Source organism: Ambystoma mexicanum, chromosome 14 (assembly GCF_040938575.1).
Source record: "Ambystoma mexicanum isolate Mex_15411 chromosome 14, UKY_AmexF1_1, whole genome shotgun sequence".
Lineage (NCBI taxonomy): Eukaryota > Metazoa > Chordata > Amphibia > Caudata > Ambystomatidae > Ambystoma > Ambystoma mexicanum.
In genome coordinates this window covers 102,565,366-103,718,798 of record NC_090940.1, presented here as the reverse complement: position 1 = coordinate 103,718,798, position 1,153,433 = coordinate 102,565,366, and the positions used below count along the sequence as shown (strand labels likewise).

The 1,153,433-nt window shown below is 47.7% G+C and overlaps 2 protein-coding genes across 10 annotated transcripts in view; one reads left to right on the top strand and one right to left on the bottom strand.

The window, feature by feature from the left end:
* The first annotated feature begins 186,558 nt into the window (after window positions 1-186,558).
* Window positions 186,559-959,801, top strand: DPF3 (double PHD fingers 3). 6 transcript variants are annotated; one of them, XM_069638611.1, is made up of 13 exons: window positions 186,559-186,674; window positions 390,054-390,214; window positions 521,891-521,998; window positions 734,387-734,511; window positions 812,854-812,946; window positions 834,251-834,332; window positions 835,627-835,668; window positions 851,813-851,959; window positions 864,597-864,659; window positions 911,722-911,850; window positions 953,290-953,402; window positions 956,198-956,279; window positions 959,010-959,801. In XM_069638611.1, the coding sequence occupies exons 1-13, from the start codon at window positions 186,643-186,645 to the stop codon at window positions 959,081-959,083; spliced, it is 1,251 nt and encodes a 416-aa protein (XP_069494712.1). In that variant the 5' UTR covers window positions 186,559-186,642; the 3' UTR covers window positions 959,084-959,801. The 6 variants fall into 6 exon arrangements, 4 of the variants coding, with proteins under 4 accessions (XP_069494712.1, XP_069494711.1, XP_069494714.1 ...); XM_069638610.1 differs by having other exon boundaries at window positions 390,054-390,220; XR_011283928.1 differs by lacking the exons at window positions 953,290-953,402; window positions 956,198-956,279; window positions 959,010-959,801 and adding exons at window positions 921,714-922,847; window positions 949,108-950,193 and having other exon boundaries at window positions 390,054-390,220.
* Window positions 959,802-1,113,517: 153,716 nt separating this feature from the next.
* The window catches only part of RGS6 (regulator of G protein signaling 6), a 1,543,034-nt gene continuing 1,503,118 nt past the window's right edge, over window positions 1,113,518-1,153,433 (bottom strand). For 3 of the 4 annotated variants that reach the window (XM_069638605.1, XM_069638607.1, XM_069638609.1), the window contains 2 exons: window positions 1,136,726-1,136,779; window positions 1,113,518-1,118,823 (listed from right to left, as the gene is read on the bottom strand). In XM_069638605.1, coding sequence (XP_069494706.1) covers window positions 1,118,773-1,118,823; window positions 1,136,726-1,136,779 — 105 coding nt within the window. In that variant the 3' untranslated portion in view covers window positions 1,113,518-1,118,772. The remainder of the gene's footprint in view (window positions 1,118,824-1,136,725; window positions 1,136,780-1,153,433) is intronic. The other variant, XM_069638608.1, reaches the window with a different exon arrangement.

Genomic DNA, 1,153,433 nt, shown 5'->3' with positions numbered 1-1,153,433 from the left:
CTCACCCGCACTCTGTCTTGGCCTTATTCCCATTTTGGGAGAGTCCTTCATTGTCTCTCATTGCGGGGAGGATCGTGCTGTTTGGGGACGCTTGCTTTCACTTTCCCAGAATTTGTCTTTGGGTAAGTATCAGGAGAATATACTATAGTCTTTTAGACCTTGATTAGTTCCTACGTTGGAGAGATCTCTCTTTCTAATATTTTCCCTTTTTATTACAGGTTCTCTGTATTCAGAAAGATTAATGGCTGTGGAATGACTGCGATGTTACTCAGAATGAATAAACGTTTCAAAAATGTAAGTTCGTCTATACGGAGTACCTGCAGCCTTCAGGGAAGCGCGCGGTAACAACTGTGCAGTGAAAACTTGAAGAACCTTCAGGTACGTAAACTTATTAAAACTTCTTCTGTTTTTATTTCTATTGAGTTCTTTCATTAATGAAAATACCTTGTTTGTCTGCAGGTTTTCGGAAAGCTGAGGAAAATAACTTCGGAAGATGCAGAGGCTGCGGAAGAAACTTCTGACTGAAGATACTGCGATTGCGAGCCAAAACTGCTGCTTGAAAATGCTGCGGCTGTAAGAGAACGTCTGACAGAAGATATTGCGGCTACGAACAAACACTGCTGATTGAAGAACCGCTTTGGAGAAAACTTCGGTTTGGTAAGTCTTTTCTATAACTTTGGAATTCTGTTACTTTTTCTGTAAAAACCAATGTCTCTATTTTCTCCTTTGACAGGTTCTGTGAGGAGAGACGCCGGTAGCATTACCCGCTCCAGTGGAGGCGGGGCTTAAGTAGTTCCCTCTGCAATATATATAGAGCGTACTGCCACTTACCAATGGATCTTGCGGCGGCCATGTTTAGTGTATGAGACAACTGCAAGCACTATGGGAGACTATGGAAGCATATGCTATGAACGGTGCAAATGGCATGTTTGCCAGTCTTGCACCCACTTTTGACCTGCTGACTGATGTATTGTCCCTTGCCTCTCCTGCATGCCTGAGTGGGAACTGTGCTAATTGACTGGGATCATCACAGCCACCGGTCAGAGACGACATACCGGAGGTCGAACGCTACCAGTCCTGGTTCAAAGCAGGACTGAACAGGCTGGGCCAACTGACACAAACAGGGAATTCATCAACATCTAGAAGTTGGAGGAGGCATTTGGCATAGGGAGTCTATCTGTACTGCTATACCCCAGGCTCAAGGGGGTATTCATCTCTGAAAAATTGAGGGAAAACATATTGAGGGAACTCACCCGGTAGAGAAGATATCTGATGGGCAGGCGAACATGAAAAGTCTCACCTCACGCCTCCCAGAGCATTATTAGAAAACAAGGGGGGAGCCAGCAGGGGTCTCCATGCACGACGGGAAAGGGACCTATCTGTGGAGATGGGGGACGACCTGTGGCAGACAATGTGCAGGCGGGCATTTAAGACCTCTATCTCATGTCAGTATAAGTAGCATGCAGTAAAACTGCTCCACCAATGGCAATATGACCCCGTACGCCTCTCCAAAATGTTCCCAACAGTGAACCTGCACTGCTGGCATGGGTGTGGATCCAGGGCTGACTTCTGGCACAAGTGGTAGGATTACCCACGGGTCAAGGTTTTTTGGTCAGAGGTCTTGGGCTGTATCAGGGAGGGGAACTTATGCCCTTGACCCCTTGTTTATACTATTTGGGTTGGAGAAGGACGAGGATACATGGAGTGTGCCACCGCCCCTGGTCCACTTTCTTTTGCTGGCGGCGAAGGCCTGCAGGGCCAGACACTGGAAAAGGGAATACCTCCCCACGCTAAGGGAATGGTGCGCCACTGCTAAGCACATTTATCTAATGGAAAAGATCTCTGCAGCAATTCATGGCAGCAGCATCATGGTGGAGACAGAATGGCTGCAGTTCAATAATACATTTCAATAGAGGGGAGAAAGGGACGAGAGACTTGGTGAGGAGAATCGACCTGGCCTGACCAAGAAATGAGCATGAAAGAAAAGCTCCGCGCCCCATTGGGTCAAAAACAGTGTCATTACAGTCCACTCGGCCAAAGACTTGCTCGTAGGACTACCGTTCAAACTCATAGACGCCTAACATGCTTCCCATCTGATGTCGAAGGGGGGGAAGTAGGTAAAGGGGGGAAGAGAGTTGCTCATGACAAATTGTCTGTTTGATTATTGGAAGGTTCTTCCCTCTTTCGCATTTACTTTTTTTTCTTATATAACAATGCAAAAATGTTATAAAAAGAAATTTACAAATCAAAATGAGGCAGCGTACCATGTGATCTCTTATTGGGATCAAGGTGTTCATAATCTCCACCAATCAATGTGGCATTGAAATCAACCCCAATGATGATCTGATAGTCTTGATTACGGATAAGGGCTTCTTGTAGCACTAAGTTTAAATTTGCCAGTATGGTTGCATGGGGAGTCGAGGTGGGATTCCAATAAAGTGAAATGATTAAAAAACATAGTTTTAATTCACAATTTGTGTGCACTTCGATGACCAAAAATTAATCAGAAGAATAGATGAGCTTTGAGGACACCCTCAAACTATTGTGAACCAATATTACTAGGCCGCCAAAGGGACGGCCAAGCTGCCCACGTTTAGCTCGGTTGCACAAAAGAAGTGAAACCATCTAAGTGAATATGTTTGAGACACATTGTTTCCTGTAATAAGGCAATCGCCAAGGAGTTAGAACAGTGATAAGAATTGATCCAAGAAAGGACATTTTTAAAGCCACAAAAATTACAGGATAATACGGAGAAAAGATATTTATTTATTTTTATTTTATTTATTTAAATTTATATAGCGCACAACGGCCCTGGGGCATCGTGGCGCTTGTTACAGAAAGTTTAGGATTACATCTTACACATGCAACCCTTGGTCAACATTCCCAAGGAGTAGGGCACAGGTGTACTTCCTTGGTTACAGTGGAACATTGGGTTTGAAATAGAATGATAGGTTATAATGGAGCAATGAGTTTGAAGCGCATGCAGACAAATACATTTGGAGCATGTTAATGAAACAGAGTGGTTTTCAACATTTTGTAGAAGATAGTATATGAGTTTTCATTTCTGAGAGCGGTGGGAAAGGCATTCCAGTTCTTAGGTGCTAGGTGTTGAAAACTAGCACCACCTGCTTTGGCTCTTTTGAATGAGGGAACGCAGATGTGGTTGGTGAGAGGGGTTCTCTTAGGTCTGGAGGAGGTGCACGTGGTGATCCTTTTGGATAGGTAGGGAGGGGCCTTGAGTGACAGGCATTTGTGTGTGATAGCCAGTGTTTTGAATAGAATACGCTGTTTGACAGGCAGCCAATGAGCGTCTTTCCTGGCTTGGGATATGTGCTCACGCTTAGGAATGCTCAATGCAGCTCTTAGGGCATTGTTTTGGGTCACTTGTAACTTGTGTACATTTTGTTGCAGAGGTGCCCAGAAAGAGGGCATTGCAGTAGTCCAGTTTAGGGCCGATTGTGGCTCTAGCAATGGATAAGCAGTTTTGTGTTGATAAGAACGGTTTGACTGCATTTAATGATTTTGGTGGTGAGTGCAGCGGAGGAGGCTATGGCATTGACCTGACGGGTCATGGAGAGGGCGGAGTCGATGTACACACCTAGTGTTTTTACTGCTGAGGAAACTTTGATGGTGGTGTTGTCTACGGTGAAGGTGCTGTATTGTGGGGGGAGTTTGTTGAGGGTTTCTTTTGTGACTACCACCAATATCTCTGTCTTGTCCCCTTTGAGACAAAGACCATTGGCTGCCATCCAGGTTTGAATGGCAGTGTAGATGTTGTTGAGGGTAGCCGCATCTTGTTCATAGATGCCAGTGAGGGAGATCAAGACTAGCATGTCGTCGGCATAGTTGGTGTAGGCTATGTCACGAAGATCAAGGTCATTAAACAGTGGAAGGGTGAATATGTTGTAGAGGTGGGGGCAGTGCAGGGGCCTTGGGGCACTCCACAGTGTATAGTGGTGGGAGGGGCACAGTCTGTGTCGGAGGAAACTCTCATAGGTTTTCTGCTATGGAAGGATGCAATCCAGGCCGCAGCTTGTGGAGAGAAATGAGCTGCATTTTTTAGTTGTTTGCCGAGGATATTGTGGTTGACGAGGTCAAAGGCAGCTGACAGATCTAGTAGGAGGAGGAGAGCAGGTTTGCCTTTTTCCATAATATCCCTAAAATGATTTTTTAAGTCGAGGAAGGCTGACTCTGTCCCGTGACCGGGGCAGAAGCCAGATTGTCTCTTACCAAGAATTTTATTCTCTTCTAGGAATTGCTGGATTTGGCTGTAGGCCACATTTTCCCAAATGTTCAACAAGAATGGTACTGTGGTAGTAGGCCTTTAGTTATTAGGCACTTTGCGATCAAGTGAAGGTTTCTTGAGTAGAGGGCGTACCCAGGCTTCTTTTAGGCTGTCAGGGACTGTGTTGGAGTTAAATGAGACATTGATAAAAGTTTTGAGGAAGGGGGCTAGTGTTTCTGCGCAGTCTTTGACTAGTTTGGCCGGACATGCGTCCCCTTTGCAGTTGGAGGGTTTTATTTTATTGACGATTTCAATTACTTCAGGAATGATAACTTCTCTAAAGGAGAAAGGTTTTATTGAGTGTGTGATGGGCATGGAGCCAGGGAGGGGGTGGAGATTGATATGTTTAGAGAGGTTTTTGTGGTGTTCACAGATCTTTTCCTGTAGGAGCTCGATTTTATTTATTAGAGCTGTTTGCACATCCGTGCACCAGGCTTTGTCTTTGATGATCTCTTGTGATTTGGTGGCTGGGGTGGACAGCTCTCTGAAGATGGCAAACAGCTCTTTTGATTCGGATGTGGCGTTAGTGATACGGTTGTTATAGGAGGAGGATTTGGCTGGGATTATAGCTTTTTTATAGTTAGCAGCAATGGATTTGTAGGCCGCTAGCGTGGCTTCATTTGGAGAGCTTAGCCATTTAGTCAGAGCTTTTCTTTTTTGTGAGCGGAGGACCTTGAGTTCCCCCGAGAACCAGGTGTTGTTATGTTTTATTTTTTTTGGCTTTTTTGTTCAGTAGTGGTGCGATGGAGTCTATGGTGTTAACCATTATGGAGTTATAGGTTTCCGCTAGTACTCAAGGGTCAGAAGAGTTACGGAGATGCAGTGTGGGTGTGTCGAGATAAGGGAGAACATTTTCCTTAGTAAGCTTCTTGGCACTTCTAGCTAGTGCCGGGGGGATGGGGTTAGGATGTTTGGGTGTAGTGGTGCCAGTTGGGATGAGGAAGTGAATGAGGTGATGGTCGGACCATGGAATAGGGATGTTGGAGCTGACATCTACTTCACAATTGTGATCTGCTACCCAATCAAGGGGGCGACCTTTGCTGTGTGTCGGAGTAAGGATTCTTTGCTGAAAGGCGAGCTCTTAAGAGCTTGGGCTAGAGCTTTGGCTGACCTGTCTTTGGGGCCATTGAGTCCTATATGGAAGTCATCTAGTAGCAGTGTTTTGGAAGACGTTTTGAGGTTTTCTCTGATGAGATGCAGGAGACTATCATGGAAATCGGCCATCGAGCCCAGGGGGTGATAAACTAGGTGGATGTTGAGTGTGGATTTAGGTGAGGTAGCGATCTTGACTGTGAGAGAGTCTGTGTTCTCACCGAGATTTGAGGCAGTTTGTCTCATTTCCAGGCAGTCTTTTACTATGAAGGCTACTCCTCCGCCTCTAGTTAGGACTCTATCTTGTCTGTAGATCGAGTGTCCTGGAGGGACAGCTAGTGAGAGTGTGGGTCCTGCAGCTTCGTGGAGCCAGGATTTGGTGATGGCCAGGATATATAGGTCGAGATTGGTGATGAGGTCGAAGATTTCAGTGGCATGTGCAGGGAGGGACCTAGCATTGATAAGTGCACATTGTAAGTGGGATGGGCCCTCTCGTTTAGGAATTTTGTTAAAAAGGGCGAGGTAGGCATGTTGCGCATGAGTACTGTAGCTTTTTTGGTGGTTGCGATGGGTTTAGAAGGCTGTTTGGATGGGCGTGTAGATAGGGCTGTAGGAGGTGATGTCATAGTTGTAGAGGTAGCAATGGGTGTGCTAGGCAGTATGAGTGTATTTGTATTTTGTATTTGTTTTATTTGTAACATGCACCATCAGGCCCGGAGGTATCAGGGCGGAACTTTAGGCATGGTTACATAAGCATACAATTACATATATTCAACACATTAACAGTACAAAGTATTCGAGGCAACAGCAATATACATATTTACAGACCGAAGATTAGGGCAGGCGTTTCCCGGGGTTGGTCCGGGCATCATGGCTGGTTGAAGAGCCAGGATTTGGTTTTAGATTTGAAGGCGCTAAAGCATTCTTCAGATCGGATGGTGAGGGGGAGGGCATTCCAAAGCTTGGTGGCTAGGACGGGGAAGCTAGATCCACCCGCCTTTTGTAGTTTGAACCTAGGAATGGTTAGGCACTGGGTCTGAGACGTTCTTTGCAGGCAGGTAGGTGCGTGACGAGATAGCTGGCTACAGAGGTATGGTGGGGCTTGGTTGGCTAGGCATTTGTGGGTGAGGCCTAAGACCTTCAGTGAAATTCTCTGTTTGACCGTTAGCCAGTGTAGGTTGGATCTTGATTCTGAGATGTGGTGGTTTCGTGGGATGTTTAGGGCTGCTCTGATAGCGTTATTTTGGGTAATTTGCAGTTTGTTCAAGTTCTCTTGGCTCGTTCCAATGTAGAGGGCGCCCCCATAGTCAATTTTGGCCATGATGAGAGTTCTGGCCAATGTGACCGTGTTGGGGGTAGTCAGAAATGGCCTGCAAGCTGTAATGAGTTTGCAGGTGTATGCTGAGGACGATCTGACTTCATTTGTTTGTCGGGATAGTGATAGAGTGGCGTCAAGATAGACGCCTAGGGTTTTGGTGTCTTTCGAAACTTGGATGGTGTTGCCATCGATGATAAATGATCGGTAGGATGGCTCAAGTTTACTAAGACGTTGCGTAGTGCCCAAGATGAGGAGCTCAGTCTTGTCATCGTTAAGGCATAACTGGTGTTGTGCCATCCAGGCTTGGATGACCAGGTAGACCTCATTCAGGGCCTTAGTGTCAGCCACGTAGTCACCAGTGATGGGAATGAGTATCTGGGTGTCGTCAGCGTAGTTTGTATAGGAGACACCCAGATAGTCAAGTACATCAAAGAGTGGTTTTGTAAAAATGTTATAGAGTGTTGGCGACACACAAGAGCCCTGGGGGACGCCGCAGTGAATCGGGGAAGGATCTGCAGCTGCAGATTGAGAGAAGAGCCGCATAGATCTATTACTCAAGAATGATTTCATCCAGGCCGTAGCTGATGGTGAGAAATGGGTGGCCGAGTGAAGATGCTTGCATAGGATTTCGTGATTGACCAAACCGAAGGACGCAGAGAGGTCAAGTAGAAGTAACAAGGCAAGTTTGCCGTTGTCCTTTAACACTTCGATCTGGGTTTTTAAGTCTAGTAGAGCTGTCTCTGTTCCGTGTCTGGGGCGGAAGCCAGATTGTCTAAGGCCTAGGAGATTATTGGCTTCCAAGTGCTCTTGGATTTGCAGGTATGCTGCACGGTCTAGAATTTTTAACAGGAACGGGACCGTAGTGATGGGTCGGTAGTTGGAAGGTATGCTAGGGTCGAGGGAAGGTTTTTTAAGCAAGGGGATCACCCAAGCATCCTTAAGGTTGTTGGGGACGGTTCCCGTTTTAAAGGATGCGTTGATGAAAGATGTGATAAACGGGGCCAGATCGTGGGCGGATTCCTTAATAATTGGGGCAGGGCAGGGGTCGCCCTGGCAGTTGGACGATTTGATCCTCAGAATAATGTTTTCTACCTCCGCAATGGTGAGCATTGAGAAGGCAAATCGTTTGCAGTTTGGGACGTCAGGGGAGAGGGCCCCTGCGGAGGTGGGAGGGCGATTGTCCAGTTTCAGGCTAATTTGTTTGGCTGTGATTTTAGATTGAAGCATGGTGATTTTATTCAGTAACGCTGCCTGAATATTGGCGCACCATTTGCTGTCTTTAATGCAGGTGTCATGGGGGGTAAGGGCGGTTTCGAGCTCTTTTAGAATCTTAAATAGTTCCTTGGAGTTGGAGTCAACATGCAGAATGTGATTATTAAGAGAAAGTTTTTTTGCCTCTATAATGGCTGCTTTGTAGGTGAGCGAGGCCAGGAAGACGCCATCTTTATGCGCGTCAGAAGGGTGGCTTTTCCGTCGGTTTTCGGCGCAGCGTTTGGTTTTACAGAGTACTCTTAGCTGTGGGGTGAACCAGGAGTTCAAGTGTGCACGTGGTTTGGCCTTCCTCAGTTTGATGGGGGCCATAGCTGTCAGCATGCTGCAGTTGTAGATGTCAGCTAAGGCAGTCAGGTTATTACAGGAATCAGTGGCCACTTTAAGTGTAGGGAGTAGTAGAGGGAGGAGTTTCTCTTAGGTTATGTCCTTTTTGTTTCTGGTCGGGAGCGCAGGCGCTATCGCGGTCGGGGTGCGGGGGGCGGCTTCAATATTGAAGATGATAATGTGGTGGTCTGACCAGAGGCAGGGGGTAATGGCCATGACATTGATATTGCAATTAGAGCTGGCTAGCCAGTCAAGGGTCCTGCCTTTAGAATGCGTGGGCTCTTGGATGTGCAAGGTGAAGCCGGAGTTGGAGAGGGAGTTTTCCAGATCAAGTGCCGTAGGATCTTTAGGGTCACTGAGTCCCAAGTTGAGGTCGCCAAGGATGATGATTTGTGAGTTAGTTTTGGCGTTATCAAGAAGGAGGGTGGATATGTTGCAGACAAAGGAGGGTGCAGGGCCTGGGGGCCAGTAGATTAGGTGGAGGGTGGCTGTTTGGTTGGGTGTTAGTGGGAGTTTGACTGATAATAGTTCAACTGACTCGAGTTTGGTATTGGTCATTACTCTTAGGTCCAAAGTGATTTTATGGATAATGGCAAGGCCACCACCTCTAGAGTGGGAGGCAGAGGTGCGGTCACATCGCATTATGCTAAAGCCAGGTGGTATAGCAAGGGACAGTGAAGGACCGGAAGCTGCATGTAGCCAAGTTTCAGCTATGGCAATGAAGTCAAGATCTGACAATGTTATAAGGTCTGCTATGTCTAGAACGTGAGCTGGGAGGGATCTAGCGTTGATAAGGGCGCCTTTCATGACAGGCAGTTTCGCCTCTGAAGAGGGGGGTTTGTTGGGTGCTGCTGGTAGGCACGTGAGTGTGTGCCGTGATTGCTTGGTAAGGTTGCAGCGCGTAGGGCGTATGCGGAATATGGTGCCTAATCTTTTATTTCTAAGAGAAGAAGGGCACGGTTAGTTCGGAGTAGGTTTGCTGGCAAAGTGTTCAAGCCAGAGGGCTGGGTCATTGAGGTAGGGATTGAGTTCGGTGATGAGGTGTTGGGTACCTAAGGTGGGTGTCAATACAGAGGTCGCCATGCGCAAAGTCTGTTGGGCAGGACTGAGGCGAGACATAGTGTCAGGTGGCTGAGGGTGAGTCGGCCGTTTCGGATGCGTGCGTGGCTGAGTGAGGGTTGTTATTTCAGATGGCAGGGAATGGAACAGTAAAAGGAGGAGCGCCCTAAGGAACATAGTAGATGCAAGTTCAATTTCAGCTAGGGCAATGCAAAATTAACAATAGGCAGGTTCGATTTTAGCTAAGGCAGTGCAAAATCAACAATAGGCAGGTTCGATTTCAGCTAGGGCAATGTAAAATCAACAATAGGCAGGTTCGATTTCAGCTAGGGCAATGCAAAATCAACAATAGGCAGGTTCGATTTTAGCTAAGGCATTGCAAAATCAGCAATAGGGAGGTTGCTTGTGGCTAAGGCAGTGCACAGACCAGGTGCAGGATGCCACCTACTACAGGATGGTCGGGACATGGAATACTGGTGGTTGGGGCAGTGCAAGTGCGATGGACATACCATGCATTAGGTGGGGTAGGATCGCATGCCACATGCGTCGGAGTTAGAGGGGGTAGTTCTGTTGTGGTGGCCGAGAGTACTTGGGAGCGCAGGTCGGCCGTGCTGAGTGCTAGTTGGGCCAAGGTAGGTATGCGTGCATGGCTGGCAAAGATGTGGGTGGCAGGGGAGGTTTAAATGTTACCTCGTGAGAGTGGTCAGGTCCGGTTCCCCTAAGAAGAAGGTGGAGTCATCTGTTGTGGTGCCTTCAGTGAATATGCATCAGGATGCATTGTAGACCAAAGGGTCCTGGGGGTCAGGCGCAAGTGTTCTTTCCACATGGCTCCTTGTTTTCGAGGCTGGGTTTATAGGGGCGTAGTAGGCGAAAGGGCAACGTCCCACGCCGTAGCGCAGTGGCGGACAGGGGCAGACAGGAGGGGCCTTAGGTTAGCGGGCCTTTGGTTGTTTAGGGCCGGCTTTCGCCTCCGGTCCTCGCGGGTGCGGGATATGCTAATGTGGTTGCTAGGCAACCAAGGAGAACGCTAGCAGCGCATTCGGTGCGACAGCCATCTTGTGGAAGTATGGCTCGTCAGGTTTCCTTCGTTGTGGGCCCGGAGTGCGGCCAGGGTGCAGGGGGCGAGCACAGGGTGCGGGCACAGGCGAGGTGGGGGTCAGTAGCCGCGAAGCGACGTGGCTCGTCGTGTGGTCAGCTGTGCAGACGGGCTGATCACGGTATGTCCATGGATGCTGCTCCAGTAGCTCGATGTGGCGCCGGTGCGCGGGGCAGCCGCAGGGAGGGTGCTGCAGGGCTCCTGCCCAGAGGAATAGTGGGCTGAAGGGGCAGACAGGAGGGGCCTTAGGTTAGCGGGCCTTTGGTTGTTTAGGGCCGGCTTCCGCCTCCGGTCCTCGCGGGTGCGAGATATGTTAAGGCGCTTCGCGGCTACTGACCCCAGTAGCACGGTTGCCAGGCAACCAAGAAGAACACTAGCAGCGCGTTCGGTGCGACGGCCATCTTGTGGAAGTATGGCTCGTCGGGTTTCCTTCGTTGTGGGCCCGGAGTGCGGCCAGGGCGCAGGGTGCGAGCACAGGGTGTGGGCACAGGCGAGGTGGGGGTCAGTAGCCGCAAAGCGCCGTGGCTCGTCGTGTGGTCAGCTGTGCAGACGGGCTGATCACGGTATGTCCATGGATGCTGCTCCAGTAGCTCGATGTGGCGCCGGTGCGCGGGGCAGCCGCAGGGAGGGTGCTGCAGGGCTCCTGCCCAGAGGAATAGTAGGTTGAGTGTAGGTTGAGTTTTGATGGTCTCTGGTAGTATGACTGATGCTGTAGGGGAGGTGGTGTGTTCAGGTGGGGCATTGTTGGTAGAGGGTGCTTTCGGTGTGCGAAGCCTGAGAAGTTTGTTTCTGGCGCTAAGAGGTCTCGGGCGTGTAGTGGCTGTGATGACCCTGGAGTGGTTGGCTGGCAAGTTATGTAGCTGATTGAGTGTGGATATGTGTTACATATTAGTCTGGCTTTTACCGTGGCTGATCAATGATTTCATATATGGCTCTATCCACACCAATCCCTTTATTGCATTTGTGAATGAAGCGAGTTGACCTAGCATTTCATCATTGAGAGCTTTTGGTAAAAGACCTTCCTCGCCTAAATTATCCTTGTCATTTTTTGTGAATGGAATACTTGAGCTTCGAGGCCAAGCAAGGCTAAGTCTGCTCGCTGATCCCATAACATTTTGGAGATGATTGGGGATTGAACTTTACATAGCATTCTATTGTTATTGTGGAGCGATAACTTTATCCAGTCCACCACGTCTGCTGAATTTAAATTATGCGAGCATTGATATTTTTGCGGGTAAGTCTTTTTTTTGTGCTTGGAGTTCAAGTCTTTTAGCTTTGTCGGTTGAGTAGCTTTGTCGGTTGAGACGCATCATGATCTGCCGAAACGTCTACATTTTCCGACACAGACATCATAGGGGTGGCCCGCTGCTCAAGAAGGTTAGTAAGAGGTGTCGTATTGTTTGGGGCTTCATAATTAGTCGTCTTATTCTGGACAACCGTCACGATCGAATTCTGTCGCAAAACAAATTCCACCTTTGGGAACTATATTTGCCTCGATTAACAGTTGCTCAATTTGCAAGATTTTGTCATGTTGCAATTTGGCAACTTGAACAAGGTCTATATGCTGATTGCCATCTAATTGCGTGTGGATATCATTGTTGCCCTCCATCACCTGGGCATCCGACCTGGCTTGGACATTTGGGGCGTCAAAAGTGGCATTGGTTTGAGTTGTCTTGTGGTTTACTGATCATGCCTTTAAAACACAGATATCACAATATCAACACTTCAGGAATACACTTACACGCGTCCTGGTTCCCTGTCAAAGTAGCACTATATTGACTGTACAGGAGCATAAATGACTGTCTGACTTTAACATGTGTTTTTTCTGTTCTTAATCTCTCCCTTTTTTTCTCTCTCAAAATGTTTTTACTTTATGTGGATTTAAAGTATCTTTTCCTTTTTGTACATATGCAATTGGTTCTAGGCTTTATGTATTGTTATAAAACATGCATCACAAAAAATCTTTTTGTTTTATTAAAAAGCTTTGATATATTTGGACACATTTTTACCTTTTTCTCCTTATGACTTTTTCAAGCATACAAGTTTATTCAGATGAATGTAAATGAATGATGACAACAAATTGTGTTGTTCTGAGTGTGGATTCACACCTTTTTCTTTAATACGTCTTGTGGTTTGTGGCAGTAAGTTCTACAACTGTGCTGTTCTATTAGTCACCGTCTGGAGGACAGGAGACTTTGAAACTAAGGTATTGTTGGCTATTCATGGTTTAAATAAGAGATAGTAGGATAGTCATGGGGTGGGACAAAAAAGGTTGAAAATGGTTCTTGTAATGTAAGTGGATACCTCATGCGTAAGAACTGGGATGAGGAACAGAAACGTGGAGATAATGCAGGCTCAAATTCCTCTTTCTCCTCCAACTTTTTTCTGATGGCAAGAGACGGTGTCGCGTGTGGCCAATTTGAATTACTTTTGCTGAATCAGGAGATGAGACATGGTTTTGGTCATTACTCAGACTCCACTGTCAAGGCTTGGTATGATTCATGTCTTTTCTCTTGCCAACAAGTGCTCCTTTGCTCGTCGATCTGTGCAACAAGAGAAGTCAAGGCATCCATAGTTGTAGGTGGAGGAACCCTCACTGATAGCGCGTCATCCCTCATGGCTTGATAAGGGTACACCAATGGTTAATTGCATATTACACTGATAAATAACAATAGTCATAAATGATTGAGTTTTGGCACGAATCCCTTGCAGGAATGTCATCCACTCTGCATGAGTTGATTAGGAGGCAGGATGCCTCAATACTGGTGGTCGGTCAAAATCTCAAAAATAAAATCTCGAATGACAATAAGGTCGAAAAAAAAATCTCGAAAAAAAAAGTCGAATTACTATTTTTTTAATTATATATTTATTTTGGGGTCCGGGATTAAAACAAATGGGTAAAAAAAAAACCCAAAAAACAAAACGGAGGTTGGGGGGAACCCCCCATTTCGAATAAAAAAACGGCATAAAAAAAATTTGACTTTTTTTTTCGACCTTTTTTTTTGAGATTTTTTTTTTTTTTTATTTTATCACTATCAACCCTCAATACTACCTGAACTGGGTCAAAAAGGAGTGGTGCTCAGATGACCATGGGCTGACCTCTAATATTAAAAGGATTACCATGTAACAACACATCCTTTGTTAAGTAAGAGAGCGTATGGGTGATTTTGTCCACAATATATGGAGGGGGAACCCCCTGCAGCCCCCCTCCTACATTTATTATTATCTAAACCCACCCCCCACATATATTTTCAGCAAAATCCCTTGGGAAAAAAACTCAATGAAATCTACTTCGATGAAAAATACTGCAGCTAAATCTCCCATTCCTATAGGCATGACTTTGGATGTGATTCTAGCCAATCCTTTTTGTTGGGGAAACAAAATATCAAGCGTGTTCACACTGAATGCAGGGAAGCCATCTGCCATGCCAACACCGGAAATCCCTTTCCCTAAGTGGGCTTGGGTGTGCAGGAAGGGAGGAGGCCGCGCCATGTTAAAGGGAAGGTTTCGGCGGAAACAAACAATGTGGATATGATGGAGGAAGGTAGGGGCGGGGCACAAAAGCAGTCAAGTGAATACACGTGAGCGGAAGCTCTCTTTCTCATGTGCTACAGATGGGACGTCTCAGGAAAGATGTTTCTTTTTGCAGCTTTCTGCCATTAACTTCATTGGAACCACAGCATTTCTGGGACCCATTTGGTCTCTGATTTAGTGCAGTATTTTAGCCTCAGTCGCCTGCTCCACTCCTATCAATCGGTGTGCACTGGGTAGTCCTTCAGGATTCCCAGTACATGGATGGCTTTTCCCATGTTCTTTTGTCCTTTGATTTAACATGGCAGCACAAGCCGCTTTAAAGGAATAGTGCGCTCGAAAATATTATTGTCCCAAAGGATGGGCAATAATGAAAAACATGCATTAAACATAATTTTAATGAAAGTTCATATGTAAACTTTTGAGCAAACGAGGCTCAAAGCGTTTACATGGGAGCATCCGTTTTGCCATTTCAGGCAGCCTCCTCAGCTCATGTTAAGTGCCCTGTCGGCACTAAACGAGCAGCAAAAGCTCCTTACTGGCAGCATATTTAAATACAACAACGTTGTATTTCTGACTGCGGCGGCTTTGGCTCTGCGTCTCCTGGGCTCTCCCAACCCGGAAGCCTTCATCCTCCTGGAGCTGGGCTTCCTCGTTACATGGACGCCTTCTCATCCTGGGACTGGGAACTTCATGGGCATCTTCACTGCACTGCAGTGGCCTCCTCGCTCTGCTGCCGTCATTCTCCATCACAGAGAAGCATGGCCGGGTGGGACTGAAGTCTGATCGCCTCTCTTCCTGTAGATCCTTTCAGGGGTTGGATATACTCTTGCTACCATATACTGCCCCTGAGAGGCCTTCCTGCCTCGTGCAATTCAACTCCTAGATGTCTTCTCCCCAACTGTCTGAAGGAGCCTTGAACGCGGGATGAGGAACCCAGCGGCATCCAATGGTCCTCTGCCCTATGGGAGTGTTGGTTTTATAATATGATATAAGTCATTTATAACTTGCTTGTACACAAGGGTTTCTAGGTGTGAGAAGAAGAGGAAAGGAGGACAAAACAACGATCTTACTAGGCCTTGTGTCATTCATATTGCACAAGTGCTCTTCAATGTCTCCTGACCCAATTGAAGAGCATTAGGAAGTGAAGTCTGCCTGCAGCTATCCTTGCCTTGCCTAAGGTGGTGGTGCTTGGGAATTCAGGTCCTCTCTGGGCCCCCCTTATGCCCAAGACTGGTAGTTTTCTTTACAGGATCCCGGACCTTTGAAGTACCTTATAATTAAGGCGCCTGGTTTTATGGGATTTATTTTTCAAACATTTCCGTCTGTATTTATCCATATTTATTATTTGCTCATTTTATCTGTACTTATATACATTTATTTTTTGCTGTGTAAAAATAAAAGGTACAATTAGTATTTTTCCAAATACTTTAAAATGAAAAAATAATGTACGTGGGTGCCTGTAATGGGACGCTTGCAGAGCTGGGTTCTTGTACATCAAGCCACAATCTAAAACACTGCTGCAGCCATTTAAACACCTGGAAATGAAAAGAAATTCCTTTTTAAAGCCTTTCTATTTCTTACTTCCCACCGATATTGGGCTGAAACGCATGATTAATAACCTGGAGACCTAAGCAAGAGAGCTTAATTTCTGCTTTTCTCTGTTTTTTTTACAAATAAATACAGAACGGAAACAGAGAGATTTCCCTCTGTAGTTATGCGTAAAAATCAGAAAAAAAGAAAACTGGGAGCCTTACCTATAATCAATATTGTGCTTTAGCAGTGCAGAATTTGGGTTACTGTTACCTGTAACACACCAGAACCCTGGATAAGAAAGGCTGCACTTCTTAAGTGATCTGGGAAGTGTTGTGTGTGCCTTATAAAGCCATGAGACCTATAATGTGTGTGATAACATATTTTACTCCACGTTGGATCCTCTAACAGGGTATATGCCTATTTAATTTTGTGAAAACTAAAATGGTGGGCAGTCCATTTTGGGCTACCAAACTGTGTTTGTATGTGTGAATATTTTGTATTCATTAGTTTGTAGCGTTTTTGACATTAATACGTCTGTGTTTTTAATAAATTGTATTTTTATAGATACATATGTCTAGAACTTCTAATATGTGTCAATCTCTAGCAATGTTAACTGTACCTCTACACCAAACCCCTGATTTCCCAGGTCTAAGCCTTACTGTTCACCCTCGTTACCAAATGACAGTTTGGTTAGGCCAAGTGTGATAAGCCCTTGCAGGTCCAGTAGGTTGCCTTCCCAGAACCCCATACCAGTATTGGTTCTGAGAATCCTGCTAACACCCACCTGCCCGCACTGTTTGGTCTTAAGTCTATGTTTATGAATGCATTTCACCCGTATCGTTCTCTTTAAAAAATGATGTTTTTAGGACGTTACAGTGGAGTTACATGGTTCTGTGCAAGGAGAAACGGGCTATCAGCACCAAAAGGGTCTAGTGGCCATAAGGCTAGCTAAGCAACAGCCCTCTGGGGCACAAGGCATTTGAAACGCCTGTGGTGTGCGGGGCAGAGAGGGGGGCCTTTGGAATCTTTTCCAGGCCCTGAAAAGAATGCCCCAAATCGGGAGCAGAAATTGAAAACTTGCCATAGTAAGGAAATACTGTTATGAAAAGTGTTAAACATATACTGGAATACAACTCCGACAACCCACCAAAAATGTGAGGATGACCTCCTTGATGCCATCGACAACATCTTAATAAGGGATCCAAATGCTCAGATCGTATTATGTGGGGATTTTAATATGAAACTGATCGAAGTAGAACAATCAAAGGCAGTGCCCAATCACAAGGAGAAGTGTAAAAGTGAAAGATGGCTTGAAGAAATGACAAACAGAAAACTAGTAATGCTGAATGGTACGATGCAGAATCCCTCCGATGCCTCAGATGCCGACCTGTGAAAGAGGCCCCCAAAAATCTACAATAGATTATATTTTTGTCACAGAAGCACTGTCTCAAGAAATCGGCACTCTTAGAATCACAAAGACCCAACATAGTGACCACAATGTTGTATCCATGGAATGGCGCACGAAAAAATTAGTACTTCATAAAAAATGGAATCAACAAATTGCGATTGAGCCTGGCCACAACAGACTACGACTCAGAAATGAGGATATCATAGCAGTAACAGAAATGATGAGACCGAAATGTGAGGGCTATCAAAATGGGGCCATAGAATACCATCATCTACTTGAAATTTACAAAAATAAAAAAGAAGAACGCCCAAAGTAGACCAGTCTATCAGGAGCATCAATATGATCTTGAGATCGCCCAAAAAAAAGAGATCTCAGGAAGACTTTGAGAGGAATTCTAGCCTCGAGAGTATTGGACTGTAAGAGTCGAATAAGGAAAGCGAAAAACAAATACAACAACTGGTGTAAAGCGCACAGAGCAATGATGGAACAGAGAGACGCCGAGACAATGGTGACTGCATCAAACCATAAAAATTCAAGAGGGTTCTGGACAATAATAAATGAGTCAATAAATCCAGAAAGGGCAGTCTTAACGAATATGGTGACCGAAAAAGAGTGGGAGAGTCATTTTACACATTTATTCAAAAAAGTGAAAAATTCACTCGCCCCGACCTTGCAAGTAATGAAACCGTGGGACCTACAGATCGACCGAGAGGACATCCGATCAATTATAAAAAAAAGTAGTGCTTCAAGAGCAGCGGGGCCGAATGGCCTTTCCAACGATGACCTGAAAGTGAATATTGATGAGTGGACTGAATTCTGTGATATCCTGTTTCAATCGATATCAAAGAAGGACGGATTCAATCGTCCTGGAAAACTGGTATAATTGTACCGATATTCAAGAAGGGAATCCGCACTGACTCTGCAAATTATTGGCCAATAGCCCTACTCGATGTGGTGGGGGAAGTTTTTGCAAGCCTGTTGCTTGATCAATTGACAACATGGATCAAACAACAGAAGATTTTTGATGAGTGCCAATCTGGCTTTACCAAAGGAGTGGGATGCAGCCTAAACCTCTTGATCCCAAACCTGCTAAAAGTTGATGCCATCAAAATAGGTCAAAAAGTCTACTTAGCGTTCATCGACATGGCTAATGCTTTCGATGGTGTAGATCGTGAAACGCTGTGGATAAAACTCAAGGAAAGAGGATGTAACATCAGCCTAATCCAAGCTATTAAAGAACTATATTCAGATACCCACATAAAAATGTGTCTGGATAGCTCAGGCTATTTAAAAAACCCCATACCAACAGAAAGGGGGGTGAAGGAGGGGTGCCCACTCGGAGCCACTCTTTTCAATTTTTACATATCAGAAGTCGCGTTGCAGCGCTAACAAGCGTGATGTCATTTCCACCAATGATGAATGGAATCCAGCTAAATCACATTCTCTATGCTGACGATATGGTCATTTTGGACCATACACCCATCGGCCTACAAAGAAAATGTTCAGCCTTAAAAGCCTTCATAGAAGAACTGGGGCTGGACATTAATGTTGCAAAATCGGAAATTCTAGTGCTTGAAGACAAACGAGGAAGGTTGTCCAGTAAGACCAAGGTAAGGTGGGTTCTTGGAATGAAGAACCTGAATAAAGTCACACACACAAGATGCTTAGGAACTGTAATCAACTCCAGCATAAATGACGAACCGATGAAAAAAAAATTGATAAGTACCTGTAGGCAATTAACAGCACAGGGAATCATAACGCAACAAAAATACGGAAAATTCTCTTACATTCCGGTAAGAACATTTTACCAAAGTAAAGTTACTCCGATACTAACATACGGAGCTGAAAACATGTTCGGATGTGACTCAAAAGTGTGGTCAAGGTGTGAAGGGTCTTTTTGGAAGAAAATTCTCCAGATTCCACAAAGTACTCCAACGGCATACGTTCTGTACGAAGTGGGGATCTCCACGTTAAACGCCAGAATAACATGGAATAAGCTAGCATTATTCAGAAAGACTAATGTCGATGCGAACTTGCCACCGTTCGAAATACTAATCGATAAGAATTTGCAAAGGAAATCTGCTATGCTAGAATGGAGAAAACATTGCAAAGATATCCTAAACCAGTTGGGCACTGATGAAACAACATTATGGAACAACCCAGATGCAGTCAAAAGGAAGTTGCTAGATCTCGACTGGATTGAAATCGGCGACCGAAGAGCAAGACATAAAGCCATGCAAAATTCACCAATAGAAGCTAAAAGCCGCAACACTCTTTCAAAATACCTGACCATCGCACCCTGTAAGCATATAAGAAGGCTCTATCTGAAATTCTGCTTTAATATTTTTGAAACAAAAGACATTTTGAGAAATCGACGGATGATCCGATTAGACAATGCAAACTGCAGATTTTGCTCAACCGAGGAAGAAAACGTAAAACATCTAGTGCCATTCTGCAATAAATTGAGTGTTGAATGTGAGAAATTCTTAAGGAGAGGACTGAATAAATATCTGACATACAGTGCAGAAGATTGGTGGAGACATAATAGCGAGAGCAAATCACTGACATTAGCAATAATTACATTTTTAGAACAACTGCAAAAGATGCTTGAGTCGGTGTCAACTATCAAGTAATGAAAGTGAATTTGTGCGGCAGCGAATGAGAACTGATTGAAACAGTGATGGGTCTCTGTGTTACTTTTGCCCTTACATTTATTTGTAAAACTTAGTTTTAGTTTAGCTCATATCGAGAGTATTTGTGTTTTAGTTTTATATTTCAAAAGTTTGTATAAACTATGTGGAATTAAATAAAAAAATAATAATAATAAGTGTTCTTATACCACGCTCTGGTGCCACCTGCATGGTTTCTTGGTGCTCTGGTGGATCTTTAAAGTAAGGGGGAGGGAGGGTAAGTTAGCAGGACTGAGCGGGAGAAAAGGGCAAGAGAGCTGTGATGTGCTGTTGGCAGCTTCAGTTCAGTTGACAACGTTCATTGAGCGCAGGTGTGTTTTTCAGTTGGTAGCCGCCATGTGCTGTTCTCCGAGGCTATGTGTGGTTTGTTTCATTGTTGTGGTGTAATGAAGTGTGTGCGGTTTGCTGTGCTGTAGAGCTATGGTTGTGTTTAGTTCAGACTTTGAGTAGTGTATGCAGAAGGGTGATCTTTTTGTGGCATTGGTTAGTGGCAGTACCCTTTCCTACCCCCGTTGTTATGACTAACTGTGTCCCATATCCCTTCCCCTGTCGTTCATTCTGGTGTGCAGCAATTACCACCCCCACGTTTTCCTCCTGGGGTGCTGTGTTCACTGTGCCCTGCGATCTGACCATGCGAGATATTGCTCCCTAACACAGATAAGCCAAGTGAAAGATATGGCTTGCCAACGCAAATGAGCTACACCCATCGAGATTATTGCTGGGGCAAGAAAACAAAAGAGAGAACAAAAATGGCTGGCACGAGAAACAAGAGAGAGAGGTCAAACAGAAGTAGGCAGCAGGGCCAAACACCAGAAACTCGGGTGCCACTGTGAAGGAACTCGGATTCCTTCCACTGGGGCGCAGTTCCGACACCAGCTCAGCATACGCCTTGAAACTGTGCAGTCAAAAACCTGTAAATTAACTCCTGCCAATTAAGCAAATGCGGCCTTCATACTCCCACTGATCTGATTGACCTTTATACTCCCACTGATCTGATTGGCCTTTATACTCCCACTGATCTGATTGGCCTTCATACTCTCACTGATCTGATTGGCCTTTATACTCCCACTGATCTGACTGGCCTTCATACTCCCGCTGATCTGATTGGCCTTTATACTCCCACTGATCTGACTGGCCTTCATACTCCCACTGATCTCATTGGCCTTTATACTCCCACTGATCTCATTGGCCTTTATACTCCCACTGATCTGACTGGACTTTCTTGGGGCACTATAGGAAGGGCGGTGGAGGGGTTCGGTCAAACAAAGGCGTCCTGGGTTGGGTTCTGGCTGGGAGGCATACAGTGCTGGCTGTCACCGCCATCCAACCAACGTTGTGCCAAAAAATGCAGACAGGTCCTGTGTGCCCTTTTCAGGGGAAGCCAAAGCGAGCGCTGAAAAGCCCCCAAGACCTTAATAGGTAATACTAAGTCCCTGTTTTGTATTTGTAGCATGTTGAGCACCTGAAGAAAAACGGTCCTGCTGGAAATGAGCCGAGCACCTCAATGTAAATAACACAGTGGTTTGAGACGTGGAATGCATTTAAAATCCCTACTTTGGCTGCCTGTAAACGACAAGGTGCAAAAGGCTATTGGTAAATATTATTTAAATATTTTAAAAATAATTAATGAAAAAAGTGAATATTGGTACATTGTCAATAGTTGGTGCTTTATCAAGATTTGAGCGACATTTAAGATTGTTCCATCCTAAATAAAATGTGTTTGTTGCCTTGAGGAGTTTTCTACAGTGCGCCCTTGGGAAATGTGATGTGGGCCTTGGCGGTAGGGAGCTGGGCCCGCTGGATGTGGAGGCGCAGCACCAGCCGCGCGGAACAAAGACACGGACACAACGGCTCTGGTGCTAGAGCGGGAACTGCCCTTGGCAGGCTTTCCCCGTACCTTTATTTCCTTGCCCACGTGACAAGGGTCATGTGGGCATCACATCCCTTTCCATCTTTGGATGAATGGAACAGACAGACAAACAAATGAAACAGTGGTCACTTCTGTCATTCTTGTTGTTCTTTCTCTTGGCCGTTCCTCTCCGACCAGTCCTGGACCTTCAACTTCTCGTACGGTGTAGATGCCGTTCAACATGTATCCTTGTAGCCTAGTCGAGGGTACTAGCCGTTTCCAGAGTGAATAATGTTATCCTCGCTCTCGCTATGGAGTATGTGAACTGGCCGCACTCTTCTCCACTTCACCCGGTGCCGGGCGATCTTGACACTGATCTTCTTCGCGTCCTTTTCCTGTTGGGGGCCTGTCCTCCTGTGTCGGGCAGGTTTCCCTGGGGCTAGTGTTCTCTTTCGACTCTTCCCTTAGAGCCGTAGGGGTCTATTGGAAGTGAGACACATTCCGGGTTACAGTCTCCCGCCCTCGTGTGGTGGTAGCGAGGTCATGTTTCCTGTGGGTTATAGTCTAGGGGACCGACTCGTAGGGGAGGGTCATCTTCCCTTTCTGTGCTCTGTTCTTCACAAGGGCTGTGTCCCCTACTTGGAGGGTGCTTGGTGCAGCCTTCCTGACCCTGTCTTCCCGGGCGTTGTGCTCTCGTCGTCGGCACTCTATTTATTCCAGGTCTACAGGTGGAGGTCTCCATGAGTGGTGCAAGGGTAAACTCCTTGGATGGGTACCCCGAACATCATGGCAGCAGGGCAGACTTGAGTTACCGAGTGTGGGATCAACCGATATGCTAGGAGGAACCTGTAGAGTTCCGGTAGCCATGGCCGTCCTTTGTCTTTTGCGATCCTTACTGACTTGGTGTCGCTGTTAGCTTGCGGCCAGTACGGGGTGATGTGGTGACGTCGGGTCCCCAGGCTTTCAACGAGATTTTGAATCCTCTGCTCGCCAAGGGTGGACTATTGTCGCTTTTAATCGAGGAGGGGATGCCATGAGTTGCGAACATCTTTTCTACCGCGGTGGTGACTGATGCTGTGTCTGTCGAGTTGAGTGGCTCCACTTCTGGGTACCGAGTGTGCTTGTCGATAGCCACGCAGAGGTTTGCCTCATTCACGATGGTGCAAAAGTCAATGCTGATGGTGTCCCAGCGGCGTTCAATCCTAGGGGGACACTCCATTGGTTCAGGCAGTCCTGGTCGGCGTGTGGCTAGACTCATGTGGTGCATGTTTCGACAAGTGTCATGACTTTTCGTTGCATTTGTGGTATCCATATGCGGGATTTGAGGAATGCCTGTGTCTTTACTATCCCTTGGTGGCCTTCGTGGGCCAGTTTGAGGGCTCTCCTGTGGAGTGTTGGGCAGCACGATTCGATGACCTTTGATGATGAGTCCCTCGAGTGATACTGATAGCTCATGGCGTATTCCAAAAATTCCCTATATCATCCCCTGCACTTGGGGCATCTTCTGGGCAACTGCTGTGAGGAATGTCTTCCATTCTCCTGTCAGGATTGCTTTCTTGGTTTGCTGGAGACAGGCGTCCTTGTCCATTTCTTCCTTGATTTCATGGATCTCCATGTTCTTGGGCCTGCCACACGCAAACCTGGCACACATGTTCCTCTGTCTCCTTGGCCGCTTTGCGTTCTGTGGCGGTGGCAGGTCGGGGGTGCCGAGACAGGAAGTCTGCTGGATTGTCGGCCCCTGCCTGATACTGGACTGTTGTAGTTGGAGTAGCCAGCGCTCAATCCTGGCTGGGGAGTGTGGTGCTGATCCTCTGAAAATGGGGACCAGCAGTTTGTGGTCTGTCAGCACTTTTACTGGGTGTCCTAGAATGTACACAAGGAAGTGTTTGCACCCCATATGATCGCTAATGCCTCTTTTTCAATGTGGGCGTAATTTTGGTCGGCGTGAGTGTCCTGCTTGCAAAAGCGATGGGGAAGACAGTCCCTTCTTTGTCAATTTGTGTGAGCATGGCCCTAGCCCTACCGGGCTGGTGTCCACTAGTAATTCTGTTGTGCATGTTATGTCGAAGAATGCCGTTTTGGCATCACTGGAGAGGGAGTCTTTGATTTTTCGAAATGCATGCTCTTGGGCCTCTCCCCATTACCAGGGTGTTTTTGTTTGTGTGAGTTCCCGCAAGGGGGTGGCGATGGTGGCTAAATCAGGGATGAAGTGTTCGCAGTATGTCGCCATGCCCAAGAAACTTCGCACTTTGGTTGCTGTGGTTGGGGCCTGCGTGTTCTTGATGTCTTCCACCTTTCCTGGATCAGGTGATACGCTCTTCTCGTTAAAGACATAGCCAAAAAAGCTCAGAGTGTGTTTCCCAAATTCACACTTTACCTTATGAAGTGTTAGACCTGATTCTTCCAACCGCTGTAGGGTGGCTGCTAGCCAGTCGTTGTGTTCTTCCTCTGACTTGCCGTATACGAAGATGTCATTGCTGACATTAGTGACTCCTGGCAGGTCTTGGAGGACTTTGCGTATGTCGTGCTGGAAGACTTCAGCAGCCGATGAAATGCCAAAATTATGGCGGCGGTATCGTCTGAGCCCCAGGTGTGAGGAAAATGTGATGATGTAACGCGATTCTTTCAACAAGCGAAGTTGATGGTAGCCTGATCATATGTCCAACTTGTTAAAGACGGTTGCGCTGGTCAGATCTACAATCAGCTTATCTATCGTGGGAGTAATGTGTCTCTCTCTCCCTATTGCCGCGTTAGGGAGGCGCATGTCGATACATATGTGCAATGCTTGCGGTTGTTTGGGTTTGGCTATAACCACCATTGGCGAAACCCAGGGGCTGGGGCTGGTGGTCGTTTTTGATGATCCGGAGGTCTTCCAATTTGCTCAGTTCAGCTTCCACGGCTGCCCTCATGTGGAAGGGCACTCTTCTGTGCAGTACTGCTCATGGTTTTATCATGGGGTCAATGTGGAGTTTCACTGACCTGCCCTTGAGACATCCGATTCCTGGGAATAGTTTCTTGTGTTTTGCGAACAGGTGCTAGATGTCCTTGGATTGGATGGCAAAGTTGTACTGTATAACTTCTAGTCATTGCACCGTTGGGCAAATGAGCAGGGTCTCTATCCCGCCGTCCACAACATAGATGCAGGTTTTGCAGCTGATCCCATGATGTGCGAGAACCGTCTTGAAGTACCCCACGACAGGAACAGGCTTTTTGCAGCCATAGGCATAGAGCAGTACAGATTGTCACCGAAGGACGTGCCTGGGGTTGAGTTTTTCGAACCTGGTGGTCGGCCTGACATTTACCATCGCCCCTGTGTCGATCATCATAATCACTGGGATGTTTCTCGCCGAGGATATTTTGGGGATTGTTCACTGCTGGATTGCTCCTCGTCACTGCCGTCGCTGTCGATGTCTTCTCTGTCTATGGCTCGTGCCCGTCCTTTCCTGCTTTCACGTGCTCTGCCTAGTTGGCTCTTCTGTCGGCGGTCGCGTTGCCTTGGATTGACTGGTGGGGTGCCACAGGGATTTGCATCGTTCCTCCAGTCTGGGGTGTTTCTCCGGAGTGAGTGGTCCCTGGTTTTCCGAGAGCTCAGACATACTGATGGATAATGGTTCACTTTTCTGCATTTGTGGCACGTTGTTCCGTATGCTGGGCAGGGTTCACCCCTGTGTTGTTGTCCGCCACACCACAGACAGTCTCTTGGACAGGCGGCTGCTGTCCTTACCTGGGGATTTTGCTGCTGCAAAGCATTGACTGTGGACATGTTGTTGTACAGTGTTTCGGTGTTTAGTGGCAGAAGGCTTATTATCTGCTCCATCTCCGTGACATGTTCGTCAGTCCTTTCTCGCAGTCACCCCATGGACAGGATGGTGTCTAGTGGTAGGCCGGTTTCTGATACGATGGCTCGCCGGAGCGTCTCCGAGGATAGTCCATGTATTATTTGTTGCCTCACTGAGAACTCTTCGTTCGGGAAGTCACAGCCAAGGGCCATTGCCCGTAGTCGGCCGTGGAAATCATCAGTGTTTTCCTGCGGGCGCTGCTGGCTTGGCTCATTTTGAACCTTTCAAAGTCAGGGCTGACTTTAGGTTTGAACTTCTTGATGAGGACATCTTTTGCCGTCATCTACCGTGCCTCGCTTTGGGAGTGCGTTGAACAGTCTCAGGGCCATGGTTCCTAGGTTGAGCATGAGCAAGGCTCTCTTCTTCTCTTTGCTTGTGATATTGTGTGTCAGCATGCTCAACTCAAACTGCTGGATTCAGAGTTCACAGCGGAGGCCAGTGCAGGGCCCAAAGGGCTGAAAAGGCTGCATGAAGGTTCCTTGTGTGGTGTCCAGCCATGTGCTGGTGTCGGGGTTTCGGCCTTGTGGCCTCTGTGGCGTTGCTGTGGGGTCGTCTGCCATGATCATGGCCATGCAGGGCAAGTATGCTGCGTGTCATCGCCTATGCTCTTGTGTGGTCTTCTCTCTTGCCTAGCTGTGATGTCTGGCGAAAACCCACCTGCGTGGTGCTGGCAGTGTGACACTGTCCTTGGTGGTGGAGATCTGTTTTTTGTAGCGTGAGCCTGATGTGTGATGGCTGCCTGTTGTGGTTGTGCCCACTGCCTTCCCTTTGCTATAGCTGCTCCTCCGGGGTTGTTGGTGTTGCTGGGTATCGGGAGGAGCGTTTTTTTTTCCTTTTCTTTTCCAATAAGTGGAGTACTGGGCTCAGCTCACAAGAAGTTCAGGCTGCGAGCGCCGCCGCCTGTGGGGCTTCTGTGGGCACGTGGTTAGGCACTGCGTGTAGGCTGGGCCTCTGCGTTGGGCCTGAGAGTCAAGAGACCACGTTGCCTGTCCCGGTTACCAAAACCTCTTTTTTTTCAAATACCCTGCGCGCAGCGCGGATGGCACACTTACTTCGATCGAGGGTTTTTTTTCTTCTTTTTCTTTGACTGGAAGGGCGTGAGAATGCTCAGCAGGCCATTGGGGGTGCCTGGGGCACGGGTGCAGCGTGAGGCGGTTGTGTTTGTGCCGGCCGCCGTGTGGCCGCTACCCAGGCACTGCGGGCGACAGGCATGACACGGCTCTGCAGGCCCTGGTGTGCGGGGGGGGGGGATCTAGCGTGACTCGTCGTTGCCGGGTGGTTGGGTCGGGTGGGAGGCAACCTCCACCTCATCGCCAGTGTGATGTGGGCCCTGGCGTTAGGGAGCCGGGCCCGCGGGATGGGGAACTGCAGCGCCAGCCGCGCGGAACAAAGAGACACAACAGACACAACTGCTCTGGTGCTAGAGCGGGAACTGCCCTTGGCGGGCTTTCCCCACACCTTCATTTCTTGCCATGTGACACGGGTCACGTGGACATCACAGGAAAGAGTTGCCTTTGACGTCACCTATAAAAGATGGAATTGAACAGATATTCCACCTCTAGAGCACTGAGGTGGGAGGGTGAGCTCTGTGCAGGGAGGATCTCATCTCCCCCAAACGTGTTAATGTCCCTGTGCTGTTCTGAAACAACTGGGTGGGCGATAAGGGCTAAACAGACTGGCAGGGTAATCAACCTGTGCCTGCAGCCTGAGTGCGCAGGCGCACAAGCCAGAGAGCTTTGAAGTGGCCTTTTTTCTTGGCGAGGAGCTACAAGTAGGAGTGATGTGGTTGTTTAGTCTCAGACCTGAGATGCTGTGGATGAGGCGGTTTCGCGCTCACTGCATCCCCTTTCAAGAATTTGGCCGAGTGCCACACATATCTCGTTGCAATGGACTTTTTCGGGGTGTCAGCATTTTGGCAGGGAGGATGGGGGTTGCCTTCACTGAGAGCAGTGAAGTGTGCTTGTTGTTCAAGGACACATTATTGCCGAAATGGGTGTTGGGAAAGGGCTTGAGGCCTGGAGCTGTGCCAGTCGCTCATACCCCACCTGCTCAGAAAAAGATACGGGACTGTTCAGTGGGGGCGTTTCCAGCATTGGGAATGCAGACTTGAAAGTAGAGAGAGCGTTTAGTTTCACTGCACATTTGAAACAGAGTACAGTTGCTCAACACAGCCGCTAGGTGTCAGATGATACCATGGAATATCCTTGGCACTTCAGAAAAAAAACACCCCAGCGCCGAAACATCCCGTCGCCGAACTGGCCGCGGCGAAACGGGGTGTACCGGATCTGCACTGGAAAAAAACACAAATGCATTGAATTTGGGTTTAGGTTAGAGGCAAGAAGACAAGACACCTGCAATGTTTTGGGTGGAACATGTTACACAGAAATAGACTGGTCCTAACAATACACATTAACACTCACCATAATTCAGTTTCTAGCTTCTGAAAAAAATCTACCAAGGGTTTAGTTATTTATGTGCAATTTTCTATGTATGGCTAGTGGGATTTAACAAGAAGACGGATATAGTTGTCTGACCCATGCCTCATTTGACAGAAAAGATGTGTCTTATTGCAACTTTCCTTCCATTGGCTTCAATGGAACACCGAGCTACTTGCTATGGCTTGAAACCTGTGCTGACCTTTGGAGAAAAGTGAAGTCTTTTTGCTCTACTTCCCTTGCTCGACTCACCTTTTTGGGGGGCTCTGGTCAGCCCCAATGGTCAGCAGTGCAGAGTGCGAGATTCCTGTATTGTTTTACTGTAGTACACATCTCCTTACAGTGAAGTGTTTGTGGATAACATGAATCCCATTTTCTTTTTCCTCTAGTGACATTTGTGTTCCCTTTTGATGTGTCCACTGTGGTTTGGTGGGAGCGAATTAAGCTCTGCCGTTTTTTTGCACGTTTATGTTCTAGAGCATGATGCTATTCAAGTACCATACACTAACAATGGTCGTGCCACGTGCTTAACGTCCTGTTCTTTGGCCAGCTCCCTGCCTTCTCAGGTAAAGAAATGCCATATATGGCATGCGTGGAGCCAGCTTTGATTGCCAGGCAAAGCGGGGGAGGGGGGTATGCAACCTGGCCGGGGTTGGAAAAGACTGGTCCCAATGCACATTCCAGCCAGGGAATTTCTGTTGCTGGGCAGATGCGGTATCCATTGTTTCCATCGAAAAGGTTTCCAACAAAACTTTTTCCATCGAAACCTATCCATCGAAAATATATGCATCAAATGCATTTATAAGAGGGAAGAGCTCAAATAAAAGAGCTTGCGTTCCTCTTCTAGGACTAACTGCTGGTAAAAGAGGCGAGCAGATGGAAAGCAAAGGTTTTACTTAAAAGAATAAAAAAATATTAGGTCAGTCAACTGTAGTGCACCAGAGATCCAACAGGTTGCTTGCAACGCAGACCTATTGTTGAATGAGGCACCTGTGTGATGGACACAACTCATAAAGTAGCAAGCACCGGAACAATACCAAGAATCTAGAAAGCTCGCTCACCTGGTCCAAGTTGCTGCTACCCTCAACTCTGCTAGGCGCAACAACTCACTTGCTGCTACCTTCAACTCTGCTATGCGCAACAACTCACTTGCTGCTACCCTCAACTCTGCTACGCGCAACAACTCACTTGCTGCTACCCTCAACTCTGCTACGTGCAACAACTCACTTGCTGCTACCCTCAACTCTGCTACGCGCAACAACTCACTTGCTGCTACCCTCAAGTCTGTTGCGCGCAACATCTCACCTGCTGCTACCCCTCACTCTGCTACGTGCAACAACTCAATTGCTGCTACCCCTCAACTCTGTTACGCACAACAACTCACTTGCTGCTACCTTCAACTCTGCTATGCGCAACAACTCACTTGCTGTTACCCTCAACTCTGCTACGCGCAACAACTCACTTGCTGCTATCCTCAACTCTGCTACGCGCAACAACTCACTTGCTGCTACCCTCAACTCTGCTACGCGCAACAACTCACTTGCTGCTACCCTCAAGTCTGTTGCGCGCAACATCTCACCTGCTGCTACCCCTCAACTCTGCTACGTGCAACAACTCAATTGCTGCTACCCCTCAACTCTGTTACGCACAACAACTCACTTGCTGCTACCTTCAACTCTGCTATGCGCAACAACTCACTTGCTGCTACCCTCAACTCTGCTACGTGCAACAACTCACTTGCTGCTATCCTCAACTCTGCTACGCGCAACAACTCACTTGCTGCTACCCTCAACTCTGCTACGCGCAACAACTCACTTGCTGCTACCCTCAAGTCTGTTGCGCGCAACATCTCACCTGCTGCTACCCCTCAACTCTGCTACGTGCAACAACTCAATTGCTGCTACCCCTCAACTCTGTTACGCACAACAACTCACTTGCTGCTACCTTCAACTCTGCTATGCGCAACAACTCACTTGCTGCTACCCTCAACTCTGCTACGCCCAACAACTCACTTGCTGCTATCCTCAACTCTGCTACGCGCAACAACTCACTTGCTGCTACCCTCAACTCTGCTACGCGCAACAACTCACTTGCTGCTACCCTCAAGTCTGTTGCGCGCAACATCTCACCTGCTGCTACCCCTCAACTCTGCCACGCACAACAACTCACTTGCTGCTACCCTCATCGCTGTTGCGCACAACAAAACATGGCATCTACACCAGTCAAGATCCGACTGCTCTCCTTCGACATCGCAGCCACGCCGGATATCACGGCGATCATTAGGGCGGTTTAAAAATAAAATAAAAGAACATCGGGTCACAAGGGCCTTAAAGCTTGCGTGTTCCTGAGCAAGCCCGTCTGAACTGTGAGGGGAAACTTAGACATATGGAGGAAAAAAGGTGCGGTGGAAGGAACATAGCCACCTTCAAAGACGCTTACTGCAAACTTTTAGTAGTGTCCTCGGAAAACCTAGAAAGAACAGGTTGGAAAAAAAACTATTGGTGGCAGAAGAAAGTTCTTAGGCATTAACTAAACATCTCCATTCCTTTAGACAGTGAGCAGTAAAGGCCCAGACCAATTGCGTCTGAAATAATTGGCGCCTTTCGCCTGATAGCAGTCGGGCCTCAAGGATCTTCTGTGCTCACAGCAATCTCCAGTCTTCAGAGCTTTAATTTCCTTCCCTTGAAAAAAAAAGCGTGATTCCAGGGGGCTGGGGCTAGAGCGATGTGGTGCTCAGATTAATGTCTCTCAACAAGCGACTGCAGGCACCCCCTTGAGCTGTCCATCAGTGGGCTATTTACACATTTAAAAAAACACCGAGGACAGTTCCAGAGACAACCTCTAGATGGCGAGATAACGTAAAGTATGTAAATCTAGAGCAGATCTGCACGGAGCAGGACATTTCGGCGCGGCTGGTTCGGCGTGGGACGATTTGGCGCGGCCGGTTCGGCGCAGTAGCCAGTTCGGTGCGGCAGCCCGCACCGAAATGGCCGCACATAAATGTCCTGGGAGTTCTTCATGCAGGCACCACAGCCACGCAGACTACACAGCCGGGCCGCGAAGGTGGGGCTGTGCTGCTCGGAGCAGTCTGCTCCGAGCAGCACAGCCCCCACCCTCGTGAGCCCGGCAGATCTAATCTGCCCTGTGCGCCGCACACCAGTGCACATCGCCTGCTGTTTAGGGAAACGTTCAGTGCAGTGCACTGAAAGTGTGAATTTCAACTTCATCCCACACTATTTTAAAATGAAACCGCTCTAGAACAGTTTCACTTTAAAATAGTGCGGGATGAAGTTGAAACTCGCACTTTCAGTGCACTGCACTGAACGTTTCCCTAAACAGCAGGCGATGTGCACTGGTGTGCGGCGCGCCAAAACATACCAGCGCCGAAACATCCCGGTCGCCGAACTGGCCGCGCCGAACTAGCCGCGGCGAATCGATATGGACAGGCCACTGGGTAGTAGTTCGGAGTCACGTTCTCTGCACATGTGCTAGTAGTTACTTGGTAGAGTTGCCATACATTTCAAGGGGGAGTACTAGCACTTCGTTATTTCATGAAAGTGCATCTACACCTGTCAGAAGATTGACAGTCATTAATCAGGGTTGCAATGCTTTTAACTGGACAGCACAGGCACTTAAGGGGGATGCAGTACTTTACTTTTGAGGGGGCTCCGCTAGTGCTTCTTGGAAGAAGTACCATGCTTGTATTGGGGAAGCATCAGTACTGCTTAGCAGGGCTGCTATGCATTAAATGAAGCAGTAACAACACTTGTCAGCAGTAAAGGGCATGGTCACAGTCCCTAAATTTGCATGGCTCGGACGGTGCCCAGTGCCATAACTGCAGGCCATAACCGGTGCCCACTCCGTGTGGCCTAGCAGAAGGCCATGCCTGCCCACTTCAGGTAAAATTTTGTTGCCCATGGAATGACCAAAGATAATGGTCTGAAGAAAGTATGCCCTGGGCAAAGGCCATCACCACTCTTTGTGGCTTGGGGATTAGCCATGGTCTGAGTAAATTGGGCTTGCCCAGGAGAACTTCGAGTGGCGGACTGCTCTGTTGGGCTAGTGTTAAGCGGGACATTCCTTGGACTCTGGGGATGCCCAGGGAAGGGCCTTGAAGGCCATGCCCTCGGTAAAGTGTCAATGGCGAATTGTCCCAGGCCATGTTTGGTAGCCACTTCAGGGGGCTAGGAGGACCCCGCGGCATGGCCTATGGCCACTGCTTGCACAAGCTGGCCCCTGGCAATAGTGATAGGCCATGATTAGTGCCCTCTCCTGTTGGCATTGATGACCATGTCCATTCAATGTGACTAGTTGCTAGTGTACGTTGCATGGTGGTGCCCTTGGCATGGAACAAAACCACAGGAAAGTAGGCACTGGCAGTGCCCATTTATATTTGCATACATGTAGTTTGTCAGCTTCATCTGCATAGGCTTAGAGAGCCAACATTTCAATTGAAATCTGGGGATATGAGATGTAGGGGCGATTAGAACAGCCAGATTAAATTCTAAGAAAGGTCTGACTGAAGCAAAAACTCGATGGAAATGCAGGGTATGGACTGAGTTTGAGGGTGCTGCCTGCAACAAGAATAGTATTTTGTTCTGGAAGATCGTAGCGCGGGGTCTGGATGGTATGCATAGTATTGTTCTTATTTCCCCGGATGATTGGGTGAACCATTTTTCTTCTCTGTACAATCCCCCGTCCTTGGTGACCCATTCACCGTCCTTGACAGCTTTGCCGGTCGCGACCGATCCGGCATCGACACACAATGATTCTATAAGGTTTACTTGTTCGGTAGTTCGACAAGCCTTTCTGTCTCTAGCCAATGGAGAAGGTTCTGGGGGTGACATGCTACCGCTGGACATCCTTAAATTGAATCTGCCAATTTGGATTCCGGTACTTAACCAGCTTTTTATTGCAATTAGTATAGATCACCTCTTTCCGCGGAGCTGCCGGCAGGCTATTATTGTACCATTTTTCAAGAAGGGGGATAGGGCAGATCCGTGCTGGTTTGGGAGATTATATTATATTAGATTGCATGACTGGGTGAAGCCCGCTGCCATTTGGGCCGTCTAGCGTTATAGCTTTCAAAACGCAGTTGGGACCGTCGAGCAGGTGCTGAATTTAAGGCGGATTTTAGCCACCAAATTTGCTCTCTGTCATGCAACTCTTTTATACCTGGGCTTTATGGACCTTTGCGCGGCATTTGACACTGTCAATCGCACGAAACTTTGAGAATTTCTGTTGAATGTTTATTTATTTATTTATTGTGCATTTGTAAGGCGCTTATACATCACAAAACCATGTTTCAAAGCGCCCACAGGGCAAAGGGGAGGGAACAAAGGCAAGTAAAACACTGATGAACAGGAAAGGGGCCGTCCTACTAGGCCTTGTGAGCATTCAGAACGTGAAAGTGCAGGGAGAGAGAGAAGGGACAGAGGGAAGTGCCAAGGAGTCAGTTGTGTGCAATAGTAAGTGCCTGGCAGAGATCGCTTGGTACACAGTGATCACCTGCCAATAATAAGTGCAGGCCTGTGAGAAGCCAGTGGGTGCCCGAAGGCAAGTGCTGTGATTGGGCGGAAAGGTCGGGAGCCAGTAGGGCACATAAGGGCCAAGGCCACCAATCTCACAGTCTCAGCGACTGTGGGGTATTAGCACAGGCGTGAGAGGGGGAAGGAGGAGGTGAAGACTGTTACTTTCCATTCTGGTGTCCTTACACAAAACACATAAAACAAATAGGGCCCAACGCGGACCGCCAGAGCTGAACCAAAGGCTCACAACGTTATCACGCAAGGAAGTTAAGATCTCTAAATCTCACTGAATACATCTCACTATTCTCACCCTCCAACATTCACTAACTATCCCTTCTGCTGTAACTGACCCTAGCATCCAGGTTATTAGCATAATTGACCTAAAACATTTGACATAAAACATTTCATCGATTTTTTTTTACCTTTTTTTCGGTCAGATTAGGTTGAGTGGAAGTGGGGGGTGTTACGGGGGGACTCCCGCTGCATTTTAGACCGAAAAAAGGTCAGATAAATTAGATCAAATGTGATTAGGTCAAATAGACCGAAACCATCACCCGGTGGTGCACCGCTTATCTAGGGTGAGGGGATAGAGAGATAGAGAGGGCACAGAGGTAGAACACTGACCCCAAAAGTCTCATAGGAGCCAAGATTAATCAGACTCTATTGAGCGCCACTCTCTCTATTCCCTCACCCTAGATAAGCGGCGCAGCACCGGATGCTAGGGTCAGTTGCAACTGTCCACACACAAAACCCTTGCTGCAAACGTACGCATAGCTCGCCCTGGCAAGATGTCCCCAGCTTTTTCAATCGACACGAGGGGTATGACAAAGTTGCATTTTGGCACCCCTGTTGTTTAATCTTTATGTTAATTCTCTATTGTCTGTGCTACGCTCTACCACTTCGGACACCACCCCAGGTTGAGCAGGTAGGAATGTCTGTGCCTTGGACTTTGTTCTGCTTGCTTACATGTCTAAAGCTTTACAACTTCTGGTCTTTGGCTTTTTAGATTTTATGGCAGCCCGTGATTTGTGTCTTAATTCTGCCAAATCGAAGGTGATGGGCGTGGGTCGCTGCAGGGGTAAACTACCAATGATCTTTGCAGCCTCCAAAAGACTTGAATGGGTGAGTGCATTTTCTTACCAGGGGATTACTTCCAAGAACAACTTGGATTGGCGCTTTGGTGTCTAATTACACCACCAAACGTGCACGAAGCAACGGTGCAGTACTGCAGTTCAGCAGGAACCTGGGTGGCTGTTCCCTGGAGACTATACGCCCCATCTACGCTGCCAAAGCTGTGCCAGCTACGGGGCCGAGGCCTGGGGCTATTCTCCTGTAGCGCCGATCCAACGGAAAGAGAATAATTTCCTGAGCTGTTTATTTGGAGTGTCGGGCAGTGCCCCCACCTACTTGCTGCACTTGTAAGCTGCTTGAGGCTTCATCTCAGACACTCTTAAGTTTTAAACCTCTGAATCTATGGGCGAGAATGTGGTGCAATAGGGTCTGTGACTAGCACCTAACGCACTGGCTAATGAAGGACCTGGTAGAGGAAGACGAGCGCAGTCCTTGGCAGCAATCAATGAAACATGCCATATCTTCACTGGGATTATGTACACCACTCATCAAGGCCCCTTGAGGAAGGCGCAGCTGACATGCTCCAGCTAAAGGTTGCATCTCTGCTGGCAATAGCACTGATTCGTTGAAGCTCTGAGTTAGTAAAGTCCATCGTTCAGCATTCTTTGTGCATTGCTCCCCAGTCTGTCTGGAGAACAATCAGGGACGTCAGGGGTCGCACCTGCGACCCCTGTGGTCTACCTTGCTACTTCTATTTTTTTTTTTTTTTTTTTTACATTGAAGCTCCTGGGCCAGTGCCTTGTGGCTCTTTGTTTCTGGGGTGGCTGGCATTTTTGTTGAGGCCTCTTAAAAAAAACAGGGGTTTTCACAAGTGTAACACTTTGACCGTAAATGAGAAAGAATAGGAATATCAAATAATGTGTCTTTCTGGAATTCTATACAATAATTGCTAGAGTCATAAAAGGGGTGAAAGGTTGGGTTCTATTGCTTCCCATGATGTCACTTTGGGGTGGGGTCAAATTACATCACTTCCTGTGATGTCATCAGAGGTCAAGGGTCATCTGATGTCACTTCCTCTAACCCTGGCATTTTGGTGAAATGACGTCCCTGAGAACCATACACACTGGTTGTCCAACCCACGCGAGAGGAGCATTTCATTTGACTTGAGAGCTCACCATTTACCGCTTGGTAGGGGCTAGATGGAACTCTAGCAAGACACAAGCTTCCACACTATTCTGTTTTTTGTGACGGGCGTATGCTTGACGATTTAACCCATTTTTTATTTTGTTTGCCCTATTTGGAACAATTTAAGAGGAAAGTTTCTCTTCCCTATTTTTAGGTTATCTATTGTATTGTATTTGGTTATATATATAGCGCTCTTTCCGCATTTGTATGGCCTCAATGCGCTTTAATGATCTAATTTAATGATCTCATATATGGTAAAATCATTAAATGAGGCTACGCTGCTTTTGTTTTCTCTCCCTGGCGCATTCTATTTACTGTTTTATTGAACATGCCCTGTACCTTAGAAAGCTCAATGTTTTTAATGTTGTATTTGAGCGTATATTTGTGTGTTCTATGTCCTGTTCTGCTTTTACCTTTATGAAATTCTATTTTGGAAATACAGTTTACTGATGTTGATGATGTCACTGCTGTAGGCCAGACTTCAAGCATGTGAGCGTGATAGTCATTTTGAGTCGGTAGACCTGGATCCTATTGAGAGCACTTCATTATGCAAAAACATATGGGGGACCATATACAGCCTCAGAGAGAGCCAGAGCTACGGAATATGCCTTAATGTGCAAACCAAATGGTCCAGAGGCAGAAGGAACTGCTCCGCAGGACCACCGGTTGGTACCTGCTAGTCCCTTTACAGTTAGGGTGACTTGAAGTGTCAGTTCCAGGGATCCATGGGCACCGTTTAAAGTCCACACATCCAACAGGAAGTGCTTTGCTGGGCCATGCTACTGAAGGGACTAACCACAAGGCATGGCCAAAGGCCCGCAGGCCGGGCTTTGTAGGTAGTGTAGTTGGATGTGTGCAGAGGGCATGACCTGTGGCTATGATCTGGATGTGATGCCCACAGGTATAGGGTTCCGAGGGCAAGGCCCAGTGACATGAACAGTGGCATGAACACTAGCCAACCCCTGTGGCTAGTGCATGTGGCAATGACGCGTGCCATACCCAAGCCACAGATGACCAGAGGCGTTGCTAGGGCCGGGCTGAGGGGGCTATAGCCCCGGGTCCTTTGGTTTTAGCCCCGGATAGAAGCTCAGGGGTTACAACCACAAAGGTTAGCTAGCCCCCAGTCCCAAAAGTCCGAAAGTTAGCACAGCCCCAGATTTTTTCCAGACCTAGCAACACCCCTGCAGATGACACAATCATCACTGCCCGCACATTAGGGGAAAACATAGCTCTTCTGAAAGAATGAATGTGTTTGAAGTAGTTGTACACATTTTTGATATGTCCCCATGTTATGTGGGGGCGAACCTAGCACTTGTGGCGACAAGTGTGAACATGGATGAGGGATGTCCACAGTGAATAGTTGTTTAAAAAGACATTGAGTCCTTTGAATGCTATGTTTTTGAGAGGAAGGCCGTAGTGAACCCAACTGAGGGAGGCCAACGTTGCAAGAAGGATTGGAGCCCGGTTGAGGGGGATCAAACGGTGAAGAGTAATCGCCCAACGCAAAGATTTATTGAAAGGCCATAGTAAACCCGACTGAGGGAGGCTAATACTAACTTTCGATCAGGAATGGCAACTTTTGAAAACAAGATTTTTGGAACCCCCTAACAATGGTTTCAGAAAATGTGATAATTACACCATGTGCAAATATGCTCATGACAAAACGGACTCATTCAAAGATTAATATAACAATGAGATCATGATACAACACACAATCAACTGCAAAACAAAACACGTGGTATACAGTATTATCTGTGTATGTAAATTGGTGTACATAGGTAGTACCATTAGAGAACTGAGGATTCGTATTCGAGAACACCTGGCTAAGATTGGAAGCCAAGACTTGAGATTACCTTTGGCCATTCATTGGCAGAAGAGACACCAAATGGCTAACAAAGCTGACATCAGATTTATAAGACTTCAGAAAATAACATTGGGCAAAAGAGGAGGAAATAGACAGAAAATACTACGGCAGGCGGAAGCCAGAATAATTTGCAAACTCAACACAACTGTGTTGGGCCTCAACTCAGATAATGAGATGGTGTCTTTCCTATGGAGAATCACCTACTTATGAACATAACTCATATTATGCTTACCTAACCAGGGTACACAATGATGTACAAGAGAATCTGCATGTATTGAATATCTGACCTATGTACTAATATTTCTCTAATTGTGTTGTTTTTAACTTATGAAGGATCAGAATAGCCCAATAACCAATTCAGTTTATAGTTATACTTTTAAATGACTAATTAATATAATGAGCTATATAGGACGAACTCAACAACTCTTCCGTGGGCTAATTAGGCTCCATTTAACTGCTATGGAACACAGTTGATATGACGTCTAACGTATACGCTTAACCAGCCCTGTCATAATATGTGGACTGATTAAGATATCAATTAAGTTTGACTCAATATTTGGTCAATCAGTGTACGTGCGCATACATTTCTCTCCCCATAGGAAGAGAATTACTTATCAACCCCACGTATCTACAAACATAAAAAAGTTTTGGAGCCCTCGGAAATATATAATTAATAATATGCTCACACAATCTAACACAGTTAATGTGTCATTCCAATTTTAGTAACACAGTTAGTACTAAGTTAGAATGAACTCATGAATACATTAGTGAATCAGATTGGGCAAACACAGGCACGTTGCTACGGGAAACACGTATTTCGTATCCCAAAAGATGGCGCATAACGAGATTGATGTGCAGCAGAAAGTAAAGACGAACTTTGGGAAGCCTGTTACCATGACAATGAAATAACATTCTTTACATTAGAGACGCCACTCGGCGCCTCGCGCATCAGCCGACACGTTACGAACTTGGACAAGCACAATACGGTAAGAGACAGTCTCAAAGTAGACAACGTCTATCTTTCTAATCTCGCATTGACTAGCACGCGTGCATTACTTGCAGAGTGTTTACACAGATGTTTCTTAACATCACGTGAGCATCAGAATAGAACGATTAGACTTGGCAAAATGCAGAAACAGTATTATTCTCAAGCTAGATGCACACGGAAATAAGTGCTTTATATTTGCATTCTGAAACTATGTTGTTAGACTCATCAAAGTGACACACAACTCTCCCAATTAGGCAATAGTTTTGACAATATAATATATTGTAAGTTACTACGTGACAACTAAACAGCTAATCAAACGTATTTATCATACAGGGATTAAAACCAGTTATTTGGCAACTTTCTACAATAAGTTCAACGGGGACATTAAATCGGAAGGTAAAGCAACTAACCAGTTACAAAATTATTAATGAATACATATTAATACAGCCGTTTGGATCAATTTACCTTCACTAACTATGTTTTGTTTTATCATTTCTCTACTCAAAACTCTCTTTTGAACCCTCTAATCCTCCCCTTCACCAACCCTATTCTCTCTGTGCCTTTATGTTATTTTATTTATTTGTTCATGTGCGTTTCCAAACATTGAAAGGTGACTTAACATTGAATATCTTAACTCACATTTTTTGTGCTATATGACTGAATTGAGTAATGTACATGAATTTGTCTTCGTATTATATTATTTTATACTTAGAAGAATAACCTGTACCATGTAATCAGCCCTGCTTTGAGAAAGGCTTATGAGTAAGCCGAAACACGTGTCATCACCAAGGGCAACCATGAATAAACGCAATGTGTGACAACATTGTTTTGGCGCAGTCTGTTAACTGAGCATTTTCTCAATACAATTCATTGGTGGTTTACTTGGCTTTTCTAACCACAACTCAGTAAAACGCGACAAGTTCTTTACATTGAGAAAGCGGAATACCTTAATATATCTCCCATTGATCAAGCATTTAGTGTCGCCTTGATAGATTGAACCCCTAATAAAGCCAAAAAAGGTTTTTTCTTTAATACTAAAAGAAGGATCGAAGCCCGACGGAGGAGGTCCAAAGGCGAAGAGTAATGACCCAACGTGAAGATTTGTTGAGGACACTTTTTGTTTGTTGTTTATGGTCCATCAGGCCTTCTAAGGCAAGAGACTTTGTAGGAAAAGAGACTTGGCCCCAAAAGGTCCTGGTATCGTTGAAAGGAACTGTAACCTTGTGCTGGCGGCCCAGGAATGTGCTGTGCTCAAGAGTCCTGTCGTGTCCCGAGCTAAAAACGTGGGAAGGGAGACCCCGGCCATACCAACCTGATTTCTCATTTGGTGAACACTTCTTTCTTTTCTGGTGAACATTATCCCACACTATTTTGTAACTTGGCAATACTGATAAGCCCTTTTTATTTTGACAAGACGCCACTAGGAGTGCCTTATTATTATTTGATGGTAGTAGCTTGCTCCCATCTTAGATTTAGGTTTAGATTAGGCGTTACAGGCACCTATACAACCAATGGTTTTTCAAGGCACCACAAGACTACAAAAGTCAGGGGACAAGGAAGACCGATAACAAAAACAGTCCTACTAGGCCTTGTGACACTCGGATCGTGCAAGTGCAGTAACAAGGAGTGCAAGGGAGAGGGGTAGGGGAAGGTGCCAGTCTGCACAAAATGCTAGGTGCTAGGGTGGGAAGGGAAGTGCAGGGTAAAAAGGTGAGAGGGCAAGAGAAAGGGGGGGTTGGAGGATGGGGCAAGAGGACAATAGCGGCTAGACAAGTGCTAAGGGGAGGCCAGGAGGGCAAGTGCCAGGGGTTGCATGGGGTGTAGGGGTGAAGGTCCACATGCTAAGTGTGAGGGGGTGGTGGACTGGGCGCGGGCTGGTGCCCTGTGGAACTCAGAGGGAACCAGGCCGCCAGTCACTGCGGCACACAGGGGAGTTAGCAGGGGAGGGAGAGAGGGAAGGAAGAAGAGAAAAGGAGGCTCTTGAGGAGCTTCCGGAAATTAAGGAGATCTGGCTTAAGCCTGAGAGGGCTGAAAGACCATTCCAAAGGGAGGCTCCTGCGAAGGGTAGAGATATACCCCCACTCTCTGCTTAGAGAAGCAACTGAGCTGCAAAGAGTTGGAACTAGAAGACTGAAGGGCTCTAGCAGGGAGTTATTTCCGGAGAGAGAGTTGGAGGTAGCGGGGTGCTAGGCCCCAGAAAGCCCTGTGGATGATGCAGAGGGTCTTGAACTTGATCCTAGCAGCCACTGGCAGCTAGTGGAGAGATTATAAGGCTGGATAGTCTAAGCCCCTGGGCTTGAGGCCAGGGATAAATCTTGCAGTCCTATTCTGGATTACTTGAAGGGGGCGAAATGAGGATAAAGGAAGATTGAGGAAGAGGCTGTTGCAGTAATCCAGCCTAGAGAGGACCAGAACTCTGGAGACATTGAGCTTCTGGGGGAAGGTGAGGAAACTGAGAATGCCTCTGAGGAGGTGCAGGAGATAGTCGGAAGGCAAAGATGACACCAAGTTTTTTGCCTCACAAGAGGGTGAGGGGACCCATAGAGGGTGGGCAGAGGGAAGGAGGGAGCAGGGGTCCCAATGAGAAGGAGCTCAGCCTTACTGTCATTAAGGCAGAGATCATTGGCAGCACACCATGCCTGAATAGCTGTCATAAAGTCAGGAGTGAGAGATGTAAGGAAGGCATGGTATCAAGAATAGACAGGCACAAGTGATCATAGTTCAAGGGTGTTTATTAAATTGTACAGGTAGGGTGGAAAAACACCTTATCTATACGTAAAGTTAAGATGGGAGCAAGCTACGACCATCAAATCAAAATAAATCCTAGTGGCGTTTTGTCATATAAAAGGGCCTACACTAAGAAAAACATATTGCCAATCCTTACGCTAAATACAAAAGAGTGTGGGATAGGGCTCACAGGGCTCAGAAGAAATAAAGTGTTCACAAATTATAAGGCAGGATGCGGTAGTCGTGGTCTCCTTCCCCATGTTTTGAGCACGGGACAAAGCAGGAGTCTGGAGAACAGCACACATTTCAGCTTTCCCAGCATGAGGCGACAGTTCCGTTCTCAGCTAACCGGAAAGTCGATGGCCAAGTCTCTTGTTCTGTAAACAGTCTCTTACTCTGGAGGACCCGATGTATTCAAAATAACAACAAAAGTTCCTTTCTACTTGTACTTTGGGTGATACATTTTCACCCCTGGATCCCCCTCTTCCGGGCGCAGATCCCTCTCCAATTTTAGCCTCCCTCGGTCAGGTTCACTACGGCTTTCAACACAATTCCCTGTATCACATTCATGAATCTTAATGTCTTTTTAAACAATTCAATGTGGACAACCCTCTGCTGGGTTCACTCTTGTCAACACACTGTTCTTTGGGACTTTAGGCTTTGCCCATTCCCATCGGCATCCCTCCGCCGGGTTCACTCTTGCTAAATCACACAATTCCTTCTACTTTCTTACGATGTGGGATTCACTTCCCTTATCTTCACGGTCATCTGTCTGTCAAAGATTTTCAACTATACAGAGGATTTTACTAGACCCATGTATGATCACTTTGACCCTCTTCTCGTCTTTCCCAAGGCTTTCTGGAACTAGTAGTTTCAACAATCGGGTAATCGCCCAGAGTTTCTCGAGTGAGCACCCACGTGGTGTCAGGCTCATCTGCAGCTGGCTTCCACATTAACAATCCTTTGTACCTTCTGCCATCAGCGGTTTGCTACTTTTGTTCAACACAGTTTGGTTTCTTTATCGGTTCTGCCCTCGACTCAACGGCTGTGATGAACCACTTGGCTTCCTTCATATCCGGAGTCGAGGCCGGTAACACAGTAGCAGGCATCTCACTCTGTCCTGCTTATCTGTATAGGCACGCTCCATGTATCATTGACATATGCTGCAACATACTTGGGCTATTGTTCGCGGTCTTACGATTCCTTCCACGGATGTTTCATGGGCCTTGGTCGGAAAGGGCAAGGTCGCTTCTCTCCTTGCCCCCCTCTCGGTTTGCGCCGTCTTTCTCCTCCTCTTGAACTGCTGTGCCTGGATAGCTGTCTCATCGTGTGGTCTGCCTTGTTCGTATGGTGCTTTCGTGCTCCACCCTTTATCCCTGTGGGAAAGGGAAAGGGCAGTCAGGTATGTGTTATTCTTGTCAATTGCCTGACTTTGCCGTATCCTGGTGTTGGGACATGTCAGATAAAGGACTTTGGTGTTGGTCCGTCGTATTCGTGGCTTGCGAAAATGTTTGTGTCAGAAAAGGAGAGTGAGGGTAGAATGTTTGAATATCCTACGGGGTAGGATGGGGAAAAGGTGTTATAAGAAGGGGGATACTGCGTTTCACCCGTTGGTGTCCCACTTCCACTCCCCAAGGACCCCCCATCCAGGTGATCCTCCCTCACTGGTCCACTCCCAGGAACTGGATCCAATAGCAATGGCCGTGTCCTGGCCACCTGGATGACAGATCCTGGGGACTAGTCAGGGAGACACCTTCAGGTTTCTCCGAGAGGAAGAGGAGGAGGCAGCAGAAGGTAGCTTGAAGGAGAACTGTGTGTCGTCTACATAAAACTGGAAGTGAGGAGAGAAGGAGGAGATCAGGTGAGCCAGAGGAGCATGGTAGATATTGAATAGCCACGGCGAGAGGATATAGACTTGCGGGACGTTGCAGGTGGCGAGTGTAATAGGGGAGAGAAAAGGGTCCAATTGAACCTGAGAAGGTCGGCTGGAGAGGAATGAGATAAGCCAATCCAGTGCCAGGCCTGTGATGCAGAGGGTGTCCCAGAGTCGATTTGTCAGGGTGGCATGATTGATCATGTTGAACGCAGAGGAAAGATCCAGAAGGAAGAGAACGGATGGAGAATTGGAATTGAGAATTGAGAGTAAGTCTTCACGGGTGTTCAGGAGAGCGGTTTCTTTGTTTCTGGCTGCTCTGAAGTCAGACTGGGGCTCGTGGAGACAACCAACAGATTCAGTGTGTTGGATCAGTCGGGAGATGAACTTCTCCAGGAGTTTGCCCAGGAAGGGGGTAATGGAGATTGGGCGGTAGTTAGCTGGGCAGGAGGAGTCGGAAGAGAGCTTTTTGAGGAGAGGATGCACGGGGGAGTGCTCGAGGGGAAGAGGGAAGGAGCCAGTGACCAAGGAGTGATTACAGAAATCGGCCAAGGATGGGTCAAGGGAGGCAATGTTGCCCCTGATAGTTCTGGAGAAGCAGTGGAGCACCTGGAGGAGACTTTCATGGAGAGGGCTAGTCTAGAGACTTCATCCGGTGCTATGAAAATGGAGAGTAGGAGGGAAGTGGTGAGGGGGGCCGAGGGAGGCTTGAGAGGTGGGTAGCTGGTAAGCTAAGTCAGTGGGTTAATGCGCTAGAAGCAGAGATGTGTAGCTCAGCACCTTAAGCACAAGCCCAGGTATGCGGGCATTCTACATTTTTCAATCCCAGCTGTACTGACTCAGTCTTTCATCCTTCTTTGAGCACCATTCAATGATGTGAAAATAACACCCAGCATTATGACACTTGGAGCAGCATAGCGCTATAAGCAACGGAGTGATATTATTAGAATACTTGACATCACAACTGATCGGTAATAAAAAAATTAAATCACAACTCCTCTGTGGTCAGTTATTACGCTACAGTGTTGTGACGTCACAACACCTGCTGCTTGCTCAGCACAGAATAGTATTTGTGCTGTCACTGCAGCTCTTCATTAAAGTCTTGACAAGCTTTTCAAATTCCCTGCTAGCAAAATAGTTTTCTGTGACACTTCTCAGCCATTAATGACATGGAATTGTCAATAATGCCTGTTAACCATAGAAGCTTAACAAATGTGAGCACACATTTGCATTATATTACTTATTTTAAAACGCAAAATTAAAGTGATTTTCAGGTGCATTTTTTTTAAACTGCGTGAACAATTTTTCTTCAACACATTAGAAGCTGCACATTCGCTTTCTTTTTTTAAACCTAACTGATTCGACATTGATTAGACGGATCAGCAAATGCAAGCTCTCTTACAGTAGATGAAACAAGAGGCCAGCTATTAAAGGGGTGACAGTGTGTGACCAGTATCCCAGACGTGAACCGGATGTTATTACACGTCACCTCAGAAAAGACGTATTTTTCTAGCAGCGGGTGCAACTCTGAATCTCCAGGGACGTTTCAGTTATGGTTCTCGGCTTCATAAACCACCTGACCAGAGCCGGTGCTTCCAGGCACGACAGGCCTTCCTGAGGCTGGAGGCGGGAGGCGGGGGAGGGAGAGGGAGAGAGAGTGGGGGGTGGCCGCGAGAGAGAGAGGGCTGACATACTTGTGATGGTTTCCGAGGCGCCCTGGGGGAGGTGGACGTAGATAAAGCCGAGATGGGGAGCGGGGGGAGCGATTGAAATTCCCAGCCAGGCAGCAGCAGCCCACGCCAGGACACCTGCGATTCATGGCCTTTGATGAAATGGCTGGTGTCCAATGTTTTACGCATGAATAAAGGGGGCTTGCTGCCCTTTCTGGGAATGAAAAAGGTGCAGGTGAGCCAGTGATGAATTGTGTTCGTCTTTAGCGCATGCTACAAAATGGACGGCATATAAACTCACGTGCAAAAATGCATGGTGTGTATTCAGTGGAAAGAAAACGCACAACCAGCGTGGCAATCTGATCGGTTTATAATGCTGCCCGTTAGTGGGCGTCATTCCCCAGAACTGAAACTGTCCCATGTCCAGTGTGAGCGGACCGCCCAGTCCTGGGGTTCAGTTGTCTTTGCATTCTGGGCCTTGCAGTTTTAATTTTCCATTACAAATAAACGAGTACAAGTCCCAGAATGCAAACCATTGTCCTGCAAATACTTTGGTTACATATTAAATAGTGGTCCAATTGCCGAATGCAGAAGGGCTGTGTTTTAATCCTAGCGTCTCAAGCGGATTCAAACGTGTGTGATCCTGCACACATCACTTAACCTTCATGTCCTCAGGTGCTATGTCTTCCAAAATGATAAAGTCTCTCTCTTTGTCTCTTGCACGCTCTCTCTATCTTCCCTCTCTCTCTATATCTCTATATATTTATTTATATTGTTCCAGAGCCTATCCCTGGGGACTGATAGTGGGGTGGGTTCAAGCGACTGTAGGCCACCGAGAGCTAGTGGACGATGGACCAGAGAAGGTTTAGGGGGATTCTATACCACCTCAAATGGGTCCTTGCTCGCACTAAGGCAGGTGGCAGTCACCCCGTAGAAAGGCTAGGACTCCAAGGGGACAGACACAGGGACATGCCAAACAACAAGCCCCCTACCCATTGGGTGGCAGGGACATGATAACCCCAAGCCTCCTACCCATTGGGGGACAGGCAAATGATAACCCCAAGCCTCCTACCCATTGGGGGACAGGGACATGATAACCCCAAGCCTCCTACCCATTGGGGGACAGGGACATGATACACCCCAAGCCTTCTACCCATTGGGGGACCCGACCATTATAAGCCCCAAGCCTCCTTCCCATTGGGGGCCAGGGACATGATAAACCCCAAGCCTCCTGCCCATTGGGGGACAGGGACATGATAAACCCCAAGCCTTCTACCCATTGGGGGACCGGACCATTATAAACCCCAAGCCTCCTACCCATTGGGGGTAAGGGACATGATAAACCCCAAGCCTCCTACCCATTGGGGGTAAGGGACATGATAAACCCCACGCCTCCTACCCATTGGGTGGCAGGGACATGATAAACCCCAAGCCTCCAACCCATTGAAGGACAGGGACATGATATACCCCAAGCCTCCTACCCATTGGGGGACAGGGACATGATAAACCCCAAGCCTTCTACCCATTGGGGGACCGGACCATTATAAACCCCAAGCCTCCTACCCATTGGGGGTAAGGGACATGATAAACCCCAAGCCTCCTACCCATTGGGGGTAAGGGACATGATAAACCCCACGCCTCCTACCCATTGGGTGGCAGGGACATGATAAACCCCAAGCCTCCAACCCATTGAAGGACAGGGACATGATATACCCCAAGCCTTATTCCCATTAGCGGGCAATAACATGATAAACCCCAAGCCTCCTACCCATTGGGGGCCAGGGACATGATAAACCCCAAGCCTTATTCCCATTGGGGGACAGGGACATGATACACCCCAAGCTTCCTACCCTTGTGGGACAGGAACATGATACATCCCAACCCTTCTACCCATTGGGGGACAGGAACACGATAAACCCCAAACCTTCTACTCATTGAAGGATAGGACCATTACAAACCCCAAGCCTCCTACCCATTGCGGGACAGGGACATGATAAACACAAAGCCTCCTACCCATTGTGGGACAGGACCATGATAAACCCCAGACCTTCTACCCATTGGCGTACAGGGACATGATAAACCCCAAGCCTCCTACCCATTGGGGAGCAGGAGCATGATAAACTCCAAGCCTCTTACCTATTGGGGGGGACAAGGACATGATACAACCCATGGAGGCCCTGATCCGTGTACTCAAACAACAATGGTTTGGGTATCCCACAAAAGCTGCACCCCAAAGACAAAGACCAGAGTTGTTGATTGGACAACCAAGCGTGACCAGATGGAGATCAGTACCTGAAACTTTGTAAGAGACATTTACTACATGGCGGTGCGGGAAAAAAATGTGGCACTAACTGAATTACGGCCACTTTTCCAACACCGCCATACTATGACTATGGCCCTGGAGTAGGGATGTACCTCCAGCATCATGCTGGAGGTAAATCCTCCTGCTTGCCGCTGAAAATAAGACAAATCTGTAATTCCGCTGGCAGTAATTCCACCAAATATGCCCCATAGGGTCCAATGGACTCTATAAAATGGGGGTTAACCCTGCTAGCGTACCAAGTGGTGGTAACAGTAATTCCGTTGGATGGTATTCCGTCAGATTTTCCACTGGAATACTGTCCAACTCGTAACAAGGCCAACACCTGTACAATCAAAACTATAGTTTTCCCGTTTTCTTTCAACATGCCCCTTGAAACCTTTCCCCAGGATGTCACGAACCAAGGGCTTTTGCAACTCGGGTGTGATGCGCAAACACCCGAGCGGGATCAGGAGGAGGGAATCCTCTGTAGCAAGCTGAATTTTAGTTTCCTTATTGATCACCTTCTCACTTTGAGTTACTCTTACACTTGCCCTGTCCACAACACGTCATTTCCTGGAAAAACCTTGAATACATTCTTGATTTCCACACCAATCTTGGCTTTGTGTTATTCCCTCGTCTCAGTGCTCGGGTAAAATAAGCCGTTTCCGCTAGATGCACGTGCCACAGCACCACGGAGTAGCCATCTCTGGATGTTCACCTCCAGTTCAGAGCCACAGGAGAAATACATTTGTTGGTTTGCAAATTAGCTCAGATACAACAAGCCTTTTCACCCAAGAAAATTATAAGCAGTGCAGTAAAGTCTGGCAACCCTGTGGTTAGATGGTTGGCGTATGCAGTTAGTTAAATTAGCTAAAAGGCATACCCACAACACGTTGCTCACGTGGCTCTGACTTGGAGGTGACTTTCCAGTGATGGCAGAACTGGGTGGCGTGTGTGACTTAGCCTATTTTATTTTCACATTTCTGGTGGAAGTTAGATTACCATAACTGGCAAATTTCTGAGGTTTTTCGGTTTTACTTGTAACCATAACGTCCCATTAACAACGTTTTGTTCATTGAATTTCACAGGTTTTTATTAGTGCAACTTAACCATAACGTCCCTTTAACACAGTTTTTTCAGTGAATTTCATGGGTTTTTACCAGTGCATGCTAATTTCTACAATTAACTGATAGCATACTTACCCCAATATAGCAACATTTTTGTCCAATTTACAAGGTTTCACCTTACAACTCTGCCATTTCCCACCTTGTAGCATAATTTGAGACACTTCTTCTTTTTTTTTTTTACACAAACCTTATTAGAAAATGAACCACAACTACATTTCAGGAACATACATTGTCACACGTGCAGTTTCTTATTTTCAGTTTCATTCCTTGCAATGACCAGCTTTGGTGCTCCCTTCCTTTACTAGTGCACTTTCGTTGTTCCTACTGGTCGGGGCCTCCGCTCCTGAGCCAAGTTTGTTGTCAGAGAATAGAGAAGTTACGAAGCAATGTTGGCTTAAAGTAAAACCGCTCCCTATCTGCCATAAACTCATGAAATGGAAGCCAAGCAGCCAGAAACCTTTGATGGGTGCCATTCGCCAGAGCCGTCACCTTCTCCATTGCCATCACTCCCCATAACCTCACCCGCCACATAGCTACCACCGGCCATTGCTCGTTCTTGCATGCATGTGCCAGAGTAATCCTGGCTGCACTCAGCATACGGGTGATGAGAGTGGCACTGCTTTCGGTGGCTGCATAGATTCCCTCCGTGTGGTTCCCGGCAGCACCACCACTCGATTGAGGGGCAATTGTACCTTATTTACATCCTTAATATGACTTAAAATGTCCTTCCAGTATACCTCCACTAAAGGACATGCCCACCACACGTGTATCAAGTCACCAATCTGTCCACAACTCCGCCAGCATGTAGAGGGATAGTCTGGGTTAAAAGAGTGCATGCATTGTGGCGTCATGAACCACCTAAAACACAGTTTACATGCTGATTACTTAATTGGCATACATTTGGACCTTTTCATTGCTCAGCGCCCAATCTGGCCCCACATATCCTCCGTAATAAGTTCTCCAAACTCTTGCTCCCATTTTGACATCTACGGTAGGGCATCTTCCGGGCTTGACCCGTATATCAGTCAATACAGCCTCAACACCCCTTTCTCAGTTGCCCCTTCTTTTATTGTGAGTTCCAACCCTAGTGGGGTTCTATTGGCCCACTCTTTTACTTTTTTATTTGAGATCCAGTGTCTTACCTGGTTGTAGTGAAAGCGTTTGCGTTCAGGTATCTGGGATTTGTTTTTACATTCTTCAAAAGTCAGTGAATTCCGGCTTCAGTAAAGGTCCCCCAATGTCAGAGGTTGCCCAGACCTGCACTGTGTCCAAAATTAGGCTGCATTCTGGGTGTGAAGTCTGGGTTATAAGCCATTGGCTTGAGTGGGCCTCCCCTCAATTTTACTTTCTTCCCCTGCATCACTTTGTCCCAGTACTAGAGGGTGGCCTTTGTGGTGTCTAGCAGCATACCCCTCCTCCCCAGTGGTTTGGTGTCAAGAAGCAAAAGTTCGCCATGGGTATGTTAGTCGCGTCTCTTTCTATATTTGACCTCCCATTCGAGTTCTCTCTTGGAGCCCATTGGAGCACCAGGGCCACCTGTGGAGCCATTAGGTAATGGCTAAAATCCGGGTCCCTCAGTCCCCTCAGTGCCTGGGGGCGGAATAGGACCTTTCTGGGAACCCTGGCCTTCTTTCCCTTCCAGATAAAGGACATAGGGCCTCATTACAAGTTTGGAGGTAGCCTTGCTGATAAAACCGGCAGGCTGCCGCCAAACTTGTGATTTTTTCTGGCGCCCGCAAATGGCCAATTACCGGGTCAACACGGCCCCGCCGGACTGGTAATTGCCCATTCGCGGGTGCCAGTAAAAAAGGCAATCCCAATTCCCATTTGAGTCCCATAGGGCTCAATGGGAATGGGGAGGTTGGATGCACCGGCACCATTCAGAATGGTGCCGGTGCATCCAACATGCTCTGCTCGCGGGTGCCGGTATGCCCGCCAGGTCAGACCTGGCCGGCGGGAAACGGCACACGCGAGCAGAACTCGTAGTTTGCCGGTCCGGGCACAACATTACCGGAAAGCTTACCGGTACTTTTGTTACCGGACAGGCAAACTTATAATGAGGCCCATAATCTCCCTCTGCAGATTTTTGATCGCTAAATTTGGGATCTGAATCGGGAGTGAGCCTGCTACGTACAGGAACCTTGGTAGTTGAAACATTTTTATGGCTGTTATTCGTGCAAACCAAGACAGCTCCTGCATGTCCCGCCTCTTGAGGTCCTCGATCAAGGCTTTTAATAATCCCAGAATGTTAGACCCATATAGCTTCTCATATGTAGGTTTAGGGTTCACCCCCAGGTATTCTATTGTTTTCTGTTCCCATTTTAATGGGTAGTATTTACCCCATTCCCCTACCTGCACTGGGTCTTCCGTGATGTTAAGCGCTTTAGATTTAGCATAATTAACATGAAACCCTGAGACCCTTGGAAAGCTATTTAGCAACGTGATGACCCTTGGGAGGGAATGTGTTGTGTCCTTTAGGAACAATAGGACATCGTCTGCATATAATGCTAGTTTTTGTGTGCCAGTTGCTACTGTGGAAATCCCTTGAATCCTTTTATCCACCTTGATTGCCTTTGTCAACGGCTCAATGGCCATGGCGAATATTAGCGGGGATAATGGGCACACCTGACGGGTCCCCTTGTGTATGGGAATGCGGTCTGTGAGCTGCCCATTAACCAGAAGTCTAGTAGTCGGGTTACCATAATTAGCTAAAACCATGCAGGAGAAAAATGGCCCAGACCCAAACTTTTCCAGTGTTAGCTGTAAGAAGTTCCAGTTTTCTGTTGAAAGCCCTAGTGGCGTCCAAGGCCAATACTGACATGCGTTGTCCTGTTTTTCGTCCCCATTCAATGACATTTATAGCTCTTCGGATATTGCCATATTCCAGTAACTTTGTGTACAGATTTGCATCTATGTTAACTAAGGAGATGGGGCGATAGCTTGCAAAGACTGTCGGGTCCTTACCAGGTTTTAACAATAATACTGTGGTGGTGGGACCCATATCATTAGCAATTAATCCTGTGTCCCTTATGTAGTTGAAAAGTTTGGTCAGGGGGCCCACCAGTCTGACTCGCAACGCCTTGTAGTAAGGGTTTCCAAACCTGTCTGGGCCCAGGGATTTATTATCTTTCATGGAACCTATGGCACGCCCCACCTCCTGTTATCGGGGCCTCAAGCTCTAACCTATCCAACTCTGATATCTGTAGCAGGTCTACCCTCCCCAGGAATTCCAGCTGCGCCTCCTTCTCTAAATTCTCTCCAGCTAGGCTTTGTGAAAAAAATGAGTGCATAATTCGGCTATTTCCGCTTCCCCTTTTTTCAATTCACCCCCCAAGTTTTTGAGTTGACTGATATAGTTTTTGGACTTCTGTTTTCATAGCTTGGCCACTAGGAACCGATTAGCCTTATCCCCTTTTTATATAGTATGTTTGTTTTGTTTGCAGAAGGAGTTGTGCAGATTTGTCTGCGAGATGTGCCTTTAGTTTTACCCTTGCTTTCATAAGATCTCAACAGGCCTTTTGTGATCCCTTTGCCGTATGTTGTGCCTCAGATTTCCCGACCTCCTCCAGCCTCTACCTTACAAATTCTTACTCCCTCAGGAAGTTTGCGGTTTGGGCAATGAATTCTCACTTCATTACTGCCTTACTGGCGTCACATATTGTACCCCAATCTAGTCCTGTTGTATTGTTTTCTTTAAAGTAGTTCCAAAAGGTTGTTTCCTTGTGTGACCTAAGGACTTGATCCCTTAAAATCTGCTCATTTAATCGCCATGGTTTCCGAGCACTTGGAGTGGCACCTTCGGGTCCACCCTAAGGGAAAACGGCGCGTGGTCTGACAGGTATATCACCCCTATTTCCAGCCCCATGACTTGTGGGACAAGTGTATCTGAGATCAAGATCATGTCTATCCGTGAAAAGCCCCTGTGTGAAGCCGAGAAGTGTGTGTATGATTTATCCTGTGGATAGTAAAACCGCCAGGTTTCTATAAAGTGCAACTCTCTAAGAAAACGAGCCTGCCTACATTTGTTGTCGTTGGGGGTGGCGGGGAGAGTCTTGTCCATTGTGGCGTCTATCACACAGTTGAAGTCCCCCGCAACTAGAACTGGTCCTACGTACCACCCTGCCCCCTTAGCTAGCAAAATCGTCAAGAAGTGATCCTGTTTTTGTTAGGCGCATATACCGCAATCAAGGTTACTTGTTGGGCCATCAGATTCCCTCCCAACACCAAGTAACGGCCATCGGGATCTCGAGATATACATTGTTTCTCAAACTGTACCCCCTTTGCAAACAGTATACCCACTCCCCTTCTCTTAGTAACACTTCAAGGCAGATACTGCATGGGGAAGGCTGTATGCTTTAGCCGATGTTTGTCTCCCGGGAGCAGATGCGTCTCCTGTACCCATACCACCGAGGCCTGCATCTCTGACAATCTCCTCACAAGCGACTTTCTTTTTATCAGTGAATTTAAACCCTATGCATTCAAAGTAATAAATGTCAGGTCAGCCATACTCTGGGTTTCTTACTATACAACCTATTGACGCTCTGACCTCTTCCACTCCCTTGTGCTGTAAGAATGCTAGGCCATAAAGACCGCATATGGAAACTAAGGCACAATAGCCATATACCCAAATGACATGTCAGTCGCGAGGTTCGTTTTCCAAACAAGTCTGGTTTTTCTCAGTCGGCCGACTGGGTCTCAACACCTCATGACGTGTGTTCCCATACCCTCTGAGATGCGAGAGAGCAAACAGCGCTCAAGCAGCAATATATATACATCATACATCATCCTTTGTTAAAGCAATTCGACCCGCCCTCATACATGTCCATGTCATAAAGGCTAGGGTTCAATGATTGATAATTATGACACGTTATGACAAGTCTTCATTCAGTCTAAACATAGTTATTCTGGCAAAGGCAGCAGAGACAGTTTTCTGTTATGAGGAACATGGAGCTCTGGCTCGGTAAGGATATCTTGTTCTTAAAGGAGAAACATTCCATACTACGTTATCTGTTTGTTACGGCTCATGAGCTAAGGTGTCAGATTTTTCTGAAGCAGAATATACCATCCTCCGTGAAGGAGCACCGCTAGGAGAATATAATTCATGGTTAACTGCCTTTTACAACAGTGCTTGCAAGACAAACCGGCACCTGGACTACTGATTAGGCGCGGCTTCTGCATGACTTCAAGGACTTAGTGAGAGGGAAAACAATGTATTTCTGCACAGTTCGACATTCCTGTCTGCATTAGCATTTCAGAGTTCAAGCTGTGTCCTCGTACCGTGTGCGGATCTAAAGCATAGAATATATTTGCTAAGCGTTACAAAAAGAAAATGGCCGGCATTTCACAAAATGGACTCCCTTTGGTTACATTCATGTTTCTCTAATTGAGATGTTTGTCACACGCTTCTGGCCAACATATTATACGTATCATTCGGCTATGGGATTACTTTTTTGGTCTAACAAACCCTCCTTTTGGCCTTAAGCCAAAAGCATCAGCCAAACATCGCGTCTTCATCGGACCACGTGTCCAATTCCGAACTACCCATGTCGCTATTATCATCATCAGAAATATTAATTGCCATAAATTCTTTAATTATTTTGTTTTCGTGTTTTATACCATCATTTATCATATGAGGAGGAGGCTTCGTACTGATTGCATGTACACACTAATTTGTAATTTGGGAGCAAATGACTGACAGGCATTGCATGCAACAACAGCAAAATATGAGGATCCCAAATATCATAACCAAGATTGCAATTAGCTTTCATCCCCAGGATCGTAGTAGTTCCCAGAACCATGAACTTGTATTTAGATTCCAACCACTTATGGGGACATGAATTTCAGAGTTTAGGACATGTAATTTCTTAATTGCTTCTAATATTGTAGGGGAGGAGTTACTTACAAATACATAGCACGCTGATCCCACTAATTTGCATACACCTCCACGATCAGCCAAAATAATATCAAGCACCATTCTATTTTGAAGTGCAACTAGTCTAATTTCTTTTTGTTCCAGTGTCATATTGTAAAGTATATCAGTTGTTCCATTTATCGTTTTCTCTAACACCCTGGACAGTTTTCTTATATTCCATGAGTTTATTGCCTGTCCCCAAAATGGTATAAATGATTTCGCTATATCCCCAGCAATCTGCCCAGCAGTATCATCTCGTTGTGGCCGAGATCTAGATATTTTTGCTATTTCAGAGGTTTTGGCAAGAAATTCACCAGGTAAAAGTATTCCTTCCCAGTTTCTAGGTAACCATGGATAAGCCTGATCTCCACACACAAAATAGACAGAACCTCCTATATATAATGGCTTCTCTTCTTGGTCAAGCACTGCAGTATTCATACATCTAGTAAATGTTCTCACTGGGTGGGAACCCTTTTTACGTAAGCAAAATGGGACAGAATGTGGACTATGATTAATAGTATAGGAGGGAGGCACAGCGTCTTTGTTTCCAACCTCAGACATTTAGAAAGTGATTAGAGACTGTTAAGGCATTGAGAGCCTATCTACTGGACTTGTTGTTACAGTTTTTATATTGCTTCTGCTTGCAAACACGGAACAACCCTACGGGTCCAGTGGCAATCTTTCAAATTCATTTATATTTGCTCCATCAAATTGTCCAGTGACACTATCATTCCATTTTCCGATAAATAGCGCTCTTAATGATGCATAACAGGCAGTATTAAGCGGCAAAGGATGTACATACCAACCCATTCCTCTTTGCCCGTGCTGGGGTAAATGGGCACAAACCCAACAATTGGACCTATTCAAGTTAGCATGGGTCATATTCATAATCAGCAATAAAGTGTTATTATCGTAACCTTTTCTATGTTTCACTTCTTGTGACGGAAGACTATAAGAGACCTCATGTGCTGGGGTACTCATAATAGGAGCATTGGTAGCTGACAATAGAGAGTTTAAGGGATGCATAGTCTTGAAGTACCAGAACATTGGGATCAGTCTAATCAAAATGCAAAGCTGTACCATAATCAAAAGCACGTTATTCTTTCGAAACAAAGTTTTTCTTGGGGCAGACTTAATGTCAATCTTTATATCATCAACAGCATCGGTGCAGGCGGGAGCAGGAGCAAATACAGGCATCGTCTATATTGTTTATTTCAGGAAAAGTTTTTCAGCGTCCATCGGAAAAGTTCTCCACAGCAACACACGTTAGCAACAGAATTCAGGGCAATTCAGGTTAGCCTGCTTAAGATGACAGCAAGCTGATGCTTAACTTCACAGAGCTCCAAAAAGGCAGGAGCAAGTATCAATTTTATAGTGTCGGTGCCATTTGCCCCTGCTTGTTCATGCCAGGTTGCAAAGGCCTTCACTTTCAATGGTAGCACTGGGAAACCGCGTGTCAGAGCTCTCAACTGATACAGCTCATATGCTCCTTTTCCCTAGGCCTCCGTTTCCAGCTCTATCCGTGAGTTAGAAACAAAGACGAAACAAAAGCTGATCACTTCCGATTTCGTGAACTTAGATTGTACCTTACAGCTCCAGGTACAGTATGATCGATGAACAATACACTTTCATCTCCAGATGCAGGATCAGTGCCAATTCGTGATGCAATAAGTGATGATGAGGCAGCAGTCGAACAATGTTGAGACAACACTGGTCTTCCGATTCTCCTTGCAATCTCCCCAGGCCCTTTCTCGGGCTCAGGAAGGACTTCTGACGAGGATTCGGCAGTGATATCTTTGAGATCAGGTACAGCTGTCTTGCTTTCGACGTCAGGATCATCAATCTCTTTCTCATGTGGCAAAGGAAATTGAACTCTTTTTGTGTGTGTTGCGTGGGTCCAATGCTTTCGGCCATTCACTCGGACTGCAGTCTGCGTAGCCAGTAGCACCTGGAAAGGTCCCGTCCAGCGCAGTGCAAGTGAAAATTTTCTTAGAAAATTCTTTACCAGCGTCCAATCGCCTGGCTGCAGGCAATGTCCTGGGCCTGTATATCTGACAGGAACAGCCTCCTGCACCTGCTGATGAATCAAACGCAAGTTTTGAGTCAACTGTTTACAGTAATCAATAAGCAATGGATGCTCAACATCCCTTAGTCGTTTTGGACGTGGCACATTCCATAACAATTTCATATGGGGAGAGGCCAGTCCTTGCCTGCACAGCTGTTCGCACGCACAGTAATGCTAGTGGCAATGCATCGGGCCATTTCAAAATGCTCCCTGCGCAAATCTTGCTCAATTTATTTTTCAAGATACCGTTTTGGCGTTCTACCAAACCGGCACTCATCGTGCGTCTGGCCGAATGGAATCGCTTATCAATTTGGAGACCTGCACACATTTGCAATATCACAGCCGCAATAAAATGTGGTCCATTATCTGACCATATGACACGGGGTAGCCCGAATTGGGGGAAATACTCTTTTAGCATGGATTTGGCTGTGGACATAGCTGTACAATCTTTCAGGGGATAGGCCTCCACCCATTTGCTAAATGCACAGACCACTACGAGGACATATTTATAGTTTTGGCACCTCTCCATTTCTATGAAATCAAAATGGATGACTTCAAATGGCATAGACGGTGGACCAAAACTACCTACTGGTGTCACTGTTCCCTTTCCAATGGTTTGTTGCAAACAAGTCATGCAATTCTGAACCAATCTTTCAGCAGTTTTTCTGATGTTTGTATTTTGCCATACAGAATCCAGGTGCTGAGTCATTTTTTTCGCACATATGTGTGTTGGACTGTAAGCCATACTAACCATTGCCATTACTGTTAGGAAAGATTTCGAGTCTCATTACGAATCAGGCGTTAAGGGGTTAACGGCGCCGTAAACGGCGCCGACCCTTAACACCTGATTACAAGGTCCCTTAGCGCCATGGTGATATTAACGCCTGCTTTTTGCAGGCGTTAAAATCCATGGCGCTAAGGGACCATGGTGCTAATTACGCCACCGTAATTTACGGTGGCGTAATTAGCGCCTTCCCCACTCCCATTATGCCCTATGCGGCAAAAATGGGAATGGGGAAGGCTAAAATGGGAAATGGGGATTTACCGCCCCACTCACCTTGGAATGGGGCGGTAAATCCGCCATCCACCATGGTGTAAACATAGTTTACACCATGGTGGTAAGGGTACGACCCAGGCGGTCACTTACCGCCTGGGTCGTAATGAGGCCCTTCATATTTGAATGTAATTTTCCCGCCATGTGTCAACCCCCAAACCTTTTGCTGCTGTTTTACACCCTGATCTAACCTTTGCCAGAGAAGCGCAGCCCTCCGCCCTACTCCTCTGGGCTTTCGCTCAATTCTTATGGGGAAACTGACATGCCCTTAAGACAGTCAGTACTGGGAGACTTTGTTTCCCTTAGTCCTTTCCTCATGTTGCAGCTTTTGTGCAACATGTAACAAAAGTGCAATGTAACTTACTTTACTGCACTCTTGTTTCTCCAGTCATTCCAAAGGCCCTACAAACTCTTGCTAGACTTATTATGAACTGTGCAGGTGTGTCACGGACAGGACTGGTGGCAGCTATCGTTTATCTTATGTTTTGAACCCTTTTTTTGCCATATTATCCACGCTTACCGCGTTTGGCACGAATAGGTGGCCTGGCTCCAAAAAAGCCATGCCACGCGGTTCTTTCTTCTGTCCTTTGGCCATCTTGCCCCTTCACCTTCCCCAGGTCGAGCCGACCCGGGTCAGTCCTTATTTGGTCATGCACTTTCCCGCGACACCCACAGCTTTTCGTGGGCTTCTGCCTGCCTTGTGTGTGCCTCTAGGATGTGGGCTGGGATGTCTGTTTCCAATACACATCCTGGGTGCCAGAGAGTCTGGAGTGTCCTGAATGCCTGGGACCACCGTGGTCTATGATTGGTCCACATATGGAGTGAGTGTTTGTGAGCAGATCTCCCATTGAGTCCTCTCCGTTTTGGCGCGATGGGAACTTTGGATAAGAGGAGGCCGAAAACACCACTACCATGTCGATCTCCTGAGTTCACACCGAACAAGGGATAAGGAGCCAAGTATCCTGCAACAAGAAGCCGAGTCGAGGAACCGCTGGTGACCCGCTGGAAGATTTGGCACCCTGAGCCCGCTGTCGTCCTGCGAGACCCCTCTGCATATGATCGTCCTAGAAGGTCTGCGAAGGCGCTTCGACCCATTGGAATAGTGGGACCAACTATTCTCGGCACCTTCATCAAACCCTGCAAGTAAGCCTCTTCGGAAGTGTCCCTGGGCCAACCAGTGGGCTGACCAGTTTACACGGGACATTTGCTCTGTCACCGCCGCCGTTTCGGGGAAGCCCTCAAAACTTGTCCTACTGCTAGTTCTGTGTCCCCGGCACCCTCACACCGAATTTCGTACACTTGGCATTCCCAGGTCGGAAGTGAGACGAGTCCGCCCGGACCAGAATAAACGCGGTTGCCGTGTTGCCCTGCTGTGGTAACGTACAGTGCACGTTCGCTGTATTTGTGACCCCCTCGACAATAAATCCTGCTACCGCGGAATCTACACGGTGTCGAGATGTCCTGATTGTCGCATCTGAACCTGCCAACAACGTGAACTGAACTGGCGAAGTCTGGGTCTGCCTGCGTCGGGGACCGGTGAGTAGTCCATACCCCAACCGGTGGCCCCTAGCGCAGGAACCCATTTCTTTTCTACCGCTGTTGCGAAATAGTGGATCCATCCCACACACTCACCCTGCCTCTGCCCGCAAGTGGAGATCTTGCTTGAGTAGTGTGGACTTGTTCTTCATTGCTTCATCCACCTTCCTGAACTGTCATAGACCCTTGAAGAGACCCTATTTTGTCCATTGGCACAAGCGCATGCATGTACTATTGAGCATAAGGCTCCTCTCTTCGTAGGGCTTGGACTGCCTCCTAGTTAGGTGTATTTCTGATGTCGAACTGGGTCTAACGATTACTTGCACTGCTTGTTTTCCTCCCCATCTAGGTGGTCTACATATTTTGTGCTTCTAACTCCTTAGACCCCTCAGTCTTGTATATATATTGTATTGATTGTAATGTGTTGGTTTACTTTAGTATCATTGTGATTCTTTGCTATGGTCGATGTTACAAAGGCCTTGTAATAAATGTGTCTATATTTTTAATATAACACCTGTCTGGAGTAATTTGTAAGTGTCCTTGCTTTGTGTGCTCATTGAGGTCTTTCAGTCACCCTCACCCCTCTTGAGACTTAGTCTTGACCGCCGCCATCGCTACCATGATTGGTCTGGCTTGTCCAGAGGTTACCCTGTTCCAAGAAACTAGGCTGGCCTTCTGAACCTCTGCCCCTCCAGGTCAGAGTTCAGAAATCCATCTTAACAAATTGGTGTACACCGGTGGGATAGGACTGAAGGTATCCAGTGTTGCATACTAGTGAAGGCATTTCGAGTTATTCCTACCAGGACACATAGTGAATTGTCGTAGTATAACTTTTTAAAGGCCATAGTCCTATCTAACAGTATAGAAACAAGTACCTTGTTAACTTTATATGCTTCTAAATCCGAAACATTGAAAAAGATGTGTGTTGAGAGAGGTGTCTCCTCTCAAGGCACAAAAATGGAAATGATCCAAAGAATCATGGCCTGTCAAGAAGCTCAGCTTAGTGCTATAGCTTCAGAGGACAGTGCAGAAGGAGGTGGGGCTGCTCTCACTGGTAGAACTGATAGTTCTTGCGTTGCACTGGTCCACAGTAACCATGAAGACATGGAGGATGTAATGTCTAACGTTTCCTCTGCCAGTGCTGATGGGGAGGCCATACTCGAATTCAAGAAGCAAGAGCTGCTTTTAGGCAGAAGGAGCTTGAGTTCAATATGGCCAAACTAAAGATAGAGCAGGCAGAAAAACAAAAAGACAGGGATCACCAGTTGGAACTGGCCACGCTTCAAGTTGCCAATGGGTCCAAGGGTCCTGGACATGGGTCTGGGGCCTCCTCTCATCCAAGGTTTCCAAAAGACCTGCTCAGTGTGTATGAGGAAAAGAATGACATTATGGACTGGCTGAATACATTTGAGTATGTATGTGAAGTTCAACAAGTTGACAATGCTGATAAAATTGCCTGGTTACTTAGCAGACTGCCCCATTCTGGCTGCAGTGCCATTATGGAAATGTCGAAAGCTGAGAGAGCAGATTTTGCAATGTTAAAGCAAACTCTCAGGAAAGACTCCTGCCCAATACTTAAAAAGATTCAGAGAGTATATGAAAAAAGAAGGTGGTCCTTCGGTATCTTATGTAACTGAATCCTTAAATAACTTGACTGGCTGGGTCGAAGGTTATAATGTTTCTACCTTTGAAGGTATGATAAGTCTTGTCATGCTGGAACATATTTTTGCATCTTCTTCCCTTGAGCTTAAGCAGCACTTGGCAGATTCAAAGGAGATAGATCCTAAGAAGTTTGCCATTGCAGCAGATTTGTGGTTGTCACATCAAGTGTCCCATAAGGACAAGACTCAACCTGGTAAGCAGGAGAAAGGGAAAAAGTCCAAAGTTAAGGAGGGTGGGGAAACTGATACATCTTCTTCCCAAAAAGGCCACAAAAATAAAAATAAGGGTAAGACACAAGAGAGCTCACAGGGTAGTGGAGGTCAGCCTCTGAAACAGAACTCTGGTTATAATAAGCCTCCCTATGTGAACAGACCCAGTGGATCATGTTTTGCTTGTGGAGCAACTGACCATGTGAAGGGAGATCCCAGATGTAAGGTCAAAACCTTGGGGGTCCACTCTGCTAATCAGGCCTTCTCCTCCTACGAGGAAGAAGAGATTACTGGAGCATCCGTCTCCTCAGATTCCTTCCCCAGTGGGATAGAAGCTGAGGTCGTTTTAGTTTCCCTGGGTTCCTGGGAGCCTAAAGTCTCAGAGGTTTATTCTACGATTCCAGATAACACCAAGCACTACTTTAAAGACAGTGTGCTGATCAATGGAGTAGATACTCCAGCTCTTAGGGATAGTGGGTGCAGTCGGACTGTAGTGGATTCGACCTTGGTAGACCCAGAGGAAGTTACCAGAGCTACTATGATGCCCACTAAGTTGGCTGACGGCCCACCTCTCATGTTCCCAGTAATACCTGTAAATCTTACTATCAATTGTACAGCTGTCAGGATTCCAGTAAGCATTCAGAGGAGTGTCCCAGGAAAGGTCTTGTTGGGCAATGATCTCAGAGCTTTAGGGCTTGTGGGAGATACTGCTGACGGACCCTGCATAAGGTCTAAACGAGGGCAGCACTGGCCAAGACCAATGCCCTGCCCCAGCCAAAGGGGAAACCCAAGGCTAAAGGAGTCAAAAAACCAAAAAGATGTGGAATCAGAAAAAATATTACGGCTGTTACACCAAGCAAAGGAAAATACACCGACACAGGCTTGTAAAGATTCCCAGAATCTTTATTACAAAACTGAACAGTATTCGACAAAGTACACAAATAGCTATTTGGCCGTCAATACATCACAGAGACCACCAGCAGGGTTCAATGTGGGCAGTGAACAGAATTTCCTAGCTGGACATCGACGCATTTATACAATTTATAAAATGATGTCCAGCTCTCTTACAGGTTAATTATACACTGGGCTAGGGTCGCACCAGGTTCACTTTCCTAATTAACATATCTCGTGCATGCGGTTTACTTTTGAATACATTTACTAACACACTCCATTATTCTTTAATTTAACATTTACATTCTTTACATACTGTTTTAATACAGACCAAACAAATGTTTCACATATTATATTCGTATAGCATTACTGTTCTTGTATACTTGTAGTTTAACATTGCTAATTCAAGTAATCCCCTGCGCCCGAGGTCAACAAAGGACAAGGTCTACATGACCCTAACATGTAGCCTGAAGGCAGGTTGGACATTAACTCTCCTACAGAGGTTGGAGAGGTTAAGGCAAGAACAAGGGCACACGAGACGGCCATTTTAGATTACAGGGTGACTTTGTACAAAAACCCCAATAATGGCGGTTCTAACCGAAAATGGAGGCTTGATTCAAGATGACGGCTTACATCAATTTCTAAGGTGAAGACCTTGCCGTAGAGAGTTATTCACGTACAATCTAAAGCAACTTGGCGTAGGCCAATATACATACAAAAATTGTTGTAATAGGAGGCATAATTTAATATCCAGTTCGACAAACCCTCCTTTTGGCCTATGCCAAGTGCTAACACTACTTCTGATCTGCTTGCAAGTAACTCCATATGTCATCGTCCATACACCCGAATCATTGTCGGACATATCTATTGCCATTAGATCTGACACCAGAGTTTCTTTCAACACATACTCTTTGGAAACCTTCTTTGGGGCGTATATTTTATGCCCTAATACACTTGTTGCTTGCGCGGAACATCCCCCTAACACTGAGCATATACCAGGGAGACACTGTATACAACAACAAAGAAACAGAAAACTTCCCAAGATAATCAGCAGGGCCAAAAACAACTTCCATCCCCATGAACGTAGGAGGTCCCAAAACAATGTGCCAAGTTCCCAGTTTCCCTCAGGAACATGTACTTCTGAACTAAGGACATGTAGATTTTGGATAGCCCTAAAGATCGTCGGAGAGGAGTCTGGTACGTAAACGCAGCAAGCGGACCCCACTAATTTACATACTCCTCCTCGCTCTGCCAGGATGACATCTAATGCCATCCGGTTCTGAAGAGCCACTAATCTTATCGCTCTCTGCTCTAACATCATATTATAGAGTATGTCAGTGGTCCGGTTGATGGTTCTCTCCAATACTCTCGCTAGTCCCCTAATATCTTCTGAATTCGTAATTTGCCCAAAAAATGGCACAGAGGATTTCATAATTTCTCCTAGAGTTTGCGCTGGAGTATCCCCTTTTACACCTCGTCGTGGACGAGTCTTCGAAATTTCTATAGTACTGGCAATAAATACCCCAGGTAATAGAATCCCTAAATAACAGGTTCCTTGCCAATCACTGGGCAACCATGGAAATGCCACATTACCGCAAACAAAATAGACAGGTTCGCCTACGTACAGAGGTCTGTTTTTACTAGTCAAATTCGCAACGTTGGCGCACTTTCTAAAATTACCCATTGACCGTGTTCCATTCCTCTGTATGCAGAAGGATACTGAATCGGGGCTATGATTAACAGAATAAGATGGAGGTGTGGCATCCTTATTGCCTATAGGAGCCATTTTGAAAGAGATTAAAGACTGAAAGGAACGAGACAATCTATCAGAGGGCCTAACAGAAGCAACGTTTGGCTTACTTCTATTTGCAAAAAGCGAGCATCCCAGGGGCATCAAAACATTCTTTTCAAAACTATTTAAATTTGTATCATCAAAGTTCCCTGAGATGCTGTCATTCCATCGACCAAAAAATAGTGCTCTAAGAGAAGCGTAACAGGCAGTTGTCAAAGGTGAGGGATAAATATACCAACCTAGCCCCTTATCCCCATGTTGCGGTAGATGTGTACAGATCCAGCAATTGGTCTTATTAAAAATTGCATGAGTGGCATTCATTATTAACAAAAGGGTATTATTCTGATAGTTCCGTCTATGCAAAGAATCCCTAGGCGACAAAGTATGCAATTGCACAGAAGGAGTGGGAATAACAGATACATTTTCAATAGGTAAAAAGTCCTCTAACGGTTATGCTTCCTCCGGATACCATAACCCAAACCCAACAGTTACTAAAAATCCAGTAATTATCACAAAAAGGCAACAATATACTTTGGGGGTCCCCTTACATGCTTGATCATTGTCTCTGCTAGTCAAATGTTTATCTAAAAGTTTGGTACGAGCGGTAGCGGGTGCAGGCATCGTCGTCTTCAACCAAAAAACACCAATTGTTCGATTGCTGGCGACTCCAGTCGCGCGTCTTCTTAATGTCTTTCCCACAACTCTTAGCCGACAGAATCTTCCCGCACAGTCGGGCGAAAAAGGCAAGCCCTCAAATGATTTTCCCAATCGCACAGTCAGACCAGGCTGTACGTTTACTTCCTTGGGCGCAAATTATATTTTGCAGTTTCTGGTGAGAACCAAGTGTTGTCACTTCCTCCTGGAAGTGGCGAATGGACGGAAATGGGATCCGAAAAGGATTGATCCAGAAATTCCACTGTTGGGGAGTGCAGAGACAAGATGGCCGTTTTGTCCGGCCTTGTGGGTTCTGAAGCGGTCTCCGATTCTCCCTTGTTGGTTATTGCTGTTTCAGGCACGCTAGTTACAGCAGTGGGAAGGGATTCTGTGTCTTCTGTATCGTATGGCACGGGCTGTGGGATCCGTTTGGTGTGCGTCGCATGGATCCAGTGTTAACGACCCGCTACCCGCACGGCAGTCTGGGTGACTAGCAGGACTTGGTAGGGACCCCTCCACCGTGGTGCAAGGCAAGATGACCTCTCAAAAACCTTTGTGAGGATCCAGTCCCCCATTCGTAGACTGTGACCAGGACCCCCGTAGTGCACAGGTAATGCCTCTTGCACCTGGGGATAAATTGAAAACAGATTTTTAGTCAACTGGTTACAGTAATCTGAAAGAAGCACATTTTCTATATCCCGTAATGAGCGACCTTTTGGCATACCCCAAATATTAGCAGGTCTCCCCATTACCACCTCAAAGGGAGAGAGCCCAGTCTTAGTTTGAGGGGTTGTTCTCATCAACAGTAACACGATCGGTAAGGCGTCCGGCCATTTTAGCTTGGTGGCAGCACACGTCTTAGCGAGTTTGTTCTTTATAATGCCGTTGTGCCTTTCCACTAATCCGGCACTTTGGGCATGTCTAGCTGAATGGAACCGCTTGTCAATCTGGAATCCTTTGCAAATTTGTAGGATTACAGTGGCAATAAAGTGTGGCTGTCATGATGCCCGCTCCCGGGGAGCCGGTTCAAGCCCGGCGTCCCCGAAAGCAGACATCCAGTCCCCAAGGAAGGACCCAGCAACCCCATATAGGGGCCCTTTGGACAGTGTCCTGGCGCCTATGGCGCCAGGCTCATAAAAGACATCAGTCCTGGCGCCATAGGCGCCAGGCTCATTATGGGAATGCTTGGGTGCACTTACCTGATGCAGACCATGCTGCAGGATCCCGGCCTCCTTGAGGCCTGAAAGGAACTACTTTACCTGTGGGACTAATTTACCATCCGGGCGTGGTCGGGGAAGGATACATACCTGATTGGAGGAAGGATACATACCTGGAACTTCTTCGAAGGCTATTTAAACCCCACCCGAACAGCGACACGTGCTTCGCGTTGTTCTGCATCTAGCAGCTGGACGCTCACCATGTCTGCTCCTTCATCCTGACTTCTGCCACGCCTGCCAGCATCCTGGATCACCTGCAAAGGAAGAGAAGAAGAGAACAGAAGAAGGAAAAGTCCTTACCTGCTAAATCCGCATCCCGGAGACATCTCGCCGACAATCCTGAAAAGGAAGACTTTAATTTAAAAGCTCATCGCGTCGATCGTTGCAGCGCCGCATTCCACTCACCTTTACAGGGCGCCTCCATGTTCAGCAGCGATCATCCGGATTCGCAGTCACGCCCCAGCGCCTAGGGAGAAAAAGACCAGAACAAAAGGTGAGAGAGAGAAGGGAATAAGGAAAGCTAAATCTCCATGTTAAGACTTACCTGTTGATTCATTTCCTCTTCATTTCGGGTCCGCGCCGCATCCTGGCATTTCCGGACCCCGGCCCCTAAGGGGAAAAAGAGACATCAGCGTTAATGAGCGAATGAAAAGACATTACCAAAAAACGCTCATTAAAGACTTACCTGATTTCTACAAGGATTTCACCTCTCATCTCGGGTCGGTGCCTGTTCCCGGGCATTCCGTACCCCAGCCCCTATGGGGAAAAAGACACTAGCATTAGTACATTAATGCATGGACACAAGGGGAACCTCTTATCAAAATAAACTTACCTGGAAGCCAAGCAAGTTTGGTTCTCACCAATCCGAAAATCCAGTGAAGTAACTGGATACCAACGCGCCCCTGCATCAGAAGCAGGATGGAGAGCTCGTCCTTCCAGACCCTAAGGTGAGACGCTACAAGAAATCACAGAAGGGTTTCAAGGAGGGTGAGAGGGGAAAGTGGGAGGCCGATTGCATTACCCCGCAGACAGTTAATCCCCTATTTTCGCCTACAGAAGGATACTTCTGCAAGCCAGACAAGCCAGATTTGGGGGCCCGGTCCAGTCCGTCTTCCGAACCCTGCGCATCACCTTAGAAGAGGTCACAGCAGCGCGAACCAGGCCAGCGCCTCCGTCGGAGTCAGGTGAGCGTAACAGAATGCGAAGCCTTCCTACAAATTCCCACCCAGGCGCTATGGAAAGTTCTGAGACTGATCAGTTGGCCCAATTACTGGGGGAATTACGGGCTGAAGTACATGCCGCTCGTCAAGAGACTAATGCCCTCAGGAGGGAATTAATAATATCAAAGGAAAGAACTGATGACCTGGCCAGACAGCTTTTGCAAGGCCAAGCTGGGCAAACTCCTCTACCCGGTTCCGGAGGGAACCCCGTTCCTGTGGTTTCCAGTAACCCTGTGCAGATTAATCTACCTGGAAACATGCTGCTGGCCCCACCCGAACGCTTTGCTGGGGACCGCAAACGATTTGCCGTATTCATGAATCAGTGTCGTTTGCACTTCCTATGCAGACCTGGGGCCTTCCCTAATGATCAGACCAAGGTAGCCTTTGTATTGTCATATCTCAGCGGCTGCGCTGCCGATTGGTCAGTTCCACTGGTTACTCAAGATGACCCGATTCTCCGTGATTTCCAAAGGATTCAAGCAAGCATGGAAAGGTTATTTGCTCGACACTCTCAGGGGCAGGCTCTGGATGACGAACTTCTATCCCTGCGACAGGGCAATCAGGACCTCCTATCCTATATTGCAACCTTTAATAGACTAATTGTGTAAACGGGATGGCCAGAGGATAAAAGAGTCACATTGTTTTATCGAGGCCTTCGCGGAGAACTTAAAGATGTCTTGGCCCAAGTTGTAAATCCGCCCCAAGAATGCACAGAGTATATAGACTTAGTGGTCCAATTGGATCACAGACTTCAAAACAGAAAAGCAGATCGGTCCAGGTTTGAGACCCGGGTGTTGGTCAAGACCCATGCTAATCCCAAGGGAGTTGATGTCTCTGAGCCTATGCAAATTGGAGGGGTTAATGGACCCTTAACTCAAAAGGAACGTGAAAGGAGGCGGCAGTTAAAATTATGTCTTTATTGTGGGAATTCTGGACACTTTCTACGAGATTGCCCGGCAAAACCGCCCCAAAAGGCGGTAGGAGCCGCTGATAAAAACCATGAAGACTCTGTTTCGGGAAACGACTCCGCCAGACAAGTGTAGGGGTCCGCTTGCCGAGCTTGAAAACTAACTCTCAGACCTCGCATTTCATTGTACCAATGGTTCTCGTAGATCCAGAACAGCCTAAGCGGTTGCATGCAATAAAGGCATACATCGATAGTGGGGCTATTGGAAACTATGTGGATCGTGAATTGGTCTCTAGGATTAACCTCCCTCTCCGTCCTAAAACCAGCAAAGATGTCATCACCACAGTCGATGGAACTGAAATTGCCTCTGGACCGGTAACACATTCCACTACTGAGGTGACTCTTATTGGTCCCGACGGCCGTCGGGAGGGTGTTGTGTTTGTTGTAATCAAGGCTCCACAGTTTCAGGTTATTCTTGGAATCCCTTGGTTAGAGACACATAATCCTCGAATTGATTGGCGAGCTAAGAGAATAACCTTCCCGGATTGTACACAAACCTGCTACCCAGAAAACCTGAAGATTAATCTAGCATCTTTAACCTCTGCCTCCATGCAACTACCTCCGGAATACCAAGACTTTCAGGATGTCTTCCAAAAGGAACAGGCCAACACGTTAACTCCTCACAGATCGTACGATTGCCAAATCGATCTGGTGCCCGGTGAACAACCCCCTTGTAGCAGGATTTATGCCCTCACCGAACCTGAGAATCTGCATTTGAGACAATATTTGGATCAATACCTAGCTAATGGTTTTATTCGCCCGTCAAAGTCCCCGGCATCCTCGGCTTTGTTCTTCGTGCCCAAAAAAGAAGGCGACCTTAGAACTTGTATCGATTACCGCGCATTGAACCAGATAACGGTTAAAAACCGTTATCCTCTGCCTCTGATCCCTGAACTCCTTGACCAGGTGAAGGACACTTGCATATACACCAAGTTAGATCTCCGGGGGGCTTATCATCTGGTACGAGTTAAAGAAGGCGACGAATGGAAAACTGCCTTCCGTACTAAATACGGATTATTCGAGTACCAGGTGATGCCTTTCGGATTGTGTAACGCGCCGGCTGCCTTCCAATACTTCATGAATGATGTCCTTCGGGAACTCATCGATGTTTGTGTTGTCGTATATATCGATGACATTCTGGTGTACTCCTCTTCGGAATCTGATCACAGAAAACACGTCAGGGCAGTACTTGAAAAACTGCGGCAACACAAACTATTTGCTAAATTGGAGAAATGTGTTTTCCATACCACAGAAGTCGAGTTTCTAGGTTTCATCCTGACACCCAAAGGAGTCTGAATGGACTCAAGAAAAGTGGATGCCATCCTCAAATGGCCATCACCTAGCTCTGTAAAAGGGGTTCAAAGCATGCTCGGCTTTGCCAATTTCTATCGCAGGTTTATCCCGGAATTTTCACGCGTGGTACAACCCATTCCTGCACTCTTGAGGAAAAATAAACGTTTTGAATGGTCTGAAGAAGCCGAGCAGGCCTTTCAGGATTTAAAAGCTAAGTTTACCTCTGCACCTATATTGAAACACCCGCATCCAGATCTCCCTTATGTCGTCGAGACTGACGCATCCAGCCTAGCCATGGGAGCTGTCCTGTCCCAAAGAGATCCCGAAACCAACCAACTGCATCCCGTAGCATTTTGGTCCAGAAAATTCTCGGCACCCGAGGTTAATTATGCAATCACGGACAAAGAACTGTTAGCCATTAAGTCCGCTTTTAAAGCCTGGCTGCATTATCTGCTTGGCGCTCGACATACCATCACAGTGATCACTGATCACCGGAATTTACAGTATTTGAAAACCGCCAAGGCTCAGTCATCACGGCAGCTCCGATGGGCTTTGTTTTTCGCTGAATTTGATTTCGTGATTACCTATCAATTTGGCTGTAAGAATGGCAAAGCAGACGCCTTATCCCGAATTGGAATGGGAGAATCTGATACAAACTCAGAACCAGTACCAATAATTCCCGAACAGAGGATTCTAGGCATGACTTTGTTACAGACGCTTGAAGACATTCAAGCCAGAGTGAAACAACTCCTGGACCCTACAACCTTACAGGAATGGATACAAAAGGGATCAGACTTTACCATAGATAATGGTTTACCTTATTTCCAAGGACGTTTATTCCTGCCACATAAGGAATTACACAAACTAGTTATTTCCGGTTATCATGATACATTAATAGAGGGACACCCCGGTATTGCCAAGACAGAGGAAAAGGTGAAACGACAATTTTGGTGGCCCTCTTGGCGAAAAGATGTTAAATCTTTTGTGATCTCCTGTGGTGTTTGCGCCCAAAATAAAAGTCAAAAGAAAAGACCAGCCGGTCTCCTTCAACCTCTAGACATACCACCAGCACCCTGGCACACCCTATCAATGGATTTTATTACAGACCTGCCTCCTTGTTTGGGGTACAATACTATTCTGGTAATTGTGGATTTGTTTTCCAAAATGGCCCACTTTATTCCTTTGAAAGGTTTACCTTCAGCTTCTGTCCTAGCCAAAGAATTCCTCGAAAATATTGTTCGGCTACATGGATTCCCATCTATACTAATCTCTGACCGGGGAAGCCAATTCATTTCCCACTTCTGGCGCAAATGTTGTCAAATGGCGCAGATCGACGTAAGATTATCGACCAGTCACCACCCTCAGACGGATGGGCAGACCGAGAGGACAAATCAGACCCTTGAACAGTACTTACGGTGTATGTTACAGCAATCTGAAAGCAACTGGAAAGACATTCTTTGGATAGCCGAATACGCATATAATAATTCGGTACACTCTGGAACTGGCCACAGTCCTTTTTATACTTTGTTTGGGCATCACCCTCGAACCTCGAACCTTAACTCACCTCAGAACCTCGGAATGCCTGCAGTAGAACATCTGCATTCTACAGTTACCCAAGCCTTCAAAGAGGCAACTACGCATTTACAACAAGCCAAGAGAAAATACAAGGAGAATGCTGATCTACATCGGAGTGAAGCACCTCCGTATCAGATTGGGGATCAAGTGTGGTTAGCTACCAGACATTTACCACTCAGAGGGCCTCGAACTTTTAACCCAAAATATCTGGGACCTTATTCTATTATGGCAATAATTAACCCAGTGGCTGTTAAACTTGATTTACCAGCTAGTATGCGAATTCACCCTGTTTTTCATGTGTCACTTCTGAAACCAGTGGTACCCGGAACCCGACTACTCAAACCTCCAGAACCTATTCTAATAGATGGGGAGCCCGAATTCGAAGTGAAGAACATTTTAGACTCAAAAATGTTTAGGTCAAAACTGTTCTACCTAATTGATTGGAAGGGGTACGGACCTCAGGAGAGGTCGTGGGAACCCAGCGACCAGGTGCATGCACCTCGATTAGTCAGGAAATTCCACCGACTCTTCCCAGACAAACCAAAACCCCCGGAGGAGCCTTGGGGGGGAGTGCTGTCATGATGCCCGCTCCCGGGGAGCCGGTTCAAGCCCGGCGTCCCCGAAAGCAGACATCCAGTCCCCAAGGAAGGACCCAGCAACCCCATATAGGGGCCCTTTGGACAGTGTCCTGGCGCCTATGGCGCCAGGCTCATAAAAGACATCAGTCCTGGCGCCATAGGCGCCAGGCTCATTATGGGAATGCTTGGGTGCACTTACCTGATGCAGACCATGCTGCAGGATCCCGGCCTCCTTGAGGCCTGAAAGGAACTACTTTACCTGTGGGACTAATTTACCATCCGGGCGTGGTCGGGGAAGGATACATACCTGATTGGAGGAAGGATACATACCTGGAACTTCTTCCAAGGCTATTTAAACCCCACCCGAACAGCCACACGTGCTTTGCGTTGTTCTGCATCTAGCAGCTGGACGCTCACCGTGTCTGCTCCTGCATCCTGACTTCTGCCACGCCTGCCAGCATCCTGGATCACCTGCAAAGGAAGAGAAGAAGAGAACAGAAGAAGGAAAAGTCCTTACCTGATAAATCCGCATCCCAGAGACATCTCGCCGACAATCCTGAAAAGGAAGACTTTTATTTAAAAGCTCATCCCGTCGATCGCTGCAGCGCCGCATTCCACTCACCTTTACAGGGCGCCTCCATGTTCAGCAGCGATCATCTGGATTCGCAGTCACGCCCCAGCGCCTAGGGAGAAAAAGACCAGAACAAAAGGTGAGAGAGAGAAGGGAATAAGGAAAGCTGAATCTCCATGTTAAGACTTACCTGTTGATTCATTCCCTCTTCATTTCGGGTCCGCGCCGCATCCTGGCATTTCCGGACCCTGGCCCCTAAGGGGAAAAAGAGACATCAGCGTTAATGAGCGAATGAAAAGACATTACCAAAAAACACTCATTAAAGACTTACCTGATTTCTACAAGGATTTCACCTCTCATCTCGGGTCGGTGCCTGTTCCCCGGCATTCCATACCCCAGCCCCTATGGGGAAAAAGACACTAGCATTAGTACATTAATGCATGGACACAAGGGGAACCTCTTATCAAAAAAAACTTACCTGGAAGCCAAGCAAGTTTGGTTCTCACCAATCCGAAAATCCAGTGAAGTAACTGGATACCAACGCGCCCCTGCATCAGAAGCAGGATGGAGAGCTTGTCCTTCCAGACCCTAAGGTGAGACGCTACGAGAAATCACAGAAGGGTTTCAAGGAGGGTGAGAGGGGAAAGTGGGAGGCCGATTGCATTACCCCGCAGACAGTTAATCCCCTATTTTCGCCTACAGAATGATACTTCTGCGAGCCAGACAAGCCAGATTTGGGGGCCCGGTCCAGTCCGTCTTCCGAACCCTGCGCATCACCTTAGAAGAGTTCACAGCAGCGCGAACCAGGCCAGCGCCTCCGTGGGAGTCAGGTGAGCGTAACAGTGGCCCATTATCTGACTAGATGACTCTCGGCAGCCCGAACCTAGGAAAAAACTCTTTCAACAGAGTTTTTGCCGTGGTTATGGCCGTTGCATCTCTAACCAGGAAGGCCTCAACCCACTTACTAAAGGCACAAATAACAACCGATACATATTTAAGATTGTTACACCGTTCCATTTCAATAAAATCGAAGTGAATAACCTCAAACGGGACAGAAGGTGGGGCGAAACTTCCTCTAGGAGTCGAGGTACCTTTTCCTACATTGTGCTGCAAGCAAACCATGCAGTTCTGGACAAAACGCTCTGCAGTTTTGAAAATCTTATCATTGGCCCATACACTGTGTAGCATTTGTGTCAATTTTCGCGCACAAACATGTGTCAGACCATGAGCCATAATAACCATCATTGTAATGTAGGCGTCAGGGAGTAACCATTTCCCTTCAATATTGTCTACCCAACACCCATCATCATCCAATCTCCCTGCACCCTCGATCCATCTCTTAGTTTCCTCTATGGTAGCATCTGCTTGAATATCTGTTACAGCATCGATACTTTCACCCAAAGTGCAAACATTTACAATTTCTTTTACAGCATACATTTCTGAACTGGAATCAGTGGCAGTCTGTTTAGCTATCTGATTGGTGAAAGCATTCCCTTTTCTTACATCATCTGTAACCTTTTGATGTGCTGAACATTTTATGATAGCTAACTGAACAGGGAGTGCAAGTGCTGAAAGTAATCGCACTATTAAAGTGCCATGCTGGATTTTCGTTCCGTGCGAGGTCAAGAAACCTCGTTCTTTCCAAAGTCTACAGAAATTGTGGGCCACCCCAAAGGCATACTGACTATCAGTATATATATTCACTGTAAGCCCTTCAGAAAGTTCACAAGCTCGAGTTAACGCTATAATTTCTGCTGCCTGCGCAGAGTTATGCATAATTCTTTTAGTTTCCACAACCGTGCTTAAAGTAGTAACAGCATAAGCAGCCGTGGATGTACCGTCTGGAAGTTTAAAACAAGAGCCATCACAAAATAGCTCTCCTTGTGGGCTATTCAAAGGCGTGTCTTTGAGATCGATTCTGCCTTTAGTCTCTTGTTCTGTCATATAAAGGCAATCGTGTGACGTATCGTCACCATCAACAGTATCTTGTGAGACAGGTAAAAGTTCAGCCGGATTCAATACACAGCACCTCTGAATTTGAATGTGGGGGGAAAACAAGATTAGTTCATATCTTGTCAATTGTGCAGAACTGAGGTGTTGCGTTTGAGTTCTATTCAATAGAATATCTACAGAGTGAAGCACCATTAGGGTTAACGCATGACCCAGGACCATTCCCTCACTCTGTTTTACAGATGCGGCAGCAGCAGCAACAGCGCGCAAATATCTTGGCAAAGCGCATGCTACAGGATCAAGGGCGGAGGAATAGTAGCCGCACGGCCTATTCTTCCCTCCATGTTCCTGCGTTAACACAGCCAAAGCATATCCATCATGTTCATGCACAAACAATACAAAGGCCTTGTCATAATTCGGAGTTCCTAAAACCGGCGCTGAACACAGCGCGGATTTGAGCAAATCAAATGCTGTCTGGTGTTCCAAAGTCCATGGCAATGGCAAAGAAATGCCCTTCTTTGTCAAAGCCAGCATTGGTTTAATCGTTAACGAAAAGTTAGGGATCCACAATCTACAATAAGAAGCCATACCTATCAAGGCTCTAACTTCCTTTTGCGTATTTGGAACAGACATGCCAAAAATGGTCTTTATTCGTCCAGGTGTCAACCGTCTTCCCTCCTTTGACTGGAGATAGCCTGAATAGGTGACCTCCTGGCAACAATATTGGAATTTTTTAAGTGAAGCTTTGTGGCCATGTTTTGGTAGATGACAAAGCAACAACATGGTGCCTTCTTTACAGGCGCTCTCAGAATCAGCAGCCATGAGGAGGTCATCTACGTACTGCAGTAACGTGCAAGTAGTAGGCAACTTGAGGGTATCAAGCTGCTCTTCCAATGCCCTACTATAAATACTTGGACTCTCAGTGTACCCTTGTGGTGCACGAGTGAATGTAAACGAGCGTCCACCTATGGTAAACGCAAACAAATAACTGCTATCCTTGTGTATGGGAATACTGAAAAACGCGTTTCTAAGATCAACAATGCTAAAATGAGTGGCAGAAGCCAGAATCATGGTTAGTATCATTGTAACATCAGGTACAATAGGAAATTGAGGAGCCACAATTTTGTTAATAGCACGTAAGTCAATTATAAAACGAAAGGGAATCGTATTATCACCTTTTTGTACACTGGCAAAATGTGGCTGTTACATATACTACCCGTAATCTCCTCTATTACTCCACGATGTACAAAATCAGAAACTATACATTTCAAAGCTTGTTCGCCTTCAACTGAGATCTTGTATTGCGGGATGCGAGGCAATTTTACTCCATGTTTCAAAATAATTTTAACAGGTTCAATTTGAAAAATGCCCACATCTTTATCATCAATTGCCCACAAGTATTCTGGAACATTACTAAATTCTGGCGGTAAAGGTCGAGTCAAAAACTGAGAGGCGAGTGATTGCTGAGGTGAAATTGTTAGCCGAATTCCGTCCGGAGAACAATGTATTACTGCATGCAATGCCTTCAACAAATTTAGCCCCAGCAAGTTCTCCCCACAGTTTGTGGTAAGTAGAAATGGACACTGTTCCGTGAAGGGACCCAGTGTTATCGGTACCGGCAAAGAGACCGGACAAACTACAGGTGTGCCTGAAAACCCTACGGAAACATTGGATTGCCCTGACAGGGGAATATTTGGAACCCGTGAATGATCAATAGAACATTTCTGTGCTCCCGTATCTACTAAAAATAGATGCTTCCTATTTCCCACCGCCATCTCAACGTAGGGGCCTTTCTGATGAACGGGAATAGGCGTAGGTTCCAAATCCTGCTTCGGGCAATCCTAGCGAATATTATCTTCAGAGAGGTACGCGGCAGAAGGGTGATCAAAAATGTTTCCATTATCCACATTCGAAACTTGCTTATCTTGTGAAGGAGGTTGCTGTGATTCTGGTGTAAACTGACCTCTGCCAGGGCCCCCTGCACCTGGGCGACCTCTGGATTGTCTACCCATGTTCCCAAATGACTTTTGCTGTAAGGTCGGACATTGAGCGCGCCAGTGGCCTTCCTGCCGGCAATAGGCACACTGTTTAATGGTTACCGGAGCCAAGGGCGCACTTCCCTGCGGAATGTACTGACCTCTAAATTGATTACCCCCTCTAGGGTTTCTAACAATCTGCTGTAATAAAACTTTAGTTTTCAGGTCACCCTTTTTTTCTCAAGTTTTTCCTTTTCAGTATTTACACGATTTTCATAGTACTGAGCCATATGCAGTACTTCTGATTGGGACTTCGCCTGCCAAGCGCTTTCAGAAGACATAATCTGTAACTGGATGTCAGGCAGCAATCCACGTACAAATTTGTCGACAAACAACCTTTTCCCTGACTCTGTGCCTAAGTCTTGTCCACTGAAATCTGAGAATACCTGCTCGAACCGATTGAAGAAATCGGTAGCACCCTCAGACTTTCCTTGGACACAGGCCGTAAGCTTGTCCCAAATGAATCTTTTTTCTGGAACCATAGTTTTCAATTTTACAATAATTCTATCAGGCAAGGTTAATATCACTTGTGGTGGTTGTTCGCCAGCTGGTCTTTCTCTGTCTAGCCTAACCATGTTATCCCATGTATCTCCCAACCCAGGTATGTCATCTATAGTCCTAATCTGTTTCCACAAATCAACTGGCAGGAGTACGGGAAATAATAGGTCAATATCACTTAAATTGAATGCCGACGACTGTAAGACCGACTCTATTTCTTTATAGAATCCGGTCGGATTCTTTCTTATATCGGGAATAGATTGCTTTATGGTGTTCACTTCCTGTCTTGAAAACGGGCCGTGAACAAACTGTGAAACGTAATGTGCAGGAATTTCTCCGGCGACTTTTCCTCGTCCAGCATCGGCCACAATCTTAACTTTCGGGACAAATGTCGGAGGTACCTCTCTCATAGGCAACTGAGAAGTAGGCAGCTCCGAACGCTTTCTAAGCAACAGAGCCAAATCAAGCGCTAAGGCAGTCGAAGAAGTATCAATCGAAAAAGCTCTCTTATAAACACTCAACAATTCTGCGGGACAACAAATCTTTCTTCTTACACACTCATTCTGCAGGTGCTCTACCATCACCTGTATCACTTTCTTTTGCATTTCTAACGTATACTGACTATATGTGTCATATACTTCATCTGGAGTTATCGACATATCCGAAATCCATCTTATCGCGTCCTTTATACAAATTCGTGCTTCCTCTCCTTTTAATTCTTGACGGGGAGAAAACCTTTTCTGTAAGTACATAATACCTAAACTACCACCATCTACTTCCTCATTCTGTAACTCTTCCAACTCCTTCCTATACTCAAAAATCCTCTCAACATGCTCATATACCTTCTTCGCAGTATCTCTGGACAGCGCTAAGGCGTTCAAATCCTGTAACCCTTGTGGGAAATCTACATCATTTAGTCTATTCCACATTATACTCAAATGAGTCCCTAATCCTTCGATAAAAACATTTTTCTCAGGAATATCTTTTAAATTTTCGAGTGTTGAAAAAACATCAGCCTGTTCACACTTCTCCATACAATGTTTAGCCCAAGCAGTCAATTCACTCTTTTTATCTAGGGACACAATATTACTAGTCACAACCCTTGGTCTTGCTCCCTGGTCTACTACAAGCGATGCAGAATCACTTGGAAGAGGAAGAGTAGGCACATTCTGAATAACAATAGGTGAAGGCAAGGGGCAGGCAAAGGGGCGACGGCTGGAAGAACAACAGGAAGAACAGCAGGCAGGACCGGAGGAACTATAGGAGGGGGAACTACAACAGGAAGGGGCAAAGCACCAGGAAGAGGGACGTATGGAGGTGGCGCGGAGGAATCGGGCCTTCGTTCATGCAAAAGTTTATTAATCAATTCATCTGACGTATGAAAATCTTTTGACGGGTAGATTTTCTGAATGCCTAATTGAAATGCCCTGTCCGTGTTCCTAACTGACTCCAATTGTTTATTTTGATCATATAACCGTGCCTTTTCGACACTTGTCATATGTCTACGCATGTGTTTCTCTCTACTCTTTTGTTGCTGCAAAGCTTCTGTTTTCCAACTGTGCAACGCGTCAAATGCTGCAGGTATAGCCTTTTTCTTTACTAATACAGACTCTAAATATTCTATACGAGGGATTGCAAAACTACTATTGGTTGGCCACCGGAGATTAGAATTATGTCTGGTTTGTCTGTGCCAAATGTCATTAAATGCTATACTACCAAAGCCTTTCTTACAGTACATAGTACATGCCGGCGACCCCTCCTGTGGTGCGGGACGGCTATCTTCCAAAGATTGTCTGTCGCTGCGGAATAATGCCCTAAAGCAGGCAGACAATTTCCCAGGCATATCAAAGTTCTGGTGTTACCTGGTTAAATAATTGTGCTCGCGAGTACAATGCTCCAAATTCAAATTGTCAGGGTTAGATTAAGAATCGGGGCACGATTCACCTGACCAAAGGACTGGGAGGCCCGATCGGGTTACTAAGGACAATGCTAAGGACCCACGTGTCTGGTGATTTTCGGCAAATTTAACCACCTCAAATATATGAACCCTCGTCAAGACGTCGTCTCGGGCTACAGCTCACCGTCCAGGGATCGGATCGTGCAGTTTCGTCGAGGAATTCGCTTCTCGTCTAGAGTGGCCGTTTCTGTTGGCACCGTCCAATCCCGGTCCGATAGCCGAGCCAACCTTCAACGAGACGAAGTCAATCTTGAGGGTCCCTATTCGGGCGCCATCTGTAGAATCAGAAAAAATACAATATTACGGCTGTTACACCAAGCAAAGGAAAATACACCGACACAGGCTTGTAAAGATTCCCAGAATCTTTATTACAAAACTGAACAGTATTCGACAAAGTACACAAATAGCTATTTGTCCGTCAATACATCACAGAGACCACCAGCAGGGTTCAATGTGGGCAGTGAACAGAATTTCCTAGCTGGACATCAACACATTTATACAATTTGTAAAATGATGCCCAGCCCGCTTACAGGTTAATTAAACACTGGGCTAGGGTCGCGCCAGGTTCACTTTCCTAATTTACATATCTCGTGCATGCGGTTTACTTTTGAATACATTTACTAACACACTCCATTATTCTTTAATTTAACATTTACATTCTTTACATACTGTTTTAATACAGACCAAACAAATGTTTCACATATTATATTCGGATAGCATTACTGTTCTTGTATACTTGTAGTTTAACATTACTATTTCAAGTAATCCCCTGCTCCCGAGGTCAACAAAGGACAAGGTCTACATGACCCTAACATGTAGCCTGAAGGCAGGTTGGACATTAACTCTCCTACAGAGGTTGGAGAGGTTAAGGCAAGAACAAGGACACACGAGACGGCCATTTTAGATTACAGGGTGACTTTGTACAAAAACCCCAAAAATGGTGATTCTAACCTAAAATGGAGGCTTGATTCAAGATGGCGGCTTACATCAATTTCTAAGGTCAAGACCTTGCCGTAGAGAGTTATTCGCGTACAATCTTAAGCAACTTGGCGTAGGCCAATATACATGCAAATCGTTATAATAGGAGGCATAATTTAATATCCAGTTTGACAAAAAGGGAAAGAGAATATTCCCCCTAACTCGCCTACCAGTGAAGTGGAGGTAGTTGGTCAGTCACCCGGACCTGACGAGGAGGTGGTGATGCCTGAAGTGTTTGACCCCAATGACCATCCTGAACTAAACGATTTGTTAGTAGAAGGTGGTCCTGACAGGGAAAAATTCAGTAAAGGCCAATGTGAGTGCCCATCACTGGAAGGCCTAAGGAAACAGGCCTGCTCCCAGCTTGAGGGTGAACCTCCTGGGAAGCATTGTATGTATTGGGAAGGTGGGCTCCTGTATAGTGAGCCTACAGAGTCTACAGAAGGAGACCATAGGAGGTTGGTGGTTCCCCTTGCTGTAAGACCCTTCCTCCTGCAGCTGGCGCATGAAGTGCCCCTTGCTGGTCACCTTGGTATTAAGAGGACCAAGCAAAGGTTATCCATGCACTTCTACTGGCCCAAGATGGGGTGCAAGTAGAAAGTCACTGCAGGAGTTGTGCCTCCTGCCATTTATATGGTAAGAGTGGTTCAACAATCCAAGCTCCATTGGTACCACTCCCAGTTGTGGGAGTACCATTTGAGAGGGTAGGGATCAACATTGTTGGTCCCCTTGACTCCCAAACATCCTCAGGCAATAGGTTTATCCTGGTGCTGGTCGACCACGCCACCAGGTATCCTGAGGCCATCCCATTGAAAACTGTGACTGCCAAGTCAGTTGCAAAAGCTTTACTTGGCATCTTTACTAGGGTTGGCTTCCCTAAAGAAGTTGTGTCTGACAGAGGCATCAACTTTATGTCTAAGTATATGCAGGCTATGTGGAAAGAATGTGGGGTCACCTATAAGATTTCTTCTGCATACCACCCCCAGGCCAATGGTCTGGTGGAACGGTTTAACAGGACCTTGAAAAGTATGATTGGGGCTCTGGAAGAACCTCAAAGAAGAAAATGGGATCTTCTTTTACCATGCTTACTATTTGCCTACAGAGAGGTACCACAAGAGGGTGTTGGCTTCAACCCCTTTGAACCTCTGTTTGGTCACCCTGTGCAGGGACCCTTAGCCATAGTCAAGGAGGGATGGGAGATGCCCACTCCCCCTATTACTACCAACGTAGTAGACTATGTGTTAGGGCTCAGAAAAAGGATGGTACTCGTGATGGGTCTGGCTAGTGACAAGTTGAAGGCAGGACAAGCTCTGGTGAAACATTGGTATGACCAGAAAGCTTCCCTCATCAACTTCACACCTCTTCGGCAAGTCCTGATCATTAATCCCATAAGACCTAGAGCTTTACAGGATAAGTGGTCAGGCCCTTCCCCTTCCACAGTGGTGGAGCACCTGGGTGAGGTCAACTATTTAGTGGACCTTGGAAGGCCTGGACAGGCTCCAAAAGTGTTCCATGTAAATAGGCTGAAGGCTTTCTTCCCAAGAGTTGAAATCGCTGCACTGCTATTGGCTTTGGATGTTGAGGAAGAGGAGTCTGAACCTCTCCCTGACCTTTTTCAAAGCAGCCCTTCAGATAGCTCCTTTAGGGTGTCCGAGTGGCCCCTCACCTGACTTCTGATCAGCAGGCTGAGGTGAAAAGTTTGCTTAGGCAATTTTCTCACCTGTTTTCACAGTCCCCTGGTTTGACACCTTGGTGCAAACATAACATAGACACAGGAGTAAGTGTACCTATCAAAATCAGGGGATACAGAATGTCAGACAAAGTACGGTTTTACATTAAAACAGAGGTCAACAAAATGTTGGATCTTAGGGTGATTGAACCCTCTAGTAGTCCTTGGTCCAACTCTGTGGTTCTGGTTCCAAAAGCAGGTACTTCTGAATTGAGGTTCTGTGTGGATTACAGGGCTCTGAATGCTGTCACCAAGTCAGATGCACACCCCTTGCCTCGAACAGATGAGCTGGTGGATACCTTGGGTGCCTCCAAGTACCTCAGCACGTTTGACCTCACTGCAGGCTATTGGCAAATAGCCCTTGCAGAACATGCCAAGGAGAAGACAGCGTTCTCAACTCCAGAGGGTCTTTACCAGTTCAGGGTAATGCCTTTTGGGTTGAAGAATGCACCTGCCACTTTCCAGAGGTGAATCATGTGTTGAATGGGTTGGATGAATTCTGTCTTGCATATCTGGATGATATAGCAGTTTTCAGTGCCACCTGGGAAGACCATGTGAAACACCTTGGGATTGTGTTACAGGCTCTTCAGAAGGCCCACTTGACCATAAAGGCCAGTAAATGCCAGATTGGACAAGGCTCAGTGGTTTTCCTTGGAAATGAAGTAGGTGGAGGGAGGATACAGCCTCTACCCAGTAAAGTACAAGCAGTACAAGACCGGCCTACCCCCACTACACAGACCCAAGTGAGAGCCTTCTTAGGACTCACTGGGTATTACAGACATTTCATGGCAGACTATGGCACCATAGCTGCCCCTCTGACTGCTCTCACCACTCCAAAGAAACCCAAGAAGGTAACTTGGACTGAAGAGTGTGAGAAGGCCTTCAATGGCTTAAAAGACTCCTTGTGCCAGGCCTCTGTTCTCAGGGCCCCTGATTACCAAAGACCTTTTATTGTGCACACAGATGCCTCTGACACTGGGATAGGAGCTGTACTATCACAGGTAGATGAGAAGGGTAAGGAACACCCTATTGGCTTCATTAGTCGCCAGCTTAAGGACAGAGAGCTCAGATGATCCACAGTAGAGAAAGAATGTTTCTCTGTTCTTTGGGCCCTACGGAAGCTGAGGCCCTACCTCTATGAGACCCACTTCACTATGCAAACTGACCATAAGCCCTTAAAGTGGCTAATGAACATGAAGGGAGAGAATCCAAAGTTGCTTAGGTGGTCCATAAGTCTGCAAGGCTTTGACTTCACTATTGAGCATAGGCCAGGTGTCCAACATAGCAATGCTGATGGATTGTCCAGAATGTTTAACCGACCTGAACAAGAAACTTATCCAGGGGTGGATTAGTTCCCCTGTCCTTAGTCTGGGAGGGGCGAGTGTTAGGAAAGATTTCATATTTGAATGTCATTTTCCCTCCATGTGTCAACCCCCAAACTTTTTGCTGCTGTTTTACACCCTGATCTAACCTTTGCCAGAAAAGCGCAGCCCTCCGCCGCACTCCTCTGGGATTTCGCTCAATTCTTATGGGGAAACTGACATGCCCTTAAGACAGTCAGTACTGGGAGACTTTGTTTCCCTTAGTCCTTTCCTCATGTTGTAGCTTTTGTGCAACATGTAACAAGAGTGCAATGTAACTTACTTTACCGCACTCTAGGGTGTCTAGTCATTCCAAAGGCCCTAGAAACTCTTGCTGGACTTATTATGAACTGTGCAGGTGTGTCACGGACAGGACTGATGGCAGCTATCGTTTATCTTATGTTTTGAACCCTTTTTTTGCCATATTAACCACGCTTACCGCGTTTGGCACAAATAGGTGGCCTGGTTCCAAAATGGCCATGCCACGCGGTTCTTTGTCCTGTCCTTTAGCCATCTTGCCCTTTTACCTTCCCCAGGTTGAGCCGACCCGGGTCAGTCCTTATTTGGTCATGCACTTTCCCGCAAAACCCACAGCTTTCGCGGGCTTCTGCATGCCTTGTGTGTGTGCCTCCAGGATGTTGGCTGGGATGTCTGTTTCCAATACACATCCTGGGTGCAGGAGAGTCTGGAGTGCCTGAATGCCTGGGACCACCGTGGTCCGTGATTGTCCCACGTATGGAGTGTGTGTTTGTGAGGAGATCTCCCATTGGGTCATCTCCGTTTTGGTGCGAAGGGAACTTTGGATAAGAGGAGGCGCGAAAACACCACTACCATGTCGGTCTCCTGAGTTCAAACCGAACAAGGGATAAGGAGCCAAGTATGCTGCAACAAGAAGCCGAGTCGAGGAACCACTGGTGACCCGTTGGAAGGTTTGGCAGCCTGAGCCCGATGTCGTCCTGCGAGACCCCTCTGCATTTGATCGTTCTAGAAGGTCTGCGAAGGCGCTTCGACCCATTGGAATAGTCGGACCAACTATTCTCGGCACCTTCATCAAACCCTGCAAGTAAGCTTCTTCGGAAGTGTCCCTGGGCCAACCAGTGGGCTGACCAGCTTACACGGGACGTTTGCTCTGTCACCGCCGCCGTTTCAGGGAAGCCCTCGAAACTTGTCCTACTGCTAGCTCTGTGTCCCCGGCACCCTCACACCGAATTTTGTACACTTGGCATTCCCAGGTCTGAAGTGAGATGGGTGCGCCCGGACCAGAGTAAACGTGGTTGCCGTGTTGCCCTGCTGTGGTAACGACCTGTCCACGTTCGCTGCATTTGTGACCCTCTCGACCCTGAATCCTGCTACCGCGTAATCTACACGGTGTCGAGATGTCCTGATTGTCGCATCTGAACCTGCCAACACTCTCACCCTGCCTCTGCCCGCAAGTGGAAATCTTGCTTGAGTAGTAGGGACTTGTTCTTCATCGCTTCATCCACCTTCCTAAACTGTCAGAGACCCTTGAAGAGACCTATTTTGTCAATTGGCATAAGCGCGTGCACATACTATTGAGCATAACGCTCCTCTCTTCGTAGGGCTTGGACTGCCTCCTAATTTGATGTATTTCTGATGTCGAACTGGGTCTAACGATTACTTGCACTGCCTGTTTTCCTCCCCATCTAGGTGGTCTACATATTTCGTGCTTCTAACTCCTTAGACCCCTCGGTCTTGTATATATATTGTATTGATTGTGATGTGTTGGTTTACTTTAGTATTATTGTGATTCTTTGCTATGGTCGATGTTACAAAGGCCTTGTAATAAATGTGTCTATATTTTTAATATAACACCTGTCTGGAGTAATTTGTAATTGTCCTTGCTTTGTGTGCTCATTGAAGTCTTTCAGTCACCCTCACCTGTCTTGAGACTTAGTCTTGACCGCCGCCATCGCTACCCTGATTGGTCTGGCTTGTCCAGAGGTTACCCTGTTCCAAGAAACTAAGCTGGCCTTCTGAACCTCTGCCCCTCCATGTCAGAGTTCAGATATCCATCTTAATAATTACATAGGCATTTGGTAACATCGATCGGATATTTTTTTTGTCCACCCAACAACCCTCCGAATCTAATTCTGCTGGACCCTCAGACCATTTTTTTATTTCATCTAGAGTAGCTTCTGCTTGTATCTCTTTAACTGTTTCAATTCCATTCTCTATCATGCAAGACACTCCTTCTGTTGTTTCGACATACATTTTTGTGTGCAAATCAGTGGGAGTTTGTTTCGCAATTCTGTCTGCAAATACCTTTCCCTTTCCTACATTACACATTATCTTTTTATGTGCTTCATATTTCATTATTGCTAATCGCTTGGGAAGCGCAAGTGCTGACAACAGTCTCACTATCAAAGTGCCATGTTGGATTTTGGTTCCAATTGACGTCAGGAAACCCCTTTCAGCCCATAATCGACCAAAATTGTGTACCACCCCAAAGGCATACTGACTACCTCTCCTCCCGCTCTTTTACTGTTTCCTGGGGTGGTCGGTCCTCTCCAACCCAGCCTCTGGAATACAGCGTACCCCAAGGTTTGGTGCTTGGCCCTTTCCTTTGCTCACTCTACACCTCCCTCCTTGCCCCTGTTATCTCCTTGTTCGGCATTTCCCACCATTTCTATGCTGACGATACTCAGCTCTTCCTTTGTTTCTCTTCCTTCTCTACCAACCTCCACCTGAAACTCTCTTCCTGTCTTACTGCCATCAAAAACTGGATGTCTTCCTGCTTTCTTTCCCTCAACACTGACAAGACTGAAGTCGTATTCTTCCCCTCCAACTCTCTTCCCCCTCCCTCTCCTCCACCTTTCATTCACTTTCCTCCTTCTAATCTCCCTATCTCTGTCCACGCTCGCAACTTAGGCATTCACTTTGACTCCTCTCTCTCTTTTTCCCACCATATCTCTCTCACCTCTCGTGCTTGTCGCTACCACCTCTTTAATATTTGCAAAGTCCGCCCCTCTCTACCTTTCCATGCTACTAAACTTTTAATCTCCTCCCTTTTCTTCTCTCGCCTCTTTTACTGCTCCTCCTTACTCTTTGGACTACCTACTTCTCATCTCGCCCCCCCTCAAATCTATCTACCATTCTGCTGCCCATACCCTCTATCTCCTTACCTCCCGTGACTCCATCTCTGCTTCCCTTTTCTCCCTTGGCTGGCTTCCCTTTCAGTCCCAACTTAAATTTCATTTTCTCTGCTTAGTCTTTAAATCTCTCCATGGTCTTGCTCCCCCTTATCTCTCCTCCTTCCTCTCTTTCTATACTCCCTCCCGCTCCCTTCGTTCTGCTGACCACTTCCTTCTCACTGTTCCTCCATCCCCTTGTGCCCCCTCCCATTTCCGTTCCTTCCAGCTCCTAGCCCTCCTGCACTGGAACTCCTTACCTCTCTCAATCCACTCTATTCCTACCTTCTCCTCATTCCGCACATCCCTTAAATATAGCCTTCTCCATTCCCCGCCATGAAACCCCTTCCCCGTTCTTGCTCCCCTCCTTCCTTTATCTTCTCCCCTTGATCATCTCCCTCCCCTCCCCTACCCCCCCACACTCACCCTTTTCCCCCTTCCGTTTCCCTCCTCCTTATCCTCCTCACCCCTCCCTCTCCATCTCAGTTCTACTGCACTACTCTCCCTCTTCCCTTCAGTTTAATTGCCCTAGTTACTTTTTTGTTGGACTGATTCATAATTTGTAATTTGCTTCTACTCTTATAATGTTATATGTATCAAGTCGTTAAAATGTTCAGCGTTTTGGAGTAAAGCACTATATAAACTAAATAAATACAATACAATATAATAAGTTTACATTGAGGTTTGCAGAAATTTCACATGCTCTGGTTAACGCTATTATTTCCGCAGCTTGTGCTGAGTTATATGGGATTTGTTTGCTCTCTATAATAGTTTTCAGTGTCGTGATGCCATAAGCAGCAGTTGATGTGCCATCCGGTAATTTAAAACAAGAACCGTCACAAAACATTTCTCCATCTGGCTCTTTCTGTGGAGTATCAGATAAATCAATTCTTCCTTTTGTCTCTTGTTCAGTAACCATTAAGCAATCGTGTGAGAATTGTTTTTCACCCCCTTTTTCACTGGGAGGAGGCATTAACTCGGCCGGATTTAAAGCGCAACATCTCTTAATTTGAATATGCGGTGCAAATAGGACAATTTCATACCTTGTTAGTCTGGCTGATGTGAAGTGTTGTGTCTGCGTTCTATTTAAAAGAACGTCTACTGAATGAGGTACCATTACGGTTAAAGAGTGACCTAAAAGCATTCCCTCTGTTTGTTTTACTGACGCGGCAGCTGCAGCAACAGCTCACAAGCAACACAGCAAAGCACATGCAACAGGATCCAATGTAGAAGAGAAGTAACCGCATGGTCTATTTCTACCCCCGTGCTCCTGAGTCAAAACAGCCAAAGCACATCCATTATTTTGATGCACAAATAACTTAAAACTCTTGTCGCAATCTGGCGTGCCCAAAACTGGAGCTGAACATAATGCATCTTTGAGCAGGTCAAATGCTTCTTGACATTCCATGTTCCATGGCAAAGGTAAGGTAACATCCTTCCTTGTCAATGCCACTATTGGTTTCACAATCATTGAAAAGTTAGCGATCCACTGCCTACAATATGAAGCCATGCCAATTAAAGCCCTGACTTCTTTCTGCGTGTTTGGAATAGGCATATCAGGGATGCTTTCTATTCTTTCTGGTGTCAATCTTCTTCCCTCCTTCTAAAGGAGGTAGCCCTAATAGGCCACCTCCATACGACAATACTGGAATTATTTTAACAAAGCCTTGTGACCATGTGCCACTAAATGTGTCAACAATGCAACAGTGCTTTCTTTACAAATGTCTTCTGAGTCTGCTGCTATAAGCAGGCCATCAATATATTGTAACAACACACACCCTGACGGTAATTCAAGCATGTCTAGTTGTTCTTTCAATGCTCTACTATAAATACTTGGACTTTCAGTGTAGCCTTGTGGAATACGTGTGAATGTAAATGAACGTCCTCCTAGTGTAAAAGCAAACAAATATCTACTATCTGGATGCACTGGAAAACTAAAAAATGTGTTGTTCAAATCAATTACACTAAAATATGATGCAGAGGCTGGAATCATAGTCAAAATTGTCATCACATCCGGGACTAATGGAAATTGCGGATCAACCACTTTATTCACTCAACGTAAATCAATTATAAAACAATAAGTTATATCATTGCCTCCTTTCTTGTAAACCTGAAGAATCGGACTGTTGCAAATACTACCAGAAGTTTCTTCAATTACATTTCTAGCAATCAGATCTGATACAATGCACTTCAAAGTTCTTTCTCCCTCAGCCGAAATTTTATATCGCGGAATACGCGGTAATGTAATTCCTTCTTTCAAAATAATTTTTACTGGTTCTACTTTCAAACAACCAACATCATTGTCATTCACTGTCCATATACAAGCCGGTACTTTACTCAATTCAGTCGGTAATGGCGTGGATACGGAGTCTTTTGTGGTGAGATTGTCAAATACACTCCATCAGGAGAACAATAAATGACTGCATTCAATTTTTTCAACAAATTTAACCCCAAGAAATTTTCACCGCAATGTTTCGTCAAAAGAAATGGGAAAGACTCTGTAAATGGACCTAGTGTGATTGAACCCTGAGAACCCTACTGAGACATTTCTATGCCCTGACAGTGGTATTTCTGGAACCTGCTGATGGTCAATCAAACATTTTTGTGCACCTGTGTCCACTAAAAAAATGTGCTTCCTATTCCCAACCTTCATTTCTAGGTAGGGCCTTTTCTGGTCAACGGGAATAGGTACTGGTTCCAACCCCTGTTTCGGGTTGTCCTAGTAGAACAGTACATCGTCAGATGTAAAATCGCGAGAGTAATATGCATTGGACTGATTATCAAAAACATTTCCACCATTCGTGTTGTTTAGTTGTTGATTCTGATTACCCTGATTATCCTGAAATGGTGCCTTTGTTTGATTTCTACTCTGCCCTAGTATTCCTGGACGACCTCTATTCTGTCTTCTCGGGATAGTCCCATTTCTATTCTATATATTGCGGGCACTGTGTTCGCCAATGGCCTTCTTGTCTACAATAGGCACATTGATTAATGCCTATTGGACCCCCTTGCATGTTGGACCTTAATGCAAATTGGACTCTAGGCGGTGTGTTCCCACCACCTCTATTATTGTTTGCTACTTGCTGTAAGAACACTCTTGTTTTCAAATCTCCTTTATCCCTTATTTCCTTATCATTTTCTGAATTTACTCTGTTCTCATAATATTGGGCCATATGTAATACTTCACTTTGTGATTTCGCTTGCCATGCACTTTCAGATGTCATTATTAAAGTCTGAATTTTCAGTAACAACCCTTGCACAAATTTATCAACAAACAATCTCTTTCCAGGTTCGGTACTTAGATCTTGACCACTAAAATCTGCAAATACCTCTTCAAACTGATTAAAATAATCTGTCGCTCCTTCCAATTTGCCTTGTAAGCAAGCAGTCAATTTATCCCAAGCTATTCTTTTTTCAGGCACTAAAGTTTTCAATTTCTCTACTATTCGCGATGGTAAAGCCAGCATTACCTGCAGTGGCTTTTCTCCAGCCTTTCTCTCACTATCAATTTTAATCAAATTCTCCCATGTATCGCCTAACATTGGCGCGTCATTTATATTTCTAACCTGCTTCCATATATCTACAGGAAGAATCACAGGAAACAACAAATCAATGTCACTCAGTGTAAAAGCAGATGAATTTAAAACAGATTCAAGTTCCTTAAAGAATCCTGCCGGATTTTTCCTAATGTCAGGGACCTTCTGCTTTATAGTATTTACTTCTTGCCTAGAAAAAGGGACATGTACAAACTGTGCGATATAATGAGCTTCTATCGTTCGTGCTGGAATCGCTCCATCGGCAGCAACCTCTACTTTCGGGACAAACGTGGGAGGCACCTCCCTCATGGGTAATTGCAAAGTAGGGGATTCTACATTATTTTATCTATTAAGCAACAAAGCTAGATCAAGAGAAAAAGCAGTTGTTCCAGTTTCAGGCGAAAATGCTTTTTTATAAATTGTCATTAAATCAGCAGGACAACACATCTTATTCTTCATGCATTCGTCCTGTAAATACTCCACCATAACTTGTAACACCTTTCTATGCATTTCTAGTGTATACTGACTAAACGTATCATGCACTTCAATCGGGGAAATGGCAGCATCCATAATCCATCTGAGCGCATCTCGCGTACAAATTTGCATCTCTTCACTAACAGGTTTCAACGGTGGTAAAAACCGTTTCTGAACGTACGACATATGCGGTTCATCTCTTTTCATTATTTCTTTTTTCATTCGATCAAGTTCTCGCTTAAACACAAATATTCGCCCTACGTGTTCTCATACTTTCGCCGCATTATCTTGCAAATTCGAAAGAACAACCAAATCACGCAACTCTTGCGATACCACTGTATCAGTCAAATCACTCCATATTTTAACAAGATAATCCCCCATACATTCGAACAATAACTGTTGTTCACCAAGGCCTCTATGATCACATATGGAACTTTGTACAGCCGCTTCATTGTCATCATCAATATACGTTTCGGCCCACTCTTTCAGTTCTTCTTTCCTTTTCTTGCTAATCATATTACGAGCCTGTCTAATACTTCCTCGATCAGGCCCCATGGCTGTTGAACTGCCTGCTAAAGCGGATAACTCATGCTCTGAAGGCGGTGGAGGAAATTATGTCACAGACACAGTGGGAGAGGAAATGCTTACTGCAGGTGCGGATGGAATCACGGGAATAGGAGGTACATAAGGAGGAGGTGCAACTGGGTCAGTACTTTGATGTTCACTTCTTCGCTCATTTAATATTTTGCTTATTAGTTCAACTGATGTATGCAAATCTTGTGAAGGATATATTTTCTGTCTATCTAATTGGAAGGCCCTATCCATGTTCCTAATGGCTTCTGTCTGCTGATGCTGACAATGCTGTAGTGCTTTCTCTGCATTTGTTTTATGCCTACGTGCGTGTTTCTCCCTACTTTTCAAACGGAGATTAGCTTCCTTCCACCAGTCTATTACAACGTCGAACGCTGCAGGTCTGGCCTTTTTTCATAGCAATACTGATTCTAAGTGTTCTATATGCGCTAATTCAAAGTTCCCATTATTAGGCCACTGAAGGTCTGATACATGTCTGGTCTGCCTATGCCAAACCGCATTGAAGACTATTGCCCCTTGTCCATATTTTATGTACATCTCATGTGCCGGCGACCCTTCGGGTGGCGCGACCTGGCCAGTTTCCAAAGATTGTCTACCGCAGTGAAAAAATTCTCACTAAACAGGAAGACAATTTCCCAGGTATGGTTAAATCATACCCTTTTCTTACCCTGGGTGTTTGAACTTGCAAGTGCGCCATATTTGCTAGGCCATAAAGGCCGCATATGGAAACTAAGGCACAATAACCATATACGCAAATGACACGTCAGTCGCAAGGTTCGTTTTCCAAACAAGTCTGGTTTCATTCAGTTTCTCAGTCGGCTGACTGGGTCTCAACGCCTCACGATGTGTGTTCCCAGACCCTGTGAGATGCGAGAGAGCGAACAGCGCTCAAGCAGCAATATATATATACATCCTACATCATCCTTTGTTAAAGCAATTCGACCCGCCCTCATACATGTCATACAGGCTAGGGTTCAGTGATTGACAATTATGACAATATGACAAGTCTTCATTCAGTCTAAACATATTCTAACAAAGGCAGCAGAGACAGCTTTCTGTTATGCGGAACATGGAGCTCTGGCTCAGTAAGGATATCTTGTTCTTAGCAGAGAAACATTCCATACTACGTTATCTGTTTGTTTTTATTTATTTTTTTTTTTTATTTATTTTTTTTTTATTGGTTTATTCAAACCTTTAAAAAGAAGAAGGAGATAAGGAGACACATCATCCATTTCCACCTTCGGAAACATACATGAAATCATATTTCAGGATACAATCATGAGAGGTCTGTCATCCACAACTAGGGCCAGAAAGGTCTTCGTATGTGACGTCGGATGAGCTGATAAGGATCCATACGGGCCTATACCATCAGCCTTCCTCTTCGATGTCCCTCAACTCTAGGCTTCGTTCAATTTCCTGCAGAAACACGGTTAGCAACCTTGTCAGCTGTGTGTTGGAGCCAGAGAACATCAACTGCCACCATTCTTCTGCATTCCTTATTGAGTGCTCAGATACTAGTTGTCCCAGGTGTTTAGTTCTTTGTAGTTTAAAGAATGGGCAGAATAAGACAAGGTGCTTAAGTGATTCATCGCAGGTTTTGCAGTATCTACAAACAGTGTTTGCGACGACGTTTCCTGTCCAGTTCTTTGTCCGATCTTTAGTTCTGAAAAGGTTTAGGCGAAATCTCATGTATGTTGCCCTTTTAACGTTATCCGGAAACAAAACTACGTAGTTTTGTAGTGTGTTGAATGCTCGTGCCTCAGCTGGAGCGTCCTTCATTGATTTGGTCATTCTTCTGTCTTCACTAGTTTGAATCCAGTCAGCTTCCCATATCTTTTTCTTCACCAAATCTGGGTTGTCCTGAAGAGTTTTAATATTCGTTCCATGAGTGGTTAGCAGGACTTGACATCTTTTGTACCACAACGCTAGGATACTGTCTGGGCTAGCATTACCAGGATTGCGTAGTATTTTGAATTGAGGTGCTGTTACAGACAACACAGTTTTCCTGAAAAGGGCCAAGGTGTTCCACATGATCCGAGCTTCAAGCGAGATCATGCCTAGCTCATAACGTATGCAGGATGTGGGGGTGCTGTTTGGTAGGTGTAAAATTTTTACCCAAAAAATATGCTCCAGGGTTGGCCAAAAGTCCGCCGGGCATCCAAAGGCATTCTCTGCACCGTATATCAAGGCTGGTACAGCCTTCTGCTGATAAAACGCTATCACAGGCTTGAGTGAGAACTTTCCATATTTTTTGTTTAAGATTGAGGCTTGGGAGGCTAAGTGTCGACATTTCATCTTTGTGAGCTCCATCCAGGGGCTATCGTTTATATTTGTATTAATTTGCATCCCAAGATATCTGGTGCTTTCCACCGTAATTAGTGTTTCCTTTCCCAGGTGCCATCTGAATTTGTTGTTTTTCTGGTGGCATCCAGTTTGCAAATTCTGTAGTGTTAGTATTTCACTTTTTGAGTTGTTAATGATCAAACCGTTGTTTTCCACGTAGCATTCGACTGCATTTATTTTACGCTGGAGGCCGATTGGGGTAGAATCCAACAAGATCAGATCGTCAGCATACAACATCCATCCTAATGCAGAACCGTGTATCATGGGAGAAAACGATCGTGGCTCGTTTATTGCGAAACCAATGTCTGAGAGAAAAAGGTTGAAGATGATTGCCGCCAGGGGGCAGCCTTGTTAGACACCACGAGAAGTGTTAATTTCTTCTGTAAGCAAACCTCCTTGGTCAAGGCGCACTCTAATGGTGGTAGCAGAGTGGATTTCTCTGATGGCAGCTAGCAGACTCTCGGGACACCCCCAGTTAGACATTTTCGTCCAAAGTAGCTCTCGATCAATGGTGTCGAAAGCGTGGGAAAAGTCTATCAAAGCGAGATAGACCTTTCTCCCAGCTCTAATCGCTTCAATTTTCAGCAAGTTTATCAACAGGAGGTTAAGGCCACAGCCGACCCCTCTTACAAAACCTGTTTGTCTTTCATCCAGGTGGCCACTTTCGACAATCCATTGTGAAAGTTTCTGTTGCAGCATTGTTGCATACACTTTGCCCAGTACGTCTAAAAGAGCAATAGGTCGATAGTTTTTTGGTTCAAGCCGGTTTCCTTTTTTAAAAATAGGCACAATTATTGCTTGCTTCCAAGACTTTGGAGATTCTTGTCTTCTGCAGATACGAATGAAGAGTTCCTCACAAAAGTCCGCCCATAGCTCCATATTTTGTTTTAAGGTTACATTGGTCAAACCATCAGGGCCAGGGGCCCTTGAGTCACTGGCGTTCTTGATTATCTGAAGAATGTCTTCTTTGCGGAATGTCAGGTCCCATTTAGTTAGAATTGGTGTTATAGGGGCCTGACAGGTCCCTTGTTTACTGTACAAATTTTTGAAATGTAATGTCCAACTCGCTGCTGGTACCATGTTTGACATCAGTGCAGATTGAGGGGCACCTTCATTGTTTAAAAGTCTCCAAAACTCTGCCGAGTTTTTGTTGTTCATTTTTTGCATCATTAGTTCGGCGTCGTTTTGGAACATGAGAGCTTTGTGAGATTTTATCCAATTTTTATATTTCTGTTTTGCAGCACGTTTTCCTCGCTCTGCGTCTGTAGGATCTCTGAGTCTCAGGAGTCTGATGGAGGCGCGTAGTTCTCTCTTTCTTCTCATGATCTCGACGTCAAACTTATGTTTGTTAGCAAAGCCAAGTTTTCTCAGGCCCTGCTTTTTTCCCACAAACAGGTGTAATAAGTGTGCGTATTCGACTCCACAATCTAATTTGATGAAGGATTCTGAAAATGTGGAGACTTCAGCCGGGAGCAGTGTTAGCCTAACTCTGTTTGGCTCAGCTAGTATCCGATGTCTCCATCTTTCTTGGAATGTTTGCTTTGCGGCTGACAAGGTGAGGATTACCATGTCATGGTCGCTTTGCATCATAGGTATTACCTCAAGTGTCTTGGTGGTTTGTTGGATCTTTTCTGAGGCGAAGAAGTAGTCTAAGGTAGATTTCTGGTCTGCTCGTCGCCATGTAGGTTTTGCTGGTATGTCGCCGACAGAATTTCCATTGAGCATTGCTAAATTTCTGGCTTCCATTTCCCCCATCCATTTTGAGGCCACGTTATTAGGTGCGTGCACGACTTCGTTGTTTTTCATTCTTGTTGCCAGGCAGTTGATGTTTAAGTCTCCACATATTATTATATTTATTGACTCGTTATCGAGAATGAGGTCGTCGATTTTCGATGAGACTGTATCAATGAAGGAACTTGACCCGGCTTGAGTGTGATTCCAATATATATTGAATATATGGAAAAGAGTCGAGTTGTCAGTTTGACACCCATCCAGGGCTATGGTTGACAATAGTATGAAAGGTGATAGAATTAAAGAGCTTGTAATACGGCAGCCTGAACTCTTTTTTATAATAGTCAACAAGCCTGCCATTGGTCTTCCTCTACTTTTTTTAAAGGCTGGGTTGAAAGCTATTTCGTAGGCATCCGCAGTTGGGCAACTCGTCATCCACGTCTCTTGAAGGCAGACCACATCTAGAGCGTCCGGCCAGGGTTCTTCTAGTAGGTGGGAGAAACCCCTGGTGTTCCAGGATCCGATCTTAAGGTCCCGTGGCTCCTCTACCATTTGGCGTTACCGCTTTGAAGGTCTGCCCAAAGCTTCAGCCAGCCAGGACCAATCCTTTTGTGTTCCACTTTGTTCTTGTGGACTTAGTGCATCAACAAGAGTCGGGTCAGTCAGTTCAGCTCCTTTAATAGTAATTTTGATGGAATCCTCTATGTGAAATTTCCCTGATATGGTTTCAGGGGGGCTCCTGTCCGTTGTCTTTTTCAGGCTTCCAGCGCTGGGATACAGATCACATTCTGCCAATGCTTCCACATTTCGGGGAGCCTCATTATCCATGATTTTGATTGCAATCGGCGGTTCTTGACAGAACGAGTCACGTTTGATTTTGTGAGTGTCGGCTCTGTGATCAGGTTTAGCTTGCTCTAACACTTCTAAGATGTCGAAGCCCATAGACATAAGAGCGGGTCCTGCAGCCAGAACAATATTCAAAACAATTCTGGATCTGAAATGGAGGATGATTTTATCATTTTGGTCCTCGTTTTTGAATTCCACCGTCTTGATGTCCTCAGAGCGTATCGTTCTGAGAGATGGCACGTGTTGAAAGAGACATAGAACATTTGTGCGATTTAGGATAAGATTCTCTCCATTTTCAATGCGTTCAAGCCTCAGCTTGTGAGATGTTTGACTATTGTCGCCAGCGCTGTTGGCATCCCTGTTCGCTCTGCGCCATTCATTTCTTTCACAGCCAGACCGTATGTCAAGGGTCTCGGTTCTGGCCAGTCCTGCTCTGTTTACGTTGTCTTTGTTGTAGGCAGAATCATCCGAAAGTGTGACTTTTGATTTATTACGAAGCCACGGACCCACTTCCAGGTCATTCTTCCTTTCTGGAAGTGGATTAGACAGCGTCTGAGATTGGGCAAGGACTTTTCGCCTTTCTTCCAAAGTTTTGAATATAGGGCTTGAAGTAGTTTTAAGAGGCACGTCTTGTTTAGGCTTCTTTTCGATAAGTGTACATATTCTTGCCGCACCCGCTAGAATTCGGATAGGCACTGCGTTGATTCCGTCGCTTGGAGCTTCCGGTTGTGCATCCACAAGTACCGCATCCTCATCACCCGTTTCAGGACCCTTATCCGCTGAATCTGCGTCTTCATACACAGACAAGTTGATTAAGTCTATAGAATCGACCTCCGTAGGTTCCAGGGGGAGGCCAGAGTCTATATGTTTTGCAGAAGTATTTGCGATGGGGAGGTCTTTTTTCTTTGTTGGAACTCTGTCTTGTGTCCGAGTGTTGTTAACAGTTGACAGTTTTTAGATTTCGAAGAAATTTTCTTGAGTTGTTGCCAATTCTTTGATTTTTACTTCTTTGATTTTTAGTTTTTTTTCAGCGGTCCTAGTGGGAGCGCCTTATGGTCAGGTTTCTGGGGTACAGACCCCTTGAATATGTCGAATATTTGAATTTTGGGCTCCGTGGTGTCCGGAATTAAGATCACCTCAGGTGTGCGAGAGACACACGTGTCAGTCAGAGAGACCGACGAGGAGGGTTTTTGCGGATCCAAGGTCGCCAAATTGTTAGAGGCCTTACTGCTTTGCAGGACGCTGGCAAAGCTCATTTGGGTAGATGCTTTGGTGTTTATGCTTCCAAGGCTAGGGCCCAAGCCCTCATTCGTAGATTTCTCAAGCTCAAGTTGTGAGCCTTGGATGCTCCGAGAATAGGGAACTAAAGGATCCGGCGAACTTTTTTCGCTTCTCAGAATGGTGGCCTCCCGACAGGTCTGCGTTATTGGGGCATTTTTCTCTTGTATTTCCGTGGTTTCTTCAGAGTTATTAGTTGTATCCGTGACGCCCATGTTGGGATGGAGCACCAGCGCGCCAGGGTCTATGTAGCGATTATTCATTATAATGTGAGCGGAATTTTCCGTGGACAAATGAACCTTAGTGATTTGTTGAGCAGCTAAGTGGTCCCTGCTAGGTTGTTGATTTGAGTCCTGTGTCATCGAGTGTCGATGCCTTAGCACGCTAAGGGCTTCTTTCGCGACCTCTGCTAGAAGCTTTTTATCCAATTTATTGCTTTCTTTCTGTTCTGTTAAGGTTTGCAGAGCGGAGGTCAAGTTTGTTTTTATTGCTCCATTGTCCTTTCTTTCGGTGCGCAAATCTTTCTCCATGTTGATTATTTTTGAATTCATGAGCGCCACTAATGTTGTTAGATCCTTCACATTGTCATTTAATTGCTCGTACAGTTTTAGAAATGGAGCAAGCGAAATTCCAGTTGCTGACATTAAGACCGACTGTAGGTCTTTTGTGATGTCCGCATCGAGCCTGACCTTTGAGTTGCAATCTTTTTTGAGTAAATGAGATTTAGATCTCCTGACTTTTGGAAAGTCACGTTCTATGATTGAGGAGGCAGTTGAACAGGACTCAGAGGAAGATGAGTTAGAGACATGAGTGTCACGTACACGAGTGTTGTATGCCAGATTTTGTTTGACACTTCTAGAATTAGTTGAATGTGTTATTGCAGTTCTCTGTCTTTGTGAAGCACGAGCCTGAGAGCATGCTAAACGGGGTGAATCCGGGCAGGCAGCATTTTCTTCATTTTGGAGAGCAATTTTCCAGTTATGCAGAGCATCGAGCTTTGTGGTAGACCAGACGTCTCCTGGCTGCGTCTCATGGCTATGTGCCAAGGGCGTCCGCTGAGTCTGCTGATCAATTAGACTCCGGTCTCCTCTCGGTGTGAAGATGCAGGCTTTGTTTGTTTGAGAGAAGTCTTGCGGAGTTTTGTTTGCGACTTCTATCGAGACTCTTCTATTTTTATAGGATGTTGGCGACCCGCATCCGTTGTCGGAGTCAGCTAAGTGCTTGTCGAGGGGGCAGAATACTTCATCTTCCAGCACGGTGTTCGTCTTCGCAGAGTCTAGTTCATCCGTTCCATATGAGGAGGGACCATGTGCTTTCTTAGTGGACGGGAGTGCTGAAGAGCATAGCTCTGACGGAAAGGCCTCTTTCCAGGTTATGGCCGAGCTGTCAACACCGCTACCGTTTTTTGGGCATCCTCTCTTATTGTGGACACGCCACGCCAAAACCATCAGTTTGGGTGGTTTGTTTGAGGGAGAATTTAGGAAGTGGGCATCAGTGGGAATTACAGCATTCAGAGAGCTTGGGCTCAGCCTTGCCGCAACCTCAGTCTCTGCAATCTCAGTATTGCGGATATCGGCCTCAGGTGAATCTACAGGCATGACGACAGGTGCATGCGAGGGAGCGGCCACAGGTGAGGGCACTCCGTGTCTGTGTTTTGCGTCGCTCTCAGTGTTCACGGAGCTCACGGAGCTGCCCGTGTGGTCGAGCACCGTCCAGCTGACTAGAGCGGCAGTCAGGGACTTGGGGGGAGAGGGGCTATCCCTAGAATAACCCGGAGCAGAAGCGACTCCGACACCACCCAGGGGTGACTCACCCTTTCTTAGGTGGGAGGGGATCCCCAATCTCACGCGGTCGTCCATGAGGCCGCTATGCCGATGGCCGCTAGGCGCTCGCTCACTCTCCTCTTGCTCGGCCCTCCCATCGCTCGCCATGCATTGTGACATCGCATTCAGTGTCTGCTTGCTCACATCAGAGGCCAGATTGTGTGACAAGTGCTCATTATATCTAGACAGTTTAGTACTTACACGTGGGCAAGTGCTCGCGTCAGTCAGGTTAGATGTGGAGGCAGAGACGGAGGCAGAATTCCAGCGTCGCAGTTGCAGTCTTGTGTGTGGAGGGGAGGGCAAGCGGTCTCCGCAGGTACCTATTTTCCCGCGTTTGTGCAAAGATCCATCCATTATGGCAGGCACACGGGCCCTCAGGCCCTCGCCCTCGCCCGAAACCAGAACACCAAAACACACTGCGCACACCGCGCGCTCCGCGTGTGCTGGGGATTATGTACTGCTTCCTCCTGGAAGTAGTAGTAGAGCTGGAGAACAGACTTCCCAAAGTCACAAAGGCAGTAGCAGCAGAAAAGAGCCTGGGCAGGCTCAGGCTCACCAAAACACACTGCGCACACCGCGCGCTCCGCGTGTGCTGGGGATTATGTACTGCTTCCTCCTGGAAGTAGTAGTAGAGCTGGAGAACAGACTTCCCAAAGTCACAAAGGCAGTAGCAGCAGAAAAGAGCCTGGGCAGGCTCAGGCTCACCAAAACACACTCTGTTTGTTACGGCTCATGAGCTAAGGATCAGATAGTTCTGAAGCAGAAAATACCATCCTCCGTGAAGGAGCACCGCTAGGAGAATATAATTCATGTTTAACTGCCTTTTACAACAGTGCTTGCAAGACAAACCGGCACCTGGACTACTGATTAGGCGCGGCTTGTGCACGACTTCAAGGACTTAGTGGGAGGGAAAACAATGTATTTCTGCATAGTTTGACATTCCTGTCTGCGTTAGCATTTCAGAGTTCAAGCTGTGGCCTTGTACCGTGTGTGGATCTAAAGCATAGAATATATTTGCAAAGCGTTACAAAAAGAAAATGGCTGGCATTTCATAAAATAGACTCCCTTTGGTTACATTCATGTTTCTCGGATTGAGATGTTTGTCACATGATGTGATTCGCTTCTGGCCAACATATTATACGTATCATTCGGCTATGGGATTACTTTTCTGGTCTAACACCTCAACCTTTTGATAGCATATCCCCACATCTCTCCCCCTTCCACAACTTTACACTCTCACATTAGAATAAAATTGTACTATTGCTGTACAACAGTATTCCACCGGGTCTTGGTTCCCACCCGGGCTATGTAGGGTCCGATTCCCACCCTCTCCAATCCTCCCTTCCCTCTGCCCTTTTCATCAACTTTGTTTAGACCAGGTTTTTCCATGTTAACCCCCTTGTTAAGAACGGGCCAGATTCTCAGCGCCCGTCCCCCTTACTATAGTTCTGTTCTCTACAGTTGGGTCAGTGTTTGTATTTGTGTTGGTTCAAAGCTTGCCTTTACCCTTTCCTCCACTCAGTCTGCTCAGGAGGGGTGTGAGTTTTTAGCCTTCTTGCTTCTTCCTTTTGGGCGGGGACGTCCCGGCCTTCATTTCTCCTTCCCTGGTTGTGCCACCTCTGACGGACTATCTTCCGGGTTCTCTTCCTGATCACTGGTTTCTGTAATTCCGTCTTCTCTCATTAGCTCTGTCATTTCTTCCTCCTTAGAGATCGTGTAGCGCTGACACTTCCATTTAAATCGGAGCCCACTTGGAAACATCCAGCGATATCTCACCTCTTTGGACCTAAGCCAGTCTGTGGCCACCCTTAGGCGCTTTATTTTCAGTAGGGTTGCTTGGGCTAGGTCTTGGTAAAGTGAGACAGATGCCACGTGGAAGCAGATAGGTTCTGATTTCTGGGCTGCCCGCATGATTTCTTCTTTCAATTGAAATAGATGGACCCTAGTCAGCACGCCTAGTGTCAGGTTTTTGCTTAACTGGTACGAGGAGTATACTCTGTGGGTGCGATCCAGAAGGATTTATTTGTCTCCTGCCAGGTCCAGGATATGGCGAAACAAGTCCACCACATATTGCTGTAGGCCTGCGTCTGGTAGGGATTTGGGGATCCCCTTGATGCGTATATTATTACGCCTTGACCTGTTTTCGGCTTTTCGTGTCTATACTGGACCAGGTCCATCTGCTGTTCCAGTGCTTGCATTCTCCTGGCGAGCTCATCCTGTTAGTGCCCATGTTCTGCCACTGTAGTTTCCACCTCATCCACTCTTCTTTCAATTGCCTGAACATTTCTATTGAGGTCTGTGATTGATTTGGCCAGTTCAGAAGCACTATCTTTAATGTCTTTTTTTAACTCCATCAACATCGCCGTCAGATCTGATCTCCTTATCAGCGGATCTCCCTCCTCCTGAGGGTGCTGGTGGGAGGGTGAGTGTATCCTCCTTGTTTTGCCGCTTATTTGGCAGTCGTCCTTTTCTTTTCCCGGGGGCCCTAGGTGTACCACTGTGTCTCAATTCTGCGATTATATCTCATGCGACCAAGTCTCCGGCCCAATAACAATTGTGGGGTCCAGGTGTCACAGAATATAGTCCTCCCCCACCGTCTCAGATGTGTTCCATGTGTTAATATCCCAGCAAAAATATCGCCATACAAGAATATCGCCATTTGTTTGCAGCGATATTAAGCCATGGAACTTGTATGGGACACCTCTGCAACCCCCATAATTTTTTTAATGGAGCGGGGAACACCCTCACTACCCCCGGTCCCAATAACACCATAACTTATCCTCACTAATAATATCGTCTATGGCCCTACCCCACAACCATATATATGGCGATATTATTGGTGGGGATAATATTACCTGATACCCTCAGACGGTGACTACCAACAGGCAGTGATGTTTTAGTTAACCCCCCAGGGGGTGGATGGCACTCCTAGCTTCCGTGCCCTTTATGAGCACTAAGTTGCTCTCCTACTTTGTTTTGAAGTTTGGTTCCCCAGGACCTCTGCTCCACTTGTCGCACTTATTGTCCCTCCTCTCACTCCAGGCCCCCTCCAAAGCTGGAGGCCAGAGCTCAGAAACAGTCTCCTGTGAGGCCCGGGGAGTGGATAGCTATAGGGGGTGTTTTAGGAGCTCCACGGTCTCCCAGCTTCTCCGTGCGCCAGCCATACACACCGCAGGAAGTGCTATGCTGTCCGCTCCTTTCTTTCCTTATTTCACACTTCCGGAGCGCGTGAGCTTCCCCCACTGCTCCGGCTTCAAGTCACTCCATTGACCCAGCCTCGCCGCACCTCCAACCAGCTCGCTCACTCCCCCTCCGCGCTTCCTACCTCGGGGAGTCTGCTCCACAACGGCGGTCCGCCCACCCTCCCGGGGCCTCTTCTCTCATAGACACCATGGCGCCTCTGTCCCTCATTTCAGGATTTGCATGTCGGGCGGCAGTGCAGCCGCACTATTCTCCACCGCGGGCTGCTAGGAGCTCTCCTCTCCTCCGCCATATCTTCAGCCGGCCGCGGGCTCCCCACACCATTACTGCTCCTCAGACCCTTGTCCCGGCTGCCATCTTGCTGCAGCGCCAGGCGGGCTCCGTCCCGATCGTTCTCCACTTTTTTTGGTAAATTCACTCCAGCTCCTCACTGGGGGTGGCCCTGGCTGTGCTGATGCAGTTGCCAAAATTACTGGCCCATATTTCTTTTTATTGTAGGGAGAGTTTAGGTGTTAGAACCGGGCAGAGTGTAGGAGCTCACTAAGGCTGCATCCATCTGCTTCCTTGGCTTGCCACACCCCTGTTTTTAACACTTCTGTACACTTTTTGCAGCTTTTCCCACTATTTTTGCATTTGTCGATGTCCGTGAAAAACTGACGTCATCGATGACTTTTCAGACAATGTCACGTGACCTGACACGTGCCCACAGCATGATGACGTGTTTGTGGGCCCGTCCGCACTTCTTAATCGGGCCGTGCTTCGTGGACAGTTCGGAACTGCACTTTCTGCTGATCTAGTCATTTTCAAGCTCAAAATGTTCCCCTTGCTCAGCTGCTACACCTATTCTTACTCATTGTCCATTAACAATCTAGTACAGAGCACATACTTGGAAGAATATTGATAAAACTGCTATTTATCTTAGACATGGCATCAGCTATTGCCATCCCTTCTCCCCAAGAGCCACCACCACCACCAGCTGGAGGACCTACACACCAAAATAAGCGCAGTACTTCCAAAGACAATGAAGAGGACCAAGAAGATGAGGTAGATGAAGTGCCTACCTCTAGCACCAAGAGAGAATCATGGGAGTGGCAGTGATTTACCACTGTTGGGAATGTAGCAAAGGCTAAAGCTACCAAAGTGAAATGCACTGAGTGCTTTGCACTCAGTCGCGGACACCTGGACAGTATTCCTACAGGACCACCTCCATGCACCGCCACAGCCAATCCAACCACCGTAATGCTGTTAGAAAGGCTGTTCCTTTCTTAGCAAGTAGTAGGCTGTCTTCCTCCACCTCATCTTCCTCAACCAATACTGTAACCACAAAGCCTACTTCTGTGGGACGCAAAATCCCACCAACTCCCTTGCAAGCAATAAAAGAGGATGTTGATCCATATCTTTCGAAGACAACAGTCCTTTGTATATACTGCACCACACCACTCTGCAGGGGGGAACAATTTCAAAGTGCTTTTGAAGTTGTAATCAAGGAGCATGAGAAACACTGCCTCCTACCTTAGATACGCAACATCTTCTCCTGTCCACCTGCCCCTCCATATTAGTGCTTGGTGCCTCTTCCCTCATTTCCCTCCCCACCTTACGTTCTAACCTCTCCTGCAACAAAAAAAAAAATATATCAAAAAACAACAAAAAAAAGTTCCTTTAGGAACCATCTTTCACAGTTAAAAAATAGAACAAAGAACAATCTTATAGACTCCATGTACTTTACATTTCTCAGTAAAGTACATAGACTCAATAAGATTTTCCAACATTTTCATTAGCATTTTGTGTTATCCTAATGGGAATAATGTGGCGTTCATCCCCGTTCTAGGAACTGGAACGGGGGATAACGGCCCGCCAACCAAGGTTATCGGACCAATCAAAGCGAGGGAAGATAACGAGGGCTCTGTGCCGTTATCCCCCGTTCCAGCCCTTGCATTATGGAATGTAGGCCATTGCCACCCCAGGTTGCCAAAGCGGTAACTGTCATATTCCATAGAAGAAGATGGTCATTGTGGCGCCGTTGGGCCCAATCACGGGTGGCGGCCATTTTTTCTCCCAAGATGGCGGCGCCGTCCGAGGGAGGTGTTCCAGTCTTGCAAGAGTTGCGGGCTGTGGAGGCTCCTCCTCCTCAGCAGAGATCCGGATATCTTACGGCAGGCACAACGCTCGAGTGCGTTGCTACTCTTCCCAGTCAGCGCTTCGTAAGTTCGTCCCTAGGCTTACCACTGTTTGTATTCTCATTTACTTCTTACTAAACCTTCTTCTATCTCTGTTTGTATAGAAACCTTCTTGTTGCACTTCAAAGACAGAGATTCCGCTTCCTAAACTCTATTTACGGGTTCCAGTGCTGATCAAAACAGATCCCTCTCCTTTCTCCAACAACCGCTTTCATTCACACCAGGTTGAACCATGTTCACACCTTGATTCGAGTCAGCTGGTTCACTCATCTACCAGCCGCATTGTTCATAAGGTTTTTGCTTTGACTCAAATCTGCTGCCAGGTACCCTTCTCTCCTTCTCTTCCTCGTTATTTAGAACTACCTGCCCACACTTCCTCCCTTCTAGTCTCCTCACGTTTCCTTTTATATATATATTAGGCTCCCGAAGTTACATCGCGTTATCCACGAGTCATCACTCTCAACGTTTCACAGATGAGATCCGAACGGATACAATCTTGAGGAAATATAGATCCCTATCCTCTTACACTGGTAACTATTAGGCTACTGACATCCGCTCCTACTCTTTGTTAAGCACTAACTTACCTTTCTCTAATCTGTGCCTTTCTTATTTTTCTTTATGGAACCTGTATCCAGTCAACTGGAAATGTGTTAAAGACTTGTCCTTACCTGCTCACAGAGAAGACTTCCAACTACTGAGGCGGACAGGGTTTTCTTCCCCAGAGGGTTTCCCTGGGGAGTTCACTCCTTCCTGGTGTTAACTATCACGGGATAGGAGGGGATTCCCCCGGGGGGGCTTCTCATATTCCACCCGTCCAGACTACAGGATCAGGTCAGTGGGTGCATGTTTATAGGGAAACATAATTATAACTGGAAACGAAAGAAACTGAACAGAATCATTACAGTTAGCAACGCCCAAAAAATATATATAGAGATTATCTTAGTCTCTTTTTTCATATTTACTTCCATTCAGTTTCCAGGCATAATTGTTCTTCCTCTTACGCTCACACTGAAATGGATCCGGCTCAACAACAGCAATTATTGGCGGCGGTCCAGTCACTAACGGCCGAGGTCCAGGCACTTAAACAAGAGAATGCTGTGTTACGGCAACACATGGGGAGGTCTCCTAGTTGTTCCGAGCTACCTCCTGGACCTTTACCAGGGGGACGCTTTGATGGAGACCCGCATAAACTGAGAGAGTTTTTAGAATCTTGTACAGTGCAGTTTACGTTTAAGACGGCATTCTTTCACACTGATAGGGATAAGGTGGGACACATGATTGCTCACCTTACCGGTCCCGCTCTAGCATGGGCTACCCCTTTAGTCACTTCAAATAATCCGATATTAGATTCGTATCCCGCCTTTGTGAATAGTCTTAAGACCATGTTCGGGAGGCAGGAGGTCACAGTATCAGCTCAAGAACAACTATTGGATTTCCGTCAGGGTTCTTTGGATCTCTTGGTGTATATTACCCGTTTCAAACAATTAGCGGCAGGCACAGCTTGGGCAGATGACGCCTTGATTACGCTTTTTAGACGGGGCTTGAATGAGGAACTAAAGGATGAGGTCTCTAGAGTTCCTCGCCCCCCTAATTTGGCCGAATTAATATCCATGGTTATGCAGATGGACTATAGAATTTTGGAAAGACGTCAGGAAAAAAGACGGCAAAAGCATTTTAGGTCTCAACCTGAAAGGTCAGTCAACTCCCCTCAGGGACACTTATCTGACGAACCTATGCAAATAGGAGCTGCTCGGGGTCCTTTGTCCACTGAGGAGCGGCTTCGACGTCGCACCTTAGGGCTATGTATGTACTGTGGTTCCAAGGAGCATTCTTTACAAAATTGTCCGATAATTCTCTCCCGGAAGCAGGGAAACGCTCGAACCCGACCGTCAGGGGAACCGCGGTTAGGGAATCAGTGAGCGGTTCCCCTTCTTCCTCCATTTCATCCAATGGTACTGACGTGCCTGACACCTCTATGTTGGTTCTTAAGATTACTTTTTCTTGTGATTCTTTGGGTTTGGTTGAGGTTCCCGCATTGGTGGACTGCGGGGCAGCAGGCAACTTTATTGATGACGTTTGGGCGACTCAATTTAGAATTCCCCGTTCTTCCAAATCTATGGCTATCCCCGTTGAATCAGTTGATGGGAGTCCGTTGGTCTCAGGTCCCATTAAGGAGCAGACAGTTCCTTTACAGATGTCTATAGGTAATCATAGGGAAACCATCACATTAGACATTATCCGAACTGCCCATTATCCGGTGATATTGGGTTTACCTTGGCTAAGAGTGCACAACCCCTACATCAATTGGTCAGCGGGAACATTTTTTCTGGGTTCTGTTCACTGTCAAGCTCATTGTTTTATTCGTGGTGCTGGTGAACTACTTTCTGCCTCGTCACGCGAAGGGGAAGGATTAAGAACCACTGTGCTAAATCAGATTCAGGGGATTCCTGAACCTTATCAATCTTTCCATAAAGTATTTTCTAATACTGAATATGCTGAACTGCCACCTCATCGCAGGGATGATTGTGCCATTGATCTACTTCCGGACCTCCCTATCCCATTTGGTCGCTTGTACGTACTATCTGCAAGAGAAAAGGAGGTTCTTAAGGAGTATCTTCGCAAGAACATGCACAATGGTCTCATTGCCGAATCCACCTCCCCTGCGGGGGCTTCCTTGTTTTTTATTCCCAAAAAAGACTCTGCTGAACTCCGACCTTGCATAGATTTTCGCGGATTGAACAGGATTACGGTTCCTGATCGTTATCCAATGCCCCTAATAACTGACATCCTTGAAGCCATAAAGGGAGCCAAAATTTTTACCAAGCTAGATCTGCGAGGAGCCTACCATCTCATCCGCATCAAATCAGGTGATGAATGGAAGACGGCTTTTCGGACGCCATTTGGTCATTATGAGTATCGCGTGATGCCTTTTGGATTGTCCAATGCTCCGGCAGTTTTTCAGCGCTTTATGGACCATTTATTCTCTGACATTCTCCTGCATTCAGTTATTGTGTATCTCGATGATATTTTGGTTTTTTCTAATACTCCCACTGAACACATTGGTCATGTTACGGATGTTCTCCAGCGCCTTCTAGACAATCATTTGTTCTGTAAGCTGGACAAGTGTGAGTTTCATCGAGACAGTGTGGCATATTTGGGCTTCATTCTATCCGCTCAGGGGGTTTCTATGGATCCCCGGAAAGTTTCTGCTATCCGAGACTGGGCTTCTCCAAATTGCGTGAAGGATATCCAACGTTTCCTGGGGTTTGCCAACTTCTATCGGCGATTTATTCCCAGATTCTCTGAGATCATCTTACCGTTAACGGCTCTCCTCAAGAAAGGGGTTCCATTCCATTGGTCCAAACAAGCAGAAGAAGCTTTCTCCTCCCTGAAGGACTGTTTCATGACCGGGCCTATTCTACTCTCTCCGGATCAGGGAAAACGATTTATTGTAGAATCGGATGCCTCCCACTTTGCCCTTGGAGCTATCCTTCTTCAAGAAGATGATCAGGGGGTGGAGTGTCCCGTGGCGTATATGTCCAAGACCCTTTCTCCTTCAGAACTGAACTATACGGTCCTTGAGAAGGAGTTACTTGCCATCAAACGGGCTTTTGAGGAATGGCGACATTTACTGCTAGGAGCCCAATTTCCGGTTGAAGTTCGGACTGACCACCACAATCTTCGAGCCCTTCAGAATGCACAAACTCGCAATAGCAGACAGGCCCGTTGGGCTCATTTTTTTTCTCCATATGAGATCGTGTTTACTTTCATTCCTGGCAAAAGTAATCTAAAGGCTGATGCCTTATCTAGGAAAGAATCTACTGAGTGGGCTCATTTCCGGCCCGAACCTTTATTTCCCAATGCTCGTTTTGTGCATGTGATATCCAATTTTCTTCAGTCCGTAGCAAGAGCTACAACCATTTTCCAACAGGCTAACCCTGACCTGTTTCGGGCTTTGGGACTCACGGTATTTCAAGACTGTGCTTACCGTCATCAGAAACTGTTTTTACCTTCAGCTGAACTCCAAAAATCTGTTCTTACAATGTGTCATGACTCACTCATAGCTGGTCATCGAGGAGTCAACAATACTACGGAACTGGTCCGCCGCAACTTTTGGTGGCCTAGTCTTGTGGAAGATGTTAAACAATATGTGGCTGCCTGTACCGTCTGTTTACAATCAAAGGCACCTAGAGGTTCCCCCTTAGGTCTACTCACGAGAATGCCCGTGCCGATTCGTCCATGGCAGATCATTTCCACGGACTTTGTAGTGGACCTTCCTAATTCAGCAGGATGTACGACCATTATGGTCACTATTGACTATTTCACTAAAATGGCCCACTTCGTGGCCTTGCCTCGAGTACCTACCGCAGCACAGATGGCAAGGATCTTTATTACACATATCTTTTCTGTTCATGGCTTGCCGGATACTATCGTTTCGGACAGAGGTCCCCAGTACACGTCTAGATATTGGCAGCAACTGTGCAAAATGCTTGGGATTACCCGCGCCTTGAGCTCGGGTTTCCATCCGCAAACCAATGGACAAACGGAACGATTGAATCAGACCCTTGAGGGCTACCTTAGATGCTATGTTTCAGCATCTCAAGACAATTGGACGGAGTTATTGTCGTTGGCCGAATTTGCTTATAATAATGCACATCACACATCCTTGGGATCCAGTCCTTTTCACTGTTCCTATGGATTCCATCCTACCTGCTTCCCTGTGGAGGTGTCGTCTGCATCTTCTTTTCCGGATGTAGTCTGTCTGCTGCAGGATATCCAGCAGGGTCATCAGAAGGCTCTAACTTCTCTTCAGAACGCTCAGGAACGAATCAAACGTTTTGCTGATCGCAGACGCTCTCCAGCTCGGGTTTTTGCACCCGGGGACAGGGTGTGGTTGGCCTCTCGTTTTCTTCCTCGACACCTGGTGCCTTCTAAACTTTCTCCTAAGTATTTTGGTCCGTTTCCTGTGCTTCAACGTCTGGGGGAGACAGCCTACCGTCTACGTCTTCCTCCTTCTTGGTCCAGGATTCACCCGGTATTTCATGTTTCTCAGCTTAAACAGGACGTGGCGGATCGCTTTTCCCGTCATCGGTTGGCTCATCCCCCTCCTGTTTCGACTCCTTCGGGGCCGGAGTTTGAAGTTGCCGGCATTTGCGATTCCCGTTACCACCGGGGTCGTCTTCAGTACTTGGTGGATTGGCGGGGGTATTCGCCGGCTGAACGGTCCTGGGAACCGGCTTCTGCCGTTCATGCTCCACAACTGGTTCGCCGCTTTCATCGTTCTCATCCAGGCAAACCGGGTACGTCAGCCCTTTGGAGGGGGCATACTGTCATATTTCTTAGAAGAAGATGGTCATTGTGGCGCCGTTGGGCCCAATCACGGGTGGCGGCCATTTTTTCTCCCAAGATGGCGGCGCCGTCCGAGGGAGGTGTTCCAGTCTTGCAAGAGTTGCGGGCTGTGGAGGCTCCTCCTCCTCAGCAGAGATCCGGATATCTTACGGCAGGCACAACGCTCGAGTGCGTTGCTACTCTTCCCAGTCAGCGCTTCGTAAGTTCGTCCCTAGGCTTACCACTGTTTGTATTCTCATTTACTTCTTACTAAACCTTCTTCTGTCTCTGTTTGTATAGAAACCTTCTTGTTGCACTTCAAAGACAGAGATTCCGCTTCCTAAACTCTATTTACGGGTTCCAGTGCTGATCAAAACAGATCCCTCTCCTTTCTCCAACAACCGCTTTCATTCACACCAGGTTGAACCGTGTTCACACCTTGATTCGAGTCAGCTGGTTCACTCATCTACCAGCCGCATTGTTCATAAGGTTTTTGCTTTGACTCAAATCTGCTGCCAGGTACCCTTCTCTCCTTCTCTTCCTCGTTATTTAGAACTACCTGCCCGCACTTCCTCCCTTCTAGTCTCCTCACGTTTCCTTTTATATATATATTAGGCTCCCGAAGTTACATCGCGTTATCCACGAGTCATCACTCTCAACGTTTCACAGATGAGATCCGAACGGATACAATCTTGAGGAAATATAGATCCCTATCCTCTTACACTGGTAACTATTAGGCTACTGACATCCGCTCCTACTCTTTGTTAAGCACTAACTTACCTTTCTCTAATCTGTGCCTTTCTTATTTTTCTTTATGGAACCTGTATCCAGTCAACTGGAAATGTGTTAAAGACTTGTCCTTACCTGCTCACAGAGAAGACTTCCAACTACTGAGGCGGACAGGGTTTTCTTCCCCAGAGGGTTTCCCTGGGGAGTTCACTCCTTCCTGGTGTTAACTATCACGGGATAGGAGGGGATTCCCCCGGGGGGGCTTCTCATATTCCACCCGTCCAGACTACAGGATCAGGTCAGTGGGTGCATGTTTATAGGGAAACATAATTATAACTGGAAACGAAAGAAACTGAACAGAATCATTACAGTAACTGAGCGATGCTAAGGAAAAAAGGGATTTTTCTTCCTTCACCCCCGGGGTGACGCTCACGGCGTCCTGCTGTAGGAAGGAAAATCCTTTTCCAAGTTGTCCACCATGCTCCAAATAGAGCCCCTCTTCCCTTTCCATGGTGGCCTGCAGAAAGCGAAGAGAGAACCCTATGACCATATTTCCACGAGCACATTTATTTTCTCTTTCAAATCTATCCCAATTTAAAAAAACTTTACCACACAGCCGGTCCCTGGTGGACATGGCCACTTGATCCCCATTGATAGTCCCTCGTGGTCATGGCCAGTAGCCAGATTGTCTGAGTCATGACCTCATGCCATATCCTAGACAATCTGGCCACTTCCCATGACCACAGACTATACCTCGGTCACCAAAGCTGCATCACTATTTTTTGTACCTTCATTATGACACTTGTCAAAAAATAAAACACAGGCACATTTGTAAAACCATGATTTCAGGTGCTTTCCAATGCACCTTACAGGAATTTGCTGGAAATCCAACCATATTAAATTTTTTCAAAAGTGCAAAATGTACGTGCATACAATAGTCATATAACTTAGCCCCCACTTGACAAAATCTAATCACTCTTTGCACAAACATTCAAGGTTGGGTCTATAATCCTTTTGAAAACATTTGTCTACATTCGTCAAACGGCAACAAAGTTATAAGCATCTAAAAATGTTGAGACCCCAATCTAATTTAGCCCCCTCTTGACAAAACTCCACCAAACTTTGCAAAAACATTTATATGTAGATCTAACATCTTTCTGCAAACTTTTGTGCAGATGTGTCAAATGGCACCACATTTATATACCGTTACAATATTTTGAGACCCCCTTCCAATTTTGCCCCCTCCTGACAGAATCCCATAAAACTTTGAAACTTTGCAAAAACATTTATATTTAGAACTCGTCTTTTTGCAAATGTTTGTGCACATTCGTCAAATGGCACCACATTTATAAGCCTTTACAATATTTTGGAACCCCCCTCTAATATTGGTCCCTCTAGACAAAACAGCACCACACGTTCCAAAAGCATTGAGAATCAGGTCTAGAATAAAATTATGGGATTTCATGCAGTTTCATTGAGTGGTGCCGAAGTTATAAGCCATCCAAAAACTGCTTTTACCAACCCTGTAATGCTCAAATAAGCATATATGCCCCCGGACATCACAGGACTATCCCGGACTGTTTGCAGACATCAGCGAAGAAACATGCCGGTTATGTGGCTTTTTATGGCCATATTCCATCCCATCCTCATCACCCTTCACCTCCCCAAATATTGTCTGATAAGTTTGACAAGTGCAATGTTGTGTTTTTCAATATGCTTTTACCGCGTGGATGTCCGTGAATACAACATGGTGAGCATTTTTGAAAGTCTGTCGCACTTCATGCTTTTAACCATCCAATCAGCTGGCGCGTCTGATGTCCGCGGACCTCACGTCGGGCCCTGGGCAAATCGGAGGCCCGAACCCAGCTATCACACATTTATTTTACCTACTTTTTGGTCGGATTTACACCAAATTTACAAAAGCACGCTTTGGGACCAAGCCGCTGCTCCTGCTGCAAATTTGGTGAAAATCCGTCCAGCGGTTTGGGCTGTAGGCGTGAGCAAAATTGTTTCCCATTGCATCTATGGGAAAAAAAAACACACATTTTGAAAGTCTGCAAGGCACATTTTAATATACACATACAATACATTCGAGTGGACTTCAGGTTCAACAACGACCAGTATTTTTTTTAAAACATATTTTTATTGTTTTCACATATAAACAGAATGCATTTTAGCATGGCAACGTCCCTCAACTTCCCCCCTCCATCACCCCCCGCCGGAAGAAATAGTCTGTGTTACTTTGTACTCAGGTAAGTCTATGAGCTGAATATGTCTGTGATTTTGATGTTATGCGGGCACCATTGTTCCATGTAGTCTGATTGTAAGTATTCCAGAACCCCCTCCTCCCCCATTCCTTCATGAAGGATTCTGGCGAGCCCTGTAGATGATGAGTTATCTTTTCCATGGTCATTTGTGACCAAACCTTCTGCAGCCAAGTGTATACAAGAGGTGGGTCTTGCTTTTTCCAGTTTTGGGCGATTGTCGCCCACGCCACGATGACTAGGCCCATAAAGCTCCTCCAATGTGCTTTTTTGATGCTCTTGACCTGTTGATCCTTCATTCCGCATAGCCACACTTTTCCCCCCATCTGTTCCACTTCTGCAAACATCCTTTTCATTTCCGTTTTCACGTCTGACCAAAATCCTTTGACCCCTTGACAGTTCCACCATATGTGTTTCCACGTACCTGCTTCTAAGCAACCCCTCCAACAGTGGTTGTTCTTTTACGGAAATATTATTCTAAGCCTCTCCGGTATGTAGTGTCATTGAGTAACTATTTTTAGCCACATTTCCCTAGTTTGCACTGCTCTGGTAAGTTTTGGGATGCCAGCCCACCGGTCCATCCACTGTTGTTTTGGAATCTCTTCCCCAAACGTTCTCTCCCATCTTTTCATGTATGCCCATTTAATTTCTTCATCCGGTGTGTTGATAAAGTTATAAAGAGAGGAGACTAATTTCTTGGCTCCAGAGTTGGTTAGTAGGCACTTTTCAAATGGGGTGAGGTCCCTTGTGGCTGCTTGAACGACCTCGGGTGTTGCCAACCAATGTCTGAGTTGCTCAAATCTATACCTGTCCACCTCTGTCAAGTTCCATAACATTTTACATTCTTTAAATGATGGTATTTCTTTGTCTTGGAACATTTCACCAATTTTTTTGCACCCTGCTGCTTCCCGGTTCTCAAGCCCTCGCGTTCCTGTCCCGGTGGGAATAGAGGGTTCTGACAGATGGGCGTGAAAGGGGCTATCACTGTAGACATGATGCACTTCCGTGTTTGTTCGTTTAAAGCATCCAGTGCGGTTTTTATGACCTCACTAATACAGAGATTTGGGTGTCTATGTTGCTTGAGTTTCCAAAGAACCTCCTCCAACGGAGTTCTAGCGACCGCCCTATCTTGAGTCACCCAGATCGTTTGTTGATCCTCCGCCAGCCACTCCTTCAACACCAACAGTTGCGCTGCTTGATAGTATTTTCTGAAGTGTGGGAGTGACAGTCCCCCCGCTCTGATGTGTGCAGTGAGGGTGGGTCTGGCGACCCTTGGGGGCTTCCTGTTCCAGATATAGGACGAGACTGCCCTTGACAGTGCCTTAAAGAAAGAGTTAGGGATTCTTATAGGGAGGGCATGGAAGTAATACAGCAACCGGGGGAGCAAGTTCATTTTCACCGCTTGAATTCTACCCCACCATGAGACCATTAGCGGGCACCAACGTTCCAAATGGCTTTTCAGTTTAGCGAGAAGCGAGGGATAGTTTCCCTGAAATAGCTTGTCTATCTTATGTGTGAGTGTTATACCTAGGTACTTGATACCCTCCTCAGCAATTTTTAGACCAAGCAAACCCGTCTCCCTTTCCAATGCCCCTCTCTCCCCAGCCAAATGCAGTATCTCTGACTTTTTCCTGTTGATTTTTAGACCAGAAATCTCCCTGAAAGCCTCCAGTTCTTTCAAGGTTTGCGGTAGGGACCTGCCCGGGTCTTCTAGGGCCAGCAGCATGTCATCTGCATAGGCTATGACTTTGTGTTGTGTGCCTGCCATCTCGATTCTGCACACTTGGGCTGATTCCCTGATTTTGATTAATAGTGGCTCCAACAAAATAGCATATAGGAGGGGGGAAAGCAGGCATCCCTGTTTGGTTCCCCTTGTTATCTGTACCCTTTCCGTGACCTCCCCGTTTATCGCTATTCTTATTGATAGGGAGTTGTAATTGGCTTTAACCATGTTAATGTAGTGTTCGCCAAATCCCATGTGTTTTAGAGTTTTAAAGAGTATGGACCACTCCACCCGGTCGAAAGCCTTTTCGGCGTCTAACGACAGCAGGATTGCTGGCGTGCGTGTGATACCATTTTTTTCTACCAGGTGTATCATCCTTCTCAGGTTATCATGTGTTTGTCTGCCCGGAATAAAGCCTGACTGGTCTGGGTTTATTAGAGAGGGGAGAAGCGGGGATAACCTAGCGGCCAGGATTTTGGTGTAAATCTTAGAGTCCAGATTTATCAGGGATATTGGACGATACGAGCCAGGGAGGGAGGGATCTTTACCTGATTTATGGAACACTAGTACCTTTGCCTCATTCATGGACAGGGTGATGTTTCTGCTTTCCCCAAAGGTGTTTAGCAGTCTTGTTATAACTGGGGTGAGAAAGTGTGCATATTTTTTGTAGAAGGAGGCCGTAAAGCCGTCTGGGCCTGGTGCCTTGTTGTTTGGAAGTCCTGCAATTGCCCTTCTCACTTCTTCCTCACTAATCTGGGCTTCCATTGCCAGTTTGTCTTCCTCAGATATTTTTGGAATGGGGAGAGATTGTAGGAACCTATCCTGGGTGTCCTCATCTGGGCGCTCCATCGCGTACAACTTTTGGTAGAATGCCTTGAAGGTCTCCCCTATGTCCTTGGTGCACGTTAGTGTCTCTCCTTGTGCGTTTTTGATGTTTAGGATGGACATTGATTTTTGCTTTGCGCAGAGTTGTCTTGCTAGATATCTGTCTGCCTTGTTGGCATTGATGTTGTATCTTTGCTTGAGGTAGAGGAGGGATTTCTCCGCTTTTATATTGCAAAGTGTTTCCAATTGCCCTTGCGCATGTATCAACGCTTTCTTGAGGCTTCTGATGGGGTGAAACATTAATTCCTCTCGGATGTCCGTTACTTTCTTTTCAAGTTCTTTTTCCCAGCCGTGCCTCTGCTTATCCTTGGTGGCTTTCAGAGCTATCATATGCCCCGGTATCACTGCCTTGAAAGCCTCCCAAATTGTTCCCAGTGGGACATCCCCTGTATCGTTTTGTTCAAAGTATTCTGTGAATTTGTCCCTTATCGCTTCTCCCGTCACCAGGTCATAGAGAAGATCCTGAGGTAGCCTCCGCCGCCAAAGACCTCCCCCCTTCCCCGGGGTCTGAACCTCCAACCATAGTGGGCATGATCCGACAGTTCTATGGGGCCTATTTCCACTCCTTGAATTTTGCCCATCAGTCCCACGAACACCCAAAAGTAATCAATTCTCGACATCGTGTTATGCACATGCGAGTAGTAAGTAAAGCCACTAGATTGTCCCTTTAGTTCCCTCCATACATCACACAGCGCCATCTGCTCCATCTTTAGGCTGAGGTGCTTGGACGGACCACCTTGACTGTGTGGTCCCCCCGCACTCCTGTCCAGACGTGGGTGCCAGGCCATATTCAGATCTCCCCCCAGTATTACCTCCCCTTTCGCAAACCCCTTTAGTTTCCCCATCATGTCCCGCAGAAAGCCGTCCTGACCCATATTGGGTGCGTATATCGCTGCCAGGGTGAGCCTGATACAGTCTAGCTGGACGTTGGCAAATGCGAACCTCCCTTCCCTGTCCGTCTGCTTGCCTATGAGTGTTACCTCAGCACCCCTTTTTATTGCTATCAGTACCCCCGCTCTTTTTTCCGTGGCATTTGATTGTACCCAAACCTTGTACCCTCTAAGATATACCTTCCTATTATCCTGGGCTCTTATGTGAGTTTTTTGTAGCAGCAGGATATCCGCCTTCTCCCTCCTAAGCATGGTCTCTACCTTTTTCCTCTTCACCGGGGAGTTCAGGCCACTCACATTACATGATAGAATTCTGAGTTTACCCATCTCGTCTAGCCCAGATTGGTGTCCAAATGATCCAGAGTGCCGTGTTCCCAAATTTCTTCCGGAGTACCCTCTCCCTCCCACCCCCCAACCTCCCTAACTCCCCCCCAACCTGTAATGTTGAACCAACTTTGGTCCCGAGGAGGGCCCGGGTACCTAAGGATGCTATGGCGTTGCGCCTATCGCTCCTTGCCCTCGGTAAGCTCGGGTTAAACTTTGTGGGGAGTCCTAAACCATGCATCTTCCTCAGACCTTACTGAGTGCCCATTCCTGACTTCCAGCCGGGCTGCTGGAAACTACGATCTCCGAGTGTCCTTCAGTGTTAACCTCTCCAGCCTCCTGTAGTTGGAAACTGCCCCCTACAATTCCTCTTGCAGGGGTTCCCCCACTACTCCCCTGTAGTCTACTTGGATTTTCCCCTTCCATTTAGTTTCTTTTTTTGCCCAGTCTCTTCCCAGCCTCTCGGCCTCTTATGCAGTTCCCCTTTTGCCTTGGTGCCTTTGCTTACTGCCTCCTCCACCTGTAGATCCATTATGTGGAGCCCTTCTTCACAGGTTGTCACCCTTCTTTGTTTGCCTTCCCACTCAAACAACAGACCGAATGGGTACGTCCATTTGTACCTTATTTCTCTCGCCATTAACTCTCTTACCAAGGGGGCCATCTCTCTCCTTTTTAGTAATGTCACTGATGCCAGGTCCTGGTATAACTGAATGTCCACCCCGTTCATCCTTATGTGATCTACCTGCCTCGCTCTCCTTAAAATATGTTCTTTTTGCGGATACGAGGAGAGGGCCACCAGTAAATCTCTTGGTCTTTCCCCGGGGGCGCCAGTTCTTTTCGGTCCCACTCTGTACACTCTGCCAATCCCAATGCTATCCGCTTCTTGCACCTCTATGATGTCTCTAAACACTTCCTGCACTGCGATCTTCAGATCCTTATCCAGAACCGACTCGGGCATATTCTTAATGCGGATATTAGATCTGCGGGATCTATTTTCTAGGTCCTCACATTGGATCTCCAAGTTGTGGGTTAACCGCACCAAGTGTTCCTGCGTTTCGCTGCTTTGTCGTGCTTCATCTTCTGCATTCTGTACTATTTTCTGTCCTTTCCTCCAATTTGGCCACATCTAGCTTCAAATCTTGGATCGCCTGCTTCATGTCGTTCCTCAATGTGGCAAATTGGTCCTGCACCGTTGAGATGAACTTGTCCTGCAACTCCATAAACCATGTATGCATGTCGTCCCTTGATGGAGGTAGATTGCCCGAGTTGGGAGGAATATCAATATCTGTGGGGTCTTCCAATGTCTTTCCCCTAGTGCTTACTGGGGTATCTGTCGACCACATATGAAGCAGGTTCGAGTCTTGTTTGGCAGAATGAGGGTTTGATTGGTGAGTGCCCCCTTTCCCCTTTGCCTTAGACATTGCCCCTGTGTCGTGAGGGTCCTGCGAAATATCTTGAGCACCTGTAGGGGACGTCAGTGCTGTGCGCTAAGGGTATTGCCTTTGCGCTTCCACCTATTGGGGTGGGGTGGATTTAAGGGGAGGCTGGCCTTGTGGCCTTGAGTCTCTGTGGAGTGGATGCAGTCTCTCCTGCCCCCCCTGTATCACCTGGCTAGAATTCCCGATTTGAAGATGTTGGCTCTGGGGAAGAAATCCTTCACTCCGGCCCCTCCACCCCCATCCATCCTGTCCCCCATCTGCGGTTTGTTTTGATGATAGGCTTGCTGGGGGGGAAGGGGGAAGTTTCACCCCCGGGATGGTTCGGGGCCTTAGTGTTTATTTGGTGGGGTGGGGGGGTCTCCCCCTGTTTTCTTTACAGGGGGGAGGAGGACCGGGGGGAGAGCGGCTCACCTTTTGTTTCCCCGGCGTCACATGCCGATGCTTCCCGGGATCCGATCGTGGTGTGTAGCCTCCTTGCCTCGCTGTCCTCCGTGGCCCTCCCGGGCCTGTCTGCTGCCGTCGGATCGGAGGCCGCACCACCGTAGCCCCGGAGTGATGTGTGCTGCGCCTTGCCGGGTGCGAGCCCCTCTCTGTTGGGGGTCCCGCCCTTGCTTTCCCTTCTGCCCTCAGCCACTCTTGCTTGCCATGCCGCTCCGTGCTCTTCTTGGAGGGAGTTGGGCGCCGTTGCCCTGCTGTCCCTGTGGATTCACCCGCAGTGCCCTCACGGCCTCCCCCGCTCTCTCCGGTTGGCACAGTGGTGGAGTGGTGGCTGCAGGGGCCCGGCGGGCTTAATGGGGTGATTGCTGCTTCGCACGAGTGCCGATCCTCGCGCACAGTGCTGCTGGGGATTCCACCTCTGCCCCCCGTCACTTCGCTTTTTCGAGCTGCTCGGCTCCGGCGGCGGTCCTTGGAGGGGGAGGGGAGCCTGCACTTCGCCGCCACGGCGACGCCTCTGCTCAATTCCCGGGGATGAATTCCCCTTACGTCAGCGCTAGCGGGCTCTGCTTGTACTGGGCTGGATAATTAGGTGCATTCTCCCTCGGATAAACGGCTCAGTGAGGTGCTTTATTGCGGCCCGGCCGGAGCGAGACTCAGACGTGTCTCCCTGTGCCAGCGGCCATCTTGGAATCCTGACGACCAGTATTTTATGGAGAGTGGAGGAGTGAAGTACCTGAACGGTGCACTGTGTCACCTTTTATACAAACTGAGCCTGCATCAACATAGTTCATTTGTTATTCATTTGTAAAAGATAATAACACAAATATGTTTAAACCACACACATACAACAATTCATCCAACCTTCATCTAATCCCAAATGGGTAAAACAAACTGTCTATTCAGCAGATGTTCTTGCTATGCAAAGAGTCTTTACTTTGCTTATGGCTCAATCGTATACTTCGTCCACCAGTTCACGGTCGGTGAGTTATGTTTGAGGTCCTTTAAACATAAACCCGCCTGCCCTTCGTTCCAACAATGTTAATCCTATTTGAGCAACCTTTTATGCGTTTGATAAGAATGGAAAGGCTGAACACTATGATTCAGTGTGCGATAAACCTCTGCTTAGTGCGGTCAGGCTTTACATAGCATTTAGCCAAGAGAATGAAACCATCTTTGAAACAAGCTTCCTTCCTCTGCTGAATGGGAGAACCTGCCTTTAATCTTATTTAACCTAAGTTTATCAGTGAAGGCCAAGAGACATTCTACGCAGAACCAGTCTGTTCTTGTAATAACACATTCTTGCAATGACTGACAGAAAAGGCCACAAATACATTTCTATTTTGATTAGTTTGGTGAAATTAACAAATGCAACCTGTTTAAACATTGCAAGAAAACATGGTTATTGATCGCAAAAAGTGATTAGCTTAGGGCTAAGAAAATGCATATATTATTATTATATTCTAACAAACCCTCCTTTTAGCCTAAGCTAATTCATTTTTCTAATTAGCAATCTAAATCGGTTAGACTTTCAGTATCTATGTCCATTAAATCCTGATTTGGCATTCCTTTCATCATCATGACATAACTTTCATGGCTAGCCATGGGAAGGGGCTTCTTCTTTTACACTGCCCTAACACGGCTCTGAGACAAAAGGGAGCATCATACAGGAGTGCACTGGAGAAAACAACAGCAACCTATATTTAGACATAATATCACTAAGAATATAGACAGCAATGTCCATCCCCAATCCTTTAACAAGTCCCAGAACCATTGGGACCAGCTGTCCTCCTGTCCAAAATCATAACGTGCTGCTTCTCCAAAAACATGTAATCGATCAATAGCATCAAAGATATCTCTGGATCTAATAGGTGTATAGGTACCTTAGAAGGAGCCCACTATTTGACAGACCCCCCTTTTTTGCAGCTGTGAAAATGTCCAATATCATCCTGTCTTGAAGTGTCACCCATCTAATAGCATTCTGTTCAGTTGTTAAATTCACAAATATATTCACAGTCTCATTCTGCATACTTTCTATCACTCTACTGAGCCTACACATGCTTCTAGAGTTTAGGGCAACCCTTAACAATGGTATTATTCCTTTCCCAAAATCTGCTGCCACCTGAGCATCTGTATCATGCTGTTCCACTTCCCTTTTCCCTTGCTGTAATTTTACATGCTTATGTATATTATCTGTGGAGGCCACATACACTTCAGGGAATATATCAGCAAGGTAACATATGCCTGTCCAACCCTTCTTCAGCCACTTATATGCTTTCCCATCCTCACAAACATAATACCAATTTCCATAAGGAAGAATGTGATTAATATAATTGGTGTAGTCAGTGATCGTATTAAAGATTTGCATATTATAATATTTCCTTCCCATAGCAAAAGGGGGCTCTCCTATCCTATGGGTTACTTGAAAAAAGGATAGGTAACAATCATATAAGAGGTGTAGGGCCGCCATGGGAGTTTAGACACCCTACTCAAACTTGAAAGGTTACAATTAAGGGGGATATTACATATTTCAGGATTTCTAATAGTAGTGTTAACCACTATCCTTCCAGGCGGAGCACATGCTCTATCCTAATCATTTATCAAACTGCTGTGAGAAAAAAAGTACAGCACATAATATTGATCGGTTAACTGTGACTGCATAATAAGGTATTCCTATTCCATCTCCGATCTGTGCAACATGTGAACAAAGCCAACAATCAGGCTTATTAATAGATTTTTGAACTTTGTCCAAGATACACACATACATTATTCCGATAAACATATCTCTGAAATGTATGCAAGGGTGATGGGTATGGGTTAAAGCATGGGCGGTAAAAGGGAGATTAGTGATGACTTCATCATCAACGGGAAGAAGTGTCTTCAAAAGATGCACATAATTATGCTCTAGATACCAAAAGATTACAGAAAGTCCCATCACCAAGATCGTACATAATATTAGTATTACTGTTCGATCTTCTTTTGTCCATAGTTTCTGTGACCCCGAATGTAGGGTCACTCTATTGTCTTTTATTCAAACTTGATCACTGAGTGATGCAATCCCATGATGCAGGTTTCTTCAGTCCTTAGCTACCCCTTTACCTCCTGGTTTGCACAGGGATCAGGACAAATTGTTTTCATTTGGGTGCAGGGCTGACCTCAACATCAGACCTGCACTTGTAGGTTTCCAGTGGGTACAGAACTGACATCAGTACCAGATCTGCACTTGCAGGTTTCTGCTGGGCACAGAACTGACACCATTACCAGATCTGCACTTGTAGGTTTCTGGTGGGCACAGAACTGACATCAGTACCAGATCTGCACTTTCCTACCTTGAGAAGCCCAACCCTATTCTTTCCTGTGTATCTGGTCGCTCCTGGAATAGCATGATCTTCGAACAAGGTGGGTGTCTGTACTAAAGATTTTATATCGGGATTTGACAGACTCATAGGGTGCAAAACTCCTTAGTTTCAGACAGAGGAGGATCATTTCTGTCAGAGGGTGAGGGTAAGGGAACCAATTTGATGTGAGCAGCGTGAATCCAGTGCTTTTTCCCCTCTACTCGAACAGCAGTCTGGGTGGCCAACAGCACCTGGTATGGCCCTAACCAGCGTGGTTCTAGTGCGGTCTTTCTTTGAAAATTCTTAGTCATTACCAGATCACCAGGTTTCACTCGATGGCCCTCTTGCATGTTGTTGTCCAGTAAACTTTCCTTCACCTGCTGGTGAATAGAACACAATTGTTCAGTCAGTTGTTTACAATAATCAACAAGCAGTGGGCGCTCAATGTCCTTCAATGCTTGTGGTCTAGGAGCACCCCAAACATTAGCTCGTCTGGCCATAACTATTTCACAAGGGGAAACCCTGATTTGGATGCAACCGTAGTCGTCATAGAGAGCACGGCTAAAGATAGAGCATCTGGCCATTTAAGTCCTGTGTGTGCACAAACCTTTGCTTTTTTATTTTTCAGAATTCTATTGTGACACTCAATTAACCCTGCACTTTGTGGGTGATTAGCCATGTGAAATTTCTTCCTGATCTGCAGTCCATTACACAGGTTTTGTATTACTGTTACTCTCCACACCGGCCGGGGTGTTAAGTAAGGGTTGTTGAAGAACGGATGACAGTTGAATTCCCGTGGATTTGAAAAGCCGAGGTCCGTCCTAACCAGGGCCTCTTCAACTTGAGGGAACTCTTTACTATGATATGCCCCTCTGCTGGATAGGACCGACAAAGGAGCCGATCAAATTAAAGATCGGGGAAAACCATGCACCGCCAAACCACAATGCTGTAGGAAGAAAGAACTACAAATGAATGCAGGAGAAATGTCAGAAGCCAACTGCTGTTTCTAACTACGTATTCCCAGAGTCAAGGCAGTCAGTGGCGACAATGACAGGACAAAATAATAGATAGGGAGTTAGTATAGGAAAGTAGTCCCGAGTGGCACGAGGGTCGCACTAGGTCAGGGAGGATGCACTAGCCGCAGAGCGTCCAAGAGTGCAATGATGTGGAAGTTGAATATGAAGAGTAATTCCTGTGGGCTGATGAGGCAGGCATACATAATGGAAGGGGACCGCTGCCAGGTGTAACAATTACTTCTGCAATGAAGTGGGTGCATTATCAGACCAGATCACCCTGGGTAATCCAAATCTGGGGAAATATGCTTTGAACATGACTTTCGCAGTGGAGATGGCTGTGATGTCTTTCAATGGAAAGACCTCTGCACATTTGCTAAAGGCACAGATCACTATAAGCACATATTTCAGATTATTACATCTTTCTAATTCAATAAAGTCAAAATGCAAAACTTCATATGGGAAGGTAGGAGGCTCAGAATTTCCTGCGCAGACCGCAATCCCTCGGGCTGCATTACACTCCAGACAAATCATACAATTTTTAACCACATTCTCAGCTGTTGTAGTAATCAAAGAATACACCAAACATTCTCCAATTGTTTGCAAATAGCTTTAGCATGTATGGGGGTGGGTCCATGGGTCATAAGCACAACCAAAGATACATAGGCACTAGGTAACATCCATTGTTCTTTAGACCCTGTAACCCAACATCCCTCTTCATCCTGTCTAGCAAGGCTATCTACCAACCTCCTTATTTCCTCATCATGGTCATTACTTGTATCTCTTTGACGCTGACAGAGGTTTCCTCCATACATCTGAATCCTGGGCCCATCTAATATTCTCAACATTATACATCCCTGAGGTACAATCTAACGCGGTTTGTTTGGCTATGGAGTGAGCAAAATCATTTCCTTTATGCATTTCAGTCACTATCTTCTGATGGGCAGCACATTTAACTATGGCTAGTTCCTTTGGTAGCGTTAGAGATGACAACAGCCGCAATATTAAGGATTTATGCTATATCTCGGTTCCATGTGAAGTCGAAAATCCCCTTTCCGACCATAGTTTTCCAAAATGATGTGCTACTCCGAAAGCATACTGACTGTTAGTGAAAATATTTACAGAAAGGTTTTCTGATAATTCACAAGCAGGGGTCAAAGGTATGGTTTCTGTTGCTTGTGCTGAATTAAAGGGTATTCATTTGGTCTCAACTGGTTCTAGGTCAAATGTTCGAATGCAAAGGATCGAATGACCAAAGGGTCGAATCAAAAGGACCGAAAACCAAAGGGTCGAAAGTTTTTTTTTTTTGTTGGGGGTGTCCCCCCCAAAACCCCTGTTTTTGGTGCAAAAACCACTTTTTTTTACTATACGAAAAACAAAAAACAAATATATTTTTTAAAATAAATTCGACCCTTTAGTTTTCGGTCCTATTACCTTGACCCTTTGGTCATTCGATCCTTTTGGTGTCGAACCTTTGACTGGACACCGTCTCAACTATAGTTTTTAAAGTAGTTACCGCATAAGCTGCGGTTGTAGTTCCATCGGGCATTTTAAAACATGACCTGTCACAATATAATTGTCCTTCCGCTTCTGAAAGGGGATATCACGCAAATCAATTCGGCCCTTGGTGTCTTCTTCAGTTGCGAAGAGACAATCATGGTTGGCTGACTCATTTTCCCCGATACCTTGATTTGGTAATGGTAGTTGCTCAGCAGGGTTAAGTGTGTTGCAGCGCTTAATTTTAATGTGTGGTGGGAACAAATTAAATTCATAACTGGTAAGTCGAGCCGTAGTCATATATTGGGTGTGAGTCCTATTTAAAAGGACATCGACAGTGTGGTGCCATCACGGTTAAAGAGTGACCTGAAAACATACCTTTACATTGCTTTACTGACAAAGCTGCAGCTGCAACTGCGCACAAACATTTAGGCAAAGCTCATGTAACAGGGTATAACATGCAGGAAAAATAGCTGCACAGTCTATTGTTTCCTCCATGTTCCTGTGTCAATACAGCCAAAGTACATCCATTAACTTCATGCACAAATAAAACAAATTCCTTATTGTAATCCAAGCAGAACAAAGCGCTGTGCGCACCAAAATAAATGCCTCTTGATGTTCATCAGTCCATGGCACTGGATCCTGTACATGCTTAGTCGTGAGTTGTATCAGTATCAAGGGTTTGACAATAAGCGAAAAATTGGGTATTCATTGTCTACAATAGGAGGCAGCGCCTATCAGCGCTCTAACTTGTTTTTGTGTTTTCGGCTGTGGCATTGTAGAAATCACTTGTATTCTGTCAGGTGCTAATTTCCTACCCTCCTTAATCAGGAGGTACCCTAGATATGCCACCTCCTGTCTACAATGCTGACATTTCTTTAGAGATGCTTTATGGCCATGGCAAGCTAGATGTGACAATAACAACAAAGTTGCATGTTTGCAGAGTTCCTCCGTTGTAGCTGCAATAAGCAAATCATCAATATATTGAATCAATTTAACAGATGGGGGCAATTTCAAGTAATCCAACTGTTCCTTAAGTGCCCTACTGTATATGTGTGGGCTTTCTGTATAACCTTGTGGTATTCTAGTGAAAGTATTCGCTGTTCCACCAAGGGAGAAAGCAAATAAAAATCTGCTCTCTGGATGTAATGGTAAAAAATGAATTTTTCAAGTCGATCACTGAAAAATATTCTGCAAATGGCGGTATCATGGTAAGAATGGTGGTAATGTCTGGAACTATTGGAAATTGAGGTACTACAATCTTGTGGATTGCTCTTAAATCAATGACCAAACGATATGGTAGGTTTGTGTCCCATTTTTTAAAAACAGGTCAAATGGTGCTATTACATACACTCCCTGTTACTTGATAATTGTGTCAAGTGCTGAATAACTTTCAGGGGATACTTTGTACTGAGAAATACACAGCCATAAGGTCACAATCATTATCTGATACTGCCCGTAAAGCATCAGGGATGTTATGAAACTCAGTTGGCAGAGGTTTTGCTAAAAACTGATTTATTTTCGAAGGGCATACTGTAATGTGTACTTTTATTTATTTCTTTTTTTAACATTTTATTAGCTCTTTGGTTTACACGAAGAAAACCTTTGGCTATTTTTACAAAAGAAAAAGCAAAAAGCAACATGAAACAACAAAGCAACAAAGAAATCTCCACTACATAGAACAAAACCGACAATTAATTCAATCATTAATCAAACACTTAAATAATGTTTTGAAAGACAAAACTAACTGACTGAAAAAGAAATGAAAAAGCAAAATAAAAATATAAAAAACAATAAAATTTCGTAGAAAACCACAAGAGTAACATTTTAGAAACTACAATTCTTAAAGTAAGCTAAAATATTAATAGAACTTTGTATAAGTGCCAGCCTTATTTCTTTCCCTTTCTGTTCTTTTGCGTTGCTTAATGCTTGAATTGGAAAAATCTGCTAGCTTTCAGATGCTTATCGCTGTTCCAAGATTTATATGTTCTCCCTCGATTTTCTCAAAGATAAGCAAGATACATTTTATGACCGCAAGGTTATTTGAGATTGTATCTCCTTCCAGCAAGTATGACCACCAGAGATCAATATCCTTGAATCTGTATTCCTGCCAGATGTGGCCTAAATAGATCTGTCGTTCACCTCTCACAGTTGGGCATTCCAGCATCAAATGTTTCAGTGATTCCACTGTCATTACGTTTTTGCACAATCTACAATCCTTTAGGTCTTCTCTCTCTCTTTCTGTGATGATTTGTTCTACTTGGCCAGAGGTTCAGGCGTAGCTTTAAGAAACTCTGTCTCAAGAACCAATTAGGAAAAAGAGTTAGGTATTTTGGTAGCATATTCAGTTTTCGCGGAACTGCCCAGAATTCTTTGTAGCCTTGATATTTATTAAGCTCTTCCAGTGTATCAATCCAGTCTCTGGTATACACTTTTCTTTTCACTTGGTCTGGGTTGTTTAATAGGGACTCTTCGATCGCATTCAAGTTAAAAAGGATTATCTGGCATGTTTTGGCCCATTCAGCCAGTAGCGTTTCCGATCTCTGTGCCATTGCTTTTTTTATGGCAGCAAAAACCCCCTTTGTTGCTGGTTCCAGGCATTTTCTGAAGAAAGACATTATCTTCCACTCTACGATGACTTTCAGAGAAGATAGTGCCAACTCTCTACGAATTAGTTGAATTGGGAAGGATTTTGGCAGTCCCAAAATAGTTCTCCAGAATTTGCCTTCTAGACATGACCATAATTTGATGTCCAAGAGAAACGAGGTTTGTGATCCATAGGTAAGGATTGCCACTACCTTTGCTCGATAGAAATCTATCATAGGCTTCATGGAAAATCGACAGAATCGCGCCAATAGGATCTTAGCTTGTCCTATTAGGTTTTTAAGTTTATTTCTTAGATCTTGACATCTCAGGGCTTCGTTTCTGTCGGTGTTAACACAGACTCCCAGATACGTAATGGCTGTCACTTACATTATCTTTTTGTTGGTTAAGTACCATTGAGGCATTTTTGTCTTTTTTTCCTTTTTGTTGTTGGCGAAAGTCAAAATCCTGGATTTTTCCGGATTGATGGTCATTTTGTTTTTGACTACATATGCCTCTAAAGCTTTTAGTTGATGTTGAAGACCTATTGGGGTCTGATCGATTAAAACTATGTCATCCGCGTAGATTAGTCTTCCAATTGCTATGTTAGCAAGTTTTGCAGGAAAAGTTCTTACATCTGCAAAGGCTTCTTCCATATCAGAGGAGGATATATTGTGTAGTTCCGGAGCCAAGGGGCAGCCTTGCTTGAGTCCAATTGTCGTGGGAATTGTATCAGATAGGAGGCCAACTTTATTTAGTTTCACTTTGATCAAAGTGTTGCAGTGTAATTCCTTAATGTTATAAAGTAGGATTTCCGGACAATTACATTTTTTAAATTTCCTCCACATCCTATCTCTATCAACTGCGTCAAAAGCCTTGGATAGGTCAACGAAAGCTATGTAGAATTTCACCTCTTTGTTAATCAGGGTTCGCGCTTTTAATAGATTTAGAATGAAGATGTTTAATGGGGTACCTTGTCCCTTTACAAACCCTGATTGCCATTCGTCCTTATGGCCTGTTTGCGTTGCCCATTTGGTCAAAGATTTTAATAGGATAGAGGCAAAGATTTTTCCTGCCACGTCCAGAAGGGCAACGGGCCTATCATTTTCTGGGTCTGTTCTTAAACCCTTTTTGAAAATTGGCACCACAATGCTCGTTTTCCATGAATTAGGTAGTTTCCCTGATGACAAAATGTATTTACACAGTTGGTGTAAGATTTTAGCCCATTCCGCTGGATCTTTTTTCAAACCTTCATTCGTCAGACCGTCTGGTCCCGGTGCTTTTGAATTCTTTCGTTGTTTAATCATATCTTCTAGTGTCTCATTGTCTATATTCAGCAAACCTTCGTCCATTTTTACTGGGATCCGTTGGTTTGTGGGGGGTTTTGAAATCGGGTGTCTTTGTTTGTAATATGCTTGCCATTGTTTCTCTGCAACTGGATTTGTTGCTAGGGCGTCTTGAAGCGTCTCCTTATTATTTATCAGAGCCCACGTCTCTGCGGTGTTTCTCTTGCATATAGCTCTTAACATGGCCTGGGAGTCATGGTTTACCATTGATTCTTTATGCATCTTTATCCAATTACTGAAAGTTTGTTTTATTTCTCGTATTTTATCAGTTTTGTTTGCCTCCCTCGAATGTTTCAGTTGTTTAAGATGTTTCCTCATGATTTTTTTCTTGTCCACCACGGCGTGATCGTATATATGTCGGTGTGATATTATTGGTTTTGTAATTCCAGACTTAATAGTAGTATGGAAGATTTTTAGCAGTGGAACGTAATCAATGACTTGCAAGGGTAGCTGCGAATGTAGTTCATTTATCATAGTTGTTCAGTTACCATTCAGCGTAGGTCATTTCGCTAAATTCATTTTCATTCGGGTTCTCCCTAAGTTGATATCTAGCTTGAATGGATATATTTCCTTTTCCTTTTTTGGGAGAAAGCTTAAGCATGTAAGTTTGATTGCGTTGTGATCACTTGCCTTAGTGGTTTTCACCTCAAGTTTTTGAATGAACGCTGGCATGTTAGATGAAATTGTCACATTATCTAGAATGGCTTTTGATTTCTGGCCTCGCCACGTCGGTTTCCCCGGAATATCCCCTGGCGTGACTCCGTTTAAGATTGTGCAGTCTCTGGATTGAAGAGTGGACCTCCAGTTGACGCCTCTTTTATGTTTTGTTGTGGCCCTTTTGGGAAACATCTTCAGGTGTATTGTTATTTTCATCAAGACAGGTACCGTTGAGATCACCCACCAGAATAATCCAAGGGTCGTGCCATTTAGCTTTCAGATCGTCAATAGCAGCTGCTATGTCCCTTGGGAGTGATTTATTTGCTTTTACAGCTGGGACCCAATATATATTCATCAGCACTACGTGCTGAGAGTTTTGGTCATCTAGAAGCGCCGGTGTTTCCAGGACTAGGACTTGAATGTATGGAGACAAGTTCAAAGAATGGATCACGTTCCAATTCAGGTCCTTTTTTATCGCTATCAACAAACCCGCCATTGGTGTTCCTTTTTCGCCTTTCTTTGCTGGGTTTATGTTTACTGAATAGCCTTCAATCAGGGGGATTTCTCTCAACCACGTTTCCTGCAGGCATAGTACGTCTGGCATGTCTTTTTCAAATTCATTTTTTGTTAGAAGGTGGTTGAATCCCCTTGTATTCCAAGTAATAAGGGTCCAAGTTTCCTTTTGTATTTCTTTCCGGCACTATAGGGTCTTCATTTTTCCAGCTGCTAAGTTAGCCAACCATACCCATCTCTCCTGTTCTCCATCTTGATGTTGGGTTACCATGATTGTTTCATGGCTTTTTTATGCGTGTCATACGCCTCTTGAAATCGGGCTTTCTTTGATATAGTTTCTTGATCAAGTACGTCCGGTTCCTCTTCTTTATTGTTTTTTTTCAGTTATCTTGAATCACATTTTCCATATGGTCCTCTCTTCAGATAGTAGTAGCTGACGAATCACCTGAGAGCAAGTTGAAACCCGTATTCTATCCATATGCGTTTTATACAGAAATTCGATCAGGGTGATATCGCTGGAGCTGATTAATCTCAATGTTGGAATATGGTGGATCAACCTTAGGATGTTAGTCCGATTTAGAATAAGATCATCATTTGTGTGTACTAGTCTTTCCAAAAGGAGACCTCTACCCTTTTTTTCCGGGTTTAGCCTACGTTTGGGTAATCTCAAGGGGCTAATCATGAAATGTTCATTTCTCGTACTATACTCATTTTCTTCTGTGGTGCATTCCTTGATCTCCAAGATGAGCTGTTTTTATTTTGAGTTTCCAGGTTCATTGTTGGAATTTTAACTGGGGTATTTGAGTCTCCAGTCATCGTTGTTTTTAATTTTTTTTATGCCCACCTTCTGTGTTGTTGTGTGCAAGCTTATTTGCAGTTTCGGGCTTGATTGTGTTACTTTCCTTTTTTGTTGTTTCTGGTTTATTTGAATTTTCCCCAATCGTCCCATTTTCGTCCTTCGATGTTTTTAATTTAATTTGTATTTATCGTTCCGTCTGTGCTTGTTTCTCATTTACTTGTTCGAATTCCTCTTCTTCTGAGTCACTAGAGATTGAGTAATTTTCGTCCGAGATGGAATATGTGGACATATACATTAGCTCCTGTTCAGAATCGTCCGTTTCTTCTACTTCTTTGTTCTTATGACTCATATTTATCTGCATATTCACCTCTTTCTGGCTACAAATGTTTTGATTGACTACAGTTGCTGCTTCTTTTGGTATGGTCAAGCATTTAAAAAATTATTTACTTTTGTTTGATTTACATGACCTCTGCGGAGGTTGATTTTTTGTTTTTTTGGGTATTTGTAATGATTGAGTACTTCTCACTTTCTGTTCATTCATGGTGGATTGCTCCTTTGATCGTATCACAATGTTACCACCCTTCTGCTTCGCGTTCCTTTTTTTAAAGATTTCACACAATTGTTGGTTCTGTATGGCAATTTTTGTTCCTTCAATGCCCTTTGCAAGCTGCAAGATGTCCGATGTTATTTGAGGTGTTTGTAGTCCTGTTTTTGTGTTTTGTTTTATTTTCTGATCATTGTTTAATGTGACTCCTTTTTGAACTTCGATAACAATAGCATTTTTAGAGGTGTTTGGCGTTGATTCTCTGTTTTCCTTATTTTGTTCGCCTCCTGTTACGATCTTTTTCATGTCTTCATGTATTCCTGCTTTCTCCGGAGTTGTCATTGGGGATTCGATCTGATTTTTTGGTTCTTCTGGAGTCCCTTCTTCAGTGAGTTTTGGGTATGCTCTTTCAATCGCTCTTCCTTAGAGCTTTCCTCTGTTTGTAGTTGTAATTTCGGTAGTTCTTTCGATTGGAGTAAGGAAAAATCCAGACCACCTAGTGAATCTCTCCTAGGATTTTTCCATCGATTTTCCTTCTCTTTCATAATTGGTTCCAGGATAGTATGTAGCATGTCAGAGATTCTTTGCTCAACATTTTGCATGTTCTTTTGAATGGCCGTTATAAATCCTTCGATGAAAATTGTCTTTGAATGAACCATTGCTAACAAAGTAGTATGGTCTTTCAAAGTATACATAGCATCCTCATATAATTTCATGTAGGGGGGCAATATTGCTGCCATTGTTGTAATCATCAGGAAATCGTCCTTTTCCCCCTTTTCTCCCACTGTCTCAGGCTTAAAGCTCGTGTCCCCCTGTCTCGGGGGTGATCCTGTTGTTGATGGCAGCATAATCAAATCTGAATCCTGAGCAATGTCTGTTTGATTTGACTGATCTTTAGTTTCCTCATGGTTTGTGCGGCTGTCTCTATGGTCTGGGGCTCTTTGTCAATTAGAATTGAGTTTTCCAACATCACTGCATCAGGGATTTCGTTTAGCGTGATGTTTTTATAGGTAGATTTCCTTTTGGGTATATTAGCAGTAATGCCTGTCCCCCAATTTAGTAGGGATTGTTTCCCAAAGAAATGATTGTTTATATCTTGGGCGTCACCTGAGGATAAGGTCTGAGGTTTCCATGTTTTTTTTCCAGATCTGTATATCTTATAAAGTCCATTCTGATTGGTTTTGGGGTTATTGTTTTGCCTTTTGTTCCACTATGGGTTCCTTTCGCTTTCTTGTCTAGGTCTTCAACCATAGTGTTGAGTTTGAACCTTGGGATTTCCTCAGATAGTTGAATTAAATTGTTTACCTTAGGAATATTTTCTTCTGATATATTTGGTCTTGTCTCTAATTCAAGTAATGGATTCTCTAGCACGTCTTCCTTTGCGTAATCGTTTTTCCTTGTTGGTTCTATCTCCTGTTTGTCTTTGTCGGTTATTTCGTTTGGCTTGGGGGCGGAAACGTCCTTACTCTCCTTTGCGTCAGGGATAATTTCCTGAGGCTGAGGTAATTGGTCCGTCTTGTTCTCATTCTCTATTTGATGGGGTATGTGATTGTCCATGTTCGAATTTGCCCCATCGCTCTCTGGGTTTAGATATATGTCTTTCTGTGGCGGACTCCACCCAGATTGCCGATCTTTACCTCTATCACAAAAGGCTGCGGTACTCCCCCCTGATTAGAATCTTTCATTCCTGGACTCAGGTTCATACTTTTCTTAACTTGAGCCGTCTCGATGTCGTTGTCATTGTCATAGGGTAGTATTGTGTCTTCTATTTGATCTTTTTTTCGTGGGTGGTCCTCCTGTCTAGTCGCCGGCATTGACTCTGCCATTGGGTATTGGGAGGTCATGTGTTCGTTTGACTTTGCACAAAAAATTTGGTGTTTCGCTGGGCGGGATCAAAGGGGTCAAGCCCCAACAGTCTCCCTGCCCCAGCGTTTTAAAAAAAAAATAATTGCGAGTAAAGTCGACTTATTTGTCAGGACTGGGCGTGTAGACTTGTAAACCTTTGGTCATGTGTCTTTATCTTGTTTAGTTTGGGAAATGACTGCAGACCTTTAAAATAATTTACAAAAAATCTGACCCACCTGTTGTAGAGTGTTCGAGTTGGTTACACGTTGCACCGACGAAGCGGTTTCCAAAGATTATCCCGTCCAGCCATCCAGTCAACCAGCCAAACAGCTCCAAACAGCAGCGCCCTTATCCACGCAGCGGGCTTTTCGCCGCAAGGGCTGCTACTGACCAATTTATGCACTTCGTGTGCAGGGGGGCGGAGTCAATCCTCACGGCAACGCGCGTCACAGCAAAAGCACTTTCCACGTTCTTTACAGCTCCAAACAGCAGCGCCTTCATCCACGCAGCAGGCTTTTTGCCGCAAGGGCTACTACTGACCAATTTATGCACCTCGTGTGCAGGGGGCGGAGCCAATCCTCACGGCAACACGCGGCACAGCAAAAGCACTTTACACGTTCTTTACAGCTCCAAACAGCAGCACCCTTATCCACGCAGCAGGCTTTTTCATCCGGCGTACAATAAATAGTAGCACACAATTTCTTCAACAAATTCAAACACCATAAATGGTCTCCACACTGTGTAGTCAATAAGAATGATATCTCACTAGCTGCTTGTCCTAAGTGAACGGGCACCTCGGCCGATATTTTACTAGCTATGGGTGTTCCAGCTAACCCTACTGAAATATTGGTATGCTCACTCAAAGGAATATCTGGAACCTTAGCATGATCTATAGAGCTTTTTGCACCCCTGTGTCTACTAAAAAGTGATGCTCCCGTCTCCCAACTCTCATGTGAACGTAATGTCCTGCTTGATCCACAGGGATGGGGATCGGTTTCATTTTCATTTGAGGGCTGTCCTATTCTGAGAAATCCCAAGAGAAATCCTCAATATTGTATTGACTAGTGACAAAGGGATTGCTTGGATTATTGAAAACAATGGAGTTAATAGAGACTGTAGTAGTTGGCGCAGGGCCAATCGGTGGCCCAGGTGTTACCCATCTGCCTCTACTTCCTACCTGTCCTCCCTGACATCCTCTTCCCCTTCTTTGATACATTCCACTGCCCCTATTCAACCAGACTGGGCACTGTGCCCTCCAGTGGCCCTCCTGTTTGCAATATGCACACTGATTAGGCCCTGGCAGTGAAAATGGTACAAACACACCAACACCTCTTCCTCTAGGGCCAATAAATGGCCGTCCCCTAATTCTCTGTTGTACTTGCTGTATTAACACTCTTGTCTTAAGATCCGCTCTCTTCTTCTCTGCTTTTTCTTTCTCCACATTGACTCTACTTTCGAATATAGAGCCATATGCAGAATATCTGACAGTGTTTTAGTCTGCACTCTCTGATTGCATTATAAGAACGCTAATTACTGCTAACAATTGCTGGACGATTTTATCTACAAATAACTGTTTCCCGACATAGTCATTTTTTGCCCTGAGAAAATCAGTAAATACTTGCTCAAACTTATTAAAATACTCTGATACCCCTTCAGTTTTATTTAGGACACATGCAGCAAGCTTTCCCAATTAATTTTTTTCTCGGATACCACTCTTTTAAGTTGTGCAACTATCATGGTGTGAAGGTTGAGCACTGCGGGAGCGGGCCTTTCTCCAGCTGTCCTATTAGCGTCAAGTGGAAAAAGCGTATTCCATGCCCTCCCCAAAGTTGCAGCGTCAGTGATATTTCTGATTGCCGTCCAAATGTCTGATGGCAAGATCACCGAAAATAGGGTTTCCAGATCTCTTCTAGTAAATATGGAGGTGTTCAAAACAGCCTGTAATTATTTTATAAAATCTAGTAGGGTTTTTTCTAATGTCAGGGATTGTCTGTTTTATTGCATTTAATTCTTGCCTGGAAATGGTACAGCAAAGTTGCGCAGTGTCTCACCACAGTGGAAGCTCCCAGTTATATATTCCAATTTGTATTCTGTGTGGTGATGAGTACCAAAAGCTGAGCACTTTGCTGTACTATTGTATCCCCAGAGCTCCCATTGATATATTTCAGCTTCTTACCAATCCACTCTGAACCTACTCTATGATCCATATGGTCATTTCCATACACCCTCATTGCCTTGACAAAGACCCAGTGTTGAAACACGTGATGGCTGAACCACGCCACTCATTGAATACCAATAAATCAAGCCTTTTTTTGAACATTATATATGATCACTAGAATCGTATTTATTACAAGGGTTAGCATGGACAACAGGAACCAACATGCTAGTATTGCTTCCTCCCAGATACACAGGATGCAGAGGTCATGGGGAAACCGTCTGGGGAAAAAAAACTATTGCCAGGTACAGCAATGCTTAAGCAGAATGGTAGCCTTTTCTTTCTCTCTCTGAATGCCGAAGTCAGTTCTGTGCCTTCCTATATGTGTAGTGAGAGCCCCGGTACCACAGTGGAGCGTGGAAGTGCTAACTAGAGAGAGAGAGGTACGTTTACGGCTGACGAATAATGGGCTGTTCAGGCAGTGTGTGTGCGCAAGGGAAATGGGTTGTTCTGAAGCAGTCCGTTCCTGACGCTAAAGAGAAAAGCAAGGTAAGAGCGAGGAGTGAGCTAGAAATCCATGAGATCTGTTAGTAGAAACGATAGAAGAGAGCAAACTTGCGAAGCATCTTGAAAAGGAGTAGGGACGCACCAAGGACATCCCACCAAAAGCATATAACTTGTTCTGACACAGGAAGAATTGTGAGAAACCTGAAGGTGTCTCACCCGCTGGTCCCTGGCCATCTCTGGGGGTGGACCAGTGGGGGAAGATCACCTGGATGAGGGGTCTTTGGGGAGTGAGATACTGGATCATGAGATGCAGTATCCCTTTCCCTGTAACACCTTTTTCCCATCCTACCAGGTAGGATATTTAGGGACTCAACCCGACAGACCCTCTTTCCCGACACAAACACTTTCTCACGGACAGCTCACTGTGAGAGTAAACAGTTTAACACCTGAGCCGTATACCTGACATGTCCCAACACAATGGTCAGACAGAGTCAGGCAATTACTGATCATTACACACACCTGACTACCATCAAACTTCCCCACATGGATAAAAGGCGGAGCATGAAAGCACACAGGGAGCAAGGCAAAGCACACAAGGAAGCACTTGACCTTTTCAGAGGAAAAACATGACTTTCACAAGCCTTCAAGAATAAGAAATATAAAACCTGGAATAAGCTCTGAAGAATCCTGCATTGAGTGTCGGAGGTACCGGGGCTCTCCCGCATAGATAGCTAAGGCGGGCAGGAGCGTTTTCAGCTGTGGTACTGTCCTTGGCTCCTACAACAAAGCAGCGCCAGTAAAGTCAGAACAGCCAGTGAGTCTGGGAGACTGATAGCAGACCGGTCTGTATTAGAACCAAGGTTGCAAGCAGCAACATTTTATGAAGAAATCTGAAAAGAACCGTGTGTGAAGCGTATGTGATAAGCGACGCAAATATAATTGAACATTAAAGGAGTGACTGAACTTTTGAAGCCAAGATAGATACTGTATACAGAGTGGTCCGGCACCACATGGGTGCTCATTCAAAGGTCTCTATTAGGTATACAACCAAGAGGTGGCAAATGTGAAAATGAATTGTGAAATAAAAGTGGTCCTGCAACGGGTCAAGTTAAACCCCTTGTACCGAAAGTCTTCGATAGTTAATGCAAACTGAAATTGGTCCGAGTCTGGCTGAGGGAGACTAATTGGGTAAGAGGAAGGATATGAGCCTGGCTGAAGAGGATCCGGGGGGGGTGAACCGTGAGTTACCAGAGAAAGAATATTCTCTGAACATTGGAGAAGGGGATCTGAGCCCAGAAGATGGTGGTCCAAAGTAACGATTGTATAAAAGGGATCTGAACCCGGCTGAGGGGGATCCAGGGTGAAGAGTGAATCACCTGAATTAAGTACTTGTAAGAGGAAAGGAACTTTGTGTTTGTTTTGGTACATCAGGCCCACTGAATCAAAAGACTTTGATAAGTAAAGAGACTTGGGCGCAGAAGGCCCTGATGCTGGTTATGGAACCAGCATCGTGCTGAAGAAGCCAGAGAGTGTGCTATGCTCAACTGAACCGCCTTGTCCCATGCTGAAAACATGGGGAAGGGAAGCCAACGGCCTGAACATCCTGACATAATTTTTGTGAACACTTCTTTCTTTTTCATAAACACTACGCCACAATATTTGTATTTAGAGGTAAGGATTGGCAATTGTTTTTTTTAGTATAGGCCCTTTTATTTTGACGAGATTCCACTAGGACTGCATTATTATTATTTGATGGTCATATCTTGCTCCCATCCGTAGATTTAGGATTAGATAGGTGTTTATCACACCCTTGTTGAGGTTTAATAAACACCCTTGAACTGTGGTCACTTGTGCCTGTTTTACTGTTGATACCATGCCTTCCTCTCCAGAATGCGGAAGCCGGAAGGAGGCAGCATCGCTATCAGAAGCTAGACCGGCACACGGCACAGCAGGCGCCATCTTGGAAAGGGGACCGAATAGGCCACTAATCCTTTTCCATCTATGTCAAGCAGAGTGCTGGCGAAGTCAAGGTATGACAGTATGCCTCCTCCCATGAGGAGAACGACCAGGCTTGCCGGGATGAAACCTGTGAAACCGGCGAACCAGCCGTGGGGCGTGAATCGATGAGGCTAGTTCCCAGCTCCTGTCAGAAGAAGATTAGCCCTTCCAGTCCACCAGGTACTGGAGGCGACCACAGTGGTAGCGTGAATCACAGATGCCAGATACCTCAAACTCAGGACCCGAAACAGTGTTCACAGGAGGAGGACGAGGAATGGAGTGGCGAAGAAACCGGTCAGGTACACCAGGTTTAAGTTGGCACACATGAAAAACAGGGTGAATCCTGGACCAGGAGGGAGGTATCTGAAGTATGAAGGTGGCTGGTCCTTTGGTGACCAAAACCTGAAAGGGACCAAAGTATTTGGGTGACAGCTTAGAAGGAATCAAATGTCGTGGCAAGAACCGCAAAGCAAGCCATACACAGTCACCTACATCGATGACCGCGGCTGGCGAGTGATGTCGATCAGCAAATCGTTTGACCCATTCCTGTGTATCCGTCAAGGGAACCCCAGGCTACTTGTGACCCTGTTGGGTGTCTGAAACCAAGGCATCCACATCCGGAAAATTAGTAGCAGAGGGAGTGATGGTCGGAAAACAAGAATGATGGAATCCGTAGGTACACATGAATGGACTAGATCGTAGAGCTGAATGTCTTGCATTGTTATACGTGAACGCCGGCAATGGCAACAGTCCCACCCAATTATCCTGGGCGGCAGAGACAAAACAGCACAGCTATCCCTCTAGAATCTGGTTTAAGCGTTCCGTCTGGTCATTGGTTTGAGGATGGAAACTGGAACTCAATGCCCTCTTAATGTGCAGAATAGAACAGAGCTGTTGCCAGTAGCGAGAGGTGTACTGCGGGCCACAATCGGTTTCAGGTAAACCGTGCCACGAAAAGATGGTGTCAGTGAATACCCTTGCCATCTGAGGAGCTGAGGAAACCTTTGGTAAGGCATAAAAGTGAGAGAGCTTGGTGAAGTAGTCAATGGTAACGATTACCGCAGTAGCTCCTTCTCAAGGTGGCAGATCCACCACGAAGTCTGTGGAAATAACTTGCCTGGGATTTTTTAGGTATAGGCATCCTTACCATCTGACCCATATGAGCCTTACTAGGTATCTTGGATTGCCAACAAATCGAACATGCCGATATATAGTCATGAACGTTGTGAGCTATGCTGGGCCACCAGAAATGTTTCTGTATTAAGTCAAGTGTGTTAGCAACCCCCCGATGACCTCCTGCCTTGGAGTTATGACACATGCGCAAGGCTTCCCATTGAAGAGCCATAGTCAGAACATATACCTGGTCACCATGAAAGTAGTAACCTCCTTCGAGAACCAGATCGTACTTGCCAGCAACAGTGTGACATAATGCAGCATTGTTAAATATCTCCTTGTTTACGGAGTGGTGAAAGGTAGAGACAGCATAGAGAAACAATGCCTTACGAAATAGTCTTTCAGATTGAAAGCGGGCCGAAAATTGTATATCCTTCCTAGACAGAGCGTCAGCAAGGAGATTAGCCCTGCCTGGGATAAAGGTGAATGTAACGTTATATGTTGAGAAGAAATGAGCCAACCTGGCCCCCTTTTTCAATAAGGCCGCCAAAGGAAATATAAGAAACGAATAGTGGGTAATAAACTTCCTATAAAAGGTGGCAAAACCCAAAAACCTGTGCAGTTCTTTTACTGTGGAGGGAGAGGACCATTCCATGCCGGCAGCAACTTTCCTTGTATCCATGGCGGTTCCCTTAGCTGACAGAACATAACCCAGGTAAGTAACTTCAGACTGGTGGAATTCACATTTCTCCAGCTTCCAGTATAGATGTTGTTCTCTCAGTCTGGTTAACATAGTTGGAACATGAAGAGAATGTTCAGCTGGATCACATGAAAACACCAGAATGTCATTGAGATTGACGATGACTGAATGTAATAAGATGTCAGAGAAAACGTGGTCCATGAACCGTTGAAAGATGGCTGGGGCATTGGACAGACCAAAGCGCATGACTCTATATTCGAAGTGTCCGAAATTGGTATGAAAAGCCGTTCAAGATCTAACTTGGTATAAATGGAAGCCTTGACTGCCTCTAGGATGACTGAGATAAGGGGCATAGGGTGCCGATCTGGTACGGTAATCTTGTTCAGTCCCTTAAAGCGGATATGTGGATGTAGTTTGTCTGTGTTCTTCTTGGAGAAAAAAAACAGTGAGGCCCCTGCTGGAGAGGTAGACTCGTTGATCAACCCATTCTGTAGATTTCTGTGCAGATATTCCTTCAACACTGCCTTTTCTTTCTCCAAAAGGTTGTACATCCTTCCGAAGGGGATTGGGTGGTCAGGTAACAAGTTGATGAGACAGTCGTCTCTTCGATGAGGAGGCAACACTGAAACTTTCTGATCGTCAAATGTCTCCTGGAATTCTCTGCATGGCTCAAATAAGACTGCAATGTTGTCTATCATAGTATTGGTTGAAGAGATCATTGCAGGAGGAAGAGAGGAGAGTAAACCTACAGATCCATTGCAGGGCAATGCGAGATGTAATACTCTGAACCCAGAAACAAGGATCCTGCTGCCCAGTTTATGTAAGGGTTATGGAGCCTAAGCCAAGGCAATCCTAAAATCACAGGATAGTGTGCGGCCTTGATTATGTCGAAAGACACCAGTTCTTTGTGTGACGAGATGTGCATGTGAACTGAAGTGGTGTGTTCTATTATTGGGGCAGATACTAATGGTGAACCATCAACTCCTTCCACTGGGATGGAGACTTCCTTAGATGTTCGAGGTATGTTATTCTTGCTGGCCCATTGATCGAATATGAAGGCGCCAGCTGCACCGCAATCGACTAATGCAGGTATGTTGTGTATCCCGCGGTTAGGGAAGACAAGCCTTATGTTGAAAATAACCATGCGGTCTTGATGAGAACCGGAAAGGTCAGAAGAGTCATGAGACGGGGAACCAACATCATTTTCCCGGATCATAGTTCCCCTACGATCGCAAAAAAGCTTTTCCCAACCATCTAGGAGGAGCTATGGGACAGTCCCGGACCAAATGATCCTTAGACCCACAATACATGCACAAACCTAAAGATCGCCCGTGGCTTCTTTCATCAGCGAAAAAGCGACCCCTGGTTATCCCACACTGCATGGGCTCCTCGGGGTCTGTGAGGACTTTTTAATTTTCGAGTGTTATCGCAGTAATTAGCACAAGATTACAGTGGTAATTATCGGGGGATTATCAGGGTAATGGAAACTGAGGCAAACAAAAAAAGGGGGGACATCTATTGTGATCAAATCTATTAAGCAGGGGGAAATGGGTTTTTGTGCCACTGGCCCTGATCAGTGGACCTCAAAGAAATCTATTGGTGCAACACGTGCAGCAGGTACTGGCGAAGGCCGAGGCCATGGCTGAAGGCCATGACGTGTGAGCTTGAAAGAAATCTAGTGTATTAAAACATACAAAGGCCATGCTCGCTGGCCAGGGCCAAAAGCCATGGCTAGTGGCCCCCAAGGAAACCTATAGGTGGAACATATACAGTGGCCACGGCCAAAGGCCATGGCTAGTAGCCCTTGAATAAACTATGGTATGACAAAACCCTTGAAATTAATTGAAAAAGCTTTAGTTAAGGGACAGTTAAGATGATCAGATTTAAAGCAACAAAACCCGTGGAATTCAGCGGATGTGGGAAGTGATGATCATCTTAACTTGGCATGCCCCCCCGTTGCAAAGCCCATGAGCACATACATAACAGAAGGGATTCACAATGTCAAGAAAAATTGGAGGCCGTCAAGATAGCTCAGTGGGTTCAGTGCTTACTGCTGTGATCTGTGTGTGATCTGCAGGTTGCAGGTTCGAATCCTGGCAAGGCCAGCTCAGCCTGTCATCCTTCTGAGGTCAATAAATGAGTACCAACTCCGGTTGGGTGATATTGTATGTATATGTGTTCTATGTAAAGCGCTTAGGCATAAGCGCTATATAAATAACATTTCATTAGATCCTAGAGGTCATCAACAGGGGGACGCTGAGTAAAGATGATCATCACTTCCCGCATCTGCTGAATTTGAAGGGTTTTGTTGCGTTAAATCTGATCACCTTAACTAAGGTTTTTTCAATTATATATATATGCAGGCTTTGCACTGAGTTCTGTTTACATATGACGGCTCTGTGTTATTAGTATCCTTTTGCATTTGCACTTTATGCTTCATGAGCTCCTAGCTGCTTTTTGCATTGATTGTGCATTACGTTGCTTTTTTGCACTTTACCCCTCAATGTTGCCTTTATGCATTAGCAATTTACTATGCAGGTTTTTGTACTCTGGCCGTGCCAGTTTGGTTCTATGTTATTTCGCCGCGGTATTTTTCATCGCGTGTTTTTTCATCGCCGTTTTTTTTTCTAAAAACTCATCTTTTTTTTTTTGGGAGGTTGCCTTACCCCCCCACCCCCCAAAGCCCACATTTGTTATTTTTTTTTCGAAATAAAAACGGCGATGAAAAAACATGCGATGAAAAATACCGCGGTGAAATGCGTGTATACCGCCAGTTTTGCATGTTTGAGTATATTTTTAGGCCCTGGCACCCTTGGATGACCACTATTATGACTACCTGGTATTCTGTCCCTTTTTCTTTTTTTTTTTTTTTTACAGCAAACAGACATTGACTTCTTGCATTAGGTTTTGATTGTCAGCTAACCAATATATATTTGAAACCTGATGCCTATTGTAACCCACTTTGGGTTCCATCGTGTGCCTTTATTTATATATTTTGGTTATTTTTGCATTATATGAATTCGGTATTCTCACTAGGCTTGTATTGTTTGACTGCGGTATTTTATGCTGAAACACTCCAAGATGTCTGCCATTGGTGTCAAATATTCTATGTTCAGCTTTGTAACCAGTAGACATAAAGAAAGGACTACCTTTATTTACTTAAGCTCTCTGTGAGTCCTGTCCCCTGTTCGTGAACAAGCGCTATGTAAAGCGCAAAACACGCCGTAACAGGTCTTGCCCCATGGTGTCCTGCCTCTGGTGTTTGTTGTTGCTTTAACCTTTTGAATAAACTTGTGGTCATTTGACTTCCGAGTCATTCTTTTTGGTTTTGGAACTCCCTATTTTTTCCCTTGCTCGGAGTGCGGGTTACCTCCTCCTTCTTTGTGTGCATATATAATACGAGTCTGCAGGTGGGTGCCTTACCGCCCGCTGGGGACAGACCTGACGGGCGAAACGGCACCCGCCCGCAGAGTTTCATATAAGCACCGGCACCGTTATTAACGGTGCCAGTGCTTCTGTGGTCCCCATTCCCATTGAATCCTATGGGACTCAAATGGGGATGGGGATTTACAATTACCGGCGGCTAACTTCCGGAACGCCGGGGTTGTAATGCCCTGCTGTTTCCAGCAAGCCAGATGCCGGTAATATTTACAAGTCCGGCGGCAACCTGCCGTTTTTAACGGCACGGTTACCGCCAGACTTGTAATGAGGCCCATAGTCTCTTTATCTTGACTGGGACGAGTATGAGCATTCAAATAATTGTTCTCCGTCCCGCTCTCTGGTCTCCAATTTTCCCTTTTACCTCTTGCTGTTATTGGATAACGTCACTGGGTTTCCTATTCATTCGAGGTTGTCTCTTCGTTTCTTCAGGTTGTCCTCTTGTGTTTGTTCAATCTCTGTCCATTTCCTGCCGTAGTATAGGATGTTTCATCAGTACTTCAGATCCCAACTCGTTCCACTTTGGCTGTAGTATTGGTGGTGTTTTTGGGACACCGGATCCAACACAAGTTTATTGTGGTCATGCCACCACTCTGTCTTTCTCTCTGTCTGCAGGTGTTGGGACGCCACATCCAGCTTTGCTTCTATCCCTCTCTGTGTTACCAGACACAGCACGCCTATGTCAGCGTCTCGCTTCAGCAGGCCGCCGCGCTTCCAGCCTCTCCTCTGTGTCAGCGTGCAAGCCAATTCGTAAATCGTGGGCTTCTCTCTCTCGTCTCCAGTCTCCTCCCCTTTCAAATATTACATAGCCGTGGAACTCTCCCAGCATAGTGCCATGTTTCTTTTTCTCTGTCTCCAACAGCTTCTCTTCTCCTCTGCATGTCATCCTCCTAGTCTCAGTTACGGAGGAGTTTTCATTTTTATGAGATAGGTTTGCAGAGGTATTATTGGAATGTTCTCTAGGGAGTTCCTCACAGGAGCGGAAGTCCTTGTCCCCAAAGGGGGAGTCTCTCCTGGTGAAGTCCTACTTGCCTTCGCCCCTAGGCAGGGTGTTGCGGAGTGGGCTCACCTGCCTAGACTCAAGGGGGGGGCTCCCCTTTGGGGAGAAGGTCACATTCCTGCCATTTGTCACACTTCCCACAAATACCGAATTTCATGGGTTTTGTTGCAACGCATTGGATCCTCTTAAATCTGTGTTGACTGTGATTTTTTCATTTATTTGCAAGGGTTTTGTTATGCTAGATGTGCTCCAGGGTCCATGGCCACTCTGCATCAGTTAGGTTTAAAGACTCTGGCCCAGTTTAAATACTCTGGCCCACTGCCTACAGCTTACTCCCTTGCTAGTAAATAACCAGATCCTGCCAGCCATGGTCTTTGGCCATTGCCTGTTGTGATGAATCCTGTGGAGTCCTTACAAAGACCCTTCCTAAAGTCTCCTCCGAGCTGGCCAGGGAAAGGCAGCCGCATCCTGATCCCGACCCTGGGAGCGGTGTAAGCCGGGAGGATCACCTGGGAGGAGAAGGGCTCCACAAGAGCAGGAGGACTCCGTTGGGTGAGACGCAGTATTTGTTTTCCTCAAAGAAGGAAATATCAGTGACACCAGAATATTTAATGGCTTGCTGGCGGAGAGAGCATTATTTCCCAAATCTTAATGTTGGTGAAAATAATCAGAACCAGTCATGTATTGGGAGTAAGAAACCCCCTTTCATAGAGGTGTAAGATCTTATGACCCCCCCAGGGGAATATGAAAGGTGAATCTTTTAATATTAACAAATTAGATTCTGAAAACCTTAATTACCCTGTAAAGCCAAACCCTTAATTGAATCCTTATAATACTCCTTAAGGGAATATTATTAAGGAGAGACATGAATTTGGTAATGATATTTCCATTAGAAAAGATGCTTTAAACATTGGGGACATTCAGTCCCACATTGCCCAAAGTACTGGGACGAACAAAAGGGCTGCCAAGTGTAAGGAACTCATGGTGGCAACAGTAAAGACAGACACAAGTGATCACAGTTCAAGAGTGTTTATTAAACTGCAAAGGTAGGTTGAAAAACGCTTAATCTAAACCTAAATCTAAGATGGAAGCAAGCTACGACTATCAAATCATAATAAGGCTGTCCTAGTATCTTGTCAAATTAAAGGGCCTATACTAAAAACAAACTATTGCCAATCCTTACAACTAAATACAAAAAGAGTGTGGGATAATGTTCACAAGAAAGAAGTGTTCATAAATGATAAGTCAGGATGTTGTAGCCAGGGGTCTCCCATCCCCAAGTTTTGAGCACGGGACAAGGCGGGACTCCTGAGCACAGCACACTCTCGAGCTTTCACAGCACAAGACTACAGTTCTGTTCTCAAGGATCAGGAGCTTTGCTAGTTAAGTCTCTTTTCTACAAAAAAGTCTCTTGCCTCTGAGGATCTTATGGGGTTCAAAATAACAAAACAAAAAGTTCCTTTCTGTACGGTGGTGATGGCTTTTCACCCCGGGACCCCCCTCTTACGAGCTCAGATCGCTCTCGAATAGCAGCCTCCCTCTGTCTGGTTCACTATAGCTTTTATTCACAAGATTTCTACTTTTCCGTTCACAAATCTTAATGTCTTTTTGAACAATCCACTGTGGACATCCCTCCGTCGGGTTCACTCTTGTCAACACAATGTTCATTGGGGCATCATGCTTCGCCCCTTTCTTTCGGCAGCCCTGCAGCGGGGTCGCTGTTGCCAACCACACAGTTCCTTCGCCTTTCTTACTATGCAGGATTCGTCTCCCTTAGCTTTCCAATTACGTGCTGGTCAAAGACTTTCGACTTTACAGGGGGTTTTGCTAGACCCCTGTATGACCACTTTAATTTTTTCCTCATGGCTCTCATAGGGCCTTCTGGTATCAGCAGTTTTTACAATAGGGGAATCCACCAGGCTCTATCGAGTGAGCATCCACGTGGTGCTGGATCCCTCTGCAGCTGGTTTTCCCCATAATTTGCCATTTGCAACTTTCGTTCAACACAATTCAGTTTCTTATCGGTTCTCCCTTCGACTCACCCGCTTCACTTTTCTTGTCTCTGAAGTCAAGGACGGTACCACGGTAGCAAGCGGCTCTCCCTTCCCTGATTATCAGTTTTGGAGGGCTCAGTTTATCGTTGATATCTGCTGCAACAAACGCTGGCTATTGTTTGCGATGTTATGATTCCTTTCACGGAGGATTCGTGGGTCTGGGTCAAAAAAGGGCAAGGTCCCTTCTCTCCTCACTGCCCCTTCGATTCTCGCCACCTTTCTCCTCTTGAGCTGCTGCCCTGGGATAGCCATCTCATCGTGCAATTTGCCTTGCTCGTAGTGTGCTCTCATGCTTCACCTTTTATCCCTGTGGGGAAGGGAAAGGGCCATCAGATGTGCATGGTTCTGGTCAGTTGCCTGACTTTGCCTGACCCTTGTGCTGGGACATGTCAGGTAAATGGCTCTGGTGTTCGTCTGTTGTCTTTCGTGGTGTGTGAAAGTATTTGTGTCGGAAAAGGGAGGGGGTCGAGTTTCTGAGTATCCTTTGTGGTAGGCTGGGGAAAAGGTGTTATGAGAAGGGGGATACCGTGTCTCACCTGTCGGTCTCCCCTTTCCACTCCCCGAAAAAACCCCATCCAGGTGATCCTCCCGCACTGGTCTACCCCCAGGAACTGGATCCAATAGCGATAGCCGTGTCCTGGCCACCTGGATGACATATCCCCAGGGACTAGTCAGGGAGACACCTTCAGGTTTCTCATACAAGGCACAAGATACAAGACTGCAAGTTACAGCCTAATAGTGTTACTGACCCACACCTGAGGGAGACTGGGGGACATAAAGAGGTACCAGGTAATATTATCCCCATAAATAATGTCACCATACATATAGTCACTGGGAAGTGGCAAAGGCGACATTATATAGGGGGATAATATTTGGGGTAAATGGGAGCAGGGGTCACAGGGGTGTCCCCGGCTCAATTAAAAAAAATGTGGGGTTTGCAGGGGTGTCCCCTGCAGGTTCCATGTGGTAATATTGCTGCAAAGAAATGGCGCCATTCTTGTCTTGAGACATTTTCACAGGGATATTATCACATGGAACCCATAAAAAGCCCCCTCAGGTGCAGGCCAAAGAGAAGGAGAGCAGTAGTAGGAGGTGGAGTAGTCATGGCACCTCTACGTTGTAGTGGAAGCAGAAGCTGGAGAGCAGAGACGCTGAGACCACAGTCGTGTGTCGAATGGATGCCGGTTCTGAGAGTGTCTCTTATTTCCGAGACCTTGATTGCAGAGGTTGCACAGCGGGAAACTTTGGGTTTGACGCTTTCCCCCTGGACACTGTAGCTGCAGTGGTCATGCAGCGGGAAGCGGGAAGTTTAAATGCTTCCACCTTGTAAGTGGGGCTCCGGAGAGCCTTTGGAGCGAGGAGAGCTCAGTTTTCCGGCCCACGCAGAGCAGCAGAAGCATAAGACATTGTGAAGAATCCTCCGGACCCCTCACTGAAACCCTGACTAAAGTCTCCTTCCAGGTGGCCAGGGGAAGGCAGACGCTTCCTGATCCGGACCCTGGGGATGGTGTACTGTGGGAGAATCACCTGGGATGAGACACAGTATTTTTCCTCTGACAGGAAGACTCTTACCACTGTACCTAAAGAGGTTATGGCTTATTGTCATTTTAATATCTCTCAACCTCATATTACATCTAAGGTTATAAATCCCAAGGTTATAAAATCAGAACAAACCATACCAAAAAAGAGATCCTTTTTGGTATCCCAAACTAAATACCTTCCTAAATCCCAAAGGTACTATGTAAAGGATTATGGAAATGTTGTGTTCACTAAATCATCTTCCTCTATGATAGCTAATTATCATAGCCACTCTGTTAAAAGCCTTAAGGGAAACAAATCTACCCTTAAGAATAATGCAGAGGTAGGAAAACCTAATTTTATTGGAAGAAACTACAAGTCCCAGAAACCTAGAAGTACTGAGACGAGGAAGAGGGCTCAAGATGCATGTAGATGTGGTAGTCAGGCAATTAAGCCTAGTAGCCATTGCAGTAGTCAGGCAATGAAGGCTAATAGCCCACACCTGAAGTCAATTGTTGAACCTATGAGGCATAAAAGGCCCCATCAGGAAAGGAGAAGCAGAAGGAGCTGGAACGAGAGCTGGAAGGCTGGCTGTAGCAGTAGCAGCAGAGAAGCACGAGGCTGGCAAATTACAAGGAAATGGAAGAACAGAAGGGATGCCGGAATGTAGATATAGCAGATTTCACCTGCAGGTTCTGAGAGAGTGCTGTTCTCCCAAACCCTGAAGTGCAGAGGCTGTGCAAAGGTAGAGGTGCAGGAGGCTCAGTTTTTCACCTGTGAGCCTGATTGCTGTGATTGCAGAGCCATGAACGTGCCGGAGACTAGGGTCAGAAGCAGAAGGCAAGCCAAGGGTCTCTGGAGGAAAAGGAACTCCCAAATCAAGTGGCCGGACTGGAGACACCTGTGCTGTCAAAGGGTGTGGGTCCCCAGCGAGCCGGAAGCAGGAAAAGTGGTCGAAGAAGTCAGGGAAGCAATGCAACCTGCAAAGGCAGTATCCCTGAAGCCGGTCAGTGAAGCACAGCGTTCAGATACACTGCGCGAGCCTTACCGGTAACGGTATCTAGCTCCTAAGTGTCTTGTGTATTGTCTAACGTGAGTAAAAGCTGTTCGTTATACCTGAAGTATTATTCACAATGGAATTGTAGCACCTATGTATCTTGTAAAAGACCTGATAATTGCGCTAAAGCCATTAAAACTCCATTGTTGAACTCTTTAAAACTGTTGCTGATGTACGGAGTGGTTGCGTGTCCTCAATTTAATAATATACGAGATATAGTTAACAAAGAGTGAAAACTACATCAAAGGAAAGTCGTGTGTGCCCAATTGTGTTTCCCAAAGGAAGTCAGAGATTCATCCTTTACCGTTCCATGGAAATAAACTCCTTTCTTCAACTTTCAACTTGAAATTCTACTTTCAAGAGAGGTTGTGTGGGCCTAATTGTGTTTTCGCTTGAAAGACTGAACTCAATACTGTATCCAGAAGTGACATTCTTTCCATTTCAAATAAGTAGAGAGAGTAAAGTATTGAAGGGAAGAACAAGCATTACACAAGCCATAAGGCAGACCCTTTTTACAGTGAAACCAGTCTTGCCAAGAGTTAACGAGCTATATAACTACACTGTGAAGTTGTTAACAGTCAAGTGGCCTAGGAAACAAGTACACCATTGTTACCTGAAGCTGGGTGAGTGGCACATAAACTTCTGGGTAATTACTTGGGCTGATAACTGGCAGATAGGAAAAAGTAAAGCTGGGGAAGTGGAAACACGTCTTGTGAAGAATGCTCTGAAGTAAAACGCAGCCTGTGGTGTTAAAGACTGCTGAAGCTAGAAAGCAGTGAGTCTTGTGGGTAGAAGCAAGTTGTTCTTGTGGCAGTCAGACAGACGGAAGAGATAAAGAGGCTGCCCCTTTTTTATAAAGTCATTAAAAGAAAGAGTGATTTTCCTACTTGAAGAGGTTGAAGTGTCTTATCAAGCAGTACAGTACTGTGGGGCAAAGGTGGCTGTTCTCATAGGTACCAACAGTAGTATTTGTGGTTATTGAAAATAGAAGCAGCAGCAGAGAGAAAGCATCCTGACAAATATACCAATTTTTTTTTTATTAAATGATTTAGTTTGATAACAAACTTTTCATTATTTGTTATTTACATATTGCACTCTTTGTCATTTGGAGAATAAAAGGAAAAAAGAAAGGAAAAAAAGAAGGAACAAAACTAAAAAAATAAGCAATAGCACATCAAATTCACAATAAAAAAAAGTCAACTAATACTTTTTACATTTCAGAGAAATCCAGGAGGTAGACCTACGTCTGTATATAGAATCTTTGAAGTCATTTGTTTATAGTTCCGGCCATTTGTGCTGCAATATTCAGTTTCATGATAGTTTCCCAATATTGTACAACTCTGATAGTGATAATCTTATTTGTCCCTAATAAAATATATGTCCATCATTCTTTAACTTCCATTTCTCTTTCTTCTTGTGGTAACATATTTGCAAATGTATCTCGTATTTCTTTCAATGCTTCACATTCCATAATTAAATGCCTAAGAGTTTCTTTTGTCTCTTGATGTTTACAGTATCGGCATCCATCATCTTCTGGTCCTATTTGTTTAGTATGTAGGAGATATTCTCTAATGGGCCAGACATTTAATCGCAGCCTTTAGAACATGTCTCTGCTGTATCGATCTGGGAATAGGGCTAGATGTAAGTGAAGTTCATTTATAGCCCTTGTTTCTGTCTCAGGGTGTATGTTCAATTGATATTTTGTGATATCACTTGATGTTCGTGTCCAATAATTTTGTTGGAGTTTCAATTTAGCCTTGGTTGGTCGATTGACTAATAGTTCTGTAGTTATTTCTGTGTTCTTCATTAATTGATTACATGCTTTTGCCCATATAGTTGTTGTAGTATAATTTAAGAAGAACGTTTTTCGCGCAGGATGTCAATTGCTGGTATTTTGTCCATTAGTAAGGTTTTTCTATATGTATCTAGCCTTTTTCCAAGTAACTGTTGTTTCCAATGATATTAACACTAACTCATATCCTATTCGCTGCATAGGATATGTCGCTGGTAAGGATAAGTTTTTCGCCAGAAAATAGCTTCTAATTGGATCCAGATTTTTGAAGAAATGTTCAGTATTGTCTCACTTCCATATGTCAAGATTGGAACAACATTTTGTCTATAAATGGTAATCAGTGGTCTAATTGAAAATGTTCCATATTTTCAGTGAATTATTTTTTTTAAAAAAAATTATTTTCTTTTTATTTAAAATGTTTTCACATTTTTTTTACAAAAAGAATCTTACATCCTTCATGAGCATGTCTGTACTTGTATGTCCCAAGGATCCCAATGAAGACAGAGAGAGGGTAGTGGATGAAGTTGAAAAGGAACTAACAGACATACTGACAATCACGTCTATGCCTTTGTTAGGTCAATGTTCTGCAAAAATTGGGTCACCGCGATGGTCTCGTGTCTTCTCTCTCCCTCCATTAAACGGTTCCACCAGAACTCTTTGTTATATTCAGATATACCCTCGAATAGGTGTAACATGTGGATTGTTCTTTCTTTTTCAAATCCTAAACATTCCAGGGGCAGGTGTCTGATGGTTTCCTTTGTTTCATTCTTGTTGCTTAACCGGCATTCACTAGAAGTAGAGATCCCTCTGATAGCTCTAATTTTGTTTGTCAGAATGATGTTTAGCCGTGCTCTCATAAATGTTTGACATGATTGTCGGTTAGGAAATGCCCTCAAATAAGGTCTTGTATCATTCAGTTTCCTACTAGTCAAAAGAAGATGTGAGACTGATTTATATGTTAGGGCTGAGTCCTGTGTTTTTATCCAGTCCCGTTTCAAATTTAAAAAGTACCTTTGTGGGGTTTTTTATCAAGTCGTTTTCTGTTGATCCTAAATCTTGCAGGATATCTCTTGCTCTTTGGGCCCATGGTTTCAGTGGACTTGAGTTTGAATCGTGGAGCTCGTTATGGATAATGTCAACCAATTACAGGCGTGAGGAGATGATCAATTTTCTGAAGAGGCTCAAATAGTTTCTATCGTGAATTGAAGACAATGATGAGATACAGAGTTCTCTTCGAATGAGGACCATTGGAGTTGATGGAGGCAAATTCAACACGGTCCTCCAAAAATAGCTTTCGAGCTTCTGTCAAAGATCTCCCGGGAGTGACAAGAAGGCCGCTGTTCCATATAGGATCACTGGCACAGCTTTTGTTCTGTAAAACACCAAAGATTGGTTGCAGTGTGAATTTGCAGAATTTTTTTTTGATCGTTTTTCCTGGACTGTTAAATGTTTTGTCTTCTCCTATAGTTTCGATTGCATGTTTTTATCAGTAGCACTGTTGCTTAAGGTGACCCCCAGGTATTTGAATTCCTCCACCATTTGAATTTTTACACCCTCCAAGTGCCATGAAAAATTAGCCTTTGATTTTGCCGATTTTTGAAATGTCAGTATCTGTGTTTTCGAGGTGTTGATTTCCAAATTATTTATTCGTATATACTCACTCAGAGAGTCCAACTGTCTTTGGAGACCTATTGGGGTTTGGTCCAGGACGATTAAATCGTCTGCATATAACAGTTGTGAGATAAATGAACCACCCAATTTTGGTGGAAATGATCTAACCTGGTGCTCTGAGTCCTTAAGATCCCATAGGAATGCACAAAACAAAGTTGGGGCTACGGGGCAGCCCTGCTTCACTCCTCTTGCAGTAGAGATTGGTTTGGAAATCATTCCAAATTGATTTAATCTTACCGATATTGATGTATCCATGTGAAGCGCTTGAATCTGTTCCAAGATTGGGGCTGGGCATTTGTTTCTTTCTAGCTTTTCCCAATTAAGCTCCCTGTTGACCTGGTCAAAAGCCTGGACAAGGTCGACAAATGCCACATAAATAGGTGACCCTCCAGCCTTGGTTTTCTCCTTTAGGGTGTTAATTATGAGAATGTTTACCAGTGTTCCCAGATTTCTTGTGAAGCCTGCTTGGAAAGGATCAGAGACATTGGCTTCTTTTGCCCAAGATTGAAAAGCATCAAGTAACGTAGACCCGTAAAGCTTGCCAATAACATCTAGCAAAGCAATCGGTCTATAGTTCTTCGGGTTATCTCTGGGGCCCGCCTTATAGATTGGGACTATAGTAGCTTTTTTCCAGGACTGTGGCACTGATTTTGTTTGTGCGATTCTGTCAAAAACAGCTTTGACGAAAACTGCCCATTGTTCCGGAGCTTGTTTCAGATGTGCATTCGTTAAGGCCCAGGAGCTCTTGAGTTTTTCAGTTTCCGAATTTTCATTTCAATTGATGTTAAATCGGTGGATAACAACCACTCTGTCTCCAAGTTACAGGAGGGTTGTTGAGCCTCTATGTTTGGGTTTTTAAAGAGATCTGTGAAATGGGACACCCATTTCTGTTCTCCAACACAGTTACTTAATGTGTTTGCAGTGTTGTTTGTTGATGATTTTATTTTTTTCCAAAATTCTCTTGGATTTCGGCCATCTAGCAGGCGAAAGAGTGCTTTTGCATCAGCTTGATACATTGCCGCTTTGTGGGCTTTTAGCCAATTTTTATATGTTTTCTTTGCTAAAGCTGCAGCCTGTAGATCTTTAAGATAGTTTGGTTTTTTTGCCAATCGAAGGATTTTCCTTAGTTTTCTCCTTTCTTCAACCAGGTCCTTATCATATGTATGAATATGATTAGCCGAGCTGGGATTATAGTTCTTGTCCGTTTGTTTATATATATTTAGATGTTGAATAAAGTCTGGGGCAGTGTATGCATTGGGATATCCTGCCTTGTTGTATGAATCTATCAGGTTTCCCACGTCCGTTACTTTAACTTTTAATCTGATTCTTCCCCCCGACTCTTCAATTGCTGACTGCATTCATGTTCGTGTCTCTTTATGGGATGTCCACGTGAATTCTAGCAAATTATGGTCGCTGTTTTTGGTTAGTAAAACTTGAAAATTATTGATGTGGGGGAGGAAATCACTGTTGACAAAAATATGGTCCAAAGTTGCGCTAGATGCGCCTTTTTCCCATGTTGGTATCACGAGGGCTTCCTCCGCTCTCAGGGAGTGGAGGTTCAGCATGTCATACACCTTCATTATTTTGGTCCACTTTCTGCCTCTCTTTCTTGCCGCAGTGTTGAGGCTGCCTGTTGTTTCTGCCTCTGTATCATATGGGAACGATGCATTTAAGTCCCCACATATTGTCAGATGTGCCGGATCATATTCTCCAACAATTTTTTGCAAAATTAGATTCACTTTGTTAAGGAATTGTTCGTCACTTTGGGCCAACGGATTCCAGTAGGAGTTGATAATTATAATTTCCACTGTAGAGGGTCTAGCCGGATGGGGAAGACTCCCTTTCCACTTTATTTCCAATACTTGAAAAAATAAGGATGATTCAATCACCTTTGTCACTTGTAGCTCATTGCTTGACCTTCCCAGTGTCAAAAGACCCGAAGAGGGACGACCAAAAAGTCCCTTTACAGCCGGTGCTAAAAATGCCTCAAATGTGTCCATATATGGTTGGTCTCTGAGCCATGTTTCCTGGAGGCATAATATGTCATAGTCGCCCAGAAGGACGTCAGACTGTCTCAATAGATGATCCTCTTGTATTCCACGAGCATTCTGTGAATTATGCAACCCTGACGTGCTAATGATATTGCTTTTATTTTGAGGTATTCTACATCATTGTTTCTGTTTCCGATTATTTGATCCATATCCCCAAATATTTTACTGTGTTTACAGAGATGATTTTTTCTCCTTTTATGTTTACCGCAAAAAAAAAAATTCTTTTTGGAGGATGACTGATAGGTTAATGACATTACTTCTGTTTTTTTATTTCTTTCTGTGTATGATACAAACGCTGAAACTCTTTTCTGTAAGCCAATTTTCGTTTTGTCTAATAGAACGATATCATCTGCAAATATCATATATGGAATTTGTGTAAGATTCAGTCTTGGTGGGTCACCTATCGTAGCAACATCTGACGTTTTCAAATCTGATATATATAGTAAAAATAGTGTGGCTTCAAGTGGGCAACCTTGTTTTAAACCATTGTATGTTTTTATTTCCATTGACGTAGCTCCCTGTTTTGATAAGCGCTCTTTTACAGATGCCTGAGAATATAGCGCTATTATGAGATTTAGGATATCTTTTGGGCACTGCCATTGTTTCAGTTTAGTCCATAGTTTCTGTCGGTTAACGTAATCAAAGGCTTGTTGGAGATCCACAAATATTGCGAAAGCCCAAGTTCATAGTCTGTATGCTTCATGTTTTAACATATTCAGCAATTATCTTGTAAATCCTGTTTGTCGATAGTCAAATAGATTTGTCGCAGATGCCCATCTGGTCAAGTGCTTTTTTAGTGTTCCTGCAAATAATTTGCCCATCGGGTCCAACAACGCGATGGCTCGGTAATTAGCAGGAACAGTTCTATTTCCTTGTTGTTTTCCAAGTCTTAGGGACTTTTGCATACTTACTTGCTATTTTAAATAGAGTCACACAAATGTCAGTCCAGTCCACTGTTCTGGGTTTCTTTTAAGTTTTGCGTTGCTTAGTCCATCAGGACCCGGAGCCCTTGAGCCATTTAGATGGTTAATTTGTTCCAATATGTCATTCTATTCCCAATGTAAGTCCCAGGGATCCATTGATATTCTTTCGATATTTTCTGTTAACTGGTCTGATTTAGAATACAAATTTGAAAAATGCTCAATCCATGTGTGTTCCGTTACTCCGATTATGGATTATGATATTGGTTTCAAAGTCTTCATTTCGATTAAGTAATATCCACAAATCTCTGGTGTTCCTTTGATTTAATGCCATAAGCATTTTCTCAGCATCCTTTTGTATAGTTTGAGCTCGATTGTTTCTTACCCAATTTCTATAGTATTGTTTTAGTTGTCTTATTTTCTTGAATCGTTGTTCTGATTTCAAATTATTCGCAATTTTAATGTTCTTTCTTAATTCTTTTTTCTTCTCTATAATTCGTGGATTATATGCATGGAAATGTTGCTTTTTTCCTTCTTGTATGTTTTTTTTCTTATTTCTGTATAGTATCAGTAGTGTCACGACGCGTCCGTCCTGGAAACTGTGGAATCGATGGAGGAAACACTAACGGAACTATACACTACGGTCTAGTGTCCGGACTGCCGTGCCACGCCCCCTGAGGTTCAACGTTATCTACGCACCGAACAGCTACGCCGATGCGTTGCAACCCTCAGTCTCCGCTTCGGGTTAACACGCTGAAGTTCCTTCCTTCGCGCTCCGTGTGAGTATTTCTCTGCCCTCCAGCTGTTTCCCCCGCTGGGGCTCTGTCTCCCGCATTTCTCCGCCTTACCTTGCTTGCTTACCTTGTTTGCCTTCCGTCCCCACTCTATGCTTCTCTTCTCTGGTCCAGCTCTCGTTTCTCGCTTTCCTTCGTGTACGAATCCTGCTTCCACTCAGCTGCATTCACTCACCTTCCGCCTTGTTGTGCCTGGATTTTGCTTCGCTTCGCTTTGTTTGGTTCTTGAATGAGTCTATTGGGAATCACGTTCTACGCTCTCCTGCATTCCATCCCGCAGCAGTTTACCATCACGCCAGGGTTTTTTCCGGCATACGCCTTTTTCCCTGGGATTGGGGGCGGACTCCCTGAGGGTCCCACTGCCGAGCAAATCTGCGAACTGGCAAGGTGGCCTCCAGACGAGTTCGTCCCAAAACCTACAAAGAGAGAGAAGAGGGAGCTTGGAGAAACAGAAGGACGATACCTACTGAGAGCTCATCTGAGGAACAAGAATCAGGTGAGAAGGAAGAGAAGGAGGATCCTGGTATTAACCTTAACAAAGAACCCCCTAAATTTGAGAGATTGCAACGCCCAAGGATGGCCAGTTTGGAGCAATATCAGGAACTAGTCAATGCTATTCAGGGGATTACAGCCGAACTGCAGGCAGTAAGGGCCGATAATAATGCATTAAAAGCGGATAATGCTGCTCTACGCCTACAAGTTACACAAAGGGAGGAGGTACGAGATGACCTTCCTCCTATGCCCTTGCCCTGTGGCAAGTACGAAGGAAATCCCAATGGAATGAAAGAATTTCTTGATGCCTGTCGAGTTTACTTTACCTTTCGCCCTCGGATGTTTGTATCTGACAGAGCCAAGGTCGGTTTTCTTATCTCCAATCTAGGAGGCAATGCCCTTGCTTGGGCAATTCCGTTGGTGACTAACGTCGACCCAATTCTAGCTGATTATGGAGCCTTTGTTCAACAGTTCCACACAAGATTCGAAAGACCTGAAGTACTATTCTCCTCATATGAGAACCTAGTGGATATAAAACAGGGGTCTCAAGACGTACAGACGTACTTGTCAACCTTTCAAAGAATCGCAGCGGAAACAGGATGGCCAGATTCTGCCAAACAGACCCTCTTCAGACGGGGTTTACTAGATGAACTTAAAGATGAACTCTCGAGGGTCGCTAGACCAGAGACCTTCCAGGAACTGGTTACTCTGGCTCTTCAGATAGAGTACCGCATGGCCGAGAGACGCACGGAGAGACGAAGATACAGTCTGGAATTAACACCCTCTTCTTCCTTCTCCTTTGTTCCTACAATACCTGAAAGGACCGCGCGACAAACAGAAGAACCCATGCAGGTCGGAACTGCACGAGGGCCTCTAACTGTAATAGAAAAAAAAAGACGTAAAGACTTGAACTTATGTATGTATTGTGGTTCTGAGAAACACCTACTGCGAGATTGTCCGCATGTACCTCCCAGGAGATCGGGAAACGAAAGACCCCGACCCTGAACAGGGACAAGGAAGGGGTTCAAACAGCAGATCCCTGTATTACTAATACACCCCAAGTACCAAATGCCTCACATCAGTTGATGGTTTTACCTGTGGTTCTAGATTGGAAAGGAGGACACTCTGTAGAATGTCTGGCCATGTTGGATTGTGGAGCGGCCGGGAACTTCATGGACGATCAATGGGCTCTAGATCATGCTATCCCCAGAAGAACGAAACCTATCCCAATCCCTGTAGAAGGGGTGGATGGTACCCCTTTGTCCTCGGGCCTTATCAGGCAGGAGACTCAAGAACTGGGAGTAAAGATGAAATTTCATCAGGAAAGGATGATGTTCGATCTCATAAGAGCAGCGCACTTTCCTATAATCCTAGGCATCCCATGGTTAAGAAGGCATAATCCTGGCATTGACTGGACAGCCAATGTAGTAGAATTCCGCTCTGAACAATGTCTTCGATCCTGCCTATCCAATAAGGAACAATTATGTCCTCAAGTGTCTACTCTCTCTGTAAGAAGTATCAACACCATTCCAAGACACTATCTAGAGTATGCTGATGTGTTTGCAGACGTTCAACCCAGACCTTTACCACCAAGTCGCAATGAGGATTGTAAGATCGATCTGGTACCGGATGCTGTAGTTCCTTTCGGACGTATGTTTCCATTGTCTCTGCCTGAAAGGGAAGCTCTAAGAGATTATTTGGACACCAATATTCAAAATGGTCTTATACAAGAATCCACTTCGTCAGCCGGAGCATCTTTATTTTTTATCCCCAAGAAAGGCACCAAGGAGCTCCGACCTTGTATTGACTATAGGGGTCTTAATAGCTTGACCATTCGGGATCGGTACCCATGCCCTTGATCAAAGATATAATGGAAGCAGTGCAAGGAGCCAAGTGGTTCACCAAGTTAGACCTAAGAGGAGCATATCATCTCTTGAGGGTACGAAAAGGAGACGAATGGAAGACCGCTTTCCGGACTCCCTTGGGTCATTACGAGTACAAAGTAATGCCTTTTGGGTTGGTGAATGCTCCAGCTCAATTGCAGAGATTTATGGATAAGGTTTTCTGTGATCTATTGTTCACTTCAGTAGTGGTCTATCTGGATGACATATTGGTATTTTCATCAACCCTTACACAACATCGTCAGCAGGTATCAGAGGTACTTCGAAGGCTCAGTATTCATCATCTGCTAGTCAAACCAGAAAAATGTTTGTTTGAGGCTGTTACAGTCCCTTATCTGGGATTTATCCTGTCAGAAGGAAGGGTAGAAATGGATCCCAACAAGACCTCAGCCATCCAATACTGGCCCACTCCAAACTCTGTAAAAGATATACAGAGGTTCCTAGGACTGACAAATTTTTACCGTAAATTTATCCTGGGTTTTTCCAACATTGTCCTACCCATCACAGCCTTACTAAAGAAAGGCACACGATTTTCCTGGAACACAGAGGCTGATATGGCTTTCAAACATCTCAAGGAGGCTTTCATTTCCGCACCCATCCTCAGGCAACCTGATCAAACCTTACCTTTTATTGTAGAGACAGATGCCTCACAAGGAGCGATTGGAGCTGCTCTCCTCCAAAAGAAGGAAGATAAACTGGAGCATCCTGTTGCTTATTATTCTAGGACACTCTCCCCGAGTGAAAAGAATTACTCTGTAGTAGAAAAGGAACTGTTGGCCATCAGACAGGCATGTGAAGAATGGAGACACCTTTTACAAGGAGCGAACTTCCCGTTCCAAGTACGAACTGATCACCGAAATCTTAGTGTACTCAAGAGTATGGAATGTCGAAATTCCCGCCATGCCAGGTGGGCATACTTCTTCGCTCAATATGATTTCGAACTAACCTACTTACCAGGAAAGGAGAATCACCTAGCGGATGCCCTCTCCCGAAGTTTTGGGGAAGAATCGGGTTCATACTCCGATCACGAACAGTTACTTCAAGGGAAGAAATTCATAGGAACAGTCAACACCTTTTTACAACAAGTGTTTGAGGCACAAACAAGATCCATAGTCACACGTTTTCCATCCTTAACCAAGAAGGGTGAATACTTGTTTAAAGACGACCAGCTGTTCTTACCAAATACCGGTCTACAGTCTCAAGCACTAGCCTGGTGTCACGATCTACCCACGGCAGGACATAAGGGCCGAGCAGCCACATTACACCTACTAAAGAGAAACTTCTGGTGGCCGACAATGGTCAAGGATGTCTATGCCTATGTATCTTCTTGTCCCACGTGTGCTCAAGGTAAATACAGCACGGCCAAACCACTGGGCCTTCTCCAACAGGATACATTACCTGCGGGTCCCTGGCAGCATATATCCATGGATTTTATCGTGGACTTACCTCCTTCAGAAGGATTCACAGCCATCATGGTTGTAGTAGACTCATTTAGTAAACTAGCTCATTTTTCCTCCCTCCAGGGTACTCCATCTGCTTCTAAGACTGCAGAAGTATTTCTGAAAGACGTAGTCAAACTACATGGTCTACCACATACAATAGTCTCGGATCGAGGGACTCAGTTTACCTCGAAATTTTGGTCCTCATTATGTAAACAATTACAGATCCAAAGGGCATTGTCTTCCGGATTCCATCCCGAGAGCAATGGACAAACCGAACGACTAAACGCTACCCTGGAACAATACCTCAGATGTTACTGCAACCAGACACAGGATAACTGGAGCCAACTTCTATCCATAGCCGGGTTCTCCTATAATAATACAGCACATTCAGCGATTGGTATGAGCCCTTTCAAATGTACTTATGGATACGAACCTCGACATATCCCACAGTCAGTGATTCCAACCACTAACATACCTACTGTAGACCAATTGTTAAATACTCTCAAACAAACCCACTCGAGAGCTCAGGAAACATTAACAGCTAGCCGTCAATCCTATAAGAAATGGGCCGACAGAAAGCGACGAGCAAATCCGATCTGGAAGCCTGGAGATAAGGTTTGGTTATCCACAAAATACTTACCAAGGCGTATACGTCCAGGAAAATTCACTCCAAGGTATATTGGCCCATACATCATTGAACAGCAGATCAATCCAGTAGCTTTTCGACTTAAGCTACCCCCTTTCTTACGAAGGATCCATCCAGTGTTTCACGTGTCCCTTCTCAAGGCTTACAAAAAAGATCCATATCTAAGACCGATCAAGAAATGCATCCCAAACTTAGAAGAAAACCCCGAATATGAAGTTTCCCAAATCTTGGACTCTCGTTACAGACACGGGGTTCTCCAGTATCTCATACTTTGGAAGGGATACCCTTGGACCGAAAGGTCCTGGGAACCTGCAAGAAACCTCAGTGCACCCCGACTACTACGTCTCTTCCATAGAAACCATCCGGGGAAACCCGGAGGAGTCCAGAGGAGAAGAGGTTATACTGTCACGACGCGTCCGTCCTGGAAACTGTGGAATCGATGGAGGAAACACTAACGGAACTATACACTACGGTCTAGTGTCCGGACTGCCGTGCCACGTCCCCTGAGGTTCAACGTTATCTACGCACCGAACAGCTACGCCGATGCGTTGCAACCCTCAGTCTCCGCTTCGGGTTAACACACTGAAGTTCCTTCCTTCGCGCTCCGTGTGAGTATTTCTCTGCCCTCCAGCTGTTTCCCCCGCTGGGGCTCTGTCTCCCGCATTTCTCCGCCTTACCTTACTTGCTTACCTTGTTTGCCTTCCGTCCCCACTTTATGCTTCTCTTCTCTGGTCCAGCTCTCGTTTCTCGCTTTCCTTCGTGTACGAATCCTGCTTCCACTCAGCTGCATTCACTCACCTTCCGCCTTGTTGTGCCTGGATTTTGCTTCGCTTCGCTTTGTTTGGTTCTTGAACGAGTCTATTGGGAATCACGTTCTACGCTCTCCTGCATTCCATCCCGCAGCAGTTTACCATCACGCCAGGGTTTTTTCCGGCATACGCCTTTTTCCCTGGGATTGGGGGCGGACTCCCTGAGGGTCCCACTGCCGAGCAAATCTGCGAACTGGCAAGGTGGCCTCCAGACGAGTTCGTCCCAAAACCTACAAAGAGAGAGAAGAGGGAGCTTGGAGAAACAGAAGGACGATACCTACTGAGAGCTCATCTGAGGAACAAGAATCAGGTGAGAAGGAAGAGAGGGAGGATCCTGGTATTAACCTTAACAAAGAACCCCCTAAATCTGAGAAGTAGCCATGGATACTCTAGTTTTTCTTTATTAGTTATGTTTGTGTCAAGAAATGTTGACTTTAGCTCTTCGATTTGGGAATCCAAGATTCAAAGTGTATGAGAGGCATTCACCAGGCTAATGCTTGCAATTGTTGTATTTGTGTTTGTTTATGCGTCAACTTCCATTGCATGGTCACTTTATAATGATCACTTTGTATTGTTGGTATTACATCTATTTTTTCAATTTTTGACATCTTTGACTCTGGGATATATATGTAATCAAGGAGAGCTGTTTTCCCATTTCCAATCCATGTTGATTTAATGTCCTTATTGTGTGTGTATGGGATGTTTGCCACTGTCATTTTCCAATTTATCATTTCTTGATTCCAAATTCTCACTTTCAGAGTGAGTTTTTCATCTTCAATTTTCCGACCGTCTTCCGTATATAGATGAATGTTAACATCCCCACAAATAATGATGTGAGTGATCTGTAATTCGTCTATCCGTGTTAATAGTGTGTCAATTAAAGTTGTTTCATGTATTGCTTTAGAACTCCATCGGATGTTTATAATGGCTATTTTTCCTCTGTTTGGTCACATGCAGTTTTTTGGATTATTTTATTTGTTCTTATCTGACATACAGTGATTTGAATAAAGGGAGTCAAATTGGAAGAGTCAATGATTTTAATATTTGCTTCGGCTTTGATGAGGGTTAAAAGGCCTGCTGATGGTCGTCCCTTCACATTTGCAATTGCAGGATTGAATAACGTTTTATATCCTTCACAAGTTGGAGGAAGAGTTATCCATGTTTCTTGCAAGCATATTAAATCAAATGACTGTAGATCATAGTTGTTGTTTCCAAAAAGATGGGAGGATCCCCTCGTATTCCAAGAACATAGTGGGATCGAGTGTCTTGTTAAAGTTTCTGATTGTTAATATTGGTATTTCCTTTGTTTAATATCTCTGTCATTTGGAGTCTTTCCTTCTGAATTTCGGTCAGTTTCTTCGTATATACCAAATGTAAAGTTGCAACTGAAGAAGTCCTAAAGAACTGTTTATTATTGACATTGGGAAATATTACACCTTCTTTTGAACTGTGGCAAACTATCTGGAAGGAGAGACAATTTTCCATCATAACCAGGATTACCATTGGTGCTATTTCTTTTTTGGAAATTGGAAGGGGAACTGTTCATCTTGGAACAAAAGAATTGTTACCAGTGGATTTCTGTTTGATGAACTTTGTTTTGACTTTGAACTTTCAAGAGCTGGTTCAAAACCTTTCTTTTCTGTTGTAGAACAGCATGGATTTAACTTTGAATACTGGGGAAGGGGAATTACATAGGACCGGAAAAGGCCAGTCAGACATTGTGTTAATATTGTTTGTTATATTGTGTTGCTAGATCATTTCCTTTGTATGTTTGTTGTTTAGTGTGAGGGCCAGTTTTCCCATGCTAGAGAATGTTCCCTTAGCCCCTAGACTAAGTAGGGAATCCCTTTGTAGAGTGAGGCAAGAAAGGTATTTTCTTTATGTCATTTCTTTGATAAATTGATAAATTGACATATTTTGAGAAATCTACAAGCAGTTATTCGCCTCACATTACTGACCACTCACAACCTGGAGACAGCGGAGCAAACGGAAGCGCAAGCCACACCCAGTGAATTCACTAGTATATTCTGACATCGGAGCTGTCTGTGATCGCCTGCTGGCCAATTCTGGGTACATTAAGTACAGAATTCCTATAAAGAGCGTGAAGTGGCAAAACAACCCTTATTTTGAATACTGACTGATATAAAGAATAGTAATCCACTTGAGAACCAAGCTGACTCAAAGAGGAGAAGGCGGCAGAATAAGAACTTGACAAGCCGACCAGAAAGGTGTGATATTATTTATGTGGATCAGAATACTTTCCAGCCACAAGAAAGGGCAATGTTCCGAGAAACCAATACAAACAACTATTGTCAAGGCCAAAATAGAATGATATCAAGGCAAGTTAAAAAGAACCAACATTGCCAAAGCCAAGAGAGTGCAATTAAGAATCCAAGTGTTTGTAAATCTTATTGCCAGTGTGTAAAAGAAGCCATAAAAGGAACTGTCTTAAACCTGCTTTGCCAAAGTCAAAGAAACGTGGGAGTGAGAGAAAACCATTGTCAGCATTTGGTTCATGCGGAAGTGGGGAACCAACAGTGGCAGCCAGGCTGCCATTCTGACAGAATGTATTGAGGAGGAGTGGAGCATACCATGCATTGTGCAGTCACAAGTGTTCTTGCCTTCCCAAAAGAAGTAGTCAAATTTGATTTTGTGAAGCAAAAGACATTTCTAAATTCTTTGAAGTTGACCGTTACCACATAAGTACTTATATAGTCCTGGCAGGAGTGTACACCAGGGCAGCGAACCTTGTAGTGGTAGACCTGGCAGGTGAGTAGACAGGTTGGGGTTGCAAGCCCGCGGCTGAAATGTTCGAGGGAGAAAAGACCAAAAGTTATTTTTCCAAAAATATCTTTCGGTATTCTCTCCCCTGAGAATTTCAGCCGCTGCGTCTGTGATCAGGAACCAGCGCCACAGTGCCCTCTCCTTTTTTTTAAATGTATTTCTTTTTTACTTTTTTCGGGACCGGCTGTGGGGGACACCCCTCAAAGCCCCACTCACAATATAGTGAGCAAAGGTGCGGGGGACACCCAAGGAGCCTCCAAAGTCCTTGCCATCAAATGGGGGATTTGGTCGAACATTTCGGCGGTTCAGAATGTTTGAATGGCCGAAGTTCAGCCACATCTCCCATTCCGTCTTTTTTCTCTGGCTTTTTCGATGTTACCGAGTAGACCAGGTGGAATTCATTTAAGTACTGTGGTGTGGTATAAAGTATTGAAGAAGAAGTTTTAGAACCACTCTTGTGTTTTGTGAACTACTGCAGAATCATCCTGACAAAAACATTTGTGTTGATCCTATAGAACTGTGGAAATATGCTTGTTTTATGAGAAGAAGTTGTATTGAACTCTTTATCACAAGTGAAAAGAGAAAAATGTGTTGTACTGTTGGTGGAGTTCAAGTTGAAACAAAAGTAACTTTATTGGAACTTTGTCACAAGATGTGATTTTTGTATCCTTTTGGAACTTTTGAAAAAGATCCTGTTTGAATCTGGAGAAGTGAAACTCACCCAGGTTCTAAGGAGGAACAGTTGCCAGGTTGTGATCATAACTGTTATTTCTGTTATATTGGAATTGCCATATGTTTCCTTGTTAAGTTTGTTATATGTATATAAGTGTGAGGAATATAAACCTTTTGTTGGAGTGGGAAAGAAAATCCATACTGGATTAAAAAAAAACATGATTACAATTATGTGAGTGTAAGTGTGATAGTATGTTTTGTTTGAAATATGTTGTGATTCAGGGAATGCTTAAAATAGTTAGATACCTGTTGGCGTATTCTAACTTCATTAGAGTTTAGAAGATATTTTGTTGTATAAGAATTGTGATGGCGTATTTGAAGTGTTTTGCAATGGAGCATATTTTTTAAGTAGTTAGATATTGGTTGGCGTATTTTAAATATATATTGACTTTTAAAAGTACCATTGTAGTATTATGGGTGTAGTCAGATACCTCTTGTCGTATTCTAACTGTTAATTGTGGTACAGTTTAGTGACTACATTTGGGTTGAAGGAATATTAAGTATGCATTTGTTAGATTTGCTGGTACCCTATGTTTTGGAGTAACCACTTCTTTTTTTGACATATACAGTATAGTGTCCTGAAGTGGTTGTGGCACCAGGGTGGTGTACTATACCTACTGTTGTGAAGGTTTTCTTTCGAAGAGATACTTGGCCGCCTGTGAAGCCTGTAAGTTTACAGTTATTTTTGGTACCATCTGCATTGTACCCTAAAAGCATTAGTATGACATTTTGGCTATGTGAGTTCATTTAATGATTGTCTGAATTGCAAAAAGGGAGTAATATGCCATAGTTTGCATTCTGCAGAAGCTGGGGAAATGGAATAGATTCAAAATTTGGTATGGATACATACACAAATCGTCATTAGGGATGTGCTCTTGTGAAACATGGTTGCAGAGAGTGCATGTATATTTTCACGTGTATGAAATCTGGAGGATTTCATTTATAAGGATATTTTTGGTTTCCAGTACTTTTAAGAAAATGTTGTGAACAATTGGTAGCAATTGAAAAAGAAGATTGATTGTTACATTAGCATAACAATGTACTCCAGTTGTGTTGCTGAATTTAAATGGACCAGAGAGTTCTGTTTGTGAATCATTTGATGGGTCTGCAGATTTTTATATAGAAGAGACATTTGTTTCATTGTTCTGTGATGGATGTGCAGTTGACTTTGTACTAGACGGATTTGTGGTTTTATTGTTTGATGCAGAAGGAGTTAGTCTTTGTTTCTTTAGCGGTATTGTTGGCAGATTTGTTATAGAGTCTGTTTGTATTTGTTCTCTTTTTAAAGGTTTCCTTTTTTGAGGTACAGGGTGCACATCTAGATGGGGGGTGTATAGTACATGTAGCCTGTCGTATTCCAGGATGTAAGCAATGTCAGCGTTGACTTTGTTTGCATCAAAGTTCACTAGGAATAGACCATTAAGTGTACGCAGACGTGAAAGTGCTATGTAACTCATACCTTCTTTAAAGACTGTGCTACTAATGTCAAACAATGCTTGATCTAGGGCAGAGGTCTTCAAACTGTGGGGCGCGCCCGCTCAGGGGGTGCGGCTGCATTCCAGGGGTGGGAGGGGTGCTAGCCCACAACCTGAAATGTTAAACACATTTCTTTTGTTTTTTATTAAATGGAGGAAATGGCCAGGGGCTGTTCACAGGGTCAGACTGGAGCATAAAACGGTCCTGGGCAACAATGAAAACGTTTCAAATGGTAATTCATGCCTTTAGTGACAGACTGTTTGAATAGTACTCAAAGGGGTGTTTTTTGTTAAAATGTAAGCAAATTGTGATATTTAAAGAATATTTATTCAGCAAATATGGTCAAAACTACTAGCTTCATAGTGAAGTAACTCATCAAACTGGCCCACATTAGCTAAAAAAGTGGCTCATTTTGACAAAAAAAAATAGCCTTCACTAGCATTTTGAATTTTTGGTTTGGGCATTGCCCTATTGCACTATAGGCCAGTCCGAGCCTGGTGGCTCAACCATAATGGGCGAGGGGACGTCGACTCAGTGGCCCCCTCACCCATTATGGAGGAGCTGAGGAGCCATCCCAGTGAAACACTGAGCACTCCCTCAGATGCTTTTTACAGCTGAGGGAGCGCACCTGGACTGGCTGAACTGTCAAAGGGAAATTGCTTCCCGATTCCTGTTCATGATGCAGGAGCTTGAGCGCTGGGGAGGAAACTTCAGGACTGGGGCAGAAGGTGCGTTTATGTTAATTTATTTTTATTTAAATATGTGTATAGATGAATGTATGCTTGTGTTATGTGTGAGTGTATGGTGATGGGTGCCCGTGTGAATGATAGAGTGATTGCTGTGTGAATGTGTGTGTGTGTTTGTTTTGGTCCGTTGTACTGATTTTGGCGAGTGTGGGTTCTGCGGGGGAGGAGGGTTGTCCAACAGAGGCATTTTAAAAAAAAGGCCTTTGTTGCATAATCCCCCTACCCATATGCCAAAATTAGCTCTCCATCTGAGGCGCTATGGCGCCCAGGGGACACGGATGGTATTTCTTTATTGACATCTATCATAGATGTCCTGTCAAAAATACCATGTTTTCCCCCTGGTCCCCCCAGCGCCTTGCATACACACATAATCATGTTGATTGTGTTAGGCACTGTGGGGCCCAGGGGACAGGGATGGTATCTTTTTACTAGACATCTATCATAGATGTCCAGTAAAAAATATCATGCCTGCCCCCTGGGCACCCCAGAGCCAATTGCAAACTATTTGTAATTTTACCCAATGTTTTGTCTAAGTATGATCTAAAATGCAACATTTGAACCTATTATTTAAAAGAATTCCTGGGGGAAAACCCCCCTGAACCTCTCTTGATTGGTTCGCGCTCCCTTGCTATGCTCAGTCGTGTAAGGAACACATGCTGGCAATAGTAAGACCACGGTTCGAGGGTATTTATTGAACTTTTGCAGGGGTGTGATAAACGCCTATGTAAACCTAAATCTAAAGATGAGAGCAAGCCACGACCATCAAATAATAAAGAAGGCAGTCCTAGTGGAGTTGTGTCAACATAAAAAGAGCCTATGCTAAAAATCCTATTGCCAATCCTTACTACGAGTTACAAATAGTGTGGGATGCAATTCATGAAAAAGAAAGATGTATTTACAAAATGATAAGTCAGGATGATTGGGCAGTTGGCCTCCCTTCCCCATGTTTTCTGCAAGGGGCAAGGCAGATTACTCGAGCAAAGCGCACACTCTGGCTTCTGCGGCATGAGGATTCCATTCAAGTTTCACAGTTCAAAAAACTCAAGACCTTCTGTGTTCAAGTCTCTTTACTTCTCACCAGTCTCTTGACGCAGAGGGTCTGCTGTAACAGAAACGACACGCAAATGTTCTCTTTAGATTTCACAGTATTAACTTAGGGTTTTCACCCTGGATCCCCCTCAGCTGGGCTCAGATCCTTTTCACGACCATAAAGTTCAACGTTGGATCCCCCTCTTCTGGGCTCAGATCCGTTCAACCTTGGATTCCCCTTTTCCGGGCTCAGATTCCTTCACAAAACAAGGTTAAATTAGTCTCCCTCATCCGGGCTTGGACCAATTGGATTTACTTTATTTTGTCAAAGGCTTTTGATTGTGCACAGGGTTTAGCAAGACCCGTTGCATGACCACTTCGATCTCAATATTTCCTTCACACGCAGCATTAGTTGGATACTAAACAGAGACTTTCAAATGATCACCCGTGTGGTGCCGGACCACTCTGTGTATGGTTTCTTTTCTTGATTCCCCCAGAGTTCAGTTATGAAGTTCAAGCAATTCTTTCTGGCTGTCAATTACAGTTGCATCGTTCATTCCAAATGCTTTGTGCAATGTTCCCATACAATGTTGCCTCTTGCAACCTTGGTTTAGAACACAAGCTAATTTGGTAACAGTCTCTCCGACTCAACGGCTGTGTTGCTTTTTCGGACGCTGCTTTGTTGTAGGAGCATAGGACAGTACCATGGTAGCAATCGCTCCTCCCCGCTTTGTTTATCAATGCAGGAGAGCTCCGGGTACCTCAGCCTTAGTTCCTGATCTTCAGTTTCTTACTTTCCAAAAAAGTAAAAAGTTCATGAAAGTAATGGTTTTTATAGGTCATGGGTGCTTCCCTTCTTGCAATCCTCTCCTGTCTCACCGTCTACCTCCTTGTATTAACCTGCCATCTTGGAACTGCTGTTTCCTCATGTGTTTTGCCTCGCTCGTGTGGTGAAGTGTGATGGAAGTCAGATGTGTGTAATGATCCATAATTGCCTGACCTTACCTGACATGTCAGGTATACGGCTTTTGTGTTGGTGTCTGTTGTTGTTTACGGTGAACTGCTTGTGAGAAAGTGTTTGTGTCAGGAAAGGGGAGCAGGGGTTGTGTTCCTAGGTATCCTACCGGATATGATGGGGAAAAGGTGTTACAGGCAAGGGGATACCGTGTCTCGCCATCCGGTATCCCAACTCCACTCCCCGAAGACCCCTCATCCAGCTGATCCTCCCGCACTAGTCCACCCCCAGGAACTGGATCCAAAAGGGATGGCTGTGTCCTGGCCACCTGGATGACAGATCCCCGGGGACTAGCGGGTGAGACATCTTCAGGTTTCTCACAGTCGCTATAGCATATCTGGGGGAAATTTTATGCCCCACCGCCTAAGAAATTCACCAGCTGCCACTGACCATGGGACTGTGCTGAGAACTGGGTGGGGGAGCCCACAGACTGTGGTGGGAGCAGGATGGGCGGGAGCCATGGGATAGTGGTGGGAGCAGGGTGGGGAGAGCCCAGGGTCTGTGGTGGGGTGGGAAGATCCCACGGACTGGGTAGGAGTGGGATGAAGGAGCCCAGAGACTGTGATTGGAGGAGGTGAAGGAGCCCAGGAACTATACTGGGAGTAGGGTGCAGTGACAGCACACAATAGTTCATAGCCATTTGGACTTACTGTCCATTTGGCATTTTTGGGGGGGGGCAGCCTGCCCCATTTTGCTTGGGGGTGGGGGCAGGCCTAAAATGTTTGAAGACCACTGATCTAGGGTTAGACCTTGTGATTTGTGAATAATGACAGCATATGCAAGAGACAGAAAATTGTTCTCTGCGTACGCACATGTCTTTGTAAAGAAGTAAACGTGCTATTGTGCGGCCAATTATTTTTACTTCTGCAAGTTTGTCAAAGTGGATGTTGACAAATTGAATGTTGTTGTCACGTGGATATGTTTGCAAGCCAACAACTGTACCAATTGCTCCATCGACTAAACACTGTTCTACATCAAGGTTACGTTTTAGAATGACTCTGCAATTTAGACCCAAACTCAATATTTTCTCCAATCCTGCATTTTTCTAAGCTATTTAGTTGTGATGTTGCTTGTTGACACATAGGAAGTGTCACACCGTGCACTTCTAGTTTGTCTGTGGAGCTGATATGGAATATGGGTTGCATTTCTTTTTTCAACATTGTCTCGTTCAATTGACTACAGCTTGCAAGGGTTGGCATAAAGGACATGCATTTTAGATTTTGTTGAGTTATTTGTTCCATGACATCAGGAGCAGATGTATTTCATCCATATAGCTCATGTATTAGTCTACTATTTAAAATGGATTTGCATCTTTAGAATGCAGACCAGTTGTAATGATTTTTAAAATGTTATCATATGTGAGGTCTGCAGGCTGATGCATGTTTTGAGTTAGTTCTTTGCAGTGAAAATGTTGCCAGAGATTTACATTCTCAATGCTGTCGAGCATGTTGCAGCATTGTTTGTGTCCTAATGTTTGGAAAATAGGTTGACCTTTTACTGGTGTTAGCTGTAGGAGGTCTCCGAAAACAATAACATGTTTTCCTCCAAACAGTTCTTCGTAGTTAGACTTTAGGACTTCTTGCATTCTGAGATTAATTAAAGCCAACATGAGGTTGGAACATGAGGTTGGAAACCATGCTTACTTCATCTATCAGGAGCACATTCATTTGTTTCAGAATTCTGTGTACTTCAGTAGAAGCCTCTGCTGATAATTTGTAGTATTCTCATTTGTTTTGGTGTTCTACAAGGAGCAGTAGTTGATTTAAAGTTACACCTCCTGTGCTGTAGGCAGTTTAACCTGTGGGAGCTGTTACTACATACGGAAGGTTGTTGTTGGTTAGGTTTTGCAGAAATGTGCTGATTGTTTTAATTAAGAATGTTTTACCAGAACCAGCTTCACCACTTACATACAGGAGAACAGGTTAATATTTTTTTGCAGCTACAAGTGTTAGTTTGATGTTTACAACCATGTTCAATTTCTTGAGTGACTTATAGATAAATGGTAAGTTGTGCATCATTTAGCTGTGATTCGAGCACTGACAAGTATTCCTCAGATTGTTTATATTGATACATGGTATTTGCTACCTCATTCATGGCTATTTCTGCTTTATTTAGAATGAGTGGTTCTCCAGGTGGTTCTTGGCTTCCTGTAAGGGAAGGTTGACTGCCCTCATGAGTGTCTTTGTCTAGCTTCAATTGTTTCCTCTTGTTGGCGTTCATTGTCAAACATTTCTTTGTATTGTTTGAAAGTGTCATTTGTTATGCTGCTTTTATTTGCTTTGAATGCAGCTTCAAATGAGTCATAGACACCTAATAATTCTTTTTCTTTTCTCCAAAGTTTAAAAAGTTGTAGTAGGGCTATGTAACAGTTCTTTATGTTGTGGAGATTCAAATGGTAACTTTACATGATTAATTAGACTGGGTTTGGTGAGTTTTACTAGTCTTCCTTCACAAGTAGAGACTGAATATTTGCCAGTTGTCTTATTTGGTGTGACATTGTTTTTGTAGGTGTAGTTTTGGGCAATGTCACACAGACACGTGTTTTCCAAAGCAATACTTCTGTTTGGGTAGCATGTGTCTATTAAATTGTTTTTTCACATGTCCTGGCTGTTGCGATCATTTGTGGCTATGGTGGCTATGGTTTCTATCTCTTGGTAGGATTTTAGTACTCTTTCGGGATGAAGCTGGACCAAGGATCAGCCAGACAATGTGTTCAGATCTGCCATATAAGGCTGTACCTGTAAAACGGTCTGCTGCTCTCCATCCTCTTCCCTTATCATCTGTCCCATGGACAACCACCCTTTACTCTCTTACCATTGCTACCTCTAACTCTAAAGGGATAACCTGCCCTTCTTCATCATCCATAGGTATTTCTGGCCTAAACAAAAATTCTAAAGGTATTCTCAACACCTTACCTACCAGCCTAGGAAGCGATGTCAACAAAATATTTACTCCAAATAAAATTACCTCTGGGTCTAAAGGAATTCCTCCTAATGCTTTTTAGCCTGCAAATGCTAATATAAACTCTCTTACATTTTGTCAGGTTCAGGGTTGGACTGGCACATAGAACTTTCAGAAGAATGAGATTTTAGTCTCACCTGGGTCTTGCTTTCCGTTTTAGCCTTAACAGTCTTGTTCTGGTGTTTTTTTTGGGTGGTCCGGGAGCCGTGTAGAAATGGGTGACTGTCTCTGGACGCCACCCTGCCCGATCAATGAACCACCAGACAGGGAAACACCCAGAGCCAACCACCAATCAGGAAAAACCAATGGGTAAAATAAACCTGATGTGGAATTAGTATAAGGTCTTGAGGTTTAGGATGTCCGTTTAGGATGTCCAGTAACAAGAGAATAGGTTCCAATAATACCCAGTTAATTAGGATGTACATGAATAATTCCTAGGCAGTTAGGAAGAACACTCACCGGATTTGACCCCACAAAGAGTAGAGGAGAGCACATGGGCTTTGAAATGCAAGCAGGAAACAGCACAAGTAGAGGATGACCCGGGAGGCAAAATCCAGGAAAGCAAGCAAACACAGAAAGGAACGAGCAAGAGAAAGGTCCAGGAAGTGGGGAGGAACGGAGCAAAGGGGGAAGCAAGGAATGCTAGGGAAGGAGGATTCAGCGAGAATACACAATGAAATTCACAGAGAAGGGAAACAAGGAGCGCTGAGCTAAGCAATACCTTAGCGTTGAGATGCTCCGAGCCGGGTCTGATTGAGGCTGATAACTGTTGTGACAACGCAGTCACGCATGGCGTTGTCAGCAGAGCACCATGTTGGATTCATAGAGGTCTCATGAAGTATGGAGAATGAGGGCCCCATCTTGGAGTGGAGTGCATTTACATAGCATCTATAGGGGATCCTCCACTTTGACCACAGGGACCAGCGCTTGAGTTTTCTATTCATGACAGCATGCCCCCTCTGATGGCTCACTCCTCCAGGCTTCCCAGGGTGTAACATATGGAAACGCTGTACTAGAAGGGGGGGCATGTATATTGTTGCTAGGTTCCCATGAGCATTCGCTGGGTGGCGGGGGATTCCCTTCTAATCAACCAGATATTGAAGTCTCCTACGTCAGTAGTGGGAATAAGTGACTTGTACAGCTGTTTCTCTACAGGTCTCTTGCAAGCCTTCTGTAAAAGTCCAATGCTGGCTGTGGGGAGCAGTGTCTCACATTTTCAGGAAGTGGGGAGTGGGCACAAGAAATGTGAGTGACCTGAGAGATTCCAAGATGGTGGGACTTTTCTCTGAACTGTGCCTCCTCTTCTGGCTATTCATACTGTGGCCCTGTTCCTGTCTGCCATACATCAAAGAGTCTCTGTAATTATCTCCCTGGTGTGAACTTTATATTATCCTGGCAGGGCGAACCTTTGAAGCATGGGTACCCTTTTCAGACGTGGGGTATTTCCTGTCCTCTAGGGAAGGTGACAATCCTTTTCTAGAGAGTACAAAAGGGACTTTTAGACTTTTAGTCTCGGGAGGATGGCTAAGGGGCAACGTGCTTGCCTTGGAAGCAAGACGATGCGGAGAAACACAGGTTCGATCCCCGGGTCCGCTCTTAGAAACCTCTGGGTATTAAGCGCGTTATAAATAACCGATCATATCATAATCATATCAGCCCAAATGGTTTGTTTTGGGTGAAACCCAGTCCCAGGTGGCTAGTACATAACAGCCCTGTCAGTGGAATGCGCCACTGGAAATCAAGCTGATAATAAAATGAGAACAAACAATTTAGCCAGTATAATTGTATATTCCCTGGAGCCACCATGACAAACCAGATAGGGCTTATATTGATTTATTCATCAAACTGACACCAATCCCTGTGGGTACACAATTACAGAGAATTTATTTAGAAAGGGGGTGCTGGACATGGGGTGCAAGGCGGTTTGCAGGAATGCACATATTACTCTGCAAACACCATGTCATCAAACTACATGAGCGTCAGTAGGCAGTCTCAACCGAGTTACATGTTTGCACTATGCTTATCAGCATGGAGCATTATGAAAGTGAGGTCTGATTAGCAGATCTAACTTTCAGAGATACAATTACCAGCATTATTTTATATTAAAAGTTTTTTAAAAACCTGAAACAAACATATATGTGCTAGCCTGCTGTTCTACATTAGGAAATATATACAGGCATTACCTCTGGAAATGTGTTCATGCATGGCAATGGATTAATAAGAGTCACTTCTGGGAAAGATGCCTCAGTGGAAGGTCTATTTCTCTAAACATTGCTCTGTTCAATGCTTAGCTGCTGGTTGAGCCTAAACTTGCTGAGCAGGCCAATGATCTGGTGACTTAACGATGGGCTAAGTGGTAAGCAGGACTCAGTGGGCCTCATTACGAGAATCCCGCTAAAACAGAGTCATTACCGCCATGGAGGAAGTAGCGGGTCCGTGCTCCTTTGACGCCGCTAATAGCGGCTAATTATGAGTGCGCAAGCACGCGCGAACCCCCATGCCGGTAATGGCCATACCGCCATGCCGCTAAAGGCCCTCCAACCCCCCGATAGCGGCATCACGGGACCCACCGATACCGCCTCCGCCAAGGAGCAACCCCTTAATACCGACCCGGTAATAACATCATGTAAATACCGGGCTCGTAATACCGGACCCGGAAGTAACATCATCACGTCGGAACGGGAAATGCGTTGCCGGCCATCTTCAAAAACAGAATCCATTGCAATCCTCCCAATCCACCAGTGCTGCAGAGGAGAGACCAGGGCCATTGTATACATCATGTCCAAGGCTACCCGTAAAACCAACCCCCACCTGCGCAAGAAGCGCTTCTCTGATGAGAAGTTAAATATGCTTGCAGATACTCTTGCTGCCCATGCCGATGAGGTTTTCACCCATAACCTCAAAAGGGAGGTGCAGCTGAGGAAGAAGGAAATATGGGAGGAGGTAGCACGCAAGGTGTCAGCGGTTGACACCACCCCACGCACAGTCAAAGACTGCAAAAAAAGATGGGACGACCTCCGTCTCAGGGTCCGGAACATCCTGGCCAGCAATCGTAGGGAGACAATGGCCACAGGTGGGGGTGCCCACTCCCCGGTGAAACTCACCCGCTGGGAGGAAACCTGCAGCACAACCATCCAGTTGGAGTCGATAGAGGGTTTCGGGGAAATGGAGACGGGGCTGCAACATTTGGAGATGGAGGTGAGTGACCCTGCAAACCCCAGTAGGCCAAACCATGACATAGCACAAGTGAGCCAAGCCAAGGCAATGCATGGCCCATCATACACACATTTACAGATCCATGTCCAGACGGAGGCCCAAACCCTGCCACACTGAAATGCATGTTGTGTGCTAATCCCATTACCAACAGACATCCAACACACAGGGACCATTTGCATGTCATACATCACACAAACCCCAATACAATGGCATACCACCTGGCATGCATCAGTGCTGAATGGAGAAGCCACGGCTAATGCCAATATGCCACCCCTTGAAACTACCCTGTGTGACACACCTATAAGATTGCAATGCATGAGAAACGAAATACTGTACAGCACCATCTCCTGCATCTTGCATGTAACACCATCACTGATGTCCTGCATCTCTTCTTCCTCCACAGGCACTGATGCAGAAGATGGGAGTCAGGACCCTTCCACAAGGCCATCCGCGTCCAGGGCCAGACCATATGGCACTGGCCAAACCACCTCCGGGGCAGCATCGCGGCCCACAGTGCAAGCCAGGGCAAGTGCACAGGCCATGCAGGCACATGAGGACCCCACAGCAGCGGATGAGACTGAGACCACAGAGCTGCCAACAACAGCTGAAGGGGAGGCTAGTGGCACCCATTCCGCTGCCACAAGTTCAGTGGGTGAGGCAGCAGCCACAGCCCCACTCAGTGACGTGGACATAGGAGCGGAGGAGTACGTAGGCCTAGAAGGAACAATCCATGTGGCATGTCCACACACCCCAAGCCCCCCCGTCCACCTCCCAACACGCCACTCAGGCCTCACTCTCCAGCCCCATGCTAGATTCTGCAGTCCTACTGCACAGTTCAGACATCACTACCACCCCAGAGGCCAGCCCTGCAATGGCCCACCCTGCCGCATCACCATCAACCTCAGCAGTCTACACTGACATAGAGGCACGCCTGTCGAGGGTGGAGGCAAGGCAGGACGCGATGATAGAGCTGGTGCGCCAATATGTGGCTGACGGTGTGGAAACACGCAGGGAGATCCGTCAGGCCAATGCTGCGACCATTGCGGCAATTAACACCAGTGCAGTTATGATCTGTGACAGTTTGGGGGCCGTCACGCAGGTCCTGACCAGCATGCTATAGCAAATGCAGCGCCAAGAACCAGCACCGGCAGTGGCACTACCATCTGCATCAACCCCCTCGTCACCCCCTCCAGCCCTGTGCGGATGACAAGGCGGAGTGCAAGGCAGACCGAAATGCTGCCTTCGGACACTACAAAAACCCGCAAATAGTGTGGGATGAAATTGGGTGAGGGGGGAGGTGGTGTAGGTGGTATAGAGGGGATTAAGGGGTTGTTTATTGGGGCTATGGGGTGTTCATTGGGGATTAAGGGGTTGTATATTGGGAGTATGGGGTGTTCATTGGGGATTAAGGGGTTGTTTATTGGGGGAATGGGGTGTTCATTGGGAATTTTGGGGGGAGTGGGGAGGGCGTGTGAGTGGTGGAGGGAGAAAGCACTGTTTTGTAAATTACCTTAATACACCTGTTGTGTTTGAAATCATTTAATGCCTGGACATTGTTCATTTCGTGTGTGTCCATTCAATTCCTGACAGCGCACAGTGCCCAACTCCCCACACACCCTGTGTTCATGTCGACACGGTCCCAGTGCTCATTGTAGCACTGACACATGACCATCAATGTCCCTGTGGTTCAGAAGTAATCGTAAACCAGTGATTGGCGTACAGCACGGCCATCTTGTGCATCACGTACTGGCAGAGGTGCTGCTTCTCCGCCATCATCATCCTCACCCGGTGCATGCATGTCAATGTCAGGTGGCAGTGGTACATTTCTCTGGATGCACATGTTGTGCAGCATGCCACAGACCATGGTGATCTTTGCCACCTTCTCAGGGCCATAAAGGAGTGCTCCACCAGACCTGCTTAGGCAGCGGAACCGTGCCTTCAACAGGCCAAAGGTCTGCTCAATCACGACACGGGTACGGGTATGAACCCGATTATACTCCTCTTTGTGCCTGTTCCGCGGGATCCGCACAGGGGGAAGTAGCCACGGCTTCAAGGGATATCCTCCATCACCTGCATGGGGGCACAAGGAGGATTGTGTGAGTCAATCTGAGCTGACACCCTTAGGAATCATGGCCATGGCCACAGCTATGTGGTGTTGACATGCACATGTCCCTGTATGTATGCACACAAATTGGTCTGATACATTGTGTACTGCAATATGGCCTGCTTGTGCGTCTTGCATGTTGTCAGTGATGCATGGCATTGGTGATATGTATGGCATTGATGTGTCATGTTCGGGTTGGGATGTTCAGGTCAACAGTGTTTAGCTCTGAGTGCATGGTCCACTCACCACCCAATCCCACCCAGGTGGCGTATGCACCCCCCCAATCCCACCCAGATGGAGTATGCATCCCCCCCAATCCCACCCAGGTGGAGTATGAATCCCCCCAAACCCACCCAGGTGGAGTATGAATCCCCCCATCCCACCCAGGTGAAGTATGCATCCCCCCCAATCCCACCCAGGTAGAGTATGCATCCCCCCACCTCACCACCCCGATGCACTGACATGGCCCAGTCATGCAACTTACCGAACAGCCAGGCACGTCGTCCAGCATGTCGCTCCATGTGACGGGGTAGCGTGGAGTTACGCAGCACCATGGCATCATGGGTAGATCCGAGATATCGGGCGCAATAATGTGCGATGATCTTGCAGGAGTCACATACCACATTGATGGAGTGGTATTGCTTGCGATTGCGGTACACTGCCTCTATTGCATGAGGGACAACCAATTCGACATGGGTGCATTTGAGGGCACCGACGCAATTGGGCATGCTTGCCAGTGCATGGAAGCCTACTTTAGTGTCGACAAGCTCCTGGTCAGTCCGTGGTAGGGATATGTGGGTGCTAGCGTGCTTCAGGAGGGCATCCAGCATTTGGGTCAGCATGCGTTAAAAGAGTGGTTGTGATATACCATGCAGCTGGCCCACTGTGTGCTGGTAGGTGCCTGTGGCCAGGAAGTGGAGCACAGACACCACCTTTAGTAGTGGGGGGAGGGCAGTGCCTATTTCTATGAGGCTGACGATGTCGTCGTGTATCATGTCCACTATGGTGGTGATGGTGTCCCGGTCCAACCGGTACAGGGTGTGGATCTGCTCAGGGGTTACATTGAATGGACTGGGTCTGATCCGAGGGATTGGTGGCTGCCTATGTGGTACCACTGGTTGCACTGGTGAAACTTGCTGGGCCTGACTCACCCTCCTTCTCCTCCTGCGTCTCCTCCGTGCTGCCTGTTGTCGTAGCTGTAGTTGTTGCTATTGTTGCTGTAGTTGTAGCAGTACAGGCATGTCCTCCAGCCCCATGATTGAAACAGCTAGTGGTATCATTTTGTTGTGGGAAGGGGTGTGGTGTGTGGGTGTAATCCTTTTGTACTGGGACAGGCTCCATTGACTCCACCTTTGGTGATTGTGTGCACCTGTGGCAGTTGCCTACACTGCAGGTTGCTATTTACGGGTGGTCCGCGATGCCTGTATTGCCGCCGTCGTGCAGGCCCTAATTACCGCCTTCAGGATGCCGGTAAGTGCATGCCCGCGTAACTTGTGATGTCCTCCTATTACCGGCATCCCAGTATTTCCGCCGCGAAGGGGCGTGTGTACGCGCGCATGCTGGTATGAAGGGGCACGGTACGGGCGGTGGCGGTATTGGCAGGTTGTCGGGTTGTAATGGCCCGTTAACGATGCCGCTAATACCATTCCGCCTTCCTATTTTCATTACGTCCATGCTCTTCATGAGGCCCAGTATGTCTTTATTTTCTCAGAAGGTGATATCTGGTATAAGGGGAATGTGTTTACAATTTGTATTATATGGATGAATTTGTTTAAATGTAGTGAATTTGTGAGATATGAATTTGTTTTATGAGATAGTGGATGCTTTAATTAGGGAAGCCATATGATATTAACTTGTTTTTATGGACAGTGATTATTAATGATATCAAGTATATGTGTTATGAATATTGTATAATGGATTTAATTAAGAATTGTTGACATAAAGGTTTTCTAAGTGAAAAGCTCAATATTTGAGCTAAACACTTTAAATAATAAACAAAAGGATACACATTAAAAAAGGTTTAGTGTACTATGCCCTCCAAGATGGCATTCTGAGAGGCTGAAAGGTAAAGTGTGCCCTTAATCAAAAACATAAAGTGAGTTAAACTTGTGTGAAACCTTAGTGTGGCCCCAAAATGAATATAATATTTGTCAAACGTTAATTGGTGAATTCCTTTTTTGCAAAGATTACACTGAATGCTGAGGTTCTTTATGGGAGGGCAAAAGGGGCATGTGTCCTGGGCCCCGACTTTGGGGCCGGCCCATACGTGGCGGCCTGTTCTAAAGAAGTCAGTTTCCATTGTTCACAAAACTTAAATAGCACGTGTCTGTGTGTCTGGCATCATGGCATGCTGATGAGGCTCTAACCCTACTGCTTGTTGACAGGGATCCGGTCATTTTTTCAAATGCATTTTTTCGAAATGCAAATATCTCGAAAACATTTAGTCGAAAAAAAATGTTCTAATGTATTCTTTTTATATTTAATACTTTTTTGGGGGTTTTGTAAGTTAAAAAAAAGTGTTAAAAAAACGGGTTTGGGGGGAACCCCCCGATTAAAAAAAATTATAAAATAAACATTCGAAAACACATTTTCGACAAACTGTTTTGGAGATAATGGCATTTCAAAAAATGGCATTCCAAAAAATCACTATAAACCTTGTTGACAAGTACATTCTGCTATTATCAGTTAATCCTGTAAGACCTTCTGTGGTAAATGGGGTATATATCATTTTTGCGTTCACTGTCACACAACTCCTGTATCATTCTCACCTTTCTGTGAGGATTATATTGACTATGTGCAATAGCCAAAGTTAAAATGCATATTTATAAATTTGAGTGCTGTGATGCTTAAGAAGATAGCTCAGTATGTTAAGCACCCATTACAGAGATTTATATTCATATGCAATGTTACAATACCAAATTCAAGCAAGGCAGACTCAGCCTTTTCTATATCTGAAGTTGTTAAACTTGTGTGTATTTTTACTGTTTTGTAGCACAATAAGTGCTATTATCAACAATGTATCGCCGCCAGTTCACGGTTGCCATAGAAACTAACATGGCATCAGCATGGTGAAGGTCTAAACATGGGTTCCTATAGATGGGGGTGTTGTAAAACCTAGGTAACCACCGCAAATGATCAGCATGAAGTGTTAGTCTGGAGAGGTGATTGGGAACCCTAATTCAAGACTGTGGAACTAAAGCGTTCATGCTCATATCCTGGCTTTCTCAGCAGACGATACAGTGATCCTGGCTAAATCAACTTATGTCACTGACATTACTGTGCTGTCTTCTGTGAGTGTGAGAAGGTGTGCCTTCTCAAATGCTAGTGTCATTGCTCAGCCCATTACCTGACATTTCTTGTTATGTAGGCCATTTGAGTGGAATGGCTGCCAGACAGAAGAGAGCGCAGACCAGATATCACAGTCCTCTGGCACGCATATTTTAAGGTCTGTTTATTTGACCAAAAACGCTTTGATCGTTCATACAATTCAAAGATCATAAACAGCAATCCACAAGCCTGTGTTTTGGGTGTTATAAGAGAGGCATGGTATCACAAGTGAAGACAGACACAAGAGATGCAATGTTCAAGGGTGTTTAGTGAACAAAAGGGTTGGATAAACTCCTATATGGCCCTAATTTTAAGGATGGGAGCATGCTCTACCATCAAATAATAAACAAAACCAGTCCTAGTAGTGTCTGTTAAAATACGATGGCCTATACTAAAGAAGCCTATTGCCTGCCCTGGTACTATTACAACAATTCTACAACATTACAACAATTGAGTGCACGGTAAAATACAAATGTATATGTAAATCACTGTAAAAACATAAAGAATCAAAGTGGCTGAGTCAGTTCTCCTCCCCACGTTGGACAGCACATAGTAAGGTGGTCCCTGTAGACAGGACGACCCACTCTGGCTCAGGTTCTCAAAACAAAGCAGTTCAAAATGTGGATCGGGGCCCACCTGGCCTTACACGTTAAAGTCACTTTTCCAGCATTCCAAAAGTTCTTTCCCAGTTAAACGAAAGGGTCCACATTTCAACCAAAGGTTCACAAAGGTCTCCCTCGATCGGGGTCGGACTTCTCAAAGTATAAACAAAAAATGTTCACATAGGTCTCCCTCTGTTGGGCTCAGACCTCTCAAGCACAGCATGTGTCGGGGTTCCCTTCCCCAAGCTTTATTTACATTCGTTTGGGGTTTCCCTAACTTATCACACTTCTGTTATCCCTCAGACGGCCTCAGACCTTTTCCTGATGTCAAAGACTTTTGAATGTGTAAGGCTTTTACTATAGACCTCCGCAGGACCACTTTGACTTTCCCTTCAACTCGCACTCTTGTGTTATTTGCTCCAGTGTTTCTTGGTTTATGTAGTTCAATATCATAAGCACAAGAGTTCAATATTAATTTTCCACTTCCCCTTTTGCCGGGATCAATCTTGATCATCACGCTTTTTAAAGTTAATTCACTTTGTGGCTTTATAACAAAAACATTTCACCTTTCGCAGAGACTTTCAAGTGGGCTACTTCCTTTTGCCTGACCACTCCGCTACTATGTATAATGGGCTTCACAGTTATCGGTAATTTTAAAGTTCACCACGGGTCTGCCTTTCTTCGCGTCTCATCCACCCGCGTGGAGCCTTCAAATGTAAGCTATATTGTTGCCACTGCAATCTTTCCTTAACACACACTAGTCTTTCATCTCACTTGCCGACTCACCAGCTGTGTGTATTCCTTTTCTTGTCTTCTGCCGTTTTAATTCACAAGTCAAGGTCAATACCACAGGCTTGGCCTCGCTTCCCCCAACTCTGTCGTTCACCTGCGAGGGTTGCCGGCACCTTTGAAACACAATGCAGTCTTCCTGTCAGGGATTTGGTCTTCTCCACGTATCTCTTACGGTTCTTTGGAGGCAACGACCTCCTATAGGAAACTCTTGGGTTCCTTTGACCTTGGTTCTCGTCCCTCGATCTGTCTGTCAGCCTGCTGCAGTAGGTTCGCCTTCCGGAAGTTCTGCAACTTCTCGTGTTCCCAGGTAATTATGTGAAAATTGGGTAAAATGTTGTCAGGTCGGGGAGGATAGAGGTATGGTTACGGATAAATGGGTCAAGGTTTCCCGTTTGGTATCCAAGATTCAGCTCTATCAGGCCTCTCAAGCATTGCGTTCATCCAGCCAAAATCTGTTAGCTTTCCCCATTTCTCATTGCGCCACCCGGGGTTATCGTTGTTTTTCCATCAAAGGTCCTCGCCTCTGGAACCCACTCCCAGCTGAATTACGGAATATTCCTTCCATTGCAGTCTTCCGTTCTAAGCTGAAAACTTTCCTGTTCAAATGAATTGGGAATCCAGTGATTAAAATTAAGCAAGCATAATAACATCTGCGCCTAGATGCAGGATCCCTGCTTGGTTCCGGAAGGGTTTGTGCATTACAAATGTTAAATCAATCAATCATAAGGCTCTTGCCTTCTTTCCTTTACAAGAAAGTGCTGGGATAGGATGGGACTTGGTTTAGAAAATCCCTTAAAGACTGAGGGGGTGTCGAGTAGGGGTGTGCCGGAAAGGGGGGATACCGCATCTCTCCAGAGGCTACTCCTCCTGCAGTCCCCAAGGACACCCTGCCCAGGTGATCTTCCCTCGCTAGTCCACATCCAGGGTTGGGATCCAAGCGCAATGGCCCTTCCCTGGCCACCTGAACAAAGGATCCCTGGGCCTATACGTGAGAACACCCTCAGGTTTCTCACAGTGTATTTAAAGCTTTAACATACTAAAGAGAAACCCAGATTAAATCTTTTAAAATCACATCAATTAGTATTATGCTACTTGCATCCTTCCCTTGATGATGGAGACATTGAAGCTAGAATAATTCCCATTTGACATAATATACTTCTGTAACATTTTGTTTTTAAAAATGGTCATGTTGCGTTATGTGATTTGTGTACTTTACAATCCAGTTCTTCAAAATGTGATTGTTTTTGTTCATCAAAGTCAATTATTACTAAGTAATTGCACCTTGCTTAAAGTAAGAACTGGGAAAAAATTGATAACGTGCAGAAATTGAAAACTGGGCACAAATCCCAGTTTAACCTCTTAGCCAATGTGGGATCCTGGGCATCTCATTTAATCTCGAATTGTCTAATCTGACAAAATTGCCAGTCCTTAAACCTTTCAAAAATGTCAGCCCTTCAGAGTCATTTTGTTCTCCGAGTATGATCTTCAAAACAAGCCCCACTCATGGTTTCCCTGACTATAGTTCTACTTCCTTTACAATAATAGTGAACATTGATATTTTGAACACTTGTTATTAGCACTGTAATGGCAACACCACTTGAAAACCATGACCCTCTTCTAATCTCAGCCTGACTGGAGACAGGCATCTTCCTGGTAGTTTCTAATCTGCATCCACTACCTATGCCATGTGCATCTTTCTCCTTGCTTCCAATTGGTCTCTATCCATGCTTGAGCACTTTTGCTGTCTTTGAGGCGGCTTGCTTGAGTCGTCCGTCTTTCTGGGTTATGTGCACCTTTTCATATGATCTGTGTCCAGCATTTATACTAAAGTTGGTGAACCTTCCTTATTTGCGTCTGCTATTGATAAAAAAAGTGCCCTGAACCTTTGCTGGAAGGCACATGCACTAATTGTGGACTGCTAATATTGCCCTTGAAATACTACTTGTGTAAGGGAGGCATGGTTTCACAAGTATGACACTGACAAATAGGTACAATTTGTAAAACCTTTATTGAATTTTTCTTTATTTGTTCACGTCTCATCCACACGCACGCAGCCTTCAATTGTGCGATATAATGTTGCAACTTGAGTCTTTCCTTAACACACACCGGTTTTTCATGTAGCTTGCAACTCACCGTCTGTGTGCGTTTCTTTCTTGTCTTTACAGTTTTTCAATTCACGAGTCAAGGTTAGTACCACAGGCTTGACCTCGCCTCCCCAACTCTGCCGTTCACCCGGAAGGGCCGCTGGCATCCTTGAAACACAATGCAGCCTTCTTGTTTGGGATTTGGCCTTCTCCATGTGTCTTTCGCAGCCTTTTGGAGGCAAGGGCTTCCTGCATGGAACTCTTGGATTTCTCCACCCGTGGCTCTCGTCCCTCGGTCCGTCGCTCTGCTCCAGTAGGTTCGCCTTCACCCCAGAAGTTCTGCTCTTGCTTGTGTTCCACCTCGCTCAGACTGTGTCTCTATGTTACGCCTTTTATCTGTGTGGGGAGAGCTAATTGGAATCTGATGTATGCACTTAGAGTCAAGTGTCTGGCTTTGCTTGACCCGATAAGCGGGATATATCTGATGGGATATGCAAGGGTTAGCCTTGTTGCTCTTAGTCGCCCTCTTCTCGGCCCAGTGTTTGTGTGGAAAGGGGGGAGTTGAAACGCTAGAGAATCCTAAAAAATAGGCTGGGTCATGCGTACGGGAAAGGGGGGAATACTGTATCTCACCATGGTTGCCTTACCCCTATTCACCAAAGACCCCTCCCTCAGGTGACCAGTGAGGTAGGATCACCTGGATGGGGGTCCTCGGGGAGTGGGAGTGGGACACCGACGGGTGAGACGTGGTATTCCCCTTCCTTTGACACCTTTTCCCTCTCCTCTCACGTAGGACATTCTAAACCACTGCACCCCCTTTCCCGACACGAACACAAAGGACAACGGACTAACACCAGATCCGTTTACCTGACATGTCCCAATACAAGGGTCAGGAAAAGGCAGGCAATTGATCCGAATCACACACACCTGATGGCCCTTTCCCTTCCCTACAGGGATAAAAGATGGAACCAGAGAGTACAGTACGAGCACTGCAGACAGCACGACGAGATGGCTAATCGAGCGCAGCAGTTCAAGAGAAGGAGAAAGGTGGCAGGAATCGAGTGGGTGGCGAGGAGAGAAGTGACCTTGCCCTTTTCGTCCCAGATCTATGGAACCTTCGTGGAAGAAAGCCTAAAACCGTGAACAATATCTCAAGTGTCTTGTAGCAGATGTCAATGGTACACAGGGCAAGCTTATGCCGATAAGCAGGACCGAGGGAAGCTCCCACGCCCGTCGTACCGGCCCTGACTGCGGGAAAACCGAAAGCCAAGCAGTTCTTTACAGCCATCAAGTTGAGGGGAGAATCGATAATAACCGGGCTGTGTTGAATGAGAAATGCAAAGTGGCAAGTTTGAACCAAGTTTAATGAACTGTGTAATGAACTGTAAAAGATGTTAAGGGGAGACCAGTTACAGAGGGAAAACCGGCACCTCGTGGGTGCTAATTCAAGAGACTCTGGTCGACCTCCATCGGAGCAAAACTACGGGTACCAGAAAGCAGCAGGAGAGTCAATGAAAGAGGTCAAAGTGGTCATACTTTGATCCGCAAGCTAATTGAAAGAAAGGGAAGTGAATCCTGCAGTGAGAAGAAACAAGGGAAGCAAATCCCAAGAGGGGCAAAGTCTAAAGTCCCAAGAAACAGTGGGTTTGGAACTGTTTAAAAAGACATTAAGATTTATGGAATACGATACAGGAAGGGTCAGCACCTAGAAGAGGGGGACCCAGGGGTGAATCCATCACCCTACGAGAAACTGTGAAAAACCATTGAAAAAGGTCAGCGCCCAGAAGAGGGAGACCAGGGATGATCCCATCACCCAGCAAACATTGGAAACAAACATTTCATTTGTTAAAGGAACTTTTGTTTTTGTTTTTTTAACACATCAGGCCCGAAGGCAAGAGACTTTCAAGGAAATGAGACTTGGCCATCGAGGGTCCTGAGAGCTGCCATAGGAACTGTAGTCTCGTGCTGGAGAAGCCCGAGAATGTACTGTGCTCCAAACTTCCATTTTACCCCGTTTCTAAAACTTGGGGAAGGGAGACCCCTGACATATTATTTGATAACACGTCTTTCTTTTCTTGAGAACTATACACACCCTTTTTGTATTAGTTGTGAGGTTTGGCAATAGGTTTCTTAATACAACCCCTTTTTATTTTGCCACAACGCCACTAGGACTGCCTTATTTTTAATTTGATGGTCGATGGTCGACGCTTGCTCCCATCTTAGATAAGGTTTAGATTGGGCATTTTTCCAACCTGCATACAGCATTCATTGTTCAAAAAACACCCTTGAACTGTGATCACTTGTGTCTGTCTTACTTGTCACCATGAGTTCCTCACAGTATGCACTTAGATTCAAGTGCCTGACTTTGCCTGACCCGATTAGCGGGACACGTCCGATGGGATATGCAAGGGTTAGCCGCGTTACTCTTCGGCGTCCTCTTCCTCTGCCCAGTGTTTGTGTGGAAAGGGGGGGGTTGGAATACTGAAGAATCCTAAAAAATAGGATTGGTCATGTGTACAGGAAAGGGGGTGATACCACGTCTCATCATTGGTTGCCTCACCCCTACTCCCCAAAGAACCCTCGCCCAGGTGATCCTCCCGCACTGGTACACCCTCAGGAACTCAATCCAAAAGTGATGGCCATGTCCTGGCCACCTGGATGACATGTGCCCGAGGACCAGCGAGTGAGACACCCATTGGTTTCTCACACTTGTTTATTATTCAAATTACATCAAGAATGAAAGGGGTAAGAGGACTGGAAGCGAGTGCCCTTGCTTATTTTGATCGCTGCAATGCATGATAGCGTGATTGCGATAAGGAGTATGTGACCAGGCATTCTGGACCCCTCCCTTTCTTTGGTTCAGTGGAGGGCAGTGGCGAACTGAGCGGGAGGGTGAGGGGTGGGCAGCTTGCACCCCCAGTGGCTCTTTTAAGAGCCAGACCGAGACATTTGACAGCAGGACACCTCTCTTGTTCGGCACCCTCTGACGATGTATAAAGTGTAAAGATAGTTTATTATGAAAGGCTAGTTTATTGTGTAATGGGCTTTGCTGCCAAGGCATTGCTATAAATAAAGTATTATTTAAGCAAATGAAATGCAAAGCAAAACCTTAACAAACATATATATCAACTAAATTTGGGATAATGTTTTCAGCTGCTTAAATTGTCCACATCCCAGTTTCACCATTTAAACAAAGTGTGTGACCCTGGGCAAATCCTTTAATGCACTGTGTCTTATCTGCAGCTCCGTAAGTGATTCACTTCATAGTTTATGTTAATATATCATGCTATTATGTATTAGTCTCGGGAGGATAGCTCAAGGGCAATGTGCTCGCCTTGGAAACAAGATGACATGGAGCAACACAGGTTTGATCCCCGGGTCACGCGTTATAAATAACCTATCATATCATATTCTTTTTTTTTTAAAGCATAATGACGATAGACTGGCTCATATATAATAGTGCAATTTAGGTATTTTGCACCACAAAGTTATTTGCCACTTGGCTACTTATGGCAACTTATTCTAAGGTCACTTCCATGGGGCCTCCAAGTATCAAAGACTGATGATGCGCCTTGCAATGTCCCTTTCTGTGAAGTCACTTCTGTTGGTGCAATGCATATGCAAGTTAGAAGGTTTGCATGTATTTTTCCCCAGAGCGCGTGGGCAAAGCCGTAATAGATGAGTTCCTGGATCTGTAATGGTCCTGCGGATTTATTTAATTTTTGTTATGTGTTAAAATGTCACCTGCCACTAATATTACCAAAAAAGTTGATTGTGGGGTACGAATGATACTGCATTGAATCGCGAGCACAGCATTTGGGTGACGGGGGGAAAGTAGCAGGACTTTATTCGTGGCTCACTCCGCCCCCCCCCCAACTCTTGCAATGCTGGATATCCCTCTGTTGGGAGGTGGGGGACCCGGGTAGGGGGACCCAAAGGTGTCCGTGCCATAGGCCCCAAACGTGCTTATGGACCTATGGAATGCCTTAAGAAGGCAACCAGGGTGCCTTTGAAGCGATCCGCCCACATCGTTACAGCATTTTCACTGGGCTAGTGGAATATATATGAATGCTTATTAGGTAAGTGGGGGGGGCGAGGGGGCTGGAATGGGACCACACCATGTCTGCCTTTGATGCGCTTTAATTAAGATTATCTCCACCTAAAGTGGGAATTTACCTCGAATTGATAGCTTGTTGGATCAAGTGAACAATAATGTTCAATAATTAGTAGAGCAAAGAATGTGGCGAGAAATAAAAGGCGCGATCCTTTTATTCAGTAATATAGATGTGAATGAACTGAAATGCTCTCAAGTACGGGAGTGTGTAAAACAGGGCGGAGTTGTGCCCGGGAATGCACTCTCCTTGTACTCAATGTTTTTGTGAGTGAGGTTGGACGGTACCTCATAATTCCCTCTCGGCTCCCACTCTTCTTGCACTCTCCCTTTAAGACCTGCTGCTTCTCTGCCCGACCTCTGGGGCTTTGACAGCTCCCTCATTGCCGACCGGTCCCAAGCCACGCCCCGGTATCTACCCTATTGGTCGGCGGACTGGCAGGCTGCGCGCTGATTGGTCAGCCGTCCGGAGCGGAGCAAAAAGCTTTGGGAACTCCGAGGCGGACACTGTTCTGTTACACTGTAGCAAAGATGGCGACTGTCATTCACAACCCGCTTAAGAGGTGAGTGCGGGGGACAGACGGGCGAGCATGAGAGGGGGCTGCGGCGCCCCCTGCAGGAGTGGGGGGGTGCTGTGCCCGGGGGGAGGTGGAGAGGTCCGCAGCAGCCCCGGCCTTGGAGCGGTCACTGTATCCGTGGCTGGGGGGGGGGGTCCCCGAGAGAGGAGATGTGTTTCTCTGTGCGTGCCCCTCTCTCGGAGATGCATGCCAAAGTCCACTCACGGCCTCCCTCCCCCCAAACAGCGCCCTCTCTCCTTCCCCGTGCAGAACCCCCTGTGCTGTTCCCACTCCCCTAACTTAATCTCCCGCTCCCCCAGTGCTGTGCATCTATCCCTTGCAGCTGTTGAGTTGCCCCCCACCTCCACTTCTGGGGGGAGGCGCAGCCCCCTGTTTACCCAGGTGGCCGGCGATACTGTCCACATACTCTGTTTGCTTCCCACAGATGGGGGGGTGGTTCGTTCCATGCCCCCCTCCTCCAGCCCTGCAGCGCAACTTCACTCCGGTGTTATCTCCTGGGGGTGAGGGGGAGTGTCAGCACCTCGGTGCCTGCCCTCCTGGTGCCAGAGACGGCGCCTTGGGAAGTTTGAATGTTTTTTTTCAGGTTGTTGGAATGTGTTGCTCGCTTTCGCGTGTGCTGTTTTGAGGTTTTTGCAGGTCACGGAGGTGACTGAGGTGTGGCGTTTGTGTTGCTTTTAGTTTTTCTACGATATTCGCGTTGTGCACTGCACTTTTGAGGGTGGGGGGAGCATGCTCCCTTTGTTTGCAGTAAGTGTTCACCGATCCTGATGTAGAGGGAGCGCTCCTTGTCACTGCATGTGCCATGTGTACAGCAAAGAAAATATGGGGACTTTTTAGGTGTGCACGGATTACTGCAGGGGGCGGGGGAGGGTATCGCCTCAGTGTGCTCACGCTGGCGTGGTAAATGTATAGACATGCTCGTGCTTCGTGCGGGAGGCGTGCAGGTGTCTGCACGCACCTAGGAGGTACGCACATTCCATCCTGGCATTGTCGGTCTGGGGACCCGCTTGCTTTGCGTGAAGGTGGTGTGTACTGGCTCTGGTAAGGGCAGGGACCCGCGAGAACTGCGTGCAGAAAGGAATGGCGTGGAAAACGCCCGAGCCCGGAAAGTCGCACTGTGCGTGCATTTAGGTACCTGATCGGTCTCCGTGCAGGAGGCGCGCCTGTGCAGGCATTTAGGTACCTGATCGGTCTCCGTGCAGAAGGCGCGCACTGTGCATGCATTTAGGTACCTGATCGTTCTCCGTGCAGGAGGCGCGCACTGTGCATGCATTTCGGAACCTGCTTGCTCTCAGCGCAGGAGATGCGTACTGTGCATTCATTTCGGGACCTACTGCTCGCTCTCCGTGCACGAGGTGCGGACTGTATGCATTTAGGTAACTGCTCGGTCTCCGTGCAGGAGGTGCGCACTGTGCATTCATTTCTGGACTTGCTGCTCGCTCTCCGTGCAGGAAGTGGGCACTGTGCATGCATTTCGTGACCTGCTGCTTGCTCTCCGTGCAGGAGGTGGGCACTGTCCATGCATTTCGTGACCTGCTGCTTGCTCTCCGTGGAGAAGGTGCGCACTGCATGCTTTTTGGGACCTGCTGCTTGCTCTCCGTGCAGGAGGTGGGCACTGTCCATGCATTTCGTGACCTGCTTCTTGCTCTCCGTGCAGGAGGTGGGCACTGTCCATGCATTTCGTGACCTGCTGCTTGCTCTCCGTACAGGAGGTCCGCACTGTGCATGCATTTCGTGATCGGATGCTCACTCTCTGTGTAGGAAGTGCGCACTGTGCGTGCATATGACACTGTTCACTATGCGCGCAGGCGGTGCGCACTGTGCATGAATTTCGGAACCTGCTTGCTCTCAGTGCAGGAGGTGCGTACTGTGCATTCATTTCGGGACGGCTTGATCTCCGTACACGAGGTGCGCACTGTATGCATTTAGGTAACTGCTCGGTCTCCGTGCAGGAGGTGCGCACTGTGCATTCATTTCTGGACCTGCTGCACGCTCTCCGTGCAGGAAGTGGGCACTGTCCGTGCATTTTGGGACCCGCTTGCTCTCCGTGCAGGAGGTGCGGACGGTGCATGCATTTCGTGACCTGCTGCTTGCTCTCCGTGCAGGAGGTGCGCACTGTGCATGAGTTTTAGGACCAGCTCGCTCTCCGTGCAGGAGGTGCGCACTGTGCGTGCATATATGACACTGTTCACTATGCGCGCAGGGGTGCGCACTGTGCGTGCATTTTAGGACCTGCTCCGTCTCAGTGCAGGAGGTGCGCACTGTGCGTGCATTTTAGGACCTGCTCAGTCGCAGTGCAGGAGGTGCGCACTGTGCGTGCATTTCGGGACCTGCACGCTCTCTGCGCAGGAGGTGCGCACTGTGCTTGCATTCGGCGATCAGATTTCGCCGGGCAGGGGGTGGGTCCTGTCTGTGCTTGGCGTGACTCTGCCCGCGCGGGGGGGGGGGGGGGGGGATATCGCGTGGGGGTCTCTGCTGACCGTGGCTGCTGAGCCCGCTCTCTGTCCCTCCGGACGACTTCCTCCAGAGATCGCTGATGTGATAGCCTGTGCTTTGACTCCCCTCCCCCCGCACTCTGCTGCCGCCCCGGGGTAGGTGGGGGTTACATTTCATACTGGCCACAGTGCCCCCCCCCCCTCCCGCGCTTACACTTGAGCGCACAGCGAGGACCCGCCCCCGAAGCAATGCCGCTACCACGTGCAGGACTGTTTATTTCCCAAAGCGCCATCCTGCCCCGATTCTCGGCGCCCTGGGCGTCGCTTCGAAGCCGCCCATCAGATGTAGACGCGGCTCTCTGTACACTAATGGGGGAGGGGCTCCCGAAGAGGGTCCGTGGGAAAATATCTGGGAATGCCACCAAATAAGCAAGTGCGTACATGTGTAGGGCTGATCTCTACGGAGTATGTCTAATACGTCTCCACTGGCAGTATGTCTCTTCACTTATGACGGGGGTACTTTATCTGATGGAATAAGAACGGGGTCTCCCCGCGTGAGGAATGTTCCTCAGAAAAAGGGGGGTGTTCTCGTCTTCTGCACATAGGGGTTGTTGACAAAGGGCAGATTTATAGCGGGGGGCGTGGGGGGGCTCTCGCTCGCTAGATGCGCAGAGGAGAGAGGGGCGGGTCGCAAGGAGAGATGTCGCGGGGGGAGACGGGGCACGGGAAGGGCTGTGGTTTCAGTTCACTGACAGCATGCCACCAGATTGTGGGGGCTGCTGCCAGACGCTTCACGGAGAGAGGGGGTGCGGGGCGGGGGGGAGGGAATCGGACTCCGATGTTGGGATGGTGTTTGTTTTTCCGGAGGGGCTTCAGGGGAGGGGGGAGGAAGGAAGTGAGTGACACATGGCATTTGGTGATTAACCAGAACCCTTATTCCCCTCCTGGCCCCGTGTAAACCCTCCAGTAGGAATTGTTTCTTGTGTTGGGGGAGGTTGAGGGGTGGGAGGAAGCCCCTCACGAAACAAAGCACGTTAAGGGCTGTCATGGGGTAGTTATGCAGGAGTAGCGGAGCCTATCGCGGTGGAGTGGAGCGCTCCGATCGGGGCCTACCGGCAGCGCGCCGAAGCTGCCGGCCCAGGATCACACCATGCGGTGCGCCATGTATCCTAGCCTGCCATAGCTTCGCCGCGCATAGTTTTGTGTTAGCATTTTTGTAATTGCTGCTCCGTCATTTAGCGCCCGGAAACGGGATACACCCCCAGGCCCCCGTGCTTATTAAAGCAATGCACTGTGCAGCAACACTAAACAAAGCCGTATAAGTGGCCGGACGAGGCGGCTATTGGATCGCGTTTCAGCTTTTCTCCAATAGCTTTTAAGTGTGGGTATGGGCATCCTTCACTCCGTGGCTGCGATTGACTCCTGAAAGGCACTGCCCTCGGTGCATGTGTGTAAATGGGGTAATGGTGCCTGGCACTTGCGGGCGGAGATGTCCGTGTAAAGCGCTGGCTGCGTTATTAGGCCGCCCGGACCCGCTTTACTCCCCCTATTTCATGCTTTGGTGCTCTCTCAATGGGCGCCCTTTGACGTTTCCACACTTTTCACTCTTAGCTTTTTTTTCGACTTTCGATTGTCATAAAAACCATTAACCGGCAAGTTTACCAATAAATGGGCTCTTTTATCGTTCCACGCGATAATCACCTATTGGGTAATGGTCGTCTTGTGCGTACTTTTCTGAACCCCCTGCAGGGGCGACGTCACGCCAACCGTCCTGAAATGTGGCCTCTTTTTAAGTTCCCGAGTGTCTCTTGCGCCTGGGATTTATGCCATGGGGGCGAGTATTATACATCCGGGAGTTGGAGTTGCTATTTACGAATTCATCAAAAGAAACAAAAAAATAAAATGAAAAAAGTATGATGCATAAATTATGCATCATACTTTTTTCATTTTTTGTTGTTGTTTCTTTTAATAAATTCGTAAATAGCAACTGCAACTCCCAGATGTGATGTCGCCGGCCGGTGCTGCCAGCGGTGGCGTGCAGAGCCGGGCATCTAGGCCTCTTGGTGCACGACGCGGAGGTAAGAAACACGCATCACTCCCTGAACTGCCGGCTTCCTTATTGCGCCTCACCGCACGTCAACGCGCATGCGGGACGTGAGGCGGATGTAACATTAATCCTTTATCCCAATTAACAAAACATATACTGTTCCCTGTGCTATCTAGTACTGTACAGGTACGTACACCCGAAAAAGAAACTCAACATAGCCCCGTGGGTTTTTCACCACTCGTAGTCTCTCGCAGGGCTGCCCTCAGGCTGTACCCACTGGACCAATGCTGAGGCGTTGTCTCAGATTCTCCTCCCCCTTCCGGCTCACCTTCAACTCTGGGGAGGCGCTGTATCACTTATGACAGTTTGCCGGGGTCACTGCCTTGTATAGCATCCTCCTCCGTCCCTTGTCTTGGTGGCATGCTGTGTATATTCACCTTCCTCTTGCGGCTTTCTCTCCCTGTCTGTCCACATTTCTTCTGGTACCTTTTTGAACCAAGAGGCCGTTCTGGCAATGGTCTCTTGGCTTCAGCTCGCTGTCGCCATAGTTCTGATTACCCTTCATGGTGTGTGGTCATAACTGGTTTCTAACTTCAATTTTGTAGCGTTCACTGTCGAGATCATCCACTCATGTTAGGGTGATGTGGTATGGATACATTTACCATTGTTCCATAGATAAGGTCTGCTGGGGGTATGCTTGTGGAGCTGTGGGGAGTCACTGTGTAGTTTCCTAGAAATCGGTACAGGTCGACTCGCTACAGGCTGTTCTGGGCTCTGGATATGCGTAGGACTTTGTTGAGCGTCCTCATGAATCTCTCCACGTCCCTGTTTGCTTGTGGCCACCTGGGCATGATGTGGTGGTACAGGATGTGTAGGTCGTCCATGTACTTCTTTAGCTCCATCCCTTGGAAGGGTGGTCCGTTGTCGCTTGGCAGTACGTGTGTGGCAACAATTTTTTCAAGTGCTGGGATCACTGTGTCTGCCGCCGTTGAGGATATTATTTCCACCTCCGGGTACCACAAGTAGTCATCAATAGCCACCAGCAGGTATGTCCCTTCCTGTACCGTGCAGAAGTCAATGCTAATGGCTTCCCTGGATTGGTTCTGGGTTTGGCAGTGCCCCCATTATTTGGCATGGGTGGCAGGATGTAATGGTTTCTTCCACTTTAGCATCTATTTGGGGGAACCACACTCTGTGTCGTATCCTGGCCTTTGTTCGGACCATTCCTTGATGTCCATCGTGAGCTAATGTGGCAATCCTGTCTTGTAGACCAATGGGGATTACTAAGCGTGCGCCCCTCAGAATTAGTCCCGCGCTGGTGACTGACGGTTCCTGTTGTATAACATCCCTGTGAGGAAGTCCTTTGCCCCTGGCTTGTGATTGTGCACGTGGCAGAGGAATGACTTCCATTCTCCCGCTATTATTGTGTTCTTTACAATGTCACAACACCGGTCGGCTTGTGTGGCCTCCACAATGCTGGTAATGCTGACTGCCTTAGGCTTCATTGTGTTGAGGATCAGGCAAATGTGTTCTTCCGATTCATTCACCGTGCAGAGTGTTGCGGCTCTCAGATGCCTGGCTAGGAAATACGCTGCATTGTCGGTTCATGTCTGGTATGCCAGTTCAAACTCATATTGTTGGAGGTGTAGTAGCCTTTTCCCAATTCTGGCTGGTGGGTGTGCTGATGACCCATTGAAAATTGGAATCGGGGGCTTGTGGTCGGTGTAGGCTTTGAATTTACACCCATAGAGCTAGATGTGAAAATCTCTACAGCCTCAAAGAACCGCTATGGCCTCTTTCTGTATATGTGAGTACCATTATTCGGTGGGCGTGAGAGCTCGGGAGGCATAGTCAGTGGGCCTGGTCTCGCCTGTTCGTGATTGTTGGACTGGGATTGCTCCAAGTCCGATGGGTTTCGCATCCACACAAAGCTCTGCTGGTAGGGTTGGATCATAGTATGCCATGGTTGTGTCCCAGGACAATGATGTTTTGATCCGTTCAAATGCCTCCTCACATTTGGGGCTCCAGGTCCCATTTGATGTTGGATCTGGTGCGTTCTCTGAGTGGTTCTGACATGGTTGCGAGGTTAGGGATAAACCTGCCACAGTATGTGGCCAAGCCCAGAAAACTGGGCATTTCTGTTGGTGTGGTTGGTAGGGGCTCCTTTTATGCCTGACACCTTGTGGGTGTCGGCAGATACTATCACTGTTGAAAACCTACCAGAATAATGCTGTTTCTTCTTTTAGGAACCCCCATTTGTCGCAGTCAATTGTGAGACCTGCTGTCGCCAGTCTGTTAATTACCATCTCTGGGCAGCGCATGTGTTCCCCCCCCACCCCCCTCCCCCCCCGTCGCTGCTGTGAATGAGAATGTTGTTGCTGACCTTTAGCACACCCAGAATTCCTTGCATTTCCTCTTGGATTGCTTGTTCGAACACCTCCGCCGCAGACGATATTCCGAAACTTAACCTCTTGTACCGCCTCGGGCCCAGGTGAGTCGAAAAGTTTGTGATGTTACTCGAATCATGGTGCAGCTTTCTTCAACTGATGGTAGCCAGCATTGAGGTCTAGTTTTGAGAAGACTTTGGACCCTGTGAGGTCTGTAATTATTTCTCTAGTGTGGGGGTGATGTGCCGTTGCCTTTTTATGGCTTTGTTGGGTAAGCGCACGTCTATACAGAGTCATACTTTTCCTAGTTGTTTGGGTTTCTTCGTGACAACCATTGGGGATACCCATGGTGTTGGGCCGGTCACTTGTTCAATGATGCCAGCCTTCTTCAGTCCCTGTAGTTCTTTTGTGACTAGGTCTTGCATGTCGAATAGAGTTCTCCTGTGGCGTACCGCTTGGGGCTGAACTGTAGAATCAATATGTAGCTTTATCAGTTTGCCTTTCAGGCATTCTATGCATTGGAAAATGCCTGGGTGTTTGGCGAGCAGGTAAGTGATGTCGCAATCGCAGATAAATGATGAATCCTAGTTCCTGAGCTGACTCCCAGCTGAGTAGGCATTCAATGCCTGCATTGACTACATAGATTTTTGATTGACTTGTTCTTTCGCCACTGCTCAGTACAGTTCTGAAACGCCCCACCACCGGAAGTGGCGTCTTGCTGCCGTAGGCAAACAGTAGGTTCTTCATGTGTTTAAGTTCTGGTTGTGGACATGACCGTCGGAACATGTCGGCCAGCATCACGTTAGCTGACGTCCCTGTGTCGATCGTCATCATTGTTTCCTGGCCTTGTATTTTGACGAGGCACATAGGTCTTCTTTTTTTTCTTTTTCGGTGTGATGCCTCTTTTTTCCAATGCCGAGATGAGGTTGATCTTGTCTCTTCTCCTTGTTAGTCCCGCTTTCACAGTTGTTGCCGCTTCTTCACGCTAACACCCTGATTCCTCTGTTGAAGAGTTGTCCCCGGTTACCGCCATACGTGTTGGCTAGCTTCTTCTTCGGGAGAGGTTTGCATGTGTTGGCACGGGTATAATGATCTGCAGACAAGTGTGTAGTGGTCTTTTCTGCCACATGCTCCGCATGTGGTGCCTTGTGCTGGGCAATTTCTTTTCCCATGTCGAGTTTGCTGCTTTCGTCCCTTGGTGATTGATGGTTTGCGATTTGTGCCATCCGTTGGTGCAAGTTGTAATTTTTGTAGGGTGGTACCCATTTGCCCTACTCTTGCGTGTGACCGCTCCCTCTGGCGTATTCCAGTATTCTCGCCAAGTGGATTCCTTTTTCACTTGGCACTATTCTTCGTAGCTTTTCCGAGCTCATCCCGTTGATTATTTGGCGCCTTATTTCCTTTTCAATGCCATCGAATTCGCAGGATGGTGCTAGTCGCCTGAGTCTTGTGTGGTATGCATCAAGTGTTTCCTCTTCTATTTGAACTGTGGTGCATAAGTTGAATGTTTCGTAATCAGGATTTAATTGTGGCATAAAATGTGCTGTTGGGGCGTCTTTTGCCAGTTGATATACATCTGCGCTATGCGCCATCGCCCACAGCCAAGGAGTTGAAGATGTGCAGCCTGTCGTTGCCAACCTTGAGCAGAAGGTGTGAGGGCGTGGATGAAAGGAAACAGCTGATCCAGATCCTGTATGGGGGGGACTGGGGACTTTGCTCTTCCTGGAGCAACACAACACATCATAGGGACATGGAATGAGGCAACTAAAAGTATTGGATAGTGTGACAAACCTACACTTGGACAACCATTGGTGCACAATGCAATATCACCTGAAATTGAAAAGATAGGCACATTTAGGGTATGGGCCTACTGCAATATCCTTGCTCTGAAAGTTGTGAGAAAGGAGGGGAATCTCATTTCCTTTCATGATCTGGAACACACATATGGACTGCCCAAGAATGAGCAATATCATTTCAGGGTTTCGAAATTGAGGGTTGCTGGGAGCTATTTAGCTCCTGCTTCTTGCACAGTAGAGCCTGGTTAGCTCGGAACCAATAACTACCCGGAGCTAATTGTTTTTGCTCCTAGGGCCAACTGGTGCTTTCCGAACTTGTAAATGTGACATTACCTTTGAGTATTTGAGAATGTTAATAAAAAAGAATTTCTAAATTCAAACACAAATTTAAACACAAAAACGAAAGCTCTGCATCCATGTTCGTAGGTTGAAAAAAGTGGGTGCTCATGTGTTTGTTTGCTGCTACTCTCTTGGCTTGTGTGCGTTCACTGTCGAGATCATCCACTCATGTTGGGGTGATGTGGTATGGATACATTTACCATTGTTCCATGTATACAGTCTGCTGGGGGTATGCTTGTGGAGCTGTGGGGAGTCACTCTGTAGTTTCGTAGAAATCGGTACAGGTCGACTCGCTACAGGCTTTTCTGGGCTCTGGATATGCATAGGACTTTGTTGAGCGTCCTCATAAATCTCTCCACGTCCATGTTCGCTTGTGGCCACCTGGGCATGATGTGGTGGTACAGGGTGTGTAGGTTGTCCATGTACTTCTTTAGCTCCATCCCTTGGAAGGGTGGTCCGTTGTCACTTCTGATGTACCTTGGCAGTCCGTGTGTGGCAACAATTTTTTTCAAGTGCTGGGATCACTGTGTCTGCCGCTGTTGAGGATATTATTTCCACCTCCGGGTACCACAAGTAGTCATCAATAGCCACCAGCAGGTATGTCCCTTCCTGTACCGTGCAGAAGTCAATGCTAATGTTTTCCCTGGATTGGTTCCGGGTTTGGCAGTGCCCCCGTTATTTGGCATGGGTGGCAGGATGTAATGGTTTCTTCGACTTTAGCATCTATTTGGGGAAACCACACTCTGTGTCGTATCCTGGCCTTTGTTCGGACCATTCCTTGATGTCCATCGTGAGCTAGTGTGACAATCCTGTCTTGTAGACCAATGTGGATTACTATGCGTGCGCTCCTAAGAATTAGTCCCTCGCTGGTGACTGACAGTTCCTGCTGTACAATATCCCTGTGAGGAAGTCCTTTGCCCCTGGCGTGCGATTGTGCACGTGGTGGAGGAATGACTTCCATTATTGTGTTCTTTACAATGTCACAACACAGGTTGGCTTGTGTGGCCTCCACAATGTTGATATTGCTGACTGCCTTAGGCTTCATTGTGTTGAGGATCTGGCAAATGTGTTCTTCCGATTCATTCACTGCGCAGAGTGTTTTGCTGCTCTCAGATGCCTGGATAGGAAATACGCTGCATTGTCGGTTCCTGCCTGGTATGCCAGTTCCATCTCATATTGTTGGAGGTGTAGTAGCCTTTTCCCAATTCTGGCTGGTGGGTGTGCTGATAACCCAGTGAAAATTGTTCGTAGGTTGAAAAAAGTGGGTAGAGCATCCATAGAAGTACAGAAGGCAATTTGTGAAATGAAAAACAAACGTACAAATTGGTTGAAGCATAGGAAACGCATGGGCCGGACCGCTAATTGGCAAAAGATGATCAGGGCACTCAATAACCAGAATACCGAAACAAATCTAGCGTATTCTAAACTTAGCTAGAGCCTCCACAGAGAAAGCCATTATCAACCCAATTCCTGAGAGTGTATGGGTAACATTCATTGAGGGAAACATGAAGAAGTGTGCTAATGCAGACAGATTTGACTCGTCCAAAAACAGCTGACCCATGACATTTGATATACTTGATCCGATTGCCCATCTAACTAAATAAAAAAAAACTCCAAAGCACCTGGGCCTAATGGCCTATTGGCAGCAGAACTTAAGGGTGATTATGAACTATGGGCTGCTATTCTCTGTGACATGTATTCGAAGGTGTGTTGAGAGAGACGCATCCCTAGCTCTTGGAAAAAAGCCATCTATGAACCAGTGTTTAAAACTGGGGATCGTCTGTCTCCAGAGAACTATCGTTTGCTATCACTTCTGGTCATCACAGGAAAGGGCTTTGCAGGGTTCGTCCTAGATCATCTATGGACATGGGTTAGTGAGTGTACCGTTTCACATGCATTACAGACGGGATTCCGAAACGGGTCCGGCACCGCTCATAACATTCGAGTGTTCGGTACAGGCCAAATCCAAAGATGGTCCATCTGTCTATATTACGTTCATGGACTTCCGTATAGCATTCAACCAAGTAAATCGAGAGTTGTGGAAAAATCTCTGTGTAATTGGTTGCACAGAATGGCTACTTCAGATCATAGTGGCCTTGCACACAGATACGGCGGGGTGATGATGGACTCCTCTCCAGGGACATCCGTATTGACAGAGGGGTAAAGCAGGGATGCATCCTTGCTGCCCTGCTCTTTAACTTCTACATCTCGGATCTCCCTTCCAGGATGTCACTCAGTGCCAAATGCCCTCCGAAGATTGGTCAGTGTACGGTTGCAGCCATGTTATATGCAGACGACGTTGTATTTTGTGACCACCTATTGTCAGGAATGAAATCAATGCTGAATGCCCTTTTTATGCAGAGGAACATGGTCTGACTATCAACCTAAGAAAAACAAAAAACATGTTAGTTAAATCACGTCACATAAGGAGGCAAACAATGAGCACAGACCTCGGCTGTATAGAATATACCCAGTGCTGTTTGTACCTAGGACTAGAAATGACTAGCAAAAAGGGATACTATTATTATAACATCCAAATCTCAGAGCCAAACAAATTTCGTTCATGGTATGACAATTTGCACTTGGTCATGCAGGGTTTTCGTTGGGTGGGATCCTTGTTTTGTATAAACAATGGTTCTGTCCAGTAATGTTTTATGGGTTGGAGGCACTGGAACGCCAGTACTTAGATTGGTTGCAAGTGCTTGAGGGAGGTTTTTGGGCGCTGTGTGTTCGGGCTACCTCCATCGACATCTGTTGAGTACATATGACTAGAATTGCATCTGTTGTTAAAATCGTTAGTACTCAAACGAGGAGGAGAATTTTTCTTAAAATCTAAAACCTCCTCGATTTGCCGTTTGCTAACAATGTTGAGTGCTAACTATTTTTGCAGGATTGACTGGAGACCAGATTTCAAGTGATGTGCGAATTTCCTGAAAATTAAACTGGGCCTTCTCAATTCGCCTGAAACAATGCGATTGGGCCAGCAATTAAGACCATTTACAGAAACTCATTGCCATTGGCAAGTTGCGCAGGTTACCCACAAGTACCTGACACCACAAGGTTACCTTTTATGCTGCCCTGACCCCGAAGTGCGACGATTTAGATTGTTAATGCGCAACAACAAGCTCCCTGTAAGAGCTATCCATGGAGCTCAATGGAAAATCCTGCGGGAAGGCACATTCTGTAGAATTTGTAAGATTCCCTCATTTGTGGAAACGGCAAGACATCTGCTCACTGAATGTCCTAGATTAGGCCATATTTATTGACTCTTCTAGACTATCTGACGCACGAGTGTGAGTCGATTAAAAACCCTTGAATTTTGGTCATACTGTTTATACACAGAAAATGGGTCTGTTTTATTTTTTTATTTTTATTCAGTTTTTACAAACCTTTAAAAAGAACAAAAACAACAAACAGTGTAAGAATCTACTTCTTTGTGCCCAGTTCGTCAGCTGGGCCACCTCTTTCCTCAAAAGAAGGTACCTAATTTCGCTACTACAGATTAGTGAACAGTCTTGGTGTCTAGGCTCTCCTTTAAGACACAGAGAAAAGTGACCAATGCGCATAAGACAGACCGATTTGAACCATCAAACAACGCTCTCCACCAATTCTCCATGGATAGAAACTGGAATTTGTTTGTTACTGGGCCAAAAATGTTTCTTTGTTGCTCTAGCCCAGAACACGACATTGTCAAATGTTTAAGAGTTTCATTATTGACTCCACAGAATCGACACAATAGGTCTGAGTCATTGGACTGGGACCAAAAGCTTGCGCGTTCCTTAGTAGGCAACGCATTGAGCCTAAACTGCATGTATAAGGTTCTTGTGCGTTGGTCCGGGAAGCAAGTTAAGTATTCCGGTAACTGGCCATGAGCTCTTGCCTCTCCGGGAGCTTCCTTCATCGTCCGTGAATCAGATCTCAGTTTACATGTGTTGATCCAATCGGTTCTCCACATCTTCAATTTCGCCGAGTCTGGGTTTTCAATCTGAGTTTGCACCGTGATGTCATATGTGTCTAACACCTCAAGACACAACGCATTTCATTGGTACAAAATTGTTTGTGTTTTTTCGGTCTCTGGGTTGTGGTGTATGTCAATTTGAGGTGCAGAATCATTTGCATTGTTTTCCTAAATAGACCTAGAAGGTTCCAAGCAACTCTTGCTTGGATTGAGATGTATCCAAGTTCATATCTTATACAGGCCGTTGCGATTCCACTTGGTAATTGTAGGACTCTTTACCAAAAAATATTTTCGAGCGAGTTCCATACGTCATACCCACAGCCAAAAGCGTTTTCACCACCATATATCAGAGCCGGCACCACTTTATGCTGGAAAAAGACCACCGCCGGTTTTAGGGAAAATTAGCCAAATTTCCTGTTAATCAAAGACGCCTGGCATGCCAACTGTCGGCATTTGCTCTTCGTTGACTCCACCCAGGGTGCGTCGTTTCTGCTGGCACTAATTCTCATCTCTATATAGGTGGTATTCTTCACAGTCCTAATCAGCTCTTTGTCGAGGTACCAGTTGAGTTTCTTCTTGTTTCCTTTATTGCCCAGCAGTTTTTCAAATACCAGAATTTCACATTTTTCCTTGTTGATAGTAAGGCCATTCACTGTTAAGTACTTTTCAGCGATGGTAAGTTTGCGTTGTAGACCTATAGGTGTTGAATCCAAAAGGATAAGGTCATCCGCATAAACAAGATGATCGATGTGAGTGCCATGTATTTTAGGTGGAAAATGGGAAAACACAGAAAATGGGTCAGTTCACATTGCTTTATATATATGATAGGTTATTTATAACGCGCTTAATACCCAGAGATTTCTAAGCGCAGCCCCGTGGATCAAACCTGGGATGCTCTGTGTCGTCTTGCTTCCAAGGCGAGCATGTTGCCCCTGAGCTATCCTCCCGAGTATGGTGGTGTGTGAAAATGCATCTTGATGGTCCCAATGGGTGACCTATTTGACAGAGTATGACAGAGCAGAAAGAGATCACGCAAGTGGTTTTATTATATCATTGAAAGTGACATTTTTAAACGAATGAACTAAAAAGTGTAATACGTAATCCGCTTCGTAAGATGGTCTGACTACTAATGAATAAGTATATGTATGGATTAAGTTGTTTTTATGTATGTTTGATAAATGTTGTAAAGTCTACTACGTAACCTGTTTTTAATTTTTGTGAACACGTATATTTAAAACAAAATGGGCAAAATGTTAAAGGAGCACCCCTGGGCGGCTCCTGGTTCCCCTGCAGTAGCTCCTGCTTACAGAATGATGCCAGACACCCAGGAGCTGGTTTTGGCTCCTGCTCATCGAATCTCAATTTGCCTTCTCTCATGGTAAAAATAGTGGATTGAATAACACACAGATGGGCACGCAGGCCAAACTTTTTTTTTAACTGTCTATAACAAAATGTAACAATTGTAACTTCTAGTAATTACTTTTGATTTCATCGCAGCACGTCTAAAATATAGATTCAGTCTTCCTCTATTTGATGCAAAACAGGGCTTGTGTAGTACACATTAGATGCGCCACATATGAAGCACAGAAGGATAAACTGAGTTGCCCAAGATCACACACTTTAAATAAAAGATGAAGCTTGGATCTCAGACCAGTCCACCACTTAGCTACTTGTCCTCCATATTTTACGTGCAAGATACAAACATTCAGCTCACTGAGCTAACAACACTGTGCATTGCACAGGTTCGATACCGGAATGGGGATCCAAGCTTTATTTCCCCATCCCCACTGAGATGGCTGTACACAGCAGACATTCGTAGGTATCCTCTCCCCAGAGAAAGTCTTGAAAACCCATAGTCTCCGGGCCAATCCCAGAGGTTGGGCAGTTTTATCAAGCTGTTCAGATTTGATCAAGATGACACTGAACATTCAATTTAAAATAAAAGTTATTAATTTTAAAATCCTTCATGGGAGCTTTATTTTAAGCCTTGACAGTCAGTTAGTTAATCCTTTAGAACAGCTCAATGGATTAGGAACCTGCAGCGGACATCTAGTTGCATGTTTGACATAAATCACTGCAGCAGGCACATTAACCCACCAAACAAACATTCCAAAAATGAATTAATGGGGAGTGATTGTTCTACCATTTTTCCTTTTCCAAAAACGCACACCAAAAGGAGAATGGTCTGTTGACATTTATTAGAAATATTGCCAATATTCCCCAACCAAATACATTTTGTAGGAGCAAGAACGTTGAAAAAGCTGGTTTAGGCACATCCAACATTAAGCAGACTCTTCCCAAATCCCACCAACAGTTTAGAGGCAGTGGCCAGTCATAAAATACTACCACATAATTTTCACCAGAATCGTATTCATTTTGTCAGATGAAGTAAGAGGCTGAGCTAGGTACACCGATCTACCCATTTCATCTCCGTTGTTACATTTGTTAAGCGTTTCATATAGCAATGTTATAGGCAACTTGCTCCCTTGCACAATAATGAAGCTCCATAGTTCGCAATGGAGGGGAGCTGGGGCTATTCTGCTCCTGCTTGTAGCCTAGAAGGGCCTGGTGTGCTACCAGGAGCTACTTTTGGTTCCCCAGGCCAACTGATGCCAACCAAACACATCTGTTTGAATTTAACTCTGCGTTTGGGACAATCTAAACCCCACCTATAAGACATTTAAAGAATAAGGGGTCAATTAAAAGCAAATGGGCAAAATCATGAGTTTGCATCTTAAATTAAATTGGATATTGGATATGCGAAGCGCAATGTACTAGCCCCTACTTCCCCAGTGGTTGCTCCGGGTCACTGGTTAATGCTGGATACCCAGGAGCTGCTTTTTGCTCCTGGCTATCCCATCTTAATTTTGATGCCTGAACTCACTTTTCCCAAAGGAAATGCAGATCTAAAAGTGACAGGCTTGAAGGTTGATGTGGGCCTGAAGGTCATGAATGGTGTAACTCTCACTTTACATCTTTTAGATAGATACAGAGAGGGGACTACACTGAAACAAAGTTTTAAGCATTGAGAAGTGGTCCCATAACATGTCTATCACCTCTCATCCAGCCCAGGCTTTTCATTCAACAGCGGTTTGCATTCTGCAACCTGTGGTTTAACTTTTCCCAAATGTGTGTACTGCAAATCAAATACAAATTGCCATTAGCTAAAAAGCAAACACTGACCACCAGTCCGCTGAGCCCGCTCTGCAAGACCCTCCCCTAGGGGTCGAGGCAAGTGGGACCTCACCGGGAGAGATTCCCCCTTTGCGGACAATCCCCTTCCTGTGAGGAACTCTGTAAGGCAATTTATAATGCATATATAAAGGGTATATTTGGAACTGTCTTCCGTGGAGAATACTATGGCTACTTCATGTTTGGCTGAAGGCATGATACTCAACCTTGCTGGCGAGTATGGGGATGTTAGAAACTTATTTTTCATTTACTGCAAACACAGTCTGCAGTAAATGGCAAATATAGGTTTCATTGTGCATGCTTGACAGCATTGCAGCAAATATGAAGTGCTCTTATGGCGACATGCACCATTTTACAAAAAAGCGCTGATAAATATTTTGTCACCTTGCGGCAAGTGCATTTCTCTTAGGTCAAGTATGTAAACTAAGGAACTCGCCCTGCAGGTCTAGTGGGATTTTTAAGAATGTGCAAGGCCTGCTTATTGGGGGTAACAATTTAAATGTACAAGCTATTAGCCAGGCATAAAAAGTCACTCGCCCAGTCAGTTGTTTGCATGCACACATCAGGCGATTGTTTGCTTGCCAAGAGTCCGCCACTTGCTAATGGGGAGTGCCTATTTTGATGACTGCCTCATAAATCCGTTTAGAAACGTGCCGTCCATACTGGGAAAAGAAAACAAACCTTTGGGGGAGTGGGTGGAGTAACCGACGATCTACCTAGAAGGGAGGGCCTAGGACACTGCTTTCATCTTAGCCCAGGTAGAAACAACCCTACGTAGATCCCACCCAGTGACGCTAGAGTTCCACTCTCTGGGATTAAGATGAACGATGGGCCTCTCCATAGAATGGAACCGGTTAGAGGGTTTCTCTTCAGGGTCATGATGTCTGTCTACATCAAGGAGAGGATCCATATTCACCAAGTCGTTATCGTCCACCCCCACTCAGCAAAGAGGGGAGGGCATCCTGTATTAGTATCTGGTCTTGACCTGGTATCCCGTTGTTCCCACTAAGTAAATTACTTCGTTGTAATTTACTTTGTGGGTATAACTTCGAAATACTTTGTATATTTATTTGTAAGGTAAAGGGTGCAAGGGGGTGGGGAGATGGGTTTTATGGTGTGGGTGGTAGTGAAGGGGAAGTGGGGACCCCGAACCCCCAAAAATCAAAATAATACCCACAAAGTAAATTACAAAGAAGTAATTTAATTAGTTGAAATGACATGGATCCTGTGAGTCACAGTCCCCTTGGCTTTCTTTGCCTTCTCGGTCTGCCCTCCAGGTTTGGAATCGAAAGAGCAGTTTTGGCACAGACAGACCCAGCACCCGCCGCTAGGCTTACCGGCATCGTCTGCATGCTGCAGGTGTTGTCTCTTAGCGGGAGCTTTCTTTCCGGGGGACTCCATTCCCACATCTCCCTGACTGCCCCCTATGAAGCAACTGCATTGCCGGGTCTTCCCTACACCAGTGCCTTAGACACTGTGGCGTTCCAAATATTGGGTAAAGACATTGCTTTGTCACCTAAAGTCAACATCATTGCTTTGTCACAAACAGAAGCCCTGGCATTTTATGAAAGACATGAAGGGCCCCCTTCCGAGCCTTGGTCCCTTGGCTTCCGTGGTGTGTTCCCCTGTCTGACTTGAGGCTAGATTCTTACCCCACCTCCTTATCTCCTTAGCTTTCATCATGCCAAGCGCGCCACCAGCAGGGAAAGAAACAATAATGCTATCTGCTGTGTTTGGAATGCAGGTAGTCTGATGATGGTAGCAAAGCACAGCTAGGTGCCCGAAACGAGCGTATTACGTGGCATGTACTGGGGACTTTCTTTTAATCTCCCCACCATGCCTGCAATCGGCACTCTCCCAGCCCTGCTTATCTCACACAATTCTCCTAAGGTACTCCCGCACAGTAAATGTCAACTGAAAAGAACAAATAAATGTTTTCGAAATAATTCCCAGAAACAGTTAGAGCACATACTGGTGGATGATTGGTTACATGCAGATCTAGACACTGGGGGATTCTGGGAGTTTTACTTTTTCTCTTTTCTCCAGCATGATGCATAATAGGAAGCCTCTGTGCCAAGCCACAGAATTCCCCATTTCTGCCTGGCTCCTTTCTCCATGTTTGTATCCACGATGGACTCTTCTTCAGCCCTTCTGGACTAGTAAACAGACTGTTGTTTTTTTTCCTTGTACCATCATGTGGATTGTTAATTGCCAGGTCCTTATGATGGGACCCCCGATCAAGAACTGTGGTCCTTTTCTGTTCCAAAAATGGCATCACACCATCTTTGCTGATTTCTGACCCTACCAGTTCCAAGATCTGGCATTGCTTATTTTGTTGGACGCTCTTTCTCTGTGGCTGGTCGGCGACTCTGGAATTCTCTGCCTTCTTCCTTTAGTGAAATCCAGAGTAAATCGTTAATATATGGGGTCTTCAATCTCTGCCTTGCCAGATGTTTTGTATTGCAACTCCGATGATTAGTCACTGTTGGCAATGGTGGCTAGGGCCGATGGGAGTTGTAGTCCAGAACACAGACCGTTCCAAATGTTGCAGAACTGTGCTGTTCAGAAAGATAGGGGAAAAAACAGGGTTGTTTCTTAGTAATCCTTCCGGTTTCAGCCTGGTCATAAAGCACCCGGATGCTCCATCTATACTCTTACTGTGTGCTGAGCTGTTCAGTTATGGATATCAGGATCCAAACAGATTGAATGGTACAGATTCACCAATCAAGTTATGTACTATGTTAGGGGTCAGAAATTCTGGGCGGACAGCTTGATGTTTTTGACAAGTAGCCATTTAATGACATAAGTGTGTGACACACATCTCGCTTTCCCTAACCAAACGATTTAAAGGAAAACACTGTAACATAAAAAGATATCTGTTCCTCACACATACATGCAACAAAATCGTACAGGTTTATCTGGCTGTTCCGACTCCACAAAAAAACAGATATACTTCTAACCAAGTATCCTTGTAACAAGGGTTGGATCCTCTTCCCCAGGATTAATGTCAGATTTTCCAAATAAAAGTTCGAATTAGTAAAGTTCCTTTCCATAGTCCAATTCTTCTTCAAGAACAGCCAAGTCCTGATTCCAACACAAAGTTCCTTCAGAGGGTTTCACTTGGCACTTGGATTGTTTTAGGGTTAAACCAGGTTCATCACTCTCCATGATAAAGATTCCACAAGCTCTTACTTATCAAACCAAAAGTTTTTATCTTTACAATTTCAATGAATATTTCAATAGGACTTCTTCTCTTTGGAAAAAGACAACCAGTTCACATAAGTGTTTTCATTTGGATGGTTTTTCCACAATTCATCAAACACATTAGTGGCCTTGCCACATTCTTTCCACCACAACCTTTCACCGCAATGCAGTACTTCATTATCTTCTTCCTGGTCCACTTCCCTGCCAGGACTACTACTAATAATCCCTTTCCGGGTATACTTGCCTGCCAGGATGAAACTCGTACCACTGCTACAAGTACTGTGTGGGGAGGCTTACTTCAAACTTCAGCAATGTCTTTGACTTTCAACAACATTGAGATTCACAACTTCTTCTATAAGGATACAACACCCATTGATGCTGTTTCTTCCATTGATTTGTTTGCCACATGCAATGCAGATTATTTTCCTCTCCCTCTTGACACTTTGCACAAGGAGGGCTTCTCTACTGCCACCTTTTGAGTTCCGACTATCACATCAGGGAACTGCTGATGATGTCTCTTATTCAAGTATCTCTTTTTAAGAAAGCTGTTTCCCCTTTTATTTGTAATGGTCCTTCGTGGCTTGGGCAATACTGGTTGTTATCTGATTTATATATTGTCTTCTCTTTACTTTGTTCATGTTGGTAATATTTAATCCAGATTATAGCCTTCTCTTTACGTTGGCAATGATGGTTAGATTCTGGGTTCAATATTACCCCCTCTTTATTTGGGCAATGATAGTTGGTCTTTCTTAAATATTGCACCCTATTTACTTGGGAAATTATAGTTGCAAATTTATTTCTCTAATTTCCTCTCAATTGTGCCAAAAATACTTTTTCATTATTTGGTATTCTAAATGTTTGCAAGTAGCCAGCGGTCTACTGCGGAGTGCCCCAGGGTCACTTATCAAAGGCCAACTCAACGGTCTCTTCCTGCGCATCCGTTGAATTCGCTGCTGCAACTTCTTCCTCGTCCGTTGCATCCTATCGACAGCTCAGCTCATGTTCTAGTGGTCCGTGCCTATCGTAACAGGGGCCTGCATTGCTCCTCGTGTTCTCCGATGCTCGACAGCCACCGCAATAGGGCACAGGATAAGGAGCTTCTCTCTCCCATGAGGCAGCCTGTGACAGCACCACTTCCCGCTGCTTGACTTCTACGCTTCAGGCTTCTAACTCCTACAACTCTCTCTGCACCATAATCCACTACAAACACAGCAACGGTGCCTTCGTCTTCGTTTCACTGCCTTTGCTGCGGATTACTTCTCCTTCTGCTTCTAATGGCCCGCACCTGAAAGGGCTTTAAATAATCAAAAGTCCTGCTCCAGGGTGGGCCATTAGAAACGCTACAGTACATATTTCAGTTCTGAGCCCCTATTCATGGTCACAGTACCTTGAGCATTATGGGACTTGCCCCAGGGTCAGGATCAGGAAGTGTCGGCCTTTCCCTAGCCACTTGAGAAGGGTCCCAGGCCAGGGTCTTTGGGAGGATCATCACCTCTGATTCATCACAGCTAGGAGTGCAGGCCAGATTAAAGCGTAGATTCCTCTTACCTGTGTATAGTGTTTTATCTGACTGAATTGTTGTGGAATCGGAGACCGCGCGACCAAGAGGCACCCTTAGCTTATGCCGTTTGCCGGCTACCCGGGCAAGGCTTCCACTAGTAGAACTGTAGAAATAGGACTGGGGGATTGCTCATGTGACTTCATAGGCCTATTGGATGCATGTATTACTTAAGGGATTTCCGGGGATGGGCTGGATAATGGCTCATTGCAAAGTGAACTCTGATGTTTCAAAGCATAAAAAACGTAGGGGAAAAAATACCAATTGATCTAAAAGCAAAGGGATTTTCTGAAGCCTTAAAAAAAGGGAGGGGAATATCGTGATTCCAGCTAAAAAATACCTCAAGCAGGACACGTAGACGGCTCATTCCAAACAGCAAAACTCCCCCATACAAAAAGGCAGTGCTCTGCTTGGTGGGCCTTAGCTGTCCAAACATCTGTATGTTCGCTTCTGTTACTAACTTAGTGTGTGGTTTGTGAGAGTACTATGGGTTTTCAAATTAATCGTAAACGGATTTGCTGAACCTATTGTATACAGTGTCACGTTGGTATTGTCCATGCAGGAGCAGCGAGGATCTGATTCACTGTTTACTGTGTTTACTAGTCCGTGGAGCTTATAGTTCTTTTCGGGTCACTCAGATATACCCACACCATTATTTCAGGACTTGGAAGCAAACACAGCAAAAGGTGCCTGGTTGTACATGTGAATTTAGAACTCTACAGTTTCTCTAGTCCACAGCCCCCCTCCCCCCCACACCCTCCACCACAAGCATGATCAGCTGGGAGAACCCGTGTGTCAACTGTTATGGAAATTAAGTGGGTGCAAAGGAAGATGGGACACCCCTATCTTGGTTGGGGCAGTACTTCCATGGATTAAAGGAGCTCAGCTGTTTTGCAGACCTTCTCAATACCTCTGGTACTTTGCGTGCTAGCTTCAAATCATGGCTTAAGCGTGTCACCTGCTTTAACCTACTAGCGCTATGTGGCCTGGTCACTCTAAAAGTAGACCAGAGTGCTGCTTGCCTGCGAGAAGAGGTGGCACTAGCTCCCATCCGTTTGGGGCATGGGATTTCGTGAACGGGTCATTGGGATGGATTCCACCACCGCTCTTCTGAAGCCTCTATCGTCGGTTTTTGAGGTGGGGGGGTCATGCAACCATGCCACATTTGCCACATTCGGTGTCATGCGAGTAATCGTGCCACTGCAACTTGGCATGGCCCTAGCTAAAAGCTACTAATGGCTCACATTATGTTCCTGCCTGCAACCACTGCCGACCGCTTTAGGCAAATTGGAGGGATAGCAATCTGAAGTCGGCTCTCCTCAAACTCAGTGTGCCTTGTACTATTGTTAGTTTATTGGCCTTTTACCATTGCTGGATTGCGTGGCCTTTTACCATTGCTGGTTTTAGTGGCCTTTTACCATTGCTGGTTTTAGTGGACTTTTACCATTGCTAGTTTTAGTGGACTTTTACCATTGCTAGTTTTAGTGGCCTTTTACCAGTGCTGGATTGCGTGGCCTTTTACCATTGCTGGATTGCGTGGCCTTTTACCATTGCTAGTTTTAGTGGCCTTTTACCATTGCTGGATTGCGTGGCCTTTTACCATTGCTGGTTTTAGTGGCCTTTTACCATTGCTGGTTTTAGTGGCCTTTTACCATTGCTGGTTTTAGTGGCCTTTTACCATTGCTAGTTTTAGTGGACTTTTACCATTGCTAGTTTTAGTGGCCTTTTACCATTGCTGGATTGCGTGACCTTTTACTGTTGCTAGTTATAGTGGCCTTTTACCATTGCTGGATTGCGTGACCTTTTACTATTGCTAGTTTTAGTGGACTTTTACCATTGCTGGATTGCGGGACCTTTTACTATTGCTAGTTTTAGTGGCCTTTTACCATTGCTGGATTACGTGACCTTTTACTGTTGCTAGTTATAGTGGCCTTTTACCATTGCTGGATTGCGTGACCTTTTACTATTGCTAGTTTTAGTTAACTTTTACCAGTGCTGGATTGCGTGGCCTTTTACCATTGCTGGATTGCATGGCCTTTTACCATTGCTGGTTTTAGTGGCCTTTTACCATTGCTGGTTTTAGTGGACTTTTACCATTGCTAGTTTTAGTGGACTTTTACCATTGTTAGTTTTAGTGGACTTTTAGCATTGCTAGTTTTAGTGGCCTTTTACCATTGCTGGATTGCGTGACCTTTTACTGTTGCTAGTTATAGTGGCCTTTTACCATTGCTGGATTGCGTGACCTTTTACTATTGCTAGTTTTAGTGGACTTTTACCATTGCTGGATTGCTTGACCTTTTACTATTGCTAGTTATAGTGGCCTTTTACCATTGCTGAATTGTGTGGCCTTTTACCATTGCTAGTTTCCCCAGCTTTTTGCTATTTCTATTTTTCGTGACTTTTACTATTGCTAGTTTTTCCTGGGTTCTCCTTTGTGCCTGGTCATCTCGGTTTCCCACCCAGCTGCAGCCTCAAGTTTTTCTTAAAGCTTGTCCTGGGTGAAGTGTGACCCTCCAGATGTTTTGGCTTAGAACTCCCTTCATCCAAGCCACCATAGTCCGTGGAGAGCTATCCTGCAAGAGCTAGGCTCAAAACTCTGGAGGGCCACAGGTTGCAAATGTGCAGGACTGTGTGATTGACATCTGCTAACCCAATGATTTGGGTGAAATGACCCCTGCGTTGGCCAGTATTTTATGGCAATATACTACAGACACTACCATTTAGGGGAAATGATAGTGTGCGTCGTCCCCTATGTATTCTGTCCCCCCATCCCCCCTCTAGCTCCTCTTTCGAAGTGTGCCCTGAATATAGCCTGTCCTTCTGATTGCATAAGAGGCATAGCCAGGATTGTCTAACAAGTTGGGCCTGAAGCTAATGTAGTTGGGCCCACTGCAGTGACATTAACACCTGTACATTCTCACACAGCACTGCAGAGGGGGCATTTACAGATTCTGGGTGGGCCTTGCCTGCTCAGGCCCTACCCTGTCTACGCCTCTGGCATATTCGCTTGTGTGTGCTCTTACTGTATCCCCTTATTGTACTGCACTTTCACAGCTAGCAGTGTGCTGTATAAAATGCAGCACCCATGTGCTGTGCTTTGGCTCCTGCTGTACTGCCAGGTGATTTTGCGATTTATCTGGCACATTAGCTGGGTCTTTTTAAATCCATCGCAGTACAGTGGGCATCTTCCCTGGCACAGTACATGGGAGCATTGCATTTCCAAGCACAGCATTTCTAATCGATCCAGCACAGTATTTGTGATGAATGCTATTATTTCGAAGGAAATTGTGCTCCCGTGTGACGGAAGTTACTTGAAGATTTTTAGAAGCTTCCCCTTAAGGACGAGCACTTTAAGCCCTAAACTGTTTACCCATTGTATATTTTTGCAAATAAGGTTTCCTTTGACTTCAAAATGGCATATTTAATAAAGACAAACCTATATAAAAAGGGGGAACGTTTTTTGTTTTTGTAAAATGCTAAATAATATATGTGGATTTTTAATAGTGAAGCTTAAATTGTGTTTTAGGATCTACATTATAACCTGTACTGTTCAGAAAACCTCCTGTATGTGCATTAAACAGATGTATACTAATTGACCTTTTCACAATTGATCGTGAAATGAAGGTCAATTATGACATATATGCAGAGGGAAACCCTCCCCCCGCAACCCCTCCCACTCAATCAAAAAAAAAAACACCCAATCCCATCATATTATTTGTTAGCTCAAACCCACCCCACACACACATATATATATATAGTTAAATAAAGGTCAATTTGGGTAATACCCATTAAACATCTGTAGATCCCGGCACAATCCATTGAAATCATCATTTCAGCTGTACTAAATATTCGCTTCTTGAGCACCACTAACTACACAATATTACACTCTCACAAATATGTGCACCACTACTCAGCCTCTTGCATTAAAACACTCTCTGGCTCAGTCCGCTGCCTGTAAACTGACCTGGAACTCTTTTGAACAAATTCAATAACGTGTTGGCTGATCATCGGTTTTAAGGTATGTCCTTTTCCCCTCAAATATAATTTTAGTTTTGTTTAATTGTTTATATATAGTGTTAATCTGGAGAGAGATATATGTACTGCCCTGAAGGTTGGCTACCTGAGTCTTTGGAAAACAAAACGTACCATCACTTGCTAGGACGTGTTGCCTATTTAATTTCTATTTTAGCAATTTGGTTAAAGGGGTGGAGAAAGTTGGAGTATACCCTCTAAAATCGGGCACACACATTTTAGTTTCTTTATTTTTCGCAGATGACTTAATCCTTTTGGATATTACAGCACCTAATAAATATGAGCCATTCTTATGTGGGGAATAAAAATGTAAAGATAGATCGGGCTAAAACAGCCATCTTGTCTCTTAAAAAACGGGGACGAGAAGTGTGGGGTATAATTGGCATATTGACCATAATAAATTAGCGACTTAATCGCCATATGACCTACTTGTGGTTCCCTATAGTCAACATCTTCAATAAAAGTGAGATTGCAAAAAACCTTCTTACAAAGCGTATTCCATTATTAGCTCAAATGAAAAAATCTATTATACGTTTTGCAAATTCACCCTCTTTCTATTGGTACATTTTTATAGGCAAAAAGTGTTACCCTCGTTACTCTATGGGACAGAGCTTGTAGATGCACTGAATAAAAAGGACCTCAATATTTTCAAAGGCCTAGTTTGTAAGGTTTTACTGGGCCTCCCCAAGTGTACCCCAATGGTGGTGATTAGCTTTCAACTGGGTTTGCAATCCTTATCGTCGCTCGTATGCGCTAGGAAAGTAATGTTGCTGAATAAAATACTAGACCCACCAAACGGTTCCCTTTATGTATCCCTGAAAGATATTCCCCAAAGAGAATCCTCTGGGGTACTGAATAGTTTTAGAACGAATGTAAAGAATACCTTGGAGAGGGGGTGGGATGAGGATCGTATGGAGAAAATCCCAGTCGGCGTTAAGCTGAAGCTACCTGAATCTGACAGGGTTAAACAGTGCGAGAAAATGTAAAACGTATACTTCCATGAAAAAGTACATAGGTACAGTAAGGAAATACAATACTGTGCTGGAATATTTAGTGTTTCCCGAAATCACAAGCATCGGTTGGTATTCATGAGAATTATAGTGCATCAATTGCATACAATGGAAGTTTGGGGCTGGGCGTCGCTTCTGTAATACCCAAGGCATCTTGGAAAAATGTGATAGCATATAAAAGAAACGTGGTTTAATATTTTTCTCAGGTTTTGTTTTAGAATATGTTTATGTCCTGGTGACTGAATGCATTTTTGAAGTCCGATGAATTTTGGAGACGGTTGGTAATGGGCAATTATCAAAAATTGATTTTTGCACTAGTGTACTTTATTAAACGAATTAATGAGGAATGGGGAGAACGGTGGCCTTTTGGCTAAAATGTATTTGTGAATATTGGAGCTGTTGGGGGAGTTCCAATGTGATGGTTACAAGATTTTAGTGTTGATATTTAACTACCATGCGTCTCCCCACCCCCCTGCCCCCGCACCCCCAGTGCCAATGCCTTGTTTGGTATTTCGCCATTCAATGCCTTCTAACATTTTCTGTTTCATATCTCGTCCTTGGCAACAGGGGGGTAATCCCAAGGACGAGATACCTCGCCCTTGGCACTTAATAATGTGCATAAGGTTTATTTCTTGTTCCTATGTGATTATATGTGATGTAAATGTTAAGGATTTGAAACGTAACATATTCATGTGTGTATTTTTGTATAAAGGTTTTTTATAAACATATATAAAATAACAAATATATGTTCAAAATACCTTTCTCAATAATCTAACTAAACTGTACAGAGGTTGATAAAAACAATGCTAAGGTACAAACGAGCACAGTGTACCACTACAAATTCAGCCATGGAACTCGCAGTATAGACACTTATGCCACATCACTGCAAATCAATCCTTTGAACTATGGTATTGATGTAAACTGTCTTGTACTTTGAGTTTGTGTTCAGGTTCGATTTGGAGTTCCTTTGATCTTGTTTTAAGCAGCATCATCCTTGGCCACCAACATGAGAACCTGTTGAGTTGAAGCATAAGATTGTTTTTTAAAATGCATTTATTGTAAACCTTTTTGCCTGGTGTCTTGATTTTTCCACCGCTGCACTTTGACACCCATGCACAGGCTTCATTGGCTGCTAAGCTACTATTCTTTTTCTGCAATGTTTGTATTCTTGCTTGGAAGGCCGCTCGTAGTTCTAGATGGAAATCAAAAAGTGATGGCTCGCTGTGTATAGTCTAAACCCTTCTGCATAGGCACTGATGGGCTAAAGAAAACTATGGTATGAAATGTGATCCAGAGCAGTGTTAAAGGTTATTTCTAATTCAAAACATTCCATGCATACTTTTTTGGGTTTTGTAGGTTCACGTACCGCCACAAATTGCGGTACCCGCCTCTTCTGGTGGGAACCATGTTACATGTCCTTCAGTCAGATGCCTTCTCTTTGCTATGCCCTGTTTGTTTGCCATTGATGAGCCACACATTACTGTCTCTTGAATAAAGATGAAAGTGCTGGCCAATGCCTTTTCATAGATCTGTGGTCACCAGTATATGTGCCCACCCGTGCCTCTGGGTTATTTGATGTCCCAAACCACTAACATTGCGGTCAATGCCAGAAGGGTCCTCTTTGTGGGGTGGGATTGGGGGTAGGGGGGCGGTGATCCATGTGAATGTATGATGCCACCTTTTGATTGTCACCTCTTCAGGGGAGGGGGGGTGCAGACCTGGCCAAAAGAAACTTGGAGGTACCACAAGTCAATTACTTACCGTCATTGTGGCAGCCGTTCCTTTACCAACCAGTAAGCTTGATTATTTCCCTTCTCTTCAACTACACTTGCAGAACATCCTCCTACCAAAACCTGAGCCACAACCTCTGCCTCGCTCACCTCCCTACAAAACATGAGCCAAGAACTCTGCCTCTTCTCTGTTGAAAACATTGTCCACACAGACACACCCGTGCTTAAACTGACACACGTATCACATTAAATCTCACTTGTGTGGAAATGGCATTCTCACGTGTCGACCCCTGAAAGCCTTCACCTGTGCTACACATGTCACTTGAGCTTATTGTGGGTTGTCTGTATTTTCTTTTCTTTTAATTTGACCAATTTTCCCAAATATATTTGCCATCTTGCACTTTGTGACAGCATATTTCCTTTCCCTGCCTATGAGTCTGTATTTGGTTACTGCACTAATGCTACACTGTACTTGGTTTCGACATTTCTTGCTCACTGTATTTTTGTACTTTACAGTATGACCCTATAGTTGCTTGTTTTCTGACATACTCGACATTGCCCACCTTTACCTTGTGGTCCTGTACTGTATTTATAGCAGACATTTGGCCTCATTACGAGTCAGCCGGCCCGGAAAGAACGGTGGTGGTAAATCCACCACCACTGTTCTTTCCGGACCGGTTGATTAAGAGTCCTGCAGGCGAGAGGTGTCACTCCCGCCAGGTCTGACATGGCGGGTTAAACACCACCCGCCTGCAGGCGGACATGGAAACACCGGCACCATTACAGTATGGTGCCGGTGTTTCCACTTCCCCATTCCCATGGGGTCCTATTGGACTCCATGGGAATGGGGATTAACAGAATTGCGCCTCCGGAATTACCGGGTCACCGGGGTTGTAATACCCCGGTGATGTTGGCAATCACGGAGGCGGAATGGTAATACGAGTCCGACGGTTACCTGCCGGAATTTCTGGCACGGTTACTGCTGGACTTGTAATGAGGCCCAATGTGTCCTTAGACTAGGTGTGTGTGATCTTGCCTTGCTCTGTGTCCCCTGCATGCTCCTTCCCCAGGACTCAACGCCCTCCAGGAACGGGTTCCACCTGTTGTTCAGCAGAAGCGTGGAACTGGCCCCTTTCAACCCTTCCTGAGAATGTGTGCCCACCACCTGCACTTTCCATCTCCCATTTGTCCTGTGCTCCCTGAGGTCTGCAAAACGAATTCCACTTGTTGTGTCCATCATGGGGATGGGTGGGCTCTGGAAGGACACTTGACCTACACCCTGTAATTACCTGAGAATGTGCGCCCACCTGCCCTGCCCTGTAAATTCCATTTCCCCTAGCCAGGGAACCACACAGAAACTAGTAGTCATGGGGGTGGGCAGTGGGGCTGGCTCTGGAGTGGGTGGGAGCAACAGCCTTATATAAGCATGTGGACAAAGGGCACTTCACGTTTTATTTTTTATTTTTGTTTGGTTGTGAATGGTGGGGAGGGGGCAGAAGAGCTCAGGAGGCACCTTCAGCAGGTACTCTGTCTTCCTTTCTCCATCTTTTCCCCTCTCTTTCCTCCCCCAACCTGCTCTACTTTTCCACTGGTATTGCTGATGCATTTTTGCAAGCCAACTATAGCTGTGTTTTATGTGTATGTTGTCTGCACTTTTTTGAACTAGTTAAAAGGGGTCGGGGGAGGAGGGGGTGATGTCTGGGTACCTTAGGGTAAATGTGACAATGCGACTCTGAACCTTGCCTATCCCACCATGAAAGGCAGAACCGTCAAATGTTGACCCCCCAACACCTAAACAATCCTCCTTGGCGCTCCATTCCTTATTGAGAAAATGTAAATATAATTTTATGTATTGGGTTTTGGATAGTGCAGATCTTGCTAGGAAGATGGAGTGTGCAGAGCAAAAGGGATATGGAGAGATGGGGGGGGGGCTGCACAGGCAGGGCATACTGGTTCGGGAAGGTGCACTCTGTTTTGGTGGGGTCTTGGGGTTCCGAGATTGTCCGTGAAGAGATGCATCTTCGGCCCTTTTCTGAAGTAAAGGGGCGGGAGGGCAAATATGCCATCTTTGTTCTTCACTTTCAGTCGATAAGACATCTTGGGCACAGAAATCCCATCTGCTCCCTCTGTTCATTTGGGAGCAGACGGCACCAGAAAAAGCATGACCGCTGCAAATGAAATGGCAAAATTCAGCATGCCCCCCCTCCCTCCCTCAAAGCACTGAGTTTCTTCCATACCCCTCACCCCATACCTTGATGCCAGTGTGGAAGCCCTGCCAGAGCCCTTTCCTTGCCAGTATCTACCCCCTCCCCTTCTCCGCCATGCATCTTAATATACCAGGACGAGTTGGCTTCTGCAAAAGGGTGGCTTTTAATTAACTCTCTTCATTTTGTCTAACCTTTGGCGACCAGTCCTTTTTATTGATGGTTTTAATACTTTCTCAAGAGTTGCGTGCATGTTGTGTTATACTTCCGGTATGTTGGTGGAGATTTCAGTTCTGAGCTCTAAAAGTGCTGTATTTTCGGATTTTCGGATTACACCTCTGTAGGTTTCACCTCTATTGGGCACCAGCGGAAATATTTGCTGTGATGTAAAGCTGCTACTTAATGTATAGGAGAAAAAGCCCAGAAAAAGCCCAATCGCAGTAAAGCGGTGTTCACAGGAATTTAAACAAAATATCTGTATTTAACATCGAGCACCCACGGGGCTGAGCTCTCGATTTTAAATTCCTGACTCTAACCTGTTGTTCGCATGTTCAAATCGCTTTGACTTTGTAAGCTTTTTATTGCTATGATGTCCATTTGTTTTAAATGAGTAATTTTCTTAGGGCAGTAGTCTACATTTTAAGTGCAAACTGACCATTCATGTTGTTTGTGCCATTATTATGTGGTATGCAATCTTGTAGAGTGCTTGGCAATTGCAGCTCTGAAACCCTAGACCTTTTTTGGTGGCACAATTGGTGAAAAGTATTGTGCAGAGGGGCTGGTTACGACAACCTAATGAAAAGGAGAATGTTCTCTGTGGTGCTGATGGTGTGTGGTAGCGTGTGCATACACTTAACAGTGACTCCAGTAACTGTAGAGGTGACTCAATATATTTTCCTACTCACTGGGAAACAATTGATACATTAAACATACAAATGAAAAAGATATTTGGAGAGAATGCATGTGACAAACGCATCACAAATTTGCAAGATATATTTTGCTCATTTTTATTTCCTAAATTCGTCAGTAACAAAATATATTTATGTACATCTGCCACTTTTAATCTTCAACAATTAAATTAAATACACTTTACAGTGTTAATTGCCACACCCAACACATCACCATACCAGAAATTGACATAAATCATCAAAACTGAACATATCAATACTTAGTTTGGACAAATACTGAATCTAAATTGATACATTAGATCAAACAAACCCTACATAAACAAAACCAAGGAGAATACAAACACATCACACAAAAATGTAAACTACATATACTCATGTGTCACTCTAATCAATATTTAATATGTGGACAAATCCTTAATCGAAATCGATTTGCAAACCAAACATGTTTCTTTCCTCCACACTACTATTGTTAGACCCTCTTCAGGAGTCCAAGAATTACTGGTCTCCTATTTAATCTAACCATGTAATAAGTGCATCCCACAAGGGTTGACAGTGAGTTTCTTCTGTTTGGATGAAAGACGAGACATGACAAAACTTTCAATGTGAGTTGTGACTTTTGTTAATTTTGGGATTTACCAAACACTAGTCATTATATTAATTATGTGACATCTAAGAACAAAAGTACCTGTGTTCTGTGGTAGGTGAGAAGGAGGAGATGGACTATCATGTGCCATGTTCAACTTGCTTTTATTTAAATAATAAAGAAAATGCCCAATTAACCCTGGTCTGTGGGATGTGCTACCTAACAAAACTAAACTAGGGTGCTCACCGTCAGATTTGAAGTCTAAATTTAATAGTCTGTGCTCTGTCAGGAACTAGCATAAGCTGACCCTACCACGATTAATACATAACAAAAGACTAGGAGAGTGGGCCTCATTACGAGTTATGCCGGTAAGGGAAAAATGATGCCGGTATATAAATACCGGCATCATTTAACGTTCCGTAGCGTTCTGACCCACAAACCCGGTATTAACGGCACTGTTATTTACGGTTCCGCTAATAGCGGTACAGGCGCGTACACGCGCCTCCTCAGGTAGTAAATACCGGCATGCCGGTAATAGGGGGCAATCACAACCCACGCAAACATGCAAATACCGGCATCGCGAACACGGTAATAACGGGCTGCATGATGCCGGAAAAACAGGCATCGCGGACCACCCGCAAACAGCAACCAAGATACAAGGCAGCTGCCACAGGTGCACACAATCCCCACAGGTGGAGTCAAAGGAGGCTGTGCCAGTATGAACTGAGCACACCCACACACCGCAACCCCCCCCCCCCCGGCGTAGCCAATGCAGAGTTGGCCATCACAAAAGGCGCACAATGAAACACCACACCCCTTCCCACACCAAAATGCCACCACTAGCACCATCAAACATGGTGCAGGAGGACCCGCCCATAGTGATACAACCACAGTAGCAACAACAGGCAGCACAGAGGAGACGAAGGAGGGCGAGACATGGCCAGCAATCACCACCAGCGCAGCCACCAGTGCCACGTAGGCAGCCACCAATCCCTTGCACCAGACCCAGCCCATGTAAACCAACCCCTGAGCAGACGCACACCCTGGACCGGTTGGACCGTGACACCATCACCACCATAGTGGACATGACACAGAATGACATTGCCAGCCACATCGAGATACGCACTGCCATCCCCCCACCAATAAAGGTGGTTACTGTGCAACACTTCCTGGCCACAGGCAACTACCAACACACAGTGGACCAGCTGCATGGCATTTCACAACCACTACTCTCACGCATGCTGGACCACGTGCCTGGCAGCCTGGTGAGTTGCACAACTGTCCCATGGCTGTGCTGTGGGGACCTGATCAGTGCAGATGCAGAAGGGGGGGGCTACTGCACCTGGGTGGCAAGGGGGGGGAATAGTGCACCTGGTTGGCAGTAGCCAGTGAGTGGAGAGTGCATGCCGAGCCAAACACTCCAGACCTGAACTAGCCAAACCGAACCCGACACATCACTGGGCCACAAATGCCAAACTATGCATATGGATGACGACAAGTAAGAGCCACAACCAGGCCACCATGGCAATGTCAAGCAATGCAGGACTGAACAGGATGGTAACCCTGGCAATGTGGCCAGTGTGAGCATGCATAATTGTGAGCATGCATAGAATACACATCATGAATTGGAGGCCAAACATTGCCGCACTAACACAGCACATCTGCCTCAGCATGCATGTTTACACCCTGCATCATCTATCAAACCACATCCAGTGTCCCACACCTCATTACAGTATCCATAGCATCTATGTGACTATTGCGTATACGTACAGGGACATGTGCATGCCCACAGCAAATAGCTGCCGCCATTACTGAGTGCCCTGAAAGTTGGCAAGTCAGAGTGACACACACCTATTCCAATCTGCCTGCAGGTGATGGAGGATATACCTTCAGGCCGTGGCTACTTACCCCAATGCGTAACCGCTGAACTGGCATGGATAGGAGTACAATCGCGTGCACACTCGTACCCGTGTTCTGCCTGAGCATACCTTTGGCCTGTCAAAGCGCGGTTACGATGCCAATGCAGTTCTGGTGGTGCACTCCCATATAGGCCTGAGGGGGTGGCAAATATCACCATGGCCTGTGTCATGCTGCACAACATGTGCGTCCGGAGGAATGTACCACTGCCAACTGACATAGACATGCATGGGCCGGGTGACCATGAAGGGGATAGAGACGGAGGCGAAGGAGCCCCCCTGCCAGTACATGATGCACAGGATGGCCATGCTGTATGCCAAGCACTAATCCACGTGTACATCTGAAACGCACGGACCATGAAAGGAATGTTCCAGTGACAGACTGGCTGCATGTGGGCATGCACACTTGCACATTTAGCAGTTCACAACCGTACGCTATCACACATTGAATGTACATGAACAAAATTAAGAATGTCCAGCCATTGAATTGCTTGCAAACAACGGGTGTATTATTCACATACAGTGATAATATTAACATTTCCCTCCAAACACCCCAGTGAACCGCCCCTCCCACCCCACAAACCCTCCAAACACCCCAGTGAAATCCCTCTCCCTCCACACAGATGCTAAGTGTCCCCATGTGTGCATCGGACAGTGCTCCCTTCCACAATGTGTCCTGCCACAATGTCATTGTCAGTGCATTCATTTCTTTTGCATCTTGGTGTTGGGTGGTGCCATGGCCGGCCGTCGTGCGCTCCTCCTCATGTGACGCACCGGACTGGATTGGGCCGAGGTGGCAGGGGTAGTTGTGGCGGAAGTGTCAATTCTCAATGGACTGCCTGTGTCAAGGTGTGGCCGCTGCATTGGAGCGTTACCTGCACGGATGGCCTCCGTGAGTGTCCCCATGAACTCCTGGAAGGCACGCGTGGATGCCTCCACTGCTGCAGTATTGGCTGCTATTGCCCTCACGATGGCACTCATGGCCTCTCTGCTTGCTTCTACCTGCTGCTGCATGATCTGGAGCATGGACTCCTGCCGGGCCTCGACCCTTGTCAGGCGGGTCTCGAATGATGTCACGTCCACAGGTCTGCAGGTTGCTGGCAGGGTGGAGGAGGGCAGAGTGGAGGAGGGCAGAGTGGAGGAGGGCAGAGTCGTGCCTTGCAGGGTGGTGGTAGGCGGCTGCGCGGAGCCATCCTCCGGGGCACTGTCCTCGAACAGCGCAGTGTCTGATTCACCGAGGTCTGAATCATGCAGGCACGGATTGTCGAGGCACTAGACTCTGCTAGAGGTTGGGGGCTGGCAATTGGGCTTGGGGTGGGTGTGCCAGGCATCATGTCTGATTCCTCTTCCACCTCTGTGGACACAACGTCCTTGGTGGCTTGCGGCAGGGCTACCACTGTTGTGGTTTTTGGTTGTTGGTCAGTGGGTGCAGGTGTTCCCTGCAGGGTTGGTGCCTTGCGTGGCACGCTTGCTTTGGCAGATGACTTCTCCTTGGACAGTTGTGTTGGGGTGTCCCTGGACCCCTTTTGTGCACTGGACGTGCTTGCACCCCTGTCCACTGGTCCACCTTCATCGTCAGTGCCTGGGGGATAGAAGAGATGCGGGTCATCAGTGATGTGGTCAATTGGCGTCTGTGATGTATTGTGGTGGGATGTGTCCATGCATTCAGCCATCATTTCATTTCTGGTTTGTTGCTTTGGGTGTACTGAGGTGGTATGTGGGGGATCAATGCATGGCTGGTGGTGTAGCATTAGTTTGGTCTCTGTGTGGTGGGTGCATGGGCATGGTTGGGTCATGTGGCACCTCTGTTGGGATTGGGGTCGTCACTCTGCGTCCATGTGGTGCGGGAAGTGACGATGATTGATCTATGGGTATGTTGATGTATCGCCTTGCCCACTCTAACTTCCCCATCAGTTGGGCCACATCATGTGTCGTGATACGTGGTTGTGATGGTACACTCACCTTCCTCTGTGGTGATTGCCGCCCCGACCTCCTGATCTCCGATCCCCTCAATGCTTTCGGTGTTGATGAAGCGACTTGCCGTCTCCTCCCATGGCATCAATTGAACTGGGGAGTGTGGCCCACCGCCTGTCGCCCTTGCGGCTCTCCGATTTTCAGACAGGGTCCTCCGGACACGGAGGCGGAGGTCGTCCCACCGCTTCCGGCAGTCGCGCACATTCCTTGGGGCGCACCCCACAGCTGTCACCCTCTGCGCTAACTGGAGCCAGACCTCTTTTTTACGGGTTTGGGCCGCATGCTTGAGGTCTGTGCAGCGTATTACGTCTGCATGCTCTTCCAGTGTGTTGGCGAGCATGGTGAGCTCAGCGTCCGAGAACCGCTGCTTCCTCTTCCTCTGGGTGGATTTCCTGCTGGCCTTGGACATGGTGATGCTCTCCTGACACACAACGACACGGGAGGAGTGTTGGTTGTGGAGGATTGCAATGGATTGTGTTTTTAAAGATGGCCGCTGGCCCATTTCCCGTTCCTGTGCGATGACGTAATTTCCGGGTCCATTTTTTGCGAACACGGTAATAACACGGCGGTATTACCGGGCCGGTATTTACGGGTTGGTGTGAGGCGGTAGCGCAATGGGCGGGCCCCGGGATGCCGGTATAGGGGGCTTGGAGGCCTTTCACCGGCATGGCGGAACGCGCGTGCTCGAGCACTCGTAGTCACCCGCTATTAGCGGGTTCATACGTGCACGGACCCGCTCATTCCGGCATGCCGGTAATGAACACGGTTTTACCGGCAAACTCGTAATGAGGCCCAGTGACTCCCTTTTCCTGGGGGAGGCTTCTCAGCACAAGTCTCTTCAATTTATCTTCAAATAGTCTCTTGCTATTCTTTGTAATAGTTCCTTCAGTTCTTTCAATGGGTCTTCCCAGGTCCATGTGTATTTGTTCCCCCCCCCCGTTTCTCCTAATACTTGCCTTCTTCTTGAGATGTGTAGACAAAGTCTCTGTCTGACTCTTATTCCTCTGTCTTGCCACTCCTAGGAGCATGTATTTTGTATTCCTAAGTAGTTTTTTTTTTTTTTTTTGAATCCCTGGGACAAGGATGCAGGGTTCCCAAGTGATCTTGACTCTTTATACCTCACTCCCTGGGTCTCCTGCTCTCCCCTGTACATGTATTGAAGGGGTTTCATATCACATTTTTGCCCTTTCTTTCTCTCCTCCTTGGATGATTCTGTGGTTTCTCCCTTGCCCTCATCTGACACGCTTGGCTCTTCTTTGGCGGTTTCTGCGATGCAAGGGGTTTTCTGCTGTCCCTTCTTCTCCCTATCTGCTTGTTGATGGTCAAGCCAACGTCTTCCTCGGTTTCCCAGCCTCCTCGATCGGGCTGGTTTGAAACTCCCTGGTCTCACTTCCTTGTTCTATTAACCCTCTTTTTATGACGCACTGCTGGGGCTTCTCCAGCTTCCAAGGAAAGTCCTTCCTTTGTGTTGGGGCCATATTCACTATGCCTTCTTTTGGCTTCTTCGTGTCAGTACTTGACAGCCAACCACTGTTCATTACGCTCATGTTCTTGCTCTTCACAGTATCAGGTTGATATTGTTCTTCTGATATTACATTACAATAATACATGTAAGAAGAGTTTAGTTGTTTGTCAGTTTATAAAGTTCTACTGGTTCTTGTGGGATAGTAAGGAGGGAGTTCCTTATGTGAAAGGGAGTCTTTATCCCCAAAAGGGCAGTTTCTCCCTGTGTGGCCCCAATTACTGCCACCCCTAAGGGGGTTGTTGTGTTGCAGGCTCACCTCACTAACCTCACAGAAAGCCCCCACCCCCGACCTCCTTGGGAGAAGTGACTGAATACCTTGATTTGTCACAGTTCTCATAACTCATGCAATCAATATGTTGCACTTTGTGCAAGATTCCAGATTCCATAGTTGGCTAAATTTGCAATATACCACACATGGTAGAAAAGGAGGTAAAAACATGCTCAATAAATCTGGCCGCCTTATTCCATTTACATATACCCAGCTACTATATTAATTGCCTCTAAAATAACAAGTTCATACCCGTTGTTTATTCAAAGATTATGCACAGGGCATCATAAGACTCTCAACCCTCAGTCTTGTATGAAACCAAAACATACATTTTGGGTACACTCCCTTGCTGTAGCACCAACCATGTCTGGTTTTATGTAGGGGACAGAGCCTGGAAATAAGGAAAGTGTATCGCAACACAAAAAGGAAATGAAAAGCAAACTCTCATTATGAAGTCCAGAACCGCAAAAGATCGTCACCGAAAGTTTACCGTATTGGCGCGGATCAGTATCCGCGTGCGTATTTACTTGTTGATTGTGTAATGTCACATAAGCTTGTAGTGTCATGTGATAGATGCATGTATAACGAACGTCATGATGTAAAAACACATAGAACTGTTAAACAATAGGTGTGTACACCTAAACTAAATCTATGATAAACTTGCTTTCCAGGCTGTCTCTTAAAAATTAAATAAATGAATAGCCATATTCGGCAGGTCAAAAAGCCAAAATCTAAAACAAGTGATTTATATTAAGCATCTTTTCACAATATCAAATATGCTATAATTTTCAAAACTGAAAAGCAGTACAAATTGTACTGCCACACTAACAAGGAGTTTAATCCAGGCCAGAAGTCTTATTATACAATGAGTCAGCAAACCAGCGTAAAGGTTGGGAAACCCCGAAGTGTGAGTAGGGTTCGAGCAATTGTAAACCAGTTTGTATCTTGCAAATACATATAAACCCTCTCGATCTCAAGAGTAGGCTGCTAACCTCCTGGTATACTGTGCACTACTCCAATGTTGAATTCAAACATTGTGCCATTCAATATTTTCATTGAGGCCCACAAGGTAGCTTTTTAAAAAATCAGATATGGTTTCCACCTAAATAATTTCTGATTGTTATCGTTTGATTGCTCCCCTTGATTCACATCAGAATCACCCATTGTAGTTCCTGAAAAGTGTGCCCCATGTTTGCATAACACTTAACCAAAGGAGCCTTCTCAATATTGTTTTTGATACAACTGTGAAATTCAATGATGTGCGTCTAACATTTCCCGTTAGTCTCACCTATATATCGGAGACCACAAGGACATGTGATCATATAAACTACATCTCTACGATTGCAGTTTGTAAAATCCTTAAGTGACCTTATATAGGCTAATCCAAATCAATGGTTTTAGTATTGTAAGTGAACTCACGAACCACACAAGGTCCACAACAATGATGCCCAACTATTGGAGCAAATCTCCATTCCTCAGTTATGCTATTCTGTTTGCCTACTTTCAGCCTGATGGCATACGCATGATGATATTATGATGCAAGTACTTTTTATAAAAGCGAATCCCGGCTCATCCAAGGTTGTATGGAAACACTGTCTCCAATTCTTCTTTATAATGGATTTGATTTTGTACGATGGGTTAGTAAAAGTATTCGCAGAGACCAATCTGTGTTTTTCTTTCCTAGTATTCTGCTCTAATAGGGCCTCCTGATTTTCGTTATAAGCTCTCTTAGAAGGTCTTTTAACTGAAATTATCAGGTAACCTCGCTAAGGAAGGTCGGTCATGCTACTATCACTATAGTTATGGTATACTTGATGCCCGAGCGCTTTTAACATTCAACAGATGCCTTTTGGCTCTATCTTGTCCCCAGGAATCATCCAGTGGCATAATTCGCTCAATTAACTTTGTGTATTGAAGAAAGGAAGTATAGGTGAGCAACATAGCCTTTTATCTCTTTTGATTTCACGTGGTGAATGGGTTTTATAATGGTGAAATTCCACGAACAGTGACTGATCTCGAGGAACCTGGGTAGATTGACAATTGAATTGTTTTTGAGCAACCTATTAGGGTCTCATCCAGCTGGCTCTGTATGCAGATATTTTGAAAATGCATAATGAGATAATACATGAGTGGCCAAGTACAGATATCTCCTCCAAATTGAATAACTCCTTGTTCGACAAGCTACTATTGAATGTACAGTAGTCTGATATGTCCTTTTATATGATATTTGTTTTTCAGTCTGCAAGGCTCAAGAAGAAGGGGTGTTTAACCTCGAAACGCCTCAGCCAGAAAAGAGGACTTGATCACTGCCTTCTCTTTTGTTTAAAAAATTGTGATTAAAATTCTACTTTTTGTTATGAAAACTGAAAGGAGGTTGCTTTGATGTACTATTCATTAGGACAAAAAGTAGATATAACTGTGCACATAATTTTGCATTGATATTTTGACTGTTTTATACAGCATTTGAAAGTGTGCAGGGGATGGGAGGATCCGATTCTTTGGTCTTCTTTTTCCTATGTATTGTGTAGTGGTTCTGTGCCAGGACCACAGATCCTCCGTCGTAAATGCAGTTTGGCTCATGGGACACTTTGTTTGCTGTCTTAACTTCACAGTGTTAGTCCAGTTTTAAAAGACCTCAGAAAAAGGTAGAGTATTGAGCCTTTTTATTGGACTAACTGAAAATATTATGCAAAGATGTAGTAAAAGGATGAGCTTTCGAACTCCCATGATCTTCATTAGAAGGTTAAAAAGCAAAGTGAGGCAAAATGACCATCAGTTTCACACCCTGACCTGACATGCAAGGAATGCAGTGATGGGATCATCTTCTAATACATGTCCTCCTGCAATATCCATATAAAAGCCTGGAAATAATGTTATTGGCTAGTTGTGACATTGCAGCTGACCAGTAATAGGAAAATGACATCATAACTGCTCTGTAATCAGTTATTACGCTTCGATTGGGACGTCACAATGCCTGCTGTTTGAGCCAGCACAGAGCAAAGCTCCGGCTGTCACTGCTGCACTCAAAAGCCGTGCCAAGTGTTTCAAATTCCGTGCTTGGAAAAATAGTGGCAGTAATTGACGAGGAACAGTATATTGCAGATTGTTTCATATGTGTGCTGCTGGAGTTTAACAGCTGTGAGCAAGAATCTGCATGTTTTCACTAATTTTGAAGTACAAAATGAAAAATGAAAATGTGTTTTCGATGCAGTTTATTAAACGCCTTAAGCTATTTTTCTGTAACACATTAGAAGCTGCTTGTTAGCTTTTTTCATTCCAAGCATGTTATATATTGATTAGATGGATCAGCAAATGGAAGATCTCTTACATTAGATTAAGCAAGGGGCAGTGTGTGGCCATGTATTATAAGGATACACCTACTGTATGTAAAAGTGATATTGCAAGTCCCCTCCTTGTTCTGTGACCTTCTAAAGGAACTTGGCCTTTGGCCCCTTTCCTGTAATTGGTCACGGCACTCTTCAGGTTACTTGGAATATCCTTTAGGGTAGGGGGTACTTTATCCTGTATATCTAACAGCCATAATGCATAAACCTGCATTATGTGTGATGACTCTGTGTGCCCCCTCTGGTCCCCTGTGATATTGTGGTGTGCCCCCCCGCCCCCTCTGGTCCCCCGTGATGTTGCTGTGTGCAACCAGCCCCTTCTAGTCCCCCGTAATGTTGCTGTGTGCCCCCCTTATGCCTTTCTTCCATTCCCCCTGTCCCATTCATTGCAGAAGTTGTCTTGATTCACGAAGGGTTCACCATCAATAACCTTTTGCCAACGCTTGGATTTGACTTTTGGGCACACTGACGCGTGGTGCTTCACCCCCTCTACTCTCATGCTGGACCTCCCCTGGAACCCGCACTCAGTATCGCCCTGAATCATGCTGTGCCCATTGTCAGTGTGAATCCTCGCCTACGTTTTCTGTTCCCTTACAACATTCTCTCTCTCTCTCTCTCTCTCTCTCTCTCTCTCTCTCTCTCTCTCTCTCTCTCTCTCTCTCTCTCTCTCTCTCTCTCTCTCTCTCTCTCACTTTCCCTCTCTCTCTCTCTCTTTCTCTCTCTTTCTCTCTCTCTCTTTCTCTCTCTCTTTCTCTCTCTCTTTCTCTCTCTCTTTCTCTCTCTCTTTCTCTCTCTCTCTCTCTCTCTCTCTCTCTCTCCACCCCCCCCAGAATTGGGCACTGCCTGAAGTGTTGTAGGGCCTAGTTCTTCAGAGATGTCGCCGGGCCTAGTGCAGTAATCGCCTGTCTGTTCCCATTTCCCTCCGGTCTCTGTCTTGGCTGCTGCACTGTCTGGGGTGTCGCTAGGCCGAGTGCGATGGTTAATCTTCGCATTCTTGTTGTTCATGGCCTGTGGGAATGTTTTTTGTGTTTTCCCTTGTTCCCTCCCTGTCATGGGGCGCTTTGAAACGCATTGTGTGTGGACGCTGTATAGATATCATATTGTATTGTATCACTTTGCTTACTCTCTGCTCTACACATCATACAATTAGAGTGCAGCTACACCCCTCGATCAATTCGGCCTGCCTGCTCACATATGAACCACACCTAATGCTAGGATGCAGCTACCATCAGGCAATTACATCAGCTGCACACATAACTGGTGCACCCAAGCACCCTTCGACACCCTATCCTCTCAACTGGCCTGGACTACGGTCCCATAGGGCGTTCAACCTACCAGCACTTTGAGGTCATACCAATGATATATAGAGCACTATCTAAATGCCAAGTAACATAACAGAAACACAGTAGTTGGAAATGTTGCACTGCTTTAAAGGAGGAAGGCTTAAGGTGCAACGTGTTTGTCTTGGAAGCAAGACAACACTGAGCAGCGTGTGTTTGATACTTGATCCCATGCGTAGAGCCTGGACTCGGGCACAATGTGTAATATAAAAGCCCTATTAATATTATTTTTTTAAATACATTTTAATGCCATTTTATAAGGTATAGATGAATCAAATCGCAATAGTCAATACAACCTCTTAAACAAGTTTCTCTGTGTCCCATACCCCCTCAGTCCCCGGCAGTACCCTTGCCCCTGTCCACCCCTCTTTACACCTTGTATGCGATATCCGTGGCAGGGAATGGCAACCATAGTTCATCTATATTTTTCTTAGACTTGTCCAATATCCCTCTAAGCTTTTCCATATCTTAGATGTCCCTTCCCTTTTTGAGGGGAGCTGCTGCCTTTTCCAGTACTGTGCCACACAACCCCTCACGGCCATAAGTAAAGTGTGTCTTGTGATTCATTGGGTTATCCTCTTCGTTTCCCTCCCCTATTCCAAAGAGAACAAACTGCGAGGACGTGTTCCTCGTAATACCATGTAAGTCCCTCACCCATGCTAGGACCTCCTTCCAGAACCTCTGGATGTGCCCACACCCCCACCACATGTGTCCATAATCACCCACCACCTGGCACCACCACCCCCAGCATCTTGGGGTCACTCTTGGGTACATCTTGGAGAGTTTGACTGGGTTGCAATGCTAAATGTGGAGGAGCTGAATAGCCTGGGATTTGTATTGGGTGGCTATAGAAGTCTTGTAAGCACATGCGTGCCTAAAGGTGATATCCTCCCCTAAATCCTTTCCCCATTGTGTGCATACTTGGATGGGTTCAACTGGCTCTGCCAATAGTAGTTCCCTATAAACTGATGAAAAGAGACCCCTTGACCCTCTTGATGTTGCGATTAGCTTTTCAAAAGATGTCCGTTCCCTCCAGAGATTATTACCCCACCTCGGGTCCATCAACGCCCCTTGAGCTGAAGGTAGAGGAACACTGGCTGGGTGCCTACGCGCAGAAATGTCTCCAATCTGTCATGTGCGATAAAGTCCCCCTCCCCCTATAGCTGCCCGCTTTCTCTTACCTGGCCTCATACCATGCCTGGAACCTGCCAAGTTCCTGGATTGGGTCTCTGATTGGGGGAGCCCAAATGCACCTTATCAGGGAAGGCCACGTTGTTAGCCATTGCATTCGCCCTTCTGCCCTCCAGAGCTTCCAAAACACTGCCAGAACTGGGTGATTCGTGATCCTCTTCGGGATCTTTCTCTGTGGGACACATAACCATTCTCCCACAGACATGGGGTCAAATAAATCATGTTCTATGTAGGCCCACTGTTTGGCATCATCTTTGTCAAGGTAATTCACCAGCACCCTCAGCTGTGTCGCTCTGTTGTACATAGTATGGTCTGGGAGTCCCCCCCCCCTTTCCTTAGGGCAGTGGTCTTCAAACTTTTTTGGCCGGTGCCCCCCTGAGCAAAATTTGGCCAGGTCGGGAACCCCCAGAAATGCCAAATGGACAGTATATATTGCGCGCTGTCACCTGCTCCCATCACAGTCGCTGGGCTCCCTCATCCCACTCCTACCCTGTCCCTGGTCTCTCCCCACCCCATCACACACCCTGGGCTCTCCCCACTCTGCTCCCACCACTATCCCATGGTTCCCGCCCATTGTGCTCCCACTATAGTCCCTGGGTCCCCCCCCCCCCCCATCCTGTTCCCAACACAGTCTGAGGGGCAGTGGCAGCTGGTGATTATTTTCTTTTAAGTGGAGAGGCATAACTATTTCCCCCAAAAATGCCATAGCGACCGAGCATAGTGAGGGAGCCCGAACCAATAAAGGGGGGTTCGGGCGGGTTTCCCCCTGTGAATTTTATATTAAATAATGGGTTAAAATGTTGCATTGTCGAGCATAATTTTAACAAAAAAATGGGTAAATAGCCAAACAGTTTGCAGTTGGTGATGTTGGGCCAGGGCAGGCATGACATTTTTTACTGGACATCTATGATAGATGTACAGTAAAAAGATCCCATCCCTGTCCCCTGGGCCCCACTGGGCCTAACACAATCAACATGATTATGTGTGTATGCAAGGCGCTGCACATTCATACAGCAATCACTCTATCATTCACACAAGCATCCATCAGCATATACTCACTCACTCATAACATAAGCATACACGCATCCATACACATGTTTAAATAAAAACAATGAACATAAACGTACCTTCTGCATTGGCCTGCGTGTGGGTGCTGAAACGTCCTGCTCCAGGCTGCTCTGTCCGTATGTGCGAGGAGGCGCAGGAGCTCCCCCTCAGACATACAGACATGCAGTGCCCCAGCCAGCATTTCCAATGAGCTATGCAATGCTGGCGAAGCAAAACTCCCCAGCACTTGTATGGCTCAGTGAGCATGTGCGGCTGGGGAACTAAACTGAACTGTCAAAGGGAAACAGAGTTTCCCTTTGACAGTTAAACCAGCCCAGGAGCACGCCATCAGCTGGAAAAAGAAGCTGAGGGAGTGCTCCCTGTTTCACTGGGCTGGCTCCTTAGCTCCTCCATAATGGGTGAAGGGCCACTGGGTGGGTGCCCCCTCGCCATTATGGATTAGCCGCCAGGCACGGACTGGCCTGTAGGGCAAATCCTGTACAAAAAATGTAAAATGCTAGTGTGGGCCAGTCAAAATGGGCCACCATTTTGGCCAATGTGGACCAGTTTGATGAGTTACTTAACTATGCAGTTACTAATTTTGACCATTGTTGCTGAATATATCAAAATTTACTTACATTTTAACACAAAGAACCCCCTTGGGTACTATTGAAACAGTGGGCCTCACTACTACCCTGGCGGTAGCTGTGCCGGTGAAACCGGCACGGCTGCCGCTGGAGTTGCATCTGGGTCTGGCACCTGCGAATGGGCAATTACCGGGTCATGCCGAGTTAGGTGGACCTGATAATTGCCCTTTCGCAGGTGCCGGTACCGGTAGATCCCCATTCCCATAGGGCTCGATGGGAATGGGGATCTCGGATGCACCGGCACCGTTAATAACCGTGCCGGTGCATCTGACGAGCACAACTCTTACTATGGCGGTACAGTAGCACCGTTGTTACCGTCATAGTTGTAATGAAGCCCAGTCTGTGACTAAAGGAATGAATATCCATTTACAACCGTGGGCCACTTTTTCATTGTTGCCTGAGACAGTTTCATGTGTCAGCCCGACCATGTGAGCCACCCCCGCCAATTTCTTCCAATCTAAAAAAAAAAAAAATACTTTTTTAAAAAAATATTTCATGCTGTGCTCTCTGGGCCCCCCAGGGATGCACCCGTGGACCCCTGGGGTGTCGTGCCCCACATTTTGAATACCGCTGCCTTAGGGAGACCTATTGTTTCATAAGCCATTCCCCTATTTTTATTTTGCCACAGGAATCCAGTAAGGGTCTTTTGTGCCTTTCAAAAGGAAGGCTTGGGGGAGCTCAGGGGCAACATCTGCAATAGGAATAGAAGGTTGGGTATGATCGTCATCTTGATCGTGTTTAACCTTGCCATCCATGAGTGTGAGTTTGCCCCATTTGCCAATATTCTGTTGAATCTGTTCTCATAAGGGAACGTAGTTCATCTCAAACAGCTCAGAAATATCCTCGGTAATTGTTAGGCACCGGCCTAAACCCAGTGGGGCCTTTTCAGTGTTCCCTTTCCTCTTCCACCAGATTTCCCACCGGAAAGACTATGGATTGGGCCAGGTTGACTTTGTATCCGGATAATTTTCCATATAACTTGAGCACCTCCATTATGTGTGGTTTGGAATCCTGTGGGGAGGTCAAATGTAGCAGCATGTCACTTGCAAATAAGCTAAACTTGAAGCTCCTCTCCATAATCTCCTCCCGTCTCACCAGTTTGTTTGCTCTAATGCTTGCTGCTAGCAGCTCCATTGTCTGGGTGTATGGGGGCAAAGGACAACCCTGCCGTGCCCCCCTCTCCCGAAGGACCGCAATCCATGCGCATTGACCTACACCTTCGCTGTCGAGTAGGAGTACAGGGCCCCAATCTTATCCCTCCAGGACCTTGCGAGTACCCTTTCCATACACTCGATCAAAAGCTTTTTCTGCATCCGATTTGGGCTGCAGGGATTCCATCAGGTCTAGTGTTCTCCGATTATCCAAACCCTATCCCGGATGCAGCCCACTTAGTCCTCGTGACTCAAGCCTGAGAGGGCCGTATCCAGACGAGAGGCTAGCACCCTGGTGAAGATTTTCGCATCAATGTTTAGGAACGATATCTGATATTAGGATGAGCATTTTGTCTGGTTTTTCCCATCTTTGGGCAGGACCACTATTAATGAATCCAAGAACATCCCCTCTCACCCTGGATCCCATTGAAAACTCTGACCAGGTGAGGGGCTAGTGCATTGGGATAACATTTATAGAAGGCCCCTGTGAACCCATCCAAGCCTGGCGATTTGCTACCTTCAGGCGCTTTATTGCCTCAACCACCTCCTCCTCCTCCTCCTATTAATGGGAGCCCCTAGCCATTCCCTGTTGCCTGAAGCTAATGTGGGGAGATCCAGGTTTGATAGGTAGTCTTCTATATCTGATTTGGTGGGCCTTGTCTCAGTTTCTGTATAGGTCTGTGTGGTAGTCTGCAAATTCTGCTGCAATATGCAATACCCTTCAGGTCCTTCTGGATGTTCCCACTCATCCCTTGCACCTCTGTCACTGCACGGTCCACCCTCTGGGTCGCCAGCCTGTGTGCCAGTAGCATTCCCGCCATGTCGTCCCCCCCCCACTCATCCCCCCCATAGTATATTTTCTTAGTCTGTTTCATTCTCTGATGGATTCGACCCACCAACAGCTTCTGTAGTTCTTATTTCTTCTCCCTTATCTCTAGTGCTATTTGCTGCCCCATGGATTCTGCCCCCTGTTGGCTCTCCTCCAGGACTGCCAGCTCTGCCTTCAGCTTGTTTTCTACCAGACCACATTCCCTCTTTTTTCCCTCACCCCTTCTGCTATGAGGAGCCCCTTGACTCTGGCTTTTGCTGCCTTCCACACATATTTCAACACCACTCCCCCACCCGTGTCATTGATCTCAAAGTATTGTGTAATTTGCTCATTTGGCTGGTCCATGAATAGTTTCTTTGCCAGCTGTGTATCATTGCAACACCACCGTGTGGAGCCCATATTTTGGAGCACCCACCCCAGGGTCATAAGCACCATATTGTGGTCCGACCACACAGGGCCCTCCGCCAAACCCTCCTGTATGCAATATGTGTGTCAACCAGTAAATCGTTGAATCTGGTCAGGGTTGAGTGTGGAGCCGAGTACAATGTGTAACCTCCTAATGTTGGATTCTGGTGTCTCTATGCATCACACAATAGTCCCTCTTCCAAACACTCCCCCAGTTCCAGACTGCTGTGGCTCGCGCCTCTGTTTTACTTTTCTGTCAAGGATTTCCAGTCAACCCCCGGGTCCCGTATGAAGTTCAAATCTTCCCCCAATATTGTGGACCCCGCGCCCACTCCTGTACCAGTTGCAGGCGACTTGGTCCACGTTTGGAGCGTATACAGAGGCCAATGTGATTTCCCCCACCCCCCCCCTCCCCTGTCCCTTAACATCAGTAGTTTCCTATCCAGTTCAGCTTTCATCTGGACTTGTTTCAGTATCAAGGCTTTGGCTACCACAATGCCTATCCCCTGCGACTCCCAACCCCCCTGCTTTGTCACCCTGTTTGAGGTTCAGTGTGCCACTCCTATGTGTCTCCCTGGAATATCTGCCTTTCCTTGCCCTTTTTGTATGGAGAGTTTAACCCCTTCACATTGAGCATACCAAGCCTAATATCACATCTAGGTGGCTTCATGGCACGGGTAGTCCATCTCTCGTTCTCTGGGTAGCCCCCCCAGTCCCCTTTTTTCCCCTGCCTGATTTGTGTTACTTTGGTTGGGTGCACTGCAAACAACACCCCCCAACCCCCTCCCATTCTCACCCCCGCCATTCCCCCCCAATAACCCAAAACCCCCTATCAGCAACGACAACAGTGATTGTCCCAGAGAGGCCCAGAATATACCAGGACCCATTTGGGTCTTCTAGACACCCCTCGGTCAGCTGTTACCATGTGCCTAACTCCCTCGTCCCCCATAGCTTCTCCTACTCCTCCCTCTTGCCACTGTCCCCCTTCCATTCCATCAACCCCCAGTCTCCTACACAAAATTTAAATACCCCTTCAAATGTTTCAAGTGTTCAACTGCGGGCTTTAGGCGATTGAGTGCCGATTTTGCAGAATTTTCTCGCACCAGCCACCTCATTCCGGGAGCTCGGCTGCGTGAAGGCCCTCCTAAAAATCTCTTTGGCAGTGTCATGGCCATGAAGTCAGGGGCATAGGCATGCACAGGATACCTGCGTGGACACTGTCCTGGTGCCTTTGGCGCCAGGCTCATGTACAAAAGTAAACAAGAACATCCATTTAACACCAAAAAGCTTTTATTATGGACATAGCACTTCAGATGCATTAACCTTGAACATTCCACCCATTAAGCAGGATGCATTAACCTTGAACATTCCATCTATTAAGCAGCCCCACAGTGTATTCTTGGGTGTGGCTGCTAATGGATTGCCTTCGCACATGCTCAATCAACTAGGAGTGGCAGGGTGTGGCTGGTAAACCGGCCCTAATGGGCGTGCCCACGATCTCAGCTATATAAACTCAAGCTCCTCAAGACAGACGCTTCGCGTTATTCTGCAATTGAAAGCAGCGTAACGCTCACTGTCGCCTGAGGTCAGACTTAACTTTGAAGATCCTGCTTCCTGGACATCCTGCTTCCTGCCAGCATACTTACCAACTGGGGGAAGCTGTTCTTACCTGTACATCTCTTCGGCGAACCAGTATTCATCTTTACACATTACGGAACTCTGAAATCTTCATCTCGGCACCGCAGCACGACACGCTCCATCGTTGACAGCAGCGCCTGCAAGGAAAAGTAGAAGACAAGGTTATACATCGAAAAACAGGTTGCGCTTCGCCATACTTTGCGCTTTTCCTTAAACCATCACTTACCTGCTGCCGAACATTGCGGTAGCATCCATCTTCCATCCGGCCGCGTCTCGCGTCTCACAGCTGCATTGAGGCCGCCTTTCCATCTAAGGGAAGAAAACAGAAGAGAGACATTATTGCGGGCATAAATAGGAGCAACATATAAAGACATTAAACAGAACGAACAGCATCACAAGAGATCAAGAAAGACTTACCAATCATAAGGAGAAGCGTAGTCGCAGCTGGACTGGACTAATCCTTATCAGGGATCAGTGAAGGAACTAGATCCTATTCGACGCGCCCCTGCCAGAAGAAGCAGGACGGAGAGCTCATCTTCCATAATGCACAGGTGAGCTTTATGGGCTGGCGTATATGCTCACAAACTGTACTTTGGGTTGAAGGGTTTGAGAGGTACAACAATCACAGATTGGTGCACTCACACACTCTTATCTCCACGCAGAAGCAGTATCACCACGTACCATCGCTCACAGCTTTTCTACTGAGGGAGAGGCCTGAAGGGGTGATTCAAGTTCAGGAAGGGCTGCAACCATGCCACAACGCCTCCGCAGAGACAAGGCAAGCATAACAGGCAGCTACTTGACCTTTGACTCTTGCACCGCTGTGCTGTTGCAGTTTCTGCAGCAGTGTCTGCAAGCTGATACATCTTGGAATATTTGCATCTTGGTGCGACTTCTAAGCGCTATAATTCAAACAAAGTAGAGTATCAAAATTACAAGGTAAGATTTATTTTGCGCATATCATACACTCAAGCGGACTTCAGGTTCTTCCACAACCAGTATTTCATGGAGAGTGGAAGTGAAGTGCCTGAATACTACATAGCTTCTCCTTTTTATACAAAAAATGAAGCCTGCATCAGCATAGGTCATTTGTTATTCATTTACAAGATTTAACAACACAAATATGTTCAGGCTACATACATAATAATGCCCTAATCCCCAGAAGGCAGTACAAATTGCATATTCAACAGATGTTATTGTTCTATTGTGAGTTTCCACTTTACTTATGGCTTTAATGACAAACTCTTTCTGCCAGTTCACGGACAGTGACTTATGTTTGAGGCCTTAAAAACAGAATCCACTTGCCCGCCATTCCAACAATGGTCACCATATTTGCACAACCTTGACAAGATACCTTTCATGCATTTAACAAAGTGGAACGGCTCTACACTTTAACTCTATGTGTAACTAACCTCTGCTTGGTGCAGTCAGTGTTTACATAGCATTTAGAGAAGAGAATGGGGCCATATTGGAACAGCCTAACCTACTTCGCAGAATAGGAAAACCTGTCCTTAATGTTATTTCACCTAGGATTATCAGTGAAGGCCAGGTGACTAATACATGCCCTCTCCACGGACACAGCCTTTTCTTGTAATGACTGATAGAGGAAGCCATGAACACATTTCTATTTTGTTGCTAATCAATGACTGACAATTGCAATCCCATTTTGAATATTACTGAATTAACAGGATTTTTATCGCAAAAAAGGTATTAGCTGAGGGCTAAGAAAGATGCATATTAGTGCGTTGATTTACATGTCCTTGTGTGGGAGCATATGTGTTGATCCCGGATTGCCTGGCTGTAGAAGATGGATCTTTTTGTGTGGCTCGGATGAAAACTTGTCCTGTGCAGAGGCACTTTTCCCCATCTGTGGGTTTCCGTTACACACCCGTTTCCATAATGGCTGTTCCTTCCCACAGAGATAGTGGTATCCAAAAAGTGTATGCTCATCTTGGACTAATCCATGGAGATCCCTCCTCGCACCCCCCTGCACCCCATTCAATCCATTGGCACTTGGCCTCATATTAGCAGTCGCCTAGTCCTTGTTACCCTCTTTCTCCCATCCCCTACGCTAACTTGCACTCCCTAACCTACATTTCCCTTCCCATCCTAGCATTTGTGCAGACTGGGCCCCCCCCCCACCCACTTCGCACTTCTTTACTGCACGTGCATGATCCGAATGCCACAAGGCCTAGTCGGACCATTATTGTTATCTTTCTCCCTTGATCCCCCTCGCCTGTTTTGTCTTGTGGTGTCTTGAAACCCGATTTGTTGTACTGACGCCTTACACATGTCCAATAGATACATGTGGTGGTGGAAGTTAATGACAGATGAATGTAATTATTTTAAGAGATCCTTTGCCTTCTGTCCCAATCATGGGAATGTTGTTGATGCATCGCAAGCATGTCCATGGTTTTGGAGATTTTCGTTTGAGATTTTTGTAGGACCTCTTGCTCCGAAATCGCCCCTACAACTTGCAACTAAAACAATAAGATTGCCTCTGGATCTCTGACCTCATTTTAAAGAACTTCCACCATTCCTCCCCGAATATTACAAATGGGGCCTGGCCTTCAAAATGTTAAAATTCTCAATTTATTGCTGTTGCTTGTCCTAAAGTCATGCCTGGTTTGTTAACCATGTTTCCAAGAGATGGTAACTTTCTGGTCTTCTGACCAATCAGAGTGTTAATTTCCCTAGGCAATCCCATTCGTTTGGATCACTGCTACTGCCCCATGTCATTCTGCGCCTGTTGATGTTATGAGATTTTATTGTCCTGCACAAATGTAACCAATTCAGTTTCCAATAGTTTGGTCATCCAGCACTGCAGTACTGGCTGTCAAAGTGCATTGAGACTTATATTGATTTACTTGCAGTCTGCCTCTCTCCTGGTAGAATGCCCGCCCGCCTCTCTGCCGGTAGAATGCCCCCCTGCCTCTCTCCTGGTAGAATGCCCGCCCGCCTCTCTGCCGGTAGAATGCCCCCCCGCCTCTCTGCCGGTAGAATGCCCCCCTGCCTCTCTGCCAGTAGAATGCCCCCCCGCGCCTCTGCCTGTAGAATGCCCCCCACCTCTCTGCCAGTAGAATGCCACCCCGCGCCTCTGCCTGTAGAATGCCCCCTGCCTCTCTGCCAGTAGAATGCCCCCCGCCTCTCTGCCAGTAGAATGCCCCATGCCTCTCTGCCTGTAGAATGCCCCCACCTCTCTGCCTGTAGAATGCCCCCCGCCTCTCTGCCAGTAGAATGCCCCATGCCTCTCTGCCTGTAGAATGCCCCCCGCCTCTCTGCCTGTAGAATGCCCCCCGCCTCTCTGCCAGTAGAATGCCCCCCGCCTCTCTGCCAGTAGAATGCCCCCCGCCTCTCTGCCTGTAGAATGCCCCCCGCCTCTCTGCCTGTAGAATGCCCCCCGCCTCTCTGCCAGTAGAATGCCACCCCGCGCCTCTGCCAGTAGAATGCCACCCCGCGCCTCTGCCTGTAGAATGCCCCCCGCCTCTCTGCCTGTAGAATGCCCCCCGCCTCTCTGCCTGTAGAATGCCCCACCTCTCTGCCTGTAGAATGCCCTCGCCTCTCTGCCAGTAGAATGCCCCATGCCTCTCTGCCTGTAGAATGCCCCATGCCTCTCTGCCTGTAGAATGCCCCCTGCCTCTCTGCCGGTAGAATGCCCCCTGCCTCTCTGCCGGTAGAATGCCCCCCTGCCTCTCTGCCGGTAGAATGCCCCCCGCCTCTCTGCCAGTAGAATGCCCCATGCCTCTCTGCCAGTAGAATGCCCCCCGCCTCTCTGCCAGTAGAATGCCCCCCGCCTCTCTGCCTGTAGAATGCCCCCCGCCTCTCTGCCTGTAGAATGCCCCCGCCTCTCTGCCGGTAGAATGCCCCCCTGCCTCTCTGCCAGTAGAATGCCCCCCGCCTCTCTGCCTGTAGAATGCCCCCCGCCTCTCTGCCTGTAGAATGCCCCCTGCCTCTCTGCCTGTAGAATGCCCCCCTGCCTCTCTGCCTGTAGAATGCCCCCCGCCTCTCTGCCTGTAGAATGCCCCCCGCCTCTCTGCCGGTAGAATGCCCCCCGCCTCTCTGCCGGTAGAATGCCCCCCTGCCTCTCTGCCGGTAGAATGCCCCTGCCTCTCTGCCGGTAGAATGCCCCCCGCCTCTCTGCCTGTAGAATGCCCCCTGCCTCTCTGCCGGTAGAATGCCCCCTGCCTCTCTGCCGGTAGAATGCCCCCCTGCCTCTCTGCCTGTAGAATGCCCCATGCCTCTCTGCCTGTAGAATGCCCCCCGCCTCTCTGCCTGTAGAATGCCCCCCCGCCTCTCTGCCTGTAGAATGCCCCCCCGCCTCTCTGCCGGTAGAATGCCCCCCCGCCTCTCTGCCTGTAGAATGCCCCCCCGCCTCTCTGCCGGTAGAATGCCCCCTGCCTCTCTGCCGGTAGAATGCCCCCCTGCCTCTCTGCCTGTAGAATGCCCCATGCCTCTCTGCCTGTAGAATGCCCCCTGCCTCTCTGCCTGTAGAATGCCCCCCGCCTCTCTGCCTGTAGAATGCCCCCCGCCTCTCTGCCTGTAGAATGCCCCCCTGCCTCTCTGCCTGTAGAATGCCCCCTGCCTCTCTGCCGGTAGAATGCCCCCTGCCTCTCTGCCTGTAGAATGCCCCCTGCCTCTCTGCCGGTAGAATGCCCCCTGCCTCTCTGCCTGTAGAATGCCCCCACCTCTCTGCCGGTAGAATGCCCTCTGCCTCTCTGCCTGTAGAATGCCCCATGCCTCTCTGCCTGTAGAATGCCCCATGCCTCTCTGCCTGTAGAATGCCCTGCCTCTCTCCTGTTAGATGCTCCCTGCTGGAAAAATGCCCCCCCCTCTCTCCCAGTGGAGCATCCCGCCTGTCCCTGGCCAGGTAGTATCACTGGCGAATGCCTACACACAAGTCAAAACGGCCTTGTTTGCTTGTTATTAAGCACCCATAACGCAGTGCTCAGGCCACGAAACTACTGAATCCCGCCGCTCACCCCTAAAACGCGTATCTGGTTCCACATCCTTATAGGGCTGGAGCAAGGCGTCAAATCACCTTGTGCAAAGTAGTAGTAGTCGTTATTGTCATTTGTATAGCGCCTTTCACCATTGGTATGGTCCCAACGCGCTGGAATCCAAGGTCCATGTATGGTAAATTCATCCGATGAGTTTAGACAGCGTGTGTGCACCTTAGCCAAAGCAAAGTTGGGTAGGCGCTGTATCAGTACCCACCTTCTCTTGCCAAAGGGGCATGCTTGCTATCTGCATGGGCCACCTAGTACCCCCTCAAAACCCAGTGCCGGCCTGTTCGTGGTGCAGAGGCAGGCCAGAACCGGACTTGCTTCTTAGAGGGGCATCTAAATACTGCAGAAAGTGGCTTTGCTGGGGACCCTTCTGCCGATGGATTCGAGGTTCTGTTACTGGGCATGGCTGGCACGCCAGGCGGGCACAGCGCGGACTGTACTATAAAGAGAGTGCCCCCCACTTGATTCACAGCTCGTGTACTGTTACCTCTGCTGACCTGCGCTGGTCGCTAGCAAGCGGCCCATCTGCCCCGTGGTCACGTGCTCTGGCAGGGCAGCTGCTTTGCTGGCTTGCCTGGTGTATGTTGCTTGCATGCATGCTGGCCCGTGTCCAGCTGCAGGTCGCCAGGTTTGCCAGCGCAGAGGGCGGGGAGGAGCAGCGAACACTGGCCTATTCTGTTCCTTTTCTGCAAACGACAGGGAGAATTCCTGGACACGGATGATAAGTCCACATTGAATGCGGTTGCTCATTTGCATGCTTTATCTTGATAGGATGATGGGTCGTCATTGACGCATAGTCGACTGTTAAAAGTAGCAATGGAAAGTATTTTTTAACGTACAGTTTTGTAATTTATTTTAAAGAATTGAATAAAAGTGTATAGCAACCTCTATGGCATCACTTGCTTGGTCTCTTCGTTCCTTGTTGCTACAGCGCCTATAGATATATATCCGCTCTAAAGCACATTTTGTTTTTTCAATGTAGACTTCTTTGCTCCTAGTAATTAATAAAATTAATTGATGGGTTTTTATTTTAACCTGAGAATTCCTCTTCACATCAGATGGTTTAAATAGTAGAGCTTCTTCTGGTGGCACCACTAACTAGGACCATTCATCTGGTCATAGCATCAGAGCTGTGCATGTGGTGGCAGGGCGCCATAGCCACAGAGCTGTGCATGTGGTGGCAGAGCGCCATAGCCGCAGAGCTGTGCATGTGGCAGCAGGGCGCCATAGCCACAGAGCTGTGCATGTGGCGGCAGGTCACCATAGTCGTGCATGTGGTGGCAGGGTGCCATAGCCGCAGAGCTGTGCATGTGGTGGCAGGGCGCCATAGCCGCAGAGCTGTGCATGTGGCAGCAGGGCGCCTAGCCACAGAGCTGTGCATGTGGTGGCAGGTTGCCATAGCTGTGCATGTGGTGGCAGGTCGCCATAGCCGAAGAGCTGTGCATGTGGTGGCAGGGCGCCACAGCCGCAGAGCTGTGCATGTGGTGGCAGGGCGCCATAGCCGCAGAGCTGTGCATGTGGTGGCACGGCACCATAGCCGCAGAGCTGTGAGCGTGGTGGCAGGGCGCCATAGCCGCAGAGCTGTGCGAGTGGTAGCAGGGCGCCATAGCCGCAGAGCTGTGCGAGTGGTAGCAGGGCTACATAGCCGCAGAGCTGTGCGTGTGGTGGCAGGGCACCATAGCCGCAGAGCTGTGCATGTGGTAGCATGGCTACATAGACGCAGAGCTGTGCGTGTGATTACAGGGTGCCATAGCCGCAGAGCTGTGCGCGTCGTAGCAGGCTGCCATAGCCGCAGAGCTCTGCGTGTGGTAGCAGGGCGCCATAGCCGCAGAGCTGTGCGTGTGGTAGCAGGGCACAGGTTCCTATCTGTCTGTAGGTGTCTATTCTTTTTTGGTTGGGCGTTAGTTCCGTCCCTATTTTTCTTTTTGGAAGTATTCCTGTTTGCAGGGAGCACGTGGCTGCTGTGCCACTTATCTGCAGGGCTGATTTGCTCATTAGTCGGTCCCACATGTCGTGCAAGAACACACTGCCCCCGGTTGGAGATGAAATGTGGCTGTGATTTTTGCATGGTGTAAAATATTGATTTTATCATTTAAAGAATGTCAAGCAAGCTACACAGTTTTCACGTTCTACTGGAAGTAGATGCAATCCGATTGTATCGCGGTATTGTGATGCAGTGGTGTAAAATAAACCTCTGCCCACCTCAGACTGCCCTCCCCCCCATGCATGCCTACCTCCTCCCGTACAGCGATGTTTATGGGTGTGTGTATGCAGTTAGTCAGATACCCCAATAAAGCACTAGTGTAGTTTTAAATTAAATGTGCGCTTTGTCTGGGTTCCAAGTGTCTTTCTGTGTAACGCCTGTATTAATAAGCCATGCATCACCCCTGGGTGTGTTTATGCTGTGGGGGTGCAGTTGGCACCACTGCAGAGTTGGGCTTGATGTGTTTGTGTTCAGAGTTACTGCTTCTGGATCAGGCCATTGCCAAAGACAAACGCAAGGTCTTTTGTTGCATTTCTTTTACCAGCAGCAACTCGTGCACATTTTTCAGAGGGCATTTTGTTGGCTTCACCTTGGGTTGTATATTTTATTTTGTTGGCCATGTCGCCTGCTGGCACTCTGGTGGGTATCATTTTCATTTGTTTGCACAGACCGCCTAATCCCGAGGTCTGAGGCAGTCCTTTCGATTGCTTGTCAGTGTGTAGTCATTGCAACTTCTTGCATTTGTATTGCTGCAAACTTCTATTGAAAGCAAAAAGGGGTTGGGGAAACTCATAGCTTGCCCTGAAGCTAAGGGGGGTTTCCCCACCTCAACCAAAACTACTAGTATCTTTGTCAAGATGTCCAAATCAAAACGTGTGCACCATCCAATGTCTAGACCCATTCCCGTCCCTTTCACTCGTAACCCGGGGTAATGTGAAAAAAGGGATTTCTCTGTAGAAAACAAAGTTCCAAAAACAAGGCGCCAAAAGAAGATACAAAACTAAAGTTCAGGAGTGCCTCCCTCCTCCTGACAGGTCTTAAAGTTCCAGTTTAAACCGGGCAGGACGCTTCCCTTGCCCTGGTTTGGTGCCACACAAGTTCTCAATGACAGTCTTACTCCCAGACTGTCGTTCCCGCCGAAAGGTCTTTTAATTCTCACGAATAATCACCGGTCAAGGGGATGCTCCTCTCCTCTTGGCTTATTTCCCAAAGGTTTCAACACGGGGGGGGGGGGGGGAGGGGAGGGTGTGACTCGCCTCCGCTGATCAGTATACTGCTGCTGATGGCACCTGGTGCATTACCCTGCCAGGGACTGCGACTATGAAGATTCAGCGTGATGCACTCTTCATGCCTTCTCTGAGTTTCACAAATGTCGTCTAAAAAATAAAAAAACGTTTTTTAAGCACCTCCATGGTGGAGGAGTGCTAGCATTTAAACGAGACAAAAATGCACCATAACCGACCAAATGTGCCGTGGAGTAACACTATGCAAACGCTCTCGTGCGCCTCCCTTTGCAAAAAAGCAAATCGATCTCTTATTGCTCAGGGATATGGAATAACTTCTCTTTTTCTTTTGAGCTGTCTATTATTGGTTGCATTGTCTTTTGTCCTCCTGCTTGTCTCTGGCTGCTGTTTCATTCCTTCTACAGCGTCGCCTCTCATTCAGCCTCAGGTGATGGGCTTTGCTGAATAGAGTAGAGTTCTTCTAGATGGTTTGGGAATCTGATCCGGCCGGTTAGTGGCACGTGTTGACGGCTGAGGTGGCATTACTGCCCTCGTGATTGTTACACAGCAGCGTGGTCAAGTGGTGTCTCGATCGGATTGCATTTGCTCACATGCTGTTATGGGGCGTGCCTTCATCCTGTCCAAGCGTCGGCCTTCGGTCTCCAGTCAAAGTTTCAGAACATTATAGTTCTGAATGTCAAAAGTTCTGACACAAAAGTGTTGAAAAAAAGTTTTGAATTTATTTATTTTATATTAAAGGGTTTATTTTAATTTAGTATAGGTAAATAAGTGTTTAAAAAAGAAAAAAACGGGGGTTTGGGAAACCCCCCGCCCCAAAAAAAAAATGCAAAACTTTTTTTTCCACACTTTTGTGTCGGAACTTTTGGAATTCGAAACTTTGACTGTCGAAACAGTCACTAGGAACCTCGGCCTTCATCTCCAAAATGCCATGGATCGATAATTGGTGGAGACCATCGTCTCCTATGGGACTCTGAGTGCTCCGTGCTGCTAGAGTAAGAGTCCTTGCAAATGCTCTTGGAAATCCCGCTTTTGTTGGGGCAAGAAGTCATCCTTAGATCTTCCCTGTAAAGAATCACCTGTTTTCAGCCAAAGCGTTGTTTGTACCCATCCCGGAATTATGTTTTTGATACTTTTAAAGTCTATTGAAGTATTAACCGGTAAAGATTAGATGCTGAATTGATTACTCTCGGTGTGTCCTGAAGGATATCCACGTTAAATGTGTACAAAGCCCTACAGCTGAACTTTACTGAATTTGATGTATGATCATGCTTACATCACGCTTATAGGCAATAAAATCTATGTGGTGTTTTGTCATTTCTACATGCCCTCCCTCCAGACCAGGGTGGGTGGGTTTATGTGAATGTCTATAATTCTTTTCAACCTGGGTGCATATTTTCAAATGTATGGTGATGGTTAAGAGTAGGGATTTAAGATTTTAAGTTAATTCGTTTTTATTTATTTCCAATTTTATTTGGTTCCCTTCGGTACGCCAATTACCTGTCGGACGGCCCGGTCACCCGTACTCCCTAACAAATTGACAAATGCTCCCAACAGGAAAAATGGGGAGTAAAAGGACTTCCAAAATAAATGGCAAACGAGGGGTGCATGGGAGCCTCCAGGCTTCCACGGATATGTTTAGATCTGTGGTCCCAGCAGAGCAGGGTCACGTGAAGGAGTTGGAATAGTACTGCCTGGTCGGAATACTTCTAATTTTCATAATTTATTTGGCAGAAGTTATGGATTACAAAATGTCCGTTTTTATTAACCAAAAAATACCTTGGCTGAGAGTTGCTGCTTTAGTCGCTAATAAAGCCTTGCCATATACAATTGATCAAATACTCCCACCTATTGGGTGGCATCGGTGCGCGGTATAAATCAACATAACAGAACTTAAATATCTAATGTGCAATCTTGCTTACGGTTGACTGGGATCTGTGAGTCTGTTTGTGTCGGCATAATAATGTAGTGGACGTCCAAGTGTTGTGATTTGAAGCATTTTTAGAAGTTTCAGTAGAAAACATGGATGCGGAAAAGCCTGGGAGAAAGGGAAGTGTTTAAAAATTAAAGCACTGAAGGAGCTTTCTGGTGGGAAAAGTTTCTAGATTTTAAAGAGAACTGAAAATGGCTACTTGACGTAGACCGTTTCAGTGGAATTGAAGAGATTTCTCCCCAAACCTGGAAAATCTCTTGTGATCTACACATGGAGTGTTTCCCCTCTCCCCCCCCCTTGAGGAACCCACTGGGTGGGCAATAGTGAATGTTCTCTGCATCAAAAGGAAACTCTTTGCCAAGTAAAGCCATCACTGCTGACCGGCTCTTGCACGCGGTCTCCAGCATGTATACTCGCTCCATAATGTGGTTTCCTTCAGATCCCCATCGTGAATGCATGCTGGCCTTCCTGTTGAACTAAGCTGTCCCCTGACTCCCCTCACCTCCTTCCCCAAATGCCACCCCCTCCCCCTAACTCCCTTCCATAGAATACGACCCAGCACTGAGCCTGCAGATCAGCAGCATGTAGTAGGCCATGAAATGAGAACCCCCCCCAACCCACCCCCTCCAGTGAGTCACCTATTGTGCTCCCACTTCCAGCTTAGGCCCCCTGGGCATTTCCTTCAGTAATACTCTGGGCAGCTGTTCACCCATACGCCAAGTATATTCTATTCTTTCTGCATGTAACTGGTCCCAAAAAGCACCTTGAGGCCCCAGGGTTTAGTGCGCTATACAAATGTAAAAATAAATAAATAAAATAGGCTGAAAAGCGGCACTACATTTGTCAGGTTTGGGATTTTCAGCTAAAGATATGTTTTTTGTTTTGTTTTTTATGATCATGAAGTTTTAGGATCATGAGTAGTTTTATTTCCCCATGCTTAATCCGGTGCTGATCGCCTCACAACCTCCATGGTACAACTTTAGACCACTGTGAAACACGCATGTTAATCTTTCAAGACGCTGCAAGTGAACCCAGGTGACGCAATCAATACATGACTAGGTTGCACCAAGTCTGAGCTATTACCACCTAGTAATGTGCGCAAACCCCTTGTCTTTAAGCAGCGTGGTTGGCTAGCAAGGAAAAGATGGGGAAAAAAACGAAGCTCCACCTAGTAGCCTGCGCCAAAACCACAAGTTTAATTTATTAACATATACAACTTTGCATTGCAGTAATGTATTCCCACATCAAATTAGTACTTGATACAGTGTAATTGTTTCCTTTTATTTAAATAAGTTACGCTTAATCTTAGCCTAAAAGCCTACAGCCGACACGTGTTGAGTCCCTTCAAATTGAAACCTAGATGGATGGTTATTACCCAATCAGAAAGCCTCCTAAACTAGGAGCAAGCGCAACACCATTCTAATGGAAGAAGGCACAGAAGCAAATATTGTTTGAAATATAGGACATTTTTGACGAGGCTAAGCTACACATTGAGGCGAAACTGAAAGGTTGACAGTCAATTCTATGCCAAGTAAACAAAGAAATTGACGAACGAAGCCCTGGGGAAAACCTGTGAAAGGTGAAACTCGTGTCGGCTGTAGGCTTTTATGCTGAGACTAAGAATAATTTACTCAAATAGAAGGAAACAATTACATTGTATCAAGCTCTGATTTGATGTGGGAATACATTATTGCTATGCAAATGTGTATATGTTATTACATTAAATATGTGGTTTTCGCGCAGGCTACTAGGTGGAGCTTAAATGAGACCATGTGATGCACGCGCCTGCTTTTTAGTCATTGGCGTACAGTTTCGTTGTATGCATGAAATTATCAGATGTGTAGTGCGATGACAATAAAATAAGACCTGTCTTGACAAAGTGACAAGCTGGTGTTTTGTAGCTCAAACAATTTTTACTTTGTTAGTATTACTTTTTGTTGTTTTGGTCGCAGGAACAAATTGATAAGTCAACTGGTGCCATTGTGAGGGTTTAAGTGCCATTGTGAGGGTTTAAGTCTGCGATTCACATGCACTCATCCCCAGTCCCTATCGCATGTGCTAACAGAGGCATGCCAAAAAGAAACTAAAACATTTTAAAAGTAGCAGCAGGGCCATCGTTGGGCTCAGCAGTGGCTGTACCCCTTGAATGTACCCATCACCCGTGACTACTGAGCCTGCCCCTGATCACAGAGTTGCACATATGGATAGTTCTGCCATTGTGAAGAGGTAGGAAACCTCAGACTCATTTTCTGAGCACTGTATGATGGTTTGATGCCATCCTTTCCACCGACAAGTCATTCCTTGTTTAGACACATGCTGAATACCCAGATCCATTTCTCATCACCCGCTTTGCACATGTGGTGCACATGTGGTGCACATGTGCATCAAATAAAGTTGTTCAACACTCAAGTATAGCAAGGCGGGCGTGAGGTCCAAGATTAGTGCCTGATTTAGGGGGGAATTGTCCTTGTTTTGAGTATCCTAGAATAAAGTGCACCTCATGAATGCCGGTGGTCACGCTCCATTCCTGTACCAGATCGTTAGCTATGTCGGAGGACTTGGGCCTCTCTGATGTAATGCCGTGCCCCCTGCCCACAGGCTTCCATAGGTTTCCGGAAAACTCATCACTGCGAAGCAGCCATCTTAACTGCCCTTGCTGAATTGACCGATACTTTCTTTAAATAACACTAGTATTTAAAGCCCAGATTATAGGAATTGTGAAAGCAAGCAGATGGCGTGAGTGATGGGACATGGGTAGGGCAGTGTTCCATGGGCAGTGTTCCATGGGCAGTGTTGCATATGGTTGCAGTGTTGCCGGGGGCGTGGCTTGAAGGCCATGTGAGGAGACGTGCTCTCGGAAGAGCTCCCGGAGATCCTTCATTCATCCTTGGAAAAAGTGCACTTGTGCTGACCTTCCGACGCCAGGAACACAGGCATCTGCTCATGAGGGCACGTGGAATAATTGCCAATAATATGAGACCCGAGCAACCCAGGGAACGGCAGATCTGAGTGTGCGAAGCCCCCGGAGCTGCGGACTGGCATAGACAAAATGGCGGCTGCGCCGAACAAAGGACCATAAGCTGGTGCAGGCGCTCTGTGTGCGGACGGCCGCGGGGCGGGCCGTGTGGGGCATCCGCGCACCTCTGGGGTGCATTGCCGTGTCTCCGGTAGCCTCCGTTGCCCGGTGCGGGCTCGGAGGACCGCCCGTGAAGGTGAGCGGCCGGCACTAGGGCCCAACCGTGCTGGCGGGTGAGGCGGACCTCACAACGAAACTAACGAAGTGCCCTGCATTTCTCGGGGCTGGCGAGGGCGGACGGCGTGCGCTGGGCCGGAGCGGGCACTGGAGACGGCGGACTGCAGCGCTGGAGCCGCTGCGTTGCATGTGAGTCCCTCAGCCCACAGAGGCGGGTGTTCGGAAGCAGCTCAGAGGCGAGATGTGAAGCTCCCGGGCTACGACACGATCCGAAAGTGAAATCAGGACTACACAAGTGGAAGGCTTTACAGTGTCTACATGAGCATCTACATTGTAACAATCCCCTCTGTAGATCACCCATGGAATAAACTGCACTGACCCTTGTGCTGAGACATTGCTAGCATCTAAACACTGCCCCTATGATAATAGAAGAAGGGAGAAAGTGGATTGGCAGGCTATTGCGGACTGCCTCTGACGGGTCAGGGAAGTGGCTGGATGGGGGAGCGTGGCTTGGAAGCCATGTAAGAGGACGCGCTCCTGGAAGAGCTCCTGGAGATCCTACATTTATCCTGCGCAAAAGTGCATAAGCACTAACTCCTGAAAGCCAGAAACGTGGGCATCCGTCCATGAATGTAAACTGCACAACTGCTGACGAGCTGGATCCTTCGCAAGCCCGATAACAGCAGTTATATGGGATCGAAGTCCCTGGAGTCGCGACCCTGACTGAGCGAAAGTGGCAGCCCATACCGGACTACGGAGGAGACACATATAGGATGGGGGGAGCACCCTCGAGGTGAACGGCGGTAGCGCGGGCTGTGTGGAAAGAGATACGCCTCTGGGAGAACATTGGCGCGTCTTTGTGGGCACCGATTATCTAGCACGGGCTCGGGAGACGGTCAGCGACGGTCAGCGGTCGGCACTGGGACCCGCCCGGGCTGACCGGTGGAACGGACCTCGCGGCTTGAGTACCGAAGTACCGCATGCATGTTACGCGGAAGTCCCGAGACAAAGGGCCCACATTTTGACGTTGCTGGCCTTCTTGGTGGCTGGCGGCCAACAGGAGACGCTTGGATTACGGCCAGTCCTACGACGGTGCTGCGTGGGACTTGGCGGTGATCCGAATCGGCTACTCTGCCGGTGAACTGCAGCGGGAGTTCAGGAGTCCTTTGGTGGGGGACCCGGATGAGTGGTGGAAGAGGCTGCTACAAAGGGACACTTGAGGCGTGAAGAAGAACACGCTCCATTGTGGGCGGAAAGTAGGCCTCTCTCCCCCTTGGTGGTGGTGAGGTGGGAGTGAACGGGCCCACGGCATACAGTGGCTGCGGGATGTCTAATAAGCCCATCAGATAGAGAGTGAAACAGCCCACGTTGGATGAGTTTACCAAGACACCGACGGGCCCGGAGAGTGCTCGGAGCAAGGAGAAGCCATCCGCATGTGGCATGGCCACCGCTAGTCCAAATCAGGATGTGTTAGTTGCGATCGCTGAACTGAAAGCGGATTTGAAAACCGCCTGGGAGGCCAAGCTTGAAATGGTGGTGGCGGACCTGAAAACAGTACTCGACCTCAAAGTGGGAGAAGTTCGGGAGGAGGTGAATCTACTTCGACAGGATGTGAAGACCCTATCGGAGCGCACGGAGAGCCTAGAAAAGGAGGGTAGCGCCAACACGGCGGATTGTGCCTCACACAAGGCCGACCTGCATGTCTTGGCGCAGAGAGTGCGCAACTTGGAGAACAGAGCCGAAGAAGCAGAAGGGCGCGCCCGGAGGAACAATATCCGTATGTGGGCATCCCGGAAGGATTGGAGGGTCATAACCCCACGGAGTTTATCGAGAATATGTTGCTCCAAGAGATCACCGGGGGTGCGCTGTCGCAGGGTTTTGCGGTGGAGCGAGCACATAGGGCATTGGCTAGGAGGCCTCCACCGGGCAGTCCGCCCAGGCCTATGATAGCCAAAATCCTTAACTACCGAGACCGAGAGAGGATTTTGGAGCATTTCCGTAAGGGGGGAACCATCAAGAGAGGGGAGGCAACTATAACGGCCTACCCAGACTACACCATGATGGTGCAGAGGAGTCGGATGAACTTTGGGGCGGTTAAAAGAAGACTGAGAGAGGTGGGAAAGAAATATATGCTCCTTTATCAGGCCAAATTGAAGGTGATTCACAACAACAGATCCTTGTTTTTCGAGTCGCCTGAGGAAGCCATGGGGTGGCTGGACATGCAGGGCAGCCCCCAGGAGCCGGATGTCCAGGCGGATAAAGGTAGAAATGAGAGATAAGTGATCGACGACGGGAGAGGGTGCAGCTGGAGACTATGGGACTTGACTATAGTTATTGCTATGGCCTGGGGAAGTCGGGCCTGGAACTGGATGGTTAGTGCACTGTCTGCACTGTAACTGTTGTCTTATAAGGGAGCCTTTCGGGGCTAGTCCATTCACCCCCGTTTAGTGTTTTTTAGTTAAGTGGCCGTTAGGGCGACTTTACCCTACTGGGCTCTGTGTGTAACAGCCGGAACTAGATGTGGGGGGGCCTGAGATCCAGGGATGGAGCTGGGCAACAGTTGGGGGGGTAGTTGGGGGGGGGGGGGGATGGGAGGGGGGAGTTGGGGGTGTGGGGACAGTTGGGGTGTATATAGTGTTGGGAAGTTTGAGTTTGATCGCGAGCCCTAAGGGAGTATTGTGGATGAGATATCTAGACGGCATGGATGAGCGGGGATGGTCGGAGGGGAGAGAGCAGGATACCAGTGAATTATGGGGGAGCTAAAATTGTTGACATGGAACGTCAGAGGCCTAAATAGTTATCTGAAACGAAACAAAGTCATGCTATACTTGAGAAGACAGAAGATAGACATCGCATTATTACAAGAAACGCATCTGACCCGAGATAAACTAGAGCTGGTGAAGAAAAAGTGGGGAGGAACGGTGGTGGGATCCACGTACTCTGCTTATGCTAGGGGTGTGCTGATCTGGGTGGCGCCGCATGTCCCGTTCCAACCGAGGCAGGAAATGTTGGATACTGAGGGGCGTCTGGTTATGGTAAGAGGGGTGGTTGAGAACAAAGAGATGTGTATAGTAAATACGTATGCCCCCAACCAGGGCACGGCAGAGTACTTCCGGACCATGAGTACCAACTTGAGCTGGTGTGTTGGGAGTGCGGTGATGTGGGGAGGGGATTTTAACTGTGTGTTGGACCCGGGGTTGGACAGATCCGACGACAAGGTGATTAGGCCCGCCCCGGCAGCCCGGGCGCTGCGGACGCTGCTGCGGGACTTCGAGCTCGAGGATGTGTGGAGGACCAGGCACCCCAACGTGAGACAGTACTCTCACTACTCGGCCCCACAGCAGTTGCACACTAGGCTTGACTACTTCTTTGCCACGTTGGATGTATTGGTAGAGGTGTCTAGTGCGGAATATAAAGCGAGGGTCCTATCAGACCACTCGCCTATGGTGGTGGGATGGCAATATGGCCGCCCCAGAGCGCGGATCCCGACGTGGCGTCTGCGCGCAGAGGCGCTTAAAGACCATTTTTTTAGAGAAGACATGCGGGAAGAAATAGTTAGCTATTTCGAGACAAACACTGGCAGCGTTGACTCGGCGGGAACTCTGTGGGAGGCTTTTAAGGTGGTGGTACGAGGGGTGGCGATTGCCAAATCGAAAGGCTTGCAGAATGGGGTCCTGGCTGATTTACAGAGAGCAGAAAGCGAGCTGGAACAGGCGTTGAAAAGCGAGCACATAGACAACGAGCTGGTGCTTAAACTACAACAGCAGTTTACGGAATATTGGGGGAGGCTCTGTAATCTAAATTACAAAAAGTATGTTGAGAGACAACACGCGGGAGGAGATAAAACGGGCCGTCTTCTGGCATGGTTGTATGAAAAAGAAACCCCGAGACCCCCGATTAGGACGATAACTAGAGAGGATGGAAAGCAGATAGATACCCAAGAGGGCGTAAATGAGGAATTTGTGAATTACTACAGGGAATTATACGGGGATCCAGGCGGTGGTGACCGGGAGGAAATGTTAGAGACCCTGCAGGATATAGGGCTGCCCAAGATAAGCACGGCAGAGAGAGAGGAACTAGATGCCCCGATAACACTGGGAGAGTTGGAGGCGGTCGTCCGGCAGTTACCCACTAGCAAGACCCCGGGAACGGACGGCCTGCCCAGCGAATTTTACAAAACCTTTGGGGCGGAGGTGCTCCCCCCGATGCTTGACATGCTTAATGAGGCGTTTGAGACGGGGAGGCAGCCGGAATCGCTCAGGGAGGCGGTCATCGTACCGCTCCCTAAACCCAATAAACCTGGGCATAATTGTGGGTCGTACAGGCCACTATCTATGCTGAATCAGGACAGCAAGATACTAACGGCTGTCCTGGCAAACAGACTGCGGAGGGTGATAGGCAAACTGGTACACCCGGACCAAACGGGGTATGTCCCGGATAGAAACATCACCCAAAATCACAGGCGACTCCATCGGGTGATCGAAATGGGATGCAATAATGAAGGGGAAATGGCGATAGTGTCGTTGGATGCTGTAAAAGCCTTTTATTCGGTTAATTGGGGGTGGCTGCTGGCGGCCTTAGTAGAATATGGACTGGGACCGGGATACATTAGATGGGCGGAAGTGCTGTACAGTGCTCCACTGGCCAGAGTCCGGACGGGTACAATCATATCCGAGAGATGGTAACTTAGCAGAGGCACTAGGCAGGGGTGTCCCTGGTCCCCGATGTTGTACATCTTGGCCCTGAACCTCTGGCACTGTACCTGCGGCAGCAGTATGATATTGTGGGTATTGAGGTTGGGGGGGGAAAGCATCTGATATCCCTGTATGCGGACGACTTGTTATTGTACCTGAGTCATCCGGAGGAGAATCTACAGTATATCCTGGACGTGATGGAGAGGTATGCGAGGTTGTCAGGCATAGCGGTCAACCCCCAGAAATCGAGCATCTTCCCGTTGGGTGACTATAGGGGTGTTCCCATAGAAAAGCTGCCGGTGTTGCAGGTGCCCTGGTCAGTCAACACATTTCGTTACCTGGGGATAGATGTCTGCCACACGGTTGAGAAAGAACATAAGTGTAACACTGAGATGGCTGTTGAGAAAATACGGGCATGCATGAGTTTTTGGAAAAAGTTGCCCTTAGCGATGATGGGGCGTGGAGCGATGATTAAAATGGTGGTTCTGCCTAGGCTGCTACATTACTTTAGCAACATCCCATACATGATCCCTAAGAGTTTCTTTGCTAAAATAAATGGGGTTTGCAGAGAGTTCTTGTGGCATGGTACTCGAAACAGAATAGCGCTTTGGAAGTTACAGAACTTTCATGAAAATGGGGGAGTCAGACTCCCAAACTTTGAGGCTTATTATATAGCGAGCCAATTACAGTTTGTGTCCAAATGGCTTTCCGACGAAGAGACCCCAGAACTTAGACTGTTCGGGCAAGATTGTGCCCCGTTTTATCTAAAGGAAGTCATCTGGTTGCCTGAGGCTGTCACGAGGAAGTATCCGGCGATGGTGAGGCTGGGGTGGAAGATGTGGAGACGAGCATGCAAAATGATGGGAGACCCACTCCCGCGTTCTCCGCAGGTGCCACTAGTTGCCCTGGCGGGGGTAGATGGACAGCTGAGAGGGATTATCAGGACCTACTGGGAATCGGTGGGGTTAGTGACATTGGGTGACGTGTGGTAGGAGGGCGCCATTAAGGGGTTTGTAGAATTTAGCGAGGAGGTTGGATTACATGGAGGCCAATATGTCACATATCACAGATTGGGGAAGAGAATTCGGGAACTGTGGCCTGAGACTACCTTGGCAGATGAATTGGATGTTACTATGGAAGGGATATATGATACAACGGAGGGGGGACATGAAATCTCTAGGTTATATGAGATGGTGATGTTGAAGGTTGGAAAGGAACTGACATACCTACGATCAGAATGGGAGAGCGAGGTGGGGACCCAGATGGGAGACGGGATGTGGGAGCGGGTTCTAGGATACCACAGGAGGGTGTCTCGGAATGCTAGGTTACAGCAAATACAGTTGTATGTCACCCACAGGGCGTATATGACCCCGTTGAGGATATCCAAATTCCGGAATGCAGGCAGACAGGCATGCCCTAAATGTGACGAAGAGAATGCGGACATGACGCACATGTTTTGGGCGTGCCCAGTGATTGAGGGGTTCTGGAGGGAGGTGGCGCGCAAGCTGAAAGAGAGAGGGGTCACGCTTGCTGTAGACACTGCCTGGGCATGTCTGCTGGGTGGGTTTTCCAGACCTCGGAAGCAGAAACATGTTAGCAAATTAAAAGACTTAGCGTATGTGCTAGCCAAACGAAGAATAGCCATGGGCTGGAAGAAATGTCACAAGCCACGGGTTGAGGTGTGGTGGAATGACCTGCAGAAATGGGCGGAGGCTGAGACAGCGGTGTGGCAGGAGGCGAGTTGTATGTCTTGGGAGGAGGAACTGGGCTCTCTGATGGCATGGAAGACATTGATATCCTGCATATTTGGGACAGGGGTGGATTCGGAAGAATCGGATGATAACGATGCCCGCTCATGTGCGCCAGATACAGAAAACGACATGAAAACCGGCTCGCGAGGGGGGAGGGATCAGGGAAGCAGTGCGCACTAATGGTTGAATGTTAAATGTAATATTGCTAATTGCACTGCGGTTTGGTTTGTATTGTTGGTTGTGTTGAAAAATCAATAAAACATTTTTTTTAAAAAAAAAATGGTTGCAGTGTTGCCTTGGATTGCCCAGAAAAGACCAATATGTGTGCATCGCTTAGAAGCAGTGTTCAGTCTTTTTACACATTTCCGCGTGGGCCAGATAATGGAGCCGAGACATAGACCGGTGCAGTAGTTTGCCAAGGAACACACGATGCTGGTCATTTTGAGCAGCCGGGACGAGCACTCCTCTATTTGTTGGTTACAAACTGCATCTTGGCTGCTTGATCAAACTGAATGGCTGCACTGGCGAAATGATTGCAGGCGTAGTGGTAGTGTTTAATTTTATAGCGCCTTTATCCCATTAGTGTGGCCTGAACGCACTTTGGGTGGAATGGTTGCGGGGGACTGAAGTTCAAGGCATGGGAAAAGTTGTCGGAGAATAGAATGCGTGGGTACATTTGGCCAAGATTGGTACTAGGGTGGGCTGGCCTAACCCTAGGGAAAAATAAGGGCATGAAACTCGCTTTTGTGTCTTCCAAACCAGCTACTGTATGTAATTTAAAGATGGAGGACATTTGTGTACAGTAAGTACGCTTGGACATCCTAAGGGCTGAAGAAATGTTTGTGGATGCTTGCGTTCTTCTTGGCGACTGAAATGTTATATTGCAGGAATTCAAAATATAGATTGGGTATATAGGTCAGGAAGTGCTCCTTCATTGTACACTGAGGTACAAGAATGTTAAAACCAGCCCTACATATAAGGGGTGTATTGACCTCTTTTACTCCCTAAATATAGCGCACCTAGAAACAATTGTGTATTGGCGCGTTATAAATACCAAATCAATCTATCAAATCAAATACTCCCTAAAAATATGGAGTCAAAATACTCCCATTTTAAAAAAAGAAATGGGAAACTGACCTGGGGCCCCTTGTGCCCCTGCCTTGACCCGCCGTGTGGCCCCAGTAGTGGGCGTAGGGCCACAGGAAGAAGCTATTCTTGCTGCATGATACACATTTCCGTGTTCCATATAAAACACTTTTACTTGCGTATACAAATGTTTAACTTTATTTTAAAATATGCCCTTTGAGAATGGCATTTAATTTTGTGCTCTCTAAAAAATTATTTTACTCCCAACTTTAAAAAAAACGGCAGTAAAAGACTCCGATTTTAAAATATTAAATAGGGCACTGCTCACAGCCGTATAAAGTATGTTGCACAAAGTTACTGTCCTCTTCTTTTTGTGTTTGCCATGACAAGAAACCCTTTCTTGGTCGAAAAATCTGGTGATGATCAGCTATTGTCCTCCACAGGCTATTTACTCTTCTGTCCTTTCAGTCAGTGGGAGTAGATACTCCTGTCAAAGCCCAAAAATACAAACCTACATTGTTCTCTTCAGTGCCCATTCTGGTTCGAGAGGGGGAGGGCGGGACTTCTACTACGCCCTATTGGGTCCTGGTTTTAAAGGAGGCTGCCCTATGGAAGGAAAGAGAGTGTCTTCCAGACTCATGATTGGATCGTGTAGCGGGCTACTCGTGAAATGAGATGGCAATGTTGAGCCATACCTCTCACAGTCTGGTTTATCATTTTTAATGAATTGAGAAAAGCTTAGTTTCTCGGGAGCCGCCTGTAGCAACGATTGACAATGTAATTGGTTATTTATAACGCACTTAATACCCAGAGGTTTCTAAGCGCGGGCCCGGGGATCGAACCTGTGGTGCTCTGTTTCGTCTTGCTTCTAAGGCGCGCACGTTGCCCTGAGCTATCCTCCAGAGAAGTGAGTTAGGTAGGTCTTCACGGCCATGATATGTTTGCAATTGCTAGTTGCCGTTTCTTCATCCTGCACTCCTAAGCATCCTTGTGGTTCCTATGCGCTTGTTGACCTTGCACACATGGTGACTTGTTGATGGAAAAGCATTCGATTCAGCGGGGAAGTTCAATGTAATTCTATGTCAGGCAACCTGCCCGATTGGGATCGTTTTGAGGCATTCTGGGTTTTTTGGGGACTTGGCAAAATAATTCCATGCCCCTTTTTGAGTATCTTCACAGCCTGGGAACATATAAGTGACTGAGTTATTAAACTGGATGTGTACAAAAACGTAGGTTTTGCTTGTTCTGTGTGTTAACCTTTTGAACTTTATTTGAAATCTAAGAAGCCCGGAGATGCTTGGCTTTCACCAATGAGGTGCTCGGTCTAGGTGTTTGAATGGGTGGGATGTGTTCCAGCTTCTGAGACCAGCAAGCCTACTTTTTGAGGGCAAACTACTTCCGTTTTGAGGCAAGGCTTTATTGAGCCTTGATCTTCTCAAGCTTATTGGTCGGTTGCAGATGGTATGGAAGTCCTTATTTAGGCCCAGCACTTTTGCCTTTGGCTTCTTGGAGGCTGTTACAGCGGAAACCAATAGGGACGGTTGGGACTCCTCAACAACTGATGCAGTTGCCTTGGGTTGGCTCCATTGTCCAAATGGGAGTGAATGAACTGGCAGTGGAATCCAGGGCAGGCCGTTCTTGCATGAACGGAGCTGGTGTGGGAAGGCTCACAGGTTTTGGACATAGGACTTTGTAAGGCAGGATTGGCGGAGCCACCCAGGAAAGGACTATGCGTTGGGCCAGGCATGCACAAGACCTGAGCGGGGGCTGGGGGCGCCCGATAGGATGACTCTACTAGTGCGACCAATCTGCTCCAATAAAATGTATTTTATGTTTCCAACTTTCAGAAAGTCTCTGGCTCTTATCATTGGGGGTAAGCAGAGCATGGGAATGTATGCATGTTATAGTTATTATGCAAAGGGGGTTAGCCCCGCTATGCCTTTGGGTTCTTGGAGGCTGTTACAGCGGAAATAGGCGCAGCCAATCCGATTCTATGAGTAGCTGCCTTGGTATTAGCCGTGGGTGAAGAGAAACGCCAGTGGGCAAAACGACGCCCTGTTCAAGAATACTTCTTGGGTCTAAGAACTAGGAGTGGGGTTTAACCGTACTTCTATCTTTGACTTTACTCCTATGGGTAGTTTTCTACCCTTCAAACCACTGTGCTGCTGCGCGATCTGAACTCCTCACTCCTGGGCACCATGCGGTCAAGGCAATGGCCTGTGCAGGCGGCTGCTTCTATTTCTGGAATGCGGCCGACTCTCAGGGGCTGCATTCGACTAATAGGCACCAATGCCGGTGCAGAAGAGGAGCGAATGGGGGCTGGGAGGGGGTCTCTGCAATCACACTCCTGCTGCCCCCATCTGCAACCAAAGGAGCCTGCCCTTCAGCGCTGCACATGCATACCCCGATGTAGGCTAGAAATCTAACCAGGGGCTACATCTTACATGTCCATATTTCAAACTGGCTAAGAAGTTCAACTTGCAAGCAGCTGCTTGTCCACCTTAAATTCGAACCTTGCTTCGTGGCATGCGTTGTTTTCTTACGGATTCATCACCGATGGCCCCCCGCCCCCACCCCATTCATCAAGCTCGTGGCAGGTTGCAGCGATTCCATTACTGCGCTGTCCACGTTCCCGGCAAGGGCATCGCAGTAGCCATGGTTAATTGGATGAGCCCGAATGCCCCCAAGACAAGGATGCTTATGGTCTCTGTAGAGTGAGCAATGACCCCCCCCACCTCCCTGCGGGGATTAACCCCACTATACCTTCCTGGCCAAACTAACCCATGGCCAAAAGGCGATCCTTGACTATTCTAGCCCCAGTGACGTGCAGTTATTTTAGTATTTTTTTTTTTTTTTAATGAGTAGGTTTAGAATCAATACACACTCTATATACTTCAGTAGGGTTTGTCAGCAGTAGTTTCATCCATCATTAAATCTGGAAATGGATATGTGTGCGTTCAAGAAGCCAACCGCTGCATTGCCCGAAATGTTGGGGTTCACAGGGAATGGGCACTGTAAGGGGCAGCGAGTCGCTCTGCTGGCGGGGAGGTAGGGTGACCACTGCCTCATTTCAGTTTTGATTTTCAGGGTTTGGGGGCTGGGGGTTGGACAGGACATGAAAACTATTGAGGAAGGTGAAGGAACGCCACTGCCAACGGGGGGAGAGAAGAACTGTAACATGCCTGGCAATGGAGGGCACTCAGTTTCTCTAGACTTAGTTAAGTCATGGCAATTGTTTGATTTGAAGCCCTTACTTAGCACATGCGCTGGGCGTTGTAGTTCGTCTGAGAGCAAGCAAGATCTCTCCAAAAATAGTCAATAGTTGAGTATGTGCAACCTATATTTATCTGTATAGCCGACACGAGTTTCGACCATCCAGGGTCATTTTCAAGGCAATAGTAAATGGAAGGTTGCTCAGTGAGTAAATGGTGTCTGTGATTGTATATCCCGATCCTTTTGAGTCATCATCCGGTGCCACAGGTGGTGGCAGGGGGAAGTGTTGGAAGGACAGTCCTTTGGATGTGTGTCGAGTAGGAGTGGCCTGAGGAGCCGTTTAAGACTCCGTCAGTCAGCCGGCCGTGCGGCTTGCGCGTGTCGGCTATACAAAGAAATACAAGTTGCACATACTCGACCATTAATTGTTTGACTATTATTGTAGTGATCGTGCTCTCAGACTAGCGCATATGCTAAGCGTTTCAAACCCCCAAAATTGCCAAAATCTAGCGAGGGACAGCAGGGCACCGTCCCATGCAAACCCTGTCACACGCAGCAGGACAATCGCATATTCACCTGATAAAGCGCAGTGCCCCACCTTTTCTAGTGCCCCTTTTACTGTGCTAGTTAAGTCCTACCTAATGCAAAGGATGGCATTTGTGACTCCAGAGTAACACATGGGTGGGTGGAGATTACAATGGCGTTGACACCTTATAGGTGCGATTCTACTCTATCCAGTCATTAGATCGAAAGTAAAGAATATTGTTGGGGAAACAATATATTTTTTTTCTCTACCACCCTCCAGTACTTTCTCCCCTGGAGAGTGTTTATATAATTATACCAGTCCTAGAACATGTAAACATACACGTCCATTATATGCAGGATGTGACCCCTATGATGCTGTAGAATTGGGATCAGTCATTCTATCAAAAGAAAAGAACATTGTTGTATGTATAGGTTTACGATCACGTGTCTCCGTCATGTGGAGCACGCGGACAGCATCTATGGTTTGTGTGGTCAGGTGGTACCCCTCCTGACCAGAAACCGATCCCAGATAGGGATTGCCATCTCTGCGTTTACTTGTATATTTTTTTCTCTAGTTGTGTTATAGCAGCATACACGATCGAGGAGGATTGAGGGTGGCCACTGCTTTATAGATCGGTAGTCGGTGGTCGTGATAATCATGCTTTAAAGTTGTCGGAGCACACCTTGAGACCTTGGCACAAGGTTATGAGATACTTAGGGACGAAATAACCAGAACCCAATCTAGTTCTAGGTGTGCTCACGCAAGTCTCTCCTTATGGAGCTACAGTCAAAGCAAGAAACTTTTATTTGAATTATATGGTGCTTCCAATTTTTAATTGCTAGAAGGCAAAAAGTGCATCCAAAGAATCGGTGCCACTGTGAGTAGTTGCCGATGCATTTTGGACCGAGACTGTCTTCAGGGCTGAGGCACTGACAGTGTGGCCATATGGCCACAGCTGTTCTATATGTCTGAGAGACAATGGTCGGTAGGCGCTGTCCGTGTTGTTAGCAGTCATACACTCCTGCAAGATGTGTTTATCCCGATGGAGCCTTCATGAACACATATATAGAAGACATATATAACAGCTGTGGCCATACGGCCACACTGTCAGTGCCCCAGCCCTGAAGACGGACTCGATCCGAAATGCATTGGCAGCTACTCACAGTGGCACTGGTTCTTTGGGTGCTCTTTTTGCCTTCTAGCAATAAAAAATTGGAAGCACCATATAATTAAAAGGAAAGTTTCTTGCTTTGACCTTAACGGCAAGTCAAATATGTAGATCAAAAGAACACTATTGTGAATTGCAGCTCCATAAGGAGAGTGTTGCGTGAGCACACATAGAACTAGATTGGGTTCTAGTTATTTTGTCCCTAAGCGTACATGATAGAACCACTTCCTGTAAACCAGAGCACATATTAACAAAGGAAGGGGAATATGCTGAAATCCTGGGTAAGGTTCATGGATACCTGGGTATGGGTACACCCAGCAGGGAATGCTACAGTTAATGCTTTTGCCTTCTAGATATCTAACCCATGAACATGATCCAGGCCATTTTTGATGCCCATTGAGGACAAGGAGGCATACAGATAACGCGGGATACTGAGGTCACTAGTAACCAGATTGCAGTTTTTAACACGTAGTCGGGGAAAGCTTTTTTTACATTTCCACAATTTTAGTGTTCATTTGAGGACCTTTTTTTTTCTTAATGGTTTGGGTAGGTTGTTCCAATCTTGGGTTACGATTACCTGGAAGGTCCTACCTCTGTGATGAATTTGTTCCGAACTTGGCTGGTGCCAGATTTTTCTCGTCTGCTGAACTGAGAGTTCTGTTTGGGTTTTGAGGGATGACTGGTATTTGGCCCCATTATTATTAAGGCTGTGGGGGATCCGGCCTATATAAGCAACCAACAATTTTACAAAATTGGTTAACGATTGTACCTCTAATTTTGCTAGCTGTCAATGACCATCTGATTTCTGGGTGTGAATAAGAGTAGGGGTGGTTGAAATTGCCACCGGTGAAACGATATTGGTGAAATTCGCCAACAATTCCATTCAGTTGGCTGGGCAGTTTTCTGCACTTTCCACCACACTTCTGGAGTTTTTCCTTTTTCCGCAGAAATGTAGTATTTTTATAGATTTCCGTTTTTTGGTGCAAAACGCACCAAAAAACGAAATTTCAGGAGAAAACGGGAAAACCACCCAATTTCCCACCCAAAATTTAGTTTTTGAAAAACGAAATTTTAAAAAAACGAAATTTTGGGTGGGAAAATGCTCCCAAGTGCTAATTCTGCTCCACAGATGAAATTGGCAGACTGGTCGAATTTTGCCCAGAATTTGCCAATTTTCTTGCGGAATGAAATTGAAAATGTTTGCCTACCCCTAGGCAAGAGGTGTTGCATTGAATCTCAGTAAGGTAAAAGCCCTGCTTTTTTCTCAACTGGTCACAGAGCTTGGATATTGGTGCAAACAAGACCTTGTTTTAAAATGAACAAAAATCACCATCATATTGCCAATCGTTCTGCATTTCGCTGGCTGTTTTCTATTAAGATCATTTTGTTCCATTTTTGTTTTTGCCTACGGATGATCTCTCTGTTCCTGGGACATTGCAAGGTTATTGCATTCCCAGTCTCAGCCATTTGCTTGCCTATACACCACCACCAGAATGTATATGGGGATCCCCGAATACCCAGACACTCGCTTTGGATCTAGAATGTAGTGTCAGTTTGTCAACTGCGAAACAACAAACCTGATCATTGCCCTTCTTCTGTGGACCTGTTGCACCTGCTTTCGGTTATAAAATAAATTAATTATAATAAAGAGCCTTTGAGTGAATATAGAGCTGAGGGCAGTGTTGAAACATTGGTGGAAAGCATTTCAAGGAAACTTCAAGAGCAGCTCCACTAGTAACTTATGGTCCTCTCGAGCTTGGTGCCAGAGTGCGCCTCATGTCAAGAAATGGCACTCGGGTTGATGGGCTAGCTGCCCCTTGAGGGCATTCTACTGCTCCATCTAAAGGGAAGCTAAGATCATGTGTCTTTCAGTAGGTTCATAACATCTTAACTTTACATACATATGACCATTTGGCTACCACTCACATACCACCTTGGTCCTGTTTTCTGCACTACAACAATCTCATTACCATAACAAAAGAAATGCCCAAGATAATCCCCACAGAGTGAACTGACCATGCCATATGCATGTAAAGTGCATATTCACTGTAGTTGATTCGTAGCTAGATACCCATCTGTACAATTGTGTAATCTCAGTAGCCACCATGCCCTACTAAACATGGCTTATATTTTGACATTGTCTGCCACCAAGCTGATGGTGTACACAATTATACTATTTGGAACCCGAGGTGCAGATGGTTAAAAGCCACCTCTTCCTGTTTCAGGAAGGCACCAGTGACAATTGTATCTCCCCTGCTGCCACTGCAGAGCAGCCACTGTGGTTGTCAGAAGACTGTCACAGGAAGGTCAATGTGTGCATTGTGCTTTTTGGCTTGGAGCATTATGAACATGGGATCTAATAAGCAGACCTTGCTTTAAGAAAGAAAAGTACCTTCATTTTATTATAAAAAAATCAAAGAAGCTCAGGCTATCACGCCCTCAACAGATAGTATTCCATCATAGTTAGTCATGCAGTGACTAGGAGACTGCTACTCCCATAGAGCCTCTTTGGGGTGGAGGGCACTATACTGCCACCTGAACCCAGGTACTGCATCGCAGTTGAAGCCAGCCAACAGGCAGCATGACATCACACCATATAGGATCGCGAATACATCAAGGCAATCGTACCTTGCTGCGGGAGACACTTACAAGAATAATAAAAGAAATATTGAAAATACAATTTTTAAAAAAGGTGAATGAAAAGCACAACCATTAATATCAACCAAGATCAAGAACACAGTAACGAGGAATCTCTCCTGAGGAACCACAGCTAAAGCTGTGGAGAAACGCATGTTGGGAGATTGTGCAACTAGTACGGAATTGTACATATGTGTAGATATCCAACACAAGGAAAATATATTCTGAAAAAATAAAAACTGAAAGTGGGAGATCATTCAACTAGTGACAACAAGGAGTTGTATATATGTGTATGAATCCAATACACACTGAAAGTACGAAATAAGGACAGTGCAATACCTGAATGTATAAATCAAATACATGAAGAAACTGGTAACACACAAAATAAACAAATTAAATCATATTGGAAAATTGATTGTATTTTTTCTGGGGATCGCACATTATAAGAATACCAACTATAATAATTACAAATTTGACATCACATCAGGTACTACTGAGCTGAGAGCTTGACCCCTTCAGTCCCAAATAGCCTTCTCAACCCTATGACTAGCAAAATAGAAAATAGCATTCTGAACCCATTCATATAATATTGAGGCTACTCTCTCTTCGTAAATACCTTCCTACTCGAGCTCTTCGCTCCTCCAGCTCCAACTCCGACAGGGTCAGTCGCTTCTCCAAACAACAAGTTGGTGGTAGAACTTTCTTCGGCTGGAGCCTCCCTCTGGAAAAGCCTCCCTGCCACTCTGAAACTTGAGGAGAACCATCTCTGGTTCCAGAAGCACCTCAAGACCTTCCTCTTTGCTTCTGCCTTCTCTCTACCTCTCCCCTGCTGATTTCCTGTCAGATACTGCACTGGTCACCTGGTTACCCTCTGATTTCGGGCCCAGGTCCCTGCCCGCCCAGTTGCACACCTGCACTGCCTCCCGGCAACCCCTGAACTTGGGTCTGTATCTGTAACCCCAGGGTCCCGCTACCTGCACTTTTGGACACCTGCTGTCTGCACTTAGCCTTGCATCTGCCACCTGCTTGCTGCACTTCTTGTTATTATTTTGATCCCATGTACAGCACTGCCCCTCCCTTTTCCCCTGGCACTTTCCCCACCCCCGCAGTTGCGTGATCTCAATGTCACTTGGCCTAGTAAGATTGTTGTCTCTGTCCAGCCCTTCCTTCCCTCATTGCGCCTAGAAAACACTTGTTTATAGGCGCGTTACAAATGGCATCTCATATCATATATCACATCATATCATACAGCATATTGCACCTTCTTGGTCCTGTCTCTGATCAGACTGAGAAGAACGAGGTCACATTGTCGGATTGTTGAGCGAGGTATTCTGAGGGTCTTCACATTCCAGTTACCGCATGCCTGGAGTAGTATTTGCTCACCCGTGGATGGCGTACTCGCCAGCTCTGCTGCCAATGTTGGTGCATGATCTGCTCAACCGTGCATGTTGGCCTTATAAATGCTCACCTCAATTCAGGAGCCCAGAGGACTGGGCCAAAATATAATCCTGTAGTACTGGGGATCTGTGTGGGGGCAGGGGTTGAGGGCTAGCCAGGGTGTGGTCTCTACCTCTCAAAAATGTGTGGGCGTGTGTGTACATATCTAGCAGTCTATCTTCCGGAAAAATTAGAGCACTTTTTTATGCTGTCCGCTTGCATACTGAGGACCAATCCTCATTGATCTGCCTCCAGTGCTAGACTTCTATTTGTTCCTCTGTTCCCAGTAACTGGGTGCCAATCATGAATGACCAATCCTGAGAGAGCATTTAGGGTAACGGCTCACCAACTCTTCTCTGTGAAAGGAGCATTTACTGGTTTGTTTGTACCTAAGCCTACAGCTTTTACACATATCTGCTTACTCTGCTCCTTTTGGGATATTCGTTGTTCCAGGCCACAGTAACTACTAAAACTCCTCTAAGAGGAGCGTCCCAGCTGAAGACGTGCTCTAAGGCAGAGTGTATTATTTACTCACACTGAAGGTTGAGAGAGGATGTTCAGTGAGGAGTTCCCCAGAGCAGTGTCCACCCTGAGATCCTAGAAGACTAGTGATTGTTAAGCTTCCCTTTTTTATAAGCAAAGTATGCTCTGACCCATCCTGCTGGGATAGCGGGTCAGGTCAGTCGACTCCACCCTGTGCTCATTCCTTGTCCGTTGGTGTGGAAGGGCCCTAGTCTGCATTTCCATCTCAGTAGGATTGCAATTACCTCCTCGCTCCTCCTGACCTCTTCTAGTCATCCTTACCGGTCTCTGTATTACCGCCGCATTTAAGGGTCCGTCCAGTCACGCATCTGGTAGCTTTTACCCCCAGCTCTAAGCAATGGACCCAATGTGGAAAGGGGAATACCCATTACCGCCTAACCCTTGATCAGGCGCTAATGGCGCTGGACCGGGGGGCGATAACGCTATTAGCCCAACGCCGGGATACTGCCCAACTTGTGATGAGGCCCTATGCATTTGAATGGGAATCTTCTAATGGGATACTGCGTTCTATGCAGAGGATGGCATACCCATAAGACCTAACCTTGCCCGATGTCTTATCCATAAGAACCAACCATGCCCGCAAGGCATGGAACTTGTTCATACACATAATCGGCGTTCCTCCTGAAAAACCCAGTGGTGTTGGGGCTTTTTAAGCCTGGATTGGGAGAACCCCACTGCCCTCCTCATCGTCCCACCCCCCACGACTCTCCTCCCCATCATCCCTTATGTTTGATTATTGGCCAGAGGATTACCGGAGCCCGGCTGCGCTACTAGATGAGGAAGGGGTGGGGTTTCCTCGACACATTTTTTATAGCTATGGATTCTACTATTAATTTTCAGTGATGTTCATGTCAGATAGTAGTCTCCATAGCAAGAAGATGAATTATGGGCCATTTATGCAATATCAGAAATTGACGATTGTTTAGAGATAACCTTTCGCAATAAGTCTCCCTCTACTGTGCATCTGTTTTCACAAACCCGTCCTGTTCTATGGAACGCGGAGACTTGGTAATTCACAGCGGTACCATTGGCTTTAAATATACATTAGCACAGTCCTGTGCAACACATAAATTACATTGCAGTCTTTTTTTAGCTCCCGTGCAGTCTTTTATAGCTGCTTTGCAATCTATTCTCTCACACAGAGAACCTGGCACAACTTTGTAGTTTTATGGCCACTATAATTCTATGAAAGAAACTATCAATTACTGTAAAATAAAATTACTAGCTGTAAAAACATCTGACGAAAAGGCGTTTCGTGCATGCTAAGTACTCTGCTATTGCCAGAAATACAATCTTGTATGTGTGTTTGGATGCCTTGCTGCCCTTTGTGGAACGTGAGGTTCCTGCCCGCCCAATTGCGCACCTGCACTGCCTCCCAGCAACCCTTGAACTTGGGTCTGTATCTGTAACGCTACAGTCCCGCTACCTGCACTTTTGGACACCTGCTGTCTGCACTTACCCTTGCACCTGCCACCTGTTTGCTGCACTTCTTGTTATTGTTTTGATCCCATGTACAGCACTGCCCCTCCCCTTTCCTCTGGCACTTTCCCCTCCCCTGCAGTTGTGCGATCTCAATGTCACTTGGCCTAGTAAGATCGTTGTCTCTGTCCTCCCTCTGTCCCCCCTTCCTTGCCTCATCACACTTGTGTATAAGCGCGTTAAAAATATCATCTCGTATATCACATCATATCATACAACATATTGCACCTTCTTGGTCCTGTCTCAGATCAGACTGAGAAGAACGAGGTCACATTGTCGGATTGTTGAGCAAAGTTTTCTGAGAGTCTTAATCTTCCAGTTACCGCGTGTCTGGCATAGTATTTTCTCACCCGTGGATGGCATACTCGCCAGCTCTGCTACCAATGTTGGTGTATGATACTAAATAACAGAGACCAGTCTTTAAGCACGGGACTGCGATTTCGAACCTGTTTTGTTGTGCTGCTTCCAAGACAGAAGTATAGCCCTGGAGCTATCCTCCTGGCAGTTCATAGGCCCATCATATGAATCTGCATATGTTTTAAGGTGCCTGTAAATGTTTACTGTCCTTTACCAAAAGGGAAGTTTACGTTTTTTTGTGAAGTGCTAAAATGTGTGTTGGCTGTCTTTATGTGGTCGGTAGTATTTGGGTTTGCCTGATATGTGACTGAACTTGCTTCAGTCACATGATGCCCTTTCCCCATTTGACTAGTTTTAGACGTGCTTTAGACATTGTGCTTTGTAGCAGGCCATAAGACGGACTCTGCCCAAAGGACAAGTTTGGCTGTAGTTTTTTTTTGTTTGTTTTTATTAAAAGATCTCTTCACTGATGTGGACTTGGGAGGCAAGTCAAAATTGGGACGGCCTTGTGGGAGACCCCATTTAGAGCCACAGTTTTGCCGTGTGGGAAACCCGAGGCAGAGCCACAGTTTTCGGCCCGGGATTAACGGACCTAGTGAGGGTGCGTCGTGTATGCAGGCGGACTGAGTCCCCACTCTGGCAATAATAGGCAGGCTACACTGAAGACTGCGAACACCAAATAACTGCACCAAAGTCTTTGTTCAGGTCAGAAATCGCAAACAGATTTATTATTGGCAGAGAAGCTAACTTATTGCCGGCAATAGTACGTTAGGCATAAGGCATACTGCTGTGGGCACGAGGTGGAGCATCAATGGCAGGCATACAGGCTAGGCACACCCACGTTCATTGGACCTGCGGTCTGTGGAGTCCCTTGGATGCAGGGTAGTGGGGGGGGAGAAGGGACACCAAGGGAAGAAGAGAAGGGTTGGAGAGGGAAAAGCCGAGTGCTGGGAAGGAGGAGAGAGGACTGGTGAGAGAGAGAAGGAATTGACAGCTGGGGAGCAATGAGAGTGGGGAGTGAGGAGGAGGTAGCGGGAGAGGGAAGAGAAGGGGCTGGTAGAAAGGGTGAGGGCTGAGAGAAGGGAGAGAGAAAGAAATGGGCAGAGAGAAGAGCAGTGGAGCGAGAGAAAAAAGCGAGAAAGAGTGAGGGGGAGAGCTAAAGGGCCTCCTCAGCATCTCTGCCCCCACCCACACGTTCAGCACACCATTGCAGGCAGCCCAGAAAATCCAGGTCCTCTCTCCACACGCTTATAAGGCTGTCTCCCTCCCCCCTCACGCCCCGCCTCCGGAGCCTGCCCACCCCCATAATGAACACAAGTGGAATTTGTTTCTGGCTGTTCCCAGGGCTCAAGGAGGCTTGGTGATCGGAAGGGGAAGGGAAACCTAGGCAGGTACAAAAAGGGTAGTTCCTCAAACCCAATCAAGGAAATGCCTGGGCACTCTTGTGGGAAAAATCTGTAGTAATATATTACTTTAATAACCTATTCAATTATAATCTTAGACACCAATTCAACAAAATATGCAAAAATACATTTTATGGCGATTCTCAAATTTAATTCAAGTACTCATATAGTACATAACGAGGATTGGTTTGTCCCCTCCTGTGTAAATTCACAGTCATGTACAGTTAATATCCAATTTCAAATTAATTTGTTAAATGCAAACGATGCCTTCATGAATGAGGGGAAAACGTTTTACAGAAATTGTCCACTTCTTTCAAAGTGATAGTGTGTTGTGAAATGGCATTCCTGTAGTCACTACGCATTTCGGGAATATGTGCCTCCCATCATCAGGGAAAAATGTCTTCCTACAACAAAATGATAACGTTTCAATCCTCTAAGTCAAAGATAAATAGGAGTCTTTTATATACACTTGAAAGTGTCACGTAATCTACTGACCTTTTTTTTTTTTTTTTTTTTTTGAGGATCTTTTACTTCTTAAGAAAATCTCAACTAATGCTGCTACTTAAGATGAACTGCCACTATGGAGGAACTGTTCAAAAGATCTAATCAAGAAAGGGGAGTTATCTAATAGATACTCATCGTTGTAAATGACACCTATAGGTATAAGACCTGTACATATAAATGATACTAGTGTTGGTGGAACTTAAATTGAGTACATGTCAGATGACACATCACTTACTGACTTGCCTTGATGGCTCTCTCAGGTTCGGTTTATAATGGGGTTGATAACAAATACCGGTCCTAAAAGAGACCGAAAACGTATATCAATGGTGAGTCCATTTGCACCCTTTAAATTACATGTTAGTGGTTCTCAGAAGAGTCATATTGCTGAGTCATTCTTACCTTGCTCATTGTAAACGAAGGTCAGGAACGGGGTGGAAAGCAGCTCGCAAGTGGCCTCTCGTCAGGAACCTGGCCTTCCTATTGTGGATCGGTTCAAGGGAGCCGCTGCGCTGTGGCTGTCACTTGATTAGGTCATGATCTGTGTTATTCCGATGTTCGTGACAATCTGTCGGACATCTTTGAATGCCAGTAATGTTCAATATCATTCATGAATCCTACCTGTCTCGGCAAGGCTTCCCTTGTAAACATCACAGTTTTTGTATTTATGTTGGCGATTATACTGTGATATGGTTTTAAATCGTGTGTCCATTGTGTATATATAATTTAATGTTTGATAGTTAAGACAGTTGATCACTTAATTGGAGTTGCGACTGGTGTAATGAAAAATGTCAACCAAGTCTGCCTTTCTGCCACTTGATTTATAAGCTCAACGCCTGTCCTTCACTGAATTCCTGTTTAAAAACAATCATTTGGCTGGTGTATAAGTCTTGGGCATTTGCTAGGCACTGCTATTAGATGCCCAGGTACTGTACCGTTTTGCACCTGCTACCCTTGTAATTGTAATGGGTTATTTATAACGCACTTAATACCCAGAAGTTTCTAAGCGCAGAACTTGGGGATCGAGCATGTGTAGCTCTGCGTCATCTTGCTTTCAAGACTAGCGTGTCGCCCCTGAGCTATCCTCCCGAGACCATTTATGACCAGTTAATACCTGTAATGCGAGGCCTCGAAAGTGCCTTCCTCATACCTATGCAAAAGCCCAAACTGATGGCATTGCTAGTGCTTGTTTGATCCCTGCTGGTCTAGGGGGCCTTCAGGAGGAGTTGTGCTGGCCGGTGTCATTTTTTTTGCTGCTTTGTGAAGTCTGTGGTGTTTTCACGCATGGGAGCGTGTTCACTCTCTCCACACGGTGGCTGCTTGCAGCGCGTCTGCCACGTAGTCGCCTTTCACTTCAGGTTGAATCTCTCGCTCTTTCGTTGTAGTCCTGCTCGGTTCTTGGGTCGTCTTGTTCAGATGTAATAGCTCTGCAAAGGATAAGAGAAGACGGGCCTGCAATTTGTCCGGGCTTGGCATGACTGTATAGTGGTGTGCTCCGAAAACCTTTGGGCACAAAGTGGTGTGGGGGCAGGAATTGGGACCCTCTTTTCTGCCACTGTCCACCTCTGTGGTAGGACTGGCTCTGGATTACTCTCTGGTAAGCCTCCCACCCCTGCAGAGAGGAGTTCCTGTCCCTGCTTGACTTGCCCAAATTAATGGCCTCGTCACACTCTGCTTGGCTTGCCACTACCTTGGAGGACGTGCACATATTGGCCTTGGTGCAGTGCTGCCATGTCGTATGTATGTATATCTGTGATTTATAAAATGAAAACCTAGCTGGGAAGCAACAGAGATTCACGGGGGCCAGGGGGGTGCACCTAAGGGTGGGGGAGGGGTGGCTGGGATTGAATGGGTAGCAGGCATAGGCAGGGGTCGCTCTGGATGTGGAGAAGTAGGTTTCAGTAGTGCGATTGGCGGGATGGTCTTCAGGTCCTTCTTGGATAGTAGGGAGAGGGGGCGGGAGGGAGGTATCCCTGGAAGTCACGCTCTTTAATGAGCAGCACTTTGCATTTTGCGGCTTGTAGGATCTTAAAATCCAAACCCGAACCCCCACTTTAAATTCTTTTTCAACATTTTTTATAAGAACTGTTATAAAATTTAATTAAACAGACGATATACAATAATTAAATCGAAATAAATTATAACATTGGAAAATGTGTAGTACAAAATGTAAGTTTGAAATGCAATAAAAATCGTTACCCCTCAAAAACATATTCTTTTTCCGTATGTTTAATACAAATTGGGGGTTGAAAAAGACTCCTGCCACGCCCCGCCCACATTTACTTTTCGGCCCACTATAGCCCTCATGTAAGGTACTTTCCGCCCTCTGTCAAAATTAGTTGTGCACCCCTGTTCTAAGGGGTGGCATATTGGAATGGGACACTTGACCCTTCAGGACCTCCTCTGTGACCACCCTCCGTAGTGGAATACGCCCTGTTGGAATGTATGCAGGTGATGGGGGGCCTTTTGCTACAAACAAATATTTTAGCACATAATTCTACATGAGAAAAACAATATGGCGCTGGACATCAAGCCAAACAGTGCAGTAATAACTAAGCATAGACCAATTACTTTTGTGTTGCAATTAAGGTTAGCTAAATTATTAAATGGTGGTTACGTGGCTACGTTGGTGATATAATTGTCATGTGAACGTTGCATTTTCTTTTTACTGTTTAAAACTGATTTTTGACCAAATAAAATGTAAACGTTCTTGCTGCGATTTTCACGGGGTCGCCAGGACATAGCCAGCCATGGTTTCTGATTGGCTGACCGCCGTCAACATATCAGCGTTTCTAGGGAAACGGTTCTTCCCTTAGGGAGGAGTCATACACGATGGCTGGTGAGCACCTACCTACCTCACGCTAGCTTTTATTATATAACCTGCAGATTTGTCTGCACAAATGCTTTGTAATAAATTTCTCATAAATATAGCTTGGCGAGTTTGCATTACTGAAAATATTATTTAAATGCGCCTTGCAGATAAATGCGAGGATGGGCGTAAACTTGAAGGCGCATTTTTTGTTTTTGTAATGATTCTGTAAGTAACTGGTGCCATTCCGGGGTTTTTTAAGAATAACTCTTAAACAGTCTCCAGTGAGGGCAAACCCTGGCAGCCAGACTCCCAACACTGGAGAGGTGGAAACATGCACTTCAAAACCCCTAGGTACCAGCATAAACTGCAGGGTCTTCGAATCGGTCACAAAGTTCTTCTAAATAAGCCTTCCAGGCCTCAACCAGAAACTCTAAAAAGGCGGTTGTCTGCTTCCTGGCAACCAACCCATGGAACTCATGGCCAGATGAGACGGCACGATGGAAGATCACATGACCTTCAGAAAGTCACCAAAAACCTGGCTGTTGTCACCAGACCACATTAGAATGGAAGTTCAGATAAGAGTGTCCCCACTCGCTCTGGTATCGTTCACTCCCCAGTATGGTCTAGGGACTGCAAGATGGGGTATGAACTCCCGACCCAGACTCTGTCTGCTCGCTCAGCCATCCATTTTCCACGACCTGCTGAGCGCAAGCTTGGCCACCATAACACAGAGACCGAGTTGAAAAGTCACTTTCTAACGCTCACCATGAGACTCAGGAATTTTACCCTCGAACATCACGGCTGCACTCATCAACCATGGCCAAATCTCTGTACGATCACGTGAATAAGGTGACCCGACGTCCCGGTTTTTTCCTGGGACAGTCCCGGGAGATCGCCCTCCGTCCTGGGAGTTTTTTTAATTGTATACACCCTGTTCAGGGATTGGAAGGGTGGGTGGCTAGGGTCCTGGTTTTTGCCAGGACCCAATTTCGAAATCCCAAAAACAGGCCCAGCTCGACTCTTCCTGCCTTGCCTGCGAATGGGGGTGTGAATGCTTTTCACGTCCCCATTTCCTCCCCCTTCCACTCCCCGGCTCGTTCAATGAGAGGAGTGTGCTTGAAGTAGGACTACAGTTGTATTTGTGTTTACTTTAATCCTGTGTCTATGGCCTGTCCTGTGTCTATGGCCTGTCCTGTGTTTTTTTTTTTTTAATTATTTTTACACACGCTCCCACGCACACACCAACACCCACTCCCCCCCCCCCCCCACCCGCTCAACCACGGGTTCAAGCCCCCTTTCCCCCCTCTCACTAAATTCGGGATGGGTTACACTAGTAAATACGTTTTATATATGGGCTGCATTTATCTGATCAAACCACAACCCGCTCTCTACGTTCACTTACAGTAATAAGAGTGTGGAGTGCGAAACGTACCCCAGACACTGGCTCTTACTTGGTCGACTACTGTGGCCTAACGCCCGCTGTGCTGCATGTATAACAGTAATAAGGAAGGGTATGTAAGGAGGGTCTGTATTGCTCGCCTGCCGGGTCTTGTCCCCCTTTTTGGCACTCTTATAACTGGTGCTATTACCCGATTTAATGGCACAGAATTTAGCAACCCCGGAAGGGTGAAGGAGTGAGTGGCCCAGCAGGGATTCAAACCTGCGGACTGCAGGTTGGGCACAGAAGGCAAGTACTTACCCCGGCCAACTATCCTAGTGATGCAACTCCCCTCAGCCCTTTTTTTTTGCCAGCATGTAAAATTGCCAATGTGCAAAGGACAAAGGATTGCATCAGTGTACAGTACTGCAGCGAAATGTGCACCGAACTCTGGACGACAACAAGGATCAGATGGCAGAAATGCTCTTTGACAAGGGGTGGCAAGTGCTTATTGTGTGTGGGTACAGCTCCAAAACGATCCATATTTCTGCTGCTATTTGCATAAAGTTGGGTGTTTAGGTGGATGCTTGCGGGGTCAGTAAAGTAGATGACTGTGTGTTTTGACCGTCTACTCCGACCCCCTCCCTGAAGGTGCTATGCAGGGGGTGTTGCTCTAACATATTGGGGCCGATGGGCAATGCCTTGTTGGTCTGTGGCAGCGCAGCACAAATGCTCCATAAAAGAAGTTACATGTGATTATAACTAACCAATAAATAACAAACATGTATAACGAGAAAACAAAAATTGTATTTGCCCCCCGAACTCCCCGTTTCGCTTCATTACTAATCCCACCCCAACCGTTTTAAACCCTTGCCCACCTCTCAAATATATATATTTTTTAATTCGAATTTTATTTTCATTATAAATGTTTAGATCAAATTGCTGTTGGTTATTTTCAATTTGTTATAACCACTGCATACTGTAGGGGAGGGGGAGAGGGAGAAGGAGAGCGAACGATCACAATACTAGACTGCACAAAATATACACCAGTCCACCAGAGAGGTCTAGCACCTCTGGTGCTCCATATGTTGTGGACTAAGACTCCCATGATCCCTATGTTGGTTGGGGTGGGAGTTGTAGCCCCGAACATCTGGACAGCCAGAGGATGCAGACCCTTTGGGCTACCATAATCGTTTTGGGTGTTGTGGAGATGCGCAGGTGTGCTTCCAGGGCATGGTGTTATTATTGTTATTTATTAAGCGCAACCAAATTGGCCCCGGGACATACGGGAGCAGATCGTGAGTAGTGCTCTTCCAAGAAAGAAGTGAGGGTAAGAGCCAAGTTATCTAAAGAGATGCGGCTTAACTTTATTTTTAAATTCCTTCATCGTCCCACAGTTTCTTAGTTAGAAAAGCAAATCTTGAATGGTTAATTTCTTTACCTGTTACTTCAAGATGGCACGTGGACTTTAATTGATGCCCACGCCATTCAGCTTCTCAAACTATTATGAAAACTCTTTTTTTTAAATAAAAAAAAAGAACTCCTGGTGTAAGGAGTGATTTGCACCCTTTCACACAGCACCACCCTAGAGTCCTAGCACAGCGTGGACCCTGGAATGTATTGTATATTTACTGCGGTTACCCATAGACCCAGAAGCATCTTAATACATTTGTGGAAGTGGTTCTTATTTGAGCTACCACACAGAGCTAAAATAGTTTTTACTTCATTTGTTTCCCTTTTTTTAACTGTTTTGAAACCGCAAATTGGATTCTGAGCATCCTCGAACTTCCCTTTGAATGTTTTGACCGGAGCTTGCTTCACGCGGCGCGCGCATCCACGAGGAGCTATTTCCCTGCAAGCTACTGACCCTTCTTTTCTTTGGAAAGTGACAGAGTGGGTCAGTGTGCGTATCACCCAAAAAAATGTGATGGATAAAGGTTTTGAATTAATCTTAGCCACAGCCAATGAATGCCCTTGGTAGCCTTAGACGCCACCGTTTTTTAGCCTGCCTGTTCCCATTGCATAGGGGGGACCTGCCCCATGCAAATCAGTTTGGTACTGCCATCAATGAGCGCAGTTCAGCCCAAACTGCTATGCCGTCTTCTCTACATGGAAGCAAAAGCAACCCCAGGCGTTTCTTCAGGAAGGTGCAGGTTGGATATTTATAACGCAGCAAGCAAGGGACCCACGTCTGGGCGTACCCTCTCTCATAGTGAGACAAACTATAACCAAACTCTCTCTGGCACTCTCTGCACTTACCCCAGTCTCAACCGACCAGGTGCACTTCATCCTCCCCCTCCCTGTGACCCTCTGTGCTCTTGCTCGATCCGTATGGAAGATTGTCTGTTCTTCCTTGTCTTCACCCCTTAATTGCACTGTTAAAAGTGCAGCATTGCAGTCAGGCCTATTTGCTGTCTCCTAAACTATTAAATGTACTTTATGCGCACTTACTCAGCCTGTGCAGACTATTATCCTCTCAGAATTTCAAGGGCTCTGAGCGACTGTTTGATTTTTCCCCATGTTCCCACCGTCCTTGAGCGCTTTGAAACACTTGCCTGTGTGTAGACGCTATATGTATAAACCATACCATACCAAACATGTGTCCAGTGTAATGGTTTCAATTATTCTTAGCCACGTGCCATGCTCTGACCACTCCACCAAACCACTGACTTTTTTTATGGCTGTCTGCACCTCTGCAGACTGGGGCCCGCCCTGTGTAAATTGGCGGGAGCATTTTAGATTCCAACCACATCCCTTCAGCCCCTCTGCATGGAAGCTCAAGCAGCCGCAGGCGTGTTTCGCCTTTGCTGGGCCTCATCAGCGAGGGGGCGGCTTGGTTCTGAAACGGCGGCGGCCTAGTTTCTCAAAGAGCGTCGCAGAGGGCCCCCGTTGGCTCCCCTGACGGAGGAGGGCGTAGGTATAGGGGAGAGAAGGTGATGGGGGAGGGGCAGGCCTGGCTGGGATCCCAAGGGATCACAGGCTGAACTCCCAGGCTGCCGAGCACTGTTTATTGTTCCTGCATCTGAACCCTCCCAGCAAAAGGATGCTTTGCTGAAGGGCCGTGGCTGGCCCCTTGGTATGCTGGTATGCGCCCCCTTGCCGAAAATACCTGCGAGGAGCCCGATGGCTATAAAAAGATCCCTGCTTACAATGCCATCATACGTGCCCACGTGCACCTTACCGCTGGCTGCCACTTGCCGCCCTCCTTGAGAACGGCAGAATCCCTTCTGTTTGGAATTGCACGGTCACTAGTGAGCATAGTGTAGATGGTGGCCAGGCGTCCTGGCTATGCGGGCAGTGCGCTTTAAAATAAATAAATATATATATATTACCAGTGATGGTGCCGAACCGCATATATCCCAGTTGCTTCCATGAAGAGGGTGTTTTTGTAAGTGCTAATTGCAGAGGTCGGACTCAGTCAGTTCCTATATAAGGTTGCTTGTTTTTTGCTCCATGCAAGGAAAGATCAAGGGGGTTGACATAAATGAAGGCATTGTCCGAACACTCAGCCTGGCGGATCCAGTAGTGGCTGGGTTCAGTCAGTTGGGAAAGGTAAGATTGCAGTGCCTTTGTGTTGCAGAGCAGATGTAGCCAGAGCGGTGTGTGCTTGTAAGCTGTGTGGGTATGAAGTGTAGGAGGCATCGAAGGCTTTGTGTCCTCGTGCCTGTAGTGACGTGCATGTGTGGGCAAGAGGCCGAGTATGTCTGCTGTAGTTGGAGGTGCAAGTCTGTCGGTGCCAAATGGAAACTAGAGCTGAATCGTGGGTCTGACGCAACTTGTGGGAAGTCCAGTAAGTTATTGGACTCAACATGCTCCAAAATGTGGTTGTTTGCACGGCTCTCTAGAATTTTTCACTGGTTATGTTTGAGCTACAACAAAAGTTTTGGGTGAGCCATTCATTAGTGGATCTGTTTTGAGATGTTTGGTGGCGGGGGTGAATCTGAGCGGTAGCTCAGCTTTGTGGCTAAGTCTGGCTGAATATTGGTGCAAAGCTGTTCATCAGTGGAGTTGTTGGCTGAATGTCATTGTATTGGTTTGAGTGTTTCTTCCAATTCCATTCCTTATTACTGTGTTGGTGGCTTTCTGTATGCTTTGCACTTTGCTTCTGAAGGTTTGTGATATCATCAGTTTCTGGGTAGTTGAAGATACTTCTACTCCTAATATTCCCACATATAGGTATTTGAAGTGGTCCATGAGCTCTGTAACAAACCAAGCGCAACTGGTATAATACCATCGCAATTGCTGGCTGAACAACTGGTCCATAAATTAACGCGCAAAATCGAGAAAATTAGGAATTACCTGCACTCTGCTAATTCTATTGATTCACAGAAAGGAGTACATTGGTTAATAACATCCTCAATTCCTTTATTAATATCGATCATCACAGTCGTCTAGACCATCCTTCCTCTGCTAAACTTTCCGGCTCCCCTCTTGATGTACTTACTCCTAGAATTGCTTGTGATCTTTGCCCACTCTTTATCATGAAACTGTACATCTTCAGCACATCGCTATCACCTCGTCTTTCCTGATGCCTGGAAATGTTCAGTGATCGGTTGTAGTAACCCATATCCAAAACTTTCTTTACAATTCGGAACTACTATATAATGCCCAGTTGGGCTTTAGACCACTACATCCTACTGACCTAATTCCTACCTCTGTTTTGGAGGGAAGACAGACAGAGATGCCAATGGGCTCACTGATTCTGCTCGACATTGGTCGGTCATCCAATCTTACTCGATAGGCTCCATAGTCTAGAAATCCAGAGCACTGCTCTTAAATGGATCTAGCCTTCTCTGGCAGTGCGATTACCAACAAATACATCTAGGCCCCTTCTTTTCTCAGCCTCTCCGCCAGAAGTTTGGGGTTCCAAAGGGATCGGCTTTGTTCCGCCTTTGCTCTTCAACCTGTAGCTCCGTCCACTAATGGAAGTCAAACATCAATCGAGAGTTGTCTTCTTTAATCGTTCCGATGACACTCAGATTTTGGTTGTCCTCAAGAAGGTAGACTATAATTAGGAGCCTTCTCTGCTTTCAATGAAATGCTGGATGGACTTGAATATTAATAATTGAGAAACCTAATATTTAGACATCACTAGTGCTGGCCAAATCTATTCGGCAATGCCCTAGACCGCAATCAGAAGTCAAGAACTTGGGTATCATCGTGTTTTAACAAGTTGACATTGAATTGCAAAATTGTGGCGGTTACAAAAACCTGTTTCTTCCTGAGCAGGAAAAAAAAACGTTTCCTTCCCTACTTATCTTTATCATAGCAGGTCATACGTAGCGATTACCTCTTTGGATTCCTCTCGTCTGGACTTAACAGTATTTACCTGGGAGTACCAAATCTCTTGATTTTACGGCTCCAGCGAGTAAAAAATGCAGCAGCAGAAATGTATTGAAATATATTAAATATCTGATCACATCACCCTGTCATTACACACTTTACACTGTCTTCCCGTAAAAAATAGAATCATTTTCAACATCATGTGCCTGGTTTTTAAAAGCCTTCAAAATGCCAACTCCAATGTCTTTCCACTAAACTAAGTGTGTACACATCTCGACCTTTAAGATTTAATCAGGATAGACAATTTGTTGTACCTAGACACCGGAAAGATAGGTGAGGGGACGATCTTTGCAGTTCAGGCGACTAGAATTTGGAACATTTTACTACAATCTCTTCGTAGGGTGTCCAATCTACTGTCCTTTCGCAAACTGCTTGAAACCTTTATATGTAATGTGGCCTAGCTCAACAATGCCTCTTATTCCCGCTGTTCATCCTCTCTGTATGCCAAGATACCTTTGGGGGACAGTCATTTATAAAACATTAAATAACATAATATACTGTGTTGCAGGAAGCAGGTTTCACATCTCATTAATGGTTTGGTAAAGTTCTTTCTTTGGTTGGGGTGCCTTACTGATTTGCTTGGCTGGTGATCTTGTCTTGTGGCTTGTGTTTCCTCCATGTTTTTTTAAAGTATTTGATTACTTTTTTTCCCAGTGCTTGGAGGTGGGGTGTGTACCATCTTGTTTTTTGATCTTCTTTTTTTTTTTTTCTTCTTTTCATTGGGAGGGTGATGCGTTTTAGTGGGTTGAGGGTGTCCAGTGCTTTGTTTTATCCAGTGTTTTAGTGTTAAAATCTCTTTGGCCAGTAATAGTTCTGGCTCTTTGGGGTTGGGCTTGGTCTGTTCCATAAATTATGCAAGCTCCTCCAGGTTTAGAGCTTCCCAGCTTCTCTTGGTGGTGGTTGTATGTTGTGTGCTGGGAACTACACACTGGCATTTTGATGGTAAAATTAATCCTTAGATAATATCGCTCCAGAGTACCTAAATGGGCGGGGAGGTGATCATTAGGCCTGCTTCACAAAATATTGTCAAGGGTATGGCCTGCAGGGTGCGTCTCTCCTTTGACCGTTTGATTTGAAAGCTGTCAATTTTCCTACATGCTCTGCAAGCTCCTAAACCTTTGGTTGCCGATTCTGTTTGATCCTCAAACTCCTCAAACCACATGTTGAAGTCTCCTAGGACCATTACATGTTTGTGTTGTATCACCAGGCTAGCAATTGCACATGCAAAGGTTTCTGCAATTAATGGGTTGTACGATGGTGATCTGTAAATAAGTAGGAAGGAAATGTTGGTTTGGTGGTTGAGTGTGAGGTAGAATAGGAGTTCTTCAGTCTGATAAGTTCATGTGGTGTGAAGTTACTATTTTGAGTTGTTCTTTGTGTGCCATGCCAATGCTGCCTCCTCCTTTGCCACGCCAGATAACTTTGATGAGTTTGAAGTTAGTGCAGCTGGATTTGTGTGCTATTAACTTGTAGTCATTTGACAACCAGGTTTCTCTTATAAAGAGCATGTCTGTTCCTCCTTTGCTGAGAATTTTGTGAATCCCCATTCTGCATTTAGAGATGGGTATTGATTAGGCTGCAGTGTATCATATCTCCTGCCTCTGCACGGCGTCGTATTGACATCGAATGCCCTGAATTGCTTCCATGTTCTGTGTGCCAGCAAGAATCCAAGTTGTCAGATGGTTGATTGGCTGTGCATTGACTCTGGTGTTTCGCTGTGAAATGCTTCCAGTAGATTATGGGTTGAGTTATTTATTGTGTCTTATTCTATGAAGAAAGTGGATGTTGGGTGGTCTGTGGTGACAAAAGGGGTGCATTGTTTGAGGTTTCTTGTTAAGGTCATGTGGTCTGTGGCATCTGTGCCATGACGAGTGGTTGGTATTCTAAAACTTTATTCTTGAGTTGGATGTGTGAAAGGCTGGCTTTGTGGTATTTACAGCGCTCTGGCTCTTGTCCACATGTATTTGTTTTCCAGAGTTCTTTCTTGTGGTATGTTATGCAAATAGTCCTTTGTGTGGTTGGAAACGTAGCATGAAACAAAGCGGTATTGAATGTGGATCTTGTGGTCACATTATGCAAGGCAGCTTAATACAGGCCTGTTTGAAACCATGACATTTGTGGTGTGGAGTCTATATGGCCGTGTGTGGTGAACAGCAAGCTGCCAGGGCGTGACGGCATGTGCAGGTGAGGTCCGCTATGCAATGTGTGGAGGGTTGTTGATGTAGAGTTTCACTGGTGTCAGTTGGTGGGCACTGGTGGGTTCGTTCTCCATGTCTTTTATTTCACATGAGAAGACTTAACCGACTTGGCGTAATCCTTCCAGTGATGTTTGATCCGGCATCTCCGTTACACTTCGAATAACAATTTGCGTGAAAGAAATATAGACAGCACACAATTTCTTACTCACCAAGAGTCAAGTATGACTACAGAACTTGCAAAATCGGCTAGCCCCCTCACATTCTCGAGGTGATTTTATGAAGAGCGAATATCATTTGAATGGTACTCTACCTTGCTGGTGAATATGGGCATGTTTGAAACTTTTATTTGCCATTTACTGCAAACACACTTTGGCATGATATAAAGCTACACAGTCATGTAGGCCGTATTGACTGGTTTCATTACATTATTCAATTATTTCTTATAAAAATAATCCTATAATTTCCCATTAACTGAGATGAAGTGGACTGGCAATATTCCCTGTTTGCAGACAACCTCTAACCAATGTCTTCCTTCTCTTGTACGTACAGCATGTCAGAGGCAGTAGCTTGGGTTCTGTAGGACATGGTTAACATTGCCACACATTGCAAAGTACTCCTGTGCTGTCAGTCTGTTCTGGCTTTTCGAAGCATGACTGGGTATGCATGCTTCTTGATGGACTCTTACAAAGTCTAACATGTAATGACTCAGTCTGTGTAGCGTATTCATAGAATTTGCCAGGCTACTTGCTAATGACTCAGTCTGTGTAGCGTATTCATAGAATTTGCCAGGCTACTTGCTAATGACTCAGTCTGTGTAGCGTATTCATAGAATTTGCCAGGCCACTTGCTTTATGCATTTCCCATCACCACCTCTCCCACCCCCCCGCTTGCATACAGAGTGAGTAACGCATTCTCCCAACTCTGAAGATAAAACCACGATCCACCTGTCTCCCTTTGGCTGACTTGGAGGTCCCATTGCCTGGCACCTCGGTAGGGCCCCTTCCGACTTTGGTGAATGGGCTGGTGCTCGTTGTACGTATGTTGCATAATTTGCCCGTTTGGTACTTGTCAGGTGTGCACATATCTATCTACCTGCAGCGGCCCCCGTATGTAGAGGGGGCTGATGGATCGGCTTTTCCTGGACTTGTACTGGCTCAAGGGAGTTGTCTTTGTTTGCTGTCCAGGAAGGGACTCTTTTTCTAAGGTGGGGTACTCTACTGCTACTTCCCAACAAGCTTAGCTGTGCAGGTGCCCTACTTTCTCCCACAACCCCTTCTCTTCCACCTAGATTGGTGCGCTCTTCCAGCCAGAAGCTTCTTTGTTGCCACCCATCCCTTCCGACTCCAGCCAATGAGTGGAAATGCCGTCCTTGTGTAAATAAGCTCCATCTGCCATTTGCTCCCCCACTGTGCCCAACAGACCACTGGTTACTGTTAAGATACTGACTAAAAACGTATATTTATTCATGCCAGCGCTTCTCAACCTATACATTCGGCTGCTCAGTGCCAAGAAGCCTCTGCAGTGCTGATTTCCCACGTTCCAAATAAAAAAACTGAAACAAACCTAACACTGAGGGCCTCCTTACGAATAGGGGTGTAGCCTTTAAATGCAGCGGTAATGGTATTACCGCCGCATTTAAGGGCTGGCCCTACCACGAGTTGAGCGCTAAATGGGCAGTTTTACCTCAAGCTTTTTTTCTGGAGTTGAAAATCCCATTCAGCCCGCAGCATTGGCGCTGAAAATGCCCCGTTGGATCCAATGGACCCAATGGGGAATGGGGATTTACCGTTAACGCCCAATGTATGATCTGGCGGTAATACTGCCGGACCGGTGGGTGCTAATGCTATTACAGTCGGGCAGTATTACAGACGGGATACCGCCCAACTCGTGATGAGGCCATGAGTCTTAAACAGTGGATCGCCTTAAAGCGTACCTTACCCCTCTGCACTAAACAATTTAAGTAAATTGGTTTGGTCAACATTTAATTTTCTCAGTTAAAACTGCTATTGGTCCTGCGATTTCTTTTTTTTTCCTTCTTCAAATGCTGTCTCAATTGCCTCAACTCCAGTGGACTCGAGAACTCACAAAGTATGCGCATCTTCAGTATGCGCATCTTCAGTATGCCCATCTTCAGTATGCCCATCTTCTTATTTATTTTTTAATGTTTTTATTTACTTGTGTATATCTAGATAAATAGATTTTACAAGGGTCTTGCTTTTATTTGCAAAGGGTCTTCAGTTTGTGGAGGTCAGTCTTCAGAGGCCAATCCTTGTTCAATTGAAAGTTTGTTGCATTCGGGAAGGGCGGCTTGAAGTATCTTGGCTGTTGCTATGGTCCAAGATGTTCTGCCTCCACCAATTAGATGCGGCCACCACTGCTCTTCTTCGGGGTCGGTGAACGGTCCCAGCACTTGTCGTAAGTATGCTAGCCGTATTTTGGTCATTGCCTGGCAGCTGGTAAGCAGATGTCTCACATTTTCCGTTTGGTCTGATCTTTTACACAATCTTGCAATTTTTGTTTTCTGATTGGCCTCTGATTTGAAGAATCTCATTGGTGGCTAGTAGATTCAGACGCGCTCTTAGGAAAAGTTGACGGAGAGGTCTACTCGGAAATCTTCTTAAGAATTGGGCTGTTTCGTTTAGTTTTAGTGTGAATGGTGGGAGCTGTGCCAAGAGTTTGTTCTCAGTCGCCTTTTCCAAGGTTGTTATCCAATCTAGATCGGCCAGTTTCTTTTTGATTTTCATTGGATTAGCGATTAGGTCTGCTTCTGTGCATGCTATTTGATCCAGTTGGTTCTTTATCTTTGCTGCCAATTTCCCAAGCATTTTGCACTTTCCTAGGCCGATTCCTTCGTTGATTAGTTTGTATAGCGGCAGGAGTTGCGGGATGATGGTTTTCCTGTAGAGCGCAATGCTGTTTGCTTCCACCGTTGCTTTAAGCAAAGTCAGTCCCAATTCCCTCCTTATTCCGGCCATTGCCGTCGATTTAGGTAGATTCAGGACTGTTTTCCAGAAGTAGCCCTCTATCCTTTGCCAGAAGGCTTCTGGTATTGCCGGCATTGCTTCGGTTCCATAAGTGAGTGCGGGGACTACTTTCCACTAGTAAAATTTGATGGTTGGAATCAACGAGAATCTTCCCAAAAATATTTCCAGAATTTTGGCTTGTGTTGATAGTGATCTCACTTTCGCCCAAAGATGGGTTTGCATGCTGATTTCTAGATGTGACAACTCCCAGGAATTTGAATTTCGAAATTGACGCAATCGGGACCTTTTCCATAACCCATCTGAAGGTGTTTTGTTTCTTTGTTGTTTTTCCAAGGGTTATGATTTTTGTTTTTTTCTTGTTGACCTCCAAATTTGTGCGCTTGATGTAGTCGGACAAGTTGTCTAATTGCCTCTGAAGCCCTATCTGCGTTAGGTCCATTAGTACAATGTTGTCTGCATATGTCAGACATGGCATTGGCACGTTCCCTATTTTTTGGGGAAAGGCTCTTACCGTGGCGCATGTATCTTTAAAATCTCCCATGAAGGCTACGAAAAGTGCGGGAGCCAGGGGGCAGCCCTGTTTGACACCGCTCCGCGTCGGAATTACTCCAGACAGAAGACCTTTTGTGTTCAATTTCACTCTCATGGTGGTGCTCATGTGTAGCGCTTTAATAGGTGCCAAGATGGTTTGCGGGCAATTCCAGGAGTTCAGTTTTGTCCATAGGAGTTCCCTATCAACGCGATCAAAGGCTTGAGTTAAATCTATAAAGGCCACAAAGAGTTTGGTTGAGGCCTCTAAAGCTTTGTTCTTGACTTTGCTGAGGAGCATGATGTTGATTGTCTTTGATGATTTTTTTTTTTAAGCCTGCTTGAAATGGATCGTTGCAGGGTGCCTCCATCGCCCAGGTCTGGAATCTCTTTAGAAGAAGCATACTGATATTTTTGCCAATTGTATCGAGAAGGGCGATTGGTCGATAATTACAGGGATCAGATTTCTCCCTTTTTGTATATTGGTACCACATTGGAGGATGTCCAAGATCTCGGGATTGATTGTGATGTTGCGCACTGCCTGAATACCAAGCTGATGAAGGGAGTCCATTGCTTTAGAAAGTTTTTGAGGTCAATGTTGGTGACTCCATCTGGGCCGGGTGCTCATGAATCTTTCAGTTTGCCGATTGTTTCACTGATGTCTTCTTGGTCAGATACATCCACCCAGGAACTGTCATGTTGGATTAGTTCTGGTCCTATTGCAGCCGTTGGTTTTCTGAATAAAGCTTCGAAGTGCGTTTTCCATTTTTCTTCGCTAACGCAGTTAGATAGTTCATTTGCCTTCTGTTCCGTTCTTACTTTTAGAAGCGACCTGAATTCTCTAGTGTTTTTACCTGCTCCGTTTTTTAATATCTCTTCTGAATCTTTTTGGTAGAGATTTATTCGGTGATGTTTGACCCAGGCCTTGTATTTTTTTTCCTCTAGTGCTACTGGGCTATTCATTTGGGTGAATTAGACTTTTTTGCTTTGCGTTTTAGTTGTCCAAGACTTGCGCGTTTTGCCACGATTATTTGTCGTATTGATGGAGCCCAGGTGCCCCCTTTACGGTCCTGGTGTGTGAGGCTACTTTGTAGGGACTCCGCAAAGGTCGAAAGTCAATGACTGTTTGATCGTGTTCACGGGCCTGGGATTTGATTTTGTAGTTCCTCATCAGATCTTCTACTCTTGCCGCGGTCAGTTTTAGACGGTTGCCCTGTGCATTGGACTCTATTTCAGAGGTCATTTTGGGGTTTGTTTCCACTATCTAATTCCATGATGCTCTTAGGAGGTTGTGGTCACTTGGTTCAGTGCGTATAACTTCGAATTCCGTTATTAGTTCTAGCATTGCATCAGAGACATAGATGTAGTCTATTGGGCCTTTTAGGGCGCCTCTCTCCCGTGTAGGGAGTCTGCCAGGAAGTGGCAGAGACTGATCTAAATTGTGGAAACCTCTTGATGACATCAGGTCGTTCCACAGCTCACCTCGTGTTTCTGCTGCAATTTTTGGTCAGTGGATCTTGTTTTGGGCTGAGTTGTTCTGTTTCAAGTTTAGGTCTCCACAGATGATAACATGGGGGACGTTCTTTTCGGCAAATATGCTGTCGATTTCTGTTTCCATTATGTTCAAGAACTTCTTGTCAGAGATTGCTAGCGGGTTCCAATATGTGTTTATGATTGCGATTTCTGTTGTTGTTTTTTTCCCGAATGTTTCTCGTGGTTTGTCCATGTCATTCTGATGGCTTGGTGGTTGCTCGAAAATGTGAGTGGCTCTGTGATGTTTATGCCGCTATCAACTCTAGTTTCCACCAGAAGTCCTGATGACGGGTACCCCAGCCTGTTCTTAATTGCTGGTGCGAAGACAATCTCAAAGCCCTCAAGGGCTGGTTTTTCTGTTAGCCAAAGGTCCTGTAGTGCTATTATATCAAAACGGCCCAAGTCGGGGCTGCCTCTTGTCATGAGGTGCTTGTACCCACACGTATTCCATGAAGCGATTTGTATTGATTTTTCTTTCAATGGTTGAGTCGTTGGAGATGTAGTTTCTAATGCCCCTTCTCCCAAGGCTGTTGGTTGCTATTTGTTCAAAGTTGAGATTAGTGATTTTGGCAACCAGGCCCAAAGTAGTTTTGAGGGGGCTATAGGCGTATTTTGGTCTTTAATCCTAATTGAGGCACTGTTGGATGGGGCTTCCTGTTCTGAGGGCCTTGCATCAGTTGAATTGATATTCTGAGGTCTTGTTGTTTGGGAAGGTGTGTTTGTTTCCTTTCTGTGTTCTTCCGTTTTGCTCTTTGTGGCTGCTTTTGGTAGAATTGACTTTTCTGTCTGCTTATCTTTTGGTCTCTCTAGGGCTTCTTTGTCATGATGGAGCCTGTTGTCCTTATAGAGTAATTCTGTCCTCGACACAAAGTGCGTGTTATTTTCCATGGTTGCTTGAAACATTTTGGGTGTAATCAAGTCCCTCTGGGGAGTAATATCTGTGAGCCTGAGGCCTCTCTCTGCTAGTAACTCGTGTGCCACTTTGAATTGGAATCTGTAGTGCTTGGATCTTATGTATAAGTAGCATTTTGCTTTGTTCCCCCGAGTGGTAAGGGTCAATTAGAGTTATATCCTCTGTTGACAGATGATGTATCGACCGCAGTTGTCTGAACATTTTCAGAACTGTTCTTCTATTCAGAAATATGTCCTCTTTGTTATTGTTTGTTTGTTCTAGTTTCAGGGTTATGGGCAAGTGTCCTATGTCAGACTGTGTCTTCCTTGGCTGAGCGTGGTCCACGCACTGTCTTAAGAAACTTCTCCCTTCTGAAGTTGCCTGGAAGTGGCGGGCCTATTTGAGATTGCTTTTGTCTTGCCCTGGGTGGTAATCTTGCTGATGGTTTTTCTTGGGGCGAAACGTGGATCGGTGCATTTGTCTGTCAGGGTACCTGTCCGCTCTTTGATCAGGGGCGGCTCTAGCGTGGTGTTGGTGTGGTCTTTCTTGCCCCTCTCGTTCGGGTTTCGGGCTTTTGTGCTGTTGTTTATTTGTTGAGCCTTTGCGGGTCGGCTCATGATGCTGTGTACGTGCCTGTATGTGGGCCTCCCTTGGTGTTTGTTGGCCTGTTGTTTTGGTTTTCTTTTAAAAAATCTCCTCTGGCTCTTCGTATACAGAGATGTTCATAATTTCTCTGTCAGTCAAAAATTCTTCTGCTGTAGTTGGAGACTTATTTGGTTGGATTGGTGGATGATTGATGGGGCCTGAATATTTTTGGCCTTTTCCCGCGTCTGATTTATTCGATAGTGCTCCGGTTGGCTGTTGGCCTTTGTAATTGAAGATTCCTCTCTTTTTTCTGGTGTTGCCTTTTTCTTTTTTTGCACGGCTGATGTTGTTGAGCCGGCCGCTTCTGTCAGTTTTGGTTTGAAGTTGAACACATTGTTCCGTGGCAAAGGAAAGGTGTGACCGTTTCCCGTGTTGGTATTGAAAATACTGAATGCCCCTTGTGTTTGGGTTTCGGCGTTTGTACTTTGTTTGGTCAGATCGATGGGACTTGTTAGGAACGAGGTCTATGTTCCCGCAGTTTTGCATGAGAGTTGTTAGCCCTCAATTTTCTTTGTTACCTGTCCCATTGCTTCTTGCGGGCAGAGCTTCTGCGTTTCCTTATTCTTCGCGTTGATGATTTTCTCTAAGTGTTTTTCCGTTGCCATCACGTAGCCTTCCAAATATGTCATTTTTGTGAGTGTCATTGCTGAAACTGATGTTTGGTCTTTCATCGAGTCGTTTAAAGCTTCATACAGTTTACAGAATGGAGTGAGGGCGATGGCAGACATTAGCGTGAGCATGTCCGGTTTTTTCGTTGGCGTCTCTTTTTGGACCGTGTTGGATCTTTCGTTTCTGGTTAAAAACCCCGACGGGGAGCTTAAGAACTGATCGTATGATTTCCGACGTGGAGGTGGTGAGGGAGTCTGTGGTTTCCTCTTTGCCGTGTGTTGTTATTTACTAGATAGTAGCTGTCCTCTACTGGGTTTGGACTTTCCACTCTATTTGTTCTTTCCTCCTGGGTTTACTTTTGGGGTCGTGGTGGAGTCTGCGGTCCCAGGTCTTTAATGGATGGCCCTTCAGGTAAAGACAGGTCTTGGGCGTCTCCTTTGAGGTCCAGCCTGACCGGGCTTAATGGTATCGGGAGAGGTCATGCAGGAACCTGCTGTGGCGCCCTTGATGGTGGTTGAGGAAGTGTTAAGCATCTCTGGTCCTGAGCTTCAGTGTTTGCCGAGGAGTTGGTTTCTTTGTCGCTATTGTCCTTGCTGGGCGTTCTGTTTGGAGTGCATGTTGAATTCTCCTCTGATACATAATCGTGTGGTGACTCCGGGGTCGCTGATTTTTTCTCTTCTTCGCCTGCTTGCTCTATGGTCAATGAAGCTTCCTCTTAGTTGGCGAAATGTGATGGTGTGTTCGCCTGACTTGGGGACTTTTCTCTTGAGGTTTCTTGATTTGTTGCGGTTTTGCGTGATTTAGGCAGTGGGGATGTTTCTTGGATTGCTTCCAAGATTTCCGCGTCCGATAATTCTAGGATGTCGTATTTTCGTTTACCCTGGCTTTTGAAGAAGTCCATCAGTGAGTTGATGTGTCCTTTTTTTAGGGGCGCCTTACTTGCGTGTGTCCTTTGCTTGTTATCCTTATTTGTCGTTCCTTTTTTGTTTTTTTCCTGTGTTTTTTTGATTTGCCCTCCTTTTGTTTTTAGGTCTTGAAGAGGAGAGATCGTGGTTGTTTCATCGTCTATCTCGATCCAGATGTCTTTTGAAGGTGATGTGTTCTTGTTTTGGTTGCCTATTGGCTGACTTCCTTCTTGTGTTAGGATTTGTTTTCCTTTTTTGTTTTTTTGATTTTTGGGGAGTGCTGCTGAAATATTCCCCCCTTCCACACTGGTTTTGTCTGTTGGAGTTGTTTGGGGTTTCCCTTCCATGGTTCTCAGAGATCCCATGCCATTAGGCGTTGTTTCCTCTTGCACTTTTTGTTTTTCTGGCTGTATGATTCAGAGGTCGTCTGTCAAGAGGGGGCATCGGTCGGCTGCGGCTAGCGCCATGTGCATTTGTGCTGTAGTGCAGCTTGAGCCCGCACGGGCCGCGTCCTCCATTCCTGATGCCGGTGTCGTAGTCATCTCGTGTCTCTTTAGCTGGTCCTGAGCACCAACTCCCCTCAGAGGAGGCGTTGCGAGCCCCCCCCGCTCCCGATGGAAGGAGAGGGGTCCGGAGCTGCCCCCTCCAAGGTAAGCAGGCTCTTTTTGTTATGTCCATGATCTGCCGTTGCTGTTGCCTCGTTTGTTTGCTGCGCTTTGGCCCCCTCCACCTCCACCTCGTCGCAGCCCGGCCTCGTCGGCCCTCCGGCCGGAGAAGGCCAAGTAGCGATCCCAGAGGTGGGCAGGGTGGAGGCCATAGGCCGCGTCGTGCTCTCTGCTGCGTTTGGCAATCCAGGACATGAGCCCTTCCCTGCGGGCGAGGTGTCCATCACTCCCGTGCTTGCACAGTCTTTATTTGAGGCTTTGTTTTGCGTTTTGGGAGGCAGTTGTTTTCGGCGCTTTCCCCTTCTCTTGATCGGGCGGGAGATTCTCATGGGTCTTTTCTCCCTGCTTCCCTCTGCAGGAGTACCTTGATCTTGATATGATGTCATGGGTATTTTTGCTTTTTTTTGCTGTTTACTTTCTGTCGGGGTTCGGCCCCTCTCGAGCCCCCGAGAACACCGCAGAACACTTCTCGTCCACTTTCCGCTCCGCGGACTACAGGGGCTTATGAAGTCAATGCAGGTTAGGCGAGGTTGTGGACACACTTCCAAAAGTGAAAAACACTGAAGAAACACTGTGGCAGACACCGCAGAACACTTCTCGTCCACTTTCTTATTTATCCAGGATGCCATAACTTTCTATTCTCACTGGAAATTCTTTTAAAATTGGCAGTCGAGTTTATAAGCTGTGAATCCTGATTTCGCTCAGCATTGGCTAGGATTCAGCCTAGTCTATCAAGGTTCTTTACAGGACACTGGTTTCAACTGGCCATTAAGTTTGATGAAATTTTAGGCAGACTGGGAGAGTAAATGAGCAGTAAACTATTTAAGCAGGAAAAGTAAATGTGTTTTCTGCTCTCTGGGAGCTGTGGCTTGATCTTGTATTAGTCACTGCAAGATGGCCTTCTGTCTACATTCTAAAGCGTTGCTCGATAGTGGTGTACGAATCCCTTAGAATAAATAGCAGATTCTGTTGATGTTATTCAGGTAACAAGAGACTTTATGGATCTCACTACCATGGTTGCTTTTCAGTACATTTTGTCCAGGAATGCGAAGATGAGCTGGGCTTACTTTTTAAAATCTCTGTAAATGCCACTCGTCCCCCCCTTTTGGCGCGATCCCAGGGCTGGTGATTTGGTTGTTTTTGAGCCACGTCAGTCTTTTGCAAGCCAGGCGGTCTAGCTGTGGAGTGTGCTACGGTCCGGACATTCCACCAGCCAGGCCTATGTGATTGGTGCCACCAGCAAAGGGCCCCACAGATTCCAGATTCAACCTCCGAACAGCACAGCCAGGTCCCACTGGCCGTATCCCTTTCTATACTCTTCCTGTGACTGGGAGACTGCGTCACAGGAAGCGACATTCCTAGGGTTAAGTCATCTGTCATCATTGATGGAAAAAGGAACTGAGGACCCTGTTTTGGATCTAGCGGGTTGGAGAAGATATCTTTGGGGACTTTGATCATGCCAATAAATTCCAGCAATGGCAATGCAAACAGCTTTGGCTTTTGTGTAGTCGTGGGCTAGGCATTTGCTTGGCACTGCTGTAATGGTATTACCTGGCCATAAGATGTCAGCAATTCGAAAATGGTGCTAATACCTCGGCATTTAATGTTGGTGCCTGGCAAATGATGATCTAATAGCTACACACCAGCCAAAACTGTTGGCATTGCCAGTGCTGGTTTTTAGAGTGAAGTACAGGGAACACCTGCGAGGACACACTGTGAGAAACCGGAGGACATTGCCACACCTATTCCCCTAGGATCCTCTACACAGGTGGCCAGGGAAAGATCATTGCTTTTGGATCCTGACCCTTGGGGTGGCAAAGTGAGGGAGTATCACCTGGGTGGAGCGTTTTTGGGGAATGGGAATGAAGTGTCCTCAGGTGAGACGCAGTATTTCCCCTTTCCATTTTGTGATAACTCCTTAGTCCCAGAAACGTTTGTGGGATGCTGTTACTCCATTTCCTTTGTTCAGGAGAAATGACAAGCCACAAAGACACAGAAGGAGGGTTAGAACGAGTAAGGGGCCTGCAGGCAAGACATGGGGACCCCCCTTTCGCCATTAATGACCAACCCAACCCTTCTCTGACCTTTATAGGTTGTTGTAAATCAGCTCCCCTTGTTTCCCCACATGTAACCCCTGAAATTACTTGGACGAAGAAAAGGCAGCTAAGCGCAATGAAGACTACTCTGGTACTGGGACGAGGAGGCAGGGCTAATTGGACATTCACACCTGCAGCCTGTCAGGCGTCTGCAGGTGTATAAAAGGAGACAAGCCCAGCAGGGAAGAGAGTGACAGGAGAAGCAGCAAGGAGGCCGGTGCAAGCAGCAGGGAACCTTATTGGAGCAGGACGCAGAGACGCTAAAGCTGTCCCGTTCCCTTATGCGCGAGTTGCTCGCCTGTTTTGAAGGATCAACAGTGTCTGAGGGGCAGGAGCTTGACCCTGACATCAAATAAAGAAGACTGTGTGATCAGTGCTGCAGCCAGAACTGTTAAAGCGACCAGTGAGCTTCTGATGAATGAGAAACCCAGTGCGTGAGTGTGTGAACTTTATTATTCAGGAATACTTTGTATCGGAGTGGACCGTGTCTCAAACGAGCACGCGTTCAGTGGTCTCCGGTCCTTTCATTGTCAATTACCGAACTGCTGGGGATACTTTGTATCCGAGTGGTCACGTGTGTCCAGAAACACATTTTCGAAGGTCTCCGAACGCCGGGCAGTTCAATTAAAGCAAAGCGAATCAATATTGAACAACAGATAAAGTGAAAATGAGCCACAAACAAAACCCATAATTATTGAATACCGAACTGAATCAAAACTTTGCCAACAAACAGAATGAAGACCTTTTGAATACAAAAAGGGAACGGAACCTCAGAAATAAGCGAACCACTAGTTTTGAAATGAATATAACGTTGAAGAATAAGCAAGTAAAATCACAGTATGTTGAGTTATATTATCATTTTTATTTTATAACCTGCTAAATACCCACTGGTTTCTAAGTGTGAACCCGGGATTCGAACCTGTGTTGCTATGCGCTGTTTTGCTTCCAAGACAAGCCTTGGCCCTGAGCTATCCTCCCGGCCTCTGAAGTGAATGCAACTTTAAAGAATAAGCAAAACAAAAGATACTGAAGCTTGATTTACAGTGGAACTTTAAAAATTAAACAAAGAAATATTGATACCAACTTGTGTGAAAGCTACAAACTACAGAAACAAATATTCGAAAGCAAAAATAATTGAGCTTTGGAAATTTAAAATTAAGAAGACAAGGATGTTTTCTTTTAAACTGTGCTGCTCAACAAAACTAAATTTTGGGGACGGTAACCCTTGATCTTAGAGACATTTGCTGAAGTGAGAACTGAGTCTCAAGGTTCACATGTGTTTGAACTGTTTTGCTTAGAATTTGTGGGAGTCCCAAGTCTTGATTAAGACTATATCACCTCGAATCCAAGGAACGTACAGTTGAGACTTTTTGTGGAACTGTTTTACACTTGGGGGAAGGCAGCTGAAAGGGAACTGGGAGCTGGAAGAGGCTCAGAACTTTATGTTGGACACTGTTTCTTTTGGTTGCTGATATCCCTACACATTGTACAGATTTAGTTGTGAGGGCAAGTATAGGTTTTGGACACAGGCAGAACCCTAAATTGAACTCTTTATCTCAGACTTTCCTTAGTATCATTTAGGTAGGGAAATCCTGCCTTTGCTTAGGGCAAGTTAGCCCTTTTTTCCAGCCTAACCTTTAAGTTAACCCCTTAAGTGCCAAGGGCGAGGTATCTCGTCCTTGGGATTACCTCTCTGTTGCCAAGGATGAGATGCCTCGTCCTTGGCACTTAAGGGGTTCATGAAACAGAAAACGTTAGAAGGCATTGAATGGCGAAATACCAAAATCACCAAAAAAGGCTTTGGCACTGGGGGGAAAACCCACGGCAGTTAAAAGGTTTAATAAAGTGTTTTATTTGTAATTCTGAATCTGTTGCCTGCGTCTTGCTTCATGATACCTTCATAACACACGCACGCGCCTATTATTTATTAATCAAGTGGTTCAAGGCAAACTTGCTTAGGACCTTTTTATTACTCTAGGAGCTCCTTGAAAACTGCAATTGAGCCATTCACTCCCGGAAAACAGCTCAAAATGGACACCTGCAGGCTCTATACAGCACAACTTTTGATTTTGCATGGTCAAGCTAGCTCCGTGGTTGCAGGTCTGTGGAGTGGGGAGGACTGGGCAGTGTGTGGGAATGTTGAGAGGCCTTACCATGGACATGGGTGGGTAAAATGCCAAACACTCACAATCTGTGCGACCCTCATCACAGCACATCGGTACTCTAGCAAAAAACATATGTGGCATTGGACTCTCCGTGTGAGAGGACAGCGAGTGCAAATCAGGAGAGTATGAGGAACTGAGTAAATGGAGAGCGTGTGCCGCCACAGAAGACAAGGGTAAGACTGGGGTTCCAGAGCAATGGAGAGGCCCTTCTAGATGGAAGGAGGCCACCGTGTGGCAAGACCCTAAGGAAGTCCTTGCCAATTGGAGATCCGATTGTACTTAAAGGGCCAAGAGGCAGTGCAGTGCTGTCCAAAGTAACATAATTTCATTACAAATGAAAACCTAGATAGTCCTTGCATCTAAAATGCAACTTAACACAATAAATCAAAGCGCAACATCAAGGCAATTTTCGATAAAGTAAATAAAACCATTATAGGTAAGCACAATAAAAAAACAAAGTGGTTAAAGCTTTGCGAAACTCTAGCGTGGTAGAGGTCAGTCGAATAGAAACGGCGAGCAAATTCTATACCTGAGGGGTGGCTGCAGAAAAAGGCCTTATTGGAATAACTAGTATTTCGAAAACAAGGGATATTAAAAGCCCGACTAGTTCCTGGCTTCCACTCTGGTGAAGTCTTCTCACAATCTGCAGTTAAGCTGACGGATAGGTAGGCTGGCCTAGATCTAGCGCATTAAATGTGACGCGGCAGGTCTTGAAAAGGGTGTGATCGTGGCTGGGGAGCGAATACAGAGAAATTATTATTGGTGTGATCTGCCCGCATCCTCGAGGGGGGAGATCAGAGCCGAAGAGTTTTACCAAACGAGTGCCCTGAAATAAGACTGATGGAGAAAGATGGGAGAGGAAGGGGGCTGTTCAAGTGTGCTTCACAGTACCGCGCCCCCCGCAAAATATCTACGACCTTACAGCCACTCAGTCACACCGGTTTCACACTAGACCTTTAGGGCAAGCTATCTGCAGTTCAGAGCAGGAGGGGAGGGCAGTGCTGCTGGATCACTGTGTCATCCAGGACAATATTCCCCAGTCCTGCACTTCAATTTCTCTCTGGGAGATTTCACCTTGGCTCAGTAAGAGGGACAGCAAGGTTCAGACCGGTATGGAATATGTTGAGCATTTAATGGATTAAACTGGAAACCTTGGGAGAAAGGCACCAGATCAAGGCTCATCGCTCACCCCCGAAATTCCTGGATTTCTAACCTCTGATGAACCGAGAAAAACACCCGAGGTTCATGACTGCAGAGGTGGTATAGTCAATTCAAGCGTTCAGATAAATGCAAGGTAGGGGCGAATGCTTGGCACAACACTTTCCTCTAGTGACAAAGGACAGGGGATTCACCCTCCTCTGCTAGACTTGGACTCCCAAGGTTAGTAGCGGGGAGCCGAAGCCAGACCTTCGTCCCCCGGCTGAAAGAACACTTTGAGAATCGGAAACTGATCCGTGCTGACTGTCGGTGATGCTAGCAGAGACTCTCAAAAGGACTGCCTCAGTTTTGGAGTGCCGCAATGCTCCCCTCTCTTGTGCTGGTCTTTGTTTAGATTGTCTGAGCATAGCGCTGCATATATGCAGTACACCACGTGGCTCAAGGTTGGGCTTCCAGAATTATATGTGAGCCAGCCATGCTCCCAATCCTTAATTAGGAGCTTCTGAGCTTCCTTGCTTTGGTGCACCGTAAAGGAAGTCGGTTTTACAGGAAGCTACGCTGCCGGGAAGTAGATGCCTTATGGCTCATACTGCTCACACCAAGCTCTTTCTGTGGTACGCCATACAGGAAGTCTATCTTATGGGAAGATACGTCGCCGGTAAGTGGATCACTTACGGCTCACTCCGAGCTCTTTCTGTGGTACGCCATACAGGAAGTCTCTTACAGGAAGTTGCGCCGCTGGCAAGTGGAAGCCTTGCGGCACACAGTCCTTGCTCGGAGCTCTCTTGCTGTGGTGCGGCGCACAGGAAAACCTCATAGTAAAAGTATGGTCCTGCTGATACTGAAGGTCTAGTCACTGTGCCCGCAAAACTTTTATAAAGGAATAGTCCAGGTTATGGGTTCAGCTTAAGTGTAAGACACGAGCACCCTTCAATAAAAGGCATGCCATGTGACAGTGTAGCACAATTCCATGCAGGAGAGGACTTTTTTTTTTTGGAGGTACTCCTTGTGGGCATTATCTGGCAGTGGACAAGTCAAGGAATGTTCTCCAGGGAAACATGTGGAGGTGCTGGCGGTGGGGGGGAGGAGATGACTGTGGAATCAAAGTGACCTATAAAAAAGCTTCCCGTGAAGGTAGTCGCCAGCCTGCACGTACCTGGAGGTTTGGGCAGCTGAGGAAGCCTCTGCGTGGACACCTACTGTGCATATACACATTGTGGATAGGGGGGAATGCCTGATAGAAATGAATACATCATAAAGCGTGTGTTTAAAACCCGCTTCAGAGAAGAGACCGGCTAGGGAAGTGGCCGTGGGATGCCTGAACCGTAAGCCATGGAGCCGGACTGAAGTGCGGGAGTGGGCGGAGCCTACAGTGATGCCTTCTGGGAATTCAGGACGCACATGCATGCACGCCCTTGGAAGAGCCCTCCTTCATCATACGGTGCACTCGAAGACACGTAGGCCGTATGCAGCCAAAGCACAACATCTAGGCCCTTTAACATCCTAGCCCTCCACCCGCACTTGCCAAGTGAATGCATTGCTGTGTAGATAATTCTATAGCCCCTGCACTGTAGCGCCGCGGGTCCGTGCATACCATGCGGCACGGACCCAGAAACCGAAGGACGTGTGTCCTGTGATTTCCCCTCCCTAAATCAGTGGACGAATTTAATAGGACCGAGGACATCGGAGAGGGGCCGATGTGACCTTTCACTCTTTTCCGAATAATGAACTTGAATATTTTAAGAGGGGCATTGTTGCAATACAAAAGGGGTGGCAATGACCTGGTAACACGAGAAAGGGAGGGCGATAGCTGGCATGAGCAGGTATAGTTATTGCGTGTTTTAATGCCTGCTTTGTGCAACAGATGCATGCCTGCTCTGTCTATCGCTAGCGTGTATTAAACCTTTAGCGATGAACCCAGAGGGAGAGACTTCTGCCAACCAAAAATATTTCCCCAGCACCAAATTGGGGACTTGATAGCACTACATGCACCGGCTCATGTGTGTGAAGCGTTTTGCTAAGCAGTGGGCAGGGGGTCGCTCACTTTCCTCTGCGGACTGTCTCCTTTGGAATAGCTTCCCCCTGCCCCTGCGCCTTGAGCGGGATCTTATCAAATTCCGAAGCTCCTTAAGACTTTACTCTTTTCCGCCTCATTCCCTACTTCCCTCCTCTGCTAATCTCACCTTTGCTGAATCGGTGTCCTTGGCCCTTATGCATCTTCGCGGCCTTGACCTCCCACACCAATTCTTCCCGGCTCCCTTCTACCCACAGCACTTTGCATCTACACAACCTACTCCAGGAGTGGACTGGGAACCAAAAGAGGCCCTGGAAATCCTTTTCCAAGTGGCCCCATATTACACATTTTCAGCAAACCCAAGCCTTTTCGTATGTGGAAATAACAGAGGTTACCACACAAAAGAAACCCAGGGTGTAGAGGCCTACCGGGAATTGTCCAGAGTTCCCTAAAGGCCAGTCCACTCCTGCCCTCCTCACTGAAGACTCTCACTTAGACCCGCGGCCCAGGCCATTTAGCACTCAACATTCTCGCACTTCGTCCGTGGCTCACCCATTGGCTCAGACTCCCCAGCACTTAATCCCTCTTCCCTCTTCCCTCTTCCTTTCTGCACTTGCACATTCTGAATACTCACAAGGCATAGTAGGTTTGTTCCCCTCCCTCTTCCCCCTCTGCTCTTAATTCCCCCTCTGCTCTCAAATATTGTGTTGTAATGTATTTCCATCCCTCCCTGCCCTGTGGGTGCTTTGAAACAGTATATTCTTATTGTATAGGTGCCTAACAAGCAAACAATAAATAAATACATTTTGACCGGTACCCTCGATCTGTTGATAAATATATCATTTCTAATGGACCATGCACAGCCTCTAGAGGTAACAGCAGCTCCTGGGTCCCCAGTGAGCAGGAGGTGCACCCGAGGAAGTAAGATATAGCGCATAGTGTGCATGAAATCTAACTTCCACATAAGATGCAAACTATAACTTTTTGTCCAATGTTAACACCTGTGCTAAACATCTCCTATGGCTCCTTTTTATGTACATTCATGCCACATAGTCATGTTTGCATGGCACCTGTTACACCTGGTGGCAGCTGGTATCAACTAGGGCTGTACCGAACTTCGGCTTCGAGTCCCTATTCTGCCGAAGTTCGGCTGAAATACAGCTATCCGGCTTCGGCAGAATAGTTTCTGTTTAGGGACTCGAAGCCGAAGTCCACTTTCTATGATTAGCTGCCCTCTCCCTGTTTGGGAGATGACAGCCAATCATAGAATGTTTGACAGTGTTCAGGCTGCAGAAGCCAAACAAGCTGTTTGCCTATTGGCTTCTGCAGTCTGACCACAGAGGAACCAGCCTAACGTGTTGAAATAGGAAGCGAGGGAAGGGAACAGTTCTTCCCGTCCCTCACTTCCTATGCCAGCACCCGGACCCAATCACCAGGTAAGTGACGCCCCCCCCCCCCCCATACCCCCTCATCACGGTGAGGCCGCGGGGCCTCAGGGAACCCCCGCGGCCTCACCGCAATAATGTTCTGTTTGTCGGGCCACCGGTGCAAAGCCGGTGGCCCGACGTTTATTTTGCATTGGGGGGCCGCTCCTACAGGAGCGGCCCCCCCAGACTCATGAGGCCGCCGGGGCACTTTGCCGACCCCGGCGGCCTCGGTGCCCCCCATCCCCCTCACCACGGTGAGGCCGCGGGGCTTCAGGGAACCCCCGCGGCCTCACCGCAATAATGTTTTGTTTGTCGGGCCACCGGTGCAAAGCCGGTGGCCCGACGTTTATTTTGCATTGGGGGGCCGCTCCTACAGGAGCGGCCCCCCCAGACTCATGAGGCCGCCGGGGCACTTTGCCGACCCCGGCGGCCTCGGTGCCCCCCATCCCCCTCACCACGGTGAGGCCGCGGGGCCTCAGGGAACCCCCGCGGCCTCACCGCAATAATGTTCTGTTTGTCGGGCCACCGGTGCAAAGCCGGTGGCCCGACGTTTATTTTGCATTGGGGGGCCGCTCCTACAAGAGCAGCCCCCCCAGACTCATGAGGCCGCCGGGGCACTTTGCCGACCCCGGCGGCCTCGGTGCCCCCCATCCCCCTCACCACGGTGAGGCCGCGGGGCCTCAGGGAACCCCCGCGGCCTCACCGCAATAATGTTTTGTTTGTCGGGCCACCGGTGCAAAGCCGGTGGCCCGATGTTTATTTTGCATTGGGGGGCCGCTCCTACAGGAGCGGCCCCCCCAGACTCATGAGGCCGCCGGGGCACTTTGCCGACCCCGGCGGCCTCGCTGTGAAATGTGCCTCACCCCTTGAGCACGGTGAGGCCGCGGGGCCACAGGGAACCCCCGCGGCCTCACCGCAATAATGTTTTGTTTGTCGGGCCACCGGTGCAAAGCCGGTGGCCCGACGTTTATTTTGCATTGGGGGGCCGCTCCTACAGGAGCGGCCCCCCCAGACTCATGATGCCGCCGGGGCACTTTGCCGACCCCGGCGGCCTCGGTGCCACCCATCCCCCTCACCACGGTGAGGCCGCGGGGCCTCAGGGAACCCCCGCGGCCTCACCGCAATAATGTTTTGTTTGTCGGGCCACCGGTGCAAAGCCGGTGGCCCGACGTTTATTTTGCATTGGGGGGCCGCTCCTACAGGAGCGGCCCCCCCAGACTCATGAGGCCGCCGGGGCACTTTGCCGACCCCGGCGGCCTCGGTGCCCCCCATCCCCCTCACCACGGTGAGGCCGCGGGGCCTCAGGGAACCCCCGCGGCCTCACCGCAATAATGTTCTGTTTGTCGGGCCACCGGTGCAAAGCCGGTGGCCCGACGTTTATTTTGCATTGGGGGGCCGCTCCTACAAGAGCGGCCCCCCCAGACTCATGAGGCCGCCGGGGCACTTTGCCGACCCCGGCGGCCTCGGTGTCCCCCATCCCCCTCACCACGGTGAGGCCGCGGGGCCTCAGGGAACCCCCGCGGCCTCACCGCAATAATGTTTTGTTTGTCGGGCCACCGGTGCAAAGCCGGTGGCCCGATGTTTATTTTGCATTGGGGGGCCGCTCCTACAGGAGCGGCCCCCCCAGACTCATGAGGCCGCCGGGGCACTTTGCCGACCCCGGCGGCCTCGCTGTGAAATGTGCCTCACCCCTTGAGCACGGTGAGGCCGCGGGGCCACAGGGAACCCCCGCGGCCTCACCGCAATAATGTTGTGTTTGTCGGGCCACCGGGCCAAAGCCGGTGGCCCGAGATTGTATTGCATAGGGGGGCCTAAAAAAAAAAAACTATTCGGCTCACTATTCGGCTCCGGCCGAATAGTTGACAAACTATTCGGTATCCGGCCGAATACTAAATATGCTATTCGGTACAGCCCTAGTATCAACATACACGCCAGCATTATCTTTTCCTTTCAGGCGACACTAAGTCAGTCTTGGTTTTAATTGTGCACTCTGGGTCTTTTCGTCCTGGATTTCCGTATTATAAATCCTGGACTAAAACTCCTGGAATGCAAGGTTACAAACTGGACTAGTGTCCCCCAAATGGATAATGTTGGCAGTATGTGTCGAGCTCTTCTAGGCTACAATCGCAAGTAGCTAAATAGCGCCCAGCAATTTGAAACCCTCCACATCTTGCAAAGGCCGTGTGCAAAAGCTCGGTATGGCCAGGTGAATGCACGCTGCACACTGCCTGCAAGCCATGCTCTTTTGCAGGCTCCAGAGGACCCAGCGCCCTTGTGTCTCAGGGCGATTATCTGATGATAATTGTAGGTTTGCATAATGGGCCTGTTTCTTCTCGCCAAAAAACTGCTATTGTGCAGATGGGCTCATTTCGTGGTGCAAATTCCTGTGCTCTGTCCTTTTAATTGGTGCTCTTCTTAGCCACGCTTCCTCCTAGCCTAACCAACACCCTATTTTAGTTTGGGCTATTAGGCGATGCTTGCATTACATCTAGGGCAAAACTATTGAAGCAGAGTATAGATAGGTAGAAATGGTATATGGGGATGGACACAAAGCGTGTAGGTGCTGTTTGGTTATTTGCCCACCCATTGACTGACAATGGCTATGCTTATCTCCAGGGCCATTCCCACCCAGTTCCTGCCCCTCCCCGCTCAAAACACCTTTCAGCTCGCTGTAATCAAACCTTACCCTCAAACCTTGTACTGAAACTGCTGCTAGTGTGTTTTGAAACATTCTTCTGAGAGTTAACGACTTAAGTTGAGTTTTAAACTTGCTACTGGTGTAATAAAAATGTCTTAACCTGGTCTGCCTTCAGTCACTCGATTTTAAAAGCACTATGCTTGTCCTTCACTGAAGTCCTGTTAAAAACAAGCATTGGTAAAGCCAACAGTTTTGGCTTGTGTAGAAGTATTTGGCATTTACCAGGAACTGCACCTGCTATCATCCATGTCCAGTTAATACTACTACGGCAGTGTCTGGTGCCTTTCCCATGCCTACACAAAAGCCCAAACTATTGGCATTGGCAATGCTTGCTTTTTATTGCTTAGTAAATGTTGCTCCTCTGGTTCGCAGGTGCCTTCGAAGGTGTGAAAATGACTGCACTGTGAGGCCCAGTTTATTTCAGTGCAGTGTGTTGCCGCATCCCTGCTACATTCCTTGTGTAAGGACAAAATAAAGCAATCGCGTGGTCATTGGCAATTAAGTGGCAACTGCTCAAGGCCGCGTTATAAGGTTTTATATAGTGCAAACCAGGCTGGGTGACCGCAGAGCCCTGTGCAGGGTAGGGTGGACAATACCCTCGAGAATTAGTGCAAAAAATGATGTTGGTGCCTTTTGCACTGCTTGGCGCTTTATAGGCTCAGGAGGCTCTGTAATTTATCTGGGAAAACCATTGTGTTTGGCAGAGATGCTTGAGCCAATGCCTCTTAACGCCTGGGAATGCCACACCCAATGTCGGGACTCAAGTCCTAAAAAAAAAAAAATATACATGCATTGGTAATGCCAACAGTTTAGGCTTTTGTGTAGGCATAGGAAATACTCTTGCCGGGCCCTGCCATAGAGGCATTTACTGGCCATTGATGGTAGCAGGTACCTGTGCATGTAAAGGACACACACACTGCTTATAAACGGAGTGGCCGAAGGCAGACCTGGGTAGACATTTTTATTACACCAGTAGTACGTTTACAGTGCCAATTAAGCGCAGACTGCTTGGAAAAAACACTGGCAGGCACTTTCAGTGCACAGTTTGTTGGTAAGGTTTGATTAAAGCGAGCTCAGAGAGTTCCCACGAATAGGGGTCTGGGACGGGGAGGGGCAGGCACTCGGTGGGAATGCCCATAGGGAATAGCATGGCCTTGGGTAGTCAGTGGGTGGGCAAATGGCGCCTACAAGCTGTGTGTCCCTCCTCGAATGCCATTTCTCCCTATCAGGGCCGGCCTTAAGGGCAGCAGCGCCCTAGGCGAATTGGGGCACCTCCCTTGCCCACCGGGCGCCCCTGGTTAACGGGGCGGGGCAGAAGGGGGCGGGACCAGGATGGGCCACTTTTTTAAAAAAATATATATTTTTTTTAAACCTCCTCGCTCCGGCGAGGAGGTTAATTAGGGCGCATTAGCACCCCATTGTCATTGAATGAGCCCGCCGCCGCGGGTTCAATGACAATGAGGCGCCTGCCACGTCTTCTGCCACTACACCAGCTCGGGGGGGGGGGGGGGGAGCCCTTGAAAGACTCCCCCGAGCTGGCATGGTGGGGGGCTAATGGTGCCTTTTCTTATGAAAAGTGCCCGCGGCTGAGGGGCGCATTTAAATGCACCCGCCGCCATGGGCACATTTTACAGTAAAAGGCCGCCTGCTGCGACTTGTCCCACAACGCCAGCTCGGGGGAGTCCTTGAAAGACTCCCCTGAGCTGGTGTTGCGGGGGCTAATGGCGCCCTGGGGTGCGTGGCGCCCCGGGCGGTCGCCTGGCTCGCCCCCATCTAAAGCCGGCTCTGCTCCCTATCTGCATTCTAATGCAATAGGTGGCGCTAAAGCCTAATTAGGTTGTCAGTGGTGCGGTGCACCTGGGGGACGCTTATGTCCAGATGCAACCAGCGATTAGCACCTATGTTTAAACGATGGCAAAATCACAGAATTTCCATAACGAGCAGATGAAAGCCAGTGGGATTATACATTAGGTGGGCTCCTTGGTATGAACATCTTGACCACCATTTTATCAGGACTGCCCTTCATTCCTGCGTGAAACGTCTTGACGGTGCTTGGACTGCGCATGGGCAGAGCCGGATTCTGGCCGCCTCACGAAGACCCGAATGTAACCTTGTAATCTCATTGCACGAGGACTTCCGGTGGGTGCAGAGAAGGTGGTGTCCTGTGAGGACAGCTATCTGCTTCTGGGCAGTGGAGATGTTTCCCGAGTTCTGGTAGCTTCCATCCTGCAGGACACATTTAGTACCTCACTCACCAGCCAGGAGACGGGGCCTCGATTCTTTCAGGATCAGAATAATGGGGTTGTGCGCCCGCCCGCAGGCCAAGTGTCATTTTTGCGAAAACCGCTCCCTTGTAATGAGACCAGATTGGCTCTTGTAACCAATCCCCCCCCCCCCCGCCTCCCTCCAGATGTGCCGAAGGCGAACTACTAAAGTTGCAGTAGAACATGCCACGGACCCTTCATCCTTGTTTTAAAATGCAATCTCCTGCTCCACTTCCGAATAATACAAGTACATTTTATTTGTATGGCACTTTCTGCCAATGACTGGGGCCTTGGCACAGTGCATGCAACTGGGTAGCATCTACAGAGACCGTTCAACTAGAGTGAGGACAGGTTTATGTTATTTTTATTTTTTTATTGTGCATTTGTAAGGCACTTATGCAGCAAGTAATTGTGTTTCAAAGCTATATCCACTACACCCATTAAAAAGCCTGTTCCACAAAGGGAATCTTCTTCCTGTGGTTTATACTAACCCTAAAACCAATGGTAAGATACTCCAGACTTGGTTACCCACAAAGCTGACAAAAAAACTGTTGTCTGCTATTGCCAAACTCCATGATACTTAATTTGCCTTCCTTGGAAGGATAGAAGCTGGGTGGACCTGGCAGGAGCCGAACCTGCTCTTTTCTGTTTATACACAGGTCCTAGTGATTGATTCATGCGTTGGTCCACTGTTCCATCTCTGTGGGCTGCTGTTCCATCTCCGTGGTCTGATGTGGTCTGCTGTTCCTGTCTCTGTGGTCTGCTGTTCCTGTCTCTGTGGTCTGCTGTTCCTGTCTCTGTGGTCTGCTGTTCCTGTCTCTGTGGTCCGCTGTTCCTGTCTCTGTGGTCCGCTGTTCCTGTCTCTGTGGTCTGCTGTTCCTGTCTCTGTGGTCTGCTGTTCCATCTCCGTGGACTGCTGTTCCAGGAGAAGTTGGGATATTTTTGTTCTACCAGTTTTTCAATGGAAGGACCGTGTGATGGAGCTCAAGGAGCTTCACTGTAGAAGTCCCTCTTGAGCCTGACTTAAATAATCTCCATTTAAATGGAGCACAGCAGCTGGCAGTACTTTCGTGTTTTGTGACAATTTACTAGGGTGAAAATGTGCATTTTCAGGCATCGCAATTAAGGTTGGATAATAGTTGTATGCATGTTGTATACGTTAAAGCACAGTTAGAAACCTTTGTAAGAACCAGTTGGAAACCTTAGTCCACTTCATCCTTGTAGCAAGTCCACCACCAGGAGTCCAGTTTGCGTGCTTGGTAAGTGATACTACAAATTAACTACAATTCAGTACTCGATGTATCCACCTGAAGGGTTTGGAGGGGTGACGGGCTGAGTGCTCCTGGCCTGGGAATCGGACCCATGACGCATGTCCCCCTTCTGCTCCCAAGGCAAGCGCGTTTCAGTTTGTATCCACCCAGCAGGGCCCTTCAGATTTCTTTAGGACCCAAGTCTCTGCACACCGATGCCCTGATGCATTTTTGCATTTGTACCCCAACCATACTTTTTGATGTCCCTCTATTAATGTGGTCTGCAACGTTTGGCTCTCCAAATGTTTTGGACTATATCTCCCAGCAGCCCTAGTCAGCAGTCAATTATGAGGGATCGCAGGGGTTGTAGTCCAAACCCTATGGAGAGTGGCCGGTTGCAGACCCCTGCTATTCCAAACCAGGCAAATGAGCCTCTAGCAGTGAGTATTAGTCTTGACATTCCAAATGTAGGACCCGGTTTTTTAGATCTGCCACTTCTAGGGTCACGCTCCCATGCCAGAGTTCTGGAGTACATTGTCACCGCTTTGTGAATGAAGGGGAGGGGGGGATGTTGGTATGGCTGGTCAGTGCTTGGCCATTCCCTGCCAATAGAGCGGTCTCTCCCAGGAGCATATTGTCGTCTCTATACTGCGAAGACTGCGTTGGGCTAACAAAAAAATAGAAAGCTACACACGCTTGGGTCTTGACTGTTATGGGGGCCCCCAGTTTACCCAGTGACCAGATCGGCCTCTGTTCCCTACTGCATGCTCTACCAGTGCCGAGAAGATCTCATGGTACATCAATGGCCAATTCGTATGACTCCCTAGGAAGTGCGTGTCAATGATCACAGCATTGTTGCCAGTCCACAGCCAGAGAATTGCATCTAGCTCCGAAAAATGGAAGACATGTTACAGAGCTGGATATCTAGCCGTGCACTCAAATGTGTAATTTCGATTCGTTGTTAGCATAGTGAAAGCTCGTGAATGGGACCAGAGTGAGGTCCCCGACCAGGTGCATGGCGTTCATTTAAGGGAGATAGTCTAAGGGGACTTGTTGCCTAGGCGGCGTCTGCAACTGAGTCTTGCCAGATGTCTGACCCAAGACTCCCATGGTCCCTCACCATTGTAGGCTGGCTAGAGCTGATGGGACTTGTAGTCAGAAACATCTGCATAGCCAAAGGTTCTAGACGCTGCTTTCAAAAGTCGTTGGCCTGGCTGTATAGGTGTTAGCAGGCTCCTTTCCCTGCAATGCCCCGAGAAAGCCGCGTCTGCAGAACACCTCTCGTCCCTTGCTGAACAGGTGAGTCGAGGAAGCAAGAGAATGAGTATTCCCATATGGTATTTGAACTGATGACAAGGGGAGGAAGTGGGCCAGGACAAGACGGAGCGAAGTTCTGGCAAAGGTTGTCTCGCCAGAGCACTGCTCTGGCCTGAGGGTCAGGGGCTAGCCCGGGAGACTCCCATGGGCCAGGGTCTAGCCCGGGAGACTCCCATGGGCCAGGGTCTAGCCTGGGAGACTCCCGCAGGCCAGGGTCTAGCCTGGGAGACTTCCGCGGTCCAGTAGCCCGGGAGACATCCGCGGTCCAGGGACTAGCCCGGGAGACATCCGCGGTCCAGGGGCTAGCCCGGGAGACATCCGCGGTCCAGGGGCTAGCCCGGGAGACATCCGCGGTCCAGGGGCTAGCCCGGGAGACATCCGCGGTCCAGGGGCTAGCCCGGGAGACATCCGCGGTCCAGGGGCTAGCCCGGGAGACATCCGCGGTCCAGGGGCTAGCCCGGGAGACATCCGCGGTCCAGGGGCTAGCCCGGGAGACATCCGCGGTCCAGGGGCTAGCCCGGGAGACATCCGCGGTCCAGGGGATAGCCCGGGAGACATCCGCGGTCCAGGGGCTAGCCCGGGAGACATCCGCGGTCCAGGGGCTAGCCCGCGAGACATCCGCGGTCCAGGGGCTAGCCCGGGAGACATCCGCGGTCCAGGGGCTAGCCCGCGAGACATCCGCGGTCCAGGGGCTAGCCCGGGAGACATCCGCGGTCCAGGGGCTAGCGCGGGAGACTTACGCGGTGCAGGGGCTAGCGCGGGAGACTTCTGCGGTGCAGGGGCTAGCCCGGGAGACTTCTGCGGTGCAGGGGCTAGCCCGGGAGACTTCCGTGGTCCAGGGGCTGGCCTGGGTGACTTCCGTGGTCCAGGGGCTGGCCTGGGTGACTTCCGCGGTCCAGGGGCTAGCCCGGGAGACTTCTCAGCGGGCCAGGGGCTAGCCTGGGAGACTTCTGCGGGCGATGGGCTAGACTCACACATCTGTTCCCAAGTTGAGCTCTCACCCTCAAGCAGCATGCCCGCCACACAAGACTGAATGGATGAAGAGCCAAATTCTCACATCCTGTTCACAAGCTGCTTAAATTGGTATGCAGGTCTTTCAATTTACCAACATTTCTTTTAAGATGAGTATTGTGACCCATGGGTGCCAACCCATTTTACAATTTTACAGCACGATTTTGGGGGAAAAGTCATAGATTTTCAGGCCGGTGTAAATATATAACATTTCTGCAACACTCGCCTAAGCTGCTGAGCTGTCTCCTCCGCATTCTGCAGTTGGATGCTGCGCCTATCAAACGGCTTTGGCCTGTCCACCCATCTCCTTCTTCCCAACGATTAAATCTCGGGTGGCTCCTTGATGCCGAGGCCTTCCTATTGTGAAGTGAGCAGCAAGCTGCATGCCAGCACTTCACTGCGCCTCAGTCCTGCAGAAGAGCCAGAAGCCCTGAGGCGCAGAACCATTTCAAAGTACACAGCACTCCATGTCTCTCACTTTTTTTCTTTTCATTTTTGGTCGCCCCCATCCAAATGCATGCAGAAGATCCACGGGGGAAAAATTACACTCCTGCTCCCGTGGTGCAAGGAATATGGGGGCAGGTTCTCCCTCTGCCCCCATGTACTCGGCTCTTTTCATTGGTCACAGCACAGGTGCCGAGCCCAATTTCCATTACTCGCTCAAAAGGGTTTCTTGCTGAATCCCCATCACAGACACGTTTTTACATTTAAAATTGTGGACATTCTTAAGTTCCCAGAATGCTATTTGTGTTTATACAAATCAGCAGGGTTGGGTTCCATGAAGAAATATTGTTGCGTGACCTGGCCTGGGGCCACGCCCCTCAGGGAGGGGAAGGTTCTCACGAGTATTTTTCTAACATTTCCAGTACTGATGACTTGTAGAATTCACAGCTATATTAACTGCAGGTGCATCAACCGACCGAGCCGACGAAGGTGGAACGCTGCCTCTTTTCAGCCCACTGCCCGCCACTGCCGCGAGGCGAGTGAGAGAGGAAAGATCACTTTTCATGCTCGGAGCCTCGTTTCCCGGACTATATGTGCGGCGACGTGATGTATGGGTACAATATCACCTGATACTGTTCAGCTGTATGCGCTCGTTAGTGGATGTCTCCAATAGTTCCAGCAGGCCCTGTAAGGGCAAGGGACATCATTCACGATTCTTCCCCTATCCCAGATGTGGAAATCATAATTTAAAGTGAATTAAATGCTCAGCGAGGTGGCAGCGCGCTGGAACCATCACGCCAGCCGCCCCGCGGCAGCTTCGGAATACGCGCATCCCTGTCTGCACATCGCTGCCGGCCACTTGCCCTCTAGACCGGGCTACAGAGCTGGAGGGCTCGGGCTGTCACTTGGTTTTAATGATTGTCTTTCATTAGGACTGCGTAATGATTGGGAACATGCTGCAGTAAATGGTATAATAACATGACATTTGTAATGTGCCGGCATCGCGCCGCGGTGCCTTCAAGGCGCGCTAAGGATGACTGGCTTTGAGGGGGCCGCGTGGGCCCAGTGCTCCACTTTGTTTGGGAGAGTTTGTGGACCTGTGCGTTTTATCTGGTACCTTGTGCATTCTATCTGGTACCTTGTGCAGTCTTTGCTTATGTCCGTTCGGGCGTAGCTGGAAGGGGGGTGGGTGTATGGGGTGTTGTACCCCATAATTCCCATACATGTACTCTGGTGTTGGGGGAAGGATCCTAATGTGTTTCTCAGGGAAGAACAACAAGCTGCATGAGTGTTTCAAAAAATGATACAAGCAGGTAACTATATCATACAACTCTGCCCTGTGACCTGTAGGAATAGCCTTGCCTTTGTCTACCCCAATGTCTGCTAGGGGTCCTGAATCGAATAGCCCCGTCCGCGTGAAAAGGGGGGTGGGTATTGGTTTTTGATGGCAAGTCCCTTGAAACCCAATGCACTTGATCATGTTTTGTAACTTGCTCCAGGGAAATGTACACAAGCCCAAGGGTTTTGCCTGTTCATGCCGGCATGTTTGTAGTTGCGGGTCCTAACACCGCCATCAGTTACAGTGGGTTTCAAAATAATGCGTGGAAATAAACCCCTTCTGCCTGAAATGTGGATGCAATGGGCCATTTCAGCTACCAAAAGCACGTGACACAGGGCACCCAGTAATCATCCCTGTAAGTTCACCTCCACTTATGAACCAGTGAGCAATGCATTTTGGGTATGCAAATTGTCTGGAGTACCTACTTTTTTGTTCATGTGAGACGTCTCTTTGTGTGTTGAAATGATTCTGCTCTAAACCTTTTATTGTGCAAAGACTAAGCCCGTTTGTAATGATCGAATAATAAATTGCTGAGTCGAGTCCACTTTTGACGTTGTTTCATTGGAATACTTGCTCACCGCCTGATCTCCTGGGCCTCATTATGTGTTTGAAGGGCAAATGGTGGTATTTTTACTGCACGCCAAACTGTAAATCGTGTACTATTTTTCAGATGAGTAAATGTGGCATGATTGCACGCTGGAACCCACACATTAGGTTTTCGCCAATTTTAAGGGGGAGGGTCTGATGAATCCCCTTCCAGGGCACCAGTGGTCCAGGGATGAATATCGGTTTCTAAACCATCAATCAGCCCCACATCTCTAGTACACCAGAAGGGATCCGAACAGATTGGAAAACCTCCTTGTCCAATTTTGGTAACGTGGAGGGAACGGCAGACTTATCTCTGCAAGGTCGTGGATCGTTGGTTAGTTGCAACACAGCGAAAATCCAATTATTACCCAGTGATAAAAGGGACTGCCCAGTCGATGTTGTATACAAATGGCTACTTTATTATCACACCAGACTATTCTAGCACACTACACAATACAACCCACCCTGTAAAGGAACACAAAGGACAGAGTTCCACGAAGGAAAGGCATGCACTCTGGATACCGACGGGCAGGTTGTTGTTAAAGCAATCAGTCTTAACTGTTCAAGGTTAATTGGTTTCAGCACCAAGGGAGCAAGGGGTCGTAAATGTCACTAGGGGCCTTCAGGGAAGGACTAGGGGACAGAACCACAATATACCTGGTGCTTGAGATGGTCTTGATGCTCGGCGGCACTGAGTCATTTCCAAGCCGCTTTGCAGCTCCTGTGACAGAGTTCAAGACGGAAGACTGCTGCTGGAATCAGGCGGCACGCAGTTCGGCAAGCGAGGCTGGACAGACGCTGCAGGCTGGCCTACACAGCGGCTTGGAGGTCAAGAATCGTGTCTGTGCTGGTTGGCGGGTCTGGAACTCTGGTTGAGGTGTCTCGGATGCCTTTAGTGGTGACTGCAGCCTGGCAAAATCGCAGTTCGAGGGCTCCAATGCCTTGGAAATGTCCTTAAAAGATGGGCGCTGGTTGATGCTTGTCGTAGCACTCCTCCAAGCTACTTTGCTGGGCTTGTGTCGTCCTTTACGGTGGGCGGCCCAAAGTGGAGGAGAGTATTTGCAGGCAACAGCCTTGACCTTTGTTCAGAGACTCTTTGGCACTTCCCACCTAGGAAGCTGGCTGGCAGAACCTAGCAGGGCACGCTGTGTGCGGGCTGGATACCGGTTCTGGAGCTGCTGGATGCGTTCCCCGAGTTCAGTATTTCCCTCTGTTCTCTGGGAGATGTTTAGGGGAGGGGTCTTGCTTCCCTCTTGGAAATCCTGATCTTCCTTCACTGGTTGAAGCTGTAAGGCAGACTGTACCTTCAGTCAGAGTCCAAATGAGCCCTCCTTACTCCTTTAAAAGTCATTAGATGATCCGAGTTGATGGAACATTTTCTTGAGGAGACCCAAGTATATTTTGAAGATAAGAGGTTTGGTCGCCTCAACTTTGAAAGGCATTGCAAGCAAATGTGGGCTTTATCTGAGGAGCAATGGGTTGATAGGATTCACTGCACCAACCTTTTAAAAGATGATGAATTCAATCACAGATCTTGCAAGCAGCAACACAGAGGTAGCAGTTACGACCTGCAAAAGGTACTCTGTTCATAGAGTGATATATAAATTTGGCATCAATCCAACATGCCAGCCATCAGTGCGAAGAAGCGTTAACTTGCATAACTCTTGAACAATGAATGCCATATTAAACAACTCAAAATATATAACGCCAGTTTATCAGGCGCCCACTACCCAACCTGACCCGTGCTATTCCTTCCAATGTCCCTTTTGGTCCTCAGATCATCCAGCACCACTCATCAGCTCTCACCTCTGCACCATCTTCAATCTATCCAGGGAAGCAGGACTCCTCTGCTGCTGTTTACTGTGAGAAACCTGAAGGTGTCTCCCTGTCTAGTCCCCGGGGATCGGTCATTCCGGTGGCCAGGACACGGCCATCGCTTTTGGATCCAGTTCCTCAGGGTGAACCAGTGCGGGAGGATCACCTGGATGGGGGGGGTCCTTGGAGTAGGAGAACAGAGGGGGGGGCGCAGTATCCTCCCCCTTCCTTAAACACCTTTTCCCTATCCTACCACGTAGGATATTCCAGAACACTGCCCCCCCGCCCTTTCCGACATGAACACTTTTGCACAACATGAAAGACAAAGGACTAACACTACAGCCGTTTCCCTGACATGTCCCATTACAAGGGTTAGGCAAAGTCAAGCAAACGACCAGAATCGTGCACACTCAACGGCCCTTTCCCTTCCCCACAGGGATAAAAGGTGGAGCACAAGAGCAGAGGACGAGCAAGGAAGACAGCACGACAAGAGAGCCATTTCTCTCGGGCAGTTCAAGAGAAGGCCAAAGACGGCACGAGTGCAGAGGAGACCAGGGGAAGAAGCAACCTTGCCCTTATCGACAGAGACCCGTAAAGGGCAGGAATCGGAAGGCTGTCAACGGTACTCAGGCACCTCCTCTGCTGACAGCCAAGCTGGGGAGAGATGTATGGCCCCATGGTACCAGCTTTGACTCTACATTCGAGAAAGCAACGCCGTTCATCACAATCGGTGAGTCGAGCGGGAGAACTGATAAAGAAATCAAATTGTGCTGAACAGAAGTAGCGAGAGGCTAATTGAACTTTGAATACAAAGAACTGTTAAGAGAACAGGGGAAAACCAGCAGAGCAAAGGCAGGCACCACGTGGGTGCATGCTCGTGGTGATTACCCTATTGTGGAACGGTATTGTCCCATTTGACCTATTCCCATTTGACCACATCTTTTTGACCTAATTCGGTAGGTCAAATTGTACACTTTAATTAAAAAATGGTTGTGGAGTGGGTTAAGGTATAATAGGCAGAGGTGTGGAGGAAGTCGGGGGTAGGTGTGGGGGTCTCCCCCCGCATTAGGGGAGGCTGTGGGGTCTCCCTCCGAAGTAGGTAAAAAATAATTAGGTCAAATGGGCAGTAGGTCAGGTTTTTTTAGGTCAAACAACCCATATCTTTGTGGAACTACACATATCAGAAAGCCTTGGGAGAAAGGCAAGCAGAGGGGTCAAAGTGGCCATACAGGGGTTATGCAAAATCCTCTGTACCGTTGAAAGCCTTTGACCAACAGATAATCCCGCTTGGTAAAGTGAATGCATGAACTGAGTATCGTAAAGGTGGCCAGAGTGAACCTGGAAGAGGAATGCAGACCAGCAGGATGAACCCTGGAGATTTGTTCAAAAGGACATTAGGATTCGTTAAATAAGACGTATTGCAAGACAAGGGGGGAGTGAACTGTCCCGCTTCTCATTTGGGATCCGAGCCTGATCGAGGGAGATCCAGGGGTGAGAAGCCGAAGTTCATTGAGAAAGGAACTGGAAAGTTGGTTTATTGAGAATATCGCGTGAGTGGTCTGCGCCCAGAAGAGGGGGACCCAGGGGTGAAGCTATCACCCAAAGCATTCATAGAACAGAACTGTCTGTTTTGACAAGAATATCAGGCCTCGAAGGCAAGAGACTTTTGTTGGGAAGAGACTTTAACCATCAGAGAACCTGATAGCTGGAGCGGAACTGTCGGCTCGTGCTGGGGAAAGCCCGAGTGTGTGCTGTGCTCAGGAGACCCACCTTGTCCCGTGCTGAAAATGTGGCGATCACATCCTGACTTATTATTTGAGAACGCTTCTTTCTTTATTGAACCCATATCCCACACTTCTTTTGTATTCAGTGTAAGGATTGGCAATATGTTTTTCTTAGTATTGGCCCTTTTATTTGACAAGACCCCACTAGGACTGCTTTATTTTCATTTGATGGTTGTCGACGCTTGCTCCCATCTTAGATTTAAGTTTAGTTTAGGCGTTTCTCCACCAGGCATTTGCAGTTTAATAAACAACCTTGAACTGTTATCACTTGTGTCTTGTCTTTACTGGTGCCACCATGAGTTCCTTATATTACATATCCTCAAGAAGACCACACTTGACCCAAGCAACCCTGCCAACTACTGACCTGATCATGTGGTCTTCAAATTGGATCACCACTTCTCTACAAATCAACATCCTCTCTGGCCCCATTGTATCTGGATTATGCGGCGCCACGCCATTGAAAGACATGAAAGCCTCTGGCTTCAAACATTCTCCCCACTGCTCACCTGTCTTCTCCCATCCCCTCGCCACCAGATCGGATCTAGGCAAACATGATAGTGCACTCCCTACTCCCTCCTACCCTACATTCTGACCCATAGCCACATCTTGCAAGTCCGATTCTTAGGAAAGCATCCAGTTCTCAGAGGGGGTCCTCCCTGCGCCAGAGTTTTGTGCCTCTTCTTTTTACCCTCTGCACATAGACTTTAAAGCTCATTTCCCCTTTTTCTGTTTTGGTATAGTTTTCCATCAGCCATCTGGCACTCAATGGCCTCATACTTACCACTTCTCGTCCCTTCTCTCGCTCTGCACATGCACGTTCCAAATGTTCACAAGGCCTAGTAGGAGCGCCTCTGTCTTTTGTTCATAATTGTTATTTTATTTGCCTGTGGGCACTTTGAAACACAATTTCTTGATGTATAAGCACCTTACAAATTTACAATAAAATACTATAAATGCAATACTGAATTCCACCAATACTGAAATCTCCAACCTAACCACAAATAATTGCCCCGCTCCTCACCACTGCCATTTCCCTTTCCCTGGATCTTCACACTGCATCCACCAAAGCTCTCGACACAAGGTAACCAGGTAATCTCTGGTAGTGATCTCAAAAGAATGAACTCTTTCTTCTAGGACTGGCAGACAACCTACACAAATCACACAAACCATACTCCCTGTCCCAATCAATTTAAAATTCCACACCTTGAAGCACAACTGCATGTGGTATTAAGTTTCCCACTGTATTGCTCTAGCCTCCCAGTGGGGACCCTCTTTAGCCCTTCACAACCCCTTAATCAAATTCTTAAGTTTCTAACCCGTGCCCTTAATAACTTTCCCAGCTTGATGACCTCATGCCGGCCGGCGGATCATACATTTCACTTCACTTAGGAAACTCCTCACCTTGCCCTACTCGGCTCAGCCCTCTTTTAAAGCCAAATGGGCCACAGCGATTGGTGCAGGCTAAGCCTACCTTAATGAACCAATCCTGGGTCCCCACCAACAATCTTCTGTCATGCGGTAGGTCATAACCAGAATGCTTTGCAGCAGGAAAAGTAAAGGTGTGACATGTGCTACTAAGTCCCACCCATCTTCCTGTCTGTTGTGGATCAAAGTGTCTCTCTGGTTAATTGAGCTCTCTGTGGCTCCTGATCAAAGCGCAGGTCTCCCTTGAAGTTGGTGGTTGAGAACAGACTTTCTGTCTCCATCAAATCACATACTACTTCCCTCTGAAAGGGGGTCCCTCCTGCAGGGGTTACCTACTATAAACTGTTGTCCCAGACATGACATTCACTGCCCTTCATACGAAGGGTTTGGGAGCTGACTTCAGTTGACACTGATGCCTATCAAAAAGGTGTTGGGTTTCCTGCCCTTTGTTAGTTATGTGACCAGGCCTGCTTTAATTAACACTTCAGTATGCACTGCCACCACACAGAACTGACAATGAAAATGGCGGATCTATGAGCCTTTCAGATTTTAATTAGGCTGGCCATGGCAGGGGGAAGGAGTTCCCTTCCCCCCCTTCCTGAGATGTTTTGATGTACCTGTGGCTGTCACATTCCAGCTGGACATGACAGGAGGACCGTGCCTGTAGGCTGTGTCTCCCCAGAGTACAATTGACTATGTGTTTTGTTGTGCGGCGAACATAGACAAATATGTGTGGATTAGCACTACACATTTTCCCAGAGGTTGAGCTCCCAACATTTCATTTCATTACAAAATTTCAAAAAAGCCCAGGCTAGCGCACACTTCCCATGCGGATGGTCGAATTCCTCACAGAGGGATAACAAATACTCCTTAATGTGAAGATCCTCCTGCGTACCCCTTCAAGTTAAGGGACACACTTTTCCAGGTGGGGGTTGGTGGGACACCTAAAGATGGGCAAATGAAAGTGCATGTGTACCCAACTTCCCCCGCCCTTTGCAGAGAATGGTGAATACTGATATTCCCAACACTGTGCATTGTACACTAGCAAGATTATTCTCAACTGTACACTATCCATTTCCAGCCTCTGAACATAGATGAAAACTGATTTTTAAAAAAAGTTAAATATTCACCATGAGGACTTTGTGAAATACTGCAAGCTGTTTTTTACATACTGTGTATCTGTTACCCGCCTACTCGCAATATTGCCATAATCTGGTTGTTTAACAACATTTATGTGCGCAGTAATTAGCCCTTATGGAAATTTCAGAAAAAAATCAGCCAAACTCATAATGAGCCCCTCTGTGTGCATACATTTTCTTCCTAAAGTAGCACTACAGATTGTTTGTTTGTGTCTTCGCAGAGAACGGTGTGGCTATGCTAATGAACTCAAATAAATTGTGCCTGTGTCCGAATTGAAATGATCATGGTTTCGTTTGTGCTTCGCTACACTGCTAATTCATCTGGGTGTGTGGGTGTCCTGCGGGGAGGACTACATACCGTGGTAGTAGAGCAGAATAGTCGATCTGGTGATCTCTTACTAGTACTTTTCCTTTTCATTGTCTGGTGCTTCACTTGAGTTGTGATTGGATGGATCACATGCGAGCCTTTAAGCAACATACCTAGATTCTAGATGTTTAATAAAGGTTTTGCCCATTTTCTTGTTAAAACCTAGTTTATTTGGATGGCTTTGTGTTATATCTTTCGTGGAATACCGACTGCTCTTTAAGGACCCCGGTGGACCTTAGGTGAAGCCTGTGCATGGGATGACGCTTCAGTTTATCCGGGATCCCAAGAAGAAAGCAAGGTTGCTGGGTGGCAGCTAGTAATTTCGAATGTAAACCCAAGACTGAGAATCGAGCTACTCCCCCCCCCCCCCCCTACGCCACCCCCCTCGTTCCCCTGCCCCCACCACAATCTAAAGTGGAATCATTCCTTACTAGTTCTCGAAACTTCCACTCTGCTCTTCCTAACTAACCATTGAGTGGTCTAAAAGGCCTTCCTGTGGATACCTTTCTACCTTGGCGGTGGACAAGCCATCCTAAAGCTGCTGCTACTTGCACGTGCCAAACTCACGTCGCACCATGTATTTATACTTCTATTTACTGGGTAACAAGAGAGACATTCAGACACTCTGTACAGTACAGACACTGAGTTGAAGCTGTCCCTTTTGTAGGGTGTTTAACCAGAAGTACAGTATTTCATTAAGCAAGTCATGATCCATCAGGCAAAGGGATACAAAATTATTGGCTTCAAAAATTGGGAACAGCAAAATCATCAACAATATTGGTTTTCACACATCACTTGGTAGAGCCATAATGTATATAAACATGTGCTGCACGTTAATTAAAGTAGGTGGGAGTTAGGGTTTTTGGGGAAATCGGGGGGGGTGGCAATCTGGCAAGCAGGGGCAGTGGACGTTTCAAGGGAACAGGGATGTGTTTCAGGCAGTCTCGATTGCTAGTACAGAGGTTAGGTTAGGGACGGAGGGAGGAAGTTCTAGTCTTGGAGGGCCAGTAATGAGAAGAAGCGGCAGACAGCAGAGGTGTTGGTGTGGAGAGATGGACTAGGGCACGGGAGCCAGGGGCAGAGAGGGCTGAATAATTGGGTTTGAGTGGCGGGGAGTGGATAGTCAATGAATGATTTGAAGGTGAAGAGTCTCCTAAATGAAGTGAAATGTATGATCCGCCGGCCGGCATGAGGTCATCAAGCTGGGAAAGTTGTTAAGGGCGCGGGTTACAAACTTAAGAATTTGGTTAGGGGTTGTGAAGGGCTACAAAGGGTTCCCACTGGGAGGCTAGAGCAATACAGTGGGCAACCTAGTACCACATGCAGTTGTGCTTCAAGGTGTGGTATTTTAAATTGGGGCAGGGAGTATGGTTGTGTGATTTGTGTAGGTTGTCTGCCAGTCCTAGAAGAAAGTGTTCATGCTTTTGAGATCACTACCAGAGATTACCAGATTACCTTGTGTCGAGAGTTTTGGGGGGTGCAGTGAGAAGATCCAGGGAAAGGGAAATGGCAGTGGTGAGGAGCGGGGCAAATATTTGTGGTTAGGTTGGAGATTTTAGTCTTGGTGGATTTCAGTATTGTATTTATTGTATTTTATTGTGAATTTGTAAGGTGCTTATACATCAAGAAATTGTGATTGAAAGTGCCCACAGGCAAATAAAATAACAATGATGAACAAAAGACAGAGGCGCTCCTACTAGGCCTTGTGAACATTCGGAACGTGCAAGTGCAGAGCGAGAGAAGGGACGAGAAGTGGTAAGTATGAGGCCATTGAGTGCCAGATGGCTGATGGAAAACTATACCAAAACAGAAAAAGGGGAAATGAGCTTTAAAGTCTATGTGCAGAGGGTAAAAAGAAGAGGCTCAAAACTCTGGCGCAGGGAGGACCCCCTCTGAGAACTGGGAGCTTTCTTAAGAATCGCACTTGCTAGACTTGGCTATGGGTCAGAATGTAGGGTAGGAGGGAGTAGGGAGTGCACTATCCTGTTTGCCTAGATCCGATCCGGTGGAGAGGAGATGGGAGAAGAGAGGTGAGCAGTGGGGAGAAAGTTTGAAGCCGGAGGCGTTCATGTCTTACAATGGCGTGGCGCCGGCAGAATCCAGATACAATGGGGCCAGGGAGGATGTTGATTTGTGGAGAAGTGGTGATCCAATTTGAAGACCACACGATCAGGTCAGTAGTTGGCAGGGTTGTTTGGGTCAAGTGTGGTCTTCTTGAGGATAGGTAATATAAGGAACTCATGGTGGCACCAGTAAAGACAGACACAAGTGATAACAGTTCAAGGGTGTTTATTAAACTGTAAATGGAGGGTGGAGAAACGCCTAAACTAAACCTAAATCGAAGATGGGAGCAAGCGTTGACCATCAAATGAAAATAAAGCAGTCCTAGTGGGGTCTTGCCAAATAAAAGGGCCAATACTAAGAAAAACCTATTGCCAATCCTTACGCTGAATCCAAAAGAAGTGTGGGATATGGGTTCAATAAAGAAAGAAGCGTTCTCAAATAATAAGTCAGGATGTGATCGCCACATTTTCAGCACGGGACAAGGTGGGTCTCCTGAGCACAGCACACACTCAAGCTTTCCCCAGCACGAGTAGGCCAGTTCCGCTCCAGCTATCAGGTTCTCTGATGGTTAAAGTCTCTTTCTAACAAAGGTCTCTTGCCTTTGATGCCTGATATTCTTGACAAACCAACAGACAGTTCTGTTCTATGAATGCTTTGGGTGATAGCTTCACCCCTGGGTCCCCCTCTTCTGGGCGCCGACCTCACACAGAATATTCTCAATAAACCAACTTTCCAGTTCCTTTCTCAATGAACTTCGGGTGATGGCTTCTCACCACTGGATCTCCCTCGATCAGGCTCGGATCCCAAATGAGAAGCGGGACAGTTCACTCCCCCTTGTCTTGCAATACTTCCTATTTCACAAATCCTAATGTCCTTTTGAACAAATCTCCAGGGTTCACCCTTGCTGGTCGGCCTCCCTCTTCCGGGTTCACTCTGGCCACCTTTACGATACTCAGTTCATGCATTCACTCTACCAAGAAGGATTCGCTTCACGAATATCTATTGGTCAAAGAATTTCGACGGTACAGAGGAATTTTCATGACCGCTGTATGACCACTTTGACCCTTCTGCTCGCCTTTCTCCCAGGGCTTTCTGGTACTTGTAGTTCCACAAGGATATGGGTTGTTAGACCTAAAAAGCTTGACCTGCTGCCCATTTGACCTATTTTTTTTTTTACCTCATTCTTTTTGACCTACTGTGGAGGGATACCCCCTGCAATCTCCCCTAATGCGGAAGAGGCGCCCAGGTACTGTTGACATCTGGTGCAAAACACGCAGGCTTTTGTTCCTGGCCAAGTCACTTCTCCCCCTGGTCTCCTCAGGACTTGTGCCATCTTTCGCCTCTTCTTGAACTGCCGGACAGAACTAGCTCTCTGAGGACCAAAAGTGACATTGCAGGGAATAGCACGGGTCAGGTTGGGTAGTAGGCACCTGATAAACTGTTTTTTATATATTTTGAGTTGTTTAATATGGCATTCATTGTTCAAGAGTTAACGCTTCTTCACACTGGTGGCTGGCATGTTGGATTGATGCCAAATTTTATATATATATATATATATATATATATATATATATATATATATATATATATATATATATATATATATATATATATATATAAATTAATCATCTTTTAAAAGGTTGGTGTAGTGACTCTCAGCAACCCATTGCTCCTCAGATAAAGCCCACTTTTGCTTGCAATGACTTTCAAAGTTGAGGCGACCAGACCTCTTATCTTCAAAATATACTTGGATCTCCTCAAGAAAATGTTCCATCAACAAGGATTATTCCAGAACAGCCCTTCAAGATTAATTCAAACCCTCAGTCAGTGCTCCTGTTACCTCAGCTACCCGTGAGACAGTGCTCCGCCACTGTGTTGGGGGTTACCTATCGATTTGAATTTTGGGGACTCCACAAGTATCTCGCACCCAAAAACCAAAATCCACCAGATTAATGAAACTCCAGCCAACAAAGTTTAAAAGACTATGCGGTCTCGGGAGGATAGCTCAGGGGCAACGTGGTCGCCTTGGAAGTAAGACGACACGGAGCACCACAGGTTCGATCCCCAGGTCCGCGCTTAGAAGCCTCTGGGTATTAGGCACATCATAAACAACTTATCTTATGCTACGGGGTTTAGCAACATAAGTGCTTGCCTTGACCTGAGGATGCACTCCACACGTTCGAAAACCTGGCCAGAGCCGATTCAGGCCTTCGTTAATCTCAGGTCGATAAACTGACTATTAAACTGGTTGACAGATTTGTATTACAGTGCTTGGAAGCAAGAGGGGTCTGGCGGGGAGGCAGTATTAATCTGATGTTACTTCTACCTGGAGTGTACCTTATAATAGCAATGTTTTATCCGCCTCTTTCACACCGTGTGTTACCCTTTCTGACCCTATGGCTCCTCCCTGGTTGCCCCTCTGCGGGGGTGGGTGGGCTTCCTGTAGCAGCCAGTCTGCACGGGCGCCTTGTAACTCACTTGTAAATAAATATTCCCTGAGCGTAGCGGGTGATTGTTAATCCATCGTGTTTGTTAATCTATCGCGGTCTATGGGAAAGCCGAGTATGCAGCTTGTTAATTAAGGAAGCTTAAGATTCTTCAGCGTCCTGTAACCAGGGTAACAGATGTAACGTCCGTTCATTTGAGGTGATTTCCGGGTCACTGGCTGTGTGACGTCAGATCAAGTCATCATGCCCCATTATGCCACTTGGAGATGAAGCACATTTTAGTGGGCACCCCCCACCCCACTGGTGAGAACCAAGACTGCGGGCTGTTACCTGGCCCTGCTGAAGGCGCGTTGCCTTGAGCTTTCATATGGAAACTACTCCTTCGTAAAAGGAATGTACGGCACAGCAAAGTGGAAACTCCATTTTGTCTATTTTGCCCTCGGCTGTAGAGTTTAAATATTAGTCAGTCGTGTTGGTGAAAAAGGTATTTTTCTAAAGTTAGTACATTTACACGGATGAAGACTGAGCTTTGCTTCAAAATGCACGGGGCAGGGTTTCCAAGTCGGTCTACGAGAGGAACAGCTACCGTGTTTCCACAGAATAGGTTTCCAAGACTCCCCTTAGTAACCCTTTTTTTTCTGAAAAATGTTAAAAATCTCTAGGGGCAAAATGAGTGGTCTGCTTGCACTCTGTTTCAAGATATTGCCTTGAACAAAGTCTACACCTGACTTGGCTACCCTTGGCTGATAGGCCGGGCAGTTCCTGAATTACTGTTCTGGAGTTCAAGGGGTCTTGTGAACACATCTCAAATCCAGCCACGCAACCCTACACTGCACTGTGTAATATTTTGTTTAACATGACCTCCAGTAAATTCTGCACTCCTCTTTGAAATTAAAAACTTTCTGCACAACTCTTTCATGTTCCAGGCACATTGGAGCATCACACGCCCAAACCTTCACTATCGTTAACCCTCTATATTTTCACCACTAGTCTCTGATTTTTATCGTTGCCCATTGTTAACCTTTTTCTTCACCTCTCCCACACCCTTTCCCTTTGCTCACAGACTACAGTTGGCAGGGGCTCAGGGCTAACTGCTCTGAGACCACTTAGCCCAGAGTAAACCAGTAACAAAACATTAAATGGGCAGTTTTCATTGCTGACATACAACCAATCCTGTTAGTAAAAAACATTTTTTAGTTGTACGGGTTGTGCAGATCACCAATCTGTGAGTCCGTTTTTGGAGCAAAGTGACTTGTTTCAAGCACATTCTGTCTCTCTCCACTCTGGATTGGAACACTTCAGGGTCTCTGAGCCGGAAGAATGCTCAGAGCTGTACAATGAGCAGGTTGTCCAGCAAACTGGGCTTTTTTGCACACACTACTGACATTCTAAGTAGGCAATTGCAGCTCAGGGAAGTGGTAGGAATAGGCTATTGTACGTGCAGATTATTCCTGGCGGAGCCCAGCTACTATCAGAGTAGTCCAGCCCCCCATAAGGCTCCAGGAATTCTCAAAGGTTTCCTAGCAGGGTCCGAAGACTGCTTGGACAGCATCAGAGTGCTAGCCTTGGCAGGGAACCTGAATACTGAATGCCACCCTAACCTGGCAGCGTCTTCTGGGGCCGACAGTTATCCCTACTATAGAACTGGCCATTCATGGGTTAAGAAACCCTCAGTTGCTGATCCTTGGGTGCTCTGATGTTTGTTGGCTTTCCCCATCAAACATTTCTTCCTTGTGCCTCAATCCTGTGAGTTGCTCTTCCTGTGGCCTACAGTGCTACACAAGCATGACAGAACCTCATGATAACCATCATGTTACAGAGAAGACTCATTTGTGTAGTGAAATGAAGTGAAATTATATTTTATTTATATTGCACTCGTACACAAGTGTTTCAGAGCGCGACCAGGCAAAAAGGGAGGGGAACAACGGAGATAAAACAGAAAAACAGCGATCTTACTAGGCCCAGTGATATTTAAGAAGGCGCAAGTGCATGGAAAAGGAAAACGGGGGGGGGTGCATGGAAGGGGGTGTGGAAAGTGGGAGGCAGAGGATAGAAAACATAAATAAATATTAAATAGAATAAAAAATAGATAAGGGCGATAAACCATGGTAGTGCAGCCAGCAAGTGGCAGGTGAAAGTTAGTCAGAAATGTATATCTGATAAGTGCAGAATAAAAGTGGTAGGGGGATTGTATGGGTACAGATACAGAACCCTAGTGCAGATGGTGGCCTGGAGGCAGTGCAGGAGGGTGGCAGGGTGAGCAGGTACCTAGGTCCAAGTGAACAGACGGTGGCCAAGTGCACAATGCCAAGAGAAGAAACAGATCAACAGGGGAGAAGGGGGGCAAAGGCAGAGGCAAAGAGGAAGGTCTTGAGATGCTTCCGGAACCAAAGATGTTTTTCCTCAAGTTTCAAGGTGGCCGGGAAGCTGTTCCAAAGGGAGGCACCAGCCGAAGACGGAGATCTACCCCCAGCTCGTTTCTTTGCAAAACGACTAACCCTGAGGGAGTTGGAAGTAGAGGAGCGAAGGGCTCGAGAGGGGAGGTATTTACGGAGGGATAGTTGAAGGTATTTTGGACCCAGGCCCCAGAAAGCCTTTTGGACAATGCAGAGGGTTTTTAATTTAATCCTTGCATCCACTGGGAGCCAGTGAAGGGATTTCCAGGCTGGAGAGATACGATACCAGGGCTTCAGGCTAAGGACAAGTCTTGCAGTCCTGTTCTGGATTAGTTGTAGAGGGCGGAGAGTGGAGGCAGGTAGTTTTAGAAAGAGGCTGTTCCAGTAATCCAGTCTGGAAAGAACCAGAGCTTGGGAGACGGTGAGCTTTTGAGGGAAGGAGAGGAAAGGCAGAGTACCTCTAAGGAGGTGACTGCGCTCTCCAATTTATCAGGATGTCAATCAATGCCCCTCTCCTTTCAGTGGCAGGCTTGCAACAGATTCTAGAATTTGTGCACAGAACAATGACCGCGTGTCCTACCCTTTTGCCCTCAAACTGCATTCAACTTTCACACAATGTATTCTTGACCAGGGTCACCTCTGGCCTCCCGGCTTGGTAATCCCCAATTTCTATTTGGGAGCAAGTCCTGTGGAAACATTTTAAAAGTGTATCCTAGGTCACAAAGCTATGACAGTTTACTAGGGCAGCTGGAGGTCCTCTAAAGCTGATCAATAACCATACACTGGATTATGAACTACCTATTGCCCCTCAAAACTGCTTCTCATAGACAACATGTCTGATGCTGTACTGGTTTAGAACCTTGCCAGTGGTTGCTGCATATGCTGTTTGGCTGGCATTCTTACCAATTTGGGAAGTGGGGCGCAGTTTGGGAGATGGCACGTAAAGTTGATGGGTGTAGCACGTTTAAATGTCCACAATAGTGTTATTCTGGATGTAACCGAGGCACTGGACCAGTATCTCACTAAAGTGCAATGTGTCTCATAACAGATACTTGTTTGGGCACTCATATTTTTTTAATTATATTTGCCATTATAATACTTAGGTTCAGATAATCCTCGTGTTTCCCTTTCTGCCCATGTGGAACCTGAGGCATGGCCCAAGGACGCTCTGACTGGCACCATTGCTGGTTTAATGCCATGGCAACGCCAGGTTATGGACACGCCCAGGCTTCCCAGAACCCCCCCCTCCACCCCTACCCCCACATAAAAACCCTCAATGGAGAACAGGCTGCATGGAGTCGGTGGCCGAGGCAGTAGAGTTGTAATCCGAGAGTGTAAACATTACATGAAGCTGCAATCCTGGGATGGCCACGTGTTCTGTTCTGCCCGCTTTTCCCTACCCAGTTAAGAAACGCATGTATATATGAAAACTGAACCCATCTATGTACTGGCTCAGTACCAACATGTGTACCGTGTCTGTGTTTCCTTGTTACCAATTGTCCTCTTTAGATGTACCCTTGCATTACCCCTCAAACACTTGGCCCCTTGTCATCTGTACAATCACTGTGTGCTTGTAAAGAATATGTATTCAGTAACACTGGTCAAAACTAATAGCCACAAAGGATGAAGTAACTTATGAAACTGGCCCACATGGGCCAAAAAAGATGCCCACTTTTACCCCAAAAACTGTTGCACACTTGCATTGTGTTTTTGGTTCGGGCATTGCCCTAGTGCCCTGTAGGCTGGTCCGAGCCTGGCTCGCTGTACTGTTATCCTGTGCCCAGCAATTTTGGGAGCAGAGTAGCCAACCTATGAAATAGGAAATTGCGGATAATATTTTATTTATTGTTCATTTGTAATGCGCCTATACACAAGTGTTTCGAGGTGTAGCAAGGCAGGGGGGGGGGCAGATTGAGGTGAAAGGTTGCTGTCCTAATAGGCCTTGCGACATTCAGATCGTACAAGTGCAGTAACGGAAAGTGCAAGTGCAGTAACGGAAAGTGCATGGGGAAGCGAGGTGGAGAAGTGCGGACACTCGGTAGAAGGACCCATGGGAAGTAAAGTGCAAGGGAGGCTAGGTGGGCAGGGCTGGGGGGAGGAAGAGGGTAAGAGGTGTCCACGACTAAGTGCAATAAGGGGCTGGTGAGGCTACAAGGGGTGCAAGCCCACCAGCTGAGTGTGGGTTGGGAGGCCAGTGAAGGCAAGTGCAGGATGAGGGACGGGAAGAATAGGTGCAGAGGAAGACTGGGTAGAGGGTGGCCTGGTGCCATGTGAGACCCTGACAGGAACCAGGCTACCAGTCACAGGTAGATGGGACATTTGCAAGGGAGGGGGAAGGAAGAAGAGAAAAGGAAGGTCTTGAGGAGCTTTCCGGTTCAAGTCTGAGAGGGGCAGGGTCTCTATCCCAGAGGGTTGCACCTGCGGAGGAGAGAGATCTACCCCCACTCTCTGCTTAGAAAAACATTTCATAATCAAACATCTGTACTTATAAATAGCCTATACATGATTGAAAAAAAAGACAACAAATATACATAGTCTCTCTCAACTTGCATGTCAAATGTTGATTACCCTTCACAGTTATCAAATTCGGGTTTCAGGAAATATTATATTTAAAAATTGCACAATTGCAATCTGTATAGTTATTCTCGGGTTAGAGAACAGAAGATTCCATATTTGAGCATGATCTAGATTACTCTGAACACACAATTTTTTTCCCAACACATTTAACTCTTGTATCATTTAATGCAGTGCACTCAATTACAAGATGTTGTAAAGTTTGTTTTCGGTCCCCGATTTGACAAAATCGGCAAAAATTCTGTTCCTTTGTTATTAGTTTCCTTCTAAACAAGATGTCATTTGTTTCATACTGATTTAGTCTAAATCTTAGATATTTCTGTCGGCATACATGTGATGGAAATTCCAATAGATAGTCAGATATAACTCCATATCTTTTGGTGCCAAATGCATCAGAATTAAAATCTTTAAGTCTTGTACAAAGTTCCATGTTACCAATCCAATCAACTTGATAGATTTTGCTTTTTGCGCAATCAGGGTTGGTCAAAAGGAGCTCAATCGATACAGAGGCATCAGATGCCGCATTTAAGATGTGATTTCTCCACTTTGTTGATGTACCATTTTGTGCTGTGAATACATTTTGGGCTAGCACATTCAGGAAGATAGGCTTCCCTAAACCATCCAGCATTTTTCGCAAAAGGGCACACTGCTGCCATACCAAATGAGCATACAAGGATACCAATCCCAATTCGAATCGCAATATCGCCAGCGGTGTTCCAGGCGAAAGTGATAGGACAGCCTTCCAGTATCTAGCTTCCAAACTGTCCCAAAACTTACGATCCTGTGTCACCAAGGCTTCAACTCCGTACAGAATAATCAGTATTACCTTGGTCTTATAAAAGGACACAATGTGTTTTAATGACAACGTCCCAAATTTTCTCAAAAGAATTTTTGATTGTGATATCATGGCACTCAACTTTACCTTAATTTCACTAGTCATAGTGCTTAAAGTTTTCTTGTGTACAATGTTGTTTATTTTTTAGAGGTATTATTATTGCAAATTAGTATTTGGGATTTAGCTGTATTGATGATCAAGTTATTTGCCACTGCGTAGGTGCCTAGTTGGTTCAACATGTTTTGTAAGCCAATGGGTGTGCGAGACAGCAGAACCAAATCGTCTGCGTATAGTAAGTAGGCAACCCTTTGGCAACCTATACGAGGCGCATCTACTACACAGTTCATTAAAGCAGGACCTAGATCAAGAATGAAAAAGTTAAACAAAAATGATGCAAGAGCACAACCCTGCTTCACCCCTCGATGTGTAAGGATAGCTGGAGATAATTTGCCTTCCATATTTAATTTCACTCGCATAGATGTGGTTGAATGTAATAGCATCACTAGATTTACTAGCGATATAGGGCACTGATGTTGCCTAAGTTTAGCTAGGAGCATAGATCTATCTATGGAATCAAAGGCAGATTTAAAATCAATGAACCCTAAGTATAATGGAAGTCCACCATCCACTTGTTCAGACTGAATCATTGTCAGGGCCAAGATGTTTGGGATCGCACCCATGCCCTTCACCAAACCAGACTGCAAAGGGTCCCTTAATCGATTTTCGTCCACCCACTCATTAAGCTCCTTTAATATGATTCTACAAAATATTTTAGCAGGAGCATCCAATAAAGAGATTGGGCGGTAACTCATCGGGAGTTGACGGTCACCTTTTTTGTAAATGGGTACTGTAATTGCTTCAGTCCACGACTTGGGCAATTTCTGATGATTATTTCTGGTAGAGAATATTTTGAAAAGAATGGAACTCCAAACTTCTGATGTTTTTTCATCACAAAGTTTGAGATCCCGTCAGGGCCCACAGCTCGGGAGTTGCTTGAGGTCATAATTAGTTGTCTTATTTCATTCTGATCGAAGCGGAGCCAAAAACACAACTTTCCTTGAGGTTCTGCCATGGGCATCATGTTTATAGGTAATGCATAGAGTTGTTCAAAGTGTTCCACCCACTGGTGCACCTCAACTGCTGTTGTTTGTAAATCTAATTGGTGGATGTTGGTCGCTTGATTTAATAAGGCCCACATTTTTTATATGTTTTTTCCAGCTAAAGTTGATAACATAATGGCTCCATCTCTTTGATAGAGTGAGGCTCGATGTCCTTTTAGCCAGTTATTATAAGCCAAGCGCACTTTCCTAGTGAGGACCATTCTGACAGAGAGGGGATGCCTTGATAAACTTCTCACTTCAGCACGATATGCTCTTTTCCTAATATATATAGATCTGTCGAAAGTATGAAGATGACTTTCTTTTTGCAAGTTAAATGCCTTTGGTTGACTAAACGTTTGCATGACATTGCCATATATCAGGCCTATGTCAGAAGTTTGCCAATTGTTCAGGTTGTTAGAATCATATAAAATTTGGTTAAAGTGCATCAAAGATTTGCAGAGAGTTGGAGCTAGCTGAGCAAAGGGCTCTAATGGGGAGATATATATATATATATATATATATCCTTGTGGGTGATGCGATCCTCGCAGCCACCGGGACCCAGTGGAGAGATTTAAGGGCTGGAGAGATGCAGTCCCTGGGCTTGAGGACAAGGATAAGTCTTGCAGCCCTATTCTGGTTTAGTTGAAGGGGGGGGGCAAGGGAAGAGTTGGGCAGATGTAGGAAAAGGCTGTTGGAGTAGTCCAGCCTTGAGACATTGAGCTTCTTGGGGGAGAAGGTCCATGATGTGAAGCGAGAAGGAAGTGGGAGGAGTCGAAGATGACTGAAAAGTTTTTTCCTTCACACGAGGGTGAAGAGAGGGGTGCTCAAGCAGGGGGGGCAGAGTGTGGGGGTGAAGAAAGGGGGAGGAGTCCCAATGAGAAGGAGCTCTGTTTTACTGGCATTAAGGCAGAGATCTTTAGTGGAGCACCAGGACTGAATGGCAGGCAATCAGGAATGAGAGAGGATGAAGAGGAGGTAGTGGAGGGAAGCTTGAAGGAAAGCTGCTTGTCATCGGCATAACACTGGAAATTAGGAGAGAAGGAGGAGATAAGACGGCCTGGGGGGTGCAAGTAAATCTTAAAAAGCCAGGGGGAGAGGATGGAGCACTGAGGGGCACCACATAATTCACACCAATAACGTGAGCATATAGATATTGTATGGATTGTGCGTGGTGTTTGTGGTAGCTTACACACTGCATATTTGGAATGTCTTGAGGTCATCTTAGATTTTGGAAGATGGGGGTAGGATTGTCAGTTGGGGCAGGGATATTGCTGTTGGCTGGGAGTCTGTGCTGCAGGGTCTTTGCAATAAAACGTACCATTGCTGCAAACGTCTTGCTGTGCTAGAGTACTTCAGTGTTATTGATATGTTCTTAGTGATTACATGTCCCTGATTCATTAGTGCTGTTGGAATTTGTGTTCTAGTGTGTGGGTGCATTGTTTGGGCTCGCCTGGAGCTCGTAGGGACTGTGCAATCACAGAGCACGGGGGCTCTAACAGGGCATGGCCACTAGGTGTCCACGGAACAGGGGAGTGTGCCGGAAGTTGCATGAACTTTAGCAAGGTGCTTTAAATACGTGTGCTTTGCGCGAGTTTAGCAGTGCTGCGAGAAGACCTTGGAAAGTAAGCATGTTTTACAAAGAGTCTCTTCCCTTTGGCTGGTGTGAGAGGAACACTTCCTGGACTAGGTGATATACCCTTGGACTATGGTGATATACCATGGGACTATGATGATCTGCCAAAATCTCTAGCTGGGGCTTCCCTAAGGGACTGGACAAGGGAGAGGGGGAGTCCGGTCCTCGGATAGCATATAATGCAGGCTTCTGATTGCCGGCTGAGGGGGTTGATGTGCAGTGCATAATAACCTGCAATTACCAGGGGTGTTCATTGGTTGGAGAGAGGTGACTGACAGCAGACTGAACGTGCAATGGCATGTGCACATACTTCACAACTTGCACCCCTGCAGTCGCTAGAAGTCACACACATGAACAGTACACTGGAGTGGGCCTTACCCCCAGCCCTACGGTGGTGCTGAGCTTTAAAAGTTTTGGCACATGGCGAAGTGATGTTACACTCCGGCGCGTGCCTTTATATAAAGGGGGTGTGCCGGCATCACGCAGTGCGACCGGGGAGCCCGAGCCTGCAACACGTCTGTGCCACTGGGGGGGGGTTGGGGGCTCCCGGAAGATTGCTGGGGCTATGGGACACCCCCATAACACCTACCACCTTACCTTTTTGTAGTAGTTAGTTTACTGCACAATTTATCTTCACCTTTTGTGCAGAGAATCTTAAGGAAAGGTTAACATTCAACCAAATCTACATTACAGCAGGTAGTCTAAACTGGCACATGCAGAGCACTACAGAAATAGTCCGGCACATATTCCACATTTTGGACAATTAAACAAAAGAAAAACAACTTGCAGGCTGAAGTGCTGTTCTTTACAGCCGCTAAAGAGTTAAGTCTGCGCCGGTGGGCTGGATGACTCTTCGGCTGTAGTCCAGCAACAAAAGGCCATATCGCCAGAGCATGTTTTATTAAAGCGGCTCGCGCGGGGCGTCACGTGACCCGCGCCTGGGGAATATGGCTGCCGCGTGACCTCTGGCCTGACACGGAAGAGAATTCACTTCCCACCTCCAGGCAGGCGCCGGCGAATTGCAAGCCCGGCTGCCCTGTTACCTTCCCCGGGAAGGCACACAGCTAGCATTAGCAGGCCCCTTTATTGCACAGATCTTTCTGGTGTGTAATGGAGATGCGTCCAGTTCCTTAATATGACCAGGTGTTGTCAGCCTCTGAAAAGCGGCTTTTTTTTTCCCCTGAGAGGGGACGGGTAAACTCAAAGGGAAGAGGGACTCGTGTGTTTTTCCTAATTCAAAGACTGAAGTACAATTTAGCAGGGGCGTTGCTAGGGGGGGGGGCTAAGGGGGCTATAGCCCCTGATCTTTTGGTTGTAGCCCCGGATAGAATCTCAGAAGCTACAGCCAAAAGACTAGCTAGCCCCCAGTCCCAACAGTACCGATATCAGCTTAGCCCCGGGTCTTTTCCAGACCTAGCAACTCCCCTGCAATTTAGTAATGAGATAGGAAATTGGCCTGCATTTTACTCCCTTCCCAGTTGGAACGTTGAACGTTTTTCAGCTGCCAAGTAGGTTTGGGTCTTGAGAGCAGCTATTTTTAGCATCAAACGTGTGCTGTAATCCTTTTAGTTTTGTAGGATAATCCTTCATAGTCCCTGAGGTCATTTTGTAGATTACGTTATACACGAAGAATATAGGGGGTTGCAATAAACTATTTAGCATTACTTAAAATTTCTCGGTGAACGTGAGAATGACGCATCATAGTATATCATTGTGAAAAGTCTTTAGGAACTGACACCTATACAGCATCCACAATTATGTCTCTATAAAATTAAGTTAACGGTTTATAAACTGGCTAGTTAGCTTGGTGGGTTAATGCGTTCGCAGAGTTATGTGCAGGTCCTTCGGGTCGCCAGTTCATGCAGAGGTGGGCTATCTCTACCGTTCCTCCTTACAAGGTCACCCAAATATGTTGTATACAATCAGACATGTCCCATACTATGTAAGAGATTCTAGCCCTATCCTGTTTTCTTTGCTGTCTGAGTTTTCTAGGATCTATAATGGTGAAATCCTGGACTAAAGCTTGCGCCACGTAAAGCTCTGCTGGAGCCGCTCCATCCATTGAGTGATATGAGAATCCATGGCTCCCCTTTTTCACCCCTTGCCCTTGGTCCTTTCCGTTATCTACCAGGATCAGTGGCAAACTACCGCAGGTATCCTTTCTGTCCCGCTGTAGCAAGATCCCTGCATGCCGCAACACCATCAAGTCTACTCAAGAATCCAACTCTCTCTGCTCTTATACTGTATTTATTAATTCCTAAATAGATGTACATGGAAATAGGATGAAAGGGCCCATCGCTGGCTTTCTGCAGCACACAGCGCTTATCTGCAGATCTTTCCTTCTATATTCGGGGTAGTCAGTGCTCTCCAGTTGTCCTTGGTGTGAGTAGGACATGCAGGCTTGGTTATTCTCTTTTCATACTTGTACTTCTGCTTTTGCCAATTAGAACACACACCCAGAAGTCCGAGAATGCAAAGAAAAGTCACGGCTGGACACCCTTCTCACACTCCTGCCCACTGCCTAATCGAGTTTCCCGCGCTGCTGCACATTTAACACTTTACTCTCCACCTCGGACTTCAACATAATACATTTGGAGATCCGAAAAATGTAACTTCACCCTACTCCTACATGTAGTGTAGACATGGACCTGGCGAACGACCAAGCTCTCACGTTTCCTAGTTCCAGCCATCCACCCATCCACCCCTGTTTTCTTTCTCGGAATTCTTGGTTTTGTAGTGCTACATTAAAATGCCAAAAAAAAAAAGAAAAAAATCCCAGAATTCCAGGGAAAAATGGGAATGGATGACGTTCTCATACTTGGAACTGGGAAACTTGAGCGCTCTGCAAACACTCACGAATAACTCGGCATCTATTACTAAACAGACACGTGCCCTGAAACTGTTAATGTTGAGATTTAGGTTTAGCTCAAGACCTTTCTCTTCAAGGACTCTTGTGATCTGCTCCTCACCATTTTCTCCCCTGGTTGCTTGTATATCCCTTGCTGCCAATTGCAGCTCCTTCCCTGTTCTTGGGTCCTCGTGTTTCTTTTCTTTGCTTCCCTCGCTGTGATTTTCCCTCGATGATTGTAAAGCGCTCTGTTGCTTCCCGAAGGTAGGTAGGTCTGTGCTCCATAAATACCACAATAATCTATTTCTTTTCTTGGATGGGCCGTTCTGAGTGTAATGCTGTTCTGGGAGCGAACTTTTTCTTCATCTTTGACATTGAAAATAATCACACATTTGCTAATCAAACAACCAAAAATATTTGTTTTATTAGCAATGGAACTCATGCCTTGCTGAATTTGGAAAGAAACAGAGCTGTATCTCCCAAATTGAATAATACATTTTTGGCAGGCACAAGGGAATTAAATACTAATTCAGTGTAAAGCCCACAACATTTGGCCAACAAACCAGATATGCAAGGGTGATAACTTGCTACTCCATCTTTGGAATATCACAAATTTGGTGTATCACAGAGGCTGTAAGCCCGCAGTGTGTTTTTCTAGACCACCACATTTGTTTGGATGCTGCGTGCACACGGGCAGAGCCGACCCAAGGCATGGACATTTTGCGCCGTTGCTCGGGCCCCAAGCTCTTGGGGTGGGGGGGCACATCTAAGTGCCGCCGTGAGTAAAAGCAGTAACGAGGGCTGGGATGCGTCCAGGCGCAGGCTTTTTCTTTGTGCCTGTTTTAGTGAGGCTATGTTATCGGCTCCCGAACACCCCATGACGCGCTTTTAGAGCCAAATACCTTTACAGACGCCTATCGCACCTATGGGGCCTCACAGTTAGGACTTCTCACGCTCTTTGTTTAGAGTAATGGTCCATTTAAGAACCTTAGTTTTGGACAAGGGGTTGAAAAGGGGCATTTTATCCTGAAAGCACATACAGAAAAACCTGTTGCTGCCCAAATCTTTGTTCTTGGAAGACAATTAAAATGTTGACACAAAAGAGTTTTGCACCATCTCAATAGTATTCATATGTCCGGATTTGGGGTGTGTTAAATAAAAAAAAAGTGGGTGGGGAGAATATCACATTTCACTCGCATCATATAAAGCATGCCTATCTCAAATGATGCAAAAAGTTACCATTTCACATTATCTTTTCCTATGATAAGACAGCCTACAAGTAATTTGCTTTATAATTTTGTGCAATTGCTTTCCGGTATTTGTAGTCTTCAGATGGGGTGAAAATAATGCATCATTTTGTACTCTTTGGTTTAACATATTTCTATAAGATTCCTATATTGCTTGAGTACTTTAATTATGGTGTGTGTACTTTTCAAGTCCGGTTTATAAAACAGAGTATTGTTGGAAGCCAAACCTCCTGGTGAGGAGGGGAAAGGATCAGAGGGCAAATTTGTTGTGGTGATTTACCAGGTCCATGTATGTGGGAAGAGGTTGCATGACTGAAGATGTTCTATCTGGCCCTGTGCTGATTTTCAGGGTACAGGGTTAAGATTACATGTGGATTAACGGCACCCCCGTCACTTTTTTATAGTGCCGACTCCACCCCACTTGTTTGCTTTTTGAAGCCAGCATGCAAAAAGGCTTGTTTGCTCAAGTTTTCGCCTACCAGGATTTGAACCCACTAACCCACAAAACCACATGAAAGTGTCTTCAAAGCACACGTCTTGTATTGGTATTTTGCTTCCCATAGAATATTTCAATAAAGATTTTTGGGTTAAAAGGATGCACACTTTTTATACTTTGCCATCAGCGTTCTAGGCATATCTTCTCTAGCAGTTTTATTTTTCCGGGTATTGATAATTCGTATGAGAGACAATGTACATTTCCATTTCTTCTATTAGGAAAGGCCAGTTGAACTAAATGTGCGTATTTCACTTAAGGATACGTTCAGTCCCTGTGCGTATGTTAATGATCCCCCACACTTTTTTCTAGACTCCAGCCCTATCGTCATTTGATGACCTGTGGAATTACTTCCTCTGACTGTCTCAGTACGTTTCCGGTAAATAGGCTTTGTTATGATTGTACTATCCAATCCCTGTGTTTACATCCTTGAAACATGCAGTCACTTTAGGTATGTTTGGATTACTTACCAGTGATATTAATTTCTCTTTGCCCTGCTCTTCATTGTCACAGTACTTTATTTTGAGGTACCCATCTCTATTTCAACTCACTAGGTCGGCTACTCCAAAATAATCCTCACTCCTGAGATTACTACAACTGTAATATTAACAGTCAAAATTCAGATGCTGAATGTCAGTTTATTGGATCCCCACAGATATTAATGACTCATTTTGTGATATAATTTTCTGCGATACAAATAGAGGTGCCCCACACATCTTTTGCTGCCCAGGGCCCTGCAAACCCCTACACGCGAGCCGCGAGTGCAGCGTGGTGGGTGTGCGGTAGTGGAGGGGATCGCCTGGATGAGCCTGGCCTGTTCTACCATCCGCGCCCATGGAAGCAGCACCCTGGACCAGCTTCCCTTCAGCTGCTAACAAGAAGCACGTGTGCACTGAATTACAGCAAACTATGGCAAGCGAAACCTAGAACCTTAACACCTTTTTTTTAAAAATAAATGTAAATTCTGTGAAAAAAGGCGAGCTATACAAAATAGCAGGCAGCTTAGTATGTTTGCTTTAGCAGAGGACAGTACCGGCGTCGGGGCACGGAGCCCAATTAAACCTCCCCCAGCCGCAAGAACTCAGTTTCCCCTCATCTGTTCAGTTTTCTCCTTATCCTCCATCCTTGGTCTTTGATGGCTGCCGAGCTCTCTGTGCCCTCAACCCCCCAGCCCCTGCACGACTTCACTTTGGCCACTGCAGTGCCTTGTTCTCTCCCTTCCGTTTCTGCCCACTCTCCCCACCTTTCACCGCTCTCCCTCTAGCCCCCGCGTGACATCGCAGCATCGATGTTGCAGGGTCCCCGATGGTGCCACACAGCCTTGGCCACCCTGACTGCTGCTTGTTCCCTTTGCCACAGCCCAAAACCTCGATGCCTCAGCCGTCGGTGGCAACCCATTGAGCTCTCAAGCTAAATGAAGATTTTAGGAAAACAAACCTCAGTTGCCTCATAGTCCTCGAAACGTATCCAATGTGCCTTCACTCAATGCCCTACATTCTAGAAAGAGGACCTCTGTACTTGTAGACAAAAAAAAGAAACGCAGCGATGCCACGCTGTTCTTAATTGGGCATTTGATTGCCACCTGAATGTTGAGCAGAGTACACAGTTTGCCACATTTTTTAGGACATGACTTTTTAGAGGACATTGTGTGAAAAATGGTATTTTAGCATCAACCCCCAATGAACGGCTCTCTCAAATCACGTTACTAATTGGGGCTGTCTGCCCCTCCACCCCACTATTCCTCTGGGCAGGAGCCCTGCAGCACCCTCCCTGTGGCTCCTCCCTCCCTGTGGCTGCACCGCGCACCAGCGCTGCATCGGGCTGTTGGAACAGCACATATGGATACATCTAGTTCAGCACGTCTGCCCAGCTGATCACACGAGCCACGGAGCATTGTGGCTGCTGTTACCCACCTCGCCAGTGCTGGCACCCTTGTGCCCGCACCCCTGCACCTTAGGCCTCACTTTCCGGGCCACAACGAAGGAATCCTGACGAGCAATACCCCCACAAGATGGCCGTCGCACCGAACGCACTGCTAGCGTTCTCTTTGGTTGCCTAGCAACCACGTCTGCATATTTTACACCTACGAGGACCGGAGGCGGAAGCCGGCCCTAAACAACCAAAGGCCCGCTAGCCTAAGGCCCTTCCTGTCTGCCCCTCCAGCCCACTATTCCTCTAGGCAGGAGCCCTGAAGCACCATCCCTGTGGCTGCGCCACGCACCGGCGCTGCATCGGGCTGTTGGAACAGCACATATGGATACATCGAGTTCAGCACGTCTGCCCAGCTGATCACACGAGCCACGGAGCATTGTGGCTGCTGTTACCCACCTCGCCAGTGCTGGCACCCTTGTGCCCGCACCCCTGCACCTTAGGCCTCATTTTCCGGGCCACAACGAAGGAATCCTGACGAGCCATACCCCCACAAGATGGCCGTCGCACCGAACGCACTGCTAGCGTTCTCTTTGGTTGCCTAGCAACCACGTTTGCATATTTTACACCTACGAGGACCGGAGGCGGATGCCGGCCCTAAACAACCAAAGGCCCGCTAGCCTAAGGCCCTTCCTGTCTGCCCCTGTCCACCACTGCGCTACGGCGCGGGATGCTGCCCTCTCTTACAGCGCCCCCATAATTCAGCTTTAAACAACGAATCTAGTGGAAAGAACACACGTGCCTGATCCCCAGGACCCTTCGGTCTACAATGCATCCGAATGCACCTCACTGAAGGCACCACAACAGATGACTCTACCTTCTTCCTTGGGGAACCGGACCTGACCACCCACACGAGGTAACATTCAAGCCCCCTGCCACCCACATCTTTGCCAGCCACGCACGCATACCCACCTTGGCCTAAATAGCATTCAGCACGGCTGACCTGCACTCTCAAACACTCGCAGAACTACATCTTCTAACTCCCACGCATGTGGCATGTGATCTTACCCCACCTAATGCATGGTACGGCCAGCGCACCTGCACTGCCCCAACCACCAGTAGTCCATGTCCTGACCATCCTGAAGTAGGTGGCATCCTGCACCTAGTCTGTGCACTGCCTTAGATGCTGCTTAGCTCACAAGCAACATACCTATTGCTGATTTTGCACTGCCTTAGCTAAAAATTGAACCTGCCTATTGTTGATTTTGTACTGCCTTAGCTAAAATCGAACTTGCCTATTGCTGATCTTGCATTGCCTTAGCTAAAAATGGAACCTACCTATTGTTGATTTAGCACTGCCGTAGCGAAAATCGAACTTGCCTATTGTCGATTTATTGTTGATGCATTGCCCTAGCTAAAAAATTGAACTGCATCTACCATGCTCCTTAGGGCGCTCCTCCTCTTATTGCTCCACTCCTTGTCATCTGGAATAACAATCCTCACTCAGCCACGCACACATCCGATACGGCCAAATCACCCTCAGCCACCCGACATTATGTCTCGCCTCAGTCTTGTCTCACAGACTTTGCGCATGGCGACCTCTGCATTGACACCCACCTTAGGTACCCAACACCTCATCACCGAACTCAATCCCTACCTCAATGACCCAGCCCCCTGGCTTGAACACTTTGCCAGCAAACCTACTCCGAATAAACCGTGCCCTTCTTCTCTTAGAAATAAAAGATTAGGCACCTACGCGCTGCAACCTTACCAAGCAATCACGGCACACACTCCCGTGCCTACCAGCAGCACCCAACAAACCCCCCTCTTCAGAGGCGAAACTGCCTGTCATCAAAGGCGCCCTTATCAACGCTAGATCCCTCCCTGCCCACGCCTTAGACATAGCAGACCTTATAACATCGTCAGATCTTGACTTCAATAGTGAGTCAGCTGAACTATTATCAGTCAAACTCACACTAACACCTAACCAAACAGCCACCCTCCACTTAATCTACCGTCCCCCAGGCCCCGCACCGACCTTTGTCTGCGACATATCCACCCTCCTCCTTGATAACGCCAAAACTAACTCACAAATCAACATCCTTGGCGACCTCAACTTGGGACTTGGTGACCCTAATGATCCTTCGGCTCTTGATTTGGAAACCGCTCTCGCCAACTCTGGCTTCACCTTGCACATCCAAGTGCCCACGCATTCCAAAGGCAGGACCCTTGACTGGCTAGCCAGTTCTAATTGCAACATCAATGTCCTAGCCATTACCCCCTGCCTTTGGTCAGACCACCACATTATCACCTTTAATATTAAAGCCACCCCCGCATCGCGACCGTGATAGCACCTGCGCTCCCGACCAGAAACAAAGGACATAACCAAAGAGAAACTCCTCCCTCTACTACTCCCTACACTTAATGCGGCCACTGACTCCTGTAACGACCCAGCTGCTTTAGCTGACATCTACAACTGCAGCATGCTGACAGCTATAGATACTATGGCCCCCATCAAACTGAGGAAGGCCAAACCGCGTGCACACTTGAATTCCTGGTTCACCCCACAGCTAAGAGTACTCCGTAAATCCAAACGCTGCGACGAAAACCGTTGGAAAAGTCACCCATCTGACGCGCATAAAGATGGTTTCTTCCTGGCCTCTCTTACATACAAAGCAGCCATTATAGAAGCGAAAAAAGAATCCCTAAATAATTGCATTCTGCATGCTGACTCCAACTCTAAGGAACTATTTAAGATCCTAAAAGAGCTCGAAACCCCCGTTACCCCCCCTGACACCTGCATTAAAGACAGCAAATGGCGTGCCAATATTCAGGCAGCATTACTGAATAAAAACACCATGCTTCAATCTAAAATCACAGCCAAACAAATTAGCCTGAAATTTGACAATCACCCTCCAACTTCCGCAGGGGCCTTCACCCCTGACGTCCCAAACTGCAAACGATTTGCCTTCTCATCGCCCACTACTGCGGAGGTAGAAAATATTATCCTGAGGATAAAACCGTCCAACTGCCAGGGCGACCCCTGCCCTGCCTCAATTATTAAGGAATCCGCTCACGATCTGGCCCCTTTTATCACATCCTTCATCAATGCATCCTTTAAAACGGGTACCGTCCCCGACAACCTAAAGGATACTTGGGTGATCCCCTTTCTTAAAAAACCCACCCTCGACCCCAGCATACCTACCAACTACCGACCCATCACCACTGTCCCGTTCCTGTTAAAAATCCTAGACCGTGCAGCATACCTGCAAATCCAAGAGCACTTGGAAGCCAACAATCTCCTAGGCCTCAGACAATCCGGCTTCCGGCCCAGACACAGAGCTGAGACAGCTCTACTAGACTTAAAAACCCAGATCGAAGTGTTAAAGGACAAGGGCAAACTTGCCTTGTTACTTCTACTTGACCTCTCTGCGGCCTTCGATCTGGTCAATCACCAAATCCTATGCAAGCATCTTCACTCAGCCGCCCATTTCTCACCATCAGCTACGGCCTGGATCAAATCATTCTTGAGTAATAGATCTATGCAGGTCTTTTCTTAATCTGCAGCTGCAGATCCTTCCCCGATTCACTGCAGCGTCCCCGAGGGCTCTTGTGTGTCGCCAACGCTCTATAAAATTTTTACAAAACCACTCTTTGATGTACTTGACTATCTAGGTGTCTCCTATACGAACTACGCGGACGACACCCAGATACTCATTCCTATCACGCGTGACTTCGTGGCTGACACTAAGGCCCTGAATGAGGTCTCCCTGGTCATCCAAGACTGGATGGCGCAACACCAGTTATGCCTTAACGATGACAAGACCGAGCTCCTCATCTTGGGCATTACGCAACGTCTCAGTAAACTTTAGCCATCCTACCGATCATTTATCATTGATGGCAACACCATCCATGTTTCGAAAGACACCAAAACTCTTGGCGTCTATCTTGACGCCACTCTATCACTAACCCAACAAACAAATGCAGTCATATCTTCCTCAGCCTACACCTGCAAACTCATTACAGCCTGCAGGCCATTTCTGACTACACCCAACACTGTCACTTTAGCCAGAACTCTCATCATGGCCAAAATTGACTATGGGAGTGCCCTCTACCTTGGGACGAGCCAAGAGAACTTGAACAAACTGCAAATTACCCAAAATAACGCTATCAGAGCAGCCCTAAACATCCCACGAAACCACCACATCTCGGAATCCAGATCCAACCTACACTGGCTACCGGTCAAACAGAGAATTTCACTGAAAGTCTTAGGCCTCACCCACAAATGCCTAGCCAACCAAGCCCCACCATACCTTTGCAGCCGGCTTTCCTGACACACGCCTACTCGCCCGCAAAGAACGGCTCAGACCCACTACCTAACCATTCCCAGGTTCAAACTTCAAAAGGCGGGTGGATCCAGCTTCCCCGTCCTAGCCTGCAAGCTTTGGAATGCCCTCCCTCTCACCGTCCGTTCTGAAGAAAGCTTTAGCGCCTTCAAATCTAAAACCAAATCCTGGCTTTTTAACCAGCCATGATGCCCAGACCCACTCCGGAAACGCTTGCCCCAAGCTACGTCTGTAAATATGTATTTATTGCTTGTATGCCCTGAATACTCTGTACTGTCAACATGTTGAATATATGTAACTGTTTGCTTATGTAACCATGTCTAAGTTGCGCCCTGATGCCTCCGGGCTTGATGGTGCGCATTACAAATAAAACAAATACAAATACAAAATAATGAGTGTAATACTCCTAATGGTCCCCAATGCCATTCATTGTCAGCCAATTGCTGCCATAGAGAAACATGTTCCCCTTCTGTGATGCTTGTTGAACTGCAAAGTATTCACTGTGCGACGCCATATTGGCGTGGTGCGTTTGTCTTCTCTGGGGCGTAGTGTCAATGCCCCTAGCTGCTCCCTGTGCCTAAGGAGAAACCCACAAGCACTCATACAGGTAGAAAACCCAAACACCATTGCAGAAAGATATTTCACGTGTCTGCAATGATATTTGGGTTTTGTAGCTGTATGACTGCTTGTGGGTTTCTCATTAGGTCTTAATGAGCCTTTGTGTTTCATATTTCCACCCTGTAGCGAAGGACTTAACCCTGCGCCTCTAAAGAAAGTGAATTTACTAAAATTGTTTTGAATTTTAGTAAATTGTTGTGCATTCCCACATTGGTATATATCCACCCTGTGTCTACCCATTGGCTGTGATGTGAACTTTGGGAGGTTTGGTCCTTTCCAACAGCAGGCCTCTGCGTCAGACCTGCCTAGTCTCCGGGTTTAGCCCAGAGTCTCCAGGTTTCCACACTCGTCTCCAGGTCTCTGTGGAAGAGCATGGAGTCTCCCGGATTTCCGTGCGTCCCAGTAGCTCTGCCTCTGTGATTGGCTACAAAATTACCATTAGTGGACAATTACATGGATGTGTGGGCCAAGACACTGCATCGTGTGGAAATCCCGCCCATACTTGGTACTACGTCATCACACTTAGTGTTTAGCTTTTTTATTTTTACACGGGTTGTCCGGCGTAGTCTTGCGTGGGGGTGGCGCTGGCGGCATAGATTTCCGTGTTTTTGCTTTCCAATGTAGGCAGGTCTGATGTTCAATCTGCCCGTGTCCGGGCATGTTTTAGATGAGTGCCCTGTGCGTCGAGACTTGTGGTACTCTGGCTGCAATTGGCATTTTTCGTTCTCTTCTGTAGACTAGATGTGGTCTTGCAGATGACGCCATGTTATTCCATTTATGGTTGGGACTGGACGGGTTTGCATGCGCTTGGATTCCGCCTGTGCTGATGGAAATGCTACAGTGGGCTGTTCCCAGCATTCCTGTTACATTTTAACTACTCCAGACTCTGCCCAAACGTGTCTGGGTTGCTTATGTCTTGTTCCGACGGGAGTTAAATATAAGTCAGTTAATTTTTGGGGCTCGAGGGTTGGACAGATTTGTGGAAGTCTGGTCACAGGCTGCAGTGGCACAGACGAGGTAGAATGTTATGGGCGTGCACCGTGGAGGTTTTCCCAGTGCTTGAAAAGCACCACTGCCACCCTCTGTCTATGCTGGTCTTCCTATAAACAAAGTGATGTATAGTTGCACTCCTGGTTGGAGAATAATTAATAAGAGTGCATATATATTAAAGGATAAGCTTGGGTGCGAGGGAGGTAGCACTGTCCTGACGCGGAGTAGTATACAAAGGTGTGCAGTCATAATATCGAGAAAAAAAATGTCGAATTACAATAATGTCGAAAAAATAATGTCGAAAACAAAAATGTCGAATTTTTATTTTTTTTATTTACATGTTTTTTTTGGGTTCCGGGGGTAAAATAAATGGGTAAAAAAAATGGGGATTGGGGGGAACCCCCCATTTCGAATAAGAAGCAACCAAAAAAAGAAATTCGACATTCTTTTTTAGACATTATGACTTTCGACATTTTTACATTCGATTTAATGACTATAAACCGTATACAAACATAGAGGAATACAAGATGGTGCCTGAAGAGACTTGGGCACTCCCGTTCCATTCACACCTGTGTGCTGAAAATCAGTCAATCAGTAGTAAAGCAATTCATAGCAATTCATAAAACAAATAAATGCATGCAATAATAATTCAATAGAGAGACTTCTGTGAGAATTTCTTAGTATTTTCAAATGAAAGGCAGAATGCGTTTCGGGATAAGTAGCTCCCTTCGTCAGGTGCAATAGATCGAGAATACATTTATATACAATTAATCCTTGTATACACCATAAAACCGGTTCTTCATATTTCACATCATATTGACCATCATATTGGACAAATATTAGTCATATTGGCGAGTAAATCAAAAAGAACACTTTCACTCGAACTCTAAGGCAACCCACTAATTCATGTGTATGTAAAAAATCACTGTTGGTCTTCCTACCCGGTGTCTCCGCCTCCCTTTTGACGTTTGTAAGGCGCTTCGAGAGCCACTGGGTACAGCCATCGCTGGACAACAATGCAAAGAATAGCTCCTGAATGTATCTCATCTTTCTGTCTTCTGTTCTGTGTTGGAGCTGCTAGCGTGAGGGTGGGCAGGGAAGAACATTGTGTAGGCCTGCAGGCGAAGGACTGCAAGGCCGGAAAGGATTTACAGTCGGAGAGCAAAGGCGCAATGTATGCTGGTCTAGGGAAGGGGAGTGGAAAGTGGCGCGCAGAAGTTGCTAAATGTATTTTTATTTAGTCTAGGCACATACCTTGCAAAGTGGCCGGTGGACGTGTCTGCACAAAGCAGCAAATCTGCTACAGGGCAGGGAGCAAAGGTCCAAGTTGTTTGCTGCTAGTGCAGAGAAGCCAAGGGCAGTGCATGACTCAAGCGATAATGTTCAGATGCAGCCCAGGCAACAGCTAGGACCCGATGCATATGGTAAGTGACGGTGGGGGGTCTGGATTGGAGCTTGCTTGCTCTAACTGTAGCAATGTTTCATCTGCAAGTTATGTATGAGGAGATAGGAGGAATCTGAAATTGAAGCCCAGATCTCCAACGTTGCACAAGTGAGATCCTTCCTGGGCCTAGCAGGCTACTGCACCCGCTATCTGCCAGACTTTGCCTCCACAAGCGCCCCTTTGCGTTCCCGAACAAAACCAGACCACCTTTTTGAGTGGGGGCCGGCACAACAGATGGCCTTTGAGAATATCCGGAGGGACATCACTGCGGCCGTCTGCATGTCCTACTTCGACCCTCACATGCACACCGAAGGGACAGTGGATGGGAGCCCCATGGGTCTCTTAGCCATTCCCGCCCAGCACTCGGGCAGTGACCATGTATAGAGAAGGATAGTTTTGTACGCCAGCAAGAGTTTCACAGAGGTAGAAAAGCAATACTCAAAGGCTGAGAAGGAAGCCCGAGCGGTAGTCTGGACTTGCGAACATTAACACTTGTTTCTGTACGGCAAACGCTTCACTTTCATCACGGACCACCAGGCACTAGTCACCAATTATGGGAAGCTGACTGCCCAGATGCCACCCAGGATAGCAAGATGGGGACTCCGCCTGCAGGAGTACAAATATCTTATCATTGACAAGCCTAGCAAAGATGAAAACCCTGCAGACTTCCTTTCCCGTCGGCCGCTTATCGGACCTATATAGCAATCGTGCGGATGGATAAATCCACTGTGTCATTCACCACACTGTGTCACAAGCCATCACAATGGCAGAATTTACAAGGTGCACCGGGGGAAGACGTGACCTTAGCACTCGCAACCTCATGCATCTTGGAACGGGCAACGGAGCTCGACGGAGGCCTCAATACAGAACAACCAGACACTAGATGGATCGCTGTTCAAAGCCCTCGCAAGATCTAAGGACGAACTGTCACCGTCTCCCTCCTCAAGCGGGACCGGATCGTGCTGCCAGCATCTCTCCACCAATGAGCGATTGACATTGCACATGACAACTACAGAGGCATTGTATCAACGAAGCGCATGCTCCGGAGGAAAGTGTGGTTCCCCGGCACGGACAAAACTATTGTAACAACGCTGAAGTCGTGCCATATATGCCTTAGCCTGCAACCTCAATCGTTCCCTGAACCATTACACATGACACCCTTCCCAGATGCAGTGTGGGAAGAGATTGCGATTGACTTTTACGGCCCACTAAGGTCTGGAGAATATGTACTGGTAATACTGTATGAACACTCAAGATATCCTGAAACTGAGATAGTGCCATCCACAGCTGCCACTGTCGTGATCCCTGCTTTGGACTGGATATTCTCTGCATACGGGGTCCCCAAGATGGTCTAGTCTGATAACTGATCCCCGTTCACCAGTAAAGACTTCCACAACTTTGTGAATTATATGGGATTCGGTCACAGGAAAATTACACTACTGTGACTCCAGGCGAACGGGACAGTCAAACGATTCATGGAAAATCTCAAGAGGGCCATCCAACATCACCCATATGCCCATCAAACAATCACTGTACCAGCTCCTGCGGGACTACCAGAGCATGTCCTTTGACTCCACAGGAGTATGTCCAACAGATCTGATGTTTGGCTGCCCTGTGTGCTCAATACTGCCCTACGAGACCCAGCATAAGGAAGGGAACTCATAAGAACTAGAGACTAGAAGCCGGGACGACCAGGCCAAGGACAAGATAAAGGAGTACCTAGACCACAGGAACTGAGCTTGGGAATTTAACTTAAGGGTCAGCGATTATGTCCTGGTGCGGCAGATTCCGTTCCACAAGGACACACCGCCATTCGACCCAGTGCCCTTGACCATTACCAGCATGAAGGGATCCATGTTCACGGCCGAGAGAGCCGGTTGGACAGTGACAAAGAATAGCTCATTCTTCAGGAAGGCACACTACGGCTTGCCCCAGATCGATCAATCTGGAAGCGAAGACGAAGCCTGTGCGAGGGAGACATCCAGATACTCTGGTGATGAAGAGGAGTCAGATACAGAGGGACAGGTCCCTCTCGAAGGAGGACAAATTGAGGAAGACGCGCAACCCTGAGCAGAAAACGGACCCTGCCGCACCATCTGTAAGCCAAGATGCTGGATCGAGAAAATTGGGTAGGATGATGTTATTTTGGGGTGCGGGAATATAGCTGTGCGCGTTGTCACCTGACTAGGTGACACGCAGCTGTGCACCAAGTCCGGTCACATGACCGGAGCTAATGTGGGCGCACGAAGCAGGCCAATAAAACATTTCCTGGTCTACTTGACGTCTGTGTGGCCATGTCATCATTTCATTGGTGCGCGTAGGCCTGCGCGCCCTCAGATCCCTGACTGGGGACCCGACATGCAGATTAACAAAATACGGACTAATTGTAAATAAACTAATGCCCCACATTTTATAGGATATGCCTCAAGACACCCACCACCCATATTTTTCCTCCCACTTAAAACACTGGCCACACATGTAAAACAATAAAAATAAAAATATATACACACACACACGAGTTATGGGATGTTTTGCTTAACATAAAGTACGCTGAAAATTGCAGGCACGTCTACATTTTTTTTTGCTCGTGCATCCTTCAAAGAACGTCTGTTGAAGTTTCAATCGAACATCAAAACGAACAACAAAAAACGTTTGGAAGGAGCTCTCCATACACTTACCCCCTCTTCCCCATGGACACGTTGTTGCCTGGAATGGTTGCATTCAGCCATAACTTAACCGCTCGCACCCTAACAGTTGCCTGGGCACTTTCTCTCTTACTGGTGAACACTTAGGAGCGCTACAGGAAGGATAGCAGAGGTGGCATCAACCAACACTTGAACAGGCAGAAATGGCAGCTTGAAGTCCCTAGCAGTGGCAGCCTTTTTGGCCTGGTATCCTAGTCCCGAACTGCTGGCTCACCTACCTACTCGATCCTGCGTTGTATACAGCGGCATGGCTGGTGCATGTCCAAGTCCTCTTCTAGGAGCTTATTAACCAGTTCAGGTTGCCCTGGTTGGCTAATACTGGCAAGCGCTTCCACTCTTACTTTGATGGCCTCGGTTTGCTTCTCCCCCACCACGGCATTCCTCAGTTGTGGTAGCACCTCAAGTGGACGCCCAATCCGAGGCTCGTCACCTCAGTTTGTACGCTGTTATGGATTATATAGGCATGATGCAAAATGTGCCCTCCTCACTAGCCATTGGCTAGTGATATTTGACTCTTGGCGAGTAAGAAATGTGTTGTGTATGCATAGAAAGGAGGTGGCAAGTGACTTTTTTTTTTTTTAATAGCTGGTAGTAGCGTGTAACTTTAATCCCCCTCCCCACATCCCGCTGTTATAGGAGTTTAGAGTGCTCTGCAGGGGTGTTGCTAGGTCTGGAAAATACGCGGGGCTACGCTATTGTTGGAACTGTCGGGACTGGGGGCTAGCTAGCCTTTTGGTTGTAGCTCCTGAGATTCTATCCGGGGCTACAACCAAAAGACCAGGGGCTATTGCCCCCTTAGCCCCCCCCTAGCAACGCCTCTGGTGCTCTGCGTGGTCAGTTACCACATAACTCTATTAAATAGCTAAGCACATACCTCTGTTTTCTTACAGGCCCATCTAAAGGTCTCGCCTCCCAGTGGGGAGTGCAAGTGACCGCATCCACTAGGGCACTGGAAGAGAAAGATGCGAGATATTGGAGGGGCGCTTAAATCTGCAATGCAAGATGGTTGGACTATCCAGAATGTGTATGCTTCGCACCCAGGGAATCCCAATGACTACTTAAGCCTCTCGTGTTGTCTGAGATTTAACAGAGAGACCTTGATGCAAAATCACCTATTATTGATGGGAGGTTTGCGTCCGCTTGCCATGCCTGCCTACATTTGCTAAAGAAAAATCGGAAGATGTCATAGGATGCCCCGCCCCTTGACCATGAGACTCCGCCCACCCACGTTAAAAAAATAATAATAATCAACGTCAAATGATGCCAATCTGAGCGAGATTTACGCTCATCTGCCCATACCTCGATGTGATTGGCTATTATTGCTATGTTTGTAGCCAATCGCATCGAGGTGTGGGAAGAATTACTGGAAAGGCCGGAAATCCCGGACACGCCGCGCTCTTCCCCAAAGACCCAGAGAAGAGCGTAAAAAAACAGTCTTCGGGGTAAACCCAGAGACTAAGTAGGTATGCGGCTTTCATGTTTCCTGTACAACAAAAGAAACTTCATATGAGCCCTTTAGGCAACCACACTCTACTGGAGGCCGCGCTGACCAGGCGAGAGGTTTTCGGCAGGCAGCGCCCTCAGTGGCGACACCCACCGCATGGAGCGACATTGGTTGTGACGCAGGGTAAGGTGTCAAGGGTTGGGGGAGGGCACTTGGGTGGATATGGGGGCAGGATCTTGGCCGCAGTCTTGCGGGCCTTGGGCGGGAATAGGCTCGAGCTTGGGTGGGAATAGGCTCGAGCTCTGGGCGACGGTAGATGGAAATATGGGCCAAGATCAGCCAACGTGGCAAGCGCAAGAGGGGGTTCCTGCCTTCCCGGCAGGGTTCTAGGTGCCTGACCCACCCAGCCTTCAGACTGCAAACTGTGGGAGAAGGAAAGGGGAGTAGACTATATAGGTCATTGCTAAGCCAGCCTTGTGCCTGCGCCGTGCACTTCCCTGTTCAACACGCCTGCAGCTCAGCCATCATTCAGAAGACTTGCCGAGAGGATGGAAGAACCTCCCCATTCCATCCAGAGTGCAATGCGCCAAAACACGCCAACAGCAAGCGCGACTCCACCGCAGAAAGCTGTCAGCCTGAGTTGTGATGGCAATTAAGAGGGACAGATGACGAATACCTGAGGGGGGATACGCCTCCGTGGGCGAGTGCCAAGGGAGGGGAGCGAGGACGTTCCGGAAAGGGCAGCAAGGAGACCCTGTGGAAGCTGTCATGGAGCATTGCACCCCGGGCCGAGCATAGACTTTGTGACGCACAGCAAGATTGATCTGGGGCGCAATGACCTTGCAGTTGGGTAGTGCATTAGATGTGCTACGCACTACAAACAGAGTACAGTTAATCACCCGTTGTCAGCGCACTGCGTCAAAGATAAACGCGGAAGGAGGAAATGGCCAGGAAAAGAAGCGGCCGGAAGCGCATGTGCAACAGGCCTCTGGCACTCTGCTTGCTGTCCTGGAAACTGAGAGCGAGGCTGTGGTCCAACTACGTTGTTCGGCCGCCTTAAGAGGGCAACCGAGAGCAGCATGGCCACCTGCCCTACTCAAAAAGGACCCCAGTCCCACAGAAAGCCCCTAGAAGCGTCTTGCCCGACACCTTGTCACCCCAGTTCACTTGTTACCCCAGTTCTATCTTAGTGGGGGTGTGCATATTGAAGCAGAAGAGAGCCTTGTTCAACCCGGAAGCTGTCACTAATATCATTTAGTTTAATCTTTTGAATCAACCTCCTGTTAAAAAAGAAAAATGTAACCAAACTTGGAAATTTTTTATATCCAGGCACAACTATAACAGCGTCCTGTTAGGATTGTGCAACCGCCCCTTTAGAAGATCTCTTGTTTTTAATGTACCATATGACTGAATATACAATGTTAAAGGGAGAAAACAGGAACAAACAGCTGAATATGACCAGGCCTCAACATGTTCACTCCTGGCCATTGGCAAGGAACAATCGACCTCGGTCGAGCAAGAAATGGTGTCACGTATGCATATTGTGAATTGAAAAGGGAAAGTGACTTTTTATGTCAGGCCAGCATTTCGCAATTGTATACCTTTACACTTTGGCTTGTTTTTTTTATGCAAGAGCTATTGTCTCTTAACATTTTTGATTAAGTAGTGATTCTGCCGCCCCTTTAAGTCAGTCTAGAGAGTGAGCATAAACTCCTTCAAGTGCAATGGAAAATTAGTTGTAAGGGAACTCTCACAAAGGAAGTGTCACATGACAGGAAGTCCTGGAAATCAACCTGTTTACAAAAAGGCAGTCTTTAAATTGGTTTTAACTTTTGCAGTCCATTTTATGTTTTGGTTATTTTATATAATTGTATAAAATAGTTTTGGGGTTCTGCTACCCTTTGTGTTGTTGCCCCCCCATAAAATTGAATAATATGATATTACATGTAGCCTCTTTCTTGTCTGTGTGTCTATGCTGAGCATGTTACACAAACAGCTGGATCTCCTTAAGTTCTGGAAGCTTCTCAAGACCCTCCTTTTCTCTTCTTCCTTCCCTCCCCCTGCTAATGTTCCCCTCTGCCGCATTTGACTGGCTGTCTGGTTACTTCTGATTGATACAGGGCACCAGGTCCTTCTTGCCCACTCTACCCCTGCATCTCTGTCTACCCTTATACCCCCCTCTCCCAATCTGCACTTGCCCTTCCGCCCCCCGCCCCCGAAACCCATCAAGCCCTGTCCTCGCACTTAGCATGTGGACCTTCATTCCCTGCACTCCATGCGTTCCCCTGGCACTTGTCCACCTGGCCTTCCCTTAGCACTCGCCTAGCCCAGGGCCCCCCTTCCATCCCGCCCCAACACTTCCACGCTCTCCACTCCAACCTGCACTTCCTTTCCCTCCTTAGCATTAGTGCGTTACACTCAGACCAGCACCCTTCCACCGCCCCACTTCCCTGCACTTGTTACTGCACTTGCATAATCCAAATGGCACAAGATTTAGTAAGACAGTTTTTTGTTATTCTTCATCCCTGCTCCCCCATCTTTCGTCTTGTTGCGCCTTGAAACACCTTTTGCTGTATAGATGCATTATAAATAAACGGTGCACAAGGTGTAATACTGGCAGCCAACCAGTAGATGACAGCCCATGCAAAGCATTTGATTCTAAGCAGATGCAAGCCACACAAAGACAATTACAATCACTGGGTAAGTAATGTCTGCTCTATGCATCAGTTAAGTCTCACATGCCCCAGTGCCACTGGATATCTATCACAGGAAGTTCACCTCCAGTTCAGATCCATACGAGCAATGCATTGTGTGTTTGCAAAGTAGCTCAAATGCAGAAAAACTCTACCACCTGAAACGAGGACGCACAAACAGTTTCAGAGAAGTTGCACATGCAGCAGCGTGGATGCCTCCACCACTCAAGTATTTCTGAACCCACTGCTAACCTTGCTGGTGTTTGTTAAACATATCCTAATGCTCCAACCACAATGGTGTCGAAAATACTACACTTATGATCCCTAATAAGGTTGAAACATATATAGTGGTCTGTAACCTTGACACACACACACACACACACACACACACACACACACACATACTCTCACTCTTACTTCCCCCCCCCTTCTCATGTCCTCAATTGCCCACATAAATCCTCTCCCAGCCAATGGCCTCTTGGTACAGGCTTTCCGGCTGGTGGGCAAACAACTGCGCGAGGGTTGACAGTATCTAGGAGTCGTCTTTGCGGCAGACTGTGGTGACCCATTTTTTTGATAACTATGCAGGTGAACGTTTTTGTGACCTATGCCAATTGGAAATGTCTTCCATTATGCTCCAGGGGGATTCCCGGAAGAATGTTGCAGAATGTTGTGCTGCTCTGGGTCTTTAGTTTAATTCTGGTGCTGTGTTTGGCCCTGAGGCAAGTGTTTGGGGATTCTGGTGTTCCTGGACCTTCTGGTGCAGAAGCATGGCTGGATTTTACCCTCTAAACCTAGGCAGCTTTCGTCCTACTTGACTACTGAATCCCTGGGGTTTCAGTCATGATTTGCCTGAACCCTTTCTTCTGGACCTCCTGACTGGAGCCAGATGATAAAGCAAATGAACATTTACTCCTACAGAACTGTTTTTTTTGCAGTTGGTGGGAACAACAAGAGATGCCCCTTTGTCATTGTTGGTTGCAAGGGTGATGGATTTTGGACTTTCATTGGTGAAGGACTTTCTGGCAGGTTTCTTGAGTAAAGGGATATGTGGCTGCATTATCCAACTTCATTTGGAAGCCTGAACAGACCTGTCTTTTAGTAAAGGTATCACTATAGGGGTCTCAAAAAGGTCTGTTCACCTGTTCTTCACCAGAATCGGACCTGCTGCATCAACGGGACCTGCATGTGCTTGGCACAGCTCATGGCTCCAGCTTTTGAGCCCACGCACAGCTGTAACATCAAGTTTTTGAATTTGAAAAACAGTCTTCAATCTTACGGACATCAGCCAGACTGAGTGTGTGAGTTACAGGCTGTAGGATGATGGGCTGGCCTTTCCAGAGTATATACAAAGCCGTCTTTGCTGCCTTGGGTAATTAGTGACTCTTACTAACCGGTTGATTCAACATTTCACCTTTTTCCTCTGCCCCTTCCTCCCAAGGCAGGGAGGCTGCCCCCTGAACCACTTACTGACTTTTAAAAGGAGACCCTGACATTGGCGTTATGATTTTTACTGACTTATGACTCGTCTTTACAAGAACAAATACATTTTTACAGATTTCTGAGAAAAATTAGGTTGCACATATTTTTTGCAACCACCGAATTACACTCGAAAACAGAGGAAGAGAACTTAGATTGTTTAGAATTGAAGCCAAAAAAGCTGCTTCCATCCATCTGTTTCTAATAAAGCAAAGGAGGTCTTTGAACAATCAGTTCTTAAAGATTTGAGGAGAATTAGCTACAAACATAGTAGTTGAGGTAACCTAGGTTTAAACCAAAGCAATGTTTTGAAACAGTTGGCAACCAACATTGATATACCATTCACACTAGCTGATAAAGGGGGTGCCCTAGTGATACTTAACACCAGTGACTACATCGGATCCAACTCCATCGGTACGGACACTAATCAAAGAAGTATTGGACAAAGCAGAGCAAGAGGAACTCCTTTCTAACAAAACAAAAAGGTTTCTGATTAATCGGTATCCATGGATGTCAATCTTCTATATCTTTCCTGAAATACATAAATCCCTTACTAATCCACCAGAGAGGCCCATAGTGGCAGTAACGGAAATCATAAGAACCACTGGCAATTTATATTGACAGGATTATTAAACCATTAATAATGGCTAAAATAACTCCTTATCTTTGAATGACCCTAATCTTCTACTATTCACATGCGATGTTACCAGTTTGCATACATCTATTCTGCATGATCAAGGTCTGAACGCTATGGAGTGGTTCTTGCTGCAACAAGCTGAGATTGCGGACAATAGTCTTTCTGCCGACACTGCTGAAACTAGTGTTGAAAAATGTTAGGTTCAGAGTCAGGTCCAGTATATATTACCAGGACATCAATGGGGGCCAGTATGGACCCATGCTACGCAAAAGTATTCATGTATCACTTTGAAAAACAAATGGCTTTGACAACTAAAGATGCATATACACATTTAGTTTTTTATAAGCGCTACATAGATGACATTTTTGGAGTGTGGCAAAGCCCACATTCTGGACTATTAAGATTTTTTGGAGAATCTTAATGTACTGCGTGTTCAAATTAAATTTACGTTTTGCACTGATCAGAATGCGATTCACTGTCTGGATACTCTGATCCATCTCATTAATGGGAGTTTTGAAACCAACTGACAAGACATTACCCTACATGTCATCCATCAAGCACAATTAAAGGGCTACCTTTTAGCCAATTGGTTAGATTACGAGAGATTATTTCCGACCCAGTAGAATATGAAAGACCATGCAACATCATGCTTCAAAGGTTTAGAGCAAGAGACCCATCTACCATAGACTCAGCTAAAAGTGTATCAGCCAGTCTGGAAAGGTGCCACCTGTTACAAGAACGAACTACAGTTGAGCAGAGATCTAGTCTATGTTTATACACTCGCGGCAAAGCAGTCGAGTTAAGCAAGCAATTCCTAAACAGTGGCAGATTCTACACCGCATGATATTACAGTAGACCTTTTTCCAACACCTCATATTTTTGCTTATAAGAATAAAGCATAATTAAGGAACAAGCTGGTACATGCCGAATGTGAGGGTAAAACAGAGTCGAGGATTACAAAATGTGTTGCTACGCAATGTCATGCATGCCAACATTGTCACAATATTATACAAGGACCTATGATTAAACCTCCATATTCAGGTAAAGAGATTTAAAGTAAATCATGCTGTATGTGCAATTTCATGAATGTTGTTTATGGGTTGATATGTCCCTGTGGAGTGTATTATGTTGGGCTCACCACACGAAAAGCGTAACAGAGGTGGACAGAAAATGCGTCGTAAATAAGAACGCAGAATCAAAAATCCCCTTTGGAGGTACATTTTATGGACAAGAAACACACTACTGCAATTTTGTCATCTTCGAGCGAGTCAAGAGTGGCAAGAGAGGTGTTGATACAGTAAAGCAGTTACATCAAAGTGAGATTTTTTGGAGCGACACCCTGGCCTCATTACACCCACGAGGAATGAATATGGAATCAGACTTGCATTGTTTTATTTAGTGAGATCTGATTTGGCTGTGGAGTAGGCATGGTTTTTGGAGAGACCCCTTTGTGTGAAATTGCACTTGTGTTTAATTTAGAGATGTTTCTCTTCAGCCAGACCTATTTCTATATATTTAATTTTGAATTTATATGCATTTTGTTTTAGTGCGGATTTACTTACCTGGACGTCTAGATTAGGTATGATGAAAAGCACCAATATGGCAATATGTTCTCTCTCATTAGTTCCTTTTAAGGGCATCCTCAGAGAGTATGTGGATGGGCATAGGTATGATCAAGACACTTTCATGTAGAACTCCGTACTGCAGAATGGGGAATGTAGACCATGCACCAGGATTAGTCCTGGTATAGCATTCATGGTAATACGCATTTTATTTTATGGAATACCACCTTACACACACCCACAATTATTTTTTTTGTTGTTTCTCCGATTATCATTCACTATAGTGGGTGCATTTGCGTAGACGGCCACTTTGTCACGCTGTATATATTTTTTTAACTGGTTTAACCTATCTGTAGGTAACGAGCAGCTTGCTACTTGGTGCTGTCCTAATGGGCGTGGTGACCTGCGGGTGCATCAGCTGCCTGGTATCACCTTCCTTAGGTGCTCCCGGGCACCTTGTATCGCCTTAGCGACACGGGAGAGCACAGAGCATTATTTTGAGAGTTTTCCACCACAAGATGGCGTGCTGTGCAATGCTCCAGCACCCCGTTGGCGGCACACGCGCGATGAGGTCACATAGTATAAGGAAGGTGTTTTCTCTTACGGGGCATGTTTGACAGTCACAGTGGTCTTAACGCAAGGTGCAAATTAACATTTATTTACAAACTAAGGTAAATCTTTGATATCTCTGACTCCTTGATACCGGGGGCATTTCATACTTCTGTATTTCGGCCAAGAGGCTTGGCTTTTATAGCAACTTATATTTTGTACAGGTTGTTTGCGCGAGATCAAGCCGAGGCTTCATTAACGCTAGATCCGTCATCCGGGTGGCCAGGACACGGCCATCGCTATTGTAACCAGTTCCTGGGGGTGGACCAGTGCAGGAGAATCACCTGGGGGGGGTCCTCGGGGAGTGGAAGTGGGATACCGACAGGTGACCTGCGTTATCCCCTTTCTTATAACCCCTTTACCCCAGCCTACCTCATAGGATACTCAGGTGTTCTAGACCCGCATGCTCCCTTTCCCGACACAAACACTTTCTTACACCATGAAAGACAACAGACTAACACCAGAGCTGTTTACCTGACCTGTCCCAACACAAGGGTCGGGTAAAGTCAGGCAATTGGTAATCACTGCACACACCTGACGGCCCTTTCCCTTCCCCACAGGGATAAAAGGTGGAGCACTAGAGCACACTACAAGCAAGGCAGACCGCATGGCGAGGCAGCTATTCCAGGGTGTCAGTTCAAGAGAAAGAGAAAAGCAGCGAGAACCGAAGGGGTGACAAGGAGAGAAGCAGCCTTGCCCTTTTTGAACCAGACCCGCAAAGCCTCCGTAGAAGGAATCATAAGACCGCGAACAATAGCCGACGTGTGCCTTTGCAGATGTCAACTATGCACGAAGCCTCCTCCACTGGTAAGCAAGGCATGGAGAGATGCTTGCTACGGTGGTACTGTTCTTGACTCCACAGACCAGAAAAGCCAAGCGGTTCATCACAGCCGGTGAGTGGGAGGGAGAACCGATAAGACACTGAAGTGTGAGCGAAAGTTGCAAATAGCAGATTAAGGGAAATCAATGAACTGTTGACGCAAGAGGTGAACCAGCTGCAAAGGGGTCCGGCGTCGCGTAGGTGCTCACTCGAAAGACTCTGGCTGATCTTCCTTATTGCTTAAACTACTGAAACCAGAAGAGCTTAGGAGAGCCGCAAGGAAAAGGTCAAAGTAGTCATATAGGGGTTGAGAAAAAAAAAACAGTACAGTCGTAAGTCTTTGACCGGCAAGTAATGAGTAAACCCGACGGAGGGATGTCCACAGTGGATTGTTTAATAAGACTTTGAGATTTGTGAATGCAACAGGTGAAATCTTTTGAGTACAAGCTGTAGTGAACCCGATGAAGGGAGGCTAACATTCGAGAGGGGTCTGAGCCCGGAAGAAGGGGACCATGGGTGAAATCCATCACCCAATGTTCGTACGTACGTATGGAAAAGGAACTTTTGTTTTCGTTATTTTGAACACATCAGGTCTTCGTAGGCAAGAGGCTTTTTGTAGAAAAGGGACTTAACCACTGAAGATCCTAATACCTGAGAACGGAACTGTTGCCTCGTGCTGGAAAAGCCTGAGAGTGTGCTGTGTTCAGGAGTCCCGCCTTGCCCGGTGCTAAAAATGTGAGGAAGGGAGACCCCAGTCATACCATCCTGACTTATCATTTTGAGAACACTTCTTTCTTTTTTGGGCACCCTATCCGACACATTATTTTTGAAATTAGTTGTAAGTATTGGCAATCTTTTGTTTTTTTTGTATAGGATCCTTTTCTTTGACAAGACGCCACTAGGACTGCCTTGGTCAACGCTTGCTCCCATCTTAGATTTAGGTTTAGATTGGGTGTTTTCCCAACCTGCACATGCCGTTTAATAAACACCCTTGAACTGTGATCACTTGTGTCAGTCTTTACTGTTGCCACCATGAGTTCCTTACTGAGTCCTCTAGGCCCACTGGCTTGATCGACGTAATAGGTCTTCTAGGCGTCATGAGCAAGCTATCTTAAAAACTTAATCCAAACACAAAAGCAGGTGTGCTTACCCAGGAGCTGCAGTGGCGGCTGGCAAATGAGACTCTGGAGACATCTTTGTTAAATAGGTTCTCGGTCTTTCTTTAACATGTATCTTTTTTTTTATTGGATGGACACCGTAGTTGTGATGGAGAATGTTTGTGTGATTTCTGCCCTACACGTGCTGTGTCTCAGATGTGATCACTGAAAGGCGTCAGAGACCATGGGGGAGGGGGATGAAGGCCAAGACGAGGAGGTGGGGGTGGGGGACGTTTGTATTCTTCTGGGCGTAGGATGTGCAAGGCGAGATCTGGTGAATGCTTTGATTAGGTCAGGACTTTTGGAGCAATGTGGGTGTGTGTGTTTGTGTGTGTGTGTGTGTAATTTGTGAGGGGTGTTTTCTTCTGTCGGTTTTCCCTCTCCCCGCCCCCACATCACACTAGCTTGATTCGGGTCTTCCATCTCCTGCACAGCAGGCGTGTTTTTTCCCCTCTGTTTTTTGGGTCTGGCTGTTCTTGCTTGTCCCCATCACTGGCTTGGTGTGAATTGCTTTCTCCAGACGTGTCTTCCATCCGAGGAGGCTCTGCACGCCCCCCCCCCCCCATCTCCGGTTCGTGCCTCTATGATCGAGGGAGGCAGGGCTTGTAATTTGCCGAGGTGTGAATTGAAAATCCTGATGGTTGCATTAAAGTGTTGAACCAAGCTCCCTCTGCGACGGATGTACTAAAGCTGTCTGCACAACTGTACTTTGGCCTGTAGCTTTGCAGAAAGTGTCATTCCACGACCACTCCGCTCTCTCCCGGACCCCACCACTCCCTTACCCGTCCCCCTCTGCTCCTAACCCCCCCACCCCCCTTCACTCCCAGCAACCCTCTAATTCGGGGATACACAACGGTTGTAGCTGGCGGACCGAATGTACCACACAAATCTCATACAGTGGGCCGGACTGTGTGGTGAGGGGAGGGGAGGGGGAGGCGTGGCGCGGCGGTAGTGTTACATGAGTGAATTCAATGAGTGAATTTTAGTTAAAAGAAATAAAAATATGGGGTTTGAGCCATACGTTTTATGTATTGCTCCATTTTATAACTATAAACTGTGTAATTTGATTTTTTGATATGCATTAAGGGGCTTGAAAGGGAGACCCGATGAGAAAGACTGAGATAACGATAGAGAAGTAGAGAGACACATATATAGAGAGCGAAATGGAGAGGACTGAGAAATGAGAGGGGAGGAGAAATGGAGAGAGGAATTGGGTAGGAGGAGAGCGAGAGGCACCAGCCAGCACTTTATTTGAGGGGCCGCATCTGGCCGCAACTGTATGTTGTGCATCACTGCTCTAGTTGTTCGAGGTAACTCATACCAGAATGAGGTCAACTTTGAGGCCAGCACTTCAGGTTCTGTCGCGGTTCTCAGATCACTGCTCCTACTGCCTGAAAGTTTGTCAGACCACGTGTTTTGGACTACAACTCCCATCATCCGTTGCCAGTCAATTTTGTCCATCGTATCGGGTTGCTCAGCCTCCACTTGCTTTCCTTCTTATTCTTTCTGGCGCACTTTCTCTGCTTTCACCCCACTTAAGCACTTTGTGGCTTGTGCTTTGGCTTTGTAGACCTGTAGCCTAATACAGCGACCCAAGCGTAAATATCTAAATGTAAACTTAGACGAACTTTATTTAGCACGATTAATCTAATTTACAGACTCCTAGATGCAAAATGGGGACATTAAAATCCAATCATTTTCCTCAAAAAGTCTGGTGCTCATTTAGTTAACCCTTTGCTTAGCGTGCAGGGACAGCGTTCCACAGCTAGTCGAGGTTTTGGTCGTTGGTCCCTGGATCTTGGGGTTTACACACAGAGCCCCAGACACACTTGCACACTGGATGGTTACTTGATATGAGAGGTTATTTATAACGCGCTTAATACCCAGAGGTTTCTAAGCGTGGATTCGGGGATCGAACCTGTGCTGCTCCGTGTCGTTTTGCTTCCAAGGCGAGCACATTGCCGCTGAGCTATCCTCCCGAGATATATCCTGAGCCAAAAGTAAAGAGCCAGTCCCTTTTGGGCCTACGATGCCCACGTCGGCTGCTGAGCACCAACTCTACCTGTAACCACCAGTGTCGGAGCCCTAAAGATGGGGTACATTGTTTGAAAAATAACTGACAAGGCAAATGACTAAAAGTTAACAAGACCAAGCTACAATTGACCATAATCTATAACCAACACCACCAACAAAGCAACATTTGTGACTGACAGAATTCCAGGACAAAATTGAGCACAATCGGAAAACCCTGCCAGTCAAACGAATCAAATCTGAACGTGGCAATAGAACATTCAAAATAATCTTAATTTTTTTTTTTTTGCAACATCAGTCTAATATGTCTCAGCGTAACACTGTGACATCAGACTTGTGATTAGGGCGGCACAGTCTGAGTTAATTGACCCACAGCCTTCAAATTGAGAGAGGCGATGAAATCAACTATCGCACAGCATAGTTTCACCGAATTGCCTGCCATTGCATGAGACCACCAATCTCGAGAATCTGGGCTCGCAGGACAAAAGTTCCCAAGATGTAGGATACGTTTTGCCGTAATTGACGTGCATTTAGTTATTAAGTGTTCAAGGGTTTCGGGCTCCTTCAAGCAAAATCGGCATGTGTCATCAGTTACTTCTTTGGAATGCCAAAGCCACAACATGGCTCTTGTGTCAATGGCGTTCAGCCGTATTCGCAGGAACTGCTCACGATGGTGTCTCGACGGGCAGTTCGTCAGATAGTTACATGGAACACCCTGCTTAAATTCACCTATTCCAGCATCTAATGTTGAGGCCATCTTTCTCCTTTGTTCGTTATTCTGAATCCACTTCACAGTCTCAAACTTTTTTTTTCGCAGATTGTGGTCTCATTATTAGTTCGTCGGTATTTAAATCGGCACCAGTTAATAACTGTGTCGAACGTTGTTTCCATTCTTCAAGTAAATTGGAGTGACCAGGTCCAGCACTCTTGGAAAAAATCTGATAAGCAGGCGACATGGGCGATGCAATCATTTTCCGGAATGCCATTAAAGATTTCCACAAGACAGTAGTGTGTAACGAGTTTAAAGAAAGCTCATGTCTTAGCTGAGTCATTGAAATGTATGTTGGTAGCTTCAGGACTCGCCGCCAAAAAGTGCCCTCGAGTTTCTGCCAAAAAGCCACGTCTATGCACCAGCCTGCTTCCGAGCCAAAAGTAATGGCCGGAACTACTTTTTGAGAATAAAATGTCAATATGGGTGTAAGAGTGAATTTCCCATGTAATTTGTTCAAGAGCTGTGCTTGTATGCTGAATTGAGTCATTCGAGCTATTAGGTCGGTTTTCCAGTGATGTTCACAAAGGGAATTATTAAAAGAGATTCCTAGGTATTTTATTGAGTCCACTACATCAAGCGGATTCTTATCGATGTACCAAGTGAAGGCCCTTTGTCTTTTAAGGTTTGGTCTACCAATGACAACGATCTTGGTCTTGTCAGTGTTTATCTCCAGATCGTTTTTGATGAAATATTCGTGTAAGTTTATCAATTGCCGTTGTAGGCCTATCTGGGTCTTGTCTAAAAAGGACCACGTCATCCGCGTAAATGAGACATCCAATTTCGGTGTTATTTAGAATTGGTGGAAAACATCTCACATTTGTACGATGGGCTGGGATGTCGGCAATGAAGAGTTTGAACAGCTCGGCAGCTAGTGGGCAGCCTTGTTTCACGCCCATGTTTGTAGGTATTTGATCAGATAAGGCACCTTGATTGTTTAAGCGTATGCTGATGGCTGTGTCAGAATGAAGCGCTTTTATTGGATCGATCAAGTTACTTGGACAGTTCCAGTTTTCCAATTTTTGCCATAGCTTAGAGCGATTGATACTATCAAAGGCGCCACGTAGATCGATAAAGGCGACATACAGATGTGTTTTAGCCCTTATACTTTCAAGTTTTAAGATGGTCATTAGCAGCAAGTTCACTTCAACGCCGACTCCTTTTGTGAATCCTGTTTGTCGCATGTCTGGGATTTGTTCCACGACTGACCATTGAGAAAGCTGCTGACGTAGAAAAGAGGCAAACATTTTTCCAATGGTGTCCGAGAGGGCAATCGGGCGATAGTTGGAAGGATCTGCCCGATTGCCCTTCTTATGGATGGGAACTATTATAGCATCCCGCCAAGAAACAGGTATTTTCTTCGTTGAAGATATTCTAGCAAATAGGGATTCTATGAAGATAGCCCATTCCGCCTCATTGTTTTTTAACATTACATTTGTTATGAGGTCCGGACCAGCAGCGTTAGAGTTCTTCAAAGACCGAATTGCGAGTTTTATGTCTTCGGCTGAAATACGCAAGTCCCATGAAGACGGATTTTGCTTAGAGCCGCTTGCGACTTCATGTTGTGGATTACTGAAAATGTTTGCGTAGTGACGCATCCATTGCGCTGAGTCAATTTCATTTGACGCCATGGGCTGATGTTTGGTATTCCCAGAATTGAGGATTGCCCATATTTCCCGTGAGTTTTTCTGGACTAGTTGTTTCATTAGTAGCTCAGCTTTGTCCTGCTCTATTATTATTTTCTGAGATTTTAACCAGTTACGATATATTTTACGTCGTCTATGGATTGCAGAGATGATGGAGCTCGTATCGTTGGTAATCTTGAGCAACTTCTTCAGCTTCCTCACGTCATGTCGCATCGTTTTTTTGGCTTGCGTCAGAATTGACGATGATATATGTTTGTGTTTATGCCCCATGGTAGAATTTGCCACTCGAACAGTTACGAAATCGGAGAGCAAGGGGAGATAATCGACCGCTGTTGCTTCTTCGTTGCTGAAGTTTTGGCTGATCTTTTGAATTTTTGCTTTGTCGATCCTTAGACGGTTGCCACCTGCATTCACTGAGATAGGAATGTCGTAGCGTCGATTTTTTGTTGGCCATTCCACCGGACAGGTGAGCCGCATAAGATTGTGGTCACTGTTGGTCATGGGTACGATTGTTAATGACAATTCTTTTTCAAACAGGTTTTGCGATACCCAGAAATAATCAATGATTGAATGAACCTTATTGTTTGACCACGTTTGCTGTGGAGGGCGGTCGCCTGTCACATGCCGGTTGACCATTTGGCAATTCCTCATGTGGAGTGCTTGACTCCATTGACGACCCCGAAACGCTATTTCTTTAGCAGGAGCTGGCTTGTAACTCTGGGTTCCTTCATCGTACTTTACCAATTATAGTTCAAGTCTCCTGCACAAATTATTGAGAGATTCTTATACTTCAATATGACGTTTTGTCATCGTTCAACCATGGCCTATGCTTGAACGATGACAAAACAGAGCTCATCATCCTGGGCACGGCAGCCCGTATCTCCAAACTTAACCAAAACTACTCCGCCTTCATCATCGATGGTAACACTATCAAGGTCGCCAGAGAAGTAAAAACCCTAGGTTTTTACCTTGATGCGACACTATCTTTCACCAAACAGGTGAACTCACTGTCATCATCCACTGCCTATACATGCAAGTTAATACGAGCTGGGAAACCATTCCTTTCAGAGGACAGCTGTCTTATTCTAGCTAGAGCCCTCATTTTATCGAAATTAGATTATTGCAACGCCCTCTACATAGGGACTACCAAACAAATCATCCACAGAATCCAAGTGCTCCAAAACAATGCACTTAGAGCGGCCCTAAGTATCCCCAGAAGTGCACACATTTCAGAAATAAGACGAAAACACAAATGGCTTTCCACCCAAGAAAAAATCAACCTTAAATCTGCGTCCCTTATCCACAAATGCCTAAACAACAAAGCTCCCCGATACCTCTCAGAACGCTTCAACAGGAAAAATCCAACGAGACTCACAAGGACAGCCAGCCCCAACTGCCTCCTAGTGCCCAGATTCAAACTAGCCTCCATTGGAGGTTACAGCTTCCCAGTTAAGGCAGCACAGTTATGGAACTCCCTACCCCTTGCACTCAGATCTGACCAAACCTTCAATAACTTCAGAAAGAACACCATAAAATGGCTTATTGAGAATGCGACATAGCGTATGTCACTTTATACGTAACGTCTTCTTATAATGTTTGTACTAACCTGCTTTTATTGTTTGATCGCCATAGATTTGACTGTTTAGCTACGCCTTATCTGCACTTGCACTTGCCCTACCCTGCAGATTCGAAATGTCCACTATGCCTGTAACCTGTAACGTTAACTAATCTGTAACCTGTAAACGTTAACTAAGCTGTAAACCTCCTTGTTCTCTTGCGCCCTGCTACCCTAGGGTCTGGTGCGCACAATAAATAAATAAACAAACAAACAAACAAACAAACGTCATCAAGTATGTAGATTATAGACTCGATGAAGGATTTCGTAGTGATTTTCCCCAGGTTCCAGTACCCATTTAAAATGAGCAAATGCTTCCTCGCCCCCATGTTTGGATGATTTGAATGTAGTAAGGCGCTTTGTACAAACGGATTGGGGATGTATACATCCTTGAGCTGCCACCATGTATTAATCCTAATCATCATTAGAAGGCCTGATGAAGGACGCCCTGTTTTGTTTTTGATTGCAGGATTTAATAAGATCATAAACCCGTCTCTTGTTGGAGGCACACTTAGCCATGTCTCTTGCAAACATATGACAAAAGCTTTTCCCACATCCACATCAAAATGATTAAATAAATGGGAGAACCCTCTGGTGTTCCAAGAGATGAAATCACGCGGACATTCGTTTCCGGGAATTAATGGCTAATGCCAGTCTGTTTTGCCATTTCTCGTATTGCTTTTAGTAGTCTGATCAGTATGCGATCTTTGGCAGTCGGTAATGTGGTCAATCTGCCGTGGGTCCGAACGTCTTTGGTCCTTTTTGATTGAGATTGGCCTCTTCTTGACTTAACTTTAGATTGGCATGACTGGTGCTTGTTGGTTCGAGAGAAATATCGAATCCATAGCTCAGTAATGCGTCTGCAGCGTTCATGATGGTGTTGCGGACTAAGGCAGTCGAGATATGCAAGAGAACTTGATCGCAGCTACGTTCAGTTGCATACTCCACGATTTTTATGTCGTCAGATGTAATTGTTCGTAGTGATGGAATACAGGTGAATAATTTCATCACATTACGCCGATTCAAGTTCAAGTCATCCTCATCTTGATGAAGATATTGCAATCGTAATTTGCAAATTGAAAAATTGGTTCGAGAACTCAATGATGTGGAAGCCTTTGAGATGTAACGCGCAGACTTGTTTCCTTGAGAGCTGGTGTATTTTGGATTCAGGCGAGATGACTTTTGTTCCTTGTTTTGCTCAGACATCTTTGACTTGTTATCAGGTTTCACGTTGCTGCTTGATGCTGACACTCTATTCGAAAAACGCCCCACTTGTGGAACTTCCAAAGCCACATTCAAAATAATCTTAATAAGTTGAAAAACTTCAAGCAAATCCGACCATTTGGAGAAAAAAACGCCAATAGCGGACACGAGAGTAACGGGACAGGAGCTGTGCACCTCATGGGCTTTCAAAGTCCCTCTTTAACAGCTGAACTTTACAGTTTCCCGCTTTTCCGGAGGCCATCCAGTCTTGGATTTTATTTGCAATTCTGGAACTTGTAGTTTTCCTAAGTTTCAAATAGAAACGTAAAAACTAAAAGTCCCAGAATCCAAGGGGAAGAAAATGGCACAGGAAAGTTGGGCGCTCTGTAACAGCTTGCCTACTGGGGCTTGCGCAAGATCTGCACAGCTTCCTCCCTGCTCCCGGTCAGACATATGGGGTGCAGGTTTCTCTTTGCTGTGCTTCAAAGAGTAAAAGAGTTTTTAGAGAATCGATATAACACTGCTGCCCAGATGCTGAATTCTTTATTCCACCGCTTCCCCATTTTGGGGCCTGTTATCCAAATCTTGCCCCCTCACTCAGTCCCTCGCTCTCACACTCTCCCTCGCTTGCGCTAAATGGTTGCCCCTTTACGTTTACTGATGTCTAAAGGAGTCTAAAAGTTGCCCTGTCCTCCTATATGCCACTGAAACTGAACTCCTTTTGAACAAACTGCCAAGTTAGTCTCTGGAGGATAGCTCAGGGGCAACACGCTTGTCTTCGATCCACAGGTCTGCGCTTAGAAACCTCTGGGTATTAAGCACGTAATAAATGATCCATTACAATTACAAGTGTCGCCCCTCCCCCACCCTCCACCCCAGAGATGTACATCTGTGCCATACTGCCTAGTCTCCGGGTTTTTACGCTTTTCTCTGGGTCTCTGGGGAAGAGCGTGGAGTCTCTGGGATTTCCCGCCCTTCCAGTAACTCGGCCCACACCTGGATGTGATTGGCGTCAAACAGACCGATGGTAGCCAATCCCACCGAGGTTTGGGCAGATGAGCGTAAATCTCTCTGATTGGCATTATTTGTTTACAGTTATTTTTGTTTTAAAAATAAAAGTGGGCGGCACGGGCGGGTGGAGTCTGGGGGGGAGGAGGCGGGGCATCCGGTGACGTCATCCTCTGGGTTATTCTTTAGCACATGTAATCGTAATCGGGTATGATCTGTGCCACGCTTGATTTATCGTGTACAGGCACCAGGCAGGTGTCCATTAACGACTTAATGGGCACAGTAAACATTTGCAAAGTTGCCCCGTTATTAGACTACAGCCACTCCTGACTTGGAAGCCAAAATACCAGTACATATAGGTTTGTGCTTATAGTAGATTAACTGATTCTAAAAATCACAGCAGGTGAAGTGCTGTAGCCAAAAAAAAAAAAAGCATTTGCAATGTCAATAGTTTGTCTTTTGTGTAGGCATTGGAAAGGCACTTGCAGGGCACTGCTGTGGTGATGTTAACTGGCCATTGATGGTGGAAGCTCTAAAATGGTGCGAGTACCTGGCAGATGCCTAATACTTATACAGAAGCCAAAACGGTTGGCTTTGCCAGTGCTTGTTTTTAACATGACTTTGGTGAAGGACAAGCACAGTGCGTATTCATCTAGTGGTTGAAGGCAGACCTGGTTTAGACATTTTTATTACACCAGCATAATGTTTACATCTCCAGTAACTCGCTTGATTAAATTGAGCTGAAAGATCCCAGTAGGAGGTGTTTTGGGCAGGAAATGGGTGGGGATGGCAATGGGGATTAGCATGTCTGTGGGCAGTCAGTGAGTGGGTGGGTAAATAACTAAACCACACTTTCAAGCTTTGTGTTCCTCCTCATTTGCCATTACCCCCTGTGTGCACACTAATGCAATAGTTTCGGCGTATACACTTGTGTATAGGCGCGTTATAAATGCCATATCATATCATATATCATAGGTGTCTCTGCCCCTTTTTAGTTCGGGCTATTAGGTGGCCGAGTGAATTAAACCTTGGTAAAAAGATGATGCATACTGTCTAATCTACTATGCACTAAATGTAAGGCTGGGATTATTAATTACCCTGTAAATATGTTAAAAAAAAACTGTAGCATCAGTCAGCTGCATGCAACGCTCCCACCCTTTAACATGAAAACCTTAGACCAGTGGTCTTCAAACTGTGGCTCTCTCCCCCATCCCCAATACGGGGGCTTGAAGGATGCCGCCGATGGTGCAGGTGTCCGGCTCTTTAAAAAAGATATTACGGTGACTGTGTTTATTAGGAAATATAAGCATTCAATAGAAAGTATAAGCAGTTATAGCTTCTGAGGGTGATTTAAACAATATTTCTTTTGCATAGGACGCGCATAGTGAATCCATTCGGAGTAGTGTGTTCAGGAAATCTGACTTGCAAAGCACTGAACTACACAGTAAATCCACCTGATCATATGTAACATCTCTATAGAAATATATTCTGCAAAAGAATAAAGAGTAACTGAATTGGCAAGAGCACTGCAGAGAACTCCAATTGGAATGCACCTAGCCCCTTTTCCACAGTGCATTGCATTGCATTGTGCAGTGCAAGGAAGGGAAATGGCGATCTATATGTTGAAGTCGGCGATTAGTGACTAAATGACCTACTCTCCCATAGCATTCACTGATTACTGTGGTGGGTGTTACAGTGCATATACTTGTACCTATCCATCATGCACACCTAGTTAGGTTGAGCGCCTGCTGCATAGAAGTGTCATCTCTTGAGTTTCAAAGTTAGTCTTCATAGGGCTGACCTAGTGTTTCAACCTACAGTGATTTGGCCTTTAACTTGGGCTGAGGGCCGTTACCACTTGGTAATGGCCCCAAGCACGGGGCGTGGATGCATTATGGTTAGAATTGTTAACCCAATGGGGGTGGAATGTTCTGTTTAAAACTACGAGATCTGGTATCCGTCAATCCTTCAGTACCTAAAATCTCTTAATACAGACCAAATCCTAAATGAGGGCAATGTTGAATAAATGCTTCCCTGGACATATGGATAAGGGTATCCAAATCCTCGATTTGTACTAAGATGAAGGAGAACACCTATATGTTAATATATCAATGGTATTTGGCTTCGGATAGAATTAATAAGATGCACCTAAAGGCCTCTCTGAATTGTGGCAGGGTCGGATCCATGGCGCATATATGGTGGCATTGCCACAGTATCAAACCATTTTGGGCGGATGTTAATAACATGATGTATAAAAAAAATAGTGGCCATCCACCTACCATTAGATCCCTTTTAGTACTTCTTCCGGGAGATGTAGACGAGAAAGAAATATTCACTTTACGGGCAACGTACAGAATCTGCCCTGCTCGATTTAAAAAATCTATTAGATGAGCTCAGGGACAAAGGCAAGTCGGCCCTACTCCTCTGCCTAGACTTATCAGTGGCTTTTGACCTGGTCAACCACCAAACCCTCTGCCAACAGTCAGCCACTGCCTGAAAAGCATCCTTCCTGAATGGAAGAGTCATGAGTGTTTTTTCTGAGAACACCAATGCCTCTCCCTCGCCCCCATCATTTGTGGGATACCACAAGGTTCCTGCATCACCCTTACGCTTTACTATATCTTCACCCGGCCCCTTTTCCACATCCTAGATTCTCTTGGCATAGCATACACCAACTATGCCGTTGACACTTAAATCTTGATCCCACTCTCGGGCAACTACTTGGGAGACTCCAACACCTTGAACTCAATCTACTGCACAATTCAGACTTGGATGGCGGCCAATCACCTCTGTCTCAACTGGATGGCTGCCAATCACCTCTGTCTCAACAGCGACAAAACAGAAAGCCTGATTGTTGGCCCACCAAGTGCCCTACAGAACCTCAGCAATCATTACTCTGCCTTTATGATCAACAACTGCTCAATTCCTGTATCTAACACTGTAAAGACCATAGGGGTCAACTTAGACGCATCACTCACCATGAACAGACAAGTTAATGCCATTGCCTCCTCGGTTGCCTACGCTACCATGGTCCTTAATGCAGCCAGACCCTTCCTTTCTAAAAATAACTGCCTAACAATTGCCCGCACTATCATTGGCTGTAAGTTAGACTATTGCAATGTCCTATTCAATGGCACATCTTCCAAAAACATCTCTAAACTTCAAGTCAAACAGATTAACGCCCTCAGAGCAGCCCTGAACATCCCGAAAAGAGAGCACATCTCAAGTGCTAGAAGAGCTGCACACTGGCTCCCCATTCAGAAACGGACCATTTTCAAAACACTATTACCCACAAGTGACTGTCCAACACTGCAAAACCATACCTCTCCCAAAAGGATTGCCAAAGCACGCTCTTCAAGACAGACTAGGACCTCCTACACCGACAAGCTTAGAGTTCCCAAAGTGAAAAGATGCAAAGCCGGCGGCTCCAGCTTCCTGTACCTTGCTGCTAAGCTCTGGAACGACCTCCCACCCCCCTTGCGGGCTGATCAATCCTACTGGATATTCTGCAAAGCATTACAAACTCAGCTTTTCCCCTAAACCTGAACTCCCCACTTCAGGCCAGTCAATCATGTTTCTATTGGTTTGTTTGATAACTACCATCATGTTGCACCTGTCCTACCTGTATCTGTATGTATGTAACTATGCCTTCTTAACGCTAGTCGAAGACTTTATGCTGTAAGAGTATCGCCAGTGGTCATGCTATATGTGTACATTATAACTGCCATCGGGCCATACCTACTATCCTTTGTATCTGTATGTGACTATGCCTGCTCCACACTAGCTTGTCTAGTACTTGGTGCCTGCAACAGTGCCTCAATGCATACGGGTTGTATGCGCGCTTTACAAATGAGATAAATCAAATAAATAAATAAATAAATGGTCTGTGCACGCATACAGAAGCTGTTGGTACATACATGTGTCTGGACAGTTGCCAGGAATTGGCTGCAGATATGTGCCTCTGCGAAACCGGTAACCTTGAAATGCAGTGTTTTGAACAATTTGCTGGGTATACCGATTTGTTCATGCCCATGTTTGCAGGCGTGTTTGTAGTTACTTGAAGAACATTGATGTCAATTTCCATCAGAAATGACATACAGTAATACATTTACAGATGGTGACGGCGTTAATGCAAAGGGTGCCTGTGCAATAGCACAAGGGTGAGAACAAGTGGTGAGCCACTTTAAAGGTGTAACACAGTGGAACATCTACCGGGGCCAAGACAAAAACATGTGACCGTAAAAAGGTAACATTAACGTGCTTGGAACATAAAAGGACTAAACAAAAGTACATTATTAAGCAACACTGAAGGCAGTGGTAAGGCGAGGTTGGTAGGATGTGGGAGAGGACAGGGGGGAGCTCCCTCTTTAGCAAGTAATAGAATTTTAAGCCGAGCTTTGAAGAGAGTCACAGTTTGGCTGGCTTTGATTGCTATTGGTAGTGGGCTCCAGTGGAGCGAGGCGAGTAGTGAGAGCGCATAAGCAAGAGGAGGCACAGAGAGGGTATATGACAATGAGGTCAAGTACAGAGGAGGATCGGAGGGAACAAGATGGTGAGTGAACTGAGATACAATCTGACAAGTACTGAGGAACCCATTGATGGCTTTGTAGACTAGGAACTAGAAAAGAGAGTGGTTGTCCATGGAGTGCCAACCAGCATGTTGTGGGTAAGTAGAAGTGTGTGAGGGTCTGGGTAGGTTGTAGAGTGTGGGTGGCATAGTTGAGGACTTTGTCTAAAGAGAAGGAGGAGTAGAGAAGGGCAAGGAGTAGGCTTCAGCAGTAGTCAAGTTTGCTGAGCATGAGAGTAGAGATTAGAGTTTTTTGAATTGGTGAGTAAAAAAAAGGATGAATTTTCCGAATGCCAAGGAGGTTAATCTGCGCAGCAGATGCAATTATTGTGCTAATTTGTTGAAGTCGGAGGTCGTTATCTCAGGGTACTCACGATTGGACACCTTGGGCGAGGGAGCAAGAAGTCAAACGGGAAGGAGATGGGAGAGGGGTGGGTAGTAATGGCATTGGAATCCGGGAGAAAGATGACTTTCTGGTGTTTGCCACGAGCAGCCAGGCCAAGCTCTTTATTTACGTGCTGCAGTGACAGCTGGAACGCTATCTGCTGGTTGGCATTGTGCTGTCACACCTGAAGCGTAATAACTGATTAGACAGCTGTTAAGTCATTTCCTTATTACATGTCAGTTGTGACATCATGACTACCCTGTAATTAGAACATTATTTCCAGGCTTTTATACAGATGTTGCAGACTGCCATGTATTATAAAGAACCTGGACAGTCTGAATAGAGACCTGTGCTCTGTTTTCTGGGTTGTATAATCAATAAGTCACCTGATTATTTTTATTTGATTGAAAAAGAGTATGTACAGTCTTTTGCATTGCATGAATAAAATGTGCAATTGTGCAAAAATGTATGAGAACTTGGAACGTTACACACAAGCATAATTGATGAACTCACAACCCATTTGCCGTTAATTGTTGCTTGCTGGGCACCCCTGTATCCAATAAAAGGGTTGTGAAAACCGGACAGAATCAAATTGTAAGTGAGGACACCGCATTAAGCTTTAATGAACCACAGGCATGCCAGCTCTGGGCCTGGTGTACATCTTCAGACTCAACGAGGCACTTTGCCCAGGGCTTTAAGTGAGCCAGGGCTCCGCAAACTGACTTTCCCAACCAGATATTTTCATTACACTAATGTAAATACAAAGCTGAGTGACAATACTGCTTTTCGCAAGTAGATGGCGCTATCAGTCATGTTTATATCTACAACGCCAGTTTAAGACATTTTGAAAGAGGTGGTTTTGAAACGGGTTTGATTATTGCAACACATTATGTTAAAGTATTGGCATAACAATGCTGTTAATTAGTACATTAGAATCACTGATTTCTTTCAAAGGATCTATGCAATTGCATGGCATAGTGACCTATTTTTATTTTAAGTTCTATTTTGAATATGTATATTTTTATTATGGCCAAAATTGTAAGCCCATTTTATTATTTTTAATTTATATTTCAAAGTAGAATTTACTCCCTTTCATTGCGTTTGAAAACTCGATAGGGTCTGTTATGTCAATTCTAATTACAAAGGGCCCCCCTCTTTTTAAGGCTTTTGGGCTTTTTAGGCCCAATCCCCAAAAATGTGCATCACAGCACGCTAGACCTCTTTGATTTCGTATCCCACTTAAAGCACTGACTTTACCGGACACCCCCCCCCCTTGAAGACGTGCCCTTTCCCCAGTCCCTCAATCCTAGCACATCCTGTTGGGCTGACTTGGGCCCCACAGGCACTTACAAACTGGCCGCTTTGCCCCATGTTGGGAGGTTATCTGCGCTAAGCAGCGGCATTCAAAGAAGTGCTTGTGATGGCACAAGTTCGGGATCGCAGCCTTGGATTGGTGGCAATGTGCCTGTGGGTAAAATGCTCCTTTCATAGACTAATGCTTTTAGTTGATGCAAAAGCCCCCATTGGCGTCTGCCCTCATCTGCGTTTTGCTCAGAGGCGTGGCCTGGGGTGGCACGTTTTACCAGGGTCGTCATTTCACCAAAATGCAAGGGGTAGCGGAAGTGACATCACACGACCCTTGACCCCCCTGATGACATCACAGGAAGTGATGTCATTTGACCCCAACCAAAAGTGATATCGCGGGAATCGATGGAACTCGACCTTTCACCCGTTGACAAAACAAGAAGTGGCATCACATAGCATTGTACAGTATGAAAAATATGGTTACGATATCAGTATAATGTGATGTACATTTCATACAAGAATGGATCGCCATATGTATCGTTAAGATCAGTGTGTATAGGCCCATATTACCAAATTACTGTGAATTGAAGCAGACTTCCATAACCAAATTATAATGATGTGTTATTATATAGCACTTACGCTTAAGCGCTTTATATAGAAAAAATATACACCCAATATCACCCAACCTCTGTTGGTACTCATTTATCGACCTCAGAAGGATGAAAGGCTGAGTTGAGGTGTTTAAGAACAGACTAAATCAGTGACTCACCCCCTGAAGTGTGCCTAAAATAAACCTTTAATGAGTCTAGCAATTATTGTATAGAATTCCAGAAAGACACATTATTTGGTTCCTATTCTTTCTTATTTAGGGTCACTGCTGAAAGTGTTAGACTTGTGGCACTCCTGTTCTTATGTTTCTTCTTTTTTTAAGGGGCCTGAACAAGAAAGGCAGCTACTCCAGAAGTAAAGAGACACTTGGTGCTGGCCCCAGCCCAGGAGCTTGCATTACAAAAAAAAATGTTTAGTTTTGTTACCCGTGGCTTCATTATCCTAAACACTAAGATGATTGTCTCACTGCGCTGGCAGTTCATGCCACCCCTGCATAAGTCAGTGCCCAACTTTGGCCATCCCAGTCAAGAGTCTGGACACGCCACTGGTTTTGCTGCCACCCCATTTTTCTTTGCCGGAAAATGATGCCCCGACAGCTGCAGTTACACGAGCAGGGTCTTCGTGCTCACAGCTTTTCGAGGGCATGGCTATGTGTAAGGTTTTCCGGCTGTGCAAGACGGTAAGCGCCTTTAGCCCCCCCACACGCGGGGGCTATATATCAGCCTTGCGCGAAGCTACATGAAGTTCCGTCGACCTCCCGGCTATCGACCTTCCTCGTTGAAAATCAATACACAATTTAGCGGGGTTTTCTCTCGGAAATAAATACCACGGATGTATTGTTAGAATAAAATGTGAAATGCCTAAACTGTTTGTTTACGACAGGAGCGTACTGGTGCGCGGTTTCCCAGTAACACAAGAAGACGTATCGCTGCTTAGCCCATTGCCACGGGGACTGTTTATAGGGTTGACATGACAATTGCCAAGGCTGCTTCAGAGCCCAGTGCCCTATCACATTGTGCCAGTGCTAGTCACACGTGTTCATGCTAAGACCCCCATTCCTTCATGGAATACAGAGCTGGGCCCCCTGCTTATTTTCTATTGAAAGCAGTCACCCCGTAAATAGACACCATTTGAGTGGCAATTTCCTCCCTGATGTAATCGCCCTCACTCAATGGGGGTGTGTGTGTGTGTGTGTGTGTCTCTGTGTGTGTGTCTCTGTGTGTGTGTGTCTTTGTGTGTCTGTCTCTGTGTGTATGTCTGTGTGTGTGTCTGTGTGGGTGTCTGTCTGTCTGTGTGTGTGTGTCTGTCTCTGAGTGGTTGGATGTGTGTGTGTGTGCGCGCGCAAGTGAGTGTCTCGGTGGGTGTGTGTGTGTGTGTGTGTGTGGGGGTGTCTGTGTCTCTGTGTGTGTGTCTTTGTGTGTCTGTCTCCGTGTGTATGTCTGAGTGTGTGTGTCAGTGTGTGTGGGTGTCTGTGTGTGTGTGTGTCTGTCTCTGGGTGGTTGGGTGTGTATGTGTGTGTGTGCACGCAAGTGAGTGTCTCGGTGTGTGTCTGTGTGTGGGTGTCTGTGTGTGGGTGTCTGTCTGTGGGTGTGTGGGTGTGGGTGTGTCAGAGGAAGCCCTGGAAAGGGTGAAAACGCGTTCTTGCAGGAGACATCTGTTTATAATCAACGATGTGAACCCGTTTTAATGCTGGATTATACTTGTATTTGTAATGTGCATTTTGGTTAAACACACCCTTTGCACATTAATACATTAATAAAAAAGCAAAAAAGAGATAATACAATATCAGCCCAAAAGTAGTAAAAGCGTCTTAATCAATATACTTAAAACAAAGAAAGCAAAAAGAGCAGATTTACAATTCCATTAAGTTAATATTATTCGATAAAAATATGCGAATAAAATTGATGATATCTGGTAATTGCATCTAATGCCATTCCATTGCATTTTTTCCATCTAAAAAATGTGCATCGAATGCATGATTTTTGGGGGTAAAGGGTTAATTTTTATTCAGGAGGATTTGAATGGGTAAAAAACAGGGGTTTAGGGGGTCACCCCCCAAAAAAGAAAAAAAAATACATTCGATGCAAATTCTTTAGATGGAAAAAATTTGATGCAAGGAATTCGATATAATGACCATAAACCAAATTGATATACAGTAGATGACGCTCAGCTGGAAAAGGACCAGCCAACGGAGGCATCATAATGCAAGAACTTACGCTGTACTGATCAAATGGAGGGCTCCCCTTCATCCATGGAATGCCGCAGCCGTGGTCACAATAGCCTCTGCCCCAATAAGTGTGCTCCAGAACTGGTCTCCCGTGATAAAGTCCGAATTTACGATCAAATAGGAGTACATTTTCATGTAATACAATTTTTAAAAACTCACACTGGGTAAGTAAGAGACAGATGATTCCACGTTCAACCTACATAGGTGGCATAGTCTCTCACGGTATCCCGTCATTTTCCAGAAAAAATATATGGTAGTGGCGGTAAGGGGTTAAAATGGGTGGGGATGGGGTTAAAAGGGTAGGAAAACAGGGGGTTTGGGTAATTTGGTAAAGATCATCAATCGTCATGTTCAGATGCGTCAGGTGCAAGAATACCGTTTTACGCAACTGATCTAAGAACTCGTTATTCCCCTCCTGGGAGTAATAATCAGCCAAAATCATCTCAAATAATAATCAGCCAAAAAAGAAAGCAGTGTATTAGTGGAATTTTGAGATCCATTTAGAGTAGTATACAGGATACAACATTGTGTGAGCCAAAGAGAGCGTATAGAGGAAGCTCGCAGCAAAGGACCTCCACTGACTAGGGAACCCCCAGTATGGCTCTCGATATCTTACCCTCCAATGTATCTGTCCAGGTCATCATATGTATAGGAAGAGTGGCCCATCCGTATAGGAACCCTGGGAGAATCCTTTTGTGATAAATGGCAGTTTGACCCTTGCTGTTATTCCCACCCATTTTAAAAATAAAATGTTTAAGAAGGAACCATTTTTTCAATACCTTGCAACCAACCAGGTTACCATAAAAATCACGTGGGGGAGAGACATGGATAGGAAATCCTAAGTATGTAACATTCAACAACTTCAAGAGGGGTTTTGTCCATAACTAAGTAAAAGTGGCATTTTTAATTTAGCCGCCAATGATTAAGACTTTATTTTTGTGGGCATTTATTTTTAAGTTGTTGGCCTGAGCATATATGAAAAGTGCCTCTAAGGAGTACTGCACCCAATTGGAGTACAGTGCATTAGGATGGTGTCGTCAGCGTAACCATGGGACAGGAGAAATGCCAATGAACTGGGAAAAGTTGGGGGCTGATTGCGTGGACCATGTCACTAACATACAAATTATAGATCATGGGAGCGAGAACACAGCCCTGTTTCACCCCGGAATTGGTAGGAATCTCTGAGGTGATTTCTCCAACTTGGTTCATGTGGACAACCACTGTATTTTCAGTATGCAGGATGATACAAAAAAGAAAGCTCAATGCCTCTCAATTGGTCCAATACAAGGGACGAGATACCGAATCAAAAGTCTTACTAAAATCAATGAAGCATAGATGGATCTTATCCTTGGGTGTACCCTTACATGACGAAATAAGAAATTGAAGGGCACAGAGGTTGTGGAGGGTGCTTTGGCCCTTGCTAAAACCTGTTTGGAAAGGTGATGGAATCCCTGTTTCCAAGACCCATTTTGTACGTTTTCTTTAGTACTGTAGTGGTAAAGATCTTTTGACTAGCGTCTAGCATAGCTAGTGATCGAAAATTAGTGGGGTTATGTCTGTTCTCCTTTTTATGTACTGGGATCGAAATGCATTTCCTCCAGCCAACTGGTATTGTTCCTTCTTTCAGTATTTTCTGATAGTTGTTCAAGGACAAATGCTCAAATGAGTGGATTACTGCATCTGCCAAGCTATCTGGCCCTGTTTCATGAAGACTTTTTGATGACATAATTAATGACAGAATAATCTGAGCAAAAAAGTATGGCTATATATACTAGTGTGAAAGCCTGTGCCCACGGGCCAAAGTGCGTGAGGGAGATGTTTTCAGAGTGTTAATATTACACCTGGCAATAAATAGTTATAAGGCAACAGTGCACTCTAGCGGTGACAGCAGGCAAAGCTGGTAGTCTCTACTGCGCAAGACTGCATCGAACAAACATACATCTGGCCTTTTATTGTATGATATATGGCAGTTCATACCACAATCACCAGCATGAGCCATGAAGGTCCTTGGTCTTTCACTTCTTATTGGAATAAACTAATAGCCCGTAGCCACATATACCATCATGCAACAGAAAATCTTTCTTCTCTGACAGTTCCCTTTTGGCTTGAGGCTGGCACCTTTGAATCAACAAGGACTGGCTTTGAATCGGGCTACATTTACTAGTGGGCAATTTGAATTTGCTTTAGGTACTTCGATTGAAGCTGACCCTTGAACACTACACATTCTAACGTGTGACAATTGCTGGTTTCACTTCTTAGGTTTGAGCTGGAATCTTGAATTACACCTTCTAGGATGCAACATAGCTGACCCGTGCCACTTCTCTTGTACTTCAGGTGTCACATTGCATCTTTACTTCCGTTCAGGATCTGGCTGGTCTACAGGGCAAAAATAAAATGTCCGAACTGGAGGCCCAACTTGCTACTGTGGGACTGTGTTTTTGGTCCAGTTACATAAGTTACTTCACTGCTCAGCTAGTAGCTTTGACCAGACATATTCAATAAAATGCACAATGTGCAACACATTATTTGAAGCCCCCCCTCCCCTGGTCACTACACTAGCAGTTTGTCACAAAAGGAATGAATCTCCTTTTGCAACTGGCGGCCACTTTCTCGTTGGCGTTCGAGACAATGTTCTGCCCCAGCCCAGCGCTTCTTCCATTGTGCAGCATGACTGGCTTGCTTTACTTGGACCACGGAAAACATCCTATAACACTTCATAGGTTTGAAGATACCTTGAGAATACCAGAATCAAGTAGTGTATTCGTCCTGAAGAAAGCGTCCACTCAAGAATCCTGCTGAAACCGGTTGACTGTTGTTAAGAGGACTGGTTGATAACCCAGACCCCAACACCCTTATAAATAAAGAAAAGGGCTTGTTAAAAGAAATTGTTTCAGTTATCATCACACATTTTCTCTCCATTACACCACAGTGGTGAGAAAATAGATTGTTTTTAAGAATACTTCTATTGACCGTCGGGTCACAGTCACTTTGTTGTTGTTTTAACGATAAGACACGCTGTGGGGGCGGAAAGATTAAAATACAAAATACCGACCTCCATGTTGTGTGCACTTGTAGACGCTAGGAAAGTGTTTTAGAGAGTTTAGGGTCAGGATCTCGACATCCCTTGTAGTCGGCTCAGCAGCACTCACTAGGGCCTTCAATCAATCGATACGAGATTTTTTACAGATGGGGTCATTTAACTTTGTGCTAGGGATTCAGCGTCAGGAATAACTTTGTAATTATTTAGCCTTCTGTTATTGGTGTGTTATAATACTGAGGTATAAACGGGAGGCAATCGCCTTTCAACTCCATTTGTAGTTACTTGCTTTACTTTGAGACTGGCGTGAGCGAGAAACACAAATTATTTCCCTGCCGCTTCCGCTGCCATCTTGAACCACGCTATCCACAAGTAACATAAAATCCCTGTCTTCGCATTCGTTAGACCGGAGTTTGGATGCAGCAAAAGTACCTTGACCTAATTTTCTTTAGACATGTCATTAACTGCAATTATCACTTACCTTGTGCTTGGGTAGGTGTTTTAACGACTTCTTCCAGAGCCCAATATGAGTGGCTCGTATTCCCTTTCTTAGGCTTGATTTTGGATGCCGCATAAATGACTCGTTTCACTTCTCTTGGGTTGCTTCCAGCGTGCTCTAGGAATAGCAATGTATCAATTCAATTCTCTTTTTGTAAGCTTGGCGGTTGGCCCACATCTACCAGCATGCATCTGAATGCTGCCCCATTGCCCTGCTTTGTGAAACATTTGAGTCGCAGGCTTTGGGCTGAACACACCGTTCAGGCTGTTTATCTCCTCAGCCCTCTCTTGGCGTCTGAATCCTCCGTCTTCCTCTCATAGCTCCATCTCATCTTTGGCTACTTTTCTTCTGCTTCTCCTGCCGTGTGCCTCTGAGGACCCACTCTATATCAGAGGCACTCTTGTGGATCAATCACCACCTTGGAACTTGTTGACTTGGTGTTGCTGGACCTCTTTGAGAATGACCAAGTCTCACCAATGTTAGCTAAACTACTGGTAGTGTGGTTGGGACTTCTACCAGCTCAATCCCTCTGGGCCTTGCTCAGTTCTGTCTTCCTTGGTAGCCATCCACTCACCCTGCACATTAGTAGGATTTGTTTTGGTGTCTCCATTTTACCTGGAAACTGACAACTCGGTGGCCTCCAACCTAGCTCAAGCAGGGTTTGGATTTCAGCCGTTGCCTGCTGGTCTCGATTGGTTTCCATCGACTTCAGAGTTTTCTTTCTTCCTCCTCTGTTTTCTTCCTCCTCTGTTGCTCCCCGTGGCCTCTAATGTTGTCTGGTCTCAGCTGTGGCTCACCCTGTCTCATGACAATCCAGTTTCTTGGCTCCCACGGAGCATTCGCAATACTTTGTGGATTTCTCAGCGCCACATTTTCCTGCATATCTTTTTGAACTACCCGCGGCTCAATAGACCCAGTCGTGTATTCATAGAAATGGAAGAAAGATTGTCATTTTCCTCGTCTGACATGATCTTGCGCACAGTAGACTGTTACATCCAGGTCGTTGACTCACATGCAACTTGCTCATTTGTGATATAAATAGGCAGCCACGGTGGCCTTCCAATTAAAACGTTTTTAGTCTTGTTTTGTAAACTCGTGACTACTTGACGAAAAGCTGCACTTGCAATTACCACTAGTTGTGACCTTTCTTGCCCGTCACAACAGAGGGGCCTGTGACTTCGGCATGTATATTTAAAGTGCAACAGGAGCAGAGTGGTAGTAGAAATCTTGTTTTGGCTGTCACCATGCAGTTTTTTTAAATCTCGGACTGCCTGTTGCTAAGTCAACTTCCTGTGAGGCAGTAATCACGGCTACATGCTTTGATCTTATTACGCCAGAATGAACTGCACAGAATCTACTACATTATCACAGGAAGTCCCACATCCGCACCAGGAAGTGGCACCTAAAAATCTGTCGCACCGCTACGGATGTCTCAGACGATCATACAAAGTATCATTTTAAAGTATTAATCGATTAAGTATTCGGTGATATTGATTTGTTGCTTAACAGTTAACAAAACATGAATGTTCCCACTCAGGATTGGTGAATAAGATTCACACTGGAGTGGGTGGATTTTGACCTAACGTTCCATTCTTTTTTTCGACACACTATCAATTCACTTGGATTCTTTTACAGAAAATGTGCTTCTAAATCTTTGAGAACAGGTTCAATAACATTTTTTTCAAGAGTTTTAAACGGATTCTTTATTTTCAATGTGTGAGGAGGAACAATTCCTACCCGGTCTCTCCCACAGGTTAATGTTAAAGGACATTTGTGCCGCGCACTATCACCACCGGAGTGGTCCCCTGGCGCTCACATGCATCCTAGGCTTTCCTATTTTTTGGAAACTTCATTGTATGAATTTATTGATATACTTTTTTTAATTCATTGTTATTGCTCTTTTTGTGGAATGTTTTTCTGAAAAAGATTATTTTTCTTTTTGGACTGTCAAACAGTAGTCGGTGTAAAACTTATACCCCAAGCCCCCACCCCACCCCCACCCCCACCCCCCACTGCCCGTGTATAGGGATCTGCAGCTTCATTGTCGAGTCTCGTGGTGAAATGACTGCATCTACACATTTTCTGTTTTTTTTGTAGATTTTTGTGGCGCATCAATTGGAACGTGCAAATGTGTGCGCGGGTTCAGCGTCCACCGTAAGGACTTATGCTGGACCCCTTATCCCGGACAGCGGAATTGAGGCACATCCACAGAAGGTGGAAGCCATGAACTCCTGGCCATGGCCTAGCAGCTAAGGCTACTTGCTTCACATCGACTCCAGCCTTGTGGGTCTAGGCGCCATCTTGAGTCCGAGAGGGCAGAGCTGCCGGGCAGGTCACCTATGCCAGCCAAAGTCTGCCTGCATGAGACGAGAACTATCCAGGGCACAGGCATGAATTCCTCCCATGGAAACCTGCGGTCACAGGGGATCGCCAGATTCTCTCCATGATGCAGGTTTTATGGTGAGATCAGATAGTACCAGTGAACCTTTGACCTGAGGTCACACATATTGGAGGTCCCAGGATGTCTAACTTCTTGCATAATCCTGGCGGAGAAAACTTTGCACAGACACTCCGTCCCAGCAACCTCATCATGTTAGTGGAAAATTGGACACCACAACCCCTCCTCTGTGTCCATATTGGAGATACTATTATCATGACAACAATTAGACACTTATAAGTCTCCTTTTGACATGCCATAGTTCACAAAATGTCAATCCAGAGTCCCAAGTGAGCTATCCCACTGGTCCTGAAGAAAGCAAGCATTGATGGAGCTGAAACATGAGGATATAAAGACCAAATATCGATCACTCGTGGGGATCAGAGAGGCTTCCATAGGATGAATGAACAGCACACGAGACGCGCTACTCTTGAGTGATTGAATGGGCTTTGCCTATTGAGTGAATGGGCTTTGCCTATTGAGTGATTGAGCTTTGCCTATTGAGTGAATGGGCTTTGACTATGGAGTGAATGGGCTTTGCCTATGGAGTGAATGGGCTTTGCCTATTGAGTGAATGGGCTTTGCCTATTGAGTGAATGGGCTTTGCCTATTGAGTGATTGAGCTTTGCCTATTGAGTGAATGGGCTTTGCCTATTGAGTGAATGGGCTTTGCCTATTGAGTGATTGAGCTTTGCCTATTGAGTGAATGGGCTTTGACTATGGAGTGAATGGGCCTTGCCTATTGAGTGAATGGGCTTTGCCTATTGAGTGATTGAGCTTTGCCTATTGAGTGAATGGGCTTTGCCTATTGAGTGAATGGGCTTTGCCTATTGAGTGATTGAGCTTTGCCTATTGAGTGAATGGGCTTTGACTATGGAGTGAATGGGCTTTGCCTATGGAGTGAATGGGCTTTGCCTATTGAGTGAATGGGCTTTTGACTATTGAGTGAATGGGCTTTGCCTATTGAGTGAATGGGCTTTGCCTATTGAGTGAATGGGCTTTGCCTATTGAGTGATTGAGCTTTGCCTATTGAGTGAATGGGCTTTGCCTATGGAGTGAATGGGCTTTGCCTATGGAGTGAATGGGCTTTGCCTATGGAGTGAATGGGCTTTGCCTATGGAGTGAATGGGCTTTGACTATTGAGTGAATGGGCTTTGACTATTGAGTGAATGGGCTTTGCCTATTGAGTGAATGGGCTTTGCCTATTGAGTGAATGGGCTTTGACTATTGAGTGAATGGGCTTTGCCTATTGAGTGATTGAGCTTTGCCTATTGAGTGAATGGGCTTTGACTATGGAGTGAATGGGCTTTGACTATGGAGTGAATGGGCTTTGACTATGGAGTGAATGGGCCTTGCCTATTGAGTGAATGGGCTTTGTTTTCCGCAGGAGTATAGTCTGCCCAGCGAGATCCGATTGTAATGTCAGGTTGCAACATGTATGCTCTTGCAAAGCTACATATGCACCCATTATGCCTTTTGGAACAGAGATCTGAAATGGTCTCTGTGTCCGAGGCGCTAGTCGGACAGAGCCTTTGAAACACGCTGATTTCCTCAATAGCCTGACTTGCATCCTTGGAAGTAGATGGGATCGTTTCCATGTAATAATGTCCCCGCAAACATGTCTCCTGACAAAAATGTCACCGTTTTTTGTGGAGACATTATTACATTAAACATGCGAGGGACACCCCTGCAAACCCCGATTTTATTTATTTACTTATTTATTTTTTTATTTTTAATTTTTTAATTTTTTTAATTTTGTTTTCACTACAAGGGGATTAAGGGACATCCCTGCAACCCGTCCCCTTACATAATGTCGCCAATGGCTTTTCCCGACGACATTATGTATGGGGACATTATTACCTGATACCAGGGGTGGGATGAGTGTCCACTGAAACAGAGATCACATACAAGAGTGCACAGATAAGAAGCCTCCCAGAGCAGGCAAAGGCTGTTGCGTTTGGAGGTGTGGGGCGGAGGATCCATTAACCCCTTTGAGTGTTAAGCAGACAAGCGTTGACATCTCCTCTTCCTTGACTCTATAGGTGTGAGCACCCACAACTTCAGCCCATGTATGCACTCCCATGCAGCGGCCATTAATTTAGCACTTTTAAAAAGGCTGAAAGGGAAAAGATGGACTGACACTCTGAGGCGCTCAGAAGCTGGAACAAGGGTAACTGATCTAACTTTGGCAAAGCCAAAAGATGTGTCTTCCGTGTAGGCATTTGCAAATCCATTACCGTAATGGTGCTACACAGCCATAGGATGGGGACAGCTGGAAAATGGTGCGAGTACCTGAGCCTATGACAACAGTGCCTTTGCAAATGATTATCGAATACACAAACCTGTTGGCTTTGCTAATGCTTGTTTTTACCAGGCCTTCGGTGCCAGGAACATCTGTGAGGACATGCATACTGCATATAAATTATGTGGCTGAGAAAAATGTGGTTAAGAAATGTTTATTACACCTGTAGTGCATTTACAGCTGCAATTAAGCCGTTAACATTCTGAAATCTCCTTTTAAACATTTTTTTTTTTAAAACACGGACATGCCCTTGTAGCACACATTTTGATGTTCGTGCTTGATAGAGCTATCTCAGGAGGATGGGTTTGGTAGAGGGAGGGGCAATTACTGGTGGAATTGGCCCTAGGGATTAGCATGACCATGGGCATTCAATGGGTGAGTAAAGACCAAACACCCACAATCCGTGTCCATCTTCACATGTCTTCTCCCTCCTAGCCATATTCCAGTTCAATGGTTTTCGCTGATATGCGGCTCCAAAGCACCGTAGAATTGTCAAAACTAAAGTAGGCTATTGACACAGGGCAGTGCAAAGCAAAGAGCACAGGAGCAAAACACCTGCTTCAGTAGGACGTTCTCATCCTGGAACTAATTCTACACTCTAGGAAACCATTATACTTGTTTTAGGACTCCAGCTGACTTAATAACCACCCCAGGAAAATGTATCCTGGGAAAGCACATGTGATGCAATGCTACTACACTATATTGGAAATAAGGTATTGGTGTGATGGGGGAAAGGTTGGGGCAACGTGCCAGAATGGATACAGCAATCCTTGGCTTGCAGATGAGCTTCAGAAACACTCCAAGGGAAAGCCTCTCCACCCTAATAAACTGACACTACAAAAGGCAAATGGCAAGGAGCTAGAAAAAGGCTGGTTTCAAATTGAAAAGGGCTAAAGTGGGACACGAGGTTTCGATAACGCGATGCTCGGAGGTGCTAAGAATGCAGACCCCGTCTAAAATGAATGTGCTCCTGGTCTGAGAGTAGGCAAGGCTGCCAGAAACCAAAATGCACCCACCAAAATGTTAATAGTAACCGCTGGTCCCCAGCGCCACCTAGTGATCCAGCCAGGGAAATGCCAACCCCAGTCAGCCTGGGCTAAGAGGTCATCCCAAATGGTCATTGGCATGATATCATATGAAAAAGTTAGGGGCTTGGAGGTTTTTTAATGCCTGGGTCCTGGGGGGAAAGACTGGCACTGATTGGTGCAAGATGTCGGGAGAGAACTGCAGCCAATTGTAAGGGGAGAAAGACACTGACCTACCAGTCCTGTCCTGCACTTTAAAAGGAGATAACCAGAGTAGCCGAGTGTGGGTTGTACCATTGAAGTCACAAAAGGTGCTGGACCAAGAGACCAGGCGAGGGTGGATGGAGGAGCGGTGTATTGGAGGCTTGGTGGCAGAGCTTGGGGGGGAAGCATGGTGGATGGGTGAGAGCTGAGAGCATGCAAGAAGAATGGTGTAGGAGGGCAGTACGGAGGGGTGAGAGTGGTAGTAGTGAATGTAGAGGAAGGCTGAGAAGGGAACTATATCCCTGTGTTTGGGGGAGATGACTGCAGTAATAATACAGAGGGAGTGGTAGGATGGGTGGAGGAATGAACATCAAAGAGTGGCGGTGAGGAGTGTTTAATTCAACAGAGGGAAGTGAGTAGCGGGGAGAGCAGTAGTAGTAGAGGGGAGGGGAGAGGAGAGTGATGGGAAGGAAGGTGGGTAGTAACATCGGCGAGAACGGAGAAGGATGTGGGGAGGAGCAAAGGTTGGTGTAGTTAGACAGAGGGGCAGAGTATCTAAGTGCTTGAAGGACAAATTGCACACATAAACCACCCACTAGTACTAGCCGTCACTAGTGTACGACCGGTTAGACAGTCGCTGAGGGAGTTAGAGAACCATCTGCAGAGGAGCAGATGAAGGACTCTGCAAGACATCCCGCCACCCTACTTCCGGTATGTTTGGAACCTGAGATCGTACCATGCCTGACACCAACAGTTGTGACCATACCGCTGAAAATATTTGAAAGAAGATACCCTCTGAGAAAGCCCTATCAGATGTATTGCCAAAGAGGTGATAATATGAGGGAGGAACTCCCTGAAGGAATATGAGAAAGAGCGAAAGTGGAGCTAGTGATGTTACAGGAGACGAGCGTGACGCACTAAAAAGACTGGCTGAAGGAAAATGCACGTGCCATATAGAAACTGATGATGAAGTTGAGAATTGAGTAAACTTTCATATGCGAATAGAAGATTGCATGTGTGTGACGCACTGCAGAAAAAGCAAGCTGTTCAATAATTGTACAGATGCAGCAACGCAGGTAGACTAAGGGACCCTACAATTTGGCTATACGTAGTGAATAGACTGTATGCGGAGCCACCATCCATTGTATAGAAGCTGGACATCGGTTTCATGAATTTAGTAAGTACGGACCCATGGAACTGAAGGACCGAGAACTGTGTCACAGCAAGAATTAGCTGAGATCACGCACTTGAATGGTGAAGCTGTCTGGCCGGTTATCAAAGTTGAAGCAAGCTAAGGCCTGTTATCTATTCTCAAGGCAGTGAACTTCAAAAGGTGAATCATCCCTTGTTAAGGTGTGAAGAAAGAACACCAAGCGTGCCAAGTTTATTCATTTAAGACATTTAATTGCTGCAAAATGGTCCAAATCGTGGTATCCTGTCATGTGAGCCAAGGATGGGAATAGAGTTGGGCATGAAATTTCAGAACTAAGAGTGTGTGCCCACACTCCTTTATATTCTCACAGACGAGAATTCACTGCAAGGCCAAGTTCAAAGACAATCTTCATGGCAGAAGGCATGGGCGATGAGCGGCGTGCTGCTAAACGAACCGAACGTTCCAGATATGGCACGAGGGTTCCAACCAATTGTAGAAGGCCATATAACGAAGGGCCTTCTAGTTTGAGAGCCAATTATATCCTGTGTACTTAAATAGTATTGAAGTTGACTTGCACTAGAGGTAGGCATAAATTGTCCACCTGACAGTAGATACCCCATCACAACCTCACCCCTTATAGAAAGTATACTTAGCTATTCCCCTTGAGTGTATAACAGTCCCTTGTAGGTTTTTCTTATTTGGCACAAAGCATGACGTCCCATATGATAAAATGTTACTATATAACTGTGATTTTTTTAATGAAAAGTACGAGAGACTTGAGCGAACGTCAGTTGATGTCCGTTGTAACTTCCTGTTTTAGACAATTGATAATAAAACAGAAATCTTTTGCCATCTTCCTGAGTTGGTTTGATTATTTGGTGTTGGAGTTAGTCTGCATCCCATCCATTGCATGCGTGTTATCTAAAGGGCTACGTCCACATCGTTTCAGGGAGACCTCTTCAGTTGAAGGCAGTGGTAGACAGTAGGTGGTTACCTGTCTGTAGTATTAACATGGGGTTATGGATGCCTGAGTTATGGTGGGAATCCCACGGGCGTCGAGAGAGAGGGATGGCCCTAGCACCACTTCTCTGACCCAGAGGCGTAGGCAGGATTGTCTAACAAATGGGGCCTGATGCTAATGTAGTAGGGCCCACTGCACTGACACAAATATCTGTAAATGTCCACACAGCGCTGCTGAGTGGGCATTTACAGATTTTGGGTGGGCCTTGCCCCTCAGGCCTTACCCTGCCCACGCTTCTGCTCTGACCCCTTTTCCAGCAGGTGCCTTTAGTAAAAAATCTGCCTGTTTACATTGCCTGATCTACACCCTGAATACAGTCGGTATAGAGTTGTTGTGACTTTCGATAAAACCCCTCAAAATGTATTAAATTAACCCCTCGAGTTATTAAGGTCATCTGTGACAACCAGTAGTTCCATTGAAACAGTGGAATAACTGTGGGGCATTATTGTGTCCGAATTCCACCCTTCTTGGGGTCTGAATAGCAGCTGTGAGGATCTCGGGCTGTAAGCATCCCTACTAATTCACTAAACATCCAAGTAGCATCCTATCGGGATGAGGCCTAACACACAAGTTGGCAATAGGGAAACCAACAAACGCCAGCCCTACACCGGGACTCCACCTGTCCCGTCACTAGCAGCCTTCCCCATAATCCTCTTAACTTCTGGGTTTGGATAAATCCTCTGCCAGGATAAACCCATTTCCTCCATTTTAAAGAAGGCATTCAGCAGAGCTGGGAAATCCTGTGGGTCTTTCAGCAATTCTGATGTTACTTCTTTACAGAGGCGTTGCTAGGGGGTTGGGGGGCTGAGGGAGCTATAGCCCTGGGTCTTTTGGTTGTAGCCCCGGATAGAATCTCAGGGTCTACAACCAAAAGGCTAGCTAGCCCCCAGTCCCGACATTAGAATAGCCCCGGATCTTTCCCAGACCTAGCAACACCCCTGCTTCTTGATGTGCACCTTGCTCCCCTTCAACATATGTCGCCAGCTGCACCACATCAGCACATTTTGGAGGGTGGGGGTGGGGTGGAGAGGAGCGACATTTCTAGAAGAGGCTCGCATTGGTGTAAGACTCTAAATGTAGAGGTTGCTGGGAACAGGCATGGGCACTGTACCTGCTGTGAAACCTGTGACCTCGGTGCCAGCCAGAAATTCTGCCCATCTATCTTTTCGGGCGCAAGGCCCAGCATAGACCCTGTGGTGTGCTGATGCTCAGCGAGTTCAGTGCGGCCAACTGGGACAGCTCCTGCTTCACTGACAGAAAAGTCTAACCATGCTCGAAAGGAGCAAGGAAGCAGCATGTTGGCTTTATGTACAACACCATAGCAAGCAAGTAACCATATAGGCGGTAAGATAGCTCAGCGGGTTGAGCGCTCGCTGCTGCGATGTGAGCGTGATCTGCAGGTCGCAGGTTCGAATCCCGGCAAGGCCAACTTAGCCTTTCATCCTTCCGAGGTCGATAAATGAGTACCAATTTCGGTTGGGTGATATTGTATGTAAATATGTGCTCTGTAGAGCGCTTTGGATTAAGGGGCTATATAAATAACACATTTAACACGTTAAATGAATTTCAAGGAGGGCGTACCGCTTGCGGCTGAGAAAAAAGACCCCCTACGCTGAGCATCATGGCCGCACTTCGGTGCTTGTAAATTGTCATCTGGCAACAAACTTATCTTGGCATAAAATATGAAATTAATGCAATACAGTTTTTGCATACTTTCTGGGCCTGTAGGAAAAACATTATTTTACAATCTGGATGGTTGGCGAGTCAGCCAGGCCTGTGTCCAGTTCAGGAAGGGTGGCCGCTTTTTCTTATTGTGCAAGTTATACTCCAGTATTGGCCAGCACAAACGATCGAACGTGCCCTCTAATACTTGCAGATTGCTATTAGCCTAACAAACGTACCAATCTCACGGTTAACAAAAGAAATGTGAACGTTCATTGGCAACAGTGGTTCATTTAGATTAGATGAAGACCCCTTTCCTAGCGTTTGACGACCTTACTCTAGTACAATACCTCGTGTTGTCCTTGAACTGGAGGTCCAGGCCGTGGCTTGCAACATGCCCCTGGTTAGTAATTGGGAGAGAGGGGGGGGGGTGTTGATGTGGGAAATGAGATCCTTTAATAGGCCAATTAGTGGGCAGGGTAGTGTTTCATCAGTGTTAGGCAGGTGTTTTTTTCAAGGTTCATAGTGGCCTTGAGGAAGGGATAGGTTAGGGTGAGGAATCCAGAAATGTACTGACTTGTCTCCTTTCCAGTGATATTTTCCCCGTTTGGTCTTACTCTTCCAGTTCTGGCGAATCGCCTTTATTGCCCCCGATCTCCAAATTTTCCACATTATAAGGCCTTTTCAATATGGCAGATGAAACCTCCTTGAAGGCAAGCTCTTGGGATCAGTGAGTTCCTGGGAATCTTAATCATGATTGGGTTGCGGGAGTGGCTGTCAAATCTGAAGTGTAATCAGTGGGCTCCCTGATTGAGTACAGCAGGCCTGCATCTCTGTGCATCTTGGGATGGGTACAGCAGGCCTGCATCTCTGTATCATGGGGTGGGTATAGCAGGCCTGCATCTCTGTATCATGGGGTGGGTATAGCAGGCCTGCATCTCTGTGTATCTTGGGGTGGGTACAGCAGGCCTGCATCTTTGTGTATCTTGGGGTGGGTATAGCAGGCCTGCATCTTTGTGTATCCCGGGGTGTGTATAGCAGGCCTGCATCTTTGTGCATCTTGGGGTGGGTACAGCAGGCCTGCATCTCTGTGCATCTTGGGATGGGTACAGCAGGCCTGCATCTTTGTGTATCCCGGGGTGGGTATAGCAGGCCTGCATCTTTGTGTATCCCGGGGTGTGTATAGCAGGCCTGCATCTCTGTGTATCTTGGGGTGGGTATAGCAGGCCTGCATCTTTGTGTATCTTGGGGTGGGTATATCAGGCCTGCATCTTTGTTTATCTTGGGGTGGGTACAGCAGGCCTGCACCTTTGTGTATCTTGGGGGTGGGTATAGCAGGCCTGCATCTTTGTATATCTTGGGGTGGGTATAGCAGGCCTGCATCTTTGTATATCTTGGGGTGGGGACACCAGGCCTGCATCTCTGTGTATCTTGGGGGAGGGGGCACAGCAGGCCTGCATCTCTGTGTATCCCGCAGTGGGTATAGCAGGCCTGCATCTTTGTGTATCTTGGGGTGGGTATAGCAGGCCTGCATCTTTGTGTATCTTGGGGTGGGTATAGCAGGCCTGCATCTCTGTGTATCCCGCAGTGGGTATAGAAGGCCTGCATCTCTGTGTATCTTGGGGTGGGTACAGCAGGCCTACATCTTTGTGTATCCCGGGGTGTGTATAGCAGGCCTGCATCTTTGTGTATCACGGGATGGGTATAGCAGGCCTGCATCTTTGTGTATCTTGGGGTGGGTATATCAGGCCTGCATCTTTGTTTATCTTGGGGTGGGTACAGCAGGCCTGCACCTTTGTGTATCTTGGGGTGGGTACAGCAGGCCTGCATCTTTGTGTATCTTGGGGTGGGTACAGCAGGCCTGCATCTTTGTGTATCTTGAGGTGGGTACAGCAGGCCTGCATCTTTGTGTATCTTGGGGTGGGTACAGCAGGCCTGCATCTCTGTGTATCTTGGGGTGGGTACAGCAGGCCTGCATCTCTGTGTATCTTGGGGTGGGTACAGCAGGCCTGCATCTTTGTGTATCTTGGGGTGGGTACAGCAGGCCTGCATCTTTGTATATCTTGGGGTGGGTATAGCAGGCCTGCATCTCTGTGTATCCCGCAGTGGGTATAGCAGGCCTGCATCTCTGTGTATCTTGGGGTGGGTACAGCAGGCCTACATCTTTGTGTATCCCGGGGTGGTTATAGCAGGTCTGCATCTTTGTGTATCTTGGGGAACATGTACTGCTCCTGACCCTTACTGATGGTTGCTGAAAAATGCCATTTGCTTTGGCTTCTGTCTAACTACCATTAGTATGAGGTTGGGGCATTATGGCCCTGTCCTGTTACTATTGGCGATACTCTGTTGGAGCTGGAGGTGTGTAAGGGCAGTTAATCGTATTCCCACTCCATCCCCTACTTTTCTTCCTCCGGCTCGTCAAGTCTGTATGAAATTCCACCCTCCACTCCAAGTCACTGCATCACTTCATCCTCCGGGTGGGTTCTCTTACCCTCCGAGCCCTTCCTTCCAATTCATTCCTCTTTCTCCATCAAGCTGGACTCGAGCTCACCCTGCCCTTGCTTCTCTTTCACCCTCATGCTCTTGGACCCCAATTCCATCCCCTTGAGCATGCCCAACTGTCTACCTTGCTTTAGACACAGTCCTCCCAACCCCCCGGATCCCCAGTGGCTTATTGCGGCTTTTCCTCCATTCCATCCTATCACCTTACTTCTCCCATGTTGTGTACTTTATTCCGTCCCCTGTTCTTCTTCCTACTGTTATCCCGGCCTTGACTTCCATTCCACTCCCCGTGCTCCTTCCCCATTTCTCAAGCCAGTTTCCATTCCCCCTCCTACGCTTTTTCGCTCTTGCTTTCCTCTGGAGCTGGAACCCTTTGCTCTTCCCTTCTTCCACTCAACCAAATGCCTTGGAAGCGCTCCCGAGAGGCCGGGATGTGACTTGTTAAATGTGGTACTACACGAAACACTGGAAATTAATGAATGTAGTTTTAAGTTGAAAGGTTGGTATTTTTGGCTGATGGCAGCACTTTGGTTTGTCTCGACAGCCTGGGGGACCAGTTCTATAAGGAAGCCATCGAGCATTGCCGCAGCTACAACGCCAGGCTGTGCGCCGAGCGCAGCGTCCGCCTCCCCTTCCTGGACTCCCAGACCGGCGTGGCCCAGAATAACTGCTACATCTGGATGGAGAAGAGGCACCGGGGACCAGGTACAGGTGATCATGCAACTGGGTAGGCGGGCATGCAGCAGCCCACAGGGGGTCTCATTACTGGAACATCTTCCCTCCCGGGGCCCAAGCTGGGCGTGCAGCCTCCCCCCAAATCCCAGCTGCTGCGCAAAATCCCTTGAGCAATGCTGGCATCTCCCAATTATATGCTCCTGTTGCCCAGGGATTCCACAGACTGGTCTAAAATTAACACGCCAGCATTGCTTTAGGCTTCGGAGTTCTTTATTATCCTGTGGTCCTGGGCCTCGATGCTGTCCCGAAAGTGTGTTGTTCCTTCGCTGGCCACGTGCCGAAAATGAATCTGCGCTGATTACCTGGCCACCCTCTGTTCTCGGGCCTAGCCCCCTCCCCCCGCCAGTCACTCCCACCTGCCTGCACTGCCTGCCTGGCAAACCCCGCACTTGGGGACTGTTTCTGTATCCCTACAGTTCCACTACCAGCACTTGACACCTGTTGTCTGCACATACCTTGCACTTGCCACCTGCTGGCCGTTACTTACTTATGTTATTATTCTATGCACTTGTACTGCACTGTGCCTCACCCTCCCCCCACACTTTCCCCATCCCCCTTCCCTTGCACTTACGCGATCTGAATGACACCTGGCCCAGTAGGATCGTTGTCTGGCCTCCTTTTGTTCACGCTCCTTTGCCTCGTCGCACCTTGAAACACTTGTGTATAGGCGCGTTATAAATACCATATCAAATCATATATCATATCATGCAGTCCGACATGGCAGACACTTGGCCATTAGATTTTGGATGTGGCTGTAGATTGGTGAGCGTGTGTGCACCAGCACCATTGACATCACTTGGCATACAGTGTGCACCATTGATTTTACATGTACACGTCTTCGGGTAGCACACAATGCCTATGAATTGTGGGTTGTTCGAAGTGCCTTAAGAGGAATTTGCAGGCAAATGTTCCCAAGTCAATGAAAGTCTTATCCCTGCTTGCCTACTAACCCGCTGACACTGGGTACAAACATGCCAGCAACGGGCTGCAGGCTCATTTCAGTCGTCTTCAGGGCTGAGCTTTTCTAGATCACGCGATGGCTCCTTTGGGGTGTACACCTAAATTGGGGTGGGACACAGGCTTAAACCCCAGCCCGTCTATTCTTCCTTTCCACCTACTAAGGTCAATAACGCGAGTATTGTTCTCCAGCATGGGGGTCTGGCATGGATTCACATGCTCATGAATATTCCCCGTCGTCAGGCTGGGAATCCTCGGTAAAGAAAAAATCAGTATCAGTATCAGTTTCGTTTCTGATCTGTCTTTCTTAGTAGTAACCAATCACTGGTCTCTGGGTCATACTGCCCCCAGCCAATGACTGCCCTCTCGCTAAGCCCCGCCCCTGGCAGCCATCCTCTGATTTTTACCGCACGTTCAAGTGTTCGGAATCCTTGTGCTGTAGCTCTCGAGCTTTTACCTCGTTTTGCGTTTTTTCAAGAGATTTATCTCATTTTTTTCGGTCATTCGAGCCTCAAGCTCCACCTTTTCTACTTCCGATCAATGGGGACCCGTTTCGGAATTTTCTATGCCCCTCAAGGGTGAGGTTTTCATTGAGTTACACTTCTTGGGGGATTCCAGAAGTTTCTGAGGCCTACCTCGTGAACATGGCACAGGAGAAAGGAAGCTCGACTCCCGGATCCAAGCTGTTTAGGAACTACCCTGGATGCGGATTACAGAATGTGTTCAAGGAGGACGAATATTCGAGATGCCTCTACTGCCGTCATGGAGACAAAACGCACGTGGAGAAGGACTGTGCGTTTTGCATGAACATGATGGATCGGACCATGAGGGATCGTCGGACCCGTCTCGCCAACTGGCTGGAGGGAAAGAACCCAGCAGGTGAGAAGAAGAAGAAGTCCGAGCGGTCTTTTAAGTCCTGTGAGGGTGCTCCGGCGATGGGGGCCCAACAGCAGGCAAAGCACTGCGAGACCTCTGGCACCGGGAGCGCCAAACGATCAGACTCCTAGGCTGCCAGGCAGGGCACACCTTCACCGGCGCCATCAACCACGGGCCAACGCTGTGGCTCGGGGAAGAGAAAGTCCGAGAACCCGGCTAAGCTTCTGGAGAGGCCCGGTTGAAGGCCTCAACCACGAAGGTGGTGAAGGCCTTGATTCGCCCGGCTAAGGCCTCTACCGAGGTAGTCGCAACGGCCCTGGCGAAGCCTGTGGAGGCTACCCCAGTGGTGGCGACCTCGGGGCCCAGAGTTTCCCTACCACCGCGGAGGGAATCCTCTTTTCAGCCCATCGAGAAGACCCCAGTGAAGACCCCGGTGGAAAAAGAGGGGGGGGGGCAGTGGACGTTACGGACATGGACACAGCCTCCGAGGAGGAACCTTATGCACGGAGATGAGGACGAGATTGCCCCTACCCCCAACGGATGACCTAGCAGAGCCGGGCCCGTCGGGAAGCCCTCCAAACAAGAGGAGGAGAGTTCATCCATCCCCGCCCTTCCAGCCCTCACGGCCTTCTCAGCCTTTGTCTCCCTCCCCTATCCCTGGGGATGACCCGGGAACAGATACGGCCACGACGGGGACGGATGACGACGGTGGTGACGACGGGACAGACCTCCCACCACCACCTCCTCGGGCCTCCCCGCCCGACGAAATTGGCTCCTTCCACGCCATGATTGCCAGGTGATCCAAGCTTTTCCAGCTCTGCCTCGAAGAACAGCAGAAGGAAGGTTTCCTCTACCAACGGCGCAAGGCCAATAGGAAGATGGTCCTCGCGGTGCCGTTGCTGGATGACATCTGGGACGAGGGACTTGTTCTTCTGAAGAACCCTTCCACGACACCTGCCAAGAGGGACCGGTACGAGAAGAAGTACCGGGTCCCCGAGGCCACCCCTTTGTGCCTTAGGGCACAACCGACCCTGGATATGGTCGTCTCCGCGGCAGCCAAGAAGAAAGCGGGGGGGCATCGGCCTCAACTTCGACTTCCCCACCGGACGGCGAGGGAAAGAAACTGGATGCCATGGGACGATGAGTCATCTCGTCGGCGGTGATGGTGATCAAGGCGGCCAATGCCCTAGCGATTGTGGCCCACTACGACAGGAAGTTGTGGTACAAGATCGCCCCCTTGTTGGACTTCCTGCTGGACGACAAGAGGGCGGAGGCGCTAGCGATCCTACAGGAAGGTGAGGTGGCGTCAGACCACACCATAACGGTAGCCACGGACATTGCCGACACCAGTTTCCGCCAGTTGGGCAACGGCGTTTACCTTCGACGGTGGGGGTGGCTCAAGGCGACGGATTTCTGCCAAGACGTGCAAGCCAAGGTTTTGGACATGCCCTTCGACGGGAACAATCTGTTTGGGAAGACAGTGGATGAGTCACTGCAGGCCATTAAGACCGAGACAGAGACGGCTCGGCCCTTGGAAGTTCTGCAGCAACGACGGCCGCCCGTTCGGCACTCCGGAGGCAAGCAAGGTACCTTCAAAGGATTCAGCGGCGGCTCCTCGACATACCGTCAGGCGGCCCGCTCCTCGTCACAAGAGGTCTACAGGGGACGAGGCAAGTCAGGTGGACCTCGCCGTCGTCGTCAGGGAGGCCAAGGCGGCAAGGCCGCTGCCAAGCAAAACTGAACCGGCGGTTGCGTCGGGCCCCCACCGGAGCACCCCAGTGGGAGGCCGGCTGACAAAGTTAGTCAGCGTGTGGGAGTCCATCCGCACCGACAGTTGGGTGCTGGATGCCCTGGCCCGCGGGCACACTCTCGAATTTCTAAAAAGGTGCCCCCACATTCCTCCCGTGGCCAGGAAGGAAAACCACATCCCTCAACTGTTGTTAGAGGTAAGGGCGATGCTCAAGAAAGGAGCCATCAAGCTCATCCCAAAGAGGCTACGGGGCTCCGGAGTATACTCAAGATACTTCCTTGTCAGAAAGAAGACGGGAGGATGGCGTCCCATCCTGGACCTGCGTCGACTAAACAAATGCATCAAGGCACAGAAGTTCCGGATGGTCACCCTCCAGCACATGCTGGGCCAGCTGGAGGAAGGCGACTTCCTATCGTCATTGGATTTGGATGATGCGTACTTTCATATCCCCATTCTAAAAGGACACCGAAAGTTTCTCAGGTTCGTAGTCCAAGGACAGCACTACCAATTCAAGGCCCTCCCATTCGGATTGAAGTCGGCACCCAGGGTATTCACCAAGTGCCTACCTGGACGATTGGCTCATCCGAGCAAGGACGAGGGAACTCGCTGTCGAACACACAGCGAAGACCGTCCAGCTGCTCACGGACCTGGGATTCTCCAGCAACTTCCCCAAATCCCACCTGGTTCCGTCAGAGGTCGCACTGTTTCTGGAGCCAAGCTTGACACAGTAGCGCGAGTGGCCTCGCTGGCGGAGGAAAGGACGAAGGCCATCCTGGGCAAGGCGCAAGCATCTGCTGGCCACGGATGTGTCCAGGGTGAGGTCCATCAAGTCCCTTCTCGGGATGATGTCCTCATGAATCTATCTGGTGCCCTGTGCAGGCTTCGGATGCGTCCTCTAAAGGAGTTCCTCGACGCCCATTGGATGCAAGCGGCGGGCAGTTTCGAGGACAAGATTTCGCTCAACGAGGTCTTCCGCCAAGCAATTCGGTGGTGGGGCACCCGCACGCATCTGGCGGTGGGCACGGACTTTCAGACCCCAGCACACCAGGTGACTGTGACGACAGATGCCTCCCTGGAGGCGTGGGGAGCGCACACCGGAGGTCATCACGTGAGAGGCCTTTGGCTTCCGGAGGAGAGGCCACTCCACATCCACATACTGGAGCTCCGAGTAGTATTCTGGGCCCTCAGGTCGTTCCTCCCGTCCTCAAGGGCAAGGTGGTGATGATCTTCACTGACAACACCACCACAATGTTCTACATCCGGAAGCAGGGAGGAACCAGATCCCCAGCCCTATCCAAGGAAGCCCATGATCTGTGGCATTGGGCCGTTGCCCAGGGGATGTTTCTGGTACCCTTTCATCTAGCAGGGATAAAAAACACCATTGCTGACTCACTCAGCAGGGAGTTGCGCTCGCGCCACGAGTGGGAACTACGCCAGGATCAAGTGGATCGACTCTTGCAGCGATGGGGCAAACCCCAGATCGACCTGTTCGCGACGGCGATGAACTCCAAGTGCCAGAGGTTCGCCAGCAGGTTTCCCCACCCGAGGAGCATGGGTGATGCTTTCTCGTTCCCCTGGGACGGCCTGTTCCTGTATGGGTTCCCTCCGTTGCTGCTCCGACTCATCAACCAACTCAAGAGGTCCTGGTGCAGGATGATCCTCGTCGCACCGGCGTGGCCGAGACCGATCTGGTTCCCAGACCTTCTGGACTTGTCAGCGTCCCAACCAGTCAAACTGTTGATGGACGCAGATCTTCTCTCCAGAGAGGGAGGCGCCATCCTTCATCATGACCCGGAGTCGCTGAACTTGCAGGCCTGGCTCCTGCAGCACTAGAGTTTGGAGGGTACGATATCCCGGGGGACTGCAAAGAGGTTTGTGCAAAGGCCAGGGCATCCTCAACTCTCAAGTGCTACGGACACAAGTGGAAGAGGTTATCTGTCTGGTGCCGTGCACAGAAGATTAACCCTCTACGGATTACGGCCCCTCAAGTGCTACCGTACCTACTATTGCTGGCCAAGGTGGGACTAGCGCATGCTTCGATCAAGATACACCTGGCAGAGATTTCCCGATACACCAGAACTACAGGACGGCTATCCCTGTGGTCTCATCGCCTGGTGAAGGAATTTATGAAAGGACTGTTCCATTCGTTCCCGCCGATGAAGGCTCCGGCCCCGGCGTGGGAGCTCAACGTGGTGCTGACCAGGCTCATGGGACCACCATTCGAGCCTCTTCATTCGGCACCGTTGAAGTTCCTGTCGTGGAAGACAGCATTTCTTGTGGCCATCACCTCCGCACGACGAGTGGGTGAGATCCAGGCCCTATCCTGAAAGCCTCCATACTTGACTTTTCACGAAACGAGGGTGGTACTGAGGACGCACCCCTCCTTCATGCCCCAGGTGCCATCGGACTTCCACCTCAATGAGCCCTTGGTGTTGCCAGTTTTCTTCCCGTCGCCTTCATCGCCGGCCGAGAGGACTTTGCACTCGCTGGATGTAGCTAGAGCGCTGAAGTTCTACGAGGACCGCACAGAGTCTTCGGAAGACATCGCAGCTTTTTGTGAACTTTGGACCTGTGAACCAAGGGAAGGCCCTCTCGACGGCTTCCATTTCCAGATGTCTCCCCGGCTGCATCATGCACTGTCACCGGTTGGCAAACCGACCGTTGCCCGGCCGTCGGAGTCCATTAGACCAGAGCGATCGCTGCTACCACGGCGTTCTTGTCTGGTGTGTCCCTGCTGGACATCTGCAGGGCTGCTATATGGAGGTCGACGCACACCTTCACAGGATTCTACTGCGTTGACCGGGATTCCAGGGAGGAGTCCAGAATCGGCCAAGCAGTGCTGCGCAACCTGTTCGCTTGAAGGTGAGGCTGGTGAGGAGGTAAGAGTTGCTTAATGTTGAGTTTATATGATGCTTAATATTGAGCCTTTGCCACCTCCCGTGGTTGTGCATGTGTGTACTGCTATGTATTCTTATATTCATGAGCATGTGAATCTGTGCCAGACCCCATGCTGGAGAAGGAACAAGTTACTTACCTGTAACTGTTGTTCTCCAGCATGGGTCTGGCATGGATTCACATGCAAACCCTCCCTCCTACCCCTCTGCGGCTCTTCCTTGGTCATACTGCCACTTTACGTGCTACCAAATCTGAGGATGGCTCCCAGTGGCGGGGCTTAGGGAGAGGGCAGTCATTGGCTGGGGGCAGTATGACCCAGAGACCAGTGATTGGTTACTACTAAGAAAGACAGATCAGAAACAAAACTGATACTGATTTTTTTATTTACCGAGGATTCCCAGCCTGACGGCGGGGAATATTCATGAGCATGTGAATCCATGCCAGACCCATGCTGGAGAACAACAGTTACAGGTAAGTAACTTGTTCCTTAAGTTGGGCGTTAGTAATGTCTGTGAATGGTGGTCTACGACTTTGTGGTGGAGGTGAGCGGTATCGAGCCTGGACTGGAGTTCTGCGTCTACAGGTAGGGATTTATATTAGTAGCGAGAACCTGGCTCTGTGGGATTTCTGGGCTATGTCACTCTTTGAGGAGAGGTAGGGGTTGATGTATGATAGGCAGTTACCATGTTTTAATCACAGCTATTTTAACTGTGTGTTTTTTCACAGTGGCCGTTTTTGGCACTAAAAAAATAAAATATCCCCCATTATGCCATTTTTTAATCCCATTGTAAATTCTTTCTCTTATATATGCTCTTGGGCTTTGCCCAGGAACGTGCAGAGTTAAGCCACTCCTGAGTTTCCCAACACGCTGATGTTGTGTTAAGTTTAGTCACCAGAACTGCATTTTAGCGAATGTTTTTTTTCCGTGAATTTCAAGAGTTTTGTTATACCCTCCTTTTTTTCAGCGCCACTCGCCTTTCGGCCCCACTGTTTATTTTTCAGCACCACTGGCGATGGCCACTTCATATTTTAAATCTGTAACTGGCCACTAGCCATGGCCAGTGGCCACGGCCTGTACATTTTACAAAACGACCAGACTTTCAGCCGTTTCAAATGCTACCAAGCCACTGGCCATGGCTGATTTTTCACCGCCAACCACAATGTACCTGTACAAACATTTTATTTTTAAAAATACCTTTTCGGCATAGCTGCAGCTATTTTTTTTAAAACAAATTTTATTGATTTTTACAACAAGCACATAACCATGACACCCAACATTTTTGGTAACAAGCTTCTTAGCATACATTTGCGTATTATTTGTTGCTGTTATCCCCCTTCCCCCGCTTTAACTCGAGCTTCCACCTCCGTTCTTCAGACTTCCCTTCTCTTAGGGCTCATCCCCTTCGCCGTTCTCGGACGTGTCATATTCACTGGAATTGGCATGGGAGGATCCCGACAATGTGGCTATCATTTGTCTCCATGCTATCAGAGGTCTCACTTCATTATCCTCCCATCTGCTGGCTGCCTCATAACATACTACTGTTTCAGCGTCTGTCCATTTCAGGAGATCGTTCCACCATACCTCTAATCTGGGTCTATGGCCTGCCTTCCAGCTCATGGCTTTTCTCCTTTTGGCCAGAATACAGGCCAGGTCCTTGAGTTTGCACACGTGTTTCAGGTTGCGTGGTCTGGTGAATCCCCCCATCATGCATGCCCCCACGGATTCTACATCTAGCTTGATTCCCTTTTCAGATAGTCGTAGCTTAATTTCCTCCCAGAATTTTCCCACCTACGGGCACGGCCAGAACATATGGATCATCCCAGCATCCACCTCCCCGCACTTGGGGCATTTTTGTACATCTGTACTCCTAAATCTGGCGATCTTTCGGGGGGTCATATACGCCCTATGGCTGACATATAACTGAATCTGCTGCAGCCTTCAATTCCTAGACACCTTTTTATGATATCTCTGAGCTCTTTCCCATTGCCCGTCTTGCATAGGTACTTCTGCTTCCTCCTCCCAGTCCCGTCTCAATTGGAGCAACTCCTTACCCACTCTAGACATCACCAGTTGTAAATCCGGGATATTTCGTGCCCTCCTTCCGAGATATCGTACATCGTTTCTATGGCAGTATCAGGGTGTTCTGCTAGTGCTATTTCGGTCCACGTTTCCGTCACCCGTTTAAATATTCTAGTATATGTGATATATTTCCCCGTATGTACCCCAGTTTCGTCCACTATCGTTTGGAAGTCCAGCACCTTCCCATCTTGCCATATATCTCCCAAGGTCGCTAGGCCTACTGTCTCCCAGTGTTTGCCTTTCCTCAGTTGCTCATCCACCCCACGTAGCGCCACAAGTAGCACCTGCGGGGAGCATGGGGTCGGGTTTCCCATAGCTCGACACGCTTTGTGCCTTGTCTTCCAGCTCAGTTCCAGCAATCTCGATCACCCATGCAACTCGGGCTTGGGTAGCCATATCAGTTCTTTTAGGAAATAAGGGTCGCATTCCCCCCTCAGCAATCTATATTCTGCTGTCTCGTCTTACGACAGCCACCTAACGACATATTGTAACTGCGCTGCCAAGTGGTATATCTCAAAGTTCGGCAGGTTTATACCCCCTCTGTCACACATTCTGTAATTTCCATAGGGCCACTCTGTTTCTGGAGTTGTGCCACAGGAAGCCTCTGCATAAACTCTGGAGTTTAATAAAAAAGCGTTTGGGTAACATGTGTGGGATATTTGCGAAAAAATGTAATGGCCTAGGCAGGACCACCATCTTAAGTAAGGCCACCCTCCCCACCATGGCTAGGGGGAGCTTTGCCCAGAACCCCATGCTGTTTTGATACCTTCTACTGCCCTCTCCATGTTATATTTGTGCTTGTCTACAACCGTGTGATATGTTAATTCCCAGGTATCGGAATGTTCTGGTCTGCCTGGGTATCTGCAAGATAGGTAAGTTCTCCTGTGGGTCTCCTCCTACAACTGCAGCTATAATGGCAATGTACTACATATAGCCACGATTATCGGTAGTTTTCATATAGCTGCGTTTATCTGGAAAAACTGTGATAAACAAACACGTTCCCCTGGACCTGCCCTCGCTCAACAAGTGCCATTCTGATCATGGGAAGGTCCCCCTACTCCCACCAACTCCCATTTGCCTCCCCAGCCCTCTGCCATACCACCTTAAACACTCTCTGTACACTGTGATGCATTTTTATTTCCAATCTCGTCTTTGCGGGTAGCCGAGGGTATCTGTCGGAATACCTGCGGCTACTGGAAAACGTTTGTGCTGCACCCTCGGTCCCTGCCCCACCTCCAACTCCCAGTTTTCACATGCCCCTCCACCCCCGCTTCTAGCCTGATGCCTTTTCACTGTTTTTCTGCTACCAAATGCCATTTTTGTGCTTTTCGTTTTCGTGTACCCTTAGCCGTGGACATCTCTCGCATTAGAAAAAGAAAAAAAGATGGCAGCTTTTTAGATTTTTGAAAAGCCTCATACTGCAATGCACCATGGGAGATAACAGCTATTTTGTGGGGGAAACAGGGGCACCTCCTTCTCAGTCAAATATTTTGAAAAGCACTCAACACAATAACCCCAAACCACAAAACGATTCCGAGTCAACGCATCATGCCCAAGTTGTTTCGGATCGGGTCCAATTCTATACAGCGGTTTTCGCTGTGCAGTCTGGCGCATATTGACCTTTTTTTGTCTGTGAGAAAATTAATGGGGACTTTTTTTTGTTAATAATTATTTTTATTTTTTACTGACTCTTTCCCAAAATGTCCAGTCGGCGTGGGGGTGAGTGTCATGCCCACGCCGCTGGCGCACGCATTGCCAACCATCATGGACTACTTGGTACTCATTTATCCTCCTAATACTCCGTGAACAACTCCTTTTCACGCCTTGGTCTTTTATTTCCATTTGCTCAACTTTGGTTCTTTCTTATTTTATTCAATTAACTACATCTACCATAATGCACCTGGCTACAGTCCTCAATTCCTGGCTATTCTCATTCATCGTTATTGGGACCACAATCCCCAGAAGCCCTATCGGCCAGTGCTGCTTCCACCTGCTCAGGACCAGAGAGGGAGGAGGCAGATTGTCTTCAGGTGTGCGGCTCCAGGTGCTGTCAATTAGCCTGCCTCAGAACAGGGCAGGGCTGTATATAAGCAGCTGCTTGCAGAAGCATAGTGTCTTGCATCTTGAGTTCTCCCCGCTCCGGTTTGCCTTGACCCATTACTTTGTATGCTGTTCCTGTTGCTGCATTATCCTGTTTTGTTCCAGTGCCCTTTCCGGGCTCCCTGCCTTGCAGCCGATCACGCTCCTCTGCCTTCTACCTACAGCCCTTGTCCTCTGGGCTTCCTGCCTTGCAGCCTATTACAGTCCTCTGCAGCCCTCTACAGTCAGGGGCCCTGCTCCTCTGGGCTCACTCCTTGCTGCCCTGCTCCTCTGGGCTCCTTGCCCTGCAGCCTGCCTCACTCCGGCTGCCTACAGTCCTTGTCCTCTGGGCTCCCTGCCCTGCAGCCTGCCTCACTCCGGCTGTCTACAGTCCTAGTCCTCTGTAGCCCGCCTTGCAGCCTGCCTCACTCCGGCTTCCTACAGTCCTTGTCCTCTGGGCTCCCTGCCCTGCAGCCTGCCTCACTCCGGCAGCCTACAATCCTTGTCCTCTGGGCTCCCTGCCCTGCAGCCTGCCTCACTCCGGCTGCCTACCGTCCTTGTCCTCTGGGCTCCCTGCCCTGCAGCCCGCCTCACTCTGGCTGCCTACAGCCCTTGTCCTCTGGGCTCCCTACCGTGCAGCTTGCAACCCTCTGCTGTCTCCAAGCCCTTGTTCCCTGGGCTCCCTACCTTGCAGCCTGCACCTCTTCGCTGCCTACAGCCCTTGTCCGCTGGGCTCCTTCCTTGCAGCCTGCTCCCTCTGCTGCCTTCAGCCCATGTCCTCTGGGCTCCTTCCTTGCAGCCTGTCCCCCTCCGCTGCCTACAGCCCTGCTCCTCTGGGCTCCTTACCTCTCGGCCCTATTCTTTTGGGCTCTCTGTCTGTCGCCTACTACTAATCTCTCTCTGTCCTGTTCTTCTGGACTCCCTGCCTTGCAGCCTACTACAGTCCTCCGCAGTCCAATACAGTTGGCCTGCACCTAGTGCCACTCTTGACTGCAGTCCTGCTTCCTACTTTGCAGCCCTTCTGTTTTCCTGACTGCTGCTCCCTTGTTCTCTTCCTTGAGTCCTCTGTACTCCACCTTAGGTTATCTATTTCAGTCTAACTGCCTTTCCTTCATTTCCTTCTGCTAGATTGCTCATTGACTTCCTTTTTGCTGGATATTTCTGTTCTTGTCTTCTCATGTGTCTTATGTAATCGCTTTGTACAGAGCTTGCCTGTTGGTTTCCGGCAGGCAACCTCTGCCCCCTCCTTTGTCGCGTTTTCAGTGTTACAGACACCCACTGCTGTTGTTCCCAGCCATGAGCATACAGCGTGGGCCTCTGTTATAGCAATCTGTGCAGAAGGCTGGAGTTTCCTAAGGTTCGTGGAACACTCTTTCCCATTTCAGCATACACCCCAAGAGGGAATCCAGTTTGTTTGTACCTTTGTATCTTTTGCCCCGTTTGGCTCACAGCTACTGTCTCCTACTCTTCTTTCTTGTTGAACTTCCTGCTGTGTGTGCTTATCTGCTACCTTACTTCAGCACAGCCATCCAAACCCTACCTGGGTACTCTGTGGCACTCTTGACAGAGTGCCATTCCTGACAGTGAGTGCAGTTTTGTCTGCAAAATTTCAGCCAAATTTGTCACATGAGTCAAAAGTTATTAGCGATATAATTTGTTTGATTTCCTATGGAACTCACTACACACCTTAACGCTAGTGTGGCAACCGCTGCACTATAATTATATATATATATATGCATGCCTTGTGTGTTTGGGTAGGTGATTCGGGGTGGGGATGGCAGTGTGAGGTGGTGGGGGTGGGTTAGATGGAAGGTTGGGGGGAAATCCTCATTAAAAAGAAATGGCCGTGATGAAAATAGCCGCGATTAAGACGTTCAACCATGCTAGCTATTGGTAGTGGTGGAGAGCTGGGGTATAAATGGGTATCTGTACAGTTCTGTTATTATGTTTATTCTGGTTTACAAGTGATTATTAACCTGTACCCTTTATTTCTCCCCTTTTCCCACTTCTCCATCCCACAATAGAATATGCTGATTAAGGAATACAGCACACCAAATAAATGTACGTTTTACTGATCTCGAACGTCATCCATGAATTCTTTGCCTCTTGTTTTATACAGACACTCAATTCTCGGGTGGCTGTTAAAATGCAGGCAGAGAGCAGTTGCAAGGCACTGACGGGCATAAAGAGTAATTTCCCCCCAGGGTTCTCAATATGCATACAGGACACCATTTCATACTTGCCACGAGTCTGTTATTTCTTGCCAATGGCTAGTGGCGAGTGAAAGTTTTGAGTTTGGGGGGGGGGGAGGGGGGTTGGGAGTACATTATTTTATATCCTGCCACGTTACTGAGGACTCCATTATTGATCTAGGCCATCAGCGACTTGAAGTCGGAAAGTATTTCAGAAATAGCTGTTTCATTTATTGAAATTACAGCTGTCTATTCATTAATGCATCTGAGCGCCTATTGTGCTGCCACGGTATTACCCAAATTGATCGTTTACAATTATTTGAATGAACAATTGACTGAATTTAAAGGGTCACAATTGACCTTTTCACAATTGACCGAAAATATATATATATATATATATATATATATATATATATATATATATATATATATATATATATATATATATATATATATATATATATATGGGTGTTGGGGGTTTGGCGTTGGGTGGGGGGTTGTGGGGGTTTCCCCCCACATATATGGTACAATTGACCTTCACAATTCGATCAATTGTGAAAAGGTCAATTGTCATTCGAACAGTTGTAAAACGAACAATTCGTATACAACCGCTGCCACAAGTATACGGATAATATCTATGAATCCACCAGCAAAACGCTATGGTGGAAAATCACTACTCCCTTTGGAAAAAATACCTCCTTATGTTAAAACATTAAATTCAAATATTCGTTTTAAAGTGACATTTATTTCATCCAGAAAATTATAATTTTACTACTTGTGTGATTAATTATTGTTCTTACATTTGAGTAACTTAACATCCTTTATCTAAATTTGAATCAACACATTAATTAATGTTCCCATTATTACAATTCAAATAAAAGGTTGCAATGTTTTTTTTGTGCATAATTCTGTTTCTCTTTGTTGATGGTATCATAATTATTTATAGCTTTACACGTTTTAAATTAGATCCTTCATTGGTAGTTGTCATTCATCAACTTCACATGTATGTGTACTACTATATCTGGTGTTACTTTTTATAATCTTTTGTGAAAAAAAACGTTTTCTGCCTTCCGTTGTCTTATGATCAGGTACAACTTAAGCAATAAGACCCAGGCCGGCGGGCTGGATCGGGTGGGAACAGCCCGGAGCCCAGGTTATAAGACCGAGTGAAGCGAGGGCCTTAACGATGGGCCTCAGCGTCATTACCACCCGATCTGGCCCGCCAACGAGGGTCTCATTGCTATGGGCACCAATTTTTTCAATCCGGAAACCCGGGGGACGGACAGAAATGTCATTTTGTTTGAATGAACAGGGGCGCACTCGCGGCGCCCCGTTCATTCAAAGAAAATACTTGTCGAAGATGGCTGCGATGGAGATTGAATGTGGGGCCCCATGTGTATCCCCGCTTCCATTTCCATAACAGCCACCATTGGACGGGCCGAGGTTTGTGCCGCCGGTGCCTAAGTAATCGGGCATGCGAGGGAGGGGAGGAAACGGTGACCGGAGGGTGTGGGGGTGCAGATGGCGGGGTGGGAGAGTAGCCTACAGGTTGCTTGGAACGCAGGCTGCGATCTGAGCAACCTGATTGACTGGCTCCCCCTGCCGGGGAGATCATTTATAATAGTGATCCTTTATATCCAATGATTATCTCCCTATGTGCATGGTAAGGCATCTCCATTATGTGAATTTGAAAGATGAGCTCAGCTTTTCTCCTTAGTTTTGGCTATTAGATGGTGCTTAAGGGCCACCTATACGCCAACACTGTTGCATTTGAGTACACCTATGAAGAAATGATATATGAGGAGGGGCACAAAGCTTGTAAGTGTTGTTTGGTTATTTACATGCCCATGGCCATCCTAATCCATATGGCGGTTCTTAATGCCTTCTTTCCCCTCCTCAACTAAAACCCATCCTCCTAGGATCTCTTTGAGCTAGCTACATTTTGGCTGTAAACGCACTACTGGTGTAATATAAATGTATGTCTAAACCAGGTCTGGCTTCAGCCCCTCTATTTATAAGCACTATGCTTTCCCTTCACTGACGCCCTGTAAAAAAACAAGCATTGGCTAAGCCAACAGCTTTGGCTTGTGTATAAGTATTAGGCACTGTTCTTATATGCCCAGGTACTCCTCATTTTCCAGCTGTTAACATCAATGGCCTGTTAATATCACTATGACAGTGCCTGGCAAGTGCCTTTCCCTTGCCTACACAAAATGCCAATGCCAATGCCAATGCTCGTATTTTCTGCTTTGTGTGAAAGTGGACGCCCTTCCTGTAGTAGTGGTTTTTTTAACATAAGTATAGTTTTCACATGGGGATTACAAAAAGTAACACCTGATGTTGGTGTACACATACATGTGAAGTTGACTGTCTGCTCATGATGGATTTAATTATATTGTATAGTGTCACTTGTTAGCGCCTTTCACCATTGGTAAGGTCACAACGCGTTGTAGGTTGAACGCCTTCAGGGGACCAAAGTCCAGGTATGGGAACATTCGAGAAGTCCTAGTTATGTGTGTGTGCATCAGGTCGAAGATATGAAGGGTTGGCCAAGTCCCTGCTCGCCATCCTTGTTGAGCTGTCATGTGGATGGCTGGTGAGAGGCAGTCTAGAGAGGGTATGCGAGAGCGGGATAGTCATTATGTGTGCAGCTATCTACCACATCTTTGGCGTGAACAGTAGCTGCATTCTTCTGCGGCCTTGTCTTTGGCTAATTTCCATAGGCATGGAGTGTGAAAGGTTCGATACATTACCTACATTCTAACGATTACCTAGATTAATGCAATGGCTACAATAAACGCCCACTCAGATTCAATACAATGGCTACATTTTACCTCCACCTATATACAAAAACCAGGCTACATTCTGCCTTCACTTGGATTACAATGTGACGGCTACATTCAACAATAAACCTAGATTCAATCAATACTATGATGTAAGTGTAATACGCGGCTACCCTCGAAGAATCGTCTGAGTGCTATCCTTGCAATTCCTTAAAGTACAATACAATGGCTACTCTTCCCAATTCTTCTAAGAGCACTCCATAGACTACCATCACAACTCTTCTAGGTGTAAAACATTTGCTAACCATCACAATTCTTCTAAGTGTAATGCATAGGCTAATCATAACAGATTCTTCTAAGTGCGATACATTGACTAACTTTCACAAATCTTCTAAGAGCAGTACAGTGGGTACCTTTGAGGCTCATTCTATGCACACATTGTCTAGCCATTGCAATTCTTCTGGTGCAGTACATTCGCTAACTATAAACTTCTTCTGCGAGTAATACATCTGCTGATCTTCACGATTTACCCTAGTGCAATACAATGGCTAACTCACAGCCTAGTGGAATTTAACACGACATTGAGAACAGGAGGTAGTAATTTAGAAGTGGCAGGGTTTTCCAGTGCACAGTGATGGCTGTGTTCCCAACCCTTACCACCGTACCTGGTTGTAGCATCTCCCGTCAGGTGTCCAGGGCAAACAGGGGATGGTAACTGCCCTTTGCCTCTGGGCCCTTGACCAGCCATCTGGGCAAGGCTGCCCTGGAAGTGTTAGTAAAGAGGGACTAATTCAGGTCCTGTTTTCTGACCAAAGGCCTATTCGCACAGGGCAGGGCGGGGAGTGGCAGTGCGGATGGGTGGGAAGGAAGGGGATATGCAAAATGAATTAAAATAAACATCTGAAGCTGGGGAAGCAACGGGGACCAAATAATAATCAGGCAAGGCTAACCCTCCACTGTTCCATACGCAAGTTGTAATTGGTAATTTAGAAACTGAATGATTGGGGGGGGCGTGGCCAGGCACGCTACGGTAGGGCAGCATAGAATGGAGCTCCCGCTCCAATATAACTATTAAACCCTGGAGGCCCATCAAAACTTACTTTTTTCCCCCTGCCGCCAATACCAACTTTCTTCAGGATTGATGGGGAGAAGGGCTCCAAGAGCTCCCACCCCCCCCCCGACACCTTTGCGTGAAGGTCGAGCGAACATCTGGAAGGCCTGGCGCAGCAGTGTCAAGTTAATCTTCTTGCTGCATTTCCTGTCAGAGACTTCGGATTGCGTTTGACGTTTGACGCGCATACGATATTCTCGGGTAAAGGCATTTGAGCACAATACCAGCAATCTTCCATAAAGCCTTTATACTATACAGTGTTCTCACACATGCAAAGTAAAAAGTAGGGTGGGATAAAACGGCAGCACCAATAATTGTCTAGCGTGTTACAAGTAAATTACTTCTGGGTGGCAGTCAGAGAGGAGATTCGGGGGCAGCCGCCAGAACATGGAAGTGTGTAGGGGAAGGATACAGAAACACATTTAGTCAGACGTCTGCTTTGTGTCTGGTTGAAGCTGCACACCACTTCAAAACCTAAAACTTTTACTTTTACTTTGCAACCTTCTGTTCGATTACATAATAGGTGGTCTGCCAGTGCTTGGTCCAGATGAGCCAAACCTATCCGTGCCACAGTTATCGCTGTAAGGCATATCAATACCAGCTGCAGGTCCAATTGCTGCACTGATATGTAAAAGGTGTGCATCAAGAGGTTGGCCTCCTGGCCCTAGTCCCATGCCAGGTCCACCCAGACCATCTGGGAGTCGAGGTGGCCTCTCTGGAGGGAACCTGTCACCTTTTGGCCTTGCTTTATTATCCATTTTCACAACCATAAGCAGCCGGCCATAAACATGGAGATGGCCTGCACAGCTGCAGTGCCTTGTTCACAGGGAACTGTGCCAATGCCACGACTTTCTCCTTCTGTGTCCTCTGAAATGCATAGTTATAAAGAATGATCTGATATCCTCAATGGAAAGAAACGGAGAAGGATACAGAAAATACATTTAATGTTTTATTTTAATTGAAAAATCAATGGGTTGATACAGATTAATGTGATTAGTGTTAAATTTAGTTTAGTTACTCAAATGTAAGAATACGAATTAATCAGAAAAGTAGAAAAATAATAATTTTCTGGATATAATAAATGTTACTGTTTAAAAAATGTATAACATTATTTTAACAAAAGAACAGATTTTTTCAAAGGTAGAGTGCAGTGCTATTGCACCATAGTTTTTTTGTTTGTTCTGGTGGAATCGGAGTTATTCTCTTTTGCAGAAGCCCGTGCAGGTGCACTAGCGCCCATACATTAAGAAAGAGGAAGAACATCCATAGCAACGTATGAACAATGTTATGTTGAGTTGCTATCTACCGCGCAGCGCTGCCATGTCTATGGTTCCCCGACGCTCACGTGGCTCTGTAAGGTGGGTTGGTTGGGGAGCGAGGGATAAGATAGAGGTTGTGCTCACCTGCTGATGCGTGCAGAACCAGGAGCAGCTGGCATCTGGGTGTGTTTGGTTCTGTGCACTGGGGCTTCTTGTATCCGGATGGGCAGCGTCCAGTGTATCTGTTTGGTGTTGGAGGTTATTGGGTTTGTAACTTGTTCGGAGGGTGAGGTGAGGTTTGCATGTTTTGGTAAGTTGTTTGCTAGCCCTCTGAGCATGTGTGGTAAGTTAGTGAGAGGTGTGAGATGTGGAAGAGAAGAGGGGAGATGGTTAGTGAGTTTTTTGGCAAAAAGGAAGTGCCGCTACCAGGTATTATAACTATACAGATTATCTGCCTCTTACTGTGCATTAGAAGAACATAAGTGGCAGAGGAGTGGTTTCAAATCCAATCCGCCTGGTGGATAAAGTAATATTGTACTATAATCAGTGTGATGTTGTATATGATCTTTTGTAGTATACTGTATGAATGCTATCATCCGCTTGTTATTGTATGATATCGGCAACCCCCCATCACCTTTATATATTTCGGTGAGGTTTTTTTTTTCGAAAGGAATTTCGGCATCAGAAATGACTTCGATTAATTGTTTCCAAATCAATGCAATGCCCAGAAACTTGTGCCCAGAATGCCCTGTGCATCTTGAGAATGCGCAAGCATAGCTCTCAACCATTTATGTTGCAAAGGCGGGTGAAAACACCCGATTTTATTTTTGGCGGGTGAGAGGCCCATTGAAATGAATGGGCGTGAAGGTGGCTTGGCGGGCGAGTCAGCTGTTTGCAAGGCGGGTGTCACCCGCCTAAAGCATGTGAGTTGAGAGCTATGCGCAAGTGCGTGGCCTGATTCTCATTAGGCCTGGGGTGCACAGTACACTGCAAAACCCCTCAAGATTGCCATTTATCATACAGAATCCTCGTCCTCCATTGGTATTCTTTGCATTCTGGCATCTGTAGTGCTGTCCCTGATGCTGACAAGCAATGCCAGGAGTAGAGTGAAGGAATAAATAAAACACGCATTGGATGGGGGCGGGGCTACTCGCAGCTTGTGAGCACCGGCTGACGTGGTTCATACAGCTCATACATGCAAGACTGTGTGCATAAGTGAAGGCATGTTGGGTTTGAAATTGAGATTCGATGAGCAGGAGCTAAAACCAGCTCCTGGGTATCGGGCATCAACCTGTAGGCAGGAGATACCTCAGTGGAACCAGGAGCTACCAGAGATGCTCCTTTAACGTTGTGTCCATTTTATATGAATTTAAATGTATTAGATGTGTCTAATTCTTTTTTTATCAACATTCTGAAATACTGATGTCATATTTACATGTTTGGAAAGCACCAGTTGGCCTTAGGAGCCAAAAGTAGTTCCTGGTCGATGTTGGTTTCAAGCTAACCAGGCTCTACTGTGCTAGAAGCAGGAGCTAAATAGCTCCTAACTACCCTCAATTTCGAACCCTGCATCATGTATGCCAGTCCTACCTAGTCTCCAAGTTTTTACGCTCTTCACCAGTTCACCGTGGAGTCTGTGTTTTCTGGCAATCTGAGAAATTCCACCCATGCTGCCATGTGATTGGTCGCTATAGTTCCTTCTGTAGCCAATCACATGGAGGTGTGAGCGGAGACTCTGTAGTCGGTATAAATCCCGCCCCCATATCTGACATCCTGAACAGTATAGCAACACTACAGGGTAGCCGTGTTTTTTTCCTTTTTAAAATATGTGAGTAGGGCCAGTGGGTGGAGCTTTGTGGAGACATGGGCATGGGTCAGGTGACGTAATTCTATTGGCCTTTGTTTACCTAATGTCGGCAGGTCTGATGCATGCATACCCTGGGAAATGTGGTTCATAACGCGGGACACTGTTGGGGTCCAGGTTAATCTGTGGTTTTCAAGTTTATCCTCCAAATAGCCTTAAAATGAAGAACGGTTGTGTTAGTGACGTCGCACATCTTGTGCCCCTCCAGTTAGTTAAAACTACAAGCTAAGGTGGCCAACTGTCCTCTATTGCGGGATTGTCCCGTAATTGGGCACTGTGTCCACCAGTTTGCTGAGTGTCTATGCGGGACGCAGGTTTTCCCGATTTGCTCTGTTTTAGCAGAATTAGACATGCTGGGGGTTGGGGCCGGCCGCTGCCTCACACCCTCGCTGCCACTTGCCAGGCACTGTTAATCCAATTTGCTGGGAAATGTATGTATATGACCCGCTCCTATAATGGGAGCGGGGTGTTATGTTCCGCCCTGCGTCCCGCTACGCGGTGACGCAGGGCTCGTCAATAAAAGCCCCGCGCCTGCGAGTGGGAGGCAGTTCCGGGGCAGACCGAGCAAGCGTGTGGGTGTGTGTTTCTTCTCCAGCTCCCGCTGGAGCTATGCCACGGGCCGCGCGGCCTACTTCATCCGCGCCAGCCCGCGCGCTTGCAGGCCGCGGGCTGGATCATAACAATGGCGACGAGGCGGAAGTGATACGAACATGGTGAATATGGCTTCCTCAAGGCACCCATATGGCCCGCAGCCATCGCGGCCGAATTTTTGGACACCCGGTGGAGGGGGGAACGAACATGTGACCCCCCCACCCCAAAAAAAAAAAAAAAAAAACATTTTTTTTTTAATCTCTCCATTTCCACCTGCTGCACTCCGGTAGCCCCATGTGCCGTGATGAACACTGGGGAACCCTCCGGCACCTGGCCTCCCCATGCCTGATCACAGCAGCAGCAGCTGATATCAATACCACGTGGGAACTATGGTTCTGGAACATTCCATCGCATAGTGCCTAGCCACCGCAGCCAGCCCAAGGAGGGCATCTTTCACAGCGCTGGAGGCCATCCCTGAAACACCTGTCCACATGGCGGCCGGATCATCCACCCCTGGGCCCACCACGCCGTCCAGGATGGCGGCAAACCTGTCGATGTCGTCACCACTACCTCGCGCACACAAGGAGGCTCGTCGACATTGATCCAGCCATTCGATCCATTCACGGACCCCTCGTCGAGTGGACCCAGGTGGCAGCTGTGGATCCAAAAATTTGAGATGGCCATGGAGTGCAAAGACATCACGACGGCCAGGAAAATGAAGGCACACCTGCTACTCAGCGTGGGTGACGAGGTCCTGCGCATTTTCAATTCATTGAACATTGATGATGGCCAAGATGTATACCAAAGCGCCAAAGATGCCCTCACAGCTCATTTCCTTCCTCAACTAAACCCAGACTACGAGACATTTATTTTCTGCACCACCATACAGGCAGCGGATGAGACCCTTGATGCTTACCACACTCGGTTGAGAAAACTAGCCATGTCTTGTGAGTTCACAAATGTTGAGAAGGAGATCAGGAGGCAAATAATTAACGGCATTCAATCAGAAAAACTAAGACGACTGATACTAAGTGAGAAAGGAATCCCCTTACAGCGCATCCTCGATCTTGGACGACAAAGAGAACTGGCCCATACCAGAGCGGCCAACATGGAGGCCACATTACATAAACTGCAACCGGCTCTCAACACAGCCATGGTAGCCCAGGTCGTTAACAGACAACCCTCGAGGGATGACAACAGTGGGGGCCATGCGCAAAACAGGCGGCAACCGCGAATTCCTGGCCCCACAGAGTGTGGCTGGTGTGGCGGACCACGTCATGGCCGCCTCAACTGTCCCGCCCAAGGCACGACATGTGGAGCATGTGGCAGAAAAGATCATTATGCAAAGGTATGCAGATCAACGGGCGCCTCCACGCAACCCACACAAAATCTTCCAGACAAGAACGCAACCAGAAAGAAAAAGCAAGCCAGAGCAAGGAGGGTCGTAGTCGCAAATTCGTCCACAGAAGAAGAAGGAGACGATGTTCCAGCAATGCAGCAAGAACCTGGCAGAGACAACGACAGGAAAGGGAGGAAGGTATACCTGGTGTCTGCACTAAGCCAAAGCCATGAACCACAGAGGAAATCACTTCGGAGACGCAGATGTATGGTCACTGTCCAAAACCAGCGCATCCTCATGACCATCGACACAGGTGCCTCGGTGAATGTCATGCCGACAAGCATATTCCAGACTCTGAGCCCTCAACCAGAGCTGAAAACCACAGACACGCTGTCATATGCATATGGCAGCCGGAAGCCCCTACCAGTCGTCGGCAGGTTCCGCACCACACTGGAACACGGTGAGCACAGATTACAGTCAAAAATATACGTGGTGAAGGCTGGAATCGAGAGCCTCCTGAGTGGGGACGCAGCGGAAGACCTCGGAGTAGTCAAGTTCATCTGCCACGTGGACGCAGCCGACGAGGTTGAAAAGTTACTGAGTCAATACCCCAAGCTGCAAGATGGCATAGGGTGTTTGAAGGGCAAAACCATCAAACTGCACATAGACGAAACGGTACAGCCCAAAGCCGTGAGGCATAGAAGAACGCCATTCCACATGAGAGAGCAAGTCGAGCAGGAACTCAAGGTTTTGGAAGAAGCGGGTATCATAGAGGAGGTCACAGGGCCCACACCATGGGTCTCCCCAATGGTAGTAACGCGCAAACCCAAACAGCCCGGTAAAGTCCGGATATGTATAGACATGCGCCTCCCCAACACTGCCATTAAAAGGGAACGTCATATCACCCCAACGATTGACGAAATCGTGGCCGACCTCACGGGGTCGTGTATATTCTCTAAAGTAGATCTCAAGGCAGGTTATCACCAGCTCAAACTCCACAGAGACTCTCGCTACATTACTACCTTCTCGACGCATCTCGGATTGAGGAGATACAAACGTCTGAGCTTCGGGATATCGTCAGCGGCTGAGGTATTCCAGCAAACCATCCAAGATGTTGTTAGAGACATCCCCGGCATTATAAATGTAAGTGATGACATCTTGATTCACGCTCCTGACAAGAAAGAACACATCAAGAGGCTCCAAACTCTATTGGGCAGGCTACATGAAGCTGGGCTCACCATACACAGGGAGAAGTGTGAATTCCTCAAATCCGAAATCACTTTCTTTGGCTACAGATTCGACAGCACAGGAATCTCCCCTGACCCCCAGAAGGTTGAGAACATTCAGGTGGCAAGCCCACCGATGAATCCCACGGAAGTACGCAGCTTCTTGGGCATGGCAACATACTGCGGGAGATTAATTCGAGACTTAGCCACCCTATCTGAACCGTTACGGGAGCTCACGAAAGCCAACACCAAGTGGGACTGGCGGCAGGAGTGCCAGGACTCGTTTGAAAGCATCAAAGAGTCCCTGTCCATCGACACCAAAATGGCATACTATAACACTGAACTGCCCACAGAACTGTTCGTGGATGCAAGCCCTGTGGGGCTCGGAGCCATCCTAATGCAAGTCACGAAGAAGGGGCAGAAAAGACCAATTGCATATGCCTCGAGAGCCCTCACAGACACTGAACAGAGGTATTCCCACATCGAAAAGGAAGCCATAGCCGTGTTGTGGGGGTGCAGGCATTTCCATATCTATCTGTATGGGTGTCGGTTCACGACAATCACCGACCACAAACCCCTACTACCCATTTTCTTGGGAACGTCGGCACACCCTCCGACACGGATCACCAAATGGCTACTACACTTGCAGCAGTACGACTTCGATCTTGTCTACAAACCAGGCTGCGGTAACCCTGCGGATTTCCTATCAAGACATTCACGAGCGGCAACGCAACAAGAGATCCAAGTGGCCGAAGAAACTGAGGAACACATATGTCAGGTGGTACGAGCGATGAGGCCAAAGGCTGTGAGCATCGAAGACATCGAGGCTGAAACCCACAGGGATCCATGTTGCAATTTAGTCAAAGATGCCATCCTATCAGGAGACTGGAAGATGTTCATGACACACACACAACAGGACCGTCGAAGCAAAAGGTTTCCTATCCGGCATGTTCACCGTCCGGCATGACTTGTCAATCACGGAAAGTGGAGTGATATTAAGAGGAAACCGCATCGTGATCCCTCTCCGCATGCAAAACAGGATAGTGGCACTAGCGCACGAAGGTCACCAAGGAATGGGAAGGACGAAAGCCCGCATAAGACATAGGGTATGGTTTCCCCAGATCGAGGAGCGGGTCGAGACTCATCAGCACATGCTTACCCTGCCAGATAACGGGGGCCCCGCCGGAGCTAGAGCCAATTCTGTCGGCACAACGCGGCCAATCTCGCTGGGAAGCCATCTGCATTGATTTTTGCAAGCTCCGAGAAGGCCTTTACCTCCTGGTGGCCATTGATGACCACTTCCGATATCCCGAAGTTGAAATAATTGAATCCACTGCAGCGGAAGTGGTCATTCCGGCCATAGAGAAGATGTTCGCAACTCACGGGTTGCCCATCTCCATCAAAAGTGACAATGGGCCACCGTTCACTGGAGAAGAGTTCAAAACCTATCTACAGGAACTCAACATTAAATACCATCACATCATGCCGAGATGGCCCCAGGCAAATGGAGACGTAGAACGTTTCATGAGAACGATAAACAAGGTACTAAGGGTGTCCAAGGCGAACGCCAGCCCATGGAAAGTTGACCTCTTCCGTTTCCTTCGAAACTACCGGGTCACTCCCCACAGCACAACAGGAGTACCGCCGGCCGACGTCATGTTTGGCACCATCATCCAATCCTCGATCCCGCATCATCCCAGCAGGGCCCCGGATGTGGTAAACGAAGAGCGCACGGAAAGGACGAGAAGGAATGCCAATGCCAACATGAGTGACAAGAGGAGAGCGAGGCTGTCCGATCATCGAGTAGGGGACCAAGTCATCATGCTACGCAACCCCACGAAATCTAAACTCGATACCAGATACGAGGCGGTCCCATGGACCGTCAGTGACCGGAGCGGAACCATGGTGACCGTGACACGAGGAAACCGGCGAGTGACGAGGAACTCGTCGTGGTTCAAGACGGTGCCACGAAACCTGTGGACTGACAGTGAATGCTATCGGGAAGACGAGGCTGATCACCCCAGTGAAGAAAGCCCCGAGTCCATCCCATATGAAGCAGGGGCGGAGGACGGAACCAGGGAACAGCTGGAGGCCCTCAGCCCCGAGAGTCCGAGCAGAGATCGTGACACGGAGCATGAGGCGGAGAGGTGCCGTCCTCGAGGAGGACGATACGGTCTAAGAACTACCACGAGACCGCCCGCCAAGCTAAGTGACTATGTGTGGTAGCGAGTTGTGTAGAAACGTTAGTAGAGTGTGTTAGTTCCAGGTTGATGGCATGTAGCACTGCATTTTGTTCGTTTCATAATAAAGGAGGAATGTTTTGTTCCGCCCTGCGTCCCGCTACGCGGTGACGCAGGGCGCGTCAATAAAAGCCCCGCCCCCGCGAGTGGGAGGCAGTTCCGGGGCAGACCGAGCAAGCGTGTGGGTGTGTGTTTCTTCTCCAGCTCCCGCTGGAGCTACGCCACGGGCCGCGCGGCCTACTTCATCCACGCCAGCCCGCGCGCATGCAGGCCGCGGGCTGGATCATAACACGGGGAGGGGGTCATATACATACATTTCCCGCGAATGGGAATAACAGTGGCTGGCAAGTGGCAGCTGATCTGTGAATAAGAGTACTATTGCATTGCAGCTGCTGACCTGTCACACCAGCAGCTGCAGGTGCAATGCATGGATTCTGCCCGGTGAATGACGCTGTGACGTCATCACCGCCTTGTGTCCCGCAAAAGGATCTCACAAAGTTGGCCACCCTACTACAAGCGTGGCTCGAGTCACATTGGGAAGCAACGAACTATGCACATGTCATCCAGGCTTGCCTTTCCTGATTTGAAAGAAAAATGTATATTTGCCCCTAGAACCGTTTTTCATATTGCTTTGCTGCCTAAGTATACAATGTACGCTCTTAAAAAATCTAAGAACCTGTCCTGCGATTTAAATTAAAAAAAAAACATGTCTGTTCTGTTGTGGTTACGTGTTTAGTTCGCGAGGCCAGGGTTCGATTCCCGGCTGCAGCCTATGTTCTTGTTTGTCTTAAACACACTGGGGCGACCGTGTCCTCCCTCTCAAAAAAGTGGGCAGACTTGGTCCCTGGACTCGTGCCCTGGTTACAAGTCTACAGGTACTTCTGTGAAGCGATTTGATGCTAAACTGTGCTTTCAAGGAAGCCATGAAGCTCAGAGGCCCAGTCCGAAATGGCCGAGTTCCGGGGCCGCAGGGAGCGCAGCGCTTTCGCGGGAATTGTTCGCCTGAGGGGCGGCGTTTCCCCGGGTCGAGAACGTGCGGGCTATTTTGTTAAAAGGAGGGGGCGCTGGTTCATTCTTCCGCCCTCTAGCCCCTTGGGAAGGCCGAGACCTCCTTGGCAAGTTGGCAAGCCCAGCCCTCCGAGCATCGTTTTGATCTCCGCTCAATACCCACTTGGTTGGTGCCACACGGGTGTAACCTGATGCAGCATGCGGGGGCATGCTGTCACCTTTGACCTACAGGCGCCACGCTGTCTGGAATAGTTTCAAGGGCGCGTCAGGAGTCGACGCGAAGATGTTGGCTGCATTTTACTGGTATTCAGCCCTCCGCATTCCTCCTAAGACTTGGGGTGTCGGGAGCCTGGGCGCAGGCAGTACGTGTGTAGGGTTTAAGCCCCCCCCCCCTGTCTCCCTCCCGCCTTCACCGCACCCCCTTATCCATTGGCCTGGGTCTTGCAGGGAATACTGTATCGATTTCACAGCTCCTGCGCCGATAATGAGCCCGGGTTGTGTATTTACGGGGGGGAGGGGGTGTTAGATTGATGTTACACGTTGAACAGTGTAGGCATGTCGGCAACGCAAGACACATTGTTTATTTTCGGAGGGAGGGGAGGTTAAGACGGGAACTACTGAAACCAGCGCTGCCTAAAATGGCTCCTCCTTGGCGCGCAGGCCACACAGAAGGTGCAGCGACACAGGAAGTGCAGTCACAGTGCACGACTCGAGGCAATGCCAGCTCCTTCCAATGAAGGGGTTGCACCTGGTCCCTTTTGAACAATGTACTTGATTAGCATTAGAACATATTTTCTCTTCCACCACCCACACAGTGGTAAATATGCATGGAAAGTGACAGCCAATGATCAGATGTGAATTCTGACAAACTATTACCAACTTCCTCACCCTTGTGGCACTCTTTCGTTCACGCTTCAATTTAAAATTATATACAGAGCCCACTTATGATGCTCTTCATCCTAGGTTTCCTCTCGCATCATTTTTTAGTTTGTGCTATTGGGTTTAGCGCCACCTATAAGCCAAAACTATTGCATTACGGTACAGAGGGGGAAAATGGCATACGAGGAAGGACACAAAGCTGTAGGTGTGGTTTGCTGTTTCCCACCCAGGGACTGCCCATGTCCATGCTAATCCCTGTGGCCATTCCCACCCAGTTCCTGCCCTCCCCGCCCAAAAGACCTTCCAAGGGGAACCCTTTGAGCTCACTGTAATCAAGCCTTACCATCAAACTTTGCACTCCAAGTGCCTGCCAGTGTTTTCTCAGAGCAGTCTTCTGAGAGTTAATGACTTAATTTGGAGGTGTAACCATGCTACTGGTGTAATAAAAATGACTTAACTAGGTCTCCCTTCAGCCACGCTAATGAGCACTATGCATGTCCTTCACTGAAGTCCTGTTAAAAACAAGCATTGGCAAAGCCAACCGTTTTGGCTTGTGTCTAAGTATTAGGCATTTGCCAGGCACTGCTATTAAATGCCCAGGTACTCCCTCAGTTTTCCGCCTGATGCCATCAATGGCCAGTTAATACCACTACGTCAGGGCTTGGCAAGTGCCGTTCCCATGCCTTTGAAAACACAGTCTTGCTGTATAAGTGCCTTTATAAATGACCTATAAAATAAATTAAACAAAAATGCCTCCACAAAATCCCAAACTGTTGGCATTGCTGATTCCTGCAATGTACGGATAGCATTGTAGACCCTTTGGAAATGTTTGAAAGCCAAAGGCTAAAAGAAGTGGGCAAACCTTGTTATTGTGTAGGGTGACCAGATTGTGAAAAAAAACAGGATGGGCTTTTATGGACAACTGATTGAGAAAAGGAACAATCTGTAGACATCATTATAGATCACGTGACGGGAAGCTATATAATATGGGACTGGTTGTATTGGCCTTGATAAAGACCTTCTGTCAAAACTCATGTTGGCACAAGGACACATGCCTCCAAAACATGAATAAAGTTGTGGCACATATTTAATGAAATTTTCTATATGTATGTTTACAATGTGAATACAGTAAGATCGAATATATACAGAATTAATAGATTTGACAACACTGTATTTGAAGGTATCACATCTACATGTTCAATGGGAACAAATTAAAAATAAGGATTACTCAAAACTAGGCTACTGATCTTTCATTTAGATGACAGCTTGCGGAGGTGCTCTAGCACATAGACTAATATGTTCCTGTACACACAGTGTGCACTGGGGTAGCTACTCGCACCTACAGTAACAGAGCGGATCGCATGCGCAGAATCCTCTAGGTACTGAAAGCCTTAATACACTAACAGCTATTACACAAGACTGGCAAGTAGCTGCCTCTGCTTGTTGAGTCCACGCAGGCGCAATACGTTCAATTTGCCTGATCCGCCTTCGTTTGATTCAAAGACTGCGACACCCCTCCCCAGTCAGACCCTCTGCAGGTTTCTGACCGCGCCCCTACCCGGGTTTCTAGCTCGGCAGCACACTGCCTTGACTCATGGTGGTGCTGCTTTCGTTTCTGGGTCCTGCCCACACCTCCACCCGATTGTCTACCGGCAGCAGTCTTTGGCAGCCAATCGGGTGGAGGATCTGACGGAACCCGCAAAGAACACCAAAATTCCTGAGATTCCAGGGTCTTCCCCGGAGACCCGGAGAAATGGTTAAAAATCCTGAGTCTCCGGGAAAAATCTGGAGGTTAGGAAGGTATGGCTTAAATATAGCACATTAAGCTCATGCGGCCTCCCCATGGCATCACACATTAAAATAAACATGTCAATCACTTCTCATAGAGAGAAACTGCAGGGTCGCAAAGTTAAACGTCACTATAGCGCTCTGAGGCGCTTAGTGTTACAGGCTTTGCTATGCTCCTTTCTGCACCAGTCCCGTTGGCGCAATCAGTAAATGCATATGGCTAGCAGCGAAAAGGTTGGAGCCCGAGGCTAACATGGGGTGTCCGACAAAGGTGCTGATAGGAAGCTGGGGAGGGAACTTTTAAACTGTTTTAATATGTAAACATTTCAGCTTGACTTATTGCATTTCTGCAGTGGAAGCTGGGCCTTGTATTTCAATTAAGATCGGTTTGCATTGTCCCCAAATGTATTTTTTTTGCCAGAAAGAGTAACTGAACTTGTACTTTTGATGTACACCTTCCTTTTTGATTTTAGGAAGGTTCTCTCCCTCCCCACACACCATTTTTGTACTTCCGCTCCCTACCGCACTGCATCTACACCTAACACTAGTGCTTTTTTCCTTTTTTAATTCAACCTTCCCAATTTCGAACTCGTAACAAAGTTTGAATGTTTTGCTTTAAAAGAGGTTTTGCTCCCTTTCCATTATCATTTTTAAAATTGCCTCTGAATTGCCTCTGAATTTCCTTTTTTGTAACCTGCCATTCGAGGGGAATGGGTTCTCTGACGTATTCCATATCTATGACATGTAATCACCACAGCTGTGCTGCTTCGGAAAATCTTTGGCGTCTGCGTCCTGCGTCGATACGCCGCCCTCGAGGACCTCCTCTGAGGGCCGACGTCACTGGATGTTATAAGTAGGACGCACGACGCCCGTAGCCTCAGTTCTGTTTTTTCCGCGAACGTGTTCGCTTCGGAGATCTCGGCGCGCCTCGACTCTTTGGAGTTTCTGTTCTTTCTCGGTTCTTCGAACCTGTTCGTATTGTGAAGAATATTCTTCGTGAAGATGTCTACCTCGTCTTCCACCCCGCATCCGGGCTTTGAGAAGTGCGGGGACTGTGGGTCCAAGATGTCGTTGACGGACTCGCACGACGCCTGCTTCTGGTGCCTCGGGGAGCCCCATGACACGGATGACTGTGTTGATTGTCAGTCGCTCACATCCAAAGCCTTGCGGGAGCGCAAGAAGAAGTTATCGGTAGGTAAGGTGTCCAAGCCATGGAAGTCAAGGTCTGCGGGGCTTTCGACGGACGATTCGCGGGGCGACTCTCTGCATCGTCGTCGGAAGTCCAGTGGGTCTCGGTCTCGGAGCGGTCCTGCCACTCCTCTGCCTCTTCGAGGCACTCCCGGAAGCGCCGTCATCGGTCGCCTTCCCCGTCCTCATCCGAGGACTCCACCAGTAGGCGGGTCGCTTATCCCACCAAGCATGTGACGCCGGAGGAATGGGCTTCCTTAAGGGAAGAAAATGTTAGCGATTCTCGAATCGCAGGGCACTGGTCCGTCCGCGCCTCTGAGTGGGGTCGGTCGTGATCGGTCGAGAGACACCGCTCGCACGCCTTCGGGCTCGGGTGGTCGGCACGATTTGCGGGAGAGGTCCCGCTCGGACAAGGGGAATCGTTCTCGTCATGCCCGTTCCAGATCCCGGTCCTCGATGCGCTCGAGACCGTGTGCACCTGTGGTGTCTTCGAGGAAGACGTCGACGCCGGTGGTGCCGACGTCGTCGACGGACTCTTTTGAGGCCCCGCCTCCAAAGAAGTCATCGAAGCCATCGGCGCCCAGGCTGTCGAGGGACACGCTCGGGGCTCCGGCCTCGAGGCCTGTGTCGATGCCGTCGATGCTGTCGGCGCCGCGTTCGGCGTCAATGCCGATTCACTCGATGCCCTCAACGCCTTTCGAGGCTGTTTCGACGGAGGAACCCCTAGAAAGGCTCTGGCCAAGGTCAAGCATGGCTTTGTTCCACATTCTGTGCCTTCTTACTGCCATCTTGAGTTTATTCCAGAGGTGGATGAGGGCTCTGATGATGGCATGGTTCCTGATACGGTGCCAGACGAGATTCTCTCGGGCCATAGCCAAATTGAGGTCCTGAGGCAGTCCCTGCACAATGCCAGTGGGCTGGACACCTCTCCGGAGGTGGAGTTTTGTAGGCCTGAGCCTGGCACTCATGCCGACTCCTCGTACCGGCGCCTTATGTCCAGGGTCACCAAGTGCTTGGGGTGGTCTGCCCCCCCAAGGGATTTTCTTCAGGATGACCTTACAGATATCCTTGATAAAGGTCCACCAACTGACCCGGTACTGCCATTCCATATGGCTCTACAGAGGAGGGTGGCGGCAACTTGGACTGCTCCGAAGAGTCTCCCGGCAGTGGGCACGTCTTTGCCACGAAAATACCGCCCAGCCAGTAGTGACCCCTGCTACTTGACCAAGCACCCCACTCCAGAGAGTTTGGTGGTGCAGGCGGCTAGGGCCCCGGCAAAGCAGGCGTCGTATCCTACCATCCCTCCTGATAGGGACGACAAGCGTTTTGACGGCTGGGCGAAGAAAGTGTTTTCTTCAGGGGGTATGGCGCTTCAGGCTGCCAACTCCGTATGTGCCTTGTCGCGTTTCACGCACACTCTGTGGAACTGTGTTTCCTTAGCGGCTGAACATATTCCCGAAGGGGACGAACGGGATGGTTTCCTTGCCATGGTTCAGAATGGCAAGGATGCCATGTGTGAGGCCGTTCAGTCGGGATTGGACATGGCAGATTGCGTCAGCCGGTCCATGGCGGCGAGCACCGTAATACGCAGGTTTGCGTGGTTGCGGAAGTCGGGGTTTGCTCCTGATGTGCAGGCCCGGCTCCTCAACATGCCCTTTGACGGGGAACATCTGATGAGAGCCTTGAGAGGTTGCAGACCTCAAAAGCTGCAGCGAAGTCGTTGGGCGCTGCAGTTCGCCAACCTCCGCCTTTTCGTCCTAGGGGACAGCAATGGAGGGGAGGTTCCTTTCGTTATTACTCATCCTTTGGTAAAGCGAGAGGAGCTGCCAGTCAAAGGGGCCACCGTAGGAGTGCCGGAGGTGGAAAACAAGGTACTCGAGGTGCCATAGCAACGCCGCAGCCGCTTCAGCTCAGTCATGAGGCCATGTCCCATGGTCCGCCGGTTGGGGGAAGGCTGGCGCAGCATCTTGTAGAGTGGCGCGCCATTACTTCAGATGTGTGTGTTCTGGAGATCATAACCCACGGCTACTGTCTTCCTTTCCGGCAGAGGCCTCAAGACAATCCACCAGGGAATCTCTCTTTGAAGAGTCCGGATCCGCTCCTTGCACAGGAAATTCAATCCCTGCTGGAGAAAGGCGCCATAGAACTGGTGCCTATAGCGGAGAGGAACAAGGGATGGTATTCCCCTTATTTTTTGATTTCCAAGAAAGACGGGGGATTGAGACCCATTATGGACTTGCGCGGTTTGAACAGACTCCTCAGGAAGGACAAGTTCAAGATGGTTACTCTCTCTCAATTCCTCCAGGCCCTTCAACTTCAGGACTGGTTGGTGTCTCTCGACCTCAAGGACGCTTATTTTCATGTGGCGATACATCCAAAGCACAAGAAGTACATGAGGTTCGCGGTTGGCGACTCGCACTTTCAGTTTCGGGTCCTGCCGTTCGGATTGACCTCCGCCCTGAGGGTCTTCACCAAGCTCATGGTGGTGGTGGCAGCGCACCTCAGGAAAGGGGGGATTCACGTCTACCCCTACCTGGATGATTGGTTGATCAGGGCGCGCTCTCCCGAGCAAGTCCTGGATCATCTGTCAGTCACCTGCCACTCCCTTCACAAGCTGGGCTTCTCCCTCAACTTAAAGAAGTCCCATTTGACACCAACTCGGAGGCTCCAGTACATCGGAGCAGTGCTCGACACGTCCCTGGGGCAGTGTTTTCCTCCCCAGGTGAGGGCTCATCACATTCAGCAGATGGTGCACAAGTTTCAGCTTGCCCAGAGTCTCCCAGCGTTCGAGTTCTTGAGATTGCTCGGCCTCATGGCATCCTGCATTCTTCTGGTGCCAGAGCCCAGGTTGCGGATGAGATCTTTGCAATGGACACTCAAGCTCCAGTGGTCTCAGTCCTCCGGCAGGATGTCGGACCCTGTTCAGGTGCCGTCCTCGGTCGCCCAGGACCTTCTGTGGTGGGCCGTCAAAGACAATCTGATGAAGGGGGCTCCATTTTGGCTACCCTGGCCGGAGGTGACGATCAGGACGGATGCATCCCTCGCGGGATGGGGAGCTCATGCCAACGAGTTGACAGTCAGCGGTCGTTAGCCTCCGTCGGAGTCCAGACTCCATATAAATCTGTTGGAGCTGAGGGCCGTCAGGCTAGCCCTGAAGGCTTTTCTGCCGACTGTGCGAGGGAAGAATGCCCTGATCCTGACAGACAACACGGTGGCCATGCACTACCTCAACAAAAAGGGGGGGGTGGCAGGGTCACTTCCTCTGTGCAGGGAGGCGATGCAGCTCTGGTTCTGGGCAATCCAGCAGGAAGTTTCGATCTCGGCAGTTCATCTGTCCGGAGACGAAAACGAGATGGCAGACGCTCTGAGCAGGAAGAGCGTGATCTCTCACGAGTGGGAGTTGGCTCAGGAGATTCTCCTGGAGATCTTCGCCCTTTGGGGGACCCCTCAAGTGGATCTCTTCGTCTCCAGTGTCAACCAGAAGTGCGAGAGGTTCTGCTCGCGGGAAGTTCCTCCAAAAGGAGCCTTAGGAGACGCGTTTGTGGTGGAGTGGTCATTCCCACTGCTGTACGCGTTTCCTCCAGTCCCCGTCATCCCGCAAGTACTGCGGAGGTTACGGAGGTTAGGTTCCCGGATGATCCTCATTGCTCCGGCGTGGGCCCGGAGGACGTGGTACCCGGACCTTCTCGACTTGTCCATCTGCCCTCCACGTCGTCTTCCCTACCGAGACGATCTGCTCTCACGGGAGGGGGGTCAGTTTCTCCATCCAGAGGTCAGATCCCTCAACCTTCATGCTTGGTTTCTGAAAGGTTTGAGGTATAAGCATTGGGACCTCCCTGAAGACGTGATGGAGGTCTTGCTCTCGGCCAGACAGCCCGCAACAAAGTCCCTGTACCGTTGCCGTTGGCGTAAGTTCTGCGACTGCTGCAGGGTTAAGAATGTGGATCCTTTTGCATGTGACATTCCCATGGTTCTGTCTTTTTTGCTTTCTTTGGCCCACAGGAGCTTGCAAGTGGGTACCGTTAAAGGTTACCTGGCGGCGCTGTCCATATTTAAGCACTCGTCTGAGGAGTGTTCCTATTTTAAAATTCCTTTACAGGCTTATTCATGGAATTAATGTGCGCCGATAATCTCCGCGCAAGCGTGCGAAAGCCACGCATTTCGATTCATGGAAGTCCGTGCGCGTGTAAATACTCGGATGTGTGCTAAAATCCTGCGTGGCGCACGCGGGCGCACACGTCATCAAACGGTGTGCGCTACGCGCACAGCGAAAGTGCACATAGCGCGGCGCACATAACAAAAGTAGGCGGAACACGGGGCCCAACACACGGAATGGTGAACAACGCGTGAAAATGTGGGCGTTACGGGGGAAGTACAGGAGGCAAATGCACAGAACGCCCACACGCGCGCCTACAACACGTATTCATGGAATCGAACAGGGGAAACGCGTGCGCCAAAAAAGACGCGCTAATCCGGAAACACGTACGCCAGCAGGAAGCAGGCATACGCGGACCTGCGTAGCATAAAAGTGCGCGCAAACAACAAACAAGCTCAGACGCTACGATGAATATACCGTTCCTCGCAGCAGTGGTCGTGGGACACCGCAGGAGGAGGATAGTCAGGGCCAGAATTTTTACACCCAGGACCATCCTTTTTGGGATGCCTGATGACCAGGTGTATGGGAGGTACAGGTTTCCAACTCACATTATACTCGACCTGGTGAGTGAGTGGGAGGATGACCTCACATCACCCACCCTGTGCTCCCAAGCACTGAGCCCCTTGGAAAAGGTGCTCAATGTACTGCACTGGTTCATTTCAGCGGACAAGTGCCATAGTGGGGGGGGTGTCACAGGCCATGCAGTCACGCTGCCTACACCAGGTGTTGGCCATCATGACTGCACACCCATCAGTCCGCAGGCACATATACCTGCACAGAACACTTGCAGAAAGGCAGGCTGCCGTCCAGGATTTTTACGGGGTGGCACACTTCCCCAAAGTGCTAGGTGCCATTGATTGCACCCATGTGGCTCTAAGTCCTCCCAGGGCAACTGAGCACATCTTTAGAAACCGAAAGCACTGGCATTCCATCAACGTGCAGGTAGTATGTGATGCTAAGGGAATCATCACCTCAGTATATGCCAACTATCCAGGGTCCACCCATGACAGTTTCATTTACAGAATGTCAACCCTAAACCGGGACCTAGAAGCTGGGCGGCAAGGCGATACATGGCTGCTTGGTGAGTATAAATGCCTCTGCACATGCATGCATGTCAGATACTGAGTAATGTCACAACCCCACTAATGATACCCATCATCACCTCCCCAGGGGACAGTGCCTACCCTCTGAGCACCCACATGATGATGCCAATTCGGAACCCCACCACACCACCCGAGGTAAGATACAACACAGCCCATATTGCAACCCGGAGCATAGTGGAGCGCACATTCGGAGTGCTCAAGTCACGCTTTCGCTCCCTTGACCGCTCTGGTGGGCAGCTGCTATACACGCCCCCAGTAGTGTGCAGGATCATAGTGGCAGCATGTGTCCTGCACACCGTTGCAACCCGCAGGGGCCTGCCGGTGGACATGGTGGTGCCCCCACATCCCCAACCACATGCACGCCCGCTGCGCATGGGAGGGGAAAGGGCACGTGGTGATGCAGCCCGTACAAAGCTGGTGGCTAATTACTTCACCAAAAATCACAACCCTGTGGAGTGCACACAGCCCTGGTACATAACAGCTGACAATCAATGATGATGACATAAGGGACAGTCAACTGTCACAACCATACCAGCCTGAGATTGGTCACCTGGAAGTGTTACATTGTCTGCATCCCTACCTACCCAAAGACAACCAATGCTGTGTCACAAAAAGACACACATTTATGTTGCATGAATGACTACCCCCTTGCAAAATATAACATGAAAACAGCGCCATGTCACCCAACCCCTCCCCATCTCCGCTACCCAACACACCATGGCATGTCATGCAATGTGAAAGCAAACAAAGGAATGCACAACACATGACACAAGTGTCACAAAGTGCTCTGTCCAAATGGAAACAGGCCACAATGTGCTCTCAGTAATCAATAACAAACAGCACACATGACCAAATACCTACACAATACAGCAACACAGGATGAAACATTGCCAAAATATGACCGTACCAAATGAAAGTAGTGCAAGTTTTACAACCTGAATAAGCCAGTACATACACCCCTTCCAACTGCAGAGTGTTGACGTCAGGCAAATGTGTCAATGTACTGCATACAATATGAACTGCATCCGCAAAGGAGACGACCTTGTGAAGACATGAAGAAGGTACTTGTGAATAAGGAGGAAGACATGGATGCACAAGCACATATCAATACACCATGCAGTGTTCAATACAACAACAATCCCCACTAGGGATGTACACACAGTTTTGACTTCAGACTGCCCACACAGCTCATGGGAGCCCAATATCACTGTGTAAGTCACTGGCACTTGGTCACACCCTTTGCAAGCCCATGGAAAGGGAAGCCGGAGGGGTGTGTGTGTCAGGAACCCAAGCATCTAACCCAAACACAGGACAAACCTGCATGTGCCTAGCTGGAATACACAGTGGATGCCCACGGGAGACACACAAGGCAACACACTGTAAAAAAAACAACAAAAGAAATCAAAAATGGCCATGTGGGGGCCGGGGGGGGGAGGCCACCCTGGAGGTTCGAGGACAGGGTTCACAACAACACCCACGTGCATGAATGTTGCGAAAAAAAAATACCTTCATGGGCTCATGGCCTGCACGGCTACGCTATTGTGGGAGAACTGCTGCTGTCGCTGTCTTCACCCTGTGCTTCTGCATCAGGAGGTGGTGGTGCTATGGGAGGCAGCCCACGCAAAGCCCTGGTATGGTGCTCCATGGCAGCAAGCATGCGGGTGTTGAAGGTCTGATTCTGGAGGATGATAGTGCGGAGATCCCCATGCAGCACCTCACGGGTTGCCTGCATTTCTGCACGCATGGCCTTGCGTGATGCCCGGATCTCCTCCCGAGTTGCCTGCAGCTCAGCTGAGAGTGAACGTGTGAGCTGCTCCAGCTGCTGTTCTGACCTTAAATTTCGGGAAGCCTCAAGTTCACTTAGTCTGCCTGAGGAACTAGAGTTCTAACCTCAGGGCTTCCCTGTGGCCCTGTGACACCACAGAAATGGCTTCCCGCAGAGTCTCCAGTGCCGCCCGTCGGTCCCTGTTGGACGCCAACATGCCTTCCCTGTGTGATTGGCAAATGGAGTCTGTTGCCTGCTGTTGTTGCTCCATCTGCCTTTCAGGGGGGAGAATGGAAGTGGCCACCCTCTCCATTGCCTGAGCCATCATTTCAACTGAAGCTCCCTGTTGTGCTGCAATACCGTAAATGGAGTTTTCCCATACAGTATTGCCTGGTGGCGCATGGCCACCACACCTGTTTGGGGCAAGGCGATCTGCACCTTGCTGTGCCGGAACTGCCTGAGGCTGCAGGACTGCATTCCCCCTCTGATCTGCTGGCCCAGCAACAGGATCAGATGTTGTGGAGTGTGACCCTGCATCCGTAACCGCCAAAGGCGGAGTTACCAACACTGACATCCCCGTAGAGGGTTCTACCCTGGTGCAGGTGGGTTGGACAGAACAGAATCCCTGCCAGAAACACTCACCTGCGACAGCACATTAGTCTCATCATCCGATTCAGCACCTGAATCATAGAGGTCTGGGGAGGTGCAACCAGAGACACCCCTGGACAGTATGGTCTGCAATAAGATTGGGTTTTCACCCACCACCACACCACGTCCTCCACTGGTGCCCAGTCGTGCCTGAGATTCCTCCTGGGTCTGCACCATCTCCTCCACCTCTACAGCATCAAGTGCGTCATCACCTGCAAAAACATGAAAGACAACAAATGGAAACAGGCATGAGCACCATAGCACACACAGAGGCCTTACAAGCCAGAGATCCAGTACATGATTTACACATGTCCCACATGACAATAGCCCTGGCATGCATGAACTGTCAATGAGTTGGAAGGGGAGGCAAAAAGCAGACACTGAGGACACCAAGATGGAAAAGAAACACATTTGCTGCATCTTGGGTAGCACTGGCATCACACATTAGCCTGTGAGTGGCATGTCCAATACACATACATGACACATGCCAGCACACAGATGGCATGTAGCCTAGCCATGGTACATTTGACAAGTACAGCCATATATCAGTGAATGAGTACTGTCACCCATCCATGTGAGATGGACATGAGATGAAAAATGCTAAATAGTGTGACAAAATACACATGTGCCACACACTGCAACACATCCAGTGTACAATAATACAGTGATATCAGGCAGATGTACACATCAATGGTTGGTCACTTCAACATGACAGGAAACAACTATAATGTTCCACATTCAAACATGCCCCAAAAATAAATTAATGTGAGCAGGCCAATACTCAATCAGCCTGAATGGTCTAATCATTCACATAACAAGATAACAAATGTGGGCCAATGTGGGGTGTAATCAATGACAGAAGCATGTCACATATGTGGCATTAGGGCTGAAAAATGTGTTGCAAAAATGGGAGAATTGAAACAATCAGCCTGAATGAACACTGAAAAATTCAGAGCAATGTTGTTGCAAGATGACAGTTCAAGGGCAACTGCAGTAATGTGGCACCAATTGGCTACTGTGGGCAGAAGGGATACTGTCATACCCAAATCCAAGGCCGCTGAATGTTTTGGAGGAAGCACATGGGTGACCCATACCACTCAGGAGTACACACCCTCACCTGGCACTCAATCAGAACCCGTCACCCAAACAACATACACTTGGATTACACACACATGCATGGGCACTCACCGGACAATGCGTCGTAATCTAGGTCTCCCACGCCTTGGATCTGTTCCTCTGTGACGAAGGTTCCAGCAACAGACTTATGTTGAGTGAGTTGGTTGTCCTCTGGTGGAGACCCACCGCCAGTCACCAGAGTAGAGGCATGATTTGAGGCCAGCTTGTTCTTTGCTCTGCGTTTCAGGTCATTCCACCGCTTGTAGCAATCAGCTGTGCGCCTCACAAATCCAAGGGCACTAATGTGGTCTGCGATGGTCTGACAGTGTGCCCTACGTTGACCAAGTGTGGTCTTGCAACCTACAGTCACCACCATTTCGCAGCTATGTGCCGACACATAGGCCACAAGTGCATCAAGTTCGGCATCATTAAAGCTAGGCTTCCTTGACGTGCCGGAGTGTGTAGCCGTGTCTGGGGTCTCAGCCTGTAGTGCCAGAGCACCCTTCTTCTTCTTTTTCAAAGGTGGTGCGGATCCTGAATGGCTTACGCCGCTCTGGTCAGTAGGGGCAGAAGCGCAGGTGGACTGGGTACTAGAAGTGTGCAAAGGCACAATGACCATAGGTCTTGGTGCAGGCATTGGCTGCAGAGTGATGTTTGCAGGGCCAACGTCGGTTTGATGGACCTGGACCGACACTGACCCGGCTGGGAGACTCAGAGCTGGGGTGGATAGAGCTGCAGCTGCCCCTGCAGCCTCCCCACCCTGCCTACTTGGGGCAGCAGATGACATTGCTGCCCCAGATCCACGTGGCTTGGTGACAGCAACTTGCACCGCCACACGTGGCTTAGACTTGCTGACCTGGAAGTCAGCCTGGGAGTCATTATGTGCCGGTTCAGGTGCCAAAATGGGCCGGTCCAACAAGGGCTGAGCTGGGATGGTGTCAGCTACGTTTCCCACAACCATGGGGGGGCATGGGTGTCCCTGACTGGTCCTCCACACACGGGGGTCTAGGGGCACCCTGCAAATCCTGGCCACGTCCCCTACCGCGCCCACCACGCCCACCTTTTTGGAGGTCAGCCACCTTTGCCTCCCTTACTGCTTGGTCGCCTCCCAACCATGGCACTGATGTTGTTGTGCATATGGGAGTTGCAGTAAACAATTGTCCTAGGCAATTGGGGTGAAAGGGGTAGGGTACTAGATGGAATTCGTACCCTTGTGCTCTGCCAAGGCTGTATGTGACCCCTGGGGGAAGATAACGGGTCACGCAAATGCACAGGCACCCCAAAAACAAAAGCACACGTGCACGCAACCCCTGGTGGACCACGTGCGTGGAAAAATAAACCTGCACTATGCTGTGGCACCCAGAAACACAAAAATAAGCGTACGCGTGTTACACGCAGCCTACAATGACCACTGAAGGGGTACGTGACACACTGGGACAACCACATTTGGGAAATACGTGCGCGACTCACCGTCTGCCTTGAAAAAGAACGTGAAAAAGATGTGCGTGTGCGCGTAGGCAACACCCCCACCAAAAGAAGAAAAGAACGCAGTCGGAGGAAACCGGGAGTACGAACTGGAAACGTTGTGAAGTAATCGCGTGTGAACCGACAAGAAGTACAAAATACACCTGCTCGCTCTCCACAAAAAGCACGTACAAAGAAATAGCGTGATACTCGTACCTTTTAAGCCAGCCCACACGTGAAACGTCACTTACGCGCTAAGGGCCTTTCCTCGGATTACACGCTGACGTGCAATTTTTTCACGTGCCAAATCACTCCGTATCAAACTGGCCACGCGAATACACACGGAAGACCACGCTCCTGCCCAAAAGGAAATTTTCCTGCCCCCAAGAGCCCTGAGCACGCTCCCACCAGCCATCTGCTGCTGTCTGCCTGCTGCCCATGTGCCCTGCTATTTGGTGCCTGCACGTCAGCCATCTGCAGGGGTCCAGTTGCTGTGTCCACCCGTGCTGGAACAGAAGACTCCCGACTGGGATAACATCGCTCCACAGCCTAGCCCCGGGACCCAGTTGCCCACCCATGCCTGCCTCGGGGGTCGCCATGTCGAAGCAAACACCATCTGAGACCACTGGCGACCCCCAGTCAGAGAGGCAGAGGGCCACCAGCTTCAGTGAGAAGGAAGTTGGTGTCCTGGTGGAGCATGTCCTGGGGCATTATGATGCCCTCTTCGGAATATAACCCGCCAACAAGGAAGGACGGTTGAGGATCTGGGAGGACGCAGTGGTTGCCATCAACTCGGAGGAGGTGGCAACCCGCGACATCAAGCACGTCAAGAAGCGCTGGGAGGACCCTGAGGTCCAGGACCCCTCTACAAGGCCCGGCGCCTCGCGGAGGGGGGCCGGGGCAGCATGAGTAACCTCCAGATGAGGGTCCTGGAACACGTAGCCCCAGCGCTCCACGCCCAGATCCTTCAGAGGCAGACCCGTCTGGAGTTGAGCGGTAAGTGGGAAATCATTGATGTGTGAGACAGGGCATGTTGGAGTGTGCTGGTAGTCTGATACTTTCCTGTATGTGTGACATAGGCCATGTATGAATGTGTGTGTGCAGGGACATCATGGTCATGCATGTCAGACCAGTAATGTGTGAACCACATGGATCATGCATGTGTTCCAATGCAACATGGGGAGCTGTATGCAGAATGCACACATGAATGCATGCCAGTCTCTGTTCTTGGACATGGAGGGGGGGTGAGGGATTGGTGCTGCTGTCATGTACATGTATGGTGCACATGTGTGTGTGTGTGTCTGAGAAGTGTGTGTGTGACTTTGAAACGCCATGGTGGCAGGTCACACGAGTTGGTGGCAGATCACTCTCTTTGCCAGGGGTCTCTCTCTGGAACAGCCTTCCTGCCTCCCTGAAACTCGAGGAGAACCACCTCCGGTTCCGGAAACACCTCAAAACCTTCTTCTTTGCTTCTGCTTTCTCTCCTCCCCTCCCTTGCTGAACTCCTGACTGAAATTGCACTTGTTACCTGGCCACACCTCTGATCTCTGGGCCAGGCCCTGTCAACTGCCCACCTGCACTGCCTCCCTGGCAACCCCTGCACTTGGGGACTGTTTCTATATCCCTTCAGTCCCCTTTCCAGCACTTGTCTGCACTTCCTGCACTTCCCTGTTTTATTTTATGTGTTTTATTTATCTTATTTTTTCCACTTCCCATGTACTGCACTTCCCCCTCTCCCTTTCCCCCCTTGCACTCTTCCTGTCCCCCCTTCCCATGCACTTGCACAACCTGAATGACACCTGGCCTAGTAAGATTGTTATCTGTCCTCCCTTTGTTCCCCCCTTGCCTCTTTGCGCCTTGAAACACTTGTGTATAGGCGTGTTATTGATGCCATATCATATCATGTCATATCATGACACATGTCCGTGATGGTGTAGATTCACTCATGCAGTGCGGTCACCGTTGTATCCACTGTGTCCATCCACTGTGTCTGTGGTGTACAAGCCATGATGCATGACCCTCCGGTGATGTGTGTGCATGGGACCAGTGTGAGCCATGATGCATGTGAGTTTGAAGTCAACATTTTGGTTAACAGAGGCCCTTGTACATGGATGCGGATGTTGATTGTAGGCGCCAGGACTGTTTCTGCATGTGTGTTGCGTGCATTCACCCATGTGTTGTGGAGGGACAGGATGGAAGTGACATTTGACAGTGCCACTCATGTGTTATTGCTTCCTGTCTAGGGGAATATTGTACTGTACCCTGATGCTTGTGTTCTATGTCTCCCTCTACGCAGCGTCAAGTGAAGAAGAGGGCGGTGACGGCGCTGTGGAGCCAAGCGGCGGGGATGCCTCCACCGGGCGGCGACGCAAGGCCCAGCCACCAGCCACCCTCCCAGGAATTGCCAACATCTGGGAGCGAGTGGGCTGGTGCTGCGTCTGCCACTACGGCTGTAGCGGAAGGGCCGGGTGAGCCCCCACAGGGGCTTGCAATGGCAGAAGACGGTGTGGAGACATCCAGTTTGGTGGTCTCCACAGAGGAGGAGGAGCCCGCTACTGAGCCGCACATGGGGCCTGGTGGGGGTAGTACCACTGGTGCAAGTGGTGCAGTCCAGGGCCAGGGTCAGGAGGCAGCACAGGTCACCGCGGAGGGGCCGGTGCATGTCGCTGTCCTTGACCCTGTGACTGCACCACCATGCACCAGCAGGGATGCCCCGCCCCAGGCCCGTCCGCAGGTAAGGGGAAGTGCCACATCTGCCTCTCCACTACCTGCAGACGAGGGGTCCCACGACCGTATGGGCTCCGTCCTGGTTGGTGTCGCATTGCGCACGTGTGACATTCGTGATGACGTGCATGCTTCCTGGGCGGAGCACGCACATCATCACGAACAGCAGTGTCGTGACGTGGCACTGTTGGGAGGGGCCCTGGTCGATGGGTTCCTACATGTGTCGCGCACTCTGGCGGACCTCTCTTCCTCTGTGGAGACTATGCGCCAGTCGTTCTCCCTGCCGTCTTCTGGCCCAGATTCCACCAGGGCCCCCTGTGAACCTGGCCTGACCAACACAGCCAGCTTAGTGGAGATCCCATCCCTGCCACAGTCGGGAGTCGGCGGTCCAGCAGGGGTGGACACCCCAACAACTGGAGTCCTGCAGATGGAGGATGTGCAGGCATCGGACAGGGCACATGGACAGCAGCAACAGCAGCAGGCTCTAGGTGGGAGCAATGATGGCTCGGGGCCATCGACATCAGAGGGGCAGGCATCGGCCAGAGGGCAGGAGAACCCTGGAATGGGTGTGTCTTCCGCGTGGCTGCGGTTGGGCCAGCGCATAGATGCGGAGCGGCGGCGGGCGGGAGAGGCGCGGCTCACCATGGTCAGGGTGGAGTTCTCCATGCGTCGAGCGTTGAGGGGGGCAGAGTGCCTCGAGGCAACTCGCAGGGAGTTGGAACAGGCCATGAGTGCATCCCTGCGAGACCTCGGGGCCAGGGCAGAGGCCCGCCTCCGGGACATCGACATGGAGTTCGATGATGCCCTGGCCCGGGACATCACAGAGTGAGCCGCAGGACTTGCCCGCCGCCATTGTATATAGTTAGAGTTAGGTTTCCTTTGTTCTTCTTTTAATTTGGAGTTAATGGGCATTGCTCCACTTCGTGTGTATATAGTTTTTTCTTCCTAGGACTTTTTTGTAGGTTTCCTTTTGTTTGTGGATCATGGACCATTTGGACTTACATTGTATATAGTTGCAGACTTGTACATACTTTCTTTTTCTATAGTCCCATAAATCAATGTTTTTTTAAAATTTGGATTATGTTTTTATTATGGACATTGGCAATGGACCACTTTTTTATTCTACGTGATTTTTCTTTTTTTTATAACTTCATTGGATTTACAATAATCTTTTTCTACTTCGGTCATTGTGCATTGATTTTCAGTTCACTATTCATCAAAGTCAGTTCTTTATGTTTTTAATACATTTCTTATTACTTCAGAATTGGTGTTGTGTTCTGTAATTGGTTTTGTGCATGTCTCATTGAACATTTCCTCAGTCATGTGTTGCCACTGTGTTGCTACGTTGTGCATTCCTGCATGGGCATGGTGGTTCATTTCATCTATCATGGCATGGGTAATTTGGGAGTGGGTTGTGTGGATGGTTGCATGCTTGGATTGGGGGGCAAGGGGGACTAGGGTTGGCTTTCGGGACATGGGTCTGTTTTGTTAGGACATGTGGTTTGTTGGGACATAAGTCTGGGCCTGAGGCTCACTGCTGGGGGGTGGGGGGGCTGGGAGACATGAGTCGGGGCCTGAGGCTCGCTGCTGGGGTTGGGGGTGCTGGGGGAAATGAGTCGGGCCTGCTGGCAGGTGCCCATCACTGCTGGGGGGTGGGGGTGCTGGGGGACATGAGTCGGGGCCTGCTGCAGGTGCCCATCACTGCTGGGGGGTGGTGGTGCTGGGGGACATGGGTTGGTGATCACTAGTGGAAGGTGAAATGTGGGCTGGCTGGGGGGCATGCCCATGGTGGATGGGCTGCGTGTGCGACATGACCAGGGGTGCAGGGTAGTCCCCTGTGGTGTGGGTTGCCTGCAAGGGCCGTGGAGGGGGTAGAGGGCACACCTGGGAGGCCAATTCACATGTGGGACTCCCTGCGCACCCCACTGGATACACGTACCCGCTCTGACAGCGAAATCGCGTGTGATACTTCCCGCGTACCCTGGAAATAGACGTACCCTGCTCGCACAGGGCCGATCGCGTGTGAAACTTCCCGCGCACCCCAGTAATACACGTACCCCACTCGCACAGGGCCAATCGCGTGTGAAACTGCACGCATCCCAGTAATACACGTACCCTGCTCGCACAGGGCCGATCGCGTGTGAAACTTCCCGTGCACCCCCCAAATTCACGTACACTGCTCGCACAGGGCCAATCGCGTGTGAAGCATCGCGCGCAGCGGGGTTCGTGTATTCGGAGGGGTGCGCGGGGAGTTTTACAGGCGTTTTCGTGGTTGGGGGCCTGTGCGCCATGTACGGGATTTGTGCGCTGTACATGGCGCACGGGGAGGGGTTGGGGGCGTAACTTGCGCTGCTGCAGGTTCGCTGTGCCACTCTGCGCCACGGCTGGTAATGGATGTTGAAATCCATGAATACGCTGTGTGCGGAAATGGATTTTGGCGCATGCGGCTGGTGCAGATTGTCGCACGCGCACACTGTGCGCCAGCCGCGTGCGCCACTTGTGCGCTGAATTCTATGAATTACCCCCTTAATTTCTCAGTTTCTGAAAGGGCTCACTAATGTGTTCCCTCCGTCACCTTTCCAGGTGCCCGGTTGGGATTTGAACCTTGTTCTCAAGTTACTGATGGGTGCTCCGTTTGAGCCTTTGCATTCATGCTCTTTGAGACTGTTAACTCTTAAAACTGTATATTTGGTTGCGGTCACTTCCGCTCGCAGAGTGAGTGAGTTACAGGCACTTTCAGTTAAGCCATCCTTCACTGTGTTTCATAAGGACATGGTTGTTCTTAGAGTTCGTCCTTCCTTTCTTCCGAAGGTGGTGTCGGAATTTAATTTAGGCCAGAAGGTTGTTCTTCCAGCGTTTTATCCTCCTGCACATCCTGATAAGGAAGAGGAGAGGCTCCATAGGCTTGATCCTAGGAGAGCGTTAAGCTTTTATATTTCACGCATGTCCCGGGCCAGAGTGGACGATCAACTCTTCAATGGTTACGCTGGAAAGCGTTAGGGACAAGCTATGATGAAACAGACTTTGTCTCGCTGGATTATTTTGTCTATCTCTGAGTGTTACCGCTTGGCGGGTAAGGACCCACCGGTCGGCTTGCGGGCCCATTCTACCAGGGGTATGGCTGCCTCTACTGCCCTACAGAGGGGTGTTCCTATTCGTAACATCTGTGATGCAGCCACCTGGGCTTCGTTACATACTTTTGTACGTCACTACTCCCTTGATTCCATCCATGGGCAGGATCTGGCCTTTGGCGGTCCTTCACTCCGCAATTTGATTGGGCATTCTAAATTCTTTTCCCACCCTTGCATTGGTACTGCTTTGGGAGGCTGTCATAGACATGGAATACGTCGGAGGACCCAATCCCCTCGAAGAACAAGTTACTCTCTTACCTGGTAACGTTCTTTCGATGGGATGGTCCGACGACGTATTCCATATCGCTCCCTCCCTGTCTTCCACGCTACAGAATTTCTTATGCGATTGCAGCTTACGTTTCCACAAGGCTTTGTGTGTCAGACTGGCAGAAGACTGGTGCCACACGTTCTGGGAAAAAACTACAACTGAGGCTACGGGCGTCGTGCATCCTACTTATAACATCCAGTGACGTTGGCCATCGGCGGAGGTCCTCGAGGGCGGCGTATAGACGTCATCGACGCAGGACGAAGACGCCGAAGATTTTCCGAAGCAGCACAGCTGTGGTGATTACATGTCATAGATATGGAATACGTCGTCGGACCATTCCATCGAAAGACCTTTACCAGGTAAGAGAGTAACTTGTTCGTTGTGTTGTACTAGCTGGCTCGGTTGTGTAATGTTGGGTTGTATTATGCCATCTTTACTTATGTCGTTTAACTTTAACATGAAATGTCAAGCACTTCTTTAGCAGCTATAAAATGACTGTTATCACTTCTCAAAAAACCCAAATAAATACGTGTCACTCAGTCCAGAAAAAGAACACCCAAAGTAGGCCTACAAATGTCAGCTGGTCATCAGACTTTAGGCCATTGTTGAACCTAAGCGACCCATTCTGCCCTCTATAAACAAACTTAACTCCCTGAAAACCCCAGCCCTAGCATAAAATAAAACCTCTTCCTGCCCCACTGTAATAATCTCCAGGAGGTCTCCAGCACTCTCAAGAAGCCTGCTCCTACGTGGCTTGTCTGGGGATTCCTCCCAGAGGAGCCACGGTAGATCACCCCCCGTTCAGAAGTACCCATAGTTCCCCTCTACCAGCTTTCCTGTCTATATAACCTTGTAGCTCATGGCTGAGGGGGCAAGTAGAGGGGTGTTATTTGCTGCCTTGTTCGCTTGCACGTAGTTTCAACACACCCAGGCTCACAATGATAACCTAGCGTTTTGGAAGGCTTAAACGTTTGACTGCCCCCAAGCCAAAGCTATGCTCCCCTCATTTCTCGCACAAGGGGTGCCAAACTCCAACTGCATACAGAAGGTCCGACAGCGGGCCCTTCTCCCCCTACCTAGCCGGTTTTCACATCTGCCTTTCACACAGTCTAATGAGTACAGCCTGCAGAGGGAGAGCAGTGTATATGTTCCCACTATAGAGCGGCAAGTACACTTTGATAGTCTTCTGCCAACTAAGACGCCCCGCACTCCATCAGATGATGCGGAACAAACTCTAAATAACATTTTTGATATCAGGGTGAAAGGTTTTTAATTTTATCATATTACTTTGACCACTCACCCCATTAACTTGGGTTACCATCCACATTCGCCACCTTTTATAATAGACCTTCTCTATTCTTGACTATGCCACTCCTGGCTCAAGCTTGCCAGTCCAAGAGTTAACTTTCTGTAGTTTGACCTGGGATTCAGCATATAGCGATGCCCGGGCAAGTAAGCCTCCAAACATCCAGGATTGGCAGAGTACGCTCTCGAGGCCCTCATGCATCAAACTTTAGATTGCGTACTAACTTGCAATTCTCTGTCTTGGAAACACAGATCAGTTACCGCAACGCTTAAGGCCTTCCATTTAATCTCTGGCTAATATCATGAACCTCTCTCCTAGGCATATACCAAACTTTACTCATAAGTTACCCCCACCCCCTCAACTTCCCTATTTGCCTTACTCATTGCAATCCAATTGCATGTTCACATATATTTCCCAATAGTGAATGCCAGTCTGCCATTCAGTTTCATGCATTTCTGTAATTGGAAGTTATGCCACGTTTTCAGGTCCTGACCCCCAATGTGATTCGTACATGTACCGGCATTTCTTATGTGGATGTTTTACTTTAGCTCCTTGCTTTCTTATTTGAATTGCTGAACTAGTATTCTATTTAAACATTTCAACCATTTCTTTTCCTTGTGACCTGCACATTGGGTGAGCCTAATTCATGACACCCAGTGTGTCTCGCTTCTTTCCAGATCCTACTTCTTGGGTCCATGACTGCACTTAACTTGATCCAGCAAAGCAGTATCTCAGAGGCAAGTGGCTTTTGGTCGCCTGGAGGGTGTGTTTTCTTCCTTTTTCCCTCCTGTCTTGAGGCCGTTTGTTTTTGGCTCAGGGTCTGAATACTTCTCTGTCTAACCTTCCCTACTGTTATCGCCTGGCGTATCTTGCTAATATTGGCCTCTCTTGATGTGACTGTAATCAATGACTCATTTTGGCTAGAACCTATGGATTCTTATCTGGAGAGAGCTTCTACACTTGTATCTGGTAGAAACGGCCTCCACTCCAGATTAAGCATCTTGAGCACATCTTAAGGCCATCACACAACCCTAATTCTTCTTTCTTAAGTAAACCCTCCACATTCCTAAAGCAGCATGAACCCCTAGAAAGAGAAGATTCCGTAAAGCTCAATTATCCAGATTGGCTCCTAGAGTATTATAATTTTTCTTTTATAACGCGAATAATACCATATATATATATTTTTTTGCGCATTATCGGGATACGAACCTGTGTTGCGCTGCGTTGTCTTGCTTCCAACACAAATGCATTGCCCCTTCTATTTCAACCAAACACCAGCAAATATATCATACATCCATGATTACGCTATCACTCTGCCGCCGTTGGTCTAGCCCTTAACTTGTCTAACCAAGTTTTGTCTTGTTGGTTCCCCTCTGGCTTTGCCCGCCTCTTTTGTCCGATTCATCATTTTCCTTACCTTCCACAGACCACGGTTTGGTTGTACATCCGGAACGTGCTCACATCTTGCTCACTCTGTGTTAGGCAGAACCCTGTGCAGTTCCCTTGGGGAACACTGCAAGAAGATTAAGACTACAGGAGTAAGCAGTAAACCCAATTGGTAGCAGTCTGTACCACCCAGATTTACCTGGTAGCTGTGGCTGAGCAGTCAGACTTCTCTGAAGAAGAGTAGGGCAGTATGCAGAGTATATACAATAGGGCCAAAACACAGTAGAGCAAGCAAACACTGACCAGAGCTTTGTATAAAAAGTATATAATTATTTATTTAAAATACACTTTATGGCATATACTAGCACTCTCAATCAAAAGGAAGTTAAAACACAGTCAGGTAAGGTATGCACACCTCCCTTAATAGTTATCAGACAAGTCAGGGTTAAAACACTACTATTTGTTAGAACAGATGTGAGCGCTTAACCAAGATGGCATTCTGATAATGTAGTTAAAGGAAGAGAAAAAGGCAGAGCATAAGAATAAAACAGTTCCCAACACTTTTAGGAATTCAGAGCAAGGGGAGAAAGGCAGGTTATACTGTAGAGCCAAAGTTCATAGGCCAGGCCCACTTTAAATGGAGCAAAGCGAAATGTGCCCAGGATCACACGGTTTAAAGTGCACTGAAAGTCTTTGCAGAGTGTTCAAAAGAGGTTGGGGAGATTCAAAAGATATAGTTAGAAGGCCTGGAGCCAACCCAGTTTAGAAGCCAAGGATTTAAGGGTCACCTTTAGCCATCTGTAGAAAGGGAGGCCAGGCAGGACACAGTACCTTAAAGAGAAAGGAAGCTCCAGCGGCGGCAGTTGTTCCTGGCAGTGGTTGAAGTTCGTGGTTCCGACGTGGAGTCGTTGCACTGCACAGGGATGAAACCAGCCGCAGAGTTCCCGATTAAAAGGTGCAGTACTTTTATTTGCGGTCAAAAGTGGTGAGCTTGGCTATCCGGCCGCCGGGGTGCTTGGCACGGGCGATTCAACCAAGAGACATCTTTGGAAGGCGAAATGGGCGAACTGGTTGATCCCACCAGCTCAGGGGAAGAAGACCCGTCCAGTAGAAGATCTTCTTCTCTTGTCGTCGGGAAAGTGGTGAGGTAGTTGCAGCAGGGCTTCACCGGTGGTGTTGTCGTTGCAGATGGCTCAGCTTCTTCCCTCTTCGGATTCTCAGGTCCTGTGGCGACTTCTGAAGTTCCAGTCCCAAAGGCCCTGCTTTTATGCAGAAAAATCCCCATTCATCAGCCTAGCTGTCAATCACACATGCTAAGTGGTGAACCGGGTGGCTCACCACTGGGCCAATCAGAGAAGAGTGCCACTGGGGTTGCTAAGGCAATGCAGTCCAGGGTGCCAATTCCCCCCTCCACCCTTCCTGTGGAACCCAGACAGAGTGGCACCATTTGGAGGGCTTCTGTGGAGAAGCCCGCCAAAATAGTGTAACAAAGGGCTCAACCTTGGTCAGAGTTACAGAGACGGACACATACGCCATTTTAGACTCGAGTTCTGGCAAAAAGACCCAACCGGTGATTTAATATTAAATAAATAAACCGGCGGTATCTTTAACATTGCACCAAAAAGTGGTGCGCTTAAAATCAATGGGAAAATCCCATAGAGAATATTCTGGTGGAATATTTTGTGTGGTAACCACTGCCACCAGCCAGAAACTCGACGAGGCGGGACAGGATAGTGCCCCCTCGAAAAACATACCCTGAGTCAATCAAATTACCCCTTACCAGTACTTCCACAATATGATGGTTTGTACTGGTTCTGTTCACAATTTTCGACTAGTAAAGCCAATGGTGACTTTACATGCCCTGGGAGACAGTAGTCAGTCCCAGGGTATGGAGTCTTTTTGGGGATCACTTTGATACCCCTGTGGTACTGCACTGAGGGTGCTGTGTACCACACGTACAGAAAAACAGATGATACCCTGTGGAGTAAAAAGAAACTCCATAGCCCATAAGCACATAACAAGTCAAAGACATACCTTAAAGCATGCCTAAGAGTGGGAGTAAAAGAGTCTCACTCTTAGCAGGAGAAAAAAACAAACCCCAAAAATCCAGCAAAGCTGCTGGGGGACTCACTAGGTTTGGGAAATTAGCCTTATAAGAGAATTCTCCCTAACACATCCGGCACATGCTCACATCTTGCTCACTCTCGAGCAGTGGCTCTGCGCAGTAAGAGTACGTCGGTGGTGTTTCGCGCACTACAGGAACCAAATAACATATCCATCCTTTTGTCCTACTATGGTCCGTGGACTGGACTGGCGTGGATTTCCTCCCTTGCATTCCCCTCCTTTTGGAGCGTCCCTTTCCCCTTTTCCATCCTCTTGACTTCCCCTCGCTCATTTCCTTTCCTCCAGAAGACTCCGGTCTGGATAGCTCTAGAGAGGGCTCAGTACATCACTCCACGGACAAGCCTAGATGCCCTGAACCTTTTATGGTGGTGATCTTTGTTAAGTGTAAAATCCTATTAACACTTTAAAAGTTCATAATCTTATTATAAATTTAAATGTTTGAGTGCAAGTGCCAGAATGCAAAGTGTGAGAAATTCCAGGTTTGGCTGAACGGCTAGCAGCATGAGACCAGGGACCAGCATGAGATTTCTGAAAATTCTCACCTGCTTGTAGTCATTCTTTTGACACAGCAGGCAATTTGCGGTTATCCATAAGGAGATTAAACCTGTATTTCAACAGAACACATGCGTTTTTTTTAACCAGCTGGAGAAGCATTCGTCATGGAAATGTAACGGGCATCATGGAAATGCTTATTAGTACTCATTGTGTGCTTTCTTCATGTCTGGTCAATATTGAGTAGCCAATTGTGGGCTTGTAACCAGCCCTGGGAACAGCAATGCTACTGCACTCTCCAGTGTGTGTGCTCACCAGTGGTGGTGCTACAGGCGCAGCGTGCTTCCCGTGCAGAACATGCTATGCTACTGCACTCTCCAGTGGGTGTGCTCACCAGTGGTGTTGCTACAGGCAGCAGTGGGTGTGCTCACTAGCGGTGTTGCTACAGGCAGCAGTGGGTGTGCTCACTAGTGGTGTTGCTACAGGTAGCAGCGTGCTTCTTGTGCAGAACATGCTATGCTACTGCACTCTCCAGTGGGCGTGCTCACCAGTGGTGTTGCTACAGGCAGCAGTGGGTGTGCTCACTAGTGGTGTTGAAACAGGCAGCAGCGTGCTTCTCGTGCAGAACATGCTATGCTACTGCACTCTCCAGTGGGTGTGCTCACCAGCGGTGTTGCTACAGGCAGCAGCGTGCTTCCTGTGCAAATCATGCTATGCTACTGCACTTTCCAGTGGGTGTGCTCACTAGTGGTGTTGCTACAGGCAGCAGCGTGCTTCTCGTGCAGAACATGCTATGCTACTGCACTCTCCAGTGGGTGTGCTCACCAGTGGTGTTGCTACAGGCAGCAGTGGGTGTGCTCACTAGTGGTGTTGCTACAGGCAGCAGCGTGCTTCTCGTGCAGAACATGCTATGCTACTGCACTCTCCAGTGGGTGTGCTCACCAGCGGTGTTGCTACAGGCAGCAGCATGCTTCTCGTGCAGAACATGCTATGCTACTGCACTCTCCAGTGGGTGTGCTCACCAGTGGTGCTGCTACAGGCAGCAGTGGGTGTGCTCACTAGTGGTGTTGCTACAGGCAGCAGCGTGCTTCTCGTGCAGAACATGCTATGCTACTGCACTCTCCAGTGGGTGTGCTCACCAGCGGTGTTGCTACAGGCAGCAGCGTGCTTCTCGTGCAGAACATGCTATGCTACTGCACTCTCCAGTGGGTGTGCTCACCAGTGGTGTTGCTACAGGCAGCAGTGGGTGTGCTCACTAGTGGTGTTGCTACAGGCAGCAGCGTGCTTCTCGTGCAGAACATGCTATGCTACTGCACTCTCCACTGGGTGTGCTCACCAGCGGTGTTGCTACAGACAGCAGCGTGCTTCTCGTGCAGAACATGCTATGCTACTGCACTCTCCAGTGGGTGTGCTCACCATTGGTGTTGCTACAGGCAGCAGCGTGCTTCTCGTGCAGAACATGCTATGCTACTGCACTCTCCAGTGGGTGTGCTCACCAGTGGTGTTGCTACAGGCAGCAGTGGGTGTGCTCACTAGTGGTGTTGCTACAGGCAGCAGCGTGCTTCTCGTGCAGAACATGCTATGCTACTGCACTCTCCAGTGGGTGTGCTCACCAGTGGTGTTGCTACAGGCAGCAGTGGGTGTGCTCACTAGTGGTGTTGCTACAGGCAGCAGCGTGCTTCTCGTGCAGAACATGCTATGCTACTGCACTCTCCAGTGGGTGTGCTCACCAGCGGTGTTGCTACAGGCAGCAGCGTGCTTCTCGTGCAGAACATGCTATGCTACTGCACTCTCCAGTGGGTGTGCTCACCAGCGGTGTTGCTAGAGGCAGCAGTGGGTGTGCTCACCAGTGGTGTTGCTACAGGCAGCAGTGGGTATGCTCACTAGTGGTGTTGCTACAGGCAGCAGCGTGCTTCTCGTGCAGAACATGCTATGCTACTGCACTCTCCAGTGGGTGTGCTCACCAGTGGTGTTGCTACAGGCAGCAGTGGGTGTGCTCACTAGTGGTGTTGCTACAGGCAGCAGCGTGCTTCTCATGCAGAACATGCTATGCTACTGCACTCTCCATTGGGTGTGCTCACCAGCGGTGTTGCTACAGGCAGCAGCGTGCTTCTCGTGCAGAACATGCTATGCTACTGCACTCTCCAGTGGGTGTGCTCACCAGCAGTGTTGCTACAGGCAGCAGCGTGCTTCTTGTGCAGAACATGCTATGCTACTGCACTCTCCAGTGGGTGTGCTCACCAGCGGTGTTGCTACAGGCAGCAGCGTGCTTCTCGTGCAGAACATGCTATGCTACTGCACTCTCCAGTGGGTGTGCTCACCAGTGGTGTTGCTACAGGCAGCAGCGTGCTTCTCGTGCAGAACATGCTATGCTACTGCACTCTCCAGTGGGTGTGCTCACCAGCGGTGTTGCTACAGGCAGCAGCGTGCTTCTCGTGCAGAACATGCTATGCTACTGCACTCTCCAGTGGGTGTGCTCACCAGCAGTGTTGCTACAGGCAGCAGCGTGCTTCTTGTGCAGAACATGCTATGCTACTGCACTCTCCAGTGGGTGTGCTCACCAGCGGTGTTGCTACAGGCAGCAGCGTGCTTCTCGTGCAGAACATGCTATGCTACTGCACTCTCCAGTGGGTGTGCTCACCAGTGGTGTTGCTACAGGCAGCAGCGTGCTTCTCGTGCAGAACATGCTATGCTACTGCACTCTCCAGTGGGTGTGCTCACCAGCGGTGTTGCTACAGGCAGCAGTGGGTGTGCTCACTAGTGGTGTTGCTACAGGCAGCAGCGTGCTTCTCGTGCAGAACATGCTATGCTACTGCACTCTCCAGTGGGTGTGCTCACCAGGGTGTTGCTACAGGCAGCAGTGGGTGTGCTCACCAGCGGTGTTGCTACAGGCAGCAGTGGGTGTGCTCACCAGCGGTGTTGCTACAGGCAGCAGCGTGCTTCCAGTGCAGAACATGCTATGCTACTGCACTCTCCAGTCGGTGTGCTCACCAGTGGTGTTGCCACAGGCAGCAGTTGGTGTGCTCACCAGCGGTGTTGCTACAGGCAGCAGCGTGCTTCCCGTGCAGAACATGCTACTGCACTCTTCAGTGGGAGTGCTCACCAGCGGTGTTGCTACATGCAGCAGCGTGCTTCTCGTGCAGAACATGCTATGCTACTGCACTCTCCAGCGGGTGTGCTCACCAGCGGTGTTGCTACAGGCAGCAGCGTACTTCTCGTGCAGAACATGCTATGCTACTGCACTCTCCAGTGGGTGTGCTCACCAGTGGTGTTGCTACAGGCAGCAGTGGGTGTGCTCACTAGTGGTGTTGCTACAGGCAGCAGCGTGCTTCTCGTGTACAACATGCTATGCTACTGCACTCTCCAGTGGGTGTGCTCACCAGTGGTGTTGCTACAGGCAGCAGTGGGTGTGCTCACTAGTGGTGTTGCTACAGGCAGCAGCGTGCTTCTCGTGTACAACATGCTATGCTACTGCACTCTCCAGTGGGTGTGCTCAGCAGCGGTGTTGCTACAGGCAGCAGCGTGCTTCTCGTGCAGAACATGCTATGCTACTGCACGCTCCAGTGGGTGTGCTCACCAGTGGTGTTGCTACAGGCAGCAGCGTGCTTCTCGTGCAGAACATGCTATGCTACTGCACTCTCCAGTGGGTGTGCTCACCAGTGGTGTACCTACAGGCAGCAGTAGGTGTGCTCACTAGTGGTGTCGCTACAGGCAGCAGCGTGCTTCTCGTGCAGATCATGCTATGCTACTGCACTCTCCAGTGGTTGTGCTCACCAGCGGTGTTGCTACAGGCAGCAGTGGGTGTGCTCACCAGCGGTGTTGCTACAGGCAGCAGTGTGCTTCTCGTGCAGATCATGCTATGCTACTGCACTCTCCAGTGGGTGTGCTCAACAGCGGTGTTGCTACAGGCAGCAGCGTGCTTCTCGTGCAGATCATGCTATGCTACTGCACTCTCCAGTGGGTGTGCTCACCAGCAGTGTTGCTACAGGCAGCAGCGTGCTTCTCGTGCAGATCATGCTATGCTACTGCACTCTCCAGTGGGTGTGCTCACCAGTGGTGTTGCTACAGGCAGCAATGGGTGTGCTCACCAACGGTGTTGCTACAGGCAGCAGCGTGCTTCTCGTGCAAAACATGCTATGCTACTGCACTCTCCAGTGGGTGTGCTCACCAGTGGTGTTGCTACAGGCAGCAGTGGGCGTGCTCACTAGTGGTGTTGCTACAGGCAGCAGCGTGCTTCTCGTGCAGAACATGCTATGCTACTGCACTCTCCAGTGGGTGTGCTCACCAGCGTTGTTGCTACAGGCAGCAGCGTGCTTCTCGTGCAGATCATGCTATGCTACTGCACTCTCCAGTGGGTGTGCTCACCAGCGGTGTTGCTACAGGCAGCAGTGGGTGTGCTCACTAGTGGTGTTGCTACAGGCAGCAGTGTGCTTCTCGTGCAGATCATGCTATGCTACTGCACTCTCCAGTGGGTGTGCTCACCAGTGGTGTTGCTACAGGCAGCAGTGGGTGTGCTCACCAGCGGTGTTGCTACAGGCAGCAGCGTGCTTCTCGTGCAAAACATGCTATGCTACTGCACTCTCCAGTGGGTGTGCTCACCAGTGGTGTTGCTACAGGCAGCAGTGGGCGTGCTCACTAGCGGTGTTGCTACAGGCAGCAGCGTGCTTCTCGTGCAGAACATGCTATGCTACTGCACTCTCCAGTGGGTGTGCTCACCAGCGTTGTTGCTACAGGCAGCAGCGTGCTTCTCGTGCAGATCATGCTATGCTACTGCACTCTCCAGTGGGTGTGCTTACCAGCGGTGTTGCTACAGGCAGCAGTGGGTGTGCTCACCAGCGGTGTTGCTACAGGCAGCAGCGTGCTTCACGTGCAGATCATGCTATGCTACTGCACTCTCCAGTGGGTGTGCTCACCAGTGGTGTTGCTACAGGCAGCAGTGGGTGTGCTCACCAGCGGTGTTGCTACAGGCAGCAGCGTGCTTCTCGTGCAAAACATGCTATGCTACTGCACTCTCCAGTGGGTGTGCTCACCAGTGGTGTTGCTACAGGCAGCAGTGGGCGTGCTCACTAGTGGTGTTGCTACAGGCAGCAGCGTGCTTCTCGTGCAGAACATGCTATGCTACTGCACTCTCCAGTGGGTGTGCTCACCAGCGTTGTTGCTACAGGCAGCAGCGTGCTTCTCGTGCAGATCATGCTATGCTACTGCACTCTCCAGTGGGTGTGCTCACCAGCGGTGTTGCTACAGGCAGCAGTGGGTGTGCTCACTAGTGGTGTTGCTACAGGCAGCAGCGTGCTTCTCGTGCAGAACATGCTATGCTACTGCACTCTCCAGTGGGTGTGCTCACCAGTGGTGTTGCTACAGGCAGCAGCGTGCTTCTCGTGCAGAACATGCTATGCTACTGCACTCTCCAGTGGGTGTGCTCACCAGTGGTGTTGCTACAGGCAGCAGTGGGTGTGCTCACCAGCGGTGTTGCTACAGGCAGCAGCGTGCTTCTCGTGCAGAACATGCTATGCTACTGCACTCTCCAGTGGGTGTGCTCACTAGTGGTGTTGCTACAGGCAGCAGCGTGCTTCTCGTGCAGAACATGCTATGCTACTGCACTCTCCAGTGGGTGTGCTCACCAGCGGTGTTGCTACAGGCAGCAGCGTGCTTCTCGTGCAGAACATGCTATGCTACTGCACTCTCCAGTGGGTGTGCTCACCAGCGGTGTTGCTACAGGCAGCAGCGTGCTTCTCGTGCAGAACATGCTATGCTACTGCACTCTCCAGTGGGTGTGCTCACCAGCGGTGTTGCTACAGGCAGCAGCGTGCTTCCCGTGCAAAACATGCTATGCTACTGCACTCTCCAGTGGGTGTGCTCACCAGCGGTGTTGCTACAGGCAGCAGCGTGCTTCTCGTGCAGAACATGCTATGCTACTGCACTCTCCAGTGGGTGTGCTCACCAGCGGTGTTGCTACAGGCAGCAGCGTGCTTCTCGTGCAGAACATGCTATGCTACTGCACTCTCCAGTGGGTGTGCTCACCAGCGGTGTTGCTACAGGCAGCAGCGTGCTTCTCGTGCAGAACATGCTATGCTACTGCACTCTCCAGTGGGTGTGCTCACCAGCGGTGTTGCTACAGGCAGCAGCGTGCTTCTCGTGCAGATCATGCTATGCTACTGCACTCTCCAGTGGGTGTGCTCACCAGTGGTGTTGCTACAGGCAGCAGTGGGCGTGCTCACTAGTGGTGTTGCTACAGGCAGCAGCGTGCTTCTCGTGCAGAACATGCTATGCTACTGCACTCTCCAGTGGGTGTGCTCACCAGCGTTGTTGCTACAGGCAGCAGCGTGCTTCTCGTGCAGATCATGCTATGCTACTGCACTCTCCAGTGGGTGTGCTCACCAGCGGTGTTGCTACAGGCAGCAGTGGGTGTGCTCACCAGCGGTGTTGCTACAGGCAGCAGCGTGCTTCTCGTGCAGATCATGCTATGCTACTGCACTCTCCAGTGGGTGTGCTCACCAGTGGTGTTGCTACAGGCAGCAGTGGGTGTGCTCACCAGCGGTGTTGCTACAGGCAGCAGCGTGCTTCTCGTGCAAAACATGCTATGCTACTGCACTCTCCAGTGGGTGTGCTCACCAGTGGTGTTGCTACAGGCAGCAGTGGGCGTGCTCACTAGTGGTGTTGCTACAGGCAGCAGCGTGCTTCTCGTGCAGAACATGCTATGCTACTGCACTCTCCAGTGGGTGTGCTCACCAGCTTTGTTGCTACAGGCAGCAGCGTGCTTCTCGTGCAGATCATGCTATGCTACTGCACTCTCCAGTGGGTGTGCTCACCAGCGGTGTTGCTACAGGCAGCAGTGGGTGTGCTCACTAGTGGTGTTGCTACAGGCAGCAGCGTGCTTCTCGTGCAGAACATGCTATGCTACTGCACTCTCCAGTGGGTGTGCTCACCAGTGGTGTTGCTACAGGCAGCAGCGTGCTTCTCGTGCAGAACTATGCTACTGCACTCTCCAGTGGGTGTGCTCACCAGTGGTGTTGCTACAGGCAGCAGTGGGTGTGCTCACCAGCGGTGTTGCTACAGGCAGCAGCGTGCTTCTCGTGCAGAACATGCTATGCTACTGCACTCTCCAGTGGGTGTGCTCACTAGTGGTGTTGCTACAGGCAGCAGCGTGCTTCTCGTGCAGAACATGCTATGCTACTGCACTCTCCAGTGGGTGTGCTCACCAGCGGTGTTGCTAGAGGCAGCAGCGTGCTTCTCGTGCAGAACATGCTATGCTACTGCACTCTCCAGTGGGTGTGCTCACCAGCGGTGTTGCTACAGGCAGCAGCGTGCTTCTCGTGCAGAACATGCTATGCTACTGCACTCTCCAGTGGGTGTGCTCACCAGCGGTGTTGCTACAGGCAGCAGCGTGCTTCCCGTGCAAAACATGCTATGCTACTGCACTCTCCAGTGGGTGTGCTCACCAGCGGTGTTGCTACAGGCAGCAGCGTGCTTCTCGTGCAGAACATGCTATGCTACTGCACTCTCCAGTGGGTGTGCTCACCAGCGGTGTTGCTACAGGCAGCAGTGTGCTTCTCGTGCAGAACATGCTATGCTACTGCACTCTCCAGTGGGTGTGCTCACCAGCGGTGTTGCTACAGGCAGCAGCGTGCTTCTCGTGCAGAACATGCTATGCTACTGCACTCTCCAGTGGGTGTGCTCACCAGCGGTGTTGCTACAGGCAGCAGCGTGCTTCTCGTGCAGATCATGCTATGCTACTGCACTCTCCAGTGGGTGTGCTCACCAGTGGTGTTGCTACAGGCAGCAATGGGTGTGCTCACCAACGGTGTTGCTACAGGCAGCAGCGTGCTTCTCGTGCAAAACATGCTATGCTACTGCACTCTCCAGTGGGTGTGCTCACCAGTGGTGTTGCTACAGGCAGCAGTGGGGGTGCTCACTAGTGGTGTTGCTACAGGCAGCAGCGTGCTTCTCGTGCAGAACATGCTATGCTACTGCACTCTCCAGTGGGTGTGCTCACCAGCGTTGTTGCTACAGGCAGCAGCGTGCTTCTCGTGCAGATCATGCTATGCTACTGCACTCTCCAGTGGGTGTGCTCACCAGCGGTGTTGCTACAGGCAGCAGTGGGTGTGCTCACTAGTGGTGTTGCTACAGGCAGCAGCGTGCTTCTCGCGCAGATCATGCTATGCTACTGCACTCTCCAGTGGGTGTGCTCACCAGTGGTGTTGCTACAGGCAGCAGTGGGTGTGCTCACCAGCGGTGTTGCTACAGGCAGCAGCGTGCTTCTCGTGCAAAACATGCTATGCTACTGCACTCTCCAGTGGGTGTGCTCACCAGTGGTGTTGCTACAGGCAGCAGTGGGCGTGCTCACTAGTGGTGTTGCTACAGGCAGCAGCGTGCTTCTCGTGCAGAACATGCTATGCTACTGCACTCTCCAGTGGGTGTGCTCACCAGCGTTGTTGCTACAGGCAGCAGCGTGCTTCTCGTGCAGATCATGCTATGCTACTGCACTCTCCAGTGGGTGTGCTCACCAGCGGTGTTGCTACAGGCAGCAGTGGGTGTGCTCACCAGCGGTGTTGCTACAGGCAGCAGCGTGCTTCTCGTGCAGATCATGCTATGCTACTGCACTCTCCAGTGGGTGTGCTCACCAGTGGTGTTGCTACAGGCAGCAGTGGGTGTGCTCACCAGCGGTGTTGCTACAGGCAGCAGCGTGCTTCTCGTGCAAAACATGCTATGCTACTGCACTCTCCAGTGGGTGTGCTCACCAGTGGTGTTGCTACAGGCAGCAGCGTGCTTCTCGTGCAGAACATGCTATGCTACTGCACTCTCCAGTGGGTGTGCTCACCAGCGTTGTTGCTACAGGCAGCAGCGTGCTTCTCGTGCAGATCATGCTATGCTACTGCACTCTCCAGTGGGTGTGCTCACCAGCGGTGTTGCTACAGGCAGCAGTGGGTGTGCTCACTAGTGGTGTTGCTACAGGCAGCAGCGTGCTTCTCGTGCAGAACATGCTATGCTACTGCACTCTCCAGTGGGTGTGCTCACCAGTGGTGTTGCTACAGGCAGCAGCGTGCTTCTCGTGCAGAACATGCTATGCTACTGCACTCTCCAGTGGGTGTGCTCACCAGTGGTGTTGCTACAGGCAGCAGTGGGTGTGCTCACCAGCGGTGTTGCTACAGGCAGCAGCGTGCTTCTCGTGCAGAACATGCTATGCTACTGCACTCTCCAGTGGGTGTGCTCACTAGTGGTGTTGCTACAGGCAGCAGCGTGCTTCTCGTGCAGAACATGCTATGCTACTGCACTCTCCAGTGGGTGTGCTCACCAGCGGTGTTGCTACAGGCAGCAGCGTGCTTCTCGTGCAGAACATGCTATGCTACTGCACTCTCCAGTGGGTGTGCTCACCAGCGGTGTTGCTACAGGCAGCAGCGTGCTTCTCGTGCAGAACATGCTATGCTACTGCACTCTCCAGTGGGTGTGCTCACCAGCGGTGTTGCTACAGGCAGCAGCGTGCTTCCCGTGCAGAACATGCTATGCTACTGCACTCTCCAGTGGGTGTGCTCACCAGCGGTGTTGCTACAGGCAGCAGCGTGCTTCTCGTGCAGAACATGCTATGCTACTGCACTCTCCAGTGGGTGTGCTCACCAGCGGTGTTGCTACAGGCAGCAGCGTGCTTCTCGTGCAGAACATGCTATGCTACTGCACTCTCCAGTGGGTGTGCTCACCAGCGGTGTTGCTACAGGCAGCAGCGTGCTTCCCGTGCAAAACATGCTATGCTACTGCACTCTCCAGTGGGTGTGCTCACCAGCGGTGTTGCTACAGGCAGCAGTGTGCTTCTCGTGCAGAACATGCTATGCTACTGCACTCTCCAGTGGGTGTGCTCACTAGTGGTGTTGCTACAGGCAGCAGTGGGTGTGCTCACTAGTGGTGTTGCTACAGGCAGCAGCGTGCTTCTCGTGCAGAACATGCTATGGTACTGCACTCTCCAGTGGGTGTGCTCACTAGTGGTGTTGCTACAGGCAGCAGTGGGTGTGCTCACTAGTGGTGTTGCTACAGGCAGCAGCGTGCTTCTCTTGCAGAACATGCTATGCTACTGCACTCTCCAGTGGGTGTGCTCACCAGCGGTGTTGCTACAGGCAGCAGCGTGCTTCTCGTGCAGAACATGCTATGCTACTGCACTCTCCAGTGGGTGTGCTCACCAGCGGTGTTGCTACAGGCAGCAGCGTGCTTCTCGTGCAGAACATGCTATGCTACTGCACTCTCCAGTGGGTGTGCTCACCAGCGGTGTTGCTACAGGCATCAGCGTGCTTCTCGTGGAGAACATGCTATGCTACTGCACTCTCCAGTGGGTGTCCTCACTAGCGGTGTTGCTACAGGCAGCAGCGTGCTTCCCGTGCAGAACATGCTATGCTACTGCACTCTCCAGTGGGTGTGCTCACCAGCGGTGTTGCTACAGGCAGCAGCGTGCTTCTCGTGCAGAACATGCTATGCTACTGCACTCTCCAGTCGGTGTGCTCACCAGCGGTGTTGCTACAGGCAGCAGCGTGCTTCTCATGCAGAACATGCTATGCTACTGCACTCTCCAGTGGGTGTGCTCACCAGCGGTGTTGCTACAGGCAGCAGCGTGCTTCCCGTGCAAAACATGCTATGCTACTGCACTCTCCAGTGGGTGTGCTCACCAGCGGTGTTGCTACAGGCAGCAGCGTGCTTCTCGTGTAGAACATGCTATGCTACTGCACTTTCCAGTGGGTGTGCTCACCAGCGGTGTTGCTATAGGCAGCAGTGTTTGTGCTCACCAGCGGTGTTGCTACAGGCAGCAGTGGGTGTGCTCACTAGTGGTGTTGCTACAGGCAGCAGCGTGCTTCCCGTGCAGAACATGCTATGCTACTGCACTCTCCAGTGGGTGTGCTCACCAGTGGTGTTGCTACAGGCAGCAGTGGGTGTGCTCACTAGTGGTGTTGCTACAGGCAGCAGTGGGTGTGCTCACTAGTGGTGTTGCTACAGGCAGCAGCGTGCTTCCCGTGCAGAACATGCTAGGAGTTGATAGCGTGTTCTCAGAATGAAATGCAGTGTACCGTCAAAGAGCGAGGCCATTGGAGCGCTTATATTTAGCGTGGCACAGAGCAGGGGGTTTGTTTTGCCACGTTGTCAGAGGGTTTTCAATGCAATTCTAGAGCCCCTCCCCTCCCCCGCCAGCTCATCCTATGAATGAAGTGACTCCTAAGTTCCTCCTGTGCAGAGGGGGTGCACTGGCCACCTGGTGTGGCTCGAATGCATACAACTAATAATCTGCATCATGTATGAGCAAACCTCTGGCACCAACCCACAGGTAGATCTACATCTAGGAAACCCCAGTACATGCACTCTAGCTGAACTCCTTCACGTGGGCATTGTCGAGCCCTCCCCACCCATGCAAGGAATGAAGGACCCTGAGCAGTCCCTGCACGCACTTCTCGCCTCACAGCCTCCTCCAGGGCCATTTATTTATTTATTTGTATTGGTTCACAAAAGAACCTTTACAAAATCATTAACTTAAAAACCTTTCTCATAAAACATATTACATCATGTCACATACATACATTCTCCATAAGTCCAAATACACGCTAATAAGATGCATACATACATAAATACCATGAATATACATAGATACCACGAACACATATCCCTAAAACATATATAATACATATAAACTCATTCATTAAATCCGACGAACCAAACAAATCATGACGTAATTTCATTTGATAGATTTCATAAAAACATAAAATAAAATCAGTATCATTTTTCATATTTATGTCGTACTTTTTCAATGTTATCAATGCTTTATCTTTTCAATCATCGTACTTCAATATATTGCAATGCTCAGTTATGGCTCCCCAGATGTTATACAGCGCTTTATATAGAGACTCTAGATCAGTATTTAAACAATGGCTCCAGAACTCGTCACTTTTTCTTTCCTCATAATGGCCCACAAACGTACCCAGAATGGTCACATAGGTTGGTCCCAGCATTGGACATGATGGCAATACGTGTCTTGGGGATTCTTTGTTCACTTGGGACTTCCAAATACGACCTATTCTCAGATAAAGTGGGATGTTGGTGTAAACACCTTGCAGTGCTGACACTGGCAGTTGGTTTACTCACACTTTTATTAACACAAAGCTACGGACAGCCGGGCAGGGGCATTTCAGCAGATATCGCTGGGTTATAAGATATTGATGGCCAATACCCAGGGCTTTAAGTGGGGTAAGAAATCGAGGGGGGGGGGGCTCATTTGGGGGCGTGGCTTGTGGGAGGGGCGTGGCCTAGAAGTATGCAAATCATAGGGTATGCACACACATATATATAAATGTTATATATTTGTTTGCTACCTTACTATGGTTTGTGTACTATGCAAGCCATCTTTTCTAAACAAAGAAATATGTAACATATTTCTACGTTTATAAAAGATGGCTTGCAAAGGACACAAACCATAGTAAGGTACGCACACAAATATATAACATTTATATATATGTGCAAACCCTACGGTTTGATAGTTTTCAGGCCATCTTTTTTAAACATTTCGGGTTTATAAAAGATGGCTTTGAAAGTACACAATTCAAGCCATCTTTTATAAAGCTTTGACTACGGACAAAATTGTCCGTCGGCAAAGCTTTATAAAAGAGGGCTTGAAATGTGTACTTTCAAAGCCATCTTTTATAAACCTTGAAATATGTCGAGGAATCCCCAGGTTCGCCGAGGGTTAAAGACGCCTCGGCGACCTGGGGAAACAAAGGGACAGTAACTGCCTCTGGTGACCTCTCGCGCGAGGGGTCACCAGAGGCAGTTACTGTGACTGACGGAAGTGGCAGCCAGTCACAGCGTCGCTGTGGCTGGCTGCCACTTCTGTCAGCTCGCCTGACTTCATTTATTTTTTTTATTTTTATTTATATATTTATAACGCGCCGCAGCTCGCGAGCATCAGGGCGCGACAAAAACACGAAAAGACAGAGGTCACAGGACTACGTAAAAAAAGAAAAAAAAAAAAAAAAAAAAAAAAAAAAAAAGGGAGGACTCAGAAGAGTCCAAGCTGAAAATTAACAAATTACCGGAAAAGTAACGTTTTCAGCTGCTTCCTGAATAAGTAGTGACTGCTTTCCAGTCTGAGGTTGTCTGGAAGCTCGTTCCAGAGTGTGATAGCTTTGGTGGGAAAAGCTCTCCCAAGTCCAGTAGCTTTGATTCTGGTGTGGCTAACTTTAAGTAGGTGCATCTCCCGTCGCGGCTGCGGCCGGGACGGGATAATGCATCCCGCGATTCCCGCCAATGTTGCTGTAGGACTGGGCCCCGGCAGGGCCCCGGCTCAGTCCCACTTTTTGGAGACTGCCGGGACCCAGCCCCGGCCAACTTTAAGCACTGCCAATACCCAATACATATTTAAAATTGTGCAGTGTCTGAAGATGTAAATAGTTATTTATCCAGTCGCACTGATCCAATTTGTTCTTAAATATGCCCTTCAGGACCTCTGACTTGAAACCACGTGCACAATCGGGGGACCAGTCCCTGTTAGAGAAACTCTCTTCAATTTTTCAAAATAATTGGATGATCTCGTCTCATGGATTGTGCCCAAGAATTGCAACAGTGGACGTCTCGGTTGGCTTTTGGATTTAATATAAAGTAAGCCCCTTCGTTTTAAGGGAAACTAGTCCCAATTCTATACGTAAGTAAGCCGTTGGCAACTGCAAAATCTTCCACCAAAAGGAACCTTGCACTATATTAAGCCACGCCAGATCTTTCATGGTGAATGCTTCAAGTCCGTAGAGAATTGCAGGTGTGAAACTCTGCTTATAAACCAGCATGGTTCGAAAATGTACTTATCAAGCAAGTCCGTTGCCTGGCCTTTCTTTTCTTACCCTCCACGATAGGCCCTATACGTGCCATCAGCCATCATCTCCACTCCCAGATAGAGAGAGCCATTCACATCATCAACATTTTGAGAGTCAATCTGCACATTAACCCTGGCTATCTGACTTCCGCTGTTGCATCTAGAACAAGGGCGCAGTGCTGTAAAGCCAGAACAGTGGCCTCTGTGTGCTATACAGTACCCCCTGGACGTTGAAGGACCACTAGGGGCTTGTGCTTCAGTGCCACCGCACGGTGATGAGTTGAGGACGCCGGTGGATAAAGAACTCCTGGGTCCTACCAGTCTCTAGAATCTAGGAGCGGAGCGTTTGTTTGGTAACCTGCAAGTGCACTAGTCTACGCAGCCTTCATTGTGCCAACATGACCTTTTGGGGTTCATACGATAACTCATAGGTGGCATAGGGTAGCTAGTTATAATGTCGAAAAAATATTTAGCATGTGTTTTTTTTTTTTTATTTGTATGGTATTTTTGGGTTTAACTAGTAAAAAAAAACAGGGGGCTGTGGGGGGAACCCCCCCCCATTAAAAAAGAAAATAAAAATAACCAGTCAAATATTTTTTTTTTCGATATTATTTTTTTCGACATTTTTAAATTCGACATATTCACTATAAACCCTTACACCTAAATCTTACACCTACGCACCGTCGAGACCCTTTACCGTCGAGACCCTTTAGGACCCAGCCAAAACTGGCTTGCTTGGATAGGCATGGATTGGTTTATTTGTGAAGCAACGAGGCAGATGTGAGGGACTCACCCCCCAGCCTGCCTGTCAGAGGAGCACTTGTCAGTAAAGAACGGTCCAAAAAACACAGCCCCCCAATGTTAGCTGAATTATGGAAGTTCACTTTTTAGTGTGTGGCCTACTGCAGCACTATCATTTAGGTATCGTTTTGGACCTTTCTGTTTTGACTTCCGCAGCTGCCATTTTGGGTCAGGAAAGACCTTCTTAGGTTGGCTTTTTCTGTCCTTCTCTGGCGCGTTTCCCAAGCTTCCTTGCGCGTGTGCATTGTGAGACGCACAGCCTTCCTGATGGCGAGGAGGAGGAGGAGGAGGAGGATCACCACCTTCTAGTCACTTCAAAGTACTTTGCAGTAGGTTGAAGGTGAATTGGAGAGGGTCATGAAAAAGTGCTGTCTGCAAGGGTTTTTGAGGGAACAGGTGAGTCTTCAGTGCTTGTCTGAACTTCTTATACCAAGAAGATCTTTTTCTTAATACAAACATTTTTAAGGAATTCTAACAAACTGTGATATAGTATTTTAGAATTCTGCATTCGATGTGTAGAAAGTTGTTATTCAACTGTATGCACTCCAATAAAGCAACAAAAAAAATACAAAAAATGTCTTGCCTGAAAAATGCTATTGAGGCCCGTGTTGCATTTGGGAGCGATTGGCATGCGCTGTTACACGCATAGAGCTGACAGTTCTCATTCATATTGCAGCTACTAGATCCCTTCATCTTTTCCATTCACACAGCTTCTGATCGCAGAAGTCTACTTTCAGCCCCGGGGGTATCCGCCAGTGGCGTGATCGCAGAAATCTACCTTCAGCCCTGGGGGTATCCGCCAGTGGCGTGTCCGCAGAAGTCTACCTTCAGCCCCGTGGGTATCCGCCAGTGGCGTGATCACAGAAGTCTACCTTCAGCCCCGGGGGTATCGGCCAGTGGCGTGTATTGCAGAAGTCTACTTTCAGCCCCGGGGGTATCTGCCAGTGGCGTGATCGCAGAAGTCTACTTTCAGCCTCGGGGGTATCCGCCAGTGGCGTGTCCGCAGAAGTCTACCTTCAGCCCCGTGGGTATCCGCCAGTGGCGTGATCACAGAAGTCTACCTTCAGCCCCGGGGGTATCGGCCAGTGGCGTGTATTGCAGAAGTCTACTTTCAGCCCCGGGGGTATCTGCCAGTGGCGTGATCGCAGAAGTCTACTTTCAGCCTCGGGGGTATCCGCCAGTGGCGTGTCCGCAGAAGTCTACCTTCAGCCCCGGGGGTATCCGCCAGTGGCGTGATCACAGAAGTCTACCTTCAGCCCCGGGTGTGTCGGCCAGTGGGGTTTGGTTCGTGCAGTTAATCACCCCGCATGTGACATATAGCTCCAGTTCCTTCCAGTGTGCAAATTCACTGTCCGGACAAAGGGGGCGCACCGTACTGAGCTGGCACCGGGGTACCTACTCCCGACTGCATCGCTTCACCTGTGCAGCGATGCCCTAAAAGCGTGTCTACCCTTGCAATTTCTAATTTCCCCTTGCCGGGGAAGCTCCTTTCACAATCTCCCTCCAACGAGACCAGCTTTCCCACCCTCCGTGGAAGCAAATCTGGGACCTCTGCCATTGAGGGGGACCTCTGCGTGCTGTCTGGTGAAGTTGCTGAAATCTGTGACCTCTGCCATTGAGGGGGACCTCTGCGTGCTGTCTGGTGAAGTTCGAGTTGGTGAAATCTGTGACCTCTGCCATCTGCATGCTGGCTGGTGAAGTTGGTGAAATCTGCTACCTCTGCCATTGAGGGGGACCTCTGCTTGTTGGCTGGTGAAGTTGGTGAAATCTGTGACTTCTGACATTGAGGAGTTTGCCATTGAGGGTGAACTCTGCGTGCTGTCTGGTGAAGTTGCTGAAATCTGTGACCTCTGCCATTGAGGGGGACCTCTGCATGCTGGCTGGTGAAGTTCGAGTTGGTGAAATCTGTGACCTCTGCCATCTGCATGCTGGCTGGTGAAGTTGGTTAAATCTGCTACCTCTGCCATTGAGGGGGACCTCTGCTTGTTGGCTGGTGAAGTTGGTGAAATCTGCTACCTCTGCCATTGAGGGGGACCTCTGCATGCTGGCTGGTGAAGTTGGAGTTGATGAAATATGTGACCTCTGCCATTGAGGGTGACCTCTGCATGCTGGCTGGTGAAGTTGGAGTTGATGAAATATGTGACCTCTGCCACTGAGGGTGACCTCTGCATGCTGGCTGGTGAAGTTGGAGTTGATGACATTTTACTCTTTGGCCTGTCAGTTGACCTCACGTGCTCCTGTCCGGACTCTGTTCTTGGGATCCTATGATCCTGCACTCCTTTATTTATTATTATATTTATTGAGCGTGGACCTGGCTTCAGAATCAACTGAGTGCTTTACAGAGGTAATAGAACAGATATACAGCAGGGCTAAGATACAGAGGGGCACGGCTGTACTGGGTGGCCGGGAGCAGAGGGGCGTGGGGGGTGGCGTCTAGCGAATCAGGTGATGGCCTGCATCCTATTGTTGCTGTGGGCCAGGCCCTGTGGCCACTTGACCCTGGCATTGAGCCTTGCTGTAGCGCTGCAGTTCATAGGATTGTGCTAATATTAACGTCATTACACGCCCAATGCAGGCACTGCGCGCCATCTTGTATGCAATGAGCTTTAGAAGGGGGAGCCTCTGCGGCTTTGAAGGCTAGGGAAGTTTTATTCATGGGGACGGGTGGGAGGGATGCTTTTCTCTGGAACAGCGGAAAGTGATTTGAATTCCGGCCGCTCAGAGCGAGGCTTGGTTCCGAGACAGAGAGCAGACCCCTCCACGCCGTGGGAGGCCGTGGCTGTCATCTCCCTGAAGGACACGCCGCCCTATCTCCTTGTTGGAGCGGGGCGGTGTTGGAGTAGCTTGAAGGGAAACCGGGGGAGGAGGAGGGGGCGTTTCAAGGTCGCAGGTGCAGAGGAAAGGCCGCCAGAAACATCTGTTCCCTGCGGAATGGCAACTTTGCCGAATGCCTTTTTTGCCTTATTTATACATTTTTTTTAACCACAAACCTGTGGATGTTAAGTTGGGATAAAGTATATAGTGGGTGGGGTAGGAGGTCGAAGGCGGAGTGCGGGGTCTCCTTTGCGGTTTGCAGTAAATAAAACGGCAGAAAGTTGCCATTTGGCAAAAGAAATGCAGCACAGATTCATGGAAGCGAAGGGCCTTCTCTTTCGGCGCACTATCGGTGCACTGCGCTCAGCACTGATATGCTGTCCTTTTGGATGCAGACGTCTGAACGGGGCAAACACAGGAGAGATGCAAGAGGGGTGCGTTTTGGGTAGCTTACGCCACCCCTAAACAACTGATGTAAACTACGACTTAAAACTCCTTCAAGCGTCTGTGTTCAACTTGTGTGACAAGGCCAGTACCCTGGCCGTGCCAAGAGGGGATGGGAACCCCTCTCAGCAGGGCGTGGGGGGCCCACCAAGGAGGAATCTAGAGCCAGTCCTACTGCAGAGGAGGATGGTGGCAGAGAGGGCCCCATTCCTGTCCCCCATTGTGCCAGTTTGTTGTCGACCAGAACGCCTATGCCTCACCCCTAGGCCTCCTAAGCAATAGGCTCGCCAGTAGTGCCTTTGTCTTTTTCCGGGTGACGGAGTAGCAGAATGAGGTAATGGCGAGAGGCATCCAAGGGAGAGCAGTCACCCGACTCCACATGCAGAAAGCGTCCACAGATCGGGACCCGACCATCAGCAAATAACCTTGCAGCGGTCCTTACTCCGCTGCTGACCAAGGAAAACCAGTGGTTAGAGAGAGAGGGACCTGGCAGCACCAACACTGGTTTAGTGGACCGAGAAGCTGCGCTATATGCTAAACAATAGCGCCAAACACTTGCACCTGCCACCCAGTACTCTAGACCACCAGGGAATAACAAGAGGGACAAAAAAAAACCTCACACCCATTGAACCTACTTGGGGGTTGGGCCTGGAACACAACACCCAATGGAAAAGGGGGATGTTCAACTTCCTGGCCCGCCATTGCCATTCCACGGCAGACCGGTGCAGAGAAAGTGGGCGGGGCCTAACCCGCTATTTGTAACCTTTGCTGCGTGCAACACTTCCTGGGCGAGGGAGACCAGGGCCAGATTGTTCAGGGTCAGTGATCCAGTGTTGTGGGGGGAGTATAACAGGAACAACAGGAAACCGGAAGTTGCGGGTTGTTCGTGTGAGGGCAGAGAACGTGAAGGTGGTGGACCAAAAATTCAGCAGGAGGAAGGAAGGAGCAACATAGTGTAGAGGGGATTTCTGGAGCTGGTGAAGTTCTGGTGAGTGTGCACGATAGTGTGGCAAGTGTGATTAGGTGAGATCCAGTAAGGCGAGAATGTGAAGTGTATGGAACTAAGTGAAAGGAGGGTGTTTGAGTAGGAGGGAAGTGGGAATGGTAGTGTTTAGGAGGGAGTAGCAATTGGGAGGAGCAAAATCAAAGTGTGGAAGCGAGGCTTAGAATGTATAAGAGATATCGGAGGGATGGAGGAAAACAGGTGAGAATGTAAAATTGAGCGGAGTTTGAGTAGGGAGGGCAGAGGAAGAGGGAAGCGGTACAGGAAAACGAGTGTGGCAGGAGTCTGACTCAAGCAGAGTATCTGAAAGGCACAATTCCCTATCCCTGTGGAACACTAACCACCAGCTAGAGTTGGGACACTTAGGAATTCCCTGAGGGAGTCTAGATAGATGAGGCTATTTGCCCTCGGGTTCTCATCACAGCTAGTTTAGCTTTCAGCATACTGAGGGAGAAACCAGCTGTGTCTACTGGGACTGGCCGAAAATAACAGAAAAAGAAATGATGAATGCGAGTTTTCTGCGCATTCAGCATAGTAGAAAAGGTCAAATCCCAAAAAGCCGAACAAGGGGAGCTGTGGTTGCAGGGGTGTCCCCCGCTCCTCTAGTTCATCATTATTGGCTTTGGGGGTGTCCCCGGCTTACATTAAATGCAAAGCGGGGGACAAATGTAAAAAAAAAGCATTTGAGATTTTCAAAATGCTAAGAAGTCAGCTTCCCAGTTTTGGTACTCGTGCTTTTGGGATGCGTTTTTTTCACGTAAATCTGTATTTACTAACCAGGGCCTAATGTAATGATATCTGGGTAAGGGAGTAGGTGCTTTCTGACAAGCGGGAGATTGCCTTAAAGCCCTTTGAAAGTTCAATAAAACTCCTTGAGCTGTCCTTGAGGGTGGAGTGTTTGTTGAGTGATCTGTGGAACTTGCTCCTGGTATACTGCATCTGGTTATGGAAGGATGCGCAGAAGTCGTGCTGACACATTTGGCTGAGCTTTAAACACTATGTGAAAACCACATAGACCGCCAGTCTTGGGGTTTCCCTTCTGCTGGCCTCTCTTCAAAGTTGTCCACCCGAATAACCCCAATCGGCTGATAAACGGGCAAAAATTGATGACAACAGTCTGATGCAATACTCTACCGTGGACATGTTCTATCACCTGCATCCTGCACAATAATAAAGGAGAAACCAGCGCTGTTATCTATACCCTTGGGAACTCTTTCTTTCAGCATAAAAGTTCATGCTTTCCAGGACGTCCACCAAGGCACTTATAGTAATGTTAGTTCCTAGGCAGCAACGCCACACTCTCCTCCACCTGCTAGTCTCTAAGCCTGGTTGCATTGTGTGTGCACAATAGAACTATTTGAGGAGCAATGAGTAAAGGGAGGGGGAGACACTAATATATATATTTTCTGAGGCTTGTGAATCTGCTTAGATCACATGCTCTACATAGTCCGACATTTAGTGGTAGTCGCAGAGCATTAACAAAATTGTCCAAAAACGGATGTCGACAGGGCGTGTTAGTAGTACTATCCCTAGTGTTACATGTACTGTACCCATGGTCTTTCACGCGTCGAGGTCCCTCAGATTGTTTCTTTCCGCCATTGTAGTCGGTCGCAAGTTGCAGAGTTCCTTTCCAGGCTGATGCCTTTGATTAAAGTTTATACTTAGACTTCTTCCTCTCTTTTCCTGTCCGCTTATTGCCGCAGCATCACCCGACTGCTCGATGGCCCTCGGCGAACAGCACCATCATCGACGACGCCTGACTGACTGAACGACCAGGCACAGCCTTTACGGACCTTGTCTCTTGCAGTAGGGAGAGTGGGGGGGATGTCTCATGTAACTTAGGGTGACCAGATTTCCAAAACAACAAACCGGGACGATCAACAATATAAAAGAGGGACTACCCGATTACAGCCCACCAATTACCACCCCTGCCCCCACAAGCTCCCACAACCCAATCATATTTCCACCACTTCTCCTTTCTATAAAGTGTATATGATCTCATTTGTGAAGTTTTGTCTGTGAATCTTGGCATGTCAATTCAAAACAAGCTTTTGCTCTCAGTGATATTATTTGGCTTGCTGTACAACTATTTCCTAGCCAGTCTCTGTGGCACAGTCAGTAAGTGTTGTGACTTGTACCTGAAAGGTTGGGGGTTCGAGCCAATCCTCCAACTTCGAATTATGAGAGTGTTGTGAAAAATAATTTTAATTTGAATTACCGTAGCCATCCAACCATGCAAACCCCGGACAGGGTTTCTAAAATGAAAAAAGTCCTGGGACCCCGGGACCCCGGGACACAGGGTGATTTCCCCGGACTGTCCTGGGAAAACCGGGACGTCTGGTCACCCTAATGTAGCTACTCCTTTTAGAGAATGCATATTATGCCAACCCTTTTTTTCTTTTGTTGTCAAACTGCCCTTTCCATTTATTATGGAAAAAAACACCTTTTACATTTTGCCTTACCTGCCATAGGAAGTTCCTGTGGAAGGACACACACTGAGGGTGCAATTACTGTCTCCCTAGGGACCAGCCAGAAAAAGCTTTGCAAGTCCTGCAAACTTTTCTGCCCAAAAACTCGTAAAGACCGCTAGACACAGCGCTGGCCATCCACGTCATGCCGGCCGAAGCCTCCATTGACGTGACGGGGGAATCCAGGGAGGGAGGTATTGGTGTCTCTAGTGACGCCAAAGGTGACCCAGATTCGTTGGAACCCTATGTGCAGGCCCCCGACTCCACTAAGCAGGCCCCGGCTCTGTGACGGAGATGACACCTGGCAGCCATAGCGCACACACTTCTAAACACAGCAAGCCCATGGCAGACCTTCGATGAAATCATCGACCTTCAAAGCCCTTGCGGTGTCTGCGGTAAAAGCCTCTAGTTCTTCCCTGTGCTCTGGGCCATCGCTTACGCCTTTGCTTCATGACCGGCCTCCGCGTATAAAAAAGACCTACTTTTGCGTGCCGAAAAACAGGCGGCGAAAGGCGCATCAGTGTCCCCAGACATACACCAAAAAATGCAGGAACGACTTAAAAAAACATGTCCCTGCTACCCTTTTAAGGACAAGATCACAGAAGAAAGCTAAATCCTCTACGCCTTTGTCTCTCCAGACCTCAGGCTCCCAGGATATGGGTTCCTCCTCCCCTGTAAATACTCTCACAGGGGCTATGCATCACAAAGAGCGGACACCCTCGCAAACCACCTCTACCCCTATGAGTGGACCCCTGAACAATTGAACAAGATTACGATAAGGATGTCATGCTCTGTTGACTTCATGGATAGGCACCCAGAAGAACTTGCGTCCCTTAGAGATGCCTCCCAGTCAGGGGCTGCAAAACATCAACCCCCTGCCAAAAAACCATGTCTTGACCCACAGCCAAGCACTTCCACCCTAGGCCCCCCAGCCTCCATTTATCAAGACCCCTTAAGGACATACATGCTATGGATCCCTTAGGGTTGCAAGACTCTGCTCTTAGGGAGACCAATAGAGTCAGGACCAGTACTACGATGACGACATATGCCATGCAGTTGCCTGACAACCAAGATCAGCCTGTATCAGATTCACCTGTAGATAATAAGCTGCAATAAAACCAACTGCGGCTGAAGGTTGCCCAACATTTCAATATTGACACCCAAGAGGCACAAGGAGACAAAAACTTTGTGGAGGACATTCTTGGTGACAAAAAATCTGCCTCTCAGTTTATTCCACTGTTAGTTCATACAAAGACGTATACAGCACTCCTTGCCTACGCCTAACCTCACAAGGGCGGTTAATGCTAGAATCGAAAAATTGTTCAGGCCAGCATGCACAGACCATCTGTACATTAGGGATCTGCTCAAACCTGACTCACTTGTCATCACAACTACTAGGAAAAGGGCTGGTACTCCTCTGGTGTCGGCTGAAGCCTCGCCAGACCAAAAAGGTAAACAGATCTACACTTTCGGAAGGAAGGTTGCATTCTCAGTGGCATATCAGGCTAGAATTGCAAATAATTCTAAACTCCTTACTAGTTATAGCTGTCATAAATGGGATGAGCTAGAACACCAGGCTGAAGTGGTTTCAGAACCCCCAAAAATCACAACTTCTAAGCACCATCCCAGAAGGCAAGCAGTTCTCTAATTGCATTCTTAAAAACAACCTTGATGCAGCAGACAATGCAGGCTGCATCATTGCAGAGGGCACACTTATCCAGCGCCATGCCCGACTGGGACAGTCTGGTTTTAAGTTAGAGACACAAGCCACTCAACACGCCGATGAAACCTAACGTCCTCTTTGGCAAGGTCATAGAAGATGCTCTCAAAATCGCGAAGGAGGAGTAAGTTACCCTCTAATCCTTTGGCGAACTAACCAATAAACCCTACGTCCAATGGGATTCCTCAAACTGCAGAAGGCTTCGAGGACAGAACACGCAACAGTCTTCTGGATTCAATCAGGGCAGCCAGTCTTCCACGTGCGGCCCCTCACAAGTACAATCTTCCTCTTTTAATTTTCAAAGAGGGCAAAAAAGATCCATAGGAAGAGGCAGAACCTCACCTGGGAGAGGCTTTACCCCTCCCAAGCAATGATGCACTGCTACAGGTCCCCTTCCATGCCACTCTCGTAGGAGGCCGCATCTCACACTTCACTTATACATGGGAGGGGATAACGTCAGACAAGTGGGTGTTGCCCACCGTAGCAGGCGGGTATTGCTTAAAACCTTTGCAAAAACCACATAACCTCCCGCCAAGACACAGAAAGATGACGCCAGAAGAGCGGCGCATTCTATTGGAGGAAGTAAAGACTCTGCTGGAAAAAAGACTCCATAGAGATAGTCCCAGCAAATCAGTTAAACAAGGGTATTTATTCAACATACTTCCTTGTGCCAAAAAAAGACCTGTCCTAGATCTGCGCCCTGCAAACCAATATGTCAAACCTCAAAAGTTTTGCATGACCATGCTTAAAGAGGTAATCCCCCTCTTAAAACGGGGTGGGGGGGAATTGCATGGCAACATTGGATATGAAAGCTGCATACTTTCATAGTTCAATGCTCCCAGGGCACACAGAAAATACACGCGATTCAAAATACCGGGAGTTCACTTTGAGTTCAAAGTACTCCTCTTCGACCACGCCTCAGCCCTAAGAGTATCAACGAAGGTGCTCACAGTAGTAGTAGCAGCACACCTCTGCAGAGAGTCAATCCCTGTGTACCCTTATCTGGACGACTGGCTAATCACTGGGGAGTCTACTCAAATTTGCAGACAAAACACCTGAATTACAATGAACCTTCTTTTCCATTTGGGTTTCTCCATAAATGTGAAAAATCAAGTCTAGTTTCCTGCCAAATAAAATAAAATTTTCTGGGAGCCATTTTAAAGATGAAGGAGGAGCTGGCTTTGCCGTCAAACCATAGACTACAAAACATGTCACAAGTACCCCACTACAAGGCTGGTTGCCAGATAACTGTACTCAAAGCAATACGCTTGCGCAGGATGATGGCCTCATGCATGCACTTGGTTCCACATGTGCGCCTGTGCCCAATGCAGAAGTGGTTAGCAAAACAATGGTCTCAGGCAAGCGGTCAGTCGGATGATCTAGTGCTTGTTTCGCTAACTCTAATACATGCTCTTCACTGGTGGTCCAAGGACAACCTCCTAAAGAGAAAACCCTGTCGCATTCCACCACTACAAGCGATCTTAACTACAGATGCCTCACTCGCCGGATGGGGGGCTTACTTCCTCCACCACACAGCCCACGGCCAGTGGACACGCACTACAGCCCAAAAACACATCAATTTCTTAGACCTTCTGGCAGTTCTCAAGGCTCTTCAAGCCTTTCAGCAGCATTTTTCAAAACAAACAGTGCAAGTCTTCACAGAGAGCACCACTGCCATGTTGTACATAAACAAACAGGAAGGCACACATTCTCTAAGTTTGTTCAGGCCATCCCGAAAAATAAGGAAGTGTGTACTCAAGCGGAACATGTTCCTAACCTCTCAACACGTTACAGGGGAACTTAATTATCTGGCAGACTCTCTAAGCAGATACTCTCAACCAGAAGAACACGAGTGGCAACTCAACAGAGATATTCTAGATGAAATCTTCTCCCAATGGGGTCATCCCACATTAGACTTGTCCGCTACAAGCCTAAACACGCAATGCCCAGACTTCGCATCCAGGTTTCCCAACCAGGGTCCAAGGGGAATGCCCTGTGGATGAACTGGTCAGGGAAATTTGCTTACGCTTTTCCTCCAACAACACTCCTCAGCAGGATAGTACGCAAGATGCACCAGGAACAAGCTACTCTGATCCTTGTTGCTCCTATGTGGGCGAGACAACCTTGGTTCCCACATCTTCTCAAACTGGCGATGTGCAACCCAATCAAGCTACTGTGCCCTAACAACATGCTAACCCAACACAAGGGAGAATCTCTCCACCCTCGTCCTCAGTCTATCAACTTGGCAGCCTAGCTCCTGAAATCATAGAGTTCGGCCACTTAAATCTTCCACAACATTGTATGGATATCCTAAAAGAAGCAAGAAAACCCAACGCCAGACACTGCTATTTCAACAAGTGGAAGAGTTTTGTGATATGGTGCAGGTCACAATCCATAAATCCAAAATGTTCCCCCACTAACATTCACATTACATGCTTTACCTAATAGATTCCGGCCTAGTATTCAACTCCATCAATGTACACCTGGCGGCTTTGTTAGCTTACACCACTCCACTGAACAAAGTGTCCCGGTGGAAAGTTCCTGTCATCAAAGCATTCATGGAAGGGGTAAAGAGGCTATACCCTCCCATCTCTAACCCTCCACTGGGTTGGGATCTTAATATTGTGTTCTCTAAACTCATGGGTCCGACCTTGGAGCCTATGCACAAGGCCAGCATAAAACATTTGATTTACACAACTGCATTCCTCGTAGCCATCACATCTATAAAACTAGTCTTGTTCGTACAAGAGCCTTTCTTTATAATCCACAAGGACAAAGTTGTCCTCAGAACACACCCTAGGTTTTCACCTAAGTTAATTTCAAAGTTCCATGTTAATCAATCCATAGAACTTCCTACCTTCTTTCAAGATCCATCTAACTCAGCTGAAAGAAGCCTCCATACATTTGATGTACGGAGGACAGGCTTGTACTATGCTAACAAAACTAAACCCCTAAGGAAAACAGACCAACTCTTTGATTCCTTAGCAACTAGGCGAGAAGGCGATCATATATAAAAAAACGCCATCTCCAGATGGATAGTCAAATACATACAGCTCTGCTATTCGCTATCCAAAATAGTTTTACCTTTCACTCCCAGGGCTCGCTCTACCAGAGGTATCGGAGCTACCTTAGCCTTCATTGCAAATGTCCCTCTAGATGCCATTTGCAAAGCTGCTACATGGAGTTGCATACATACTTTCACACAGCATTATTGCATTGACACTCACTCTAAAGCAGATTCACAGGTGGAACAAGCGGTTCTAAAACAGATTGCCGCTGTACCTTATCACATCCCACCTCCTTCTCCAGATACTTCTCGCTAATCTAAGCAGATCCACAAGCCTCAGACGGGAAACATTACTGACATTAATCGTATTTCTGATGCTTGTATCTGCTTAGATTCACATGTACCCACTCTTCCTCCCCTTCTGGAGTTGAAGGTGCATCGATGTTTTCTTGTATATAACTGTTTCTGCTTTATCACATGTGTACTCACGCTACACTTCATGCAACCTCATGTCAGAAACAAACATTCTGAGGGACCTCGATGCGTGAAGGACCATGGGTACAGTACACGTCACACAAAGGATATTATTACTAACACACCCCTTCGATGTCGGTTTTCGAGTTACGAAAACAAATTTTGTAATACTCTGCTACTACCACTAGATGTCGTACTATGCCGTGCATATGCAACTATGCAGATACAAGCATCAGAAATATGATTACAGTGAATAATGTAATATATATATTTCTGAGGCTTGTGGAATCGGCTTAGATCACATGCTGTGCACAGGCCGACATCTAGTGGAAGCTGCAGATTATTACAGTTTGTTTTTCAAAACTCGAAAAGGGGCGTCGAACTAGGGCATGCCAGTAATACTATCCCTAGTGTGACGTCCACTGTACCCATGATCCCTCACGCATGTAGGACCCTCAGATGGCTTTTTTCTGCCATACTTGTCGGAAGCATAATCGCGGAGTTCCCTGGCTTTAGCCATTTATCATATAATTAACAAAAAATCCCTGTTCTCCAACCCTACGTCGAAGAACGCCAAAGATCGACGGCGATACTCGAGACCGAGAAAGAACAGCCGACGGGACTACACGACAGACCTTGGGCCTTGGAAGGCCTCTGGCCTCTGCCCGTGCCTCGGAAAGGCCTCTGGCCTTGGCCCTGTGCAAGTAGGGAGAGTGGGGGGAGGATATTTCTCCAGCATGGGGTCTGGCATGGATTCACATGCTCATGAATATTCCCCGTCGTCAGGCTGGGAATCCTCGGTAAAGAAAAAACCAGTATCAGTTTCGTTTCTGATCTGTCTTTCGTAGTAATAACCAATCACTGGTCTCTGCGTCATACTGACCACAGCCAATGACTGCCCTCTACCTAAGCACCGCCTCTGGCAGCCATCTTCAGATTTTTACCGCACGTTCATGTGTTGGGATCCTCGTGCTATTGCTCTCGAGCGTTAGTGCTATTTTTCGCGCTTTTTCACAAAAACTTCAATTGAGGCTGCGCCAGTGGTGGCGACATCAGGGCCCAGAATCTCCCTGCCTCCTCGGAGGGAGTCTTCTTTTGTGCCCATCGATAGGACCCCCGTGAAACCCTCCGTGGGGAAGAAGAAGGGGGGGCAGGGCGTCGTCGTAGATTCGGCCTCAGAAGAGGAGCTGATCGAGGTCTTAAGCCACGGCCTAGGCGTGGAACAAGGCCAGCCCGTCGGAATGGACCCCGACGCGGGTGACGACGACGACATCGTCGAGGATACCGACGGGGCCCCTGCTCGCCCGTCGGATTCCCCTCTGCCAGCGCCGCGAGACAACTCGGCGGCCATTTTGTTGGCCATACAGTCCTTATGCACCGAGATAAGGACGAGGCTACCGTTACCGACGGAGGAACCTCTCCCGTCGGGGGATCCAGAACCGGGACCTTCTGGTGTTCCCCCTACCAAGAAAAGAAGGATCCATCCTCCACCTCCTTTTCAACCGTCGCGCCCCGTCCAGCCCTCCTCCCCGTCCACCCGAGGGGATGATACGGGGACTGACACGGCAGCGACGGGTACGGACGACGAGGCATACGACGAGGATTTTCCGTCGTCGCCCCCCACCAGGGCTTCTCCGCCCGACGAGATCGGATCTTTCCACTCCATGATCTCCAGGGCTTCCGAGCTTTTCCAACTCTGCCCTGAGGAGAAGAAAAAGGAAGGCTTCCTTTATCAGCGGCGCGAGGCCAAGAGGAAGACGGTCCTCGCAGTGCCTCTGTTGGACGACATTTGGGATGAGGGCCTTTCCCTCCTCAAGAACCCTTCCACTACGCCAGCTAGAAGAGACCGGTACGAGAAAAAGTACCGGGTCCCGGACACGGCCCCCCTATGCCTCCGGGCGCAGCCTACCCCGGACTCCGTCGTCTCCGCGGCAGCCAGGAAGAAAGCGGGGGGGGGGTGCGGCCTCCACATCGACTTCCCCGCCGGACGGCGAGGGAAAGAAATTGGATGCTATGGGACGTAGAGTCATCTCGTCGGCAGCGACGACGATTAAAGCGGCCAACGCCTTGGCTATCGTGGCCCGCTACGACAGGGAGCTCTGGTACAAGATAGCTCCCCTGCTGGATTTTCTGCCGGAAGACAAGAGGGCGGAGGCCCTTGAGATCCTCCAGGAAGGTGAAGTGGCTTCGGACCACGCCATCACCGTGGCGACGGACATCGCCGACACTGGGTTCCGCCAGCTGGGCAACGGCGTTTGCCTTCGACGTCGTGGATGGCTCAAAGCTACGGACTTTCGGCAGGACGTCCAGACCAGAGTCCTGGACATGCCCTTCGACGGGAACAACCTGTTTGGGAAGACAGTGGACGATTCCCTTCAGGCCATCAAGGCGGATACTGAGACGGCCCGGGCCCTTGGAGTCCTGCAGCAACGACGGACGCCCTTTCGGAGCGGCGGAGGCAAGGGTGCCTCCAAAGGTTCCGGCGGCGGTTTCGCTTCCTACCGTCAAGCGGCCCGCTCGTCGTCGCAAGAGGCCTACAGAGGACGAGGCAAGTCTAGCGGATCCCGCCGTCGTCGCCAAGGAGGTCAAGGCGGCAAGGCCGCGTCCAAGCAGGATTGAACCGGCCGTGGGGTCGGGCCCCCACCGAAGCACCCCGGTGGGAGGCCGGCTGGCGGGCTTCGTCAGCGTGTGGGAGTCCATCTCCACCGACCGTTGGGTGCTGGACGCCCTGGCCCGGGGCCACGCGCTTTAGTTTCAAAGAAGGTGCCCGCGCGTCCCCCCCGTGGCCAGGAAAGAACTTCACGTCCCTCAACTTCTCCTGGAGGTAAAGGCGATGCTCAGAAAGGGCGCCATCGAACTCGTCCCAAAGAGGCTTCGGGGCTCCGGAGTCTACTCGCGATACTTCCTCGTGAAGAAGAAGACGGGAGGATGGCGCCCCATCCTGGACCTGCGACGGCTGAACAAGTTCATCAAGGCGCAGAAGTTCCGGATGGTCACCCTCCAGCACGTCCTGGGTCAACTGGAGGAAGGAGACTTCCTATCGTCGTTGGATTTGGAGGATGCCTACTTCCACATTCCCATCCTAAAGGGGCACCGAAAATTCCTCAGGTTCGTGGTCCAAGGGCGTCATTACCAGTTCAAAGCCCTTCCCTTCGGACTACGGTCGGCACCCAGGGTATTCACCAAGTGCCTCGCACCGGTGGCGGCGCAGCTGCGCCGCGAGGGGATTCACGTTTACCCCTACCTGGACGACTGGCTCATCCGCGCCAAGACGAAGGAGCTCGCCGTGGTCCACACGGCAAGGACCGTCCAACTCCTCACGGACCTGGGATTCTCCGTGAACTACGCCAAATCCCACCTGGTGCCCGCGCAAGTCGCACTGTTTCTGGGAGCGAGGCTCGACACAGTGTCCCTTCTGGCCTCCCCGTCGGAGGAGAGGACCAGGACCATCTTGGGCAAGGTGCAACGGATGTTGGTGGCCGACGCGGCCAAAGTGAGATCCATCAAGTCCCTCCTCGGGATGATGTCTTCCTGCATCTACCTCATTCCCATGTGCAGGCTCCGGATGCGCCCGTTGCAAGAATTCCTGGATGCGCGCTGGATCCAGACGACGGGCAGCTTCGAGGAAAGGATCAAGCTCGACGAGAGTTTCCGACGAGCGATACGGTGGTGGGGCACCCGCGCGCATCTGACGGCGGGCATGGACTTCCAGACCCCAGCCCACCAGGAGACTGTGACCACGGATGCCTCCCTGGAAGGGTGGGGAGCGCACACCGAAAATCTGCACGCGAGGGGACTCTGGCTCCCGACGGAGAAGTCCCTGCATATCAACGTCCTGGAGCTCCGTGCAGTGTTTTGGCCCCTCAGGTCCTTCCTTCCGTCCCTCAAGGGCAAGGTGGTGAGGATCTTCACCGACAACACCACCACCATGTTTTACATCAGGAAACAGGGCGGAACCAGGTCCCGAGCGCTGTCCAAGGAGGCGCAGGACCTGTGGCATTGGGCCGTCGCCCAAGGGATTTTTCTGGTGCCGTTTCATCTGGCAGGGATAAAAAACACCATCGCCGACTCACTCAGCAGGGAGCTGCGCTCGTGCCACGAGTGGGAACTACGGCAGGATCTGGTGGATCGCCTCTTCCGACGGTGGGGCACACCCCAGATCGACCTGTTCGCGACGGCGACGAACGCCAAGTGCCGGAGGTTCGCCAGCAGGTTTCCCCAGACGAGGAGCATGGGCGATGCTTTCTCGTTCCCCTGGGAGGGCCTGTTCCTCTACGCGTTCCCTCCCTTGCCTCTGCTAATCCGGCTCGTCAACCAGCTCAAGAGGTCACGGTGCAGGATGATCCTCGTCGCACCTGCGTGGCCGAGGCAGATATGGTTCCCGGACCTTCTGGACTTGTCAGCGTCCCCGCCGATCAAGCTGCCGGCGGACGCGGATCTACTCTCCAGGGAAGGAGGCGCCATCCTCCACCACGACCCGAAGTCGCTGAACTTGCAGGCCTGGCTCCTGCAGCGCTAGAGTTTGGAGGATACGACATACCGGCCGATTGCAGAGAGGTTCTTGCAAAGGCCAGGGCGTCCTCGACTCTTAAATGCTACGGACACAAATGGAAGAGGTTCTCTGTCTGGTGCCACGCACAGAAGATTAACCCTCTACGGATTACGGCTCCCCAAGTACTGCCGTACCTGCTGACGCTGGCCAAAGCTGGTTTGGCACACGCGTCCATCAAGATTCATCTTGCTGCGATCTCCCGATACACCAGAACCACGGGGCGGACGTCCTTGTGGTCTCATCGTCTGGTGAAAGAGTTCATGAAGGGACTGTTCAGATCGTTCCCGCCGGTGAAGGCTCCGGCCCCGGCGTGGGAGCTCAACGTGGTGCTGACCAAGCTCATGGGACCTCCGTTCGAGCCTCTGCACTCGGCCCCGTTGAAGTTTCTATCGTGGAAAACAGCTTTTCTTGTGGCCATCACCTCCGCACGACGAGTGGGAGAGATCCAGGCCCTTTCCTGCAAGGCCCCGTACTTGACTTTCCACGACACGAGGGTAGTGCTCAGGACGCACCCCTCCTTCATGCCCAAGGTACCGTCGGACTTCCATCTCAACGAACCCTTGGTGTTACCTGTGTTCTTCCCGTCGCCTTCGTCGCCGGCTGAGAGGACTTTGCACTCGCTGGATGTAGCTAGAGCGCTGAAGTTCTACGTGGACCGCACGAAGGGGTTTCGGAAGACGTCACAACTCTTTGTGAACTTTGGACCTGTCAATCAGGGGAAGGCTCTCTCGAAGGCTTCCATCTCCAGATGGCTCTCCGGCTGTATCATGTACTGTCACCGGTTGGCAAACCGACCGCTGCCTGGCCGTCCGAGAGCCCATTCCACCAGAGCGATCGCAGCTACCACGGCGTTCCTATCTGGTGTGCCCCTGCTGGACATATGCAGGGCTGCTACGTGGAGGTCGACGCACACCTTCACGAAATTCTACTGCGTCGACCGGGATTCCAGGGAGGAGTCCAGGGTCGGCCAAGCAGTGCTGCGCAACCTGTTCGCCTGAGGTGAGCCTGGTGAGGAGGTAAGATGCTTAATGTTGAGTTGATGTGATGCTTAATGTTGAGCCTTTGCCACCTCCCGTGGTTGTGCATGTGTGTACTGCTATGTATTCTTTATTCATGAGCATGTGAATCCATGCCAGACCCCATGCTGGAGAAGGAACAAGTTACTTACCTGTAACTGTTGTTCTCCAGCATGGGTCTGGCATGGATTCACATGCGAACCCTCCCGCCTACCCCTCTGCGGCTCTTCACTTGGTCATACTGCCACTTCACGTGCTTCCAAATCTGAAGATGGCTGCCAGAGGCGGTGCTTAGGTAGAGGGCAGTCATTGGCTGTGGTCAGTATGACGCAGAGACCAGTGATTGGTTATTACTACGAAAGACAGATCAGAAACGAAACTGATACTGGTTTTTTCTTTACCGAGGATTCCCAGCCTGACGACGGGGAATATTCATGAGCATGTGAATCCATGCCAGACCCATGCTGGAGAACAACAGTTACAGGTAAGTAACTTGTTCCATACACACACACACTTGTTTCCTACATATACCCGCCCTCTGCCAAATATTGACATATGGCGAGTACTCCCTTAAAATTCTGCCTGAAGTGCAACCGTAAGTTTCCCTGGGTAGACAAACATAATACCTGTAACCTGTGTCTTCCAAGGGACCACCCCGAGGCAAATTGTAGAGCTTGTAAGCGGTTCAAAGCCAAGACACACAAGGACCGCTCAACCAAGTGTTGGGCCCACTATGCCAGGAAACTCGAGGCCATGGGCGCAGTGGGTTCCTTCTGCGATGGCAGCAATGCCGCCGTATCGGATGGCGAGGGCACAGGGATGTCGTCAGGCAACCACGCGCAAGCCCCCGACCTCTGAGGATTGATTGGCGGTTCAGTTATAGGGACAACACCTGGCGGCAAGAGTGCTACCCTCACCTCTTCCACCAAACACACTAACCCTGCCCGAGATTCGACACGTGTGTCGAGTGATCGGCATAAGAAGGCACAGAGAGAGTGGTCCGCCGATTCGGTGTCCTCTGGGCGTTCCAGGTCACGGTCGCCTCATGACACACAGCAACCGTGCACGATTGCTAAAAGTGCCACATTACCAAAAGTCACAGAGGTATTGTCGTCAGAAGACGAATCCGACCTCTAACCCCCAGGTAGCATGTTCGACAGCTACTCCTGTAGTTCGTTCTACGTCTGCTTCCGCGATCCAACGCCCCTCTTCCAAGACTCCTGAATCTCGTGATCCCACCTCCGATTCTCGACGCCAAGCGTCGAAAGATTCAGGAAACCCCAAAGGGTCAGTAAAGCATTCCTCTACACATGGGAAAGGGAAAAAACAACATAAGAAAGCCTCTGAACACCAGGTTCAGAAGGAGAAACACAGGGAAAGATCCAGGGGTCCTGACCCTGTCCCCAAGGGAAAGTCTGTCCCTCCCCCTACTCAGGGAACAGAGACAAGTAAGGAACCTCATCAGGAGAGGGTTATCCCCAGTTCAAGACAATGGGACTCGGAGGACATTGATAGAGTGATGAGGAGGATGTCCTTTTTGTAGATTTCTACGAAAAAAACCCACATTTCTTCCATAGCTATCAGAGTACTCCTGCTACCTCTGCCCCTTCGGGATCCAAAGACCCTCAACCTCCTACTAAGAGACTCCGTACTGAGACTCCAGTTCAGGGGTTGATTTCAGACCCTTTTAGTGTTGAACCTTACCAGCAGTATGGTGAGGATTCGGAAGTACAAATGCTGGACAACCACACTGGGGTTGATTACTATGGAGACGATGAGGACTAGGAAGAGGAGGAGGAAGACGAGGTGGAGGCCTATAGTCTTGACTTCCCTATTCCCAAGGACCCCCCTGTGAATGACTCACCGGTTGACAATCAGCCTTTACTTAATGAAGTTTTAGCCAAGGCTGCAGCCCATTTCCAAATTGACACTAAGGGTGCCCAAGAAGAGAGAGATTTTGCAGAGGAAATTCTAGGGGACAAAAAATCCATTGCCCAAACTATCCCCATTCTAAGATCTATTCAACGCAGAATCGATCCTTCTCTGGTGACCCCTAATCTTACTCGGGCAATTAACCCACAAGTAGAAAAACTATTCAGGGCCGCTCCCTCCGACCCACTGTAAATAAGGGGTCAGCTAAAACCCGACTCATTAGTGGTTACAACCACCAGAAAGAGAGCAGGAACACCACTGGCATCTTCGGAAGCATCCCCGGACAAGGAGAGCAAGAGAATATATTCTCTATTGAGGAAAGTGGCATCCACTTCGGCATACCAGGCACGCATTGCCAATACCACCACTCTCCTAGCAAGCTACAACTGCCACCAATGGGAACAGGTAGCTGCCCTCATTGCCTCCGCACCAGAACCTCTAAAGAGCCAGTTGGCCCAAATTGCGTCGGGCGGAAGATCATTGTCCGGATGCATTCTCAAGGCTAACTTCGATGCAGCAGACAATGCAGGAAGGCTGATAGCAGAAAGCACAGTGATTAAACGACATGCTTGGCTAAGGCAGTCAGGGTTTAAACCCGAGAGCCAAGCCACCCTCATAGACATGCCGTTAGAACCAAATTTCATGTTTGGGAAAGCAGTGGAGGAAGCGCTGAAGACGGCTAAGTACGAATATGACACCTTAAAGTCCCTTGGCCAACTAACAAATAAGCCCCCAAACCAGCAGGGAAATAATAATTTTTGTCGCTTTTGCGGCCCAAATTCCCAGAGAGGGCCCAATTACTATCAGAACCAAGGAACCTCGTGGGGTGGCAACCAACAGGCTACCCAAGGTTTCTCCGGAGGTCAAAAGAGGGGCTGCGGTAGGGGGAGAGGCAGCACAGGTAGAGGCGCTATGCCTCCCAATAAACAGCAGTGACGTTACGCTCCGGGTCCCTTCCCATGCATCCCCAGTAGGGGGGCGTATTTCCATCTTCACCCACGCATGGGAAGGGATCACTTCGGACAGATGGGTGCTGTCCACAGTGTCTGCGGATTACTGTATAGAACTACTGGAACGCCTCCGCAACCATCCTCCAAGACAGAAGATACACTCCTTGGAGCACCAAAGAATCCTCCTCGAAGAGATCGTCATTCTTCTTGCAAAGGACGTAATAGAACTCATCCCGGGCAACCAGGTAAACAAGGGTATTTATTCAACTTACTTCCTTGTGCCAAAAAAAGATCTAACGATGCGCCCAGTATTAGACTTGCGCCCTGCAAACAAGTATATCAAGCCACAAAAATTCTGCATGACTACACTCCAGGAAGTAACTAACTACTATAAAGAAGAGATTACATGGCAACATTGGATATGAAAGATGCTTATTTTCATATTTCCATGTTCCCAGCGCACAGATGATTCTTGCGTTTCAAGGTAGACAGCCAGTACTACCAGTTCACGATGCTGCCCTTCGGAATAGCCTTGGCTCCAAGGGTATTCACCAAGCTACTGGAGGTGGTGGCGGTGCACCTACGCAGGGAGGCAATCCCAGTGTACCCTTACCTGGACGACTGGCTCATCACAGGGGAAACCCCCGTAACTTGCAGATCCAACATTCAAAGAACAATCAACCTCCTCTTCCAATTGAGCTTCTCAATCAACGAGAAAAAATCAAGCCTGGTGCCAAGCACCTCCAAACAGTTCCTAGGAGCTATCTTAGACACCTAATAGGGGTTGGCCTTTCCATCAGAGGAAAGAATTCGGAATCTGTTGCTGCAAATTCCTCAATATCAGTCCAGTCGCCAGATAAGGGTGCGCAAAGCGATGTGTTTGCTAGGCATGATGGCATCATGCATTTACCTGGTTCCCCACGCGCGCCTGCGCATGCGACCCATGCAGGAATGGTTGGCGAAACAGTGGTCTCAGGCAAGTGGTCAGTGGGACGATCTAGTGGTCGTTTCGCCAACACTAGTACAGAGTCTTCGCTTGTGGACAAGAGAGAATCTTTCAAAGGGGAAACCCTTTTACGATCCAGAAATACAGGCCGTTGTCACAACAGACGCCTCCCTGGCAGGGTGGGGAGCTCACTACCTTCACCACACAGCTCAGGGTCTCTGGGCTCACACAGTGGCGCAGAATCACATCAATCTGCTAGAACTTCGTGCAGTCTTCAGAGCTCTTCGGGCATTCGAACCCCTCCTATCCAACCAGTCAGTGCAGATCCTAACAGACAGCACGACGGCGATGTTTTATTTAAACAAACAGGGGGTCACTCGTTCGCCAAATCTGTCCAAGCTTGCTCAGAAAATGTGGAAATGGGCACTCAGATGGAAGATTTACCTGTCATCCCAACATGTTCCAGGGGATCTCAATTCACTAGCAGACGCTTTGAGCAGAGATCCTATCCCACGGGAACACGAATGGCGACTACACAAAGATGTCGTAGAAGATCTCTTTTCTCAGTGGGGTTTCCCCATTATAGACCTATTCGCCACAGAAGAAAACAGTGCCCAGACTTCACATCCAGGTTCCCCCAGCCAGGCTCCAAGGGGAACGCTCTATGGATGAATTGGTCAGGGATGTTTGCCTACGCTTTTCCACCAACCCCTCTGATGAAGAAGGTGGTCAACAGGATACACAGGGAATCGATGACGCTCATCCTAGTTGCTCCTATGTGGGCGAGACAACCATAGTTTCCACACCTACGCAAACTGGCGGTGTGCGACCCCATCAGACTCCCGTGCTGGTACAACCTACTTTCCTAGCACGAAGGACAAACGGTACATCCTCAACCCAACTCGATGAACTTGGCAGCATGGCTCCTGAAGTCATAGAGTTCGGCCATCTCAATTTATCCAAGAGATGTATGGATATCTTAAAAGAATCAAGAAAACCTAACTCAAGGCACTGTTATTTTGATAAGTGGAAAAGATTTGTTATTTGGTGCCAGAATAAACAAATCAATCCAGTTGATTGCACTCCTTCCAATATTTTCACCTACATGCTCCACTTACTAGACGCAGGGTTGGTATTTAATTCACTCAAGGTACACGTGGCGGCGCTGTCAGCCTACACCACCTCCCATAACAAGGTGTCATGGTGGAAAGTGCCAGTTGTCAAAGCCTTTATGGAAGTGGTGAAGAGACTCCACCCTCCAATTTCTAACCCACAACCAGGGTGGGACCTTAATCTGGTCTTGCTAAACTCATGGGACCCCCGTTGAACCCATGCATAAAGCTAGTCTCAAACACCAGACTTATAAAACTGCCTTCTTAGTAGCCATTACATCCATAAGAAGGGTCAGTGAAATTCAAGCTCTGTCAGTGCAGGATCCTTTCTTTACTGTACATAAGGATAAACTGGTTTTACGCACTCACCCTAGGTTTTCACCTAATTTCATTTCCAAATTCCATGTTAACCAGTCCATTGAGCTACCGGCCTTCTTTCAAGAACCCAAAAGCTCTGCTGAGGTGAAACTCCACACACTAGATGTGAGGAGAGCGGTCCTCTACTACGTAGACAAGACCAGACCGCTAAGAAAGACAGGTCAACTGTTTGTCTCCATAGCTGCAGGCAGAGAAGGGGATCGCGTCTCTAAAGGTGCCATCTCTAGATGGATAGTCAGATGTATCCAATTGTGCTACTCCCTTTCAGACAAAACACTGCCTTTTACGGTGAGTTCCCACTCCACAAGAGGTACTGGGGCCACTCTTGCTTTCATTGCAAATGTACCCCTTGATACCATTTGCAAAGCAGCTACATGGAGCTCTATTCACACCTTTACTAAGCACTACTGCATTGACACTCATTCCAAGACAGATACTCAAGTGGGACAAGCGGTTCTAAGACATTTGTTCGTTCATGGCCCTTCTCACATCCCACCTCCTTCTTCTAACACTGCTCGCTAATCTATGCACAGCATGTGATCTAAGCAGATTCCACAAGCCTCAGATGGGATACATTACTCACCGTAATCGTATTTCTGATGCTTGTATTTGCTCAGATTCACATGCGCCCGCCCTTCCTCCCCTCTGAGAGAAGGCGCATGGATGCTTGTAGTCTTATCTATCTTATCTCCTTGGATACTCTGTACTCGCGCTACTCCTCATGCTACCTCATGTCAGAAAAAATACAATCTGAGGGCCCTACACGCGTGAGGGATCATGGGTATAGTGGACGTCACACTAGGGATAGTATTACTGGCACGCCCTAGTTCTACGCCCCTTTTCGAGTTTCAAAAAACAAACTGTAATACTCTGCAGCTTCCACTAGATGTCGGCCAATGCACAGCATGTGAATCTAAGCAGCTATAGGCATCAGAAATACGATTACAGTGAGTAATGTATGCCATATATACACACACACAACACCAAGAACATTGTGGGGAGCGGCCGCATCCCAGGGGGGGTGCGTGAGCCCAGCATGAAATGTAAACGAAAATGGTCAGAGGCATAATGGCGGAAATGGACAGGGGCGGCTCACATGGTCGGACTGGACCATAAAACTGTCTCCGGGACCAATGAAAAAGTGGCCCGCTGTGGCAAATGGATATTCATTCCTTTAGTCAGACGGTTTGAATAGTACCCAAGGGGATGTTTTCTGTTAAAATTGTAATATTTGAAGAATATTTATTCAGCAACAATGGTCAAAACGTCTAGGTCCATAGTGAAGTAGGAGAAGGGGGGGGTCGTTCCTGGCTATCTTGCTTGGTGGGTTTGAAAGAATAGTTCTTACACGTTTATTGACTGCGATGTAATTCGCTTTTATTTGTGCAAGTGGTTGGTTTATGTTGTCATATACATATAGTACATTGGGGGGTTCTTGGTCCCCTTGTTGTCAGCCGACACGTGTTTCGACCCGAGGGTCTTTATCAAGGCTATTGGTACTGGCTTGTCGCCCCCTGTGGGGTCCTGGTTGGGGTGTCTGGTGCTTGCGCTGCATTTGCAGTGGCTCCGGTTGGGCCTTGTGATGCCCGCGATGGGCGTCCTGTGCTGTCACAGTCAATAAACGTGTAAGAACTATTCTTTCAAACCCACCAAGCAAGATAGCCAGGAACGACCCCCCTTCTCCTACTCAACAAATGCAGTGTTTGGCTAAACCTCAAACAAGTTACCTGTGATCTTGCGACCTGCTTTTTCAACCAAGAATACAGAGCCCAGCGAGGTCATTTCCATATCTAGAGCCAACCACTCTTCTGCATAGTGAAGTAACTTGTCAAACTGGCCCACTTTGTCCAAAAAAGTGGCACATTTTGACTGACCTACCCAAGCATTTTGAATTTTTGGTACGGCATCGCCCTATTGCCCTATCGGCCAGTCCGAACCTGGCGGCTCATCCATAATGGGCGAGGGGGCGTCCACCAGTGGCCCCCTCACCCGCTATGGAGGAGCAGAGGAGCCAGCCCAGTGAAACACTGAGCAGTCCCTCAGCTGCTTTTTCCAGCTTAGGGAGTGCTCCTGGGCTAGCTGAACTGTCAAAGGGAAACCGTGTTTCCCTTTGACAGTTCAGTTCCCCAGCCACACATGCTCACTGAGCCATGCAACGCTGGGGGCGTTTTGCTTCGCCAGCCTTGCATAGCTCATTGGAAATGTGGGCTAGGGAACTGCATGTCTGTATAGGAGAGGGGCAGCTCCTGTGCCTCCTCGCACATACGGACAGCGCAACCTGGAGCAGGGTATTTCAGCACCTTTGTGCAGGCCCCTGCAGAAGGTACGTGTTGATATATTTTTTATTTAAATATGTGTATGGATGCATGCATGCTTGTGTTATGAGTGAGTGTATGGTGATGGGTGCTCGTATGAATGGTAGAGTGATTGCTGTGTGAATCTGTGTGTGTATGTGTGTGTGTTTGTTTTGGTCCGTTGAGCTGATTTTGGCGATTGGAGGGTAGAGGGTGGAAGGAGGATTTCACAAAAAAAGGCATTTTAATAATGCCTTTGTTGTACAATCCCCCGACCCACCTGCCGAAATCAGCTCTCCTTCTGAGGCGCTGTGGAGCCCAGGGGACAAGGATGGTATTTTTTTTTTTTTGTGGATATCTATCCTAGATGTCCAGTCAAAAATACCATGGTCTCCCCTTTGGCCCCCCAATGCCAATTGCAAACTGTTTGGCTTTTTACCCATTTTTTGTTTTAAAGTATGCTCTAAAATGCAACATTTGATCCCATTATATTAAAACATTCATAGACGGAAAACCCCCCACGAATCCCCATTGATTGGTTCAGGTTCCCTCGCTGCGTTCGGTGGTTATGGCATTTTTGTGGGAAATATTTTTCTGATGTTTGTTAATCTGCTTAGAATCACATGCTGTGCATAGGTCCGACATCCAGTGGTCACTGCGGAGTATTGCATTTTGTTTTTCGTAGTCGAAAAGGGGACGTCGACAAGGCGTGTCTGTAATGCTATCCCTATAGTGACGTGCGTTGTACCCACAATCCCTCACGCGTCGAGGTCCCTCAGATTGTTTTTTTCCGCCCAGTTACTGGTCGCCTTTATGTGGAGCTCCTCAAGAGACATTGCCAAATCATTCCTTCGACCTTTCGTCGTTTATTATTAATATTAATAACATAGATCCCTCCCTCGACGCAGAGCTGTTTCTCTGCCGAGCAAGATCTTCGACGGAAGGACGAGCGGAGGAGATCCTTCGGCGCTGCCGAACACGTGGCCATGCCTCGCCGGCCTTACACAGTAGGGAGAGTGGGGTTGTGTGGTCTTTCTTTTCTCTTTGAGAATGCCTTTCTCTTTCCCCTCCCTCTCTTCCAAAGTCGTAATCACACTTCTGGCCCTCAGCTATGGAGAGGACGCCCTTTAGGTTTTGCCTGCTTTGCAAGGGTAAATATACCTGGAAAGACCAGCGCAAACGGTGCAACCGTTGCTTGCCCCTCGATCACAAGGAGGACGGCTCTGCGGCCTGTAAGTTACTGAAGCCCAAAACGTTAAAGGACCGCAGGGTCAAAAGGTGGGCGGCCTACGCCATGTCTAGGTCTGATTCCTCGCCCGCTGCCGCCGCCGCCGAATGTGATGAGGACAGTCATTACACGGCCCCCATAACGGAGGTTGTACACCTCTCAAAGGAGCGTTCACGCTCCTCGTCGTCGGTCCCCGGCCCCGACAAGCCTGGCTCACGCCAGGACGTACACAAAAAAGCACAAAAACACATACCCCCCGGCACGCATTAGTCGAAGACGAAGGCAGCCATAGCGCCAACGGGGGTGTCGGGTCCACCGGCGTCTTCCGCCGACCGTAAGGGTCGTCTGCCCTCCCCGCCACCGCTTCCGCGACAGGCGTCCGGGCAGTCTAAAGATAAAGGCGCTAACACCAAATCCTCCGGCGACGCGCCTCGTAAGAGTGCTCACGTTGCCAGTAAAGACTCGACGTTACCTAGCGCGACGGCGACCGATCCCTCGGCAGAGAGAATGATTGCTGAAAGCCTCGCGCGTATATCCACTAAAGACGGCCAGAGACGGACGGAGAGCGATACGCCGAAAACCGTGCACAAGGCCAAAGAAACGCCGAAGGCGCAGGAAAACAGGTCAGGACAGCTCCCGCCGTCGACGGAAAGCCCAAGCCTGCGAGAAGGATTCTCAGAAGGCGAAGGTTCGCTTTCTTCGACGTTATGGGACAGAACCAGGCAACTACAGGGAGAAGAAAATCCTTTTTCATTCCCAGACCGCTCTGGCCTACCTCAGTGGACCTTAGAGAAGTTCCAGTCCTGTATGGATAAAATAGACAGGTTCATGGCCATCCCAGAAAATAGGGCACCTAAGAGACCAAGGGAGGCCCCCCAGGAGAGTCCAAGGGTTAAATACCCAAGGTTCTATAACCCCATACAGGAAGACATGGACTCTTACGACCTCACTGAGGAGGACACTCACTTCCAGCAGGAAGATGAGTTCATTAACGATGAAGACCAACAAGAAGAAGAAGGGTTTCATGAGGACACTAACATAGGTGAGGAGGGGTACGAGGAGGACAGAGGTGAGGGTGACCCAAATCCCTGGCAGTCACCAGCTAGGTCTACAGACACAGACAGTATAGTCATCAGGTGTACTGAAACTACACCAGTCAGGAACCCTTTGCCTGTTGATGATCAGCCCACCTTCAATGCGCTACTGAAGAAGGCAGCAGCACTTTCAAATGGGGAGGTCACCCCAGATACTGACTTCGTGGAAAGGATTATCAAGGAAAAACCTCCCACTAGCCAAACAATTCCCATCCTCGCCTCAGTTAAAAGACGTATTACCCCCTCACTGTCCACTCCGGCACTGGTGAGAGGGGTCAATCCGAGAATTGAGAAATTGTTCTCACCCTCTCAGTGAGACCCACTATATATTAGGGGTCATTCAATCCCGGACTCCTTAGTGGTGACCAACACTAGGAAGAGGGCTGGGGTCCCACTGTCTACCAGCGAGGCACCCCTAGATAAAGAGGGGAAGAAGCTTTATGCTCTGGCCAAGAGAATCACCACCTCTGCAGCTTTCTCAACTAGAATTGCCAATAATAATACATTATTGGCAAGCTACGCTGATGCTCAATGGGGAAAGCTTAAGCAGGACATCGAAGAGGCCCCATAACCCCTAAAAACTCGATTATTGGTTACAATTAATGAAGGCTCTCTGGTCAACCAAAGCATTGTTAAGAATACCCTTGATGCAGCAGAGACGGCTGGCCGTACTTTGGTACAGGGAATTTTGCTGAAGCGTCACGTCTGGCTTCACAATTCCGGGTTTAAGGCAGAAACGCAAGCATCCCTCATTTATAAGCCCATTGAGGAGTCTAACCTCTTTGGAAAGGCAGTTGACGACGCTCTGGAGAATGCGAAAAAATAATTTGACACCATAAAGACCTTGGATCAAATCTCAAAGCCCCCTAACAGGCGGGGATTTGGTAACAAGCGCTTTTTTCGTGGCCAACGCCAGCAACAAAATCAGCAACAACAGTATTCTGCCAACAACTACCAAGGTAATAGTGGCCAGTACAATTCGAGAGGTCAACGCCGTGGCAAGGGGAGAGGCCGGGGTTCCACCCCTAGAGGCTCCCAAGCCACCAACAACACCAAGTGATGCGAAGATTCAGGTCCCCTCCCATGCATCGCCGGTCGGGGGCCGGTTAACATCCTTTCTTCCAGCATGGGAGGGAATAACATCAGACCGCTGGGTACTATCTACCGTAGCCCGCGCTACTGTATAGAGTTCAACAGTTCCCCAACATACAGACCCCCGAGGGGACGGCGCATGACACCAGAACACCTCACCATCCTTCTCCAAGAAGTGGACCAGCTACTGGAAAAAGGAGCTGTAGAAGTCGTGCCTCTATCTCAGGTAACGCAAGCTATTTATTCAGTGTACTTCCTTGTACCCAAAAAGGATCTAACCATGCGCCCTGTATTAGATCTGCACCCAGCGAACAAGTTTGTCAAACCCCAAAAGTTTCGTAGGGTGACCTTACAGGAAGTGATCCCACTGCTATCACAGGGAGATTACATGACAACACTGGACATGAAAGATGCATACTTTCATATTTTAATGTTGCCAGCGCACAGAAAATACCTCAGGTTCATGATAGAGGGCAAACACTACCAGTTCAGAGTGCTACCCTTCGGCATAGCATCTGCACCAAGGGTATTCACGAAAGTACTGGCAGTGGCAGCGGCCCACCTGCGCAGGTTATCCATCCCAGTATACCCTTACCTCGACGACTGGCTCATAACAGGGGATTCTTACGAGACATGCTTCTCAAACACCCAAAAGACTGTAGACCTTTTGTTCCAACTGGGCTTCTCCATCAACAAGAAGAAGTCCAGCTTAGACCCCAGCCAAGTCAAACAATTCCTAGGGGCTCTAATTCAAACAAAGGACGGCCTCGTCTTCCCCTCCAACGAGAGGGTCCAAAACATGCTGTTTCAGATCCCCCAATATGTGGCAGGTCGAGAGGTGACGGTGCGCAAAGTGATGGGCTTACTAAGAATGATGGCGTTGTGTATTTATTTGGTACCTCACGCGCGCCTGCGCATGCGCTCAATGCAAGAGTGGCTCAACAGCCAGTGGTGTCAGGCCAGCGGACATTGGGACGATCTAGTGGTGGTCTCGCAGGCCTTGGTTCTCTCACTACGGTGGTGGACAAAGGAAAACCTGGTAATAGGGAAACCTTTTGCCACACCCGCAGTGGAAGCCACTCTAACCACAGACGCATCCCTCATGGGATGGGGGGCTCACCTATCCCATCAGACTGCTCACGGAGTGTGGACTCCGAGCGTAGCATCCAAGCACATAAATCTACTGGAGCTACTGGCGGTGTTCAAAGCACTAAAAGCCTTCCAAGAACACCTACAAGGGAAGACAGTGATGGTCCTTACGGACAGCACCACAGCCATGTACTACATCAACAAGCAGGGGGGCACCCACTCTCCAGGACTGTCAAAGCTGTCCCAGAATATATCGAAGTGGGCTCTCAGACATAACATGTTCATACTGTCACGACATGTACCAGGGGAACTCAATCTGCTAGCAGACGAACTCAGCAGAGACTTCCCTCTGCCCTCAGAGTACGAATGGCGGTTGCAAGAAGACATCGTTTTCGACGTCTTCACACAATGGGGATTCCCAGAAATAGACCTGTTCGCAACTCTGGAGAACTCACAATGCCAAAGGTACGCCTCCAGGTACCCCCAGAACCAGTCCAAGGGGAACGGTCTGTCGATTCCATGGTCGGGGAGATTTGTTTACGCTTTTCCCCCGACTCCACTTCTCAACAAGATTGTGCACAAGATGCACCAGGAACAAGTCACCATGATACTAGTGGCCCCTACGTGGGACCGGCAGCCATGGTTCGCTCACTTGATGGAGATGTCCCTATCTCCCCCAGTGAAACTTCCCTGCCCGTACAACATGCTGTCACAGGACAAGGGCAGGACACTGCATCCATGCCCTCAGACCATGAACTTAGCAGCCTGGCTCCTGAGATCATAGAATTTGGACATCTAGAACTCCCGCAGAGATGCATGGACATCCTCAGGGAGGCTAGAAAGCCTAACACTCGTCACTGCTATTCTAGTAAGTGGAAAAGATTTGTCATCTGATGTAGAGGGAAAAGCATCAACCCGGTTGACTGCTCACCCACACATATTGTTCTGTACCTGACCCACCTATTGGACTCAGGTCTGGTGTTCAATTCTATTAAAGTCCATCTAGCGGCACTTTCTGCATACACCACTTCCCAACTGTGGTGGAAAATCCCAGTCATCAAAGCCTTTATGGAGGGGGTAAAGAGAATACACCCTCCGATAGCTAACCCAGCTCCCGGATGGGACCTAAATGTGGTACTTACCAGACTCATGGGCTCGCCCTTTGAAGCCATGCACAAGGCAACTCTTAAGCACCTCACTCTTAAGACTGCTTTCCTATTAGCTATCACCTCCATTAGTGAACTACAGGCTCTTTCAGTTCTAGACCCCTTCGTAACAGTTCACAAAGACAAGGTGGTTCTACGCACACACCCAAGGTTTGCACTGAAATTCATCTCGAAATTCCACGTAAACCAGTCTATAGAACTGCCTACGTTCTTTCAAAACCCTTCCAACTTGGGAGAAAAAAGTCTGCATATACTCGATGTGCGCAGAGCTGTCATGTTTTACATGGAAAGAACCAGAACACTGAGAAAGACTAATCAGTTCTTTGTCTTGGTGGCAGCAGGAAGAGAAGGAGATTCAGTGTCAAAGTCCACTATATCTAGATGGATTGTTCAATGCATCACTCTCTGTTACACTCTTGCTAAGAAAGAACTACCCTTCAAGCCAAGAGCACATTCTACTCGAGGCACGGGGGCATCCATAGCTTTCATTGCAAATGTTCCCCTTGAGTCCATCTGCAAGGCGGCAACCTGGAGTTCGGTGCACACCTTTACAAAACACTACTGTTTAGACGCACACTCTAGATCTGACTCCCAGGTGGGACAGGCAGTATTAAGACATCTTTTCTCTACTGTTCCTTCTCATAACCCACCGCCAACTCCGGCTACTGCTCGCTAGTCTATGCACAGCATGTGATTCTAAGCAGATTAACAAACATCAGCAGACAATACATTACTTAACGTAAAAGCTTTTCTGATGGTTGTATCTGCTTAGATTCGCATGCGCCCACCCTTCCTCCCCGCTCGGATGGAAGGAACATAGACATCTTTCTACATCTCTCTCTTTTCTGTACTCCCTCACGTATAGAAGGCTCTTTCAGGGCAGAAAAAAAACAGAGGGACCTCGACACGTGAGGGATTGTGGGTACACCGCACGTCACTATAGGGATAGTGTTACAGACACGCCTTGTCAACGTCCCCTTTTCGACTACGAAAAACAAAATGCAATAGTGCGCAGTGACCACTGGATGTCGGACCTATGCACAGCATGTGAATCTAAGCAGATTAACAAACATCAGAAAAATATTTCCCACAAAAAGCAGATACAACCATCAGAAATGCTTTTATGGTAGGTAATGCATTGTCATGCCCCTCCACTTAAAAAATTCACCAGCTCCCACTGGCCCTCGGACTATGTTGGGAACCCGGTGGGGGGAGCCCAGGGACTGGTGGGAGTAGGATGGGCGGGAGCACTGGGTTAGTGGTGGGAGCAGGGTGGAGAGAGTCCAGGGTCTGTGATGGGGTGGGCAGAGCCCAGGTACTGGGTCGAAGTGGGATGAGGGAGCCCAGCGACTATGATGGGAGCAGGGAGGGGAGCCCAGGGACTATACTGGGAGTAGGGTGTGGTGACGGCGCACAATAGTTCATATCCATTTTTATACATACTGTCCATTTTGCATTTTTGGGTGGTCCCGGCCTTCCCAAAATTTGCTCATGGAGGGCCCAGGCCAAAAAAGTTTAAAGACCACTGTTCTAATGAGATCAGGCAGAGTCAGGCACGTAATTTGAATTACATACACCTGCCACTTGTTAACACTCTGTCAGGATAAAAGGTGTCGCACAAAGGCACACTCTAAGCTGGCTGGGTGCAAGAAGGAACTTCTCTTTTGGGGCTAATGGGAACCAGGCTATGCAAGTTGGAAGGGCAAGGGGCTGATCGGCTGCTGCTGAGAATAAGAGAGAGCCAGGTGAGAATCCCATCCTTTCGGGAAGCCGTAAGCGACCAAAAACGAGTGAACGGACAAGAGAACCATTTAAAATACTTCCAGGCAGCCCGCTACCCTCCCGGGTGAACGACTGGATTGGGTAGGAGCAGAGGAGGCATTGGTAATGGCCTTGACTATTATGGGAAAAACAAGATTGGTGAGTTATCGAAGGCAAACAAAAGCCGGGTTTGTGTAAGAGCAAGAAAAGCCCAGTAACACCAGTTGAAGGTTGCACGTGTGCCGTTAAAACGCGTAATGAAGAGAACAATGATTGAATGCTGAGAAAAGTATACTAAGTAGCAGAGTGGTCTTGCAAAGCGAAAACAAATATTTGTAAGTCTCTGTGAAATGTTCTGAAAGAGGGAAATGAAGGCAAGACAGTAACCGCTATCCCGAACGAGAGTTGATTGAGTGAAAAGCTATTTATATGAACTTGCCGAAGGGCAAATTAATTTTGAAAGATGCCAAGATGGCAAAAGTAAAACTACAAGTACCAAGAAGCATTGGTGTTGCTTGTGACCTTTGAAAGAGGCCAATATGGCAAAAGTAAAACTACAAGTACCAAGAAGCATTGGTGTTGCTTGTGACCTTTGAAAGAGGCCAAGAGGGCAGAAGTAAAACTACAAGTACCAAAGAGCATTGGTGTTGTGAAGATTGTTGATTGTCAAATTGTTTAAAAGGAGGTTAAAGTGGTCATGCAGAGGTCTATGTAAAATCCTTGCAGTTTCGAAAGTCTTCAACAGTAAAAGAGAAAGACAGGCTTGAGCCTGGCGCAGGGAAGCCTGTGCTAATCTGTGGTAGAGAGAAAGCCAAGAGAACAACTGTATTTGTGGGAAGGCAGATGACACCCAAATAATTGATTAGACTGTCAAAAGCTTGAAGTCCAAGCCTGAACTGTTGAATTGTAAGACTGACAGAACTGTGCCATCAACTTGTCCTTTTTAAGAATCTCAAGAGACCCTATGCTTCTGAACGTGGGCAAGGGAGTTGTTACCTAAGCCATTCCGACATTTCCTTTAAGACACTATTTTTCCTTTTTGTATTCCCTAGACATCCTTTTATTTAATTTAAGTGTCACATGGTTAATTATTACCTTCACCAGTATAAAACGTACAGTATTTACGTGCATATCATTACATTTTTACATATTTAGACATTTGTCATTTGAGATGGAGGGCAAGGTTGGGTTTTCTTAGTATGGGCCTTTTTGATTTTTGTCTAGACTGACTTAGACTTGTTCGTTGTTTTATTTTATGGTCGAGATTGCTCCCATTTTAGAGTATGGGCCAGTTAGGAATTTCAGCAACCCCAGTAAACAACAAAATAAAGATTTTATAAACTTGCATCTATTGTGTCCGTCTACTGTTGATACCATGCCTTCCTTACAGAAGCGAAGAAGTAGCAAGAACGTGATTTCCCACATAGGAGACTACAGTTGGGGAAGGCAACTAACATTGCTAAACGGCCAAGAGGCTGTGAGACAATTACAATAAACCAATACACGCAGAAATCCCCTTTCAGGGGTCACCCATTGGGGAAAGCGTATATACCACATTGCCAAGCACTTAAGAGACACTTTGAAAATGATTCCTCTATACTAAGTTATCAGTTTGGGGAAAACCTGAACACACATTACGAAGAGTTAAGAAATCCTAACAAAAAGCAGTTGTTGTTTACTTCCCCTTCCAAGAGAGACTGGTTTGGAGAATCATGGAACCAGTATTGCCATCAAAGTTGAATGTAGTTGTAGGCATTTTCTTCCTGGCATGCGAGTACACCAAAGGAAAGGGATTGTAGTAGTGAGTCCTGGCAGGTGAGTGGACCATGAAACAGCAAGATGGTTTGATGGAGTAAATATACGGTTAAAAGGTGTGTTGGAAAAACATTTTCTGAATCAAAGAACTTGTTAAACATTATCATTTATTTGAAAAACAGTGCTATCCTGTCAAAAGTAGTTAAGGAATGATGCTGAGTCCTTCTGGGCTTTGGTTTCTGGTAGAAAGAGGAGGCATGATAATGGGATTCACTGCTTTATCCCCGCTAAGGACTGGTTTGTCAGTTTCCACGGGCTATATGAAGATGCGGAGGGGAGACAACATTTGCAAACCAATGGTCTAATGCTGCAAGGACGTAACAGTCCTCCAATGACCATTACATTGCTAGACGTTAGCAGTGCAATTCTCAATTCTAAATGTCAGAAAGCTCAAGGCCCAGATAGGATACCTGTTGACCTGTTAAAGGGCAAGCCAGATGATTGGTCACTAGTCTTATCTAAACTCTTTCAATCTGTGTCTCAACTGAACAGTTTTCCTGACTCATGGAGCTGAAATAGTCACTGTATATAAAAAAAGGGGACAGGGAGAAGCCTGTTAATTACAGGCCAATCTCCCTGCTCGATGCTACTGGGAATATTTTTGCTAAAGCCACTTTGAAGCAATAGCAGGACAGTGTGACCTCGGGGAATCTCATTTCTCACCTTCAGGCAGGGTTCCAGAGCGGGGTCAGTACTATTGACCAATGTTTTAGTCTCTCTGATTCTACATAAATGCACAGTACTGAAGGGGATGAAAGTGTATGCGGTCTTTGTTGATCTTCAGACCCCTTTTGATTCTGTACCTAAAGCTCAATTGTGGTGGGTTATATCTGAGCAGGGTGGGGGGGGTCACCAGTGGATCTGGTAAGAATAATGGGGAGGGTTGTATTCAAGTAACTGCAGTGGTAAAATGGGGTCCTGGAGGCAAAACCACAAGCGAGTTCAGGGTGGACAGGTGCGTTTGGCAGGGCTGTGCCCTTGTCCTGCTCCTGTTCAACCTGTACATTAACGAGATAATCAAAAAGTTGCTGAAAAGATACCCAGTTGACAAGTTTGATTCCCTGAAGTTGGGCTTCGATGTATTTCCAGCTTTGTTTGCAGATGATGCTGTTTGGTTAGCCACATCTCCCACGGGGATCAGGCTCTGTTTGGAGTGTTTTGTTAATCGATGCACGGCACTGGGGCTGACTCTAAAGAAGAGTAAGACAAAGGCCCTGGTCTTTAGGCCAAGGAGATCTAGGTACTGGTTGGTGTCTATGAAGGTTGGTGGGTCATATCTTGAGCAGGTCTGCCATTATGATTACCTCATTGTCAGATTTACTGACACTGTATTATGGTCTGCCCAGCTAGACAAAGCACAGGTTATCCGGTGGAAGAATAGTGGTGGGTTTAGGATGCTCTTCTCAGGCCATGATGAGAGGGCAGTGTCCCCTGCGATCAGTATCTACAAAATGCAGTCTGCTTCTGCAGCTCTCTACAGTGATGATCTATGGGGGCACGTCAATTGTCAGAAATGGGGGCCTGTTGAAACCACATTTTTAAAATGGCTTTTGAGGCTCCTGCGAACCGGTGTTCTACTGAATCTTTCACTAATTTACAAAATGTCCCTGGAGGCCATTCATTCACCATGGCAAAATATGTAAGAGGACAGCTGGCAGCGTTCGGTTTCGTTAGCATGTGGCAGAGTCCTGAGAATGTATTGGCCAGTACCAAGCAGAAGGTAAAATCTGCTGTCAAACAGTTTTGGTACAAGACACTTATTATCAACTGTCTTAGGTTAACAAATGGGCCAGAGTTTCTGCACATTAAAATAGTTCAAGGAACAGAGGAGTATTGGACTTGATTTTGCCAGTTTATAAATGTTAAATGTTAAAGGTATTTGAACCGCGCACCGTCACCAACGGAATTGGTCCCCAGGCGCTCTGGCGGATCTGTAAATGATAAGGGGGGGATTGGTTAGTAGGGTGAAGAAGGGAGTAGGATAGTGAGAGGAGTGGTGTTCTGTTGGCAGCTTCAACTCGGTGTACACCGGGTGCTGAGCTTTTGTGCGGGTTTTTGATCAGTGTCAGTCCACGTGTGCTGTTGCTCCGGCTTATGTGTTGTTGCAGTGTTGTGAAGTGCGTGCGGCTTGTTTTGCGAGAGATGGTTGTGTGAGCTTTTTGAGTGAGATAAGTATGCATAGTTTGAGCTTATATTGGTTAGTGGGTTACATGACCTTTAGCATGCTAACATTCACAGTTTTGTCTAAGTGTGGCATTTGTTGGCCTTCACAATCCCATCTAGATGCGGCGCAGGCTAGTTTTTAGAAATCTGTCTAGGTGTGGGCATGCTAACATTCATAACTTAATCTCGATGCTACGCAGGCTGGTGTTCACAATTCTATGTGTGGCACATGCTAACATTCAAGTTTCATCTAGGCGCGGGCATGCTATCATTCAATCAATCCTATCTAGATGCGATGCAGGCCAATTGTCCACAATTCCAAGTGTGGCCTGTGCTAGTCTTACGCGCATCCTTTTTATGGAGTTCAGAACAGGCACGCTTATGATGGCTAAATTCACTTGTGGGTGGAAACCTGTTCATTCTGAATCATGTCTGTGTTGTACGAAGTGAGTGATTAATTTCCTGCTCTTCTGCAAAGCATATAAAGTTGTGAGGAGAATGTACCTACTGCCACTTCTAAATTTTAAAAAGCTGGTGTCTCTTGTTAAGGATGCTGTAGTCTTATGTAAATTAACTGTATCTGTTAATGGTGTAGATTTTGTGGCGAAATTCATCTATTGAGGAATTGTTTAATTAAGAAATTGCACACTGTTTGACTTGCTAGGCTTTATTCCTTTTAATCCTCACTTTAAAAGTGCTGGTCTTTTAAGATTTTATTATAATTGTATTTTTTTTGGGTTTAAAAAAACCTTTATAATTCCATATAAAAAGAAACAAAAGACATTAAAACCATTATACAGTTTCAATAAAAGGTGCAAAAGAAACATCAGATCTCAATACTTTACAGCACAGAATGTTAAAGTAATTTCACATTCAATTAATAGTCTTAGAATTTCCACTTAACTTCTCCATTTAGCTTAAAACCCCTCATCCTATCATATTTCAGGCAGATTGCGCCCTATTTAACTCTAAAGACTTGAAAAAGCCTGCAATTTCAAGTTCATCTTTTGTGCTATTGATACAGACGCATCAATGCCATACTTGATCAACCGGCAACGTCATCCATTTACTGCAAAATGTACTCCTATGTATCTTTCATACCTCTACCAGGGCCAGACAGTCCAAAACCATGTGTCTACATGTTTAAACCAGGCCTGCAAGTCCACAGAACCTGCATTCCCCCTCATTCTTCCCTGTCATTCCCCGCTTTAGAAGGACTTCCCTGGATTCTGGTATGTTCCACCTTAACCTAATAAGTTAATTGCGCATACATTTGTTTGGGAATCTGAACATAATATGTGAAAAACTTCCCCTTGGCATATGTTCAGTTGCGAGATGACTCAAGGAAGGATAAGCATGGAAACAGTCCAGTGTTTTACACCAGTCTTTGTCAAAGAGGGATTTTTTTACTTTTCCTGGATTATTTAATAACAGATCCATATCCAACCCAAACTCCTCCAAGACATTCACACGCTCCTTTTCCAAAACACATCGTCCTTCTTGCCTGATGACCTCATTATTACTAGATTTTATTTTAGTTCATAGAGCGTGTCTTCCATAGGGTCGATGATTTTTGCTAACAGTGACCGCTTTTTCCAACAGATTCTAGCCTTGAATGAGATCAGCCCCAATTCAAACCGTATTGCTGACATTGGTACTTCATTCTGTAGTTTTCGGCAAGGGCTCCAAATCAAGGCTTCCAGGGACTCCATGTCCAAGGCTTCCAGGGACTCCATGTCCAAGGCTTCCGCCTTTCCTTTCAACCTAGCCCAGATTTTTCCACTTGATGGTCGAACACAAATATCCAAACCCAAGCAGGTCATATGGTCAGAACAACCAAGTTTGCATTCCTCTAGGTAACATGAAATCTTCTTCCCTTTCTCTCCTCTAGAGAAGTGCAAAATCTTAGTGTTTGCAGGGTTGATCCTTAACCCATTTCTAGCAGCATACTCCATGAAACTTCAACAGTTGTGGGAGACCCTTTTTTGTTACATCAAATAGGAGAAAGTCATCCGCATATGAGACTCTCAGATTGCATATTTTTGGTGACAAGAAACCACACTTCTCCAGATGTTCCCAGGCGTCCGATACATACATATTAAAGATGCACAGAGCTAAAATGCACCCTTGACATATCCTCTTTTTTTTCTTTACTTCAAAATGCCCGGATAGATCCCCTTCTTTATTTAATCTTATTCTTATTGCGGAGTGACAGTGCCGTCTCATCAAGATCTTCAATAGGTCACCAGACAAACCCCATTCATGCAACTTAGACCAGAGCATCTTTCGATCCACCCTATCAAATGCATTCGATATGTCTATGGAAGCTACAAACAACGACCTCTCCTTTTCTGCCCACGCAGACTTCTGAAAGATTCTCAGTACTACTGCATTCTTAGATTTTGAGTGGCCCTTTCTAAAGCCTGTTTGAAGCATTGAGAGCCTCTTTGAGTCCCTGACCTATTTAGTTAATGGCCCAAAAGCACTGTCGAAAGCAGTTTACAATCTACATCAATCAGTGAAATGAGTCTATAATTCTTGGGATCGTTTCTAGGTCCCTGCTTGTAGGTAGGGACAACATTAGCCAGTTGCCATGAAGATGGGGAAAACCCCTGATCTCACAAGACCTCACAATCTGATCATCAAGATCTCACCCCAGATTCCTGGCTCGGCCTTGAATGGGGCATTGGACAGCCCATTTGGACCTGCTGCTCGCGAGTTGCTTCATGCCCTAATCAAGGCCGTGATCTCCTCAAACTCGATTGGCAGTTGTCCACCCATCCTCCGGCTTCTGTTTCCTGGGTCCCCCCTAGTGACTGCTCCGATACATTCTTCAAAGAAAGCCACCCATTGCTGCTCTGATACAGCATTTAGTTGTTTTAAAGAATGCCCAATATCTCCCAAATTTACCAACTGCCAGAAAGCACTAGCATCCTTCCTGATCAAGACGCCCAGCATAGATTCAGCGTCCCTCTGCAGCATAACTGCTCTCCTGTTCTTAGTCATTTCTGTATGTTTGTTTTATGCTCTTAGCACTTTTGGAATTTGCAACAGACTCGAGAGCCCCATTTCTTACCCTCTTAGCTCCTTTCTCATCCTCTAAATCCTCATCAAAAGCATGTTTGGGAGTACTCATTCCCTGACTGTTTCCCTTTTTATACCTTTATGTTCTGCCCCTTGTTGGAATTTATTTATTTATTTTATTTATTTGTACATTTGTAGAGTGCACAAATCACAAAGGCAACTAGGCGCTGGCACGTAAGAAGTTGGTTACAATTGATTCAGGCTACAAAAGAAAGAAATACATTGACATAAAGGTGAAGTCATCAGTTGCACCTTAACAACCAGTCAGTCAATAACTATTGTTGCGTTGGTGGAGTATGCATCGTCTTTGTCATAGTGGAAGTGGGGTCGTCAGTGTTGGCCCTAAGAGCTACATGCCACAGTGACTGCACAGAAAGGTCAGACCTAAATAATAAGGTTTTTTGTTTTTTTTCTGAAAGACCAGTAAGATTTGTCATTTCTGAGTTGAGTCAGGAGTGCGTTGCACATTTTAGGTAAATCACTGGAGCAGCACATCTTCTGTACGAAAGACTTTAATTTTCCACTGCAGATCCGTCTGTCCATATAGGGTCCGCAAATGGGTATTAAGACTTGTGTAGTTCTTTATCACTCCCAGTCTATTTCCCTTAGTATTCGAGATTAGCTCACTTGGACCCCCTGATCTATTTGCAGGCCTTCTTACAGCAAATTCTGCCTTCAATATGCAGTGGTCACTAAATTCATTCTCAATGGTTTTAAATCACTGCATTTCTCCAAAGAATCGCGATCTTGCAGATATAATCAATGGTGGAGGTTGAGGTCCCCCTATGCCAATTGTGCATTCCTCCCTTTCCAGCATCAAAGGAATCATTTAGCACTACCAGACCTACTGCTTTCAACATCCCCACCCATTTTCTCCAAACAATTTGTTTAGGGTCGTTTCTTGAACCCCCACCTGATCATTTGCATTTAGGCAGCTTGCATTCAGATCACTTGCGGGTATAACATTACCTCCCACCGGCCTCTCCTGCCACTGTATGATGCCGTCCACATTGTGGGTCAAGAATTCCTCTAAATTGGCTATTCCAGAACGCTGATATACATTTATCACAAGTAGGTTACTTTTTAGTGCTTCACTGTGCAAGGCATGTGCCATGACCCCCGAATGGGAGTGTCAGTAATTCGTCCTTCGTTAGGGCTAATGAAGACCGATCTGCATCTAGCAGACCCCCCCCAATGGCCGCCCTCCACAACTAGGCTTTCCGACTGGAAGGTTACCTCAAACCCATCCAACACAGGAACCTCCATTAACCAAGTTTCCTGTATGAGGATTACGTCCGCCTCAATCAATGTTGAAACCAAGTCAACGTTCGTTTGCAGTTGCCCATGCCCCTCGAGAGTTCCAAGATACAAGCTTCAGGGCTACCTGTTCTACACTTTTTTTAAGCTGTGGATTGTCCATTGGGGCTTTCTTAGCATCTTGCTTGCAATAGTAGTAATTATGCTGAGTTATTTTGCCCATAGGAAGGATGTGATTCCCCTCCCACCCCCCCTTCATTTCCTTCATATCATTCTCACTTACCACCCACTTGCAATGGCGCCCTTGGCAATCCAAGTTAATTTTTAATTTGTTTGTCTCACCAAGTTGCTTCCCTGTTGTTGCTGCATCTTCGATCTGCATTGTATCAAAGCCCATATTTTTACGTTTCGCACTTTCAGTTAGGACTGTCTAACACCAGTCTGGACCCAAAATATGGATTAAAACACTCCATCACTTCCCGATTAGGGAACTCCACTCTATCAATGTCGAAGGAGGACAATAGACTTAGTGCTGGAATCTCCGCAAATAATGTTAGAATATTGCTTCTAATGGGGCAGATGGCCAAATTGGCACCCCACAGGCTCTTCAGTTCAGCCATATGGGTCTTCTCTGCTCCACCCCTTATCTCCGATTTCCTACCCCCCAAACTCCCTTATGGAGATATCGGTTGTTCCACTCTGGTGCCTCTACGTCCCCCTCCCCATCAGTATTCCTCGCTCCCTTCAGGATGCTTTTTGTTTCCTACCTTGGCAAACCTTCCAGTTTCCTCCAGATAGGACCCTCTGAGACCTCTTCGAACTCCCTACCAAACGCCCTCATCTGTTGCAGCCCAGTTCGCCTCACACCCCTGCTCTCAGTATCCAGACAAAAATCTTTTGGCTAATAAGCCCTCCAGGTGTCTTTTCCAACCCAGATGCCGCGATCTCCCTGTGCGTGCTCCCGTACCCACCAAGATCTTTTACCTTCCTCCCATCTTATCCCTGTGGATTCCCCGTTCTCACTCTCCCTCTTCCCATTATCTTGCTTACCGTCCATCTCTCGCGCCACCTCTCCATTCATCATCCGATCTTTCCTAAACATACTGGATTGGTATGCTTATGTGTTTCTATTTTCGAGATTGCACTATCCCCCAAACCATTCTTCCCAAGCAGGTCAGTCTGTACAGCAATCGTTTTTGAAAACCGAGTCAACTGCTCCGGTTTGTCAGTTGGGAGCACAATGTCCTCCAAAATCCATGGTGGAGCTGTGTTGCCGCATCAACAGTTTGAGCCTTGTCATTTAACAGTGGGTCAATAATTCCGTTTTCCCCATTCTCTTTTTTCCCCCCTTACTGGTAGCCCTTCCTGCCTCTTCCCTTCCCCCACATGCGTCATTAAACGTGGGGTCTTCAATCACCAAACCCGTTTTCATACATCCCTCCTTCTGAGCCCTATCTGCCATCATTCCTCCACACGTCCCTTTGTGGAGTACTACTCGGATTCTGCATGTTGTCCCTTAACCTCATGGCATCCTCTCTTTCTTCAGTCGTAGCAGGGTTCACTCGCTTCCCCACAGGAAACATTTTGCACATTTTCCCTCTGCCCCACATATCTGCCATGTGCAGATTCCTTATGAAAGCTCTAGATGACATATTTCTTTTTTTCTGTGCTTTTTTGTTTTTAGTTTTCTTCTGCTGTTTGGGATGGTTAGATGGGTCTTTCAACCCCTCTCCTTACCCCATAACGACTTCAGACTCACGTCGACAACTTTCCCCCAGGTTAACTCTCAGTGGTTCAGCAAGTTGATTTACTTGTTCATCTTCCTGCAGCTGCAGCCTGACATTTATTGTTGGAGGGTTATTTCGGTAAGCTAGAGGACATTTTAGGACGTGAAAGGGCAGGGTGGACCCTTGCACTCCTGCCTCGCTTGATTGACTTCTCAGCCCCTGGCGGGACATGTCTGCGTCCCACTTTCTCAAGTCCTGGTGCGTGTCTGCAATCTCTGCACCAAAGACTATGGGCCTCATTACGAGGCTGGAGGTAGCTATGGAGCGATCAACTGTTGTTGTGTGGATGTTGGTGCGACCACAGTCATATGAGTCCACGCAAAGAGATCTTGAAAATCCAAAAGTGGATGGCGGCCTATTTTTCTGATTTTTACTGCGCACTTTTGGGTGATTTTTAGCAAGCAGCATGCTTTCCGGTGGCCATTCTGATGTTCCTGATGCAACCAATGGACAGGATAGTTGCAGGGCCTGGACTAGTGGGTTGAAACATCCCACACTGTGTCTTAGTGGGGGATAATTTGAGAACTGGCAATAGACTCCAAAAGCGATATCAAGGCTGCCTGAAAACGCCAGGGACTAGAGTCTCTTCCACAGTGAATCACAGAACAGTAGGTCAGCAAGTCCTAAACCTTAGCTCGTAGTCCTCTGAGTTTTAGCTGTGGGTAGCAGGCGGACTTGATGGGTGCTGCACACTCCTTACAGCAGTGAAGAGCTATTCTTCGGTAGAAGGAAGATGGGAGACGGAGCTGCTCTCTGCGTTATCCGCTACAGACCACTGGCTTGTTATAGCCACTTGGGGCAGACTTCAGACTGTAGAGCTGGAAAAATCACACAACGAACCAATGCACCAGACCGAAGGAAAAAAAACAGTACCTGAAAGGAGTCCAAGTGGAGGCTTTGAGGCTTTTGAGCCCTCAACATCCCTCGCCAACCCCACTTTCCACCACTTCGCTTCACAGGGGAGGGGGGGTTTATAAGCACAGGATGCTGGGAAAACTGGTTAAAGGCTCAGGATCCTCTTCCACAGAGTATGTTCACAGAACGGCACCGCCAACACCACTTTCCAACACATTTATTTATTATTATTATTATTTTCTTGTTTTTCTGTCCTTTCGGTGCTGATGGTATAATGCCAAATGAAGCAATATATGATGATGACGCTAGCCTGACAAAAGTGGTTCATTTAAAGAAGATGAAATCCGCTAATAATTGTTGAACATTCTTTAAAATAACTATTGCTTTAGATTTGACCTTGTGTTGTGGAAGAAAAACATTTACTTTCCAAAGAAGGATATTGTGGAAACCTTCAGTTGGCTTGAATTGCGAACAAACATTTGAGGAAAAGACATTTGCTGTGTCACCAAGAAAGACAAAGTGGTTGGAGGAGACTTTTTGTGTCACCTTGAACTGAACTTTGCTAAAACAGGAATGTGCTCAAAGTATCCTTGAATTGATCCAGGGGAAGGGAGTCCAACCTTGGTCACAAGGAGTGCTTTCAAGACCCTCTAAATTTGAGAAACAGTTTTGTTGAATTGCCATTCGCCATATCTTCCTTGTTTCATTTTGTTGTGTGTAACAGTGTGAGGGTCAAAGACTTTTTGGACACTAGGTCACTTTTCTTCAGTCTTAGTTTACTAGGCAGGGACCTCCTTATTAGATGGGCGTTTATCCAACCCTTTTGCTTTAATAAATGGCACATTTTAAGAAAACCTTAGCTTTGTGCCTGTCTCCGCATTTTTGACTCCTCATAGGACTCTCTCAGGGCCCCCCTAAAAAAGACCCAACACACGCTCAAAGTCAGACGCGGCCACAGACGCGCAATATTTTGGAATTTCAGACATCATGGCCTGTTTACAGACTGAAAGAAATGAGTTTAGAGGAAAACGATTTAGACTCATCATGGACGACAAGCCATGGTAGGGGTCAGAGTGAGGGGAGTGCATGAAAAAGGGCGTGTCTCTGGGGGGATAGGGAGTGTGACAGTAGGTTGGTGGGAACGCGAAGGTGGTGGTAGTAGTGGGTGGGTGTAAGAGTAGCGGGAGGAAGGTTGTAGGAGTGGGCAGGAGGAGAGTGTGGATAGGTCGGGACTCGGAGGAGACTGTGTGTTGAGACTAGGGAGCTGAGAAAGAGGCTCTCTTAGAAAATTCCCAGAGCGAGTTAATTATGGAAGGCCACAGCCTTTAACCAATCCTCATCAGTTGAGAAATTCACGCGACATTTGGGATTACCATTCATTAGTACCCTGGTCTAACGGGCTGGGGTACTAATGGCTATAAGACCCGAGGCGGTGGGCCACTACCGCCCATGGTAATGCCCCCGGGGCTTCGTTAAGGCCCTCGCGTACAGCCCCGGGGCATTACCTGGGGTGGTATTGGCCCGCCGCCTTGGGTTTTATTGCCACATTAGTGTACCATCGGGCACATTGCGGAGTTAGGGATGCCTGTATAGGGTGCAAGGGAGCCCGCGGGAGGGTCTATAGAACTGTTAGTCGGGCTGCCCCAAGCCCCCGGATATGCTTTTTGCTGAAATAAAAAAGCGCCTAGTTAGAGAAGGCTTGCTTTCTTCTCTTTTCCGCTTTGCAGTACATGTTTGAAGTGTGCCAGATCTATGCATAACTTCTTGGGCTGCACTGCTGCCCTCAGATGGTCATTATACATTGGAAGTCGCTGCCACCATTCTTGAAGGCTGTGTGTGGGCCTGGAAGCGCAGCCCGCCCGGGTCGCTCTGCACTGGTGTAATGTGGTCATAGAGTCCTAGTCGTGCGATTAGTCATGCAGCTGCCTTTTAGACACTTTATTGGTGCCAGGGCTGATTCCGGGAGGATGGCCAGGAGGGCGTGGCCTGCATTGAGGTGGCATGAGGTGGCAGAGAACCAGGCCTTGGACGGTTGTTCTGAAGTAGGGCGCTGTGCTTTCTTATTCTTCAGCAGGGGGGGAGTTGATAATATGCAGACTGGGGTTTCTCTGCAACACGCGCCTTCAAGGTCAGGATTCTATTGATAATGAAACCAAGCGTATCTGTAGGTGGTTAATGTTGTGGTGTGGAGTTGCCTAGCAGCGTCTGTGTGAGCTGTTCTTTGTGTTTTTAGCGATGCCGGTGGATTCTGTTGTGGTGGGTGTGAGGCAGCAGATCAGTGCCCACAGGCAAGGCATTCCTCGAGTCAAGGAGCAGCCTCGAGTGCATGGGGGTCTTTAGGCGCGGGTGGGCTTTGTTGCCACGTTGATGAATCTTCATCAGCGTGTCCCAGCAGAGTCTCCAGGGGCTCCATGTGGAGGATGAGGGCAGGGTGGCATATTGAGGGGCTCTTTCCTTCCCTGCGAGATGCTGGCACCAGGCTATGCACATCTCTTAAGATGGCCACTGTTAGAGACAGACGTATGAGGGGAAAGACCTGCGGAGTGGGGTCGTGGAATGCCATGTGTGTTGAGAGGGCAGTGTGTGTATCTTGGGTCAAGGCTGGTGTGTAGGGTCCGATGCTTCAAGGCGCTTGGACATTACACGTGTATGCAACAGAACCGAATGGAACATCAAATAATATAAAGCCGCATACAGTGACCTGGTAAATGAGCAAACATATGTGTTGTAAGGTTTCTTTTTTCACTCCGTCCAAACCCCACAACATCTTTTTTCTAGCGCCAAGATGCCTCGGCGAACGTGCGCTTTACAAATAAATATGACATAACATTGCAATGCAATGCGAGAGGATTCCATTGGAGTTGTGGCTGTGAAACATTGCAGCGCTCGAGGTGGTCTTCAGCCCATGCTGAGGCCCATGCACAGGCTGTCTGGCCCCTTAAACTCGGGCTGAGGCCTTCCTACAAAGTCACGTGCCAGTGCCAATGCGGCGCGGCAAAAGAGGACATATCGCATGAGCTGACCTGACGTCATAGAGTTCAGGTGCAATAATGATCCGAATTTTACTTTAAACGGGTAGAATGCGCGCTGTCAACTCCTTGGAGTTGCCCTGGACTGGTGAGCCAGGGGGCACTAGCAGGAAATCTGGGTCCGTTCCCCTCATCACCTGAACACAGAAGAGGACTACACCCCTACTCTCAAGAACACATCCACAGTTTGACCTGTCCAGAAAATGGCGACCTGTCCAGAAAATGGCGTCCTGTCTTTGTCCGATCTTTTTGTACTATTGCTTTTAATAAAATAGACTATAAAATGAGAGCACTCCCTTAAAGAAAAGATCACTCAGGGGGTGTAAATGGCTCATCACCCATGTGCAATAATACTTTGCACAGAAAACTCCTAAAACCACCCCTCCCCCCAAAAATCCACAGTTGTGGAAAACCTTGTTATGTTGCGAAATGAAGCGGGGTTCAGTGTCTCATGCATGCCTGCCCGCTTTGCCATGATCGCCTGCTGCTGGAGCCAGCCTGCCACAGACGGGGCCGCCACACCTGGGCTGAAATCACAGGGCAGTGGCAGTAAGCGTTCCCTGTGGGCAATCAATCCTGGGGTCCATCTGGGCAACTGGCGAGCAGCGGGCCGAGCGCAGCTGCTGCTCTTCACGGCTCCCTGGAAGCATTTAGACTCGCCTGGCAAGTGGGCACCTCATCCGTGCCCTTTTTTGGCTCAGCAATAGTTCCCTAACCTGTGAAGCTTCCAATGAAACTGCAGCCTTGTGCTCAGCGATAGCATTGCCCCCATCTAAAATTCCAGGCATGAAACTCAAAGACCAGCACTCGAATGCTATCCTGCTAATTGTCTGCAGTAATTAAAACAGTTTTTCAATCTTAAAAGGACTATTAATGAAAGATAGATTACTTTTGTATGTCTTACAGATGAACAAATAAACAGCAAATTAGTTTACTCCTCTATTCCGTAATAGACCATCAATATTTGGACTTCCTCCTTTATAATCCCTACTAGATAAACCAAATCCCTTTGAAATTAAGCAGGCTGTAAATTATGGTTGCCGCCTTGACCTCAAAATCTGCCATCACTTAAGTGTAGAAAATCTCGAGTTTATTGGAGAATGAGCAAAAATATACTACTATACGTTTCCTTCTTTCCATCTTGGATGCAAGGAAGAATTGAGTACAAAAGCACGTATTTTCCTTGATGTATCAGGATATGAGCAAACGGGAGAACTTGGAATAAACACTTAACTCATTTATGTCTTTGCACTGAAACAGCCCGCTAGCAAAAGTGCTGTACAGATTTACCAAAAATGCAAAAAGAACAAAAATCGAAATAAAAGACAAACCTGCTACATTCAAAAAACGTTAGCTAGGAGATAAGATTCTGATATTATTAGCGCAGACATAGCTTCGAGAGGCAATGGAGCGCTTTACAGAGGTATACAACAGAACGTATCCACAGGGGTGGTAGGATCCAGAGGGGCACCGAGGAGGGGGCACAGCTGTGCAGCGTGGCAGGGTGGACAGCGTCTATCGAGTCAGCTGGGCGCGGCGTGATGGCATAGGTGTTGAGGAGGAGATGCTCCTTGAAGAGGTGGTTTTTGAGTTCTTTTCTGAATTGTAGGAGCGTGGGGGCAAGTCTGATGCTGACGAGGAGGAGGATCTTTAGTCTTGGGGCGTAGGCAGAGAAGGCTTGTTTAATGGTTGTTTCTTTTTTACAGCCGCAGATTTCAGGTCTGCACATGTCCAGGCTTCTAGTGGTGCATTGTCTGTCAGATGCCGAGTTTTTCTGCAAGGTAGCTGGGTGACTGCCTTATAGATGATGCAGCAAGACCCGAAGGTGATTCATGCATGCAGTGAGAGCCAGTGAAGGTCGATGAGAGGACCGGGTTGATGTGGTGTTATCGGCGTAGACCCTTGATGAGGCGTGCGGCTGCGTGTAGGGCACTTCACAGGGGCACAAGGGAGGACAACGGGAGACCTTCGAGGAAGGCATTACCCCTTCCATGTGGGATAGGACTAGTGCTTGAACAGCGGATCTCAAGCAGTCCGGAAGGAGGAAGGGCTTGACATTCCGCAGGAGGGAGAGCTGATGCCAAGCTGTCTTGAGTTTTCTTAGCTATTCTTAACTATCTGTGTCTTGAAGGAAGCGTGTTTGTCGATGTGGATCCCAAGGTACTTGTCGCAGTAGGTTAGCTCGGGTGTGGAGCCCTCAGGGTTCATGGTTGATAGTCAGGTCTGTATGTCTGGGTGTTCGGTGTTGTTGGTGAGGAGTAAGTATTCGGTCTTGGAGCGGTTGAGCTTTAAGTGTGCACTGAACAGCCAAGACTGAATCAGCGGGAGGCAGGGTTTCAGCCTGTGGCTGATATCAATGGAAAACACTTAGAGTGATGGCAGAACGTGTAGAAGAACATTCCAAAGTTGAGTGTGTAGAAGGGATAATGAGTGGCAATGCGATTGAGCACAAGGATGAGAACTGCCATCATAAAATGAGGAACAAGGGGGCCAAATAAGAGAACAAGAGATGGCCTATTAAAAAGGGGTAGGACTATGAAGACAATCAAAGACAATACTAAGATAAACTAAAGACCGAGACGGAACGACAGCGAACAAAGACCTGTAAGAGAGGTAAAGATGAGAATACGAAGGGAATAAATATGGAAGAAAAATATCAGCGTTTAAAAATGAATGGTGCAGGGAGAGCAAAAATAGATCCGCAACAATAGTGACAACGGAAAAAGACAAGTGTAAGAAAGTTTAACTTGCATAAAAAGTTAGAAGAGGCTAACTTAATGGATATTGTGATGTTCAGGCAGCAAGAGAAAAATGTGTTTTATTAAAGAAAACTAAAAGAATACGCAGATCTTGAATAGGACTGAACTGAATAGGAGGGAGAAATGTGTGAGGGAAATGAGAGATTTTCAAATTTTAAGATTGTGCAAATGGGTGTGCATCCAAGACTTGATGGCTGACACATTCAGCGATAGAAGCATGAAGATGAACTGTGACCAAAGCAAAAGAAATTAAAAATTGGAAATCATCAGTGGAAGTGCAACATTTTAAACCAAGACTTGACAGTAGAGAGGCATGGTATAAAGACAGAATAGTTAAGGACCAAGAACTGACCCTTGCGGGTCCCCGAAACATACCCAAAGAACACAGAAACCATCTCCAGCCCGGGAAACCTAAGAGGAGCGATTGGAAAGATGGGAATAAAAGCAAGAGTGGAACTAGAATTACCAACAGAGAAGAGAGGAGCAGAGACTAGTTAACTAAAAGGGTGTTATTTAGGGTAGATTAGTCTCATTTGTGCAACAAAGAATGGGAGTAGACTGCAGACTAGTGAGGATCTTGTCGGAGACCCATGAAATCCTGAAATGTGCATCCACACAACTCCTGCTGCTGCTTCCTTCTATTAGAAGGGATATCTCTGCAGGAATTGTTTTCTGAGCATCTCCCCATTTACAATTAGTCATGCCTGGGTGCAGACAGATTCGTTTTTTTTTGCATATCGATAAAGGAAATCCGGTCTGATGGCACGTTTTCTAGATCAGTTAATGACTTATTAGAGACAGATCAGCAAGAAGCAGAGGGGGCAGCCATGTATTTCCTAAATCCCAACACATTTGGACAATCACCATAGAAACAGAGGTAGGGGTTTGGTCCTGCTCAAGAGGTTTAAACAACAAAAAAAAGATGTGACGAGGAGGAGGGGCAGGGCGCTGCTATGGTCTGTTTCTTGGACGGGAAGCTAGACACTACCACACAGGGACCCTCCAAAGGTTTAAGTCCGTTCCGATCAGAGGTACATGTGTGAGAATTCAATGGCTCTATCAGAATGCTCGGTGGACTTCCAGCACGCAGCACATGAAGTGGGCTCCAAGATAATTTCATTTTCCGCTACAGGTATTTCCCATTGTGTTGAAGAATGGGAAATGTTTTTAATGCCACTGTTTACCAATGACAATTAATCACTGGATGTGGCCACCACTGTTAATCCGTGGCTGCGATCCAGCCAAAGCTCTCAGTGGTGTGTATGAAGGTGACTGATGCCCAGAAAAATCCATCAAACGCAATTCACTTAAATTCTCTTGACTAACAAAGCTTCCTTGATGGCATATGCACCCTCTAGTACATCTCAGAAGGATGCACGTCTAGGAACTTGTTGTATTCTCAAGAAACAAGGACTTGGGATTGGAGAAGCATAATAATGACTTGAGGTTTTTCACCCAAACGCCTCCATGGTAACAGCCAGCGACATAGGGCCTCATTACGACCCAGGCGCTAATGGGTTAACAGCGCTGTAAAAGGCTGCGGCGCCGTTAACCTATTAGCGCCTAATTACGAGGTCCCTTTGCGGGACCCGACCTTAACGGCTGGTGTAGACCAGCCGTTAAAGTAGGGACCCGCAAAGGGACCTTGGTGCTAATTACGGTGCCGCAATTTGCGGCACCGTACTTAGCGCCTTCCCCATTCCCATGGAGCCCTATGGGGCAAAAATGGGAATGGGGAAGGGCCATGGAGGAAGGGGGAATTACCGCCCCGCCAACCTTGTAATGGGGTGGTAATTCCCCCTTCCTCCATGGCGGAGTCGGTAATTTACCGGCATGGACCATGGTGCTAATAGCACCATGGTCTTCCACCAGGGTCGTAATGAGGCCCATAGTTTTAAATACATCTATGGAATGGTAGACTAACCATAATAGAATATTATGTTCTGTATGAACTGCCTATAGTTCCTAATATAAAAATGTGTGTTGTGTATATAACCTAAATATTCCGTCCCTTTCCTCAAAACTGTTTGTTAATCACGTGTGAATACAAATGGTCAATTAGTATACATGCACTGAGTGTGCTAAAAACCTCAGTAGGAACCAGTCTTGTTTACCATCAGAAACGATCTACAGATGAGCCTCCTAATTTGTGCTCGGAAAATGGTTAAACGTATAAAGGGAGTTCTTATTCACCACACATACAGGTTCGCCCTTGCCACATGCTGTTACTGTATTCGCTATGCCACTTAAATCAGTTTTCGGCAACCACCACTCATATTTTCCCTAATTATTTACTTTTGCCACATGACAAGTACTCCTTGGCGGTGTATACAGTATGTGCGATTAGAAAACTGTAAAGTATTATTGTGAATTCAGTGTGTGTCTGAGAAAAAGATGGAAAATTCACCTACTCATCAGACTACTCCTCTGATTGAATTAATGTATAAGGTTTGGTAAAGAGCTATACTCCTGATGAAGGTTCTGTAAGAAATGATTAGGAACTGAAACACGTTGGGCATTTTCACAAAAAGGTATACCAAGAACACATTGTTCAAAAACATTTGTGGGCTCAAAAACAGGCACAGTACATGATGAGAACTATTAAAAATATAGATTACTGATGTGGCACTGACCTAGGTTTTAAATTGATTAGAGGAGTAACATAATGAGTTGTGTCTAGGAAGAACATGTGATTGTTCTCCACCATGGGGTCTTGCATGGATTCACATGCTATGAATATTTCCTGTCGTCAGGCTGGGAATCCTCCTGTAAAATAAAGTTTAGCTTCCAGCTAAAAACTGCAGTGTCGCTTGTATAGCCTATTGCTGTCACTTTGGGTCATACTGCCCCAACAGTGACAGTCGTCCTCTCCTGCGATTTTCTTTTTTTTTTTTACAGCATGTTTTCATGTTGGGGTCCTCAGGTTTCGCTCCTTGACTTTCTCAAGTATTTTGCCTATTTTTGATGGTTTTTCTTCCAACTTTCTTCAATCCGTCACTGTTCTGACTTGTCTGTAGCAGCGATTCATTTCTGGTCTCGATCCCACCGTCCATCAGATCATTATGTTGTGTGAGACCGCAGACTGAGTTTTGGGCCTAATTCACGCGCGCGTCTGAGGCTGAGAAGAAGAGCCTCTTCAAGGCCTGTTCCAGATGTGGTCAGAAGAACATCTTCATCGAGGACTACCACCACAAGGGCATTTACTGCCTGCACCCAGGCCACGATGTGGAGGGATACCCCATCTGCCAGTGTTTCTCTGCTTAGAGGAGGAAGGATCACCATCAAAGACTGGTCACATGGCTGGAGGAAGGTAAGGCCTCTGACTCGGCATCTGTGGCAGTCATGCCTCTGCCAGGGCTAGCAGGCCCAAAGAGCGTACTCACTCTGGCAAGAAGTCGAGATCTTTTGAGGACGCTTCCATGCGGAAGGTACCTTTAGAAGGCAAAGTCGTCACACGTTCATACTTCCTGGTCGACAAGCACTTCGTCGTCTGGAAAGGCGATGGGCACAAAGGGAACCCCGTCTTCGGAGGGCCGATTAAATTCCACTCCATCGCCGCCAACCGTGTGACTATACATTGTTAATTGTTGCCAATCTCGAAGACTTCCTTGACGGCGACACCGACCGCCAGGCCGGCAGGTTCTGTTTTTTTTCACATTGACATACTTGTCGACTACTGCATGCGCCAGCTCCAGGGTAGCACTGCCGCCAAGGCCTCCGTCAGTCCTGGCTGGGTCTGCTCTGCCCACGCTGCCTTCTTCAGGTGCTCCTGTGCTATGCATCTTTCTGGGAGATTTGATCAGAGAGAGGGAAGCACCCAAAGCCCACAATGGCCCCTCGACTGCCTGCCACCCCCCTGGGGGCCTCCCAGAGTCGTATCTCTAGCTCCTTTCTCCGCTCCTGCCATCCTGTTGGAGGATGAGGATGAGGAGGAGGAGGAGGAGGAGGAGGAGGAGGAGGAGGAGGAAGTCATTGAAGGCATCTGCTTACACCCTATGGAGGTTGGCATTGACCTGCTTCCAAATTGTCCCCGTGGCCTGCTCATCTGCTTCAGGCTGCTCACCCTATGAGCCTCTGGCCTCATGCACCATTCTTGACACCTCTGACTCTGAGAGATCCATTTCTCAGAGATGTCTCTTTGGCTATGGCTCCCGGAGGAGAAGGCGCTGCATATCAACATCCTGCAACTGCAGGCAGTTTTCTGGGCTCTCAAGTCTTTCAAGACTCCGCTCGTGTGAAAGGTGGTCAGGGACTGCACGGACAACACGACCACCATGTTACATCAAAAAGCAGGGAAGGGTCGAGGTCGCCCAGATCTCCTGCACCTTGCGGTAGCTCCAGCATTCAGACTGCCTTCTCTCCCAGACTTGTTCTCCAGAGAAGGAGGCTCCATCCTGCACCACGAACCAGCATCTCTGAGCCTGGCAACCTGGCTTCTAAAGTCTTAGTGTTTGGACCTTACTCATTGCCCGTGGACTGCAAGAACATTATGACCAAGGCCAGGGCTCCATCTACACTTGTCAGTTGCAAGCACAAGTGGACGTGTTTTACAGTATGGTGCCAGTCAAAGACGATCTCTCCATGGCACGTTATGGCGCCACAGCTTCTTCCTTACTTGCTCTCGCTTGCCTAGGCTGGCCTTGCACTTGCATCGATCAAGGTACACCTGGCCGCCATCTCGAGGTACACTCTGATGTGGTGAAGCTCTCCCTGTGGTTGCATGGAATTGTCACAGGGTTCCTCAGGCCTTTTCAGGACTTTTCCACCAGTGAAGGATCCTGTGTGGGAGCTTAATCTGGTACTCTCCAAGCTCATGGGGTCACAGTTTAAACCTATGCATCGGGCACCCTTGAAGTTTCTTTCTTGGAAAACCGCTTTCCTCAAGGCTATCACCCCGGCCAGGAGGGTTGGTTAGATACAAGCCCTCTCTTGCAAGTCTGTATATTTGCCATTCCACCCAGCGAAAGTAGTTCTAAGTACTCACCCTTCCTTAATGCCCAAGGTCCAGGAACGGTCAGAGGTAAGAAGCAATCCAGGTGAGAGCGGTGTCTTGCATTCCAAGGCTAGAGGGGGTAGTAAGGAAGGAGAGGTGATACACTGTGTAAAGTGTCAGATAGCCCTGCGAGAATGAAGATTCAGGAGAGTTGCCAAAAACTGATTGAAGTGTCCCTCGGAGATCGTTGACTTTCTAGGTAGTTGGGGGTTCCTATTGTAGACCACCCGCTCTATAATCTTTGATTAGTGTGGCTGGAGAGGGACAGGATGATAGTTAGCAGGGTAGTTTAGGGTTTGCAGGTGGATTTTTGTCGGGGAAGGTAATATGGTGGCTATCCTCAAGCATGCAGGAAAGGGTCCAGTAGAGGGAGAGGTTGACCAGGGATGAGATGGCAGCAGATTCTTGGTACAGAAGGGATGTGAATGTTAATTAACTCTTATAAAATGCAACTCCCCCGTAGGCCTCAGTGCGCAGCAAGTGAGATCAAACTCAGACAGAAAGAGACACTGAGAAAAACCAGGGGAGGCGCCAGGAACTAACAAGCTCTAATCGTTGGAGTTAAAGAGAAATGTTTTGAGAGATTTCTTAAAAGAAGAAAACTCCAAGCAGATTCATAGAGAAACAGGAAGAGAGTTCCAAAAGCGTGGAGCAACCGAATTTGAAACTTGTGCCACCGAATCGAGTAAGCTTGTATCGTGGCTGCACAAGTTGTTAGTTACTGGACCGTAAAGAGCGAGACAAGCATGGCGACTTAATCCTAGCTTTCAAATAGGATGGCACTCTATCAGTAAGGCACTTATAGGTAAGGGATAGCACCTTATAGGTAATGCAGTGCTTAACAGGGAGCTATTGTAAATAATTGCAAGAGTCAGTAATGTGGTTCCTTCTCGAGAAACCACATACAGCTTGAACAGCATTGTAAAGAGGCCGGGTTAGGCCGAGAGGTGCCAGCCAGTAGACTATTGCCATAGTCACGTTTGGAGTTGACCAGAGAAACAGGGAGGGCTGCAGTGTTAGAGTTGCAAAAATAAGGTCTAATTTGCCTGATAAGGCGTGTTGTGTAGACACAGAAGGCCTTCAGCTGGCAGACATGTTTATTCATATTTAGATTAGCGTCAAGATATACGCCAAAGGTCTTAACCAGCGACTGATCTCAATTGTAACTGCAGAGATATTGATAGCAGAGAATCTAGGTTCCAACTTGGCAAGTTCCAACAAGCATAATCTCAGTTTTATTGCCATTGAGAGCTAGGGAGTTCTTAATCATCCAATCTTCAATAGCAGCATAGATAGAAGTGATTTCTGCGAGATCCAACTAACTGCCAGTCAGTTTGATCACCACCTGAATCTCATGGGCGTAGTTAGTGTAACTCATGCCGATGCTATGAAGAAGGTTGAAAAGAAGGTGAATATATAAGTTCAAGAGTAGGAGAAAGACAAGCTTCTTGCGGGACACCATATCTCAGCAATTCAATAAATTTGTAGCCCCCAGAAGCAACACAGGCAGATCTGGGACCTAACAATGAAGATGGCCAGCACAAGGCATTATTGGAACAATTTGCTTCTAGTCTCTCCAACAGCAGTGAGTGATCGACAAGGTCAAAAGCCTCAGAGAGATCCAGGAGCATCAAAAGTGCAATCTGTCATGAATCAACAATGTGACGTAGATTGGCTTTTAAATCAACCAGGGCTGTCTCGGTACTGTGAAGAGCACGAACACTGAACTGTAATGGACCCAGAAGTTGCTTTCGATGTGTTGCTGTAATCGTGTATATGCAACTTTGTCCCAAATTGTGAAGAGGAAAGTGACATTAGACATTGGTGATGGGGCGATAGTGATCCACAGAGGCAGGATCAAGAGTGGGCTTTTTCAAAACAGGGGAGATGCAGACATTTTTCAGAGAAGCAGAAACAGTGGAATTACTGAAGGATGAGTTAATTAATCTGGTAACGAGAGGAGCCAAATGGCTGAAAACGTCCTTAATCTTAGCAGGGGGACAGGGCAGGGGGAAGGTTTGAGGTATTGGACAATGTCAGACGACTGAGCTTCAGATATCTATTTAAAATTAAACGTAGGAATTGAAATGTTTAGTAAACGACAAGCGGAGACATCATTAGATGTAATGCGATGAGAATTAGTTAATTTAGCTTTTAATGAAACAATTTTATTGTGATGGAGGTTAAATTTGGTTTTAACACCGAGTTTAATGTCCAGACACCACTGATTACTTTTGGTGATAGCAGGGCAAGAGGTGACCTTGTCTGCAAACTCCTTAAGAATAGCAAGAAGTTATTTTTGAGATGGCTTGCCATTACTAATATGATCATCATAGAAGTCATGTTTAGCAGCCAAGATGGCCGTTTTATAGTCGGCTTTACGATAGGAGGCAAGATTGGCCTCAGAGGAATTCTCGCGCCAAGCCTGCTCCTTTTTCCTTTTTGGTGATCTCGTGCCAAGGATTTCATCACAGAACCAACGTTTAAGTTTTGACAAGTTTAACAGAAGGTGGGGGTTGGGGGGCAAGGGTATCTGTGATCGTGGAAACAACTTCTTTGTATTGATCAAGTAAGGTAGCAGTACTGCCTGAAGGTAGAAGATTTTTCAACATGTGTTGGGCAAGTTCATTGAAGGCAGTAGGGGTAATCTTACGCATATGCCTAACAGTGTGTTCTACACAGGGATTAGAATTCAGCCTACCAACCTTAGTCGGAAGATCCAATAGAAAGGTCTTAAAGCAATGATCAGACCAAGGGCAAGTCATGACTTCAAGATTATTTAAGGATAGGCAATGGGACAATACCCAATCCAAAGTATGTGTATCTCTATGAGTAGAGGTCTTTATTGTTAATGCAGGCCATGGGCCTCCAGTGAGAGCATCAAACTGGTTGCTTCAGAGTCCTGCGCATTATATGCCCAGTAATTAAAGTCAGCAAGAATGATTACATAGGAGGAGGGTTTAATAAAATCACCAAGAAGCATAAACAGCTGTTCTTCAAACAGGGGCATATTTACAGGTGGACGATAAATGGTAAGGAGACAAATACTAGTATTGGAATCAATAGCAATTTTGATAAGTGTATTGACAGTCATTGAAAGAGTTACACATATGTGATGTCAGAGAATCTCTGATGACTGTAGTGCCACCACCCCGGCAAGATTGGCGATCAGTCTGGAAGATTTGATGGCCATTGGGATGGGCGGTGGCAGCAGCATGATTAGTTACAATCGGAGAGCCTGCTTTAAATTGGGGTTCTTGAATATTCGATCTCTAGTGAAACACGTTGAGGAGGTCTCTGATTTTTTAATCAGAGACCTCCTCAGCGTGTTTCACTAGAGATTGAATATTCAAGAGCCCCACTTTAAAGCGGGGAAAAAAAGAGAGGCTTAGTTCCTGCATGATTAGTACAGACAATGTTTGGCTCATGGGAGTTAGCAGCATCAGGTGAAGACGTACACTGCAAAGTCTCCAGGCAAACGTAATTAACATCAACATAAGAAGTGACAGACAAGTTACGGTCCAAGAGGAGAGAAAAATTGGAATGATTTGGGGAATTTGGGATTTCAGACCCCACACCACGGAAAGACCTGTGTTTTGGGAAGCTGGATGGTAAGAATTTGGATGATTTGAGAATTTAAGATTTTTAGCTCCCCCCGTCTCATTAGCCTGTGCTAGGGGAACGTTGGACAAAAAGATTGGACTGATTTAAGAACAAAGACACTCCTCTTCCTTACATAAATTGGGGTCAACAGGACAAAATGGATTACCCAACTAAATTTTAGGGTTTCTTTTTTCAGCACACACTGGGAAGTAAGCTTTGTTAATTTCAAATTATAACAACAATCACCCCGTAGTGTTCCACGAAATGGGGAATTAATTACATTAATCTTTTTAGTTAAGTAGGCTAAGGCTCTACACAGTTTTGCCCTCCGGCCCACTTTAAAGGGAAAGGATTTAAGGCAAGCAGACTCCCCCACCTTTTGGTTGCCCACGTCTCAGTTCTACTTGCATAGAAAGCCTCTGTTTAAAGTTCAGGAAAGCCAGCTGCGTTTCAGCACATTCTTGAAAGATAGGGCAGGAGTCTGGTCACTCTACTCTCCAGGATGGCCTCCCGCTCTCCTCCATAGGACCCAGTCAGCTTTTAGGCCTTCCTAGAAATAGACGGCTCCATCCAGATGCACTCTCAACACTCTACTCTTGTGTTTTCTTGCAGCTGTCAGATGGTAAATTTTAGTAGCTCTGTCCCTTCCTCCTAGTGCATTCCCTCTTTATATAGCAGCGATGACACCACCAATCTTACAATCTTGGGGAAAGTACCCTGCAAGAGTTCTTGCAACTAGGATTGGACTGTTACCCTGCTCCCTCCTCCCAAATCCATCCCACATCAACAGATTGGTTAAAGAGTCTTATGGCAGTTATATATTCCGTTTCAGTTAATCACAGGTAATTAAATAAAATTGACAGCCTGGTCCACACCATGTTGCATGGCCGTTTAGCAATTATCCACCATTTTCACAGAAAGCATAATAGTTATGAACATGTCATTTATTACTCATATTCCTAATTTTATGCTCCGCCGTTCACCAACACCCACATTTGGAACATTTTCAGATCAGCCAGAAACCCATTTTAGATGGCTGTTAGAGTTTCCTGAGCTGCCGGTGGATGAATTTTATATCCCTACAATCGCCTGGAAATTACATAAAAAAATGACACAAATAAAAGAAAGCTGATTTATGGTTGCTGGAAAAGGGCGTAAGTTATTTTTGTCCTTTTTATATTAATTGTAAATCTGTATGTTCAGCAAATGGGAGATCTGTTTCATCCAGCTATTTGTCTCTCTGGGCCAGCCTGTGAGTTTTTTTCTGAGTCTTTGTGTTGGATGCTTGCTCTTTGAAGTTGGAGATTCAGCCTCTCTTAATGGTAGCCCCTGTCTTCACACCTACTGTCTACATTTGGGTCAGCCATCAGCCAAGGGAAATAGTCCTGCAGAGAGACAGTCTAAAGGACACTTGGTTTTCCACACCTTCCAGAGCAAGCCACGTTTTATTGCAGGTGTAAACACTAGGATGCCAGCCTTCCAGTGTTGAAGTTCTTTGTGACATGTATCCCACAGCCAGGGAAAGGGTTTTCCTCTGGCTTGCAGAAGCTTTTCAATGGAAAACAAAGTAGTTTTTCAAATGTCTGCTGGTATTTTGTATGCTAAACAGAATATGCATTCATTTTTGTCAACACGCACCATGGTACTTTCCCTGACATTTTTCTGTTAACAGTGGTACATTTTCCACATTTAAACTGCAAACCCACATGCAAAGCCGTGTTTGTGTCAGTGTTTAAAAATCTGTTTTTCATATGAAGGGGACCATTTTGTGGATTAAAATGCTTCTTTTCCTTTGCTAGTGTCAGGTACGCCTTTTCTACATGATCCTTCAATTTTAACTTGAAAAACAGAAAAGCAAAGCCGTTATTATGTCGGTGTTGAATAATACTGCTTTTCATGTTAAAGGGACCTTCAGTTTGGGGTCTTTGAATGCACCCCACAGAAAAAAAACCTGGCAGGCACTTTGGGTACAAACTTTGATTTTAAGTCTTGGTAAAGTTAGCTCAAAGAGATCACAGGAGGGTGTGTTTGGGCAGGCACAGGCAGTAAGTTCCTGCCCATGGCCATAGGGATTAGCATGGCTATGGGCAGTCATGAAGTGGGTAAATAACCAAACAACACCTATAAGCACTGTGTCTCTCCTCGTATGCCTAGCTGTACTCCAATGCATTTGTTTCAGCTTATAGATGGCGCTAAAGCACCACCTTATAGCCAAAACTAAAAAGAAGAAACATAGCTACTAGTCAAGACCCTCCTGAATAACCTTCACAAAGCAGCTCCTAATGGATAATCCAGACTGTGCTCTTCTCCAGAGCATCTGTAATGTTAATGTTGGAGGTATTTGTACTGCGCACCGTCACTAATGGAATTGGTCCCCAGGCGCTCTGACGGATCTGCAAACAAAAAAGGAAGGGTGGGGGTTATTAGGGTGAAGTGGGAGTAGGAAAGTGAGAACGGTGGTGTCCTGTTGGCAGCTTCAGTTCGGTTTTCACTGTGCGCTGAGCTTGAGTATGTTTGGATCGATGTGGGTCATCATGTGCTGTTGGTGCGAGTTATGTGTTGTTTCTTGTTGTGGTGTGGTGAAGTACGTGAGGTTTGTTGTGTAGAGAAGTGGTGGTTCTGGATTAATGTGTGAGAGATGTATGCGGAAATCTGAGTTTTTGGGTTAGTGGGTTTTTTCCTCTTAGTCTTTGCATTTATTTGATTGTCCTATGGAGTTGGTATTGTAGTTTGTCAGTTTAGTTGTTAGGTGTAAAGGGGAGGCAATTTTTCATCTGAGCTATTTCGGTAGTTTGTGTGCCAGGTTGAGGCATGCATTGTCCCCCGCTCTGGTATTGGTGCTGTATATTTTACATTAATCGGCTCCCTTCCTACCCATTTCCCTGCCAGTGATCCATAGCTGCCTAAGCTTACTCTGTTGACTAATCGTGTGTTGAAATGTCATCCTTACCCTTCCCTCCTGATCTCTCCATAGTCATTCCTTAGAGTGATCTTAACTTATCTATGTTTCATTTTGGTATAGTGATATGCCGTAAATTGTTCTTCCCCCTCCCTTTGTTTAGGGGAGCTGGTTTAGGGGGATAGGGATGATCGGTTCCTTCTCCGAGTATTGTTTGAGCCAGGTTTTGAGTAGTTTTTTAAATATAAGGTGATCTCTCGCGTTACGTATGTTTTTTGGTTCTCATTCCAGGTTTTTGGTGCACAATGAGAGACGGAGGATCCTCCGAATTTTCTTTTGTTGGATGGTTTTGGTTCCAAACGAATGTCACTGCTAGATCTGAGTGGTCTTGTTGGGCGGTATACGTTTATTTTCTCTTAGGATCTCTGCTCCTTGGCCGTGGATTGCTACAGTGGATTGCTACTGTGGATAACCTACGTCCTCTGGGCCAAAGTTACTGTACAACTCAAATCGGCTTTTAGTCCAACCATTGGAGAAAGTCTGCACCAGCCTGAGCTCCACTCCATTCCCATGTACAGAGGAGTGATTTGGAGCGAGTAAATTAGACCATGTGCATGAAATGCTTTTTATGCATATTCTTCCCAAATCCTGCCTCCAACACTTTTGCTACTGGATTATGTTCTTCCTGGCAGAATTATTCTAGCAAAATAAATAATTAGGCTTGCTCGCCGAATTTGGTATTTAGCCAGATTTCTTTTTGAAGAAATGTAAACTCAATGCATGTGAGTTATTTTACAATAATATGTAATTTCTGCAAATAGCAAGCAACAAACAATCTTGCAAGAGGGTTACACTGAGGCAGGCGGGAATCAATGGTTACTCACTGATGTGGGACAAAACCTTCATCCTTTTTGTGAATGTTTGATTGGTCATTAGGCAGCTAGATGTAGACATTGAACTTGGTTCCCAAAACGCGCAAATTTCGCAGTTTCATGTCTGAAAAGCCAGCTAGTCCTGTGTTTTCCTCAGAATTCTGTGATTCCTAGCCTAGATTTTAACATGGAGAAGTCAAAACTACAATTCACAGAATCTCAAGGAAAGAATTGCACTAGATGGCCTTCACATGCATGAATTGGGGAAACCTCGAGTGCTCTGGGTTCTAGGTATATGAGGCTTGGAGAGTAGTAATTGTGGTTCTTTTCTAAATCCCATATGTGACGGTAAATCTCATTGTGGGGGTGATACGATTTCAGAATATTTGGGCATGGCAAGGCTAATTGAGTGTTTGTGTTGCTTGGGTGTTTTAGTCACATCACAGCTTCTTGTCGCTCATGACCTATGTGAGATGACAAGCTTGGATCTGGATTTTGTTTCACAGGGGCTTGTGGATGATACTGTATGTCTAGGACACACACGGTCCTGGCCTGCAGAGGCAGCGAGTGCAGGGGTGATGTCAATGCAATGAAATTATCATGATGTGTTTACAAGTCTGATGTCATGAAAGGCTGCTTTTAATTAAGTTCAGTGTTGAGTCAGTTCTGTAAATTGGGATTTTCTGCTGTCATTGGGAGTTAATTTTAGGGATTGGACAGTGAGGTTCAAGTGGCAGGAGTGCTGCCTGGTTTTTCTTTGGGGAGGGTTTGTTGCAATGTGGATTTTGAAATTCATGTCAGAGTCTATGTTGGAACTCAAGGGATTTGGCACGTGGTAACGGTTCCATGTGTTAAAATCGTGGCAAAAATGACCGTTTACACAAAAAATCGCAGCAAAAAAGCTGTGCTTTTGCCACCGCAATACATGTAAAGGGGGGCGGGGGACAGCCCCACTCCCCTTAAATGGTATAATGGGGTACACCTTTACTGGGTCAAACCACAGTATTTTTGCTGCAAATTTTTGTAAAGGCAACATTTTTGCTGCAATTTTATTACTGCATACCGTGGTAACATCATGGTTGGTCCAGGAACCTGCTATGTGTAAAAGGTTTCGAAATGGTGGGGAGCCGGGAGCTATTTACCTCCTGCTTGTAGCTAGAAGGGCTTGGTTAGCTCGGCACCAACAGCATCCAGGAGCTACTTTTGGCTCCCCAGGCCAACTGATGCCAAAGAAATACAACAATGTGAATTTAACTCTATGCACTTGGGACGATCTCTAAATAAACACTAGGACACATCTATATGACATTTAAAGCATAAGGGGTGATCAATAATGGACAAAATGATAGGTTTGCATCTTATGTGGAAGTTAGATTTGCGGAACGCTATGTACTAGCTCCTCGTTCCACACTAGTAAGTAGCTCCTAATCACTGGTTAATGCTGGAGACCTAGGAGCAGCGTTTAGCTCCTGCTGACCAATCTTTATTTTGAACCCCGGTGTATAGTGTTTAAGTCACACATTTGTGGTCATTATTTCCTTTTCAAAGGTCAAATTCTCTTTGTGAGGTTCATGTTTCTGGATATGCCTGAAAAAATGAACGGGTTTTTGGGTGACTAACAAAGGTGTTTGCGAGGTGTTCGTCTCCCTAGGTTCATGAAAATAATTTTTCGGAAGAAGCGTGATTGCATCTGCAGATTAGGGGAGGGGGGGCGGATGGACGAATGTTTCATTTATGAGCACCAAACAATGCTTTGCACCCTTTAACTCATTGCAACCTTTGACATACACCTAGAGGGAGACTCCACTCCAGTCTTTGAGAGTGGAAGTGTCTGGGGTTTGCCTTCTGTCTTTTAGGCTGGCTTTAAGGCTAGCGGATACTGGGTTTGAATTCAGAGTTTGACCCGATTGAGCGTAAAATGTAGTGCTTAGTTATGTCCCCATATATTGGATTGAAATATGTCCGCAATTCAGTAAATCCTGGTGATTAGCAGGCATGCCAATGAAGAGTAATTCACTCTGTTTTGAAAAGCAGGGGGTGAAATTATTTTTCCATAGAGTGTAAAACATAGTTTCAGGGATCATACTAAAGATTTGATGTACATAAGCTAAAGGCAACTTTTGTGGATTGAGTGGCACCCAGTAAGTAAGTTGGAGCTCCCTCTATGTAAAAAGCTACATAATGTGTGGCAAGCCTTACTTCTGCTGAGATGCAAATCATAAAATATTGTCAATTGTATTTGATCTATAATGTTATAAATCTCTTCTAGATAGTCTTTCGGCTCCTTTCTAGACTTTCAAACCGCACAGAATTAGTGTCTCATAGATTGGTATGTATAGTGCCAATTGGCCTGGGAAGTTCAAAGTATCTCCTGGGAATTGTTGATGTCCAGCTAACCAAGCTCTTCTAGTAGACCAACAGGGGGTAACTATCCTCCAGCCATTGGTATCCCTGTAGTTCCTATTTCCAACTGGCTTATTTTTTGTAATTTAAAAATCTATTTGAATTTATAAAATGTACATATTTTCTTGTAACCCACATTTTTATAGCTAACAATTCTCATAAATGAAAATAAGCAGATATTATCATGTAGGCTGCCTTGGCATTCTCTTTCTGGAAGGTGCTGGTCAAGCCACAGTCTTCGTCATGAAGTGTCCACCAGATGCTACCGACTAATCCCAATTTTTAGTTTTGGCTATTAGGGGATGCTAAAGCGCCACCTATAAACCAAACTATTCCACTGGAGTACAGCTGTGGAGAAATGGTGTAAAAGGGGGAGATACAAAGCTTGTAGGTGTTTGGTTATTACCCAACCTTTGACGGACAATGGCCATGCTAATCCCTATGGCATTTCCACCCACTTCCTACCCCTGTGCTCCCAAAACACATCCTCCTGGGATCTCTTTGAGCTGTGTTTATCAAGCCTTGCTATCAAACATTACACTCAAAGAGCCTGCTGCTGTTTTTTTCAAAGCAGTCTTCTGAGAGTTAATGGTTGAACTGGAGCTTTAAAGGTGCTGCTGGTGTAATAAAATGCCCTCACCAGGTCTGCCTTCAGTCACTCAATTTGTAAGCACTGTGCATGTCCATCACTGAAGTCCGTTTAAAACAAGCATTTGTAAAGTGAACAGTTTTGGCGTGTGTGCAAGTATTCAGCATTTGCCAGGCACTCCTGTTAGATGTCCAGGTACTCACACCATTTTGTACCTGCTACCATCAATGGCCAGCTAATACCACTACGGGAGGGCCTGGCAACTCCCTTTCCCTTGACTACACAAAAGCCAAAACTGTTCGCGTTGCCAATGCTTGTTTTTTTTTGGGAGTAAAATAGGCTGGCACGCCACTTGCCTGGGGCCGTAGTCCTCAGTGGTCTAGTGTACCCCAGAATGCAGCGGCATGTGCCTAGTACACGCGGCGTCAGCAGCTGTGGAGTCAGCTGTACTCTGTGTATGGGATGCTCTGCCTGTGCATGGAGAAGTAGGAGATTATAGATAACATTGGTGGCTGAACCGCAAAGCCTCCTGGATGGAAAGTGGCCAGCCTGGTGTTGCTCACTTGCTCTTATTCCTCTTTCAGGACTGGCACCCGGACAGCTGTACACCTACCCAGCCCGATGCTGGCGAAAGAAAAGGCGTTTACACCCCCCTGAGGATACCAGACTGATGATGCTGGAAATCAAATCCGGTAAACGTCTTGCAAAGTTACTTTTTTATACTTGATGCCATTGAGTTTGACCATTGAATTGTTACTAGTAATGTGGGTGAAATGTCTGCCTTTTACTCTTGCTCATACTTTTGAAACTCCTAAAACCATTCATTTCCTACCCTTTGGGTGCCCACTAATAATGTCTGTGTGCAGTGAGGCGCAGGTGCCTTTAGTTGGCTATGATAGTGGGTTCCATGTGTTAATATCCTCGCAAAAATATCGGCATACAAAAATATTGCCATATTTTTGCGGCGCTATTAAGGCATGGAACCTGCTGGGGACACCCCCGCAAGCCCTGCATTATTTTTAAAGGAGCGGGGTACACCCCCGAAAACCCTGCTCACAAAAAACCCAAAAATTATCCCCCCAAAAAGTATTGCCTATAGCCGTTCCAGACGACCATATATACAGCGATATTTTTGGTGGGGATAATATGTAGTGATACCGTTTAGTGGGGAGAAAGGTCCCCTGAGGTCAGATCTTGGTCGTGGGCCCCCAGTCCGCTGTCTCGAGAATTGTATTTCTGAAGAGTCCAGGGAAGTAGTTCTCTGAGGAATGCCATGTATGGACCCAAAAGACCTCTGTGCACTGTCCTTGTCACACATGACCTGCTTTTCTGTTATTTGTGCCAAAGCATATGGGTGGTTGTGCAGTGAAAACATTAAAATTACACTGGACTGTTGTGAAATATTGCACAGTAGCCCAGCGACCAAAAGTTGCCTACTGACGGCCGGATTTGATATCTTAAGTTGTCTTAGAAACTTCTGGAGTGGGCGGAGCCTATAATGATTACTTATGGGGATTCAGGATGAACATGGACGGCGCAAGTATCCCCCCCCCCCCCGGTTTGTCCATTGCTTCATGGCTGATAATTGTAGTCTTGGATTTTTTTTTTAGGAGAAAAGCACAAGTAAGAATCTAAATATGGAACGAGAAGATCAGCAAGCCTGCGCTGTTTCATCCTGGCACTCAGAAGCGCCTTGCTCTGGTCGTTGGTCAATCTTATTCTTAGGATGAGATTTTAGGTATAGGGGGTGAATGTTCAAAAAGAACTCCCCTACCTTCCAAGAATGCCAAATGCAAGGTACTTCCTAACATTCAATGTGGTATCCCCCTTTAATTTGTCACATACATTCACCTTACCATGCCTTTACTCTGCCATGCCTTTACTCTGCCATGCCTCTACTCTGCCATGCCTCTACTCTGCCATGCCTCTACTCTGCCATGCCTCTACTCTGCCATGCCTCTACTCTGCCATGCCTCTACTCTGCCATGCCTTTACTCTGCCATGCCTCTACTCTGCCATGCCTCTACTCTGCCATGCCTCTACTCTGCCATGCCTTTACAAAGTGCATGTCTAGCAAGGTAAATGTGACAAAGTGCGTGCTGGAGAACCGGATGCTGGCAAAGAAAAGACACACAACCCAACATGTACAAAGCTCCAGCCTGGGTGCACATACCTCAATGCTTCCGCCACACAGCACCTAGAAACAGACCCGCGTGCAGAACTCCGAGTACGCCTGGTCAGCACGCATAGGCTGCAAAGCTAACTTGCATTTTCCCACTCGCTCTGCGGACCTGCTCCTAACTCATCTCGTGCACCTCCACCAGTGCCCCCCCTGGACACACCCTACACATGGCAGCGGTGCAGGTTTCATATTCCAGTAACAGAACATACAGGCCACCAACCTCATAACACATCTCGGAACGTGTAATAGGATTAAGGGGTGCATGAGGTTGACTGTATTTTTTGTGTGGGGAAATAATTACTCTTTTTCGTTTTTAATGTAAAAATTGTGCCAAGAGCCTTATTTTCTGATGTTCTAGGCGGACGACAGCACTGCAAGTAATCTTGCTGCCCCTCGCGCGCTTCTCGAGACGGTGTCTTATTAGTCAGGTTGGCTATCGGGGCCATTTAATGAGTAATGCGTCGTGCGCGCTGCCTCCTGCAGCCTTTCCCGCCTTTGGCTCGCGCGCCCCCTACTTCATCATTGTCTGGCACGCGCTGTGGCGCAGCACGCTACATCTGCGCAGCCGAGGCCGCCCCTCCCTCCCTTTTCCCGTCCTGCAGGGGTTCGGCGCAGCTGTGCCATGCAGCGCTGGCACGGGCTGCTGCGTCGCCTGAACATCAACTAAATTTACTAAATTAAAGAGCCAGCCATCTCCCTGGGCTTCCAGGCCAAAGGCTGACTGGATTTCAGCAGGAAATTTACCAGCGCAACCCACGCGCTTAAGGAACCTTCAGCGCGGGCCCCCCGCGCGGAATGTGTGCAGTTTGAGGGCCTAATTGCTGAGGAAACAAACATTGCTGATTTCGTTGAAAATGAGCAATTTTCATTAAAGTGCAGAGATATCGCACACGATTGCGCGTTTGATGATTACAGCAAATGTAAAGGTGTGCTTTGGTTTTTGAGCTACTGAGGACAAGCTATGCTAACATTTTATCGTTGGAAACCTTCATTTCATTTTTTTTTTTATAAACATCGGAAAATGTGCTAAGGGAACTTGGACACTGCTTAACAATTGTGGATAAAGACACGTTTGAGTCCAAAACATTTGATTTTCACAGGGTTTGGTGAATTCGTAAATGGATGATTAATATCCCCAGTGGCATGTTATGTTATGTTATGTTAAAGGTACTTATAGCGCACCGTCACCAACAGAATTGGTCCCCAGGCGCTGTGGCATGAAGCATAATGGCTTTTAGGTGCACGCAGTGCGCCAATCATCGCATGCACACAACTCCTTCCTGCCCGCATGCTGTTCCCACAGCTGCTGCCCGGCGAGTCCTATTTCTGACACGGTTGCTGGGAGGAGGAAGGCCTGGGGCAGGTTCCTGCTATTTCACCGCCTGCAGGGTTTCTTCTCCTCGCCTGTCTCCTGCCACGCCGATAATGGCGATGCCAGTGGCCGGCAGAGCTGGCCGGGCACATCTGCCGGCAGTGTGCTGACCCAGTTAATACGGAGGGTTTCAGGTGGAAGGGAATGCATCATTTGGTGTCATGTGGTCCACAGATTTCAATGTAATCCTGTCTGGGTTTCGATAAGGAGTTACCTGCCTAGGTAGGAACAGTGGCGTCGCCAGGAATCAAATTTAGGAGGGGCACAGAGGGGGCCAAAGACAAAAGTAGAGGGGCACAGACAAAAGTAAAGGGAGAACATGGTCACTGCTCGTCTTAGGTAGGGGGGGCACAGGGTTTCACAGGAGGGGCCCTGGTCCCCCCCAGCCCACCCTAGCGACGCCACTGGGTAGGAACCGCCCAGTCTCCATTTGATACGACTGCCGGCTTGCAAAGTGCCCATGTCTGAGAGTCTTCTTTGGAACAAATGCCTTTGCGTTTTGACTGGTTTTAATGGAATCCCAGAAGCATGCTATCGTATATTTGGAATGAGCGAGACTCCTGATTTTTTTTTTTATTTTGTTTTTAAATATACATTTCTCTTTGCTTTGATAGGGGCTCCCCCTCCCACAACACACACTAACCTATTAGACCTCCACTTCTTCCATCCTTGGAGTTTTTATTTGAATTCTTCCTTCCAAATTTCGATTGTTGGTACCGAAGGCCATTTTTATGTTTCTAAGCGAGTTTTGCGAATTGCTTGTTTTTTCACCTTTGCTATTGGCTTATACCATAACCTTCCCACCTTCAATTTTTGTTGGGACATAACAGTGGTTTTGTTACGCGAGCATGTTCTGATGAATCATGTTATGTCATACTATGTCATGTTTGCAGTGTCATGCTGCATTGTCCAAGGCTGGAAAGATAGCACACGATCTGTTCGTGATCTGTAGGGCGCAGGTTCGAATCCAGGCAAGGCCAACTCCGCCTTTCATCCTTCCAAGGTCCATAAATGAGTTCGAACTTCGGTTGTGTGATAATTGTTTGTAAATATGTTCTATGTACAGCACTTTGGTGAAAACGCTATATAAGAACCCACTCCTTATTACAAGGGCTTTGAAGCGGGAAGGTGAAATGTAGCATTCCACCCACCTCCAAATAAATCACCAATAAATGTAAGGAAGGAATCTTTACGTAAAATGCGGTGTCAAGATTTGTGTCACAGACAAAATGTCTTAAGTAAGCAGATTACGATGGGAAATTAAATGAAGACAATACCTGAGGTTTGGACTTTTGCCAAGAAAGACATGGGTGGGGATGCCGAGACACGAAAGACCTTTGTAATCTGTCTATCAAACGAGACGGTAGGAACACATCAGTGCAGCAAGTTCCCCAGGGCTAGACCTCTTTGGGGAAAAGTAGATCTCTTGTTTTGTTCATAAAATTGATGCAATTAACAGTTAATGCTTCTGTAAAATGATTCCAAAAGCAACAAATAGCGTTAATTATTATTTTGTAAAAGGGCTTTTAGCATTGTAGAGGCGATTGAACACATGTGAATCGTTTATTGGATTATTTTTATAAATACTAAGGCAATATTTTTTGTTTTAACGTTGTGATAAACTGCACTATACAATTTGTTATTAGTAGAGTTGAGTTTTGTATTGAAATGAATTGTACTGTACTGTGTATGTTTGTGAAAGGTTTGTATTCCAAAGCATATCACAGTAAATAAATGAATATGCACAAAACCCGCGCTGGTGAGTGGGCCTTTGATTAAATGCATCGGAGCATCACACACATTCACTCTCTCAATCTCACATGCACCCACACAGCATACACTCTTTGAGTCACACGGGCACACAATAATTTATCCCACATGCAGCCATGCATATTTTTCTTTCTTACCTGCAGCCCAATCTGGAATCTTCTCCTCCAAGTCAAGCAACAGGTCTTTCGGCTCAGCACCACATGGGCACAAAACTGGTTCCGGCACATGCACCGAGGAGCCGCGGTGCCCCCTGGAGTACGCCCTGGCAGCTCTGAATGTGCACGGAGGCACAGGAGCACTCATTCGGGCAGCAGTAACCCAGCTTGCATCCCAAATGGACCTTGCAGGGGTGGGGAAGCAAAATGCCCCAGCCTTGCACTCATTGCACATGCACACATGGGTACGAACTGGTAAAGGGAAACAGAGTTGCAGCTGAGGGAGCACTAAGTGTTTTCACTCGGCTGTCTTGGCAGCTCGTCCAAAATAGGTGAGTCATTGCCCATTATAGACCAGCTGCACCGGAGTCTAGCGTCTGCACCTCTCAATATGGCCTTGCTCCTAAATGGGGCAGGGGCCACACTGGCCTGGTATTTGGGGATGAGTAACAATTACTATTAGGGGGCCACAATATGGCACAGTCCTGCAGACTTGTTTTATGGTAGAAGTGACGTGAATATCCCTGTGCACTAGCTCATATGCAGCATTCATGCAGGCTCCTTCCCCGGGCGCCCAGCGTCCTTGCATTTGTGTCAGATTTGCAAAGGCGTTGGATGATTGTCGTTTGCGAAGTCCCTGTTATGCTTCGTGAAGGAAGCCTAATGTATAGTCGCATTGAAACCCGAGGCTTGGTATGCTTCATGTGCAAGTACCACTTCTTAGTTGGTAGTTGCCAAACGTGCACACTTGTTACAGGAGTTTGACAGGTCTACCGTATTATCGGTAATAACGCGCACTCACAAAGTAATACAGTAATTGCATTTAGTCAGCATACATAAATAAGATGGTGATTTTTTGGGGGAGGAAAACAGTTGGTTACTGTTATCCTAGTAGAGCTTCAGGTTCCAGAGGCAGTTTCTATGCACCGCAAGTCTTTTAAAGTCCAAAACGCAACCCTGGCTACAAGGCAGTTCGGAGAGGCTTGAAGTCTTGAAAAGCAGCAGAAGTCAAATGTTCCTGTGGATACTTTCTAGTCTCTAGGAAAGAAGATACAAGAAGACTTAACCAACGTTGGAGACCAGCAGCAGCTTGAGTCTGAGGTAAGAGGGGTTACCCTGGACATCTCTAATTGCACTCCAACGCTCTGGAGTGACTTTCTGTAATAAGGTAAGCAATACCTTTGACCCCACAGTACCTCTTTAGGTTTGAAGAAAACATTTGTGCTGGATGCTCCACGATGTTGCAGCTCTGGACCCGACCGCTGGATTCCTTGGTCTGATGATGAAAGGCAGGACAATGGACGGGATCTTTCAGCAGCCGTCTCGAGGGAGGACTTCTGGCACAGCTTTCATCAACTTCTCTGGTCACTCTGTGGGTTTGGCACCTTTTCTGCAGCACCAACAAAGGACGTGATTTGCCCGGTCAATATTCTTGGGTTCCTGCAGTCCCACGGTCTGATGAGGGGACCTGGACGAGTTGGATTGTGTCTCTGGAGTGTCCTTGAGGGCTCAGCAAAGACCTGGACAAATGCGTCCTTTCCAAGACGAGGCACTTGAAATGGACAGCAGGTCTCCCAGTATTGGGGTTCCGCAGCTCTGGAAACTTGCAGGACCTCAGGTGATAGTTCAAATCAAAGTTGGTCTCGGTACTGGTTGTTCCCACCAGTCAAATGGAAGGAGTCGTCCTCTTCGGAGTTCCTCAGTCGCACAGAATACGGGTTCAGGACAGCAGTGGTTGCTTCACGGTGTTGCAAAGAGTCTGCATGCGTCTCTGGTCGTCTTCTTCCTCGGTTACTTCAGCTTCCAGTGCTCGACTTGCTTTTCACTCAAGGAGCCTCGCCTTTTATCCAGTTCCAGCACACACTCCTCTCCAATCTTCCTCACCAGTTTACAGAAAGGGGCGTTTGGCTGTCCAATCAGAAGTGGGAGCTGGTTCCCTTCAGGCACTCTGCCAGACAAAGGACACTTCCTGCCTGGCCAGACACTCTGGAGCCTAGGCGGGGACACCCAAGGGTTCCCGCCAAAGGCAAAACACACACACACGCCTCCCCCTCCTAGAATGCTAGAAGAAGGGCTAACAAAGAGCAACCACGCTAGTAATGGCAAAAAAGAAGGAAGGCCCCAAGTTAGTACTTGGATGACCCTATTGTGCACTGCCGAGGCTATGGGCAACTTGGTTGATTGGGCCCATGCCCCCATATTGCAAATTCTATCCTTGATATGCACCTATTCTTGTTCTCCAAACGTCGGCAGGACCCATCACTGGGAGACTGCATGACGGGTTCACTGGAATGGTGCCGCTAATGCAGCAGTAAAAGTAAAGGTTTAATGAACAGGAGCTAAAAGCAGTTAATTGGTATTTACCATCTCTCAGTAAGTAGGAGGCACCTCTGCTGAACCAAAGCTAGTACATTGCGTGCCAGAAATCTAACTTTCACTTAAGTGTCAAGAACATACTGCCCATTTTGTATATGGTCAATAATGCTTTAAATGGCTTTTAGATCGGTCCTCATGCTCCTTTAAAAACACCCCAAATCATACACTGTTAATGCCACATAGGTGCGTTTTAGATGGCATGAATGACCCTGGGTGTCAAAAGTACCTTGTGTTAGCAGTTGATATCAAGAAAAATCAGGCTCTACTAGTTTACATTCAGGAGCCAAGTGGTTCCCAGCAATTTCGAACCAGCTCATGAGCGCCTCTGTCGGCGAAACACCTGTGGTGTGATATACCCAAGAAACGTTTATAATGCAAGTAATGGGTCTTATTTCTGTGCTTGGGACTATCTGGACCATCTCATTCAGTGTGCATGAAATTCCAGATTGCCACCGGCTTTGGGCCTTTGCAATTGATACGATTGTGTACATTGCACAGGTGTCGCAGGCGCACTTGAAAAGCTGTACCTTAAAGTGGAGGACCATGGTTTGATGCAGGAGTTGGGCATCTCGTGAGGGGCGAGCGTTTTTTACAGATCAGAATGGCTGCATAGGTACGGGCGAGGTTTCAAACACTCGTCTGTCATCGCCATGAAGTGGCGTTGTTCCAGGTTAGAAGCCAGACTCCTCCTCCTTTGCAGTTGGTACTTATTTTTGGCCTTGCCTTGATGCCCAATGTGAGCCAATCTCATCTGAAGAGGCCTGTGAGTTGAGGGCCCAGAGAAACCCTAGAGGTGTACGAGAGTAAAGGAGAAACGTGCTGCATAGCCCCCGTTGTCAAAGGAGGGAGAAACCCAACGGATTGGCAAGCTTCTGCGAGTTGCTGCAAAACCCACGGCCACAGCGGGGGTAGTAAGCTGGGCGTTCCATTTTTTGGACTCCCAGAGACTCTAGGTGGGCCCCGAAGCGTGTTATGTGCTTTATCCCGAGACGGTGGGACACAAATCCGATAAGTAATTAAGATTCGTATCCCGGATGCCCAGTAGTCTATCCCTTTGCTACGCCATCAGTTTAGATTGTTCTGTGAAGAAAGTAGCATTGTTCTTTGTTAAGCAACACATAGGACCTATTGGAGTTGATCCCATTACCCATCCCGACAAGAGAAAAGTCTGTTTTAAACATGCATCCCTATTGCTGTTTTCTTTTAACCTCCCCACAGGCCAGAGGGCATCACAGCTAAATAGCTGCTCAATGCTCTTTCACATGTGCTTCACTTCATATTAAACTTTGAAAGCAAATAAAATATAAATACATTTTAAGAAATGGCTTCACCAATGTCCACTTGTCCCAGGGCCTCCCCCAAGCATTCTGCACAGGATTCAGCTAACCTGTGGGCTCCTCTTTTCTCCAGAACCATCTGAAGCAGTGATCCAGATAAGATTTAGAAGTGGGAGTATTTTACTCCCTATTTTCTTTTTTTTTTTTGGGGAGTAAATTGATAATGTAGTGAGTAAAAAGGTTAGTCCAATTCCCAATGGGAGTATTTTATAAGAGAGTAAAAATATGTTTTAACTATAAAACGGGAAGGTTTTTGGAACATTTATTCCTTTGTGCCCCGTTAATCATACACATTAAAAGATACACGTTTACTTCTTCTGATTAGGCATTAGTTATACTAGTTTCTTCCTGTTGTACTATGTGCACTGCTGGTCCAAACATATCCATGGATCTGTGTGGGTGAAAGAAAGGGCACAGGGTCTTGCGTGTTTGTTTCCTATTTTTTGATGGGAGTATTTTTACTCCCTGTTTCAATTTTTTGGGAGCATTTGCCTATTTGTATGGTGTAAAAGTGGCCGATACACCACTTATGTGTAGAGCTGCTCCGAAGCACTAAATCCAGTTCCCTCCGGATCTGGCCCCACTGGTGCATGGACTGGCACCCTTCTATCAGTTTGGTCCTGACTTATTCCTGTGAAAGGCACCCCCTGCAGCTAATATACCAGGGAATTTGGAGACGTCAGTTTTCTACTTCATGGTCACGTGAGCGGATGTGCAGCTGATTCCACAGAGTGAGAACTGGTAGAAGGGCTGGTATCTGAATTGCACAAGAGCTGTTGAATCATTGCAAGGAGCAGAAGCCCTGGATGATCTGTGCCAGAAACGCTAGACAATCGTGTATTCACAGCCAGAAGGAGAAACGCTTTGTGAGCTCCCCCAGGCCTGTCTGAGTGACTGACTCACTGCGAGAAGGAGGGATGCCTGCCAATGAACTGCCCTCAGAATGGGACGCATTGATGCTAGCACTGGTCAGACAGATGAGCACAAAGCAGCAGAAGAGCTTGTGAACATTGGTGTGACGAGCACCAGGAAGAGTAGAAACTGGGACTGTATCACAGGGGCGGCCTAGGACCTGAAGAGCCTGCGACGGGTAGGTAGAGTAGAGCAGGATATGCATAGAGCGAATCCATGGCAACGCCAACCCAGGAAAAGTGAGCAGAGTGAAGGAAGGAGTGAGCAGTGACGAGGAGGGGAACCAAGGGCCAAGCGAGGAAGAGCCCATGAAGTTGTCTGACACTAAGAATTCATTTGCAGTGCATGCTGGGAGCAGTAATCCCAAGAATGAGTGATATGTTGAGATACCTGAGCCATTGGCATTGCAGGCTGGTACACCGTAAACGTCTGAAAGTGCCATTTGAATAGCATGCGGTTAAAATAAACCACTAGTCTATAAAATAGACTGAGAAGTGCACTGAGCCAAGCCATCCAAGGGTTCAGCAACAGACTACACGGTCTGAGCAAGGACACCATTGTCTGGGAAAGGTGGTTCTAAAGATATGGGTAATTCGAAGAAAACACTGTAAAGCTTGGCCAACCACAGACTTGTATAGATCAACACCAGGGAGGCAGAAGGAGGCTAAGGAGTTGCTTGGATGTCTTCTAAAGGGAGAAAAAGAAGGTGAGCTGGATATCTTGGACTGTAGTAGAACAATAAGTGTACACTTTATAATTGGAAATAAAATAAACTTTTACTGAGAACCAGTGGCATGGATTGCTTCAGGTAGGAAATCACTGCAATGCCTTTTCTTTCGTATCAATGGATTGGCTGGGTCTTGCTGAACTTGAGACAGCTTAAATTGTTCCTGATCTGCGTTCACATGTGGGCAGAAAAATACACTGTTAGTGCTGCAGTTGCACGCGACACAACCCCAGTGGGCAGAGTCTTCAAGATTCGGTATACTTCTGCACTGACGAAGTACGACGTAACTTATTTGCCCCATCTTGTTCACACACTGTGACCAAAAACTTGCCCAAACCCTCTTGCCACATCATACGACCTTAGGCCTAAACCACATGGTGTTATATCGATGCCATATTGAAATCACATGCATGTCGTGGCTTACCCTCGGAATGTTCTCGGGGAAGGCGCTATACAGTGTGACCCCTGTCTGGATCCGCTGGAGAGATGACGCGGCAGCCTTACCCTTGCGAGACGTGCGAGCCATTCCTTCACTGTGCCACCACAATGCTAGGCCACCGTCAGAGGCTTTGGTAAGGGGGGGGGGCTAAGATGGCTATAGCCCCTGGTCTTTTGGTTGTAGCCCCGGATAGAATCTCAGGTGCTACAACCAAAAGGCTAGCTAGCCCCCAGTCCCTACATTAGCATAGCCCCGGGTCTTTTCCAGACCTAGCAACAACCCTGGCCACCGTCCTTGAGGGGGCCCGCGTGGGAACCTTCCCGGCACGGCACCTGCTGCGCGTGTTGAGTTCTGTGCCTTACCCCTACTCTTCTATGAAGAGAGCACCATGAACAAGGCAAGAGCAGGTACCAAGTAGAGCAGGGCAACGCTCCTTAGTCATTGCTCATGTTCCTCGGCTGTTAAAATGCTAGAAGTGCATGGCCAAGAGAATGCTCTAGAATGTCAGAAACTGGTCATTTTCAGCTCTGGTTGCCCCCTCTGCCACCTCCCCAGACGGTGCAGCAGTGGGCTTCTATTTTCACAGCGTGACCATGCAACAGGCATGCACAAACTAAACACGCTTACTCGTGACACATGCTAATAACCCAATTTGTGAAATGTGCAACAGAATGTTTTTGAGCGACATTAAGGGAAAGAGGTCATACGCTGATTAGCTGCCGGGTTAGTGGAGTGTACTCTTGATGGTTGTCGGCCTGGCGCTTGAAGTGCATTCAATGATCCAGAGTCTTTCTATGATTAGCGTGTGTTGTTAAGCCGGGCTAATGATGTTATAATGAACGGCGCGCCACTTCTCCACTGCTGTGCGAAGTCTACACATGGTTAGTCTTCTCATAGCTGGGTGCTGTTTGATTCTCTCTCGCCCACTCACTTCTGCTCTTGGGTCCCTGGGTAAATGTACCCATCAGTATACAGCAGTGGACTTCAAACTGGGGGGGCAAAAGGATATCATTGCCGCACCCCAGACTCTCTAAAATGGGATTAAGAGGACTATTTCAAATATAAAAAAGGATTAAGGTGACTGTTTTTAATAGAAAATATAAGCAGTAGAAAATCTGCTTATATTTTAAAGAGCCTGAGCAGCCGGTGGACATCCTTTGGGCACCCTATAAGGGCCATCCCCAAGTTGGAGTGGGGGGGGGGGAAGAAGCTAAATTGTTACTCTGGTGCGGGGAGAGGAGTGGGGGGGTCTCGGTATGAAAACGTTTGAATACCACTGCTATACAGGAAAGGCCCAGCGGCCTGCAGACACGGTCGATTTCTGCAGGTCTGGGAACTCTAGCCTATCCCTGCTTTTAACTCCTGTGGTGGGTCAGAAGGAGCAGCCAGACACACTTTGGACATTTTTATATTCCTTTAATTAAACCACAAAGAAAACAAACGTCTATCGCTATAGGGATTTCCCTACCTAACTACGGAAACTAAAGGTGCTCTTCTGTCATTAGGAAGTCCAAAGTAAATGTCCTCAGTCCAAACCTAACTCTAACCGACCCTACCACTGATATGAACTAAAGTAGGCAAAAAGAATGTCACTCGCCTTCTGGTTGGTTGCCTTTTTGCCTTCTCTCTTGCAGCTTAATCTCAGGGTTTGTATTGGTCCCGATATATCTTCTACATACAAATGTCTCTCTTGAGATGCATTTCTGATGCAGATCTCCTGACCATCTGTTGTGGTTTTATACAGGAGCTCTTGTAGCTCCTCCCAACTGTTCTTGACTTTTGGTTTCTTGACAAGGTTTATACTTATAACAGTTCTCCTTGAGACTATATGTTATGTCTCTCACGGTTTTGATGCTGCGGTTTGTTACGTCTGTATCTGAATTGGCCCCCGGCACCCCTCTCTCCTGCGGTTTCTCTACAGGATTCCTTTTTGGATTAATTGGTTCTCTTTGGAGTTTTAAATCACAAAACATTTATACTTTCGTAAGGGGTGTTCTCCCCATTATTCAACAATTATTCCTGTTGGCTTTTTCCCCTTTTCTCAGGGTATTCGTTTCCACTTTCTCTCAGTTTCATATTCAACTTTATTTGTCATATTCTTTATTCCTTCCTCATATGTCAAGTGAGGTGGCGTCACTGTTCAAATGTTACCCAATGGATTTCACAAGTTTCTCTGTTCATATTACATTGTCTCGGTGGCCTTCTGCTTCTCTTTTCGCCACGGTTCCATGTTCTTCAATGGTGACCTTTTGGGGCTCGGCACTCGCTCGGGTAAGTTGTTTCACTTTCTTGCTTCCAGCTCTTGGGCTTTTCATTCGTCCCGTCATCTCTGCAGTATGCTGCGGTTGGTGGACACTGGTCAGTGGGAGATTTCAGCACTCCTGGCTGCACTGGTCTTTGCGTCCTTACACTGGTGCCTTACCGACCATGGTACTGCCGAGATCACGCCACCTTGTTGGACGGTTCTTCTCTTCCCGTCCTCCCACCGGTTTCTCCGTTGTCTGACTTCCTGGCTTCCGGCGTCTCAGGCTGGCCTTCTCTGACCTTTGAATTGCTGTGGGCTCAGCGACTTCTTCAGTTCTTTCTCTCCAAGGCGTAAATTACATCAGGGGGCTTCCCCTGCACACCGTCTCTCTTCCTCTGTGACCCACTCATCCCACTTGCAAACAAATCTCTCCTTAAAGATATATTCCCTTTAATTGCAGGTGGCGTGTTTGACTCAACATTGCCTAGAGCCAAATAGGAGAGAACACAGTATTCATTATAGAAGGCAGTCCCATATATGCAGATAAGGTGATTGTTCTAGGGATTTCTTCATGGAAGAGTGCTTGTCCCCTAAGGGGGAGTCACTCCCAGTGAGGTTCCACTTGCCTAGAACCCTAGGGAGTGTCTGCCAGAGTGGGCTCACCTCCCTAGCCTCACCCTTGGGAAGAAGGGATGAAGAGCCTTGATTCGTCGCACTCCCTATTGGACCTTGTTTCTTATCACTGTTAGCGCCTTGCTTTTTCTAGCAGCCTCTCCTCCCACCTTCGTGCTCTCCTATGGCCTCTCGGCCTTCACTTTCTCCTCTTCCTTTTCAGGCCTTACAGCGGCCTTCTTGTGTTAAGCCCCATGTTAGAAACATGAAAACATCCAGAGTTTGTGACTTTGCATGGTGTTGGACCAACTTGTTTGCAAACATGCTTCATTGGCTGAATGACTGAAGTGGGTCTGGTTTTAATCCTTTGTTTGTCTGCTTGCTTTACAAGATGATGATGTTGAGGTGCCTGCTGTGATAAAGACCCTTCCACTACACGCTCATACGTAGAGTGGCCTAGATTTCTTTGTGCTGCGTGCAGCAATTCCCCTATTTGGTATTTCTGTAAAAGTCGCTTTCATCATGATATAACTCATTTTCACATTCATCTTTATTTGTGGTGCAATTAACTTTTGATTTGAACTACACAGACTTCCTGACTGCCCAAGTTATTGTTTGAGGTAGGGAAACCACCTCTATTTGGGGATAGATAGGTTTGTTTATTCTTTTAAAATAAAAATGTTTTTAACAACCACTATGCCATCGTTTGGTCAGACTCGTTCCATGCCGCCACACTGCTTATATCACAACATGAAACAATACATTGATGCATGTGAAAATGGGTTATATCCTGATGAAAGTGACTCAACCACACAGGGCAGTGATAACACAAGTGCGCTGGCTCCCAGCCGACTCCCAAGGTGCAGTCCAGGCGTCCTGCTGCTCCTTCAGCACTCTTCTTATTTGACTGTAACATGCTTTTCTTCGCCTCAGTCCGTTCAACCTTTAATATAGTAGAAGTCCGTCTTCCTTCACTGTTCTTCTTTCTAGTACTGTTAAAAGAAAGGCTAGAATGTGCTAACCAGTCTAGCTTCGGTTTCTTAACCACACCAGGAATAATGGACTCAGAAGAAAGGACATGACAGCAATATATATATTGGCACTTTCACTGCCCTGTGTGGTTGAGGATTAGAGAGGCATTTCCGCAGACTTACGTCCTTGACCCAAGGAGGGGAGTCCTTCCCTATAAGGTCCTCCCGCATTTGACCACCCCTACAGGGATTGTTGGTTAGCGCCCTCACCAACCCAGCCTGATCTGAAAGAACAACCCCCCCCCCGCACCTCCTGGAGAGAAGTGACGCCATCTGTAGGATTGTCGCAGAAGTCTCTGTACAAATAAAATGCTATTGCGATATATTAGGAAGATCGGGTGGCTACAGCAGTGCATTATGTCCTGGGTGTTCCTGCTAGACTTGTGTGGCTGTTCCACTGCAGGCTTTCCTAATATCATACCTTTTAGTTTATGGGAGCACCCCAGTCTTTGTTGATGACCTGATGTGAGATGAAAAGTCGCAACATGTTAGATTCACAGTGACCTCTCGTGATCGTGTTAAACAAAAAAGGAAGAAACAATTAAAGCTCTGGATGTTACCTTTAAGGAACAGAAAGTATACAAGGTCAGTGGTTTGGGCATCTGTTCCTTACACTCAGTACAGTCAGCAAGTGACGGTCCAATGGAATCCTCTGTGAATTGTTGTGGTCATCGGCAACTGAATGAAAACACCTAGTTGGTGCGAATGCTTGGTGCCAGGCTCAAATTAACTATAAAATCAGCTGCGTGGGTTGTGCATCATTGTAACACAGTTTTGAATGACTCCCGTCACTACCTGCATTATGAAACGGGAGAAGGACAAATCATACCCACTCAAGTGTTCTCTGAATAGCCTGGTTGCCACGTATGCACCAGCCTGGATATCAAGGAGTCATGTGGTATTTTCAGTGCTACATTACATAATCTTGTCCAATTGGTTGAACAAGGACACTTGGTGATCCATGGGATGTCCGGGCAGCTACTGTGTATACCCTGTATCTATATATTTTTTTGGGTTGTGAATCTGTTTAGATTCATATATAGACAAATTCCACTATCTAGTGGTTGACCCTGAGTATTAAAAGTGGTTTGCTTAAAAAAAATGAAAGTAGGCCTAGACAGGCACCTCCCTGTCATAGCATCCCTATCCCACGTGTTGTGACAAATCCTTGGGTGTCTTCCCTTCTCCCCTAGAGGGATCCCCTTCCCATGAGGCAAGGGAGATGAGGTTGCTACCCGATAGTTCCCCTGGGGGTGATACTCAGTGGGTGGATGTCATGGGGGAGGGATCCCCCCCCTGTGGGAATAGGGTCGACTATCCGGGGAGAACACGGTATATCCAAACTAAACCACAACCTACCTCGCCTTCCCACTCTATACAGGATGTCATCGTTCCCCACTCATCCATGTACTTGTGTAAGGTAGATCTTCCAACCTCCTTAAGAAGCACTGAGACGAGAAAGAATAGGGACTACCTATGTGAGCCATATGTAAAAACTGGGACGAAGAAGAATCCAAATAACCCAGTTGAGAATGATAGCATCAGTACCAAAATGGTGGAAGAGGCGCTGAGTAATGAAGAACGCTCCGCCAAACCAAACCTAGCATTCTAGTCAATATGGACAATATGTTAGCAATTGGAACATAAAAAGGGAAGGACTGAAGATGGTGGTTAGCCCTCACTTGAGAAACCGCAAGCAGGTTGGCGATGCAGCGAAGAGAAACCCAGGGAACCGAGACGCAAGGCGAGAAGGGGAAGCCTCCGAAAAGGGTTGGAAGAGGAAGGACCCTTCTTCCGACTGGAAGCTGGCTGCCGATACCGACGGAAGAGCCGGGACCATGCGGTCCACGTCGGAAAGGCAGGCCAGTGGGGAACAGCAGTTAAGAAGATGCTGGAGCTGCAGCAGACTATGCAAAGAGCGAGTCCTAGGACCGACCGGAGCCCAAACGGAAGCTCCCTGAAGGTAGGGACTTGCCAGGACTAGCTGACGGGGACAGAAGAAGGGCCTGGGGCCCTATAAAGAAGGGCGGAAGTACCCTAGAGATCTGGGTTGAGAAGAAAAGCCGGGTAAAGAGACTGTGAACGAATAATTGCACCTGAAGTAAGGGACTGAGCTCCTCCCCCCCCCCCCCCAAGTACAGAAAATAAAGTTTACTAGTAATATGGACAATGGCAGTACCTGGCAGAATAGTGAGCCAGGTCTGCTAAACGGAGAAACCTGATAATGAGCGGGGGAAGGGAGTCGTTCCCCCTGGTGTTGTGAGTAGCTGAAGAAAAGCCAGGGGATAGGGAGTACGTTTCTCTGGTATTGTGGTTGGTGCTGGAAAGACATCACATCAGGTGTTGCGTAATAGACACCACACAGAATAAAGTCTGAATACAGACCAAGGGAAGAGAGTCATGACACTCCTGGGATAGAAGCAGAACACCTGGAAAGGGGAGACTCTCCAGGGATCCAACAGTAAAAGCGGTAATCATGGTCCATAAGGAATGCTGATGTTTTGGAACTTTAAACTTTGAGTTGAACCAAGAAATTGTCGTTCTTTTTAAGACTTTTTACTTGGAACTTTGTTTTCACCTTGGAAAAGGATTGTGACCTGGGGGAAGGGAGTCATTCCATCAGGGAACAGTCCCTTGTTTTACTGGAACCAGAGTCTGCTCTCCAGAAGCAGGGAGCCAGTCATCTGCACTAAGGAGACTTGGCAATCCTCTTGTTTAGTTTTAAGTCTAAGGGAAGGAAATAGCTTTCTGACACAGGACGGTGAACCTTTAATATTTCCTGGATGCCCTGACAAGACTCCTTAGTGTTTTTGGTTGTGGCAGGGAAACCCCTCTTAGAAGGTAGGAAAAGTTAGGGTTTTCTCTTTATTTTCTTTAACCAATAAAAGCCTATAGCCAAAAGAATGCCACCTGTGTGTAAGTCTCCTCCTTCCACACCCTTACAGTCAACTCCAGCCCATCGACCTGGCTGCCATCATTCTTGCCTAAGAATGTAGGCATGAGCCTTGATAGGGAATTCACCCTCAATAAACAAGTGAGGACTGTTTCTAAATCCTGATTCTTTCTCATACGGAGCATCAAACACATGCTTCCCTATCTGACTTTTCCTCATCAAGTCATGGTGAGGAACGCACTTGTCTCATCGAGACTGGATTTTAATAATAGCATTTACCCGGGCCTTCAAGCCTTCGCCATGAATAGACTCCAGAGAATTCCAAATACTGCCGCCCAACCCCTGATGAAATCTACGCATTCAGATAATTTCGCCCCTGCCTTGCAAGCTTTACACTGGCTTCCGATTATTAAAAACCACCCTCTCGTTTTTAAAAGCCTTTAAAATTCCTCTTGCAATTCACCACTTTCATCTAGGTTCAAATGGTATATCCCACAGCGTTCCCTAAGATCAGCAGCTGAAAGACTTGTTCATTATCCCCCCCCACCCCCCTCCCCACAAGAAAACAAGCCGGGGAGGGTGCACCTTCTCGACACAGGCTGCCAGACATTTGGACACGTTAGCCATAACCTTCGGAAAGAAACATCTCCTGTAATTCAGAAAGAAGCTGTAAACTTTTTGTGTATATTACAAATGATGATTTAGGTATCTTTTGTTTCCTCTTCTCCTCTGTTTCTAGTCTTGTCTTTCTCTTCTGCATTTAATTTGTTGTTAAGTACATTTTGGCAAGTTCAGTTAGTTACTAAATCTATGATTCCATCTATGACCCAGTGCTGAATATTCGACTTTGATTGTCTTATAATTTTCGTTTTATTTATTATATAAAGTGTTAAATTTTACAATATCGATCAAGTACTCTCAGCTCACTCTGTTTAACCTTGGTGCTTCAGTTCTGTTGTCTTGTTCTATAGCGCCAAGATGCCTTCGGGTTTACGTTTGCGCTGTTTAAAACCAACAATAACCAGGGTGATTGGCCCTGGTTTGGGCAGGGGATTGGTAGCCATCTCCTCTGCCTGGAAGACGTAGAACTCACCTGCAGGACAGTCCTGAAAAGCTGGCGTTGCCTCTTCCTTTCTACCCTAAACCCAAATGATACCTCGTTTGTTTTCCAACCAGTAATATCGGCCTAGCTCCCAAAAAAGGCCTAAGATTAAATCATTCTAATTGGCATTTCCTTGCTGGTAAACGCCACCACACAGGTAGCGGCGCTCCCTAAAATTACAAAAGAAAGCCCCAACAGCCCCAATTATTCTGACGCTGCACGTGGTTATTTGTGTGTGATATGCGAACTCCCAATATCCATAGTGCGTATTCCAAGCTAAGGACATAACGTTTCAACTAGACACCGTCCTCCCATGGCCCACTTTTACGGTTTATCTCTCGTCATTCTTTATTTTAAGTAGTTTCCTTAACAAATTGCCTGAAGGCGTGAGGCTTGAAATGTTGTCAATATTTCAAGTAATTTGCACACTGCAGTGATGCTCGTATGTTAATTTAGTGCAGTTTGAAGAATGTTATTCACTGCATTGTGTTCATTATAGTGCCATTCATTTACCGCTATTTGTGCTTTGTTTTTACCCTGAGCCTGGCTCGCGGGTCAGTGGCAAGTACCCGCCTGAAACAGTGGAGTGCAATTCGTTCTTTGAATTTTGAGGTGCAACCTTCCTTTTCCCAGTCCTCCTCCTCTCGTGCTCCTCTGGTTCTCGAGCAGTCACTGCGAGGCTACAGGCCCCCGAGCAGTTAAACACCAGCAAATAAGCCACGGGTCCAGTCACTGCTACATTATTGCCTCCACTACACATGCATGTACTGGCTAAAGCGACATGCTACACAGCGACCCGGTCAATGGCACATGACGACCCATCCTGTGGGACGCCATCCTCCCTGACAACATAGTTATGTTATGTTGCATTTATATAGCGCCTTATATACCATTGGTATGGTCTGAAGGCACTGGTAGGTTGAACGCCCTTGGGAACCGAAGTTCAGGTCAGTAGAGAGGGTAGAGCGAGTCCAAAGGTGCGTGTGCGCACCAGGTATGTGTGCAGCTGGTGTGGAGTTCATGTGGTAGCTGCTTCTGAGCGGTAGGTGTGGTGGTTGAGAGATCAGGAGTATGTGTTTGCTCTGGCCGGAGTTATCCAGACCGAGTGTGGCTGCGTTAGGCCTGAGGAGAACGCCTGGCTGGGGGGTGTGAAACCAGCAATGTGATGGGGAGTGAGCGGCAGATGTTGATATGAGAACAGTTATACTGAATGGTGTCATAGTATCTCTGTGTTCTAGTTGAGTGGTGGTGTAAAGGAGAGAGTAAGCGTGGGGTGTGGTATGCTGTATGCTCTTTCAGATGTTCCCTGTGATTCAAAAGCATATTATGTACGTCACGCAATTCTGTGCGGTCAGGTCCGTTCTATGCATTTTTGTTCATTTCACGCGTTCAAGATTGCCCTACACACTCATGTCTGCTCGACACACTCACGCACTCTGGTTCACTTTGCGTGTTCTAGTCGATCCTTCAATCGCAAGTGTGCCCCACGCATGCTCTCAAGTGTTCCATACGCATGCACGCATGTCCTCTTCGCGCATGCACTCCAGTCTACCCCGCACATGTACTCTTGTCTACCTACGCACTCAACCGCTCTGTATACTCATCCGCTCTGTATACACATTCGTTCTGTACGCTCATCTGATCTACATACTCGTCCGGTCTACACACTCATCCGCTCAACATACTCATCCGCTCGTTGTACTATTCATCCGCCCTATGTACTATTCATTCGCTCTACGTACTCATCCGTTCAGCTTACTCATCCGTTCAGCATACTCATCCGTTCAGCATACTCATCTGCTCTACATACCCATCCGTTCCATACACTCATTCGTTCCATGCGTTCATCCGCTCCACACACTCGTCCGTACCTCATTCACTCCGCTCCATATACACTCATCCGCTCCATACACACTCATCAGTTCCACATACACTCATCCGCTCCACACACTCATCCGCTCCACATACACTCATCCGCTCCACATACACTCATCCGCTCCACATACACTCATCCGCTCCACATACACTCGTCCGCTCCACACTCTCGTCCGCTCCACACTCTCGTCCGCTCCACACTCTCGTCCGCTCCACACTCTCGTCCGCTCCGCACACTCGTCTAGTCCGCACACTCGTCTAGTCCGCACGCTCGTCTAGTCCGCACGCTCGTCTAGTCCGCACGCTCGTCCAGTCTGCACACTCGTCCGGTCCACAACACTCGTCCGGTCCACAACACTCGTCCGGTCCACAACACTCGTCCGGTCCACAACACTCGTCCGGTCCACAACACTCGTCCGGTCCACAACACTCGTCCGGTCCACAACACTCATCAGGTCCACAACACTCATCCGGTCCACAACACTCATCCGGTCCACAACACTCATCCGGCGAACCCACTCATCGGTACAACATACTACTCGTCCGCTTGACAATACTACTCATTTGCTCTATGTATCCATCCGTTCCACACACTCATCCGCTCTATGTATTTATCCGCTCCATACACTCATCTGTTTCACACAATCATCGGCTCCACCTACTCATCCTCTCCGCACATTCGTCCGCTCCACGAATTCGTCCGTTCTTCGTACTCGTCCGCTCTATGTACTCATCCGCTCTCCACATTCATCCGCTCTCCACATTCATCCGCTCTCCACACTCATCCGCTCTCCACACTCAGCCGCTCTCCACACTCATCCTCTCTCCACGCTCATCCGCTCTCCACGCTCATCCACGCTCATCCGCTCTCCACACTCATCCGCTCTCCACGCTCATCCGCTCCCCACGCTCATCCTCTCTACATGCTCGTTCGCTCTTACACGTTCGTCTGGCCAAACGTTCTTCCGGTCTATACGTTCGTCCGTTCAGTATAGTCATCAGTTCTACGCCCTCCTGTGTTCTGTTCGCTTCTCTGTATTTGCGTACTCGTCAACTCTACACGTACTCATCAACTCTACACGCTCGTCCGCTCTACACACCCAACCACTCTTCACACTCATTGGTTTTAGTATGTTCATTTATTTCATCCGATCTCCATACTCATTTGATCTTTCTAGTCGTCTGTTCTTCCACTCATGCACCCTTCCACTTAGTATATTCATCTGTTCTATACGCTTCATCCATTCTAACTATTTCATCTATGACATTCGCTACGTTCCCTCCTTATTCATTATGTCCATTTCATCGGTTCGGATCTCCTTACTTTCCTAATGATTTATTCCTATTATCCACTTCACTGTTTGATCTACATTACTCGTTTAGTTCTGTTTGTCTTTCTAGTTTACATTCGAGTTTATTTAGCTGTTTATTTTTTGGGTTCAGGTAGTTTGTTGGGTCGGTGTTATTGTGATGATGCTAGTTTGGAAACCGGTGGGTTTTAAGGGAAGAGCCAGGTTTTCAGTAGTTTGCGGAAGGCCGTTAAGTCCTCGGTTAGGCGGATGTGGGGTGGGAGCGAGTTCCACGGGGTTGGGGCCAGGGCTGAGAATGATGATCCGCCTAACCTGACTGAGGTTGTCTTAGGAATTACTAAGAGGCCGGCTGAGCTTGATCTTAGGGTGCGAGTAGGATGATCAGCTATTAGCTTGTCTTGAAGATATTGAGGTCCAGTTTTATGCAGTGCTCGATGGGAGAGGCATAAGGTTTTGAAAGCCACCCTACGGGCTACTGGAAGCCAGTGCAGTGTCTTAAGGGCTGGGGATAGGTGGTCTCTTGGACCGAGCGCATGTAGCATTTTGGCCGCCGGGTTTTGTGCTCTTTGGAGTTTATTCATTTGGTAGGCATGAATTCCGAGTTATAGGGGGTTTCCGTAGTCCAGTCTTGATATGACGATTGATTGGACCGCGGAGACTCTGTTGGGAAATGAGAGGTATGGAAAGATGCGCCTAAGGGTTTTAAGGTGGTAGTGGCAGGATTTTGAGACATTGTTGACTTGGCGCGAGAGTGTTAGGTCGGAGTCCAGGGTGCATCCAAGATTTTTCACTGTGTTGGAGGGTGTCGGTGAGTTGCCCATGGCGGGTGGCCAGGGTAGTGGGTGCGGAAGAAGATCGGAGTTGCCGCAAACCATGATTTCTGTTTTGGAGGGGTTTAACAAGAGGTGGCTTTGGGTCATCCAGAGTTCTATGTTGAGGAGGCAGGATGCCAGGTCAGGTCGGGAGTTGGGTTTCGAGTTCAGGAATTTTAGAATTAGTTGAGTGTCGTCGGCGTAGTTGTAGCACAGGATGTTGTGTGAACGAATTATTGGTGGGAGGGTGATCAGGTAGAGATTGAACAGGAGGGCGGATAGACATGCTCCTTGAGGGACTCCCGTGTCGACTGGTCGGGCTTGGGAGGTAAAGTTGGATACTTTTGTTATTTGGTGCCTGTCTTTGAGGAATTAAGCTATCCATTTAAGCGCGGTTCCATGAATTCCATATGGAGTGGAGGCGGTCTAGGAGGATTGAGTGATTGATCGTGTCAAAGGCGGCCGATAGGTCGAGAAGGATTAGTGCGGCGCATCCCGCGGAGTCTGCTGTCATTTTAAGGTCATCCCAGATCGAGGTTAGGGTGGTTTCAGTTCCGAAACGTGTTCTGAAACCTGATTGGGCGGGGTCTAGGAGATTGTTGGCTTCGACAAAGGCATTTAGTTGAGAGTAGGCGGTTCGGTCAATGAGTTTGGCAAGGAACCTGGTGCTTGAGATTGGGCGGTAGTTTTTGGGTCGAGCAAAGGTTTTTTAATTAGAGGTTTGACGTGCACCATTTTGAATGTGTCGGGAAAGATACCGGAAGAAAGGGAGGCATTTATGATAGATCTTGCGTGTTCTCCTGCGCAGGTGGAAGCAAACATTTCTTTAAGGGTTGTGGCTGGGCAAGGGTCCTGTGGTGATCCAGATGGTTTGCGAGCAGATAGAAGTTTGAGAAATTGTTCTGGTGATATTGGACTAAAGGATTCGAACGTTGGTTGCGCAGAGGTCGCAGCTGATAGGCTGGCCGGTACGGGCGGAGGATTGCCCGGTGGCTGTAATAGAGCCAGTTTGGTGTTTAGAGTTTTTGTCCTTTCGATAGCTGTGGTGTAAAAGTGGAGGGAGAGTGAGTCGCACAGTGATTATGACGGGGTCGGGACGGTTGTATTACAAGCCGGATTGGTGAATTCGGAGATGATTTTGTGGAGTTCTTTGCTTGGGTTTTTGCAGTTTAGGATTCGGGTGTTGTAGTGGGCTTTTTTTGCTTTCAGGATTTCGGCCTTGTACCGATACAGGTGTCGGGCCAAGGTGGTCCTGCTCTCGTGGGTTTTCTCTTTCTGCCATTTGCGTTCTAGGTATTTGTAATGTCGTTTAGTGGTCTTCAACTCTGGAGTGAACCATCTGGGGAAAGGGCCACGGCGGGTTGATGGTTTGCACGGGGGGGGTGAGTCGCGTCAGAGATGCGTTGAGCCATGAGTCAAAGGCCTCAGGGGTTAGTTAGTTGGTTGGTGGGACGGCAGGTGGGTGGTGGAGATTGGAGGAGTGCCTCGGCTAGGTCCGGGATGGTTATTAGTTTTTTTCCAGCATTTGCGTAGATTCGGAGGTTCGGATGCGAGTACGGGAAAGGGGTCGGGTGAGTGGATGGCGAACGAGAGAATGAAGTGATCGGACCAGATGATGGGGTGGGGGGCTTTAAATGAATCAGGGTGTTGGAGCTAAAGATGGCATCAAGAGTGTGTCCTTTATAGTGAGTCGGGCCGTTTATGTGCGGTTGGAGATTAATTGCATCTAAACCGTCAACCAGGGAGTGTGTCATAGGGTTGGTGGGGATGTCAAGCCATATGGTGAAGTCTCCAAGGAGGGTGTGGTTGGGATGGTTTAGTTGGAGGGTGGCGATAGAATCGCAAAGGTTGTTTGCGAATTGTCTATCGTAGCCAGGGGGGCTGTAGATTATTAGGAAGCTGTGTGAGAGCGACGGGGAGAGGGATAGTTTAACGAGGAGAGATTCGCAGGATGGAATGGAGGTCACCCCAGAGTCCCTTCAACCATGCAACTGGTGTGTGGTCTTATTTGAGGCACTGCTAGGACTGGCGAGGTCCTTCTGAATCATGCCAATGGCAGCTTTGCGCTGTAAAAGTCCCAGGAACATAAGATGGCGGATACCCGGTGAACTAGGAGGGTGTTTATTCAAACTGTTAACTTTTATTATCCAGCTTGCTCTGTGAGGGCCAAAGCATCACAACAGAGTGTCGGTGTTTCCGGACACATCTGTGCTTTTAAAAGGTTTCCATAGTGGCTGAATATCTGGGGGACATTGTGCTATGCAATGCTCTATCCGAAATGTTTATATAGTGACGCGTCGGGTGCTTTGGTGATGCAGTCCAGGCTTATGGACTGAGGCGGAGGCAAGAGTGGCAGGGAAGGAAAACTCCTACCTCTTAACTGACCCTCATTGGGAAGGTGTCTCTCAACCTCTGCACAAGGCCCATCTGCTGTGTGCCGAAGGTGACTTGAGTGAATGAAAATCTGTTTCATTCAATAAATGTGTTTTTATATTAAAAAAAAATACACTTTTAACTTGCCAGAACCTTTATACAATCTTCAAACTCACTGTTCTCGTGTGGGGTGCGTCAAAGGTTGACACAGTGAGAGGCCCTTGTGGTTTCTGCAGGTGCTCAGAAGGTATGTTAAATGGAGGGTGGGCTTATGGATTAGGCCAGCAGTGTACTCTTCCCTAATAGGAGAGAGGGTGGCATTGGTACCGGGGGAGGGGGTGACTTGGGAGTGTGCAGCAGAGGTTATGTAGCCCCCTAGCTCATGACTGAGCAGAGGACAGGGCAACAGCCAAACGGCAATGCAAGTGCCCTGAGGTGCGACAAGAAAGATGGCGCGGGTCCAGACAGTAGCTCCAGAGGGAAGCCCAGACCTGTCCCTGCACTCAGGGACACGGCCACTATGCAATGTATGACATCATCCATGCCATGGATGCCCTTGGACCTACTGCCAGTCCCACTGAGAGAGACCACAGTCACACGCGACGCTGCCTGCCTGCAGGTGAAGTCAGGACGAGTTCCACCGCATTATTAGAAAAAAGAATTGGGCAAATTCTCCATTCAAATTTTTAAATTCGATCATTTCATGGTAAACCGTTTGAGAAGCTGTGGGTTATCCCTCTATGGACTCTGGAGCAGTCTGATCATTTGGGAGGCCTAGATGCAGCCACACCAGAGGTCCCTGGGAGGTGAATGGAGCATAGTGATGTAGGAAATATGCTAAGGCCAGTGTCATATCTGCATTGGCAAGGCAGACTCCGAAATGAGGCATTTATGTTGCATTCTTCTCCTGTCTGGATTAAGATATTAGCTCTGTTGGTGTTGATGAGCTGTGTTTAATGTTGTGCCTTGTCCTGCAGGGGTTTGGAGGGGGGGATGCCCCGTCTGTGAGGGTTATCAGTATAGATGTTGGAGGGGCCACTGAACTGATCCAGGCATATCTTTATGATAGCGGGTTGTGTGGGGTGATGTGCAAGCTTGGGTGGCAAAAGACTCCTGTGTACCATGGTTGATGCCCAGTCAATATAAGCGGTACAGGTGACTACGGTTGTGCCAGCTGTATACAGGCTCGAAGCCCATTAGCAGTTTGCTGTCACTATCAGGATTACCTGAGAGACATTGGGCTAGCATGCTGTGACTTATTCACTGGCGCCTGTTTTATTGTGCAAGAGTGCGCTATGCTGCGGGCGAGGCAGAGGGGATGAGGAGTCCATCCTGCTTCCCAGATGTGTGAGCTTGGGGGGAGGAGAGGATACAGGGAGTCTGGTGGAGGTGAGAAGAAGGCTTACCTAATTTACACCCTCAAACAAAACCATGCGTCCCATAGTTCCATGGGACCCCCCACCAAAAACATCTGACTTCACGCCTTTGAGAGTCAACAGAGAGAGGGGTATAGAGAGATTGAGAAAGAGTAGGTTTGTAATGCTTTGTGAACAGTTTGGGACTGCATGGAGAAAGGGAGCCTGTTATGAATAAGGGACTGGGTATCAAGGTGGGAAGAGGCAGGCTACAATTCATGGCAGTAGGAAGCTGGATGAGAAGCTAGGGAGAGAGGCAAGTGGGCCTGAGATGATTGAAAGGACAGCAGTAGAAGGGGTACTGATTTCTATTTTGTTATGCGTTTGTGTACATTTTCAAACACCAAATGGAACCACAAGGGAACATTGAAGATCAGCACCGACTGGAGACTGAACCCCTCAAAGACAATCCCCCTCCATCTCACTTCAAGTATAGCCCAAATCCCTCTTCCTCATAAACAGCAGACTCTCCTTTCAGGACCCACAAACCAAAGGAAATCCAGACCGCCTGGCATCAGCTCGCTCTCCTTCAAAAAACAAGGCCTTCATCCTAGCCAGGCTTGAGAAGTATTCATGCCAACATTCTGAAGCCCCTGGGAGGAGCTCGCTCTTCTTCAAAAAACAAGGCATTCATCCTAGCCAGACTTGAGAAGTATTCATGCCAACATTCTGAAACACCTGGAAGGGAGTTTTGTCGAGGAAAGCAGGAGGAATACATTTTCCAATAGGCTTGCACTGGAGTTAGTTATTTTAGGTAGGACAAGGAGAAAAACCGCAATATTTTCAATTGAAAAAATGCGAGTCTCCCTCTCAAATTGGAGGGTTGGCATGTATGTTCAGAAGCAGCGTCCAAGCAGCGTCAGAAGCACATAAACTGGGCAGCTCCCTTCTCAAGTCCAGACCGCTTTCTTGGCCCCTAAGGAAAGCTGTCCATTGCATTGCAGCCTGCCTCAACACAGGACTGCAGAAATACAACCACATCACACCAACTTTCAGAGAAATATACGGGTTACCCCGGCAAGCCCATCTCACCTCCCAAATAGCCAGAATCACATGCACGGCAATGACGATGTTTCATCCTACCAGCCTGGAAAACTCACCATCTAAAGGGGACTCCAAAGTACCAGAAGCCCACAACATCACCAGACTAGAATTTAAGATGTGAGGAGAAAAGAACAAACAAAGGGGACTTCTCTTGCTATGCACCGCGACTGTGTAGTAACATAGTGAACGGCCCCATCTCCCTGGTGCTTCAAGGGAGACCGCTTTTGTGGACAGCTTTTAAGTACCTGTCCACCCTTACCGCTCTTCTCTCATCCCGCTCTCCCTGTCCCCCTCTGTATTCTTGGCCTTTTTGTACAGTGCTGTTCTTTGCTAGCTAGGTTCCCACCTTTCCAGTTTATACAATTTAATCGAACAGTACAATTTGAACCTTGGTGTACACATGGACGCCTCAGTATCAGCAATACGTATATTGTATTTTAAAATGTACATAGTTTGCACAATAGAAAGGAAACACGGTATCCAACTTGCGCATTGCTTGGAAACCTGGCCCATCTGGGTGATGGCAAGCCAGACATGTAAAAGCAAAGTGCCACATAAGTAATTAAGCGTGGGTGGGCCAACCCAAAGACACCCCCACCCCATTTCAGGCTAGACCGGGATGGGGTTTGGCTAAACCCCTGACCTAGTGGGTGAAATTGCATTTGCAACGCTGAAGGCCAAAAGCCGGAAATGGCAGTATCTTGCGGTTGACTGCGCTGCCACATCAAATAGTGTCAGTGGGAAACCAGTGCCCGGCCATGTAGTTCCCCTCGGAGGAGGTCACGCTATTCTAATTAACGAGGCATAATCGGTGGGAATATTGCAGCGTCGGGCCCGCGTGTTACCATTACATGGTCCTCTTGTTGGATTGGCAAATCTGTCATCGGTTTGTGCAGTGTTTAATGTTTACAGTGGATGTGCTAACTCAATTAAACGGAAGCCGGCGCGCGGCTGCGGCCCGTGTCACGGCTCTCGCAGTGACAGCTGTTGCTAGATATTGCCATTGGAATAAATGTCAGCTCCTTGGGGGCAATCGCTTGCCAGCCCCCGTTGCCATGGCAATGGAGTCTCCAGCATAAGTGACCTTGGGGAATGGCGGAGTAATCCATTCTTTCCCGTCCGCGGTCGCCTCTGCCTCTGGGAAGCCACGCTGGAAACTCGCGGCAGATAGGAAGCGAAGTCGGTCTCTCTAAAGCTTTCAGATGCCAGCGCCGCTTAAGAACCCCTTTCCTCTTTCAGAGGGATCCTTGTCACCCGCGCCGCAGGTGGTGCCACGCTCTGTCGGCGAAATAAATGTTATGCAAAAAGCACCGAGAAACAACTCAGTTTGTGGTGTGCGCTGTATAGCCAGTTAAAACAATATAGCCTTCTAGACAGAGGGGATGGTCATTATCGCTGGATAATGACGCCACCAAGTTATGCCCAAAGCTATACATTGGGAGAAGGATGACCCCTCCCAAGGTCTATAAGGCTATTGCCACGTGGGCAGGGACATCATTTCACCAAAATGCCAGGGGTAGCCGAAGTGACATCACACAACCCTTGACCTCTGATAACATCATCTGAAGTGATTTCACTTGACCCCACTCCAAAGTGACATAACGGGAAGCGATTGAACACAACCTTTCACATCTTAAGAAAACAGGAAGTGGCATCACATAGCATTGTTCCTAAGTACACTTCGAAAAATATGGTTACAATATCACTGTAATGTAATACAAATTTAATAAAAGAATGGATCACCATATGTATCGTTCATATTAGGATGTATAGGCCCATATTACCAAACTACTGTGAATGCAAGCAGACGTCCATGGCCAAATGATAATGATGTGTTATTATATGGCACTTACGCTTAAGTGCTTTATGTAGAACAAATATACACCCAGCCTGCATTGGTACTCATTTACCGACCTCAGAAGGATGAAAGGCTGAATTGAGGTGTTTAAGAACAGACTAAATCAGTGACTCGCCTCCTGAAGTGTGCCTGACATAAACCTTTAATGATTCTAGAATTCCAGAAAGTCAAATTTGATATTCCTATTCTTTCTTATTTAGGGTCACTGCTCAAAATGTTGCACTTGTGGAACCTGCATTTTTTAAAAACATTTTTTTAAGAGGACTGAACAAAAAAGCCACCCACTCTAGAAACAAAGATCCACATGGCACTGGCCACAGCCCAGGAGCTTACATTTAAATAAAACAATTTGGGTAGCAAGGGCATCCTCGGGGTCACAGTTGCGGCCCCTGGCACCCCCCAAATGACGTCCCTGCACATGGGGGTACTAGCAATACATGTTTTGGAGCTTTGGTGGTGAAGTAAAACATTTTACTTTAAGGGTGAGTACATTAAATGTGTTTTTATTTTGTAGTATTTAAATAACATAATTGTCTACATAAATCAAGCATTTTAATTATATTGAATTTAAAGAGGTTTAAAATGAGCATGCCTTGTGTCACGTAATAGTAAACTATTTCAAAATGTGAAAGCATTTTCCAAAGTTTAAACTTTCTCTTTTGCGTGAAATAGCATGTTGCAGCCAAAAAAGCCCCATCGGAGAGGACGTGTTGTGTTGAAAAAAATATGGTCTTAAAATTGCATTGTTGTTTCCCTGTCTGCTTCTGAAAACAGAATGTTCAGAATGCAGTTAATACCAGTAGTTATTGACTGCACTCTAAACATTGTGATTGGCTGAGAGGAGGTCAATAACTATCTCCATGTGCTAAACGTTGTTAATGAGTGCACTGTTTCTTAGCACTCCCAGTGTTTCACGTATAAGGAAAAATGTGTGCAACTGGGAGATAAACCCTTTTGGCAGGATTGTAGTGTTCCTAAGGGTCAACATTGAGATTGAAACTCTCCTGGTTTGTAGTTGACCATTTCACCGCCAATATTAGCTCTGTCCGTTTAGGCTTGAACTGTGCAGTGCTGAAGATGCCTATTGTTTTGAGATACTAAGTACCTCCGTTGATTAGGTGGTAGTAGCCGCAAGGCCCTTCCTGACAGCGGCTGCTTCCCCTGTACACATTTCCCTGCTCCTCCGACATACATGGCATGGGGCTAATGATGGGCGTGGGCCCCTGTCTTGCAATGTGGCCATTTCCTTTTTCAATAGTGACTTGGTGCCCCATTTCCCCTCTCCTGCCCTGCTGCCTTTCCTTCATGCCTTTGTGACTATCAAAAAAAGACATTCACCCTCATTACGAGTCTGGTGGTAGCCGTGCTGGTAAAACGGGCAGGCTGCCGCCGGACTTGTGAGGACTTAACAGCTCCGGACTTGCCGGAATGACTGGGGCATTACAGCCCGTAATTCCAGCGCCAGCATTCTGTTACTCCCCATTCCTGTGGAGTCCCATAGTAGGACTCTATGGGAATAGGGGCTGCGGAAACATCAGCACCATGCGGGTGTCTAGTCAAATGGTCGACAGACAAATGGTCGACACAATTTGGTCAACAGGACAAATGATCGCATTTTTTTTTTTTAGTTATATATATTTTTTTAGGTTTTCGTTTAGGGAAAAAAAGGGGTTTTTAGCAAAAAAAAGGGAGAGGGGGGACCCCCCCCCCCCCGCCAAAAAAAAAAGTGGGAAAAAAAAAATTCGATCATTTGACCTGTCGACCTTTTGGTGTCGACCATTTGACCTGTCGACTATTTAGATTCGACCAGTTGACCTACAACCCACCATGCGGTAATGGTGCCAGTGTTTCCGTCTTCGGCCGGTGGCGTTACGCCCGCCAGGTCAGACCTGGCGGGTGTAACACCACACTGCCACAGAACTCGTAGTTAGCCGGTCTGGAAAACGGTGCCGGTACAGTTTTACCGGCACCGTTCTATCCAGACCGGTTAACTTGTAATGAGGCCCATTGTTCCACTGCTGCACTGTTACTGTTCGTTACGACCGCCTGAATACGTTGTTTCATTTGACCTTGGACATTGAGTTGCTTTTTCAATCTGTAATCTGTTAGGTGGTCAGTGGTAACTAGTTTCCTTAAGTGAGACCCAGCTACTTGTATGGTTGTTGATGGCATAACCTTTCTCGATCAACATATTATCAATATTTAAAAGTTACACTTAGTATTCGTTTGCTTGCTAGTTTATGTTGAGGCCCTAGGTTTATACAGATGTATTTACTGCCTTGGCGCTATTGAAAAGAGCAAGGGCTTGCTGGGCTACGCTGATTTAATCCTCTACAGTAATTTGTCAACTCCAAGAAGCTTTATTTTGTTGCATCACTGATTCTACTGTGGTCTTTGCCACAGCCATTTATTGAACAGTAATCTGGATGAATAGGTTTTATAATTTTGTTATGCACTAAGTGGATAATGTTTTGCATGATGTGCACTACAGCGACTATTATACGTTTTGTGTGCTGGTAATTCCTTTTATAATCCTGACAAACTGCCCTTTTCAAGTGTAACAAAAGTATAATTGCTGAGATCATATGATGTGTACATGTGATGTGCAAGGGCGTGGACCCCTTAATCCCCTTAACCCAAGCGGGACCACCACCTGAGGAACGAGTGAACGTTTTGTATGTAAAGCAAGTTTATTGTACAATTGTCCGGGAAGCAGTTACGTGACGCAGTGGAGTCAAACTAGTCAAACTAACCCAAGTCTCACTGAACCTCATAAATTGACAAATTATATACAGTTTTGCCACAGTTAAAACACTCCCAGATATTGTATTAGAATCCGTCCCCCACATGTGATTGGACAAAACCTCTTCAAAGAAATCCCATCTTTCTCCAGCATGGGGTCTGGCATGGATTCACATGCTCATGAATATTCCCCGTCGTCAGGCTGGGAATCCTCAGTAAAGAAAAAATCAGTATCAGTTTCGTTTCTGATCTGTCTTTCGTAGTAGTAACCAATCACTGATCTCTGCGTCATACTGACCACAGCCAATGACTGCCATCTCCCTAAGCCCCGCCCCTGGCAGCCATCTTCAGATTTTTACCGCACGTTCAAGTGTTGGGAGTCCTCGTGCTTAGCTCTCGAGCTTTTGCTGCGTGTTTCGCGCTTTTTCAGGTGAATTTTCACATTTTTTCGGTAATCGAGCCTCAAGCTCCACCGTTTCTACTCCCGTTAATGGGTACCCGTTGAGGGATTTTTTTTTTTCTACGCCCCTCAAGGGTGAAGATTTCGTCGAATCAACCTCTTGGAGGATTCCAGAAGATTCACGGCCTACTTCGAGATGGGCCAGGACGCGAGTTCGTCACCCGGACCAAGCTGTTTAGCAGCTGCCCTGGATGCGGGCTGCAGAATGTGTTTAAGGAGGACGAACATTCGCGATGCCTCTACTGTCTTCATGGGGACAAGACTCATGTAGAGAAGGACTGCTAGTTCTGCAAGAACTTGTCGGAGCGGACCATGAGGGACCGTCGATCCCGTCTCGCCAGCTGGTTGGAGAAGGCTCAATGGGTGAGAAGAAGAAGAAAGGGTCCGAGCGCGCTTCTAAGTCCTGTGCGGGCGCCCCGGCGACGGGGGCCCAACACCAGGCCAAGCGCCGCGAGTCCGCTGGCTCCAGGAGCGCCGAAAGGTCGGGCTCTTCGGTCGCCAGGCAGGGCGCACCTTCCCCGGCACCGTCAACCACGAGCCAGCGCTCCGGTTCGGGGAAGAGGAAGTCCGAGACCCCGGGTAAGCTTCGGGAGAAGCCCCGTCCGATCTCGGGAGAGGGGGAGGGAGGCGTCGCCCCTCCCCCTAAGGTGAAGGCCCAGGACGCACCTAAGGTGGTGAAGGCCCCTACCCAGCAAGCAAAGGCCTCTATCGAGGCGATCGCGGCGACTCTGGCCAAGCCGGCAAAGACCCCGCCAGCGGAGTCTGCCTCCAGGACTAGAGTTTCCCTGCCGCCAAGGAGGGAATCCTCTTTTCAGCCCATCGTCATGGCCACCATGATGGAAGAAGCGAGGGGGGGCACGGTAGCCTCCTCGAGCTCGGAGTCAGCCTCGGAGGGGGAACTGACCGAGGCCGTGAGGAATCTCGAAGTCCAATTCGAGAAGGTTCGATCCCACAAGGAAGATCCTCGGGAGATAACCGAGAAAGACGACATAGCTCGGCGGCCATTTTGTTTGCGATCCAGTCCTTATGCTCTGAGATAAGGACGAGATTACCACGGCCCAGGCCGGAGGACCCGCAACCTGGCCCGTCGGGAAGTCCTCAGAACAAACGACGGAGGACCCAACCCTCTCCTCCGCAAGGCCTGCAGTTCCCTCCTCATCCTCCCACGAGTCGGGAGATGACGGTGCGGTGGGCTCGACGACGGGTTCTGAGGGCGGCGACGACGGTATGGGTCTCCCGTCGCACGGGCCTCTCCGCCCGGCGAGATTGGCTCATTCCACGCCATGATCACCAGGGCGTCCGAATTGTTCCAGCTCTGCCCGGAGGAGCAGAAAAAGGAAGGTTTCCTCTATCAGCGCCGGGAGGCCAAGAGGAAGACTGTCATTGCGGTGCCTCTAATCGATGACATCTGGGAGGAGGGCCTGTCGGTACTCAAGAACCCCTCCACGGCACCAGCCAAACGGGACCGGTACGAAAAGAAGTACCGGGTCCCCGAGACCGCTCCCCTGTGCCTCAGGGCCCAGCCAACGCCAGACTCAGTCGTCTCGGCGGCGGCGAAGAAGAAAGCGGCGGGGTCAGGAGCCTCAACGTCGAATTCCCCTCTGGACGGCGAGGGAAGGAAGTTGGACGCCATGGGGCGGCGGGTCATTTCGTCGGCAGCGGCGACGATCAAAGCGGCCAACGCCCTGGCGATCGTGGCCCGTTACGACAGGGAGCTCTGGTTTAAGCTGGCCCCCATATTGGACTTCCTACCGGACGACAAGAGGTCCGAGGCCCTGGAAATACTTCAAGAAGGCGAGGTGGCGTCGGACCACGCCATAACGGTGGCAACCGATATTGCCGATACCGGGTTCCGCCAGCTGGGCAAGTTTGCCTACGACGACGGGGTTGGCTCCGGGCGACCGACTTCCGTCAGGACGTCCAGACCAGGGTGTTGGACATGCCGTTTGACGGCAGCAACTTGTTCGGGAAGGCGGTGGACGAATCCCTCCAAGCCATAAAGACGGACACGGAGACGGCCCGCGCCCTAGGAGCCCTTCAGCAACGACGGCCCTTTCGGAGCTCCGGAGGCAAACAAGGGGCCTCCAAGGGATCCAGCGGTGGCTCGTCGTCCTACCGCCAGGCGGCACGCTCCTCGTCTCAGGAGGCCTACAGGGGTCGTGGCAAGCAGGGAGCGCCTCGCCGCCGTCGGCAAGGTGGCCAGGGCGGCAAGGCCACCACCTCCAAGCAGGAATGAACCGGCCGTGGCCTTGGGCCCCCACCGAAGCACCCCGGTGGGAGGCCGTCTGACGAATTTCGTCGGCGTGTGGAATTCCATCTCCACCGACTGTTGGGTGCTGGATACCCTGGCAAGAGGACACTCTATCGAATTCCTGAAGAAGTGCCCTCACGTTCCACCTGTGGCCAGGAAGGAAAATCACATCCCGCAACTGCTGTTGGAAGTACGGGCGATGCTCAGGAAAGGCGCCATCAAGCTCGTCTCGAAGAGGCTCCGGGGCTCCGGGGTGTACTCAAGGTACTTCCTCGTCAGGAAGAAGACGGGCGGCTGGCGCCCCATCCTGGACCTTCGTCGTTTGAACAAATACATCAGGTCACAAAAGTTCAGGATGGTCACCCTCCAGCACGTGCTGGGACAGCTGGAGGAAGGCGACTTTCTATCATCGTTGGACCTGGAGGATGCATACTTCCACTTTCCCATCCTCAAAAGTCACCGAAAGTTCCTCAGGTTGGTCGTCCAGGGACGCCACTACCAAATCAGAGCACTGCCGTTCGGATTGAAGTCGGCCCCCAGGGTCTTTACCAAGTGCCTGGCACCTGTGGCGGCGCGGCTGCGCCTGCAGGGGATTCACGTCTACCCCTACCTGGACGACTGGCTCATCCGCTCAAGGACGAGGGAACTCGCCTTCGAACACACTGCGAGGACCGTCCAGCTACTCACAGACCTGGGATTCGCAATAAATTACCCAAAGTCCCACCTGGTGCCGTCGCAGGTGGCCCTGTTTCTGGGAGCGAAGCTCGATACAGTGAGGCGCCTGGCGGCACCGTCGGAAGAACGGACGAAGACCATTCTGGGCAAAGTGCAGCACCTGCTAGCCACGGACGTGGCCAGGTTGAGGTCCATCAAGTCCCTCCTGGGGATGATGTCCTCTTGCATCTACCTGGTGCGCCTCTGCAGACTACGGATGCGCCCTCTTCAAGAATTTCTCGACGCTCATTGGATGCAGGCGACGGGCACCTCCGAAGACAGGGCCCCCCACAACGAGGTGTTCCAGCGGGCGATTCAGTGGTGGGGCGTTCGAGCGCACCTCACGGCGGGCAAGGACTTTCAGACGCCGGCGTACCAGGAGACGGTGACGACGGACGCTTCCCTGGTAGGTTGGGGCGCCCACACCGGAGATCTCCACGCAAGAGGCCTCTGGCTCCCGGAGGAGAAGCTCCTGCACATCAACATCCTGGAACTCCGAGCCATGTTCTGGGCTCTCAAATCGTTCCTCCCTTCGCTCAAGGGCAAGGTGGTGCGGATCTTCACGGACAACACCACGACAATGTTTTACATACGGAAGCAGGGAGGTACCAGATCCCCAGCCCTATCCAAGGAGGCACAGGATCTGTGGCACTGGGCGGTCGCCCAGGGGATGTTCCTGGTTCCCTTCCACCTGGCAGGAGAAAGAAACACCATTGCCGACTCGCTCAGCAGGGAGCTGCGCGCGTGTCACGAGTGGGAGCTGCGCCAGGATGAGGTAGATCAACTCTTCCGACGATGGGGCAAACCCCAAATCGACCTGTTCGCAACAGCGACGAACTTTAAGTGCCAGAGGTTCGCCAGCAGGTTTCCCCAGCCGAGAAGCATGGGCGATGCGTTCTCGTTCCCCTGGGACGACCTATACCTGTATGCGTTCCCTCCGTTGCCGTTGCTGCTTCGACTCATCAGCCATCTCAAGAGGTCCCGGTGCAGGATGATCCTCGTCGCACCGGCGTGGCTGAGGCAGATCTGGTTCCCGGACCTTCTGGACTTGTGAACGTCCCCATCCATCAAGCTGTCGGCGGACGCGGATCTTCTCTCCAGAGAAGGAGGTGCCATCTTCCACCACGACCCGGCGTCGCTGAACCTGCAGGCTTGGCTCCTGCAGCGCTAGAGTTTGGAGGGTACGATATACTGGCCGAATGCAGAGAGGTTCTTGCAAAGGCCAGGGCGTCCTCGACTCTCAAATGCTACGGTCACAAGTGGAAGAGGTTCTCTCTCTGGTGCCGAGCACAGAAGATCAACCCCCTACGGATTACGGCCCCTCAAGTGCTGCCGTACCTGCTATCGCTGGCGAAGGCTGGGCTAGCCCATGCCTCCATTAAGATTCATCTGGCGGCGATCTCCAGATATACCAGGACCACAGGACGGACGTCCCTGTGGTCCCATCGACTGGTGAAAGAGTTTATGAAAGGACTGTTCCGGTCGTTCCCGCCGGTGAAGGCCCCGGCCCCGGCTTGGGAACTTAACGTGGTGCTGACTAGGCTCATGGGGCCCCCATCCGAGCCGATGCACTCCGCACCGATGAAGTTTGTGTCGTGGAAGACTGCATTCCTGGTGGCCATTACCTCCGCACGACGAGTGGGAGAGATCCAGGCCCTATCCTGCAAAGCACCGTACTTGACTTTCCATGCCTCGAGGGTGGTGCTTAGGACGCACCCCTCCTTTATGCCCAAGGTGCCGTCGGACTTCCATCTTAACGAGCCCCTGGTGTTACCTGTTTTCTTCCCGTCTCCTTCGTCACCGGCCGAGAGGACTTTGCACTCGCTGGATGTGGCTAGAGCGCTGAAGTTCTATGTGGACTGCACGAAGAGTTTTCGGAGGACATCACAGCTGTTTGTGAACTTTGGACCTGTGAATCAAGGGAAGGCTCTCTCGAAGTCTTCTATTTCCAGATGGCTCTCCGGCTGCAACATGCACTGCCACCGGTTGGCTAACCGACCGCTGCCAGGCCGTCCGAGAGCCCATTCGACCAGAGCGATCGCTGCTACTACGGCGTTCCTATCTGGTGTGCCCCTGCTGGACATCTGCAGGGCTGCTACTTGGAGGTCGACGCACACCTTCACGAGATTCTACTGCATCGATCGGGATTCCAGGGAGGAGTCCAGGGTCGGCCAAGCAGTGCTGCGTAACCTGTTCGCTTAAGGTGAGCCTGGTGAGGAGGTAAGAGATGCTTAATGTTGAGTTGTTGTATTGCTTAATGTTGAGCCTTTGCCACCTCCCGTGGTTGTGCATGTGTGTACTGCTATGTATTCTTATATTCATGAGCATGTGAATCCATGCCAGACCCCATGCTGGAGAAGGAACAAGTTACTTACCTGTAACTGTTGTTCTCCAGCATGGGTCTGGCATGGATTCACATGCGAACCCTCCCGCCTACCCCTCTGCGGCTCTTCACTTGGTCATACTGCCACTTCACGTGCTACCAATTCTGAAGATGGCTGCCAGAGGCGGGGCTTAGGGAGATGGCAGTCATTGGCTGTGGTCAGTATGACGCAGAGATCAGTGATTGGTTACTACTACGAAAGACAGATCAGAAACGAAACTGATACTGATTTTTTCTTTACTGAGGATTCCCAGCCTGACGACAGGGAATATTCATGAGCATGTGAATCCATGCCAGACCCATGCTGGAGAACAACAGTTACAGGTAAGTAACTTGTTCCTTCTCCAATTCCCACATTTACATTATTAGCTGTAATCTTAGCTACCATCTTTAGCTCATGTGTAAAGCACACCTCCTTTTAGGAATTATCTGTGGTAGATCATGACATTATCAACCAGTTAAACGTTTGTGTGCAAACCTAATTCATTACTAGTAATAACTGGCCTGAGCCCTTTTAACCTTAACTCTTAATTGGACATGGTTCGCATAAACACTTTAAGTGATATGAAGAAGGCTGAGTACTCCTTGAATTAGTGATAACTATCTCACCCCCCCGGTTCCCATATCTCCGTTGGAATATTCCAATCTAAATAACTGCCATTTCATCGCACATGGAACATCTTGAGAATACAATTGAAACTCCTTGGTTTCGATTACTTTATCCTTGAGCATTGATTCACCCCACGTTTTATGCTGGTCAATAACAAATAGTGAAAACCCTTTGTCGAGCTCCCATGCATTCAAGAGATTACATCTGCTTTGTGCAATACTTATCGGACAATAAAAACCATGGCCAGCTCCTTCAGCTGAGTTGACCAATGCTAAGGTAATTGTTACTTATTTACCCATCCTCTGACCTCAAACTCTGCAGAGCCAGTTTCTCAGTTCAGTCAACCCTGACTGCCATGTTTTAATCTGTTTATAAAATGCCCACTACATGTAGATTCATAAATCCCCTTTATATGTTTTCTCAGTGTGCATGCATGTTTAATAAACACCATCTTTCTTTTATAGTGGATTCTTCAGGACAGGCGCCCCCTTTCCCGTATGCGCATTAGAGAAATTCCTTGTACCTGCTCCTGAGCACTCCAAAGCACATTATGTCTGAATCGCGTTTATATTTAATTTGGCAGCTTTATCATTTGTCTTTCTACGTGGGCGCAAAGCTAGTAGGTATCAATTTAACCAAAACGTAAGACTAAGTAATGTATCCTATTCATATTTAATTATACTAAATACATATGAAATTGCAACATCACACCCCGTTCGCCACACCCCCAGTCAGAAATACGGCACATGCAACATAAACCCCTCTTCATCGTGAGGACCTCTCCTGACCACGCCAACAGATGTACAAAGTGTATTTTAGATTTTCGTATATTTTGTGTATTTTACATATTTCATATTTCTGAGAAATAGCCCAAATAAATCTGTTTTGGTTCGATTTCAATCAGTGATTACCTACAGCTGTTGGGAAATACCGGATCGTAATTGCATCAGATTCCTTGTAAATGATCCTCAAATCACTTGGTTCTGGGCAATAAGGCTCCAATAATGTTTGCAGGTGCGGGCAGTAATAATTAGAACACTAGAACATTTGGAGAGACATTGGAGCATTTGAGAGCTCGGTACTGTTAACTTGGATTCTGGGCCATGAACATACTTGTAGGATTCGTTTTGCTTTTTTTTGCACCAGTGGTAATGCTGGTGGAATAGATAAGTGGAGGAGAATCATCAGCTTCACACGCCTGTGTGCTATCTTCAAGTTTATTATAAATCCCAGAGGATGGACGAACTCCGTCTTTTGTCCTTCTGAGGTCATGCTACCTCGTATTATTTATTGAGTTGGCCGAAACTACCGCCCCTTATTAACACTGCTGTAAAGACGCAAGTTTGTGGCATCAAAGAGCTATGTGTAAAGCAGTTTACGGTTGATGCTTCCACAAATACTCTTTTCCACAAGGAATTTTCCAAATTACCAGTAGAGGTTTGCATGAGGAGCATTTGTACTACTTTCTGATCCTGCCGGGAAGGTGAACCACTTCATCCCCAGACTCGCACTGGTACGTTGTCAACATCAAGCGATTTGTGTCTCTTATGAATGAACATTGATTATAATTTCTCTCGAGTCTTAGTTGGAAAGTGGACTGATGTGTTGGAGGTTAAACATTTAGGTATGAGGTGCGCAGGATAATCAAGGGGCTTACTAGACAATATATTACTCCGAAACACCAGAATGCACCCCTATTCCATGAACCCTGACGCAACATTCTACAATATGTGCAATATAAAGGTATGTTTTTGTTAACTTAAGATACAAATACTAAATGTAATGAGTAGATAACAATGTTGACCTTTTGGAAGAGCTGTAAACATTTCTCCCGCTTTTTAGGGAGCTGTTGCAAAAAAATAAATAAAAATAAGACATTTGTCAAATTCAGGCTTCTGTCATCATCCCCTGCCAAACATTGTTGGGGGTGCAGTGAAGTAAGTAGCGGGGCTTTGGCATCCGTGTTTTCTTGGTAAGGGCTTCAGCATGCTCATGCTCTTCATGACACTGTGGAAGAGTCAGTAGTCTGACCAACGAGGAAGCCAAGACATGCTTTGGGTCCAGAAGCATTAGCCTAGCACTTGGTCAAGTAGAATTAATACATAAATAAAGTAACACTTAAACAAAGAAACTCCATTTATGAAAGCCACCAGTTCTTCCAAAGCATGACCCATCACTCTCCCACCAAAAAGCACCCGAATGTTGCTCCCTTTGGGCAACAGAGGTGACTCCTCGTACCCAAAGGAGGAATGGCACTTCTTAATGAAAGGAATCAACTATGCCCCAGGGCAGAGTGAAGGAAGGTTTGAGGGGCGGAGCCTCTTGCTTTTGAAGACCCAGGACGTTGGCGTACAAAAGAGCAGCCATTTCATCGCTACGCCATGTCATCGCTACGCCATGTCATGTTTTAAGCTGTTGAAACATGTTTGTAATGACTTGCTCTGCTGGGATCCAAATGTTATTTTCCCCAAAGCTAAATGTACGTTAACTAGAATCTACCTGAGTGCTATTGTATGTACCCATTCACTACTTTTGGGAAGGGTGGGAGAATCTGATGTCAGTTTCCGTTTATACTAACTGGTTAGGTTATGTTATATTATGTTGAGGTTTCATTATAATGTTTTGCTTTTAAATGTCACATTTCTTAAGCGCTTTTGAAACAGCCATAAAACACCAGGTAGCAGCCATCTAAACACGCAAAAAAACAGAAGGTAGACCTGGAAATCTAACCTGTTTACTAGACCATACACCCCTATTTTTTTATCTACCATTGGCAGGAGTCCCCCTATTTAACTGTGCACAGTAACTGCAGCCCAGGGTGTGAAGGTTAGTCAAAGGCTGGATTAACTCCCATAAGTTCCCATTCTCTGCCTAGGAGGATTCCTGCCTCGCACACCGATATAACTATCACATGAAAGGCCCTAATGGACTTTGGAACCTCCAGGAAGGCCGGACTGGGCTTCTGTTCCCAAGAAAGCTATGGTGGAATTCCCACCCTCGGCTAATTCTGCCCCTATTTTCTATCCAGCTTTCCCATGTATAGAATCACGCTGTTTGGGGCCTAGTGGAGTAAGTAGAGGGGCTTTGCCCGCAAAGCTTTCTTGGACATGGTTTTCTACATGCCTTAGGGTTTTGGTAACCCTGACATAAATGAGGAAAACAAGAAATGTGCGTTTGTTTTGCTTGCTTTTCAGGGAGCATTTGCAAACTTGGTAAATTTGGATTTCTGACATATAACCCCTCCCAAATGTTTTTGGGCCTTAGGGAAGTAAGCGTAAGGGCTTTACCGCATGAGTTTCCTTAGGCATGGCTTCAACATACCCAGGCTTACCCTGAAGTGAGTAACTTCAGACATACTCCCCTTGCAGAGAGAACATTTTATTTATTGGACATGTGTATGGTATTGGACATGTGTATGGTGCCTATACACAGGTGTTTCCAGGTGCCACAAGACAAGATAGGGGGAAGGGGGAGGGGCATGGGAATCAAAAAGTAAAACAACAAAAATGGTTATGCTTGCATTGTGACAATCCTACTGTGCAAGTGCATGAATAAATGAAGTGTAGGAGTGGTGTGTCCCTAAGGGTGGGGTGCTGGGCGGGCCAAGGTTGCAAGTGCCAGGGGAGAGGGGGAAGGGGAGGAAGAGTGCGGTGGATAGGGAGGACCAGTTGGGCTAGTCCAGGAAAGGGGGCACGAGGGCAAGTGCCGAGATGGGATGCTGGGGGGACTGGTGGGGGGTGGTCTAGCCCCTGTATGACTCTGGAGGGACAAGGCCCCAGGCGCAGTGGCAGATGGAGGGTTAGCATGGGAGGGGGTGAGGGAAGGAAGAGGAGAAATGGAAAGTCTTGAGAACTTTCTGGAACTTAAGAAGACCTGGCTCAAGTCTGAGAGGGGGCGTCAGGGGAAGAGGCTGTTCCAGAGGGAGGAGCCAGCTGAGGAAAGGGATCCGTCTCCACTCTCTGCTTGGAGAATCGTTTAATCTGCAGAGAGTTGGAGCCAGAAGACCGAAGGACTCTGACCGGGAGGTATTTAGGGAGGGAAAGTTGGATGTAAAGAGGTCCCAGGCCTCAGACAGCCTTGTGGATGATGCAAAGGGTCTTGAATCTGATCCTTGCAGTCACTGGGAGCCAATGGATATGGATTCTAGGGCTGGGGAGATGTGGTCCCTGGGCATGAGGCCAAGGATAGGTTTTGCAGTCCTATACTGGATTGGTTAAAAGGAGGAAAGGCAGTTTGAGGACGAGGCTTTTGCAGTAGTCGAGTCTAGAGAGAACCAGGGCTCTGGAGATGTTGAGCTTCTGGGGGAAGGTGAGGAAAGGTAGAAGGCCCCTGAGGAGATGCAACTGCAAATTGGACTTCTTGGCAAGGTCCATGATGTGAGGAGAGAAAGCGAAAGAGGAGTCAAAGATGATCCCAAGGGCCAGAGAGAGGGTGGGGGCAAATAAGGAGCAGGCATCCCGATGAGAAAGATCTCCATCTTACTGGCATTCAGGCAGCAATCATTGGCAGAGCACCATGCCTTAATAGCAGTCAGGCAGTCAGGAAGTCGGGTATGAGGGAGGAGGAGGAAGAGGTGGGAAAGGCAGCTTGAAAGAGAGTTGTAGGGTTGTCTGCGTAACACTGGAAATGAGGGGAGAAAGTGGAGATTGATGCACCATGGCGATAGGATAGAGCCCAGAGGAATACCACAGCTATGGAGTGAGGTGGAGGGGAGAAAAGGACCCATTTGCACTTGGGAAGGTTTGTGAGAGGAAGGATGCGAGCCATGCCAGTGCCCTGTCTGTTATGCGTAGGGCATCGTGGAGATGGTTTGAGGATGGAGTGGTTGCCTGTGTCAAAAGTAGAAGTAAGAGAGAGGAGGATCAGGACAGAGAGAGTATTAGAATCCAGGTTGGAGAATAGGTCTTCATGGGTGTTCGGGAGAGCAGTTTCCGTGCCTCTAGCTACCTTGAAACCGGACTGGTGGTCATGGAGGCACCCGGCCATTTCGGTGTGGAGGTCAGTTGGTGGATGACCTGCTTCACCATGAGGTTGTCCAAAAAAGGTGTGATAGAGATAGGGTGATAGCTGGGCAAGAAGGGTCAGCAGACAGCTTTTTTAGGAGAGGGTGCACAAGAGAGTTCTTAAGGGGTTGAGGGAAGGCGCCCGTGGGGAATGAATGTTTGCAGAGGTCAGACAAGGCTGGAGTGAGAGAGACGATGTTGTCCCTAATGTTTCTGGAGGAGCAGGTGAGCACCTGTTTAGTGAGACTTTCATAGAACGTTACACTCTAGAAATCTCATCGGGTGCAATGGGTGAGAAAGTGGAGAGTATGGCAGAGGATAGGGGGGCCAGGGGAGGCAAGAGAAGCTGGGGGCTTAAGGGGGAGCACAAGACAGAGGATAGGATGTCCAGAGTTTTGGAGGAAAAGTTGGTAGCTAGTGAGGAGCAGAGGGTCTGGGAGGGAGGAGGAGAAGTGGAGACTGCAGTAAGATGGACAGGTAGGTTCCTTGCTGATTTTGAGTTCAGCCGTGTTATTTTTTGGCTCCAGAGATGCGGGCTTGGACATGAGCCCTTTTCTTGGAGCAGATGGGCAGACGGGATTGCCTTTAGGTTAGGTGTCAGGCCAGTTTGCTCATCTCCTCTCGAGCTTTCTCTCCTCTTGGCGCTGCGCCTCATAGAATACAGTTTAGCCCCATGATAAAGTCTGTCCTATTGTATACATGGCTCCCCTACCTTTTCCTTCTCATCCCTTCCTGTGCATTTTATCTATCCCTCGCCCTCATCCCAGCTATATTCCTGACTTTGCTCCTCCCTACCCCCTACCACTACAGAATGTTCAATCATACTCCTCCTTTGCCTCTCTGACAGGCAAAGCGCTTTGAGCTATAAACTATGACAGGAGGTGCTATACAAATGCAAAATAACATAAGTGTGCATGTGCAAGCAACCCCACCCCTTTCCCCCCTCTTGCTCATCGAACCAAGCAAGGTCTGTTTGGGGGCAGGGGCTGTCCACCTGTTAAAAGAAAACAAATAATGGATTAAAATGGTGTCTTTTTTTATTTTTTGGGTAAAAATCCATACAATCTTCACTATGTTCGTAGGGTAAAACATGAAAAATCCTATAGATGCCAGGTCACCAGCAGTACACGGAACATATCTAGATGCATTCCCATGATAGCTTTGCACACAATAAATGCATATATGCCAGAAATTCCCCCGTAAACCCAGAATGCCAGTAATACCACTGCAAAAACCTGTTCCTGCTGACTAAACCCAACATATGTCAGTATTCCCACGGAACGGCTCACGTTGGCCTTGCTCATGGAGCAACGAATGCCACTTTAAGAAAACCTGCCCATGCTGACCGTGCCAATGTATGCCAGCATTGCCCCTCGCTTCTGGCACGCTAATGACACTCCTTCCCATTTGCAGTCCTCACCCCACCCACCCCTACTATAACCACCAGTTCTCCACCCCCAACCCGCTCTTAAGATTTTCACATAAACCCAGCTATTCGCACACACCACCCTGCACACACATTCCCATTTGCACATGCCTCGGTTGCACAGTTACATGCCTACATAAATGCACGCTTGCTCCTCGCTGCTGCCTTGGTCAAGTGGCACCGGAGTAGAGAGCTTGCTTTGACATCCGTGCAGAGCCTGCTGACACAGGTTCGAATCCCGGCAGGGCCAAACTCAGCCTTTCATCCTTCCGAGGTCGATAAATGAGCACCACACACCGTGGGTAATAATAAGCAGCGCTCAGATACCTGAGGGTTCGTAGCGCTATATAAATGCCAAATTATTATTATTAATATTATTATTGGGTCTTGGTCCCTCCACATAGTGATGCTCCGGATGACCCGCCCCAGATATGCCAAACTCTGTAAGCACGAGGAGGTGTCAATCAGTCCTGGGTCTTGACGTGTCCAGAGCACCAGGAACTTGCAACTCCGCAGAACCCTCTGAGCACTGGGCTGGCTGGCAACAGCTCATCCTCTGCCCTCCAGTCACCAGCTTCCTGGACAGCTGGCCAACCCAGGACACAACGCTGTTTCTAGGACTTCCTTTCGCTGCCTACGTCATATATATGTGGTTTGACTTTTTTGTGGAGAGCCCTTAACACCGTCTTGTTGAAAATACTCCTGTTACGGCTTCAGTCGGCATGTAAACGTTTCGAATGATGAATGCCTCTGGTCTCCAAACTGAGCTGGACAGCATGAGGAAATGCTCCGCTAGTTCTATCGGACAGAAAGGAAACATCGGCGAAGGGTCGCGTGGGCTTGAAAAGCACCCTTTGCTTTGCTTGGAGTCGCAGGGCCGGAAGGTAGCTGCGTGTACGTAATGGACTCGGAGGAGAGCTCCATGAGTGGGCGGGGGTCCCCATGCTAACTTGGGGAGAGCAGTGACGCATGGGAGCAGCCGTGGATCGCAGTTGCAAGGGAATCTGGTATTGGGGGGCAGGGGGAATGACCTGGGGACTGCATAGTGCAAGGATTGGAAAAGCAGGGGAGTTGTGGGTGAGCGCAGCATGTCAGGAGGGGCGGGTGGGGAGGCACATGTTGGCTGTTTAGTTGTTTTGAAAAGCGTCTCATAATCCTTATTTTTGGCATACGTATACCCACAGTGACTACAATGGAAATTCGCGTTGACTGAGGCCAGTCACTTTTGTTACTGAGGTCTACGAACAACATTGCTGGCAGGTCACAGGACCACTCTGATCTCCCCATCTGCAGGCCCTTCTATAATTTAGCCCAATCCATTGGGCGAAGCAACTTCACTAGGGCTGCAGTCTAACGTGACCAACAAGCATCAGTCCTAAATTGGCGGTGAGATGGCCAGAGTGAGGACACTGCTTCTGAAGTGCCCTTTATTTTCAATGAATTTTCCTTATGTCTTTACTGGTATTTCATGAACAGGGATGTCCATTTTCGATCGGAAAGGACTTGCAATAAAACATGTAGAGATGCCAGAGTTGTTCCCAAGAAGGGCGCCTGTTCAATAGCACAAAGCTAATAAGTGGTGAGCCATGAGGGGGTGCACAAAGCGAGACATAGATGTGAAAAACCTGAGGGTGTTTCACTGCCTAGACCCCAGGGATCCCTTACTCGGTTGGCCAGGGCACGCCCATCGCCTTTGGATCCAGACCCTGGGGGTGGACAAGTACAGGAAGATCACCTGGCTTGAGGGGTCCTCGGGGAGTGGGGAGGCACGCCCGATGGTGAGGCATGGTATCCCCCCCTTTCAAAATACCCCTGTCCCATCCAATTTTATAGGATATTCCAACTTCCTAGACCCCCCCACCCCCACCCTTTGCTACACAAACACTGAGGAGGAGGGGGACTGAGGCTAAAAGGAGTACCACCCATGCATTGCATGTCCCACTAATAAGTTCAGGCAGGGCAGGCACTCAATCTCAATTACATACACCTGGTACCTATTAGCTCTCCCAATGTGGTTAAGACACACTTGGAGCAAGGCTATGCACGAAAAGGAGCAATTCTTCCTGAGCGACGGCGAACCAGAGCGACAGGCCGAGGGACGGAACCGAGGTATGGAGAAACCTTGGACACCGCAGCGAGAGATTGTTACCTCTGAGGGGCCTTGAAGGTTGCGCAAGGAAGCCCAGCCAGATAGCAGAAACAAACCTCTTTTGTGTTTCGAGGATACTGCAGTAGCAGTTGTGGTATCAGCCTTGACTTCAGGATCAAAGCCGCGAAAGACGAAAAAATAAAGGTTTTGAAACTTGCAGCTCTTGTGTCAGTGCCTACTTGTGATACCATGCCTCCCGCACATAGGCTAGGGATGAAACAAAACCAACAATAAAAACTATGAATTTTTCAGTACTTTAAAAATGTGTGATTTTGTAAACTTTGCATTGACTGTCCTCCACGTTTCACGTGCTAACCATTTCCTTGTATTGACTGTAGTTTTTGTTGATGTAGTTAACGCTTTACATTTTTTACAAAATGATTGTAAAAAATAGTGTACCGGGCAATAAGTGCTCGCATTGAAAAGCGTTGCCTTCGTTTGACTCGTTTTGACTACTATCGCACCCCAACAAACTAAATGCTTCTGTAGACTTTTTCCCCTATGCCCAAAATGGTTCCCAGTGCTTATCCTTCGGCTGGCTACATGATCTGTAGCAGAGTTAAATACGATAACAGTACCAAACATTGACAGCGTTATTTTGCTCCAAAATCTGCAGGTGAAATTGGACGTTTGTTTAAAAAAAAAAAAAATTCTGGCACAGGGGCATTGTTTCACATGCGCAGTTATGGGAGTGTCTTTATGTAGGGTTCGGTATTTTGTCTGATTATTCATATTTTAATAAAACGCGTTGTACATCCTCATAGCAAATTTCTACGACCCTCCCAAAAAATTCCATCAACATTCGTTTCCTAGAGATCGGCCTCTGTATTTTTGGAAACCCCTCCTTAGAGTTTGAGAGTATGGAGCGGTGGGTTATTCTGCAAATGTATTGACTTGGTAAACGGGCCCTGAGTTCACAAAGTGGGACGTGGGAGTATGATGCCATCTTGTAGGGTATTAGACCCAAGGTTCTGCTCGCCATATTTGTGTTTGTGTCAGGCTCGAGGTAGCTGATGAAATTACATCAGTATCTCAGTGATCAAAGCTTTAGTGTTTCACAATTGCTTGTGATTTTCAGCTTAGTCACTGGTGGTTTCAAGGTTGAGCTGTCATTAGATTCATTTGATCGAGATGTCCTCCATTATGACTCTCCATTATATCTCCAAAAACCATCATGCTTTCTCCCCCCCGCCCCACCGGCCCCCACATTCTTTAGGGGTCTGTACCAGTTTGGACTCCCTAATCTAGCTGGGACTCCCCTTTTGACCAATGTGGTTTCTTGTTTAGCCTAATAGCGCTTACTACAAGGCCCAGTATGCATTGTTCCTAAAAGGATTGTCATGACCTTTGCAGCTCGCTCTGGGAGCTAAGTCCCTGAAGCCAAGCATGAAGCGCTTTCATAACAAATCTTTTTCAAGATCTTATTTTCTTCCAATGTGCTTCAGGCCTCCTACTCCAAGTCCTGATGATCTTCAGTTTTACTTCCTGGATTATAGACCTGCTTTCTTGAATCTGACCAGAGTTGTGCTTTTTCTGCAAGCTCACCTTCTTGCCTGTTTGCACAGTTGTCAGCTGCTCTGCTCTCTCGCTTAGCTCCACATGTCAGAGTGTCTCTCTCTGGAAAACCTTTCTCTGCTACAGCGGTACATGTATCTCCTGTTCCACTCTTGATAGCACTGCATTTCCTTCCCATTGGGACAACGTTCTTTCTTCCTCATCCTTTTCGCCTGGGTCCGATATTGAACAGGTACCTTGGTGTCTGCATCGCTTCTCGGTTATGGAATCAGGACAGTGGGCCTCATTCCGAGTCGGGTGGTCTGGTAAAAATGCGCTTGTTTCAGTGGATACCAGCATTTTACCGGACCGCTCAACTACGGGTTTGCCTGTGGGGTACCTGGGTTACCCCCTGCTAAATGCTGGACGCAAGCCAGGCACCCTACCTGCCAAAAAAGCCCTTGTTACCACCAGCAGCATTGCCGGTGGCGGTAATGACGGATACTCCCCTCATGGAGCCCTATGGGACTCCATGAATGGGGATTTACACTGTACCGCTGGCACTCGTAATACCAGATGCCGGTAACCTGGTGGCTCTACCGCCAGGATACTGGCATACTCTGAATGAAGCCCGATGTCTTTTGATTTGCTTTGCCTTAAGTGGCACTGAAAAATTATCCGGGGCTCATCAAGGGGGCGTGGCCCAATGGCGGGGGTTCGCCTGTCGGCTCATTAGGCCACTCCCCCTTGACGAGCCCCGGCTCAATGGGCTACAGGCAGCCTTTTGTAGAGATCTGCACCTTCTCCCCCCTAGGGGAGAGTGTGCTGATCTCTGCATTTATTTGCTAAAGGCTTACCTGGCAGGGGACAGCGACTCACCTTTTCAGCCTTAAAGGTGGCGCTGCCCCTCGCCAGGCTGGGGAGAGGTATCGTCACCATTAAGGCTGAAAAAGTGAGGTTGCTGGAAGCCAAGGCCTTTTTTCCTAAAGACTGAAACTTCTAGCGGCCTCACCTTTCTTCCATAATGGTGGCACTGGCCCATGAGCATCTCTTGCTTTAAGGGATGCCTCGCAGGTGCGGCACCACCATTGTGGATAAAAAGCGTAGCAGCTGCCAGGGCAGATTAGTAAACCCTGGCAGGGCCCTGCATAAGAACGAGATTTCTGAGCCTGCAGGGGCTCAGCCCCGGCCTACTTAAAGCCCTGCGGATTGCCCTCCTTTTGCTCATGTGCACGTGCTGCAATGTGCATAGCTTCTACTCTGTCATTTCCTCTCTGCAGGTTTTCTTAACCAGCCTTGGTGGCGTGAGCTAGATGACCCGACTTCAGCCAGCGATGGCAAACCTTTGAGAATTATAATCTAAGCCATTTTAAGATAATTCTTAGTATATTTTATTTCCTTACTAGTTGGGATAGGGTGGTCCTTAAAATTTGAGAAATGGGAAGTCATTATTAGATGATCAGATTATCGCTTCTTATTTTTCTGCTAGGGCTGTGCCAAATTACATATTTCATATTTTGCCGTCTACTGAATACTTTGTCAAGTATGCAGTCGAAGCTGAATATGAATTCGATTAGTTGATCTTAAAAAAAAAATACACTATTTTAAATGTCCTTCCTTGTGTTTCTTTTTTTTTCTCTTGTTGTTAATGAACATATTCTTAATTAAAGCATACAAACCAGAACAACAGATTAACAAAAAAGCAAGGACTAAATGTATGGGAGGATGTTGTGTATGCAAAACTAATGCTAGTCAAGTGCTAGGTTGTAATGAACAAAATGGATATTGTAAATTGAAATTGCCATTGCGAATCACACACATTGCAATCTCTTGTGAGCTGCAAGGGAGGCTAGGTGGAAAGTGAGTTTCAAACTTCTAATGTATTCCCTCCTCCCACAGATTCCTCATCTATGATATCCTTATCCCACCTGTTCATCGCAAACTTTTCCGCCGCCACAGTGTGCAGCGTGCCTCCTCGTCGGATCCGCCCGAAGCCTCTATGCGCCCTGCACCAGACATGATGTCCGGCCAGTATATATTGGGGCACCATGTCCTGTGTTCCTTTTTGCCGCCCACTCTGTTCACTGATCGAAAACGTTCACGAAGACACATTTTCCTCTACGCCATACCGACTATGTCGAAGGCCCCTGGATTCAAACCAGGATTCGAACCATGTATGAGGGTCATGACACCCAGGATTGCAGGCATTGCCCTCTGGGAATGGACGGCAAAGCTCTTTACTTTCGTCCACAAGGCGAGAAGTGTGGATCTGCGGTCTCGTTCCATTCTAAAGATTGAATGGCTACGCGCAAAGAGGAGGAAAAGAAAGACAGCTCCCCGAGTGGTTCTTCCCACCATCATTCGTCTTCATCCTCTAAGAAGAGGAGCCACGGCTCCAGGGATTCCCAAGAACGGCCAGCAAAGGCTTCTTTTTCTGCCCAGTTCATCACTAGTGAGGAATGGGAATACATTCTCCTCAAGATGCTTGATATCTTTGCCACAGCGGCTTGGGCCATGGTGCTGTCCGCGTCTGCGAAAGTGCCTTTGGCTTTGACTGGGGCGCTGTCTGGTCCCACTGCATCTGTTGCAACCAGCTGGGCACCCGCTGGAGACAAATCCCATACGCCTTTGGGCTCAAGCCTGAATCCTATTGCAGCCAAGGTGTTTTGGCACTGGCCGACCACGCCTCTGGGCATTGCGGTCCCGGCACCGGGCCCAGTTTCAGCTTTGTCAGCGCTGATCGACGTTGAGGACATTGTAGCTCCTCGGGAATAAGCTAGTCTCCAAAGAGACGCCTTCATGTCAAAGATGTACTCAATCTATGATGAAGAAGGTGACCAGATTCCCTTTTGGTTTGGAACACATGGTTTTTAAAGAGGAGAGAGATTTCTCTGAAGAGTTCTACAGAGAGGGTGAAGATGTGATGGGGCTGGATGATGACCTATAGGTCACCAGTGCCCTTGACAAATCTCTGGAGCTGGACATCCTGCCAGCTCCCACTCTAGGAAAGCCCCAGGCCACTTTTCAAAGTGGCTGATACCTTGGTGCTTTCTGCCAACCAGAACCAAAGTCCAATACCAACTTTGTGATATTTGGATGATGCCTCTAAGAAGAAAACACTGCTGCCCTTCAACATGTCAGTGGCCGCACCTGTGCTGGAGGTGTGGGGAAAAACCTGCTTCTGCTACGGCAGTAACAGGCAACTGGCAAGGAATCACCTGCCTGCTCCATCAGATCCAGTGTTTTTGTCCTCCTATGCCTCTCCGTAAATCTTGGTGGCTCATGCTGCGATGGCCAACTTTCCCTTCCTTCCCTCCCTCCTGACAGGGAGAGCATGAGACTTGATGACTGGGGCAAGAAGATGTTCACGTCGAGAAGTCTTGCCCTATGTGCCGTGAATGCTTCTTGCACTCTGGCAAAGTTTTCCTTCGGCCTATGGTCTGCTGTGGTGCAGGCGGCCAAGCGCATCTGGGAGGGGGAGGTGCAGGCTGGATTTCAGGCCCTGGTTGCTGAGGGCAGGGAGGCCTCCCGCCAGATTTTGCAGTCTGGTTTGTGCACCGCAGATTGTGTGGGCAGGTAGTTTGTCCAGTTTTGCAAGACACAAGTTGAGGGTACATGTGAGGTGAATGGACTGCATTTCTATACTATTCCACCCCTCCCTGCAATAAGCCAAATGAGGAAGTGGATTCTGTCAGAGACGATGAGTGGGTTGGAAGAGGGTTAATCACAGATGGGAAAGCCTGACATGATATTGAATCTGCCCAAATGTACAAGTTCTACGAAGGCACCTGCTGGTTGGACAGTCACTCAATTCCACCAATTCTCAATTCATGTGCACCTACCCCAACTCCTTCACACCAAACTAGAGGATGCAAGGCTGTGTGGATCTTTCTAGGTCTCTCACTCTTCAAACCACTCCCCAACAATGGCAGCAGTGCTCTGTCAGCACCGAAAAAAGTGCTTTAATCTCACACCTTTCCCCTTTGGGCCAACTGGCCTGTAATGTTGCCTGAGAGATCTCCCAGTAAGCAGGTTCTCAATAGATGCCAGTATGAGTTGGGAAATGTAAGCAACATCTTGCACTGCTTGACAGGTAACCGACTCTGTCCAGCCTTATTGAGCTAAAAGAGGAAGCCCACCTGTTGGGAAGTCTTCTGAATTTAAACATAGGCTCACTGTTTATGACCCATGCAGAGAGGGTCCTCATACATCTGCCTTTTCTCCCTCTTGCAGGCTGGGAAACTGGAGCAATTTCCCAACATGACTCCTCTGATAAGCGACTTCCTCAGCCTTAATGGTCTCCACTGCCTGTGGTGAATTCTTAATGTTTCTCCATATTTATTTCCCATAGGAATAAACCATGGTCCCCTCTCACCCATCACTACTCCATCTCTCGCAAATACAAGCAAATGCCCCCTAGTCTGATTATTTAATAAGAAGAGCTGTTGGACAAAGTCGAATTCTAATATTTTTGGCAATCTGCACTCCACGTGTGCCTGTGAGATGTTAAATTGCATTTAAATGAAAAGACACAAAAGCAGGCCTTACACAAAAGTTTTGGTAACAAAACTAGAGTTTGGAGGTGTGGTATACATCCAGGAGTGGTTAATACCATACGTTTTACCACTACTGCCAAACTTCTAATCGGGCCCAAAGTATTTGGAGGAGCTGAGTAGTCCGATACTATTCGGCCAGAGCTGGAGATCCATTAACGTATTAAGTTGGCGTTCGGTACAACCATATTTTCTGCTAATACGTCTGAGTAGTGTACAGATGCTTCAAGCACTCAAATCAGGACGGTGTTGTACCCAAGCCATAAAGTAAAATAGTTAAAGGAAATTGAGGGCAGAGTCCTCCCTGCTCTGACCTATGCATTTGTCAATTTGCACCAGTCTGGCGGCATATGCAGCACCACGAGGGGCGTTCTGTTTGGCTTGTCTGGAGACGGCCACAGGGGTGGAGCATTGTACAACCTGTTGGTGTACATTACTAGCTGCGAGGATGCAGCAACAAACTCATTCTTTAGAAGTCATACATTCTGGTTGTTTAAACATGTGCTTCACTCTCTACTTTTAAAAGCAGGATCAAAGTGTGCTCCCTTTAAAAGCGCAGAAAGATTTAGTGGGGAATGAAAGGGCGTTGTACAAAAACGAATGGATCCCCTTGCTATTTCTGTGTGCATTTCCATTTCTGAGATGAAAGATGCTTTCAAACACTTGACATCAAGCTTGGTTGTATGGTGCCATTTGACGCCTGCTGTGCACCCATCTTACAGTGCCAGGGGACCTGCGCAGCACGTCCCGAAAGGAATGGTGGGTTCAGTGATAATTTAATCCGGGCATAACGTCCATTTAAGTTGATATTGCACTTCACCAAATAGGAGCTGTAAAGGATCAAGAGTAAGACTCAGACACAGTAGGATGTTGGTTATTTGTTAAAGACGTTCATGTATTAAAAGGAACAAGAGGGTTGGGAGAAATCCTACCTATCCCAACCTCTAAGAGGGGTTTACCTGCCTCATCAAAAGTAAGGAACGTGTAAGGAAGGCATTGGTATCAAACCGTGAAGACAGATGCACGTGATCACAGTTAAATGGTGTTTATTGAACTTCAAATGGGTTTGTTGAATGCCTACCTAAATCTAAGGATGGGAGCAAGCTACGACCATCAAATAATAATAATGCAGTCCTAGTCAAGTCTCTGACAAATAAAAGGGCCTATACTAATAAACCTATTGCCAATCCTTCTAAATACAAAATGGTATGGGACAATGTTATACGCAAAAAGAAAAGTGTTCAAGAAATAATGTCAGGACGGTTGAGCAGTTGGCTTCCCTTCCCCATGTATTCAGCACGAGGCAAGGGGGCACGTGCGAGCTTCGCACACACTCGGGCTTCTTGGCCACAAGGTAACAGTCCAAAACATAGGCATCAGGGCCTTCTGTCAAAGTCTCTCTCCCAATGACAGTCTCTTATTGCAGTGGGCCTGATGTAACAAACAAAACCCAAAAGTTCCTTTCCTTTGTCGGGGTTTTCACATTCACAAGTTCACAACTGGTCTCACTTGGTCGGGCGCGGACCACGGATCCCACTCGTTCGTGCTCAGACCCCTTTTCCACAATGTTCACAATTGGTCTCCCTCGTACAAGCTCAGACCATGTATCCCCCTCGTTCGAGCTCCGATCCTCTTGATATCAGAATCAGACTTTCGAATGTGTGATGGGTTTTGCTTAGACCGTCACAGGACCACTTCGATTCACTTCACAAAATTGTTCTCATCAATCTTCTACTTTCGCTTCTCTTTGCTGGATACCTCACAGAGACCTTCGAATGAGCACATTGACGGTGCCGGACCACTCTGTCAACGTCTTTCGTCACACACGTTTAACAATGTTTGTTCCAGCGCTCGTTATACAATGTTGTCGCTTGCAACCTGGACTTAAACATAGATCGATCGTGCATCGTTCTCCCCAACTCACCGACTGTGTTGATCTCTCTAGCACTTCTTTGTTCTTGGAGCCAAGGACGATGCCACGGCGGCTGCTGCTGCTCCTCCCCGCCTTGGTCAGTAACGCAGGAGAGCCTTCAATATCTCCAACACACAATGCAGGATTCTTCAGTCTGGTTTCCTGGCCTTACGCTTTCTGCCTTGAAGGTTTCTTGAAAGTACCAGCGTCTTGCCGAAAAGGTCAAGGGTGCGTCCCTTCTTACGAAATCCTCTTGGTTTGCCCTCTTTCTCCCCTCATTCAGCTGCTGACTCGAAACTGCTGTACCTTTTGTGTGCTTTGCCTCACTCTGCCTCGCTCAGAATGTGCTCTTGTTCTCCGCCTTTTATCTGTGTGGGGAAGTTTAATAGAAGTCAGGTGTGAGTGATTGTCAGCAATTGCCTGACCTCGCCTGACCATAGTAGTGGGACATGTCAGATACACTGCTCGGGTGTGAGTCTATTTTCTCCGAGAGCGGGCTGTCGTGTGAAAGTGTTGTAGAAGGGAAAGCAGGGGGGGATGTAGGTTCCTACGTATCCTACCTGGTAGGATGGGGTAGAGGTGTTGCAGGGGGAGGGATACCCTGTGAAGCCAACCAGTGTCCCACTCCTACTCCCGAGGACCCCTCACCCAGGTGATCTTCCTGCACTGGTCCACCTCCTGCTCCCTCTCTCTGCTCTGCTTTGCCAAGTGCTCCAGCCTCCATCCAGGTTGCAAGCCTATCTCCTTTCCGCAGCATGCCAAAGCTCCTGCTTCCCGACGGTCTCATCTAATACATGCTCACCTTATACTCATGCCAATTACTAAATGACCTCTGGTGTGGGTCATTTGGTCCAAGGGCCTGACCACAGTTAAGGAGAAATGCCTGATCTCTACAATACGTTACATACCTTGTCTCAGTACCAGAGTGGTGAAATAACCCACTAGTGTTCATCCCTCTTAGTCGCCTCTTCCTCATCCCAGTACTGTCATAGGTAAAGTGTGGAAAAATGAGGGGAGATGCTTGACAATAGGGCTTGGGAAGAGGCTTTTTCACGGTCACTGGAACAAGGGGGATACCAGGTCTCCTCTAAAGGCACTGTGCTCTCTCTCCCCAAGACTCCCCCGCCCCAGTGATCCTCCCTCTCATTGCCACCCCCAGGGTCGGGATCCAAAAGCAATGGCCCTTCCCTGGCCACCTGAGCAGAGTGTCCCGGGGAAAAAGAAGTGAGGACGCCTTCAGGTTCCTCACACTAAGCAATCTTTTCCATAAACAAGTAGGGGGAACCCACTCACTAATATAGTCCCAAATAGTGCAACCGATTTGGCATTGGTGCATAAAAAGGAAATGCATCCCTGCAGGCCGATATTTTCCAGGGGTACACAGTTGTCTAGCACACAGCCTCAGCTGCAAGTTCTACAAGAACACAAGTGGGTACTCCACACATGTACACTCAAACAAGTATTTTGCATGTGGAGGGATAACTAAGTATAATGTCAAAATGCTAACACCCTCCAGGTACTGTGATGATTCACTAGGTGTCGTTACTTCTCCCCAGGGGGGGAGCCCCTTCTCATGAGTCTAGAGAGGTGTGGCCGCCACCCAGAAGTCAAGCCTAGGGTTTTATTTATTTATTTATTTATTTACATTTTTGTAACGCGCCAACATGCCCGCAGGCCTCAGGGCGCACACAGAACAAGAAACAAGACATACTGACATGAACCTGCAGAAAGAGTTGAGATCAGAAGTTCTTAGTCAAGGTTGAAAAGGTGGGTTTTTAAAGCCTTTTTGAAAAGACAGTATTTCTGAATCCGGCGTATGGCTGCTGGTAGTAAGTTCCAAAGCATGGGGGCCTGACAGTCAAAACTAGTGCCGTCAAACCTGGTAAATTTGTATCTAGGCTGGTTAAGCACAGTAGCTAAAGTAGAGCAGAGATTTCTGTTCTTCGGCTTGATCTTAATGCGCTCTGATAGGTATGTGGGACTTGTGAGGGTCACGCATTTGTGCGCTGGTGTGAGCATTTTTTGCATTATTCTCTGTTTTACAGGAATCCAGTGTAGCTTTTTCCTCAAGGAGGAGATGTGGGTGCAACGCGATTGTTTGAAGATAGTGCGCACAACATTATTTTGTGTGACTTGAAGAGCTTGTATGTTTGCAGAAGTGGTGCCGGTCAACAGGCCGTTACAGTAGTCCAGTCTGGAGTTTATCAGTGCTGTGGACAGAAGAGCACAGTTATCAGTTGTGATAAAAGGTTGAATATATTGTATTCGTTTGTTGATGAGTCCACAACATGACCGGATATTTGAAACATGAGGCTTCATGGAGAGTTTGTCACCCAGAATAACACCCAGTGTTTTCACTCTCTTTAGGACAGTTATGACATTGTCTGCAATCAGGAAATTGGAGTAGTCTGAGGTAAGCTTGCTCTTAGTGTTCGTGGTAGTGACAATCATCAACTCGGTTTTATTATTGTTGAGAGCCAGGGAGTTACAGGCCATCCAATTCTGGATAGCTCTGTAGATGTTGTTAAGAGTATTGACATCATTCTTGTATTGGCCACTGAGCTGAATGACAACCTGAGTGTCATCTGCGTAGTTTGTATACTGGACACCCAGGCTGTTCAGAAGATCTAGTAGTGGTCGGATGTACGAGTTGAAGAGTAACGGTGACAGGCAAGAGCCTTGTGGAACGCTGCAAGTTTGAGAGATCGGAGTGGAGTGGTTGTTGCCCACACAGACCCTTACCGTGCATGGTCCCAAGAAGGAGGCAATCCATTTGGATGCCAGTGTGGAGCAGTTTGCGACCTCTCCGAGTCTTGTCACTAGCAAGGTGTGATCAACAAGATCAAAGGCTGCGGAGAGGTCTAGCAACATCAACAGAGCGGCTTGGTTTTTGTCTGCTATGCCAGCTAGAGTGGACTTCAGTTCAAGCATGGCAGTTTCAGTGCCATGGCAGGCCCTATAGCCCGATTGACGAGTGCCTAAGATATTATGCTTTTCGACATGATCTTGAAGTTGAATGTAGGGGGGGGACTCCCCTACTGGGGATAAGGACGACCACCTGGGTGATAGACGGCATAACACAGGACCCAAACCTAACTGGTGCTTATAGCACCCTTTCACCACCCCCCCTTTCTCCCTGACCAACGCAACCATATGCTATTGTAATATCAGCATGGGAGACAGTCTAGCCTGGGATAATCAAAGGTGCCGCGGAGAACGCTCTGGGAAAGCCGAAAGCAGTCATCCGCTGGAGACTAGAATCAGGTGGCGAGAATCCCTTGCACAGTGGTGTGGAGCTGGTCGGGAACGTGGCTGGAGGCTGAGAAGCGGTGGCACAACCTTGTGAGGTTGGACCGTGCATTCCTGCATCAGCGCCTACACTGCTGGCCCGGCGAGCGAGAACAAGGAATGTGGAGCAGGAGCTGTGGAGACTAGGAAGGCCCGCACAGCGCTTACAAATGAAGCAAGCCCCCTAGGAAGAACAAACAGAGCGTCCCAAAGCCAGCAAAGGTAATGGGTGTAACGCAGGAACCGGTAGGGGCATAAAGACTTGAGAGTGAATACAAGTTAATTGGAAATACTGACTGTGTGTTAATAGAACTTCATACGAGTAATTTTCCTTGTGGCAGTGCTTGACAGGAGAGTGAACCAAGTGGACCTAGCAAAAAGGGGAGGAAAGTAAGGGTGTGGAATCCAAGCAAGATTAGGGCCCGGGACCCGAAGCAAAGCCACTCGAATGCCAGAGGGAGCTGTCATCAAGACAGTGGCAGAGATAGGCCCACTGGGCTCGAGGGAACGGTCCGGGACACTGGCCACAATCGCAGTGCGGAAGAATTGCCTTTTGGCCACTAGGGGAAGGGCCTGGGACCCTGTCCATAGCAAAAAGTGGGGATGGAAGAGGACACCACAGGTTAATTAAGAATGGTCTGAGACCCCAACAAAGAGACATTAGAGCAGAGAGGAAATCTTCCTTATCGTAGTGGCGGAGATAAGTCCACTAGTCACAAGAGAAGGATCTGGTATCCTAAGAAGATTTGGGACATTGTTGTCAGCAAGTTACCAAGAAAAAGCGTGTATGATTCTGAAAGCACTGAATATTGAGTAATACCAGGTGAAGGGAGTCAATCTCTTGGTAACAAAGCGGAAGTAGAGAAACGTCATGGGAAGGGAGTCATTCCCCATGGTGTGTCAGTAGCAAACAAGAGAAGGCATGCATTCTCTTGGTCCATAGATAGAAGTCAAGTCGAGGGAAGGGAGTCATTCCCCCTGGCTTCGTTGTGTATTGTATGAAGACATACCAGGGAAAGGGAGTAATTCCCCCTGGTTCTATTGGAACTTGTACGGAATCACACCAGGCGAACAGAGCCGTTCTCCTGGAGAAAACATTGTATAAAGACTGTTTTGAAACCTGTAAATCAGGGCAAGGGAGTCATTCCCCCTGGTGTTATAATTTTAAGGAACAATTTGGTTAAGCAACAGTCTAGAAGCCAGGTGAAAGGAGCAACTCTCCTAAAAGAAGGAACTTTTTGTTAGTTTACTCTTTAGTTTTAGAGTGTGAGGGATAGAAGTAGGTTTTTGACACAGGACTGTGGTTTATACTTTGACATCTTGGCAGACTCTTAGTAGTGGTTTTCAGGCAGGGAAACTCCTTTTAGAAGTTAGGAATAGCGAGGACCTCGTTTCCATTTTCCTGAATAAGTCGATAACCAAAATCATGCCACTTTTGTGTCAGTCTCCTTCTTCGACACTCTTACAGTACCCAGAATCAGGGCCAGGGTGGAATGCTCCTTGGAGCACATGGTCAGTAATATTTGCTGACATATTTCCCCTGGCATACCTCATCCACAAAGTTGTACAAAATATGAGAGAGTGCAACACTGTTTCTTATCAGCCCTAAATGAGTGTGACAAATGTGGTTACCTCATCTTCTCTGAATGACAGTAAGTACCACCCCTACCCTTCAGGCTTCGAGCTGTACTAAAACTAAGGACACAACACTGCCACCAAATAGCACACCCAGCTCCAATTGCCTCAAAGGTGTATGAACAGTCTTAAAGAAGCATGCAAGTAAAACGCACAATCTTGATATTTTAATAAACTGAAGCAGTTCATAATCTGATTTAGGCACTTGACCCACATTTCATTTTTCTTTACTGGTAAGACAGTGGCCTAGTGTGCAAAGGGTCCAGCTGGATGCCTTAGCTGCACACACCACCTCATAAGGTAATGTGGTGGAAGGTTACAGTGGTTAAAGCTTTCATGGACGAGGTGACGAGAATATACCTGCTTGTCTAAGATTCTTCTTCATCCTGTGATCTTAACATGGTCTAAATTCCATGTCAGTCCGTCAGACTTGCTAGCATTTTTCGAAAGACCACAAAACATGCAGGAAAAAGCCTATGAACGCTCAATATGTGGTGAGTGGAGATATTGTACTTGAATCCAAGCCAAGACTTGAGTAAAATAAGCCAATTTCTCATAGCGTTCGTTATAGGGTGGGGTGGGCGGCGTCCAATTAGCAATTTAAGCATTTCATGGCTGGATATTATGCTGCACTCAAGAGTGATATGCCCTTGCACACTTACAGCTACCCGCTACACCATGGGTACATTCCAAATGTACCACAGGGGAGCAATCCTATTTGTAGATAATGTTCCCTTACACACAATATGTAAAGTGTTAACTTGGAGATCAATTGACACTTTCAGCAAACACTATTGTGAAGCTATGCAAGCTAGAGTAGACTCACACGTGTGCCAAATTGTTCTATGCCACCTATTTGCAATGGTCCCACTGCACTGCCCACAACCAAAGCCCACTACTGCTCACTAATCTATGCATATCATGTGAATCTTAGAGATTCAGAAGCCTCCAAAGACAAATGTTACCTACCATCAATAGTCTTTTTAGAGCTTGCATCTGCTTAGAATCACATGCGCCAACCCATTTCTCATCTGTGGAGTACAGGGAAAAGGAAACAAAATATGTGCGTGCCAAAAGGCTACATAACTTAATTTGAAGTGTGATTTTCTTTTGTTTTTCCTCCTTTCTGATTTGGTTATCTGGTACTGTAGTCCCATTGATCTCCCTCAATAGTGAGCACAAATAATCTCAAGACTACATACCATCTGGGGGTGTTGATTCATTGGAAAATTGTGGGTACCTATAATAGGGTAGTATGACGAACACCCTTGCTGACATCTATCTTTTACTTGGCATAAAGCAACTTTTAAAACTCCAGCCAACCACTGGATTGTAGACTATTCATTGCATATGATTCTAAACACATACAACCTCCAGAAAGTCTATTATTGGTAGGCAATATTTGTTATAGCAAGAGAGTGAGATGTGCAGGCTGAATGTACTGTAGGAGTGAAACAATTAGGCACAATGAGCTGAAGTGGAAAAGCTCAAAAATGGTTACTTACATGTCTATAAGTAAGTAGGACCTAGTTCAGTCTGTAGTGCCCAACGCAATGCCTGCAGGTCAGGGAAGCCAGGATGTCGGAGAAGGAAAATCTATCTCACACATTCTCTACCTTAGTCGTACATAGAAGGCTCAACCACATCGAGCAGGACTTCTCAGGGCTTCTTACGGATTTAAGCTCTGGGCTGACTGTGTCGAACTGGCTCAATTAGTATTTGAGCACTGGTGTGTGCATCTACAAATGGGTGACTCCGTGGTGTTTGATTACTGCAGTGATGTCTTTGAGGCTGCATGTTTCGGTGGTCGGCTCAATCCTAGGTGAAGTGCAAAGTTCGGTCCAGATGTAAGTGGTTCGGAAGAGCTCAATCAAAGCAGGTGTGTTTCTGAACTTGCATTGCTCAAAGGTCTCTCTCGGTTGGCTAATCAAGCATAGCTGTAGGTTGAAGCTCTAAAGTTGATCAGGCGCATGAATCAGTCTTTGATTGAATTGCTGTGTTTGATGTCTTGCAAAATGATGCAAGACTTTGTTTGGAATGCTGTGTGTCAAAGTGCCAAAGGTAATGCTTCTGAACTTTTAGGACGCAGGGACCTTATTCAAGAGAATGAAACTGAGCTGTAGCTCTCGTCCATACTGCACCCGCAGACTGAAGTTTGTTGGGATGCCTTCAGACATGCAGCCTCTATGTAGGCTTCCAACATTTCCTGGCCTTTACATCTTCAGTGAAAGCAAGCACCAGAGCTCTTCCAGTAGATGCCTTTTACGTCCCCCAAGTATTCTGGGGGAATGGTCCCTCACCCTCGTTGGATCAGATATCTTTGCCCATATGGCAGTGATTTCGAACTGCCAACAATGCCAACAAATTACCAACAGAGTGTGGGTTTCTCACCCATTTATATTGGCATTGGTGTCTTCCACAGCTCCTGCTAAAATACACCAGGGAACCCTTCTTGGCTTATCCGCCCTCTTTTGCAGCAATTTCCAGAGCGCGTTGCTTGTAGTGGAGGCACAACCGGGCAGAGCTACACATGTTGGGCACGATCTTTCCTCCGCCAGAGCTCCCTTGGGTCCCCCTATGCCCTAACCTCCCTGTGAATGTCGCTCCCATTGCCTAGATCACTCGCTGCTGAAACAGGCTATGAGTGTAGCCCAACCTTTAGAAGCATTCCTCCTGACATGCAGGTGAGGTGTAGAAGTGACCTGGGTTGGACCGAAGCAATACTGTATCTGTTCCGACAAGACTTTGCTTCCACAGCCAAATACTTTCCACTGGGGAGCCGATGAGTGCAGAGCAAGTTCAATAACTGTATTTCTATATTAACTGTCATCGCTATAGCTGCTCCTTGATGCATGTGTTTAAAGCTGCATGCAACTTTTATATCTAGAATGTGGCCATTTCACTTTCAACCCTTGGTGTGTCTTTGAATTGTACACAATGGAAGTATATGTGTTCACTATCTGGATGTCAGTGATTAAGTTAGGCACTCAGTTAGCATTAAGTCTGCTCTGGTGTTCCAACTGGCAGCCCAGTGCATGTGTAGAAAGTATGCCTGATGAGCAGAGCAACATTTCCTGCTGAACAACCCCCCTTCACCTTGTGTTAAAAGAATGAAGAATACAGCAGAATACATCTTCATGGATGGCATTAGGTCAGAGTAGCCCAGAGGACATTTAAAGTAGTTGCTTGTTATTGTCTTTTTATCGGGGCAGTAGCTTCACAACATAGACAGTTGCAGTAGAATTTGGCACGGTCACTGCACCATGCTTGATTGAACATTTGATGTCAATCATTGCACACTAATGTGCTTCAACTGTGACAGGAGTAACACATCTAGTTTTTATTTATGTCTGTAATGTGACTTTAAAATGTCTTGCTTGGTTCCAGTAACACCACTCAGTTACTTTAAAACCAGCGCCTTGGTGTTGGGCATTACCCAGTAGGCAGGAGCTACCACTGGGGAATCCGGAGTGGGTACACAGCGCACCACAAATCTAATTTCCACTGGAGAGGCAAACTTCAACTTTGTGCCCATTATGTGTCATCCATGATGTTAAAATGTGTTCTAGGTGTGACCTAATTCTTTATTATTGTTTTTTTCATCCGTATTTATAATTTTCTTAACAATTAAATGTATTATTCCAACCATTTGTCATCAAATCGCAATGTCATTACACTTTTCCAGATCACAATATCGTCCACAGAGGCAAGTTACCTATCCTCATCCCTCGGCTCCACGCCCCCTAATTTTAAAACCCCGGCCACCCTCTTAAATCCATTCCCCCCCATACCTCCATATTTCCATTTGATGGTGCTACCAGGACACCCTTATCTACACAGCACCCCACCACCCCACCCCACCTGATCTGTCCTAATTTTTCTTTAATAACATTTTCGAGTACTCAAAAGTTAATATCCCATATGTATGTTTGCCACCAGTTGGTCTGAAGAGCCAAAGGTGGCTCCTGATAGCTGTTGGTTTCAAGCTAGCCAGGCTCTCCTAAGATAAAAGCAGGAGCTACATAGCTCCCAGCAATTTCGAGCTCTGCATGTTCTATGTGCAAATGGTTCAATGCGTTAATATCCCCCCAAAAATATCGCCATACAATAATATCACCATATTTCTGCAGCAATATTAAGGCATGGAACCTGCGAGGGACACCCCTGCATTATTTTTAAAGGAGCAGGGGACACCCCCGCAACCACTGCTCTCAAAAACCTCAAAAATAAACCCCCCCAAAAAATAACGCCTATGGCCGTTCCAGACAACCATATATACAGCGATATTTTTGGTGGGGATAATATGTAGGGATACCATGCAAACACAATGAGCAATGATGCCCTGCCACCATGAGATGTCTACCTTGTCAAATGGCTACCACAGAGTTAAATGTTTGGGCGAGGCCCTCAATGGGTCTTTATTGAACCTTCATTAATTGGTTTTTGTGGCACTAAAAGCCAGCAAACGCCCTACGCCCCTGCAACAGGATCGCCTTTTAGAGTTGACTGGTTGGTGGCAAAGCCACAAATGTGCCTGCTTTCGTTATGCTCATGCCAGAGGGCTGGAGTCATTAATACGCAGTGCTTAGTACAGTCCAACATTCCATGCTGTCTGCAGCCTTCTTGCATGCAAAGTAGTGAAATTAAGTTGTATAGACAGCATGACAATGTGCGAGTGCATGCACCGTGAGCCAGGGGACCCTCCACTAGAGCAAGAGCGAGCATGGATGTCTGCTGGAAGCATCAGGAGAGAGGCACATCATCTCCATACAGGGTATCACACCTGTTGCCTGTGCACATTCAGAATCTTCTAAGTGGCTGTGGCTTGCAATGCCCAGGCATAGCCAGCGCTGAAGCCAAATCTGTTGGCTACATGACTGTTTTTTTGGTTGTTTTTGTATGCAATACAAACCACCAGTATGTAGAACCTGATGCTTTAAAGTCAGATTAAAATATCGAAGCAGTCTGAATTATTCTCCAGCATGGGGTCTGGCATGGATTCACATGCTCATGAATATTCCCCGTCGTCAGGCCGGGAATCCTCGGTAAAGAAAAATCAGTATCAGTTTCGTTTCTGACCTTTCTTTGTCAGTAGTAACCAATCACTGGTCTCTGGGTCATACTGCCCCCAGCCAATGACTGCCCTCTCCCTAAGCCCCGCCTCTGGCAGCCATCTTCAGATTTTTACTGCATGCTCAGCTCTCGAGCTTTTGCTGCGTTTTTGCGCTTTTTCAAAGAGAATTTCTCATGTTTTGGTTAAATAGAGCCTCAAGCTCTACCGTCTCTACATCCGATTAACGGGGCTCCATGTCGGATTTTTTTCTACGCCCCTCAAGGGTGAAGATTTTGTCCAGTTACGCTTCTTGGAGGATTCCAGAAGTTTCTGCGGCCTACCCGAACATGGCCCAGGAGAAAGGAAGCTCGACGGCCGGAAAGCTGTTCAGGGTCTGCCCTGGATGCCAGCTACAGAATGTGTTCAAGGAGGACGAGCATTCGAAATGTCTCTACTTCCTTCATGAGGACAAAACGCACGCGGAGAAGGACTGTGCGTTTTGCAGGAACATGTCGGAACGGACCATCAGGGACCAACACCTTCGTCTCTCCAACTGGCTGGAAGGAAGGAGTCCATCAGGTGAGAAGATGAAAAAGTCCGAGCGGTCTTCTAAGTCCTGTGAGGGCGCCCCGGCGACAGGGGCCCAACAGAAGGCAAAGCACCGCGAGTCTGCGGGCACTGGGAGCGCCAAACGGTCGGGCTCTTTGGCTGCCAGGCAGGGCGCCTCTTCCCCGGCACCATCAACCATGAGCCAACGCTCTGGTTCGGGGAAGAGGAAATCCGAGAACCCGGGTAAGCCTTTGGAGAGGCCCCGGTCAATCTCGAAGGATTCGGCCGAGGGGGAGCGAGGCAGTAACCCTCCCCCCCAAGGTGAAGGCCTCAAACGCGCCTAAGGATTCACCCGGCCAAGGCCTCTATCGAGGGAGTCGCGGCGGCCCTGGCGCAGCCTGTGGAAGCTACACCAGTGGAGGCGACCTCGGGGCCCAGAGTCTCCCTGCCTCCGCGGAGGGAAGCCTCTTTCAGACCTATCGAAAAGACCCCTGTGAAGACCCCGGCGGAAAAAGAGGTGGGGGCCGGTGGCCATTGTGAACACAGACACAACATCCGAGGAGGAGTTGGCAGAAGTCCTAGAGGGCCTCGACAAGGGCGTCGAGGAGGCCTGTCCCCACGGGAGGGATCCCGACGAGGGTGACGATGAAAGTGACGCGGCGCTGGCGAGGGTCCTGGTCAGCCGTCGCTTCCGGAGCTGCAGGATAACTCGGCGGCCATTTTGTTGGCGATACAATCCTTATGTTCAGAGATAAGGATGAGATTGCCCTTACCACCGACAGAGGACCCGGTACCAGGTCCGACGGAGGAACCAGAACCGGTCCCGGCGGGGAGCACCTCGAACAAGAGAAGACGGATCCACCCGTCCCTGGGGATGACACGGGAACAGACACGGCCACAACGGGTACCGACAACGACGGCGGTGACGATGGGACGGAGCTCCCCTCACCAGCCCGGGCCTCCCCGTCCGATGAGATCGGATCTTTCCACGCAATGATCGCCAGGGCATCCAAGCTTTTTCAGCTCTGCCCCGAGGAGAAGAAGGAAGGTTTCCTTTACCAACGGCGCGAGGCTAGGAGGAAGCCCGTCCTCGCCGTGCCTCTGCTGGATGACATCTGGGACGAGGGTCTCACCCTTCTCAAGAACCCTTCTACGACGCCTGCCAAGAAGGATCAGTATGAGAAGAAGTACCGGGTCCCCGACGCGGCCCCTCTATGCCTTAGGGCACAACCTACCCCGGACTCGGTCGTCTCAGCGGCGGCCAAGAAGAAAATGGGGGGGGGGGGGCCTCGGTCTCAACGTCAACTTCCCTGCCGGACGGCGAAGGGAAGAAGCTGGACGCAATGGGACAACGACTGCAACAACGATTAAGGTGGCCAACGCCCTCGCGATCGTGGCCCGCTACGACAGGGAGTTATGGTTCAAGATCGCCCCCCTGTTGGACTTCTTACTGGATGACAAGAGGGCCGTGGCCCTGTACATCTTGCAAGAAGGTGAAGTGGCATCGGACCACGCCATTATGGTGGCAACGGACATTGCCGACACCGGTTTCCGCCAGCTAGGCAACAGCGTTTGCCTTAGACGACGAGGTTGGCTCAAGGCGACGGATTTTCCGCCAGGATGTGCAAGCCAAGGTGCTGGACATGCCGTTCGACGGGAACAACCTGTTTGGGAAAACAGTGGATGAGTCCCTCCAAGCCATCAAGGCGGACACAGAGACTGCTAGGGCCCTAGGTGTCCTCCGGCAATGGAGGCAAGCAGAGTGGCTCCAATGGATATGGCGGTGGCTCCTCTACGTACCGCCAAGCGACCCGCTCCTCGTCGCAGGAAGCCTATAGAGGACGAGGCAAGTCGGGGGGACCCCGCCGTCGTCGCCAGGGAGGCCAAGGCGGCAAGGGGTCCGCCAAGCAAGATTGAACCGACAGCGGGGTCGGACCCCCACCGAAGCCCCCCGGTGGGAGGCCGGCTGGCGAAGTTCGTCAGCGTGTGGGAGTCCATCTCCACTGACCGTTGGGTGCTGGATGCCCTGGCCCAGGGGCACGCCCTCAAATTTCTAAAAAAGTGCCCCCGCATTCCAACCGTGGTCAGGAAGGAAAATCACGTCCCTCAACTGCTCTTGGAGGTGAGGGCGTTGCTCAGAAAAGGTGCCATCAAGCTCGTCCCGAAGAAGCTCTGGGGCTCCGGAGTATACTCAAGGTACTTCCTAGTAAAAAAGAAGACCGGAGGATGGCGCCCCATCCTGGACCTGCGACGGCTGAACAAATACCTCAAGGCACAGAAATTCCGGATGGTCACCCTCCAGCACTGGGACAGCTGGAGGAGGGCGACTTCCTGTCTTCGTTGGATTGGGAGGATGCATACTTTCACATCCCCATTCTGAAAGGTCACCGAATGTTCCTCAGGTTCGTGGTCCAAGGACGGCACTACCAGTTCAAGGCCCTCCCGTTGGGATTAAAGTCGGCAACCAGGGTGTTCACCAAGTGCCTCGCACCGGTGGCGGCGCGGCTGCGCCTGCAGGGGATCCACGTCTACCCCTACCTGGACGACTGGCTCATCCGAGCAGAGACAAGGGAGCTTGCCGTGGATCACACAGCAAAGACCGTCCAGCTGCTCTCGGACCTGGGATTCTCCATCAACTTTCCCAAATCCAACCTGGTCCCGTCGCAAGTCGCATGGTTTCTGGGAGCAAAGCTCGACACAGTGGCGCGCCTGGCCTCACCGTCGGAAGAAAGGACGAAGGCCATCCTGGGCAAGGTGCAGCGCCTGCTGGCCACGGATGTGGCCAGGGTGAGGTCCATCAAGTCCCTCCTCGGGAAGATGTCCTCCTGCATATATCTCATGCGCCTGTGCAGGCTTCGGATGCACCCTCTGCAAGAGTTCCCCGACTCCCGCTCGATCCAAGCGACGGGCAGCTTCGAGGACAGGAACCCGCTCAACGAGACCTTCCGACGAGCGATCCGGTGGTGGGGCACCCACGCTCATCTGACGGCGGGCACAGAATTTCAGACCCCATCCCACCAGGTAACGGTGACGACGGATGCCTCCCTGGAAGGGTGGGGAGCGCACACCGGAGGACTTCACGCGAGAGGCCTTTGGCTCCCGGAGACGAAGGCGCTCCACATCAATATCCTGGAGCTCCGTGCAGTGTTCTGGGCCCTCAGGTCCTTTCTCCCGTCCCTCAAGGGCAAGGTAATGAGAATCTTCACCGACAACACCACCACGATGTTCTACATCCGGAAGCAGGGAGGAACCAGATCCCCAGCCTCTCCAAGGAAGCCCAGGATCTGTGGCATTGTTCTGGTGCCCTTTCATCTGGCAGGGATAAAAAACACCATCCCCGACTCACTCAGCAGGGAGCTGCGCTCGTGCCACGAGTGGGGAACTACGTCAGGATCAAGTGGATTGACTCTTCCGATGATGGGGAAAACCCCCGACCTGTTCGCGACAGCGACGAACTCCAAGTGCCAGAAGTTCGCCAGCAGGTTCCCCCAGCCGAGGAGCATGAGCGATGCTTTCTCGTTCCCCTGGGAAGGCCTGTTCCTTTATGCGTTCCCTCCGTTGCCGTTGCTGCTCCGACTCGTCAACCAGCTCAAGAGGTCCCAGTGCAGGATAATCCTGGTTGCACCGGCGTGGCCGAAGCAGATCTGGTTCCTTGACCTTCTGGACTTGTCAGCGTCCCCACCAGTCAAGCTGCCGGCGGATGCGGATCTTCTCTCCAGAGAGGGAGGCGCCATACTTCATCACGACCCGGAGTCGCTGAACTTGCAGGCCTGGCTCCTGCAGCGCTAGAGTTTGGAGGGTACGATATCCCGGCTGACTGCAGAGAGGTTCTTGCAAAAGCCAGGGCGTCCTCAACTCTCAAGTGCTACAGACATAAGTGGAAGAGGTTCTCTGTCTGGTGCCGTGCACAGAAGATTAACCCTCTACGGATTACGGCACCTCAATTGCTGCCGTACCTACTGTCGCTGGCCACGGCTGTGTATACATTGGGTGGTCCTGTCCTCCCAAAATGTAATGCTGCAAGCGATTTAGAGCAGTAAATGATTTAACCTTCCTGGGTGTCCCATGTAAAGGTACAAAGATCCATATCATGAGGTGAGAAAACAACCATTAGCAATGTTTGATTTTTATGGTAGCCTTTTTTATTTCTTAAGTGGCTTTTTCTTATAGGTTTTGTTAAAACAAGCATTCAATTAGAATCAAATGTTTAGGTGAAGAGGAAAACATAGAAAACACAGTAGAGCACCATGAGTTTAACAATACATAATTGAGTCAAAAACTGGTCTAGAGCTGTGTATTTAAACACAAGAAGAGGTTAACAGTGTTCAGATTCAACTTTTCACATATCTGCATATACAATGTGCAGAAACTCCTGAAGTTTGTAAAGGATGAACTGGAGGTGTGTACAATATTACTTCATACCATATTGTATTTGAAATCTGATTCTTTTCATACAGTCATGTAGACAAATGATTGTCACTTCTGTGTTGAAGTGGTTGAAATAATAATGGCCAGCGGAGGCTGGTCCAAGACCGGGAGAGACTGGTCCGACGTCTGTTAGAAAATAGAGAGAGTTCAGTGTGTTCCTTGACTATGGTCTTGAAACAATTTGCCACGGGGAACACCGACGTTTCGATTGATAGTAATTCTCAATCTTCTTCTGGGGCCTTTATATGTTCAGGTCTCCCTATGGGGAAGAGAAGGAAAGGAGGGATCCACTTAGAGAAGGGTACCAAGTGTTTCTATAAGGGTCACAGTGTGTGGGGTGAAGGTTAAAATGGCACTGGAAAAGTGCTGGTAAAAGAAAATAGCGAAGGGCTGTGGGCCTTGACAGTCTAGCAACTGACCTTTCCCCAGAGGCTAACCACGGCTGGACTAGCTCACGCCTCCATCAAGATACATCTGGCTGCGATCTCGCGATACACCAGAACCACAGGACGGGCGTCCTTGTGGTCCCATCGCCTAGTGAAGGAATTTATGAAGGGACTGTTCCGATCGTTCCTGCCGGTGAAGGCCCCTGCGCCGGCGTGGGAACTCAACGTGGTGCTGACCAGGCTCATGGGGGCGCCTTTCGAGCCCCTGCATTCGGCGCCGCTGAAATTCATGTCGTGGAAGACTGCGTTTCTTGTGGCCATCACCTCCGCACGGCGAGTGGGAGAGATCCAGGCCCTATCCTGCAAGCCTCCATACTTGACTTTTCACGGAGGGTGGTGCTGAGGACGCACCCCTCGTTTATGCCCAAGGTGCCGTCGGACTTCCACCTCAACGAGCCCTTGGTGTTACCTGTTTTCTTCCCGTCGCCTTCGTCTCCGGCCGAGAGGACTTTGCACTCGCTGGATGTGGCTAGAGTGCTGAAGTTCTACGTGGACCGAACAAAGACTTTTCGTAAGACATCACAGCTGTTTGTGAACTTTGGACCTGTTAACCAAGGGAAGGCTCTCTCGAAGGCTTCCATTTCCAGATGTCTCTCTGGCTGCATCGTGCATTGTCACCGGTTGGCAAACCAACAGTTGCCCGGCCGTCCGAGAGCCTATTCGACCAGAGCGATCGCTGCTACCACGGCGTTCTTGTCTGGTGTGCCCCTGCTGGACATCTGCAGGGCAGCTACGTGGAGGTCGACGCACACCTTCACGAGATTCTACTGCGTCGACCGGGATTCCAGGGAGGAGTCCAGAGTCGGCCAGGCAGTGCTGCGCAACCTGTTTGCTTAAGGTGAGCCTGGTGGGAAGGTAAGAGATGCTTAATGTTGAGTTTTATGTAATGCTTAATGTTGAGCCTTGCCACCTCCCGTGGTTGTGCATATGTACTGCTATGTATTCTTATATTCATGAGCATGTGAATCCATGCCAGACCCCATGCTGGAGAAGGAACAAGTTACTTACCTGTAACTGTTGTTCTCCAGCATGGGTCTGGCATGGATTCACATGCAAACCCTCCCTCCTACCCCTCTACGGCTCTTCACTTGGTCATACTGCCACTTTACGTGCTACCAAATCTGAAGATGGCTGCCAGAGGAGGGGCTTAGGTAGAGGGCAGTCATTGGCTGGGGGGCAGTATGACCCAGAGACCAGTGATTGGTTACTACTGAGAAAGACAGATCAGAAACAAAACTGATACTGATTTTTTCTTTACCGAGGATTCCTGGCCTGACGACGGGGAATATTCATGAGCATGTGAATCCATGCCAGACCCATGCTGGAGAACAACATTTACAGGTAAGTAACTTGTTCCTTATAAAGTATTGTCAGTGTAGGTCCTATATATGCAGTGATGCATTTATGGTTCCATTCCTTCATTCATTCATTCATTCATTCATTCATTTATTTATTACATTTGTATAGCGCACAGCAGCCCTTGGGCATTGAGGCACTGTTACTTGAGGGGAGCTTAGTTACAGGGAGAGGGCACATGGGGAGAAGCAGTTGTACATTGAGCAAAAAGAGCAAGTATACATTAGGATACATATAATATACATATGAACATAGGTGAATAACATCTATGTGGGATCACATTTATGTGGTGAGCAGGTAGATTATGGCTGTAGATAGTGGCCCTCTGTAGTGGTACCACAGCATGGTTATTAAGTCTCTGCAATGTAGAGAACTAAATACTACAATTTAAAGAAAAGTCTTTGTGAAATGTGGATAACAATTTCACTGTATGTATGGATGTGCTGTTTACTCATTCAGAGGGTTGATAAATCAGTCACAAACGGCGGGGGGATGTTGGCTTTCTAAATCAGCATCACTTCCTAGTCCAGCATGGTCTTATTCAAGAAGCGCAGGTACCAAGCATGCATATTGAGCGTGTTCGACTGACTCCCCTTGCTCCAATATCATGCCGCAAGGGTGTACTGATACTTCACTTAAGAGTAGTGTGTGTGGAGCAGAGTCCTATTGTTTCTGGTTTTCTTTTTCCTAACCTAATGGAAACCAGCTCACAACCGGTTTAGTTAGACGGGCTTCTTTTACCAAATCACCAGATTCCTTTCCTTTTACAGTTCTGTGTTGCAATACCTAATAATCCCAGAGAGATGTAAATCTTGTGACGAGGATGGACCATCACAAAAAACCACGCTCAAGATTCGAAGAAATTCCAAGGGTGTTCATTTAAAATTACAAGTGGTGGGTCTAAGGGATTCACGGGTAGGTTTCGGGGCAAAAGGGTTCTTGGGGAATTTGGTTTGTGTTCTCTCTCTCTCTCTCTCTCTCTCTCTCTCTCTCTCTCTCTCTCTCTCTCTCTCTCTCTCTCTCTCTCTCTCTCTCTCTCTCTCTCTCTCTCTCTTCTCTCTTCCTTCTCTTCTCTCCCCTTCTCTCACTTTTCTCTCTCTCCTCTCTCTGTTCTCTTCCTTCTCTCTCTCTTATATCTCCCCTTCTCGCCGCCTTTTTCTCTCTCTCTCTCTCTCTCTCTCTCTCTCTCTCTCTCTCTCTCTCTCTCTCTCTCTCTCTCTCTCTCTCTCTCTCTCTCCCTCTCTCTCCTCTACCACCCCTCCATAATGGGAGGTTAGCAGCTTGCGCCAGGTGATCCCTACTGTCTCTTTTTCTTTGTAAAATGAAGTGTGGCTTCCCTAAGGCATTGGCTATCTGACTCATTAGGGGTCTTCTAACTCTCCTTCTCCTAGCGCCACTTAGTGGTGTTATGGGATGATGCCTCCCTCCACCCATGTTCACCTGCTCAACTTGCACACATGGCCTCACTAACCTTCCTTGCACGGTGTCCCAAGATACTCTCCTACTACTGTCCCTCCAGTCTCTCACACTGCCTTTCCACCTCCACCCTTTGATCTGACTTCTCCTCTAGTAGATGAACTTGCCACCTTCTATGAATAACCCCCCCCAAAAATCTTAAAATAGATATATATATATATCACCGAGAAAGTTATGGTGGGTTTAAAAAGGTTTGCATAACCACAATGCCTTGCTGTTGTGGCTCAGAACTGGATGTGCTAGCTGCTGGATGGCGTTGTTGAATGTGTGTCAAATTAAATGTCCCATTTTTATTTATATATCTTCACAACACTGAGAAAGTTATGGTGGGTTTAAAAAGGTTTGGAGAAAAAACCTTTCACCTAAAATGTGAAAGTAAGAAAGTCCATTTGAGCCAAGTCACACATTCCACAACACTACCTAGTAGCCATTGCCGGAAGTTCAACCCTAGTTCTAAGCCACAACAGCAAGGCATTGTGGGTATGCAAATAAGCTCAAATGCAAACCTTTTTCTCCAGGAAATTATCTTTGTCTAAGAGGGCAGTGCTACTTTATGTCTTGGGTTGATTAGGCTATGTATAATGCTGTTGTGGCTTAGAACTAGGGTTGAACTTCCGGCAATGGCTACTAGATCGAATTGTGGAATGTGTGACTTGGCTCAAATTGCCTTTCCTACATTATATATATATATATTCTTTTATTTCTGTGGCTTGTGAATCTTATTTAGAGACAAGAAGCTGTAACGGTGACAGAAGGATGGCTCCAACAGAGTAGGAACTGTGGGGGCGGGGGGGTCTTTACTTGAAGCTGAGAAATGTTGGGAAGCGGGGGCAATCGTCCCTTGCCCCCAAGAGGTTTCCAATGTGGCTGAGACCTAAGTGTGTTGTAGATGCTTGGGGGGGTTGTAGTGGGCAGGGGGCGTCAATAGAATCTGCATTATGGGTAGATTCTTATGCGACTGGGTGTAGATTGCACTAGAAAATGAAACGCCATCTTTGAAAACAGCAGGCATCTTCAAATTGAGACTTGGCAGTAGGCACAATAGATGGGCGAGTAGGGAAGGCCAAATCTGCTGGATTTCATTAACCTCTCAGTGTCTCATACTAAGGAATGCGCCCTACAAGGCCATTAGGGGTGATGAGCTCTCCCTGTGACCAGCAATCCCACGAGAAGGAGGACACAAGCCTCTGACCTCCCCCAGCCCAAATCCTAAGTTATAGTGCCCAGATGCCCCTGAACCCAAGACCACAACATTCCAGAGTGTGTGTCTGTCACAGACCACTGGCCATAAAGATGTTAGATCGCCAATTTATTAGAAAGATCACAGCAGAATATCCCAGGCCCCTGTGATTTGTGCTGCGATGTGGCAGGGAGGGAAAGTAACACATTTAATGCCTGGGGTGGGAAGAACTGGAACAGCGTTGACGCGTCTGGGATCGAGCTGGGGTTTGTAGGATAGTGTGACCTCGAAAGTAGCCTCTGCACCCATGTCTGCGGTTCCAGGTGCACATTAGGCCACAGAAAGGGCAGGCTGTGATTTGTACTTTAAGTGGCCAATTAAGAGCTGTGTTACATGCTCCACAGAACCCCACGCGGAAGAAGATGGACAGGAGAAGCTGGGACCAATGACGTGGCATCCCACATGGAGCAGGTCGTCTATGTAATAGGTCCCACCAACCAGCTACATAGATTTGTAACCTATGTAATGTACGTCCGCTGTGTTGCTTTTTTTCCTTCATAAGCTACCACCCATGTTGATTTTGTCAGAGCGCTCTGTGGCAGCAGAGTCCTTTGCTATCGCGGACTTGTTTTTTATGAGAATAAAACCTGGGTCTCCTCGCAAGAGGTGTGCTGGGCCTTTTTCCCTAGCGGGGTGTATTTTCTCTGCTCTGAGTGTTGAGGGGCTTCCCTGCAGAATCACTAGTCTCCCAAACATTTCCATTTTCTGGCTTTTCCGGCACTTGTCCAGATGGAGAACACAACTATTAAGTTCTGTTCCGAATGCAGCACCAAGTTTCCTTGGCAAGAAAAAGAGTGCAATCGCTGTCTGCCAAGGGACCACCCAAAGGTCAACCGCCAGGCAATGCAGAAGTTTTAAGCCAAAGTTTATTAACGATGAAGGGTCAACAGTGGGCAGCATATGTCAAGGAGGCTGAGTGCTTGGACCATGCTAAACCATGATCCACCAAAGACGTGGTGGATGCCATCAGGCCAGGTAAAGGTGATATATTATATCATGAAGAGTCAGTAGATTAGGGAACTTGAACCCCTACCTTACAGCTGGACCCCAACACAGTAGGGTCTACCAATTAAATGACTCCAGGAGATTCCCCATTGTGTCCTTGAGGCTGCTCTGCTAAAAATACACTAAGGGCCCAGCCAAACATGAAACACAATGCCAGTGGACAATACAAGGGAAGTGTTATTTGATGTGTGCATTGCATGGTCTAAAATATGGCGTTAGGGTCTGGCCCTATGAAGAGTGACTTCAATGGCTGTTCTGAATTTCCATTCCTGACTCCCTCCCCTTTCCCAGCTGCCCCCACCTATACTGAAAGTACTAATGGAAAAAACTCCTTTTAAGATTTGCCGAAAGTGCTATAGTAAATGTATGTAGTTCCACACCCATAAAGTGTTGTAACCCTTATCTTCCAAAGATCACCTGCACCTGCAAGAGACTTGCCACACGTGCAAGATGTTTCAAGCCCCAAACGCATAAGAGGCAATCAGTATCCTTATTGATGGGGACCGCCAAAGCGGGGATCTCCATAGCAGGTGTCAGGTATTGTTATACTACAATTTTTAGGGGATGGGGCAGATAAGGGGAAAGATATCAGACCCGGGAAGACAACCCAGACCTCCAAATTAAAGGGACCTCTCAAAGCCCCTGCCCAGCTTTACCTCATCTCGGAAGGTTTCCCTGAAAAGAACGCGCAAGAGCCACACATTGCGCTTTTAAGGCTTGGGCAGTGACTAAACCCATATTGCTGCTGTAAATAAAGCTGTCTAGTTCTGGGAGCCTCTCTACCAAGAACAAACATGGCCAAATAAGCTGTTTAATGGGTAGGTTCCCACTAGGGTTGCTGTTGGTACTCTTGTTCAGAGGAGAATTGCCTAGCATTTCGGTTCTGGACTGCCCGGGTGGGTGGGACCAGACTGATATGCAAACGTATATTTCTTCTATGTGAAAGGTACAGTGAGCTAAAACATAGTTATAGACCCCTCCCGAGTGGGAAAGTACCAATAGAACAGGCTATTTGGATGTGTTCGTTCTTGGTAGAGGGGCTCTCAGACTTTAGTTGAAATGTAAATAAACCTGGTTGGCATCCGGGCCACCCCAAAGAATGAGCGAGGAAGCCTCCCACACTAAGGCCTGCAAGTAAGGGGGGGGCTAACCACCTTACAAAAAGGTGTATTTTGGCTAAGCACACCAGACATGGTGCAATAAAACACAGCGCAGAGTTCGTCAGGTCCGACGATAACTCGTCCCAACTCTCAGGCATTACACATAGCAAAAAGGTTGGGTGTGTGAGAAACCTCAAGATGTCTACTTGGCTAAACCCCGGGATCTGTCATCCAGGTGCACAGGACACGACCATCGCTACTGGATCCAGTTCCTGAGGTGGACTAGTGAGGGAGGATCCCCTGGATGGGGGTCCTCGGGAAGTGAGAGTGTGACACCTGGTGAGACGTGTTATCCTCCTTCCTTCAATACCTCTACCCCATCCTACCACGTAGGACATTTGAAAACTCTGCCCCCCCCTTTCCCAACACGAACAGTTTCGCACAACGGACTAACACCAAAGCTGTTTACCTGACATGTTCCAATACTACCTGACATGTCCCAATACAAGGGTCAGGCAAAGTCGGGCAATTGACGAGAATCACGCAAACCTGACGGTCCTTTTCCTTCCTCATAGGGATAAAAGGTGGAGCAAGAGAGCACAGGACGAGCAAGGCAGACTGCACGACAAGACAGCTATCCAGACCCCACAGTTCAAGAGGAGGAGAAAGGTATGGAAACATCGAGAGGCCGACTGGGAGAGACGGAACCTTGTACTTTTCGTCAAAACCCTGCAAACCCCCTACTGAAGGAACTGTAAGACCGAGGACAATAGCCCAAGTGTGCTGCAGCAGATGTCAACGGTACATGGAGCATATCAATGCTGATAAATCAGAGCGAGGAAGACTCCTGCTTCCGTGGTAGCAGCTTTGACTCCAGTGAAGAGGAAAGCCAAGCGGTCCATCACAGCCGGTGAGTTGAGGGGAAAGCCGATAATAACCAGGCTGTGGTGAATGAAAATCGCATAGTGGCAAAGTGAGAGAATTTCAAAAGAACTGTAACATTGTAAAGGGGAGATCAGCTGCAAAAGGGGACCGGTACCACGTGGGTGCTGCTCTTAGAAACTCTGGTCAATCCCTGCCTGAGTGAAACTACAGATAACAGAAGGCCGTAGGAGAGCCGCCAAGATAGGTCAAAGTGGTAATACAGGAGGTCAAGCAAAATCCCTATACAGTCGAAAGCCTTTGACCTAAGAACTATAACGAAAGCAAGTGAAGTGAATCCCACCACGCAAGAAAGCAAGGGAAGTGAATCCCGTGAACATTGAAAGTAAATGTGAAGTTGGCAAGAGTGAACCCGGAAGAAGGATGCTGAAGAGAAGTGGGGCAAGTCTAAGGTTTCAAGAAACAGTGTGTTGACAAGAGCGATGTCCACTGGAACTGTTGAAAATGACATTAACAGTAGTGTACTCTGGAAAAGCCATAGTGAACCCGGTGGAGGGAGGCTGAAACCAAAGAGGGGTCTGTGCCCGGAAGAAGGGGACCCAGGGATGAATCAATCACCCGAGAAATACGTAGAACAGAACTTTGTGTTTGTCTGTTGTTTATTTTGTTGGTAAACATATCAGGCCCTCTGGACCAGGAAAGCACAACCCACGAAGGCCTTGATATCGATAGGAACTGTTTTAGGATGCAACTCATCCAATTGGCACCACGTCCCCTCTTATTGGTATCAGGAAAGGCCAAAGCATAAGATACCTCCAATAATTTAATTGGGAACTTGATGGCAAATTTGATCATAGAATGGTCATTGCGACTCCCCCTATCGATAGACAAATGCGAACAGTTGGCTAGCAAGTTGCCCGAAACAAACACATGTTCTGTCCAGGAAGCTGCCGGCCCCCTAGTATGCTTAGGTATAGAAACACTTGTGCCCACCTTAACTCCCTGTGGCATGGTACCAGAGGAAAGTACACTTTTTTTTGTGCGTGTGTGCCCATATATATGTATTTAGTCCAGTGGCATGTACATCTGTTTATTGCATGGAATGCAATTTAGTGGTAGGCCCAGTGTATTACAAGTGGTGACGACCAAAGTAACAGTGGGCATGAAGAGGTACCTGTAATGCTATCTCTACCTTAGATGTGCAGATACCAACGAGGCCCTTGTGGCCCACCTCCTTAGGTTTTTTTTCCCTGCCATTTTTATGATCTCGTGAGTTTGAATGGAAAAGGTGTCAAGCAACAAGGCCTGCAAACTTGAGGGAAGACTCGAAAATCCACAGTGATGCAGCGTGAAAGTGACATAGACTCATGACATGGAACGTCAAAGCGACGTAGACTCATGACATGGAACGTAGACTCATGACATGGAACGTCAAAGCGACGTAGACTCATGGCAGCGTGAAAGTGACCTGGAACGTCAAAGCGACGTAGACTCATGACATGGAACGTAGACTCATGACATGGAACGTCAAAGCGACATAGACTCATGGCAGCGTGAAAGTGACATAGACTCATGACATGGAACGTCAAAGCGACGTAGACTCATGACATGGAACGTAGACTCATGACATGGAACGTCAAAGCGACATAGACTCATGGCAGCGTGAAAGTGACATAGACTCATGACGTGGAACGTCAAAGCGACGTAGACTCATGGCAGCGTGAAAGTCACATAGACTCATGACATGGAACGTCAAAGCGACATAGACTCATGACATGGAACGTAGACTCATGACATGGAACGTTAAAGCGACATAGACTCATGACATGGAACGTAGGCACCATGATAGAATCAACTGATCCTGGGGTTGAGTCATGGCTCCGTCCCCTGCGCTCATAGGGACAGGACATATTGAGAATGTTTAATGCATCATGTTTTTGCATGTCCCTGATCCCGCACCCTTGGCGTCGCCAGTCCACCTGGAGACAACTCCATGTACATGTTGCCCACAGGGTAACTTCTGGTATCCTTCTGTCAAAGCCCACATGGTTTGTAACTGCTGATTGCCTAAAGAAAACGTCAAGTGCCCACGGCTTGTAAACCGTGTACTTTTCCCCCTGTTCTGTGTCCATGGCGGCTGCATTGCTGGACAGCCAGTGGGCGACAAGAAAGTGATGTTGGGGAGATGGGTGCTGGGGGGGGCTTCTGGGTGGCATTTTTGACAATCTTGGTACAGTGCTCGCCGCAGCATGCTGAAAGATATGACCGCTTTGGGATTGTGCTGGTGGCCAGCGTGGAATGAGGTCTTCTCCATATAATAAAGCCTGCATTCCAGGCCACCTTATTGGCTGGCGCCTCTTCCTGGGTGCTAATGGAAAACGAGGCAGGCTTGCAGGCGTAGGATCTGGCAGCTGTGGGGTGGTGAGGCTAGTTGGGCGCGGATGGCGGATGCGTTTGGAAGTGGCGGGTAGTTGGCGGAGCTGGGGACGGGGTGTGAGTTGGTGGGGGGCGTTTGCTTGCTGTAGGGTAGCTGTTGGTGTGGATTGGTGGGGTGTGGTTGTTTGCGGTTGGGTGGCTGGTGGTGTAGTATTGGGGGTGGTGGTTGTTCGTGGTTAGGTGGCTGGAGGTTCGTGTGGAAGTGTGGGTGTCGCTCGGGTTGGTCGCGGTGGGTGGGCGGCGGCGCGCGGTGCCTCGCCTGAAGCGCATGTGTAGGCGTACGGGCTGGGGTCTCGCGGGTCTCCGGAGCTCGCTGGGTGGTGTTTTGAGTGGTGGGCGGTGTGTGTTTGCGGTGGGGTGGCTGGTGGTGTTGGATTGGGGGGTGTGGTTGTTTGTGGTTGGGTAGCTGGTGGTTTGTGTGGAAGTGTGGCCTGTGTGTTGAATGGTGGGGTTGGTGCACATCATCCTTTTGGATGGGGAAGCGCCTGCGTGGGTCCGCCCGCGCATTCGATAATTAGAAGAAGAAGGAGGAGGCTTGCAGTCTCGCGTGATCTTTGCGCCGAGCAGAAGCGTCTTCGGAGCGCTTGTTCTGAGCTGGCTGGGTGTGTTCTCTTGCAAGCGATGTATACGATCTCACACATGCACGTCTCCCGGCAGTTCTATGGAGAACCTTTCGGGGCGCTTCCGGAGCAGGGGATGATGGAAACGCCACATATTGGTGTTGATTAATGAAAGTTGCATCTCGGTTCGAGTTGCGACGGTGCACACAGATGAGCGTGCCGTGGGGTGCTGCCAAGCGCACCTCCACAGAGTGGAGAAGGCTGCTGCAGGGGAGTGAAGGGTGCCCGTGTCCATCTGCTGGCGTGGCACATTTTCTCAATCTGCTCCAGTAGGGCTTGGAAGGGCATACACCTCTCCCAGCGGGAAGGGGCACAGGCTAACCACTCATCAGGGCGCGCCCATCAATCTCCGAGCCCATCACGCACCCTTCTCGGCGCGACTCGTGTCCATGGGATAAAGACGGCGCATAGGCGGCTCGAGTGCCCGCATAATGCGCGCCTCCTGCTTGCCTTGCGGTCTTTCCAGGCGGGCTTCATAGACTCGGGCGCCCAGCGGTGTCTGGGGGGGGGGGGGGGAAGTAAACGAGCCCCCACGTTAATGAGCATCGATCGCCCCACGTGGAGTCCACATCGCCAGTGAAAGTGGAAGAATTGATGGCATCGGGAAGGTGAGCAGATTGCCGCCAGCCGCGTGTAGCAATGAATTCGTCACCCGCAGCTTCTGTCGGGGTGCAATGAATTCTTAATACGTGGAAGCAAATGGCAGTCATTAAAAGATGCAATCGTAGACACTATTGCGTAAAGTTCGCGTTTTGGTGGCAGACTGCCCGCAATTCATTTTGCCCACGTCCGTCGTTCAACTGAAGGCGTCTCGTTGCTTCATTGTGACCGCTGTTTTTCGGATAGCCTCGCTAAGTTTGCGCTTGCCAAAATGAGTAGTAGTAGTAGTAGTGTGGCTGTTTCCGAGTAGAAAGTCTGCTGTGATTGCTGTCACGGTTTTATAACACGGCACACTCCAGCCAGGGACTCCGTCCCCTGACAATGAATGTGGCATACAATAAAAGCGCGTTTTATCTTTAATAAACCACAGGTTCTTTGTTTGAGTGGGCCCCAACCCGTCTCGCGCCCACCTTTTACAAACACCCCGTGTCACAATGGACTATATCCATTAGATATCTATTAATTTATTATTTAATGGGAAAAGGAAATTATTCAAAATACAATTTGACAACAGGCACCAAATGGTGGCAACTCAAATGCAATGCTGCCTGCAGAACAATTGGTTCAAAATCCCAACACAAATCACAGGGATCTTTAATGGTAAACAGGAAAAATAGTTTTAAAGCATGTGATTGCACTAAGGTTAAGCACTCCCCCTGCTACACTCACCCCCAAACATCAGCTAACTTAATTCCCTTCGGATGGAAGGCAGTGGCAAGGAGTAAGGATAAAGAAAGAAAAATCGGATTTACAATATTAACCCACCACCCCAAGATGGGAAGTCAGAAAAGAAAATGAAAACCCGATTTTTGAGCAAAACGGCAGAGTCGGATTTGCTTGATTACTCGCACAGCAACTCAAAACTGCGGTGGGGCAGCTAGAAAGACCATTCGTGATGCTACACTTGAGGAGATAAGGAAGCCTAAAGACTACTACTCAGCACACCAGGGCAATATGAAAACAAGCAGAAAAATCGATTTTGAGGAAGAAAGTAAATGCAAAAGAAAAACACACACAGCAATGGAATTCGTTTTTTACACAGGATTTGTGATGACCGGTAGCTGAGAAAAGGGATGTGCTGTCAAAATCAGAAATCGGTTTTAAGGACAAGAACAGAGGCACATAAAAGGTAGGATTCTAACAGAAAGGGATTGTTCTCAGTGGGACTACGGTTTATGTTTTTCAATGGGACAGATGCAAATTAGGAATTCGTAGGAATGCACCAAATACACAGATACATTGGTTTCCAGTGACAAGGAGACTAACTCTATTGAGGCTATACTTTAATGACTATAATTAGTAAAAACACTCATCAAAATTGTTTGTTTCGAATGGCAACAATATTGAATGTGAATTTCCAATGGGAAATTCATTGAATTATTTCAAAATGATACTAAGGACTTATACAGACAACTGGAAGATTTCTCAAAGGCATACACTAACACACACAGGCTAATACAGATTATTCTATGATAGGTGAATTAATTATACTGGCAATTTGGACTTTCAGTAGGATTTTCAATAGGATTTTCTATGGGATTTTGAATGGGATTGAGGTTACCAAAGAGAGGGGTATGCAATTTGGGACTGGGGTTATTTGCTACCTACAAAGTAAGCCTTGGTGTGGGATTCTGGAAAATCAGCGGGACCTCCGGACCCTCTGGACAGCTAGGCAAGGAGTCTGGTCGGTGTACTCTCTTGGATGGGATCAGCTGCCTGCTAGGCACGGGTCTGGTATCTGCACTCTCCTGGATGGGATCAGCTGCCTCCAACCTCTTTCTCCTTTCTCCCTGGATTCTTGTGTGTGTGTGTGTGTCTGATCCCGTGTCTAGTACAGTCCCCCCCTTATATAGCCCAAAATGACATAATTTATTTTACAATCTGGGGGAAGTACCCTAGAATTTCTCCTATCCTGGGATATGACAGCCTACCATCCCTTTCCCCGCCCCCTGGTGTCATTGGTTCAAGGGGAGGGATCCTCATCTGTCTATTTGACATTTATGACAGATCTTTGTTTTCTTGGCCAACTTTCTAGCAAAACAGAGTTATGTATCAAAACTTCCAATTCATATTAGACACTGCCATAAGAAATAGATAGGTGGTTTCAGGGGGTCATGGGGAATTAGACAAGCCGATTGCCGACCCCGTGCGAGGTAGCGTGGCCCCTTAGCACCTTTTGGTCATTTTCATAAAATGTACAATAGTTATCACTCTGCACATGATTAAGCATATTCATAATGAACATCTCCATCTTCCCATCAACTGGCAAATTTGTCGCATTTTAAAATCAGCCAGAAATGAGTCTCTGAAATCCGCCTGGAAATCACATGGAAAAATATCATAAAGCAACATTATTTCTTATTCCGAGTGCTGGGGAAAAATGCCTAAAATACATAAATGCTTTAATGTCAATTTGGAGGGTCTGCCACATATGGGAAGGCGGTGCTTCAACTCCCACAGCCAAATGGCTCCGCTTGCAACAAATGACTTTTATTGTGTGAAGTTCGTCAGTTTGTCCTGGGAAGTGGGTGCAAAAGGAACTCGCACTTCTTGGTCAAGCACTAGCCCCATTTGCTTTCTTTGTCTTTCTGCTGGTACTGCCTTTTAGCCTGGCAGAACCTGTAATTATCACGCCCTCAGCCCCCTTATATGTCATTGCAGAATAGTTCACTTATAAGTTTGACTTCCAGGGGGGGGCCAGGCTTCAAATTGAGCCCAGAACTGGTTTTACTGGTATTCTTGAACCTCTGCCAAGTTGATTGAAGCCTTGTGGGGGAAAACATAATATACATAGCTTTGTCAGCCCCACCCACACACTGACATTTGTGTGCAAGCAAAAGTTACTATTTCACATTGGCTTTTAAATGTCATTTTTTTCCCTTATGTTACATGTGTGCAAAGCCGTATTTCATTTACTGTTTGAAATGCGGTCCTGTAGGTCATTGACCTTTTTAATGGGTTTGCAATTACTGTTGTTCATGGACACAGAGGTCCGGTACCTTTTCTTTGATGTGACATGCAATGAAAAGTAAAAGCTAAACCATATTTCATTAGCGATGTTTTGAGCCCTGTGGTTTACATGCAAAGGAAAACAAAGCCGTGTCAAGTTGCATTTGGATGAAATCCTTGCCCCTCATGTGAACGAACAGTCAGATAATGATGCTTTCTGATGTATTGCCTAACTTTTTGGCATTCAGATGGAATAAAACAAACACAGGGCTGGTTTTCAAGCAGCGCATAACTTTGTGGTATTTCAGATGAGAGTAGAAAATAAATGCAGTGCCGTCTTGAATGCAGTGCACAACTTAGGTTTTCAGATGACAGAACCGCAAATGTAGAGCTGTTTCTCAGTGCAACGCATAACTTGGTGGTTCAGATTAAAGCAAAGCAAATGCAAAGCCATTCTTCAATACAGTGTTCAACTGTTTGCCACACATGTGCCAGGGAACAAAGCACAGCGATTTTGGGTGAAAGGTTCAAATGCTTGCCACACGTGTGCCAGGGAAGCAGAGCACAGGCGTTTTTCGTGGCAATGTTTAAATGCGGTTTTGAGGTGAAGGGGGTTTCTACTTGGGGCGTTAAATGCACCCACATTGTGCATCAAGGTAGCATAGCTCAGTCGTTAAATGTCTAGGTTTACAGAGCAGCACATGTTTTTTGTAACCCCGTGAATCAAACAGCCTTTATTCTTTATGAGGGTAAGTCCTTGAGTACCATTGATTTACCAGCACGCAGGACTAAAGTGTGATCAGTGGGAGGACCACCTTGTCTAGGGATAGCCACAGGAAGGGGCGGTGACCTGTCCCCACCTCCAGGTTGGTAAAGTGGAATCGCTGGCATTGTCAAGACCTACTTAATTGTGCAAGCACTGATACAGGAATCTGAACGGCTGGGAGCTATTTAGACGCCTGCTTGTGGCCTGAAAGGCGGCTGAACGGCAACATCTAAAAGGAGCTATTTTTGTCTCTTTCGGGGCAACTGGTACCATAGAAACCCACCTTTGTGTCATTAACGTTCTGTGATTGGGAATGTGCTTAAGTGAGCATTAAGATCAACATAGCAGACATTTAACGCATAATGGGTCATATTTAATAGACACAATTATAGTTTGTCTCGCAGGTTTGAGCTGGACTTGCAACACACTGTGTACTAGCTCCTCATTGCTAACGGGTAACCGGCTTACTGAGTGATGCCGGCTGCCCAGGGGAGGATTTTAGCTCCTCAGCCTTCAAGATGGTGAGTGGCTGGCTGAATGACTGCATTGCCGAGAGTCCCCCAGAGGTATGTGGTCATGTATAGAGTGTGTGCCAGCCATAAAACACAGAGCATGGAAAGCTTGTAATGAAATAGCTGCAGGCTAGGTATACTTTGGAGAAAGTCAACTTGTTTTTAAAGTGGAGCTTCTGAATGTTCCTCACTTGCTGTGCGGGAGGTCCTGCAGAGCCGAGGCTAGGAGATTGAAATATAGGTAAACCAAAGTCTGGAGGAGTGCTGCACATGCTGGAATGCCGGGTAATGCGCTGGAGCAGGAGTGGCGTGAAGAGGCCAGAACGGGACAAACTGTCGATAAAATAGTTGTGGACAAGAGAGAGGCTGAGGTCCACACAAAGGGTTAGATGTCTGGAAAGTGAGGCACCACTGAGCGATCGTTGGAGCGAGAGTATAAGGTGGAATGCCAGACCTAGAGCCTCCAAGATGTTAACGGAATAAGATATGTGCAAGCGTGCTTAATACCGACCAGTTTCTAAGCGTGAGCCCGGGATTCGAACCTGTGTTGCTATGCAGTGTCTTGCTTCCAAGACCCGCGCGTTGCCCCTGAGCTATCCTCCCGGTTCATGGGACCCCAACACCCCTCCTCCCCCAAAGTACCAGCCAAGGATGTGGGTGAGTGGGTGGTTGGTTGGTTGGTTGGTTGAGTGGGATGGGGATCGGTTTCTGGGAGGGGAAGGTAGGGAGGATAACACGCATCTGTCGGCACCAGGGTGTGGAGCGAAAAGGAGCAAAGCAGGTTAGTGCAGCTATGCTCTAGTAAGGTGCAGAAGCACTAATAATCAATGATGCTCCTGTGGGCAAACCGAGGAAGCGGGAAACCTAGCAATGTAGGTGCAGGCTCCTGCCTGTGCATTGAGGGACGGATCTCACACCTAACCTTATAAGTAATGATGTCCTCAGGAGCCATGACAATTGGTAGTGAAAACTGCAAAACCCAGTGCTCAGGGGGATCCTGACCACCTGCCCGCAGGAATATTTACAAAGGCCACAGGAGGGGACGGAAGGAGTCCATTAGAAAGAAGGTCCAGAGAGAACAAAACACAGCAAAGTGTAGTAAGCAGGCTGACCAGACTGGCCAGGGGCAAAGCATAAGTCCTGCAATAGGGGGGGGGGATGACTGCACACAGTGGGACACAATGGCAGGAAATGCCTGACAGTGTAAGAACCGAGGGACAAATGGTTGCCAATGCAGTAATTAAAAGTGGTCTTGATGTGGCAGAAATGGCTAGACATCAGGCAGCCCAGGTGTTTTTTTTCAAGTCTTGATCAGCATTTTGAGCCAGCATTTAAGAGTGACTTTGCAACACCATTATGAAGCTGTTTGAATTGCTAAATGAATATATGAATAGGACTTGCCTCGAGGAAGACCGTGAAAGGGTCGAAACACATGTTGGTTGTTTATGAACATTAAATATTAACTAATTGGATTTTTGATTTTTGGTAAATTAACTTTAGTTTTGTGAAGTTGAGAGGGAGTTTGGGCGCAGGTGGCTATGCTATGTTGCGATACATACTATTTTTTATGACCTTGGGCTGAGATCACAGGCTTATTGGACCCTGCTTGCACATTCCCAGCATTCTATTAGTGGTAATAATATTGGATTCTTTATGAAGGTTAGAGCACCTTGGTAGTTAGCTCAACTCGATATTAACCCTTGTTAGTTATCTAGGTAAAATACTGTGCTTGCTTCCTTGTCTCCAAAAAAGATGGGCGAGTGAGAGACTTTGACTCAACTTATCTCATGCAAACAAATGAATCCAACCACAACTGTTCAAGATGACATTAAAGGAGGCCATAGATTTGGACATGAGATGCATGCTTTCAGATTTCCACGTTCCAGAGTATTTGCAACTACTTTGCATTCCAGGTAAGCTAAAAACATGCACTATTTATTTATTTGTTCATTGGGATCGAAGATGGCAATCCAGAATCTAGCAGGGCCAACAACGAAACATAGGTTACGGTGCTACAACCGAGAGGCATCTAAGCACCTGGACCGATCAGACTATTGGGCCTACGGAGACTGAACAAAAATCGAAGGAGAAACGTTTTTAACTTTTTCCTGATAGTAGAACAGTCCATTTGAGCCAAATCAGACATTCCACAATGCCACCTAGTGGCCATCTCCGGAAGTTCACCTCTAGTTGTGAGCCACATCAGCAAGGAATGGTGGGTATGTACATTAGGCCAAATGCAAATCTTTTTCTCCAGGGAATTGTATTTGTCTATGCGGGCAGTGCTACTTTATACGTCGCTTAATCAACCCAAGGCGGCCATTTTGTAAGGCTGTCAGGATAACTACATACCTGGTTTCACCCTTATGAGGGATCATCACTGCAGTGTAATCCTGCCAGCCTTGTGGTTGGAGCATTGGGCCATGTTTAAAAATAAAACAGCAATATTATGGTGTGTTTAAAAAGGCTTGGAAAAAACCCTTTCACCAGAAATCTGAAAGTAGAATAGTCCATTTGAGCCAAGTCACACATTCCGCAACGCCACCTAGTGGCCATCGCTGGGAGTTCACCTCCAGTTCTGAGTCACATCAGCAAGGCATTGTGGAAATTACATTTTCCTGAAAGTCATCAGGTCACTCGTACGCCGAATATCAATAGGGAGCAGGTTCCAAAGCTAAGCACAAGTGATGGTAACGGAGCAACCAACCCTCTAGAAAGTCGGAAGCGGTCAACATTCATTGTGTAGCAAGAGACTGCTCTTGAAGGCCTAGAGGAAGAAAACCATCTGAGATGCTTCTTGATGCAGGGAGGAGCCAGCCATAGTGGGATTTATGTTCTATCATCAAGACCCTAAACTTGGTTTGTGATTTTACTGGGAGCGAATGGAGTTTTTCCAAGATGGGGTAATGTGGCCTCGCCTAAGAGGGCAGCCATATTATGTATTGGTTCAAAGTTCATCTTTTCGGCATGACATTGGCTCCTTGTGTATTGATTGACAAAGGTGTTGGTGGTAGCTGCTCCTCTGTGCAGGAGGGGCTTCCCTGTGTACCCCTTTCTAGACGATTGGTGTAAAACTGGAAACCACCCATTGCAATGCTACAGGGACAAGCAGGACATCTCATTTTTAATCTGTTGGGTTTATCCATGAACGTACCAAAATCAACCCTAATCCCATCTCATATCAAACAATTTTCTCGAAAGCTTTAAATACGGAAGAGACGCTACTCTATCCCCCGGAGAGACTCCAGGCATACCAAGCGCCTGGCCCCTTTAAAAAACAGGGCGTCTCTATTAGTAAGAGGAGTAATGAAACTGTTAGGCATGATGGCATCCTATATCTGGTATCCCAAGCAAAGCCTCACATGTGACCTTTTCAAGAGTGGTCCATTTCACCGCGCTCACTGACCACAAAGACAGATCCTGAAGTCTATGCAATGGTGGATACGCCAACACACGCTGAAAGCTCGACTGTTCGTAGATCCCCTGTGCAAGTGACCATTGCCACAGATGCTTCGCCCCTGGGATGTGGGGGCACATCTACATCACTATGAACATCGTAATTGCACACAAATGCCTTAGAACTAAAGACAGTACAGAAAGTATTAATTGGCTTCCATACAAACATTCAAAACCAGAACATCCTTCTAAAACCAGACAACACAACCTCAGTATTTTCCCTAAACAAACTGGAGGACACCTTCCCTAACACTATCCAAGATAATTGCACAGCAAACTTGGCAATGGGGCATCCCCAGGAACACAAATCTGCAAGCACAGCATGTTCTGAAGTGGACAATTGTCTGGAAGACAGCCTAAACAACAATTTGCAAATAGGAGATTAACAAAAAAGCATTCAAACCAATTTCACCAGAGGGGGTGCTCCCACGCTACTCAAGCAAGTGGAAAAGTTTGGTCATTTTCCTTTCGTGTGGAAAACACAAGGTCGGTCCTGTAAATTCTACACCTGAAGTTATTGGGGGAAGTGTTGGGGACCAGTTATTAAAGCATTCACGGAGGGAGTGAAATGCATACACTCACCCGTTGCACAGCTGGTTCCTAGCGGGTATTTAAGCAGTCTTGCATAGACTGATGATGCCGCTGTGTGAACCTATTCACAAGAAACATCTTGCATACAAGGTAGACACTTTAGTTGATGCCACTTCAGTTAACAGGAATTCATAGCAGAAGAACCATTCATACTGATACACAGGGACAGAAGTCATTTTTAGAACACACCCACAATCTTCACCCAAATGTACATTCAAATTTCATGTCAACCAACCTATTGAACTGCTGGCCTTCTTTCAAAATCTGGAATCGCACGTTGAAAAGTCTCTACAAACACTAGATGTGCAAAGTCATAAACTGCACTCCCCTCTCCCTCGCACTTCTTGTTACTGCACTTGCATATTCTGAATGTCACAAGGCCTAGTAGGACCGTTATTGTTATCTTTCTCTCTCCCCCCCACCCCCAACACCCCTTTTTGTCTTGTGGCTCCTTGAAACACCATTTGTTGTATAGGCGCCTTATAAATATCCAATAAATAAAATAAATAAATAAACCACCCAGGTTTTTGTTTGTTGCAACTGTTTTGGAAGACAATCTTCTCATTAAATGTAGCATTACAGGATGGATTGTAAGATGCAGTCTGGAGTATTACACAGTGGCTCAAAAAAACATTGAGTATCCCTAGAGTGCTGCCCACCAGGAGTGGAGGCGCCACACTAGCTTGACATCATTTGCATGGCAGCAGCTTGGAGCTTTGTGCAAACTTCTGAAGAACACTGTTACATGGGTTAATAAACAATGGCAGACTTGCAGGTGGGCCAAGCAGCACTCAAACTTTTTGTTGTGCTTGCTAGTCTATGCAAAGCTTTTGAATCTAAACCAATTGACAAGCCTCAGAATACAAATGTTACTCAACAAGTCATAAGCTTTCTAGTACTTGTATCGGTTGAGTCACATGCACCCACCCAATCTTCCTGTGAGTATCAATGCAAGCATAGCACAAAACACAATGTTCTTACATCATTACACTAAAAACAAAGAAGAGACTAGATCGGGCTAATTTATAGACCACTAGATTCAGCCCTTAGCTAGCATATGGACAATCAAAAACAAAAGAACCAAACAGTCTTCCCCCCTCTTCCTCTTCAATCCATAAACTACCCGACTAGGTCCATGTGCCAAATAGGTCCTGAGTCGTTAAATTTCTTTAAACCATGTATCATTTATTTAGTCACTGGGGACGCACATACAAATTCAACAAATAGATATATACAAATATAACACACATACCATTTTCCGAGGCACTAATCTACAATATTAGCATCTTGCATATTCTAAAATAAATCCTAAAACTAATAGCAAGTAAACAACATACATAAAAATATTCATAAAACCACACCCTTCCTATACAAAACTAAAACCAACAGTGCAGTGTTGACACCAATTCATTTCTCAGTGCAATAGTAAAGTGCAAATTCGCTAATAAAGTGCAACCCAATGTTGGTTGGGCAGCATCAGACACCTCATCTCATATGGGGATGCCTTACTGGAGGAATCCGTTCTTAAAAGTCGCCCTTAGTCTGCCTAAAGGGGACGTTAATTTCAAGCTAATAACAATTCTCCACACTGTTTATTTTTCAGTGTATACGACCCATTACATTATTACAGCCTGCTCTTGGTCCAATACAATTACAGGAAGCCATCCATCTGAGAGAGTAGGTCCCCAGGGACATTGTGGGAACGGGTAGACATAGTAGAAGGGGATAGTATGATGGGAACACCCTGTCAACATCTTTTCCTTTCAAAGAACACAACTCGTAATGCTCTTTGCCAGCAGCCAGAAGGCTGAATATGCAAAACGTGTTACTCTAAACAGATACAGGCATCAGAAAGACTATACTACACGATGAGTAACATTTTTCATACTCTACCAGAAAGGCAAGGAATAGGCAGAAACATGTTATCTTGGTTTATCTTAAGCTATGTATAATCCTAAGAAGCAGACACTGCAGAAATGATATAAGTCTCAGACCCTGTCGTGATGTACTAACAGAACACACAACAAATTATGCATTTCAAACAGACTTTATTCTTGTCAATATAGTTAATGGATAAACACCTATATGGTGGAGTGGGTTTTCCAAACTCACGGTTACGGGGAACGTCTGCTCAGGTAGAATCACAGAGCATTGAGCCGTGAGGAGGGGAGCGCTGCTGAGCATTTTCTCTGCCTGGTCGCGCTCGGATTGTCTTTGCATCGACATGTCACTACGTCCATAAAGGAAAGGCAATCACCCGAATTGACGTATGTCCAAGTGTTTGTGTAAGTCCGGGAGACAGATGACGCAAGGGAAGGACTGACTGGACTGGGTTCCAATTCTAAAGTGCGCCACAAGGGGCCCTGTGGGAGTTTAGAGATGGGTCAGGCAAATACATTTCTTTTTGAGAGAGAGGAGGAGCTGCAACACGGCAGGGGGGGAGTTGTCTGGTCCCAGGGGTTGGGGGCTGGTTGGTTGTGGCTTGGCTGCCTTAAGCTATGGCTCCCTCTGTGAGAAGCATCCATATCATTGACAGGTCTGCTGTGGGCAGAGTGGGAAAAGGCATGGCAGATGGAGGTCTGATAGCTGCTGGGAAGGGAGAGCCACTTAATGAAAAAGGGAAGCTCAGTACAGAGGACTGTAGTGGAGGGATGACGGACAAGGGGGGCACAAAAGGAAGGTGGTGGAAAGATTGGGAAAAGAGGAAATAAAGGGGAATGTGGCACAGGTGTTCATGTGGGAAGCGGTGTCAAGGGGAGAAGGGAAGGGGTGCAAGGGTCTGGTATCAATGAGCAGTCTCGCAGTAGGTCCCCTGCGGATAGGAAGGTTGAGGAATCTGGGAGGGCAGGTGAAAAAGCTGATAGCAGGTGTGGAACTGGGGAGGAGCTAATGGAGGGTGATTGGAGTGGCGAGTGGTCATTAAGTTGGCTAGGCCTGATAAAGATCTTGGTGGTGTCAGCCCTTTTTATTATTTCGGAATGGCTAAAGAAAGGGATTGGTGAGTGGCCGTGTATGCAGCTAAGTGGAGGGAGATTGCTGGTAAAAGGTGTAGGTGAGGAAACCCAGAACAATGCTCTAGACGTAGCTAGTCTGCGGTAACACTCTACAACTGTGATGGAACAGTATGGTGATACATGTAAAGGTGTGATATATAGAGTCTCTCTTAGTACACATGATAAGGATATAGTGAGATATGTTTTTTTTGGAAGTGTAGCCGTTGTGCAGACAAACCTTTAATGGAGGCGCTTGCTCTACGACTGTGGCACTGCGCCTTAAGGGGAGCGTAGTCCCAGAATGTGTGTATTTGGGGTATCGGCGCTTCAGGATCAAGCAGGATGTCCGGGCGCCTCTTCGTTGTTATACATGCCAAAAGTTTGGGCCATGTGGCCCGAACATGTAGGAAGGAAAAGCGCTGTAGTAAATACGGTGTGCCCCATGATATTAAGGAATGTGTGACCGAGGACAGTGTTGTACTTGTGGTGGTGAACATCTTGCTTCATATTGAGGTTGCCTTAAGCAAGTGGAGGCCTGGAAAGTAATGCAAACAAAAATGAGGCAAAACATCAGTTATGCTGCAGCGGTTCAGAAATTGGGAGAGGAGAGGAAGGAAGTGTTGCGAAGTCCTAAGGTACCTGAGGGACAGGCGTAGGAGTGGGAGTGGCGAGGTGCCTGGACAAGGGTTTAATGTCAGAATGGAGGACTTGTTATGTTTTGTCATTGCAACCATAAAGATGACAGCTGAGTGTCAGTCGAAATCTGACAAAATGCAAGAGACGCAAAGATGTATCTGAAGATGGGGAATCTCACTGACAGGGATGTCCACAAGAATGATGAGTGGAGGTGATACTACCTGCGGTAGTTCAGGGGTATGGAATTAGGGTAGTGGAATGCAAGGAGTTGATTGGCAAATGGACAAGAGCTGAAGAGACAGTTATTGAAAGAGGGTGATGTGGATATTGTGTGTTTACAGGAGACTTGGTTGAGAGGCCCTCTCCACTTTCACTTTCCTGGGTATTTGGTCTATTGGAAGGATAGAGCAGTAGGCAGAGGGGGGGGGGTTGGTATGGTATTCAGTGTTCAGTAGTTGAGTTTGATGGCGGCACTGAACTTATAGGTATTAAAATACCAGTGGGTAATGTAACTATAGTTGTGCTTAACTTCTATAACCCGTGCAAACCCCTTGATATAGGGGTGCTACAGCATGCCCTGGCCCAAGGGGGCAAGTTTATATTCTGGGGCAATTTCAATATCCATAATACCCTATGGAATAGTCCTGTGACAGATATGAATGGAGACTCAAGGTTCGGAGCGCGATACAAATAATAAACTAATAAACAAATAGACTTGAGGCGATGGCAGAAGAATGTGGGCTTTTATTGTTGAACTCTAAAGAATACACAAGGACGGATGTGACTACAAGCAAGGGGTCCTGCCTTGATTTGATGTGGGTTTTGGCGAGTTTGGTGCCTAGGTGCGTGTGAAAGGTGAGGACGGATGGGGAGCGATCATGGATCTATTGCACTGGAGGTAAACCTCAAGGGGGTAATATCGACTAGTTCTGCCCCCAAGAGTTGTAACATAAAAAAAATAAACTAGATGATGTTTCATGTGAGGTGCACTGATTTGATGGTTGATGGTGGAGAAGGTGGAGGGCAGAGGTCACACTTGCCCTCCTCAACAGAAGAGTTGAATCTAGCGATAGTGCATGTGTTTCAGGGTGTAGCAGAGGAATTGGATCTGGCTCGGAGAAAGCAGTTTAAGAAACCAGAGGTCCCGTGGTGGTCGTCAGAATGTTCAGCGGTTGTAAGGGATAGGAAAGGGAAACCGTGGAAGATCTTACGCTCCAAGTGTTTGGAGAATGTGGTGGCGTATGGAAAGGCTAGGGCTCTTGCCCAACGTGTGATCTGGTCACAAAAAAGATATTATTGGAGGGAATATTGCAGTACTCTTTCTGGGGGTACGAGTATGCCACAGGGATGGGTGAGATTTAAATGTGTATCGGTCAGGCGAGACGGTTTTATCAGATTCCACTCATCACTGTGATCGGGCGTGAATTGGTCCATGATTGTAGTAAAGCGAATGCTTTAGGGGCACATTTTGCAGGTGTGCACAGTACGTGTAATTATTCTCCGGCAGCTAGACAAGGGGTGACACATTTCATGATTGCAAATGTGAGTTGGAGAATGTGCAGGTGTGGGCCCCCTGTGTGGAAATGCCTTTCTCCAAGTGGGAGATAGGGAGAGACTTGAAAGGGGAGTAGGGACTCCAGTCCGGGAGTAGATGGTGTGCGATAGGCCTTCCTGCAGAAGTTACCAGATAACTGCTTGGAGGTAGTGTTGAGATGGCATAATGTGGTGTGGGCAGTGGGACGATGCCGCTTGGGTGGAAGAGGGCCACCATCCTCCCGTTTTTGAAACCAGATAAACCAGCTGATTCCTGCTGGTTGTATCGACCTATAGCCCTGACATCTGTCCTATGCAAAGTAATGGAGAAATTGGTATGTGAAAGATTGCTATACTTTCTGGAGTTGGAGGGTAAACTACGTTTTTTTCCAGCATGGATTTCGGAAACAAAGGTCAGTTATGGATGCTGTGATTGCTCTGACGTCGGACATTGAAGAGGCCTTGAGCTGCAGTGACCTGATGGGCGCCATCTTCATAGACATGGAGAAGTCATATGATATGGTGTGGAGACAAGGTCTGCTCTACGCTTTGCATGAGAAAGGTGTTCAAGGGAAATTATTGTCCTGATTCAATTAGAGATACAACCACACTGGCACAGTGTGGTTGTAGCTCTGTAATTGAATAGTGTTTCGTGGAACTTTAAGCAGGGGCTCCACAGCTGACACAACCGCCCGCAGCCATCGGCCACGCTAATCTAAATTCAGGCACACCCAATTCCAGTTACAAGCGCTGGGATTCCAGTTCTTTTCTGCTTCCAGTAGATTTCAAAATTATTTTCTTGGGTGAAGAATTTTTGAGAAAATCGAGTATTTTGTGTGAAAGTGAGAGATGCCAGGAATATCTGATGGAGAGTGGGACTCCTCACGGCAGCATTATTAGTCCTGACATCTTTAATATAGCGGTGGATGGTCTTCTATGAAAGGTCCAGGAATGTGGATGTAAAGTCGGGTTCTATGTGGATGATGGGTTGCTATGGGTGAGAAACCAGGGAGGTGGTAATATTCTGGAGAAGTTGCAAATGACATTGGATGTCATGGAAGGATGGTGAACGAAATGGGGCTTTATGATCTCTAGCTCCAAATCATTTTGTTTGCTGTTGCATAGACGTAGAACAAGAGTAAACCTGGACCTTGGACTGTGTGGGATTGTGCTGGAGCAGCTGATGGAATGTAGGTACCTGGGAGGGTCTCTGGATGAGCATTTTCATTGGAACACACAGGTGCACAGGACAGTAGCGAAATGTAAAGGATGCATAAATCTGCTAAGGGCAGTGTCGGGCCAGGAGTGGACATCCGTCAAAATAGCATGAGACTGCTGTACATTGGAATAGTTAGGAATGTGTTGGAACGCGGGGTTCAACTACAGCTTAGTTACAGCAAGACTCGGCTTGGTTTGTTGGATAGAGTTGTGAGAATTGTGACAGGCACAGTAAGTCACCTACTGAAGCTGTGCAGGTGCTGGCAGGGGTGTTGCCCTTGGACCTGAGGAGAGTGGAATTATGTGTTAAATATTGGTTGCAATGCCACTCCCACAGTGAGTGGCACTTAATAAAAAAGTGCCTGGAGGTTAACTGGATGCATGTATACAAAGATGAAAGCTGGGAGAGAAGCAGGGGGATCTTTGGGTTTCATGCTGACACGTTAGCGAAGCGACTGGGGGTGGAGGCACTACAGACTGTGGAGAATGTTGACAGAATGCTTTTTTCCACATGGATGTTACATGAACCAAACATCTGTTTAGATTTGATGAGGGTAGTGGTGAAAAAGAAGGGTGATGGAGGGGAATTGAAAAAATTGGCGCTTGGGTATATGGGGGGATAAATATATACTGATGGGTTCCGGGACCCTGACGGGCACAAAGTAGGTATGGCCTACTATGTTAAGGAGAAAGAGGAGCTTGAAAAGGGGAGGTTATCAGATAATTTTCCATATACATAGCAGAGTTGATGGCAGTGGATATGGCAGTGGTTAGAGCTATGGAGAAACAGCTGCCAGAAGTAGTGTTATTCGTGGATTCGTTGAGCACATTACAAGCTATTAAGGAATGGAACAGGGATAGAAAAGACATTGTGTTGTGTATTAGACAGCAGCTGTTGAAAGGCACAGTGGGTGGGATGGGGATTGAGTTGGCATGGGTCCCCAGCCATTGTGGGATTTTAGGGAAATTAGTTGGTGGACAGAGCTGTGTATGAGGACACGACTAGTGAATATAGAGATCCCCTTAAGTGTGTCTGAGGTCCAGGTGGTGGTGAAAGGCAGAGCTAAAGGAGAATTGCAGTGCAGATGGGATACGAGCAAGAAGGAGAGGCACTGGTACACAGTACAAAGGAAGGTTCAGTGTAGAAGATGTGAGGGGAATGCAGAGTTGGCAAGCAGAGAGGAAACTATTCTGAATCGCCTAAGAGTGAACCATGCAGGTTTGGAAGGATGGGAGATTAAGATGGGTAGAGTCACCTCTGCAAATTGTGAGGCGTGCAGAGGTCCAGAAATGGTGGATCACTACATGATGGGATGCAAAAGGTTCAGACTTCAGACGGAATTGCTGATGGCCAGGATGAGTAGCATCGGGGTGGCAGGGAAGAATATGTTTGACTTGCTTCACCTCAAAATGGGGCCTGAAGGTAAGCAGCTCAGGTTCCTCCTTCAATATGTTAGGAACACTGGGAAGTGGGAGGAGATTTAGTAGAGTGGCGTGGCTGACAAGGGTGACTAATGGCGAACATCATCTCTCCAGATGGAAATCGCTAGCACCGGCCCTTTAGGAGCCATCCCAAGAAGAAGGAAAGAGAATCGCCTGACCTTTTTCATGTATCTCCAGGGACGGGCATGGCGATGCCGTGCCAGTGGGGGGGCTATTTTAGGCAGGACAAGGATTTTCTGGTCACCTGAACTGTCGAGCTTGGCTGGTCAGTCCTGATTGGATGGCAAGCAACACTTTGAACGATGCACGCTTGACTTGGTGCGTAGGGATCCCCCCTGTGGTCAGTCCAAGCATACCTCTTCCGCTGCTGCTCTTTGGCTTTCTCGACTGCTTTCTTCAGACTGGGCATGGCCCCTGGGTTACTGATCCATTCTGTTGCTGGGCCTTGTCTGGACGGTCTTTGTGCATTGTACGCATTCCTTCTTCAAGACCCCTCGGACTGAGACCGTTTTTTCATAGGGGTTTCTTCTGCTCCTCCTTTGCAGCCTTCCGTCTCTGGGCCTCTGGTTGTTGAACCTGGTGTGGACCCTGTGACACTCCAGATCGGTGGTTGCTGCATCATGAGCTCTTGTGATGTGCAAGTAATACCCAACTACCATTTCACAATAAACACAAATTCATCTACAGATTGTCCCATTGAAGTCTATGGGAAAGCTCCTATGTGCCAAGAGTCTTTACTTACACTATACATTTTGCTTCGTGTATGTTTAGATCGGAGTCTGCCATTTTTTAGGTGCATTGTTTATATTTTTGTTTTGATACTGACTCCTTAACTACTGCTAATTGTTTGTTTAAAGTCTCTCTAAATTTCCTGGGCATTGTTCCATAATGTAAAGTGTGTGCTGGTGAGATTAACTAAGCTTGACCCTTTGTTTTTCTTACGATTTCTCCTTTTTAAAGTCCTCATCTTTTGGTCGATACATTTCCTTATTATAAAGAGTATTTATTTTAGTAAATATAATTTGTGGACTGTTTGTGGCTAGCCGCACCTTAGTACCGCCCTTCTCCTTTGCAAGAGTGGAGCAGCACTATCATTATGATTCCTGTCTAATTTGGTGAAAAGCCTCTGGTTTGTTTTGGCTATTAAATGGTGCTTAGGCTCCACCTATAAGCCAAACCTGTTGCATTGGAGTACAGATAAAGAGGGAGGTGGCTTGTGAGGGGGACACAAAGCTTTTGAGTGTTCATTTATCCGCCCATTTACTGCCCTGCAAATCCCTATCCCTATGCCCATTTCCACCCCCTAACGGCCGCACCTCAACCAAAACACATCCTCCTGGGATCATTTGTGAGCTAGCTCTATCAAGTAGTAACATCAAACATTGGCCTGTCCAGTGTTATTTGTGATCTGTCTTCAGCGTTAATGGCATAATTTGAGTTGTAAAGAAGGAACTACTGGTGTATTAAAAAATGTCTTAACCAAGTGTGTCTTCAGCAACTTGAATTATAGCTGTTCCTTGCAGCAACGTTCTGTTAAAAACTAGAATTTTACAAAGCCAACGATTTTGGCTTATGGATTGGCATTTACCAGCCACTGCTATCCTCAGCTCCGCTAAACGCACCATTTTCTAGGTGTTATTATATGGCCCACAGCATGATTCTGGCAGTGCATGGAAAATGGAAATCCCCTGCCTACACAACAAGCCAAAACGGTTGGATTTGCACAATGCATGATTTTTGTTGGGGTTAACTAGAGAACATTAGAAACATATCCATAGCAGAGAGCAATTTCGTTCCTGGAGAGAGGGCCCACAGCAGTGACTGATTTGTAGGTTTTGCTTACTGCGGCTGTTAAGGCAGAATACCAATTGTTGTGGAGGTGGGGGTTCTTTTGGTCAAACTTGAGGGTTCCTTCAATTTTGTTTTGATGAATTGTTTGATTTACGACTGCCTTTTCATCCTGGCCAGACTTAATCAAAAGCCTCTTTGGGAGGAGCGGGCGTGTATTTTTGTGTGCTCTGCCTCTAGAATCCTAGGGTAGGGGGCCCACAAAGGACGTATCCTCCCTGGTAGTTCTATAGCGAGGGTGGGGGCAGCTTTCCTTTGTGCAAAATGGCCACCATTTCGTGGAATCATATTGTGTAGCGGGCGTCCATTTTCACCTACTCCTTCAGGTACCTAAAATGGAGGAAGGCTTTGTTCACATAGCAGCCTTGAGGGGTCCTGAGACTATACTTAGTGTATGTGTGCGTTTGGGAAAAGTGACTATAGGTGACAAAGATGCCTGCCTCTGAGCTGGGAGCTGTAAGGGGGGCGGGGCTGCAGCAGCTTGAACGTGTTGTGACTGGTGTATGTAGATGCCTTTCTAGTAGGGTGACCAGATTTTCAAAACAAAAAACCTGGACGTCCAACAACATAAAAGAGGGTCTACCCCATCGCAGCCCACCAATTACCGCCCCTCCCCCAACACACCCCCACAACCACCCCAACCATATTTCCAGCACTTCTCCTTTCTATAAACTGTATATAATCTCATTTGTGCAGTTTTGTCTGTGAATCGTGGAATGTTAATTCAAAACGAGCGTGAGCTCTAATTGATATTACATGACTTGCCATACAATAATTTCCATGCCAGTCTCTGTGGCATAGTCAGTAAGTGTTCTGACTTGTACATGAGAGGTTGGGGGTTCAAGCCAAACCTCCAACTTCAAAATTCTGAAAGTGTTGTGAAAAATAATTACGGTTTAAATTATCGTAGGCCCCAAACATGCAAACCCCAGACGGGGTTTCAAAAATGAAAAATTCCCGGGAAAACCCGGACGTCTGGTCACCCTACTTTCTAGGGAGGTTGTGGATTTGATCCTTTGTGTGTGAAACTCTCCCGTGAGTGGTTGGAGATGCCCGAGTCAGTGGGCAGCCACTGCAGCTTGCTTTTGGATGCAAGACTGGGGTCACTTCAAGCCTCCCGTGTGTGGATAAAAGACTCCATACCCATTCAGCTTGCTGTGCTGCTGGAACTCAAACCTGGACAACTGGATTGCCTGCTGCCAGGGTCGGACTCGGGCAAGAAATTAGGCTCGGTCACCCAAAAAAAGTGGCCCACCCCTTGCTTAAAAAAAGTGGCCCACCCCTCGCCTCAAAAAAGTGGCCCACCCCTCTCCTCACGACCCTTGACCTCTGATGACATCATTAGAAGTGATGTCATTTGACCCCACCCCAAAGTGACATCCCGGGAAACGATGAAACACAACCTTTCACCCCTTGACAAAACAGGAAGTGGCATCAAATGGCATTGGACCCTTAGTACACTAAATTACTGTGAATCCAAGCAGACGTCCAAGGCCAAACGATAATGTTATTGTACCGCACTTACGCTTAAGCTCCTCTTTCTTTATAGACATTTATGCATACAATATCACCCAACCTTTGTTGGTACTCGTTTATCCACTAAGAAGGATTCAAGGCTTTTTAAAAAAATAAAAATATTGTTTTTCCATTCGTTTTTTCTTCCAAACCGGCCCAGGCATGGCCAGAAACCGGCCCCCACATCCCAGGGACGATTTCGACCCGGTCACGGGCTGAAAGGCTGAGGGGCCAACCTGACCCTGCCTGCTGCTGGAGGAAGGGGACGGAAACTCTGCCCCAGCATCTCAAGCAATCAGACATTAGATGGGGACGCCGTGCCTCCAGCGACCAATAAGGAACTGACTGCAGTGCCCCTTCCTCTGACCCATCGCATTTGTCCATGTGCTCCTGGCCGTCCCAGAAGCTGGTGCCCCCTTTATTACAGACACAGTGGTGCCCTGAGCCTGCTGGACTCGATGATCCTCGTTCGGGGGACACCTGCCCTGATAACAGTCCCACCCCCTGCATGGGAAGCTCAGTGGGCTTGTGCTGCGGCTTGTTGCCTGACTGCATCACCAAACTCGCAACCTGTAGACTCACTCCTCTGGCCTCTTGCCAGTGTGGTCCCCAGGACGAATCGCGTATAATCCTTTCCCCTGGACTTCTCGCGGCGCAAATCACTGCAAACCTATAGCTGCGCCGCTGACCCCGTAAACCCCGAACTCTTCCAGTGAGCGGCAAAAATGTGCACCTACTTTCTGCCATGCAGGCCAATGAAATGATTCTTTTTCAGGACATATTTTACATATTTAGTGTTGTAGACTGTTTTACAGTCAGCATATTTAATTTGCACGAGTTATTATCTGAGTACCTTTCACTACGGTGCAAACACATTGCATGCTCATTACAAGCCATTTTATTGCAAATTCTGTCCACCTCGTGCTCCAAAGTGAAATTACTTTTTTATCGCAAACTATTTCACTGAAAGTGTATAAAATGTAGTGACCGAAAGTATAAACTGATGAATTCAAGGAGATCGCCACCTCTCCCTAAGGGAGAGCCACCCCCTTTAGGTGTAACATCCCCCTAGGGGGACAGGGTAAGCGGGATACCTCTGCACTCGGGGTGTACCGAACTTCGGCTTCGAGTAAGTATTCGGCTGAATACCGGCTGAAAAATGGTTATTCGGCTCCGGCCGAACAGTTTCTTGATATTCGGCTCTTGCCGAATACTTTGTCTTCTCATTTGATTGCAATTCAACATCTGAGAGAGCCAGAAATATAGTGGAGATTCCAAAATAAAAATGGAATGAAGCAATGATGGTAATTTTTTATGTAATCCTGAAAGTACAAACGTGAGGCTTACTAGAAAGGTGTAAGCCATTTATACCACACATTTTCACTTTGGGGCTTTTTTTTTATTTGAAGGCACAGAATGGGCACAAAGCAGAAACAACATTTCTGCCGGGCTTTCCTGCTCGGCCTTCGTATACTATATGGTTTAAAACAAGCATGTATTTTCATGCTGGACTTTTACTAATTGATTTCTTTTAAATGTACATACATGCAGCCCCTGTCAAAAGCAGACTGATTCCATAGCAATCAATTCTGAATGCTTTCTGTAATTGGATTTTGTGGGCAGCATTTACAAGTTTAACCAGGAGAGAAAACATAAAGCGTGAAGGCGATTGTCTGTTATTACTCTTTCATTTAACATTCCATTTTGTTTGCATGTAAAACTGCATGCAAGCGACCCACTAGCGTGTAAGTGCTACTGTTGGCGGCTCGCTGCACCCAATTTACACTTTGTCCGACATCATCTCAATAAAATGCCATAGTAAAATGCATTATGTTGGTGTATTGGAGTGAACGAGAATCAAGTATTATCTGTTTTCTAATGGGAATGTCCATAGAGAAACTAAGAATGCACAACAGTTAGTGGATAACAGTAAGTCTCAGGTAGTCCGTTATGCCCGGCAGAGTGATGTGCCCAAGAGTCATCTCGGAGGAACTTCATGTTGGCAAATCTATCCAATTTCCCTGGTGGTCAGTTTGCGAGAGGGTGCATGGAGAGATGGGTGTGAGGACACACTATAGCACATAGTCGGAGAGCTATGATGTACTAGTAAAATTGATCTGGGAGACATGGGTATTTGGAAAATGGAAAGCGTCCCAAAAGATGGGCTGCCTCTTCTAGGTCAGAACAGCTGGGGGAAAGTCAGATACATATCCGGCAGTGCAAGATGTGACTGACATTTTCGAAGCCTCTTGGGCAAACTAGCTTCTTGGGAAATCTGTATACATGAAGCCTCACACTTTGTGCATCACAGGATTTGCATACACAACATTGTTCCATATATTTGATCCCTGTTATCTTGTAATCTGTTCTTTTCTGGCCAAGCTTGTATGCTTTAAATAAGGAAATCTTGGTTAAAATGAAGAGAAATAAATGTAAGATGGGAATATATCTAAAATAGTTCTTTGATGTTTGTTCTAAAGTGTTTTTTCTACGTTTGGAACATGATTTATTAAATAAAACAACTATTTGGCTTCATATTCAGCTTCGGCCGGATACTTCACAAACTATTCGGTATTCGGCCGAATACTAAATATACTATTCGGTACACCCCTACTCTGGAGGGGGTTGCCCCTTAGTGGACAGGAAAACCACAGAGAGGGGTACAAGTTACCATCCTTTCCCCCCAGATACTAATACCTTTATGAGTTATGTAGGGGCTAGTTTGTATGATAACCCTAAACCCTTTTAATAATGGCTAACATCACTTCTGACCAGTCCTATGCCCAGTCTCCAAGGAAGACTGCAGAGAAGTGACTAAACCAGCCCCCCAGAGGAGGGTCCGTAGAAGGAACCAATCTGGAGCGAGTCTCTGCAGGTCCCACAGAGTTAAACAGCACTGAAGGGCCCGCAGTGTGTGTGGTTCGTAAGAGAGTGCGAGAACGTCCGATGCTGCATGCCGGCCTGCAATGCACATTTGGAGAGTGGAGCGAGGCACAGTGGACGAGCAGGCGGAGCAGCTATGAGAGGCTTCAAAATTGAGGATGAAGTACCTCGGCGGGCTGAAGCAAAGCACAGACAAGAAGCTGCCTACTTGTCCCGGCACCAAGCGAGCGGGAGAGGACTATCAATGACGGCCAGTCATGCGAGGGCTGAGCAGATGCCACGCCACTCCTGACGAGCACCGCTCAAGACAATCAGTCATGCGGCGGCTTCACTGGCACAGGAAGTGGGCAGCAAAGCGGGAAAGAGAGAGACAGAGTGTGGCAAGACAAATAACTCCAGAGCAGGGAATAAGAAAGAAGCAGACCCGAGAGTGGGGAGCCAGGAGGATGGAAGCCCAAGAGGGGGCAATGAGACAGACGACAATGCTACAGATGGGAGAGATCCTAAAGTAGGGTACAAAAGAGAGTGAGAGGGAGATTGGGGACTGAGAAGGAGGAAAGCCCCGGAGTGGGTAAAGGCAAAGATAACCCCAGCATGGGGAAGAGACTGAAAGCACCCCAGAAGGGTAAACACAGAACACTAACCGCTCCCTGATGGCAGAAAGACTGAGAGATTCTCAGACTGCAAAGAGACACCGATGCCTGTGCTGGAGTCCTGGGACGGCTCTCCAAACCCGACACATAAACTATATAACTGGAACTGTAAATCTAGGCAAGGGCCGATGATGGAGGAATAAGGAAGGGTGTAAGAAAGCCAGCAGCCATCCCTTGAAGTGGGTAGTTCCCACAAGTATGTCTTGGTATTTTCTTTCGAGAGGTAGGGGAAAGAATTAGGTTGGAGTAGGATTCCCGACCTAAGATTTTCATTTATGTTTAGACATCCTGACAAGCGCCCTTTTTACTTGCTTCCCCTACAGAGTAGAGCGTGGATTTATAGGTTTAGGGAAAGAGTAGTCCTCTATTGTTACTTTGAAGGTAATACAAGTTCTAGAAATCATGCCTCCTTGTCAATCTCCTGATTCAGACCCGTGACAAAACGTGTCTTTTATGAATACATTGAAAGGACTAGAATGATCTAATGGACAGCATTCAATGTGCAGCTCCCCATTGAGAGGCTGTGCAAAACTGAGCCAGGCGCTGGTGGGAAACAACGTCAGAATTGTGGCCAGCTTTCTCCAGCCTTGTCCCGCTCTACACACTACCATGTACACTGACCAGTTTCTGGTGTATGTGGCTATCTGGCCAGGCGCTGGCGGGAAACAACGTCACAATTGTGGAAAGCCTTCTCCCGCTCTACACACTACTGTGTACACTGACCGGTTTCTGGTGTATGTGGCTATCTGGCCAGTCGCTGGCGGGAAACAACGTCAGAATTGTGGCAAGCCTTCTCCCGCTCTACACACTACCGTGTACACTGACCGGTTTCTGGTGTATGTGGCTGTCTGGCCAGGCAGTGGTGGGACACAATGTCAGAATTGTGGCAAGCATTTTCCAGCTTTGTCCCACTCTACACACTACCGTGTACACTGACCGGTTTCTGGTGTATGTGGCTATCTGACCAGGCGGTGGCGGTAGACAATGTCAGAATGTTGGCAAGCCTTCTCCAGCCTTGTCCCGCTCTACACACTACCGTGTACACGGACCAGCTTCTGGTGTATGTGGCTATCTGGCCAGGCGGTGGCGTAGACAGTGTCAGAACGGTGGCAAGCCTTCTCGAGCCTTGTCCCGCTCTACACACTACCGTTTACACTGACCGGTTTCTGGTGTATGTGGCTATCTGGCCAGGCGGTGGCAGTAGACAATGTCGGAATTGTGGCAAGCCTTCTCCAGCCTCGTTCAGATTGGAATTGCCATTGTATTTCGGTGCTGGACTGCCCCTGGGCAGGACAAAGACTGATATGCAAATGGATATTTCCCATCTGTGAAAGGCACAGTGAGTAAAAGCAGTGGCTGCGAACTCTCAAGTGGTTAATAACCACTGAACAGGTTATCATGTCTGTTCTTGCGAGAGAGGGGCGCCCGCTACCTTTGTAAAACTATTTGTTAAGGAACCTGGGATTGGTAACCCTAGGTCTCCTGGGGGCAACCAGACGTGGTCTCCCTCTCACTGTGCTTCGAGAGGCATCAGCTTCACCTCACTGATGATCCCCAACAAGGGTGAAACACGTGTATGGGGTTGCTGGTGGTACTCTCGTTCAGATTGGAATTGCCATTGTATTTCGGTGCTGGACTGCCCCTGGGCAGGACAAAGACTGATATGCAAATGGATATTTCCCATCTGTGAAAGGCACAGTGAGTAAAAGCAGTGGCTGCGAACTCTCAAGTGGTTAATAACCACTGAACAGGTTATCATGTCTGTTCTTGCGAGAGAGGGGCGCCCGCTACCTTTGTAAAACTATTTGTTAAGGAACCTGGGATTGGTAACCCTAGGTCTCCTGGGGGCAACCAGACGTGGTCTCCCTCTCACTGTGCTTAGAGAGGCATCAGCTTCACCTCACTGATGATCCCCAACAAGGGTGAAACACGTGTATGGGGTTGCTGGTGGTACTCTCGTTCAGATTGGAATTGCCATTGTATTTCGGTGCTGGACTGCCCCTGGGCAGGACAAAGACTGATATGCAAATGGATATTTCCCATCTGTGAAAGGCACAGTGAGTAAAAGCAGTGGCTGCGAACTCTCAAGTGGTTAATAACCACTGAACAGGTTATCATGTCTGTTCTTGCGAGAGAGGGGCGCCCGCTACCTTTGTAAAACTATTTGTTAAGGAACCTGGGATTGGTAACCCTAGGTCTCCTGGGGGCAACCAGACGTGGTCTCCCTCTCACTGTGCTTAGAGAGGCATCAGCTTCACCTCACTGATGATCCCCAACAAGGGTGAAACACGTGTATGGGGTTGCTGGTGGTACTCTCGTTCAGATTGGAATTGCCATTGTATTTCGGTGCTGGACTGCCCCTGGGCAGGACAAAGACTGATATGCAAATGGATATTTCCCATCTGTGAAAGGCACAGTGAGTAAAAGCAGTGGCTGCGAACTCTCAAGTGGTTAATAACCACTGAACAGGTTATCATGTCTGTTCTTGCGAGAGAGGGGCGCCCGCTACCTTTGTAAAACTATTTGTTAAGGAACCTGGGATTGGTAACCCTAGGTCTCCTGGGGGCAACCAGACGTGGTCTCCCTCTCACTGTGCTTAGAGAGGTATCAGCTTCACCTCACTGATGATCCCCAACAAGGGTGAAACACGTGTATGGGGTTGCTGGTGGTACTCTCGTTCAGATTGGAATTGCCATTGTATTTCGGTGCTGGACTGCCCCTGGGCAGGACAAAGACTGATATGCAAATGGATATTTCCCATCTGTGAAAGGCACAGTGAGTAAAAGCAGTGGCTGCGAACTCTCAAGTGGTTAATAACCACTGAACAGGTTATCATGTCTGTTCTTGCGAGAGAGGGGCGCCCGCTACCTTTGTAAAACTAAATGTCAGAATGGTGGCAAGCCTTCTCCAGCCTTGTCCCGCTCTACACACTACCGTGTACACTGACCGGTTTTTGGTGTATGTGGCGATCGGGTCAGGCAGTGGTGGGAAACAACGTCAGAATTGTGGCAAGCCTTCTCCAGCCTTGTCCCGCTCTACACACTACCGTGTACACTGACCGGTTTCTGGTGTATGTGGCTATCTGGCCAGGCGGTGGCGGTAGACAACATCAGAATTGTGGCTAGCCTTCTCCAGCCTTGTCCCGCTCTACACACTACCGTGTACACTGACCGGTTTCTGGTGTATGTGGCTATCTGGCCAGGCTGTGGCAGTAGACAACATCATAATTGTGGCAAGCCTTCTCCAGCCTTGTCCCGCTCTACACACTACTGTGTACACTGACCGGTTTTTGGTGTATGTGGCGATCGGGTCAGGCAGTGGTGGGAAACAACGTCAGAATTGTGGCAAGCCTTCTCCAGCCTTGTTCCGCTCTACACACTACCGTGTACGCGGACCGGTTTCTGGTGTATGTGGCTATCTGGCCACGCGGTGGCGGTAGCCAATGTCAGAATTGTGGCAAGCCTTCTCCAGCCTTGTCCCGCTCTACACACTACCGTGTACGCTGACCGGTTTTTGGTGTATGTTGCGATCGGGCCAGGCAGTGGCGGGAAACAACGTCAGAATTGTGGCAAGCCTTCTCCAGCCTTGTCCCGCTCTACACACTACCGTGTACGCGGACCGGTTTCTGGTGTATGTGGCTATCTGGCCAGGCGGTGGCAGTAGCCAATGTCAGAATTGTGGCAAGCCTTCTCCAGCCTTGTCCTGCTCTACACACTACCGTGTACGCTGACCGGTTTCTGGTGTATATGGCTATCTGGCCAGGCGGTGGCGGTAGGCAACGTCAGAATGGTGGCAAGCCTTCTCCAGCCTTGTCCCGCTCTACACACTACCGTGTACGCTGACTGGTTTCTGGTGTATATGGCTATCTGGCCAGGCGGTGGCGGTAGGCAACGTCAGAATGGTGGCAAGCCTTCTCCAGCCTTGTCCCACTCTACACACTACCGTGTACACTGACCGGTTTCTGGTGTATGTGGCTATCTGGCCAGGGGGTGGCAGTAGACAATGCCAGAATTGTGGCAAGCCTTCTCCAGCCTTGTCCCACTCTACACACTACCGTTTACACTGACCAGTTTCTGGTGTATGTGGCTATCTGGCCAGGGGGTGACAGTAGACAATGCCAGAATTGTGGCAAGCCTTCTCCAGCCTTGTCCCACTCTACACACTACCGTTTACACTGACCAGTTTCTGGTGTATGTGGCGATCGGGTGAGGCAGTGGTGGGAAACAACGTCAGAATGGTGGCAAGCCTTCTCCAGTCTAGTCTCGCTCTACACACTACTGTGTACGCTGACCGGTTTCTGGTGTATATGGCTATCTGGCCAGGCGGTGGCGGTAGGCAACGTCAGAATGGTGGCAAGCCTTCTCCAGTCTAGTCTCGCTGTACACACTACTTTGTACGCTGACCGGTTTCTGGTGTAAGGATGTTGGCACTATGTGGCTATCTGGTGTAATACAGGACCGCTATAATAATTGCACTGATGCATGCACCAGCTCTGACCAGTCGTGCCCTCCCCTCCCCGAATGTCTCTAGTGAAATCGCACCTCTGGCATTTCTCGTCGCCACCTAATAATTTCGAATGGCCCATTTCTCAATTCACTGCATTTGGCTAGTGTCCTCTTCCCACCTGCCAGCTGTGAGCTTGCACCTGCCCTGCTGCAGGCGAGAAGCACCGTTTGCATAATTTGGATGAACCGCCCCCTGCTGAAATACTTGGACAACACTCGGGACCCTGACTCTCCTCCTGCAGAGCTCTCATCAAGATTATCCCAGTGAGAAGTGTGCCGAGCACCGCTCCCCCAGCACCTTAAGAAGGGGCTTCCAAGCACTTTATCACTTTACTTTGTGCATTTAGCTGTGTTGGAATGTTTAGGGGATTGGGACAGTGTATCTGAAAGACCGCGTTCAGCCCAATTCACTTACCACAATTCTGCCTTCTTCCAAGACAATAAACGGTCCCAAAATAAAAGGAATTTATACATGTTACAGTTTAAATCCACATTATCTTTTAGTTTGGCACAAAATAAAAGGTATCTTTTTCTGTGAAGTTGCACTTTCATATCATGCAGAATACAGGTTAGGACGCACACTATAGGCAAGTGACTTTCTCCAGCATGGGGTCTGGCATGGATTCACATGCTCATGAATATTCCCCGTCGTCAGGCTGGGAATCCTCGGTAAAGAAAAAACCAGTATCAGTTTCGTTTCTGATCTGTCTTTCGTAGTAATAACCAATCACTGGTCTCTGCGTCATACTGACCACAGCCAATGACTGCCCTCTACCTAAGCACCGCCTCTGGCAGCCATCTTCAGATTTTTACCGCACGTTCATGTGTTGGGATCCTCGTGCTATTGCTCTCGAGCGTTAGTGCTATTTTTTCGCGCTTTTTACAAAAAACTTCGATTCTTTCGGTCAAAAGAGCCTCAAGCTCCACCGATCCTACATCCGATCAACGGGGACCCGTGTCGGATTCATCTGTGCCCCTCAAGGGTGAAGATTTCGTCGAGCTACACTTCGGAGGACTCCAGAAGCTTCTCAGGCCCTGTCTCGGAGATGGCCCAGGAGAAGGGAAGCTCGACGCCCGGAAAGCTGTTCAGGGTCTGCCCTGGATGCCAGCTGCAGAACGTCTTCAAGGAGGACGAACACTCTTTCTGCCTTTACTGCCTTCATGAGGACAAGACGCACGTGGAGAAGGACTGTGCGTTTTGCGGCAACATGTCGGAACGGTCCATGAAGGACCGCCATCAACGTCTCGCCAACTGGCTGGAGGGTAAGAGCCCGTCTGGCGAGAAGAAGAAATCTGAGCGGTCTTCTAAGACCTTTGAGGGCGCCCCGGCGACGGGGGCCCAACATAAGGCCAAGCACCGCGAGTCCGCTGGCACCGGGAGCGCCGAACGGTCGGGCTCTACGGGCGCCAGGCAGGGCGCACCCTCCCCGGCACCATCAACCACGAGCCAACGCTCTGGGTCGGGTAAGAGGAAGGCCGAGCACCCGGCGAAGCTCCTGGAGAGGCCCCGGTCGAGCTCTAAGGCAGAGGAGGAGCGTGGCAGTGCCCCCTCCCTCAAGGATAAGGCGGTGAGCGCACCTAAGGTGGTGAAGGCCTTGATCCATCCGACCAAGCCCTCTATCGAAACGGTCGCGGCGGCCCTGGCTCAGCCTGTGGTGGCTGCACCAGTGGTGGCGACCTCAGGGCCCAGAATCTCCCTGCCTCCTCGGAGGGAGTCTTCCTTTGTGCCCATCGATAGGACCCCCGTGAAACCCTCCGTGGGGAAGAAGAAGGGGGGGCAGGGCGTCGTCGTAGAGTCGGCCTCAACCTCAGAAGAGGAGCTGATCGAGGTCTTAAGCCACGGCCTAGGCGTGGAAGAAGGCCAGCCCGTCGGAATGGACCCCGACGCAGGTGACGACGACGATATCGTCGAGGATACCGACGGGGCCCCTGCTCGCCCGTCGGATTCCCCTCTGCCAGCGCCGCAAGACAACTCGGCGGCCATTTTGTTGGCCATACAGTCCTTATGCTCCGAGATAAGGACGAGGCTACCGTTACCGACGGAGGAACCTCTCCCGTCGGGGGATCCAGAACCGGGACCTTCTGGTGTTCCCCCTACCAAGAAAAGAAGGATCCATCCACCACCTCCTTTTCAACCGTCGCGCCCCTTCCAGCCCTCCTCCCCGTCCACCCGAGGGGATGATACGGGGACTGACACGGCAGCGACGGGTACGGACGACGAGGCATACGACGAGGATTTTCCGTCGTCGCCTCCCACCAGGGCCTCTCCGCCCGACGAGATCGGATCTTTCCACTCCATGATCTCCAGGGCTTCCGAGCTTTTCCAACTCTGCCCTGAGGAGAAGAAAAAGGAAGGCTTCCGTTATCAGCGGCGCGAGGCCAAGAGGAAGACGGTCCTCGCAGTGCCTCTGTTGGACGACATTTGGGATGAGGGCCTTTCCCTCCTCAAGAACCCTTCCACGACGCCAGCTAGAAGAGACCGGTACGAGAAAAAGTACCGGGTCCCGGACACGGCCCCCCTATGCCTCCGGGCGCAGCCTACCCCGGACTCCGTCGTCTCCGCGGCAGCCAGGAAGAAAGCGGGGGGGGGTGCGGCCTCCACATCGACTTCCCCGCCGGACGGCGAGGGAAAGAAATTGGATACTATGGGGCGTAGAGTCATCTCGTCGGCAGCGACGACGATTAAAGCGGCCAACGCCTTGGCTATCGTGGCCCGCTACGACAGGGAGCTCTGGTACAAGATGGCTCCCCTGCTGGATTTTCTGCCGGACGACAAGAGGGCGGAGGCCCTTGAGATCCTGCAGGAAGGTGAGGTGGCCTCGGACCACGCCATCACCGTGGCGACGGACATCGCCGACACTGGATTCCGCCAGCTGGGCAACGGTGTTTGCCTTCGACGTCGTGGATGGCTCAAAGCTACGGACTTCCGGCAGGACGTCCAGACCAGAGTCCTGGACATGCCCTTCGACGGGAACAACCTGTTTGGGAAGACAGTGGACGATTCCCTTCAGGCCATCAAGGCGGATACTGAGACGGCCCGGGCCCTTGGAGTCCTGCAACGACGGACGCCCTTTCGGAGCGGCGGAGGCAAGGGCGCCTCCAAAGGTTCCGGCGGCGGTTTCGCTTCCTACCGTCAAGCGGCCCGCTCGTCGTCGCAAGAGGCCTACAGAGGACGAGGCAAGTCTAGCGGACCCCGCCGTCGTCGCCAAGGAGGTCAAGGCGGCAAGGCCGCGTCCAAGCAGGATTGAACCGGCCGTGGGGTCGGGCCCCCACCGAAGCACCCCGGTGGGAGGCCGGCTGGCGGGCTTCGTCAGCGTGTGGGAGTCCATCTCCACCGACCGTTGGGTGCTGGACGCCCTGGCCCGGGGCCACGCGCTCGAGTTTCAAAGAAGGTGCCCGCGCGTCCCCCCCGTGGCCAGGAAAGAACTTCACGTCCCTCAACTTCTCCTGGAGGTAAAGGCGATGCTCAGAAAGGGCGCCATCGAACTCGTCCCAAAGAGGCTTCGGGGCTCCGGAGTCTACTCGAGATACTTCCTCGTGAAGAAGAAGACGGGAGGATGGCGCCCCATCCTGGACCTGCGACGTCTGAACAAGTTCATCAAGGCGCAGAAGTTCCGGATGGTCACCCTCCAGCACGTCCTGGGTCAGCTGGAGGAAGGAGACTTCCTATCGTCGTTGGATTTGGAGGATGCCTACTTCCACATTCCCATCCTAAAGGGGCACCGCAAATTCCTCAGATTCGTGGTCCAAGGGCGTCATTACCAGTTCAAAGCCCTTCCCTTCGGACTACGGTCGGCACCCAGGGTATTCACCAAGTGCCTTGCACCGGTGGCGGCGCAGCTGCGCCGCGAGGGGATCCACGTCTACCCCTACCTGGACGACTGGCTCATCCGCGCCAAGACGAGGGAGCTCGCCGTGGTCCACACGGCAAGGACCGTCCAACTCCTCACGGACCTGGGATTCTCCGTGAACTACGCCAAATCCCACCTGGTGCCCGCGCAAGCCGCACTGTTTCTGGGAGCGAGGCTCGACACAGTGTCCCTTCTGGCCTCCCCGTCGGAGGAGAGGACCAGGACCATCTTGGGCAAGGTGCAACGGATGTTGGTGGCCGACGCGGCCAAAGTGAGGTCCATCAAGTCCCTCCTCGGGATGATGTCTTCCTGCATCTACCTCATTCCCATGTGCAGGCTCCGGATGCGCCCGTTGCAAGAATTCCTGGATGCGCGCTGGATCCAGACGGGCAGCTTCGAGGAAAGGATCAAGCTCGACGAGAGTTTCCGACGAGCGATACGGTGGTGGGGCACCCGCGCGCATCTGACGGCGGGCATGGACTTCCAGACCCCAGCCCACCAGGAGACTGTGACCATGGATGCCTCCCTGGAAGGGTGGGGAGCGCACACCGAAAATCTGCACGCAAGGGGACTCTGGCTCCCGACGGAGAAGTCCCTACATATCAACGTCCTGGAGCTCCGTGCAGTGTTTTGGGCCCTCAGGTCCTTCCTTCCGTCCCTCAAGGGCAAGGTGGTGAGGATCTTCACCGACAACACCACCACCATGTTTTACATCAGGAAACAGGGCGGAACCAAGTCCCCAGCGCTGTCCAAGGAGGCGCAGGACCTGTGGCATTGGGCCGTCGCCCAAGGGATTTTTCTGGTGCCGTTTCATCTGGCAGGGATAAAAAACACCATCGCCGACTCACTCAGCAGGGAGCTGCGCTCGTGCCACGAGTGGGAACTACGGCAGGATCTGGTGGATCGCCTCTTCCGACGGTGGGGCACACCCCAGATCGACCTGTTCGCGACGGCGACGAACACCAAGTGCCGGAGGTTCGCCAGCAGGTTTCCCCAGACGAGGAGCATGGGCGATGCTTTCTCGTTCCCCTGGGAGGGCCTGTTCCTCTACGCGTTCCCTCCCTTGCCTCTGCTAATCCGGCTCGTCAACCAGCTCAAGAGGTCACGGTGCAGGATGATCCTCGTCGCACCTGCGTGGCCGAGGCAGATATGGTTCCCGGACCTTCTGGACTTGTCAGCGTCCCCGCCGATCAAGCTGCCGGCGGACGCGGATCTACTCTCCAGGGAAGGAGGCGCCATCCTCCACCACGACCCGAAGTCGCTGAACTTGCAGGCCTGGCTCCTGCAGCACTAGAGTTTGGAGGATACGACATACCGGCCGATTGCAGAGAGGTTCTTGCAAAGGCCAGGGCGTCCTCGACTCTTAAATGCTACGGACACAAATGGAAGAGGTTCTCTGTCTGGTGCCACGCACAGAAGATTAACCCTCTACGGATTACGGCTCCCCAAGTACTGCCGTACCTGCTGACGCTGGCCAAAGCTGGTCTGGCACATGCGTCCATCAAGATTCATCTTGCTGCGATCTCCCGATACACCAGAACCACGGGCCGGACGTCCTTGTGGTCTCATCGTCTGGTGAAAGAGTTCATGAAGGGACTGTTCAGATCGTTCCCGCCGGTGAAGGCTCCGGCCCCGGCGTGGGAGCTCAACGTGGTGCTGACCAAGCTCATGGGACCTCCGTTCGAGCCTCTGCACTCGGCCCCGTTGAAGTTTCTATCGTGGAAAACAGCTTTTCTTGTGGCCATCACCTCCGCACGACGAGTGGGAGAGATCCAGGCCCTTTCCTGCAAGGCCCCGTACTTGACTTTCCACGACACGAGGGTAGTGCTCAGGACGCACCCCTCCTTCATGCCCAAGGTACCGTCGGACTTCCATCTCAACGAACCCTTGGTGTTACCTGTGTTCTTCCCGTCGCCTTCGTCGCCGGCTGAGAGGACTTTGCACTCGCTGGATGTAGCTAGAGCGCTGAAGTTCTACGTGGACCGCACGAAGGGTTTTCGGAAGACGTCACAACTCTTTGTGAACTTTGGACCTGTCAATCAGGGGAAGGCTCTCTCGAAGGCTTCCATCTCCAGATGGCTCTCCGGCTGTATCATGTGCTGTCACCGGTTGGCAAACCGACCGCTGCCTGGCCGTCCGAGAGCCCATTCCACCAGAGCGATCGCAGCTACCACGGCGTTCCTATCTGGTGTGCCCCTGCTGGACATATGCAGGGCTGCTACGTGGAGGTCGACGCACACCTTCACGAAATTCTACTGCGTCGACCGGGATTCCAGGGAGGAGTCCAGGGTCGGCCAAGCAGTGCTGCGCAACCTGTTCGCCTGAGGTGAGCCTGGTGAGGAGGTAAGATGCTTAATGTTGAGTTGATGTGATGCTTAATGTTGAGCCTTTGCCACCTCCCGTGGTTGTGCATGTGTGTACTGCTATGTATTCTTTATTCATGAGCATGTGAATCCATGCCAGACCCATGCTGGAGAACAACAGTTACAGGTAAGTAACTTGTTCCTTATCGCAGTTCCTTTTATGGTGTGCAAGTACACTGGTGAAATGGAGATTGTTAAGTCTTATTACTTTGCACTGTGTTGCCCGAAGGCTGTTATTCAAGATGTGGAAAGGTAGCTACAGTTGATGTGGGTTTTCAAATCGTGGCTTAACCGCTTAGCCAAAGTGTGCGATCCTGGGCAAATGTCATCTCAATGTTCCTCATATGCAAAAATTAGCAGTCCCTACCCTAGATTCAGTTAACACTCTGCACACCATCTGAAAAAACCATGGACTCATGTCTTAATAGAATATAGTTTTGCTTCATATATAGTAACCATTGAATTGTACACCAATGTGGTCTCTTGGCTTGTTCACGCCGACACCACCTCACTACTAACTAAATGCCTTCCTCTGACTGTAAAGTGAAATAGAGGAGCAGCACACTCTGAAATGCTATCTTTGTTTTAAACTTAAGTATACTTACAAATGAACATACTTTTGGTGGTCTTCACCGTCCACCATTATTGATTAGTAACTCTTACCGCTTTCATCCTTCCCCCCGCTCTCCAACACACCCCACGAAAAATTGATAGATTCGAGGCAGGAAGTTGCTATTTATTGATGGCTGCACACAAGTGTACCATTTTCTGGACGGCCATCTATCCAAGGATGGTGGTTTGGAGGTTTAAGGGTACAAAGGAATTGTCCCCCTATCCTGATAGGATATGGATGGATGAAAGTTGGAGCAGAGAGCAGCAATGCGGTGGGCGAGAGTTACCAGCTATTGGTTGAACACCAAGGGAGAAAGATTATACCCCTTGGGAACACTGGGAGGGGGAGAGGGAGAGGGAGAGGGAGAGAGATTACTATGTTTGAGGGCCCACTTGCAATGCACTCCGGAACCCTTCCTGTGATGCCATGGTCAAAGGTCGAGTGCTGCCACTTCCATTATTGGGGCCTGGCTCTCCTCCTCCAAGTCGAATGTGCAGCTATGGCACGGGGTCCACCACGATCACTCCTCTCCTGTTCAACGTTCTGAACTGTGGCCTGTTGGGCATTGGACCCCGGGCTCCTGGATCTCTTGAGCCAGAGTCAACTGGGTGTTGGGGCAAGAGCCACTGGGGCGGTTGTGCTAATGACGGTCCTCTTTGTACCTAGTTCATTGGGGTATTTCAGCTGATATCGTTTTGGGAGATGTGTAACTGTGTAAGTGGATCATTTGAATTCTTTATTTGAGCTTCTCAGATGTACTTGCATTGGTGTAATGGTCACATCAATGCATAATTTGACTTGCATATCTTTTATGAAGTTCGGTATTCAGCGGTTTACATGTTCAGGTGTAGGTAGGTTGGCCATGGTCCTCCCTAGGCTGATGTTAAGTTATGTTGACTTAATACTGCAACCGCTAGCACCCAAGGGCAGTCTCCAGGCACTCACGTGGCTCTGCAAGAAAGAGGACAGGGTTGCTTAGTAAGGCAAGAGTGATAGGATAGGTCCAGAGCCAGGAGAAACTGGCTGGCGTTGGTGTGTGATGGCTTGTGGATAGTTGGTTGCATGTACTGGCTTATTGTATCCGTACGGGTAAGGTCCAATGCATGGGTTGTTTCTATGTGAATGTTTGTTATGTAGGCGTCTGTCTGTGTGTTTTATGTGTAGATTGGATGGTATTTCAGGTTGTGCGCCCTGGCTTATTGTATCCGTATGGGTAATGTCCAGTGTCTAGGTTTGTTGTAAGCTTGTTTGGATAATTTGGATTTTTTTTTTTACTCGCGCACCTCAGCACCTTTTATTTTATCACTGAGCCCGCTCCTGGGCCGGTTATCTAACTGCTTCTCCTGTGCCCACCCACCTGCATTATGATTGGGCCTTGCTGCCCCTCATAGGTCCTCCACCCAGGGCAGTCCCTCTGTCCGAGTAGCCCCCTCAGCGAAGGGCTATCAGGCAAAGGGCAGCTCCTTCAGTAGCAGCGCCACACTGTGTTTGCCTGTGGAGATGCAGTGCAGCTGTCAACCAGCAGCGACTGACAAGGTAAGAAAGGTGCGGGCAGGGGAACAGCCATCACTGCTCCCTATCAAACTTTCCAACCTCTCTTTTTACTCCTTTCACCTATGCTTTAGTCTGCTGTGTGCCACCCACTATTGTGTGTTGTCCTATGAGGCACTTAGGCCCTTCGAGGTAACTCTCATGTAGGTGTTTTTGATTTTCTGTTGTATGCTGAAACCTAGGCTCTCCCTTTATCCTGGACTCATGTTTCTAGATTGTTGCATTGCTGTTGTTTTGAAGTTGCTTTGTGCTTCCCCCTCTCCTGCTCATAGGCTTCCCTTGTCACCCCTCTCCCAACCCTCCTACTCCTCTTTCTCTCCCACTTCACCTGGTGAGGTCTCTGGACGGCACTGCTCTGTGAGAACTGTCACCCAACACCTGTTCCTCTCCTCCTCCTGAACCTTCAAGGACATCGCCTCCGTTGCTCCTGCCTTGTCAGACTCTGCAGTCACTCCTTCCATTGTGCTCCTTCCCTCCTCTCCTCGAGCACTCCCTTGTGCCCCCTCTCTATGCAGTGCAAGTGAATCTGTTCACCTGCACTTAATGTTCCCTTCTCCTTCCTCCCGCCTGAGCATTACCCTTCCTCCCCCTCTTGCACTTCTCCTCCCCCACACCTCATTTCTGTTACTGCACTTGCACACTCTAAATTGCCTCAGGGCCTATTAGGAATGTTGTTTGTCTTCTTCCCTGTTCACCTAAACCTACTTTTCCCCTCCTCCCCCCTATCACCTCCTTTCTATTACTGCACTTGCATGTTCCGAATGGTCTCATGACCTAGTAGGTATGTTATTGTTTGTCTTCTTCCCGGTTCTCCCCCTACTTTTCACCTTCCCTCCCCCTCATTCCTGTTACGGCACTTGCACGTTCTGAATGCCTCGACCTAGTAGGAACATTTGTTTCTCCTTGTACCTCCCCCTCTCTGGTCTGAGGCGCTTTGAAACACCATTGGCTGTATAGGCTCATTATACATACCCAATCAATAAATAACTAAAATAAGCTTGTGTTACTTGTGTTGGGTGTGTGTTAGTGTCTAGGTTGGCTAGTGGGCATGTATAGTGTTTGGTGGTGTGTTGGAGGAAGCAGGAGCGAGCTGGTTAGTACATTGGCTACTGTCGAAGTTCATCAATGTGGCTAATCTACACAATTCTATGTATGATAAAATATGGCATTTATAACACGCCTATACACAAGTGTTCCAAGACGCGACGAGGCAAGGGGGGGAAACAAAGGGAAGACAAAGACAACGATCTTGCTAGGTCTAGTAAAATTGAGATTGCGCAAGTGCAGGGGAGAGGGGAGGGGAAAAGTGCCATGAGAAGGGGAGGAAGGGCAAGTGCAGGACACAGGATCAAAACAAGTAGTGCGGCCAGCAGGTGGCAGTGAAGGGTTTAGTACAGACAAGTGTCTGATAAGTGTAGGTAAAGGGACTGGGAGGGTCGGTCCAACAGGAAAGCAGATAGCCAGGCCAGATCCTGATCAGTGATACCCAGGTTATCACGGAACCGGTTAAGCATGATGGCATGGTTGACTGTGTCAAAGGCAGTAGAGAGATCAAGTAAGATGAGGACAGAGGGGAGATTAGCATCAAGGATAGAGAGCAGGTCTTCACGGATGTTCAGGAGAGTAGTTTCCTTGCTTCTGGATGCTCTGAAGCCAGACTGATGGTCATGGAGACAACCAACAGATTCAGTGTGAAGATTAAGCTAGGAGATGGCCAGCTTTTCCAGGAGTTTGCCCAAGAGAGGAGTGGTAGAAATCGGGTGATAGTATGCCGTGCAGGAGGGGTCGGCTGAGGGTTACCTGAGAAGAGGGTGCGCAAGAGAGTGCTTAATGGGGGGGAAGGGAAGGTTCCAGTGGTGGAAGAGTGGTTGCAGAAGTCGGCCAAGGCTGTAGCGAGGGTGTCAATGTGGTCCTTGATGGTTTTAGAAATACAGGGAAGAACCTGTTTTGACGAGGCTTTCATAGATCGAACTTGTCTAGAAACCTTGTCAGGGGTGAAGAGAGAAAAGGCCGAGAAGGGGGGCTGGGGGTGGCCGCAGGGGGCTGGAGGAAGATGCGAGAGTGGAGGGAGAAGTAGGAGAGGACGAGAGGGTGAACAGGGTTTTAGAGATGAAATGAGAAGCCAGGGCCGTACAGCGGGCCTGGGAGGGGACAGGAGAGGTAGAGACTGCAGCAGGATTGGCTAGCTCCTTGCAGATTTTAAAGAGTACGGCCGAGTTGTTAGATGCCGCAGAGACGCAGGCTTGGATGTGAGCTCTCTTCTTAGTGAGGACAGAGTCGGTATTGCCTGAGCAGGCGGCAGGCCAGTTTGTCAGAGGGTGTACAAGATGCCAACCATATCCTCTCAGTCACCCAACACTTGCGTTTAAGGGTGACGAGGTCTGAGTCGTAACAGGAGTTGCACTTGGCTTTAGGCTTCATGCGGATCCTCATGACGGGGACAAGTACATAAAGAGTGTCAGAGATAGCAGAGTGGAGCATGGAGAGGGCTGTGTCAGGGTGTGAGTCAGACCAAGATGCAGGAGGTGGAGAGAAAGATGCAGCGAAAGCCTCAACTGAGACACGGTTCATGGATCGAATGACTGAGAAGGTGGGTGGCAGTGTGGGGGTCGGCCTGGCCTGAGAGGTAGGGACAGCGAGAGATGAGAGGAGAGGGGAAATCGGTCAATCCAGGAGAGAGGAGTGGCGAGAGGGTTGGAGAGGGGGAGGTTTGAGGAGATCGGAACATCAAGAGTGTGCCCTGCAGAGTAAGTCCGGCCACAGGGAAGAATAGAGAGGGACGGAGAGTCGCAAAGGTCGCGAAAGAGTCCCGTGGCGGGACAGGAAGCATCCAGGTGGATGTTGAAGTCTCCAAGGAGGAGGAGTTGAGTGGTCGTAGCCATGAGGGAGGAAGAGCGGTCCGCCCTCTCAAGAGAGGAAGGAGATGATCTGACCAGTTGGCCGGTAGATAGTAACCACTGTGAGAGAGTGGCCAGGAGAGAGAGAAAACCTGCAGACCAGGCATTCGAAGGAGGAGCAGGCCTGCATAGGTATGATAGAGGCAGGAATCCACTCCGGGAAGTTCAAGCCTACACCCCCTATGGAACGGTTGGATCTGGACACAGAGAGGATCTTGTAGCCGTCAGGGAGGAGTGTGTCAAAGCTTGTGACAGGGCTGGCCGTGAACCATGTCTCAGTGAGACCAAGGACATCAAGGTTGTGTTCTTCCAGGCAATTGCAGATGTCAGAGGAGTGTTTGACAGCACTACTTTGTGATATAGTGAGGTATCCAGTCTATCCATCGAAATTAGTTTCATCACATTACTATCCAACACATTTTATTCAATGAAAACCATTTCCATCGAAATGCCTTTTCATCGAATACATTTTGTTGGATTTTGATGGACTTTTGTTTTTAACACCAGGGTTAGGGTTAGAGTTACGGTTAGGGTGGGGTTAGGGTTAGGGGGGTGCCCTTGGGGTTTGGGGGATCAAAGGGGGGACCCCCCGAAATAAACAATAAACACTAAAACATTACATGAAGCTGGCCAGTGCCGAAATACTTTAAAGATTTCAGCACCGGACAGCTATGTGTAACGTTTTAACGTTAAGCATGTTTCATCGAATTTCATGCAAAAAATGTAAAGTGTTTATACAACGAAACCCTTTTCGATGGAAGGGTTTCGATGCATAAACACTTTGCATTGTATGTATGGTAATTCGATGGAACAGTTTTCGTTGAATACCTTTCAATGCATTCCATTTTCGATGGAATGCATTCAATGCAAAGACCATAAACCATATAGTGATAGGCATCGTAATTTCACAGTCTAAGTAAGTGTGTTGCATGGCTAATGCTCACAAATGTATCTAAAAGTGCTGCATGGCTAATCTTTAGAATTCTATCTAAATGTGCGCATGATGTGTACCAATAGGCCACTATATATATATATATATATATATATATATATATATATATATATATATATATATATATATATATATATATATATATATATATATATATTTCTGAGGCTTGTGGAATCTGCTTAGATCACATGCTGTGCATAGGCCGACATCTAGTGGAAGCTGCAGAGTATTACAGTTTGTTTTTCGAAACTCGAAAATGGGCGTCGACACAGGGCGTGCCAGTAATACTATCTCAAGTGTGACGTCCACTGTACCCAAGATCCCTCACGCGTCTAGGATCCTCAGATTGTTTTTTTCCGCCATACTGGTCGGAAGCATTTTGCGGAGTCCCCTGGCCTTAGCCATACTTTTGCTAGAAGCTACTCAAGATAAATCCCATAGACTTGCTGAGAGAGTCATTCCCAGTTCCAAAAAATGGTCCAGTGAAGACATAGATAGGGTCATGTCAAGAATGTCTTCTTTGGCTGATTTTTATGATAAAAATCCAGAACATTTCCTCTCATATGATCCACAAGGGCCCACACCCTCAGGCTCTACTGATTCTATCCCCCCACGTAAGAAGGCCCGGTTTGGAACTCCAATGAGGTCCAAACCCTTCGAGGTACAACCTTACGCTAGACCATACTCACGGTATGAAGGAGAGGCTTCCTTTTGTGAAGACCAAGAAATTGGGTTGATAGAAGAGCAAACCGGGACGGGCTACTATGGGGATGATGAGGACCAGGGGGAAGAAGAGGATGACCCGGAAACATACAGAGTAGATTCCCCGGTAGAGAACGAAGCCCCGGTTACCGACTCCCCGGTCGATAACCAACCCCTCCTAAATGAGGATCTCGCTCGCGCAGCAGAACATTTCCACATTGACACCCACGGTGTACAGGAGGAGAGGGACTTCGCAGAAGAGTTAGTGGGAGAAAGGAGGCCTGTTGCCCAGACCATCCCTATCCTTAAATCCATTCAGCGGAGAATAGATCCGTCCCTGGTGAACCCAAACCTCACCAGAGCAGTCAATCCCAGGGTTGAAAAACTTTTCAGGGCAACACAGTCTGACCCTCTCTATATAAGAGGACATCTGAAGCCAGACTCCCTAGTTGTCACCAACACTCGTAAGAGGGCTGGGACACCCTTGTCTTCGTCAGAAGCTCCTCCAGACAAGGAGAGCAAAAAACTATACGGTTTCGGCAGGAAGGTAGCCTCAACGTCCGCCTATCAAGCAAGGATTGCTAACTCCACCACCCTGTTGGCCAGCTACAACTGCCATCAGTGGGAAGAAGTCGCAGCTCTCATAGCCTCTGCTCCTGAACCGTTAAAAAGCCAATTAGCTCGGGTTTTCCACAGAGGGTAGAGCCGTGTCTGGTTGCATTTTGAAAGCAACCTTCGACGCCGCGGACAACGCAGGCAGATTGATAGCAGAAGGTACTGTTATCAAGCGACACGCGTGGTTACGGCAGTCTGGTTTTAAGGCAGAAACTCAGGCATCATTGTTAGACAAACCGGTGGAAGCCGATCTGTTGTTTGGTAAGGCGGTCGAGGACGCACTAAAAAATGCCAAGGACGAATACGAGACACTCAAATCCCTTGGCCAGTTAACCAATAAACCCCCTAACCAGAGAGGGAATAGTAATTTTCGTCGCCTACGCGGCCAAAATTCCCAGAGAGGATCTAACTATTCCCAGGGGCAGGGTACACAGTGGAACAACAACCAACAGGCTACCCAGGGTTACGGCAGAGGTAATAGGAGAGGTCGTGGTAAAGGCAGAGGCAGCCCCAGCAAGGGAGGCGGCACGCCTCCACCAAAGCAGTGACGCTCACTTCAGGGTCCCTTCTCACGCAACCCCAGTAGGGGGACGCATTTCCAACTTCACCCAGGCTTGGGAAGGGATCACATCAGACAGATGGGTGCTGTCAACAGTATCCACGGGATATTGTATAGAGCTACTGCAGCGTCCCCGGAACCATCCTCCACGACAAAGAGTACACTCCTTAGAACATCAGAAGATTCTCCTCGAGGAGATCGCCATTCTTCTACAAAAGGACGCGATAGAACTCGTCCCGGGACACCAGGTAAACAAGGGTATTTATTCAACTTACTTCCTTGTGCCAAAGAAAGACTTGACAATGCGCCCAGTATTGGATTTACGGCCTGCCAACAAGTATGTCAAGCCCCAAAAATTTCATATGACCACGCTACAAGAGGTAATCCCCCTCCTAAAAAAGGGGGATTACATGGCAACCTTGGATATGAAAGATGCTTATTTTCATATTTCCATGTTCCCAGCGCACAGAAAGTACTTGCGCTTCAAGGTGGACAGTCGCCACTACCAATTCAAGGAACTGCCCTTCGGGATAGCTTCAGCACCAAGGGTATTCACCAAGGTACTGGCGGTGGCGGCTGCACACCTACGCAGGGAGGCAATCCCAGTGTACCCTTATCTGGACGACTGGCTCATAACGGGGGAAACCCCAGGAATTTGCAGGAGAAACATTCAAAGGACTATCGACCTCCTCCACGAGTTAGGCTTCTCAATCAACGAGAAGAAGTCAAGCCTGGTGCCAAGCACCTCAAAACAATTCCTAGGAGCAATCCTGGATACCCAGGAGGCGTTGACCTTTCCTTCAGAAGAAAGAATTCGGAATATACTACTGCATATTCCGCATTATCAGTCAGGTCAACAAATAACGGTACGCAAAGCAATGCGTTTACTGGGCATGATGGCGTCATGCGTTTACCTGGTCCCCCACGCGCGCCTGCGCATGCGTCCCATGCAGGAATGGTTGGCGAAACAGTGGTCTCAGGCAAGTGGTCAGTGGGACGATCTAGTGGTCGTTTCGCCAACACTGGTACAAAGCCTTCACTGGTGGACAAGAGAAAATCTCGCACAGGGGAAACCCTTTTACGATCCCGAAGTACAGGCCGTAGTCACTACAGATGCATGTCTGACGGGGTGGGGAGCTCACCATCTCCACCACACAGCTCAGGGTCTCTGGTCTCACTCAGTGGCCAAGAACCACATCAACCTGCTAGAGCTTCTGGCAGCATTCAGAGCGCTTCAGGCGTTCGAGCCCCACCTACTAAACCTGTTAGTGCAAATCCGGACGGACAGCACTACAGCCATGTTCTACCTGAACAAGCAAGGAGGGACTCGCTCGCCAAATCTGTCCAAGCTTGCCCAGAAAATCTGGATATGGGCACTCAGACGCAACATCTTCCTGTCATCACAACATGTTCCAGGGGAGCTCAATTCCCTAGCGGATGCTCTGAGCAGAGACTCCCTCCCAGAGGAGCACAAATGGGTTCTTCACAGAGAGGTCGTAGAAGATCTCTTCTCTCAGTGGGGTTTCCCCACTATAGACTTATTCGCCACAAGCGAAAACAGACAATGCCCAGGATTTGCATCCAGGTTCCCCCAACCAGACTCCCAGGGGAACGCCCTGTGGATGAACTGGTCAGGGATGTTTGCGTACGCTTTTCCACCAACTCCTCTCATCAGGAAAGTGGTGAACAAGATGAACAGGGAGTCGATGACGCTCGTCCTAGTTGCTCCCATGTGGGCAAGACAACCGTGGTTCCCACACCTACGCAGGATGGCGGTGTGCGAGCCCATCAAACTTCCAGCCTGGTACAACCTACTGTCCCAGCACCAAGGTCAAACAGTGCACCAGCAACCCAACTCAATGAACCTGGCAGCATGGCTCCTGAGGTCATAGAGTTTGGACATCTCAATTTACCACAGAGGTGTATGGACATCCTAAAGGAATCTAGGAAACCAAACACAAGGCACTGTTACTTTGACAAGTGGAAAAGGTTCGTTATCTGGTGCCAGAGTAGACAAATCAACCCAGTTGATTGCACTCCTTCCACTATTGTTACATACATGCTCCACCTGCTAGATGCAGGATTGGTTTTTAACTCACTAAAAGTACACCTGGCAGCCCTCTCAGCTTACACCACTTCCCATAGCAAGGTTTCGTGGTGGAAAGTACCAGTAGTTAAAGCCTTCATGGAAGGAGTAAAGAGACTTCACCCTCCTATTTCAAACCCACCACCAGGGTGGGACCTTAATGTGGTGCTAGCCAAGCTCATGGGCCCCCCTTTCGAACCCATGCATAAAAGCAGTCTCAAACACCTGACTTATAAAACGGCCTTCTTAGTAGCTATTACTTCTATAAGAAGGGTCAGTGAAATTCAGGCTCTGTCAGTGCAGGATCCCTTCTTTACTGTCCATAAAGACAAACTGGTTTTACGCACACACCCTAGGTTCTCGCCTAAATTTATATCAAAATTCCATGTAAACCAGTCCATCGAGCTTTCGGCTTTCTTCCAGAACCCGCAATGCTCGGCTGAGGTGAAACTACACACCCTAGATGTGCGTAGGGCGGTCCTCTACTATGTAAATAAAACCAGACCGCTAAGGAAAACAGATCAACTGTTTGTCTCCGTAGCTACAGGCAGAGAGGGGGATCGCGTCTCTAAAGGTGCCATCTCGAAGTGGATTATTAACTGTATCCAGCTGTGTTACTCACTCTCTGAAAAGACTCTGCCTTTTACGCCAAGGGCCCACTCTACTAGAGGCATTGGGGCCACTCTGGCTTTCATTGCAAATGTACCCCTTGACACCATTTGCAAAGCAGCTACTTGGAGCTCTATTCACACTTTTACTCAGCATTACTGCATTGACACCCATTCCAAGGCAGATACACAAGTGGGACAAGCGGTTCTAAGACACTTATTTGCTCATGACCCTTCTCACATCCCACCTCCTTCTTCTGGTACTGCTCGCTAATCTATGCACAGCATGTGATCTAAGCAGATTCCACAAGCCTCAGAAGGGATACATTACTCACCGTAATCGTATTTCTGATGCTTGTATCTGCTTAGATTCACATGCGACCCACCCTTCCTCCCCTCCGAGAGAAGGCGCATGATTGCTTGTAGTCTTACCTTTCTGTCTATCTGCTTGGATTATCTGTACTCGCGCTACTCCTCATGCTACCTCATGTCAGAAAAAATACAATCTGAGGATCCTAGACGCGTGAGGGATCTTGGGTACAGTGGACGTCACACTAGGGATAGTATTACTGGCACGCCCTGTGTCGACGCCCATTTTCGAGTTTCGAAAAACAAACTGTAATACTCTGCAGCTTCCACTAGATGTCGGCCTATGCACAGCATGTGAATCTAAGCAGATACAAGCATCAGAAATACGATTACGGTGAGTAATGTATCCTATATATATATATATATATATATATATATATATATATATATATATATATATATACCAAAATACAATAGGTGTAACTTTAAGAACACTTACTTAGTTGATTGCACTGCTTCTAGTGCCAACGCGCAAACTGCAGACCACGCTCACCAGACACTCTTCCAATGCGCACGCACCAGTATATATACACCAATATGTATGCTGACCACGGGAGTAGCAACCGGTTGAACAAACACCAAAAGTAGTGCAGGTTGGCTGAACCACTTCCAGCCCCGCTTAAGCTCCATTGGTAGATTGTGCCGCAAAGATTGCGGCCAATACTCCTCCCATTGAGTAGAACTATTTTGCCTGGGCGTTTCTCCAAACCAGTCAGTACCTGTGTACACATATCGAATATATCCGCGTGGGTGTATTCAACTCATCCTGTGCTTCATGTGTGACGCGCAACTCCATATCTGCCCTTGTTAGCATGTCGCATTGCACTTGTCTCGTTGAGGGTTTATTGGCACACACTTTGTGATCAATAATATCCCTGTGCATTTATGAACATTGCATGTGAAATGCGGCATGTTAGGTAATAATAATCACAAAGTATGGGCTTTTATAAAATATTTACTTTGGGCTTTTTTTTAGATTTGGCTCAGGTGGCGTTTCAGTGCCACTGTTTGTTTTGTATCATAGGTGGCTCTGTAGCACCTCTGTCAGTTTCGGCTGGTGCGCCACTGTTGGTTTTAGACCAGGGGATTGACGATGGGATGTGGCATGCAGTAGAGGGTGCACACTGAAAGGCCTCGTGACTGCAGAGGTGGCTCGGAACTGCGGGGAGTGCACAGATGCTGCGCACCCCTCTCCTTGTGGCAGTGTGTCTTTGACCACGCAGACTGTAACCCTGGGTTTTCTGCCTGGGAACTTGGGAGGCCTGGATGGCCTACCAAGCATGTACGCCACCCTTTTGCACTCCACCTTTGCGCTCTGCTGTACAAAGGTGTAACATTCCGATGAGAGGATCTGGCTGTAATCTGAGGAGCTCGAAAATGAGCTGCTAAGTAATAGCCCTTTCATCAGACATATTTGTGAAATCTAAATATCTGTGGCCGTTCCTATGTGCCCAAAATGCACTTTGATATTATGCAAATCAGCCAGGAACAGTCATTAGTGCGCTTTGTCTCCCTGACCTTTCTCAGAGGTGTTTTAAAACAGTACACTAGGAGTGCACCAGGCTGTCTATATTGAAACCGTCCCCATTTGCTAAACAAAACTTCCCCAAAACAAAAATAACAGCCATCAGAAAATTATATATTTGGTTATTTCTAGTTTAATAATATGCTTAAAGTGTAATATTCTTAAGTATTTATTAGATATTGGTACTGTTTACATTTTTTCCTTTTTTAAATTGTCTTCTTTGCACAGAATAACCACCATTTTGTTTATCAAAATGATTTTTCTTCTTAGAAAAGAGTTCACAAGAGTGCCAGGCTGCACATTTATAAGCAAGCTAGCCCCGTTGGCTCTGCCAATGCTTGCTTTTTTTTTGCTTTACTGCATGAATGCTTCGCACTGACCACTTCAGTTACGTGCCATCTGGGCAGATTGTTTGCTTACACCAGTGCACTGCGGAGAATGATAAACCGGGCTCTGCCAGCGTGATGTGCCTACCCCAGATGGCATGCGAGCACCTGCACTGCCCTCTGGCTGCCTGTGGGGAGCGTCCTGCTGGCTTTCAGGGTGACCCTGTCTAGGCTTAGAATGCCTCCTAAGCACCCATTGGAAGAGTGCCGAGTGAGTGCTGTCTGCTTACCTGCTCTGCATTATTTCCACAAAGAACTGCTGCTTTAATCATCGTTTTTCAGCCCGCTTTAAATTGGTCTTACTTTGAACGCCAATACACTGTTCCTATTGGCTAACTGAACAGGACTCCTTCAATCTATTGGCTGTATCTCTGCTAGTCCCACCTCCAGACCAGGAGTCTATGTATACATTTGTTTCCCCTTTGACTGTCATATTGCATGTTCTTTTATTGCATGTTGTTGAAAATAAGATGTGATATATTTTGTTCACATTTTTGGCTGACATGGTGTTGTTCTTTAGGTAAGGGGATATTAATTTGATCTTTTTGAACATAGGTTGGACTAGGAAACTTGGTTTGAATGATTTAACCTAGTAACCAATCATTCACGTAGCAGTCCGCTTCTTTTGGATACCCTATTGGCTAACTGAACGGGACTCCTTCAATCTACTGGCTGTATCTCTGCTAGTCCCACCTCCAGACCAGGAAGCTCTATATCTCGGGCAACTGCGCGCATTGGTGCGCGCGCATTGGAAGAGTGCCTGGTGAGTGCGGTCTGCTGTTTGCGCATTGGCGCTAGAAGTGGTGCGATCACTAAGTAAGTGTTCTTAAAGTTACACCTATTGTTGATGTATCGAACGTTCCACCCCCTATTTCTGATGCTGACCTGCTAGCTGCCGTAAACCTTCCCCTCCCACGATCTCCAAAGGAGAGTCACATTTCGGTGTCGCTGGGTGCCCATCTGGACTCTGTGCCTAACCAGGATCAATGGGGGGAAAAGTATAAAAACAGGAAGATGGCTGCTATTTTACTACCCCCGTTGCGGCAACACTCACATTGAATGCGGAGGACCCTCTTGCGAGAGCTGATTCTAACTCTGAACTTTTCCCTTTGGACATTTGAGTTGGTGGTAGGGCTCTTCAGTGTTGAATGCCCCTTCTCCTATATCAACTGCGCGAGTGGGGTCCATAGACATACGTTCGGCAGATACTCCACCAGTTCGGCTAATACTCTACCGGATCCGAGTCTATTGTGAAATGTACCCAAGCAGAATGGGCGTTATTCTCCGGGATCAGATGCTTTTCATCCTCCTCGAACTTACCGCTTAGTCCTGCTGCTCCTAGAAGGTTATCTGTGGTATTGTAGAGAATGGATGATTGTGTCGGGGATGGCCAGCACGGCCCAATGGTTGAAATAAACCAAGTATTTTGCATATTGGTTTCCTTATATGAGGAATTCACACAATAGGGAGCCTGTTATCATAGTAGACACGCTAAGCCCGGACAGTAAAGTGTTATCACAAAAGAGGGCAGACACGCCTGATAGAAGTGCAGTGCCGCACACTCCACATTCATACAGAGTTGTAGAGAAGGTGATGTACATTCCTACTGTTATTACCCATGCCCGATCATTGCGAGCAGTGCTGGAGCAGAGAATAGGGTGATTGTCTTACTAATCCTGCCTATCGGTGGACTAATCCCAGGCTACGCTGGTGTGCTGCCTATCTTAAAGTGGATAGAATAAGAAACAGTAGGAGTACATCTCTTAGGTTTTTTTGTATCATTTCTGAGAGGCCACAAATGGGCTGTTCTCGAGGCCTGCTGGTCTCCGTTTTCTCATTCTCTCCTCTACAACCTCTATTCATACATAAAAGTAATTATGGAAGGTCCACCCGTCTATTTGTAGTAAAACCTTATTTATTAACCTGTAGTCAGTAGGGCTTTATTTTTTAAAATGTTTTAAAACTTTGTTTATTAAATGGTCATGTCAATAATCGCATTACATTGTAGTGAACATTTATAGTGTACAGCGTTTCTGGTAACAATCATTTCGAAAACTTGGCATCCGGGCATAGGTGTTGGGGGGTGGAGGGGGGAAGTGTCATTGTCCGATATCAGATTACATAAATAGCTTCTGAAGGGGCCCCATATATCCTTAGGGCGGCTCGTTACAGACAAGGACAGTACAAATTGTTCTTCACATTCGTTTACATACGTTAAATCTCGAAGAAGGTCATCTGTCTTGGGTGGGGAGGGCCTTCTTTCTAAAACATCGAAGTTAAAAATAAGTGCAAAGACACTGTCTGATCAAATTCCGGACACCAGTTATCTTGTTGGTCCAGAATCGATCAGGTGAAAACTGTATCAATGGGTAGGTTCCATACCACCCCCACTACAGTTTCTGCTGTCTACCGGTTTCAGTGGTAAGAATTCCTTGCAACCACTTTCTTCAGTCATTTGACGAAACATGTCCCAGCCGTTTAGCCTTGAGCCTACATCTTCCACCATGAGACAAATGCTCAGGGCCACGACTACAGTCTCCACTTGTATGTTGCACACGTGCATAGATAGAAGAGACTAGTGAGTAACCAGTAAAGAAAGCGAGTGGGCTAGAAGGCACAGATCTCTGCAGTAGGAGGAAAAAGTCCTCCTGAAATCAGTGCTTGAATTCTTCATGGATCTGCGGGAGACCTGGATCTGGAAAAGGTAGGGTTTGGCCCTCAGGGACTTGAATTGTGTAAGTAGAGGGAGGGGGGTTATTGATTTAGTTGAGTTTTACAACTTTTCAATAAACAAAGTAAAACATGACATTAATACAATTCAAAACGTAAAACAGCTGTAGATAAACATTCATAAAGGAAATGGAACCCAAACAAGATAAAACAGATAGCGTCACAATAATCAATAATCATTCGGCTTGAAGCCAGACCATTGATAGTGCACATTCGCGGTTCGATAACATGTATATAAGAGCAAAGGCTTAAGTTTTATTTACTTGATCTAATTTTAGAGATGCTAAAAAGTTGACAGTAGCTATTTGGATTCCCAAAGTATTCGATCCAAAAATGTCGTTCCAACAAACATTTGGTTCAAACGTGGCAAAATTGAAGCAGTATTTGTGAAAATCTAATTGTCGAAGCCAATTTAAATGGGTACATTGTGTAATTAAATGAGCCAAGGTTTCAGGGCAGTCGCGAGATTGACAAAACCGACAAAAGTTATGAATGCGAGGGATTAGTTTGCGCATGCATAGGAGATCTCTGGTTTCCCAGATGTGCAAGCGAAAGCGCAGAATTGAGGTTCTGTATTTCAATGAGGGCGCTTTCAAGAGATATTTTTGTGGAATACCTCTTTTATGAGGCGGAAAACGATGACTAGTAGCATGTTTGTATGACAAACATTTCTCGTGATTCATAATCCATGAAGACTGCAATAATTTTAGTTGGGGTTAAATTTAGAGGGGTTTCTAGGGGCCAGCAGGAAGTGAAAGACTGGATATTTGCTCTAGGTAAGTCTTGTACATAGCCAAGGTCTTTACAGATCAGGCCATCCGGTATCAGTAGAGGCCATGAGACTCCCAGAAAAGAAATCAGCCAAGCCTCTCTGATCTTCATCAGGTGACTAAGGTATGGTCGGGACTGGGAGTATTAGTTGGGTGCTGTCCAAGGGAAGGCGTCTAATCTCTTAATTTCTTTCTGCTGCTTCCAGGCAACCTTTAGAAAAAGTGCCATTAGCTTTTTTTGTCCCATTCCCCATCAGGGCCAACCTGGCCTTGAGGTCTTGCTAGGCACAGTGTCCTGGGGCGCCTGTGTGTGTGGGGAGGTGGGGGGGCAGCTCCTGTGGGTTCTCTTCTCAGCTCTGACAACTCGCCAAGCAAGTCCTCGTTTTCAATGGCCACACCAGCAGTAGAATTCTGTCCAGTAGGGCCCGCTTCTATTTACTCAAGCATAAACATAGCAAAATGTACAAGTTTGCTGGGCAACATTTCCTCCTTGCTGCAAAATATTCAAATCGATGCCCACATCCTTCGGATTCTCTGACACTCCAACCCCCCGAATCCCTCATCTTAACACAAACCAAAGCTTTTGGTATGCCGATTGGTATGATGACTTTGGCACACAGCCTTAGCGCACTGGATGGGGCGCGCAGCTTTCAGCCTGCTCTGAACCAGTCATTCTCAGATACCCCCCCACCCCGCCCCCATACTCATAAGAGGGTGAGCCCTGTTGCCGTTCCCTCAGGCCGCTTCTTCCACCGCATCAGCAGCACCCAAGGTCTTACCACATGGGTGACTGAAAAAGGACCAATGCTGCACTAACAGTGAGGAGTGCCTGTGTGTTCCTCCTGAAGTCCCATAAGGATACATTGTAGGCTCCGCCCACTCCCGCAGTGAATTCAATGTACCTTTAGCAGCTGTGATACCCTCCCCCCTTTTCCTGCAGTTCATTCTTCATGTTACGCCTCCATGTTGTTTTTTAAATTTCTTCTGTTTTTTTTTTTTATGCTTTGCACTGATGCCTTCGAATCTGGACGGGCAGGCATTATCCTGTCGGTAACGCCCTGCTGCCAAGCTCAGGTCCTGCGGGCAATGTAGGCGTCTGCTGTGCCATTAGCAAAAGGATTGGCACGCGCGGTCTCATGAGCACCCGCAATTCCAATATTATTTAAAAAAAAAAAAAAAGGAAGCCAATACTAGCACATCTGCATCCCTGTGTCCTCTGGGCAGTGGCTATTTACAAGTAATTAGGTGATTTCAAGAACATGGAAAACTGAATTATGAGGAATCGAGGATGTAACATAGATACAAAGGTAAACTTCAGGTTTCACTCATAAAGAAAAGAAATAAGCTTCTGCGTCTTCCTGTCGTGGGTGCTAGTGGGGTTGCTGGTGGGTGCAGGCGAGGCAGCGGGGCAATTGGGCAGCTCTTCAGCTGCTCTGAATGTGGATGGAGCATTTACTAATAACCCCTGTGTTCAGAGCAGCCTGGCTCACTGGGCACCCCTTCTGAGTGCCAATGAGTGAAAGGAGGTCCAATATCTTAATTTTGTGATGATACTTTTAGCAGAGTGCTACTGGCTAAAGCAGGGATCGAAATTGGGAATTATTGGCCAGGAGCAAAAAGCAGCTCCTGGGTATCGGGCATAACCAGTAAGGCAGGAGCTACCTCTTGGAAACCAGGAGCGAGGTACATGGTGCGCAGCAAATCTAACTTTGCGCAAAATGCAAAAACCTTTTATGTACGTTCCCAAACATACACAATTAATATCACATAGCTAGGTTTGTATGGCACCAATTGCCACAGGCGTCGAAAGCAGCTCCTGGTAGCTTTTGGTTTCAAGGTAACCAGGCTCCCCTTGGCTATGATATGATAGGTTATTTTATGATAGGTAATTTTATGATATGACAGCTTATTTATAACGTGCTTAATACCCAGAGGTTTCTAAGCGCGGACCCGGGAATCACACATATGGTGCTCCGTGTCATCTTGCTTCCAAGGCGAGCACGTTGCCCCTGAGCTATCCTCCCAGGAGCTAAATGGCTCCCAGCTCCTCGCAATTTCAAGTCCTGTAAGGTATGTTATTATAGTACCCTCTTCTAAACCATAACCATAAAATGTTATGGGTGTAAGATTTGCAATAATCCAAACCATTAGCTTTGCTCTGGGCAACTTTCAACTCCACCGTTTTTTATCCTGTCTACATCATTGCAGAAGAGGACCAGACAGATGCAAATCAGTATTGGGACTGCCACCAATGGGAGCAGACAGCCCAAACTGCTAGACAACGCCCCCTCTGCCTGGAACTCAAGCAACCGGACAGAGGTTCACGATGAATTCTAAACCTTCCAGCCATCGCCTCTTTTGTTTTCCTTTGTCACCCTCTTCTAAGCTAACCTGTCCAAGACAGTAGTCCAACCGCTGACGAAAAGAGCAGCTATTTGTTTTCCCTGCATCACGCCACTTACCTGCATGTGCCTTCTTTGCACATGGTTAAAGCATGGGGAACAGCCTTTCAGCATGCAGAAGAACTCGGAATTACCCGATTTGATCGTTTATATTTGTACATTAGGTCTTTTTGACCCAATTATTGGTGTAGGTTTTCACATTTTTACCTTTTGACCTACTTACCTGAACATAAGGTGCGGGGGTTGCGGTGGTGTCCCCAGCTCCTCATGTTCATGCAAGTAGGTCAAAAGAGGGTTGCGGGGGTGTCCTTAACAATGTAGGCGGGGGACAAATATTGCTCGGGCCCCTGTTTTCAATGAACAGTCAAAACTGGGGGAGTTTTAATGCGGGCAGTCTTCCAGCGAACAAAACGATTGCGGGCTGATCGTATACATCCAGAGAACTCTGCTGCTACCTAAATAAAAAGAATGAACTTGCCTCCTTCTTCTGAGCATTCCCCTTGCTTCCGATACTTGCACGGGTGATCCTCATTTTCCTGCTCAGTCTTAGCCATTAAGGTACTGTAACCCTGACGATCACTGGGGGGACATCTAGAGAAATGGCCTAGCACAGCACTGCATTGCCCCTGACTGTGCTTTACTGGAGAGCCTCTGGAGAAACGCCTGTGGCATCTAGTAAGAGAATAGTGTTGGCAAGGTGCCTCGCTAGAGAAAAAGCCTATCCTGTAGTTCGGTGCGAGGAACCAGGTGGGCACCCTACTGCTGCAGGTAAGTCTGTCCATCAAGACCCCTCTTCCTGAGAGAGGCTTACGAGGTGCAGGCCCCAAATCTACAGGTCTTGGGGCGCATTCTGTTGCCAAGCTCCCAGGACTTTTGACCCTGTACACCTGACAAAAGTACGCGCTCCGTTCTTTGAATCCCCCAATAGCTTGGCCTCCAGCAACCTTGGCCTTCTTGGAAATGTAAAATTATTCGGCTGAATTGACCACAGTCCATTTTGCCACAAATCGCTTTTTACTTTGACCAAACAAACCAAATGTTGCCCTACACCAACCCTCCTCCCCCTACTTACCGGTTTGCTCGCCGCCGCGGGAATGTGAGATATATTTTGATAAAATATGCACTTGATTTCTAATGCATCGTGTTGGGCCAGTGCACCACACTAGGCTGGGATGATGGTGTTAGGCTGCCTCAATTCAGGTACATTTTAGCATCTGCTGAAATTGACTTTGGGGGTGATTTTATGATTCTGCCTTAGGGGATAGCGCTGAGAAAGCCACAGCATTGCACTCAGTGTGCTGTGTATGGGAACCTTCTCCAACCTGGCCTCTGTGAGCCAGGAGAATTTACATTTACAAAAGAAGTAAAAAGAACTAAGCAGATGCGCCTTTTACTTGATTGACCTCGGGAGAATTTACCTAATTTGAAAGGTCAATTAGGACATATATGTGGGGGGAAACCCCTCACAACCCCCCACCCAATCCCCTTATATTATTTATAATCCAAAACCAACCCAATACATACATAAAATAACTAAAATAATATAAAGGTCAATTGTGCAGAAGGTCAATTGGGACCACTATAATTAGGTCAATTAGGAGAAAAGGTCAATTGTAAAGGTCAATTTGGGTAATACCTTTTACACGCTGGCCCTCTTTCAAGCCAATGGAATTATCTTGACACTGTTGGATCGCGTTCAAAGAGGAGAGAGCATCGATCTAGCGCACTAAACAGAGTGTATTCAACCTGTTCACGAGTGTAAACAGGGACTCTGTTGCATGAAATGGGAAACCTCCTGTGTATCGTATAATTTCCCCTTTTACTGAACTGAATTGATTTCATATCATGTCAGAAGGAGCAATCTCATTGCACCGGGGACTGCGCGCCGCCTGATGAAGATGGAGCGCTGCATAAGCGGCTGTGCTGCAATTCTCGACCGCGCCATCAACAATAAGCAAATGTTCTGTTGACATTAACATCTAGATTGATTGACGAGAGAAGTAAATATGTGTGGAGGCAAAAATCAATGGCTCCCTTAAGGAATAATGCGCATTCAGTGCGCTGACACGCGAGTCAATACAGTTACCTGCATTTCATGATGGCGGGGCGGATATGCTGCTTGCATAAGTCACTGCAAATATACTTAACTTCCTATGAAGTGAAGTATGCACACATTGCCTTCTGCAAATGTCTTTCAATCCCCAGAATATGTCTCCATTTACAAGGCTGATTCTCTCTTTGGTTACATATGTTCTGGTAGCTTCTTTTTTTCCTGATGTTTTAATCATTAGTCCTGATTATATTTTGTAGATTTATGTTATGTTTGTATCGTCTTTGTCTTTTTGTAAGCGCACTGAGGCCCACGGGCTTGTTGAGCTATATGAGAAATAAATCAAATCGAATGAAATAAACAGGCAATGCAGGGAAAAAAAAGTACTTGGAAAACGGAAAAGAGCCTCAGAAAACAGTATCAGCAGGACGGATACGTCCAATGTTAGCCACCTGCTTATTAAACACATCTCCAAGCTTTTGGCTAGCTTCATGAACAAAACCAGGATCTCAGCCGATGACCAGCCTACCCTTGCATCACCACTGAACCCCCTTCCTACTGGTTACTGGTGGTCAAGATCATGTTCTTTTTGATCCCAGCATTGACCGGCAGTACCACAGATGAAGGGGGCGGGGGGATGCTTGCAGGAGCACCTGTAGCATCCTGGGGTGCAGAATCCTAGACAGATCCAACAAATGCATCTTCGTTTCTTACATGCGATGAACTGCTCTACCAGAGTAAATGAACGTCAAAGCTGCGTATCATACTAGCAAATGACTCTTTGCCCTATCTTCCATCGCGCGCGATGGTGAACTGCATACCGTAGGGTTTGTAAATGTATGCATAAAAGCCCAAGAGATGCTGCTCTGGAGCTGGTAGTTTGTGTGCCTTGGTGGCAGAAGTTCAAGCTCCTTAGTAAGGTTGTGAAAAAAAGGCAAAACAGAAAGAACCACATCAAAGGATTCCATGCATTTAAATTCTGCATTGGCCAATGCAGCAACCAGAAAGGAAAGTTGTGCCTCCTGCCCATGGGAACGGGGAATGGTGCTCCCGTGCTGCCCCCGCCCCGTGCTTTGCTGCTTCCATCACTACCATGTTCTGCTCTTACTCTCTCCCTGATGCCTGGGCAGATTTTTCAAGATGCATTGAGCAAAGCCAGCGGGAAGAGGGCGGAACAGGGTAGCCTTTGAGCGCTATTGCCCAATCTGAGCGAGAAAAAACATCGATTGAATGGTACCTTTGACCGATTTCGGCCAGTCATCGATTGAATGGTACCTTTGACCGATTTCGGCCAGTACCGTTCAATCGATTTTTAGAAATACCAAATATGTGGAGCAGGGATTGCTGGGGTGTCCCCTGCTCCCATGTTTGCTATTTATGGGCTTAGGGAGTTGTAGGAGTGTCCCCTGCTAGAGATAAAGGCCTGTGCGGTGTCGGATTCCGAGCCACGTTAGAGGGATGGATCTGACACTGCAGGGGTGCAGGAGAAGCGGCGGCGATAAAACACATAAGTAGGGGAGGGGGGTTGGTGTTGGTGTAGGGCAACATTTGGTCTGTTTGGCTGAAGTAAAAAGCGATTTGCTGTGAAATTGACTACGGTCAATTCTGCTGCAAATAATTTTACTATGGTCAAACAACCCAAATCCACACCTTAGGCAGTCATTCTGACTGCCCGCCCCATGGTCAATGAGCATTTTCTAACTCTAGCAAAACAAGCTGCAATATCTAAATCCAACCACTAGGTGATAGGATGGTGCTCTCACCACGTGATGTCATGTTGCTAAACTACCAACACCGGAAATCCACTTTTTCTACATTGTACTACACGCCTGGATTCTTTGCCATATTACTCGCCCACTTTGCCAAACGGTTTTAGTTTTCACCTCACTAAGAAGCCAAACTACTAGTTTGATTTAGATGTTCCCATTATTTTGTGCCTTCATTTTACACTGTCATTTTGTTCCCTTTCCTATTTGTTCTCCGACACCTCCATGGAGAAAACCTCTGGGCTAAGGCGGTTGTTCAAATCTCGGGCTCGACTATAGCGAAGAAGGGATGAGTGTAATCATAACGTATACTTTGCTCGCTTTCTCCAGGCCAGGTGTTCTGTATGTCTCAACACATTTTAGTTCGATTTGGGTAGGTCTTAGTTTAATAGTTTCTCACACACGTCTTCCAATACAGTAGTGAGTCTAGGTGTTGCTGTTGGCTCCTGCATTCGGAGCTGTGCATGACATTGTGTGTATTTTAATTTTCCTAACTTTCTACCTTCAGTAGTTTGGCATTCAACATCCATGTTGTAGGGGAAGCAAATTAGCCTGAGACTATTCCGACTTTAAGTACCCGTTGGCTGTGTCCATGCCACAGTCCATCTTTTAGGCCTTTCATAATTGGGCAAGTAATGGGAATTGTGTGCCTTACACCCCATGTTAGCTAGAGAGGACTCCAAGTGAACGATATTAGTAGCACGAGAACAGGCTGGTGTCAGTTGTGCTGGCTGCCTAGCCCCATCAGGGCTACGGTGCACTCCTGAACTTTTGAGAGATTGAAACGCCTGGCAGGAGCCGTATTTACTCTGCTCCAGGTTCGCCTGGGTTGTAGTTCAGTAAACCGAAAGTTATAAACTTTTGCTTGGAATGGTCCATATGCATGTCATTGTTTGGCTCAGTGTGGCAGATACTTCACTAATCCAATGCTTGTAGATTTGACCAGAATACAAGGTGTGAGTGGTCACAGGAAGATGTCATTGCTGTGATTGATCAGTTTCAAATTCAGCCACACCATACTGCATCTAGAACTCACAAATTCAGCCACACCATACTACATCTAGAACGCTCAAATTCAGCCACACCATACTACATCTAGAACGCTCAAATTCAGCCACAACATACTACATCTAGAACGCTCAAATTCAGCCACACCATACTGCATCTAGAACTCTCAAATTCAGCCACACCATACTACATCTAGAACTTTAAAATTCAGCCACACCATACTACATCTAGAAATCTCAAATTCAGCCACATCATACTACATCTAGAACTCTCAAATTCAGCCACACCATACTACACAGAGAACTCTCAAATTCAGCCACACCATACTACATCTAGAACTCGCCCAGATCTCCCGTTACTGAACGTTTCTGCCTAGTTTGTGTCATCCTGTGTTTCAGAATGTTTTGCTTCGTTTTTCAGAAAAGGTTGAGGGTGATGGTAGAGCTCGTCCGCTGTTGACGTGTTGATGACGAGCCCCTCTTGACCGCATTGGCTGTTGTGATCATGAGACCACCACAGGCATCAAACTTTGGTACTTGGGCAATTCCCTCCCCCTCTCTCATGTATCTCCACCCTCTATTTCTTTTTTCTTAAATGTAAAGGTTCTTTGCGATTGGCAAGACGTAGAAAGCAGAGAAGAGATCAGTGCTGTTGACTATTCCCCCGTCTGCATGTGTGCCAAGGGGAGGCGGAAGGTTTGCTGTTTTTGGCCCCAAGTTATGGAATAGCGTCCGCAGAGAGATTAGGGCTCTGGAGTCGCTCTATCAGTTTTGCAGCGCTCTCAGGCCAAGGGACGATGGGCCTGTGGGGGGAGGGGGGCCTTCCTTCCATTAAACGGTTCAGGGCATGCACCCGGCTTCTTTGGCAATCCGTATTTGATACCAGCTTCGCCGCTATATGATTAAGTCCGTCATGAGCACGTTATAAATATCCAAAATCAAAGGAAGACACAAGCATATTCAATGCTTACATCTTTTTAGCCTCACTGAGGACCTCAGATTCAGCTTTCAATTAAGTGACACCCCCACCAGGTCCCAGCGTAAGCAATAATCAATAACTATACTGCATTAGTACATGCAAGCATGGCAGCCAAAATCGTGCCTCCGGTTTCCTCTGCCTGTACCCTTCCCATATGGTCTTCGGGCAATGCGCTATCGGCGTTGAACCAGTGAACGCTTCCTCGCGATCGTTATCAAACGTCAGGTCTCAAAATCACTCGGCCCATGTAGGACATTTACTCAATTTCCAGTATTTTATTATACTTTTTTTGCAGTCAGGCATAGCAGACCCTATTTATTGTTTCTAATTCGCCGTCATGTCCTCTAGTGTGGTGGGCAGCATTGACGCTACATTTCCTTTCGAGTCTTGTGTTGTCACCTTTCTTGGAAAGGCATTTTGGGTGCCCGTTTCAGTTTTGCCCTTCATAAGATTTCTCGTGGGGCAGACTGGTTCCGAATCCAACTTTTGGTGTCCAAGTTCCCACTGCTGTGATGCTGGCTCCAGCAAGACCATTTCAGTTGCCTAAACTGGCCCAATGACTGTCAGGGAGGGGGCATAGTTACCAGACGGCCAGAATTAATTAAGCAGTGAAGTTTGTTCCCAAACAAGGGCACCTTTCCTTGGTACAGACTTTCATGGCCTTGATATCCATGGCCCGGTTCACCACCACCCTCAGAGGGCTTTAGATGGTCTCATGGTTTTAAAGCTACCTTCACTTGGCACAGCCTGTGCTCCAACCCACAGGTGGTCAGGGAACGTGCGTATGAGTGTGGCAGGTTTTGGGGTAGGGAATATTGCCATACCTGACTCAACACTCCAGAGGGAGTTGGGTCTCTGCACTAAACAGCAAGAGGACCATTGTCCTCAGAGCATCTGACCGGTTTACTACTAGTTCACAAAAGTAACGTGGGCCTCTCCATCTGCCCCCCAGAACCCCTCATAACCAATTCTTATTGCTGCGTCTGTTCAAATCAGGCAATAATACACAGTCAGTAGTGTGCTCTGATGAAGTCCACGCACTGCACGAGTGTGGTAGATGGACAACCAGGAGCCATGGAAAGTGAACCACAATAAGAACCATGCTAAGTTCCAGATAAGGAAGCAAAAACCATGGGATTGGTCCCCTCGAAAGAGAGAAAATCAAGACTCGGGGCAGTAGGTTCCTTACATGATTGGATCTGCTGGGCTCCGCCTCTTGGTCCCCAGGGGTGAATAACTGTGCAGCTGCATCCATGACCTGGGGGAGGCTTATAATGTCTCTGATCAGATGTTTTCCCATTCTTGACACCAGAGCGTTGCACGACCTTCCCATCAGATGGCTTTCAGTTTAAATGCCCATGTCACCAATACCTGAAACAGCCTGTCTTGGTCCAGCTTGGCATGAGCGTCCAGCTTGGCATGAGCTTAGTGAATTTCAGACCTTAACGGTCTCTGTGTTTTTTACAAGTAATTCTTTCCTCAATGCGAGTGTTTGTTCTAAGTTTACCATACCCCACCCACTCTTCGCACCGTGCTCTGAATTTGACCCAACTCTGGTTGTAATCTTCCCTTTGCTGTCATTGGTTGTCCAGACCCCTTTCCCTCTGTGAGGCGGCGTTGGGCAATTTCTTTTCAGCTTCCGCCGGTCCTCTGCACGGCCTAGCCACATGAATTTTCTTATGATTGTTATAAGTTACTTGACATATCAGCGTGGGCTGAGAAGTGTCCGTTCTAGAATGACAGGCACTCGTAAGCAAATGTTTTAAAAAGTTAAATCCTCGCTTAGAAGTTTTATAGTTGAATTATTTCACATTCATGTAATTTGAATTGCCATTTTCATTTTAAGTTATTTATTTTTTAGGTAAACAAATATAGCATCTCAATACATTTCGATATAAAAATCCATTATCATGAGATATTACCATCATTAACAAGTACAAGCAATTTTGTAACTTAACTTTATTTTTTTCAAGCTGATTACTATGTCGGGTTTTCAGTCTCATGATGGAGCCAGAAGCAATTACCTGCTTCTTGGGTTCATTTCATCTTGGTGATCTGTGGTCCATTAAGCCACAAGGCTGTAAATCACTCTGTTTCTGAAGCTATCTAAGTGAAAATCCTATGGGAGTGGCTTTTGGTTCACATTTCCTGTGTAATGGCCCTGAATGTTTGTCTGACTTCCGCTTCAACATACATATTCCGAACAGGTCGAATAATGACAAATAAATACATACATCAAATTTGAAAATGGTTAAATCGACAAATTGTGCTCTGTAAAAGTTCTCATCAATAGCAAGACAAAAGAGGTGATGGCTGGAAGGTTTAGAATAAATCTTAACCTCTGGCATTGCTCTGAGCAACCCTCCAGACCATCGTTCTTCGCCTGCCAAGCCATTACGAAAGGGGAAAGACCATATGCAAATAAGGCTTGCCATCACGTCTTTGTTTTTGCTTTGTCACCCCGAGTGGGACAGGTATGCCAAGACGTGGGTCTTGTGCCTGCTGGGCCTAGAGACCCAAGCTACTCCTCACTGATGCAGAAAGGATGTGACCTAGCAGTTCGGACTGGACTTGCCCCTTTTAGGGTGTGGCCAAGCCAGATTAGCATATGGTCTTTCCCCGTCTGTAATGGCTTGGCAGGCGAAGAACGATAGTCTGGAGGGTTGCCCAGATCAATGCCAGTGATTAAGATTCATTCTAAACCTTCCAGCCAGCACTGGGTCCAAAATACCTTCAGCTATCCCTCCGCAAATACCTACCCTCTCGAGCTCTTCGCTCCTCTACCTCCAACTCCCTCAGGGTCAGTCGTTTTTCTAAGAAATGAGCTGGGGGTAGATCTGTCTTCGGCTGGGGCCACCCCACGGAACAGCCTCCCTGCCACTCTAAAACTTGAGGAGAACCATCTCCGGTACCGGAAGCACCTCAAGACCTTCCTCTTTTCTTCTCCCTTCGCTCCTCCTCTCCCTTGCTAATGTGTTCTCTCTTGGCACCGTGCACCTGGCCACCCTCTGTCCTCGGGCCCAGGTACCTGCTCACCCTGCCACCCTCCCGCACTGCCTCCGGCCACCCCTTGCACTGGGGTCTGTATCTGTACCCATACACCACCCCCTTTTTCTTCCTGCACTTCTCCAGCATGGGGTCTGGCATGGATTCACATGCTCATGAATATTCCCAGTCGTCAGGCCGGGAATCCTCTATATAGGAAAAAAATCAGTATCAGTTTTGTTTCTTATCTGTCTTTCTTAGTAGTAACCAATCACTGGTCTCAGGGTCATACTGCCCCAGCTAATTACTGCCCTCTCCCTAAGCCCCGCCTCCGGCAGCCATCCTCAGATTTTTACCGCACATTCAAGTGTTGGGAGTCCTTGTGCTGTAGCTCTCGAGCTTTTGCTGCGTTTTCACGCTTTTTCAGGAGATTTTTCTGATTTTTCGGTTAAATAGAGCCTCAAGCTCCACCGTTTCTACATCTGATCAACAGGGACCCGTTTCAGAGTTTTCTATGCCCCTCAAGGGTGAAGATTTCATTGAGTTACGCTTTTGGAGAGTTCCAGAAGTTTCCGAGGCCTACCCCGGACATGGCTCAGGAGAAAGGAAGCTCGACTCCCAGGAGATGCCAGCTTCAGAATGTTTTCAAGGAGATCGAGCATTCGTTATGCCTCTACTGTCTCCATGAGGACAAGACGCATAAGGAGAAGGACTGTGCGTTTTGTGGGAACATGTCGGAGCGGACCATGAAGGATCGCCACCTCTGTCTCGCCAACTGGCTGGAGGGAAGAGCCCGTCAGGCGAGAAGAAGAAAAAGAAGTCTGAGCGGCCTTCTAAGTCCTGTGAGGGTGCCCCGGCAATGGGGACCCAACAAAAGGCTAAGCACCGCGAGTCCGCGGTCACCGGGAGCGCCGAACGGTCGGGCTCCTTGGCTGCCAGGCAGGGCGCATCCTCCCCGGCGCCATCAACCACGAACCAACGCTCTGGCTCGGGTAAGAGGAAGTCCGAGAACCCGGCAAAGCTTCTGGAGAGGCCCCAGTTGATCTCGAAGATTCCGGCAGAGGGGAGCGAGGCTCGGACCCTCCCCCCAAGATGAAGGCCCCAGGCATCCAAAAGGTGGCGATGGCCTTAATTCACCCTGCTAAGACCTCGATTGAGGATGTCGCCGCGGCCCTGGCTCAGCCTGTGGAGGCTACACCAGTGGAGGTGCCCTCAGGACCCAGAGTCTCCCTGCCACCGCAGAGGGAGTTGTCTTTCAGGCCCATTGAGAAGACCCCCACGAAGTCCTCGTTGGAGAAGGTGGGGGAGGGACTGATGGCCATCGTGGATACGGAAACGACCTCTGAAGAAGAGCTCATCAAAGTCGTGGAAGAGGCCCAGCCCATCGGGAGGGATCCCGACGAGGGCGACGACGAGAGTGACGTTGTCGCCGACAAGGCTCTTCAAGAGCCCTCGCGCCCGTCGTTTCCGGCGCCGCAGGACACCTCGGCGGCCATTTTGTCAGCGATTCAGTCCTTATGCTCGGAGATAAGGACAAGGTTGCCCCTTCCCCCGACGAAGGTACCTGAGCCAGACCCGACGGGGGAACTGGAGCCAGGACCTTCGGAGAGTCCACCGCATAAGAGGAGGAGGACGCATCCTATGCCACCTCTCCCACCTCTGCAGCTTGCTCTGCCTTCCCCCCAGTCTACTACCCACGGGGATGATACAGGCACGGACACGGCTACGACAGGTACAGATGACGACGGAGGCGATGACGGGACGTGTCCCCCGTCGCTCCCTGCTCGGGCGTCCCCACCCGACGAGATTGGATCCTTTCATGCCATGATTTCCAGGGGATCCAAGCTTTTTCAGCTCTGCCCAGAAGAAAAGAAGAAAGAAGGGTTCCTTTACCAGCGGCGCAAGGCTAAGAGGAAGACAGTCCTCGCTGTACCGCTTCTTGATGACATCTGGGATTAGGGGTTCGCCCTCCTCAAGAACCCTGCCACGGCGCCGGCAAAGAGGGACCGGTACGACCTACCCCGGATTCGGTCGTCTCGGCGGCGGCAAAGAAGAAAGCTGGAAAGCTGGGGGGGCATCGGCCTCGACATCAACTTCCCCGCCGGACGGCGAGGGCAGGAAGTTGGACACGATGGGGCGACGGATAATCTCATCTGCAGCAATGACTATCAAGGCGGCCAACGCCTGGCTATCGTAGCCCGCTACGACAGGGAGTTGTGGTTCAAAATCGCCCTTCTGTTAGACTTCCTTCCGGACGCCAAAAGGGCTGAGGCCCTTGAAATCCTACATGAGGGGGAGATCGCTTCGGACCACGCCATCACGGTGGCAACAGACATCGCCGACACCGGTTTCCGTCAGTTGGGCAACAGCGTTTGCCTGAGACGACGAGGATGGCTCAAGGCCACGAATTTCCGCCAGGAGGTACAAACCAAGGTCTTGGACATGCCCTTCGACAGGAACAACCTGTTTGGGAAGGCGGTTGATGAGTCCCTTCAGGCCATCAAGACAGACACAGAGACTGCCCGGGCACTGGGAGTGCTCCAACAGCGACGGCCGTCCTTTCGGAGCTCCGGAGGCAGGCAAGGTGCCTCCAAGGGATCCTGCAGTGGCTCCTCCTCTTACCGCCAAGCGGCAAGATCTTCGTCCCAGGAAGCCTACAGGGGACGCGGCAAGTCAGGTGGTGCCCGTCGTCGTCGACAAGGAGGTCAAGGGGGCAAGACGGCCTCCAAACAAGATTGAACCGGCCGTGGGGTCGGGCCCCCGCCGAAGCACCCCGGTGGGAAGCTGGCTGGCGAGGTTCATCAGCGTGTGGGAGTCCATCTCCACCGACCGTTGGGTGCTGGACGCCCTGGCCCAAGGGCACGCCCTTGAGTTTCAGAAGAAGTGCCCTCGCGTTCCACCCGTGGCCAGGAAGAAAAATCACGTCCCTCAACTACTGTTGGAAGTAAGGGCGATGCTCAAGAAGGGTGTCATTGAGCTCGTCCCAAAGAGGCTTCGGGGCTCCGGAGTTTACTCAAGGTACTTCCTCGTAAAAAAGAAGACAGGAGGATGGCGCCCCATCCTGGACCTACGACGACTGAACAAGTACATCAAGGCACAGAAGTTCTGTATGGTCACCCTCCAGCATGTGCTGGGACAGCTGGAGGAGGGCAATTTCCTGTCGCCGTTGGACTTGGAGGATGCATACTTCCACATCCCCATTCTAAAAAGACACCGAAAGTTCCTCAGGTTCGTGGTCCAAGGGCGGCACTACCAGTTCAAGGCCCTCCTGTTCGGATTGAAGTCGGCACCCAGGGTGTTCACCAAGTGCCTTGCACCGGTGGCGGCGTGGCTGCGCCTACAGGGGATCCACGTCTACCCCTACCTGGACGACTGGCTCATCCGGGCAAGGTCAAGGGAGCTCGCCGTGGAGCACACTGCGAAGACCGTCCAGCTGCTCACGGACCTGGGATTCTCCATCAACTTTCCAAAATCCCACCTGGTTCTGTCGCAAGTCGCCCTGTTTCTGGGAGCCAAGCTCGACACAGTGGCGCGGCTGGCCTCGCCGTCGGAGGAAAGGACCAGGACCATTCTCGGCAAGGTGCAGCGTCTGCTGGCCACGGACATGGCCAGGGTAAGATCTATCAAGTCCCTCCTCGGGATGATGTCCTCCTGCATTTATCTGGTGCGCCTTTGCAGGCTTCGGATGAGACCCTTACAGGAGTTCCTCGATGCCCGCTGGATCCAGTCGACGGGCAGCTTCGGGGACAGGATCCCTCTCAACGAGACGTTCCGTCAGGCGATGCGGTGGTGGGGTTCCCGCTCTCATCTGTCGGCGGGCACGGACTTTCAGACCCCAGCTCACCAGGTGACGGTGACGACGGACGCCTCCCTGGAAGGTTGGGGAGCACACCCTGGAGATCTTCACGCGAGAGGCCTTTGGCTCCCGGAGGAGAAGTCTCTCCACATCAACATCTTGGAGCTCCGCGTGGTGTTCTGGGCCCTCAGGTCCTTTCTTCCGTCCCTCAAGGGCAAGGTGGTGAGGATCTTCACCGACAACACCACCACGATGTTCTACATCCGGAAGCAGGGCGGGACCAGGTCCCCGGCCCTATCCAAGGAAGCCCAAGATCTGTGGCATTGGGCCGTCGCCCAAGGGATGTTTCTGGTGCCTCTTCATCTGGCAGGAATAAAAAACACGATCGCCGACTCACTCAGCAGGGAGCTGCGCTCGTGCCACGAGTGGGAACTATGCCAGGATCAAGTGGATCGACTCTTCCGACGATGGGGCGAACCCCAAATCGATCTCTTCGCGACGGCGACAAATTCCAAGTGCCGGAGGTTCGCCAGCAGGTTCCCCCAGCCGAGGAGCATGGGTGATGCTTTCTCGTTCCCCTGGGACGGCCTATTTCTTTATGCGTTGTCTCCGCTGCCGTTGCTGCTCCGGCTCATCAACCAGCTCAAGAGATCCCGGTGCAGGATGATCCTCGTCGCACCGGCGTGGCCGAGACAGATCTGGTTCCCGGACCTTCTGGACTTGTCAACGTCCCCACCAGTCAAGCTGCCGACGGACGCAGACCTTCCCTCCAGAGAAGGAGGTGCCATTCTTCACCACAACCCGGAGTCGCTGAACTTGCAGGCCTGGCTCCTGCAGCACTAGAGTTTGGAGGGTACGACATCCCGGCCGACTGCAGAGAGGTTCTTGCAAAGGCCAGGGCGTCCTCAACTCTCAAGTGCTACGGACATAAATGGAAGAGGTTCTCTGTCTGGTGCCGTGCACAGAAGATTAACCCTCTGCGGATTACAGCCCCTCAAGTACTGCCGTACCTACTGTCGCTGGCCAAATCTGGACTGGCTCACGCCTCCATCAAAATACATCTGGCTGCAATCTCCCGATATACCAGGTCGACGGGTCGGGCGTCCTTGTGGTCTCATCGCCTGGTGAAAGAATTCATGAAGGGACTATTCTGATCATTCCCGCCGGTGAAGGCTCCTGCCCCGGCGTGGGAACTTAATGTGGTGCTGACCAAGCTCATGGGGGCCCCATTCGAACCTATGCATTCGGCGCCTTTGAAGTTCCTGTCATGGAAGACAGCTTTCCTCGTGGCCATCGCCTCCGCACGACGAGTGGGAGAGATCCAGGCCCTATCTTGCAGGCCTCCATACTTGACTTTTCATGACAGGAGGGTGGTGCTGAGGACGCACCCCTCCTTTATGCCCAAGGTGCCATCGGACTTCCACCTCAACGAGCCCTTGGTGTTGCCAGTTTTCTTCCCGTCGCCTTTGTCGCCGGCCGAGAGGACTTTGCACTCGCTGGATGTCGCTAGAGCGCTGAAGTTCCACGTGGACCGCACGAAGAGGTTTCGGAAGACGTCACAGCTGTTTGTGAACTTTGGGACTGTGAATCAAGGGAAGGCTCTCTCGTAGACTTCCATTTCCAGATGGCTCTCCGGCTGCATCATGCACTGTCACCGGTTGGCAAACCGACAGCTGCCCGGCCGTCTGAGATCCCATTCGACCAGAGCGATCGCTGCTACCACGGCGTTCCTGTCTGGTGTGCCCCTGCTGGACATCTGCAGGGCTGCGACATGGAGGTCGACGCACACCTTCACAAGATTCTACTGCGTCGATCGGGACTCCAGGGAGGAGTTCAGGGTCGGCCAAGCAGTGCTGCGCAACCTGTTCGCTTAAGGTGAGCCTGGTGAGGGTAAGAGATGCTTAATGTTGAGTTGTATTGCTTAATGTTGAGCCTGTTGCCACCTCCCGTGGTTGTGCATGTGTGTACTGCTATGTATTCTCTTATTCATGAGCATGTGAATCCATGCCAGACCCCATGCTGGAGAAGGAACAAGCTACTTACCTGTAGCTGTTGTTCTCCAGCATGGGTCTGGCATGGATTCACATGCGAACCCTCCCGCCTACCCCTCTGCGGCTCTTCACTTGGTCATACTGCCATTTTACGTGCTACCAAATCTGAGGATGGCTGCCGGAGGCGGGGCTTAGGGAGAGGGCAGTCATTGGTTGGGGGCAGTATGACCCAGAGACCAGTGATTGGTTACTACTAAGAAAGACAGATCAGAAACGAAACTGATACTGATTTTTTTCTATACCGAGGATTCCCGGCCTGACGACGGGGAATATTCATGAGCATGTGAATCCATACCAGACCCATGCTGGAGAACAACAGTTACAGGTAAGTAACTTGTTCCTTATCAGACCTACCCTGTCTGCTGCCTTAATCCTAGCACTTGCAAATTGCTGGCTGCACCACCACTGTTTGTTGCCTTTATTATTTATTTATCTGTTTCTCCTCTGCTTCGCACTTTCCACTTCTCCCCCTTCCATGCACTTTTCCCTTCCTCCTCTCCCATGCACTTGTGCGTTCCCAATGTCACTGGGCCTAGTAAGATCGCTGTTTGTTCTCCCTTGTTCCCCTCCCTTGCCTGGTCGCGCTCTGAAACACTTGTGTACGAGCGCGATAGAAATACAATATCAATATCATACCTCTTTGTTTTTACAAAGTTCTCATCAAGAAATGCTTATAAAATAATTTGACGATCAATAAGAACAAATGAATTCAAAATACAAAAAACTCGGTCTCAGATTTGCATCGATCTGAATGTAACCACAGATCCCTGCAAGTACAAAGCGACGTTGAATGAAACCAGATCCATTTCACGCCTCATTCATGTCCTGCAGGATGACTGACCCTCCTTGGTCATTTCAGAAACGCACTGTGACAAGAGGGGAGTGAAATGTCCACACCTGTAAGGGCTCTTAATGACTTCAAGTACTGGAAATGGCAATTGACTCTTCTTGCACCACCAGAGGTAGGGCCACAGCTACTCTGTCTTCTGGGATTGAGACCCCTCTTGGTCAGCAAATTTAATAAATCTGCCTACAGAAAATGCTTGCCAAGGGACCGAGGGACGAATGCGCGAGTTACTCTGGGAAACTTGCAGGCCAGACAGATTGTTTACTTTGGGGAAGATTTGGACCACATCTTAATTATTAGTGAGTTTCCAAAATGAACATATAATCTCGGCAAGAGGCAGCTGATTAAGTGCTATATCATTTCAGGGGTATTTAAGGTCATCATTAACAATGGGAGGCCCCTCACTCCCATTATACATAATGTAACTGTTAGTTGTATTCGGTGTGTGTACTTTACAAAGCGCTAGGTGAGGGTGCTATGAGGAATGAAGGTTTAGATAAATGGGGTTTATATTGCGGGGGAGGACTTGCTGAGGATTATTGATGAGTTAATTTGGAAAAAGATCCCAATTGGTCTACAATTAGCAACTGCATTTAAAGCTAAAGTGATTGAAGCTAAACGCTGTGTGCAGGGCATATTTGCCATTAATGAGAGTGGCCAATTTTCCTTGAATGTCAGATGTGTGTTTGAGTTTTAAAGTCTTCAGTGGGACTGTAGACTAGTTAGAAGCCCGAAGATAACTATTGCACTCTACTTCAGGGGCAGCTGCAGGCTTGGCTGGATGCAGTGTACGCAAGTGTGGCTCAGACTTCTAAAGTTGCCAAATAGCGAACCCTTTGAGTTTTTTAAGCCTGATGCGATGCGCGATTGGACTGAAAACATCTCGCAGCTTTAAAGCAAGAAAAGAGACACGCATTTGAATACTTTTCATCATAACGGATTTCTTTTTCTTTTTTTGTTGTTGGGGTGCCACTCTTTTTAAAGTTCGAGTAGAGCAACAATATTTTAAACATGGTAATATTTTGTAAAGAGGTCATTATACCTGTGGCGATGGTAGGCTAATTTATCTCTGTGAGGATGTTTCCCTCTCCCCGTTCCCCAGATTGCATCCCATAATTGTAGCAATAGAAGGAAATGTGTACTTTTAAGAGAGCGTCTGAATAGCAGTCATTAGACTATTGATGGAATAGTGCTTCTGTCCCGGGGAGCGGCTGCTCTGTGGTTCCGCCACTGTTCCTGGGGATGATTGCTGTACACCTGCCACTCTGCATCTCAAAATATAGTCCTCTTACAGCCAGATGACTGCATCAGTGATGCTCGAGCAAATGAAGGCGAATGGACCCGCAGAGGCATTCTAGTACATGTTCCCATCTCCAGCTGGCAAGTCTCATCACCGGACGTGTAGCATCTGTAGTCGGGGGCTTTTAGCATCTGTAGTCGGGGGGGCTTCTAGCATCCGTAGTCAGGGGCTTTTAGCAGCTGTAGTCGGGGGGCTTTTAGCATCTGTAGTCGGGGGGGCTTTTAGCATCTGTAGTCGGGGGCTTTTGTAGTCGGAGACTTTTAGCATCTGTAGTCGGGGGGGCTTTTAGCATCTGTAGTCGAGGGGGCTTTTACCATCTGTAGTCGGGGGCTTTTGTAGTCGGGGGCTTTTAGCCTCTGTAGTGGGGGGGCGAGGGGGCTTCTAGCATCTGTAGTCGGGGGGGCTTTTAGCATCTGTAGTCGGGGGGGCTTTTAGCATCTGTAGTCGAGGGGGCTTTTACCATCTGTAGTTGGGGGCTTTTGTAGTTGGGGGCTTTTAGCATCTGTAGTGGGGGGACGAGGGGGCTTCTAGCATCTGTAGTCGAGGGGGCTTTTACCATCTGTAGTCGGGGGCTTTTGTAGTCGGGGACTTTTAGCATCTGTAGTCGGGTGGGCTTTTGGCATCGGTAGTCGGGGGGAAGGCTTTTGGCATCTGTAGTCGGGGGGGGGCTTTTGGCATCTGTAGTCGGGGGGGCTTTTGGCATCTGTAGTCGGGGGCTTTTGGCATCTGTAGTCGGGGGGCTTTTGGCATCTGTAGTCGGGGCTTTTAGCATCTGTAGTCGCGGACTTGTAGTTTGGGGGTTTTGGCATCTGTAGTCGGGGGCTTTTGGCATCTGTAGGTGGGGACTTTTAGCATCTGTTTTCTTGGACTTTTAGCATCTGTTTTCTTGGACTTTTAGCATCTGCAGTCAGGGACATTTAGCATCTGTAGTCGGGGGGGGGTCTTTTGGCATCTGTAGTCAGGGACATTTAGCATCTGTAGTCAGGGGGGCTTTTGGCATCTGTAGGCATGGACTTTTTGCATCTGTATTCTGGGACTTTTTGCATCTGTAGTCTGGGGCTTTTAGCCTCTGTAGGTGGGGACTTTTAGCATCTGTTTTCTTGGACTTTTAGCATCTGTTTTCTTGGACTTTTAGCATCTGCAGTCAGGGACATTTAGCATCTGTAGTCGGGGGGGGGTCTTTTGGCATCTGTAGTCAGGGACATTTAGCATCTGTAGTCAGGGGGGCTTTTGGCATCTGTAGGCATGGACTTTTTGCATCTGTATTCTGGGACTTTTTGCATCTGTAGTCTGGGGCTTTTAGCCTCTGTAGGCGGGGGCTTTTAGCATCTGTAGTCGGGGGCTTTTAGCATCTGTAGTCGGAACTCTGCGTAAGCCAGTAGGGAACATCTGCAATTGTCAGTGGTTTTTTATTTCATTTTTTTGGCAGATCTTACAGAGAAGGCATGCTTCGGTTGCAGGGAATCACCTTTTTGAGAACATTCTTACTTGCTGTTTAGTTTTCTTTGCAGTGCCAGGCACGTTACGTTCACACTTGAAGGGGAAGTTCACTCAGAAATGGTATTGTTCAAAAAAATATTGCCCATAACTAAAAAATATGTTAACATATATATTCATTTTAATTTCATATGAAAAATAATCTGCAAATTGTGTCTTTGGGTCCAGGGTCGGACTGGGACAAGAAATAGGCCTGGGCACCCAAAAAAAGTGGCCCACCCCTCGCCTCACGACCCTTGACCTCTGACATCCCGGGAAGCGATGAAACACGACCTTTCACGCCTTTACAAAACAGGAAGTGGCATCAAATAGCATTGTTCCTAAATACACTAAATTACTGTGAATCCAAGCAGACGTCCAAGGCCAAATGATAATATGTTATTGTACAGCACTTACGCTTAAGCTATTTTTTATAGAACAAATATGCTTACAATATCACCCAACTGTGTTGGTACACATTTATCGACCTAAGAAGTATGAAGCGCTTTTTGAAAAAGAAAAAAAAAATTGATAACATATTTTTTTCAATTTTTTATTTCCAAACTGGCCCAGGCATGGTCAGAAACCGGCCCCCCACTCCCCAGGGACGAATTCGGCCCAGCCACAGGCCGAAAGGCCGAGGGGCCAATCCGACCCTGTCCGGGTCCTGTTAAATGACTGGGAGGCATCCATTTTCCACAGAGTTACATCTGTTTCTTTTAATTTTGTGCTCTCGCTGCAGGAATCAAGTAGGAGCCCCCTTCTGGGAGCCAACACTTGTTGCTGCCGGAGAGCAGAGAATGCAATAACACGTTCACGGGACAGGCAGTCCTATGAATGGCAATCCTAATAATACAGCAAAGAAACACTTTTAAAATCGAGAAATCATAAATCATTTGTTTTCTGTATTAGGATGGCATTCGTAGGACTGACTATCCTGTCCCATATTGCAAAAGAACAGGCAATTGAGAAGTCAATGAGCGCTATGAATAATGGGGACTCTTGCCGTGAAGGGTTACCCCTTCTACCACTGGACCCGAGTTTGAGTGCTAGCCTGTCTTTTTCTTTTTATGGTGCATCAAATTTATATTTTTTAAAGCAAAATGTGATGCACCATAAAAAGACCCGTTGGGATTCGAACTCTGGTCGAGTGGTTGAAAGCGCTAGCCCTTAACCACTAGACCGCAAGAGTCCGTTCATAAGCGCAAGGCAAAGACTCCCTGGTAAGTGAGCAGCACATGTTTGCCTTGTTCACACGTCCACAGGACAGGCATTCTTATGAATGCCATCCTAATAAAGTGAGCAAACGCTTTGCAGATTTTTTTAAAAAATGTTTGTTGTATAGGATTAGCGTTCATATGAATGCCTGCTCTGTGACCATTTTACATTCTCTGCTCTCCGGCAGTAACAAGCTCCAGCTCCCAGTAGGGGGCTCCTGCCTGATTACTGTCGCGCGAGCAGGGAATTCAAGCAACACTTAAAAGTATTTATGGGTGCCTCCAAGTTAGAACGTTTAGGCATATTTTGAAGATTATTTTTCATAGGAATTAAAAAAAATATACATGTTAACAACTATTTTTAACTGCGGGCAATCATTTTAATCAATAGCATTTTGTATATGTTGTTTCCTAGTCTTTCTTTGGGTGGGTTATGTTCTGAAGCATAAAAACAGGGATTCTCTGGCGTTAGTTGTCTAGGCAAAATGATCAGAGGGGCAAACTGATTCTATGGAATATTTAAAAAAACCTTTGCCCAACCCCCTCTCCTTTAACTGTGACTTCTCAACCCCCACTCTCGCCCCTCGTATTCACCCATGTGCTTGTGATGTGGCTTTGAACGTGGCGGTGTTCCTGAAGCTCTGCCTTTCTCTAGGGCTCTGCTCAGGACCGGTTCTTCTGTCTGGCCATTGGCCAAAGGTATCTGCAATCTGCTCTGTGTACTGGAGATCTTGGGACCCTCAGGTCTATCCTTGGGTCTGGCGCTGTTAGAAACACCCTGAGTCTACAAACTCCCAAACTTTCTTCTTTTCTTTTTGGGTGATGAAGAAAAATGTAACTTTCTTTTAATAATGACAATAGATATTCAGGTTTCTAATTTTAACTCTACTACAGTGCACATCTGGAAGGTATGCTGCAGCGTGCATTGGAGTCCTGTTGGAGCTGCATGGACTAGGACGGCTGGGAAGCCATGAAGGCAGACAGCCGGAGATGTGCCTGATGTTGGACAAAGACCTTGTCCTTGTGGGCAGTAGCGGCGAGCATGAGATGAGCACCTGACATCCAGTCTGGAGAACATTATGCCGCTGAGATCTCAAGCACTTGAGGTGGGTCAGGAATACCAGAAGCTGGGAAGACGCAAACTTACCAGAGTTACCTTTGTGAGTAAGGGGGACAAGAAGGATAGACTAAGACAAGTCAGTGAGCAGACCCGGGAAGGGAAAGTAGTTTACTGGCCAAGCCGCTATGGAAAAGGAGAATCGAGGAGGCGACGGAGGCAAAAACTGCTAGTACAAGTTGTACGCTCAGCCTCTCTTAGATTGAACTGAGAAACGTTGGATGCTGGAAATTGGAGGCAAAGTTCTGGCAAACCTTGAGAAAGAGTTTGAGCCGTGAAACACTGAATTCTGAAACCTGGAATCCAAGCACGCAAAGACCCTGAAAGAAGAACACCTACTGTGGCTTCCAGTGTTGGGAGTTTCCAGGACCCCCTGACCACCTTTCCAACTCTATTCACTACAATTACCACGTTAACGCTTTACAGAGGGGTGCCTGCTTGCTCTCTTAACCTTGTCATGGGAGACTGGCTTTCGTATGGTTTCCTATATGTGGACGTGTTTGAGACAGTGTCTTGGCCCAGTGTATTATGTAACCAGGGGAAACGGGCATTAACTATTGATAGATATCAAGCGGTACAGATGGGGACGGTGATTTCCTTTCTCCGCCTTCCCCCTTACCACTTTTTAAAATTTGGTATTGATCTGCCTTGATCTTGAGCTGTGAGCTTTGCGTTCTGCTTTCCCACCGCCCTCACCACTCGGACATTTGTGTCGAACTGAAATGTTAAGCAAAGTGGCAGCAACGTCCATTTACGAACATGTTATGCATTGTGCTTGGTCTGTTAAAGCTAGTCTGAACATGTTTTCTTTATTACACCCAGCCCTCCTTTTTTTCCCTTTTTGACAATGTATACATTGGGCCTCATTACGACCCTGCCGGTCCGGAAAGAATGGTGGTGATAAATCCGCCACCACTGTTCTTTCCGGACCGGCTGATTAAGAGTCCTGCAAGCGGGAGGTGTCACTCCCGCCAGGTCTGACCTGGCGGGTTTAACACCACCCGCCTGCAGGCGGATATGGAAACAACGGCTATGTCATAGACGGAGCCGGTGTTTCCATGGTCCCCATCCCCATGGAGTCCTATGGGACTCCATGGGAATGGGGATTTACCGATTTCCGCCTCCGGAATTACCGGGTCACTGGGGTTGTAATGCCCCGGTGATTCCGGCAATCACAGAGGCGGAACGGTAATACGAGTCCGGCGATAACCTGCCAGAATTTACGGCATGGTTACCGCCGGACTCGTAATGAGGCCCATTGTTTTTTATTAAGTGCAAACATGGCGGGGCGGCCGCCATTAAACTGTGCAGAAGCTGTCTGGAGAACAGAATGCTTCCTCATTGGTGGTGGGCGATGTGTTCTTTGAGGTGATGCATCTAAAATATAGTCCTGCAGTCCGTGCAGGGGAGAAGGGACCGGTCTAGCGTGAGATGGGATGTCTTTCCTGAGTCTGGGTCCGTAACTTCAAAAGACTGGTTTCCTCATGTTTACCATTTGGCACTTTGTGATTTAAAGTCTGGTGATGCAGTTTCTTTTGTTGTGTTGGTCTCCTGCAGTAAGGTATGTTGGTTGTGTTCGCCTTGAGGGTGATGGAGCTGGGTTTGAGGTTGGTTCAGGCTTAAAGGTGATGCTAAAGCATCACCCACATACTTGCCACCCCACACCTCCTAGGTCAGAGGTGATGCAGTTAATTGTTTTAGTACCCCTGTTTTTTAAAAAACGTTTTTACTTATTGCAGTATTTTTATTCAGTTATAAAGGAAAAACATCCAGCAGCAGTCAGATTTTTCCAACCTAAATAAAGCATTTTGCCAGGGGAGCAGTAAGGATGGAAATCTATCCTCTGTGTGTAACTTTTACTCAGCTTCTCTCATTGGTCGACATCAATCAAGTCCTTTTCAATAATTGTTCAGTGATGTGTAGGATAGTTATCAGTAGGGCCAAAGCAATGTATCAGGGGTCCTCCAATCCCACCATATATAAAATTGTCAAAAAGGAGCACGCACCGGGCAAGAAACAACGCTGTTTATTACAGCTGGGCAAGCACAAATCAAACGGAACAGTGGACTGGAACTGATTGATGAGAGCTGACATCTGGGCATGCAGCAAACATTAGTTGTATACTACCAATACAATGGTCAGGGCATTAGAAACTGTTGCAGTTCAAACTCTTAATGTTTTCCACGGTTCCCAAGTAACTCATTGGTTACTCTACGTCACTACATCATATCCTTGGAGCCAACATATGTTAGTAGAACGTGATTGGAGCTAACAGATCAACAGTATCCCAACTCATCGCCTCCTCATGTAGCACCACATCGCTTCTCACCCCTCCTGGGGACAGTTTGCAATTAGTAAAGTAACATTTGTGCTGACAGCCAGAACTTTATTATTCTGCCATTGGTCAGCACCATTGCGAAAGGAACACAACGCCCTGCTTCTGGTGGGAAGAGAGACGTTCACATGGCACCTGCTGGATAACGGCCTTTGCAAACCTTGTGGTGGATACTCTGCAGGCTGACCACCTCCCGGGGACATAGAAACGTACTGTTTGATTGGTCCTCCCAGGTATGCCATTCAGTTCAGCTTCCCATTCCTAAAACCACCTGCCGACAGGCACTCGTGGCTATGTGAACGGTTCGCTGGCTCAGGTCCACTTCCCTTGTACTCCCGAGTGCATGAAGGATTGGTTTTCCACCCTGTCATTCCATCACCCAGTGTTGTCTTGGCTACTTCGGTCTGCCTGTGAAGCGCAGCTTGGACTCTGTCTCCCTCCTCCTTGGCCTGTGGTGAGTTGATCATGTGTTCAGAGCAGGTTTCCCGCCCCTGCTAAATGTGTTTACCTGGGATTTATTCCCTATCTTGTAGTGATATACAAAGGTTCCCTGGGCCGATGCAACACACAGTGCAGCCCTACCCGCGCCTTTCCCTGTGAGGCCTTCTTTCATGGTGTGACTGCAGTTTGTTTGTGTACCTGTGCTTCCCCCCCCCCCCTAGGAGCTGTACCCCCGGATCCCCTGCTTACTCTCGAGAGTGGTAGGTGCACCCCCTTATCTGGCGCAGAATTAGCACCTTTTATACAGCAATATCTGAAAGCGTGTTTGGAGAAATTGCATACTGGGTGCTGATCTTGTTATTTCACTGGGATTTATATCATGCACTGCTCCCGGTTGCATGGTCCCCAGGTGCCCTGACGCATCTCAGTGAGTGGAGCAGCGTATTGGGTAATTGGGGAGAAAGGGTGATTGCAAGGTAGCTTTTCTTTTGTGTGGATGCCTGCAGACTGAGATCTGTGTGCAGGCCTGTTTCTAGGTCGAGCCTTTAGGGGCGTTTGTGTTGAGGGGCACCTTGTGTGCTCGTAGAGCCACGATTTATCAGCCGAGACTGTGATATGCAACTTGATTGTAGAGGTGTAGTATTCCGTTTCTGTTGGGAGTATGTTGCCCTGTGAGAGTGGCTTAGTTGGTATGTGAATAGTGTGGTTGAGCAAAGAGGTTGAGAAGGTTAGTGCAGGGACCTTAGTGGAGGGCCCGGTGGGCAACTTGAAGCATCCATCCTCTATGGCCATGGCAACGTCTCGGGCATGGGTGCTCCTGGGGCGACAACTGTGAACAACCTTTTAGGATCGATTTGTGTACGTTTCACACAGCACGGCTCTCTGCACACTGGCAACAAATGTCAGGTATCGATTGCCTTGTATTAGGTCCAACACATCAATGGATTATATTCATTTGCAATTACTTTTAAGTTATCAGGTTTCTATTCGAGCAAAGTGCAATTTTTCTCGAGAGGTGAACATTCTAACGATTAGTATTGCGTTGCAGAGCTCCTGTGCATTTAGTAGAATCCAGCGTTCTATCTTCTTGCAACATTGTGTGATGTTTTGCAAGGTAGACAAATATTATCCGAGACCAGCCTGCAGGCTGGAGGCCCTGGCGTTGATCAGCAGCTTGCATCCCGTCTACACAGCATGCAAAGTATCAGCGGAACACTCCAGGCCGCGAACCAGACCGTTTTCTTGTCCAAGCTTTCCATATTGCAATATGTCATGCAGCACCAAATGAACGCAAAGCATGAATCGAGACGAAACTGTACAAATAAATTCATCTATTTTGCAGATAACCACATGCAATATTTCCTGAATGCCGGATCTTTTTTTTTCTTCCTGATTTTTAAAGCCTCTCCACGCTGAGATGAGACTACAAGTAACCTTGGTAGGGGGAGATGCCTGTGGCTGGGGAAGGCTGCTTGTTGAAAATGGCCAGAGGCTTGCCTACACCCCCCCTTTCATTTAAAGAATGTAAAGACAGCAAGAGAAGATGGTGTCCCTCCAAAACATTTGCAGCCCATGTTAAGGAAAAAGGATGGAGCGGAGAATGGGATATCATGTTCAATTAGCAACAATAAAACCAATTTTAGAAAACCTTTTGCGTTGCCTCTCCAACTCACACATTCACATTCATTTGTATCCCAGCCACGGCTCGAGCCGTAAGATTTGCAGGCATAGAAGAGGCGACTTAGGGGAAGAGTCCGGTTATGACGTCATAAAGGTGGCAGAAAGGGCGTGTTCTGAAGGGTAGGGCTTCGGGCAGTGCGCTCACCAGGAAGTGTCGATGTTTGGACAAAGAATAGCCTTAAAATGGCCTCCAGTGTTTCTGGTGTCAGTGCAAGTTTTACCACCTAGTACCCCCGCTACCCCGTCCCAGCTCCTTGGCTTCTGAGGGAGCCAAATTAGAGAATAATGGGGGCCTGACTTTGAAGATCTTGGCTAACATATATGTAGCATAAACATGTCTGATGGATTGTGGGGCAGGCATGAAAGGAATTCAGTTTGTGAGCATGTGTTGAGGTGGTGCCGGTTTTGGACTTCCGGTTTCAGGCATCTGGTGTAATTCGGGGTCTGACTTGAGGGGCTTAGCGGGGTGAAACAGAATACGGAATGATTTTAAAGAACATGCTGGAGGCACCGAGAGTGCAGAAGATCAGGGATTTGGAGAGCGATTGGTGGCAACGATCCAGCTAAAGGTGGATGCTTTAAGCAGAAAAACCTTGTCTGGGAATGTCATTGGTGGCAAGCGCTGCAGGAGGGGGGGGGGCAAGGATGATCACATGATGAATTGTTAGAGCGGACGTGTTCTATTGTGGGGGGTGTCCGGTCACTTCATTAAGTTTAGAGGCGAGGGTGGGGTTCTGGGGCTCCATGGAAGCATGTTGTAAGGGAGCCGTTGATGGTTAAACTGTGAGCAAAGAGGCATGTGGCAAGGTTGAGAGGGATGTGCAGGCGCACATCCTAGTGCTGCGGTCGAAGGCGCCAAGGAGAAGAGGCGCGGAGGTGGGGAGAGGGTGTCCAGCACCAGGTCAATCTCTTCATTGAACATAGTGACTGAAATGGAGGAGGGCAATATTGAGACTGGTGTGGGCTGTGAATCCACTTGTTAGCAGTTTGATGTCATGCCCCATGCAATTTATTATAGGAAAGAACTATTTTTATTGATTATTTGTAATGCGCCTATACATCACATGGTGTTTCACGGCACATCAAGACAAAATGGGGGGGGGGTCTTGCAGGTGCTATCACACGAAAGCAGGGGAGAAGGGGGTGGCAGGGGAGTGCAGGAACAAGAAGATAAAGCAGGATTGGAATGCCTCACCTCATGGTGCAGGGGGCTACATCAATATGCAGGCACAAGTCGGACAAATGCAACACTGGAATGCCAATTGAAGGTAAAAGGTCCTTAGTAAAGCCAGACAGGCAAAGTGACAAAATAGGCATGAGAGACTGCAGCCTGGAAATGCCACGCCTCCTGCCATGAGGGGCTACATCAGGCATACAGACAAGCAATGACTAGTAAGAATCAGAGAATGCAGGCTGGAAATGCCACGGCTCATGGCATGATGGGCTACATCAGGCATGCAAACAAGCAATGTGACTAGTAAGAATGAGAGAATGCAGGCTGCAACAGCCACGGCTCATGGCATGATGGGCTACATCAGGCATGCAAACAAGCAATGTGACTAGTAAGAATGAGAGAATGCAGGCTGCAAAAGCCATGCCTCATGGCAGGAGGGGCTACATCAGGCATGCAGACGGCAGGTGCGACAAAAATGCAAGAATGGAAAACCATAACCTATGGGGTGTGGGGGCTACATCACAATGCAGTTAAAGTTGATAATATGCAGAAATGGAAGCCATGCACTGTGGCACAGGGTGCTTCAACACATATTCGGGTATATGGGCAGGCAGAGGCCGTAATGAGATAAGTGCCAGGCATCCAATGTAGCAGCCTATGATGCACAAGGATGGCAACAGGCTGCGTGTGTCTAACTGGCGAGGCAAAGTCAGTGGCAAAGAGTCAAATTCAGTCAGGCCCCCATGCGCTTAGCAGAACAGTGCGGGCTGATAGTCGAGATCGAAGCACATGCAGCGGGCCGGCGGGACTCCTTACAGTCAGGAAGGGGAGGAAGGCCAACTCGGAGGCTGGTGGGGATGAATCGACACAGCGGCAAAGACAGAAACATTGTGAGGGCAACGAATGTTAGAGTGGGCATATAGAAAAAGGCCCGATGCGCTGGAAGCGCCCGAACAGGCACAGACAGGTGGCGAAATGGCCCTTTGATTAGAAATGTGAAGGAAGACAGAAACCTGAGTTTTAATGATGATGATAACAAGCAAAGTTGATTACTTCTCGTGTCCCATTGTTGTATGCATTGAATGCCAACAAATATGCATTTTCAAATCCCAAAGCATAGTGTGGCAGGCAAAGGTAATTGATAACCAATGTTGTTCCTGTAGATTGAGATTCAGTACGCGGGTAGATAGCTCCGCAAGTTAGACGTTATGCTCTTGCAGTCACTTTTTTAGAATGCCCACAGGAAGACCTCTTCAGCTCATCATTTTGTCAAGCAAGTCCTGCAAATCCATAGTCAGCTATTTGGAAGTCATTGTTTTTTTTAACACCTTAATACTTCCTTCTATGTTTTAAATGTTCGGAGCAAATTAATTCTGTGATGCACAAAATATGGAAATCAATGGTTGTGTAAGGAGACGAGTAGACATCTCCCACCTTCTATGTTCTAGTCTTGTCGGACAAGGGAAAAAAAACAACTTAAGACCTAATAGAAATGAGATTTGTGAAAGTCCCCAACTGGCCAAAGGGAATGGAGGAAGGGTTTCTAGGAAATGATCAATGCAATATATAGGCATCCGCATGTTTAAGGAGACACCTGAGCCCCACAACTGGAAGCCCGGCTTTAACCACTTAAGCGCTGCAGCATTTGTTTGTGCAATGCATCAACCACTATTAGTCAGTGCTATGGGGACATGGACGAAGCAAAACGAGTTGATGGCTAGAAGGTTTATAATTAATTTTAATCTCTGGCATAGCTCTGGGTAACTCTCCAGACCATTGTTCTTCAGCCTGCCAAGCCCTTACAGAAAGGGGAATGACAATATGCCAATCAGGCGTGGTCCCACTCCAAGAGGGGTGTCCAGCCTGAACTGCTTGGCCACGTCCTTTCTCCACAAGACCAGCAGCCCCAGTCATGTTTTGGCCCTTATTGGTTGTCTCAGTGAGGTGTAGCTTGGATCTCTCTAGGCCCAGCAAGCTTGAGGTCCACGTCTGGGCATACTCGACCCAGTTCTCCCACTCGGGGTGGCTAAGCAAAACAAGAGATGATGGCTGGAAGGTTTAGGATGAATCTTAATCTCTGAAATAGCTCTGGGCATCTCTCCAGACCATGGCCACATCCTGCGCATTTAAGTGAGAAGCCCTGCAAACTATGCATTTGTGTGACTTCCTGGTTACTATATTTGTCCTTTGCCATCCTTGTTCTTTCAATACTTATTGTTTCAACCAGGTTGTGTGGGATCCTATCGAATCCTCTTGCTGCCGTACCTGTTGACTGACTTGCCCAAAAGAGCTCAATAAGGAGCATGGTTGCAGCTGCCATTTTGGATGCCTCAATTCTCAAACTGCATTCCGCAGCGTATAGCTATTGTTAACTATTGGACCACTTAAAATGATCATTCTGCTGCTACCGATAAAAGCAGCCCAACATGAGGTTATGATATGATATATATTTTATTTATATCACGCTCATACACAAGTGTTTCAGGGCGCGATGAGGCAAGGGAAGAGTACAAGGGAGGAAAACACTGCAATCTTACTAGGCCCAGTGACATTGAGAATGCGCAAGTGCAGAGGAGAGGGAAGGGGGAAAGTGCAAGGGCCAGGGGACGATAGGAATGTGCTGAAACATGTGGTCAAAACAAACAGGTAGTGCGGCCAACAGGTGGCAATTGCAAGATTAAGGCGCAGACAAAGGATGTCTAATAAGTGCAGGAAGGGGACTGTAGGGTTGCAGATACAGATCCAAATTGCAAGGGTTGCCAGAAGGCAGTGCGGGTATGCGGCTGGGTGGGCATAGATCTGGGCCCGAAATCAGAGGGTAGCTAGGTGCCCAGTGCTGAAACAGACAGAGATCAGCAGGGGAGAGGAAGAGAGAAGGCAGAAGCAAAGAGGAAGGTCTTGAGGTGCTTCCGGAACCGAAGACGGTTCTCTGCGTTAACCGCATTCAAGCGTTAGAAAATAGGACGTTCAGTTCAAACCGATTTACCTTGTTTATCATAGGGCTGCTGATGGAACTATAAGCATCCGTTTTTAAAATGTTGCATGTTTTGGTAGACGTTGATCCAGATGGCCTGTGCGTAATGAATTGGCTGGTGCGTCTTGTGTAGGGGGCTGGAATCGCTTGCCTGCATTATTGGCAGACTGTGGTGTTTTCGGAGGCAGTTGTGTGCTGGCACCAAATGTGGGCTGACAGATTGACTCATCTAGGAGCTGGGTTCCCCCCTCTCCCGTCAGCGTTTTGAAGAGCTACAGTCATGCTCCAGCATCGCCCTCGGGACTGTGATCGCGAACGCCATGTTGGTTATTTATCTCGCAGCTGCAGGGTGAAGGCTGATTAGGTTTTTTGGAAGACATTGAGGTGGCGAATGTTCCATCACTTACAAGTGCGCTTGTACAGAATGTGCCTTGGAAAACAATAAGGCTTTTTGTCCCCAGTGACTGCTCTTACCGTCTAAAGGAAAGCCAGTGAGACACGTGCTATTAAAGGTCGCAGCATGGTGTCCCGCATATTCTTGGTGGTCAAACCTATGTTGTCTTCATTCACTGCACCCCTGCCTTCCTTTTAGTTCTTCTACACTTTATTTTGTGCCATGCTTGCACATGCGCAAGCATGCTTGTGAAGCTTGCACAGCATGCACATTAAAGTTCAATGGTCTAGATATCAAATGGTGGTTCTGGAAATGTTCCCAACGGGCAGGGAGATGAGCTTGCGGGAGTAAAGCTCTGTACCTTTATGAAAAGAAATTTTGAAAGATTGGTTTTTAATTTTGTATTTTTTTAACCTTGTTGCATAAACCATACTGTGGGAGCCTTCCATTGTCCTTAAAGTTCCAGGAAATATATTCTATGGTGAGGCATCCTGAATTGTGAAACTCTGGAACCTTCGTTTTATCCACTGGTCCTGGTTGGCAGCTGCTGCTGCTTTTTACTTTCAAGTTATATCTTTTGTGCTAGACTCCTTTGTCTCCCATAACACTTCCTCCGTCCCCCTAATGTAATTGGAGATGAGTCGGAGAGGGGGTTATAACCCAACGTGACCTTTGGAGCACAAGTAACTCTTTGCCACTGTTCTAGCATACGCATTGCGGGACTAAACCTGTTGGTTCCACCATAGTCCTGGCCTGTGATGGAATTTTAGCCTGTTGTATGAGCCATCCGAGGTCAGCACCTTGTACTCACTTGGGGATGACTGCCAACAACCTAAATATCAACCCAGGAAAGACAGAAATCATGATCATATCCAAAGACCAAGAGAAGGAAACCACCATCCCGTGGCCAATGGAAATGGACCCGCACCATCACCATCTAAGGTAATAAGCAGCCAGACTACTCCTTAAACTATCAAGAAGAGAACATCACTCCTGCTGTAAAAACACTACACTGGCTCCCAGTAAAACATTGCATCACTTACAAAACAATGTGCATAACGCACCGGGAAATCGGCGGACAAGGAGCAGAATTCCTACAAAAGAAAATAACAATCTACAAGCCAACAAGACCCCTCAGGTCAAGCAACGTCATCCGCCTGGCACCAAAACCATACCTCAAGAAAAAACTTGGATGCACCCCATTCTACCACTCAGCCGCAAAAACCTGGAAAAACAACCCAAAAGAAATAAGAAACACCAAAGATCACCTAAAATGTAGGAAATTACTAAAAACCTGGCTCTTCAACACCACATACTCAAACTGAAAACCGAAACAGAAAGGGATAGGGATGACTAAACTAGAGTGGACACGGACAACTCCCAGACCCGACAGGGTAGCTCCCACGGCACCCGGATGAGTGACACCGAGTATAGCAGGGAACTCAGGCGACACCCATGGAGACGGAGTCAACAACCCCACCTAACACACGCACTCGCCCCTTAGTTCTCACCAGGTACCACAGTGTTGTGAAATTGTCGGGATATTATCAAACATCACAATAACTGAGCTATCGGCATTGACAAGTGCACTGGCTGCATGAGTGGGAAAGGAAGGCAGGTAGGGCTGCGAGGGAGACGAGGAGGAGGGGGCCACATTTGAAAGGGACATTCAAGGCGTGACGGACCCGGATCAGGACAGAGGCGCTGGGGTGCTCCCGAAGCCCATCTGGGGAGACTACAGAAGACGAAGCCGACCGCCTCAAGTGAGGATAGAAATGCCAACTAATCAATTTGCACTAACAATTTCCGCCCTCCGCATACATCTCTCAAACTCCAAACCAAACACAACCACAAACCTACAGGACAACAAACCGCACAAACTTCACTACATTGCAACAACAAAACAAAAATACACATAGACTCGCACAACAGTACACAACGACTACCGGCCGCAAACACCCCAGGTGCAGCCAACGGACCCACCGGGCTGAGGCTGCCAACAGCACATCACTGCTCTCTTGCACTTTTCCAGCTTCCTCCCACGATCTCCTCCCCTCCCTCTTTCAGAGCCGCCAGAGCGCCAGGGGACCACTCCGGTGGTGATAGTGCGCGGTACAAATGTCCTTTAACATTAACACAGGTACGGAGGACCTTCAGCAGATTCTGTAGTCTTTGGTGGCCTGCACTTCAAATGGACTGTGTCCTCCCACGTATTGCTCATCTTTTGATATTTCCTTTTCAGCTTCAACTACTTTGGCAAAAAATGTCCTTGACAGAGGGCGCTGTGCACTGGTCCTCTCGATTCCCCTCGAGGACCTCCGTCCAAAGTCATCACCAGTATATGTAGCACGTGCAGTGCACATTGGCTTCAGTTCCATTTTTCCGATGCAGCTTTCCCTTTGAGAGAATTACAGCGCACTCTAAATACAGCATCAGCAGATCCATGGCGACAAGTACTGTACTACGCAGATCTGCGTGGTTGAGTAAGTCAGGGTTTGTACTGTACGTGCAATCCAGGCTTCTCAATATGCCTTTTGACAACGCAGCTGTTTGGCAGCAAGGCTGACAAAAGCCTGGAGAAGCTGCAGACCTCTAAAGCTGCAGCAAAGTCTCTCAGTGCCGCAATCAGACAGCCTCAGCATTCTTACCCCAACACATCATCTTGGAGGGGTAGGTCCTTTTGCTTCTACTCCTAGAGCGAGAGGAGAGGTTAGTCATAGAGACCACAAGAGATTCCCTCTGGGTGGACGAGGCAGAGGAACGAAGTTCGCCCAAACAGCAGCTGCTTTACCTTCAGCCACTGTTCCAGCCACCTTTCAACCACTCTGAGGCCTTAACCCCCGCATATGGAAGAATGGCTTGGCATTGCTTCAGATGGATGGGCATTGGAAACTGTAGCCCAAGGTTACTGCCTTCCCTTTCTAAAAAGGCCTCAGGATCATCCAACAGGGAACAACTCATTCAAAATTCTAGATCCGCTCCTTGTCCAGGAAACTTTGATCCTGCTAGAGAAAGGTGCTATAGAACTGTTACCTGTAGTGGAGAGGAACAAGGGTTGGTACTCCCCTTATTTCCTAACCCCCAAGAAGGACAGAGACCCATCCTGCACTTAAGAAACCTGAACAAATTCCTCAAGAAGGATAAGCTCAAGATTGTTACCATTTCTCAGATCCTTCAGGCTCTCCAACCCGAAGACTGGATGGTGTCATTGGGCCTTCAGGATGCTTACTTTCATGTGCCACTCCATCACAATCACAGAAGGTACTTGAGGTTGGAGTTTGGTGGTTCTCAATATCAATTTAGAATTCTGCCATTTGGGCTGACCTCCACCCGAGGGTCTTCACCAAGTCAATGGTGGTGGTGGCAGCAGGTCTCAGGAGAGGGGGGATTTGCGTCTACCTGGATGATTGTCTGATCAGGTTACGTTCACCCGAACAGGTCCTGGAACATCTTGGCTTCACCTGCCACTCCCTCCGCAGACTGTGCTTTTCCCTCAATTTCAGAAAGTCACACATGATACCATCACAAAGACTCCAGTTTATCGGAGCAGTCCTGGATGCATCCTCGGGAAAAGCCTCGCCTCCCAAGGTGAGTGCTCAACCTATTTTGCAGATGGTCACCAAGTTCCAAAGTGCAGATCGTCTTCCGGTTTTTGACTTTTTGAGGTTGCTCGGCCTCATGGCATCCTGCATTTTTCTGGTGCCAGAGGCTCGCCTGAGAATGAGATCCTTCAATGGGCTCTCAAGACACAGTGGTCTCAATTCTCAGGCAAGATGTCAGACCTACTTCAGGGTCACACAGGATATCACCTGGTGGGCCTGCAAGGACAATATTCTGAAGGGAGAACCTTTTTGGCAACCATGCCGGAGATAATTGTTGTGACGGATGCCTCACTCACAAGGTGGGGGATCCAACGATCTGACAATCAGCGGTCGTTTGTCTCCATCGGAGTCCAAACTACACATCAACCTTTTGGAGCTGAGGGCAATCAGACTAGCGCTGAAGCCCATTTTGCCCTCTGTACGGGGAAAGAATGTCCTAAAAGTGACAGACAACACAGTGGCCATGTACTACCTCAACAAGAGAGGAGGTGTAGGGCCACTACCACTGTTCAGAGGGGCAATGCCGCTCTGGTTCTGGGCAATTCATGAAGGAATCTCCCCATCAGCGGTTCACCTAGCCGGAGAGGAGAACACGGTGGTGGACGCTCTGAGCAGGCAGAGCAGAATCTACCAGGAGTTGGAACTAGCTCAGGCAGTCCTTCAAGAAATCTTCACCCTTTGGCGAACCCCTCAAATAGACATATTTGCAACCAGTGTGAACCGGAATTGCGAACTGTTCTGCTCCAGGGAATTACCCCTGAGAGGAGCTTTAGGGGATGCGTTCGTAGTGGACTGGTGGGAATTTCCACTCCTGTACATGTTTCCTCCAGTCCCCGTCATTCCTAACATGATCAGGAGGTTGAGAGAGTTAGGGAAATCAATGATCTTAGTTGCTCTGGATTGGGCCAGGAGGACGTGGTGAAGGGATTCTGGACATGGCCCTTTTCCCTTCAATGCATCTTCCAAAAAGAAAGGACTATGTCGGGTGTGACTTTCCCTCACCATTATTAGTCCACTCCTCTGGGTGCCTTCGGTTCTCTCTTTGGCATTCACTCGCTCTTCGTCCCATTGTGAGCCTCTGCGAGCCCGTCCCGCCTTATCCGAACCTTCCTGCTGTACGCTGCAGCTCCCTGGGGTCATCGGTGACCCCAACTCCAGCGGGGGACACGCAACCTCGTAACTTGCAGAACTCTGAGCCTTCTCAATGCCTGGTTGGACTGTGGAGTTGCTCTGCTTGTCCTGCAATGCTCAGCGCCCTTTTCATCAAGCAGGCTCCTTTCCCCCCACAGGACACTTTCTTCTGCATGCTGGGCTCTCTCTCCCAGTTGTATTCTGGCAACCTAGGTTCCCTCACCCAGCTGGATTCTCTGTCCTTCTGATTTCTTTTATATACACCTGTGGCTTGGCAATTGGCTCCATGTGTAAGTCCTTTGCCTGACCCCAATTAGTGGGACTTGCCTGACTTGTATACTGATCTTTCACAGCCCTCTTCCTCGTCTATAAGTTCCAAAAGTTGGTTAGACATGGGGAAATGCTTTACTATAGCCTATAAAGGCTGGGGGGGGAAAGGGGGGTAGGGTTAGTTCTCCGATGTACAGGGGGGATACCATGTCTCACCTGTGGATATTCTCTTCCCCAAGGACCCTCTGCCCAGGTGATCCTCCCTCGCTTCTCCACCATCAGGGTCAGAATCCAAAAGTGATGGCCTTTCCTTGGCCACCAGAGAAACTACTGTTTGTTTACAATTATTTGAAAAACAAAAACTTTTCCTGGATAACAGTACCGCATAGGACCATCACCATTTTAAGAGTGGAGGAGATGACTATTGCACTCTGATAGCTCCCTTGAACTTTCTCCGAGCAAAGGAAAGAGGGTGGGGAGAGCTGTGAGTGCAAGCGTAGAATGCAGGGTGAGCTGCTTTTTCTTTGGACAGGGTAATTTAAATCAATGGCTCTGCTGCACACGTGTCAAAGTATTGAGCACACCTACAGAATTAAATAGCAAATTGCAGTGTGATATTGCCTATTTTATGCCATGCCTAGTGCACAACCTACACCTGTATGGACCTAATTCTGGGCATTTCGAGCCTGCACTAATGGTCTGCTAAGTCAATTTTGCTCCAGGACGAGAGGTTGTGCGAAAACACAATGCTTAAGCCCTTAATCTGCAAGGTACCCTTTGCGCACACACTGCCGACCTTATAGTCGACTGCAGCTCAATCGAACCACAGCTTGCAGCCCCGCATTGGCCTACTCCTCCAACTGCACCATACACCAAATACTGTAAATCATAAACCCTGCACCTAGACTCTTGACACCAGACTCACCTGCGGCGGTGAGCAGTGAAAGCTGTTACGAACAAGGATGCAGCAAGACATGCTGATGGCAGCTGTATGCCTCGCGCAACACCTTTGCAGCTGCCAAAGCTCTACACCAGTTATTTTCCTTTGTGAAGTGCACAGTGGATATCTGTGACCAAGTTGTGCAGAAAGCCAGTGGCTGTCTCGATGAATTCGAGGAGATTGTGTTAGATCAACCCTACCTTGGACATTTGATCACTGATTGTGGAATATAAGCTCAACAAATGATCTCTCGTTTATGTCCGCTAGAACCACGTCCCTTGTTCTCCGTACACTCAGATGCCAGCCATGACCATCCCCCACAGATTGCTGGTACCTGGATATATTTGCCTTGAAGCGAGTTGTCTTTGGAGGTGGAACCTAGATTCCAGAATTATCTTCCGTAAGCTCTGATGAATCAGCTCTTGCTTCGCTCATTTTAGATCTCTTAAAATCTGACTGGACAGAATGTGCGTATATATAGCAACCCTGCAGCTGTCACTCCTCTCTGCCAACCTTGACCCTAGGAGGAGGCTTGTGGGGGCCTTCATGTGACAAGGGCTACAGAAATTAATCAAAAGAAATGTCTTACGGCTGTGACAATTTGCTCTGAATCGATATTGCAATACGATAGCCATGTTGATGAATCGACAGATTATTTCACTTTCTGAAATTGGGTGGGACGTATGCAGTTGGACTGGTTGTAGAATTTGCTTTTATGGAGCTGACCGTGTCTTGGAGACTCTGCTCATCGTTCCATATGAGCATGTTGCAGGGGTCTGCAACCTGCGGCCAACATTGATGCTTTGGAATACGACTCTCATGATTCCTCTTCCTTGATTATGCTGGCTAGGGCTCCTGGGTGACTACAGCAAAACAAGAGGTGATGGCTGGAAGGTTTAGAATTAATCTTAACCTTTGGCATTGCTTTGGGCAGCCCTCCAGACCATCGTTCTTCGCCTGCCAAGCCATTACAAAAGGGGAAAGACCATATGCAAATCAGGCATGGTCCCACCCCAAAAGGGACAGTGCAGCACGAACTGTTTGGTCACGTCCCTTCTGCACGAGACCACATGGGTGTTGTAGTCCAAAACATTAACACAGGCAAAGTGTCCAGAACCATAATACATTGTAGATTTGTAGATTTTAGTATTTGCAGAGCAAACACTCTGAGAACACTACGGCAGATATTTGGCACAGTATACAATCCTAAATGCAAGCATTAGAAAGACTGTTATTGTGCAAGTAGCGTTTTGTCCAAACATGGACCTTAATGTTACCTGCAGGTCGATGAACAGCGCTATAGAGTTTGTGGCCAGGAGGAAAAGGATTGAAGAAAAGGGAGAAGATTGATTAGAAATCAAAGCAGTGAGGTGACAATGTGTTAGCACATCTCAAAAGATTTTGCCACCAGCAAATATTTGCATTAGGTGTTTGTTGCCAAATGTCTGCAGGATGTTGACATTCTGCAATGTTTTTTTTATAATCACTTGCTTTTTCACGTTTCTGCTCCTTAAAAAACGTTTGAAGGCAAAATATGAAGAAGCCAGTGATTTCACAAAATATGCAAAGCTCTTAAATTTACAGTAGGGTTCTGATCAATCGTGGAACATCTCCAAGATACATGTTTGTAGCAGAAGACAAATTCTGCAAACCTAGCGGAGTTGGAGCAAGATTAGACCATCTTTTAAAATATCGTTTATGGGATGTCGTGTTTATTGGCCATTGCATTGCTGTTTGCAATTAAGCCATTTTTATTATCAATAATTGCCACAAAACTTACAATGGGCAAAGTGAAGAAAGGCTGGACTTGTCAATTTCTGCCGCACCATCTCGGCGCCACGCGCCTCTCAGAAACTTTGCACTGTCAGTCAGTTCTGCTCTGCTTTGTGCTCACTGTTTGCCCTCGTCAGCGGTTTTCCAATTAATCTTTGGAATAGACGTTGTCAAGTAGACGGATCCACCGGCTATCACCCTGGGGGACGCAGTACGCCTGTTGCTTGGCAACTGTCCTGGAGGTCTAAGTCTCTGTAAAGCCAACATCAGGATTTCTGAAAAAGAGAGAGGGTGGATCCGAAAATGGAAGAAAGTAGACCAGCATTGACAAAGCCAATAGTCTTGCTTTTTGTATAGGAATGTGCCAGCTGAGCTGGCCAGTCTCTCAAGGTATTTGTTGACCAGAACAGACTAAAGGTCCATCTACAAGCCAGAGAAAGTATGTCTTTCACTTTCCCCACAAAGTTACTACCCTTTCCCCATACTATTTGCCCCGTCCAAACATGTTGTAACATTGTAGCAATGGTGGAAAAAAGCTATTTCAAGACCTTGATGCATGAAGGATAGGTGCACATAGGACAGAGATGGTGTGACCTGAATGCCCCTTTCCGCATCCTCTTTCATTCTTAAAAACAAACAAGATGTAATACCTTGAGCCAACCGCTAGAGGGGATTTATCTATGAGAGAACCTAATGTGAGTATTATTTAAAGATTGAAGCTTAATATATGCTATACATATGTACTCATAGGACTTCCTGCAAAACCATAGATAAGGGGATTAGCTTAGGGTGGGCATCTCTGTAAATGGATTGTAACTAATTACCACTCATGCCAACTACACATTGGCATACACTATTATCTTCTCTGCTTATTCACAATCTCACAATTGCCCATTATATATTAAACAAACCTTTGGCTACCTTCCATTATGCAGCAACCTTCCACTAACAAGTGCCTAACTAGCACCTCTTGTCAACATTTAACCTTAAATGCATCTGACACCAGTGAACACAATATGTTCCAACACTAGATTACACTAGATAAAGTAGCCTGGAGGCACTTTTAGATTTGTATCCTCGTTGTCACTGGCCTTTAGAGGGTACTAGCTACTGCATGCCTGTTTTCGGCAACAGTCCAAAATGGCAGCGGCACGTAGAATTGCAGCTATGTCATCGCGTTTGCACACTCGCACGCGATGACGTTGCATGCTTCCATTTACTTAGGCGACCATTTTAGAACACCGAATCCAACAGGATCGGGGTTCTAGGATCCAGAATGCGACTGATTTATCACATTGAGTCTAGCACAACATTTGGTGAGTAACACTTATCTGTTACCTCATTTTCTAAGGTCTTACTTTGCCTTCACATTTTATCCCTCAAGCGCTCATTCTGCATCTCCCACGTAGCCTAACATTTAAACTGTGAAATGATCCGACAACCCCATACAGAGGATTCCCACTTTACAACTACTTTTACACCAAGAGCTAGATAAGGTGAGTTGGCATCTCTTTGAACATAATAAAACATGGAACCTTTCTTCCATTGCAACCAACTTTAACCATCATTTACTTTTACTTATTATATTTTCCTTCTGATTTTATTTTAGGTACAACAATGATTTATGTATTGTGCAAAGTTATGAATATGTCTCTAAATTAGAAAGTCATTGATACATACCATTTGTTTCCAATCCCTCCCGATGAGCCACTTGATTACAATGGTGGAACACGTGTAGAGGAATCTTTTCTTATTTTCTTTGGAGCAATCTTCTCTTTTTTCTTTGTATCCAGTTCCAAAGAGGAAACTTTTTTCTTTGTATCGGGTTTGGACATTAACAATGTTATGAAACTGGACAAAATGCACCAGCCAATGTATAGATGATTTTGGGAATCGGACTGGATAAACAGAATCCATTAATGTATATATGATTTATGGCTAAATAGCCAATTAATCTTGTTTCAAATTAATAGCCTCAAAGGAACGCAGATCAATAAACTGGTAATTTACCAAACTACCTACCTAGAGGCTTTTTTTATCCAAGAAATATGCCACAAACCAAACAAGAAATTAAATCTAGAATTCATTCCTAGCTGGCGCCGTAGCCTTGCGCCAAAATCTGATTAATTAACTGTCAAAATTCATATCAACTTTTATAATTCCTCTGTTATTGCCTTTTGCTGTCTGTGATAGTCTATGGGATTTACAAGGTTCACATCAGATTGTATAATCCCTCTGTAAACATATCCCGAAGAGCAAAAGGGGATGGCAGTTTGTATCAAATTGTATAATTGCGGGAGATGACAAAGTTCGTATCAAATTGTATAATTCCTTTGTTATCCCTTTTTGCTCTTTGGGATGTATTTACGAGACTTTTTATTATAATCGGCTCCCTCTGTGCCCCAATCACCGGTCTGACCCTTTCCCTACCTTTGGGAAGTCGTGGGGCTGTCTCCAGTCCCTTCTGGAGGTGGAGCGGAGCTTCTGCGTTGCTGGCACGCTCAACATTGTTTCTCACAGCTCTGCTGCTCTAGACTCTCCCACATGTCTCGGGTTGCTCGCATCCATGTTCACGGTCTGTTTTTCGCTGGTCTGGCTTCTTTTCTCTCCGCCACTGGCCAGGTCTGCTTCGCTTGGACCTTTTGGAAAGTCACGTCTCTCTGCGTCTCGGCTTCCAGCCTTCAGGTTCCCCTGCCACGGAACAAGCGTCTTGCTCCCTGCTCCTCCAGAGCTGGCTTGACGCTTCTTTAAGTCATTCTTCCCTTTTTATGTTGAAGGCTGCCTCTTGAATACTGTAGTGTGTGTTTTAGTTCAACAGTAGTCTTTGGCCTCCTTGTTCCATCTTTTTTGTCTTAGTAGTACTTTGTGTTAAGCTTGGGTAAGTCTCACTCTTCCTCGTCCCAGTACTTTTAATGATACTGTGAGAAACCAGATGGTGTCTCACCCACTAGTCCCCAGGGATCTGTCATCCAGGTGGCCAGGACACGGCCATTGCTTTTGGATCTAGTTCCTGGGGGTGGACCAGTGCTGGAGGATCGCCTGGGTGAGGGGTCTTCGGGGAGTGGGAAACCGGATGGTGAGACGCGGTAACACCTTTACCCCATCCTACCAAGTAGGATATCTAAGATCTCTACCCCCTGTCCCCTTTACAACACAAACACTTTCTCACCGACAGCCCGCTATGAGAGAAAACAGACTAACACCTGAACAGTATACCTGACATGCCCCAATACAATGGTCAGGCGAGGTCATGCAAATACTGACCATCACACACACCTGACTTCCATTACACTTCCCCACACAGATAAAAGGCAGAGCACGAGAGCACACTGTGAGCGAGGCAAAGTGCATGAGGAAACAGCGGTTTCGAGACGGCAGCTCAACGAGAGGAAAGACTGCAAAACAGAAGGGGGATAGCAAGGAGGGAAATTCCCTTGACCTTTTCGACAAGGAACCGTGTCTTTCCAGAGACTTTGAGAATAGAAAGAATAAGACCAGGAAACCAGGCTGAAGAATCCTGCATTGTGTGTCAGAGATACGCGGGTCCCTCCCGTGTCAATAATCAAGGTGGTGAGAATCACCAGCTGCCGTGGGACCGACAGCTTGCATGAAATGAACACAGCCGGTGCGTTGGGGAGACCGGTACAAAACCGGTCTGTTTTTTAAGCCAAGGTTGCAAGCAGTGTTGTTGAAATGCGTGTGATAAAGAGACGAAAGTGAAGTTGACCTGATGATGAGTGATTGAACTTAAGAGGAAGCTTGACAGAGTGGTCTGGCACCCCGTGGGTGCCCAATCGAAGGTCTCTGTAAGGTATCCAGATGAGAAGTGACATGAGTAGATACATTTGGTCTGATTCCGGCGGAAGGGGACCCGGGTTGAACAGTAAATCACTCTATAAATTGTAGAAGTGAAAATCCTGAGAAGAAAGGAACTTTAATGGTTTGTCGTGTTGCATCAGGCCCTCTGAAATAGGAGACTTTGAATGGCAGAGAGACTTTGGCAAAGAAGGCTGTGATGTTGAAGTTTTGAACTGCGTCATCGTGCTAGAGAAACCAGAGAGTGTGCAAAGTTTGTGTGTGCCGCATTGTCCCGTGCAGAAAAACGTGGGGAAGGGAAGCCACCGGCTTGAATATCCTGACATCATTTCTTAAACACTTTTCTTTGCATAACATTTTTTCCCACACTATTTGTGTTTAGAAGTAAGGATTGTCAGTAGGTATATTAGTATAGGCCCTTTTATTTTGACAGACTCCACTAGGATTGCGTTATTATTTTTTGATGGTCGTAACTTGCTCCCATCTGTAGATTTAGGATTAGATGGATGTTTTTCCGAACACAATTGAAGTTCAACAAAGACCCTTGAACTGTGATCACTTGCGTCTGTCTTACTGTTTGATATCATGCCTTTCTTACAATACCCCTTACTCTACCATAACACATAGAGGTATGGGAGACCAGAGGGCCCTGAGTGGGGTTTAATAAAGTTGGGGACACCAAAGGTGTAAGTGAATACTGTGTTCTCCCCGGGTTATCGTCACCAGTCCCATTACAGGTTTCCCTCCCCATGAGATCCACCCGCTGAGTACCACCCCCAGGGGGACAGTCGGGTAGCAGCCTCATCTCCTTGGCCTCATGGAAAGGGGCCTCCCCCATGGAAGAATCTGGGATTCGTCACACTTTTACTTTAGATTAAACATAACACATATTAAAAACTGTGTATGTATACAAAATGCAATGGTCAGTGACCGAAATCCCCAATCCACACCTGATACTGAGTGTAAGCCCACTACCTTATGGTACGCTATAGATCTACTTAAGAAGTGGGAAGCAAAAGGAATCCTAAATAATAAAAACATATGTTAATAGTCCTAAACAGAACCCAAAAGTGCAAAACTGAAAACAGTCACAGTATTCTTCGTATCATCTAGCAGATAGCATTGTGAACATGACAAATGTACACTACAGTCAAACAGCTCCTAGAGGGAGAAAAATGTGTTAACACAAAAGACAACAAAACCCAGATGGCTTCCAAAATGTAGGATACCTTTGACCCTCTACTACCCAGACCCTCAAAGTCGTGTTACACTGAAAAAATACATGCATAGGTGTAACCAGTCGTGGTACACAATAACATAACACATCTTAATAGGCAGGAGAATATACAATAATTTAGAAATTCACAATAAACGAGGGGGAGCAGCTAATAATCCAAGTCATTGTAGAAAATTCCAGGGACCCAATGAGGAACCTTGAAAAATGTCAATCTTTTGATTAGTTCCTTTATAACGTCACCTTGGAGGGGTTTCCATTGTTGGTAAGAAGGGCCCCATAGGAATAAGCAGGGCAGAGTATGTAGGTCCTGATGCAGTTATGTGGGAAATGTGATTATGTGATTGTTATTTCTGCCCCAGAGGTGTGGAGAATGCTGCAGCCCACCCCAGGGGAGGCCAGGGCTGACCTTCACAAGGGGCTTCGGTCCCAGGTTCGAGATCCAGGAATCCCAGGAAGCCCAGCAGGATCTGTGCCCATGGAAGGTTATGGCAAAGCATGGTACTAGAGGATCTGCAGAAACCCATGACCCAAGGACCTTGGGGGCCCCTGAGCATAAGTATTGAGAATATCCCACCAGCACAGGGCCCAGTGTTAAGTGCTTCAGGCCGCAGTTCCTGAGCAAACAGCTCTGGAAGGGCAAAGCAGCCCGGTCAGTCTTCTTTTTTGGGTTTAGTTGCAGGATCCTGATACCCAGGGACTTGCACTCCAGACCAGCAACGACCCAAATGAAGAACCATCTGCCATCCAAGGAGTGGGACTTCCCATGGCGAGGGAGACCCAACGAAGACTGGACCTGACCAAGCAGATCCAGGCCCAAACAAGCAGCAGATCCAGTGACAACCAAAGGGAGGACCAGGACAGTAGCCAAAAACGTACATTAGAGCCCAGGGAAAGGGAAGGATACATGGCTCAGTCGGTATGGCCAGACCTGGTCCTACAATTGCAGCAGCACAGCTTCAATGTGAAAATGCTCAAGCAGGCAGGCAAGCAACCTGCAGAAATCCCAGCAGAATTGAGGAAGGGTAGGGGCTCCCCTTGCCATACCCATTCACACATTGGCTGGCTCAACCCAGCTCTGCAATCACACATGAGGGCACTCACACCAGGCCTTTAGCCGCTGGAGTCAAGCCGGCCCTATGAACTGCCAAACGCCCAGTTGTTGGTATCGAGGTAATTGACATATTGAAAAAGAGTTTGCTGATCTCCATCCCAAATGAGTAAAATGTCATTGATAGTTGATCAACTAAATTACAGCTCCCACCAGCCTACTCTTCAACCCCTCTAGAGCCAAAACAGGATGCCTAAAATGTACCAGTCCTATGGGCCATGTGGGTTACCCTAGGGCCATATACCAAAAAAGGGTTTTAGTGGCACAGGGGCTTTAGTAAAAGTCCCTCTCACTACAAAAAGAAGTCAGGTCCTAGAAATCAAAAGCAAAAGTTTAGGTGTTTCATAAAGAGGGACAGCAGAACCCCCGACAGTGGCATTCTACCCCAGCACTTAGCTTGCAATGTTCAGTGAGGGGCAACATGTTCCAGTTGCCAGGTACTAGCCAGGCTTGGCCATCACTCGACCAGTCAGTGCTCCACATGCACACAGTTTCATAGGGAAGAATGAAATACCACTCACTCACGCAAGTGCAAAGTTTGTGGCCCAGTTAAGTGCTGAGCACTTGCCCAATTCTCCGAGCTTTCAGGCTCACTTACCCAGTTTGTCGCAGTTCAGGCAGTGCGTGCTATAAGGTCCCTCTGGACTATTGGAGTCACTTTCCCACTATGCTGTGTCTAAGGCGATGAATGTGTTATCTTTTATTTTGGGGGATTGGAGGCTCACTTTCCCAGCATGCAGCGATTCAGACACTGAAGTATGTGCTATGAAACTCCTTTTCCCAATGTTTTGCTTTTCAGACTGTGAATTCTTCCTCATACTCTGGGCTAGCCCGGTTCGAAGGTCGCCTTGTTAAGGTGCCTTGGGTCTCGTACCAGCATCCCATAGTTAATCTTTGTCTTGACTGGTGATGACTTGCTCTCACTCTTGGCCCTGTTACTTTTTTGCCCTCTGTTAATTCTCACTGGGGTACGCCAGCTCCCTGCCCGGCCGCCCTGCACCACTCTGCTTTTGTCAGCTTGTTTTCTTTATCTCTCCATTATTCCGTCACATTCTTCAGCCAGTGGGAGTGACTTGCTTTCGGGTATTTGGACAGTCTAGCCTATCTGTTAGTGCTTTGGTCCTTTTAGTGTCCCTGCTCGTTCCAGGCAATGCTCTTCTTGGCCTCTTTAATACCTTGTTGTCAGACACCTGGGGAGACCTCCTATTTTCGGGGGTGTTTTGTTATGAGCCCTTCTGGCCAGGAAAGTTGACATTCCCCTGTAGGAACTGTGGTCCTACTCGCACCATACAGCCTTGTCACAGAAGGTGCAATTGGAAGACATTTCCCTCCCCACCCTCATAAGTGGTTGTAGAGCCGCCTGCTGCATCAGCTGGCAAGATACAGGGAAGCACTCCACCTGCAATCATCTCAGCCAGGCTTAGATGGAGATTGGTCAAACCCGGCAACAGTCAGAAAGTGATGCTTGGAGCTGGATCTGCATTAGGGGACATGGATAACACCACATACACCGAAACTGCATGAATACCAACAAATTGACGAAGGTAGCCAATGTGATGCCAAAGTAAACACCTGAGACCATGTTTAAATACTTGCTTGTCTCACTTGAAAAGAGACTGCAACAATGGATCACGTGATTCTCCAAAGGCATGGGAGAAGAAGGCATTTCATATTGTGGCGGTAGGAGAGTGAGAGGCAGACAGCTGGCACATGCTCCAACAGACACCAAGCTGTCCTCCAAGCATCATGCTGTCCTGTACCCTTGCAGTCGCTCTCCACCCCAAGGACTACCCGACACGCCTCCTTTAGTATTGTGCAGTTCCACTGCCCCCATCACCTTCATCCATGGACCCATGGGCATCCTATGTCTTAAACACTGGACTCCTCCGCGTGTATCCCGGAAAGCCTGTATATTCCACTGTGGCTGCAATATCCTGGCTGTCCCCCAGTCTTTCTCTTCCCAGAGCAAAAGACCGGTTCCCTCTGCCTGAGGCACCAGGCTCGCCTCCTGGCCTCACATCAGTGAGGCTCGTATAACTTTTCCCTCTGCTTCCAGGGGATTGCAGTGTGGATCCTACAAGGCGGTTGATTGAGCTGCGAGGGAAAGCCCATTGCTTATATACAAAATCCTTTACCCCACATATGCATATATATATGTATTCGTATTTCGTCGAATCGATCAAAAGTGGTTGACCAAAGTGCAGAGTTTCAAAAGGAAGTCTATAGAACAGCATACCCCTTTCAAAGCCTGAGGACAACTTTCTTTATCACTTCCCAGTAGAGATCCTTTTGCTCATTTATTTCTTATTTTGGTTTCACCTTAACCCTTCAAACTTTATAACTAATAAAACTATGTATGAAACGGTCGTTTAAAATGGTTCCGCCTACACACACTTTTCCGCAGTCTATTGTCCTTCCTTAAATTGCCCGCTGCCAGCTTTCCAGTCATAACATCAGTACTGTTCATTTTTTGCATTGCTCCGTGGCAGAATATCTTTGCGCTTACAATAGTGCGCTGAATGGAGGCGTTCTGCACAATGCAAAATGTTTGAACATTAGACAGCGGAACCAATCACTCCTGCCTGAACTACTCAGGTTCTATAAAAAGCCTCTGATCAGAACTTCCTGTTGCAGAATCTTCGAATTCCGAGAACTTGCCATCTTCATCCCAGGCCCCTTCAGATGCCACTGGGATGCTGGTTAAAACGTGGGGTTTTGTGTACAATTCAAGTGAAACTGTGGTAGAAGGGGTGACTAGTATCGCTGACAAGAAAAAACCCAAGTAAAGAGGACAAACTCTGGAGAGGTGGATAAAGAGACTCTGTAGAATCGCCAGGAAGGCATGGCACTGCTCTTCAAGAAAGGAAACAAAATGGATCCTTTGAAATCTAGGCCTGTTGCGCTATTAGACGCAACGTGAAGGTTTTCTTAGCTTTTGGTTCTGAAAGAACTGAATCAATGGGCGTAAAAAAAAGGGGCATCATAAAAATAAATCAACTGGGTTCCGTAGAGGAGCCGAACAAACCTACCTGGGCCAGTATTGGATCACATGGTTAGATCTTCATGGAATAAAGCGGTGCCGCATGTCTTTCTTGCGAGTATAAATGTATCACTCGCATCAAATATATTTAACAGAAATCGTCTCTTGTTCAAATTGAAATCATGTGCTATTTCAATTAATTTACATAATATTCTAATATATCGCCATACAGATACGAATTTAAAACTCAGGCTCAACCTCCAAGGCTATCTTACACGTAAAATTAACACATGCAGAGGACTAAGGCAAGGGCGTTTTCTGGCCCTGTTACTCTTCAATGTATATCTCTCCGACATGGGCGAAGAGTTAACGAAGTCTGCTTTTATTTCTCCAGAGATCTATGGTATTAAGCTGTTTTGGTTATCCTGTTCGGATGGTGTTATCTTGTTGGATTGTACCCAAATAGGACTACAGCGATCACTTGCTGGCTTCCAAAACGACACCTCGTTCAATGACTTAGTCATAAATATTAAGAAGACGAATATCATCCACATAACATAAAATTAGAAATGGTGAACGAATTGCAATAACTTGGTTTTACTACTACAGCGAGATCCAATACAAAATTGTAAATGGGCTATTTAAAAAAGAAAGCCATTTTTCTGATTAATCAAATGAAGCCTTTCCATAATCATTTTGGAAAATGTGCTATTCTTCCTGAAATAATATTTTAAGAAGGAAAAGGAATTCCGGCTCTTGGTCTCGAAATCCACCATCTACTATTTGGAAGGCTTAGTCTGGAAACATTTTCTTGTATTACCTAATGGGAGACCAATGGCAGTGATTATTTTTGAGCTAGCGCTTGTCTTGTTGAATATGAAGCTTCAATGGAAATGCCTCCTGGTGTGCAAGACATTTTCTGAACCTCAACCAAATTAATTATATGAAACATTCCACAGCACCATTAAAAAGGAAAACCATGTTTATGTAATGCAGCGTGGTGAAGAACGTATTCAACAAGGATTCTCTAATGGGGGATAGTATGGAAAACATGATCCAATCTAAAAAAATTTAATTAAAATAAAAAAATAGGCTTCCGTGTCATGACTGGTGTGAGACGTGCTGACGCATACAAAAATAGAAGCCTTTTGAAGCCTTAGCAGTATCCTTTAAAACATTAGATAGCCAGCTGCCTTATTTGATCTGTTTTCCTTTCCCTAGGCTGAGAACCACCAAAATGAGGTTTTGTTTTACCTCCTTAAAAAAAGACAGTACACGCGTCTGTGGGGATGTACGATGGTACATGGCATGGTTTGATTCGTCGATGTAGATTTTGCTTGAATGAAATAGAAAATCTAAAGCATCTGTTCCTGTGCCGTGGAGCACTGGGAAATCTAAGAATCCTGTGTTTTGGGTGTTTTATGAAGAAGTTTTATTTTGTGTTGAGTGAGACTTTTTGGGAAAGGAATTTTATTGGTAATTCAGTTGTACTGATATTTGCCCTTTTACAGTTTTTATACAGGCTACATTTCATGCATTTATAAATGAATGGATTTGAAAAGTTAAAGTATCATATGAGAATGTCACTGTCCTTAATTATCTGTAATAATATGTAAGAATGATTTGAAGTTTAACTCGTATGAAGTGTTAATTGTATTTTTGTGCTTGTATTTTTTCTTTTTTTCTTTTATATGAATGTTATATCAACCAATTTTTCGACTGAATGTTCTTGTTTTGTGTAAGGTTTCTTGGTAAACCATAAACACAAATATACATATATATTTTTTCTCCAGAAAGGCTGGCCAAAATCTGGCAAAAGATCAACATGTCAAGGCTAGTCCCAGAAAGCACAGGGGCATTCATGGGTAGGCCAAGGGAAGGGTCACTTATCACGGGATGAAACGGAAGTAGAAGAGATTACTTTTACTGGTTCCATGTGTTCATATCCCCGCAAAAATATCGCCATACAAAAATATCGCCATATTTTTGCGGCAATATTAAGGCATGGAACCTGCGGGGGACACCCCCGCAACCCTCGCATTATTTTTAAAGGAGCGGGGGACACCCCTGCAACCCCCGCTCCCAAAAAACCCCAAAATATTGCCTATTGCCTTTCCAGACGACCATATATACGGCGATATTTTTGTTGGGGATAATATGTAGTGATACACTTTTACTAGTCTGGAGAGACTTATCAGCCAAGCGTTTCTCAGTCCCTCTGACCAGCACCGTGGCTTTGTCAGGAAGCGACCTCAGACTTTCACCAGCATTGAGTCTAGGTCATGTGTCAGCCTAGCAGTGCTCCGACTTTCAGCACCTCTGGGCTTTGTCAAGCAAGGACGGCTTAGTGCAAGTACTTCCGCCAGAGCCACTGCCCTAGCGCCGCCTCGGTTTCCTGCTGACTGCTTCTGCTTCCCAACATTTAGTGTTTTTTGAGTGCAGTGGCATCCGTTTTATGTTTCATTTGTTGTCCTGCCATTGGTATGGATCTGCCTCTTTTCACTTGGTCCCAATTATTTTTAGGGCGTATAGTTTTGCAATTTTTCCTTTTATGTTTGGGCCTTTCCTTACCTTGTCAAAGGGAAAATAAAAGTTAGAAACGGTCTGGCGATCATTTTGAGTTTCACTATTTGAGCTTTTGGGGGTGTCGTGGGGCAAACATTCCTTCAAAACGATAGATTGCAAGGGATCTGAACGCCTCTCCTCCTCGCTCAAACGTAAGAACACAGACCCGAAAGTCTGAGCCTTTCATCCTTGCAAAGTTGGTCAACTGGGTGCAGCTACATTTGGTAATTCAACTAATCATTGCAGGGCTAGTTATAATTCAGTGTGAGACTTCTGTTTTCTATTTTTAGTAGAATGAATATTAATATTACTAATGGGAATGCTGATAGCCAGATCAGTCAGGTGCACAGTTTCAGGCATTTAGTCACTATAGTCAGTGTTTCAGGGTCCCCAGAGATGCTTGTGACCTCAAGCCAGTTGACTAGAGGGGCTGGTGGCGGTGAATATCCAGCACCTCCCTTTAAAAGGCTGCTTTATTGGCTAGATCTAAGGCGGGAGATGGTGTGTTGCTTTCTGCACAGGGTGTGATAACGAGGACATCGGGGGAGGTCTCAAGGTGACCAAGGGGCACTGAAAGATGACCTTGAATAGCCTACCCTTGTATCTGCAGGGGACCAGCCTAAACTAAACAACTGATATGATGTGATAGGTTATTTATAACGCGCGTAATACCCAGAGGTTTCTAAGCGCGGACCCGGGGATCGAACCTGTGTTGCTCCGTGTCGTCTTGCTTCCAAGGCGAACACATTGCCGCTGAGCTTTCCTCCCGAGACAATTGTAAAAAAAAAAAAAGCACACAGAAATAAAGCAAGACATATTGGTTTACGCGTGCTGTTCATATTTTATAGACCATACGCTGCGCAACTCGATCTCTGTATGTGATTCAGGGCGGTATACGCAGGAAGTGGCTTATTGACGCCCGCATGGGGTTTTGCACTTTAAATAAAAGGGCACCTTTCCCTAAGGTGGCAGTAGGTTTACTTTCAACAGGTTCATCACTCAATTATCCCTTTGTAACGATCGATTGGCATGAACCTCGGGAGGATAGCTCAGGGGCAACGTGCTCGCGTTGGAAGCAAGACGACACATGGAGCAACACAGGTTCAATCCCCGGGTCCGCGCTTCAAAACCTCTGGGGATTAAGCCCGTTATAAATGACCAATTACAATTACAACCATTTTCCGCCAGTCTACATTAATGTCCATATAATACAGCTGGTGGATCAGCAATACTGTCGGCCTTACATATGACATCCAATCAATACTTTGATTGGTTTTGTATTGGCAGGTGCATTTTAAATGCCTGCTGTGATATATGTCTTGCCTTTGTGGGGTTTACAGCTCCTAGAGCAGGCCTCGCCTGGCATTCCGCGTTTCAGGGCCAGCTGATGTTTCCTGCTTGTTTGTTGTACGAATCCACCCAGGGACGGGAAGCTGCCTGTTCGCTCTTTATATCTGGAACTGGCTAAAATACAAACCTCGGGGATGGAGAGTACTGCAGCCGTGCCCTGGGCATACATTGTGGCCTCTACTCAGTCCCTTTCCATGCTCACTCTGGCTCTGATTCCTGCTGCTCTGGGGACCTTGCTCTGGTTTAGGAATGCCAAATGCTTGCAGTGTTATTCGCCCCCCTTGCTTATGTTGCCTCCACCCCTCTCTTGCCATCGTCTAAAGTGGTCTTCTAAAGCATCCTTCTGCCATTGTGTTGGCCTCTGTCGACACACTGGGCGCTGTGAAGCTGCTCCAGGGCGGTGTAGGATTTGTTTGTGCATCACTTAGAGCATAATTGCTCCAAAGTAAGCCTAGGCTTGCTTTGGAGAAGAAAGTGGGGAGCTTTATGTTTATCAATGATCCAGAAACTTGAGAAATAGTCTTTGAACCAATGACATGAGTGGCTGTGTTCAAATGGGGCCCCTCACTATCGCTGCTGCTCTGACGCCAGCATATCATTGAGAGGTTCCTCCTACATATCTGACATCTTGGATTGTAGTCATGCAGTACGTCAGCTATCTAACCAGTTTCAAAACATTGTGCAGTGCCACAGCCGCTTTTAACTTTAATGCAGTCCTAATGTCAACATGCGGACGGTACCGGAACCTTTGGCAGCGAAGAATTGAGCTTCCCCTTTAAATTTAGTGTAGCGTGCTGGGGCGCGGCGTCGGGCGTGGGAACGCCCCACCGAGGCCCCGTCCTCCAGCACCTCACCTCAGACCCTTCTTCCGCACGGATAGTGTCAGACCTGGCAACCAGCACAGAGATTTTGTTTTAAGCTTTCCGCTTGCTCCCCGTTTTATTCAAACTTATTTAACTTCCCTTTGGTGCCTCACCTCCCCCGGCACATGTCGGCCGCAAGAGGATTCATGAGATGTGCCTCATGCGCCACCCATTCCTGGCCTCGGACCCACATGCACACTGTCGTAAGTGTTTGGGGCCCGACCACTGTTGGAATGTATGTTCCGCTTGCAACGCTCTCGGTCACAGGGCATTGAAGAATCGGTTGTCCCAGTGGAGGGAGATCTTCCACACTTCTCTGCCCCACCTTAAGGACTTTGTCTCCAGGACCTCTCATCAAGACAAGGTAGGCCCTCTGTTCAGCATGGTTCCACATCGTGGCGACTCCTTTAAGGCTACCGGCTCCCAAGGGCTCCCAAGCAGTGGGAACCGGGGACTCTTGCAGGAACTCAGGGGACAGACCTGAGGCCGTCCTGGCTACCGGCTCCCAAGCTGAGGAGTTCAGGGTCCCTATCTGGCTGTCCTCGAAAGGGATATCAAGTTCGTCCTCTTCCTCGACCGCAGGTGGTAAGGGATAGTCGAGTGCCACCCCCAAGAGTCTGTCCTCAGCACGATCCAGCACGGCTACCGGCACAGGTGCTGAGGGTGTCCAGACTACCGGAGTTCGCTCTGAGGTCATGAGCCGGGGTGTTACGACTACCAGAGTGATCTGAGGTGAACGCTTCTGCTTCGGGGTGCAAGACCCAAGTTGTATCCTCCCGTGTCTGAGGCCTCTCGTGGCTCACGGCCTCTGTGCCCTCCCGCCCAGGTTTGTGGCGCATGGCTTCAAAATGGCAGAGAGGCACATGGCAGATCTGACCAGGCCGGTGGCCATCTTGGATCCAGCTCAAGGCCTCCCTGTTCTTTTGGGTTTTGCAAAATGATCCCTGACCCCTTCCCTCTGGAAGCTGCAGCGGATTGTACGATACAGGCATCTGGTCTCCTCAGGGATACATCTACCCATCACAGCCTTACGGCTACTTGCCCTAGGCGCCTCAGCGCTTTGACCAGTAGCAGAGGCCCAGCGCATCGGAGGGCCGGGCCCCCAGGGACCCAATGACTTGCGAGGTCCGCTTCTTCGAGTGCTTCCTGTTCCTCATGCGTTCCCCTCAGATGAAGGGGCACCCGAAGGATGTAGTGAAGGTGGTCATCTCGCAGGTGGCAACGCCCGGCTCCCTCCTCTGGGTACTCCTCCTTTTCCTCCAGTGCCAACAGTTGCAGTGCCGGTCCCTCCCCCCTGTCCAGGCCCTACCGGTTGTTCAGACCCCTCCACGTCCTCCTGTACAACCAAACCTCCCCTTCATCACCCGTTGGACCCGTCTTTGGCGCCAGACTTGGGGAGGTGGGGGGGGGGGTGACCCGATTGGCACCTGTGTCCCAGGCCCCGGATTCCCCTTGGTCTGTGAAAAAAGGGAGGGGGACGATGACGATGAAGAACACTCTGCATCCATTAAGGCCTTTCATGACCGCCTTCAGGGTCTGGCGCAGTTCTTGGGGATCCGCCTGCCTTAGGAAGCCCCCCAGGAGTCGGGAGTGCTAGTAGAGGTCTTGGGCAAGCGCACCATGATCCGGCCTGGCATCCCCTTCCAGAAGGATGCCCTGCAGGTGGCACGAAAGGTCTGGGAGAAGCCCAGGGCCAATGCCCAGAAGTACAAGATACAGTTGGACAGCAGGTTCCGCTTGACGGACGGGCAGCCGATCCTCCTGGCCTCCCACCCGCAGCCTCATTCTTCAGTGGTGGCTTCGGCCTCTTTGTATTCTAAACCATTGTGTTCGCCGTCTTCCTCCCCGGGAGCCACCTCCAGTTGTCGTTCCAAGGAGGACCAAGTCCTCAAGTCTTTGGGAAAGTGCTGTTATTCCATCTCAGCACTGCATCTGCGGCAAGCCAACGCAGATGCCCTCTTGACTGCGGCTAACCAGATGTTGTGGCGGGAGCTCGGGGAATTTCAGACAAGCAAGCCTCCTTCAAGGCCGGTCTGGAACATGCTGATTACTATCTTATGGGCAAGTAGTACCATTATATCAGTGCCTAACACATTTCACATCCCACATATAACAAATGCCCGAACTGTGGGCTTTGCCAATGCTTAAGATGTTTGATAGTCGATTTTCTCTCATCTGTCTCTTATTTCGTCTCTTCCTTCTCTCGACTTCCCTTCCTCACTTATCTTAATCACAACTATATTTTCCTTTCCCTGTGGCCCTTTCTCCATCTCCCTTTTCCTCTTTTTGCGCTTATTCCGTTGCTTCCTTGTCCCACTTTGCAAAGTGTTGCTTGCCATCTCATCTTGCTTTTCCTTGCAGTCTTTCCTTTGCACTCTTTCCTTTCACTTTATTTTTATTTCTCTTTGATCACATCTAGTCAGCCTTTATCCTGCCATTCACTCAACCCCTCCCAACACCAGGCTTCGCCCAGACATACATGTGGTTTGCGGTGTATGCTTATGCGTGCACAATTTCCTGTTCGGCAGTCAGAGGGCTTCTGTGTTCCTCCTCAGCTGCCCGTTCTGGATTTCATGTGTGCTGTCTGTTTTTCTGTTTTGGTGCTTTTGTCACTCTATGTGGACTTTGTTGATGGGGAGAATTCTGTCCACGAGGAATTAATCGGTGGGGGTTGGGGGTATGAGCACAGAGTGCGTGGCTTCTTTACACGTTCTCCCACATGAAACAAAGCCCTTTCCCCCGAAGAAGGGCGCAAAATAGGAACCCCTATGAATGTTGCAGAAAAATGCCTGAATAACTTCCTTAAACATTATTTATATTGATTTAATGTCACGAGGAAATAGTCACCACTTCCCACTGTGAATTACAATCGAAGCACTGCATTGGACGACTCGTGCATCCACGTCACATCCCTTAAGCAGGATGTCTCTTCCCCCAAGTGGCAGTGAGCACATACACACCCTGGATGATAATGATAGGCTATCTATATAGCGCGTTTGCCAAAGTGCTGTTCATGGAACATATTTACATATATCATCACCCAGTCGAAGTTGGTACTCATTTATCAAACTCGGAAGGGTGAAAGGATGAGATGGCCTTGCCGGGATTCGATGCTGCGACCTGCAGATCAGAGACAGTTTGCAGCAGCGATCGCCAACCCGCTGAGCTATCTCACCGTCACGCAATTATGCAACTGTGAACCCAAGGGCCTTTCCATTGCTTGCTTTTGAAGGGTGTGCAGTCATTTTTTCGAAAACATAATGTCGAAAGACAATAATGTCGAAAAAAAAATATCGAAAAAAAAAGTTGAATTCTTTTTTTTTAAATTATATATTTATTTTGGGGTGCGGGAATAAAAAAAAGGGGTAAAATAAAAAATAGAAAAAAGGGGGGATCGGAGGGGGAACCCCCCATTTCGAAAAAAAAAACATATTGAAAAAGAAATTCGACTTTTTTTTCCGACATTTTTGTTTTCGAAAAAATGACTATGAACCCTTTCGAACTTCATTACCAAAGCTCAGAACGCATGTCTGAATAGCAGCGCCCCTGCAGACAGACAGACAGACCCAGGATAGAGACAGGCAGCCTTCAGCGGATTCAACAACCACGACACTCTCGAGGTGTCGGAAACACGCTTATGACACATCACGAACGTGTTCCTGTGCATAAACTACATGCATGAAAGATGTTTAAACGCCATCCGTTCTTTATAGAGCAATGTTGCTCTGCGGCAAGGCCGCGATCACTGTGTTCTTATGTAGTGTTGTGCAAATTGTCCCCTCTCTCTAAAGGGAGGCGGGGAGGTCACGGGTCAGTGAGGAGAAAGTCGTATTCTATGTGTGAGGGAGCAGTGCTGTCCATCGGGGATGCTGCGGCTGGAGGTGTGCGTGCACCCCCACACTCCTGGGCTTCTGTGCCCGGGCCCTGCGCTTGGTAAGGTACCCACCAAGCTCCCTGCACCCCTTCCTCGCCGGTCCCCCGAGGTACAGGGCTCTTTCTTTGCCGATATTAAAATAACTAATTCTGGGCAGACTACTCATGTTGTGGTAACCGCATCACATGGTTACTTCAGGGCTTTCAAAGTCGAGTCCTGGAGAACGAAATCCACTCCGGGTTTTCATAATAGCCTCACAATCATTTGAATACATGGTTAGCCATTGGGAGTTGTTTATGTCGTTGATGGTTATCCGGAAAGCCTGGCGTGTTTGAGGCTGTTGATGAAGAGAGTTGGAGACCCTTACATTCCAGTGTTTATAATGGCACATATAAAGTTTCCTGTTGGTGAGCCGCAGCCGCGTCCTATTTTTATTTCGACCGTATTATTTTATAGGCTGGCAGAAACTTTCAATTCCGTATTATTTTACAGGCTGGGGGAAACATTCAATTCCGTATTATTTTATAGGCTGGGGAAACTTTCAATTCCGTATTATTTTACAGGCTGGGGGAAACTTTGAATTCCGTATTATTTTATAGGCTGGGGGAAACATTCAATTCCGTATTATTTTATAGGCTGGGGAACCTTTCAATTCCGTATTATTTTACAGGCTGGGGGAAACTTTCAATTCCGTATTATTTTATAGGCTGGGGGAAACTTTCAATTCCGTATTATTTTACAGGCTGGGGGAAACTTTCAATTCCGTATTATTTTATAGGCTGGGGGAAACTTTCATTTCCGTATTATTTTACAGGCTGGGGGAAACATTCAATTCCATATTATTTTATAGGCTGGGGGAAACTTTCAATTTCGTATTATTTTATAGGCTGGCGGAAACTTTCAATTCCGTATTATTTTATAGGCTGGGGGAAACTTTCAATTCCGTATTATTTTACAGGCTGGGGGAAACATTCAATTCCGTATTATTTTATAGGCTGGGGAAACTTTCAATTCCGTATTATTTTACAGGCTGGGGGAAACTTTCAATTCCGTATTATTTTATAGGCTGGGGGAAACTTTCATTTCCGTATTATTTTACAGGCTGGGGGAAACATTCAATTCCATATTATTTTATAGGCTGGGGAAACTTTCAATTCCGTATTATTTTACAGGCTGGGGGAAACTTTGAATTCCGTATTATTTTATAGGCTGGGGGAAACATTCAATTCCGTATTATTTTATAGGCTGGGGAACCTTTCAATTCCGTATTATTTTACAGGCTGGGGGAAACTTTCAATTCCGTATTATTTTATAGGCTGGGGGAAACTTTCAATTCCGTATTATTTTACAGGCTGGGGGAAACTTTCAATTCCGTATTATTTTATAGGCTGGGGGAAACTTTCATTTCCGTATTATTTTACAGGCTGGGGGAAACATTCAATTCCGTATTATTTTATAGGCTGGGGGAAACTTTCAATTTCGTATTATTTTATAGGCTGGCGGAAACTTTCAATTCCGTATTATTTTATAGGCTGGGGGAAACTTTCAATTCCGTATTATTTTACAGGCTGGGGGAAACATTCAATTCCGTATTATTTTATAGGCTGGGGAAACTTTCAATTCCAAATTATTTTATAGGCTGGGGAAACTTTCAATTCCGTATTATTTTACAGGCTGGGGGAAACTTTCAATTCCGTATTATTTTATAAGCTGGGGGAAACTTTCCATTCAAGCTGTCAAAGCTTTCATCCTTTCAAGCCAAACAAATGAGATCCATTGAGTTGGTCCATAATGGCAGCTATTGTTTGTCCACCAAAACAAGGGCAGGTTGCTTATCTACTAGATACATCGGTCATTTCCCAAATATCTTAAAGCGGTTCGAGTCACGTGCGTCAGTCCTGTGGAGACTCTGAAGCCGGCCGTTGTAGCATCAACATTGCTACTGGGCAATGAAGGGCCATTTCATTTTTATTATTTTATTTTTATTAAAAAGGTATTATAACTTTACAGTACGCTTTTGACCTTTACAGCAAATGAAATTCCAAACAAACTTTCCGTCCATTAAATTACGAATTTGCTTTCCAAAGTCCTGTTTTCTGCTCTCTTCTGCTTCGTTAATGCATTTGGAAACTTCTTCCAAGTAGGTGGTTAAGGCGATGATTAACGTCATTCTTTTCCCCTGCCTACAAATCTGCCACCAAACACCGCCCTCTCCAAAGAATGCGCCTGGCATCCTAGCTCTCTGTGGAGAATTGCACACTAGCTCTCTGTGGAGAATTGCACACTAGCTCTCTGTGGAGAATTGCACACTAGATTTCTGTGGAGAATTGCACACTAGATCTCTGTGGAGAATCGCAAACCGATGAAAGAATGCGCCTGGCATCCCAGCTCTCTGTGGAGAATCGCAAACTGATGAAAGAATGCGCCTGGCTCCCTAGCTCTCTGTGGAGAATTGCACACTAGCTCTCTGTGGAGAATTGCACACTAGATCTCTGTGGAGAATTGCACACTAGATCTCTGTGGAGAATCGCAAACCGATGAAAGAATGCGCCTGGCATCCCAGCTCTCTGTGGAGAATCGCAAACTGATGAAAGAATGCGCCTGGCTCCCTAGCTCTCTGTGGAGAATTGCACACTAGCTCTCTGTGGAGAATTGCACACTAGCTCTCTGTGGAGAATTGCACACTAGCTCTCTGTGGAGAATTGCACACTAGATCTCTGTGGAGAATCGCAACCTGATGAAAGAATGCGCCTGGCTCCGTAGCTCTCTGTGGAGAATTGCACACTAGATCTCTGTGGAGAATCGCAAACCGATGAAAGAATGCGCCTGGCATCCTAGCTCTATGTGGAGAATCGCAAACCGATGAAAGAATGCACCTGGCATCCCAGCTCTCTGTGGTGAATCGCAAACTGATGAAAGAATGTGCCTGGCATCCCAGCTCTCTGTGGTGAATCGCAAACTGATGAAAGAATGCGCCTGGCTCCCTAGCTCTCTGTGGAGAATTGCACACTAGCTCTCTGTGGAGAATTGCACACTAGCTCTCTGTGGAGAATTGCACACTAGATCTCTGTGGAGAATCGCAAACTGATGAAAGAATGCGCCTGGCTCCCTAGCTCTCTGTGGAGAATTGCACACTAGCTCTCTGTGGAGAATTGCACACTAGCTCTCTGTGGAGAATTGCACACTAGATCTCTGTGGAGAATCGCAAACCGATGAAAGAATGCGCCTGGCATCCCAGCTCTCTGTGGTGAATCGCAAACTGATGAAAGAATGCGCCTGGCATGCTAGCTCTCTGTGGTGAATCGCAAACCGATGAAAGAATGCGCCTGGCATCCTAGCTCTCTGTGGAGAATCGCAAACTGATGAAAGAATGCGCCTGGCATGCTGATGTGGCTTACTAACTGGTGTACGTGAGTGATACCGCCTGCAAAGGCTCCAGGGTCAAAGATTTTATTTTTGTAGATTGATAAAAACCACCCGACTGAAAATGTGTTTCAGAAGTTCCCACGATAGCTTAAAATGACAAAAAACACACACTATACTTTCTCCATTGCCCTTAGTTCTCCGACAGTCCAATATTGCCCGCTGCACGCATGTAATTTCGGCCTCTGGCAGTAAGATCATGTGTGTCTTTGCAAGCATGCTTCTCTGACCAGGAGAACAGCTTCCACTGTAAAACTTGATAGTTAATAATTCTGAGCACATGCATGCATCCTTACTGCATGCATGTGGTGCCCACATTCTTTCTGCCCTTTGCACCAGCCCTCTTCCACTGCTATTAGTTAACGTGTAAGAAGCACAATGGCGCGCCAAGTCTTCTTGCAGCCTGTGATGGCAGCTAGTTCACCCATGTCTTCTGAGTCTCTGCTCCCCTTCCTCCAATCCGGTAGCTCATGTAGTGTGCTGGCAACTTCTTACTAGGACGCCCGAAGAGTGATTCTGGGGGATAGGAATGCAGCCTTCCAACATAATGTGTCAATCCAACATCGGTTTTTCAGTTCTGAGAATATTTATCGCATCTATTTTATTTTATCTGAGGTCGCATCTATTTTAGAGAGGGGGAGTTCAAATCTCTTCCTTGGCGATGCCACCGAGGTGACCACAGTGACTTGACTGTTACCAGTGCATTAATCCAGGGTAACTGTGGTAGAGCATTGTCCTCCCACAAACCTCCCGACTCAACCTTGTGCCTGGCTGCCATCTTTTCTCACCTCTGAAGCACAAGTGAGGGCAAGTAAGCATGATTATGGCTTGTAAACGGAGGAAGACCTTTTGCACAACCATAGCTGAAGTGTTGACGAGCCCCACCTTCAGGGGTATAATCTTCCTCCCAAGACCACCATTACCCTCACAAAACACTCTCTGCATCACTTTATCTGGCGTGCCTCTTCTGCCTCCCAAATGCCCCCTGTAGGGTAGTTCCCATTACCAGGACACATATCAATTCCCATTGCCATCAGGAAACCATGGAGGAGCCAGCTAAAGGTCCAAGCAGCAGTGGACAAATCCCCCCAGTGCCACCCCCCCCCCCGTGAGCTTTCAGTGACACACACAAACTCATCAATCCCACTGACCTCCAGAAACACCAATATCTGTCTTTCTCTCACCTGAAACCTACCCGACGCCAGCCCCCAACCTTCATAGCTTAGACACTCTTCATCACCCGGCTTTCTGCCCTATATTTAATCTCATTCTGAAATGTTAAGCTATCCTACACCAACCACACACATTGAAAGTGGTTTGTCTAGCCATCATCCACAAAACCTCTCTTGAACACTCTTTCATCCCTCGCTACACCTTCCTTTCATCCCATCTGCAGTGCTCTCGCTCAAACCCGGTCTACCAATCGCCAACCACAGCGTGCACTGCCTCTTGCCTTCAACAAGGGCTTCATGGAGAACTACACCGACATTTCTCCTTGGCAACCAATTCCTGCATGGGTAACGCATACCTCGGGAGTGATTTTCACCTGGACATGTCCTACTCGCGGCGACCAACCTTTAGGTCACTGTAGATCTCATTCTATTAGAAACACCCTTGCTAACCCCCCTGCCCAACAGCAGACTGAATACCTTGGTGTACCCCATCACATACAGAGAGTGTGAAAATGTCTTCACTGACAAAGCTGCAACAGGCTCGCATCTCAAACTGTCCCGTAACCCGCATCCCATAAGTGCCCTGGAGAATCTGAACTCCGAAACACCATTATCAACACCCATGCCCTTCTGCGTGGACCTTAACAGCGATGCATGCTTCATAAGCAACGTCGAAAAGACCTTGTACTCCAGAAACCCGAAGGACTAGCGGTCCTCAAAACTTCACACACTGTCTTCAAAATCAACATCTACAAAGCTCCATCGGACGAGAACACCCAGATCATCTTGAAAGCTTAAGACGAGAGCGAAGCCATCTCCCCAGAAACCAAACGCGGCATCAACGCCCTTCCACCATCAATCCTTACCATCATCCCACACTCTTGTGAAATCCACCAAAATCAATTGTTCTGAGCAATGCAATCATCACGTGCTGCAACAGCAACCTTTCTAAAGCCTGTGTCACACATCACTCCAACACTCACCTCTCGATTCCCCAGCGGGATCCTGGAGATGGGTGTGGTGATTCTATATCATGATAGGATTGAACCCCTGAATCCTTTCCTCGGCTCCCAGTCTAGTTTATTCCAGCGGTAGTACACAGACTGCACCAATTACAGCTGTTGATGCCCTACAAAGTACCTGGCCCCCACCCCCCACAGCCCCTGAGACTTTTCAGCTTAATTTGACAGATGGCAACCAGGCCCTACTCTCCCCTTGAAGGGACATGGTGCAAATTGCTCTCATCTGGCTTGCTGCTTTCCTCGCCAGCAGGCATCAGTGCCTGGAGATGCCTTCTTCTGGACTCTCTCTCCTCGGCAAAGGTTCAGATCATTCCCCGGTGATTGCCCACGAAGGCTGAGAACCTCTGGTGGGTCCAATTGCCTGAGGAACACGACTCCAAACCTGCATGCCGACGACACCCAACTGTGCCCTGAAGCTTTCAGTTTCAGGCCTTGAGCATGTAAGGACTGTGTCCAAACCTGGGGATCTACAGTAGATCTCAAATGGAATCCTACAAAAGCTGACTCTATCCTGAGACAAGGCGTGTAGGTGATTTGAGGTCTACCGCGCCAACATTGAAGCTTTAATAGGTGTCAATCTCCGCAGTTTCTCCAGAAGCAAGTCTCCTGTGGACCCAACTTCTCCATGGAAGATCACATAATACACATCCAAGACAGTGTATTAGCAAGCACGCATCCTCTGCAGGATCAAAACATTCCTGTGACACAGACCTGTTCTGCAGAAGCCACAGTGCTGTTGTCGTATGCTTATGGAGGCAGCGCTCTGCGCCTTGACCTCCTGAAGGGAAGTGTTCATGCAGCAGCATAACTCGCCTCCCGACACATGAAATGCTATCACCCTCACCCCCAAAATAACCCTCAAAGAAGCCCAGGTCACACACTCCATGCATCTGCGGAACGATCTTGGAATCAGCCTGAGGCCTACGCCTGGGAGCGAGGTGTACAGGAAGGAAATGAGGACCTCTTCCTCCGCTGTCGTGCTTTCCACTCAATTAGTACTCATCACGCAGGTACCAACCCACCCACCCCACTCATCACCTCGTGTGATTTCTGCAGGGATCGGCTTTAATATTGTACACCTGGGGCTTGCAGGCATCCTATTTACGCCGGATCAGCATTTCATGAATTACCCTAATACAATGATATCAAAACAATAATCAAATGCAGCTCTTAATGCTTGCAGCCAAGACATCGTCTGTAACCCCCCCTACCCCACACTTGTCTGCGATATCTTTCTTTAACGTGAGTTGTGCGCTTTCTAGTCGCTGGAAATATGGGGTCTTGTGGAGAGGAATACAGGTACTTGTTCTGCATTCTATGCAGACGGTGATCACCCAGCTGAGTGGCTGCAGGTAATTAAGACGAGAGGTAAGTGATATGTAGCACCTTGGCTTAAAGAGCATCTTCAATTTCTTGCAACCCTTTTTAAGCCACTTTGAAGGAGAGAGCGCTGGACCCGATTCTACACCCACGCAGTCGGTGCCCATGTGGCGTGGGTCCGCCAACATAGGCTGTGCCTGACCAGGGCACACACTGGCTTCCACAAGCCTCAGATGGCGCCGTGTCACGCCTGTCATTCCGCACACACCCCGCCTGGTATGATGTGCTGTTTGCAGTCGGGTGTTTGGGTTTGCTCGAACAGTTTAATCAGTCGAATCACGACTGCTCGCTTGCGCTCAGGCCTACCCGCAGGGGCGCAGCGGGGGGGCCTGCCTGTAATCAGGGAGCCTGGGGCTCCAAGACCGCCGCTCATTCCAAACCCCCTTTGGAATCTGTAAATACATCACCCCAGCAATCTCTCAAAAATAAATCCGCTCTGGGGTCTTTTTTTCGTTTCTTAAAGGAACAACACGTGCCTTGAGGCCCAGCACCATGTTCTAAGGTGTAGTCAGTTCTATGTTACCTGTTAAAGCTCATAGTTTACGGGAGAGTGATGGCTCGGTGGTGTGGGGTTTTGAGAGAGGGCAAAGGTTGAGCGCACCCAAAGTCACAGCAAGGAAAGAAGTCTTGTGTTATGATTTTTTCACGAAAAGTTGTCTTAACATTTGTGTGGGATGAAGGTTTAGGGGCAGTGACAGATGGCAGAATAAGTACAGGCGAGGGAATGCGGGGAGGCCGGAGGCCGTCTGCGGGGGCAGAGGAGTTCACTCAAGTGAGTGAGTGGGAAGGAAGGAAGGAAGGAAGGAAGGAAGGAAGGAAGGAAGGAAGGAAGGAAGGAAGGAAGGAAGGAAGGAAGGAAGGAAGGAAGGAAGGAAGGAAGGAAGGAAGGAAGGAAGGAAGGAAGGAAGGAAGGAAGGAAGGAAGGAAGGAAGGAAGGAAGGAAGGAAGGAAGGAAGGAAGGAAGGAAGGAAGGAAGGAAGGAAGGAAGGAAGGAAGGAAGGAAGGAAGGAAGGAAGGAAGGAAGGAAGGAAGGAAGGAAGGAAGGAAGGAAGGAAGGAAGGTTGGTTATTTTAGGGGCTGTTATAGCATTTGCATAAACAGAACAGAGCTGTTTAACAACTTTGGCATATCAGTGGAACCCAAACACACACACACACCGCCTCTGCCCTGCTCCCACCCACCCTTCCTCACACAGTCATAACTGTCTCTTATTTCTTACACAGCGCCACCTGCGAGCAGGCATCGCACCCTTCACTCCAGAGGACATCCAAGTGCATTTCAAAACAGAACCGTTTGTAAACTTTCCTGTTTGCTTGTTGGGGTGGGGGGATATGAGAGCCCCCAGTAGTGCTCTTTCGTAGCCAACATCTTCCACCTGTTACCTTACCCTGTCGGCAGCACACCCATGTTCAGACGCTGGGCTCTGCAACCATGCCCTGGCCGCATTGGGCAATGGCAGTGGTATACAATTTTTTTTATCTCGAGCCCCCTGAGAAAAAAGTTGTTGGTTAGGCCCCCCTCCCCGAATGCAAGAACTGCTGGTATTTTATATTAAAAGCAGTCAACTTTCTCTCTTTTTAAAAAGCCTCACCCTCAACGGTGCAATTAAATGATTTGCCCAGGAACAGACGTTTTGGTTGTACCAGCAGTGTTGCAGTATGCGCTTAGTTATGTAGACAAGACCACCCCTGTTCTTTTTACATGCTCTTCTTTAGGCCACGCCTTCAAGTTTTAGGCCACGCCCATCAGATGAGCCACACCCCAAATGAGGGCCCCCCTCAATTTCTTACCCCACTTAAAGCACTGGTTTTTTAGGGGCTTAATATTCCTGAAGAAGAGTGTGGAATATTTAGATGCATTAAGAGAGGGAACATTATGTTTTAAGAGTAAAAGGGGGGAAAAACAGCCCAACTGTAAAAATGACACTGTAATAGCAGGTCACCTTTTGGGACCCTACAATTCAATGAGAGGTTACCTTTTGTTTTTAAATGTACGAACCGAGTTTGTTCTCAGCACGTCTCTTCCTTGTTATGCCTAACAAAGTAATATTTTGCTGGCTGCCCCATGTTTGAAAATTATATAAAACAATTCCATAATTGAACGCAAGTGCAGGGTGGCAGAGAGGAAATGGTGTGTCTCATGTTCATCCTCTGACAAACTGGCCTGCCGCCTGCTCCAAAACCACTACGGCTCTCCGTTCTCTCCAAGAAGAAAGCCCTCATCCAAGCCTGCATCTCTGCGGCATCTAACAATTCGGCCGAACTCTTTAAAATCTGCAAGGAGCTGGGCAACCCAGCTGTAGTCTCTACCTCTCCTGTCCCCTCCCAGGCCCTCTGCACAGCACTGGCCTCTCACTTCATTTAAAAAACTCAGGACATCCTGTCCACACTCTCCTCCTATCACCTCCCCCCCTATATTCCCTGCTCTCCCTCTGGCCCTTCTGCAGCCACCCCTCCTCCCTCCTTCTCTGCCTTTCCCCTTTTTTTCTGCTGACAAGGTTTCGAGACAAGTCCGATATATGAAAGTCTCGTCAAAACAGGTCCACCCCTGCTCCTCCAAAACTATCAAGGACCACATCGACCTCTTGGCCCCTGCCCTTGCTGACTTCTGCAATCACTCTTTCGCCTCTGGATTCTTCCCATCCCCTCCCAAGCACTCCCTTGTGCACCCCCTTCTTAAGAAACCCTCTTCCGACCCCTCCTGCCCAGCTTACTACCGCCCAATCTCTATCACTCCCTTCCTGCTGGGCAAGCTCCTGGAGAAACTGGCCATCTCCCAGCTTAATCTCCATGCTGAATCTGTTGGCAGTCTTCATGACCATCAGTCTGGCTTCAGAGCTGCCAGAAGCACGGAAACTGCTCTCCTGAACATCCGTGAGGACCTGCTCTCAAACCTTGATTTCTAACATTCCTTGTGTTCTCATTTTGCTTGATCTCTCTTCTGCCTTTGATACTGTCAACCATACCATCCTGCTCAACCGTCTCCGTGATAACCTGGGTATCACTGGTCAGGCTCTGGCGTGGCTGACCTCTTTCCTCTCCAATCGACCCTCCCAGGTCCAACTGGGGTCTTTCCTTTCTGACATCTTTTTCTCTACCTGTGGTGTCCCCCAGGGTTCTAACCTCTCCCCCCGGCTCTTCAACCAGTATCTGGCACTTCTCGCCCACCGCATCGCTGCTCTCTGCCCCTACTTTCAGTGCTATGCAGATGATACCCAGCTCATTTTCAGGCTACCCTCAGCCTCCTCTTCTCCTTCCCTCATCTCTGACTGTCTTTCTGCTATCCAGGACTGGTGTGCCGCCAATGCCCTCTGCCTTAATGCCAGTAAAACTGAGATTCTACTCATCGGCACACCCACTCCCTCCTTCCCTGCAGCTCTCTGGCCGGCCTCTCTTGGCCCTCTTCCTGCTCCTACCTGCAAGGCAAAAAACCTTGGTCATCTTCGACTTCACACTCTCCTTCTCTCCTCACATATCTGACTTCTCTAAGAAGTCACAGTACCAGCTACACCTCCTCAGAGGTATCCTTCCTTTCCTCTCCTTCCCCCAGAAGCTCACTGTCTCTAGAGCCCTGGTTCTCTCGAAGCTGGACTACTGTAACAGCCTCCATCTAAATCTGCCTGCCTCTACTCTCCGCCCTTTGCAACACATCCAGACCAGGACTCCGAGACTTGTCCTTGGCCTCAAGCCCAGGGACAGTATCTCTCCAGGACTGAAATCACTACACTGGCTCCCAGTGACTGCGAGGATAAGGTTCAATACCCTCTGCATTGTCCACAAGGCCTTCTGGGGCCTTGGGCCAAAATACCTTCAACTCTCTCTTCCTAAATATCATCCTTCTCTTCGCTCATCCATCTCCAACTCCCTCAGGGTCAGCCGCTTCTCCAAACAACGAGATGGTGGCAGATCTCTCTCCGCTGCAGGGGCCTCCCTCTGGAACAGCCTTCCTGCCTTCCTGAAACTTGAGGAGAACCATCTCCGGTTCCGGAAGCACCTCAAAACCTTCCTCTTCGCCTCCGCTTTCTCTCCCCCTCTCCCCTGCTAAAGTTACTGAAACTGCACTGAATCTGCAACTGGGCCACTCGCCGTTCTTGGTCCTTGGCCCAGCTACTCTCCACTGCACTGCCTCCCTGGCACCCCCTGCACTACGGGACTGTGTCTGTATCCCACAGCCACCCCTTCCCAGCACTTATCTGCACTTACTCGCACTGCCACTAGTTGGCCCTTGTTATTTCCTGTATGCTATTGACCCTGTAATGCACTTTGCCCTCTCCCTTTCCCCCTTGCACTTCTCCCTTTCCCCTCTACCCTTGCACTTGCACGATCTGAATGACACCTGGCCTAGTAGGATCATTGTCTGTCTCCCTTTGTTTCCCCCACCTTGCCCCGCCGCGCCTTGAAACACTTGTGTATAGGCGCGCTACAAATGCCATATCATATCATATCATAAGATGAAAGGCATTGGGGTAAGCCAACTTTTCTGGCTTTACTGCAGGCATGGGATAGGCATTTACCCAGGTACTGTCATAATGGTGCTACTTGGCCATAACCTTGCTACATTGGCAATTGGTGACTGTCTGAACGAGCATGTGATGGCAGTGGTTGCCAAATGCTTGTTAAAGCGCAAAAACGGTTGGCTTTGCCAATGATATTGTTTTTAAAATGAATTCAGCGCAAGGAACAGATGTGAGAACGCTAATATTCCTTAAAAAATTAAGTGCTTAAAGGCACGCTTGGTGAAGACATGTTTAATATAGCAGGAGCTGATTTACAACTGCAATTGAGCCATAAACCTTCAGAATACTGCTTAGTGGAAACACCGGCAGCACTAAAATGGCACATAGTTTGATGTTACTTAGCGATAGCGCTAGTTCAAAAAGATCCAAGAGGGTGTTACTTTTTGTGGAGGGACACATAGTGGGTGAGAATGGCCATAGGGAGTAGCATGGCCATGCGCGGTCACAAAGCCAAATACCCACAGTCTCACTGTCCCTCGGTTCCTATTTATCAAAGTCTAATGTCTGATTATAACAGATACAAAAGGCAGAGTTATAGAAAAGTGAGTTAACAGGCCAAATAAAAGGCTTAAATTACCAGGGTTTAAGATGTGCTTCTTGTAGGCATAACATACTAAGTCTTCTAGGATGGCGCAGCTATTTTACAGTAAACTAGAATATGGTTGCAGGATGATTAATTAAGCATGTGGCTACTTAGAGAAGGACCTCGCTGATCTGCCGTAAAGGTCTGTGCCGTACAAAAGGTCTGTGCCGTACAAAGCGGTGAATCTTCCCATGCCCTAGGAAATCCAAATCAGTTCTTCTACACAGTTTTACTTTCTTTATACATGCTGAGTGGGTAGTGAATAAGGGGACAGAAGGGGGGGACAGGACTGTCCATTTTAAAATGGGACATATTAATCATTAGTACCCAGGGTGGGGGCAGCCAATCAGGTTGCTTGGATCGCGGGCTGAATCCCACGATGCAAGCCCACCTTCCTTACAACCTGACGGCTGCTTCCCCTGCCCTACAATCTTCCCCCCACCCTCCATTCCCCTTTGGGTTCGGTCCCTCCTTACCTATTGCCTTCAGTGGCAGCGTCCCAATGCTGCCGCTCCGTCTTCCTGAGGGTTGTCATGGAAATGGAAGAGGGACTCGGCTTGGAGCCCTGTCCACCAGCCCTGTGGCGGCCATCTTGTATACGTATTTTGTGTACTCCTCATTCATACAAAAGGCTTTCCTGTCAGCACACCGGATTACTGGATTGACAACCCGGAGTGCTAATAGCCATAACAGCCATAAGCACCCGTTCCACGGGCTGGAACGGGTGGTAATGGCACCAGTTCCCCCGTTAAAGGCTGTCGCTACCCTCCGTACCTCTGAGTTTTATGTGGTATTTCAACCCATGAACGTACCGTGTTTAACAAATTGAAAACAGGCGATATATAAAATGCCAGATGAATAATGATCCTCTCAACCATTTCCACATTTTTTGCAGAGTGCAATTTAAGGTTTGCTTGTGTAATGTTTCACAACAGAGAAAGCACATCTCTAGGGGAACAATTGCCCCAAGTTTTCTTTTGAATACCCAAACTATAATCTTGAGAAAGAAGATGTCAAACGGAGTAACTATCACTCGATCGCGCTGCTCGATTTGATCGGAAAGTTGTTCGCTTCATTCCTGCAAAAATATCTACTGAAATGGGCGGAAGATGCAAGTATTATCGATGTAAAACAAACCGGATTAACCAAAGAAATAGGCACTTAACTAAATCTTTTCCTCCTATTTATTTATTTATTTGCATTTATAAAGCGCACAGAACTGCCCTGGGGCATCGTGGCGCTGTTACAGCAGACTTAGTCATGAACACAAGCATAGGAATGTGTTTACAGATGTAAACCGAGTTACCGAGTACATTTCACATTGGTAATAAACATTGAGCTTAGAGGTTATGCTATGCTGTGGTTACAATGCAAGCATGAGAGTGCATGTGGAAGACTTTAGCGGAATAGGAGGGTTTTGAGGTTTTTACGGAAGGTATGGTATGATTTTTCGTTCCTTAGTGAGGTAGGTAAGGAGTTCCAGTTTTTAGGTGCGAGGTGTTGGAAGCTGGTTCCTCCCGCCCTGGATCTTTGAAACGTGGGGACATCAATCATGTTGGTGCGGTGAGCTCTGGTGGGTCTGATGGAGGCTTTCGGTGTGATTCTTTCTGCGAGATAGGGTGGGGCATCCAGGGATAGGCATCTATGTGTGATGGTCATGGCTTTGAAAAGTATGCGTTCCTTCACGGGTAGCCAGTGGGCATCTTTCCTTGCTTGCGAGATGTGTTCTCTTTTTGGAATGGACAGTGCTGCCCGGAGCGCATTGTTTTGCGTGATTTGGAGTTTTTTTAGGTTGTGGGCGGAGGTGCCTAGGAACAGGGCATTACAGTAGTCTAGTTTTGTACCTATAGTGGCTCTGGCGATGGACAGGCAATTTTTGGCGGAGAGAAAAGGCTTGACAGCATTTATCATCTTGGTGGTAAGTGCCGAGGAAGAGGCTATGGCGTTGACCTGGCGAGACATAGATAGTGAGGCATCTAGGTGAACGCCTAAGGTTTTAACAGTCTTGGAGACTGAGATGGTGGAGTTGTCGATGTTGAAGGATTTGTATTGGGGGGGGAGTTTGTTGAGAATTTCATTGGTCCCTACTATGAGGATTTCGGTTTTGTCCCCGTTTAGGCAGAGGCCGTTGGCCGCCATCCAGGTTTGGATGGCTGTGTAGATTTTGGTTAATGCTGTCGCATCTTCTTCGTAGGTCCCAGTTAGAGGGAGTAGTACCTGCGTATCGTCTGCGTAGTTGGTATACGCTATGTTACGACAGTCGAGGTCATTGAAGAGAGGAAGGGTGAATATATTGTAGAGAGTGGGGGCGGTGCAGGAGCCTTGTGGGACGCCGCAGTGGATGGTGGTAGGGGTTGCCGAGGCAGTGTCTGAGAAGACTTTCATGAGTCTGCCATTTAGGAATGAGGCCACCCATGCAATGGCTTCCGGGGAGAAGTGTGCTTCATTTTTTAGGTGCATGCCTAGGATATCGTGGTTGACAAGGTCAAAGGCGGCAGATAGATCCAGTAGGAGAAGGAGTGCCGGTTTGCCTTTATCCATAGTGTCAGCAAGCTGTATTTTCAGATCAAGTAGGGCTGACTCAGTTCCGTGACCTGGTCGGAAGCCTGACTGTCTTTTTCCTAGGATATGGTTGGTTTCGAGATAATCCTGGATTTGTGTGTAGGCCATTTTATCCAGTATCTTGAGCAGGAAAGGCACAGTGGTGATGGGCCTGTAGTTGGTAGCTACTTCAGGGTCGAGGGTGGTTTTTTTTAGAAGCGGGCGCACCCAGGCTTCTTTTAGACTGTCAGGGACAGTGTTGGTTTTGAAAGAGGCATTAATGAATGATTTAAGGAAAGGGGCGAGTGTTTCAGTGCAGTCTTTGATCAGGCTGGCGGGGCAGGGGTCTCCTTTACAATTGGATGGTTTGATCTTGTTCATTATCTCAATAACTTCGTGTTCTGTGACTTCCCTGAATTTGAACGGGGTAGTGGGGGCTTTGGTGGATGTGGTTCCCGAACTAGGGGTGGGCATGTGGCTCGTGGTGGTGGGAGATTTGAGGTGCAGTGATAGGTTTTTGTGGTGCTCCTTAATTTTTGTTTGTAGGAGTTCAATTTTATTTAACAAGGCAGATTGTATGGAGTTGCACCAGATTTGGTCTTTAACAATGTCTTGTGATTTGGTGGCCGGTGTGGTGAGTTCGTTGAAAATGGCGAAGAGTTCTTTGGATTCGGAGCTTGCATTAGCAATTCTATCATTATAAGAGACTGATTTAGCTGTGATTATGGCTTTTTTGTATTGGGCAGTGATTTTTTTGTAGGAGGATAGGGTGGCTGGGGAAGGCGATTTCTGCCAGGAGTTTAGAGCTTTTCTTTTCTGTGAGCGGAGTTCTTTGAGTTCAGTGGAGAACCAGGTATTTGAGTGTTTGATAGTTTTGGCTTTTTTGGTCTGCAAGGGGGCAATGGCGTCAATGGCGGTGCTTATGGTGCTCTTGTAGATATCTGCTAATTCTGACGGGTCAGATGACTTGAGGTCTGTGGAGAGGATGTGAAGGTGGGGTGTAATTTTATCTTTAGTGAGATTTTTTACACATCTTGCCAGTGCTGGGGGGATGGGGTTAGGTTTGTTTGTGTTAGATACAGCGGGAATAAAGAAGTGAATGAGGTGGTGATCTGACCAAGGAGTCGGGGTGATGGAGCTAATGTCGACGTGACAGTTGTGGTCAGCTATCCAGTCCAGGATACGGCCTTTGTTGTGTGTGGGTGAGGTTATTTTTTGGTCGAAGCCTAGTTCTTTTAAGGCTAGTGCAAGAGATTTAGCTAAATGTGCTGAAGCTTGAACCATTCAGAGCAAATGCCTTATATCTCTCTTTCATAGATCTTTGTCAAGCATTTGACAGTGTAAATTGATGGAAAATGTGGAAGAAACGTAGGTCATGGAAATGCTCCGAAGATCTTCTGCAAGCCATCGTTGCCTTACATACGGATGCAACAATAACAATACGATTGAATGCAGAGGACGAACTGACAGAAAATATAAGAGCAGAAAAAGGAGTGAAACCGGGTTGCCTTCTAGCCTCTGAAATTTGTAAGCTATACTTAGCTGACCTCCCAACGCGTGTATTTTTCCGCCAAGAGGAAATGGTCACATGATATCTTGGATCATCTACGCTTATGACTTGGTGCTAATAGATATGAATCAAATTGGCCTTCAACATCAATCAAATAAATCATCTACAGGCGTATCTAAATAAAAATAACCTTGTCATAAATGCAAAAAATCAAAAATCATGGCATTCTATGCAAACCAGGGGGGCAGGGGGATGGGAGACTAATGTATCGCTGGGCTCCAGAAAAAAAAAGCGAGTTGGAACTATAGAATCCATCCGATACTTGGGAGTCATCTTTATCAGATGGATTAGAGAATGGCCTGGATTCAACAGCTGAAAGTTAAGATGAAAACTTTAGCGTTGCAAGGAAAAATACTCCAGGCAAAGTACGGGAAATTAACCATGAAGCCAGTAATCCTATTCAGAAGGTTACATCATCGAAAACCTTTGGTAGTGAATCAGGGCTAAATCTACACTGGACCATATGGAATGTTCTTGAAGGACAATTTTGTAAGAAGGTGTTACGACTGCCAACCTGTGTGCCCAGTGCAGCAATTCTCTATGAGTTGGGGTTACAATCTCTCCAATCTATAGTGTAATGGAAGACATTGTCCCTCCTGCGAAAAGTACGAATGGAGTCATAAAAAAAGTACCATATACTACTGATCCATCCCTCAGGGAAATATCAAGGTCTGATAAATATTTGTTACACAAAGTGTTTAGAAGAACTGAAACACTTGGACATATCCATTGAAACTTTAAGAGACAATCCATGTGCAGGTAAACCAACTAATTACCAGGGACTGGATAGAGACCCACAATAAAATAATGAATTACAAATGATCATTAGATCTAGTGGGTGAATCCAGAGCAATGAAATCCACTATGGAATATCTGGAGAGATTCCCCAGTCGGCATCATAGAGACCAATTCTTGCATTTAAGATTGAATCTCTACTCGACTAAAAAAAATGCTGTTCTTGAGAAAAATGGGTCAACTCGTAGACCATCAGTGTCTGTTCTGTAATAATGCAGAGGAAACCATAAGACATTTGATAACTGAATGCCAGTCACTGACAAAAGAAAGAAGCCACCTTTTAGGGAAATTTGCACTCAATACTTTGGACATGATGGATTGTTGCTAGATGATCTTACTGGGTCATAATCAAATGCAGGTATGTGCTGTTATTGATTTAATTTAGATATAGTCCTTATTAATTCATGAAATACGGACACACAAGAAAAGGACCGCTAATAGTCCTAGGAATAACTGGTAACTCATTTGTAAATTTGAAAGATAAATTTGACTGTGATGAACTATAATAAAAAGTTTGTAATAAACTAAATTACATTTAAAAAAAAAAAGAAAAGAAATGCATATTGTTTTTGATTTCAGACTGAAATTTGGTAGCACGTGTACAGCAGACAGCTCAAAAACCAACTGCACACCAAGATTAAGGCGAGAAATATCAGAGTTGGCCCTTTCTGCCTTTTCATGGGCTGGAGGCGGACAGTCGGGGCACCAAGGAATGCGGCAGGAGGAGAGGCAGCAAGTGAGGGGTCCATGTTTGGGATGTGGGGGCCGAAGGGTGTCGGGAATTAAGGGGTGCAAAGAGGTGAATTTGGGGTTGGAGCAGGCTGAATTAAAGAATGGAAGAATGGAGGCACAGGAGACGAGCATGAAACAAGGTCTTATACTGCCAGATACAGCCCACGTTCCTGGCCTTCTGATTGGCTGGTACCTCTTACCCACCTTCTGTGATTACAGCAACATATAGTCAATTATTGTTGTATTTATTTCACTTGAAGGCATTCAAGACATTTCTGTGAACTCTTCATTTGTAGATAATTAGCTATGAGCTATAAACTCGTTTTCCCTGTCCAACACAGCAACACTTTGTTATAAATTGTGGGAATTGTGATAACAAAATATAACAGTTATTCAAGTGCAGCCTTAAGTGGTGAATTCTCCGTGGTAAAGTGGAAGCTAGGAGAGACAAATTCTAGATAACAAAGCCATGTCCTCTGTTAACCTACCCATTACCATCTAGAATGCTTTATCCAGGACAGTAGCATCTGATACCTTGCAAATTCCCCACCAGGAGGCTTCAATTACAAGGCCCAGTAAACTGATCAAAGTGCCGGATGACAAAGCCTTTGCTGTCTGAAGAAGAAAACCACTTGGGATAACATTGCTTTGCTCTTGTGGGCTCACCAGATCAGATGCTCTATGGCTGCTGATGCCTCTGGTTGGAATACATCAAGGCCAGCCAGCAGTCTCTGCTGCATCAACACATTCTTTACGGGCTGGTGTTTGCAGAGTGTGGTCTCTCCAGCAGTCTCTGCTGCATCAACACATTCTTCAACACATGCTTTATGGGGTGGTGTTTGCAGAGTGTGGTCTCTCAAGCAGTATCCACTGCATCAACACATTCTTTATGGGGTGGTATTTGCAGACTGTGGTCTCTACAGCAGTCTCCGCCGCATCAACACATTCTTTATGGGGTGGTGTTTGCAGAGTGTGATCTCTCCAGCAGTCTCCGCCGCATCAACACATTCTTCAACACATTCTTTATGGGGTGGTGTTTGCAGGGTGTGGTCTCTCAAGCAGTATCCACTGCATCAACACATTCTTTATGGGGTGGTATTTGCAGACTGTGGTCTCTACAGCAGTCTCCGCCGCATCAACACATTCTTTATGGGGTGGTGTTTGCAGAGTGTGGTCTCTCCAGCAGTCTTCGCCGCATCAACACATTCTTCAACACATTCTTTATGGGGTGGTGTTTGCAGGGTGTGGTCTCTCAAGCAGTATCCACTGCATCAACACATTCTTTATGGGGTGGTATTTGCAGACTGTGGTCTCTACAGCAGTCTCCGCCGCATCAACACATTCTTTATGGGGTGGTGTTTGCAGAGTGTGATCTCTCCAGCAGTCTCCGCCGCATCAAAACATTCTTCAACACATTCTTTATGGGGTGGTGTTTGCAGGGTGTGGTCTCTCAAGCAGTATCCACTGCATCAACACATTCTTTATGGGGTGGTATTTGCAGACTGTGGTCTCTACAGCAGTCTCAGCTGCATCAACACATTCTTTATGGGGTGGTGTTTGCAGAGTGTGGTCTCTCCAGCAGTCTCCGCCGCATCAACACATTCTTCAACACATTCTTTATGGGGTGGTGTTTGCAGGGTGTGGTCTCTCAAGCAGTATCCGCCGCATCAACGCATTCTTTATGGGGTGGCGTTTGCAGAGTGTGGTCTCTCAAGCAGTATCCACTGCATCATCACATTCTTTATGGGGTGGTGTTTGCAGAGTGTGGTCTCTCCAGCAGTCTCCGCCGCATCAACACATTCTTCAACACATTCTTTATGGGGTGGTGTTTGCAGGGTGTGGTCTCTCAAGCAGTATCCACTGCATCAACACATTCTTTATGGGGTGGTATTTGCAGACTGTGGTCTCTACAGCAGTCTCCGCCGCATCAACACATTCTTTATGGGGTGGTGTTTGCAGAGTGTGGTCTCTCCAGCAGTCTCCGCCGCATCAACACATTCTTCAACACATTCTTTATGGGGTGGTGTTTGCAGGGTGTGGTCTCTCAAGCAGTATCCACTGCATCAACACATTCTTTATGGGGTGGTATTTGTAGACTGTGGTCTCTACAGCAGTCTCCGCTGCATCAACACATTCTTTATGGGGTGGTGTTTGCAGAGTGTGGTCTCTCAGCAGTCTCCGCCGCATCAACACATTCTTCAACACATTCTTCCACACATTCTTTATGGGGTGGTGTTTGCAAAGTGTGGTCTCTCAAGCAGTATCCGCCGCATCAACACATTCTTTATGGGGTGGTGTTTGCAGAGTGTGGTCTCTCATGCAGTATCCACTGCATCAACACATTCTTTATGGGGTGGTATTTGCAGAGTGTGGTCTCTCCAGCAGTCTCCGCCGCATCAACACATTCTTTATGGGGTGGCGTTTGCAGAGTGTGGTCTCTCAAGCAGTATCCACTGCATCAACACATTCCTTATGGGGTGGTGTTTGCAGAGTGTGGTCTCTCCAGCAGTCTCCGCCGCATCAACACATTCTTCAACACATTCCTTATGGGGTGGTGTTTGCAGAGTGTGGTCTCTCCAGCAGTCTCCGCCTCATCAACACATTCTTCAACACATTCTTCAACACATTCTTTATGGGGTGGTGTTTGCAGATTCTGGCCTCTCCTGCACTATCTTTTCTACCCGTACTTTCAAGGCTTTGGTAAATCTTTAAGAAAGGCATTGAGATCACTCCACTCTGCTCTTTAAGGCAGTGGTGTTAGCAGTTTGCATGCTTTTATTTAGCTGAAGTTGCTTATTTCCGAGCAAAAGCATGTGTTTTTGCTCTCCCTTTCCGGGATGGTGCTCTGAAATGGAGAGCGGTGCTGCTCACTGATTTCTGATGGTCACACCCAGAGAATCTGGTGTAGTATCCCTGGATGTATTCAGGATTTGAGGGAGAACGTTTGTGCTTTTCCTTCTTTCTACATTTATGGACCTAATTCTAGCTGGATTTAACAGAGAAGGCGCAATCCATTTTTCCCCACATTGAGACTTAGCCTTGGCATGCTTCGCAGTCGAAGAGTCGACAGAAATCTCCCTAGGCCAGCTGAAAGTGGACTCCTTGGAACTGGGACCGACTGCAAGGGTTTCTCCCTAGAACCTTATTTCGATGGCTGATCGGGGGCGGTCTCGGACCCTTTCCACGACCTTTAGATTCTCTTTGGAGGTGGAGGCCATACCCTGCTCCAACTCTGCCTTTATTACGGAAGCCCCAGTGCACTTTGAATGTCTTTGGTTTAAATTGGCAGCACAGTGGGCATTTGTCGTTGGCTAACAATCTGTGTGTCCTTTCATAGAATCTTGGTTTGCACTTGTAGTAGAATTTGTAAACCAGAATAAAGGCAGACAGTAAGTGTGATGTATGTATCACAATGCATTAGCAACATCTCGGAGAAATAAACCCATTACGCCTGGAGCTTGGTATCGCCCCCGTGGCCTGAAATTCCATCGGTTGGCTCAAAGACTTGCTAAATGGCGGTTGAATGTTTGAACGTTGAGTCGATGATTAGTACACACAAGTTTGTTCATCTACTCGAGGCTGGCCAGCTGACTGGACAACTGATCGGCTGCCCGAAGTATGTGTGAAGTAGAGAAAGTTGTTCTCTGCTAATTTATATTCAACCAACTGATGGCAGAAAAAACAATCCAGGGACATGGATGCCTAAGGGCTTCTGGGTACTGTGGCAACAAGGAATAAAGAGACTGACCAAGTGGTGCTGTAGTGGTGGTTATAGACATTTATTAAATGAAACACAAAACTGCATATCCCTAACTCTAAGGGTATTTCCCCACCTAAACTAAAGACACTTGCGTGCTCGTCAGGAAGTGTGTGTGAGTTAAAACAAAAATGCACCATCCTAGTCACAAAATGCCCCTACTCTATCCCTATCACTACAACAAAACACCATGAAGTCCAGCTAGTGTTTTTAATCTAGGAAAAAGGATTATTTTCCTGGATGCAAAGCGTCAAAACGCCTGTCGATTTGTTTAAAGCTAAAGTTCCATAAAAGTTTGGGTTCTCCGCAAACCAACAGAAAAATCAAATTCTTGTGTGGCTAGGAGATTGACAACTTTCTCCTAGCTGGTTCCTGAATGTCTTTGACAGTTCTTAATAAGGTTTGTCGTTCCCTTATGGCAGTTTTCACAATCTGTGTTTTTCACAAATCTTGGTCCGCCCCCACTGGGACGATGAAGCCGTTCCTGAGTCCCTCTTGACTTTCCAGTATCACCCTTTTTTTGGATTTGGCCTGTGAACTGTATCACAACATGATTTACGTTTCTCTCCATTTCTTTATGGTTTACAGTCTCAAAGGATCCTCGATAATCATGTTTTTTTGCCAAGTGAAAAGAAAATGACAACAATGTTTCTTCCTTCCTCTCTTGCGGAAGGCAAAGTTAAGGTCATAAACTAAAAAGATGACTCTTGGCAGGATCTGGTGTTGACCAATCAGTGATGAATAACAGTCTGATGAGAGAGGATGATTGGGGTTTGGCTCGAGGGGCCAGCCCTAGATGATTCTGGGGTGTGGCCAGGAGTACCTTTACTTCTCTATCAACGTTTACCCCTTCTGAGAACTCTGTTCTCGTCAATAACGCTCTAGAAGGACCAATGACGGGTTTGGGTTTCTTCGAATTGTACTTGAGAAGGGAACCCCTTCAATACGTGGTTGTATGTCATTTAGTTTAGTTTAGTTTAGTTTAGTTTGTTTATTTGTAAAGCGCTATCGAACCCTCGGGTAACTGGGCGCTAATTCTTTAGGTACAACAGTGATTACAGATTGTTGCACATACGAGCATGTGAGTATGATACATTACAGTATGGTTCGAGTGACCTGGTTACAGAGTGGTCCAGGGGGGAGCATAGTAGATTATGGCAGTCCAGTTACAGTTTGGTTCGCTGCAAACATAACATACATTTGACTGAGGAAGCAGATAATGGATTAGGTTACAAATACATAAGTAAAGTAATGGACCCGTTGGGTATAGCTAAGTGCCTTGGCCTGATTATTGTTGGGTGCTAAGCAGTTCCTTGACTTTGGCTCTAAATGACCAGAATGAGGTGTCAGCTCTTATTGTCATAGGAAGTGCATTCCACTGTTTGGCTGCCTGTACAGAGAAGCTAACTCCCCAGCTGTTTTCAGGTTAAACTTTGGTATATTGAGTTGGTGAAGGTAAGGTCATCTGGTTGGTCTGATGGAGTTCTGTCTCGTAAATTTGGCTGAGAGGTAGCGTGGGGCAGTCAGGTACAGGCATTTGTGACTAATGACAAACGTCTGACGCTCTGATATAGTACAGTCCACCTTGATGTAACATCCAATCCATTGACTACAGCTGTAAAGTATTTTTCCTGGTCGCTTGTATCATTCTCAAATGCTTCTTCATCTTAGTACCTAAAATATCAGGATGGTTTGATGGTTCACAACAACACATCATTTTGGACATGAGTTTAGACCCATGAGGTTCAGGTACTATTCGTCAGCCTACCAGGTTGGGGTTTAAAGGGGCTGTGCCTAACAATCGCGTCCTTATTCCAAGGAAAGCAGTCTCTCTTCGTGAGATCCTCCCGCATGTTACCACCCGTAAGGGGACTATTGGTTAGCCACTTCACCTCCCTAGCCTCATGTAGAGGGGTTCTCGCCTGGGGAGAAGTGACACCGACTGGAGGATCTTCATAGTACCTTTGCATGATGGATTTGGATAGTGAGATAAGAACAACCCTATTGACACACTTTGAAAGTAAAGAACTCTTCTGATCAAGCAAAACATTGGTGCTCATGCAAATCATACAAGTCGAACCAGATACAAGCCACAGAGAATGTAATTACTGAATAAGTAATGTCTGCCAAACTACTACTAGCAGGCATTTGTAAAAGACTTTGTCATTCGCTTTGTGAATAAGCTTTCGTATTGTGCCAGTCACCACTGTCGTGGGTTTAGGGTACTGGAGCTCATTATTCATTATTCATGCTAATTCAGTGTTGTTGGTATTTAGTCTTATTATTTATGTTGTTTGCAGAAGCAGATCTTGCTCTAAAGAAGGATGGTGTGTTGTCAGAGGGAACCACGCTGGAGGCGTTGCTGCGCGGCGAAGGCCTGGAGAAGAAAGACTCTAGAGACGAGGAAAGCTTACTGGAAATTCAGGTAACCACACAACAAAACAATGCCTGTCTAAGGGCAACTAGTGCAATGGTCATTTACTTTCTAACCAGCTCCTCCCATTGAAGAATAGTCAACCCACAATTATTGGACAATGACTCTGGGGATATTTTAGAAATAATTGTCTCTCAAGATCACACATTCATGTACATTTTCCACCTCCAATTAAGTGATCTTATTCAACCAATTTGATTTCCTCATCTAAACACTTATTTGAAAATGTCCTTCAAACAGAAAGTTGAACCCTTCCCTACACCTGCTTGTTGTGAATCGCCACAGTAATTTATTTAATTTTAAGTCCTGCCTTTCCTGTGAACTATTTATTTGTTATTTCGGTGACTTAATTAAAGTGCTTTATTTAGGTAAATGAAAGACCTCTGTGCTGCTGGTGCCACCACCGCCTTCAGTTGTTTCCTAGCAAAGGGTCCATGTTTGTGGGGCAGGTTTATGGTGATGTGCCTATTGAAAGCTCATGTTGCTGCTATCTGGCGCATCGCACTGTCGTATGTAGCGATTGCCTCCTTCCACTGAGGGCTGAAGGTGAATTATTGGTCTTGAGATTTGAAATGCACTCCTCAGACTTTTCCAACATATCTCGCTGAATATAAGGTCCATATGCCAGTCCCTTGATTTGTGAACGTGCTATCGCGGAAGGTTGGGTTCTATCTCACAGCAGTCATTAAGAAGCGTTTGGTGCGTATAATGAATTCACGTCAGGCGTCATGTGGCGTCCTCAGCTGGCCTGTTTAAGGAATACCTTGATGGGCTTTGGAGCTCACCACTTATGTTGATTGACCTTGTTGGGGTCTGGAGCTTTGCCGGTTATTTTCAAAGATGTAATTACCAAACAGCTGACCAGGCCACGAGTAACCCTTCCCATTACTAGACTCTTTTGAACTTTCCATTTTCTGGCAAACGTTGACTGAAAATATGTAAGTAGTTGTATAGGCTTGGAGTACTGAAATCACTGTCTTGGTCATCATGCAGCACCTTCCTATGACAAGGGACAGACCAGGCAGGTGGCAGTGTTGCTAATTGTGTACTGATCGTGGTCTTTGGCACCATAATATTCTCTTTGATATGCCTGAAATGTGTTGGGACTAAGGGCCTCATTACACGGTAGGCGGGAAAAATCGCTAATTACCGGCATGGCGTAATTAGCGTGGCCGCCCTCGCAAGAGGCCGCAAATTGCATGCCATTACGAGATCGCGGGCACGAGCCTACCGCCATGCCGGTAATGACCCAACCGCCATGCCGCAAAAGTCCCCAAAAAGTCCCTTAACGGCATCCTCGAAAGCGCTGTTAGCACTTCCGGCCTGCCGCCACATGCAAATAGCGGTGACCGCCATTAGCGGTCACCGCTAATAGCGGTTACCGTAATATTGCGGAACCGGAAATAGCGTCATTGCACCGGAACGGGAAAGAGCACGGCGGCCATCTTTAAAAACACAATCCATTGCCATCCTCCTTATCCAGGACACCTTACCAGGAACCACGTTGGGAAATACACCAAGGACACCGTGAAGATGCCCAAGGCCGTTAAAAAATCATCTGAGCGGCAACGCAAGGAGAAATTTTGCAAGGAGGAGCTCCTTATGCTAACGCAGACACTAGCAGACAATGCTCATGTCGTTTTCAACAACGACATGCGTCGGGAGACCATTGTGAAGAAGGCCATCTGGGAAGAGGTAGCCCACAAGGTCAGCGCGGTAGGCACCACAACCCGCACAGTCAAAGACTGCCGAAAGAGGTGGGATGACCTCCGGCTCCGTGTGCGGAATATTCTATCCGTGAACCGCAACCTGGCTCCGGGCACAGGAGGAGGCAGTGAATCGCCAATCAAGCTCACTGAGCGGGAGGAGACATGTGCATCAACCATCGGGGTGGAATGCATTGAGGGAGTTGGACAAATGGAGCATGGCGTGGCCGTTTTGTCCGATGGAGGCGAGTGTATGCATCAAACAATGCACAGTGAAGTGTGATGTTCCCCCCAATCATGTGTCCATATGAATGCCGTGGCTCCAGCCACAAACAGACATGCATGCATCACCACATGCCCGTACAACACAGACCCATTCATGCATGACCCACCCAACATCCCCATTACCTGCATCCACACTAAAGAGCCCGGAATGCATAGAACGGCATGACATATTCATTTTGCTCAAGGCAGGTCGACCCATCACTGATGGTTGTCAACATTTCTCACCCTTGCAGGATCACACACTGACACTGAGGAGGCACGCACTTCCACACCTGCTCCCACATCCAGCAAAAAAGCAAGGAGGGATGCCACAGGGGACACCGCCACATCCACAAGGGCAGCCAGGACGAGTGTCCATGACCACAGGGACAAAAGCAGCCGGAACACCAGTTGCACGCATCCACAGGCCATGGCTGCTCCCGTCGTGGCACCCACGGAAGTGTGTCTCCCAGCAGGTGAGGGCAGCATCGAGGGAATGCACTCTGCTGCCACCAGCTCAACGGGTGAAGCAGCTGCCACGGCCCCACCTTCAGATGAGGAGGACACACCTGCCATTGATGCTGATAGCCAGAGCCCCAGACCAACAAGCCCCTTACTGGCAAGCCCGAGGTACTCCTCAGGTCCGGGTAGTCATGGAGATTCACCCACCCCTGAAGGGATATGGAGCCCCCAGATATCCTCTCCTGATGCAAGTGCAATGGGACCAGGTGCATCAGCCATCCTACCAGCACCCACCATGCGACATGACCTCTCGACCATCTACCAGAGGCAGACCGAGATGAGTGGCCTAGTAGGTCAACATGTGGCAGAGACAGCCCGCCTCAGGGAGGATATTGCTACACTTGCACAGCAGACAAGGGAGGGCATGGAGGAATGCACCAGCCGAATCTGCAGTGAAATGGCCCAACTGCGGCAGGCCATGAACCGCATAGCAGACGCTATTGAGCGTCGGTGCCCACTCACGGCCCAGGAAGAACCAGGCCCCTCCTCGTCTGGGAGTTCACGCCAGACTAGTCCCCTGCGCCGGTCTATGCGGAACCTGCGGCGCACGGCTTCACAACCACCAGATGACGATGCAGGCACTGGCAAATAGGGCCACCAGGATTTGTGTGCCACATGTGACAATGGACACATTCACGTCATGAGACTCACATGGGAGTGTTGAGGGGGGTAAGGGTGTATTTGGGTGTGTTGAGGGGAGAGGGGGTAAGGGTGTATTTGGGTGTGTTGAGAGGGGAGGGGGGTAAGGGTGTATTTTGGGAGTTTGGGTTATGCACTTTAGTACCACAATATGTTCAATATACACTGTTCAGAGTTTGAAACCCAAGCGTGGAGTCCATTATTGTGTATGTGTCATTCATTGTGGACAGGGTCCTTTGTGGGCCTCGAAACATGCACCAGGGCAACAATTCCCATCTACATCCATGCTATTTCACCTTGGTGCCTGATGAGATTCCAGAATCAGATGCTGATGCACATCGTGTGCCTCCTTGGCACTGCCTGTTTCATGTCCTGCTGGGGCATTCCACCCGCACTCATCCCCAGCCACATCATACTCTTCTGGTGGTTGCATGTCAATTTCAAGTGGCATAGGCACATTCCATCATATGCACATTTTGTGATGCTCTACACATGCCATGGTTGTCTTTGCCACTTTCACACGGCCGTACAGGAGTGCCACACCCAGGCCACTTAGGCAGCGGAGCACTGTCATTGGAAGGATGTACTATATTGTTGTCCTCTTCCTGATGGTTCTGTGGGTTCCGTACAGGGGTTAGGAGCCACCTCCTCAGTGGATGGCTGTCTTCGCCTGTATGGTGTGAGGAATGGGTGCCTGTTACGGCTCACCTCTGGTGCTGGCTGTTGTTGTAGGTGCTGCACTGCTATCATGTAGTCAAGGCTGTCATGTCATGCGGCTGCTATTGGGACCATCTTGGTGTGGGAAGGGGTGTGGCTAGGGGTGTGGTGTGCTCTTTTGTGCTGCCTGTCTCCATTGCATGCGCCTGTGCTGATTGTGTCCACCTGTAGTTGATGGGTACACTGCTCAGGTCTCTTAACAGGTGCTTTTGGATGCCGTTATTAGCGCCATGCCGGTAAGGGGTTTTTGGGTGTTTTACATGCCGCTAATACCATGTCCGCATGGCTTGTGATGGCCTGGTATTAGCGCCATGGCGCTAATTCCGGCATGTGGGTCGCGCGCCCGCGGCCTTGCCGCTATTAGTGGCACCGTAATTAACGGGTGCGCAGATAGCGGTGGGTCCGGGTCGTGATTTGCTTAGGGAATTAACGGTACCGGTAAATCATTACCGGTAACGGTATTCCATTACCGCACAGCGTGTAATGAGGCCCTAAGTGTGCTTAGGGAGCCGGACTCAAAAGTATTAAAATGAGAAATTGTTCAAATGAGAGGGTGGTGTCGTCCTGTGGTTTCAAAGGATTCATTCCTTCCCGATTGTTAATACTTAACCACAAACGTACCCAAACGTCTGCCACTGATAACTGGAGTGTGCTGGGTCTGCAAAAACCGATGTAATAGAAATAATGCGCTGTTAACTAGAGCTTAAAGTTGGACATAGCAAAGTGGACTGTGAATGTGTTGGAACATGCGTTGTGTTTCTAAGGAGGTCAGTTCCTTCGTTTGCACAGTTGTAGTTTTTATAGAGACCCACCCCCAACAGGGTCCCTCTTTATTAAACATATCCATATTAGACCCTAGGATTCCCCTGGCGGGAGCTCCATCTAAGCAGGGACCAGCTACATCAGCTCACCCTTCCTTGGAGGGGACCCAGGGACCCTAAGGATGAGCTTGTCACAACCAATCCCCCTTCCTAAACTTAGGTACCACCCGCTTGGAGAGTGAGACCAGAGGATGGCCTCTGTAGGTGGTCCCTTCTTGCAGGGCATCCTTGGACAGGCCACAAACCTATGCCACCACCTCACACAAGGGTGCCTCCCCTCTACCCCATATTTAAACTAATGGCCATCTGATCTATTCCTACTTAACAATTACCTTACTTAACATTCCCCAACTCCCTAACCTTCCCTACTTAACATTTACCCTACTTAACAATGCAGAATTATACACGTAACATACATACATATAGACATACTACACAAACACAAAACCCCATGTCACAATAGGGTGACTGCTGCAGACAGCCACCCCTTCACAGTACCTTTAGGTCTGTTCAATGTGCAGGGCTGAGCCTGATGACACTTTCTGATGAACTGGGCCTTGCCCCACAGATGACAGGTGAGGCCTGGCCGCCTCCTTTTCTTCCAGGGTGGCCCTGTTCACCACGTGGGGCCACTGCACCCTTTACCTTGTCCTGGGCGGTCGCTCTGTTCTTGATCGGCCTGGGCAGCCACCGCCACGCTGCGCAGGCCATAAATGTATCTGGGGCCGTCTGGTCTGTCCCCTGGCGGGCTGACAGGTGCCACAGCCCATGGGTGGCCGAGCTGCTCCTGGCATAGTAGCTTGGCCCCGCTGCACAAGCTCCCCGTTGCTCCTCCCAGCGCTTTCCAACAGATTAAGTCCCCATGGTGGGCTGGATGGTTTTTTCCAACACACACACACGCACACCTACACGCACACACCTACACGCACACACCTACACGCACACACACACACACACCTTTATTACCCCTGTGTCTTTCTTTTGTGCGTTCCCCCAGAGGGCCAGCATACAGCCCAACTAGCCTGGGGCCATGGGCTACACAGTATTTGTGCTTTTTTCTGCTGTCGTTTTCGTCAATTGTTTAGAAATATATATGTTGTGTTTGGGGGTAGGAGATTAGGGGGTGGTGTGGGGGACGGTTTAGCTAGAGGTTTGGAGGACCCACCAATTTAAAAATGTTGTTAAAAAAATAGCCGAAAATAACTGCGAGGGGCAAAATGCACGAGGAAAGCGACCTTGTTAAAAACACGTACAACCTGTTGGAATGTTAGCGGACTGGGAGTTCTTGATTTGAATAAAACCTCTGAAGAGTCGGTGCCGTTTAGCTTGCTTTTGGCTTTTGGCCCGCCTTTTGCTCTGGTGTCAAAGGTGTGCAAACTGTTTGCTTTTTGACAATCTTTCAGCGACCGAGTCGGTAAGGACATCTTTGCTGCAATGAAGACATATATCCAAAGCAGTGTAGGTGGTGGACAGTCCCAGCTCCTTACATATATCCAAAGCAGTGTAGGTGGTGGACAGTCCCAGCTCCTTACATATATCCAAAGCAGTGTAGGTGGTGGACAGTCCCAGCTGCTTACATATATCCAAAACGGTGTAGGTGGTGGATAGTCCCAGCTCCTTACATATATCCAAAGCAGTGTAGGTGGTGGATAGTCCCAGCTCCTTACATATATCGAAAACGGTGTAGGTGGTGGATAGTCCCAGCTCCTTACATATATCCAAATCAGTGTAGGTGGTGGATAGTCCCAGCTCCTTACATATATCCAAAACAGTGTAGGTGGTGGATAGTCCCAGCTCCTTACATATATCCAAAGCGGTGTAGGTGGTGGATAGTCCCAGCTCCTTACATATATCCAAAGCGGTGTAGGTGGTGGATAGTCCCAGCTCCTTACATATATCCAAAACGGTGTAGGTGGTGGATAGTCCCAGCTCCTTACATATATCCAAATCAGTGTAGGTGGTGGATAGTCCCAGCTCCTTACATATATCCAAAACAGTGTAGGTGGTGGATAGTCCCAGCTCCTTACATATATCCAAAGCAGTGTAGGTGGTGGATAGTCCCAGCTCCTTACACATATCCAAAGCAGTGTAGGTGGTGGATAGTCCCAGCTCCTTACATATATCCAAAACAGTGTAGGTGGTGGATAGTCCCAGCTCCTTACATATATCCAAAGCAGTGTAGGTGGTAGATAGTCCCAGCTCCTTACATATATCCAAAGCAGTGTAGGTTGTGGATAGTCCCAGCTCCTTACATATATCCAAAGCAGTGTAGGTGGTGGATAGTCCCAGCTCCTTACACATATCCAAAGCAGTGTAGGTGGTGGATCATCTCAGCTCATTTCTTGTAATGTGATATATTTAGTCCTTCCCATTGAAATCCTGAAAAATGAAGACTTGGTAAAGGAGCACTCTGGTTCCCTCAGGGATTGCCAGAAAGCGATCGGCATGCTGTCGGGGAATCTACTCCGATGTTGCACTGTGTGTAGAGTTTACATCTCAATACTTGCTATGGAAGTCTCTTTTGCGCCAGTCCTTGCTACATCGCTGCTTTGACCCAAAGAGTAGGGTTCTCTAAGAGCAGTGAGACCTGAATGGGATATGATCAATGACAACTCATATTTAAAAAAAAGCCAACTCTGTGCCTGGGAATTCTCTCCGTATGGACTCCGCTGATGGAATGCACTGCGGCTGCAGTGTCATCAATCGGGAATCTGATCAGATTTAAATCCGGGATAAAGCAGTGCGTGCTTTGATAGTCTCTAAAACCTTTTTATTTTTGATCTTCCCTTTTGTTATTGACTAGTGTTAAACTGTATAAAATCGTTTATTGACATTTTGGGCAATAGTTATACATGTGGCATCTGACAAACAAAAGTGTTGCAAAAACTTTTAATGAATTCTCGGCCGTTCTTGACACACAAAAAATCCAAGTTGTGGAAGCTGTTTAGGTATTACATACAGGGCAGTGTTTCAGAGCAATGTTAGACATTGTCTTGTGTTTACTGAAAGGTACAATTTCCGTTGCAATAGAATGAAAACTGTCTTTATAGGCACACCATGCATAACCTCACCTGAAGGTGAGCTGCAAATCTCTCCAGGATTATCATGGATTGCAGAGTGGCCTTTAGGAAGGGAGGCATGTGCTGCCTTGGGGAAAAGACGCCTGACTCATTGATCCACATGCAGGTGGAGTTTACATAAGCATGAAGTCCAAGAGCATCAGGCTCGAAATAGGAGATGAGCTAAACACAGCTTCTTGGGATCAGGCATAATACAGCAATTTGGGGCTAACTCGAGATCAAGGGTCTAGCACATTGCGAGCCACAAATATACTACTGCTTGAGTTGCGTACTATATCCTTATGTCTGTTATATATGTTACATTATGCTTTTAAATGTCTTCTACATATGTTCCAGTGCTCTGCGGTATACATTTCAAAATAGAATTAATGTCTCATAGGTATGTTTGAACGGTGCTAGCTGGCCCTGAGTGGAAGGTCGCTCCTGCTAGCTGTTGGTCTCAAGCTAACCAAGTCTCTCTTCCACGCCTCAATCATCGACAACCAAACTTCCATTCCTTCCTGCGACTCACTCCTCGTTAAACTATCCCTCTCCCCGTTGCTCTCACACAGCTTCCTAATAATCTACAGGCCTCCTGGCTACGATAGACAATTCGTAAATAACCTCTGCGACTCTATTGCCACCCTTCAACTAAACCATCCCAACTTCACCCTTCTTGGAGACTTCAACATATGGCTCGACATCCCCACTAACCCTATGACCCACTCTCTGGTTGACGGTTTAGACGCAATTAACCTCCAACCCCACATAAATGGCCTGACTCACTATAAAGGACACACTCTTGATGCCATCTTTAGCTCCAACTCCCGGATTCATGTAAACCCCCCCACCCCTATCATCTGGTCCGATCACTTAATTCTCTCTTTCCCCATTCGCTCACCCGACCCCTGTCCCGTACTCGAATCTGAACCACCGAACCTACGCAAATGCTGGAAAAAACTAATAATCATCCCGGACCTAGCTGACGCACTCCTCCAGTCTCCACCACCTACCTGCCAACTCAATAAACAACTAACCCCTGACACCTTTGACTCATGGCTCAACGCATCGCTAATGCGGCTCACACCCCCTTGCAAAACGTCAACCCGCCGTGGCCTCTTCCCCAGATGGTTCACTCCTGAGTTGAAGACCTCTAAACAACTATATAAACTAAACAACTATATAAATACCTAGAACGCAAATGGCAGAAAGACAAAACCAAGGAGAGCAGGGCCACCTTGGCCCGACACCTCTATCAGTACAAGGCCGAAATCCGGAAAGCAAAAAAAGCCCACTACATCTTCCGAATCCTAAACTGCAAAAACCCAAGCAAAGAACTCCACAAAATCATCTCTGAATTCACCAAACAGGCTTGCACCACGACCGTCCTGACCCCTCACAATCACTGTGCGACTCACTCTCCCTCCACTTTTAAACCAAGGCTCTCGAAGGAACAAATACTCTAGCCACCAAACTGGCTCTCGTACATCCACCAGGCAATACTCCCCCCATATCGGCCAGCCCACCAGCTACGACCACTAAGCAACCAACGTTCGAATCCTTTAGTCCAATATCACCAGAGCAATTTCTCAAACTCCTATCTGCCCGCAAACCATCTGGCTCTCCGCTGGACCCTTGCCCGGCCACAACCCTCAGAGAATTTCGCTTCCACCTGTGCAGGAGAACACGCAAGATCCATCATAAATGCCTCCCTTTCCTCTGGCATCTTTCCCGACACATTGAAAACGGTTCATGTCAAACCGCTAATTAAAAAACCTTCCCTCGACCCTCTCGAGCCCAAAAACTACTGCCCCATCTCAAACACCAGATTCCTTGCCAAACTCATTGACCAAACCACCTACTTCCAACTAAATTCCTTTGTCGAAGCCAACAATCTCCTAGACCCCGCACAATCAGGTTTCAGAGCCCGTCACGGATCTGAAACCACCCTAACCTCAATCTGGGATGACCTTAAAATGGCAGACTCCGCGGGATGCGCCGCACTAATCTTTCTTGACCTATCTGCCGCCTTTGACACAATCACTCAATCCTCCTCGACCGCCTCCACTCCCTAGGAATTTGTGATACCGCTCTTAAATGGATAGCTTCATTCCTCAAAGATAGGTACCAAATAACAATACTCTCCACCTATACCTCCCAAGCCCGACCAGTCGACACGGGAGTCCCACAAGGAGCATGCCTATCCGCCCTCCTGTTCAATCTCTACCTGATCACCCTCCCACCAATAATTCGTTCACACAACATCCTGTGTTACAACTACGCTGATGACACTCAACTAATTCTAAAACTAATGAACTCAAAACCCAACTCCCGACCTGACCTGGCCTCCTGCCTCCTCGACATAGAACTCTGGATGACCCAAAGCCACCTCCTGTTAAACCCCTCCAAAACGGAAATCATGGTATGTGGCAACTCCGAACTTCTTCTGCACCCACTACCCTGGCCACCCGCCATGGGCAACTCACCGACCCCCAGCAACTCAGTGAAAAGTCTTGGATGCACCCTTGACTCTGACCTAACACTCTCGCGCCAAGTCAACAACGTCTCAAAGTCCTGCCACTACCGCCTTAAAACCCTTAGGCGCATCTTTCCGTATCTCTCCTTTCCCAACAGACACTCTGCGGTCCAATCAATCGTTATATCAAGACTGGACTACACAAACCCCCTATACCTCGGAGTCCACGCGTACCAACTGAATAAACTCCAAAGGGCACAAAACGCGGCAGCCAAAATGCTACTTGCGCTCGGCCCAAGAGCCCACATCTCCCCAGTCCTTAAGATGCTTCACTGGCTTCCAGTTGCCCGAAGGGTGACTTTCAAAACCTTATGCATCTCCCATCGAGCACTGCATAAAACTGGACCTCAATATCTTCAAGACAAGCTAAAACCCTATCACCCCCCATGCACCCGAAGATCAAACTCAGCCGGCCTCCTAGTCATACCTAAGACAAACTATGTCAGGTTGGGCGGATCATCATTTGCAGCCTTGGCCCCCACTCTGTGGAACTCGCTCCCACCCACATCCGCCTAACTGAGGATTTAACGTCTTTCCGCAAATTGCTGAAAACCTGGCTCTTCCCCCCCTAAAACCAACCGGTACCAAACCAACCCAAACAGAATAACGGCATCTCAATGATACCAATCCAACAAACTACCTGATGTGTAAAATTGACAGCTAATAACCCTGAATATAAACTAGAAGGACAAACTGAATTAAACGAGTAATGTAGATCAAAACAGTGAAGTGGATAATAAGAATAAATCATGGGGAACAGTAAAGAGATTTAAACTGCTGAAATGGACATAATGCATGAGGAGCGAACGAAGTGAATGGTGTGGATGAAATAGTTAGAATGGATGAAGCGTGTGGAACAGATGAATGCGCTGAGTTGAAGAATGCATGAGTAGAAGAACAAATGAGGGGAGCGGATGAGTGAAGCGAGCGGATGAGTGAAGCGAGCGGATGAGTGAGGCGAGCGGACGAGTGCGAGGAGCAGATGAGTTGAATGCGTGGAAAAGCACGAGTGCATAGAGCGTATGAGTGCATAGAGCATATGAGTGCATGGAGCGTATGAGTGCATGGAGCGTATGAGTGCATGGAGCGTATGAGTGCATAGGGAGCGGATGAGCATAGGGAGCGGATGAGCATGGGGAGCGGACGAGTGTGGGGAGTGGATGAGCGCGGGGAGCGCACGAGTGCGAGGAGCGGATGAGTTGAATGCGTGGAAAAGCACAAGTGCATGGAGCGGACGGGTGCGGGGAGGGGACGGGTGCGGGGAGGGAACGGGTGCGGGGAGGGGGTGAGTGGCGGACAGGAGTACATGCATAATGCTGACATGAGTACATGCGTGTGGCAGACATGAGGGCATGCATGGGGCAGACAAGAGTGCAGGCGCGGGGCAGACAAGAGTGCAGGCGCAGGGCAGACAAGAGTGCATGCGTGGGGCGGACTGGAGTGCGCGGGGCGGACTGGAGTACATGAGTGCATTGTGCAGACCGGAGTGTGTGGAGCAGACTCGGGTGCATGGAATGAATAAGAGTGCATGGAACAGACTGTAGCGCATAGAATTGCGTGACGTACATAGTATGGCTTGGAATGCAGGGAACGTTTGAAGAGCATTTAACCCATCATATCACACCACCACGCTTACTCTCTTCTTTACACCACCACTCAATTAGAACACAGAGATACTATGACACCATTCGGTATAACTGTTCTCATACCAACATCTGCCGCTCACTCCCCATCATTCTAAGTAAACACTGCTGGTTACACCCCCCCCAGCCAGGCGTTCTCCTCAGGCCTAACGCAGCCACACTCCGTCTGGATAAATCCTGCCAGAACACACACATACTACTGATCTCTCAACCACCACACCTACTGCTAAAAAGCAGCTATTACATGAATACCGCACCAGCTGCACACACCTGGTGCTCACATGCACCTTTGACTCTCTCTACTCTCTCTACTGACCTGAACTTCGGTTCCGAAGGGCGTTCAACCTACCAGCGCCTTCAGACCATACCAATGGTATATAAGGCGCTATATAAGTGCAAAATAACATAACATAACATAACCAGACTCTTCTAGCCTACATACAGGAGCTAAATAGCTTGTGGGACCTGACTTATTTGAACCATTAATAGTAATTTATTTATTTAATTGCTTTTTTATAACACGCCTAATACCGTACCAGAGTTTGGTTTCTAAGCGCGGATCCGGGATTCGAACCTCTGTCGCTCTGAGTGGTCCTGCTGCCAAGACCAGCGCATTACACCTGCACTCTCCTGGGATTCCAACCCGGGATCTCCAAAGCTCCTCCCCAAATCCACCAGAACACAGTAGGAGTCCACCAGTTACTGCTGGTGTTCCAACCCGGCCTCCTGCACCTCTTCTGTGGGTCTGCTGTGTTTTCTGTTGGCCATTGCCACAGGGCTCTGTATTCTCACCCAAGCCACTTGTGCAGGTAGGTCATTATCAGCTGTATGCCCCTGAACCAGGGAATCAACGCACAATGATATGATATGGCATTAATGATATGATATGGCATTTATAACGCGCCTATACACAAGTGTTTCAAGGTGCGGAAATAATGGCCATTAAGGAGTGCGGTGGATGCACGTAAAACATGCAGGGAATCGCTTTCAGAATGGATTCTTTCACATCTGCTGGTTCTGATGGGTCAAGCTTTGGCACAGGGCGCACAAGGATACGCATCGCATGAGCAGTGGTAGAGCGTGCTGAAATGTGTGTGCCACCTCTACACTTGCACGGGTGGTGCCTGAGGTGTGGAGTGGCCAGGGGCAATCTGTTCACTTGCATGAGGCATAGAGGTTGAATTGATGGCCACCGTTGCAGATGTCCGCTGAGCTGGTGGAGATTGAACTGAAGTCGCTGCGTGCGTGCACTGAAGGGCCCCGTAAACTGCACATGTGCAGTGAGTCCCTGTTCTCTCACCCCACTAAGGGGACACATCGTAATGGGTGGAAAGAGCACATGTGGCGGCTGGGTTGATGTTTGGCTCAGGTGGTCCCCCACATCTAAACCCTGAACACAGGAGCTGGGCTGAAGTCTGCCTAATACCCCCTAACATAATTACCTGCAGCCCTCCTGGTGGAAGTTGTCAAGGTATTTATTCCTGAGCCGTGGTTCGAAGCGCTGCGTGGATGAACGCCCTTTGGAAGACCGTAGCCTGTGTTGAAAAGTAATGGATGGAATGGAAGATGCATGTATGCATTTATTTCCAGCTTGAATGGAGGTAGAGTGTGGCTAGGTCTCTAGGGTCCATATTTCAGAGGCGTGCTGTCTCAGAAGTGTCAGTGTCAAACTATGTGAACAGCTGGACCAAGCTTTGTGTGGGACTCAGCTGTGTTCTATGGGTCTTAGCGGTCGATGGTGATGTATGTTTAGGGATGGTGTTAGTCAAGTAGCGTACAACTGAGGTGTACGGCTATGTGAACAGCTGGCCTGGCTTTTTTGGTGGCTCTCTGTTTTATTCTGTGGGATGCAGCGCACAAGGGCCTGGTGAAGGACTGAGGCAAATTAGATTTAGACATCAGGTGCATATCGTATAAGCTTGGGGAGGCATGCTATGTTCAGCCTAGTGACTCTTCTTGTGTTCCCGATTTCCCTGCGAGGGTGGGAGGGAGGGAGGGAGGGAGGGTGAGTGGCGATTTAGCGCTCAGGCTGCATGTGAGATCCCGGCTAAGTGTGTGAGGGTGTAGAGGGGTAGAGCCAGGTTTTGACAGGGTATCTAGTCATTGCATTGAATGCAAGACCATTGAATGCCTTTGCATCGAAAAAAAAGCATTGAATGCATTTTCTTTAAAGGTAAAGGGTTTATTTTTATTATAATGGGGTTTAAAGGTTAAAAGGGTTCTGGGGGGACCCCCCAACCCACCCATAAAAAAAAAAGAAAAAAATGCATTCAGTGCTTTGGTAAGGCATTCGATGGGCTTGCATTCCATGCAATGACTATAAACCTTTGAGAGCCTTCTTGAAAGCGAGGTGGTCCTCTATACAGCGGATGATTAGTGGGAGGGAGTTCCAGATGGTGGGTGCTTGGACTGAGAAGTAGGAAGCCCCCCCCCCCCCCCGGTGGGTTGGCTTTGTCACTGGAATGATGAGCAGAAGTGCTGAGCCTGATCTGTGGTTTCTGTTCGGCCTGCAGCGTGTACATTTATGCTGCAGGTATTCCGGTCCTTTGTTGGGTGGTGCACATCGCCTCAAAAGAGGATCGCTGCCAGTGGAGGACACAGAGGGCGTGAGAGAAGTGTTCTTTTGGGCCTAAGGATAGTATTTTGTACTCTGTTTTCTTAGCTGCAATGCTGGGGACCCTAGGGCGTTAGCATAGTGTACGTGTGAAAGATGATGGTAACGATCGCAGAGACTCTGTGTGGGAAGGTCGGATAAAGAAAGAGGCAGCCGAGGATGCATATGTGTAGGTAACAGCATTTGACCACAGAGTTGATGCGATGTGACAGGATCAAGTCAGCCCCCATAATGCACCCGAGATTGTTTATTGTGTTGCAGGTGGAGAGAGGGGGCAGAGGGAGAGTGGCCAGGGGATGGGTTGTTGGAAGAGGGCCGTTTTGCCACATAGCATGATCTTGATTTTGCCTGGATTGAGTGGGAGGTGTTTGGCCGTTATCTAGCATTAGTTTTCTGAGAGGCAGATCGCAAGATCTGGAGAGGTAGAGGCTGTGCTATTTGGATTTTGAAGATTATTTGGGTGTCGTCTACGTAATTGTAGTACGATCGAATTGTAGTGGGATCGAATCAGAGTGGGTAGCCAGGTTAAAGAGAAGCTGGAGTGAGGGGCACCCTGTGGCACACTGTGGGTGACTGGGCAGGGAGCTGAGGAGAACAAAGACATGTGTACTATTTGAGATCTGTTAAGAAGTATATCCAATTCAAGCCTGATTCCCTGATGCCGAGGCTATGTAGACTCTTGGTGAGAATGGAATAGTCCATAGTTTTGAATGCTGCCAAGGGGTCGAGTAGGATTAGAGCGGCACAGTCTTCGGAGTCCGATAATCTCTTAAAATCGTCCCAGATGGAGAGTAGGCAGGATTCAGTTCCTTGTAAACGGTGGAAGCCAGATTGAGTGCAGTTTAGGATATTGTTTGATTCTGAGAAGAGGCATAGTTGTGAGTATGCCACTCGGCAAGTTAATTTGGCTATATAGCGATTGTTTGAGACGGGTCTGTAGTTGGTTGGAACAAATGGGTCGAGGGAGGTCTTTTTGAGGAGGGGCTTGATATAGGAGGTCTTAAGTTCTGCTGGGAAGGTACTGGAAGTGAGTGAAGAGTGGACAATTGATCTTGCAAAGTCGCTGGTACAGGTGGCTGGAAATATTTATTTTAGCAGTGAGGGGGGCAGAGGTCCCCAGGGGATCCTGAGGCCAGGCTGAGTGATAGTAACTTGAGGCATTCTAGGGGTGGTGGGAGGTTAGAAGGCAGAGGATGCCGGAGGATGGGTCTGATGTTATGGGCGAGATGGAGGGAATAGCAAGGAGATTTTAGAGAGGATGGATTTGTGTCCCTCTTGGGCTATGTTGGGGGTAGTGGTCTGAGAGAGAGTAACAGAGGGATTGGGTGTGTCTGGGAGCAGGCAGGGCTGTTGAATTGAGAGATGATCCTGAAGAGTTCCCTTGATGGATGCAGGGCTTTGGAGATTCTGTTCCAATAGTAGGATTATTTGCCTTTGCGTATTCTTTGAGCTGGGAGGCATAAGCCATTCTGCTGGATGACGAAGGGTCTGCATGCCATCTATGCCCCTGGATAGGGTTAAAGGTTTTTTGCTTCTTATTTTAGGGCGGAGGTAAACCATCTAGATGAATAGCCTTGTCTGTAAGAGAAAGATCTGATGGGGAGAGGGAGTTGAGTGCTTCTGAAAGCCAGTGTTCGAAGTTGGAGATGGTGATCCAACCCGAGTAGAGGGGCTGGAGGTCAGGGAGGTGAGTAGGGTCTCTTACAGGTCAGGAGTCAACTTTATTTTCTTCCAGAGGTAGGCTTGGGTTAGTGGCCCTGGAGCGGCCGGAGGGGCGGGTGGATCCACGGATGAGAGGGGGAAGAGGATGGTGGAGTGGTCAGACCAGTCAAGCAACCATGGTGGTAATGTGGTGAGGAGGTCTGGTGAACCAATTATTTAAAAGTAAAAGAACATGGTTTTCCCACACAAGAAAATGCACCACACAAATGTAGTTGTTTGGTATATTTTATCTCCAAAGTGCCAATTTGGCACACACATCAAAAAACCGTTGTTTGTTACGGTAATGCCCCTTGGAAAACACGTTTCGGCACAAAACGGTGCCTTTCTCAAATCAGGGCAAATCGGTATTACACCATGAAACAAATAGGTCTAAATTTCCTCGTTTTTTTTCCAAAACACGTGTTATCCAAGGGGCATTACCGTAACAAACAAGGGTTTTTTGATGTGTGTGTCAAATTGGCACTTCGAAGATAAAATATACCAAACAACTACATTTGTGGTGTGCATTTTCTTGTGTGGGAAAACCATGTTCTTTTACTTTTAAAAAAGAGATGGGGGTCTTTGCCTCTTTCTTTTCCCGCTATTTTGCGACACTGGAGTATTTGACCAAAGATTGGGCGCAGAACCGAAGAAGGTTGGCACTACCAAACCCCAATCATTATTTTTTTTTTTTAAACTTCTTTTTATTCATTTAGCGTGGCAGCAAAGAACAGGCGAACATCGCCAGGCAGGTACAATACAAGTACATTAAATACACAGTATAGGCAAACAGGAGTTACAGCGCATATGAACACAGCCATTGGGCACTTTTATAACATGCACAAAAAGTCAGAAAGCTATGGTGGGGGCGAGAGCCCGGGTCGGTGGGGAGAGGTAGCTAGAGGAGATGTGGCCGGTGTCGTGTTCAGGTCTGACATATAAGATCGGAATCTGAGCCAGATATTCCTGGGCCTAGAGTGGGTAGGTTGTAGGTGAGACCAGGCTTCCTCCGAGTCTGAGGCCCATGTGACCGCTCTTAGCCACTGGGCGTGCGTGGGAGGCAAGGGGCGAAGCCAGCACAGTAGGATGGATCGTACAGCGAGAAGCATGCAGAGGCCAGCTAGTTTTTTGGAGTTCCGGGGGAGGCCCGGGAGGTCATGGAAGAGGCATACCATCGGGGAGGGACTGATGGGATGGTCGAGCATAGCAGACACCGTCGAGCAGACTGCCTCCCAAAACTGTGAGAGGTGGGGACAGGATCAAATCATATGAATGTAATCGGCCGCATCCAGGCCGCACCTAGGACAGCTAGAGGGGTGATCACTGGACATGCGATGCAATCTGATCGGGGTGTAGTGGAACCTATGTAGGACTTTAAACTGTATCAGTTTTAAACGGGAGTTGAAGGACACCCGGTGTATGCGATCACACAAGTGTGCCCAGCGCTCATCAGACATTTCAACACTGAGGTCCACCTCCCATGGCTGCCTCAGTTTAGTGAATTCTGGAATGGATCTGGACTGCAGCAAAGTGTATAGTCTAGATATTTTACCTCTAGTGGGCGAGGGGGAGGTGAGTTCCTCGATGATAGGGTCGTCCGGTGGTAAGGCCGGGAACATCGGATAATTATGCTTAAGGGTCCTGCGAAGGGATGAATATTGGAGCCATACACTCTGGCCTCTCTTTAAGGGCAATGGGAGGTCAGGCCATTCAACAAATATACCCTGATCAAAACATCACGCAGCAACTCATATCCCGCCTCGGCCCAGCGTCGGACCATGGTCGGTGGCACCCGTGGGACCCCCGGTAGGAAGTTCCAGAGAGGGAGGTTACCATGGAAGGTGTGAGCTGTACCGGACAATTTCCATGTTTTCGCCAATGCCAGGGATGTGCAGGCGACCGGGCTCTGTGAGTCCAGCACCAGAGGGGTGGGTTGTATCACCAAGGAGCGAATGTCACGGTCGCAGACCGCAAGTTTCTCAAGTCTGACATGTGGGGGGGGGTCCGTTGCGTTAAACCAGTAGGATGTATATTGGATTTGGGATACCAGCCAGTATTTAAGGAAGTCAGGGGCACCAAAGCCCCCATAAGCCATAGGGGTAGATAAGGTATCCAATTTAAGGCGGACCGCACCCGAATGCCAAAGGAAGGAGTTGACCGTGCGGGTCAGTTCCCGGAAGAAACCCCCCCCGGCCACAGGGGGATATTAGCAAACTTGTAGAGTAACTGGGGCAACACCACCATTTTCAGCAGGCCTATCCTGCCTGCAAGGGATATCGGGAGTTTGTCCCAGATTAGCACTTTACATGACAAATGTGTGAGATACTTTTGATAGTTCTCGTTGAAAGTCAGCGCTCGATGGCGCGTTATCTCGATCCCCAGGTAGGTGAAAGTAGATTGGGCCCATGTAAACCCCTGGGTGTCAGGAGGGGGGGGGGGAGTGCATTCTGTAAGAGGGAAGAGTATAGATTTCGAGCAATTCACCTTAAGGCCAGAAATTCGGCCAAACTGTTTGACGTCTTCCAGTATTGGGGATAAGTTGACTGAGGGAGAGCGTATAAGCAACAGAGCATCATCGGCATATAGAGACACTATGTCCGCCTGGACCGCCGTGCGGAGTCCTCTATGTGCGTGGAATTGGCGGAGCATGTCGGCGAAGGGCTCTTGCTATGGCGAAGATCAAGGGAGAGAAGGGGCATCCCTGTCTCGTCCCCCTGGCGATCCCAAAGAGGGGGGAGCAGCGGTCGCCGGTGCGGACCCTAGCCACGGGGTCAGAGTAGAGCAATCTGACCCAGGAGAGAAAAGAGGGACCAAATTTACAGCTCTCGAGGACCCGCCACAAATACCTCCATGAAACCGAATCAAATGCTTTTTGCATGTCGAGCGTGGCCACTACCGCATGTGCCTCGGGGTTTATTCTGTTAATTATATAGAGACGCCTAAGGTTCAGAGAGGTAGAGCGACCGGGGATGAAGCCCCTGATCCGGATGGATGATAGATGGTAGGAGGGGGGCCAACCGGAGTGCTAGTGCCTTAGCGTATATTTTGACATCGCAATTTATAAGTGAGAGCGGGCGGTATGAACCGCATTGTGAGGGGGATTTACCAGATTTAAGTAGTACCGTAATTGTGGCTTCACGGAGTGAAGGGGGAAATACACCGGCTTCAACCGACTCCTCCCAGAGAGCCAACAGGTGAGGGAGCAATAGTTGTTTATAGCGCTTATAAAATTCAACTGGGATACCATCCGAGCCAGGGGCCCTCCCCGAGGATAAGGAGTCCACTGCATCAGAGAGCTCCTCAAGCGTAAGTGGGGAATCGAGGGAGCCCGCAGACTCCGGAGAGAGAGTCGACAAAGGAAGGGTATCGAGGAAGGAGTCGATCTCCGCCGCCGGCACCTCATCAGAGTTGGAATATAGGGTTTCATAGAACGTGAAAAATTCCGTATTGATGTCTTGTGAGGTGACAGCCATAGAGCCGTCCGGTCTCTCAATCCCAAGTATATGCGGGGACCCCATCTCGTGGTGGATAAGCCTTGCCAGAAATCGGCCAGGGCGCTCGCCCTCCCCGTATCTTCTCGCCATGCCAGGGTTATCCAAGAATTTTTGTTCGCGCTCCGCAAGGGATCGGAACGTATCTAGCTCCGCCCCGATGTCAGCCAGGGTACCCGGAGTGGAGTGAAGTGAACACTGAGCCTCAAGGGTCGATAATTTAGATTCGCTCTCTGCCAGGCTTCTGCGGATCGATTTAAAGACCCCATTCTCCTTTGACAGCGCCATCCCTCTAACATAAACCTTGAAGGACTCCCATAGAATGGCCTGCGATGTTACCGAACCTGTGTTTGTCTCAAAGAACTCCTCAATAGATAGCTCAAGTTCAGAACAAAACTCCGGGTCCAGCAGGGAAAGAGGCTTCAGCCTCCAACGTCGGGTACGACCGGGATCCGGCCCCCAATCTATGGCAATGGTCACAGGGGAGTGGTCAGACAGGGTCCTGGGGAGAATCTGTAGCTGTATGACATTCTTAACTAGTACGTTGGAGATCACCCATCTGTCAATACGGGAATAAGAATAGAATCGTGGACCGAAGAGTAGAAGGAATAAACGCGGGAATCCGGGTAAAAGAACCTCCATGCATCAATCATGGCGAGACGGGGTAGGGACGATAGTGCAGCGTAGGCTGCTCTAGACAGTTGACGAGGTTTGGACCCAGACCTGTCGAGGGCTACATCGAAAATTGTGTTAAAATCCCCACCCCAGAGGATGGGGACAAGGGGGAAGCCATTGAGGAGGGACGAGACCTGGACATAAAAATCTGGATCATCTATATTGGGACCATAAATGTTCAGCAGGACTATCTCCCTATTTTGAAGCGTAGCATGAAGCAGTACATATCTGCCCTGAGGGTCTATGTGTGAGGAGATGAGAGTGAACTTGAGACTCTTATGAATGAGGGTCATGACCCCACGGCTTTGGGAAGAGAAATCAGTGGAGAATCTGTGGGGGCCCCATGATTTGGCAAATCTCATGCACTGTTCCATGCGGGCATGTGTCTCCTGTAAGAAAAGAACCGTGGATCCATGACGCTCACCCTGCAGCCTGCAGCTGTAGCTGCCTCATCTTTTTGTAGTTACCCAACCCCCGAACATTCCAGCTCATAAAAGTCAGGTCGCACCCAGACATTGATACGGGGACGAATATATCAGAGAAAATACCAATAGCCAATGGGCCAGTGTAGCAGCCCTGCAATAACAGTCATTGAGTACCACCTCGCGGTCCGTGATTGCTGCCAACGCCAAGCTTTTTATAACATAACCCCCAACATGTCCCACCCCCACCCACATCCCTCCCCCAAACAGAGGGATGGCCGTCCCAAAACCCCTCAACAAAAACCAAACCAAAGGCATCAGCGCCTGGGGGCCTGTAGGCCGGATTGGCCGTGTCTCTCCGGGCAATGGCAGGTCAAAGTGAAATGAAAGGTGCCAATAGTGAGAACTTGCACGTAACTTGGGCGGAGATATTGCACATTTTGACGTGGCACATATTCGTAACAGTGAACATTTTAAACAAGTTACAGAATAGAAAACCAATGTGACTCCAGTATAGGGAGGTGGCCGGGTATGGACCCTCCTCGACTGGGCTGAAGGGTAGCAGTATGTCCTTGAGCAGAGAGGGGGTATCAGCCTGGGAAATGTTCGTCCAGGAACTTAGAGGCCTCTTCTGGAAGAGTGAAGAAGAACACCCGGTTGGCGTGTTCTATGCGGAGTTTGGCGGGGTAGAGCATGGTGTATTTAATTGAGAGATCGCGCAGCCTGCGCTTTACCGCCAGAAAAGTCTTGCGTTCACGCTGGACGGCCATCGAGAAGTCTGGGTAAAGGTGGATCCTCGCACCGCCCAGTAAGAGCTCACCCTTGAGCCTCGCGGCCCTGAGGAGGGCATCGCGGTCACGAAAATTCAGCACACGGGCTATGATGGGCCGAGGAGGAGCGCCAGGCCTGGGTTTAGCCGTTAGGGCTCGGTGTGCACGCTCTATGGAAAATTGCGGGGAAAGTTTGGGCGAATCGAGGAGCGTTAGTAATGTGTGTTCGACGAAATCTTCCATTGATTCATGAACCTCATTCTCGGGAACGCCGATAATACGAAGGTTATTGCGCCTTGATCGAGATTCCAAGTCCTCGTTCTTCTTTTCCACATCAAGGACTCGGTTGTAAAGGGCGATGACCTCAGAGCACAGGGCACCCAACGCATCCTCAGCGGAGCCCACCCTTGTCTCGACCTCCGCCACCCGGCTATCCGTCCTCTCAATATGGGCCTTGATAGAGGATATAGTGCCGTTCATGTCATCTAGTTTTGAGTGGAGTGCGGTGAAGCCCTCCCGAATAAAGTCCATCATGTTTTGAGACTCCGGAGCTATGGCGGATGATGACGCTGTGGGAGCCTGCTCGGTGGTTTCCTCTGGTGATCTCACCGGCGTCTTTGCGAACATATTGATGGAGCTCTGTTTCTTTGTGGCCCCCTTGGTCATCCTGGCGATGTTGGAGTTCCAATGGAGTAAGGGGGGGATCACAGCAGCTCAAAAGAGAGAGGTATGGGAGCCTCGTAGGGCGTGATGTAGAGGAGGTGATTTTCGGAGGGGGGGTCAGCGATGTGGACCCGTTAATGTGAAGGCTGTGGCGGCCTTTGGAGCTCGCGGAGGTGCAACCCGCCCCCGCGGGTGCGGGAGGCACAGTCCGGAAAGATCAGGTGTAGATGACACAGGGGCTAAGAGTGGTGGTGTGCAGTAACCGCTGTGAGAGCCGTGGTATGGTCGAGGTATGGTAGTCCAAGCGAGTCTGTAGGAGGGGTAGGGAAAAGCACCAACCGGCCCTGTGTCCAACCGATGAAGTGGGCAGGCTGAGGCTCAAGAGCAGTGATGTGGGATGCACTAAACCCTGAGAATCCTCAGGCCAGGAGGCCCCCCAGAGTAGGTGTGATGTGGGTGGCTGGCGTGGCCCAGAGCACCCCAAGTCAATTGCCGGATCACCAGCCAGTCTGCGGAGCAGAGGGACACCCGGGTGATGCAGCTCCAGGACAGAGCCAGTCGCGCTGGGTGAAAGCGCCAGCATTCGGCGTGAGCCCCAAGTTACAGAGGCGGGCACCACCAGCACTCGGGCCTCGGGGTGAGGCGGTACCCCCCCCCCTATGCACCACGTACCTTATTGGGCCCGGGGCCTTGCGGTTTATATCAGCGGGGGAGCGTGGCACCAGGCGTACAGGGGTGCGCCGCAGATCGACCCCTTCACCGAGGTATCCTTGACGGGGGGCCACTGGCTGTCGGCACCTCCGGTGAGTAGGATTGCGGTCTGGGAAGGGCCGAGCCACCACGGCACTGAGGACGCCCCCCGAGGCGGCGTCAGATTGAGTCGCGGACGCAGCCGTATGTGCCACCCCTCTGCGGGTGAAAGAGGGTCCGGGCTCCGGGGGAGGCCTCCTCAGTCAGCGAGCCCCGGCAGGAGTGGGTGGGGATCCTCACTGAAACAAGTGACCGCCCTGGCAGTCAAAAGGCCCGGCTCGTCCCGCAGCCGGAGAAGGACGTCGGCGCGAAGCCGCCTCGCTGGTGGGGGAGGGGCGGAGAGATGTCAGGATCTCAGGGTCCCCGGCAGCGTTTCGCGTCGGGGTTCGGGCCCGATGCTGCCTGGATAATCAGCAATCAAGTCGTGCCCTCTGAAGTCCGGTATGAGTGCAAGAAGGCGCCGCAAGAAGGATCCTGTGACTGCCTGCCGCGGAGAGTCACATTCAAGCGGCCATCTTGTTCGGCGCTCAACAGCGCCCCCCCCGCCCAAATCATTTTCTAAAGAACCAAATATTGCATCTAGGTGTGACCAGAAGAGTGGGTTGGCCCTGAGACTAGCCGTGCTAGATGCAAGGTTTCCAGGTTGTCAAGTACTGATCGTGTCATTGGGTTATGTGGAATGACCTGCTCTCAAGCCTTGATTCAAACTCTCCCTCTATGCTGATCCTTCTCAATCTTTCTTCTGCCTTTGACACAGTCAATCATGCCATCCTCATAAATCGTCTCTGCGATACCCTTGGCATCACAGACTGGGCACTGTCGTGGCTGATCTTCCTTTCAAACTGACCCTCCCAATTGCAATTGGGGCCTTACCTATCCTCCACCTCACTCTCTACTTGTGGCGCTCCTCAGGGCTCTATCCTATCGCCATGGCCCTTCAAAATCTACCTTTCCCCTCTGGCCCACTTGATCTTCACCTTTCCAGTGCTATGCTGACTACACACAACTGTCCTTTAAGCTCCCATCTACCTCCTCTCCTTCCTCTCTCATATCTGACTGCCTAACTGCTATTCAGGCACGGTGCTCCGCTAATGATGTCTGCCTCAATGCCAGTAAGACAGAGATCCTTCTCATTGGGACATCTGGTACGTGTTCCGCCCACACACTCGTGCCACCCTCCATGAGGGTCATCTTTGACTCCTCTCTTTTTCTTCCCGCACATCACGGACCTTGCCAAGAAGTCCAACTTCCAGCTTCGCCTCCTCAGAGGCATTGTCCCTTTCCTCACCTTTCCCCAGAAGCTCAATGTCTTCAAAGCTCTGGTCCTCTCCAGGCTGGACTTCCTCACTCTGCCTCTTTCCTCCCTTCACACTCCTCAACTAATCCAGATTAGGGCTACAAGACTTATCCTTGGCCTCAAACCCAGGGATCGCATCTCTCCAGCCCTAAAATCTCTCCACTGGCTGCCGGTGACCGCAAGGATAAAATACAAGACCCATTGCATCATCCACAAGGCTGTCTGGGGCCTGGGTCCTTTCTTCATTCAGCTTTCTCTCCCCAAATACCTCCCTGCTAGAGTTATTTTGTCCTCTAGCTCCAACTCTCTGTAGGTCAGACGCTTCTCCAAGCAGTGAGTGGGAGGTAGATCTCTTTCCTTGGCTGGAGCCTCCCTCTGGAATGGCCTCCCTGCCCCCCTCAGACTTGAGCCAGATCTTCTTAAGTTCCGGAAACTTCTCAAGACTTTCCTTTTCTCCTCCTCCTTCTCTCTCCCCCTTCCGTGCTAACCTCACTCTGCTGCTGAGACTGATGCCTGGTCCCTTGTGAGCCTTACAGGGGCCTGGCCCTACTTGACCAGTCTCCCCCGGCATCCCTACTAGCACTTGCCTTCGGGCACGCTTTCCCAGACTAGCCTGAATCTGGTCCACCCCGTCCACCGCACTTGTCCTCCCTCTCCCACTTTCCCATGGCACTTGCCCTTCGTGGCTCCCTTTAGCACTAGCTTTTCCCCCTGGTCCTCCATTTCTGCACTCCCCCGTCCCAGCCCTTCCCCCTACTTCCATCCTCCCCTGCACTTCTATGTCTTTGCACTTGCACGATACGAATGTCACAAGGCTTTAGTACTGCTGTTAATGGGGTTTTTCCCCCATGTCCCCCCCCACCTTTTTATGTCTTGTGGCGCCTGGAAACACTTGTTTATAGGTGCCATGCAAATGTTAAAAAAAATTATAAATAAAAGCTGTTGTACCAGATGTTGAACTCCCCGAACACTGTGAGCTGCTATGTAGTCACTTAGAGATTCCTCCAAAGCTTCTATTCTATCCCGTGAATCAATAGATGAGCAAGAAGCTGTGAGTATAAGCGGGGGAGAGCAGGAATTTTACCAAAAGGGGTTTGCAGTCTGTGTTGCGGGCCTTTTTGTCCGAGTGCGAGGTGGATAGGAAGACTTTATGCAAGATGGCAATGCCGCCTGCCCTGCTGTCCCTATTTTGCCCAATACGTTTGCAGCCCATAGGGAAGGCTTCATGTGCAATCGTCCGGAAGTCTTCTGAGAATCCTAGGTTTCGATGATGAAGAGAATGTCGGGGCATTCTGATGAGATCAGGTCGTATATAATGTGACAATTGTTTGCGATGGATCTGGCATTGATGAGAATACAATTCAGAAGACTGTTTAGTCGTTTATTTGAAGTAGGGGGGGTTAGATCCTGGGTGGGCGATGGGAGAGTTGGATGGATGACCAAAGAGGGAAGGGGTTGGCTTAATGCGGCAGAGGGTGATGGCTGATGCAGTAATGAAGGCTTTGAAGGTGAGGTAGGGCTGGAGGAAGAGGTTGGGCGGTTGGCTTGTGGTGTGGCAGAGGGTGAAGATGGGAATCGGTGCACGGTCTGAGATGTGTGGGGGGGTTACACAGGTGGGGGGGTTGGTTTGTGGTGCATGGTGAGGAGATAGACATGTGGTGAGTCCTGGGAAGGTGGACGAGTTCACGATGTAATGTGGTAATGTGGCTGCAAGGGATGGGACTGTGTACGGTGCAGGGTGTGGATTGGTGTGCCAGGTGCTGGGACGTCCTAGGTTAGTGGAGGTGGATTCTGTAGTGTTGGAGGGTGAGAAGGGGTGGAGGGTCTGTACGATAGGGTTGGGTTTCCAGTCATGAGGTGGGAGTCTGGTGACTGTCTCCTAGAGGTGCATGCCGCCTGGACGTTGGGTGCTATTTAACAGGTTAAGGAGTGATTTCACTTGACTTGGGGGAGGAGGCGAGGATGTAGGTGTGAGAGTTATTATGGTGTTAGGGCTGGAGGGAGGGCCCGTTTTGGTCGATAGTAATGGTGCATGAATCGAGGTGTCTATTCTTTAGGTATCTAGAGGGGGCGGGGGGAGTTGAGGGCTGGAGGGTCCGATGAGCGGGGGCTGGGGTGGAGGCATGGATTGCACATAAGGTTCTTGGAGATGCAAAGCGGGGATCTGAATGGGGTGGATGCGGTGTTGGGGGGCTGGTGCAACTACTAGGGGTGAAAGTGGGGTAGGCCTGGTGGGGGCTAGAGAGCTGGAAGGACAGCCTATGTGAGGGAAGGCGGATGATTGAAAGGGTGCTGAGGGGTAGGTTACCTCTGCGAAAGGTGGGGGTTGTAGTTGCTTCTCAGGAGTGCTAGGTTGAGTTGGCGGAAGCGATATATAGGGATGGTGTCTAACTGGGCGAATCAGGGCCTTTCTGGTGTGCCAATTGAAACATCTAATTTCAGAGCTGTTTGCCATGGTGGAAGGAAGTGAGTGTGAAGGTTCTAACTTAGTGGGAGGGTAATTATTCACGGCCTGGGGGTGGGAGCTGATAAATAAGGCTAAGGCATCTGTACCTGGTTCTTGATGGGTGCCGCAGGATGGACCCTGCAGTGCCTCCATGGGGCGAAATGAGTGTGACAAAATATCACAGAGGTGAGATCAAAGGTGACAGACTTGCATCAGTAAGATTTCGGGAGGCAAAATGTGAGTGTGGCAGAGTCTCGCAGTGGCAAGATTCAAAGTAGCGAAACTATATTGTGAATTCTTTGGGAGGTGGAATGAGGGCGCGACAAAGAATTGCAGTGAGATTCAAAGTAGCAAATCTATATTTGGAACCCCTTGGGAGGAAAGATGCGAATGTCAAAATACAAAGTGGCGAGATCCCAAGCAGCAAACCCAAACTGGGAGCACTCAGGAGGCAAAATGCAAGTGTGGTAAAATACAACAGTGGCGAGAATCAAAGGAGGCGCCCTTATCTGAAAGTAGCTGTTGATGGAGGGAGTGGTGTCTGGCAGGGCAAGGGTGGCACCCTAAGGAAGGCAACCTTAGCCTGTGCCCTTAGCCACCACCGTGAAAGAAGAGTTTTGTTCAGGGTCACGTGACCCCCAGCAGCACCAATCCGGGCCTATGGAGGGCGGGCAGTGGGAATTTTGAGGGGTGGGTGGGGAGTGTTATTTTGTTTTGATAAATGTTCCCTTAAGGGAGAGGGAGGGAGGAGTGGGGCTTAACTTACCTTCATCTGGGGGTGGGACTTCTCTTCGATGAGGCGGCGGGAAGCGTGTGGGTTTCCACCGTCTCGTTTCCTTGTTTTGCTAGGTGCTGCTGTTCTAGGACATGTGACAATCCATATATAATAGTTCATATAGAAAATGCAAGTTAAGTTTATTGAGGTGAAGGAACAAGTAAGAAGGATGTGAGAGGTACAGGCTCAGTTTTCATTTGGATTGTTTTTTTTTATAACTGCATATCTTAATGAGGATATTATCAAGTATGTTTTTTAATAACATGTATTATTTATGTGATTGATAATATCCTGATCCGAGTTGCTCTCCTTCGCCAAACCCTCTTCCTCATCAGTCCCTCCTCCTCTTCATCACAGACCCTCTACCTCTTGCTCATCACAGTAGCTCTTCCTCATCTCTGTGCCGCCTCCTCTTCCTCATCTCTGTGCCGCCTCCTCTTCCTCATCTCTGTGCCGCCTCCTCTTCCTCATCTCAGTGCCGCCTCCTCTACCTCATCTCAGTGCCGCCTCCTCTTCCTCATCTCAGTGCCGCCTCCTCTACCTCATCTCAGTGCCGCCTCCTCTACCTCATCTCAGTGCTGCCTCCTCTACCTCATCTCAGTGCTGCCTCCTCTACCTCATCTCAGTGCCGCCTCCTCTACCTCATCTCAGTGCCGCCTCCTCTTCCTCATCTCAGTGCCGCCTCCTCTATCTCATCTCAGTGCCGCCTCCTCTTCCTCATCTCAGTGCCGCCTCCTCTTCCTCATCTCAGTGCCGCCTCCTCTTCCTCATCTCAGTGCCGCCTCCTCTTCCTCACCTCAGTGCCGCCTCCTCCTCTCTCATCTCTGTGCCTCCTCTTCCTCATCTCCTCTTCTCTCATCTCTGTGCCTCCTCCTCCTCTCTCATCTTTGTGCCTCCTCCTCCTCTCTCATCTCTGCGCCTCCTCCTCCTCGTTCTCCTTTCTCATCTCTGTGCCTCCTGCTCCTCTCCCATCTTTGTGCCTCCTCCTCCTCTCTCATCTCTGCGCCTCCTCCTCCTCCTTCTCCTTTCTCATCTCTGTGTCTCCTCCTCCTCTCTCTCATCTGTGGCTCCTACACCTCTCTCATCTGTGTCTCCTCTTCTCTCATTTCCGTGCCTCCTCTTCTCTCATTTCCGTGCCTCCTCTTCTCTCATTTCCGTGCCTTTTCTTCTTGCATGTGTGTCTCATCTCCGTGCCTCCTCTTCTCTCATGGCTGTGCCTCCTCCTCTCTCATGGCTCTGCCTCCTCCTCTCTCATGGCTCTGCCTCCTGTCCCCAACTTCAGTTGTGTCTGAAGAAAAATAACTGCAGAATTCCATGTAGTTGCAGTTATAGCATAACAAAACCATTGAAGTTCAGTGAAAACTTTAGTTGAAGAGAAATTAAGTTGTGGATTTAATGCAACAAACTTCCTGAAATTGGCCATGTGCTGGAAACTACACCGCCTTTACTATGAGCCCCCTTATTGTGCAGCCCCTATGACTCAAATAATGGGGTTACAGAAGATCTCACCTAGAAGTAAGAGCTGCAACATTTAAAAAAGGTGTATGTATTTCTGCATCTAAAATAGTATGTATAGCCACAAGTGGAAAGCTTATGTGGTGTTTACATTTAAAATGACTGTTTATGTACAACTATGTACAACTATGGTATTCGTACCAGAGTATTTACGGTGAAGAGGCACTCTAGTATCTTTCACTTTATCCTTCAATTGGTACCCTTTGCAAAGTGGAGTTTCTTTCTGAGTAGTATAACAAAGATTGTGTAGCATTCCAGAAAAGTTAAGTACCATAAATGAGAAGTAACCCCTTTATTTGTCACATCAGAACAAACTAAGTATAACCATGAGAAAGGTAGGCCCTAACCACACCAAAAGGTAAAGGATACGGCAGGTGGCTTGCCAGGGGGTCTAACCTAGAATTTGATAGATGTTTTGGCATTATGACTCCCACGATCCCCTTATAAAACATCTGGAAATCCAAAGGTTGTAGACCCCTGTTCTAGTGCATTTGAAATTGTACATGGTCACACACATTGCCAACGTATTCTACCATTATTTACGTTGCTGGCCAAAGATATTTAAGTATACATGAAAACATGCCAGGGTATATTGCATCTGTGTTAGTATACCCTTTATGGCATCACTGCTAACTACCAGTCATGGTGTAAATCTTCGAGTTACACCATAACTGGTAGTTAGCAGTGGGGGGGGGGGGAGGGAGGGGAGAGAGAGGGAGAGGGAGAGGGAGAGAGAGAGAGAGAAACTGTGAGCAGTAAAGTGAAAAGGAAATACAATACAACCCTAAACCATATACCCTACCATATAAATCTAAGGCCCATGTAGTTTAAGCAAGCCTTCCCTACCAGGGTAAGTAGGCTTAGTGCCTCGAGAGAGTCAATGTTTCAGGCAAGGACCTGAGTAGGGAGCAGGAAGTCTTAAGCACCCCAGAACAAGCTTGGAGAACTACAAACTCGCAAAGTGCTTTTAAGTGAAAAGGATTTGGGGGTACTCTCCCAATCCCACACCATTAGGGATTACCATGGTGTGGGTCCTTGGCCATAACTCCACTAATCACAGCCAAGCAAGGGAGAATTAGGGAGTAGACATTACCCCCAATGCAACCTCTATGGTGGTGACCACACCTGGTGTGGAAGGCAGGCCAAAATGGGGAAGGCAGTGTGGGGGAGATCGCAGGCAGAGCCACAGTTTTGGGTCTGGAAATTAACAGACCCTGGTGAGGTGTGCGTTGTGTATGCGGACAGCCCCCCCCACACCCTCCCCACTCTCGCAATAACAGGGAGACTACCCAAGAAAGTGAGAACATAAAAGAAGGCACCGTCTTTTCAGAAATCCGGAAACACATTTATTACAGACAGGGAAGCAGGCTCATTGCCAGCAGAGTAGGTTAGGCACACTAGACATGGATGATGGTCTGCACGGGTCTGCGGGCACAATGAGGGGCGTTGATGAGTGGAATACTGGCTAGGTACACTCAGACGAAGAGTGAGGTCGAGGTAGGGGCACAGAGTGAGGGGCACAGACAGAGATAGACAGAGATGTAGGGGCAGGAAAGGGAGTAAGCCAGATTGGGAAAAGCGTACCTGCTTGGGTCTCTGAAGCTCCCCTGCACCCACCGATGCGACCAGCTCTGCAGTCAAGAGAGCCCCCAGCCCTTGTTCTCTGTCCACTTATAAGGCTGTTGCTCCACCCCTGCAGAGCCCGACACTGGGTCCAAGGAGGAAGGTGGTGGGATTATGACAGAGTGTAGGATGACACCTTCAGGCACAAGTCCCCCTCCACAGCTGTCACTTCTCCCCTCCATAGGGGAGTAGAAGAATTTCCCAGGAGGTCAACATATTTCACAGGGTCCAAGTGGCAGGAAAAAGGGTGGAGATTCAAAGGGGGGAGGGTAGGCTGACACATGTAGGCACCCCCCCTCCACGGCTGTCCCAGAAAGGGAGATGAAGGGACCAAGGAAAAAGGGGTAAGCAGGGACATGACATGTGGGCAAACATCATAGGACAACAGCAAGGAAAGAAAATGGAAGGGCTCCTCTTACTCTCTCCTGTGGTGACCACAGCTGTTCTCATGAGTCCAGGGAGGAAGGGGCGGGAATCGGGGAGCAGAAAAGTCCACGTGGCAGAAAGGGGAGGGGACGGTCACAGGATGGGGCAGCTGGGTACACATGTAGGGATTGGGGACGGGAAGAGTTCCTCAGGAAGAGGTGATTCACTGGCCGTGAAACTGGCAGCTGTTTGCTGTGCCTGGGGTGGGAAGCATTGAATACATTGAAATGCAGCAATTGAAATACATTTGTGGAAATGCAGTCATGTGATCTATTAAAATGCAGCACGTAACATATATTAAACAACATGGGCATCCACCCTCTGAGACTGCCATTTCCACATTGCAGCACTGGTGTACTCTGAATCACTGAGGCCACTTACCTCTGCTATTGGTCCCGCTGCAGGTGATGGCGCATGTGCAGTGGATGAAGTTTGCATTGCAGTAGGTTCTGGCTAGGCAGCATGAGGCCACTTACCTCTGCTATTGGTCCCGCTGCAGGTGATGGCGTAAGTGCAGTGGATGAAGTTTGCATTGCAGTAGGTTCTGGCTAGGCAGCATGAGGCCACTTACCTCTGCTATTGGTCCCGCTGCAGGTGATGGCGTATGTGCAGTGGATGGAGTTTGCATTGCAGTAGGTTCTGGCTAGGCAGCATTAGGCCACTTACCTCTGCTATTGGTCCCGCTGCAGGTGATGGCGTATGTGCAGTGGATGGAGTTTGAATTGCAGTAGGTTCTGGCTAGGCAGCATGAGGCCACTTACCTCTGCTATTGGTCCCGCTGCAGGTGATGGCGCATGTGCAGTGGATGGAGTTTGCATTGCAGTAGGTTCTGGCTAGGCAGCATGAGGCCACTTACCTCTGCTATTGGTCCCGCTGCAGGTGATGGCGCATGTGCAGTGGATGAAGTTTGCATTGCAGTAGGTTCTGGCTAGGCAGCATGAGGCCACTTACCTCTGCTATTGGTCCCGCTGCAGGTGATGGCGTAAGTGCAGTGGATGAAGTTTGCATTGCAGTAGGTTCTGGCTAGGCAGCATGAGGCCACTTACCTCTGCTATTGGTCCCGCTGCAGGTGATGGCGTATGTGCAGTGGATGGAGTTTGCATTGCAGTAGGTTCTGGCTAGGCAGCATGAGGCCACTTACCTCTGCTATTGGTCCCGCTGCAGGTGATGGCGTATGTGCAGTGGATGGAGTTTGCATTGCAGTAGGTTCTGGCTAGGCAGCATGAGGCCACTTACCTCTGCTATTGGTCCCGCTGCAGGTGATGGCGCATGTGCAGTGGATGGAGTTTGCATTGCAGTAGGTTCTGGCTAGGCAGCATGAGGCCACTTACCTCTGCTATTGGTCCCGCTGCAGGTGATGGCGCATGTGCAGTGGATGAAGTTTGCATTGCAGTAGGTTCTGGCTAGGCAGCATGAGGCCACTTACCTCTGCTATTGGTCCCGCTGCAGGTGATGGCGTAAGTGCAGTGGATGGAGTTTGCATTGCAGTAGGTTCTGGCTAGGCAGCATGAGGCCACTTACCTCTGCTATTGGTCCCGCTGCAGGTGATGGCGTATGTGCAGTGGATGGAGTTTGCATTGCAGTAGGTTCTGGCTAGGCAGCATGAGGCCACTTACCTCTGCTATTGGTCCCGCTGCAGGTGATGGCGTATGTGCAGTGGATGGAGTTTGCATTGCAGTAGGTTCTGGCTAGGCAGCATGAGGCCACTTACCTCTGCTATTGGTCCCGCTGCAGGTGATGGCGCATGTGCAGTGGATGAAGTTTGCATTGCAGTAGGTTCTGGCTAGGCAGCATGAGGCCACTTACCTCTGCTATTGGTCCCGCTGCAGGTGATGGCGCATGTGCAGTGGATGAAGTTTGCATTGCAGTAGGTTCTGGCTAGGCAGCATGAGGCCACTTACCTCTGCTATTGGTCCCGCTGCAGGTGATGGCGTAAGTTCAGTGGATGGAGTTTGCATTGCAGTAGGTTCTGGCTAGGCAGCATGAGGCCACTTACCTCTGCTATTGGTCCCGCTGCAGGTGATGGCGTAAGTGCAGTGGATGAAGTTTGCATTGCAGTAGGTTCTGGCTAGGCAGCATGAGGCCACTTACCTCTGCTATTGGTCCCGCTGCAGGTGATGGCGTATGTGCAGTGGATGTAGTTTGCATTGCAGTAGGTTCTGGCTAGGCAGCATGAGGCCACTTACCTCTGCTATTGGTCCCGCTGCAGGTGATGGCGTATGTGCAGTGGATGGAGTTTGCATTGCAGTAGGTTCTGGCTAGGCAGCATGAGGCCACTTACCTCTGCTATTGGTCCCGCTGCAGGTGATGGCGTAAGTGCAGTGGATGAAGTTTGCATTGCAGTAGGTTCTGGCTAGGCAGCATGAGGCCACTTACCTCTGTTTTTGGTCCCGCTGCAGGTGATGGCGTAAGTGCAGTGGATGGAGTTTGCATTGCAGTAGGTTCTGGCTAGGCAGCATTTCTGTTCCCCAGTGCGGCGCTTCCGAAGTTCATCAAGCAGGACGACCCAGGCAATTCAGCACAGCAGCTACAACATGCCCCACAGTGAGAGAAGTCTCCCAGGACATGGTGGGGACAGGCAGCAAGGAAGTGCACCCCAATCATGGGGGGGGGGGGCAGGTGAGAGACACTGTTAGCGAGGAAGACTCTGTTCCAGGGAAGCCTTTAATCCTGGAGAGCAGCAGCAGGTAGAAGGTCTTCAGCCAAGGGTCATCGGCGTGCAGTCTGGAACTTCAACTCATGGAGGTGACGGGTGTAGCGGAGAGGCCTTAATGGAGGCTGGGCACCCTCAGGATGTTCTCGGGGCACTTCTAATGGTGGGCTACTTGAACATGGGTCCTTGCTGGTTGGCTCCACCAGCTCATATTCGAAACACCAACAAGGGTCTTCGAGGGCTTTGCCTTGACTTGGCTTTGGCAGTGCTGGTTATCCTCTGCATTCTTTCGAGTCTTCAGTGAGGGCTCCTCTTCTTTGCCTTCTTGGATCAGGTAGTTGACCTGAGAAACTGTTGCAGAGCTCCACCCTATATCCTAAATTATGGTTGAGGGTTCCCCGGCCCACCAATAGCATAGATCCGCACCATTCAATCAAGTAAGGGCAGACCAATCAGACAGCCTGAAACCCTGCATCTGCCGGTTTACGGTCTTTCCAACGAAGGTTTTTTGCATCAAAACCTATCCATCGAAAAATATTTGCATCAAATGCATTTTTTTGTATTTGTTTTTTTCGGGGGGGTCCCCCTCAAGCCACCTTTTTTACCCTTAAAAACCCACCCCAACGAAAATTAACCTTTTCCCCTACTTATAAATGCATTTGATGCATATATTTTCGATGGATAGGTTTCGATGGAAAAAGTTTTGTTGGAAACCTTTTCGATGGAAACAATAGATACCTCATCTGCCCAGCAACAGACATTCCCTGGCTGGAATGTGCAATGGGACCAGTCTTTTCCAACCCCGGCCAGGTTGCATACCCCCCCCCCCCCTCCCCCGCTTTGCCTGGCAATCAAAGCTGGCTCCACGCATGCCATATATGGCATTTCTTTACCTGAGAAGGGCCAAAGAACAGGGCGAAAAGTACGTGGCACTACCATTTTTAGTGTATGGTACTTGAATAGCATCATGCTGTAGAACATAAACGTGCAAAAAAACGGCAGAGCTTAATTCGCTCCCATCAAACCGTAGTGGACACATCAAAAGGGAACACAAATGTCACTAGAGGAAAAAGAAAATGGGATTCATATTATCCACAAACACGTCACTGTAAGGAGATGTGTACTACAGTAAAACAATACAGGAATCTCGCACTCTGCACTGCTGACCATTGGGGCTGACCAGAGCCCCCAAAAAAGGTGAGTCGAGCAAGGGAAGTAGAGCAAAAAGACTTCACTTTTCTCCAAAGGTCAGCACAGGTTTCAAGCCATAGCAAGTAGCTCGGTGTTCCATTGAAGCCAATGGAAGGAAAGTTGCAATAAGAAAAATCTTTTCTGTCAAATGAGGCATGGGTCAGACAACTATATCCGTCTTCTTGTTAAATCCCACTAGCCATACATAGAACATTGCACATAAATAACTAAACCGGTGGTAGATTTTTTTCAGAAGCTTGAAACTGAATTGTGATGAGTGTTAATGTGTATTGTTAGGACCAGTCTATTTCTGTGTAAGATGTTCCACCCAAAACATTGCAGGTGTCTTGTCTTCTTGCCTCTAACCCCAACCCAAATTCAATGCATTTGTGTTTGTTTCAGTTCAGAACTGCTCTAGATTTACATGCTTTACGTTATCTCGCCATCTAGAGGTTGGCTCTGGAACTGTCCTCGGTGTTTTTTTTTAATTTTTTTAAATTTGTAAATAGCCCACTGATGGACAGCTCAAGGGGGTGCCTGCAGTCACGTGTGGAGTGACATTAATCTGAGCACCACATCGCTCTAGCCCCCGCCCCCAGCCCCCTGGAATCACGCTTTTTTTTACAAGGGAAGGAAATTAAAGCTCTGAAGACTGGAGATTGCTGTGAGCACAGAAGATCCTTGAGGCCCGACTGCTATCAGGCGAAATGCGCCAATTATTTAATAAGCGATTGGTCTAGGGCTTTATTGCTCACTGTCTAAAGGAATGGAGATTTGTAGTTACTGCATAAGAACTTTCTTCAGCCACCAATAGTTTTTTCCCCACCTGTTCTTTCTAGGTTTTCCGAGGACACTACTAAAAGTTTGCAGCAAGCGTCTTTGAAGGTGGCTATGTTCCTTGCACCGCCCCTTTTTTCCTCCATATGTCTAAGTTTCCCCTCACAGTTCAGACGGGCTCGCTCAGGAATACGCAAGCTTTAAGGCCCCTTGTGACCCGATGTTCTTTTATTTTATTTTTAAACCGCCCTAATGATTGCCGTGATATCCGGCGTGGCTGCGATGTCGAAGAAGAGCAGTCGGATCTTGACTGGTGTAGATGCAATGTTTTGTTGTGCGTTAGAGTTGAGGGTAGCAGCAAGTGAGTTGTTGCGCGTAACAGAGTTGAGGTCAGCAGCAAGTGAGTTGCTGTGCGTAACAGAGTTGAGGGGTAGCAGCAGGTGAGTTGTTGTGCGTCACAGAGTTGAGGGTAGCAGCAAGTGAGTTGTTGCGCGCAACAGCGATGAGGGTAGCAGCAAGTGAGTTGTTGTGCGTAGCAGAGTTGAGGGGTAGCAGCAAGTGAGTTGTTGTGCGTAGTAGAGTTGAGGGGTAGCAGCAGGTGAGTTGTTGTGCGTAGCAGAGTTGAGGTTAGCAGCAAGTGAGTTGTGCGTAGCAGAGTTGAGGTTAGCAGCAAGTGAGTTGTTGTGCGTAGCAGAGTTGAGGGGTAGCAGCAGGTGAGTTGTTGCACGTAACAGAGTTGAGGGGTAGCAGCAAGTGAGTTGTTGTGCGTAGCAGAGTTGAGGTTAGCAGCAAGTGAGTTGTGCGTAGCAGAGTTGAGGTTAGCAGCAAGTGAGTTGTTGTGTGTAACAGAGTTGAGGGGTAGCAGCAAGTGAGTTGTTGTGCGTAACAGAGTTGAGGGGTAGCAGCAGGTGAGTTGTTGCACGTAACAGAGTTGAGGGGTAGCAGCAGGTGAGTTGTTGCACGTAACAAAGTTGAGGGGTAGCAGCAAGTGAGTTGTTGTGCGTAGCAGAGTTGAGGTTAGCAGCAAGTGAGTTTTTGTGCGTAGCAGAGTTGAGGTTAGCAGCAAGTCAGTTGTTGTGCGTAGCAGAGTTGAGGTTAGCAGCAAGTGAGTTGTGCGTAGCAGAGTTGAGGTTAGCAGCACGTGAGTTGTTGTGCGTAGCAGAGTTGAGGTTAGCAGCAAGTGAGTTGTTGTGCGTAGCAGAGTTGAGGTTAGCAGCAAGTGAGTTGTTGTGCATAGCAGAGTTGAGGTTAGCAGCAAGTGAGTTTTTGTGCGTAGCAGAGTTGAGGGGTAGCAGCAAGTGAGATGTGTGTAGCAGAGTTGAGGGATAGCAGCAGGTGAGTTGTTGCACGTAGCAGAGTTGAGGGGTAGCAGCAGGTGAGATGTTGTGTGTAGCAGAGTTGAGGGGTAGCAGCAAGTGAGTTGTTGTGCGTAGCAGAGTTGAGGGGTAGAAGCAAGTGAGTTGTTGTGCGTAGCAGAGTTGAGGGGTAGCAGCAAGTGAGTTGTTGTGCGTAGCAGAGTTGAGGGGTAGAAGCAAGTGAGTTGTTGTGCGTAGCAGAGTTGAGGGGTAGCAGCAAGTGAGTTGTTGTGCGTAGCAGAGTTGAGGGGTAGAAGCAAGTGAGTTGTTGTGCATAGCAGAGTTGAGGGGTACCAGCAAGTGAGTTGTTGTGCGTAGCAGAGTTGAGGGGTAGCAGCAAGTGAGATGTGTGTAGCAGAGTTGAGGGATAGCAGCAGGTGAGTTGTTGTGCGTCACAGAGTTGAGGTTAGCAGCAAGTGAGTTGTTGTGCGTAGCAGAGTTGAGGTTAGCAGCAAGTGAGTTGTTGTGCGTCACAGAGTTGAGGTTAGCAGCAAGTGAGTTGTTGTGCGTAGCAGAGTTGAGGTTAGCAGCAAGTGAGTTGTTGTGCCTAACAGAGTTGAGGGGTAGCAGCAAGTGAGTTGTTGTGCGTAGCAGTGTTGAGGTTAGCAGCAAGTGAGTTGTGCGTAACAGAGTTGAGGGGTAGCAGCAAGTGAGATGTGTGTAGCAGAGTTGAGGTTAGCAGCAAGTGAGTTGTTGTGCGTCACAGAGTTGAGGTTAGCAGCAAGTGAGTTGTTGTGCGTAGCAGAGTTGAGGTTAGCAGCAAGTGAGTTGTTGTGCCTAACAGAGTTGAGGGGTAGCAGCAAGTGAGTTGTTGTGCGTAGCAGTGTTGAGGTTAGCAGCAAGTGAGTTGTGCGTAACAGAGTTGAGGGGTAGCAGCAAGTGAGATGTGTGTAGCAGAGTTGAGGGGTAGCAGCAAGTGAGTTGTTGTGCGCAGCAGAGTTGATGTTAGTAGCAAGTGAGTTGTTGTGCGTAACATAGTTGAGGGGTAGCAGCAGGTGAGTTGTTGCGCATAGCAGAGTTGAGGGTAGCGGCAAGTGAGTTGTGCGTTACAGATGTGAGGGTAGCAGCAAGTGAGTTGTTGCGCGTAGCAGAGTTGAGGTTAGCAGCAAGTTGGACCAGGTGAGCGAGCTTTCTAGATTCTTGGTATTGTTCTGGTGCTTGCTACTTTGTGAGTTGTGTCCATCACACAGGAGCCTCATTCAACGATAGGTCTGCGTTGCAAGCAACCTGTTGGATCTCTGGTGCACTACGGTTGACTGACCTAATCTTTTTTTATTCTTTTGTAAAACCTTTGCTTTCCATCTGCTCGCCTCGCCTCTTTTACCAGCAGTTAGTCCTAGAAGAGGAACGCAAGCTCTTTTATTTGAGCTCTTCCCATTTCTGACACCAACCATCTGGCATTGGTTTTCCTTCCCACCATTACGTTGGTTCATGGGAGTGTGTTTAATGGCCGCAGTAGTACCCAAAAGCTCTGCTATGAGTCCTCCTGGGCTCTAATAACAATGATCTCTGGGCGAACAGTCCATACTGGGTGTTGTTGGCCCTTTGCCTGTGTTACAGCACCTCGCTATGCAAAGGTGTGTGTAATAAGGCCACTCTGTGGGAGTTGTAGGTCCAACAGCTCAAATTGGAGGCAAGGAAGTCCTACCCCAAATCACACGGTAAAGGGGCAAATAGCTTCCAGGATGATCTGCAGAGAAACCCCTAGAGCAAGAGGGGTTTCTTCCGGGGCTTCTTGGTAGCTGTTCCGAGGCAGTCACTCGTCATACAATCCACGGCCAAGAGGCAGAACAAGGTTGTGCCTAATGTTGCAACTAAGCCAATCTTAAGACCAGCCATAGCCTGGACAGAAACATGAGCCATGACGAAAACGGCATCCTTTTGCAAGAAGTGTCCCGGGGCACCCTCAAATCCCTGGGACGAAGTGATTTGCAGTGCTTTCTCCTGGGTGAACATATGGGAGTTTGAAACTAGACTATGTCTTAGGCTCTGGGTCAGTAGTCCTTTAAACAAGGCCCTTTCACAAGACAGTTTTCTTAGTCTCCTGTAGGTTGCATGCGCCTCCTGTAGGTGATCCTGCAACCCAGTTCCGTACTGAATAAAGGTGTTGAAATGTATTGCGTCTGTGCTTTCTGAGCTTGCTACCCATGGCACATGTTTGGTTTGTGGACCCCTACTACCCTATACAGATGATGCTCTCTGGATAACCGCTTAAGAAGGGCCATGTTCTTCAGGAAGTCATTGGGCCTCATTCCGAGTCCGACGGTAACCCTGCCGGTGCTACCGGGGGGGGGGTTGCGGCCAGACTTGGAATGAATTACCAGCGCCTGACTTCCTGGTGCCACCGCGCTATTCCAAGTCTAGCGGCCAGGAAGTCAGGCGTCGGCAATTTTGTTAATCTCCTTTCCCATAGAGTCCTACTGGACTCTATGGGAATGGGGACACGGGAGTACCGGCACCGCTAACAACGGTGCCAGTAATCCTGTAAGTCTGCCTACCGTGGCCGCTGTGCCCGGCAGGGTCAAACCTGTCGGGCACATCGGCTCCGGCAGGCAGACTTCTAGTTTGCCGGTCCGGGAACAACAGTGCTGGTAGCGTTACCAGCACCATTATATCCGGACCGGTACATTTTATGAGTCCCATTTTCTTTTTTCTTCTTTTTTCTAAATTTGCATATGCTTTTCAAATAACCTTTACAAAATTTCAACCTCTTAAAATACACATTACACAAAAAAGAAAAAAAATATATAGAAGAGTAAAAGGAACATTTCCCAATAGATCTTGTAACGCCAACCTCTCGCATGCTTATTCCATAATCAATGTAACAATTTAACCGAAGTTACACTCTGGACATAGATGCTTTTGGAATATGAAGAAACAGTTTCTTATTAAAATAAAACAATTAAAAAAGACTAAATGTCATCCTTAGCTAATAAACCCACACTTTTCCAATAAATGAACTACAGCAATTGTTAAAGATGTTTCATAACCTGATATAATTCTATTCCAGAAAAAGAAAGAGATTAACCCCTCCTCTTTCCTTACATATTTGCCAATTATAGCCAATCTCTTATTCCATGTTCCTTCACAATCCATCAGCAGGTGTCTTAACGTTTGTTCTTTGGGTACCTCACAGACACTACAAAGTTTAAGTGTTCTTTCCTCTTGCTTCCGTATTGACAAAATCTCCTCGGTAGGCAACAGATTCAACATTATCCTCAAGAAATTACTTCTGACTCTCCTATCAGGGGATTTTACTAAATATTTTGAGAGGGACCCCAGCCTTTTCTCCATTAATTGAAAGGAGTTAGGGATCGATGCATTTCTTACTTTAGCAATTGTATTCATCCAATCGACTCGTTCCCCAGCTGTCTTTACTATCTGGGGGGTATTAACCAGTGTCTCAATATTCGAGTCTATGTTAACTAGAAGTTCTTTTACTTTCAAGTCTAGTTGTGTCAATAGTTTGAATCTTGAACGTACCAACTCCCTATTGATATCACCATACAGTGTGTTGTTGTCTGCAGTAATAATCTGCCTGTAAAGTGAGATCAGTTTCCAGTTTGCATGGAAACCCAGTGAGGTCAGTCCCAATTCAAATCTCAGGTTCCATGACGATGTGCTCGTTGGAGGTCCAGCTCACCGGCTGTGTTGATTTCACTGATGCTGCTTTGTTCTTGGAGCCAAGGTTGGTACCACAGAGGCTGCTGCTTCTCCCCGCCTTGATTCATGACGCGGGAGGGCCCTGGGTATCTCCGACACACAATGCAGGATTCTTCAGCCTGGTTTCCAGGTCTTACATTTTCTACTTTCGAGGAGTCTTGAATGTAACGGTTCCTTGTCGGAAAGGTCAATGGAATGTCCCTCCTTGCGATCCCCTCCGGTTTTGTCGGTTTCTCTCGGCCAGTTGTCTCGAAACTGCTGTTTCCTTGCGTGCTTTGCCTCACTCAGAGTCTGCTCTCGTGCCTTTTATCCGTGTGGGGAAGTTTCATGGAAGTCAGGTGTGAGTAGTTGTCAGTAATGACCTGACCTCACTCGACCAATACATTGGGGTATGTCGGGTACACAGCTCAGGTGTAGGTCTGTTTTCTCCCCTAGCAGGCTGTCGGTGTGAAAGTGTTTGTGTTGTAAGGGGTGGGGGTTAGCGTTTCTAAGTATCCTACCTGGTAAGATGGGGTAAAGGTGTTACAGGGAAGGGGATACTGCCTCTCACTATCTGGCGTCCCACTCCCCGAAGACCCCTCACCCAGGTGATCCTCTCGCACTGGTCCACCCCCAGGAACTGGATCCAAAAGCGATGGCCGTGTCCTGGTCACCTGGGTGACAAATCTTCAGGGACTAGTTGGTGAGACACCTTCTGGTATCTCACAACAGGAAACGGGAAAATTAAGCGTAGAAGGCCCTAAATCACAGGCTGGTAGTACTGGTGTCTGACGTAATGGGCTATCTGGAGTCACAGAAGGGGCTTGCCTTGGTAAATGTCGGGTGAATGGTTTACCCAATGGAACACTTCACCAATTTCTGCTGAACTGTGGAACAGGTCTCTCAGAAGACCCTGGAGGAAAGATGGATGGGTTCTGATTGGTTGTGTGCAAAATGGTCCTGATGCAGAGGGAGTTATTTTGGTGGGGGCATAAATATATTTTCAAAAATTGATTAGTAGACTTTGCTAATTAAAGTAATTTTGATGAGTAAACACACCCATTTGATTAGCAATTTTATTTATTTATTCATTTGTATTTTTAAAGTGCTCACACAGCCCGGGGGCATCGAGGCGCTGTTACTGAATTTTTGTTATGTTGTTGTCTTAGTTGCATATTTATAACGCGCTAAGTACCCAGTGGTTTCTAAGCGCGGACCCGGGGATCGAACCTGTGTTGCTTAATGTCGTCTTGCTTCCAGCGTCTTAGCAATGTTGTACTAATATTTGTAATGCCACCAGAGGTTATTTGGATTCAAAACATCAAATGAGCACCAATACAGCATTTCTGTGTACCGCTGAAGTAAGAGGTTAGCAAGACGAATCGAGCCTTGCAAATTCTTTAAAATTCCAGTAGACCTGCAGGTTAATTAATTTAGTTTACCTACTCGACCTAAAAGAAATGCACTCGACTCATAGCAACGGGTGACAAAAAATGTAAATGCGCTTTCTGTAAAATGGTGTACGTCAGCACAAACCCACTTTGTTTGGCACACTAACCAGCTATGCACAGTGAAACATGTTTCATGTTTGACATTACTGCAAAAAAATAAATGTTACATAAAAGTTTCAAGCATCCCCTGCAAATGGTACACACACTTCATAAAATCTGCTGGACTGTGCGAGTGGACTTTGCAAGCTCTGGCAGTGTGTCAAATGTAAAAGGTTAGGTACATGAAGGGACACAAAAATAAATCGATTCGATAAAAATTCTCTGAAAACAGTTTGGCCATCTCTCTCCCGCAGGTGCAAATGAATAATGCAATTGTAATCGTAGAGCGAACTGAGCTCCGGAAGCTAACTACAGTGTGTGGTATTGCAGTAGATGTGTCGATGTACAGTGTGGATGGAACAATTGATCATTCTTTTGCGTAAAGATCCAGTTAGCCATTGTGTATTGATTATGCAAGTGAAAAGAAATGAGCAGTGTAGTAGGGGTAGCAGGCAGAGAACTGGTGAAACTAGGTGGAATATTGCAGTTTGCTGCCATCTCACATTCAGGGTAACTGGTATAAAACCGCTCATGCGTTGAGCACCAGTTGCACAGATGAATGCAAGCAGCAGGTCAGGTCACAGAAGTACATTTGTCATTAAAAGCGGTTGGCTGTGTGATCATGTACATATTCACTCATCAATGTGATGCGTCTTCACCAGCAACAACAACAAAAATCAAGTTGACGCCATGAGATTTAGATACAGTGACCTAAACCTTACTGTAAAATTGTTAGGAATGGAATTGCTTGACTGTTAAACTTACTGGTATGTGCCAAAGAGAATCTATCTTTGGCAAAGAGGATATAGTTGGCTTAATAAAAGTATTATCCAGATTACTTCTGGTTTTCAATTATTTGAAAAAGAAAATAAATCCTGCCTAGCATTTCCACACAGGCGTTTGGCACTTAAGAGTGAAGGAGATGATTGTTATTACAGTCTCTCTCCATTCGCCCCTTTGAACTTCCAGTGAACAGAACGGACGGTGGCGAGAGCATTGGGAGCCAGAGAGGAATTCAAGGGTGAGCGGTGCTTTTATTGAACAGGGTAACTTAAATAGCTTACTTTGCTACACAAGTGCCAATTTAATTAGCAAACCTACTGCTTATTTTATGCTTTGGCGGGGGCTGGGGGGGGTGGGGGTAGGACTTAGCAATCAGACACTCTTAGATGCCTCTGAAAGAACGTTCAAGCGTTCACCTACCCTTCACTGAAAGGTCATTAGGGCGTCTTCAAAGGAACTGTCAAACACTCTGGTATTTTGTAGTAGAGATATTCTACTGTACCTGGCCAGATGGTTCACTTGGATTTGAGGCAGAGGCTACAAAACAGATGGTCTGAAGTTGCTGCAGGTGGATCATCTGGACAGAGGCCTCCTCTGACCCTCAGTGCGGACCTGTTTGGTTCTATGGTGGTACAGCTTTGGCAGTAGGGGTGTGCATGAGGACTCCATCAGAAGGTTCTTTAGGTAATGGGGCTCAACAAGGGTATCTGGACTTTCCATCTAAAGTGAATCAATCGAATTAATATCCATTGAAAATGCTTTACATCGAAATGCATTTCCATTGAAAAATCTTCAATGGATTTTCGAATTAGAGTTAGTGGTGGGGTTAGGGTTGGGGTTGGGGTTGGGGTTGGGGTTAGGGTTGGAGTTAGGGTTGGAGTTAGGGTTGGAGTTAGGGTTGGAGTTAGGGTTAGGGTGAAGGGGGTGTGTTTATGGGGGTTGGGGGGGATTTGAGGCGGGGAACCCCCTACCCCGCAATACACAATAAACACTAAAATGTTACAAGGAGCTTCCAGTGCTGAAATTTCAGCACTGGACAGCTCCATATAACGTTTTAACGTTTAAAATAAATGCGTCGAAATGCTGCCTTTAAAAGTACATAGCCATCGAAACGTGTCCATTCCTATATTCGATGGACAAGTTTCGATGGAAATGTACTTTTTAATGTAAAAATAGCACTTCGATGCATTTATTTTCAATGGATTTTTCACGATGGATTTTCTCATCGATTGATTTTTTTCGATGAAAAGACCATAAACCCTCGACAAGCAGGTAGTTTGGTCGAGGTTCGCAATGTATTTAGACAGCTCTTGGTCTTCATGCTCTGTCTGGCGCCTGGGGTTCTCGCTTTGGTGATTTAGGTCAAGGGAAAGGGTTTAAGGCTTTTATGAAGGCCGGTTCTGCTGACACAAGGTCGAGAGCCGCCTCCAAGCCTCACTCTGTTAGGGTTTTAAAAGGCCAGTAGATCAAACTGAGCACTAATTAGGGAGTAGCCGTATGATGTAGGATTGCAAAGTAGCACAACATTCTCTGCTTTTTGGCATCCAGGGTGTTTTGTATGCGACGGCCTGCAGCCTCCTTGCAAGCATTTGTTTTTGACCTTTTGAGCAAAATTCGGACTTCAGACTTACCTTGAAGGGAGGACATGCTCGCCCTTCTCCTTTGTGATGCCCAAAGCATTCATTTCTGCCAGCCGCTGAGCTTAGATTTTTAAGCAGGGCAGAAGGATAGACCCTACCCAATTTTGCTGATAAGTTGAACATGTCGCACATCGATAGGTCTCCCACATCCGCTTGGGTGGCACTGGTGTCCCAGAAAGCGAGCATCACAGATTCCATCCTTTTGCCAGTAGTAAAGCCTGACTAGAAGGGGAACAAAGTAGAAGAGCTTTCAAGATGTCTGTTTGTGTCTGACAGTTATTTGACAGTTAAGAATTTAAGGGCCATGGAAGGCCTGCTATCACTTGGAAATATGTTTAAATTGCAGGATCCACATGGAGGTGTGTGTGTGTTTTTTATTTATTTTGTATTTTTTAACAGGGGTCACAACGGCATGTGCGAAGGTGTCGGTACCATTCCATATGGCAATGTCTGGGACAGCACCTGCGGGGGTGAAGTTAGGGCAGAACAGTGTTAACAGTGTTTGGCTGTGTGACGAAGTGTCTTGCTTGAAGTTAAAGGATCCAGATGGGGGTGGCCCGGGGGTCTGGGCTACCGCTTTCTCAGGAACTCGGGCCACTGCGGAGTCATATATTGGAACTCCTAGGCGTCCCTGGCCTCTCTAAGCCTAGTTTAACCAACTCTGCTGTCCTTGACACACTCCTTGTTCTCTTCGATAGATGTTCCCCTGCGAGAATCTGAGAACGCGGGTGTGATCTGTGACCTCTGTGGAGTCACCACCACGGCCATCCTCAGACTCTCCAGTACAGGTGAGGGAGACTGCCTTATTATGACACCAAAGTGTGTGAGTACTGCTCAGACAGTAAATCATAAGACCCCACTTGTTTTCCCTTGTGGGATTATTGAATTGACTGAAAGGCAAGTCCTCAGATTGTTACAGCATAAGAGTTCTGTGGAATGAATCGAAGGTGGGGCACGCGGGTAAAATAACGTCAGCTAGCAGAACCTTTGGGTAGTTCGCTAGCCAATTGTGAGCACTTGGAAAACTTGCACACTCAAACAATTAGAAGTCCCGGCCCCCTTGCTTCTTGGGTTTAAAAGAGAAGTAAGACCAGAGGGGGAAGAGTGACAGTCATGAGTACGGATAGCGGGTGCATGGTTTGTATGTGGCAGCGTTACGGGGAGTAAATGATGACAACATGCTGAGGTTGGAAAGCATGAAGACATGGTTGTGGAAAAGGGAGTGAAGGAGGCATAGAAGGCGACAGAGCGTGGGGGCACAAGTGGCCACTAAGGGAAGGGGTTCAGAGAAGGAAAAAGGGAGAGAAGAGTGGAGGAGATGGGCGAAGGAGAGCAAGGTGGAAGGTGGAGGATGGGAGGCCTAGAGCCTAGAAGAGCGAAGAAGAGAGGAGGAGGAGTCTGGCTAAGAGCCATTACCCTCGGGTAAAGGTAGTATTAGACTGGGCAACGGGAGGGCTAAAGATTCCTTCAAGGTGAGGATGGGCCTGACAACCCCGGGGGTCCAACAATTTCCATAGTCTGATACCAGTCTCCTGTGCAGAATACCCAGGACACCAGGTGTGGTGGTGCCAGGTAATTCGGTAATTCCACAAGCCCAGGTCGACCAATGTTCTGTCCAGACGAGCCTGACATGAGCTGAAAACCACTCTAGAATAAGCCAATTAAGAAACGACTGACCCTTTATTTGCTTATAAGGGGGCCGGGGATGTCAAGGAGAGGATTGATAAATGCAGTCCTAAGGAAGCGAAGTGAAAAGCCAGATTCTGAGGAAGCCGCCGCTTTTTGTTTCGGTGTGGAAAGTTTCACACGGCTTTGGAGTATCTGTTGATGCACTGGCATGTGCCACCAGTAGTAGATCTTGGACTTGCTTTTAGAACTAGGACAGTGGTGGCGGAGGACAAGTCACTGAATTGCTCTCCGGCCACCTAGTCTTGGATATCCTCTATTTCTTTATAAAGCAAGGAATTCGAGGCCTCTAGGAATCCTTCCATTTTGTTGTGGAAGCTTAATTGCAGCATGCGTCTGCCCCGCCCACCAGCTCCTGCGTGCCTGAAAGGAAGGTTTACTGCAGTTTTGGATTCTGAACTCGCCCCCCACCCTTACTATCTATGAGGTGGTCAAAGGTACACATGTATTACAATTAGTCACATTCCCCAGACAGAGGTTAATTGGTGATGGCTCAGTTGGATGCATTGCCCGTGATCGCCTCTCAAAAAGCTCTGACAAATCAGAGTGAAAAATCAAGCCACAAGACAGGCCCCCAACATGAAAAAATGAGAGCATATCAAAACTGCTCTGAAATCTCTCCATTAGCTCCAGGTGACTAAGGGGCAAGTTTCAGATGCAGTGTACTATGCCCAAACATTTCCCAAAGAAGGATTCCTTCCAGCTGTGAAAACTGGCTTCACACTGTGCCCCGACTAGGCCAGCTCACCCTAACGGGTCCCAACATGCATCCAAACAGGACTGGGAAACAAATATCTTCCCGGTAAGAAGATGGTCTTCAAGAAACATTTTAGCGGAAGAAAAATGTGGTCTGTCATGAAAGAGTGAAGCTGTTTGGTAGTCTGATTGACTGTGCCTGGAGAATAACTATTGTCACTCTTATTCTTAATCTTAGCTTCATGTAACCTACTCCTGTGTTAGCTATGTCCCCCAACCACCTCTGCCTAGTGCTCTCCACCGAACACCCACGACCCAACTGCACCCACCTAATGACTGCCACTGCTGAAGGAGGCTGTATGGACAAAGCATTGGTTTACACCTCCGTGCCCGCCTCTCCATCTCACCCAGAAGGTAGTTGGTCCAACAATGCACTACATCTGTGTGGAACTCCTTACTGAAAAAATAAAGTCTCGGGAGGATAGCTCAGGAGCAAAGTGCTCGCCTTGGAAACAAGACCGCACGGAGCAACACAGGTTCGATCCCTGGGTCTGCGCTTAGAAACCTCTGGGTATTAAGCACGTTATAAATAACCTATCATATCATATCTGTGTGGAACTCCTTGCTGAAAGAATTGCACACACAAAATAAGTGAATTATTTGACAATTTAGCCATAAGGAAACACTACGTACTTGCTTATTAACATGTCAGAGATTGGCTAAGGAGAGTGAGTTCCACAGAGTTAGCCATCAATAGAAAAATGATTATCTGAGGTGCCCCACTGTATTCTTATGAAAGAGTTTAGGTGTTAGCAACAGGAGGAAAGTGGGCAGGAATGGAGCAGTCTGGCTTATATTGAAGTAGGGAGGATGAAACGGAAGTATAAAAAGCTTGGTGACCCAAGCAGAATGCCTTGTGCTTCACACTTTTACCAAGTGATTGGCAGGCATTGCAGCCAACAGTGCTGGGGAGATATGGTGCCTTAGGAGCACTTTGCTGAGCCATCAGGTGGCCTCATTCTGGAGGTCCTGGAATGTAGTAATGCATGTTTCTGGTACCCCCAAACATGCCATTAAGCACAGCCCACGCATGACTGGATTTGACCCAGTATGGCTTGTACACTCTGGCTAATGCCAGCTTAGGAAATAGCTTTTTGAAGGACTATTTATGGAAACACCCAGGTTTAAACAATGGCAGATATATGTGCTGCTAATTCATTTGTTTCAATGTAGGCCCAAGTAGTTGTTTTCTTTCTTTAATTTTTTTTTACAGTTTCGTTAGGGGAAGGACAGAGTCTAGTTGGCTTTGCCATAGATTGAAGATCAATACAGCAACCCGTTGAGCAACCAGAGATTTCCATGGAAGAAGGATTACATATGGATGAATGGTGGTCCAGTGAATCCAAGAAGAGCCGCAGCTTGAACAGCTTATTCATACAGTACATTATAAGAAGCCAATTCCAGTTTTCTTATTTGAAAATTATTCAATAAAATAAAAGATAATTGTAATACTGTCAGGGAAACTGTGGAGAATATTTGAACAATATCCCGTGCTGCTTCTGCTGAATCTGTGCAGGGTTTTATGTCTTCCACCCTTTCTGATGGCAAGTAAGTTGCAATCTTTTCCGCCAGACCAATAGTGGACCCCAAACCTACATTCCCCTCCTTTTATTTGGCTGCAAAAGATTTCCACAGTAATATAGGAATTGTGCCAATGGTTCTTTCCAATTACTTAAGCAATATGCCCCGAGACGGGGGGCCATTACTGAGTTAGATAATGCCCCGGGGCATTACCTGACTCTGTAATGGCCCAGCAGCTCGGGGCATATTGCTATTAGTACCCTGGCCTGCAAGACCGGGATACTAAAAGCAATAATTTTCTGTTGTTTTCGGAACAGAAAAAAAAATTCCCAAAAATGGCCGCCGGGAAAGGAAAAACGTTGTCCGCTTTCCCTTTCCATGGCGGCCGTCGGGAGCGGACGTGCTGGTGACTGTTCCCAGCGCGTCCGCTCTCGAAAAAACAAGGTAAGTGGGGTTGGGAGGGCGGGGAGGGGATTGTGGGGGGCGAAAACAATCACCTGAATCTCCGGCGGGGAGGATGGCATTCCCCAGCCCTGTGGAGGCACGGAGTGGGAATTACCCTGTTCCAAGCCTCCTCTTTGGCTGAGGGGCTGCCACACCCCCCTGCCGGGGACGTGAATGAAGCTAAAGCTTTGAGGGATTCTGAGCGAGGCATGAACCGGGCGAGGGCCAATCAGAATGTTTGTTACATTCTGGCTGACCCTCTCCGGGTACTAATTGATTTTATGAAAGCTGTGCTTGTGGTGTACTGGAAAATGTTCCTCTGCTTCGACCACTCTGGGAGCTTGACACAGTAATTGCTTTTTACTGACCCATTTAGGGTAGCCCTCCATCACATTTGAGGCCTGCATTTTGACATTGTAGGAAATCCTGCAGTAACTATTACTGCTCAGAGTAGTACCTTCCTCCAGTGTTTCCATCTACTAATGACTCCAGAAAAGTGTCAGCATGGCTTGTTCTTTGTACCAGCGCTGGTTCTGCTCTAAAGTCTGGGCTAAATGTAGTATAGAAGTCCCAAACCGCTGGGGCAAATGTACAAACATTATGTTTGGCTTCTGAGGCGCTTGAACCACCCCTCAGAGACCTGGCGGAAGGGTGGTTAATAATGCTTCACCTGTGCTGTCGTGTGATATCACGAAAATGATTAGGGGTTTCAAACGCAACATTACTTGAAGTTTAACCCCAACAAAGTATCATGACCCTCGCCCAAAACCCTCTCTGGCAAACCCATTGGCCAGGTGGAGTCAGGACTCGGGCCTTTAGAGCCTGGCATCCTCTTCAAAAGCCCTTATGGGGCCAGTCCTGACGCCTATGGCGCCAGGATCATACACCATGAAAAACAATGTGCTTGGGAACTGCTTTATTATATTGTCAGCCAACATGGAGGCATCCACATACCTTGGTTCTTGGAACCAAGCTATGCGGTCTAGTGTTTTGGGTGTGGTAGCCTAGGGACTACTTTACCTGGACTATTTTGTTGGGGCTATTTAAACCACACCCGAGCAAGACAACACGCTTCGCGTTACTTTGCAGCTTGCAACGTGACGCTCACCGTGTCCAGCTATTCCCTCGAACCTGGGAGAAGCAGAACCTGCAAGGAGACAAAAGGAACATCATTTAGCAGCAGCATCTTACCTGCAGTCTTCATCTTTAAACACTCGCAGCTACTGAGAACAGCTTCCTCGAATCTGCACGCCTCCCGGACAGAACGACCTGAAAGAGGAAGATAGAGGCAACATTAAAGAAAGCAGCAGAGACATTTGCAAATTACGAACTGCTCAAAATGCTTACCTGTCTGGTCGCCTCTCGGCTGGCACCATTCCGGACATTCCACTCGAGCTGAAGAACACCGCGACCTACAAGGAAGGAAAACACAAGTTAGCGAAGGCAAGACTTTGCAGCGCTGCGCATATCGCTTACTTACCGCATCATAGCGCTCTTAATGCGCCATCATTTACCAGCGGGACTCAACCAAGCCAGTTCGCCACGCTGAAGCTCTGCATACCTAAGGGAGAAAAAGAGACATTTGAAACAAAGAAAGGCATGCAGGATAGCAACAATACTAAAGAACAGCAATAAGACCTACCTGAACAATATCAAATGGGCAGGCGTCAGTGAAGTAACTGGACCGCACACACCCACGAAAGACAACGCGCCCCTGCAAAGAAGGCAGGACGGAGAGCACGCCTAACTCTACCACGAGGTGAGGAGAGGGCCCCAGAGGGGCTGAAATCATATGGGGGTGGAGGGAGGATACTTACCCCGGTCGGTCAGTCTTGAACACAGTCCTCCTGTATTTGCAGGCAGAACCTTCCCCGCAGACCACATCTGGGCAAAGCTGAGAAGTATACCAGCGAGTAACCCGGCTGGGTGACGTCCCTGTGGATACCAGGTGAGCGCAACACAAAGGCCTCACAGAATGTGGGATCACATAGCGTGCAACTTTGAGGACTTGCACCTGTCAAATTAACAGAAGACAAGGATTGGGCAGAAAACCTTTTTGTGCTGGTTATGTGCAACCGTGCATTCAGTCTTTCCAGAGGGAGGTGGTGGTTTGCATCTCATTTGGGGCACATGGGGTGAAAAAAGGGAGGCACAGGAAACGGATTCTGTCTGACCCTGACTGTACTCTTATTTTCCCTAGTGGGCACTGGTGCGGCGTCTATCTAAAAGTGGATAGGTAAAGAAAAATCTGACAGCAATGTGTATTAGCGGGATGCGGGGTGTTACCTTGTCACCCAATGTGCAGCACCACTTCACCTCATATCAGCCTCTCTCCCACATCACAAACTAAAAACTGCACTTGGGACCCAGAGGTCTATCTCTGGCAACACAACATTACTGGCCGATAGTCTGGGCTCGCAAGCTTTAAAAAGCCCAACAAATTAAAAACTTAAAGACCAGCTTAATCAACTCGGGAGATCTGTTTGACTTAGCCCCGAAGATGAAGCAAAATGTAGCTTGTGGCAATTAGTTACAGGCCATCTCTGCCCATGTCGACCGGTTTCAGTCGGGCGCATTCTCTTCCGTTCTAAGTGAAAAGATCTTTTCACCCAAAGATTGATTTCGAAAGACTCCTCCGTAATGGCACGGTGCGGTCTTTCTAAATGGAACCGCCACGCCCCTCCTGCACACCTGTGCGCCCAGGAGCTGACGGGCACATTGGAAACCAGAAGCGCAGGACGAGGAGAACAAGTAAGTGTGTGGGTGCGTGTGTGTTGGTGTGTGTGTGTTGTGTGTAAGTATGTGTTTTGGTTTGGATGGGGGAGGGGGATTGGGCTGAACTCCCATATAAGAGGTGGGAGGGCAGGTGGGGGGTGGGGCTAACGATGGCGGGCTGGGGGGTGAAACCCCCAATATTTAAAAAAACACATTTTAAAGTTCTCAAGAGAAAAAGACCTTTACAATGCTGCGACACTTTTTTGAAAGAGAGGCCAGGCCAACTTGGTGATCTATAACAAGACGCTGAGTGAGTCCAAACCAAAAAAAATTAACAAATCAGGGTCAAGATCCCAGGATTAAAGACCTTTTTGAAGCTGGGCTCCATAGATTTTGGAATCTTTGGATTTGAGTCCAGGAACAAACCATTGAGAGGAAAGAGTATAAATATACCTGTATTTCTCAATAGAGAAGAATTGCCATATGAAAAAAATAGAGGGAACTAGGTTTTTTGCCTGGTCAACATCAGACACTCCAATATTTGGAGATCACAGGTCTAGATAATAGAGGAAAGAAGGCAAGAATTCCGACAATCTTTTGGAATCTGCATAACTGAATCAGTCAAGACTATAAAAGACTCCCAAGATATTAACTTCCTGAGCCAGCAAGGGTACATCTCATATGTTAGACGATTTTTGTAATGAAATACAGACTCTTCGTGTAAAGAATCGACACAATATACCACACACCCCTGAAGAATGTCCTACATTGTTGTATCAAAGGGACAGAAACTTGTACAAGATGGGAATGTATAATGTACCGACAAGAACCAAGGAATAGCCAGAATAATTGAGACTTGGGGATCCTAGTGTGAATGAGTTACACGTGTGAACTCGAAAAGAGTTACATTAGTAGGACCTACTTATGCTGTTTCACTTGTGGTTTTTTAAGTTTTTTTGTATTTGTTTTATGCTATATGATCATTTTTATGATAATTTTTTAAGGAACACCATGTGTGATTAATAAAATGTTCTATATTTTGTGAATATGACACATAAATAAGTCAGTATCTTTGTGACTGTTTGAAAAGATACCCTATCCTTAGACACCTTTTTAGAAATTCTAAATTGGAAACTTCTTTTGGTTTATGATATACAATCTTCCGCAGAATGAGAAGTTTTGTCTTATCCCCAACTGTGGTTAAAGCCGTTTTTGAGAACTGTGTCAAAGGCCTTGCCCGCTCCCCCAGCCAAGTCACAAACCTTCTGTTTCGATCGTGTCGAATTTTGGAGGAGGACATGCAGTTGGAACCGTTGTCTCCATCGTGGTCCGGATGCAAGCACCAGACACATTTGTCATGCCGGTCCTCGACAAAGACGTTCTTCAGGTTGCACATGGAACAGGCCATGAAGAGACTTTTTGCTGGCGTCTGCCATGCCACGTGGTGAAGGCCCAAGTCCAAGGAGAAGGCCTTACATGAAGCAAAGAGATCCGACGATGGACTGGATCTTAACCGGCAATGGCTACCCGCCGCCAGCGGTTACCAATGTGACTGGAGATAAGAAAACTGATGGTGAAATTTCACAAAAATAGAACAAATTTCGAGATTTTCGAGAGGCAAAATACAAGAACTCCCAACACAAAAAAGTGCTGCAAAAAATCGGGAAATGGCCACTGGGGGTGGAGTGGAGTAGGACGAATGCCATTGGCTTGGGCAGTATGACCCAAAGTGACAGCAATAAGCTGTATAAGTAACAAGCAGTTTTTAGTTTTAAAGCAAAATTGCTTTTAATATTACTGAAGATTCCCAGCCTGACGACGGGGAATATTCAAGAGCATGTGAATCCATGTAAGATACCCATGCAGGAGAACAGGAGTTACAGGTAAGTAACTTGTTCCTTGTCTCTAGTCAGTGCAGGATAAAACCCCCGGGTCTGCTAGTTGTATATCATGCCTGCTCTCTATGCCACAATTCGTAGGTAGCAGGTAAACTTATTTTCCAAGCAGTGACGCAGCTAACTGGGTTATTCTCCAGCATGGGGTCTGGCATGGATTCACATGCTCATGAATATTCCCCGTCGTCAGGCTGGGAATCCTCGGTAAAGAAAAAAAAACAGTATCAGTTTCGTTTCTGATCTGTCTTTCGTAGTAATAACCAATCACTGGTCTCTGCGTCATACTGACCACAGCCAATGACTGCCCTCTACCTAAGCACCGCCTCTGGCAGCCATCTTCAGATTTTTACCGCACGTTCATGTGTTGGGATCCTCGTGCTATTGCTCTCGAGCGTTAGTGCTATTTTTTCACGTTTTTTCTCAAAAACTTCTTTTTTTTCGGTCAAAAGAGCCTCAAGCTCCACCGACTCTCCATCCGATCAACGGGGACCCGTGTCGGATTCGTCTGCGCCCCTCAAGGGTGAAGATTTCGTCGAGCTACGCTTTTGGAGGACTCCAGAAGTTTCTCAGGCCCGGACATGGCCCAGGAGAAGGGAAGCTCGACGCCCGGAAAGCTGTTCAGGGTCTGCCCTGGATGCCAGCTGCAGAACGTCTTTAAGGAGGACGAACACTCCTTTTGTCTCTACTGCTTACATGAGGACAAGACGCACGTGGAGAAGGACTGTGCGTTTTGCGGCAATATGACGGAGCGGACCATGAAGGACCGCCATCAACGTCTCGCCAACTGGCTGGAAGGGAAGAGCCCGTCAGGCGAGAAGAAGAGGAAGAAATCCGAGCGGTCTTGTAAGACCTTTGAGGACGCCCCGGCGATGGGGGTCCAACACAAGGCCAAGCACCGCGAGTCCGCTGGCACCGGGAGCGCCGAACGGTCGGGCTCTACGGGTGCCAGGCAGGGCGCACCCTCCCCGGCACCTTCAGCCACGAGCCAACGCTCTGGGTCGGGTAAGAGGAAGGGCGAGCACCCGGCGAAGCTCCTGGAGAGGCCCCGGTCGAGCTCGAAGGCCCCATCGGAGGGGGAGCGAGGCAGTGTCCCCCCCCCTCAAGGATAAGGCGGTGAGCGCACCTAAGGTGGTGAAGGCCTTAATCCATCCGGCCAAGCCCTCTATCGAAACTGTCGCGGCGGCCCTGGCTCAGCCTGTGGAGGCTACACCAGTGGTGGCGACCTCGGGGCTCAGAGTCTCCCTGCCACCTCGGAGGGAGTCCTCTTTTGTGCCCATCGATAGGACCCCCGTGAAATCCCCGGCGGGGAAGAAAAAGGGGGGGCAGGGCGTCGTCGTAGATTCGGCTTCAACCTCGGAGGAAGAGCTGATCGAGGTCTTAAGCCACGGCCTTGGCGTGGAAGAAGACCGGCCCGTCGGGATGGATCCCGACGCAGGTGACGACGACATCGTCGAGGGTGCCGACGGGGCCCCTGATCGCCCGTCGGATTCCCCTCTGCCAGCGCCGCAAGACTACTCGGCGGCCATTTTGTTGGCTATACAGTCCTTATGCTCAGAGATAAGGACGAGACTACCGTTGCCGACGGAGGAACCTCTCCCGTCGGGGGATCCTGAACCGGGACCTTCTGGTGTTCCCCCGCCCAAGAAAAGAAGGATTCACCCTCCACCTCCTTTTCAGCCGTCGTGCCCCGTCCAGCCCTCCTCCCCGTCCACCCGAGGGGATGATACGGGGACTGACACGGCAGCGACGGGTACGGACGACGAGGTATACGACGAGAATCTACCGTCGTCACCTCCCACCAGGGCTTCTCCGCCAGACGAGATTGGATCGTTCCACTCCATGATCGCCAGGGCATCCAAGCTTTTCCAACTCTGCCCTGAGGAGAAGAAAAAGGAAGGATTCCTTTATCAACGGCGCGAGGCCAAGAGGAAGACGGTCCTCGCGGTGCCTCTACTGGACGACATTTGGGATGAGGGCCTCGCCCTCCTCAAGAACCCTTCCACGACGCCAGCTAGAAGAGACCGGTACGAGAAGAAGTACCGGGTCCCGGACGCGGCCCCCCTGTGCCTCCGGGCGCAGCCTACCCCGGACTCCGTCGTCTCCGCGGCGGCCAGGAAGAAAGCGGGGGGTGGGGGTGCGGCCTCCACATCGACTTCCCCACCGGACGGCGAGGGAAAGAAATTGGACGCTATGGGACGCAGGGTCATCTCGTCTGCAGCGACGACGATTAAAGCGGCCAACGCCTTGGCTATCGTGGCCCGCTACGACAGGGAGCTATGGTACAAACTGGCTCCCCTGCTGGACTTCCTACCGGACGACAAGAGGGCGGATGCCCTGGAGATCCTACAGGAAGGTGAGGTGGCGTCGGACCACGCCATCACTATTGCGACGGACATCGCCGACACTGGGTTTCGCCAGTTGGGCAACGGCGTGTGCCTTAGGCGGCGTGGATGGCTCAAGGCTACGGACTTCCGTCAAGACGTACAGACCAGAGTCCTGGACATGCCGTTCGATGGGAACAACCTGTTTGGGAAAACAGTGGACGATTCCCTTCAGGCCATTAAAGCGGACACTGAGACGGCCCGGGCCCTTGGGGTTCTGCAGCAACGACGGACTTCCTTTCGGAGCAGCGGAGGCAAGGGCGCCTCCAAAGGTTCCGGCGGTGGTTTCTCCACCTACCGTCAAGCGGCCCGCTCGTCGTCTCAGGAGGCCTACAGAGGACGAGGCAAGTCTGGCGGACCCCGCCGTCGTCGCCAAGGAGGTCAAGGCGGCAAAGCCTCGTCGAAACAGGATTGAACCGGCCGTGGGGTCGGGCCCCCACCGAAGCACCCCGGTGGGAGGCCGGCTGGCGAGCTTCGTCAGCGTGTGGGAGTCCATCTCCACCGACCGTTGGGTGCTGGACGCCTTAGCCCGGGGCCACGCGCTCGAGTTTCAAAGAAGGTGCCCGCGCGTCCCCCCCGTGGCCAGGAAAGAGCTTCACGTCCCTCAGCTTCTCCTGGAGGTAAAGGCGATGCTCAGGAAGGGCGCCATCGAACTCGTCCCAAAGAGGCTTCGGGGCTCTGGAGTTTACTCGAGATACTTCCTCGTGAAGAAGAAGACGCGAGGATGGCGCCCCATCCTAGACCTGCAACGTCTGAACAAGTTCATCAAGGCGCAGAAGTTCCGGATGGTCACCCTCCAGCACGTCCTGGGTCAGCTGGAGGAAGGAGACTTCCTGTCGTCGTTGGATTTGGAGGATGCCTACTTCCATATTCCCATCCTAAAGGGGCACCGAAAATTCCTCAGGTTTGTGGTCCAAGGGCGTCACTACCAGTTCAAAGCCCTCCCCTTCGGACTACGGTCGGCACCCAGGGTATTCACCAAGTGCCTTGCACCGGTGGCGGCGCAGCTGCGCCGCGAGGGGATCCACGTCTACCCCTACCTGGACGACTGGCTCATCCGAGCCAAGACGAGGGAGCTCGCCGTGGAGCACACGGCAAGGACCGTCCAACTTCTCACGGACCTGGGATTCTCCGTGAACTACGCCAAGTCCCACCTGGTACCCGCGCAAAACGCACTGTTTCTGGGAGCGAAGCTCGACACAGTGTCCCTTCTGGCCTCCCCGTCGGAGGAAAGGACCAGGTCCATCCTGGGCAAGGTACAGCGGATGTTGGTTTCCGACGCGGCCAAGGTGAGGTCCATCAAGTCCCTCCTCGGAATGATGTCTTCTTGCATCTACCTCATTCCCATGTGCAGGCTCCGGATGCGCCCGTTGCAGGTGTTCCTGGACGCGCGCTGGATCCAAACGACGGGCGGCTTCGAGGAGAGGATCACACTCGACGAGAGTTTCCGCCGAGCGGTCCGGTGGTGGGGCACCCGCGCGCATCTGACGGCGGGAATGGACTTCCAGACCCCAGACCACCAGGAGACAGTGACCACGGATGCCTCCCTGGAAGGGTGGGGAGCGCACACCGAAAATCTGCACGCGAGAGGCCTTTGGCTCCCGACGGAGAAGTCCCTCCATATCAACGTCCTGGAGCTCCGTGCAGTGTTCTGGGCCCTCAGGTCCTTCCTTCCGTCCCTCAAGGGCAAGGTGGTGAGGATCTTCAACGACAACACCACCACCATGTTTTACATCAGGAAACAGGGCGGAACCAGGTCCCCAGCACTGTCCAAGGAGGCGCAGGACCTGTGGCATTGGGCCGTCGCCCAAAGGATGTTTCTGGTGCCGTTTCATCTGGCAGGGATAAAAAACACCATCGCCGACTCACTCAGCAGGGAGCTGCGCTCGTGCCACGAGTGGGAACTACGGAAGGATCTAGTGGATCGCCTCTTCCGACGGTGGGGCAGACCCCAGATCGACCTGTTCGCGACGGCGACGAACTCCAAGTGCCGGAGGTTCGCCAGCAGGTTTCCCCAGGCGAGGAGCATGGGCGATGCTTTCTCGTTCCCCTGGGAGGGCCTATTACTCTACGCGTTCCCTCCTTTGCCACTGCTAATCCGGCTCGTCAACCAGCTCAAGAGGTCACGGTGCAGGATGATCCTCGTCGCACCTGCGTGGCCGAGGCAGATATGGTTCCCGGACCTTCTGGACTTGTCAGCGTCCCCGCCAATCAAGCTGCCGGTGGACGCGGATCTACTCTCCAGGGAAGGAGGCGCCATCCTCCACCACGACCCGAAATCGCTGAACTTGCAGGCCTGGCTCCTGCAGCGCTAGAGTTTGGAGGATACGACATACCGGCCGACTGCAGAGAGGTTCTTGCAAAGGCCAGGGCGTCCTCGACTCTTAAATGCTACGGACACAAATGGAAGAGGTTCTCTGTCTGGTGCCACGCACAGAAGATTAACCCTCTACGGATTACGGCTCCCCAGGTACTGCCGTACCTGCTGACGCTGGCCAAAGCTGGACTGGCACACGCGTCCATCAAGATTCATCTTGCTGCGATCTCCCGATACACCAGAACCACGGGGCGGACGTCCTTGTGGTCTCATCGTCTGGTGAAAGAGTTCATGAAGGGACTGTTCAGATCGTTCCCGCCGGTGAAGGCTCCGGCCCCGGCGTGGGAGCTCAACGTGGTGCTGACCAAGCTCATGGGACCTCCGTTCGAGCCTCTGCACTTGGCCCCGTTGAAGTTTCTGTCGTGGAAAACAGCGTTTCTTGTGGCCATCACCTCCGCACGACGGGTGGGAGAGATCCAGGCCCTTTCCTGCAAGGCCCCGTACTTGACTTTTCACGACACGAGGGTAGTGCTCAGGACGCACCCCTCCTTCATGGCCAAGGTACCGTCGGACTTCCATCTCAGCGAACCCTTGGTGTTGCCTGTGTTCTTCCCGTCGCCTTCGTCGCTGGCTGAGAGGACTTTGCACTCGCTGGATGTGGCTAGAGCGCTGAAGTTCTACGTGGACCGCACGAAGTGTTTTCGGAAGACGTCACAACTCTTTGTGAACTCTGGACCTGTCAATCAGGGGAAGGCTCTCTCGAAGGCTTCCATTTCCAGATGGCTCTCCGGCTGTATCATGTACTGTCATCGGTTGGCAAACCGACCGCTGCCTGGCCGTCCGAGAGCCCATTCCACCAGAGCGATCGCAGCTACCACGGCGTTCCTTTCTGGTGTGCCCCTGCTGGACATATGTAGGGCTGCTACGTGGAGGTCGACGCACACCTTCACGAGATTCTACTGCGTCGATCGGGATTCCAGGGAGGAGTCCAGGGTCGGCCAAGCAGTGCTGCGCAACCTGTTCGCCTGAGGTGAGCCTGGTGAGGAGGTAAGATGCTTAATGTTGAGTTTGATGTAATGCTTAATGTTGAGCCTTTGCCACCTCCCGTGGTTGTGCATGTGTGTACTGCTATGTATTCTTTATTCATGAGCATGTGAATCCATGCCAGACCCCATGCTGGAGAAGGAACAAGTTACTTACCTGTAACTGTTGTTCTCCAGCATGGGTCTGGCATGGATTCACATGCGAACCCTCCCGCCTACCCCTCTGCGGCTCTTCACTTGGTCATACTGCCACTTCACGTGCTTCCAAATCTGAAGATGGCTGCCAGAGGCGGTGCTTAGGTAGAGGGCAGTCATTGGCTGTGGTCAGTATGACGCAGAGACCAGTGATTGGTTATTACTACGAAAGACAGATCAGAAACGAAACTGATACTGGTTTTTTTTCTTTACCGAGGATTCCCAGCCTGACGACGGGGAATATTCATGAGCATGTGAATCCATGCCAGACCCATGCTGGAGAACAACAGTTACAGGTAAGTAACTTGTTCCTTCTTCACCAACTTCCGCAGGTGGTTTATGGTGACTGTCACCTGCCTCTTGTAGGGTCCTGACTTTTCTCGTCAACCCTTCTCTACTCCTGTTCTGATCCTGTTCCTCGTTGATGCCACGCCATGTGTTCGTTCCTCAACCCACCTAGGGCTTCACCCCTTCAGATGGGGATCTTACCTATGCCTTCGGCCATGCAGGCACTTGTGTGCTTTCTTGGACATATTTGCTAGGATCTTTCCCATGTCCTCCTGATCTTTCCAACCTACCTCCTGCTCTCTAGAGCCCACCTTTCCGTCTGTTTCCCCCCCAACCTCCTGATGGTCTCTTCCTGCCATCTCTTGATGTTCCTTCTCCCTTTGAGTCTCCCACCTCCTCCAAACTTCCTTATTCTTTAACCTCCTCCAAACTTCTGTCTCCAGTTCCTACATTAAACACCTGCACTGCCTGACTGGGCTTTTGGGTTTATGTAGCCCTGGGGGCCCTCTATGAGCTAGTGGTTCCAAGGGGCTCTGTGCCTGTGAAGGCAGATGGAATTGGGGTTGTGATTGGCTCTTGCTGATAGTTTCACCTGGGCATAATGAGGGTCTCTGAGGATGGACCAAGCCTTTTGACTGGCTAGTCTGCCATCTTGGGTTTCACCTTCACCCATTGACTGTGTGGGTGTCTGTGTTTGCATTATAGGTTAGTGACGGTGAGATTAAAAGAAGCAATGTTGAATTTGCTGCCTTTATCATTTTCTGCGCGCTTACTAGGCGAGTGCTGTAGTAAGGTGCCAACTGGTCCAGTCGTCTGCACGGACTCGCTCTGGGAACTATTTAGAAAATTAATCTGCATGGGCTTGCTCAACGAGTCACCTAGACCATTCCAGGGCCCGCTTGATGCCAGAATAGGGCGTTGGTACCAGTGTCTGAGAAATATGAATTCTATGCTATGTGTCTCTGTGCTCCTCTCCCTTAAAGGGACAGTGTTATCAATTCCGTCAGCACGATGAATGGTGTTTGTTTGTTTTATTCACTTATAATGCGCACCAAACCCAAAGGTAGCCGTGCGCAGCAGTACAGAATATGCAAGTCTAAAGTTACAAGGTTACGGATTACATGCAAGGCAAAATGTATACAGGTGGAAATGCTTACGCTTGAAGGCAGGGGGGACATTGTACGACTGAAATCATTAATTTTCACCTGTTTTGTCCCGTTTTGACGTTTCTTAAGGGGACAGTGTATATGATTTCCTCACTTCTGTAACAAACAAAAAGGCTTCCCTTTGGGCAATGGGCGAGCAGTGCATCATGGCTACTCTGTCGCTCTCGCATTCCATGTGCAGGGACTCGCAAACTGAATGGGTTATGGTGTTTAAGGGGCCTGATGTGATTGTCCTCTGCCACAAGGTCATGGTTAAATGTTAGTGACCAGGTGGCCCTCCCCAACACACCCCTGTCTGCATCTTGCACTATCTCAGGGAGCCTTCAGTCACCTTGGTCACCCCGATGCCCCCAGAGCTAAGCAGAGGACTTCAACAAGTGTTGTTAACTATCTTAACCGTACCCTTTTTAGTGACCTTGGAAGGATGAAACCTTGTCATCACATGTGGACATTTGACATAGAGATCACATAGACCTACACCTCTGCAAAGTATGGGCAACTCATGATCAAGACTATGCTCCCTTCCCACCCCCAGCCACGGGACTGAATAACATTCCCTTCCAGTGTTTGACAACCAAGACCTTGAACAGATAACTTATCCACTGACATGCATGGCAAAAGGAATATAGCCCTTTCTAACTACAGCGGCCCCTCCTCGGCATTGCCAGGAGACCAAAACTCTGCATTTTGGCACTTGACAAATCCAAAAATATTGATGGCTTTCTTATTGGCTGAAAAGCAGTCACTTTCCTCTAAGAACCATGTATGGTAAGGTGAGCATAGCATTCTGCAAAGGTGAACTGGACTACTTCTGAACTGACCGTGACACATACTGCTGAAGTTCACCCGCTTACGTACGGCCTCCATTTGTAGTTTTTCTTTTATTCTCAGGTTTATAAAAATGATGGTGGACAACAACCCTATTGAAGTAAACCCATGTTTGCGATCGTTAAAATCCCTCTTTAAACTGTCAGCCGTGGGCCATGGGGCAGTGCCGACTTGGAAAGAAAATTGCCCACAGTATGTGGATTACAATCCTTTACCTTCTGTGTGTTGCCTGGGCTGCAAATGGCTTTCCAAGGGGACAGATGGCAAGTCTAATTGCCAGACCTGTGGTTTCCATAAATCGACTTCCTCCCTTCGCAGTGTGGAGAGTGACTGGCAGCAATTATGGCGCTGCTCTCCCGGAGCGAGCAGGGTCCCTGGATTGGCACAGTCGAGGCAACTGGCATTTAAGTAAAATGATTGGAGGATGCCTGTGGACATCAAGGCATTAGGAGACAATCGCTTGCGTCCTTTCGAACCGGAACAGGCTCTTGTTTTGTATTTTTGGCTTTTAGATCTTCCTAGCAGCAACTATTTTATTTCCCAAGGAAAAGAAGTAAGGGACTTATTTTACAGACAGGTTGATGCCCCCTGGCAAAGTCAGGACTACAGATACAGGGCTGAGTTGAGTGCCTGACAATTGGATGGTAAAATCTCTCTCGCTCGCCAGCTCTCTCGCTCACCATCTGCCTCTCTATCCCTTTCTCTCTTGCCAACAATCTATCCCTTTCTCTCTCAGCATCTCTCTCTCGCCCTCTATCCCACAAAAGCCACACTCCTCAGCTACAACACACGCCCATAGGACTAGTTTATGAACCCACCAAAACACACAAACTGCACATCACTCTAACCAAGCTACAAACCCAATCATCTTCCGGACACAAGCCCAGTGCACAAAACAAAGTGCATCCAAAAAGCGTGCACACCGACGCACACACACACACACACACACACACTCACAGACACAGACACACAGACACACAGACACACAGACACACACACACACACACACTCACAGACACAGACACACACACACACACACACACACAACACACACACACATACATACATACACACACAGACACATACACACACAAACAGACACATACACACACACACAGACAGACAGACACATACACACACACAGACAGACACATGCCCACAGACGCACACACACACAGACGCACACACACACACACAGACGCACACACACACAGACACACATACACAGACGCACACACGCACACACACACACACACACACACACATACAGACGCACACAGACACACACGCACACACACACCCACACACACACACACACACACACACACCTGTTGCTTCAAGTTCTGCACGCATCAACAGATGAGCAAATCTATCCTACCCCTCCCTCCCTCCCTCACCAACCCTACCCACTTTACCTTACAGAGCCACGTGAGCGACTGGAGACTATGAAAATGCCAGCGGTTACGGTATAAATCAACTTAATATAACATAACCATCTCCCCTTCTCCCTCTCCCTCCTCCCCTTCCTCTCCCCATTTCCTCTCCCTCTCCCCTTCTCCCTCTCCCCCAGTCCTTCACCCATTTTTTTTCGAAACTTTTGTCATTCGAAACTGTTTTCGAAACAATGCCTGGATACCGTTCCCCAACCTGGGAATCATGTATTGAACCAAACTGACAAATATGTTCAACAACAAACCCAGTCCTTTAAGATGGGTGTCTTTCAAGACCTTACGATTGTGCTATGTTGTCTGCCAATAATTGACACCAGATTCCCAATATCTCTTCGGCCTCTAAACCGATGCTTTCAGCGTAGGTTTAGAAGTGTCCTGCCACAGAACTGTGACTGAGAGGAGAAGCAGATGTTGTACCCCAGTTTGAAGCTCTTCCCACGTGGGACTCTTCATTGCACTATGGAGCAGTAGTGGCTGTCCATGAAGTGAGTGCTTCAGACTCTGTTTTTATTTAGTTGGACGACCTACAACCTTTGTGGCTGGTCACACCCCATTGGTCTGGTTATTCCAGAACAGACACAAAGTGTGTGTGTGTGTGTGTGAGTGTGCGAGAGAGAGAGAGAGAGAGAGAGAGAGAGAGAATGTCGAGTTCAACTCTTAGTAGCAGGAGTTCAAAATACTCTCTCACATTTAATACATCAAATAAGGGAATTTCTACTTGCCAATAAAGTGATACTTTATCTTATGTAAATATAAGTACAATGATGTGCATATTACAGGCTAGTAGACTTGTTTAGAAGGAGACTTTTTCAGATGTGTGGATCATCCCATTAAACATCTGTTAATAGTGTCAGGATACCCCACTTGGAGTGAAAGTGTGCTCTACAAATACATCAGTTATGTTATTTGGGTCATGGGTTACTCCACATCCACTCAAGAACAGCGCATAGCGAGGTGGCGGGAGATCTTTTCGAGGTCTCCTCTGGAACATCAGAAGAGATTTGCACACAGGAAAATGAAAGACAGGGTAAATGAACCTCTTTTGTATAAAGCACCTCAGAAAGGGGGAGTACTCTGATTCAGAGGAGTCGGAAACACTCCAGGTACCGGTACCAGGCCAGAGCCTCGTGTAGCTACCAGTATCTGCACAGAGGGGACTTCAGATCCTCCCTGGCCTAGTACCAAGGGGTGTGAAGGTTCTGTTACCAGAGACTCGTCTGAGAGGGCCAGTAGGCTCTAGCTCGGAGCCTTGGCCAGATGGAGCACCAGTGCGCATGACTGCCGGTTCTTTAGCCCACCAGAGAACCCGGTCAGACTACCGAGGGGACATGACGACCTACGCAGAAGGATGTCGCAATGGGCCCAAGGTGCCTGCGCACCGATAGCAAAGGGCGCACTACTGACAAAATGGCGGCAAGACAGGAAGATACTAACAGCCTAGAGAGGGAAGCACCATCTTCAGTGGACACATCACCTTCAGAACAAGTTGCAGAAGGGCCCAGAAGGCTACGCTCTGTGGAAAGACCTGTGGGATCACACCTGGTCTCCACTAATGAGCCAGTAGCAAAGATGGAATGGCCCAGTGGCGATGTTCCCTGGTACACCTCTTATCCCCTTCCACAGAATGTACTAAGCTACTCTGAATCCTATACACCCGGCCAGGCACCCAGGGCCATGACCACATCAACCTGGACTCGGTCAGCGGCACCCGCACCGTCTAGGGCACCTTCTGGGCCTACACCCATGCCATCTGGGCTGGGCCAGCGCCCAAGGGCTCAGGCCCCACTGCCCTGCCAAGACCGATTCTTTGAGAGGTTTCTCCCTTTGATGGAGTCGCCGCAATGTCTGGAAAACCTGAAGGATTTATAAAGAAGGTCCTCTCGCAGCAGTTTCAAATACCTCGGTGCCAACCTCCAGTGCCTCCCACAACGGCAGAGCCAGTCACTCAACCTACAGTTACTCAGCCGACCATGTCACCTCCTCCTCCACCACTCCCTCCTGTAACTCCTCCCCCCGCCGCAGCCCCTTGAGGCTCAGCAGCAGGATGACTTGGATGGAGATGCCGTCGTAGCTGAACGAAGCGTCCAGCACCAAGGGCACGCTGACTCACATTCTACAAACGAGGATCAAGACACAAATGAGGATGAAGACGAGTGGGACTTCCCTTCCCCCAGCCAAAGTCTTTCATGAAAGGCTGTAGGGGCTGGCAGAGTTCCTAGGAGTGCCAACCCCTCCGCAAAACCAACCAGAGCTTGTGGTTCTAGCAGAGGGTTTTGGCCCTCCCTATGCCCTCCAAATCTGACGTCCCCCCCCAGAAACGAGTTGAGGTAGCCAGCAAGTTGTGAGCAAAATCTCATTGCTGTCAGGCTGTCAATAAAAGGATTGATCCTCACTACAGGCATATTGAGGCAGAGGGGCCTTTGCTAGCATCTCACCCACAGCCCCATTCTTCTGTGGTGGCGGACGCTTTGCTTTATTCTAAGCCGGCAGGGTCGGGGTCAGCTAGTCAGAGCACCGTGGTCATTAGAATTAAAGAGGACAAGCTGCTTGGAGCGTTCTGCACAAAGGTCTATACTAACTCTGCCTTGCACCTGCGTTATTGGCAGCAGCCAATCTGAATCTGTGGAGGGAGATTGCGGAATTGGCTCAGGACCTCCCCTTGGATAGGCAAGCAGCCTTTAAGTCTGGTTTAATTGAGGCCAAACTGGTAGCTGAAGACCTTCTAGAGTTTCCATTAGCACACGTTGAAATGGCTCAGATCAGCATGGATGCACGCCACTTGGTTTACCGAAGAAGTGCAAGAACAAATTCTTGACCTCCTTTTTGAGGATAAGGAGCTTTTCCATTCATCGACTGATGAAGAGCTCACCAAGAGAAAGACCAGTACCCAGACTGCTAGGCCCCAGCCATCCTTACTAAGCCAGCATCCAAGGGGTTTTCTCAGGCTCAATCAAGATCAGAAGGCAGGCCTTGGTCATTTGGAGGTTTCCAAGAGTGAACGACTAGGCAACCTGATAGGTCGCCTAGTACGTATAGATGTAAGCGGGAAAGAGGCAGACCTACAGGGTTTCTATTCGCCCGCCTCCTCATCAGCTGCCCCAGAACCCAAAACACCATGAGATTTCTGTCTGGGTCCACAGGTCTCCTGTTGGAGGCAGTCTCCCTGCACAAGATACACTGGGGTCATCATTATACAGACCGCTGTCTTCTTTCAGAGGGGTTTTGGCTCCATGTTTCTCAACACTACCCTTCCTTCGCTCCCATTATTCAGATGGGTTCTGCAGCACTTCTCAGAGAAGTGGAGTTCTTGATAGTCATGCACAGTAGAGAAGGGGCCTGTCAGGGGGCAAGGGATTCTACGCCAGGATCTTCGCGATAGTCAGAAGGAATACCTCAACCTTTATCTACACCTAGAAAAATGCCAGATAGTGGCTCCAGCACAGATTACAGAGATTCTTTTGTCAGGGACACCGGCTGTGTGCTCTGGACCTGAAAGATGCTTTCTAGTAAAATGACCTGCCCTTCTGGCTCAATGCAGCTCCCAGGGTTTTCACAAGGATCATGACCTCCATAGCCAGTCTGTTCAGGCTCAGGGGTCATCATGTCTACCCCTACCTGGACGACTGGCTTATCAGAACGCGTTCGCCCCAAGAGGCGACCCACACATTGTGTGCAGTAATCGACCTGCTATTCGAGTTGGGATTCACTGTGAATATCAAGAAGTCGAAGTTCACCCCAAGCAGAGGATTTCCTTCATTAGATTCATGTGGGACATGATGCAGGCCAGAATATTTCCCACACAAGACCGGCGGTGGGATATTGCACTTTCTAGCGAGGGACCGTACAACTGTGTGGTGGTACCAGTGCATGTCGGGGCTTCAAGCAACCTCCATATGGTCAGTGCTGCTGGCGAGGCTGGAGATGAGAAGAATTCAGCTCCATTTGGTAGCCTCATGGGCCAAGACACTTGATCCTAATCAGACAAGATTCCTTTCCCGCCGACCCACATGGAAGACTTGTCAAGGTGGACGAAGGAGTCGTCTCTCAGCTCGGGAGCCCAGTTTCATCCTCTTCCCCATTCGCTGATTGTAACAACGTACTCGTCCTTAGAAGGCTGGGGTGCCACACTGCAGTCTCACTCCACTCACGTAGTGTGGGCCAGTGTGGACTTGGACAAGCAAGCATATCAACTATTTGGGGTTTAAGGCAATCTTCCTAGCTCTGAAGTCCCGTGCTCCTCTAGTGCAGTGCTCATTCTAACAGACAGCACTACCTTAATGGGCTATGTGAACAAATAGGGGGTGGCCAGGTCTCCTCCTCTGTGCACACTGGCCATTCACCTGTGGGAATGGGCCAATTGCTCGGGGGATGTGGCGATCAGCAACCCATGTCCCTGGACAGGAAAATACCGAGGTGGACAGGCTTAGCAGGCTCAACGACAGTTATTACGAATGGGAGATAGAAGATTCCATCATTCAAGAGCTCTTTCTCCGGTGGGGTCAGCCGGAGATGGACCTGTTTGCCACAATCAGCAATGCCAAATGCACAAGATTTGCCTTTTGGGAGTGCCAGAGCATGGGGTCCGAAGGGGATGCCTTCCACATAGAATGGTGGGGAGCACATGTTATGCATTCCCACCGACTACGCTGTGGCAGAGAGTGGTCAACAAGTTCAGCAGGTGCACAATGATTCTAGTGGCACTGCAGTGGCTCTCCAGAGCTTGGTACTCGGACCTCAAGCAACTGTCTGTTCGGGAACCAGTCCTACTACCAGTATCGCGTTGGATGCTATCGCAACAGTGGGACTCAGTACTACACCCCAATCCTCAGTCCATGGCTTCAGGAGCCTGGTACCTGAGAAACTGACATTAGCGCATCTTCATCTGTCAGAGGACAATAGGAGTATCATTTAGACAGCCTGAAAGGACTCGACTTGAGCCCAGTACAAGAGCAAATGAACAAGATTCTGTCATTGGTCACAAGAGAAGGGCGTTGATCCTCTGAAATGCACTCTAGACAATGTTTTGTCTTTTTCAGCATACTTGGCTCGGTCAGGAGTTCAGGTAGGCCTGTGCAGAAACTATTTAGCAGCGATTGGATCACATAGAAATTCAGAATAGGTCAGCTTTTCAGCTAGCAATCCTGTAGTAAGGAAGTTCCTAGAAGGATTAACAAGAGTGTGTCCTCCTCTCAGTAGGACGAGGCCTTCTTGGGACCTTAATGTAGTCTTAGCAACATTAGCGCATACACCCTTTGAACTCATGGCTTCAGTGGATATTCAGTTTGTAACCTTGAAAACTGTGCTACTAGTGGCCTTAACATCAGCCAGGAGAGTCAGCAAGATTCAGCCCCTAGTTGCGTCGGAACCATACACTACGTTTCACAGGGACAAGGTGGTATTGCAGACGCATGCCTAGTTCTTGACCAAAATAGTTACTGAGTTTCTCATTAATCAGGAGATAGTCAATAGACCACCAGGGTGCGACAAGCTCCATCAACCCCCGTCCCTCTTGGAGGACTGATGGGGGAAAAGAAATGCTCATCGCATGATCTTTTGTGCGTGAAAGCTGTTTGGGAGACTGGAGCGAACAGATGGAGGGTTGGTGAACGATTGAAGAGGGGGCTTCCGACCTTGTGCGAAGAACTGGCAATCCATGTCGCAGGCTCAGCCTCGGTGAGCTGGGTGAAGAACAGACGAGACGTGGCCCAGAACAGCAGGACAAGCCCATAGCGTAGCACGGTGAGGAGAAGGGCTGATGCCGTTCTGTGGGGACAGTGTTTCTCACCACCAACAGAGACACTGAGAGGGTGGCCAGAAACAAGACGACAGGTAGGCGGATCCCCCAGAGGTTGCTTTGGAAAGGAGGCCACGGCGGGCCATTGCAAGCTCTGGCCCTGGCCCACAGTGACAGTTTGATCTGGGCCCTCATTGTCAGTGCTCTGTGTCGGACCCTCTGTGTACGGTTAGAGCAAACAGAGTGCTGGGACCTGTGGAGTGTGGCAGTGGGGCTCACCAGATTCAGCTGGGTGCGTGGAGGGAGGCCCGCAGCCCAAGCCCCTTCTTGGAGGAGTGAGGAGGCAGTGTGTGGACGTTGGTGTGCAGGTGCCCTGTTGCTAGACGGCTGCTGCAGGGGGCCCTGATGTCTGGAAGAACTCGTCCTGGCCTTTCCACAAGATGTTGCTTTTTCTTCGGCCATATTGTAGTATGAAATCCCATAAAAGGTCTTTCACTTGCCCAGGAAAGCTGCTGCTTTCACAGGCTAGTGCTGGCTTTGTGTGTGTTTGGGTGGGTGTGGCCCCAGAAGTGGGTGGGATTGTCTAATACCATTTCACATCTATGGCGCCAGAGAGTCTAGGTGTGAGGCATGAGTGAAACCAATAGTTTTCCCTGATTGGGCAACTACTGGCTGTTTGAATGCTTCAGATCCTTACCATTGGTGGGCTTGGACTTGCTTCCAGGGTGGATTTTGGGTACGAAGAGGACTCCTGCAGCTATTTCATCAGATCATTGTTGGAACCAAGAATCCCTCATAGAACAGCAGACTGAAGATCCGAAGAAGAATCTTGAACAGTCCTGGCATCCCTTCCTGCATCTGGCCCGGTGAAGCCCTGTTGAACTACCTGATCTCCGAAGACCCAAAGCAGTGCTTCAGTCCTTGGACTAGTAGAACCAACTAGTCTTGACGCCTTCTCGAGGAACCAGCCATCCAGAGCCTTCAGAAGTGTCCTTGGACTCACCCGGTAGACTTCCCAGTTCTCTCATTGGCTACCTCGCCAGAAGCATCGCCGTTCTACGGTTGCACCTGGAATTTCGGTGGTCGCCAGCTTATGGAACAAGTCTCCTTTCCAGCGAATATCAGCATCCCGGCCTTAAGGGATCCTGTTTTACAGAAGCTTCTTCAACCGCGACTTGGAGGACACCTGCAGTCGCTCGAACTTGCCTTCCCCCATCCTGTGAAGTGTCCTGAAGAGGCCTAAATTGTTGAATCTGGCATTTCTCCATCACCAGGGATTGCATCTTGCACCTGAACCTGACCGGAAGAATCCATGCCCCTGCAGCGCCTGGGCACCTCTCACCAGAACCAACACAGAAAATCCAACCTCCAGCAAACCCCAGTCGACCCATCAAGTCATCTGGGGGAAAATATGAGTCGGGGGGTAAGGAAACGCGTCGCCCCTCCACTATCCCCGTCCTCCATGGATAACATTGGTTGGGAACCAGTGCTTTTGTTTGCTAATCTTCCATTCCACTGCCTTTTGGTTGTTGAACATGGGTATTATTTTCTGAAAGCTAAGAGCATAATTTACTTACCTAAGAATCTTGTTGAATATGTTCTTTTAACAATCACCAACACAAGTAAAATTAGAACTTGCCTACAGAAACTGCATTCTGGGGAGAAGCATTGTGGCTCATGTGACCTTTGGGCACAAGATCCCGTTCTTCTTAGGGGTTAGGCTGCTGAGGTTAGGAGAATTCACTGGTAACTTGGTTCCATCTTTACTGCATGAATGTACTTGCCTTCTGTGTTAAGTAATTTGAATGTATTTTAAGAACCCACGGTAAATGTATGTATGTTTATTATTGAGTATTGTGCGATAATATCGCCTGTTAGTTTAGTGTGTGTAAAGGCCTAGAATAAATAATGTTCTTGTCGAAATTGAATTATTGTGTATTATATTGTGTGGACTCATTGAGGACCCCTGAGCCCACCCATTCTCTCCATAGAATAGCCTTGACAGAGTGGTGATGGTATCCCGTCAGCTGCGGAAGGTGGCACATCTTGAAGTGATGGTAACTCTTGGGCTGTGGAAGGTAGTGCATCTTAAAGTGATGGTAACTCCTCGGCTGTGGAGGGTGGCACATCTTGAAGTGATGGTATCTCTTGGGCTGTGGAGGGTGGCACATGTTGAAGTGATGGTATCTCCTCGGCTGTGGAAGGTAGTGCATCTTGAAGTGATGGTAACTCTTGGGCTGTGGAGGGTGGCACATCTTGAAGTGATGGTATCTCTTGGGCTGTGGAGGGTGGCACATGTTGAAGTGATGGTAACTCTTGGGCTGTGGAGGGTGGCACATGTTGAAGTGATGGTAACTTTTGGGCTGTGGAGGGTGGCACATCTAGAAGTGATGGTATCTCTTGGGCTGTGGAGGGTGGCACATGTTGAAGTGATGGTAACTCTTGGGCTGTGGTGGGTGGCACATCTTGAAGTGATGGAATCTCCTCGGCTGTGGAGGGTGGCACATCTTGAAGTGATGGTAACTCTTGGGCTGTGGAGGGTGGCACATCTTGAAGTGATGGTATCTCTTGGGCTGTGGAGGGTGGCACATGTTGAAGTGATGGTAACTCTTGGGCTGTGGAGGGTGGCACATCTTGAAGTGATGGTATCTCCTCGGCTGTGGAGGGTGGCACATCTTGAAGTGATGGTAACTCTTGGGCTGTGGAGGGTGGCACATCTTGAAGTGATGGTATCTCTTGGGCTGTGGAGGGTGGCACATCTTGAAGTGATGGTAACTCTTGGGCTGTGGAGGGTGGCACATCTTGAAGTGATGGTATCTCTTGGGCTGTGGAGGGTGGCACATGTTGAAGAGATGGTAACTCTTGGGCTGTGGAGGGTGGCACATCTTGAAGTGATGGTAACTCTTTGGCTGTGGAAGGTAGTGCATCTTGAAGTGATGGTATCTCCTCGGCTGTGGAGGGTGGCACATCTTGAAGTGATGGTAACTCCTGGGCTGTGGAGGGTGGCACATCTTGAAGTGATGGTATCTCTTGGGCTGTGGAGGGTGGCACATGTTGAAGTGATGGTAACTCTTGGGCTGTGGAGGGTGGCACATCTTGAAGTGATGGTATCTCCTCGGCTGTGGAGGGTGGCACATCTTGAAGTGATGGTAACTCTTGGGCTGTGGAGGGTGGCACATGTTGAAGTGATGGTAACTCTTGGGCTGTGGAGGGTGGCACATCTTGAAGTGATGGTATCTCTTGGGCTGTGGAGGGTGGCACATGTTGAAGTGATGGTAACTCTTGGGCTGTGGAGGGTGGCACATCTTGAAGTGATGGTATCTCCTCGGCTGTGGAGGGTGGCACATCTTGAAGTGATGGTAACTCTTGGGCTGTGGAGGGTGGCACATCTTGAAGTGATGGTATCTCTTGGGCTGTGGAGGGTGGCACATGTTGAAGTGATGGTAACTCTTGGGCTGTGGAGGGTGGCACATCTTGAAGTGATGGTATATCCTCGGCTGTGGAGGGTGGCACATCTTGAAGTGATGGTATCTCTTGGGCTGTGGAGGGTGGCACATGTTGAAGTGATGGTAACTCCTGGGCTGTGGAGGGTGGCACATCTTAAAGTGATGGTAACTCCTGGGCTGTGGAGGGTGGCACATCTTGAAGTGATGGTATCTCCTCGGCTGTGGAGGGTGGCACATCTTGAAGTGATGGTATCTCTTGGGCTGTGGAGGGTGGCACATGTTGAAGTGATGGTAACTCCTGGGCTGTGGAGGGTGGCACATGTTGAAGTGATGGTAACTCCTGGGCTGTGGAGGGTGGCACATCTTGAAGTGATGGTATCTCCTCGGCTGTGGAGGGTGGCACATCTTGAAGTGATGGTAACTCTTGGGCTGTGGAGGGTGGCACATCTTGAAGTGATGGTATCTCGGCTGTGGAGGGTGGCACATCTTGAAGTGATGGTAACTCTTGGGCTGTGGAGGGTGGCACATCTTGAAGTGATGGTATCTCCTCGGCTGTGGAGGGTGGCACATCTTGAAGTGATGGTAACTCTTGGGCTGTGGAGGGTGGCACATCTTGAAGTGATGGTAACTCCTGGGCTGTGGAGGGTGGCACATCTTGAAGTGATGGTATCTCCTCGGCTGTGGAGGGTGGCACATCTTGAAGTGATGGTAACTCTTGGGCTGTGGAGGGTGGCACATCTTGAAGTGATGGTAACTCCTGGGCTGTGGAGGGTGGCACATCTTGAAGTGATGGTATCTCCTCGGCTGTGGAGGGTGGCACATCTTGAAGTGATGGTAACTCTTGGGCTGTGGAGGGTGGCACATCTTGAAGTGATGGTATCTCGGCTGTGGAGGGTGGCACATCTTGAAGTGATGGTAACTCTTGGGCTGTGGAGGGTGGCACATCTTGAAGTGATGGTATCTCCTCGGCTGTGGAGGGTGGCACATCTTGAAGTGATGGTAACTCTTGGGCTGTGGAGGGTGGCACATCTTGAAGTGATGGTAACTCTTGGGCTGTGGAGGGTGGCACATCTTGAAGTGATGGTAACTCTTGGGCTGTGGAGGGTGGCACATCTTGAAGTGATGGTATCTCTTGGGCTGTGGAGGGTGGCACATGTTGAAGTGATGGTAACTCTTGGGCTGTGGAGGGTGGCACATCTTGAAGTGATGGTATCTCCTCGGCTGTGGAGGGTGGCACATCTTGAAGTGATGGTAACTCTTGGGCTGTGGAGGGTGGCACATCTTGAAGTGATGGTATCTCTTGGGCCGTGGAGGGTGGCACATCTTGAAGTGATGGTAACTCTTGGGCTGTGGAGGGTGGCACATCTTGAAGTGATGGTATCTCTTGGGCTGTGGAGGGTGGCACATGTTGAAGTGATGGTAACTCTTGGGCTGTGGAGGGTGGCACATCTTGAAGTGATGGTAACTCTTTGGCTGTGGAAGGTAGTGCATCTTGAAGTGATGGTATCTCCTCGGCTGTGGAGGGTGGCACATGTTGAAGTGATGGTAACTCTTGGGCTGTGGAGGGTGGCACATCTTGAAGTGATGGTATCTCTTGGGCTGTGGAGGGTGGCACATGTTGAAGTGATGGTAACTCTTGGGCTGTGGAGGGTGGCACATCTTGAAGTGATATCTCCTCGGCTGTGGAGGGTGGCACATCTTGAAGTGATGGTAACTCTTGGGCTGTGGAGGGTGGCACATCTTGAAGTGATGGTATCTCTTGGGCTGTGGAGGGTGGCACATCTTGAAGTGATGGTAACTCTTGGGCTGTGGAGGGTGGCACATCTTGAAGTGATGGTATCTCTTGGGCTGTGGAGGGTGGCACATGTTGAAGTGATGGTAACTCTTGGGCTGTGGAGGGTGGCACATCTTGAAGTGATGGTATCTCCTCGGCTGTGGAGGGTGGCACATCTTGAAGTGATGGTAACTCTTGGGCTGTGGAGGGTGGCACATCTTGAAGTGATGGTATCTCTTGGGCTGTGGAGGGTGGCACATGTTGAAGTGATGGTAACTCTTGGGCTGTGGAGGGTGGCACATCTTGAAGTGATGGTATCTCCTCGGCTGTGGAGGGTGGCACATCTTGAAGTGATGGTATCTCTTGGGCTGTGGAGGGTGGCACATGTTGAAGTGATGGTAACTCCTGGGCTGTGGAGGGTGGCACATCTTGAAGTGATGGTATCTCCTCGGCTGTGGAGGGTGGCACATGTTGAAGTGATGGTAACTCTTGGGCTGTGGAGGGTGGCACATCTTGAAGTGATAGTATCTCTTGGGCTGTGGAGGGTGGCACATGTTGAAGTGATGGTAACTCTTGGGCTGTGGAGGGTGGCACATCTTGAAGTGATGGTATCTCCTCAGCTGTGGAGGGTGGCACATCTTGAAGTGATGGTAACTCTTGGGCTGTGGAGGGTGGCACATCTTGAAGTGATGGTATCTCTTGGGCTGTGGAGGGTGGCACATGTTGAAGTGATGGTAACTCTTGGGCTGTGGAGGGTGGCACATCTTGAAGTGATGGTATCTCCTCGGCTGTGGAGGGTGGCACATCTTGAAGTGATGGTAACTCTTGGGCTGTGGAGGGTGGCACATCTTGAAGTGATGGTATCTCTTGGGCTGTGGAGGGTGGCACATGTTGAAGTGATGGTAACTCTTGGGCTGTGGAGGGTGGCACATCTTGAAGTGATGGTATCTCCTCGGCTGTGGAGGGTGGCACATCTTGAAGTGATGGTATCTCTTGGGCTGTGGAGGGTGGCACATGTTGAAGTGATGGTAACTCCTGGGCTGTGGAGGGTGGCACATCTTGAAGTGATGGTATCTCCTCGGCTGTGGAGGGTGGCACATGTTGAAGTGAGGGTAACTCTTGGGCTGTGGAGGGTGGCACATCTTGAAGTGATGGTATCTCTTGGGCTGTGGAGGGTGGCACATGTTGAAGTGATGGTAACTCTTGGGCTGTGGAGGGTGGCACATCTTGAAGTGATGGTATCTCCTCGGCTGTGGAGGGTGGCACATCTTGAAGTGATGGTAACTCTTGGGCTGTGGAGGGTGGCACATCTTGAAGTGATGGTATCTCTTGGGCTGTACAAGGTGTTATCATTGTTTTGTTATCAAGTTTCTCTTGAGTGGTTGAACGTGTTAATGTTTGGTTCTCTGGTTTCCCTTGGGTTGGTAAAGGTGTTACCGTGATATCATTTTCAATTATTCTTAGGGTATTCACTGTGTTTTCAATTGTTGTGCTCTCTGGTTTTCTAAGCCAAGTATTTCCTTCTCTTTTCTTTACTTTTTGTGTATGAACAAAAAGCAGGTGCTTGACTTTTTACTGTATTTTGTTACAGATGTACTGCGTACGGACTCTGCGCGGTATAGCATACTTTTTTCTTGACTACAGTTACACATTCACCGTAGACTGCCACCAGCTAATGGAGAGCACCCTGCTAACTCTGAGATTACTTGCCCAACACCCTAACCCTGAGAGTCTTAGGGTCCCTTGGGGCATACCTCATGGATTGCCTGTGAGGCGCTAGATCAGGACTTCTCAAGGAAAATAATTGATAAACCTGTTTTTGGGGGAGGAGGTAAGCAAAATCGTTCAGGGGCATCTCACCACAGGTACACTTTAGGGCTGTTCACGCCACATTTTGTTTTTCGTTATGTTATAACCATGGATACCATAATGTTTGTGCGACTCACATACACACCTGTATGCATATATAAAATTCCCCAAACCAGCCGGACCAATCCTGGTGAAAAGAGTATGTGGGTAGATGTGTGTGTGTGTGTGTGTGTGTGTGTGTCATAGGCGGCACGGGTTAGTGCCTCTCCATATACAGAGCTGCATCTGCATATCGCATCTATGCCACAAATATGTTAAAAACCTCTGGTACAAACATTAACTGTATATGAATGTTTGTGTGTAGATCAGACATTGCTAACCCTCTACCACTCATAGACTGCCACAACCAAAATAGTGTTTGTGTCCTTTCACTCACGGTATTGGAACGACTTCTGCAATGCAACTGTGTGCCATTCTCACTGCTCCTCATGGTTTGGCTCAGTTGTTGTCAAGCACTGGTCTGGTTCGGTTCCTGCCTCTATGTCTTACATTTGTACCACAGCATTATCAGATTATGCTCGAGTTAGGGTTTCTGCGTGGATCTGGCGTGCCCAGGTTTTGACTCAACTATTGATATGCCAACCCTACCTCAAGTTGGGTTCATCTTAAAGATATTATCTTTGTAAAGCATGAGGCCACCCTGTTGTCATGATCCTGGATTCTGCTGGATTTAGTTGTAGGTGCAGCTCAGCACAAAGCTAAGAGGTGGTGGAAGCGATAGTTGGATGCGGTTTTCGGTAGTGGCAGGAAGGATGGTCTCCATCAGCCAATTTTAATTTTTGTATCTTGTGCCTCTTGTACTGTGACATATGCAGCAATTTCAACCAGCTCTTTATTATTGTGGTAAAATACAAGTTGAAGAAACTGGAAATCTCCAGATCCCTTAGCCCTCTCGATAATACAAATAAATCACCAGACTTTAGTGCCAGGGGCTTTCACAAGCTAATCATCAACCCCACCCTCACGTCACGTCTCAAAGCAAAATCTACAAATTCGATCTGTTGACTGTGAAACTTAGCACTGTGCTCCACCTTGAAGTGCTGCAATTTCCTCTTGCAAGTGCACTTGATTCGCAGGTAGAGCAGTAGAGTGCACTGCCTTTCTTGGTAGTGGCGTAATGCTGCGCTTAGAGCTGATGTTCTTGATTAATCTTGTATATCACGCTCTCGAAAGCCACTCCAGATTTTTCCTGCTTTTGACAATTGAATTTTCAAGGCTCACTGTAAGTAAAAATGTATAGGTAAACTGTTTTTTGGAGACGTACCAATTTGTGACATGCAGACTTGTTTCGATACACCTTGTGCTTTCTGGTTCTCTTGCGATGGTGATGCATAGAAGCAGATATGTCCTCATGACTTATGTTTCCCAGAGACCTAGCTAGGGATCGTTTTTTAATCCTCGTCACATTCTCCTGATGGTCATTACGGGCACATTGGCACATTTCCTCTGCTTCTTGCAATGTGTTTTTTTGTCTAGATGACCTTATTTGGGATGGATATCCAAAGGTTATCAGCTCTTCCTCTTACGGTGTGGATTCGTTCCTCAATGCCTCCACCCCTTTGCATGGTGGCCAGTCACACCTCTCATTTCATCTATTAATGTTAATCTTAGTGAACATTTGGGAAATAAATGGTTCTTTGCCTCCAATGAGATTTCACTTGCATGCTTCTCCTCTGTACTTGAGAGCAGCTCAACCTTCCAGCAAGCTCAGTGAGATGTATGGTCACTCTGTGCAGTTCTGCAATTGTTAAAATGGCTCCTAAGCAAAGAACGTTTGGTGCTAGTGTCATATTAGTGCAAGCAAGGATGGACCCCTCGTAATGTGCTATAATTATAGAAATGTTCAGGGAAATCTTCCAGCCAATGTGAAGTGAAATTTTGCAGCCGCCTTGTGACACGTTGGAGCATTTGCGAGATTGTTTGTTTTTTTTCTCTTGTGTCCTAAACACATGCTGTGAAAAAGTTTCCTGTTTTGTGAAAATGATTTGTTCTCGACTGATTTTATACATCGCTTAAATACATTCTTGAATTATCCCTACAGTAGGATGGATCTTTAAATCTCCAGTATTTATTTTCCAATAGAAGTAAGGTTTTTATTTAAAATTAAAATAAATTGACCAAGTGGGTTTTTTGTACTTTTTTTTGTACCCCCCTGCAGAGGGTTTTGGAAAATGACGAGAATGGAGATGAACTGCGTGATGAAGACGACGATATAGAAGATATGCCGAAGAGAAAACGGGGACGAGGACGGGTAAGTGCAAACTGGAAGGGAACAAACACAGACTGTGTTTAGCCACACACACAAAGAACAAGGCAGACATTTAACAACTGAGAGGCCACAGACCAGTGGAGTGTAAACAATTAATTTCATGCTACGCATTCTCTAATTGTAGGCTCTCTACACATAACCACACATCTGTATGATCTCTAATTTCATATTGCATTTGTGTATTGGCATACAATTTTTATTGTCATGGTAAATGATGGTAGTGGAGGGGGAAATCATCCATCACAAAGAGCAGTGCAAACGAAAAATCTTTTGATTATTTGAATAGCAATACATTTAATTTATGGCGTTCTAAAAGGCAAACAGAACTTGCAAATTCTTAAAAAACCCACTAGACCTGCAGTGCAAGTTTCTTAGTTTACATACTCAATCTAAGAGAAATTAACTCTCTCATAAGTGACAAAATATTTACTATCGCTTTCTGTAAAATTGTGCATGTCACCATAACTCACTTGATATTTAGTGCAGACCTACCACCAAAAACCCAGCCATGTACAGTAAGACTTTTATTTGGCATTTAGTTCAAATAAAGTTTGTTTGAAGTAAATGTCAAAGAAAAGTTTCAAACATCCCCATAAACTCCAGCAAGGTGGAGTACCATGCAAATGGACTTCACAGTTCAGAAAATAACCTTGCCAATGTAAGTGGGATAGTAGATTTTTCTAGCCCTGACTAATATTCTGAGTTCTTCTCAATAGAGGTCCCAAGTGTAAAATTGACGTTTAATGGCGAGCACTGAATTCCAAAATATGTACGTAGCATGTTGCTTAGGCCAGCAGATGAACAATCAACCACACCATTTGAAAAGGGTTTCAGTCTCATGGAATGCCTGTTTTATAACATATGGTGGACCCAATAGTATTTAGAGTGATCGTCCAGAGCCAAATCTGGTGTCCTTTGCTGGGCCCTCCTTGTCTACCAGCACAAGGTATTTTTCGCAGAGTCTTGTGTGCGCAATGACTCTACAATGTTGAATGGAAAACACTGACTCTAAGAATGTTGAACATTCATATTTTACATTGAAGATACTACACATTTGAACATTACAATTCTAATTGTATGAGCAATCAAAAATAAGCTGACATGCATGTGATTTTTAAACCACAAAACAGATCACATCACAACCATCCAGAAAACTTATACCATTTTCACACTTACAGGAAACCACCTTCTTCACAAAAGGAAGAAGGGTATGATACCCCTCTAAAGCCCCCCTTAACTTCAACTAACTACTCAACAACTAGTTTATTCCAAGCTGCCTCACAACCCTCTTCCTTACATTTAGTCTCCCTAAAACCCGCCTCTCACATAATTCCCCTTGATCAAAGCCTTTTTTCAAAAAAGTAAAGTTATGTTTTGCTTCAGATGAGAATGATATGGAGCAGAACATTATAAGGGATTCTGCAATGCGTGTGGCGAAGGTCAAGAAGGGAGGAGGACTGGAGCTGCTTAAGCTGTAACTGAATCTTATGTTCCCAATTAAATAAAACCGTGGAAACTGAAGATAACATCGGTCTAGATTTCATCATTTACACATAGCAGTGGAACACAGTAAGTGGCGACGAGCTTGACCTCGATTTCTGCTGCTACTACTTCCTGGTCATTAAAACCGCCCAACAGAGCTCTCCAGACGAACCTAGCAAAAACTTGTCAAGGTTAGTGCACAGGAAGCAGCTTTGCCACGATTTGAATACATTTTTCAAAACTTGAGATTATACCTGCCTCTCCGTACATTTATCTTAATATGAAAGCAACGTTCAGATGCTGACTGCATCGTTTGCTCCAGATTTACCTTCAAAGCGGTTACGATCGGGAATGGCTTAAAGGAAAGCACTTGTCAATGTATGAAAACATGACCTGTAAACAGACTCGTTGCTTGGTGACGCTTGGGAACTACTTCACACATTGCACTGTAGATATCTGAGAGACCTGCCTCTTAAATAAGATCTTTTATTTTCATCATCGCAGTTCCACTGCAACGAAATGAAGAATAGCGCTCCCATGATCTTCTTCGTCACAGTTACAACACGTATACAAAAAAGGTGGGTGGGGGGGAATAACTATTAGTACTGAATGCAAAGATAACACTGTGTAATGGCCATGTAGCATTTAGACCCACCACCAAAGGTTGTGCAGAATCTGGCAAGACTCCCCTCGTGCCTTGGTGATGATATCTGGAAGCCATAGATAACAGGCTGTGTGCACCTTGGAAAAAATCTAAATTAATGCACAATCTTGGTTCAGAGGGTCAAGATGTATGCATACATCTACCACCAGTATTTGAAGCACAGGAAGGTGATGGACTCAATGTATATGAAGAAGTTGTAGCCAGAATGGAAAAGCAATACAAGTAGAAAGAGAGTGTTGTGTTGGGGAGACACACTTTCTATACCAGGGACCAGTTGCCAGGTGAATCAATTGATGTGTTCCTAGCAGCTTTGAGGAGCATTGGCACACAATGCAATTTTTGTCTGTTTCTAAATATGGTGCTCAGAGACCAGATACTGGTATACACATCAAGCAATCTAATATGTGAACGCAAATGGGAAGAATCAGAACCTACCCTAGATGAAGTAATAAGAATTGCTAAGTGATACGAAAGATCCACCAAAGCTTGTAAGAAGTTGGCAAAGAAAAGAAATGCTGCGAATTCAGTGTGTGCAATGCACATCAAAACAGAAAAGGAACAGAAGTCAGAACAGGGAGATGGTTGTGGGGTGGAAGGGGGGAAGGGACGTTCCAATAAAAGATGCTACAGGTTTGGTTCTAGGGACCACATAGCCACTTCCAGAAAGGTGTGCGGAATATGTGGAAAGACTGGCCACATAGCGAAGGCGTGTAGCAACAAGTTTTACAATTTGAATGCTATGCGTGAGAGAAAGGAAGTGGCACTGATAGATGAAGAGGAACATACTCCAAGTGGAGAATCTAGAGACACCAAATGAACATATGCATAGGAGAGATGTGCTCATGTTGTGGGGTCTAGTTGAGGATTCCACTGGATTTGTGAGCATTGAAAGACCCACATGTCAAGTGAAAATTGCAGGGGGGTGAAGATACAGCTGGTGCCTGATTTGGGTTCATTACACACCATCATTTTGCATGAGTAGTACAAAGGACAACCGGAACAGTTTGTGAAGAAACACAATCCAGTTACTAAAGCATCCTGTGCATATGTGGAGCACCAGTTAGGGATGATTGGCTGGTTTGTGGAAAAACTCAAGTTCAAGGATAGTGAAATAATGGGAAATGTGAATGTAGTGGAAAAGGGACCACCCATCCTGAGTTGGAGACACCAAGCAGAATTTGGTATGGAGTTGAAGCCTGGAGCCATTGAACAGGTGCTGAACAAGTGCTAGCAATTGATAGTGATCTTAAGCAGCATGAATTGGTGGATAAGTTCCCTCAAGTATTTTAATGGAAGAGCAATACTCTCAAGGTGTACTCATATGAATTACGCCTTGTGGTCTATTGCAGTTTAATTGGATGCCTTTTGAATTGACATCGGCGGCCTGTGTTTCAGAAACTCAATGGAAAATTGTTTAAGGATTTAGGCAAGTAATGCCTCCAGTACATTTGCCATGTACTTTTAGGATGACAGTTCGATATACACCAAGATTAGACATGGCATAAGTTAATACTAGGGTGTGTGTTGGAAAGCTTGAAGAAGAGGGGGATGACAATAAAATTGTCAAAGTGTAAGTCGTATCAGGAGAAAGTGAGTATCTCAGACACGTGTTATCCTGAGAGGGGATAAGGCTCAAAAAGCCATTAGTTAAGAGCATCATTGCAGCACCTAAACCGGCAGACACAAAAGAGTTGCTATCCCTGCCTGGGTTTATGTGAATTCTACACAAAATTAATGAGGAATTTCGCCTCGATGGTAGAGCCTCTTAGAAAAGTAATGAGGAAAGGGGCAATTTATAACTGGACAGAGAGGCAACAGGAAGCTTTTGACAAAGCAAAAGAATGTATAATAAGGTCTGCAACCTTGAAGCCATTTGACAAAAGGAGGGACATCATTATCACTGTTGAAGCTAGCAATAAGGGTTTAGGAACTGTGCTCACACAGAGACTTCAAAGGGAATGAGGTAACTATATGTTTTGCATCCAGAACATTGTCTTCGGCTGAAGGAGGTTACTCAGTAATTGAGAAAGAGACACTGGCTTGCGTTTGAGGTGTGCAACATTTCAGGCAGTTTGCCTGGGGTGCTTCCTTTTTAGGGGCTGATCATAAGCCACTATTTAAGGTACTAAAAGGAGGGGGGGGGGAGAAAGTGTCTCCCAGATTGTTCAGGTTGGCATCAAGGTTAATTGAGTGCATTTATACCATTGAGTATAGGGAAGAGCTGCACATTAAGATTGCAGACTGTTTGTCGAGAATGCCAATAGATGATATAAAGGATCAGTGAGACCTGAGTGACACAATATCCATAGGTGAAGTTTGCGTGTTGACTGGAAATGTGATTACAAAGGTTGTGTGGATGGATGCACAAAGTAAGAATGAAGTACTGCAAGAAGTGAGCACGTATGTGGTTGAGGGATGGCCATTGAGTAAAAATCAGAAAATGAGCATTCAATCATTTGGTTATGATCTGTGAGGAATTGCTCATGGAGGGTGGAATTTTACACAGGGGAGAGAGAGCTTCCCCGTGAGGGGAATTGTTATTGAAAAGGCTCATATTGGTCATTCAGCCATAACCAACGCGAAAGCATTGGTGCGAGAAAATCTTTGGTGGCCAGGAGTAGACAGGGGTGTAGACAGATATGCCGGGGAATGCAACCAATTTAATGAACGCAACAAGATTCTAATTACAAGGACGCCACCATTAGTATCTCATAAGTTACAAACAGAACCATGGTCACGAGTGACTATAGCTATAATAGGGCCATCACATGGTCTAAGGTCTGATAAAAGGAATGCTTTGGTCTTGGTGGATTATCATAGCCCTTGGCCGGAGGTGAAGTTCATCAGGGAAGTTAATACAGAATTTGCCATAAGGTTTCTTCAGGACATCTTCCAAAGGGAAGGTATTCCCAAAGAGATTGTAACAGATGATGGGACACAACATGTGTCCAATAAAATGATGAATTTCATGTTTGAAAAGAAAGGGGATTAGACACATTAAAACGCTGATGTATCACCCACAAGCCATTGGCTTAGTGGAAAGATTCAATAGGTTGGTGAAAAGGATGATACAGCCGAGTAAAGGGTCGCGATTGGATCTTGATGATTAGATGGAGAATATGTTATGGGCATATAGGGTAAGGAAGCAACCTGTCCCAGATAAAACACTGTTTGATTTCATGAGAGCAAGGAGATGAAGGGACATCAGGTTCCCTGTGTGGATGGAAAAGTTGTTGAAGAAAAAGGTGAATACCCAAAATGTGGGAGTGAGTTTGATGAGGCTAGAGGAAAAAAGAGAACACATGAAGAAAAGTTATGATATCCATAAAAGGACTAGTTATACTCTAATCAAAGTTGGTTACTTGATAAAAAGTAAAAGAAGTGTGCAGAAATCACGTTATGTGTTCAACAAAGCCAATAATGTAGTTAGGGTCACCAGAACCAGTGTGTTGACTAACGATGGCCGTTGATGGAATCTGGGGTAGAGTGGCAATCATGAAAATGTGATGGAAGGGGGGATGTGTTATGTTCTGCTTCAAATGAGAATGTTATGGAGCAGAACATAATGGGGGATTCTGGAATGCTCGTGGAGGAGGAGGTTGAGAAGGGAGGTGGGGACTGTAGCTGCTTAAACTGTCACTGAATCTAATGTTCCCAATGAAATAAAACCGTGCAAGGTGAAGATCTTATCATTTACACATAGCAGTGGAACACCATAAGAGTATAACTTATTAAATCATAATTTAATTAGTGCATTTACTATATTTGGTTCTTTTTTCAAGCAACGTTGTTTAGTCAACATTTGAAAGATCTTAATTTCTATTTTTCATTCTCCAAATTGATGAGTAAACAAATCTATGAATGCTTGCAGACTATTGTTTGCTGAATTACATTTTCCTGACAATTTTTTTTATATACCTTTTTTACCGCTAAAAGCAGGGGCGACCCCATGCCATGCCTTTCCCAAACTTACCATCTCTAATTCTGGAGCAAAAAAAGTTTATAATTCAGCAAAATAAAATTCTGCAAACTGTCATTCGGCAAACGTGGGTAATACCGAATAAACAGTTTGCAATGTGCATTCGGACTAGCTATCATTTCTAGCACTGTGTGGTAAGGCTTGCTGTTGCAGAATTCCATTTCATTTTTGGAGGATCTGCTGACCCTTTTTAGTGTCCACTAAACTTTTTTCTTTTTCCTTTCTTTAATTTGTGGATTTCTGACATATGTTTGTAGTCAGGTGGACTTCAGTAGAGGTCCTTCCCCTTTGCCCCCTGCTGAGGGCTACACAACCATCTAATTGTAGACGAGTGTGCCACCAAAAGGAAAGACCAGACACTCCAATTGCAGCTGTAGCAGAGCAGTCAGGACACTCTAATGGCAGCTGTAGCGGAGCAGTCGGGACCCTCTAATGGCAGCTGTAGCAGAGCAGTCGGGACCCTCTAATGGCAGCTGTAGCAGAGCACCCGGGACCCTCTAATGACAGTTGGAGCAGAGCAGTCAGGACACTCTAATGGCAGCTGTAGCAGAGCAGTCGGGACACTCTAATGGCAGCTGTAGCAGAGCAGTCGGGACACCCTAATGGCAGCTGTAGCAGAGCAGCCGGGACCCTCTAATGGCCACTGTAGCAGAGCAGTCAGGCTTAACTTCAGGAGGGAGGCTAGCAGTGAGGTACAATTGACCCCAATAGTCACCACAAAAGAATACACCACACTGGTATGCTGAAAAATACACCCTTTATTTATAAGGTGTCGCACAATATTTGATAGGAAAAATAAGTACTTGGGTTAAACATAACACCTTTCAGAGCACAGTGTAGATAAAAACATTAAGTGAGCAGTTAAGCCTAACTCGCTTTTTACCATAAAATGTACTCCCTGTATGCAGTGAGAGAAGCAATGTATGTAGACAGATGTAAGTTAACAAGTAGACCCCTAGATAATTGCACACAGTGATTACCATCATGTTCAGAATCCGGGGAGGCCACGCTGAGCCCAATGACCGGTTCCCTGCTAATTTAAATGCAATTGAGACATAATAAATATGCACACAATACAATGATAGCACTTAGAAATTGTAAAGAGGGAAACAATGTCCGAAACGCCCAGGGCTGCTTCCAAAATCCAGAATTTGTTTTAATATGACAGTCCCTGGGCCCAGGAAGACTAATCACACTCCAAGGAGGGAATCCGTAGTAATACTCATTGGTGCAATGTATGTCCTGGGCAGGGGTCAAATTAATAGATTTGAATATCCCTAATAAATTCGCTGAGTCACTCAAATTCGAATGCTTCATGGAGAATTCCAGCTACCCTAAGGGGACCCTAAAAAAATGGCAGTCCATGTTAGTACCTTGCAGTGTCACCTGCGGGAGGTCTAGTGTTTCCTATGATGCTCTGCGGTTATGAGGAAAATCTAGGATAATCCCAATTCCTTCCCACAGGTACCCAGAAGAGAGCAATTAGCTACAGGGCACACCAGTGTAGACCCAAAAAGAAGCGATCCAGTGGAGGGTTCAAGACCCAGCAGCCCCAGAAGCAGACCAGCATAGCAGGGTTTAGACCTCCATTGTAAACCACTGGGGAACTTTGGTTGAAGAGGACTTGCAGAACCAGACTACCACAAACCTTCGGGACCCCCGAGGGTGAGTATCTTGAATAACCCAAGGGCCCAGTGGGGAGTTGTTGGTGGTGTTCATTAAAACAATGTTCCAGGAAAGCAGGACAGCCTGTTAAGTAAACCTTCTTTTACAAGATAATATGAATGATCTGGTCACTCAGGGACATGAATCACGGATGATCCCAATCACCCAAAAGAGCAATGAATGTTCTTCACAGAAGTGGGACCCAACATCCAAAGGTGGAATCAGCGACTGAGATGGCGCCAGACAGACTGAGATACCTGCACACGGCACACCCCGGCGGCTCAACAGACATACCTGGATGGTACACCTGGAAACACGCTCCCTGTAGCAGGACAACAGTGGTGGAGAACAAGGAAGGACAGCCCAGAGGAGCACATTTGGCTGGTGGTGGGTGTCCCAATATTGATCCAGGAGCTGGCAGCTTCATAAACCAAGGCGGTATACCCTAGCGGTGAATGAACCGAGTAAACTGACCCAGGATGGAAGTCCTGGCCCAAGCAGGTGAGGACTAGCAGCAAGACGATGAAGACCCAGAAAGAAAGCCTATTACTCTTAATGCACACCAAAGCACAAGCAAGAGACACCAGTCCCACCAGTACTGACATACCAGGTCTCAAAATCAGCTACAACTATTTTCGCCACAAAAGTCCTCAATACATAAAATGGCCATGGTGCACACATGGGCTCATTGATAGCCCATCCAGGCACCCTATGTAGTGTTTAAACCTGTTCTAGACCAGTTCCTTGCCATGGGCAGGCCACTACACCTCTTTTGGGGGCTGCCTATCTGTTGGAGAATTGTTAAGATGGAGTTCTAAAATCTGGCCTGGTGGACCGATTTCAGGAGGCCACCCTGGTAATAGTTAACAGGGGACTCTGGGAGTTTAGCCTAGCCCAATCAAGGCAAGCGTTGAGAGTGGTCAGGACTAACTGTCAGGATAGGTGAGTGGGGCCAAGGGTCCACAATGAGACCACACAGTGAAATGCACAATGATTCTACTTAAGACAATAAGTACAAAACACTCTATTATTGGCCAAAAATCACACTATAAAAATGAATCCAGGAGGTAATATTTTCACACAACACTCTAAATATGAAACATATATACAGTCACAGTTGGTTAATGCAATGCATACAGTTCACCATATACCTAGCAGGGAAAGGTAAGTAGTTAGGCAATTGTATTTAACAGTTATATAAATACAACCCTGACTCCAGGTCATCTATCCCAAGGCGGTCAACGGCGTCCATCGGCACCCCAGCAGCAAAGCGATCGTCTGCCACGACAACCACATCATCGACTAAACTGTCAACAACCACGACTGCTACGTCATCGAGAACCTCGTCGACGGCTGTGATACCCTCGTCGATGGCACAGTCGACGTCCACGGGAAAAAGTGCATCTTCCTTTAAGATTGTATCCACCGCCGTTGTAACTGGAGTCGCCGACACCCAGACCAGTACAGTGTCTGCATTGACGGCCCATCCATGGGCATCATTCCCCAACCTTGGGGTGGCCCTGCTACCGGGAGGTATTTTTGTATCGGAACCAATGCCTTCCCTTTCGGAAGAGGTAGCGGAAGCACATGAGTAGGCCGCACTGGCATCTCCAGCACACAGACATCGCCTCCCAGAAGGCAATCCAGCTCACCGCGGGGTGAGGCAAGCCTAATCGGACTACCACCTTTACCTCCCCTCCATTCATCTCTGGCACAGGACAGTTTGCCTTTGATGCAGCCAGCTCCATTGCTGCCTCCACAGGGAAACAAATCACTGGTGTAAGGAAGGCACAGTATCAACAGTAGACACAGACACAAGAGATGCAAGTTTCGAAAACCTTTATTTGGTAATTTGATAGGGTTGGAAGAGTTCCTAACTGGCCCCAACTCTATAATGGGAGTAGTCTTGACCATTAAAATAAATATCAAAGAAGTCCAAGTCAGTCTAGTCAAAATAGAAAGGCCTATACTAAAAAAACGAATCTTGCCCTCCTTCTCATATGACAAATGTGCAAAGGGAATATGAAAAAGGAAAAATAGTGCCTCATTACAGGTCCCGTGGTAACCCTGCCGGTGCTACCGGCGGGTTACCGCTGGACCCGTAAAAAATGTCAGAATGGCTTAGGTAACAACATCCTTCCCCGCGTTCAAAAGTACGGGGTCTCAAGAGTTTCTTAAAGGATAGGTGGATGGCACAGTTCCTTCAGTCTTGCACACTTTGGCTTACTCGTACAATTCAACAGTTCAGGCTTGGGCTTCCAGTTTGACAGTTCTTTCAGTTATTTGGGCTTCACTCGCCTTGCCACAAATACACTGTTCTACTCTTGTCCTTTACTTTGCCACTATTCAGTACAGGCTTCCCTCTGCCGGGTTCGAGCCTGTCTTTCTCTTTGTGGGGGTTCCCTTCCCCACGTTTTGTCCTTATTCAATTTTGTGGAAGACGTTCGAAACTGCACGGATTTTACTTGGACCTTTGCATGACCACTTCGATCTCTCTTTAAACAAACTGATAATCAACAATCTTTCTTATCTTGCGACACCAATTCTTCTTGGTTGTTGTAGTTTTAACAATCAACAATCTTCTTTATCTTTGCCCTCTTGGCATCTTTCAAAGTTCATATATTTTGCCCCCCCCCCTGGCGTATTCAGCATTCATATCATTTCTTTTTATTCATTCAACTTTTGCATCGTGGTTAGTTTCTTGCCTTCTCTTCCCACTTTATCTCACTTCAGAACCTTTCACATAGACTTTTGAATGTGCGCTGCCACCTCGCAGGACCACTCTGTTACTTTATATACCAAGTTCACAATTCAGCAATTGTTCTTTCCAGTATGCATTTTATCGGCACACGTACAACCTTCAACTCGGGTTACAGTCACTCTTTAGCTTTTAACACATACTGGGCTTTTGATGCTTTCGGTAACTCACTGGTTGTGTTAATTGGGTTTCTTTCTTCAACGTCTTTCATGTAACAGTGAAGGCCGTTACCAATGCCTCCTCTGCTCCTCCCTAACTCTGTCGTTCACCTGGGAGGGTTGCAGCCTACTTTGCAGTATCTTGAAGGTTTCTCCTCTCTGCTCACTCACGGAACGCTTCCGGAAAGTGTGGAATTCTCGCCTGGCTCACCTTGGAGGGTCGCAGCCTACTTTGCCGTATCTTGAAGGTTTCTCCTCTCTGCTCACTGAGTCTCAGTCTCGGAATGCTTCCCGAAAGTGTGGAATTCTAGCCTGGCTCTTTCGTTATTTGCAATTGCTGATCAGCCTCTTGTCCTTCCAACTCCATAGCCTGGTTTGCATCAACCCCGAAAGAGCTGCTCCTTCTCGTACCCAGCCCTGGTCACTGTGTGCCTGTGTGAGCCACCTTGGGGAGGAATTATGGAAGTTGTAGTTTCCCATAAAATAGGCAGGGATAGGGGTTAGTTGGGTTGTGGATAAAGGGTATACCATGTCTCACCATAAGGTGCTTCTCCCCCACTCTCCAAGGACCCCCTACCCAGGTGATCCTCCCTCACTGGTCCACCCCCAGGGTCGGGATCCAAAAGCAATGGCCTTCCCCTGGCCACCTGAGTACGGGATGCCCGGGGGGCTAGGTTGTAAAACACCCTCTGGTTTTTCACACCGGACATTTTATCCACATTATCTACTCTGGTTGCAACCTTGCAGCAACGGCTGCCTGCACCAGCCCCGGTGCCAGAGCCTCCTAGCTGACAGCATGCAAATGTGCCCGGGCCCTCCAGGGAGGTAGATGACATCCCTCTCCCTCCCAGAAGGGGCCACACCTGTCAGTAACGCGCAGGGTATCCGATACTGGAGCAGACACTGATCCCGACCAGTTAGATGACAGGGTTTCCACTTATACTTCCCACACTGACGAATTTGATGATTTCATCGCAGGTGATGGGGAACCAGATGACATTCCACTCAAGGACTCACCCCCTGACGAGGTACGGGCATCGGCGCGCTCATTTCTACGGTGGCCAAGATGTTCGGCCTTGTGCCAGAGGAGCAGCACAAGGAGAGTATGCTATACCAATGCAGAGAACAGTGCAGGAAATCTGTCCATCCCTCTGTTGGAAGATGTCTGTGAGGATGCACTGGTCACCTTGGTACACCCCGCAACTGCCCCCGCTAAGAAAGACTAGTTCGACCAAAAAGTACATATCCCCAGAAAGCACTGCTGCTTGCTTCTGCACCCAACCCACACCAGACTTTGTTGTCTCTGCTGCTGCCAAGAAAAGGTCTGCTAATCCATCGTCATCCTAATCTGTCCCTGCAGACAAGAAAGGTAAGCGCCTCAACTCCTTTGGTAAAAAGATCATTACCACTGCGGCTACAACTATCAAGGCGGCAAATGCAATGGCCATACTCGTACGCTATGATCGCGACCTGTGGTACAAGATGGATCCCCTGCTAGAGTTTCTGCTGGATGACAAGAAACTAGAGGCCATGGACATCTTTCATGAGGGCAAATTGACATCAGACCATGCTATCACAGTCTCTGTGGACATCGCCAATACTGGTTTTCGCCAGCTTGGAAATGGAGCGGTTCTATGCAGGCAGGGTTGGCTCAAGGCCACAGACTTTAGAGCTGATGTCCAGTCCAGGGTCGTTGATATGCCCTTTGATGGATCTGCACTTTAGGGCATTATAGCAGGACTTCATGGGATAACTGCTTCACGTACCAATTCTCATCCTCTTACAAGACCCCATACTCTTCAGGGGACCAGTACAGAAATATTCCCAGTCCTACAGGGATCGCAGTGGTGCCGTGGCTCCTCCCAATCTAGGGGCCAGTCCGGCAAACAGACATGACCAGCCTAGGACCAGGTCCTCCAGCTTCAGCACCCCGTTGGGAGGACGACTGTCAAGGTTTGTCGAAGAATGGGCAAACATCACAACCGACTAATGGGTGCTATCCCTCCTCCAGCAGGGCCACTGACTGGAGTTCATGGACTAGCCACCGGACATTCCTCCGGCACACAAACCAGAAATGTTGCGGCACCTCTTGCTATAGGAAGTACAAGCTCTGCAGCTAAAAGGAGCAGTGGAGAATGTTCCAAAGGAGGAACTGGGCAGAGGAGTCTACTCCTGCTACTTCCTGGTAAGGAAAAGATCACTGCACAACAAGTCAGGGGGTTGGTGGCCCATATTAGATCGAAGGGTGCTCAACAAGTTCCTAAATGCACAAATGTTACGCATGGTCGCACTGCAGCAGGTGTTGTCCCAGCTACAACAAAGACTTCTTGGCGTCCTTCGACCTTGAGGCTCACACCGGCACCACCTACGCTTCATGGTGGCAGGAGTACATTATCAGTTCAAGGCCCTTCCATTCGGTCGGCGGTTGTTTACAAAATGCGTTGCACCAGTGGTGGTGCGCCTGCAACGGATGGGAGTTCGCATCTACCCATATGTAGATGACTGGTTGGTGAGTGCCCCCTCCTATCCGCTCACAGAAACACCGCCACCATCCAGTGTCTACAGTGGCTGGGTTTCTCCATCAACTTCCCAAAGTCATGCCTGGTTCCATCGCAACAGGCACTCTATCTCTGAGCACGACTCGACACCCAGACTTGCACCGCCAGGTGCACTGTCTCAGCAGCGCTCAGTTAATGCCAGTCCGCAACTACAAATCCCTGCTGGGGATGTTGTCATCATGCATCCTGTTGATCACCAACTGGCCGTTACGCATGAGGCTGGTGCAGGAATTCCTGGATGCCCGCTTGATCTATGCCTCAGGGTGCTGGGACGACCACATTGTTCTGACACCGGTTTTCAGGCAGAGCCTTTGCTGGTGGTCAGTGAGTGAACATCTGGTGCAAGGCGCCCCCTTCAGGTTGCCAGAGCATCAGACCACCGTCCCAACGGACGCTTCACCGGAGGGCTGGGGTGGCCACTGTCAGGACCAACATACCAGAGGCCTTTGGTCAGAGGAGAAAAAAGTCCAGCACATCAACCTGCTTGAGCTACAGGTGATTTTTTTTGTGGCCCTCTAGTCTTTCCTCCCCCTCCTGAGGGGAAAGGTGGTACGGATTTACACCGACAACAGAACATTAGTGTTTTATGTCCGCAAGCAAGGAGGAACAAGGTCACCACAGCTTTCCAAGGAGGCCCAAGCCCTGTGGCATTGGGCTCTGCAGGACAACATGTTTCTCAATCCTCTTCATCTACCGGGGATTCAGAACACTCTGGCGGACTCCCTCAGCAGGGTGTTGTGCTCTTGTCACGAGTGGAAACTGCACAATGACCAGCTTCACCTGTTTCAGACGTGTGGCACTCCAGAGATCGACCTTTTTGCCACCTACGAGAACAGTCCCTGCAAGACCTTTGCCAGCCAATTCCTCCATCCGGAGAGCTTGGGGGAAGCCTTTACATTTCCTTGGGAAGGGAAGTTTCTGTATGCATTCCCCACAGTTCCTCTGCTGCCTCGAGTCCTACACACCTTCATACTGTATCAGTGCAAACTGATATTAGTGGCCCCTGTGTGGCCGACACAGTTTTGGAACTCTGACCTCCCTGCCCTCTCGTCAGCGGTGCCAATCAAGCTGCACCCGCACCAGTCGCTCCTGTCCAGGACCTGGGGGCGTTGCTGCACCACAACCCAGCCTCACTCAATCTGACGGCCTGGCTCCTGTGTTCTTAGAAGTCAGAGCTCTGTCCCTTCCGCAAAACTGCCAGGAGGTCCTGGGCCAGGCAAGAGCTTTGTCCACCTTGTAGTGCTACAAGAGCAAGTGGAAACCTTTTCAGCAACCTTGGACCATCCGGCCGGAGGATCTGTTGCCTTATCTGTTGTCCCTGGCTCAGTCTGGCTTTACGCATTCCTACATTACGGTGCACCTGGTGGTGATCTCCAGGTACAACCGCTCCGTAGGGGTCAGCGGCTGGTGAGGGATTTCTTGCATGGGCTGTTCTAATTTTTCCACCTGTCCATCGCCCAGCTCCAGTGTGGGAGCTAAATGTACTACTCGCAAGAATCATGAAGCCACCTTTCGAGCCCATGCACCAAGCATCCATTAAACATCTTTCCTGGAACACAGCGTTTTTGGTGGCAATAGCTACGACCAGGCGAGTGTGTGAAATCCAGAAGTTTTCCTTGAAACAGCCCTATTTGACATTTCACAAGGAAAAAGCTATTCTATGTACTATCTCTACCTTCATACCTAAGGTGCCATCCTCTTTCCATGTCAGTGCGTGGTTTTGGCTGTGTTCTTTGGCACACGCACGCTGGATGTAGTGCATGCCCATAAGTACTATGTGGTTCGTACTAAGCCATTCAGTACAACTTATCAACTGTTTCATTTGGACCTTTGGGGCCAGGAAAGGCTCTCTCAAAGTCCTGAATTTCAAGATGGATTGTAACCTGCATCTCATTCTGCCATCAACAGGTCGGTAGACTGCTTCACGGCAGGCCCCGTGCGCACTCCACCAGAGCAGTGGCAGCAACCACTGCTTTTCTCTCCGGGAATCCCGCTGCCTGCCACCTGCCGTGCAGCCACCTGGAGATCGGTGCATACATTCACCAGGTGCTACTTTGTTGACAGATTCCCCGAAAGAGTCTAGTGTTGGCCACTCGGTTCTGCAGACCCTTTTTGCGCGAGGTTACTAAGTCTCCAGTGATAAATTATGCTGGGAGCTTGCCTCCGCCCATATGTATTGTTTGAATACTGCTTTGTAATCTATTCACAGCATGTGAAGCTATGAACAATCCAATGCTGGAGAAAGAATTAGTTACTTCCCTGTAACTCCAGTTCTCCAACATTGGTATCTTTCATAGATTCACATGCAATCCTCCCACCTTCCCCACGTGGCTCATCTTTTGGCTCTTACTGCCACTAACATGCGCTTGCCAAATCTGAAGATGGCCGACAGGGGAGGAGTTAAGGGAGATGTTCCTAGTGGCTGTGGGCAGTATGACCCAAAATTACTGTAATAGAGTACAAAAGTGACTGGAAGTTTTCAGTTTAGGTTTAAACTGCTGTTACCGAGGATTCCCAGCCTGACGACAGGGAATATTCACAGCATGTGAATCTATGAAAGATACCAATGCTGGAGAAACAGAGTAACAGGTAAGTAACATATTCCTTGTTTATCGTTCACTTTAAAGTTAAAGCCCCTTACCTTCCCCCACCCATGGCCAGTAACAGCACCTATATAATTAGTCTGTTCACCAGAAACGTATCTCATTTAAGCAAGCTGTCTCCTCATTGGCTGCCTGTAATGAGGTTCTCTATGGTAGAGTGGTCATCGACCTTGGTTCCAGGTTGGGCAGTCAGATCTGCCACCACCACCGTCAATGTTTCTGTGGCTGCTCCTTTTCCACAGTTTTCCTTTCGTTTTACAAATTATCAAACCGGAAAGCAACTTCTTTACACCTATATTTCTCTTTAACAATAAAAACCGAAAACATGGAGCCATATTAATAACCTACAAATTCCAATACTACTAGCTGCTCACAGCGGCCTGGTATGGTTGAGATCTCATATCTGCCATGTCGGGTATTATTGGTGTGGCGGTCGGTTAGGCAGCAATGAAGATGGTAGGACACCACCACCAGCCGTGTGGATACGTTTTAAGTGATTGGGTCTTTATTCGGAATTCACAGTAACTCTTCCCTTACAGACAGGCTGATGAGGAAAGTAAAACAATGGCCAGTCTTCACTTCTCCCATAGGTCTTTAGCCGACTTTGCTGCACCCTTAGAAGTCGGTCTCTGCTCATGATGGTTTGTTAAGGAAGTCTCCTCCATGGTTGCTCTTCTGGGTAAGTCGTATAGCACTCTCGCCTGCTTACAGGGCTTCCTGGGCGTAAGCTGTCATTGGGGCAGCAGGGCTCGTTGGTTGCCTCGTTGGATTCCTCTGCTTACAAGTTGCTGGATGAAGAGTGGATCTAAATGTGATGCAACTTCACAAATCCCTTCTTCCCCCCGTTTATGCCTATGTCTCTTATACTAATATTCTATGCCAGGGGCAAGTTCACAAATCCCTTCTTCCCCCGTTTATGCCTATGTCTCTTATACTAATATTCTATGCCAAGGGCAAGTTCACAAATATCTTCTTCCCCCTTTTCCGCCTATGTCTCTTATACTAATATTCTATGCCAGGGGCAAGTTCACAAATCCCTTCTTCCCCCGTTTATGCCTATGTCTCTTATACTAATATTCTATGCCAGGGACAAGTTCACACAACCATTCTTCCCCCTTTTCCGCCTATGTCTCTTATACTAATATTCTATGCCAGGGGCAAGTTCACAAATCCCTTCTTCCCCCTTTTCCGCCTATGTCTCTTATACTAATATTCTATGCCAGGGGCAAGTTCACAAATCCCTTCTTCCCCCGTTTATGCCTATGTCTCTTATACTAATATTCTATGCCAGGGACAAGTTCACACATCCATTCTTCCCCCTTTTCCGCCTATGTCTCTTATACTAATATTCTATGCCAGGGGCAAGTTCACAAATCCCTTCTTCCCCCTTTTCCGCCTATGTCTCTTATACTAATATTCTATGCCAGGGACAAGTTCACACATCCCTTCTTCCCCCTTTTCCGCCTATGTCTCTTATACTAATATTCTATGCCAGGGGCAAGTTCACAAATCCCTTCTTCCCCCGTTTATGCCTATGTCTCTTATACTAATATTCTATGCCAGGGACAAGTTCACACAACCATTCTTCCCCCTTTTCCGCCTATGTCTCTTATACTAATATTCTATGCCAGGGGCAAGTTCACAAATCCCTTCTTCCCCCTTTTCCGCCTATGTCTCTTATACTAATATTCTATGCCAGGGGCAAGTTCACAAATCCCTTCTTCCCCCGTTTATGCCTATGTCTCTTATACTAATATTCTATGCCAGGGACAAGTTCACACATCCATTCTTCCCCCTTTTCCGCCTATGTCTCTTATACTAATATTCTATGCCAGGGGCAAGTTCACAAATCCCTTCTTCCCCCGTTTATGCCTATGTCTCTTATACTAATATTCTATGCCAGGGACAAGTTCACACATCCATTCTTCCCCCTTTTCCGCCTATGTCTCTTATACTAATATTCTATGCCAGGGGCAAGTTCACAAATCCCTTCTTCCCCCTTTTCCGCCTATGTCTCTTATACTAATATTCTATGCCAGGGACAAGTTCACAAATATCTTCTTCCCCCTTTTCCGCCTATGTCTCTTATACTAATATTCTATGCCAGGGGCAAGTTCACAAATCCCTTCTTCCCCCGTTTATGCCTATGTCTCTTATACTAATATTCTATGCCAGGGACAAGTTCACACAACCATTCTTCCCCCTTTTCCGCCTATGTCTCTTATACTAATATTCTATGCCAGGGGCAAGTTCACAAATCCCTTCTTCCCCCTTTTCCGCCTATGTCTCTTATACTAATATTCTATGCCAGGGGCAAGTTCACAAATCCCTTCTTCCCCCGTTTATGCCTATGTCTCTTATACTAATATTCTATGCCAGGGACAAGTTCACACATCCATTCTTCCCCCTTTTCCGCCTATGTCTCTTATACTAATATTCTATGCCAGGGGCAAGTTCACAAATCCCTTCTTCCCCCTTTTCCGCCTATGTCTCTTATACTAATATTCTATGCCAGGGACAAGTTCACACATCCCTTCTTCCCCCTTTTCCGCCTATGTCTCTTATACTAATATTCTATGCCAGGGACAAGTTCACACATCCCTTCTTCCCCCTTTTCTGCCTATGTGTCTTATACTAATATTCTATGCCAGGGGGAAGTTCACAAATCCCTTCTTCCCCCTTTTCCGCCTATGTCTCTTATACTAATATTCTATGCCAGGGGCAAGTTCACAAATACCTTCTTCCCCCTTTTCCGTCTATGTCTCTTATACTAATATTCTGTGCCAGGGGCAAGTTCACAAAACCCTTCTTCCCCCTTTTCCGCCTATGTCTCTTATAATAATATTCTGTGCCAGGGGCAAGTTCACACATCCATTCTTCCCCCTTTCCCGCCTATGTCTCTTGTACTAATATTCTATGCCAGGGGAAAGTTCACAAATCCCTTCTTCCCCCGTTTATGCCTATGTCTCTTATACTAATATTCTATGCCAGGCGCAAGTTCTCAAATCCCTTCTTCCTCCTTTTCCGCCTATGTCTCTTATACTAATATTCTGTGCCAGTGGAACTCCCTGGTGTCAGTCTTTGGACACAGAGCATTTCTGGTGGAGGAGTGGCCTCACCCTGTAGGCCACTGGTAGGGTGGGTCGCTGGGGTATCTTTTACACTCTTTCCAGAGCTTGAGGAGGGTTGTAAGCAGGCCTCATTGCCATCCCAAGATGAGGTAAGTCAGAAGGGCTTCTGAGTGCTGGGTGGAGTTTTGACTCACCACCCTCTCTAGGATCTGAACCTACTACCCAAGCCTGTCTGACTGATGCTCACTTTTGCCTGGCGTCCTGTCACTAGGCGTTGCCATTATTCCTTCCACCTTTTGCTTGTTTCCGCCCTCCCCCATGCCCAGGCAATGGATAGGCTTGTTTTCCCCCTCTTTCACTATCCCTGCATCTCAAAGAGACCACCCAACATCATCCTTCCTAGTGTCTTCTGCCCTTTCTCTCACGCCCTCTCTCGCTCTTTTGCCCCACTCTGTCGCTCTCTTGCACCTCTCTGTCTCTGTCACCCCTTCCCTCCCCCCGCATTGTTCTCTTGCCCCTTCCCTCCCCCTCGTCCTCTCGCCTTCATTTGCTTGCTAGTTCTCTCGTGCGTTGGTTGGCTTTGGCAATTTTTCTCTCGTTTGCTTGCTCTTGCTAGCTTGCCTGTTCTTGCTCTCTCTCTACACCTCCTGCCCTCTTCTGCTTGTTTTCATCCTCCCACCTGTACTGTTCACTCTCCTATTGCTTGATGTTCACCTCCACCTTCACGTCTCTGCACGCAGGCCCTACGCCATTTAATGATGGGCCCTGCCACCTGGTTTTAGTGTTTATTGCCATCCGTATGTGTCCCTGGCCATCTTTTCTTGTGTCAGCGTATTTGCTGGCATCTCTACTTGAGAGGGCTTGTCTACTGCCATCTCATTGTGGGGGCGGGGGAGTTGCCTTTGCTTGTTGTGGGGGGCGTGTCTGTCTAATTTTGTTGTGGTCGCGTGGGCACTGCCTTCTCTTGTTGTGGGGTCGAGGGCGCAGACATCCCTTGTTGATGTTGTGGGGGCTGCCATCCCTTGCGGGCACCACCTTTGATTGTGCGTCTGTGTGCACCTGCGCCACCCGCGTATGCGCCACCCTTTGTTGTTTGTGCGTCCTAATGTGCTTGCGTGTGCCAGTCGCCATTGTTGTTGCTCTGCTCGTGCTGCCATCTGTTTGTGTGCCGCCCTCGTATGGGGGTATGTGCGTGTGCATGCACCAGCAGCATTGTGGCATGGGTTTGTGCTGCGTGCATGCTGCGATCTGTTATTGTTCTCGTGTATGTGCCGTCATTGCTGTTTTTAGTGTGCATGGTGGGCGGGGCTGTGACTGTGTGTGAGGAGCACTGCTGTGCATGGGGTGGGAGCCTTCACAGACATCCTCAGCTGTTTACATGGATAGGGTTGCGTGACCTGGACAATTACCTGTACTACTGGATCGCCTAGTTGAATTCACCACATAATGAAAATCTGCGGATCTGCAGCACGATCCTTCCTGTCGCACACACACTTGCCAGAGGAATGTATTACTTGAAGTTTGTGCATCGGAGAGGGATGCCCGCATGGAAGATCCATTGTTCCTGGTGAGTAGCTTCCCCTTCCACTGGCCATGCTATTGGCTGAAGACTTGAAGTAAGTTATTCTGGGCAACTCTGAACTCCCTGAATTCCAGGTGGTTTAGATATTCACAGCACCACACAAACATCTGGGTGAGTTGGCCCCCAATGAGTTCACCCAGTTAGTCCAGTCCAGTCTCATCTGCATTAGAAACAGACAAAATACCATGCATTGTGAGGGTTGAGTGGGAGACTTTTAAAAAGGCAAAAAAACAAGCTTCACTGCTCTACATGGACATCTGTTTTTGTGAGTCAGTATGAAGGTAGACACATCAAATGTATGTTGAAGAAAGCTTGTATTTTTATTAATAACAACTATTATTGACCACTTGGGAAAATAGGTAGAACAATGCTCTCTTTTGTTGAGATTTATATTCCATAGTATTAGAAATGTGTTGGTCTATGTGGAAGAGAGTTTTCCTGCAGAAGGTGGTGGGAATTCAGAAAGAGTGCAATGCTAATAGGATGATTTGTTTGACAACAAAAAGCTGAATTGGGGGGAATGGCAAGTGTGAGCATGTTTGCCTGGCAGAGCACACCCACGTAATCCTTTGTGGATTTGCCTGGAGAAAAACATTGCCACTTATCTCTTTTCTGATGTGAGAAGGTAATCCGGGATTAGGGAGGTGGCCTGCGCCTCACCTTGCCTGCTTTGGCAGCGTGTGTCTGTCTGTGGGCAGGAATCTTTCATGTGCTAGTGACGGAGTAACCGCAGGCTTAGCGCTAATGCTCTTGTTTCTCCTTCCAGGCCCGCGGCTCAACAGGTGGCAGGAGACGGAATGATGCTGCCGCCGCGCAGGAAGACCACGATAAACCGTATGTCTGCGACAGTAAGTAGGCTCGGCACCTCCCTCTATCTGCCCACTTCCCTTGTGTCCTCACCCTTCACCCAGCTCGCTCAAGCCAGGACAAAGCCAAAAACTCCTGGTTTCTACAGCCGTTGCACTGCTTCTAGCGGCCAGGCATGCCTTGGTTCCTGCCGTGCGACATGCATGTATTAATGTTTTAGTTGTCCCCCATCCTCCCATTGTAAAGATTCCAGGCATCTGTATTTTATGCCTCCTCCCACCCCCTTTCTATTCCTCACCCTCTGCCCAATCAATCTTTGACCTTCTTCCCCTTCAACCTATCTCTGCAGTTTCTTCCATCCATGTTGCATTCTTTAGCTTTTTCTCGAATTTATTTTGTATCTCCATCTCCCTCTCTTGCTTCGCTTTCCCACTGTGTCCTCTTTAACCTCCTCTACTCCTCCCACAGTTCACATTTGCATTTCCAGAAAACCGGCTGTTTGATCATGTTACAGGTTAATTGTTAGCGTTGTGGTTACCTCGTGTCCCTCTTCTTCCTTGGCCTTATTTTCCCAAAGACCCCACTTCCTTCTGAACTAAGCAGTTTCATGTTCCCTCCTCTTCCAACGCATCCTTTTCTTTTTGGGTCATTTGCTCTACTAAATGTTTATCCCTGCACAGTCCTAGCATCCTCTGCTACCATTGTCCCATAGCTCACTTCCAGCCAGATGTCTAGCGCCAGACTCATCTCTGTACAGCCAGAAGACTGGCTTTCACTCCCACCTTTGATTTCAGGTGAGAGCTCAGAATCGCATGGTGTACCCGAGCACAGCGTGTGGGTTAAAACAAGACTCCACTATCTTAGGCTTGCTACAAAGATGCTTTGCCATGCTGCCATGTTTCCACATCCGACATTGAGTTGGGTGAGAGCCAATTTGGCAATCTCCAAAACTTGAAAAATTCAAGATCTCTTGAGATGATCGGAAATATCCCCCTCAATCTCTCGAAGTGAGTCCTGGCATCGTCAGGCATTGTTGTCCTCATCTAATCCCTGAAAACCCCCTCACACCACCTCCTGTTCCCATCCAGACATCTTAAAACCACACAAGCTTCAATAAGAGCATTGAATACCTCCCTTCAGCCCTTTCCCCGCCGCCTACCCCGCTGTAGCTTTAGTAGCCTGCCCCTCACCCTTCGTCCCCCTGTATCAGTCCATTTTCAATTACCCTGCCAGATACGCTTTCTCGCCCCCTTTTCTCCTCTGCTGGCTTTTCTGTTTTTTCTTAGTTTTCAGAAAGTTTCAACCTCTCTTGATCTTTCTCTCTCTCTGTTTCAGAAACTTACAAACAAAAGTTTAGCTCAAAAACATCCGACAAAGGTATTTTACCATTGTTGCCTCTTATTTAAAGATAAAATATATAACTTTCTTCAATTTGTTTTCCTTCATATCCTCTAGTCTCCTATTTCAAATAGTAGCAATAGTTAAAAGTCAGTAATACCTATGTTAAAACATGTGAATAGTGTCCTTGCTACAGGCGAGCTGTGTTGCATAAACAAAACTGCTACAGTTTAAAGGCCACCATGTCCAAGTGCCTGTGTGATAAGTTTGCCCGCAAATCCAACACAGATTGCTATAGTTTTCTTTACGGGCAGACTCTGGTTTGGTTGAAGGGCAGTATGCAAACAGTTTTGCAAAACAAAATGACACTCTAAATGTATAGAAATATTCCGGGACAACATTATTGTATCGTGGTCCCTATGCAAATCAGGCTGTTTGCATATATGTCGTTAAGGCGTAGCAAGTGGTCTGAGTCTCACCCCCTTCCTGAGGTACTTGGAATAACATGACTGTGTATTTTTGAGAATCTAGATCTTCTTTTTCACTTCATGATCTTTGTCATTTAATCAGACTTGGCATTATTCATGTTAAGTGACAGAACTGCATCTCCGCTTACCACTACCTTACGTTTATTCATGTCGTTTTGTACAGTACTATTTGTGGAAGGGAACGTCTTCAGGTCACCAGGGAGGAGGGTGCAGAATGTGGGGTGGACTGCCTGGATTGGAGGGTGGGAGGGATCAGGATACTGTGGCCTAAGGTCTTTAAGCAGGAGACAGAGAAAGGAGTGTACCATTCAAGGCAAACCCCATGGATTACAGTCTTTAATGTGTAACTGGTGCATAAGTGCTTTTTCCCCCCAGTTCCTTCTTTTGATTGATTCTAGCATCAACCCAGGGGATGCAGTGTCCTGGGCCAAGGATTAAGAGCAGTTTTGTCTTTGGGTTCCTCCAAGAAGTGTAGTGATTCCAGGTGAGGACTACAGTTGTGGGAGGAGTTCTGAGAATGGTGCCTCTGGTTGGGTGTGGGCAGCTTGGCTCACTCGGAGCAGTCCTTCAGGAAGTGCATGGTTTTCAGTTTTTCTAAAATGGATTCCCTCTGGAGTCGGAGGCTCGGGGGCAGTTTGTTCCATTCCTTGGGATGGGCCATGCCAAACCTGATAGCTCCTGAGTGCTTCTGCTTATGACTGGGCACGGAGGTGTGCCAACCCTGGAATACCAGGATTGACACCTGTCAGGTAACGCAAAGGTGTATCCCACTTTAGTACCTCTTAAGTTTTTTAAGTCCCCTGTGCCAGATTGTTCAGTGGACTGTACACAGGAATGTAAGCTCCACTCTTGGTGCAAGAGGTGGCGTGGAGATGTTTCAACAATGCAGACATCTGTTCCCTTCTTTTAAGGCCCAGGTCCAAACAGGCTTCCCTGTTCTGTGCATTCTGCAGTTATCCCATATTGCCTTTAGGGATTCCCACATAGAGTCCCTTGTAGTAGCCAATATGGACAAGCTAAAAGTATAGACTATACCTACTCTTCCTGCTGGAACTCCAGGAATGGAAGGATTCTGAGCCTGTAAAGTGGGCAGTCTGCAGTCCTGCCCAATGCATTCGTTTGGGGCCGGAAGGTGAGCGCTGCATCCAAGGTAATCCACAAGTTTCTGACTGTTTCCACTGCTGTATTGGAGTGCACAGTTGAGAAGGCAAGTCAAAAGGTAGGCTTATGATTTTGGATAGGCTGCAGAACAGAGTCTTCCTGTTGGGCCTAAAAGGTGCTCTACGTTTCTTACTCGGAAGGATTTGTACACTTGGCAATTATAAACTGGATTTGAAGGAGATGGTCTCCTCTAACCATAATGTACTTGGTTTGCATCTTCATTTGCACAACACACCATCAGCTAAGGTTTGGAGAGATAGTGGAATCTGTTTGTCTACAGTGGTTCAGTTTTAGTTGTAGGATAACGGATATAAGTAGATTTATAAGAAATGAAGGTCTGAGTTCTTAGACAGTAACCTGCCTGATTATTGGGACTTCTTGTGGAGTGACGATCTTGGCCCTTTAAACCACCTCAAAGGAGGGCACCCTGGTGCGAGAAGGGTCAACAACCCACCTCTTTCCAGCAGCCCTGATACCCCATTTGTATGAAATGCTGTCCTTGCAGCAGTGTTCCTTGAGGAAAGTAGGACATGAGTTTGCTTAGATGTCCCGCCCATCTTCCTTATCAAAATGAATAGCTCAAGCTTGGTCTTCGGAGCAACCACAATCGGAAGAAGAATGACTTCAGGCCCCTCACACTTGCTATCCTTTTCAAGCATGGCACTCTGTGGCGTATCATACCACAGCTCCTGCTTCCTACAGGCCACAACCATGACAGATGGGAAATCCATGATGGTGTAGCAGCCATGTAAAGACTTGGTGTGCCTCCCCAATCAGTCTAACTAAGGTGAACCTGTTGACCTCAACCAATCCCAGTACCTCACCAATTTGCATATTAAGGTGCAGACTCAACATTCCCCCAGCACACTAGGATGGACTGTAGGGATATATCCATGCTAACTCTCAGTCAGAGGTTGTAGGTGTTTGGATAAGATGCTACTGGTGAGAGCTTAGAGACGGTTGATGAGAAATGTGCCTGGAGAGTAGGAGGAGGAGGTTGGGACTGAAGTTCAGAAAGGAGTTTGCTAACTCAAAGGAGAGAAAAGTTATAAGAGGAATTGAGGAAGGCGATCAATATCGGAGGATGCTGAAGAATGAATTTAGCTTTCTGTACCCCAGAAGATGGTGGTCAAGAAAATTAAGGAGGAGTTTGGTGGGATTCATTGGGGGGAAGGAGAAAGGGGGGAAAGAGGTAAAGTCGAACGAGGGCTGTGAACGTAGGGAGGGGGTGGAAAGGAAAAATAAGGCGTGGTGGTGAACGGAAGGAGGAGGTAGCCGATGAAAGGAAGGAGCTGGGTGAAGATGAAGTTAGCGAACATCAAGAAGAGGTGGTAGGAGAAGAGGAGTTGGTGGTTGAACAGCAGGGGCAAGTGGCAACAGAAAAAAAGCAGGTCGCCAAAACTCAGGAGAAGGTGGTAGTAGAGGAACACCGGGATGATATTTTGGAAAAGCAAAACGAGCAAATTGACACCCATTATGGGAAAGCTAGAGTAGGTGATTTGGGCCCCTGGGAAGGGGCAAAGACCCTGATCCAAAGTCGTTGGACCCACAGTGGACGTGTGTACAAGAGCATGGTACAGCAGTGAGGAGGGCCAGGACCAGCATTGCCAGACATACAGAAGGGGACGACTTTCAGACTTCTTGTAATCAGGGGAACACCTTTTCGGTCACCAATAATAGTGAGCTTAGTCCAGGCTCCTCACCTCTTCTCAACACTCCTGGTAGAAGATCTCCCAGATCTCCCAGCGTATAAAAGAAACTCCTATATCTACAAGGTGGCTCTGTTTGCTTTCAGGTGGGATGTAGCTTCAGCAGAACAATGTCTTGCATCCAGTCATCAATCTCTTTTTGTTACTTTCTAAAAATTGCTGCAGAAGAAGAATCCTTTCTAAAATGGCTCTACATCGGAGTAAATATGAATGTTGATTTTGGGGGCTAATTTGTATATTTAAATGTGACCTAGAGCTATTTTTCTAGGTACCAGCCATGATGACTTCACTGTCCTATATCAAATATTATACCACTCATTTAGGTTTATTTTAATTTAATTGGGTTTGTATAAGGCGCCAATCATTTTTGATAATCTCAAGTTGGGTGAAACTATACTTCGAGGGGATTGGGTCCTCCGACGTATTCCATATCTATGACAGTAATCACCACAGTTGTGCTGCTTCGGAAAATCTTTTGCCATCTGCGTCCTGCGTCAATGACGTCGATATGCCGTCCTCGAGGGCCTCCGTCGAGCTGACGTCACCGGATGTTATAAGTAGGACGCACGACGCCCGTAGCCCCAGTTACTTTTTTTCCGCTAACGTGTTTGCTTCGGAGATCTTGCCGCGCCTCGATTCTACTGAATCCTGTTCTTTCGGTTCTTCTAACCTGTTTCTTCATTGAAGATTGTATGATGTCTTCGGCTTCTTCCACCCTGCGGTCCGGGTTTAAGAAGTGTCGGGTGTTTGGGTCCAAGATGTCGCTGACGGACACGCACAACGCTTGCCTCTGGTGCCTCGGGGAGGACATGATACGGATGACTGTGTCGACTGCCAATCGCTCACATTGAAGGCCTTGTGGGAGCGTAAGAAGAAGCTGTCGGTCGGTAAGGTGGCCAAGCCCCGGAAGTCACGTTCCACTGGTCTTTCGACGGATGATTCGAGGGGCGACTCTCCGCATCGTCGTCACGAGTCCGGGTATTCTCGGTCTGGGAGTCGGTCCCGCCATTCCTCTGCCTCTTCGAGGCACTCCAAGAAGCGCCGTCACAGGTTCTCGTCCGAGGTTGCCCGTCTGCGGGTTGCTTGTCCCAACAAGCATTCCACTCCTGAGGAATGGGATTCCTTCCGAAAGGAGATGTTTTTGATTTTTCAATCACAGGGCTCCGGTCTGTCCACGCCATCTGAGGACGCCGGCCGTGACCGTACTAGAGACACCGCTCGTCTGCCTTCGGGCTCGAGCAGTCGTCGCGACCACTGGGCGCCTTCGAGGTCCCGGTCGGACAAAGATGGTCGCTCTAGACATGCCCGTTCCAGGTCCCAGTCCTCGACCCCTTCGAGACTGCGAGAACCTGTCAAGTCTTTGAAGAAGACATCGACACCTGCGGCGCCGAGGTCGTTGACGGACTCTCTCGAGGTGTCAGGATTAGTCAGGCGAGTACAAAGGCAGCGAATATGGCAAGGGAAATGTGCACCCAGGAACTACGACTCAGGTATGCTAGAACCCAGGAGTGCAAATAGAGTGTGACATCAAAACCAATATACGAAAAGGGATGTGGGGTAAGCACCTGACCGCGAGGAAAGTCGGCAAGCGCCTTACCCCCAATTGCTGTTACAGGTACTGACAGCGCTAAACCCACGTGGAGGGCAAGCAATGACAGGATCTGTGTACTAACACTCTTGATGGTATTACATAAGGGAACTTAAGAACTGTACTCACGAGGACGAGATAAACCTCTTGAATGTCAGCTAGCCCACGAATCCTGTTGAAGAAACTGGGACCCCGAAAGGCTAGAACAGCAATGGAAGGAAAACTAAATACCTAAGTGGGAATAGTGTTTACAAAATAGTGAGGAAAACATAAGCATTCACACAGGAGCTAGCTACTACCGCACACCACACCTAATTCAAAGGGAAAATAAATGCAGAAGTGCAGTGGAAAACATGGAATGGATCCTCTAGAAAGTAAGGATCAGGAGCAGGGAAAAACGAAATAACCTATGCAAACTTCTCCCTACCCCTCCAAGGAAAGACAGGAAACTAAACTAAGAGGAAGGCTAAGGCAAACGGGTAACAGCAGCAAAGGACAGAGTCAAAGAAATATAGAACACCGACAAACTGGGCTGCATCTAAAAGGGGAAAGCACTGAGAAATGCTGCCTGCAAACAGAGGAAGACAAAAAGGGAAATCAAGGGAGCAGAAATCAATTAGCGCATGAATCTGAAATTCAGGGCGGAGGAAACAAGAAAACAGGAACAAGGAAGTAGGTACAAAGGCAAGGAACCAGGAACCAGGGACTAGTCAAAAACAGGAACACTGCAATCGATGACCAGCGCTGGACTGAAGTAAGACTGAGGCTTTTAAAGCTGCTTAACGAGCACACGCCTCGGGTGTGCTGATTGTTGCACCTGCCGCCACAGCTGTTACCTATCCTCCACCCAACCTTGTGTTGCAAGGGTGGAGGTGGAGCAGTGGGCCAGGCATTCTGGGAAGCATAGTCATTTGGTTAAAGAAGCATGCTGGCTGCCAAAAACCTGGAATGGATCCGGAAGGGAAGTAGCTGGAAAAATAGGGATTTAGCGCTCCCAAATCATCACAGCACTGGAGCATAAAGTTCGGAGGAAAAGTCCAGTAGGGAATAAACCCCAAATCATGTCCCCAAATGGTGGGAACGGGAGCGAAGGGAGCGAGTCGTGACACGAGGCTCCGTCTCCAAGGAAGTCGTTGACGCCCTCGGCGCCTAGGCTGTCGAGAGACACGCTAGGGGCTCCACCCTCGAGGCCTGTGTCGAAGCCGTCGATGCTGTCAGTCCTGCGCTCAACGCGTTTTGAGGCGGCATTGTCAGGGGTACCCCGTGGCACGGTGGAACCCCCCAGAAAGGCTCTGGCCAAGGCTAAACATGTCTTTGTGTCTTTTTCTGTACCCTCCTTCCAGCCTCTGGATTATATTTCTGAGGTGGATGAGGGGTCTGAGGAAGGTGAGGTTCCTGCAGAGGTTCCAGATGACATTGTTTCTGGTCACAATCAACTTGAGGACCTATGTCAGTCATTGCACAACGCCAGTGGTCTAGACACCTCTCCGGAGGTAGAGTTTGGTAGGCCAGAGCCTGGCACGCACGCAGACTCCTCATACCGGTGCCTCATGTCGAGGGTCACGGATTATCTGGGGTGGTCTGCCCCCCCCCCTGGGGATTTTCAGCAGGATGACCTGACTGATATCCTGTACAAAGGTCCACCAACTGACCCGGTGCTGCCATTCCATATGGCCTTGCAGAGAAGGGTGGCTGCGGCTTGGACTTCTCCGGAGAGTCTCCCGGCAGTGAGCAAGTCCTTGCTGAAGAAATATCGCCCAACCATTGGCGACCCCTGCTACTTGACCACGCACCCCACTCCTGAAAGTTTGGTGGTGCAGGCGGCTAAGGCCCCCGCAAAGCAGGCATCGTACCCTACCATCCCTCCTGATAGGGACAAAAAACGTTTTGACGGTTGGGCGAAGGTGTTTTCTTCTGGGGGTATGGTGCTTCAGGCTGCCAACTCTGTTTGTGCCTTGACTTGTTTCACGCACACTCTGTGGAACTGTATTTCCTTAGCGGCTGATCATATTCCGGAAGGGGAGCAACAGGATGGTTTCCTTGCTATCGTGCAGGATGGCAAGGATGCCATGTGTTAATCCGTTCAGTCGGGTCTGGACATGGTTGATTGCGTCAGCCGGTTTAGGGCGGCGAGCACCGTAATACGCAGGTTTGCATGTTTGCGGAAGTCGGGGTTTGCTCCTGATGTGCAGGCTCGGCTCCTCAACATGCCCTTTGATGGTGAACATCTTTTTGGCAGTAAGGCTGACAATAGTCTTGAGAGGTTGCAGACCTCCAAAGTTGCAGCAAAGTCGTTGGGCGCTGCAGTTCGCCAACCTCCGCCTTTTCTTCCTTTGGGACAGCAATGGAGGGGAGGTTCCTTTCGATATTACTCTTTAGTAAATCGAGAGGAGCTGCAAGTCAAAGGGGCAACCGTAGGAGTGCCAGAGGTGGAAAACGAGGTACTCGAGGTGCCAAGGCCGCTCGAGCAGTTGCCTCTTTGCCCTCAGGCACTGCCACAGCCGCTTCAGCTCAGTCATGAGGCCCATGCTTCTCCGGTTGGGGGAAGGCTGGCGCAGCATCTTGTAGAATGGCATGCCATTACTTCAAATGTGTGGGTTCTGGAGATCATAGCCCACGGCTACTGTCTTCCTTTCCGTCAGAGGCCTCACGACAATCCACCAGGGAATCTCTCTTTGAAGAGTCCGAATCAGCTCCTTGCGCTGGAAATTCAATCCCTGCTGGAGAAAGGCGCCATAGAACTGGTGCCTGTAGCGGAGAGGAACAAGGGATGGTATTCCCCTTATTTTTTGATTTCCAAGAAAGACGGGGGATTGACACCCATCATGGACTTGCGCGGTTTGAACAAGCTCCTCAGGAAGGACAAGTTCAAGATAGTTACTCTTTCTCAAGTCCTCCAGGCCCTTCAACTTCAGGACTGGTTGGTGTCTCTCGACCTCAAGGACGCTTATTTTCATGTGCCAATCCATCCCAAGCACAAGAAGTACCTGAGGTTCGCGGTTGGTGACTCGCACTTTCAGTTTCGGGACCTGCCGTTCGGATTGACCTCCGCCCGAGGGTCTTTACCAAGCTCATGGTGGTGGTGGCAGCATATCAGGAAAGGGGGGATTCACGTCTATCCCTACCTGGACGATTGGTTGATCAGAGCGCGCTCACCCGAGCAAGTCCTGGATCATCTTTCCGTCACCTGCTACTCCCTTCACCCTCAAGTCCCACTTGACGCCAACTCAGCAACTCCAGTACATCAGAGTAGTGCTCGACACGTTCCTGGGGCAGTGTTTTCCTCCCCAGGTGAGGGCTCACCACATTCAGCAGATGGTGCACAAGTTTCAACATGCCCAGAGTCTCCCAGTGTTCGAGTTCTTGAGGTTGCTCGGCCTCATGGCATCCTGCATTCTTCTGGTGCCAGAGGCCAGTTTGCAGGTGAGATCTCTGCAATGGGCTCTCAAGCTCCAGTGGTCTGAGTCCTCCGGCAGGATGTCGGACCCCGTCCAGGTGCCGCCCTCGGTCGCCCAGGACCTTCTGTGGTGGGCCGTGGAAGGCAATCTGATGAGGAGGGCTCCATTTTGGCTTCCCTGGCCGGAGGTGACGATCGTGACGGACGAATCCCTCATGGGATGGGGAGCTCATGCCAACGAGCTGACAGTCAGCGGTCGTTGGTCTCTGTTAGAGTCCAGACTCCATATCAATCTGTTGGAGCTCAGGGCCGTCGGGCTTGCCCTGAAGGCGTTTCTGCCAACTGTGCGTGGAAAGAATGTCCTGGTTCTGACGGACAACACAGTGGCCATACACTACCTCAACAAAAAGGGGGGGCAGGGTCACTTCCTCTGTGCAGGGAGGCGATGCAGCTCTGGTTCTCAGCCATCCAGCAGGAAATTTCGATCTCGGCAGTTCATCTGGCCGGAGACGAAAACGAGACAGCGGACGCTCTGAGCAGGCAGAGCGAGATCTCTCACGAGTGGGTGTTGGCTCAGGAGATTCTCCTGGAGATCTTCGCCCTTTGGGGGACCCCTCAAGTGGATCTCTTCGCCTCCAGTGTCAACCGGAAGTGCGAAAGGTTCTGCTCGTGGACATTTCCTCCAAGAGGAGCCTTAGGAGACGCGTTCATGGTGGAGTGGTCCTTCCCACTGCTGTACGCGTTTCCTCCAGTCCCCGTCATCCCGCAAGTGCTGCGGAGGTTATGGAGGTTCGGTTCCTGGATGATCCTCATTGCTCCGGCATGGGCCCGGAGGACGTGGTACCCGGACCTTCTCGACTTGTCCATCTGCCCTCCACGTCGTCTTCCCTACCGAGACGATCTGCTCTCACGGGAGGGGGTCAGGTTCTCCATCTAGAGGTCGGATCCCTCAACCTTCATGCTTGGCTTCTGAAAGGATGAGGTATAAGGATTGGGACCTCCCTGAAGACGTGATGGAGGTGTTGCTTTTGGCCAGACAGCCGGCAACAAAGTCCCTATACCGTTGCTGTTGGAGAAAGTTCTGCGACTGGTGCAGGGTTCAGAATGTGGATCCTTTTTCATGTGACATTCCTGTGGTTCTGTCTTTTTTGCTTTCTTTAGCCCACAGGGGCTTGCAAGTGGGTGCCATTAAAGGTTACCTGGCAGCGCTGTCTATATTTAAGCGCTCGTCTGAGGAGTGTTCTCATTTTAAAATTGCTTTAATTTCTCAGTTTCTGAAAGGGCTCACTAATGTGTTCCCTCTGTCACCTTTCCAGGTGCCCGGTTGGGATTTGAACCTTGTTCTCAAGTTTCTAATGGGTGCGCCATTTGAGCCTTTACATTCTTGTCCTTTGAGAATGTTAACCCTTAAAACTGTGTTCTTGGTGGCGGTCATTTCTGCTCGCAGAGTGAGTGAGTTGCAGGCACTTTCAGTTAAGCCACCCTTCACATTGTTTCATAAGGACAGGGTTGTCCTTAGAGTTTCTTTCCTTTCTTCCGAAGGTGGTGTCGGAATTTCGTTTACGCCAGAAGGTTGTTCTTCCGGGATTTTATCCTCCTCCACATCCTGGTAAGGAAGAGGGGAGGCTCCATAGGTTGGAACCTAGGAGAGCTTTAAGTTTCTACATTTCACGCATGTCCTGGGCCAGAATGGAGGATCAGCTCTTTATTGGTTACGCTGGAAGGCGTTTGGGACAAGCTGTGACTAAGCAGACTTTGTCTAGATGGATTATCTTGGCAATTTCTGAATGTTACCGCTTGGCGGGTAAGGACCCTCCGGTAGGCTTACGGGCCCATTCTACTAGGGGTATGGCTGCCTCTACTGCCATGTAGAGGGGTGTTCCTATTCGTAATATCTGTGAAGCAGCCACATGGGCTTCGGTCCATACTTTTGTACTTTTTGACACTACTCCCTAGATTCTATCCATGGGCAGGATCTGGCCTTTGGCAAGGCGGTTGTGTAAAGTAAGGGCAAGGAAACGCTCTTTTTTGATGGGGGCCTGACTCCGGAGGGTTAAGGCAAATCTATCGAAGGAAAGTGGAGTCAAAAGCTACCCTTGTCAGCTATGGTAGTTTGCTATTGTAGGCTGTGGAGCCTACGTCGTCGGACCATCCCATCGAAAGAACGTTACCAGGTAAGAGAGTAACTTGTTCATCTTTTAGTATATAATGCAAAGGCACCCCCTCCATCCTCTTGGTGACAGTGCTCTCTGCTAACACACCTGTTCTGTTATGCACCAAATTGCACATGCTAGAAACAATATATCTTGGAAGAATATTGACATGTCATACCACCATCCTAAAAGTAGACCACTCTAAAATAAGAATACACAGCAACTAGAGCTTTTTCATACCATTGTACTCGCCCCGTGAATAGCGTATTTCGATTGCATTTTCTCACTGTGTGGACCTAGTATTACATCGAATGTTGTGCAATCCTTCATTAAGTAAGTGTTTATATAACAATGTTGTGAGCCGAAGCTAGAAGCTGCTCCTAGGACTTTGAATTGTCCCAGTTAGGAGGAGCCACACTTGGAAAATGAGGAAATCCAAACAGCCAGTGAGATTGCAGCCGTTATATTTTGTTAATTATTTAGGATCCATTATTTTTATAAATGTCTTCTAGATGTGCCCTAATGCACCTTCATACACATTCCCAGACACACCGTAACTCTCACATTTGAATGGCACGAGTTGGCCTTAGAGGCTGTTGGTATCAAGGTACCTACGCTCTTCCATATCATGAGCAATTTGATCGCTTGATCACAAGGGGTTGCCTGCCTGTGTAACCAGCTCATGAAAGATATGGCAAACTGGCAAGCTTGTACCACCTAATGGATCCCGGGGGTGGCAGATCAATCAACTCCTCCATTTTTTGTAACGTATGCGTCCTCCCGCTGATGTCGGATCTTTAGGCTAAAGTAGTGGGTAGACCATTTGCAGTTGCCTTTGGAGTGTTGCCTAATCCATCGGTTTATCAATTGTGCGACAGAAGGGGGTGACTTAAGACCAACGTCGCTGTTCTTTGCAGGCAAAACCAGCCAAGAAAGCAATGGTGACTGTGACAATTGCAGTGGGCTGATGAACAACTAGGATACGTAGTTGTGATTACGTTGTACTTGCGGCTCATACCGGACATCTGAACGCCTTTTATTTGCTGACATTTCTCTTAACCGTTATTATTGCGGTGGAGAAAATACACAAATGGGATTAAGGAATTTGGCAGCTTTGAAAGAATGGCTGGCAGAGGGCTGCATTAGTCTGGGATTAGTGTGTTTACTTTGCTGGGTCAATGCCAAGTGGATAGTGCATGCATTTGTCGCGTTGAAGGCACCAAAGCCAACGCCTTCATACTGATGGCATTCGTACAAATTTCAAGTTGCGGATACTAACAAACCTGCCAGAAAACTTTGAGCCAACTTGAGGGAAGAATTACCTGAAGACAAGAGGGTACATTATGAAGAGACAGGGTAGGGTGGAAAAAGATCCATCGATTGATCTATCCGTCCTGTGTGGTGAACGCTGACCAAACGTCTACGTAATGATCTAGCGTTTACATGTCCATGACATCTTATTGATGCTGGATCTTGAGGTGAGATGACTCGTTTGTGCAGAAAAGAGGCTGATCCTTCCCTGTTATTAGCATAAAAAGACCACACTTTGATCCCTCAAGTGGGTGACTGCTGCTTTGCTGTGTGGATGGTCCTGAGCTGCAAGATGCCTACATTTTCCCTACTGCTTTCATATTTCAAGGCACCTCTTTTTGGAAGTTGTGATCTGAACTCCAGTTTGGTTTGCATTCGGAAAGATTTTCCTTTGTACAGATTTTCCAAATGTTAATGTGATCCCCAGCAAATCGTCTGATTGTGATCCTCACCTGATTCTGTGAGTCTGATCTTTTTAACACACTCCCTAGCTTGACTGATATTGTTTTGGGCAGACTAGTGAGTCCGTAGGCTGCATTGCTGCAGGGACATTGTGTGCCCCATTGAAGTCTATTGCATGGCACTACTCCCTGATGGAAAGGAACGTTACTCCTCCTTTTTTTTAAACTTCATTTTCATTTCTCCTTATTAAGTGTAGCTCACACCAGGTTAGTCATTTTTGCTAATGCACTGGTCCCTTACTTTTTATTGCTGGGTGCATTGCTGCAGTTTGTCCCCTGGTTGTGGTAGGAAATGTCCCTTTGTGGTCATCCTCTGGCCAGAGGCCAGGAACTAGCCTGTGTGTGCTTGGAACTGGGACTGGTTTGGGCTGGAGAAAGCCCCAATACAGATCCTAAAACCGAGTGTTGTCATGGCTGTGGCTGAGCTGCTTATCCATTGTTGGATAACTCTTAGTTTAAATGTTGCCAGTCCTCTGATAGGTGCGTTACGACCCCCCCCCCCATTAGTTTCTGTATCACAAAGGGATCTTGAGGCCAGCAATTAACTATGTAACCCATACACCAAAAGCCACAGAGGAACATCCGGGGGCTGCTGCAACAAGTGCTGCCAAAGCCAACTCACAGAAGGCAAAGCTCTGTGCTCTATTAGCCAAAAGAGGCCCTTAACCAAGGGAGGGCCCTCATGGGGTCTCCTTCGTTGAGTCACTGGTAACAACTGGTTCACTGTTCTGCACTGTGTTGAGCGTTTCCTTGAAGCTCCAGGAACCCATCTACTGGTAGCTTATTGGAATCCTCTGGAGTTGGACTCCTGTCTCCACACATTGTGTAGCTCTCTGTGCAGCACAACTTGCAAGGTCAACTCGCCAAGGGACTAACCTGATACTGTACTTAACTGTACTTTACACCAAGCCCCTGATATCCTTAACCTGAGCATTGCTGTCTAGTCACTGTACCGAGCCAGTTTGTTTAGACTTCATGTAAACTGTGGATGTCCACTAAGGTTGGCTTCCCAGAACATCACACAGAGTGGTCCTGAAAGATCCTCCTAGCAGCATGGCTGCCCAAGCGGTTACTTTGTCACGTATGTTCTGTTCTTTGCTAACTCAACACTTTACTCCCCTTTTTACTAGCAATGCCTGCTTTGTTGCATGCAATCAGGGAGAGCCACGTGTCTCCATCCAGGATCCAAATGCACCAAGTCCATAGAGTACATGTTTACTGATTTCCTTTTAATGGTTTCTGATAAGGGCTCTATTGCCTAAGCTGTAAACCACTACAGAAATCAAAAGGCGTGTTATTATAAATGTGAAGAGAAACTACATAGAAGGGGCACATCAGACTTTGACTCACGAGAGCAAAGGTTATGAAGAATAACCATTTGCTGAGTAACGGTTGGATGACCAGGAGATGGCTAGGACAGCTGGTGATACATTAGCCCAGGGTAAAGCATCTCCTATGGCAAAGGCTCATGTTCCAAAGGTATTTTAATGGACGAAAACTGCAATTTGCGTTTCAATAGTTTTCAGCAACTCGAGGGATTCTTTAGGGAATAGGGTGTTTTCCCAAACAGACCTTCTTGAAATTCTATGAAACATTACATTTGGTTCCATCTCAAATTAGGGGAAGGGCAGGAAAGTAGCTCTAGAATAGTGGAAAGGTTGAGCAATCTGTCCTTGTTTTCTTCAGACCAAAGCTTGGTCAGAAAGCAACCATCAACAGAATCAGAGTTTGCCATGACGGCACTCAGGTAGGTCTTCATAAAGACTGCGGTCTTACAATTGGTAGGTTGACGCAAAACACATTGACAACTAAATGGAGCTTGCTGATCAAATTTGACATTATTAACGGACATATTTGCTTTGAGGACATGCATGCATTACTTGCTGCAGTTCATCCAGTTGTCTGTTTTTCATCTCACTTCAGCCAAGAAGGTGAGATTGCTCCCATGTGTAAGTTGAAAAAACAAAACTGGCTGTTCATGCACTGAGTATAGGAGGCAGCCACTCCGTTGAAAAAGGACGAGAGGGACAGAACTGCACTTAGCAAAATAGGCTTACCGATCTGGAGCCTAGAGGGTGGAAGCGTATGCTGATCAGAAAGGACTCTGGCCACATCATGGATGTTCACCAAACTAGGATCGGAGATGAAAGTTCAGTGAGACGATGACTGTGGCCGAGAGTACAAAAGCAGGCGGTAGGTCCCACGGAATTAAGACCACAGAAGCTCTTTTGCCAGTAGTTGGCCAGAGGTCACTCCTCATATCTTGTCGGTGGATAGTGGCTGGGTTCATATATTGGGTGTATTTAGAGTAAAGATTAGATGCACATAAGAAGGTTGCTCGAATGAGAAAAGCTACTTGGCGAGAAGGCATTGTGGAAGCAGCCGAGTGCTTCGAGGACAAGTTCTAATAACTCTTGTTTGATTTGGATGCCATAGTTGGCACATAGATAACTGCAGCAATGAGTGAGTGTCACGGGGATTGGTGGGAATGTTAGTGTGGAAAGAGGGACATGCGGCTTCATTCACCTTTGTTGTTCCACTTTTTTCTTAGTTTGATTTTTGTAAGCTTGGCTTTGTGGACTTGTAGGATTGGAGTAGACCATGACTTTCGATCTTGTAGCAATGTGGTTGGTTTCGGAATATCACACGCTAGAAAATGTAAGACTTTGTCCCTACAGATGGTTTCTCTAAATTTAATTTAATAAAGTGTTTCACTGAGTGATAGTAGCCTAAGCAATATTTAATAAGGTTGCGAATTCAGGCACGGTTCATGAATGTAATTTAAGGTGGACATAGGTACTACATGGGTACTGCAACTAGTTATATGTAAACGCATTTCTCTGTAAATATTAGATGTGGGTATTGTGGTCCCCTCAAAGGCTATTGCAAGCAATTTGATTGATTTTTAGATAATTGCAGAGGGGCATTTGTTTAAAATAATCCCTGTAAAGCCATGAAAAATTGGTATTTTGTACTTTGTAGACCTTGCATTGTAGGACGTTTCTTTTCTAAATTAAAACACATTGGGCATTTGGTGGGTGAACGTGTCTCAACTCCATTATTATTTGTATGCTTCTAAATCTTTTATTATGAGTTGCTAATTTACTTTTGTGGCTCAGTAATGTCAAATGTGGTGTACAGCAGCTGCATCGATACATTGAATATACATGCAGTTGGTATAAAATGAATAATTTGTGTGCAGAACTGGCATGTAGAGCAGGAGTTGTTCAAGTGGACTGCACAAAACCAGCACTAACCTGTTAGCAAATATAAAGCTACTTGTCAATTTTTTTGTATTTCTGGGCAGGAACACACATCTAAAATCTGCTCGCTGCTATAGCACAGGGCAAGGGTCGCTGGGCAATTTCCTGATCTGCTGTGTTTGCCCTAAGTTGCAAAAACATGCAGAGAAATGGCCTAAAGAAAATGCAGTTTTAAAATATTTGGCGGCGATAAGAGAATATCAACTATAGGTGCAGAAGAAGGCCGAGAGTGGCCATATTGATAGAAGGACCATGATTATTAAACTTGCATAGGTACCACTGTTCCCTTAAAACAAGGGTCTTCAATCTGTGGCTTTCCAGATATGTTGGACTATGACTCCCATGATCCTTCGAGGTTTTCTGCTGCATGGCCTGACTGGAGCTGTAGTCCTGAACATCTGGCAATACAAATGTTGAAGACCCCTGCCTTAAAATGACAAGTGTAACTTTATCTGTGGATGTTTCTGGACTGTTTTAAGTTGTATCTTTATCTGCCATTTTGGGTGGCAGCAAGACCTTTCCGTACAGAACTCTTTGCATGCTGTCTAAAATTGGATCTTTCAAGCAGAGTCCAGTTCTTGGTCTCAGCAGTAGAAAGTGCCTTGTGCACCAGAAGGCTCACCTTTTCCCCTTCCTTTATTCTCCCCTGTAGTCTGTGGAAAGCGCTATAAAAATCGCCCAGGTCTCAGCTACCATTACGCCCACACACATCTAGCAGATGAAGAGGGGGACGACAGCAGAGATCAAGATTCACGGTCTCCACAGTCTTCGCCAGTCCACAGAACCGAAAACCACAAACGTAAGTCTCCTCTCCCTCTCCAAGACACAGTTTTCAATATCCATTTCCTTTCAAAACAAGTTTGTATTGCATTGGCTTTGCGGTTAACCCTCCCCATCACTGGTTAACATGCTTTGTTGTTAGCAATGGCCCATACAACGATTTGAAGTTATGGCAAGTAAGAACAAGGGGAAACAAGATCTAACTTTTTTTGTGCAGTAGAATATTCATATTACCCTGTGCCCGCTGTAGCTCTTCTAAGTTTCTCTCCAAAATACAGGCACCAGCAGACAGTGTTTATTCTACAATAGTGCCAAACAACACTCAGGGTAAAGTCTTGAGCTAAGGTAGTGTAATTTACAACCACTGTGTCAGCTGATGAAAACTCTTGCTCTTAAGAACCTTGTTGCAGCCCTGTCCTAATGTGTTGCTTGGAAAACATCTTGCGGTGGCTGTATGTGTATGTCTCAGGATGGGGTACCTTCACTGTGGAGGGTAAAGCTGAGGAGTATGCATTTCTTGCAGTAGTAAATCATGAATGCTGAGGCACCCGTTGTCTACCTTTCATGTAAGGGAACCCGCAAACTAGAATTAGGTGTCTCACTATAACGTACAACTGGGTATTGCCATATATTCCTTGCAGCATGTAGTCTGGCGCAGCAGTGGGTTTACCGTGCAGTGCCAGAGAGGAACCAGGAGTGGTCCCAAAATGTCACTATTCATGTTTTCACCTTTATCTCGCTTGCACGTGTGAGGGTCTATGAAGGAGGAGCAGTCGCACTAATTCTGACTTTATTAGGGGGATGTTGTTGAGATGTATTTCTAGCACCTCAGTTGTGAACAGGGAGCTCTGAGGGGTTAGCCAAGACCAAATCAAGGTAGGTGGATGAGAAGTCAAGGCTTAGTCTTGGGAGTGTGAGTGGGGTCAGGGGCCCTCAATGGGTCCACACAGAATAGCACACAGCAATTCAGTTTAGACTATTATAAAAATAGTTATTTATTTAAGCCCTTTAGAAGACATGGAAAAATGAAACGAGCAGGAAGCACTATCAAACATAATACAAATATATACAATCACCAGTATGTCCACCTATATACTTCATCAAATAACTCAACCAAATCATGCAGGTAAGTAATGCAGATGCAGTAAAGGATGGAAACAATCACAAGAATAGTATCCTTACTTTAGAAGTCCAAGACTAATGTGAGTGGGATCGTGTGCCCAAAAGTCACATTATTCAACACAGTATTTCTCACGAGTAAGCATTCTCTGTAGAAAAGAGTGCAATGGGCTTATTGTGGTGATTAGTCAAACTATTTAAAAGTTCTACAATTTACCCAAGGGTAGTTAAGTTCTCTCCTTTCTTTCCGACCCAAAGCTAACTCAGGGGTAGGATACCGACCCAGGTTCGTCAAACAAAGGTGAGAGGAGTGGAGTGGCATATGGAGATAGGAGACAAAGGGACTTGTTCCCAATGTTATCCTATGCAGGACAGAGGGACAGGCAGGGCAGGCCCACTGATGCTTACCTCTGAATTCGATTTTTCCTAGATGTCGATGCAGATAGTCTGAGGGTTTGATCTTTTGCCCTTTGTTCTGGTAAGAGGTGCCCAGGAGTTGTGGGTTCTAGGATTCATCCAGTTGGGTGCAGATGCAAGTTGCAACCCCTGTCGGTGAATAAATTCAGAATCTAAAGATTGAGGCCTCCTTGTGACACTGTTACATCTAGCAGCAAGCAGCAGTCCCCTGCCGAACGATATGTTAAACCCACCTGTATGGCATTATTATTCATCCTGTCAACACTTGGCTGCTCCTTTCTGGCAGAGTTGGCGCTTGCCATGGCAACGTGCTGTTGCAGTGCATCGCGCAGCGCTGAAACGAAAATCACATCATGTGATCACTCAGCTGACTATGTCCCGAGTCGGGATAGTGATGGACACGTCTCCTTAGTCTGTTTAAAGCTAGCGCTTTAGCGCAGGAAACTGCTTCTGTTCATAGCGTTCTCACTTTCAACCATTTCCTGATTCATCGATTGCCTGGTTACTGACTTCGGCTTTCTATCGGATTTCCTTCTGCCTAACGTATCAGACCCTTGGATTCCTGGTAAAACTGACCCGGACTTCATTCACGGACTGCCTCGCTTTTCGTCTGGTTGACTCTGACCTGCCCGTTGCCGACATCAGCCTGCCCCAGACTTCCGTGTAGTTTCCCTACTACGATGCTTGTCTACATGCTTGCATCTCCGCGCAAGGAGTGCACTCTGTATGTTAACACGCTGTAGTCTTCGACTTTCCTATCAAGTGCCTATACTGTCAGAGATATCACAGAGCTTCTACTTGAACACTGCAGGTAAGCCTTCTTCCTTTTGTTACAAGGGGGATTGTCAACTAACGGAAAAGACATACTTCCTCTTTGATCCTGCTACATATTTTCATTCTTCTGTTGGTTACTGCTTGCTGTGTTACTACCTAGCATTATCAGTTTACTGGGAATACTCTCAACTACAGTTACCAAGTCAGTGCACTCTGGGACGCTCTGCTGCGGTAGTGTACCATCCCGGATCTAGTGTGACCCTTGTGCCGCTTGGGGTTACTTACCTCTACTTACTCCCTGTTTTTTATTTTATCCTGCCGTTGTGCCCTAATCTTCTTGACTGTGTGGAATCCAGTTAATTGTGTTGTGGTAAGACTCTGAATATCCTTTGAAACTGTGTACAATACAGAGATTTCAATAGCTAGACATACAGTTCCTTTCTTTTCTTCTAGGGCAATCCTTCTGCAATTCTATCATTCTAACTCGTAAGCTATATTCAGTGTAGAATTTAGAAATAGCTATTGATCACAAGTTGTCACCCGTACTAATTTGTTATACTTTCCTCCTTCAGCCTGGTGAATTGGCAGTGTGTGGTTTCCCCCGCTCTTTAAATTGACCGGTCCCTCTGTCTGTTTCATACAGCAGAGGGTCATATCATAGTAAAGAGTTCCTCAAGTGGAGGAGGGCTGGTATAGGATGAACCTTGGCCTTTCATGTCCACAGGATTTTGACAGTCATCATCTCTTCACCAGTTTAGGGTTTTGTGCTCAGCACCCCGGCCTGTGTGGTGAGTAATAGACACCTCGCAAGATGGAGGAATGCGAGTTCCAGCGATGATCACCATTTGTGGGCGACTACAGATGTCCTTCCAATCACGGTCACAGCAGCTGCTCCAGGACAGATTCCCTTGAAAATAGGAAGATAGAATTTGGGGAGAAGTTGACTTGTGGCACAAGCTGGCAACCACCAAAGTTCCAGGTTAGAAAGTGGAATGGTGACGGTGCTGGTGAGGTAGACCCCAAGAGACCTGGTCAGTCCAGGGACACATCCTCAAAGGGGTCTACTAGTTCGTCCCACTAGTCCAAGGGCTGAAGCACTGCTCCAGGCCTTTGGAGATCAGGCAGAGGAGCAGGGCTTCACTGGTCCGGACACTGGAGGGGATGCTGGCTCACTTCAGGAGTCGTCTTCGTATCTTCAGCAATCTGCCTGTCTTCAAGGCATTCTTGGCTCAAACGTAGATCTGATCTGATGAATAACTGTAGAAGGCCTCCTTTGATCCAAAATCCAAGCTGGAATCCCACCAAAGGGAAGGATCTGAACCATTCAAACAGCCAGTAGTTGTCCAATCAGGGACAATTAGTGGTTTCATATCTGCTCTGGAAGCAGACTTTCTGGCACCAAGGATGTGGACTGGGACTAGACCGTCCCAGCCCCTTCCTGGGCCACACATACAAAGGCACACTAGCCCGCAAAAGCTGCAGCCTTCCCGAGCGAGTGTATGATTTCATATGGAGTTTCATGAACTGAGAGGGCAGAGACAAGGCCAAACTACAATATAGCTAATCTTGTGGCACAGCCATTTTAGGGCACTAGCTACATGTAATTATAATAATTATAATTGGTTATTTAGAACGTGCTTAATACCCAGTTGTTTCTAAGCACGGACCCAGGGATCGAACCTATGCTGCTTCGCATCGTCTTGCTTCCAAGAAGAGCGCCTTGCCCCCAAGTTATCCTCCCGAGACCAATATGCAGTAAATGAAAATGTACACACCACAAATAATGCAAAAAACAGTAAGAATGTAACTGCTGCCACCAGCTTGCCTTTAGGCACATATAAAAGTGACCATAAATTCCCTGTGTAAAAAGCTAGTGTGATGCAAAAGTATCCCCATTGCACTGCATTGTATGATGTGTGTGCAATAAACAAATCCAAGCATTGGCAATGCCAACAGTTTGGGCTTTTGTATAGGCCTGGGAAAGGCACTTGCCAGGCACTGCCGTAGCTGTATTTATTAGCTATCGATGATTGCAGCTGCAAAATGGGCCGAGTGCATGGGCATCCAAGCAAATGACTAATACTCATACACAAGCCAAAACTGTTGGCTTTGTCAATGCCTGTTTTTACCAGCACTTACATTGTGCTTATAAATATTGGGTGAGCCCAGACCTGGTTAAGAGGGTTTACTGTGATTTTATTGCTGAAATAACAGTGATGTACAATTACAAAGTGCAATAAATATTGCAAGAAAGAATATCGGCATGCCATTTACATTGCCCATTGTGAAAATACCTTTTTTCTTTGGGAGCCCCGCCAAACCCTCTGCCTTACCTCTCCTACTCATAAACTCTCCTTGTCTCCCTCCCCTTTATCCCAGTTTTAGCCTAAATCTTTTTTTTCTCTTTTCTTTACACCCAAAACTCACCCCTATCATTACACTTTCTTGCCTTTATTTCGATATTTTTTTCTGCTGGTCTGTATTTTTTGCCCACTCTGTTAATTCTAGCAATATTTTTTCATCTTTGTAAATTCAGTCGTTATTATTTCCTGCAATATTGTCACTGGATACCAGGTAAGACATTTTTATTATGCCAGTAGCGCGTTTACAACTCAAATTAAGTCATTAACTCTAAGAAGACTTCTTTGATGTTAACACTTGATTAAAACGAGCTCCAAGAATTCCCATGAGCAGGTGTTTTGGGCCGGGAGGGGTGGTAATGGCCATATGGATTAGCATGGCCATGGGCAGTCAAGGAATGGGAGGTTTGGTCACAGTAGAATTCGTCGATTTCAAATTTGTCTAATTTATTTGGCTGCAAATATGTGGGGTGGGGGTGGGTAATCATGATAATTAATATACAGGGTAGACTTGGGGGGTGTACAGGGGGGCTACTCCTGCATATATTTGTGACTAAATTGAATAAAAGAAAGAAAGAAATCTTCGAATTCGATGAAAACAACTCTACTAAATAACATAGAACTGGGCAGTCAATGGGTGGGCAAATAACCAAACAATACCTACAATCTGTTTGCCTCTCCTCATATGCCAATTATCCCTATCTGTACTTTAATTCATTAGTTTCAGCTTATATGTGGTGCTAAAGGGCCACCTAATAGCCAAAACTAACAGGAATTACAAAGGGAAACAAAGTGTCCAGTATTGATGGCCTGAAGGACTGATCAGTTGCTTCATAACATGTGAGCAAAAAGGCAAGTGAAGTGAAGCTAAAAGCTTTACTTCCCTTCAAAAGGTCAGGCAGGGTTAAAAGCAGAGCAAAAAGAAAGGGGTGCCGTAGGAAACTATGGACAGGAAGTTGCAACAAAAAAAATATTTCCTAGCACATGTCGGTGTGCCTTATTGCATGATTTCAAACTGCAACCCTAGCGGGTGCACTGTGCAAAGATCATGCAATCTGTTGCCTTAAAATCAGAGTACTGTCCAATCGAAATCGTCTTGCTTTAAAGAACATTTAGCACAGAGCTTTGTTAGCAATGTTCCACATTCCCCCTCAAAGGAGCAATACTGTCAAATTATCTTTTCATTGAGAGATCTGAAAACACATTTTCTTCTTAAATTGTAGCTTACTTTTTATTGTGTACTCATTGTTAATCACCTGCCCATTCTCTAACATGTGGTTCCTTAAAAAAAAGCAATGTTGAGGGTTCACATTAAATGACATTTTTTTGTTTAGTTGATTAGAACTTTTCACATAGAAAATTGATAAATCATCATTCCATCATTCATTCCATATCCTACATTTACATTATCTTACTTTACATCCTTGCAGTCAATAGGTTTTTAAATGCATTCCTCTAATAGTTTGTATATAATGAACAGACATCTTACCAGAGCCAAAATTAACCCAACTAAACAGAGTTAAAAAAAAATAGATAAAGTGTACAAAGTTTTTAAATAGGTTCCTTCTTTATGACTGTTGCATTACAGCTGATTAACAAGTGCTTTCGTGTTTCTCTATCAATCGGATTCCTACACAAATGACTGAATCTGTCTGATTTAGCTAATCCTCCATCGGGACCTCGCTATTGAGAGTCCTTAATATATTGAAGCAAAACCTCTGTGATGAATCCGATGATGTCATCACTCTTTTCCCAGAGTTAGCCTCTTCCCATGTGGGCACGGGACGACAGCCATTACCTGATCCTGGGTGGCGGCTGCATGAGGAAGGACCACATGGGGCGAAGTGACTGTCAGGGGGATGACCCGGCATCATCGGATGAAAACACATATTCCCCTTTCCTGGATATCCCCTCAATTCCTCATGCCTTTATAGAATACTAGGGTAGAGCCCTTCAACCATAAAACCTGCTAATAACATCTTTCAGTGTTCTGGGAATGAAATGCCAAAAACTGCCTACTATTCCCATTTGCATGGAAACACTGGGACGAGGAGGCTGAACGGAGTAATGAAATGGGGAAGCCGAGAAGCCCAGGACGTGCTCTAGTGGTTTCTAGCGCATGATAGGTGCTGGGACATTTAAAATTCAAAACAAGCATGAAGCAGAGAGATGCTGTCGGGAGGAGCCTCATCCTTTCGGTGCTGACCAAGTGACTGCTGCGCCGCACAGGGGACGGTGGAGCCCGAAGGCTCAGGAAGTCGGCAGAGGAAGGACTGCAGAAGCGGGTTTGCCCTGTTGGCACGGTAGCAGGAAGCGAAGAGAAGTCCTCCCGACAGGGGCTCAACAGCAAAACGGGGGCTGCCAAGGACGTGGAAGTCACAAGCTGAAACCGGTCAATGTTAGAAAGACCATGGAAGGGGAGTATACCAGGTGTCCTGCGAGGCTGGAGTCTGCTTCCAAGTTGTTTTGCTTTCATGTTGTTTTGTTGAATAAAGAATCCCAAGGAAGACTCATACCCTTAGAAGTGTGAATGTTTGAAAATACTTGGGGAAGGGAGACATTCTTCCTAGAAGTGGATTGCAACGCCAAGACAAAGGAGATATCCTCTTGGTCTATAACGAACTTTGATTATCTTTGATTAACTTTGATACTCTCAAATGATCTATTGCATTGGTGAATAGAAACCTGGGGAAGGGAGCCATTTTTCTGGAACTGTGAATACTATCCATTGAGAGTGGTTGTGTTGGAGTTGCACCTTTCTTTTGAACTTCAACATTTCTGCACTTCCAAGGCCAAATACATTACCCATAACACCTTGGAGTTGCTTTTAGAATGTGAGGGCTAGAATAGAATTTCGGACACAGGACATTTTTGCTTTGGACATCTTGACACAGGACAGACCCTTTGTGTTAGTTGGGGTAGGGAAATACCTCATAGAGGAAGGATAGTGAGGCATTTTTCAACCCCCTTTTACTTTGAATAAACATTTGTGACCAGTCATGAGTTCTCTGTGTTTGTCGCTCATTCCTGGATCCTCGCACCTCATATAAATATTTCTATAGTACATATCTGGAAATCTAGACAAGTACCTGGGGATGAAGTTGTACGGCACTGTGGTAGAGATTTAGAACTTACAATATGAGAAGCTTGACTACAATGCTTAAAGAAAATCATTTATTTTTCACCTTTATAGGGTTCTCGAGAAGTGTGACTATTGGAAGCAATTGTTAGCAATATAGTTTAACATTCTCCTACATACCCCACTGTCGACTTAGGTTACTGTGTACAGCCAAGTTTAAATCCTCAAAACTTGAGTCCTCAGGGCAGATCTAGAATTTGTATTAATATTTTTTGTTTGTTCCATTTAATGAATGACTTCCAAGAAGGAATACCCAGTTTGTGCCTAATTAGCACTAATGGCAATGAAGAAGGAAGATTCATATTTTTGTCCAAAAACATCCCTCCAAGATAGTAAGAATTTCCCTTTTTTGGAGAGGCCAATAGTTCCAACTCATTAATAAATGCAGGTAACTTTCCCTTTAAAACAAAGAATGGGATAAGTGAAAACCTGCAATATCATATAATGGGGACAATTTGGTTTTCAAACTTAATTTATGTCCAGATGGATTAAGTTTATCATAAATTTGGAAAGGTCTAAGTATTGCAGGTGTGATATTATTTTCAATTTTATTTTATATAAAGCCCATAACCTTTTCATTTCCTCCAATCGCTCTTGGTTATCAGAACTGCCGATTTAGTTGGATTTATTTTCAAATTATAAGATGACATAATTTTTGTTTTTCAGGCCTGACGAGGTATGTTGGAGACCCACTTAGATATAGTCGAACACAATTATTTTGTAAGCAAATAATAGGGCTGGAATATGTAAATAAACAATTTTAAGGGAAACTTAGTGGCATTTTAGTAATTCAGCAAGCAGATAGGCAAGGTATAAATTAAAAAGGTATTGAGCGAATACACGATCCGGTCTTAAACCAGTCATCGTGTATAAAGCTTTACTAAATCTCCACCACAAATCCAACCTTATCTGGATAGAAACAATTTTATGAAGCTCTAGAATCTGCTTGAAAAGGCCCTCTGGGTTTCCCCAGCACCCTAGCTTTGTTCCACATGGTAAATAGAGGGGTGGGTTACCTTTAAAGCCAAGTTTGTTGTTGCAATCCCTAAATAAATAACAGGTACCAGCTAAAAACCCAGTCTTTGATGTAAAGCTCCAGTGACCCCTACCCCACCAGGGAACCCGCAAAAAATGTCCAGGTTCAGGTAAGTGCTTACCTGAAGATCTTTCATCAAACACACTTTGTTCAAGTTCAGGTAAGCCCCACTCTCAGACAATTGGAATTACTTTAGAAGTTTTCTCCATAGGAATCTATATGACAAAGTCCATAGGCAAGCTGCGTTTATGGGATAAAGTTAGGTAAGTCACATTTGTACCCACATTTGGAGCTAAAGGGTCAACAGATCCATGGCAGACCCCTTCAAAAGCTCCAGGCTTGAGGCACATCCAGCCAAATATGGATAGAAGCAGAGCATCAAGAACACCAGTGCAAGTAAATGGTAATTAGCATTAAAGGGAACCTATGAAACCCTGCCGCTTCTGGTCACAGGGGACAAGGGGACTTTACCCCTCTGCACGTCTTGTCCTCTTTTACCACAACTGGTGGTTCTCTCCTTTTTGCCTCCTTGCCAAAACCTATCCCTTGTTCTTATTTTCCTTGACTTCCTGGCCTGCTGTGTGTGCCACCTTTTCCAAAGTCCTTCCTCCTATAAATCTTTAATGCCACTTCTCCACTATGGGTGTGCCTTCCCACCTCCTCTGCATTAGATGTTGCCTCTTCCACCTCACTGATGGATTTTCTTCGTCTTTACTTCCTCTTCCCTTCTGGTCTTCTCTCCCAGTTACTCCTCCTTTGTTGTTGTCAGGTAAGATTTTCATAGCAATGATACATTTTCCTGACCTGTGTCAACCCCAGAACCTTTTGCCTTTAATGGTGGATTATTTTTCCTTATACCTTTGTGAGTGGGAACCTTTTACCCACACTCACAGAATCTTTTACTCTTTTTACGGGTGTCATTTGTAAGACTTTCCATAGTGTATCCTCTTTGACAGCTTATTTGTTTTTTATTTATTTATTGATGCTGGGTTGCCGTAGGGGGCTCCCCATTTAACATTCTCTGGCTAACCTCAATCAACCTAATCTATATTCTAGGTGTGCCCCACCCCCTTTACCTAAACAGTTTTGTTGAAGCCTAGGCCTCTCTCCCACTATACAGGATTCTCAATTCTAGGTGTGTTCCCCATACCCAAATTGTTTTCTGAAACCTAGGCCACACCTGCACACTATACTGTGGAACCTGCTGCATTGTGAAACCTATGCCTCTCTCCCACTATACAGGATTCTCAATTCTAGGGGTGTTTCCCCCATACCTAAACTGTTTGTGAAACCTAGGCCTCGCTCCCACTATACAGGATTCTCAATTCAAGGTGTGTTCCCCATACCCAAATTGTTTTGTAAAACCTAGGCCACACCTGCACACTATACTGTGGAACCTGCTGCATTGTGAAACCTATGCCTCTCTCCAACTATACAGGACTCTCATTGTTAGATGTATTCCCCCGTATCCAAATTGTTTTGTGAAACCACCTCCTTCTGAACCCAGACGAAACTGAAATCTTGGCGTGAGGCAATACTGCCCTTCTCCTGCTACCACTCCCATGGCCCCCCTCCCTCTAAAATAGTCAAAAACCTTTGCTGCACTATGGACTCAGGCCTTACCCTCTCCCGTCAGATCAACAATGTATCAAAATCCTGCCACTACCACCTCATACTCCTTAAGACGCATTTTCCCTTACCTCACTTATCCCAACAGGCTTGCCGCTGCTATGTCTATTCTTATGTCAAGACTGGACTATGCCAACTCCTTATACCTGGGAGCACCTGCATACCAACTTAAACTCCAAAGAGCCCAAAATGCCTTCGCCAAACTCCTTTTCGCCCTGGGACACAGAGACCACCTCTCTCCCGTTCTCAGCACCCTCCACTGGCTCCCTGTCGGACAAAGAGCCTCCTTCAAAACCCTATGCATTACCCACCGAGTAGTTCACAAGACCAGCCCAACATACCTACAAGAGAAGATCAAACCCTACCTCCCATCACGCACCCTAGATCAAGCATTGCCATTTTACTAGTGATTCCAACCTCCAATTCAGCCAGGATGGGAGGATCCGCCTTCTCAATCTTGGCTTCAACACTGTGGAACTCACTCACCCCACACATTCGACATACTCAAGACTACATGGCCTTCACCAACGCTCTAAAAACCTGGCTCTTTCCATACCCTGTAACCTGCGGACTAATAGGTCCCGAAGACAGAATCAGGAACTGGTTACCCTAGATGACACCCATAGCGTCCTGCGAGCGCTAGACATGACTGCTGACTATCCGCTTCCTGAGTCTACTACACATGCCTAGCTGCCTCCTGTGCCATCTCCTCTGAGCGCAGATATCGCGAAACGCGTAAATGTAATCCGGAACAGTGGGCTCGGAAGTATAAAACATCCACTCCAGACACTCACCTCTCCTATCACTATGCTCACTCTCTACTCTACACCAACACACAATAGAGCGCAGCTACACCCCTCCATCAAGTTCAGCCTAGCTGCTCACAAAGAACAGTACTCCATAAACACCTCATCATCCTGCCAGAACGCAGCTATACCTATACACATAAGCGTCCTACACAAGCCTAACACTGCCAGAATCTAGTCTCGGAGACCAAGCTCCAGATTGTACACATTCAACTGATCTTTCAATACAACCACACCTAATGTTAGGATGCAGCTACCATCAGGCAATGGCATCAGCTGGTCACATATTGAGTGCACCCAAGCACCCTATGATTCCCTTTTCTCTCGACTGACCTGGACTACGGTCGCCAAGGGCATTCAACCCACAAGGGCTTTGAGGTCATACCAATGATACACACAGTGCTATATTAATGCCAAATAACATAACATATTAAACAAGAATTCTGTTTTGTCATGTTAAGAGTAATCCGTTGCTTACATGTTCATCTGGATTCAAGTGTATGCGGGGTATAGTGTTTATAGGTACATTTGATATATACATGTTGTTCTTATGGACATTTGTACTTTTTTACTTAAAAATTAATTTTAATTTAATCTCTTTGTGTTGACAATAGAGGCTTTTCCTGAGCCCTTACATTAAGCAAACAATCTAAGCTCTTGGTGCGTTTTAACAATGGACTGCTTTCTGACATTGCTATGGAAAGCTGTGGAAGTCCTTGCCATAGATATCCATGTATCCAGTGATGATGTCGCAGTGAAAATGGCGGCCGTGTGGTGACATTTCCCTAATAATGCACCCTCCAGACAATCAAACACTGTCAGCAAATATTCTAGGATTGGAGGTTGTAATATATAATCATATCCCTCCTAGAATATTTGGGGAACATATTTTTTAGGGGGCAGGAAAAAAAAGTTGCCTACCTGACGACTTTTTCACGGCAACATTATGTGTGTATGTGTGTTTATTGAATTTATATAGCGCTCACATGGAACCGATATCCATAGGATCAGCAAGCTCCTGACCTTTTGAAAAACCTAACCGTGCGACTGCTTTAATAATCCCAGAGTTTTTTTTTTTTAAACGTCCAGCATTTCATTATTGTTGCCAAGGCACCATGTTACTCGTGTGGTCTTTATCGCAATACAAATATCAATCCTATTGTACCTTGCTGTGTACAAGAATGGTCACAGATGGACTTTTGGTTACTGTAAATAGTAAATATTGCAAAGTAAGTGTCCTCGTTATAGTAATAAATGTCGACTGTTTACTTTCATTGACCTGTTCATGCGGTGGGGTTTCTGAAACTGAAATCAATGTTTTCACATATATGGGCCAACATTCATGTCATTGGTGTGTTTTTTTAATTTTTTCATAGGACCGGGCAGGCCATTGCAATCTCGAAATTCTGCTGAGGAAATTACAGAGCCTGAACTTACAGGTAAGAGGTCAGGGTTGTGCTTGACATTGGTCTATTATTGTACTCCATTGTTGCAAAAATGATTAAGTTTCCTAAAGTAACTGTCATGGGTCTGTGAGCTTATCCTTCAACTAGGCCATATCACTTTTGGAACATTTGTTTTTTTTAATTACTCTAATTCATGTCCAAATTTTGCTTCTGTTTTGCTTCTCTTTCGCTTACCACTGCCACACCACATAATTCATATTCTGGGTGGTCTGCAATTTATAATCGCTTTAATTGTAGCTGCTGGCCTGGCTTTTCCCGAATCACATGGGCAGAGCCATAATACCAGCATGATTTTGGTTACGGTCTAAATAGTGATAATGGAACCACTCAAAGTATTACTTGTCGGGCATAAATTAGTCATCCTTTTCTTATTTCTTTGACGGCTTAGACTCGTAGACATTATGGAACATTTAAGCATACATGTGTTGGCAAAATGATTGCAAAGAACTTAGTGTAACATATTACATGTTAATTTACAGTAATTAACGGCAATTTCAGACATACTAGATGTGGATTTGCAATGACCTTCAGTTTCGTTTAAAGTTAAGTATCTTTTGTTTTCACGGTTTGATTAATGCCAATACAAAGTCTTAAAGAACATGAGGCCAAGTCTTTTGCTAGTGTCTAAAAGCCACTTTCTGGTCCATTCCCAGAGGTGATGGGGTGGGTATGTTGCAGGTTGTACCTGTGCCAACGTCCCATACCTTGGGCTAGGCGATGGGACAACCCTGTATGCCGCATGCCACCACACACAAAATGATGTTTGCGCCACAGGGGTTATTACAGAGCCCAAGCTCCCGAGTCCATCATCGGCATAGATCCAAACTACTGTAACATGGATCCCACGGTCAGAACTCCACCTCCTCCTAAAACCTGAGATTTCTGGGGAGAAGGCAGCAGGCCAGCGAAGGGATAACTTTCCCCCTAAAATGCTAAGATGTCCCAGGCTCTGCGGGAGGGGGAAAAGGTCAAATTAGAGGTTCACTGCCACCTGTTCTAAAACTAAATGGGCAGTGTAATTTTGGCCCAGACCCTAGGTTTCCGATGCCTGAATTAGGAATGATATATCCAGGACCACATGTAGCCAGCTTACCTAGCGAGACTCTGGACCCTAATCGCCCACAATGGCCACGGCCTAGGAGGTGTAAATGGAAGGCTTCCAGGTGTAATATAGAGCCCCCAAATAGACTGGCTTCTGCACGACTGTAGCAGACTAGACTCAATTCAGGGTGCAGCTGGAGCTAGGGTCTCCGAGCTGGAACTTGAAAATAAGGGACTGGGTCATTTAAAGACATGGTCTGCATATGCAGCCACTAGCCCTTCTGATCCGTGAGCCGAGATAGTGGATGTATGCAAAGCCTTGCTCTTGTAGAAGCTTGGCTCTGCACAGCAGCATTGAGCAGCACAGGCATAGGACGGGGAGCACTGCCTAGGAGCAGTCGGTGAGAAAAAAGATGGCGACTGACCTCCGAAAAGGGCCGGACTGCAAGTTCTGAGATGAGACACCTGTCAAAAGTAGAATTCAAATAAAGCTCGGCCAATTGGAATAGTCAGCTGCTCCAGAAACTCTGGTGCAGGTGGTTATTCCTTTAGGGGAGACCAGTGCGGAAAGATTGTCCAAGGAACAAGAATCTTTGGTGGACATGGGAGTCTGTTGTGCAGGCGTCCAATATTGCATTAATGAACAGAAAGGTGACCAGAGTCAGGAGGGAAAAAGAACAGAGTATTGTGTGTGGGAGTGGGGAGGAGAGATAAGTACAAACGTGCGGTGGAAGAGGAAATCTTTAGGAGAGGGAGAGAGAGAGGTGGAAAGAAGTAGTAGGAAATGCTAACAGAGGCAGAGAAAAGGAGAACAGGAGGAGAGGCACAGAAACTGGGAGAAGGAACAGGAACCCTCCAGGGGAAGAGAGGAGGCAAAAAAGTAAAAGAACCAAAGCAGAAAAGACTAAGCTTGTAGCAATCCGGTAAACAGTCCCTACTGAGCAATATCAGGGTTGGAGGGAAAAACGCAAGCTAGGAAAGGAGAAAAGTGAAAACATCAGAGGGACAAGAGCAAGAAGGTGTGAAGAGAGGGAGTAAGTAGAAAAGGCAACAAGAGGGGTAGTGAAGAGAAAGAGGGCAACCAAGACCCTGTGGAAAGGAGGAAGAATAGAGAAGGAACACAGGGTTTCAGGAGAAGAGGCAGCACCACTGAAAACAGAGAAGGACAAGAGGAGTCACAAAGTGGTGGACAAGCGAACATCTTGGCTAAGGTCTCAGCCAAGGACGTACAGAGGCATTGAGGTTGCCAGAGAGATATAAAGGAAAATGGGAAATAGAATCTCATCAGAAAGGGACCAGTTAAGCCAATGAAGCCTCTTGCAGTGGATGGACCTGAAGGTCAGAGTTGAGCAGACCCTGTCTTTCTTCAAAGAGGATACACCAGAAAATCCCATGGCACCAAAAATGGCAGTATCTTTGTAAAACTTCTTATAGGGGTTATCTTCTGTTCCCCCCTTTTCATACACTGTTGGTGTTTGGTCTTCTCATACCCTCTGGAGACCCCCAACCATAGACACAGCCACACAAATTCCTTTAGGGTCTTGGCTGCAGCCCTCTGGTCGGCTACAGGCTTTCCCATATCCCTTTTCGGCATGCCGACTCTCTGGGGCTCTTCTCGGCTTTCCTCCATGGCTCATGACTCTGTTTGACATGTACCTCGCAGTTGGACCGCATGGTCCTGCAATGCTGCACAGCTGATGCTCTCCCCAGCCGGCCTTCTGGTTCTCTGGCTGTGTTTCTCGTCCTCTCACATCCTGGTCTCCCCTGCTGTTCTCTGTGGTGAGTGTCCTCTACACACTAAGTTCTTCCATGGAGCATCTGACACATAGGTGAGTCAGTTGTCAGTTTTTATGTCTGCATTCAGAACGGTCTGTGGTTTGAGACTAGACTGTTCATGTAAATTCCTCTTAGTGATCGTTGTGGATCTGCACTTCTTCCAAGTCAGTTATTTGGCTTGGATCTTCATGGCGGCTACCTCTAAACTTCCCTGTCTCAGTCCTTTTTACTTCCTGAGTTCTACAGAAGTATACTGGATAGGAGAGTAGGGGTGGAGATAGAGGGAGGGTGAAGGAGAGGTGTAGGTGTTGGGCGGATACCGCCTTCTCCCACCATAGTTGTCACTGGTACCATAGGGGGATTCCCCTCTCATGAGATTCACCCACGGAGCACCACCCCCAGAGGGACTATCACCTTCCTGGCCTCATGGGAAGGGGCTCCCCCCCCCAGAAGCAGTGACGACATCCTGGGATTCGTTGCACACCAGAACAGGTAAACATGGACATTTAGTCTCTTGTGAAGGCATCATGAAGCAAGATACGGACAACAGATTCAAAGTTCAAACAAAATGGTTTATTAGCTTAAATGTCAGGATGGTGGAAGACCTAACTTCTCCTATGCTTAGGTGGGATTTCCCTGCCTAAGGAAACTAAGGATGGCCTGAGTCTGTAAGTTCAACTTAAAAGTCTGTGTCCAAAACCTATACTTGCCCTCACAACTAAAGCTAAACTGTGTAGGGATGACAGCAATAAAAGAGATAGTGTTCCAAATAAAGTTCTGAGCTTCTTCCAGCTCCTGGCTTACTCTCCAGCCCCGCTTCCCTCAAGTTCAAAACAGTTCCACAAAGTGTCTGGGTTCCCTTCCCCAATAAGACAACACAGTTCCAAAAAGGGGTCTCGAGGTTCCCCTCCTCAAGACTACAACAAAGTTCAGAAAGTCTCAGGTTTCCCTTCCCCAAGCCTTCAGCTTGCCAACTTGTACTTAGTCTCAGTCTCTCAACATTCACAACCAGTTCCAGGTCAACTTAGCATTCCTTCTGGTTATTGGCAGTTCATGCAGATTGCTTTCTTCTGCTTCCCTTTAGCAATCTCTTTCATACCCTTGTTTCTTTGGATTTCACAGATAGGGTATCCCAGGTCTAGGCGCAGTTGTTGGACTACATGGTCCACCTATTTCAGGTCACGCAACTGGGAACCCTAGGCTGTCTTGCCCACACAGATTCTTTAGTAACTGCACCTGTGTTCAGGTTCACCTTTACTTGGCTTTCTCCTCGCCAGCATTTTGGCTTTGCCATACTGTGTTTTTCCTCTTTGCCAGTCTCTTGACTTTGTCAAAATGTGTTCTTTTCATACTGTTCACTTTGTGGTGCTCTCCGTCTTTCACCACATTGCTTTCTTGCTTTCACACTCTTCAGCAATATTCTGCACTTGCTCCTCACTGCATTTCATAGGATTCGTTCTTTGCTTTCAAAATATTATGCGTGTACTTCATACAAACTTGGCATCTGTTCATAGATTTGTCAAAAGCTTTCATTTAGTTTGGTATTCAATAGTTCAGAGCTTTTATTCTGCTGCTCACAGTTCATCTTATTCGTAATATTTATCACAACCCGTTGCTTTGGGTTTACGGTATCTTGCACATCCTCTTTCATTCATTTGGCATCTGCTTTGGTTCTCTTACTGCCCCCAGGAGTTCCCCAGTGCGAGTACTCCCTCCTGTGCACTCACTGGTCCCTGGCGTCTCCTCTGGGCAGCTGCTTTCGCTTTGCTTGCCCTGCAGACACGTGTTCTTTGGATTACGAGCCCTGCTCAAATCGGATTGCGAGCCCCGCTCGCCCTTTGATCTTCTATGGGTTGCCGGCAGCTGCGCTTGCTTCCCACGGATGCTGCTGATAGCTTGCAGCTATCAGTTATCTTCCGTGCCTCTCAGTTCCTACTACAGGCACCCGACCAGTGAGGCTCCCACATCCGTGGCCCTCTCGGGCCTGGGCTCCACTGCTCCTTTGGGATTCTTGCCAGCGTCCTGGCTTTCCAGCTGGACCCAACTCGGCCGCCTCCTTCTGCACATGATTCTCCCCTCAGGCCCTCAGCACTCGGCCCAGCTTCTCTCCTGCTGGTCTCTCTCCCTTTGTCGGCTCCACCTTTCGTACACCTGCAACCGTTTGATAGGTTGCAGTTGTGAGTCCTTAGGCCCAATTGCCTGACCATAATTAGGGAAGCACTCTGGACATGCCTGAGCTTTACAACAGTCTGCAGGCCTCTTCCTCGTCTCAGAACCAGAGTGGTGAAAGGACACATTAGTATTCACTACTCCTAGTCGCCTCTTCCTCGTCCCAGTACTATACCGATATGAATGAGGGGAAATGGTTTGCAACAGCCTATAAAGGCAGAGGGAGGGTGAAGTTGGTTCTCACAAGGGAAAGGGGTACACCCTGTCTCGCCTGTGGATATCATCTCCCCAATCCCCAAGGACCTTCCACCGAGGTAATCCTCCCTCACATCTCGACCCCCCAGGGTCAGGATCCAAAAGTGATGGCCCTTCCCTGGCCACATGAGCAGAGGCACCAAGGAGAGTAGGTGTGAGGATACCCTCGGATTTCTCACACTTCATACTTCCTATTTCCCAAAAAAGACTCAACAAAAAGGTCAGTTCCAGACCTAAGACCAGCAAACAAATATGCCAAACCCCAAACATTCAGGAGGACCACCCTACAGGAAGTCATCCCATTGTTAAAGAAGGGAGATTATGTGATCACATTGGGCCTCATTATGACCCAGGCGCTAAGTGTTTAACGGCGCTGTAAAAGGCTGAGGCGCCGGTAAACACCTAGCGCCTAATTACGAGGTCCCTTTGCGGGACCCGACTTTAACGGCTGGTTTTCCCAGCCTTTAAAGTAGGGACCCGCAAAGGGACCTTGGTGCTAATTACGGTACCGCAATTTGCGGTACCGTAATTAGCGCCTTCGCCATTCCCATTGAGCCCTATGGGGCAAAAATGGGAATGGGGAAGGGCCATGGCGGCATGGGGAATTACCGCCCCACCAACCTCGGAATGGGGTGGTAATTCCCCATTCCGCCATGGCGGACTCCGGCATGGACCATGGTGCTAATAGCACCATGGTTTAGCGCCGGAGTCCTAATGAGGCCCATTGTTGATGAAAGATGCATATTTTCATATTTAAATGTTTGCGGGTCATTGCAAGTATCTCTGTTTCAAAATGGATTGAATTCAATTCAAAGTGCTCCCTTTTGGAATTGCGCCAGGAGCTCATGTATTCACCAAGATGCTTGCACTCGCAGCACATCGCGCTGCAATACCATCCCAGTTTATCCTTATCTGGATGATTGGCTCATAACAGGCGACAGTGCAGGAAAGTGTCTACAGGAAACAGTCAATCTGCTCCACAGTCTAGGATTCTTATTCAGTGGTTCATCCAAAAGCAGTCAGAAGGGTAATGAAGCTACTAAGGATCGTGCATTTGCATCATACCACATGTCTATCTCAATATGCGCCCAACATAATAGTGGCTGGTGGACCAATTGCCTCTGAAAGCTGATGAGTGCCACAATCTATTGGTAGTCTCGCAAGAGGTAGCAAAAAGGCTACAGTGGTAGTCAGACAAGAATGTTAAAAGGAAAATTCTTTGTAACAGTGCCAGTACAAGCAATCATTATGCCAGGTGCATCACTGACAGGTTGGGGGGCACAATGTCAACCAACACCTCACTGCCCAAGGGAAGTGGGCCAGCCCACAAGTGAAATACCACATAAGCTGTTTGGAATTACTAGCAATCAAAATGGTGCTTTGAACTTTTGAAAACATCCTAACGGGAAAGTGTATCCTCACCAACATAGGCAATACTACTGCCATGTTTTACACCAACAAACAGAGCCGAACACACTCAAAAACACTTATCTGTGCTCACACAAAGAATTTGGCATTGGTGAATTCAGAGACACATTTACATTCAAGCACACGCATGTTTCAGGGAACACAATTGTCTCGCGGATAACTTGAGCAGGGTTCTGGTAAAGGAGCCTGGGTGGGAACTCAACACCAGTGCACTCAAACAGATTTTTGCAACATGAGTCGAACTGAAGTGGACCTATTGGCAACAGCAGAAAGCAAAACATTCCCAAACCTCTCAGCGAAGTACCCAGAACAGGATCCTTAGGCAGTGCGCTATGGATGCACTGGTCATGGATATATACTTATGCTACTCCCCCCTCCCTTGTCCCCTTCCCGACATGACTGCTCCGCAATCTGCTCACTCGACAACAGCAGCAGATAACATATCCTAACCTACAAGCCACCTACTTAGCAACCTGCCTCCAGAGGCCAAACAATTCAATATTTACAGTTATACACATATTGCCGTTAGGTAGAATTTCCATCTTGTGTGTAATTCTCCCCACTTGGTGAGTCCCCCAGCACTTTTGCTGGACATTTTGGGTTTCGATCTGACTCTCTTGAGGGAGTGGGAGCCTTTATCAAATGTATATATCTTTCAAATGGATTGTCATGCCACGTATTCATCATCTTTGATCTTCCTTTCCATCTTCAGCTGCTTCGGAATTGTTTTTTCCTCGACAGAGGGCACTGTGCACTGCTCCCGTAGACTCGATGTCCCCCGAGGCCCTCGGTTCAACCGTCACGCCCTCAACAGTATATGTAGCCCGCGCAGCTCCTGTTGACTTCAGTTCCGTTTTTCCAACACAGCTTTCGACTTTGAAGAATTACGGCGCGCTTCGGTTCTTCATCGAACTCCGGTCCAACAAATTTATATTTATTCAAAATGTCTCGATCATCGGCTCCATCGACGCCTAAGACATGTTTAAAAAAAATGTCAGGACTGTGGGGTAAAAATGCCGATGACCGTGTAGGTCTGTGGTGTCTCAGCACAGAACATCGCACAACGGAGTGTAATTCCTGTCGGGCAATGACTGACAAAGCTGTAAGGCAGTGTAAAGGTAAATTAGCGGTGGGTAGGATCTCTTTGAAGTCCCCTTTGAATATTTTGAAGAAATGAGAGTCGGACGAGTTGAGAGAGTCTCCTTGATGGAAGTGATCTAAGAAATCTAAGAAAAGATCTCGATCGAAGAGTTGATCATGTCACTCTTCGTCCAAGAAGGCAAAGAAATGACTTCACAGATCTCCTTCGACCAAGTGATTCCTCCCCTCAGAGAATAACCTGCCCGACCAAATCAGACTCCCCGGCCAAGTGGAATGCATTTCAGAGAGAAATTATTAAACTCTTCGAGAGGGCTTACCCGACCCACTCGAAAGAGAAGGAGAAAGATCCTGTGAACTCTCGAGTCCGGGATGCAAGTCTGATTCACATTGAGAGCCTTCAAAGCCTCGAACCGACGAGGAATCTTCGAGAACTTCGACAAGTCAAGAATCCAGCCCTTCGAGTGCCTCTTCCAAGAGAAAGAAGTTAACAACCTTGATGATAACTGGGTCAATTCCTTTGACGCCATCGGCATTGGAGCCATCGACACCTGTGTCAAAGTCATTGACGATACAGTCGAAAACAAGTACGTCGTTGACTTTATTGGAACAGTCAAAGCCTCCAACGACACAGGAAAAGATTTACAAGCCTTTGCCAAAAAAGGATTTCTTTTAGTCCTTAGCCTTCTGATGATAATACTCCACCTTTCGGTTTGCAATATGGTACTCCAAATGTACCAGATGCATTCATTTCAGGAGCCCAGGATTAAAGATTTGTATGAAAATCTTCAAACAGCAAGTGGTGTAGATACATCATCAGAATTAGAATTTGGAAAGCCAGACCCCTCTGACCGTTCTGATGCCTCATATAGGCAACTGATGAGCAAGGTAGTGGAATTCTTAGGGTGGAGTAGGTCTGCTCCTCCATTTGAGCAGGATGATTTGACTGACATACTGGACCAAGGTCCACAGAACGATCCAATTTTACCATTTCATGTTGCTCTCCAAAAAAGGGTTACTTCATATTGGGAATCTCCAAACACTGTTTCTGCAGTCAACAAAAACTTCTCTAGGAAGTACAGGCCATCCAGTAGTGAACCTGAATATTTGACTCAACGTCCAACACCAGAAGTTTTAGTGCTACAGGTGGCCACGTCCACCAAACAATCTGCATCCCCTGCTATTTCTATGGACAGGGATGACAAACGGGTGGATGCTTGGGCACGGAAAATCTTTACTGCTGGTTAGCATGCTTTGAAGTCGGCAAATGCCACTTGTGCCTTGTCAAAGTTTACGTTCACCTTGTGGGATTGCGTAGCAATGGCGGCTGACCACATTCTTGAAGGGGAACAAAGAGACTGCTTCCTGGCTATCATCAAGGTTGGTTAGGAGGCAATGTTTGAGTGCCTTTAGTCAGGTGTGGATACTGCAGATAGGATTAGCAGATCCATGGTGACTAGTACCGTGCTACGCACGTTTGCGTGGTTGAAGAAGTCAAGGTTTTCACCAGACATGCAATCCAGGCTCCTCAAAATGCCGTTTGACGGCTCATGACTGTTTGGCAGCAAGGCCTTATAAAGTCTGGAGAAGCTGCACACCTCTCAAGCGGCAGCAAAGTCTCTAAGTGCCGCAATCAAACATCCTCAACATTCTTACCCCAACACATCATCTTGGAGGGGTAAGTCCTTTCATTCTCTATTCCGCAGTTGGAAGAGCGAGAGGACAGGCTAGTCATAGAGGCCAGAAAAGATTCCCTCGTGGTGGACAAGGGAGAGGTACCAAGTCTGCCCAAGCAACGGCTTCTTTGCCTTCAGCCACCTCAAAACCTCTCTGAGGCCTTAGCCCACAAGACCCTGGTGGGAGGCAGACTCTCACAGCATCTGCAAGACTAGCGGGGCATTACTTCAGAAGCATGGGCACTGGAACGGTAGCCCAGGGTTACTGCCTTCCCTTTCGAAAAAGACCTCTGTATCATCCACCGGGGAACAGCTCTTTCAAGATTCCAGATCTGCTCCTTGTGCAGGAAATTTTGACCCTGCTAGAGAAAGGTGCTATAGAACTGGCACCTGTAGTGAAGAGGAACAAGGGTTGAGACCCATCTTGGACTTAAGATACCTGAACAAGTTCCTCAGGAAGGACAAGTTCAAGATGGTTACCCTTTCTCAGATCCTTCAGGCCCTCCAACTCCAAGACTGAATGGTGTCATTGGACCTTCAGGATGCTTGGTTTCATGTGCCTATCCACCACAAGCACAGAAGGTACCTAAGGTTCGCGGTTCTCAATATCAATTTCGAGTTCTGCCATTCGGGCTGACCTCAGCCTGAGGGCTTTCAGCAGGTTAATGGCAGTTGTGGCAGAGAGTCTAAGGAGAGGGGGGATTCAGGCCTATCCCTGCCTGGACGATTGGCTGATCAGGGCCGGTTCTCCCGAACAGGTCCTGGAACATCTCAGCATCACCTGCAACTCCCACCACAGACTGGGCTTCTCCCTCAATTTCAAAAAGCCACACATAATACCATCACAAAGGCTCTAGTTTATCGTAGCAGTCCTGGATGCATCCTCAGGGGTTGGGGGGATGGAGCCTCACTTCCCGAAGTGAGGGCTCAACACATTCTGCAGATGGTCACCAAGTTCAAAAGTGCCCAGTGTCTCCGGCCTTTGACTTTTTGAGGTTGCTCGGCCTCATGGCATCCTATATTTTTCTGGTGCGAGAGGCTCGCCTGAGAATGAGATCTCTTCAATGGGCCCTCAAGAGCACAATGGTCCCAATTCTCAGCCAGGATGTCAGACCTACTTCAGGTTCCAAACAGAGTAGCGCAGGATCTCCTATGGTGGTCTTGTGAGGACAACATTCTGATAGAAGAACCTTTTTGGCAACCATGGCCGGAGATAACAGCAGTTACGGATGCGTCCCTTACGGGGTGGGGAGCCCACGCCAACGATCTGACAGTCAGCAGTCGTTGGTCTCCATCAGAGTCCAAACTACACATCAACCTTTTCGAGCTGAGGGCAATCAGACTAGCGCTGAAGGCTTTTCTTCCCTCTGTACGGGGAAAGAATGTCCTGATAATGACGGACAACACAGTGGCCATGTACTACCTCAACAAGAAGAGAGGCGTAGGGTCACTACCACTGTGCAGAGAAGCAATGCAGCTCTCCTTCTGGGCAATTCAAGGAGTCTTCTTATTGGCACTTCACCTAGCCGTAGAGGGGAACACGGCGGTGGACGCTCTGAGCAGGCAGAGCACAGTCTCCCAAGAGTGGGAACTAGCTCAGGAATTCCTTCAGGAGATCTTTACCATTTGGGGAACCCTCAAGTGGATCTCTTCACGACCATTGCCAACCGGAAGTGCAAACTGTTCTGCTCCAGGAAATTTCCCCCAAGAGGAGCTCTAGGTGATGCATTTGCAGCGGACTGGGAATTTCCTCTCCTGTACGTGTTTCCTCCAGTCCCCGTCATTCCTCATGTGATCAGGAGGTTGAGAAAGTTCGATAAATCCATGATCCTAATTGCTGAGGTTTGGGCCAGGAGAAAGTGGTACCCTCACCTTCTGGACATGTCCATCTGCCCTCCAATATGTCTTCCACAACAAGAGGACCTTCTCTTGCGAGAGGAGGGTCGGGTTCTTCATCCAGAGGTCAAGACTCTCAGCCTTCATGCATAGCACCATGGTCCTCCGCCAAGGTTGTAATGAGGGCCTCTGACTTCCATTTGTCAGAAAAATAATTTTACTAACTTTTTACCCACCTTCTCATCCTGGAAAGGAGGAGAGGCTACATAAACTGGATCTGAAAAGGGCTCTCCGTTTCTATGGGCCTCATCAGGAGGTTGGCGGTATCCCGGCAGTAATGGTGCCAGGATACCGCCAATGCAAATAGCATTACTGCTGGGACTGTATGGGGATTGTCCGCGCTATTACCGCTGGTGGTAATAGTGCTGAGAACAGCCGAAAACAGACAGTAAGAGAGGTTTTTACCTCCAGCAAAAAGCTGGAGGTAAAACTCCCACCTACCGCCTGATACAAGATTGGGCCAACCCTTAAATGCAGCGGTAATAGCCCATTCAGAGAGGAACAAGGTGGTATAACCAGGTGGCCTGTAGATAGTGGCAATGGTCAGAGAGATGACAAGCTTGCAAACCAGGTTCTCGAAGGAAGAGTAAGACTGGGAGGGTATGAGGGAAGAAGGGACCTACTCAGGGAAGATCAGAGCAACCCCACCACCAGCACGGTTAGGGTGAAGCTTGGAGATGATCTTATAGCCATCAGGGAGAAGAGAGTCAAAAAGCAGTGACTGAGCTGGCATTGAACCACATCTCGGTAAGAGCGAGGATATCGAGGTCAAGGTCGTCAAGGAGGAGGCAGATGTCGGCAAAGTGTTTGATGGCAGAACGAGCATTAAGTGTGCCTAGATGGAAGAGGTCTCCACCTTTGAAGGTTTTCCAAGGAGGGGGGAGACAGAGAGTGGAAGAAGGAGTAGCAGGTATGGGAAGGAAGTTAATGAGGGACAGCAGTTTCTGGTCAAAGGGGAGGAGGAGGAGGAGGAGGTTGGGTTGAGGACCCTGAACCAAGATAGTGCCAGTGTGATAGACATTAATGATACACCTGGATGATGCGAAGCCTGCCAAGAAGACTTCCCATTTAGTGCCACCATTAATGGGTGAGGAAGTAAGTGGGGAGAGTGGAGACGAGATGTGGAATCCATAGATCTGGAGAGGGGACAGAAAAGAGGATATCAGTGAAGATTTGTCTGGAAAATGCGCTGACATAGGCGTCCGCGATAGGTAGGCCAGGGTTAGTGGTAAGGCTGTCTTTGTATTTTTTTTTAACTTTTTTTCCAGGCTTCGTCAGAGAGGGAGAATAGGTGATAGTGTAGCAGTTGGAGAAGATAGGCGAGATGGTGAGTGCCATAGGGGTGGTGGAGGCTATTTGGTAGAAAGAGGAGGGGCTGCACAGCACAGTCCGATCACAAACTCACCAGGCGGCCTGGTAGCCAAGGTAAACAAGAGAACAGATGCACTGGGAATACTTTAGTACCGCAGACGGGTGCATAGATGTTAAAAAAAAAACACACACCAGGCTTTGAATTTGCAAAAAGAGCCACAAAATGCAATGCAAAATGGGGTCCAGAGAAGTTAGAAAAACACACCAGGCTTCACATTGTCAAAAAGAGACACAAAAAGTGATGATAGAAGGAATAAGTGAGATTAAGTAGGGCCAGGAAGGCGGAATGTTGTAGGCACACCTTTGTTCAACTGTAAGGGTTAGTGGAAAGGCAATGACAATGTCCAGCCATCACTCACTGGTATTCTGCAGGGTGCATAGAGAGTGCTGAGGCCCAATTCGTGGGGTAGTAGGCTGCCTGCCTGGAGACAGTTTCATGGTTTGCTGCAGGGGTGCAGGAAGGAGGGGGCCCTCCGAGCCCTCCTAGGCCTGAGCCAGCACCGCCTGCCAGCTCCCGATTGGGTAGATGAAAGTGGAGATGCCCAATCAGAGTCTGAGGGTCATGCAGCATCGATGATTGCTTCCGATGCTGAAGGAGAGCACCATTTTGAAGGGTGTTTGGGCTCCGGTGATAAATCAGCCCCACAAGGCTTTAGACTGGCTGGCTCCCTGCGAGCAGATTTCACAGTGTGGGCAATGGGCCAAGGTAGTGGTAGATAGCAGCCCCACGGCAGCGTACTGTTGGAGAGTGCAACGTTGGAGAATTATTTTTTTAAATCGCAGTGCACGGAATGTGCAGAACGCCGAAACTGCTCCTCACCTTCTTCCCAGCAGTGGTGCTTTAGTCTTGTGGTGCACCCACCAGCAGGCTGGGAGGGGAACAGAACAAAAACACTTTTGTAGCTTTGTTTCATATAGTACACAACATCCTCTTGGCTTTGCCAATAATTGTACAAGGTTCTTTACCCTCCTTCAGATCGTTTGACTTCCGACTGCACGGGATACAAAGATTCAGTGTTTTCATCATGGAAAAGTTTATACGCGAGTTGCCAGTCTCGCGTCATGTACTTTAATGGCTTTAACAACGGCCTGTTACTTTGTGTCTGCATAGGTTTTCTAACCGCGGATCGGTTCAACAATGCCTTGCCTTATGTTTCAATTGATACAGTTTCACTGAGTTTTCGTGCACGCATGCCAAGCGGTCCGGCAATTCTCTTAGTACAGAAACTCACCGGCTTTACATTCTCGTCCCGCTTGCACAGCGAGCTCTCCAACTGCCAATCTCGTCTCAGAAGGAACAAATACTGAAACCGGAGAGGGAGTCAGGACCGATGAGGATCAATGGAGTAAAGGTGCAGCTGTTTCAGGACTTAGCACAAAGCACGCTGCAGAAAAGAAGAGCAATGGGCCCGGTAGTTCAATTCCTCGCCCAGAAGAATGTTAAATATAAATGTACATTTCCGTTCGGGCTCCTGTCGCATGGATGGGGCGCAGACATAGTATCACGACATGTGATGAGGGGTTGCAGATTTTGCAGCTACTGGAGAAAGGTGCAGAGTCTCAGGAACACTTCAGGAGTGCGACTCGACCTTGCAGGAAGCCGTGGAAATGGAGAACAGTGTCAAAGAAGGGTATAGGGAAGGAGATCGAGTGAGACAGGTGTTCTGGACAGACTCATAGTGTAACGCTGACGGAGACAAGGGCCGTAAGGTCCAATTACATGAAGCCAGGGTTAGGATAGCCTAGCAGTGGGCATGACATTTTGTAGGTGACTTGAGAGCGTGAGTGCATGTTAGGTAGGGAAGCAGCAAGGTGGGGACCACTGCGCGGTGGGCACCGGTTGGAATCCTGAGATGGGGGTTTTAGAATACCCTGCTCGAGGGTCTCTGGGAGAGTTTAGAGTCAAAGGGCCCCATTTTGACCCAGGCGTTAAACCATGGCCCTATTAGCGCATGGTTGATGCCGGATTCCGCCATGGTGAATGGTGGAATTACTGCCCCATTCCAAGGTTGGCGGGGCGGTAATTTCCCATTCACCATTGGCCCTTCCCCATTCCCATTTTTGCCCCATAGGGCTCAATGGGAATGGGGAAGGCGGTAATTACGGTACCGCAAATTGCGGTACCGTAATTACCTCCAAGGTCCCTTTGCGGGTCCAATCCTTAACGGCTGGTAAAACCAGCCGTTAAGGTGGGAACCCGCAAAGGGACCTCGTAATTAGGCGGTAAGAGGTTAACCGCGCCGCCACCTTTTATGACCTTGGTAGAGTGACAAAGCAGTCGGGCTTATCTTAAGAGGAAGATGTGAGCTGTAGGTAAGTACACTGAACCCAGTAAGTAATGCACATCAAAGAAACACTTACACATTATTTTTACACGAGTCACTGTTAAATACTTGGCTCAAAAAACCAACACAGATAGGTATACTTTTCAATACTTTCAAAGGGTCAATTCTTAGTTGATAGTTTTCTGAATGCATACAATTATTACAGGAGTTTGACAGTTCTATCGGTAATACTGCCACCCACAAAATAATACAGTAATTGTATTTAGTCTGCATACACATATAAGAGATTGATTTTTGGGAAGGAAAACAGTTGCTTAGTGTTATCCTAGCAGCGCTGCAGGTTCTAGAGGCAATTTTGCGATAGATCAAGTCTTTTAAACGCAACACTAGCTAAAAGGCAGTTAGAGGCTTAAAGTCTTGCAAAGCAGTAGAAACCAAAAGTTCCTGTGGATACTTTCTAGTCTCTAGGAAGGAAGATACAAAAAGGCTAAACCAACGTTGGTGATCCTGTTAAAGGACTTGTTAAAGGGACATAAGCAACGGCTTGAGTCGGGGGAGGGACACACACACCACACACACCACACACAAAGGAGGACCCTAAGGGTCCCCAGCAACACTGCCCATATGGAGCTGTGTGCTGCGATAGTAAAATACAGATTCCTTTAAGAGTTATGGAGAAGATAGACTCCATAATATAGGTAAAACTACAAAGAATAGAGTTCCAAAAGACAGAGCCAATAAGAGTGAATGAGTGGGAAAAGGACCCACTCATTCAGGATTAAAGAAAAAGGCCCAGAAGTCCAGCAAAAAGTGCTGGGGGGTCTCACTAGGAGAGGGGATGAAGCATAAAAATGATACATTTCCCTAAGAGATGGGAGTAAGCGGGTATCGCAGCAAGTTTTGGTGCTGTTGAAAGCACTGAAACAAAGGATTGCTATTTTGGCACTACAGGATGTGTGGAGGGAGGTTTGGGTTAAGGCGCGGGGGGTATACCTATTATTCCCATGTCCACTCCTTATCGAGAATAAACTGTGGGTCTCCACGAGGTTGCTGGGGAGGATACAAGAGGTAGAGCTGGGCCCCATCTGACTGTTGAGTCATGCTTCAGTATCTATAAAAATAGAGATGCTGCTGGGCTGGGAGGACTATGGAGGTGGGGTTTTCCGGGGGACCTTCTGCATGATCCTGTCAGCATAGACTCAAGGCGGTATTGGGAGAGGAGTTAATAGCGATGAAAGCCACGCAGTACAAGCAAAGGAGGCAATTGGAAAAAGAATTAGAGGAGCAAGTTAAGGAAATCATGGAGACATTGGCCGAGGGCTCGTCCAGATCCATACAAAGAGCGTTAAAACATATATGCAGCGGCAACTAGAACTGCTCTGCACGGAACAGCCGGTGAAAACCATGTTGTATGCACAGCAACAGTATTATGTGGGGGCGAATAAAGCCGGCAGGATGTTAGCTAGGCAATTGAAGAGCAGGACGTTGAGCAACACAGTGTTAAAGCTGTCGGCGTAAGGTGGGGGAATGGTCAGACACTGGCCCGATTACGGTATTTTTCGAGAAGTTCTACTCCACGTTATATGCTACAGACAGTTCATGCGGGGACCTCCAGGAAACTTATCTAAACAAGGTCCCACTACCTTAACTTTCCTGTGTGCAAAGGGAGGAACTGGAGAGTCCAATTAGTGAAAATGAGGTGGCGTAGGCAATTAAGGCACTGCCCTGAAGAAGGCCCTGTGTCCAGACTGCTACCCAGCAAGGCACCGTACCGCCAAACTACGAGTTCTGCTCAAGGGTGCTTGACAGCCTGAGTAGGACTTTCCTGGTTACTCGGGGCTTCTTGCCCCCCCCCCAAACACATTTTAGCATATTTGCTTGTAGTTTCTGGTTGGCTTGTTTGGGTATTGCTACCGGGAGGGCTTGGCAGTGATAGAGCAAGATAGGGACCAAGTTCATTTTGAGTGCTGCGATCCTTCCTAGCCAGGATATTTCCTGATCTTGCCAGCGGGCCATATCCGACTGTAGGTCCTTCAGCAGTGGCGGAAGTTTAGTTTGTAGGTGCATTCTGCTGGCTTCGGTAGGCGGACGCCTAGGTAATTTAAGTGGGATCTGACCCATTGGATTGGGAGGCGGGCTGTTAGGGAATCCAGCATTGCTTTCAGGATGTTGATGCCCAGTGCTGTGGACTTCGTGAGGTTGATCGAGAACCCTGATGCTGACTTGAAGCTGCTTAGCTCCTCCCATAGCACTTTGAGGGATGTGCTTGGCTGCGTAAGTGTTAGCAGCACATTGTCGGAATATAGGGCCGCTTTGTAGGTATCGTCCTTGAATTTGAGGCTCTGGATTGCCGGGTTATGCCGGATTCTGGAGGCGAACGGTTCCATTGACGGGGCGAAGACGAGAGGCGACAGGGGGCAGCCTTGGCGTGTGCCTCTAGTGATCTCGATTCTTGGGGATCTGGTGCCGTTGATCCTCAGGGTTGTGGTAGGGTGCTGATAGTTAGCCATCGTCCATTTCAGAATTTCGGGCCAACTCCGTAGTGGCACAGTGTCTCCCTCGTATAACCCCAGTCCAGCATGTCGAACGCCTTGTGTGTCGAGCGAGGCAACCACTAGTTCTCCTCCAGTCCTATTGGCTGTCTCAATGATATTTAAGGTGCGCCTAATGTTGTCCAAGGTATTGTGCCCGGGGATGAAACCCGTTTGGTCCGGGTGGATGAGGTCTGGGAGGAGCCCGGCAAGCCTGCGTGCCAGTAACTTAGAGAAGATTTTGGAGTCTACATTTGTTAGAGCAATTGGGCGCTATGACACGCAGAGTTCTGGGTTTGTTCCTGGTTTTGGGATCAAAACTGTGACTGATTCCTCCATAGAGGGGGTGATAGAGCCTGTTTCAAGGAAGGAGTTGAAAAGTGAGCCTAGGTGGGGGGCCAGGATGTGGTTATATTTCTTGTAGAATGGTGCGGGTAGCCCGTCTGGGCCAGGTGCCGTGTTTTTCATGGAGCGGATCACTTCCGATACCTCCTCCGAGGTTATCGGGACTTCCAGGGTGTCCATCTGTGGGTGGCGGGGTGGCCTTGGAATCGTTCTCAGGTAGGCGGCGTGTGCTACCGCTTCCCTGGGGTTCCCTGACATTACCTTCCTATGGTGCTCGGTCATGATGGTCATCTATTCACCGTCAGAGCAGCGTGGAGTCCCGTCTTGGTCCCGTAGGACTGCAATGTTGTTCCTGGTGTGTATTTTCTTGAGCTTACGTACGAGTAGGCGGTTGGCTTTGTTGCTGTTCAGGTAATAGTACTGCTTCGTGAATGTCAAAGCTCGGGCTGTTCGGTCTGCCAGGTGCATTTCCAGGGCTACTTTAGCTTTGCGTAGTTGGTTCCATGACCTTGTTGATTGGTATTGTTTGTGGTTTGCCTCTTTCTGCGCTACCTCCGTTTCCAGTTCCTCTGATTTTAGCTGGAGCCGGCGCCTGTGTGCTGCTGAACAGTTCATGGCGACCCCTCGAATCACTGGCTTTATGGCATCCCACACCATAGCCTCTGTGGGCCCTTTTCCCACGTTCTCTGTGAAGTAGTTAATGAGGGCTTCTGACAACTTCTGACTGTCTGCAGTGTCTGTGAGGAGATAGTCCTGCAGCTTCCAGGCCCTGTGTCGCGGTGTTGGTAGGCGTTCCTTCTGGAGCTGCGCTATGACTGGGGCGTGGACGGCGATCACTCTTAGGCCGATGTGGATGTCCACGATGCTGGGGAACAGCGAGCATGAGATGAGTAGAAGGTCTATTCTGGAGAGACCCCTTTGGACATGCGAATAGAAGGTGCAGTCCCGAGCTTTGTCGTTCACCAGCCTCCAGGCGTCGATCGTCTCCGTCTCTCTCAGAAATTCCACCAGCCCCAATGCCTTCGTGAAGTCTGTTCCGGTAGGCGGCAAGGTCTTGTCAATGGTTGGGTCTGGGGTGAGGTTGAAGTCCCCTCCGATCAGTAGTTTGCCTCCGGCAAAGGATGATATGACTGGAAGAATCCTATGCAGGAAGCGCTCCTGGGCTTCGTTTGGGCAGTAGATTGCTATGATTGTTATTGGGAGCTCAACCAGTAGGCCTTTAATCATTAGGAACCTGCCCTCGGGGTCTTGTTTGACCATGACCTTTGTCGGCGCCGCTGATTGACTGAGCAGGACTGCCACTCTTCCTCTCTTCTGGCCAGAGGTTACAAAGTATCTTTTAGGGAACCTTTGGTATCTGACTCTCTGTTCGTATGCAGCCAGGTGGTGGGTTTCTTGTAGAAAGACTACATCTGCCTCTAGCTGGGTCAGGCGGTGTTCCACAGACTTCCGTTTCCTGGGGGAGTTGAGGCCCTGGACATTCCAGGTGATCATGGTCAGGTTCTGAATGGATGACCCCATTTCGAGGTGAACAGTTTGCAGCTGGTGGGTACCGCCATGCTCCGCTTATCGCCAGCCTGTGCGAGCGGCTGTCGGGTGAGCTGGGACCTGTATTGGGTGTTTACCCACCCCTCGGACCCCCCCATTAAAACAAAGCTTGGTCAACTGGGCCAGCCTTTGACCAACGGGGGCTCCGGCTGGGCCAACGCGATCCTTTGAAGACGAGACCCTTAGGCCTCTATTTCGTGGCTGTGAAAGCTGTGTGTGAGCTTGAAGTGTTGTCTTACTTCAAGAGTTCGATGCATGGCCAGCGTTAGTGGCTGGCGTCTGGTTTTTGGCAATGCTCGTCGGTTCTGGGGGGAACCCGGGTGTCAGTGTCGCCCTCCTTAGCCATCGTTGCTTGGGCGCTTTAGATTGAAGAGTATTTTGCATGTGGAATAGGCCTTGGTATATTGTTAAAGTACCACGAATGTGGAGAAAAAAGAGAGCCCTTATCCAAGCCCGCATCTCTGCGGCATCCAACAACTCGGCTGAACTCTTTAAAATCTGCAAGGAGCTTGCCAACCCTGCTGCCGTCTCTACTGCTCCTGTCCCCTCCCAGGCCCTCTGCACGGCACTGGCCTCTCACTTCATTTAAAAAACTCAGGACATCCTGTCCTCACTCTCCTCCTATCACCTCCCACCCTCTATTCCCTGCTCTTCCTCTGGCCCTTCTGCAGCCACCCCTCCTCCCTCCTTCTCTGCCTTTCCCCTTTTTTCTGTTGATGAGGTTTCAAGACAAGTCCGATCTATGAAAGTCTCGTCAAAACAGGTCCACCCATGCTCCTCCAAAACCATCAAGGACCACATCGACTCCTTGGCTCCTGCCCTGGCTGACTTCTGCGATCACTCCTTCGCCTCTGGAGTCTTCCCATCCCCCCTCAAGCACTCCCTTGTGCACCCCCTTCTTAAGAAACCCTCCTCCGACCCTGCCTGCCCGGCTAACTATCGCCCAATCTCTATCACTCCCTTCCTGGGCAAGCTCCTGGAGAAACTGGCCATCTCCCAGCTTAATCTCCATGCTGAATCTGTTGGTAGTCTTCACGACCATCAGTCTGGCTTCAGAGCTGCCAGAAGCACGGAAACTGCTCTCCTGAACATCCGTGAGGACCTGCTCTCGAACCTTGACTCAAACACTCCTTGTGTTCTCATTTTGCTTGATCTCTCCTCTGCCTTTGATACTGTCAACCATACCATCCTGCTCAACCGTCTCCGTGATAACCTGGGTATCACTGGTCAGGCTCTGGTGCGGCTGTCCTCTTTCCTCTCCAGTCGACCCTCCCAGGGCCAACTGGGGTCCTTCCTCTCTGACATCTTTTTCTCTACCTGTGGTGTTCCCCAGGGATCTAACCTCTCTCCCTGGCTATTCAACCAGTACTTTCCACTTCTTGCCCACTGCATCGCCGCTCTCTGCCCCAATTTTCAGTGCTATGCGGATGATACCCTGCTCATTTTCAGGCTACCCTCGGCTTCGTCTTCTCCTTCCCTCATCTCTGACTTTCTTTCTGCTATCCAGGAATGGTGTGCCGCCAATGACCTCTGCCTTAATGCCAGTAAGACTGAGATTCTACTCATCGGCACACCCAATCCCTCCTTCCCTGCAGCTCTCTGGCCGGCCTCTCTTGGCCCTCTTCCTGCTCCTACCTGCAAGGCTAAAAACCTTGGGGTCATCTTTGACTCCATACTCTCCTTCTCTCCTCACATATCTGACGTCTCTAAGAAGTCACACTACCAGCTACACCTCCTCAGAGGTATCCTTCCTTTCCTGCACTGTCTCTAGAGCCCTGGTTCTCTCAAAGCTGGACTACTGTAACAGCCTCTATCTGAATCTGCCTGCCTCTACTCTCCGCCCTTTGCAACTCATCCAGAACAGGACGGCGAGACTTGGCCTTGGCCTCAAGCCCAGGGACTGTATCTCTCCAGGACTGAACTCGCTACACTGGCTGCCAGTGGCTGCGAGGATTAAGTTCAAAACCCTCTGCATTGTCCACAAGGCCTTCTGGGGCCTCGGGGCAAAATACCTTCAACTCTCTCTTCCTAAATATCTTCCTTCTCGAGCTCTTTGCTCATCCACCTCCAACTCGCTCAGGGTCAGCCGCTTCTCCAAGCAACGAGTTGGGGGTAGATCTCTCTCCGCTGCAGGGGCCTCCCTCTGGAACAGCCTTCCTGCCTCCCTGAAACTTGAAGAGAACCATCTCCGGTTCCGGAAGCACCTCAAAACCTTCCTCCTTGCCTCCGCTTTCTCTCCCCCTCTCCCCTGTTAATATTACTGAAACTGCACTGAATCTGCATCAGGGCCACTCACCTACCCCGGTCCGTGGCCCTGCCACTCTCCCCTGCACTGCCTACCTGGCAACCACTGCACTTGTCTGCACTTATCTTGCACTTGCCACCAGCTGGCCCTTATTATTTATCTTGTTCTACTAAACCTGTATTGCACTAGTCCTCTCCCTTTCCCCCTTGCACTTTTCCCTTCCCCCCCACCCTGCACTTGCGCGATCTGAATGACACCTGGCCTAGTAGGATCGTTGTCTGTCTCCCCTTGTTTCCCCTCCCCTGCCTCGTCGCGCCTTAAAACACTTGTGTATAGGCGCGTTATAAATGCCATATCATATCATATCATATCAAGGAAGTGTACTATGTTGTAAAATGTCTTCATAGGGCCTGCTTAAGAGCAAAACTGATATTGTAAGAATGTGGTGTTAATTCTATGATGGCCTGTTTTAATGATTTACCTGATATTAATATCTCATTTTATCCCTGTTTTATCTTTGAATTGATGGCATGTAATGATGACTGGTATTTTCTAAACATGAATTATCGTTTATGGCGTATTATAATATATGTACTGCTGCTTTTATGGTATTTGCTGCTGAATAAAACGTGTTCAAACACAGTAGTGTGATAGTGTTGGGTAAAGATTTGGGGTAGTACCCTTTGGGTGCACTACAACAACCTTAGCCTCCTGTTAGTAGGAACCCAACCTTTGGTATAAGTCTGTACTAGACAGGTTGGTAGTGTGGCTGAGCAGCCAGGCTTATCTCAAGAGGGGTCAATGTGAGCAGTAGGGGAGTTACACAGAGGTTCACAGTGACAAGTATCCAAACGCAGCCAGGCTTATCTCAAGAGGGGTCAATGTGAGCAGTAGGGGAGTTACACAGAGGTTCACAGTGACAAGTATCCAAACGCAGCCAGGCTTATCTCAAGAGGGGTCAATGTGAGCAGTAGGGGAGTTACACAGAGGTTCACAGTGACAAGTATCCAAACAAACACTTGCACCCAAGGTTTCTTGATTAAACAATTATTACTTTAAGTCAGTTTGCATAAGCCTTCTTCAGAAGGGAGCAATATAATAGGAACACCAACATACACTTCAGAATACACACTTAGTTTCTAAATCAGCAAATACCGATTGGGGATGGCACAAAGACACTTCCGACACCCTCAGGTGACTTAAATAGCTAGGACACTGTGGACATCAATCTATTACTTTTGGTATTTATAATAATACTGAGATGAGTGTCTGATAAAAGGTTATCAGAATAGAACAAGAGATCACACAAATATTCTGAAGCAGGTAAGTACTTTTCGAATTCAAGGGGTGAAAGTCGTCCTTGCAGGGCTTCTCCAGTCGAGGCGAATTAGGACCTTCAGCACAGCAGCAGGGCTTCACCGGGCAAACCAACGGTCCAGGAGTTGCAGCAGGCATCTCTTCCAAGTTCTTCTTCGGATTCCTTCGTCCAGTGGTCGACTCTGCCTTCCAAGCCAAAAAGCCTCACCTTTTAGGCAGTTTTCTCCCATTAATTCCAGCCCTACTACCCGTCAAAGAGCTTGCCGGACAGCTAGCCGGCCAATCACCTAGGAGTGTATTCCTGTCTCCTAGGAGACTAAGCACAGGGAGTTTCGGGCACCTCCCTCACTTCCTGGAGCCAGAGGCGGGCTTCACTCGTGAATCCTGCCAAAGACAAAACAAGCAAAGGGACCAAACCTGGTTTGGCGTGCAGAGTATATCTCAAGATGGACCTTTCCACAGAGAAATGGCGAAAAAAGAAGACTGGGCCATTTTGACAAAATGGGCACCCCTGGGTGCTTTACTGCAGTTGCGAATGCAGCCCGCGGTAAAGACACACCACAGTAGTAAAAAGTCAACCACTGCCACCAGCCATTAATGGTAGGAAGGGTAACATAAAAATGTTACATGAGAAGCTAGACAAAGGGGATACTAAGTAACCCCTCCAGCACTCTATTGTAAGATAGTGTGTGCAGGGTCTAGAAAGTTAGAAAATGTAAGTAAAGTCAATTTAACTTTACTGCTCTTGGAAACAGTAGTTTATCCAAGAGAATTTAAACCTTGGCGAAATCTGAAAGACTCCGTGCCACTGCACTGAAGGTGCTGTGTGTCACAATGTAAAAAGATGCCTATGGAGTTTGTCAGACTCCAAAAACCAAAAGAAACCGAGTTTAAATCACATAAAGTACATGAGAGAGTGGAAAAAGGGTCTCACTCTCTCCATGTAAAAGTGCTGGGGGTCTCTAAGGTAGAGAGAAATGTGCACATTTCTGAGAATTCTCCCTAACAGATAGGTATGCCCCCTTTTTCAAAATCGAAAAACTAGATGCAACACTCGGCACTAATCACTAGATGGTGGCCTATGCATAATATGTGATTCTAAGTACATACAACCCACAGAAAGACAATTACTGGCAAGGTAATATTTGTCTTATAATGTGGTCTAGTTTTGTCATTAGAAAACTATGTATTTGGGGTGTACGTTTCCTGATTTCCATTGGGAAACATTGTAGTTCTAGCATTCTGCCTCCTTCCCCTTCTGTAGCTCGGCAGCCAAATGGTTAAGGATGTTGTAGTTGGTCAGTGTGCCGCTGATGAGATTGCGAGCAATGTTGTTTGGCAAGAGCAATTTATTTTTGCAACCTGTGCTTTGTTTTTTACCTATTGGTGATTCTTAAGGTACTGTTACACTTGTAAACTGCTTCATAGCACAGAGGTGCTGGCCCTTGCTTCAACCATGTCTTGTTTGGAGGCTAAAATAGTATTAATGTGTGACAGCCTCGGATGGTTGACTGGTATAAGCCTATGGGTGTTGGTGAGGAATAGCAAGCTGTGGCAATAGTGGAAAGGGTAGGGGTGTTAGTGGTCTCTTCTAGGCAGGCGAGCAGGGTGTTGCAGTTTGGCGGTATAGGCTTGTGGGGGAAAGGATGTTAAATTTGCTAGCAGGGTCATCCGAGTGATGGCACATGCCTATTTATGATGTTGCAGGGGAGATTTTCATATAGGTTGAAATTGGGGGTTGTTATAGGATTAGGGGGGTGCAGCGGAATTCATATTTCTATCAAAACCATCCTGCATGAACATGTTATTTTGAGTGGGGTTGACCTTTGTCCTGAACACCTTGGCTTTGAGTTTTACTATGCATGGTCGTTTCCTCAGATTTCAAACATCCCCAGAGAGCTACATACCAGCACAAGGGCAGCACCCTTTGCCTGTCTCCATGACTACAATGATGTGTGTGGGGGTCAGTTCTAGGCATCCAATGTTCCAGGCAGACCCTGCTGTCATTTTTAGTAGCTAGGTATCCAGCCTAAAATTGACTTGACAGGTCGTTCGAGAGAGAGATTTGATAAAATGAGTAGTGTGCGGAAAACAGTGGTGCCCCGTAATGTTGTGAAGGTTGCCCCATTAGCTTTTTTTTTATTTCGGTCAGTAATTTCTGAGCGGCAGTCCGAATGGCATGCTCAGTGCTGCTTCCACTTGAGAGAGATAAGGAGGCCAGGTGGCAGGGCCACAGGCATCCAAGGTTCCGAATGGGGTTGCCATGACAACGCGCAAGACCTTATGAGGCTTGAAGGTCGTCATCTGTTGGGGGTGGCAAGGAAGATGAAGGGTTGATTGATCACGTAAGGGAGTACTCTCGTGTAGAAATTAAAGAATATGTGCATAAAATGTCTTAAATTACTAGATGGGGTGTGCCGAACCAGAAGTCATGTGCGTGAAAACGCGACTTGGATGAACAAACAGCATTCACTGATCTTGCCTTTTACTCACAAATGTTTTTTTTCTTTTTTTAGAGTACATTTCTTTTTCCTTGATTACACAGTTTATATCTTAGTGCAATGTGTTTTCCTTTCCCCTATTTGATTTCTGAATATTTTCAACGATGATGCGTAGAGAGATGATTTCTATATCCAATCTATCATGCCTTGCTTTTTGACGGATCAGGGCCATATTGAAGTCCATATTCAGCCTGGCATGGCCATGTGCGGCTTCAGATGGCAAGCTCGAGCACTCATTTGCCCAGGAACAGCTGTGATGACCCCAGTTCAGCTTACTACGGCAAATTATTTTCATGATTTATCATTTTTGTTTATTTAAAAGCAGGGACATCATTTTTAACTGAAATTATTTACAAAGTATCCATTACGGAAAGTGGAGGCTGTCCCTCGGGAGGGTGCCATGTTTTGTTGGTGCAATTGATGAAACACCAGATGATAAATGGATAGAATGGGAGCATAGACCGTGGACAGGCTTTAGTGGACATGACATAAGTAACATGAGATTCCAGCCTAGGAGATAGTATTTTGGTAGTTAAATGTACAATTGCGTATTCCCCCTAACACATCAGATCAGCTGTGTTTAGCAGTCAGTTGATATAGATACGTGGGGTGTTATGTGAAGTTCCACCAATGGAATGGGGTTGGTGTTCAAGAGGAGGCAATTCCATTGGGTTGAGGTGAGTAGAGTTACAAGGTGGATTCAGTGACAGGTTAATGAGAAGAGGAGAAGAGAATGCAAGGGGGCTAGAGCATGCATGGGTAAGTTTAAAGACCAGCAACTCGGAGGTAATGATTTTGCAATAAGCTCTGTCCAGTGGTGTTGATAGGAGGTAGAGGTGTGGGCAAAATCTGGGTAGATTTAAAAAGGTTTCTGTAGCAAGGAGAAGGACTTTAAAGGGAGCAGAGCAGTATAGTGGAAGAACGAGGAGCATCCCAAGTAGAACTCTAGTTGCTTAGCACTAGCGCAGTGATTAGAGTTTTAGCCGAGTGGTGTGTGAGGTGAAGACAAAAGGTTGCAAGCCATTTGAGAAGGGGTGAAGAAGAGGGGAAAGGAGATGAGAGAGTGGGATTTGCATTGAGGGTTAGGCGAAAGGTGACTTCTGTTTTGGGGGAGTGAAGCCTAGGCCATCGTAGGGCCATCCATTTGTGGATGGTGATGAGGCAGGTGATTATGCTTTCAGAGATGGTAGTTGTGAAGTAGATGATGATTTGGGTCTCATTAGCAAAGGAAAGATAGTTGAAGCCGAAGGAATGGATTTACCGAGGGCAGAGGTGCTAGCTGTAGCCTCAAATGCCCACTTTCTGACATTATGCCAGGTGCATCCTGCCTCATGGTGCTAGAACTGCCATTTCATATCAAGTGTGCTCAGCCTTTCCTTCCCACTAACAGCGTCAAAGGCCTGGGTGCTGCCATTCATCCTTGCATTTCTCCTGCTCTGCCTACAGCAAAGGTCTGAGGTCCAAGGCGCTGAAGAGTCGGGAGAGAGCACAGTGAAAACTCTCTTCCCCCGCACAGATCCCTCAGTCTTCAGTCCGTCCCACTGCGCTCGAGCAAATGGTACGAGAGTAGGATTGAAAAGGATCTTGCAGTGAGACTGCTCCTTAAGCAGGGCAGGTGCTGCATTTTCAGTCTTCCCATCTTTGGGGTGCAGTACAAGCTGTGCCATTTGGCCCATTTCATGTCAACGTTGATCACATGTGGTCATCTGTAGCTCCGGGAATGGGCTTTCTCTGCACTCTTGCCTACCTCAAACCCTATGGTGAAACAGTCAGTCTCTTTGAGCTGGCGCCCATGGAATGCACATCTTCAAAGCCTATGATGCTTTCGGTTTCTTGAAACCAGGGTTGAGTGTAGCTTGTCTTCTGGCTATCCTTGTTCACCTTGTTCTTTACACCGCTCCACTGTGCTAGTTCTTGGGGGTTCAATGTATTAGTAACCAATTTAGTGAGACCTATGAGAGGAATAGTGGATTGTGATTGCTGAGCATCCAATCGTCCCCTGACTTTTAAGAGAGCACATGCGTGGGGATGGGATTTTAATCGCCTTAACCAAAACCAGGTCCACCACTTACGAAGTGATTACACGGTTGTACATAAAGCAAGCTTATTTTATACAAAATGTGTGTAAAGGTGAATGTGGATGCAAAGAAAGTCAGTGTTCTAACATAAAGTCAGCTCTCCTCCCCACGTTGGACAGCACAGAGTAAGGCCGCCCATGTAACAGGATGACACACTCTGGCTCAGCTTATCAAAAAAAGGCAGCTCCAAATGTGGGTAGAGGCCCGCTTGGCCTTCCACGTTAAAGTCACTTATTCCACTTTTCAAAAAGTTCTTTCACAGTTCAACAAAAGTTTACATAGGTCTCCTGTCAGGCTCTTAACTTTCAACACAAAAAGTACCTGATTCAATGTCACATAGGTCTCCCTCAGTCGGGCTCGGACCTCACAATCACTGCACTTGCAGGGATACCTTTCCCCAAGCTTTATTCACACTCGTTAGGGGTTCCCTTCCCCTATCTTATTTCATATTCCAGGTCTTCCTCGGTCGGGCTCGGACCTTCCATTGATGTCGAAGACTTAAAAATGTGCAAGGCTTTTTCCATAGACCTATGCAGGACCACTACAACGTTCACTTGATCTCTCCCTTATGGTATTTGCTCCAGTGTCTCTTGGTCTTGGCAGTTCCAGAACACAAGCAACTAAGTTCAAAGAGATCTTTCTCTTAAAGCAATCCCCTTTTAACTTCGCCTTTTCACTGGATTATCTTGACCATTGCGCATTTCAGAGTACGGTCACTTGATGCTTTATGACATTTGTGATGTCATCTTTTATGTCCTGGGTGTTAGTCTTCGCAGTGCAGTAATCGCGCGAGTTATGGCTGCTAAGCTTACCATAACTGGCGAATTTCTAAGGTTTTTCATTTTTACTTGTAACCATAACGTCACTTTAACAAAATTTGTTCAGTGATTATATCTTTTTCAGGAGCTTGTGGATCTGCTTAGAGCACATGCTCTGCATAGTCCGACATCTACTGGAAGTAGTGGAGTATTACAAGATTTGTTTTCGAAACTAGAATGGACGTAGACGGGACATGTTGGTAATACTATCCCTAGTGTGACGTGTACTGTACTGTACCCATGGTCCTTCACGCGTCGAGGTTCCTCGGATTGTTTTTTTCCGCCATTGAAGAAGGTCGCAAATGCAGAGTTCTCTTCCAGGCTGATGCCTTTAATTAGTTTGAAAGTTTTCTTGTAGACTCTTTCTTTTCTTTATTGTTTGTTCTGCCTCACGGCTAACAGACTGCTCGACTGCTTTCGACAAACAACTTCATTGTCGACGACTGACTGATCGACAACCAGATGCAACCTACACGTGCCCCTTCGGGTTACAGTAGAGAGAGAGGGGGGAGGTTCTTCATACTGAGCTCGTTAAAGAATGCATATTCTGTCATCATCCCCTTTCCCTTTTCCTCGCCAGTCTGCCCTTGTAAAAGATAATGGACAAAACTCTCTTTAAATTTTGCCCAACTTGCCACCGAATGTTCCTGTGGAAGGACACGCACGGAGTGTGCAAATATTGTCTCCAGAGGGATCACCCCGACAAAGTTTGTAAATCCTGTCAACTTTTTCGACCGAAAACTTTAAAGGATCGGCGCACCAAACGCGGGGCCACTCACGCCATGCAGGCCGAGGTCTACATTGACGTGATGAAAGACTCCAGCGAAGGTAGTATCGGAGTCATGAGTGACACGGAATGCGAGTGGGGTTCGTCGGCACCCCATGTGCAGGCCCCCGACTCCAAGAAGCAGGCCGGCGGCACTGTGATGGAGAAGACACCCGGTGACCAGAGCACACACCAGGCACAAAGACACTAAGAGCATATCCCACGGCCAACTTTCGAAGGGAGCGTCGAAGCCAATGCAGTGTCCAAGGAGAAAGCCTCTGGGTTTTCACTGTCCTCTGGGCCATCTCGCACGCTTTTTCCTCATGACAGGCCTCTGAACCGAAACAGAAGGTCGATTCGGACACCACACGCAAAAAGGCCCTCCTTTCATGCGCCGAAGAACAGGCGGTGAAAGGCGTTTCAGCATCCCCCAAGAAAACGCTGAAAATGCAGGAGTTAATTAAGAAACACGTCAGTGCTTCCCTGCTTAAAGCGAGGTCACAGAAGAAATCCAGAATTTCGACGTTCTTGGCCCCAAAAAGCACACATGCAGCATTTTCATCCCCTGTAGACTCTCAGGGGCCGTGCACCATGAAGATCAAAACCCTCCCAGGCCACGCCTATCATGTCAGGCTTCCCACCTTATGTGACCATACACCTGAACAGTTCAATAAAATATTGAGGATGTTAAGTTTTGTGGAGTTTATGGACAGACACCTAGACCAACTGTGCACCCTTAAAGATGCCTCACAGCCAGGGGCCTCGGCACAGCAGCCCTCTGCCAAAAAGTCTTGTCTTGAGCCACAGCCTAGCACCTCTGCTTAAGGCACTCTGGCCTCGACCTACCAAAACCCCTCTCAGGACTTGTACTACGACGACCCCTCAGGGTCACACGACCCAGGGTCTCAAGGGGACATTTATAGTCAAGACCAGGACCAATTTTATGACGACATTTTCGTAATCCAGTCGCCAGACTACCAGGACCTACCAGTAGCAGATTTGCTGGTTGACAACTAACTACAGTACAATTAACTGCTACTAATGGCTGTTAACACTTTAATATCGACACTCAGGAAGCACATGTCGACAAAGACTTTGTGAAAGACATTCTGGGGGACAAAAGGTCCGCCACCCAGTTTATTTCCACTCCTGCAGTCTGTACAAAGACGCATCCAGTCATCCCCATTGGCGCCTAGTCTCACAAGGGCGGTCAACCCCAGAATAGAAAAACTATTCAAACCGGTGCCCACTGACCCCCCTGTACATTAGGGGCCATCTTAAACCAGATTCCTTAGTGGCCACTACCATCAGAAAGAGGGCAGTCAGTCCCCTGGTATCATAGCAGAGGGTACACTCCTCAAGCGCCATGCTTGACAATCCGGGTTTAAGTTAGAAACTCGGGCAACCCTCTTCAACATGCCGGGGGAGCCTAATGTGTTTTTCGGGAAGGCCATCAAAAACACCCTTAAGAGTGCTAAGGGGGAATATGACACTCTCAAATCCCTTGGCCAGTTGTCAAACAAGCCCTATGTTCAACGGGGCTCCTCAAACTCTAGAAGGTTTCGGGGTCAGGGTGCTCAACGTTCCTCAGGCTTCACTCAAGGCGGACAGTCCTTGTCTTGGGGCCAGTCACAAGACCAAGGCTCCTCTTCCAATTTTCAAAGAGGAAATAAAAGGGGCAGAGGAAGGGCCAGACCCTAACCTAGAAGAGGGTCCACCCCTCCCAAACAATGACGCACCGCTTCAGGTCCCCTCCAATGCCACTCCAGTAGGAGGCAGAATTTCACACTTTACCCACGCATGGGAGGGGATAACGTCGGACAAATGGGTGCTATCGGTATTGTACCAAATTGTTACTAAGACCACCCTACCGCCCGCCAAAGAACAGGAAAATGTCAACAGAAGAAAGACGCGTTCTTTTGGAAGAAGTAAAGGCGCTGCTGGAGAAGGGCGCCATAGAGATCGTCCCAGCAAACTAGGTAAACAAGGGTATTTATTCAATGTACTTCCTTGTGCCAATGAAAGACCTTTCCATGTGCCCAGTATTAGATCTGCGCCCTGTGAACAAATCTGTCAAACCCCAAAAGTTTTGCATGACCACGCTCCAAGAGGTAATCCCACTCCTAAAATGGGGGCTACATGGCAACATTGGGTATGAAAGATGCATACTTTCATATTTCTATGCTCTCTGTGCACAGAAAATATCTGCGTTTCCAGATAGCGGGAGTGTGTTAGGCAGAATTGCATGCAGTACCCTCTGGGACCACCACATACAATTAGGACCACAGGTGTAAGCAAAACCAAACTTTGGTATGTCTGTACTACACAATTTTGTGGTAGCGAGCTGAGCAGCCAGGCTTATCTCAAGAGGGAATGTGAGCAGTACAAGAGGTTACACAGAGGTCTTACAATCACAGTGGTTCAAGTAGACACTTACACTCAAGGTTTCTTGGTAAAACGCGTATTAATTTATTATACAATCATTTAGAAAACATTCACTAGAAGGAGGTAACTTAATATTATAAACAAACACACTTCAATACTAAACCAATAGGTTTCTGAACAAATTAGGCTCCCCTGAAATAGGAGCAAAATGGCATTTCAGTGACTTTCAATGGGAGCAAAAAGGCACAAGTTAGCAGAACAGATCACAAATACTTTCTTAGGCAGTGCAAATAGTTTTAGTTCATTAGAGGACTCGATTCAGTTCAATAGGCCTAGGCCAAAATCAATGGACTAGTGTCTTGGATAGGAAAGAACAGTTCTTGAAGTAAACGGTAAAGTCTTTGCCAAAGTTCTCAGAAGTAGTTTGTACGAAAAAGAATCATATGTTGGGTCACAAGCTGATTAGGCCTGCAAGTTGGGAAAGTACCACAAACTTTCACCGCGAGAGAGGCGTTCTGTCAATCGGTTTGACACAGTACCTTAATATGAAGCAAAAAGATACAGCTGAAGACTTTGGTTCCTGGCAGTTCCTGCAAGTCTCATCGTTCCTGAGCCTTAGTCGTGGGGACAAGAGGGAGGATGTCAGGTGACTCCTGCACTGAACAGGATTGTCGGAAAACGCTGACAAAATGGAGTCACTTCAGTTCCAGTAGCTGTAATTCAAGCACACAAGCAAGTGTCCTTCCCCCTGGTTAATCCTAACCAGCTCCGAGAATGGTATACAGGTGGCTTACGAGTTGATTGGTCCCACCAACTCAAAGGAAGAAGTCGTCCTTGAAGGGGCTTCTCTGTCAAGTTGAACTTGGCAATTCGGACCTGCAGCAGGGCTTCACCGGGCAAACCAACAGTCTATGATTTGCAGCAGTCGTCCTCTTCCAGCTCGTCTTTGGTTCTTTCGTTCCAGTGGTCGACTCTGGTTTCCAGTCCAGGAGACTCGCCTTTTAAACAGTTTGTTCCCATTAATTCCAGCCTAGCTGCCACTCACCCAGTAGGTTGGCTGTCCTTGCCGGACAGTAAGCCAGCCAATCACGCCAGAGTGCATTTGGTTCTCCTAGGAGACTAAGCATAGGGAGTTTCGGGCACCTCCCTCACTTCCTGCCCACCCCAGACACTCAGGCGCCAGAGGCGGTCTTCAGTCCTGAAGCCCACCAAAGGCATAGAAACAAAGGGACCAAACCTAGTTTGGCGTGCAGAGACAAACACTAGAAGGACCTTTCCAAAAAGAAATGGCGAAAAAAGAAGACCGGAACTTGTTTAAACAAAGTGGCTTAAGCGCCATGTTGAAAAACATGGCTCCCGCGATTTTTATCTACCGGTGTTCACTGTCGGGAAAAATCATGGTAGTTCGTTGTAAAACCACTGCCACCAGCCATTTCGATAGAAAAGGGTAGCATTTGACTTCTACATGAGTTTCTAGACATAGGGGATACTAGGTAAACCCTCCAGAACTCTATGGCAAGATAGTGTGTGCTGGGTCTAGGAATTTAAAAAGACTAATAAAGCCAATTTAACGTTACATTCTCTGGGAAACAGTAGTTTATCCCAGAGAAGGTATTTAAACGTTTTGGAAGTCTAAAAAGACATCCCTGTTTCACTGCACTGAGGGTGCTGTGTAACACACATGAAAAGATGATGCCTATGGAGTTATCTAAAACTCCATAATCAAAAAATAAATACAGAAAACAAACAGAATTAAAAAGTACAGAGTCCCAAAGTTCAGCAAAAGAGTTGGGGTTCTCTAAGGTAGAGAGGAATTAGAACATTTTGAGAATTCTCCCTAACAGAGTGTACCACCAGTTCAAGGTACTCGCCTTCGGCATCGCCTCAGCACCAAGTGTATTCACAATGGTGCTTGCAGTAGTGGCAGCACACCTGCGCAGAAGGTCTATCCCAGTATACCCTTATCTGGATGACTGGCTAATCACCAGGGAATCTCCTCAAATTTGCAAAAAAAATACGCAAAAGGCAATAAAACTTCTTTTCAATCTGGGCTTCTCCATCAACGAAAAGAAATCTAGTCCAGACCTCAGGCAAACAAAACTATTTCTAGGGGCTATCCTAAAGACAAAGGAGGAACTGGCTTTCCCCTCAACAGAGAGAGTACAAAGCATGCTGTTGCAAGTACCTCACTAGAAGGTTGGTTGCTAGATAATGGTACGCAAAGCAATGCGCTAGCTCGGGATGATGGCCTCATGCAGTCACTTGGTTCGACACACGTGCCTGCGCATGCGTCCAATGCAGGAATGGTTAGCAAAACAATGGTCTTGGGCAAGCGGTCAGTGGGACGATCTAGTGGTTGTTTCGCTAACCTTGGTGCTGGCTCTTTGCTGGTGGTCCAGGGCCAACCTACTAAAAGGGAAACCCTTTCACGTTCCACCAGCACAAGAAGTGATCCTGACTTACAGGCGCCTCGCTCGCTGGTTGAGGGGCTTACTTCCTCCACCACACAGCCCATGGCCAGTGGATACGGGCCACAACACAAAAACAGATCAACTTCCTGGAACTATTAGCAGTCCTGAAGGCCCTTCAAGCCTTTTCAACAACATCTCACAAGTCAAACAGTGCAAGTCCTCACAGACAGCACCACTGCAATGTTCTCCCTGAACAAGCAAGGAGGCACACACACTCTGAAAGTCTGTCCAAGCTATCCCAAAAAATATGGAAGTGGGCACTCAAGCGGAAAATGTTCCTAGCATCTCAACATGTTCCAGGGGAATTCAATTTTCTGACGGATACTCTAAACAGATACCCTCTACCAGAAGAACACGAGTGGCAATTCGACAGAGATAGCCTAGACAGAATATTCTCACAGTGGGGTCACCCCCAATTAGACTTGTTCGCTACAAGCCTAAACGCACAATGCCCAGACTTCTCATCCAGGTTTCCCCAACCAGGGTTCAAGGGGAACGCCCTGTGGATGAACTGGTCAGGGAGATTTGCTTACGCTCCCCCCCCCCACACCACCCCCAAAACCTCTCCTAAGCAAAATAGTGCACAGGATGCACCAGGAAGAAGTAACTCTAATCCTGGTTGCTCCTATGTGGGCGAGACAACCTTGGTTTCCACACCTGATCACACTGGCGATGTGCGACCCAATTAAGCTCCCGTGCCACATGCTTGTACAACACAAGGGAGCATCCCTCCATCCGTGCCCTCAGTCTATGAACTTGGCAGCTTGGCTCCTGAAGTCAGAGTTTGGCCACTTAAATCTCCCATGAAGGTGTATGGATATCCTAAAAGAGGCACGAAAACCCAACACCAGACACTTGCTATTTAAATAAGTGGAAGAGATTTTTGATATGGTGCACGTCTCAAACACTAAACCCAGCAGAATGTTCTCCAGCTAACATTCACATTACATGCTTTACCTACTAGACCCTGGCCTAGTATTTAATTCCATCAAAGTGCATCTGGCGGCCCTGTCAGCTTACACCACTTCACAGTACAAGGTGTCCTCGTGGAAAGTTCCTGGCATTAAGACATTCATGGAAGGGGTAAAGAGGCTATACCCCCCAATTTCCAACCCTCTCCTGGGTTGGGATCTCAATGTTGTTCTCTCCAAGCTCATGGGTCCCCCCCTTTGAGCCTATGCACCAGGCCAGCCTAAAACATCTGACTTACAAAACTGCATTCCTAGTAGCTCTCACCTCAATAAGACGAGTCAGTGAGCTACAGGCTTTGTCCGTACAAGACCCTTTTTTCATTATACACAAGGACAAAATTGTCCTCAGAAAGCATCCTAGGTTCTCACCTAAGTTCATTTCAAAGTTCCATGTAAATCAATCCGTAGAACTTCCTACCTTCTTTTCTTTCAAAATCCATCTAATTCAGCAGAAAGAAGCCTCCATACACTTGATGTACGGTGGGCGTTCTTGTACCATTTGAACCAAACTAAACCTCTAAGGAAAACAGACCAACTCTAGAGGTTTCTAGACAAGTCCGATCTATGAAAGTCTCGTCAAACCAGGTTCATCCCTGCTCCTCCAAAGCGATCAAGGACCACATCGACTCCCTGGCTCCTGCTCTGGCCGACTTCTGCAACCACTCCTTCGCCACTGGAGTCTTCCCATCCCCCCCTGAAGCACTCCCTTGTGCACCCTCTTCTTAAGAGACCCTCTGCAGACCCGTCCTACCCGGCTAACTATCGCCCAATCTCCCTCACTCCTTTCCTGGGCAAACTCCTGGAAAAGCTGGCCATCTCCCAGATCAGTCTCCACACTGAATCTGTTGGTTGTCTTCATGATCATCAGTCTGGCTTCAGAGCTGCCAGAAGCACGGCAACTGCTCTCCGGAACATCCGTGAAGACATGCTCTCCAGCCTTGATTCCAACACCCCCTGTGTCCTCATCTTGCTTGATCTCTCTTCTGCCTTTGACACAGTCAACCAACCATCCTGCTCAACCATGTCCGTGATAACCTGGGTATCACCGGTCAGGCCCTGGCGTGGCTGGCTTCTTTCCTCTCTGATCAACCCTCCGAGGTCCAACTTGGGTCCTTCCTCTCCTCTATCTCTATCTCTACGTGTGGTGTTCCCCAGGGATCTAACCTCTCTCCATGGCCGTTCAACCAATACCTGGCACTTCTTGCCCACTGCATTACCACTCTCTGCCCCAAATTCCAGTGCTATGCAGATGACACTCAGCTCATTTTCATGCTCTCTTCTCCTTCACTCATCTCTGACTGTCTGTCTGCTATTCAGGAGTGGTGTGCCACAATGATCTCTGCCTTAATGCCAGTAAGGCTAAGATTCTCCTCATCGGCACTCCTGCACCCTCCTTTCCTGCCACTCTCTAGCCGGCCTCTCTTGGCCCTCTTCCTGCTCCCACCTCTGAGGCTAAAAACCTTGGGGTCATCTTCGACTCCACACTCTCCTTCTCTCCTCACATCTGACATCTCTAAGAAGTCACACTACCAGCTGCACCTCCTCAAAGGTATTCTTCGTTTCCTCTCCTTCCCGAGAAGCTCACTGTCTCCAGAGCATTGGTTCTCTCTAGGCTGGACTATTGCAACAGCCTCATTCTAAATCTGCCTGCTTCTACTCTCCGCCCTCTGCAACTTAGCCAGAACAGGACTGCGCGACCTGTCCTCGGCCTCAAGCCCAGGGATCGTATCTCTCCAGGACTGAAATCTCTGTACTGGCTCCCAGTGGCTGCAACAATTAAGTTCAATACCCTCTGCATTGTCCACAAGGCCTTCTGGGGCCTGGGGTCTCAATACCTTCAACTCTCTTTTTCTAAATATCTTCCTTCTTGAGCTCTTCGTTCATCCGCCTCCAACTCCCTCAGGGTCAGTCACTTCTCCAAGCAACGAGTTGGTGTTAGATCTCTTTCCTTGGCTGGGGCCTCCCTCTGGAACAGCCTCCCTGCCTCCCTGAAACTTGAGGAGAACCATCTCCGGTTTCGGAAGCACCTTTAAAACCTTCCTCTTTGCTTCTGCTTTCTCCCCCCCTCTCCCCTGCTGAATTCCTGGCTGTAACTGAAACTGCACTGGTTACCTGGCCACCCTTCTGATCTCGGGCCCAGTTCCCGCCAGTTTCACGCCTGCACTCCCTCCCTGGCAACCCCCACACCTGGGGACTGTTTTTCTGTATCCTTACAGTCCCCTACCAGCACTTATGTCCGCATTTACCTTGCACTTGCCACCAGCTGGCCGTATTTTTTATTTATCTTATTTATTCTATTATCCCATGTACTGCACTTTCCCCTCCCCTTGCACTTTTACCCTTCGCCCTTCCCATGCACTTGCGCGATCTGAATGACACCTGGCCTAGTAGGATCGTTGTCTGTCGTCCCTCTGTTCCCCCTCCTTTACCTCGTCGCACCTTGAAACACTTGCGTATAGGCGACTTATAAATGCCATATCATATCATACCTGGAAGGGAAGGCGACCACATATCAAAGAACCCCATCTGCAGATGGATAGTCACGTGCATACAGCTCTGTTATTCCCTATCCAAGAAAGTCTTACCTTTCACTCCCAGGGCTGACTCTACCCGAGGTACAGGCGCTACCTTAGCTTTCATCGTAAACGTCCCTCTAGACGCCATTTGCAAAGCTGCTACATGGAGTTCCACCCATGCGTTCACACAACACTATTGCATTGACACACACTCTAAAGCAGATTCACAGGTGGGACAAGCGGTCCTAAAACATGTTTTTGCTTCTGTACCTTCTCACTTCACACCTCTTTCTCCAGACACTGCTTGCTAATCTATGCACATCTTGTGATCTAAGCAGATCCACAAGCTTCAGAAGGGATACATTACTCAACGTAATCGTATTTCTGGTGCTTGTATCTGCTTAGATTCACATGCGCCCACCCTTCCTCCCCTGCTGGAGTAGAAGGCGCATGGATGTTTTCTGGGTTTCTGCTTTAACTCACGCCACACTTCATGCAAACTCATGTCAGAAAAAAACAATCTGACGGACCTCAACGTGTGAAGGACCATGGGTACAGTACACGTAGCACTAGGAATAGTATTACTAACACGCCCTGTCGATGTCCGTTTTTGAGTTTAGAAAACAAATCTTGTAATACTCTGCAACTTCCACTAGATGTCGGACTATGCAGAGCATGTGAATCTAACCCGATACAAGCACCATAAATATGATTACGGTGAGTAATGTATCCCATAAATATACTTTACAAAGTCACGATTCCTTGACTTTGAAGTCCCTCTAGATGCAGTACTAAGAACCAGTGATCAGCCTTTCATCTTGACAATTGGTCGTTGGAACAGAGTCTTTCATAGAGAGCCTCTCGTCTTTATAGGCAAATGAAAGTGCTTTCCTTTTGGCCTTGTCATCCCATACACTATTCTCAGTGGCACCTGTGAAGGCATCAGGAAGTAGACAGAAAACTGAGGATCGTTTTGGTCACAAACCTTTATTTAAAATCACAAAAGGGTTGGCATAAGGCCTATCTCGCCCTATGCTACGGTGGGATTTCCCTTCCTAACTAAAACTAATGATGGTCTGTGTCAGGAAATCCTAAGTAAATATCCGTCTGTGTCCAAAACCTATACTTGCCCTCGCATCCATTTTTTCCAACTGTGTGGGATGTCAGCGTCAAATGAAAGTGTTCAAACCAGTGGAGTAACTTTGCAGAAAATGTTGGTGGGGACATGACTTCTGAAGAAAAGGTGCCCCAGCCAAATGAATGGGGATAAACTGGTGTGCCGTGAAAGTTGGGGGGGGACAAACACCCCTGACCCCCTAAAATTACACCCACGGTTCAAACAAGAGTTCAGAGCTTCTTCCAGCTCTTGGTTGCAAAGGGATTCTCCCTTCTCCAGGATTCCACGCAGTTCACTCTTAATCACGAGGGGTTCCCTTCCCCACGCTTTGAAGTCTCACTGGTTTCACAAGAACACAATTACTTCCCAGCTTTCAAGTTTTTGGCTCTTTCATCGTATCCTAAAGTTCAACTGTTTATGTTCACCAGCTTCTCTTTTATTTCAACCATAAACCTATAGATGATTCTAGGGGTTTCTCTTTAGTGTGGTGTACGCTTTCTAGGTGCAGTTGTCAGACCACACGGTCCACCCATTACGGGTCACGCAACCGACACACCTGATTTGCTTCTTATCCACATTCACTCAACCATTGCTTCGGCTCAACAGTGGTATTGAACCTGTATTATTCCAAGTCTTTTCAACACTTGTTTTGCCACCGTTCACTTGTTGGGTTGTCACAATTTTTCACAGGGTTGCCACAGTTTCAACTTTCAAATTGTCCAGTTCCTCTTTTCCTTCTGGCTCTTGCCAATGCTTGTCTTTCCTCGATTTGTACAATTTACAGTGATTTATATTCATTACAAATGCTTGCTTTCTTAAGTTTCTAAGATTAACAATGCCTTGGTATCCGGGAACGTTTTCTCTGCTTTCCACTTTTGTGGCATTCATGCATTATTACTTATCTTTGGTTCGTTATTCAAAATTGCAGTTCATTCATATCCAAAACAACGTTACTGCAAATTCCCAGTTCACTATCCTTTTGGGAATTTGCACCCTGCTCAGTCTTCTCATTCAGTGTCAAGTTTCCTTCTTTCTTGGCCCTTCGACTGCCTTTCCAATTTTACTACAGTTCGGTATTCACAAACCGCATCAAACTTCTGTGCTTTCCATTTTGGAACCGGCAATCACATTTCCCCGATGTTGCTCACTCACAATCGCGAGCGCCCACACCAAGCGGCTCACATCGCTGCGTCCCAGAGTCACTCATCCTCACTTGACTCACCGGGTACGCTGTCTTCCTATGTCCTTCTCTGCTCGGTTCTTCATGGTTGCTGCTGCTCCCGGCTCAGCAAGCCCCTCTTCCTGGGTCTCTGACAACTTGCGACATCGGAGAGGGAGTCCTCTTGACTCCAGGAGGTCTGCAGCCTGACCTTGCCACCGGAGACCTTCTGACAACGCCAGCCACACACTGCTACTGCTGCAGTGACTCTGCAGCAAGTCAGTGTTTCGGACACGCATCTCCCTGCCTTCACCTCCGGCCTCTCAGTCTGCAAGCACTCCACAGCCCAAGCCCGACAAGCTCATTAGCTTCACCTGACCGGGCCATTTATACCGCCCCTCTGACTTGGGGTGCAGGCCATTCACATTTTCACAACGTTCTTGGTACTCTGCATCCCTCTTCCTCATCCCAGTACCAGAGTGGTGTTTTTGTATGTCTGAGTCAGTAAAGTCTGAATGTGAGTTCCTACACGGTCTCGTCCTCGTCGCAGTACCACAGTGGTATACATTGGGGGATGGTTTTCTAATACAATAGGGAAGGGACTGAAAATATCCCATAAAAGCCTGGGGGATGTTTGGTTCCTGATGAAAGGGAAATGGGGGATACCATGTCTCACCTAAGGGTGCCTCATCCCCAGTCGCCCAGTCTCATCCTCCCAGATCATCCTCCATTGCAAGGATATTTTGAGGAAAGAAGTGAGGACGCCCTCGGATTCCTTGCACACCCTAGCCTGTCTTCTTGACACCCAAGGCTGCAGGGACCGTAGAAGTAGGGGAGAGGAAGGGCTGAGTAGGAGGAAGACGACCTGGAAAGGTGGAGGAAGAGGAGTCCGGGAAGGGAGGGCATCTGTAAACTGTGCTTAGAAAAGACGTATTGTGCCCATGTTTCAATTTTGTCCACAAACTTCCCTTTTTTGTGTTGCAAAAAAAAGGAACAACTGTTTCCCCAATAAACATTTACATTTCTAGTCCTTTGTCCGAAAGTCCAGTCACTATAATTCACACACTTCTATGGTGTCCACACCCAGGTTCTTCATTGGCCACAGGGTGGTATTGAGCTCCCAGCACGCTTCTTTTCTTGGCACTGGATGATGGTTCCAATGATGTACAACCGTTTGGCTTTCTAGCATTGTGATACCATCATACTGGGAGCAAGACTTTGTGCCATTCACTCCCCATCACTCCTAGGCCCAGGGGCTCTATGTAGTATTTTACAGAATTAATCACTTTTAGCATTTCCCCCTCTTGCCCTAGAAGTCTCTGGGTAGAATGTCTCCACTCCAGGCGTAATCTTTTTCAGAGCACAGTAATTCTAGCCCCCTAGCCAAGGCCAGCCCTCCTGGTCTTGGGCCCATTACAAGAACTGGTCCTGTTCACTGGGGCCAGGGTTTCTCTTAAGCTCAGGGTGCTTTGCAGGATACCCCATTATACCATTATATGATATAGTACCGCCCCTGCAAGCAGATTATTCTCTCTTGTTCTTTATTGTGCCCTGGCTCCTGACAGTCTTTGTGTGAAGGTTCCCAACAGGTCCTTTAGTCATCTTCTGCCATGTTGACCTTTCTGACAGGGGGGACTATTTGGCTTGGCCACCTCGCAGTTCTCAGCTCTTCTACTATGTGGCCTATTTCCTGTGCTCCCCCCAAGGTGTGGTCTATATGGCTTGGTCACCTCCTAATCTCAGCTCTTCTACTATGTGGCCTATTTCCTGAGCTCCCCCCAATTTGTGGTCTATTTGGCTTGGCCACCTCCTTAATCCCAGCTATTCTAATGTGTAGCCTAGTTTCTGAGCTCCCGCGCGGTGTGATCTATTTGGCTTGGCCACCTCCTTAATCTCAGCTCTTCTAATGTGTGGCCTAGTTTCTGAGCTCCCCCGCGGTGTGGTCTATTTGGCGTGGCCACCTCCTTAATCTCAGCTCTTCTAATGTGTAGCCTAGTTTCTGAGCTCCCCCGCGGTGTGGTCTATTTGGCGTGGCCACCTCCTTAATCCCAGCTATTCTAATGTGTAGCCTAGTTTCTGAGCTCCCCCGCGGTGTGGTCTATTTGGCGTGGCCACCTCCTTAATCTCAGCTCTTCTAATGTGTGGCCTAGTTTCTGAGCTCCGCCGAGGTGTGGTCTATTTGGCTTGGCCACCTCCTTAATCTCAGCTATTGTAATGTGCGGCCTAGTTCCTGAGCTCCCCTGGGGTGTGGGTTTATTTGGCTTGGTCACCTCCTAATCTCAGCTCTTGCTATATGTGGCTAGTTCCTGAGCTCCCCCGATTTGTGGTCTATTTGGCTTGGCCACCTCCTTAATATAAGCTATTGTAATGTGTTGCCTAGTTCCTGAGCTCCCCCCAAGATGTGGTCTGTTTGGGTTGGCCATCTCTTACTCTCAGCTCTTCCTATGTAGGGGCTAGTTCCTCAGCTCCCCGAGGTGTGCTCTATTTGGCTTGGTCACCTCTGGTTCTCTCCTATCCCTGACAGCACCAGTTCTCTCGTTCGTTTTTGCCTTTTTAAAGTTTGACATGGGTACTACTTGTTTCAATGAGAGCGTTTGGTTGAGGGGTCAGTTTCCCCCTTAATTTCGAGTTAGGTAATTGATGCATGCCTAATGGTTCAACCTCTTCCCCATGTGCATGCTCCCTGTTTTCGCTTTTCTTCAGGCATTGTGTGTTCTGATAATCAAAATCTTCCCTTTCCATAGCCCCTGCAGCCTTGGGTCTCAAATAGCTTGTGTGCATTCTCGAGCGACAGGGGCACAAACTAAATCTGCCCTTTCCATAGCCCCTGCAGCCGTAGGTCTCAAATATCCTGTGTGCATACTCGAGCGACAGGGTCACAATGTATATCTGCCCTTTCCATAGCCTCTGCAGCCTTGGGTCTCAAATAGCCTGTGTGCATACTCGAGCAACAGGGTCACAATGTATATCTGCCCTTTCTATAGCCGCTGCAGCCTTGGGTCTCAAATAGCCTGTGTGCATACTCGAGCGACAGGGTCACAATGTAAATCTGCCCTTTCCATAGCCCCTGCAGCCTTGGGTCTCAAATAGCCTGTGTGCATGTCAGGTTACTGACCTTGTTCTGTCATTGCAACACTCTTGTTGTAATGACTAAAAACCACAAATGCTGCATCAAAAGGCTTCTTGTGAGCAGCACGCTTTCCCGGGACCAAATAAAACCCTACACTACCATCTGCTGCTGGAGTGGCGGAAACGAAGCAACAAACCGTGTAAAGTGAATTGGGAGGATTTTGGCTTTGCTGATGTTTGCGTCAAGTTGCTGTAGTGTGCCGAACAGAAAGCTGGTATCTAAGAATTTAAACCCGTTTACCACTCTATCCCACATGATTTAGATCCTCTGTTTTACCCATAGCAGCCATCTCTGCTAGTGTCAGGAAGTGCTTTTCTTGTTAACCAGAAAAATATCTGGTGAACTGCTTTGCTAATGGAATCGAAACATTCTAAAAACGGTTTTGTTTAAGGCACCTTGTTTGCTAGGATATATGAGTAGGTGTTCTTTTTACACGCCTCGGAATCATGATCCAGAGGTTGGGGTCATGGCAGAAGCTGCTGCTCTTTGAAGTGTGCTTTCTGTGCATTTCATGTTTAAGGCACACTGTAGCCTGGCTGCGCTTCTTAGGAAAATGCCTTATTGTAAGTCCCAAGACAAACAACATGGAGCTTTTCTTTTTCCTCACCGCAAAACGTGTGATGCGTGTGGGCATGAATAGATGGTTGCTAATAGTAGCTATAGCTGCCTTTATCCTGTATTTAGTGCCGGAAACCACTGTGAACCGCTGCGTTGCCCCTGTTATTTAGTGCCTGCTAACCTTTTCAAAGTATATGCCTTCAATGTGAGCTGGAGGTTTTAGTGGTTTGTCACGATTTGTGGGTGTATATATTGGGGAAAGCAGAGATTTTGTTATGATCAAAAGCACTATAAAAAGGGAAACATTGCAACTAAACATAGCGATTCACGAAGCGTAGAATTAGGAGTGGAGGGTATTTGGGATGGTGGTGAGTCACCAAGTGAAACAAGAGGTGATAGCTTGAAGGTTTAGAAATAATCGTAACCTCTCGCCCTGCTCTGGACAACCCTACAGTCCATCGTTTTTCAGCCTGCCAAGCCATTACATAAGGGGAAAGACCACATGCAAATCAGGCTCGGTCCCACCCAGCCCAAACTGCTTAGTTACATCCCTAGCGTAAGGGACCACAAGCAGCCCCAGATATGTTTTGGGCTTGTTGGAAGTTATAAGTGAGGTGTAGCTTGGGTCTCTAGGACCTGCAGGATCGAGATCCATGTCTGAGCTTACCAGTCCCACTCAGGGTGACACTAGCAGAACAAGAGGTGATGGCTAGAGGGGTTTCCTCTGGTCTTGATACTGTTTTTCTTACTTTACTGTATTACAGTTGGCTAGTGTTCTTTCTTGAATCTAATTGAACTGTCTAAAAATTAAACTGTTGGTGTTCTTTAGCAAGAGCACCCCACAGTGAATATGTATACATTTGCATATTGTGAATTGAGTAAAATGGTTAATATTATGAGTTTTTTATTTTAAATACAAAAAAAATAAACAGTATAGTTAGAATTTGTATAATTAATAACACTATAAATAATATACATAGTGTAAGGAAGGCATGGTATCAAACAGTGAAGACAGACACAAGTGATCACAGGGTGTTTATTGAACTTCAATGGGTTGGTTGAACACCTATTTAAACCTAAATCTAAGGATGAGAGCAAGCTATGACCATCAAATATTAACGCAGTCCTAGTCGAGTCTGCCAAAATCAAAGGGCCTATACTAATAAACCTATTGCCAATCCTTACTTCTAAATACAAAATGGTGTGGGACAATGTATGCAAAGAAAAGTGTTCAAGAAATAATATGCCAGGGCGGTTGATCAGTTGGCTTCCCTTCCCCACGTTTTCATCACAGGGTAAAGCGGCACGTTCGAGCTTCGTACACACTCTGGCTTCTCGGCCACGAGGATACAGTTCACAGCATAGGTATCAAGGCCTTCTGCTAAAACCTCCTTTCCAATAACAGTCTCTTACTGCAGACGGCTATCATAACAGACAAGCACCAAAGTCCCTTTGTTATCAGGATTTTCACATGTACAAGATCTGACTTCCAGTATTCATCATTGGTCTCCCTCCTTCAGGCGTGGACCCCTTTTTACCACAATGTTCACAACTGGTCTCCCTTGCTCGGACCATGGATCTCCCTCATTCAGGCTGGGATCTCTTTGCTCAATATTCACTTTTGGTCTCCCTCGTTCGGGCTAGGACCATGTCATCTCACTTTCTACGTTTTTGCACTTGATATCAAAATCGAAGACTTTCGGATGTGCAATGGGTTTTGCTTAAACTGTCGCAGGACCACTTCCATTCACTTCACACATTGTCCTTACTTTCATTGCTGCCACTTCTTGGCTGGATACCTTTACAGAGACCTTCGATTGAGCACCCACGTGGCGCCGGACCACTCTGTCACTTATATTGCGTCTCTCTCCGGTAAATGTTCAAACATCCATCAGCAATTAAGGTTTCCTCGCGTCTTTCATCTTACGCGTTTCAATCTTCATTCTTGTACTCTTTACACAATGTTACCACTTGTAGCCTTAACTTCAACACAGACTGGTCTCCCCAACTCACCTGCTATGTTTATCTTTTAAGAGCTACTTTAATCTTGGGGCCAAAGATGGTACCACAGCGGCGACTGATCCTCTCCGACTCGGCCACCCGTGTAGGAGGGCCCCGGGCATCTCCGACACACAATATAGGATTCTTCCGTTTAGTTTCCGGGCCTTATGCTTTTGGGTTTGAAGGATTGTGGAAAGTAGCGGTTTCTCGACGAAAATGTCAAGGGTATTTCCCTCCTTGCGTACCCTTCTTGATATGCCAGCTTTCTTCCCTTGTTCAGCTGTCATCAGAAAAGTACTGTTCCTTCGTGTGCTTTGCCTCCCTCAGAGTTTGCTCTCGTGCTCCACCTTTTATCCTCGAGTGGAAGGTTAATGGAAGTCAGGTGTGAGTGATTACCAGTAATTGCCTGTCTTTGCCTGACCATAGTAGTGGGACATGTCTGGTACAATGCTTGGGTGTGAGTCTGTTTTCTCCCAGAACGGGCTGTCTGTGTGAAAGTGTTTGTGGAGGGAAAGCAGAGGGCTGGGGGGGCCGAGTTTTTAAATATTCTATCGGGAAGGATGGGGTAAAGGTGTTACATGGAGGGGGAGACCGCACTTCGCCATTGAGTGTCCCACTCCCCGACGACCACTCACCCAAGTGATCCTCCTTCACTGGTCCACCCCCAGAGTCTGGATCCAAAGGCAAGGCCTGTGCCATGGCCACCTGAGAGACACCCCGGGGCCTAGCGGGTGAGATACCTTCTGGTTTCTCACAATGGTCACAGGTTAGTTAAGCATTCCTATGTTTCTTCATTACAATTTTCCAAAATCTCTGGAAGGGTAAAATTACATTTGCACACATTGCTTCATCCGTCCTGCCCCCACCTTCAGAGCCCCTCCCAGTTGATCAAACCATTTAGATAAAATGTGTAATCTTTCAGTGAATATCTCAACCAGTTAGAAGTTAATGGTTCATGGTTTCCAATTCATGATTGCAAAGTCTGCAAAGAGGTTTACTTTGAGGTCCCCGTTAGCTTTCTGGGTGAAGTGCAACACCTGCAGTAACTGAATACGTCACGGCAGTCATCGCATGGGGCCTGTAAACCAGTAAGAACGGTGCACCTATGAGGCTGCTCTGCTGATTGCTCTAGGGCATTTCCCCCTGCCAATGCTGCATGGTTGTTGCAGGCCAAACTGCTGTGCATTCCTTGGCCGTGGCCGCTCCCCACATCTGGGAGACACTGGATGTAAACGTGGTTCACTTCAGACCTCATGAGGGAAGGCTTCTGGTGCCCAAATAGCAGGGCCTTGTTTTTACAGCCTGTGGGCTTCTGCAAATATCTGCAATGGTACCAACATTGTCTCCTAAACTATTATTCTACCACAGTTAGCCCACCTTTTTGCCTTATTCCCATAATTCAAATCCATTTTAAGCCTAATTATCAATTGGTATAATAGTCTATTTTTCAATTGTAGAATGTCTCAAAGGTATGTTCCTTAACTTTGCAATATATGAACGTCAACACGCGACGCGCTATATCATAAAGAAACAATAGGAATCTTAGAGTAACTTCTTTTGATGTTCTTTCAATCTCTTTTTAGCAAAAAAAGGAGCTGATGGTGCTATTCTTCCCAATGACTACTGTGACTTCTGCCTCGGAGACTCCAGCAATAACCGGAAGAGTGGGCAGCCCGAAGAACTGGTCTCCTGCTCCGACTGCGGGCGCTCTGGTAGGTCATGCCTGCAACTGACTACCCTGCACTCTTGTCTCCCTCTGGGGCCCTTTCTCAAGGTCACTGCTCTCATTCAGGCATTTGGTGTGTTATTTGTGGGTCACTGTACAAAGATTCAATTGATGCTATGCTGTGGGACAGTCTCTTGGTTTCTTGCCTTCTTCATTGACTCTCAAGGCAATGCCAGAAGTGATTGAAAAATACATGTGGCGGAGTGATGCAGATCATTAGAAACATACTGTTTTGTCATTAGGAAACATTTTTTTTTATAAAGATGTTCTTTTTCATAAGGATATATAACCTCGCAAGAATCCCAAATCCAAATTGCCTGATATAAAAACCACAATGGTGATAACAAACTGGGTTGCTTTCTTTCCATTCAAGAGAAATCTTGTTCTACACAATCAGATAATAATTCGATCAATGTTCTTTTCCCTTTCCCTTAGTTGTTGATATGCTCCCCTTCCCAACCTCTTGCTTTCTGGTTTATTCAGGGTTTTTCTTCTTTGTTTTATTGTGTCCACAGTTTACAAAAAACCTTACACAACATGAATCAGTATAAAAAGAAGAGAAAAATCATCTCATACAAACATAAAAAACATAAAATAAAACAGCTTCAATAGTTATCAAAAGTCATCTCATACAAACGTTTAAAACCTAAGATAAAACAACTTCAAGTAGTAGTCCTACAAACCGATTAAATTGAAATTCATTAGGAGCTAGGATTCTTTTTTTCCAATTCAATTGTAATCAACATAAGGAACTCACTGAGGGCCAAAGTCAAAGAAACACTCGTGCCTTACATACACCTGTTCCAAAATAAGTTTGCAGAAACCTCCATGTTTTTATCAAATTTGTCCTTAAGGGCGTTCAAACGCATAAGCATCAAAGTTGGGGCAGATGAGGGTTATATGTCTCAAGGCCTCGAGAGAGTCTTTATCCCCACAGAATATACAGTGGTAAAGAGAGGAATTACTGGCCGGCAAGTTAGGAGGAAACTTCCAGTGCTTAATCCTCTTAAGTGTGGGAATCTGGTTCAGCCTAAAGCACATGTAAATCTTACGTACGTTAGCACAAGGAAATCTTTAGATGTATAGGGGTATGCACTCCCTTGCATGCCCAAAGTTAGAATATTCCCTATAAGTGGAATACCTAGCTGGTTTATTCAGCTTTCCATAATCTGATTCCTTGATGCTGGCAGCAGTGGTTTTCATTTAGCCCGGTTCCTTTATCTTTTTCTGTTGTTCAAATTCCATTGAAATTACAATACATAATACAAAAAAGTACACAACATGGATATATACAATTTAGGTTTATAAAGCATCGGATGTGACATTCAGCATTCCTTTATTTTTTTGTGTGTTTTTATTTGATTGGTTCCATAATTTCACTAGTCTTTTTGCTGATTGTTTGCAACTTGGATTTTTTTTAAGACTCCCCTGCCTTTTGTTTTGTTATTAAAACATAATAAAACATATTTATTATAAAACAAAAGTATTTTAATTTTGAAGTTAAGCATGAAACCCCCTTTATCCGTTTGCTGAATTGTATAGGTTTCCTTTATCCTAAAAAAAAAGTGTATTAAACTTCAGCTCACAAGATTAAATTAAGAATTGCCCAAACTTGTGGACTCCTCAAGGAATTCACCCTTTTTGCATTTTAATGTTTTTGAAAGGGAGAGCATTGTAAGCAAAATGTTTACAGAATGCATATGTTTACATATATATATTTATCCAAGCCGATTCATATACCTATAAATATATATATATATATATATACACACACACACACACACACACACACACCCATTCTAAACCACAAAACCTAAAATCGAGTGGTTTGTAAATGTCATTGTATTTATCAGATAGAGTTGTATAGGCTAACATGTTACCCTTTTTGTATTATTTATGTAACCAAAGAAATTGATTTATTTTAGACTTCTCCAATGGATGCAGTGATAGAATTTGTAAATATCGCGTCATACCGATTAATAGCAGCTCATATTTCCGGGGTTATCTTGTAAAAACCTTGAGTTGTGTTATTTGAAAGTGGTTCTGTTTCCAAAATAGATTATAGCTTAGTCTGTAATAGTAACACATACACAATGTATAACTTTGTGTTATGGTTCTGTTATCGACGCAATAGGTGTCAGTGACACAATGAGATGGCCCAAAACCTAGAAAATAACATCTTTCATCTTTTTTTTTTAAAAAAAGCTTTAAGTGTGCATATTTTCCTTTTGCTCACCCCAAATGTTTTACTCCACTACCCTGGGGCTAAAATAACCTTTCTGCTGGTCTGTGGGCCATCTTCAACTGCTATCAACTGGTTATTACACACTGTCTCTTCAGGCTAAGAATAACTGTAGGGTATTTTATTTCAAATCGATTAGGGTGCACTATTTCTGTTTGTGCAATGGGCAGTCCCCCATCAAATTCTATTCATAGTAATAGTTTGTCTGATCCATGGCAGAGTGCATGTATCATGGGAGGCATTGATGGAAAACGTAACTTTCAATTTGCAGATCTTTAAAACATCCTCACTTGATTTGGCATTTGACTCATATTGGCTAAACCATATCTAAAAAGAGCACATGCCTTGGATTGGGACAACTGAGTTTTTTCAAAATCTATCAATAGCCTTGCTTCCCTTGGGCGATGGGCAAAGAGTTCTCCAGTTACACACTTTTAAATAATCCATCCCTCGAGAGTTCGGCTAATAACCCCCTCACCCTAAGACAAATTGTCACACAGGAATTTAACCATGTCTCCAACATGGTGACAACCACCAGGGAGACTTATTTTTTTTTCCCATGGGACGAGTTGTTTTTCTGGGGCTTTAAACCTCCAAGGAACAATTGGCAATTCCTGTGATAAGAAATAATTTCAGTTCTGTTCTTCACTTAAATGGATCAGAGGTTCTACCTTCATCACAAAAATAAAAATGAAGAGCCTTTAACATCATGTCTTTAATTCATCTGCTTGAGACCCTAACTCCGAGTAGATACTGGCCTGATGCACAACAGCCTTCATTCACAAAATCCACTTGCATTAAAGTGTACACGGTTTTCTTTTTAAATGCAATCCATCTGAACATTTTTTGAAAGAAGTAGAATACAAACCAAAGTTGTATCTTTGTATGATGGCCTCTGATTCCTTTTTCCTACACTGGGTAAAATTGAAAGAAGGGTCCTTTAGAGTACCAGGAGGCTGACGTTTGTTCTATTTGGGCCTTGCGATCTTACTGATGGAGAATTAAATCACTGGTGGCAAGTCAAAACAACAAATCCCAATTGCCATGGAGAAGTTGAGATTGTTAATGGCCGATTTAAACATGTCAATCTTAAATCCTTTCAGGATGGATGTATGATGCATGATTTGGGAATTTATCAACACGTTAATCAGCCCTGCATCTTTTAGTTCAATGTTTCCACAGGAAGGTCACCTCTGTTTTCATTGGGTCATTTTCGCGTGTTTTGTTTAAAAAATAAGGATGTTATGCCTAAGAAACGAGACTCCTCTATGGAAGACTATCTATGCCTGTGTTCTTCAACAGACTTTGAGTAGATGACTGGGTTCAATGTCTTTGCCTGAGCCACGCTCCAATCTAGATGAGTGTTTTCAGTTATTTTAATGCAAACTTGAACACATTGCAGAAATGTTGAATAGCTGAGAATTGTGAAGATTTGCAGAATTATGCTTTCTAATAGGTTGTGGATTAACTTAAACCAAAGAGCCTATGAACTCTAAATGCAAACCTAGAGCGAAGGTGATCGCGGTCAACATCTTAAGCGGACAATGCAGTTAATTTCTTAGAAGATGTAAAGGGGCCCGTTATAATGGCATGATTTGGCAGGTCTTCGGACGTTGCATTGCCTTCAATAACAATGTGTGCAGTTATTTGTTGACCCTACCTGTCAGCTTGAACTTCACAATCTTTTGACAATCTTTAACCAAAATTCATCCAAATATTTGGTTGTATTTGCAATAGACTCTCTCTGCTATTCTTATTTGCCTTGTTCTAGCTTTTCTGGAGAAATGCAAAGTTTTGAAAGTGTTTTAGGACGCCGTTAGGGGCTATTGATCAAGCTCTCAGGTCAAACATTCCTTGGCAACACTTCTACCACTAACAGTACTGAAGTCTCCCTTTTCATAGGGATACATTTCTGTTTTTCTTAAATAGATGCTACTGTCCCTATTGTTGAGAAATGCTTCCTAGTGTATGGTACAACGCTGTCCAAATATAGACCTATGCCCAACGTAACGTTGTTGTCCAAAATATGAGCATATTTTTTAATTTTAATTTCAAGAGTATGAGGAAGGTTGGCGTCCAGTTTGATGCCAGATTGGGATTGATAGGAACACATCTGAAAGAGTTATAGCCCACCAATCTTAGGGGGGCCTGGACCTATTATTGGACAAAGGCAAGTTGTTAGCCCTGCTCATTGGATTGTTTTTTAGGACACTTGCCAATCCTTTATGCCACCTACAGGTACATATGGAAGGAATCGACCAGTACCGTGGCTTGTAGATTGTGGAATTGCAGTTGCCTGCTGGTTACATAACCAAACTAAACAGGAGTGAACAGATGCAAAATCCTCATTATTTTATATACAAACTATCTAGGCGTCAGGGTGCACAACACAGTTCTGAGCTAATTTCAAAAGAACATTCAAATATGTAAATCAACTTTTCAGGTGCTGCGGCCTATCCCTTGCTACATGTTATGTTATGTTATCGGTACTTGTATAGCGCACCGTCACCAACGGAATTGGTCCCCAGGCGCTCTGGCGGATCCGTAAACAGGAAGGGTGGGGTAGGGTTAGTCGGGAGGAGGGGAGAAGGAGAGTGGGAGATGTGGTGTGCTGTTGGCAGCTTCAGCTCAGTATACACCGAGTGCTGGGCTTTGGTGCTGGTATCGGATCGGATGAAGGCCTCGAGTGCTGTGGGTGAAGTTTATGTGTTGATGCGGTGTGGTAAAGTGCGTGCGGATTGCTGGGAGAGAGATGGTTGTGTGGTTTTGTGTGGGTTTTAAGTATGCAGAAGATTGAGGGTTGGGTTAGTGGGGTCTGTGTCCAGGTTCAGGTACTTATGATTCCGTTAGTTGTATACCTGTGGGTTCGGATGTTGCTGGTTCTTGGTTGCCGACTCAATTTGGTAGTGTTGCGCTGATCCAACTGTATCCTATTGAGTATAGTTTGGATCGGTGGGTGCGTCTGAACCTAATCTTCAGGTGTGGTACTGGGTGGGTGATATCTATTCTTAGGTGATCTAGTGTGACCCTGGTCAGTTAAGGCTTTAAGTGGTTCAGGGTTGTGGTCATGTTGAAGTGTTGTCCTAGTGGATCCGTCTTGGTGAGCGTGTGTATTAGACGTTCGTATCGTGACTGATTCTTATATTTCCGTGGGGTGAACATCCTTGAGACTGTTGTTTAGTTGTAGTTTGTGTGGAGGGGCATTCTGCTTCCTGCTTTGTATTGGTGGACCGTGTGTAGTAACGGAACATTCTGTTTCTCACCCATAGAATTGGGCCCGTGATGCAGTGCTTCCTTTCCCTCTCTATGTTTGTTCTAAGGGCTGTTGGGGAAGGTCATAGTTGGGTCCTGGTCCTCTTGATGATTCGTTATAGTGTTTCTGTCTTAGTTTGCTATGTTTACTGCCTTTGATCGTATTGCAACTGTCTCCCATTTGGTCCTTTAGTATGCCGTGGGATATTTACCTCTGCTTTTCCCATTGATTGATCGGTGCATATCGTGGTCGCTCTATGTTCGTTGATGTTTTTTGGTATGTCGGTGCCCCTGTGACCAGTCTTTCTAGTTATGACGTGAAGAGCCAGGTTTTGAGTAATTTCCTGAATAATAGGTGGTTTCTTGTGTTACGTATGTAGTTTGGAAGGTCGTTCCAGGTTTTCGGGGCTTGGGGAGAGAAGGAGGATCCTCCAAGTTTTCTTTTGTTGTAGGACTTCGGTTCCAGGCGGATGTCCATGCTTGATCTGAGCGTTCTTGTTGGTGGATGTAGGCACAGTTTGACTCTTAGGAACTCAGCGCCTTCATTGTTGTAATGTACATGTCAACCCAATTAATCAGCGTCCCTGAAGAACGACCCGGTCACTCCTATCGAGGTACTACAATGTCCTGTTCCTTTTGTATCGAAAAATACATCTTTTATTCAGAATGACAAAACTAATCAGTTCAAGATGCTTAATACATCACTTAACATGAGAATTCACAAACCTCTCCAAGTTTGACATTAAAAAAATATATATAAATATATTTTGCTTCAATGCCCCACTGGGGTTTTTAATACTCTACTTTGTACACTTCACAGAAGAGTTTTTTAATGACCAAAACATGCATACTTCCCACAATCATACTTTGTATAGATTATGAAATAAATCACAGTTCTGTGTCAAAGTGCAGGCTGAACGACACCAGCAAAACCTCACTTTTCTTAGTACGCTGCTTGCACTAGATGCCACACTATGCGTTTCGGGGCCGGATGCCTCTTCTTCAGGTGCAACTGCTACAAATATTTGCGGTCTGTCAAAAAACAAGAAAAATCCCATCAATGCGACATTCTGTCTAATTAATGTCAACATTACACATGCTCTATATAAATTCACCAACCTGTCTGGTGTCTTAGTCTCAATTTCCTACTTTCACTTTTTCTGGATTGTTCTGGATCATCACCCTTTGTGGAGGCTGGAAGAGTTATGCAGTATCTCTTTCAGTAATCTATGCCACTTAAACTCTGTTATTCACAGGCCAAAAATATGATAAACACTATGTATTTCGTAATCAAAGACCTACTTCATTAGTGAGACGTCGTAAACAGGAGTCGACTCTCCAAGTCCTAATGTCCCAGTCATAACTTCTCCCCTCCGTTCTGCAATAAATTACAAATATTGTGTCTGAGTATTTTCCTTTCCTTCAATGTGCGCGTTACAATATCTACTTCTAATATCCGAAAATCTCGGCTCTCCGACCTCATAAACACTTACCTTCTTCAATGCTGTATCAAGCGCAATGCGGGAACAGCGACGTGGCTGCAAAAAATAGCCTCCCGTCCCAGATCGACTGCAGCTAATCCCTTCCGGGCCTAGTCATGTGATTCAGACTCAGTCACGTGACCGCTGGTACGTGCGTAACAACTTTACAGCTGCGGTTACGTCTATTCAACCTCTTTTTAATTATAACCGATGTCGGGTGTTCAGCTTTGCTCGATTCTGCCTCCTACTGTATATTATCTAATGTGTGAAGTCGTTATATTCTGCCTGTTCGGAGCTCACAGTCAAATTGTCTAGTGCTCCCGTTGAAAAAATCTGCCGGCCATCTTGAAGTACCTGATTTCCTATGTGGAACCTGGCTATCCGGCGCAATCCCTTCACAGGCATAAACACTATAAATTGCTAGATCTTAGTAAACACATTTTGTCTGGTGGATTGGACTCCACACGTGATAAATCCTAATATGTGTCCTCTTTATAACTCCCCAATAAACTCTGTTTTTGATAATGTGGTTACAGGTACACCAAGACATAATTAATTAAATCACAGACCCCTTCACAATAATGCAATCTTCTTCTCAATGTGTAGTGACATGAATTTATGCAAGACTTAAACAGAATTTCTCAAAAACAAGAGAATACTGGTATGCATTCATTCCGATTGGTAAACCACAATGATCTATAAAATTCCCAATTAGCTAGATTTCCTTCAGTTTGTGTCACTAGCCAACATCAACATATATCTTTAGCTGATCTTTCATGCGATTGTTGTGGGGTGTACCAGTTCTATTGATTAACACACTAATTCTCTGCTCCATACCAGAGCACAGGGAATTCTATCACTGTACCATGCTCTCAATGCCAGCATATTGCCAAACATGATATTAAGCATTTCAAATAAAGCAACCCAAATCAAACTCCATATTCATCCCCTTTGGGTTTAGACAGTGGTCTAAGTGTACGAAAAGAAGTAGTGGAACTATGTTCCCCGCTGGCCTGCCCCCGCTCCCCACAAACCCCATCGCAACACTCCCTCCAACACACAATCCAAACCCCCAAACAAACACACCTGCTCTTTATGGGAATGTGCAGTACAGTGCACTGAAGTGCAAGCTTCAACTTCTTCCTATACTTTTATTTTAAAACAAAACCATTCCAGAATGGTTTCTTTTAAAAATAAAAGTATAGGAACGGTGAAACTTAAAAATAAAAAGTATAGGAGCACCGCTCCTGCCCACTTCGACCTCTGGGTTTAGAGGACCCAATCTGTCAATCCAGTGGATTACCTTCTGTCGTTTTTTATGTCTCCCCCTCTTTTTGGACATTTCACTTGTGCTATTGAATGTTTGTGTAGTTTGAAATGTTGTGCTACCAGTGAGTGTAATGAGCCTGTACGAATATTTGACTTATGCTCTGTCCATCATAGTTTGACTTTCCTGGTTGTCAACCCCATGTAGAATAGACTACATGGGCATCTGATACCATAAATTACATTGGTTGAATCACAAGTACTAGTATGTCGCAGTTGGATTACTTTGCCTGTATATGGATGGTTAATGCTGCTCCCTTTGATAATGTTATTACAATGCTGGCAATTATTGCAAGGGAGAGTCCCTTTATGTATAGTATTTTCTTTCTTCACTTGCAAGTAATCAGCACGAATCAGATGGTCTTTAACAGCTTTACTATTCCTGTATGCAAAAGTTGGTACATCCTCAAAGAGTTGGACGAGTATTGGATCCATTTTCAACATTTCCCACTTCATTTTTAGGATTTTTTTCATCTTGTAACTCCGTTACTCTTGTACCTCCACTGGATTGACAGATTGGGTTCTCTAAACCCAAAGGGGATGAATATGGAGTTTGATTTGGGTTGCTTTATTTGAAATGCTTAATATCATGTTTGGCAATATGCTGGCATTGTGTTATTTGGGGCAGAGGCTGAGAGAGCATGGTACAGTGATAGAATTCCCAGTGCTCTGGCATGGAGCAGAGAATTAGCGTGTTAATCAAAATAACTGGTACACCCCAAAACAATCACATTAAAGATCAGCTAATGATATATGTCTATATTGTGATGTTTATAACAATGCTTTTCATGGTTTCTTTATCTGCCTCTGGCTGTGCATTTTGGTTGTAAAGCATTTTATTGACCAAAGACATACAAATATGGTTTGGTATTTTAATTCATGGTCATCAATAAGTCACTTGGATACAGCCTTTAGCTTAAGGTAGGCATGATATAGGTCACTCGCATAAAACGTATAATCATGTGCATTTCAAAGCTTGCTTGAATAGTTTGAAACATGTCATGGAACTCTTTCACTTTTACATGTGTAGCAAAAGTTTCTCCGTGGTGAACTATAAATAACAGATTTTGAAAATTCATTGCTTTAAAGCTTTACATTTTTTTTTATATGATTTTTAAAGTTCTTTTGTGGTTCATGAACTGGATATTTTTATTTCTACTTATACAACATGTAATGCTCTCGTTTTGAGGAAGGTAAAGAAACAAAGGGGGTTTTCACAGCAACTTAAAAGGTGTCGTGTTGCCAAACAGCAGTGTTTTTTATGAAACTGAAATGTGCAATTGTTGTGTGATGTTCGTTTGCTTGGAGACCATGAAATTGTTTAACCTATTTTACAATATCTGTAGGGTATGAAATTTGACTAATGCATTCAAAGAGAGGAAAATCAAAAATTAACCCTTTCGCTGCCTTTGCCATGTATGGGTCTCTGCCCGGTTTTGTTTATTGGGTGTGGCTTTGTTTTCTTTAATTGCTAATTTGTCAAAGTATTGTTAACTATTTGTGTCTGTTGCTTAACCCATGTGCTGATATATTCATCATACATGTCAGCTCAATTGGGAGGAGAAGGCAGAAAGGTGGAGAAAATCAACGCCGAGGACTTGTTTGGTGCAACATCAGAAAGTGACACGTCAACGTTTCAAGGTTTTGACGAGGATGACCTCGAAGAGCCCCTTTCCAGCCCTGGCAGCTGCTCCCCCACTGCAGACAAAATTGACAGCTGCTAGAGAACAATCTTTAGGGGGCACTGCCTTTGTAATTATGAGTGGTTCTATTTTTTTTTTAATCCTCTATTTGGGAGTGTGCGTGTTTCCCAAAAGCACAAACTTCTACAACTTCTTTGACATTTTTTAATTAGGTTGATTTTGTTTACTTTGGACAATCCGACTTGAGGATATTTTTTTTAAGAAATTTTATTTCGAATGGGCAGAGTTGATTTACTTTTCTCCACTGTTTATTATGAATGAAATAAACTATTGACTGAGAACGACTGAAAACTGTTCGACATATTTATATGTTTTATCTGATATAAGAACAAGAAATAGAAGACTACTTAATATTTTGATGTTTTTAGAAAAGCAAAGCTGGCGTGGCTTCTTCTTGTGACTGATTAACAAACGCTGTATGTGACTGATTCTGCAGCCTGAATTTTGCATTGGCCAGATGAAAAACAAAATGGCTGCTTTTGGTTGCGTTAACCTGGTCTGAGGAGGATCTTCATGCACACTATGAAACAATCTGCTGTCCCACAATTGTGATCTTCCTCATCCACTCCACGTCTTCCGTTCATGGAGTTTTCATCTTGGCCTCAACTGTTACGGATTGCTGTTTGTCATAAGGATTTTCAAGGATTGAACCACAAATGCAGCATTGACTGGACCCTTACAAACAAAACACTTGCGGAACAAACTTGAAGGGAAAATACCTCACCTGTTTTTTTTGTTTTTTTTGGTGTATATTTTTAATATATATATATATATATAGATCTATTTTCTTTTTTGGTGAGCCACGTGTTTTTCTACAGTCTCTCCCAGCCACCTTTTTTCATTTACTTTTTACTTACAAAGCACCTCTGAAAATAAACCAAAGCAATACCTGCTGAAGTCTAAAAGCCACTGGATTATATTTATATATCGCCGTCTGTCTACTGGCCCAGAGAAGATGCAGTCAGCTACTGTTAAAAAGGTATGTTTTTGTGGAGATCGTTGTTCAACAAAATGTAGTTGTAATTCAATGATCTTTTCTCTTGATTTTATTTTTTACTGTGCTTTACGTAGTATGTATGTTTTTATTTTACCTTGTTTTAGTTGCTTACATTACTGTCTATGTTAAAAACTGGAGATTTGTTAACTAAAAAGTGTTTTGCGTTTACATTGCCTCGACATTTACACCAAGCTCTATTAGTGGAATTGTGTATCCTGTATTATGACTCTTAATGTTAGGATGGTCCCATCGCATTAGTATTATGAAATACATATCTGTTAAAGGAGTTTTCCTAAAGTCTACCAACAGGTGAGGGACTCTATAAAACTATCCCTTGGCATACAGGCCCCAACTCTTCGTATAGGTCTGTAATACCCAAAGGTCTGGTAGAATGGCAGAGCAGTCGGGCTCATTTTAGGAGGGGGATGTGAACTGTAGGTAAGAACAATGAACTCAATACATAGGCCCAAAGAAACACTCACACACTTGTAGTTGTACTAAAATAGACATGTATTTTATATACACAAAGCAAAGTTATATTCAGGTTATTAAGTACTATTTAAACTAAACAACACAATAGAAAACACCAGCAATACTTTAGGTGAGTAAACCAATAGAAAATACACAGTCCATGAACGCAGTTCAATGGTAAGTAAAATCACTTGTTATAGTCACTCAGTAAATGTTCTGTAGGAGGATTGAAAAGGGTTATTCGGCACCAGTAATAGAAGTTCAATACTTTCAAAGACTCGTAAAGCTTTTCAATGGCCTCAAGACTTCAGTAGTCCACCCCTACCTATTAATGAGTTCATCGAAGTCAGATTGGCGGTGCAACAGGTGAGGCACAGCAGCAGAAAAGGCAAAGTTTTCAAAGGATTCCTTGATTACAAGTAAGGATGATGTTTCTAAGGGTCAAAACGGTTACAGGAACATTGGGAAAGGCTCCCTACAGTCGCACAAGCATTTTGCCTGGGCGAACGGTATGGGTGAACACCCAAACACCGGAATCAGTACAGGATCGACAAAATGGCTTGAGGTAAGTACTACCCCGAGTCCCACAGTACTTGAGGAGTGACAAAGATGCAGCTGGATACTTTCACGGTGCAGCAGCGTTGGCACCGATCTCCTGTTACTTGTTTGTGGTAACGAAAGGAGGGACACTGGAAGGGATGTTGCAGCAGCAGTCAAGAGAAAGGACTCTCAGAACAGAATTATTCATACTCCCATGTCAGTCTGCAGATTTGGTGCCTTTTTTACAGGCTTCAAGGATGAACAAACAAACATTTCCCGCCTGGTCAATCCGCCTCCATTCTTCGGTCCTGCACTCTGGTGAGAGGACTTTGAGGAGGAGGATCCTGTCTCTGAAAGTCCAACTGGAGCTCACCAAAGTTCTAGGAGAATTTGTTCACAGTAAGATGATGCACTGCGATTGGGTTGGAGGTCCCCTGGTATTTGCGGTTTGCACCCCAGGTAGGTCAAAGCACATCTGAGGATGGCTCGTTCTGCAGGACCTTTTATGGCTGGTTGGGCCCACCAGCCAAAGGGAAGGCGTCATCCTCTTTGGAGCTCCTCTGTTGATTTGAAAACTAGGCCAGGACAGCAGTGGTCTTTTCGCAGTTGCTGGAAAGGGGTGCAGGTGTCTCTGGTGGTCTTCTTCATATGGTATTGCATCCTTTTGCCAACACCCGTTTTTCCGACGGGTGTTTTGCTGCAGGAGTTTTGCGGAAAAACCCATCGACATTTTTGGGGGGTGGGAAAGGGTGAATAGAGGGTTGGGGGGGGTAAATAAAAAATAATTAAATTAAGGGGTATTTGGGGGTGGAATTACCCCTCCCCAAATAATTGAAAAGACATTTCAATTATTTTTTTCAGTAAAACTCATGCAGCAAAACTCTCGCGGCAAAACACCCTTCGGAAAAAGGGGGTCGGTGAAATGACATGGAACCCTTCAGATCTTCTGTTCCAGATGTCGACTTGCCTTGTGCCGCATTAACCTCACCTTTTATTAGGATTTCACACTCCTTCTCTGCAAGCTCTCCCTGCAGTTTACAGAAAGAGGCGGGTTGCTGTCCAATTACGACAGCTAGCCCCTCCAGTGGGAACTGGTTCCTTTCAGGTACACCAGAAGGCAAGGGATAGCAGAGTTTTGGGATCCTCCCGTGCTTCCTTTCCTCGCAGACACACTCAAGCCTCAGCGGGCTACACAAAGGTTTCCTGCTGAAGACAAAACTCAAATCGGGACCTCTCCTCCCAGAATGGTAGAAGGACCAAGGAAGAACAACCACAAAAGAAAGAAAGAACCATTGGTCATAATTCTGTATCCGATTCTTCTTAAATCAGGGATTTTACTTTCATTATTCCATTTACCATCATTGAATGTAAAAACACTCTCTGTACACAAAAGGAAAAATTAAATGTCTTTATTTTGTATTTATGATTATTATTTCTTCAGAAAAGTTAAATAGATACTCATGTCTTTTTTTACACCATGTGGAGAAGGTAAGACCATATTTTACAAAGAATCAACAAAAAATATATAAAAATACATTTGGAGGGGATTGGGTCCTCCGACGTATTCCATATCTATGACAGTAATCACCACAACTGTGCTGCTTCGGAACATTTTCGGCGTCTGCGTCCTGCGTCGATGACGTCTATGCGCCGTCCTCGAGGACCTCCTCCGACGGCCGACGTCATCGGATGTGATGAGTAGGACGCCCGTAGCCTCAGTTCTGTTTTTTCCTCAAACGTGTTCGCTTCGTGAATCTCGGTACGCCTCGACTCTTTGGAGTTTCTGTTGTTCATCTCGGTTCTTCAAACCTGTTCGTTTGTGAAGTTATTGTTCGTGCAGATGTCTACCTCGTCTTCCACACCGCGTCCGGGCTTTAAGAAGTGCGGGGACTGTGGGTCCAAGATGTCGGTCACAGACTTGCACGACGCCTGCCTCTGGTGCCTCGATGACTGTGTCGACTGCCAGTCGAAAGCCTTGCGGGAGCACAAGAAGAAGTTATCGGTAGGTAAGGTGTCCAAGCCCCGGAAGTCGAGGTCTGCAGGGCTTTCGACGGACAACTCGATGGGCGACTCACTGCGTCGTCGTCGGAAGTCCAGTGGGTCTCGGTCTCGCCACTCCTCTGCCTCTTCGAGGCACTCCCGGAAGCGCCATCATCGGACGCCTTCCCCGTCCTCATCCGAGGACACCGCCCGTCGGCGGGTCGCTTACCCCACCAAGCATGCGACACCAGAGGAATGGGCTTCCTTCGGGAAGAAAATGTTGGGGATTCTCGAATCGGAGGGCACTGGTCCGTCCGCGCCTCCGAGTGGGGTCGGTCGTGATCAGCCAAGAGACGCCGCTCGCTCGGGTGGTCGTCACGATTCATGGGAAAGATCCCGCTCGGACAAGGGGAATCGTTCTCGGCATGCCCAGTCCAGGTCCCGGTCCTCGACGCGCTCGAGACCGCGTGAACCTGTGAAGTCTTCGAGGAAGACATCGACACCTGTGCCGCTGAGGTCCTCGACGGACTCTCTTTTGAGGCTCCGCCTCCGAGGAAGTCGTTGTCGCCCAGGATGTCGAGGGACACGCTCGGGGCTCCTCCCTCGAGGCCTGTGTCGACGCTGTCGGCGCCGTGTCTCTCATCAACACAGATTCTCTCGACATCAGCGCCGATTCACTCGACACCCTCGACGCCTTTCGGGGCTGTGTCGACGGGGGTACCCCGTGGCTCGGGGGAACCACCCAGGAAGGCTCTGGCCAAGGTAAAGCATGACTTTGGTTCCAGTTTTGTGCCTTCTTACCGCCATCTGGAATTCATTTCAGAGGTGGATGAGGGCTCTGATGATGGCATGGTGCCTGACACGGTGCCTGACGAGATTCTCTCAGACCATAGCCAGTTTGAGGACCTGAGGCAGTCCCTGCTTGATGCTAGTGGACTGGACACCTCTCCGGAGGTGGAGTTTTGTAAGCCTGAGCCTGGCACTCATGCCGATTCTTCGTACCGGCGACTTATGTCACGGGTCACTGAGTACTTAGGTTGGACTGCTCCCCCAGGGGAGTTTGTTCAGGATGACCTTACGGATATCCTCGACATTGGTCCACCAACTGACCCGGTACTGCCATTCCATATGGCTCTGCAAAGAAGGGTGGTAGCGGCTTGGACTGCTCCGGAGAGTCTCCCGGCAGTGAGCAAGTCTTTGCTGTGAAAATGCCGGCCAGCCAGTAGTGACCCCTGCTACTTGTCCAAGCACCCTACTCCTGAGAGTTTGGTGGTGCAGGCGGCTACGGCCCCAGCAAAGCAGGCGTTGTACCCTACCATCCCTCCTGATAGGGACGACAAGCGCTTTGACGGCTAGGCGAAGAAAGTGTTTTCTGCAGGGGGTATGGCGCTTCAGGCGGTCAACTCCATTTGTGTCCTGTCTCGTTTCACGCACACTCTGTGGAACTGTGTTTCCTTGGCGGCTGAACATATTCCCGAAGGGGATGAACGGGATGGTTTCCTTGCCATGGTTCAGGATGGCAAGGATGCTATGTGTGAGGCCATTCAGTCGGGTTTGGACATGGCAGATTGCGTCAGCCAGTCCATGGCTGCGAGCACCGTGATACGCAGGTTTGCGTGGTTGCGGAAGTCGGGGTCTGCTCCTGATGTGCAGGCCCGGCTCCTCAACAGGGCCTTTGACGGGGAACATCTTTTTGGCAGCAAGGCTGACGAGAGCCTTCAGAGGTTGCAGACCTCCAAAGCTGCAGCGAAGTAGTTGGGCGCTGCAGTTCGACAACCTCCGCCTTTTCATCCTATGGGACAGCAATGGAGGGGAGGTTCCTTTCGTTATTACTCCTCCTTTGGTAAAGCGAGAGGCGCTGTCATTCAAAGGTGCCACCGTAGGAGTGCCAGAGGTGGAAAACAAGGTACTCGAGGTGCCAAGGCCAGTCGGGCTGTTGCCACTTTGCCCTCAGGCATCGCCGCAACCGCTTCAGCTCAGTCATGAGTCCATGTCCCATGGTTCGCCGGTTGGGGGAAGGCTGGCACAGAATCTTGCAGAGTGGCGCGCCATTACTTCAGATGTGTGGGTTCTGGAGATCATAACCCACGGCTACTGCCTTCCTTTCCGGCAGAGGCCTCAAGACAATCCACCGGGGAATCTCTCTTTGAAGAGTCCGGATCCGCTCCTTGCGCAGGAAATTCAATCCCTGCTGGAGAAAGGCGCCATAGAACTGGTGCCTGTAGCGGAGAGGCACAAGGGATGGTATACCCCTTATTTTTTGATTTCCAAGAAAGACGGGGGATTGAGACCCATCATGGACTTGTGCGGTTTGAACAAACTCCTCAGGAAGGACAAGTTCAAGATGGTTACTCTTTCTCAAGTCCTCCAGGCCCTTCAACTTCAGGACTGGTTGTTGTCTCTCGACCTCAAGGACGCTTATTTGCATGTGCCTATCCATCCAAAGCACAAGAAGTACCTGAGGTTTGTGGTTGGCGACTCGCACTTTCAGTTTCGGGTCCTGCCGTTCGGCTTGACCTCCGCCCCGAGGGTCTTCACCAAGCTCATGGTAGTGGGTGGCAGCGCACCTCAGGAAAGGGGGGATTCACGTCTACCCCTACCTGGACAATTGGTTGATCAGGGCCCGCTCTCCCGAGCAAGTCCTGGATCATCTGTCAGTCACCTGCCACTCCCCCCACGAGCTGGGCTTCTCCCTCAACTTAAAGAAGTCGTATTTGACACCAACTCGGAGGCTCCAGTACATCGGAGCAGTGCTCAACACGTCCCTGGGGCAGTGTTTTCCTCCCCAGGTGAGGGCTCATCACATTCAGCAGATGGTGCACAAGTTTCAACTTGCTCAGACTCTCCCAGCGTTCGAGTTCTTGAGACTACTCGGCCTCATGGCATTCTGCATTCTTCTGGTGCCAGAGGCCAGGTTGCGGATGAGATCTTTGCAATGGGTACTCAAGCTCCAGTGGTCTCAGTCCACCGGCAGGATGTCGGACCCTGTTCAGGTGCCGTCTTCGGTCGCCCAGGACCTTCTGTGGTGGGCCGACGAAGGCAATCTGATGAGGGGGGCTCCATTTTGGCTGTCCCCCTCATCCTGATCGTGACGGAGCATCCCTCACGGGATGGGGAGCTCATGCCAACGAGTTGACAGTCAGCGGTTGTTGGTCTCCGTCGGAGTCCAGACTCCATATCAATCTGTTGGAGCTGAGGGCCGTCAGGCTAGCCCTGAAGGCTTTTCTGCCGACTGTGCGAGGAAAGAATGTCCTGATCCTGACGGACAACACGGTGGCCATGCACTACCTCAACAAAAAGGGGGGGGCAGGGTCACTTCCTCTGTGCAGGGAGGCGATGCAGCTCTGGTTCTGGGCAATCCAGCAGGAAGTTTCGATCGCGGCAGTTCATCTGGCAGGAGACGAAAACCAGACGGCGGACGCTCTGAGCTGGCAGAGCGCGATCTCTCACGAGTGGGAGTTGGCTCAGGAGATTCTCCTGGAGATCTTCGCCCTTTGGGGGACCCCTCAAGTGGATCTCTTCGCCTCCAGTGTCAATCGGAAGTGCAAGAGGTTCTGCTCGCGGGAATTTCCTCCAAACAGAGCCTTAGGAGATGCGTTTGTGGTGGAGTGGTCCTTCCCACTGCTGTACGCGTTTCCTCCAGTCCCCGTCATCCCGCAAGTACTGCGGAGGTTCGGTTCCCGGATGATCCTCATTGCTCCGGCGTGGGCCCAGAGGACTTGGTACCCGGAGCTTCTCGACTTGTCCATCTGCCCTCCATGTCGTCTTCCCTACCGAGACGATCTGCTCTCACGGGAGGGGGATCAGGTTCTCCATCCAGAGATCAGGTCCCTCAACCTTCACGCTTGGTTTCTGAAACGTTGAGGTATAAGGATTGGGCCCTCCCTGAAGACGTGATGGAGGTGTTGCTTTCAGCCAGAAGGCCCGCAACAAAGTCCCTGTACCGTTGCCGTTGGAGGAAATTCTGCGATTGGTGCAGGGTTAGGAATGTGGATCCTTTTGCATGTGAAATTCCCATGGTTCTGTCTGTTTTGCTTTCTTTGGCCCACAGGGGCCTTCAAGTGGGTACCATTAAAGGTTACCTGGCGGCGCTGTCTATATTTAAGCGCTCGTCTGAAGAGTGTTCCTATTTTAAAATACATTTAATTTCTCAGTTTCTGAAAGGGCTCACTAATGTGTTCCCTCCGTCACCTTTCCAGGTGCCCGGTTGGGATTTGAACCTTGTTCTCAAGTTTCTGATGGGTGCTCCGTTTGAGCCTTTGCATTCATGCCCTGTGAGTGAGTTACAGGCACTTTGTTAAGCCACCCTTCACTGTGTTTCATAAGGAAAGGGTTGTCCTTAGAGTTTGTCCTTCTTTTCTTCCGAAGGTGGTGTCGGAATTTCATTTAGGCCAGAAGGTTGTTCTTCCGGCATTTTATCCTCCTCCACATCCTGGTAAGGAAGAGGAGAGGCTCCATAGGCTTGATCCTAGGAGAGCGTTAAGCTTTTATATTTTTATTGCATGTCCCGGGTCAGAGTGGACGATCAGCTCTTTATTGGTTACGCTGGAAAGCGTTTGGGACAGGCTGTGACGAAACAGACTTTGTCTCGCTGGATTATTTTGGCTATCTCTGAGTGTTACCGCTTGGCGGGTAAGGACCCACCGGTCGGCTTACGGGCCCATTCTACCAGGGGTATGGCTGCCTCTACTGCCCTGCAGAGGTGGGTTCCTATTCGCAACATCTGTGATGCAGCTACCTGGGCTTCGGTACATACTTTTGTACGTCACTATTCCCTCGATTCCATCTGTGGGCAGGATCTGGCCTTTGGCAAAGTGGTCCTTTACTCCGCAGTTTGATTGGGCATTCTAAATTTCTGTTTTCTAAATTCTTTTCCCACCTCCTTGCATTGGTACTGCTTTGGGAGTCTGTCAGAGATATGGAATACGTGGGAGGACCCAATCACCTCGAAGAACAAGTTACTCTCTTACCTGGTAACGTTCTTTCGATGGGATGGTCCGACGACGTATTCCATATCGCTCCCTCCCTACCTTCCCCGCTACAGAATTTCTTATGCGATTGCAGCTTACGTTTCCGCAAGGCTTTGTGTGTCAGACTGGCAGAAGACTGGTGGCACACGTTCTGAGAAAAAAATACAACTGAGGCTACGGGCGTTGTGCGTCCTACTTATCACATCGGATGATGTCGGCTGTCGGAGGAGGTCCTCGAAGACGGCGCATCGACATCATCGACGCAGGACGCAGAGGCTGAACTTTTCCAAAACAGCACAGCTGTGGTGATTACTGTCATAGATATGGAATACGTCGTCGGAACATCCCATTGAAAGAACGTTACCAGGTAAGAGAGTAACTTGTTCTTATCCATGTAACAATATTTTGAGAGACATGTGCAACAACTTTGAAGCAAGTCTCTAAAGGTTTGAAGAAAGTAGAGCAAGGAAAAGAGACAAGAAATTATATAATGAATGGGTGAGATCCGAATAAGAGGAAAAAAGGAAAGAAGATTGTATGGACAAAAATTGGCCTGTGGGTCAATAGTATTGTTCCAGACTGACATCTCTCTTGGGCAATGTAACAAGAAGGGCAATAATAGCAGTAACAATACAGGACATTGTTTGCGACCTCTGAAATCAATTGAGAAAGTAAGTTTCAATGGGAGTGAGGGGGCATTGGTGTAATTGTTTTCACTCCATTTTTACTCCAATTCATTGTCCTTTTTTACAGGGCGCAGAAGTGACATTTCATTTTATAACATCTTTCTGTTGTGGTTTATTTCATTTGAGCCACTAACCGACATTTCATCTAGTCAGTCTGCACCAGACTAGTTGTCTCTTAAAAAAAGGGAAGTGTGAAACATTTCTTAAGGGTATGCCAATGTGGAAACAAATGTTTAGCAGGCAGAAACTTGGGTGGGTCATCCGTGGACTTGGTTTCCCCAGGCTGGATCACGTTTCGGCAGCTTTCTGGTTAAAGGGCCATCTTCATCAGGGCATCAGTGAAGGACCCTGGAAAAACATATGTGTATGTTAAGATTGTTTTCATTTGATGCTGGTATGGAGAATTTTATGTGCCTCTTGTAGGAACCTGGGGATTACTTATCCTGCGCTCTTAACTCCATGGTGCGTGTCCCAAGATAGGGTCTCTGTGTGACCAGAACACGAAAAGGCAAGACAAAGGGGTAGGATTACTTAGTGACAGAGAATCTCCAAAGTACGCACTAGGTATAAGGAATGCCAGACAGGGAAAAGAGTTGGACTATGTGGGGTCCGAGCAAAAGTTACCTCCGGAGCTTAGTGTCCCTCGTAGTCGTAGGGTCATGGCAGGGTTAGCCGTGTTTAAAACCAGGAGTATCTATTTAACTTTTCTGAAGAAATAATAATCACAAATACAAAATAAAGACCTTTCATTTGTCCTTTTGTGTACAGAGGGTGTTTTCAGGTTCAATGATGGTAAATGGGATAATGAAAGTAAAATCCCTGATCTAAGAAGAATCGGATACAGAATTATGACCAATGGTTCTTTCCTTTGCCCCAGTGTTAGGCTCCCTATGACTTTGTGTTTAGAAGATTTTGCCCTTTCTGCCATTGGACGTCTAGGGCAACCCATCCATGTTTTTCATGAAAAAAGAAAGAAGCCACCATATTGGAACAAAGGTGACCCCTCTGTGCACAGCCGCATCTGTGCAGACAGCCTGCAAGCAAAAATAGTGCAAAGGTCAGTAGAACACGCCCACTGCCACCAGCCAGAACTATAGGATTGTTATTGTAACATGAATGTTACAGGAGCTGAGAGAAAAGGGGTACTCGGTAACTACTCAGCACTCTGCATAGTGTGGTGTGTGCTGATTTCTCAAAAGGAAAAGCTAAGAAGAAGAAAAAGTATCCTTCTAACTTTGAGAACAGTATTTCGTAAGGAAAATAAGGGATGCCAGCAACACTGCACAAAGGGTTCTGTGTGCTGCAAAAGTGAAACAGAAGCCTTAAACAAATATGGAGGAAAGGATGTGTCCATTAAATAAAGAAGAAATATAATGAACAGGGTTCCCATGGTCAGAGCAAAAAGAATGAATGAGGGGACAAAGACTCCCCTCATTCAGGAGAACAGGAAAAAGGCCCAGAAGTCCAGCAAAGAGTACTGGGGGGGTCTCACAAGGAGGGGGGTTAGGCATAAAACTGTTAAATCTCCCTAACAATATCACAACATTGTATTACATAGACCTTTGATAACAGTTCACCACTGCAATAGTAGAAATACTGTAAGCCTAGGATCTCATTATATGATCTGAATAGTAATTCCTTCCGTTTATTGGTTTGCTTTTCCAAATCCTTCGATTCTCTTCTTTACTTCATGTGGCTCGGCTTGGCATCTATAGGAATAATCCTGACACGATGGAAGAGCATTGACCCTTTTAAAAGAGCTCTGCATGTTTGTTACAACATTATAGCCAAGGTGTTCTGTGAAATGGCAAGGGTTGCCATGCAAGGCGCTAGAGCTAGTTGAGTTGGATCATCATGGTTTTCCGCTACTGACCCTGCTTGTGACCTATGATGGCCTCCCTTGGCTCAGCTGTTGAAAGCACTGGACGAGCAATGACTGCCAAGCTGTCAGCTTGGAGTGAGGTGGACGAGATTACAGGAAAAGATGCTAACACTTTCAGGAAGTAGAACACACATAGTTTCTTATCTTAAATGTAAATAAAAGTATGCACATGTACTAAAGGGCGTTGCAAAGGAACCGGTGTACAGTTCAAGGTTACAGGTTTGTTCGCTGCAAATCATTGAGAAAAAGGTCATCTTGCGGTGTAAGTCGAAATTTGTTCACTGGAGCTCAGCTCAGTCACGTGCCACTAGAGAGGCTTGACTGGAGAAATCGTTGCGCAACCCGTGTTTACTTGTCTCACAGGAAACACAAAAATAAAAAACAGTAGGTGTTGGGGCCGTTTCCTAAAATCCACTTGGAGGTAAGAATCTATAAAACTATTCCTTGGTGTACAGGCCCCCAACTCTTAAGGCTGTACGAAAGGCAGAGCAGCCATGCTCATCTTTGGAGGAGGATGTGAGCTGCGGGTAAGTACACTGAACCCAGTCAAAACAATAGTCCAAAGAAACTCTTACACATTGACAATTATATTAAAATATACATCTATTCTTATATGCATAAGGAGAGGTTGATAATACTTATTTAGACTAACCAACACACACAGGAATTATTAACAAAACTTTTCATAGGTGACTGCTTCAATAATAATTGCTTGCGCTTACAATTGTTACAGGAAATGACACTAATAACAGTTCTACCGTATTAATGGTAGCAACGCGCACCCTGATTTGTTAGAGAAATTACAGTTTCATTAATCTACTAAAGTCACTTCAGACATAGCCCGTAGGAAGAAAAGTAGGGTTATTCAACACTTTTGCAGTAATTTACTTTCTAGTAACACTTTTCAAGGTTTCTAATGCTTTGGCAGTCCAATCCCTAACTATTCAAGAGTTCATCAAAGGCAGTGTAGGAGGGAAGCAAATGTCTCATGCAGCACCAATAAAGGCAAAGTTCATTAGTCACTTAGATAATATGCTTTAGCAAGATAACACAATGTATAGGGACCCTGCAAAGAACTCGCAAGAAGAGCACAAGCTATTCAGCCTAGGCAAGAGGAGTAGGTGGACACCAAAACATCTGGTATTGTACTCCAGCCACACTGGAGCAACTATTCGGCTTAAGGTAAGTTCTCCCTTGAGCTCCACAGTACCTTAGGGTGGTTAATTCCTCAGTCTGGTGATGAAAGGAAGGATTCTGAGTGGGATGTCACAGCAGCAGTCGCGAGCAAGGATCCTCAGCAAGGATTTCTTTAGTTTTGCACGTCGCTCTGCAATTTTGGCAACATTTTATCAGTTCCAACAATGGATGGTTATCGCCCGGTCGATCTTCCTCGATTCTGCAGTCCTCGCCTTGGTAAGGAGACTTGGATCAGTGTGATCGTGCCTCTGGGGGTCCACCTGGCGCTCACCAAAGTTTTGGGCGGATTCATCTACGCAAAGACGTTGCTCTGAAAATGGGTCAGAGGGCCCCTGGTATTCGCTGTTTGCAGCCCTGGAAGGTCACAGCACCTCAGGGGATGGCACGATCTGCAGTTCGTCTTGTAGCTGGTTGGTCCCACCAGCCAAAGGGAAGGAGTCGTCCTCTTCAGGGCTCCTCTGTCGATAAGAAAACGGGATTAGGCCAGCAGTGGTCGCTTCACAATTACTGGAAGGGTCTGCAGACGTCTCTGGTCGTCTTCAGCTTCGGATCCTCTGTTCCAGTGGTCGACTTGCCTTCTGCCTCAGCAACCTCACCTTTTATCAGGATTTCCCCTTCATTCCTCTGCAAACTCTCCCTGCAGTTTACTGAAAGGGTGGGTGGCTGTCCAATCAGGACAGCCTGACAACAGTGGGAACTGGTTCCATTCAGGCACTCTTGCAAACAAAGGATAGGGGAGTGTCAAACTCCTCCCATCCTTCCTGTCCCTGCAGACACACTGGAGCCTAGGCGGGGACGCCCAAGTTTTCCACATGAGGCAAACTCACACAGAGACCTTCCCCTCGCTGAATAATAGAAGAAGGGCTCATAAAGGACAACTAGAAATGGTGAAAAAAGAAAGGAGCCACCATATAGGTGTTAGAACACGTCCACTGCCACCAGCCATAACTATAGGGTTGTCACTGTGACCAGAAAGTCGCAGGAGCAGAGAGAAGGGGGATACTAGGTATCCTCTTCTTTAGCACTCCATGTAGGATGGTGTGTGCTAATCTCTCCTAAGTTACTTTTAGGAAGGATACAAAGTATCCCGCTTTCCTTAAGAACAGTTGTCCCTAGGGAAAATGAAAGATTCTCAAAGGAGAACCCAAAGGGTTCCCAGCAACACTGCACAGGGGGTGCTGTGTGCTGCAAAAGTGTCAGACAGATGCCTTAAAGAGATATGGAGGAAAGCAGGACCTCATAGAACAAAGTAAAAGAGGGAGAACAGAGTTCCCAAAAGTCAGAGAAAATAAGAATTAATGAGGGGAAAAAGGCTCCGCTCATTCAGGAGAGAAAGAAAAAGATCCAGAATTGCAGCAACAAGTGCTGGGGGTCTAACTAGGAGAGGGGATTACGCATAAAACGTCTTAATCTCCCTAACAGTGGGTTTGTGATTAGTCACGCAGGATGGATTCTTGATGCTGCAAAGTTCAATTTCTTCTATTTTTCTCAAGAATACACTGGACAGAGAATTGCCTCGAAGGCTTCATAGCAATGAACAGGTTTTATAGAAATAGAAAACAAGAGAATAGAAAACCTAAGGGTGCCTGTGGATTAATGGATCCAATTTACGAGAGTGGAAAAAGAAAGGTCACGAAAATAACAAGTGCAGTCATCAAAAGCTAGGCTGAAAGAGTAGGACCAGTGGAAAGAACCACCCTATAGGGGCCTTCAAATGCTGCAGGTCTGCAACAGAGTCAAAGCCCAGGTTTCCACCAGGATTCAAATGGGTCCCAGATGTCCGGATCATTCCCACAGTCAAGGGCCCACAAAAGGACGATGTGCAATGCGGAAGGTCTGCAATTAATGGTGTGCAGCATTGGGGCACAGTAGCCCCCCACACCCTATGCGAGCAGGAGGAACCCACTCCAGAGACCATCAAACAAGGATGCCTAAGCCATCCTACCGCACCCGAAGGGCCGTAATGAAGAAAACATCAGCAAGCTGTGGTCTCTCAACACTGAGGCAATTTCAAAGGAAAGTCGCACAAGTGTACAAGACTCAGTTCATAAAACTCTCTCTTCCCTTGGTGTCAATGCCAGTAGTCCACATGCTCACAGCACAGTTTCTTTCTCACCAGAATTGATGAGGAGGTGCACGAGCAAACGCCACCTTAGCCAAGACCAGTCAATGCTCCTTCAAAGCACTCCTAGCTCCCCCTATTCCCAACAGATAAACAACAATTTGGCAACCTGCACGTCGGGAGTTGCCATGGTGAGCCTCACAGCTGCTTCTCATCTGCTACAACATCCATTATATCCCACAGGGTTTACGGACTCTTTTGGCAGCCCAATCAGACACGGAAACATGAACTTGCTATGCACACTTCCTGGCAAAAGTACCACCTCTTCCTTCAAGTGCAGGGTGGCAACAGTTATTGTAGAAGTTTGTACTGCCAATTGCTCAGTTTCCCTGTGCTCTAGAAGGTCATGTGGGCTTCTGTACAAGGATTGTCATAATTGCAGGCACCTTGCAGTCTGATCTCTGGCTGTTTCCAACTTTGAGATGTCAGTTGCTGTGCTACATTTAGGGACTGCGGCTGCCGGAGTGATGTCAGGTGAGTACCACAGTTCCTGGCATTGTGGAGCAACAGGTCTGATTTTGGATTTTAAGTACACCTTAAAGCCACAGGAGCAGAGGTACAGATTGTAGCGTACAGTGTAAATCGGGCTGGTCAGATGGAGGCATTGATGTGGTGATGGAGGGCTGCAGACTGCCTCCATCTGCGCTTTGGCTTAAATGCCCATCGTCTCACAATAAGAATGCATGGAAGACCCTTGAGAAAACCTACAAGGGTGTGATCACTGAGTCGAAAAATAACTTCTGCAATAAACAGATTTCGGAGGCAAATAATAAACCAAAGAAACTATTTGAACTACTAATGCTTCTTGAAAAACCCAAAGCCCAATTGACGGCATTCACACCCTCTAACGCAGACTGCACTAGAATACAATTAGCTTTTCAAGGAAAAATACTTAAGGCAAAGGACAAAATCCAAGAAAAGATCACCACACGTCTAAACTCACTGAGGTCGCCTTCTCAGACCATTTCTCCCCCTGCCCCCCAAACTTTGTCTTTAACAGAAGGTTGCATTGCCTTCAGCTTTACCCAAGTGACCAGCCTCAAAATGCTGACTACCATGAGCTCTATGCGCCCATCGGCTGGCCCAGATAATGTGATCCCCCGCGAAAATGATCCTAGAAAATAAGGTTATCTTCTCCCCATTTCTCGCAAGATTTGTCAATGCTGCCTTCCGCACGAACACAGTCACAGACTGCATCAAAAATGTCACTGTCACGCCCCTCCTATAAAAAAAAAACAGGACTGGATCACAACGATGTAGCAAACCTAAGGCCCATCACCAACTGCAATTTTTTCTTGAAGGCCTTCGATAAAGAAGCGACTCGCCAGATCCAGCCTTACATTGAATCCATCAATATATTACAACCGAGACAATCCAGTTTCCACCCTACTCATAGTACATAGATGGCCCTTATTGATCTCGAAACCCACATGCTGAGCATTATAGACCAGGGCAATTCCGGCCTTCTAGTCCTACTAGACTTATCGGCTGCTTTCGATTTACTGGACCCCGAGCAACTTTTACACACCTTAAAGGATACTTGCCACTGTTCTGAAATGACATGCAAGTGGATTCACTCCTTCCTTAGGCAGACAATCGAGAGTCTGTTGGGGGGAGGCCTCTGCGGACCCCACTCTTCCCACCTGTGGGGTGACACAAGGAGCGTATATGTCCCTGATTTTGTTCAACCTTTATATCGTATCCCTATGCAGCCTCCTAGAAGAATCTGGAGTATTTTGGACAAACTAGGCAGATGACACCCAGCTGGTCAATGTCGACAGGGCGTGCCAGTAATACTATTGTGACATCCGCTGTACCCATGATCCCTCACGCGTCGAGGTCCCTCAGATTGTTTTTTTCCGCCATCGTAAGCGGTCGCATATAAGCGCAGTGCCTTTTCGCTGTCGAACAGAGATCTCGACGGAACCACCTGGCCTCAGAAGGCCCACCGGGCCTATACCTTACAGTAGGGAGAGTGGGGGGTGGTCATAACAACATGTATTTTCCCACCCCTTCCCTGGTTCACCCAGCTGCCTACCCCTAATATGGAACGTACGCCATTTAAATTCTGCCTGTCCTGCAATAAAAAGTACACGTGGGTCAACAATCACAGGGTGTGTAACCTTTGCTTGAATCGGGACCACAACGAGGCTCATTTGGGCCCATCACGCCATGCACGCCGAGGCCACCATGGACGTCGAAGGAGCTTCCAGCGACGGTAGCGACGCCGTCCTCTCGGATGGCGAGGGTGACGGGGAACCTCCGTGTTCCCCAGTGCAAGCCCCCGACCCTAGCAGACAGGCCGGCAATCCTGTTGTGGGGAGGACACCTGATGGCAAAGGCACCACACTCCCCCACACCAAGCACATACCCCTCAGCAATGTGAGTGTCACACGCCGAGAGCCGACGTCTAAGGGAAAATCTTCAGATTCACGGTCCTCTGGGCACCCCGAGCGGCTGCCTCATGACAAGCCCGCTAAGTCAAAAGACGCCGGGCATAAAACTCCCTCTCCCGGGCCTTCCGACATCAAGGGATGCCATGCAAGCCGTTCCCGAAGTCGAAACGTGAACCACACCCAGAGAAAAGCCCAGAGAGTCGGGCCTGTCCCGTCCAGTGGTGAAACATGTCCCCAAGGCCCCTACTACGGTCTCTAGCTCTAAAAAGTCAGCTTCTAAGATCACAGATCATAGGAAGAAACATAAATCCAGGGATTCCTCTCACAAAGACAGGAACACAGACAGGCAAGATAAAAGGGACAAACCTAGGGAAGAGCCGGAACCTGATAGGATTCCTACACAGGACATCCCTGATCCTATAGAGGCGGATGAGCCTAATCCTATCATAGAGGAGGAGGAGTTATACACTAGCCTACCTTCCCCCCCACCCCTGCCTTTACCTACCCAGGGATTATCCCCAGTTCAGCAAACTGGTCTGCCTGTGATATAGATAGAGTTATGAAACATATGACCTTTCTTGCAAATTTTTTTCGAAGAACACTCCCAGGCTCTTCAAAGCCTAGCAAACATGTCTCCCACTACCCAGGCGTCAAGCTCTAAGGCTTCACCTGTGGCCTCTCAGTCCTGTTTGTCTACACACCCATCAGAAAAGAGATCTCGCCCCCGGAGGAACTGTATGAAGAACCAGTCCACAAGGCACCACGCTTCTCCACTGGCCTTTACGACCTAGATGTAGGAGCTGATGAGTACCCAGACGAAAATACCTATTATGATGATGACGTCGGGGTTGACAACGTCCGTGAAGGGGACAATCAGGCTGACACTGAGTAAGTAGTCTTTGCCATGGACTCTCCAATCCCGCAGGACCCTCCCTTACCCAATTCCCCAGTAGACAACTAGCTCTTGTTTAACGACATACTTCTCAGGGCTGCTGAACATTTTGGTATCGAGACACAGGAAATCCAGCAAGATAAGGATTTTGCTGAAAGCATTTTGGGGGACAAAAAACTGGCAACTCAATGTATCCCCTTATTCAAGTCGGTACAGAGAAGGATTCAACCTTCTCTAGAAATGCCTAATCAGACTAGGGCGGTAAACCCTAGAAGCTTTTCCGCCCAGCACCTTCTGACCCTTTGTACATAAAGGGCCAACTTAAACCAGACTCTCTAGTAATTACCACTACCTGGAAGAGAGCGTGTACCCCCTCGGCCTCCTCCGAAGCTCCTCCGAACAAGGAGAGTAAAAAACTGTATACAATGGGAAGAATAATAGCATCTTCGGCGGCTTATCAGGCTCGAATTGCTAATAACTCCACCTTGCTAACAAGCTATGACTGTACTAAGTGGGATGAAGTTACGGCCCTTGCAGAATCAGCGCTGGAACCACTCAAATCTAAGCTCTCCCTTGTGCCTGCTGAAGGCAGAGCAACGGCAAGCGTCCTACTCAAGAACAATTTCAATGCAGCAGATAACGCTGGACGCGTTATTGTTGAGGCCATCATCCTCAAACGCCATGCCTGGCTTAGGCAGTCTGGATTCAAATTAGAGACACAGGCTACCCTGCTCAACATGCCTGTTGAGCCTAATGTTTTATTTGGAAAGGCAGTTGAGGATGCAGTGAAGTCAGCCAAGGATGAATACGAAACACTCAAGTCCCTTGGCCAACTAGCTAACAAACAAACAAGCCAATGAGGAGGCAATCATTTTCAGCATTTTTGTGGACAAAACGCACAACGAGGCACCGGCTATAGTCAAAGCCAGGGTTCCTCATGGAGCAATAACCAACAGGCATCCCAGGGTTATCCAAGGGGACAGCGCTGAGGTCGCAGAAAGGGAAGAGTTTCCCCCACCAGAGGTGGAGGAACACCCTCCAAGCAATGATGCCCCGCTATTAGTCCCCTCCCATGCCTCCCCAGTCGGGGGACGAATTTCACACTTCACCCACGCATTGGGAGAGAATAACATCAGACAAGTGGGTGTTATCGACGGTAGCGGGAAGTTACTGCATAGAACTCCAGGGAATCCCATCAAACCTCCCCCGCGCCAGAAAAGACCGTCAAGAGAGGAACAACTCAACTTGGTGGTGGAAGTCGAAGCTTTACTCCTCAAGGACGCCATCGAAATCGTGCCGTACAATAAGGTAAACAAGGGTATTTATTCAACGTACTTCCTTGTTCCAAAGAAAGATCTGACCATGCGCCCAGTATTAGACCTGCGCCCTGCAAACAAATTTGTCAAGACACAAAAATTCTGCATGTCAACGCTATAAGAAGTAATCCCTCTGTTAAAACGGGGGGATTACATGGCAACATTGGACATGAAAGATGCATATTTTCATATTTCAATGTTCCCAGCGCACAGAAGATTCTTGCGATTCAAAGTAGCAGACCAGCACTACCAGTTCAGATAGCCTCGGCTCCAACGGTGTTCACCAAGGTACTGGCAGTGGTGGCGGCGCACCTTCACAGGGAGGCAATCCCAGTGTACCCCTACCTGGATGACTGGCTGATCACGGGAGAATCCTACCATCTTTGCTAGATAAACATGCAAAGAACCATAGACCTTCTCTTCCAATTGGGCTTCTCAATAAACGAGAAAAAGTCAAGTCTGGTACCAAACACATCAAAACAGTTCCTAGGAGCTGTGTTAAATACAAAGACAGGCTTAGCTTTCCCATCCATGGAAAGAATACAAAACATGCTTCGGCAAATACACCAGTATCAAGCCGGTCTCCAGATACGCGTACGCAAAGCTATGGATCTGCTAGGCATGATGGCATTGTGCATTTACCTGGTCCCCCACGCGCGCCTGTGCATGCGACCAAAGCAGGAATGGTTGGCGAAACAATGGTCTCAGGCAAGTGGTCAGTGGGACGATCTAGTGGTTGTTTCGCCGACACTGATTCAAAACCTACACTGGTGGTCAAGGGAAAATCTGCTCATGCGGAAACCCTTCTACGAACCGGAAGCACTAGTGGTCGTCACAACAGATGCGTCACCTTCCGGGTGGGGGGCCCACTACCTTCACCACACAGCACTCGGCCTGTGGTCACAAGTTACTGAACAGAACCACAACAACCTACTAGAATTATTGGCGAACTTCAAAGCACTGCAAGCTTTCCAGAACCACTTAACAAACCAGTGGGTACAAGTCCTGACAGATAGCACCACCGCAATGGTTTATGTCAACAAACAGGGAGGTACACACTCTCCAAATCTGTCCAAACTGGCTCCGAAAATATGGAGGTGGGCACTCAAATAAGGGATGTCCCTGTCCTCTCAACATGTTCCAGGGGTACTCTTTAGCGGACTCTCTCAGCAGAGATCCTCTGCCAGAAGAACACCAGTGGCAACTACACACAGATGTGGTAGACCACATCTTCTCTCAATTGGGCTACCCCTCTCTAGACGTGTTCGCTACAATAGAAAACAAGCAATGCCCAGACTTTGCATCCAGGTTCCCCCAACCAGACTCCAAGGGGAGCGCCCTATGGATGAGCTGGTCAGGGAAATTTGCTTATACTTTTCCCCCCGACTCCATTAATCAGCAGAATAGTGAACAAGAAACACAGAGATCAGATGACACTCTTCCTAGTTGCTCCTATACGGGCGAGACAACCGTGGTATACACATCTGCGCAAGCTGGGGATGTGCGATCCCATCAAGCTCCCGTACCAGGTCAACCTGTTGACTCAACACGGGGGGACAACGATACACCCACAACCTCACTCTTTGAACTTGGGAGCATGGCTCCTGAAGTCATAGATTTCGGACATCTCAATCTTCCACAACGGTGTATGGATATCCTAAAGGAAGCACGGAAACCAAACAACAGACACTGTTATTTCCTCAAGTGGAAGAGATTCATCATTTGGTGCCAATCTAAACAAATCAACCCAATAGAATGTCCTCCATCACACATTCTAACATACATTCTCCACTTGTTGGATTCAGGGTTGGTCTTTACTTCTTTAAAAGTCCACCTAGCAGCTTTATCAGCCTACACCACCTCTCAAAGCAAAGTCTCATGGTGGAAAGTGCCAGTCATTAAAGTGTTCATGGAGGGAGTAAAGAGACTACACCCTCCAATCTCTAATCCCCCACCAGGCTGGGATCTAAATGTAGTGCTAACAAAACTCATGCGCCCTCCCTTCGAGCCTTTGCATCAAGTTACTTTTAAACACATTACCTATAAAACTGCCTTCGTAGTGGCTATTACTTCCATAAGAAGCGTCAGCGAACTCCAAGCCTTGTCAGTGCAGGACCCTTTCTTTATCATCCATAAAGACAAATTGGTTTTACGGACTCACCCTAGGTTCTCCCCTAAATTAATTTCCAAGTTCCATGTAAACTAATCAATTGAGCTTCCAGCCTTCTTTCAGAAACCAGCTAGCTCAGCTGTGGTCAAACTCCACACACTAGACGTGAGGAGGGTGGTTCTCCACTACGTAGATAAAACCAAACAGTTTAGGAAGACTGATCAACTGTTTCTCTCTATGGCTACAGGTAGACAAGGAGAGCGCGTTTCCAAAAGAGCCATCTCCAGATGGATAGTCAAATGTATACAATTATGCTATTCATTATCAAACAAGGCACTGCCTTCTACACCAAGAGCTCACTCCACACGGGGCACTGGGGCTACTTTGGCCTTTATTGCAAACATCCCCTTAGACAGCATTTGCAAAGCAGCTACATGGAGCTCAGTTCACACCCTCACTCAGCACTTCTGCATTGACACACATTCCAAGACAGATACACAGGTGGGACAAGTGGTTCTAAAACATCTATTTGCCACTACTCCTTCTCACCATCCACCACCTTCTCATAACACTGCTCGCTAATCTATGCATAGCATGTGATCTAAGCAGATTACACAAGCAACAGAAGGAATACATTACTCACCGTAATCGTATTTCTGGTGCTTGTATCTGCTTAGATTCACATGTGCCCACCCTTCCCCCCTGAGAGAAGGTGCATAGATGTTATATGAGCTTCTACATATATCTGCTTGGATACAACTGTACTCACATCACACTCATGCTACCTCATGTCAGAAGAAAAACAATCTAAGGAACCTCAACGCGTGAGGGATCATGGGTACAGCGGACATCTCACTGGGGATAGTATTACTGGCACGCCCTGTCAATGTCCCTTTTTGAATTTCGAAAACAGCAACTTACTACTCTGCAGCTTCCACTAGATGTCGGCCTATGCGGAGCATGTGAATCTAAGCAGATACAAGCATCAGAAATACGATTACGGTGAGTGATGTATTCCTTAGTGGACGCCTCTATTGGACGCCTCTATGGCAGATAATTGGATGTGCCTGAACAAGGGCAAAACTGAGCCTCTCATCTTTGGATGCTCCCTAGCAAGAGCTAATCACACAAAGAAATTCAAAAGCTGTAAAAAAATAAATTAATAGACCGTACTCCTAATTTACATGGTATCCAAAAAGAGATATCCTAATTATTCTACCTTGAAGCAAACTAAGATAATCAAATAGAAATTTAATACCAACAAAAATTATTATTTTTTTTTATTTTTTTTTTTTTATTTCACAAAAAATAGAAAAGAGAAATTATGATGTTGAAGTAACATGAAATTTACAGTGAGAAATAAACATTCCAAACACATAAGCCTGGGTGTACATTAACAAATTTGCCATGGTTTAACATTCAAATAAAGACAAAAAATATATATAAAAGAGAAAAACATTCAATTCAATTTGTTTATGCAAAAGTGTAAATTCACTTGTACAGGTCTGCTAACGTAAACTTTTCACAATGTTTAAAAAGAGAGGGATTCAAAGAAATGATGCTTGGAACTAGGTTGATGTTCAAGCCGAAAAAATCCCACATTTACGTTTCGGCGAGCCACCTGTAAGGCCACTGATGTTAAAGAAACGCCTTCCTCGGGGCAGAGTCAGTAATAATAATAATAATAATCCCTGCAGGGAAGCAGACAAAACATATAAATTCAATATTAAAAAGAAAAAAAACAATATTCAAAAAAAGGGGTATAACTTTCTGTATACTTCTTAAATGAAAATCTCAGATTGCCAAGTTATCTAAACAATTATTACTAAATTATTATTTACTAAAGACTACTCAATAGTTCTGGCCTGAAGAGGAACCTTACCCAAAATAAATGTGGGGGGAAAATTCTTCAAGACAGAGTTTCTGGACGTCAAAGTCACCTCGGTGTCAAGCATGGGCAACAGTGTCTAGTGAGGGACCAAAGATACACACTCCAAGTCAGAAAAACTAATAAATCAAGTTATATAGATAGATATTTCTGCTTCCTAACAAGATGTATGGACATTAACAGGCCTGTATATACCTGATGGTGGACAAAGTCTTCCAGTCCGGAAGAAAATGAAGTCCTGAAGTTAAGGGTGCCAGGTCCATCCACAAGGGGGTAATATCTTCTGATAAAAAATCATCAGAAAAGAAAAGAAGAGAAGAAAGAAGAAGGATAAATAAAGGGATTTTTTTGTTAAAGTGGTGCGTTATTGAGGCAACCACAGGAAGGAACATGGAAAAGAATAAAAGAAATGCTTACTTTAGTCAAGCTTTTAAATTTTTCGCTGAAATGTAGAATGCCAGGAAACGCTTCCTTCAAGTGCAAATTGTAGGTGCCCCATCCGTAAACAATAATTAGTTCCAGTGGTGGGAGCGAAAACCTGCCGAAGTGGATAAAACATCCCTTTCACTACAAGCTTGAATACAATGAAATTCCGTTTCACGAGTGTAAACACGTCAGTTCTGAATCTGACTGAAGAACGTGAAAAAAGCCCTATTTCAATTAAGCTGAAACCAGTATTGCGAGTGCTCGTGAATGCACTGAAGTAAATATCTGTCTAACCAAAGTTAAAACCTATTCACTTACCCTCAGCAATGGAGGCGTTGACGCTGCGTATAGAACACTGCAGCCTCTCTGAAAGATTTCACGCGAAGGTCTGGCAGCACAAGTCTGTAGCTGTCGCTTCGTGTTAATATACTGAGGGAGGCGTGATGACACCCTCCTTGTGAGCGAATGCTCAGTGTTTGGAAACTGTTGCTATACGGCCCTATTGGGCAAAGCCCAACACACCCCTTGCGTAAATTGCTACCGGGACGTAGCCAACCCGAATACGATAGCCTAGACACACCCTTTTAGTCACGGAGTGTCTTTTATGCCCGAACAATGCGGGCTATATTCGAAGTACGGACGGAGAGCAAGAGCTAAACTTACTGACTGTTACCAATCTGTCTCCATCCAGGCTTATAATATCCAAGTAAAAAAAAATCAAAGCAATCGGTATGCAAGCCGATTGTGCCTTGAGCGCAGAATCCCATGTGAGCCTGGTCACAAAATACTGTGCATATCATCTCAAACTGCTCAGGACCATTCGCCAGTATCTTACTGAGGACAACTCGGCCACAATCACATGGGCAATGATTCTATCCAGAATAGATTACTGTAGTGCGCTATTAGTTGGTGCTGACAAAAAGAGTATCCAGAGACTACAAACCGTCCAGAATGTCAAAGAAGTCTTGAGAAAGTGACACATTTTGACCTACTGGCGGGACCTACATTGGCTCCCCATCACGGCTAGGTGTCTATTTAAAGCGGCTACTATACTACACAAGTGCCTTTATGGGAAATTCCCCAGCTACCTGAAATCAACCACCTCGTGGTATGAACCCTTACCATCTCTTAGATCAACAAACGCCAAGCTTGTTACTTGCCCCCCTTTCAAAAGATCAACGGACTTAGTCGATCCTTTGCAATCTGCTCAGCCAAAATGTTTAATGACCTCCCTGCTACTATGCATTCGGACACGAACATCAGAACTTTTAAGACAACACTGAAGACTCTCCTCTTCCAGTAACTTTGACCCCTCACCCATACCTGCTTCCTGTTGTCCCGTGACTGTTGTTTTATGTGAATAAGTGCACCCTGGTGCCCTCGGGCTACGGCTATAAATAAACAAATAAATTACAATAAAATAAATTGGAGAGACTCTACGAGTGATTCCTTGTTTCTTGACTGGTTGCTTTAGTCTAGGCATTGGTTGGGAGTTTAGGGCTATCTACAGGTCTCCAGGCTGCCAGATGCGTCTGTGCCAGTGACCTCACCTCTCTAAGGATGGGATCATGGCGTCCAGCAAGATTTCCAGAAAGCACAGCAGTTGAGGCTTGCAATCTTCTGAGAAACACGTATACTTTTAGTTTCTTTTGAGTTTGAGGCACACACGGTGGGTTTCTCCATTGAGAGTTTGCTGTGTGTCAAATTCAATCCGCAACCTTTGGATCTCCGGACCATTTGGACTACAACTTCCCTCAGCTCTAGCCAATATAGTCGGTGTTGCAGGATCGTGGAAGTCGGTCTCAAATGTTTGGTGAGCCAACGGATGCATACCCCTTCCCTGTGAGGTGTAGCCAATGTGGAATTGTGTTCAGCTGGATCTTCCATAGAATGTGAAGCTTATTGTTACGGAGATTTTTGCACGACCGTATGCTGAGGGCGTTGTAATCATGAAACCTAAAGGTGGAACAGTGTCTCTCCCAAAAGGGAAGACCAGACTCTCAATGGTAAGCGTAGGCACACCTAGAATAACAGAAAATCCCCTGAGTGTTAGTCTATGGTAAAAAGAAATAGTGTACCCCTTTGTACTCCATTGTCATATGCATTGTACAATGATTAAAAGTTACCAAAAGTGATAACTATGTAACAAGACTAAGGGAACTAATGTTTCCTACTACTGACAGCCTGGAGGACATGTCAGTTTCCTTATGACAGATGAGCAAAAGCCAATGTAGTGAAGGTGAAGGCTTCACTGCCCTATAAACATGTGGATTAACGCAGTGTGGGCTTTCACTATGAATCGAAATCCTTGTTTCCTTCCATGAAGTAGAAGTGCATTATACATGTTGCTTGCATGTTCACAGTAATGTCTTACACTTTTTGTTACTGTAGGCAGCATGAACAAGACACAAATATGAGGGTTGTTGAAATACCACATGGGCCATTCCATGGCTTGTTTGCATAACATGCACACAATAGTGGCCAACACACTTTCCAGAGTCCTCTTAATGTAAGATGAAAACAACCGCTATGAACCGAATGCCACCTCTTTCGTTGTGGTTCTGTTTATGGCAGCAAGGGTCTCAATTAAGGAGATTGCTTCCTTTAGTCCTCCCTATGCCAAGACCCCACCTGTGCAGAGGCACACAAATGTTATTCAGCCAGTGGATTACACTGCCCATTTTTATTGTAGATCCTAAAGGGATAGATGGTCCCTGTTTGGCATCATATGGGCAGAATACTTAATCGACCAGTGGTTTCAGTAGCTCAGTTTGGTAATGTGGAAGGGATGTAGAGGTGGGCTGGAGGCAGAGTGAAATGCTGGCACATCTGGTGGTAGCCCGTTCGACCAATTTGACAAACCTAGCAGAGTTGGCCAAAGGAGGCTTAAGCCTATTTTGCCAACCTCTAAATCATGCACGTGGCAGTCCATGCCCGCCAGGATCTATGTATAGCAGATTCTGTAGATTTTGGACCCATCTCTGATGTTACGCACCTTCTTGGTTAACAAAAATGCCCTCCATCAGCACCATCTCCAAGGAATTCTGAAAAGGACGCCAAGGTTATTTCTTAAAATCGCTTTGGGGGAATAGCCTTGGGGAGATTGTGTTTGCAAGTAGTCTTCCTGTGATTTAATTCCTCTGGACATCCTTATAAACTCTCAAACACCTTCCTACATGGGTCCTTTGGGTTTTGTTCCAATGCATCATTTTCAATGTCTTTTGCAGTCGATCAGTTCTGGCAATAGATAGGATTTTTGTTCAGAACTTAAATGTATTTACAGTTGCACGTTTGATTAAAGACGAGAAACAGATGGCATGAAATCAGTTTTTTAAACTTGTAGTAATTGTTGCATTTCTCTTCCAGTCATGGACTCCAGCGCTCCCCAGGAAAACCAATTCAGATGGGAATTCAAGTATCCTTTTTCCTTCTGTACAGCGCCTTTGCCCAGGCATATAATCCTGGATGCCCGTGAAATCCACTGACCCCTTGAGATGCCACGAGCATGTGCAATATGAAGAAAATGCCTGTGCCCGCTTCTTTTCACTTTTTTCATTCACTGGTTTTATTTGAGTTTTTCTTTTTGTGAAAAATCCAGAACAAACTGGAATTGAGCATTCAATTGAAAAGACTGAAACACGGAGGAGACTACAGAGAAAAACAAAGATGTGAAATATTATATTTATTTCAGTATTTAAAACCGAAAACGATCCCCCGTGCTAAGCTTGCACACTATTTTGTTTTATGCATTTTACTTTGAAAAGAAGACTGAATTTTGTGAAGCTTAAGTGATTTTTTTTAAAAAAAGGCACTTATGTAAAATAAAGACAGATATTTGTTACAGATGGTTTTTTATTCTAAAAATAAAGATCAGCTCTGCCCTTTGTCATTTTTAACAACCCAACTCTGTCGAAGGGTTTTCCCCATTTGGACCTGGTAAGTTCATATATTTAATGTTTGTTTCATTTCCCATTGTTAATCGTAACACCATTTTTTTTTTTACTGTTGAAGCAAAGTTGAAGGATTCGGCAACGGGCTTTGTTTGGGAAGTGTGCACCTGTGTTTTCACCCCTGGGGTACAGAGCATATGACTTGCTGTTTCCTGCTCTGTATTGATTAGACTGTAAAAGTATGAACACTGAAAATTGATCAATTGCAAACCTGGATGAATTGGCCTGCTGGATTTCATGTATGCTCCCAGGTTAGAGCGTGCTAGCGCGGAATGCAGATTGCAATGACCTAGATGGGCATTTGCTTGTGGCTTCCTGAGAAATAAGCCGCCGCCTGAGTAGTGGTGTAAGAGGTATTGATGTCTAGACACTGGGCCTTGTAAGATCACAACGAGGACACGTGCACATGGTCTCCTGAAGAAAACTTGGCTGCCCTTTCATGTGCGTGCCCTTCTATTTTGACAGATCTCAACTCTAATAAAAACGGGCTTCGGAAAATCTCCTCTGTGTTCCCTGTTTTCATTAAATTCTTTGGTTTGTCTTTTTTTTAATGTGCAGTGGGAAACGGCCCCAAATGTAATGCATGCTTGACACTGCAGTATGCTCAGTTTTTTATATTCTAGATCTGTAGACAAATTCTTACACGAATGTGCAGAAAGCACTGTGAAGTGTAGTTTTATAGCAGAGAACCCCTAAACTTTGAATGGATATCACTAAAGCCCTAAAAGCAAACGGCAGCGCAAGGCTGGTCGAGTAGTGGCACCTCGCCATGCACGCTTGTATCTGCTTAATGTGCTGGGGCTCTCAAGGTGGTTTCATAAACTTTGTCTCTTAGGGGGATTTCTTTGGGGTTCCCACAAAGGATTGCAGTGCAACCCATGTTTGTTTGATTTCACTTTGACAAGTCTACCTGTCCATGTGCTACCAATGACAGAGGATTTCACTGATAGCCGCCGGTTGCGCGCAGTTATTCGACAGTGAGTGGAGCGAAAGAAGGAGGTGTATACACTAAACTACTTCTGGTGCCCGAAGGAAGTCAGTGTAGTTATCTCAAAATAGGGGAGATAACTTTCTGGCACCCTGAAACTAAACTTGGCTGCCGCCTTCGAACATAGAGGTGGGGGAGCCAGAGATTTCATGGTGGGGCCGAGCCGGGGGTGGTGGGGTCAGGGGGCCAGGCCTGGCTCTACGTCCACACCACGGGCCGAGGCCGGGAAATGGCTGCGAACCTGCTCTTAGTAAATTGAGAAAAGTGCTGGCCGATGGCTAGGAGGAAGCCATTGTTATGAAACATTGGCTCTTCCTGTCCTGCCGCCTGACTTCCTGTCTTGCCCCAGCCAGTCAATGAGTGGCTGGGGAGGAACCGGCAGACCCAAGTTCATCTTTTTTTCTTTTTTTTTTATCGGAGTGGCGAGCACCCGGTGGGGCTAATGGCCAGCCCCGGCTTTGGGCAAGCACTGGCCGAAGAGGGGGCTCTGGCCAGAACCCTAGGTGCCCCCGCCGGGCTCACCCAGTTCCATTTGAACATCCTGCAGAGGAATAATGGTGGATTTGGGCAGACCATGGGTAACTGAATTCCCAGTCTCAAAATGAGAAAAACTAAAGGTTGAACAAACAAAAATGAGGAGCACAAATATGGGATTTATTTGATTTTAGGGTAAACAAAATTAAAAGTCAATTTAAGCAAATACTGTTATGAGGAGAGAGTTCCACCAAAAGTAATAGCCAAGGATTTAGCCGTAAAAGATGTTTATCAAGTGCCAACTAGTAGTAGTTAATGTATCCAATAAGTGATTGCTAAGGGGAGGGAGAAGAGTAGACAACATAAATTCAGTCTGAATGTTTTGAGCGTAACTTGACGTTTAGTTTTTTAAGATTTCTTCATCTATTATTGACTGGCAGGTTGTGTTGAGAATGATTTATTTGCTTTAGTAGAGTATTGAACATTTTCCAACCCTACGCTGCGATGGCCCATGTGCGACTCCATTTGAGTTCTTTGGGTTTGTCGTCTTGTATCCGGTTGTTTAACCTGGATATCTGGCTCGCTTTACGCTTCCATGGGTTGTCTTCAGTTGGGAACTGTGCATCCACTGTACCCTCTTCATATCCTCTCCACGCCACTAAACCCGTGCCTCCTTACCACGCAGGTACATATGGCGGGGTGAGGAGTGGAACGAAGGGGATTCAGAGAGGGACGGACAGCAGCTGCGTTACAACCATACGGTTGTAACCTCTTATGCTGTTCAGGTAGTCATTGCTTTCTCCAAAGCAGAGGTCCACAAAATGTCGTTCCTGAGATGTTTGAACTGCAACTCCCATGATCACTCACCATTGACTGCTGATGGGAGTTGTAGTCGAAAGCATTTGGAGAGCAAAAGGTTGCATGCCCTTGGTGATTTTATTCCCATTACAACACACTGCACCTTCAAGGGGAGGCTAGCCCCATTTAACCTCAAAATGTGTGTCTTAAAGGAAACTCCTATCTAGACAGATGACTTTTCAGACTTGAAGGGAGTAAAACAAAACAAATCTATAATTTATTCGCACAGCAATTTGGCTATGGAAAGGACGTAGAGTATTTCATGGGGCATGCAATAGGTCATGTGAATTCGTCACATTGTGGGGTAAGCGTGCTATGTGCAGACGCAGTGCAACAAAACACGTTGGTAAGAAACACCGCCTGGAAGAGGACACACGTGCGCATATATGATGTATGACCGTGAACGTTTTCTTTCCTTGTAACCTGAGTTTTGTCCAATGCAACTAATTCTATAGACTATACAGAGGTCTAATTTCAGAAGGGATGCTGGTAAGTGGCTTCATTAAGTGTTTAGAAATTGGCAAGTTTTTTGTATCGTATATCCTGTTTGTTTTGTGTGTTTTTTGTTTTTTTTGTTTATCTTTCAGAGCAAATCCCGACCTTTTTGTTTAAAGACTTTCCAATGATGGTTTCAGCCTTGGTACTTTTGTGCTTTGCAAATTTGGAGTAGGCGTGCAAGTAGGCAGGGAGAAATAATACATTGAGGCTTCTCTGCTCAAGTAGATGTGGCTGAGGCACAGCTTTCTCCGGTTTCTGTTTTTTTGGCTGCTTTAATTTGTCTGGGTCTTCAAAGGCTTTTTGTGTTATTTGGTTTATGTGCGCACCTTCAGAGACTCAGAGCTATTTAAAAAATTGTTCACCCTTTCAAAAACCCACAAAAAAAAGAATTGTTTAAATACATGAAACCAACTTTTTTTTATTTTGGGTTTTAAAAAAAATAAGGAAATATTTTGGGAACCTGAAATTTGATACTCGAGGCTACAGTGCCTCCTCATATGCTGCTGTGAACAAATTTAGCAACAGACCAGGATGTCAATTTCGTTCACAATTTCTCTGGGTTTTGTTGAGGAGCTCCGAATATGCCTGCTTTGCCTATTAAGTTGGTGGATGGGCAGGTGGATTGCTTCTACCCAGCAGCGAAAGGGTTAATGCCTGCTTTTCCTCTTTTGTATGACTTAGCTGTGTTTCCCTGTCGTTCATGTGTCCACATGTCCATGTGCTGCTGGTTTGCTGTGTCTTGGGCGAAGAACATCTCTATTTCTCTCTCCCCCCCCCCAGGCCACCCTACGTGCTTGCAGTTCACGGGGAACATGACCGAAGCAGTCAAGACCTACCAGTGGCAGTGTATAGAGTGCAAATCCTGCTCGCTCTGCGGGACGTCGGAGAATGATGTACGTATTACAACAGAAAGGATGTGCTAGGACACTTCTTTGAAGACATTGATTGCCCATGACCTAGACTGGTGGCATTAAAAAAAAATCCAGTGCTTTTTTCTCTGGTAACATTATTCACAACTGTGTTTATACTTTACCAGAAATCGCTTCACATACGGCATGCAGTATAAACAGGTAAGCTAGCGTAGCAAAGTGAACCCTGGCATTTAACTTTTTAATGGTTCCAAAATAGCTGCAAAAACTCCAAAGTAGGCTGAAGATGACCTTGCTGACATGCAAAGAAACTGTAATACTCCTAATTATGTGAGCTTGGTGTGATAATTATGTGACCATGGTGTGTGCGTGAGCGTGTCACATACTTTGATGTCCTTCTCAGTCTCTTGCAGTGTTTAACATTTCTGGGGGCTAGTTAGCTCCGGCTTGTATATTATGTTATGTTATTTTGCATTCATATAACTCCTTATGTATCATTGGTATGATCTCAAGGCGCTGGTAGGTTATATGCCCTCGGGAACCGTAGTTAAAGTCAGTAGAGAGAGAGAGAGAGAGAGAGAGAGAGAGAGAGAGAGAGAGAGTCATAAGGTGAATGGGTGCACCAGATATGTGTGCAGCTGGTGTGACAATTGCATGATAGCTGCTGGTGGGTTGATATCCAGACTGGTTTTTGGATGCGTTAGGCCTGAGGAGACGCTTAGGCTAGCAGTGCGTGCTCAGCTAGCTGTGTTTAATTAGGATGATGTGCAGTATGTGGCGGGTGTTAGTATGAGAACAGCTATACCGAATGTGTCATAGTATCGCTGTGTTCTAATTGAGTGGTGGTGAATAGGAGAGAGTAAGTGTGGTAGTGTGATATGGTGGTTTTTCAGTAGGCGCTTGAGATCGAGCACTCATCTGTACCATCTATTCTATTAGTTTTATTCACTCTGTCCGTTCACTCAGTTTTGTATGTTCGTACATTTCGTCTGGTTCATCATTTAGTTTCTAAGTCTTTCCATCATTCGATCCTTCATCTATATAAACTACTCCATCCAATCTGTTGATCCACTTCATCCTTCCCATCTGTTTAGTGAGTTCCATCTGTTTTATCCTTTTTATTCGTTCAAACTGTTCCATGTGTTTGACTCACTTCATCAGTTACATCCGCTCATCCGTTCTAACCACTCTATCGATTCCATCCACGGATCATAGAAACGTCTGCTTAGCTTTGACACGACCAGCTACCAGGAGCTGCTTTTGGCAACCCCCAGGCTGTCTGGTGCCATGTGACAACTGTATGCTTGAGAACATGTATGAGACACAACACGTAAAGGGATATTTAAATTATAACGGATCATATATAATGGACAAAAAGGAAGAACTTGCATCTTATGTCCGAATTATATTTGCAGTGCGCTATTTACTAGCTCCTGGTTCCCCAAAGGTAGCTCCTGCCCGCTGGTTAATGTGATAACCAGGTGCTAATAGGTGTTTAGTTAGGAACATCTTGACAACCTATACAAAAGCCATGGCCAACTAACATATGGAATCGAGAGTTCAAGTTAGGTGTGGGGGTGGGGTGGGGGTTAAGAGGTATATTAAAGGGGTTAGGGTGGAAAAAGGAACCTTTTGATAAAGGAGACTAAGTAGAGGAATGGGAGTGTCTGGGAATAGGAAGTTGACTTTCAGCAGTCTCTCAAAAAGCAGACCCACATTCTAAAGTGAATATTCTTTGTTGTGTAGGCAGGCTGTGCTGAACCACCTCTCCCTGTGCAGCACTCCTATTGGTTGCTGAGTGTTTTCTTGCACCCAATCAGGAACCGTCAGACTTTAGCCAGCCCTCTCGGCAAGGCCCACATCTAAGGCCCTGTCGGCTCCCTGTCTGCTTCCGGAACGCTAATTGGGGTCATTCCTGCACCTTAACCACAATGATGCTGCCACCTCACTCCTCTAAGAAATCCGGACTGCATTGACTTTGCCTCCTCCAGAACTATGGGTTAGTTCCCTCCTTATGGACTCACTCCTACCACCTTTGACTATCACTGTTCTTTCTGCTTGTTACTCCCATGTTGTCATCCTGATGCGCAGTGCTTCCTAAAACCCTTTGCTAACATCTGAATCCAAGATTGAAAAGTCAAATCTTGCTGTTTTTGCTTTGTGCTTAAAAGTCAAATCTTGCTGTTTTTGCTTTGTGCTAAAAAGTCAAATCTTGCTGCCTATTGCAAAATTCTCTGTATTTTGCTTGTATACTGATGCTTCTCTGTAACTTGCCAGCCCAGTGACCTCACCACTCTTTTGTCCCACACCTACCTGCCTTTTGTTCGTTCTGACCAATGTTTTTTTTGAGCTTTCTGTTCACATGGGAGATCCCAGATCCCCACTTTTTTATTGTTTTTCAATGCCGCGTCAAGGTGTCTGTGAAAAGGATCATGCACTAAAAATGACCCCGCACCACATGAACTGCCACATTTGCCGCGTCTGCTTCGAGTGCAGTGATTCGGGACAAGTGCGAGAGTGTCATGTGTAGAGCGTGACAGGAGGGCAGATCAAACCTCCTGGGCATACCGTATGTCCCAGATTAAGAAAGTCCCCCATGTGCTCCAGAAAGCTTCATGAGGAGCTGTAATATAACATGGCCACTACAGTATGGCCGTAGCAGCGGAACCGGCAGAGGCCATATCCCGGGTCCGTAGCCCAGTAATCCCTAGACCGTGTGCTCTCTATTTCGCTCTCAGGGTCTTTGGGGCATGGATGGACTGCCCTCAGTAGAATTCTGTATGTTCTGTGCGGGTGACTTACTCTGTTCCTTGTTTCAGGAGAAGCTTCTGTTTTGTGATGATTGTGACCGCGGCTACCACATGTATTGTCTGGACCCACCAATGTCCGAACCACCAGAAGGTAATATCTTGAACATATACTTGTACTTGTAGTTTGAAAATGTTTATATTCAGTGTACGGCTTTGTTTGTTGCATAGTTTTGAGTTGTGTCTCTTCATGCCCTCCTTGACAATCATGTCTGGTTTTGAGAGGCCCCAAACAGTTATTCGGGGGGCAGGTAGAATAAGGAGAAATGTTGCTTCAGTGTCCTTGGTATCTCATGGTAACTTCGTGTCATTTCAAATGTTCAGTGTTCACATTAACATAGTCACATCGTGAACAGTGTTCAGATAGTTGACTTTTTTCAATCAGCTGTGAAATTTCGATAGGTAAAGGATCATCAATAAATCTCACTCGTACCAAAATGTGTCCAAAACATTGTCTGCTATTTTTATAATCTGACAATGATGATTTTATCTCTTGAATTCAATATGCCATAACATATGACATTCAACTTGTTTGAACAGTGTAATTCCTATCCGTATGAAAGTCAATTAACATAACATATTTAGAACTTTGTAATCGACTACTGTAGTATCCAAAAAAATCGATGATTCTCACTCATTCCTCCATGAAATGGGCAGCAGAGGTGTGTGGGATGGAAGAAGTATTACAAAACTTTCCAGGTGACTCTGAGGAGGTTTGAGAAAAAAAGGACTCCAGCTTGACTCTCTACGTTGCCTTTGAGGAAGCACCCATATTATTTTCATGTGCTTGCCCCACCCCCCGAATCGCCATGAGTTGGCAGTGTCCCTGCCAGACCAGAATGGAGTTATTTGCCTGTGGTTAATTTAGTTTTGGTAAAAAATTCCTAAGCAGCAATAAACAATGTGTTGAAAATAGTGGGGCATAGTGTCACAACACATAACCAATCCTTAATGCAACACAACTTTGACAGAATATATCTTTGTAAGCTTTAAGATAAGTGGTTGGGACTATTGTCAGAGAATTTGGGTCAACATTGGCGTCACAGGCCTGGCTCTTGACTGGTTGACCTCATTGCTCTCTGACCGTCCTTCTCAGATTCAACTGGGAACTTTTCTCTCCCCATCACGCTCTCCACCTGTGGCATCCCTCAAGGCTCTATCCTCTCACTGTGGCTCTTCAACATCTCCCTTGCCCCTCTGGCCCACCTGCACTCCTCCTCTCCTCACTTCCAGTGTTATGCAGACGATCTGCAGCTCTCCTTCAAGATTCCCTCTGCTTCCTCCTCTCTCATCCCTGACTGTCTGACTGCTATTCAGGAATGGGGTGCTGCCAATGATCTCTGCCATAATGCCAGTAAGGACTGAGATCCTTCTCATTGGGACCCCTGCTCCCTTCTTCCCCCCTGCTCTCTGGCTTCCCTCTATGGGCCCCCTCCCCTCACACCAATTGTGAGGCAAAATATCTTGTCATCTTTGACTCCTCTCTCTCCTTCTCTCTGTGCATTGCAGACCTTGTCAAGAAGGCCTACTAGCAGCTGCACCTCCTCAGAGGCATTCTCCCTTTCCTTGCCTTCCCCCAGAAACTCAATGTCTCCAGAGCTCTGTTCCTCTCTAGGCTGGACTACTGCAACAGCCTCTTCCTCAATCTTCCTTTATCCTCCCTTCACATCTCCAACTCATCCAGAAACGGACTGCAAGACTTATCCTTGGCCTCAAGCCCAGGAACCACATCTCCCGAGCCCTAAAATCTCTCTACTGGCTCCTGGTTGCTTCTACGATCAAATTCAAGACCCTCTGTATCATCCACAGGGCTTTCTGGGGCCTGGGACCCCGCTACATCCAACTCTTTCTCCCCAAATACCTCCCTGCTAGAGCCCTTCGGTTTCCTAGCTCCAACTCTCTGCAGATCAGACACTTCTCTAAGCAGAGACTGGGGGGTAGATCTCTTTCCTCCGCAGGAACCTCCCTATGGAAGGGTCTCCTTGCCCCCTCAGACTTGAGCCGGATCTCCTTAAGTTCCGAAAACTCCTCAAGACTTTACTTTTCTCTTGTTCGTTTCCTCTCTCTTGCTAACACCCTCACACCTCCAACATCTGCTGCTGTGGCTGGCTGCCTGTTTCACTCGGACTTCTACAGGGTACCAGGCCTCCCCCTGCCCAGTCTTCCCCTCCCTCCTCGCACTTAGCATGTGGTCCCTCACCCCCCTGCACCCAATGCAATTCCCTGGCACTTGCCCTCCTGGCTTCCCCTTAGCACTGGCCTAGCTCCTGTTACTCCCTGCCCCTCCTCCATCCCCACCCCTTTTCACTTGTAGTCTCTCCTCTATACCCTGCATTAGCCTGCGCACCCTAGCACTATGCATTGGCGCAAGACACTAACCCCAAATCCCTCCTCTCCCTCGCAACTTCTTGTTACTGCACTTGTTTGCGCCCCCACTCCCATTTTTGTCTTGTGGCGCCTTAAAACACCATTTGTTGTATATGCCCCTTTCAAATAGCCAATAAAGAAATACACATAAGACTCAAAGCCAAGAAAGTGTTTTTACTTCAAACATAAAATAAGGGATTGGGTTTAACCGAGGGCACAGGCTGGAATTTTCCAACAACCCAACCAGAAACCGAGTCCGGCCTCAATGTGGACCATATTCCTCCGTACCTCCCTCTCTCCCCGGGACCTTCGCTCTAAATGTTTTCTGACAGTGGGCAAAGTGCTGCCAGGGCTTGACTTAAACACAAAAGTGAGGATACTGCTGAGCTATCAAAGGGGTGGAACTGGTGGGCTGTGCTAGCGCTGAGAATAATACCGTGGTCTTCTTGCTTTGCAGGAAGTTGGAGTTGTCATTTGTGCCTCGAGGAAGACCCAAGCGAGAAGGCCACTTCATTTGCGCAGACGCTTTGAGTCTTCCATTGGTTTTGATACCTGTTTCTACAGCAGACATTGTTGGTATTCTCTGATCACGTCTTAAAAACAAGGAACCGAGGAACAAGGATTCCAGTTATCAAGATGTCACTATGCGTTGGGGCGGGGGGAGAAGGGCATTTTGCTAGAAATGTTTTATTTTGATATCTACAATCAAATCTCAGCCTTCCATCCCTGCATTCGACAGTATTCATGGCCCGGCAAAAATAGTTGAGCTGTACCGGGTTTTGTGTTATGTATCATGGTTGGCAACATATCTCTCATCTGGAGGTCATTCTTTCTTAAAATGGTGCAGAAGCTCAAATACCCTCAGCAGCAGAAGGCAGCATCACCGAACAACAAATCCAGTCCTTCTTTCTCATGGTCCAGAGCATGAAAGGAAGGGGACATTCTGAATCTGAGACCATTGCATGCCAGAGAACGGATAACCTGATGCCCGGAAGTCTTCATCAGGTCACATCCGTTTGTCATGTTCATTCCGTTGTGTCAGTGGAAGAGGAAATTGAGTAGTCAGTATTCTTATGATGTTTTTGTCAATGAATGATAAATTGTCTGATCAGCACACATTTTGTATGTTTTGGCTGTCCAATAAATGTTTTGCATATTTTTTTTGTACATCTACAAATCTATACTAAAGGTCATTTAAACTGTAGGGGGCGGGCTCAATGTTATTGTAATAAAGGAATATTTCATCTTGCGGGTGCGTGGTGTCTGCCAGTTTCATCTGCAGTTATTAGAAGGGTTTGATGTAGTGCACTTGTTTATATTGGCATGCCCCTTACCTGTGGACGGGGGCTCTTTGCTGCAGCTGTGTGGAAGAATGCACAGCATAGCTTCTTACTGCTGGTGTGCTCTTTTTGTCTTTGAACTGCATGCCGCTATCCTCTAAGTTTTTTTTTTTTTTGCCTCAGTGACAATCTTGTATTCCCCTTTCTCTCATCTCCTACATGTTGATTGTTCATCGTCCGCATATTGTTTTTATTTGTCTCTCTTCTCCATGTGTCTGATATACTCTGCTTCATCTGTGGTTTATAGTGAAAGGGTGGAATACATTGTTTCGAAATGCAATAGTTTCGAAATAAAAGTACGGAAAAAAATATTCGAATGCACATTTGTATGCATAAATTGAATGCATATTCGAATGCAACAGTATTTCTTTCTGTACGAAAGCCAAAAAAAGACATTTGAATTTTTTTTTTTCGATCCTTTTGTTTCGAAACTATTGCGTTTCGAAATTATTGCATTTCGAAACAATGCATTCAAAACTTTGACTGGACACCTTCATCTGTGTCTCATGTTGTACCGCCTTCTCTGTTCCCCCGGTCTGGTGTCTTCCTGAGTGCCTCCATAATGTTGCTTACTTTCTCATGTCTCCACGCACTCTACCCTGCACCCTGCTTTTCATAGCTCCAGAAGTGCTTTCTTTGGTTCGATGTCATATCATCGACAGTCATTTTAACGACTTTTGGCGAAAAAAAAAGTAATCGAAATGTTTAATGTAAAATTTTTGGGGGTACCCCCGACAGATTTTTAACTGTTCTCGACCCCCAATCCCTTATCTACCCCCCAAATTTCGATGATTTTTTTCAGCAAAGTATTCGTTAAAAAACCAGTCGTAAAAATGACTGTCGATGAAACGTCGTACCCTTTCTTTTTCCTGATACATTCTGGATGTGGCAGCCCTTCTGACTCGTCAGAGGACATTGTTTTTCCCATACAAATGGCTCCTATATCACTGTGGTAGTACTTCTTTTCTCACTTGCTCGCCTACACCTCTGGAAGGCCGTCCTCACTCCCTCACTGTCATTATATGTCTGCCCCTTTTGATACTAAAAGTAATTGGGTGATTGGGGCAATAAGGGCTCTTATTCATGGGTCAATTCCCTCCTGTTTGCTGTGCTGGCATTGGCCCTCGGACGGCTGGTACCCTGTGTTTGGATAACATTCCTTGCCCTGCAGAGGTCCTCGATCCGCCTACCCCCCCTTATGCTCTGTGCAAGTGTCGTTGTCACAACTAAAATATGAAAATATGTACTTCCTCGTCCCCCCACGTTTCCTTCTATACTTCCCACTCCCATATTTCCAGATTGTCGGCTTCGTCCACCACCCCCCTCCACTTGGATTTGGATGGTTGCTAAGCGCTGAATGCATACTTTTAGAAACATGTATTAATACTGTGGGTATCCCCTTATTCATCCGTAATGTCCACAGATGGGTCTTGTCCATACAATCAAAGGCAGACGATGGGTCCATGAATGCCAAATATATAGGTATTCTTTGGCTCACTGATACCTTGCTGGTTAATAAGAATAGAGTTAGCGCGTGTTCACTCGTACCTACCCCTTCCAGCCCCGAAGCCATATTGTGTTTCAGCCATTGGGGAATATTCCTTTGTCCCATCTAGAAGTTACGTGCAGACTAATCTTCTGAATACCTCTGATACCCCTGGGTTTGGGCGTATAACAATATGCAATAAATAAATAAAATACTTGATCGACTGCATCTGATGAGGATATAGGCTGATAGCATGATGGATCTCCTGCCACTTCTTAAAGTTATATGCTCCAATATTGCCTGTTTCCAGGAGTTGATAACAACACTGGAGTTACCAATTGCATTAAACGGTATTATTGGTGCCCAGTAGCCTGGGCCCAGTTTACATAGATCGACTGGCCAGAAGTCGGGTTTAGAAACTTTTTTTAAATGTGCAGCTTTTTGAGCTCTTCTTTGACTTCCTCGTAACCCAATGTCATGAGTTCTCCACTAGTTGTTGCTAAATCAAACATTTCCTCATTTGCACCCGGTTTGTGTTTCATTGCCCATATCTATTCATAATGTTGGGAAGAGTTTTGCCCATGCTGCCTTAATCATGTTACTCTGAAACCCAACTTCTTCTTTTGTACCTTAGTTGTATCCATTGTTGCAACCCAGTATCTACGATGATTGCCTACTTGGGCCGCTTCGTTTAATGCCTCCCATAGGCTTTCCTTTCTGCTCTTTCTCCCTCCGGTTCATCGCCTTTACATACGCGCGCCTTTTGCCAATATTATCACCTTGTCTCGTATTTCCTTTTTTAGCTCCATAAAATGTTAGTTTTTTGCTCTTCTTCAAGCCTTGTTATGCCCTAAAGTTGCTTTCTGTTTCTTTCTCCTAGGTAAGACTATTCTTGTCACTACTGGAACCAGACTGGAGATCAAGTTTGAGAAAAGATCCGCAATCTCTGTGGGTTCCTTTATCAATGATAGTCTCTGCATTTATACAATTTGACCTGTTAAAGGACGTTTTAAACAAAGTGGTTGGCTGGCCATTTTAGTGCTCGTCTGTTCCTTACTAGTGTTCTTAAATTGAGTACAATAGTTTTGGAGCTGTGTTTTGCACTTTAGCCGATTCCTGGGATCGCACAACAATACGAAAAGGGTTGTGCTCACTTTCTGGGCTCTCTACTACCCTCATATATTCACCATATACCAATCCTCTATTCACATTAGAGAAATCTATAGTACTGCTTTTCCATGAGCCCCCGTTATATACGGGGCTCACTGGGACAGCCAGTGGTTTCTTCCCGTTTTGTGTTGAGCAATACTATGCATGGTATATTAAAATTAACATCCTCTTTCTCATCGAAAGGGTCCTGACCACTGTAACCGTATCTTTAGGTTAAATATCACCCCAATCATTATTCCTACATCCTCCCTGTTCTCCAGAAAATTGTCAATCAAAAATCTAAAACTATCATGTGATTTCTCAACATTTGGTCTCCTTTTAGAATTCTTAAAATGCACTATGATCCGCGCACGAGAACATTTAAATTTGATTCTTACCGCTAAAATGACATCAGTGTCTGAGTGTTGCTATTGAAAGAATGTCCAGCTTCACCAAAATCCAGATATTAGGATCGCCCTTATACCTTCCCCTTTATCATTCAAAGTTCTTATAAACGCTAAGAAGCCTTTGCCGGTCATTTTGAAAGAAGGACCGGCTATATTCCAACTTCCAATACAGACAACTGCTGGTCTATCTTTATTAACACTGTCCCACTTCTATATTCCACATTGTTGCGGCCCCAAGTCACTTAATTCCTCAAACCTATTTGCAGGTGGTAGCACTATAGAAAAGCCATTAACCAACTGCACAGTCTGAATATTTGTTTGCTGATTATCTTCTCGCTTGTTAGCCGTGTACCTTCTCTCTAGCTCATACAGCTGGGCTTCCAGACAGATCTAATACATCTTGGGCCTACTTGTGTATTCACACTTGTTTTTTGTAAAGGGCTTCCCTTGGACCAATTCCTACAGTATCCACCGGCCAAGAGCACCATGGTTTGTTGGATGTAGGTGTAACCTCCCAGACTCTCCAGGTTTTTTCACCTAGCCTTGTGGATATTTACCGAAAAAACGGAACTGCCTTATTCTTGGACATGTCTGTGCAGGTACCATTCATAATCTGTATGATTTCTGTGAATAAGGCTGACCTACGCGTCATAACTACACAGTTTCCCTCAAGTACCTTCTTCCTGTTACCCAGCCATGCCACTCTCCTGGCCATCAAGATATGTCGGCCTTGTTCCCACTTTGCACCTGTCATGGCATCTGATATGGTGAGTCACTTTGCCTATCAGCAAGGTAGTTACTTCTACCTGGTCTTCTCCAAGTAGTGGTACCCCTATGAGTACCACGAACAATTGGGTAGTTTGCTGTGGTTCATGTAAGCAAGCATCCTCATTGACCATCGGTAGTCTCCTAGGAGAAGGTGTCTGGTTTTCTTTATCGCTGTTGCAGCGGTTCCTTTATTCCCGTTTTCCACTATACACTTGTGTTGACCCATCATTCCTTCCTCTTCCATTCCGGGAGTAGCCATTTTATTTGGCTGACTTCCTTTATTGTAGGATTTGTCTGTGGATCTTCTTCCTGGATGGTAGTCTTGGGCTGGGACGATGGCATGTGCAAAGGCTGGGGAGCCCACAACGTTCCTTCCCTCAGTGAGGTCTAGCTTCTTTGGTTTCTAATTTCATCAGACTGTGGGAGTTTCACCTCTCAGCGTGTCTTATCTAAAATGCCAATCTCCTCCTTCATTATGGATAGCTGATTAGCACAAAGGCCCCAGCATTCTAAGCAGTTAACCTTGTTAGTTGGCATAGATATATTGTGCAAATCGTTTTTAGATGATACTGATATCGTGAGAACTATCGGCTCCTGAGCTTGGATTAATTTCTCAGCCCTCATCTTTCTTCTTGCCCCTACAATCACCCTGAAAACACTAGCCTTGACTCATAAATACCTGGACAACAAAGCCCCACCTTACCTCGCCTCTCGTCTCACACTCCACACCTCCACACGCCCTACTAGAACACCACAAATTCACAGCCTCATCTTGCCTAGATTTAAACTCCAAAAAGCTGGTGGTGTGAGCTTCCCTGTCCTAGCCTCAAAGCTCTGGAACTCCTTGCCCACTCCCATCAGAACTGAGCCTTCTTTCCTAACCTTCAAGAATAAAACAAAATCCTGGTTGCTCATGCATCACGCTTGAAGCACCACACTCAAAATCTGGCACCCACTTGTAATATACTGCAACTGTGTATATATACTGTGTACTGTACTGTAAATATTTATGTTGTATTTTATATACTGTACTGTAACTGTTCCTAAGACTATGCGCCCGGTTGCCCTCGGGCCTGTTTGCGCTTTACAAATAAAACAAACTTCAAACATATGGCATATTCCTGGGGTATTTCCGCAGGCCTCCCAGCCCTGCTTCTCTTTGGACCCGTCGGTGCGAGTACCACCTCTGTACCCAAGATCCTTTGCTTCTCAGGATCAGCAGTCACTCCTCCTATGCTTTGGGTTAATTCTTCTAGCTGCTTGAGTGACCTGTGGCTGATTCACCCCCTTTCCCCTGCCTCCCTCGGTGGCCAAACAAGAACATATTCAGGGCCACTTGTTTCTAAAATCCAGCTCAGTGAGTTCAGGTATTGTTTCATGTTGGCTACGTGCGTCGATGGCAACCAGCAAACTTTGTCCTCCCTGATAAATGACAGGCTCACGAGGACTGTGACTCCTGGTTTCATCCGGACAAAATATTCAACAATGTGACACTTCTTCATCAACCATTCAATACAATATCTGAAGGCACTGGGTATTTTCTAACTGAATAATTACTAATGGTCGAGAGAAAGAGGTCAACGTGGCTCCCCCTGAAAGGGGATTCAAGGTCGGCAGAATGACGAGGGTTGAATCGATTTGTATAGGGGTCCTGTCGGAGGAGGGTAAGGGGGGGCTGCTTTCCTCCATATGGCCTTAAATAGGTTGAAAAAACAAGGGTGTTTTATTTATTCAAAAAAGGCCAATTCTAGAAACAGTAGCATTGTTCTGCTCTGGTCTGAAGACCCGCCGCTATCCATGATAAAGACTGTCTATAGAATTCTCACCTAAAATAGTGCGTCTGATGCACAGAGCTGATTGTGAACGAAAAAGCTTTTTGCATGTACAAAAGCACACTTCATAAAAGTAAAAATGATTGTGTGCGGCAGCTCTGACTTCTTCTTTCTCTCTGCCAGAGATATTCTGGCACTGTATTTTTTGGATGCCAAAGCTTTCGCCTTATTACTCCGATGTAGCTGCTTGAACTTTTAAGTCGCGTTTAGGAATGCATCTTGGTCTGCGTTACATCGCTACGCATTGGGGCTGCAGTAGTTCACAAGTTCAATGCTGCACTTGGCCGTGGGTAGCGGTCAAATGGGTTTGTGGTGATACCAGTTAGATTCGTGAGCAGGGGGTTTTCTTTCCAATTCAAATATCCATAGAATTTTCTGTTCCGTTTGAGGAGATGTTTGTCTAGCATTTCCATACCCAGGTTGCGATGGAGATCTGCTGTCCTTGTCCAGGGGGGAGCACGTGCTGCAATTCATAGTGTCTTGTTTTTGGACCCTTTGGAGAATGCTGCGATGTCGCGAGTGGCAGCCACTCCAGACTGGAGAGGCGTAGGTCAAGGTGGGCCTGATTACAGCTTGGATGACTTTTATCTTGCTCTGTATTGGCACAGATCTACTCTTCAAAAGTGGGTATAGTGCCACAGTGTGCCCGTTGCTTTTTGCTGGATTTTTTCGATATGTTTTTCCAGTTTAGTTTTGCGTCGATTGTTACTCCAAGGAAGGTCGTGGGCGCATTCTGCTTATATATCTGCGTCGGAATGGGCTGGAGCAGTAGGCATCGCTTTTCACACCAAATTTGCATATACAAAATGGGTGTGGCTAAAGGTGAGACCAATTACAGGCTATTCAAAGGAGGGTTACGCCCACTGCAGCAGGTAGGGCTTGCTGTTTCACAAAAAAGAGCAAGCGCCTTCCCCCTTTGCCAACGTGTTCGTATTCAGATCTGTGACCGTTCACAAGTACTGCTTTAACATTACTCCCTCAAAGTGTTTCTCTTCTCCTCTTCTTTGACAACACTCTTAGAGAAGTGACATTTTTCGCCATCTGGCAGGCGTTTCCTTCCCATGGTTTCCTCCTTCACTAACCAGAATACGCTTGTGCACAGAATTGACTGGCAGTGCAAATTGCTTTGTTGCAGTGGTGCAACGACTATTGGGCAGGTTGGGATTTATGCCCCCTCCTCTGACTTCACCAGGCTGACCTACAGAGCTGTGGCAGGACAGGACAGGACAGAGTTAAACAGTGCTTGCGACTGCACCTTTGGCAAGGGCCCAGAAATTACACCTGCATTGGTATGCGTACATTTTTAGGCAATTAAAATCGTGATGGAGGGATCGTTGGTAGTCGCATCTCGGGGGAGCGATGGGAAGGATGGGGAGGGGGCAGGAGACTGTTCATTCTCACAGCAGTTCTTAAGTGTGTGGTTTCAGACGTGAAGGGGAGAGTTAACTGCTTGCCACCAGGGTCGGACTACGGCATAGCATTTTCTCGGGCACCAATGACAAAGTGGCCCACAGTTGAAAATGGCAATTGAGTCCTTTTGTGACAGACTGAATAGTACCCAAGGTGGGGTTTTTTGATAAAATGTGATGGAAATTGTGCAATTTAAATAATATTTATTCAGCAACAATGGTCAAAACTACTAACTGCATAGTGAAGTTACTCATCGAACTGGCCGACGTTGGAAAAAAGAAAAGTGTCCCACTTTGACCCAAAGAAACTGGCCCACACTAGACTCTTGCGTTTTTTGGTTCGGGGATTGCCCTATAGCCAGTCCGGGCCTGCTTGCACCATTGAAGCTACACCAGACTAGTCTCATTAGAATATGGGAAGATTGGAGATGCCTCCATGCAAGTAAGTTTGCCCCTCACCCCCACTCTCTGAAGTTAGCCCTATTACCAAAATTTGAAGTTAGCCACCCCCCCACCTAGAGCTGGGTCGAGCCCCACTTAGGCCTCTGGCCTGACCCCCCTCTCGGGTCAGTCCCTGCTCAGAGCAGCGGCCAGCCACAAGCCCCACCAGGTGCCCACCCAGTTTTATAAAATAAATAATTAAAAAAGAAGCACTCCTCGCACTGTGAGGAGCGCGTCTGCCTGTCTTCCGATCCTGGCCACCTGACTGCCAGTCCCTACCCAGCCACTCATTGAATGGCTGGGGCAGGACAGGAAGTCAAGCAGACACGCAACAGGAATGCAGCAGCACATTTGACAATGTAAGTGAGCTCCTTTGTTGACCACTATCTCCTTTTCTTGCCCATCCCAGTACCCATTATCCCCTTTTGTTGCCCCAACTCCTTCAGCTGCCCCAGACCAGTTTTGCCCCTTTTTTACCCCAGTGCCATTTAGCCACTTAACCCTTTTAGCTGCCCCCAGGCCCGTTTTGCCCCTTTCCTTGACCCCCAGTCCAATGTAGCCCCTTTAGTTGCCCAGACCTGTTTTGCCCCTTCTCTTGACCCCCGTCCCATGTAGCCTCTTCAGCTGCCCCAGACTTGTTTTACCCCTTTTGCTGCCCCCAGGCCATTTAGCTCATTTTGTTGACCCCCTCCCCCTCCAGTCCGTTAAGCCCCTCTTTTTGCCCCAGCGCCTTTTAACCATTTGTTCTTAAACCTTTAGACCTTTTTGTTGCCTCCTTAGCCCCTTTAGCTCATTTTCTTGCCCCACCCCCCTTTTCTTGACCCCCCAACTAGGCCCCTCCCATTTTTCGCGTGGCCATTTCCCAGGCTTGGCTCGTGCTTGGCTCTAAGAGCCAGGCCAAACCCCCAGACTCGGCCCTACTCATAAATTCCTTGCTCCCCGGGGTCTACCCCCACCTGACATTTTAGTCTAGTTGTACCCCTGCTCAGTGGCCTCATGGTTTTCTTTTGGATTCATCATCATGCGTATGGAAGTTGCATGCATGTGCAAAGTGTGGCACAAGCACGTTGTGCCTTCCAAAGGTGACCTTTGTGAATCGGCCCATCTATTGCTTCTATTTCTGGCGCAGGTGCCTCAGAGCTGAAAATATAATAAATACGATTTCTGGTGAGGGTGATGGATGCTAGATATAGAGCCAATAGTTGTCTAGATTGGATGGACTTGTGCAAGAAATAGTGTTTGTCTAGTGTAATCACAATAGAAATAGAAGAAATACGGCCTCTATTGTTTGTTTGTTTATTGATTTTGGGCACAACAGAGAACAGGAAAATATGAGTACTTAAAAGCTTAGTTACAGGGTAAGGCACAATAAAAATATAAAATATTACATGTCGGCAGGTCAGATTAAAGAATATACATATATACAGTAGGATTGAGTAGGATCTGTTGGTGTAATGGATATAAGGTTAATCTTGGGGGTCATTAGAGCGTAGCCATGTGGCAGTATTTCGTCTAAAGCTATAGTAGGATTGGTCTGTTCTAATGTTAAGTGGGAGGGCATTCCAGTATTGGGCTGCCTTGACTGGGAAGCTGGTGCCACCCGTTTTTTTTTTTTGTCTAAATTTAGGTATCTGTAGGCAGTAGGAGTTGACGTTCCTGGTAGGGCGGATTGAGGTTTTTCTTACTATTCTAGCTGCTAGGTACGGGGGGCTGCCTTGTTTAGGCATTTGAAGGTGAGTGATGCAGTTTTAAGCGAGATTCTGTCACAAATTTTGAGCCATTTGTGTTCTCTTCTTTTGTTGGAGATGTGTTCCTTGGATGGTAAGTTTAAGGCAGTTCTAAGGGCGTTGTTTTGCAGTGTTTGAAGTTTGTCGGTTATGTATTTATTGGCTCCCAAATAGAATGCATTTCAATAGTCAAGCCTGGAGAGTATTAGGGCGTTAGCGATGAGGATGCAGCTGGCTTGGGTGAGGAAGGCTCTGCTTGCCCTGATTCGCTTGCACGTGTAGGCGGTCGAGGATGCTAAAGACTTCACTTGTTTCTTTAGTGTCAAGGCTGAGTCAAGATGAAAGCCTAGTGTTTTTACTGTTTTGGCTACTGTAATGATGTTGCCATCAATATTGAATGCGGAGTAGTTGGGGTTTAGTTTTTTAGGTTGGCGTCGGAACCGAGGAGCAGGATTTCGGTTTTATCATCATTCAGGCATAGGCCATGCACGGCCATCCATGCCTGAATGATGAGGTATATTCTGTTTACCAAGGCGTTGCAGAGTCAAAATTGCCCGAAAGTGGTATGAGGATCTGAGTGTCATCAGCGTAGTTAGTATATATGACACCCAATCTGTCCAATTTGTCGAATAGGGGCTTGGTAAAGATATTGTACAGAGTTGGCGAGACACAGGGACCCTGGGGTACACCACATGTTATTTTAATGGGGTCTGCTGATGCCAATGTGGAGAAGACTCTCATAGTACGGTTATCCAGAAATGACTGGATCCAGGCTATGGCCTCATTTGAAAAGTGGGCAGCCGAAGCTAGGTGTTTGCACAAGACCGTGTGATCCACCAGGTCAAAGGCTGCCGACAGATCAAGGAGGAGTAGCATAGAAGCGTTTGCTTTGTCATTGAGCTCGTTGATCTGTGTTTTAAGATCAATTAAGGCTGTCTCTGTGCCGTGCTGCGGTCTGAATCCTGATTGGCGGGCACCTAGGAGTTGGTTAGTTTCAAGATATTGCTGATTTGTAGGTCTGCTACTCTGTCTATTATCTTTAGTAGGAACGGTACCGCGGTGATAGGCCTATAGTTGGTGGGAATAGCGGGGTCTAGGGTTTGCTTCTTGAGTAGAGGCAGAACCCAAGACTCTTTTAGATTGCTTGGGATGGTGTTGGACGAGAAGGATGCGTTAATTAATTTGGATATGAAGGGGGCTAAGTCCCTGGCAGCGTCCTTAATTAGCTGGGATGGGCAGCTATCGCCTTTACAGTTGGATGGTTTGAGGGATGCGATAATCCTTTCTGTTTCTAGAATGGAGACTTTGGTAAATTTGAAGGGATCCGGGCTGGTGGGTTAGTAGTCCTGGCATGGGTGCTAAGAGGTGACTCGTTGGTGGTTAGGGAGTCTTTTTTTAAGGAGATTTTGGTTTGGAGAGTTTTGATTTTGTTTGTTCGAGCGTTTTGGACGCTGGTGCGCCATTGTTTATCTTTGGCGATGTTATCCGGTGGTGGTATGGGGATTCCCGTTCCCTTAGGATAGCAAATAATTCCCTAGCGTTGTAGCTGGAATTGCAGATTCTTTCATTAAAGAGACTTTTTTTGTGAGTAGGATTTCTTTTTTGTAGTTATTGGTGAAGAGTTTAAGTTTCAATTTGTTCTCTTCAGTTGGGGTATTGCGCCATTGAGTTTCTAGTTCCCTTTTTTGCATTCTTAGTTCTTTTAAGTGAGGGGTGAACCCAGGCGTTTAGGTGTGCTTGTTTACTTTTTTGAAGTTTTAGAGGGGCAATAATGTCTAGTGCTTTCTTCATAGCGTTATTGTAGCTTTCTACCAAGCGCTCAGGATGCAGGTTATCAGGAAGAGCATTAATGGTTGGCATCAGTAATGGCAAGAGATTGTCAGGAGTTATATTCTTTTTTGCTCTAGTGGGCAGGGGTGGTGCCATCATTTTCTCTTTATTGATTTGTTTATTGAGAGATAGAGTGAAGTCGATAAGGTGATGGTCTGTCCAGTGTTGGGGAGTGGTTTTGGTGATGTCGATATCACAGTTCAAAGTGGCGACCCAGTCCAGAGTTCTTCCTTTGTTGTGGGTAGGGGTAAGAACTTTTTGGATTAGGCCATGTTCAGCTAGCATGGTGGCTATAGCTTGTACTGATTTGTCATCGGGGTCCTTAAGACCTGGATTCAAGTCGCCTAATAGTAGGATTTGAGAGATTTCTTTTATGTTATTGGCTAGGAGGCTAGATAAATCTTCCTCGAAGGTTCCAATGGGGCCAGGTGGGCTGTAAATTAGGGAGATGGTTAAAGTGTGGCAGTTGGAGATGGGCAATTTGGCTGTGAGGAGTTTGCATGATTTGAGAGGAGGTTGAGGTAGTAGTCTTAGAGCGAGGTTGGTTTTTGCTATAATGGCCAGACCACCTCCTCTACTATTGGGTCTGTCCATTCTGATGATTTGGTAGTTTTCAGGGATTGCAACAGAGAGTGCTGGACCTGCTGCTTCGTGCAGCCATGATTCGGAGACTGCCCGGAGGTCGAGGTTGTTAGAGGATGGGGTATCAGCTATTTCAGTGGTGTGGGGCACTAGGGACCTGGCATTGATCAAGGCCCCGGATAGTATAGTTAGATATGTTTTGGATTGTTATTGGGATAAGTTTAGGTTGAGTAGTATTGTTGCAAGGTATAGTTAAATTGGGACATATCTTAGGGTGCCGTGAGCTAAATTTCTTTTTGAGGTTTAGGGGTTTTATTGTTGTAGCATAGAGGCGGGCTAATCTGGCTCGAAGCCTATTGTTTCTGTCCACGGTGGGACAGGGTACATTTTTGTGGAGGACATGATTAAGGCAATAATAGGAATGGTAAGGCACAGTAGAGGTATGATAAGGCGCAGTAAGGTGGCCGCCTGAGTCTTAAGGCACATCGTAAAGAGTGGGTGAGGGAGGTGGGAGAAGCAGTCTGGCTCAGCATGGGCAGTGGGTAGGGTAGGCTTGTCCCATGTAGGCTGAATTATGAACGCAGCTAAATGGCTGGCGGTAGGTTGCTTCAAGGTGCATGCAATATTTGGCAGTAGCCTGTTGCAGCGGGTTGTTCCAAAATAGGCATACAGTATCTGGCAATAGGCTAGTTCAGCATGTCACACAAATAGTTTGGCAAGCCGGCTATTTCGGCTGGTTTACAGTAGCTGGCAGTGAGCAGTAGGAGATTTATTGTTAGCAAGCCAGCAATAGAAATAGTCTGCTTTTATTTATAAAGCAGGAATGATGCAATAGCCAGTCTTTTTCTCACGTAGGCTTGATCACACCAGAAACAGATTAAGTATTATTTATACTGCTGGCTGAAGAGGAAAATCATATCTTTACTATTTCTAGCACAGATCGGACGATGCACTGGTGTGCTTCTGTATTCCACCAGCAAGTTTGTGATTGTACTCCAGACCCTCAAGTTAGCCATAAGTAGCTGAGGTTCCTGCTGAATTATACAGGAGAGATTTCAGAGTGCCTTGGATTGAGCAAAAGACTATTGCTAGGGAGTTTAGATGTAGACACCAAACATTGCACTATGCATTAGACCAGTGGTCTTCAAAATGTGGGAGCCTGGAGGATGTCCGCGTTGGTGGAAGAAAGACTCTTTTAAAAAGGGAAGATGGTAACTGCTTCTGCTTTGAATACAAATTATAAACTGCTCTAGCAATTTGGGGAAGAAGTGTGGGGTCCTGCTTGCAATATTTTTACTCGAGATGGGCTCAGCATGAAAATGTTTGGACACCACTGCATTAGGCTTTGATGACCAACAAAATTAATTTTCTCATCATCATACAATATAATAAAAGGCCAAATGTATGTTTGTCCGATGCAGTCATGCGCAGTGGAGACTGCCCAATTCCCCTGTTGTCAACGCTAGAGGGAGCAGTTGCCTTAGGAAATAAACTGCTCCTTAGGAAATATATATAAGGCCAGATGTATGTTTGTCCGATGCAGTTCTCTCCTCACGCACTTTTGCCTGTGTACACAGGCTTTCACACTAGTTCCATATATTTCACTACACTATGTGCTCCCATTTATGGCCATTTGGTATGTAACACCGAGTGAGTGCACTTAACTTGCTCAGGGCCTCGAGGTGTGTAGCGCCACCAGTGGTCTGCCCCGGACATGGGTTACTGGATCATGCCCTCGCAAGTTCTTCAGTGGCCAAGGCCTTTTATATACCCACCCGCTAATGGGGTTTGTTGTTTAATTGGGCCCAGTATATGACTGACAATGACCCCACCGGTCACGTAGCACAGCGAGGACCTTCAACTAAAGCGCATTGTTTCCAGCCCTTCCCCTGACATAGTTATCAACCAGTTGCTATGACACGCCCTCAAGGAAGCTTGTATTCCAAATGCATGTTGAGTTTGATTGTCAACCATAAGTCTCGGCCTTAGAATTCACTTCACAAGGCAATTGTAGTCCTTCTCTTTAAGTTTCACGTCCTACAGTATTTTATTGAGCATTTGTAAGGCGCTTTATACAACAGAATTGTGTTTCGAAACGCCACAAGGCTAAATGGGAAGGGAACAGGGGAAATAATAACAAAGGCAAAACAGTCATACAACGTTATGGTCCTACTAGGCCTTGTGGAATTTGTCAGTGCATTGAAGAGAAGTGCAGGGGATGGGGATGGAGGGGGGGAGCAGAGGAGTGGACAAGTGCTGGATGAGGGCCCAGGAGGGAAGTGCTAAGAAGAGCCAAAGAGGAGAACCTCAGGCTCGGTGTTGGAACAGGTGACTCTCAAGGGTGAGATGTAGCGCCTGCAGAGCAGTGCAGTGAGAGCGGGGGGTGCTGGTATTGGGGGGGGGTCCTCCCCAATCCCCCACCCACACTTATTTTTTACTATTGCCCACCTGCCCAAACCCTTATTTGCCCTTTCCCACCCCCCCTAAAAAAACGATGAGCACATTCGATGGAATGTGCACGTTTAAAAGCCTGGCGATGTAAAAGCAGGCGATGAAAGACCGTCGTACTACTGAGACAGTAGCCGTGCCAATAAATACCAGCACGGCTGCCGCCGGAGTCATTTTTTACCAGCCCTGCCGGACCCGGTAATTGCCCATTGCCGGTATTTATTATTCCCCATTCCCATTTGAGCCCAATAGGGCTCAATGGGAATAGAGAGGCCGGTAGCGCCGTTCTGCCCGGCAGGTTGGACCTGCCATTCTGACGGGCACCTGTGGACAGACCTCGTAGTTTGCCGGTCCGGTAACAACAGTACCAGCAAGCTTGTAATGAGGTCCAAAGTTAACTTGGGTACAAAAGCAAACTACAAAACAAAAACATAAAATGGCCAGAAGAAACGATTGTGATAATGTTACTGTGCAGTTACATCTGCAGATAGCCCTAACCCAGAATTTGTTGCTGCTTTTTTCACAAAATCTGGGGGGAGACGCCCCATTCCAACCTTCCTACCTCTCCTCTTAAAGTTTTGCCTCATCCAAACAAACCATCTGCATTTTGCAGGAAAAATGTGGTAAAACCATCTGTGGTGAAACTTCCCCAAGACTTTATGCACCGACAAGTCCTCTGAATGTGTTTCTAGCAAGTCAGAGGAGTAAATATTGCAACATCAGGAAGAGATTGTGATTCGATGGCGAAAAACCTCATAACTAGTAGCCTGCCAAGGAATTTAAAAGACACTTGCATGATTGCAATAATGAAATGTGCAACAGTGCTCGTTATGCAATGCGCATATGTTGTGCTGCAGCAAAGTGCAAGCGATATAATTGGTTGCCACGCTTATGTAAGGCCCAAAAGGCCCGCTTTATTGAAAGTATCAAATTCTGATTTGAAACACGCATGCATTTACCCGTCAGCAATCTGATCTCTCCCACTGAGTTATTGGATAGCTAATTGCCAGGAATGTGGTCGTCCTCTCTTGCCTTTGTCGTCAACCTCCTCCAGGGAAAGCTAATCCCCTTTAAATTGCCATCTGCGCGCGCTTTAATCGTACATGAAGGAACAGCAGTATGCGGATTAAGATGGCTATTGTCAGCGGAATTGCTTCCAAATATACACACAGATGTAGGGCTTTCTACTGAGGCAAAGAGCGGGCATCAATTCACCAAAATGTAGGGGTAGCGGAAGTGACAACACATACCTCTCATTTGTCATCGCAAGACCCTCAATATCCCCCTTCCAGTGACGTCACAGGAAATCTGACCCTAATGATGTCACTGGAAGTGACGTGACGTCACCTTTGTTCCCCAAGAAGTGGTGTTACAGCGGGAAAATTCGACCTCTACCAAGCTGCCGCGTCAGAATCCGGCCCTTAGTCCGAAATTAAAGATCGAAGGGGGGTAGAAATGGTCCACCGTACCAGGGGAAGATCTGTAGGGTCACACGCTCAAACGAATATCTGATCATTATAAAAGAATGGGAACAACAGCCCGACATGCGCGCTGAGCGCAAAGTATAAATGATCTCCCCCGGGGGTCGTATTAATGAGTCTCGCAGATCTAAGATCACCCAGAACAGTAACAATGCTAATTACTTGAAGGCCGACCATTGACAAATCAAAGCCATGCCACCCCCCGGGGACTGTCTGCTGCTCGGTGTAAAGTAAACTGAAGACCCCTTTAAAGAGCAATTAAGTCTCACGCGCTGGCCGGAGGATGTGCTGGGGCAACAAGAAATGATGGGGAACCTAAAGGATAAATGTTTGGTCTCTAATTGACCACCAGCTAAAGAAAGAAGTATTGGCAGCTCAGAGAATGGTTCCATGCAGAACTAAGAGACCTGTTTCTAGGGGTTGCTGCATACAGTGTGTACAGCATAACTACACAATTAAGGTTTTAGACTCAACACAAGTAGTATGTGAATATCATCGGGATATACACATCTGAAAACATCAAACGATAACAATAGATGCTCCTAGTGTATTTATTACAAGTGATCTTTGCAGTTCTACGTAGTTACAACCAATGGCAGAGCGGGGGGGGAGGGGTGGAGCATATGCCCCCCCCCCCTAGTGCCCAGTGGGCCTCCCAGCCTCCCACTGGCGCCCTATTAATACACCCCCGGCACCAAAATCTGTCCCCGCTTCTGGGTACAACAACCTTTACTTGGTGGTTGTATTTTTGGTTGCCATGCTTTTTGTTGACTTTGATCGACATCCTCCTTTTTTTCAATGGGGGTATATCCCCATACTCCCCCCTCCCACCCGAACCTCTGCCCCACACATTAACCCATGCCAATCAAAAATATAACAACCAAGTAAAGATTGCTGTAACAACTACATGCCCTCTTCTGCGTTTTCCACACTAGTGTTGCAGTGGCTTTCGCTCCAATCCCGTTTTCTTCTTTGAAACTGCTTGTTTGTACTATGGAAATATATGGTACCTAACTAAAACCAAAAGAATTGACGCTGATCCAGTAACTCTAAACCTGAGGAGTTTTAACCTAGCGTCTAAATTGCACACGTGGAAGCCATGGGATTTGGCATCTAATTCTGCTTGACCAAACTGTGTGGTCCCAGGAAGATGGCTTTATAACCCATGCTTCACAAGAGCTTGCTGTTAAAATTGAGAGCTCTATGAAATGGTCGTGCCCAGTTGAAAACCTCCTAGAGTACAATGGTAGGAATTTATCCCTTACCCGACGCAAACACCAGATAGTCATGAGCCTTGCCCCTTCCAGGTGTCAGAAATTGTGGGGCAATTCCATCGGTCGTTCACTGCAGCAGAGACGTAGAACTAAGGGGCTGATGCACAACACATTGTGTTGGGCATGCGTGTCATTGTGCCTGCAAAGTGTTTGTAGGCAAATTGCAACTGATTCACAAACGGTGAAACGGGCAGTTTGTGAGTGGTCTTTTTGAAACAATGTATGCACACATTTCACTGCAATCGTGCAATTTGCTCTCTGTAACTAGTTGAGCGTGAACAGGGCATACCAGCATTGACAATCTTTGCGTTTGCAAAATGGGTGTGTCTGCGGTACTGGCAATGGCCAAATGCAGATGAAAACTCCCGATTCACAAAGAAAGAGTGAAGAGGGGGCTCTCTGGAATGGCCCTCACGTCCCCTATGCAAATGCCAACCCGCAGAATGAAGAACGAAAGATGTAACTTGCTGTTCGGCCAGCCAGCAGGCGCATCAATGTATCCTACCTAGGCAAAGAGATATTCTTTCAGACAACCTTTCAAACTGTATCCAATTGACAGCTTCGAAGGAGACGGGTACCTCATTGATGGATCAAGTTGACTGATGACAAAGTCCAGCCGTGCGGACGTCACTAGTGACAACCCGACATAGCAGTGTTAGTCATGAAGCAAATTTGCATTCCTGCATGAAGATACGCAGATGCACACAAGCATACAAGAAGCACATGCTTACACCTTCTATAGATAGAGTACGGATACATTTACATACTGCCAAAGATTTTCCTTTTCTTTAGCCAAATGTAGAAACGCAAGAAAGCCAAATATTCATGGAACAAGCTTGCAGCCGTTTTATTGCAACCAATCATAAGGAGCTACGGGAACATATAAGGTACCTATAGGGCTCTACTGCGACTAATCTCTAAGAAGATACTAGAACACATAGAGAAACCATAGAATAACTGTGAATACACACGAGACCACAGGCCTCAAGTACATGCAGCGAGAGATACAGACTCTGCAGCACAAAGCACAGGCGGCTGTCACGGCCCTCGCCCAAAACCTCCTCTGGCAAACCCATTGGCCAGGTGGAGTCAGGACTCGGGCCTCTAGAGCCTGGCATCCTCTTCAAAAGCCCTCATGGGGCCAGTCCTGGCGCCTATGGCTCATATACCATGAAAAACAATGTGCTTGGGAACTACTTTATTGTATTGTCAGCCAACATGGAGGCATCCACATAGCTTGGTTCCTAAGAAGCAAACTATGCGGTCTAGTGTTTTGAGTGCAGGATAGCAACAAAACTGAAGAACAGCAATAAGACCTACCTGAACAATATCAAACGGGCTGGCGTCAGTGAAGTAACTGGACCGCACTCGCCCATGAAAGACAACACGCCCCTGCAAAGAAGGCAGGACGGAGAGCACGCCTAATTCTACCACAAGGCAGAACCTACCCCGCAGACCACATCAGGGCAAAGCTGAGAAGCATACCAGCGAGTAACCCAGCTGGGTGGCATCCCTGTGGATACCAGGTGAGCGTAACAGAACGCAAAGCCTACCATAACAAATCCACCTGGAGACATCAGAAATGGACCAATTGGCCCAATTACTAGGAGAGCTTCGTGCTGAGGTTCGTTCTGCTCGACAAGAGACTAATGCCCTCCGGAGAGACCTAATAGTGACCAAAGAACGCACTGAAGAGAGTAGCAGGCAATACTTGCAATCACAGGCAGGACAGACGCCTCCACCTGGAAGCAATCCAATGATGCGAAACCCTGCCATACCACCCACTCCGGTACAGATCATGTTACTTGGAACAGTGCCCCTGGCACCACCAGAAAGGTTCTCAGGCGACCCACGGAAGTATATGGCATTCATCAATCAGTGCTGCCTTCATTTTCTTTGTAGGCCTGGAGCATTTCCAAACAACCAAGCTCGGGTAGCTTTTGTCTTATGCCTGAGTGGTAGTGCAGCAGATTGGTCGGTGCCGTTGGTAACCCATGACGATCCTCTATTACATGACTTTTGGGGGGTTCCAGAGAGAAATGGAAAAACATTTTGCTCGCCATAACCAGGAACAAGCAGTAGACAATGAACTCTTGTCCCTCCGACAGGGGAATCGGGACTTGTTAACGTACATTGCTACCTTCAACAGACTGGTTGCCGAAGCCTGGTGGCCAGAAAACAAAAAAACCACGTTATTCCATTGAGGCTTACGAGGCGAATTAAAGACGTCTTAGCCCAGGTGGTTGATCCACCCAGAGACTGTGCAGAATTCATAAATCTGGTCGTGCAGCTAGACCACCGGTTGCAGGACCGAAAGGCAGACCGGTCTAAGACGGACCCTCGAACCGTGTATGTTCGACCAAGGGAAAACACACCCCGTGTACCTGAAAATGCTTTAGAACCCATGCAGATTGGAGGGATACGGCCTCCATTAACAAAACAAGAGCGGGACAAAACAAGACAACAACAGCTTTGTTTGTATTGTGGGAAACCAGGACATTTCCTGAAGGACTGTCCAGTAAAACCCCAAGAAGAACAGTCGGGGCCACAGAGAAGGATGAATCTAAGGAATCGGAAAACTACCAAGCTCGACAAACGTAGAGGTCAGTTTGTCGAGTGAGAAGAAAGAGTTGCTGACCTCGCACTTTGCAATACCAGTGATCTTAATTAACCACCAACAGTCATCAAGAATGCATGCCGTTGAAGCATACATCGATAGCAGAGCAGTTGGAAATTATATTGATCAAGAACTGGCAGCAGAGATGGGGCTTCCTTTGTGTTCTAAGCCAACTATGGACAAGGTAACCACCGTGGATGGGACAGAAATCGCTTCCGGACCAGTAACCTAGTGCACAGCTAGGGTAACCTTGCTGTGCAAGGACGGACATCGGGTGTCTATTTCATTCGACCTCATCAAGGCACCTCCGTTCAGGCTAATACTAGGGATGACATGGTTGGTTGCTCACAACCCTTTGATAGACTGGCGGGCACGAAAATTAACCTTCCCCGGTGACTGCGCCCCTGCCTGCTATTACAAAGAGGAGAAACCCGGCGTCTGTATCCCCATGACTCCCGGAGCGACAGTATCAACCCTGGGAGCAACTAATACCTTGCCAAGTGAATACCATGATTTCCAGGATGTTTTCCGAAAGGACCAAGCCAATAGATTGCCGCCGCACAGGCACTATGACTGTCAGATCGACCTTGTTCCTGGTGTACAAATCCCTTGCGGCAGGATCTACGCTCTCACAGAACCAGAAAACCTTCATTTGAAATCCTATTTAGACCAGTACCTTGCAAACGGATTTATCCGTCCTTCGAAGTCTCCCGCAGCCAGTCCTTTGTTCTTCGTACTGAAAAAGGAAGGAGACTTGAGAACCTGTATTGACTACCGCGCATTGAACCAGATCACTGTGAAGAACCGCTACCCCTTGCCACTTATCCCTGAGATGCTAGACCAAGTTAAAGATGCCCAGATTTATACCAAATTGGACCTTCAAGGAGCGTACCACCTGGTCAGAGTCAGAAAAGGAGATAAATGGAAAACCGCCTTCCGTACTAAGTACGGCTTGTTTGAATATCAAGTCATGCTCTTCGGGTTATGCAACGCTCCTGCGGCATTCCAGTATTTCATGAATTACGTTTTAAGGGAGTTCATTGATGTGTGCGCCTTAGTGTACATAGACGACATCTTAGTATTCTCAGCCTCGGAACAAGATCATGTCAGGCATGTTCGTTCAGTCCTCACCAAGCTCCGTCAACATCGCTTGTTTGCAAAGCTTGAAAAATGTTTTTTTCACATCACCGAAGTAGAATTTCTTGGTTTTATCCTTACTCCAGGAGGCATCAGAATGGACATGCACAAGGTAGATGCCATTCTGAAATGGCCTTCACTGACGTCTCTGAAAGGGGTACAAAGCATGCTGGGCTTTGCGAACTTCTACCGCCGGTTCATCCCAGACTTCTCTTAGGTTGTGCACCCAATCACAGTACTATTACAAAAAAAACAATAAAAAGTTTGCTTGGAGCGAAGAAGCAGAAGAAGCCTTTCAGGAACTTAAACAAAGGTTTACCTCCGCTCCAATCCTGCGACATCCTCGTCCAGACCTCCCTTATGTCGTTGAAACTGATGCGTCCAGTCTCGCAATGGGGGCTGTCCTTTCACAGAGAGACCCGGAAACCGGCCAGCTACATCCTGTGGCCTTCTGGTCAAAAAAGTTCTCACCTCCAGGGATTAATTATGCCATCACAGACAAGGAACTCCTGGCTTTCAAATCCGCCTTTAAAGCCTGGAGGCACTACCTTCTGGGGGCTAGACACACCATTACAGTCATCATAGACCACCGAAACCTGCAATATCTCAAAACAGCCAAGGCCCAGTCCTCGCGCCAATTACGGTGGGCCCTTTTCTTCGCCGAATATGATTATGTAATCACATTTCGACCAGGAGTCAGAAACGGAAAGGCGGATGCCTTATCTCACATGAGCATAGATGAAATAGTATATACAACTCCAGACTCAGTACCTATTATACCTGAAGACAAACTCTTGGGTTTCACGACAGCCTTAACACAGGCAGAACTACGAAAAGAAATCCAACGGACAATGAATCCTGATGCCTACCTCGCATGGCAAACTCAAGGAGAACAATATACCATCAAGGACCATCTGCGCTTTTTTAGGGATCGCCTATATGTACCCAAGAAGGAATTACAACAGCATATTATTTCAAACTATCACGATTCACTGATCGAAGGCATCCTGGGATCGCCAAAACCCTAGCTAAGGTGAAAGAGAACTTTTGGTGGCCTACCTGGCGTAAGGACATCATTCAGTATATTCAGTCCTGCAGTGTCTGTGCACAAAATAAATCACAGAAACAAAAACCATCTGGTCTCCTACAACCATTGGACATTCCTCCAGTTCCATGGCACACTCTTTCCCTTGACTTCATCACTGATCTACATCCAAGCCAAGGGTTCAACACCATCCTTGTAGTTGTGGATTTATTCTGCAAGATGGCCCATTTTATTCCTCTCAAAGGCCTCCCAGACGCAGCCACTTTAGCAAAAGTGTTCCTGGAGGGCGTGGTTAAGCTACATGGCTTTCCTTCGGTTCTGGTCTCTGATCGAGGCAGCCAGTTTGTTTCAAACTTCTGGAAAAAATGTTGTGCAATGGTGCAGATCGATGTTCGGCTATCTACCAGTCACCATCCCCAAACGGAAGGCCAAACTGAGAGAACCAATCAGACACTCGAGCAATATTTACGGTGCATGCTGCACCATGAACAAAGGAATTGGAAAGACCTACTATGGATAGCCGAATATGCATAAAACAATTCCTTGCATTCAAGCATGGGACAAACGCCCTTCTATACCCTTTATGGCAGACATCCACGTACCTCTGAACTAGACCTTCCAGCCAGCTTGGAAAGGCCAGCGGTAAAGACTCTACACACAACCATTACTCAGGCTTTCAAAAAGGCAAAGGAACACCTTATTCATGCCAAAGAAAAACAAGAGATTTGCCGACCAACACCAGAAAAAGGCCCCTGATTATCAAGCAGGAGACAAAGTTTGGTTAGCGCTAAATTCGTACCCATCAAGGGAACCCCGGACCTTTCATCCCAGATTCTTAGGACCCTATACCACTAAGGTAATTATCAACCCAGCAGCCGTGAAACTGGATTTACCACCTAATCTACACATCCACCCGGTATTCCATGTGTCCCTCCTGAAACCAATGCAACCCGGCACACGGATTGGGACACCAACTAAGCCCATACTTGTAGACGGAGAACCAGAATTCGAAGTCAAAGATATCTTGGACTCTAAATACTCTAGGACCAAGCTATATTATCTCGTCGATTGGAAAGGATTTGTACCACAAGATAGATCCTGGGAGCCCAGTGAGAATATCCACACACCACGTCTAATCAGGAAATTCCATCGGAACTTCCCAACCAAACCTGGGCCAGACAGAAGGAACGCCATGGGAGGGGCCTTAGGGGAGAGGGCTGTCACAACCCTCACCCAAAACACCCTCTGGCAAACCCATTGGCCAGGTGGAGTCAGGACTCAGGCCTCTAGAGCCTGGCATCCTCTTCAAAAGCCCTCATGGGGCCAGTCCTGGCGCCTATGGCGCCAGGCTCATACACCATGGAAAACAATGTGCTTGGGAACTATTTTATTGTATTGTCAGCCAACATGGAGACATCCACATAGCTTGGCTCCTAAGAACCAAGCTATGCGGTCTAGTGTTTTGGGTGTGGTAGCCTAGGGACTACTTTACCTGGACTATTTTGTTGGGGCTATTTAGACCACACCCGAGCAAGACAACACGCTTCGCGTTACTTTGCAGCTTGCAACGTGACGCTCACCGTGTCCAGCTATTCCCTCAAACCTCGGAGAAGCAGAACCCTCAAGGAGACAAAAAGAACATCATTAGCAGTAGCATCTTACCTGCAGTCTTCATCTTTAAACACTCGCAGATACTGAGAACAGCTTCCTCGAATCTGCACGCCTCCCGGACAGAACGACGTGAAAGAGGAAGATAGAGGCAACATTAAAGAAAGCAGTAGAGACATTTACAAATTACGAACTGCTCAAAAGGCTTACCTGGCTGGTCGCCTCTCGGCTGGCACCACTCCGGACATTCCACTCGCGCAGAAGAACACCGCGACCTACAAGGAAAGAAAACACAGGTTAGCAAAGGCAAGACTTCGCAGAGCTGCGCATAGCGCTTACTTACCGCATCAAAGCGCTCTTAATGCGCCATCATTTACCAGCGGGGCTCAACCAAGCCAGTTCGCCGCGCTGAAGCTCCACATACCTAAGGGAGAAAAAAGAGACATTTTAAACAAAGAAGGGCATGCAGGATAGCAACAAAACTAAAGAACAGCAATAAGACCTACCTGAACAATATCAAACGGGCCGGCGTCAGTGAAGTAACTGGACCGCACTCGCCCATGAAAGACAACGCGCCCCTGCAAAGAAGGCAGGACGGAGAGCACGCCCAATTCTACCACAAGGCAAACCTACTCCGCAGACCACATCAGGGCAAAGCTGAGAAGCATACCAGCGAGTAACCCGGCTGGGTGGCGTCCCTGTGGATACCAGGTGAGCGTAACAGGGACAGTGGCGGGTGGAAAATTCCTGATTCCTGAGGCGGTGTGCCACCTGCAAGAATCCAGAATAAAATCCTCATAATTGCAGACAGAAAGACTTCTTTTTTCGGTCTTCGCACACATGAACCAGCAGAGCCGAACAATGGCTATTTACTCATGATGAGAAAGATACATGGATACATGCGTTGCCCACCAAAACTGAAACCTGCAAGCACTCTCTCATGCTAGGTGATCAGACCAATGGCAACAATGAGGAACACGGGTTATAGTGATATTTTCGAATGGCATATTTTCGAATGCCATTATGTCGACGCAATTTTGGCGAAAACTCTTTTTTTGAATTTTTTTATTTATTTTATGTTTAAAATGGGGGGTTCCCCCCCAAACTCCTGTTTTTTTAACTTACCAAACAAAAAAAACATAAAATAAAAAATATATATATTCGAGAAAATAAAACGGCAAAATGTTTTCAACATAATGGTGTTTCGAAAATATGTATTCGAAAATGTGACCGGATATCGAGGAACACATAGTGTACCTTTTCAAGGTAATAGGTAGAACTGGGATCTGTGAACAGAACAGGATCCCATGACTGGGAGGACCCACCTTAGTCCATCCAGATACTCAGATCATGGGGTTGTGTAGAATGTTGCACCGGCCAATGGTCCTCGTGCGACCCTGCAACAATGTAATAGATGGTTTTTGCAGAAGTCTCAGGTGAAGCCACCTGACATGTTAGACCAATGAGGACCCCTATGTATATGGGTTCTATCGGTAGTAGACCTGAGCTAACCAATTGGGTAACCCATAGGTTTCTGGGGGTTGTGTTGATGTTTGTGGCGTCACCAGGGTACAAAATCGGGGATGCAGGTTCAGAAGCTGTGATTACTGGAGATTCATGATTTCCTGTATTATCCCTGTCTATTGGAGAATAAAAGACAGAAACACTTTGCCCCATGGTTGAGTCTTTCGTTATTGCCAGGGGAGGCTCTGATGGGGCCTAGATACTCTGCTGGTTTGTGCTATTGTTTATGCGAGCCCCCCAGTCCTCTGGCATACTTCTGGTGGTAGCAGAGAATGGTTGGCTACATTCGATCGGCACAAAGCTGTCCCATCGCAATGCCTAGAGGGCTGTGAGGTGACCCACGGAGACCGAGAGATACATGGTACGTGCACACCCTGAAGAGGTCCTCAGGTACCGCCTTGGAGAAATTCCTGACAGCTCTACTTGGGATGCCCAGCAGAACAGAAGGGCAGAGTGGCAGGTTGGGGGAGAGCCAGTGGCTGAGCAACGTCAACTGATCATGGAGCGGAAGTATAGACTTAGCCATACAGCAAATAGGGGAAAGGGTGGACAGACATTGGATGTTGTGGGTGATAAGAAGTTGAGGTGGATGTTAATTGTTTGTGGTTAGGTAACATTCAATCTTGGGGTGATCAGTTCTGGTAGTTGGCCTAGACGATTGGCTCAAGGGTACGGATGACAGAAGTTATATACATATTGGATTTCCTGTGGGTTGCGTGTTGTAGCTCGGGTTATGGATATTGGTATTCTTGTGTGTAGGGCTTAACAGGTGAAGCTAGCTTGTATCGCGGAACGTGTTATTCTGGTTAAGTCTTGCAGAGGCATTTTATCTACAAGGCAATGCTGTAGGTACATATTGAACATGTGACATATTGGTATCCCCTGTTAGGAGGCAGGAAGATGGCAGCGTATATATTTTTTGTCTTTGTTGTGGGTGTTAACGTGGTTGGGAAATGTTGTGGTAAACTCATTGAAGAGGCAGGTAGCAGCGATTTTTCTTTTTCGCTTGTATTGTAGAGGTGACATCACCAATCCGTTTGTTGCATAGGACTTGGAATGCACAAGGGGTGCAGAACCTTTTGGGTGGTTGTAAAAAATGATCGAGGGTTGAAAAAGTTGTGCTTTCGGGGCTGGATATTCGAGTAAAATTATGGGGCATACACCCTTGAAGAACCTGTGTAAGTGTCTTCCACGCTATAAGGACAAGATTTGTAAATATAGCACAGAATGAACACGAAGTACAGAGGTTAAGCCATGGCCAAAAGAAGGGAGCTTCTCCAAATCTGTGCAGTAACCATTACATACACAAATACACAAGGCTTACAAGGGGAAGAAGTTGAGCAAGCAAATGGCTATATTTGAGCTGTGGAAAATGTTTCAGGACGATGGTGGGGACTACGCGTGGCATCGCTGGATGCTGAACCAACAAGAGGCCAGTGGCGAAAAGCCATGGGCCCCTTCTCCCCCTACTCCTCCTGAGTGCAAACATGAAAGCACAGCAGGGAGGCCCTAGGGATTATATCCAGCGAGGGAATTAAGAGCAGGGTATACCAAACCCATATTTGCACCTCCAGCAAATAGCAAAAGGGAGGGGCAAGACGAGACCGGACAAAGCGCAGGCAGTGAAAGCAAGGAACGCAGCGAGATTCAGGCACGATTGAAAGAGAATGACACAGGGAAAGGGGGAAGCATGGAGGGACAGGAGCACATAGTTCCGAACAAGTGGGTAGACTGCCAGATACTGCTTAAACTGGATCGGAAAGTAGCGGGAGAGATGGGAGATGCATACAAAGAAGCCACGGGTTGTAAGGACATAGATGAAGCGAGTGAATGGGCAGCGGTAATTGAAAAAGTAGAGAGATGAGATAAAGAGGAGTAGAAAGAGAAAGGAGGAGTCCTCAGATAGAAGCAGAAGGTAGATGCGTGAGAGCATGAGGAGAGGGAAGCACGGAGACAGAGAGAGATTGAGGACATGGCCAGGAGAAGGGCAGAAAAAGAGAGGGAAAGGCAAGTGCAAATAAAGAAGAGAAAGTTGGAGGTAGAACGGCTCCTTAGAGAGCGACAGCGCAGAGAAGAGGACAGGCGCTCTGTAAGGGAAGTGCAAGTAAAGATGAGTTTAGCACGTTTTAGTGATGATAAAGAGGGAGAGACACAAGGGTGGAGAGAGTGAGACCGAGGTGGGAAACACAGCAGGGCTACCCCACGGGTGGATAGAGACGAGATTGCTTCCTCCATGAGGGGGGAGTGCAGAAGCATGTGTCACTTAGAAGAGGGGTAGCAGGAAGGTGCAGTGTTGAGGAGGCTGAGTTTCCAAGAAAACTTAGACGGCACAGATCAGGACACGGGGTCCGATAATGACTTATTGGGGAGAGAGGACAAGGGGGAAGGGAGACCCTTCCACTGTTCCCAAGGGCAGAGCCTAGACAGAGACACAATGTGGGGATATGATAAAGGCATATACGGACTAAGGAAAGACAGAGGGGAAAGATTGCAGTGTTCTAGGGATGTATTGTGCATCGCAGACAGCGTTACCCCATACACACAAAGGCTCAGAGATCTTCCAGCACAGAGGAGGGGAGATTTGGCTAGGGCGTTTACCACCACCAAAGATACATGGAGACAAAGTGGAGGGGTAGGACTGACACAGTGCCCACTATTAGAGAAGGGAGGGGGGCAAACTCAATATATACCATGAGAACAGATCGACCAGGATAATTTAACGGGTAAGTTACTTTTTTTGACCGCGGGAGCTGGGAAGTGGATGTATGAGATAGAAAGGTTGACAGCAGGGATGACATTAGTGGTGGGTGACATAAAGAGCTTACTTTCAGCCTTTCTCTGGGAGGTTGCAGATGATGTGTGGAAAAGGAACGGCTACCCAGGAGTAACCGCACAGAACACGGCGCACAATGGTTCGCCATTCCTCCGTGTGGCGTTCTCTAAGGATACAATACCCAGACACTTTGGACATTAGCACGATTATGGCACACAGAATAGGGGAAGACGAAGACCCTCTTCAATATATTCAGCCTATTAAAGAGAAATGGAGACTTGAAACGCGGGAACTGTGGGATAAAACGGTGGGATTATTGTATCATATATTATATCAGGGGTTACCTGAGGAGGTGCAAAGACAGCTTAAGAGCTTAGTAGGGATGGAGGCCAAACCATGGTCTGAAATTCAACTTACTATAGTACATTATTGTATACTCATGCAAGAGAGCACGAGAAGGAAACGTGAGGAAAGAAAGCAAGAAGAGGCAAAGTTAGTGCAGAAGAAATTGTCCAAATATACCATGGAAGGGGCGATGTTAACGACCGCAGAAGGGACAGGTGCACTGCATGCACAGTACAAACTGTCACCCGTGGGAGGGGATTCATGGGGCAGGGCGACATGCACCACAGGTGCAGAGGGAGAGCAGGAGCACCAAGGGGAATACGGTATGGATATCCGATGCAACAGGGTCAAGAGGGGTTTTCTGGGAGCTATCAAAGACCAATGGGAGGTCCATATGAGTGTTGGGTGTGTGGACTGATAGGGCATATTTATCGAGTGTGTAGAAGTAGAGGGGGAATGCAGTACCAGCCCACATATCAGAGAGAGCAGACTGACCATTATGCCCAGGACAAAACACAGCGACCGGTACAGACTCCAGACAGGCACACACAGGCATTCCAGCCTATGGCGCAGACACCACAGGTGCAGGGACCCGCAGAACCATTTTCACTGGCACCACCTGCAATGCAAATGCAGGGTCACATGCAGTCACCCCAAGTGGCACAACAGAATGACGGGATACTGACACATGCAGATTCAACGGGAGTAGCTCCCATTTGGAAATTGGGAGGGGTGACTGTATTGGGGGGCAATCCATTCACAGGTACGGGATGACCTTATACCCACAATAGGACAGCGCACAGATGGACCTGATGTGTTCCATCCTATCGATCACACACAGCCAGGCAGAGGAACCATGTAAAGAGGTGACGAGAGGTGACAAGACTTTTTCTTTTCTCGTGGACACAGGGGCGACTAGATCCTGTATCAGGGAGGAAAATACCCAATGTCAGGCAATGCCATGAATGCGCAGGGATTCTCTGGGGCGACAGATTTGGTTCCTTTTACAGACAACCTTACACTTTCTATAGGACAGTACAACTTAGCTCTACCACTATTGTATTCCCGACAAACACCAGTAAACATAATGAGAAGAGACATCATGAGCAATCTTAACATGGCCATCTCATTTACCGACTAAGGGATAGTGTGTTCCACACCTCGGATTCACCTTCAGAACATAAGGGAGATTATTCAGGCCTATTGCAGGCACATGGTACAGAGGGGGGTGCCAGCAGATTAAGAGCTATTCCAATATGTGTTAGAATATAATAATAATATGCATTTATTTTAGCCCTAAGCTAATCCCTTCTTGTGATTAAAACCCAGTTCTTTTAGCAATGTTAAAATGGGGTTGGATTTGTCAGTTTCACCGAGTAAATCAAAATGGAAATGTATTTGTGTCTTTTTCTGTCAGTCATTATAAGAACGTGTTATGACAGAAGAAGACTGGGTCCATGTAGAGGGCATGTTTTAGCTGCCTGGCCTTCACTGATAAACATAGGTGGAATAAGATTAAAAGCAGGACCTCCCATTCAGCGAAGTGAGAAAAGATGATTGAATATGGTTTCATTCTCTTAGCTAAATTCTATGTAAAGATGGACCGCACTAAGCAAAGGTTAGTTACACACTGAATCATAATGATCAGCGCTTTCATTCTTGTTAAAAGCACAAAAGGTATCTTTAAAAGGTTAAGCAAATAGGGTGACCATTGTTGGAACCAAGGGCAGGCGGGTTCTGTGTTTAAGGACATCAAACATAAGTCACCGACTATGAACTGGGGGATAAAGTATGCGATTGAGCCATAAAGCAAAGTAAAGACTCTTGACATAGCAAGAACATCTGTCGAATATACAATTTGTCCTGCCCTCTTGGGATTTGGTGAATTATTGTGTATGTAGTGCAAAAATATTTCCGTTATTATCTTTTGCAAATGAATAACAAATGACCTATGTTGATGCAGGCTCAGTTTTGTATAAAAATCAACCTGGTGAACCATTCAAGGCACTGCATTTCTGCACTCGCCATAAATTAGCAGTGGTTTGAACTGAGTTCCTCTCCAGTGTTTTTTATTTGTATGTATTGAATATTAAATTTGACATGCAATCTTGAAACCCTGTCTCAGATGTTCTATTTTGTTGGAATTATAGTGCTTAGAAGTCTCATATGGATGGAAGTAATAATAGCATGGCTCCCAGGGATTCAGGGAAAACTATGGCGTCTTCCCAATGAGTACATATTCAGACCAGAACTACCATTAGATGAGCCAGATGGGAAAGTGATGCCACTCGAACTCAAGGCAGTGATAATGGGAGAAGACAGAATAACATTTCATGGGACAGTTGACACTGGATGAGCCTGGAGGACAGTGATTGCAGTGGGGGAGGGGTATAGGTTGATTAACATGACTGATGAGAAGCTGTTGCAGGACAATCGTTTCAATCACAAAATGGTGTTTGATATTAGCATCACATAATGGGTGCGAGTACACTACAGGGAAATGCCAGAGAGAATGCTGATGATGCTGCAAGCACTGCCACCATTTCTCGGGGGAGATTTAGCAAAAGTACCCAGTGTCTTACGCACCACGAGTCCCTATGAAGTGGAGCTCTTAAAAAGGGATAGGGGCAATAAAGATAAAGCTCAAACCAGGAGCAATTTTACCAAGGGCATGGCAATACCCCCTGTCGAGGGCGGCAGATGAGTTTATTTATGAGACAATTGTGACATTAATTAAACAGGGCATTCTGGTACTATCTGAATTGCAGTGTAATAACGCGGTGTACCCTATGAAAAAGGCAACAGGGGGACTGTGTTTTTGTATACAAGATTGGCCCCCTCTGAACCAGTTTGTAGAGGCAGAATTTCCTTTAGTTCCAAATCCTGTCACAATCTTGTGTAGCATTGCTAGGGAAACTACCCACTTCACGCTTATAGACTTGAACAATGCCTTCTTCTCTATACTACTTCATCCAGACTCACAAGATTTGACTTCATTTCTATATAGAAATAAAACGTGGAAGCACACTAGGCTCCCACAATGGTACTGTGAGTCCCCTTCCATATTCAATAGGGTCCTCCAAAAGGACTTAGGCAATCGGGGATCAAGTCGAGGGTACACGCAGGGGGACGCAGTCCACCCACTTTAGTCACAGGGTGGGCTCAGTCCCCCCCAGCTAAAATGAGAAACATTGAATGTCCTCTTTGAATTTACGGATTAAAGCCGACCAGGCTGGACACTTCACCACTGCACTATATAACCTGATGAAAAATAACAAACAACTAAAGTTGAAATGTCCCATTTCGGTACTGCAAGTCCCCAGGAAAACATTTGTATTGGTTCTTGGACTTTAAAACATGCACAAATTTTAACGTTTTCAAAAACACTAATATCCTGTCTTGGCTTTGTGTGTGTGTGTTGAAGCCTAATGCCATTCGTCCTGTGCAATTTGGGTGGTTATGTAAACCCAATTTAAAGAAATGTGCATATTTCACCTTGATATGCAAATTTCTGGCGACGTCACATCCCATTGCGTTTGGAGTCCTCTCACTTAAATTTATTGCAGAGGAAGGGTATTCAATTACAAAACCTATACAAGGCCTTTGTTAAGCGCAATGAAAGTAGCACAAAGAAGGGAGGGCACACTACAATGGACAGAAGAAATGACCGGTGCATTTGAGGATCTGAAGACAGCAATATGCACAGCTCCAGTGTTAGGGATCCCAGACTATCAAAATGAATTTGATTTGTTCTCGCACTCAAATGGAATAGTGATGACCGCAGTACTGACACAGAAGATGACGATGGATCACAGACCAATAGCTTAATACAGTGGGAAATTGGACCCAGTAATGAGAGGACACTACTCATGCAAACAGGCACTGGCTGCTGCCGCATTCGCCGTAGAGAAGTCAGCAAGCCTTACCATGGGATGTAGCAACACTCTTTGTGGAGCATACTCTCTTGCAATACTGGAGCGACCTAAGAGCACATTGACTACACAAAGAGATTCAGGGCATGAGATAATATTGTCTAATCCAGCTATAAAGGTAGTGAGATGCAGGATTATGAACCCAGTGACTTTTGTCACTGAGTCCATAGAGGAAGGATACTATGTACACGACTGCACCACAAACATAGAAAACTGTGACGACATTCTAAGAGTGAGAGAGAAGCCAATTGAGGGGAGAAGTACTTTATGTTGACTGTTCATCAACGATAGACCAGGCCACAGGAGAAAGACATACTGGGATGGCAGTGGTGAGGCTGAAAGCGGATGTGACAAGTGAAGTAGCAGTAAGCGCACGCTTACCGTCACATTTCTCAGCACAGGCTGCAGAGGTAGTAGCTCTTATATTGGCATTGGAGCAGAGAAAAACCAGGAAGTGACAGTGCCTTCGGATTCAGCCTTCGTGACTTGTACAGTCCACTCTGTGCTGTCACGATGGCTGAAGAGGGGCATCCGTTGTGCTGATGGCTCGCCAGTGCAACACATGCTCTTATTGGGTAGACTGATAGAAGCTCTCAGCTTCCCAATAGGCATAGCATTCATGAAGTGTGAGGCCCACACGAGAGGGTTAGAATCCCGTCTCCAGGGGCAACAGAGCAGTAGACTTGGAAGCAAAGCGTGCAGCATATTTCGAGGATATCCTAGACATTGATACCCCATCAAAAGCGTGTAATTATGCCTGGACTACGGTACTGAAGGAAGGGCACAATATGTTGGCAGTGACACAAATAATGGAGTTGCAAGGGAATGCACCAAGGGAAGAAAAGGAGTTATGGGTGAAGAGGGGGTGTTCCATATCCTCCTTGGATGCCCTGTTGTGACAAGAAAGTACAGGCTAATTAGTGATGCCATTGTCTTTATTACATACTGCACTGATGCAACTACACCATTCTACCCACATGGGGTGGGATGTGCGTGCTGCTTACATTGGAGAAGACTGGTTTTGTCCCAATTTGGCAGAACATGTGGCAGGATTCATGACCAATTGCATCATCTGTAAAAGTTTCACAGCAGGCCATACATTAATGGTAGTGAGAGAAGCCCTACCTCGTCCACTGGATCCATTTCAACATCTTCATGTCGACTAGGTTGACATGCTCCAAGTATGCAAGGGTTAAGGCTACATGTAGTGGTTGTGCGCCCATTTTCCCAATGGATCGAAGCTGGTCTCTGTTCCCATCCGGATGCCCTTAGAGCGGCGAAATTCCTGGTTAGAGAGATTTTCCTGAGGTGTGGCGTGTGTGAAGTCCTTCGCTCTGACAACAGCCCTCACTCTGCCAACGAACTGTTCCAACATATTGCAACCTTGTTAGGGATTCAACACAAGTTCTGTGCCTATCACCTGCAAGCGAACGGAATGTGTGAGCACCTCAAGGGGCTGCTTAAGGAGACCATCGCCAAAATAAAAGCAACCTTGAACAAAAGTTGACTCCACTGCCTGCATTTAGCTTTGTTCGCAATGCGCAATAAACCAGAGTCCGACCACGACTTAACCCCTCATGAGGTGGTAACCGTATGGTGCATGCAACTTCCCCTGGATCCTCCCACTAGAGCATTCACTGATGCGGAAAATGTGGCTAATGTATTGGGGAAGGGAATGTATGATTTCACTGCTGCCTTGATGGCTAGTGCGTCTTTTATTTCTCACCAACTGCAGGCATGACGGGAGAGGTCCAAGAAGAGTGAAGAAGATAACAGTGCAGAGTTCAGTGAAGATCATCTTAAGCCACCACATCTCTACACAGGAGACTCTGTTTTACCCAGAAATTTCATACGGACCTGGTACAAACCCAGGTTCATGGGGCCCCACACTGTAGAGGAAGTGAATGATAGGGCGGTCAAAATCTGTGGAAAGCTTGGAATTTCCTTGGGGATGTGAAACCCTGTCGAGCAGCAGCCTCTCTTAGCAGCAACGAGGAGGGGACTGCATCGTTCCAGAAGAAGAACAAAGCACTAAGCAAAGACGGACACAGCCCAGCAAAGGTCAACCAATGATCACACGCTCTAGAGCAAGAGAGATAGGGAAAGGACTTCCTACACATCCAGAGTAAAGGCACACTGTCCTTTTGTACACATAGTTATTCATCGTGAAAGTAGCGACTGTGATTTATTTTGTGTCCCAGGACTCTCATCCCATGACCTATCAGGGCCAATTTGTCCATTTTGTTAGAAGGTCCAAATGAGAAAGAAGACCATCTCCCAGTTTATTTTTTCATGCTTTTCTGATCCTCTTGGCCCAAACATACCCACGACTTCGCTGAGGAAGTCCCTCAGTAATTGAAATCCTCCTTGACCCTAGAATATGCATTGTGTGGGAACGATTATTTTTTTGCACTTGCGCGATACTGCAACCGCAGAGCTTGAGCTAATATGTACTAACAACATAATAATGCCTTTCTAGCAAATTCTGGGTGGTTCATCATTACATTTGGAGCTAAACAATGCGGAGTAAGTTATGGGTACCATTATTAAAAGTGCAAAAATTATGATTTGTGTTCTCTTTTCTCTATCCATCTTTACCATCATTCTTTGGTGAATGTTATTTGTTGTAGAAGAACAAGCTGTGGCCCTTACTAACGTGACCTCAGTTCCCGCAGGTATGGCTACCATGTCAGGCGGTAAGCACTGCCAAATCAGTAAAGAGAAGTAGCCGCAGTGCTGATTCACAGGCCGATTCATGGAATAATTAGCGCGGCGCATGTGGCCAAAAACGTGCGATTCGCAGTGGAATAGCGAAAATCGCAGTGCAAGTGCGAAAATCGCACGAAAAGCAGCGCACATCGATTCATGGAAGTCCGTGCGCGAGAAAACCAGGGGATGTGCGATAAAAAAGTGCGCGGCGCACGTTGGCGCACAGGCCATCTAACAGCGTGCGCCAGGTCACTGCGAAAATCGCACAGGCCACAGCGAAAATCGCACATAGCGCGGCGCACGCAACAAAAGTAGGCGGAACACGGGCGTAACACTCGGAATGGGGAACAACTTGCCAAAACGTGGGCGTCACGGGGGAAGTACAGGGCACAAGTGCGCGGAACGCCCACACGCTCGCCTACAACACGTATTCATGGAATAGAATAGGGCAAAAAAGCGCACGCTCAAACCAGCGCACAGGCACAAACACGACCGCCACAAGAAAGCAGGCGGTAGCGTCTCTGCGGCTGTAAGAAATATGCGCCAAAAGGTGCGCCAACAAATAGCACCTATATACTGCCATGAAGATTGTCCTATACTGTGGCCCTCCAGGACAAATGACGTGCAAAGGGGTACCCACAAAGACGGACACCCGCTGACAAAAAATACGTGTGCGTGTATACCGGGGTGCGCGGGAAGTCTCACACGCGATTTTGCCGGGTACGTGAATTTCAGGGGTGCGCGGGAAGTTCCACACGCGATTTCAGCAGGGTACGTGTATTTCAGGGGTGCGCGGGAAGTTCCACACGCGATTTCAGCAAGGTATGTGTATTTCAGGGGTGCGCGGGAAGTTCCACACGCGATTTCATTAGGGTACGTGTATTGCAGGGGTGCGCGGGAAGTTCCACACGCGATTGGCCCAGTGCGAGCAGGGTACGTATATTTCAGGGGTGCGCGGGAAGTTCCACACGCGATTTCAGCAAGGTATGTGTATTTCAGGGGTGCGCGGGAAGTTCCACACGCGATTTCATCAGGGTACGTGTATTTCAGGGGTGCGCGGGAAGTTCCACACGCGATTTCAGCAAGGTATGTGTATATCAGGGGTGCGCGGGAAGTTCCACACGCGATTTCATCAGGGTACGTGTATTGCAGGGGTGCGCGGGAAGTTCCACACGCGATTGGGCCAGTGCGAGCCGGGTACGTGTATTTCAGGGGTGCGCGGGAAGTTCCACACGTGATTTCAGCAAGGTATGTGTATTTCAGGGGTGCGCGGGAAGTTCCACACGCGATTTCATCAGGGTACGTGTATTTCAGGGGTGCGCGGGAAGTTCCACACGCGATTGGCCCAGTGCGAGCAGGGTACGTGTATTTCAGGGGTGCGCGGGAAGTTCCACACGCGATTTCAGCAGGCTATGTGTATTTCAGGGGTGCGCGGGAAGTTCCACACACGATTTCAGCAGGGAATGTGTATTTCAGGGGTTCTGGGGAGTACCACACGTGAATTGGCCGTGTGGGCCCTCCCAGGTGTACGCTCCACAACCTCCACGGACCCTACAGGCAGCCCACACCACGGGGGACTACCCTGCACCCCTGCTCATGTCCCGCAGGCAGCCCATCCACCATGGGCATGCCCCCAGCCAACCCACATGTCACCTTGCACTACTGATCAACAATGCATGTCTACCACCACCCCCACCCCCCTGCCACCATGGGCATCCTCCACCAGGCCCCCACTCATGTCTCCCACCACCCCCACCCCCCTGCCACCATGGGCAGCCCCCACCAGGCCCCCACCCATGTCTCCCACCACCCCCACCCCCCAGCAGTGCAGGGGCAGCCTCCAGCAGGCCCCCACTCATGTCTCCCACTACCCCCACCCCCCAGCAGTGCAGGGGCAGCCTCCACCAGGCCCCCACTCATGTCTCCCATCACCCCCACCCCCCTGCCACCATGGGCAACCCCCACCAGGCCCCCACTCATGTCTCCCACCCCCCCCACCCCCCTGCCACCATGGGCAGCCCCCACCAGGCCCCCACTCATGTCTCCCACCACCCCCACCCCCCAGCCACCAGGGGCATCCTCCAGCAGGCCCCCACTCATGTCCCCCTGCACCCCCACCCCCCAGCAGTGCAGGGGCAGCCTCCACCAGGCCCCAACTCATGTCTCCCACCACCCCCACCCCCCTGCCACCATGGCCACCCTCCACCAGGCCCCCACTCATGTCTCCCACCACCCCCACCCCCCAGCCAAGAGGGGCAGCCTCCAGCAGGCCCCCACTCATGTCCCCCTGCACCCCCACCCCCCAGCAGTGCAGGGGCAGCCTCCACCAGGCCCCCACTCATGTCTCCCACCACCCCCACCCCCCAGCCACCAGGGGCAGCCTCCACCAGGCCCCCACTCATGTCTCCCACCACCCCCACCCGCCAGCAGTGCAGGGGCAGCCTCCACCAGGCCCCCACTCATGTCTACCACCACCCCCACCCCCCAGCAGTGCAGGGGCAGCCTCCACCAGGCCCCAACTCATGTCTCCCACCACCCCCACCCCCCAGCAGTGCAGGGGCAGCCTCCAGCAGGCCCCCACTCAAGTCTCCCACCACCCCCACCCCCCAGCAGTGCAGGGGCAGCCTCCACCAGGCCCCAACTCATGTCCCCCTGCACCCCCACCCCCCAGCCACCAGGGGCAGCCCCCACCAGGCCCCCACTCATGTCTCCCACCACCCCCACCCCCAGCCACCAGGGGCAGCCTCCAGCAGGCCCCCACTCATGTCCCCCTGCACCCCCACCCCCCAGCAGTGCAGGGGCAGCCTCCACCAGGCCCCCACTCATGTCTCCCACCACCCCCACCCCCCAGCAGTGCAGGGGCAGCCTCCAGCAGGCCCCCACTCATGTCTCCCACCACCCCCACCCCCCAGCAGTGCAGGGGCAGCCTCCACCAGGCCCCCACTCATGTCCCCCTGCACCCCCACCCCCCAGCCACCAGGGACAGCCCCCACCAGGCCCCCACTCATGTCTCCCACCACCCCCACCCCCCAGCCACCAGGGGCAGCCTCCAGCAGGCCCCCACTCATGTCCCCCTGCACCCCCACCCCCCAGCAGTGCAGGGGCAGCCTCCACCAGGCCCCCACTCATGTCTCCCACCACCCCCACCCCCCAGCAGTGCAGGGGCAGCCTCCAGCAGGCCCCCACTCATGTCCCCCTGCACCCCCACCCCCCAGCAGTGCAGGGGCAGCCTCCACCAGGCCCCCACTCATGTCTCCCACCACCCCCACCCCCCAGCCACCAGGGGCAGCCTCCAGCAGGCCCCCACTCATGTCCCCCTGCACCCCCACCCCCCAGCAGTGCAGGGGCAGCCTCCACCAGGCCCCCACTCATGTCTCCCACCACCCCCAACCCCCAGCCACCAGGGGCAGCCTCCACCAGGCCCCCACTCATGTCTCCCACCACCCCCACCCCCCAGCAGTGCAGGGGCAGCCTCCACCAGGCCCCCACTCATGTCTACCACCACCCCCACCCCCCTGCCACCATGGCCACCCTCCACCAGGCCCCCACTCATGTCTCCCACCACCCCCACCCCCCTGCCACCATGGGCAGCTCCCACCAGGCCCCCACTCATGTCTCCCACCACCCTTAGCCACCAGGGGCAGCCTCCACCAGGCCCCCACTCATGTCTCCCATCGCCCCCACCCCCCTGCCACCATGGGCAGCCTCCACCAGGCCCCCACTCATGTCTCCCACCACCCCCACCCCCCAGCCACCAGGGGCAGCCTCCAGCAGGCCCCCACTCATGTCCCCCTGCACCCCCACCCCCCTGCCACCATGGGCAGCCCCCACCAGGCCCCCACTCATGTCTCCCACCACCCCCACCCCCCTGCCACCCTGGGCAGCCCCCACCAGGCCCCCACTCATGTCTCCCACCACCCCCACCCCCCTGCCACCATGGCCACCCTCCACCAGGCCCCCACTCATGTCTCCCACCACCCCCACCCCCCAGCCAAGAGGGGCAGCCTCCAGCAGGCCCCCACTCATGTCCCCCTGCACCCCCACCCCCCAGCCACCAGGGGCAGCCTCCACCAGGCCCCCACTCATGTCTCCCACCACCCCCACCCCCTAGCAGTGCAGGGGCAGCCTCCACCAGGCCCCCACTCATGTCTACCACCACCCCCACCCCCCAGCAGTGCAGGGGCAGCCTCCACCAGGCCCCAACTCATGTCTCCCACCACCCCCACCCCCCAGCCACCAGGGGCAGCCTCCACCAGGCCCCCACTCATGTCTCCCACCGCCCCCACCCCCCAGCAGTGCAGGGGCAGCCTCCACCAGGCCCCCACTCATGTCTACCACCACCCCCACCCCCCAGCAGTGCAGGGGCAGCCTCCACCAGGCCCCAACTCATGTCACCCACCACCCCCACCCCCCAGCAGTGCAGGGGCAGCCTCCAGCAGGCCCCCACTCATGTCTCCCACCACCCCCACCCGTCAGCAGTGCAGGGGCAGCCTCCACCAGGCCCCAACTCATGTCCCCCTGCACCCCCACCCCCCAGCCACCAGGGGCAGCCCCCACCAGGCCCCCACTCATGTCTCCCACCACCCTCACCCCCCAGCCACCAGGGGCAGCCTCCACCAGGCCCCCACTCATGTCCCCCTGCACCCCCACGCCCCAGCAGTGCAGGGGCAGCCTCCACCAGGCCCCCACTCATGTCTCCCACCACCCCCACCCCCCAGCAGTGCAGGGGCAGCCTCCAGCAGGCCCCCACTCATGTCTCCCACCACCCCCACCCCCCAGCAGTGCAGGGGCAGCCTCCACCAGGGCCCCACTCATGTCCCCCTGCACCCCCACCCCCCAGCCACCAGGGGCAGCCCCCACCAGGCCCCCACTCATGTCTCCCACCACCCCCACCCCCCAGCCACCAGGGGTAGCCTCCAGCAGGCCCCCACTCATGTCCCCCTGCACCCCCACCCCCCAGCAGTGCAGGGGCAGCCTCCACCAGGCCCCCACTCATGTCTCCCACCACCCCCACCCCCCAGCAGTGCAGGGGCAGCCTCCAGCAGACCCCACTCATGTCCCCCTGCACCCCCACCCCCCAGCAGTGCAGGGGCAGCCTCCACCAGGCCCCCACTCATGTCTCCCACCACCCCCAACCCCCAGCCACCAGGGGCAGCCTCCACCAGGCCCCCACTCATGTCTCCCACCACCCCCACCCCCCTGCCACCATGGGCAGCCCCCACCAGGTCCCCACTCATGTCTCCCACCACCCCCACCCCCCAGCCACCAGGGGCAGCCTCCACCAGGCCCCCACTCATGTCTCCCATCACCCCCACCCCCCTGCCACCATGGGCAGCCTCCACCAGGCCCCCACTCATGTCTCCCACCACCCCCCAGCCACCAGGGGCAGCCTCCAGCAGGCCCCCACTCATGTCCCCCTGCACCCCCACCCCCCTGCCACCATGGGCAGCCCCCACCAGGCCCCCACTCATGTCTCCCACCACCCCCACCCCCCTGCCACCATGGGCAGCCCCCACCAGGCCCCCACTCATGTCTCCCACCCCCCAGCCACCAGGGGCAGCCTCCACCAGGCCCCCACTCATGTCTCCCACCACCCCCACCCCCCAGCAGTGCAGGGGCAGCCTCCACCAGGCCCCCACTCATGTCTACCACCACCCCCACCCCCCAGCAGTGCAGGGGCAGCCTCCACCAGGCCCCAACTCATGTCACCCACCACCCCCACCCCCCAGCAGTGCAGGGGCAGCCTCCAGCAGGCCCCCACTCATGTCTCCCACCACCCCCACCCCCCAGCCACCAGGGGCAGCCTCCAGCAGGCCCCCACTCATGTCCCCCTGCACCCCCACGCCCCAGCAGTGCAGGGGCAGCCTCCACCAGGCCCCCACTCATGTCTCCCACCACCCCCATCCCCCAGCAGTGCAGGGGCAGCCTCCAGCAGGCCCCCACTCATGTCTCCCACCACCCCCACCCCCCAGCAGTGCAGGGGCAGCCTCCACCAGGCCCCCACTCATGTCTCCCACCACCCCCACCCCCCAGCCACCAGGGGCAGCCTCCAGCAGGCCCCCACTCATGTCCCCCTGCACCCCCACCCCCCAGCAGTGCAGGGGCAGCCCCCACCAGGCCCCCACTCATGTCTCCCACCACCCCCAACCCCCAGCCACCAGGGGCAGCCTCCACCAGGCCCCCACTCATGTCTCCCACCACCCCCACCCCCCAGCAGTGCAGGGGCAGCCTCCACCAGGCCCCCACTCATGTCTACCACCACCCCCAGCCCCCTGCCACCATGGCCACCCTCCACCAGGCCCCCACTCATGTCTCCCACCACCCCCACCCCCCTGCCACCATGGGCAGTCCCCACCAGGCCCCCACTCATGTCTCCCACCACCCCCACCCCCCAGCCACCAGGGGCAGCCTCCACCAGGCCCCCACTCATGTCTCCCACCACCCCCACCCCCCTGCCACCATGGGCAGCCTCCACCAGGCCCCCACTCATGTCCCCCTGCACCCCCACCCCCCTGCCACCATGGGCAGCCCCCACCAGGCCCCCACTCATGTCTCCCACCCCCCCCACCCCCCTGCCACCATGGGCAGCCCCCACCAGGCCCCCACTCATGTCTCCCACCACCCCCACCCCCCAGCCACCAGGGGCAGCCTCCACCAGGCCCCCACTCATGTCTCCCATCACCCCCACCCCCCTGCCACCATGGGCAGCCTCCACCAGGCCCCCATTCATGTCTCCAGCCACCAGGGGCAGCCTCCAGCAGGCCCCCACTCATGTCCCCCTGCACCCCCACCCCCCTGCCACCATGGGCAGCCCCCACCAGGCCCCCACTCATGTCTCCCATCACCCCCACCCCCCTGCCACCATGGCCACCCTCCACCAGGCCCCCACTCATGTCTCCCACCACCCCCACCCCCCAGCCACCAGGGGCAGCCCCCACCAGGTCCTCACAATCCCCAATCATGTGCGTAATGGTCAGCCTCCACAGCCAAAAAGCCCTACCAAGTAACCCATTCACCCACATGGAAATGGAAATCACATGTTACACCCCCAATGTTCATGAAGCTAATGAACCCATGTCCGTCACACACAATGGTTGCAATTGAATGGGAAAACACACAACATGACATGCATGAAACGAATGAGATGATACCACACAGTGAAGTATGGAAACAAAATTGTATTGAAAAAAATAAAGAATGCTAAAGAAAGAAAACAAACTACAATGTGAATGAGAAAAAAAAAGCTGCATGTCCGTATTAAAACACAAAACGGCAAATCAGAATCCAAAAAAAATTAGTCCAAAGTCAAATGTAAAAAAATCTCCATGCAATAAAGAACTATGTACTAAACTACCAAGGGTCCATGAGCCCAACTGAACAAAGGAAACCTACTAAAAAACGTACCTAAAAATCAACTATATACAAAAAGTGGAGCAGTGTCCGTCGACTTCAAATCATAATAAGAAAGAAAGGAAACCTAAAACTAAAGAACTATATACAAAGGCGGCGGGCAAGTCCAGCGGCTCACTCCGTGGTGTCCCGGGCCAGGGCATCATCGAACTCCTGTTCGATGTCCCGGAGGCGGTCCAGTTCCATGGCCCCGAGGGTCCGCAGGGACGACGCCGTGTCCTCCTCCAACCCCCTGCGGATTGCCTCGAGGCACTCGGCCCGCCTCAGGGCCCTCCGCATGGAGTTCTCCGCCCTGACCATTGTGAGCCGCGCCTCTTCCGCCCGCCGCCGCTCTGCACCTATGGCGTGGCCCAACCGCTGCCACACGGAAGACACTCTCTGTCCTGGGTCCCCCTGCCCTCCGGCCGATGCCTGCCCCTCCGATGTCGAAAGCCCCGAGCCTTCATGACTCCCACCATGTTGCTGCTGCTGCTGCTCTGCCTCGGCCCGTGCACTGCCTCCTGCTGCCTGCACATCCTCCGCCGGCTGGGGTGCAGTTGTTGATGTGGCCACCCCTGCTGGACCTCCGACTCCCGACTGTGGCAGGGACGCCTCCTCCACCAGCCTGGCCGCACCGTCAGAGGCAGCTCCACAGGGCACCCAGGTGACTGATGGGTGGGAAGATGGCACAGAGGACGACTGGCGCGTAGGGGGTCCAGTTGGGGAGGGGGTCGGAGCAAGCCCCATCAGACGGAGGAATCCGGCCTGGGTGACCTGTCCCAGCAGGCTGACGTGGTCAACGAGCCATTCGAGATGACGTGCAGTCTCTCCATGAAAAGACTGCAGGTCACCTCGCATGGCCCGTTGACGCAACGCCACACCAGCCAGGACAGGCTCAACCCGGACCTGGATGGCCACGTCCGCAGGCAGAGGAAGGCCAGTTGACGTCAGCTCATCCCCTGCCTGAAAACGGGTCTGGACGTAGGCATCCCTGCTGGTGCAAGATGATGCAGGGACAGGATCGGGGACAGGATTGCACACAGGCACCTCCGCGGCCGCCTGTGCTGCCTCCTGTCCCTGGTCCTGCACTGCACCACTAGCACCAGTGGGATCCCCACCTCCAGACCCCGTCTCTGGTGCTTGCACGGCCCCCTCCTCCACCAAACCCCCCACCAACCTGGATGACTCCGTGCCATCTTCCCCTGTTGGGCCCTGTGGGGTCCCAGCTGCCCCTTCTGCTGCCGAGGAGTCCAACTGCAACCTCCGCCTCTTGGACCTCCCCCCGGCAGCTGCGGCCTGGGACGCGGCACCGGACTCCTCACTCCCCGACGAGATGACAACACGGGAGGGGAGCCGGGCCTTGTGTCTCCGGCTGGCGGTCGGATCCCCGCCGCTGTGCTCCACAGCACCTTCTCCGCCCTCTTCATCAGTTGACGCTGCAGACAGGGAGAAACAAAACACAGGCATCAGGGCACTGTACAATGGACACATACACGCATGACAGTTGCACATGAGTGGCATTGGCAAACCTCAGACATGTCATCACAATCCCCAACACACATGTCATTGCAACTCGCACACATGAGCCATACCACAGCCATATCGCAACTGCCACCACCATCCCTACACATGCAACAGCATCATCAGCCAAAGGGGAGCCAGACATCACATGCAACACAGGAAGTGCACCACACATGTACACATACCACCACACTTGCATGCATGTCTACACCTCTGCCAAGTGTCGCACTGTTCAGACGGGCATCCATGTCACATCTGCCAATCGGGCTTCCACATACCGCTGTCACATGCATCCATGTTGCATCACTGTTGCACCCTTGACAAATACACACACATGCACATGTACACAGTGCTCATACATGCAGCCGAAAACAACATGCATGCCTGACATCACGGACATGTCTACTTACATACACATTCATCCAAACATGTGTGCACGCACAACTGCATTTGCCATGCAAGCCCACACACACAAGCACCATCCATGTCTCACACATTACAGCCCTCGCATGTGTCAGCCCCATGGCCCTGTACACCCCCACCCATACTCGACCCCATACAAACAGATGTGCAACCGGCACAATACCGAATAATCACCACACGCACTGCTCACAATCAGGATGCATGTACACTCACCGCTCGACTCCAGACGGGTCTGCTTCTCTAGGACCTGGACGTGGAACGCTGGGGATATGCGTTCCAGGACCCCCATCTGTTCTTCCGACAAGTGGCCCCGGCGCCCCTTGGCATCCGCTGCCTTCAAGAGGCGCCGGGCCTTGTTCAGGGTCCTGGACCTGAAGTCCTCCCAGCGCTTCCTGACATGTTGTAAGTCCCGGACTGCCACCCCCTCCGCGTTGATGGCAGTCATGATGTCAGTCCAGATCCGAGTCCGTCCTTCCTTGTCGGCGCGGGAACTTCCGAAGAGGGCATCATACTGCCCCAGGACTTGCTCCACCAGGACACCAACTTCGGTGGCACTGAAGCTGGTGCCCCTCTGCCTCTCTGGCCGGGGGTTGTCAGTGGTCACAGATGGTGTTTGCCCCGACATGACAACCCCAGAGGCAGGAGTGGGTGGGCAACTAGGTCCTGGGGCTGGGCTGTGGAGTGATGGAATTCCATTCGGGAGTCTTCGGTTCCAGCAGGGGTGGTCACAGCAACAGCACCCCTGGCTGATGTGCAGGCAGCAAATGGCAGTGCACGTGGGCAGCAGGCAGTCAGGCAGCAGCAGATGGCAGGTGGGAGCGTGCTCGGGGCTCTGGGGGGCAGTAGTTTGGCCTTCTGGGCAGGAGCGTGGTATCATATCATACATTTACATGCTGCCAAAGTGTTTTATTTTCTTTAGCCAAATGCAGAAGGGCAAGAGAGACAAATATACGTGGACCAAGCTTGCAGCAACCAATCATAAGGCGCTATGGGAACATATAAAGAACCTACGGGGCTCTATCGCAACTAATCTCTAAGAAGATACTAGAACACATAGGGAAACCAAAGAATAACTGTAGTGAATACACACGAGACCACAGGCCTCAAGTACATGTAGGGAGAGATACAGGCTCTGCAGCGCAAAGCACAAGAGACAGTGTTTGCAGCCAAGGACAAGGGCAGTTGGAAAATTCCTGATTCCTGAGGCAGTGAGCCACCTGCAAGAATTCAGAATTAAATCTCATAATTGCAGACAGAAAGCCTTTGTTTTGTGGTCTTCACCCACGTGCCGCAGCAGAGCTGAACAATAGCTATTTACTCATGGTGAGAAGAGATGCAGTTCCCAGTGAAGCAGAGAAGATGGATACATCCGTTGCCCACCAAAACTGCAACTTGCAGGCTCTCTCTCAGGCTAGGTGAACAGACCAGTGTCAACAATGGGAACTCATAGTTTTTCCCATTACCTTGAAAAGGTACACTGAGCTCTGTGACCAGAACACGGTCCCAGGCCTGAGAGGACCCGCCTTCGTCAATCCAGATGCACAGATTATGGGGTGGTGTAGAATGTTACACAGGCCAATGGTCCTTGTGCTACCCTGCAACAATGTAATAGTTTATGGGGAAGTCTAAGGTGAAGCCATCTGACATGTTAGACCAATGAGGACCCACATGTATATGGGTTCAATGGGTAGTAGACCCGAGCTAACCAATTGGGGTAACCTGTAGGTTTTTGGGGATGGTATTGATGCTTGTAACATCACCAGGGTACAAAACCGGCCGACAAAGGTTTAGAAGCTGTGAATGCTGGAGATTTGTGATTTCCTGTGTGATCCCTGTCTATTGGAGAATAAAAGACAGAAACACTTTGCCACGTGGTTGAGTCTTCCGTTATTGCCAGGGGAGGCTCTGATGGGCCCTAGACACTCTGCTGGTTTGTGATATTGTTAATGCGAGCCCCCCAGTCCTCTGGCATACTTCAATAGAAAATCACTTCTACCGCAAGATGTGTAACTCTATTCCAATCAGCAGAAACACATGTGACCTTTTTAAAAAGTATCTTTCCATGAAAATGATTCCTCTGTCCCAGAATTTGACACCACATTCTGGAAAAATAGTTATTTTTTGTATTTCGCTTTCCCATTCCCACCGTACCACATGCAGACACTGCTCCTGAATGGGCTAACTGGCTTGCTGGATCCCTCCACCACCATGATACTAGTGCCAGATCCCAAGATGGTGGACAGGCTATTTGAGACATTGCACCATGGAGACAAGGGATTAATTATTTCATCAGAACAAGTGGCAAAACTAGCCATACATTAAACACAATGGTATACACCGTGGTGGGGTGATGGGGCTTTCACGTAGGTACCAATCACAACTGGATAAACTAATGAGGGAATGGACCCACCAATCGTAACATTTATGGGAACGATTACTGCCAACCCCTAACGATTAAAAGGAGCAGGCGCCACCTAGCTGTGAGGGTGCTAGGACGGCGTTCCAAAGTGTGGCCGTGATAGCAGTGGGAGCAGAATGGGGCGAGAAAAAAACCTGTGGTGGCCCAGCCAAAGAGGCCACAGATTTAGAGAGCTAGAGAATAGTAGGTGGCTAGGCTAAATGAGCCAGACTGTAGAGGGGGCAAGGCCTGTAGGAAAGGCTAGAGTAGAATGCCTGATGGAGGCCATGACCCAAAGGCCAGCAGGAGCCAGGTCTTGGGGGGAAAAGGACTGAGAGGTGCATGCTGGGGGAACTAGTCTAGATGTTGGTGGTAGCATCAAGTGCCCCAAAACCAACTAAGGAAGTACATTTGAAGGTGACCCTTAGATGGACGGTATTGATTTGATTGGGGTCCCTATTTCACTGATCATATTTATGAAACTTATTTCCCTCTTACCTTCCCTGTAACCCCTTAACTGTTCAGGAGGGGGTGACTTGTCATCCCCCCCTCTCATTGCAATCAGGGTGAAAGGATCCTATTCTGCTGAAGCATTTCTGTGATAAGGAGACCCGCCCCTATAAATGAACACAGCCGGACACATACAAAGGTATAGGGGAAAGAACATCCAACGCGAAAGGCCCCTTGGACAAGAGGGTTCAGTAACAAAGGCTTTCCCTTTCAAAAGCACCCAAAATCCCATATTGCGAAATGAGGACAGCTGCAAGGTCTTGCATTGAGACCCGTGGGGTAAGATGGGTAAGGGGACAGGTCTTCCCCTGGTGTAAAGCATTGAGACCCATGGGGTGAGATGGGTAAGGGGACAGGTCTTGCCCTGGTGTAAAGCACTGAGACCCGTAGGGTGAGATGGGTAAGGGGACAGGTCTTGCCCTGGTGTAAAGCACTGAGACCCGTAGGGTGAGATGGGTAAGGGGACAGGTCTTGCCCTGGTGTAAAGCACTGAGACCCGTAGGGTGAGATGGGTAAGGGGACAGGTCTTGCCCTGGTGTAAAGCACTGAGACCCGTAGGGTGAGATGGGTAAGGGGACAGGTCTTGCCCTGGTGTAAAGCACTGAGACCCGTAGGGTAAGATGGGTAAGGGGACAGGTCTTGCCTTGTGTAAAGCACTGAGACCCGTGGGGTAAGATGGGTAAGGGGACAGGTCTTACCCTGGTGTAAAGCACTGAGACCGGTGGGGTAAGATGGGTAAGGGGACAGGTCTTGCCCTGGTGTAAAGCACTGAGACCCGTAGGGTAAGATGGGTAAGGGGACAGGTCTTGCCCTGGTAGGAGTTCATCACAGCTCCAGAATCAGGAAAAACTATTAGTCTTTGGGGTCCTCTGCGAAGGCCAAATTAAAATCAAGCCTCTGAGACTAAGAGGGATTTGATTTTGACTTTCTTGGCTGCAGTCGCCCCAGATCCTTTTGAAATGGAACAGGGAGTCGGCACCACACCCGGACAGTGGGCCCTGCAAGCAGACCCTACACTGAGGCCTCTTCAACCAACCCTCCTGCCACTGCTCTCTTAGAATCCCACCATGGTCCATATGTTTTGCCCCTGAATTTGTTTCCACTAATTTTTCTTTTTTAACCTATTGTTATCATTTTCTACTGATTCTGTGCTGCAAAATGCAGAGGGACACCTCTCACAGCTCCCCATTAACCCCCAGGGCACCCCACCGCTATAAACGTATTATCCCCTTTCACAAACCAAGCATCTGTCTTTTTTATGTTTTTAATATGTTTGGTGGGCTTCATTGCACGGAAAATTCTGTACTGAAACATGTGCAGAGAATGTCTTGGGAGGATAGCTCAGGGGCAATGTGCTCGCCTTGGAAGCAAGACGATATTGAGCACCACAGGTTCGATCCACGGGTCCGCGCTTAGAAACCTCCGTTTAAGCGCGTTATAAATAACCTATCATATATATCAATATTTACTTCGCTCAGGCTTCTAATTTATGCCCCGGGGCATTACCTGACCATATTGCCTCCGCTCAGGTTATATTGCTTAATTAGTAACCAGTGAGAGCAAAACCCCTGCTCTGAGCCTCCAGACCTGGATGTACGTTGAAAGATCGTATCCTGAAAAGCTCAAGTTACACAATAGCAGAGCCGACTTGCTCGCATTTTGTCACGTAAGCTTTATTTGTACTCCTCTGTACATCTAATGTATGGGGGGGAGGGGACAGAGGACACCCCCGCAACCCCTGTAGTCCATAACGCTGAACTAGGGGAACGTGAGACACCCTCGCAACAACCGCTATCCCTGCTCTGCATTATGGGCTACGATTATTTCTACCAAGCCAAATGCGGGATAAAAGCGCACACAGCTTTTTATCCATGAGCATTTTGCCCGAAACGTCCTTGAAGCTGGAGGCCGCCCTCTTCGCATCACTAGTGTTCCTGGCACCTGCAAGGGACCAGGCAGCGCCAGGTAAGTGGGACAGGGTTGGGGGATTGGAGATGTGGAAACAGGGGTGTTGCAAGGGGACACAGAGGAGTGCATTTACCAGATTCCCAGTGAGGGTAGATGGCGGGCTCCAGCTCTGAGGAGGCTCGCAGTGTGGGTTTTACCGTGTGGTAAAGCCCCCGTTCTGAACCTCCTGATTGACTGAGCGGCCGCCACACCCCCCTGGCCGGGGTACTAATCTGCGATAAAATCCTTAGACGCCCTCCCCATTTTACATGGTTCCTCCATTCAATAGGTAATCCTCCAACCCTTTCCCATTGAGAGTAAATATGGATGTTGAAGCATCCCTAGATGTTGTGTGTTCTGATGCATGCACCCTGTGCCAACATGCCAAGTGTGGTTGTACATGCAGCACATGAGATTGTTCTTATGCACATTGGGGCCGATTCACAAAGACATTACTCTGAATAATTCTGTAGTGAGCTATTCGATTCACAAAGAACACATTAAGCACAGTCCCCAGCATAGGACTGTTCGCGTCGCCCTGTCTTTCCTTGGTCCATGTGTGCCACCTTGCCTTTAGTCAAACAACCAGGCATATGTCTCGATTCGGGGCTTCACTTATCCCTAAGGTCAATTTGGTGACAAGTGCATACTTCTTTCATCTCTGAACCATCAAAAACATCCTTAGCCACTGATTAGCTCCTGGAGCAAGCACCGCAGCCAATGGGGTTGCGCGGATCGCGGGCTAACTCCCACAATCTATGCCCGTGTTCTGAGCAAATCTGGAGGTTGCTCGTTCCTGCCATCTTCCCTACCTCTCCTCTATTGTCTGTTCTTTCTCCTCCCCACCCCATTTTCCTGTTTCCCGTGGCGGCGGTGCCACTGCTACCCCCTCATGCCTGGCCACAATGGAAATAGAAGAGGGGCACCTTATGGAGCCATGCCTTCCATCTCTATGGCAGCCATCTTAAGTAACGAACCGGACGCCGCGAGCTCAGGCCTATAACTTGGGCCGGGCCTTTACATCTGGCCCGCCAGATCAGCTGTCATTGCTATGAAGTTAGCTCAAAGTGACAGTCGTATGTAGACTAGTTTACTGTAAAATCACTTACCTGGCCCTTTCATCTACAAGATCTGGGGAAATCAGTACACTTTTGCCTGCCTCCTCCTTGGCCTAAACAATCTCCTGCCCGTTCCCCTTCCATTGTTATCAGTCACCAAATGCATTCACTTTAAGACTCTCAGCATGGCTTCCTTTCACCAGAAATGCCAGTGCTACTTTTTGGCCAGTAGCTGCTACTCCTCCGTGCACAACCGTCTTTCCTCCACTTACTTCAAGAAGACACTCAATGACAACCATACCTTCACTGTTCCCGCCTCAGGACTGTGCAACTGCCTGCCTCTTTAATCATCACCGTTCTGCAAGGCCTTAAAAAACATGAATAACTTAATTGTGAAGCTGATCCTCTTGTTTTTTGGGCATTCCGCTAAGCGGTGTTTAGCACTGCACTCTATAAGTGCCTATAATTAAGTGTATATGGACCGATGGCGGGGTCATTAATGCAGTGTAATGACCCACTCCAAAGATATTTCCCTAGGTGAGCCGAAGGCTATGAGCTGGGGAAGGGTCATTATCCATTGCGATAGTGACCAGCGATAATAAGCCTATTATCACATGGAGTTATGAAACTAAAGATAATTTTTTATTGTGGTGAAAATAAATAGCACACATCAGTAATTTGTGATGTTATTTTAATGAGTCTGGCATAGTATCAATAGCTTTACACGTTTTGTGTTTCATTGCTGTTTGTTTATTTGGGGAACTGAGCAGCAAATGCTCCTTTCTGCCTTAATTCAGCTGAAGGCAATTGTTTCTGTGCTGCTTCTCGGGCTTCTAGTTCAATCAGAGTGTTTGGAAGGAGGTCTATACCTGAGATTAGAGACTGGATTACGATTGGCTGAGAGGAGATATATAATGGAATCCATGTGCTACTATTACACACATATATAAAGGATTAGGGATTGACCACTGCACGTATATATTTGTCAGCCTGAGATGGCATATGTGTTTTGTGCAATCACAGCTGTGTACTGTAGGAGTAATGTGTAGTAATCCAGGACAGACTGACAGTGTTGGCATGCCCCCACTCACACAGTGCCCTCGAATGTGTGTATTACTACTCAAATAAGGGAGAGGAACATGTTGCTCATTTTGTACCAGTAGGAATTGAGGGAGCAGGTCCAGGAAACGTTTTGCACACTAGCAATTCTTGGTCCACGGTCTCCACACGGATCGCCTACACACAACTATGGTGTGAATTCACTGGAAACTCGGATCTGCGCCCTTTTGCAATGCGAGCAGTTCTGACATTGCAACCCCAACCCAGAATGTCCTCTTGCCCAGATCACCTGTAATGGATTAAGCGATCTCTGATCATCTCAAAAGCTGATGTTGTGATTGTAACTAAATGTTCATTATCAAATGTTGATTTTATGATCGCAACTAAAGTGGAATTTGGTTTTGTAACTGTAAAACATTGGGGTTGTTCTTATCGAATGTCGATTTTGTAATTGTAACCAAATTAGGATTGTAATGATCAAATGAGGATTTTGTAATCGTTACTAAATTGGAATTATGGTGATCTGCGGTTGCTTTCCCAGTATATTATTCAATTTATTGCTTGACAAAATAATCGGTCCCAGTTTGCTGTTTTCCTTTTCATGCAATCTCGCGGTCCGGCGATGCGCCGCTGGGCTCAGACCGGAATATGCAGAGCAGACGGTGGACCTTCTGCTCTAGGCTCTGGGAGGAGTGCACAGCTGTCTCCTCAAGGGGAGGTTAATTCCACAATTTGCATTTCTAAGCTACAGCATCTCTGTCTGTCCTTGTGTGGCCCAGTGAAGGGCGAATATTGAGGGGCAAATTGAGGCCCATATTCTCTGACTGGTTGTGTTTTAGCAATACAGGCACTGGCTACTGAAATGACCAAAGAATTGCCACTTTTACCATCTAGGCAGGGTGTTGCTCGAATGATGTGGCAGAGCTAGATCCACTTACATTTATTTAAATTTATTTTATTGTTGGCTTTCCAAAAGCATGCACTTTGCACTGAAATGTGTAGGCGTGATGTACAAGTAACCCAATTAGTGAAACAAGAATTTATCACAATATTCACCTATTAGAGGAGGAGGACCGATGGTTGATCCAGCCAGTAAGAAGGATGCGCCAAGAAAGCGAAGAATCATTGTGCAAATGTCGAGACCATAGCAGCTCTTAAGCTGTCAATAAAACTATCAGAGATTTGGAGACTGATAAAGAAAATCTGGTGAGGCATTCCAACATGAAAGGAGTCTCCCAGTAGAAAACGCAGGGCATTCCCTGGAAAAAGAAACACAGATCTGGCACTTGATAAAGAAAGGGGCAATCCAACATGAAACTGCTTCCCCAGAAAAGGAATGCAGTCCTAGTGCCTGATGAAGGACATCCAGCATCCTGCTCCAACATGAAACTGCTGCTCCAGAAAAGGAATGCATTCCTAGTGCCTGATGAAGATCTGGCGTCCTACCCCAACATGAAACTGCTGCTCCAGAAAAGGAATGTAGTCCTAGTGCCTGATGAAGAAGATCCGACGCCATGCACCAACATGAAACTGCTGCTCCAGAAAAGGAATGTAGTCCTAGTGTCTGATGAAGAAGATCCGGCGCCCTGCTCCAACATGAAACTGCTGCTCCAGAAAAGGAATGCAGTCCTAGTTCCTGATGAAGATCTGGCGTCCTGCTCCAACATGAAACTGCTGCTCCAGAAAAGGAATGCAGTCCTAGTGCCTGATGAAGGACATCCAGCATCCTGCTCCAACATGAAACTGCTGCTCCAGAAAAGGAATGCAGTCCTAGTGCCTGATGAAGATCTGGCGTCCTACCCCAACATGAAACTGCTGCTCCAGAAAAGGAATGTAGTCCTAGTGCCTGATGAAGAAGATCCGGCGCCATGCACCAACATGAAACTGCTGCTCCAGAAAAGGAATGCAGTTCTAGTGCCTGATGAAGATCTGGCGTCCTGCTCCAACATGAAACTGCTGCTCCAGAAAAGGAATGCAGTCCTAGTGCCTGATGAAGGACATCCGGCATCCTGCTCCAACATGAAACTGCTGCTCCAGAAAAGGAATGCAGTCCTAGTGCCTGATGAAGGACATCCAGCATCCTGCTCCAACATGAAACTGCTGCTACAGAAAAGGAATGTAGTCCTAGTGCCTGATGAAGATCTGGCGTCCTACCCCAACATGAAACTGCTGCTCCAGAAAAGGAATGTAGTCCTAGTGCCTGATGAAGAAGATCCAGCGCCCTGCTCCAACATGAAACTGCTGCTCCAGAAAAGGAATGCAGTCCTAGTGCCTGATGAAGATCTGGCGTCCTGCTCCAACATGAAACTGCTGCTCCAGAAAAGGAATGCAGTCCTAGTGCCTGATGAAGGACATCCAGCATCCTGCTCCAACATGAAACTACTGCTCCAGAAAAGGAATGCAGTCCTAGTGCCTGATGAAGATCTGGCGTCCTACCCCAACATGAAACTGCTGCTCCAGAAAAGGAATGTAGTCCTAGTGCCTGATGAAGAAGATCCGGCGCCATGCACCAACATGAAACTGCTGCTCCAGAAAAGGAATGCAGTCCTAGTGCCTGATGAAGATCTGGCGTCCTGCTCCAACATGAAACTGCTGCTCCAGAAAAGGAATGCAGTCCTAGTGCCTGATGAAGGACATCCGGCATCCTGCTCCAACATGAAACTGCTGCTCCAGAAAAGGAATGCAGTCCTAGTGCCTGATGAAGAAGATCCGGCGCCCTGCTCCAACATGAAACTGCTGCTCCAGAAAAGGAATGCAGTCCTAGTGCCTGATGAAGATCTGGCGTCCTACCCCAACATGAAACTGCTGCTCCAGAAAAGGAATGTAGTCCTAGTGCCTGATGAAGAAGATCCGGCGCCATGCACCAACATGAAACTGCTGCTCCAGAAAAGGAATGCAGTCCTAGTGCCTGATGAAGATCTGGCGTCCTGCTCCAACATAAAACTGCTGCTCCAGAAAAGGAATGCAGTCCTAGTGCCTGATGAAGGACATCCAGCATCCTGCTCCAACATGAAACTGCTGCTCCAGAAAAGGAATGCAGTCCTAGTGCCTGATGAAGAAGATCCGGCGCCCTGCTCCAACATGAAACTGCTGCTCCAGAAAAGGAATGCAGTCCTTGTGCCTGATGAAGAAGATCAGGCGCCCTGCTCCAACATGAAACTGCTGTTCCAGAAAAGGAATGCCATCCTAGTGCCTGATGAAGAAGATCCGGCATACTGCTCCAACATGAAACTGCTGCCCCAGAAAAGGAATGCAGTCCTAGTGCCTGATGAAAAACATCCGGTATCCTGCTACAACATGAAACTGCTGCTCCAGAAAAGGAATGCCGTCCTAGTGCCTGATGAAGAAGATCCGGCGCCCTGCTCCAACATGAAACTGCTGCCCCAGAAAAAGGAATGCAGTCCTAGTGCCTGATGAAGGACATCCGGCATCCTGCTCCAACATGAAACTGCTGCTCCAGAAAAGGAATGCCGTCCTAGTGCCTGATGAAGAAGATCCGGCGCCCTGCTCCAACATGGAACTGCTGCTCCAGAAAAGGAATTCCGTCCTAGTGCCTGAAGAAGAAGATCCGGCATCCTGCTACAACATGAAACTGCTGCTCCAGAAAAGGAATGCAGGCCTACTGCCTGATGAAGATCTGGCGTCCTGCTCCAATATGAAACCCCCAGCCCCAGAAAAGGAATGCAGTCCTAGTGCCTGATGAAGATCTGGCATCCTGATCCTGAATTGGAAGTTTTAACCCCCTCACATATTTGTCAACAAATAACCTCTTTCCCGCTTCTGAGCCTACATCCTGCCCACTGAAGTCTGTGAATACTTCTTCAAATCTATTAAAATAATCTGTAGCCAACTCATCCTTGCCTTGTACACATGCAGTCAATTTGTCCCATTGAATTCTTTTCTCTAGGACAATTTCTTTTAACTTCTGCACTATACGTGCTGGTAATGCCACCAGCTCCTGGTGTCCCTCCAGCCGTTTTATTCCTGTCTTCTATTATCAAGTCCGCCCATGTGGCGCCAAAGGCCGTTGCATCATCTACCTTCCTTATTTGTTTCCATATGTCTGCTGGCAGAATCACTGGGAATATTAGGTTTATGTCACCCATGGTAAGCACGGATGATTGCAGGCAGGACTCTACTTCCTTGTAAAACCCTGCAGGATTCTTTCTTATATCAGGAATCGTCTGCTTTATGTTGTTCACCTCCTGTCTGGAAAAGGGGACATGCACATGTTGGGCGGTGTAATGGGCTGGTGTTACCTGCGCCGCTACATTGCCCACTGCGGGAACCTCCACTTTGGGCACAGAGGTAGGTGGGACCTCTCTCATAGGAAATGCCCCACTTACCGCCCCCCCCCCTTCTCTTAGATGTAACAATATTCCCAGATCCGACGATAGGGCTGTTTCTCCTGTCCCTCGCTCTAGTGCTCTTCTATATACTGCCATTATTTCGGGTGGGCTGGCCTTATCGTTTTTTATATCTTTGTCTAATAAATGTTCAGCCATCGACTGTAGTGCTTTCCTTTTCATGGGCATGGAATATTCATCAAATATCTCGTGTATCTCCATTGCGGGAATACTGGGATCCGACATCCATCTAAACGCTTCTTGTATGCATGCTTTTAATTTGTCGCCCCTTTGCACTGACGACATTGAATGTCGTTGTATATATGGCTGTACAGTTTCTTTCCTATTTCTCCCGATATCCCTACTCCTGTACCCAGGTGTAGCAAACATTTCGGCATAATCATTATCTAATTCATATTTAAGTTCAAAAAGTCCATATACATGTTCTCTCACTTCTTCATCCCTCTCCCTACAGCATGCTATTGCATTCAAATCTAACAATCGCTGCAGTGGTAATTTCCCAATTAACTGTTTCCATTTCTCCACCAAATATTCACCCATGCATTCCAACACTACCTGTCTTTCGTTGCTCCTTCGGAAGTCATACATCGAGGCCAATGCTGCAGTCCCATCATTCCCGTCTATATACATCTCTGCCTGTTGCTGCAATTCCACCTTCCTTTCTTTGCTGATCACACTGCGAGTTACCCTCGTGGATCCCCGTTGGTCAGTCCCGCCTCTCGCCCCCGTGGTTTCAATTTCAACCCCAGGAGGAACAGACGGTACCAAGTCTGTGTCTGAGGCGGGAGGTGCGGATGGGACAATGGGAACAGGGAGTGTCTGTTGCGGGCCTGGTTGGCTAATAGGAAGTGTTACATGCGTGGTCTGTGGCTGTGGGAGGGCTTGAGCTACCGGAGGGGGAGCTTGGGCTACGGGCGGGGTCTGGGCAATAGCTACGACGTGTCTGGTCTTACTTCTGATCTTCGGCCTTGTTTTGTATGGGTCAATATATTTTCTATTAATTCACCTGCTATGTGTAATTCCCGTTGTGGATATATCTTTTCTATATTCAACTGGTCTCGTCTACCTGCCCTTCTTAGACTTTCAGTCCACTCCTCCTCTTCTTTCTCTTCCGCTACTTCACCTTTCGATTTATGCCTGCGCGCATGCTTCGCTCTGCTTTTAAATCAGAGCATTGCTTCCTTTCTCCAGTCTTTAATAGTCTCAAATGCTGCAGGACGCGCTTTCTTTCTTATCAACACCCTTTCCAGGTTGTCTATCCACGCTATCTCAAAACTACCATTAATCGGCCACTGATGGTCTTGTTGCTCTCTGGTTTGCCTATGCCAAGTCTCACAGAATATTATTGCACCCACTCCATACTTCACATACATCTCATACGCCGGCATTCCCCCAGGTGGTACAATTTGGCCATCTTCCAAAGATTGTCTACCACAGCGGAAAAACCCTGCTAAGGTGGACAATACCCCAGGCATGTTTCAACCTTCCCCCTGGTTAATCAACCTTACCTAGGGCGTTTGATTTTGCAAAGTCAACTCTCAACCAATATCAGGATTACTTTGAATCGGGGAATGACTCACCTGATAAATCAAGTCGTCTGTATACTGACGCAGCAAAGGACGTTGTGTCTGCATTTCTTGGCTTCCGCCTCATTTCGGGACCCTCGCCTCCTTGTTCTCTGGCCAGGCACGTTGATCAGGGATCAGATGTGTGCAGATCTGCAAAGGAGTCTCATCACTTTTACAGGGCGCCCCGAGAACCTCTTGATCCCGGCTCGATCGTCCCGTCCTCGCCGTTCTCCGCCTTACTCAATTACAATGTTATGCGATGGAACAAGTGGGGGAGGGTCCCTATTCAGGCGCCATCTGGAAAGGGGCCCCTAGGGAACCCTGACTTCTATGGAAACAAGGCGAGTCACCACACACGATAGATACGCCAGACACGAGGTTGTATTCCCAAAGCTAGGGTTTATTGCAAAGCAAAAGTCTCAGTTGGCCAACTCGGTCTCACGCCCCGCGACGTGTATCTCTAGACCTCGAGGGACGCAAGAGAGTGAATTACGTACATCAGTTACATATATACAAAATGCATATCAAACAATCAGCTATGACATGTTTAACACCCCCCTTTCATTGGGTTTCTTTGAACTTGGTGTGATGATGGACATCTCCGACAACTATGAGACCTTCAAACATCTATTCTAGTAACAATTTGCAATTTGTGAGTGCGAAGGCATCTTTCAGTTGTTGAATAGAGCACAGCGCTTCTGTTCTTGGAAGCGAGCTACATACGGGGGGAAGAGTTGCATTCCGGACCTTGCTATCTATTAGGTGCTATTCGTGTCCTGGGAGCCGACACGCTCTAGCGGGCTCAGCAAAGGGGGGCCGTAAGAAGAGCATAATTCAAGCCTTTAGCTGTATTATTCTAACATATTCTACCATATAACGAGACTGGCTGGCAGCTGCAAAATGATTAAATGCCCTGCAGCTCTGCTTCAAGATTACATTCAGGAGGGAGCTGGGCATTCTTCCTGGCGCTGCCTACGTTTGTGTTTCAACAAACTCTTGTTATCCTCTCGGCCCTGCAGCCTTTTCCTTTTTACGTACAGACAACACTGTTTTACAGTCGAGCAGTGTAAGCGGAAAATATACTGTGAAGCAATATGAACAGAAAGCAATGAGCAATGGTTAGAAAACAAAATGGAGATTCTTGTTACATCAAAATGGCCATTCATTGGCAAACTCGAAAACCTCTATTCTGTCATATCGTGCATGAGACGGTTGGCCCACAGCCACCAAAATACGTTTGCGGTCACAAATTGGAGGTATCCATTTTTCTCGACTGGCACAGAAAAGGAATGCAGTTCTAGTGCCTGATGAAGATCTGGCGTCCTACCCCAACATGAAACTGCTGCTCCGGAAAAGGAATGCAGTCCTAGTGCCTGATGATGAAGATCTGGTGTCCTGCTCCAACATGAAACTGCGGCCCCAGAAAAGGAATGCAGTCCTAGTGCTGATGAAGAAGATCTGGCATCCTGCTCCAACATGAAACTGCTGCCCCAGAAAAGGAATGCAGTCCTAGTGCCTGATGAAGAACATCCGGTATCCTGCTCCAACATGGAACTGCTGCTCCAGAAAAGGAATGCAAGCCTACTGCCTGATGAAGATCTGGCGTCCTGCTCCAATAGGAACCTAGGAAGTGGAAAGGGGCCCCTAGGGGACCCTGACATCTATGGAAACAAGGCGAGTCACCACACATGATAGATACGCCAGACACGAGGTTGTATTCCCAAAGCTAGGGTTTATTGCAAAGCAAAAGTCTCAGTTGGCCAACTCGGTCTCACGCCCCGCCACGTGTATCTCTAGACCTCGAGGGACGCAAGAGAGTGAATTACGTACATCAGTTACATATATACAAAATGCATATCAAACAATCAGCTATGACATGTTTAACACCCCCCCTTCATTGGGTTTCTTTGAACTTGGTGTGATGATGGACATCTCCGACAACTATGACACCTTCAAACATCTATTGTAGTAACAATTTGCAATTTGTGAGTGTGAAGGCATCTTTCAGTTGTTGAATAGAACACAGCGCTTCTGTTCTTGGAAGCGAGCTACATAAGGGGGGAAGAGTTGCATTCCGGACCTTGCTATCTATTAGGTGCTATTTGTGTCCGGGGAGCCGACACGCTCTAGCGGGCTCAGCAAAGGGGGGCCGTAAGAAGAGCATAATTCGAGCCTTTAGCTGTATTATTCTAACATATTCTACCATATAACGAGATTGGCTGGCAGCTGCGAAATGATAAATGCCCTGCAGCTCTGCTTCAAGGCTACATTCGGGAGGGAGTCAGGCATTCTTCCTGGTGCTGCCTACGTTTGTGTTTCAACAAACACTTGTTATCCTCTCGACCCTGCACGCTTGTCCTTTTTACGTACAGACAACAATGTTTTACAGTCGAGCAGTGTAAGCGGAAAATATACTGCAAAGCAATAGGAACAGAAAGCAATGAGCACTGGTTAGAAAACAAAATGGCGATTCTTGTTACATCAAAATGGCTGTTCATTGGCAAACTCGAAAACCTATATTCTGTCATATCGTGCATGAGACGGTTGGCCCACAGCCACCAAAATACGTTTGCGGTCACAAATTGGAGGTATCCATTTTTCCAGACTGACAAACCCTCCTTTGGCCGTATGCCAAACGTCTCATCTATTTATTGAAACCTCCTCTAGTGTTGATGAATCTGAAGTACTTATGTCTGAATTTTGCATGCTATCGTAAACATCATCATCTTCATCAATATCTATTGCCATCAACTCTTTTACTGCTCTCATCTCATTTGGGTCTTGGTCAGTTCGACCATGAGGTTGTTTTTTCTTTGTCATCATATTCATACATCCTTCCGTACATCCCTCAGTTACCTCAGCGCAAACTATGGGTAGACAATGTATACAACAACAGCACGTTAGGAATATTCCAAACACCACTACTAATATTGAGATCAACTTCCATCCCCAGGAACGTAGTATTCCCCAAAACCAAGATCCTATTCCCCATCTTCCTTCTCCAGTAGGGAGTTCAGAGTTTAGGACGTGCATTTTCTTTATTGCTTCAAAGATCGTGGGGGAATAGTCATCGACATAAACGCAACACGCTGATCCCACTATTTTGCAAATCCCCCCACAATCAACCAGGATCACATCGAGAGCCATTCTATTTTGCAGCGTCATTAACCTGATTCCTCTTTCTTCCAACGTCATGTTAAATAGTATATCTGTTGTGTTTATTGTATTTTTTAGGATTCTGGACAGTTGCCCTATATTATAGGAGTTCACTATCTGCCCTAAGAATGGAATGATTGATTTTGCTACATCAGTTGCTATTAAAACACCCTTGTCAGTCCTTTTGACACTAGTTCTGGATAGTCTGGCCATGTCTGCTGTTTCTAAGAGGAATACTCCTGGGAACAGTAGACCTAAGTAGCATGTACCTCCCCAGTTTCTGGGCAACCAAGGACATGCTTTCTCTCCACATATAAAATGAACTGGATCACCTACATATACTGGTTCTATTTCCCATTTTAATACCACCGTATTCATGCATCCAGTATATGTTCCGACTGAAAAGAGCCTTTCTTTTTCAGACAAAAAGGGACAGTTCTTGGGCTATAATTCACCGTGTAAAATGGGGGGATTGCATCTTTGTCCCCTTCTGTTCTTACACGAAACGTCATTACAAATGTTTTTTCTGGTGGGGACAATCTATCTCGTCTATTTTGTCGTGTTATCTTTCGTGTACTTTTCCTCGTGAGCTCTGGAGCTATTACTTGTGCTTTATGGAAAATGGAACAACCCCCAGGCTTCATTATTATCTCCTCAAACTCATTCATGTTGGTTCTGTCTAATTGACCTGTACTGCTCTCATTCCATTTCCCATAGAACATTGCACCTAAAGATGCACTACATGCAGAACTTAATGGTAGTGGCTGTACATACCACCCTATTCCTTTCCCAGCATGCTGCGGTAAATGGGCACATACCCAGCAGTTTGTTTTCTTCAGGATTGCATGTGTCATGTTCATGATTGATAACAACGTATTATTCCCAAACCCTTCCCTGTGTCTTTCTTCCATTGGGGGAAGGGTATAAGTGATCACCTGAACCGGGCTTTCAGTAGTGGATATATTAGTTATTGGTAAAAACATTTCTAATGGGTGATTTGCTTCCTCATAAAATAATATTAGGGCTGCCGATATTGGTGCTACCACGCTCATAAAGCACATTATTATTGTCAGTACCAGCATACAATTTGTTTTACCATGCGTTTTTCTTAAGGTTACAGTCTTTATAATTGACTCATTCTCAGCGGTGGTGGTGCAGGAGGAGGCTGGAACTGGTCCCGGCATGTTTCTCGTCGTCCTTCTTTCTTATCACAGTTCGTTGTGGATATCTCTCTTCGTTGCGCTTGCTCTGATGTCAATAAGTTCAACGGAATTGTCACAGTTCAGTTCTGCCTGTCCTTTTTAGCCTGGATTTGTTTATTCGTTTTTAGGCAAGATCACTTGTCCTTTCTTATACTGCTCAGAGGACCTTTGATCAGTTATCTTATCGCCTTAGTATCATGTGCGCCCAGCTTGTCCGCTCTGGTTCCTGACACATGTACTTTTAATCAGTTATCTCATTTGCCATAGTACCATGTGTGCCCAGCTTGTCCGCTCTGGTTCCTGACACATGTACTTTTATGATCGCACCGAGGAGCCGCGAGTCTTGAATTGTCCGACTTGCACAATTATCACGCTTCTCTCCTCTACACCTCTAGTTCCTTCTCCGTCCATGAGCTGAACCAGAGATTGACATAAACATCTAAAAAGAACTGCAGATCACTTTGTCTTTCGAAGCCGCAAGTTGTATCGCCTTACTCCTGGTATCGTGTGATCCGTGAATAGTGCTGGTGCACTTCCAGATTCAAGTTCAAAGTCAGCCTGTGGCGCTACTGCAGGTGCTGGTGTGCGCCGCGCCAATGATGCAGATCCGTTCGTTGGCGTGCTGGCAAGTGCTGGTGGGAGCCAAAGGCGTACACGATTTGTTTCTGCTGGTATTTGCAAGGCAGATTTTGTGTCAGCCAGCAGTGATGTCGATTCTGCTGGGCAACGTAGGGGCACTCGTTGCCCTTCCCCCTCTTTGGCAATCGTCTCAGGCTTTGTTTCGAGTTTCACTTCTCGTTTTGGCAGATTAGGTGGCTGCTTACTGGCAGCAGTTTCTTTCGTTTCCGGGACCGCTGCCTCTTTCCGGTCATCAGTGTCAGGCAAGTCTTTCAGTGCAGTTGGAATCTTCTTGGCATGGATCCACGACTTCCTTCCATCCACCCTTATTGCCCTCTGCGTCGCCAAGAGTACTTGATAAGGCCCACGCCACCTGGGTGCTAATGATGACTTTCTTTCAAAATTTTTAAGCAGCACCCTGTCGCCTGGCTCCAGCGCGTGCCCCGGACCGGTGTATCTCACTGGTAATGCCTCCTCCACCTGCTGATGAATCAAACGCAATTTCTGCATTAAAAGGCCACAATAAGTACTAAGCACAGGATGTTCTACTTCACTAAGTCGTTTTGGCTGTGGTGCGCACCGTACATTTGCCGGCCTCCCCATCATGATCTCGTACGGGGAGAGCCCAGTTTTAGCCTGTACAGACGTATGCATGCATAATAGTGCTATTGGTAATGCATCCACCCAACTCAACTTGCTTCCCGCACAAATCTTGCTAATCTTTGATATAAGAATCCTGTTGTGCCTCTCCACAAGACCGGCAGAACTCGGATGCCTTAACTATGGAATCTCTTATTAATCTGAAGACCAGCACATATCTGTAATACCACTCCGCCCACAAAATGTGGTCCATTATCAGACCATAGGACACGAGGCAAGCCAAATCTGGAAAAGTACTCCTTCAACATTACTTTTGCCGTGCTTATTGCTGTGCAGTCCTTCAAGGGATATGCCTCCACCCACTTACTGAATGTACAGATCACCACCAAGATGTATTTTAAGTTTTGGCACCTCTCCATCTCTATGAAATCAAATGGATCACCTTAAATGGCATAGAGGGCGGGCCAAAACTGCCTGTTGGAGTCACTGTTCCTTTCCCTACATTGTGTTGCAAACACGTGATACAGTTCTGCACCAACCTCTCTGCATTCTTTTTTATGTTTACATTCTGCCAAACTGTAGAAAGGTGCTGTATTATCTTCTTCGCACAGATGTGTGTAGGGCTGTGGGCCATTGTGACCATTGCAGTCACGTACGAATTTGGCAACATCCAGTTTCTAGTTCCCTTGTCCACCCAACATCCCTCCAGATCCAACTCAGCAGATCCCTCTGCCCACCCCTGTATTTCATCGGCCGTAGCTTCGGCCTGCATTTCCTTGACAGTGACAACTCCATTTTCTATCATACAGGGTACTTCCTCAGTCTGAACCGTCATCATCTTGGTATTCAATCAGTGGCAGTTTGTTTCGCAATCCTGTCTGCAAACGCGTTTCCCTCTACTACTTTGCATGTTACCTTTTTGTGCGCCTCGCATTTCACTATTGCTAGGTGCTTTGGAAGCGTGAGTGCAGACAGTAATCGTACAATCAAAGGGTCATGTTGAATTCTGGCGCCATGTGATGTCAAAAACCCTCTCTCAGCCCAGAGTCGACCAAAGTTATGAACCACTACAAAAGCATACTGACTATCAGTATATATATTCACATTCAAATTTTCAGAAATCTCGCAGGCTCTGGTTAATGCTATTATCTCTGTGGCTTGTGCCTAATTGTAGGGAATTATTTTGCTTTCTACAACGCTCTCTAGGGTAGTTATAGCATATGCTGCAGTTGTCGTGCCATCTGGTAATTTAAAACATGAGAGGTCACAAAATAACTCTCCATCTGGCTCTTTCTGTGGGATATCACTTAAATCAACTCTCCCCTTGGTTTCTTCCTCAGTGACCATTAAGCAATCGTGGGGGGGTGATTCATCCTTCCCAATTTCTTTTATGGTTGGTGGCATTAATTCTGCAGGATTCAACGCGCTACACCTCATAATTTGGATATGGGGCGCGAACAAGATAATCCCATATCTTGTTAATCTAGCAGAGGTGAGGTGTTGCGTCTGTGTCCTATTTAATAGAACGTCTATGGCATGTGGCACCATCAAAATGAAAGTGTGTCCCAATACCATCCCTTCCGTTTGTTTCACTGACGCAGCAGCCGCCGCGACAGATCACAAACATTGTGGTAGTGCGCGCGCTACAGGGTCCAGCGCAGAAGAAAAACAGCCGCACGGCCTATTTCTTCCACCTTGTTCCTATGTCAAAACCGCCAACGCACATCCTTCACTTTCACACACAAATAGTCTAAAAATGTTCTCATAATTCTGTGTGCCCAAAACTGGAGCCAAGCATAATGCAATTTTCAATCCATCAAATGCTTTCTGACATTCCTCATCCCACTGCAAAGGCATAACCGCATCCTTTCTAGTCAAATTCACCAACGGCTTCACAATTAACGCAAAATTACCAATCCATTGTCGTCAATATGAAGCCATGCCTATTATGGCTCTGACTCCTTTTTGTGTCTTTGGAATAGGCATACAAGAAATACTTTCTATGCGTTCTGTCGTTAGTCTTCTCCCTCCTTTCGAAAGTAGGTAGCCCAAATAGGCCACCTCCTTTCGATTATATTGGAATTTCTTCAAACTAGCTTTATGGCCATGTGCCGCTAGGTGTGACAGTAGTAATACAGTGCTTTCTTTACAAATCTCCTCTGTGTCTGCAGCTAGCAATAGATCGTCTATGTATTGCAAGAGTACACAACCCATGGGTAATTCTAGCATGTCTAGCTGCTCTTTTAATGCTCTACTGTAAATACTTGGACTTTCCGTGTAACCTTGCAGAATCCGCGTAAATGTAAATGATCGTCCTCCTAATGTGAACGCGAACAAATATCTGCTGGTCTTGTCCACTGGAATACTGAAGAACGCATTTTTCAAATCTACTACACTAAAATATTCTGCTGAAACAGGTATCATTGTCAATATTGTAGTGACATCTGGCACTAGAGGAAATTGTGGATCTACTACCTTGTTCAATGCGCGAAAATCAATTATAAAACGGTATGGTACCTCATTGCCTCCTTTTTTTATAAACTGGAAGAATCGGGCTGTTGCATGTACTGCCTGTAATTTCCTCGATTACCTCTAATTTAACCAAATCTGTAACAATACTCTTCAATCCTTTCTCACCTTCAGCCGAAATTCTGTGTTGGGGTATTCGCGGTAGGGTAACACCTTCCTTCAAGATGATCTTTACTGGCTCTATCTTCAAACATCCTACATCATTGTCATGCATTGCCCATATACAGGTTGGTACGTTACTCAGTTCCCCTGGTAACGCTCCAGACATGAATTCTGACACAAGGGCATCGTGTGGCCAAATTGTTAGAAACACTCCGTCCGCCGTGCAATGTATAATGGAACCTAGTTTTTTCAACAAATTTAATCCCAACAAATTCTCCCCACAATTTTCTGTTAAAAGGAAAGGACAATATTCAGTAAATGGTCTTATTGTAACTGGGACTAGTTTGGACACTGGGTTTATGACTGGTGTACCTGCAAACCCTACGGAAACATTCTTTTGCCCTGACAGTGATATATCTGGAACCAAGTGGTGGTCTATTGAACACTTCTGCGCTCCTGTATCTACAAGAAAGCGGTGCTCCTCATTCCCGACTCTCATTTCTACGTAGGGTACTCTCTGATTCACGGGAATAGACACTGGTTCCGACCCCTGTCCTGGGCTGTCCTATTGGGGAAATAACACATCGTCCGATGTGTAATCATTACTATTACTGTAATACGTGTTTGGCTGTGTATCGAAAACGTTCCCACTCTTTCCTCTATTTCCCCCACTCTGGTTTCCATATTGTTGATTTTGCTGTCCCTGACTCTGGTTTGGGGCATTTTGGTTTTGGCCTTGGTTTTGATTACCTCCGTTATTGTGATGCTGCTGCATTCTATTCCTATTTGGTCCATTCGCTCCTAGGTGTCCTCTATGCTCTCTCCTCTGACCAGACCCATTTCTATTCTGTAGATGCGGACATTGCGCTCGCCAATGTCCTTCCTCCTTACAATACGCACACTGATTTGGTCCCACTGTTCCCCCATGCATATTCGAATTACTCCTTCCTTGTTGCGTTCCCTCTCCCTCTATTATGTCCTACTACTTGCTGCATTAATACCTATGTTTTCAGATTTACCTTATCCCTCTCCTTTTTCTTTCCCCGCAGTCACTCTGTGCTCATAATATTGGGCCATATGTAACACTTTGCGCAACGTTTTTGCTTGCCATGCACTCTCTGATCTCATTATTAGATCCTGAATTGGAAGTTTTAACCCCCTCACATATTTGTCAACAAATAACCTCTTTCCCGCTTCCGAGCCTACATCCTGCCCACTGAAGTCTGTGAATACTTCTTCAAATCTATTAAAATAATCTGTAGCCAACTCATCCTTGTCTTGTACGCATGCAGTCAATTTGTCCCATTGAATTCTTTTCTCTGGGACAATTTCTTTTAACTTCTGCACTATACGTGCTGGTAATGCCACCAGCTCCTGGTGTACCTCCAGCCGTTTTATTCCTGTCTTCTATTATCAAGTCCGCCCATGTGGCACCAAAGGCCGTTGCGTCATCTACCTTCCTTATTTGTGTCCATATGTCTGCTGCCAGAATCACCGGGAATATTAGGTCTATATCACCCATGGTAAGCACGGATGATTGTAGACAGGACTCTACTTCCTTGTAAAACCCTGCAGGATTCTTTCTTATATCAGGAATCGTCTGCTTTATGTTGTTCACCTCCTGTCTGGAAAAGGGGACATGCACATATTGGGCGGTGTAATGGGCTGGTGTTACCTGCGCCGCTACATTGCCCACTGCGGGAACCTCCACTTTGGGCACAAAGGTAGGTGGGACCTCTCTCATAGGAAATGCCCCACTTACCGCCCCCCCCTTCTCTTAGATGTAACAATATTCCCAGATCCAACGATAGGGCTGTTTCTCCTGTCCCTCGCTCTAGTGCTCTTCTATATACTGCCATTATTTCGGGTGTGCTGGCCTTATAAATATCATTGTCTAATAAATGTTCAGCCATCGACTGTAGTGCTTTCCTTTTCATGGGCATGGAATATTCATCAAATATCTCGTGTATCTCCATTGTGGGAATACTGGGATCCGACATCCATCTAAACGCTTCTTGTATACATACTGTTAATTTGTCGCCCCTTTGCACTGACGACATTGAATGTCGTCGTTATATATATGGATCTACAGTTTCCTTCCTATTTCTCCCGATATCCCTATTCCTGTACCCAGGTGTAGCAAACATTTCGGCATAATCATTATCTAATTCTTCTTTAAGTTCAAAAAGTCCATATACATGATCTCTCACTTCTTCATCCCTCTCCCTACAGCGTGCTAATGCATTAAAATCTAACAATCGCTGCGGTGGTAATTTCCCAATTAACTGTTTCCATTTCTCCACCAAATATTCACCCATGCATTCCAACACTACCTGTCTTTTGTTGCTCCTTCGGAAGTCATACATCGAGGCCAATGCTGCCGTCCCATCATTCCCGTCTATATACATCTATGCCTGTTGATGCAATCCCACCTTCCTTTCTTTGCCGATCGCACTGCGAGTTACCCTCGTGCATCCCCGTTGGTCAGTCCTGCCTCTCGCCCCCGTGGTTTCAATTTCAACCCGAGGAGGAACAGACGGTACCGAGTCTGTGTCTGAGGCGGGAGGTGCGGATGGGACAATGGGAACTGGGAGTGTCTGTTGTGGGCCTGGTTGGCTAATAGGAAGTGTTACGTGCGCGGTCTGTGGCTGTGGGAGGGCTTGAGCTACCGGAGGGGGAGCTTGGGCTGCGGGCGGGGTCTGGGCAATAGCTACTGACGTGTCTGGTCTTACTTCTGATCTTTGGCCTTGTTTTGTATGGGTCAATATATTTTCTATTAATTCATCTGCTATGTGTAATTCCCGTTGTGGATATATCTTTTCTATATTCAACTGGTCTCGCCTACCTGCCCTTCTTAGACTCTCAGTCCACTCCTCCTCTTCTTTCTCTTCCGCTACTTCACCTTTCGATTTATGCCTGCGCGCATGCTTCGCTCTGCTTTTAAATCGGAGCATTGCTTCCTTACTCCAGTCTTTAATAGTCTCAAATGCTGCAGGATGCGCTTTCTTTCTTGTCAACACCCTTTCCAGGTTGTCTATCCTCGCTATCTCAAAATACCATTAATCGGCCACTGATGGTCTTGTTGCTTTCTGGTTTGCCTATGCCAAGTCTCACAGAATATTATCGCACCCACTCCATACTTCACATACATCTCATACGCTGGCGTTCCCCCAGGTGGTAAAATTTGGCCATCTTCCAAAGATTGTCTACCACAGCGGAAAAACCCCGCTAAGCTGGACAATACCCCAGGCATGTTTCAACCTTCCCCCTGGTTAATCAACTTTACCTAGGGCATTTGATTTTGCAAAGTCAACTCTCAACCAATATCAGGATTACTTTGAATCGGGGAATGACTCACCTGATAAATCAAGTCGTCTGTATACTGACGCACCAAAGGACGTCGTGTCTACGTTTCTTGGCTTCCGCCTCGTTTCGGGACCCTCGCCTTCTTGCTCTCTAGCCAGGCACGTCGATCAGGGATCAGATGTGTCCAGATCTGCAAAGGAGTCTCATCACTTTTTACAGGGTGCCCCGAACACCTCTTGATCCTGGCTCGATCGTCCCGTCCTCGCCGTTCTCCGCCTTACTCAATTACAACGTTATGCGATGGAACAAGTGGGAGAGGGTCCCTATTCGGGCGCCATCTGGAAAGGGGCCCCTAGGGGACCCTGACGTCTATGGAAACAAGGCGAGTCACCACACACGATAGATACGCAAGACACAAGGTTGTATTCCCAAAGCTAGGGTTTATTGCAAAGCAAAAGTCTCAGTTGGCCAACTCGGTCTCACGCCCCGCGACGTGTATCTCTAGACCTCGAGGGACGCAAGAGAGTGAATTACGTACATCAGTTACATATATACAAAATGCATATCAAACAATCAGCTATGACATGTTTAACACCCCCCTTTCATTGGGTTTCTTTGAACTTGGCGTGATGATGGACATCTCCGACAACTATGACACCTTCAAACATCTATTCTAGTAACAATTTGCAATTTGTGAGTGAGAAGGCATCTTTCAGTTGTTGAATAGAACACAGCGCTTCTGTTCTTGGAAGCGAGCTACATACGGGGGGGAAGAGTTGCATTGCGGACCTTGCTATCTATTAGGTGCTATTCGTGTCCTGGGAGCCGACGCGCTCTAGTGGGCTCAGCAAAGGGGGGCCGTAAGAAGAGCATAATTCAAGCCTTTAGCTGTATTATTCTAACATATTCTACCATATAACGAGACTGGCTGGCAGCTGCGAAATGATTAAATGCCCTGCAGCTATGCTTCAAGGCTACATTCGGGAGGGAGCCGGGCCTTCTTCCTGGCGCTGCCTACGTTTGTGTTTCAACGAACTCTTGTTATCCTCTCGGCCCTGCGGCCTTTTCCTTTTTACGTACAAACAACGTTTTACAGTCGAGCAGTGTAAGCGCAAAATATACTGCGAAGCAATAGGAACAGAAAGCAATGAGCAATGGTTAGAAAACAAAATAGCGATTCTTGTTACATCAAAATGGCCGTTCATTGGCAAGCTCGAAAACCTCTATTCTGTCATATCGTGCATGAGACGGTTGGCCCACGGTCACCAAAATACGTTTGCGGTCACAAATTGGAGGTATCCATTTTTCTAGACTGACACAGAAACGGAATGCAGTCCTAGTGCCTGATGAAGATCTGGGTTCCTACCCCAACATGAAAATGCTGCTCCAGAAAAGGAATGCAGTCCTAGTGCCTGATGAAGATCTGGCGTCCTGCTCCAACATGAAACTGCGGCCCCAGAAAAGGAATGCAGTCCTAGTGCCGATGAAGAAGATCCAGCATCCTGCTCCAACATGAAACTGCTGCCCCAGAAAAGGAATGCAGTCCTAGTGCCTGATGAAGAACATCCGGTATCTTGCTCCAACATGAAACTGCTGCTCCAGAAAAGGAATGCAGGCCTACTGCCTGATGAAGATCTGGCGTCCTGTTCCAATATGAAACCCCTGCCCCAGAAAAGGAATGCAGTCCTAGTGCCTGATGAAGATCTGGCATCCTGCTCCAAATGGAACTGCGGCCCCAGAAAAGGAATGCAGTCCTAGTGCTGATGAAGAAGATCTGGCATCCTGCTCCAACATGAAACTGCTACCCCAGAAAAGGAATGCAGTTCTAGTGCCTGATGAAGATCTGGAATCCTGCTCCAACATGAAACTGCAGCCCCAGAAAAGGAATGCAGTCCTAGTGCCGATGAAGAGGATCTGGCAACCTGCTCCAACATGAAACTGCTGCCCCAGAAAAGGAATGCAGTCATAGTGCCTGAGGAAGACCATCCGGCATCAAGCTCCAACATGAAACCGCTGCCCCAGAAAAGGAATGCAGTCCTAGTGCCTGATGAAGAAAATCCGGCATCCTGCTCCAACATGAAACAGCTGCCTTGGAGAAGGAATGCAGTCCTAGTGCCCGATGAAGAAAATCCAGCATCCGACTTCAACATGAAACCCCTACCCCAGAAAAGGAATTCAGTCCTAGTGCCTGATGAAGAAGATCCGGCATCCTGCTCCAACATGAAACTGCTGCACCAGAAAAGGAATGCAGTCCTAGTGCCTGATGAAGAAAATCTGGCGTCCTGCTCCACCATGAAACTGCAGCCCCAGAAAAGGAATGCAGTCCTAGTGCCTGATGAAGAAGATCCGGCATACAGCTCCAACATGAAACAGCAGCCCCAGAAAAGGAATGCAGTCCTAATTCCTGATGAAGAAGATCCAACATCCAGATCCAGCATGGAACCGGTGCCCTGGAAAAGGAATGCCGTCCTAGTGCCTGATGACGAACATCCGGCATCCTGCTCCAACATGAAACTGCTGCCCCAGAAAAGGATTGCAGTCCTAGTGCCGGATGAAGAAAATCCGACATCCTGCTCCAACATGAAACCGTTGTACCAGAAAAGGAATGCAGATCTGGAGCCTGATCACGTCTCCTTAATGCCTAACATAACACATTTTCTTAAATGCCTATTCTCCTTGATTGTTCAGCTGCCTTTGATACTGTTGACAATCCTACCAGTCTTTCCTCCCTCTCCTCTCTTGGTTTCTCTGGCTCTGTCCTTAACTGATTCCATTCATAACGCTTGGACCACTCTGACTCTGTTCCTTGGGTGGGACATCTGTCACCTCCTCGCCCTCTTTTCTGCGGTCTTCCTCAAGGTTCTGTTCTTGGCTCCTTGCTTTTCCCTCTTTACACTATTTCTTTGTCTGATCTGCTCAAATCATTCAATATTTCTTGTCATGTGTATGCCGACGATTGCAGATCTTCCCCTTCCCTAATTCTCTGCACTCTACTGCATCTATGTGCCATATAGAAAACTCAAATGAGCGGACTGAATTAACATTGGTCCTCTTTTTTGATAGGGGCTCGTGGGGGAGGACTAAATATCAGGAAGGAGACCAGGAGGGGTCCCACCGAGCTACCTCAAGATGTAGGCACTGGAGGTGACAGAACTATGTAACAACTTCAATGTGCTTATAACCGCATCTTTATCAACAAATGTAAAAAGGTGGGGAGAAAAGTGGTTAAAAAAATATATTCTTATTTTATTTAATAGTTACTCTTACGTTAAAACAAGACCGACAGGTCACATTTGCAAATTTAGACAACATAAAACAAAATTAATAGGAAGACAATTCATTTAACACTTTTTTGTTCTAATGTTCACTCCTTGAATACATTAAATTTCAAAGTGATGTTAGTAACACATGGGTGACTTTGCAAGATGCAATTCGTATCCGACTATTTGCAGGGTCCCCATATACATTGTGTCGACATGAGTGAATCTGTTTCCAGCCTTCTTCGTAGACACACAAATAGACTGTTAGTTTTTCTTGAATATTTGAGCCGATTGGGCAAGGCTTTCTTCAGGACACATCAACCCCGTATTTTACGGAGTGTACCAGTGTTATTGCAAAATTATCTCCACATATCTATAAAAAACCAGAGACATACATATAAATATTCAACCACACCATTTTCTCTAACATTTATCTTAAGCCATGGGTGAAACAATTCTGTCAACCTCTCATTTTATTTTCGTGCACATCGTGTACATTCATTACTCAGACTGTACTGTGCTTCTTAACAGTCAGATCGATACATAATTAGTTGCAATCGATTAAATTAAATGCTATCTTTCAAAGCTCTTGTTAGTTTAGCCCCATTTGTGGACTTCTATTCATGCTGCGTTAGTGCCAGAGGAAACGAACCAGGGCAGGGAAGGTGACGGAGGGGGAGAGGAATGGAAAAAAGGGGGGAGGTTGGGGAAGGGACAGACATCAAGGGAGACATAGAAGTGACTTTTGTTTAACTCCATCAAACCATGTTGTAGAATGTGGAGTGAAAAGAGCCTGCCTATGTAGCTCTTTATAATTTAAAGAGGAATGACACGATCATTCGTAAAGTGAAATGCTTGTCGAAGACGGGCTGCTTATCGTGTTTGTACACAACTGTGGAGAAAGACCAGGGACAAGGGACTCAGTTACTTGTTTGTCAATAGTTACTAGTTGGCAACTCAAAAGAACGCATATGACTGAGCCTACCTTTCGCGGCTCCGCACAGTAATTTAGATGGGTTAGTCTCTAACATTCAGTGACAGAATATGTAGCGGTGGATCATTATGCGCGAACGCCTGCTGAGGGAAACGCATATGTCAGGCCAGATCGCACTCAAAACGATAGTTTACAAAAACAAAGAAGCATGTGTCTATTTACACATAGCTTGCTTTCTCTGGTGAGCTTGGCGACACTCAACATCTCACAGCGAGGACAGAATTCGGCACAGGCTACAGTGGTTTCTTTACTTTTTACACTTGCCAAGTCGTAGGTCGAGTTACAATGACTGGCTGGAATGTATCATACACATAATAAACGACATCGCAGAGTATTGGACACCATTAGTGTTATTCTCAGGTGCAAGACGAAACAGTGAAACGTGCCGGCAAGACACTTACTTTTAGGGGCCCAATGCCCAGATGAATACGGTGGAGCTGACGAACACGGGAGCCGATAGAATTCCGACCAAGAATCCGACCTGATTTTATTACGTGATCACGCTACGCGCTATATAGCTAGGTCACGTGATGCATCTATACACAGGGCTAGTCCATGACAGAAGAATGACCAAACTCTCTTGTCGTCCATGTTGGAAGTCAATTACATACGCATTATAGGCCATGATGCAGCCGGACAGCAGCCAGCTTGACTCTATTTCATTGACAAAGTGCGTGGCATCAACAGGTCGCAGTATCAGATCAGTGGTTAAATTAGATATAGTATTATAGGCAGGATAATCAAGTCATAAATTATTTGAGTATAAACAGACCCCACTCTATGTATAGATTTAGACCATGTTTTACTGAATCTAGTTTATAGATCCATTTTTGTTCTAATCTACGCAGTTTTTTGTCTGTGTCACCACCACGTGGGTGGTGCTCAATTTTTTGTATAACACACCAGAAAATTTCATCATAAGAATGTTTCGCCTTCTTGTAATGTTCAACTAATGGTTTATCGGGGGTCCCATTTTTTATACAGCGGCGATGTTCGCCAATTCTGGTGCGGACTGATCTTTTTGTTTTGCCAATGTATATAAATCCACAGGGACATTTAATACAGTAGACCACCCACTTGGTGGCACAATTGCTGAACGAGTTCAGATTCCAGTTTCTCCCTTTTAGCTCAATGGATTTTAAATTTTGTGTGAATTTGTACATGGTGCAATTGCCACATTTAAAATGCCCTGTGACCGGCGGTAGATGCCAAAGTGTCGATTGGGTCTGGTCATTCATCTTGGTGGTAGGATAGGTATGGACCAGTTTGTCTCTGAGATTGGTCAACCGTTTAAAGGCAAAACGAGGTGGAGGAATATGGAAATCCTCAGTGTTCATTATTTTCCAATTTTTTAGGATAACCTTTCTTAAGTCATTACTTATCGGGGTAAAAGACGAGACGCATGTTATTTTGTCTAGCATAGTTTTTGTTTTTTTCGAGAGGCACTCTGATCTTGCGATATTCGCTGCCCTTTTATAAGCTCCTCTCACAATGTGGGCGGGATATCCTCTTGCCTTCAGATTTTCTTTTAATGCCATGCTATGATGTTTGAAATCTCCTTTGTCAGTGCAGTTACGCCTGATCCGGAGAAACTGACCGAAGGGTAGATTCTCCCTTAATGATTGTGGATGATAACTTTGAAATTGGAGTAGCGTATTTTTTTGAGTTGGCTTTTTGAACAAGCTGGTTCCAATTTTGTTCTCAGGCATACGATAGATCAAGAGTGTTAGATTCGCACATGAAGCTTATTGAGGCTTCTCTTGCATTTAACCACGTGGTGAAGGAGGTTAAGTCTTGTTTTGTTCCTCGCCAGATTACAAACACGTCATCTATATAGCGGTACCAAGCGCGGATGTTTTCAGAGTATGGATTGGTGTGTGTATAGACATTGGTGGTTTCAAAATGATCCATGTGTAGATTTGCTAAGTCAGGGGCAAAAGTTGCCCCCATGCTGGTACCGTAGAGCTGTTGGAAGAACACATTGTTGTGTATGAAGAAATTTCTCGTTAGGGCTAGGTGAATGCATTCCGCAATAATTGTGGAAGGCGGGCCTTTGTCCTCTCGTGTTTCTAACAATTTTAGCATGACGTCTATACATTTAGTTTGTGGTATATTCGTGTACAGAGAGGTTACGTCAAGTGTGACAAAAAAGTCTTGGGATTCAATGGTTAGTGTATCAAGGATCTTTATCATAGAAGTTGAATCTTGTACAAAAGACTTCATGGTGCTCACAAAGGGCCTAAGGAAAACGTCTGCATACACTGACAATGCCAAAACGATGGGACAGCCAGGGGGTACATTCCGATCTTTATGAACTTTCGGGAGGCAATAAAAAGCTGGGGTGACGGGTTGTCTATTTATGAGGAAAATGTTTTCATCATCACTGATCCATCCCTGGTCTGAGGCATGTGGAGTTAGGCTTATTATTTCTTCCAGAATTTCTTTGTGGGATCTGTAGGAATTTGTTTGTAAACAGTTCTGTCCCCAAGCTGTTTTTCTACTTCCATCTTGTACAGGTGGGAGTCCCAAAGGACAATTCCACCGCCTTTATCGGCTGGTTTTATCACGAAAAGTGGATTGTCCTCGAGATTTTTTAAGGCAATACGTTCGGATTTTGAAAGATTATCTTTATATTGATTTTTATTTTCACATAGATATTTCATGTCTCTTCGGGTTTTGTTTTCAAAGGCCACAATTTCAGATGATACTATAGATTGTAGTGGTGTGAAAGTGGAAGGTAGCTTTTTTCCTGATCGATTATCATCCGCTTTTTTATTTTCAACTTTATCGTGCTCACCTTGCTAAGTAAAGGTTTATCTTTCGTTCCTGTCTGTAAGGCAGATGCGTTTCAAACTGAAATTGAAATGAGGAATTTCTTCGGAATAGTCAGACTAAAATATTTCTTTCTTGATAAAGTTGAGTGGATGGTGGCGACAGACAAAAAACTGCGTAGATTAGAACAAAAATGGATCTATAATCTAGATCAGTAAAACATGGTCTAAATCTATACATAGAGTGGGGTCTGTTTATACGCAAATAATTTATGACTTGATTATCCTGCCTATAATACTATATCTACTTTAACCACTGATCTGATACTGGGACCTGTTGAGGCCATGCACCCTGTCAATTAAATAGATTCAAGCCGGCTGTTGTCCGGCTGCATCATGGCCTATAATGCGTATGTAATTGACTTCCAACATGGCCGACAAGAGAGTATGGTCATTCTTCTGTCACCGACTAGCCCTGTGTTGAGATGCATCACGTGACCTAGCTATATAGCGCGTTGCGTGATCACGTGATAAAATCAGGTCGGATTCTTGGTCGGAATTCTATCTGCTCCTGTGTTCGTCCGCTCCACCGTATTCATCTGGGCACTGTGCCCCTAAATGTAAGTGTCTTGCCGGCACGTTTCACTGTTTCGGCTTGCACCTGAGAATAACACTAATGGTGTCCAATACTTTGCAATGTCGTTTATTAGGTGTATGATACATTCCAGCCAGTCATCGTAACTCGACCTACGACTTGGCGAGTGTAAAAAGTAAAGAAACCACCGTAGCCTGTGCCGAATTCTGTCCTCGCTGTGAGACATTGTGTTGCCAAGCTCACCAGAGAAAGCAAGCTATGTGTAAGTAGACACATGCTTCTTTTTTTTGTAAACTAGCGTTTTGAGTTCGATCTGGCCTGACATATGCGTTTCCCTCAGCAGGCGTTCGCGCATAATGATCCACCGCTACATATTCTGTCACTGAATGTTAGAGACTAACCCATCTAAATTACTGTGTGGAGCCGCAAAAGGTAGGCGCAGTCATATGCGTTCTTTTGAGTTGCCAACTAGTAACTATTGACAAACAAGTAACTGAGTCCCTTGTCCCTGGTCTTTCTCCACAGTTGTGTACAAACACGATAAGCAGCCCGTCTTCGACAAGCACTTCACTTTACGATTGATCGTGTCGTTCCTCGGTAAATGATAAAGAGCCACATAGGTAGGCTCTTTTCACTCCACATTCTACAACATGGTTTGATGGAGTTAAACAAAAGTCACTTCTATGTCTCCCTTGATGTCTGTCCCTTCCCCAACCCCCCCCCCCCCGTTTTTTCCATTCCTCTCCCCCTCCGTCACCTTCCCTGCCCTGGTTCGTTTCCTCTGGCACTAACGCAGCATGAATAGAAGTCCACAAATGGGACTAAACTAACAAGAGCTTTGAAAGATAGCATTTAATTTAATCGATTGCAACTAATTATGTATCGATCTGACTGTTAAGAAGCACAGTACAGTCTGAGTAATGAATGTACACGATGTGCACGAAAATAAAATGAGAGGTTGACAGCATTGTTTCACCCATGGTTTGAGATAAATGTTAGAGAAAATGGTGTGGTTGAATATTTATATGTATGTCTCTGGTTTTTTATAGATATGTGGAGATAATTTTGCAATAACACTTGTACACTCCGTAAGATACGGGGTTGATGTGTCCTGAAGAAAGCCTTGCCCAATCGGCTCAAATATTCAAGAACAACTAACAGTCTATTTGTGTGTCTACGAAGAAGGCTGGAAACAGATTCACTCATGTCGACACAATGTATATGGGGACCCTGCAAATAGTCGGATACGAATTGCATCTTGCAAAGTCACCCATGTGTTACTAACAACACTTTGAAATTTAATGTATTCAAGAAGTGAACATTAGGACAATAAAGTGTTAAATGAATTGTCTTCCTATTAATTTTGTTTTATGTTGTCTAAATTTGCAAATGTGACCTATCGGTCTTGTTTTAACGTATGAGTAACTATTAAATAAAATAAGAATATATTTTTTGAGCCACTTTTCTCCCCACCTTTTTACATTTGTTGATAAAGATGCGGTTATAAGCACATTGAAGTTGTTACATAGTTCTGTCACCTCCAGTGCCTACATCTTGAGGTAGCTCGGTGGGACCCCTCCTGGTCTGCATCCATGTGCCTCCTATTTAGTCTTGTCTGTCTTCTCATTTCCCCCACCTGAACCCTTCCAATCTAAAATTCTCTTAGTTCGCCTTCTCCTCATGCCCATCCCGACCCTCCTCCTTGTTGGCTGCATAGGAAGAAGATTTGGTTTACATGGTTTATTCATGATAGAGGTGGTAAGTCTAATTTTAGCATCAAGGTGGAAGCCAGTGCATTTCTCTAAGCAGGGTGTGATATGTTTGAATTTTCTTGCCCTCGCATCTGGCCTCGGTGTAGCGTGGAAACCAGCTCTTGGGGAGCTAGGGAGGATTTTGTTATACCAGAAAGAAGAGAATATTCAGTGTACAGTTGAGCATTGAGGAAATATTCACCCGAAAAGGGAAAGTCACAGACTCCGATTTTTATGTCTTCTTCCTTACTTTGTTTATTGACCTCATGCTGCCATTGTTCCCTCAGCATTTTGTCCTGCTGCTTCTTTCCCCACCTCCTTAATCTCTTCTTTTTCCCCCATTACTAACATGGAGACTCTTCTCGACTCGTTCCCACCCCACTGGTTCACCACCTGATCCTATTCCATCTTCTCTAATTCCCAAGGTCTATCCTTCTCCTGTCGCCTATCTTACCACTCTCCTTAACACCTCTCTTTTCACATTGATCTTTCTTGCTTACTTTAAGCATGATTTTTTTGTCCCCATTCTCAAGACGCCATAGCTCAACCCTTCTCTTCCTTCTAACTTTCACCCAATCTCACTTCTTCCCTATCTCTCGAAATTGCTTGAGAGTCTAGTCTATACTCAGGTTTCTACCTTTGTTAATGATAACTCTACTCTTCCCCCTCTGCAGTCTGGCTTCCGTCCCTCTCCGTTAAATGAAACTGCCCTTCTCTCTGTTTGCGATCATTCCTTACTCTCTGCTCGTTACACTAAGCATTCTTCTCTTCTCATGCTTTTAGATCTGCCGCAGCTATCGACACGGTTGATCGAACTCTCCTCTTGGCTTCTTTTGGGTTTGCTGACTCCGTTCTTGCTTGGTTTCATGGTATCACACGAAAATAATGTATATAAAACACCGAATGGTTGAAATTATCGGATTTCGGCTGTACCAAAATGATGTACAGCCGAAAATGCAGAACATTTTAACCATTCGGTTTTCATTATAGCAAACAAGGGAAGCGGAGGTTGCGGGGTGTCATTCGCACCCTTGCTCGCTATAATGGAATTGGGGGTGTCCCCCGCATCCAAAACAAGGTTTTGGAAAAAAAAGAAAATTAACCTGCAGCACCAGTTTCCATCCACGGAAGTGAAGGGAACTGGCGCTGCAGGGACTCATCGGCACACAGCGGAGTGCGCTGCCAAAAGGTAACAGGGTTTGGGGAGTGGGATGTAGAAAGGCCATGTAGTAGTGGGGTGCTCATTTCGAATACAAACATTTAGAATGCAAGATTTTCGTCTTCGTAATGTTTGTTTTCGAAATAATCACGTACATCAGGTTTCGTGCCTATCTGTCTAACCGTACATATTCTGCATCCTCTCAAACTTTCCCCCTTCTTCATGCGTTGGTTACAAGAGGGGAAGGTTGTAGGGGTCCACAATGTGTATGTTGGTGTTGCTTTCTTTTATTGTTCCTTGATGAACATTTTTTGGTCTTTATTTGGCATGTATTGAGCGCTTTACTCCAAAGCGCTATACATAAAAGGTTACAGTACAATAAAGTGAAGATTGATTGAGTTACAAAACATGTCCAGGTAAAGAATTAGGACTGAAGAAGATAGTTCCTTAGAGAAGTACGAAATGCAGGCTAAGAAGTAGTGGAACAGTGGGGGAAAGGAAGAGCGATCCAGTGAAAAGGAGCAAGAAGAGAGAATACCAACATATACACCTTGTGGTCCCCTAGAACCCTTTCCTCTTGTAACCAACCCAACCCACATCCCTCCCACCTTTGGGCCTGTACTCCTGGTGACATGGGGTTGTCCTTTGTTGGAGGACTTTGCACTCCGCATCACCCTATGACTTCATCCCACTTCCCCCATGTTTTCAGATATTTCCCCAGCAATCCTCTATTTGGGTATGTTCTTTCTTCCGTACTACGACAATGTTCCATCCGTTTTTTTCTCCAAATCTCTCTCGTGGGCATTTCTCTAGATCCCCACTTTACCGCTAAATCTCTTTTAACCACCATTGCGCTATTGAGATCAGTTTGCTTTCCCATCTGTTCCCATCAAATTCTCTATAGGTATGCAATAGCAGCATTTTGGGAGCTTTAGGGAGTACTCGGCCTAGTACTGTTGACAGTTTGTTGAGGACCTTGTCCCATAATTCAGAGACCAATCAGCGTTCCCAGCGCAGATGATAAAAGGTGCCCGCAGCTTCCTCGCACTTAAGGCACACTGATACATGTTTTAATGCAGCGTTAACACCTATTTTCACAGGCAGGCTTGGGAATTAACGGCCAGCCAGCCCGAGCCAAAGTCACGGAGGCTGAGGGCCTTTAATTGTATTTGTAATTGGTTATTTATAACGCGCTTAATACCCAGAGGTTTCTAAGCACGGACCCGGGATCGAACCTGTGTTGCCCTGCGTCGTCTTGCTTCCAAGGCAAGCTCCTCCGTAGACCTTAATGGCAATCCTGCGCTAGCAATGTGGGTGTTAAGGCCTCAGGACCCTGGGCATTCTTTGCTGGGGAGCTAAAAGCTTTCACATTTTACACTTGTTTGGAGAGAGAAACTAGCATCACGTGACTGATAGGCGCTTACTTCCCTTCAAAACAAATCAAAAATTAAAACGCTCACGGCCAGAAATAGTAATGGAAAGTTGGCCCTTTACAACCTTCCAGCCATCACCTCTTTTGTGTTGTCTAAGTCACCCCGAGTGGGACGGTTAAGCCTAGACGTGGCTCCCGAGCCTGCTGGGCCTAGAGACCCAAGCTACTCCTCACTGATGATGCCCAATGAGGCCAAAACATGTCTGGGGTTGCTTGTGCAGAAGGAATGCGACCTAGCAGTTCAGGCTGGACTGCCCCTTTTGGTGGTAGGACCACGCCTGATTTGCATACAGTCTTTCCCCTTTCTGTGGTGGCTTGGCAGGCGAAGAGCGATGGACTTGAGGGTTGCCCAGAGCAATTGCCGGAGGATTGAGATTCACTCTAAACCTCCCGTCCATCTCCTCTTTGTGCTGTCTAGGTTACAGAGCTTTGTCATCCTGCATCATTGTTAGTCGTTTTCCGGCTCATGCGGTATACACAAAACGCGTCCCAGATATCTCTTGGCCAGGCTTGCACTGATAGGAGCTTGCAGTAGTCTCTTCAAGCTCATAAATATGGATGTTATCCTTTAACTAGTCAGTCATTAGTGGCAGTAAAAAACAAGCATTGTTTGACACTATGATGGGCCCAAGATGTGCTGAAGTGCACACCTGATATGCATATAAGGTAGCAGGCAGATGATAAGCAGCACATTGCGGGAGAAGTACACACATGATATTATGCATGTAAGGTAGTATGCAAATGATAAACAACACATTGTATGGCGGGAGATGCACACACGTGATAAGCAAGAAAGGGAGCATGCAAAGTATAACACATTACACTGGAGGAGAAGTACACACATGATATTATGCATTTACGATTGCATGCAAATGATAAACAACACATTGCATTGCGGAAGAAGTACACACATGACATTAGGCATGTAAGGTAGCATGCAAATTATAAAGAACACATTGCACTGTGGGAGACCTACACTTGAAATTATACCTGCAAGGTAGCAAGCGATTGATAAACAAGAAAGTGCATTGTGGGAGAAGTACACTACATGTTATTCTGCATGTAAGACAGCAGGCTAATGATAAACAGCACCTGGCATTGCAGGAGAAGTATGTTACATGGTGCTATGCATTTACGGTTGAATTTAAAGGATCAACAAAACATTTCATCGCAGGAGGCATACGTTTCTTCATAATATATATTTATGACTTGCGAGTAAGTGACAACCATTGGTATTAACCACAAACCCTGCAATGTCATATCTAACATTTCCATGTGCTGGCTGCTTTGCAACATGCCATGTCAGCAATAACGAAGCTGCCAGCACCAGGACCGAACAAAGTGCATGGCCCAGCCAACCACATGCTCTAGTTCTCTTACCAAATGGTGACACTACATTTCTGAGCAAATCTTCTCTCCTGACTTTTAATGAGAAGGCCTCACCGTTGCGCCCAAGGATCACCTGTAAGAAAATATGTCGGCCTTTTTGGGATGTTGCCAAACTTTCCCTGAGCCCGTAGTTTGCTGTCCACGCAATCTGTAAATTACAAAATGCAACCTCTGGCCCGCCAGAGCCCCTCCCCGTAACACATTTTCTGCAGAAGCTAGACCTGGCTTGGTTCAAATGTGCTCCTCTTGGTAGGTCCTTCCATGTGTTGAAGACTGGTTGAAGGTCTTCCTGTTGGGGCAGATTCATAGCTGTTGCCCAGCTCCGGTTTTCTGTTCTGACCTCGAGTGCAGACTGTTGCCATGGTTTCCAAGCGGTTAGCAGAAAGCTACATTTCCCATGACGGGCCGTCCCATAACACTCTTACCCCCTCTCTTGTGGTTCTTTGACTAAGGCTTTCACCATGGAGTCAAGGGCCAAGAGCAGAGATGGTGGTTGCGTATTTCCCAGAATGCATTCTTTTGTAAAGTTCACTGTATATTGATCAAATTAACATGATTCTTACATTTGGCAGGTTTAATTGGTAATTGAAGGACTTGATGAAAAGATAAGCTTCCCGCCCATCGCCCCACAGCACTATGAGATCCTCTGGGGAAGTCCCCCTATGTGTCCAACAAATCATCAATGGTCAATCTGGAGGGAAGACGACCGCTCACATTGGCCCCAAGCTGCGGAACAAGCTTCACGGGAGCCTAAGACTTCAGCAAAAGCACCTGCATTTTAGGAAAGCACTCAAGCGTCCTTTCCCAGAGTGCCTTCCCATCCAGACTGGACACAACCAACTTGTGACCAACATAGGCTTCTCCCCGAAGACATCAGTGGAATCCATCTGGGGGATAGTCTCCTGGCGCCATGTCAGAAAGGACACCATAGTCCACTCCTGGCATTTGCTTTTACCTTGGCTTTACTTCAGTCTATTTTATTCAGTAGAAGTGACCCAACACTACAGCTCTCAGCAGGCAATTGATGGAGAAGTGAAAGCCTGGTACTTGGCCATGGTGTCCTTCCTGACATGGATTTTGGTGGCAACTCTATCCTTCATATCACCACAGGGGTTGGGGATGCTTAGGCCCTCCCACATTGAGAAGGTTGCAGTCAGAAGGCAGCACTCTGCCATGACGCTGAGCTCAGGGCTTTAATCGGAAAGGGGTGCTACTGCAAGAGCCTCAGTAGTTACCTTTAAAGAGACATTCATGAGGCGGCAGCGGCAGCAGCAGCAGCAGCAGCAGCGGCGGCAGCGGCGGCAGCGGCAGCAGCAGCAGCAGCGGCGGCAGCGGCGGCAGCGGCAGCAGCGGCAGCGGCAGCAGCAGCAGCAGCAGCAGCGGCAGCGGCAAACGTACAGCGGACACAAGCCTGCCCAGGCAATATCAATATCACACCAAGCAGCAGAATAATTGCAAAGCACCCCCATCCCATGACCAGCCACGTATTTGGCAAGCACTCACACATGATGTAGAGAGAATGAAAGTTGTCAGTCATCTTAAAACGTAAAGAAAAAAAGTCCTCTTTCACTAAATGACCCAAATCTAACACAGACCCACAAATGCCAAGCACAACTGTATCCGTCGACTTGGTCCTGCGTATCTAAGCCACCATGCTGGCCACATAACCTGTAGTCATCAGGTTAGCTGGTCCCTGCCCACCTGAGAGCCACTAAAAAACGCCTAATACCACACCTGAGTTCGGTTTCTAAGCGTGGATCCGGGATTCGAACCTCTATGCTCTGCGTGGTCTTGCTTCCAAGACCAGCACGTTTCCCCTGTGCTATCCTCCTGCTCTCAAAGACCCAGATGCAATGCGTTCTTAAATATGCCTCTTGCTGTGTCGACTCCGAGACCTAGCCATGACACTGCCAGAGCGAAAAGTAGGGGACCAATTCTCTAACCTACTGCAGTTAAAGAAGCAAGAAATAGAAGTTCTGTGTGCAGAGCTGTTAGAGTGTCACATCGCTCAAAGAGAAAGAATTAATGGCTAAAGTCTAGAGTAAAGAAAGGTAGCAGGTTCTAGCCAGCCTAGTAGGAGTTGAGGTACGCATTATCACACCTGCTTAAGACATTTGTGCAAAACAGAATACAGTGTTGTGCTACATGCCTGTAAGTGTATTGACGATGTGGCTGCTTGAGGGGAGAATGTGAACAAGTCACCATAGCTACAAGCATCTATTGGAAGAGTTTGCGCGGTGGTCCAACATCATGGCAAGCAGTGATGAAGCATTGGGAGAGTGATGTGCAAACCAAGAGGATGCACATGTGTACACATGTGTACCCCTTTGCTGTGGATAGGCTTGGGGAGTTGCTGGCGCTGCCACAGCCATAAGGGAAAGGTGGACGCCTGGAATGGCAAAGACATCAGGCAGGCCTATGGTAATTTACATTAATGCGAACATATGCGGTGGGTCCTGTCAGAATGGATCTTCAGCTTGAAAACATATACCGAAGGGCTCAACAATCGGATTGATTGTCCCACCAGAAAACTTGGATCAAGCTCTCAACTCCTTCAGAGATCACCATTTCAGTTGGAGTTGTGTGTTTAGGATCCAGAGCAGGACATTCAAGTCTTTGTTCCGCCTTTTATTCCTTACACATAGGTACTCCTCTTAGTTTTTCTTTCCTTTATGTTTGCGTGTGTTAACATAACCAGAGAAATAACTCTGGTAGTTGTGGTTTACTTCGAGTGCTCGGGGAACTGGGAGCTGGCAGGGTAACTCTTGCTGACTGCCGGTGGCAGCAGGCTGTTGATACTTTGATGAGCCACTATTGTGCTAATCTCAATGATTAGCACTTCGCTGTGCTCCTGAAAACATTGCAGGGCGTCATGACACTTTACAGGCCTTAGAACTCCCAGTTTGAGTGTGTAGGGGGGCTATGTAGACTGTGGAGACAAGAGCAACGTTTGGACTTAGCTTCTCCTTGAAGTAAACTACATGACTGGGGCAACCACCATGCAACAAGGTCCTGGTGAGTACTGTCACAAAGGCATGGCTTGGACCAAGAAACACACCAAGGCAGCACTTAGGTTTTAACAGGTTTTATTCAACTTAAACAGTACATTATGCCACATAAATAAACTTGAGGTTCAAAACTAAAACAATATGTCTATCTTAAGGTTTTGTTGTAAATAAAAAACAGTCCAAATCCCCATCCTTGGTGTGGCCTTCACGCCCTGTCAGTTACCAGAGTGTCTCTTGGCATCCCAGAACTTTAAGAGTTATGTGTGGCTGTTTCCTCTGTCTGGGTGCTGCTTATGCATTGTGGGTGTAAGAACCCTTTCCATTCTGAGAACTAGTTGTGTGTTTTCAAGGATCCTGAACACCCAAACTACAAAAGATCACCAGATGTCCATCCACGCGGCAAGACAGCTCAATTAGTATTTTGTAAAGCGAGTGATGGAGATAGAGACAGAGAGAAGGAGAGAGATATTGAACCATGGTTCCCTGGCTTGGGTAGCTGGTCCTAAGAGCCCAGCTGTTCCCCCTATCTCCTCTGACTGTACCATCCCTGTCCCGCTCTCATTCTTCTTCCCACCTTCTGTGCCTGCCTGGGACCTACCTGGCCCTGTGGATCTTCCCCCGGACTGGCTAACCAATTCCTTTTCCTCTCTTCCTGTGAAATATTCTTGACTGGAACCTTCCTCCTCTGATGCTACCACCTCTGACTAAGCTCCAACCCCACTTTTGATTGGTACCACTTCTTCCTTAATGTCCACATCCTTCAACACCCCTTGTTTCCACCATCCCCTTCTTCTCCGTCTGTTGTTATCGCAACTTTCTCCTTAGTAGAACTCTTAGCATCTGTCCTCACCTTCACCAACTGAATACCACCCTCTGTTCTCTCTGCTGCTTCTTCCTTTTTTTTCCATCTTTGGTGCCTGAAGTTATCACTTGGTTCTCTGCCTTCTCTGTGCTTCCCATCTTCATGTCAGTATTACTGCTGCCACTTGTTACCTCCCCCTCCTTTTCAAAACCACCTGCACTCTTCCCTGATGTTACCACCTCTTTCCTCCCACCACCATCCACTCTGCGTCTTTAAGTCTTCACTCACCAACCTTCTTTCTCTCTCTACTCTCAGGTCTCTCCAGCCTCCTCTGTCACTCCAGGCTCTGCTCCCTGCTATGCGCTCCGGTCTCCAGCGTTTCTCCTAACCCGAGCCTCCTGCTTCCGCACTCCACTCTGAGCACGTGAGGATCAGTGCTTTTATACTGTGTTCTCACCTCCCCAGGGTGGGACTTCAGTGAGGGGCTGCACCTGTGACTTGTAAGGGTGTGGGCTGGAGTTTGGGTGGTCCCCCTGAGTGCACCTGAAACAGCTTTGTGTTCATGGGGCTGGACCAAGCCGATATCTGGCCTTTGCGCTATCCTGAATGGGATTTTTCCTCTTCTGACCCTCCCTGGTCCTGCCAGGCACTTGTGTACGTGCCTGTTACAAATAAAATATCATATCATATATTACATCATATGCCAAGCTGAAGGCTTCAGGGTTTCCTGCGTAAGAATTAGAAGCTTAACACCGCCTAGTAAGATTTCTGAACACTTGGATTTGTATATTTAATTTTGGATGGAGGAACATTTACCACTGATACCCCGGCATGAGTAACTTTGTTTCCCACAATGAGTCTTTATCATTTGGGAAGTTGCAAACTGGCAGCATTGTATCCGTGGAGTAGCAACGTTTGTCTAATGACACATTTGCAGAAAATTCATAGAAATTCGCACAAAAGTGGCGCACGCGACTTGCGCACAGCGTGCCCGTGCGAATGTCTGCGCCAGCCGCGTGCGCTAAAATCGATTTCCACGCACAGCGTATTCATGGATTTTCGCATCCAAAAAGAGCCGTGGCGCAGCGACCCTGCAGCAGCGCCAGTTACGCCCCCAAGAACGCCCTCGCACAAGGAAAAGCCTTCAAAATCCCCAAATAATCGCAAAGGGCTGCGCTAACCCTGGACCAGTTCACAGGGCTGGCAAACGCCAAGCGGGGAACATGTATTTCAGTGGTTCGCGGGAAGTTCCACACACGATTGTCCTGTGTACGTGTGCATCAGGGGTGCGCGGGAAGTATCACACGCAAAATCAGCAGGGTACGTGTATTTCAGGGGTGCGCGGGAAGTATCACACGCGATTCCAGCAGGGTATGTGTATTTCAGGGGTGCGCGGAAAGTATCACACGCGATTCCAGCAGGGTACGTGTATTACAGGGGTGCGCGTGAAGTTCCACACGCGATTTCAGCAGGGTACGTGTATTTCAGGGGTGCGCAGGAATTTCAACACGTGATTGGCCCCGTGCGAGCAGGGTACATGTATTTCAGGGGTGCGCGGGAAGTTCCACACGTGATTGGCCCTGTGCGAGCAGGGTACGTGTATTCCAGGGGTGCGTGGGAAGTTCCACACGCGATTTCAGCAGGGTACGTGTATTGCAGGGATGCGCGGGAAGTTGCACATGCGATTGGCCCCGTGCGAGCAGGGTAGGTGTATTTCAGGGGTGCGCGGGAAGTTCCACACGCGATTCCATCAGGGTACATGTATTTCAGGGGTGCGCGGGAAGTTCCACACGCGATTGGCCCTGTGCGAACAAGGTACGTGTATTCCAGGGGTGCACGGGAAGTTCCACACGCGATTTCAGCAGGGTATGTGTATTTCAGGGGTGCACGGGAAGTTCCACACGCGATTTCAGCAGGGTATGTGTATTTCAGGGGTGCACGGGAAGTTCCACACGCGATTGGCCCCGTGTGAGCAGGGTACGTGTATTTCAGGGGTGCGCGGGAAGTTCCACACGCGATTGGCCCTGTACGAGCAGGGTACCAGGGGTGCGCGGGAAGTTCCACACGCGATTTCAGCAGGGTACGTGTATTTCATGGGTGCGCGGGAAGTTCCACACGCGATTTCAGCAGGGTACGTGTATTTCAGGGGTTCTGGGGAGTACTACACGTGAATTGGCCGTGTGGGTCCTCCCAGGTGTTCGCTCTACAACCTCCCTGGCCCCTGCAGGTAGCCCACACCACGGGGGACTACCCTGCACCCCTGCTCATGTCCCGCAGGCAGCCCATCCACCATGGGCATGCCCCCCAGCTAACCCACATGTCTCCTTGCACTACTGATCAACAATGCATGTCTCCCAGCACCCCCACCCCCCAGCAGTCAGGGGCACCCTCCACCAGGCCCCCACTCCTGTCTCCCTGCACCCCCACCCCCCAGCAGTCAGGGGCACCCTCCACCAGGCCCCCACTCCTGTCTCCCTGCACCCCTACCCCCCAGCAGTGCAGGGGCAGCCTCCACCAGGCCCCCACCCATGTCTCCCACCACCCCCACCCCCCAGCCACCAGAGGCAGGCTCCACCAGGCCCCCACTCATGTCTCCCACCACCCCACCCCCCAGCAGTGCAGGGGCAGCCTCCACCAGGCCCCCACCCATGTCTACCACCACCCCCACCCCCCAGCAGTGCAGGGGCAGCCTCCACCAGGCCCCCACTCATGTCTACCACCACCCCCACCCCCAGCCACAAGGGGCAGCCTCAACCAGGCCCCCACCCATTTCTCCCTGCACCCCCTACCCCCCAGCTACCAGGGGCAGCCTCCACCAGGCCCCCACTCATGTCCCCTATTACCCCACCCCCCAGCAGTGCAGGGGCAGCCTCCACCAGGCCCCCACTCATGTCCAACTCATGTCTCCCACCACCCCCACCCCCCAGCCACCAGGGGCAGCCTCCACCAGGCCCCCACTCATGTCCCCTATTACCCCCACCCCCCAGCAGTGCAGGGGCAGCCTCCACCAGGCCCCCACTCATGTCTACCACCACCCCCACCCCCCCAGCCACCAGGGGCAGCCTCCACCAGGCCCCCACTCATGTCCCCTATTACCCACACCCCCCAGAAGTGCAGGGGCAGCCTCCACCAGGGCCCCACCCATGTCTACCACCACCCCCACCCCCCAGCAGTGCAGAGGCAGCCTCCACCAGGCCCCCACTCATGTCTCCCATCACCCCCACCCCCCAGCAGTGCAGGGGCAGCCTCCACCAGGCCCTCACCCCTGTCTCCCTGCACCCCCACACCCCAGCAGTGCAGGGGCAGCCCCCACCAGGGCCCCAACCATGTCTACCACCACCCCCACCCCCCAGCAGTGCAGGGGCAGCCTCCACCAGGCCCCCACTCATGTCTCCCTGCACCACCTACCCCCCAGCAGTCAGGGGCACCTTCCATCAGGCTCCCACTCCTGTCTCCCAGCACCCCACCCCCCAGCCACCAGGGGCAGCCTCCACCAGGCCCCCACTCATGTCCCCTATTACCCCCACCCCTCAGCAGTGCAGGGGCAGCCTCCACCAGGCCCCCACTCATGTCCAACTCATGTCTCCCACCTCCCCCACCCCCCAGCCACCAGGGGCAGCCTCCACCAGGCCCCCACTCATGTCTCCCTGCACCCCCTACCCCCCAGCAGTCAGGGGCACCCTCCACCAGGCTCCCACTCCTGTCTCCCAGCACCCCCACCCCCCAGGGGCAGCCTCCACCAGGCCCCGACTCATATCCCCTATTACCCCCACCCCCCAGCAGTGCTGGGGCAGCCTCCACCAGGCCCCTACTCCTGTCTCCCAGCACCCCCACCCCCCAGCCGCCAGGGGCAGCCTCCACCAGGCCCCCACTCATGTCCCCTATTACCCCCACCCCCAAGCAGTGCAGGGGCAGCCTCCACCAGGCCCCCACTCCTGTCTCCGAGCACCCCCACCCCTCAGCCACCAGGGGCAGCCTCCACCAGGCCCCCACTCCTGTCTCCCTGCACCCCCACCCCCCAGCAGTCAGGGGCACCCTCCACCAGGCCCCCACTCCTGTCTCTCTGCACCCCCTACCCCCCAGTAGTCAGGGGCACCCTCCACCAGGCTCCCACTCCTGTCTCCCAGCACCCCCACCCCCAGCCACCAGGGGCAGCCTCCACCAGGCCCCCACTTATGTCCCCTATTACCCCCACCCCCCAGCAGTGCAGGGGGAGACTCCACCAGGCCCCCACTCATGTCAAACTCATGTCTCCCACCACCCCCACCCCCCAGCCACCAGGGGCAGCCTCCACCAGGCCCCCACTCATGTCTCCCTGCACCCCCTACCCCCCAGCAGTCAGGGGCACCCTCCACCAGGCCCCCACTCCTGTCTCCCAGCACCCCCACCCCCCAGCCACCAGGGGCAGCCTCCACCAGGCCCCCACTCCTGTCTCCCTGCACCCCACATCCCCCAGCAGTCAGGGGCACCCTCCACCAGGCCCCCACTCCTGTCTCCCTGCACCCCCTACCCCCCAGCAGTCAGGGGCACCCTCCACCAGGCTCCCACTCCTGTCTCCCAGCACCCCCACCCCCCAGCCACCAGGGGCAGCCTCCACCAGGCCCCCACTCATGTCCCCTATTACCCCCACCCCCCAGCAGTGCAGGGGCAGCCTCCACCAGGCCCCCACTCATGTCTACCACCACCCCCACCCCCCAGCCACCAGGGGCAGCCTTCACCAGGCCCCCACTCATGTCCCCTATTACCCCCACTCCCCAGCAGTGCAGGGGCAGCCTCCACCAGGCCCCCACTCATGTCCAACTCATGTCTCCCACCACCCCCACCGCCCAGCACTGTGGGGCACCTGCCAGCAGGCCCCCACTCATGTCCAACCATGTTCCCCTGCACCCCCACCCCCCAGCACTGTGGGGCACCTGCCAGCAGGCCCCCACTCATGTCCAACTCATGTTCCCCTGCACCCCCACCCCCCAGCAGTGTGGGGCACCTGACAGCAGGCCCCCACTCATGTCCAACTCATGTTCCCCTGCACCCCCACCCCCAAGCACTGTGGGGCACCTGGCAGCAGGCTCCCACTCATGTCCAACTCATGTTCCCCAGCCAACATGTCATCACAATCTAGATCCCTGGTCCCTATGGTCAGCCTCCAAATGCAAAACACCCACCCGAGTATTGCATCCACCCACTCAGAAATGGCAATAACATGATAGAACAGCAATTGCAAGTTTGGAAACGAACACATGTCCCTCACATACACCCAATGGGTGTCAGTGAATCTCAAAACCCATATCATGATATGCATGAACCCAATGAGATGATACTACACATTGAAGTTTGATCAAAAAATATGCATTAAAGGAAACATGAATTGAATCAAAAATAAACTAACAGAAATGGGAATGTAAAAAAAGTAAAAAGAAGCATGTCCATAAAAAAATGCAAAACCAAAAATCAGAATCCAAAGGAATGGTGTCCAAAGTCACAGTCCACAAAAGAAAATCCAATGGGAAATTATAATTGAAAGCCATTGCTCCATGGGTAAATTGTAAAAAGAAAAGAAAATCCAACAGTGAACTATGTACAGGTGAACAAGCCAGGGTCCATGATCCCAACAAAAGAAATTAAACCTATCTAACAACACTACCTAATAAAAAATAACTATATACAAAAATGTGGCCCATTGTCCAAAAGGTCCAAAGAAAATGCAAAAACAAAGGAAACCTAACACTAACTACATAACTATTTACATGGGCAGCGGGCTAGTCCAACGGCTCACTGGATGTTGTCATGGGCCAGGGCATCATCGAACTCCTGTTCAATGGCTTGGAGGCGGGCATGTTCCCTGGCCCCGAGGTCTCGCAGGGATAAAGCAGTGTCCAGCTCCAACTCCCTGCGAAGACCCTCGAGGCACTCAGCCCGCCTCAGCGCCCTCCGCATGGAGTTCTCTGCCCTGACCATTGTGAGCCGTTCCTCCTCTGCCCGCTGCCGCTCCGCACCTATCTGCTGGCCCAACCGCTCCCACACGGAAGCCACTCCCATTCCAGGGTTCTCCTGCCCTCCGGCCGATGCTTGCACCCCTGATGTTGATGGCCCCGAGCCATGATGCCTCCCACATCGAGCCTGCCGCTGACTCTGACGCAACTGCCTGTGCCAGCACGACGACATCCAGGCTGATGGTATCCACCGACGCCGTCGTGCACGTGCCCTGTCCGATGATGCCGTCACATCCTCCATCTGCTGGGGTCCAGTTGCTGGTGTGTCCACCCCTGCTGGACCTCCGACTCCCGACTGTGGCAGGGATAGGATCCCCACCGAGCCGGCTGCATTGGTCGGGGCAGGTCCACAGGGGGCCCTGGTGGTATCTGGGCCGGAAGACGGCATGGAGAACGACTGGTGCATAGTCTCCACAGAGGAGGAGAGGGTCGCCAGATTGGCCGACACATGCAGGAAACCCCCGACCATGGCCGATCCCAACTGGGCCACGTCGGCACGGTGCTCTCCGTGATGACGTGCATGCTCCTCCCGGGAAGCACGCACCTCATCACGAATTGCACCTGTGCGCAACGTGACACCAATCAGGACCTTCTCCATACGCCAGGGGTCCCCTCGTCCGCAGGTGGAGGGGAGTCAGATGACATGGATATCCCCCCTACCTGCAGACGGGCCTGGGATGGGGCATCCCTGCTGGTGCATGGTGGTGCAGTCACAGTGTCAGGGACAGAGACATGCACAGGCCCCTCCACGGCGAGCTGTGCTGCCTCCTGCCCCTGCCCCTGGACTGCAACTCTTGCACCAGCAGGGATGCCCCCACCAGGCCCCATGTGCGCCTCAGTAGCGGCCTCCTCCTCCTCTGTGGAACCCACCAACCTGGATGGCTCCACCCCGTCTTCTGCCGTTGCAAGCCCCTGTGGGGGCTCACCCACCCCTTCCGCTGCAGCCGTGGGGGCATCCCTGCCGCTTTGCTCCACAGAGCCGTCTCCGCCCTCTTCTTCACGTGGCGCTGTGTAGAGGGAGACATAGAACACAAGCATCAGGGTACTGTACAATGGTCCCCTAGACAGGAAGCAATAGCAGATGAGTGGCACTGTCAAAGATCACTTCCATCATGTCCCGCCAAAACTCATGGTCAGTGCAGGTAAAACACATGCGGTAACAGGCATGGCGCATGCTATGGACATTAGCATACATGTCCAAGTGATTCTTGAAACATACACTGTTGTTTTGGAACTCACATGCATCATGGGCCATGCCTATCACATGCACACACTTCACCCTAGTTTCATCCATCTGGCCTCGTACACCACAGACACAGTGGATACAAGGATGACTAGGCTGCATCAGTGAACCTGAACATTGCGACAGACATGTGCCATGCATCCCTGGCATTCACAAGTCACATACACGCAGGTCAGACACACAGACATGGACAGCATACATGTACATGGCATCAGCACCCATCCCTCACCCATGTCCAGGAACAGAGACTGGCATGCTTTCATGTGGCCATGCCACATAGGGCAACCCATGTTGCATTTGAACACATGCACCAACCGTGTGGTTCACACATTACTGGTCTCACATGCATGACGTCCCTGCACACACACATGCATACATGGCCTATGTCACACATACAGGCAAGTATCAGACAACCAGCATACTGCGACATGCCCTGTCTCACACAGCAATGCTTGGCCACTTACCGCTCAACTCCAGACGGGTCTGCCTCTCAAGGATCTGGGCGTGGAGCGCTGGGCCTACGCGTTCCAGGACCCTCATCTGGATGGTACTCATGCGGCCCCGGCCCTCCTCCACGAGGCGCCGGGCCTTCAAGAGGGTCCTGGACCTGCAGTCATCCCAGCGCTTCTTGACATGTTGGTAGTCGCGGACTGCCACCCCCTCCGCGTTGATGGCAGTCATGATGTCCGTCCAGATCCGAGTCCGTCCTTCCTTGTTGGCACGCTTACTTCCGAAGAGGGCATCATACTGCCCCAGGACTTGCTCCACCAGGACACCAACTTCGGTGGCAGTGAAGCTGGTGCCCCTCTGCCTCTCTGGCCGGGGGTTGCCAGTGGTGCCAGATGTTGCAGTGCCCGACATGGCAACCCCAGAGGCAGGAGTGGGTGGGCAACTGGGTCCTGGGGCTGGGCTGTGGAGCAATGGTATCCCAGTCGGGAGTCTTCTGTTCCAGCAGGGGTGGATACAGCAAATGGACCCCTGCAGATGGCTGATGTGCAGGCACCAAATGGCAGGGCACGGTGGCAGCAGGCAGGCAGGCAGCAGCAGATGGCTCGTGGGAGGCTGCTCGGGGCTTTAGGGGGCAGTAATTCGGCCTTTTGGGCAGGAGCGTGGTCTTCCGTGTGCTTACGCGTGGCCAGCTTGATACGGAGTGATTTGGCACGTGAAAATCCTGCACGTCTGCATGTAAATCGAGGAAAGGCCCTTAGCGCGTATGCACGTCAGCACGCATATGCGATTTCATTGGACCAAAGGCCCTTATCGCGTGAGCGCGTCTGTGACGTGAGGCGCGCAGGTGTTTCCCTCATTACACGTGATGACAGAGCACACATGGATTTCCACCAATCGCGTGTGGAACTTCCTGCGCACACCAGAAATACACGTACCCAGGCCAATCGCGTGTACGCTCACTTCCCTCCGATTACACGCGATGACACTCGGACGTGCAGTTTTACCACGTGTGCTCGCATATGCGATTTCATTGGCCCAAAGGCCACCATGCGCAGCTGTGACGTCACGCGCATGGCCGTAGAGAATGGCGCCTGTAAAAATGAAGAGATACACGTCTGAGTGTCAAAGCGCGTAATTGGTGGAAATGGCCTCATCGCGTATGCGCGTCTGTGACGTGTGTATAAAAGGTACGTGTAGAACGCCATTTCCTTGTACATGCTTTTCGTGGAGAGCGAGTGTGTGAAATCTGTACTTCTTGTCGGTTCACACGCGATTTACTTCACAGCGTTTCCAGTTCGTACTCCCTGTTACCTCTGACAGCTTTTTCTCTTTTCCTCTTTTTCCTGGGCCTGTTTCCTCAAACAGCGTTCCCTACTACTGTTGTCCTGTCGCCTCAGACAGCGTACAATTCTTCTTTTGGCGGGGGTGTTGCCAACGCGCACACACGCATATTTTTCACGCTTTTGTTCCTGGCAGACGGTGAGTCACGCACATATTTAACATCTGTGCTTGCCCCGTGTATCGCGTACCCCTTCAGAGGTCATTCTAGGCTGCGTGTGACACGCATACATTCATTCTTGTGTTCCTGGGTGCCACAGCGTAGTGCAGGTTTATTTTTCCACGCACGTGGTCTACGAGGGGTTGCGTGCACCTACTTCGCTTTTTTGGGGTGCCTGTGCGTTGCGTGACCTGTCATCTTTCCCCAGGGGTGACATACAGCCTTGCTAGAGCACTAGGGCACGATTACCATCTGGTACCCAACCCCTTTGACCCCCAATTGCCCAGGACAATAGTTCACATCGACTCCCATACACACAATAACATCAGTGCCATGGCTGGGAGGCGACCAAGCCGTAAGGGTGGCAAAGGTGGCCGAGCCCCAAGTGGTGGCCGTGGTGGATCCAGTAGGGGACATGGCCGTGACTTGCAGGCTGCCCCTAGCCCCCCATGTGTGGAGGAGCAGTCAGGGACACCCATACCCCCCTCCCCCCTGGTTGAGGTTACCGTGGCTGACACCATCCATGCTCAGCCCTTGTTGGACCAGCCCACTGTGCAACCAGACCTGGCACAGGGTGACTCCATGGCTGACTTCCAGGTCAGCAAGTCTAGGCCACGTGCGCCGGTGAACGTTGGTGTCATCAGGCCACGTGGATCAGGGGCAGCTAGGTCATCTGCTGCCCCCCGTAGGCAGGCTGGGGAGGCTGCAGGGGCAGCTGCGGCTCCATCCACCCCACCTCTCACACACCCATTCCAGGACAGTGTCGGTCCAAGTCCATCATGCTGACATTCCCCCTGACACCATTACACTTGAGATAATGCCTGCACCAACTCCCATGCTGAGTGTGCAATCCCACGCTCCGGCCCCTAGTGTCCAGAGCGGCGTAGGACACTCAGGATCCCCACCACCTTCCAAGCGGAAGAGGAAGAGTGCTCGTCCAGTAGAGGCTGATGCCCCAGACACGGCTACACAGTCCGGCCCGTCAAGGAAGCCCAGCTTCAATGAGGCCGAACTGAATGCACTTGTAGAGGATGTGTCCGCACATGACCGCGAAATGGTGATTGTTGCAGGATCCAAGACCACACCTGCACAACGTCAGGCACACTGGCAGACCATTGCGGACATTATAAGTGCCCTTGGAATCGTGAGGCGCACAGCTAATGAATGCTACAAGCGCTGGAAGGACCTGAAGTGCAGGGCAAAGAATAAGCTGGCCTCAAGTCATGCCGTAACTCTAGTGACTGGAGATGGGTCTCCAGAAGACGACAAAGAACTCACTCCACATGAGCAAGTTGCTGGGACCTACGTCACGGAGGAACAGATCCAAGGCGTGGGAGCATTGGCAGATTACGAGGCAATGTCCGGTGAGTGCACATGCATGTGTGTGTCATCCATGTGCATGGTGTGTGTGGGAGGGCTTCTGTTTGGGTGCCAGTGGAGGGTGTGTGTGCCTGAGTGGTTCGGCTCACCCATGTGCCTCTTCCTATACATTCTTGGCAACAGCATTTGGATATAGCAGCATCCCTTCGGCCAACATTAGACATCCAGCCCAACACCACGCCAGTTGCCCTTGGAGTGTCCTCTTGCCACAACACTGTTGCTTATTTACCTGTTTATTCAGGCAGATTGTTTGCATACCACCACTTTTACTCGGGATTTCTCAGTCCTATTGTCACATGTCTGACATGGCTATGGTACAGTGGACTGGCTCAGTTTCGTGGACATGATTAGTTTGGACATGTCCCTGTGCTATAGGACCATTTTTGACTGGCAGCTGCAGGTTAAACATTTGAACCATTACAATGAAAATAATCAATTATATGAACAAACTGGACTGAATGAACAATTGGCGACCTCCTCTCCCTCTTCACTTCATGGCTAGGGTACATGCCATCTGTGTGATGGCATGTGTATTTGACCTGCCAATCACTGGCCAATGTGTGATGCCACTGCTAGGCAGCATGCAGCAAATGTGTTCATCTTCCATCTTGGTGTCATCAATGTGTGCCATCTGCCTCCCCATCACATGCATTGACGGTGCATGCATGGGAGTGTTTTAGTCATGTGGGACATGTGCCAATCAAGTACTGTTTTGGTAGCCTCTCAGCCCTAATTGTGTGCCATAGTGCTAATGCCTGTTTCCATTTGTTTTCTTTTATGTCTTTGCAGGGGAAGACGCACTTGATACTGCTGGGGTTGTGGAGATGGTGCAGACCCAGGAGGGGTCTGAGGGCCGACCGACCACCAGTGAGGGACGTGGTGTGGTGGTGGGAGAGAACCCACAACTGCTGCAAGTCGTGCTCTCAAGGGGTGTCTCTGGTTGCACCTCCCCTGAGCTGTACTCAGGTGTCGATTCGGATGATGAGACCTACGTGCCGTCGCAGGTGAGTGTTCCTGGGAGGGATTCTGTTCTGTCTGACCCACCTGCACCAGGGTTAGAACCCTCAATGGGGATGTCAGTGTTGGCAGGTACGCCTTTGGTGGTTACGGATGCAGGGTCACACTCCGCGACATCTGATCCTGTTCCTGGGCCAGCAGATCAGAGGGGGAATGCAGTCCTGCAGCCTCAGGCAGTGCTGGCACAGCAAGGCGCAGTTCGCCCTGCCCCAGACAGGTGAGGTGCCCGCCGACGTGGTGGCCGTACGCCACCTGGCAATACCGCATGGGAGCAATCCATTTACGGTATGGCAACCCAACAGGCAGCATCATCAGAGATGATGGCTTAGGCCATGGATAGGGTGGCCACTTCCATTGTCCCCCCCAAAAGGCTGATGGAGCGACTACAGCAGGCAACCGACTCCATCTGCCAGTCACACAGGGAGGAATTGTTGGCGTCTGACAGGGACAGGCGGGCGGCACTGGCGACTCTGCAGGAAGCCATCTCCATAGAGTCCCAGGGCCACAGGGAAGCCCTGAGGCTGGAACTCCTTCACCTCAGGACGACTCTTGTTGAGCTTGAGGCTTCAACAAACTGAAGGACAGAACAGCAGCTGGAGCGTCTCACCCGTACGCTCTCAGCTGAGATGCAGGCAACTAGGGCGGAGCTCCGGGCTTCCCATGAGTTGTTGCATGGGGACCTAAGCACACTTATCCTCCAGAATGAGACCTACCACACCCGCATGCTTGCAGCCATGGAGGAACAGACTAGGGCTTTGCATGGGCTGCCTCCCATAGTGCCACCACCTCCTGATGCAGCTGCAGAGGGTGAGGATATAGACAGCAGTGATACTCCCACAATAGGGTAGCCGTGTAGGCCATGAGCCCATGGAGGTGTTTTTATTTTGCAAGATCCACACAGGTGGGTTTTGGTGTGCACCCTGTCCTCGGACCTCCTGGGTGGCCTCCCCCACCCCTCCGGGCCCATTAATGGCCATTTTTTTTTTTTGGGACAGTCTGTTGCCTTGTGTGGCTCCCGTGGGCATACGCTGCATTGTGGCTGGGCACATGCAGGCTTGTCATGGATTTGGTTCAGATGCTTGGGTTTTTGTCACACACACCCCTCCTGCTTCCCGTTTCCATGGGCTTGCAAAGGGTGTGCCCAAGTGACATTGACGTACATGGTGACATTGGACTCCCATGAGCTGTGTGGGCAGTCTGTAGTCAAACTGTGTATACATTCATAGTGCATATTGTTGTTGTGTTGCACACTGCGTGGTGTATTGATATGTGCCTCTGCATCCATCTCATCCTCCATATTTGCAGGTCCATTCCTCATGTCTTCACAATGCGGTCCACCTTGGAACTGGAGTCCATGTTGTAAGCAGTGCACCTACACTCTTGCGTGGCGCTAACACTGTATACTTGGAAGTGTTCGGAGGGCTGTCATCATCAGGTGGTGAGGCTAGCTAATTTTTAAGTCTGTAATGTCATGTTTAAGGTAGGTTGGAGATTGTGTAGGTGATTGGTATTCTTGGTAAGTATTTGGTAATGTGGGTTGTAGGTCCTGCATTACTGTGAGCATTTCATGTGTGGACATGTTTCCATTAGGGACACTGTAGCTGCTGACACTTGGGGCATGTTGTGGGGATTAATTTATTTCCTCTCACATTGCATGACATGCCATGGTGTGTTGTGTGGCCGTGCCGGGGAGGGGGTGGGTGACATGGCACTGTTTTCATGTAGTATTTTGCAAGTGGGTATTCATTTCTGGAGCATGGAAGTGTCTTTTCATGACACTGCATTGGTGGTGTTTGTGTAGGTAGGGATGCACACATTGTGACACTTCCACATGAACAATCTCAGGCTGCTATGGTTCTGACAGTTGACAGTCCCTTTGTTCGTCTTAATTGTCAGGTCGAGTCATCATTGCTTATCAGATGGTATGTGCCAGGCCTGTGTGCACTCCACTGGGGTGTGATTTCTATGTGAAGTAATTAGCCACCAGCTGCGTACGGGCTGCCTCACCCCGTGCCCTCTCCCCTCCCATGCGCAGCGGCCGTGCATGTGGTTGGGGATGTGGGGGCACCACCATGTCCACGGCCAGGCCCCGGCGTGTTGCAACATTGTGCTGGACACATGCTGCCACTATGATCCTGCTGTGAGAACCACCCACGCCAAACTTGGTAATATCAGGGTTCAGTTGATCGCGTAGTGTAGCCGTAGAAACCTTCCAGACAATGCAACTCCCAATAGTACAAAGGGACTATTTTGGAAGGGGAATTGCCCAGAAGATCATGTGAGTCGGAAGACAGCTACCTAGACAAAGAACACAATATCAGGAATTGGGTTCATGAAATTAGTCATAAACAAGGAAAACGGTTGTAGATCAAGCAACGTACTCACGGAGTGATTACCTCTGGGCAATGTTAGCAACTCAGGCAGGACAGAGGGCCAGGATATCCAGGACATACGTTTCGGTGCTTGACAGGTGATATCCTAATCGTTGGACAGGAGATGAAGGAAGTTCGTCCGATGATAACTGTTCCAGTGAAAGGGACAATCCAACCTAAACCTATACCCGCCGGCACGCGGACGCCTAGTAACAATGTCCGTGAATAATCCGAGTTTCTGTGATCAGTTCCGATAAACTTGGTAGGTCCAAATAACAAAGTTCCGAGAGTTAGAGTTCCGTGAAGAGCAAATATCCGAGACGCCTAATCAAGAAAATGCCAGACAAAAGAAGGGTCGTTCGTTCCGAGGTCGAGTAAACAGGTAGATCCAATACAAGGTTTAGGGGAAGTTCAATAACAATCCGTGAGGCAAAAACAGGGTCCAAGATCCAAGAACAACAGGCCAGACAAGAACACAGATAGAGCTCCAAAATAGTAAATTCAGAAGCAGCGTTCCGAAAGCCGTGCGGAGATTTAAACTATTCACGTGACCCAGCGGGGAACGTTGCAATGACGTAACCGTGCACGAACGTGCTCAGGCAACCAACGTTTCCACGGCAACCCCCAGCGTTGTCGGATACTCTGGAAACGCTTCGGTTCCGTGTGTTTTGGTATTGTAGAACGTGTAGTCTTGACGTAACGTTGGATGGGACGGGGAGCAGACGCTGGTTTCTTGACACCTGCACACTACTGGGGGCGCATATAACAGCTGCCCGCCAGAACGGTCAAGGGAGTGAAAGCGTGACTTGAGCACTCCGAATGTGCGCTCCACTATGCCCCGGGTGGCAATATGGGCTGTGTTGTATCTTACCTCTGGAGGCGTGATGGGGTTCCGAATTGGCGTCATCATGTGGGTGCTCAGAGGTTAGGCACTGTCCCCTGGTGAGGAGGTGATGGGTATCATTAGTGGGGTAGTGACATAACTCTGCATCTGACATGCATGCACGTGCAGTGGCATTCATACTCACCAAGCAGCCATGTATCGCCATGCCGCCCACCTTCTAGGTCCTTGCTTAGGGTAGACGTTCGGTAAATGAAGCTGTCGTGGGTGGACCCTGGATAGTTGGCATATACTGAGGTGATGATTCCCTTAGCATTACATACTACCTGCACGTTGATGGAATGCCAGTGCTTGCGGTTCCTATAGATGTGCTCAGATGCCCTGGGGGGACGTAGTGCCACATGGGTGCAGTCAATGGCACCTAGCACTTTTGGGAATTGTGCCACACCGTAGAAATCGAGGGTGGCAGCCTGCCTTTCTACAGGTGTCCTGGGCAGGTATATGTGCCTGCGGACTGATGGGCGTGCAGTGATGATGTTCAAGACCTGGTGTAGGCAGCGTGACTGCGTGGGCTGTGACACCCCACCCACTATGGCACTTGTCCGCTGAAATGATCCTGTGGCCAAGAAGTGCAGTACATTGAGGACCTTCTCCAGGGGGCTGAGTGCTTGGGAGCACAGGGTGGGTGATGTGAGGTCATCTTCCAACTCACTGACCAGGTCCAGTATTATGTGTGGGGGAAACCTGTACTTCCCATACACCTGGTCATCAGGCATCCCAAAAAGGCTGGTTCTGGGAGTGAAAATGCGGGCCCTCACTATCCTCCTCCTCCTCCTTTGGTAACCCACGGCCACTGCTGCTAGGAATGGTATATTCATCCTGGTGTATGAGCTTGTTTGTTGTTTGCGCGCACTTTTATGCTGCACGGGTCGACGTACGCCTGCTTCATGCTGGCGTATGTGTCTCAGGATTGGACCATTTATTTTGCGGCATGTCGTAGGCGAACGTGTGAATCTTCCCGCCCACCCCAGGAATACACGTAGCACGCTCTCACAGGCACAGTCGCCGGTAAATATTCCCGCCCACCCCTGGAATACATGTACCCCACTCTCACAGGCCCAATCGCGTGTGGAAGTTCACGCGCACCACGAAGTACACGTACCCAGGCCAATCGCGTGTGGAAGTTCACGCGCACCCTGAAGTACACGTACCCAGGCCAATCGCGTGAGGGACTTCCCGCGCACCCTGAAGTACAAGTACCCAGGCTAATCGCGTGTGGAACTTCCGGCGCACCCCGTGGTACACGTACCCAGGCCAATCGCGTGTGGAACTTCCCGTGCACCCCGAAGTACACGTACCCAGGCAAATCGCGTGTGGAAGTTCACGTGCACCCCGAAGTACACGTACCCAGGCCAATCACGTGTGGGACTTCCCGTGCACCCCGAAGTACACGTACCCAGGCTAATCGCGTGTGGAACTTCCCACGCACCCCGAGGTACACGTACCCAGGCCAATCGCGTGTGGAACTTCCCACGCACCCCGAAGTACACGTACCCAGGCAAATCGCACGGCTGGGGGGTGGGGGTGCAGGGGGACATGAGTGGGGGCCTGGTGGAGGCTGCCCCTGAACAGCTGGGGTGTGGGGGTAATAGGGGACATGAGTGGGGGCCTGGTGGAGGCTGCCCCTGGTGGCTGGGGGGTGGGGGTGGTTGGAGACATGAGTGGGGGCCTGGTGGAGGCTTCCCCTGCACTGCTGGGGGTGGGGGTGCATGGGGACATGAGTGGGGGCCTGGTGGAGGCTGCCCCTGCACTGCTGGGGGGTGGGGGTGCATGGGGACATGGTTGGGGGCCTGGTGGAGGCTGCCCCTGCACTGCTGGGGGGTGGGTGTAATAGGGGACATGAGTGGGGGCCTGGTGGAGGCTGCCCCTGCACTGCTGGGGGGTGGGGGTGGTGGTAGACATGAGTGGGGGCCTGGTGGAGGCTGCCCCTGGTGGCTGGGGGGTGGAGGTTATAGGGGACATCAGTGGGGGCCTGGTGGAGGCTGCCCCTGGTGGCTGGGGGGTGGGGGTGGTGGTAAACATGGGTGGGGGCCTGGTGGAGGCTGCCCCTGCACTGCTGGGGGTGGGGGTAGTGGGAGACATGAGTGGGGGCCTGGTGGAGGCTGCCCCTGCACTGCTGGGGGTGGGGGTAATAGGGGACATGAGTGGGGGCCTGGTGGAGGCTGCCCCTGCACTGCTGGGGGGTGCGGGTAATAGGGGACATGAGTAGGGGCCTGGTGGAGGCTGCCCCTGGTGGCTGGGGGGTGGGGGTGGTGGGAGACATGAGTGGGGGCCTGGTGGGGGCTGCCCCTGCACTCCTGGGGGTGGTGGGAGACATGAGTGGGGGCCTGGTGGAGGCTGCCCCTGTTGGCTGGGGGGTGGGGGTGGTGGGAGACATGAGTTGGACATGAGTGGGGGCCTGGTGGAGGCTGCCCCTGCACTGCTGGGGTGTGGGGGTGATGGGAGACATGAGTGGGGGCCTGGTGGAGGCTGCCCCTGGTGGCTGGGGGGTGGGGGTGGTGGTAGACATGAGTGGGAGCCTGGTGGAGGCTGCCCCTGCACTGCTGGGGGGTGGGGGTAATAGGGGACATGAGTGGGGGCCTGGTGGAGGCTGCCCCTGCACTGCTGGGGGGTGGGGGTGGTGGTAGACATGAGTGGGGGCCTGGTGGAGGCTGCCCCTGCACTGCTGGGGGGTGGGGGTGTTGGGAGACGTGAGTGGGGGCCTGGTGGAGGCTGCCCCTGGTGGCTGGGGGGTGGGGGTGCATGGGGACATCAGTGGGGGCCTGGTGGAGGCTGCCCATGCACTGTTGGGGGGTGGGGGTGGTGGGAGACATGAGTGGGGGCCTGGTGGAGGGAGGCTGCCCCTGGTGGCTGGGGGGTGGTGGGAGACATGAGTGGGGGCCTGGTGGAGTTTGCCCCTGCACTGCTGGGGGGTGGGGTGCATGGAGACATGAGTGGGGGCCTGGTGGAGGCTGCCCCTGCACTGCTGGGGGGTGGGGGTAATAGGGGACATGAGTGGGGGCCTGGTGGAGGCTGCCCCTGCACTGCTGGGGGGTGGGGGTGGTGGTAGACATGAGTGGGGGCCTGGTGGAGGCTGCCCCTGCACTGCTGGGGGGTGGGGGTGGTGGGAGACATGAGTGGGGGCCTGGTGGAGGCTGCCCCTGCACTGCTGGGACGTGGGGGTGGTGGTAGACATGAGTGGGGGCCTGGTGGAGGCTGCCCCTGCACTGCTGGGGGGTGGGGGTGGTGGGAAACATGAGTGGGGGCCTGGTGGAGGCTGCCTCTGGTGGCTGCGGGGTGGGGGTGGTGGGAGACATTAGTGAGGGCCTGGTGGAGGCTGCCCCTGGTGCCTGGGGGGTGGGGGTGGTGGGAGACATGAGTTGGACATGAGTGGGGGCCTGGTGGAGGCTGCCCCTGCACTGCTGGGGGGTGGGGGTAATAGGGGACATGAGTGGGGGCCTGGTGGGGGCTGCCCCTGCACTGCTGGGGGGTGGGGGTGGTGGGAGACATGAGTGAGGGCCTGGTGGAAGCTGCCCCTGTTGGCTGGGGGGTGGGGGTGGTGGGAGACATGAGTTGGACATGAGTGGGGGCCTGGTGGAGGCTGCCCCTGCACTGCTGGGGGGTGGGGGTGATGGGAGACATGAGTGGGGGCCTGGTGGAGGCTGCCCCTGCACTGCTGGGGGGTGGGGGTAATAGGGGACATGAGTGGGGGCCTGGTGGAGGCTGCCCCTGCACTGCTGGGGGGTGGGGGTGGTGGTAGACATGAGTGGGGGCCTGGTGGAGGCTGCCCCTGTACTGCTGGGGGGTGGGGGTGTTGGGAGACATGAGTGGGGCCCTGGTGGAGGCTGCCCCTGGTGGCTGGGGCGTGGGGGTGCATGGGGACATGAGTGGGGGCCTGGTGGATGCTGCCCCTGCACTGCTGGGGGGGTGGGGGTGTTGGGAGACATGAGTGGGGGCCTGGTGGAGGCTGCCCCTGCACTGCTGGGGCGTGGGGGTGGTGGTAGACATGAGTGGGGGCCTGGTGGAGGCTGCCCCTGCACTGCTGGGGGGTGGGGGTGGTGGGAGACATGAGTGGGGGCCTGGTGGAGGCTGCCTCTGGTGGCTGCGGGGTGGGGGTGGTGGGAGACATGAGTGGGGGCCTGGTGGAGGCTGCCCCTGGTGGCTGGGGGGTGGGGGTGGTGGGAGACATGAGTTGGACATGAGTGGGGGCCTGGTGGAGGCTGCCCCTGCTCTGCTGGGGGGTGGGGGTAATAGGGGACATGAGTGGGGGCCTGGTGGGGGCTGCCCCTGCACTGCTGGGGGGTGGGGGTGGTGGGAGACATGAGTGGGGGCCTGGTGGAGGCTGCCCCTGTTGGCTGGGGGGTGGGGGTGGTGGGAGACATGAGTTGGACATGAGTGGGGGCCTGGTGGAGGCTGCCCCTGCACTGCTGGGGGGTGGGGGTGATGGGAGACATGAGTGGGGGCCTGGTGGAGGCTGCCCCTGGTGGCTGGGGGGTGGGGGTGGTGGTAGACATGAGTGGGGGCCTGGTGGAGGCTGTCCCTGCACTGCTGGGGGGTGGGGGTAATAGGGGACATGAGTGGGGGCCTGGTGGAGGCTGCCCCTGCACTGCTGGGGGGTGGGGGTGGTGGTAGACATGAGTGGGGGCCTGGTGGAGGCTGCCCCTGTACTGCTGGGGGGTGGGGGTGTTGGGAGACATGAGTGGGGCCCTGGTGGAGGGAGGCTGCCCCTGGTGGCTGGGGGTGGGGGTGGTGGGAGACATGAGTGGGGGCCTGATGGAGTCTGCCCCTGCACTGCTGGGGGGTGGGGTGCATGGAGACATGAGTGGGGGCCTGGTGGAGGCTGCCCCTGCACTGCTGGGGGGGGTAATAGGGGACATGAGTGGGGGCCTGATGGAGGCTGCCCCTGCACTGCTGGGGGGTGGGGGTGGTGGTAGACATGAGTGGGGGCCTGGTGGAGGCTGCCCCTGCACTGCTGGGGGGTGGGGGTGGTGGGAGACATGAGTGGGGGCCTGGTGGAGGCTGCCCCTGCACTGCTGGGGCGTGGGGGTGGTGGTAGACATGAGTGGGGGCCTGGTGGAGGCTGCCTCTGGTGGCTGCGGGGTGGGGGTGGTGGGAGACATGAGTGGGGGCCTGGTGGAGGCTGCCCCTGGTGGCTGGGGGTGGGGGTGGTGGGAGACATGAGTTGGACATGAGTGGGGGCCTGGTGGAGGCTGCCCCTGCACTGCTGGGGGGTGGGGGTAATAGGGGACATGAGTGGGGGCCTGGTGGAGGCTGCCCCTGCACTGCTGGGGGGGTGGGGGTGGTGGGAGACATGAGTTGGGGCCTGATGGAGGCTGCCCCTGCACTGCTGGTGGGTGGGGGTGCATGGGGACATGAGTGGGGGCCTGGTGGAGGCTGCCCCTGCACTGCTGGGGGGTGGGGGTGGTGGGAGACATGAGTGGGAGCCTGGTGGAGGCTGCCCCTGCACTGCCGGGGGGTGGGGGTAATAGGGGACATGAGTGGGGGCCTGGTGGAGGCTTCCCCTAGTGGCTGGGGGGTGGGGGTGGTGGGAGACATGAGTTGGACATGAGTGGGGGCCTGGTGGAGGCTGCCCCTGGTGGCTGGGGGGTGGGGTGGTGGTAGACATGAGTTGGACATGAGTGGGGGCCTGGTGGAGGCTGCCCCTGGTGGCTGGGGGTTGGGGTGGTGGTAGACATGAGTGGGGGCCTGGTGGAGGCTGCCCCTGTACTGCTGGGGGGTGGGGGTGCATGGGGACATGAGTGGGGGCCTGGTGGAGGGTGCCCCTGCACTGCTGGGGGGTGGGGGTAATAGGGGACATCAGTGGGGGCCTGGTGGAGGCTGCCCCTGCACTGCTGGGGGGTGGGGGTAGTGGTAGACATGAGTGGGGGCCTGGTGGAGGCTGCCCCTGCACTGCTGGGGGGTGGGGGTGGTGGTAGACATGAGTGGGGGCCTTGTGGAGGCTGCCCCTGCAATGCTGGGGGGTGGGGGTGGTGGGAGACATGAGTGGGGGCCTAGTGGAGGCTGCCCCTGGTGGCTGGGGGTTGGGGGTGCATGGGGACATGAGTGGGGGCCTGGTGGAGGCTGCCCCTGCACTGCTGGGGGTGGGGGTGGTGGGAGACATGAGTGGGGGCCTGGTGGAGGCTGCCCCTGGTGGCTGGGGTGTGGGGTGGTGGGAGACATGAGTGGGGGCCTGGTGGAGGCTGCCCCTGCACTGCTGGGGGGTGGTGGTGCATGGGGACATGAGTGGGGGCCTTGTGGAGGCTGCCCCTGCACTGCTGGGGTGTGGGGGTAATAGGGGACATGAGTGGGGGCCTGGTGGAGGCTGCCCCTGCACTGCGGGGGGTGGGGGTGGTGGTAGACATGAGTGGGGGCCTGGTGGAGGCTGCCCCTGCACTGCTGGGGGTAGGGGTGGTGGGAGACATGAGTGGGGGCCTGGTGGAGGCTGCCCCTGCACTGATGGGGCGTGGGGGTGGTGGTAGACATGAGTGGGGGCCTGGTGGAGACTGCTCCTGCACTGCTGGGGGGTGGGGGTGGTGGGAGACTTGAGTGGGGGCCTGGTGGAGGCTGCCCCTGGTGGCTGGGGTGTGGGGGTGGTGGGAGACATGAGTAGGGGCCTGGTGGAGGCTGCCCCTGGTGGCTGGGGGGTGGGGGTGGTGGGAGACAAGAGTTGGACATGAGTGGGGGCCTGGTGGAGGCTGCCCCTGCACTGCTGGGGGGTGGGGGTAATAGGGGACATGAGTGGGGGCCTGGTGGAGGCTGCCCCTGCACTGCTGGGGGGTGGGGGTGGTGGGAGACATGAGTGGGGGCCTGGTGGAGGCTGCCCCTGCACTGCTGGGGGGTGGGGGTGCATGGGGACATGAGTGGGGGCCTGGTGGAGGCTGCCCCTGCACTGCTGGGGGGTGGGGGTGGTGGGAGACATGAGTGGGAGCCTGGTGGAGGCTGCCCCTGCACTGCTGGGGGGTGGGGGTAATAGGGGACATGAGTGGGGGCCTGGTGGAGGCTGCCCCTGGTGGCTGGGGGGTGGGGGTGGTGGGAGACATGAGTTGGACATGAGTGGGGGCCTGGTGGAGGCTGCCCCTGGTGGCTGGGGGGTGGGGTGGTGGTAGACATGAGTTGGACATGAGTGGGGGCCTGGGGAGGCTGCCCCTGCACTACTGGGGGTGGGGGTGGTGGGAGACATGAGTGGGGGCCTGGTGGAGGCTGCCCCTGGTGGCTGGGGGGTGGGGGTGGTGGGAGACATGAGTGGGGGCCTGGTGGAGGCTGCCCCTGCACTGCTGGGGGGTGGGGGTGCATGGGGACATGAGTGGGGGCCTGGTGGAGGCTGCCCCTTCACTGCTGGGGGGTGGGGGTGGTGGGAGACATGAGTGGGGGCCTGGTGGTGGCTGCCCCTGCACTGCTGGGGGGTGGGGGTGGTGGGAGACATGAGTGGGGGCCTGGTGGAGGCTGCCCCTGGTGGCTGGGGGGTGGGGGTGGGGGTGGTGGTAGACATGGGTGGGGGCCTGGTGGAGGCTGCCCCTGCACTGCTGGGCGGTGGGGGTGGTGGGAGACATGAATGGGGGCCTGGTGGAGGCTGCCCCTGGTGGCTGGGGGGTGGGGGTGGTGGAAGACATGAGTTGGACATGAGCGGGGGCCTGGTGGAGGCTGCCCCTGCACTGCTGGGGGGTGGGGGTAATAGGGGACATGAGTGGGGGCCTGGTGGAGACTGCCCCTGCACTGCTGGGGGGTGGGGGTAATAGGGGACATGAGTGGGGGCCTGGTGGAGGCTGCCCCTGCACTGTTGGGGGGTGGGGGTGGTGGGAGACATGAGTGGGGGCCTGGTGGAGGCTGCCTCTGCACTGCTGGGGGGTGGGGGTAATAGGGAACATGAGCGGGGGCCTGGTGGAGGCTGCCCCTGCACTGCTGGGGGGTGGGGGTAATAGGGGACATGAGTGGGGGCCTGGTGGAGACTGCACCTGCACTGCTGGGGGGTGGGGGTAATAGGGGACATGAGTGGGGGCCTGGTGGAGGCTGCCCCTGCACTGTTGGGGGATGTGGCTGGCGGTAGACATGGGTGGGGGCCTGGTGGAGGCTGCCCCTGCACTGCTGGGGGGTGGTGGTGCATGGGGACATGAGTGGGGGCCTGGTGGAGGCTGCCCCTGCACTGCTGGGGTGTGGGGGTAATAGGGGACATGAGTGGGGGCCTGGTGGAGGCTGCCCCTGCACTGCGGGGGGGTGGGGGGGGTGGTGGTAGACATGAGTGGGGGCCTGGTGGAGGCTGCCCCTGCACTGCTGGGGGTAGGGGTGGTGGGAGACATGAGTGGGGGCCTGGTGGAGGCTGCCCCTGCACTGATGGGGCGTGGGGGTGGTGGTAGACATGAGTGGGGGCCTGGTGGAGACTGCTCCTGCACTGCTGGGGGGTGGGGGTGGTGGGAGACTTGAGTGGGGGCCTGGTGGAGGCTGCCCCTGGTGGCTGGGGTGTGGGGGTGGTGGGAGACATGAGTAGGGGCCTGGTGGAGGCTGCCCCTGGTGGCTGGGGGGTGGGGGTGGTGGGAGACAAGAGTTGGACATGAGTGGGGGCCTGGTGGAGGCTGCCCCTGCACTGCTGGGGGGTGGGGGTAATAGGGGACATGAGTGGGGGCCTGGTGGAGGCTGCCCCTGCACTGCTGGGGGGTGGGGGTGGTGGGAGACATGAGTGGGGGCCTGGTGGAGGCTGCCCCTGCACTGCTGGGGGGTGGGGGTGCATGGGGACATGAGTGGGGGCCTGGTGGAGGCTGCCCCTGCACTGCTGGGGGTTGGGGTGGTGGGAGACATGAGTGGGAGCCTGGTGGAGGCTGCCCCTGCACTGCTGGGGGGTGGGGGTAATAGGGGACATGAGTGGGGGCCTGGTGGAGGCTGCCCCTGGTGGCTGGGGGGTGGGGGTGGTGGGAGACATGAGTTGGACATGAGTGGGGGCCTGGTGGAGGCTGCCCCTGGTGGCTGGGGGGTGGGGTGGTGGTAGACATGAGTTGGACATGAGTGGGGGCCTGGTGGAGGCTGCCCCTGCACTACTGGGGGTGGGGGTGGTGGGAGACATGAGTGGGGGCCTGGTGGAGGCTGCCCCTGGTGGCTGGGGGGTGGGGGTGGTGGGAGACATGAGTGGGGGCCTGGTGGAGGCTGCCCCTGCACTGCTGGGGGGTGGGGTGCATGGGGACATGAGTGGGGGCCTGGTGGAGGCTGCCTCTTCACTGCTGGGGGGTGGGGGTGGTGGGAGACATGAGTGGGGGCCTGGTGGTGGCTGCCCCTGCACTGCTGGGGGGTGGGGGTGGTGGGAGACATGAGTGGGGGCCTGGTGGAGGCTGCCCCTGGTGGCTGGGGGGTGGGGGTGGTGGTAGACATGGGTGGGGGCCTGGTGGAGGCTGCCCCTGCACTGCTGGGTGGTGGGGGTGGTGGGAGACATGAGTGGGGGCCTGGTGGAGGCTGCCCCTGGTGGCTGGGGGGTGGGGGTGGTGGCAGACATGAGTTGGACATGAGCGGGGGCCTGGTGGAGGCTGCCCCTGCACTGCTGGGGGGTGGGGGTAATAGGGGACATGAGTGGGGGCCTGGTGGAGACTGCCCCTGCACTGCTGGGGGGTGGGGGTAATAGGGGACATGAGTGGGGGCCTGGTGGAGGCTGCCCCTGCACTGTTGGGGGGTGGGGGTGGTGGGAGACATGAGTGGGGGCCTGGTGGAGGCTGCCCCTGCACTGCTGGGGGGTGGGGGTAATAGGGAACATGAGCGGGGGCCTGGTGGAGGCTGCCCCTGCACTGCTGGGGGGTGGGGGTAATAGGGGACATGAGTGGGGGCCTGGTGGAGACTGCACCTGCACTGCTGGGGGGTGGGGGTAATAGGGGACATGAGTGGGGGCCTGGTGGAGGCTGCCCCTGCACTGTTGGGGGGTGTGGCTGGCGGTAGACATGGGTGGGGGCCTGGTATAGGCTGCCCCTGCACTGCTGGGGGGTGGGGGTGGTGGGAGACATGAGTGGGGGCCTGGTGGAGGCTGCCCCTGGTGGCTGGGGTTGGGAGTGGTGGGAGACATGAGTTGGACATGAGTGGGGGCCTGGTGGAGGCTGCCCCTGCACTGCTGGGGGATGGGGGTAATAGGGGACATGAGTGGGGGCCTGTTGGAGGCTGCCCCTGCACTGCTGGGGGGTGGGTGTGGTGGGAGACATGAGTGGGGGACTGGTGGAGGCTGCCCCAGCACTGCTTGAGGGTGGGGGTAAAAGGGGACATGAGTGGAGGCCTGGTGAAGGCTGCCCCTGGTGGCTGGGGGGTGGGGGTGGTGGTAGACAAGGGTGGTGGCCTGGTGGAGGCTGCCCCTGCACTGCTGGGGGGTGGGGGTGGTGGGAGACATGAGTGGGGGCCTGGTGGAGGCTGCCCCTGGTGGCTGGGGGGTGGGGGTGGTGGGGGACATGAGTGGGGGCCTGGTGGAGGCTGCCCCTGCACTGCTGGGGGGTGGGGGTGGTGGGAGACATGAGTGGGGGCCTGGTGGAGGCTTCCCCTGGTGGCTGGGGGGTGGGGGTGGTGGGAGACATGAGTGGGGGCCTGGTGGAGGCTGTCCCTGGTGGCTGGGGGGTGAGGGTGGTGGGAGACATGAGTGGGGGCCTGGTGGAGGCTGCCCATGGTGGCTGGGGGGTGGGGGTGGTGGGAGACATGAGTGGGTGCCTGGTGGAGGCTGCCCCTGCACTGCTGGGGTGGTGGGAGACATGAGTGGGGGCCTGGTGGAGGCTGCCCCTGGTGGCTGGGGGGTGGGGGTGGTGGGAGACATGAGTGGGGGCCTGGTGGAGGCTGCCCCTGGTGGCTGAGGGGTGGGGGTAATAGGGGACATGAGTGGGGGCCTGGTGGAGGCTGCCCCTGCACTGCTGGGGGGTGGGGGTGGTGGTAGACATGGGTGGGGGACTGGTGGAGGCTGCCCCTGCACTGCTGGGGGGTGGGGGTGTTGGGAGACATGAGTGGGGGCCTGGTGGAGGCTGCCCCTGGTGGCTGGGGGGTGGGGGTGGTGGGAGACATGTGTTGGTGATCAGTAGTGCAAGGTGACATGTGGGTTGGCTGGTGGGCATGGCCATGGTGGATGGGTTGCCTGTGGGACATGAGCAGGGGTGCAGGGTAGTACCCTGTGGTGTGGGCTGCCTGCAGGGGCCGTGGAGGGTGTAGAGGGAACACCTGGGGGGACCACATGGCCAAATCAGTTGTAGCATTCCCCGGCACCACCGAAATACACGTACCCTGCACAAATCGCGTGTGAATCTTCCGCGCACCTCGGAATACACGTACCCAGGCCAATCGCGTGTGGAACATCCCGCGCACCCCGAAGTACACGTACCCAGGCCAATCGCGTGTGGAACTTCCCACGCACCCCCACCTACCCTGGCCAATCGCGTGTGGAACTTCCCGCGCACCCCGTAGTACACGTACCCAGGCCAATCGCGTGTGGAACGTCCCACGCACCCCCACCTACCCAGGCCAATCGCGTGTGGAACTTCCCGCGCACCCCGTCGTACACGTACCCAGGCTAATCGCGTGGCGAACTTCCCACGCACCCCGAAGTACATGTACCCAGGCTAATCACGTGTGGAACTTCCCGTGCACCCAGGAACACGCACACACGCTATTTTTCACACAGCGGGTGTCCGTGTTTGTCGGTGCCCCTTTCCACCTCATTTGTCCTAGAGGGCCACTGTATGGGCCATTCATCATGGCTTTATATTGCTGCTTTTTGTTAGCGCACATTTTGACGCACATTTTTTTCAGTCGCAGGGGCGCTACCGCCTGCTTTCTTGTGGCGTACTTGTTTGGCCCTGTGCGCGTCTTTTTTTTTTTTTGATAAAACATTTTTTATTGTTTTAAGCATTCCAAACTACACAACAACAGCTTTCATGAATTAGCATGTCCTCCCAAAGTACAACCAATAATAGATCATGTATCAATCACTCAAGACATTACCCCAGGTTTTAGTGCAATCCGACCATATCCCTCTCACTGCATACGACCGGGTCCAGCCGGTTCTAGGGACCAATCTCCTCCCACCTCCCCCATATCTTGTCCGCCTTAGTAGGGCATCCTCTGGCGGTATATACTCGGTGCTCTATGGTGGCACAAATGTTCATATCTGTTGCCCATTGCTCCATCGTTGGGGACTCCGGGGCTCCCCATTTCTGCGCTATGTTGCGCTTCATCAGTCCCGCTGCTGTGCTCAGGAGCAGCTTGCCCCATTTAGTAAGTTCAATCTCAACCGGAGCCCCCAAAATGAGAATCTTCGGGTCTAGTGGTATGCGGCACGCCAAGACGTTGCCGAGTACAGTACAGCATTCATTCCAGAAGATGCGGATTTGGGGGCATGCCCACAGGGTGTGGAAGAAGGTCCCCTCCTCATCCCCACAGCGGAGACAGTTCGGATTCAAAGCTCTTTCCCATCTATATAGTATAGTCCTGGAGTAATAGACCCTGTGCAGGATCTTTAATTGAACCAGCCGAATCCTGGAAGAAATGGCCACCTCCCGTGGGTGCATTAGTACTTGAATCCAGTCTTCTGGATCCATCACCCCCACATCCGCCTCCCATTTAGTTTTCAGGGTCGTGAGTTCCGGCGTAGCAAAGGATGTAATGGCATTGTATAGGATGGAGGTGCATTTGGTGGGGATAAGAGCTGGTAACATATTATGTTCTATTGGTGTGTAATCCGGGATATTAGTGCCTGCAGGTATGTGGTTTCTTAGGGCGTGGGCCAGCTGTACATAGTGGTATCGCTCAGTATCCGGGAGTTGGAATTTCTGCTGAATAGTTTCAAACGAGGCTATATCCCTCTCCTCAAGAATGTCCCCAACCCTCAGAATTCCAGCCCTTACCCATCGAGGCCATGGTTGAAGCTTCTTTATCTCGGGCAGGTTACAATTTCTCCACAAGGGTTGTGCCACAGTTACCCTATTTTCCCACCCAACGAATCTGTGCGCCTGTTTCCAAACCACCATAGTATGAACCATGGTCGTTGGTGGGAGGGGTCTCGGAAGAGTTTGGTATAGCAGTTGCCACGGATCGGTATCGTGCATGGCTGCAACCTCGGCCTTGATGTGGGGGAGCTCCCTATCTCCATGAAGCAGGTCGTTAACTACTGCCAGCTGTGCGGCCCAATAATATGTTTGGAGGCGCGGAGCCCCTATCCCACCCTCCCAGACCGATCTTTGGAGCGTAGTGAGCGCTATCCTCGGTTGACCGCCCCCCCATATTAGTTCCCGAAAAAGGGATTCAACCCGCCTAAAGTCGGAGTCTGGGATCCTTAGTGGGGCATTTTGTAAGACATAGAGAAACCTTGGGAGAGTTATCATCTTAAAGAGTGCGGCTCTTCCCATGGGCGTAAGAGGAAGAAGTTTCCAATGGTGGGCGTCATTAACGAAACGGTCTAGGACCGGTTGAAAATTGCGTATTGTGTATTCATTCAGGTTTGTGGTCACCCAGATCCCCAAGTATCGAAAACCTTGCGGTTCTGTTCGGTACGGGCATTCCCGAGGGTCAGCCTGCACGCTGCCTTTCACCGGGAAGAGAACTGATTTTCCCCAATTGATTTTAAGCCCACTAAGGACACCGAAACGGGTGAGCATCTGCGTCACCCTGGGGCAGGACCGAGCTGGGTCTCCCAGGTAAATCAGGAGGTCATCTGCATACAAGGAGACACGGTCCTCATGCCCTTCAGGCCATCCGAACCCCGTCCATGCGGCGTCTTGTCGAAGCCAAAGGGCTAGAGGTTCAATTGCCAGGGCAAAGAGAAGGAGAGAAAGGGGGCACCCCTTTCTCGTGCCCTTTCCCAACGGGAAGGACCGGGACGACCAACCATTCACTTTGACCTCCGCTCGAGTGTTAGTGTAGAGTAGTTTCACCCATTTCAGGAAGTTGTCCCCGAACCCCATACGCCTCATGACCTCCCAAAGGCAGTCCCACCTAACCGAGTCGAAGGCCTTTTCAAAATCTACTGCCAGTAGGGCGAGAGGGGTGTCAATGATCGGGGCCCGCTCCAGTGCCAGATGGAGCCGGCGCAGGTTCATACGCGTTGATTTGTGTGGCATGAAGCCACATTGATCCGGGTGGATCAGGGTATGGATCACTGATTGCAGCCGGTTGGCAAGGAGCTTCGCAAGAACCTTGGTTTCGCTGTTAATTAACGAGATAGGCCGATAAGAGGCGCACTGCTCCGGGGGCTTATCGGGTTTGGGAATGACCACAATAGTGGCTTTACATAGGTCAGGTGGGAGGGTGCCCTGGTCGCGGGCACCAAGAAACATCCGGTATAGGGGGGTCGCCATTTTGTTCCCTCCAAGTTTTTGCCAGGTCTCGGCCGGGAAACCATTGGGGCCCGGTGTTTTCCCTGTTTGGAGTTGCGCTAGGGCTTCGGCTATCTCGGATTCAGTGAGATCCGAATCTAGCTCCTCCCGTTGTTGTGGTGTCAGTGCTGGGAGCGTAATCTCATCTAATAGGGTCGGGTCGAAAGGTGCTGTCGGGGCTCGGTAGAGTTCCGCGTAGAACTGGGCAAATGCTTCTGCTATTTCAGCATCCGTCTGGTACCCAACACCATCTGGGGCAACAATCTCCCTGACATGACGTCTCCCCTCCTCCCTCCTCTCCAGCCAGGCCAGCATCTTGCCCGCCTTGTCTCCCAGTTCGTATATCCTCGCTCTGGTGTCCCAGTGAGCCTGTCTGGCATTATCTAGCATGATATTTCTGAGGGTTTCTGTGGTTTGTTTGAGGGACCTTTGAGTCTGCGGGGTGGGGTCAAGAATGTGCGTGCTTTCGGCCTGGACCATTTCTGCCTCCGCCTCTACTATCTTTTGGAGTCTCTCCCGCTTTTTGTTTGCCACCCAGGAGATGATTTCCCCACGCAACACCGTTTTATAAGCCTCCCACACCACCACCGGGTCATCCACTGCTGGTATATTTATGTCAAAGTATTCATCGGACAGGTCCGTAAGGCGGTCTACCAACTCTGGGAAGCCAAGATGGTAGCTGTTTAGCCTCCACGTTCTAGGGGGAGTTACAGAGTGCGTTCGTATTTCAATCAATAGGGGGGAGTGGTCCGAGATTCCACGAGGGAGGTATTCAGCGGATATTGCCCTGTGTAGGTCTGTGTTCGGGACCAGGAGGTAATCCAGTCTAGAGAGGGAGCCATGTGCTCCCGAGTGGAACGAGTAGCCTCTACCCTGGGGATGTAATTCGCGCCACACATCTCGGAGGCCCAAGGCGGACACAAAGTTGGAGAGTTTCGTGGGAGCATCCGGGTTACGCCCTCTAAGATGGGTACGATCCATGGTATTGCACATGACGTCGTTAAAGTCTCCCCCCAGGACCCATCGATCTGGGTGGTGCGTCCCCAGGAGAGCGGTGACGTCCTCCAAGAGTCCCTGGCCTAGTCCGGGTGGGGAGTATATTGACACAATGGCCAGTGTTTCGCCCCAGAGTGAACCTAGAATTAGTACATAGCGACCCCGTGGGTCCAATTCCACCACCTGTGGGGAGAACGGGAGCCTTTTGTGTATAAGAATAAGGGTGCCCCTGGATCCCATCGTGTACCCTGCATGGAATGCGGTCCTGTAATTTGTTCTCTGAAAAAGGGTGCAGTGTGTTCCCGCTAGGTGCATTTCTGATAGGAGGGCCAAGTCGGGAGAGTGCCTATTCAACAGCTGTTTAATCAGACGTCTTTTAATCCCAGAGCCCATTCCGTTCACATTCCAACTGAGCAGCTTAAGGGACCTGGGGCGATCGGATGGGGGTGGGTGTGTTTGTGGGTGTGTCATCTAGAGCTTTCCGTTAGAGGACACGCAGGGTGTCTGGGTCGGGAGAGCTGCCTCCCCTTAGTGTGTCTGTTGGGAATATGGTTCCAATACACAGTACTGCAGGGTGTAATGTACCGCGGACTGTTTTTAGGTCTGTGGTTGGACATGCTATGAGTTCGAACTAACAAAACAACATTAAAACTTTCCCTTTCATCCCCCACCCTATACTCCACCCCAACTTGAAGTACCTGTCGCCCGAACATACAAATACAACCGACTGTCAGGGGACAGTCAACTCATCAACCTATGACTATTCCTCAATTGGTATAACACTACTTAGTCTTAAGTTGCCCTGTTTCGGCCGTGGGGGTTGCGTGGACCGGGCCGTCAGTTACACAGACATTGGGTTCACAGTTAATTCGCTGTTAGCATGGGCTAATAACATGGCGCCAGGATTCAAAGCGTAACTGCGAGTGGGTACCTTATTCTCCATTTCAGTCATTGTCCCTGTTTGGCTGTTCCTGGGGTTGGTGCTGCGGGGGTTCAGGAGGTGCCCTGTCTCGTCTCGGGCGATTCCTACCGTTACCCTGTCTTCCGTCTGGCCTCCAGTCACCCTCCAGGTGTCTTGCCGCCCAACTCCATGCCTCAGCTGGGTCCGTGAAGTGCACAGTTGTTCCATTAAAGTATATCTTCAGCTGCGCCGGGAATAGGAGTCCGTATTTTACATTGAGGGTCTGTAGACGTTTTTTGAGAGGGCCAAAGGATTGTCTAGCTCTTTGCACTTCTCTAGTGAAATCCGGGAAGAAACCTATCCTGGAGCCGTTGAACGTTATAGTGCCCTTGGCTCTGGCCATTTGGAGTATTGCGTTTCGGTCTCTATAGTTCAGAAGTTTAGCAATCACTGTGCGGGGTGGGGCACCTGGGATTTGCCTGCCAGTTGGCATTCGGTGGGCCCTTTCAATTGAAAAGAAGTTCGACAAGGTCTTGGGGGCAAAGATGTCTGCGAGCCATTGCTCTAGAAACAGTTCCATGCTTGCTCCTTCTGTTTTCTCCGGCAGACCGAGGATCCGAATGTTGTTTCGTCTCGCTCTACCCTCCCCCTCTTCCACCCTTTCTTCCAATGCTTTGAGGCGAGCTAGCGCTCCTGACATTTGCTGGTTCACCGTCCTTAAACTGACCTCTGTTTCAGATATTCGACCCTCGGCTTCTCCGGTACGAGCTGTGAGTTTTTGGAGGTCGTGGCGTAATAATGACACATCTGCGCTGATGCCGTCCATCTTTTTTTCCATGGAAGTTCTCGAACTTGCTATGGCGTTCATGACATCCTTCAGCGAAATGTTCTCCTCTGTTTCTGGTGTTGCGGTAGTACCGGGTTGCTCCGGCGGGAGGGCTTGGGCGGGGGTCGCATACTGTTCTATTTTGCTCTGCGTTGTCGTGCCTCTTGCTTTATCCTTACCCATATCTGAAGGTATCTAGTGGACCTCGGGAGGTCGGCCCCACTCACGCACCGTTTATAAGGCTTTGCGACGTATGCTTCTTAAGGCTGTTTGTAGGGCGGGTAGGTGCGGCGCCCCGTTTCGGAGCTGGTAGGGTATGTTGACGCCCAGCGGTTGATGGGTGGGTTGGTTTGCCTCTATTCCTCTATTGCCGCACTGTGTTCTTGGTTGTTGGTCTCTCGTTGTGGCATTGCTAAGAGGTCAGTCTACAAATTGCGTCCCAAGCACCAAGCCACAGGTCATCTCAGGTATGCAGGCGCTCCAGTCGCTATTCATGTAGTGTTTAATGATGGATATCACATTGGCTTGGCGCGTCGTCTCCGGCGCCTCAGTGCCGCTCTCTCAAATCCGATCCCCAGGGTCTCCAAGTTCCACCAGCTCTATCACGCGGGGCGGGGTACGGAGCCAGGTCTGCCTCCGGCGAGACAGCGCTCCCGCGGGGGCCGGGCCCATGCACGACCGAGAACGCACAGGAGGATGTGTTCTCTAGGAGTGGGGCCGTCTACCTGCTCTCTTACGGGTTCGTGTCCCCCCTTCGCCCTTCAGCTAGGCAGGGTGTCCGCCTTCCTCTGTTGGCACCGTGCAACGCGTCCTCTTCTCGTCTGCCGCTCCGGCGGTCAAACGCATCCGCGGGGGCTGCGGGGGTCGGTTTCGTGTGCGCTCGGAAGCACACGGCGTGGTGTGGCCGCCGGCAGCGGGGACCGCCTACCTTCCCAGTCGCAGGCGGCTCCCGCTCGTTCCGCCTGGCAGAAGTCCACGAGCTCGTCTCTCCCCTCCGCTCTCCGCTGTGGTTCTGCGCGGCTGCTCCGGGCCCCAGCGGGGCAGGGTGTCCGCCTCCTGCAGTCGGCGCCGTATTACGCGTCCTCTTCTAGGTCGCCGTTCAGGCGGCCATCTTGTCCGTTGCCGGCGTCTCGAGCTTCTCGGACCAATTGCTCCCGACTGGAGCTGCGGTTCGGGTCGATATTATAACGATCTGAGCGCCCAAGGCTCCGCTGCACCTGGATGTATTTTCCGCCGTTGTGGTACCCAAATTAAAGGATATTTCCAGGATTTAGCTGACGGCCGCGGGAGCTCCGAGGAATCACGTCCTCATCCCGTGCTCGCTGGCCACGCCCCCCCTGTGCGCGTCTTTGACCGTGCGCTGGTTTGCCCTATTCGATTCCATGAATACGGTTGTAGTCGAGCGTGTGGGCGTTCCGCGCACTTGCCTCCTGTACTTCCCCTGTGACGCCCATATTTTCACGCGTTGTTCCCCATTCCGAGTGTTACGCCCCGTGTTCCGCCTACTTTTGTGATGTGCGCCGCGCTATGTGCGATTTCGCAGTGGCCTTGGCGCACGCTGTTGGATGACCTGTGCGCCGGCGTGCGCGGCGCACATTTTTAGCGCACATCCAATGTTTTTCTCGCGCACGGACTTCCATGAATCGCTGTGCGCTGGTTTTCCTGCGATTTTCGCACTTGCACTGCGATTTTCGCACTTGCACTGTGATTCGCACGTTTTGGCACCTCTGCGCTGGAATTTTCGGCGCACATTAATTCCATGAATCGACCCCTTGATGTACCAGTAAAGCTGTAACTCTGTCAAGACACTAACTACCATTGTCCTGTGTAGAGACAAAGCGTCCCTTAAAGATAACACTTTTTTTAAATTCCCTGTTGGAGTTTTGGGTCTGCTGAGAAGGAGATTTAGGCTCTCTCAACAGGGGAGGGGAGACACACATCTTGCTCCGCTGGGACTCACAAGGTTTTGGGCAGAATCTACGTTTCCAGGGCATTTAGAAGTAACTTTGCCTGGTGGACTAGTGGTGTGGCAGAAGACCAGGTCCCCAAGACTGCTACCCCGGGCCCAACATCCACTGGCCAGAGCTGGCACCCATCCCCGTGAGTTACCACCCTGGTGGACCCCCCACAACCAGGCATGGGGCTTCATCATAGCATATAGAGAGGCCGAAAAGACTAGTGGGCTCCTAGCTCAGGCTAAATACAAAATGGATCGGTCCCTCACTTATGAAGTTTGTGTTCATGGCATTCCTTCAGCACAGATTGTAAACATTGTGCTCTAAATAGGGCCATTGTACATTGAGGGCATTGAAGTGAGGGTAAGGAATGAAAAAACACACCCTCCAGTGATGGATATGTCAACGCTTATTGAACTAACTTCTCCATTATGCCGCTGAGTTCGGAATCTGTTCTCATATTGATTTGTGCATGTTGGTTTGGCTGCATTTGCAATATACGCACGTCTAGGATTTGTTACCAAGAATACAAATAAAATAAAAAATATACAATGTATTAAATATGTGCACTGTGGTCGGCACATCATGTTTGCTGTAATTCACTTGTATAATATAATTACATCGTATACTTCTACTCTTATGGTACATCATTTGCAGCATAATAAGCTGTAACAGGTGCAAAAAGGTAAGATGGATTCAAGCTTTTAACATTAGACTGTAGGAGGAAGTTCCAGACCCCGCCTGTTTCCCTCGTAGAACTGCTGAATGATCACGAGTCACCCATGATTCTCATGGGTGGGTCTCATGATGTTCACCACACAATATAGACATTGGCACCCTGATGAAGAACTGGTGAAGCTAGAAACATGCAATGTGTTGGTGGTTCTTTTCCGAGTTTTCCAATGGTGAGGAAGTGCTCCCATTGAGATGTTTTATAGGTCAGCATCTTGTGTGGTTGGATGTCAAGACCTGGGGCTCCACGTCTGCTATTGTTGCCAACAGAACTGCTCCGTTTCCTGTTATGACACGCGTCAGCAAAGCTCCTGTCAGGGCACTTCCTGTCTGCGGCTTCCGCCAGGGGCCTCTCTGTTTGCATAGCTCACTCTACAGCACCGACGGCTCATGATTCAGCAGCTCGGATTCAGCAGTGGCCTCAGTTAGGCATACGTCTCAGATTCAGCCGCGTACAGAGTTAGGCGCGCCGCTCAACTCGCACGCTTTTGACAGGTGTTACCCGCCATGGAATCAGTCCACTCACCCGCCAAGCCCATTAAGCGTCCATAGACTTCAATGGGATCTCTTGCGCAATAGTCTGTTTCTACCCCACCTTTAGCACTCAAAAGGTTGAGAGGTAGGGGTTAGGGCAAATGCCGCTGCAGTACAGCATTGGCTCCCGTGACTGCTTCGGTCACCTCAACCTCTCTCTTGACAGGGTAATACTGTTTGCACAGCAGTTCTTACAGCTGTTCCATTGCGGCTCCCACCTTTGTCTCATGACCCCCTTCATCTCCGCACCCACACTTGCTGGATTGATTGGAGTCATTTCTGGTGTCAGGTGGTGTGGGGAGCAGCGACCACAGGTTCAGAGAAAATGGTACTCATTTGGAAGCCTGAAATAACAAGGTAGACCCGGGCCACTGCATTTACAGGGCGCATGGATATACGTTCTGCTCTTCTGCCCATGTTCTGTGCCTTGTTTTCATTGGTGGTTCAGGAAAAGAGGACTTTTATGGCAGGATCTCCTGGCTAGGATCACACTTCTGTGATTGGAAGCTGAGATCTGATGGTTCTGGTGTGTGAGGAATCCTGAACTCCTGGTTGGAGCTGCTGCACTTTCTTGGTGGTGTTGTCCCTGTTTTCCTGCTGCTCCTGGTCCAGGAGTTCTTGATAGTGCCTGGTGGTTATCTGTTGTCTTCCTATTGGTGAGTACTAGCTTCATGCTTATTGGGTAATTACCGGAGGTGGTATGCTGAGTAACCCTTGCTCTACATCGGCTTCTGTTACTCCTGCTATCTGGAACTCTTTCTAAGGGGCGCTTTGGGTTCAGACGCACTCCCAATCCCCCTGGGGCATTAGACAACCCCATTTACATTCCAGCAATACAACTACTTCCATTATGCACAACCACCCATTGCTTCAAAAAGGACCCGCGGTACATCAGTGAGCGGTTCTATGTCCCTACATCGACATGAGTTTTTTCAAAGTGATTTATTTTGACCAAATGATTTCATAAAAACTCATCCAGTTTTATGTATTTTTTTATTTGTGGGGTCTCCCCCAACTTCCCCTTCCCTATATTAGAAACCCTACCCGACCCCCTGCAGACCCCTTGTAAAACCTTACCCCACACCACATCTATTTTGATACGTTTTTTTTTTATAAAATCGTTGATAACAAATATTTAGAAAAAACTCCTGGGGGTGAAGCAATGGAATACCCAGTGAGCACCAAGTATGGCCAAGGACAGCTGGCTCATGGACTATAATGCAACACCAAATGATGAGGCGTTCCCTCAGGCCCTCTGCAGAGGACGCAATGCTTCAGAGACCCTTTGCCAATCGGGCCCTGCCTTACAGGGAAACTCGCCACCGTTCCTTGAAGATGGTTGGCAAGATGGTTGGCAAGTTGAAGGATGGAACTCTTTTGGAACTTTTCTGCCAGTTGTCTGAATCCAATTGCACCGAGGCACAAGACATGTTCCTGCAACAGTACAGGCACAGCTTTTCTCATGGTCTTCTAAAGGTGGATTTGTGCTGTAGAAATGTGTATTGCGAAAGGTTAATGTCTCTGTGCAGGTGGTGTCTGTGGCGGGTTAGGAGTCAGACACTTGAGGGACATTTTAACTGATGTTTATTAAACTAATAGGGATAAGGCCTATCTTTTCCTACTGCAAGAGGGGTATCCCTGCCTATCTTAATAAACGTAAGGTGCTCATCAGTCGACAGGAAGTCCCAAATGAATATGTCCACGGTCCAAACTAGTTCTAATTTACCCTACCACTGTTTTAACTATAGGAAAAGAGGTATGGGCGCCCCTCTGTGAGAACTAACACGGCTTAATGACCTGTTATATGGGAAGGTGCCCACTCGAGAGTCCGCAGCCACATTTTTGCTCTCTGTACTTTTCACACAGGAGGAATATCCATTTGCACATCAGTCTTTGTCCCGCCCACTTGAGAAGTCCAGCACTGAAATGCCTGGCAATCCTCCTTTGAACAAGAGTACCAACAGCAACCCCCAGACACGTGTTTCCGCCTAGTCGGGCCTCATCAGTGAGGTGGAGCTGTGCCTCTCTGAGCACAGTGAGCAAGGGGTCCACGTCTGGATAACCCTAGGTAACTTAGCTTTAGAGAGGAACAGCTCCACCTCACTGATGAGGCCTGACTAGGCCGAAACACGTGTCTGGGTTTGCTGTTGGTACTCTTGTTTCAGAATTGCCTAGCATTTCACTGCTGGACTGCTCTTGTGGGTGGGATAACGACTGGTATGCAAATGGATATTTCTCCTCTGTGAAAGGTACAGTGAGCAAAAACGTGGTTGTAGACCTTCCAGAGTGGGCACCTTCCCATAGAACAGGTTATTTGGCCGTGTTCGTTCTCAGTAGAGGGGCTCCCAGACCTTTTTGTCCACTGTTTTAATTCACTTACCGTAGATCGGGAACATGTCTGCCTTCACCTGGGCGTCTCTTATTGAAATGTCTCTTTTTTACCTAAAAGTTCTCTTTAATATGATATCTTTAGATGGTTTCTTGCCACCTTCCGGATACGGTCTTGCAACACTTTCCCAATACACTGGGGTTTATCTCCACTTTAGGGCCTGACTTTGGACAGTTCTCCTTGGCGTCCTTTCGTATAGTCTGTTCCAAACTTGTGTGCCTTTCTGACTCTTGTATCCCACACCTTTTTAGCTTGGGTGTACATTGTTGTAATTTGACTTTCCCCGTTTTCTTGGGCTTCTCACTTTGTTTTTCTCTCCTCTTATCTGAGTCACTTGATGTCACTTCCCATTCATACTTATAGGTTCCACTCTCTGGTTTGTTCTACTCTTTACTTCTCAAACCATAGGGGTACTTTCCCCTCTTCCCAGGGCATTGGTGCCCAGTCCTTAATGAGTCCTCTTTCAGACTTATTTGTTATTCTCTGCATTGCTTTATAACAGTTTCACTTAAATGGTTTCATATTCAGTATCTCGTCAATTTGTCAGTTCTCTCGTTCTCCCCGTTTCCTCGGTGTCTGCAGGGGAACGCTCTTGGGTTCTGCGCTTGCTCAGTTTCTCTTTCTCTGCTCTAGATCTTGTGCTTCTCGATATTGCCGGTGTCACGCCCCCGGTCTGTGCGATCAGTTAGGGCTGCGGGCACCAGGGAGTCTCGTCCACTCTTCACCTGGATGGTTTCAGTGTAGTTCGACGGGAGTACGGCCCACCACAAAGTTGTCATGGTCACGCCACCACCTGGGTTATGATTCCCTTCTCTGGTGTTTCTCCCTCCTCGTAACGTCTGGGCCTCCAGCGTTTTACTCTGGTAGTCAGGACTTCTCTGAAAGTCATGCTCTCCGCGGCTCTCCTTCATTCCGCTTCTTTAAGGGGTGATGATGTCTGGGGGCTTCCCCTGCTTACGATCATCTCTCTCCTTCTCCAGTGTACTCGTCTCAGTTAAATGTGCATCTCTCTTTAAATAGGCAGGTTCTTTCCTTGTACATAGTAGAGTATTTTAGTTTTGTTTTCAGCCAAACATCCAGGTATCATAGTGCTCTTCACAACAGATAGTCCATAAATGCTGATTTGGTGGATGATCCAGGGAGTTCCTCAGAGGAATGAAAGTCCTTGTCCCCTAAGGGAGAGTCTCTCCCAGTGAGGTCCCACTTGCCCAGACGCCTAGGGAGGGTCCTGCGGAGCAGGCTCATTTCCCTAGCCTCAAAGTACACTGGATTCATCGCATGCCCCAAACATGGGCACACCGCACACATGCTTCTGTCTAGCAGTGTCCGTACCATATCTCTACAAAGACCATGCCCCACTCTACTCCCACACCCTTAATACGAAGGCCAGCAGACCGGCAGCCGTCCCTTACCTGCTTCAGTCATCGCAGGAAGAGTTGCAATACTGCCTCTGTCCTCCGGGGTCTATGACGGATGTGTGCGGTCAGTAGTCACAGGGGCTGCATTCCCGGGAACTCATGGTTGCTGGCCAACACGTATTTTGGAGGCGCAAACTACATCTCCCATTATTTGTTTTTTTTCTAATCTTTATTTATCATTTTAAGTATATAGTAACAAGTAACACATAGTAGAATGAGCACAATGTAGTTTTCTGCAATGCAATATACCTCTTAACATAAGGTGTATTAAGGACAGCAAATCAATTAAACCAATATGTCAGAAACATTATCTTGTTCTCCAAAACAAAAAAACGCACCAAAAAAATTTGAAAAAAACCCTCAATTATTTAAAACCAATTGTGCCGCATCACATAAACAAGAAGCACATCACAATTATCCACCAGAATCATCCGCACAAGTCATTGCAGGGTGTCCAGATGCAAGCATAGTCTTCGGATCAATCTTTTTTCTTATACAGCAGCTGCTCATAGGTGGAGAATATGATCAACTAATTTAGCCAAGGGTCTATTTGTGGCTTTTTCCTTTTTTCCCACACTTGCAGGATTTGCTTCTGAGCAATTACCAACACTCTGACAGACCACATTTTCAAGTAAAAGTTTGCTCCCTTGATGCACCCACTGAACCATAGTAACCAGGGTTTGGGGTATCCCACGATTCCTTGCCACATTTTCCATGCACGGTGGCCATTTTAGTATTGCTTGGCACTCAGCAGGACATTTCTGTGCCATCAACTGGATCGTTGTGCAGCCCTTTGATCTTTGTTTGCATTCCTGGGTTGCTTGACCTCACCTTCCCTCTGCCCTACCTCCCCCCTGTTCCCCCTCCGTCCCTTCCAGGCACTGTAATTTACTGGTACAGGAATGAGGCTTGCCCTTAGACTGCTCTTGTGTTCTCTACCTCCTTATTTGTGACACTGGTTGGGGCTTTGTCTCCTGGAACCTTTATTCTGGTAGCAGTGTGTTATACAGAACGGGTAAGCACTCCACCAAGCTAACTCTTATCAGATTTCTACCACCTCATACATACACGGGGGGGCAAGCATTGGTCTAGGAATGTCACCCTTAACCCAAAGTCACTAATCTACAACCACTGGTCTAGACCCCATGCGCCACACCGTAAATTATTTTATCTGCAGTCACAATATCAATTAACAAGAGTACAGGATTGGCATGTACAGTTGTTTATTTAACTGTTTTCCTAAAGGTCGTGTTTCGACATCCCACAGAGGTCCTCTTCAGGGCGTTCTTTCTATTAGATATTGCATCGAATTATTTGGCTCAATCCTACGTTGTTAGTTGATGCTGTGACTGTAGAGAAAAATAATTTAGGCTGTGGGCCAAGTGGTCTAGACCATTGGTTGCAGTTTATTCTGGTAGCATTGCGTTCTTCTTCTCCTCTGGGGTTTCTTCGGGCTCATAATCTCTCTATTGGTAATATTCTCCTGGGGCCCTGTGCTTTCAAAAGGGAAAAAATATGTGGAGCTCTGTGGGATCAAGAAACCTAGTTGCCACATTCTTGGAAGGAACCAAACATTGGTAGGAGCACAACTACCAGCATCCCCTCCAGCTAATTCATTTGACCTCGTCTCCACCGGAGGCCTGACCCCCCCAGTGCTGGACTGAGCATAGAGATACAGTGCTCTTCCCTGACACTTCTTGGGGTCTCATGCAACCTCCATTGGACACAACCTGCTGCATTTCTGTAGTTTGAAAACCGGAGAAAAAAAGAATGCTTTGGAGCAATATGAGTCCCGGTTTCAGAATGTTTGGTGGGGAACTAATATTACCTGGACTACAACTACCAGCATTCCATGCCATACCACTGGTTTCAACAGACGCTTCCTCCACTAGAGCGTTGCCATTGCCACCTACAAGTCGCTGCAACCTGCCTGTGTGGGGGGGCACAGTGGAAGGGCCAGTTCTAAGCCCCACACTGTTTTGGCCCCTATGTGACAGAGCGTGAGGTCGTGTCTTTAAAGACTGAATATACAAACCAGCGTCACATGCAAGAGACACCGTTTTGCTCTGTCAGGAAGGTGGTAGGTATTACGTCGCTTTTTAGCACCAGAACTCAGGAGTGTGGTGGCGTCGAACTGAGGGTACTCTTCTAAGCGATCACATTCCCTGCTCTGAGGACCGCATTTCGAGTTTGCTGATTAATCACCCTGTAAAATGAAATGAGGGGCTCACTGTTACCACATGTGGTAAAATGAGACGCACGGGCCGATTCATGCCTTACCTTCATGCAAGCACCAATGACAAATGCAATGGCAAATTCTGCATGTGATAACACAAACACACTGCATACCCAGATATGTAATACACAACAACGAAACAAACCACACATAGCCTCCACAACAGCACATGGCGGCTACCAATCGAAAAACACACCTGTGCTCAGTGAACAGTGTCAGCTGTACTGAAGCTGCCAACAGCACATCACGGCTCTCTTGCTGTTTTCTCCCGCTCAGCCCTACCAACTTACCCCTCCTAACCCTCTTGCTTTACAGAGCACCAAGGAAGCATGCAGGTGGCGACAGTGTGCGGTATAAGGACCTTTAACATAACATAAAGACTGCCACCAACAGCCGCTACTGGAATTACAGTCCACTGTGCGTGAGGAGATCCATAGGCCGTCCCCCAACAGAAATGAGCCGCACACAGGACTCTGGGGATGCGGCAGGTGGGAAGGAGGCCAAACCTCAGCCAGCAGGAGCCGACGTTCCAGGGAGAGGAGGTGGCCAAGGAGGCCCCAAGGCTCCTCAGCAACCTCATGACCAACACTGTGCCCAGCAAGCGTGCTGGACCGTGGGGCCTTGTGAGAGCCGTGCCCACGTTTCCCCAGAGGTGGAAGGACTGCCACAAGTGCTGGGATGGCCTGAAGAGACAGTCTGAGGCAAACTGGCAGCACATTGCAAGGAACGCATGGGCAGGGCTGGTGGCTCTGTCCCGGGCCCCATTATGCATCCTTGAAAGCTGCTTAGGTTGCGGACATCACAGGTTTGACAGGGTCACGGGATGCAGAGGTCCGGCAGGCCCCCAGATGTGCTCAGTCAGCACCAATCCACTCATGGCATGGCCCCCTAATGGTGGCTATCTGGAAGATGGACATGACCTGGTCTCCATGTCACTAACCCTAGAGCCGAAACAGCAATGCCACCCTCAACGTGGCAACACCTTAGGGGGGTCCTATCCGAAGATATCGCTGAGAGTGCACTGCACTTCACAATCTACTTGAAATGTCACTTCACATGGGCACACAAGGCAAACAAGTGTGTCAAAAAGAACATGCAATTAACCACAAGGGCCAATAGACCGGCAGCGGCCATAACAGATGCCCAGAATTCACCAGCTATGCCAGAAATGCAGGATGGTGAGGTCACACGGCTGTCCACTATCACACATGAATCAACTGACATCCATGTCACAAAGACCATCTGTTGGAACCAGGGACTTTATAGCCATAGCCGCCTCTGCTGGCACCACAACCACTTTGGCTGCAGCGAAGCAGCGAGGCAGCTGCCGAAAGGTCCCGTGAGTCAACCTGGGCATGTGAAGGGGTGGGGATAGGGAGGGATTGGTGTGTGTGTGTGTGTGTGTGTGAAGGGATGGGATAAGTGTGAGGGTCAATGGCTGTGTGAAGCGACAGGCTAAGGGACGGATTGATGTGTTTGTTTGAGGGGATAGGATAAGGGGAAGGAGAAAGGGTTTGTGAAGGGATATTGTAAGGGAGAGTGTGGATGGGTGTGTGAAGGGATATGGTAAGGGAGAGTGTGGATGGGTGTGTGAAGGGATATGGTAAGGGAGAGTGTGGATGGGTGTGTGAAGGGATATGTAAGAGGGTGGTGGATGGGTGTGTGAAGTGATAGGGTAAGGGGGTGGTGGATGGGTGTGTGAAAGGATAGAATAAGGGGATGGACGGGTGTGTGAAGGGATAGGGCTGAGGCGGGTGGTGGATGGGTGTGTGAAGGGATAGGTTAAGGGGGATGGTGATATTGTGTGTGAAGGGGCAGGGCAAGGGGGTGGATGGGTGTGTGAAGGGATAGGATAAGGGGGATGGTGTATGGGTGTGTGAAGGGATAGGGTATGGTGTATGGGTGTGTGAAGGGATAGGTTAAGGGGGATGGTGAATGTGTGTGTGAAGGGGATGGGTGTGTGAAGGGATAGGATAAGGGGGATGGTGGATGGGTGTGTGAAGGGATAAGTTATGGTGTATGGGTGTGTGAAGGGATAGGATAAGGGGGATGGTGGATGGGTGTGTGAAGGGCTAGGGTAAATGGGTGGTGGATGTTTATGTGTGATGGGATAGGGTAGGGGGATGGGTGTGTCAAGGGATAGGGTAGGGGTGGACGGGTGTGTGAAGGGATAGGGTACGGGAGTGGTGGATGGGTGTTTCAATGGATATGGTAAGGGGGTGATGGCTATGCGTGTGAAGAGACAGGGCAAGGGGGGTGGATGGGGTGTTTGAATGGATAGGTTAAAGGGGATGGTGAATGGGTGTGTGAAGTGATAGGGTAAGGGGTGAATGTGTGTGTGAAAGGAAATGGCAAGGGGGTGGTGGATGGGTGTGTCAAGAGATAGGGTAGGGGTGGATGGGCGTGTGAAGGGATGGGGTAATGGAGATGGTTGATGGGTGTGTGAAGGGATAGAATTAGGAGGACATTCCCAGGTGTTTCCTCTGCATACTCACACCCTCCCCTCCTTTACTTGACAATTACACTGTAGGGACACCCTCAGCTGTCAGCCCGCACAGGTGCAGGTGGAAGGTCATACCCAAGGACCATGCTCGATGTCCCCTGTGGGTGGCCATTTAAGCTGGCAGGGTGCTATTGTGCATTACTATGTAATTGTGTGCTGAGCCAGGAACACAGGCTCAGCAGTGGGTGTTGGTTAGGTCAGCATCCCATGTTATCTGCACATTGAGTGTGTGTTGCATCTTGTGATTCCTGCATACCTGCTCCCTGGCATGTGGGCCCAACAATGTGACATGTTTACAATCCAGGGCACCGATGATGTTTCTGAATTGGGCAATATCGTAGAATCACCCTTTGAGAGCACTGCTGGCCTCCGTTGTGTTAGGTAGAGCAATATAGGCCGTGGCATGGTGAGAACTTTGGCCGTGGAATGCCATGCAACATGTCTATGGTGTGCTGGAAGGGGGCAGTGGCAAGAGAATGTAGGGCACGGCTGTGCCTATAATAATGCGATTTGGCACCACACCCAGCACGAACTGCAGGACTTCCATGATGGTGTTCCTGTCCAGATAGTAAAGGGTCAGAGAGACTCCAGGGGGTGGGCCTTACAGTGGGATGTTTGTAGCATCCTCCTCCTCATTGGCTGCCCTGTCCTCTGCTACTATACAGCACCCAATCTCCTGCCGTCATTATTATGAAGCACTCTGAGTTCAGAATCCAATGGGGGCGGATTTCTGTAAGCCAGACCCAGGCATGTGGGCCTCATTGTTATTAAAAGTGATTAACGTGGTGGCAGGTCTTGGGCTAAATATGTATTTTTTAATAAGGGTAATTGATCATCTGTCATCTGTTATACACCCATCTTCGTGATTTCTCCATCGAAACGTCTTTGGTAAGTTGGTTTACAGTACGTTGGTTTCCTGAGTTAAACTGAACAGCGTGCCCATGTGTTAGGAACACATTTCCTGGGATATCGTCTGGAACAGCCTACCTGAAAATTGAGGAGAACCATCTCTGGTTCTGGAAGCACCTCAAGACCTTCCTCTTTGCTTCTGCTTTCTCTCCTCCTCTCCCCTGCTGAACTCCTGACTGAAACTGTACTGGTCACCTGGCTACACTCTGATCTCGGGCCCAGGTCCACTCCCCCGCCAGCTGCACACCTGCAATGCCTCCCGGGCAACCCCTGCACTTGGGGGCTGTTTCTGTATCCATACAGTCCCTACCAGCTCTTGACACTTGATGTCTGCACTTACCCCTGCACTTGCCACAAGCTGGCCGTACTTTTACCTATTGTTTTTATTTATTCTATTTATTACTGTTGATCCTTTGTACTGCACTGCCCCCTGCCCCCTACACTTTCTTTCCCTTTCCCCCCTCCCCTGCACTTGCGCAATCTCAATGTCACCTGGCCTAGTAAGATCATTGTCTCTGTTCTTCCATCAGTTCCCCCTCCCTTGCCTCATCGTTATAACTGCCATATCATATCATATCATATCCCCAAATGATTGTAGGCAAGGGCACCACATACAACCTCACAATACACTGAAGTGAAGTGCAACAGAAGGTCCTAGACCAAGAAATATCACAGAGCCTAGCGCCTGTACCCAACATGGTGGCTACCAAAACAACGGTAGGTACAGTACAGGGAGTGAAACCACTTCTGGGATGCCAGTACAGGGAGTGAAACCACTTCTGGGATCCAAATATAAAGCTGAAGAAGTAATGCAGGTGCAGTGTCTGATCAATAGACCCTCGAGGCCTTATAGGAAGAGGCAAGCCTTTCCTTCTGACCTCTGAACTCTGGACAATCCATACTCCCTCGCCCACCATTCTTAACGCCAACCTTAGTTAGAGAAAACCAGGAAAGACACTATCCTCGTAGAGAAGACCCCCCTTTTTCTGTTTGCATTGTTAGACTTTCTTTCTATTACACTAGCATGTAGCAACCATTTATCACAACTCCAGTTATAGTTAACCGTCTGGATCGTTTATCCCTACGCCCGGTCCATAACACCACCTGGTGAGTGTTTCCTTACCCCGTTCCCGAGCCAGCGGAAAGATAGGACCATAGAAACCTTTGTGGTTAACACATCGCTTTTGTATTCTTCACCCTGGTGCTTCCCATATCTAGAAATAGATACAGCAGACTGAGGACCTTGTAACCCCGGCACTTGGACCGGAAGGGAGGTTCTGTGGCCAGAACTACCCAAAGTGGTGAACTCTGGGCTAGAACCACTGCTGCAGCCAGGATCAAGACAGGGACCAGGAACTGACAACATTGGCATTCATTATGGGCTCAGGGAAGGTTTGCGAATTATGTATCTCCATCTCATCTAAAAATATGCATGCCAAGAAGCCCCCAGCTTGCATTTATAGACCTGTCAACAGCTTTTTTTTAAATTGTTTTGGGTTAGTCAAATAACCTTTACAATTTTTTCAGTTACAATTACAAAAAGAACACAAATATTTACACTTACTAGTTCACAGTTCATCTCTTATAACACTAAAATAATATCTTTCAAGATATATCAAATACATATCAAATCAATTCAGACATTTTTGCTAATCCAACTAATCAAATCCAACCAATTGCGCTTCCCTGTGCCATCGTTCCCTTACAAACCAGTTTCCAATAACTGTGCATTAAGTACCTCGAGTATTTTAGTTAGCCTTAGAATTAGATTAATGCTCTTTCCCCACATACAGCTACTCCACAATAAAATTCTGGCATTGTATGATTCAGCATACCAATACTTTCCAAATTCATGAATTCTAAGAACTTCAAATTTTGGACAAAAGATCACTAGATGTTTTAAAGACTCTACAGTATTTATACCACAAAACCGACACTGGTTGAATTTGGCCGCAAGTCTTGTTTCGTATACTGGCCAATGCTGGACACGTTCGAGGGTGTGGAATTGATTAAACCTAAAACGTATATACAAGCTTCTTTCTTTTAAACCTGGAAAATGTAAAATATAACTTGGTAAATCACCGAGTTTCCTTCTATGCATAGCATATTCATAAAACGTTTTATAGTTCCGAATCCTATCTGATTGTATACACCAAAAAAACAGTTGACATTTTATCTTATTGGCAGGCAGACATGCTATCAGTTCCTCTTGAGTTACATTGATTAGCTTTAAGAGTGTTTCCATTTTTTTTACATATTTATTAAGGGCCTTGGAAGACCTTGCCGCTATCATAATGGATAAATCCTCATACAACGAATTTCGCAGAGGAGATAGCAATTTTTTATAGTTGTTAAGCCTTCTCCAATTACTCTTCACTGATAATGGAAGTAAGCCAAATTCATGTCGAATAATATCATTGGGGATCGAACTAGCTATCCCCAATGTCTTTTTCCATATTTTATCTTGAATTACATCAAGTAGATCATCGATCTCAACTGTACAAGTATCAAGGAAGTAAAGAATAATTGGTTCAATTTTTAATAAATAAAATTGAACCAGCGGAATTAGAGAAAGGTTACAATATTTCCTACGAATTAGGCACATCTGTGACATTAGTGGTTTACATTTTATTTCCAGCCGTTCCTTCCACCATTTGATAGAGTTCTGGTCCGTAAGGAAATATCCCAGGTACCTTATTTCCGTCACCTCTTGTAGAGTGACTGAGCCAATTGACCAATTACATTTTTTTGTCCTCAATTTTCCATCTGCGAAGATAATGATTTGAGATTTAGATTAATTTATCTTCAAATTGTTAGCTCTGGAATATTCAAAGGTATTTGATAGTTTATTCTGTAGGCCGAAGGGCATTCTGTCGAACAACAGTATGTCATCCGCAAAACTGATTGAATGAATTTTGAGATGATTCATTATAGCCGGATATCTAACTATATCACACCAATTCCATTCCAAATCAATGAGATATACATTAAACAAAATGGCTGCAAGAAAGCATCCCTGCTTCAGCCCAATCGCAGTGTTAATTGGGTCAGTGAGGGTGCCTGTTCTGTTGACCCTGACCCTATAGGATGTCTGGCTGTAAAGAAGTGCTATAATGGAAATGAGATGACCTGGGATTCCCAGACTAGACATTTTGGCCCAGAGGATTTCTCTAATGACTGTATCAAAGGCTGCACATAAATCTAGTGCTGCCATATAGATTGCCCCTTTGTGTTCATCCTTTGTTTGGCACTGTAGCAGTGCAATGAACGTAGCATTCAATGGACACCCCATACATTTTCGAAAACCAACTTGAAATTTTGAGAGTATTTTGTTTTTAGCTAAAAAGTCCTGTAGGTCGATGAGGACCAGCTGTGTAAATACCTTATAATAGCCATCAGTGAGCGCTATTGGCCTGCAATTATCCGGTTCCACAATACTGTCTTTTTTATAAATAGGAACTATAACTGCTGCTCCCCAAGAAATGGGAATTTGTTTAGTCAAAAAAATATTATCAAATTTATTTTTCAATATTATAGACCATAAATATGGATCCCTCTTCATCAAACACGGAGGGATCCCATTTGGCCGAGCTGCTTTCAAATCTTTTAATTCTGATATAACCCCAGCTATATCCTCAATTGACCAAGGACAATCCTCGAGAATATGCACCGAATACTCTTTCCGATCATTTGTGCTATATGCCGGAGGTAATTTATACTTAGCTGTAAGGAAATTTTCCCAAGGGGCAGCTAGAATGGGCGGATCTTGCATAATCTGAGTGGGACTAGTAATAGGTATAAGCAAAGTCCAAATATTTTGTGTATCATTACTCAGAATATTGTGCATCATGTGCTGGTTATCTTTAAGTGCAGTTGCATATTTTAAGTACTTGATAAGGTTTTTATGTTTTAAAATTATACAGTTCTTTTCATATTTATACAAATCCACCCTTAATTCCCTTCTTGCCAGCAGTCATAGATTTACATTTTTCTTTATTTTAAGTTGTTGAATCTGTAAATTAAATGTATGCTTATGCTGACTTGGAATACGGATCGTGGTGACATCTGACGAGACTGTTTTAAGATGAATACCAATACATTTATTCAATTCTTTTTCCATCTCTAGGTCAGCCCCAATCAAACACTGAGTATACCTCCTAAAAAATGGATCTTCTCTGATCAATTTAAGAAGTTTCTTGCAGGTCAAAGGATTCCATCTGACAGATCTACCTTGTCTATCCAATTCAACAAGTTGCAGAGAAATATCTTAGTAATGGCGCCAGTATGGCAGTTCCATTCCCACACAAATTGATGCATGATCACTACATCCCATTTCACTGATCTTGACTTTCCCACAGCAATGCACCAAAGAAGAAGAAATAAAAAAGTGATCAATGTATGAACTCAGTTCACCACGTTTCCAAGTAACAGAATTCCTCTCATCCACAGGGGGCACCCATTGCATGTCCCAACCTAATAAGAAATGTACCCATCTCGGTCCATATATTACAGAGAGCTTAGGTTTTAGACTACTTGTAACATCACTTTTCTGAATAGCTGTAAAACAGTTTGAATTAAGGTCACCCCCTAATAACACACCCACATTGTTGTTTCTCACAAATATTCCTTCCAAAATGATGTCAAGCGTATTTTCAATAGCATCCCAAACAGTAGTTGCTCTGTTCCAATAGATACATAGAATCACAATTTTGGTATCAGTGAAAGGTACGGGTTTAATTGAAGAGCCAATACGGCAATATCCTGATGAATAATTTCTACTTGAAATCTACATGTATTCTTTATCAGAACCGCTAGGCCCCCCGAAGGTCTCCCCTTTGGACCTTTTTCTGCTGGCTATGCATAACATTCGTAGCCTGCCACATCAAATGCCTCAATATGCATTGTTTCCTGCAGCATGATGATTTCAGGTAAATCCTTTAACTCAGTATTGTTAAACCATCTCAAAAAACTTGGCCAAACCACAGCTATTCCATGACATAATTCGCAAGGTATTCTCTGTATGCTAACATTCCACATTACCATTTGTCGACCTTGTATCATTGCATTGTGTAGCTGTTGTAATCCTATTAAGTGCTGCTGCAAGTGTAAGAATCTGTTTAATAGTATCTTCATTAAGGTTAGATAAAGTGCCTGCTTGTATTGGCTCATTGTTTAACCCTTCCTTTTGCAGTGGTGTTACAAGGAAGGTCTCTGCATCCCTTTCACATTGAAATAAACATGGTTCTAGGCCAATTACTGCAAAGTTATCTCTTTGCTCCCATACCATCCTAGCAATGATTATTGATTGGAAGCTACAGACAACATGCGATGGTTATAGTTTGTGGCTAACCGTATCCACTCTATGTCATCAGAGCGTAAAGTTCTTAAAGATGAAATTGCCTGAAAAGCTTTTAAAATAAAAGTTCTGTTCAGACTAGTTCTGCCATTAATTGCCACGTCACTCTCCCACCCCATTATAATTGGCATTCCTGGGGTCATGTTTTCCAGTGGCATTTGCATATTTGCTTCTGATTAATGTTTGTTTATGTTGGTGGTGTTTTCATTAGTTGTTATTGGATTATGTGGCATTGTGGTCGCATTTACAATATGACTACCAACCAGGCCAGTATCTTGCTTTATGTGCAAGGATTGAGAGTCATGTACCTCAGAAGCTTTTACCTCTTTCTCTCTATCTTCAGCGTGTTCATCTTTAAAAATGTTCACTCCTGACATACCCACTGCCAGCTTAGCTATATCTGGCTGTACATTGTATGGCACTTCACCCATCCCCTTGATCTCATTATTTCTTTTATGTGGGGTTGGTTGTTTTATTCGTAATTTTATAAAATTGTGAAAGTGTGGTTTGTGCCCCTGGAGGCCCCAAACTGGTAGGAGCTATACTCCTTTTTTCCTTAGGTTGACAGTTGATTATGTCAGCCTCAGTTAAGTGATTATCTGATGTAGTCAAATATTTAAACTTTTCTAGGCATTTTTTAGATTTTTTAGAAGTAGTTGCAGCTTCCTCATGCATCATGGCCAAATGTTTTTTTGATTCATCGTTAAGTTGATGGAGATCGAAACCATTTTCCTCATGTTGTATATTAGGGACTTCCATCAACATTACGCCAGAATCACTTATCATATTTTTCTGTTTTTTTTTTAATGCGGTAATCATTTGTTTATTACGTGCATTTCTTTTATGTGCTCTCGCAATTGCTCTTTTTTCTCTGCGGGTTAATACAACTCTTCCTTTTTCGGTTTGCTCCTCTGGAGCAAGAGAGTCGATAACCTCTCCCAATTCTTCCCTATCCCCCTCAGAAAGGTCAATTAATCAAGGAGAGCTGAAGGACTATCTGCTCCCTCACCATGAGTGATAAGCACATGTTTTGATGTTATGGGAGTTTTGATAGCCTCACCCTGCCCACAGGTTACGGCCTCTTTTATTTCCATAATATCTTTTTTCATCTTCTCAATTGAGGCTAAAATACTCCTCTCACCACTTAAGAACTTTGGTATAGCCTCCATCGCTAATGTATTAATATCTGCCACAGGCCTGGATGCCATTTCCGCAAACGATTTCCTTTCGGCATCAGCCATTCTGACATCTGCCGGAGTTTGGGTGCTCTCACTAACTGGCTTAACATCTTCCTTATGCTCACCCACCAGTGCTGATATCGCATGACATGTGAATAGCATTCCCTCAATTTTATTCATCTTGCATAATATCTCACTCATAGTGTTTTTTACATTCCCTAGTTCTAGGTGTGTTAACTCATGACCCTTGTCAAGTAGATCCAAAATCCTAGATAATACCGGGAAATTCATGCCAAACTTATCCATATCGTTATGGCGGCGGTCCGCCTCATTAGCATTATCTCCAAATTCATATGGCCTCCCCCCAGGAAGAATCCCTGTCGTCATATCAAACATGTCAATTTGTTCCCTAGAATTCATAGGGGATTTACCCTCAGCGAACGGCATTGAGCCATTAGGCATTTGGTTCTTCAACTGTGGTTGCTCCCTATGCCATTCATTTTCCCGAAACTGCACATCATTCATATTGCATGTAAAAGTGTATGAACCCTGTTTATGTTGGGGAGGAAGACTAAACCTGTGCGCATCCTCTCTACCATATGGATATTTTGACGCAGGTGTAGACGGTCCTAGGGAAAATCTCATTCTCTTGCTTCCATGGCAGGACCAAGAATTGAACAATCGTTTAGGCCATCATTTTTAGCGTGGGTATTTAAGTGTTGGAGTTTTTTAACATCTCCCCGCCCGAATTGCTCTGTCATATTTGCAATGACCCTATCCATTAATGTCATATCATTGACCTCCTTTACATTAAACTTAATGGGGGATGATTGGCTTGGCTTAATATATCTGTCTTCCATATTCATATCTACCATATCCACTTGTTCAATCACCACATCACTAATATGGGAAACTGATACTGGATTTACTTCATTAAATTCAAAGTTGACATTTGCATCCTGTAAATTCGTTTGTGCCACCAACTCCTCTGTTGAGGACATAATGTTGAGCCTTTCTTCACTAAACGTGGTAGGACTCTGCTCTTTGATTAGATTCCTACCACTTCTTAAACCATTGACCATACTGCCCTAAACCTTCTATGATATATTCTCGTTGATACCAAAACTCAATTTTCTCAACACGTGACAGGGAAGAAAAGCTGAGAAAACAACAGCAGCTAATACTCAGTTATCTCGTAAACCACTAACGGTAACCGTAACATTCAATGCCACGTTCACAATCCAATAGCACCCAGGGCAACATGGACGCCCTATTTCATGGCTGCTCTATTGGCAAATGGCAGCTACTTTACTCAAGCTACACACAGAGTTTCTATTTGCTAGCTTTGTAATAAGATCTACCTTCCTTGCTGGATCTAAGCAGCCAAGGCAGACCTCCGTTCCCCACGAGCCCGCGAACCGTCGAACAGTCAAATAGTGCACTTCCGGTGCACTTCCTGGCTGCACGCGCTGGATGCGCGTGCACCCGGCTTATGACTGTGTTGACGGTGTTCAAGGGGCGGACCCTGGGTGGAGGCAGGCCCGCTAACACAACCAATCGCAGCAATCCTAACCAAAAGAAGAAAGAGGATTTTCAGAAAGTCGCAATTGCGCAATACATTAGCCAGTGCAGCAAGTCTTAAACTAGTGCAGCAAGTTAAAGTCAGCGAGCGGCTAATAGTCTCCACAGATGCTCGTTACCAATAATATCACAGCTTTTGACATTGTCGATAGAGGAAATCGGCGGTCTACGCCTAGGCCAGTGGTCTTCAAACTTTTTTGGCTCGGGCCCCCCCTGAGCCAAGTTTAGGCAAGCCGGGCCCCCCTAAAATTGCTGGATGGACAGTATGTAGAAATCGCTATGAACTTTTGCGTGCCGTCACCACACCCTACTCCCAGTACAGACCCTGGTCTCTCCCCCACCCTACTCCCACCACTATCCCAGTGCTGCCGCCCATCCTGCTCCCACCACAGTCCCCTAACACAAACATACACACATCCATGCACATTTAAATAAAAAATAAATCGCCATAAACGTACCTTCTGCAGGGGCCTGCGCGTGGTTGCTATAATGCCCCGCTCCAGGTTGCTCTGCCCGTATGTGCGAGGAGGCGCAGGAGCACCCCCTCGCACATACATACATGCAGTCCCCCAGCCAGCATTTCCAATGAGCTATGCAAGGCTGGCGAAGCAAAACACCCCCAACGTTGCATGGCTCAGTGGTCATGTGCGGCTGGGGAAATTAACTGTCAAAGGCAAACAGTGTTTCCCTTTGACAGTTCAGCTGGCTCAGGAGCACTCCCTCAGCTGGATAAAGCAGCTGAGGGAGTGCTCAGTGTTTCACTGCTCTGGCTCCTCGGCTCCTCCATAATGGGTGAGGTGGCCAGTGGGTGGATGCCTCCTCACTCATTATGGATGAGTCGGGAGGCTTGGACTGGCCTATAGGACAATAGGGTGATGACTGTACCAAAAAATGTAAAATGCTAGTGTAGGCCAATCAAAATGGGCCACTTTTTTGGCCAATGTGGGCCAGTTTGAGGAGTTGCTTCACTATGCAGCTAGTAGTTTTGACCATTGTTGCTGAATAAATATTCTTTAAATATCACAATTTGTTTACATTTGAATAAAAACAACCCCTTGGGTACTATTCAGTCTGTGACTAAAGGACTGAATATCCATTTGCAACTGCTGGCCATGTTTTCATTGGCGCCTAAAACCGTTTTATGGTCCATGTGATCTGCCCCCTCCCAGTTCCTCCAAACAATTTTTTTTTTTTTTTACACATTTCATGCTGGGCTCTGCCCCCCCTAGGAGGTGGCCGCGCCCCACAGTTTGAAGACCTCTGGCCTAGGCACATGGGCATTTCCTGCGTCTTCAATTCTTTACTGGTAAGCAGGCACCAGGGAATGGCAACTATAGTTAAGACTTGTGCTCAAGGGGGTGGGGTGTACCAAAAGCTTCCCAAGTGCCAGGGGAGTTGGACAAGTGTGGTTTTGCTCCTCCGTTCTTTAACCTTACTACCATCCTATTTATACTTAACACAATATTCTACTGCAAGAAAAGGATCACGAAAACTCACCCTATCACTATATGCAAACAATGTGATCCTTTGGCTAATCCCCAAACCTCACCATATCACTGTCTGCAGACGGCGTGGTCATTTGGCTAATCCCGAAAACTCCCTATATCACTATATGCACACATTGCGATCCTTTGGCCAATCCCGAAAACTGACCATATCACTGTGTGCAGACAATGTGGCCCTGTGGCTAATCCTGAAAACTGACCATATCACTATTTGCAGACAATGGGCTCACCGGCACCTTTGTTTCCGGACCGGCAAATTATCAGTCTGCCTGCCGGAGCTGCTGTGCCTGACAGGTCGGACCCTGTCAGGCACAGCGGCCATGATAGGCAGACCGGTCATGGAAGCACAGGCAGCGTTAGCAACGGTACCGGTGCATACGTGTCCCCACTCCCATAGAGTCCTATTGGAATGGGGACTTACATTTTACCGGCGCCTGACTTCCCAGGCTGCCGGACTCGGAATCTCCCTGTGGCACTGGGAAGTCGGGCACGGGAAAACCTTACGAGTACCGCGGGAACCCGCCGGTAGCACTAGCAGGGTTACTGCTGGACTCGTAATGAGGCCTAATATGGTCCTATGGATAATCCTGAAAAACTGAACATACAAATATATGCATAGGATGTGCTCCTGTGGCTAATCCTGAAAAAAGACCATGGTCCTCATTATGAGACTGGCGGTAGCCGTGCCGGTAAAACAGGCACGGCTGCCGACGGTATCATATTTTTTCTGGTGGCCCACGAATGGGCAATTATTGGGTCATTATTGCCCCGCTGGATCCAGTAATTGCCTATTCGCGGGCGCCGAAAAAAATGCTTCCCATTCCCATTCGATCCCGATAGGGCTCAATGGGAATGGGGAGGTCGGATGCACCGGCACCATTCACGAATGGTGCCGGTGCATCTGACATGCTCAGCTCGCGGTGCCGGTCCGCCTGCCAGGTCAGACCTGGCGGGCATAAGGGCACCCGCAAGCAGAACCCGTAGTTTGCCGGTACGGTAACGACAGTACCGACAAGCTTACCGGTACCGTTGTTGCTGTACCGGCAAACTTATAATGAGGCCCCATATCACTATATGCATATGATGTGGTCATTTGGCTAATCCTGAAAACAGACCATATTACTATATGCATACAGTACGACGTCCTTTCATCGACACCCGTTTTAACGACGTGTGTTTTTACGACATGTTTTTGCTGAAAAAAACTTGGGGGGGTCAGGGGTGTGGAAAAGGGCATATAAAGGGTTTGGGGGCGGGCGGGGATAACAGAAATAGTTAGAGGATAGGGGGTTTGGGGTGACCCCCTAAAAATAATATAACACTTTTTTTTAATCAGTGTTTTCAGCAAAAACTTTGTAAAAACGAGTGTTGATGAAATGACATGAAACCATGCATGCAATGTGGCCCTATGGCTAATCCCGAAAACTGACCATATCACTATATGCAGACAATGTGGTCCTATGGATAATCCTGAAGCTGACCATATCACTATATGCAGACAATGTGGTCCTATGGATAATCCTGAAGCTGACCATATCACTATATGCAGAGCATGTGGTCCTATGGATAATCCTGAAACTGACCATATCACTATAAGCATACGATGTGGTCCTTTGGCTAATCCTGAAAATTGACCATATCACTTTATGCAGACGGGGTGGTCCTATGGATAATCCTGAAACTGACCATATCACTATAGGCATACGATGTGGTCCTGTGGCTAATCCCGAAAACTGACCACATCACTATATGCAGACAATGTGGTCCTATGGATAATCCTGAAACTGACCATATCACTATATGCATACGATGTGGTCCTGTGGCTAATCCCGAAAACTGACCATATCACTATATGCATACGATGTGCTCCTTTGGCTAATACTGAAAGCCGACCATATTACTGTAGGCATACGGTACAACGTCCTTTCATCGACACCCGTTTTAACCAGTAAAGAATTGAAGACGCAGGAAATGCCCATTTCACCCAAAGTTACTAGGGTAATCCAGACGTGGAACCCTTGCTCACTGTTCTTAGAGAAGCACAGGTCCACCTCACTGACGAGGCCCAACCAGGCCAAAACACATGTCTGGGGTTGCTGTTAGTACTCTTGTTCGGAAGAGAATAGCCTGGTATTTCGGTGCTGGACTGCCCTTGGGCAGGACAAAGACTGATATGTAGTGGACATTTCTCTTCTGTGAAAGGATGGTGAGCTAAATACTCTAGTTGAGACTCTAACACGGGATATAGGCCGGTAGATAGACACTCCCAGGACCCCCCTTGTTTGTGCATATTAAGTAGCTTTGGGTTTTCACCCAAAGGTACTAGGGTAATCCAGATGTGGAACCCTTGCTCAAAGTTCTTAGAGAGGCACATCTTGTAACGCTCACCTGAATCCCTCGGAGGCGCAGGTCTGGGCTGGGGGTTCTCGGAGTCATCTAGGGTCACGCGCAGGCCTCGAATGCCACCCTGGAAAGGCCCTCTCCTCACTGAGATCTTGATCTGAAGGGTGAGGTGTCTGCAATTAGGAGAGCAAGGGGTTAATAGGATATATAAGCCTGACTGGGCAAGCTGACTCCCCTTCCTGGTACTCCCCAAGTAGTTCGTAGGCTAAACGTGCTCACCTTATATAGGTGAAAGCGGAGCTCTCCATCCTGCGTCTGTGCAGGGGCGCCGAAGCCAGTTACTTCACTGGTTAATTGTCCAGCCTCTTGGTTGCAGAGGATGAAGATTTGAAGCTAGGCCGTCGTTAGCAGCACGAACGGCGGTTGCTTGAATATGGAGGTCCGGAGAGCGATGGAATGGCGAAGGTATTGCAGGCAAGTAAGTAGAAAATGTCAATTCGAAGTTTAAAGCACTTCTTAATGTCTCTTTTCCTTTTTCAGGTTGCAGAAGCAGCTGGGTGGAAAAATAGATGTCGAGGAATGCGCCGAGGATTGAGATGGATGAGAGCTGCCCAAAACACGTGCGTATGGATGGAGTTTGTATTTCTTAATGATGTCCTTTTGTTTTGCAGATGCGAGTAGCAGCGTCGGCGGAGGCGAGAAGAATGCAGCGCAGGTAGGGAAAGTTTCAAGATGGTTACTAACCAATGTCCTTGCTTCCACAGGGTGCCGAAAAAATGGAAAGCTGCAGCCCGTGGCTTGAGATGCACCGATGGATTGGGTAAGAGCTGCGCTGGTTTTTATCTCGTGCAAACCTGGTGTTCTTTTCCCTTCTCAGATGCTGCAGAAGACGAAGATGGTATTTCAGAAGGTAAGATTACGGATTTCTCTTCCCTAGATGCAGAAGTTGAAGAATCTCTGGAGCTGACACGGTGAGCGTCTTGCTGCTATTGCAGAATAACGCGAAGCACGTTGCTCTGATCGGGCGTGGTTTAAATAGTCCTACTGGAGTGCTTAGGTGTCTCCTTCCACAGCAGCCTCGCCCAGGTAAGAAGTCCCAGCTTCCAGAATAGTTCCAGTATCCAGTCCCAGGGAGTGGTGCTGGCCACACCCAGAAGGTAAAGTAGTTCCAGCCATGGATGGATGAGGATTTCATCCTGCAGGTGAGTCAGCAGCATGGTCTGCAGCCGGTAGGTCCACCCAAGCACCATTCCTTACATCATGAGCCCGGCACGTCCTGTGCCGGGACTGGGTCCCCTTATGAGCCTGGCGCCACTGGCGCCAGGACAAGGTCCATAAGGCCCCTATGGGAGCCGATGGGTGCCTGAAAATGAAGTTGTGACCCAGCTTCCGAGGCAGTTGGGCTAAATCTGACTCCTTGGAGGCTGCGGTCATGACAGCACCCCCCCTCAAGGCCCCTCCCAAGCTTGTCTTTTCCGGCGGTTTTGGCTTGTTGGGAAAAGCCTGATGAAATTTTCGGACTAAACGAGGTGCATGTACATATTCTGAGGGTTCCCAAGATCTCTCCTGGGGTCCATATCCCTTCCAATCAATCAGGTAGTATAGTCTTGATTTGGAAATTTTGGAGTCCAAGATGTCTCGAATTTCAAATTCGGGTTCTCCGTCAACTTGGATTGGCTCAGGAGGTTTAGTCAAACGGGTTCCGGGTTGCACAGGTTTCAGGAGAGAAACATGGAAGACAGGATGTATCTTCATTCGAGTAGGTAATTCTAGTTTGACAGCCACTGGGTTAATCACGGCCGTGATCGAGTAGGGTCCTAAATATCTTGGGTTGAAGGTGCGTGGCCCTTTTAAAGATAAATGTTTAGTGGACAGCCAGACTTGATCTCCTTTTTGATATTGAGGAGCCTCTTTTCGATGTTGAAGAAATTAATTAATGAAAATACAGGACTCTGCGCCAACAACTCAAGTTGAGTTAAATCTTAGATTATGCTTTATTGATCATCCATGACCATTGAGCCGCCTCCCGTGGAAGTAGCGCAAGCAGGTGCCTTCCTCCAGCACGCACCGCAGAACGTCGAGCCTGCCGACGTGGAAGAAACCAAAACCCTAGAAACCCCCAAAATGGCCGCGCAAGCCCCACAAGAATCCATGGATGACAATGAAGTGTTTGATTGATATTGGGGATTGTACCCCATTACTACTACATGGACAAATAGTCATAAGAACTGGTTACATCAAATTTCGGCCCGGATTTGAAAAAGGCTCAGTGGAGCCGAAACATGTTATCAATTATGGGCTCAATGGTCATGGATGATCAATAAAGCATAATCTAAGATTTAACTCAACTTGAGTTGTTGGCGCAGAGTCCTGTATTTTCATTAATTAATTTCTTCAACGTATGGGACGGTTAGGCTTTTTACCGTCCTTATACAGTTGACCTGCGACTTCATTGACCGGATTTTGAAACTTTTAATCTTGCACGTATAACTATCGGGATTGTAAGGAGTCGCCCTGGTGGAGCAAGGTTTTTCAAAGCCACAGTTTTTCAAAACTCTTTTCGATGTTGGTCTGCTCCTTTTTTGTATGATTCTTTAGCTCGTTGAAGATGAGCTGTGGCTTCTTTAAATGCTTGAGTTATCGTCGAATGCAGATGGTCAACAGCAGGTGTTCCGAGAGCTTGAGGTGTGTCCAGATTTGAGGTTCGAGGATGACTTCCATACAGCAGGAAAAAAGGGGTTTTTCCTGTCCCAGAATGGATTGAATTATTGTAAGCGTATTCAGCAATCTAAAGGACATCCTTCCAAGTACCCTCGGATTGATGCAACATGCAGCGCAGATATTGTTCTAGAGTTTGGTTAGTTCTCTCAGTCTGCCCATCAGTTTGAGGATGATGGCTGGTGGAAAGTCGTACATCAATCTGTGCTAAACGACAACAACTCTGCCAAAAATGGGAAATGAATTGGCTTCCTCGATCAGAGATTAGTACTGAAGGGAAACCGTGCAACCGGACAATGTTTTCAAGAAATTCTCAGGCTAGAATGGAAGCTGTAGGTAAACCCTTCAATGGGATAAAATGAGCCATCTTTGAAAAAAGGTCCACGATCACTAGAATTGTGTTGTATCCGGAGCAAGGGGGTAAATCCGTGATAAAATCCATCGAGAGCGTGTGCCAAGGGCCTGGTGGAATGTCTATTGGACGTAATAATCCTGATGGTTTTTCCTTCTGACTCTTGTTTTGTGCGCAGATACCACAAGAAGCCACAAACTCCTTAACATCTTTCCTCCAAGATGGCCACCAAAAATGGCTTTTAATTTTCTCTGAGGTTTTGGCAACTCCAGGATGTCCTTCCATTAGAGAATCATGGTAGCAGGTGATGATCTGTTTTTGTAAGTCAGCGCAGGGTAAGAATAGTCTTCCTTGGAAATACAGTAGGTTCTGATCTATTGTAAAATCCTTTCCTTTCAATTGCCAATTCGATGAATCTTCGGGAGTTATGAGTTGATTGACCCTTGCTTTAATCTCTTCGAGGGATGATGTGTTGATTACTCCTAGTATCTTTTGTTCAGGAATTATTGGCACCGGCTCCGGATTAGCTGTAAATTCGTCTACCCCTATCCGGGAAAGGGCGTCTGCTTTTCCGTTCCTAACGCCTGGTCGAAATGTGATTACAAAATCGAATTCTGCGAAGAATAAAGCCCAGCGTAGTTGCCTCGAAGATTGAGCTTTAGCTGACTTCAGGTACTGGAGGTTACGGTGATCCGTGATTACAGTTACTGTGTGCCGGGCTCCCAAAAGATAATGCCGCCAGGCCTTAAAGGCGGACTTAATTGCCAAGAGTTCTTTGTCCGTAATTGTGTAGTTGATTTCAGGAGCCGAAAATTTGCGAGACCAAAAGGCTACAGGGTGTAACTGGTGCGTTTCGGGGTCTCTTTGTGACAGCACCGCCCCCATTGCAAGACTGGAAGCATCTGTCTCGACGATGTAGGGAAGTTCTGGACGGGGATGCCTTAAGACTGAAGCAGAGATAAATTTAGCTTTTAATTCTCGGAAGGCTTGTTCGGCTTCTGGAGTCCACTCGAATTTTTTATTCTTTTTCAGAAGAGCCGTGATAGGTTGGACTACCCGAGAGAATTCAGGAATGAACCTTCGGTAAAAATTAGCGAAGCCCAGCATGCTCTGCACATCTTTCACGGAAGTTGGGGAAGGCCATTTGGTGATAGCATCCACTTTTCTTGAGTCCATGTGAACTCCGTTGGGTGATAAGATGAACCCTAAAAATTCCACTTCCTTTGCGTGAAAGGTGCATTTCTCCAGTTTAGCAAACAATCGGTGTTGGCGAAGTCTCTGTAAAACCGCTGTGACGTGTCTACGATGATCAGATTCTGAGGCTGAGTATACCAGGATCTCGTCAATATAAACGACTACGCACACATCAATAAGTTCTCTGAGGACATCATTCATGAAAAACTGGAAAGCGGCCGGTGCGTTACATAGTCCGAAGGGCATTACTTGATACTCAAATAATCCATATTTAGTGCGAAAGGCCGTCTTCCATTCGTCGCCCTCCTTAATGCGTACCAAATGGTAAGCTCCTCTGAGGTCTAACTTTGTGTATATGCAGGCACCTTTTACCTGGTCCAATAATTCAGGAATCAAGGGCAACGGGTATCGGTTTTTGACTGTAATCAGGTTCAGGGCGCGATAATCGATACACGTTCTTAGGTCACCTTCCTTTTTCGGGACGAAGAACAAAGCTGAGGAAGCCGGGGATTTCGAGGGGCGGATGAATCCGTTAGCCAAGTACTGGTCCAAGTATTGCCTGAGATGGAGGTTTTCTGGTTCAGTGAGGGCATATATTCTACTGCACGGAGGGGTGGACCCAGGTATCAGGTCTATCTGGCAGTCGTATGACCGATGTGGAGGCAGGGTGTTGGCTTGATCTTTCTGAAAGACGTCGCTGAACTCTTGGTATTCTAGAGGTAATCGGGGGTCCTCGGAAGTGATGGCTGCTAGCTTGATTTCGGGCTGAGGATAACAGGTTGAAGCGCATTCTGGAAACCGAATCACCTTGGCTCGCCAGTTTATCTGAGGATTGTGTTTTTCCAACCAAGGCATTCCCAGAATCACCTGAAACTGCGGGGCCTTGATTACATCAAACACGATCTTCTCCCGATGTCCGCCTTGACATAACAACGTTACCTCCATGGTGGTATGAGAAACTGGTCCGGAAGCTATTTCAGTACCATCCACTGTAGTGATTACGTCCTTTACCATCTTGGGACGTAGGGGAAGATCCATCCTGGAAGCCAAGTCGTGGTCCACATAATTACCGATTGCTCCGCTATCGATGTATACTTTGATAGCATGCATGCGATCTGGTCTATTGGGACATATGAGGACCATGGGCATTACCAAATGCGAGGTCAAGGAACTGGTTCTAACGCTCGGCAAGCGGACTTCTACGCTTGTCGGGTGAGGTCGTTTCCCGATTCCAGTTTCTCAGCAGTTTTATCAGAAGCTCCTACGGTCTTCTTGACCGGTTTCACTGAGCAATCACGAAGGAAATGTCCAGAATTCCCACAGTATAGGCACAGCTGTAATTGCCTTCTTCTTTCCCGTTCTTTCTGGGTTAATGGTCCTTTTACTACTCCTATTTGCATTGGTTCCACGGAGTCATTCCCTTTAGCGGAGCTCTGAGGTCTTGAAAGTACCCGGGTTTCAAATCTGGATCGATTGGTCTTCCTGTTCTGTAGCCGATGATCTAATTGGACCACTAGGTCGATATAATCTGAACAGTCTTGCGGCGGATTCACCACCTGAGCTAAAACGTCTTTAAGTTCCCCACGTAGACCTCTGTAGAAGAGCGTGATTCTCTTATCTTCAGGCCACCTGGTCTCAAGCACCAGTCTATTAAAGGACGCTATGTAAGCCAGGAGATCCTGATTACCTTGTCTGAGTGACAGGAGTTCATTGTCCAAGGCCTGCCCCTGCGAATGTCTTGCGAACAACTTTTCCATACTGGTCTGAAAGTCTTGAAAGTTATAGAGGAGCGGGTCATCCTGTGTCACGAGAGGAATGGACCAGTCTGCAGCACTACCGCTAAGATAGGAAAGTACAAACGCTACCTTGGCTTGGTCCGTTGGGAATGCGGCGGGTCTACACAAAAAGTGCAAGCGGCATTGATTGATGAATACTGCATATCGCTTTGGTTCACCGGACAAACGTTCGGGCGGGGCCAAAGGCACATTCCCTGGCAGATTAATTTGCACCGGATTACTTGAGGTTGTAGGAGGGCCGCCCCCTCCATAGGGAGGCAGTGGCGTCTGTCCCGCTTGAGCCTGTAGCAACTGTCTGGCCAGATCATCAGTCCGTTCCTTGGCAAGGATCAACTCCCTTCGTAAAGCGTTTGTTTCCTGGCGAGATGCGTGTACTTCTGCCCTTTGTTCCCCAAGCAATTGAGCCAGTTGATCTGTGTCCGAGGTTTCCATTGCGCCTGGGTGGGAATATTGCGGTAGGCTTCGCGTTCTGTAACGCTCACCTGAATCCCTCGGAGGCGCAGGTCTGGGCTGGGGGTTCTCGGAGTCTTCTAGGGTCACGCGCAGGCCTCGAATGCCACCCTGGAAAGGCCCTCTCCTCACTGAGATCTTGATCTGAAGGGTGAGGTGTCTGCAATTAGGAGAGCAAGGGGTTAATAGGATATATAAGTCTGACTGGGCAAGCTGACTCCCCTTCCTGGTACTCCCCAAGTAGTTCGTAGGCTAAACGTGCTCACCTTATATAGGTGAAAGCGGAGCTCTCCATCCTGCGTCTGTGCAGGGGCGCCGAAGCCAGTTACGTCACTGGTTAATTGTCCAGCCTCTTGGTTGCAGAGGATGAAGATTTGAAGCTAGGCCGTCGTTAGCAGCACGAACGGCGGTTGCTTGAATATGGAGGTCCGGAGAGCAATGGAATGGCGAAGGTATTGCAGGCAAGTAAGTAGAAAATGTCAATTCGAAGTTTAAAGCACTTCTTAATGTCTCTTTTCCTTTTTCAGGTTGCAGAAGCAGCTGGGTGGAAAAATAGATGTCGAGGAATGCGCCGAGGATTGAGATAGATGAGAGCTGCCCAAAACACGTGCGTATGGATGGAGTTTGTATTTCTTAATGATGTCCTTTTGTTTTGCAGATGCGAGTAGCAGCGTCGGCGGAGGCGAGAAGAATGCAGCGCAGGTAGGGAAAGTTTCAAGATGGTTACTAACCAATGTCCTTGCTTCCACAGGGTGCCGAAAAAATGGAAAGCTGCAGCCCGTGGCTTGAGATGCACCGATGGATTGGGTAAGAGCTGCGCTGGTTTTTATCTCGTGCAAACCTGGTGTTCTTTTCCCTTCTCAGATGCTGCAGAAGACGAAGATGGTATTTCAGAAGGTAAGATTACGGATTTCTCTATGGTATTTCAGAAGGTAAGATTACGGATTTCTCTTCCCTAGATGCAGAAGTTGAAGAATCTCTGGAGCTGACACGGTGAGCGTCTTGCTGCTATTGCAGAATAACGCGAAGCACGTTGCTCTGATCGGGCGTGGTTTAAATAGTCCTACTGGAGTGCTTAGGTGTCTCCTTCCACAGCAGCCTCGCCCAGGTAAGAAGTCCCAGCTTCCAGAATAGTTCCAGTATCCAGTCCCAGGGAGTGGTGCTGGCCACACCCAGAAGGTAAAGTAGTTCCAGCCATGGATGGATGAGGATTTCATCCTGCAGGTGAGTGAGCAGCATGGTCTGCAGCCGGTAGGTCCACCCAAGCACCATTCCTTACATCATGAGCCCGGCACGTCCTGTGCCGGGACTGGGTCCCCTTATGAGCCTGGTGCCACTGGCGCCAGGACAAGGTCCATAAGGCCCCTATGGGAGCCGATGGGTGCCTGAAAATGAAGTTGTGACCCAGCTTCCGAGGCAGTTGGGCTAAATCTGACTCCTTGGAGGCTGCGGTCATGACACATCTCCACCTCACTGACGAGGCCCAACCAGGCTGAAACATGTGTCTGGGGGTGCTGTTGGTACTCTTGATCAGAAGAGAATTGCCTGGCATTTCAGTGCTGGACTGCCCTTGTGCAGGACAAAGACTGATATGTAGTGGACATTCCTCTTCTATGAAAGGATGGTGAGCTAAAGACTCTGGTTGAGACTCTAACCCAGGATATAGGCCGGTAGACAGAAACTCCCAGAACCCCCTTGTTTCTGCAGCCAAGATAGACAATGGTCATTCACCCACGGTGAGAAGACGAACAGTTCTCAGCAACACTGACATGAATAGAACCATGGAATTGTTAACAACGTTGCAACGCTGAGGGCACTCTCACAGGCAAAAGTGGTACTGCTAACAGTTACAGTGGGAACACATAGTCATTCTCATCACCTTGAGAAGGTGCACAGAGCGCTGAGAACAGAGTTGGGTCCCAGGCCTTGGGAGACCAGTTCCAGCCAATTAGGGAACAAAACATCCAGGGGTTGATGCAGAGGGCAAGGGCCAATGGTAATCCTGCGACCCTGCAACGATGTAATAGATAGTTTCTTGGGAAGGGGCAGGCCAGCCACCTAACATGTAAGGGCCAATCAACCAAGATCTATAGGTGCTATCCACAAGGGATACCACTCTGATCACCCACCCAGACGGACTGTTAGGTTTTCGGGGAAGGGCCCATGTTGTGGCGCAAGGGTGCAACAAAATGGCCCGACATGGGCTTGGGAGCGGTGATTCTGAGAATGTTCTAATGTCCTGTATGATCCCTGTCGGTTTGTGTAATAAACAGTTCTATCTTGCCTTTGGTTGAGTCCTCCGTTTGTTATTGGGGGAGGGTTGTTGGGCCGTGGGAGCTGAACGGATACACGCATAGTAACCCCCAGACCTCTCACATACCTAAGCCAACGTGGTAAGTAATCCAAACATACCTAATGTGACTGCACGTTTGAAGGATGTAAAGGCAGGGATTGGACAGTACAATCGTAACAAAGCCTATTTACCGGAAAGGTACTGAGGCAGTCACAGTAAGCAATTCCGCAGGTCTTCAAATGTCAACGATAGGGCTGGAGCCCAGAAAAAAGTGTGAGGGATCATTAACATACGCACAGGGACTGAACGTATCCTAAAGTGAAATATGCACATTTAATTCAACTGGCCTTTCCTAATAGAGGAAATAGAAATGTGCATTGTCGTTCACAAAATGAATTATCAATACCTGGAAAAATAAAACTGCTAGAGAAGATATGCCTAGAAGGCTAATGGCAAAGTATAAAAGGTGTGCACATTTTAACTCAAAAATCTATATTGACATAATCTCTGGAAAGCAAAATACCAATACACGACGTTTGCTTGGAAGACACTTTCATCTGGTTTTGTGGGTTAGTGGGTTCAAATCCTGGTGGGCTAAAACTTGAGCAAACAAGCTTTTTTGCATGCCGGTCTGAAAAACTTGCAAGTGGGATATGATATGATAGGTTATTTATAACGGGCTTAATTTCCAGAGGTTTTTAAGCACGGACCTGGGGATCGAACCTGTGTTGCTCCGTGCCGTCTTGCTTCCAATGCGAGCACGTTGCCCCTGAGCTATCCTCCCAAGACTCATAATATTGTGCGGGATTCTGATTGTTGGATCTGCTTACTGTCAGCAGTGGAGTCGGCACTGTGAAATAAATGGGTGGATGCTGTCAACCCACATGTAATCTCAACTTGTACCCTGAAAATCAGCACAGTGCCAGGAAGAACAATTTCAGCCCAGCAACCTCTCTTCCCACGTCCATGGACCTGGTAAATCATCACACCAAATGTGTACTCTGATCGTTTCCCTTCCTCGCCACGACATTTGGCTCTCAACAATACTCTGTTTTACAAATCACACTTGAAAAGTACACACATCAATAAAGTAATGCAGCAATATAGGAATCCTTATAGAAATATGTTAAACAAAAAGAGTATAAATGCTACGTTATTTCACACCTTCTTGAAGACTACAAATACCATAATGCAATTCCATAAAATTCTAAAAATAAATGCTACGTTATTTCACACCTTCTTGAAGACTACAAATACCATAATGCAATTCCATAAAATTCTAAAAATAAATGCTACGTTATTTCACACCTTCTTGAAGACTACAAATACCATAATGCAATTCCATAAAATTCTAAAAAATGGCTTGTATGCTGTCTTTCAAGACTTAGTCATAACAAAAGATACAGTGAAATGGTAGCCGTTTGCATCCTTTGACAAATGCATGCTTTATGTGATGCCAGTGAAATATGACAGTCTCCCCAAAAAACAAAATGTATTTAACACACCAAATGCAGACATATGAATACTATCGAGATAGTGCACAACTTTTTGTCAACATATTTTGATTGTAATCAAAGAAGAAAGATTTGGGCTGCAACTCGTTTTTCTGTATGTGCTTTCAGGATAAAATGCCCCTTTTCAACCTCTTGTCCAAAACAAAGGTTCTTGCGTGATAAGCACTAACTGTGGGGCCCCACGGGTCTGATGGGCTGCTGGGCAGGTGGGCTGGAGGTACTTGTCTCTAGAAGAGTCTCACAGGGGTTGGGAGCTGACAGCACGGCCTCGCTAAAACAGGCACAAAGAAAAGCCCTGTGGTTGGAAGCAGCCCAGCCCTCGTTACTACTTATACTCATGGCAGCAGATAGCTGTGGGGCCCCCAAGAGCGCAGGGCTCGGGGTGACAGCACAGATGGGCCATGCCTCGGGCGGCTTTGCTCGTGCTGGTGCATTTCGACATCGGTCACAGTATAGCAGGATTTGGACTACCATCTCCAGAATGCAAAGGGGCATTTTTGCGCTCTTACCGCCGGCGGATTTCCCGGTGGCGGTAATAGCGCAAATTTTCGGCGGATTTCCCACCAGCTCAGAGCTGGGGCGAAATCCGCCGAAGTCCTGATTTGGCGGACCCTAAATCCGGCGGTAATAGCGCTACCGCCGGATTTAAGTGTTACTGCCAAAGTCGTGATCAGGCCCATTGTCTCTTAGCGTTTTACTCCTACGGTTTGATGTAAATAAACTACCCATATATCTGATTAGCTAACACTGTTCTCTTGCTAAGGCCAATTGGATGAATTGGTGCTGCTTATGGGTCTCCTACGAGGGGCTGCAACTTTTGGCTCACCAGATGTTTTGTCCTACAACTCCCATCAGCTCTAGCCAGCATAGTCAATGGTGAAGGATCACGCGAGTCGTAGTCCCTAACACATGGGCAGCCACTGGTTGCAGATCTCTGTTCGACAAGGCTTCCCTGAGTTCATAATTACCAATCATCAGGGTGGAGGCATGTAGTCCTAGTATTCAGCCACTCCGTCAACAATCTAACTCAGTATGTCGAACTGCTGGTAAGGACCCGAGCATGTGCCTGGGCCGCGTAGGTGTCGGCCATCTTCCTTCTGTCCCTACTGCAGCATTCTGGGGGGGAAAGTGGGTGATGGGAACCAGAAGCCTTCTTCAGGAGAAACCAGAGACTTTTCTGCATTTCATCCTCAATACAAGCCAGAATGCAGCACAATTGTGTTAACTCTTTCATTGCTGGACGTTGTCCTTTGCGTGGTATTGGATTTCTGTGCATAGTAGAAATTAGCTTAAATGCCAGCCATTTATTTGGGACAAAAATACACTAAAGAAAAAAATTACACAAGTGCAAAATCAGAATCACAAAATCACATTCTGATTCATGTCTTTTTATTTCAACTTTCTAAATAAACAAAGTTTATTCTTTCCATTATTCTGAAAGTTTTGCTTCAATACTACCCCAAAACTTGCCGTCTTCGGGTTCACCTTTAGAAAAACGTGCAAAATGTCTCAATGGTGCTAGTTACGATGCAATCGAAAGCATAGTGATGGTGCTTCCCCGTACATATATAATTATGTATTTGAGGCATTGGATTCATGGATGGGTGTGGCTCATGTCAGAAGACTCCTCCTTTTAAATTTCTAGTCCTGTCCAGGGTGATCTGACACAAGCAGCGGTTATCACGATTCCACTTGGGTCAATTCCCAGGTGGAGCGGTCAGCATTGGCGTCAATCCATCTCTTTGACCCTCAGATGTTTCGAATTCTGATTGCCAAGTTAGGCTGCCCGGCTTGCTCTTCCCAAGCGTATCAGTGATCTGCTAACATCCCATCAAGACAGGGCAGCATACAGAACAGAGGAATTTGTTGATGTCCATCAAAATTAAAATAATGCGTTCTTCAGCTGTGATATAATATTTTGACAGAGTCCACAATGCATTTTGTTGTGTCACCAAATAGTCTGATAATTACATTTCTAATCAAACACAGTTGGGCAGCTAAGTATGTTCCCCCCACTTACATCAACATGGATTTACATGCGCATCTGCACACATGACTGGTTACTGCATGCTGAATTGGGTGCACAGGTTTCTTGAAATCCCCTTGTTTCTAGGCGCTGTCACAATCAGTGTTCTTATTTCCTAATTTGATGGTGCTCCATTTATCGATCTCGGAGAAAGAAGGGTGGGGTGGATCCTGCCGGGATTCAAACCTCTGGCCTTCAGGCTCCTTGCAGATGACAGGGGCCATCGATTAACTTAATGAACTTTGTTACTGAACAAGAAGAGGTGATCAGCCAAACTGTGTGAGGCTGTGCGAGGCAGCAAACTGTGGTCATACCTGTTTTAATGTGCTTTGCACTGGTTGGTTGCATTAGGTCCAGCAAACAAGGTGGAGTTCTGACCCATTGAGGATGCGTCCAACACGTTAGCTAAGCGATCCCAGGGTTGTCGAACTTTAGGCGTCTAGGGCCGGAAACATGTCGGATTTTCAGGATACCCCTCAATAATAATCATGAGATAGATTTGCATACAATGATTCTAAATGAATGCACATTTGTTCCCCTGAATATTAATTCGAAACATCCTGAAAACCCATCAGGATTCCGTCCCTCGAAGCGTGGAGTTGGACAACCCTGTCTTAAATTGTTTAATTAAAAAGAAAACAAGGTATGTGAGAACAAACGTCACAGCAACGTGATCCATGGAGCTTGCCAACTTTTAGGTTCTTGCAGGGGGAATTTTTTGTTTTATGAAATGCATGTACTCTGACTTTTCTATAAAAAAGATAGACAAATCTATTCATATCTGTAGATGAGTTTATATGTATCAATTTTCTACCAAGGCTTTTTTTTGTAATTTTAGGACTTAACAAGACAGGTTGTTTTGCGATGTGGTTGATTGGACTGAATTAATATTTTTTTAATTGAGACTTTAATTTTCAAAAAGGCGTTTTTCCAGGAGACGCCAGAAATTCTATTTCTTATTTGCAAATACACCTACTTTACGTTGGTCGCTGTAGTACCCAAAGATTTTCACGCCAGCAATGCGGCCCTCCCTAGTACGTCCTCTTTTCTATTCATACCTAGAGGGCAGAGTATGTAGGAGAGGATTTAGGGATAGAAAGCCCTTTTCAATTTATCGTTGAACAGACTTTCTTGGTCCATTTTGTAGAAGGCCTAGTTCAGACATGTTTGGTATAAAGCCTCAAACACTGTGACGTACTGGGAAATGAAATACGGCTAGTTTAAGATACTTCCAATGTTGTCTGGCAAGTAGAGTCAGGGACTAGGAGATAAAGTGAATTACTCAAGCTTGTATAATCTGATCAAGAGGATCAATCGAGCTTAGATCTTAGGTGGCGGGTTCTAAGGGCTAAAAAGCAGCCATTAGAATACTGCGCCTCCCCTGATCGGTGTGACTTTGATGTTCCCCTCTAAGCTTGATTTGAGTTCTCATAGGCATACAGAGCGCAGAAGAGGCGATATGCCGGTCCATGACTGTCTGTATTGTGCCGCTAGGGTCTTCAGCTATGGCACTTCTCTGGCACCTTTTGTGAATTGTGTGTTTGCAACCCTTGCAGAACTAGTGCAAAAGGACAGCGACCTGTGTTGCTCCAGGCTTTGGTTTTTGCGCTGTTGCATTCAAGGGCGATCATGCATTTTCTTCGACTTCCAAGCCAGTCGACTACGGTTACTGTCGCCTAGACGGATGGGCTTTCAGGGGGCTCATCCAATTGCAGGATTCTGCTCCTGTCTCAAACCTGGGCACTGGCTGGTCCATGCATTTGGGCCTCCATCGGAGACATCTACCAACCTTCATGAGGTTCTTCAAGAAGCACAAGTCCAGACGGAACATCTCCTAGCTACGATCCTAACATCTTTGCAAGACGCCCTTTCTCTGACGATGAAGTTATCCACACTTCTAGGCTGCACCAAGGACAGGCTGGCCGTTTTGTCACTTAAAACAGAAAGCATGGGCAGGATTGTACTAGGGAACAACATAGGTCCACGCACCAATCTTTTCGTGTCCCACAGCCCCAAATGTCAATTTGTTACTTTTCATGACAAACTATTTGTTTAGTAATAGTAGTCAAGTACTACTTACGGGCAGGTTTTTGGTCCACGTTCTTGTAAATAGTGCATTTGAAAGCACATTTGGGCAGGAATATTTACCAAAACTAATTGCTGCAAAGTGCAGTTACTCATCAAATTGGATCACTTTAGCCCCCCAAAATGGTGTAAACTAGAATGCTGGACCGGCCGGTCGGGTTTTGCCCTATTTCCACGACGTGCCAGCCTGAATTTAGGTTTGGCACTATTCCCAGTCCTGTTTATTTATTTTTTTTAAATTTTATTTTGTATTTATATAGCGCTACAAACCCTCAGGCATCTGAGCGCTGCTTATTACCCACGGCGTGTGATGCTCATTTATCGACCTCGGAAAGGATGAAAGGCTGAGTTTGGCCCTGCCAGGATTCAAACCTGTGTCAGCAGCCTCTGCACCGATGTCAAAGCGAGCGCTCTACTCACTGTGCTATCTGACCGGCTCTGTTCATATATTTTGTTGCTCTTTCGAGCAACTAACTTGGCACAAACATAAATGAGAACTCTTGCGATGGCCCACTGGGAGGGTCTACATGGGCGATGCACCGCTTTCCAGAAGGGAGTGGGAGAATAGCTTCTTCTGGTCCTCAGACATGTGCTGGCAGAGGTGGCTAGGCGTGCCCAGCTTACAGACACTTGACGCATGCATAAACCTAAGGCGTGTGCAATACATGTGCTGTGCTATGGTTCATCACTGAAAGATTTGATGAAAATGTTAATATATTTCGTGTCACATTGCAGTCATTCACATGTACTTTGAGGCATGAGCTACTCTTTCTCACTGTTGAGGACTTCAGGTGTGCCTGTAAACCTGTATGTAGACTTTGGCCCCGCCAGCGACGTAAAATGCTTCAAAATTGAGCCAACAATAATTGTATGTAGACGATTCATCAGGAAGATGTTGATTCCCCTTTAGCCTGGTGCTTCCATTTTAATTTATGCAAAAGAACCTCAAAATTAGGAAAGGGGACACTCAGTTATCTTTTTCCATCACGCCTGGTCACATGGATAGAGGGGTTGAGGGTTATTTGTATTTTTGTGATTGGGTATTTATAACATGTTTAATATCCAGAGATTTCTAAGCACAGACCCGGGGATTGAACCTGTGTTTCTCCACATCGTCTTACTTCCAAGGCGGGCACATTGCCTCTGAGCTATCCTTCATATTTGCCATCAACTTCATGAGTCACTAAAAGCCCCTCCCCAAAGGACTTAGTGTCAAAGTTTGCACCTGATAGCCATCTGGTGCAAAAGGGGTGCTAACTCATTGTGATGTTAACTTTTCCTCATTATACACGCTGGCCCACTTCCCACTCCCCACCCTTCGGGAAACCGGTTTAGGTTTAATAAGCAAACTCCCCACATTTCCACTTGAGATGCTCAACCGTGGCAAAAGGGTGAAGGTTTGGGACTCCAACCTGCTATTTTCCACCACAAAGCCCAACCTTCAAGAAAGATCAGGGTTTGATAAGGCAGCCCCCCATGTTTTTCACTATAATGGCAATCCTTTGCAAAAGGGCGCAGGTTTGATAAGTCAACCACATATGTCTTCCACTGTGAGAGTCACCAGTCCCAGAAGAAAGATGTCTCTGTGGTGGTCAACTCCAAGCAAACCATATTTCTGGGAGCAAATCCCAGTTTGCCTGAATTCCATTTCCATCATTGACATATTCAGGTTTTGCTCTCCAAAGTCTGGGAATAAGAGAGGCTATCATACAATCAGTATGTGAACATGAAAGTACCACGCTAAGCCATGTGTTTAGCTACATAATATTGGGTTCAGTAAATGATAGATCCCTCATAGGCTTTGCACACAATAGATATGCCAAAAAAAACACACACAGAGCACATTTGCAGTTTAGGAGATAGCTTTGTGTACACATTTCCCCAGTGACATTATCTTTGGACCAGCAGCATGCCCTTGGAAGGAGGTCAAGGACAGAGATGATGTCGCTCAATATGAAACAAATCGATGAAAAAGCCTACAGAGTGAGAGCGCACAGAAGCAGAGTCCCATTCATTTGTCAGAGGAGGGTAGGCAGCTTTGGATCCATAACCTACCGGGCTCGGGTTGGTGGCGTGCAACAAAAAGGATGCGCGTCGACGGATGTGGCGCAGCGATCAATGCTAACGGTGCAGCAGGGAGAGTCGCGACAGGCGGCTAAGGGTTTGTTCTGATCCGGTTTAGACCAGCTCTTCTTTGCCTAGTCTTGTATTATTGCTGAGTTCTTTAAAACATAAAGTCTGCCTTTGTTGATCCAACCTTTAACAGCGAGGTGCGCTCCCATACCATGGAGTCAGAAACCAAGTGTACTTTACAACTGAGTGTCCTCACGAAGCTGACCAAGCGGGGAGTGTTTGATGTAAACTATGAAAAGAGGTCCCTCCGGTGTGGCTGGGCCCAGCTTCGCATCCGTTTTTCCTGCACATCGACCCACTTTCCTTGCAACATGAGTCGTCCTGTGGAGCTCAGGAGAAGCCATCTTTCAGGTGGTCAGTGGCTGTTCGTCCGGCTGTGACTGTCAGGAAGATTGCATAAGCCCTGTGAGACGCTTGGAAGCCAGCGTTTTTCCCTGCAAGCCCAAGAGAAGAGGAGACACTGTGGTTAGCATGCACCAACCTGACACATCACAAGCGTGGATTTAGCTGCTTGCATCTTTAAAGGCCAATTCCCACCCCTTACACAATGTGATTGGTCAGCCTCAGACTTGGCTGCTCATTGGTCCCTTTCCGCCTAGCCAACCATAAGATGTCTTACTAATCACATAGCTCTTGCCATCCACTGATAAACAAGCAAAGAAATTCACCCTTCCTCTGTCCTCTAGGTTTGTTTATAATTTCAAAACATCCCAGTGCTTCTAAACACATAATAAGGCCCTGCCATTTAAAGCCACCTGGAAAGTTGGAGAATGCACTCGTACTTTAAAGTGCATCATTCCAAAACCTCCCTTGGCAGATACAGACACCCATTCAGCTCTCGCTAGTATTTTGGAGCACACACGCTGCTACAACATCAACCAGCAGACTGTTCGTATTTGGAAATAGGTTACAAGGCTGTACACTTCGCTATTAGACATGTGTAAGGTCTGTGTAAAGAAAGCTTTAGCTCTTGAAGATGCTTATCAGAGAGAGCCTGGAGTCACTGGGTGCCTTGTGATGGAATCTCTTTTGGCAGCAATTTGGTAGGAGTGAATGGAACTGTTAAAGTTTGGGGAGAAATACGTTCATTATTGTGGCAATAATCCCTGAGCGTAGCGAGGGCCTTAACAAAGGCCCCAGGGGCATTACCGTAGGCGGTTATTGCCATTAGTACCCTGGCCCATTAGACCGGGGTGCTAATGTTTTTTTTTCCTGGCTGGGAAACGCGTTGCGTTTCGCAGCTGAACAAAAAAAGTTTAAACATGTTTACAAAAATGGCCGCTGCGGACACAAAAACGTAGTCTGTTTTCTCTTTCCGTGGCAGCTATAGTAAACACAGAAAATGGCCGCCATGGAAGAGTAGAAGGGACCACATGTAGTCCCTTCTCCCTTTCCATGGCGACCATTGAAGTAAGTTGAACAAAAAGTAAACAAAAAAATGGCTGCCATGGAAAGGGAGAAGGGACTACACCTAGTCCCTACTCCCTTTCATGGTCGGCCATTCCAGACCAAAAATGCTGTCAGAGATGGGAGCGAGCCGCACGCCGTTGCGCGATCGGGATTACCATCAGGTAAGGCTCGGAATCCATCCAACTACAGGTGTTTTTTTTCTTTTTTGCCGCACCAGGACTAATGCATTTAACAGTACGTTTTCCTGGTTTCCTGCTTTACAAAATAATCTTACCCTCTACCTTTGCAAAGCTAGACCTATTGACTTTGTCAATGCTTGTTTTATATAGCACATGCTGCAAACCGAACAGGGGTTTGGGCTTCAATAATAGGTGTTTATTATTTAGTTCTATGGTACTCATTTTATCAATTTTAGCCTCTGTCCTTACCCTGCAGATTTATTTTATTAATTGTTGGTTTTGTACGATCGAACCGAAAAAAAAGGTCCGACCGTACAAAACGACCGAAAAATACTACCACCAAAGGTTCGAACACCAAAAGTAACACCCCGCTCACTATACTGTGTCGCATAGTAAGCGGGGCGTTGCGGGGGACACCCCCGCAAAAAAGAAAACAGGGGCTGCAGGGGTGTCCCCCGCAACACCCTGCTCACTATACTTTACAGTATCACTAAAAGCGCCTGCCCAAAGGACTTAGTGTGAAAGTTTGCACCTTATCTGGTGCAAAGGGGTGCTAACTCATTGTGATGTTAACTTTTCCTCATTATACACGCTGGCCCACTTCCTGCTCCCCATCCTTCACAGTATAGTGAGCGGGGGTTGGGGGAAAGCCCTGCAGCCCCCGTAGTATGTAAGTGTGTTCGCATGAGAAAGGTGCAAACTTTTGATAGTTCGCACCTTTCTCATGCGAACATTCCGGCCGCGGCAAAATCAGCCGCGTTCGGATCACTTAGAATCTTAATTGTTCAATTGTTAGGCGCCAATACAGCAAGTAAATACCATTTCAATGCGCCCACAGGGCAAAGGGAGGGAACAGGGCGTGAAACACATTAATAAACACAAAAATGATAAAGAAAAAAAGAAATAAACTGTGGGGGAGAAAGGCAAAAAGGACGAACCTACTATGTCATGTGAGTATTCAGAATGTGCAATTGCAGCAGGAAAGAGTGAAGGGGGAAGTGCTAAAGTGTCCGTGCTCGTGGGTGAGCCACAGATAAGTGCATGGTGAGGAGGGTACTACACAACCAGGGCAGCCATGTAGACATTGAAGAACCAGGGGATAAGTTAGAACTCTGGTGGATGCCACAGGTTGAGAGAGTGATAGTAGAGAGGAAGGATCCAAGTTCCACCTGGGATCGGTGGTCAGAAAGGTTAACCATGCCAGAGCCTGACCTGTGATTCCCAGGGTGTCACAGAGACGTGCGATCAGGATGTTGTGGTTAACTGTGTCAAAGGCAGAGGAGAGGTCAAGAAGAATGAGGACAGAGGGGGTGTTAGTGTCAAGATTTGAGAGCAGGTCTTCACGGGTGTTCAGAAGAGCACTTTCTGTGCCTCTGGATGCTCTAAAGCCAGACTGATGGTCGTGGAGGTAACCAGCAGATTCAGTGTGGAGGGTGAGCTGGGAGATAGCTAGCTGATCCATGAGTTTGCCCAGGAAAGGGGTTATAGAGATGGGGTGGTAGTTTGCCAGAATGGAGGGGTCAGCTGAGGGTTTCTTAAGCAGAGGGTGAACAAGGGAGTGCTAAAGAGAAATTGGGAAAACTCCAGTGGCAAAAGAGAGATTGCAGAGATCAGCCAAGGCTGGAGTGAGAGAGTCAGTGTTGTCCTTAATGGTTTTGGAGGGCCAGGGGTCCACATGTTTGGATGACGCCTTCAATAGATCGGACTTGTCTGGCGACCTCATCAGGTGTGATGGGAGTGAGAAAAGAGAAGAGAAGTGGTGCAGGAGTCAAGGGAGGCTCCAGAAGTGTTAGTGTAAGATGTGGTGTGGGAGGGAGCGAGGAGAGGATGTCTTGGGTTTTTACAGTGAAGTGTGCAGCCAGGGCCGAGTGAAGGTCCTGGGTGGGTGTGACAGAAGAGGAGGCTGCTGAAGGATTGGCCAGTTCCTTACAGACTTTGAAAAGTTTGGCCGTGTTGTTTGACGCAGCAGAGATGCAGGCTTGAATAAAGACTCTTTTCTTGGTGTGGAATGGGTCAAGTCCTAAAAATAAAAGTGGGGGGACTCATCAACAAACGAAATGGGATGAGACATCGCCAGGAATTAGCATATCAAGGTGAAATTCGCACAATTCATTTAATTGGCTTTGCAACAGCATACACATTGCACAGGACGTAAAATTAATGCAAACACAAAACCAAGAGAGGATATTTTCTTCTAATTGTGTTTTTGAAAACGTTAAAAGGTGTGCATGTTTTAAACTTCAAGAACACATACAAATGTTTTCCCTGGAACATGCAGTACCGGAATGTGAGATTTCACCTTTAGTTGTTTGTTATTTTTTTTAATCAGGTTAAATAGTGCACTGGTGAGGTGTCTGACCTGCAAACCTGATGACTGCGGTTTGAACCCCGAGGTCAGCTTTAATTCAGACATTCAATGTTTCTCATTTTAGCAGGGGGGGACTGAGTCCACCCTCTGAAAAAAGTGGGTGGATTCCGTTCACCCACGTGTATCCTCGACTTGAGCCCTGGTGTGGATGCAGAGTCGATATTGCCTTTGAAGGAGGCGGCAGGCCAGTTTGTCAGTGGGTCCTCCTGACGAATTCCATTTCCACTCAGCTGCCCTACACTTGTGTTTAAGGGCAGCCATATCCGAGTCGTAAAAAGAGATGCACTTTTCATATATCATATTGAGGTGGGACTACTCTTCTTGCCAAACTTCAAGCTTCTCCCCAAACTTGCATCGCCTGTTTGCTTTATCCGGCCTTCTCCCACTTTGTATCAACTTGAACAGCTGGAGCCATTCAGTGCCGTTTCGTCTTCTCCACGGGCAACTTTGCGTGTACATTTTGACAGGCTTGACTATCTACTTGCCCTAGGCTTCCTTGATATACACAACCTCTTTCATCTATCCCTTTGGGGGTTAGGGCCTTACTCAAACAAGGGCCAGACTTGACATGTGATCTACTACAGCGGAATAGTAATATCGCCTCCTCCGCCTCAAACTATGACCTGGTGGGGCCGCTTTCTCCTTTCATTTGATCAGTCCGTCCTTCGCCCCGTATCTAGAAACTGAGATTTCTCTGGGACTCTGGCTCTTGGATTCAGGTTATTATGTGAATATTATCAATTTGCTGACCGATATCCTATATATATCCTCTGAACGCACCGACGGTGAGATCTTATATCACAGTTTAACCAGGTTAACTCCAGGTACTGGATTCAGGTTATCATGTGAATATTATCAATTTGCTGACCGATATCCCATATACATCCTCTGAACGCACCGACAGTGAGATCTTGTATCACAGTTTAACCAGGTTACCTCCAGGTACTGGATTCAGGTTATCATGTGAATATTATCAATTTGCTGACCGATATCCTATATATATCCTCTGAACGCACCGACGGTGAGATCTTATATCACAGTTTAACCAGGTTAACTCCAGGTACTGGATTCAGGTTATCATGTGAATATTATCAATTTGCTGTCCGATATCCTATGTACATCCTCTGAACGCACCGACGGTGAGATCTTGTATCACAGTTTAACCAGGTTACCTCCAGGTACTGGATTCAGGTTATCATGTGAATATTATCAATTTGCTGTCCGATATCCTATATACATCCTCTGAACGCACTGACGGTGAGATCTTGTATCACAGTTTAACCAGGTTACCTCCAGGTACTGGTACTTTTGGCTAGTAGTTATGTGTTTACTATTATCACATAATTCAAGCGAGTCAGAGACGTGTCGCTATTACGGTTTTTAGATCAGTGGAATTTAATGGATTGTCACTATGACATGATTTCTTTGAAGTATTGTGCACGCCATTATTATTCATAATAGATGACTTACATGCTTTTTTGGAAGAGACTACACATCACTTCCAGAGTGTGTTTAACACACACTCCCACTGTCAATAGTTGAATATTATATTGTATGCCAGAAGCCCATACTTGTGGGACTCGCTTGAATTTATAATGGTGAATTGCACCATACACTTTACCCGTTGAGCACGGCCACTTTGGTGAAAAAAGAAAAAAAAGGAAAATGAAATAAAGATTTTTTAGTCTTTTCTCTGTTTTTATTTTAGAAAACTGCAGATGAGTGTTAAAAAAACATGGGAAATGCAGTGTGAAAAAACAGGACTTAAAAAAATGCGTTCTTCCTTTTTATTACTATGACTAAGCTGTGGAAAACAGTGAAACGTCAGTTGCTTTTTTCCTTGTTTTTTGGTTTTAATGAAATAAATTGCCTATTTTTCGTAACCGCACTGGCGCGCTGAAACTTATTTTGCATGGCGCATTTCAAAATCACGCCTTGTAGTGCCTATCTGACTAGTGATTTAGTTAAACTCGTCTTTTTACGGTTACAGATTACCTCCAATATTTACCGCACCGTAGCCCCTGAAAACAACAGTAAAACTAAAAAAAGAAAATCACCTTGCTTTAATAAAGAGTTGGAAAAGAAGCTAAATCGTTTACAGTGTTAGGAGTTTTACAGTACTGGTAAAACATCCTGTTTCACCAGTGTGTACAATGATGTGCTTTTCAACCCATACACGAAAAATTTGCCCAGTTGTAGCTGGAGGCAACATCTCCACTATCAATAGCGGTATTGACCCAAGGGGTTTTGCCACATAGGGTAACATTCCATATAATTTATGATTGGTTATTTATAACGCGCCTAACACCCAGAGGTTTCTAAGCGCGGACCCAGGGATCAAACATGTGTTGCTTTGCGTCGTTTTGCTTCCAAGGCGAGCACGTTACCCCTGAGCTATCCTCCCGAGAGTCGCATCGGATCATTTCTCCAATGGAGTCCCATGGGACTTGAAAATTAGAACTAACCCCAACTCTACATACTGCGGACAATTAGTTATTGCGTTCGGTAACAATAATTGCGTTTCGTAGTGTTAACAGACGTACTCCCCCCCAAACTCGTAATCGGGCCCCAAACAACCCAAACACTTTTTAGACAAAGGCACTCATGAAGATTTTGGAGGTATTTCCCATTAGTATACCACATGTGGCCACTACCGATACCCCATGTGGTGCTGTAGCGGACTCCACTAGCACTAGGGCTTAAAGATGTGCCATGCATGCAGCACGACAGAAATACTGCATACCACATTTCTGAAATACCGTAGAGCTCATTTTGCGCCATTACATAATGTAGTGGCGGGGAGCCGTTCCGTCTAGACATACACATAGGCGGCTCCCTGACGCCAAATTTTGGTCATTCGCACGGCGGAGTGCAAATGTGAAACCGACAGGCTCTATAGGTATGCCCGACATTTTCGCCAACATGAAAATGCAAGCCGGTGCAAATGCTGGGGTATTTGTGTGGCGGAGATGAAGGGAGGTGGCGGTAACGCAAATTGCGTTGCGCTCCTCCTCTGGACAGGCATATTGCAAGCTTGCCTCATGCTTGGGGGAATATATTGCATGTACAGTTTTGGCAGGGGGCATGCTAGATTCTCAAACATATGGTTACAGGCGCAACATGGGCAAAGCCATTTATTCCAAAAGGCATACATACAGGCACCATGGGCAGGGAGTATAGCTCAGGGGCAACGTGCTCGCCTTGGAAGCAAGACGACACAGAGCAACACAGGTTCGATCCCGGGTCCACGCCTAGAAACCTCTGGGTATTAAGCGCGTTATAAATAACCCATCATATCATGTATTACAGACCAAACTAGCACGAATGGGCATGGCCATTGCCAGCCTTCCTTACCAGCACTACTGGCACAGCATGTCCAGGAGACAGCACAATAGTTAAAGGCTTGCCTCAGGCTTGGGGCCAGTTCAAATCCATCAGCGGGACTGACTCCCCCATGAAACAGTGATATATTATGTACCAAACTGGCCCATAAGGCATTTCCAAAATGGTGGAATTCGACATCATCATTATTGTGCCCCACACAAAGAAGGGCGCACTCCAGTTCTCGGTACACCTGGCAACTCAGGTGGTGTTATTTCATCCCCATCAGTGCTGGGAATTCTGGTCCTTGTAGTTGCAAGGTGCTGAGAAAAGACACTCCCCCATTACAGTAGTAGCATCAACACCTGGGACTGCCTTACTGAAGAGAGCCTGAGGCTCGAAAGCGCTTGGAGGAGAACAGCCCCCGAGATACCTACTTCACGTTGACGTCCCGTGGCGTCACTTCCCAATGCTCGCCGGCATCCCCCCCACTTTATTTTCTAGGACTTGAGCCCTGGGCCAGAGGCTATCTTTATTTTATCCTCTGGCGTCTTTCCTGGCATAGTTATCCCTAGATTTGAGATCTGTTCCTAATCTGGGAGTTTCCATGGGGGCTGACGTGTCCATAATCACCAAGATTTCTGGGCCAAAATGCCTGCTTCTTTCTACTCCAGGTCTGTGTTTCTCGCTTATGAGGATGGAGCAGAGGTGGTAGGTGCCTAGGTTCATTCCAGCTTCGATTACGTACCCGATCTATATGCTGGCCTCTCGCCCTCTGCCATTTAAAAATATACAGGCAATTCATCAAGCAGCAGTAGGATTGGTCGGTGCAATCGGCAAAAGAGATGGCATGTTCGTCGCCCGAGACTACCTATACTCCCTTGTGGTTGAAAAGAGGCCTCTTAAATCCTATGCGCCGTGCATAGAGGTAGCTGCATATGCTGGCTTTGCCGGCGCTTCTTTGGTTTAAATGTTCCGCCTGTGGTGGGGAACGGTTCCCTGGTTTGGGGGACTGAGATATTGGAACACCCTCCCCGCCTCCCTAGGGTCTGAGTAGAAGTTCCTAAAACTCATCTCTGTGAGGATTACTCTGTCCTCTGGGCCTGGGAGCACTCCCGAGCAATGAAAGAGCAGCGCCGGGAAGCGGTGGGATGAGCAGCGTGTGCATGACCGACCCTCGCACTCACTCCTCCTCACCACTTTAGGACATAGGGTCATCATCAGAAGACAGCTTACTACATTCACTGACTGCTAGTAGTAGTAATTCAGAGCCCTGGACCCACTAAGCTCCACTGCAGCTCTATCACAAGGCCTTTGTGGTACATTAGCTGTTTGTTTCAGTTGTAAGATTTCTCATGAGACCAATCCTTTCTACAGTCCTGGCCTATGAAATATATGTTGTCCTCATCACTTGGTAGTCTTTCTGAAGTTGGCAGCCATAAGTGTTCTTGCTACACCTTAGACATCTTCCCTGCATCTATGTTCAGGACCCTTGACCCTCACCCGAGAGGAGCCTTGGCAGTTTTTGGTATTCAGTTCTGGGCCTGCCTGATACCCCAAAGCAGCAGTGGTTCCCGCCTATCTTGCTCCTTGAGATATCCTGCACGCTGTTGCCCCCGGTAGAACTGGGGCCGGACTCGCTGACGAAATAAGACATTGCTCCTCATTACGAGAATGGCGGTAACCCGCCGGTGCTACCCGCGGGCTGTCGCCGTCCTCCTAATACCGAATCCGCCACCTGATATCCCGGTGCCACCGGGACATTACAAGTCCTGGCGGCCCGGGATATCAGGTGGCGGATTCGGGAAGTCTCCATTCCCATGGAGTCAGGAACGGGTTCTCGAAAGCACTGGCACCGTTGTTAACGGTGCCGGTGCTTCCATAAAAACTCTGCCGTCTGGGGCTGTTGAGAGTCTTATCCTTAAATGTTCAGGTAGAATAGTAGAGGGACAAGAGGTGGCTTAAATGAGCAGTGTTTTGAGGAGATAGGAGGTATTGCTACTAAGGCCTTCCAAAGGCCAGCCCCATTCTCTTGCATAGAAGGATTGAACCATTTCACTGATAGAGGTTCATGGCCTGGTTATCTCGCCCAAAGTGGGAGGAGCTCATCAGAGGACGATGTGAGGCTGCTGCAGAAAGATTCAATAGAAGGACCTAGCTTTACTGATGTCACAAACTGATTGGCTAAGGCAGTCTACCAGGCCGCGCACACTGAGCCTCATTCTGACCATGCCGGTTTCCTGGCGTCAGAGACGTCCAGATACCGGTAAATGTTGGTACTGTTTCCGGGCCGGGATTACGGGTACCGGAGTGATAGAGTAAATCCCCATTCATGGAATCCTATAGGACTCCATGAGGGGATTTGCCGTCATTACCGGCAATGCTGGTGCCGGCAATGAGTGCTTTTTTTGCCGGTAGGGTGCCTGGCTTACCCAGGTGCCCCACCGGCAAACCCGTAGTCGACCGGTCCGGTAAAGTGCCAGTATTCGCAAATACTAGTACTTTTTTACCGGACCAGCCGACATAAAATGAGGCCCACTGTTTCCACAAATGAAGTTTGCATAGCGAGAAAATGTGTAGGATTTCTTATGTATGTTCTAAGATGTGTTGTGTACATTTAACTCTCTGGTAATGTGTCGTGTTGTATTATGCTGTGTTGATGTGTTATGTCTAGCGGGTCTTCTTATAGCGTAGTTTTTGCCATGTGCCTGCCTACTGGGACCTTTATACTCTGCAAGCTAAAACGGGCAGTGTGGGTTTAGTGAGAGCCGAGAGAGCATAGCAGAGGTTACTATTTGAATGTGCAAGGCAGCCTGAGTTACAGGCGCGTGTGTGTGATCATGTTTTCGCACTGCATAATTTTCCCCACACAAGTGCAGGTGTAGAGATTTTCTTAATTCCAGTAACTTCTGAATGTGCTTGATAGTGCAGCATAAGAACACAACTGCCGCCAATGGCGGTGCTCTATTTTGCATAATGCAAAACCGCAGAACTCTGACTTGACTAAAACGCCCACAATTCGCCATGAAACAGAACTAAAAACAACTTCATGGAATTCCTTCGAGAAGTCATCAGTTTGTAACACCTCTGTATGAAGAGTTGTGTGCGGTTGTTGAGATTAAGAAACCTGTGTGTGCATATGTCTTTTACGCACATTACATAAATTTCAAGGAGGAGCTGGAGCCCTTTCTTTTTCTGGCTCCCTGTTAGCCCCCCTTTTAATGTGCAGTGTTTGGGTGTATGTGCAACGTGCAGATTTGTGGCAAGTGTGAGGGTTTGTGTGAAGTGTGAGGGTGCGCGCATAGTGTGTAGGTGTGTGTCTAATGTGAGAATATGTAGGCATTGTGAGCAGAATATGCAGGCATTGTGAGCATGTGCATGCAGTGTGAACATGCATGAGAGTTGTTATGATGTATGTGAGAAGGAAGATGTGTTGTGTGTGTGTGGAGGGGGTTTGGGTGTAGGCTTGTGTGTGTGTATTATGTGAGACAATGTGCGGTGTGAGTGCTTATACACTACTGGGCCTCATTACGTCTGTGGCGGTAAGGCAACAAAGGCGCCGGTAGTGCAACCGGCGCCGTTGTTACCATGCAGCCACATTACGAGTTCTGCTCGCGGGTGCCGCTCTGCACGCCTGGTCAGACCGAGCGTGCAGAGTGGCACCCGCGAGCTGAACAGGATGGTAGCAACGGTACCGTTATGAACGGAACCAATGCTACCATCCTTCCCATTCCCATTGAGCCCTATGGGGGCTCAAATGAGAATGGGGATGTACCGGCTCCGGGTCCCGCAAAAGGGAAATTACCGGGCCCTCCAAGGTCGGAATGGCCCAGTAATTCCCCTTTCGCGGGATCCGGTGCCGGACCCGAGTTTGGGGATAGCCATGCCCTTGTTAAGGGGATGGCTACCTCCAACCTCGTAATGAGGCCCAGTGTGAGTGGGTATACACGCTGGGGCTGATTTAAAGTGTGGAGTAAATACCATCCTGCAGGTTTCCACCTGTGGAAAAGACCTAATTTTAAAGTTGAGACTTTCCGGCTTTTCACCGGTGGAATTCCAGAAGGAAGCTGGCAGAATATCCAACAGTAGCCATGCCACCAGCAGATAATCAGTTAGTCTCCACTGCCATGTATGGGGACTGCTGGATGGTCAGCTGGTGGAACAACCAACCCTCCACACATAGGGTTTTCAGTCTCTCCACCAGACTCATTTCTCTGCCCCTTTGTCTCGGGAGGGGATAGCTTAGCGGCACGTGATCACCTTGGAAGCAAGACGGCACGGAGTAACACAGGTTCGATCCCCGGGTCCGCGGTTTCCTGTAACAGCTCCTCGAGAGGCCCCTGGGCTGTGTGAGCGCTTTATAAAAGGAAATAAATAAATAATGAAAGAAATGCGTTTCTGAGATGGCCGCGGGCTCACCCAGTGAATGGCAGAGAAACTCGAGGATTAGTGTGCTTGCTCCTAGATAACCATGTGAGTGGGGCATAGTCCTTGGCCACAGGGAATTTGCACCCTGTTAAATAATATTTAAGGGCCCTATGGCCCATCTGATGGCTCGACATTTGAGTTCAAAGTCCGGGAGATGGGGGTTTCTGCTTAGGAAAAGGATCAGTTGCTCTGCACTACACAGACATGGGTTGGTACTACCCCAATCCCACTGGAGGACCTTCTTACTAGGGGGGGGGATGACAATGTGATTCTGTCAACGACCTTTAGGCCTCATCTAGGCCCCATGAAGTTCAAAGGGAAAATGGTCAATTGAAATAGGCCCATAGGGATAACAAAGACTGTTTTCTTTCATTCTTTGAGGTCAAAGGGATCTGTTGGTATCCTTTTGTCAAATCCAGGGTGGAAATGTACTTTGCCAGCACAATCCTCTTGATCAACTCATCTATTTTTGTCATGGGGTGGCGCCAAATTGAGAGATTTTGCTGACTTCCGGAGGTCTATACAAAACCGCCAACTCCCATTAGGCTTAGGTACGAGGACAACGGGGAAGGACCAGCGGGTCTGAGAGGGCTCTAAAATTCCCAGGTCCAACATCTTTTTCAACTCATAGGGCCTCATTACGACCCGGGCGGTAAGGGATTACCGGCACCGGTAAGGGCACCGGTAATTCCTTACCACCTATTCCGAGGTCCCTTTGCGGGTCCTCACTTAACGGCTGGTAAAACCAGCCGTTAAGGATGGGACCTGCAAAGGGACTTTAGAGGTAATAACGGTACCGCAATTTGTGGTACCTTTATTACTGCCTTCCCCATTCCCATTGAGCCCTATGGGGGCTAAAATGGGAATGGGGAAGGGCCATGGTGAATGGGGAATTACCGCCCCCGCCAACCTTGGAATGGGGCGGTAATTGCTCCATTCACCATGGCGGAATCGGTAAGGTTTTGGAGGCAACCATGGCGCTAATAGCGCCGTGGTTACCTCCAGGGTCGTAATGAGGCCCATAATCTACTGCCTTCCAATGAGCCGGCCTATACTATACAAATACATTTCCACTGAATCATTGGAGGCCAGAGCCGGCTTGCCGAACAATCGCAGCAATGATAATGTAATGTGCCCTTGATGTTACATTCACAGACAATGTTCAGGTTTCTTAAAGCGGCAGTAGTTCTAGATTCTACTGTGGGTAGAAAAGTCGTACATGAAGGAATCGTCCCCATCCGCTTCTCGATATAAACTGCCTCTCTGTGCCCAGAGCTAAGCAGGGAACTGATTTAAATAATTTAACCTGTTTGTTAGTAATCCACCACATGTGAGCTAAGAAGGCAAAGAAGTTGTAGGGGGGCTCGAAGAAGAAACGTCTGCAAACTGGTAGACAGTGGGGCCCTGGAATTGTGAGTTTAGGACAAGGGTGTACCAGTGACAAGCGAGAAAATGGCCCTGGCTTGATTGGTGGTGCCATCAACAGATGTCTGCCAGCTTGCTATTCCATATGTGGCGTGCTCATCAGTCTAGTGTGGGTAGTTGAGCCTGATCCTTATGTCCTGGTGGGACATGTAGATCACTCTTGGAAAGGAAGAAAGGAATACCTTTTTATTCTGGTGCCACCATCCTGCAATGATCCAAATGGGAAAAGTCAGTAACACACCACTTATAAAGGAGTGTTGCCAAAGGGTTAAAATAGTGTACTATGACATCACACCAAGAGCAACAGGATAGCTATGTGCTCCTGTCCCTCATGATCCCTAGTAATGTTGCCCGGGTCGGCAAACTGATTATCTCCAGGGACCCACTCAGGCTGGTGCTGGTAACATGAATATCACCTTGTCTGAATTTGACATTGTGATCCCCTTGGAGCCGGGGCGAAGAGTGAAAGTAGGATTGTAGGGACGAGGAAACTAACAGATAATTATATGAGCCTGGTAGAATTTCCCCAAAATGTGTTCGCTTTCACTGGAACTATCTTGCAGAAAATTCACCATGCAATGCTGTCACAGGAGCCTGCGCAGTTGAAAGAGTATGCCATTGTTGAGGCCAAAGCGTTATTGGTGCAGTATACAGCACTATGTGAGAAGTCTATAGGTGATGCTGTTGTGCATTAGTTGGATTCTTGTCTACTTCCCTTTATCACCCGTTAGTTCCCCCTATATAGCTGCCATTATAACATTGGTTTTGCCATTGTATACTTCGTTAGCTTTGAATTTGGTGGTCATTGTGATGCTCTGGAGACTATTTGCTCTACTTTAATGGAGGGATGAAAACATTGGGTGAAACTGGTTCCCAGAGAAAGAAAAAGAGTGGGATGCTGGGAGCCAGAGCTACTACCAGGCCAAGCCCTTGGTCACATAGATATTAGCACGCTGTAGGACATTGGGAATGCATTGGTTAAAGGGATTAAATGTACCTCTGCGGTCTTATAATGGATTCTTCTGCAAGATGAACTAATGCATCCTTTTGCGTTCATCCACACAGAGTCTACGGAACCAAGACTGCAGCAATCCTACAGAAGGTGCTGCCCCACCTAACCCCACCATGTACCAGCAGGCAAAGGTGCCCCGGAAAATTATCAGAGATGGTGCATCGAGAGAGGCGAAATGGGAGCTCCAGTTCAAACCAATTTGACCTTAATCATGGGACTCAAGACCACTCTTCCAATTCCCTCCTCAGAGAAACCTCTCCGAGCTCCCTTATGCAATACCACAGGGGCTACACAGGTGTACCTCCCAGAGGCACATGTCAGAGATAGGGTTCTGTAAAAGTACCTCACTTCTTTGCCCGAGATTTAGTACGCCAGTACCTGGAGGGAGTAGGACCAGGAACCACGCTAAACTAAGGAGCAGCCACCCTGCCTCTCGAAATGGGGTGGACAAGGCTCAATGTGGAATGCGAGCACACTATTGGTCAGCACACTCCACCCCTGGTCTCAGGACATGCCCTTGCTGCCCTTGGATTGGACACGCTTAATACCGGAGATCAGTCTCTAATAGCGGAACCGGGATTCGAACCTGTGTTGCTCTGCGTTGTCTTGCTTCCAAGACAAACCCGTCGCCGCTGAGCTATCCTCCCAGGCCCATATAGTAGAACATGAGCATGTGGGGGTGGGCTGGTGAAGAGCATCACTAGGGTGTCCCATGATCAGACACCTTTGCTCTTGTAGTATCTTATAACAAACCTTTCAGACAGATTGGTGAGTGGCTCAGACAAAAGGGGGCTGTGTAGATCTGAACAAGGTGGGCACAGTACAGTTGCAGCCCGCACAGACAGATTATCCTAATCTAAGTCTACTGGATCGTATACAGTCCCTACCAGTCTCCAAGAAAAGGCGCATATTATTTTGCCTCTTTCGAAGTGGTGCACAAGGGCTATGCCCCATCAGTTCTTATGTTCAACCTTTACGTCTTACCATTGGCTGGCATCAATTGCTCCGCTGGCTTCAGATGTACATGCATGCCGATGGCTCAGTGATCATACTCAGCCTGGGCCGGGAGCACTGTCAAGAAGATTAATTTCTTTCCTCCTGGTTTAGTCAATAGACTCCTCAATGTGTGTGTACCGGGTGAAACTGAGATCGTGCGACTCGGGGATGCGCTACACTGCTGGAGCAAAGGACCTTGTCCCCTGCCCTTGACACCCACCTCAATCCAGACAGATAGTCAAAAGACTTGTTATGTTTCCTACACCATTGCCCGTTCCTTCATTTACCAACGCAAATTTCCTGTCTCTTCTTTTGAGAACGATTCAATTTGGTAAACACCTCAATCTCCCCTCGCTTTGACTGTGGCAATAGTTTCTCTGGGTATCCTCCCATGACAAATCCAACACAAACAGCTTTTCCAAAATGCTGCAGCAGACCTTCTACTCTACCCGACCATGAGGACTGCATCACAACAGGCCTAGCTTCTCTACACTGCCTGTCTATTAAAAAAAGATCTGAAGTAAATGTAGTAAGCATTGTCCACAAAGCCCTTCAGGGCCTAGGCTAGGGATTACAAACTTTGGCTGTGCAGATGTGTTGGACTACAATGACCATCAGCCCTAGTCAGCATAGTCAATGGTAAGGGATCATGGGAGTCATAGTTCAAAACAATCGGAGAGGCACAGGTTGCAGACCCCTGGTCTATGGCCTAAATTACCCACCGCCAAACGTCCTATCCAGTGGAACTTTCAGACAAATATACCCATCTGGTGCCAGCTCCTCCCTTTCCCTCAAATCAATATCAAACATAATAAGACAGAGCCTTTTACTCCCTCTAGGTTTTGGAATTCCTCTAATCAACAGGAGTGTTTCTACCTCAAATTCAGGAAGGATGGGAAGCGGAACACCTGGATTTTCTACAGCTAATCCTTCTCTTTTGGCCCTTCCTCTTACAGACATCTTGCTCAAGCACTCTGAGCCCACTTGCAGCAACTTTGAAATGTGGAAAACATATAAAAATTAATATTTTGCATCAGGAATATTCTGCAGTTTTGCTTCTTGACAGAAAAGGGCCTGGTGTAGCAACGTGCGGAAAGCAGTGGCAAAGAAGCGGTAATTCTGTTACTGCCACATTACTGCACCGTGGTTTGGAGGTAAAGTTGAGGATCTACTTCCAACATTTTGCTGGAGGTAGATACTCAACTTCACCCCCCAAAATCATTAGAATTACTGCAGTTGAATTTCGGCTGGTGATAATTCCACAAAAATCCTGATGGAGTCCGATGGATCAAACAATGGAGAATTACAGCGTGCCACCACTCAGAATCCCGTGGTAAGTTCACAGGACTGAGTGATGGAATGGTATTCGAGTTTGATAATAATTCCATGGATTTAATGCTGAATTCCTGCCAAACTCATAATGAGGCTCAGAGTTTTTTTTTGCACAGAATTTTGGTAAAACTAATGTGATAATATGTTGAACAATATTTGGCAAACATGAAATGTCTGCTAACACATGGGTCCAACCAGCACATCAAGAAAAGACTGGCCCCATTACACGTTTTGCGGTGCAGCAAAAATGTGGTGGTAATTCTGCTCCGGACAATGTTTGTGGCAGGAACGGAAATCCTGCAACTTTCAGCACACCACAAAATATAGGTTTGGCCTTGAAGTGGAGGAGTCGCCTCCAGCATGGGATACCTCCTTCACTTCAAGACCGGAATTTGGCGGTGTTACTCTGGGCAGAATCATCCTCCCGAGACGGAATCATCTCGGGAGGATAGCTCAGGGGCAACCTGCTCACCTTGGAAGCAAGACGACGCGGTGTAACACAGGTTCGATCCCCAGGTCTGCACTTAGAAACCACTGGGTGTTAAGCACGTTATAAATAACCAATTACAATTACATAGTAAATCTGCCAGATCCCAATGGAATTGCAATGCTTCGAAAAATGGGAGATTACACAACTGCTACCCCACTAGTAACCTCCTAGTAGAATCACAAGACCGAGTAGTGGTAATGGTAAACAAGTTTGGCTGTAATTCCATAAAAAAATTGCAGAATTACCACCATACTCGTAAGGAGGCACTTGGACCCTAACAAAAAATCTGAACACATGGGAACACAGTTTTTCAAGATCAATTTGTAAAAGCTGCATAGCATATCATTTGAACTGTATCAATATTGAGCAAACCATTAGCATACAAGAAGCCCAGAGGCCCACATTCCATAAATGACCAACGCAGGATCCTCAGTGGAAGCTTCCGGTTGAGACCGGAAGAAGATAAGTGGGTGTGGCTTCGTTACTTTGGGCCCTGCCTAATGCCAATGTGGCTCCTCCTTCATGCTCTGAATGCCAAATCGTGTTTGGGTTTTGGAGTGTCCTGATGGGTCTTACGGCATTTGGGAAGGGCCCAGTATATCCCTCCTAGTGGAATGGGTTGGGCAGAGAGAGACCTCTTCCTGAGGGGGCGGCCGCCATACAACCCTCTCAAACCCAGCAGATTGATTTCTGACCAGTGGTCCTAGGCAGTAATGGTGGGGCAGATGGGGAAATTGTCTTCTCAACGATTTCCCCACCCGCTGGCTGCAGTGGAATTACTTTTGGTGGCTTGTACGGGCTCATGCCAATGAACTCTCCAGGTTGGTTTTTGAATTACCATCATGTCCTACCTTTTGTTTCCTATATCAGAGCGTAGTGGCACACCGTCAACGCCTACGGCTAAATGTATCTCTTGTTGGTCACAGGCAAAGTATTGAAACAAGGCTCTGTCTGCGACAAGTCTATTATTTTTTATACCAATAACGAGATATCAAAAGGAATACTAGGCACTGTTATTTCACCGGTTCCTCCATGCCTTGAACCACATCTGTCCAGACTCACAGATCTGGAAAGGGTTAGCATGACCCTGCATCACCCCACTTCGGACTATGGCATGAGCTAGATGTATGAATGCGTACCCACTCTAATGTGAGTTGACAAAGCAGTGGTGGTAGAAGCATGCAGGTCCGCTTGTATGTCAAATGCTTCAACCATGGGATGCATGACGGTATATGAGGATGACTCACAGTGTGGATTTTTGGAACATTGCCTGGAGCATATTAAATATAGCCATCTTTAAAGAGAGTAAAATAGGAGAAGTGAAAATGATAATAAATTAATGGACGGAACTAAGGTTAAAAGAAACAAAACTTACCACACTGCGTGTGAACTTTTCTAGAGAAGTTCTACGGCCTTGCTCATTCTCAGGCTTTAAAAAAAAAAGGGGGGGAGGGAGAATACAAAAAAAGTCTTCAGCTTAGAGAAGTTTGTGGTTTTTTTAGCGACAGCAAGTCAGAAAAGCAAAAAAAGAAGCAACAAAAAAAAGAAACAAGCAAAAAAAAAAAAGCAGCCAGTGAGACTTGCGTCTGCAAACAAAATAAAATGCTCTTTTGAGAAAAAACTAGCCTCTTATTTGACTTCTGTAATGGGCAGCGGTGTAGGCCATATGGAAATATAACTAATATGGTGCAGGGTCTATCCTGTATGTATTATACTATATTTGATACGTGATCGAGGAAGGAAAAACGTTCAACACATGCAAATATGATGATGACATAGGACACAGACGGTAAAACCAGGCTTTCGTAAAATCCACATTGTAAAATTAAGAAGGGGCTCTCAGTTTTTAGTTTGTCCAATGGCTACGAGACTGCTAGATGGAAATTTCAATTGAGGTATGTATTTTGTTTTCGTCAATTATCAGCCCTGCTGCCTCCACAAACTGATCAAATATATGAAAATGTGATTAGACTCACTGCATATCTGTTTTTTCGAAAATGCTATAATTGATAATGTATAGTAAATGTGAAGTGGAGGTGGGAATCTTATGGTCCACGCTTTTTGGTGCTATTTTCCCACCTTTAGGGAGCTGTCTTTGGCATAAGAGGCACATGATTTTTTGTCAGTCTATTTGCCCAAGTTCCACAACAGAAAATGTGCTATTTAATTGCTAAATTCTGGATTCTTTTAGTATGTAGTTTGGACGACGTATTGCAGCTCTTTACACCACTACGAAATAAGACAGCAATGTGATATTGCGGGCAAAATAGATGCCCTGTTGCCAAGGTAGGTTTCATTTCAAGATAATAAGGAACCTATGTGACTCCAGATTGATGATTATTTGGTATTGAACGGTGAACATGTGAACATATACCCAATGTAATACAAGAAGACATGTTTTAAGTGGGGGCATGGTAGTCTGATAGCCGAACATCCAGGAAGAGAAAAGACAATTGACTATGCATTTGGTGTTACACTGGTTTTGATGGCCAGCACAAAGAAAGGAAATTGAACATGTTGTGAAGTCTTTTGATGTCTGAGCAAGGCAAGTCATTTACAAAGAAAGAAAGCGACTAATTGTTACCAATACCTACACCTTAGGAGCGTGGGTATACAGATGTCTTTGGAGTCTCTAACAGTTGTTCCAGCAACACAACAGCATGCAACCTGTTTTGTGGCAGGGGACTTATTTTTGGAAATTAACAATTTTTTCGCATTACAATGTTAAATATCTGCTATGAAAATGAAATTACCATGTATTTTTGTAAGAAAGACTATCAGGTAAATGGGAATTCTTCAGTTCTTGTGAGAGCTTGGGATAGTCAATTCATATTTACGTTTTGGAAACAGTTGAGCAATTCATATAAAATAAGTTTGATATATATTAAGCTTTTCAGCCACAATCGAATGGACAGACAGAGCGAAATAACAAGACCATTCAACACTTTTTTAAAGTGTTATACAAATGAATATTGAGGTCTTGTTTGAGCTGATAGCTAAGGTTGAATTGTCATATGATAATCTGTATCCTTCTGCAACGGGAGTTTCCACATTTTGTAATATTTGTGCTTGTCACCCATGAAGACTTGCAGAAGGAATTCTTTTGAGTCCTGTGATTGAGTCTAATACAAATTAGAACACTTCATCTGGAGGCAATCACTAGTTTACAAACACTTAAGAAGACACACAAGATGTTCAAACACAAACAGATATAAGCTGAAAATTACCAGTTGGGAGAAAGTGCAGTTTAGCATAACTCTACATATCCCTGCGTCAGACAAAAACTATCAATCTCAAATTTAGCATTCTTTGAAAATCTTAATGTACACCTGAAAATGGGACACCATGCTGGGATGTATTCAGTTTAGAGATAGCTGGAACACTGCTCTCATACATTCTTTAAAAAGTAGTAAATAGGGAGATACCGCATCAAAATAAGTGACTTCAGGAACATTTTAAGCTTGAAAGAAATATCCTTTAATTATATGTTCAATGAATGTACTACTGCACTGTACATTGTGGTGTTCCCAATTTTTTATGCAAAACAGTTTGAAGCCCTGCAGCATACAGATTTTGAATCTGTGCCAATGTAACCTTTATAATATCTTGTATAATATCCAGCAAATGTGTTACAGATTTGTAGTGTTCCACATCAAAAGCCTGAACCAGAAGTGAAAATTAATTCCTCCGGGATCAACGCAAATGCTGGATTTAGTGTGACTTAATGCTTCGGGATTCATGGCAAATGCCTCAGATATAGTGAATTTCTCTTGGTCTAGTTGCTCCATTTCAAACCTGGTAGTCAGTAGGCAAAACAAAAAAAAAAGCTAAAAGCTCATTTGAAAAAATACTTTGCTAAATCCCTTTGGATGCAGACACCTCATACACATGATAAACCCCTTTGGATGGATGTGCTGCATATATACACACACCTATCATAAAGGTGGCAATGCTTGTACAGTGTTTATAAGGTGATCTATTACACTGGGGACTCAAAGATCACCCTGTACAGAGCACACACCTTACCTCTCTTCCATAAGGCTATGAGGTGCCAAAATGAAGCGTCATAAAGGCTGTTTGACAATGGCAAGGTGGAATTTCTGGCATCTCTTAAAGGTTTGCAGAATCCTATAGAATGTGGGTTACAGATAATTGATACTTGTGTTGTTTCGTTTGACATAAGAATGATTGGAAAGCCACATGCTGAGACATTTCTCTGGACATTACTTGCCTGCCTAAAGTGGCAATGGGCACTGTGAAAGGACACTTTGGATTTTAATGGAGGCTTCCAAAACTACTGAACAATTAGAAGCACCAGCAGCTGGCACAGGTCGCAGAACACAGCCAGAAACATTTTATCTGGCAATAATTTGCTTCGCAAAGGATGTTTCCCCTTTTCTCTCAAAGAAGAAATACATGTAAGCATAATTCCTCTTAACACTGCGGTCTGAGTAAGAAACGTGCTCAACAAGAATAACTTTTTCCAATCAAAAGCTTTTAGGTGACAATTTTCTTTGAAAATGCTGCAGGAGCTCACCGTTTTACAGTGTATACAGGTTGTTCCAGTGAGCTGCATGAGGCACTCAAAATACGTTAGGCCTCATTCTGAGTTTGGAGGTAATTCAGTGGTAATTCTGCCAAATTGCAGCGCAAACCAGTTACTGCCACTTGGTCCTGTAGGTTTACCATGGGATTACCAGTGGTGGGAAGGTGGTGTTAGTTCCCATTTTTGGAGTCCACAGGACTCCATGGGGATTTTGCCAGAATTACCGTGAGCGGTATATAGAAAGAGCTGCATGCTGTAAAGAACTCATATTTACTCCATCCGCTATTTTCTATTTACCTCCACAAATATCACATGAGAGCCCAACCTGTAAGTATTTTTTTTTTTAAAACCTTTATTTTTAACTTTTATGTCAACACAGTACAACTACACACCCACATTAGGGTGACCTTAACTTGCGCCAAATCCCACACGTCCCGCCCCCCCCAATCCCCCGACAACCCGCTCCAAAGTTCAGTGCACATTGTGTTGCGTATTGCAACGCCCCAGTTCAATGTCTCAGTGGGGTGGAGGTATTAAGCCAGATAAACTGCCGAACATGGCCTTCTCCTCTAACTGTCGATTTCTGGAGAGGACGGGGCATCCTCTGGTTCAATCATCAGAAAGGTTTCCAGGGGGCCCCAGATGTCCGGCGGGCGGGCATGAAGGGGCAACAGTTTAATGAAGTCTGTTTCAACATCTTGGCAGTACAGAAGGAACTGTGCTTGTGCCGCCCAGAAGTATTTCTCCAGATCTGGAAGGGCTAGTCCCCCGCTCGTCACCGGAAGACATAGTGTTGAATGCACCACTCTGGCTGTTTTACCCGCCCATATTAATTCAAGAACCAAGCTTTTCAATCTTTTCAGATAAGATTGTGGCAGTAGTATGGGAATGTTCGTGAATAAGTACAGTAGTTTTGGTAGTATCACCATCTTGACTAGGGAGGCTCTTCCCCAGAGAGTCAATGGTAGAGACTTCCATCGTGCCACTTTTTCTTGCAAGGATTTGGTGACTTCTTCGTAATTGTCTCGGAACACCTCTTGATGAGTCAGTGCCAACTGAATCCCTAGGTACCAGACCTTGGATTTTTTCCATGTGAACTGAAAGTCGTCTGCAAACGCCCTGGTCGATGGGGTCAATGGGAATATGATGGATTTTGACTGGTTGATTTTTAAACCTGAGGCTGCTCCGAATTTAATGACTTCTCTCATTACTGGATTTAGATTTTCTTCGGGGTCGCGCACAAACAGCGCTATGTCATCTGCCTATAGGGATGTGATGAGCTTGTGTTGTCCTATGTTAAGTCCTCTCTGTTGCCTCAGTTCCCTGAGATTGGACGCCAAGGGCTCCATTATTAGGGCAAAAATAAGCGCCGAAAGTGGGCAACCCTGTCTTGTTCCGCGTTGTAATTCCACGGGGGCCGAATTCACTGTTCCCACAATGATGTTAGCCTGTGGATTGGTCTAGAGCAGGGACACTAGCTTGATGAATCGGGCACCCAGTCCCATCCTGGTGAGCACTGCGAACAGGACGGGCCACTCCACCGAATCAAATGCCTTCTCGGCATCGAGAAGAACCGCGACTGCCTGCTGCGCGGGATCCAGTGCTGCGATAACGCCGAACATTCTTCTGATTCCAAAGGTTGTGTTGTGGCCCGGAATGAACCCTGCCTGATCTGCCAGGACCAAGGCGGGCATTAGTGGCATCAACCTGTTCGCAAGTATCTTTGCTAGAATTTTATTGTCAAGGTTAAGCAAGGAGATGGGACGATAGGATGCGCAGTCTTCTGGAGGCTTTCCGGGTTTGTGTTAAAGGGATGATGTTAGCGGCACAGAGGGATAGGGGAAGTGTCTTCTTTTCAAGCGCCTCCTCATATACTGCCGCCAGGAGGGGGGCAAGGGTATTATCGAATGCTTTGTAAAATTCCCCCGTTAGGTCATCTGGTCCAGGTGCTTTGGAGTTCGGAAGGGTCTTGATGACTTCTATGATCTCCTCTGGCGTGATCATTTCATTGAGTGGTTCCTGTAGATGGCTCTCGACCCAGTACAGCTCTGTATCCTCGAGATACTCCAGTAGAGAATTTGAGTCACTGTTATGCTTTGTGCTGTAAAAGTCTTGGTAGAAGAGCCTGAATTCCTCAGCCATTCCTTCGTCTGTGTGAATCATCTTACCTTGTTTGAAGCAAATGCCTTCTTTAGGGGGTAGCTTGTTATCTGCTCTTATCAGGTTTGCCAGAAGGGCGCCGGGTTTTTGGCCTTCACCATACTGCCTGATTTGGTTGTTACGGGCTAGAAATTTTAATTCTCGTTCCGCTGTGGTATTAAAGATCTGAAGTTCCTCTTTCAGGGCCGCTTTAATTTTGAGGTCCCCTGTACTTATGATTTGTCGTTCCAGGTCCTTAAGGCGCCTTTCGCTGGTTGCCAGCTCACGCCTGTTGAGCTTAAGAATACCATTCTCCTTAGCGAGGCAGATCCCCCTAGTGAAACATTTCAGCGTTTCCCAGACTGTGCCGGGGGAGGAGACCGACCCTGTGTTCACTTCCAGGAACGTGGTGATTTCTTCTCTCAGCTCGGCTGCAAATACCTCATCTCGCATGGATCCGTTTTTGAAGCGCCAGAGCTGTAATGGGGATTTCGAGTTGGCTGGATTGAGATTGAGGCTTATCGGGGAGTGATCGGATAACGTTCTTGGGAGGATACAGCAAGAGTCGCTCACCAGCGGACCCCGTGCAGAGATGAAAAAGTAGTCAATCCTGGAGCCCGTGTTATGTACTGCCGAATGAAAGGTGTATTCTTGCCGCTCTCCATTAGGTGCTCTCCATGCGTCCTTCAGATCGAATGCCCTGCAAATTTCTTTTATTTGAAAACAGGCTTTGGACATGGGCTGTGGCGTAGTTCTCGATCTGTCTTTTGCCGGGTAGAGCACTGTATTCATATCGCTGCCCCAAATTATGGTTGACTGAGCCTGGACGGAGAGCTGTGTTAATACCCAGCCAATATTGTCGGGCCGTCTGTGTTCGGAGCATAGGAGTTGACAAGGGTTATACTTTGGCCAGCTACTGTGCCACTAACTAAAATGGCTCTGCCTTCGGTGTCCTTTACGGAGTGGATTAGCCGGAAGTTTGTTCTCCTATGGATAAGGATAGCGACTCCTCTGGAGTACGATGAATATGAGGAGAAGTACCTGTGGCAACCCAAGCTTCTGGCCCAGAGGTGTTCTTTCCCAGGGGGTAGATGTGTTTCTTGAAGCATGGCTACATCGATCTCGTGCCTTCTCAAGTATTGCAGGATTTTTCTGGTTTTGATCGGGATGTTACCACCTCTTATGTTCCATGTTAAAACCTTGAATGAAGCGGGTTGAAGAGTTGATTATGTCTTGTTGTATTCGCATTAGCCGGCCGTGATGAGGCCAGCCTAGGTCTCGTGTTTTTACTTGTTGCGCACTGGGTCTCTTGCCGGATGATGCAGCGGCTTCGATGTGAAAGGCTCTGTAGAGGTAGTGTGCTTGTCAGGGTGGAGGGGCACGGGTCGGGATCGGGCGTGAACAAATGGCGCGTGTCCAAACTAATAACTATAAAACTTTTCCCATAGCGCGGACAACCCCCAACTTGTCCGTCGGGATCCCCCCCAACTTGAACGTGGGAACAAATGCTGTGCTAGGGGCGCTTGGGGCTTCCCCAACGTCTCTGCCCTGCCGTGTTTACTATATTGCGCTTGTTCCGGTTGGCTCCTAGTGATTAACTGGGGTGATTGCTGGGTGCTGTTTCTTTATGGAGGATTCCTGGGGTTTCTTTCTCTCTGGGGACGGAGCTGACGAGGATGTTGATCCGCGCAACTGTTCTGGTCTAGGAACGTGTGGGCTTCTTCCGGGGAGGGAAGAAGTGGACTCTTCCATTGTGTTGTACTCTGAGCCGTGCCGGGAACAGCATTGAGTAGACCAGCTGGTTGTCTCGAAGTCTTTGCCTGACATTGGTGAAAGCTCTTCTCTGTGCTTGGACAGTAGAAGTGGATTTTGTCCCCGTCGTGGAGCAGTTCTCCCTTTTCCATGGCCAGGCGGAGAATGGCATCCCGGTCTCTGTAATTTAGTAATCTCGCAATAATGGGTCTGGACGGGGCACCAGGGGCTAGTCTGGCGGACGGAGTCCTGTGCGCTCTCTCTATCATAAACAGTTGTGAGAACGCTTCTCGGCCAAAGAGAGAGATGCAAAGTGATTCAACATAATCTTCCATCTTCGTCTGGGGTTCATGTTCTCTTACTCCAATGATTCGGATATTGTTCCGTCTGGAACGGCCTTCTAAGTTCTCGCACTTGGCCATGGTTGTGGTCATTTGGCTTTCAAGTCTGGCTACCTTGCTCGATAGGGCCGTCGTGCCGTCGTCCAGGTCGGAGACCCGCTGTTCAACCTCTGTTAATCGCTCCGTGTGGGTATCGATGCGGTGTTGCATTAGGTCTACTTTGGAGGACAGGCCGTCTATTTTACTGTTTTAGCTGCCGATGCCCACTTTTAGCTCTAAGAGAAGTTCTTTTATTTCAGACGGATTGGTCCCTGATGTTGCTTGGAGTGAGCTGCCAGGCGTGGGTTCACTCTCGTCTTGTAAGTGGGGGGCTTTCGGAGTCGTACCGTTTTCAAAAGTCAGCTTTCTCTGCAGTTTATCTGCTTTCCCCATCCTGCTTTGCTGAGTATGCGAGGTCTCCCGGTAGCGTAGGTTTACCACCGAACGGAGGCTTCGCAGAGTCCTTTGCAGGAGTTGGCAAATGCTGGCGAAAGGAGAGAGAGTTTGGATTGTTGTGACTGCTTTCTGGTGAGGTGCTTCCTGTACGTAGGCAGGACCCAGCCGCGGCCCTGGGGAATTCGAGAACTTGCACTTCGGTTGTTCAGGAGACTTAGGAGTGATGATCGTTCGATTCTTACGCGGAGTAGGTCGATGAAGGCCCTTCACCGCAAAGGGTTACGTGTGGTGGGTGATGCTTTATGTAGCAGGTTTCTGTTGTAGTCTAAGAGTCTCGCTGGAGCAAAGGCCCTGGGGGTTTTATTAGTTGCAGCTGTGGGTTGCGATGCAGCGTTCACTTGGGGGTGTGGAGTCCTGTTGCCGCGGGCCCCAGAAAGCAGCGCAGTTTGTGGTTGGGGGTCGTGGGGGCACGGTGTGTACTCTTATGCTTGCGATCTCACCCCCTTCCAAACCTCCACGCCCTGCCGCCTGTACCTCAGTCTGAGGTCCCGCCGTGGGTCTATCTCAGCTTCCACCGTCAAATCACTTCGGCCCAGGCCGCATCCAATCCCGCCGTGTCGGAGTTTCGGTGTGGTGGCTCCCCTGAAGCTCATCCCGTGCTCGGTTTACCCCCGGCGCGGGGGGTATGTTCGCGCACCGAGGGACTCCGGGGCTGTCTCTGGGTCTGATGTAGCGGATCTGCCGGTGCGGCACCGATGGCCAGTGCCCCACCACGGCGACACTTCGCCGGCCGGTTCTTGACGTGGTGGGTGCCTGGTAGGGGGGAACTTTCTGGTTTCCTCTGCACTTTGAGTCGCAAACGTCTCCTCTTGAGCTGCGATTGTTAGAACAGCCTCGGCGTCGGGGGTGCCTGGAACGGATGTTCTCCTGGGGCTGCTCGCGCACCAAGATGGCCGGCGCATGTGAAATGGCGGGCCTCAGCACCGGGTGGGTCGTTCTGGGGTGTAGAAAGGCCGATTTTCCTCCATATTCGAGGGGAGGGGAGTCGAGAGGCTTAGGAATCGGGAACCACCCTTGGTCATGTAGAACCAAGCCGGGAACAGCAGGATTCATGCAGATTAATCCTGGGCAGAGCGGGAGCTCAAGCCGTGGTGGCCATCTTGGGTGGCCCTCTAGCGTCCTCTCATCTGTAAGTGTTATTTTAAAAATAGGAGGGATTCAAAAGGCCACTTCGTTTTACAATTTGTGCCTTAACTGAGGAAACTGAAGCAGGAACTGGACCCAGTGGTAAAATACGGTCTGCTATTCCATGTTAGTGTATGCACAGGCTTTATTGACCCATGAACTCCCTACAGCACAAGGGAATCAGGCTTGAGGGGAATTAGCAGCTGGCGATGGCCTTCTGCTGACAAAGGATTCAAGCTTCTGCGGAAAAAGATTCACCAATAAAAGTTATAAAGTGATTAAAAACCATAACAGAATTAAATGTGAAAACAGTGTGCAACATATATCATAAACAGGAAAACTCAAGACAGGGCATAACTTGTGCTTTTATGGTTGTAAGGACGGCTACCGCTATGAAATGGTGATTTCTAACCACCTTGGAAAGAAGCAGACAGGGCACTCAATGTTACCCATGGCATGTGTGAGTAGGCCAACCAGTCCTGACTTTCTTCTTTGCATTCTGGAAGTTGTAGTTATGCTTTACCATTCAAAATTCAGAACTGCAAGACCCAGAATTCAAAGCAAAAGAAGGCAGTCCTGGATAACCACATCTTGCATGAATTGGGCCAAGCTGAGAGGCCTGAGTATATACTGGTGAGTCGCGCCACCAGGGTTGAAACCTATGATCTACTGGTTGTATACTGATACCACCTGCTTCAAATTTAAGAACATTTAAGGTTCAATAAAGGGTCCAAATCCGCGCCCACGTCCCTATAAAAAGGAGGGAGGGACTGCCATTTTGCAGTGGGAGTAGAATGTGTATGCGTGGGTACCGGTTACAGTTTCATACAGACTTTGTATATAAAATACTATTTTTATATTCTGAAAATGGCAGAAAATGTACCCAATAATTTGGGACGCTGTGGAGAAGCTGTTTTTAAGTTGAATAGTTAAGTGGTGATATCACCTAAAATGTATTGATAGAGAACAGTTGGGTTGAGTTAAAGTTGATTGCCGTGGTAATACATATATTTATATTCAGTGAAAAAACTTAGTTAAGACGGAGTGAAGATGATCCAATGTATCGCACAAAAATCCAGGAAATTCAGCCAATTTGGGAGGCGATGAAAATCTTAAGTCGAAGTCACCTCTGTAGAGGTCACCCGTGCGGCAATTTTGATCTCATTGTTGATGTTGATCCAAGCTGCGGTCTCATGTATGCGCTAATAGGGCGAGCAAGGGCTGGGGTCACTCAAGATCTAAGATTTTTCGTCACTTCCCACATCTGCTGAGTTTCATGGCTTTTGTTGTGATGAATTGAATCAACGTAACTATGTCTTAAGTAAAGCTTTACAGTGAATTTTAAGGGTTTTGTTTTGCTACATCTTCTCCTTCGGGCATATGGCCACTGTTCACTCTGCAGGAAATAGGATAAACGACCATGGCCCAAATCCATCTTTCTAGTAAATAACCAGATCCCCTTGGCCATGTCCACTGTCCCCGTTGCAACAATTCAATTAGGACTATGGACTGCCCCCCACTACCCATGGCCTTGGACCATGGCCAATGCCCCCCCTGCCTACAGCCGGCCTACAGCCGTGGCCCTTATCCCATTCACTAATAAATAACCAGATTCCACCAGCCTTTCACCCCTCGCCCTCTCGCTCTCCACCCTGTATACATGTATATATACATACATGCACACACACAGATATATCAAGAGAGAGAGAGATGGGGAGGGGGTATATGGGGAAAAGACAAGAGCCGAGGGATTGGGGAAGGGGAAGGGATATAGGAGGAAACCCAAATTATAAGAAAGACCTATACATGTACATGCATAATATATATGTATGAAGAATAATGGATTTGATCCAATTCATATATGCCACAGTGTCACCCAGTTGCCCTTATTGGAAGTTTACCCCAAGTTCAGAGCCACATGAGCAAAGCATTGTGGGTATGCAAATCCTTTTGCTCCACAAAGCCGCTGGATGGAATTGGACCAGGTATTAAACTACTTGGGCATAAAGCGTTTACTCGATTTCTGGGAGGGGTTTGGGGTTGTTGCGTATGGAAGTTTTTAAAATATTTGAAGGAGAAGGGGGTGCACCCTTCTCCCAAAATTATTGCTATATCTCGCATGGTGCATTGCAGCAGAGAGGCTGACAGGATTTTCAGAAATGAAAAAGCAGCCATTTTTCCCCAATATTCTTCTGCTAATAACTTTTGACTTGCTGGATGGATTTGGATGACATTTCCAAAACTTAAGGTTTGTCACGAACTTCAGGTTTTGGGAACAATATGTTATAAATTGTATCCTCAAAAAATGAAACTGTTATTAAGAATGGTGTGAATAGTTGATAGTGGCAGTGGAATGCATAGTGGCCACGGCCAAAGGTCGTGGCCACCTAGTGGGTCCAAAAGAAACATATTGGGGGAACATGTACATTGGACATGGCCGAAGGCCATGACTAGTTGCCCGGTAGTGTTTTAAAATATACATTGGGCATGGCCAAAGGCTGTGCTCAATGGCCAGGGCCAAAGGCCTTGTCCAGTGGGCCCAAAAGACTTGCATAGTAGCCACGGCCGCCTAGTGAGTGTAAAAGAAACATATTTGGGGAACATGTATAGTGGACACGGCCGAAGACCATCCATGACTAGTGGCCCGGTAGTGTTTGAAAACATATAGGGCCTCATCACAAGTTGGGCGGTAACGCCGGCGGTATTACCGCTGGCGCTATTAGCCCTACCGCCAAACCCCCCTGCGCTATTAGCGCCAGATCACAGGTTTGGCGGAACGGTTAGTGCCCATTCCCCATTGGGCCCATTTGGGGATTCCTCATTCCCCATTGGGCCCAATGGGGAAAATTTGCGCTATTACCGCCGGTGGATTTCCCACCAGCGGTAATAGCACCGAAAATCAGCAATTTTGCAGCGGATTTCCCCCCAGCTCAGAGCTGGGGGGAAATCCGCCAAGGCTATGATCTGGCAGACCCTTAAATGCGGCTTTAATAGTGCTACTGCCACATTTAAGGGTTATCGCCAAACTCGTGATGAGGCCCACAGTGTGCACAGCCAAAGGCTGTTCTCTATGGCCTAGGGCTAGGCCAAAGGTTCTGTCTAGTGGGCCCAAAAGACATGCATGGTAGCCACGTCCACCTAGTGGGTGTGAAAGAAACATACTGGGGGAACATTTACAGTGGTCACAGCCAAAGGCTATGGCTAGTGGGCCATAAAAAACGATGGTATAGCAAAACCCTTGAAATTCACTGAAAAAACCTTTGTTAAAGTGCAGTTAAGTTGACTAGATTTAACTGAACCAAATCCTTGAAATTCAGTGTATGTGGAAAGTCATGACCAGCTTAACTGGGCACACTCTCGTTGCAAAGCCCATGCACACATACATATTATAATAGAAGGGAGTCACAATGACATAGAAAATGGCATCATGGGGGACATCAACGGGAACGCGCCGAGTTAAGCTGGTCATGACTTCCCACATTCGCTGAATTTCAACCGTTTTGTTGCATTAAATCTGATCAACTTAACTATACTTTAACTAAAGTTTTTTCATTAAATATATATGTATATTTGTGTTTTTTTACGCCAGCATCTTTTTAACACACCCCAACTACATACTATTTAGAATGAGTTGGTGAGTCAACATGGACCCAGTTGAATATTAGAATGACGTGTACACTACAAAGCCACAAAATTAGACAACATTGAAACCATTACAAACATGTTGAAATGCCTGTGGTGATGCGATAAATTGGTCCCAAGGTAACATGACACAAAAGTCCTCTAGGCCCAGCAGTGGATCTGTGCTTTGTACTGATTTATTGTTAATGTGTGTGGTGCCACCAGCAGTAGACAGAATGCTTCCTTTCTGGTCTGATCTGTGATGGGGCAGGCCCTGATCAGTAGAGGTTGCATCTTTCAAAGGTGTGTGGGGCCGGATGATGAAAACTTGCTATAGCGGCGTGAATCTGAGAGCTAAAGTCCACCCCAACCCTGAATTGTGCATAGCCCCCCACAGTATATTATGACATCAGATTCACTAGCAAAGGAACGAAGCCAGATGGTTTTGGGCCCTTGTGGGGCAAATGTCTAATTGGAAAGGTTGGATACCAAGAGATTGCCCAACAGGTCTTTACCCCTGAACATTCTGGAGGGCTGTATTTGTATTTATGTATTTTTGTATTTATGTATTTATAGAGCACATATTACAGGGGGAACTGGGCACAAATGCATCGGGGCGCAGATAGAATTTCATTATTTTGATGAGGATTTAAAGGTTTCTTTGATCTAGCTAGGAATTCTCATTAAAACTGATGAGTTTTTAAAGGATTTCGAAATCTAAATTAAGATTGCCTTTCACCAAGGGATTGCGGAAGGGAATTCCAGACACAAGGACCCAAAAAGGAAAACCGTCGGTCTCCCCACGTGGAATGTCCTGGAGGCTGGAGCCGAGTCATGACCAACAATTGACTCTCTCCAAGCCACTGTGGGCCGTAGACACTGATCTTAGAGAAATAAGAAATAAATTCTGGTGATTTGCCGTCAGCAATGGAGTCTAGAACGCTGCTCCTTAAGAGCAAAACCCACTCAATGTTTACAATAGCCACGACAAATTAACTTTGAAAGCGTGAATCTAAAAGTATGATCCCAACATTATTTAGGAAGTATAAATTAGAGTGGAATTTAGTATTTAAGCAAAACAGGTGTCATAAGGAAAGGGATCAGGTTTCATTTTCATCACAAAACAGAGAAACAATGGGACAACACCAACAAATTAAATTCACTGCTTTCTTTCCATATTTCTGATTTATTTATTTAACAAATAGATAATTGTACTTATTGCATTTAACATCAACTCACAGTGCTTACAATTCCCGGCAAAAGCCAGCCAGCAAAAGTAATGCAATGAATGGAAACACTGATTATGATTCCTGTCTCCGTCACATTCATGTTCGATGTAGTGTAGGAAATGCCAAACATGGTAACCATCTCCTCCAATAAGAATGCGCACACTACGATCATTGCAGATATGCTTATGTCACAGTGTCACAGCATGGCAGGCTAACAACATAACACCACAAGAAAGTACAACGCCAGCACCAGCCATGCAACACCAACCAAACCAACGATAAGAGCGCATCCAAGCTTTTATTGAAACATGCACAAAGAAATTCAAATATTTAAATATAATCGACTCATTTTGCATTACTGGAATACTGTTGAAGGTTGGCCTTTGTTCAAATGGAGAAAAAACATCAGGCAGCAGGTGTTATAATGGAGATGCCAAATATGATTAGTTAAAGGGACTAGCCTTCATGATCATTTATTTAATTGGGTTTTTATAACGCACTTAATACCATACCTGAGTTTGTCAAAGCACAGATCCGGGATACCTTAGTTTGGTTTCAAAGCATGGATCCGGGATTCAAACCTCTGTTGCTCTGCGTGGTCTTGCTTTCAAGACAAGCGTGTTGCCCCTGTGCTATCCTCCGTTCACAATGGTCATTGTTCAATTGTTGGGTGTTTTTCTTCTGGTGCTAGGAGGATCTTTATTAGTCGAAGGTAGTTGCGTCACTGCTTTAGTCCACTTTCTTTCGGGATGCATACAAAGTGGAAAGCTAACATGTAACTGCTCCCTAGGCACAATCCATTTTTTAAAAAGAATTTTGGAAGCTAATCTTGTAGCTTTAGATAATTAAAAATATTCTGTATTACTTATGGAACACATTTATTGATTCTCTAGCGCCAGGATCAAGCGGAATTTACTACAAACTGCAGCTAGTGGTAAAGTAAAGTGATAAATAGCTATGATTCTAGCAGCATGCGTGCGCCCTTAAAATGTTGTTATAAGAAAACGATACAATTCTAGTTCTCTTTATCCTTACCTGCATCATTAAGAATAATCAACTGTTTGATGATGTCTAGTTACTTTTCAATCATTCCCTAGATAGCTGATTTAAAGGGGAAATCTTGAGTAAAGAAATAATTCTAGTTATCTCTACTTGCGCGTGCCTCGTCAATAGACACCAGACATAAGGATTCCAGCATTTCCCTTTGTTTGATGATGCCCGGTTAGGTATTGAGAGTTATTGGGATGCGACTTGGGAGATAGCCACTTTAGAATTAACAAACACAGCTATTAAACAATATAAGTATCCAAAGCTGGTGTTCTCAACTTGCTCACTAAAATGAGAAAAATATACATTTGGATATAATGAGCACTTAATCAAAGGAAATGAGACAAGTGCCCTGGGAGCACATACAATGGAATTTCAAATCACTGACATTAACCTGGATATGTCCATTAGATGATTTTAAAATAAAATCACAAAAGTGTACAATTCTAGGTTTTATGTTTTCTTTCTAATAGTAACATTGCTGAATTGTGTGCATTATATTTGCACATAAATATATATCTCTTTTTGCACCACTTGTGCAAATCTCCTGTAAAGTTGGGGAAGTGTTTCGTGTAAGTTAGGGAGATAAATATTGATATAGTCCTTAACATGCTGCAATAGACCACTGCTAGATTAAACAGGTTGTGCATATCGAATAAACTCATTCTGTATGGCTTGAACAACATAACTCAATATTTTCTATGATAAAAACAGGAGCATCAACAGTAATATGTAAAAGCTTGATGTATTCAGTTTGACTAAATTAATCACGAGTAAACAGATACGAACAGGCAGAAGTTTACTGAATTCCAGCAAGCTTAACCAGGTGGAACTCTACACATTTTTGAAGGGGTGAAAAAGTCAGAGGAGCCTGTGTTGAATCCAGTGGTATCATCACTCCTTTCCTGGCGGAGACCTCCTCCCATGTGGCCAAGAAGCGATGGCAGCTGCTACCTGATCTTGACCCTGGTGGGAGTTATATGAGGGAGGATCGCATGGGGAAGACAACCTCTGGAAGGTGATGGTATCCTCGTATGAGACATGGTATCCCCCTTTTCTTTTGGAAGATATATCTCCTACTGCCCATGCCCTAATGGCATATTTCAATACCTCCCGTCTTCCACCTATGGAGAGTAGTAAGAATCATTTGTTACATTCCAAAGGCCAACTCTCAGAATCCAATTGGCCTTGTAAAATTATTAAAGACACTACTCCTGATCCCACATACTCTTCTTCCAAACCGAGTTTGCCCTTACAATCCGTTGCAAACATCTCTACAGTGTTTTTAGAAAGGGACTGGATTTCCTACAATCCCCAGAACACTGGGTCGACCAAGAGGAGCGGAGTAATGCAGAGCACGGGAATCCACAAGCACAGGCAGTGCTCTAGTGGCAGCGAGCGCACACCTGTGCCCGGGACATTTAAATCACCGGAACAAGAAACACAGAGAAGCTGCTGGCAGGAGCGTGTGGCTCCTATCCTTGTGAAAAGACGGTTGCAACAAGAGACGCCATCAGGAGCCGGTGAGTCCATGAAGGGACAGAGAGAAAACCGGGCATGTCAGCAGCTGACCCAAACAGAAACAATTGTAATTACCAAACGTAAGAGAGAAAAGGAATGGTTGATGAAACCAGAGGCAAAGAGACTGAGAGAGCATTTTTCTAAAAGAAAAAAGGTCGAATTTGTCAATGTTCATTGCAAGCATATGAGAAAGATACTAAAGAAACCATATATAAAATACCACAAATACCAATGTACAGAACCATAACAGATGGGAAAGTGAGCAGG

Coding starts and splice junctions, on each gene's coding strand:
- DPF3 (XM_069638610.1), top strand. CDS start 186,643: ATGGCGACTGTCATTCACAACCCGCTTAAGAG. Junction 834,333..835,626: donor TAAACCGTATGTCTGCGACA/GTAAGTAGGCTC, acceptor TCTCTGTTTCAG/AAACTTACAAACAAAAGTTT. Junction 864,660..911,721: donor TACAGAGCCTGAACTTACAG/GTAAGAGGTCAG, acceptor ATCTCTTTTTAG/CAAAAAAAGGAGCTGATGGT.